This window comes from Neofelis nebulosa, chromosome 12, assembly GCF_028018385.1.
Source record: "Neofelis nebulosa isolate mNeoNeb1 chromosome 12, mNeoNeb1.pri, whole genome shotgun sequence".
Taxonomy (NCBI): Eukaryota; Metazoa; Chordata; class Mammalia; order Carnivora; family Felidae; genus Neofelis; species Neofelis nebulosa.
The window spans coordinates 23,579,475-24,653,087 of record NC_080793.1 but is presented as its reverse complement, the minus strand read 5'-3'; the positions used below and the strand labels follow the sequence as shown (position 1 = coordinate 24,653,087).

Here is a 1,073,613-nt window from a genome sequence, read left to right as displayed (position 1 = left end):
AGCCATTCCAGTCCAATGGACTCGATCCAAATAAGGAAATTGAGGCCGGACAAGGAGGAAGCGTACTTTTCCGACCTACCCCGCAGAAAAAACACCTTTCCTCAAGAAGCTTGTGTGCAGTATTGAGGCAGAGGCCCACATAAATAAACAGCCATAACTGAAAAGGCTGGTAAAGGTCCGAGGTAGAGAGAAGTGTTTATAAACCGTGCCCCTCCGGTAGACACATTCAAGGCCTGCTTCCAGGAGAAGTGGGTCGTCCAGTGTTGCTGAAAGGAATATTGAGGAAGAGGAGGTTGAAAGGAGGGCAGGCCTCTCCAGAACAAGAACACTGCTGTTTTTTGTGCCTGGCCCTGTGCTAAGTAAGCCCTTTCCATTCATCATCTCACTTAATCCTCGGAATAACTTGGTTCTATAGCCGGTGTTATCCCCCTTGTACAGACTTGAAGCTTAGGGTGCTTAAGAGACCCGCTCCAGATTTCACAGTTAATAGGGGCTCGTTCACAGAGCTTCAAGGCTGTTGCTCCTAACCACTGCCAGGCTGAGGCACCTGGCATGATAAACAGTGGAGGTTTCTGAGAGGTGTGGAAGGAGGCAGTGGTCGCAGCAAAAGGGACAGAGAAAAAGGGAGGGACGGATTCAGGAGGCATTCCAAAATAAGCATTTTTTGAGGATCAGGCACGGTCTTAGGTGATTTCATGGATGATATTTTCATTAATCCTCACTCCAACCCTTCCAGGTAGTTTTGTTTATCCCCATTGACTTACGTGGGATTTGGGGCTTAGAGGAGTAATATCCTTGCCTGAGGTCTCCGAGCTCCTGCATGGCAGCCGCAAGCATGTTCACTTGTATAGTGTTCTCTGTGTGACTCTCCGGGGCTCTACTACGTGACATTGTATTGTGAAGGGGCATCTGCAGTCAGCCTTCGGATACCCACTCTGCTTGCCCTAATACAAGACCAGCAGCAAGTTGGTGTTCAGAGGTAGCCCAATCTACTTGCTGGTTGCTAAGGACAGCTCATTTCCTACTGGATAGCCCAAAAGTAATGTGGTCGACCGAATAATGTCCTCCCAGAGATGTCCACATCACAATCCCCTTTGCAGATGTGACTAAATTAAGGAGTTTGAGGTGGAGAGATTATCCTGGATGATCCAGTTGGGTCCAGTATAATCCCAACAGTCCTTATAAGAAGGAGGCAGGAGAGTCAGAGTCAGAGACAGTGAGGTGCCATTGGCAGCAGAAGCCAGAGTGATGGGTCCAGGAGCCAAGGCATACAACTGCCAGAATCTGGAGAAGTTAAGGAACAGATGATCTCTCCTAGATATTCCAGAAGGAATGCAGCCTTTGATTTTAGCTTGTAAAATCCATCTCAGACTCTCAACTTCTAAACTGTACAATAATACATTTGTGTTGTTTTAAGCCACTGAGTTCATGGTAATTTATTTCAGCAGCAATAGGAAATGAATACAAGTGCAGTATCGTTATATTAGTTTGGTGCATTACAGTTTTCTTTCTTCTTTTTTAATGTTTATCTTTCAGAGGGGGTGGGAGGGGCAGAGAGCGAGGGAGACACAGGATCCAAAGCAGGCTCCAGGCTCTGAGCTGTCAGCACAGAGCCCAACGCGGGGCTCGAACCCACGAGCCACGAGATCAGGACATGAGCCAAAGTCTGGTGCTTAACCAACTGAGCCACCCAGGTGCCCCACATTATGGTTTTCAAAACCAGCCCTCCACCGTGAACCTCATTCAGCTGGTGATTTATTCACTGTCATTGTCTCCCACTAGACACCAACTTCTGTGAGGACATGGCTTGTTCTTATTCATCATTGTATCGTCATCTAGTACCTAGATTGCTGTCTGGTGAGTAGTAGATGTTCAAGAGAACCACTTCCTGAATGAATGCAGGATCTTATTTCATTGTCATGTGGCCCTATGGGTGTACCTACCTATGGTAGGTATGGCTGTTGCCTTTTAGGGATGGGGAAGATGGACATCAGAGCACAGCCTAAGCCCGCACTCCTGTCCCCTGACTGCAGATTCCCTATGCTACCGACAGCACCGCATCATCTAGAATCCCAGGGGGACTCCATGTGGCTCTAGGTTCACCTCCACTTCCTCTGCATCAGGCACCGTACCCTACTTGATCTCATGCAGTCCTCATCAGTAGAGTAATTTAAGCACTATTTTCTCTACCACGCAGAGCAGAAACAGAAGCTCCCGCCTTCCTTTGATTAAATTTCATGTCACTCAGGTTTCAACCTCAGAATTTCAACGTTTGATGAGCCAGCTTGCATTTTGTCCGTTCACAGTGCTATTATTTCAATGATTGCTCTGTCTTAATCTTTGCCTTTTGGACCTAAAAGTCTCTATCCCTGTTAACTGAGGTCTATAAAATTCAAAAATTTTAATTGCCGTTTCTCAGACTGCCTCTGGCTCAATGTGAACGGGCCAGAACTGCACAGGTATCCTGTTTGTCAATACATCACTCTTTCATGAGACTTTCGGCCCTCAAACCATTATTCAGAAGCCCCAGTATGTTCCCCTGCATTTCTGTCTAGAACCATCTTGAGCTGAAGTTCCCAAGAAACTGCGCTAAATCCCAGGTCCTTTTCTCGGTCATTTGTAGTAGCTTGACTTCCTGAGTTTCACGGGCCGAGTTTGGAACTTCATCTCTAGAATCACCCTCTTGCCTTGTCCTGGTTAAAGTTCAGCTCCCACTTTTTCGCCCACTTCCTCAGGTTCATGAGAGCTTCCCATCGGGCTTGTCATCACTGCTCCAAGAGCTTCGTATCATCAGCAAACCTTGGAGAGTTTCTTATGCACTCCCTTCCTCTGGAGTAGTTTTACATGTTAATTAAACAGCCCTTAGCCCTGTCTCTAAGGAACTCCTTTCAGAAATGCGCCATTTATCCCTATCCTTTGTTTCCTGGCTCATTTCCTAGACTCAATAAAATTGTGCCCTCATTCCATCAGACTCATTTTTTCATAGAACAAGATTGCACTTTAGTATATGTTCCTATTTACTCCCTTGTAAAGTTTTCTTTCCATAGACGTTTACTGAGACCTTACTAGGTACCACGAAGCCTTCCCTACCCTTTTTAGTATTTAATTAATGGCTGCTTAATCTTTCTGGTATTGTTTCACAATAATAGCTATCATTAATTAAAGACTGTGTAGTGGGCAGCTGTGGTTTCTGCTAGCCTATATCTTGGGTTACAAAGTTTAGGTTACTTCGCAAACTCCTTCCCCTGCACTGAGAGGCCTAATGATCTAGGTGAAGCTGACCCCATCCCCTGCCTCAGGTTTGGCACGCGATCAGGCCTGGCTAATCAGACCATTGCATTTCCACAGACCTGTTACTGGCTCAAGAATGGGTAGTAACCCATGTTGGGCCAATGGAGGTCAGCCCAGGACCTCTTGTTGAAATTACTGGGAACCAGCAGTGTTAAGTCTATGTTGCTATGTGGGCCCATATTGACGCCACATGCAGAAAGCCTGAGATGATAACAACACAAAGAGAAGCGGGCCAAGAGATGGAGAGACATCAATTTCATATGACAATTCAATTTTTGCCTGCCTGGACCCAGCTGTGCCTGAAGCTACCCCCTGGAATTGACAATTTAAGGAATGAATCAGATTAGAATGATGATTTTCCAGGTCCCAGATCTTTCCTCTCCTTCATTTGCTCTATTTTCCAAACACAGAGCGTAAGCATTGTTTTAAATAGACACTTACTTTGTTCATTCTTAACCGACTGAACTACCCAGGTGCCCCACTCTGTTCATTCTTTAAAGGACTTGTCTTCAAGCAAACCATTAGCAAAGCAATACTCATCACTGAATGGTCCAGAAATAAATGGCAAGTTAACAAACCATCATCCAAATTTTTAGATACGGAAGTGGCAGTGACAAAAGGACTTCTGAGTGACTACAACTGATTCCCAAATTTGTATTTTTAGCCAACCCTTCCCCCTGCTCCAGATCGTATTTCTGACTTCTTCCTCAGCATCTCATTCCTAGATCTCCATTTCAAACATCTACTATCCAGCCCTCTGTCTAGACTCAAAAGATCAACATCTGGAGAGAATTGGGTGTCCCCCCACTCCCCTGATGCCAGCCCTAGCATGGGTTTCCTATCTGAGGACCCATTTTGTCCCTAGCAGGTGTGCATCCTGCTTTGGGAAAACACCTGTGGCTCTGGTGTGATAGTCCTAACATTCACACTGGAGAGGCGCTCAAAGAGTAGAAAAGGGGCATTTTCCTAGTGCCTACTCACCCTGCCACCTCCCTGCCTACATCTCTGACGTTACCCCTCTTATTGGACATTCCTGATGAGTTTGCCTTTCTCTTACTCTCTTAGCCAGCTGCTTACTTTTTCTTCTTTTCTATCCAGTGCTCTAAAATCAGTGTCGTCCTATAGAACTTCTACAGCGAACATTCTGTAACTGTGCTGTCTAATATGACAGCCACTAGGCACATGTGACTATTGAGCACTTGCAAGATAGCTAGTGCAACTAAGGAACCAAACATTTAATGTTGTTGCACTTAAATTTAAATAGCTATGAATGATTCATGGTGGCCATATCAGACAATGCGGGACTAGACATCAATCACCCCTACACCATCACTTACAGCTGGGTTCATCTGCCTAGTCCCTGCTCCAGTCCTGCTGGGAGAGTCTAATTCCAAGTAGTGACCCCTTTTGCTCTGTCCAAGACTACTGGCATCAACCTTCCCATGCCCAGCCGAGTCATAAGATGACAGCTCTGATCCTCTTTGCCATCGAGTAAAAAGCCCATCTTCTGTCAAGTTGGTCAAAACCAAGGCAAATTGCTCTTTTGTGGCAAGGCCCTCGGCAGCTGGGCTGGTGGCTGAGGAGAATCTGCTTTTGAAATCCTGCTACAGCTCAGAGCACGCCGGGGAAGCAGTATTCCAATAAGCGAGGCTTCCATGACTCACTGGGGTTAATTAACCCTGTACAACCGAGGTACAGGAGCCACAGACACAAAAGGAACCCTCCCCATCACCTCCTTTTCTGTTGGAGACTTCAAGTCCTAGTTCAAGCCAAGGAAAGAGAATTTGAAGAAAGAGAAGGTAGTAGGTAGGGTCAGATGCATGGCAGTGAAGGTTTAAGGGGAGTGAGGTCCGTGACGGGCCTCTGAAGTAGGCTAGCTGGAGAAGAGCTGTGGCCCACATGGTGGGAGCAGCCAGTGGATTACACAATTGAAGAGAAAATGAGAGCAGGGTAATGGAGATGGTACATCCAGACCACTCGCTTTGAAAGCTTAGCATCAAAGGAAAGCGGCGAAGTATCAAAGAAACAACACGGGAGTTCTGTTGGACTCTAGTCCAAGACTCACTTTTCTCATCTGTAAAATGGGCAAGTACTGCCGATACTACCAACCTCAAAGTTTTATTATGATACTAATGCTATGACAAAGCAGTCGATGCAAGGAAAAAAAAAAAACTTTGTAAACTGCAAAACTCCTGTAAACAAATAAGACTGGGAGGAAGAAGGAACAGGGCAGTAACTAGAAGGGGGCAGGAGGACCAAGCAAACGTTTTGAGACTACGGTTCTTATTTTAATATTGGGGAGGCCAATACATATTAGGAGAAAACAAGGACAAAGCCTCCCGAGGAGGAGAGACTAAAGGGAAGTGGGAATATCAGAGAACAAACACATAGAGAGGGTTTGGGGGAGAAGAGTAAATGGCATTTTGTAAAACTGAGCAGAGAGCTGGGTGGAGCTGAGAATTCTCAGAGGCACCCCGCTTTTCATTCCCAAGGGAATCCTAAAAAGGATAATATTTCTCTGTGTTGCTCAGAGGTTTATGGTTTATTAAGTGCTGTCACAGACATGACCGCATTTAATTATTCTGCATGACAACTCTGGCTGTGAGGTGTTCTTATCCCCAGTTTACAGCTGAGGAAACTGGGGCACGGACAAGTTGTGGGACCTGCCTGAGGCCACATAGCTGATGAGCAGCAGCTCGCTGGCATTGGAACCCCCGGATCCCACAGCTATCTGGCTGGGCCTCCTTCCCTCCCTCCTGGCCCTCTCCAAACTGCAACCCGGCCCTTCCCCGAAGCCACACCAACTCCCGCCCTCACTGACTCACTGGGAGGGGGCCCTGTTCTTCTGTACTCCCTAGAGCCAGTTTCTGACCTCCAAGACTCCACCCTCTTTTTCATCCCTTCATCCCCTTCCCTCCCCGACTCCCCCAACCCTCCCCGCCCGCCCTCCCCCACCCCTCCCCACCCCCCCCCACCCCCCCCACCCCCGCCATTTTCTCCCTTTCTATTCAGCTGTGAGAAATAAAGGCAGGGGTGTTGATGATGATACTAAGATGGAAGTCACTGCAGGCCTGTCTTGCCCTGCCACTCCCCCGTGCCTGGGAGATTCCCAGGGGAAACAGACAGGCAGCAAGGGCACTGGCCACGGATACAAGCTGTGCTTTGTTTTGGTTTTGCTGGGCCAGCCCAGCACCCCGGGTCCTCTTCTAAAGCTGAGTTGGAGCCCAGCTTTCTAGCCTCAAGGCCTAAGAGGGTCTCTTTCTCTCTGTCTCTCTAAGTCTCTGTTTCTCTGTCTCTCCCTAAACCCTCCTTTGTTTGGGGGATGTTTCCTCCTAGCCACTAACTGACTCCAGATGCAAAGGCAGTGCACTAGGTGTGGGCGTAAGGAAGAGAGGAGCACATTCTTGTGTGTCATTTTTTTTATGCTCAGTGACCCCTGCACACAAGCAAACTTGACCTAACCGTTGCCCTGGAATCTGACCAATCAGATTAGTATTCCATCTACTTAAGGCGGAGAGCAGAGAAGAGTCAAGGAGACTTTCCTGGTGTGGGCAGCTGAGCCGGGCCTTTCTCTGCCAACCTCACTTTTCCACAGTCACTGCCTGATCCCCTGGACCGCTATGTCTCTCCCTCTCCGAGAGGTAGGGAGAGGGTCCGCTCCCAAGACACCCACCTTTCGGAAAAGGAAATAGGCCAAGTCGTTCCCCTATTTATGATCTCTCAGCAAGGCTGATGACAAGGGACACTGGTAAAAATGACAGTCCTCAGAGTGTGAAAGGGGGCCTGGGCCATCTATGTTTCATATCTGGACAAATTCACGTGCAAATGGTTAGCCAGCCTATATTAATTTCCTGGGGAGACTGAATGCATTTTAAACCAGACTCACCCTCCCTTTCAGAGGCCTTATCTTTCAGTGGCTCTGCATTACCTACAGGTAATGCAAAGCCTACAAGGCTTTCTTTAGTCTGGCCCTGCCTGCTACTTCAGCCCCGCTGTCACTGCACCCCACCCCCCATTCTGAATTCTAAACTATTGCCATTTGTCAGACACCCTAAAGCACCTTTCAAGCCTTTATATGCCAATCCATCCCTCTCAGGTACATTCTCCCTTCTCACCGGCAAACTCTTATTCGCCCTTCAGAGCCCAGATGGGCCCTCTTGGTAAGGTCTTTCTGACCCTCTGTCGATACACCTGGTTGTTTCCCTCTCTGTCATCTTACAGCACCACATACACATGCATCACCCTCTGCCACATAAAAGGGGCTGCCTGTCTGTGCTAAGACAACATCAGTCCTCAGCAGTTACAGATGATGGCAGCTCGGGCCAGCGTGCAGAAAGAAAGAAATGAGAGATTACCAAGAGGCGAGGGATGGGCTGTGGGGGTGAGGGAGGCAGGTGTCAGGCAGCTCCTAGGTTTGGGGCTGGTGAGTCCTCTTCCCTCCCGGATTAAGATCTCTCTCTCTCTCTCTCTCTCTCTCTCTCTCACACACACACACACACACACACACACACACACACAATGGCTGGCACACACAGATATTCAGTAAATGACCATGGTCACAAAGTAGTCCAATCCAGAAGCGTGGTTCAGAGGTGGCATTTGAATCTTTGTTGTGTGACTTTGGGCACAGAATTCAAGCCCTTACCCCTTAGTTTCTCATCTGTTAACAGGGCAGTTAGTTTCTCATCTGTTAACAGGGCATTAATAATAGTATCAACCTCACAGGTCTGGTGTGAGGAATAAAGGACATGAAGTATGTCAACTATGTCTGGTAAGGACCCAATAAATGTGACTTGTTATTGTTAGCATTTCCGTTCATGTAATTATCGATAATTTTATATCCATTAAAAAAAAAAACAGAAACCTTCTGGGTCAGAGCCTGGCTGGCCTGGCAGGCGGCCCAAGGGAGGAGAGGGGCCCCAAGTCTCAGGCATGGGCGTGGAAATAAAGTCTGTGGCTCAGGGCCTTTGGCCTGGGGGTTGGCAGGGACCGTGCATGGACTAGGAAAGAAGAGAAAAGAGAGAGGAAGAGAGGGAATGTAAGAAGAAATAGAGGCAGAAAAAGAGAGGGTGGCGGGGGAGAGAGAGAAAGCCACCACGGTGGCCAGGGAACCAGCTCCCAGGGAACAGAAACCCTGCAAACCGGTCTGGGCAGTCCCCGAGCCAGGCCCGGTCAGCTGGTGTGGCCACCTCCAGAGGGAGCAGACTGACTTCGGCAGGGCTGCCCTTGGGCGATGCCTGAGGCCTACTCACCCTGCCTGGGAGGCATGTCTGGGACTCTCCCGGCCTGGCCCATGACAGCCTTTCCCGGTCTGGGAGAGAAGCACTGCTTTAAAGAAAACTGGGGCACACACTCTACTACAAAAAAGCCATACCACTTGAAGTCTGACAGAGCTAGGTTTCAGACTCTGCTCCCACAAGGGTGCCGAGACCATTCAAGTAGGAAAGACAGTGTTTTCAATAACGGTGCTGGGAAAAATGGATATCTACGTGCAAAAGAATGCAGTTGGACCCTAATGTACACCATATGCGAAAACTAACTCAAAATGGGCCAAAGGCCTCAACCTAAAACCCGAATTATAAAACCCTGATAAAGCTATGCTTCAAGCCTTTATATGCAAATCTACTTCCTCAACCATATTCTCCCACCTTCCCGCTGGCGAGCTCTTATTCAGCCTTCAGAACCCCAGATCACATTCCCTGGTAAAACCCTTCTGACCCTCTAGAGATAGACTGGTTGTTTCCCTCTCTGTCATCTTACAGCACCATATTCATTGTGAAGACATTACTCTCTGACAATATCTAATAGAGGGAGTTAGTTCAATAATAGCGTGAATTTAATAACAAGTTTTCAAAAGTTTGATAGTTTAATAACAACCTTATCATGAAGTAAACAGCATCCTGTAGGTAAAGCAAAAGTATAACATAATTTTTTAAAAACATTTATTTATTTTTGAGAGAGAGAGGCAGACAGAGTGTGAGTGGGAGAGGGGCAGAGAGAACAGGTGACACAGAATCTGAAGCGGGCTCCAGGCTCCGAGCTGTCAGCACAGAGCCCGACGCGGGGCTCAAATTAACGAGCCACAAGATCATGACCTGAGCTGAAGTTGGCTGCTTAACCGACTGAACCACCCAAGCGTCCCCATAAACACATTTTAAAACAAAATATAGGGGTGCCTGGGTGACTCGGTCGGTTAAGCATCTGACCTCGGTTCAGGTCGTGATCTCATGGCTCTCGAGTTCAAGCCCCACATCTGGCTATCTGCTGTCAGCATAGAACCCGCTTCATATGCTCTGTCTCCTCTCTCTCTGCCCCTCTCCCATTCGCACACCCTCTATTTCTCTCAAAAATAATAAAATAAAACATTAATATTATAAAATAAGATAGAAAACATAACATGACGGTGCAATCAACAAACAAGATAGTCTATCAATATAAACATATCCTAAAATTTTAAGCAAATTTAGAATGGTTTGTATGATTTGACATTCTTGCTGAGGGAAACACCCCAGGTGATGGTAAGGGCTGGAGGTGATGAACAATTGGCAAGATAAACATTTTTTTCTAAACAGAAACAGGATCCTTTTCTACATGCCGTGTTGTCACTTTCCTTTTTGCACCACAAATTATCTTTCCAACATTCGCACTGACTTTTCAAATATATTATTTAAAATATTTCTTAAGATATGTCTGTGTTTCATCACTGTATTGGTGGCTGCAGTGGAGAGACTGAGGGAAGCCATGGTTTTGCCCCTGCTTCGGTCAACATACCGACCTTAGTGTGGGCGTGATCTCTAGGCCAGGCAAAGCTTCTCAAAGCACCTCCTCCAGGACCCCATTCTTTCAGCATGCCTCAGCACACAAGGATTCAATGGCAGGCAAGATAGATGTGGAAAAGGTGCCTTGTACATTCTTCTCTTGGAAGTTCACCGAGCATTTGTTAAAGGAGTGTTGAAGGTTCTGCGAAGTCCTGCAGTTAAGAAATTGGTTTAACTTTCGGGGCACCTGGGTGGCTCAGCCGGTTAAGCATCCTACTCTTGATTTCAGCTCAGGTCATGATCTCACGGACTGTGAGGTCGAGCCTCGAGTCGGGGCCCCTCCCCTCGCTGACGGTGTGGAGCCTGCTTGGCCGTCTCCCTCTCTCTCTGCCCCTGACCCACTTGCTCTCTCTCAAATAAAGATAAACTTAAAAAAAGGAAGAAAGAAAGAAAGAAAGAAAGAAAGAAAGAAAGAAAGAAAGAAAGAAAGAAAGAGAAAGAAAGAAACTGGCTTAACTGTGTTTAATCTGGTTGTCTTGTCTTTATAGAGACATGGTTACTGGACAAGTATGTGTGTCACCTACTATGTGCAAAAGACCACTGGAAAACACGATAGAGGCTTCACTACAATGGAAAAAGACTACTTTTCTAATGGTGCTTGAGGATGCTGTCACTGGAAATGTTTAAGTTGGTTTGTGCTTTTGAAAATAGAGAGAGGTTTAATTGTAGGAGAAGGGGGCGTCTAGATGACATTACTTTTGGAAACTCAGGGAGAAAACAGTAAATGCACCAATGGGAAACATTATCTTAATGATTATCTTAACTGTAATCAAAGGCAATGCAAATTAAAGCAAATTTCAGGTACTTTCAGACATTTCCTAAAGAAATATAGGGAATTAGGAGGGAAATGTAAAATAATGCAAGGCTGGCAAGGTTGTGGTGAAATCAATGAAGCTGTGAAGTTACACAACCCATTGGGAAGATAATCTGTAGGGAGAACCACAAAGATAAGTATCTCTTTGACTATAAACCCTATTACTAGCAATCTATCCCAAGGAAATATTAAATTGAAAGCCTTACACTGAATTACTACCAACAATAGCAAAATACTGACTGTGTCTTATGAGAAAGTTCCAAATGGGAGGTGCGAGGTTAGGTAGACGTGTCCTACTGGAGGTGACTAAGCACCTATGGAATTAAAACAAACTGGATATCAGTGTGTTTGAATCTCTTGAGGAATTTTGAAAACACAGTTTCCAAGGCTCTATCCCACTTGTGCAAAATCAGTCTCTAGCTGAGAGCTCCCTCCCTGAGTCACTATATTTGGCTCCTCTCACACCCCCAACCCCCACCTGCCATTTCTTTCTTTCTTTCTTTCTTTCTTTCTTTCTTTCTTTTCTTTTCTTTTCTTTCTTTCTTTCTTTCTTTCTTTCTTTCTTTCTTTCTCTCTTCTTTCGTTTATTTTTGAAAGAGAGAGCGCCAGTCGGGGAGGGACAGAGAGAGAGAGGGGGACAGATGATCCGAAGCAGGCTCCGTGCTGACAGCAGCAGGCCTGATGAGGGTCTCGAACTCACGAACTGTGAGATCATGAGCTGAGCCGCAAGTCGTTTGCTCAACCGACTGAGCCACCCAGGCGCTCCTGCCACCTGCCATTTCTGCCATTACTGTCCGATTCTCTCTGCTTCCAGTTTAGATTACAGAGAGAGGGAATCTGCGTGGAGGACATTCTTTTGTGCCAGGTCATAGGTCACTGGTCAGCCTATGAAGTTGGCTGCTCCGGGGGTCAATGCCTAGCCCTGATCCAACCAACTGTAGGTGGTTGACCAGAATAGTACAAAACACAGGCCCCTATGCCTACCTACCTCTCTCTTCTTCTCAGAAGGGCCTATGTATGGGACGGTTTGCCTGGGTTGCAAAGGCAATCATTAAAACATCTGTGGCTCTTTGGGGCGGGGGAGGGGGAAGCTGATTACGTAATTCCAAATTTCCAGTTGATAAGAAATCAGGCTGAATCTTTTGGATTGGGTCATGGCAGAACATTTCAGCGAGTGAGCCTGCCTTTCTGGGCCAAGTGCTCTGACAGAGAGAAATAAATATGCGATAGCCATTTAATAAACAACCACTGAGATAATTAGCAAACATAACCTCCAGTAGCATGGACTTTTGCCTCCTGCAAATTTAGAAAGGTTGCTTTCACTCATGTCAGGGTTTGAGAGTAGCACTCTCCCAAATTATTTTAGCAAATTAGCAGTTTGGAGTATCACGCTCAGTTTCAGCGGTCCTTGCCAACCTCATCGCGCTCAGAGAAAGCCATACTCAGTCTTTTCAAAGAAGATAGTGTAATGTTGCTTCTTCCTGAAGTTTGGCCAGAGGGGCAGGGTTAACCGAGGAGAGGCCTCGGCAGTGGGGCTGCTGGGGACTGATGAACAAGGAGAAGCTGAATGTCGAGGGAAGCAAGAGAAAGGGGGAGACCAGGAGGAATTGAAGCTGCCCTCTCTCCCTTAGCATCTCGAGGTCAGAGAACTTCATGCTGCGCGAACATGAGAGCCACTAGCCAGTTATGGCCATTTCGATTTAAGAGAATTTCAATGAAATGAAAGGAAAACTTCAGTTCCTCAGTGGTACTGGTGACACCCAAGTGCTCAATAGCCATGTGGGTCCTGTGGCTGCAGGGTTAGTGCAGATGTGGACCATTTCCATTACTGCAGAAAGGTCTGTTGGACAGAGCTGTAGAGTAAGCACATTCTCTTCCTGCTCCCCCATTGCCAAATGTTGGTCATGCTATGCCCACCGTGTGGGTACAGATGTCACAAAGCCAGTTTGGAAATCTCCTAATGGTTTAGCATTTGTGCTTGGAAATCTAAAGAGGCAAAACCAGGGGTGCCTGGGGGGCTCAGTCGGTTAGGAGTCCGATTTCGGATCAGGTCATGATCTCACAGTTTGTGAGTTTGAGCCCCGCACGGGGCTCTGTGTCAACAACTCAGAGCCTGGAGCTCTGCTCCTCGCCTGCTCTCTCTCTCTCTCTCAAAAATAAACATTAAAAAAAAAAAAATTAAAGAGCCAAAACCATTTGATAAAGGTCCTCTGAGGAGGATTGCTCAGCTCTGTGAAGTCACCACTCACAGGTTTCTTGGATGGAGAGCTCCTGAGGTCTTCTCTCACTTTGCCGAGAGGGGTGGGTGGTCAATTGGTTCCTCCGTTTCCTTCTCTCCTAGCAACTAGCAACATGCCCATAGTTGTCATTTCAATGACATGGTGATTTGTTTTTGTGTCCCTACAGGGGAGATGAGCCTTAAATGGGGAGATCAGGGTCGCTGGGGTGGCTCAGGTGGTTGAGCGTCTGACTCTTGATTTCGGTTCAGGTAGTGATCTCACAGGTTCGAGCCCCGCATCAGGCTCTGCACTGACAGTGCAGAGCATGCCTGGGATTCTGTCTCTCTCCCTCTCTCTCTGCTCCTCTCTTGCTCATTCTCTCTCACTCTCTGTCTTTAAATAAATTTGTTTAAAAGGTGGGGGGATAAGTCTGGGGTTCAAATGTTCTTAAGGTATGGGGAAAATGTGGAAGGTTGTAGCTTACAAATAAACCAAACCAGAGTTCCCACTCCCACTAGCTATCAACTACCAGCAAGTGCCAGTTGGCCCTGGGAGGTCTTATGGGGGGATCATGTTAACCCCCTTCCCATGAGTGGCCATCAGGAGAAGCTGCACCCACTCAGCAGAGCTGAGCCCCCCACCCTGGAAGATTACGAGGCACATGCCACGGAGATGCCTAAGGCCTCACTTCCAGCCCCATCTTCCCTTAATTTGGTCCCAGTTCTGCAGATACAGCCCCAGTGGTTCCCCTGCAGCGGTATGGGGCCTGGGCCATTGGTCGGCTGGAAACCACAGGCTCCTTCCGCTTACCAGCCCCAAATGGAACCGCCCCCTCCTCGGCATCCCCAGCCTGTCACTCCCAGCCTGCGAGAACCTCAGAATGTGCAGGGCAGAGGCCGTCTGATTTGTCTGGAGCAATCCAGCCAGCCCTGTTGCAAAACACACTGATGATATCGACCCAGGTTTCTCATTTGAAAGGTTTGACTTTTTTCCAACAGAAGCCTTAATAGATTAATTAGATCTTTGCCTCTCAGGGATTTGGCAAATAAACAATGATGCATTTATACCAATAATAGGTATAAAGAACTAGTGTTTTATCATCAAAATTGGCCAACGTGGATTTAATATGAGGGGCAGCGGGGAGTTAAAGTACACACGGGGTGGTGGTGGGGGCAGGATAGGCATGGAGGTGAATTTACTGCATTCCTAACCTCCCAGCGCTTCAGATAAAATGTAGCAGAGTGCAAATTTAAAGGCTTTTTATACTTTGCCTCCAAGTGAGCCCATATTTCTTGATCTTAAGGAAGCATGATGTACCCCGGATGGCCAAATAGATCTCGCTTCTGAGAGGTACACCCCTCTCTTGCATTGAATACATTGAGAATAGTTACAAAATTACTTTGTTTTTGACATCTTAAGTCTCCAGGAATGTTTTTTTCATAGTGCTTTTTCAGATATATGTTTCCTAGAACTAAGTGGGGCACCAAAATTATCAGACGAATTTTCCTGTGATTGAAAAATAAATTTTCTTTGCTTCTTAATAAATTTTTATTTCTGGTTATTTAAAAGGGAGGTAGGTAGGTAGATAGATAGAGAGATAGATAGATAATAGATTCAAAATTCAACCAGCAAGATATATGGGTTAAACATTCCTTAACATGTGGAAACCAGTATGGAAAATCTCCTAAAGTTTATAGGAAATGAGAGTTTTCTAATGAGAAGGAAATCGTATTATAGTCTTAAGTGCATTTTCCTCTGTGATCCATGAAGCAACAGAAAAACACTTGGAGGCTGTTTCAATGTGGCCCGATTACCTTCCCATCCTCCTGTTTCCACCCTACTCCCCAGCACTCATCTACTGTCTCGTTCACTGTCCTTTGACACGTTACCTCTTCTATGCCTCCAGCTCTGTGCCTATGGTGCCCAGCCCTATTTTCTGACGGCTTAGCATACTCTCAGCTTGCTGTTTGCAATGGAGACAATAAGTGGGTACTTTCAAAATACGAAATAGATCCACTGCAGCAAATATGAGATGCATAGCAGAGTGAACCTGTTCTGCTTGTTCCAACTCACCCAGGAAGTCTGGCTTCTCTGAGTCCTCCATGGGCCAGCTGCCCTCCCCCTTCTCCCCCATCGCTGGCCCTTGAGGAAGCACTGCTGGGTTTCCAGGCACCTTTCCTGAGCTCAGGCCACTGCACCTCTGCAGACAGCTCTCTGAGTGCCCGAACTGGCCGCTTTACCCTCCCTGCTTCCCACCCCAGAAATCTCTCGCCATGGGTCTTGCCAGATCCCTGGACACACACAGAAGGCCTGGGTTCCTGGAGCCCTGCCTGCTCCAAGGCTGCCTCGCCCCAGAGCCACTTCAGAAGGGGGCCACAGACTTCCTGGTTGGCATAAGAGCCATTTTTTGGCCACAGTTAAGTGAGATATCTAGGCTTAACTCCAAATTTTGATCAGCCTCTCAGTGGAAAGGCCTGAAGGCACATTAGTCCAGCATGAGCTGCATTCTAACCAGAAAGGAGGAAGCTGGTGGCCTACCTGGAGGAGGATTCTTTTCTGCAACTTCATGTTTTGAGTGACAGTGATGAGCAGGAAGGAAAAGCGTATAATCCTTACTGAGCACCTGCTCTGTACCCATTCGATTTTTTTTTTTTTTTTTTTTTTTTTTTGCATTGAATCCTATTAACCACCTAAATGATAGTATTGTTTTCCCCAGGCCCAGGGTAAGAGGAGCACAAATGGAGGTCCACTTACCATATACCCTACGATTCAATGTTTTAAAGTTAAAAATCAAGCTAAGAAGTTGTTAAAGTAAGTGCTAATCTTCTAAATTGACAAATATTTTCATAATGATCTGGGAGGCCAAGTTCCAATTTAGAATGCATTGGCTCATCAGAGTTCTGCGCTGAAGTGTGATCCGGGGAACTGCCTCTTCTCTTCTCAACCTTGACTCTGTCCTAAGCCAGCAGGAGGACACAGCTGTGTGGAAACCTGAGGTCTCTGTTCCGTCCACCTTCACCCCCATCTCTTGCTCCCCAACAGCTGCCCTTGGCTTCCATCAGGCCTCAGACAGGCAGCAGAGTACATCCTCATGAGTGTAGATCTGGGGAGCAGCCCATATAGACCCTAGAAGAGGGTACAGGCCCATTTGAACAGGGGATTTTAGGGACCTGGCCCCTGCAATGTGGCCTAGATGGGGAGCTGGAGTTCTAAGGGGCAGGCCCCTTTGGCTCCATTAACCCCTCACCCAGCAGGGAAGAGTATAGGCAAAGGAACACCAGGACAGGACCCTATCGACTGGAGGGACCAGAGCAGGGGCCCCTCTTGCCGGAACCTAAAGATTTTTCTGGCTTTATTATCTCCTGCACAAATGAACAAGTCAGCTAAGGCTGGCCAGGAGAGACCAATCCCCAGAAAGATGAGCCTAGGTGGAAGAGGCAAATTCCTTAATTCCAAGGGGAACAAAAGATCACATGCTAATTCACGGGCCATGCAGGGTTGACAAAGCAGCACTCTGTACTCTCGGATCACCCACTGTGTCCATAGATGAGGAACGGAACCCTGAAGGGTTAAACATTTCATGACTGTCCCACAGCTAGTGAGTGACAGGCTGGCTGTGAAGCCACACTGGTCTGACCCCAGGAGCCCTGCTCTTGCCGTGCCCTGCACTGCAAAGAGCTGGGTGTCTGGGCTTGAAGAAAGAAGAGAACGCAGAAAATACAGGGCTGCTTTTGAGGCTGTGAGAAGTGATGAATCTGGGCTTCCCTGCCTGCAAGGCAAACCAAAGTCCAGCCTCAGGGGCACCTGAGTGTTGGTATGCCACCCAGAGAGCTCCTGATCTTGCCTCTCAGGCATCCTACTGCACCTAAAATTCACAATCTTCCCCCTGGGTGCATATCTGATGTTGTCCCAGCTTCTAAAGCTGCTACCTTTAAGGTTTTGCTTTGATGAACTGTGACCTTTTCTCGCATTCTTCCCTAAGCCATCTGCCTGCTCAGTGAAAAATGATGGCCTTGGCCGTGCCAGCCAGCAGAGCCTTTCTCAGACAGGGGTAGCTCACAGAGCACAGTGACACAAGGTAGTTTATCCTCGTTAAATTTAACTATTAAAATTATAGCTTGTTTATAGATCTCTAATTGGCTTTGTCAGTGAAGGCCAGAGTGCATTATAAAGCACGATTTAAAGAAATAAAACACCTAAGTACAGACTGGAACAATCCATTAAAGCCGAGGCTTTCTTTCATCACCCTTTAAAGGCCAGTGGTTCTCAACCTGGGCTACACATTGGAATCACCTTGGGAGCTCTGAGCACCACTGATGGATGGGTCCCACCTATAGGCATTTTGATGTGATTGTTCTGGGAGTGGGAATTTCAAAAGCTTCTTTTAATTAAAACTTTTTCCCAGGTGATTTTATGCAGTTAAGATTGAGAACCACAGATTTTATTATTTTTTTAAGGGAAATTCTTACCTGAGCCCTACTGTGTTGTGTTTAGCATTTAAAAGTACAGTTCCTTGAACCTGGCTAGATCCACCTTTCCCAAATCTTCCTGTTTATGTCCGCTTACTCTAAACATCCATGCCTTCCTACCTACCCACCCGTTGAGTACTCTAACACACGGTCAAAATTTCTTATGCTTATTGCTTTAAGGAAAGAAGGCCTTAGTTTATCTCTTGCACAAGTGAGAAAGTCAAATCTGGTGACCCAGGAGGGGCCAATCCCTGGGAAGGTGGAAGAGGGGAGAGAAGAGGCAAAGTCCTTGGTCCCCGGGCAACAGACTTAAGGGGCATAAGGTTGACACAGAGGTATTCCACATTCCCAGGGCACTTTCTTTCTTTTCTCAGCTGCATTTGCCCAGCCACTGTTGCTGCATTGGTGCTGGCAGGCTCTCCTTGCGTCACACTCTAGTGTTGTAAGAACCATCTAGAAAAGGGGGGAGGGGCCGCAGAGGAGGATCTAAAGCCTGGGGAGCTCAGGTCCCTGCTCCCACCCCCTCCAAGTCAGTTCAGGAGTCCTAGTCACATGGTTTGCCACCCACTTTTTGGCCGGTGACCCTGAGCGTTGGGTAAGCAGGTTACCCACCATAGTCTCTCAAGTGCAGCCACTACCACTACTGGGAACTAGCACAGTGAGTTCCCCAGGGTCTGGCCTGGGGCTCTGGGAGCTCATGGGGACTGTGGCTCCCTGTCGCTGGGGTGGGGCCCGCTCTCAGAACCCCCTGCGTGGCTTTTCTTCACAGACCAAGTGTGGCCTTTGTGGTCACCCACTGGTCATCTACAGATCTAAGGATTCATGACCACACTTGTAATCGGCCAGAATCACCAACGGAGCTCTGTCCCTGCCCCAAGATGGGACGAGGCCTGGGGAGAAAATGCCCACATTGTTTCATCATGAGATCAGTCATAGCTTCGCCAGTGGTGAGGGGGAACCCTCAGATGCCTTTAATATTTCTGCCAGTCTTGGCAAGTTATTTTCATTCTTCACCAGGGCACAGAAAACTGTTGTTTCTGAGAACTCTCAAGCTCCCTCTAGTGTATACAATACATTGGGCATTATTTGAGTGTAAAAACTTTGAAGGACAGAAGCTAAATAGGGAAGTGGAGAAAAAATCATGTTACGTTATGAGCTACAACTTTGAAATATGATGCTTAAGAAAGACTTGAATGACACAGGGAAATGGTCATGATACAGAGGTCATGATACATCGCCCCAAAGAGTCATTCACTTCCCTCCTCTGATCTCCTGCTGGGGATCCCCGCTAGACAGAACCTTCTGGAGGCCAGGGCATGGGGAGGGGTGGGGTGCTATCCTGCAGTGCATCCTGGTTGGCATTATGAAGCTCAGGACAGAAGAGGAAAGAGTGATTATATATACATTATATACACATTGAGATTATATATACATTGAGATGGAAATACTAAAAAACATGTAAGATGGGGGGATGTCTAGGGGGAACACAGAGGAATTCTAAGAACGTGAAAAATACTCTGTATGATATTATATTTATGGGTATAGGTCATTATACATTTGTCCAAATCCATAGAATGTCCAACACTAAGAGTGAACCCTCATGTCAACTCTGAACTTAGGTGATTATGATTGTCAGTGTGGGTTCATTAAATGTTAACAAATGTACCTGTCTGGTGGGGAATGTTGACAATGGGGGAGGCTGTGCATATGGCGGGGGGTGGGGTGCGGACAGGGAGTACATGGGAGATCTTTGTACCTTTCTCACAATTTTGTTGTGAACCTAAAACTGCTCTAAAAAAAAAGAGGGTCTTGGGGTACCTGACTGGTTCAGTCAGTAGAGCATGTGGCTCTCGGTCTCAGGGTTGTGAGTTCAAGCCCCATGTTGGGTATAGAGATTACTTAAAAATAAAATCATTGAGAAAAAAAAATCTTTAAAAGAAAGTTCTGGGGGCGCCTGGGTGGCTCAGTCGGTTAAGCGTCCGACTTCGGCTCAGGTCACGATCTTGCGGTCCATGAGTTCGAGCCCCGCGTCAGGCTCTGGGCTGATGGCTCAGAGCCTGGAGCCTGTTTCCGATTCTGTGTCTTCCTCTCTCTGACCCTCCCCCGTTCATGCTCTGTCTCTCTCTGTCTCAAAAATAAATAAACGTTAAAAAAAAAAATTAAAAAAAAAAAAAGAAAGTTCTGGAGGCACCTGGGTGGTGGCTCAGCCGGTTAAGTGTCTGACTCTTGGTTTTGGCTCAGGTCATGATCTCACGGTTCACTGGATGGAACCCCAAGCTGGGCTCTGCGCGGCCCTGGCATCATGGAGTCTGCTTGGGATTCTCTCTCCCTCTCTCTCTGCCCCTGCCCCGTTTGCAAACAAATCTCAAACAAATAAATGAAGAAACTTAAGAAAGTGATTTGTCTTTAAAAAAAGAAAGTTCTGGAAATAGATTGCAGTGATGATTACACAGCACTGTGACTGTATTTAGTGCCACTGAAATGCATACTTAAAAATGGTTAAAATGTAAACTTTATGTTGTTTATATTTCACCATGCTCACAAAAAACAACAAAATAGCCTATGTAATGTGTGCTCAGAAAAATCTTGGGCAGAAATACTCCAAAATGTTAGATATCTTCAGGAATGAGATTATCGATTACCTTTCTTTTCTTCTTCAGTCTATATCTGAAAGGCCCACACTGGGCATGTAAAAAATGTAATCAGGATATACAATCTATAATCTGGAAGAAGAAGTTATTCTTTCAGAGTCTCAATAAGAAACAGATGACACACTCAAATCAGAATAGTTTGAGGAAGGTTCACTGACAAAAGGATTAACTACAAAGGTCTGAGGGTGTGAGAGACCCCAAGGGATGCTGTAGGAGCTGAGGTATAGAAACAGCAGAGCTGGTATCATCCTTAGGCTGAAGAGAAGAGGCAAGGAAGGAGTTAGCAGACCCGAGAAGGGGCAAGAGTTCTGCAAAGCAGGCCACGTTGAGAGGAGCAGTGACCTTCAGTTGGGGCAACATTGCCCCAAAGAGTCATTCACTTCCCTCCTCTGATCTCCTGCTGGGGATCCCTACTAGACAGAACCTTCTGGAGGCCAGGGCACGGGGTGTGTGTGGGGGGGACTATCCTGCAGTGCATCCTGGTTGGCATTATGAAGCTCAGGGCAGAAGGGGAGAGAGAGACCTGGAAGGGCACGTAGAAGATAGCCAGTCGTAGCGTATTTAACAGGAAAGTTGAAATTTTGGAAAAGACAAATGCTCCTCTGTCCCCTAGGAGGCTTCTAACTTGTGTTGTTTTCGGGGTTTCATGACCAGAGCAACAGAGGCAGTCAATGTTTAAAGAAGTCTTTCTCCTCTGTTGCGCATAAGTTCTTGGGCCCTTTCCCAGAAATGACTTTCCAGAATAATTGTCCTAGAAAGCTGCACATAGACTGCCTGTCTGCTGAATTGCCACACATTGGAGTTAACTCACAGTTGCCATCACCTTCCCGCAATGATGACGGCTAGCCACAAAAAGGCCTTGGCTTGGAGTTAGAAGATTCTAGGCTCAATTACCAGCTCTAGAAGTTTCTCTTTGATTACTAGTAAGTGTTCTCTTGAGGTGTTAAAACATCAAGTGGAGTGATTCATTCCCTCGTAATTTACCCAACACATATTAAACACACTTGTCCTGGGCCCTTCAGGGGCTGGTGCTGGAATTATACAATGAACACCTGCTACTGACCTCAAATGGATCATATTCCAATGAAAGAGATCAGTACCATACAGCTATAATTGAATGGATGTAATGGTGTAATTAATGGTAGCTGTTGCATCAAACTCCCCGAGAATAGTGGCTTATCATGAAAAAAAAGCGTGGTGTTTTTTTGTGTGTTTTTTTTCTCATGCAAAGTCCAATGCAGGTTAGGAAGCCCTCTTCCTTTCTATAGATAACACATTGGACACATTGCTGTCACAGTCGGGTAAAGAGAGATGGAGAGGTACTCTGGCTCTTAACCTCCTTGGCCCAGAAGTAACACACATCACTCCTGTTCATAGTTCATTGATTAGAACTGGGTCACATGACCACCCCAAAGCTAACACTGCAGAACCTGGGAGATTCAGGCGAGCTCACAGATACCTGGTGAATGCTAACAGCCTCTGCCCCCGTAGGTAATGCTATGATACCAATGAGCAAGGAATCAGGTATTATGACTCTTTGCATTCAAGTGACAGAAACCAGCTAGAATTAGCATAACAAAAAAGGAAGTTTATTACAAGAATTTTAAGGATATCGGGGTGTCTTTAAGAATCAAATGGCAGAAATGCAACTGACCATCAGGCAGGGATTAGAATCGGGAAATGCAGAGCCATTCAACAATCTCTTTTGATTTCGACTTGGTACCACTTGTAAAGAGAAAAGGAAGTGGCTGGCTTTTAGCTTCATGGACAGTCCATTATGTACGATTTGCAGGAGTTCAGGGATTCCTGATGACGGATATTTAATCCACCTTAGGGACAGAAAGAGGGAGAAAAGACATTCCCAAGGAGATGATGTCTGTCCAGTTTTTTTGTTTTTTGTCTTTTTCATATATATTTTTATTGTAGTAAAATTGTCCTGAAATTTTTTTTAAGTTTATTCATTTTGAGAGAGAGAGAGAGAGTGAGGAGGAGAAGAGAGAGAAAAGGAAAGAGAGAGAGAGAATCCCAAGCAGGTTCCGTGCCGATAGTGCCTGATACGGGGCTTGAACTGTGAGATCATGACCTGAGCCAAAGACAGATGCTTAACCAATGAAGCCACCAGGTGCCCCAACTGTCCTGAATTTTGAAGGCTAAGAAGGAGTTTATTGGGTGAGGACAAAGAGCAAGGTCTTTCCAGGCAGCAGATGCAAAGAAATGGCTGCACAAAAGAGCTTGGAAGATGTTGGGAAGTAAACGTGTTCTTTATGGCTAGAGTTCAGGGTGAAGTGACAGACACTGTAAGTTGACTACCCAATATATGGCCACCCTTCTTCCTTGCTAATAGATCTTTGATTTTAGATCTTGAGGCTTCTGCAGTACCATTTCCAAGGTGATCATGGCAAGAAACCTAAACCAATTATGACAATTTTGTTCCTTACTTTTTAGATTCCCCTGAAGCAAGTTATAGCCATGTGCCTTTTCCCCTGGCCACTGAGAACTAAGCAGAAGTCAACTAAAGGGTGCTTCTGGAAAAATCTCTTGCTGTTATGATAAAAGAAGAGAGATGCATCAGATATAACTCCTTGCCTTTTTCCCCTTTTTCCTTTTTTATGTGATGATGTGATGCCTGGAATTGTGGCAGCCATAATGAGCCACGAGGCAAGAAACACGAGGATGAAGACATCATGCCAAAAATAGCACAGAGAAAAGAGAAGGAGTCAGTGTCTATGACAGCGTCACTGAGCAGCCAAACAATTGCCATAAATTTTTCACCTCTAGACTTCTGGTTATGTGAGAAAAATAGACCTCCATTTGTTTAAGCTCTATGTATGAGGTGCTTATGTACCACATCACACCTCTAAACCTCTGATTCCAGTCATGCATATATTTTGCAAATATTTTCTCTCAGTCTGTGGCTTGTCTTTGGTTTTCTTAACAATATCCTCCAAGGAGCAAAGGTTTAAACTCTGATGAAGTGCATTTTATTAATGTTTTTAAAGTTTGTGGTTTTTTTGGTGTTCTTTGCCTAATCCAAGGTCACAAGGGTTTTTCTCCTTTTTTTTTTTTCCTACACAATTTATACTTTTATCTTTATACTTAGGCCTATGAATGCTTTTGAGTCAATTTTTTTATGTGGTTTGATATACGAGTCAAAGTTAATTTTTCTTCCATATAGATATCCAGTTGTTCCAGTACCGTTTGTTGAAAAGTCTTTCCTTTCCCCATTTAAAATACCTTGGCATCTTTGTCAAATTAATTGACCATGTTAGAATGGGGCTATTTCTAAAATCTCTATTTTGTTCTGTTGATTTTTGTGTCTACCTTTATGCTAGGATCTCACTGACTTGGTTATAGTGCGTTATAGCATATATAAATGGAGTTGATTTTTAACTTTTCTTTTTTTAATTTATTTTTTATTTTTTAGAGAGGGAGGGAGAAAGAGAGAGAGAGAGAGAGAGAGATCGAGAGAGAGAGAGAGAGAGAGAACAAGCAGGGGAGGGGTAGAGGGAGAAGGAGAGAGAGAATCTTAATCAGGCTCTACTCCCAGCTTGGAGCCCGACTCGGGGCTCAGTCATGACCTGAGCTGAAGTCAAGAGTCAGACGTTCAACTGACTGAACCACCCAGGCGCCCCTAAATTTAATTTTCTAAATTGTTCATATCAGTACAGAGAAATGCAATTCATTTTTGTATGTTCGCCTTGAATCCTTCAACCTTGAAGGATTCACTTATTGTTCTATAGCTTTTTCTTTCTCTTTTTTTTTCTTTTTGTATATTCCTAAGGATGTTCTGTGCACACAATCATGATGTCCGCAAACAGTTCTTCCTGTATGTAACCTGTTGTTATCCTTCTGCCACTGTCAGGATTTATTCCTTCTCTTTGGCTTTAAGTGGTTGACTATACTGCATCTCAGCATAGTCTTTTTCGTGCTTCTCCTGCTTGATATTCACTGAGCATCTTGAATCTTGAAGTTTATATTTTTAATCAAATTTGGAGAAATTTCATCCATTATTTTTTCCAATTTTTTTTTTCTATTCCATTCTTCTCTCCGGTCCCTCTGGAACTCCAATTATACCTATGTCAGACCACTTGATAGTATCTAACAGGCCCTGAATCTCTTTAAAAAGCAACAACAGCTTTTTTCCCCTCTGTGTTCTTCATATAGTTTTTATTGCTCTATGTTCAAGTTCACTTAATTTTCTCTCTGTTATTTTCATTTGGCTCTTAAATCCATCCACTACATTTTTTAAAAATTAAATTACTGTGTTTTTAATTTCTACAGTTTCCATTTATTAAAAAAAAATCATTTTGATTTCTCTTTCCCTGTTGAGATATTCTACATTTTCATTCATCGAAAGTATATTTTGTTTTATTTCATGGTGAATAGTTATAACAGCCATTGAAAACTCCTTATCTTCTACTTTGCCCCTCAGGGAGGCCCCGGGAAGAATGAGGCCCAATAGCCCCAGTAGTGACTAACAAAACATACTCTTTGTCTTTCCTTCTTTCCCTCTTTCACTTTCTCTTGTACCTCACACTACTGGGGTCGACTCCCAAATAAGCTATCTGCACTCAGGTTCCTGTTTCAGTCTCCATTTCTGGAAGGGTCCCAGGTTAATGCTCAGTTGTCAATCACACTTCTTCTCCTTTAGCTGGGATCAATACTATCCGATATGGATTCATGTCGGGAGAAGATAAAGTAGCAGAACTAGGCTGGGGTCCTGTTTTATTTATTTTTTTATTTTATTAGAAAATATTTTTTATGTTTACTTATTCACTTTGAGAGAGAGAAAAAGCATGAGTGGGGGAGGGGCAGAGAGAGAGGAGAGAGAGAGAGAGAGAGAGAGAGAGAGAGAGAAAGAGAGAGCGAGAGAAGCAAGGGAGAGAATCCCAAGCAGGCTCTGCACTGTCAGCGAGGAGCCAACGTGGGGCTTGAACTCATGAACCGTGAGATCATGACCTGAGCCGAAGTCGGATGCTTAACCGACTGAGCCACCCAGCTGCCCCTGGGCTCCCGTTTAAAGGCCTTCAATGTCATCTAAGAAGTTTGGATTCCATTTTGTACAGAAGAAAGAACTGAAAGATACCTGCTATGAAATGGACATGATCGAACTGTTTATGGTCTTTCATTGTCCCAAGATCTGAAGATTCTCTGACTTGGTATCTGAATTTCAGTTTCTCTAATTAATAAATGGAGAAGAATAGCACTTCCCTGTCTATTTCGCACAGTTGTTACAAAGACCAAATTAGATAATGCACATTCCACAGGAGCTAAATAAAAGTAGGGTGTTACTATTACTGCAATCTGCTGTTGTATGTTAGTGTGGGAACTAAACATTCTAGTACTTAAAAAAAAAACCAAACTTATTTGCTTAATAGAATTTCCAACTGTGGCAAAAGTATATTTGCAATCATGCAGTTTCATGGACCATGGAATCCAAGTACAGTTTTGGGTTGTAGCTACAAGATAAAAGAATAATAAACTCTAACGTATTTTTATGGAATTGTGGATTCTAAACTAAGAAGGGGCTTCAACAGACAGAGGTGGGCCTTCGAAGACTGGCATGGAAACTCTGTGATATCTCAGACTTTTTCTATCTTTCTGCTCTGCCAGCGTTAGAGTGTGGTTTCCATCTTCCAAGTCCTAAGATGGTTGCTGCAGCTTCAGACCGCATGTCAGCTTTTCGTCAGGAGGAAGAGAGTGGGAAGGGAAAAGGGGGAGTCTTCCAGTTGAGTCAATGCGTCTGCTCCAAAAACTTTCTGGAAGTCTCAGCTAATGATTTCTATTTGTGTCTCACCGGCCACCCTTTAAAAAACATAAGGAACGCTGGGAAATGTAGCCTTTTGGCAGATAACAACTTGTCCTCAAATAAAATCAGGGCTCCATCATTAAGAAAAAAGAAGATAATGGGTACTGGGTAGGCAATTAGCTGTCTTGGCCATAAGCGGTGTCTTGGAAAGAGCCCTGGATCCAATCCTGTATTCAAATTCTATTTTTGTCCTCATTTGTTGGCTGACTGAGGAGGTTACTTTCTGAGCTTCAGTTTCTGCTTCTGCAAAATGGTGCTAACAATATGTACTTTACAAAGGTTTGCACTTTACAGAATCATTTTGAGAATTTTGTGAGATAATCCATGTAAATGTGCCTAGCACAAGGCCCGGCACAGGATAGGTGCTCAATGTATTGGTTGAATCTGTGCCAGGTGCTAGGCTAGAAGTGAAAAACAAAACAGGACATAATCTCTGCCTTCAAGGAACTGTGTGTGTGTGTGTGTGGGGGGGGTATCACACTGCTCCCCCCTCCAGATCCTTTCTTCGGTGCCCTTGCACCTGTACCCCAGATGCTGGGAAGAGTGGCTGCTGACTGCGTCCAGCCATGCACTTGAATGGAATCTGCCTTCAGCTGCAGGGACCTGCCTGCCTCTGGGTTACGCACTCTCCTAGGGGTGGTCCATGGCCAAGGCTAGGCTAATGCATGGATAAAGAAGCCCAGCCCCTTTGCCTCAATTTGGGGACAGCTCCGAAGGACCATCATGGCTCCAGAACTCCCTGAAGGATCAGCTGAGGCTCAGCTGCATTTCACCTTTTTTTTCTCAGTTCAGTTCTTCTTCCCTCACCTTCTCACCAGTGTATCTCTCGAAGCGTTCCCCGACACCTCTCCTGCATGCAGTTCCCCTCAGAGCCCGTTTCCAAGAAACCTGATCTGTGACACAGGACAAGGTACCCACAAGAGACTTCTCAGGTGTCTTCGGTTACAGGGGCTGGGACTCGAGCTAGAGTGTCATCAGGCCAGCTGCTCTCATCTTATTACTCCTCTGCGTCTTCTCTGCACGATGGCATCCCGACAAGCCAGGCTGTCCATGACCTCTGGTAGTCCTGATGCCATCTCAAAACTTCTTTTCAACCTAATCTCCCACCGCTGACTCCCTCATTCTCTGGGCATTTCTGTACAAGTCCCTGCAAGAAAGCATCTGATAGGCTCAGCTCATCTTTTCAAGTCAAGCCACCTCGTAAGCTGTGGGCAAACCTGCAGATTGGCTGATTTGGGGGTCCCGGGCTTACCTCAGGCCCAATCAGCTGTGGTTGTGGGGAGTAGGGGGTACGGAAGGGCTCGTGGCCCACGGGCTTCCCCTTCAGCAGGGCTAATGGGGTCCTGTGTTTAAGAAAGGGTTCCAGCACGTGAAAAGATGCTCAACGTCACTCATCATCAGGAAAATACAAATCAAAGCCACACTGAGATACCACCTCCCACGGGTCAGAGTGGCTAAAATGAACAAATCAGGAAACTATAGACGCTGGAGAGGATGTGGAGAAATGGGAACCCTCTTGCACTGTTGGTGGGAATGCAAACTGGTGCAGCTGCTCTGGAAAACAGTGTGGAGGTTCCTCAAAAAATTAAAAATAGATCTACCCTATGACCCAGCAACGGCACTGCTAGGAATTTACCTGAGGGATACAGGAATGCTGATGCATAGGGGCACTTGTACCCCAATGTTTATAGGAGCACTTTCAACAATAGCCAAATTATGGAAAGAGCCTAAATGGATGAATGGATAAAGAAGACTTGGTTTATACAATAGAATACTACTTGGCAATGAGAAAGAATGAAATCTTGCCATTTGCAGCAACGTGGATGGAACTGGAAGGTATTATTCTAAGTGAAATAAGTCAGCCAGGGAAAGACAGATATCATAGGTTTTCACTCATGTGTGGATCTTGAGAAACTTAACAGGAGACCATGGGGGAGGAAGGGGGGAAAAAAGTTACAGAGAGGGAGGGAGGCAAACCATAAGAAGCTCTTGAATACTGAGAACAAACTGAGGGTTGATTGCGGCGGGGAGAGGGGAAAGTGGGTGATGGGCATTGAGGGGGGCACTTGTTGGGATGAGCACTGGGTGTTTATGGAAACCAATTTGACAATAAATTATGTTTAAAAAATTAAGAAAGGGGTCCAGTATGTTATAGAGGGTGCTTTCAGAGTGAACGAGGAGGCTGAAAACCCAGGAAAAGGTCACTGAAACACCGTGCAAGGCTGTTGCTACCCTCGTGTTCTTGGCTAAGGAGAAAGCCGGCTTGACTTGGAACGGAGGGTTCAGGGTGGCGGAGGGAAGAGTGGGTATGTGGGGAACAAAGCCTCGTGGGTTGGCATTGCCCTTTTCAAGGGAAGTTGAACTCCAGATGAGGGACCATGGGGAAGAAAACTGTGGAAGGACCCTAGGGCCAACTGCGGGAGAGAGATGGGAGGCAGCAAGCAGTCAGATGTCACCGGGACAGATTTGGTTACCTGTTGTTCTCTACAGTACATGCTGTGCGGCCCAGGGAGACCTCAGCTTGCCCGTGGAGCAGGTGATCCCAGACCACGTGCCTGCCACTTGGAGTGTTCTCTTCTACCTCCCATGCTCATAACAGCAGCCCCTGCTCTTAAAAGTCCCCGCAGCAGAGTTTCCTCCTGCAGCTTGCTTTGTCTGAGGAAGGCATGATACATCCTCCCCTCCGAGGATGCCCGCAGCTCGTTTTTACATTGCTTTGGCCTCTCACAAACTATGAGATAGGGCAAAAGGCATTATCTGCTCTTTACGGCACAATCGCATGCGACAGCCACTAGCCACATATGGGTTTTCACATTTATTTTTTTTTCTTTTTAATTTTGTAAGTTTATTTATTTATTTTGAGAGAGAGCGTGAGCAAGAGAGAGAGCAAGTGGGGGAGGGGCAGAGAGAGAGAGGGAGAGAGAGAATCCCAAGCAGGCTCCGTACTCAGTGTGGAGCGTGATGTGGGGCTCAAATGCACAAACGCTGAGATCATGACTTGAGCTGAAATCAAGAGTCTTGACTGACCCTTAACAGACTGAGCCACCAGGCGTCCCTGGGTATTAACATTTAATTACATTTAATTACACTTGAATAAAAAGGCCTCTCCCTCAGAAGCACTCACATGTCAAGTGTTCAGTAGCCCCGTGTGTCTAGTGGCTACCATATTGGATAGTGGAGACACAGAACATTTCCATCATCCTTTGTTGGATGTTGTTCTATTGGACAGTGGTGCCTCAGGACATGAACTTCAAGTGTGAATCTGTCTGGTTCTTTGTGGCAGCCCCAGTCCCAGCCCCAGCCCAGCAACAGTGACAAGGACATAGAATGTGATCAATAAACCATTGTAGGATGAATTGATCAACAAATCCCCCATTTACAAGGAGGAAAAGGAGATTTGGAGAGATGCTATTCCACGGGTCGTCTAGCAAATATGTGACAGAGCTGGGACACCAACCCAGTCCTCTACCTCCAGGCACAGGCCTGTTCATTCCTCCCTGCAGCTGCTTTATTTGCCCCCCAGCTCTGTCAGGAGAAAATGATCCTCTGTTGTCACCTCAGGAACCTCCCGCTAGCTGACTGGAAGACCACTTTTTAAAATGGCTTATGGAGACACCCGGGTGGCTCAGTTGGTTGCGAGTCCCACTTTGGCTCAGGCCATGATCTCACAGTGGAGGTCGGATGCTTGACGGACTGAGCCCCCCAGGTACCAACCTCCCCTTTAAAAAAATTTTTTTTCATGTATATTTATTTTGAGAGAGAGAGAGAGAGCACAAGTAGGGGAGGAGTAGAGACAGAGGGAGAGAGAGAATCCCAAGCAGGCTCTGTGGTGTAGGCGTAGAGCCCAACACAGGACTCAATCTTGAGAACTATGAAATCACGACCTGGGCTGAGATCAAGAGCCAGCCGGTTAACTGACTGAGCAACCCGGGTGCCCCTGTGGTTTTCTTTTTAATAGTACAGAGGCATTTGAGGTTTTCCACAGGGTTGTGTTATTGCTACGTCACTCACAGCTTTTGAGAACTGATTTTCCAAAAAGTTTGTTGGGCCAGACACTCACTGCTTTTTTCTCCCCAGCCTCATCTTGAAGCTCCTGGGCCTATTTCTCTCTTCCGATATCAGTATAGTCCTGGATTCATGGCTATTTCCCCTGTCCATAAAGTCTGCCCCAACCATTACATGGTGGAGCTCAAGGCACAGATAGGATATCAAAGTGGGTGTCTGACACTAGAGATTTCATATCTGCCTGCAAGGGGAGTCCAGTCTCAGGCTCTGTGCTTATGGGGAGATGAAAATGAGTTGCCTGCCTGAAAAAAGCCAAGAGTCACAGAGGCTGCCTTGCTATGGAAGCAGGACTGGAAAAAATCCACCTCATGCGCTGGCTCATGGGAACATGAGGTTCCTCTCACTTCTAGGGTCTGGGGACTCCAAGTGGAGAGATGAATACAAAAACTTGTCCAGAACTGGAGGGGGACCTGAAGGCCCATGAAACCATGGGATAGGGAAACTTCTGGAATCAGGGGTGCTCACAAGAACCCCAATAAAGATGGGCTTGGAACACATTTACCCAACTGAGGAAATTAGCCACATGCAGTCAGCAGTTGCAACAAATAGAAGGCTTTGCAACCCAAGAACTAAAGATAATAAAGCAACCTGAAAAAAAAACCCTAAAATAAGCAGGTTTACAATTTTTTGAAGTGGTAAAGGAATAGATACTTTGAGCCTTAAAGTCGGAACAGAACAGTATGAGAAAATTATGAGCAGGTTTGAAAAGGGTCTATATAGAAATTCTAGGAAAGACACAATTATTGAAATACAGGGAGCCCGTGAGTTCAGAGATGTGAGGGAAGAACGAGAATGGCCTTTGAAGGGATGTTTCTGTTCATAACAATTATTAACCTTTCCTATGAGCCAAGCATTATTTCAGGGATTTCATATGTATTAATTCATTTGATCTGCACAGTCTTATGAAGTGGGTGATACATTTCCATAGTGGGGAGACAGGGAATATTCCAATGGCCCTGTGATCCAGCCATCCCCAGGACAGTCAGGGAATAATAATCATATGTGATGTATTGTATGTATACAATAAAGCACTTTACATGGATTATCTCATTTAATCCTTATTTAATAATTTCATTAATCCTTCTAACAATCCCTCAAGGCAGGTGTTACGGTCAGCGCCATCTTGTGACAGAGAAGACTGAGCTTACAGCCATTAAAAAAATTCCCTAATGTTTACACAGTCACCAAGCCCTGTAGCTGGGATTTAAAATGAGACCAGTTGAATCCACAGTCCAAGCCCTGAACAACCATGCAAAGGAAGCAGTAGCTGTTTGTTTGGGCTTTAATTTTGTGCATTTCTTACTACTGAATAGGCAATACAGTTGCCGATCCAATACTAATTATGGTGGAATTAAAAAAAATTAAAAAAAAAAGGGTACCAAAGCGTCCAGAGTAAAACATCTTTGTTTTCTAGAAGTCAGTGTTCCAAGTTTCCTGTGTGAACTTCCAGCTATTTTATGCCTATAGAAGCAAGTGTTGGGACACCCGTGTCCCACTCTTGATTTCGGCTCAGCTCATGATCTCATGGTTCATGAGACTGAGCCCTGAATCGGGCTCTGTGCTGATGGCACAGAGCCTGCTTGGGATTCTCTCTCTCCTTCTCTCTCTGCCCCTCGTCTGCTTGTGCACACTCTCTCAAAAGAAATAAATATTTTTTTTAAAAGCAAGCATCTACAGGTGTAGTTATATACAAGTCTATCTATCTAGAGATGGCTCTTCTTTTCTCCTTTTTTTACACAGTCAGAAGTTTCCCCTATACCTTGTTCTTATCTTGCTATTTTCATTTAACACTCTATCTTGAAAGCATTCTATATTAGTATAGAATAATAATAAAAAATAATAATATAGAATACTTACTATTACTAGTAATGTAAAAGTATGGAATTATAACAATAAAGGGCTTCCTCATTCTTATTTGTGACTGCTGAATATTCCATTGTAAGTCTATATTATTTTTTTTTAAGTTTATTTATTTTGAGAGTGAGAGCTAGAGAGAGAAAGCAAGTGACAGAGGCAGAGAGAGAGAGAGAATCCCAAGCAGGTTCTGGCACGGTCAGCACAAAGCCCGATGCGGGGCTTGAACTCATGAACCATGAGATCATGACTTGAGCCAAAGTCAGACACTTAACTGACTGAGCCACCCAGGCGCCCAGTAATACTTATTTATTATAAACAATTGGAAGAGGGGAAAATTTAACAAAAAGTCCCCTCCTGCTAATCCCACAATTTTCGTCTAATCACTACTAAAATGTTGGCTTTCTTTCTGGGCTTTCCTCAGTTCAAATATTTTCCCTAAAATTGTCATTAAATATGCTTAAAAACATGACTTTTCGTTTTGCCAAGTTAAGCTAAAAATGGCATCTCTTATTTGAAAATTTTGTCGTATTTGTTACAAATATTTTTCTCAGTTTATTGATTGCCTTTTTCTTGTGTTTATGGTGTCCTGATTTTTTTAAATTTATTTATTTGTTTTGAGAGAATGAGAGAGAGAGAGAGAGCGAGAGAGCACATACACAAGCAGGAGAGGAGCAGAGAGAGAAGGAGAGAGAGAATTTCAAGTAGGCTCCACACTGTGGAGTGCAAAGCCTGACGTGGGTCTTGAACCCACAAACTGTGAGCTCGTGACCTGAGCCAAAATCAAAAGCCAGACACCTAATCGACTGAGCCACCCAGATGCCCCCATGGTATCCTGAATTTTTATGTAGTCAGATCTAGAAATCTCTTTCATCTCTCCCTGTCCCCAGCTCCCTTAAAAACTTCTTGCCATGGGGATGAGGGTGTAGGGGTGTTAAGAAACACGAAAAAGGCTGAGTGTTCGGGAGAGCAAGATCCCACCTGAGATCAGCAACGTAAGGGAAAGAGGACTGGCGGGTATTCATTCAACAGGCATTTATGACACCTACTTATCACTGTTTGCTGGGACGGTCTCCAGCAGGGAGGTAAGGTAAGCATAACCAGGGACTAACCCACCAGCGAGGGGTGTATTCCCAGCCATCAGAGGGCCACACTAAAGGTACCCCACATTCATTAGTTGCCTCTCCCCGTCCTCCTTCCTCCCAGCCCCCGGCTGGGATTTACTTCGGAACTCCTTTCTGTCTTTGTGAATTCTCCTTTTCTGGACGACCCCTGTAAACAGAATCATACGTTATGTGACTTTTCGTGTCTGGCTTCACTCACTTAGCATGTTTTCAAAGTTCTCCCACAGTGGAGCGTGTGTCAGCACTTCATTCCTATTCGTGCCCAGATAATATTCCGCCGTGTGGACAGACCACGTTCTGTTTCTCCACTCACCACTCACCACTGTTTCTCCGGCTCACCAACATTTGGCTGGTTTCCACGCTCTGTCCATTGTGAAGAATCCTGCTACGAACATCTATTTCAGTCTTGATGGTATGAAGGAAAGACAGGAGAGCTTTACCTGGGATGAGGGAGGCAGAAAGATGGTGATAAAGCTTTTGTGGGAGAGGGCTTGCCTGAGGCCAGTTTACTTAAGGAGTATAAGACTCGGAGGAGGTTGGGGGCAGGGCTGGTCCGCGGGGAAGGGGGCGGCTCTCGGGCCTCCTGGGCTCCTGTGCTTCTGGACAGTGCCTACAAAAGACAAACAGAATCCCTACAAGCTCTGCCTTATTGAGGACAACCCAGATTTGCGATAAGAAATGAGAGACCGCCGCATGATTCCGACTTGAACATTTTTTTTATTTAAAAATTTTTTTTTTTTCAACGTTTTTTATTTATTTTTGGGACAGAGAGAGACAGAGCATGAACGGGGGAGGGGCAGAGAGAGAGGGAGACACAGAATCGGAAACAGGCTCCAGGCTCCGAGCCATCAGCCCAGAGCCCGACGCGGGGCTCGAACTCACGGACCGCGAGATCGTGACCTGGCTGAAGTCGGACGCTTAACCGACGGCGCCACCCAGGCGCCCCCCGACTTGAACATTTATCTCAGAATGTTTCTAAGCATTTCTCAGTTGTTTCTGTTTCAATTTTCTGAGTTTTGATGGTTGGTTTATAAATAGCACGTCTTCTGTTTAGAAACTTGACTTACAGGCCTTGATTACTATCAGGACTGTTCTCACTTACACACCTCTGGCCTTTGCCAGGTAGGTCTCTCACCGCAACCGAAGCCGTGCGCCTGGGCTCTGTGAAATCTGAGAGCCAAGTTCCTTGCTGGAGCCCAGAGGCCTAGGTCACAGTGACCTCATACTGGACAGAGTCCATACAGCACTCCTCTCCTGGGCAATGCCCCTTCATGCCACATAGTTCTGTTGTACTTTTCCTTGCTGTATGGCGAATATTTGTAAGTATTTTACCTAAATTTTCTTCTCCCTTCTCTTTTTTTCCTTTACTTGTTTATACTGCATTTTGTGATTGCAGCCTGACAAGTCTATGACAAGTGCATATTCACCCCAGATAGGCTATTTTAATAACTGGGTTTCATTACAGAGAGGATTTGAATGGATTAACAATTAAATAAGAGTAGCACAAAAGAAAAGGCATCTCCTGTGGCTGATTGGGGTGCTCGGAACCCAGCAGTGCCGACATCATTTTTAAGAATAAACTTGCGCATTTATTTAAAAAAATTTTTTTTAATGTTTATTATTTTTGAGAGAGAGAGAGAGAGAGAGAGAGAGAGAGAGACCAAGCAGGGAAGGGGCAGAGAGAGAGGGAGGCACAGAATCGGAAGCAGGCTCCAGTCTCTGAGCTGTCAGCACAGAGCCCGATGCGGGGCTCAAACTCACAGACCACGAGATCATGACCTGAGCCATAGTTGACTGCCCAACCGACTGAGCCACCCAGGCACCCCTAAAAATTTTTTTAAAAATTACATTTATTTATTTTTGAGACACAGAGTGAGAGCCTGAGCAGGGGAGGGGCGGAGAGCGAAGGAGACACAGAATCCGAAGCAGGCTCCAGGCTCTGAGCAAGGGTTCAGCACAGAGCCCGACGCGGGGCTCAAACCCACGAACTATGAGATCATAACCTAAGCTGAAGTCGGACACTTAACTGACTGAGCCACCCAGGAGCCCCACACTTTCGCATTTAGACGTGGCTGCGTGATGCTCCTCAGACTGGCTACATATGTCCCTAACGTTGGACTTCAGACCCAAAGAACAATCTCATTCTCTTCCCTACACCTGGTCCTCCTGGCTTGTGGACTCACACCCAGCCAGTTGCCCAAACTAGAAACTGGCCAGTCCTGGGCTCCTCCCTCTGTACACCCATCAGTTATGGAGTCCTCCCTTCTTCCTCTGATAGATGTGGGGGCTGCGACCACTTACCTCGTCCTCACTGCCTCCATATCTCCCCTGACCTCTGCCACCGCATCCCCACTGTCTTTCCTGTCTCCTCCATTGTTTGGATGAGGATATTGGAAGCCCTGGGGGCAACCTCAGGAGAAATCCCGGAGTGTTCCTTGACCACAAGAGGAATCCAGGGGTTTAGGGGCCGACAAGTAATGGATACAAGGGTGGCCATAGATGAAGACTGGCCTGGGTAATTTGGGGGTGGGGAATGAGTAGGGCTCTGGGGTTTCTAGAAAAGAGGTTAAGTTTGTGTTACCAGCCTACTGTTATTCAAATGATTTGTATATGTAACAGATAGGTGCTGACCTTGTCAGCAAGTGAGTGCTATATTTCCTGATGGTGGATCGGTCTTGCTTAAATGACATCATTGCATTTGTTCCCGTGTGCTGGGTCTTGAGCAGGGTAACTCCTCATAAATCAGTCCTTCAGTGGCTATAGAGTCAAGGAATTGCAGGGGAGGCTGCTAATTGTGCCCTAACAATCCTCAATAATACGACTCTGAATTTTGGCTGGGTAGAGTGCCAGCCAGAAGAAAGACTACATTTCCTAACCTCACTTGCAGCTAGGTGTACCCATATAATTAAGTTCTGGCCAACCGTTTTTAAGTCAGAGTAGTCTATGCAACTTTTACGAATTATCCTCAAGGGCAAAAGGCATTTTTCCCCACCATTTTCCTCTTTCTTGCCAGCTGAAATGTGGATGCAATGGCTGTAGCTGGAGCAGCCATCTTGGACCGTGAGGTGGAAGGTATACGTTGAGGCTAGTGGAGCAACCAGATTGGAAGGGCACAGATCACGATAACCATGCAGCCACACCATGAGTTCTGGACTCCTGTGTTTACCTGGAAGCGAAACAAACTTCCATCTTTCCCCAGCCAACTTTCCTTTGGTTTTTGGATTCAGAATTTGATCCTTGAAAGTGGCATGCTGCAAATAACATCCAAAATGTGGCACTGGCTTAGTGGAATTGGCAGGCCAGCAGAGGGCAAGGACAGATAATTGCCTTTTAGATAGTGACTAAAGTGTCACTTTGATGAGTGTCGTCTGCAGTACTTTGGAGGAGGGACCACGTGCTGACCAAGGCCACAATGGAGAAAATGGCGGGAGGGGACCAAAAGGGTGACTGTTGCTCCTTGTTGCTTTTCACAAAGGCCCATAGAAGTGAGATGCACTGGGGCTGGAGCCAGGGCACCGTAGCAGAGATGGGAGGGAGCCTTGCTTTGCTAAGGAAGGCAGTCTGTAGCCTGAGCTCAAAACTGATTAAGGTCTTGGAGTTGAGAAAATGCTAACTGCTTCTGTTCTTCAAACTGCAGCTACTCAAAGCAGTGGCCTTAGGCGATAAGGCTGGGGGCAGCAAGCCATCTTCAAGACTTCTTTGCCAGAAAATGTGCACGAGGCAGCTCCAAAGGTCAGATGAACCGTCTCGTCTTCCCATCCAAGCTTCCCTTTCTGGTGGCTTCAAGGTAGCTACCTTTAAGTTAAGAGGCATGAGCAAAACACAGAACATCATTCTAGACCAGACCTTCAGCTGTGGGTACTTGCTGGAATTCTACTGGCAAAGAAACCACAAGCCTGGGAACCTCCCTCAAAACTGCCCCAGGAGTAAGCAGGCTACAAAAGCTGTGCTGTCCTCAAGAAGGCTGCCCGTGCAGTCCCACCTTGTGGCCATGGAGGTCCACAGACAAGGTCAGGCAGCTATCCAAGGGACTTACTGGCCTGCCAGAAGCGTCTTCACTCTTCCTGTGCGGAGGGCTCGGAAAACTGCTTGGAGCATTGTTTCCTATTCTTCCCTCTTATGAATGACTTTTCAATGACTGTTTTCCTGTTTCTACTTTACTGTTGATTGGGGGCGTTGGGAGATCACTTGTCTTGAGTTTACGGGTGATTAGACAGGAAGCCACCCAGAGATAATGGGGAAGCCCACAGATCACCCAAAGGTGATCTTAGGTTGAACTTCATGCCACAAGTGGCTGGGGCTTGGGTTGTCTACCTTGGAGAGAGGAGGAACGGGCTCTGTGTGAGGGGTAAGAAAGGTGAGCAAAGGGTTGAGCAATGGCGGAGATCATTAATTATCCCGCAAACCCATTCTTTCCTTCTCGGAAACAGAACTCCTGAATCTTTAGGCACATGGTTTCTTGGAATAAAAACCTTTCCTAGACTCCCTTGCAGTAGGTGTAGCCCTGCCCCTAAGTTCTGTTCAATGGGATGCACAACAACCAGATGGCACACCCTGAGGGAAGGGGTTTTGCTTTCTCCTTTCCCTCTCCTCTTTCCTGCTGGCTGGAGCCATCTTCATGGACCTCAGCGTTAAAGCTGCATACTGGGGTTGGCAGAGAACCAAGCTGGAAGGAACCTGGGTTCTGGGGATCATGGAGCCACCCTGGCAGCCCTGCGTGATAGAAAGTACTGAAACTTCTTTGTGTAAGCTGCTGTTGTCATGACAGCCGAACCCAATTCAAATTTAGAATTAGCTACACAAGGTCAAGACAGAAGCAGGTACTCTGCACGGCCATGCTCCTGACGAGAGGGAAGGTAGGGATGGGCAGAGAGCACGCTCCTCCAAGAGAGTTAATATTTACTAAAAAGCAAACAAACAGAACGCAAGTATAATAAAACCCTTTCAGAAATCAAGACGATGATTAGAATAAAAAAATCTCGACACACAGTGTTGCATAGCTTGAATGTTTTTATATTGATCAAACTTTTTCAGTAGCGTCGCTGACAGGTCAGAATGAAAAACATCCCGAATTTACAGAAAACAAAATATTGCTCATTAAGATACTTTTCGAAACTACATAACACCGATCTTTTCATTGCTGCAAACAGAATGTGGGTTACAAAGATGGCGGACAGTCAGCCATCAGACTCCTCAGAGGTGGGCTGAGGTCAGTCTTTGCCATCTTTACGATTCTGATCTCAGCACAGAATGGCAAGAACCGGACAGTGGCAATCCTTGTCTTGGCATTCAACCCTGCCAAGGTTAGGGACAATCTCTTGGAGACAAGTCATGGAAATGTGACACATTTCTCTCCAGGAGCTATATGGCTTTGATTTAGGGCTAATTTCCATTCTCTGCAATACAGACTCCCAGAATGGTAAACGTTGAAAGAACCAAAGAACTCATTTAGTGCAGCCCAAATTCCTCTTTTTTACACATAAGGAAATTGAGGCCCGAGTCACCCAAGTCACCCAAATCTAGGTCTAGATGCGAATGAGCCTTCCCTATTGGGGCCACCTCTTTGTTGCCTCTGAAGGATGAAAAGGGCTGTTGATTTCACTCAAATGATAATTTCTTTCTTTCTTTCTTTCTTTCTTTCTTTCTTTCTTTCTTTCTTTCTTTCTTTCTTTCTTTCTTTCCTTTTTTTCTTTCTTTCTTTTTCTCCTTTCTTTCTTTCTTTCTCTCGCACTCAAATGGTAATTTCTGAGGAACAACAACAACAAAAATATCAGGTAGCAACATAAAAGAAACAGCATCTACACTAATCTAAATAAAAGCATTTTTAGTGTTAACTATCTGGAATTAAAATAAAAAACTTAATCAAAAACATTTTTAAATATAAATTACTGTGGTAGGAATTATGGACCAGCACATGTTGGTGATATAACACCCCCCAACTTGACCTCCCCTAGCCAAATCGAGTTCAATCTCCCCCCCCCCCACCCCACCCCCCTTGCCGGAAGTCAAAACACCAAGTGTAGGTGCTATAGAGTGACACAGGAGGGATGTCCCATCCTAAGTCAGCACATGAGTGGATCTGATCAGATCTTCCAGAGAACAAAACACAAATGTAAAATGTCCTCTCTGTTCACATCCAGCCAAATTTCCTAGGCAAAATATTTCCCATGATTTTGATGCTTCCCACTTAGGACCAAAAAAGGCTTCAGTGTAATTGTTTAAATGTGTAAAGTATTGCAGCAGGAATGCTGAGGTACAGAATTTAATTGGTTGTATCTGTAGTAATTTTTACTTGTATATTTTGCCCCTTTAGATAATTCTCTTGTCCTGTTCTTCTCCAGTATTTCATAAATTCTGTTCTGAGTAACATCTGCTGGGTCTGAACTTCTGGCCTGCACGGTGGCAGAAAAAGGCTAGTTGCAACCTCTGGTAAACTTTTTTGAAATTTATGTACAGTAATGACAGCCTTCCTGCAACTATATTAAATAATTTGCTTAAAAGAAGTAAAACACAACTCTCCAAACACATTTAGACTCCTCAAGCTTCTTGCACACAGGGGGATGATGCATTTGTATCAAATGGCAATGATTTGCTAAACATCCTGATGGCATTTAAATTTAGCTCAGCTTTCCACCTTCCCCTCTTTTTTGGGACTTAACTGGTAGAATTTTTTCTGAGTCCAGATTGAAAGAAGGCACTGGTATGAGGATATTCCTTTGTGCTTTTGTTCTCAGCCCAAGAAACGTTCTCTTAGAAAAATCCATACAATTCTACTTCCATTTCATGGGTTTTGGGGCTAATCACTGGTAAGTTAACTCTTCCAAGTAATGCATCTGCAGCAGTGTCAGAGAGATTCCAGCTGATGAAAACTCACGCTGATAGCGTTTTATTCAATCCTCGTATTCAACCCGTAGCCTCAGCATTATTTCTCCTATTTTACAGGATGCTGTAATTACAGGAAATAGAGGAAAGAGAGGTAGCACTCTTAAGTGACCAGGCCAAGAGCTAGTTGTTGATGAGTGGGACCGGGAACCAAATCTCCAACTGCATAATTCCAACCTCTCCTGACTCATTCTGCTGGCTTAGCATGAATCTGACAAGGATCGGGCTTAGGTGGTCTCCTGTTTCACAGTAGCGGGCGATGGCACCGTGTGACGCCTCCCTCCCACCCCTGCCGTTTGGCAGTAAAATATTGGTGGGGGAAAGAGGGAAGTATGCAATTAAATATGCTAAGTCTGGAGATAAAGAACCTTTAGAAACCCGGCTCCCATCATATGGGTCTTTATCCCTCTTGCATCCAGGAAACTACTCAATTGGTCCAGAGTTTGTTAAACATCAAAATGGCTTCACTTCTGTGCACTATGATATGAAAGCATCCTTTTTCTGTAAATCCCATTAAGAAACTGGCTTAGCTTCCTTGTCCTTCAGGGTACATAAAAACCGCTATTTAAAAATACCACATTAAAATTTTTACGTAATTTATTTTCCTTAAATAATAATTTGCTACAGTCCTGTCACAAATTTTTTAAAAATTTAACACAGTATGAACAAAGGCAGAATTCTTTAGGACAATCAAAATCAGGGTGTACTTAGAATAAATTAACATCAAATTGTGTTTATATTCAGATAGCCTGATCCTCTCCTTTGAAATGAAATGGAGACCATTGTAACTGAGGGTGAATGCACACATTTGTTCTTCTATACAGAGACTCATTCTTTATATAAACTCAACTGTAATTTGAATCAAGTTAGGAGTCCTGAGAAACACTTACCATGGGCGCGCACACACACACATCCACACACATCCACGGACAACCCTCTAGAAGCTGGGTTTCCCATGGTTCCATGACTAGATCTTTCCTCAGCAGGGCCAACGATTCTGAACATTTAGATGATATCCCATCTCCCCTCAGGAAAATCGTAATGTTTCAAGTGTAACATAGCTTGAAGTAGCAGCAATCCATGTAGTAGATTCAGTAGTCGATAATTCCAGTCTCGGGTTCTGCATGTACAGCAAGAGGCAAGCAGAGGCGAAGAGCACTTCCTCCTAGAACTAACGCACGGACGACAGGATGCAGCGGGAGTCCTCATACTCAGAGTCTCCACTGAAAACTCACCCGAGGCTGCATGACTAATCTGGTCCAGGCACCGCGTGAGCACCTGACTAGGGTCAGTAATGCAGGGAGGAAGCGGGGCATCTTAGACGGGATTCTCAGAAACATGAATATGGGACGTGGCAGGGAGATGGGACAGAGGAAGGGAGACCAGAAAAGGTACTGCCCGCTCCTTCAGCCTGAAATCCCACCACCCTGCCATTTAGTACATTCATCAGGGTTTCCTTAGCAGGGGGCAGGGGAATGCTAATGGTTCCAGCTCCATCTAGAAGGACAGAAAGCTCAGCCCTTAGAGTCCGATAAACATATACACACAAAACATCCAAGCAACTCTAAATAGCCACACCATCTTGTTTCTGGGCGGTCAAGAGCATTGCTGGCGTCCCCTCTCAATTGCCCAAGGATGGTTTACAGGAACACAGTGATGTCTAGGGAGGAAGGCAATAGGACAGGCCCCAAACTGAGATCTGCATTTGCTTACTTCTCTCTGAGGAATAACGGGCCTAACTGACGCTGCAACCGCATGCGTATCTACACAGTTCCTATGTACACGATACCTCTTCTATAGAACTTTAAAGTGCCTGGGTTCAAATGTGCTCATTCCTTCCCCACAGCCTACAAATTCCTCTTGCTGCTTCCAAAGAGAAGGTCTGTCCTTAAGGAGGATGCCCCTGGGAAAGAGGAATGAACATTTCACAGTTGTCTTAACTGGGATCCAGCATTTGGACTAAGCCTTCTTCATAAACACGAAGAATCGCTTCACATACAAACTTGTACTGGCTCTGGAAGAGAAAAGAAAGGTGTCAGTCCAGCCACAGTTCCATAAACTCTGCCTCCTACCACATCTCTGCGTACTCTTTTACGTTGCTCATAAATACTCTCTGACCTCCAGCTCCGGGCCAGGCCAGACCCTGTGCTACGTGCCAGGGAAACACCGTGAAGGCACACCCGTGAAGCCATGATTCCTACGTGAGGGCTGGGGGCTGCTCCCAGAGAGCGGTGGGGAGAGTGTCATGGGAACCACAGCAGAGGGAGGATCCGGTGGCCTGGAGGAGCCAGGGAAGGGGTGAAGTCACTGCGGGGTGGCCATTCTACTGTACAGTACACTCAAATGTGGAGACTCCGATGGCCCATTCTGGGTGGCACTGTCGGGCTCAGAGCCCCTGCCCGGAACTTCACCTGGGCACGGACGGAGAGGCTGCACTGGTGGCTGGGACCTGGTTGTGCAGGGTAAGGGGAAGGAGTCTGGATTTTGTCTTAAAAAAAAAGAGAGCCACTAAAGCTGCTCTGTGGGATACGGTCCTTTATATTAAGAAACGCCCGAGAAACTCATTTAGTGAAGTGTGCGGGGTGAAAGAAAGCATTGAGACTGTGCTTCTTCACCAGCTAGGCAAATCTACCAAGAAGATGCACTGTCAAAATTTTTAACCGGCAATGAGCTCTTCCATACCACGCAGCGGGGCAGAGAACAATATTCTTAATAACCCGTTTTTTTCCCCCTTAATTGAATTTCCTGAGTCTAATATAAAACAAGAGGTCCCGATCATTAGAGAAATCTCATAAACTCTGTCCCTGAGCCTTTGAGGACACGGAGCTGGCTGCATGGTGGACTTCCCACTCTTTTCTTTGCTTACGCCACCTCATTCATCTGGGGGGGTTTTGCCTTAGAGGCCACTCCTCCAGAAAGCCTTCCTTGACTTTTCAAAGTCAGCTTTGATGGTCTTCCAGCAAGTTCTTACCCTTGGACTTCCCCCATTACTGCTGAGATTTATAACTAATTCAGTCTTCCTACTACATACAAGTCTGGGTCTCTTCGGTGTGTGCAATTATCTAAATGAATGTGGGATGGTCCTCATTTTGCAGACGGGGAAATGGAGGCTTGGAGAGAAGCTAAGTGATTATCTAAGGTCACCCAGTATGTGGAGGGGCCTGAATCATGCTCATTTTTCTACATCACCCGCCTGGCCCCTCTTGTGCTTCTGGGGAAAAACCACAGGCTTCCTCTTGAGGACACTTGCAGTGCCACTTACCCAGACGTGGCAGACATGGGAGATAGCCCAAGGAGGAGAGAGTAGGGCCATGTGAAACGTCCACTGAGCCAAAAGGCTCACCTGTACACAGATAGGTGGAGTAAAACCCTCAGGTGACTCTGTTTGCTTCTGAGGGATAAATGATGGGCCAGCGGCTTGACCATGTAGAATGCAACCTGGGCTGCACCCTGGCCGCATGGCTGGCTGGAAACACAGCACAGACGCAGTGAAAGGGACGGACAGTGAGAGACAGAGGTCAGATGGGGTGGGCTTTGGAGTCGCTCAGCCCCTGACAAGTTTTGTGACCTTGGGCAAGCACTGCGGTGCCCTTGAGCCTTGGTCTCTTAACCTGCAAAGCCCTTCACACAGGCCTGGCCCAGGGCAAGTGCTCAGAAAGCGTGGGCCATCGTTATGACTTTTATCAATGGATTTCTACTCACTGATGTCTGCACCATCATGGCACGCTGGTCTCGCATTTTCCGGACGATGTCCAGTGGGTAAATGGGCAGGTTTCTCTCAGTTAGGCACATGGCTGTTTCCATGGTGACCAACACACCAGTACGACCTATGCCAGCACTGGGGGGACAGAAGCAGAGACCTGGGATTTGCTCAGGCAGTATTTCTGCACGGCCCAGCTTAATGCCTAGCCAGTTCCCACGTTTACTCAGACAGAGCTCTCCTCCCCTGACCTTCGGGAATACAAAACACACATTCAGGGTGTGCACTCCAACAGGCTGAAAAGGCCTCTCCTCATATATTCTGAGGCCAGGGGCTTAAACACCAATGAAAAGAAACCCACCTTTAAGGGCTGCACCCTCCTCTTGTTCACATCTATTGTGAAGGTCAGCAACTCAAGGACACAGGGAGAGCGGAGGGGGGGAGTGGGCTTCTTCAGTTCTACAATCAGAGGTTTATGCTTTCATAAAATTCCCAATCTTTTGAAACAGCGAAGAAGAAATGAGCAGAGCCTTCTCGTAAAAGCATAGAGTCTCATGGGATTTAGGGTGATCTCTGCCAAGTTTCCTCAGGTCTTTCCCTACGGAATATGTGTATTTAAAAACCAAACCAAAGTAAACCTGGAAGCCACAGTACCTGCAGTGAACTAACACCGGTTCACCATCCACTCTCAGGGACCTCACGTAGTTTACAAATTCCAGAAAGTCCGAGGAGTCATCAGGAACGCCGTGGTCAGGCCACGCGACATACTGGAGATGTGTCACAGTGTGCTCTTCCCCGGTCTGTGGAAGATGCAGGGTGGCCGCGGTGAGCCAAGCCAGCAAGTGGGCAGCTTGAGTCTGGCCCCAGCCTCAGCCTCAGCTCAGCGGTCCTGTCTCCTGACGTCCTTTCGCCCGCTGCGCGCAGCCCCGTGGTGGCCCCTGGAAACTCCTGCTACCCCCTCCAGGACACAGCTCGGGCCACCCTGTCAGGACTGCTTCCTTCTGTCCACTGAGATTTCTTCCCACTCGCTCCTATGGTACTTGCCATCAGGGCCACACACACTGGCTTTTTCTTTTTTCAAGAGGGTAAAATACATGTGACACGAAGTTTACCATTTTAACCATTAAGTGTATATAGTTCAGTGGCATTAAGTACATTCCCAGGGTTGTGCAACGATCACTGCTATTACCCGGATTTTTTCATCTTCCCAAGCGGAAACTCTGTACCCATGAAGCAGTAACTCTTCATTCCCCCCGCCCCCAGCTAATCACCCCACCTCTTTCTGTCTGATTGTGACTAGCCCAGGGACTCTATACAGTCACATAATAGTTTCCTCTTGTGACTGGCTTACTTGACCTAGTATAAGGTCTTTCAAGGTTCAGCACTGCTATAACATGCATCAGAATTTCCCTCCTTTTAAAAGCTGAATAGCGCTCCACTCTGCAAATATACCACATCTTGTCTATCCATTTATCCGTCCCGGGGCACTTGGGCGTTCTCACTGCTGTCTAGTGTGAACAGTGGTGCTGTGAACAAGGGCACTGGTTCTTTCACAAGCGTTTACCCAAATGCTCACCGGGAGTGAACGTAGAACAGACCTGGAAGCACTGCCCTGTGCAGGCCCCCAGTGGATCTGGTTTAGCACCTGCCTTGAAGCTGCACCCTCCCCCGGACCACTCACTGAAGGGACACCGCTCACCTCGGTGTTGGTGACCAGCATTTCTCGGAACACATAAGCGATGGTGCAGTCCTCTGACTGACATCGGATGTGAAAGTTGCCGTGTTCCATGACGTCGGGAGGATCAGGCCAGTACTGGTGACATTTGGTCTGCAAGAAAACCCCTGGGTGTGAGCTAACCTCCGCTGTGGGGGTGGTGCACATGAGCTGTTACCTGGATGGACAGGTGGGCGTCTGACCGGAGCCCTCTCACTCACACCAGGTACTCGGAGAGCTGCAAAGCCAATGTGCTCTGGGTCTGTTCCCTGTTCCCAGAGGAGTGTCCCCTCCTCTCCTGGAGAGTAGGGTGGGGGTCAGCCTGCAAGGGCCGAGGCCACAGCTCTCAAGCCAGCCTGGAGCTGGAGCCCGGAGGAGGAGTACAGAGCTCACCCTCTTCGTCACCAGGGTCCACTTGCTGGAAGAACAGGAGAGGCCTCAGACACAGTGCCTTGACCTAGGAGCGGCCTCTCCCTCTCATCCTTTCCCATTCCCCATCAAGCCCACTCCAGGCATTCAGGCCCCTTCTCTGCTCTCCACACCACCCCCCTTCCACCTCACCCTCCTTCACCATCTCTCCCCTACCCACATGAGTAGAAGGAAGGCCTCATGGCACAGAGGTTAAGAGCACACAGATGGAAGTCAGAACTCCACTGGACTCATTTTATCTTCTGTTAGCCACTTGACTTTGAACCTGCTACCCAACCTCTCAGATTTGCAGTCCTTGCCTGACAGACAGGGACAGCACCTGCCTCCCAGACGGTGACAGAGGTCAGAGGGAATGGTGGGAAGTGCCAGGCTCACCATGGGGGCTCAGGTTACTATTGTTGTTATGGGGGCCCCACATCAACATGAAGAAGGGTGATCAGAGATTCCACAAAAATCCCAGGGAAAGAAGTTCTCAAACTGAGATGAACATCCCTTTACATTTGAGCAGTGTCCCCTAAGCCCTCAGATGACTCATGGAGCTGACATGACACACTCCTGGATGGCAGATGAGGAACCCTGGCCCCCGTGGGGTAAGCGACCTGCCCAAGGTCTCAGGGCTGCTGCGGCTTCCCTACAGGCTCAACGAGCCCCCTGTGTCTCCCTTTTAATCCTCCCTTCTAAACCCTGAAGCCATCTTAGCTCTTGCCTCTGGCTTCAAAGCAAAATTCAGGGCCATGCTATCCATCCCATCATAGTTCCATCAAATTCTGACTCACTCAAATTTTTTTTTTCTCCAAGCCTAGAGTTGCAACATCTTACATAAAAAATTATATTTGTGTACAGCTAAAAGGGGCTATAAACCAACAGATGCACGTAATTTGTCTGGAACAGCTTTTCTATTCTTATTTTCAAACGTCACATGGAGTATTTGAAATTAAAGTATGCTGTTGGGAAGCTGGAGTTAAGAATTTACTTGTAAACCTTAAATGTGGGTATTTTGGTTAGTGGCCATTTCCCAACTGCCATAGACATGAAGGGGCCCCTGTCCCCAGAAGCCGAGGCAGAGTCGATACCCACTGGCCTATACCTGCCTCATCCTCACCAGGTGTTGGGGAACATCATCAAAAAGACGTGGCCACACAGGCTGGTGAGCTGGACCTGGGCACTCAGAGGCTCCACACGCCCTCCCCTGTCCTTGGAAAGTGGGGTCTGCTTGGCTTTCCTGCTCCCAGGGGCTGCTCCAAGGACACAGCCTTAGGATAGTAACATGGGGTTGAAAACACCTATATTGTATACATAACTGAGCCCACTTAGGGTCTCTTTATAAACTTTTTTTTAAGTTTATTTATTTTGAGAGAGAGAGACAGAGAGAACGAGTGGGGGAGGGACAGAGAGAGAGGGAGGGAGAATCCCACGCAGGCTCTGTACTGTCAGCACAGAGCCCGATGTGGGCTTGAACCCACTCACTATGAGATCATGGCCTGAGCCGAAACCAAGAGTTGGACGCTTAATTGACTGAGCCACCCAGGTAACCCTCTTTATAAACTTTTAAGATTTAGTGGAAAGGTGCAGGGAACCATTTGTTTTGTGGTTATGACAAGCCTCGTAAGTTCCCCTTGCTTATTTAAAATGCCACCTATGGGCCACCTGGGTGGCTCAGTTGGTTGAGCATCCGACTTTGGCTCAGGTCATGATCTCATGGTCTGTGAGTTCGAGCCCCTCATCGGGCTCTGTGCTGTCAGTTCAGAGCCTGGAGCCTGCTTCAGATTCTGTGTCTCCCTCTCTCTCTGCCCCTCCCCTGCTCATGCTCTGTCTCTCTCTCTGTCAAAAATAAACGTTAAAAAAATTAAAAAAATAAAATAAAATGCCACCTAATCTCAGCACCTAAGCATCCGACTCTTGGTTTCAGTTCAGGTCATGATCTCATGGTTCATGAGTTTGAGCCTGCTTGGGATTCTCTCTTCCCCTCTCTCTCTGCCCCACCCCTGCTATGTTCTCTCTCTCAAAATCAATAAACTTAACAACAACAACAACAACAACAACAAAAAGCCACCCCAAACTGCCACCTACCAACCTAGAGTAGCCTGCGTCTTCCTTCAGTCTCTCCCGGTCCCCTGCATATGGGGGCCGGCTTCATATTATACCTGGGTAGCCTGCCCGGGCGGGCTGCAGACCCACACAGGGTGTCAATTTCTGCTACAGACTCTGAAGCATCCTACTCACAGGACAACGGATGGGAAGGGCCTCTGAAGTGATCAGCCCATATAAGGCAGAGCTACAAACACCTGTTTCCAGAGATTCCCAGCGAATTCACCAGAACTGGACATTCTACTTCTTGATCAAATTTGGATTTTAGGTCTATTTGGATCTCCAAGCACTAAGGGTGTAGTAGAAAGAGCAAGGGGTCTGTGGAAACCCTGAGTTTCAATCCTGGTTAATAATGCGCTCCACTAACCAAGTGTGTGATCCTGGGCAAGTTACTAGACTTCCTTCAGTCTGTTTCCACATTGGTGCTGGCTGTTGGGGGGAGGATGCTAACGCCTACTATCTACTGAACAGTGTGTGCCTAGTTCTCAATGGTACTTTTTATGGACATTAGCTTGACCTCAAAAAACCCTATGAGGTAGATACTATTAGTGTCTCTGTTTCGCATACGAGTAAACTGAGGCTTTGGGGGTGAATCAGCTGGTATGAGATCATCCATATCAGAAGTGGCACATACACAGGGAGAAGCTGTGGGTGGTGGTGAGGACCAGATAAGGATCCTCAAGATAAAGGGCTCGGGTCAGCGGAGAGTTTGTAACAGGAGAGGGAGGAAACATGTAGCCTGGATTTCAGAAGAACAGGTTTCTAACAATTGATAAACAAGAGGGGTAAGTCCCCAGGGCCAGAGATAGTGAAGGGACTGCTGACTCAGGACAAGGGGCCTGCTGGGCTGGGCTTAGTCAGGAAGACAGGCTGGGAAACAGAGAAGCCCCCTGGGCCACAGGGAGACCTCAGAGGAGCTCAGGTGCAGAGTAGATGAATAAGAGGGGGGTGGGTGGAACACAATCAGGACAGAGCAGGAGGGGCAGGACCTGTAAGAACAGCCAGAGGAAGTGAGGCCTATCGGAAGGAAGAAAGGGCCCTTCTTTCCGAGCTGGAACAAATAGGACAAGGGAAGAAGGGGCTCCTGTCCAGAGCAGATCATCTGTCGCTAACCATGCCTGTTGCGGCTCACTAATGACCTCAGAGCAGGAAAGGGCAGAGTCAACTTTACAGCAGAAAGAGAAGCCCAATCCAGGTGAGGAGACCACGCCCCATGGCCCTGAAAGACCTTACGACCCAGCAGAATGGCACTTCCATGAATATTTTGAGAAAACCTGGAGCATTCAAGCACCTAGAAGTCACAGAATAGGCAGACAAATATATCTCAGCTTTCAAATGGGGGGACTGGCAGATTGTGGAGACGGGGAGGCAATAAAGTTGACATTAGTCATCTACAAAATAGCAGAAATGGCCCAGAACAGGGCCTACAGTGTGGGGTGTGGTGGCGGAATCAGAGGATTAAATAACAGAGCTGCATGGCAGTAAAGCAAACTTTGCCAAGGATGGTCTCAACTTGGGTTGAGGATGGCTTCAACATCACTCCCCTAATACTTTAACTCTCTTTTTATGAGAGAGAGACAAAGAGTGTGTGTGTGCACATATTTGCAAGTGCCGGCTTTGGGTTCTGAGCCTAGAAGGCAAGAGTATTTACTTAGAACTTAATAACACAAGTCTGACATTATTTTTAGATCCCTAAAGAGCCAAGTGCATAGAGGAGAGGGGTAACTTATTCTGTGTCTTCCAGGTGGGAGAAGCAGGTGGGGTGGAGGTTCAAGGCCATGTGGATTTCAGCTAGTTGTAAGGAGTAATTTTTTAAAAATCAGGGCTGAACACTAACAAGATGGACCTTGGAGGTGCTTTTGCAGAAGCGGGGAGCCCTCTGCCTGGGAGACACACACACAAGTCCTTTGCAATCCCTGGGGCTGTCTCTGCAGAATTAGTAGGAATTCTTATTTTGCTGTTTCAGGTTGAGAGTATAGACTGTCCTCAAACATACTATTCATTCCAATCCTGTGTATTCTGATTTTCGGTGTGGATCAATTTGGTATTCTGAACCATGTACCAAGAAGAGAGGCCTGGGAGGAAGCAGCACACAGATCATTCAAAGCAGGTGGCTCAAAGTTAATTTATATCTGATTTTGGAATGGGTTTCTGAATAAATGTTTCATAATGAAGATATCTCGATGTATGCACAAGTTAGAGAATGTATAATACAGGTACCCCTTGCACAGTGACTACTGTTATATAACCAGTGATCTGTTCCTATGGAAAATGCATGCTCTGCTAAAGCACAGTGTGGTGCCCATCACTCTCCTAATCAAGCCCTTCTTTCTTCTTTTTGCATCGGCTTTTGCTGCAACACAAACAGCAGCTGACAGAAGTTGTAATGCCTCCCACTTGTTATGGCCACTGTGAGCCTAGCACCCACACTGCTCTTCGCAGGACCAGCCCTTGTCCTGGGTGGGTGAGGGTGCAGTCAACACACGGGTTCTGGGGCAGGGGAGGTGAGGCAAAGGAGACTGCCTTCTGGCTGATTATAATGGATCTGAGCTAGGAGTGGGAGGGGCTGTGTGAGCTCAGAGAAAGGCCAGGGAATGGACGGGAGTGCTGAGCTCCCCGACACTGGAGGTGACTATCAGTAAGTCTTTAAAGGCGATTTATGGGTCATGTAGGGGCTGGACCAAGTGATATTTAAGACCCTTTCCAGGTCTGAAATTCATGTTGCATAGAGCACGGCGTGACATGCCCACGTTTGAATCAGAAATCAAGCCACTTACCCGCCCTCGCTCTGTGAGAGTCGTCAACATGACAATGAGTGATAACTTCTGATCCCAGACGACTTGCCAAAATTGTGCACAGGTATGTGGCAGGGGCCCCTGAGCGGCGATGTACTTGTTCACAAGGTTAGCAGCAGGAATTTCCATCTGGCAAGAGATTGTTAAGACATTAGAATCTGTCACTGCCACAAGGTGGCCACGGAACTGGATCTTACACTCTTCTAGTTGGTAACGGACATCACACCAGAATATTCTGTCAATGTACAGCCAATAAGAAAAAATCAAAGAAAAAGCCATTTTTAAAAATCCTTGAAAGATACTTGACAATACTAGCATTAACTACTTAAGATAAAGCTATATGACACTCAGTAGGCAATAATCAGAAATGTACCTACAAGACGGCAGAAGAGTTTGAATGATCTTTACTGCTATATCGAAATTGGCCATCTGTATTTTCAGCCATTCATACCAATCTTCATGCCCAAATCTTTCCCCACACAGGGCTTTCTATCAAAATCTACTTACTTTTCTTTGAAGCATAGACCATGTAGGCTTATACCACCACTATGCTGCACTTTGCTTTCTGCAGGGTTCTAATGCCCGTGTCATCGAGTTGATCAATCCTTCCCCCCACCCAGCTTTATTGAAGTGTAACTGACAAGTAAAAATTGCATATTATTTAAGGTATACAACATGATGGTTTGATGTATGCATATATTGTGAAATGATCACCACAATCAAGTTAATGATCACATCCATCACCTCACACAGTTATTTGAGTTGCTTAATGTTAAACATCAAAATGTTTTCAACTGTCCTCAGTATCCCTCCTCCCATCCTGCTCTGCTTTTACTTCTTCCCTCTGAACAGAGTCATTTCTATGAAAAAACAGTCAGAACCTGCTGAACTTTCAAGTGACACTGTGATTCATTCATTCTTAGGTGGGGTACACAGAGGCACTCAATTCATGGTTTGGTTGATGCTTGGGTTAATGGCTTCTTCAACCCTGGTCTCGGTTCCCCAATTTCCCTGTAAAGACACCAGATTACGTGATCCTGCTGACCTCACCAAATCTGATGCTCTGCTTTCAAGGCACCAGGAATGTTGAAGTGAGGGTCAATGAATTCCATAGATGTTTTGGGATAAATGGAATCACTGATAACACCCATCTTTATTAGGGTAGTTTTTGATATTTTGCTATAACTTGAGAACTTGAGAAATCATCTGTTCATGTAGGTCAAGGGTTGGCAAACTTTGGCCTGAGGGCCAAATCTGACTGCCACTTTGCAAGCTAAGAGTGTTTTAAAAATATTTTTACATGGTTGCATTTTAAATGGTTATATAACTACTTAAGTAACAGCCTCCATTTTCCCTCAGCTTGCAAAGACTGAAATATTATCTGGTCCTCTACAGAAAAAGTGTGCTGACCCCTGGTTTAAATGAAGAAAATGAGGTTCAGAGAGGCCAAGTAAGTTGCCCAAGATTCATTTTCAGGGTCGAATGAATGCTTTTCCCACAACATGTGAAATTTTTTATGTTTTCTTTTTGGGTTACACGCACAAGTGGTTTTTTTCTCCCTTATTTTTAGGTGGGATGTACAGTAATAACATGGCGGGGGGGAGGGAAACACAGAAAGTTACAAGCGCACCACCGGCAAACAAAAAACCCCCCAAAACCAAAAAAAAACCCCACAAAAAAACCTCAAACAACAAAAAAAAACCCCCACAAAAATGTCAGCAGCTCAAGACAGAAGGCATGTGGACGATGGGAGTCAGAGACACAGAATCTGAGTTTTGGTCTCACCTTCTGTTAGCTTTGTGACTTTTCAAATTATTTAATCTCTCTGAACCTTAGTTCTGTCCTCTGTAAAAAGACTATTCTGCCTTCCCTCAATGGCTGCTGGGGTGCTGAAATGAGGGGGTGAACAGGAGAGCACTTGGTCAACTGCAAAGCACCACCCATACCATTCATGCTTGTTACAGTGATCAGTGGGCTCTTATCATCCAGATTCTTGACTTACGTTCACATAACTCGCGTTAATATAATCTTCATTTCCCTGCAATAATACCCGGGTGGTGTCATCTGTGGGGGAGAAACAAATTTACCAATTATCCTGAGCATTATTTTTATCGGACCAAGGAAACAAGAGTTCAGTCCCCAACCCCATCTACAGCTTTGCCTCATTAGCATAAACACTATTCCCCAACTGTTCAGAGTCTGAAATGGCGGCAGTAAAGACGGTGGTGTTTACAGACACACTGAAAATCGTTGCAGAATACCAGACAATCTGTTTTAAAAAGGGAAACATTATCTCAGCGTGTTGGGGGTGGGGGGTGGGGGAGAGAAGGAAGCATTCACACCGGGTACTCACAAGGCAGCACATCTTTATATCGGTTTTTGTCCAAATTTTGAGGCAGCTTTGCAAACGTGATGGCCAGACCGGGCTTCTTTCTGTAGAGTTGCTACATAACAAATACAGAAGTGGGGGGAAAAACAAACAAACAAACAAACAAACAAAAAAAACCAACTTTGCAAAAAACAGCTATGGAGGGAGCATGGAAACATACTTTTAACAACAAAGTCTACCACTCGTGGCACTAAATCTTAACATTTAAAAGTGATTAGGTGCTATGTTTTAAAAGAAAACTCTTCCCAATAAGAAATTCTACGATCCCATGAGAAACTGACTAAACTCACTCATTTTTTTTTTTAACACGAGGATCTTTGGGGGAAAAAAAAGTCACAGGAAGGGGTCTGAGTCATAGATAATGGATCATGGTAAGTCAAGTCTTGTCTTTTTGACAGTTATTCGACAAATGATAAAAGCAAGTCGAGAAAGAAAAGAATTCTGACTCAAAGTTCAATGGAAACCATTTATATCAGTCTAAAAACATTTCTCTCCAGTTCAATGGAGTGAACCGGGTTCTTAGCTGAAGAACAAGAGCATTTCATTCATCTTCTCAGAAGTATGTTTGCACAGTAAAAACATTTCTTCCAATACGTAGTGAACTTCATTTAAGAGGTATCTTTGCTGTACAATATAATAACCAGCAAAAAATCCAATTAAGCCATCTTTGCACATCTATAAGCCCCTATTACATGTTTGTGCAGTGCCTGATGTGATTCTGACAACAGCTGTGTGAGAGGTACTAAGAGGACCCTTCTTTTGCAAGCAAGTAGAGATTAAATACCTTGGCTCACAATCACCAACGGGAGGCTGAATTCAGATCTGACTCAATGCTAGAGTTTTCTCTTCCTTTGAGAACACTCCACTGAGGTATGACTGTCATGTAAAAAGTGGTACATATTTAATGTACACAACTTGATGAGTCCGGGGATAAGTATACACCAGGGAAACCCCACAAAGACCACAGACACATCCATTCCTTCCCAGTTTCCTCCTGCCCTAGAGTTTTTTCATACAACTGTTTCTCACACTTTGAGCTAGAGAGTGAAATACTAGTCACTGTGGTTTTATGAAAGTTTACAAACAATACAACTTATTCTCAATGTTGGAAGCAACCTTTTCTTCCCTTAGAATATCTGGGAAATTCATGGGGCGCCTGGGTGGCGCAGTCGGTTAAGCGTCCGACTTCAGCCAGGTCACGATCTCGCGGTCCGTGAGTTCGAGCCCCGCGTCAGGCTCTGAGCTGATGGCTCAGAGCCTGGAGCCTGTTTCCGATTCTGTGTCTCCCTCTCTCTCTGCCCCTCCCCCGTTCATGCTCTGTCTCTCTCTGTCCCAAAAATAAATAAAAAACGTTGAAAAAAAAAATTAAAAAAAAAAAAAATATCTGGGAAATTCAGACTAGTATAAAGAAAAAAAATTATCAGTAATTTCACAAACCCAAGGGAACCCTTTTCACATTTGTTTTCTCCAGTTTTCTATGTATACAAATAAAGTATACATAGAAGTACACATATAAACAGAGAAGACACAGATGTACATTTTTAAAAACAAAAAATAAGACTGAATTACAAATTAGCATTTCCTATACTATGTTCTATGGAACCCCAGTGTTTTGAAAGATACTAATAGGTATTCCTTAGAAAGTTTCAAGGTCAGGGGCGCGTGGGTGCCTCAGTCACTTAAGCATCTGACTTCAGCTCAGGTCATGATCTCATAGTTCACGAGTTCAAGCCCCATGTCAGGCTCTGAGCTCAGAGCCTGGAGCCTGCTTCGGATTCTGTGTCTCCCTCTCTCTCTGTCCTTCCCCTCGTGCTCTCTCTCTCTCTCCCTCCCAAAAATAAGTAAACATTAAAAAAAAGTTTCAAGGTCAGAGAAATTTGGAAAATGTAAGCCATCGTATATTCTATGAATCTCCAAGAAGCTCAACCCTGCAGTACTTAAGCTTATCTAATTCTGATTAGCTAAGCATTTCTCAAGCTAATTTGGCCATGGAGGACCTCACATCCCATAAGAAGTATTCTGGGAAATACTACCATAATTTTGAAGCCTGAAGCCTGTTTTTTCCTACTTATTATAGAGTGTCTAGGTCCTTGTGCCATTAAATATTCTAAATATTCTTTACATAAAATGATTTTTACTGGATCATAGTTTCTCATAATTTAACTTTTACTCTACTTTTGATTAGGGGGTTTTCAATGTTTTTACTCATAAACTTTTAGAAGAATTAGTATATCAAAACATATTTTTATGGATTTTGATACATATAATCAAGTTGCCCTACAGGTGTGTATGAGAATTGCTAATCCACTAAATTGCGGCCAAATCATCAACTAAAAGGTGTTTGCAATTTGAATAAGAAGGCTGGACAGTAGTTTCCTCCCAATATTTTTGCAACTTGTATTTTTTGTTGTGTAAATTGGCCTCTGTGAATCTGTTTTCCTCTTATTGGTTCTTTTTTTTTTTAAGTCTATTTATTTATTTTGGGAGAGAGAGAGAGAGTGCAAGTGGGAGAGGGGTGGAGAGAGAAAGACTGAGACATCAGCCCAGACTTTGATACGGGGCTCGAACCTGTGAACTGTGAAATCATGACCTGAGCCAAAGTTGGATGTTTAACTGACAGGGCTAACCAGGCACCCCTCTTTTTTTCTTTTTAATTAAATAAACAAACTGCATAACAATCATTAGGAGAAAATTAGCATCAGGATTTTTGGCAACAACAATTGTGTCATGTGTTATATGTTTACCAAATGTTTAGAATTTGCAACCTCTCCTCCAGCTCAGCTACTGATCTTCACAATTTCAGTTTGTAACAAATAGCCCCTGAATTTTTTTTTTTTTTTTGAGAGAGCCTGAGAGTTCACCCATGTGCTTGAGCGAAGGAGGGGGAGAGGAACAGAAGGGGTGAGGGAGAAGGAGAGGAAGAGAAAGAGAGAATATCTTAAGCAGGCTCCACGCAGTACTTGATCTCAGGACTGTGGCATCATGACCTGTGCCAAAGTCAAGAGTCAGCCACTCAGCCCACTGAGCCACCCAGGTGCCCTACCAGTGAACAACTTCTTAAAGGTCTGACAGCTTTAATGGACAGAGAGCATTGTAGAAATAAATTCAGGATTTACTGGAAGGTTTGGTTTGATACTGTAAGGAAAATATCTGAGTCAAATTTCCCCAAATGACATTTTGGTTCTGACTAACTGCATAGAGGTAAAATCCAATTAAGTGAATATAATCAGTAAAGCTAAGCCGGAGGTTCAAGGATTTTTTTTTTTTTCCAAATAAAAGCATAAATGTAATCAACTTGAGATGGTCTAACAGAAAAGCACAGATCCAGCAAAAGGCTTTAATTACAATAAGTATATAAATGTATCTCAGCAGTAATGATCTGTTGATAAGATTGTCAAGGTACTAAAATAAAAAATAAAATAGCAGTGTTTAAACATTTTTAAATGTGCACTCCTCGGGCTTTATCTGACAGAAATGCATAAAGATACATATCAAAGAAATTTATCTATAGTAAAGCGTTTTTTTTTTTTTATTAGAAAACTGGAAACAGCCTGAACATTTCCCAACAGGGAGAGGTATTGACTTAAATTACGGTACAGTCATACCACAAAATTATGTGCAATAAAAAGATTAAACTACAGGTTTGGAAAGATATTCATTCATCTATTCTGAAGAATGCAAGTTATAAGGGCACCTGGCTAGCTCAGTTAGTAGAGCAAGAGACTCTTGGTCTCAGGGTTGTGAGTTCAAGCCCCATGTTGGGTGTAGAGAGTACTTTAAAATAAAATCTTGGGGCACCTAGGTAGCTCAGTCAGTTAAGTGTCCAGCTTTCACTCAGGTCATGATCTCGTGGTTCTTGAGTTCGAGCCCCACGTTGGGCTCTGTGCTGACAATTCACAGCGTGGAGCCTGTGTCAGATCCCGTGTCTTCCTCTCTCTCTGCCCCTTCCCCATTCGCATGCTCTCTCTCTCAAAAATAAACATTAAGAAAAATCTGTTTAAATCTTAAAAAAAAAGTAATGCAAGTTACAGAATACAGTGGTGATCCCTTTTATATACAACAGCACACACACACATGTGTATAATGTATATGTGTGTGCACTTGTGCATATAACACATCTTGGCACGAGCACTGGAACAAGTATGGAAGGACAGGCATCAGATTGTTATTTGTAAATAGTAACAAAGAGGAAGAGGCTAAAGAATATGGGAGTCAGGCAATAATTCTACTTTGGCTATTTCTAAATTACTTGAATTATTACAATGCAAATTATTTCTTAAATTCAAATGACTGAGAAAAAAACCAGAAGAAATGTACACATAAAATTAAATTCTACAAAAAGCTGGGTGAACAGGGATATGGTTTTTGGGGCCTTTAGAAAGTACAACGCACTCACATTCATGTCTGCCTTGCAAGGTGAGCACCGAGCCCTGATTCTGCTAAACTGCTTCAGTTCTAGTTTCTGAAGGTGTTACTTTACTTTACTTTATTGTAAAGTTCCCTTTACTTTACTGACTTCTTCTCCAGATCTTGTGAGCTACTCAGCAGGCTATGAGAACACTACTTGGAGAAGGGTGGTTCAGAGTAGAAAGTGAGATGCTGGAAACCCATGTAGATCTTTCTGGAAGGCTCATGGGTGGAGGGAAAGGAATGAAAGACCATCAGCCGTAATGAAGACGAGGCTCTTTCAAGAACTACTCATTGTAAGAATATGCTTGGCTTTGGTTATTCCCAGGCTAAAGGTGTGTGAGGTGGGCAAGAGCTCCCCATTATAGGCCCTGGCAATTCTGCCCTAGAATGAGAGGGGCCGGGAGGCTGGAGAAAGAGTCCCAGGGATAGACGGTTAGAAGATCACTTAGTTTTATTAAAAACTATTGATTTTTAAGTCTTAAAGTGCTTTGGTCTCATCAGAGTGTAGTTCTAAAAAGCTGTGAAACTTAGGGCTAAAAATTATAAAAAATCAGCTGAGAAAGGGTTGTTCTGGAACAACCGTATTTAAATTAGTGCCTACGTCACTGGCTCTAGCTTCCAAAGACAGAAAGCGGCACAGCAGAGGCCGGACCTCTCCAGTGCCGTACCGCTGGGGTGGGTAAGATGACACAGTTTTCCCATTTAAACACTTCTTCTTCGAAAAAGTCTTCTAATATTAGAGAGAGGGTATCAGGAGAGGACTCTGATCTCTTCAGACTTCTGGCCCAACCACAGATGTGAAATCTGGTCACAATCCTCAGATGAAGTGTTTGGACACCTAATGGGCTCCGACCCTGGTGGATGCTGGCAAGGCCCCACACAGGGGAAGCAAGCATTCTATCACCCAGAGAAAGGGAGAATTCCTGGAGGCTGAGAACCCAAGGGAGGCAGAAGAAAAAGGAAAAGACAGGGGGGGGAAAAAAAAGGAGGGGTTGCTGAAGGGGCAATAGGGAAGGAGAGATCAAACAGTAGAAAGACTCCCTTTCAGGGAGCCTGGGTAGCTCAGTCAATTAAGCATTTGACTTGGGCTCAGGTCATAATCTCACGGTTTGTGAGTCTGACCCCTGCATCAGGTTCTCTGCTGTCAGTATGGAGCCCGCTTCGGATCCTCTGTCCCCCCTCTGTCTTTCCCCCACCCCCACGCGCACTCACTGTATCTCTCTCACAATAAATAAACTTTAAAAAAACAAGAAAGGGGCGCCTGGGTGGCTCAGTCAGTTGGGCGTCCGACTTCGGGTCAGGTCGTGATCTCACAGCTCGTGGGTTTGAGCCCTGCGTCTGGCTCCGTGCTGACAGCTCAGAGCCTGGAGTCTGCTTTGGATTCTGTGTGTGTCTCTATCTCTGTCCCTCCCCAACTTGCATTTTGTCTCTCTCTCAAAAATAAATAAACATTAAAACAAAATTAAAAAAAAAAAAAAAAAAAGACTCCCTTTCATGGCTTCAGCAATGACCGGGATCTACTGGAAGGCAAGGACTTTCGAAACAGCTGCTTACAGCCTACTTCCTGCATCAAGCACCCAACTGTGGTCTTCATGAAGGCAGGCGTCTTGTTTGCTGCGTTCATCACCATAAACCCTAGGCCAGCACCGCACCTGGCACATAGTGCGTGCTCAATCACCATTTGTAGAGTGAAGGAACAACGGATCTGCAGCTTTGAACAAAGGGTGCAAACCACCGAGGAAAGCCTGACAAGGGGTGTCACGGAGCCATACAATGAAGATAAGAGCAGCTCATTTTCCATGAGGGCCTTGAGAGGCTGTTTCCCCAGTAGCACTTTGTAGACCTAATTTACTACTCAGGGGCAGTCCGTCTACACTGGGGACTTTCCCTTTCCCTTGTACCTGACCCAGTCAGAGGGCAAGGGATGCTGGAGGGGACCTGGAACCTCCTTCTACATTCCTATGAGGGTTTGCTGAAATAAACTAACACGACTGCTAGTGATTTCATGACCTTCAATAGTGCCACTTTATTTTTTTTAACTTTATTTAATTAGAGAGAGAGACAACACACGTGGGTGAGCAAGTGTGGGAAGGGCAGAGAGAGAGGCGGGGACAGAGGATCCAAAGTGGTCTCTGGGCCGACAGATAGCAGAGAGCCCAATGTGGGGCTCAAACTCACTATGAGATCATGACCTGATCATAACCAACTAGGCCACCCAGTGCCCCAATAGTGCTACTTAAAAAAATTTTTTTTTAATATTTATTTTTGAGACAGAGAGATAGAGTACGAGGGGGAGGGGACAGAGAGAGAGAGAGAGAGAGAGAGAGAGAGAGAGAGAGAGAGAGAGAGAGAGAGAGAGAGAGAGGAAGACACAGAATCCTTATCAGGGTCCAAGCTCTGAGCTGTCAGCACAGAGCCCAAGGTGGGGCTCAAACTCACGAACTGTGAAATCATGACCTGAGCCAAAGTCAGACGCTTAACCGACTGAGCCACACAGGTGTCCCTTAGCAAAAAAAATTTTTTAATGTTTATTTTTGAGAGAGAGAGAGAGAGAGAGAGAGAGACAGCGTGAGTGGGGGAGGGGCAGAGAGAGAGGGAGACACAGAATCTGAGCTGTCAGCACAGAGCCCAATGTAGGGCTTGAACTCACAAACCATGAGATCATGACCTGAGCAGATAGTCGGACGCCCTACTGACTGCACCACCCAGGTGCCCCCCAGTAGTGCTACTTTAAATACACAGTCCCAGATGCAGATCCCACCCTTTGGGATCAGGTATTCTTTCATACATAAATACATGGTAATTAAGCTGGGGTGCCCCTTCCTTTAAATGGGCATCTGGCATTTGAAATGTGAAGCCCTCACACCTGTTCCTGCTATTTCACACATCACAGAATACTTTCCTTAAAGAAAAAAAAAAAAACTATCCGGAAAAATTCTTACATGTTTTTTTTTAAGGTATGAATTCTAATCTTGAAGGTATAATTGCCTTCACTAATTTCTACGTGTGTCAATTTAAACCTCTCATTAAGTCTTCAGCTACCTTGGTCCTTCCAAATCAACTTTTATAGTAATCACAGGAGCCAGTGAGTCACTTGTTTTGACACCACTGGATGTTTCCTCTAAGGGCGATGTAGGAGGGAGTTCAGGAAAAAAGGGTTAGGAGAGAGAAAAAGACGGGTTCCGGCTTTGGTAAAGGAGGAAAGTGAGGTGGGATGGGTGGGGTATCTGAGCTGGACATGGTCTCTGGTGGAGTGTTGTAGACGCTGCCGTTACCAGCGTGGAGAGGGCCGGAGGACAGATGTTCATTTCCGTTCAACCCCACCCCAAAAGCCTCTGCATAAGTCTTAACTGGACAAGAGGCAGGGAAGTTGCAGGTCACCTGGTCACTGGATGAGGATGGGCACAACTGTCCTTAGCTGGGAAGCTGGTTCTCAAAGGACACCCCTTCCCTTGCTTACACAGAAAGGCCAACTCAGGGAAAGCATGAAATGAGCCACAAATTTTATTCAGGAAGGAATGAACCTGGGGCAGACTTAATGAGCTCCTTAACGAAAGACATCCTGGAGGTGGTGAAAGACTGGGGGCCTTGTGAACCCCAAATCTTCTCCTTTACATGAGACAGAGTGACGCCCCACCTTGGCTGAACCAGATAGAGTATTCAGGCAGTTTGATGCCAATCGGTCACACAGAGTAGCTCAGGCGGTGTAGCTCCCAGAGGGAAGGGCTCAGACTGGGGGCTGGGTGAGCAGCTGGCTGGCACCCGGCAGTGGTGAGTTCTGACACTAACTAGGCTTTAACACAGATTCTAATCTGACCTCTATCCAACAACCAGCTATTTGACACAAGGCAAGTCCCCAACCCCCAAGTCTCATTTTCTCCGTCTACAAAGGCGTGATCCTAAAGTTGTGAGAATCAACAGAGACAACATATGTGAAATACACTTGGCAGATTCCAAAGTGCTACAGAAATGCTAATTATCATTAAGCGTGATTTTATTACAGCTGGGACCACATGCTCTCTGGAACACATTAGCAATTGTTTACCAAAAGCCATGGGAGGGATGGGGAATCCCCTAATGAAAAAATTCTTCAAAATGAGCTTTGCCGAAAACCAGCTAGCCATCACAGGAGGGGTTCCATCTATGGTCCAGCTCCCCCAGGGCAGGCCCTTGGCAACATGGAGTGGGGGGCATGGGCACCTGCTAGGGACCAGCCTCTTCTTTCTGCTTCTGTCCAGAGCACAGCCCCCGTTAGACAAGCTGATGGTACCGGAGGAACAGGTGGAAAAACCAGAACAGCCAAGACTCTGGAGTTAGACACCCCAGCCTTCCAAGCCCAGCCGACACCACCACTTCCTGTATGGAGACTGAGCATGTTTTTTAAGAAATAATAATAGCTGTTACTTTTTATCGCATCCTTAGCATGTGCTAAACAACGCACTGAGCATTTATCTCATCGAACCCTTACAACCAACCCATGAGCTACCCAATTTAGAGCTGGGGAAGTAGAGGGCACAGAGAGGTGAAGGGACGTACCACCTGAGGTCACACAGGAAGTGAGTGACAGACCCAGGATTTAAAGTCTGCCTCTGTGTGGCTGGCTAGATTGCTTCTCAGATCTCTCCTCGCTCTGATGCCGTACTATACGGAAAACAAGCCCCACACATAGACAGCACTTTGTTGTTTCCAAACGCTGTACAGCTGTTCAGAGAACAAGCTCCTGAGTGAGCCTGTCGGATTCCAATCAGGCTGAACCATTTACTGTGCACTAAGCTAAGATCTGATCCTTCATCTACACAGTGGGGATAACAGTTCTGTGAGGTGGGGCACATAAAGCACGTGCCACATACTAAGTGCTCAATTAAAGGTTTCCCTTTGTAGTGGTTTCCTGTCTGATCTGGCTTCCTTGAGCATCCCTCCACTCTAGCAGCTGTGGGAGACATCTCCCCCCACCCCCCCATAACCTGGACTGTTACATTACTTTCCGCACTCTAGGGCTCCTTGGGGGGCAGTGTGGGGAGACTGAAGAGGCAGGGCTCCATGTACCCCACCAGCTCCATCACAGAGCAGCTCTGGTGTTCTCTCCTCTGCAAAAGATATTAGTTACAAAGATGGTTTCCTTACTCAATTTCTAGAAAATATATAAATGAAGTGTGTAGATACTAAACTTTAATCCTAAGGTTTCTGTGTTCTCCATTCCTCATGCTACAGTCCAGCTATACACCCTATATACCCACTTGGGGTGGGTAACAGTGGTACAGGGGTTCTTGTACAATCTCTACTCTGTCGTCCCTTAGGTCACCTTGTGCACTAAATCCTCCTGAGGATCTTGTGCAGAGCAGCAGCACCTAGGAGGGCTGACCCAGCAGCTGTGGGCGGGGCCCCACTCAACATGCTCCTCAGGCCACATGCAGGTGGTGACTGTATCACCCTTGGAGAGACACTCCTCAGAACCACAGGGATAGTGGGTACTTCTCACTCAAGTATTTATAAACTTCTTAGTGAAGTTCAGTGAACAGCATGTAAGGAAGATCTTCTGTGGGATTCCCATATGAATAACGAAAGTGGAGGCAGCTGAGTGGAGGGGGTTTTCTGGAGCATGGTTTCAGAACCACAGTCGAGCTCTTGTTCCCTCTTTGGGAGCCCACAGTGCCTCCTTGTGGACAATCTGATCGGGGACAAATGGTGCGCAATGGAAGGACTTCCATCGCCTGGAGACTCTCCCAGGACTCTGTGTTGCATTGCTCAACTCGGGGAGGCCTGTTTCCCTGTGCTACCTGACACCTTAGGAACTTAGTCTGCACTCAGGCTGTGACCTTCTTGGAACGACCTTCCCTCCACACTTAATCCCACCCATTCTCTATCAATATATCTCACCCCAGAGGACCTCCCGGAACCCCCTTACCTCTAGTTCCTACAGAGCATACATCCTACATAAGGAAAGCTTGTCCTACCTTTGTCTTTAGTGGTTTCTGGGACTCACGATACATCCCCAAATATTAGACCGTAAGCTCCTTGGGACCAGAAACCCTCCCTTCCCCTCATTGTGCTCCTGATCTAGTGGTTTCGGCACATGGTAAATACCTAATATACGCTTGCTGAAATGAATGAAATACCTAATATACACTTGCTGAATGAATCAATGCCTCCATGGTGCCCCCCCCCCCACCTTTCCCATCCCCTCCAATGCCCAATACAAATAAAACCCATATTCTGTAACTGGCTTTTACCTTCTCCTTGTTTCAATTATTTTGGAGAGGGTTTTAAAATGTTGAGTTTTACAGTGTTTAAAATGTATATTTCAATTTTGAACTTAAGCCAATAGAGCCTCTTGCAGGACACTGGAAAAAAGGGCTATTTGTCTTTGTAGATACTCAGTATATATCTATCATTTCTACCCAAGTAATTAGATTATTTCTACTCTCTTCCCCAGCTTTCATTTCCACACAATAGGGAGTTATATTTTGTTTTCCAGGGTGGGGTCAATTATCATCACCTTTCACTTGTGGGTTTTTATTTTCTACTGTTGTTCAGATACACACTGCTCTAATAATCTATTTTATTTACATTCTATTCCTTATACCATCATAAACTTTTCTTTTGCTTAAGTCTCTTCACTTTGCATTCTTTCCTGTTTCGTGTTCACATTACTCAAGCTTTCCTGAGTCAATATGCGATCACATGCATTTGACAAACAAACTTCTTAGTTTTGCTTCTGTGACTTTTCCCTTGCTATGGCTGACTTGTGCTTTTGAATCTGATCTGGGACTCTTTCCTAATTTGTGAATCCAGACTGTGTATGTTGTCGTTAATCATGATCTATTTTATTTTTTTTAAGATTTTAATTTTAAAGTTTATTTATTTTGAGAGAGAAGAGTGGGGGAGGGGCAGAGAGCGAGAGGGAGACAGAGAATTCCAAGTGGGCTCCACACTGTCAGAGGGGAGCCCACTCAGGGCTTGATCTCATGAACCATGAGATCATGACCTGAGCCAAAATCAAGAGTCAGACGCTTAACCGACTGAGCCACCCAGGCACTTCTTAAAGATTTTAATTTTTCTAATATTTATTTATTTTCAAGGTAGAGAGAGTTTGTGTGTATGTGTGAGCGGGGAAGGGGCAGAGAGAGAGGAAGACACAAAATCTGAAGCAGGCTCCATGCTCTGAGCTGTCTGCATAGAGCCTGACGTGGGGCTTGAACCCAAGAACCATGAGGTCATGACCTGAGCCAAAGTTGGATACTCAACTCACTGAGTCACCCAGGCACCCCTTAAAGATTTTATTTTTAAATAATATCCACACCTGACATGGGACTTGAACTCACAACCCCGAGATCAAGAGTTGTATGCTCTACTGACTGAGCTAGCCAGGCACCCCCTATTTTCTCATAACGGTCTACTTTAGGCTTCTTTGTGCTCTTCTGTTTTATTGCATGAACTCCTCTTCTTCTACTTCTAACAAATGTGGAAGATAAACACATTCCATTTTCACTCTGTTAGTGATCAATACAATGGACTTAAAAGCCAAATCTCCTTTGTTTCTGCCCTGTTCTGTGGGGGCTCTGCATGTGTCTTTGTCAATGGTCTCAATTCTGTGATTCGAGGCCCCTCCTGGGGAAGGACGACAGGGTCTGACTCTGTTCCTACTCCTGTTCACACAGGTCCAGAGGACTTGGGCAGGCCAGCCACTCTGCCTTCCTGGGATGACACGACCTGCTCCGAACTACGGAGTGGGTCTGCTGGGGTCAGGGATGACCTTCTCCTCCACCCCTCTGGGGCTCACTCACGCTGCCTCTCCAGCACCTTCTCCTGCTGTGTGTTTCAAGCTTTTGTGTTGGCAGCTAAATACGCTCAGAGTCCCTCCTCCTCGATTCCTGACATGATTCTCCATGACTACCGAGTGTTACTAGATAAGAGGGTGAGGTAGAGTTCAGCAATAGCTGTGGTCCTATCCCCTGCCTTCCAGGCCTGCTCTGCCACCCTGCCCTCGGAGCTCCGCCTGTGTTCCCACCATGAGCTCAGGCCGCCTGGTGACTCAGATGACTCAGCAGCCACTGAGCAGCCCATCGAGGCACTGAGGCCCGGGCCCAGGCCTCAGCCCTCATGGTCTCTTACCTCAAACTGGATCAGCACTGTCCCGCTTTCAAGGCCCTTCTTTAGCTGTTCCATGGATCCCTCCAAGGTGTCCCCACCCTCTGGACAAGTGGGGAAAATGGCCTCTGGGAACAGCTGGTTCAGTTCATCTTCAGATCTGATGTCAGTGAATGAGTGGACGGCTGTAATGGGCAAGAAAGAGGGTGTCTGGCAGGGGCAGAACACTCTCGTTGATCCGTTTCCTCAAAAAAAATTATACTTATGACACCTGAATGCAGATAGTTTAAAACAGCTAATTAAGTGATTAAGCACATGGTAATCATTTTCACCAAAGACACTACTTCTTGAATGATTCAGTAAGTGCTAATTATACAAAATGACATACTAATCTTTCTGGCTAGTTTTAAATGATGGCATTTTGTACTCAGAGCCTTTTGACAAAGGTAGGAGAAAGGGAAAGAAAGTTCTCTCTGACCTGGTTATTCTTCCACCTATCTCTTCTCTCCCCCACTTCTTTCTCAGGTCCCTTTCATTTACTCCCTTAAAACATGCATTTTTCCTGGATACACTATGACAGCACTGTCCCACGGAGTCCGGCAACCTCTACCTCAAGGCCATTTTTAGGTAGGAGGCTCCTAAATACATTTATTACTAAATGTATCTAGTCCTAACACCTCCCACGGGTTTGGTCCTCCCTCTTCAGTAAAAATTCTCCCTTCACATCAGACTTGTATGGGTAAAGACAAACCAAGTCCCCTCCCAACCCTACCCCCCACACTAACTTCCTGTCCACTCTCACATGCCTCCTTCTGTCCATCGCCACTTTCTTCTCTGATCTCCCAAAATGGAAACTTTGGGATCATCTTTGAATTTTCCCTTTCCACCCAAGGAAGTCACTCCCTTACTCAAAAGCCTTCAGTGGCTCCCCATTGCCTTCAGGACAATAAGAAAGGAGAAGGAAAACAACGTCTGCATTTGCCCACATAGTCGAACCGAATGTTGAACCCCATTTTACAGATGAGGAAATCGACCATCAGGTTAAAGAAGTTGTCCAAAGTGTCCAAAGTGTCAGACTCTTCGGGGCAGGCAGAGGCAGGAGGACACAAAGGAATCCAGTCAGTCCACATCTCTCTGATCCAAAAGACCACATTCTTTTCACAGACCAGGGAAGCGTAGCTCTTCTGCTGTTTTGTGAGGATGTGATTTGTTTGATCTACTCCCTGTGCTGTTTATTTTTCTTTCATCAATTCATTTTTACTTCTATGTTTAGTTTTATTTGAGAGAGAGCAAGAAAGAGACAGGGAGAGAGAGAGAGAGAGAGACAGAACACGAGCAGGGGAGGGGCAGAGAGAGAGGGAGAGAGAGAGAATTCCAAGCAGGCTCTGCACAGTCAGCATGGAGCCTGATGTGGGGCTTGAACTCACGAACCTCGAGATCATGGCCTGAGCTGAAATCAAGAGTGCCAACCAGTGGCACTGCCACTCTCTAAGAGTCTACAAACATCCATCTTCTGCTTCTCAAACCAGTGCCAGCTTCTCAAACCTGGCTGGTGGAGGATTCCCCTCCCCGGCTGGCCAGAGTACTGAAGTGCTGCTCCCTGTGGTGGCCAGCATGCCCCGGGGCATCGTGTGAGAAGGCCTACCCCCAATCACTGGATACCTTGGTTTCCCGTCATGCAGCCTTCACAGTCATGGACCGAGGGGCAACTTAACCTCTCCGGATGAGGTTTCCTCATTCCCTCACTTGGAGATGTCATACAGACCCTACAAAAGTGTTATGTAAAGCAGTTTACACAGTGCGAGGCCCTTTGCTGGTGTGGCACAGACATCAGCTACTATCACTCCTGAACACCTGCTGCGGCTGGGCGTGGCATCGGGGTTCAGTGGGGATGGGGCGGTTGTGGGGGGTGGCGGGGAGGGATCTGGAGTGATCCGGTAAGGCCTCCCAGAGGAAGAGGGATGAGAGCTGGCAGGGCACAGCTCTGGGCTTGGAGATGTAAGGGAACAGAGGGAAAGCAGGTGTGCGGGGGTCTAGGGCCGTGGCTACACCTGTGCTGCCGAACACAGATGTGCGGCCAGGGCTTCGAGTCACACACTCCATTCACCTTCAGCATTTTAGAACTGGGCAGAAGGATTCAAGGACTCGGCTTACTGTTTAACAACAACAACAACAACAACAACAACAACAACAACAACAACAACAACAACAACGGTATTCAATAGAGGCCATCCTTCAAGCGCCTACCAGGCATCAGGAAGCATCCTGTTGCTTTCCAAGGATAAGCATTTCATCTTCAAAAGAACCCTGTGATGGAGTGATTTATTGTCACCCTTATTTTACATCAGAGGGAACTGAGGCACAGACTGGGTAAGAAGGTCCCTCAACCCAGGAGAGGTCGAGGTAGGATCACTCTGAGACAGCCAAGCTCCTGCCTGACTCTACTTTACTGACTTAAACAGAACCTGATCCTTTGCTCCCTGACCCCAAATGCAAACATCTGGCAGGCCGGGGTGGTGGGGGGGGAGGGCACAGGCAACAAAGAGAGGTGCAGGATGTGGGGGAGCCAGCCTGGAAGAAATCAGGGCTCAGGTCCTGCACTGAGGGGGTGGGTAGGTCCCACCTACCTCCAGAGGACTGGCCAGGAGGGGCTGGGCCCCGCGTGGGCAGAGCTTCACATTTCTCAAGTGAGAAGTCCCACATCCTGGTTCTTGATTTTCCCATGTTGGCTACAAGGCTCAACATTTTCTTTTTTTTTAAAAAAAAAATTTTTTTTAACGTTTATTTATTTTTGAGACAGAGCATGAACAGGGGAGGGTCAGAGAGACAGAGGGAGACACAGAATCTGAAACAGGCTCCAGGATCTGAGCTGTCAGCACAGAGCCCGACGCGGGGCTTGAACTCACGAACCGCGAGATCATGACCTGAGCCGAAGTCGGACGCTTAACTGACTGAGCCACCCAGGCGCCCTAGGCTCAACATTTTCAAAACCACAAAACGGGTCCGAGAGGGCCCTACTTTGCGAAGGCCCTGAGGTTCCTCTCCTGTGGTGGCAGTTACCTTTCCTCCTGATCACCAGGGCCAGCTCCCGTGTGTGGGACTCCCGGCTGGCTTTGATGAACATCACCACTTGGTCATGGGTGTGTTCTGAGATGTCCCGGCCATTGATTAACACAATTTGATCCCCTTCGTTCAGCTTAGGAATGCAGGTGTCCGCCTGGGTGGAGAGGAAAAGCGAGTTTCTTCAGTTACCATAACACAATCCTCAAGGGTAGAACTCGGATGCTCTCGGAGCCCAAACACTTAAGACCACGTTCAAGTTCTTTTCTCCCTCGGGGACGACTGCCACTATGTTTATATCCACTACTAGGCTGACATGGTCGCTGGCTGTGGGATTTGAAAAAGATGCTCGTCACGACGTAAGCTATGCAGCATTTTCAGAATAAGGCTATGGCAATTACTGAAGCCCTTTCTCCCTGGTAGCCAACCTTCACTTAAGTACTGTAACGTACTGTGAGGCTCCTGATCTTTTGTTTTCTTGATGTGCTGTTAGAAGATGATCTGTCAGTTGAAAGTATTGGTCTATCTTGCATCGGAGAAACAGTGTAACACCAAAGGCAGAAACTAGCACGCAGAGAAGCAGCACACGGACTAGTGTAGGAATGGAGACCCTCTAAATTCAAAGAGGCCATGATAGTAAGAAAAAGTAAACTACAGGCTTAAGGACCACTTAAGAGTAAAACTTCCAAACCGGTACTTTCTTAGGAGACACAGCGACTCTTTGGTGCACCCTGTTCTAGAAAAAAAGCAAATGCTCTCCTGAGGAAGCCTAGACAGAAGGCAGAGGGCAGAGTGGTGGTGGTAGGATGGTGGGTCCATGTGCCCAGAGTGAGTAGAACAGCAAACTCTGTGCCTCAGTTTCCTTTTCTTGAGAGTACTGCTACATTTGAATGAGCACACCGATCACCCAGAGATCTCGGTAAAAATGCAGATTCTGGTTTAGGAGGTCTGGGGTAGGGCCTGAGATCCTGCATTTCTAATGAGCTCCCAGGTAATGCTGGTGCTACACTGACCAGCAAAGTTCTGGGAAAAAAAAACATGGATTCCGTTCTTTCTTTCCATCTCTATGCATGCATTTACACACACTCTTTGTTGCTGGTAAAGAAGCAGGACACAGAAACAGAAATGTTAGATTCAACGGAAAAAAACATGTAGGAAATAATGAAATGTGTTAACTTACAGGTGACTCTGGGTTTATCCTTGAAACCACAAGAGGCATCTTTTGATCCACTCCTCCCTATAAACGTGTTAAATTAAAAACAACAACAACAACAACACTTGAATAGCGCATACCAACAAAGACTTGCAGACACAAGAGGGGCTCATACTTCACTTTAACCTATTCTAATCCCAGGGCTTGGCACTCTTTCAGCACACAAGGTTCCTGACCCCTCGGGGTCTAGTGCGGTAACCAGAAGCCTGCTCAGAAGCCTCTCGCTGCCATCACGAACCAAAGGTGCGCTCAGGTGTGCTTCCTTTTAAAAAATGCAAACGTCCCCAGAGGGCTCTGCACGCACAGCCTTGAAGTGCTGTTGGAAAGGGAACTTTCCGTGTAGCAGAGAAAAGCTGTAGAGACAGTCACAGGCTGTGAGGGCAGGGCCTCAGCAGGGTGCTGGGGTACAGGAAGGGGAGTGCCTGGTGGCAGCTGGGGCTTGGGCAGCAGGGACCACCTGCCCTCATTCTGCTCTAGAGCAGGGGTTAGTCAGCTTTGCCAAGGGCCAGAGGGGACATATTTTAGGTCTGGGAGAGAGGCCTTTGTCACAAGTGTTCAGCTCTGCCCAAGTGCCAAAGTAGCTGTAAACCGTTTGTAAATGAATGGGTGTGTCCGTGTTCCAATGACACTTTATTTGCAAAAACAGATGGGATGTGGCTCGTGGGCCACAGTTTGCAGACCCGGCCGAAAAGCAGGCAGAGATGGGGAAAGGCCCTGTAAATGTCCCTCCAACTTGAACTGTTATTCTCTCTCACTGGCTTCAGTGATGCCGACAGGCTCCCCCCAAAAACCCCTCTTCTGGAGGCAGGTCTGCTTGCTGACCGTGTGTCATCTCCGAGCTTCGGTATACGCATTTATAAGATGGGTTCAAAAATACCAATTTCCCCGATGAGAAGAACGCTATCAGGTGATATAAAGAAGTGCACAGCAAACACCAAGAACACAGTAGGTCCTTGGTGTCAGGCAGCTCTGGGGCCATATTAGAAAACTCCCTAGTTTCCTCAGATTAGACTGAGGCACACAGCACACCCCTGGGGGAAGTTTAAAAGCCACCTAAAGACTGCTCCAGAGCATACAACTTCCTTATAAAGACACACGACATACCTTAAGATTAAATCCAAATTTTCCATCTTCGTCTGGCGTGATGCGGATCAAAACTAAGTAGCCATCACCATTATCATTCTGGAAAACGTTGCAAAAATGATCAACTACGTTACTTCTCTCTCCAGCTGGTGGTGAGGAGATATCTTCTTTTAGTTCTAACTACTTAAACTGCCCGTGACGTGCCTTACGGCACAGGGAATCCTGGTTGGTCACAGGACCCAAGCTCACCCACCTTGTCACAGTAGTACTGGCTGGAGTCCTCGGTGGAGCCCCCTTTGGTCACCCTGTGGAAGGCCTCTATGAACTGCTGATCGACGCCATCTGTTGAGCAGGAGCCCGGAGCATTTGAAGATGGAGATACAGAACTGGATGACTTCTGGGTCAGGCAGCTTTGTGCTGGATTGTTCTCGGATAGACTCCTTCATCATGGGGAAGGAGGAGATATCTTAATAACTGGATTAACATTGTAGCAGAGCAAGCATTACTGGCTGTGGGGGCCTGGCATCCCAGGGCTGTCATGAGTTCCTGCACACTCAGAAGAGCTCCAAAGGTCAACCCCAGGGCTCTGGCCCACCTGGGGTCCACTGGCTGCCCTTGCCCTCATCTGGCCTAAATGTCATCACCTTTAGTTTTGGGGATAAAGGGCAGGAGGGGAGGGAGGATCCAGGAGCTGCTGAAAACTCAGCTCCCTTCCCAGCTGCGTTAGAAGGTGACAGGGAAACACGCCTGGCTACCCTGGTGGTTTAATTACCGGAGCTCGCTCAGATGCATGTCTCCATTCCTTCTGAAAGCTTTCTCCTTCCATCTCATTCCTGCTGTTAGCTCTGCTTCAGTAGGACTCTTGGCTACCCCCCAAAAATGGGACTAACATTGCACATTCAAGACCATTTATATTAATCCTAGTCTGCATTATTTGCCTGTGACCTCCATTAATTGTCTCCAATGATATTATCCTTCTTTTGTTTTTCTCCAATCAACGTCCTCCCTCATCTTAGAGCCACACTGCCCCATATGGTAGCCAGTAGTCACCTGCAGCTCTTCAAATTTCAATGAAGATCTGGAAGTTCCTTGGTTGTATCAGTCACATCTCAAAAATGCTCAAGAGCCACATGTGGCTGGTGGCTCCCGTTTTGGACAACACAGTTACAGAACATTTCTATCATCACAGGAAGATCTCCTGGAAGTGCTGTCTTAGAGAATTATAGACTACTAGAATCAAACAGACCTCTGCAGTCCTCTGGTCCAACTCCCATTTCACGGATGAAGAAACTGGTCTAGACAGCTGACTGACTTGCCCATGGACACACAGCTTCCCCCTCACTTAACATACAGAAGCTGGTGGACCTGGGTCCCCGAGCATCTCTTTCTTCTCCAGGCCGTGCCACGTCTGCTCTTAAGACTCCTTCCCCACCCCCCTTACCTCTCTAAGCTCACAGGGCCACAGGGAGAAACCATCTCAGCCGTCACTTGACGTGTAGGACACTTGACTTCTCTGCATCATGCACACCCACACTATCCCCCTGCAGAGCCACGTGCCTAGCGAGAGATGCCTTAAAATGCCTACAGAACGTAGGGTTTTCCTTACCTTCTACAGACTCTGCCACATTCTAACCTCATACAGATTTAAGTCATGAGAGAGGTGAGGAGACGAGGCATTCAGTGACACATAGTACACAAAAGACAGTTCCTGCTGTCTCTCACTAAAATTTTCTCTTAAACCCTTGTCTATGGATTTTTCATTAAATCAGGGCTCCTCTGTTCCCTAGCAAGTTCAAACGATCTTACTTTAAATTTAAAATCTGTGTCATAGTCACACAATACTTCACCATCTCAACTTATGTGAATATAAAAATTCAGTGACAGAAATAACAGCTATATGCAAGCGAAGAGTTTGGCCTTATGGCTTTCGAGTTGCTGGGTGAGGGAAGGGTGCTATGGATGGCAAGGCATCTCAGACACAGGATATTTTGGAAGTGAAGCTGTATACCAGTGGTAGATTTTCAGACTGAAATGAAAGAGACTTTAATTAAAACTTAAAAAAAAAAAAAAGGTCCCCCCAAGTAGGGTAACTCAGCCAGTTTAACATTTACAAGAGCACCCCCTAGTGGCAAGAATCGCAACTGCTTGGCAGCTGCCAGACAAAAATCGAGCCAAACCCAGTTTAGGAAACACTATTTCCAGTTCTAGGGGTGGAGCTGAACCCTTAATATGAAGTTGCAAATAGCATACACTCTTCAAATGTTTGGAAGGCTCTCTAGAGGGTGACAGTGACAGAAAGGGTGAAGGGCATATAAACAAAAAACCAGAAGAGCCAGGTGACAGAGCAGAAGAGAGCAGACTAATTTCAGTAAAATTCTAATTTTATATTCATTATATTTAATTTCTACATTTTGAATGTGTGGCTTGCATCATATAAAGTTTTAAAGTATTTTTCTTTTTCAGTATAAAATGTAACCGTCTACCTAACACAGCCCACAGTGCTAAAAATAATATATTCAAAGTCATTACGTGCCCAATCCTATTTTCTAAGTAGGGATGGAGGTTACTTTTAGAGAGCAATTTATTAAACATATGACAATTTTTTTTGGCTGATCAACTATGTACAGACGTTCCCTGTAGGCTGCTGTAACGTTCTGCTCAGCGTGGAGGATGGACAGACAGATGGTGAGGAGGACATCAAACGAGAAGTAATGAGAAGGTGGCAGCTGGATACAGCACACGGAAGCCACGAGCGAAGATGCCAAACCAAGCGGGCTTCCTCCCTCCTTGGGGCAGGATGTGAGGTGCTACTGAGGGAGAGCCCAGTGGATGAGGAGGGATGAGGGGAGCTGCAGGGGGTTGGTGGGGGGGGGGGAGGACCCGGGTTCCAGGGAAAGGAGTGAAGAAAGGGGTAGGATGAGCCAAAGCAAGAAGACAGTATGGGCTGACGAGGCCAATAACTGGGGAGGGAGGGAACTGAAGAGGTCTGTCCCTGAGGCAGGAAGGGGGCACTTGTCAGAGGAGGGGGGACACAGAGGAGACTGCCACTGTTGTCTGGAAGCCAGAGCAGCCTGGGAGGGACGGACCACCTTCGGCTCCCTGGGGAGAGAGGGGACAGGGACAGACTGGCTGACAGGCAGACCAAAGGGTATTCACCCTCAGGAACCAGAAGCTTCAAAACTGTAAATGCCAACGACAGGTATCAGAAACAAAAGCCATGCCAGAATTCACTTGTCAGAAGAGAAGCGATATTAAAAAAAATTAAAACTGCCCACGGAAGACTCCCGTGTGACGCTTGTATACCGCTCTTCCCTAAACCCTACAAAAGGACAAGGGCGTCCACCCTAAGCCTGTTAAAGCAAGCGAAGCGGTGCTCCATGGAGGGTTTCCCAGCTCTAACTGAGCTACCAGTGAGGTGGTGTCTCTACGGGGGTGGGACAGAACAGGGGCCATTTGGTGTCGTGTTTCTCTCTGGAGTCTAGGAGCTTCCTGAGGTTGGGAGAGACCTTCGTCCTCTTTCTCTTCCTCTCCTAGTGCATGTAACACTCGGCCCGGCATGCGAGTGCTCAGGTAAGACGCTGAGTGAACAAAGAAGAAAACCACCTTACTCAAGTACCCGGGACTGACTGAATTACTCTAGAAGAGCACAGATTTCACCCAGTCACCTGGGAGCAGAGGTGAAGAGATGGGCTACACAGTTCTCAGCTTCTGCGAGCTCAGAGCTGCTGAGAATAGCACATTCACAGGAGTCCCCTGAGGATCTTGTTAAAATGCAGACTCTGATTCAGCAGGCCTGGGGTGGGCCTGAGGTCCGCATTTCCGGCAAGCTCTCAGGAGATGCTGATGTTCCTGAGCTGTGGCCAAAAGGGGAGTTATGAAGGGCTAGAAGAATGCAATGTGTCCTTTGAATAAAATTCCCGGAGAAATTGTCCACATGGATTTTATCTTTACATCAGATTCACCGAATAACAAATGGAGTAATCTTTTCAAGTGTGGGTTTTTATGATATAGAGACATTCTTCACACGATACTCTTATCTCTGTAATAAAAGCCAAGGGCCCAAGATCAAAACTAAACTGAAGAAATTGCTGAAGTGGCTCAGGGACTCTGGTGCAGACGTGTTCCCTTCTGGGCTCTGCATTTCTTCACTAATGAAATCATGGGTCATGCGTCTGTCCCCCACCTCAGGCTGCCCCCTCAGATACTAAGACATCTCAAAGGCAAGAAAGCACTTGTTAAAATTCAGCTAATTCATGCTTCAGTTCTCTGATGAGAGTTTCCTGCCAGAGGCCCTGGCCCTGCAGTAGCCTCAACCACACGGCTGTGCTCACGGATGACAGTTAACCCAAACTCGGCCAAGTCAATCCGTTTGATTTCTTCTTTAACACAGACGCCATGTGATGCTGTTCAGAGGATATGGGCACCTCACGTGGAGGTGGCAGAGGGGGCATCCCCCTGTGACAACGTTGGGGCTTGCATGTAACCGTCTGTCCAACCTCGCAAACAGTCACGGAATAGGTACTAAGTCTCAAGCACTGTGCCAGATCTGCGGGGGAAGGAGAGGTCAGCAGGGCACTGTCCCTCTACCCTCAAAGAGCTCACTGTCTAGTCAAGGAGAAGACATAAAAGCATAAAAATGATCAAGTAATATCATTGTGTTGCAATGGCGACGCTCAGGCATCTGGGGTATGGTGGGAGGCCAGGAGAGCCTTCACAGAGGAGAGGGAACTGTGCCTGGAGTTCGAAAGATGAATTAGGAAGGGTCTGAACAGGTAGTCGGGGGGGGAGCAGAAGGGGGTCTAGGCCAAACACTAACGACAAAAGAGACAGGACAGCAGCACATGCAGAGGCATGAGATTCTGAAAAAGCAAAGGGGAGTGACGTGCTGGGGCACAGATTTCACAAAAATAAGGCTCTCAGCCTTGTGAAAGATGGTTTGGGAGGAGGAGAGACCAAAGTCAGGAGGACACTTAGGGCGGTTTCGCAACAGTCTCTGTGACAGACGACGGTGGCTGACACAGGCGTGCAGTGGGATGGCGGAGGGATCCGATTCAACAGATGTTCGGGAGGAAGACCAACAAGGGGAGAGCCTAGCTGAGGACGGTGGAAGAGAAGGAGTCCAGGATGGTGGAAGTTTCTAATGGGTGCAAACAGGGTGCAAATGTGGCTGCTTTCACCAAGACACAGGAGGAGCCACAGGTTGGACAGGGAGACGATGAGTGGAGATTGGGGTCCCTTGGGGCTTCAAGTATCAGTCATACGTCTACATGCATGTGGACAGACGCCAGGTGAAGGACAGGCAACGTGCAGAGAAAACAGACACAAAACTGCTGATGCAGTCCTGTCGCTGGCTGGCCTCCTCTGACAGAGACCCTCAGATGTACACAGATCTGTGTGCCACTGGCCAGTGTAGCACTGATGTGCTCAGGGAACAGTGACTAGCAGGCCGAGGGGTGGAGAGGGGCTGACAGAACTGGAGTCATTTCGTATAAAGGAGAGTAGATGGGGTTATCGGGTACAATCAGAAATGAGAGCTCCAGGCAGGGATCTGTGGACGGCCCTGCTCATGCTGGGTCAGCATCAAGGACACTTCCTACACAGTCTGGACAACTGGGGTGTCCAACACCAGAACAGGCCGCCACACTGCAGGAGGGCTCCCCATCCCCAACGGGGCGACTGGGTGACAGGGCGTACAGCATTCTGCACTGCCGATGTGGTTGCAGAGAGGCATTTCTGAAGTCCCACTCAGGGCACAGAAGTTGTCGTTGTCTTTGTGGTTTTAAATGCTTATTGATTTTTTTAATGTTTGTTTGTTTATTTATTTTTTGAGAGAGAGAGACAGAGTATGAGCAGAGAATGGGGGGAAGAGAGAGGGAAACAAAGAATCTGAAGCAGGCTCCAGGCTCTGAGCTGTTGGCACAGAGCCCGATGTAGGGCTCGAACTCACTGACCATGAGATTATGACCTGAGCCAAAGTTGGACACTCAACTGACTGAGCCACTCAGGTGCCTCAAATGTTTATTGTTTTTTTTGGGGGGGGGAGGTACAGAGATAGAGGGGGACAGATTATCTGAAGCAGACTCCTCACTGTCTGCACAGAGCCCAATGTGGGACTCGAACTCGTGAACCCTGAGACCATGACCTGAGCCGAAATGGTACGCTCAACCAACTGAGCCCCCCAGGCACCCCTGGAAGTTGTTTTTTTTTAAATCTTTAAATGTTTTTTATTTATCTTTTGGGGGGAGGGGCAGAGAGAGAGGGACACAGAATCTGAAACACACTCTAGGCTCTGAGCTGTCGGCACAGAGCCCGACACGGGGCTCAGACTCATGAAGCATGAGATCATGACCTGAGCCAAAGGTGGGCGCTTCACTGACTGGGCCGCCCAAGCGTCCCTGCAGAAGTTGTTTTTAATCTCTGCTTTGCAAAGTCACTTTTCCTTTAGGGATATTCCCCTCCCACATTTTCTGGGTGGTAGGGAATGGTAAGTTGTTTTTTTGTTTTTTGTTTTTGCCAAGAAGGAAACTTCCTTTGCTGCAGATTTCGGCCTTCACTCTGAAGCAAGCAAAGGGACACGGAATGGCCAAGAGAAACCTGGGAGTTAACAAAAGACTACAGCCGACTCGGGCACAAAGCAAACTGCCAAGGATTCATAACTATAATCATCAACTTTGCTGTGCTGCTATAAATACGGAACAACCCGGAGAGTGACTCACCCGCTAAGATAACGTGCGGAGAGCCTGAGCCGCACCACCCTGGGTTTAGAGCCAAAGTCTATCTGCTCTTTTTCTTCCCTTCTCTTTCTTCTTCTTGTTTACATGGGTACAGAATGTTACGCTTACTTCTCCTTTCTACAAGGAACCCTCCGTACTTACCGCCTGTGATGTTATTCATCCGATTTCTCTGACGGAACACTCCTTTTTGCCTCTTAACACAAACGGGCTGTATAAAACATGCCACACGTTTCTTCGACACATTGCAGAAACTCAACTACAGTAGGGTTCCCCCCCCCCCCAAGTACAGACCGGCTTTTCCTGCTTGCCTTGGACAGTGGGGGACCCCAGACTCCTGGGGAGGGTGCAGCTGGCTCTGCCAGCAGGAAGCGGTCCAGTAGGGGCAGCCATTTTTCAACTGCTTACCCCACTCACAACGCCCGGCCGCTAACCTGACTCTGGGAGACGTCTGTTGGCGCAAAGCCACGACAAGGAAGGCTGCCTTGGAGTCGCTATCCACTACGTTCAACATTCAGCTGCAGTGAAAAAGTGCCCCAGGACGACCCACCTTACGAGGTCTCATGCAAGAGTTTCAGAATTGATGTGCAGTGTTTAGGGGTGTGCAGGGCCCAAAATTACTTGAGTCAAACGGGACTCAAGGTCTCTCTCTGTCCCCCCAAAAAAAAAAAAAAAAAAAGTTGAAAAAAAAAATTAAAAAAAAAAAAAAAAAGGGGGTGCCTGGGTGGCACAGTCGGTTAAGCGTCCGACTTCAGCCAGGTCACGATCTCGCAGTCCGTGAGTTCGAGCCCCGCGTCGGGCTCTGGGCTGATGGCTCAGAGCCTGGAGCCTGCTTCCGATTCTGTGTCTCCCTCTCTCTCTGCCCCTCCCCCGTTCATGCTCTGTCTCTCTCTGTCCCAAAAAAAAAAAAAAAACAAAAAACAAAAACGGGACTCAAGGAAGTGAATTCTGAATCTAACTTAAAAAACACATACATTTAAATGGCCCTACGTGGACTGTGGCTCCTGTGTTGGACTGTGAGGGTCTAGCTGCTGCATGATTCCATGATGTGGTGGCAGACCACAGGAGGAAAGCCTGACATGGGACCGCAGACCGTTCCCCAAACTCTTTCCTTTTACGAAAGTGGCAGAAGATGCAAGGAGGAAGGCTGACTGTGTGCTATCTGCCCAACTGGACTGGAGGCCCCTTAATGCAAAGACTTGTCTAATTCCCCTTGATGTCCCCTCAATGAGCAGCAAAAGGCACAGAAGTTACATTGCTGCACTCAGCCATGCACGCAGCCCTTTAAAATACACACACCCCACCAGACACAATCCGTCTCCTTCTAGCCCACACTGGTAAGTACTGTCAATAGCACTGTCTGTGATGATGGAAATGCTCTGTCTGCGCTGTCCAGCATGGTAGTCATTACCTACATGGGGCTCTTCAGCACTTGAAATGAGGCTTGGATGACTGAAGAGGGCATTTAAATGTTAAGTAATTTGAATCTGAATAGGCACACATGACTAGCGGCTACTGCACTGGCCAGGGGGAGTCGAGATACTGCCCAGCGCCATGATGGGACTACATACCACAAGAGGAAGGGCTGACATGGGGAGTGTGACTGAGCTTTCTGGAGCCCTCGGTGCATTTCCTAAACGCTCTTTCACCTTCCCCAAAGCCACAGAAGCCCATCGCAGAATCAAACTGGCTCAATTCATGCACGCCTGCATTCCTGCCTTGTATATCTAGGTTTGCAAAACCTTGGCGTCCCACGAAGGAACTCATACCCTTCCACACTGTCACTTCAACGGAGCTGCAAGGTGGGGCAAGAGATACTGATCATTTCTGCAAAAGCATCATCCAAGCCCAGGTCACAAGGAAATAACGACCGGAGGATTATTTAACCAGAGGTGTTAAGAACACAGATAAGCTGGCAACCATGTCTGCTGCGGTCAGAGACAACAGAGAGGTGACAACCTCACACATAAATGGGAAGCAAGATTTGCAATTCACCTGCCGATGTCTAGAATACAATCAGGATGCGTTTAATGCTTTAAGCCTAGCAGCTAGAGTGGTAAAAATTTACAGATTAACTGAAGTGGCTTCTTGCTAATCCTGGGCTGTTCAGGGAGGCATTATGTTTCTATAGTTCGGGTACAGTACGGGACTTAACAGAATGAGCACCCAGTGCCTGTGGGTGACTTCCTAATGGTTGCTCCAGTTCTCTCATCGTTCAGCTTAAAATGTCACTTTTTGATCATGTCTACTTTAAAAAATTTGAGGTAGCTAACTCTAAAATGTATAGATATGGGAGAACTGTGAATTCATTGAGAGAAAAAAGTAAGACCCATGAATAAGGCAAGGAGGAAAAGAAACAGGGGCTGTATCGGAAACGTGGGCTAAGGGAAGCCAGTGCAATTGAACCTAACATGGAGCTCTGAGTTCCCTGGTAAGCAAGACGAAAAGAGAACTAGTGAATTAGATATACCTTATTGAATAATAAAAGAACTCAAGCCAGTGCTTTCGGAGAGACATTTTTCCCTGGCCTTGAGATGTGAAGGGAGTTTGTCACATTTATAAAAAGGAAGATGGGGGCATACAAGGAACTTAATGCAAACTGTTGACAAAAAGTTAACAAAGTTTCAGAGATGTTCTATGCATGTTTTTGCTTTATACTCCCAATTCATCTAAAAGCAAACCTTGAGGGCATACTGTGGGTCTGAGAAGGCTTTCTGTGGACAGGTAGAAGTAAGCATATTTCCAGTGATCTAGAAGTCCTGCAGTGGTAAAACTTTGGCAATCTAGAGAAATACCCCAGCAGTTAACGTATCTATGCCCCTGGAATGTGAATTGATTTAACCTGGGCTTTGCTCATGAACTAGAGACTATTCAAGGGAGCAACACATATGTGGAGAGTAGGTCTCTGTCACAGACAAAAATGAGTGCAAGCTCTAGACCTCAGGCACACAGCTTGTCGTTCTGTGGCGGAACGGACAGTCTGACTTATGCCGTCATCCTGGCAGAGAGCACCGTAGGGTGTTGGCTGCAGGCTCTAGCCCTTGACCTAAATGGCCATCTGGGCTTGAGCAAATTCCTCAACAGCCAAAACAAGCAGATACAAAGAAGAGAACAACACATTTCTTACTCTCGGTGAGGGCTCCGGTTCTGAGAAACCTCGGAATCGCTGTCTTTCGGGGACAGGGAGGCCTTGTACGTGTAAAACACATCTTCAGTTTCGGTAATGTACGTCATCTCGTTCGCAAGGTTATCTGCAGAAGAGTGCCGTGGCTTCCGGATTTCGTGCCGGAGCCGAGGACTTCGCCTGCGTGGGAGAGAGGCTGAGCGTGAAAGTCCCGAAAGCAAATTGCACTTAAAAACTTCGTTAGACATCGGCGATCTGGCTTTGTGCACTGACCTTTCCAAGGATGCCTTGGCTAACGCTGTTGGAAATTAAGAACCAGTTAACCCACTACTACACCAGAATCCACCAAGGGCCATGTGGGTTCTCAAGACTCTCAGCCCCGTGGTATAGCCCCCAAGACGGTAGCGTTGACTGTATACGTAGGCAGATGAGAGCGGTTTATGCCCTTTGGGAAGCGGTGAGTGTTGACTTAGGGAGCTATTCTTCCAGGAGGACTCAAGCTCTCAATGCACAGATAACACACCATACTGACTACTGATCAATTCTTCAGAGTCATTTGAGCACCAGTATAAATAAAGGGTTTAGAAGCCAAAGTACAGTTTTTGGCAAAACTGAAACCTTATTTCAACTACATCCCTTCATGTGAATTTCACTTGATCCAAGAAGCAGTGTTTGCTTTTAAAAATATATCCTGTATGCCCTGTTAGGTGGGCTTAGCAGCAGTAGCTAGCTATGTGGCTGCAGGCAAGTCACAACACCTCTCCGGGCCTCAGCTGTACCTACCTGCTCCTGAGAATGAACCAAATGAAGCAATGATCTCCGGACGCCTGGGGAAGCACCTGGGCATCGGCTCCTGCAGTGGGTGATCCCAGGCTGCTGAGCCTTCTAAGTTTTATTTTCTCTCAGTTTTTCCACCTTCTTCTTTGTGAGCCATTTCTCTTTGAGACTGTCAGGGCCTCCTCCACTATTCCCATTCCCCCTGGGCTCTGCTAATCAATAATACTGTGTCCAGAATAGGGTAGAAAGGCTCGTGACTCCTCAGGAGGGGACCTATAAATAGCAGTAAGAGCTCCAGGCCACGGGTGTGGCAACATCAAACCCCGCTGTTCTCCTGGATGCTGTCCTGGGCCTCTGCTCTGGGGCCCTGGCATCAGTGCCTAAGAGGCTTGCAGACAAAGCTGCTACTTTACAGCATAAATCTACCACTTTAGGATGAAGTGCCTAAATCGTGGGAAACCAAGAAACGAATCTACTCAGTCATACTGTGATTTCTAACACTAAATGCCATCAGTATCTCTGGCTAGAGCACTGGGCCCCCGGGGGAGGGTCCTCACCCAGCCACCCTGCACAGCAGCTCCGTTTTGTGCAGGTTAGAATCTCCCCTAGTCCTAGAAGATCCGTCCTTGGTAACTTATAGGCCCACCCTGTCTTTTGTGAAATGAACAGAAAGCCATACTCTTAATTCCAGCGTGGAGCTGGGGCAGTGCCTCTGGCCGGGTTTCCCTCTCCTGCTGATGATACCTGGTCATTTTGGAGGCATTCACAAAAATGGGCTGATGTCTCTCAGGAACATTATAATAAAATAATGATACTAATTCCATCTGATTTCTTTTAATCGCTTACAAAGCACCCGCACACTGTTACATCATTTGTGGTGATTTTTACAACCTTTTTACACATGGGGAGACTGAGACCAGAGAGGTAAAGAAACTTGATAATTTAACAGAAGAGCCAAAATCTGAGTCTGGGTGATACAGTTATACAATCAGTGCCCTTCCCACTTGGCCAAATTGCCACTTCCTTCCTTTCAAGCCATCATATTAAAAAGTCGGTGGGCTACTTCCCCAAGCGCATTAGCTACTGTTTTTCAGAATCCTGCATCCTACATTGCATACCTTTACTAGGCTTTCCCAAAGTTTATTTCGTGCGATGTCAACGGAAAACAGATTAAATAAAGCTCAGCATGCTTCCTTATCACAGGACTTCCCAGAACATCAGTATGCCAGCGTGTATTGTACTCCCAAAAGGGGCATTTCAGGAGGCTGTAGTTCTCAAATTCAGACCAAATAAAAAAAATTTTTTTTAATTTTTATTCATTTAATAAATGTTTATTCATTTATTAAATGAATAAATGGGGGGAGGGCAGAGAGACAGGGAGACCCAGCATTCAAAGCAGGCCCCAGGCTCTAAGCTGTCAGCACAGAGCCTGATGCAGGGGCTCGAACCCATGAAAGTGAGATAATGATCTGAGTTGAAGTTGGAGACTCAACTGGCTGAGCCACCCAGGCACCCCCAGACCAAATAAGATTTAAAAAAAAATTTTTTTTGGGGGCGCCTGGGTGGCTCGGTCGGTTACGCGTCTGACTTTGGCTCAGGTCATGATCTCACAGTCCGTGAGTTCGAGCCCCGCGTCGGGCTCTGTGCTGACAGCTCAGAGCCTGGAGCCGGTTTCAGATTCTGTGTCTCCCTCTCTCTCTGCCCCTCCCCTGTTCGTGTTCTGTCTCTCTCTGTCTCAAAAACAAATAAACGTTAAAAAAAAAAAATTAAAAAAAATTTTTTTTTAATGTTTATTTATTTTTGAGAGACAGAGACTGGCAGGGGAGGGGCAGGGAGAGACAGGGAGACACAGAATCCGAAGCAGGCTCCAGGCTCTGAGCTGTCAGCACAGAGCCCGACACAGAGCCTGATGTGGGGCTCCAACTCAGGAGCTGTGAGATCATGATCTGAGCTGAAGTCGGACGCCTAACTGACTGAGCCACCCAGGCGCACCCCCCACCCCAAATAAGTTTTTAAAAGAGAACATCCCAGAATTATACACTAAGGAAAATGTTTAGTAAGGCTTGCATATTTCACAACAACAGTAAACTGTTAATTTTGCACCAAGCAAGCACACAAACATAAACTCTGATTGCAGGATGCCTATATTGGGAAAACGTATGAAGTTGAATTTTTAAGAGAGAGAAAGTGGGTGGTGCAAAAAAAAACGAACACGTACCAGTTAGGAGTGATAGGAGGGGACCGAGAAGGCAGGCTCTTGGTTTCTAAGTGCTCCACTGATAACGATCTCCGCATGGCTGGGTTCCACACCATCCCTCCAATCACCTTTTTGCAATACTGGTTATTTACAGACCTGAAAAACCAGAAGCAAGGTTCACTTTCCACACAGACGCATTCAACAAGAAATCATGGCGTAAATGAAGCAAATAGTCTAACCATGCTCCCCCTCCCCGGTGGGCGGCTGGTGAGCACCGGGATGACACCAGCCAAGGTTACAAGGGGTCAGAGGTACGCAGGTCAAAAGCGGTTCCGTTCTGTCCCGGCTCTTCCTGGTTATCTCTTCTCTTCTGGTGAAACTATTTTCTTGAGCCTTACTACTGCAAGCAACAAAGCTGGTCCCACAATATAACCAAACCATGCCACTATGGAACTATCAGGATAGCACAGAAATGCAGTTCAAGTTAACTCCAAGGAAATCTCACTTCATTCACAATGGCACGAATACAACCGTCAACCATCCTTCCAGGAAGGTTTCTTCGTCATGCAAGCTGGCAGAGGCCATTAGCTGTAAATCACAGATAACTCTTTGAGAGAAGGCCTGAGAAAATGCTTTCACAGCGGCAGGTTCTAAGAACATGCCATGCTACGTTCTAAGAAAGGGCCTCCCTGAAGCTAACTTTTGTGTTTACTTATACCTAGAGAATTTAAATCTTAGCTACCTAGACCCCTCAGAGAATGAATTATTTGAAAGGATGGGGTTTGAAGTCAGCTAGGAAACTCAGTTCTGCTATTCCTAAATTTTCAGTGGTGTTTTAATGTCTTATTAAAACATTCCAGGGGCACCTGCGTGGCTCAGTTGGTTAAGCATCCAACTCGTGATTCTGGCTCAGGTCATGAACTCATGGTCATGGGATCTCATGGATCTCATGGGATCAAGCCCGTGTCAAGCTCTGTGTTGGGTGTAGAGCCTGCTTAAGATTCTTTCCCCCCACCCCTCCCTCCACCCCGCCTCTGCCCCTCTCCCACTCATGTTCTTTTTCTCAAAAAAAAAAAAAAAAAAAAAAACACACACCAAAAAAAAAATTGCACACATTTCCTTGCAGCCTAAAACTCACAAGCCAAACAAACAAACAAACAAGCAATAACAAAAAACAGGCAGGACAAAAAACCCAAAAGAACACGAAACACGCCCTAGAATGTCAATGTACTAATTTACAGGAAGAAATACTGCTGTTACCCCGATCAAAACACTCACAGCAACATCACTGGGAGAATCTATATCAGAGAGCAAATTAGCACTGATTGAGAATGCTGCCTCAGAACAAGAGGACAAGCTAGATGATTCAAAGGTTTGATGTTGTAGTTCCCCAAAGTATGTGTCACAGGTTATTAATAGATACCCTTTGGGGAAAAAAATGTTCCATTGTCCCTTAAGCTTGCAAAATACTGAACAAGTTTCTTCTATGTGGAACTTCTATCAGGGAGCCCAACACGCAAGTATGTAGATGTATCCCTAGGGTTGGGCAAATCATGTAACCTTATGCCTCAGTTTCCTCATTTATAAAATGGAGATGGTGAGGGCTGAAATCTGCAGTGCACCGAAGCTGGTCTTAGCAGCAATGAACTGATGACCTGTGCCATGAACCACCAATATCCCAAATGACCCCCAGTGGCAGATTAAAAATGGCTACAGCTCTTCTTTGACTGGTCTCTTGAATATGGGCTGGCCCTGTGACTGCTTTGACCAAGAGTAGCTGTGCAGTTCTGGACCTGGCCTTTAAGATGGCTGGCTGCTTCTGCCTTAGGTGGTCGGAGCCCTGAACTTCTGCACGAGACATCTACTACTCTGCTGGAGAGCACACACGACGAGGCCCAGAGGACACAGAATGAAGTGAAGGGTCCAGCTGAGTCCAGCCTTCCCATCATGCCATCAAGCATGGGAGCAAAGTCATCCTGGATCCATAGCCCAGCCCAGCCACCAGTTGCCTGTCACTGAGAAATCCCAGTCTACTACATGGTCTTTCCTAAATTCTTTATCCACAAAATCTTGACAGATGACAGAAAGATTGTGGTTTTCTGTTTGTTTTGTTTTTTTTTTTTTAATTTTTTTTTCAACGTTTTTTATTTATTTTTGGGACAGAGAGAGACAGAGCATGAACGGGGGAGGGGCAGAGAGAGAGGGAGATGCAGAATCGGAAACAGGCTCCAGGCTCCGAGCCATCAGCCCAGAGCCTGACGCGGGGCTCGAACTCACGGACCGCGAGATCGTGACCTGGCTGAAGTCGGACGCTTAACCGACTGCGCCACCCAGGCGCCCGTTTGTTTTGTTTTTAAGTAGGCTCCACACCAGCATGGAGCCCAACGTGGGGCTTGAACTCATGACCCTGAGATCATGACCCGAGCTGAGATCAAGAGTTGGACACTGGACTGAGCCATCCAAGCGCCCCAAGCTTGTTTCAAGGGACCAAAATAGGGGTAGGCTATTCTGCCACAATGGGGAACCAGAACCTGCCCCACCTCACCCCCAACTCCATGTTGGCTACATTTTACAGAAACAAAGACATCTGAATTGAAGTGACACTGGTAGAATTTGAACTCAGTTTTCTTAGCAACGGTCCATGCTTTCAACTGCTCACTATCTAATCCTATCAGCTGGCTCAAAGGATTAGGTTCAACGAATGTAAAAACTATATTCCAGTAAGTTATGTCTGTGACGTCTTCAGTAATAGCTCCTGAATGTATAAAATACTAGAAACAATATTACAGGAGCTGCAAACTTTGAAAATATATTTGCTCTGGGTTTATCAGAAGCTGAGAGAGAGCACTTAGCATCACAGATACTACCACTGATACTAACTTTAATTCGCTACTTAATTGAATCTATAAAAAGCTACCTAATGATTATCAACATAATAGGAAAGTCACTGGAATTGTGTGATACAGTCCCACATACCAGATAATGGCTCAGACAGGGGCATTATTTCATTAGTAATAGCCACTTCAACAACAATGCAAAATTATGAGAGCAGCTTTTCAAACCAATAGTTTACAATAACTTGATAAATGATTTCTGCTGTATCTGGTCCTGAGAAGGCAGTCTTAGAATAAATACACAAAAAATATAAACTGCATGATTAGTTTAGGGAATACATTGTAATCTAAAGTTACAATTTTATAAGAGTAATTTCTTCCACTGTACTACTCATTAAACATTTTTAATATGATTTTTTAATATGATTCCTGTAGATACTAATTATACTTAAATATAATGAAGTATGCGCATAGTACCAAGTAAACACTCAACTGGCAGTTCTCATTATTACTGTTATTTTGTGATTGCTACTAGGTAGCATATCCCAAAGTCACTTGACTCTGGGAAGCTTTCTTTTTTAAAAAATTTTTTTTTAATGTTTATTTATTTTTGAGAGAGACAGAGCGTGAGTAGGGGAGGGGAAGAGAGAGATGGAGACAGAACCTGAAGCAGGCTCTAGGCTCCGAGCTATCAGCACAGAGCCAGACGTGGGGCCTGAACTGACGGACCATGAGATCACGACTTGAGCCGAAGTCAGATGCTTAACCAACTGAGCCACCCAGGCATGCCCCTGGGAAGCATTATTTCTGTTCACTCATTATTAGGGATGTCCGCATCAACGGTCATCAGGGAGGATGTAACAGATGGTGGGAGGGGTTGTCTTGGTACCATGACGACCCTCAGAGTCATTGCCACCTGCTCCTCTTAGTATGACATGGTACAGGAGCAGCTGCATTTCTGGCTGCTTGGGTGTTCCAGGGGCAGCAAAGTTGAGGAGACAGAAAGGAAGCAGAGGAATAGAAGTATCTGAGTTTGCATGGAAAGAGACACTGCTGCCCCTGGGGAGACTCTGAACTGTGCAGCTCCAGCTCTGTGCCTGGGGTCCCTGGATGATGGCGTCCCTTCCCCCGAGGATGTCCTCTACCCAGCAGTGGCCAGGACACATTCACATCTCACTCTAGTGTGGATACTGTCTCTCAAGAATACTCACTTTTTGGGGTTCCTAGAGCCCATAGTCCAGTACTGAGACAGAACATTCTTTTCCTGAGGTAGTAGCTTCTTAGCCTGAAAGAATGTATGGTGTTCCACACAGGATTTCCACAAGTTTTTGCAAGATCGGTAATTTAACATGTTGAAGGCCACAATATGTTCCCTGGATTCAGTCTGGGAGGAAAAAGCACAGTAGAGATTTCATCCGCACAGATGAAAGGGCAAAGGTGCATAGATGTTCTTTGTCCGCATCAGTGGTCATCAGGGAAGATGTAACAGAATGTGGAAAACCAGCTTCAAAATGCCTTAGGTCAGACACCAGTGTCATAGGACTATTCAGGAGCAGGATCTGTTAAGCATCTTATTCCTGTGGAAAAGATGACCTGGCTCTCCCCTTTATCATCACTTGTGATTCTCCATGAACACTCTGATTTGGAATGTGCTTACATTCCTAGGTTGGATATATCTGGACCAACCAGATAAAGGCTGTGTGATACATTTCTTTTAAAACTTAGCTCTGGGAAAATCTCTCCTGAAGAACGTCTTCCACTTACCTGAAACTTGAGATTTTATAAGCCTTTGGATTTCTTTATTTGCTTTCCCCTGAGCACGGAGTTAATTTAATCATTTCCTTGACCCTCATCCTACCTGAGTGTAAGTTTTCTGTTTTCATGTTATATTACCATGTTGTGCATTTTGGGGCCACCTTCGATCTTGCAATGGGGGGGGGGGTGGGTCAGGAGACCCGGATTCTAGTCCTAGTTTGCTCTGAGCTCTGGTGTCCTCATTTCCAAGTGATCACTGCTATGTGGAGCCATTTTAAGTACATATTATCTTTGAAATCCTGGGAAATGAACATAGTGACAATAAGTGAAAAATACATGGGGAACCTGGGTGGGTCACTCAAATTTGAGTGTCCGACTTCGGCTCAGGTCATGATCTCACGGTCTATGAGTCCGAGCCCTGCATCAGGCTCTGTGCTGACAGCTCAGAGCCTGGAGCCTGCTTCAGATTCTGTGTCTCCCTCTCTCTCCCTGCCCCTCCCCTGCTTGCACTCTGTCTGTCTGTCTCTCTCTCTTAAAAATAAACATTAAAAAAATAAAAAAAATACAGGACATAACAGGATAGAGCATGGTATCTCTGATTCAAATTCCAGCACCTCCACTTGGTAGCACTTTCGAGCCCTCTTCTCCATACTGATAACGAGAGTCATCTGGAGAGTGGTGGTCCCTCTTAGGAGACACATGCAAAGGTTACTGTGCATGTTTAAACACATCAAGGGGAGGAGCTGATCTCGTTGATATGTATTGCTACGCTGCATGGGCTCATGCCAGGTGCTCTGACCAATGCTTTTATTTAATCTTCTCGATTCCCGGAGAGGTAGGTACTACTGCATTTCTGGAAACAAGCTAACTTGGGCTAGGGTAGGTTATGTAACCAGCCCAGCTGGTAAGTAGAAGAGTGAGGATCCAAACTCATCGTTACTAACTCCAAAGCAAGTTACGTCTGCTATCAGATAAACACATGAATTCTACAGGCAACTCTGGACTCCAACTTCCATTTTCTACCCCCCGCATGCCATGCTCTTTCTCCCCAGTCACACGGACGGCCAGCTGCCTTCACCTGCTGAAGAACTAAGAGCTGAAGTGGCTAAAAACACAAGAAACAAAGCAAGTGTAGACATAACTCACCTGTTTTTGTCGTTGATGTATGAAGAACTTTTTCCTTTTGAAAGAAATCTTTAGAATGTTCACCCTGCAAAAAAATGAAACATATAAAACGCACATAGGGATCAGCTGGCTGGCAGCTGATGCCTCACAACGTGTATCCTCTACTCCATGACCATGAGGAGCACGGGCTCTCCGCTTCCTAGAGTTTACCCCACGGTAGGAATGACAACAGGCCTGTAGCCTCAGCTGCATACCAAGGAGCTCACTGAAGCTGAGTATCACATAAGGACTACTGAATTACGATGTAGCTTTTAAATAATGAGAACCATGGGCAATGTGCTCTGTTTGTGGTCATTTGCTTTTGTGACAGTGTAGCTCTGCTTGAGCTGGTGTGTGCCTGGGGAGACCAGCTGAGGGCAGTGTGGAGCAGCAGAGGGAGGACAGACAGCAACCAGACAGACTTGGGCCCACATCTCCACTCTGGTACTTACTGGCCATGTGTCAAGTTTGCATAAGAACACGATTATAGCCCCCATGTGCAGCATTTTTATATACCGGTTCCCTACTAAAAGCTTTACATTAGTCCCTCAACTAAGCCTTGCAATAGTCCTGCAACATATTATTATTCCCAGTTCTCAGATGATGAAACTGAGGCTCAGACACCTCCCCTAAGTGCTCAAGATCATTCAATAAGGGATGCACAGATCTGAGCCTCTGCTAACAAGTCCTGTATGACGTAGTTGGAAGGCACTGCCTTTTTCAGAGTGGTCTTGTGAGGATTAAGTCTGTTTGGTCCCCTGAGTTTGTAGACCAGAACAGAATACTTAGTAAAAGTCCAACTAATAACCAAGGAACCACAGTGACAATACAGTTCCTGCCCAAAGGAAGTTCTTTGAGTTCTGGCCAGTGTACCGCCTAGGACTCTGTAACTCCAAAACCTGCCTTGAGCCACTTCATCCCTGTTTCCACAGAGTATCCCAAACCACAGGGTGACCGGAGGAAGGGGCTGCTAGTGGAAACCAAACTCCTTTTCCCAAGTACCGAATCTGGATGAACCTCAGAGGTCAGAGGTAAAAACCTGATCTCCACCCCTCCTTTAGAAATACCAGTTTAAAATTAGAGATAACATTTCTTTTGTTCAGCATATTTTTAAAGCATGATTCAGAAAATAATTAGAAGTGGTTTGCACTTACCAAGGATAGAAACTTGTGCAAATGTATTTTCGGTACACGGCGATGCCCGCAGAAGCAATCCCAATCATTAGATCTAAATTGTGCAGATCCTGTAAAAAGGAAGAACCGAGATTCACAGTGTGTTACAGTCATGCTTATGCCCTCTGGTAACTCAAGCACCCACGCTGTTATAAATAGCAGTATGTATAAGCTCCAAAGGAAGAATGTTATGGAAAACAGGCAACCGATACTTAAGATCCAAATGCTTAGCACCAGACTCTTCTAAAATGCACACGCGCTGCCTGAGAGCAACATCTGGGTCCCACTGGGTTAGAGAGTTACCAGCAAGGCCCACTCATCATTCCACGGAATCTTGAAATGAATATCCAATTGTACACTTCCTACAATTGGTATTAGATATCATGTGAGCATCAGAAAGACCTCACCCTCTGCACAGCTTTACACCAATCTCAACTTCCATCACTGAAAAGGCTTTAGCTACTGTTGTGAAGTGTAGAACTGCTGACTTCAAATCCAACTGAGAAATAAATACAGCCTATAAATCCAATACACTCAACATTTATTAAGAGCCTGTGCGCTAGGCATTGCCGTAGACAATGAAAACATGGGGAGGGGCAGAGACAGGGAGACAGAGGATCCAAAGGGGGCTCTGTGCTGAGAGCAACAAGCCCGATGTAGGGTTCGAACTCACAAACTGTGAGATCATGATCTGAGCCAACGTTGGATGTTCAACTGATTGAGCCACCCAGGTTCCCTGAGTAAAATAAAATTTTAAAATAAAACATTTCCTTCCCTTGAGTCACCTATGCCCCAATTTACCCTATCATATACTCCAAATTATATTCAATAGGAGCGGGGGCAGAGTCTGACTTAGTTACGACTGAGTGTGAAGTTTAGGTTTGTCACCTATTAGCTGTGTTATTTTGGGCTACTGAGCCTTAATTTTTCCTTTTGTATAATAAGGATTATCAAACCCACCTCTCCAAAGGCTAAAATTAGAGAACATGTGGCAGGTATAATTATATGTTCATTTCCTTTTGCCTTTCAAGATGTGATGGGACAAATCATTTGTGGACAGTGATATGAACAAGGGGAATTAGAGAAATCCGCCAAACAAAACATTGCTGACTGATACAGTCGAAAGTCCAGAGTATTCACTCCTGGGTACCCAGCTGGGATCACATGCAACTCAACCCAGGATAGTAACTATCCACTAAATTCCCACGCCTGTCCCCACACTTCCCAGCTACACTTGTACTGGAGAAGGCAGGGTCACGTGACTAGTCATGGTCAATGTTCTAGGAGCAGTGATGGATCTCTTCTGGGCTGAATCATTTCAGAGCTGCTGTGAAGCCAACCCTTCAACTTCCTCTTCCCTTGCCACACACACGAGGCCATGTTAGGTGAAGCCTCAAGATGCAGGCAGCCTGGCTGCCGAGTCACTGCACCTGGAGGGTCGCTGGGACCCATCGGAGCCTTTGAACTACTGGGAAGTGAGCTCTGTGGCGTCAGGTCGTTGGTGTGTAGGGGGTTCTGCCTGACACAACATAGTCAAAGGTAACCCAGCTCCCTCTGATACCCTGGGAGGTGTGAGCCAGGCAGGTAATCATCTGGCTCGAGGTCACTCATGGGACATAGGGGGTAGGGAGAGTGCAGGTCAACTCAGATACAGATAAAGTCCACTTCACTGCTGAAGAAAGTTCTCCACAACATTCCACGGTAAGTGATTATTTGCAACGGAATAAAAATTAACCATCAAGTCCCAAAGTTGATATTTTATAAGACCCCATATCTTCTTCCTCCTTTATTACTGAGGCTGTAACTTGCCTATCACACGGTTATGGGATTGGAATGGCACAAAAGAAATGAAAGTGTTTCTATGAATTGCAAAAATCTCAGATGTAGAGTCTGATTATTTACTCAACTTCCCTGAGCCTACATTTTCTCACTGTAAAATGGGATGATTCGAAGACTGATTTCTCAAGGTTGTTATAATCTTTAAACGAGACATTGTGGTCTCATGAAAGCATCTGGAACAATGCCTAGTACCTACTAGGTATTCAATATTTGCTTCCTTTTGTATATGATGTGGACCAATTACTGGCAGAAAATAGAAAGGTCAGAGGCCAATTAGACAGTGCTGGGATCATGTACTAAAGCTGCTACTTCTGTGCTGTGTGACCTTCCAAAAGTCCCTGAGCATCAGTTTCTCCATCTGTAAAATGGGGGTAATGATAATACCTCACAGCATTACTGGGGGAAATAAGCAAGCCACTGTATCCGGCAGATAGAAATTACTCAGTAGATGATGGATATTAGTCAATTTTATTTAAGACTTTTTTTTTTTAACGTTTATTTATTTTTTTGAGACAGAGAGAGACAGAGCACGAATGGGGGAGGGTCAGAGAGGGAGGGAGACACAGAATCCGAAACAGGCTCTGAGCTGTCGGCACAGAGCCTGATGCGGGGCTCAAACTCGCAGACCGTGAGATCGTGACCTGAGCCGAAGTCGACGCTTAACCGACTAAGCCACCCAGGCGCCCCTAGTCAATTTTATTTAAAAAGTCACAACAAGAGGCTCCTGGGCGGCTCAGTCAGTTAAGCGTCTGACTCTTGATTTTGGCTCAGGTCATGATCTCACGGTTTACGAGTTAGAGCCCCAAACTGGGCTCTGTGCTGACAGTGAGGGCCCTGCTTGGGATTCTCTGTCTCCCTCTCTCTCTGCTCCTCCCCCACTCTCCCTCTCAAAAATAAACATTAAAAAAAATTAAAAGTCAGAATCAATTAAAATATTTATTGGTTTTCATGATTGTACCATTATAATTAAAAAAATTTTTTTTAGGGGCGCCTGGGTGGCGCAGTCGGTTAAGCGTCCGACTTCAGCCAGGTCACGATCTCGCGGTCCGTGAGTTCGAGCCCCGCGTCAGGCTCTGGGCAGATGGCTCGGAGCCTGGAGCCTGTTTCCGATTCTGTGTCTCCCTCTCTCTCTGCCCCTCCCCCGTTCATGCTCTGTCTCTCTCTGTCCCAAAAATAAATAAAAAAAAAAAAAAAAAAAAAAAATTTTTTTTAATGTTTATTTTTGAGAGAGAGAGAGAGACAGAGCATGAGCAGGGAAGGGGCAGAAAGAGGAGAGGACAGAGGATCGAAAGTAGGCTCTGCACCGACACCAGTGAGCCTGATGTGGGGCTTGAACTCACGAACTGTGAGATCATGACCTGAGCCAAAGTCGAACGCTTAACCGACTGAGCCACCCAATATTGGTGCCCCAATAACATTATAATTTTTAAAAGCATCCAACTGTTAATATTGGCTCAGGTTACAAGCTCAGTCCCATGTAAGGGACTTTGTGCTGAGGGTGGAGCCTGCTTGGGATCCTGTCTCTCTACCCACCCCCCCATGTGTGCACGCATGCACTCTCTCTCTCAAAATAAATAAATAAACTTTAAAAGAGAAAGCTGTCATATTTGGGTAATTTGAACAGCAATGAGATGAAATAGTAAACACCTTGGCTCATTAAAGTATCACTTGGAAAATGGACAGACACATTTTTTGCTTCTTTAATCATCATATGAAATCATCTTTACAAACTACTTGTTTCTGGGGCACCTGGGTGGCTCGGTCATTTAAGTGTCCGACTTTGGCTCAGGTCATGATCTCACAGTTTGTGGCTTCGAGCCCTGCGTCAGGCTCTGTGCTGACAGCTCAGAGCCTCGAGCCTACTTTGATTCTGAGTCTCCCTCTCTTTGACCCTCCCCCTCTCATGCGCGTGCGCTCTCTCTCTCTCTCTCTCTCTCTCTCTCTCAAAAATAAACATTAAAAAAAATTTAAAAACTACTTGTTTCTGGGGTGCCTGGGTGGCTCTGTCAGTTAAGCTGCCGACTTCAGCTCAGGTCATATTCTCACAGCTTGTGAGTTCGAGCCCTGCATCAGGCTCTGTGCTAACCACTCTGAGCCTGGAGCCTGCTTCAGGTTCTGTCTGTCTCTCTTTGCCCCTCCCCCATTCGTGCTCCCTCTTTCAAAAAGTGAATAAACATTTTCTAAAAAATAAAAATAAAATAAAAATAAAAACTACTTGTTTCTAATCCCCATGACCACCCCGCCCCCCCACCCCATGGAAGCATGAAACATGAAAAAACAACTGTATAACCAACTTTATAAAATTTCTGAATATTGTTATACAAAGCTCTTTTTTTCATTATACTGGAAAAGACATAGTCTCCAAGAAGTTTTCAAACCTTCGGAAATTAATTTCTGAACCCGGAAATGCCGAGGGTACCTACCCTACCGCTGTGTAGCTCCACTCCATAGAAGTCGAGGGTCCGTGCTATGTTGATAAAGCAAGATTCAGCTTCTGACTGCTTTAGTCCACTACAGAAGACAAGAGACAACGCAGAGCTCTCGAATCAACAGAGCACACAACTCCAATTTTTAACATAAAAATCCCCTCCAAATTGGTAACATTTCTGTAAGGTTATTAAATGCCTTATGTTATTAATCTTCAACAATCTCACCCTAAATTCTACTAAACCAAGTCTTTTCTCTTGCCCACCGAATAGGACTTCATCGCCTGCTCAAGTCCTTTACTGAATAATACTTCCCATTATTAGACTCTCAATACTCAGATACGGAAGGAAGTCACCTTTTGGAATTCCCACCCTCCTTGTTCCAAGTTGCTTACGTGATAGGTGCTCTTCAGGTCTTTCCACCTTTATCTATTCTTCTGGCAGCCTCAAACTCCCAAACGTCACTGTGCTATTTTAGGATGCTGGCTTCTGCCTGGGAAACAATTCTGGGAGGGAGGATTGGCCGTGCCTTTTAGAAGGGACGCAGATTGCTTGGCCTTTGTTTTTGCAGCCTTCCCAAGAATGTCAGGTCCCTTGAGACCTGGCCTTCCTGGTCAGGATGGCCCTGATCTGACCTGGACTATAGAGTTGCCTCTCTGTAGCTTTGAATAAAATGAGGCAAAGGACAAGGAGCCCAGAATTGGGCATATCTGCTGGAATGGAAGCTGGGCCTGCGGCAGCTGCGGAAGACTGGGCCTCCCTTCTGGAATGAAGGCGGTTTCACGACCCGAAGCCAGGGAGGATGTGGGATTCACAGGGCCTCCTGGCATTCGTCCACCTGCCTGTCTATTCAATGATGCTTGATGGAGCCACCCATTTTATCAAATGTGGTCAACTGTTAAAAGTTGCCTGGTAGGTCAATTTGTGGGGCATATTTAAAAAGGGCATTTCCGCTAGGAATTAACAGATTTCAATGACACCCTAAAAAAGAATGCTGTAAATCCCCTTAAACTCTTACCGGATTTTGCACTTTACAGAAATGCTAGTTATGCCAAATATATCTGCCATCGTAACATCTCAAAGGTTCACAAACCTCCGACAGCTTAAAAGAGGATTCATGAACAAAAGGAAGAGAACACATCAGACACAAGGGAACATAAGGTCTGAAATGTGCGACCTGGGTTCCCAAAGTAGGCCACCCCACCCCTCTTCTCACCTGTGCTGTTCGTGGAGCGATTCCACCTTCGTTAAAAAGTCATCGTTCTGATCTGGTATAAACTGACTATCAGAAAGATAGCCTGGATGATGAATGGAAGAATCATAGTCTCCAAAATGCGCTATCAAGACAGAATGAGGAGGAAATCGCCTTTTTAATATGGTCTGCATTCACAAGCATCTATAGCATCACAAGAAAAGCATTGGAAGTATTCTTCCAAGAGGTTCTACCGCTGCATGAACTTGAGCTTCTCCTTAGCTCCAGATTCTACATTTCTATCTGAACCCTATGTGGTACCACCACACATGCTTCAGCTGAATGTTCTCTCCCTGCGGCCAGACATTTGGACAGTCTAACCTAGGCCCTATTCTAAACCCATGCTCTGTGGTGAGCCCTGCAGTTTGCACCGTACCCCTGGATAAATAGAAGTAAGAGAAGCCACTCAAAAATGCCATGCCCTGTATGCCACGTCCTGTGCAGAAGACGGACTCTCTAGTAGCCCAAGGTGATCACAACACTGGACCAGCCTGCTCCAAAAAATGCGTGTGGGCAGAAGGGAGATTATGTTGACTTGACCACGGTCTGCACGTTGACCAGGTCCCTGGAATTTGGAAAAATGGTGGAAGAAATGGAACCAGGATGTGTTTGGAGGCACAGTGGGGGGTGGCATGAGGGCTGGGAGTGGGTGGGGCTGACGGGCCCTGGCAAGGTGAGGGCAGAATTCTGGGGCAGAAGGAACGTTCTTGGGGGAGTCAGGGAAACACTGGAGACCTGCAATTGCAGAGGGTGTAGGAAGAGGGCCTTACAGAGGGGTTCCCAGATCCATCCCTGGTCTAAGCGGTGCCTCTCCCTCAAGATCCTTGACTGCCATTCTACAAACGTGACTCACTGACATCTACTGTGTAATAGATATTCCTGAGAGTTGTACATGGCTGCCCTGGGGATTCAAACCATTTGGGTGTCTGGACTGTTGAGGAGATTGGGAAAAAGACCCTGGGTGGGGCACCTAAGGATCTTGCCTGTGGGACACAGGGATACCTGCCTCCCTTCACGAAGATTCAGTTTTTCCATCTTTATAAAAACAGGAGAAAAACAAGTTCTAGTTCTGATGGGCAATTACTCTAGTATTTCATTTTCTCTCTTTTTTTTTTTTTATTGAAAAAAAATTTTGTGTTTATTTATTTTTGAAACAGAGATAGAGTGTGAGCAGGGGAGGGGTAGAGAGAAAGAGGGAAACCCAGAATCTGAAGCAGGCTCCAGGCTCTGAGCAGTTAGCACAGCACCCGACGCGGGGCCCAAACCCACAAACTGTTGAGATCATGACCTGAGCCGAAGTCCGGAGCTGAACCCCTTAACCGACTGAGCCACCCAGGCGTTCCAGTAGTATTTCATTTTGTTAATGGGACACTTTCATCTTTTTCTTAAAAATATTAATCTTGATCTTTCCAAAGGTTTCAATGAATTCTTCCCACAGTTGGCTTCAATGCTAGGTGGCTTCTGAGGGCTAGCGTTGCACAGCACCCACTCAACACAGAGTTCTAAATCAAACAGCTCCTTCTGTGACACGAGGATGGGGACCGGGAGAAGCTGCTGTGATGCTTCATGGCCAATCTCAGGAGGGAAGGAGATGAGCTGGGGAGCTGCTTAGGGGAATTCATCACAAAGAGGAGAGGCTAGATGCAAGCACATATTTCTTTATGTCGGTTTGGCCCTGCTCACCCTCAACTGCCACCACACCCAAGAGCTGCTCTTTGAGATCCACACCATAATGAAGGGATCTGTTTCCTCCTTACACTCTTCCCTGAGGGCTGGGAGTGAGGCAGACTCATCCCTGGGGCCTAGCACCTATGCATGGTACCCAGTAGGTGCTCAGGGATGCAGTGCTCAGAACTAACTGAAACAAAGGCTACTACAAAGTTCAGTTTTGGAAGGGGAAGAGGGCCTAAAAAGCCAAGTGATCTATGCACGCAGACTTGGTCAAGGGTAGACCATAGGCTGTTAAGGCCAGCCAAATGCAGCTAAGCTATGGACAGCAATGTCAAGGCTGGATTATGTAAGCACAAGTGTGGTGTATAGGTGAGTTTGTACATTGTGAAGTATAGAACCGTGTGTTTATAGGAAATAATTTAGATGCCCTGACACAGAGCCCCCAATGAGGACAGCTTGAGAAAGTCTTAAAATTATCTTGTATAAATTCGTTTTAAAAGGGAAGAAACTAAAAAAAGAAAGAGAAAAAAAAAAAAAAAGAGAGAGAAGAAACTATGGTCCAGAGATAAGGGACTTCCCATATCACAGAAGCCACTTCCAGCAGTCAAGACCAGAACCCAGGTGATCCATGCCCCCCAGCTTATGCTCCTACCATTCCCACCAGCCTGCCTGCCAGGTCCAAGCTGCTGCTCGCCATTTGCTGAGGACAGGGGTTATGTCCCCAGAGGGCAGCCAAATGCTGCAAAGGGATTTTCCTAAGCCTCAAGGCAGAGTCTGATTAAATTTTACTCTATTGGTTTCATTTGCTCATGGTGAGCCTCTTGGACCTTGACTTGGTCATCTGTTTTAGCTGATAAATCCCAACCCCTGGGCCCTTCTGCAAACATGAACAGCAAGGTCATCTTTAGTCAAGTCACTGACAAATGTCTGAACTTAACAAAAGGCCTAGAGGGAATCTCCCTGTAGGGTGGTTTTCCCTTGGAATCTTAGTCCTTGGAATCTTAGTTTGCTACTCCGTGCAAAGTTTTGTGCTCACCACTAGAGGGAAACAAAGTTAAATAGTCATCTGCAAACACTTGGCCAAGCACAGAGAGGTTCCCCTGTTGATTTCAAAGCACTCATGACAACCCAGCGACAGACATTGCTTTTGTCCCTATGAAACAGTTAAGGGAAGGGAGACTCAAGGAAGGGACCTGCCCACACTGCTCAGCTGGTAACTTGGAGCCTAGACTTTGACCACAGTCCATAACCTTCATCTACTTACTATACTACACACCCTAACCTCCAGAGCAATACACTTTCCTATTCGTGGGGAAGCAACACATGCACAAGCTAATTATAGCAGGAAGATAAGGAAATGAGTGTTTATGTGGGAAGTACATTGTCTTAAGTTCCATGCATTCTTCTGGCTAAAATTTTATATTGTGCAGGAAACAGAGAGTATATTCCAGACACTCAAATGTGCGGCATTTCCAGCTGTCAAACTATTCTGTTGGGAAAGTCCTTTATGTAATATAAGCAAGCCCCTTACATGTTATTCATCCAACACCAGCTTAATCTTGGAGGCTCTTCTCAGGGGTCATCACTAAGAAGCTTTTCTGGACTCGCTTCCTTCTCCCCCATGCAAGATGGAGTGCATCCTCTGTGCTCACCCTCACTGCCACCATCAGCTGGCCCACCTGTGCCTCCCCAGCAGGCAGGGGACTCCAAGAGAGGCCATGCTCTGTCTGTGCACCCTAAGACTGGTACAGAACCTGCACGTGACAGAGGTCAAGGGACATTATGGAATGAATACGTATTTCTAAGAACTTTATTCTTTGAGCCTCCTAAATACTTGAGGTCACCAGCAACCTATAAAATCTTTTCAGGTATTGGGGGCGCCTGGGTGGCTCGGTCAGTTAAGCATCCGACTTTGGCTCAGGTCATGATCTCACAGTCCTCACAGTCCATCTTGAGTTCAAGCTCTGCATCGGGCTCTGTGCTGATAGCTGGGAGCCTGGAGCCTGCTTCAGATTCTGTGTCTCCTTCTCTCTCTGCCCCTCCCCCACTCACGCTGTGTGTGTGTGTGTGTGTGTGTGTGTGTGTGTGTCTCTCTCTCTCTCAAAAATAAATAAACATTAAAAAAAATATTTTCCAGTATTTACCTACATTACTTTTTATCTAGTAAGAAAATGTGATTTTGCTTTGCTCGTAACTAGTGGGGCTTATCTTCATATGACACACCCCTGCCAGGACAATTTAGTGAAATTTGGTAGATAAAAATTAGACATCCAGCAGTACCCTATCCAAGAATTAATCTTAGAGAAATGCATGCACAGAAGTATCAGGAAGAATATATATGTACTTCCTGAGAGTGAAGGAATAAAGAGCTTATACTTAAAACTGCTTGTCTGACAATGCATGATTTCATTAAGCATGAGAGTCATGCTAATATTTCCACGGAAACCAGTTTCTGCTTTCTCGATGCTAATAACTTCCTTTAGCCCAGTTCTATCACTTGTTTGCAGAGGGGAGAACCTGACTTAGAATAGGATTTTCGTATTTGGTTCTTAAATTTTACTCTAAATAGAGTTTATTGTTTATAAAAGGCAGTTCTTCAGAAAGTTTTCTTCTGGGCAGACATGAAAACAGAGCACAAGTGAGCACTTGCCACGCGGCAGGCGCTATCCTGAGAGCTTTCCGTATAATAACTCATTCCATCTTTACTACAACCCTAGGAAGTAAACACAGTTATCACCACTTCACAGATGAAGACACGAAGGCCTGGAGAGGCTCAGGGTCATGATGTGTTAGTGGAAGAGCCCAAGCCCAGGCAACAAGGCTCCAGGAACATGCTCATTGACTCAGTTACCAGCAAGGGTCCGGCTGTAAAGTTTCTAGTTATACATTTCCTTACATGTATGATTTGACTCAGTCAATTTTGAGTTGTAATCACCACCATCACCTCTGTTTTACAGAAAAAAACCCCCGGGAATTCAGGGAGGTAATACCACATTAGTGGCAAGTGGAGAAGCAAGGATCTAAATTTAGTTTGACTATGTCCTTCCTAGTGTTCCTGCCCCTCAAAGCTCCAGCTGCAAACACCAAACTCACTCCGGGATGTAGCAAAGCTGGTCTCTTCAGCTGATCAGCCTGGCAGAGATGGAGTCCATGAGGTCTAGAGACCAGTAAGGACACAGGCTGACTGGTGGCCATGCCATTTCCCATCTGGATACAACACGCCCGGGTCTGTTCCAGCTGTGTTGTAGGGAGAGGGAACTTTCAAATCACTGTGCAGCCTCTTCTTGGTTTCCCATTGGAGAGAAGGAGATGCAGGCTATCTGGGGAGACTGAGACTGGATCTGACCTTATTAGTGAGTAGGGACATTGTTAAAGGTCTGTCTTCCACTTCCTGGTATCCCGCAGGTGGGCAGATAAGCTGTGGGCCCAGCCACCTTGCTCTTCCCCTCTTCTATTTCTGTTGCTTGCAGCCAGGGGAGTGGACAGACTTAAGGCCACCTCAGGAGTCCCTGTCAGCCTTCTCTTGTTATTTTGCCTCTGAGACCAAAGTAGAGTGAGTAGTTCAGCCAGCACCTGCTCAGAGACCTGACCATCTTGCTCTCTTAACTCCCTACCCTACAGTCAGCTTAAGAGGGTTATAGGCCAAGATGCTGTGGGGCTTATAGAAAGGTAGAGGAGCCTTCTTACATACCATGCATCTCTGCCCGAACTCTACATTAGTGTACTGCTCTGGCAACACACGGCTAACTATGAAGTGATATCTCGCCTTCCATCTGGCTAGGCCCCCTTTTCACCATGCATACCCCGCGTCTACCACAGGGCCTGATGTGGAATATATGCGCAAGAAAGTTTCATTGAATAAATGAATTCTTAAACAGGCCTTGACAGAAAATTCCATATGGACTTTCTATCCAATGTGGCAGCCACTAGCAACATGTGGTTACTGAACACTTGAAATTGAGATGTGCTTAAAGTATAAAATCTGGACTGGTTTTTGAAGACTTCATGTTAAAAAATGTAAAATATCTTGTTAATTTTTTTCATTGATTATATATTAAAATGATAGTATTTGGGATATGCTAGATTAATTAAAATATTAAAACTATACTCATCTATTTCATTTTCCTTTTTTAATAATGGGTACTAGAAAACTGAAAATTACATATGTGGCTCACATTATATTTCTATTGGACACTGCTGCTATAGGGCAATAAAAAACCCATTAGCTCTACTGAAACTCTAAAAATATGGGGCGCCTGGGTGGCTCAGTCTGTTGAGCATCCGACTTCGGCTCAGGTCATGATCTCGTGGTCTGTGAATTCAGGCCCTGCGTTGGGTTCTGTGCTTCGGATTCTGTGTCTCCCTCTCTCTCTGCCCCTCCCCTGCTCATGCTCTGTCTCTGTCAAGAATGAATAAACATTAAAAAAAAAAATTAAAAATAAGTTCCTTAGATCCCAAGCAAGTAGCAGGAGTGGTCTCCAGGAAATTTCTTAACCGTGGGATTTGGTTTCCATGTCTATAAGCGGTGACTGGTAGAAATATTTGCCCCACTGGGGTTTGTTATGAGACACAATATGTGAGTGAGGGTCTGGTTGATACAATGTGTGATAGGTGACTTCTGTTGTATGGGCTCATCCACTCTTTCCCCCTTCACCACTCTCCTTGACCAACATCCCTGTGTGGGTGGACAGTGTCAGTCAGGATGACAGTGGGACTCTCCAGACAACCAGAGAGAAGCTTGCCCAACAGGATTCCTGGGAAGAGGGGAAGAGACCTGGTCAAACAGGAAAGGGCAGTGACTTTCTTAAGACATCAGTCAGAACAGTCTTATCCAGCTGTGAAATGCTCCCTCAGTGACTTACATTGCACTGCATAGGATGCTAGAACCACCGCTGAGTTAAGAGGGCAGGTTAACCTGTCAGGAGAAAAACACATTAGTGAGGTCACGAGAGCCAACAACAGCCTGAAACGTCCATCATGGATAACACCTATCTTCTTTCTTGCATTAACCATTAAAAAACATCTTGAATCATAACAAAGACAATTTTAGGATGCAACTCAAATAGTAAAGATAAATGTAACACTAAAGATTTAAAATTAAAGGAGAACTTTGTTGTGTTAAAAATAATACACAGTAATACAAATACCATAAAGCCAAAGGCCTAATGGTGGCCAAGGTTTTGGCTGATCAAGAAAGATCAGGCTCATATTACGAAGAGGAAAAGTGAGAAAATCATACTCTTAGATCATTGGGCAGCCTTCATATCTTTCTAGTAAAGACGTGAGACTTTCTGTAGGGCTTTCTAACTAAATCTCTGACTTCTGTTGACTCCAGATTCTTGATTACCCGCTTTCTAGAAAGGTGACATCCTCTTAGGTGGGAAAAATAGAAAAGGATCTTAAAATTTTAAAACTCCTGAGTTCTAAATTACTTAACAGTTAGTTAAGATTCCTAAATCTATTTACCCTCCTGAAGCTTCCGATCTATACGGAATGTTCTGTCCACCTCCCAGTTTGCCTGCCACTCGCTAGAAACCCATGGACTGGCTGCTAGACTTGGTCTCCCTTCCTCTCAGGCTCACTACCCTCCAAACACCCCATTTCTGTCAATAACATCATCTCTGGCTTAGTCATCCTTTGAATCCTCTGGTTGCTCCCTTTTCTCCGTTCAACCATGAACTATACCATCTGCCTAGGAGCTCGGCCAGCAGACCTGGGCCAGGGATCTCTGCCAGGTGGAGAAATGCACTGAGGAGGGGCTGAGTAGAAGTAGCAGAAATGAAGGCTTACAGGGTGGGGAGATACAGCTTTTAAGAGCATTCTTCCCGCAGCCCCAGGGGAAGTGGAGAAAAAGTACTGTTTCCATGGCAGCTCATGAGATTCCCAAGATGTGAGTCACCCCCGTCTCTCTGACTAATCAGGTTGACAGCCCAGGGTTCCCCTTCCCATCTGCTGTGCTATGCGCTAGTCCTGAAGCTGCACAAGAAGGTAGCCTTCCCAACTGGAGGGGTCCCCAACTTTCCTCAAGTTACCACGTGTTCCCTGCTAGAACTTCTAAGTAATCTCTCCAAGTATGGAGATACGCCCAGGCATATTCACCATCTGTTTGTTCATCTGGAGACCCAGATAGCCCGTGGGGAGCACAAACACCAGTCACTCGCTCTCCTACCAAGATGGGCTTCAATGAAACCTAAGTCAGTGTCCCTGCTAGCGGCAGAGCAGGATGAATGGGACGTGGGGTACAACTGAAGAGACGGGCTAAGGAGGTTCAATTTAGATGGAAGGAACAATCCTATGAACAAGTCAGAAAAGAACATTTCCAAAGAACAGTATAAATACAAACTAAAGAATACCAAAAGCCTTCAAGGTCACTCAAGGTGGCCACTAACATGCCACGTGCCCCTAGACAGACTCCTTTCTTTCCCTCCAGGTTTTAGGGTCTCTATCTGATGGACAAGGTCATTTATCTCAGCTGGAAAGAGAGAATGCCTTGGGAACTGCCAACCACACAGTTCAAACAAATCAGGGCACCCAGGAGTCAGGGCTAATTAGATCCATCAAGTCTGTCACAAGATCCATGGCTACAAATGGCCACGCCCACCCTGACACACCCAGGAAGTGTTTGGTAGCAGGAGGCCCTCTCCTTAGAGAGGTGGTAGAGGCCACCAAGAGGCCTGACAAGGAATGCCAGGGATTGGAGACAATGTGGCCCCCAACAGGTTTCACACAAAACTAACAAGGGGTATTGTGTTTGGAGAAGAAAAAATGAAGACTGCCAATTTTACTATGTGGAGGGCTCATCTGAGAGCTCCTGAGGGGGCAGGGCCTTGCCTTATTTGACCAGCACAGTAGAGAGCCCATCACATAACAGGTGGTTGGTGAAATAGTTGTGGAGAAAAGAAATGAGTGCACAGAAGAGAGAGACAAGTTGTTACTGCTGTAGAGGGCAGCCAGGACCCAAGAGAGGAGTGGGTGATTTCAACCTGGAGTCATCCTGACATGTAAGATGGCTGTCCCATGAAAGGGGGAGCTCATTTCTGGGGGTGCTTAAGCAGAGGCCCCAAGGCCTGCAGTTGTGCTAGGGAAGGGATTCTTCCCTCCTCTGAGTGGGAGAATGAGCTAAATTACAAAAAATTTTCTAGTTGTAGGAGCTCTGGAGAGTCATCAGGTTCTGGCAATCCAGAATTCAACATTTGTCTTGTTTCTAAATGTTCCTCCCCCAACCCCATCCCCCAGATCTTCAGGGCCATGCCTGAAAATCTCCCTTCCATCTAGATGAAGCCCCCCAGCCTCTTCCAGCCTTCTCTTACGTGTCCCGGCACTATCTTTGTCGATGCTGCTCTGGCCACAGACCTCCTGCTTAAAAACCTCCAACAGCTCTTTGCCTGCTGGACACAAGATGCCTGTCTAGGTTTGACAAGAAGGACCTCCTTTCTCTACTCTCCTGTAAGTCCCCAACATGTGGCTTTCTTTTTTTTTTTTTTTTTCATTTTTTTGATGTTTTATTTATTTTTGAGAGAGAGAGAGAATGAGAATGAGAATGAGAATGAGAATGAGAATGGGCGGGCGAGGAGCAGAGAGAGAAGGAGACAGAATCCAAAGCAGGCTGCAGGCTCTGAGCTGTCTGCACAGAGCCTGACACAGGGCTCAAACCCAAGAACTGTAAGATCATGACCTGAGCTGAAGTTGGATGCCCAACAAACTGAGCCACCCAGGCGCCCCGCCCCCTCCTCTCCCCAAATGTGGTTTTCAGCTGGGACCATGGACGTGTGGCAGGGCAAAGACTCCCAGGCCGTACTGCTCCCCCTTAAACCTCATGGCTACTGCGGTCTCCAGAGCCCATACTGGTCCTAATCGCCTCCTGGGCTCCTGCCTCACTGCCCCTAACCACACAGTGGGCTCCCTCCAGGGGCTTCTGATGACCTCAGTTGAACTGGCAGGGGGAAAGACAGAATGAGGAGAATGGGAATAAGCTGTGACTCTTTCTACCAGTTCATCGGCTACAGTTTCTCCCTTAAGTCAAGGAAAAGTCAGCATTCGGAGAAGGCAGCTCAGGGACCACTGGCTTGGCCTTTCTTTTCCCTTCTTGGACCATTTCACACACTTCTGGCCACGGAGATGGTCCTGACACACAAGACGTGCTGAATCATAGGCAGATGCTCACGCCTTCGAGCACAAAGTCTCCCAGTAAGAAAATGAGTCATGATAGGTACTAAGGAGCTTGGAAGTAGACCTAAATGAGGCCTGATCTGCCTTCCTCAATGAAGCCCGTCTCACATTCTGGGTCTCTCCCTCCCTTTAAAATTTCTCAGGTCTTTACCAGAAAGATAACTGTACCTTTTCTAATAAAATTGACACATGAAATGATGTTTATCCATCCTCCACTTCTCCAAATCGAGACCGGGTTAAAACCAGACGTCCAGGCCATAAAGTCATGCCGGATGCTGCTTTCAACATCCATCCTTTGTCTACATTTAATACTGTTACCAGAAATGCACGCTCATTAGACTGAAACCAGGAATTTTAGTGTCTGGCAACTGACAGGAAAAGAAGAATGTGAAATTCTCATTACCTTCCTTCACAAATATCCATCTTCAGTTGTAAGAAATACAAATGCCTACAAAACAATTTTTTTTATTATTAATTCATAACACTCAAACTGAAGCGAGCGCACACACAAAAAAGGCGACGAGTCAAGGACAAGATCTGTACATTCGGAAAACAAAATACATAAAAACACATTTAAAAAAAATTTTTTTTTGAGCAGGTTTCACGCCCAGTACAGGGCTTGTACTCATGACTCTGAGATCAAGATCGGAGTTGAGATCAAGTGTCAGATGCTTAACTGAGCCACCCAGGTGCCCCAAAACACAGTTTTGTCTGAAGTATCGGGGGCTAGGTTGTACACCGCAAAGCTGCCCCTTCAGGAACAATGGCTCCTGTGGCTGTCTGACTTCCAGCCAGCCTCATGCCAGTACATGCTGTCCCAGGGATGGCTGAGCAGGGACGGAAAGGCTGGAGGCAATCATCAGCCAGGACTGTTGCCAGTAGACACCCCCACCCCCGTAAACTCGGGGCATCCGAGAGCACCAGGACCCACGAGCATTCTGCACAGGCAGCCCCCATGCACTGGGGAACTGCGTTTCACAACACACCCACGTTCCCTCTGCGTGAAGCGGCAGAGAGGAGGTGGGTCTGTGAGGACACCTCCTTGACTGGGGTGCAAACACCCAGCTGAGCTTTTTCCTGTGTCCCGGGAACCGTGGGTGCTCGAGCAAAAGCATAAGCATCAATCAGCTACCCGCTGCCAGGACCTCCGAGCTGAATTCGGCACTGGTCTGTGAGCCACCAGGAACGGCACTTCAAAACCCAACACGTGACTTGTGGGCAGAGCTCGGTAACCCAGGACAGGCCCCTCACCCTGCAAGTCTGCCTATCATCCAGGGAGTGGGGAGCAGACACCAGTGAGAGCGCTGCTCGGGCCACGCAGGGATACGGAAAACTTTATATTTAGGGATGCGGCATACATGTGACACTCGGCTGCTAGCTCCCACTCTTTTTTAAAGCCCAGGTTCAAATGGGATAGACATTCCAGTGTCTGGCCAAGAGGACAAAAGGGAAACTTCTTGAAATATAATACAGATACAGCAGAAGTGTCCCGGGGCAGGGGAGTGATGATTTGGGCAATTTAAAACACATCGGGTCTCATGATGCCTTCAAATTTATACGTTCAAAAGGTCAAGGCGCTGGTGTTCTGGGACATGAATATGTCACATGGCATTACAACCCCCTCTCTGCACAGTTCTGGGCCAGATGCAGGGAACTTCATAATGGCTTGCCTTATTTCAGCCTCGTACCAGCTCAGAAGGAGGCACTGCCACCTCCTATTTTTGAGGAAACGGACATTCAGATAGGTTATGTGGGGTCAGTTTGATCTGATTTTAATGTGGACCGTCATACTATGAAAAACCCGAGTATGCTACAAATTTCTTATGCATCTAGTGACTACAGGCTTAGGGTCAGTTTCCTAGCTCTGATATATATTATTATGTTGCCTATAGTTATCAACTACCCTTCCTGTGTTGAAGACCAGCACTGAGAAACGGGGTAGCATACGTGTGCTGATTCATGCTTATTTTGTATTGGAGACCATCTTTTTCACCTACGAGAACATCATCAGTCCTTTCTAGTTTGTTCCTATGTTTATCTAAGCTGACATTCAACCAGAATTAAGTGTTCTCTCCTACAGTGCTACTGAGAGAAAGCAGAGAAGGGAGAGAATGCTGGATAATCCTATGGTAAATCTGGCCCTCCAGGGGCAAGCCCAGCTGATCGGTGTTTCTTCCTAGGGAGGGAAATGAACATGAACCTGGAGATCACCATTCATCAAGTGCTACATTATCACATAGTCAGCAAAGTGTCTGAGTCAATCTCATGACATTGTACAAAGAGGCTGTAATAGTGGAAGGAGGACCAAAGTTTGGGGGGTCTCCTGGGAATCCTGAAGGAGCCTCATTTCAAAGCTACCAGTAAATGAAATTCTGTGTAGGGTGACCTAAATTTATCAGGAACAGCAGCTGTGGAGGCTCACGATCAAGGAGATGTTTAACAAGTAGAATAAAAGAAAACCACACAGTTGGCACGCCTGACTTCAGAAATGTAAAGGTCACTCCTAGAGTGACCATGACCTCAACTTCACAAAAAGGGCAACAGATGCCTCCCAGCCCAGAATTTTAGGAAAAAAACCCCCAGAAAACAACAAATACCACTTTCTCCGATGCTTGAAGGCTAAATGTCTTTAAGAAGGATTTATTTTTGGATAGGCTACAGAGCTGAGGCTTAATAGAATACTGTGTCAGGAATATAGGCAAAACTCTAAGTTAAAAAAAAAAAAGACATGTGAATTAATGGTGGATGTCTGGCTCAGCCTAAGGAAAAGATCTGGCAGTCCTGGCTGCCCACCAGCTCTACAAGTGCCATGTGGGTGGCTGCTACCGTGGCTCCTATTACATTGAAATCTGGTGCCCCAAATCCCAGGAGGTGACAGCTACACTCCATTCCACACTGGGGATACCACCCATCTTAAGATGGGAGGTGGGGTGCATACAGTCAGGTGTCAGTCCTAAAGCAGTGAACTGTATGAGGGACACAAACAAATCAAATTTTATCCTGGGCTCAGGTAAGAACGAAAATTAGTCTATTACTCATTTTGTGCCAAAATCTGCCTCTCTGGATGCTCTGCCCACTGGCCGTTATGCTACCACCAAGCATGTCTAATTCCCCTCATCCCTTACAGATCTGAAGGCAACCTGTCTCTCCCCAAGTCCTCCTTCCATCCCGTCAAATGTCAGGTTCAGCAGGAAGATTCTGTTGGCACCCAGAGGGAGTGAGCCTCTCTCCTGTGGGGTATGGAAGTAGACGCCCAATGCCTAAGAGGGGCACTGGAGAGAGAGACTCTTGGCTTAGGCCAGCCCTAGCCATCCCTTCACTCAAGGTCTTTGGAGAACGCTACCATGCCCGCGGCCACCACACCCCCGTAGCTCTAGCATCACATGGGGGCAGGTAGCACGATGAGTGACAATTACTAGGTTAGGTAGTGCAGTTCACACTTGGGGTTAGAGGCTATCAGTGGGTCATAAATTTAACAGGTCACAATGGGCATTTTAAAAAGAAGGAAATAGAGAATAGAAAACTGTCTGCACTTGGTATTGTTTTATTAAACACTTGCTTCGGTAATATATATCTGCACTGCATTGCGAAGCAAAATACATTTTTGCTGTGTGGTTGTGATTTAAAAACCCACTGGTTAAAAAACCACACACATGTATGCATATATATATATAATCCATCATAACATTTTTAAAACATCCTTTGAACAGAACTTGATATTTAGTAATGGTCGGGGGGTGGGGGGAACCTTGGTAGGGTCATTTCAAACTCATTTTCCTATAGATTATGTCACCCCTCTGTGTCTGCCAGCTCATGAACCGATCTGCTACACCCTCCTTAGCCCACCAGCATTAGGAGCCATTATGGGGAAAACTCAGAGCACCATGTGAACTTCCCATGGTTATCCAATGAACCGTGCTGGGCATCTCTTACTCTGGCGTAAAATTTAATTTAACAGTAAACATAGTCAAATCTCCAATGGCTGCTACGTAGAGGGAAGAGGTGCACAAAGAAAGCAACACAGAATAACAGACTAATATTTACCCTTTAAACACATTAAAAGTTAAAATGTCATCATGTGGTTACCCTCAAAAGCAAAACAAAACAAAACAAAACATAGTATTCAATGCCTGAGTTGATGTCACCTTGTTGGTGATGGTCTCATGGGAACAATGAACACAGACTAGGAGTCAATATTCCTAATATCCACTTTTATTTTATTTTTTCTGGTAGAGGAAACACTCTGGAAATTTCCCTCCCTATGAAAAATAAACAGATCAATAGTAAAAGGGCTCAACGTTGCCATGGGGGAGGGGAAGTAGAAGCAGGGTCACTGTTCAAACAGCAACAACCTTCCTGTGTCCACCCCCTCCATTCCAAACACTGTTCCCCACCCAGAAACCCCACGTGCCAGTACAAAACAAGAGCCAGGCCCTACGCCAAGCCCTGAGGGGTAAACAATCCTATCTGGGCTCTCTTTCCCTTATCTGGTTCACATTTTGCCTGTGCACCCTGATTCACTCAGGAGAGAAGCTGGTCCAACTTGCATAGCTTTCTGTCTCTTACCAACTAGAGATGTGGCAGAGAATGCTTCATTTAGACACCTCGTTATCCTAAAGGGCCTCAGTTCTAGCCTAGCAGAGACACGGGGCTATTTGATCTGGGGATGGCGTTTCACACAATAGTCTTCCAAACCCTGCCTGCGTTAGAGAACGGATGACTTTGCTTTCTTTGGGCACTTCACTCTCAACAGGTAGGAGAGGCTGGGGCAGCGGGGGAGGCGGGAGGAGGTGGAAGGGAGTGTATTGGGAATTGCACCAAGTAAGGACGTAAGTAGGTCCAAGACAGAGAACTAATCAGCTGATGAAAAGCTCAGTATGTACCCCTCCGATTTTTACCTGGATGGGAACCACTGGTGTGGTTCTACCCAAATGAAGTTCTACCCAAATGAAGTGTATGGCCACAGTGATAAAGTAACGCGTACATTCTTAGTGGTTACTCATTTTTATATACGAAAAAGGAAACTTTAAAAAAAAAAGTGATTACCTGGTTTGTTCTTGCTGCAGTGTGTTGGGATCAGGTATAAAAAATCTTACTCGAAAATGCAGAGTACAGGGGAAACCTCCTACAACATTTTTCAAAAACAAATTTAAGTTTTCCCTTTTAAAAAGTCAATGCAGGTAAGCTGCTACTCTCCCATTAAGTGATGCATTTTTTTTTTTTTCACTAGACCACTGCTTTTTTCCATCGATACAAGGACTAATTTCGAACAAGGAGTGCACAGGTTAAGTGACTAGAAATCTCCAAGTCTGCAAAAAGTAGAATAATCTGCAATATGAGCACAGAATGAGGTATTACCTCCTAATACAGGTTTAACTTAGGGCTGTGTTCAAACAATGCACTCCATTATCTAGATCAGGAATTTTAAAAATTCCTGACATCAACAGATTATATAATATTCACAAAGAAATAACCTCACATATATAGCGACTTTATACTTTTCCCAAACATTTTCAGGTATATTCTTGAATTGAAACACCGCCTTAACTCTGAGTAGGCTCGGCTGGTGTTGATGGCACTGTTTTTGCAGACGGCCCAACAGGTACAGAGACTTGCCTTGGGTCACACAGCTGATGACAGTACCAGAACGGTAGCACTGAGGTTTTTGATTCTGCTATGCCACCTCTCAGTCACGTTTATATTGGACAACAGTTCATGCTTTTTAACGCAAAGTAAATTCCCAAAGTGACGAACATACTAGCAAACATTATTATGCAATTAATTACCATACTCAAATACGGCTTTATGTAACAATACCAAGAATCGATTTGCTTGCAGAGATAAAATTAGCCCATTTCTTTTGCTAGATATGGCAACAGGAGAAGAGGAGATTGTGTTGCTAAGCTCCGTGCTCTCCTTCAGGTCGGCTGCACCCCTCTCCGTTACTGAGTAAATGTTCGCTGGCCCTATCTATGTGCTCGGCACTTTCCTGCTTCAGAAACTCAAGCCTTCTCTACCCTGCTCCTCTTACAGACTTGTCGACCTCAGTTCATCCGGGGTTCTACCTCCCCTCTCTTTAGTTCTTTCTGTCAGTCTCTCTCTTGTGTCAAAGACTCAAGCAGTGTGTGTGCACCTACGAATGTACCTTTGCATGTGTGCCCAGGGACCAGCGGGTGACGCTGTAACTTGGTACAGGCTGACCACCTGCACATCAGGGGACAGCTAAGTGTTCCCATGCCTTGGGACATCCTCTCAGCTCCTTCCCACCAGACCTTGTCAATGTGTATCTCAGGATGCCTTTGTGCACCCAGAGTGTCCTATCACGTGCTCAGAACTATCCTAGAACCCTCACTCTCCTGGTGTCCATATCCCCATGCTTGGCTGTGAGCTCCTTGAGGGCAGGTCCAAATCTGATTTGGACCGGATTCTCAGAGCTTAGCCCAGTGCCTTGCCAAAATCTGAGCTCAGGATACACTTCCCGAATGAATGAGTTAGTGAGGGAATGAACGACGAGGGAATGTATTCATGCCTGTGTGGACTCACTGCTCTGAGACTTCAAATGGGGGCAGGCATGTATCTGCACAATGGCTCTGTGGCTCCCTGTGGGCAGTTCTGAATGCTGAGGGAGGTCAGGCCTTGGAGGCCCACGCTCCAGGGGACAGCAGCAGTGGGATCCTGGCCATGGTTCCTTGTCTCTACTTCTTCCCGTGTGGGTGCTTGGGCGAGTGGGGGGAGGTGGCATACGTGTGTGCACACTTATGTGTAAAAATCCACCTGCCGTTCACCCCTCAGCCATTCACTGGCCACCTCCTGGGGAGGGGGTGCATTGTGAGGAATGCAGAGAAGGTGTGGCAGGGGCTCTGACCTGAAGGAGCTGGCAGTTTCCAAGGAAGATTAAGGCAGGTGACTGGGAGATGAAGGACAGTGCTCCGAGGAGCAAAGCAGATAATGACACACGAAGGGAGGGTGGGGGAGGAGGGGTCATGGTTTCTAGTAGAAGTAAGAATGGAGTCTGAGTGGCTTTGAAGAACAGCAAGATTTGGATATAGAGAAGAGGGAAAAGCAATCCCAACGAGGGAACAGACTGAGGGAAGGTACAGAGGAACGTGTGCAGCCTGGGAGGTCAGCCAGGTTTGTCTGGGGCATAAAGTGCATAAAGGGGGACAGAGAGTGGGATGCTAGAAACCAGGCTGAGGACGGATCCGGGCGGAGGGTGGGGTGGGGCATGGTGTGAAATCCCGTCTAAATGGGAGTTAATGTACAGCACCGGGCTTAGGAGCAGTATGTTATATCTGTTATATTGACTACCTATGTCTCAGACTCCAGTAGGAGGGGTGTGTATGTGTGTGTGTGTGTGCATGCATGTGCTTGCATGCACACGTGCCTTTCCCCCCCTGGCTCTCACACTGGGCTAAGAAAAGCCATCTCCCTTCCCTTGTAAGAAGAAAGTAGGTTCCTGGGCTCTTGGCTGCCTTCTTTCACCTTTCCTGCTCACTGCTGGTGAGGACTGATCTGAAAGCATCTCTGCTCACTTAGAAGTCAAACAGGGAGAAGACAGTTTACTCACATCACCTGGACCACCTGGAAGCCGGGTCCCAGATGTTAACAGGCACACGGATAATTGGAAGAGAGAAACAGGCCGTGATACACGAATACCCAGTGTTCAACTGAAATGAGAAGGTCAGCCTCACCTTTTAACTGCTTCCTGATGGGCTTGCTTGATTCCAGCCATCTCTGTTGGGTAAGAAAACATAAGATATAAAACCAAACCATACAGAAATCCAGCGACGTCTTAAAGGGATGATACTTACAAGAGAGTCTACTGAATCATCGCCATGCTGCAAACCAAAATATTCCTTTTCGGTCACACCCAAGTGGTTGTATGCCATATCCAGAAGAACTTGACCGGTATCTTGTTTCTAAGAAAAAACAAAACAAAAGGTCTAGTGGGCATATTTTTAAAATGAATGAAAAACCAATGGTTAAATATTGTAGGCAAAAAGGAGTTAAAACATTTAGAGATTTTATGTACACTCGTATCTTGTAGTAAGAAATGCTTTAATAAATGTCATGCCAAGAAGTCACATGGTACGCATGGGAAGTAGGGCTTGAGGAAAAACCACATAAATATGATTTAAGACAGTATAGTTAAATTGTCTGAGACTTCTTCCTTCCCCTTAGCAGAGATTCCCAAGTGATGTCTGAATTGGGAAACACAGATATCACGATGAGAGTAAACTCTCCATGACCTACCCATGGATTATCCACGGCAAAACGCTAATCCCACATCAGTTTTGTTGACCCCTCAGGAGCCACGGAAGCGTGTACAGGGAAGAAAACTACTAACAGCATGAGGAAGATGGCTAAGAATAAGCAAATGCCATCCTAAACGCCCTCAAAGTGACGGATGTGTGTCACCCTGGGGGATCATCTGCCACTCTGCTCTCTGCCATCTGAAGTGAGAAGTCAGTGGGGACATTCAATTGCACTTTGCATCTACGGCAGGACTCAGCCACTGTCACCACTTGGTGTTTATGAAGCAGGCACAGTGCTGAGCATGGGGACCGAGCCACAGTTAGTGTCCCAGAGAGGCCAGGCATAGAAGCAGTGACCGTAACATGGTGAGCCAAATGCTGTCGAGTGCCGTGAAACCCTCAGGGCACAGGAAACACACAGAGGACGATACGGATGGTTAATTCAACCTGGGGACAAGTGGAAGCAACTCCTGACATGGGTCTGGGAGGGTGACAGGGCTGAGTACATTAAAAAAAATTTTTTTATTAACTTTTTTAATGTTTTATTTATTTGGGGGGGGGGGGGGAGGACCTGAAGCGGGCTTTGCGCTGACAGCAGCGAGCCTGATGCGGGGCTTGAACTCATGAACCGTGAGATTATGACCTGAGCCGAAGTTGGACGCTCAATGGACTGAGCCACCCAGGCGTCCTAAAGAGAAGGCATCTTAAACAGTGCGTCTGGCACAAAGGCACGGGGGTGGGAGACAGCATGGTGCCTCTGGGAGATCGCAAATTCTCCTTCAACAGGCAGACTTCTCAGGAATCCTTTGAGCCAAACCATTTGACTTAAGGACACTGAGACTCAGAAATAGACTATAAAGAACAAGCAAAAAGACAGCTCCTTTTTTGAGTGCTAGAGAGAAGATCATGCACCTGGAAATTGACCACAGTGACCAGGAAGAGGAGAATTAGGTAGTCATCAGGCCCCCTCCTGCAGCCTCCTCTTTGGTGTGGTCTTATATTGTTTGGCCATAGTGTGGGAACATGAGACACACCCATTTCCTGCACACATTCCCCCCTTCCTGCCTGAGGGCCCTGCACCTGCTGCTTCTTTTACCCGGGACCGCTTCCATCACAAGGGAATCAGGACAGTGTGGAAAAGATGGCCCACCCAGTCCACATATTCCAAAATATGAGATACTGTCCCCCTCAATTAGGAGATACTCTCCTGGTGCATCAAAGACCTTGGTTTCCCTTAATTAAAAAAAATTTTTTTTAGGGGCGCCTGGGTGGCGCAGTCGGTTAAGCGTCCGACTTCAGCCAGGTCACGATCTCGCGGTCCGTGAGTTCGAGCCCCGCGTCAGGCTCTGGGCCGATGGCTCGGAGCCTGGAGCCTGTTTCCGATTCTGTGTCTCCCTCTCTCTCTGCCCCTCCCCCGTTCATGCTCTGTCTCTCTCTGTCCCAAAAATAAATAATAAAAAATGTTGAAAAAAAAAAAATTTATAAAAAAAAAAAATTTTTTTAAAATCTTTATTTGTTTGAGAGAGACAGAGTGCGAGCAGGGGAAGAACAGAGAGAGAGGGAGACACAGACTCCGAAGTAGGCTCCACGCTCTGAGCTGTCAGCACAGAGCCTGACATAGGGCTCCAACTCACGAACCGTGAGATCATGACCTGAGCCGAAGTCGGACGCTTAACCGACTAAGCCACCCAGGCGCCCCCCCCTTGTTAAAATTTTTATAGAATTTTATATTATACTTAATAGGTAAATAACTATCAAACATCCACAATGAGCCAGATATGACACGACATGCACTTTTTATATATGATCTCGAATCTTTGTGGCTATTCACAAAGTCATCACCAGCATCCCCTTTGCCGTGAGCAGAGGTGCTGGGAGGCTCCAGGCCATCAGCTGATGGACGGTCTGCCTGCCTGAGTACGGTGTGCTGGCTGCCAAAGGCTACATGTCCCCACAATGTTGCATCTCCCCTCTAGAGTGCAAAACTCACCCATTCTGGTATATTTTTCCCAACTTTCCCAGTTCCCAAAAGGAACCAAAACATAATAAAGGGCACATTTATAAAGAACAAGCCTCCCAGCCCAGTCCCCTACTCCATCAGAGGCCATCTTTGCTATGCCAGGTCACTGTCCGTGACCAGCTTGCTCCCTGGGATGGGCTAAGAACAAGGGATGTATAGAGGCCAGCTTCCTGATGATGCCTGCTCCTGCCCATAAGGGGGTCTGGGCTCAAGAGTTGGTGCCAACGCTCCCTACAAGTAGAAGATCTAAAGTGACAGGGATTCTAAACTGCCACCAGGCCCTCAGATTCAAGTTCAATGTGAGTCAGCTTTGACCGGACTGCTGGAAGCTTGAGGAAGCAACAATGGCAGCAGCATGATAAGGACAATGGTGTTCGTGTTCATAAGAACATGTTCTAGGATCATCGCTCTGGGCAGGCGCTTTCCTTATCCCTGTTTACAGGGCTCCTCACTCCCCCTTTAAAAAGTTCTGGCCTGGGATTCTCAGACACTGGCTCTTGCTCTCCTTCTCCCTCCTGGGACAGTCTGTCCCTGCCTCCTGTAGTGCCTATTTCTTGTCTCTCAAACCTTTCAACACGGACCCTTGTTCGTACCTTCTGTGTCCTCACTTCCCAGCTGACCTCACCCCGTTTTGCAGCCCCACATCTGCATCCCAGCCTTAACGCTTCCCTTAACCTTCTCACTTGTATATCTGACACCATCTCTATGTAGGCGAGTACCAGGCACCTCAAACTCGACATGTCCTTGACAGAACTGGTTATCTCCACCCCCAAGCCTACCCTTCTTACAGCCTTTCCCATCTCTATCGACCCCAACTCCATCTTGCTAGTTTCCCAGGCCGACAACCCTGAGAGTCACCTTGAGGGCCTCTTTCCCATCCCAAATTCCATCTATTAGCAAATCCCACTGGCTCTGCCTTGAAAGTAGTTTCAGACTCGGTTTATTCTTAGCCACCTCCACACTTACCATCCTGTCCAACTCTCCTCGTCCTCCTCTCCCCTGGACCGTTATAATATCCTCTTAGTCCTTGCCTCCCACCCCCCCCCACCCCCCCACCCCCACCGCCAACAGTCTACTATTGACAGGACATCCAGAGTAACACTTGAGTCACATCATGTAAGGTCTCTGCCCAGACCTACCAATGGTTTCTGCCTCCCTCAGAATAAAACCAGGACCCTCAGGATGACCTATAAGGCTCTACGCAGCACCCACCCCCCCCCCCCAACCCAACACCTATCACCTCTGACCTCTCTTGCTACTCTCCCCCTTGTTCATTCCACTCCAGACACACTAGCTTCCATACTGCTCTGCAACTACACTGAGTGGGATCCTGCCTCAGGACCTTTGCACTGCTACTTCTTTTACCTGGAATGTGCATTCCCTCCAGAGAACAACATAGCTCTTTCCTTCATTTCTTTTAGATGAGGTCTTCTCTGGTCACTTCTATGGAATGACAACCCCACAACTGCCCCGCTCTGGCACTCTCTACCTTCCTCATCCCACTTTATTTTTCTTCTAAATACATACCACCTGACACAGTATACATTTGTTTATGTATACCGTCCATTTCTTCACACTAGACGTAAGCTTTGAAAGGCCACATACTTGGCTGTTTTGTTCACTGCTGTATTCTTTATAACCAGCATGAAGCCTGACACATAGAAGGTGCCCAGTAAACATTTGTTGAATAAACACGTTCTTATCAGAAAGAAGATAAACAGCAAAGGAATAGCTCCCAAACCAACAACAAAGGAGCCAGGCATATACAGTCAATTTAGAGCATCTGGAAGAGGCATACGTGATCCTTTTAGAGAAACTGCCGTGCTGTGACTTCCTGCAAACTGCCCTCCCCTCTTGTCTGCTCAGCCATCAAGGTCCATAGTGACCTGGGGTCAGCGGGAGGCAAACTTAGGGGTGGGGTGGAAGACCCAGGGGCCAGTTTTTGTTACCCTTTCAATTTCTGTGGCCTTCTATTACCCCTGGTTGTTCTCTTGTACCCAATCTTCCCTTTCCAACCCTTCTCCTTACACACTGAACTTTCCAGGTTGGGGCAGATGCTGGCAGCCAGTCCAGGACTGGGGTTGACCCCCTTAGGACCAGCCAGAGTATGGGAGAGACAGGCAGAGGTCATGGGCCTAAACGGTGACTGGGGGAGGGCGGGACGGCATGACTACTACAGTTCAAGGATCTCACTGGTGGCCTGATACCGGAGGCCTCGTTTCCAGTCCTGCGTCTGTCATGAGCTTGAGGTGGGAGAAGCCAGGCTCTCCCTGAGCCCTGCCATTTATGAGGCACACATCTTACTACCCTCCAGATTGGACCCATGAACTCATACCATAATAAGCACCTGCTATGTGCCTCGTCCTGGACCGGGCCCAGGGGAGATGACACCATGCCTGTCCCCAGGAGCTCACGATTTAAAGAACATACAACCTAGTAATTATAACGACTATTAACGAAATGTGACATGGGCTCTAATAATGCAGACAGGGCACCATTATGGGAGAACGAGCTCAGGAAGCTGATGAAGATGGCACAGAACAGGTAACATCGAAGTGTCACTCAGTTCGTGTCACCAAGAAGTGGGGGCAAGGCACTCCAGGTGAAGAAGAATGTGAGCAAAGTTTTTAGGGTTATTTCCAGGCCAATCTCAACATACAAGATCTGAGACCTCAAGCTTTCATTTAAAAACAGTTCTGAGGGGCGCCTGGGTGGCGCAGTCGGTTAAGCGGCCGACTTCAGCTCAGGTCACGATCTCGCGGTCCGTGAGTTCGAGCCCCGCGTCGGGCTCTGTGCTGACGGCTCAGAGCCTGGAGCCTGCTTCCGATTCTGTGTCTCCCTCTCTCTGACCCTCCCCCGTTCATGCTCTGTCTCTCTCTGTCTGAAAAATAAATAAACGTTAAAAAAAAAATTTAAAAATAAAAAGTTTTGATATCTTGGTTTATAAAATGAAGAAACATTATGTCTTAATAGCATTAATTCAGAAAAGATTAAATTTGGAGACCTTACATTGGCTTTAAAAGTCTGTACCAAGCCATCTAAAAAGCGGATGCTGCAGATGACTTCAGATCGAGTTTTCTCTTTGGGTAATTCTGAGGTGCGTATGTTATTAATTCTTCCACCCAATGCACGTAACCGGGAGGTCATAACTGTCGTTGAATAACCTGTAACAGAAAGTACACTTGTTAGCTCTCTGACATGAAAATTACCTGCTACGTGTGGATGCACCTCACAGTCCACCTATCCCGTGTCTGCTTTGATCCTCATAAAACTGAAGACCTCGGACAAATGAGAACCAGATAACAGACCGTGTTTCCATTCGACTTCTAAGCGGCTCTAAGCAAAATGTATTGCTCCGTTATAACATGTTAACAGAATTATATGGCTTATTTGTGTGTTTTATCTCCCTGCTCTAAATCTAATTTATATTTCCCAGGCTTTTAATTTTTTATGTTTAACTTTTTGTATATATTTGTGAACTCTACTATTTTTTTTTAAGGAACTAAATGTCATGTAAAAATGATTTAAAATATTAAGATACTTATTGGTCAATTAAACTACATTAAGTAACTTACAGTCATTAAAAGACACCATTTAGGGGCACCTGGGTGGCTCAGTTGGTTGGGTGTCCGACTTTGGCTCAGGTCATGATCTCAGGGCTCGTGAATTCAAGCCCTATGTCGGGCTCTGTGCTGACAGCTCAGAGCCTGGAGCCCGCTTTGGATTCTGTGTCTCCCTCTCTCTCTCTGCCCCCTCCCCCGCTCATGCTATTTCTCTCCCTCAAAAATAAATAAACATTTTTTTAGAGCTCCTGTAAATCAGTAAGAGAAAAAAACAAGCAATCTGGCAGAAAATGGGAACCACGTTAGTTGTCAAAGAAATGCAAATTAAAACCACAAAGTAATGGTACCACATACCCACCAGAATGGCTACAATGAAATCTAACAAAACCAAGTGCTGGCCAGGGTATGTGGCAACCGGAACTTTCAGGCACTGCTGGTAAGAATGAAAATTAGCGCAACTATTTTGGAAAACGGTTTGGCAGAAGCTACTAGCACTGAACATATGCATATTCTGTGACATAATTCCACTCCTAGGCATATTCCCAACAGAAAAATGTGGATTTACCCACTAAAAGACATGCATGAGAATTTTTATAATAGCCCCAAACTGGAAAAGACTCAAATGCCCATCAACAGAGGGAAATTGTGGTATAGTCATACCATGCTTAACTGTACAGCAAAGGAAGTAAGTGAACCACTGTGATGTGAAACACAAGTGAATTCTTCCGTTATGTTGAGCAAAAGCAGCCAGATACAACAGATTACCAACAACATGAATCCATTTGCATAAAGTTCAGAAACAGGCAAAACTGATCAACGCTAACAGAACACAGAAGCGCGGTCACCCCTGTGGGAAGTGACCAGGGTGGGGGATAGGGGGTGGACAGGAGACTTCTGGGATGCTTATAATATTCTGTTGATCTGGGTACTGATCCTGGTGTGCACGCTTTGTGAGGCTTCATCAAGCTCTACACTTATTTGTGTACTTGTCCGTATACTGCAATATCAAGTTCACGTAAAATAATACAGGGAGGAAGAGGGAGTTAGTTTAAAATCTGACTCTCTATTCAGGGAACGGCAAGGAAAGAAGTCTTTCTAGTGAATGCAACTGTAGGGCAGTAGACTAAAAAAAGACTGAGGAAGTGTGCAGTGAGCACACGGTCACATCACGCAGGCAGGAAAGCCAAGGGTCTAGGCCAGCTCCTCAGCTTAGGGAATGGAGGAGGTGTAAATCTGACGAGGTTGGAGGCAAGAACAGATAAAGGTGAAGGACTTAAGGGCAATTTAATGTTCTTTTTTGTTAATTCTCTGCAAACTTTCCAAGATGAGCTGGGCCTTTGCATGAGCTATTCCCTCTGCCTAGAAAGTTCTTTCTGTTCCTCTTCAGTCCTCAGTGCCCAGCACAAGCATCACTTCCTCAGCAAAGCCTTCCCTGGTGTCCATAACTACTATTTGTGTTAGAGGCTCTCCTGTGTGGTGCTCAGGACAATGCGACAGTTACAGCTGGTGACGTATTTAACACTGGCCTCTGCCACCAGAAGCTAAGCTTCACAAGGGTAGGGACCAGGTCTGGTTTTACTCACCGCATCTCCCAACACCTACCCAGCTCTGGGAGGCAGCCAAGAAATAGCTGAACAACAACTCAATGAGTAAAAGGAAAAATGAAATGAAAAATGAAGCCAAGACTAGCACCTGGAAAAACAGTGCTACCTGATAAGACAAACTTGGGTTGTGGGAGCAGGAAGGAAGATGGAACGAAGGTGGGGACATCCCCTAGACCAGGGTTCCCCACACTGTAAGGTGCACACAACAGGGGCAACCTAGAATGCAAGGGGGGCTGAGGGGGGGCCCGGGAGTCTGCAATTCTCAGTCTCCCAGGTGACAGAGCCGCTGATCCGGGGTTCACACTGTGAGGAACAAGTCACGGATAACTGGAAAAGCAGCACTAAATGTCAGGCAGGGTCAGAAAGCAAGACTGGGGAATCAGCAGCAAGGAAGGGACGAGCATAAAGCAGACTGGCGCCTGAGAATCAAGCCTCAGGGGACCACTGGAGGCACAGCTTGGTGGCAGGAAGCAGAAACACAAAGTAGGTGAAGGCTCCAGGAGAGAAGGGTGCACTTGGTCCCTCTTCCTACAGCGGGAGCTCCAGACAAACCTCCATTCTTCTGTAGATAGGGACAGGCAGTCTCAAATATGAATAAAACAAATTCCGGGGACCGGCAGTAGGAGAAAAAGTACTCTGTCACTTATAAAATTCCACCCACCCCACCACCTCCACCTTGCCCTTTCCAACGAAAATGTCATCAGAAGCAGGGATGCATTTTCTGAGTAATACCAAGAGTTATCAAAAGACAACAAACGTGTTCCATAATACGTTAACCACTTTGAATTTAAAATGTCAAATTTATTGTTTAGTCCTTGTCTAAGAATTTCAGGTGGGCTAGAATTTTTTTTTTTTTTTTTTAAGATACAATAGAATCATTACAAGCATGATTCTGGTGGGAGGTGCACATCAGTATTACCTGGGGAGCTTTAAACAAAAAAACCAGGCCTGTCCTGGCCACACCCACAGACGGTGATTCAGCAACCTGGGGTGTGACAAGAGTGACTTTCCCTTTGGGAAGCCCTCACAGAAGGAGGCAGTCAATGGCCAGAGGAGAGAGTTTGCAGGGAACCTCAGGACGTGCTCCAGATGGTCAAACTTAAGAATACAGGTTCCCGGAATCTGAGCCATTCACTGAGGGGGTCACACGGGAAACAGCGGGGTAGTTCCTCAGGGCAGCTAACACTAAGAGCTCATCACACCATGACTCTGGATGGAAAAAACCAAAAGTGATTTCAAACAAGAGCCTCCAAATGAAAGTCAGATGGACAGACGTGCTAAGAGCAGGCACTAATTTTCAAACTGCTCCTGGCCCTCGCAGCTCCGTGCAGCTGGCACAAGCGTGGGTACCGGTGGGACTTATTAACTTGACCATGGTTAACGACATTCCCCAGCATAGTCATGTAGCCAGCGACCCAGAAGAGACACTGCTTTCCTCTGCACATCGATCTCTGCTATATAAAAGGCCTTGAAACCTAACAATGTCACGAACAGGAATTTCACGAAAGTCGCAGATATATTCTCCCCACAATTGTTCCTAAAGCGTACCTTGAGAAGAGCAAGCCTCATGTTGAATAACCACATAATCGAGCCACGCAGGGTTTTCAGATTGTCTTGAAATTCTCTTAAACAGTCCGGTCAAGACAATGGATGCTGACTGACTGCCCAGTTTCCGGAACCACAGCAATTGGGGAACCTGGGGTTTCTACGGCTTCCTTTACAAGCCTCTTCATTCTAAACAAAGCCACAACCTCACCAGGAACACACTGGCCTCCCTAACCACAAGTGGCTACAGCTGCAGCTGATGTGTTCTATAATATGGAAGCCTTATTTGCTCTTTTTTCAAAATCAAAACCAATCAGTTGTGGCTTCAGTATCTGTTCTGCACAACAGAGGTTCCACTGTGACTATAGATTTTATCAGACTGTACCTGCAAGACATACAGGAAGACTCGACATCTCCCTTAGTGCACAGTGGGGGCCCAGGGCACACCATGAGTGTGAGTTAACACCTGGCGGGACACAGACTAGGTACTCAATAAAAGGCATTGTATTAACAATGCTAAACTTCTTTTGTTTAATATATTTTTTAAATATTTATTTTTGAGAGAGAGAGAGTGTGTGTGTGAGCAGGGGAGGGGAAGAGAGAGAGGGAGACACAAAATCCAAAGCAGGCTCCAGGCTCTGAGCTGTCAGTGGGGCTCCAACTCATGACCCTCGACATCATGACCTGGGCCAGAGTTGGACGCTTAACTGACTGAGTCACCCAGATGCCCAACAATACTGTGCTTCTAATGCCATCAGGTGCTGCCTAGAATCTGGATTTTGTAGCCAACCCCGATTTCAAATGCCTTCTATAAATGTTCTGTTTCTTAAAATTTTATTTCAACAGAGACAGCCTGTGAGGTTAAGAGATAGATAGGTGACATACCTTTGAGCTGCTCTATAAACACAGGTCCCAGAATCAGGGGGCATATTGCATGGGATGCGGCAATTTGTGGCATGTGGGACACCGGAGCCCTTGTGGGTGGGGTTGGGTGACAAGTCTTCAACCACTATCCTTTCTGGGCTCCCTGTCTGCCCTGGAGCTGGGGACAGGGAAGAGGTGATGCTTTATTTCCTAAGGGTCTACATGCTGACCCAGGGAACTCTGTTCTTTTACAAGCACATGAACCACAGACAGAAGGGAGAGGACTATACTCTTCTCCATTAGAGAAAGTCAGAAAGAACTCCATTTTGGTCATTTTATTTTTTTAAGTTTATTTATTTTGAGAGAGAGAGCAAGACAGGGGCAGAGAGAGAGGGGGAGAGAGAGAGAGAGAGAGAGAGAGAGAGAATCCCAATTAGGCTTCACACTGTCAGCACACAGCCCGACACGGGGTTCGAGCCCATGAACCGTGAGTTCATGACCTGAGCCGAAATCAAGAGTCCCACCTTTAAATGGCTGAGCCACCCAGGTACTCCCATTTTAGTCATTTTAAAAGAAAATGTTGAGGTTATTTCATACCCTTGTTTCCCAAAATGAGAACTTAGACCTCTAACTCAAGAGTGCAAGTTTCAGTTAAAAGAAAAAAAAAGCAGTTCTGATTTATTAAACACCTAATTTGTGAGTAAACACTACAAATGAACCACAGGTGGCTCAATAAAGGAATCAGCCTGACTAATCATCACGCCGACCTAGGCCAATGCTACCACCTAGTGGCCATCAGAGGAAAACACGGCACCTCCTACCCTATGACTTTCTACTTCCTGGAGAGAAACAGGCACAGCCTTGCTCCCTTTTCTCATCACAGTTCAACTCAAAAAATCTCTCACAGTACAGAAGGCCTTCTTTGTAGCCCAATTCCCTCCTTTTCCCTAATTCTTCTTCCCTAGTGAAGTCAGGAGAGGTTTTTGTGGGGGTGGGAGGTAGGGGTGGGGAGGATATTGATGAGCCCCAACAGATGCCTCATTGGCTAGAGAGGGACGTCTCTAACATGGAAAATAAACACTCATGTAAAATCAGCCATGCTAGACAGATGACTCATCAAATACCATTATTGCTTTCTCCACCTTTCCACTGTAAATACATGGCACTCGGGCTTCATTATGGGTTAACCAAGTCTTCAGGGGGCAAATGCCCACCACACATGACTTTACTGCATATGGACAGGAAAACACAAACACAGGATAGCTTCTAGCTCTAGGCTGTTTTATGGCCAGGTTTACGTGTTCCTTAAACTTCTCTGAAGTGGGGTATTCCCTTCTAAAGATTTATAAACATCTGGTTGGGGATTTATTTATTAAGCTCTAGATTAAGATCGGATCAAACTGTAAGAATGTATGCTTAGTAATTAAGCTGCTAACAAAGAAACAATGATTAAAATGAGACTTTGAAACCAAAGACTTAAATAAAACTTTAATGTGCTTGATTTAATCATCTGGGGAGCTTGTTAAAATAGATTCCTGGCACCACCTACAGAATCTATGGTTTAGTAGGGACCGAAGAAACTGCATTTTAAAAGTTAATTTTTTCCAACTTATAGAAAAGTTGCAAGAAAAACAGAACTCCCATATACCCCCATTGGCCAGGATTTAATTAACTTTCTGTCATATATGCTTTCTCTCCTACACACCCCCATACCTTATGCTTTTTACTGAACACTTGGAAGGTGTAGATATTATGCCCCTTTACCTCTGAATATTTAGCATGTCTCTCAATGACAAGGACATTCCAAGCCACAGTACAATTATTGTACTGGGAAATTTAACACTGATAAAAGCACTTATATAATATACAGCCCATATTAAAGTTTTGCACATTGTTCCAATGATGTCCTTTATTTCTTTCCTCCTGATCCAGGATCCAAACCAGGACCTTGCCATTGCTTTAATTGTCAGACTGAAGTTGCATTTTTAATAAGCATCCCCAGGGGACTCAGACACAGCAGGTCTGAGCACCATGCAGTGGAAAATACTCAACCAGATGATCCCAGGGTTCCTTTCGGTTTTGACTGTATGTGACTACAGCCAAGGGCTTGGTTAGGTCAGCACTCTACGTCAGTTTTCCTACATTACAAATCACTTTGCAGAGCTAAAAGGAGTTTCTGTAGCTTAGCAGCTGTCCCCTTACTTAGTCTGGGGAAGCACTTCCTAAGACATTGTTAAAGTAGCACAGACTTTCCAGTCTATATGTCAGTGTTGGGATTAGCACTGTTGTCATAACAGAGGAAGAAAGCAACATGAAAATAATGTTAGTTCAAAAAGGGTTCTATCACTTGATATTATGTAACCAGATGTCTTGGCTTGTTCACCCAAATTAGTTCACATCTTTCACAGACAGTGATTCCTAACGATTCGTAATATCCAAGTTATAAAAAAGGCAGCAGGGTCTTCTGTAATGTGCTTTTGCAGAAATGAGGGGCAGTCAACTACAATCGTGGTAAGGAAGGAAAGAGACAAAAGGAAGAGAGACATGTACATTTTGTGATTAGGCTTTTCAAAAGTTATTAATGAAACTCAGCCCAACCAGATAGTGATTTTAGTTCTCATTTGTAAAATACTCGCATATTTTAAAAAAACACTTCTTAAAAAAATTTTTTTAGTGTTTATTATTTTTGAGAGAGGGAGGGGCAGAGAGAGAGAGTGGGAGACACAGAATCTGAAGCAGGCTCTAGGCTCTGTCTGAGCTGTCAGCACAGAGACTGATGTGGGACTCGAACCCAGGGACTGTTGAGATCACGACCTGAGCGGAAGTTGGATGCTTAACCACCCAGGAGCCCCCCCCCCCCAAAACACTACTGTATGTACTATTTTACTTTATTAATTCTAAATTACGTGCATCTGATAAAATTGCAATGGGGCACTTGGGTGGTTCAGGTGGTTGAGTGTCCGACTCTTAGTTTTGGCCCAGGTCATGGGTTCATCTCATGGTTCATGAGTTTGAGCCCCTACATCAGGCTCTGCATTGTCAGCAAGGAGCCTGCTTGGGATTCTCCCTCTCCCTCTCCCTCTCCCTCTCCCTCTCTCTCTCTCTCCCTCTCCCTCCCTTCCTCCCCTTCTCTCTCTGCCCTTCCCCCACTCACACTCTCTCTCTCAAAAAAAAATTACCATACAACTGATTACATGAAACTGAATTTTCCTCATGACTATTTTCCGTAAATTCATCAACACCGCGCTCTGGCAATTACTCCTCCCCCGCTTCATACTTGCCTTTTTAATATCCAAAGTACTACACTGCCTAAATACAAATATACGGGCTTCTTTTAAAAACTAGTTTATAATGTAAACAATCACTATACACATTTCTAAATTAGAAAGAAATCTATTAAGGATGGCATTTTCATATTGCTAATTCAGTGTTACAGCCAATGCCCTGATTTTTCAGCACAGAGGCTCAGGACAAATTAATTTTTAAATAGCATTTTTAAAGCTTAACAGCTGTCAATGAAAATAATAATTGCAGCTGACAATGGAAGTATTAGTACACAAGACTGGTTTTTAATTTGGGCATGCAGATATAAAAGTATTTAATATCTTATTTAGAAGAAAAGATGCTTCTGTGAGCACATTTATGAAAGTTTCTAACTCTCGGATTTCACATTTGCCACCACATGGGAGAAAAGGCTCATACAAGTCGCTTCAATTAGCACAGCTCACTACTCAAATTATCCTGCAATTATTAATCTGAACACTCCAGACGTACAGTCTTGGGATCAAATCATTTGTTCCAAAGCTCCTGTAATTTGTTCAGGGAGTGGATCACCAACTAGGGCCCCCAGGAAGCAGGGTGGGGTAATTTGTAGGATTCGTTCTCAGACAGAGACCCGTAATTAGCGCCCTCCTTCTCCTACAACTTCAAAATGCCAAATAGTTTTCTTATTATGGAGTCAGGGTTTATTTATAGGCTCAACACCATGACACTGGCAAAACTAACAAAATAAGAAAGTTACACTTGATACTGGGAGATAACAAGAAGTAGTTTCAGGCTACCTGAAGGGCAAGATGAAGAACTCCGTGGGGGCTGTGGACGGTTTCGGGAAAGAGGTAATGTTGCTATAAAGAGAAGCCAACCTCCTAACGTTCCATGAGCAAAGTTTTCAGGGTGGCGATGAGAAGCTAAGGAACTGAACGCACCAGCTGCCCCTAAGCGATGAGAACACTCACGTTACACTCATTACCCTTGTTGGGTCTATTACATGAAGTCACTGCCCAAACCCCACCTTTTTCTTGAAGCCTCACAGAGGGAAGAAGCACAAATCCTAAGTGCACAGCTCTCAAGAGAAGCCTGGCAGAAGCCCCCTCGTGCCCCCATCCAAACAGGACTTCCCCCAGAGGGGACTACTCTTCTAACTTTTAACACCAACTTCATGAGATTTTTTTTCAAAGTCAACTCTACTCCCAACATGGGGTTCAAACTTATGACCCTAAGATCAAGATCTGTGAGCTCTATTGACCGAGCCAGACAGGCTCCCCTCTTCCTGTGATTTTTTAAATTTATTTTTGAGAGAGAGCGAGTGTGAGCAGGGGGAGTGGCAGAGACAGACAGGGAGACACCAAATCTGAAGCAGGCTCCAGGTTCTGAGCTGTTGGCACAGATCCTGACGTGGGGCTCAAACTCATGGACCGTGATATCATGACCTGAGCTGAAGTCAGACGCTTAACCGACTGAGCCACCCAGGCACCCCATCATGAGATTTTTTTTAAGTGAGTTTTTTTTTTTTTTTTTTTTTTAATGTTTAGGAAAGGTTATCACAGTGCAGTGCTAAACTGCACCCCTGCCCCAAATTTCCCAGGACTCTGCTCTCCCAGGGCTGTGAGCAGCACATATGTGGATGCTTCTGGCATCTGTGCAGTATGGGCTGCAGAGAAATGAGAAGCATGGGATGTGGTCTCTCCCCAGGTGAGGCTCTGAACAGTGTCTAGTGAACCTCTCCCGTTAAGATGCCACCTCAGTGGACCCAGAACCTTCAGAGGTCAGCAAGCCTGCCTCCTGGAAGGAACTCCAGGCCTTGGAATGATGGAACCAAACCATGCGGAGGAAAAGGACTCCAGGACTTCCTACAGACAAGCTGTCCCTATATCCTCCCTACAACTGGCCAAAGTCCCACAATGGACTAGGACTACACTGCACAGACCTCAATCTTGCTTATAATTACTCTTAACCTTTAGTACTACTTTGGCAAAGGAGTTCTGGACCATTTACTCAATACTCATTTACTGGGCATCTGCTCTATGTCAGGCCGGATGCATAGAAGTACCTGGAGTTTCAAGATCTAAGGGAGATGAACACCCAGGGTGCCAGAGAAACAGGAGGAGGGGTCCCGACCCGACTGGGGTGGGCAGTGGGACCAGGTCACAAAGGTGTCACAGGTGAACCTTGCAGGATAAAAGGAAGTCAACTAGGTAGAAGGGGCTTCCAACATGGCAGTGCATATACAAAAGTCAGGAGGGGAAACACATTTTAGGAAATGCAAGGAGAGAGATTTAGCAGGAGTGTCTGGGGCATAACTGGTATCCTAGAGATATCTCAGGGAGAAGATTTGGTGCTTCAAAAATCCAAGCAGCTGTCACACATGATATGGCGTGAGGCTGTAGGAAGGTCAGCAGCAATGGAATCAATCGCATGTGGGTTGGAACCCCAGCTTAACCACTTAGAAGCTGCGTGAACTTAGCAATCACTCACCCTTTTCCTTACCTACAAAAGGGGGAGGGGGATTTTCTATGCTTTTCAAGGTTTTAAGCACTGAGTATGTCTGAAACTAACTGGCACTTAGCAGGGTCCAATCAATGGTTCTTATGACTACTGTCTTTAGGCTGGTCTGATTAGACCCCAAGGGTTCAAATGGGTGAAGGACAAAAGAAACAGATTTCTCTTTAACAGAAGGAAGAGCTTTTGAATAGTCAAGGCTGCACAAATATGAGAGGGACTGTGTCAGGAGAGAGGGAGTTCCCTGTCACTAGAGGTGATCAAGCAGAGAAGGCGGATAAGACCTTTGGTGAGAAGGTCGCAGAGGGCAGACCAGCCCTGGAGGAGGTGGGATGGGTGTACCCTGAGCACCCATGACCAAGACTCTATTATGACTTGTTTCAATAGTGCCAAGGTTAAGTCTCTGTACATGTAAGTCCACTCAAAGCAAGCACTGTTCAAAATGAGATTCCTTATACACAGACTTCTCACGGGAAAGAATTCTAAACGGGTACTTCAGTCTTGAAAAAAACTAGAATGACCCCATCACTGAAACAGGGGATAAAAGAATACGAATGGACCAAAAGCAATACATAAAAGCTCAAAGTATAGATAGCAGAGTATGTTTTATATTGAGCTATTTCCACCTAAAATTAAGCTACCAGTCTCTTTCCATTCTCCCTCTGGATAGTTCCATGAGGCCCCAAACAGACTGGAAAACAGGATGGAATAAATCTACTCTACAGGGCCATGAATCAAGTTGCATAAACTTTACAAAAATACTGTGCTAATATTTGCCCTCGGGGCACAGACACGCCCATTTGGGTGTAAGTCCATGGTATTTCTATGTTGGGTTCCAGCCCCCACCCCTTTACAGCCAAAAGCAGCAGAAGCCTTCAGAAAAGAAAACAGCTAAAGTCACTTTGAAAGGTTTGAGATGTGCTAATCGCAATTCATCCCAGCCAAGAAGCTGGGATCTCACAACAGGACCATCCTGCCAGCTTTGTTCCTGCCAAGGAGTCTGAAGCCAGTGGCAGCCTGGCCAGAGAAACCCAATCCTCACCACCAGCAGCCCTCGCCATGATTTTATCTCAAGGAAACACAGAAAAATATCCTCCAACCCTGAAACCCTGACCCCCCGCTGAAAGCATCACCCTATTTGTCACTAATCAGCCAAGGAACCTGGGAAGCCACTGCTCTATTTTTTTCTTTACTTTTCACTGGTTTTCTTTCTTCGATTTCCTAGTTTAGAGCCTTTGGAAGGCTCCTTCCAGCTTTAAAATCCCCTTCCTGGGGCACCTGGGTGGCTCAGTTGGTTGAGCGTCCTACTTTGGCTCAGGTCATGATCTCACAGTTTGTGGGTTCGAGCCCTGCATCAGGCTCTGTGTTGACTGCTTGCTCAGATCCTGGAGACTGCTTCAGATTCTGTGTCTCCTTCTCTTTCTGCCCCTCCCCCACTCACACTCTGTCTCTGTTTCTCAAAAATAAATAAATGTAAAAAAAAAAAAAAAAAATTTAAACCCCCCTGCCTGTAAGGTTTTAACCTGAGGGGCCATCTCTGGGTATATTAGGTATAGCAACCTAGAAAACAAGATACTCTCTAGAACTCTCTAGAAAACAAGATAAAATGTATTCTCATGTATGCTAGTCAGACTTCCAGGACTTTCTGACTTGGTGAGATGGAGTCAGAAGATTTATGAGAGGGAACTGCACGGACTCTAAAAAGACTTAGAAAGGCATGCCAAAATGCTAGTCAGCAAATAATGTATCTTGTTGCTGCCATTGTTACATTTGCTTGTAGTGAGGTCTTCCACATGCTAGGAGCCGGGAATACAGAAATACAATCCATTCTCAGCTTTTAAGGAGTGCAGGGAAAGAGTAACACCACTGCCTGGGGGCTCCTGGTGGCTGGGCCCATTGGAAGCCTGAAGGAACGTCAGATCTGAGTTCCAGTTTCTGCCCTACCACTCCCAACACGACAGGACATTGGTCAAATGAACTCTGTAAGTCTGGTTTCTGCACAAGTAAATACTTCTGAGGAGCAGGGCCCTCCTGCCCGGCTCACAGCAAACACTCACCAGCAGCTGCTAGGAGCTCTGATGCGCCCATTCTCCCACCTTACTCCTAGTCCCTGGGCCACTGCCACCCCCGGGCTTCCTGTCCTGGGGAACAGCCAAGGGTCCTCAGGGGCTTCAGAGGTTTCTAAATACTCTTGCACCCATTGCTTCTGACTCCATTCACTCTGACTGAGGCTGGCAGGCAGCATTCCTGTTCCAATTTACAGGCTGGTAGATTAGACTCCAAGAGCCATGCTGGAGTCACACAGTTGGGCTCCAAATGGGGCGATGACCCCCAGCTCAGTGCGGGGCATCACATACCTCCTGCCCGCTGAGTCCACTGGCCCACATGACTGGGAAGGAAGATGAATTACAGGTGATTCACTGGAGGGAAAAAGGCCCCACTTAATCACTACTGTCTCTGTAATTTCCTGACTAAAGGTATGTTCTTACCTTTTGAGATAATCTTTGTAAACACTCCCCACAGCTCACATGTTGGTAGATTTCCTCTTAAGGAGGAAATGGTCCAGAAAACCTACCCCCCCCCACCCCCCGCCACACACACACCATTTAATTCTGCAATATCAGAAACCTGAGTAATGACTTGGGTATTTATTACCATATTCCCTCCGTTCTAAGATGACACAATTGAATTAACAGGTGTTTCGAAAAAAATGTAAAGAAAAATTTAAAGTACCCTCGGACGGCCCAGGTCGTGCCGATTAGAGGAAAGTTAAAATGTGGCACACATCTCTCAGAGTTGAGGACGCGTAGTAAATGACTTCCTCTCGTTTTTGGCAAAAGGTGTGGGCTGGAGTGCATGCACATGACATCTGAAGGAACCTCCAGGTCTACAGGCAGTCACCCCGGGTTAATTATTAGCAGTGGGAGAACAGGAGTACGTCACCTCATTTCTTGAGGCCAGGCCCTCAGTTTGGCCTGGGGCTTCTCTGACCCTGTGACCACTGGCTCTCCTTCCAGGGGGATCCTGAGAGTGGCACACCAGCCCCAGAGCTGGCCAGTCCCCCCCTCCACTGCACCTGCCTTCAGGAATCCCAGGAGTTGGAGGACTCATGATGGAGGCCCAGGTTCACTGCAGCCCTCAGAAGGCTGGGCTTCTCTAGTTGAGCTCAACTAGACCTTTTGTCCCTCACCCTGGTGGGGGGGGGGGGGGGACTCTAAGCCAAGGATCTCCTGGGACAGCCATGGGGTGGGGCACCTGAGGTGTGGCAGGGGATAGCCACGCGGCATCTAAACCTTGTTGTTCTTGCAGTGAGCTGTGGGAGGTACACGGGCAGTGCAGAATCTAACTCCACGGCTGCGAGAGACACATTGGCTCCAATCACCCGAAGGTAGCTAGCCCTGGAGGGGAAGGAGAGGGCAGGAAGGCAGAGGAGTGGCCACACACGGTGCGCTCTGATCCAGGCACATCAGATACAACGTGCCGACAGGCAGTGTCGTCTTGATTGGGAGCATTTATTTTTTTTTTTCCAAGTTGTACTCATTCCTCCTATCCCACCGTGAGACATTTGTCCACGTAACTCAAACAATTCACCAGCAGTTTTTGTTGTTATAGTTTACAATATTTCACCTGGTGAAATCATAACCGTGTGGCCGGGTGTCCGGATGATTTCTAGTGGGTAGGGGCTCCAACTTCCGAAAGAACCCATTGTGAACGTGAAAAGGGAAGAAGGAGCAAGGGACCAAGGGCTTTCACAAGCGTCAGGGAAACGGGGGCCCAGGGGAGCCTTGCTTTAGGGCCAAAGCACCAGAGGTGTGTGGCCACAAGGGGACCGGAAGTGGCTAGGATCCCCACCCCACGCCTCCTGGAGGAAAATGGCCAAACAGATGAGCAGGTAATTGATGAGAATTTGGGCAAAATCACCAGATTTTCTCTTTTCGGTCCTTTCTACCAGACAATCTTGTTTTTATTTTTATTTTAAAAAAAAAATTTTTTTTAACGTTTATTTATTTTTGAGACCGAGAGAGACAGAGCATGAATGGGGGAGGGGCAGAGAGAGAGGGAGACACAGAATCGGAAGCAGGCTCCAGGCTCTGAGCCGTCAGCCCAGAGCCGACACGGGGCTCGAACTCACGGACCACGAGATCGTAACCTGAGCTGAAGTCGGACGCTTAACCAACTGAGCCACCCAGGCGCCCCTACCAGACAATCTTTTTATACTTGGGAAGGATAGAATTAAAGGGGACGGGATGCATCTCCTATGACCTGCACTCCACACCTGTCACCTCATTTGACTTTGACGTCAAAAGAGATCGAGGCTAAAGGCAGCAAGGATGGTGCCTGAGTGACCCGGGGAGAAGGGAAATCAAACCCAGTGGCTCCTGGCAGTCATGCTCTTCCCAAATCTCACACTGTTTCTCTAGGTCTTTCTTGTGGTAGAACAAATAGAACATAAAACTTGCCATTTTAACCATTTTAAAGCATACAGTTCAGTGGCGTTAGATTCACAATGTTGTGCAACCATCACCCCTCTTTCCAAAACTTTTTTGTCACTCCAAACAGAAACTCTGTACCCATTAAGCAATAACTCATTATTCCTTTCCTCCCCCCCAATCTTTGGCAACCTCGACTTTGTCTCTGTGAATTCACCTATCTTAGGTATTTCATATAAGTGGAATCAGACAACATTTGTCCTTTTGTGTCTGGCTTACTCACTTAGCATAATGGTTTCAAGGGTCATCCATATCGTACTGTGTCAGAATGCCATTCTTTTTTTACTATTAAAATTTTTTTTTAAGGTTTATTCATTTTTCAGAGACAGAGAGAGACAGAGCGTGAGTAGGGAAGGGGCAGAGGGAGAGAGGGAGACACAGAATCGGAAGCAGGCTGCAGGCTCTGCGCTGTCAGCACAGAGCCCGATGCGGGGCTCGAACTCATGAACCACGAGACCATGACCTAAGCTGAAGTCGGACTCTTAACCCACTGAGTCACCCAGGAGCCCCAGAATGCCATTCCTTTTTAAGGCTGAATAACATGCCGTCGCACAGAGACACCACATTTTGTCCATCTATTTGTCTGTTGGATGCTTGGGCTGTTTCCCATTTGGCTATTGTGAATAGTGCCACAATTAACATCTCTGTACAAGCATTTATTTGAGCCTGTTTTCAATTCTTTTGGGTATATACCTAGGAGTGGAATTGCTGGGACATGGCAATTCTATGTTTAGCTTTTTGAGAATACGAGACTTTTCTACGGAGGCTGCACCATTTTACATTACCATCGACAATGGAAGGGGTTCCAATTTCTCTACAACTGCACCCATACTTTTTATCCTTTTTTGATTATACCCATCTCAGCAGGTGTGAAGTGACAGCTCACTGCGGTTTTGATTCGCAATTCCCTGATGACTAACGATGTCGAGCATCTTTTCATGTGCTTATTAGCCGCTTGTAGATCTTCAGAGACATGTCTATTCAAGTCCTCTGCCCATATTTTTAATTGGGTTATCTTAATTTGGGTTGTTGAGTTATAGTTCTTCTTCCTGAATAAACCCTTACCAGATATAGGATTTGCAAGTATTTTCTCCTAATCTGTAGGTTGTCTTTTCTTTCTTGATAATGTCCTTTGATGTACAAAAGTTTTTAATTAATTTTGAGAGAGAGAGAGAGAGAGAGAGAGAGAGAGAGAGAGAACAAGCGGGGGAGGGCGGCGAGAGAGAGGTGCAGAGCCCCATGAGGGGTTTGGACTCACAAAAAGGGAGATAATGACCTGAGCTGAAACCAAGAGTCAGACGCTTAACCAACTGAGCCACCCAGGTGCCCCCAAAATTTTTAATTTTGATGAAATACAATTTATTTACTTTTCTTCGTGCTTTCTTATAACCAAGAGCCTGTTGTTAAACCCAAGGTCATGAAGATTTACTCTTCCCTCCACCACCCCCCCCCCCCCGTGAATTTTATGACTTTGGCTCTTATATTTAGGTCACTGATCCATTTTGAGTTAATTTTTGTATATGGTGTGAGTCAGGGGTTGCCCTGGCCTTTTTTTTTTTTTTTCTTAATTTATTTTGAAAGACAGTGAGAGAGAGAGAGAAAGAGGTTCCATGCAAGCACAGGAGAAGAACAGAGAGAGACAGGGGGAGAGAGAGAATCCCAAGCAGGCTCCATGCCGCACAGAGCGTGACCTGGGGTTCGATCCCACAAACTGTGAGATTGTGACCCCGAGCTAAAATCAAGAGCCAGATGCTTAACCAACTGGGCCACCCAGGCATCCCTGCCCTGGCTTTTCTGACCAGAGTCCCTCCCCACCATGATCCTCTGGCAGAGCTAGCCAGCACTGATGCACTAGACCATGAACTTCATGAAGCAGAACTAGGTCTCCTAAAAATCACCACTGTGGTGCAGGCAGCCTCATGCCTGGTACTCACTGGGTGCTCCAAAACTGCATGATGGACGGATGGATGACTGAAAACGGGTAAGGTATGGGGGGCCAGCTCCACCCCACTTGCTTACCACCACTGCAAGCACCCACAGCTGGCTGAGCAACTTGCTTGTAACAAATACATGACAGGCCAAACTTATTAAGAGCTAACTATCTATCAACAATTTCACTTACTCCAATCAGTAAACTGAAAATGACCCAAGATCTAACTAGTGCGCTTAACTGAGTCCCAGCCCCGGAAAGTTCATCATTTCCTCGCCAATCTCCTAGCTCAAGTCCCTCATTACACACATGAGAAGACCCAAGAGCCACCCAAGGCCGTGACTTCCCAAAGCCTGGGTTTCAACTCTCAGAGTTTTCCCCCACCGAACACAGGCCTCAGTGATCACCCACTATGTAGATAAGCAACCAAAAGGTAGGAGGGGAGTCTGAATTGCTTCAAATGGCAGCAACGGCCCCTGTGAACGGGGCCTCCCAATGAAAAAATGAACCCTGAGGCCCAAATGTCCTGATGCTCTGAGGACCATCTCCTGCCCTCCTCACACAGCACCTCACTGCTCTCACTCCGCCCCCCCCGCCCCCCCCCCCCCCCGTTCCCAGGTTATGCCAAGCCCGTTCCCGCTGCTGAGGGTTTGCTCCCTCAGACATCCTCCACCCAGCTCGCCCCACGCGTCTGCTCAAACGTTACCTATCAGCGAGGTCTTCCTGTCACTCTTTATCTCCCTTACTCTGTATTTCTCCCTACCATTTATTACCGTCGGACTTAATACATATTAGTTGTCTCTTCCCAATTCCCACATCCCTGACTCCTGGTGGAACGGTAGTTCCTTAAAAGGCAGGGACGTTTACACCTCCCCACATGAGGCACTCAATAGGTACTCAATAGATATCCGTGGAATGCACGAGGAGAGGGGAAGACGGGGAACACCATTCTCAGCGTTTACCACACCGCCAAGCATTACAGAGGGAAAGTGCAAACTCACGGTTAGCATGATTGGATCCTGCAGCCACAGAGGCCCGCAAGTTTACTTCTGGACCCACAGGCTGTCCCTGCTTACTGGGGCAGGCAGGGCTGGGACGCTGTGTGTGATCAAACACTCCCACACATCCCAGTCAAGCCAGAGATGCTGGCAGCTGTTCCTCTGCTGACCTGGCCACGGAAAATGGAGTCTTTCCCCACAGGCGCTTAATAAATGCTTGTGAACTGCACGCAGGAACGAATGAACAAACAACTAATGTACACAGGGCTTACACCTGCACTTTCAGAAGGCTGTGTCAGCGATAAGAACAGATCATCCCAACAATGCTGGGAGGCGGTCTAATTCCTTTTCTAGGAACCCACTGTCAAGATACAACTAGGCACGAAACAAAGTCATTTGCAGAGATTGTCCTCCAAATAATACTTCACACTGAGAATTGCAACCAAAAAACCCTAGTTTCCAACTGTAGAGGGCCCGGTTAAATAAATCACTAAATCAGAATAGTAAGTAAAAAAGGCTGGTTATGAAACTGTATCTACAGTGAACACCACTATTTAAGGTAATTAATTATAAAGGAACTCAAGACCACAAATACAATTGGTAGTTTCTTCCTATCCTTTCAACCTTTCTGTATTTCCTAAATTATAATGAGCAATAATGAATTTGAAGAAAATCAAACTGAAAAAAGTTAAAAAAAAAAAAAATGCTGTCATCTCATATTTTATTGGCCCCCAGGGTGTGTAACTACTTAAACCTCTGGCCACCTCCTCTCCAGTTTCCGCGTTCACCTCACCCTGCTTCTTCCTCTTCCTCTGGCCACAACCCCACTGCGGCGGGAGAGGGGGGGGCACCCAGCACTTGGGCCTTGGGAGCCACACCTGCAACCACTGCCCCCCATCCCGCTCCAGGGCTGAGCTGCCCCACCCAACATCCTCCAGGCCCACAGACCCCAGGCTTGCTCCTTCACTTCCCATCTCTGTGGCTCTAAGCAAGTTACTGAACCTCTCTTACTGAGATGCCATTTCCAAATCAGGAAACTGAGGCTGACCTCAACTCATGGGAGCCTGCGAAGGCCCAGGGAACTAATGGACCCCCACCTTACAGGGCACAGGGAGCCAGCGTGCTAACGGGCTGCGTGCTGTGGCCCTGCCTTGTGTTGAGTCTCAATCTGTTGGCTCTACTCAGGCTCATGAAGCTGCAATTCTTTATCCTCTACCTGCCTAAGTCTGGGCACCTGTGCTCTCCTGAAGGAAAAACAAGCAGGTGTGCTCTTGGCTCTCAGATCAACACAACGGTTGCTTGGCTGAAATTCCTATCCCCTGGTCGAATCTTCCGCTCCTTTAGAGATACACAGTCCCACTCTCCCTGAGAGCTGGTGCCCAAATCCCCAGCAGCTGCCCTCCGGAGGCCACACGCTGTCTTCAAAAGACATTCCCGGCATTTTACTTAAGATCCTCATGCCTCCTTAAACCATCTTCCCTCCTCCACACCAACAATCTCCCACCACCCCAGCTCAGTGCTTGCTTCTCCTGCTCTTTCAGTCACAGGGATTTACATGTTTTTGTTTTTCCTTCGTGAACATTCTGCATTCATCCCTAATGCCCGAGGCATCTCATGAGCCCCACCTGCGGCCAGGCTCTAAGGCCGGTGCTGGGGCTCAGGTGAGTAAGAGGCTGTCTCGGGTTCGTGCTCTCTGGAACTCATCAGCTGCTCAGAGAGAGAAATGCATGAATAATCAAATAATCGCCTTCCAGCGTGGTTCGTGCTAGAAGACAGCTGTGTGCCACTGGCTGCTGGGTGGGGCCTTGTCTAGGCTGTGACCACAGCCCAGGCTGGGACGAAAAATGCTTCTAAGGGGATTCTTGCGGCAAAGCCAGACCTTGAAGGGTGAAGTATCAAACAACAAAATCAAATCACTCAATACTTATCTCAAAGCCCTCAGGGTCCCCTACTGCCCCTCCTCCATCATCACCCTCAGCTGACTCCAATCTGGCTGCCATGCTGCAGACACCTGGGTGCACCTGCCACTCCAAGGTATCTCCCACGGAGCTGAGTAGAAAGGGGTGCCACTGTGCTTCTTTTGCTTTTTCTGTATGCTCTTCTCCACGAGCGTCTTCCCTACCGCGGTCATGCTCCGCACCAATGCCTCAAGGTGTGGCTTCTAGACGAGAGGCATCAGCATCACCTGGGTGCTTGTTAGAAATGCAGAATCTCTCAGGCCCTGCCTCAGATCTCTGGGGTCTGCATCTTATGCATGTTAAAGTCTGAGGGACACTGCTCCCCACTCCAATCCAGCTTCCCCCAGGTCTTCAGCTTCCCCCTTTTCACTGTTGCCAGCTGCCATCTTTGGGTGCCTTCAACATGCCCAGCCTCCAGAGCGTCCGCCTCCTCGCCTCCACGGACCTTCACATCCACCCCAGCGTGGCACTGCCTCAGCCTCACCCTGCCCATCACAGCTCCCTCCAGCTGAGACTTCTGGCTCCACCTGTGGACAAATGTCACCATGGTCCTTCTGTCAAGCTTACTGAGAGGGACAGATGGCAGGCAGCAACTGACAACCAGCAGCTCCTAAGTAATTAAGTGCTGCTGGGAGAAGCACTTGTCATCACGGAATCTTCCCTAGTCCTTGTGAGTCGGAGATATTTGTCATTCCCCATGCAGAGATAAGAAAATTGAGACATCAGGAGCTCAAGTAGGGTCACACAGTTAGTGGGAGTGGGGCACAGAGGCGACCCCAAGCTTACTACCTGTACTGAGAGATAACGAGTCTCGCAGAGAAAACTGGGGAAGGGGGCTTGCAGCCAAGGCAGCCCATCTGCACTGGGCTGGGACCTAAAAAGGAGGGGAAAGTAGGAGAATACGTGGGAGAGGAAGGCACAGGCCGGGTCACATAACTCTTCACTGACAGACTACAGAGCTTAGAGTTACCAGGGGACAGGAAGGTAACATTTTGGAGCAGGCTGGTCAAAAATGGCCACGTCGTTCCCTGACTTCTGTCTCGCAGACCCCCACAAACCTGATTCTTTGCCTCGTGAGACTTGCTTCCCCAACCCTTCGGGTGTGGTGAACAGTCAGACTCTCCCCGGTACTCGGTCTGTACCTCCCTGCCTGCTTGCCCTCAGCCCTCCTCTGGAGTTGAAAGCACCTTCCCCAGAAGGGCTTGGAGGCAGGGGCTCCCCTTCCAACCCCGGTGTGCACAGAGCACATCAAACCATCAGGTTCCACGATCAGCAACTCTTAGAGGAAGACCTGAGACTCCTCCCCTCTGCCAACATTCTGAGGGTGCAGCTGAATAAGAGACAGTCTCTGCCTTTGCAGAAGCTCATAAGCAGGAGCCTTGACCCTGAGCATGTACCTCTTTAAGGCGAAAACATTTTTGTGACGCCTGCACGTTCACACACCTGGACCTATTTGGTAATTCCTAAAAACTGAAGCCTTTCTTAGTCTTTGAAAATGTCTTTACGTGGCAAGTAATCACAGCAACAGTGAATCAGTCGTTATGACTGAAAAAAAAGATTAACTAAAAAAAACCATTAAAACTGTAACACAATGTTTAAAAATTCTTGCATTATAGGTTGAAAACATGTTGGTAGAACTTTATTTGTGAAACACAGATCTATTCCAGAGTCTTCTCCACGTACGGTCTGTGGGTCAGTCTCAACACGACCCGGGAGCTTGTAACAAATGGAGACTGTAGGGCTCACCTTGGGCATCCTAGAAGCAGAATCTACATCTTAACACTAAAGCTTCGGAAGCCCTGGCTTAGAGCATATGGTGTGCGGGGCTGGGGCTTGGACACAGGGGAAAGCAAGGCCAGACGGAAACCACGCAGAATGGGGTGACCTTAAGTGCTTTCGCAGAGAACGTTTTCTGGCAGCAGTATGAAGGAGGCAGAGGTGTGAGGGGCCTACCAGGGAGAGGGGGAGGAAGCAAAAGTAGAGGCAAAGGGGAGAAGCACAGGGACTAACCCACTTTTAGCAGGGGTGGAGAGGGAGGGCAGGTTGGAGGAGGTACTTCTGAGGTGTGACGGGCAGAAATCTGTCCAGTGCAGGTGTTGGGGGGTGAAGGATGACTCTGGGGTTTCTAAGCTGGAAGATGCATCACTTACAGCAAGGGCAGTTTTAAGGAAGAAGGTGCAGAGGAGGGGCCTGGGGACACTCAAAGAAGAGGTGTTCAGATGTGATCTACATAGGAACAAAACCGCCCCGACCAGGGCTGGAGACACAGACCCGTGAGCTCCTGATGATGGGATCAGGTGAGTCTACCCAGGAAAGCCTGCAGAATGATTAAGAACAGAGGATAAAGGAAACAGAGGATGAGCCACTGAAGGGAAAGGGGGGTGGGAGCACATCACAGAAGCCCAGGTAACAAGGAGGGGCAATGAGCCAGCTGCACGGAGACCCAGTGGGCTGAGACATGAAAACCAGCCCCTGGTCTTGACAGCAGAGCATCATGGTGAGGGGATGCTGGAGTACATAAAGCCGAGACTGCTATCCAAAGCTTAACCCGCCTCAGGGTGCAAGGCCCAATCAATCAAAATTATGTCTTTTTCATAGCAGCATTGTCTGCAATGGTCAAAAGGTGGAAGCAATTAACCGTCCACTGACAGATGAATGACCAAATGTGGTATATGCATTCAACAGAATATTATTCATCCCTAAAGAGGAAAAAATTCTAACACATGCTACGACACAGATGAACCTTGGGGACATTATGCTAAGGGAGAGAAACCAGTCACAAGATGACAGATACTATAGGATTCCACGCATGTTGGGGAACTAGTCATCTAATACCCAGAGACCGAAAGTAGAAGGGTGGTTGCTGGGGGCTGAGAAGTTAGCATTTAATGGCTATGGGGTTTCAGCTTTCCAAGATGATGACGTCTGTGGTGTGCGGGGGTCGTGGTAGCCCAGTAGTGTGACTCCACCTAATGCCAATGAGCCGTAGACTTCTGTGCATTTTACCGGAATTTAGAACAATTATGTCTTTCATCATCAGCATGGAAGGTCGGAACTCCCAGAACGGAAGAGTATGTCTGTGTTGAGAAGTGAGGGCAAATCTTTTTCAGCTGCCACAGACGACTCCTCCAGCAGGCCTGGCAGTGAAAGAGAAGAGAGTAACTGAGTGCTGACCTAAAGGTGAGGCAGGGCTCCAGGAAGGCTTTCTTCCCCCAGGGGGTGGGACGACAGCCTTCAGCTGGAAGTGGAGAGGCAAGCCTGAGCCAAAGCAAAGGACACTCATTTTCTCAGACTGGAGGACAGGAAGGACGAGAGGAGCCAGAAAGGTGAAGGAGAGGGTGGTAAAGGTGAGGGGGTTCCCACCAGATGGAACTTGAGCATCTCAGGACCACAGGCCTGAGGTCAAGACTCACACCCTCTGGAGAGGCAAGGTGAGGACGACAGGTAGGAGACCTGGAGGGAGTGGGATGGTGAGGGCGGCTGGTGTGGGAGTAACATGGGAGCAGGACTGGAGGGCAGGGGCGGTAGGGGAGGGTGGGGGGAGACAAGCGGGCTGCAGAGCCCAGAGCACCTGTCTGAAACTATCATTAAGTCTGAGGTAGCGGTCCCCAAAGGAGGGTTCCTGGTCTCCGGAGCAGCAGCAGCACCTGGGAGCTTGTTAGAAATGCAAGTTTGCAGGCTGTACCTGAGTCTGATTCAGACTCACTGAACCAGAAGCTCTGGGAGCGTGGCCTAGCAGCCCAGGTCTTAACAGGTGACTCTGATGTGATAAAATGTGAGAAACACTATACTATAAAAATTCAGTGGAAGATGCATGTCGCTTTTGATATGTAAGTGAAAAAAAAATCAGCCTAGCAACTTCCACATAAAAGAGCCAGAAATGCATAACTGCTTCATGCCAATGCAACTTATGTCTATGGTTAACAAAACTTCTGTTAACAAAACCATAGAAATATGCAGTCCATCTCATAAACATCCTTAGATGAGATCTAGAAAACACGCCTAAGATCTGGGGTTGGAAATGTTGGTACCAGTCCTGCTCTCCAACTGACTACCTGTGTGCCATGTAGCATGCCGTATCCCTTTCAGGGCCTGTTTTCCCATCCATAAAAAGAGGGAGCTAGAAATAGTTCTTTCGTGGTCTCTTCCGGATCTGACATTGTGTGATTCTATCCTATAAACAGTGACCTCCGACTAAGTGCTTTTACATAGCTCTTGCCTCGTCAGAGAAAGAATGGCTTTAACAGGTAAAGCATCATATCACAGTTAACCAGAAAACCTTTCCAAAATTCAGTTAAGTGCTAATATCTTGCATTCTAAGAACTAGAACACTCCCTCACTCACTGGCTTTGCCATTAAAGCCACCAATGCCTATAAGTCATAAAAATACCGTACTGTACTGGCCTGTGTTCATGAAGTCCACGTGATTGGGATGCCCCAGAAAATATCCCCAACACTTCACATTTTTATCTTACAAGACTTTTTAATCCAGGAAGTCAGGGTTTGTATTTTTTGCTCGGCAGAAAATGAGTTAAAGAACTGTACTATACAGATCCCAGGGCCTGCCCCCTCTGACCCAAGTATCTAGGGACACAGTATTACATGTCTAGGCTTCCTGATAAATGGCCCCATATTGACCTTGTTACCGGAATCCCTAGACACTGGTTTCCTGCCTGGTTTCTCTGCATCCAAGTCCCTGTCTACACCTACTGGTCATCTAATGCTCATCCTCCTGTGCCTGGGTCCCCAGTGCCACCTGCTTCCCTGCCTCTGCCAAAGGCCATAACTTGGTTCTGATCTCAGGACTGGGTCTGGGAGAGGGATGTGGGTGTTTGTGCAGGAAGGACGGTGGAAGTGTGGGTGCCAGGGGGAAAAAAGATAAGGTCTAGGGAGATTCTGGTCTCCCGCCCCACCTCACTTACACACCCTGGCTCTTAAATTCCATTAGAATTTATCAGTGGGAAACACAGCTGGTTTGTTTGTCCTCCTTGTGCATCTATCACAGACTCCGTCCCTGGGTATGTACATGACATTCCAGGCTCTCCGTAGTCCCCATGGCAGGAAGGTGCAGAAGAGGGGAGGGCCAAAACAAAACTGGTACAGCAGGAGCAAAGTTGGGGAGGGGCAAAGGAGGTATGACCACCACAGGTACTGGAGCCAGGAACATGGGCTAGGCAGACAATGTCAAGATTAGTTCTGTCTTTATGTAGGCAGAGGATTCCTAGTGCTAGACGGTTTTCCAGGCTGATCTTCAACCTCAAAGTCACACTTGGGTAGGGTGACCACACCCCCTGATTTGCCTAGGGCAGTCCCAGTTGAAGCTAGTTCATGAGATGCAATTATTAATAGCCTCACTCTTATTCTCAAAATGTTCTGGTTTAGATGATGAATTCTCATTGTTTTACTCGTGGGCCCCTAAGCCTGCAAAGTTAGAGTCGCAGATACAGAAGGCTGTTGAGCACTAGGCGACACCTCCGGGCTGAGTCTCACCCCTCCTTAAATGCTCCATTCTTCTCTCCAGCACCCCGATGTCTGCTTGTACACCTTCGGGGATAGCAGGCTCGCTAAACCCTGATGAAGCCTCTCTTTTTGGGGGAAAGCTGTGTTATAAAAATAGCAAGATTCAAGCCTGTAGAATCCTCTTTCTGTCTTATGTGCTCCTCTTTCAATAAATATTTAGTGAGTGCATTTGATGTTCCAGGGCTACTGGGGACACAAGGTGAGTTAAAATAGACCCAAATTGAAGGGCATTCTATAAAATAATGGGCCTGTACTTTCCAAAAATGTCAAGGTCATAAAGGGCAAAGAAAGGCTGAGTAACCGTCCCAGTTTAAAGTAGATTAAAAAGGATGACCTTGTGAAATGCATGCTCTGGGGGTTTCTTTGCTACAAAAGACACTATCAAGACAAGTGGCAAAAACCTGAGTAAGATCTATAGATTACAGTATTGTTTCAATAATGATTTCTCAATTCTAGAAATTGTGCTGTAGTTATATAGAAGAATGCTATTGTTTTTAGGAAATACACTGAAGTATTTTGGGGGAAAGGAAGACTCTATAAATGACCCTCAAGTGATTGAAGAAAAAAAACATATATACATGGAGAACAGAATAAAATAACTGTGATAAAATGGTAACATTTGGGGAATCTGGGTGAAGGGTATAGGAGAGTTCTTTGTTCTATTCTGAGAATTTTGCTTTATGTCTGAATGAGGTCAAAATAAAAAGTTAAAAGAAAAAAACAAGTCTAAGAGACAGGTTTTTTTTTTTTCTTTCTCTTTTTGAAAAGAAAGCAATGGACCCTGACCTCAGTCAAGTCACCATGTGGCTGGGGAGGCAGGTACTAATACAAATAATTACACTAATTAACTGCAAGATTGCAACTGTGTAAAAGGAGAGAGATCCGGGGGCATGAGCCGTTTAACAGCAGGCAGTTTTACCCAAATCAGATGCAATCATGGGCTAACACCCAAGGCAGGAGTGAACTGGCGGGGGAGGAGCACGGTTCCGGGCTCTCACAGACCCTGCGGCGGGTGAGGCAAGAGGGACCATTACCACCAGGGCCTGAGGGAGACACCAACATTAATCTCATCTTTTATTCCTTTTTAAAAAATGTTTATTTATTTTCGAGAGAGAGAGAGAGAGAGAGAGAGAGAGAGAGAGAGAGAGGAGAGAGATAGAATCTCAAGCAGGCTCTGCACTGTCAGCATGGAGCTCGACGTAGGGCTGGAACCCACGATCCGTGCAATCATAACCCGAGCTGAAATCAAGAATTGGATGCTTAACCGACTGAGCCACCCAGGCGCCCCTCGTCTTTTATTGTAAGAGCAATAGGAAGTGTTTTTGAAAGGCCCGGGTGACTGCAGAGAACGGGCTGGCAGGTGCGAAGGCACGAGAAGCTCGCTGCAGCAGTGGTGGTGACTGCAGCCTCCAGGTGGGGCATCACAGATTTTTCCCTGTCCCCTGACACTTCAATTTTCTTTTTTTTAAAAAAAAATTTTTTTTTTTTTTTAACATTTGTTTATTTTTGAGAGACAGAGAGAGATAGAGCACAAGCAGGGGAGGAGCAGAGAGAGAGGGAGACACAGAACCCAAAGCAGGCTCCAGGCTCCAAGCTGCCAGCACAGAGCCTGACACGGGCTCAAACTCACAAACTGCGGGATCATGACCTGAGCTGAAGTTGGCCACTCAACCAACTGAGCCACGCAGGCACCCCTGACACTTCAATCTTCTACAGCAACCATATATGTATTGATAACCAGACCAGGGGAGGGTGCTGGCGGGAGCAAGGCGGGCTCAGACTGTCACGTCCTCTCTGCAGGCCTGCCAGTGGTTAGGGTGAAGGGACGGTTGATGGAGATGGTCGCTGCTTCTCTCACAAGCACCCCAGGGCCTAGACTGAGGCTGACTCACCGCAAGGTGGGGGGGAGGGGGGTCAGGTCTTCATACCCCACTCCCAAAGTCAGCCCGGTGCCTCTCATCCTACAGCATCCAGCTGGCCATGGCCCCTTTCTGGTCCTCGATCCTGCCCCTTGGAATGTCCCTTGAGCTCTGAGAGCTAGGAGCTGTAGCCCTGCCCTAGGGGTTGGCCATTTCTCACCCACAGTGACTCTTGGCACTGAATACCCCAACAAAGCATTTGTCTGGAGGGTCAGGGGCCCGCCCACAGAGGGAAGGGACCCTGTTCTGTGTGCCAAATTCTGCCCTAGCGGGTTTTCATTTATTAGCTCCTTTAAAACAGTCCACTTAAAGGAAATAGGTTCCATTATCATCCACATTTTATAATTAACTGATTTGTCTAGGGACAGACTTGGGTTCACATCTTGGCTATCCTACTTAGGAGCAATGTATCCTTCACTGCATCTCTCTGAGCCTCAGTTTTTTTCACCCTACCAGTAAGGGGCTGGTAGGAATTAACACGATTCTGGGGCTAGGAGGTACTATTTATTCCCTTTTGAGGCACCAAGAGGCTCAGTACAGAAAATCCACTCCAAACTACACATTGCCTAAACATTTACTAAAAGCTTCTGTATCCTGACAATAAATCATGGGACCTGAATTTTCCAGGACTATCCCAATTTCAAATCCTCTGTCCTAACTTTCCACATAAAGCAACAAATGTCTCAAAAATTCCACTCTCTCAGTATCCAAACAACACCTCCTAGGCCTCCGCTTACACAAAGAAGCAGCACATTCTTTTTCAGACTACAGATCCTAGCCTTTGGTTCAGAAAATGTAGTCAGCGGAGCCCTGCTGGCCCTCTGATGGAAACGGGGTCATGGCAGCCAGTACTCCATCACGACCCAGACTCGGTTGTTTCCCGGCACATTGGTGTGAACTACAGCCAGAAGAAGCCGAACCATGATGAGGGCATCACCCACAGAGGGCCACAGACTGGTTAGACGAGCTCTCCCCCCACCTCCCTACCAAGATGCTGGTACCCAGGTGGGTACGAAGCACAGCCAGAGGGTTGCTCCAAGGTTTAAATGAATATTTAGAAACCACTCAGAACAGTGCCTGGCATCTGGTAAGTGCCAGAACAGTGTTTAATAACTAAATGCAAAGGCATACCTGACAGAAGGTGCTCATGCCTCCAAGACAACCCACAAGCATCACTGCTATGTGGGGAGAACAAGAGGGGACACTTACCCCTGCGTTGAGTGAGGCTGGGCCTCCTCACAGACGTGGGGGAGCACCCAGACTACAGGAGGTAGGTCCTGTATTAGCCAAGGTCAGGAGGCTGGACCTGGGGAAGAGTCACCACTCCTGAAATACACAAGGTCTCTTTGTGCCTCTGAGCCTTTGCATCTGCTGTTCTGTCTGCCCCCCAAATACCATCTTTTTCTACCCTCAAGGCTGAATTCAAATGCCAACTACTCCTTATGGTGTTCCTTGATGCCCATCAGAATGAATGGCTGCTTCCACTGGTCTCCCTTGCATCTGGCTTTATCATCTTTTAAAGCAATTGTGAAACATATGGGTAAGATACAGAGTATGTGTGCACAGGTGCGTGCACACGCACGCACGCGCGCGCGCGCACACACACACACACACATCATTGTCTTCCCAAATCCACCATACATCCTTCCAAGATAAGGGTTCAGCTTTCATCTCTGTAACCCTAGGGCCTGACACACAGCTCAGTAAGTGTCTAAATTTTCTGTGAAATCTGTGCTCTCAGCTGGTCTTCACCTGCAGGCAGAGAGTGGTTTCAGGTGCACACACAACCAGAAGCTACGTAGACCCAAGATCTGTGGGCCTTGGAACCCATGACCAGATCAGATTTTAGCCAGGGACCTACCAAAGCATTTGCTTTCATCCCCTCTTCAGGCGGATGAAAGGAGACACCTGTGATACCAGCGTAGTATAGACACTGACCGGGTCCTGGCCTGTCTGTAATAGAACTAGTAAGAGGAGCCCAAGCTTGGGAAGCAACACCAGCAGGCTGCCCTGCCTCCAGTCTGTCAAGGCCAGGGCAAGTGCAGAGTGCCTTAGGCATTCCAGCCCCTGCAACACACCTGGGAAAAGAAGAGAGATTGGCCCTGCTTTCCAGGAACCAGTACCATCTGGTGGTAGGAAGTAGAGCTCTGGGGTTAGGGTCAAAGTCGGAGATCCCCTCCCCACCTACCACAAACCCTGAGGGGAGGGAGGGGGCCAAGTCTTCTAGTTCCTTCCAAAACCCAAAGCTGAGCCCTGGGGGATGGGGGGTGGAGTATGTGCATTCTGGAAAATGGAATACCTGATGTGCGGACCCGTGGTTCAGAAGGTCACCCTTCGTCCCTCTTGCTCCTGGCCCCAGACTACCTTTGCTAGCTCAGTTTCCTCAACTGCCAAGCGTGGAACTTTACAACACTAAAATTAAACAATGTACGTGAAACCTCCCAGTTCACAGTCAATAATCAAGGGGTTGGTCCCAATCCCAAGACCAATTACCAGCTGGGAACCTCAACTTCTTTCGGGGGTAGGATTTGTCTCTGACCAGGTTCCTGACACTTGAATAAGGTTTAAAAGCTACCAGAATTCTTCTCTATGAAAAATGTGAAAGGTGGGCTCTGAAACTGGAGTGACCAAGCAGTGATGTATCCAAATTTGACTCTGTGTTAACTTAGGTTCTTGGTTCTTTCCCATCTGTCCCTGAAGACCTGCTTTCTCCCCGAAGGGAAGTTCCCCCAGGCATCCTGGGTTTGCTGGGGTCAACAGGCTTGCTCAGCATCCCCACCCAGCACTGCATCAGATACACAGAAGTGGCTTAATAAATGCTTGCTGAACGGAATGTCACTCCACTCAGAAATGTCTTTGGTAACTTGACCTTTTCACATTCCTTCGCTAATGTCTAATTTACATATAAGAGTCCGCTTTAGGAGATGGCAAATCACCAGAGACAACTTGGGATCAATAGGGTATTAGGCACGTTTTATTCTAAGCCAATTCTCTGCAAATTGGTATTCCATTAACTGTACGTGGGATTTATGGGAACTCACTATGAACCAGAATATTTAACTAGAACGACCTACTCTCTGTCAGATAATAGCTTACCATTGTTAATTTTCAACTAGTCAATCTCAGAAAGGTTTCCAGCTTCCAATCTACGTGTTGATTTAATCATCAATAAAGTCATCTATTTGAAAGTCTCTGTACAATAAAGGACAGCCTGGTGCAGAAGAAAAAGATCTGCCTTCGGAAGCAGAAGACCTGATATGCCACCCAGGCCACATACTGTGTCATCATCGGCTGCTCAATTTCCTTATTTGCAAAATGGGACTAACACTAGCCTCATGAGAGAGTTGTAAAAATTGAGTCCATGCGTGTGGATGCACTCTGTACAGTTCCAGGAGACTATACAAAGGTTAAGATGAAATTCTTGAACAACTCAAGGAGGCTAATGATAGAGTGCAGGGTGGTTCCGAAGGGGGAGAGGAGATATTTTGGTCCCCAGGGGACACTTGGTCATGGCTGGAGCCATTTCTGGTTGGCACAATTGAGGGAGAAGGATTGCTACTGGAAGCTACTGGGTAAAGCCAAGGATGCTACTACACATGCTGCAATGCACTGGGCAGGCCCCACCACAAAAAAATTATCCAACCTCAAATGTTAACAGTGGTGACGTTAAGAAACCTTGAGCTAAATAAATAATCGGGAAAGCTGGGTATGGAGCTTTTCAGAACAGAAATCCTCCTAAGCAGCCTGTACTTCTTCGTGTCTATCATCCCTTTAAACATTTGAAGACCCATCTTGCAACACAGCTCTTTTGTAAGTAAAGCTCAACTGCCAACTTCTGGAGTTTCTGAATGTATAAAACTGCTTTTAAACACGATGCTCTCCGATTACAATGCAGCTAAATTGTTTCTCCAAAGCCCTTGACTTCTGCAGTTCTCCAGGGCACAAAGACAGGGGTCTGTCACTCTGCCACTAGGCCCTGAAGATGCTCTCATAATTCTAATTTCCTGGTGAAATGGGAGCCACGAGGGTCTCTAAACGAATTAAATTCACATCACGCCAACTGCTCCCTTGCTTTGTGCCGGGCACGGTGCCAAACACCTCCACATAATTTATCCCACTTAATCCACCCAACAACCAGCTGTTTGCAGGGGAGGAAATTGAGGATCAGAGAGGTTAAACAACTTGCCCAAGGTCACCAGCTGGCCAGGGTGAGCCCCACATGAACGGAGGTCTCCAGTTTCCAAGTCACAAGCTCTTTCCACCAGCTCGGAAAACCCAGGTGTCAAGTTGTCTCAACTTCCCATGAATTTTTAAGGCAACCGCAACTTCTCAGTAAGTTTAGGTTGCTGAAAATGGGAATTTCCGGGGGGCTGGGCGTTCTCACATACACTCCCCCACTGCAGCTGTCTCACCGCAGGTACCTGATAAATGATTCCATATCGCCCGCGAACGGGGAGGATTTATTGGCGCTGGAGTTCGTGCCAGGCCCAGGAAATGCCATTTTGAAAGCCGAGAGGCGGATTCGCCCTGAGAGCCGAGAAGGTCTGGCCGCCGCGCTTGGCTGGCCCCACGCGCGGGCTGTGCCCCCCGGGCGCCGGGACTGGGGTCGCCGCGGCGCTGGGCCCTCCGAGGTCGCCAGCCGCGTCCACCCCTGCCCAGGTCGAAGCGCACGCCCACGCCCCGCTGCCGCAGCCGCCGCGTCCCGGCCGCCCGCCCGGGACCGAGCCCCACCCCGCCCCGCTCGCTCCTTCCCGCCCCGGCGCCGCCAGGTGAGCGCAGCCCGGGCGCCCCCTCCCTGCCCCGACGTAGCGCGGGGACCCCGGGGCCGCAGCGTCCACCAGCCCGCCCGCGCGCTCGCCGCGCGCTCGGGGACGGGTGGGGGCGGGGCGGCGCCGAGCCAGCCCCCAGTCCCCGGGAGCCCCGCGCCCTGCCCCGGCCCGCTGGGGTCGTGCCCGCCCGTACCTGCAGCATCCGGGGGCGCGGGGCGCCCAGGTAGGTCGCGCTTGCGGGCGGCGCGGAAGCTCGCTCGCGGCGCGACCTGGCCGCCGTCTGAGCATGCCCAGTGCCGCCCGCGGGCGGCTCCCGCCGGCCGGGCTGGCCGCGACGGGCCCGCGCGCCGGGCGGGGGGCGGGCGCCCGGGCCGCCCTGCGGGGCGCCCCTGCTCCGCCCCGGGCTGGCGCGCTCGGACGCGCCGCCCAGGGCCACCGGGGCTCTCCTGCGGAGCTCTGGGCGGCCCTCAGCCCCCTCGCGCATGCACGCAGGCATTCGTTCCCTAACCATTTATTGGGTACCTACTGTGTGCCGAGCCCTCAGTGATTTTCTGCCTAGGAATGTCAAACACGGCGTTCAACAAATCTTTGAAATGAGGAAGAGTCCTGCCCAGCTGAGGTCCTGCTGACTTCAAGTCCAGTGTTCATCTCGTTCCACTAGTAAGCTTCCCGGCTTAAACTTTATTACCAAAATTTATTGTTCTTTCTATATATCCCGCCCCACCCCCAAATCTGTGCTCTTGCTTTCCTCTTCCACCTTATCTGACGCGGGCCTACCTGCAGTCTCATGAGCACCTTTCTGTCCACCAAACTCTCAGAACTTGGGCAGCCTCCAGACATTTACACATGCCGTCCCACCTCCCCTCTGTGTGCGTGGGACTTCCTTACCCAGTTTTTCACGTGGCTGGCACCTTCTCAATGTATCTATGTTCTCCCTCTCTGAGAGGCCGTGCCTGATCACCTTACTAAATTAACACCTTGTTTCTGGACACCCTCCATGTCCTCATTTTATTTCTTTCACGTTTATCACTATCCATTAATTAATTCAACAAATAATTATTGATCACCTACTTAGGTTCTTCATGCATGGTGTTGAACAAATGGGCAAAAATCCTGTCCCCTGGCGGAGTTTGGGGAAAGAGAGGCAGGCAACAGACAATAAACATGTAAATAAGCCATGTGGTATATTAGAAGGTTATAAGTCCTATAAGGGAACGAGAACAGGGTAAGGAAAGGAAGGTATAGGGAGTGCAGTTTTCAATGAGGTGGTCTGATCAGCCCGTGAGAGGTGACATTGAGAAGGTGACCGCCAGCCCCGCAGAGGGAACAGCCAGTGCAAAGACACTAAAGAGCAGCACAAGGAAGACAGTAGTACAATTGAGGTCCGCAACTGACTTTTCCTCTCATTTGCTTACTTATTGTGTATTCACCTAGGGAATTTCAGCTCTGGAGCTGTATAGCCCTGTCTTCTCTGCCATGTCCCAGCTCCGGTACAGCAGCACGTGGCTCACGGTAAGTGCTCAGAAACGACTTGTTGAATGAATATGTGAATGGAGGGATGGACTGATGTCTGGAACCGTCCGGACCAGACTAAGGCCGGCCCAGGGCTAGTCAGTGGCCGCCGGCAGCGCCTGGTACCTCATTTTGGTCCTTGTCCCCGAGTTGCATGGCCCTGGGTAGCGCCACTGCAGCGGGCGCCGCCTGAGCGTCGCGTGGGGGGGGGGGGGGGGGGAATTCCGACGGAATCAAGGAGCATCAGGAACCGGACCCGCCCCGCGCCCCGCCCCGCCCTTTGGTCGCTAGCAAAACCTGGAACCGCGGCGCCAGCCCAGCCCCACTGAGGCGCTTGGGTAGCTCACTGGGCATGCTCCGAACTGGGCTGAGCGCCAGTGCCCCAGAGGAGTCTCCCGGTGGGGTCCGCTGCGCCAGCGGAGTCCTGCCTGACGCTCAGCCCTACTTTGTTCTCGAAGCTTTATTGAGGGTCTGGGGTGTATATATATATATATATATATATATATATATATATATATATATATATATATATATATATTATGAGAAACGAGGCTGAAACTACCTTTTCTTTCCCCATATTCAACAGTCACTAGTTTAAACAGTGTTCTTAAAATCGAGCTAAAATTCATCTATACACCTAAGGAAAAAAGACCTAAATCTTTTCACAATCATGCCTTTCAATCACCATAACAGAAATAGGAACAAAAGAATATTCCCCAAACTGGAAGGAAATGAATGTCCACAAATAGTGGAATGACCAATTAGGTTATGGTGTGTTTTTTGAAATAATAACTAGTTTATACTAAGCTAGACCAAATTGCAACTGGGGAAACCATAGTACAGTACAATGTTAAGTGGAAAAAAAGCTGAAAACTCAAATATATTGCATAAAGAATATGTCTACCCAGTCACCCAGACTAGAAGGAAATATGGAAAAATGTCAATGGTTTAATTTTGGGGGTTGTGGGTTGGTATCTCTTTGTAAATTTATCTATTATTGTCACAATGTTGTGTTTGCAATACTAAACATTAGAGGACCAAATTAAAAATTCACAAAGTTTTGTGTAAGTCTAATAATAATAATAACAACTGTTATCAAGTGTGCTTGATATTTTAAATATACTCTGTTTAATCCTTACAGTAACTTTGCAGAATGGGTGTATCTAGCTCAGTTTTACAGAAGAGGAAACAACCTAGGAGCCATTTACAACTAGTAAGAGACAGGGTCAGGACTGAACACCGTTGGTCTGACCTCAAAGCCAGGGTGTTAGGTTTTATAATACTGCCTCTCTGTGTAGTAGCTTACCATGTATTGGTCGTAAAAGAAGCTATATATCATTTCATTTTGTGCCTTTTTTTGCCTTATTTTCTCTACCCTTTGATGTGTTTGTAGGCTACAGATTGCCTTTAAATGTTCTGGTCTCCTGTTACTATTTTATTTTTTAAAATGTTTGTTTTTGAAAGAGAGAGGGACACCTGGGTGGCTCAGTCGGTTGAGCGTCTGACTTCGGCTCAGGTCATGATCTCGCGGTTCCTGAGTTCAAGCCCTGCGTCGGGCTCTGAGCTGTCAGCACAGAGCCTGGAGCTTGCTTTGGATTCTGTGTCTTCCTCTCTCTCTGTCCCTCCCCTGCTTGCACTCTGTCTCTCTGTCTCTCTGTCTCTCTCTCAAAAATAAATAAACATTGAACAAAATTAAAAAAAAAAAAAAAAGAGAGTCCATGCAAGTAAATGTGAGTGGAGGAGGGGCAGAGAAAGAGGGAGATAGAGAGTCCCAAGTAGGCTTCATGGTGTTACCACAGAGCCCAACACAGGGCCTGAACTCACAGAACTATGAGATCATGACCTGAGCCAAAATCAAGAGTCTGACACTTGACTAACTGAGCTACTCAGGCACCCTACTATTTTATTGTTGGATCAAATTGTTAAAGTCCATCCTTTTCAGCCGTTGCACCTAGAGTGACATGATGTTATTATCAGCAGTGACAGTTGATCTTATATCATAAGGTCCCAAACTGTATAGAAAGGAAGCTTTTGGATGGAGACAGAATCATCTTAGTCTATGTGGTTGAACCTAGCCAAATCAAGATCGAATAGAGGCCTCATTGGGAGTAGGGCTATCCCAAATCTCAACAAGGCCAGTCCAGACAGGACCCACATAGATTATTCTTCCTGGGTAATCATTTTGGAGTCAGAGTCACAACATAATGGAACCACATGGTCCACAGACTCTTAGAACTTTGCTGTGATGAAAAGATACAGAGCCGATAGTGCTGATGATGTTTGCCAAGCGAAGGCCAGGGCCCTAAGAGCAGACCTCCTACTGCTGATAAGCAAAAAAAAAAAAAAAAAAATCTTTTAGTAATGCCCTGGCCCAGAAGTCACTAAACAAGAAACATGAGAAGCCAAAAAAGGTCATTTCCTTGGACAGGAAGGTATGCCACAAACCCAATATGTATCACTGGTAATGGACCAGATTGGTACAAGAGGAATATGAGATTTGCAACTGGACACAATTATTAGCATATTCCCAGAAGCTGCCATTTGGACAGAAAATCTGGTGCCAAACAGTGCACATAGGCAATTGGCTGGGGGCATTTATAGGAAGAGTTTCCTGGAAGAATCACTGAGGATTGTCATTCACTTCAAGACTCAGGAAGTCTGGGCACCACGTGGACTGTTTCAATGATTTACAGAGCAGGACTCCCAGCTGAGATGCTAATGCTCATCAATTATTTGTGCTGTTAATGCAAGCTTATGAAGGACCTAAGCATCAGCAAATACATGGGCAAGCGGTGCTGTTATAATGACAAATGAAAAGAATACGATGTAAAATTATATGCGTAGTATGGTTTCCACTGTGCGGAGAGGGAGACACAGAATTACTAAGTTAAACCATACAAAACTGCCATTTCATAGGTCAATAATGGTTGAATGTTGGCAACTTTCTGTATTTCAGCTTAATACATACACACAGAAAAAAACTAGAAAGAACTGAACCCAAATATGAAGGGCGACTCTGTCTAAGCATTGCTTTTGCAGGCAGAGGAACAAGATACAGAAGGTATCTTAGGAGAATCTCGTCTTTGGGCATCTATTTCTTTGTTATGTCTTTATAGTTTCCTAAAGCTTATTTTATCTTTCATTATCAGGAAAAATGAAACAAACTTGAAAAGTTGACAAGCCAAACAAAATGATGTAAAGAGAGGGAAACAGCTACTCTGGAATTGAATAAAAACGTGAAAGGTTTCTTTCGCAGAGGGTGAAGCCCACCCTGCCCTCTCCAGCAGTGGCAGATGATGACAGAATGTCTGTTCCTGGCCCAAGAGGGAGGGAGAGGAAGAAGTGATCAGTGGTCAAGTTAGGAGCCTTAGAGATGTGGTAGTCTGACTTGGGACCCAGCTCATCCCCTCAGCCTGTGTTCTTGGGACTTCCGGACTTCACAGATCTCACTTTGAGAAACACAAATTGTTAACCTAAAGTTTTATCCATTGAAAAATGCCTTTTCCTTGCAAATTTCCACTGCCAAAGGAGCTTTGTCTGTTAAACGGATGAACAAACTTAGCATGGGTACAAGAGCAGTGCTGTGGATTCGTTCATTCATTCATCACATATTTATTAAGCACTTTCTGTATGCCAGGCACTGCTCTAAGTGCTGGGGAGACATAAATGAACAAAAGAAACAATAATCTCTGCTCTCCTGGGCATGCCTTCTACCAGGGCAAGCCAGACAATGAGCAGCAAGCATGATAAACAAGTGAATTATATTGTATGTTAAGAGACCAGGGGTAAGGCTGATAGGGAGGGTGCTAGAGAGGGAGGCGGGGAGTTGCAATTTTAAATAGGATTGAGAAATTTAGACACTTAAGCAATTTAGTCTCTGAAGAAGATGAGGGAGTGACTCATGTAGATATCTGGGCGAAGAATCTGGGTAGAGGGAACAGCCAGAACAAAGTCCCTTAAGGAAGCATATCCAGAATCAGAAGGCTGGTGAGGAAAGGGCCAAAGCTGCAGATCTGATGCCAAAGAGTTACCAGGGACAAGAACTTGAGGGCCCTCCCCTGTGAGCTGCAGGAAGAACTCAGCCTCTCTGTGTGAGCTAGACAGAAGCCAAGCCAATGTCATGGTTGCCAAATGTGCTTCTCAACACAATCAGATGTTGAATGCTGTCCCTGTGGATGGTTACTAGATGATGGTAAACATAGATTTGAATAAGGGAACTGAAATCACGTAGCAGGCCTCGGTTGTAAGGGAGTCAGCCGTATGATCCAGAGTATGCATATATTTTTAATATTATCACATAAGTGCGAAGATAACATAAACAATTATTCAGATGGTTCTCAGACTTTCAAGAACACCTGAGTGAACCCTTAGGAATACACAGACCTGAATTAGAAAACACCGTAGATATACCAGAGGACCAGAAGGACTATAATAGGCCCACAGACCACCACATGGATTTGCTGCTACACAAGAAATGGAAAAGTCAGTCTAGGGACTTTGAGATCCTGCTCTGGAAACTCAGCAGAAGGAGGTGGCTTCAGAAACAAGGAGAAATGATGAGAAACGCAGGCAATGAAAGTTGGTATCCTGAACTGTCGCTGCTGGTACTTAAGCAATGGGCAGTGTCTTCTTACAAACCAGGGAGAATGGGTTTTGTCAAGTCTCTCAGCCACACCTTCAAGGTTCATGTGTCCAACAACAATAGGAGACAGAGAAAAATACCCAGGCCATGTGGACTAGTCATACAGAGGTCATGGCTTTGAAAAATCAGCAATGATAACAGAAACACTCAAGGATTACCCTAAGAGAAGATTCTAGGGAGAAGAGTCAGGGAAAATACTGAAAGCAGCACTTAAAAAATTTTGATCCAGGAACCATATATCAAGATCATCTTGAGAAAAGGAGTCTTCATGTAAAAGCAGACTTCGGGTCTCTGCTCAGACCTTCTGATTCTGCTTGTGGACCCCCAAGAACCTGCATTTTATAATTAACGATAAGAATCTTCTGTACACTGAAGTTTTATAACTTCTGTCCTGCAGCCTCCGAAGTACGTACACTAAGAACCCCGTGTGAGTGATAAACTAAGAGGATGGAAAATTTTACCAAGAGATAATCATGGCCTTGTAAGTATCGCGGATGCTTGGATGGATAGGACAAAGGACCAGAGCGTCAGCTTCTTTTTTTTATTTTTTTTATTTTTTTTTATTTTTATTTTTGGGACAGAGAGAGACATAGCATGAACGGGGGAGGGCCAGAGAGAGAGGGAGACACAGAATCGGAAACTGGCTCCAGGCTCTGAGCCATCAGCCCAGAGCCTGACGCGGGGCTCGAACTCACGGACCGCGAGATCGTGACCTGGCTGAAGTCGGACGCTTAACCGACTGCGCCACCCAGGCGCCCCTAGAGCGTCAGCTTCTTAAACATTTAAAGGGGTAGAAGAGGAGGGGACAGGGAGATAGAGAGAGGGCATCCCCTGTAGGCAAATGGAGACCCCCTAGTAGAGAGCTATCAGGCTTTCTACTTTCTGGTCTTGACCTTGGATCTCAGACTCCATCCACCTGACTGTGCTCTCCTGAGGCCAGGAGGAAGCTAACAGTGTGAGAGAGGTGTGTGTGAGAGGAGGTGTTAGTGGTGGTAGCCACAGTGGTGGTGATGTTTGCCAAGAGGGGTAGACGTTAAAATAAACACATTGGAGCGTGTAGAGTACACACAAAACTGAAACTGAGAAGGTCATTACCTCCTGAAGAGGAATTGGACAAGTGGGGGCAGGGGAGGTATGCGTGCTTACCTTTTGCCATAAACCCTTTTGTACTTCTGAATTATGTACCAGGTGATGGATATAACCTATTTAAAATCCACTTTTTTCCTCTGGAAAAAAAAATAATGATGTATGCATAATATTTAAAAAAATTATTTTGTTTTACATTTTGGCTCCCCCTAAATTTTACTAACCAAGTACAAAGCCCAGGTTACTTGACAAGTCGAGGCCATAACTATGACCAGGGCACAACACAGTATAGCTTGCTCGAAGGAAAAAGCCATAGGTCAAGGGTTGTTACTCCTGCTGGAAATGCCTGTGGCTAAGGAATTAAATAGAAAAAGAGCTTTGGATAAGGATAAAGGAGTAAGAAAAATCACTTCAGTGATCTCAAGGTCAAGAATGATGCTTTCCTGACATAGCTGGTCAGAAAATGGCTGGGGAAGTCAGATGGAAAAGTTCAGCTACCCAGGCCTTGACTGGAAGTCGCAACTATGAAAAGATGATCGTCTGAAATCTGTTCTAGCTTGGCTGACCATCCTATCCCAAGACGCTGGAAACCTGATCTGGGCCCAAAAGAAAACTGTGCCTCCAATCCCTGGTGACATTTCAAGAACAGGGGGCACTGTTCAGCCTGCCCAGTGCTCTGGTGACCTTCTAGTATTGCATGGATGACATACCACAGGATTTCCTCAACTGCGCCCTGGCGTCCTGCTAGGATGTTGCTCTCATTTTTTCCACGGTACACACAGTCACTGCGTTGAAGTTCAAACAGACTATCCAGTGACGCCTCTATAAACATGAGTCACATGTGAAGTTTAAGGAATCCCTGTTTGGCCAGGGACATCAGAGTTCCTACGGCATGCCCTTTTCACATACAGGGTACAGGTAGATGAGAGTCGTATGATTTTCTGCCAAGATGCCTGACTTCACGCGGTAGCCACCGAGGCCTCTCCGCAGTATCTGGGTATCCGCAGTATCCTTCATCCCAAACCCCCTGTTCCAGTGTGAAGTTCTCCAGCTATCCTATCAGAAAACATTACCCTCTGTCCATTTCTTTGTCTTCTTGGGCTTCTTTCATTTTGGTCTTGGATGCCACCACCTTGCCCAGCCTTGGCCACCCCAACCTAAGCACCAACACCAATCTCTTTCTTGCTTCCCCTTGAGGAATGAAGGCGACCCATGTCAACCTCCTAAAACAAATCATTTGACCATCGCTGACTACTCAGATCCTCCCCATCCTTTAAGGTCCATCTCATAAGCTGTGTCTTCCTAGATTACTCCAACTGGTTATGAGCAGTCTGATTCCTGTACCCCTGGGTATTTGGTCTGTTTTTTATGCTTCTTTTTTTTTTTTTTTTTTAATTTTTTTTTTCAACGTTTTTTATTTATTTTTGGGACAGAGAGAGACAGAGCATGAACGGGGGAGGGGCAGAGAGAGAGGGAGACACAGAATCGGAAACAGGCTCCAGGCTCTGAGCCATCAGCCCAGAGCCTGACGCGGGGCTCGAACTCACGGACCGCGAGATCGCGACCTGGCTGAAGTCGGACGCTTAACCGACTGCGCCACCCAGGCGCCCCTGTTTTTTATGCTTCTCATCTCATGCTGACTCCCATTCAGTTGTTAATGTACACGCCCCTTTTGGAAGGCTCTTGAAAAATCCCAAGTGGGGTTTTTGAGGAAAAGAGAGAGCTCAGGCCAGGGATGGGCAGAGAAAGAGAGAGACACAGAATCCAAAGCAGGCTCCAGGCTCTGAGCTGTCAGCACAGAGCCCGACATGGGGCTCAAACACATGAATAGCGAGATCATGACCTGAGCTGAAGTCGGACACTTAACTGACTGAGCCACCCAAGCGCCCCAATTATTTCTGAGCAGGATATGCAAGAGGCTGTGAGCTTCTTGTGAAAAATTGCCCACCTTTCTGCAGTTAGCAAGAAGTTATGTTGTATCTAAAGTCCTTCTTTTTTTTTTTTTTTTTTTTTTTTTAAAAACTCCCACAGTTTTTTTTTTTTTCAACGTTTTTTTATTTATTTATTTATTTTTGGGACAGAGAGAGACAGAGCATGAACGGGGGAGGGGCAGAGAGAGAGGGAGACACAGAATCGGAAACAGGCTCCAGGCCATCAGCCCAGAGCCTGACGCGGGGCTCGAACTCACGGACCGCGAGATCGTGACCTGGCTGAAGTCGGATGCTTAACCGACTGCGCCACCCAGGCGCCCCGTATCTAAAGTCCTTCTTGAGTTCTTTCTGGAATTCTGCTTGCAAGCTTAATAATTAATTGACCAATAGACAGAAAAGAGCTACAGATACCTAGGAAGTATAAGGAGATATAGGATATAAGTTAAGGGAGAAATATGAGCAGTGGTGTCCTAAATAAGATATAATTAATCTACGATTAGATATAACTATGCACTTTCAATTTCTGTGTGAAACAATTAAAGGAATTAGGACATTGCCCCTGCCTCTCCACACCTGGGAGTCACCTCGTTGTGCTGGCAGAAGGTCTACAGGTCTAGGACACACCCCTTTGTTGTCTACCTGTATTGCTTAGTGAGCTAATTCCAAACCAGCTCTGGGGCCCGTGACCTTCATCTTTAGGCAGTAGGACCAGGAACAACAGGGTGGATAAAATCCATCACAGAAATTACTAGGGAATAGATGGCCGCTAAAACCTTGGTGTCTGTGGTTTCAATTTCATTGCAGTCTAGAATTGTGTATAATCTTAACCATGGGAAGCTTCCCTAATTTTGTCAGTACCCATGACAATATTTTATTTGTATACTATAGGGTCAATGCATTGAGGGGAGTCTTCATTTCTCTCTCAATCTTATGCTATCAGAGTAACCAGCTTTCTTCGATTGCATAGGCAGACTCAGAAGCCCCTCCTTCTGCATTTAGATTCCACTAGATTTATGCTTAACACATTATATACAATTGAGCAAGCCAGCTGCCCCAAGTGTGAACTCACATCATTTCTTTTTATGCTGGGAGCCTAGATAGAATCTGGCACCTAATAAGAGTGTGATGAGTGAGAAAATTACTTGATATTAGATTGCCTTATTGATATGTTTGAGTCAGGCCAAGTCCCTTGACTTACTAAGGCCAGCATATTATTTTCCATTACACTTGGATCATTGGCCTAAAAAATGTACACAATACTAATACATATTTCAAATGCCAATTCACATGAGAGAACAATTTCCCAACAGTGCTATTTAGTTTTTTCTCAAGTTCCCTGGGTTGAGGTCAGTCTTTGTAGTTAATGTTGGGTTCCTGACCCAAACACAGCCTGTGCCAGTTATGAAAAAAAAAAAATCAACTTTCCATGGTTTGAATACAGAGGTGACCGTGGGAACGTGTACAGCTCTGTCTCTGGTTCTGGTGAAATCATTCAAAAGCCAGTGCAGCTTGGCTATCCTGTGCACCCGCACGGAAATGAGGATAGACAAGGTCCAGCAAGAGGAAACGCACCCATTCTGCAAAGCCAGGCTTGGCATGTAGAGTGGAGGAAAGGATCCATCCCATTCATGAGGAAAGAGAGCTCTCTTGCTATTTATTAAGAAAAACTGAAGTAGGGGTGCCTGGGTGGGATGGTTCAGTCAGTTGAGTGTCTGACTTCGGCTCAGGTCATCATCTCGTGGCTCATGGGTTCCAGCCCTGTGTCAGGCTCTCTGCTGTCAGCTCTCCTCAGATCCTGTCTCCCTTTCTCTCTGCCCCTCCCTGCACTTTCGGCCCTCTCTCTCTCTCAAAAGTAAATAAACATTAAAAAAAGAAACACCGAAGTAATCTTGACAACTGTGCTGTATAAGGAAAAAATATGGACCCAATAGATTCAAAGGAAAAATCCAAATGCAGATAAAGACTTATGAGCAGAAATGGATTATTTTAGCACTGTTGATAATTGCTGAAAATATGAAAAGAGGGAATGAATATATAACCATATGTCCCACTTATTATCATATAAATCTTAAAATTATTTTACAAAGAGTTTGTAATGACCTGGGCAAATGCTAGTGGTATAGTTTAGATAAGGACAAAAACTATATTCATAGCATCACTTTGTAAAGAAAAACACATTTATGGGGTGCCTAGATGGCTTGGTTAGTTGAGTATCTGACTTTGGCTCAGGTCATGATCTCACAGTTCGTGAGTTTGAGCCCTGTTTCGGGCTCTGTGGTGACAGCTTAGAGCCTGGAGCCTGCTTTGGATTCTGGACTCCCTCTCTCTCTGCCCCTCCCCCACTCATGCTCTGTCTCTCTCTCTCTCTCTCTCTCTCAAAAATAAATAAAACATTAAAAAATTAGAAAAACACATTTATGAACATAAAAAATTCTGAAAGTACAGTAGGATGTGAAGAGTATTTCTAGATAATGATATGACTGGTGTCTTAGTTTATTCAGGCTGCTATAACAAAATACCATAGACTGGGTGGCCTATAAACAACAAACATTTATTTCTTACTGTTCTGGAGGCTGGGAATTCCAAGATCAAGGCGTTGGTAGGTTGAATGTCAGGTGAGGATGTGCTTCCAAGGTTTATAGACAGCTCTCTTCTCACTGTGTTCTCACATGGAATGGGGTGAGGGAACTCTCTGGGGTCTCTTTTATAAGGGCACTGATCCCATTCATGAGGGCTCCACACTCATAAGCTAATCACGTCCCAAAGGCCCAACCTCCAAATACCATCCCATTGGGGATTAGGTTTCAACATATACATTTTGGGGGGACGCATCCAGTTAAGGGCAACTGGTGATTTCATATTTTTTAAATATTCTACAACATACATATAGCACTTCAAAAATAAGAAGGAAATATTTTAAAAAACCTGTGTAACCAATAGCAAACACAAAACTTTTGCTCCCGGAGAATTGTATGGGAGGATATTTTTATATCAGAGTGACTGTAGCACTGACCACAGGAATCTCATGACTCTTCTGTGGGAGGTTTAACTATGGTAACTACGATACCCATGGTCTCCTCATCTCCTTTACACCAGCCCTGCTGGCAGTCCTTCTGAGTCCTAGAATCCCCATTAGTTGGGAAGCCCATGAGCCATGGAAGTGTTTAGCAAGATCAATTGGATTTCCTCATGTAGGAATTTAAACTGGAGAACACAGTGGAAAAAGTGTGAAAACACACACAGAGAGCCCAAGATCAAGGGACAGTCAGAGTAACTGTGGTTGAATGTTACACTAATGATGTGACTTCCTGGGGTCCACACCCCTGTGTAGTCCCCTCCCACACTGAGGCTCAGCCAAAGTGACTTGATTTGGCCAACAGGACATCAGTGGACATGACACAATGGATATTTAACAGGCACTCGCACATGAGGACTGGCCCTCTTGGAACCCTGAGACCGCCATGCTGTCAAGAAGCCCGCGATGAAGGACTCCATGGAGAGAGGCATAGCCATGCCAGGTTTTTCTCAGCTGAACCCAGAGAAGACCAGTAAAAGAACTACTCAGCCAACACACTGAATCATGAGATATTAAAAAAAAAAAAATTGTCAGGGCACCTGGGTGGCTCGGTCGGTTAAGCGTCCGACTTCGGCTCAGGTCATGATCTCGCAGTTCGTGAGTTAGAGCCCCACGTGGGACTCTGTGCTGACAGCTCAGAGCCTGCTTTAGATTCTGTGTTTCCCTCTCCCACTCATACTCTGTCTCTCTCTCTCTCTCTCAAAAATAAATAAAACATTAAAAAAAAATTGCCATTTTCAGCCACTGCCTTGCAAGTGGTTTGTGACCAGCAAGGGGTAACTGGGACAGCCACAGCAGGGAGTCCTGTTACTGAGGCCTCCACCTTGCATCTTTCCATTCCAAACTCCTTTTTTTCCTGGCTTGCCTGGATCCAGTGGAGTGTCTGTTCTGGGGTTCTTTGAGATTACCATCTTCTATATTTATCTTTATAGTCTTTCAGCAAGCCTGTGTTATTTTAAGGCAGGCGTTATTGTCAAACCCCAGCATTCAATGAGCTGAGCCAAAATGTGAGTATCTTTAAGAAGAGGGATACTGTGGGTCTTGTTTACCATTACCCGCCCCCCCCCATAGAATGGTGTCTGTCACATAGCAAGACCTTAAAAGATATTTGTAAGTAAATGAACAAGCAGATCTTGAGGGCTTGTTTAAAATGTAGATTCTAGGGGCGCCTGGGTGGCTCAGTCGGTTAAGCGTCCGACTTCGGCTCAGGTCACGATCTCGCGGTCTGTGAGTTCGAGCCCCGCGTCGGGCTCTGTGCTGAGAGCTCAGAGCCTGGAGCCTGTTTCAGATTCTGTGTCTCCCTCTCTCTCTGACCCTCCCTGTTCATGCTCTGTCTCTCTCTGTCTCAAAAATAAATAAACGTTAAAAAAAATTTTTTAATGTAGATTCTAGGGGCCCCCCCACCTCTGGAGACTCTGATTTGGTGGGTCTGGGTTGGGTCCAGGAAACTACATTGTTATTAAGCCATGTGAGTGAAGCCAAGGCAGGCGGCCTATGGACACATTTTCACCTTTCGGGCCTCAAGTTATTCTTGCAACTGAAAGAAGCCAATTTATCAATTTTCCAACTGTCTCTGCGTCAGAATCACCTGGGTTGCTTATTCATCATGTTAGCTCCTAGCCCTCCCTCCTGACCTACCAAATCTGAAAATCACTGAAAGTGGAAACTTAGAATGTATATTATCAAGAAACTCCTGGGAGAATCTGATGCACCTGGTCTGCAAGTTTAAGGGCATTTGCAACCGCTGACCTAGCAAACACAATTCTCTGAAAGTCATTTGGCCATCAAACATACTTTTCTCATTCCCAAGAACAGAGAACACACCCCTCCTCTGTTAGACAGTCTCACACTAATCTTTAAGGCTTAAAAAAAAAAAAAAAAAAAAAAAAAAAGGTTTTCATGATTACTGTGAGAGGTATTTCTTAGGAACTCTTTCTAAGTTTAAATGCCTCATCTGTCAGTCAGACTTTGGTAACACCCGCCTCTCATGTGCTGTGAGGACTACAGTGAGGAAAGGTGCATGACAGCACTTTGAAACTGAACACATGAGGCACATGATTTGTAAGCCTTGGATCATAAACATGTCATGCAGAGGATTAAAGTATTTTTATCTGTTTTTAGACAATCATTCATTATGAGTTACCTTGCTCTTCTAAGGACGGGATCCCGATGTAAAATGTTTCAGGGACAGGAAACCCTGGCTACATTTCTGATTCCTTCACACGGTGTTTAAAGCTGTGTGTAGTAATCTGAGCCCTGCATCACCTTGGTCTCTCCTGACCCCTCTCCTCCACACCCTCCTGCCCCGTGCGTGCCAGCCCTTCCAAATGCTGCATGCTGGCTCACCTTTGTCACAAACCCCGCTCCAACTGGGCACTGTCTCTGGAATGTTCTTTATTATTGTCCATCCCCATCCACCGGGACCTTTCCTGAACCTTTGGTGTCTGTTACTATCTTCCACCCTTTAGGCAGAATTGACCAGCTTCTATCTGGAATCCCCACTGAACATTTGTCCAAGATCCTGTATCACTTGGTTACACTTCACCTTCTTCCTCCACCTTGAAGGCAGGAACTTTTCCTTATTCGTCCCTGTGTTTCTGGCCCTGAGCACAGTGCCTGGTACAGAGAAGGGACTGATAAATATTTGTTGATAGCATGAAAGTCAGGGGCTGTCTTTGGTGGGGCCTTAACTTCTAGGGAAAGAGAAAAGTGCTCCCACCTGGCAGTGGCCCCTTGTTTCTCTCTGACTCTGATTTCCTGCTGTTGTCCCTCCTCCCTCCATGAAGAGACTTACGAAAACCAAACAACTTGCGACAAGCTGCTTGCCTGATCTTTAGCTGGTGGGGGTATCCAGTAGGTTTAGAAGAGTTCGCCCAAGTGGGTATTATATCTACATGTAATATTTGATACAAATGAGAAATCAAGGTATTAATGAGAAATCTCTTGTGAAGGCCAGTTCTGAATTGTTGGTGCCTACTAGCTACCTCCAGCTGGATGTCCCAGAAGCATTTCAAACCCAAGGACTCCCAAACTAATGAATCAGCTGCAGCCCACATACCTGTTCCTTGTCCATTGACTGTCTGCCCAGTTGCCTGGGTGCCAAGCTCCAAGCCCCCCATCTCTCTTGCCATCTAAGAGAATGACCTGTTCTCTCTGTTCCAGCCCCACAGTATTTCTCACATCCTTCCCAAGCTCTGTTTTCTGCTTTAGGACCTCCTTATCTCTCACCAGTGCTCTTGCAAATAAGCTCCCAATTGGTCTCCCAGCTTCCTCTCACTTTTTTGTTGGAATATGGATAACAAGTTGACCTTGCTAAATATAGATTTGTGTTTTTTTAATTAAAAAAATTCTCTATTTTTTAGAGAGAGAGAGAGAGAGAGAGAGAGAGAGAGATACAGAGTGTGAGCAGGGAAGGGGCAGAGAGAAAGGGAGACACAGAATCCAAAGCAGGCCCCAGGCTCTGAGCTGTCAGCACAGAGCCCAATGCGGGATTTGAACTCTCGACCACGAGATCATGACCTAAGCTGAAGTTGGATGCTTAACCGACTGAGCCACCCAGGTGACCCAATAAAGTGTAGATTTGAACAAATTCTTCCTCTGCTTGAATGTTTCTCCAGGGCCTACCTACTGAAAAAGTCTGCATGGTATTTGATGGTAACAAATCTATCTGATTGGACAGCATCTCCTGGGAAGTGAGAACATAAGAAGGAGGCACCAAGAGGCATTCATGCGTTCACCAAATATTGATTAACACCAGCTAAATGCCCTGCTCTGTTCTAGGTTCTGGGGATAGAGTGAAGTCTTTTGATTTTATGGAGCTTATACGTGAAGAGACAAAAAAATGGAGTCACTTTAAGATGACCTCTGATCTGAAAAACAAGGACTGTGGTAGATTGTGTAGATTGCATTGGCTTCAATTCTTCCCTCCTCTCTGCATCCATGCTCTTTGCCATGTAACCTTGAAGTTCCTTACATTAGAAGTAGATGGACTTCTCCCTGCTGGACTTTGGGCTTGGCCATGTGACTTGCTTTAGCCAATGGGATGTTAGCAGATGTTATGCAATTAGAGGCTTGAAATATGTTTGCGTGGTTAAGCTTGTCCTTCTTGTACTTCTGCTTCTGCCATAAAAAGGCTGCCTCGGGTAGACTGCTGGTCCCAGAAGAATGAGCAAAATGGGAAGTAGAACCAAACTGAAGGAAAGGTTGTTGTCTTAAGATGCTGGGTGTTAGAGGTAGTTTGTTATATAGCAGTATTGGAGCAACAGCTCATTGATTCTATCCTCCATGAGATCTTCTTGAAACCCCTGCTTTGTAAGTGCTATTCCCGAGGAACTGGCTGCTACTATAGATGCCCTCATACTTCCTTAATTCTGTACAAGAAACCTTTCCATGTAAGAAATATTTTAACCTAGTCATTTACATCAGCACCTAAGAAACCCGAGTATGTCTTTTCCTTGCAACGTGAATGAGCCTAAGACACGATCTCCCCTCCTATCACAGGTCCTAGAGGGAAGAGATTACTCTTGTTTGCGAAACTGGCACAGAACCTGGTGTACTGACTGCATGGGTCCTCCACTACTTGTGGAACCAGATGAGACTCTGGCCAAAATTAGTGAATTTGATGAAGCAGTCTTCCCTAGATCCTCTCTTGGAAGATCTTTTTCTATGCAAGAGACTATTGTTAATTCACTTTATCTACCCCCACACCCTCCATCCGCCCCCTCCCCCCCACTATTGGTGAAAGGAAGATACTCTGTCAGGCACTGAGATATACAGGCAAATTAGGCATGGCTGATCTTATGTTTGTAGAGATCACAGATTAATAGAAGAGATAGGCTGTTCCAAGATGGCGAGGTAAAATCTATCTGGGAAATGAGGACAAGATACTGACGGAGTGGAGACTAATCCAGCTTGGCGGCTCAGAGAAGACTTCAAGGATAAGATGATACTTGAGTTTTGATTGGCAAGGAGGAATTGGCTAGATAGAAAAGGGGGAGAATGTTCTGGGAAGAAGGTGAATAAGTGCATGAACTTAAAATCTATGATGAGTGTGTAAGGGTGTGTGGGGTGAAGAGGGCAAGAGAAGTGGTGTGAAATGAGGTAGAAACTCAAGCTTGGCCAGGTGTGAAGAGGATTGTGTGCTACAGTGAGGAGTCTGGACTAGGCCCTGAGGACACCAGGAAGCACTGAAGATTTTAAGCAGGGGAGTGAAATGTTCAGATTTTGCATACTTAAAAGGTCTTTCTGGCATTAATGGCTTGGGAAGGAGCAAGGACACTTGTTAGGTCATTGCAGTAATATGGTGGGGGGTTGGGGGGGCAATTTAGATGACCTGAAGTGTTGCTAGAAACCTAGAGAAGTGAGGGAATAGGAGAGTTAGGAACTTTGAGTGGATAGACCAGGTGCCTTGTGTCTGGTCCCTGGTCCCTGGAGGGAGGACTGTTGAGACAGCTCCCAAGTTTCTGCTTAAACACAGGTTGGATGATGATATCACTCATGGAGATTGGTGGGGTGAGGGGGTCTAGGGAAGACTGCCTTGTTAAATTCACTTGGAAGGGGGAGAGGAGGATAGAAGATGAGTTCCCTTAGGGTCATGTGGATGTGGGTGGGTCTGGGGAGCCTCTAAGTGCATGTCTCATAGGCAGCTGAACACCCACACTCAGAAGAAATAAGTATTGGAGTGTCACAAGTGTGTGATGGTGGTTGAAACCATGGGTTTGGTTTGTTATATTGCCTGCCCAGAACTGGTGCTTGCAGAGGCACTGAAGAGTCATCTGCACGTGGTAGAAATGACTTTTAAAGCCCTAGAAGAATCTCTACGTGGTATTTGAGAGGTTTTACTAGGATATTCACGTGGGGACCATCCTTTTTCACCTTTGTGCTGCCAGAACTCTCCAGAGGGCCCACATGCTTAGTAATGTTGGACAAATGGATGAGTGAAGTCCCCTGGTCCGTTGGAAGTTGTAGATGGAGAACCAACATCACCAGACCCATACCCCTGATTCTGTAGGTTCAAGTTGGGAATTAATGACATTCAGAATTCTCACAATTCCAGACCTTCCAGAGATTCTCAGTTGATTTCTACAAGCACCTTGAGGAATTTTCTCATAAAACAGATCCTTAGGCCCCATGTAAAGATATTTTGATTTAGTAGGTCTGAGCTGGAGCCTGGGAATCTGCTTTCAAAACAAGCTCCTGAAGGGTCTCTGATGCTGATGCAATGTGGGCCACATTTGGGGAAAAGCCACTTGTGCTGGATATTCCCCGTATCTCCATCCAGACCTGCTCTTTGTTTTTACTTACTCTAGTCTGTGCCTGATAAGGCTGCCTTCTGTAGCCCGCACCAGCCAGGCTCCTTTGGTCTCTGGCTTCCACTGGGTTCAGTCAATGGAAAGGAAGCAAGAGCAGGAGATGGGTGGGAGAAACGAGGGTGGGCACTGATTTACCAGGCCCCCTGCCCAGCCGTGGTTTGGCAGTGGCTACATCCACAGTTCCTGATGGGTAGCCCTCTCTGCTGGCTAAAGCTTTCCCCAAGTCCTGTATCAGCTCCTTTCCTTTACCTCTGCAGGCCTGGGGTAGTAACGGCCTCCCATCACAGCTAGTCCCTGGGTGCTTTGCTATCTTCATTTCCCCTAACTCTATCCAGATGTCTAAATAATTTGTTTATTACATGCTCTCCAATTACCGCCTTGAGTGTGCCCTCTGCTTCCTGCCAAGACAGGAAAACAAAAACATTGACTGGAAAGGGTCAGGAATTCTGGGCCCAGTTCAGTTCAGTTTAATCCAATTCAGCAAACATTTACTGAGCGAGGTCCTCTGAGCCAGGCTCTGTGCCAGAAGCTGGGGATACAGAAAGTGACTTAGACACTGTACCAACCTGCAGAGGGTTCACAGCCTAACGGGAAGCAGAGCCCCAGAATACAGGGTGAAGGTGTGGTAGCTCAGGGTAACATTGGAAGTGCAGGGGAGACATCTATGCTAGGACGGGCAGGCAACAAAGGCTTCCCAGAAAAAGGGGACATGTAGAATTCAGGTGGGCAGGAAAAGAATGAGAGGACACTTCAGGCAGAGACAGAATCATGACATGAATGGCTGCCTGGAGGGAGCTTTGTGCCCACTCTGCTGGGAGGTGTGCAAGAGGGTTGCCTCAGAGGCTTGAGACGTGGGATGCTCCCCTGGGACAGGTGCTAGTTAGGGTACCCCTGCCTCCAGGTGTTCTCTGTGGACTGGGGACCTCCTATTCTTTCCCAACTGCCATGATTTGGGCTCCTCTCTCTTTTTTTTTTAAACAATTTAACGTTTTTTTAATTTTTATTTTTGAGACAGGGAGAGACAGAGCATGAACAGGGGAGGGTCAGAGAGAGGGAGACACAGAATCTGAAACAGGCTCCAGGCTCTGAGCTGTCAGCACAGAGCCTGACGCGGGGCTCGAACTCACAGACCACAAGATCATGACCTGAGTCGAAGTCAGACGCTCAACCGACTGAGCCACCCAGGCGCCCCATGGACTCCTCTCCTTCTTAAGCAGCTCCACCTCACAGCCTACCCTCAGAGGGTTGTCTAGGAGAAAAGAGGGAGATTGCACGGAGTAAGGGGTGGGGGGGGGGGGTCCATGAGGTTAAGTCAAAAGAAAAACTCTGGCTGTTATATACAACAGACCTCCATTTGGGACTCCTGATTCCACAAACTATCTCCATTGACTTTAAAGGAAGGTGAGTCTGGCAAACTCTTATTCAGCCTTCAAAAGCCAACCGAGATTTTACTTTCTGCAGGAAGATGTCCTGGAACTCCCTAACCAATGCTTCTTCTTTGTCTTCATCCTAGTCTTTAGTAATTTGCATGATCACCAGCCTGTCTAGCCCACTTGACTACTAGATCCTCAGGCCTGTGGCTTTGACCTATTTGTCTCTTTCTCTCCAGGACCCAGCACTGGGCCTAGAGCATAATAGAGCACGAGAAAATATTTGCTGAACAGAAGTAACAGGAATTCTTGCTGCATTAGCAGAAGTAGTAATGATAATGGTGATATTATCAGCCCTATTTGAGGAATGAAGAACCTGTGGCCCAGGGTAGTGAAGGGGCTTGCTCATCATGTTGGCACGGCCCATAAATGACAGGACAGAACTAGGACTTGAACCCGAATAAGCCTGTTGATTCCATGGGCTAGAGTATACATGGCCGGGCTCTTCACCTGCACAGGCACAGCGTGTGGTGGCTGACCAATGCTACTCAACCAGCAGATTGAAAATAAGAGCCATGTTGATGGAGTGATTGCTCCTGGCCAGGAATTGTCAGAATACCTCATTTCCGTCAACTCACTTAACCCTGACAACTCACTTAACCCGGCTTCTGGAGGTATGTGTGTGATCGTTGCCTGATTAGAAAGATTAGGATCCAGAGAGGCGGTTAAGCAATGCATCCAGCTCATACGGGGAAGAGGCAGAGCTTGCATTCAAACTCAGACTTATTCCAGAGCCTGTGCTCTGAACCACTGCACTTTCCCCAGGGAAAGCAACACCAACTGCAGATTTAGGAAGAAAGGGAAAGCACTCGTATAGACTGTATTTGTAAGAGGTTTATAAACAGAATTATGCCTCTACATTACAGAAAAAAAAAAAAAAAAAAAGGAAAAAGAAAAAGAATACTGTTTCTAGAAGCATCCTAAATTATACAAATTGAGAGTTTTAGAAAATTTAGAGCATTGCAGAGTAAATTGCGTGGGCCTGGTGGAATGTGCTTGTTCTGCTACTGAGCAGCTGTGTTATCCTGGGCACATCTCTTCCCCTCTCTGGGTTTCATCTATCTCCTCATCTGCCTTAAGCCTTCCCGAAAAGGCTTTCCTTTCAAATTGCCAAGTACTGGGCAGTTTGCATCAAGTGCAGTCTTTTTGCGCCCTCTCCTGTCCGATTGCAATACTGCTGGTGGTGTGGTTTGAAAGGAGAGGCAGCCCCAATCTACACAAGGGGTGAGCAGCCAAGGGCACTAAAAGTCCATAACAGGAAGCAGGGGCCAGTCCTGTTCCATCCCTTCAAAGACTTAGAAGTCCTGCCCACGCAATTTCAATTGTTTCCCGAAGCCTCCGTACCCACACACGGTGCCACCTGTATTATTTATTACCTGCCTCACGTTGTGTGGTGGTTGTTTGTTGACATGTTGATCTTTTTTTTTTTAATTTTAAAATGTTTTATTTATTTTTGAGAGAGAAGCAGAGCGTAAGCAGGGGAGGGGCAGAAAGAGAAGGAGACACAGAGTCTGAAGCAGGCTCCAGGCTCTGAGCTGTCAGCACAGAGCCAGACGCAGCGCTCATGAACAGTGAGATTGTGACCTGAGCCGAAGTTGGATGCCCAACCTACTGAGCCACCCAGGTGCCTGACATGTTGGTATTTTTAAGCACAATGTCTGGTGTTACTCGCTTTTATATTCTCTTCCTGCCCCTTTGGGAGAGCATGTGGCACAAAGGCCCTCAGCTCAGTCATACTGAAGGGAAGACAAATGGAGAGAAGAATGAATGAACTGACAAGAGGCAGCCCTCTGCAGAAAGGTTGAGCATGAGTGGGGGAAGTTCTGAGTTTGGAACCAGTGAACCCCAGGACTTTGCCATGCCTTCCTCTCTGCCTGGAACACAATCACTTCCCTTGTGCAGCTTCTTCTGGATCATACCTCTTTCCTTCCAGTAATGATTTCCTTTGGGAACTCTCCTCTGATTCTCACTGATCTGCGTGAGATCTGCTTTCTATTTGTTCCCACGGTATCCCAAGCTTTTCCTACCAAAACACCTACCAAACCATTTCCAACTCTAATTTGCTTGTTTTCCCCACTGGACTTGTGCTCCCATGAAAGCAGGGACTGTGTCTATCTTGTTCATCCTTACATTACTAGTATTTAAAAACGTCCCTGTCTGTGCTCATCCTTGGAGCTTAAATATTGTTTTTTGAGTAAATATTACATGAAAATAACATGAATGGGCTGAAGAAATCTAAGAAAGAAATGGAAATCCTAGAAGGGACTCAGCGAGTATCTAATCTCATCCTTCTATTGTACAGATGGGGAAATGGAGGCTCGGAGAGGTCCTACAGGCTGTCAGAGGCAGAGCTGGAGTTAGAGGGTTATGATTTGGATTGTCTGGGCTTTCTTTGCTGTCTGGTTTATCTAAGGAATAAAGGAGGCTAAGTTCTTAGGACCGGCAGTGTTAACATCACCTGGGATTTGTTGGGCTCTCAGGCCCTGCCCAAGATGCACTGAATCAGAATCTTCACTGTAACAAGATCTCAGGTGTTTTGTAGACACGTGAAGTCTGAGAAGTGCCTATTTCAGTGAGCAAGGGGACAGCTAGCCTGGCTTAGTCATCCCAGTTTGTGCAGGAAAGCCAGCTTGTGAAATGGAAAAGAAAACCCAACCAGGGGCGCTTGGGTGGCTCATTCTGTTAAGCGTTGGAATCTTGGTTTCTGCTCAGGTCATGATCTCGTGTTTTGTGGGTCCGAGCCCCCCATCAGGCTCCATGCTGTCAGCGTGGAGCCTGCTTGAGCTTCTCTCTCTCCCCTCTCTCTGCCCCTCCCCAGCACATGGGCATGTGCTCTCTCTCTCTCTTAAAATAAATTTTAAAATTAAAAAAAGAAAGACAACCTAGCCAAAATATTGTGGCATTCAGTGTATGCAGTAGATGAACGACCGGAGTGCACGTACCCTCACCTTCCAAAGTTCCAGACAGTTTGGAAGTCCAGGACTGGCCTGTTGGAGGACAATGGTTCAAGGTCAGGTGAGGTGACTAAAGGGAAACTCCCAGAAGTGCAGCTGACTAACAAGCCTCTGCTGCAGATTTACAGCCTTTGTAGTTCTCGAATTAAAAAAAAAATTTTCCAAATGCATATTCATTTACACAAAGAATTCTAACCATGCTGCTTGAAGTGGTGGTGAAAGTCCTCATACCCTGCCAGTGACACTGTCAATTGGTGCAGCCTGTTTGGTAAACACTACAACCATATGTAGCAACAACTATAATATAGTTTATCCCTTTGGACCAAGTAATGCCATTCACAGGAAGTAATCCTGGGAGATAGTTCAACAGAAGTGAAAAGCTATATGCATGAAGATTTTACTACAGCTGAAAGTGGAAAGTATGAAATGAAAAGGGGATAGTTGAGCAAATTATGATATGGTATCTTCCCCAAAACAATTTAAAATTCATTATAGTATAATTAATGTCCCACCTCATCGGCTTGGGGTACACTGCTAATTAAGAGCATGGTCTCTGGGTTTTCGGTTCTGACTCTAGCCCTTCCTGTATGACCTTGGGCAAGTTTACGTAACTGCTCTATGCCTCAGTTTCCTCAACTGTAAAACGGGGATAATAACAATACTTTCTTCATAGGATTGTTGTGAGGAGTAAATGATTAATTAAGTTAACTAAAATGCCTGGAATAGTCTTCTCTGTAGATTTATATTATTATTAGTTTTAACAAATTAAATGGCCTGGTGCTCCCACCCCACCCACCTGACATAAGAATGCTTTTCTTCCCTTCTCAGGGCCTGCTCTCCTTTGATAAGTCCGAGACTCCCAGGGATGTTTCCTCCATCCTCCTTGGAGTCAGTCTGGTTTTCCAGCCTCAAGGAGAGAAAACAAGAGAATTTGCTCAAATGGCTTGTACATTCCATTCTTTATGGCTCTTGTTGATGTCTGATGCTGCCATTGAGACAAGTGATCCAGGGGCCCTCTTGAATTCTCCCTGTCCTAGAATTATGCTCAGCCATGGTAACTCAATCCTATATAGGCCTGGGACCCCAGCTCTTTATACACGTACACACACACACACACACACACACACACACAGCCACTGCCACAACTCATTCTCCATGGTGCCTGAGTCATTGTTGCTGAGGGTGAATGAGATCCCTTCCTTTGTCTCCCAAGCCCTTGGTCTATTCACATTTATCTCCCTAGAATATCATTCCACTCAGTGGGTAACTTCAGTTGTTCCAATGGTAATAACAGCTACCATTAATTGAAAGCCAAGTGTTCTGCTATTGTGTCTTCACAAACATCAATCCTCAGAATGAACCTATGAGGCAGGTACTGTTATTCTTACTTCCCAGCTGGAGTCTATGAGGTTCAAGTATGTTAAGGGGTTTGCTGGAGATCCACAGCTTGCAAGTAAAACAATCTTAAATTTTAACCCAGTTTTGTCTAACTTCAAAACCCACACTCAGAACCGCTACCCTACACGGCCTCTCTAGGAAGGGATATAAACAAGAAGTTCATAATAAATGGTAAATAAAGAAGTACAATCGTAATGAATAGAATTGTGTAAAAATGTCTGCATGTCAAGAGTATTTGCTGTGCAAGACAGGGTTGTGTATGTTTTTTCTCCTCTTAAATAATTTCCTCTAGTGACAGTTATACGGTTTTTACAGTTAAAAGAAGCTGTCCTCCACCTGCAAAGATGACTGCCTTTAGCCTCATAGTTCTTAGCCTTGGTTGCACATGAGAATCCCCTCGAGGGTCTATTTGAAAAGATACACAGTGTCTGGAGTCCATTGCAGATGAAGCATGTCAGACTCTCTGGGGGCTGAGTCCAAGCAGCAGTATTCTAAGAGCTGATTTTAGTGTGCAAGCAGGATTCGGGAACAACTTTATGGAGAAGCTTCACCTCCCACTGTTCTTCTTCTGGAGAATCTAGCTTCCTTGTATTCCTGTAACTCCATGCTACTTGATGCAAGCTTTTCTTTCTTTGCCCAGGAAGGGGCTAGTAATATGACTTATTTCCCAATCTTCTGTTCAGAGAGGCACTGAGAAGACTTTTTGGCTGATAGAAATATTCTACATCTTGATTGTGGTTATATGACTGTATACATTTGCCAAAACTCACTGAAAAAAGGTGAATTTTATTTTATGTAAACTATAGTTTATTAAGCCATTAAAATTTTTTTAATGCATATTTATTTTTGAGAGAGAGAGAGAGAGAGAGAGACATAGTGTGAGTGGGGGGGGGGGGGCGCAGAAAGAGAGAGAGACACAGAATCCGAAGCAGGCTCCAGGCTCCTAGCTGTCAGCACAGAGCCTGATGTGGGGCTCGAACCCATGAACCATGAGATCATGACCTGAGCCGAAGTCAGATGGTAAACCAATTGAGCCACCCAGGTGCCCCTTTATTAAGCCATTTTTAAAAAAAGTATGAATTTTGGAAAGAAAGAAATAAAACATTCACAGATTGTATGTTTAAATATAAGGAAATCTAATATAATCTATAAGGATTAAATAAGTAAATTGGCAAGGGAGCTGAATACAAGGACAATTACAAAACACATTGGTACTTCTATTTACTAGCAACACAACTAGGAAATAAAAAGTTTTAAAAATAATTTATAATAACAAAACACAAATGAATGAATCTAATGAAAGATTTTGAATACCAGTACACTGCCAACCGTAAAACATTCCTGAGAGAAATTAAATAAGAATGAAATAAATTGAGGGCTAAACCATGTTCATGAATTGGAAGACACAATATGGACAAGATATTAATTTCCCTTAAATGGACCTACAGACTTAATGCAAACTCAATAAAATGTCAGGAAATTTTTTTAAAGTGGCTATTAGCAAGTTTGTTGTAGAATTTATATGGAAGGACCTAGAACAGCCAAGGCAATATTGAAGAATAACAAAGCTGAGGACTCCACTACCAGCTGTAAGATTGTTATAAAGCTACGGAAATTAAGACAGTGTGATACATAGATAAACAAATAGGCCAATGAAATAAAACAGAGTCCAGTAACACTCCCATCCATACATGGTCACTTGACTTATGACAAATGTTTTACAGGAAGCCAATGGAGAAAGCATCAACTTTTCAGTAAAGAGAAAAAGAAGAAACTGGATTCTTCACACCATACACAAACATTAATGATGGACCACTGATATAAATATGAAAGATAATAAAACTTCTAAAAGGAAACATTGCAAAATATCTTCATGGTCTTGGGGTATGCAAAGATTATTAAAATAGGATACAGAAAGTATAAACCATAAGAGAAAAGCTTGATAAATTGGATGTTATTATTATGAATGACTTCTATTCATCAAAAGCACAATTAACAGAGAAGGCAAACCACAGACTAGTAGAGAATATTAGCAATACGTATATATCTGACAAAAGACTCATACCCAGCATATATAAAGAGCTTTTACAAATCAATAAGAAAAAGCCATACAATCTAATTTTAAAAATAGACTGCAATGATTGTTGCCCAAAAGAGGATATCTGAATATCAATTGCTTATGAATAGATGCTCAATATCAGTATTCATTTGGCTAATGCAAATTAAAACTTCATGATCCTCTGAAGGGGTATATAGGAACTCTGTAACTATAAGTGCTCAGGAAAAAGTCTATTAATCAAAAAAAATTATTAACAAGGAAAAACAATAACAGCAAACTCATAGAAAAAAAGATCAGACCTGTTACCAGAGGTAGAAGGTGGGGGGAGGGAGAACTGGAAGAAGGGGTCAAAAGATACAAATTTCGGTAATAAAATAAATAAATACTAGGGATGTAATAGACAACATGAGGACTGTAGCAGATACTGCTGTAGGATGTATAGGAAAGATGTTAAGAGACGAGATCCTAAGTGTTCTTGTCACAAGGAGAAACATTTTCTGTCCTTTTTTCTTTCCTTCCTTTTTTTCAAAAACTGAATCTGTCAATTATTTCTCACTAAAACTGGGAAAGAGCCCCCCTCATGATGGTCTATCCTCCCCCCGTCACTTGATGTAATTAAAAGTATTAATCAACCTAGCATTAACAAGGATATAGAGCAACTGGAATTCTCGTTGTTATAAGCATTTTGGAAAGCTGACGGTATTTACTAACGTTGAATGTAAGTAGATCTTATATCCAAACATGCCACTTTGTGAATACCAAAGACCAGCACATTCCTATGTTCATCAAAGGACATGTATGTGAAGATTCTTCGCAAACTGAAAACAACTCAAATATCCAGTAACTGTAGAATAAAAAATAACTTGTGATGTATTTATGCAATGGAAAACTATCAATGAAAAAGAACAAACTACTGCCACACACAATAAGGGGGATGAATTTCATAGACATAAAGTCGAATTAAAGAAGCCGGATGCAAGTGAGGACGTGGACGTGATCTCTGATTCCATTTGTATGAGGTTCAAAAGAAGGCAAAACAAATCTACGGTGATGAAGGGCAGAATGGTGATTGTCTCTGGCAACAGGGAGCCTTCTGGAAGGCTGGATGTTTATTTTCACTATATATACATATGTATGTATATATATTTATATATATATGTATTTATAGTATATATTATATATATTATATAAATATGTATATATAAAAATACATATATATAATATATATAAATAAAAATAATATATATTATATAAATAAATATAAATAAATTTATATATAAATTTATATATATATAAATACATATATATATAAATATATGTGTATGTGTATAACAGACTCTTCTTCCCTTCCTTCTTTATCTTCTCCCTTCATCCTTGTGTGTCTCTAGAATCTGACAGTTTATTAATTATACATATTTTAGTGTCTGTTTGATTAATTCTACTTCCTTGTGTATTAATACTCTTTCTTGACATTGTTGCTCTTCTCCCAGTGTTGGCTTTCCTCAAATGTTCTTGGCTGCCTACTCTTCTTTGACGTTAGAAGTCCCTGGTAGGCTAATGGTTCAAGTTGCTTCCCATCACCGTGGGGGGGGATGGATTATGCGCTCATGGTTGTCCTCCAGTGCAGAGGTTCTTGGACCCACCCCTTGAGTTTTCTATGAATTTGGGGCTTCAGAATCTGCACTCAGTGCTTCTACCTGGGAGAGATGCTGCTGTCTGTCACTCATTACAGTGAAGGAGGAGGAAGTGCTGACAGGTCTAACTGCTTCTCAAAGTGGTTCTCAAATCTCCCTCTCTTAACCAGCAGTATTAGCATCACCTGGGAACTTACTGGAATTGCAAATTGTCAGGTCTCACCCCAGACAAACTCGGGGGACGAGGTGCAGCAATCTATACTTGGACCCATGCTCCTGGTGACAGTGATGCCCTGTTGAGTTTGAGGACTGCTGTCTTGCAGAGAACCCCAGTTCATTTCCTGGACGATCCCTCTCTTCCTTCACCTTCACTGTTTCCACTGCAGGACGCTTGCAAGCATTTCAAGCTAAGATTTCTTCCTTCCTCTTTCTCAGTCCAATCCCAACTGCTTTCTCTCATTCAGAAATTCCTGATAGTTTCTGGTGGGTTATAGCCCCCATTCTTGATTTCCTGTGTTCTAATAGATTTTTATTTTTAATCATGGTAAAATTTATATGACATAAGTTAATATCTTAACTATTTTTTTTTAGTTTTTTAAATGTTTGTGTATTTTTTAGAGAGAGCGTGAGTGGGGGAGGGGCAGAGAGAGAGGGAGACACAGAATCCAAAGCAGGCACCAGGCTCCGAGCTGTCAACACAGAGCCCGATGCGGGGTTCGAATCCACAAACCTTGAGGTCGTGACCTGAGCCAAAGTTGGGTGCTCAACCGGCTTGAGTTACCCAGGGTCTCCACTATCTTAACTATTTTTTTTTTTTTATTTTTAAAAATGTTTATTTTTGAGAGAGAGAGAGAAAGAGACAAATTGCGAATGGGGGAGGGGCAGAGAGAGAGAGGGAGACACAGAATCTGATGCAGGCTCCAGGCTCTGAGCTGTCATCACAGAGCCCGACCCACCGCTTGAACTCACCGACTGTAGATCATTACCTGAGCCTAAGTCAGACGCTTAACCGACTGAGCCACCCAGGTGCCCCTATCTTAACTATTTTTAAGTGTAGAGTTGAGTAGTGTTGAGTGCATTCACATTGTTGGGCAACCCTAACCACCATCCATCCCTAGAACTTTTTGTCTTGCAAAACTGAAACTTAACACCCTTTAAACAACAACTCCCCTTCTAATGAATTCTTTAAACATTTTTTCCCCCTGTCATTGAATAGAATTTTGGGTGGAATTTGAGTCAGTAGATGCATGTCCCTTGAATGCCATCTTGTGTGTGTGTGTGTGTGTGTGTGTGTGTGTGTGTGTGTGGTTAAATATACATTACATAAAACTTACTATTTTAACCATTTTTAGGTGTATAGTTGAGTGGCATGAAACAGATTATGTTGTACAACCATCACCACCATCCATCTCTAGAACTTTTTCTTCTTCCTAAACTGAAAGCTCGTACCCATTGAACACTAACTCCTGGGGTGCCTGGGTGGCTCAGTTGGTTAAGCTTTGGACTCTTGATCTCAGCTCAGTTCTTGATCTCACAGTTTGTGAGTTTGAGCCCCATGTTAAGCTCTGTGCTGACAGTGTGGAGCCTGTTTGGGATTCTCTCTCTCTCTCTCTCTCTCTCTCTCTCTCTCTCTCTCTCTCTCTCCCTCTCTCTCTGCCCCTTCCCCACTCACATTGCACATGCACTCGCTCTCTTAAAATAAATGAATAAACTTAAAAAAAAAGACACTAAAAAAAAAAACTTAAAAAAAAAAACTCCCATTCCTTCCTCTCTACCAGCCCCTGGCAACCACCCTTATACTTTCTGTCTCTCTGAATTTTACTACCCTAACCACCTCATAGAAGTGTAATTATACAGTATTTGTCCCTTTTGTAATCATTTTTTAAATGTTTATTTATTTTTGAAAGAGAGAGAGAGAGACAAAACGTGAGTGTGGGAGGGGCAGAGAGAGAGGGAGACACAGAATCTGAAGCAGGCTCCAGGCTCTAAGCTGTCAGCACAGAGCCTGATTCAGGGCTCAAACCCATGAACTGTGAGATCCTGACCTGAGTCAAAGTCAGTTGCTTAACAGACTGAGAAACCCAGGTGCCCCTGTATTTGTCTTTTTGGTGATTGGTTTATTTCACTTAGCATAATGTCTTCAAATTTTATGTTGGAATTTCCTTTCAAATTTTATGTTGGAATAGATTGAATAATACTCTGTTGTATGTATATACCACATTTTGTTTTTCCATTCATCCGTCAAGGATGCCTTCCACTTTTTGTCTATTGTAAATAATCCTGCTGTGAACATGGGTGCACAAATATCTCTTCATGTCCCTGCTTTTACTTCTTTCGGGTGTATAGCCAGATGTGGAATAGCTGGATCATGTAGTAATTCTATTTTTGATTTTCTGAGCGACCACCAGACTGTTTTCCACAGCAGCTGTACCAGTTTACATTACAACTATGCACAAGGGTTCAAATTCCTCCACATCCTTGCCAACACTTGTTATTTTCTTAGTTGTGTTTTGTTTTGTTTTTGATAATAGCCATCCTAACAGATATGAAGTGGTATCCCATCAAAGTTCTGATTTTCATTTCCCTAATGATTAGTGATGTCGAGCCTTTTTTTCATGTGCTTATTAGTCATTTGTATATCTTCCTGGGAGAAATGTCTATTCTAGGACTTTACCTGAATCTGGTTGTTTGCGTTTTTGTTGTTCTTTATATATTCTGGATATCAGTGCCTTAGCAGATGTAATTTACAAATATGTCCTCTCATTCTATCAGCTACCTTATCGCTCTGTTGATAGTGTCCTTTGATGCATAAAAGTTTTTCATTTTGATGAAGTCCAGTTTGCCTGTTTATTCTTTTGTTGCTTGTGACTTTGGTGTCTTATCCAAGCAAATCAGTGCCAATTCCAATGGCGTTGAGGCATTGTGTTTTCCTCTCTGAATGCCATCTGGATCCAACCTCTAATCGCAATTTCCAGTTGTCTGCTAGTTGAACATAAATATCTTTTTCCTACCTCTACTCTGCCTCTGCCATTAGTATAGATATTTTTTAAAAATATTTATTTATTTTGAGAGAGAGAGAGAGAGAGCACAAATAGAGGAGGGGCAGAGAGAGAGGGAGAGAGAGAATCCCAAGCAGCTTCCGCATTGTCAGCACAGAGCCCAATGTGGGGCTCAACCCCATGACCCATGAGATCACTAACTGAGCTGAAATCAAGAACCAGATGCTTAACCACCTGAGCCATCCAGGCTCCCTTAGCCATCCAGCTATCCAGCAATTTCTCTATCAGTTCAAAGTGTAGATACAGCTGCTCTCTGATGAAAGGCTAAGGCAGGCTGGAGTAAGGTCAGAAATCGGAATGACCTTGATCTTAACCCTGGTCACACTGAAAGGGGCCTGAGAATAGTAGAATGGGCAGAGCTTTGGGAATAAAGGGAACCTTGCTCAAAATCTTGGGTTACAGCCTGCCTCTGCCCCACACCTAGTGGGGTGACCCTGAGCAAGTTCCACCAATTTGAGTGTCAGTTTTTATCTTTTATCTTTAAAATGGGGATAGTATTACCTACCCTGAGGTATACTTGTGAGAATGACAGATAATATAAATGTCTCACTCTTAGAAGCTGGGAACTCTGATGACTGATTACTTGGTTGTCACCCGGTTCACCCCCCTCTACTTGGCCTCTAGCCTGTGAGCATCTCCGGAGGCCAACCTAACACATCTTCCTCTCCAGATCCCAACACCTGATCCCAAGCCTGGTCATTTTAAGGACCTCAGTAGGCATTTGGTCAGTGAGTGATTTAGAAGGTGAAAAAACATTCCCTTGCAACCTGCCTGAAAGTCACATCATGGTCATGGCAAGCAGGTGTGAAGTCTGAGTCTGAGGCCTCACGTTGAATGCATTGCACCCTGCACCCTGCTGACTTCCTGCATTTTTCCTCTTTGAATACATTACTTTCCACATTCTGGATGCTGCATGATGCCCACCTCTTCCTCTCTCTTCTTTCCTGCTGCTGTTTTGTTTTGTTTTTTTTCCAAGTGAAAATGATCCAGCACCAAAGATAGAATTTTGGAAGAGGTTTTGGTGGACGTGAAAGCCAGTCCCAGATGTTCTGATTTCAGCACTGCAAGTCTGGGGTCTGGGAAACTCTCGATCCTAGGGCTTCCTGAGAACAGTTGGTCACTCTAAACAGACAAGGGGAAGCTGACTGGCAGATACACCGACTACAAGATTGAGATCTTTTGAATTCCCTCTAAAGTTTGGTTAGATAGGTTCTGTAGGGTTCTCACAGGTGACATTGAACTTAGTACTTAGATGAGCATGGTGTAGATAAGATTTTCATTCTGTTTTCATTCAAAGTTTTATTCTCTGTACAAAGCAATCCCACTGGCCACTTAAATTATAGCATGTAATATTTCTTAACACAGTCAAGTGGCTGAAATTGAGACTGGGCCAAAAAATGTATTAATTTTGGATCCTACCTCCTTTTCTAAACCTATTTTCAGACTACAATTTGCTCTCATCAAAACCAACCATTCTTTGGTGAGGTATTTGCTCAAAGACAGGTCTTTATGAGTAATCTTTAGAGAAAGAGGAAGCAGGTTAATTTTACGCTAAAATCTGTTGGATGCCAAAGGCGGTAGGATATGCAAAAATAGGAGCTTAAGGTGTTTAAAAAAAGACCCACAACTTTTCTTCCCGGTTACTATTTCTGAGTTCAAATTTAGTGGAAGATCATTGCAATCACTTAGCTGGAACATGATCAGGCAGGGAGTTTACATCCTGGTACATTCATTATGATCTCTCACTGGGCCAGTGGCCTCCACATGCTGTTTCCTGGGGTCCAGACCCTCCCTTTTGGTATTAGCCACCCACTCAAGATGTCCAGCTTATTTGTTTTTAATTTTTTAAATTATTATTTTTTTTTTTTTTTGAGAGAGAGAGGGGGAGAAAGAGAGAGCAAGAGAGCTTGGGAGGGGCAGAAAGAGAGGGAGGGAGAGAATCCCAAGCAGGCTTCATGCTCTCAGCGCACACCCTGGTGTGGGGTTCACAGCTACCAACCGTGAGATCATGACCTTAGCCGACACTTAATTGACAGAGCCACCCAGGTGCCCCCAAAATGTCCATTTCACTGGCTATTCCACTTCTCCCAGGGTGAATTCCAAAGGCATCCCAGGCTTGCCAGAGACTATTCTCAATGGGTCCTATCAGCTTGCTTCCTGCCTCCCTCCCGGCTTCTTCAGAGCCTTCCCCTTATTCACATAATATAAACTTAAATTGAACAATTTTAAACTGAACAATTCATTAGCACTAGTACATTTACAATGTTGTGCAACCATCCCTACTGTCTAGTTTTGGAACATTTTCATCACCTTAAGCAGGTTGCTCCCCATTGTCCTCCCCCCCCTCCCCCCCCCAGTCCCTAGCCACCATCGTTCTGCTTTCTGCCTCCATGGATGGGTCTACTTTGAATATTTCGTATAAATGGAATCATACCATATGTGACCTTTGTGTCTAGCTTATTTTCTGTAATACAGAATTTTTTAAGTGTTTATTTATTTTGAGACAGAGAGAGAGAGAGAACATACGTGTGTGAGGGGGGAGGGGCAGAGATCGAGAGGGAGAGAGAGAATCCCAAGCAGGCTCTGCTTGATCCCTTGAACAGTGACATCATGACCTGAGCTGAAATCAAGAGCTTAACTGACCGAGCCACCTAGGTGCCCCTGTAAGAGGTTCATCTGTGTGGTGGCAGCATTAGAAATCCATGCCTTTTTAGTGGCTGAGTAATATTCCATTGAATGAATATACCACATTCTGTTTATTCATTCATCTGTTGATGGACATTTGGACTGTTTCCATCTTTTGGCTCTTGTAAATAGTGCACCCATATACGTGTATTTGTCTGAGGGCCCGTTTTCAATTCTTCTGGGCATATCCCTGAAAGTGGAATTGCTGGGCCATATAATAATAATTCTGCATTTAATGTTTTGAGAAACTGCCAGACTGTTTTCCTTCTCTCTCTCTCTCTCTCTCTCTCTCTCTCTCCCCCCCCCCCCCCCCCCCGTGTTTCAATGCTACAATGTATTCAAGAGAATTTCTGTCATAGTATCATTAGAAGACGCCATTAATTGTAACAGGCTGTATACGTATCTGAGGGTAGGGATGATGTCTTATTCTTCTGTGACTCGCGGGTGGGCTGGTATAGGGCTTCCCAGAGAAGGTGCTCAATAAAATGTTTGTCGAATTGGATTGACTCCAGAGGGATGAGACACAGTTTTATCCTTGAGGAAAATGTGGTGTAGGTGGGGAAGCTTTGAATACAAGTAATGAGCTAAGTGGAGGTGGAAGGTGGGTGAGGCACAGAGGAGCTTACCAGCTCATTTGGACAAAGGGAGAGAAACACCAGCATCATAGAACTAGTAATCTGTATGCCTGGCTTCTGTGGCTGCTTTGCCTTTATCTAACTCATTACGCTTCTCTGGGAAGTTAAATTCCCCTATCAAATGAAAAGATTGCATATTTTAGTGATATTCAATTTTTTGGTTTCCTTTAAAGCAGCGGAAACTTTGTTTTTCCTATGAACTCACAGGGGAAAGCCCCGTGGGGCCGGGGTATGCAGCTTGGGGTATGTGTTTGAGGACAGAGAGCTGAGGCGGAGGCCAGAATGCAGGGCACCCTTTATCCCTGCAGCCCCGAGGATCTTGGCAGAACCCCAAGATTCCAAGATTCCAGCACATTCTGAGCCTCCCTCAGTGGCTGTGAGAGACCTCTGTTCTGCAAAGATTAAGAAAGCATGAGTGCACGGAGTACATATTATTTTGTAAAAAATATTTTTTTCAAGCCATAAAGGAGAGCTTAAAGGTTGAGGTAACCACAGAAGCAAGAAAAGAACAAAAGTTCTTTATGAAAAATTATAGCGAGTAGTATACTTGGTTAAAAGGGGAGTGCCCCATCTCCTTCTCACCTCCTCATCCTTAAAAAGAAAAGATATTGTGGGTTGACTTCATGACAGAATTGTCAAATGTTTTTGCTTTCCTAACCAAACGGATTCCTGCACCATGAGAGCATTTCCTCTGAAAAACGTCCCGTTCTGAACCCATGCCGAACATGTCAATGGGCAGGCTTAGTCTTGTCCTTACTCTCTGGGTTTCCTTTTCTGTCTCTCTCTCTTTCCCGGGGAAATGTTTTGAAAGTGTAACATTTACACTGTACCCTCATGTTGTCTTTTCTCTCTAGTTCTTTGCTTTTGACTTAGCCTGCAAAATTGGGGGTTAGCCGAGTCCCCCAGCCATTTCCTGACACGCCTGTTGCGTTGACAGGCCGTAACCTGTCCCTCAGCAATGGTCACTGCTGACGCTTGCCTTGCTTTGGTCTTACCGAGTTCTTTCTTTCTGTGAAGCTCATTTGTAGGCCACGCTTCTGCAAATATACTGCCTGAACCTCAAAATCTCTTCTCTTTGTTCAGTCTGAGGCACAGAAGTTATTCAGGCACTGAGGCTGAAGATGGTTTACACAGATGTCTGAATTTGCCGGAAAACATGTTGTTCTTAAGGTGAACGTTAAGTGAACATTCCTACTTGCTGTCATAGAAACATAGTTTAAGCAGTGTGACCACAAACATTATTCACATTCTACTATTAACCCTCTCGTTCATATATGTGTGTGTGTTTGTATGTTTGTGTGTGTGTGTGTGTGTGTGTGTGTGTGTATATATATATATATTTGGTAGGGAAGGGACACACATATATATGTATATATATGTGTGTGTGTGTGTGTGTGTGTGTGTGTGTGTATTTGGTGGGGAAGGGAGGCTCTTCTTGAAATTCTAGAACTTTTCAAACTGTGTTTCTAAACAATGAGCACCCCTTTGGTGGCATAGTGCTATTATAAAAATAGCAAGGATATTCAGCTTTATTATCCCTCCGATTTTTCCTGCTTAACCTTTGCTTTCATCTCAAAACGGGCATGAATATACACACTGCAATATTTTCACCATCCCTTTAAGTGCTTTGTTAATTTTAAGGGAACTTACGGTTTTCCGGAGTCTGTCCGCCTGACAATAATCCCTCTTGCTCCACCATGATGCCGCCCGACTGATGGAGAATTGAATGCTATAATCCTTTAAAGAGCACTTCAAAAGTGATTTTGGAAAAGCTGAAGTCTGTCTTGTAAACCCCAGAACTCGTCTCCGAAATCTCGCCTCGATCGGCTTCCAAAGTATAATGCAGCATGATTATTTTCCTCTGGGGAAAACCTGTGAAACAGGTCTTCGAGCTCCTTTGGATGTGTCAGAGTTTTAATTGATTCTTTACCATGTCGGTCCACCCCATAATAGCAGTGCTACGCACAGGACGTGTTTTACGGGAATAGTCACCCCGAGCTTAATTTGTTGTTGCACGGCAGGCAGACTATTTCACAATGAAAATAAATCTGTTTTGTGCCCTGAGAATTTCTTTCTGGTGAACTGTATTCTCTTATATAGAGAGCAGAATCCTTTATAGCATCCAGTTAGCTCTGCCGCGGCCACAGGGAAGACATAGTCACTGTTCCTTATCAGTTCTAGAAAAGCATTTTGGTTCAGAAGATGGTTACCCCAGAACTCTGATCCTTGCGTTCATTTACTTTCTTCTTGCTTCTGGAATCACAAGACAGAGGCGATCCACAGGCCCTTATTAATCTGTGTAAAGCAACCTCCTATACATTATCTCATTTTGTTCTCATAGTCACATTATAAGGAAGGCAGGGCAGGCATCATTATGCCCATTTTACGGAAATGAGTCCCAAAGGAACTTGCGACCTACTCAGGGAGCCACAGATAATAAGCACCGGGCAAGAACTAGAAAGCAGATACTCTTTTTAGTAATTACTCTTTTCCCTGGAGGACACCCAGCACTGTTCTACCAGGAACTGGCTGCAGCAGAATTTCTTTCCCCAATACAATTTGTTTATTCAATCAGTCAACAAACATTCACAGTGAGTATGAATTTGGGAGCTCAAAATTCAAGTCTGCTGAACAAAGGTAGCTTTCTTCTTTTATGACTGCAATTAAATTTTCTCCTGGGTCCTCATTCCTTCCGGTGGTAGAAACGGTTCAATTCTAGGCTTTCTCAGCTGGCTCAGGGAACTCCTGTCCCTTTCTTTCCATGATTGTATATAAGTTCAAGCCACTGAAAGTTGTGTGTGTGTGTGTGTGTGTGTGTGTGTGTGTGTGTGTGAGAGAGAGAGAGAGAGAGAGAGAGAGAGAGAGAGAGGGAGAGAGAGGACACGTATGGCCTTCATGGGTCTTTCCATCCTGACTGCTATTGAAACGTGCAGCCCATCTGGTTTTCAGACATTTGGAAAGTGCTGGCATTCGTTGTCATGTGGTGTTTATGTCTGTTTGTTTAAACTTGATCTTGAGGCATCTGTAAAACCGTTGGCTGTCTCTCTTCCAGCTAGCTTCTGTGTCCTCCTTGTAAGCGCGGGAGGTGTTTTGTGGCTCTCCTGAGCTACTCGGAGGCTCTGGGGGGACGCCATAGGGCTATCTCAAGCCCGCTTGGCCTAGCCTTGTCATATGTCATTTTTATTCTGAAGCTGCTCCCTCCTATCCTGTGCATGGGAGTGGGGAGAGGAGACTGTCTCCCCACATCCTCAGGTACCACCTAGCATGAGGCACAGGTCCCTTTGCTTCTAGGATGCACCGAACCAACCTGGGCTGTATGTGATATCCCTAAGCACAAGCATACCCCTCATCCCTGGTCTTAGCGTGTGGGGAAGGAGGGCAGTGCACTGTGCTGGCTGACCGGGAGCATGTGTAAGGTGCCACCTGTATGTTTCTCAAAGACCTAAGCAAACACTCTACAATTCTACAATTTCCTTACTATCCAAGCTGTTTGGTGCTCACAACTTTGGGCAACTCATCTGCACTAAGATCCAAGTGGAAAACCAAAGGAAACATAATGATAAAACAATTATAATTTTGTATCTGTGATCTCATTGGCCTTCTCCACCTCAGTGAAAGCTAGTAGGGTTATCTCCATGTGGCCCCTATAAAACCAGGGTGACTCCATAGCCTCTTCTAGGCACCGTTGCATGCTAAGAAATACCCATCTGGCATCCTGAAATAATCTGAATTTTTACCTCTGCTTCTCAAAGAAGCCCTGAAAGAGAGTAAGTTCATTACATAAAGCAATTTCACTCCTTCTTCCGTCTTCTCCTTTATCATTTTCTCTCCCCCTTCCTTCCTATTTATCCTATTATCTATCTATCGATCTATCTATCCATCTATCATCCATCAATCTATTCATCCGTCCACCCATTTATCTATCTATTAATCATCTAGATAGATAGGATCTATCTATTAATCATCTATATCTATCTAGCAGGAGCCATAGTGGGAAGACCACGGGATTTGCAGTTAGATCAGGTGAGTTCAGGTGACTCCACCACTTATGAGTGTGTGGCCTTGGTCAGAACCTCCCTAATTCCAACTTCTTCATTGGTATAGTGGGGATAATAATAGTATATGCCTCATGGAGCTGCTATGAGGCTTAAGTGAGATAATGCTAGTAAAGCACTTTGCACAGTGTCTGGTACATAGTAGGGTCTTAATAAATGGCAGCTATAGTGGGTATGATGATGGTCATAATTACTGTTGTTATATAGGTAACAAGGCAAAGTCATCACACTTGTGAGTCAGGTGCGCTGAAGGCTTGGGGAGATGTTGTCAGCTGCTCAGCCATAGTACACACTCTAAGCCACATCGAAAGCTGCTTTCTATCCTGGAACATGCGTTGAATCAGTGAGATGGATTTGAGTTTGCGGGATCAGGAAATGTGACCGGGAAACGGAGAATGTTGTAGATAACACACTCACATCTCGCTTAGTTAACGTTAGTAGGCAAAGGAAATGAAGAATCCTACATTTTCTAAGATGGCATTTTTCAAAGTTGGAACAGAATCATCTAGTACACTTGTGAAGATGCAGGTGCTTGGGCCCCATCCCTGATCTAAGAAATTTGACCTGTGGGCAGGGCCTGGGAAACTGCATTTAGCTGGCTCCCCGGGCAATTCTTCCGTTCACCAAAATTTGTGAAACACTTCTCTAGAAAGAAAAGGAAGAAGGTGGGTGTGGGGATGGGAGGGGGAAGCAAAAGGAGAGCAGGAGGCAAAACAGGAGAAGAAAGAGAGGAGAGGGGCTACTATTGTGACTTAGAGTATTAACAGCTTCCCTTTGTAAATCTTCACTGGCCCGCCATTACCCACCATGATAAAATAAAACCTGGATTTCACTTCTTACAGATCCTTCCAAAAGTCCATTTAGTCAACCAAAAGTTTTTGAGCCTGGCTGTGGACGAGAACCCTGGAGAGAAACAGAGGACACAGACACATCCAATGGTGGAGAAAGACATGTACACACACATCCCGTAATTCAGTATAAAGGCTCTGTGACAGAGATATGCATCAAGCATAAATGGAAGGCTGAAGTAGGGGCACTAAACCCAGATCGGGGAGATCAAGAAATGACTTTTGGGAAGAGAGGTCCCTGGACTGAGTCTTGTAGAGGGTAATCATTCATTACAAAGAGGGGAAAAGAATTAGTAGGGAGAGTGGGAGCCAAAGACTCGCACAGACAACCGGCAGGGTGTGTCCAGATGTGCTGGCTCAGATGGCTCTCCAGAGGAGGTAGTGCAAGGTGGGAAGCTATTCTGTTAGAACAGCGGTCAGGAGCCACTGTTCCCATGTACCAGCCACATCGCGAAAGGTCCTGTGGGTTGTGTCAAGGAGCTTGATCAGTGAGGAACTAACTACCCAAGAGTGGAAGCAAAAGATGAATTGGCAAGATTCTCATTTGTGTTTTGTAATGTGATTTTTTTTTCCCCAGAATGGATAGTTTTATTGATTTTTCTGATTTATACATATGACGCATGCCAGCTGTGAAAATAAAGATAATTCAGAAGGACATAAGGAAGAAAGTAAAAGTCACTTGGAATTCCAACACCCAGAGAAACTCTGCAATTAACATATGTGCTTATCCTTCTAGACTTTCCTCTAGGTGTGTGTACCTCCACCAACACACGTACACACAACATATTTTTATTTTTATTTTACTTATTTGTTTGTTTATGAGAGAGAGAGCAGAGATAGAGGGAAAGAGCGAAAATCCCAAGCAAGCTCTGCACCAACAGCACAGAGCCCGATGCGGGGCTCAAACTCACAAACTGTGAGATCATGACCTGAGCTGAAATCAAGAGTTGGGCGCTTAACCGACTGAGCCATCTAGGTGCCACTCAACATATTTTTAAATGAGATCATTTCACACACATTGTGAAATACTGCCTTTTAATCCTTTTATCTTGACAATATTGAGTTGACATCTTTCTCTGTCTGTAAATACTAATATATACCTTAATCATAATTTCTAATAGCTCCATTACTCACTTCTGACCTCTTTTTCCCACTCTCTCCATGTTTCACGGTCCTCTTCCCACTTGGCCTCGCTCTGAGTATCAATTCGGGGTCTCAGCACTCAATTCCATCAGGCGGCTGGAGATGCTCCATTGTGTGACCTTGATCCTGGTAGGGCTTCTGTGATGGTTAATTTTATGTGTCACATAATTTATTTGCTTGGGCCATGGGGTGCCAAGATATTTGGTTAACCATTATCCTTCGTGTGTCTGTGAGGATGTTTTGGGATGAGGTTAACATTTGAATCAGTAGACTGTGTGAAACAAATTGCCTTCCCCAAAATGGTGGGTCTCACCTAATCTATTGAAGGTCTGAAATAGAACAAAAAGGAGGAGGAAGGGAGATTTTGCTCTGTCTGCCTGACTGTCTTCAAGCTGGGACATCAGTTTTCTCTTGCCTTTGGGCTGTAACTCAAATTGGAATTTATACCGTTGGTTCTCCAGTTTCTTAGGCCTTCCGACTTGGGCTAGAACTATGCCATTGGCTCTCTCCTTGGTCTCTAGCTTGTCAACTGCAGATCTTGGGATTTTTCAACCTCTATAATAAATCTCTTATAATAAGTTCATATACGTATGTATATATGCTTTTAAGTATTTATATGTTGTTTTTTTAAAAAATTATTTTTAATGTTTGTTTACTTTTAAGAGAGACAGAGCACGAGTGGGGGAAGGGCAGAGAGAGAGAGGGAGACACAAAATCCAAAGCAGGCTCCAGGCTCTGAGCTGTCAGCTGTCAGCTGTCAGCCTGACATTGGCTTCGCACTCACAGACTGTGAGATCATGACCTGAGTCAAAGTTGGACGCTTAACCAACTGAGTCACACAGGAGCCCCTATATGTTCTGTTTCTCTGGAGAACTCTGCATAATGCAACTTCCTGCCTTGTTCCTCTGTGTCTTCCTGGCCCACCATCTCCTCTATTCCCAAATCCCTTGCTTTGTCCCCTCGGTCATAGCAACATGGATCTTAGTAATGTTCTTCCCGTCCTAATGCTCACCTGCTTAATGTTTCTGTGGCTCCCTATGGCCTTCATGATGAAGTCCCAGTTTTCTTAGGCTGGACCAGGAAGCTTTCTGGTCCACTGTTCCAGTCTCATCCCCCGCCCTTCTCATCATCCATCACCTGCAGCCACTCCTCCTTAGACCTGCCTGTGTTTCCTGCTTCTTGTTCCCCTGCCGTTGCTCACACTGTTCCTGCTGCCTGGAATGCCCTCACCCTTGGAATGTATCTGGTTCACCTGGTTGACTCCAATTCATCCTTTAGAACTCCACTCAGTCATCACATCCTCCAGAATTGTCTGACATTAACTTAGCCTGGATTAGCTATCCACTTCTCTTGTTGTTCCGAGAATACTCCGTGTTTCCTTCTGTTGTTTCTTTTGTCAGGTTGTGTTAGCAGGATCTCATGTGTCAGTCTTCCTCATTGGATTATAAGCTCCTTCACTCATGTGACTTTGTATTTCTCGACCCTAAAATGTCATTGACACTGAATATATGTTTGCTGAATGAACAAACCCACATTTTTGTAGAGGGGGCTCTTCAAGAGCCATCCCACTCTTCCCATACCACCTACCCTGGTGGCTCAGATCTCTGCCCTGTGGGTCTATGCCGATTGCTGCTTTCTGCTGCCTAGATGGGCACCTGGACCTTGTACTTAGTTTGGACCTTGGCTTGTGATGCTTACTTCTGCCTCTGCCTTCCCTCTCTTACTGATCTTCTGGTCTGGACTCCTATGTCTACCCTTGCCAATGAGCCAATAATGCCCCATCATCTGGGTCTGTTTGAACTCCAAGGCCCAGCCCTCTCCATCCAGTCCATCTTATCACCTTAACAAAACAAACAAAAAACCAAAACAAACAAATAAAAAACCCTTCAAAACAAAAAAACCACCTCAGCCATTTCCATATTCCATGTTTAACTTCATAGACATTGAACATTATTATTAATGTTACTCGATTCTAATAACACCTTGACAGAAAATGTCCTTCAGAGCAGAACAACAAAACTGTGCATTCGTGTGGGTATGTGAAGTTTACAAGGTGCATTCACCCGATTGGATTCATTCAGTCCTCCTAACAACCTTGCACAGTGGGTTATTATCCCCATTTTACAGATGGGGAGACTGAGGCTCAATGTATTTAAGTGAGCTGCTTGAGGGCTCACAACCAGGAAGTAACTGAGCATGAACTTTAGTTGAGATCATTGGATTCCAAAGCTTTGAACTCTTTGGAGTTCACCATGGTATTAAAACATTAGATATATCTGATTGTGAGCTTAAAAATATGCCCTCTCCAAATCTATCCTCTATACTACTATTAACATAATTTTTTAAAAACTTAGATTTAGTTCAGATTTCTTCCCTGATTATAATTATCTATGGACGCTGGTCCCTCATCTAGTTACATGGGGCTCTGTTGGATCTCTGACCTCAGTCTTACCCCACATCGTAGCAATCTCCACCAGGTACCTTGTTCTAAAGGCCAGTGGTGTTCCAGCCTTGGTGCTCTTTGACTTAATCTTTCACTTCCACTGCTTCTACGCTTTGCCTTGCCAGTACTTCCTTCCTATCTAGCTCAGGTGTCACTTCTACTCTGGACCCATGTTTAACACACCCCATCCTCACTCTCCCTATTACCTGCTTCGGAGAGCCATTGAGTGAGTCACGCATTTTTGTCCCAGCACCTCTAACCATTTGTGGTTTTGTTTTGATTATCTGTCTGCCTCTCCCTGAAGACCTCTATATTCCTTCTGGCTAAAAATGAGACCCAGGTCCTCCTGTGTTTATAGACACAGCCCTTAGCACAAGCCTGGTGCAGAGCAAAAGTGGAAAGTGGGAAGGCAAAGGTGGGAACACTAGGACGTGTCCTGCTGTGGTCTGTGCAAATCCTGGCAGGGATTTGGGGAAGGAAGCCTTCAGTCCATCAGTCGTGCTGCTGCCTGAGGCATCTTCCACAAAATTGACCACATCAGATCCAGGATACAATCTCGTGGTTTCCTGTAAGCTGAACTCCCAAGCATGGTATGCAAGGCATTCTGTGTCTGTCCCGGTCCACCTCCCTGGCTATCCCAACCTGCCCCTCTCCCGCACTTCAGCCACACCCAGCTCCTTGACCTTTCTAAACTTGCTCAGGTGCTCAGGTGGGTTGAGTTGCCCTTCCTCTTGGCATGCAGTGCCTGGCACCTGCAAGGCACCTTCCTCCCCTCCCTGCAGGAACACCCCCAAACAGCCCCCTGGTCCATCACTGCTTCCTTTGTGATTGCTCAAAGACTTCCTCAGATGTCTCACACTGTCTTTTTCTGTTTCTTTTCCTCATCATTGCCATCTGCCCTATTTAGAACAGCAGCCCTCATTTCTCTGTAGCCACTTACCCTGCTTTATTTTTCTTCAGAGCTCTTAACATGACCCGACATTTTCTGAGGTTATTCATTTTTTCCATGTTATTGTGTGTCTCCTCCCACTAGAAAGCAATGCATCCAAATTCCCAGTAGATATTTATCTTAGGGATTAAAGAACAGCAACAACAAAATGGCAGTTTCTTGGAATTCTTGGGGATTCTCCAACTCATGTTATTCTTTTTGAAAATCTGAAAAGTAATTTTTCATAACCTTATTTGTTTTAAAATGATGAGTGACCATAATAGTAAACAAGGAATCATTTTTTCTGTGATAGGGTTATACCCTAAATTTCAGAGATTATCTGTTTAAAAAACCTGACATACTAAAAAATACAAAGCTTGTTAATTATAAATCAATGTGTTGTGATAAGATTATATATTTCAGTAACATACAAAAATGATTTTCATCTGGGGGCGCCTGGGTGGCTCGGTCGGTTGAGCGTCCGACTTCAGCTCAGGTCATGATCTCACGGTCCGTGAGTTCGAGCCCCGCATCGGGCTCTGTGCTGACAGCTCAGAAACTGGAGCCTGTTTCAGATTCTGTGTCTCCCACTCTCTCTGCCCCTCCCCTGTTCATGCTCTGTCTCTCTCTGTCTCAAAAATAAATAAACGTTAAAAAAAATGATTTTCATCTGATATTTTATTTTATTTTTTATTAAAAAAATTTTTTTAACGTTTATTTATTTTTGAGACAGGGAGAGACAGAGCATGAACAGGGGAGGGTCAGAGAGAGGGAGACACAGAATCTGAAACAGGCTCCAGGTTCTGAGCTGTCAGCACAGAGCCTGACGCGGGGCTAGAACTCACGGACCGCGAGATCACGACCTGAGCCGAAGTCGGCCGCTTAACCGACTGAGCCACCCAAGCGCCCCTGTTCTGTTTCTTTAAAGAACAAAGATCGGGGTGCCTCAGTGGCTCAGTCAGTTAAGCGTCTGACTTCAGGCTCAAGTCGTGATCTCACAGCTCGTGAGTTCGAGCCCCGCGTTGGACTCTGTGCTGACAGCTCAGAGCCTGGAGCCTACTTCTGCTTCTGTGTCTCCCTCTCTCTCTGCCCCTAATCCACTCGCATTCTGTCTCTGTCTCTCTCAAAAATAAACATTAAAGAAATTAAAAATAAAATAAAATAAAAGGTTAAAGGAGAACATTAACACAAATTACTTTTTTATTCATCCTATGACGCATATTCCAGAGGTAAAATATTTTTTAGTGTTTCATTGATTTGGTTAAGAGTGAATCCAGAAGTATCTTCAAGTTGGGTACATATTGTTTCATACAAGCTCATTTTCTTAATAAGCTTTGTCTGTCTACTTCTTTCACATCAAATATCACCTCCTCAGAGAAGGCTGTGTAGACTGCATGGTTCAAAATAGCAGTGCCTCACTACTGGCTTTGCCTTGGTCCCCCTTCTTCCCTGCCAACGAGAGACAGCTAAGTGCTAAGAGAAGAGAAGCAACAATCTGTCAAGTTTTAACCGGGCCCTCAGAATTCTACAAATTCCGCATGAGTCAACCCTGTGAGAGGGCTGCTGATCCTTCTACGAGTAGCCAGAGCAATAGTAATAAATAGTAACAGTCATAGCAAAAATAAAAGCTATTTTTTAAAGAATATTTGGTTTGGTTCTGTGTGGGTTTTATTTTTTTTATGTTTATTTATTTATTTTGAGAGAGAGAGAGAGAGAGACAGACAGAGAGAGAGAGAGAGAGAAAGAGAGAATCCCAAGCAGGCTCTGGGCTGTCAGCGAGCCCGCCTGACGTGGAGCTTGATCTCACAAACCCGGAGATCGTGACCTGAGCTATAATCAAGAGTAGGAAGCTTAACTGACTGAGCCACCCAGGTGCCTCCTGTGTGGGTTTTTTTTAAATTTACTTTTATTTTTTACTTTTTTAATTTAGATAATTAACAGACAGTGTTATCTTCGTTTCAGGTGTACAATAATCATGCTTCAACAATTCTCTGTATTACTCAGGGCTCATCCTGATAACCGTGCTCTTAATCCCCTTCACCTATCTCACTCATCCCCCCACTCCCCTCCCCTCTGGTGACCATCAGTTCGTTCTCTATAGTTAAGAATCTGTCTCCTGGTTTGTCTCTTTTTTTTTTTTCTTTGTTAATTTGTTTTGTTTCTTAAATTTCACATATGAGTGAAATCATATGATATTTGTCTTTCTCTGATTGACTTGTTTCGCTTAGCTTTGTACTCTCTGGATCCTTCCATGTCGTTGCATATGGCAAAATTTCATTCTTTTTTATGGCTGAATAATATTCCATTATATATATACCACATCTTCATTATCCATTCATCTATCGATGGACACGGGGCTGCTTCCATAATTTGGCTATTGTAAATAATGCTGCAATAAACAGAGGGGTGCATGTATCCTTTCTAATTAGTGTTTTTGTTTTCTTCCGGTAAATACCCAGAAGTAGAATTACTGGATTATATGGTAGTTCTATTTTAAATTTTTTTAGGCACTTCCATACTGTTTTCCACAGTGGCTGCACCAGTTTGCATTCCCACCAACAGTGCACAAGGGTTCCTTTTTCTCCACATCTTTCCCAATGCTTGTTTCTTGTGTCTTTTAGTTATTCTGACAGGTGTGAGGTGGTATCTCATGGTGGTTTTGATTTGCATTTCTCTGATGATGAGTGATGTTGAGTGTCTTTTCATGAGTCTGTTGGCCATCTGTATGTCTTCTTTGGAGAAATGTCTGTTTACATCTTCTGTCCATTTTTAATTGGATTATTTGTGTGTGTGTGTGTGTGTGTGTGTGTGTGTGTGTGTGTTGAGTTGTATAAATTCTTTATATATTTTGGATATTAATTCCTTATTGGATATATCTTTTGCAAATATATTCTCCCAGTGGGTTGTCTTTTAGTTTTGTTGATTTTTTTCCTTTGCTGTACAGGGCTTTTCATTTTGATGTACTGCCAATTGTTTATGTTTTGCTTTTGTTTCCCTTGCCTCAGGAGACATATCTAGAAAAATATTGCTATGGCCAATGTCATAGAAATTGCTGCCTGTGCTCTCTTCGAAGACTTTTTGGTTTCACGTCTCACATTTAGGTCTTTCATCTATCTTCAGTTTATTTTTGTGTAGGCTATAAGAAAGTGGTCCAGTTTCATTTTTTTGCATGCAGCTGTCTAGTTTTCCCAACACCACTTGTTGAAGAGATTTTTTTCCTATTGCATTTTCTTGCAAAAACTTTTTTTTTTTTTTCGCTCTTATTATGGACCAGGCACTTGGGCGGCTGAGTCGGTTGAGCGTCTGACATTGGCTCAGGACATGATCTCACAGTCCATGAGTTTGAGCCCCATGTCGGGCTCCATGCTGACAGCTCAGAGCCTGGAGCCTGTTTCGGATTCTGGGTCTCCCTCCTCTCTGCCCCTCCCCCGCTTGAGCTCTGTCTCTCTCTCAAAAATAAATAAAACATTGAAAAAATGTTTTAGCTTACTAACTCTATGGGAGTAGGTAGAATTATTGTCTCCCATCTTATCAGTAAGTTTACAGAGGTTAAATACCTTGCCCAAGGCCATGCAGCTAGGAAGTGGGAGAGCCAGGATTTGAATCGAGAATGCTTGATTCTGCATTGCATACTTTCCACTATGACATCTTACTGCCTCCGGAACAATTTTATTCTATGCATAATATACGGAGCATACCATGGTGTATGTTTCTAGGAGGAAAGTACGTATGGACTCACCGCCCCCAACCCATGCTAACTACGTGGCACCGAAGAGGGCTGTGTCTGGTTTTCGGACCTTCCGACTTGAGTCTTCTAAGACAGGGTCCAGAAATAAACCATGAAGGTGGGACAGTCAGGGACCGGGGAACAAGCCCCAAGTGAAAAATGTTATGCACCTGGGGCTGTTCTTGCTGAATTGCTTCTCTTACAGAGCAGAACCAGGATGTGGCCCAATGGACAAGCCAGACTTAAAACCAATAGCTGCAGGGGCGCCTGGGTGGCTCAGTCCGTTGACCCTCCAACCTCAGCTCAGGTCATGATCTCAGGGTTTGTGAGTTTAAGCCCCACATTGGCCTCACTGCTGACAGCGCAGAGCCTGCTTTGGATCCTCTGTGCCCCTCTCTGCCCCTCTCCTGCTCATTCTCTCTCTCTCTCTCTCTCTCTCTCTCTCAAAAATAAATAAACCTTTAAAAAAAAAACATAAAAAACTCCAATAGCTGCAGCCATACCTGGTGGATGTGCAAAAATGAACAGAGGCTCCACAAACCTGAAAAACAGCCTCCTGAACAATGAGCTACCTGAGCTGCTTGCCAATATCCACCAACCAGGACGAGGCACTTTTCTGTCCCTTATTAACATAATGGACCTCAGTAGAACCTGAGTGGGAACTGTCCGTGGGAACTTTCTCTACATAAGCGGGGCCTCCCGGTTGTTAGGGAGGCCAATCTAACCACTCTCTGTTGGTGCTGTGTCTCCCTTCAGTAGGCACTGTTGCCCCAGTAAAGCCCTGCCTGTGCCTTTGACCTATGGGTCAGCCTCATTTCTATCCTTGTCAGGTCCAAGAACCTGGCTCTGGTAACAAAAGGAGAGGCTGAGAGCCTGTTGATACTTGCTGGGGGTCGGGGTGGGGAGGGTGGGGTGGGTGAGAAAGGATGTGATTGCTTCCCAGCTTTGTTCAGGTCTCTGCTCAGACGAGAGCCCTTCCCGGATCACCCTGTTTTAAACAGCAGCCCAGTTGCTCTGGTCCTTGTTTGAGTTTTGATCTTAGCACTTATTGCCACCTGACATTTTCTGATACACTGATTTCTCGCCATAAGCCACTATTTCCCCCACAGAGAATAAAAACTCCATGAGCTCAAGGGTATTGCCCAGCACTATCTGTCCAGGGATGAGAAGAGTGCCTAGCAGAATACAGTTTCAATATATTTGTTGAGTGAATAAATAAATCTGAGTCCCCCATATTCTCATGTGTTGATATCTTATTCTAGTCCTTGCTCATGAACAGATCCAATTTGTATATACTCACAGCAATACCATAGAGTGAATTTTACATCTTAAATTTTCCATTGGTATTGGGCCATGCCTATTTCTGTTTTGCTGTATTTAAACCTTACTGTCTGTCCTCTTTCCTTTCCCATCTCCGCTCTCCCAAAGGCAATTCCTATTAAAAGTCTATCCACCCCCACCCCCCCACCCCCCCCCCCCCACCCCCCGCCCCGGCCAGGGGCACCTGGGTGGCTCGGTTAAGTATCCAACTTTGGCTCAGGTCATGATCTCATGGTTTGTGAGTTTAAGCCCCACATGGGGGCTCTCTGCTGTCAGCACAGAGCCTGCTTCAGATCCTCTGTACCCCTCTCTCTCCCCTCCCTGGCTTGCACTCTCTGTGTCTCTCAAAAATAAATAAACAGTGGGGCGCCTGGGTGGCGCAGTCGGTTAAGCGTCCGACTTCAGCCAGGTCACGATCTCGCGGTCCGTGAGTTCGAGCCCCGCGTCAGGCTCTGGGCTGATGGCTCGGAGCCTGGAGCCTGTTTCCGATTCTGTGTCTCCCTCTCTCTCTGCCCCTCCCCCATTCATGCTCTGTCTCTCTCTGTCCCAAAAATAAATAAAAAATGTTGAAAAAATAAATAAATAAATAAATAAATAAATAAATAAATAAATAAACAGTAAAAAAAAAGGTCTATCCCTCTACATCTTTCTCCTTGGTTAAATAATCATGCACACATACCAAATATGTACATGTTGGTTTTTTCATTGTTTTACAAAATGGATATTTTGTATATCTCTTGCATCTACCTTTGTCACTTAACTATATAATGGAAATTCTTCCAGGTTAAGATATAGAATAACCATTAAAAAAAACCATAATATTTCATGGTATAACTGTTTCAGCACTTTATACTGTATTTCTTACTGATGGGCATTTTGATTGTTTTCCATTTGTTACCATTTCTATCAATCCCACAATTTGTATTCTTACATGTGTATTCTTTCAACTTGGAGCTTCATTTCTATTTGTTACATTCCATAAGTGGGATTTCTAGAGTATGAAGGTGTGGGGTCAGAGTAGATTTGCTAGATTACTTCCCTAAAGAGCTATCGCAATTCACATTCTATCAGCAAAGCCCAAGAATGCTCTTTTCTCTCTCCAACCCTTTGTGGGGACATAAACCTTCTCTGGACTTCTCAGCATTCCTGTAAAAAGCTCTAGCTTCCTGAGACAGAGGAATGTGTGTGGTATAAAGGCAGGGAATGTTTGACGTCACTTCTCCTAGGCACATTTTGCTTTTCACACACTATGAGAATTACATCTGTAGCCTTTTGTTAATTTCTCTAGTTTAAAGGGGTAATAAAACTTCTCTTATCTCCCCAAGAGAGACAAATGATTATAGCCTGGACTAGATTTCTGTTAAGCTTCCAAAGTGTCAGGAATACTGGACTGCTCTCTCCCAGGTATTTACATTTCAAAAGGAATGAAGCCCAGACCTTGGTGACATCTTTTGGTTGTAAAAGCTTGAGACACTGGGTTTAGCTGGCCCTTGGAGAGATGTTTTTATGTTCCAAAGGTTAGAGCGAGAATCCAGGACCCTTCCCATCCTTTTTCCAAAAAGCAAAGGTTTTTTTTCTCCCCCCTTTCTAGAGAGGAGGGGATGGTTGCCTCTCTCCTATGTGCAAATAGAGGAAATCCTTTTTCCCATCCCTTGTCTATGGAGTGAAACCTGCCACTCATGAGAGAATTGCTGTGGCTCTCATAGCATCACCGATGGGTCTAGTGTCAGGGACTGATCCTGCAGTTTACTCTGACCATTCATCTGCTTGCATCAGTAAAGAATGCTTTCCCCCCATCCAAGTGCCTTGTGTTTCTATGGTATTCATACACATAAAGTGCAAAAATTATGCAAGTGGGATAACATTCCAGACCCGTTGCAGTTCTTGACAAAACATCTTGCCAGCACTGGGAATGATCATTGTTTTTAACTTTTTGCCAATCTAATGGGTGAGAATTGGCTTCTCATACTTACTTGCATTTTATTTCACCAGCAGTCAGTGAAATTGAACACATTCCATTTTAGATATTTCACTTATCTTGTGGGTGCATCTCTGTATGAGTGTGAGCATTGCCTTTTCATAAATTCTGCCCATTTTTCAAGGTTTTCATTGAGAATTTTCTTATCAGCTTGTGTGGGCTGTTTTTATGGCAGCAGAACAGACAGACAGTGGCTCACGAGCAAATGTTTTGCAAATACTTTTACTTACAGTCAACCTTTCTTCATGGCATTGTCCTCATCCTACTGATCTTCCTTCAAGCCCTTGTCTGCTTTCTATGTGTTATCAGATAGGAAAAGGGTCCTTACTGCCTGCTATTTGCACGTCTAAAGGGTAACCCAAGTCCAGCCTCCTAGATGCGAGAGGGACCAGAGTCACATGGACAGAAGCCCTACCTGAGGGGTTGACGATAGGGAAGGTGTGTCCATTGGAAATGTCCTGTCATACTACGTCTGATATGGAGAAGCAAACCCAGAGGAAGGGACATAGTCAGTTTCTTTGCTGGAGACGATACCCAAGGAAAAGAGACAATCATGGTCGGGGTCACAGCAGCTTGGGGCTTGGAATGTACATACAATACAATACTGGCTTAGGCCGCCAATAACTGGCTTAGGAAGAGCTTTGACATCTTGACTTCTACTTCATCATGGGGCAACTGGCATGGGTCAGAGGTCATGATGGTGACCTCTCCTCACCCCCCCTCGAGTATGGGGTTGGGGGGTGGAGGTCACAGAAAAATAAGCTAAGCAGGACCTGCAGCCAGCAGGAAAAGACTAGTGTCAGGAGGCTGTGTTTGGACCAGAGATGGACAGTTTGCAACATGGAGCTGGCTGCTGAGGCCGAGATAGCGAAAGCAGGGGGTAGCCTCCATGCTGGGTCCTGAGAGTGGGGGATTCACAGGAAAGGAACTGGGTATCCTGGGGGGAGTGTGGCTCTGATGGTATAGGAGGCCCAGCCTAGATGCTGCTGGGGGTGAGGAAGGGGGACAACAGGCCATGTGCTCAGAACATGCCTTCAGACCAGAGAATGAGGTTGCTTTTCCAGATGTAAGCTCCAAGTGTAGAGAAGCCAAGAGGAATCCAGGGCTTAAGGAAAACCCTAAACCACCAGAAGTCAGCAAAGGCCTTGTTTCCAAGGACAGTTGGCTATCACATAACAGGCTTGGGGGCCGAGAGCACACTGATTCCGGTGAAATATCAGTGATGTCCAAGCTGCCCCTTTGCCTGGGGCCACAGCTGGGGACCTCGTTCACTGCAGGTTTCCTGCTGGGCAGCCAGTGTGTGTACAGGGAGGCCGGGACATGCATTCTTAGTGCTCAAATCTCATTCTTGTGACTCTGTGATGAGCCTTCATGCTGCACTCCTGGAGACTGAAGAGAGATGGCAGAAAGCAAAGAAACACAGGTCGGGGTCATGCTTCCCTAAAGAAGCATTTGGGGCTACTTTAGTGAATGGACTGGGTAGTGGTGAGGAAAGTGAGGCAAGGTAGTGACTTTGCATCACGCCTGGGTGTCTAAGTGACAGGCATCACACTGCAGGCCGTCCCGGAGGACTTGCACAAGGATGGAGATGTTCCATATTTGCACTCTCTGACATGGTAACCACTAGCCGCATGTGGCTATTGGGCACTTGGAATGTGACTATTATCACCGAGGAAGTGGATTTTTAATTTTACTCGATTTTAATTTTAATTTATTAATTTAATTTTTTAATTTAATTTAATTTTTTTTTTTTTTCGAGAGAGCGAGCACAAGAGTGGTAGAGGGAGAGAGAGGAGAGAATCCCAAGCAGGCTCCACACCTGGCATGATCTGATTACTGTGACATCATGACCTGAGCCAAAATCAAGAGTCAGATGCTTAACCTACTGAGCCACCCAGGTGCCCCTCCATTAATTTAAATTTAAATGTAAATAGCTACTGTAAAGGCTAGTGTATTCCACATTGGGTAGCCCTGTACTCAACAGAGGTGTCTGGAGTTTGGGCTTCAGAGTAAGGCAGACAATCTTGCCTCCCTCAATTCCTCATTTCCAGTGAACCTAAAGGAAGCTTCCAGCTGTTTTATCAAGGAAAGGGGCAGAGTGGGGACAAGATTTTACAGATCAGTGTTTTACATCATGCACATCAACTGCAACCCATTGTCTGCAGGTGACCTTTGCTGTGTCTCTAAGGAGCTTTGTTAGATTGTGTTAGGCCTAGGTGACAAGGTGACACAATGATGGCACTTGTCTCCTGTGATATTGTGAGGTATCATAAATATATATTTGAACTTCATTCTCATTTCTTGCACAGAGCTCCTAAAACTCTAGGAATTTCCTAGGTGCTGAGAGCCAGTGATATGTCTTTTGTTATGTTAATGAGGCGACCTTTGGAAAACATCTAAGGACAGGGGCTGGTTGGCAGCAGAACCAAGAACCATCCTTGTGATCCCATGGTTGGAACTTTCAGTGCCACCCTCTGACCTCAGGGAGGGGAGAGGGACTGGAGGTTGGAGCAGTTGTCAGTGGCCAATCATTTAGTCAGTCTTAACTGAAATTGAAGCAATTATCAGTGGCCGATGATTTAGTCAGTCTTAAATGAAACCTTTGTCAAAACCCAAAAAGATGGGGTTTGGAGAACTTCCAGCATGGCAAACGGGTGGAAGTTTGGGTGCCTGGAGAGGGCATGGAAGCCCCAAGCCCTTTCTTCACGCCTTGCCCTCTACACCTCATCCGTCTGGCTGTTCTTGAGTTGTATACTTTTGTAATAAACCGGTGATCTAGTAAGTAAAATGAGTTGTGTGAGTTGCTCTAGCAAATTAATCGAACCTGAGGAGGGGGTTGCTGGAACCTCCGATCTACAGCCAGTGGGTGAGAAGCTCAGGCATCTGAAGGGGGGGCGGTCTTGTAGGACTGCATCCTTTATCTGTGGGATCTGATGGTATCTCCAGGTAGATGGTCTCAGAACTGAATTGAACTGACACCTAGTTGCTTCCAGCCTTTCTGTCTCTTCTGTCCAGCAACTCCTTCGAGTTTGGTCGTCCTCAGAAATCACTGCCCTGGCGTCACAGCCCTGTTTCCTGCTGCCTCCTCTCATTCATTCCAGACGCACTCTGCCTGGATGCTCAGGCTCCCATGGGGTCCTTGGCTACAGTGCATGCCTCCAGCCTCTCCCTTTGGTTCTCATCCAGCATAAGCTTTCATCCATTTTCTGCCAGGAACATCCTTCTTATCCGGATCCTTTCCCTTTGCTTACAGCTCTCTGCTTCTGAAGCCTTTTCCACTGCCCTAGCTCACATCACCTCTCCTGTGGACTTCCTCAACACCTAGATTTTGAGCCTAAGCCATTCAGGAGGACTAGGATATCTGGTTCTTAATAGGAAAGCACATCATTAGTCTTGCTGTAATAAAATCCTGCTTCTCCACTACCCACTCCCTGCTCCCTTTGGAGGGACACTGGGAACTTGCAGATTGAGAGCCAGCTCTCCTCAGGAAAGAGCTTAAGACTTTTCTCCCATGGATGCTACAAGCACCCCAGAGAAGCCCCCAAGGTTTACAGCAGGGAGCAGGGGAATCAGAGCATAGTCAGGAAAGTTGAGACAAGTGACCCCGGGAGTCCTGCTCTGCCCCACCAGACCCTCAATGTGGCTCTCCAGGGCACTGAACCCAGGTGATTCCATCTGGGTCAAAGCCCAGCCAATTGCCACACCTAGCAAACAGAATCATTACCATCATGCATCAGGATACCAAAGATACGGATGAAAAATGGCGATGTATTTCATCTGAATGACTAGTTTCCTTTTCTCTCTGGCAGTAACTACCAGGTTAAATTGCTGCTTGAGACCCTTCTTGAACCTGAAGGGTAGGGCCACATTGTCAATACAGAGAAGGACACTTATCTGTGTATCAGTAGGAAATCATGTGTCTTGATCACCAAATAACCGTCTGTACACCACAGGGGCTAAGAGAAATGGTTCTCCACTGCTTTAGAACCAGTGATGACAGAATGGTGACAGGAATAATAATTAGAACAGACCTGGGTTCAAATACCTCCTCTATTATTTACTAGTTGGGCAAGTGACTCAACGTCTCAGAGCCTCAGTTTCCTTTCTGTGTAGTGATAATAATGGTAACTACCTCATACAATGTTGTAGGGATTACGTGAAATTGTGTGTCTCATACTTAGCACACTTTTTTGGACATAGCAGTGCTCAGTAAGGCTTGGTCATTATTGATGTTATTTGAAGATTGATACTATTTGAAGAATAGACTCAATCATAAGATAAACCTATAGTATCAGAATACAGACATTTATATACAGACATGAAATGTGTTTGGGTGGAAAGCTGTGAAGCTTGGACTTTCTTGTGACCACAGAAGGGAAGTGAGCCAAGGACACTGGTGGAATATGACCTGGGGTCTTGGCTAAGGACACATGGTGTGAGTCTCTTTTCTAGCTTCCTGAGTTTTGAGTTACCTCTTTATGCTAATAACATTGTGATGTGCAAAACCCCTAGAGATGAAGTAATCAGCAATAGTAATCTGTGGCTTATGAGCGCCACCTAGAGGAAAGAGGTGAATGGCATTTGAAGAGGTTGGAAGGGGCCAGTTACTGAAGTTACACGAAGAGTGTGAGGTTCAGATAAAGAGGTGCCTTGGGCTGGAGTTTGAAAGCGCCTTGCAAGTGTATCTGCCTGTTATTTCTCTTCCAGGCACAGCCAAGACCTGTGAGAATAAACTTCATCCCCTCATCTGTCCTGCCTGCCCAGGCCATGGTGGGAGAACCCTCTGGACGGGGAGACAGCGGCAGTCGCGGCTCTAGTGACTTCTGTGGGTGGGCTTAGGTTGCCAGAGGCTGTGGCAATCTGTTGCATTCCCCGCCCTTTGCTACTTCTAAAGAGGGCGGAACCTGTCTGCGTAGGTGGGATTGGATGTCAACAATGTTACTACTGTGTCAGTTGGTGTTCTTGCCACCACCACCTTCGCCCTTAGTTATAAAGCTGGTGTATTGGTTGCACCAGAAAACTACCATTGAGCACTCAGTTTCTTCTACTTAGACGAAGAACAGAAAAAAGGAGGAAGAAAAGATACTGAGCAATAAGTAACCAAAACGAACATTGCAGTTCATTTAATTCAGGAGCAGAGGCCAGAGAAGGCAATGAAACATGTCCAGGACAACGATCCGCCCCGCAAGATACAGCACACTCCCTCCTACCCCCAAGATGATTTCTGATGGTCTGCGATGTAGACAGCCTGCAGGTACAGTGCACACACTGTCTTGTGTTATCCTTGGGACAATCCCATGATGCAGGGGTCAGTATACCCATTTTACAGTTAAGACGAAGGAGGCTCAAAGACCTTAAGGGTTTGTCGGGTTTGATCCAGCTAGTAAATGGGAGACTGGAATTTGAACTGAGATCTGTTTGGATCTAAAGTTCTCTAATTCAAAATTTGGATGTCACCCCCCAAGTCACTACTTTCCTTCTCAGAATATGGGGGAGTGCCCTGATTCTTTTTTTTTTTTTTTTTACACATTTTTCATCTCTGACCCCATTTTATTTCATTACTTTTTAAAGTTTTATTTATTTATTTTTGAGAGAGAGATAGCAAGCAAGGGAAGGGCAGAGAAAGAAGGAGACAGAGAATTCCAGGCAGACTCCACGCTGGGCGTCTGATGGCTGGCCTTGAACTCACAAACTGAAATCAAGAGTTGGACGCTTAACTGACTGGGCCACCTAGGTGCCTCTCTCTCTCTCTCTCTCTCTCTCTCTCTCTCTCTCTCTCTCTCTAAGTAGGCTACACACCTAATGTGGAGCTTGAACTCACAACTCTAGGATCCAGAGTCACACGCTGTACAGACTGAGCCAGCCAGACACCCCCCCAAGTACAAAATTGTAAGTCAAACCCCCCATTTGAGACCTTCACATTTTCACTGAGCCGGCACATCAGCAGCACTGTCTGTATGCACTGTGCTGAGATGCCTGTTGGGATTTAAACTGTCACCAGAACCCCAGCAGACAGGCTTCTCTGACCTCACCAGTGATGCCAGAGATTCCATGGTCCAGCTCAAACTCATCCCTACCATCTGCAAGACCAATGAAAACCCCCCCATGGATGTGCTTTTGTAAAAAAAAAAAAAAATCAGTTTTATTGAGGTATGCTTTATATATGAAGCTGTACCCATTTTAGGTGTATATTTGGTGACTTTTGACATATTTATACCCTTGTGTAATCAGTATCACAGTCAAGATTTACACATTTCCATCATCCTACACTGCCCTTCCTAGTCAATTTTCCATCCATCCCTGGTCCTGGGCTTCCAGTGACTCCCTTTCTGCCATGAGAGATTTGCCTTTTTTATAGCTTCATACAAATGTACTCTTTTATGTTAGGCTCCTGTCACTCAGCATAAGAATGTGGAGATTCATCCATGCCTTTGCATGTATCATAAGTCATTTTTATTATTGCTGAGTAGTTTTCCACCGTATGGATACTTGTGCGTCCATTCTGCTGTGAATACGCATTTGGATTGTTGCCAGTTTTGGATCAGTACCACGAAAGCTGCTGTGAACATTTGCATGCTAGCGTTTGTGTAGACATATGTTTTAACTTCCCCTAGGGAACTTCCTTATGAGTAGAATTGCAGAATCTGTGGTATGTGTGTCCTCAACTTTATAAAACTGTTTCATCAAATCCTTTTCCTGCATCTACTGAGCAAATTGTATGGGCTTTCTCCTTTGATCTGCTAACACTTGGTTTTCCTTTTAATACGTTTCCTGTTTTTCTTTGCTAAAATTTTACTATGGATTTTTGTGTTTGTATTACGAAGGATATCGGTCTCAGTTTGTCGTTTCTTGCAAAGTGTTTGCCTGGTTTAGGGCACAAGGTAATGCTGGTCTCATAAAGTGAGTTGGGAAGTGCTCTGTTTTCCTTGATTCCCTGGAAGAGTTTTTGTAGAATTGATGTTATCTCTTCCTTAAATGCGTGATGGAATTTATCAGTGAAGATATCTGGGTCTGAAGGTTTCTTTGTCAGAAGTTTTTAATTACAAGTTTATTTTCTTTAACAGATATTGGGATACTCAGATTTCCTAATTTTTTCTCCAGTGAGTTTTGTTAATTTGTATCTTTCAAGATATTTGTCTACTTCATCTAAGTCATTGAATTTATGGGCAAAAGTCTTTTGTAGTATTTTCTTATTGCCGCTTTAATGACTATGAACAGTGTCCCTCTTTCTCTTCTTTTCTTAAAATTGAGATTTAACTGACATTATATTAGTTTCAGGTGTACAACATAATGATTTGATATTCGTGTATATTGTGAAATAATCACCACAGTGAGTCTGGTTACCATCTGTCATAATACATAGTTACAGTTTTTTTTTCCTTGTGATGAGGACTTTTAAGATCTACTCAGCAACTCTTGAATGTGCAATATGGTATTAAGTATAGTCACCATGCTGTACATCATTACACCCCCCTCTTTCATTTATGGTATTGGTAATTGTGTTTTCTCTCCTTTGAACTTGGCAGTTTGGCTAAGGATTTGTCAGTTTCATTGATTTTCTTCATGGAATTTGCTTTTAGTTTAATTGATTTTTTTTTTCTTTCACCACATTCTATTTCATTGATTTCTGCTCTTATTTTTTTAAAATTTTTTTCTTAATGTTTATTTATTATTGAGAGACAGAGAGAGACAGAGCATGAGCATGGGAGGGGCAGAGAGAGGAGGAGACACAGAATCTAAAACAGTCTCCAGGCTCTGAGCTGTCAGCACGGAGCCCGACGCGGGGCTCGAACTCACAAACTGCGAGATCATGACCTGAGCCCGAAGTCGGAGGCTTAACTGACTAAGCCATCCAGGTGCCCCTTAATATGATGTATCTGTTTCCAAAGTCCATACTCTTGTGTGCTGTGCTTCTTCCTTGGAACTTTTCTATTGGAATTTAGAGCAGTGATCTATGATTCTTGATTTGCCATACTTTTTTTTTTTTTTTAATTTGAGATATAATTCGCAAACCATAAAATTTACTTTAAGGTACACAATTAATTCTAATCGTTACAAGTTTTTAATCACAAATTTCTTTATGGAAAAATATATTTATCTTGCTATTTCCAGTTCCTGTACAGTATTTAACATTTGACAGTAAGACACTCAATGAATGTTTCCTGAATAAAAAAATAATCGTTTACTATATGCTCTAAGCCAGTACTCCTCAAACTTAATGTGTGTAAAAATCATCCGGAGAGAATGTTAATATGGAAATTCTAAAGGGGGGGTGGAATTTGGAATCCAATATCTACATTAACAGCAAACTCTCAATTGATACCCGTGCTGCTGATCTGAGGACCCTTTGAATTGCCAGGCTCAAAGCTACCTACTCTCTAGAATAAAGGTAGTTCCCCTAAACTCTCACAAGGGGGCGCAATGGGCAAATATTTCTACTGCTATTTATAACAATATATTAAACGAATTCATGCGACATGCTTTCAGCAGCTGTTTTGCTAATTATTATTTATTTCATGGAACAAGCACAGTGCATATGTGAGTATACTAAAAATAGATTTTTCCTTCAAGCCATATCGTTTAAAGAATTTGCCAAGATTGCGCTCATGGAACTTGGAACCATTCAATATGTCTGTTATTGGAAGTGTCCTATAAAATAGTACTAAAAAAATTATTAGATATGAAAGATCTGAAAGATGTGAAAATAATAATTGTAATAATACAAGTAATAATAATAGTAGCAGTCATTTATTACACGTTGTCGTATGGTACTATCTTATGTAGTTTTGTTTAATCCTTACAGCCAGCCCATGAAATAGGTAATAATGCCATCATTTTACAGGAAAGGAAACTGATGCTTAGAGAAATTAAATAAAATGCCCAAGTTCTGGTGGTCATATTGGAAGGGCAGAACTTGAATACACTCCCTCTTTTTCCAAAGTCCATGGTCTTGTGTGCTGTGCTGCTTCCAGGGAATTTTCTATTGGGATTTAGAGCAGTGATCCATGATCCCTGATTTGCCCTCCTCTTTTTAAAAATTGAGTTTTGATTCATATGCCATAAAACACGCCCTTCTAAAACGCACAGTTCACTGGGTTTTAGTATAAACACAAGGTGTACAACCATTGTCACTAATTCCAGATTTTTTTGTTACCCCAAAGAGAAATCCATACTCATTAGCTGTCACTCCTCACTTCCCCCTGCCCTCCAGCCCCTGAAAGCCATGAATTTACTTTCCATCCCTATGGATTTGCCTATTCTAGGCATTTCATATAAATGCATAACATTACGTGGCCTTTGTGTCAGGCTTCTTTCACTGAGCATCATGTTTTCAAGATTCATCCATGTTGCAGCATATATCAGTCCTTCATTCCTTTTTATGTCTGAACAATATTCTGTTGTATGGATATGCCACATTTTGTCTATCCATTCATCAGTCAATGGACATTTGGGTTATTTCCAAATTTTAGCAGTTATGAATAATGCTGCTGTGAGCATTTATGTGTAAGTTTTTTGTGTGAACATATGTTTTCAGTTCTCTTGGGTATGCATATAGCTAGGAGTGGAATTTCTGGGTCATATGTGAACTCTCTATTGAGCTTTTTGACGAACTGCCAGACTGTTTTCCACAATAATGGCACCCTCTTACATTCCCACCTGCATTTTTCTCCATATACTTGCCATAGCTTGTTACTGATTTCCTGAATTCTTGCGATCCTAAATTAATTGAAGGGGAAATCACCAGATTCTCAAACATGATTTCAAATAAGATGCCCTTTAATTTTCTAAAGAAATGAGCGGGCTTCTGTATGCTGCTGTGAAAAGAACACCAGACTGGGCTTTTCTGTCATTACCTATCATTCTCTATTATTAACTGTGTGACCCTGTGGTATGATCCAGTCCTTCAGATTCTCAGCTGGAGATTTGAGATAATAAGTCCTGATGTGGACCCTCTCCTATCCTCCCCAGTCAGTCAGTCAGTCAGTCAGTCAATCAGTCCTGACTCACTTCCCTAGTGGTCCTGGCATGAAGCTAAAACCAAATAGCTATGTCATGAGGAAGAACTTTCACAGGTGAAACAGTTGCCACTGAGTTAATGAAGCTGAAGGACGAGCACCCTCTCTTACATGGGCCCTGGGTTCTGTCCACTCTGTAACCCTTCTCCTGTAGTGGAGTGGCACTGGAGTGGCCAAGGGCATGTTGAGTCAGAGCTAAAGTTTAGTTGAGCTGCATTCTAAATGACTTATTTCTAATGAGATGAGTTCCAGATATCAAGAAGGTCATGGCAGTATCTTCACTTATTCAACTACAAACTGTACTGTATCTAGTACCTGTACTAAATGCTGGGGTGCAAGCCACCAACTTCAACACGACCCTATTGGAAGACAACATTAAGTCGTGGAAGACAGTACATCTTTAATTATTTGTCTATTCTACAAACAAGTTTAATTGGAATCTAAAAACAGCAAGGGATGAAAGCCCGGTTCATTAGGGACCCACTAACTGTAAAGGGCAGATAAAAACCTTTTAATTTTGTATAAGGTCATTAGAAATTTTAAAACAGCTCTGACAGAGCTGACTTAAAATATGTAAAGACACAGAAGAACCAACATAACTAATAAGCCTGAAGAAATAGATACATACCACATTTTGTCTCCAACACATAGAATATGTATATGTTGATCATACGTTGTATGTTTATTAAAATTGGCCATGTTCTAGGCCATAGAAAAAGGTCTAATTTATTCCAAAGAGTCAATATCATGCAAACTATGTTCTGTGATCATGTAACAAAATTAAAAATTGCTAATAATAAAAGTTAAACATTTTCCATTTCCTGGAAACCAACAAACAATAAACAACCAAAACCAAAGAGAGGCCCCCAAATCTTTGGGTTAAAGGAATCAATATATGTCAAAATTCATGAGGCACAGCCAAAGCAGCATTTAGAGGGAAACTTATAGTTTTAAATACACATATCAGGAAACGGGAACATTTGAAGGCAAATAAACAAAGCACTGGGTTACAATAGTTTGAAGAAGATAATAGAGCAAACTCTACGAGTGGGGGATATAGAAATCATAGTGTAATTCACACTGTGACTTATTCATACACAGGATGGCGAGGGAACCCCCTGGAGAGGCAGCTAACCTGGAGAGATGACATGTAAGCTGAGTTTGATGGATTATGAGGAATTAGATAAGGAAATTGCGGGAAAACAGAGAGCACGTGCACTGAGGTGAGAAAGTGAGTTGGTTGTGCCCAGCTGCAGTGAGGGACTCCTGTGAAGAATTGGCCAGAGAGAAGTCGGGGTCATGTCAGACCATGAAAACTTTGTTGTGAAATCAATAGGGAGGCCTAACACATTTTTTTTTTGAATGAGAGGATGATGATGATCAGTATAGGGAAGAGGTTAAGGGTATGAGCGCCATAGTATATAGACTTACAGAATCACTATATTGTATGCCTGAAACTAATATAACAGTGTGTCAAGTAGGCTTCAATTAAAAAAATAAAAAATAAGGGTGTCTGGGTGGCTCAGTTGGTTATCCAACTCTTGATTTCCGCTCAGATCATGATCTCACAGTTCTTGGGTTCAAGCCCAGAATGGGGTTCCTCTGCACTGACAGTGTGGAGCCTGCTTGGGATTCTCTCTCTCTGCCTCTCCCCTGCTCATGCTCTCTGTTTCTCTCAAAATAAATAAATAAATAAACAAAAAAAAAAAAAAGAAAAGAAAAAAAAAAGAGTATGAGCTCTAGAGTCAGGTGGTGCTGAGTTTGAATCTCACGCATTCAAACTGTGGTATTCAAGCTGTGTGTTCATGAACAAACCACTTACCCTCTGTAAGCCTTAATTTCCTCATCTTAAGTGGATAGGAATAGTAGTTACCTGATAAGTGTTTTGGGTATATAGAACACTTAGTGCAGTACCTGGCAGAGAGTTAGGGTTTATTTGCTGTGTTAGTACAATTATTCATAGCATACCTATTACTATCCAAAGTGTCTGTTTCGCTGATAAATCATATGGTCACAAATAGTTGGCAATCGTGGGTCAACTCTATGTGTGTGTGACTGTTTTAGAAAGATCATCCAGGATACACATTGGTCACACATCCTGGATACACATAGTGGAAAGTCTACACATAGTCTACACATAGTCTAGAGACAGAGAGGTCAGCTAGAAGGGGCTTGAATGAAGCAGGTGAGAACTGACTGGAGAGTTCAGAACACAGGTATATTTTTTCTTTTTAAAGGAAAGCAGGATTTATACAGCTGGTGACTCATGTGATGCTCGTAGACTTGTACTAATGTTTCTGAGTTAGATAACTTAGCGGATGGTGGTAGGGAATTCACCAAGGCGGGTTCTGCAGAAGGAGCATAAATTCGGGATGAAGGCCCATGGGATGGTGAATTTTCGGTATGTTGACTTCGAGATGCCTGAGGACTGCAATGCGGAGGAATTCATTAGAGTCAGAAAACAGAATTAGAAGTTCAGAGAGAGGCCAGGTCTGGAGACGGAGATATGGGTCTTATCTGTATGTGAGAGCAAACGAGATCACTCAGGGAGAGAAATGAAAAGTGAGAAGAGATGAGGCCTGGAGGCCAAGCCCATGGCACACTGCCAGTTCCGAGGTGTCCACGAAGGATGTTGTTGCCTGGGAGCTGGGGAAAGCCAGGAGAAATGAGGGTCACAGGAGCCAAGGAGGACAGAGTCTCAAGAATCGGGAAGTCGCCAGTGATGTCAGTGCTGTGGAAAGGTCAGATACAATGAGGGCAGGGACGTGCCACTCGGTTCAGCCATGTGAAGGCCATGGCGTCTATGGGAAGAAAGGTTCTGTGGGGTGGCTGGCTGGAAGCGAATTGCGGAAAGCGTGGTTTGAGTGGCAGTCCAAGGAGGCATGAAGTCAGGCTGTATTTATAAAATTTCTCAGAATCGTAGATTCAAGTCAAATCCATAATTCTGGTAATTAAAATAACATGTCAGAAAGTTCTGAGAGAATTCTCATGCCTGATGAATGAGCATCAATGGCTGTTATTTATTGTGCACTCTATGCCCACACACTGCCCACATTGTCTTGTGTGACACAGTGAAGGTGTGAGGAAGGTGCCCCTTTGACAAATGCAGAAAGTCATGTGCAGGGGCCCCAAGTGACCTGCTCAACATCACACGACTGCTGCGTGATAGAATTGCAAGTTGCACTCATCTCTGAACCACCCCAGAGGCCATGTTCATCCCTCTGAACCTCAACTCCAACTCAGAAGTGGAGGAGGGGCAGAGAGAGAGGGAGGGAGAGAGAGGATACCAAGCAGCCCGCACTGTCAGCGCGGAGCCTGACGTGGGGCTGGATTCCACGAACCGCAAGATCATGACCTGAGCCCAAATCAAGAGTTGGACGCCCAACCGACTGAGCCACCAAGTCGCTCCCATCCCACATTTTTAATCGTCTGAAAACAATTAATAACTACTTACATAGTAATCGCCTTTTCAAGTTAAAAATGCTGAAATTTCACATTATTGCCAAAAAAGGCAATCACTTGTTTTGTCACAGTATAACCTGAGGACGACAGTGACGTTAAAGACATTAAAAAAATTCATTGTTCTGTCTTGTGCTGAGAGCAAACAGTGGACAACGACCAGTCTTTCCAACCTGAGTCCTGCTTTAGGGGAACAAGGAAACTTTGTGTATCTTTCAGTCCCGGAAAAGGGGTGTCTTTGTCCCCGAGTAAAATAGCAAGTTTCATCTTAACCTTCAAGAATGATGTCTTTTCATGTCTTCATGGGGTACCTGAAGCCTTGCCAAAACTCTGGGGTGAGAAACCAAACCTGACTCACCCTGGCCAGTCTGCATGAGTCCCAGCCAAATAGGAGGCTCCTTCATCGGGATGAGAACACCCTTGTCCTTGGGCCTCCTTTCGTGTATTATTCTTTACATCACATGCATGTTATATAAAGCTTTTCATGTGTGTGGAGCATCCCAAGATAAAATTCAAAATGCACTGCTTAAAATGGAAACAAAATAAGACTAATCTTTCCAGAAGAAAAAGAAAAACTTTCAAATAGAGGGATGGATAAATAAAACAGAGGAATGGATAAAATAATATGCTTTGTGGAATTCTGTACCATTAAGAGTTGACTAGATCTCTTTGAGTCAATTTGGGCGAAGCTCAAAAATACACTATTGCCCGAAAACAGCACACCGCAAAATGACCTGCGGAGCGTGATATTTATCCAAATGTAAAAATAACAACATGTAGCAAAAAACCACATAGACTTTCCATGGTTATGGTCCATACAGTAAAAGTATGTATTAAGGATTCATACCAGTCCTATAACCGGCCATTTCAGTGTCTGGGAGGTGGTGGTTGTGCTGGAGGAGTTGGGGTTGGTGGCCGATGAGGCAGAGACTCCTGCTCGATCCATAGCAGCTGTTCAAAAGTATGGTCTGGGGATCCCTAAAAGTCCCCATGATTCTTCCAGGGGGTCCTCAGAATCAAGACTATTTTCACAACAACATTACGATGTTCTTTGCCTTTTTCACGGTATCGACATTTGCGCTGATGGCGTTAACCAGTGGTGCGTAAAGCTGCTGGACTGTCAGTGTCATTGCGCCCTGCCCTGCCGGCTCGTTTGAAGTGGAAAAATAAATGCCAGTTTCACTTAGGAGTGACTTAAGGAAATGATAAAAGCGATTAATTTTATTAGATCTTGGCCCTTACGTACACATATTTAAAATATATCCTGAGTAGGGGGCGCCTGGCTGGCTCAGTCGGTGGAACATGCGACTCTTGATCTCAGGGTTGTGCGTTTGAGCCCCACATGGGGTATCGAGGTTACTTAAAAATAAGAAACATCTTTGCAGAGCCTAGGTGGCTCAGCCAGTTGAGTGTCGGACTTGATCTCGGCTCAGGTCATGATCTCACAGTTTGTGAGATCCAGCCCACGTCTGGCTGTGTGCTGATAGTGTGGAGCCTGCTTGGGATTCTCTCTCCCTCTCTCTCTGCCCCTCCCCCACTCGTGCATGCTCTCTCTTTCCCTCAAAATAAAGAAATAAACCTAAAAAAAATTTAAGAACATCTTAAAAAATACATATCCTAAGGAATGAAGTGTGTATAAAGTACTTTGCTACATTCTGAGATACCATGGTTGTCTTTTTTAAAAGCACTTGTGTGTTAAGATCTCATTAATCCCCCCCCACACCCCTTTTTATGGAAAAGAAAGACTAGTAGACAAGCCGGGGTTATTCAGACTAGGGTGTCTGGGGAATATTTTCCTGGAAATGAACGAAATGAGCCTGTCTCTTTACGGAGGACAACTGACAGTATTTGTTAGCAATGATAAAAATACACATTTTCAGCCAAAAATTTGAATTTTGGAAAACTTGTTTCTGGCCACTGTGAGCTTGACAGCTTCTCAGTCCTTCAAGAATTTTCCAATGAGATTTGTGGTAATATTTAACAAATGAGATTTTTTGATATTGTATAATGAAAAGAGCCAACATTTGGAAAATCTGCATAAGCTAGTGAACCAATATTTTCCAAAAGACTGCTGTGTTTCATTACCAAATCATTTCATTCTCTGCTTTTCTGCATCTTCAACTTGAAAAAAATATTTATTTGCTGCAAGGCGTTTATCTTGTAAGAAAGCTAGATCATTAGAGATAAAGTTATTTCGGGTCAGGGCAACAATTTCCAGCATGTGCAGCTCCATAGAACTTTTACTTGCCTTTTTCTCCCAAATCTTATAGTGCATCTTCCTTTTCCCCCACTTCCTTTTTTTCCCCATTTCCTGCTTCCTGCCTGTGCCCCAAGCCAAAATGACAGGTGCATCTGAGGGTTGTTACTGTTGCTTGTGCGTGTGCACTCACACATGCACACGCCTGTGTGGGGGGGATTAGCAGTTGGGAGGTAGAAAAAATAATGGTGTTTTGTCTTTCCCCCATTTGTTGGCATTAATACAACTCCTCTCCTTTGTTCTATTAAGAGAGAAACTTGGAGGGGCGCCTGGGTGGCTCGGTTGGTTAAATGTCCGACTTCAGCTGAGGTCATGATCTCGCGGTCCATGAGTTCGAGCCCCGCGTTGGGCTCTGTGCTGACTGCTCAGAGCCTGGAGCCTGTTTCGGATTCTGTGTCTCCCTCTCTCTCTGACCCTCCCCCATTCACGCTCTGTCTCTCTCTGTCTCAAAAATAAATAAACGTTAAAAAAAAAAAAAGAGAGAGAACCTTGGAGGTCAGAGAAGAAATGTGATCATGGAGCCTTTCCCCAAATGTCTTAGGCAGAGGTATTTGGGATATCATAGAGACCTTTTAAAATAAGGAAGAAAAGAGGCAGCTATACCTCTAGAAATACAAAGCCAAGGCTATTATTTTTCAAGGAGTGGGCCGGTGTCAAAGTCGCAGGAGAACACACGTTCTTCCCATAGCTTGACTGGGAGACCTTGGAAGGGCAATAAATTCTTGTGGTTCCAAGTCATGTTCACCTTCTAGGAATTTAGGGAGAAAAACTGGTCACAGCATGGTAGGTGGGGAGAATTTGAACTTCAGTTGAAGCACCCACTATTTCTTGCCTCCTCCTGAGTCAGAATTAATGTTCACCTCCCCTCCTTCCCACAAGGGGAGTCAGCAGAAATGTGAGCTTGAGTTCATCACCGTGAGCCTGTCATGGGTGGTGTTTAGGCCCAGGCAAGACAAAAATCAACACCCCTGGTGCAGGACCCATGTCTGATGCAGCATCCTCAGCAACTTCTCAGAGACCTGTTGAGTTGCCCTTGTGGATGTTAATAACTGCAACACGTAATAGCTATTGAACACTCACTGTGCACCTGGAATGCTTATTTTATTAATCTCACAATAATCCTGTAAGGTTGTCATCCTGTGGCAGGGACTGGCTGGCTTCTCCTTGTGGGCACACAGCTAACCTCTACTTCCCAGACTCATTTGCAGTCAAGGATGGTGATGTGACTGAGTTTTGAGTGTTGGTCAAAGGCTTGTTAGTGAAGGTGTTATTTGTTACTTCTAGGCCTGGCCTACACACTCCTCCCTCAACTCTGACCCTCCATGTTCTTTTCTCCTTCTCTGTCTTGTGAAGACAAGCATGGAACTATACGCTAGAAGGAGTCTGACTTTTAAAAAATTTTTTTAAATGTTTATTTATTTTTGAGAGAGAGAGAGCATGAGCAGGGGAGGGGCCGAGAGAGAGGGAGACACAGAATCGGAAGCAGGCTCCAGGCTCTGAGCTGTTGGCACAGAGCCCGACGCGGCACTCGAACTCACGGACCGTGAGACCATGACCTGGGCTGAAGTCAGATGCTTAACCCACTGAGCCACCCAGGCGCCCCAGAGGAGTCTGACTTTTGAATCACATCCTGGAGGACAACCACCACTCCGTGATACCCATTTTGAACTTCAAACAAATACATGTTTACTATGTGAAGCCAGTGAGAGTTTTGGAGTTTACTTATTATAGCAACTTTTGGTACTCACATTAATACTCACTCCCATTTTAGAGGTGAAAAAACTGAGCCTCAGCACATTTTATTTGTCCAAGGTCTTGCAAGCAATATGAAATCTACATAAGCTTGAATTGTGTGTGTTTTCTTGGGAATGAAGTGGCAAGAATGTCATTCAGGTAGTGGTGGGAAGTGTGTGTGTGTGTGTGTGTGTGTGTGTGTGTGTGTGTGTAGTACAGTTCTACCAGTGTGTGGGGGCTCTGGGGTCCCCAAAGTCCCTCTCAATCTCCAGCAGGAGTGAGAAACGCGAGTTTCAGAGACTACACTGTGCCCTAGGCAAGGGGTTCAGGCTGCACCAGGCACTTCTGCCTCTGAGCATGGCTGAGCAAGAAGCGGTGACCCCAAAAGCAACTGAAACTTCATCCCCCATGTGGCTGCTGCTGTGTGGCTGACTGACAGGATCCCAGCCCTTATCTGAGATGTAGGGGGCCTGGTCAAGGACCACGCCGACCTGCAGGAGAATGTAACACTGTTAAGATGTCTGCCTTTCCCAGGAGTATCACTTTCAGGAGGCTGGCAGGATGTGGAAGGAAACAATCTCGGCACTTACCTGGCCCTGCCCTCACCCTGCTGTGTGGAATTTCCACCGGAGCAGGCAGAAAACCAGCACCCACCGCCTTCCCGCCCCACCGTCCACTTACCAAGTTACCAAGGCTGCCCTGCCTTTTTTCTCATAACTGTGTCAGCATGCAACCGTGAGTTTGTGAGGAGAGAAGTAACCTGAGGGGGTCACATAGCTTGCTAGTGGCATATTTGAGCTGCTACCGTATGCTCAGCATTGTCTCATTGTTGCAGGATCATGTTCCCAAGGAGACAACTGAGACTCTGAGGCCTTCCTGAGAAAAATTTATTGGATAGTCCCTTGGGAACATACCCGTAAGGGAGCGAAAGAGGCATGGCTGGGCAGAAGGAGAAGTTGAACGGTGATTTAGTTGCAGTGGAGACCCCAGCTGATCCCACAGGGAGCGCTGAAACTGAGGGGGCCCTCCAGAGATGTTCCACATTGAGGCAAGAGGGCTGAGGCTTTGTATCCCCACGTGGCCTGGGAGTTGTAAGCCGGCTGCTCCTGGTGGGGGCGTGGGTAGGGGTAGGTCATATCCTGGGGGTGAGGCAGCTCCCTTTGGCATGGGGCTGGTTCTAGGGAGGGGCTGTACTGTGAACTGGGGGAACAGGTGCCCCATTCCTAGATCATGGAGGGGATCTGGACAGAAGACTGCAGCATTTGCTACACTCATTTATACACACAGAAATTCTGAGATTGTGGATGGTGGAAATTAAAGCTTAGGGAAATTATGTCACTTGGGGTCACATAGCCACTAAGTGAACTAGAGAAATGTACGTCTCTAGTCTCAGACTTTTATCTCCAAGTCTCCGAGTGGTTGGGAACCACAACAGAGAGGGCAGACAAGGTTGATCTTGAGACTGATGGTCTTCCCAGTTTAGGGAAGTGGCCCGAGTGAATGCCTGGCCAGGGCTGAGTTGACCCCTGGAGTGTATGCTGGAAAAGGAGAGAAAAATTAGTGGGGCCAAGGGCAGGCAATGAAGGACTTGGTAGTGAGGGCAAAGGATGGGACAGGAAAGCTTGGTGCTGATTTTGAGAGAGCCTGGTCTCCCAGGAGGAGCTGAGGAAGCCCTGTGACCACTGAGAAATTCAGTTCTCTGTGGTCAGGGTCTTGGCAGCAACTGTGGGTGAGGTGGAGAGGAGGGGCCATCCTAAAAGTTCCCGAAGAGCACTTCCTTCCTCCCAGTAGACCCTCCCTCCACTGCCCTCATGGATATAAATGCCTTAAATGATGGATGACATATAAGCAGGTGGCCCTAGCACCTAGGAGGCATATATCCTGCCAGGAAAAAAAATGTGAAAGAATTAGAAATGGGCAAAAAAGAAGACTGCGTGTCTTGTCTGGCACCCTTTCTGGTTATCTGCATCTTTCATTGCTTTGAAGCTTTTTTGTCCCTTTGTATAAAAGTGATAGTAATACAAATGATCCTTGCCCATAGAGATGCAAATGAAGTTTGTCCAGTGGAGATGCAGTTGGTTATTGCACTGTGGATGTTGGCTAGGCTTGCATTTATTTATAAATTCATCTCAGCATTCCAACTGCCTTGCTGTGTGTGCTCTTTGAATGCTCTTGATCTGGTTGTTAACACCTTATGGTTCTCGCTCGTATTAATGATGAAATAAATTTTTGACACGTGCTCATTAAAACAACAAAACAAAAAAGGGAAAACCCTTCCAGCTCCCCTTCCTCTGAGTTGCCCTAAAACTGGGGAAAGTTAAGCTACACCCTATAGAGACCTCTGGAGACTACTGGATGGGGTTGGTGCTGAGGGGGTGGTGGGAACTCAGCACCCTCATGTCAATTAGAGAAGGTGTGTGTATGTCTCCGTTTGTCTTGTTTCCCACAGAGGGCATCCTCATGAGATTTTATTGGAACCAAAGTGGCATGGGTTGAATGGCGTCCGTCTAAAAGATGTTGAAGTCCTACTGCCCAGTACCTGTTGAATGTACCTTTGTTGGAAATAGGGTCTTTGAAGATGTTCAAGTTAGGGTGAGTCATTAGGGTGGGCTTTAATCCAATGTGACTGTACCCTTGTAAAAGGGACATTTGAACACAGAGATAGACACACATATAGGGAGAATGCCATATGAAACAGGCAGAGATTGGGCTGATGGCATCTACGAGCTGAGGAATGTCAGAGATTGCCTGCAAACTACCATGAGCTAGATGCGAGGCATGGAGAAGATTCTCCCTCACAGCCCTTAGAAAGAACCAAGTGCCAACACCTTGACCTTGGACTTCCAAGCCTTCGGAACAGTGAGGCAATACATTTCTGTTGTTTAAGCCACCCAATTGTTGTACTTTGTTATGGCAACTCTGGGAAACTAACACACAAGTCTTCTATCGCTACATGCGGTGTGAACCACCAGATTTTGGCTTGCTACCCCCTCTTCGCCGCGAGAAGTGGAATTAGGACTGTAGAGTGTTATAGGATCTCAAGTACCTTAAATACAGCCACCATTCAAGTGGGGAGGCACTTCATCTTTTTGGTTGTAAAATTCTTCAGGAAAATATGAAATCTAAAATAGCACGCTCAGCTGCAGTTTGACATTGTGTAATTACAGCCCTCCTGTTTGTTGTAGGCAAAAGAAGAGACCCTCCCTGTGTCTTAACAAAAGGAACAGATTGTTGCCTGAATGGCACCCTCTTACTGTGTCCTCAATTTCCCAATCAGAACTGTCAGATGTTGCACTTAATTAAGCCGTCTTCCCAGCCTCCTGGCATCCGACAGGTTCCCATAGTAATTACTGAGGTTTCCAAGTAGGGCTGGCTTTCCTGTGTTTCTGCACACTCTCATGGCAGGCAGGGGTGGCTTGGGCTTGAAGTGGGAACGTCCCATGCGGCTTGCAAGGGGTGTCTGGCTGTTCTCTAGGAGCTGGGGGCTGTGGGAGGAGGGTAAGTGGGTAGTGAACCTGGGGAATCAGTCTCGTGCTTTTCTTAGGCTGAAGAGTTGCCAGCTGGTCAGTTCTCCTCTCTGCTTAATAATCCATGTGATGCCTATCAGAAGCCCATGCGTTGCCCGCATTCCCTAGATTGATTAAACATTTCGCTCTGATGGAGATCTGATCACTTGTTTTCCTGCAAGAGCTCAAGTCAGTGCCCAAAGCTGGATGATGGGGAGGACAGAGGTAAGGCAGGAAAAGGGAATTATGATTCTGTTTTGCATCTTCCTTGCTTGCTGCAGAAACCTTGGCTGAAGGGGCTTCAGCTTCCCTATGATGATATACCTCATTCCCTAGACCCCTCTCTTTTTTCCTCCCATAGTCTCCTCCTGAGGCTTAGAGTTCCCATTTCATTTTGAGGACCTAGCACACCCTGCCCATAGGGCAAAAACCACCCAGACCCCGCTTGTGTCCTGTAAGTCCTGACACTCTGGCCTTCCACTGGAGCTTGATGGGGCCTCCTCTGGGTGTCCCAAGGTATGTCTCCTGTGATTTCTTTGAACTGTCAGTTCTTTTGCCACTTCCCATCTTCTGTCCATGCACTTCTCTCTTGCCTACAGAGGACTCTTCTGATGCCTTTGCCCTTGAGACTTCATAAAGTGGCTCTTCCCCCCTGCTGTGGCTGTGAGCGCCCACAGAGTGATGCTGGTGTCCATGGCGAGGCCCCAGGGGTGCGTCTGGTGCCATCACTGCACCGCCTGATGTTGTCACTTCTGGCAAAGATTAGCGAGGAGGATTTCTCCCCACTGTGTACCGTACTTTGTCTTTTGTCTAAGTTTTAGCTCATGTTAACGCTACAAAGAAAATATGTGCCGGGCTTGCTCAGCCCCGAGCTCACCCCGAGGCCAGTGCCAGTGCCAGCACACTGGGGACAGGCCGGGGACACATTCATGTTGGGGCCTGGAGCCTTGGCTGTGGAGTCCTGTGACCACAGGGATAAATGGGCTGAGAGGACAGAGAGTGATGGTTTCATTGTAGACCTATCTCCATCAGGTGTCTGCACTTCTCATCACAAAAGAGATGATATAGGAGGTTTTTGCTTTTCCTGGCACAAAGTGCAAAGTATTCCCCAAGTCCTTCTGACATGCAGACTTGGTAGCTGCTTAGTAAATGTGTATCCAAACACCTGCAGGGCCAAATATATCCAGTCACTTGTGTTCTCTGAGCCAAACCTTTCACTGTCTTTCTCCTGCTGAGAAGATGCTTCCAGAACAGACAAGCCTATCTATCTCTAAGCGAATGTAGCAGAAGCAGTAGGTTAAGATTGGCAAAGCCAAAATCGCAGTTAAAAAATCTGCCCAGGAACTCATGCGTTGTTTTGGGAGCTAGAGTGCTACTCTGAATGATATTTTCTCCTGTGTTAAAAGCCATTTTTGACCCTCGACTTAGCCAATCCTTATGTTTCGGTTGTAAGTAAAGGTTATCTAAGAATGTGGAAGTTGCCCAGATCTGAAGATTTCTCAGTCTCTGAGGAAATCCAGCCTGCATGAAATATGGGACTTGGTGTTCATTCACTTGGCCTTGCCCTTGGAACTGTCAATGAGACCTCACTCAAAGGGGATACTCAGAGTTTCTTATAATGGCATCGATAATGCATAGCAGTCAAGGTCCTATCAGGAGACAGAAACCACATCTCATTTTTATCTTTATCTTTATTTTATTTTACTTCTATTCTATTCTATTCTATTCTATTCTATTCTATTCTATTCTATTCTATTCTATTCTATTCTTTCTTTTAAATACCATGGGTGATGCTCATGGTCCAGGGCCTAGTCCTGGTGGGTGGAGTGTGGAGCTTTCCGGGAAGGGAAGCTGGACATGGCTGGAGGCCTCAGGGCGTGCTTGTGGCGTTGGGTGTGTGTGGGAGTAAGTCTGAGTCTAGATAGAGGGGCAGGATGAGAGTGCCCTGGGATGTGGAACAGACAGGCATCATGGTGCTGATGTCTCCTTCCCTTTCTCCAGGTTAGTGTGTGGCATTTTCTGGCCTCCATCTGATGCCCCAGGTAACCCTTTACAACTCAGGGCATGGTGTATGGGGTCCATTCTGTCTTCTCTTTTTGCAAGAAGGTGAGGCTTTGCCCCTTGTCCCCGAGCCTCCCGACCACTAGAGGCCAGGTCAAGTTACCTTTCTGTGAACCACTTGGCTTTAGGGTTGGCCCCTGGGTCAAGCCGAGTGCTGGATATCTCTCCTTCATTGCATCAGTGAATTTTATTTCTTGCTTTCTAATTCATACATGTTTTGAAAAAAGTTCTCCTTTTGAGAGACTTGTGCATTTTATCTTGGATATCTACATGCTTGTAGCTGAGGTGAGAGATGCTTCTACAACAGGTCAGTGTTTTATGGTGATCCAGAGTGTCCAGAAGAGTTCTGCCAGCAGCTGGAGAGACGGAGAATGGGAGACGTATGCAAAGGGAATGTTAGGATATTTAGATGGGGACTAAGAGTGTGGTCTTCGGCCTGCCACTGATAATGATTTGAATTGTTTTTAATTACCTTTGTTTATCAAACTATAGTTTATTTGATTACAACTTCATGCACCAAATGGAGTCTCACCGAGCTCTAGTTATATTTGAGATAGGACTTTAGGTCTCTAATGATGGCGATTGTGAGTTCATTTATCTCAATATTTGCCACATGGTAGATCCTCAATACATATTTGCAGAAGAAACGCATGCATGCGTGAATGAAAGAGTGTCAGTTTGTTAGGACAAAAATCTTACAATTGGGGTCTCCCATCCTTTTTTTTTTTTGTAATGTTTTATTTATTTTTGAGACAGAGAGAGACAGAGCATGAACGGGGGAGGGTCAGAGAGAGAGGGAGACACAGAATCCGAAGCAGGCTCCAGGCTCTGAGCTGTCAGCACAGAGCCCGACGTGGGGCTCAAACCCACGGACCGCGAGATCGTGACCTAAGCCGAAGTCGGACGCTCAACCGACTGAGCCACCCAGGCGCCCCTGGGGTCTCCCATCCTTAGAAATTTGACAACTCTGATGACTTGAGGAGGTGCTGTGACATGGACCAGCAGCCCCAAATTAAGTTAATAATAAACAAAGGCAATTCTTGACAGAGGGGGATACCTGCAAACTGAGAACAGTAAAACTAGAAAGCAGGAGATTAAAAAAGCATTTCTCCAAGAAAGTGACACATTGAAGGCAACTTTAAAAAAAGAAAGGCATTGATGACCTTATGGTAGAAATTGCTTTATTGTCCCTCTGAAGAAAAATCAACGAGAATTTTAGACTGAAAAGAAAGGAATCATGAGTTTCTCAGCCTACGTTGTCTGCCAGGTGTAATGACAGCTTTGCCTCAGGGGAGGCTTTCACAGTGACAGGAAAAAGGTGGCTTCACTGGGCAAGTGGCAGGCCAGCTGGGGACCAGTCCTGATGGACTGAATGGCAGGTTTCAGAACAGGAAGCTGACTCAGAAAAAATGTACGCTTAGATGTTGTGGGGAAAGGAAAGTGAACCCAGTAAAAGAGATCTTTGATTCAAGAAAGGAGGAAGAACCTGATAATCACATTAAGTTGATGAGAACAAGTAGCAGGGAGACAGGTGTGAGAACAGAAACTAAATCAAGGGCAGTTATCAGTGAAATGGGATCAGAGAGGAAGCCCTGGACAATAGACCACACTTGGGAAGAGAGTGGGGACAGGAAGCTTGGGAGGAAGTGATCCCATTAGGGAAAAAAGGAGAAAGTGACATGGTCATAGGTTAGCCCCAGGCTGCTGACAAAGAAGGGAGAATGATTCCAATCTGTTGTTCCATTCTCTCCCTCAAGGATATGGTCTTCAAACTGGAAAGGGTAGAACAAAGTGTGTGAAAAGGGAACTGCAACCAAATATGGTTTAGGAAATAGAGCTAGGCCCAGATAAGCATATTCTGGAGATTAAAGGAGTAGAACCGTATGAAGTTGTTGTCAACAGTCTATGAGAGATTATACTGAAAATTGGTGCTGTCCAGTAGATTGGAGGGGAGTTGTCTTAGTCCGTATAGACTGCTGTAACAAAATACCATAGGCTAGGTGGTTTATAAACAGAAAACATGGAGGCTGGGAATCCAAGATTAAGGTGCAGGCAGAATTTGCTGTCTGGTGAGGAACTGCTTCCTACTTCATATGTGGCTATCTTCTCCCTATGTCCTCACGGAGCAGAAGGGGCAAGGGAACTCTCTGGGGTCTCCTCTATAAGGGCACTATTCCCATTTATGAGGACCCCACCCTCGTGACACAGTCACCTCCTGAAGACCCCCCCCCCAAATACCCTCACACTGGGGATTAGGTTTTAACATAGAATTTTGGGGGACCCAAACATTCAGTTATAGTGTGAGTTAATGTAATTTTCAGCAAAGCCACCACTGGCTCATATGAAGCCTTTGTGTGACATAGCAAAAGTAACCTCTTTTTTTCTTTTAAAAAAAATGTGTATTTATTTATTTGAGAGAGAGAGAGAGAGAGAGAGAGAGGAAGATAGCGCTCAGCGTGGAACTTGACTCGGGAGCTTGATCTCACGACTGTGAGGTCATGACCTGAGCCAGAATCAAGAGTTAGATGCTTAACCAACTGAGCCATCCAGATGCCCCCAAAAGGCACCTCTTTCTCAACATACTTGCTTCCATCTTTTGTAAAATTATCATAATGTGATTTTTAGAGAATAGGACGCTTCATGGCCTTCTACCATGTGAGAAATAATCCCACTGACCCAATCAAAGGAGGGACGTAGAGACTCAGCACAGTGAAGCAAGGCTTTAATTAACATTCTTGCAAGAGCGGGTGTTTGAGGGACAGGCACAATTGGGGCACTTACAGCAGGCAATTTATCTGCTAGTGTGAAGTCCCTCCCCTGACTCCTCATTGGCTGAGCACTACAGAGGTTACAGCCTTACCCAGAAGTCACTTATGCCCATATAGGGCAAAGAGTAGTCTGATTGGAACAAATGTACATTCCCTGAGGTGATACAGAGACTTCAGTTCTTTGGTGCATGCTCATTGCAAAGCCCATGAAAAATAAGCCCCCGAAATGGAGAGGAGAAAAAGAACCAGGAAGTGAAGTGTCTAAGGGTTTGGGACTCCATTGTTGGAGGGGGTTTTTACATATCCCCAACAGGCTGTAAACCTATTCAAATCTACAATATCTACAGGGATGTGGTCCTTCTATATATATGTCACTCTTAAGTAATATATTGCCTGCACACTTTGCATATAATCTCTGATTTTCAGGACAGGAAAAGGGTGGATTACAGAATCATAGAACAGGAATATGATGTGATCCTTGGAAAAACTGAAGAACATTCAACTATCCTACTTGGGAACAGTTAGAAAATAATGTGGTGGTCAATAGAACTCATCAGGAATTTAGATTAATGGAGAAAAGTTAACTTGGAGAGAGGTGTCTAGGGCAGGTGACAGTGCTGTGCCCTCAGTTCTGCCTTATTTAGCAATTTCTAGATGGCACATGCCTCAAATTTTCAGATGTGATGTTAAAAGGAGTTAGAAATATAGAAATGTGCTGGGTAGTAGAATTGGGGTGTACAAAATGTTGACAGAGCAATATGATAGACTAATCTGTTAAAATTATATTTAATTGGGAGAACTTGTAGATGTCAACCCTTCAGTGTGAAAACAATGTCACAAGTATAGGATGGAGGAAAGATGTGGTTTAAGGGAAGCATGTGTGAAAGAGAATTTCTGTTGCCAGGAATCTCAACATAAATAACTGGTGAAAAGTGATCCCTCTAAGAGTTTTAGGGGTATGAAGCCACATCAGGGGAAGTAGAATTATTAGAATGGCAGAGATTAGGGTCCTTTCCTGCTCGTTAAAATCTCAGACCATGATTTTACATGTCGTTCTGTGTTCTACGCATGAAGATAGATATAACTAAACTGGAATGAATTCAAGTGTTTGTCTAGGAAGGGGAGAAAATTTGAAATTTCCAGTTTCAAAACCCTGACTGGGTTTGACCAAGTAGTATCCCCCTTACCTATCAAAACCCTGACTGGGTTTGACCAAGTAGTATCCCCCTTACCTAGGGTTTTGCTTTCCATTGTTTCAGTTACCGTGTCAACCGCCTTGGGGAAGTGGATCCTCCTCCTTCTGTTGAATCTTCAGAGCGTCAATAGCAACGTTGTGTCACGTGACGTCACAATGCTTGCATCATCTACCTCGTTTGTCTCATCATGGGGGCAGCTTGTCATCTCATATCATCTAAGAAGAAGGGTGAGTACAGCACAATATATCTTGAGAGAGACATATTCACATAACTTTTATTACAGTGTATTGTTACATTTGTTCTATTTTATTATTAGTTATTGTTGTGGCTAATTTATGCACTCAGCTTCATCACAGATACGGAGCTATAGGAAGAAACATTAGTGTGTGTAGGGTGGAGTACCATCTGTGGTTTCAGGCCTCCACTGGGAGTCTTGGAATGTATCCTCCTCAGGTAAAAGGGGATGACTGTATCTTGTTTGCGTAGTAGTCTAAGGAATTGGACACATTAGCTTGTGTGACAGGAAAAATTATAAAAGAAAAAAATTACTTGTAATTCATAGTTTTCCCATTGAATGGTTGTGGTTGAACACTGCTTTGTTTGCTGAAATCAAAGCCATCCTGGGATATTAACCTTTGGCATTCTGGGATTCTAGGAGAAACTGATTACAGGGCAGCCAGGAGGAAGGTTGGGAGAAGGCGTGTGTTGCATGGGGATTAGTGGGGTGGGAGATCCTCCCTCCACCATATCGACGAAATCTGGGAGAGTTTATATTGCTTGTTCTGGATGCTGAAGAATATTTGGTGCTGCAGCCTGAGAAGAAATGTTGAGTTGAGTCCTGCTTCAAGGTGGGCTAGGTCACCTTGGAAAAGAATTCTTTGTAGGGAAAGTAATGGTTACAAAAGGCCATACATTGGAAACATTAGTAGCAGTTGCTTCCTGAAATCTTTTTTGATCTGTAACAATCCCCCTCCCCCTCTCAGCACCTCTGCCATGCTATTCATCTGTGGAAGAAATATGGCCATTTCTCCTGCAGAAATTCCTACATTTCAGATTTGATTAGCTGCTTCTTGTGTGTTGGTATCCTAATGAGTTGATATCCTAGCAACCTCCAAAAGTGATCAGTGTGTATTTTATTACCATTATTTTAATGACCATATAACCTGGGCAGCACCCTCAGATGGTTTTCTTGTTTCCTTAATGCTTGGCAGACATTCCCTGGAGGGACTCAGTCTTTACTCACCAGGTTTCCATTGTTTATTCCTCCATAAAGCAGTTACAGGTGGGACCGCTAATGGTGGTAGCTATCTATCGGAGTCGCTAAGTGGACTGGCCTTGGGCTCTTGTAGATCTAGGTCCAACTCCTGACTCCATCACTTAGTGGGAGTGTGACTGTGTGACCTTAGTCACATCACCAGACTTCTCCGAGCCTCAGTTTCTCTTCCGTAAAAACATGTGAAAATAATATTCACTGCAAGTCTTGTGTTAAATGAGATAATGTGTGTGAGGCACTTATCACAGGGCCTGGCAAGTAGTTTGGGTTGGAAAAATGGGAACCGTTATTATGAGAAGCCTCTTAAAACAGACTTTCACCTCATCGATCCATCCAGACACACAGGAATCCCTGCCAAATGTCAGTCCTTCCGCCCTGCCTGTCCCACGGTGGTTTGGCTTGCTCAGTCCTGCATCAGAATTCACTTGTATCTTTATTCGTCAGCAGATCAGGCAGCTGGGTCCTTTACACCTGTCCTGAAGAGAACCCCCCTCCCTTACTGTGCTCATCAATAGTATTTCTTCATATTGAAGTTATTTGTTATACACTTACCTTTCTTTAAATGTGTACGTTGTGGTGGACTTTATGCATGAAAATAAAAAATTATTTCTCGCAGTCGTGGAACATTTGCCTTTCCTGACTCCCTCTCCATCCTTTATACTGCTCTGTGTTGGGAGGCTGACCCTACATCCGCCTCCTCTGTGACTACATCGGAGGGCTTTCTTGCCCTCTGGCTCCTGGCTGGGTTTGACTAATGAGAGGCACAGGCTGGGGACCTGATTTTATTCCTGTCACTCCCTCCCTGCTGGGTCACTGTGGCTTGGCTGTGTCTCCCTAATGCAGGCTACAGCTCCTGTCTAGTGGCTCTCTCCATACGCTCTCTCTAGTTTCTGGTGTGTACTCAGTCTCCATCAGGCCTGGGGAGGGTTAAAGTGGGTCTAAGTGTGTGAGCACATAGAAGACTAGAAGTTCCTGTAAGTTCTTTATAGGATTGTAGTTGATTTTGACTTAATTTATGATTTTATGTTCCCAAATTAAAAACATAAAAAAAGGTGGAGTTTGCAAGAATAAAAGGAACACATTTCATTATTTTCGTGTCATTTAAATGCGTTTTCTACTTGATATCATGAATGTCAATTACAACAATACCAAAAGAGTTACTTTGGGCAGGTGATCTTTTCTATTTGTACATTGATATGATGTCTGTAATTTGCTTTAAATGACTTCAGCATGGATGTGTGTGTGTGTGTGTGTGTGTGTATGTGTGTGTGTATGTGTGTGTGTATGTGTGAGAGAGACAGAGACAGAGAGAGAGAGAGAAAATCTGAACTACTTTCTAAGGTCCTCATCAATGACCCATTCTCCAGGGGTGATCAACTGCATTTCATTTTCAAGTCCATACCCCACAGGCACCTGCTATGGCATTTAAGTTGTCTATATCTCAATCACCACCAGAGACTTTATTAATTAACATAATGAATGTCAAAAATGGGTTTTCATGGATGAACTTTATGTCTTGTTAATCTGCATAACAGATGTTAGAAATAAGCTTTTCTTAGTAAAATTAAATGTTCTCCAGGGGCACCTGGGTGACTCATTCAGTTAAGCGTCTGACTTCGGCTCGGGTCATGATCTTGTGGTTTGTGAGTTTCAGCCTCATGTTTGGCTCTGTGTTGACAGCTCAGAGCCTGGAGCCTACTTCAGATTCTGTGTGTGTCTCTCTCTGCCCATCTCCCCCTCATGCTCTGTCTCTCAAAAATAAACACTAAAAAATTTTTTTAAAAATGAATATTTTCCAGATATGGCGATTGGCTGTAATATTTTAGAGATAATTGCTACCTTAGCAAGTCCGATAGCCTGTTCTTTTGGGGATGGCCCTTGAGGTTTGGTCCCTAAGTGGTCCTGTGTTGAACCAGAGTGGGATGATTTTGATTGCTTTCTGTGGACAATAGGATGGCAGAATCCTGCCTCTGGAATATTGTGGTATCTGCTTCTGGTTAATGTTCCTTGCAAGGTGGGGTCAGAGTACCTATAAACCAAAATGGGTTGTATGATGTTTTATGCCTACTTACTAATAAAGGTTTGTTTAATCAATATCTGTACATGTGGCAGAATTTAGTCTGAGACTTGCTTTCATAAAAACCTGGGTGAGTAGCTGATTCCTACTCCCTGAACTTTTTGGTTTGGACAAGACAATGAACTAGAGAGTCTTGGATGACCAATGCTGCTTAAGTTCATTTACAACATAGAGCATTTGGATTCTTAACACACAGATATTCTCTACCAAGGTATTTGAAAACTATAATTGCCAAAGAACTACTTGAGGATTGAATCAGGATGGAAAGTGCTCTTTGACCAGTTGAAAATAAAATAACTAAAGGGTATGCAACAGAATGAGATATTCACTAAAAGCCAGAAAATTTGTTTATTATTGTCCACCGCACCCTATGCCTTTGTAGAATTCCCAACACACACCTGCTCCTAAGTCTAGGGTGTTGCAGATAGGGAAGAGATCAGAACCCCAGTTAGGCAGGAGCTTCCCAGAAGGTGGTCGTGACTGGAGGAGAATGGCGGACCCTCCCAGGTCAGAAGAGGAGGAGAGTGGTTATGAAAGTAATCTCAGGACTGAAAGGTAAATAGGGTTCCCTTCCAAATATCCTTGGCTATCTCCAAGAAACAGCACATAGACATAAATCACCCAGGCCTCAATGCCTCCTCGGGTTAAGAAATAAAGCATCAGGGGGGCACCTGGGTGGCTCAGTCGGTTAAGTGTCCGACTTCGGCTCAGGTCATGATCTCACGGTCCGTGGGTTCGAGCCCCGCGTTGGGCTCTGTGCTGACAGCTCAGAGCCTGGAGCCTGTTTCAGATTCTGTGTCTCCCTCTCTCTGACCCTCCCCCGTTCATGCTCTGTCTCTCTCTGTCTCAAAGATAAAAATAAAAATAAAAATAAAAAAAAAGAAGAAATAAAGCATCAGGGGCGCCTGGGTGGCTCAGTTGGTTGAGTGTCCGACTTCAGCTCAGGTCATGATCTCACAGTCTATGAGTTCAAGCCCCGCGTCAGGCTCTGTGCTGACAGCTCAGAGCCTGGAGCCTGCTTCAGGTTCTATGTCTCCCTCTCTCTCTGACCCTCCCCTGCTCATGCTCTGTCTCTGTCTCAAAAATAAATAAAAACATTAAAAAAAAAAAGAAATAAAGCATCAGTAATTGTGGGCATGTCAAATGTGAAATCCTAAGCTCATTTGCTTAGAATTTCTGAGTCATCTGCAGTGTCTACCCTTGTAAAAGGCATCAATTATGAAGTCACATAGAAGTAATATCTTTATTAAAATTCTTAAAACTAAAACTATTGAGGCAGCTGAATAATATTGCCTATATAACTAAATGAAGTTAATTCATTCAGCATTTGATGATATATCTTATGGGCTAGCTTAATCTGATAAACCTTTTAGATGCAGTTTTGTTTTAAGAGGCATCAGGCGACCAGCTTAGGAATAAGCAGAACTTTACTTTTTCTCTAAACCTTTCCATTGACTTGTCTTTCTCTGACCTGGATGAAACTTTGGGCAGTTCCCACAGCTTTTCCAATAACTTTCAGGTGTTGGACATTGTCTGATTTTCCAGGCATTAGTTAAGTCCAGTACTGTTGAATAGCAAACTTCAATCTTTCATCTAATTTAAAGCCATTCCTCCCCCACAGTGTGAACCCCTGTCAGGTAGGAGGCTAGCAGTGGGGAGAAAGTGGGTGTGGTTGGATTCTTCACTGTTCTTCACTCCTATGCTATTTGTCCTCTGTTCTGTTGCTCTGGCTTCTCCAGGGTTAGGGCCAGAAAGAGAGAGAGAGAGAAGAGGCAGAAAATGCTTACTTTGACTGCTGTAGTTTCTTTTCTTTTCTTTTTTTATTAAAAAAATTTGTTTAATGTTTACTTTTAACAGACAGAGACAGAGCATGAGTGGGGGAGGGGCAGAGAGAGACACACAGAATCCGAAGCAGATTCCGGGCTCCAAACCGTCAGCACAGAGCCCGATGCAGGGCTCGAACTCCGTGACCACGAGATCATGACCCGAGCCGAGGTCGGACGCTCAACTGACTGAGTCACCCAGGCTCCCCTTGACTGCTGTAGTTGTAATTCACATCAGTGCCCTTGGGTGGGGCCAGTGGATAACTGCCCACCTCTACACAGGTGTTCTCTTGGGTTCCTCAGAGATCTCCTTCCTGGAGCCCACCTGTTTCATTTCCTTGATATGGCACTTTCCTTGGAAAGTTCCTGACTCTCAGTGGCTCCCTCTACACCCTTTCTGGTGGGGTTGTCCCTCCAGATGACTTATCCCTTGTCCTGCCAGATGACTGAGGCTTCTTCCCTTCTGAGGGATCCATATCTAATATGTGGGAAACATATGTGCATCTCTGGCCCCTCCACACTTTTCAAGTGCAAGCCAATTTCAGTGCAGCCTTCTTTATCCCCAGTGGTCCCTCCAGCCAGCCTTTCACATGTTGACAATTTCAGGTATGGGGCAGCTCCAAACTCTAGGACTCCAGAATGTAGCTCTAGTCTCATCACTAGGGTATTTGTATCAAGCTCTCAGAAACCTGAAAGTAGCTTCAGGTTGGTAGCCTTATGTGGCTTAAAGTGAAAACCACTTCCCCCTTCCTTCCTACTCCCTATTTGGAAGGGAGGAGAAATGCCACAGCACAACAAGCCTTTTTCTAAAAACAAAAACAAAAACAAAAACAAAAAACCCAAAACACAACGTCCCCTTCCTGACTTCTGTGACAAATCTGCAAGCCTGTCCCAATGTGAAGAGTGAAGGACTGAAAACCCCCTCATGTTTCCTAGCACATCCTACGAGAGTGATCTTGTCCTGACACCCTCTAACTTAAACTGTGCTTGCCCAGAGGCTGTTCTGTTCAACAGGAAACATTCCAGAGGAATCAGGATAATTAAGATTCTGCAGTAGAAGTGGGCGGGTAATGCCTGCTCTCAAAATCTATGGGGCCAACATCATCACATTCCCTGTGTGCGGCTGTGAAGAATTTAGAAACGTAAACACATCAAATACTCAGGGCTACTTACCTTTTGGGAAGTCTCTAGACACCTTCATTTTGCATTGACTGCCAAATGGTTTCTGTCAATATCCTGGGCAAAGTTGGAGCTCCACCAGCCATCTCAGACTCTCCCTCTCTTTGAGACCCAAATCAGGCCAGAATGGGCAGTTCACTGAAGTCTTTATGGGACTATGATCTGCTTCCATGGCTTTCATCGAAGGCCTGTGTAATGAACAACTGTATATAATTTCTTTTTAGCTATACTAGAAATATCAGGAGAAAGGCAAGTTTAATGGAGACATAACTAACTACCTTTAATCTTCCTGTAAAATATCAAGGTTGTGAGATAAAGCTGGACATTCCGTGGGGGAAAAAAAGGCAGAGTCCAGAAACATCAACATTGCCTTACAATGCCTGTGACAAGAGACTACATCACAGGGAGACAGTGCAGGTGACTGCTCTGTCACATTTGGGGACAAATCCTATTGTAAATAGATAGGGGAGCAAACTTTGTAAAAGTTGTAATAATAGCCTCTGGGCCAGAATGGAAGAAGAAACAATTGGGAATATTGAGTTTAAATGGCAAGAACAAGGTTAGCAACTGTAGAAAGCAGCCTTTGACCAAAACATCTTCCTCCTCCAGCCTCTCTCTCAATCCTTGCAGCCTAGAGCAAGGTTTCTTACCCTTTAGTCATTATGACCCATCAAGGAGCTTTTTCAGATGTTTTTTCCCCCAATTTCCTCCTCCCATGAAAATTTAATATCCCATATCTGTTTATGTTACTGTATATAGGCCTGTGTTTTATACATGAAAAGGGTAAGATTTTTTTTTTACCTATATTACCTATATTAATATCCTAGGAGCGCCATAACAAAATAGCATATACTTGGTGACTTAAAACAACACAAATTTATTCTCTTATGGATCTGGAGACTCGAAGTCCAAAATCAAACTGTTGATAGGGCTGTGTTCCTCAGAAACATTCTAGAGAATGCTTCCCTGCTGCTTCTAGCTCCGGTGGCCTCAACCATTCCTTGGCTTGTGACTGCATCACTCCAGTGACTGTCTTCACATGGCCTTCTTCTCTCTGGGTTTCTGTTCTTTCTGGCCTCTTATAAGGACAGTCTCATTGGAGAGTGATCCCATCCAGCATGACCTCATGCCTTATGTTAATTATATCCAGCATGATCTCATGCCTTACCTTCATTATACCTGCAAAGACCCTATTTCCAGACATGGACATATTCTGAAGTTCCAGGTGGGCATGAATTTTGGGGACACTATTCAACCTAGTACAGATCCCAAGAATCAGTTTTTGCCTCTGTGGGGATGATATCATCCTTACTGAGAGCACAGAGCCTAGAGAATAAATGAACCTAAATCCAGCTTACGCAGAGAAGTGAGTATCAACTCTTTGAAGAGCTTCTCTAACAAATCCTCTACTGGAGACTTTTGTAGCTTTCCACTGAGAGACATCATGCTCCCCGAGGGAACATCGCTCTCAGCCTGTCTGCCTTCCTGTACCCCTCATCCAGCCGTCAAAAGAATTCCTTAATCTCTTTCATCCTCGGCTGAATCCTAGGTAAAGTGGAGAGAATAAGAGTATGTACTTCCAGAGTTAATTTTGGAATTGAGCTCATGCATGAAGAGGAGTTAGCTCAGTGTCCACGATAGAAAACATGCTCAATAAATTGAGTAGTTGTTTTTACTACTACTCTTTCCCCCTCATTATGTCTTTCCTGAGAGATGGTGCTCTCTGTTTTTCCCCAGATCAGGTTCATGATCTGATTCCTCTCTCTGGCAATGAGTTCTGAGGCTTCCCTTTTGACTTTCTCTCCCACGATCCCCATTTAATGACAGCTGATCTGACCTTTACAAGCTTCAGCTTTACTTCCCATCAGGAAATTATGAAAATGCCTGCCCTTGGCCCAGAGAGCTTGCCTTGATATAAGCAGGGAACCCTGTGGAAGGGAGGGCCAGCCCATCAAGGAGGGGAGCCAACCCTGTCATGAGAAAACTGGGTGCATTATCCTTTTACATTCCCTTGAGAGGCCTCTGTTTGACTCCTCTTTTGGAAGGTGAATTTTCTCTTTTCTGAGAAAATATTTTACTATGTCATATGCTTATACATAATCTGCTTTCGGCACAAATTATCTTAGCATATTCCTAATGTTGGGCTTTTTATCTTTGTCTTTATCCTGTGGATAAAACTCCATGGCAGAAATGAAGGTGGAATAGATAGGTGCCCTCAACTCCATCAGCCTCAGACAGACTTCTGTCAAGTGGTCCCTCTCACATGACAGGAAACTCTGTCTTGTGGTTTTGATTTTATCTCTGATAAGCAAGTTGAGATTTGTCTTCATGATTCCATCTTGTTCTCTTAAGTTGCACCAAGAGCTCTTGGTCATATGGTATTGTGTTTAGTATTGTTTATCATTATTTGTTCTACATATGCTTTGGCCAAGCTGAGCATTAGTGGGGACTTGAAGGCTGCTTAGGGACCACTGTTTAAGGGACATGCTGATTATTCTTTCCTTCAGAGAATCTGACATATACCTTTGAGTCACATTGGATCAAAGAGACCCAGGAAGGTGGATTGCACTGTCCTGGTGGGTATGCACTTTGCTTTACCGAAATGCTTCTTGATTTGATGTCTTCAACCCATATTAGTGTCCTGAGGGACTGAGCTCCTAGGAAACTACTTATTCTGTCTGTGGAAAAGCAATGCTGAAGATGTCATCCTTTCCTTCCACTGTGTCCTCTTGGGAAAATTCTTATCTTCTCTACCAAAAAGATCAGTGCTTCTCTTGAATATTGTGTCTGTTTTTGCCTCATGGGTGTTGGAACTGTATGCATGATGATGTTTCTTGCCTTGTGTTGAAGGCAAGGCTTGGAACCAGTTGGTGGTTCCCTATAGCCAGGGTGAGGGCCCCTCTTCTTCCAAGCTCATTCTTGTCTCTTTCCGTGTATTGTTCTTACTTCTGCACCATTTAAATTTTGTGCTGTTTTGTTGTGTTTTAGTCATCCTTGTAAGCTCCCTTATATCCTTTCCTGGAATAAAGTAGGAAACATGTTTTTAAACAAATATATATTTATCTGGAGAGGAATTAGACTAATTCTGTATGATCTAAATGGGCAAAATGAGGATTCTTACCTTCCTTCCTCCCACCCTCCCTCCCTCCATCCATCCTTCTTTCCTTCTTTCTCTTCTTCCCTCCCTCCCTCCCTTCCTTTCTTCCTTCTTCTCTTCCTTTCTTCCCTTCCTCCCACCCTTCCTCCCTTCCCTCCCTCCCACCCTACCTACCTTCCTTCCTTCCTTCCTCCCACCCTCCCTACATCCACCCTTCCTTTCTTCTCTCCCTCCCTCCCTTCCTTCCTTCCTCCCTTCCTCCCTTCCTCCTTTCCTCTCTCCCTCACTTCCTCCCTTCCTTCTTCCCTTCCTCCCTCCTTCTTCTTTTTCTCCCTTCCCTTCCTCCCACCCTTCCTTCTTTCCTTCCTTCCTCGCTTCCTTCCAACATATGTCAACTGTCGGGAACTAAACCAAGAGACTTACAGAGATAGAGGAGGTAGCTTTAAGCTACTTAAGGAAGAACTTTATAATGCTCAGACCTGCCCAAGAATAAGCAATTACCACTTGTACCAGAACTTCATAATTTACACAGCACTTCTGCACACATATGATTTTGTTTTACGTTCATGTCAATGATCACTCGCAGCTATTATTTATTATTTTCATTGACCAAGAATCTGAGCTTTAACAAGAGTCTTTGCCAAGACAACTCAGCTGCTAAATGTGAGAGGCAGGGATTACCTTTGGGTGTGTTTGCCCTTTCCATGACCTGATACGCCCCATCACCTCTCCCTTTCGTACTCCCTGTGTGGTGGGCATACCCCATCAGTCTGAATGTGCTGCATTTCACCCTGACATCCTTTTTGCCCAAAGTGTAAATAACATCTCGCGTAGTGCTGTTTCTATTTTTACTCTCTGTGATTTAAAAGACAACAGAAATATGCGAAATATGTTTCTGCTTTCATGCTTCAGAAGCTTTGCTTCAGGAGACAGAGTCTTTCAAGCAGGGGCCATGTGAACGCTGTCTGGAAAACAGGTGGGTCAGTGTGCCCATCACTCAACACTCCATCAGATTCAGCACATAGTTTTTGAGTCACTGCACACCACCACCTCCACGTGGGAGGTGAGCTCTAGCTTGTATGTGTATATTGTGTGTTATCTTAGGGAGAGCGGAGACACATGTTCCGGAACAAAGTAAGTGCTTGTCACAGCATGCCCCACCAACAACTATTAAGACACTTCTTTCTCCAAAACCAGTATAAACTTGGAGAGCATTAGTGTGTGTGTGTGTGTGTGTGTGTGTGTGTGTGTGTGTGTGTGTACATGTATGTGAAGACTCTTCACCATGTCCTTATTTAGCTTGAAAAAGAAAAAATTTCTAAGATATTAATTTGTTTAAAGAAGGAATATTGGGTCATCCCTTGTCATCCTTCAACTCATTTTATCTTGCTGAAATTCCTCAAATCTTACGGCTTATGGATGGTCCTCTTTGTTAGCTCCTAGAGAGATGTGATTTCCCCCTATTTTTTATGGTTCTTTGGTCATTTCAGTGGGGCCCTTGAATGTAAGCCCATGTGTGTAATGTAGCAGGCACGGTAAGTCAGGTTGTGCTGTGGTAACAATATATCTCAATAAAACAGAAATTTATTGCTTGCCTGGGTTTATTGTGGGTCAGCTGAAGGCTCTGTTCCTCATCATCTTTAGTCTAGAGCCCAGGCTGATGGAACTGCCACTACTTAAGTGGTGCTGGTTGCTATAGCAGAGGGAAGAAGAGTCATAACTTATGCACTGGATCCTAAAACTTCAGCCTTTCAAAGCAAGTCACTTGGCCACACCTTACTTCAAGGGGCACAGAAGTGCAAACCCACCATGTGCCTATGTGGAGAACCCAAAATAGTTTTTTTTTTTTCCATGCAAAGCCTAAAATATTCATTGTCTGGCTCCTTATAGGAAAAAGTGTCCTGATACCTGATCTAGAGACTAAAATATGCATCTTTGACTTACTGTCTCACTCAAATTGCCATTTTCCAAACAATGCAAAATCTAACAAGAGTTTAAATCCATTTCCTGCTCCTGTTCTTTGGGCCATTTTTGTCACATATTCACTTCTTTTTTTCTTTTCTTTTTTTTGGAACAGAATTTAGGGATTTACATGTAACACCCGGTGCTCCTCCCAACCAGTGCCATCCTTAATGCCCCTCACCCCTTCAACCCTTCTCCCCACCCGACACCCCACCAGCAACCCTCAGTTTGTTCTCTGTATTTAGGAGTCTCTCATGGTTTATCTCTCTCTCTGTTTTTATATTATTTTTGCTTCCCTTCCTTTATGTTCATCTGTTTTGTATCTTAAATTCCACATACGAGCAAGATCATATGATATTTGTCTTAGTATAATACACTCTAGTTCCATCCACGTTGTCGCAAATGGCAAGATTTCATTCTTTTCATCACTGAGTAATATTCCATTGAATATATATACCACTCTTCTTTATCCACTCATCAGTTGATGGACATTTGGGCCCTTTCCATACTTTGAGAACCCAAAATAGTTGGTGCAGTGAGTTAGATCGCTGTGCTATACTTTAATCTTATCTGGAAACATCACCATTTATATTTTAGGCAAAACCAGGTAAAACTTTATTAAGGTTTTGAACCTTGTACTTTTGGTCACTTACCCTTCTTCTGGGTCCAGGTCCTTTATCTTAACATCGTAGTCACAGCCCCTGATCTGGCTACCTTTGTAGGATTATTGGTGAGTTTATCAGTGAGATACTATGTATGAAAATATTCTGAAATATAAAAAAAGCTTTATAGATAAAGATTTTTCCTATTATTACCATATGCCTCTTTTGGGTAGTATAATAATTATTAAAATTTTTTTTTAACATTTATTCATTTTTGAAAGGCAGGGAGAAACAGACTGCAAATGGGGGAGGGGCAGAGAGAGGGAGACACAGAAACAGAAGCAGGCTCCAGGCTCTGAGCTATCAGCACAGAGCCCGACGTGCTGAAGTCGGCCACTTAACCGACTGAGCCACCCAGGCGCCCCAATGATTATTTTTTTAATGTTTATTTATTTTGAGAGAGGGGGAAAGAGCCTGTGAATGAGTGGAGGAGGGCAGAGAGAGAGGGAGAGGGAGAATCCCAAGCAGGCTCCACACTATCAACACAGAGCCCAACCTGGGGCTCGATCCCATGACTGTGAAATCATGACCTGAGCCAAAATCAGGAGTCAGATGCTTAACCAACTGAGCTGCCCAAGTGCCCCTAAAATACAAATTCTAACTTGTATCATTTAGGTTAAGAGGAAACACCTATTTTGAAGATAGGTACTCTTTTCTGCAAATGATTCTATCAATTCTACCCAAATGTCAAGAACCATTCAAGAGTAATGCACGACAACAAGAGTAACACAAAATTAATGCACAACACACTGGAGAAGAGGCCATGGCCAAGGTAGCACCTGGCAGGACCTCCCAATAGTTACTTCCATGGGAATCTGAACTCATGGGTCACTTGGTCTTTAGACACTTGTGGGAATGTTTTTAATTAGACAAGGATGGATTGTTTCTGCCCTTGCTGGCTCTTTGAAAGTTGACAGGTAGAAGGACTGATCATTAGAAAAGTGTACACAGAACTCTGACACCATAGATTGTGAATGAATAAGATTTCCTGGGGAGTCTGAGGAATTCATTCCACATCATTTCCATTTTTCACAGCAGTTCATGATGATCCTCCTTTGGGCTTCCTAGAGGGGAGCATTGACCATGTGTGCTCTTCTTAGGTTAGCAAGACAGTTTCCATTTATCCCCCATCTCACAGGATACCATGGAAGGTATGACCTTTGGGTCTCCAAGACCCTACACTGGGCATATATCTCCAAGTAGGTAGCACATGTGTATGTAAAATCTGGTCCTTTGTGCTTGGCTTTTTCATTCACTAAACACTAATTAAACACCTATAAGGTGTCAGACACTGGGTTAGTGACCAGTTGGTTTGGATGCAAGATTAATAAGACCCAGTCTGCCTTTGGGCAGTTCACTATCAAGTGAAGGAGATAATTATACAAGTGATGGTTACTTACAACTTGTTAGAGATGTCCAGGAAGTGAATACGAACATCTTGACTGCTTAGAACAGGGGAACATAACTGTCTGTAGAGGTCAGGGGAAGTTCCTAAGGGAAGATAGAATGCAACTCGAGTTTTAAATGGCTGTCAACACAGAAGAATAGAAATGGGGACAGAGGGATGGTGTATGTAAAGACCTAGAGGCTGTGAAGACTTCATGCTGTGAAATTTGTGTAACTGGGGGTCATGATGCCCTGCAGAGCTAAGAAGGCATGCAGGACCAACTCTGTGCTGGGAGAACTGTCCCCCTCAGAACAAATTACCATCATCCCAGGGGGTGAACCAAAGTGTACTATACATACATTATACTCTGGGTTGGTGCCCAGAGAGCCCTTCTCAGGTTTCCCCCACTTCCTTCTTCTCAGCCCCTCTGCCTTCTCTCTGGCCTCCCACTGTACCTCCCAGGGTTTTGGTTCCATCCAACTGCTACCCTGTTTGGCCAAGCCTGGGGCACTGTGTGTTCTTTTTGGTCTGAGACTACTGCATCTTGGGTTATCTAACAGCGGATCTAACATCTGTTATCTAACAGCGGATCTAACATCTGTTATCTAACAGCGAATCTTTGCATTCCTCAGAACGGGGCACCTACCAGACAAACCCACCTCTCTCTTGCCGATACCTGTTACCCAAAAGGCTTAATTTTGATGCATGATTGTGTTAAAAGGCTTTTTTCCTATAAGGGAAGGGATAGGAAGGAACAAAGAAAACGAACAGCACAGACACCCCTGTCTGTTCACTTCACATTCTGAGGAGGAGATGAAAAATCTCAGGGAGCAGCTGTGTTTCTGCATTTGCATTGTTTGCTGCCTTCCCTGCCATACTCCTGTTTTCATGGTAAAATACTACTACTACTACTACTACTACTACTACTACTACTACTACTAAGCCCTGCCCCTGTGAGAGGGTAATACAAATTCTAGAGCTTACTTAGCCATTAACCAGCTCACCCTCAACGACCACCTGATGGATTCCATTAGTTTTTTTTTTCCAGGTTGTATAAGCCAATGGCCATGAACTCTTAACTTGAGGTAGGCAGAATACACCGAAGAAAAAACCAGTAAGGATGTTTGGGTGAGGCATTTGGTCTTAAAAAAAAATGTAGTTGTTCTTAGTAATGTAGACAAAGGCTACAGAGTTATCACCTTGGCAAGGGTTCTATTCTTTTGCTTAGTTCCAGTTCTAAGTAACAGCCTATATAGACTGGAATGATCCTAAATCATTCTCTATATTTCCAGCGAGGTCCCAGCTGGTCATTTTCTGTCATTGTGCCTACTGAAAATGAAAAAAAAAAATTGCAGCTGACCCATAACACAAAGACTACTGTATTCTTAGAGATTTGTTGTCTTGATTTTAAAATCCCAGAAGCTAGCACTGCATTTTAAAATGGTACATTGCTTGACATGGGGTTTAAATTCATCTTGGATCCGATGCCTCACCTCCACCCCAGTTTCTTATTGATATGTCCTCAAAGCATTCTTAAGAGCAGAATGCTGTTCTCCCATTTCCCCCCACAAACCATTACATTCTCTTTCAGTTTGTCACTTTCTATGATAATCAAATTATGTAGTGACCATAATTGAATAATGTCTGTTTTCAAAATTCTCCCAACTATGGCAGCACTTATGGCAGGTATTGTCAATCTTTTGCTGCCACTAGGTTCCTAATTCCACCACTATGCTTGGCAGATAGCAGGTGTTCAATGAATATTGAGTGAATCTTATGTAATATCCCTGCTTAAACATTTTCAAGTATTTCTGTAGCATTTTGATTTCCTCCTGACCTATGTATTTAATGAAGAATCATTCCATGTAGTTGGGGCTGAGGTATTCAAAGAATATCGTTGGGTCTGTGACCCAAGGCTTTCTTTATTACCCCTAAATACTTATAGCATCTACTAAGATCAGAAAGGCTACCCCACTTTTTTCCCTCATGGCTCTTGGGTTCTTATTTGGTTTCCTTGCCTCCTGACTTCCCTTTACCTTAATCACTCATTACCATCATCATAAGTTCAGGACCAGCCACATAATTTGAAGGTCACAGGCAAAATGGAAATGCATGGGCATGTATTCAAAATTACTCAAGCTTTCAACACAACAGCAGTGCCTTACACAAAGCTTGGGCCCCTTCTATTCTTGGGGCCCTTATATGACTGTGTAGTTTGCATAGCCATGAAGCTGATCCTGCCTGAATTCAATTCTTTTAAAGTACAGTTCTGGTCATGGTAAGTCCTTCCTCAAAAACTTTCAACCGCTCCACATTTTTTAGAGTTGTAATTTTAAGGACCTTATAGTCTCACTTGCAGTTGGTGACAGAGGTGAAGATAATCTTGTGGATCCCTGAAATTTGTAATAGGGGTGTACAGATTTCACAAAGAGAAGCCTGGGTTACCCAGGCCTTATACTCCATTGACAGCTGAGTCTAGCAAGGCCTGAGGAGTAAAAGGAGAAGAAAGAATTTTGTTGTCTCTTGACAAGTGTTTCAGGGAAGAGCTCCATACAGGTGTGGCCTGGAAAGACAGCAAAGAAAGGCATTGATGCCTTTAGTCATTGCACGTTATGAAATCTTTGGAAATAAAGAGAACACTTTGATATGCCAACCACAAATATGGTTACCATCTAATTGAATCCATTCATCACTACACTAAAAAAAAGCTGATGCAATTGAGAAGTAAGTTAAAATGAATACATCCTCCCACAAAAACAGCCGTGTGTGTGTGTGTGTGTGTGTGCGTGCATGTGTATGTGTGTTGATGTAGATATCATTAAAAAAAATTCTGGCTTCGAGAAAATGAAGGCTTAATTCATATGGCAGCCTCATTGCAGAGAGATGATGGTTCCAGCACATGGAATTACTTATAACTAAAGCCTCTGACTGAAAATGAGGATGTGGCACTCAATTTATCATCCTCTTTTCTGAGATTTAAAGGGCTCTTTAGAAAATAAACCAAGCCTGTTCCTATTTTAACAAATCAGTAAGTATCTTTATGGGCTTAATCTTCTCCCATTTGGCACATCTTGGAGTCCTCCTGTGGTTGCAAAGTTGTCATATATGTGCTGGATACAGCCAGCTTGGAAGAGTATGTCTTATTTCACAGACTCTAGAAAAGGCAGGGGCAACAGTTTTTCAGAACTGTGAGACCCAGACATTCTTCCTTCAATATCTCAGCTCAGAACAGGGGTGCGTTAGTTATCTATTGCTGTGTAACAAGTTACTGCAAGTGTAGTGACCTAAAATGATACACATTTATTAACTCACAGTTTCTGTGGGTAAAGAATCTGGGTTTAGCTGATTCCTCTGTTTTAGGGTTCCTCACAAGGCTGCAATCAAATTGCCAGCTGGGGCTGTGGTCTCATGTGAAAGCTTATATGGGGAAGGAGACACTTCTAATTTCATTCAGTTTGTTGGCAAAGTTCAGTTCTTGAAGGACTGTTTGATGGAATGCCTCCTATTCCTCATAGCTGCTGGCTGGAGGGGCCCCTGGGTGTTTTTGCCATGCGGACCTCTCCAACATGGCCACTTATTTCATCAAAGTTTACAAGTTGAAAAAGCAACAAGAATCTATGAGAAAGACAGAGATTATAATAATCGTATAGGTGACATCCCATTACCTCCACCGTACTCTATTGGCCACCCCATTCTCAAGAGAGAGAGGGGATTACAGAGGAGGTTTGAATAGCCTGAGGTGGAGATTATTGGAAACCATCTTGGAGTCAGCCCACCACAAGGATGTGGCCCCTGATCGAAGGAATCACAGTATTATCTTCTTATAAGGAATGTGCTGCATGTTCCAGATTTTAAAAGTTTTTGTAGATAGATTCAGCAGGGAAATTATATGCTTGTAGAAACTCTCATGTCCCAGTGGCAGAATTAACGTTTATATTTCAGCTAATTTTCTCAACTTTCCCATAGAACATTGTTTTCCATTCTCTCCAAAGAATCTGTTTTATTTCATACCCTCTTTTATCATAATCTCATAGAGGAAATGTATGGTCAAATTAGAATCTGGAAAGAGCTCAGATTCCTTGAGGTTAGGCAGAATAGCCTAGAATTAGCTAATGGACAGTATTGTCTCTGCAGGGCAGCCTTCTGGCCTTGGCTTTTCTCAGTTTTACTGTTTCTCTTTCACATTTGTGAGGTTCTGAATCAGACTCCCACACATTTCCAGAGCTTTTTCCTAGTGGAATCGTCATGACAGAGCATTTCCATGTTTATCCTCTGGAGTCTTAAAACTGATTGAATCTGTTCCCACCAGTTTTCCTTGTAGACATTACTGAAAGTTGCAGATGACGTTCTGCAACTTATATTTATAATTCTGAAATTTATATTTGTCATTTTCATGGCAAATATAAAGCACCTATATGCCTTTTTCAAGTGGCCATTAATCTCAGCAATTAGAAAATTGTTGTGGCTGCTCTTTTTGGTGACCAAAATGTACTAAACTAATTAATTCAATCACTCATTCCACAGTAGCATTTACTCATTCAAGAAGGGTCATGGCTGCTGGTGTTGAGAGTGACAAGTGTCCTTATTGGCCCTTGCTCTCCCCATTCTTCACTGCATTTCTTCTTAACTATATACTTCTTAGCATGTACTGCACTGGTCTTTCTAGAGATAGAAAGTATTTTATCTCTAGCACCTCCTAGGGTCTTAGCTGACTCAGAACTAATATTTCTTAGGACGCCTGGGTGGCTCAGTCCATTGAGCATCCAACTCTTGATTTTGGCTGGGGTCATGATCTCACGGTTATGGGATTAAGCCCTGCATCAGGCTCCCTGCTGAATGTGGAGCCTGCTTGAGATTCTTTCTCTCTCTCTCTCTCTTTCTCTCTCCCTTTCTCTCTGCCCCTCTCCTCCCTTATACACACTGTCTCTCAAAAAAAACCCTAATATTTCTATTTTTGAAGTTTATTTATTTATTCTGAGAGAGAGAGAGAGAGAGGAAGAGAGAGAGAGAGAGAGAGAGAGAGAAACACAAGTAGGGGGAGGCGGAGAGAGAGGGAGGCAGAGAATCCCAAGCAGGCTCTGAGTTTTCAGTGCAGAGCCCGACATGGGTTTGATCTCATGAATCATGAGATCATGACCTGAGCCGAAATCAAGAGTTGGATGCTCAACTGACTGAACCATCCAGGTGCCCTGAGAACTAATATTTCTTGTGTCTGAACATAGAGCCAAGGGCAGTTCTTAGGCTGAGTCAAATCCTCAGCTTCTTCATGTTCTTCTGGGGACCCAGGTGCTATCTAGACCTGCCTGCACTGGGTCATGCCCAAGAGTATGTAAGGTTCCTCCTTTCATGACCTACTTATGGGTAGCAGATAGAGAGGGGGAGGAGATAGGAGAAATGGCAGGAATCTGAAGCCTAGAGAAGGTGGTTAGAATGTATTTAAAAGATAAGAAGGTGAATTTCTGAGCCTGTGAGAAGGCCTAATAGTAGTTCTCAAACAGGTTAGTGTACATTAGAATCACCTGGGGAAAGTTTTCTTGATGCAAATAATTTGTCTCCTTCCACAGATATTTTGTTTGGGGCTGGGAGGTCTAAATATGGCCTAGGAATCTTCATTTGCACTTAGCATTCCTCACAATTATGATGCTGAAGGTCTACAAAACACAATTTAGAAGCAGTAGGACCTTTGCAAAATAGATCACATATAAAACTGTAAGAAAAAAAATCCAAGGAATGAATTTACTATCTGTTTTCTCCTCCATTGATTTCAGATATATAATCACAAACACAATACAATCTACTTATTATATTTGACCAGCGGGGGAATGATTGCAATGCTTATTAGCTGAGGGAAGCCTAAAAGCTGGAATTAAACCAACTGGCTGCTTAATGTGATCCTTTACCTCCTCCATCTAAGGGGCATTCATTCATTTCCTCTTTTCTTTCATTCAAGAACATACCACCTATGCTTTATGAATGAAAGTCAGCAGCCTTTCACAGTTAGGCAAATAATGCCAGCTTTGGAAAACCAAACAATGTCTCCTTTATATCTGTGTCTCTAAATCACACCCTGAGTACCCACTGCTGGTGTTCTCTCTTGTGCTCAAAGTTTTGGAATTACGAACACTCAAAGGGAGAAGTCTATATGATGTGCTGAAAAAAGAGAGCAATGTACAAGATGATCAATGCTATAACATAACATAACATAACATAACATAACATAACATAACATAACAAAACATCTATCTGTATATATTTGCAATATTTTTATGATGAAAAATTTTGATTTTTATGAAATATTGTCATGAAATATTTTTAGGCAGACTCTATCCTATTAATATTGTTTCTTTCTGTCTTTGCGGGACTGAAAATTAGATTGGTGTGGGAAATTGTTAACTTTTACTTTTTATATCTTTGTAGTATTCTTCTTGTTAACAGTGAACCTAAATATATTCTGTATCAAAAAAAAATAGAATATTACAGTGTGTATTAGGTGCAGGGAAATTCTGGCTTTTGGGTCCCAGGTCCCGGGTATGTTAAAATTAGATGAAGAACAACACGAGTATTAAGGTCGATGTACTTCCTGTCAGATGCCTCCGCTCAGTGTCTTGTTAGATCAGATTTACCAAAGATTTGCGATGACCAATCATCTGCTTTCTTCTTTCCTCAGTATATGTGTGCTACAAAGGGTATCACTGTCACCAAGGGGCCCTGTAGGGTGCTCTGCCAACCACAAAGCACCCCCAGAATGAATGATAAGATGACAGGATTTCTGGTAACAGTTCAAATGTGCCCTGGTTTTGGAATTACGATTTTTGCTTGCTACTGAAAGTGACCAACTGTTTATTCCTTAAGAGCAACTAGCAAAAGTCCTGGGGCCTGCCCAAGTTTTGAGGCGGGGGTGGGGTATACCATTCGTTTACTCACTGAATGAATTTCTCAGGTGGGTGGAAAGCCAACAAGAAAAAGTTGCATACTGATCCTGTTCTGCTAGTGATGCTCAGTCAACAGCTGGTTATTTTAGCTATTACAATTGCAAACCAGCAAAATTCAATTTATATATGCTTTGATAAATTCTTGAAAACAGAAAAGGACAACTATTATATGATTCGACTTATACGAAGTACTTAGAGCAGTCAATTCATAGAGACAAAGTAGAACGTGGTTGCCAAGGGCTGGGGGAGGAGAGACTGGAGAGTTAGTATTTCAGGAGTGCGCAGTTTTGTGGGGAAGATGGAAAGGTTCTGGAGACGGATGCTTGCACGGCAACGTGAATGTACTTAATGCCACAGAACTATACACTTAAAATGGTTAAAGTGGTATATTTTATGTTATGTATATTTTACCACAGTATGAGAATCATTGAAAACACTTGATGGGAAGTGCAGAATGCGTCCCGAAACCTCTTCAAGGTGTAGCATTCCTGGATATTTTTACCCTTGCAGCGTGGACTTAATTATGGTAGTCCAGAGGGAAAATACTGGAGGGGGGTCCAACTGTCCCACTGTGCCTGAGACCGAGGGGTTTCTTTGGAGATGGGACTTTCGGTGCCCCAAACCGGAAAGCCTCAGGAAAGCAGGAACAAGTTGGTCACCTTAACAGTAACTGGCAAAGGCACATCTTGAAGAAAGATAAGAGGATGGCAAGACCGCTAACCGTGGAGAACAAGGCGAGGTAGTGGGTGGGAAGTCTGTGGAAAAGCAGCCCCATCAAGGCTTCCTACACCTACAGCAATGGAGATGCATTTTTGATTTCTGCAATTTCATTTGAAATCTGGGTTGCCTTGGCTACTCCTAAGTTACCTTTTTGATGATCAGTGAATAATTCAAATAAGGAAATGGTGCAGACTCAGCCTAAGTTGAACTGGACATGTGGACAGAGGGTCCACTGAAGGACGTGATGCAGGATGTAGAGACTGCCTGTTCTGTAAGAGTCCAAGTTAAACTCCTCAGGTCTTCTGGAGAATAAACAAACAGCTGAAATGGCTTCCTTTGATGAGCCATTTGGCCGCACGGGGGGAGACCCCCCCCCCCCCCGGCCTTTTTGCTGGCTGCCAGCTGATCAGCATTGCACTCTACGTATGAAAATCAAAGTTTGTGTTCCTAAATGACTTTTTTTTTTTTTTGCCTTCCCCTGCTTCTCTTTCTCATATTTAAGTCCTGTTTGATCGTTTGTTTGTTTTTAGAGGAAATCAGCCTATTATTATTTCCCTTTGTGTACAAATAAATACCATGTTAATAATTGTTCTGTATGTCTTTGGCCATTATTTTGGAGGTTCCACTGTGATACGGCATACCACAGAAACCTGTAGATGAAAGTGCACCTGGTCTGTATCTTGTCTGTACCTGGACCCCCTTGGGTCCCCTTGGCTCATCGTCTTGGCTCCGATAAGTCCCGTGTGGCAGTTGTGTTCTCTGGCTCTCACATGCTAAATCTGATTCGTGGTCACATCTGTTTCTGCTTCTGGTTCTTGCTCTGCATGAACGGGGTCGGTGGCCCCTACTTTGGTGGCAGCCATGGTGCCGTCTGGGTTTTAATTTTATGGCCTGACCATTAAGTAATTTCTGTCAAGGGGTAGCTGATAGGGAATCTGCAATCTGGTTTCTAGGACCTTTGTAGGTTGTTTGCCTGAGGATTCCGATTGTGACTGGCACTAGAGAATGCAAGGTTGAAGAGTTTTGGGTATTTTTCTTTCTGTTTATGTAGTTTGGTTGGTATCAATTGGGCTCTTTTGACTCCAAAGATCAGAGCCCTTTTCTCTTTCTTTTCTTTTCTTTTCTTTTCTCTTTCTTTTCTTTTCTTTTCTTTTCTTTTCTTTTCTTTTCTTTTCTTTTCTTTTCTTTCCTTTTCTTTCTTTCTTTCTTTCTTTCTTTCTTTCTTTCTTTCTTTCTTTCTTTCTTTCATTTTTATTTTTTATTTTTAATTTACATCCAAGTTAGTTAGCATATAGTGCAATAATGATTTCAGGAGTAGAATCCAGTGATTCATCCCCTACGTATAACACCCACTACTCATCCCAACAAGTGTCTTTCTTAATGCTCCTTGCCCATTTAGCCCATCCCCCACCCTCAACTCCTCCAGCAACCCTCAGTTTGTTCTCTATATTTAAGTCTCTTATGTTTTGTCCCCCTCCCCGTTTTTATATTATTTTTGCTTCCCTTCCCTATGTTCATCTGTTTTGTATCTTAAATTCCACATATGAGTGAAGTCATGATTTTTGTCTTTCTCTAATTTCACGTAGCGTAATACCCTCCAGTCCCATCCATGTAGTTGCAAATGGCACGATTTCATTCTTTTTGATTGCCGAGTAATACTCCACTGTATATATATACCACATCTTCTTTATCTATTCATCTGTCGATGGACATTTACAGAGCCCTTTTCCTTCTTTCAAAACTCTGGTCATTTTTCATGTGCGTTAATTCTGGACCCAATCGTGCCAAAATCTGTAAAGTTAAAATTGCTGCACCGAAATTAAAAGGAAGCTGAATCCCTAGCATTCAGTGATCAGATTTCATTTCTCTTAATGAATGAATAATTCCAGAATTACTTTCTTCAGGACTTATAAAATAAGGCCAAAGAAAGATTGTCACTATTGTGGAAAAAAAGGCACTAGATAAAAAGAGGCTATTTTGGTACATTTAGAAGGAAAATCGCAAAATTACCCACATTTATCAACACTGATTGTTCCCAGAAGGAACAAATGGCCATCAATTATGTCTTTATCCTTTAATTGATCATATTATAAATATGAATTAATTTCTTAAAAACATTTTTTAGTGTTTGTTTTTGAGAGAGAGAGACAGAGCACGAGCAAGGGAGGGGCAGAGAGAGAGGGAGACACAGAATCTGAAGCAGGCTCTGGGCCCTGAGCTGTCAGCACGGAGTCTGATGTGGGGCTCAAACCCATGAACAGAGAGATCATGGCCTGAGCCGAAGTCAGACACTTAACCGACTGAGCCACCCAGGTGCCCCAATATGAACTAATTTCTGAGCAAATAAATAGATGTATTCTGTCTACCTATGGAGAGAGTCAGTAAGTTGGTAATAAGGGCTCCTAAAATCTAATGGGGCAAGTACCTTTTCCAGCTAGCTTTTATAATTTCAAAACATTAAGTGCTTATATAAATGTAAAGTAAGAGAAATTAAAATTTATAAGTATGATTTAAATAAGTTGAATGTAATAAGTTTTTCTTGCTAAAGCTGTAGCTCAGAGAAAAGTTTAGCTGTAAGTTTCATTAAGAGCGTTGGTTACTAGGTTTGAAAATCAAATGGGAAAATTTAGTGTTTTTTTTCTTTTTTAATAATTTTTTAAAAATGTTTATTTTTGAGAGAGAGAGAGGGTTTGAGGTGGGGGAGGGACAAAGAGAGGGAGACAGAAGATCTGAAGTGGACTTCATGCTGACAGCTGAGAGCCTGATGTGAGGCTTGAACTCATGAACAAGGAGGTCATGATCTGAACCGAAGTCGGATGCTTAACTGACTGAGCCACCCAGGTTCCCCTTGGTATTGTTTTTTTTCTTTTAAGTTTTATTTATTTATTTTGAGGGGGGGGGTGGGGAGGAGAAAGAGAGAGAGAGAGAGAGAGAGAGAGAGAGAGAGAGAGAGAATCCCAAGCAGGCTCCGCCCTGTCAGTGCAGAGCCCGACCTGGGGCTCGAGCGCACAAACCTCAAGATCATGACCTGAGATGCAATCAAGAACAGGACACTTAACCGACTGAGCCACCCAGGTGCCCCCAAATTTGGTTTTAAACATGTTGGATGTTTAAACATATGATAATATGTAGGCATAGAAAATAGCTCTTTTAATATTTATAATCAAACTGCCTCTGAAAATGTGACTTAATAAATTTGTTTACAAACAACATTATCTCTTCCCTCTATGCCAGTCTTGGACATTTTTTTCATGAAAAGCCTAATTAATTCAAATTTCCTAAATTCTTTCTATTGTTTTAGCTGGTTCGGTAAACATCCCTTTATTTAAGATGATAAAATTACAGAAGCATGTATTCAACTAAATTAAATTTTAAAAGGTAATTTCTTTATAGAAAGAGATATCATGTTACTAGTAGACAAAAGTAGATAGCTCTTGCTTTCCTGCTTCAGGTTTTCTGTATCTGGAGAAAAAAGTTAGTTGCTTTGGTTAAAGGTAGCCATAAATAGAAAAGGCTGACATTATATGGTATAACATATTAAAAAATAAATATGTAGATACAAGATAATGGATGTTTCACCTGTTTATCAAGGGAATTGTTATAGTTTATCAAGATGGAAAACTTTATATATTGTGCATGTTTATATTTTATATTTAGTCATACGTTTTACAGATGAAACAATCAGAGATGCACAGAGAATCTGGAAATACTACAAAGACCTTTTATTTCCTAAGCCATTTGAGAGTAATTTGCCAGCCCAGTGCCCTATCACTCTGTCTGATATGTACAATATTTTCTATGAACAAAGCCATTTTCCCATAAAACCACAATACATCCATTGGAATTGGGGGATTAACCTCAATATATTATTACTGTATAATCCTCAGACCACATTCAGACTTTCTAAAAATATCCTTTGTAGGAAAAGGACCTAGTTCATGACTTGCATTCAGCTGTCATGTCTCTGTATTGTCTCCTTTAGCCTGGAGCACTCCCTCAGTCTTTCCTTGACTTTCATGACCTTGACACCTTTGAAGATGATAGGTCAGTTATTTTGTAGAGTGTCCCTCAATTTGAATTTCTCTGATGTTTCCTCTAACTAACTGTGACTAACACAGGTGAAACATCTTTGGCAAGAATGTCACAGAAGAGATGCTTGTTCTTCTCAAGCATCCTGTCAGGTGGTACAGGGGGTCACTTTGGCCCGTTACTGGTGATGTTCACTTTGATCACTTGGTTAAGGTGGTGTCTTCCAGGCTTTCCCACTGCAAAATTCTCTTCTCAGGAGTTCATTTGTCATTCAACTAAGCTGCCTTCTTTCTCTCTTTTTCCCTCCCTCTGTCCCTCTGTCCCTCTGTCCCTTCCTTCTGTTACTGTTGACTCATGGATTTCTATTTTATTTTATGGGTTATAGTCTGTTTCCATCATTATTTCTATTGCCCCTCCTTTGTCCACTGATTTGAGACCAAATCAGTACAAGTTGGTTCCTGTTTCTTTCTGATGTGTTCTTCATCCTTCAAGTACTTCTTTGCTTTCTGGCATAAGTTGTTTCAGGCTCACCTTGTACTTTTTTAGTCCCAGTTCTGAAATGGATAATTTCTCTAAGGGGCTTTGGTGCCTTTAGTGGAGAATATTATCCAGAAACCCAGATCTGGGAACAAGGTGTCCTCACCTCACTTTTATTGGGGTGCCCTTTTTCCCAGGCCCTCTCTTTGTGGACGGAACTACAGAGAATATATGTTTGCGTGTGTACATTCCATAGACACATTATGCATGTACACATTTGTATCTATATTTCTGTATCTACCGATCTGTGTATTAAAAACAATGAGTTAATGCCAATATCTCTAATTCTAGTCCAACACTACAGGATTCATTCGGATTTTTGCTCTTTGTATATTTATTGCTCCTTTCTCAGACACTGAGAAACCTGGCTCCCAGTACCCATATGCATTTTATTATTGTTATTATTATTATTATTATTATTTGCTCTTCCTGACAAGTCTCCAATCTGTGGGACCATCCTTACTTTGACTTGACTGTTATTCAACCCTGATGGTAATTCTAATATGGTATTGTTGGATAATACCTCATATATTAAAAATAACCAAGATATCCCTTGTTCTGATATACCATATAGTATAACATATATGTTATAGTATATAGCAAAACATATACGTATACTATATAGTATAACATATATATGATTTTTATATGATACACACACACACACACACACACACACACCTATGGCTTATTCTCTTCAGAAAGTCACCTTGCTGGAGGTTCAAGAGTTAACATCTCTACCGACAGTGGATATGTCTTCAGGGTTGGTTGTGATTTGGCATGGTATAAAAATAAAAGTAAAAAAGTTAATGACTTCTTTTTTTTAAAGTTTATTTATTTTTGAGAGAGACAGAGAGAGTGAGAGGGGGAGGGGCAGAAAGAGAGAGGGAGAGAGAGAATCCTAAGCAGGTTCTGCACTGTCAGCCTGGAGCCTGATACGGGGCTTGAACTCAAGAGCTGTGAGATCATGACCTGACCCGAAATCAAGAATCGAACACTTAACCGACTGAGTCACCCAGGTGCCCCAAAAAGGTAATGACTTCTTAGAGGCACTTCAGGAGTTGAAGAAAATCTCAGTTATTAAATTAAAGCCAAACAAAATGTTCCAAATGATCAATATGCCAACAAATAACCATTGTGCATATGGGTTCCAGGATTCTGTGAAGGTAGAATGAATGGGCTATGATGTGTTAAAATCGAGATGGTCTAGACTTTCAGAAGAGCTTACTCTTTATATTTAACTCTAATAATAACACCACACTCCACACCCGAAACTCCTCTGTGCTCTTACTGCATGGAATGGCTGCAGGAGGACCCAGGGGATTTGCTTGACTCTTTATGTAGCAAACTACTTCCTTGTACTATGGCCCACTCGTTGGTGAGATTGCACATTTTTCTTGGGTTTCTTGATTCTCACCTTGCCCCTCCTCACATTTGCTAGTTCTGACCTCAGATTGTCTCTGAGTCTGGTGTCCTCCCCTCACCTCTGTAGACTTGGCAGTCTGCACTTGCTTTGGTTATTGACCTGGCTCCTACAGTGCCAGTCGGGGCAAAGGCCTCTTTGATTTTTACAAGGAAATTGAAAGGCACACTTCATAGAAGCCAAACATGTTCTAGAATATTTTTGCCTTGTAGCAAAGAAAGTCAAAGCCCAGAGCTATTCTAAAAAACCTTGGCTGGTAGCATTTTATTTGGATGGGAGAATCCTACAATTTGTACAATGTTATATTTGTTCTGGTCAATCTGCAACTTTATCCTTAAAGTTTAATATGCATTTTAAAAATTGATATTATTTCAAAGACTAACTGGTACCCCAATATGTTTCTCAAAACCAGTCACAGTGTCTAGTCTGAAATTCAGAGGTTCACCTGAGGATGAAGGGAGCTTGAAAATAGTTTTGGTCCTTAAGTGCCCTCCATGAAAATATGAATCTCCACTGGAGGATTGCAAGGCTGAGGGCCTGGGGTTCTTGAGATCAGTTTCATTCTTTACAGCCAGCCTCTCCTGGCCTTACTATTTTTGTTTAAACTTCTCAAACACTTCCTAATGTTTTGGTTTTGAAGTGTTGTGCAAATGATGCTTATGAATATGGAAAATTAAAAGGGAAGAAGTTATTTGTATTGTTGGAGACAAACACAGCTCAAGTTAATCTTTGTAAGCTGCTAAAGAGCTCAAGTTAAAAAGGGGCACCTGGGTGACTCATTTGGTTGAGTGTCCGACTTTTGATTTCAGCTCAGGTCATGGTCCCAGGGTCATGGGATCAAGCCCTGTATCTGGTTTCAAAGTGGAGCCTGCTTGGGATTCTTTCTCTCTCCCTCTGCTCCTTTCCCACACTCATACTTCCTGTCTCTTAAAAAACAAACAAACAAAAACAAACAAACAAACAAAAACCCAACTCAAACTAAAGAGCTTGCCTAGGTGAAGAGTTATCTGTAGTGTTAAAATGAACCATCGGTCAAGGCAGGGGGTCCAGAGGGTGGCGGAGTAAGTTTGGGAGGCTTCTAGGACAGCTCGGGTGGCAGAAAGGCCATGCTCTGCAGAGGGTCTGATAGTGGGACAAATGTGCTTTGGGTCACCATCTTGTACATGATACCCATGGTCAACATCTCTGTTGACTGGATGTTGAGCATAGTCATCTCCAGGAGGAGAAGCTTCAGGGACTACTGCACCTCTGTGTTCTGTACCCCTGCTCCCCTCCTGTCACTCATCTGCTTACAGGCCCATTGAATGGCTTGTTCTGACTTGTCCTGAAACACATAACTTCCCTAAGAAAACTCGTATGTGCCCTGACCTCTCTCCATACCTAACAACCGACATTCTTTTAAAAAGTCCGGAGCACTCCCCACCCCCACTCCATCACTAAATAGCCATGCAGTAAATTGTGTGACTCTGTAAGGAAACTCTAAGACATCCATGTAGTTGGTGAAATTCAAACCCATCACTGCTGATCCCTTAAAACAGAGTTTGTAAAGGGCCAACATGGTCCTCAATCCACAGGGTTTAGAAATTTTTGGTAGTTCCTCACCATTTTCTTGGGGGGAGATTTTGTACAAATAAGTTTGTTTTTCCTTCAGAAAATTCAGAAGCTCTGGACGTACCAGACCTATATTTCTACATGGTGGTAGTTGGCTGGGGCTGAGTAGAGGTTATTACCTCTAGATGGTATATAGATTTGTCAGAGTCCCCACAGTTCTCTATTATCTTTCTACCCAGCCCACTTTATCACGTAAAATACCTGCCTTGTCTCTGTATGCTGAGTTTGCAAAGCTCACCTAAAGCTATGCTTAGCTAACATCTTCGTTAGGTGGGAATAAGTTCAGAGACGATGGTACAGAGAGGATAGGAAAGCAGTAGGGAGATAGACTTGTCTCTACAGACAAAATTATCCTCTTTCAAAGTGTTGAGCCAGACACTCACAACCTTAGCCTGATCCTGACTTGGACCTTCTCACCGATTCAGATTTCCTGTCCAGGTCTGCATTTGTGTCAGCCTCATTGGGTATGCATTGGAGATGTGGGAGGGAACATTCACTCTCCCTCCCTGGAAAGAGACCAGGGTATACTTACATTTTCTCTAAGCACTCTGAGCATTCCAAGACCAAGAATATTAGCTCTGGGAGGCAAGGAGAGAACCTGCTTTTGCCTCATACCTTCTTTCAGCTTCTGTTCCCCAAACCTACACCCCTGTGAAAGAGAACCAAGAACAGTATGGAGATGCTACTGTACTATCTCATTCCCAAGATCTGGACCTCAGCCCACGGGAACCACCCCCCCCCACCCCCCGCTATTTTCATGTTGCAGTAAGTTTGTAGGAGTAGAAGGAAGAAAAGTGGATATGGAAAAACATGGATTCTAGAAATCTGAGAAAGTAAAATAAGACTCATCTTTCCTTTAAAAATAGGTCATGTTCATATTTGGCATTTCAGTGTGAAATCTGATGGGCGTAGTTGGCTTGAGCAGAATGGAAGTTAAGTTGCTGGGTTGAGAAGGTCAAGAAACTATGAAGAAAAGGTTCGCATAAGACATTCATACAAGCATTTAAGCGTGTGATATGATGATGGTATCTGGCCGACAGACGAATTCTGGGGGTGTCAATGAATGTGAGTAACTGAGAAAGGTAATGGGAGGGAATGGTTGGTATGGTTTACTTGGTTCAAAGGAAGAGATTTAAAACTTTTATCTGAGAATGGAGGTTTAATGGGGAGAAGTGGCAACTGGTAGCTAAGAGGAAGCCTGGCCTCATTTACTGATCTTTTTAATGATGGAAAGTTTGCTGCCTGAAAATTAAGTGCTTTCTTATTGGGAGTCACTTACCTAGTTCTTTAGATTGACACATAACCAAATAATACAACATTTGAATCATTTGGTTACTTCACTTATTTTCCCTGAGCCCTCTGATACTATAGTTTTGTAACTCTCTGAAACAGTATGTTGTAGAAAAATTAATTCTATTTTCCTCAAATGTTGCTTCTCCTCTCCTGATTTCTCTGCACAGCCCTACTGTGGGCAGCTTAGTGTGTTTTATAGGCTATATGACAAAATACAGGGTGGTCTCGGTGCAGAGGGAAATGAAAATGATGATTAGCTGCTCGTGTGCTGAGGTCAGAATTCTCTGGCGGTCCCTGCAGGCTCCTCTTGAAAGCTCTGGCTCAGTTAGTCTTATCACCTTCCGTGAGTCATTCGAGCTGTGAGAATCAGGTATGATGCCTTTCTCTTACCCACACATTCTGAGCCCTGGCATATTTCTTGACCCTCTTTCCTTTCCATGTCAACTCTGATCGCCCTAATTTAAGTACTTATTGTCTCGTCTAAACGATTGCAGCAGATTTTAAACTAGCTTTCTATCCTCTGGCCTTGTCCACCCTAAAATACATCCTCCATGCTGTCACGGAATGCTAGTACCTTGCCAACATGACACGGAAGACATAAGGCATAAGGTTGAGGTATCATGATGCCCAACTTCCAGATAACACCTTCCTCCACATCACAATATATTGTCTGCATATCTCAGAGGGGAGGAATCCTAAACTATTTGAAATGTGGTAAGCACCAAGTTTGATTGTAGATGAAATCAGCTGCATCAGTCATGAAACATGATTCTCTTTGTTCTGTATGCATCCCCAAAATTTTAAGGAAATAGTTATAAATTAAGAGAGACCATGAATGTCTCTAACCTTGATGTTCTGCTGTGATTTGGAAGTAAGGAAGGGCGTTTGTCAGTGTCATCCTGTCTCTTAGTTAAGCTTCTGAAGTCAAAACCCTCTAGTGACCTTCTTTACTCCCCTTTACCCACTTCCTTCAGGACCACTGCATTGCTTAACTCCAGTGGGCACCATTACGCTGGATTGTATGTAAATAGTGCCTCTGGAGTTGAGGTATACTCTACTGTGGTCCTTCTCTTTGCCTCACACTCCAGCAAATGCCAGAAATATGTAGACCTCACCCTGCTGAGTCTTGTTTCTTTGTATTTTATTTTTCTGGTTTCTCCTGGAAAATCTTTTCACTTTTTCCTCCTTGAAAACACAGAGACACACATAGACATGTACACACACATATACATACACTGCTGGTTAAACGTTTTTCATCCTTAAAGACATAGCTTAGGCATCAAACTCCTCCAGCAAGCTTTTCCTATTTCCCTGCTCATCTTCACATTTGTGAGCCCACTCATGACGTTATATATCAATTTTGATTAGATACACGTCTTTCTTCCACTAAACCATAAGATCCCTAGGAGCAGACACCATGTCTCAAGCACCATTGTGGTCCCAGTTCCTACCACAGTAACCGATGCCATCTTTCCTTTAACCACTTGCTAACACCCCTCTCTGCACCCCTCTCAGATGTCCCATCCCAAGGTTGACCCAGTCCCAGGATGATGAGAATGGGACTATATACTTCCTTCACTGGAAACCCTGCCCTGCCTACTGGGGCGTGATTTTTTTTCCTACCCCTAAGTGGCATTAAACACAATACTGGGTCCCACACATAGTCCCAAGGTCTAGGTTTATTATTAATTCCAAATGCCAATACCAATTGAGTATTAATACTAATAACAATAGGTGAAACATTGACAGTCTAGACCAAGTTGTACTGTCTCAGAATTATCTAGTTCCTTTTCAGAATTTTCTGCAGCACCAAAAAGAAACAGATCTGCACACTTTCTTGCCTATCTTTGTGTGTGTGTGTGTGTGTGTGTGTGTGCACATATGTGTGTGTGTATGTTTGTGTGTTTAGGTCATGTTCCTGATCCCTGAGAGAGCAACATACGCACATGAACAAACAATATTATACAGGGCAGTCAATGTATACTTAGAGGAGTGTTTGTTTTTAATGCTTATTTATTTTTGAGAGAGAGAGAGAGAGAGAGAGAGTGAGCACATGAGTGGGGGAGGGTCAGAGAGAGAGGGAGACCCAGAATCGGAAGCAGGCTCATGACTTGGGTCGAAGTTGGATGCTTAACTGACTGAGCCACCCAGGTACCCCAGAGAAAGGAACATTTCTATGAGAAAGACTTAAATTTGATAAAAGTACATCCAAGAAAGTACAATTCCTTGGGGTCTCTCATAAGATGATCTTTTTCATGATTTTGTTCAACAGTTATTTATGCAGAGCCTAGTATGTGCTAGGCACTGTTCTAGGAGACATACAAGTGAACAAAATAGAAAAAGAAATCTCTGTCCCGTAGGGCTTACATTCTAATAGGTACTTAATTGCATTTGCATAAGTACAATGTTACATTACTTCTTCCTAGAGCAGAAGAATATTCTAGCTCAAGAATAAAACCAAGTTTCCAATTCTCATAAGGGAAAAATGTTTTTCAGCTCTCTAATGATCCTCCTCAAAACAGGTTCCAAAAAAATCTTGAGGCTCATCTTAGGTAGTAGGTACTTTAAATATTGACATTTAATATTTATGTCAGGAGATGAAAGTATTTAATGAATACATATAAAAAGCCAACCTTAACCAAATAGCTTTTCCAGCTTCATTCAGTACCATGAATGATACAGCTGATAAGGTTATACTAAATTAAGTACTAATGGCCTTATATCAAACCTCACCAAGGTCTTCTGGCTCCCAGCTTAACCAATATGCAGTGTAGCTGGGTGACATTGAACTGGTTTCTCTCCAATGTGTGGTAAAGGGGCAGCTTTTCCTTGGCAAAGTCCCCTCGATGAGTCCATGGTGTCACTGGCGTTATCTCTGAGAGGTCATTGTTCATCTTCCATCATAGGTCAGACTTGGCAGTGGTGAAATAAATGTTCTTGCTACATCTGTACATACATAATCATGGGCTGTTCTGAACACATACGTCATTTTGTGGGTGGGTGAGAGGATTCTAAAAACAAAAAACAAATAGGCCTTTTCAGCTTTTGGAACTAAAAGAACACAATAAATGTGTTTCAACAAGGAGGATGATCCCAGGTCAGTTGTAGAAGTTTGTGTTGGCTAATGGACTAGGTAACCCCAGAATCCTTCCCATTGCCAGTAGACTGTGATTCCAAGAATCATCCACGAGTCAGAAGTCAATGCTATTAGTGTCTTGTGGGAGCATACTCATACGTATATAGAGAAGTCAATAGAAAGACTCTGAAGAAGAGAGAGAAACTTTGCCTGTGTTTCACCAAAGAAAAGAACTCCTTGCATTTTGCCAATATCCTTCCTGTCACAATCTAGGGGCTAATTTTATGCAGTGTCAGAATTACAAGAAGCCATTTGAGGTGACATATTTTTAGAGAGGACTTATTAATGGTGGAATAAGAGTGAGGCATGAAGTCCAATAGTGCCTCCATATTAACTCCAGCTCCATAAGTCAAGTGGAAAATCTATAGATTAATGAAACTCAGTAAATTGTTTAATCATACTCCCGCCAACCCCCCCCCACCCCCATGCATAGCTCTAGATGAACAAATACCCAGTTTCTGTTAGAGATGTTTCTTTCCCACATATCTCTCATCGTAACATTATTTACATGGAAGTAAAAAGGTAAAGTGATATGTTATAAAATGTAAAAACTACATAAAGCTCCACAGGACATATTACGCCTAGGAGTAGAGTTGGAACCCAGTAATGCCAGGTAAGTGAGAAAACCGTCTGTTTTTATATTTTAATGATCAATCTAATGATTTGCTTTGGGTTTGTTAATGTCTTTGAATGGTGCCTTGAGCTTAACAAGGTGACTGTGTCTGCTTTTATTCCCTTCCTTTCCAGTTAGACACTTAGAATCATATTAGATAGTAATATCTCCATTAACCAAATGTTGTTGAGAAATGGGACTGAACATGAACACCAATACACTTTCCAAACAACTACGTTTTAGCCTAGCTGAGGTAGAAACAATGACAACCTAACGTAAGTGGGAACATTTGAAAACCTGTTTAGCCTTAAACACAGGTGCCGAGCATGATTATCCTGTGATGTTCTCAGGAGCTACTTTGATGTATAGGACCGTTCGTTCCTAGGTTGAATGATTCCTCTGTGTTTTGTTTTGTTTTACTGGGCCCATTTTCATACTTTTCTTCTTCACTTTTTAGCTGTTACTGCCCAAGGTCACACTTTTCCAGATTCTTTCCAACCTCTTCTAGTTGTCTGTTTCTAATATTAGTGAACCAGACACCATTTAACCAAACATACTAAGATTTACATCCAAAGTAGTCACGTTCAGAGTTTTGTTTGGTCTGAATCAGAGAACACTGAGGTAACACAGTGAAAGGCACGGGCCTATTCTCTATACTTCATACACCACTCCAGACCTGATTGTGTGGTCTGAGGCAGGTCCCCAAAGCCCATCCATGGTCCTTAGTTTAAACAGTTCTAAAGCTTATGCATTATGCCTATATAGAAATTATGTCACATTTTCTCTCAAAGCTAGCTTATTCTCCTTTTAGACCAGGAGGTTGAAGACTTTGGTTTTGTTTATAAACTTGACTCTTGTTGACATATAGCCTGAGTAAGTATTTAACTACTCTAAGCTTCAGTTTCTTCATCTACAAAATGGCAGTAATAATAACTGTCCTAGAAGACAATTGCAGGATAAAAATAAAACAACATATATGCAAGCAAGGTGCAAACTCCAGACAAGTACAACTTAGCCTGAAGTCCATGGACAATGGGTGGGCTTCAGAGGATCTGTGCTCCTACTGATATTATAAGAACAATGTGGGTTTTTGCCCTGTATGTTTTTCTTGGCGTAAGTGTCCACAGTTTTCATCTATGGAGTTTATGACCCTAAGGAGATTAAGAATAATTGCTTATAGCCTGCACTTTATGATATCACTTTTATTTCCTGGTTCTAGACTAAATTTCAGGTGGGTACAGTTGTTTAAGTTATTGACTTCCAACTTAGAGAGGTGTTAATGTGTATTTGGAGTACTAATAGTATCTAGTGAGCTCAACTTAAATGAATAAGCTGTTAGAGAATATGTATCGATAAATACACATAGCCATATCCTGCTACTTCGTATGCTACTTTACTATGTTATATTATCGATATATCTATATCATTTCAATGAATAATTAGTATATCATCTAGTCTAACATTCTTATTTCATCAAAGAGAATAAACAAGCTGATCTTCATAGTGTCTATATCTGTATCGGTTTCACTTCTTCAAAGGGATGCTGTGAAGGTAAAGATATAGGTGTTACAATGTTGGAGATTTCAGAGGAAGGTTACAATGTAATAATAATGATATGGTGGCAATAATAGTTATGAAATAGCTTATTATAACTACTGTTAATTGCGTATCTGCTAAGTACCGGGCACTGTGTTAGGCATTTTGTACAAAATGTACCTAATTTTCAAATCAACCTTTAAAGATAGACATTATTGTCCTCATTTTTAGATGAAGAAACCTATGAATTAGGTTAAGAAATATGTCCCAGTCACAAAGCTAATAAGTGACCAACCTGGAATTTTAACCCAAATCTGTTTGGCTCTAAAGTCTGTTATTTTTTTCCTATAGTTAAATGTAGCAGATGATATATTTGTGATTTGTGACTCTTAATAAGGTATAAGCCAGCCCTACAAGATGAATTAATTCTTATGTTTCTACTGAATTTGAATATTATAATAGTCAATGTACTAACTTCAAAAAACTTAGGGCGCGCCTGCAATGCAATCTAACCTTTATCTTAAAGGTAAGAGATGCCCATTGAAAGGTATTGGGCAAGGAGATGATGTAATTAGATCTTGTGTCTTTGGAAGATACAGTACAGTTGAATGAGTTGGAACTCATTCAGATGTGACTAGAGGCAAGGAGGCCAGAAGGGAGGCTGTTTTAGCAGCAGCAGTAAGGATAGACAGAAGTGAGTGGGCTCTGTGACTCTCTAGGAGGTAGCCTAGATAAGTCTTGATGACTAGATGTGGGAGGTCAGGATGGTGAGGAATCAAACAAGGTGCCCAGATTTCTGTGTGGACATCTCCTTCCCTGTTTTTAGGACAGGCAGACAGGTCATCAGGAGGAGATTTACAGGTGAAAATGCTAAGTGCTTTTTGGATATATGGCCTTTGGATATTCTGTTTTGAAGTTTAGAAGAGTGATGGATGGGCTGGAGATTTAGTTTCAGAAGTGAGCACCGTAAAAATGGCTAAGGAAAGCCTTGGAAGTAGATGAAACTGCTCAGGGAGGGTATGTATGGTCAGCAGGGAAGAGAGTTTAGACCAGACCCTGAAGAAAAGTAATATTTAAAAGACAAGTACCAGAGAAAGGGTAGCTAGAGCTGTGGCAGTGTGGCATCATAGATTGGACAGTATTTCAAGATGGAAGAAGTGACTCTAGGTACTTACCCAAAAGAAGTGAAGACATATGTTCATACAAAGCCCTGTACTTCAATGTTTATAGAAGTTTATTAGTAATTGCCACAAACTGGAAGCAATCTAAATATCCATCAACGGGTGAATGAATAAATAAATTGTACATCTGTACAATGTACTCAACGATGAAAAGGAACTGCCTCTACACACAGCACTGATGACTCTCAGAAGAATTTGCTAAGTGAAAGAAGCCAAGTACAAAAGTCTACAGACTGTTTATATGACAGTCTGGAAAGCAAAACCATGGAGACAGAAATCAGGCCAGTGGTTGCCAGGAGCTGGAGGTGGGAGAAGGGGATTGACCATCGAGGGGCTCAGAGGAACTGTTGGCGGGGGGGTGATGGTAATGTTGCTTATCTTGATTATGGTGGAGGTCACCTGAGCATATGATGTATCCAAACTGCTAGACATGTACACCTAAAAAGGATGAGTTCTACATTATATAAATCATGTGTCAATAAAACCAACCTAAAGCAAAACACAAATACAAAAGGGAGTTGTCAAAATGTCAGACGCTGCTCACAAATCCTACAAGAAGAGGCCTGAGACGTGCCCGTTGTGTTCGGCATCGGTGACTTTATGGGGAGCAGTGTCAGTGGCACTGGGGAGGCAGAAGCTAGATTGCTAAGGGTTGAGGAGTAAGAAAAGACTGATGGTTGTCCCCCAATACCCATTTTTTTCTTCTTTTGTGGGAATGGAGCCCTGAATTTAGACTCATGACTATGCAGAATGAAGACTGTTTTGCCCAGTCTCCCTGGAAACTGAATGTGGCCATGTGACTGAATGCTGGCCAAAGAGATGTAAGTGAAAATGTCCTGAGGCAGCTTCTGGGAGCCTTCCAGAAGAGGTAGCTGGCATGCTTCCATTGCCCTTTCTTCTTTGCTCCTTCTACCTTTGTGCTGGTTGAAATGCAGACATGATGGCTGGCATTGGAGCAGCCAACTTGGACCATGAAATGACTTCAGAAAGGGAGACCACAAATGACGAGAACATTTTGGAGAAGCCTGGGTCTCTTAGCTCTTTGAGAGATGCTAACCTGGTCCAGGACTACTTATCTCTGTACTTTTAAGATATGTCAAACGAATCTCTTTCCTGGTTGAGCTTAATCCTATAAGCTACCGGGAACAAATCTGAGGATGGAGAGGTGGTGAGTGCAGGCAATGCTTTCAAGAAGGTTGGCTATGAAGGGGACCAGTAAAAGGTGGGTGGGATGGTACCTGGAGAGGGACATAGGTTGAAGGAGGGTTTTGTGATCTCCAAATTCATGCTCGATTCTCTGTGAATGGAAACCTGTAGATGACCCAGAATCTCTTTCCACCAAAAGCCCTGTGAATTGTCACTGGGTTTGACTTTGTGGCTCACTTTCCAGAAGGAAAGGAGAAGCAATGCAGTCCCCTCTGAACATTTTGTACCCGTCTCCTTCCAGCCCCTTGCTTGTGTAGAGCTTATAACATCTAGACAGATGGGGCTGCATTTTGGAGCCTCCTCCCCTTTTGGGCCAGTCTCTTCAGGGCTCCTTTCCTGAGGCCTTAACTTAGCAGGTCTACTTCTCTCTTACTCTCCATTGGAGTGTGTGTATGTGTGTGTGTGTGTGTGTGTGTGTGTGTGTGTGTGTGTATTACAAAACTGCATTATTAAGGTATAATTCATATACCATAAAATTCAGCCAGAATGTACAATTCAATGCTTTTTAGTATACTCACAAATTTGTGCAGTCACCATCATCACTTAATTTTAAAACATTCATCTTGATATCTTATTACTTATTGTTATAGCAATATTCTCGATCTCTGTTGATGTTGACTTCTCTCTCTCTGTGCTTTGTCTTTCTGCTTTACCGGGGGAACTCCACTAGGGCAGGGACTGTGATGACTATGGATAGGGCTGCTTCCTTAGCACCTGGCAGACACGGACTGGCAGAGAGATCGGGCAGAACCACACAATGAAAGCCTGAAGCTTGTCCCATCCATTCTTTATTGCAGCAGGTGCAGGGCACCTGAGTGGGAGCCAGGTCCCCACCTGGGAAACCATTAGGAGTAGGCAATTCTCTGAGGGGTTACAGGGAGGGCATACATGCCCTGGGGAGGCTTATAACTCTGGGGTGGGGCTGTGGTGATTTGGGAAACCACGTTCAATGTATCTATTGTTTTCAAAGAAGGAGCTAAGGAAAGTGACACTGGACAATATCTTTCTAGTGGGCAGGAATACGCAGAATATGGAGGGGTGAGAAGGGCGTGGGGTCTCCAAAGGGTTCAAACACCGCATTGAGGCGCCGCAACGCAGCTGGAGTTTTCCTTGGGAAACTCAGACAATTGCCCGCTGGGCTGGCACAATGGCGTTTCCGAACCCATGCCCGACCCACTGGGGGCAGTACTTGTTATTTGCTAGACGCTTCTTTCTTTTGCAACTTCAAAGCTGCAAGAGCTGCAACCTTGCCGATGACTCAATCGTTTCCCCGAACCCTCTGGGCTGTGTCACCGCCGCAGCCGCCCCTCTGCCCTCCCAGTCGTCCCCGCATCTCCGTGCAGCGCCGCCCGTCCCAGGGGAACCGCGGGCGCACCTGGCGCCTCGGGCGCCCCAGCACTGCGCGCTGGTGGCCACACCGCCCGGCGCGCAGCTGCCGAGCGCTCCCTCCCGAAACATTTAAGTGGAGTGGCTTGTCTAGCGCCCAGCGAACAACATTATCCAATTGCTTCCCGTTTTATTCGCAGGCTGGGAGCTGAGAGAGCCGGAGCGTTCACTTTCAACCCTCAAGGGGGGGAGGGGGTGCGGGCGGGGAGGGGAGAAGCTTGCGGCTCCACCTCGCGCGCGGCGCGGCCAGAGCGCCCGGCTCCGGCAGAGGCGAGCAGCGCCGGTGAGCCCCGCAGCAGCGCGCCCGGCCGCCCGGAGCCCCGCGATGGAGTGAGTATCCCCGCGCGCGGCTCGCTGCCCTCCTCTCGGCATGTTGCCATGGCGACCGCGGCAGCAGGCAGATGCGGGCTCAGGTCCCAGTCCCGGATGGGTGTTTAATTTCAGCCCAGTGTGTTCGCCTGGTGTTTCTATAGCAGCAGTCGCAGGGGCTGGAGCCAAGGGGCAGGAGCCCCGGGATGAGTGGTTTTGTGCCGCTGCCTCTTGGCCAGCAGGGCCTCCGGAGGGGACGCTGCTGCTAAGGAGGGAAGCACGTCCTAGGGTTCCCCATCCCTGCCCCAAGCTTCCGATTCTCAGGGAGTTGGCTGAGAATAGCCATTACTTCCGATTCCTAACCATGTCAGCATTATTGGACTGCAGTTAAAAAAAAGGGGGGGGGGTGTCACTGCGGATCGGAAGCAAATGTGGTTCGGTGTGAATTGTGTAATGGAAGGATGATGAGTTAGTGGGTAATATGAGACAGAGCTGCAATGCCCTGGCTACTAGAAACCAGCAGACGACCCAAAATTATTGATTTGTTCCTGGGGTAATTGAGAAATGAGACAGAAAGGTAGGAGCAGCAGCCGGGGGGTTGACTTACAACGTTTGGCACCGTGGGCACAGCATGGGAGGGGTGGGGAAGAGAGGGCAGGGAGGCAGGAGGGGCGTTAACCAGAAAAGACACAATAAAGGGCTTCGGTCTTGGGTTCGAACTGGGGTTTCTCTCCCCTCAGCCTTTGCATCCCGGCGTTGCCTTTTGGTCACTCTCTCAGGCTCCTGCCGCAGCAGGGCCACTTTGACGGGCGACAGGCTCCAAGAAAGGGTGAATTCTGGAGCCAGCTATTAGATACTGCTCACTTGGTCAGCTTCTCCGCCTCCTGTTCTCTTCCCACGGATACTTCCTGACATTGGGGCTGTAAGAAATCATATTTCAGCCTAGAGATAACGACCAGTTTTCAGGTGTCGGGATCTTCATGCCAAACCCAATAAACCGTAGATGCAGCTGTCATCCCTCTGCATATCTGATTGTGTAAATGTAATTTAATCCTCACCAACAAGGCTGCTAAAGCAGAAGTAAGAGGTGGTGCAGCATTTTAGGAGTGAGGAGTTGTAGATTTCAGCCCCTGACTTGGCTGGCACTAGTGTTACTGATTTTCTGTACCAGTAATTTAATATCTCCGAGCCTCAGTTTCCCTATGTGTACCATGGAGACAAAGATGTTCCTGACTTACTTCTAAGCATTGTTGAGAGGATCAGATAATATTTCTGTATCTTCTAAAGGGCTCTGTAAATTGTAAGGTATATATGAATTCAAGGAGTTAATTGTCAAGTCTCTGGAATCGGTTTTCTGGGCTTGAGTCCTTGTGCATTTTGCTGAATGACGTCAGTCTCTCTGGGCCTCGTTTCTGGAAACAGGAATGATAACTATTTCATGAGATTTTTGTGAAGATCAAACAAATTGGTACATATGATGGTCTTCGAGCCTGGAACAAAGAAAGCTCAATAAATATCATCTACTATCTATAAATATTATCTATTATCTATTATTATTATTGTGGTCTCCAGGAGTCCTTGTTGACATTTTGTGGGGTCTCAGGTTGGTGCCAAGGTGTTTTATTTCCCCCCAGACAATTTATAAAGAAACTTAATGCCCCCAGGGCAACTGAGAGTAACACAATTCTCAGGATAGCATTGTAGATGTTCAGAAGCAACCAGGAGACATAGCAGGCTTGAGTACACAGAGCAGAAGCTGGACGACTTGGCTTCTGGCATGTTCTGTTCTTATTGGCCGATGCCATTTTTTTTTTTTTTAGACATGGAAACTGTCCTTTATAAGAGGATGAATGTAGGTCTAGTCGTCCCACGGTGGGAGGTTAAAGGGTACCCTGGCTGTTTGCCAGGACAGTAGTTCTCATCTTAACCATCTCACATGAATACTCTAATGTATAACATGCCTTCCAGACTTACAACTTGAGCATTCAGTAACTGAGGAACGGCACACAGGATTTGTAAGCTTCCTTCCCCAGACCTTTCCCTCATCTTCTCTCCATCCTCCAGCTAAGTTTTTGTTCCAGGTGTGCCTACCTCCCGCGTGGAATTCCTGGTGAACACAGGCTTTCCGTATCATGCTCTTCCCTGTCCTTCTGCAGGGTTCAGATTGGTGTCCCAGCCAGCCCCCTTCTCTCCTGATCAGCCTGGCCCTGGCTTTCCTGTCCCCCTGTGACATTTCAAGGTCCTCCTCACCTTCCAGTTAACCTCCTGCCTTTCCAGCTGTCTAATCTGTTCACTCTCCCACTTCCATTGCTTCATTAATATAATTCACTTTTTAACTCTTTTTCTCTTCTTTCAGAATACTACCTTTTCCTGTCTTGGGTGTAACCAAATTTCTCAAATCCTGTTCTTCCCCTCTATCTAAACCCTCTCAAAAATCCCATCTAAGATATAACTCCATTCTCCTTCCTTATCATTTTCAACTTATGTTTATGGAAAAGAATTGAAAGGGGGGGATAAAATTCATTTGCTTAATTTTTTCATCTAACCAACAAATACTTGTTGAGATTAGCACTGGTCAACAGAGCAGGCATGATTCTCATCATCTGAAGTTCATAGTTTAATGAAAAGATAGATGTTAAAGCGGTAAATGAATATACAAATACAAATGAATCATTTGTATGAATGAATGAATATACAAATGAATATACAAATACAAAGTGCAATAAATGCCATGAGGGAAATGATGCAGAGGAAATAACAGGAAGGGAATATAGGTTAGATTAGGAGGTCAACAAAGCCCCTCTGAGGAGCTGATATCTAATGTGAGATCTAAAGGATGAGTAGGAGTTGGCTTGGTGAGGAGTAGAGGGAGGAAGCACTCTGGGCTGAGAAAATGGCACATGCTAAGGCCCTGGGGCAGCAGAGATCCTTGGCAGGTTAGAAGAACTGAAAGAAGGGGAGTATGGCTGGAGTTTTGGCAGTGAGGAAAAGATGGTTTAGAGATGCTGCTAAGTGCAATGGGGTGCCACAAGGAGCTTTATGAATGGGTGTGATGGTAATTATTTGTGTTTTGTGTCTTCAAAGCTTCAAAGTACAAAAAGCTAAAATTGCCTTTCCTTCTGGAGGTATGTAAAATGGATGACATAGAAAATGTGTCATAGGCAAGCATCAGAATACTGCAAACGTTTGCAATAGGAGAAGGGGTATTATCAGTTTTAAAAACCAGCCAGCTTGTGGTGTGCCAGTACCTGATAGTTTTGAATAAGCCGAGGTCACTAATTTTATTATTATTTTTAATTTTTAACTTTTTAATGTTTATTCATTTTTGAGAGAGACAGACGTGAGCTGGGGAGGGTCAGAGAGAGAGGAAGACACAGAATCCGAAGCAGGCTCCAGGCTCTGAGCTGTCAGCACAGAGCCCAACGCGGGGCTTGAACTCATGTGAGGTCATGACCTGAGCCAAAGTCGGACGCTTAATCAGCTGAGCCACCCAGGCGCCCCTCGAGGTCACTAATTTTAAATGAAATGGAGTGAAAATAAGAATACGATCATTTATTCACGAGCCTTATTGGTTTTCAAAAAACAAGAGCATCTTAGTTGAAATAGGAGAAAACATGCATAACAAGCAAAGACGGTCCTGACTGTACTTGGCTGCCCTCCTTGTTGGGTGGAGTGTGAGAACAATGTGTATGTGGGAACAAACTTCAGCGTATGCGGTTACTAATTTGGTACCACACCTATAGGTTTTGCTGGACGCTTCTCTAGAACACAGTCTTCAAAACAGTATGAGAGCTGAAAGGCACAGAGGACATAGCACGGGAACTCTTTTAATTGTTGCCATCTCTGCCAGCACTGGGGCTCTGACAACACGGATGGCGGCCTCAGAACTGATCTGATGGGACTCAGAAAAATGACATTTCCCATTGCCTGTCAGGGGCCTGCTTTCACAGACACTTAGCCACGGGACAAGTTTCAAGCATCCAGAAGAGATCACGAAGCATCTAAGCTAAAGTTTGCTTTTTCACAGAAACAAATCTAGGCTCATGAGGGGATAAGCGTGGAAGGGGGACTGAATCACAGTTGACTTCTGGTTCTTAGCATATGCCTTCATTCGTGCGTTCACCCTTATGCAGCAAACATACTGAATATTTTATATGTGCCAAGCACTGCGATAGGTCCTGGGGATAAATGGTGACCTGATCCTGTCTTCAAGGAACTTTCTGTTTAGTCTCAATGTGACTATGGGTGCCATATGACCTTGAGCCATTTTCCTTGGCTATGTCTGTCCTGTTACACAAAGTGTGCCATTTTATGTGTTTGGCACGTTGTAGGCATTGAATAACTATGTTTGAGAATGTGTAAGGCCTTTAAAAATTAATTTTTGTGATGAAAGTAATGTATGCTTTTTACAACAATTCAAATGGCTTGGGGTTCAGTTTATGAAATAAAGCTATCCCTTTCCCTACTCTTTCCCCCAAGTCTTAGTCCCTAGAGCATTACCACGAACAGTTTGGAGGTATCCTTCCTATTTTCCATGCAACAAGACAGAGTTGGAAGCACATACTTATATAAGTTTAAATACTTCCTTTTAAAAAAATTAAATCCGGGGCGCCTGGGTGGCGCAGTCGGTTAAGCGTCCGACTTCAGCCAGGTCACGATCTCGCGGTCCGTGAGTTCGAGCCCCGCGTCAGGCTCTGGGCTGATGGCTCGGAGCCTGGAGCCTGTTTCCGATTCTGTGTCTCCCTCTCTATGCCCCTCCCCCGTTCATGCTCTGCCTCTCTCTGTCCCAAAAATAAATAAAAAAAAAAAAAATAATAAAAAAATAAAAAAAATAAATAAAAATAAAAAAATTAAATCCTACCACATTTGTTATTCTGTACCTTGCTTTTTCCTCTTCATATATTGTGCATACTTTTATATATCGATATATACACACCTATCACATATGCTTTTGTTAGCTGCTTAGCAGTTACTTTTGGAATATAGTTCATCAGTCCCCTTTGATGAAGATTTAGGTTTGTTGCCATTTTTTTTTTTGCTATTATATGCAATGTTGCAATGAACATCTTTGTACATCCTGCAAGTGAATCTGTATACTACTTTCCAGAAATGGAATCGCTTAATAAGTGAGTATGCATTTCATGATTTTTTCTATATATTGTCAGAGTACATTGCCACAAGGAATATTTGAGTCCCTGTTTCCTCAATCCGTGACAACCCTAGCCACATTATAGATTTATATCTGAGTAATACACTTATACTTGGTGCCTCTAACTTTATGTGACCACTCTATCAGTGGTCAGTCTGTGCTTTTGCCCTTCCTGGACTGAGGGCCTCTGGGCTACTGGTCATTTTTTTCAGACAGCAATAGGGAGCCATAAAATACAAACAGCAAGCTTGAATCCAGAAGAGAATGAAAATTATTTGCGAAGGCAAAACTTAAAATACCTAATTAACTTTAAAAAGCGATCAAGGAGGTTTTTGTAGAGTTTGTCCAATTTTGACTTTATTGACTGATTCCTTACAACTGAGGAAATGAGACTATACCACTCAGCCCTCCTTTTACCATTTGTCGCAGTTATACTGTTAGTTTTACATTTTCAAAGTTTTAACATTTGCAATTTTGAATTGTAAACATAATCCTCCCAGTCCATTCAGTCAACTGAATGCACTTGATTGCACTAGGTACTGTTCTTTTAAACATTTTTTTAATGATTATTTTTGAGAGAGAAGGAGAGACAGAGCGCAAGCGGGGGAGGGCAGAGAGAGAGGGAGGCACAGAATCTGAAGCAGGCTCCAGGCTCTGAGCTGTCAGCACAGAGCCTGATGTGGGGCTTGAACTCACAGACTGCGAGATCCTGACCTGAGCTGAAGTGGGATGCTGAACTGAGAGAACCACCCAAGTGCCCCACAGCAGGTGCTGTTCTAAGCATTGAGAATACAGCAGTGAACAAAACTGAGAAAGATCCTCCCCTCACAGAGCTTCTATTTCATGAAAGAGAGACAATGTGTATATACGTTACTTTCAAGACTAAAAATAAAACACATTAGGAGTTTAGAGGGTGATGAGGGAAGGTTATTTTTGATAGAGTAGTCAGGAGGCAGGTTTCTGAGTGGGAGAGTTTGAACAGAGACTTGAACAAAGTGAGGAGATGAGTCATGCAGAAGGAAGAGCAGTTGCAAAGGTCCTGAGGCAGCACCATGCTTTGTGGGCTTAGTGTTAGTCTGCGATCTGGATAAAGTCAAGATCCCCACCAGCCCCTTCCTCATAGGCATCCTCTTTCCTGAGCATTTTGTGTTGACTTAGTGTTTAATAGTAAGGTACTGTTTTCAAACAGGGCCCAAGGGTGTTATATTCTGAATGCCTTTCTGTTGCTTCTATGAACAAACAAATTGGATGTTTGTAAAATTATAGATTCATGTATTTTCCTCCCTCATAATTCTATAAGGCATTGTTCCATTGTGTTCTGGCATGGACTGTTGCTCTGGAAAAGTGTGAGGCTAGCCTGATTATTTCCTCTTTGTACCTGGCTTACCTCCTCTCTCCCCTCCCACTCTGGCATTTTTTTTTTTTTTTTTGCATTGGTGCTGATAGAATTATATTTGAACATGAAACTTTAATAACTTTGCTGTGATATTTCTTACTGCAAGTCACTGTGTCAGTTTCTCCTGGAAAATAGGAGAATCTGAAGACTTATATTTTCCTTTATTTTTTGTAAAGACATTTTCTTTATGGCTTTCAATTAAACAGCCTCCTTGTCCTCTTTATCTACTATAGGTACATCTATTAGTTAGTACCCTCCATAACTATCTTCAATTGCTTACATTTTTTTCCTGTAAGTTTTCGTTACAGTTTAAAGTCTATCCTCTAGGCAACTGACTTTTTTTTTTTTAGCAATATTTGTTTAGTTCTTACTTATTTTATGTAGATTTCATTTCTGTAATGGTTTTATTGTCATCTTCTATTTGTTTTCTGATTCGTCCAGCTCATTTGGCACATTTTTATTTCACTTTATTTTTTTAAGTTTTTTTATTAAAAAAATTTTTAATGTCTATTTATTTTTGAGAGAGAGAGAGAGAGAGAGAGAGAGAGACAGAGCGTGAGCTGAGAAGGGGCAGAGAGAGAGGGAGACACAGAATCTGAAGAAGGTTCCAGGCTCTAAGCTGTCAGCACAGAGCCTGATGTGGGGCTTGAACCCACAGACCCTGAGCTGACATCCAGTGCTTAACCAACTGAGCCACCCAGGCGCCACTCATTTTGCACATTTTGTTCCTTTTTTTAAAATTTATTTTTATTTATTTTTAATTTTATTTTTTATTTTTTAAAATTTATATCCAAATTAGTTAGCATATAGTGAAACGATTTCAGGAGTAGATTCCTTAATGCCCCTTACCCATTTAGCCCATCTGCCCTCCCACAACCCCTCCAGCCCTCCTCAGTTTGTTCTCCATATTTATGAGTCTCATTTTGCACATTTTTAAAAAGAGTTGTTTTTCTTTAATTTCTTTGAGTGCATGGAGGATTGATCTGAAAATTTTATTTATTTCTTGTGTTATTTTTCTGAATATGCTTACATGCCTTTTGCTTGTAAATCTTTCCTCTCTTTTTAAAAAATAATGATCAAACATAAAGGGTCTATGCATGTTGACAGCATTTATTACTCATTTCTGAATGGAGGTAATTTATCCAAGCCTTCTATTTGCCCAAGAATAAGTGGGAGACAGTGTTTGGGGAAGACAGTGACTTTAGATGAGATATTTTGTCCCATAAATGTTTCTTAAAACTGTACCGTGTCTTTTGCTCTAAAAGTGCCTTGTAGGGGCGCCTGGGTGGCGCAGTCGGTTAAGCGTCCGACTTCAGCCAGGTCACGATCTCGCGGTCCGTGAGTTCGAGCCCCGCGTCAGGCTCCGGGCTGATGGCTCGGAGCCTGGAGCCTGTTTCCGATTCTGTGTCTCCCTCTCTCTCTGACCCTCCCCCGTTCATGCTCTGTCTCTCTCTGTCCCAAAAAAAAATAAATAAAAAACGTTGAAAAAAAAATTAAAAAAAATAAATAAATAAAAATAAAAGTGCCTTGTAGTATGTAAGCAGGTCACTGAGATAGATCACACACTGTGTGTGTGTGTGTGTGTGTGTGTGTGTGTGTGTGTGTGCACGTGTGTATGTTGAAGTGGGGGGAGCAGACGGATATTTGGTGCTTATTTGTCACTATGTGGTTGACTCTGTTGAGCATCTGTGAACAGAGGGGAAAGGTCAAGTCATCTACAAAGGTAATTGTTAACTTTCCTTCTTGTTTCACTACATCTCTTACCTCCAGACTATGGCTAGACTGTGGTAGACTATGACAACCCTCTGTGTGTCCAGACTAGTCCTCTATATTAAGTTTTTAATTTTTCAAAAAGTTTATTTTGAGAGACAGAGTGAGCGGGAGAGGGGCAGAGAGAGAGAGAGGGAGAGAGAATCCCAATCTGTTATCAGCACAGAGCCGGACTTGGGGCTCGAACCCATGAACCGTGAGATCATGACCTGAGCTGAAATCAAGAGTTGGACGCTCAGTTGATTGAGCCACCCAGGCGCCCCTCTACATTAAGTTTTTAAATGTCAGACTTTCACTGATAATAGAGAGAGAGAGTGAGTTCACACAGTAGTACCTCCATCAGTGACACTTCCTTTTTGCACTGTCTGATATGGACCCAGCCCCTCCACACACCTGTTTCCCATGTCTCTTGTGACTTGGTGGTACCACTCGTCGCCATTCCAGTGTTGGGCCTCTGTGGGCTCTCTCTTTACTTAGCAATTTTTGAAAGCCAATTGACATCTCTAGAGGTATAGATTCACCTTTTTGCGCTGTCCACTGCTTTAATAAAATTTTTACTCTTTTTGGCAGATCATTCTTATAGTCTGTGATTTGGGAATCTTAATTCTGCTACTTTCATAGTCAACAAATTCCTCCCCCCCCCACCCCCGGTTTTTCATTCTTTTCATTCATTTTTGGCAGGTTTCAGGGAGATATAGAGAAAACTTGCCTTTACCATGTCTCCGAGTGAAAGAATCGGTGAATCTTACATTCCCATGAAAATACTAGGAACTAGCAAATGTCATTCATTGTTTCTGGAAAATTTATTATTATAGATCTTTTTTTTTCCCAATCGATTGTTAGCAACGTATATGGCAGAATAAGTTTGCAAATGATGTTATAAATACTTCAGAGCAGAAGAATTTTGGAGGAGGAGTGCATAGTGGGTATTCTCTGTCTCACCGTTCAAATCCATTCTGTACCTTCCTCCCCTGCTTAACGTCCTTTGAGGCTGGCCTGTGTGGACTACAGCAGTGAGGCTTTCTCGCCCTTTGGGTTGGGTCAGTGCAAAGCACCAGCAGAAGAGCCCAGGGTAGAAGGAGAGTGACATCAGTGGACTTACTCTATGGTCTCCCTTCCTACAGGGCAGGGAGTTGGCATTGTCTGCTTTCCTCATCTGAAGGCCACAGCTCCTGCCTGCAGCCCACTCCTACACTCTACATCTAGTTCCCTCCTGGTTCTGGTGACCTCTCCCTCCCCTTGCCCCTTCAGGAGTAGGTGAGGCTATGACTGGTCTCCCCACTTGGTTAGCCCCTGGTGTTTCACCATCCCTGTTGGTTTCCCATAACTCTGCCCATGCCTTTGTAAAGCAGTCCCTTTATTAAGCTCCTCTAATTCTCCAGCGTAAGCATGCCATCTACTTCCAGCTGGGATCCCAACTCACAGAGTGTGCGAAGGATAGAAGTGTTTGAAGTGTAAGGAAAAATACACTTCAGGTTTCCAGGATGGAACTTGGCAACTTTGTGTCTGTTTACACATTCTGGTCATTGAAGCTCAAGGCTCCAAAATTAGAAGAAGCTGTTTGATAATTGTTATGAGCTTATTCAAGAAGGAGAATCTCCATTGCCGCAGGCTACTGAAGTGTCAGTCTGCTTCCCATTGAAAATGTCATTTTTCTTGTAACTTAGAATAAAAATTGCCCAAATTTGACTCCTCAGAGAGAGCACCAATCTCAGTGATGAGGTGGCTCAATTAGAATTTTATTTAAGGAAATGAAATTTTATTTCTTCTCCTAATAGGAAGGAATTTACTAGCAAAAATTCTGTTTTTGTGAATAGAACTTCATTGTATTTGACCTACTGTTTAAATATAAGTGGTGATTTAACTTATCAATAGCATCTAAAAGAATCCTTCCTAAATTGCTGTCAAATCAATAAAATCTATCCCATCTTGTTTAATCTTCTTCACAGATAGCACAAAAGCACAAAATATGGTCTAATCAAAAGGTGTGTTACAAGTTCTGAATAGATGGGCTTTAAAGATATTTTACTCCATTTTATATAGTATTTTATACCTAGTGAGTTATTTAGACTGCTTGTCCTACTTTAAGTGCTTCCATATCTCTGTCAATTATGTTCATTTATTCATTCACTTCACTCATAATTATTAAGTACCTACTATGTGCACTGGTACACTGTTCTAGGTACCTGTGATACAAAAAGGAATACGACAGTCCCTGCCTTCATGGAGTCCATAGTCTAATGAGGAACAAACATAATTGGCCAGGTTATCCAGGTTATTATATAATAAAGTGTGCTAAGTGTTATGCTGGCAGAAGTTTTGATGGGATACTGTCTGAAGCACATAGCAAGTGACAGGAGCCTAAATGAATCTAAGAGCTCAGGCATTCTATATGAGGTCAAAATTCAAGCCTAATTCTTAGCCCCTGAAATTAATTTAGCACACAAGCACTTTGTTTTTAATGTCTGGACTAGTCATCTTACAACTTTTAAAAAAATGTTTTATTTATTTTTTGAGAGAGAGAGAGAGAGAGAGAGCGCGTGCAAGCTGGGGAGGGGCACAGAGAGAGGGGTACAGAGGATCTGAAACAGGCTCTGTGCTGATTGGCTGATAGCAGTGCACCTGATGTGGGGCTTGAGCTCATGAACTGAACCATGAGATCTTGATCTTTACTGGAGCAGAAGTCAAGACGCTCAACCGACTGAGCCACCCAGGCGCCCCCATCTTAACAACTTCTTAAGTCACTTTCTAAAACACTTGCCAAGCCAACTCCAATGTTAAAACTAGTTTGAATAATTGACAGTCATGTTTTTGTTTGCAATGATGAACCTATGGCTAACGCTACCTCCAGGACCATGAATGTTACCATCAGTATCGTGGTGGTTGGCTGCCCCCTTGAGGAATCAGAGACTCAGTTTTCCAGATGACTTTGCAAAGTGGGATCACTAATAAGGTCAGACAAAACAAAGGAAAAAAGCAAACAGAACAGACAAACACAAACACTTAAGATTTACAGGTCACTGCTAGGCTTTTTTTAGACACAGTATTTGATTTGTTTTAGCCATCTTTGTTGAAATACTATCAAACCCCTCTAACTTTTGAAAGGCATTAAGATCTGCCAGACTGTACAGATTAGCCATTTAGAGAAACAGTAAAGCTGATCTAGAAACAATCAGGAGTTCTCCATCCTTCCAATGCTTTCCTTAACTTCTTATCTTCCAAGAGGGAAGTGCCCAGCATTTAAAGTTAATGACACCAGCAACAAGGTCTCATTTCCTCAGAGATTCATGCTGTGAAGTGCATAGCTATCACCTGGAAATAGTGTTAAAAGGCAGATCCTGAATCTGTAAATGTGGGGTGGGATTGGAGAGTCTGTGTTCCCAGCAAGCTTCCCACGAGAGGCTGCTGCTGCTGGTGGTCTATAGACCCCACTCTGAGTAACAGCTTCACAGTGCAAAGACACAGTGTAGGGCTGAACATAATGCCAGAAGTGAGGGCCTCATTCTTTTACACGTCCTCCTTCAAAACAGAACTGGAGTTGAGCAACCTGTGTGTGAAACAGGCCAATCTACAGAGCAAAACCAGACTTTTCATTTTAGTTGGCATAACTTGGCAGTTCCATGTGAATAGATAAAATCTTTATATTTTTGGAAAATCAGAACAGGATCAGAGGTTGTCAAAAAGTGTTTATAAGGCAGATAAGCGTAGTCTTATCTTTTAAAATATGAATTTGAAATTTTTCGTGGTCATACATAATTTAAAATCCAAAAATATTTTTCTTTAGCCAGTTCCTTAATATTTAAAAAAAATAGCTAGTGAATCTAATTATCTGTGGTCTCAAGAGTCTGCAAATCAGTAATATCTTGATATAAATGTCAAGGAATGATTCTATAAATCTGATAGTCATGTGAGTTTGAACATGATATGTGAGGACCAAATAGCTTGTAGTATTAGATTTTTTTCTTTCTTTGTTTCTTGTTTGTTTGTTGTTTGTTTGTTTGTTTCTTTCTTTCCCTTTCTTTCTTTTCCTTCCTTCCTTCCTTCCTTCCTTCCTTCCTTCCTTCCTTCCTTCCTTCCTTCTTCCTTCTTTTCTTTTCTCTTTTCCTTCTCTTCTCTTCTCTTCTCTTCTCTTCTCTTCTCTTCTCTTCTCTTCTCTTCTCTTTCAGTAGGCTCCACACTAGGCATGGAGTCCAATGTGGAGCTTGAACGCACAACCCTGAAATCAACACCTGAGCTGAAATCAAGAGTTGGATGCTTAAACGACTGATCCACCCAGGTACCCCAGTATTATGTTGTGTGAATGAGATTGACAAACTTAAGCATCTTTACTCTTGGAAGCCAGGGAAGAGTGACCTACTTCATAAAGGATAATTCAAACATATTATTAAGTTGTGTTTTCATTTATGTGAGGTGTAAAATAGCTCCCAAACTCCTTGTTATGGGAACTAAATATTATAAAGACAATAGATATTTGAAAACTAAACTGTACAGAACAAGGTTCTCTTGTGGATTCTTGGTTGCTTAATAAAATGATGGCTCTTTAAATCTAGTTACATTTTCAGGAATTAAAGCGCAGTTCTTGAGGGCTCTCAGTATGTCTGTCCTCCCCCCCAGCCTGTGTCAGCCACACAATGTACCTTCCTGTTAGTTCCACTCTCCAGGTCTTGCAATTAGAAACATTTCATTATATCATGGTGGTGTGCATATGACTTTAGTGCAAGAAGAGTAGGAGTGTCATGTCCTGGAGAAACAAATATGAGGAGTGTGTGTGTGTGTGTGTGTGTGTGTGTGTGTGTGTGTATGAAACTCTACTTTTCAAGACCTCCTTCTAAAATGCCACTCTTCTTATATATCTGTGTCTTATTTTGGTACTTTCATCTTTCCTCCCCTTCATCCTTACCTTGGGAATTTTAAAAGGATTCCTAAGACCAAAATCCCCAGGTTGATAGAAAAGCTTTTAGTTTGAAATTATTTTCAATAATTTCAATTTTTTAGTTGGAAGTTATTTTCTTATTTCTCTATAATTTCTTTTTTGACTCACAAGCTAACATCTAGTATCATTTTCCTTCAGCTTGTAGAAATTCTTTCCACTTGTTTTTATGTAACATGTTTATGATGGGGACAAATTCTCCTGGTTTTTATCTGAGACATTCTTCAGTTTTGAAGAATATTTTTTCCTGAATATAGAATTCTAGGCTGACAGGTTTTTTTTTTCCTTTTAGTACTTTAAAGACATCATTCTGTTGTCTTTCACCTTCAACATTTCTAAGTAAGTCATAATTTTTATTGTTGCTCCCCTATATATAATATGCCTTTTTCCTTTGGTTGCTTTTAGGATTTTCTCATTTTCTTTGGTCTTCAGCAGTTTGACTGATAATGTCCCGAGATGTAGTTGTCTTGTAATATTTCCTGCTTGGGGTTCTTCAGGATTCTCAGCGTATATTTTTTCCAATGCATTTCCCATTCCATTCTCTATCCTTTCCTTTTGAAACTCCAGCTCTTCACATAGTAGAGTGCTTGGTACTATCCCACAAGTCATTGAGGCTTTGCACATGTTTTTGCTTTTGAAATTTAAATACATTTTTTATTGTAAAATAGTTTTAGATTTATAGAAATGTTGCAAAGACAGTTCAGAGTTCATATAGGCTCCTTACCTTGTTTCTTACGTTGTTTACATGTTACATTACTAGTGTTCATTTGTCACAACTAAGAAACCAACACTGGTATATTATCTAAACCCCACACATGATAAAGATTTCAGTAGTTGTCCCCTGATGTCCTTTTTTCTGTGCCAGGATCTCATCTAGAATACCACAGTACAGTCATGCTTCCTCAGCTTCCCCTGATCTGTCACAGTTTCTTGGACTTTTTAAAATTAACTTAACAGTTTTGAGGAGTGCTGGTCAAGTATTTTATAGAGTTTCCCTCAATTTGGGTTTGTCTGATGCCTTTCTCATAGTAGATCAGGGTTATGGTTATTTGGAGGGAGACCACAAAGATGGGGTGCCAGTCTCATCATTACAGGGGTGCACATATTCAACATGACTTATCACTGATGCTGTTAACCTTGATCACCTGACCAAGGTCGTGTTTGCCAAGTTTCTTCTTTGTAACGTTACTTTTCCCCCTTTTTCAGGGATGAGGAGTTAAACTTCACCTCCTTGAGAGGGGACTATCAGGGTAATTTATTTGGAATTATTCTGTATGGACACTTATTTTTTCTCAACCATTTATTTATTTAGTAATTCATATATATATGTATATGTATCCACAGGGATTCATGGACATTTATTTTATACTTAGGTTATTATTTTCCAGTACTACATTATTTATTTTGTTCAAAAGTTTATATGCATAGTCCTACAGGGTTTTGGACTCTCAACATATAAACTTTTTTCACCCCGTTCTTTATCCTCTCCTTGTGGGATCCCAATTATTCATATATTATAGTACTTGATATTGTCCCATATGTCACTGAGGAATACTCATTTTTTTCTAAATATTTTTATTTTTATCATGCTTTTATTTTAATTTCTCTTGACCCATCTTTACAGTCAATGGTTTTTTGCTTCTGCATTGTGGAGTCTGCTGTTAATCTCATCCAATAAATTTTTTATTTCAGATATTTTAGTGTTCAGTTTCAGGATTTCTTTTTGATTCTTTCTTAGCTCTATGAATTTTCTTATCTTTTCACCTGTTATATCCATATTTTCCTGTAGGTTTTTTGGATATACCACAGTTATTTTAAAGTCTTTATGTGCTAATTCCAATATCTGAGTCTTCTGTGGGTCTATTTCAGTGAACTGTTTTTCTCTTTTGACTATGGGTCACATTTTCCTTCTTCATCTGTCTAGGAATTTTAAATTATATAATGTGCATTAAAGACAATATATTGTAGAGATTCTGGATTCAGTTATACTCTTATAAATAATGCTTTACTACCAGGTAATTAAATTACTGGTATACTCCCTTAACTTCGTGGGGTCTTGTTTTCTTTATTTTTTATTTTTAAAAAATGTTTATTTTGAGTGAGAGAGAGAGAGAGAGAGAGAGAGAGAGAGAGACAGAGCAGGGGAGAGGCAGAGAGAAGGAGAGAGAGAATCCCAAGCAGGCTCTGCCCTATCAGCACAGAGCCCAGTGTGGGGCTCGATTTCATGATCCATGAGATCATGACCTGAACAGAAATTAAAAGTTAGCCGCTCAACTGACTGAGCCACCCAGGTGCCTCTGATTTTATGTTTTAATAGAGAGTCTTAGTCCAGTGTTCTCTTTAGGCTTAGGGTGCCCTTATTTCTAACATGTGGCCCTCCTGGGGTTTTAGTAGGAAGTTTAAGGTATTTAACAAATTTCTTTATATAGACAATTGGTGAGAACATATTTCAGTAGATTGAGGGGATATCTTATGGGAAAATCTTTCCATATAGACAGCCTCCTTCTCCCTGTAGGCTTTGCGCCTGACTTGCTTCTTTGTTTTAATCATATATTTTAAAGAATTATGAAAATATGTATAAAGGAAAAATTTCCTGAATTCCTAGAGGAATCCCTGCATCTTAAAAATCAACTATATTTTACCCCCAAAAGAAGAATTAACATGTTTAAATTTAGTGGATGAATGTAAGCCCAATGTGCTTTTAAGTCCTTTATATTTTATTTGTAATCTTTCTAAACATCTCAGGCTTATTGTATGTAAAAGACACCAAGAGAAAAAAAAGACACCCAGATACTTCAACTTTCTTTTGAAAAATGTGTGTCTATCTTTGTAATAGTCATCATCAAATTAATTACCAATTTTGGTGACTATGTATTGATAGGCTCAAGGCTCATCTAATTATCTAATCATGGCAAAAGCTTGAAGTAATTGTTTTTTAATCTCTCCTTTTTACTACATATCTCATCATTTTGTTAGCTGAATTCCATCTATAATTAGAGTCATGGAGTTATTTACTGTTAACATCTCACTCATCCCAAGGATAGTTCAACTTTCACATTCCAATCATTGTTCTAATTCTAAAATATAAGAACAAAGGTTTTCACACCTCTTTGCTGGGAATATTTTGCCATCACTTTGCTTAGTCAGTGCTTCTTCCTTTTCAGTCTTATCTGGACACAAGTTGATATTTTGCATGCCTCTTCTCCAGTTGTACTTTTCCATTCTTACCTGTGTCTTGTCTCCCTAAGATGATGTTCTTCATGTTTACCATGCTTATAGAAATTTTCGGAATGATGATGAAGGACTCCCACATCAAGTCAGCTTGTAAGGCAGTTTGCCATGCAAAATTTCTTACTAAAATATCCAGAAGATACTAAAAAGACAAAAAAATGGTCAATCCTCCAAATTGAGGCAAATGATCTAGTGTCACACTCTGGAAGGAATTTCCACTAATTATAGAGTCAACGGAATTGGGAAGAGGACAGAAGTCAGTGTCCTATCCATGCTTTGCCTCAGGTAAGGGAGTAGCCTCACATCCCCAGAAGAAGGTTGAGAGAGCCCACCTACCACCATCTTGTGTGATCAACTGTATTAGTCAGAAAATCAGGCAGCTTTACCTCTATTTATTTCAAGACATATCTGTGAACAGTGTGCCAAGAAAACAAAGAAGGAGGGGTACCTGGGGGGCTCAGTCAGTTAAGCACTGGGCTCTTGCTTTTGGCTCAGGTCATGATCTCACAGTTGTGAGATTAGGCTCTGTGCTGGGTGTAGAGTATGCTTAAGATTCTCTCTCTCTCTCTCTCTCTCTCTCTCTCTCTCTCTCTCGCTCTCATTCTGTCCTTCCGCTTTTCCTCTGCTTGTGTGCTCTCTTTAAAAATAAATAAATAAACTTAAAAAAAAGAAAACAGAGGAGGTAACTGAGAGAAATTATTGTTTGTCCACTGTAATTTTGGAATGTAGCTAATGAGAAAACTACTTCAGGATGAGGAAATGATAATTGGATGGATGTCCGTATCTTCATTAAGGTAAGAAATACAGGAGGGAAGAACAGATTTAGATGAAAGATGATGAGTTTAGTTGTGTGCATGCTGAGTTTGAGGCTCCTGTGGTGTTTTATTGTAGTCATTAAGATTTGAGGCACTTTTAGATTTTATTTATAATCATTAAGACTTTTCAAATAGATTCAAGGGAATAACTGGTAGGAACTTGGCCATGCAATCAGGGTTTAAATCAGAAGTGATATGGATTTGGACAACACATAGTTGAAGTCAGGGATATGGATGAGAGAAGAGAAAAGGGCCCTAGATAAATCCTGAAGGGGCACCAACATTTTAAGTATAGGCAAAAGCAAAGGAATGAGCAAAGTTAGGGAGATAGGAAAGATGTCAAAGAGAGGGTGGTGTCTCAGAATCTAAGGGAGTAAAGTGCTTCAAGAAAGAGAAAATGGTTCACAATGTCAAGTGCTTCAGTATTATTAAGTAACTAAGTAAGTCCGATGGATGTATGTATCAAGTAAAATTAAGTAAGATAAATGCTGAGAAGTGATGCTAGAATTGGGTACCAGTTATCCATTGGTTATCATTGACAAAGATGTTTCACAGGAGTGATGGGGTAGAAGTGAGATTCCCATGTGTTGAGTGAATGACAGGGCAAGTGAGGGCCACAGAAGTTTTATAGAGGGATGTCTGGCTGGCTCAGTCAGAAGAATGTGCTACTCTCAATATCTGGGTCATGAGTTTGAGCCCCATGTTGGATGTGGAGATTGCTTGAATAAATAAAACTTTAAAAAAATGTCTTGCAGAAATTTGAGTTGGAAAGTAATGACATTGGGCAATAGCTAGAAGGTTATGTAGGATCAAGGGAAGATTCTTTTGTACATAAGAAAGACTTGAATACATTTATATTCTTAAGGAAAGGAAGCAACTGAGATAGATTTGGGAGAGAATGATGAGCTAGTTCCTAGTGGATGAAGGAACAAGTAAATTTATTGGCCAACCACCTACTCTATGCTTCACAGGACCCAACTTAGAGGTTTCTGGACCCTTTAGTTCTTAACTGAAATTATGTTGCTGCAGGGTTCTCTATGAAGAGATCTATGAAGATCTTTGCTACTTTCTGAAGCCCTCTAACTATAGCAAGTAATTATGAACACTAATAACATTAACAGAAAAACCTAGTAGAAAAACTGTTTCATCCTAAAAAGGCTTTGAGATGGCTTATTTTAATAAATATTATTTCCTTATTGTTTGTTTGTTATTTTAATAATACAATTGGATAAAAAGAAATGGGTGATAAAATCGAGACAAAAGGTAGATGAATTTTGGGAATGCAGAATAAAGCTGAGCAAGATTAGTCCACAGCATATGTATGTCACACTGTTCTGTTCAGTTGCTAGAGGCGGGCTGCAAATTTGGCTGTATGCTTGTTGGTGCCCAAAATGAAGAGGGAACAATAATTGGTTACAAGATTCAAAACACCCAAATGAAAGAAACAACGTATTTTTTAAGGAGAAAGCAGTGTTTCCTAGCTCTGAGGCTTGAGAGAGATTTCTCTCATGGATGATGTCTGTTGCCATGATGAATACACAAGAAGATTTCATAGGGATTTCTTTGCAATGCCAGTCACTGGAAGTGGAGGACAAAACGACCATGTGCATCACTTTTATACAATACAGCATTAGCAAGAGGCATTTAATAGGCACTAAACATTTAAAAGATTCTGACTACTTTCTTAGCTCCTGTTCCTTACACTTCAGTAGTTCCTCAAATAACATCTGTCCAGTGTTGCACCCTTAATTTTCATTCCCCTAAAAACCTCTGAAATGAACGGGGCCCACATTTCATTTCAGAGTAGATGAAAAATTATCTGTTTCAGTGACCTTTTCCATTGTTTACCATGCTTTGCACTCAATCTAAGAGAAGCAAAGCACTTGGTACTGGAAGCTGATAACACTGGGTTTCATTTATAATCATTAAGATTTTCAAATAGACGCCATATCTCAGGGCACATACTTATCTAGGAGAGATCATCTATGGGCCTTGCTGGTGTCCAGCAGTGACAAGGTATAGACAGAGGAAATTAAAGTTCTAGGAAGAGGAAATCATTGTTGGCCCAAATGTTATAGTGGCTTTTTGTTCTGGCTAGAGGCGAGCCAAAATTTAATTACCGCCGATGGTTTGGTTTGATAAGTGTAACAGATGCTAAGTCATAGGTGGCTGGGAATCAATACTTTTTTTTTTCAATGAGTAATAACATGTTTGCTTTGAAATATTTTATCTAAGTGTAAGATTCAGTGTGTACAGCTTTCTGAAGTGAGAGCTCTGAGAAATGCAATATGGCAAAGGCAGATTTGAGTTTCGGGTTTAGAACTGCCCTGGGAACTCTGATTACAGAAGTCCCTCTTCACTTCTGGAGCATCAGTTTAGAAATCTCCATGCACCAAAAAGCTCTCCAAGTGCTGGGTCTGTGTTACTGAAAGAGGGCGTTCTGTGCCTGAAACCACATCAGCTCTCTCTGGTGCTTCTCTCTGTGAGTATTCCAGATTACATATTGCCAAACTGTGTCTGTGAAGGGCTTGCTGTGAAAAGCACTAGCTTAAGTGAAACCACTTTCATTTTCCACAAATGTACCAGAGTAGAGGGAGACCGCTGTTCCAGGAAAGAGAAGGGCAAAGTACTACATTACGAGACTAATGGTATGGGGATGGGAACGGTGTATAGAACAAGAAACTACATGAAGAGGTTGGGTCAGGTTCCTTAACCAGCCAGATTACCTGCTTTCTTCTGTTTCATGGATATAGACCTTGTCCTTCACCAGGCAGAAGTTAATTACCACTTACCTCTTAGGAAAGGAACCCATGTTCCCTGACACTGAGTTTGGCTTTTGGAAACTCTGACTTATTGTATGATCTTTGAAAAGCAATTGAACTTCTGGGCTTCAGGTGCCACTTGGGTATGATCCAAACTAATTATATTTGGACTTTTTCATACCCCACTGAGACATGTGGAGAACCCCCAAAGCACAGAACTCTAAAATTCAAACATTATCTGGCTTAGCCTCGTCTCCAGGTGTGTGAGTTCAGAGGTGAGTGTTCTCCATTACAACTGGACCTATGTTAAAAAAAAAGTGTACCCCCCCAAAGGGTAAAGAAACTCCTTTGGTTGATTGTTAGAGTGTTTCTTTGGTCTTAGGCAATGAGATGCACTTTGTTGTAAGAATATCGTTACTGGAAGTGGCAATACTATATTATGGATACAGTCTTAGTGTCATTAGGTTTGAGAGGATGCTTCATTTACTATCTGTGTGACTTGGTAAAGTCACCTTGGTCATTCTGAATCGTTCGTCTGTAAGATGGAATAATAATCCTATCTCTCTAGATTCATGCAAGAAGAGAGGGTTTTTTTTCTTCCAATTCTTACATGCTATTGTTATTTTATATTTCATGTTTGCTCTTGGAACTAACTAGTTTTCATTGATGACTCACATTTGCCTTATGGTCCACCAAGATTCCCAGGTGCTTCTGGCTACACCTGGTCCTGTGAGTCTCTTTCCTCCTGTCTGGGATGTGTATAGTTTGATTTTCATCCAAACGGAAGATTATGTTTAAACTCCCTTCTCTGTTTTTTTTTTTTTGAGTTTAAACTATTATTTTATTGTCATTAGCAAAGGTAGAGATCACATCGGTAAAATTACTCCCTTCTCTATTAATGAAGTCCAGGCACACACGCACAGAGGCTCAGACTCATTGCGGATACGTCCACTTTCTCTCCAGGGTGACTCAAGCAGGACAGCCGCGCGGGAGAACACAGACATGTGCTGTCTCACCTGCTGCCAACACATGGCTGGAAACACTGTCCCACAGCAAGTGGATGGATCAGTGAAACTAAGTCTCAAAGCTCAGCCCTTGGCTTTGGACATTGTCTCAGAGGAGGAACTCAGGGAATAGATCATGAGTCCTTAAGCTTTCTTGTGTGCTATGGATCTCTTTGGCAGTTTGGTGAAGCCTCTGGATTCCCTAAAAGATCCTATGAAGTATATTGAAATACAGTCATTAAAATATTTTGAAAAACAGGGGCACCTGGGTGGCTCAGTCGGTTAAGCGTCCGACTTCGGCTCAGGTCATGGTCTCACGGTTCGTGAGTTCAAGCCCCGCGTCAGGCTCTGTGCTGACAGCTCAGAGCTTGGAGCCTGCTTCACATTCTGTGTCTCCCTCTCTCTCTGCCCCTTCCCTGTTCATGCTCTGTCTCTCTCTGTCTCAAAAATAAATAAACATTAAAAAAAATTAAAATATTTTGAAAAACAAATCTGTGGTATATAAGACACGTACTTTTTATTCATGCATTAGATATTAAGCCTAAGAGGAAATCAAAGAAATAATTTGTTATGATTCAAGTCATGATGAATGTAATAGTAATTTCAACATATCTGTAACAACTGGAATATAACGTGAAAATACCTGTGATTTCTATTGGTGACAAAGTCACAGAAACTGCTAATCTGACTGTGGTTTGTTACCTACATTCATAATTGAAAGAAATACTAAATTTCAGTTAGAGAAATGTAGTGAAAATACATATATAATTTTTTTTCCTATGCAAGTTTATGGATCCCCTGAGTTCTATCCCAGGTGAAAGACTCTAGATTTAAACAATAATGAAAACAGAAGAAAAGATAAGAAGAATGGAAAGCTTACCTTTTCAGTGTAGTTACATGAATGTTCATTACATTTCAAACCACTAACAGGAAATGTTGTAGTTTGGTGGTTAGCACTTCGTTTTGTATACCATCTTCTCCCAACAAATGTTTGTTAAAGAACTAACAAAAACAGTGCATTTGTCTATCTACTTGTCTTTATATATATAATATAAATAGGTTTATATATATTTATAAATATATTATTTAATTAATTATTAATAAATTATTAAAAATTAAGAAATAAATTATTTAATTATTAAATAAATATAATATATAATATATATTAATATAATATATTTTATATATGTGTGTATATATATATATATATATATATATATATATTAGAGGTTTTTTTTTAAGAGAGAGAAAGAGAGTACATGAGCAGGGGAGGGGGGCAGAGTGAGAGAGAGAGAATCTTAATCTTGAGCATGTAGCCCAACATGGGGCTCGATCCCACAACATTGGGATCATAACCTGAGCTGAAATCAAGAGTCAGATGCTCAACTGACTGAGACACTCAGGCACCCCTACTTGTCTTTTTTCTCCAGTGGAATATGAACACTTTGAGTTTGTTGAATGGAGAAAACTGATATGATGTAATATTATATGCTATGATATATGATATGATATAACATAATACAATATGTTATGTCAGATTAAGTAAGAACACCTTTAAAATACTCTGTATGTAGCTTTGTGATATCCCATCAGATAGGAAAGAGATAACTCTTATTAATTTCTGGCAGAATTCGATTCAACATCCCCCATTTATTGCGTAGGTATGACCTGTCAGAAACATAATGTCAGTTAATACAACAAGCTTGCAGGTACACATCACCCACGTTCAACAGTGTAATTCAAAGATCACTGAGAGTCCGTGTGTAGTAAACCATGGCGGGCACTGCACTAAGAGTGATGGCAGCATGGGGATGTAGAGATGGTTCCTGCCTACAGAGAGCTTACAGTCCAGAAGGAGGGAAGGGTATGTATAAGCCTAATCATGAGGCAAGATAAACCAAAGCAGACTGAGGGACCATCCTGGCAAGGGGCACTGGGGTAGGATGGGCTTTTTTTCTGGGAATGGTGGACTTTTCAGAGGAACTGAAGTTTGAGGAGAGAAGGAAAGGAAGCAGCAGAAGTAAAGGCTGGAAAGGTAGGCTGAGATTTAAATTTCAGAGCTGGGTGTGTCGACTGACTGTAGAATGCCACTGGACACTGTATCATAATGATTTTGTAAGAACCTCTCAGAATGCACAACGAACCTCGAGGTTTTCAGATTACGTTTGACTAACAGTCCCTCTTCATCCCCAGTAGAAGCATTGCTCAAAGAATTCAGGTGACTCTGGCTTTTTGACAGGAACAGAGCATCTCCATGCCATCTGTTACTAACCGAACAATGCTAATCTGAGGCACTGCTCTGCGATCAGACTCTGGTTAAGTGTCGTTGTAGCGGTTCATAGTAGTTTTCCCAAATCAAAAATTTCAGAGGATTAATAACACATAGTAATTTGATCTGATTTTATTTTCTTGGACTAGGCAAGGCAATTAGGGAGCCATCACCCATGCCATGCCTCTGTTTATCCTAATGAGAAGCACCCTGATTTATAATAAAAGCTGGCAGTTTAATGTAGCTCAAAACATAATTTGTAAACTAATGACCAGAGTGTTAGCTATCAGAATGCTACAAATGGAACCATTTCTCAGAATATGCACCGTTTTGATGTTTCTGGATCACGTTGCATTGCTCACTGCAGGAAAAATATTGCTTTGTACACAGTTCACTAGATAATCAAATGGTTGCATCTTCTACTGAAAATATGTTTCTCATATAATCATCTGTTTAAGTACATCTTTGGCCTTTGAACGTGCAGAATCATGGAATAATTGAATAGAAGAGGTTTAAAATGCTGCAGTCCAATTACCTTATTTTGTAAATACAGACTTCTAGGCCCAAAGAAAGAGGAAAGACTTGCCTAAGATCATTTGACTGCCTAGTAGTAGACCTCGGGTAGGATCCAGCCAATACATTTGCCCCCGCCTTGAGGCTGCTCCCCTGTGTGGGTGGTTTTTAGGGCACTTGATCCTTAATTTGTTTGGTGTGCTTTGTGCTGCATGAGAACAAGTTTTCTCTGCCAGTTTTCTGAGGCCTCTTGACCAAGCACCGTTGTGCATTTTACACTGAATGGATGAGTGTTGTCATTGGTGAAGCATCCTCCTTTCTTCTCTGCTTCTTGACTTTATTTATGAACTTTCGTCCTGCAGTAGTTTGAATGATGGCCCTCCAAAATATTCACCCATGTTCCAACCCCCAGAACCTATGTTTGTGACCTTGTTTGGAAAAAAAAGTCTTTGCAGATGTAATTAAGTTAAGGATATCAAGATGGAATCATCCTGGACTTAAGGTGGGCCCCAAGTACAATGTCAGGTGTCCTCAGAGAAGGGCAGAGGGAGATTTGAGCCACAGAGACACAGGGGAGAAAGCCTTCCAATCTCAGGCTACCCTGCACTCTGCCATGGGGACAGAGCCCGTCCCTAGAGTTGCTAAGCAAACTCATATGCTCCCTATAGACTGGCCCACTTCTAAGAGAAAGAGGCAGCGTTTTGCATGTCACATTCCTGCCACCACATTCACTACTCAACTGAGTGACTCCCATGGGGAGAGTGAGTAAGAGGTGAAATGAGGCCAGGAGTGTCGTGGAAATAGAGCTTCTTTCACATGGGCACGAGCATCAGGAATGGGGAGCGGCTTTCTGTTTTCTTAACCTGCTAAGTCTGTGCTCAGCCATGGAGTGGCCTTCCCCCTGAGGGAGTGGCATCCATGAGTCCTCACAAGGCTCCCATTCTCATCCTTATGGGACTGCCCTCCCTACCTACCAGCCTCTGTTCACCAGCATGTCATTCTGCTTTGGCTTATGTCCAGGATTATATCTTCAACGTAGTTCATAATCTAAAAATATGTACTGTAAAAATATATAGTATTCGGCAAAAGTTCTTGAAAGAAAACAGCTGTAGATAAACTGTATCTTGATTAATTATGCAGTTAGGAGAATAAATCTTTTTCTTTTCCGGAAGCTCGTCTGAAATTCTCTCTCACATATTCCTCCAAAAGCCTATCTGATCTCTATTCTAAATTTATGTCTCTCAATCTCAAAGAATCCAGTTGACTTTAAAGCTCTTCATAATTTTGAGATGGTCTTCTATTTTCTTACTGCATGATCAGGAAGAATATATCACGTTCACAATTTGTAATAGATACGCAATTAAATTGTTCTCACATATGCATTTAGAGTTTTTTCCCCCACACCAAATTCAAAGATAAAATTAACAGAGTACATAGAGACCCTGGATACAATGTTCTAAATAATTAAATACATATTTGCTCAGTAACTGTAATTTACAAATGTGTAAATTACAAAGATCTTCCTTCTCTTCCTTCCAGTGCACCCAACACACATAGGAACTGGTTACAAAGTTACAATCATGTCCTGTACAATTGTGAGATAAAACAAGGTATTAGTTGTATGTGTTGCATGTTCCCAATAGCAGTTCTGCCTGTCTGTGATAGTTCTCCTGACTTCGGCATGGGTGCACTGGCCACTTCTCAGAATGAAGAATGAATGTGCATGTTTCAAAACAAAAGCTGTAAAAATGGCTTTTAAGTACCTTCAGGAGGGGCCTGGAAAGTCTTGAAAGTGGAAGGGGGGAATTTAAGGGATAGTGGAATAATTTGCTATTGGCCTAAAATTGGAGGAGGTTAAAATATGACCACAATATAAAATATACAAATGTTCTCCCAAGCACTCAGATCTCTCAGATGCACGAATGCTGCATTACCTTGAATTTACACACACACACACACACACACACACACACACACACACACACGGCTTCATATATTTCACAGCTAACTGTAATCTGTCAGACTGAAAGCTGAGATAGTGAGGGAAAATGAGATTGGACAGTGGAGTAGAAATTCCTCCCCATCTTTCCTTGATTTTCTCTCCTCTGAATAATTTATATTTTATGTAAATTTTATATATATAAATAGTTTATATATTTACTATATAGCTTCATGGATCCTGGGAGATGGAAGTAACCTCACTTACAAAGGATCTAGTCTAATATCCCACCAAAGTTTGGAATTTTCTTCCTATCATTCCAAATTCTGGTCTTCCTACTTCTACTTGAAGAGGCCTAGGGATGCCTCTGAAAGTGTGAGGGACTCATATTCTTTGCAGATAGTGCTAGCCATTAGAAAACTCTTGTATCTGAGTTGACCTTTGTCTCCCTGTAATATCCATCCTTTGATTTTCATTCAGTGTTTTGGAACTAAAGTGAATAAATTTAGTCCCTTGCCTCCCTCCCATGGCACTCTTTCAGATGTTGGAAGAAACATCTCAGATGCAATCGACCTTTTTTTCTAATTTATACCCAGGTATTGCCCATCTAAAGAAATGACATTTTCAGAAGAATTAATATCTCAACAATATTGAATCTTCCAGTCCTTAAAGATGGTATATCTCTCCATTTGTCTTGATAGTCTTTCATTTTTCTTGGCAATACTTCATAATTTTCTCATGTTTTGCATATATTTGCTAAATTTATCTCTATTTCATAGGGCTTTAAGATTGAGATTATAATTCACATAAAATGTGTTCCCTTAAGCTGTATAATTTGATGGCTTTTCACATATTCACTAAGTTGTGCAAAACTACCACTTTATAGTTTTTAAATGGCATTTTAAATTTCAATTCCCAATCGTTTATACGTAGTATATATAGTTCCTAATATGTAGATATACAATTGATTTTTGATTTTTGACTTTGTGTCTTGAGACCTCGCTAAACTCATTTTAATTCTAATTTTTTTAAATGTTTACTTATTTTTGAGAGAGAGATAGAGAGTGTGAGCAGGGGAGGGGTAGAGAGAGAGAGAGGAAGACACAGAATCCGAAGCAGGCTCCAGGCTCTGGGCTGTCAGCACAGAGCTTGAGGCAGGGCTCGAACCCATGAACCATGAGATCATGACCTGAGCTCAAGTCGGAGGCTTAACTGACTGAGCCACCCAGGCACCCCTAGTTCAATTGTTTTTTTAATCCTATAGGATTTTCTACATATACAATCATGGCTGGCTGGCTGGCTGGCTGGCTGGCTGGCTTGCTTTCTTTATCTATCTATCTATCTATCTATCTATCTATCTATCTATCTCTATTAATTTACATCCAAGTTAGCATATAGTACAATAATAATTTCAGGAGTAGATTCCAGTGATTCATCCTCTACATAAAACCTCAGGTGCTCATCCTGACAAGTGTTCTCCTTAATTCCCCTTGCCCATTTGGCTCATAACCCCACCCACAGCCCCTCCATCAACCCTCAGTTTCTTCTCTGTATTTAAGAGTCTCTTATGTTTTGCGCCCTCTCTGTTTTTGTTTTTGCTTCCTTCCCTTATGTTCATCTGTTGTGTATCTTAAATTCCTCATAATAGTGAAGTCATATGATATTTGTCTTTCTCTGACTAATTCCACTTAGTCAATACCTTCTAGTTCCATCCACGTAGTTGCAAATGGCAAGATTTCATTCTTTTTGATTGCCGAGTAATACTCCATTGTGTATATATACCACATCTTCTTTATCCATTCATCCGTTGATGGACATCTGGGCTCTTTCCATACTTTGGCTATTGTCAATAGTGCTGGTATCAACATTGGGGTGCATGTGTAATCATGGCATCTTTTAGAAGGCAGTTTTAATTCTTCTTTTCTTATGTCTATTCTTTACTTTTTTACTTTGCATTATTACTAAACTTCCAATAAACTGGTGAATAGCAGTGATGAGAGCAAATATCCTTGCCTTGTTCCTCATTTTAGAAGGAAGCATTCTTCACCATTAGGTTTGATACAGCTATAGATTTTTCATAGATGCCCTTTATTAAATTGTAGACTTTCCTTGAACATTCAGTTTACTGAGAGTTATCTAATGCATCTAATAGGATTATCAATAGGTTTTCTGTCTAGACTATGTTAATATGATGAATTACATTGATTAATTTTAAAATGTTGAGCTTTATCTTTCTGGGATGACTCTATTTGGTCATGGTGTATTATCCTTTTTTCTGTATTAGTTAATTTAATTTGGTAAACATTTTTAAAGGCATTTCACATCCATATGCACAAGGGATGTTGGTCTGTGTTTCTTTTTTAAAAGAGAAAGACATTGCTTTTTAAAACAATGTCTTAGCATCATTTTGTTAACAGTAATGTCAGCCTCATAAAATGAGCTTGAGAGGTTCCCTGTTTTTCTGTTTTCTGGAAAATGTGTATATAATTGGCCTTGTATTACCTTAAATGTTTAGTGGAATTTACCCAGAGAAGCCAGTGGGGCCTATTATTTTCTTTGTGGGAATGTTTCCACTTATTAACCTAAATTATTTCATAGCTATAGGGCTTTGCAGGTTAGTTATTTTTTTTCCTTGGGTGAGCTTTGATGTTTTATGTCTTTCAGATAATTTGTTCATTTCATCTGATTTGTCAAATTTATTGCCATAAACTTTTCTTAATATATCCTAATTATTCTGTTTATAAGGCCTCTGAAAAATTTCCCTGTTTATTACTAATATTGGTGATTTGTGTCTATATTTTGCGATCTAGCAATTTAATAACATTTATAAATTTAACAAAATTTATCAATTTTACTATTTCAAAAACTATTATTGATCTACTTTATTGTTTTCCTAGTTTTTATTTCACTGATTTCTGACCTTTATTATTTCCTTTCTTCTACTTACTTTAGGTTCCGTTAGTTTTTTTCTAGTCTTTAAAGTAGAAGCTTAACATTGATTTTAAACTTATCCTCTCTAATATTTTGTTCTATAAATTCCTTGTAACCACTACTTTAGCTACCTCCTGCTAATTTTGGTATGTTATGTTTTCATTTTCATTCAATTTTAAATATTTTCTAATTTGTGATTACTTTTTGGACTCATGGGTTATTTAGAAATGTGTTGCTCAATTTCCAAGTACTTGGGAACTTCTTAAGACATTCTTCTAATATCGATTTCTAATTTAATTCCATTATGGTCAAATTTCAGTCCTTAAATTTACTGAGACATGTTTTATGGACCAGAATGTAGTGTTTTGGTGAATGTTTCATGTGATTTTGAAAAGAATATGTATCTTAATCCATTCAGGCTGTTATAACAAAACACCACAGACTGGGTGGCTTATGAATAAGAGAAATTTATTTCTCATAGTTCTGGGGGCTGGAAGTCCAAGATCAGGGTCTTGCTCGGTGAGACCTTTCGAATTCGGTGAGAGCTGTCTTCCAGGTTGCAGACTTCTAGCTTCTTGCCGTGTCCTCACATGTTAGAAGGGGCAGGGGAGCTCTCAGACCTCTTGTAAGAGGTCATTAATATCATTCATAAGGGCTCTGCCCTCTTGACCTAATTACCTCCCAAAGGTTAGGGTTTCAACATATGAATTTGGGAGGGGACACATTTAATTTATAGCAGTCACTGTTAGGTAGTGTGTTCTACCAATATTATTTAGGTCAAGGTGATAGGACATTCAGGTATTCTATATTTTTATTGATTCCCTTTAGTTATTCTATCAACTATTGAAAGGGAAACATTGAAATCACCAATATAACTTGAATTTGTTTCTCTCTTTTTTTTATTCCTAGAAGTTTTGGGTTCATGCATTTTGAAGCTCTATTATTTGGTGTAAACACATTTGGTATTACTAAGTTTTGTGTTGAATGTGCCTCCTTTATCCTTGTGAAATGTCCCTTTTTTTCTCCCTGATTATAGTCCTTGTTGTGAAGTCTACTTTGTTGGATGCTAATATAGCCATTCCTGCTTTCTTTATATTGTTTTCAGATTACATCTTTTCCATTATTTTTCTCTTAACCTGTGTCTGTAAACTAGTATTTTTTCCCTTGAATAGGCAGCATAACATTGGTCGTTAACCTTTTTTTTCCCCTTAATTATGAGACAGACTCTGCCTTTTAATTGGAGTATTTAGATTATTAGTGTTTAATGTAATTATCAATATAATTTGGTGTCAGTCTACTGTCTTGATACTTGTTTTTTATTTGATCCATATGTTTTCCTTCATTTTTCCTGTTTTCCTGCTTTCTTTTGGATTAACTACTACTTTTAGAATTCTATTTTTTCTTCTGTATTGGCTATACATTTTGCTTTAGTGTGTGTGTGTGTGTGTGTGTGTGTGGTTGGTTGGTTACTCTAGTGTTTGCAACATATATTTTTAACTTATCACATTCTACTTTCAAATGTTATAACACTCTGCAAATTACATAACACTTTTGGACACTATACTACCATTTTTCCTTCCTAATCCTTGCACTATTGTCATTCATTTTACTTCCGTATGTGGTATGAATCTGTAATACGTTGTTATTATTTTTCTAAATAGGCAATTATTTAAAAAAATTTTTTAAACATTTATTAATTTTTGAGGCAGAGAGAGACAGAGCATGAGCAGGGGAAGGGCAGAGAAAGAGGGAGACACAGAATCTGAAGCAGGTTTCAGGCTCTGAGCTGTCGGCACAGAGCCTGACTCAGGGCTTGAACTCACAAACCATGAGATCATGACCTAAGGTGAAGTCATACACTTAACTGATGGAGCCACTCAGGTACCCCAAAATAGGCAATTTTTTTAAAAGAGATTATTAAAATGAGAAAATATTTATGTTTATCCGTATTTCCCATTTTTGGCATTCTTCATTTCTGTGTACGAATCCAAATATCTTTCTAATATATATTCCTTCCACCCTAAGAACTTCCTTTAGCATTTCTTGTAGTGTAGGTCTGCTGGCAATGAATTGTCTTGGCTTTTGTCTGAAAGCATTTCACTTTCATATTTGAAGGATATTTTCAACATTAAAGAATTCTAGATTGAATTCTTTACCTTATTAATTATTACCTTATTATTATTATTTTTAATGTTTATTTATTTATTATGAGATAGTGTGGGCTCCCATGCACATGAGAGAGAGCAGGAAAGGGGCAGAGAAGGAGAGAGCGAGAATCCCAAGCAGGCTCTGGGCTGTTGCCAGGGCCCGAGGTGGGGCTCAATCCCATGGACTGTGAAATCGTGACCTGAACCGAAATCAAGAATCGAAACTTGGATGCTTAACTGATTGAGCCACCCACGTGGCCCTCTTTTAGTACTTTAAAGATTGATGTCATTGTCTTCTTCCATCATAGTTTCTGATGAAATGTCAGTCATATCTTTGACATACATATTACATCTCTATATAATATATCTTCTTTCTATGGCTACTTTTAAGATTTTCTCTTGATTACTGGTTTTTAGCAACTTAATTATGATATACTGTGGTCTGGTTTTCTTTATCTTTTTTCTGCTTGGGGTTCGTTGAGCTTTGTAAATCTGCAGGATTGAAGTTTTCATCAAGTTTGATAAAAGTTTGGTCTTTATTCCTCAAATAAAGTTTCTTCCTGTGTTTCCTCTCCTCTGCTTTTGGGATTCCAATTACATATGTATTATCTCACATATCACTGAGGCTCTGTTCATTTTTTCCCCAGTCTTTTTCTTTCTGAGCTTTAGTTTGGATAGTTTTTATTACTATACCTTCAAGTTCACTATTTTTTTTTTCTAGAGTATCTAATCTATTCTTCAACCAATCCAGTTAATTTTTTCATTTTAAATATTATATGTTTTATCTCTAGAAATTCCATTTGGGTCTTTTGTATATTATCCATTCTCTCTGCAGCATAGTCAAGTTATCCTCTACCTTCTTGAAAGTATAGAGCATATTTATAATAGCTATTTTAACTTGGTCTACTGATTGCATTATCTATGACATTTCTAGTTTGGGTCTTATTGGTTGATATTTTTCCTGGTTGTGGGTTTATATTCCTATATTTTTGCATACCCAGTAATTTTTTATTGGATACCAGACATTGCACATTTTTTATTGTGGGTTCCTGGATTTTGTTATATTCCTTTAAATAGTGTTGACAGTGAAATGATATGGAATCAGTTGGTATTTTATTCCAAACCTCGGATGGAGACTTGATTTTAAGATTTTTTAGGGTATGTCTAGAACAACATTTTGTATAGGGCCAATTTGGTCTCAAAGTGAGGCAAACTTTTCTGAATATCTTGCCCAGTAGCCCTTGTATGTAAGGCTGTTCTACTCTGTCGAATGGGAATAGACTATTCAACAACCTCATGTAATTTCCAGGAATTATTCTTCATATTCCTTTCTGGTGATTCTTTTCCTCACTTTGGGTAATTTTCTCTTTAGAATGCCATAAAGTATTCAGTCACGGAGTCAAGGTGACCCCTATGCAGATCCCTGGTGCTCACTATTTATGCAGCTCCCTTTTTCTGGTACTCTATTCAACCAATTATACCTATTTTGTTCTTCTGGGCCCCTGAACTCAGTGAGGCCTCCAATGTCTGGGTTATGTCTTAACCTTATTTGTTATCCTTCTTTAAGAGAGCATAGTCCTGCTTATTGTCTAATATGTGGAAACCATTGTTTGATATGTATTGTCTGATTTCCTAGTTGTTTAAGGTAGAAGGGCAAGTCTGGTCTCTATCAGTCAATCTTGGATAGAAGTAAAATTTACTCTTCAATTTTTAAACTTGAATGTTTGGCACCTGGGTGTCTCAGTGGGTTAAGCATCCGACTCTTGATTTGAGCTCAGGTCATGATCTCACGGTTGGTGGGATAGAGCCCCCGCATTGGGCTCTGCACTGACAGTGAGAAGCCTGCTTGGGATTCTCTCTTTCCCTCTCTTCCTGATCCTCCCCCCCGTTAATAAATAAACTTAAAAAATAAACTTTAATGTTTTATCATTACAGAAAACTTTCTTCCTATTTCTTATCCTAATTCAGTTTTGGCTGCTGTCTACTTCATCCTACAAGGACGTGCTGTTTTGGGGGTAAAAAACCCCATTTTATCAATCTCAAATTCACAAGCTCCATTTTAGTCACACATAAGTGTCGCCAAAGCAATTTTGAATTCTTAAGATGAGAAATATAACATCTCAATGATGATTAGACATTTTTCCTGAATATTCTCTTCCTTTTTCTTGGCACCATTTTTATCCATGGGCAAGTAGATTGGACTTCTTCCAGCTCCTTGTATCACTCCAGTTTTCTTTCCTCCACTAACTCCAGCTGCAGTGGCCTTTCTGTTATTCAGACTCACCAGTCTTTTTCATGAGTTAGGACCTTTGCACATGCTGTTTCCCCTACCTGGATGCTCTGTCCTGAGATATTTGATACCTTCATAATATTTAAGCTTCAAGATAAATATCACTTATTCCAAGAGTCTTCCTTTACCTTATTATCTAAAGTATCTCATTTCCCTCTCCATTCCACTTTTTGTCACAACTTCCTTTATTGTTTGCATGACATTTACCTGTATAGGATATTTTCTTGTAGATTTATTTGTTTACCTTGCTTATTTTCTAGTCCCTCACTCTTCCCAGCCACCCCACACCTGGAATGTGTGTTCTGTGAGAGCAGGAGTTAGACTGTCTTGTTCAGTCCAGTATTCCTGGCTCCGGACACATGGCAGGCACTCAGTTATTAGTTGAATGAATGAGTAAACGAACAAATACATGAATTCTTATAACTTTCTTCAAATCATCAAGAGAATTTATATATTAGAAGTTTTACACAGGCTAGAGAGCATGGTGCTCGGATAAATAGTTTAAAACATTTTCTTTTTGAATGAAATCTTGCATTTGCAACTACGTGGTTGGAACTAGAGGGTATTATGTTAAGCAAAATTAGCCAGTCAGAGAAAGACAAATATCATATGACTTCACTCATATGAGTACTTTAAGACACAGAACAGATGAACATAAGGGAAGGGAGGCAAAATAATAAAAAAACAGGGAGGGGGGACAAAACAGAAGAGACTCTTAAATATGGAGTACAAACAGAGGGTTACTGGAGGGGTTGTGGGAGGGGGGATGGGCTAAACGGGTAAGGGGCACTAAGGAATCTACTCCTGAAATCATTGTTGCACTATATGCTAACTAACTTGGATGTAAATTAAAAAAATAAAATTAAAAAACAATTCTTTTTGGTTAGAATAAAGAATGTAAAAACTTGTCATGTACATATTGTCCTGAAAAAAACCAGTCTCAAAGAAAAATAATTTTTATGTGTCATACACAATGTATTTTTAAATTACTTTTAAATGATGTTCTTATGTGTCATACACAATTACTTCTTAAATTCAGAATTCAGGAAAATGCCAGTCTACTTTATTTATAGAAATTTACTTATAGAATTAAAGAGGAGAAACACAGACAACAACCAGATAGAAAACAAACTGGAAAAAGATCCCATCTGCAACAGCACCATGAAAAATAAAAATCTGGTAATAAACTTAACAAAAATGTTTAAGATATATATGAAGAAATCTTCAAAACGTGATTAAGAGATGCAGAAGTTCAAGTTAATAAATGCCTGCTCTTGGAGAAGAATTCTCAATGTTATTAGATGCCCACTCTCACTAAATTAATCTATAAATTTGAAGTAATGCCAAAAGAATCACTAAAGATTTCTTAAGTGTATAAAGAAAACTAAAACTGCCAGAGTAGAGAGGAAGATTCTGAAAACTGGATACCAGTAACCAGCAGCTCTCTCTCTACATATTAAAATATATTATAAAGCTACCTTAGTTAAAAATGTATAGTGCCAGTGGGGCACCTGGGTGGCTCAGTTGGTTGGGTGTCTGACTTCCGCTCAGGTCATGATCTCGTGGTTGGTGAGTTCAAGCCTGGCATCGGGCTCTGTGCTGACAGCTCACAGCCTGGAGCCTACTTCAGATTCTGTGTCTCCCTCTTCCTCTAGCCCTCCCCTGCTTGTACAAGGGAGGGGTCTCTATCTCTATCTCTATCTCTATCTCTATCTCTGTCTCTATCTCTATCTCTCTATCTCTCTCAAAAATAAATAAACATTAAAAAAATGTATAGTGCCTAGAATATCCATTTTCCTGGGCCAGAACTAGCCATGTAGGTGTTGGCTGTCAATAGCTTATGGCTGTACCCTTCTCCAGAGACTTATCCTCAATTGAAAAAGATCCTTCTCACTTGGAAATGGCTGGAAGTTTACCCCTGGATGTATCCAAAACCAATGTCTAGAAAAAAGCTCAACACCCTTTCCTGGTGGTCATGAATGCTCCTGGGATCAGGCTGAGGTTAGACGTGACTAAAGCCACATCTTTCCTTAGCTTCCTCCCCAGCCCTATCTTTTCTTCCTGGCTTTTGTATAGGTTTCTTTTGAAATGACTTCTCAAAAATCACTGTGCAAGAAGATCCATCTTGGGCTCTGCTTCTGGAGAATCTGATCTAAGAGATCTATTAAGAGGGGACTGGTTAAGTAAATCATAGTATTCCATATGATGGAGTACTCCCTAGATATTAAAAAAGGGGAGGCAACAGGGGCGCCTGGGTAGCTCAGTCAGTTGAGTGTCCGACTTTGGCTCGGGTCATGATTTTGCAGTTCGTGAGTTTGAGCCCCACATTGGGTTCTGCGCTGATAGCTCAGAGTCTGGAGCCTGCTTGAATTCTGTGTCTCCCTCTCTCTCTCCCCTTCCCTCACTCATACTCTGTGCCTCTCTCTCTCTCTAAAAAAAAAAATGAACAAAACATTAAAAAACTTTTTTAAAAAGGGGAAGTGACAGCTTTCTACATACTGATATGGAATGACCTCCAAAGCAGAATGCAAAAGCAAGTTGAAAATAAATATCTAAAATATAGTATTATTTATATTAGAATAGGCAATTTACAAATATGCTTGAATATGCATAGAATATCCTTGTAAGTATAGCCAAGAAATGATAAAAGTGTTTGCTTGATGCCAAGGGGAGCCTTGGGAGGGATGGAATGAGAGGGAAAAAGAGTACACTTGGTACTATACCCTCTTTTCTACTTTGGAAATATCATACCACATAAATAAATGACCTATTAAGTTATATAATGTCAACAATGTTAAAGCAAAAACCATTAGTACTGGAAAAAAAAAAACTTAGGGTAATGTTAGTTATCCGAAGTCTTTTCCCTTGCCCTCAGGAATAGATCACATTAAAAAAATAAGCATGTCAGTACTCTAAATGGAAACATATGTTTTTGAAGTCCTTGGAGAACGCTTAAAAAATCATCTAATTATCTGTAACTTAAGGATTCTTTCTGTAATTTTCTTAATTTACATAGTAAACACTTTCCTTGTAGGTAATGCCATGGCAACTTCCAACTGGCCCTTTCCAAATTATCACAAAGTGAACTTGAACTTAATTACCATTCATTTTGCTGCATTAATTATGATAGATTTCCTTCCTCCTTTATGCTTGTAGCCACACAGACATCGCACCATTATTAGTTATACTTGGCCTTTGGTTACAAATTAGATACACATATGTGCTGTGAATTGTCCATTATGTTAAAGATCAAACATACTGGACTTTGGACTTAAACACAGGAAGTAATGTCAATACCCAGTTCTGAAATTTCAGACTGCACATCGTCTCTGCCTCATAAAACAGAGGTCATGACTATATTCAAAACATTTCTGCAAGTGAAATGTGATAGAAGATATCTCGTACCTCTCTCCCTGTCCATCCCTGAGACCAAGGTGTGTAACAACCAAAAACCTCGTCTTCACTCTTCAACTGCATGGGTGCTGTTTTTGGAGGCAGGCAAAGTAATCTTCCAAAGTGTTTCCCCTACCAACTCCCCTCCCTACCTCTCACCCCTGTCACATTTGTGTAACCCCTCAGAGATGGCACAGGAGACACAGGGCAGGAAGGCTGGTGTGAATGCATCTTGGGGGGGTGACCATTTGCTCTTCCATTCACTTAATAAACATTTAATGAATACTTATTATGTGCTAGGCTCTGTGCTAAAGGTCTGGGCACACAGTGGTAAATATGGTACCTAGCCTCATGGAGTTTAGATTTACTTTGAAGCAAGACAGTAAGCAAATGAGAGTAAGACAGTAAACAAAAGTCATCTTAGTGTACACAAAGGAAAGGGAGAAACTGTGTGCGTGTGTGTGTAAATTTTAACACCCTATGTATATATTATCTATCTATTTATCTATCTTTTTGTGTATGTGTATTTATATGACTACTGTAAAACTTTACAGTTCTGTGCACTAGAAACAGCACAAGCAAAATTGAAAGGTTAAAGATGACAGCTTGATTGTGGCATATAGGACAGAAAAAAGAGTGGGTTGCTCTTTACAATCAATAACAGATTGATTGCCCAATAGAAAAATGGGCAAAAGACATGAACAGACAATTCACAAGAAATGATCCCATCAAATCAACAGGATGTCATTTTCACCCATTAAACTAGCAAAATGTTTTAGCTGTAGGACCTCATGAGGTAAGAATATGGTTGGAAAGACTCTCACACATAGCCGTTAGTGGTGCAAATTGCTACCTCCTTTTGGGTACCTCTCTGCTGGAAAACTAGTCTGTATAAATCAAAAGCCTGGAACCCATTTATGCCACTTGACTCTGTAACATCACTTTTCAAAATTTTATCTTGAGAGAAAAGTCAGAGATGTAAAGATTTTTATACAAGGATGTTTATTGTAGCATTATTTGTAATCATGAAAAATTATAAATAATCTGTCCCAAAATTAGATGTTTAAATTTATTAAAGAAATTATAGGGTGGAATATTATTTCACCACTAAAATTTATATTTTCATGGAATAAAATATGAGAAAATACTTCAGATCTATTACTAAGTGAAGAAAGCAGGAAAGCACAGTAAGAACTTAAGTGGGTTAATAATATACACATAGAAAGGAATAAGTTGTTTCTAGGTAATGGAATAAGGAGTGATTTTTATTTCTATTTAAAATTTTCTTTTATTATCTAATTTCAACTGTGAACATGGATTAGTTTTATAATATATTAAAAGATTATATCAAATGGGAAGGAAGAGATATGAATATCACCCAACTCATTCTGCACCCAACCCAGATATTTATAGCCAAATGAGATTTATTTTTATTTTTTATTTTTTTAAATTTATTTTTGAGACAGAGAGAGACAGAGTATGAGCAGGGGAGGGGCAGAGAGAGAGGGAGACACAGAATCCAAAGCAGGCTCCAGGCTCTGAGCTGTCAGCACAGAGCCCGATGCGGGGCTCGAACCCATGGACCGTGAGATCATGACCTGAGCTGAAATCAGACGCTTAACCAACTGAGCCACCCAGGCGCCCCTAGCCAAATGAGATTTAAATGACTATTTGTTCAAACCTTTTAACGATTCCTGATGTCCTTTTACATACAACTGTCTTACACACTCTCAAAATTCCTCTAGGATGTAACTTCATGTTCACAATTATGCTTCCAGTGTCTCATTAGAAAGTCTGAACTATTTCTGATAACTTACTCTATAAGTTCTCATCCTCGTCAAATATGTATTTGAACACTTTTCCTGGATGTGTCTATAACACCTGGAGTTCTTTAGAGGTGAAGAGGAAAGGAAATCCAAGAAAGCAGATGTATTATTTCCCTATTCCTTTTTTGTTCCCCATCCCCGCTTATGTTTCCAACCTGTGCAATTTAACACCAGATAAAATGATCCTTTCACTGGAAAGTCAAAACATGAACATGGCTGGCAAAAATGTATTAGGTCAGTAATACGACTGGAATTGTAACAAGGACGCAGTATGGGGTATCACATATGGTAGCCATGGAAATTCAGGTTGAAATGCAACTTTTTATAGCTGGGAGAGAGGGAATGCTTAAAAGAAGATTTTACATTAAGTATTAAATTTCATGAGATTCTATAAGATTGGAATATAAAAGTTATAGTTAGAGACAACAGAACTGCCTACAACATTTTATGGCTATAAAATAAATTCTTAGGCATACTAATGGCACTTTAAAAATCATTTCTTAAGAACATTCTTCATTTGGTTGAAATTAGAAATTTACATGTACGGGGGCGCCTGGGTGGCGCAGTCGGTTAAGCGTCCGACTTCAGCCAGGTCACGATCTCGCGGTCCGTGAGTTCGAGCCCCGCGTCAGGCTCTGGGCTGATGGCTCGGAGCCTGGAGCCTGTTTCCGATTCTGTGTGTCCCTCTCTCTCTGCCCCTCCCCCGTTCATGCTCTGTCTCTCTCTGTCCCAAAAAAATAAATAAAAAGCGTTGAAAAAAAAAAATTAAAAAAAAAAAAAAGAAATTTACATGTACGTATATTTATAACTTTTAGTTCCCTTTTGCGGTGTTACAGGTATTCAGGTCAATATGCCCAGCAAAATATCACAAAAATGTTTTTCAGACTTCATCTGGCAGGAGTAGTTTCAGTTTGGGGTGTGTTTGTGTTGTGACTAAAGGGAGGAATTTTATTAGTCAAGTTTTCAATATATAAGATTATAGAATATTCTCATTAATTGAAAAAAATTGTATTGCTCACCCAATGTATTTTGGCAATGTGTTTTTCCTATAATTCTATTATGCCCTGAAAACGTCTTCAAAATGGTATCTTGTGGGGCGGTTTAAGCATCTGACTTTGGCTCAGGTCATGATCTCATGGTTCCATGAGTTTGAGCACTGTGTCAGGCTCTGTGCTGACAGCTCAGAGCCTGGAGCCTGCTTCATATTCTGTGTCTCCCTCTCTCCCCCGCTCCCCCTCTCAAAAATAAATAAAAGTATTTAAAAAAACCAAAATGGTATCTGGTAATGGCAAAATTTTTGGAAAAGTTCACAGGTGTGCCCTTTTTTTAAAATAGATCCTTGTTCTGTATCAAAAAAGTAGAAATAGGACAATTCCTCTTTTGGTTTATTATTAATTAAGAATCCTTGGGAATAATTTGCCTAATTACTCAAAGAAGAACTAAAACATTATCTAAAAAAAAAAAAAAAAAAAGGAGGAGGGGAGCCTGGGTGGCTCAGTTGGTTAAGTCTCCGGCTTCAGCTCAGGTCATGATCTCACAGGTTGTAAGTTTGAGCCCTGCGTCTGTGCTGACAGCTCAGAGCCTGGAGCCTGCTTCAGATTCTGTGTCTCCCTCTCTCTCTGCCCCTCCCCCACGTTCTCTCTCTCTCTATCTCAAAAATAAACATTAAAAAAAATTTTTAAAAGGAGGATAGTGTTTGTTTGAAAGACTGCAGTGTGGTTGTGTTTCATGGAACAGAAACCTTAGATATAAAAATTTAATATTCATAAATGATTGAGAGTGACAGGCAGTAGAGATCTTTCCTAGCAGTTGAAGAGGTGAAAATATTCTTTACTTGGGTGATAGCTTGAACATCTATGGGGGATGCTAATTTTGCTATACAACCCTTGCATACCAGACCACTCATATTCTTTTATTTCCTAAAATTTTATTCATTTGCTCTGAGTCTCTACACCCATGTCTGGGGGCAAATCAATCTCAGTGTGTTTTGTGGGTACTCTTCACTCCCCCTGACTGAGGGTCATACAAAAATTCAAGGGTCTTATGTAGTCCAGACCACTGGGGAAGGAACTGCTTGTCTTTAGTTCAGACTGGTCACTTCTGAAAAGCTTCTTGGGCTGCTCTTGTGTCGTGGGGAGCCTTTCAGTCTCGGAATAGTGGTAAGGGGCCATCTCTGAGAGAATAGATAGATGATTTCCTGGCACTCAGAGACTGAGATGGAGCACAGGGCAGAAGAAGCAAGTGCCCAGGGGCTGAAAGGAAGAATAGATGTCCTTACTGGAGAAGAGTCTTAGGGAAAGAATTACCATTTGGATAAGAGGGCTGGTGCTCAGATGTGGCAGGTTCTAGACCATGACCATGAAGCCCTCAGATCCATACTTCTTCCAAGTTTCTCCACTTTTTAGCCCATAAAGCAACAGCTAAGCCAGCTCCTGGCTCAGAATGTCATCCCTGTGCGTGGTGTGGAAATGATTGAAATCAGATGAGCCATGACTGTGAATTCACTCATATAAATGTGTAAATTATTGACCCGTTCCAATTGAATGGAGAAAGGTAGCAAAATGGTAATTCAATGCAGGAAGAAAAAATTTCAGAGAGAAGATACTGCAGAATTGGGATTCTAATGGAAAACATCTCTGCTCTCAGAGAACGTAAAAGCATGGGGATCCAGTGGTCACTGTTTCAGAGCTGTCCTTTCCCTCACTCAGGACCTTCATCTGTGGGTCTCCTTTTACACTTGGAACAATCTCCAAACCCACCCCTGCCACATTCTACACTCCCCATTTGTGCCCCCCTGCCCCCAGAGGATCTAAGACAACATATAACCACGAAGACCTGGTTCCCCATGAGCTGCCATTCACATCAGCTTGCCTCTTACCAGTGCTTGACAAGTCTTCTCTTCATTTTTCCTTGGCACATCTCCAAAAAGGCTCTTTTAAACTATTCCTCTGTCCTTAGCTCCCCAGTTGTACCTGCTGAGAGTCAAATAGTACAGTGAGTGTGTGACTGTGTGGCTGTGGACACCAACCGCTCTGCACTCACCAGCTGGAAGACCTTCATCAAATTTCTTAACTGTGCCTAGAAAATGAAGACAATAGTAAATAGAGCTTAACCTCTGAGCATTTGTGATTCTGAAAAGATAATACCTGGAAAGCACTAAGTGCCCAAGGACCGAGTTCTGTGAATGTCATCTGTGATTATGGGTAATCTGTCCTCAAATGAGCAAGCAACCTTTTTCTTCCATTACTTGGAAAATAAAGCATACTCTGCATATTCTCCTTCAGCTCTTGGACCTTATTTTCTGTGTATTACTCTGTATTTCCACACAATCATCTTTTCCCAAGATGTACCTGCAGACCTGCATTCTTGGATGCCATTGTTTAGGGCCCAGGTTCCTCACTGCCACAATTACCCCTACCTTCTCTGTGTTCTCCTTTGGTCTGAAATGCTGCCTTCCCTTGGATTACCTTGTACCATCCACTAGAGTGTTGGTGATCTTCTCTTCTTTTTTAAAAGAAGATTTTTTAAAAAGAAGATTCATTTTTCATTATTATTATTATTATTATTATTTTGAGAGAAAGAGAGAGAGCATGTGTGAGTGGCAGAGAGGAACAGAGGTGGGGAGAGAGAGAGAGAGAGAGAGAGAGAGAGAGAGAGAGAGAGAGAGAAAGAGAGAGAGAGAGAGAGAGGATCCTAAGCAGGCTGCGGGGCTTGATCTGGCCATCCTGGGATCATGACCTGAACTGATATCGAGAGTTGGATGCTCAACCCACTGAGCCACCCAGGCAGCCCTTCTTCCTGTGTTATATTTCATGGTTCAGTTCTTAAGATTTTCATTTTCACTTTTTAAAACTTTTTTTTTTAATGTTTATTTTTGAGAGACAGAGAGAGAGAGAGAGACAGAGCACAAGCAGGGGAGGGACAGAGAGGGAGACACAGAATCCAAAGCAGGTTCCAGGCTCTGAGGTGCGATCCCAGAGCCTGACACAGGGCTCAAACTCATGAACCGGGAGACCATGACCCAAGCTGAAGTTGCATGCTTTACCAACTGAGCCACCCAGGCACCCCATTCACTCTGAGAGCTTCCACAGGGTGTGGAGTGACAAATCACTGCTAAATGTCCTACATTCTGAGAAGAGCCAACAACAGTTGGAGGCAGATACTTCCCCATGACTTGCTGTGGGGAGGCATAACTGCCCAGTGAACTAAGGTGATACTTGTCCTTTTCTGAATATAGCATAGTGGTCAAGAGCACTAAGAGATTTTTGGAACTAGACTACCTAGATTTGAACCCTGGTTCTGCCACTGACAAACTTTATATGCCTTTGGTTGAGTTATTTAACCTCTCTGTGCTTCTGGTTTTTTATCTGTAAAATAGGGATAATAATAGTACCTACTCCTACTCCATGGGTCCATTAATTGAGTCCATTAAGAACAGTGGCAGTATATTTACAATTCCCTCTTCTTTCTGCCTCATTCCCAGTCTCAGTGGGGGAGGAGTGGAGGAATGAAGGACCAAACCATGTTTCTTTTCTGCACTTCAAAGCTCTCCAGAGAGGGGTCAAACCTGTGCGGGAGGCAAGGGAAGAGAGGAGATGAGATTTAAATCACATTTGAGAATGAAACATTTGACTAGATTGAGCTCTCAATAACTTTTCAGAAAATGTCTGGAAAGCTGTGGAATCTGTCCAAGAAATAATTAATAATCAAGAAGAGTTTTATTGCAATTTTGGAGAAACATGACACTGATTTCATTTTTTTACTCCTTCTCTTTATTCTTCAGTGATGATGACGATGGTGGCTAACAGCATCAGGATGGGTTTTCTTGGATATCTCTGGCAAACTATCAAGCTTAAAAATATTTGATGCCCACTAGGATAGCTAGAATCAGAAATATAGACAGTAACAAATATTGGCAGGGATGTGAAGAATCTGGAATGCTTATGCTTGTGGGAATGTAAAATGGTGCAGCCACTTGGGAAAACAGCCTGGCAGTTCCACATGGAGTTACCATCTGACCCAGCAATTCTATTCCCAGCTATCTACCCAAGAGAAATGCAAACATATGTCCCCACAGAAACGTGTCCACTTAGCTATTCACAATTGCCAAGATGTAGAAACAACCCAAATGTCCATTAACTGATGAATGGATAAACAAAATATGATATCCATATAACAGAATATTATCCAGTCATAAGAAGAATGATGTACTGATACATGTTATCATATGGACGAACCTCAAAGACGTGATGCTAAGTGAAAGGAGCAAGTCATATAAGCCTATATATAATATGGTCCAACTTATATAAAATATCCAGAATATGTCAAACTGGAGAGACAGAAAGCAGTGGTTTTCTAGAGCTAATAGTAGGGTGGAGTGGAGAGTGACTGCTAATGAGTATGACGTTTCCTTTTGGAGTGGCAAAAATATTCTAAATTTAGATTATGGTGATGGTTGCACAACTCTGTATAGATGATACAAACCATTGGATTGTACGCTTTAAGTGGGCAAACTTTATGACATGTGAATTATATCTTAATAAAGCTTTACAAAGATCAGTTTATTTTTCCTGGCTGTTGAAAACAGAACCACACTTGCCTTTGCCTTGGTGTTCATACTCTAGGTTAAACAACCTTTACCCTCTCTCTCCACATAGCCTCACTTACCAGTCAGTGATACTAACAGATGTTTGCCATTTTTCTGGTGTCCCATTATTTGAATCCATTTCCAACTTTGGGGAAAACTTGGCAGGTGCTTTTGCCACGTCTCATTATAGAAATGGAAAACAACAAGTAGTTGCTTGCTAAAGGTCAGAGGCACCCAACGTAGGCTTGGCCAACCTGCCCTGACTTAGAGTTAGATATTAGGGATAGATTCAAAGAAGCAGGGAGAGTAGAGAGTCCATTCTCATGGGGATGAGAGCAGTGACAACAACCTAACATCCCTTTCCAGGGATGGTATCTGTGTCCAGTGCCAGCCAGTGGGGGCAATGCAAGCTATGGCCACCATGCTTAGCAACAGGGGTGATCTCACTGAATGGATTTTTGGCTTGAGTTTGGTTGGGATTGAATGTTGCTTTCTCTTCTGGTCCTGCCTGTTTTCCAAGTCTGGTTCCTCCAGTCTTCCTAGCAATCGTGTGAACAGATTAATATCCTTCCGGTCAATTCTTTTTCTTCCATGATCAGTTTCTCTGCTTGCAACTAAGAACACTATTTGAATCTGTTATGGTCAGCAAGGCAGGATCATTTTCATCCCAGAGGGTCTCTGGGATTCATGCTTCTATTTATTCAGGGATTACTTTGTGTTGTCCATTATCTCATTTATTCCTCATAATAACTCAGTGGTATAGATACGATTAGCCTCCCTTGTACAAATGAGGAAACAAACTCATTGGAATGAATAACTTGTGGATGCAAACCCAGGCCAAGCCCAGTGACTTTCCCTTTACATCTTTGTGGCCCGTTCTCCATTTTCACTGCTGCCACATCTTGTCTGCCATCTATTGAACAAAAGGCTCTACTACTCTTCCGCCTTCTATAAATTGTTATGGGCATCATTGCTAGATTTCTTCATGAAAGTATTGTTGATTCCTCTGCACAAGAGTCTATACCTACTCCCTATTGTCTGGATGCCCAGACCTCAGAAAGGCATTTACTGCTGAGATCTGACACCTCCTTCCTCTCTGGCTGTATCCCTCAGCAATTCTAAACAAGCCCATCACATGCCACAAGGGAAAGCCCTATTTTTCCTTAGTTTGGCTCAACTTACTGCAGCCAGTAGGCCCTCAATAAATCTCCTTAATCTGGAGACAGACTAAAGACAAAATATTGAGTTCACTCCTCCGTCATAAGCCCCAAATTCCAAGGCAATGATGATTTGGAGAACAATAAAATAAGCATCACGTATCATATGACAAAATTTATTGGAATGTGAAATAGTTGGCAGGAAATCATGTCAGAGTGGAAAATGATCGCTAAATATAAACACTGTAAAGACATGTGTACCATCAAGACTTTATTATTAGATTCTCAGAGATTTTTATTTAGAAGCTCAAGAACTTGTAAAGCTATACAATTCCTGGAATGGAATTTAGGTTTGCTTTCTGAAATCAATCCAGTCAAGCCTTTTCACACACGAACATTCTTAGAAAGTCTTTGAACGTCTATTCTTACTCATTTATCCTGGTGGCAAGAAGTCCAAAAATAAAATCGTCATGAGGTTCTGGCTGCTTCCTGCTTTAGTTGCACTGGAAATCTTCCAAGGAAAGCTCATGCACCACGTGAGTTGTCCTTTGCCTCTCCCATAGCCAGCATTGAGTAGTTGAAGCCTAGACTCAGGGCAAGGTCTGGGGTGGTATTTGGGGTTCTGCACCAAGTGCAATGTATTTGTGTATGTGTGCCATGCGAGGGTTCCTCCACAGCAGTAAGCAATTCTTGGACACCTCATTGAGGTGTCACCAGTGTCATTGTCACCAATGAGGTGTCCAAGAATTCAACTCATTCTAATACAGTCTACCCTGAGACAGTGTCTGGTTCCACAGGTTAAGGGCTCAGTCCTACAAGTCTGCCCCCTCCTCCCGACACTAGCCACAAGCCCACATTATCACCTGGGCTTCTGCCCGACCAGCTATAGATTGGAGATTCTAAGAACCCTTGTTTGTACTTTAGATTCTAGATGTAAGTCCAGGTTGTTATCTGTACTTAAAAAAAATTTTTTTATTTATTTGTTTTGAGAGAAAGCGAGCAGGGGAGGGACAGAGAGAGAAGGAGAGAGAGGATTCCAAGCAGGCTCTGCGCTGTCAGCAGGACTCCAACCCACAAACTGTGAGATCATGACCTGAACCGAAGCCAAGGGTCAGATGCTCAACCGACTGAGTCGCTCAGGTGCCCCTCTTACCTGTACTCCTGATTGACTGGCTATAAATCAAAGTTTCACAAGAGCCCCTCCCTGGGTTTGATTAACTTGCTAAAGCAGCTCACGGTTCTCAGAAACATTTTAGTTACTAGATGACTTGTTTATTACATAAGGATTTAATTTAGGAATAGCCAGAAGAATAGAAACTAACTTGCCCTCTACAGGTGCACCACCCTCCCCAAATCTCTGTGTTCCCCAAATCAGACACTCTCTGAACCCTATCCTTTTGGATTTTTATGGAGGCTTCATTACATGGGCATGGTTGATTAAATCATTGGCTTTTGCAATTGAACTCAAGTCCTGCCCCTCTCCCCAGGTTGGGTGGGACTGAAAGTTTCAATCTTTTGATCCCTTGGTTGGTTCTCCCGACCAACAGCCCTCATTAGGTTACCTAAGGGCTTTCCAAATGCTACTCATTAACATAACAAAGACACATTTATTGTGTATCTTAGGAAATTCCAAAGGTTTTAGGAGCTCTGTACCAGAAATGGGAACAAAGACTAAATATATATTTCTTATTATACATTACAATATCACAGATGCTATGAACCAAAGAGGCTAGCAAGAGAATGCAAAGGAGCACATCTCACCTGCCAAGGATGGACCTGGAAAGCAAGGGCAATAGGAGAATGCTGGTCAGGAGGAAAGGGCCATTCCTAGTGGACACTGAGCCTGGCTCCAGTCTTACACTACTCCTCTCCCTCTGTCCAATGAGGCTACTGGGGCTCCAAACAGATCCTGACCTAAGATGGATTGAAGGGTCTACAGCACACATTCTGGGGTGCTACAGTGTCACCTTTTTACTGTTGTGTCTGTCCCCAACTTTGGGCCCTGAATGTAATACTCTGTGAGAGTATCTGGCCAGATTTCCTTGTAAGGCCCAGCCTAGCATCTGGAGGACTGATGGCTGCCCCTTGTCTCCTCCTGCCTCCTATTTGCCCCTCCCAAGATGGCTACCACTCCATTCTTGCTGCTAGGAGCTTTTGGCCTACTGAGTAGTTCTCCTAGATGCCACTTGCTCACCGGCACCGCTGCCTGTTGCTAAGGCCGTAGCTTTCCATCTGTGCCATCCTTCACAGCCTCTCGCCAGGTAGGACCTGTGCCCTCGGCCTGTGTTCCCGTGAGACCCTGTAGGCAGACCTAATTCCAGACCTGACCACATGCTGACTTTATCAGGCTCTCTTCCTCAGAGAGGTAGCATGAGCCGAGTAGGCTGTCAGGGGCCTAGCCATGGATTAGAGACTGATAAACTTACAGAGGAAGAATGGGTTAAAATCCTAGACTGATGGACAGCAGGAATCAGGGAACACACTGAGGGGACCAGGGTGTCTATTTGCCCACAGATGTCTTTGTGCTAAATAGAAAAACACACCGCCTGTAGATGGAACTGTTAGAAAAAGTTGCTCTTTTTCCAGGTGGTTACAACCTGAAGTAGGTTGATGTGGCTCCCAAAATGATGCACCCAAGTCCTAACCCCTGATACCTGTGAATGCAACCTTAATTGGATTGAGGGTCTTGGTAATATAATTAAGTTAAGGACCTTGAAATGAAATTATCCTGGGTTAACCAGGAATTAACCTAATTCCAATGACACATGTCCTTATAAGAAGAGGAGAAATACAGGGGTGACCCAAGGAGAAGGCCATATGATGATGAAGTCAGGGATTGGAGCCATGTAGCTACAAGCCTAGGGATGCCAAGGATTGCTAGCAGCCTCTAGAAGCCAGGAGAGAGGCATGAAGGGATTCTCCCCTAGAGCCTCCAGAAGGAACCAACTTTGCCGATACCCTGATTTCAGACTTCTGGGCTCCAGAACAATGAGAAAATAAATTTCTGTCATGTTCAGTCTCTTGGTTTGCAGTCGTTTGTTTCAGCAGCCCTAGAAAACGAGTGCACAACTTCACGTAGGGGCCACAGCTTTCTGGGAAGAAAGCAGGCTGGCTTTGAGCCCCTTCCTGCCCCTCAGCCTGATTTCTCTGAGCATGGCACAAGCACGAACTATGCAGCCATTTGCCAAAGCTCGGATGAAGACTGAGGAACCAGAGCCCGAAGCCACAAAAAGAATTCAAGGGAGTTAGCACATGGCAGTGGTAAAAGAATGAGTTCTGGAAGCAGCTAGAAGCCTGGGATTCTAACAGTGTCACAAGTTAGTATGACTTTGAGCTTCATCTTCTTACCTGCAAATGGGGATGGGGAGGGAAACAGCATTTCCTGGTCCCTCGCTGGGAATCATTATTCTTCTGGTTTCACTGAATGGCTGTTGGGATTGGATGACAATGTGCAGTACTTGGTGTCCCGTCTTTTCTCAATATTTATTTCCTTTCCTCTTCCCACCTTGGGTGACTGGTGTTAGCGCTGCAGGAGCAGAAAGGCTGCTTGGATCCGTGTTCCAAATTTGCTTCAGCTCAGGAAGGTTTGGGGCCTCTTGAGATGGCAGCCAGTGACATCTGCCCTTGGCTCCTTGGGCCTGTTGGAGAGGAGAGGGAGGGGAGCAACCAAGAACCACAGTTTCCCCGACGTGGCCACAATTTGAAATCTACTCTTCACCTTCGTTGTGTAACACCATGTACATGCAAAAGTGATTGAAGACAAGCTCCTCGAGGAACACAGTCACTTTATTTATTTACTTATTTATTTATATTTTCATTTATTTATTTATTTATTTAAATAATTATTTTAATTTTATTTATTTATTTTTAAAATATGAAATGTAGTGTCAAATTGGTTTCCATACAACACCCAGTGCTCATCCCAACAGGTGCCCTCCTCAATACCCATCACCCACCTTCCCCTCCCTCCCACCCCCCATCAACCCTCAGTTTGTTCTCAGTTTTTAGGAGTCTCTTATGCTTTGGCTCTCTCCCTCTCTAACCTCTTTTTTTTTTTTTCTTCCCCTCCCCCATAGACTTCTGTTAAGTTTCTCAGGATCCACTTTAATGGCCTTTTTGATCTCAATCAAGTATTCAAGTGAGGAATGGGTTCTTTATTCCAGCGTGCCCACAATCGGATGTTGCCTTTGTCAAGCAAATGAATGACTTCATTTTCATTTAAAAAAGAAAACAAAGAAAGATGGTCAATGTTAGCCTTGGGTTAGAGGAGAATAGATTGACGCTTTTCTATCAAGGGGAGTCTGCCTGGCTATTCTGAGGCATAGGGACATTCCATATCTTCTAAATCTGAACAGAAGAGTTTGTTGCAATACAATTTAAAAAAAAATTTTTTTTAATGTTTATTTATTTTTGAGACAGAGAGAGACAGAGCATGAACGGGGGAGGATCAGAGAGACGGAGACACAGAATCTGAAATAGGCTCCAGGCTCTGAGCTTTCAGCACAGAGCCCGACGCGGGGCTTGAACTCACGGACCGCGAGATCATGACCTGAGCCGAAGTCGGCCGCTCAACCGACTGAGCCACCCAGGCGCCCCGCAATACAATTTTAATATGCACTACTAAGAGGATTTCGATGGTTTATAAGGCCGCTGAGAATCATGTGTGAGCAGGAGTCACTAAAAAGTCTAATCAGGGTCCTTAGTGAGATGGCATTAGGTTATCCAGTGGCTGGGGTCTTGCTCTTCAGAGCAGGAGATAGCAACATCATGGGTTTTCTTATCTTTAGGTCAATATTTATTAATAAAGACATTGCAAATGAGTGGGATTTACTGAGCTGTCCCTGTGGTATGTGCCTGTCCTTGCGTGTGTGAGCAATTCACATAAAAAGCGGTCTCTGGAGGGCTCAGTTCTGCCCTCTGAACTGACAGAGGCATATACGTTGGAACTATGAACTTGTGCGTCTAACGAAGCAGGGGTAATATAGCACTTTCTATGTTTTTATGCCCCCCTCTCAGCATTCCCAGGGACTCTTAGGCAGAAATTCATTGCTTACAGGGTAGTTAAATAAAGATGCTAAAGGATTAGCTAAAACCTTATCCATGTGTTGCCCCACAGTCGGTGCCAATATCTACCAACAGAAGAGAAGATTAATCTCAGAGCCTTTTGCTAAACAGCAAACTGATGCCCAAGTCACGTCTCAGCATACTCCATGCAAGGGGGCTGTTTTATCTCCATCCAAGGTGGTATTGATAGACTTGTGGAATACGTTTTCCTGGTCTCCAGAAGCTTGTCAGCCTTCCAGTGACATGGATTTTTTTTTTTTTCAAATAATTCAGCTAGTCAGGTCCATCTGGAAACAGTTGTTTTGATGCTTTATGTCTTTCATGTGACCCCTAATAAAGGCTACAGAAAGAACGCGGCTTGCAGAAAGATTGAGGTGTCCCAAAGTAGTATTTAATGCGCTGCTGACATTCAAACAAATCAGCACCTTCTTTGGAAGTTTATGTGTTAGCACAAGGAGCCACAGAGGCTTGGAGTTATGGAATGTTTGCCCCAGAGGGTCTTAAAGCTCCTGAGCCCACCTTCCATTTGGGGAGACATATCCTTGTGGCTTTCCCTCTAGGTGGTCTCTAGCTGTGGTCTCTGCACACGCAGGGAGTGGGATGCTTACCGCTTCCCAAGGCACCCTGTTTCTTCTGCTAGGCCATAATAGCACAAGGAAAGTTCCTCTGTTGAGCTGGAATGTGCTTATGTAACATTTGGTCCTATTTCTGCTTTCTAAAGCAACAAAGAGTAAATCTCTTTCTCCATAATGGACTGTGTGGTCTAGACAAATGGACAGAGATATTGGATTTGACCCTGCTTTATTGCTTAACTAGCTGGGCAGTTTAGAATCCCTCAGAACCTTGGCCTCCTGATATCTTCAGTGAAGATCGGAATCCCAGTCACATGGGCTAATATATTTTAACCCCCCACCACAGTGCCTAGCGTATCATGGATGCTTATTGAATGTTCCTTTTACTTTCTACTTCTCACCTCTTCAAACACTTGAAGGCTGCACATCTGTTTCCCTTTGTTTTTCTCTTTTCACAGCCACTAAACTGCAGATCAAAGGGGATGGAGTTAAAAGTGGGGGGCTGAGGAGGGGAAGTGGGAGTGGGAAATATTTAAATCAGTGTTTCCTGAAGTGTTGGCATTGACAGGTGGTGAGAAGGATTCTTTTCAGATAGCGCATGGATAATCATTCTACAATTTAAATTTAAATCTGCCTAAGTGATATATTTTCATAGTTTCCTTCTATTATGGCAGGTGATACTATTTTCCTTTGTATGATATTGATATAAAGTTTGCTTTAAACATTAAGTGTATTTAAGAATAAAGGTGAATCGAGTACAAAAAAGCTCTGATTATCTTTAAAATCAAATGAATTTCCAAATAAATAAAAATATAGTTCAGAATTTCATTAGCTAGCCATTCAGAAAAAGCTACATACTGTGTGATTCTAACTTTCTGATATGCTGGAAAAGGCAAAGCTGTGGAGACAATAAAAAGATGGAGCACAGGGGATTTGTAGCATACTGAAACTACTCTGTGTGATGCTACAATGACAGATGTAGGTCATTGTACGTTTGTCAAAACCCATGGAATGTATGAGACAATGAATCCTAACCTAAGCTATGGACTTTCGTTAATAATAATGTATCAGTACTGTAATAAGGGTACTACATACACTAATGCCAGATGGCAATAATAGAAGAAGGTGGGGGATGAGTACGAGTGAGGGAGTGTATGGAAACTTTATTTTCTGCTCAGTTTTTTCTGAAAGCATAAAACTGCTAAAAAAAAAAAAAAAAGTCTACTAATTAAAAAAACACATCTCATTACCTAGGCAAATTACCAGTCTGTTTTTTCACTACCATAGCTCCATTTGCCTCGGGATATTTCATGTCAAAAGCCAAATTAGTCACATTTCCCTCCAAAATGGTACAGCTACCTAGTTACCACCAACTGCCAGTCTCTGAGGTCCTCGGGCTCATTTCAAGTGGATATTGTGCTCCTATTACTCCTTAATTTACCACATTCAATTTATTACTAAATCTTGCCTATGAATTCCCCCCACCCCCTCCTCTTACTCTGCCTGGAATCTCAGACCTATTTGATTTATACAACTATTGCCATGGACTAGAAACTCTCATTACTCCAAGCCTGGGCTACTCTTGAGAGCTTCTTGGGTGGTCTTCTTATCTTTAATTTCTCCCCCATTCTCAGACCATTCACTAACATCTGTTAACATACTGTGCTAATGTCAATTTCATCCTATTTCCTCCTCTGCTTGAGAATTTATAAGTCTCTATTCCCAACCATCCAAATGGATAGAATGATCAAAAATATGGATATTGCATGTGCCCACCAGGTCAGGATAGGGAGCTGGGTGAAGATCAGCCACTAGCTGATCCAACAGAGACAGTTAATTAACAAGGACAATTATGAGTATTTATTGAGCACCTGTAGTGGATGATGGCGTGTGTGCCCAGGCGGAGGCTCTCATTCCCCTACCCATTGCTGGGAGTGTTGGTGGCTGGCCGCTCTGAAATGAGTCCCTCTCTAGGAATTGCTCTCACCTGAATACAGCCACCTCCTAGGGGCAACCCATACCCAATGTCTGGCAGATGAAAGGGTAACGCCCTACCTCTTTGCCTTGATGCAGGGCATTTCAAAAGGGCCATTGGAGTTCTAGAGCTCCCTATCGATTGGCTGCATGTGTGGTAACTGCATTGACCTAACACAACCCTACGAAGGTAGGCTCTTCTCCATTTCCTCACCACTCTTGCTCTCCTGTGCTCCATCCAGCAAGCATCCTGCACTCAAACCTTCATCTTGGCATCTGCTTCGTGGGGATCTGCATCGATGACAACATCCAAGGTCAATTGGGCTCTAAGTCTGTGCTGTTCCGTTGATGTACACTTAAAAAAAAAGGATAAAAAGTAACTGACATTTTTTTAAATACCTTCTGGGTTTCAGGTGCTATATAGGATATTTTATTTATGGGACTTCTGATCTTTACATCAACCTTGTGACATAGGCCTGCTTTCCCGATGAGACTACTAAGAATGGAAGGATTTGGAACTGTGCAGATGTGGTCCAGTCAAAAAGGTCTTTGGACTTATGAAACTCTGGTGAGTGGTAGCCAGGAGACAGCATGACAGCTTAGCACACAAGTGACTTGGTGCTGAATTATCATTTACTTCTCCCTGCCCAGGGCCAAGTTTGGTGCCTGGAAATGGAGGCTAAGTGAGACTAGGTGGTTTTCCCATAAAACCAGCTCAATGTTACTCCACTCCCAGGCCCATAGCACACACCCCCCACCCCCAACCTCTATTTGTACACATGAGCCCTCCATTTCCAGCCAGGTACTCTGCTTTCTATACTTTTACTAAATGTAACCAGCCCAACACCTGCCTTTTGTCCGTGCCTTGTGTTTTCTTCAGAAATACCCATTCATCAGCCCATGCCCATTAGATCCATTTCAGTTTGGTTAAAAATGTATCTCCTTCAGAAAGCCTTTCCTTTTTTTTTTTTTTTTTATGATTGCTTCTTTTTTATTTTTTAATGTTTATTTATTTTTGAGAGAGATACAGAGTGCAAGTGGGGGAGGGGCAGAGAGAGAGGGAGACACAGAATCCAAAGCAGGCTCCAGGCTCTGAGCTGTCAGCACAGAGTCCAATGTAGGGCTCGAACTCATGAACCATGAGATCATGACCTGAGCTGAAGTTGGATGCTTACCTGACTGAGCCACCCAAGTACCCACCAGAAAGCCTTTCCTAATGCTACCTCAGATAAAGAATTCACCTCTCCAAGGAACTTAAACCCTCAGTGTGGTTACAGCTGTTCTAGTCATATCTGAAGTCAGACCGTTAGTCAAAGGGTTCAGAAATCTTCTGTGAATGAGGTTGAAGATTGAGTAGGGCTCTAATCTCACTTCCGTTCTGAGAAAAGGCACAAGAGGCAAAATGTAATACTAAATTTGTCATGCTAAAATTCAGAGTTTTGGGATACTGGTTAAGAGAAGGCAGTTCCGGTTTCCTACGAATTCCCCTAAATCTGGACTCTGGGGCCTAATACAGGTCTGGTTATCTCAGGAGATAGGAGCAGAGAAGAGTCCAGGTGCAGTTTGAGTTCTAGCAGGTCCAAAAGAGAGCAAGAGGCCAGACCAGTTCAATCTCACCAGTCAGGCAGAGAAGCCAGTGCAACGAGGAAGGGGATGGGATTTGAAATATTCCTTCAAAGCTATGTGTTCATGAAGAGGCTAGAGGAAGACTCCTCTCTCCTGTGGGCATATGAGGAATGGGACACAATGCCCTCCCATCCCCTCCCAAGCACTTAGGGCTTCTGATGAGATGGTAAGCTTCTGGCGGACAACATACCTATTCTTTCACTTTTCTGTGCCATTTCCCAGAAGATTAGAAGTGTCTCAAGCTGGATATTACTGTGTCACTTGTCTGCCAATGCTCCTTAGAATAATAGACCCCACAATGCCTATTTTAACCAGCTTTGTTAAGCAGATGTACTCTTCTCTATTTATTACCACGTCTGTGGTGCCCATGTGATTTCTATGTGTTTTTCGGATGCCATTGGGCCTGGACTTTTCTGCCAGGTTGACTGGAATGTCTAGAACATTTTATCATCTGCAGCTGGGAAATCACTGAAGTGTCTGAGTATTTTCCTATGTGAGCGATTGTTATGTCAGCCAAGGCACAAGTAAGATTTTAAATAAGCCCAAACTGTTCCATGATGTAATTTAGGAGCGAGAATTGTGTCAAGATGGAAAAGTAAAGGTTTTTATTGTGATTACCCTGCTTGTCAGAGTTCTCTCCCCTCATCACTTCTGAGAAAGTCTTTATATGTCTTCTTATGTTTATGATATTATCAAGGGCCAAAAACATGTGAAGCAGAAACTTGTGGTTTCTGTTAGCCATTTGGGGCCCACTGTACATATAAATTCTGTGTCAAGACCCAGTGAGGATAGTTTGGTTATCTCTTGTCTGAATCCCACTCATTAGGCTGGCATAAGGGATGCCAGGTAAAATATAAGGTGCCCGGTTGCATTTAAATTACAGATGAACAACAAATAGCTTTTTAGTATAACTGTGTCCCAATTTTTCCATGGGACATACTTACACTAAAAATCATGTTATTCATCTGAAATTCAAATATAAATGGGAATTCTGCATTTTTACTTGCTAAATCTGGCAACTATAGGCTGACAGGAACCTGGAGAAACCCCTTCCTCCCTCCAAGGAGAAAATTAGGTCATGAGTAAAGCCTTTAGTCAGGGCAAGGGAGAAGGAGCATGTTTTTAGCATGGCCAAGAAGGTCAAAATAATTCACATTGCCCCATTAAAATCTGTTCTGCCTTTGAAAAACAGAAACAATTTGGGTATATAGGCATAACCAATGGCCTGGGAATGAGACAGATGGCCTCATATGTGTACACTAGAATATCAGTCAGCCAATGTAGACATTGGTTTGGCCATTGGTTGTGCTGGCATCATAACCACATGCTGGGAAAGGGAAGAAGGATGAGGTTATGGGGGGTCAGCATGGTAGAGTTGGCTTGGTTGAAGGACTGGATGTCTGGTTGTCTAATATCTGGTATTCAGTTACAGGGCACTTGGCCTTGGTTTGGGCTGGTAATAAAATCCAATGAGATCCAAAGTGGCAGTCCAATCATAAGGGAAGGTCCTGATTCCTGAAGAGAGATGGTTGGTGAGACTTTGGGTAATAGTTAGGACCCCGTGGCAGTATTCTGAACAGACACTCAGATTAATGGAGCAGAATAGAGAACCCAGAAATGGACCCACAAACGTATGGCCAACTAATCTTTGACAAAGCAGGAAAGAATATCCAAAGGAATAAAGACAGTCTCTTCAGCAAGTGGTGGTGGGAAAACTGGACAGTGACATGGAGAAGAATGAACCTGGACCACTTTCTTACACCATACACAAAAATAAGCTCAAAATGGATAAAAGACCTAAATGTAAGACATGAAGCCATCAAAATCCTCGAGGAGAAAGCAGGCAAAAACCTCTTTGATATTGTCTGCAGCAACTTCTTACTCAACACGTCTCCGGAGGCAAGGGAAACAAAAGCAAAACTGAACTACTGGGACCTCATCAAAATAAAAAGCTTTTGCACAGTGAAGGAAACACTCAGCAAAACTAAAAGGCAACTGACAGAATGGGAGAAGGTATTTGCAAATGACATATCAGATAAAGGGCTAGTATCCAAAATCTATAAAGAACTTATCAAACTCAATACCCAAAAAACAAATAATCCAGTGAAGAAATGGGCAAAAGACATGAATAGACACTTCTCCAAGGAAGACATCCAGATGGCCAGCCGACACATGAAAAAATGCTCAACATTACTCATTATCAGGGAAATACAAATCAAAACCACAATGAGATACCTTACACCTGTCAGAATGGCTAACATTAACAACTTAGGCAACGACAGATGTTGGCGAGGATGTGGAGAAAGAGGATCTCTTTTGCATTGCTGGTGGCAATGCACGCTGGTGCAGCCACTCTGGAAAACAGTATGGAGGTTCCTCAAAAAACTAAATATAGAACTACCCTACAACCCAGAATTGCACTACTAGGCATTTATCCACAGGATACAGGTGTGCTGTTTTGAAGGTACACATGCACCCCAATGTTTATAGCAGCACTGTCAACAATATTCAAAGGATGGAAAGAGCCCAAATGTCCCTCGATGGATGAATGGATAAAGAAACTGTCATATATATATATATATATATATATATATATATATATATATATATATATACATACAATGGAGTATTACTCGGCAATCAAAAAGAATGAAATCTTGCCATTTGCAACTATGTGGATGGAACTGGAGGGTATTATGCTAAGTGAAATTAGTCAGAGAAAGACAAAAATCATATGACTTCACTCATATGAGGACTTAAGAGACAAAAACAGATGAACATAAGGGAAGGGAAACAAAAATAATATAAAAACAGGGAGGGGGACAAAACAGAAGAGACTCATAAATATGGAGAACAAACTGAGGGTTACTGGAGGGGTTGTGGGAGGGGGGATGGGCTAATGGGTAAGGGGCATTAAGGAATCTACTCCTGAAATCATTGTTTCACTATATGCTAACTAATTTGGATGTACATTTTTAAAAATTAAAAAAAAAATAGTTAAGACCTTTGACCAAGTGGGGATCTGGAAAGCATGGCATGTGATGGTGGTGGCTAAGGAAGGGGATGTTAATGACGACAACAGCTTGAGGCTTTGGACTCCTGGGCTTCTCCCAATACTGGAAAGACCCTTACAGGGTAGCCTGTTTGATTCTGGGTCTATCTCAGGAGTGAGGGTGAGGCAGCTTATGTCCTGCCTACTTGGTCAGGCTGGCCAGGGTCCAGGCGGTGCTAGGCCCATGGAACCAACAGAAGAGCCAAGATCTGAATAGCTCAGGAGAAACTAAGGTAACAGCCATAGAATTACCTCATTTGTGTCAGGAATGTGTGTGGGGTAGAGAACAGCCATGTTCCAGACACCATTTGAAGAAGCAGCAAAAACAGTTGGGGATGCACAACTGACTGAAACAGAAAAGTACAGGCCAAAAAGGCAGGTGAGTCATCATATAAAGATAGCAAGAGAAGCCATAAAGGTCTTCATCCTTTGAAAAACAGAAACAATTATAAAAAGGTGGGAATAAGCTTTTGTAGGTTGTGTGTGATCTCTGGCTAGGCTCCCACACTCAGCAGGAACCTGTCCTAAAAAGGTTTTCACTGGGGGCAGCTTGCAGGGTGAACAGCCTGAGCCCTCAGGAGAGAAGCACAAGTTTCCATTAGGTCTGATGTCTCGATTGATTAATTGCATTGAATGCCTTGTATGAAGTCATAGAAGTAAATTCAGGTGGACTGGGGGCACCGAAGCTAACAAGAAAGAGAGTTTGAGGGAAGTGAATGAGAGATTAAATGAGGAAAGTAAGGAGATAAAAGGAAAGACATGGAAAGAGAGAAAGAGGCCACCCAGACATGTAGGTACTGTGGACCTTAGATCCCCTGCTTTGTGCATCTTAAGCAAATAACCTAAACACTATTCTCTGCTAGACATTACTACCTTATTTTTTAAGTTTATTTCCTTGTTTTGAGAGACAGAGAGAGCATGCATGAGTGGAGATGGGCATGGGGGGTGGGGTGGGGAGAGAGAATCCCAAGCAGTCTCCCTACTCTCGGCATGGAGCCTGGTGTGGGGCTCAAACTCACGAACCATGAGATTGTGACCTGAGCTGAAATCAAGAGTTGGATACTTAACCAACTGAGCCACCCAGATGCCCCTAGACATTATTACCTTATTTTAAAATTTATTTTTAATTTTTTAAAGTTTTTTTTTTTAATTTGAGTATAGTTGACACTCAATATTACATTAGTTTCGGGTATACCACATAGTGATTTGACAAGTTTATACACTGTGCTATGGTCACCACAAGCATAGATACCATCTGTCCCATTACATCACTATTATAATATCATTGACTGTATTCTTTTTTTTTTTTTTTAATTTTTTTTTTCAACGTTTTTTATTTATTTTTGGGACAGAGAGAGACAGAGCACGAACGGGGGAGGGGCAGAGAGAGAGGGAGACACAGAATCGGAAGCAGGCTCCAGGCTCCGAGCCATCGGCCCAGAGCCTGACGCGGGGCTCGAACTCACGGACCGCGAGATCGTGACCTGGCTGAAGTCGGACGCTTAACCGACTGCGCCACCCAGGCGCCCCTCATTGACTGTATTCTTTATGCTCTGCCTTTTTTTTTCCCCCTGTGACTTACTCATGCTGTAATGGGAAGCCTATATCTCCTATTCCCCTCTACCCATTTTGCCCAAATCCCCAGCCTCCTTCCCTCTGGCAACCATTAGTTTGTTCTCTGTACTTACAGATCTGATTCTGCTTTTTGTTTTGGTACAAAAATGCTTGCTGTTACCAGCTTCTATGAGGCATTCCTTACTCATGTTGTTTTCTACTGAGTTGATTTATATTAAACTGTTGAAAAGTTCACTGTCTGGATGTGGATGCTGTTGGCCCTGAGTACTTCTTAGTGTAACTTCTAAATGTACTTCTAAGTGCCCAGGTTTTTAGCAACTGAGGAATATTCTCCTAGGTCCATGTTTTCCTTTTCCAAGAAGCCTGAACTTTCCTACCCAAGGCTTTGGTATCAATGTGTGGTCCCTGTTAAAATGGTGTTTCCTCTCACTTACTGATTTTTGTGTTTACCACATCTCTATATACATCCTTAAATGTAAAATAAACTATTTTAAAATGATTTTTTTTTTGTACTTCTAGAGATGAAACAGGCAGAAATGCATAGTTCTATTAAGGAAAAAATGTATGAACTGGGGTAAAATAAAAAAGCATTCATTTTCCGAATTCAAGGCCAAACTCTGGAGTTTAATCATCTCATAAAAATAAACTATTTGAAAATTACTTGATTCATCACCGATTCAGTCTGGAAATTAGATATCAAGGAACAAAGACAATAAAATTCTGTTAGCATGAAAAGTCCGAAGCATGTTTTATATAAGTGTGAAGTATTTAGGATAAGATAGTCACTGTGTGTTCACTCTAAAGAAAAGTTTAGTTTTTGGACAAGTCTCCAGTGGGTCAGCAAGGTGTAATGTTGGGAGCACACAGGACCAGGAATCTTCTGGATTCTCGGTATAATCCAAGACAAGTAATTTAACATCAGATCTTGATGTCTTTGCCTATATATGAGAGATAGTTAATGCTGTGGTCTGAATGTGTCTGCCCCTAATTCATAAGTTAAAACCTAACCTTAAGGTGATAGTATTAGAAGTCAGGACCTTTGGGAGGCCATTAGGTTATGCAAGCAGAGCCCCGATGAATGGGATTATAAAAGCAGCCAGAGAAAGCTTCCTCATCCCTTCAGCCTTGTGAAGTTACAAAGTTACAGGGGGAAGACAACCATCTTGAGAAAGTGGGACCTCACCAGACACCAAAACTGCTGGCACCTTGATTTTGGACATCTCAGCCTCCAGAACTGTGGGCAATAAACTTCTGCTGTTGATAAGCTACCCATTCTATGGCTTTTTTTTTTTTTTTTTTTTTTTTTAGAGCAGCCCAATCAGACTAAGAGAGGTAATTAAGGTCTTTTCTAAATTCTAGACTCCACAACAAAATCCATCAAATTCCCTTAATGCAAAAGTATTTGCATATTATCTGATGATTCACTTGGCATTTAGGATCTTGCTGTGGATGAGAGCCCAATGTGAGTATTAGCTATGGTATTGATGAAATGTGTGAGAATTAATGAGATTTTGAGGACTGAAGGCAAGATCAATGTTTTTGAACCCTCTTAATGATGTGGCATATATAGAAAACAGGTTAACAGCTGAGGATGCTTAAGCCTAAGGCACCTGGCTTATATTGTGGTTAGCTTCCCTAGGTTCTTCCCAGATGCTCTACATGCTGAAAAGATTGTTATCTTCGGCATCAACCTATAACCTAGTTGTGGCATACCTTCGCACATTGGTCAGGGAGCTCTGGACTAAGAACCAGAACTACTGTAGAATGCAGAATGATGGTTTACACAATAAGCATGATACTACTGAAACGAATACTCTTTCTTTTTATTCTTTAATTCTTCAGGGAAAATTCCAGAATGAATGAGAATGAACAGATTTGAAAGGGGCAAGATAATAAATTTAGTTGGGGACATACTGATTTCAGGGCATCTCTGAGATATCTGAGTGCAGTTGTTGAGATGCTAGGTAGATACACACATCTGGAAGTTGATGGAAATCTGGGCTGGAGAATGTTCTGGAAGTCATGCATGTATCAATGAGATTTGAAACCATGGGTGAGATTTCTCTGAGAGACTGAGCAGAAGCCAAGGGATAGGTTCAAGAGAACACTAATATTTTAGGGGTTGTTAAAGAGAAGGAGCCAGCAAAGGGTATAGGGCTCATTTGGAGCCATTTACAAAGTGATTTAGTGTTATTTCATAAGAGAAAAACAAGATACATTGATATCCATGTGTAGATATGATTTAAGTTATATAATATCATACATAAATATAGGCAAGGGCACATGTGTACAGTGGACTTGTTCATTCCATTCATTCATTCACAGTAAGTGCATTCTTTCTTTCAACCAATGTTTACTGAGTACCTACTATGTGCCTGAAATTATTCTAACCATTCAGGGTACAACAGTGAGCAAAATAGTTCAAGTCCCTTTCCTGGGGGAGTTTTATTGTGGCAACCACACCACACACACACACACACACACACACACACGCATGTACACATACACACCACCCCACACCACCACACTACTGCACTAAATACTTCAGAGCCTACTTCCCAAGAGGTAGAGCAGAATGTAGACAGGCCTGTGTTTTTACTGGGCCAAGATCCTTTATCCTTCTAAAGGATTGCCTGTCATCACCACCCACATATTGCTTTGGCCCTATTGTTATGTTTGTCTTTTTTTTTTTTTTTTTTTTTTTTTCACTTAAAAGGTTAACTGGATAGTTGAATTACAGGATTCTAGCCAAAGTATGCTTCCCTTAAAGGAGTTCCCAGCTAATCAGTAAGCTGAGCTGGTTTGGCATCTGTCTTACATTACCAAGGAGCTGGGCATCTGCAGGCTGAGCTCATACTGGGGAGGCATCAGCAGGACCTTGATCTGCCTTCACGCTGTCACTGCCGAATGACAGGAGAGCAACACAGGGCATGGTTCAAATCTGAGATGGCAGGTTCTGAGGACAAAGCCTGCAGGGATCATTTTTTATTGGAAACTCTTTCATTTTAATCCGTTGTCAAATATTCTACCTCTGGGTCTTCCAGCTCCAAAAAGTGAAGGCAGATCTATATTTTTTCACTTTATTGTTTTTCCCAGATTATGATTATTATCATTGTTGTTGTTGTTGTTGTTAAATTTTTCTCAGATAATTAAGAGGTCAGAGATTTTCTCCATTTTTGGGCCAGTATGTTCTGGGCCCCATTAGCTGATAAACCAACTCTACCTCTAGAATTTTCTATTTCTCTTAATGGCACCATCCAATGATGTTTCTAATCTCTCTGGTTTTTTAAGGCAATTTTCCATCCAGAGGCAGCTGGGTGGTTCAGTTGGTTAAGTGTCCAACTTCAGGTCATGATCTCAAGGTTCATGAGTTCGAGCCCCACATCGGGCTCACTGCTGTTAACGCAGAGCCCACTTCAGATCATCTGCCTTTCTCTATTTCTGCCCCTCCCCTGCTTGCGCTCTCTCTTCTTCTCTCTCTCTCTCCTCTCTCTGAAAACAAAAAGGTAATTTTTCATCCAGGAAGCTTTTCTTCCCTTGTATTTTTTCTCCATTGTCTGGTTGAGACATATTTGAAAGCCTGTATGGTTTTAGAGATGGGAAGGGGATAATCTTTATGGGTGAGAAAATACTCTATTATGCCTAAAGTGTTGGTTGTCCAGGTCATTTTTATTAATGAACTTATCGTATCTAATTACTTATATATGAAGTCATACTTATATATGAAGTCAATTTCTTAAAATACTATCTGTATAAGTATTCTTTGGGCAATAACTTTCAATGTATCCCTATCATGGTTGGAATCCAAATGCATTAGCCTATTCTTTGAACCACTGATTAACACTTTTAGGAATTTATCTTACAAGTACACACAAATGCAAAATGACCTATTTGCAAAATTACTTATTATAGCATTACATGTAGTAACAAATGATAGGAAGTGACTTAAGTACCATTTAATCAGGGATACATTAAATAAATTATGATTCATACATACAATGGATTACCATTCAGGTAGAAAAAAAGAAAATTCTTCATACAGGGATAGTAATGATCTCTGAATTATATTGTAAAATGATAAAAGCTAACATTAAAAAGAAGAATACACATGCACACATATACACATGCACATATTTTCTTCCATATCCGGGAAGCACACCTAAGAAAGATCAATTGCCTCTGGAGCGGGGACTGGGTGACAGGAGATAGTCATACTGCCAGGCGTAAATTCCAATTCCACCCCACCCACATCTTCTGGGATCTCAGTGCAAAGCAATGTGCCTCCTACCATGGGCTCTCTCTCAATTTAGCCTTTCCTCAATTTTTGGATTCCCTGAGTCATGGTGACATTTGTAATGACAATATCCTTTCTACCTCTCTCTCCCTCAAGTCTTCAGGTTCTGACTTAAAGGACACAAATGAGGTATATAGCAAAACTTGTGTTGTAGGGGCTCACCCCACCAACCTAAATACCTGTCCACTGCAGCTCTGGGAGTGAACTCACCTGTCCCCAGAAACAAATGCCAGCACCGGAACCCCCATGACCAGAGGCCAATGCCACCTTTCTCTTTTCCCTCTGGGATGCTATGCATGTGGAGGGCTGTTTCTCCTGCAAGGTGGAGCTCCTTAGTCCCCAGAAAGGAATCCCTGCCTTCTCTAATTAGATCTCTGCAGCTTCCAGGCAAGATGTTGCTCAGCAGGTCTGAAGGTGTATTTGTGGTTCGACGTCCTTTGAAACCTGCCTTGATCCATAAATGAGTTCCCTTTCCAGCTAACGCCATATCCTCTGACTATGAGATGTTGGTTAGTGCGTGTTCAGTCTTCATTGTGCACTAATTTCATAAGGTCTGGGTCCCAGAGGCCTTTCCTAGTGCAGAAATTTTGTGCTCTTCACATGTGATTTTGCCAGGAAAATGGCAAAACTCTATCTACATATTCTCTTGGTCCACCAAAAACAATACGAGATACAATGTGATACTGGAATGATAATAATAGTATAGTGATAGCTAACAAATATTTGACTACTCACTCTGTGCCATGCACTAGGCCAAGCACTCAACTTGCATTAATCCTTATAACCTTCACAGTAGCTCTATGTAGTAGCTACTATCAGCATCCATATTTTAGAGATAGAGCAATTGAGACCTACACAGGTCAAGTCTCTCGCCCAAGGTCGCACAACTGTTAAGTGAAGAAGCTGAAATTTGAACCCGCGTAATCTGTTCCGAGCCCTTAAACACTTCGCACTCTGTACCAAGTGTAGCTTGCAAGCTGTTATAATACATCCATCTTCATGGAATGGCTTTTTGGCCTCCATCAAAGATTTCCCTCTTTAGGGCCACACTCTCTTTCAACTTAATGTCCTAGATTTCACATAGCTAGCAAGGGAAAGGATAGGGGTTTGAAATCAGGCAGTCTGGGTCCCAAGTCCAGGCACCTGATCATTATGCTAGACTGCCTCTCTGGAGTGAGACTGGTATGGTGGACAATTTGTTACTAGTAAGAGTCTTGCCCCATACCCCAATGTTGAGCTTAAGTGAACTATGCTGTTCATGGAACGTAACATATTTCCTGCTGAGAACTTTGGTGTCAGAAAGGCTTGCTTTAACTCCTCCTGCAAAAGCCCACACCTGACAGAGACCCATACAGACCACACCAGTCCTCACAAGGAAGAGTAGCGGCAATAGCAGGCACTGTGATTCTTCCACAGAGGTTTGTTGATGCCTCTTTTCCTATGGTTTCATCCCTACAAAACATGGCCTGGTCAGTGACCTCACACTGGACCCATCCATAACACCCCTTTTCTTAAGGTGTGTGTGGGGGCATCTTATCCTTGACCCTAGACCCTTTTGTGGAGGGGAAGAGAAGGAGCGGGGTAAAAGAGATAACAGAAATTTCAAGCTCTTTCAATGCTCACCTACAGGTCCACTTCCTGCAACCATGCCTACCCACTCAGCCTTAGTGATCTCCTCGCCTGAATTCCTGTGAATCTAATTGTGATTGCCCATAGCGCTGTCTAGAGCCAACCTGTGTGGCCACTTTCTGTGACACATGGGGGATCTTGCTGTGCCCCCAAGCAGCTCAATACATTTATGCCTTCAACAATATTTATTGAACATCCCTTGCTACCGTGTCACCAGGTAGCAAAAAGAGGATCAAGACCCTATTCCTGCTCTGAGGAACTCATGGACCAATAGAACAACAATTACATTTCAGTGAAGAAGTCATAACTGAGGTCAGTGGGCCATGGAAAGGACTCTTAATGGGGGATCACGGAAAGCTGCCGAGACTAGACTGAACTTGACATGAGTCATGAGGATATAAAAGGAGCTTTTTGGGTGACAAATGGAAAAAGGGCAAGGGAAAGAGGTATTCAACAGGACGGCATGTAAAAGAATTGCAACTAATTCAGTACAGCTCAAGTGCACGGCACCTGTAAAGAAGCAGAGGAGATAGGGTGGGTCCAGAGGCATGAGCTAAAACAAAGTTCAATTTAGGTTTCTTAATGGCAGGGGTTCTTGTCTGTTTATTAATGTGCCTCTGGTGCTCCATAGCACCTGGCATAGCAGAGGTGCTCAACACGTATTTGCTGTATATGAAAAAAAAAAAAAAGAAAAAAGAATGTATGTCAGATCCAGAAATGCGAACTTTGTCCTGAAAGATTAAAAGATTTCGGGCTTATGAGTGACATGATTAGACGTTCATTTTGAATAAACAAATAAAAGGGCTCAAAACAAACATACAAACACCATCCATTTACACATCTATGGATGGATAAAATAATAAACATTTTATCTGTGGATAAAATAATAGCAATACAAATTTAAAACGCTAAGTAAAGTAAGAATGTGCAAGACATTCGGTAAGAAAACTGTAAAGCTTAATAGAAAAGTAAAAAGAAGACTTGACTAAATAAAGAGGAACACCAGGGGCGCCTGGGTGGCTCAGTCGGTTAAGCGTCCGACTTCAGCTCAGGTCACGATCTCGCGGTCCGTGGGTTCAAGCCCCGCGTCAGGCTCTGGGCTGATGGCCCAGAGCCTGGAGCCTGCTTCCAATTCTGTGTCTCCCTCTCTCTCTGCCCCTCCCCCGTTCATGCTCTGTCTCTGTCTCAAAAATAAATAAAACGTTAAAAAAAATTAAAAAAAAAAAGAGAGAAACACCATGTTCCTGGGCAGGAAGACTCATCTTGTAAAGATGTCATGCTTCCCTAAAACAATATATAAATTTAATAAAGTTCCAGTTAAAAATCCTAGTGGGATTTTGTGGTACTTGACAAATAGCTCTTAAAATTCGTTTGTATGTATAAATGAATGAGGACAGCCAAGAAAAATGTGAAAAACAAAGAAAAATAAGAAGGGAGCTTGCTTCACCAGATCAAAAGGCACCATATAAATCCATGGTAATTAAAACACTATGGCACTAGAGCAAGAACACACAGAAGAATGGAACAGATAGACTGTCCAGTGCCAGGCTCATGTGTGTACATGTAGTTAGCATCTAGCGAGAGCTAACGTTTATTGAGTACGTACTACGTGGTTGGCACTGTTCTAAGCATTTTGTATTACTCATTGAATTTTCACAGAACTCTGTGAAGGAGGTCCTATTGTCATCCCCAGGTTAAAAATAACAAACCACAAGGAGATTATGCTACCTGCAAGCTAGTGAGTGGTATCCAGGCTTTCAAACGCAAAAGCCTTCATTTGCAGTCACAATGAAATGATCTTTCTGCAGGTGAAAAACCACGGGAATTAAAAAAAAAAGAGATCAACAAATCTGACTATATACCCATTTAAAGTAATAAATGGAAAAAAATAATGTTAAGAGGAAAATGAAAACTAGGATAATATTTGCAAAACATATGATAGCAAAGGGTTACTATCCTTAATATATAATGATATATATTGGGACACATAATATATAATCCTACTATATCGACTATTATAATTACTATATTACTATATAATATATACAAATCAATAAAATATGAATATCTAAATAGAAAAAGTAAGGAATCCATACTAACAGACCAGTTGAGAGAAGAAGAAATACAAATGGCCAATAAACATATAAGATGCTAAGTTTCAATAACAAAGAAATAAAGATTAAAATGAGATATCACTTTTTTCCCTATCAGAATGGCAAAGAGTACAAGGATTTATAAATGCCTAAGGTTCCTTAGAACGTGTTGGTGGGAACAGTGTTAATTCCAAACCGTATTGCCTTGGAGCCTGAGGTTAAAGCTCATCAGTAGCACTGATTCTGCCTTTAGGTAAAACTCTCTTATTTTGTTCATCATGACTTCTGTGCATTCATTTTGATTTTTAAAATATTACGTTAAAATGTTATTTGTCTTGATTACTGGTTTTTTTTTAATACCTCCTTAAATTTTGAGCCCAAGGTGAAGTATCTTACTCATCTCGTCCCAGTCCCAATCCTGAGTGGAAAAATAGATCCTTACTACCTTTGTGAATTGCTTACAAGTATAAATCAACCTATTAGATGTGGTTAGCCACTAAATATAGCAATTCTTTCTCCAGGAATTTTACCTAAGCATATGACTAGGAAAGTACACAGCAATATATGTACAGGGATGCTTCTCACAGCACAATTCAGAAGAAAACAATTGTAAATAATCTAACAGATCATCAGTAGGGGGTTGGTTAAATAAAGCATGGTTTATCTGTGCACTGGGCTGCTGTGCAGCCACTGAAAATGGTGGCATAGAGGTGTGCGTAAAGGAAAAGATCCATATTGTATTAAGGCTTAATAATGTATGTGTCTACAATAATCCCAATTATACAACACACATATTCACAACTCCCAGAAAGTCTCAAAAAGTAATGTCTTTATTGGAGTCATATGAAAATTAGCCAAAGGAAATATTTATACCTCACAAAATCTCACTTATTATAGCAGCTGCTCTAAAACTCTTGACCGTCTCTCAATTCTTTTTGCCGGCTCACCTCCCCATAATTCTCTGACATATTCTATTTTCCCTGCGGTAGTAGATAGTGCCTTAATTATGCCAGCAGTTAATCTACTGCATTCCCCAGACCCCCAGCTCTTCAATTCTGTAGCTCTACCTGTCATCCAGGGGCCTGGTACTTGCAGCACATTAGCCTTCTTCCCGAGAAGGCAGGAGTAATAGATGTTTGTTTTTGTTTGGGGAACTCCCCCAGCTTATGAGTTTGCTCCCCTCTATAGAAGCCAGATTCTTGCTATTCCAGCCTGTCTTGCAGCCAGAGCACAGACATGTGACCTGGCTGAATCACAGTGAGCTGTCCTTGCCTACAGTAGCCAATCTGGTGATGGTAGCAGCAGACCCATCCAGTGTCTGTAAGTGGCCATGGCAGGGGTCCATGTGGTGGCATCCAGTGCCTGGCATCTGTGGAGTCAGCGGGGCAGGCTGCTTTAGTGAGTCCAGCAGTGGGGCTGTGGTGTCTCCTCCAGACCAGCTCTGTAGTGTGACTGTGCCTTGGCTCTGGCCATAGAGTCTCCAAGCCTGGTTTTCTGGCCTTCCAGGGACTCTGTCAATGACCTAATATCCTTTAATAAATCCCTTTTCTGCTTAAATTAGCATTATTTGCAACTAAGAATCCTGATTCATACATATTTATTTTTGGTGCTGCCATATATACATGCTATGGAGGGGTTTGATTTCAACGTTCATTATTCCACACCTTAGGTACCCCTCCCCCCCCACCACCACAAGCAAGCTTATAGGTTAAGTCAAGTGAGGTTTTGGGCAGCTTTATTCCTCTAGAGCTGTCTAGTCCAATGTGGTAGCTACCAGGCATATGTGGCTAGTTAAATTTAATTAAAAGTAAATAAAATAAAAAATTCCACTCCTCAGTAACACTAGCCACGTCCCAAGTGTTTGATAGCCACGTGTGGCTATTAGGTACTGTACTGAGCAGTGAGATTTAGAGCCTTTCCATCATCACAGACAGTTTCTTATTGGACAGCACAATCTAGAAGTTTCTTGAGATTTCACCCGCCCACCTCACTGAACCATCGCAGAGAGTAAAAGACCACTTTGGAGTGTATTCATCGCAGCCTAGACATTTTATGTTAACAGATGAGTAATCTTGCTAACCAGACAGGGTATGTTTTATTTGCAATGTTTAAGTCGTTCTTGCTTGCTTGCTCTGTGCCTTCCAACCCCCCTTTTTCCTTTCCCTTTCTTTGCCAAACCCATGCTGGTGAACATGTTCAAGTTATTTGGGCATATGCTGTAAGTCTCCTATGAAAGTATTTGCCCTGTCAACTTCACAGGGTTGCTATGAGCATAAGAATATAATTCAGTAGGAGATTTCATGTTTATGACTGATCTGGAATGAGCCCTGAGATGAGATGATTCCTACAGTTTTAATCATTTGACTCTGAGCAAATCACTCAACTTTTCCCAGATTCCAGTTTCCTCACCATTCAACTGAAGAAGTTGATTGAGATCATTTTTAAGGTTTCTTCCATTACCAACATTAAAAAATTCTATGATCCCATATGTAATCCCAGAGACTTTATTTATTGTCTCTTCAAGGTTGCTGAGAATAGAGTTCTGGGGCTGGTGGACAGTGGTCAGGGAGGTAGAGCTGATAATCTAGAATGAGTCTTTATTCAAGATTTGATGTGTAATAGCCATTTTTCTGGTGGCAAGGCTTGGGGTGCAAAAGGAAGAATAACAAAGCAACAAGCTTGAACCATAACCTCTTTTTCAAATGGTTGTATTTGTACTGCTCTGTAGTTAATGTTTAAGCATTCAGAAGCAACTTGCAAATAAGTGAAGTTTGAAATGTACACTTTCCCTTTGAGTGGATCAGCTTTATGGTTGTCAACTCATTCCTTGATGTGGGAACACGGTCTACCCCAAAGCACTATGTATTCTTTTAAAAAAAATTCAAGCACATATTTCAAAGTTACCCCTTTACGTCAGCCACCTGGTCCATCCCAGCCAAAGACTACGTGAGCCCCTGTAAAGGGTTTTCTATCCAGGAATTCAAATGCACAGAGTATCAACCTGTCTCTGTTGAGTCTCTTGCTCCCACAGCCTTTATTACCGGATTAAAATGTTAGGCCAAAGCTTCTTGAGAAGCAAGGGTATTATTCTAAGTGAGAGAGTATTAAGCTCTTGTGGATTTGGTAGTTTATAGTATCTTTAGAACTCTCTAACAGGAAAAATGGATGTTCTTCATTGTTAATAGGGAGCTGCGTTTTGATAACAACATTCATTGTCATACCATTCATTAAGCAATTTCTTTGTGTGAAATACTTTATTGACATCCCCATTTTACAAATATGGACACAGGCACAGAGAGGTTTAGTGACTTGTCTTGCCTTATAGTTCACCGTTCATCAATCGCTTTCAGAGGATTTGAAACTTACAGCTGTCACAACCATCTTGCTACCACATGCAGATGGAACACGATCACAGCCTACAGAAGGAAGAGGTGGAAGAAGCTGAGAACAGTCTTGTCCCAAAGGCAGCAATTGAGCCCTAAAGTCACTTGTGCCCAAGGCAAGTCTACCTCTATGCTTTGAAGTGTTGAGGGGTCAAAGTTTTCGGGTCAGTTTTTCTTTCGCTTGTACCTTCAAGAATCCTACTTGATAGAGACTTGTTTTGATTAATGTTACCAATGCAAAGATATATAATCTTATCCAAGGGGTAAGTTTTAACTCAAGAATATACAGAAAAATAATTCAACGATCTTTTCCTGGTAAGGTGAAGACCTCTAAGAGCTGGCTGAATGTAGTGACTCGCGGGTTAGGCCTATCCCCCTTTCCTCATTCTGGAACCTAAGCCCTAGACTGTAGTGGAGAAATAATTTAATGTGGCATTTTGCTGAAATATCCTGTAGATATTTTAGGTATTTGCACAGGGAATTTTTTGACCTTTGAATAATATATGTGCCCAGAAAGGTCTTGGGATATTTTAACATGTTGAACTGAGATAGGCCTAAAGGGGTTTATTTTGGTCTCTGTTGGCTGCTTCTTTTTTTTTTTTTTTAAATCCTGTTGGAATTTTTTAGTTTCTATGAGGACGCTTTCAAGATTTTTTTTTTTTACTGCAATATATTTCATGCTATTGGATTGTCCTTGTATCAAAGGTGACAGGCATCCAGTTGATAAACGTTCCAGAAGGAGGCTCCATTAATGCTCTAGGCACATTACTGCTGACCTGAGGTGGCCACCTGGACCCCCAGCAGGCACCTCCAACTTAATGTGTCCCAGAGTAGGTGTTGGGTACTTCGAATGGACACATACCTTTCCGACATTTCAAACTGGGGCTTAATTCTTTGAAAACGTTAAGTACAGGTGATCACCAGCATGAACAGGCCAGTATAGCTACAGGCGTCAGGAAGACTGGATCTCCTCCACAGCTGGTTTTTGATTGAGGAGATGAATATGATCAAATCTACTGCATCAGCCCTTTACCAGAGGAGACAGAAAGTGATTCTGTTCTTAGGGCCATACGATAGACCTCAGCTTAAACTGGGGTCAGTTAAAAGTGCCTGCATTTTGGCTATTCTGCCAAAAACATGAGGAGACAGTTTCACTCAGAATGCAAGGTAGTCCTCTGGGGCTAGAGCTTGGACGTCTTTGGAGGACCTGTTAACCTTTCTGTGCAATTGAGGTACCAGAAAATACATTTCTGCACCTAAGCACCTTTTGTTTCCTAAAAAGGGGAACTTTATGGTGGAAGTTTGTGAGGAAGAATGCTATGATTTTGTCTTAAGGTTATATTAAGCCTGATTTTCTTCCAAACTAATGAAAGTGCATGAATTCCCCCTGTCTTGCTCACTGCTGAGTTCCTAGAGTCTATCAGTGTTTGCATACAGCAGGCATCCAAAAATTAGCTCTTGAATGAAGAAATACACTAAAGTGGTGAACAAATGCCTTGAAGAGGCAAAAACCACCTTGCTGAGGAGATTTTGGAGCTGAGTAGCAAAGAATGACTGGGGGGTCTTAGCGAAAGATGGGAGAAGGGATGGGGGAAAGGAATTACAATCAAAGGGAACAGCCTGCACAAAGGATTGGAGGTATAGATGTCAAGCACCTAATAATTCGTAGCAGGAATCCATGAGTGAAATCTTGCATAAGGTAATAAATGACAGACTTTCATAAAGTGCAAATAAAATCCCAATTCATAAATGTCCTGCTGTGGACATTGGCCAGAAGTTGGACTTGAGATACAACATACGCATTATATTAGGCCAATTACCTTTGTGAGGTGATGAACCATTTCTAGAAGTTGGCAGGTTCCTCCCTGCTGGTTTTATAAGGCTATTGCATAATGTCGACCTATTCTAGAATGTTGCCTGGGGCTGCATCACCAGGAGTACTCGTGAATCAAAGACTGGTCAGGAAAATACACTAACCTTCTGTGTTTGATAAAGTGGGAAATTCTTCTACAGTTGGTCTTTGGCAAACTGCCATGTTTTTGTCAATAGCGTACTCCTGAGAGTACGAATTTGGCTTAAGAAATCTAAGACAATTTTTAGTAATTATATCTTTATTTTTTACTTTTTTAAACAATGATAATTTTTCTTTTCTTTAAAAAATTTTTAAAATGTTTAGTTTTGAGAGAGAGAGAAAGAGACAGAATGTGAGTGGGGAGCAGCAAAGACAGAGGGAGACACAGATTCTGAGGCAGGCTCCAGGCTCTAAGCTGTCAGTGTCGGGGCTCAAACTCAGGAATGGTGAGATCATGACCTGAGCTAAAGTCAGATGCTTAACTTACTGAGCCACCTAGGCATCCCAGAAATCATTATATCTTTAAACACAATCATTGCCTTTTCAGAGAGTTTGTAGATACATACAGAGTCCTTTAGGAACAATAATCACCCTTTTCTGTCCTCATTGGATGCTTCACAAAAGAAAATGGGGGACTCATTCATTTCCAAAGATCAGGCCACTGGGCTCACTAGATTATACACCCTACCTATGTAAGGGTGGGGAGGTCGGTGATCTTTCTAACCAACCACATACCTTAAATAGTACTCATTTACCCAGGGGGAGGAAGAAGTGTAACATTCTGGATGCAAACCATCTGGTACAGATTTAGATCACTGTCCCGAGATGCTTGCCTATGATTTCCTATTAGGGACCATCGAATGCTAACCAACCTTTCTGGAATGTGGATTTTTATTAGGTACTGCAGATGATAACCAACCACACCCAGAGTGTATATTAAAGTTAACTTATATGTACGTATACATACAGACACACACTGTCTATGCTGAATTATTTTAAAGTAATTATAGAGGAATTGGTGTATTAATTCCTGATTTTTTTCCCCTAATGGTCTCATCTGTGCCTCTACTGCTAATGAATAATGGAGTTAATAAGGATGCGTCAATGAACCAGCTTATATTGGACGTTTCCTCTCATTTCTGTGTCAAATAATGTTCTCAAACATCTTGGAGTAGCTTAGTTTTTAGCAAATCTAACCTTTATCCTTTCCTTCCCATTTTCTGCCTCTCTTAAAAATAAAGAAAAAAAAGGATTCATGGCCCTAATACAAGTACTTTTGTTGTATTCAGTAGAAAGAATGGTGGACTGAATTTTTATTTATTTATTTTTTTAATTTTTTTTTTTAATGTTTATTTTTGAGACAGAGAGAGACAGAGCATGAACGGGGGAGGGTCAGAGAGAGGGAGACACAGAATCAGAAACAGGCTCCAGGCCCTGAGCTGTCAGCACAGAGCCCGACGCGAGGCTCGAACTCACGGACCGCGAGATCATGACCTGAGCCGAAGTCGGCCGCCCAACCGACTGAGCCACCCAGGCGCCCCGACGGAATTTTTAAATTAAAGTGAAATTATAAATTAGGAAATTCTTACCTTTGCATTATTGGACTGCCTAATTATCCTTTATCATGGTGGACCTCAGGTGCAAGTTATGTTACATTTATTACTAACGGTAACTACATATTGGAGATTGTGAAAAATTGTTATGATACAAGGTTTAATCATGTTGTGTTCTTACATGTATTCCAAAGAGAGTTAAAGTTGGAGTTAACACTTGGGGTCAGCACGTATGCACATTCACAGGTGTAAGGTGCATCGGGAGAGAAGACAAAGATCTCTGTCTTGTTTTGGCCTGAGGTGTCAAGGTAGAAGATGACCTTAGGTTTGATTCTTGTTCCAGCCTTAGGGCTGGATGGGGACTGAGGATGGTGTTGCAAATGAATCCTGGGCAGATGTCCAGCCAGGTCTATGATTTGGGAAGCCCACTACCTTAGTGCCTTCAGCAAGAGCCATTTGGCACAAAGGACGATTAGACAGGAAAACTCCTATGAGACTAGACTTCCTCAAAGCGAGTTCAAGGTACCTGCTTCATTGTGTGTGAGGTCGGATATGATGCAAAGACCAACATACAGATCAATGGCAGTGAAAGACTTTACACGTAAGGGCAGTGAGCCTTCCATGTGTTCCCTGCTCTGTGTTTTCCCCGAAGCTCTTGGGTATATTGCTTCAGAAGACTGGGAGGGTAGGATAGTGTGATGGAAACAACACCAGCTTTGGAATCAAGCTAGGAAGCTCAGCTTGCACGGCTCAGCCCCACAATATCCTCACCGGGTCCTCACATGATCAATGTATATAATAACAGCTTTCTTCTTTTAAAATATTCTTTAATGTTTATTTATTTTTGAGAGAGACAGAGACGGAATGTGAATGGGTTGGGGCAGAGAAAGAGGGAGGCACAGAATCCAAAGCAGGCTTCAGGCTCCGAGCTGTCAGCATAGAGCCCAACGCGGGGCTCGAACTCACGAGCTGTGAGATCATGACCTGAGCTGAAGTTGGATGCTCAACCAACCGAGCCACCCAGGAGCCCCTATAATAACAGCTTTCTGACAAGGTTTGTGTGTTGATTAATGAGATACCCCTTAGGAAAAAAAATAGATTTTATTTATAATTGATTGCTATCATCTAAGAGGGGGTGGTAGATGATAGTGGTTAGAAGACATTTGTTTGCTTATTAGATTGATGGATGGCAGGATTGCAAGTTTGGAAGAGTTAGGATGGAGCTAAATGCTTTCACTGATTCCTTCAACACATGGTCATTGGGGATGTGAATGAACAGGACAGACAAAGACCCTGATTGTATGGAGTTTACCTTTTAGTTTGAGGGAGGTAGATAATAAGCAAACAATATAATAATGTTTGCAACGATGAGTGTGCTAGGGAGACTAATAAAGCCTGGGAAGGCATTCAAGAATGCCAGGAGCAGAAAGGGTAACAGGGCTGGTGGGGCGAGGTGTCCATCTAGACAGGATGCTCAGAGAAGGCTTCCCTCTGGGTCAATGGAATAAGCCATGCAAAACTCAGGGTTGAAGAGTGTTCTGGGCAGAGGTTGCTGAAGTGCAGGGACCCTCCTTCTCTCATGAGCCAGGTGTGTTTGCTGAATTTTCTAGGGAGATCAACTGACCAGGAGTGAGTAGAGTGAGGGATGCATGGTAGGAGGAGAGGGCTGGGAGGTAGGGCAGGGCCCAGATTATGTGGGGAGGCTTGGGCAAGGGGTTTGGATTTTATCCTAGGTAGGGTGGGAACCTCTTGAAAGGTTTTTAAAAGAACACTCTGGTTGATGCTATGTTTAGAAAGGGGGGAGGGATTTAGAAGGCAGGGAGTCTGAGGGAGCTGAGAGCCAGGAATAGAGTGATTTAGGTGCATTCTAGAAAAGGGTTGAGGGGAAACATACCCCCTGATATGTTTTCCCATTGGCTTGGCTAGAGAGGACATTGGGGAGAAGAGGAATGGCCAAGGAACCTTTTGCTAGGTTATTCAGAGTGTGGTGTATGATGGAAGCTCTTACTTCCTCTCTCCTAGAGAAGTGTCAGGAAATTCTGCCCTGGTCAGCAATGCTTTAGGGTGAGTAGATCCTGCATGGTGAGTGTGAAGTACGTGTCTGACTTGATGGTAAAACAGGGTGAGAAGAGAGGCTGTGACACATGTGTCACATGCTAGCATGTACAAAGCAGAAACTCATTAAGTGTGCCTTTCTTTACCATGGGGGAAGAGAAGGAGAAAAAATAGTTTCAAACAGAGAGGGAGGCAACCATAAGAGACTCTTAAATGTAGAGAACAAACTGAGGGTTGATGGGGAGTGGGAGAGAGGGAAAATGGGTGATGGGCATTGAGGAGGGCACTTGTTGGGATGAGCACTGGGTATTGTATGTAAGCGACGAAGCATGGGAATCTACTCCTGAAGCCAAGAGCACACTGTATGTTAGCTAACTTGACACTAAATTATATTTAAAAAAAATAATACAAAGAACTTTCTGGAATTTAAGAAAAAAAAAGCGTGCCTTTCCTCATCCCTCATCCTTCATCCTTGCTTTGCTTTCAGTTACTGTCTAAGGTCGTTTACTCATTTGTGGAATGACATTGAACCAGCCTGAGTCCCTTTCAAGGTTGACAGTTTATAGCCCTATGATTCTTTTATCTCCCAGAGAAGAAAACTAACTATATGTAAATTTGTTCTTAATTTTAATCATAGCATTTAACACAATCATTTGGGGATCAATCTGGAAATCATCAGGAGATTCTTTTTCCTCTTTACTGCTCCCACAGATAGTGATTGTGAAACCACATGGAGGAAAGATTTTTGCTTTTGATGCTGCAGGGAATGGAAAGTTGCTGCCATCTGCCATGTAGTAGTCAGAATCATAATTTCTTTTGCACCACAAAAAAGAAGGCTTGTAGGAGACTAGAAGATGGTTTTGGGTAGCCCCGACGTATACATCCAATGGCGAGTGCACCATTGCGTAGGGGAGACACAGCCATGTTTGAGTAGTTCGAATTAAGAACAGCTAAAACAGATTCTAGATTATTTAACCTTGACTTAATGAAAGCCCAAGGGAGAGACCATAATTACAACTTTCTTCTCTTTTTCTTGGCAGAGTCTAGAGTCCATTTTGTTTTCATTTTACTTATGGTATCCCTTCTACTCAATTATCTCCTTTTTAGATAGTGGCCTCAAATGTCTTAAGAATCTTGCAGTTCTTTATCCTTTCAGTTGTATCCTGGGGAATCAGTCTAGACTACCACAAGCAATCTGTCATAACTGGCATCTTGCAGCTAGTGAAAGGAGAATAAATTGCAAATTGAATAGTTAACCTAACAGGACTGTGCTAATAGATGGCCATTAGGCACATGTGTCTATTTAAATTTAAATTAATTACAATTAAATAATATTAAAATTTAGTTATTCGGGCACACTAGACACATTTCAAGCGCTCAGTAGCCACATGTGGCTACCATGTTGATAGCATAGATTTACAGTATTTCCCTCATTGCAGGCAGTTCTGCTAGACAGCCTGGTCTAGGAATTTTCATGGCTTGGAATCAAGAGAAGAGTTCTTTGGAGTGTATAAAGAGGCAAGAGGTTCTTGTCAAACAGTTTCCATGACATTTTAATTTTATACCCTTTAGCCACTGACATCTTTAGTAATGGATATGGGTGCTGGAACCAACTAATTACCCCAGAGGAAGAAAAGTGAGGCTAAGTTTCCTACAATTTCCAATGTGTTAGTGTTCCCAAGCGCTTAGGTTATTTTGCAAAGTGGCCAAGAGTACTTTCAGCAGATGGAAAGAGGACCCATCTACTGTAATCACAAGGCCCTACTGCAATGAACTCAACCATTCCCATCCCTGGAGAAATAGATGGAAACCTTCTTGACAAACATAAATATATATATATATATATATATATATATATATATATATATATATATATATATATATAAATATATATATTGCTCTATTGATGTAGGGACCAAAACAGCTTTTCAAGTATGAGACTCTGGTGAGCCAAGCTATTTTTCAAAGAATATAGAGAAATAATAGCAATTTTCTTTTTTCAAATACTACCTTGATCAAGATGAGGTAAATGAGAACTTAACCTTGTTCTGAAAGCATAGTTGAAAGAGTATGTTCTTGCCAGCCCTCTGTGCTCTTCTCTTGACTCTGGCAAGACTTGCCCTCAGATTCTGGCTATTGCCTTGGCCACTAGATCCACAGGCCTTTCCCTGGAGCTCCTGTGTAGTTCATGCTGATCCTGTTCTCTGGCAGCTCAGACTCAAGTATAGCTTGGGCTCACCGTCATTTATGATCTCTGCAAGGAAGGAAACATCGTGCATATGTGCCCATTTGCATACTTAGCGTGGTGTCTGAGGATTGTTGGAAGCTGTTATTCTAAAGGCTTCCTTCATCTACTCAGTTTCAATTAAAGTCAGCTTCATGGGACATAATCCCAGCTCAAATAATGTCCTGCAGGGAGCCATGAGGCCTGAGTCCAAGGATTTCCATTTTTAATGCTGTAGAATTGGCCACAGAAAGGCCCAGTGAAATGCCTGTAGTTGCACAGCAAGTCAAGTATGGAATAAGCAAATGATATTTTGAACTGAAATTCCTGTTGCATGATTAAGAACTTTGTTCCCTTCACTCTGCTCTGCCCTTTATGAAGATGCTTTCTGTGCCCAGGGGAAAAGGGAAGATGGTGTCGATGCTGATTTTCACTTAATAGATTTTCTTTGGAATGTTTATTCGTTTTATCTGAAGCACCAGTGGCAAGTTGGCCTTCATGAACCTTGTCATCATGCTGACAGTAGGAAGAAGAGAAGCAGGAGGAAGACTCATTCTTTCCCTGCCCTTCAGGATGGTAACTTGGGCTTGCCTTCTGTTTGTGTGCAATAGGCCTCAGAAGACAGGCCATCATCTCTCTGGCCGTCAGATGTTAAGGAATGGGGCCAAATGTGAAGAAGAAAGCCAAGTAGGCGTTTCTCCCACGGTGGTTATCTTTAGTCTATGGTGAGGTCATTTCCCACTGCGAGAAAGTGGCCTACTCGAGGGCCATGGGCCAAATTCACATGATTCCTGGAATCTGGCAAATCACCAATCATCCCAGCATCTAGGATCAGACTTCTTCAAGGCATAAGCAGGGTTAAAATCCCTGTGTTTTTGTCTTGCCTTTATTTATCTGTATGGAAAATGAGTCCCAGTGGTCTGGTCCTTTGAGGGGGCAGATGCTTGTAAACACATATACATTTGTGAATGCATGTATAAATACATTCTGCAAAAGGAATCTCTTTTTTTTCTATAGTGACTATAAACATGAGAGCAATCGATCTTTTAAGCTTAAATTGAATGAGTTGATAATGTATTGGAAGACATGTTCAAACAATAGTCCAGATGTTCTAAGACTTTTATAACAGTCACCACAGCCAAACAGTAGTCCAAGCAAAATGAGTTACCTTTTCTTCAATTTTAGTGGAAGGCAGTGACACACACCCACATTCACTTCATAACTGAAAAGATTTGACTGCCTTTTTCTGAAGGCTGGAGGAAGCATCTTTCCCCTTGACCACATCTAAAATATTGGTATGAAAATGCAGCCCATGTGCAGCTGAAAGACAAGAGTTAAGTAGCCTTAAAGACTTGAAGAGCTGCCCAGTTTAGCCATATCTTTTGCATATCAAACCTATCTATTCTAATCTTTAATATCATTGTGGGAGAACTAGAAAGCATTTGAAAATTGATTAGGAAGACAACATAGCCAAAGATTCTTTTAATCTCCCGGGAGACATGGTTTGGGAAGGTCTTTGCCCAGAAACATTCTTTCCCATCCTAAATCCTAAGAGAAACAAGAGGAAGGTTAGGGATCACTGTTCTGGACAGAAGGCATCAAAGGGGTCCTGGGAACCACCCGATCAGAATGGCTTACAGAGATGTGGTGGCAAAGACCTAAGAACCGGTGGTCAGTATGACCAACATACAGGACCAACATCCAGGGTAGCCTGAGTGGTCATCACAACTAGAAAGGAGTGATCAGTGTATCCATTTGTCCTGTGACAGCATAGCTTCGACTCACTGACTCCATGACCGTGTGGTCAAGAGTGAGGTCTGGCTTGATTCTGCCAAGAAGTGTCCCTTCCTCTGCCAAGCATGCACCTGAAAAGAGGCAGAGGTGAATGAAATGTGAGAGACAGCAGCAGTGGCAGCCACTGTAAACTGAAACGAAGCTTGCCCGGAGTCCTGCCACAAACAAAAAGAAGTAAGCCAGGTACATAAGAATGAAATGTTGAAGGAAAACAGGACCGGAACTAAAAATGGGCTCTGCTAATTTTAGCTAGGTGCATTTACTGACCTCATAGTAAGAGTAATTGATGATCCAACGAGAATAATAGCTAGTTAAGTGTAATAACTAGTTAACACACACTATAATTAGTGAATTTTGGCTCGACATTATTTAGCAAAACTATAAGCAGTTTACCCATAGGGTAAAAACCCATAGGGTTCCAAAGTGTGTGCTTTCAATGAACCAAATTAAAGATCCCCATTCAAACATTATTGCTAATCTGAAAGTGGATAGTCTCCATCCAGTTTTAAGGTTTTATTCCATGTTTTCTCAAAACCTTTACAAGTTTTAGGTGTTGGAACCAAAAAAGTCTGAGAGTGGGTAGAGGGACCCCAGCTTGCCTAACATGGCATTGGTGCCTCAGTATGGAAAATCTTGATTGTGTCTTCCAGATGGCAAGAAGCACAATCACTATATAGTTGGCCTTGAAACCAAGAGTGTTCCTGACACCAGTATTGCCAAAAACAAATTTATTAAGCACCAACTATACGCAATAGCCTGCATTAGTCATGCATTTCTTTACATAATAATCTTATGTTTTTCTCACAGCCTACCTGGGAGGTAGAATTGCTATTTGCCTTTTAAAGATAAGGATACAGTGGGGTAAGTTGTCAAGTGGGATCTTCCTCCCATTTTCTTACAATTGCCCCAGAGCCTATTGTTGAGAATTTATAGTTTGGAGAAACAGCAGCTGCCACTGAGGACTTGCTGATGTGTGCACCATTTTTGAAGAAAGATCAGAAATAAAAGACATATGGCTAGGAAAAGAGGAATTAAACTGTCTTTCTTCACAGAATAATGGTTGTTTTTACAGAAAATTAAGAAATCTACAAAAAAGTAATGCAGCAAATTTAACAATGTCTCAGGGTAAAAGGTCAACATACGAGCATCCACTGTATTTCTATTATGCTATCATTGAACAATTGGAAAGCGGCATTTAGAAATGTTCCACTTATAAAAACAGAATTCCTGGAAAGCAATCTGACTGATTGATCAGCGATCTGACTGATTTACCCTTAAGGGAGTCAGCTATGCAGGCAAATCAACAGAGAACAGTTGCTAGGAAAAGAAAAGTGTTCTACATTTTACCTCCAAAGAGTTAGGGCCATTCAAACAAACCTTTACACGGGCCCAGAGTGATTGACTTTCCCAAAGCCACACAACTGATAAGTCTGTGAACTGGGATATAGATTTTGGCCTTACCCACTCAAAAATTTCTTGTTCTTTTTCCCCACAATGTCCCTGTTCTCTCCATGTGTACTAGGAATGGTGGGAGACACAATATTCTCTCTATTCCGAGTGCCCAACGGTTCAAACATTCTTCCTGAACTCCTGGCACTTCCATTTGGTGTTAGGTTGGCTTTCAGAGGGCCATATTGTGATAATATTATCTCATATTCACACAATGTGTTTTACTAAGCTTTCCCATATATTTGACTCTCACAGTAACTTGTAGGTAAGGAAAGTCTGAGATGATCTGAGTTTTATAGATGGTACATAGATAGGCTCAGAGGGCTTTTGTCTCCACCAACGTCATGTTGCTTATAGGTAACAAAGCTAGAAATGGAACAAAAATCTGCTTTGAAAACATTGATTCACAAAGAGCACCAGCCTTGGCTGAAATAGACAGATTTCATTAATTCAAATAGATCATTGACATAGACATGTCTGAGCATTGGAATATATTTAAGGAAATGCAAGTTGTTATATCTGTTTACCTATATCGATGCTTCAATAAGGGTAGAGAAAGGAGCTAGGTCTTGTGTTTTAAAGAATGTCATCAGTTGTATAAAGAAATAGTGAAACTCACTTGCAATAAACCTATTTAAAAAAATGTAGATGTCACAACTGAAGGTTTTACTCATAAAAAGTTGAACTCTTCCTTCTTTATGGGTATAGAGATCACAAAAATATCAGAGTTGGAAAGTGATTCTGGAGTCCTTCTGGTTGGACCTCGTCTTTCCTAATTGAGGGAGACGGAACTCCAAGATTTTAGCTGATTGCTTATGGTCACACCACTAATTTGTGACAGAATTGGTCCTAGAATCCAGAGCCAGACTACAGTCCACTCCTGTGTGGGAACACACCTCAAGTGTGGGAATAGTTACCTCTGTTTTTAGCTTGTATTAAACGGTGTTAATAATAGCTTTCAGGTCTCTAGTCTTGAATGGTTGTGATTTTGAAATGCAAATGACCGCAGCTCAGAAGATCCATGTCTGACCCCGGGAGGAATGCAGAATGTGGTCATTCCCAGGGGCTTGTCCATCCCTGGAGCTTCCCACCCCAAACATCAAGGAGGGTCTCAGGCATTACTTTGCTCCACTAATTCTCATCTTAAAGGACTTGTCAAGGCCCTTGAAAATATTGTGGAGTTCTTTGAAGTAGGTTGTTTATTCTTCCTGAAACACATCTGCTGTTCATCTTGTTTGTGTGTTAAAATGCAAATATTTTGGCTGGCAATTGGAAAGAGAAGTGTAATCAAAAACAAGTATACCAATCTGATATTTTTCATTAGATATACCATCACCTTCTGTTCATTCATTCATTCATTCATTCACTCACTACTTAATGGGGTGTTTACTGCATGCCAGAAACTGTTCTGGCTGCCTGGGAAATAGCAGTGAGCAAAATAACATCCTTGCTATCACAAAACTTTTATTCCAGGGGAAAGAGGCAATAAGCAAAGGTATAATTAATTTTTCATATGTCAGTTGTTGGTGATTTCTATGATACAGAGGCAGGGTAAGGGGATATGGGGAATGTGGTGTGAGTGGTGGTGGTAATGACTGCAGTTTTCTATAGGATGGTTTAGTGAGGCTTCTCTGCTAAGGTGGCATCTGTGCAGAGACCTGATGGAGGTAGAGAAATAAGCCATGTAGCTACCTGGGAGAAAAACTTTCCAGACAGAATCAAAAGGAAGGCCTGGTCTCTACATCAGGGAGCAACTTGGTACATTTAAGCAACAACAACAAAAAGCCTGCCTGGCTGGAGTGGAGTGAATCAGGTGGTGAGTGATGGGTGTTGAGATCAGGGAGTTAGCAGGGCCAGGTCATATAGGACCTCATGAGACAATTTAAGGGATTTTTTCCCTTTTTAAAAAAAAGTTTAAAAAGTGGAGGTATCAATTTTATATAACAAAATGTCCAGGTCTCAAGTACATGTGTGGAAGGTTTTTGGCAATTTACATACCCTATAATCACCACTCAAAACTGGATATAGAACATCTCTGTCACCTCAGAAAGTTGCTCGTGACACTTTCCAGTCAACTCTTCCCACCCTGCCCCCCCCCCCCCCCCCCAGCCCAGAGGCCACCAGAAGGTTCTGGTGTGTTTTCTTCAATAGGAAGTTTTTGGAGTTTCCCTCAGGCAGTTGGCTATATAAGTAGTTCATTGCCAAGTAGTATTCCATTGTATACATACATCACGATGTATCCTTTGTCCTGTTGATGGGCATTTAGGATGTTTCTTGTTTTTGTTTGTTTTGAGTAAAATTGCTACGAGTAGGCTTTTTTTTTTTTAAGTACCTTCTAACCATCTTTACCCATTTCCCCTATCCTCTACTCCCAACTCTGGCAACCATCAATGTGTTCTTTATTTCTGAGTTTGGCCGTGAATACACTTGAACAAGTCTTTTGTGACTATATGTTTTCATGTCTCTTAGGTACTTATGCAGGTGTGGAACTGCTTGGTCATAGGGTGAGATGTGTTTAACTTTACATGAAACTGTCAGTTTTCCCCAAGGATAGTTTCATTTCACACTCCTAACAATGTCTAAGAATCCTAATTGTTCTACATGCTCACCAACATTTGGTATTGTGTAGCACGTTTGTTTTGTTCTACTCCTTATTGTAGTTAAAATTTGCATGTATCTGCTAACTACTGATATTGAGCACCATTATCTATTGATGACAGATCTATTATTTTTTTCCTGATTTTTTAAAATACAATTTATTGTCAAATTGGCTTCCATACAACACCCAATGCTCATCCCAACAAGTACCCTCCTCAATGCCCATCACCCATTTTCTCCTCTCCCCCATCTCCCATCCACCCTCAGTTTGTTGTCTGTATTTAAGAGTCTTATGATTTGCCTCCTCCCTCCCTCTCTGTAACTATTTTTTCCCCCTTCCCTTCTCCCATGGTCTTCTGTTAAGTTTCTCAAGATCCACATATGAGTGAAAACATATGATATCTATTACTCATACAAGTCTGAAGCTGGCCTATTTATTTTCTTAATGGTGGCTTTTCATGGGAAGAGATTTTTAATTAGACGGTATCTGATTTGTCAGTTTTTTCTTTTGTGGTTAGTACTTTTTGTGTCCTGTATTAGAGATATCTTTTCTCCTCCAAAATCGTGGAAGTATTTTCTTCTGGGAGTGTTGTGATTTGCTTCTAAGATCTGCCTTGAATTAGTGTTTGTGTATACAGTAAGTAAAATGAGGATGCGGATATCCAGTTTCCAGCATTATTTGTTCAATTGTCTCGGCAGAGGGAATTTGTTTTCATTCCAAGTGAGAAGAAAGCTGCTGGAGAGTTTGAACACTCTCTGAGGCCAATTAGCACTTTCTACCTAGCATAGTAGTCGTTTATGTGTGTAGCTTAAAACACATGCACACATGCTTTGAGAACAGGCACTGTATCTTGCTTGGATTTTCATCTCCAACCTCAGCAGCTAGCATATTGCTTCATACATCATAGTGCTCAGTGAATCAATCAATGAATTCCAACAAATGGCAAAATTACCTTTTTTTTCCCTTTAGCACATGGGTGTACTCATTTGTTTGTGCTCTATAACTATGGCCATTTCCATTTGGTTTGTTAGTCTCCGATTTACAGGGCATTTCTAGTGTGTATGCAGGATTATGTATTTCTTTGACCCATACCACATAAGCATATACTGGCCCCTTACATGGTTAACTTAGCTTCTATTTTTGTTCTTGTTTTTACTTGTCACATTTGGGTAGAGAAGATTAAAAGGCATATGTGGACGGTGGAGACATGGCATCTGGATCGCACTCTTGTTGCAACTCTCCCTACTCACTCCTAAAATGCCCAGAAAGACTCAGAAACAAGAAAGATGGTTCACCACAGCCCTGAACAGTATGATTGTCAAATAGCCTACTGCCAAAATCTAGGAGGAGTGTCCCTGAGGGAAGGGCAGAGGCAGAGGGAGTGGGGAAAGGCTTTTTATGCCTTCCTAGAATCTTCAATTTGAAGAAACCATTGGTCTATTCCAGCCAGAAAGCCGAGTATCCTTTTTCTTACTTTTGAGGGGCTGCTTCCTTTTAAGGCAGCCACAAAACCATTTCCCATTCACCCTTCTTTATGCACCCAGCCTCAACAACAACCCAAAACCAACAGATGGAAAAAAGAAAAAGACCTTCCCACCACCCCCCCCCCCTCGCAAAACATGTGTAATGTGTCGTTGCATCCTGGGAAGTATAGTTCTATTAGTTCAATACTCAGATGGGTCCAAGAAGTAAGATATAGGGCAGAAGCACTCTGTATGCCAGAGTTGTAGTTTCTCATGTATACAGAGCCAATGCCTCAAAGAACCAGACAATGGGGGGTTGGAGGAGATGCTGGAAGTTGGCGGAGAACAGAAGTGCATCGGACTCTGGCCTTTGGTAGAAGCTGCACATCCACCTGTCCTCCAGCTGTAGGAATGAGATCATCATAGGGATGGAGGTGGGCACTGACAATGCCAACTTCATGCCATTGATGACTGTGGACACTAAGTCTGAAGAGAGTTTACCTTATTTAAATAATCATACTGAAAGCACACAATAATACAAAAGACTACTTGGAACCAGTGGAAAAAATTCTGTAGACCCCAGAAAAAGGAACATGAATCTTAAAGCAGAGAATGAGACCTCTGAAAATTGTCTGTTGTAAGAACCAGAAGAAAATTTCAAAAAATGTATAGGATTCAAAATATCTTTTTGAGATTTAAGCCTTTCTTAAGGCAGGAAAGACTGTCAACCTTGTATTATGGTTGTTATGATGTGCATTTCTTAATATATATTCTCGCATGCTCTGAGAGTAGGGGGACATAACTTGCTTCAGAACCTAGCATGGGGCTCGGGACATTATAGATTCTGAATGAATGAATTCCAAAAAGTGGCAAAATGTGCTTTTTGTTTCTTGTTTGGTGTATGGATATAATCATCTGTCTATGTTCTCTATGGCCATTAAAAAATAGAAATAGAAAATCCCAAGGTCATAGGGATGGGGTGGAATGAAATGAAAATGAAAACGAAAAATGGGAAATATATGACTGAAAGCTAAAATCTTTTTAAGGAATGTTTATTTATTTATTTTGAGAGAGAGAGAACGTGAACAGCGGCAGGTGGGGGTGGGGTGGGGTGGGGAATGCAGAGAGAGAGAGGGAGAGAAAGAATCCCAAGCAGGCTTCATGCTGTCAGCACAGAGCCTGATGTGGGGCTCGATCCCACAAACTGTGAGATCATGACCTGAGCCAAAATCAAGGGTCAGAGGCTCAACCAACTGAACCACCCAGGTGCCCCATGAGAGCTAAAATCTTAAGAGCAGAATGAAAATCCTTATTAGAGGCAGCAAATAACTGAACTGAGTCAGTGGAGGACTGAACCCATTACAGAGAAAATAAATTAGAAATCTCCCTCAGAAATGCAGAGGAAAAGGAAAAAGATAGGCCACTGGCAGGAAAGATGTTGTTAGATAGGGAGGGCAGGGAAAGGAATCCCAACCTAAAAATAATAGACATTTTTGAGTTAGTAAGAATAACTGGAATAAGAATAATTATAAAGGATCTGAAAAAGCAATTGTCTGTGCTGAAACTAAGAATATGGTTGTCACACTCCAGGCAAAATGAATGACCGTATTTCTGGATCACGAGGATAAAGAAAAATACCTTGCAAGTTTCTGCTGACACTGTCTAGCTTCATGGCCTGGGACAATTTATCTGAGCCTCAGTTTCTTCATCTTTAAAGGAAAAGATTGGCAGAGAGTCACTAGGTCCCTGCTATACTCGATTATCTTATGATTTCCTAAATATTTTGAGAGTCAGAGTGTCTAAAACAGTGATTGACAATTTTAACATCGCATTTGAGGAAAGTCAAGCAATTGATTTCAGTGCTTGTGAGTGCTCTCGCCCTCCACCAACAAGGTGTTACTTCTCTTAACATCATTTGCTCCAATATGTTAACTGGGATTCTGGGAATATTTTTATTTAATTTTTTAATGTTTATTTTTGAGAGAGAGAGAGAGAGAGAGAGAGAGAGAGAGAGAGAGAGAGAGAGAGAGAATGAGCGGGGGAGGGGTAGAGAGAGAGGGAGACACAGAATCCGAAGCAGGCTTCACACCCTCTGTCAGCATAGAGCCCTACGCGGGGCTTGAACTCACAAATCGTGAGATCATGACCTGAGCCAAAGTCGGACACTTAACCGACTGAGACACCCAGGTGCCCCATGGGATTCTGGGAATATTATAAGCAGCTCGGGTGTTCTCATTGGAAGATCAGGACCTCACAGTCTCCAGCTACGTTCACTTCTTGCTCTAGTCCTCCCCTCCAGGAGACTCACAGGCTAAAGCACTTTCTCCTAAGCTCCCTGTAAGGCCTGTGTGCTCTCACTCCCTATCATTTTGGGATACCAAATGGAGCCCCTCCTCTCAGCCTAGACACCAAGTAACTTTTCTGACAGCTTATTCGGCATTTAAATCAAATCTTATCGGTGGATGCAGGTTTCCTTTTTGATCATATTCAGATCCCCGACTATTAGCTCTTAGGAGCTACCTTTCATCAAATGGCAGGACAGCAGACCCAAATCGTGTAGACCACCACTCTCACCATTGAAAAATGGAGCTCACTGTTCAAAGTTCTCACTTCCTCTGTGACTTGACTTGGCTGGAGTGAACACTACCTCACTTCCTTCCCTCCTGATCTCTGGAACCAACTCTAGTGGATGTGTGTGCACGTGTGTACACGCGTGTGTGTGTGTCTGCAGACACGCACATACTCAGCCCAGAGAATGGACGTGAACTACACTCACATTCTCCCCTGTCCTGCTAAATCCGCTCCAGGTTTATCCAAAACGTTACTCAGCTGCCATATTTTTAGCAACAATAAAAATGAGCAGAAATCATCGATTGTATGAACAATAAACACATGTAGAAAAAGTGGCAGATAGTAAAGGCCGCTAGGAAGTGTTTCAAAGGCGTCTTTTCTACACACGAGCCTGCAGATGTGCAGCTGCCAGAACGCCCCGGCTTCTGCATTTGATTTACACAATAGTCTGGGTTGCCCCAGTTGTGACCACGCAGCTTGGCTCTGAGCTTTATACATCCAGACCTGAGAATCCAGTTTATTTGTGTTATGACTCCATCCAAAACGTTCCAGGGAAGCCAACTCCCCTCACCCCATTAAAGGTATACTACGTCATTTTACTAGCCTGTGGAGCTTGGCATTCGGAGGTAACAATATGTGCTTTGTTCCCGCACAAGTTTGCCACGAAGTGTGCCGCAGTCTTTGCCAGGGGTGTGCTCCTCCTTCCCAAGAGGGTTCACAGCCCCTGAACACTTCAGAACTGCTTAACAGCCTGCTCGAGCCTTGCCTTTTATGGTGTTTTCCTTCTGCACCAGGGAATGACAACCACTTCGAGTGTCAGCCAGTGAGAAACAGATGACAGCAAAAAATCCACTCTGCTCTTCGCTCCAGGATGTCCTATCTGCCTTGAACTACTGGTCTTTGAACCCACTTTCTGATAATGAATTTGGGAATGCCAGGGGGTCTGGGGGGAAATAGGAGTCCCTTAGAACAGCTAGCCAGATGATTCTATTTTAGAAAGCACAGAAGAATGTCTCGTCCCCACCCTGGTAAGTTAGTTAATAGGTACAGGGCACAAGAAGCCCCCAAACAAATGGAAGCAATGGAACAAAATGGAAGCTACAAAGTAGGTGTTTGATCACATATGCTAATATTTAGTAACTCAGAAATAGGCTTCCTTATTAATTTTTATTCATTATTAATTGATAGTTATTAGAACCATATCACAGGGCCCTCATACTCATAGACTCATCTAGTGTGCTAGCCCAGTAAAAAGAAGCACCAGCAATATCCCCTGGAGGTTGAAGGGAGGACGGTGGAGATCTGGTGCAGACACTGTTGTCTTTTGGATCTAGTATCTCACTTAATCATCACAGCAACCCTATGAGGTAGTGTTGCTATTTTCCTCATTTTGCAGATGAGGAAACCAGGGCACAGGTTAAGAAACTTGCCCAAAGTCAAAATTTAGTTGGATTGGAGCATATTTACAAAGTGGGGGAAAATCACCCCGGAGACATAAGCTACCACCATATTGTGGAGGGCTTTGAATGCGGATGTGGATACACCATAATAATAATTATTATTATTACTACTACTACCACAAGCCAATATTCTCATGGTTTTTTGGTGTTTATGGCATCTGGACTAAATATGTAATAGTCTAGGTCTAGCAGGTCCCTAAAAAGGGCACCAGCTGACAAATTCACCAGCCTCAGTTCTTTTTGCCCTTGTCTTACAAGTGGTTCATGTTAAGCCACCGCACTAGTTTTCAGTTAGTCTCTGGTTTTGGATCTTTCATTAAAAATGCTTTGGGTACAGAGCCTACTTTATATATATATGTCTATATATGCACACACTTAATATATATACATACATAGATATACACACAAATACATACGTGTGTGTGTGTGTGTGTGTGTATGCATGTATAATTGCACTAAATGTTGCCTATCTGGTAGGTGTCAACAAATAGTGAATCAGGAAGTAAGATATTTCCCGTTTCTAAAATGTTAAGGACTCCATAATTTTATTTATTTATTTATTTATTTTATTTTTTTTTTTTTTTAATTTTTTTTTTCAACGTTTTATATTTATTTTTGGGACAGAGAGAGACAGAGCATGAACGGGGGAGGGGCAGAGAGAGAGGGAGGCACAGAAGCGGAAACAGGCTCCAGGCTCCGAGCCATCAGCCCAGAGCCTGACGCGGGCTCGAACTCACGGACCGCGAGATCGTGACCTGGCTGAAGTCGGACGCTTAACCGACTGCGCCACCCAGGCGCCCCAAGGACTCCATAATTTTAAAGACCATGAAATGGATCCAGCAGAAGTTGTTCTTCTGACCAATTTCATTAAACTATTTACCAGCTCAAACTGCTTTTTATGCTGTTTGGAAGGCCATCTTCTTAATTACGTAATTTATTCTAGGGCACTTATTTGGCTAATCACTTGGAATGGAGTAGGTTTTTTCACTGTAAAGGAATGACCAAGCACGTGAAGGAGAAAGAATATGAACCATGGCAAATGTGCCCAGCCTCTGTACTCCTTCCCCTTGGACTTGGTGAGTTGGGCTGCCCCTCTGCCCCAGGGGCATGTCACCTGCCCAGGTCCTTATTCCCAGGAGGGCATTAGAATCTGTAGGTAACCATGTACTATTGGCAGAGGAGTAAGAAAAATTGGAGTAAGGGAGTCTACAAAGTGGCAATCCCAGTTTACCTTTGGTCTTTTCTAGACCTTAATCAAATAATGCATGGTCTTTAGTCCATTGTATTAGAAACAGAGTCATGATGTTTCATAAGTTAGATGATTGATTTCATCTACCATCACATGTCATGTTCTGTCATGACTACAGTTACACGTTTATGTTCTGGACTTGGGAGTTACAGTTTGATGTTGGGGTGGGATGGGTTTGCTCTTAGGGTTCCCATGACCACCGGGACACCTGCTTTAAGTCTGAGGTGGGAGGAGCAGCTCTTGTATTTCTGTCTCCATCCCCCTAGGCTGCCCATTAGCCTTTGCAGGAGCTGGCCTGACAGGTTGAGGGGTGCCCTTCAGAGGTGCCCAGGCCTCTCACAGTGTGTAAGCAGGGAACTTCCCCATTTCTCCAACAGACTGTTGAAATTGGTCATGTGTCCTGCCATATTAGAACTGCTTCCTGGGCTTGGGCAGATCCCTAGGGCTGAAAAACAATCACTGAACTAGGAATCAAGAGATCTGGTTCTTATCCAGACTGCCAATAACCTACTCTAGGACAAGTCTTTTTCTTTTCTGGGACTGGTTTCCTCACCTGAAAATTATGAGCTTTATGATTTGTAAGGTCAGCTATATGTGAATTCTCTAGTAAGTACAAACGTATTTTTAATAGTTGGGGAAAAAAAAAACCCAGAATGTTTTCTAAGAATTGGGAGTTTTAAGAACCTGCAATTTCGTAAAAATATTTTCACTACAAAAATTAAAATATTAGGCAATCTTATTGAAGGATTCAGGACCATTTTGTTGTTGTCTAGAATTATACCTGTGATCTCAAGTCTCTCCATTTGACAGGCATTTTCTGAGCACTAATTTCATACAAGGCAGCAGGACTGAGCACTGCAATTAGGACTCAGTAATTCAGAGACAAATAAGTCCTGCCCCTGCTCCCAAGTTTCTCATAGTAATCTGTTTCCTTCTTTGGATGTTCAGGACCCTTGGCTAATGTCAAAGAGATTTATGTTGGAGACCATGAGCTTCGGTTCCTAGCTGTCCTCTGGCATTCAGAGCCTAAACAGCTCCAAGGTGGTAGAGATCATTGACATGCCTTTATTGCTCCTACGAGTGATGAAAAGTGTGCCCTTTAACCTACATGAGTGCAGTAACAATGATTTCACTATGGCCAATATTGCCAGACCTCATGATTTATCAAGAAGAATCCAGAAATCAAGACTGTAGGTAATTACACCCTAGAGGGCTATATTTAAGAACAGGCAGACAGGGAGCCAAAGGAGGTGTATGAAATAAGAGATGCCAAGGAAAGGTCTCTCACTTAAGACAAAGACTATTGATGAAGATGTTCCCTGACACTGGCATGTTTGGTTCTTCATTAAAGAAGAGAGAAAAAGAGAATGTACAAAATGTACGTTCGTAAAATTCTGCAAAAGTAGTATAAAGAAAATAGCAGAAAGAGGGGGAGGAGGAAGGAGGGGGAGAGGGGGAGGAGAAGGAGAAGGAAAAGAAGGAGAAGAATGAAGAAAGAGAGAGAGAGGAAGAGAGAGAAAGAAAAAGAAAAAGAAAGAAAGAAAGAAAGAAAGAAAGAAAGAAAGAAAGAAAGAAAGAAAGAAAGAAAGAAAGAAAGAAAGAAAAAGAAAGAAGGAAGTTCTGTTATCATATGAAAAAGAGAAATCATGAGATAATAAGGAAGGTACCTAAATTAGAATGGCCAAAGGTCTGGCCCATTGGTGGAGACAAAACTTTTTTTTCCTCATCCTGAGAGCTGCCATAGGGTGTGTGTGTGTGTGTGTGTGTGTGTGTGTGTGTGTGTGTTTGTAGGACCTGGGCCAGTTAAACAGGCGTGGTTGGGACTGGGACAAACTGGAATGTATTTCTAAAGGTGATTAACAAATGGGTTCTATTCTGATCCAGCCATTTGTTGCCGTGCAGAACAATTTTAAATGTTGGGCAACCAATTTAAGACATTCTTTTTTTAAGATCTAGTGTGGCCCAAACAAAACATGCCTGGATCACTAATTTGCAGGCTCTTTTCTAGAGCATCTTTCATAACTTTATATATTACATGCACGATCTGAAGCAGCAAGTGCAGTCAGTTCAAGACAAGTTTCTTTCCCAATGCAGAAACTTCCAACAGAAACCAGAGCAGGGAGAGGCACTGGCACCCCCACCGCACCCCTACCCTGGCTTCCTGTGCAAACTGTACAATCTACTTAACGTTCTATGTTCATGTGAGTCTTTCAGAATATACTTTCCTCCAGCCAGGCGATCCTGGATTTGCACAGGCAATTCTGTTTCATTTGCTTTCAAATGTTCTCTACTCAGAAAAGGTCTCAACTGAGTAGGAACTACAGTTGAGTTGGGCATAGGTGAGGATATCTTCAATTCTGAATCTTCCCTAAATATCCATGGTAAAAAAAAAAAAGTTTAGTAATAAATTATTCAAATGCGCATTCATTCTTGAAACATTTTAAGGATGTTTACATTGAAACCAGATGCCTCCCCCACAGACAGCCCCCATTTCTGTTGATTTTACAGCTCTACTGCTCACTTCAGTCTTCTCAGTAGGGTCTTTGTTTCACTCACGAGGAGAAAGAATGTTCCTTTTGTTTGCTTTTCTTGCCATCACTGTGGCCAGCCTCTGGAGGGAACTCCCGCCATGCTGTGATTTGGCCAGCATCCCTTTCATTTCACTCCTGAAAGTCACATGCACACATGGTGGTAAATGGGTTCTGATACACCACATGCTTGGGCTTTTCCTACAGCCCCTCTCCTCTGTGTGGTTGGAATTCTGCAGGAGTTTGAGCTGCAAAATAAGAAGTTGAGTCAGTTTGGGAAATGCATCGCATAGAGCAAGATGAAGGTAGGATTTCTAGGGAATTTCTGGCCCTTCAAAAACGTCATCTGAACCTAAAGCTTTTATTTCTAATCTGAGCTGAATCCATAGGCAAGCAAAGACTTAGCTGGAAGAGTCATATTTGTTAAAATGCCTGAGCTCTTGCCATGGGGGAGGATGGGGAGCATAGCTATTTCCAGGGTGTGCTTGTTCTTTCTCGATGGGTTGGCAGTTGAACGTATAGCAAGAACCCAAAGGGAGAAATGTCTGAGAGTAAGTCAATGTCAAAAAGATAAACGAACACATTTCCACACATTTTTATTTGGCCTGGTTCATCCATTCATTTATTCGTTTGTTAAAGAAATATTTATTTACACCTGTTACGTATTGCTGGGCTCTATGCCGAGGACTGTGAGATAGCAGTGCATATCTTCTGGTAGAGGTGAAGAAGAATCCAGAAAATTATTAATGTGGCAAAAAATATGGAGGGAAACACACGGGATCATGGGAGACCAGAGAAAGGCATTCAGTGTGGACTAGGTAGAATAAAGGTAGAGTGAAAGAAGCCTTCTGGAAGGAGGTCACATTCAAGGTGACTATGAGTAGGGGTTAGCTAGACCAGGGTGTCTCAGACTTCCATGTGCATAGTAATTATCTGGGGATCTTATAATATTCGGGATTCTGATTCCAGATATCTGGGGCAGAGCCTGAGATTCTGGATTTTTAAGGAGCTCCCTTCCTTGACAACTTGATCTGAAAATAGCACCCAGCCCCCACCTCCACCCCTCCCCTGTCCCCTTATCCTACTTATTTTTCTATAAAGTCCTTATGAATATCTGATATTAAACATTCATTTATTTCTATGTTATATATGGGGAGACCCCACTTAAAAAAGGGAAGGGACTTGTCTGTGGTCATAAAACATAATGGCTGAATGAGGAGTACATCCCAGATTTCTCTCTTTTCCCCCTTGGTTTATCTGTTTTGATTTTTATTAATTTTAAAATTGTATTTATTTTTGAGTAGGTAGTATGTTCACGTGGGCTAAAATTCAAAAGGCACAAAGATTGCATGCCACCAAAGCCTTCTGCCCCTCCACTCCTCTGAGGTTCCCAATAGACAAATCTGTTACCAGCTACCTGCATATCTTTCCAGAGATGGTCCACGTATATATAAGCAAATACACACATACATTCTCCAACACCACCCTCACCCCTTCCTTAACCTAAATGTTAACATATGGTTCCACTCTTCTGCATTTTGATTTTTTTTTTGTTTCTAATATGATTAGATGATTGATCCTTATCAGTACATGAAGAGCTTTCATATTCTCTCTTACAGTGAAAGGTATTCTATTGTATGGTATACAAAAACTCAGCCCTACCGAGGGGCATTTATTTGCTATTCTGCAGTGAGTAACATGTCATTTTTGCACACAGGTGATCAGTAGGATAAAATTCGTAGAAGTGGGATTGCTGGGTCAAAGTCACTGTACATTTGTAGTTTTAATAGACATTGCCAAATGGTTCTCCATAAAACTTGACCCAGCAGCAGCGGATTTTCCTACACCTTCATTAACGCTGTGTTAACAAACTCAGAAACCTTTGCCAGGTTTATGAGTATGGAACAGTTCAGTTTTAATTTGCCTTTCTCTTAGTATGAGTGAGTTTAAGCATCTTGTTATATGTACCAAGGCACTATTTATATTTTCTGGTCTATGAACTGTCCATTTCCTTTTTTTTTTTTTAATTTGTTTGTTTCTGTACTGGATGGTTGACCTTATGTCTCACTGATTCATAGAAACATATATTGAGAAGTTACCATTTCACTAGTCACATTGAGATTGAACATCTTTTCATACATTTAAATGTCCCTGTATTTTCTCTCTTGAACTGTCTTTACATAGTTTCCCTCCCTTTTTCTTTTGGATTATTGATCTTGATTTGTAGAGCCACTTATGAATTATAGAATCAGGCTTTGGGACCCCATTCCAACCTCTTACGCGTGGCCATGCTGTCTCCTCTAATGGCATCATACTTTTCTTCATTTCCTAGAATGGAAGAACATTTTATAAGTGGACATGTAAAAACCAATGTCCTAAATACCACAAACTCAGAAAATGTAGCCTCAAAACCGATTGTTTTTTTAAGGGGCAGGATAATGTGAGTCACTTAATTGCTGGCAGACACATCACACATGAACTTTTAGAATAGAAAATGAAGCAAACCTATGACAAATTTTGCAAGCAACTTATAAACAGAGGCTATGGTCTAAGATATTGATCATAGTTGGTAGAGAAGAAAAAAACAACCCAGTGATTAACTGCAATCTTCAAACTCAGTTTAAATGCAACCTCTTCCATGATGTCTTGGTATCCCTGGATGGATGTTTCTCTTGTCTCTGAATTCCCAGAGAACTGTGTACCTCTCTTAGGATGACTATCAATGTGTGTTTTTGTTATAGTTAGTTTCATGCAAGTGTATTCCCAAGAGCATCACTAATTTCCTGTATTGCTTATAGATTTTTTTTTTCCTGAAGGAAGCCTTGAAGGCCCTAAGCCACAGTCTTCTTTTTTAAAGTCAGGTTTATGGAGGTATAATTTACATACAGTAAAATTCACTCTTTGCGAGTATACAGTTTAGTGAGTGATGACAAATGTATACAGGTGTATAATCACCTCCAAAATCAAGATACGGAACATTTCCATCACCACAAAGTGTTCCCTGGGGCCCCTTCACCATCAGTCTGTCTCTCCATTTTCAGCCCCTATCAATCACTGATCTGATGTTTGTCCCTATAGTTCTGTCCTTGCCAGAATGTCATATAAAAGGAATCATATACTCTGCAGCTTTTTGTGTTTGGCTCTTTTTTACGCTAAGCCACAGCCCTTTGCAATGAAACCCAGGGGAAACAATTTCCCCATTGCTTTGTGGAATTTAGGCTAAGTAGGCTTGCTCACCAAAATTATGTGAGTGGTTAGACAGTGGTCACAAGGAAGGAGTGAAAAGGAAGTGGGAGAGAGGCAGAGCAGAAACTGATACGGAGACAGAAAAAAAGTTTAATATTTGTTATAATGTTCTTTATTGCTTACTTTACTGTTGCTTTGTATGGAGCACTGCCACAGTGCCCAGTGTTTTGTGTAATCTGCATGAGAACCTTACGAATTGTTATTATTCCCATTCTGCAGATGAGGACACTGAAGTTCAGGTTGTTTATGTGGTTTATCCCCAAACAGAACTCTAGTGAATGAAGTACTGGGATTGAACTGAACTCTGATTTGAAAGACTTTGTTTTATGCACTTCTCCAGGCTCCCTCTCCCCCAACATCTTGGAAGGGAGAGGTAAAAAGAAGATCTATAAGCTCTGGTTGGAGGAGTTTTCTTTCACTTACCAGAAATTCACTCACTATAAGCCCAGAAACTAGCACAGTCCCTATTATATAGTAGGTGCTCATTAAATACTGTTAAGTGAACGCGTAAAAGAGGAATCTTACCTTTCTGATCCTTTTAATGCGAACATACTGAATTTTTTCCCCCAGTGGCTCACTGGTAGTTTTTCAAGTATCAAATTTTTCTTATTTTTTAAAGTTTGCTTTTCTACTCCAAGTAAAGTGCAAATTATCTCTCAATCTCTGATTTTGTGTCAGGGTACGTTATCTCAACATGTGCATTGAAGGAGTGTGAGCAAGTTTTAACTATCTCCTTTTGGATTGTCTATTGTTTGAATGAAGGTTTATGTTCATTAAAGACCACTCCAGAGGCAATATTCAGTTAATCATGACTTACTGTGTTCTATTTCTAGACTGTAAGGAGGAAAAGTCAGTATTAAGTAAAATGAACTTAATATGAATACCTAGACAATTTTAGTAGATATTTGATGTCTTGGATACATTTGAATACACAATAGGATATATATAAAATAGTATTGGAATTAAAGGAAAATCTAATCTTATGGTACTTTAAGTTGCTGGCAAACCAGTAGGGTACATGGCAAATTTCTTCCCAAATAAGACTATTGCTTTTCTAAAAACAATCTGAATGCTTGAAAGCAGATGAATGTGTCAGGAATGTTGACAATATCACTTTGTGGAATGTTGCGAAATGATGTCTGAGGACGAAGATGAACAATGTAAAACATAGCATTCTATCCTATAAATGCATGCGCTTTCCAAAGAGGTTTCCAAAGTATTTCAGGGATGTTTTCAATCCTTTGAATTTCTCGTTATCCCTTTATGTAATTCTGTCTCCCAAATAGTTTCTCTTTGGGCCACGAACCTTGTCAGTGGGAGGAAGTATAGTGACACCTGGGTTATTGGTCTAAGTAACCACTTTTTATTTAAAACATTTGCCCATTCGATATCCTGGACCTTCCAATGAACTTTTTTTGTCTCAGAGTATAGTAAAAGCCTATTTTAATGGCAGACCTGTAGAATGATCCTAATACCCACCTTTAAATTAATTGGTCAATTATGCCCACTGGCAGATTTTCTACCAATCTGCAGAGGGAATCGTAAGGGCTGGCAATTTCTTGAAATAGCAATGTACACTTCTATATATGGCAATAGCACAGCAGACCCTGTGCTTTATCATTGCAACCCAAACTAATGGAACGCACTCACTGTAGACCAAAGAAACAAACAAAAAACAAAAAAAAAACCAAAAAACAAAAAAAACACCCCAAAACCCATAAAAAACTCAAAAAAGAACCCCACTAAATTATTACAAAGAAGCAAAAAGTACTTTTGAGCATTTTTTTTTTTTTTTTTTGTCATTTGCCTTCAGCACAGCCATCGGTAAAGGAAGGGAAATTTAACAAAGGGAAATAGGAAAACAACACAGAGGAAGTGAACTTTTGCTTTAGAAGACAAGGCAAGGCTGGTTTTCCTACCAGCCCTTCACATGGATGCTGCCTCTTCTCATTCTTCAGGGGGATGGGGACAGGGGAGGAAAGGGACAGGGATGCTGAGAGCAGAAACTAGAATAAACATGAGGATTGTAGGGTCAGGAGAAGTTAAGTGCCAGGGGAGAGCTCAAAGCTGTCAGAACATGCAGCCAGAGCCAGAAGAGAGAAGGAGGCATCGAGACCACTGTCCAGGAAGTCAAGGAGTGGGGCCACTTCGAGGACATATTGGGGAAGAGCCCTGGAGGACTCCTTGAGAAGCAGATGCAAAGAACAGGACCAGAGAGGTGGACAGGTTAGCACATCCTGGGAGGCGGCGTGGCATGGAAAACAGAAGCTGATGGAAACTCAGAGGTTGGAGGCACCACAGCAACCTGAAATCTGGAGGGCTCAATTCCTCCTGCCCACCCTCCAGATACCCAGTTAACTGTCATGTAATGTTAATTGTAATTCTCCCCACCTCCTCAAGTCTGCTTCTTCCTCTCCATCTCTCCCACATTAGACCAGGCAACTGAGACTGCAGGCTCTCCTCCCAGGTGGCCTGTGTGTAGAGCCCTTCTCTGCCACCTACTGGTTTTGTAACCCTGGGAAAAGTACTTAGCTTCCGTATGCCTCAGTTTTCCCATCTGATAGATGGGAATGCTAATACTAGTACCTACCTTACGGAACTGTCGGGAATGCGAAATGAACTAATGCCTATGAACCACTCACATGGTACCTGGCATAGAGGAAGGACTCAGTGTTAGTTGCTGTGTTAGTTTCCTAGGATGAGCAAGTTACTCCAAACTGGGGGGCTTAAAATAATAACAATAACAACGTATCCTCTCTTGTTCCTGGTTCTTGAGATCAGACGTCTGAAATCAAGGTCTCCACTGGGTTGCTTCCTTCTGGAGGCTCTGAAGGAGAATCTGTTCCATGCCTCTCTCCTGTGTTCTTGTGGCTGCCTGAATCCGTGGTGTTCTTTGGTCTGTGGCTGCCTAACTCCAGTCTCTGCCTCTGTCTTCACATGGCCTTCCCCGCTCTGGGTCTGTGTGTCCCAAATCCCCCTTTCCTTTCTCTTATAAAGATACCAGTTATTGGGGTTAAGGCCCACCCGAAATGCCAGGATGACCTCATTGGAAGAGCCTTAATTACATCTGCAAAGACTGTTTCCACATAAGGTCATGTTAACAGGCACGGGGGGTTAGGACCTGGACTATTCAACTCACTACCATTATCACAATTATTTTCAATTCAGGAGCTTCCCATCTCTCTTAAAGACTCTGAAAATAGTCTCCCTGCATACAGTCTTCACATGACAATCCTTTCTCAATACATAGCCCCACTGATCTTTCCAGAGTAACTTCCCTGTTTATACCCTTCAGTGGCTCCCCACCACCTGCGGGAGAATATGTGACATGCTGAGCGAAGCCGTGGCCGGGTGCCTGCCTCATCTCAGCAGGGCCATCTCCCACGTCCCTCCACTTTGCACGTACCTCTCCAGAATAGGACTGCACTATTTCCTGCCTCCTGGCCTTGCCCAGCCTCTTTCCTCTCCTTATGTACCATTCCCCTCCTTATTGAGGCTTTATGCAACCTTTGCAGTGCAGTTCTTACTTAATCTCCTCTGAGAAGCCTTCATGGGAACCACCAGCTCCTCCCTCCTGCCTGGGCATTCTCCCCCAGACCCCAGGAATTGGCTTTTTCCTCTTTACCTCCAGTGCATCTTTGATTTCTCCATCACCAAACTTTATTCATTGTTCTGTAAAGGCCCATTAATGTTTTTGTTGCTTTGTGAGGGTTGCACCCTACTCAACTCTACATCCCAAAGCCAGTATGGTCGGTAATTGAAGGCATTGAGTAGTAGATGGATGGATGGTTGGATGGATGGATGGTTGGATAGATGGATGGATGGGTGGATTGATGGATGTGTGGGTGGATGGATGGATGGATGAATGGTTGGATGGATGAATAATAACTGGGAAAAGGAAAACCGAGTCATGGATCATGTGGAACCACAGGGAAAAACCTGAACTAAAACTGGGGCCTTCTGCAATGAGAAGATCTGACCAGTTAGTTATTAAAAGAAGGAATGTGGCTACTTAGGACTTACATCTGTGTAGTGGAAATTATGAACAACTATGTATATAAACAGTCCTGTACATGATGCTCAAGGTAACTGCTGAACAAACTCATAGCTCCCCAGGGTACCCTGATTCTTCTCCATTTCCAAAGTCCTAAATTAACAAACCACTTTGGGACTGGATAAAACATGTTTCTCACATATTACACTTTAGTATGAAAAAGATTCACTGGTGTATAAATTTAAAATCAAGCTCCCTAGACCCCATCCTCAGAGATTCTGATAAAATCAGCCTGGGACAGGCTCAATGATTTGTAAAGAGGTTAAAAGTGCAAATCCTGTCTCTACCCAATCCACTTTGTGTGACCTTAGATTGTGTCTTAATTCTTCATCTCTGAAGTGGAGAAAATAATAGTTCCCCTTCATAGGACTTTGGTGAGTGAAGATGGCAATAAGAAGAGTCTGACATGGGGAGGTGCTCACAAAAGGTCCCTGCAGTCATTGCTGTCATTATCCATATCCTTATCCATATCCATACCACCACCGTTACCACAATCATCTTCTTCATCAAGGATTCTAGATCAGTGGTTCTTAATCCTAGCTGCATAATAAAATCACCCGGGAAATTTGAAAACAGATCCTAATAGACTTCTGGAGTGGATCTCAGGGAGCGGCATTATTTTAAAGCATCCCGAGTCTCCACTGCGTTGTCACAGTTGGGGCCCAGCAGGCCCTAGACCGGCACTTCTCAAACTTGAACGTGCACACGAATCACCGAGAGATCTTACAAAAATGCAGATCCTGACTCAGTAGGTTTCAGGCTAGCTGAGCATCTGCATTTCCACCGTGATGCTGGTGTTGCTGTGCACAGACCCCTCTGTGAGTGCAGCTCCTGAGCCCAAGCAGACGTGGTGGGCACACGGCTTCTTCAGGGGTTCGATGTCAATACGGGGACCAATTGTGATGGATGCCATGTGGCTCCTGGTTACACCCGGGCCTGTCACATGCCTCGTGCCACACTCTGTCTGGAAGCTCCCCCAGTTTGTCACTAACACTGCCAAACCCTGGGAGGAGACACAGGCAGGCTCGCTCTGACTTCTCTGATAAGATATGTCAAATGAACATTCATTACTGTCCCAGGAGCCCTTTCAGAAGGCATTTAAGGAAATGCCACACACTTAGCACTCTAAAGATTTCAAAGCTCAGGGTCATCGTTTTACCCATAAAAGGGCCATTTGTTTGTGTGTGTCTAAACTGCTAAGCCAATTGCTCTGCTGAGTGGGAATAGTATTGTCGCCTCTGTTTTTGGCACTAATGACTTGTGTGTTTTCTAGACATCATTAAATACCAAAGTCCCTGGCCCTCGATTTGGTCCAGGTATAGTGACTCAGAGGTCTCCAGTCACACTGGGCAGGGGAGGGAGTGGAAGGTTACAATCAGAGCCGGCTAACAGAGGATGTTAATTCTCCAAGACTGTGTTGGCATCTTGCAAACTCATTGTGATTTCCTCAAAGCAGCCCCGTCCAAGGTTTAAGTTGTCGGCGAGGCCCTCGCTGCTGAGTATATGACTGGACTCACAGCATCCTGAAATCACCCCAGAAATGAAGCCAAGAGCAGCTTCACTTATCTCGTGTGAACTTTTGGCTGCATGTTGATTAGGCAAAATTATGAGTTATTTAAATACCTGATTACAAAGACTCTTACTGTTTACGTGGCAAACCAATCCTTTGGATTTTCATTTCATATTTTATGATTCATAAGATCTAGAGTCAATACTAATTATATCTTTTAGAAGGCATGCATTATTTATCATCCTCATTGCCAGAATAATAAAGGCCAAGACAGACCTTTCCACGTAGCCCATAAGGTAGATATTATTAGCCTCAGGTTACTTAGAATGAACTTGAGGCACAGGGAAGGTAAGCACCTTGCCCAGGGTCCCCCATCTAGTAAATACAGAGCTGGTATGTGAGCCGAGCACCCTATCCTGGCAACGCTCTCAGCTGCGGCACCGGACCCCTCTCGTAGGAATGTTGCTGTTCGGCGTTTACGAGAGTGCTCGGTACCTGCCAGGCACCGGGCCCAGGGCTCCACATGGATTGTCTCCTTTCACCCTCGAGATACCTGTATGGGTTAGGCACTATTAATTTCATTTTCCAATGGAGGAATCTGATCTTGGAGAAATGATGTAACTGGGTTTGAGCCAAGGGCTCATGTCCCCTCTCCTCAGTCCCCTGCCGCTCCTTCTCCAACCTGGAGTGAAGGCTTTCCGAGTCTGTCCATGTGACAGTTCCCTCAGTGCCCACTCCTGTCCACTCTGCCAAAGTCCCTTTGCCATGTAAGGTAACATGGATCAGCACATGGATCAGCATGTGATTCCAGGATCAGCCCGTGGATCAGCATGTCAACATCTTTGGAGGCCATCATTCTGTCTACCACTACCACCTTCCATGTCAACCCTCTCTCATGTCAACCCCACGCGATCCTTCAGCTGGTCTCCTGCTTGAATCTTCTCTCTCTCCTGCCTCCTCCAAGGCAGCCGGAATGATCTGTTACTTTTTTTTTTAATGTTTATTTATTTATTTATTTATTTATTGAGAAAGATAGAGAGAGTGCAAGCGGGAGAGGCAAAGAGAGAGGGAGAGAGAAAATCCCAAGCAGGATCTGAGCTGTTAACACAGAGCCCAATGTGGGGCTTGATCTCACGAACTCATGACATCATGACCTGAGCCAAAATGAAGAGTCAGATGCTTAACCAACTGATCCACCCAGGCATCCCCAGAGTGATCTTTTAAAATATAAATACTTTCCTTCACACCTTGTCCATACCTTCCTGAGGCCGTGCTCTGACCAGGCCACTCTCTGTCCTCCTTTCCCACAACTATCACCTCACTCCCTTTGCCCCTGCCACACCGGTCTCCTTGCTGCCTCTCCAAGATGCTGAGCACAGCCGTGTCACGTCACAGAGGCTTTCCGTTGCCTGCTCCCTCTGCCTGGGACACTGTTCCCTTGATATTTACATGGTTCTGTTACTCACTCCATTCAGGTTTCTCTGATAGAGTGTCACTTATTCATCCCCACACCACTCTCTCCTCTTAGTGTGGTTAGTTTTCCTCAGAACATTTCTGAAGTTATATTGTAGATTTCCCTGCTTTTCATGTCTCTCTCCCTTCCCTGGAATGTAAGTCTTGTTCTCTGCTGATCCCCAGGACCTGGGACAACGCTTGGTGAGAAGTGTGTGCCCAATACTTGGACCAGGAAGGATGGAAAGGAGGGAGGGAGGGAGGAAGGCAGGCAGGCAGACAGACCAACAGGCATACAGACAGGCAAAGGGATGGGAAAAAAGAAAGAAAGGCATGGTGGAAGAAACTGACTTAGTTGATTCCCCTTTTTATGGTTGTATCTGAGGTCTTATCCCTTCAGAAGGATGATGATCCAAGTACCTCAAAATGAAAGAAATCACTTTTACTCTTTTAATTGCATATTATTTATAATGCAGTTAACCGCCGCCCACCCCCCCCCCCCACATTGAAATAGCCCCACTCAGGTACAAGCTTCCAACAGCACAAGCCTGTTACTTGATATTATTACATCTGCCACCTAGAAGCTGGGTGGAAGCTCTCTGTGTCTCAGTGTCCTTGTCTGTAAAATGGGTATAATAATGCAGCCCGTATAGGGCTATTAGGAGGATTACATCAATTAATGCTTGCAAATCACTTAGAAGGGATCCAGGGACAGAATAAGCATCATGTACATGTTTATAAATTTAAAAAAACAAAATTTTACCCTTAAATTCAAGCTATTCTCTCTAACACTCCATTCAAACCTTTATTTAATTTAGCAAGACATTTGGAAACGTTCAGCTTTTTACTTAAATCAATCTGTTTCTGCTTTCTTACAAATCAGGAAAGCACTCGTTCATATTTCTGTTAAAGTAAAATGGCAAAGTGTATCTTTGCCCGTTTTTTTTTTTTTTTTCTGACAATGGTCATATTCTTACCAAATGTCTCTTCTACGGACTAGGGCTGTTAACGACGTTTTTTAAAATAATGGGATTATCAAGTTTAGGATTTCACTTGCTCAGACTGTTTTACTTCAATCCTTAAGACTGCCCTGAAGTCATCCTAAAAGACACTGTCATTTGCCTGGCTTTCCAGGGTGCTGGGGTTTGAAATCTGACACTTCATTTGCTGCTTGCCTCACCACCTTGGAAAGGCTGCTTCCCCCTTATTAAGGAAAAGGCTGCTCCATTTGTTTTGGCTCCAACCAACCTAACAGTGTCTTTAATTCAGCGACGGGCTGTTTTCCTTGGAAGTTGGAGAGTCCAGTGGTTTTGGGTCAAGCTCGAATTCTTGCTGGTAGTTCCAAACTGGAAGTCAAATGACTTCCCTCAGCAGTGGTGGAGGCAAGGAAGTGGGGCCAGCCTTGGAAAGTAGATTTTGAATATTGTAGGCTATTCATAATGGTGCCTGATGAAGTACAGCCTAATGCTGTTCGAGGGTGATATGGACAAATCAGTTCATTATTCTGTTCAAACGCATGGTCCTGATACCTGTATTTGTTTTGATAGAAAGCAGTTTCAAGCTAATCCTAGGAGTCAAGAATAGATTGAAAGATTACCTACTGTATACAGATGCAGGACAGATCTTTTCAGGGGAGATCAAGTGAAGGCCATTCTAGAAGGACTAAAGGCTGGATAGACATTGGTCAGAGGAAGTTTCAGGTTGGGAGAGAGAGAGAGGTAACTCATGCCCAGGGAGAGGGTTCATTGGCCCAGTGCCTTTTCTCTGCCAAGAGCTGTGATTTGGAACAAAGGAAGGCAGCTCTCAGAGCCAATAGCAAGCAGCTTGGGCAGCTGTTGTCTAGGTCAGGGGCACGATGAGGCTACGCATGAGTTCTCCAGACTTCCCGCACTCTTGCATTGATAACCAAGGTGAGCTTCTTGGATCTTGGAGATAAATCTTTTCTCTTGTCTCTCTCAATTGTTCTGATATTCTAGGTTCCAGAGCAGAGAATTTTTTTTTTTTTTTAAACCAGAGGTCCATGGATCTTCTTAGGGTATCCATGGAAGAATTCAAAAGGTTCCTGAAAGCTCAGAAATTGTCCACAAAATGTTGTATGCATATGCATTTCCCTGGGAAACATCCCCTACTTCCTACCAGATTCTCAAAAGGATTCTGTGATTTGCCCTCCCGCAAAGCTTAGGATCACTGTTCAAGATGGTAACATATATCACTTTAGAACACTTTGCACTTTTCTCTCTTTCAGTCTCTCATGATATGTGCAGACTTTGGCAAAGCCAAAGTGTTATGAAAAAGTTTGCACACCATCAGAAGACCTTGGATAGCAAACTCTAGTGGTAAGGGTAGTCAAGAGCCTTCACGAGCAGCTCTAGTCTGAAGGGCCATATGGGCAGACGTAGTGTCTTAGTCAGCTGTGAGCTGCTATAACAAATGACCATAAGGTGCTTAAACAACAAACAACGTTTCCTTACAGTTCTGGAGGCTGAAGTCCAAGATTAGGGTGCAGATAGACTGCGTTCCTAGTGAGGAACCTCTTCCTGGTTTGCAGATGGCTGTCTTCTCACTGTGTCCTCATATGGTGGAGAAGGAGAAGAAAGCAAACTCTCTAATGCCTCCTGTTCTAAGGGCACTAATCCCATCACAAGGGCTCCACTCTCATGACCCAATTACTTCTCAAAAGCCCTGTCTCCATCACATTGGAGATTAGGGTATCGATATATGTATTTTGGGGGACACAAGCCTGCAGTCCATAGTACCCGGGGCTGGCCCAAGCAAGCAACTCAGGAGCCTTCCCTCGAACACAGGCACATCCAGGCAAAACTATCCAGACTGATACAGGTATCAATGAATAAATAGGATTATGCTCATAATAATAAAACTATTCACTGACCACCTACAATATGTCGGGAGCTTTGGATACCTTACCTCATTTGATGGTCACAATAATCTCATGAAATGGATACTATTATCTTTCCCATTCTACAGATAAAATAACTTAAGCTCAAAGAAGTCGTATAAATTTCTCAAGGTCATTATGTGGTAGAACTGGTATTTAAGGCCAGGGTTGTCCAACCCATGCTTCCTCCCAACTTAAGTAGCTTTGTGACATGCCAACAACCATCATGGCAGCCTGAGGGATACTGATTAATTTAAGGTCTCCTTCAGGGCTCTGATTTTATGATTTTTAAAGTTAACTGAAAGAATCACAAATCAAGCAATCAATTTGTAAGTCACACACTATGTTAGGAATTAGGAGGGATAACCAATTTTCTTCCCAAAGGGACCGCCAGGCATACCCTGAGGGGCTGGGATTTCTGGAACTCTGTGGAGTTAACAAGAGGAGACTTGGAAAGTTAGAAAAGCGAGGGGGAGGCTACATTCCAGACATAGCATATGGTATGAGAAAGCACCAAATTTGGAGTGGGACAAACAGATGAAGAAGGTGTCAAGTTCTCTGGGGAGGAGTAGAGAGTAGGAGAGGCTATACACAGGGTAAAGCTTGACAAGATGCTGGGGTGACTTAGCTGAGCCTCAAATAAAGGAGAACCATCCCAGAAGCCAAGGGGCCTCCCCTCCCCCATCCTAACAAAGGGATATTTCCACAAGACAAGGGGGGACCGAGTCCCAGATGGAAGCTGACTGCCTGTTCTGTAGGGAAGTCTTCGCTTCTAGCAGAGAACTCTCCAGTCATAGGAAAACCTATCTGAGTGGCAAGGACTTGTCCATTTGCAAACCATGGCCCACTGAGGGCTTGACTCGGAGACGAGTGAACAGTAAGGAGTTAGAGGAGGAGAGTGGTAATTGAGTGGGAAGAAGAGAGATCACAAAGGACTGAGAGAGGGCGGCGGCTGAGTCCCAGCACAGGCAAAACCATCTTGTATCCGTTATGGGTGCATAACACTTAATGCAACTCAGATTATGAATGCAACAACCTCCTTCTCCCCCACCCCCTATCCTAAGAAAGTTGCCCCAGGAGGGAACATGTCTGGAATGGCACCGCCACGGAAGGCAAGCTCAACTTTGCGTCAGAAGCAGCCCTGCCAGCCTCCCCGCTACTTTTCCCATGGGGACAGACACTGCATTCTTTGGGGGAGGCCTGGAGAGCTGCTGAGTGTCCACTACCTGAAGGGCTGGGCCAGGCATGGGAGCTCATGAGAGTCGGGAACCGATTTCTCCGACACACAAGATCAAACGTCTTGTTGGGAGCTCACATGCTTCTCAGAAATGGAGGGCACATCTGCTCTAATGAAAACATGTCCCTTTGTGAAGTCGCATGGACTCCATCCTCGGAGCCTCCAGAGGGGCGATCTTCCCTGTGCTGGAGCTCCCCCAGTGCTCCTGGCTCCCAGTCAAGCATCCGCCTCTGTGTCGGCTCTTTTTCCACCTCCACCTCCCCAAGTATGCCTTCCCCTCTAGTGGGTTAAATTTAGCTCTGAATGAATGCAGAAAGGAGAACACATTCATGTAAACACAGATCAAGTAGCTTTCAAATATAGGCTCGACACATACAATTGGCACAAAAGATCCAAGCTTTTCTGTTTCCTTCTCTTTCTCTCTGCTTTTCCTGTCTTATCGTCAGACCCCTACACACTTTTCTGCATTTAGTGAAGCTAGTTAAATATATAGCTCGGAATGTGGGGCTGTTTGTCTTTGGACCAGAGAAAGCAGAATCACTTGAGTGATTGAGGAACATCAGGAGTCAATGAGAGTCCTAGGTGGTGGTGATCATTTTCATTTATTGATTTGATGGTCTTAGAAGCCCATCAGAAACTTGGAAGCCTCTTTTGTCTCATGTATTAACAGGGTTTTTTCTCCCGTGGACCAAGCCTGTGGCTGCTACAGTCTTGCACAGATCTGCAAATATTTCCCTGCTGACCAGTCATTATGTCCCTAAGTCCCTAACTTTGAGGTCACCCCTTTCCCTGTAGTCCTTCACACTCACAGAGCATTTATAGTTCTCAGAATACTTTCTCATTCATGAGTTCCTTTCATCTTTATAAGAACCTTGTGAGGTAGTTAGCTGTCCCTCTTCCCAGTTTACAAACAGAAAGCCTCAGTGCAGAGAAGTTAAGTGACTTGTTTGAGGTCACACAGTGAGTGGCAGAATTAGGATTAGGACCTAAGATCGACACTTTTTCTTATGCTCTTTCCACTCTACCTTGAGCTGCTTTGGGGAAAGGCACTTTGTCCAGGGGGCCCCATCTGGGAGAGTTGGATTTCGTAAACATTTGCTAGCGTATGGAGGGTGAGTAATCATGTGAGATTGAGACCCCAGACCTTCCAAAGGGCATCATGCGGGCTTAGCATCTAAACGTGGTAGGGGCTGAAGCTAAGCTTTCCCAATATGATCACTCATTCTCCAACCAGGAGAGCACACAGGACTGAACTGATAGGCCATTGTCACTTCCCAGCCAGCACCACAGGACGTCTCTCTCCTGTCAGTAGTGCTGACTTCCAGAATGTGTACAGCATTATCGAGTCATGGCTAACAATGAAAGTGTCGACGGCCACACTGCAACAAGGGATTCCAAGCTGACAGGGCACATCGTGATCATTGTACTAGGGCAAACTAGACTGGCCCCTAAGCTCTCTGAGAAGCCAATGACCCAATTGTGTCTGCTGGCATTACATAACCAGACTGGCCTTCCCAAAGACTTTTTCCCTTTGTAGCTAATTTGTACCCAAACCTAGAATCAACTCCACCGAAGAGCACCTTTAATACCTAGGTATGTAGCTCTCTTCCCAAACATCCCCAAATCAAGCTTGTTTTCCATCTTTTCCTAGGACTTCATCCATCTCTTAAGCATTTCCTTCTCATTCCTTCTTATTTATAATTATTAAATTGATTCAGTCCAAAAGATATGACTGTAAGTGTCTATGAATCGTTAAAAAAAAGAGCCTGGTAATGACGTTTCTAGACAACAAATGACAGAGCAGAATCCCCCTCTATGAGAAAATACAAGTACCAACTAATGTGAGGAATTTTAAGAATAATAATAATTCACCCCCTTTCTTAAAAAAATGCCTACATAAAAGGATGGATAAAACCAAGTCACTCACTTGGTCCCGTCTATGACATTATTAATGAAGCAACATCGGGTTGAGTAATTAGGACCTACTGGTTCTGGAGCAGCTGCTGTGGTCACTCTTTTCAGTATTTTATGCTGATGCCCTGATCTCTCACAACACCCCAATGAGGTTAAAGTTATCATCCCATGTTAAAGAGAAGGAAAGGGCACCTAAAAGAATTCAAAGGGTGTAGTCGATGAATCTCTGGGCCGGGATTCACACTTGTCCGTAGAGTTCATGCCTTTTTTCTGTGTAACACACACCTACTACTTCCTAATCCCACTTTTCAAAACTGTTATCAGTAACAGGATTATTATGAGCCAACATGTGAGTATCAAGCAAGACAAATGTAGAATGATCCTTAACTACCCTGCTCTAATTCCCATATACCTTCCTTATACCACTTCATTTCCTCTCGTGAAATGATGCTGACCCACAGCATCAGTCAGCTGACATGTCCAGAGTGAACCAAGAGAAAAGGAAGCCATCAAACTAAGATACTAACGTTCACTTCTAGATAGATTTCCAACTGCTCATTTTGAATCTACCATGTACAGAGCCTAGTCAACATATATCTTAAGTGACATCCAGCCTGATCTTGGTTGGTTCTGTTTTCTAACTTCTCTTTCTTGCCCCATGGAAACTCTCTAGATGAATCTATCATTTGAATCACATAGAGAAACACGGCACATACTTGAAATCCCATCAACTTTCCTAAATTTTCACAACCAAAGGAGCCAAAAGCCTCCAACCACCGTTCCCCTCCTTTTGATTCTGTGCAGAGCTACCACATATGTTTTGAATGACTACATATTCTACAAGACCCTAAAAGGCAAAAGAGAGCTCATACGAATACCAACACTGTGGAGGACCCGGGCATTCCTTTTAAAATTACTTTTGTCAAGAGAAAGCTTCAGGTTACTCTGAAATTTCACGCTCCTAGCTTCCACTTAACAAGACTTTAACTTTTACTCACTCAACGGGTCTTGGCAAGTCATTTCCCTCTCAGTTTACAGGGCTCCTGTTTTCCCCCCAGGGGAGTAGGCTATGTTCATCTGTGGTTCCCAAAGGACTCATGCTCTAAAATAGACTGAAACTTTTATTAATAAAACATCTATTTTGCAAATCTAGCATTCCGTATTCTCTCCATGTAATGCTTTGGAATGCAGCATCTATCAGAAAAACCATTAAACAATACGGGTAGTGCTTACACAACACAATTTAATATCCCAGCATGAACTAGTGATTTGTTACACACATTCTGCACCATTGTAATAGATCTTTCCAGATTGTAAATGTGTGGAAGACAACAAGTCACCAATATTAGCACTGGACTATGAGTTCTTTGTGATATCAAGCCATAGCCTAATGTTTAGTACAGAATAGCTACACAATAAAAGTTTATGAAAGAAGTGGCATAATTTGGGTTAGAAGTGTCTGTGTTTGTAATGGATTCAATGATTTTTCAAATTCTAAAATGTAGAGATTTGAAGGCAGCCGTGCTGTGAGAGGAGAAGATGTTTTCCCTCTGCTCTGTGGCCAAGCATCAGCCATTCATTTCACAAGCCTTCCTGTTTCACTTAGGATTCTTAGTGACAAGCAATAGAAACTGATTCCAGTTGATAGGAGCAGAGAAGGCAGGAACTGAAAGTGTATTCACAGAATAGCCGAGAAGGCTAGAGAAGGGGGCTTGGGCAATGGGCAGGACCAAAGGTGAGCTACCAGCCTGAAAGAATTCTGGGATGCTGTGTCTTCAAGATCCTTGGCAGATGCTCATGCCTGACTGAGCCCAGATTGCATGCCATATTGTCACTTCTGTGGGATCTGGGGAAGCAAGTGTCTGGTATTTCCCAGGTTCTATGATGAGAGGTGGCTCTCAACTCTCACTATGGCTTGTGATATGGGAATTCCCCAAAGAGGAAAGGGGTTTGAAAATTGGGCATCCAAACAACATCAGTCGGCTACACCTCCACCTGGACAAAACCCCAGGGTTCAGCATTCTGAATCTCATCTCTCCTTTGACTTTTTGCCATACCTGCCTTGACAGTCTTCAACGCTGAGTAAACACACAACCAGTGTGTATCATGGGTCTTAGGTAGTTAGAAACCACTGAGGGGGTATACACAATTGGTCACGAATCTTTTGTCTATTTCTAGTAAACTCAGTACAGTGGTTCTAAACCCATCCCTAACCCCTACCTCACCCCATAGGAATTTATTTCTGTATATGTTCAGGGAAATGTGCTCCAGGAAATTTTGATGCAAACTTCTGGTTGGGAACCATGTCTCAATATTTCCCATTTTCCACAGCTTCTTTACAAATCATTTCTGTTCTCTTGAAGTCTCCCACCCCACCTCCACCCCAGTGATCCTTCCATTAGGTGGGAAAACAAAGCCATGTGTCACACACTCAACTTTTCTCTCCTTCATCTTAAAGTTTCTTCTTGTTTCTACCCATTCCATCCTCCTGCCCTGCTTAATTACTCCTTCCTTCCAAGGCTACCAGTGCTCATGGTCTAATCTGAGACTTAATACTTATTTTCCCTTCTGATCGTGTCTTTGGCCTCACTTTCCTGATGCCAAAATTCCCTTCATTCCAGAAACATTTCAAGTCTTATCTGACCTAATGACCCTTTAACTTGACCCTGCTTCCCATAGACCACCTTCCTGTTCCTCCAATCACCTTCATCTTTCATATCCAAAGATCTGAAAGGAGTGGTTTATACTCATAGATGCTTTCCCTTTACTTTTCATTCGTTCTCAACTCCCTATAATCACTTCCGGGCTGACTTTCCACACACACACACATTACTGTCCCAATGTCACCTATGGCTTCCTGACTGCCCAAGCCAATAGCCTCTTCTTAGTCTGCATCCTTCTTGACCTCTCAGAAGCATCTGACCCTTTTGAAAACCACTTTTCTCCTGTTGTGGCTTTTGATACAAACACCCCTCCTGATTTTTCCTTCTGCTTCTCAGATGATATTTCTCAGACTCCTTTACTGGGCTTTCTTTCCTCCTCCTTCCCCTCTTCCTCCTCCTCCTCCTTCTTCTTCTTCTGAGAGAGAGAGAGAGAGAGAGAGAGAGACAGAGACAGAGAGAGAAAGAGACAGCATGAGCAGGGGAGAGGGGTGGGAGGCAGGGAGGGAGGGAGAGAGAGAGAGGGAGAATCTTAAGCAGAGTCGACACTTGGCACGGAGCCTGACATAGGCCTCCATCCCACGACCCTGGGATCATCACCTGAGCCAAAATCAAGAGTCGATGCTCAACAACCCAGGTGCCACTCTTCTCTTCTTGTTCTGTTTTCTCACTCTGGCCATTCTCATTTCTTTAGCTATAACCTCAAAATAGATGACACCCAAATTTATATCCCCAATCCTGATTCTTTTCACCTGTGATTCAGAGTTTTCCAACTGGTCATTTCCAATGGGTGACCAGGCTCTTCTCCTATCCCATCTCCCTTCTTTACTCCTTTAAAAAAATTTTTTTTGTGGTAAAATATACATGACCTGAAATTTACCATTTAAACAAATTTTAAATGTACAGTCCAGTTCTTATTCATTACTTGCTTATTACAGGGGTCTGCTCCCCCCCCCTCCCCCGCCAGCCGTATCACTTGCTGAACCTGTGCTGAGTGCTAAAGAGCATGGGCTCTGGAGAGTCTGATCTGAGTTTAAATCTCAGCTTTATGGCTCTGGCTGAGTCCCTCAACCTCATGGGCCTCACTTTTCTCATCTTGTTACTCTCCACTATTGTTGGGTACACAGTCACTCTGCTGAAGCAATAACAGCTTGGTTTATTTGTGAGCAAACACCCTGGAAAGAACTTGTCCTGTGGGAGCTGGTGCTGGAAGTGAGGAGAAAATGAAGTATTTGAAGAAAGGGATAGATCTCAGCCAGAAAGTAGGAGTTCTGGATATATATTGGAGTGAGAATGTGGAATCTGGCATTGGCTTCGATTTATGACACAGACACAGCTCCACCCACACCCGTTATGAAAAGGAAGAGAAAACAATCAATCAGTAAAACTGTTTTGGGGACTAACTTCAGTCTTCGGGCAGAGGAGTAATTGCTCATCAAGTGACAGGTAAAACCTCTGTGAAAGTTGAAAAGGCAATTTAGTTGAATTGCAAGAATTTGCCCAGGAAAGAGGTGATTTGGGGAAATTTGATGTGCATGCCTTTTAAAAAGCCTTTCAAGTCCTGTGTTTATAGAATCATCAAGGGTCTATAGAGGTCACATTGCCTTTTTTTTTTTTTCTTCAGTGTTTATGATTTCATTTTATACAGGAAAGCTTACTTATGAATGTTCGGAATTTTAGCAGGTCCCTCCTGAATATTAAGAAGTATTTCTTTTGTTTTTAGCATTTATTTCCTTTTGGACTGGGTCTGATCCATCTTTCACATTCAGCCCAGGGCCTGTCGCAAAAGATGCACTTTAGTACTTTTTAAAGAATAGGTGAAGCATTTCATTGACCAGATCCCACTTGCCCTTTCCAAGACGGCATACGGAAGAAAAGACTCAACGTTTCAGCCCAGAATGTCACAGGATAATGATCAGGACAGATTGCCCTTTACAAAGCACCTTTATATAGTTTATCTCATTAATCACTGAGGACACTCCATTTTTCAGATGAGAAAACTGAGGTTCAGAGCGGTTAAGTGAGCTGCCCACGGTTTCACAGCTAAGTTGTGAAGCCCCGCCTGGTGGAGCTCCGAAGGCTACAAACTCTCTGCTGTCTTCCTAAGTCGCATTTGGCCACACAGAGGGGTGGCCTGTTTTGAGCTATACCCTGCCCTCCGTCCACTTGACGCTCGAGGACCTCGCCATCTAAGGCATGCGGGCGAGGCAGCCCTTCCCTACTGCAAACGTCCTCACGTGAAGCCCAAGTATCTGGCATGCGCTAGAAGGCGGCCAGAACACTCGGTGGCCACAGCCCACACGTCACAGTTCGCGCTCGGGGCCCCGCTTTCTGCCTCAGGCCCCTCTGTTGGCTGGCACTGGCGCCACCTCGCCCTGCCCGGACTCAGCGCGCGTCCACCCCGGAGCCGGCCGTGCGCCCTAGCCTCTCGCCGTGCGCCCTCGCCCCAGGTGCCCACCCGCACGCGCGCTCCCCGTCCGCGCCTTGGGGACCGCACCTCCCCCGCCGCGACAGCCCGCCGTCTCCTGCCCGCCTAGAGCCAAGGGGGGCGGCGGCCGCAGGTCCCCCACACCCCAGGGGCGGAGCGAGGCGCCGAGACGTCAGGGCGGAGGACCAGCGCGGGGCGGGCGCGCCCTCCCGGCGGCTGCCCGTGGCCCACGTCCCCGACTGGCGCGGCCGCCGGCGGCCGGGAGCTGTGCAGTTAGCGGCGGCGCTGGGGCGCAGCCAGGCGGGCGGGGGCTGGAGGCTGAGCCGGCACAGCTCTGCCCGCCACCCCAAGAGCGGATCCCCGGCCGCCCCTCGGCTCTCGCCGGGCTTCTAGCGCAGCCCCTCGGGGTGCCCATCCATTTCCTCAGGTCACTACAGCGTGTGTTTTGTTTTTCTTTTTCCCCTCCCTGTGTGCCCTTCTCCAGGATGGCAGAGGCGGAATTGCACAAGGAAAGGCTGCAAGCCATAGCAGTAAGTCCACTTTCATTTTATTTCCTTGCTCTATTGTCTGGGATGGAAGGGGACCCCGAGTGTTTTGGGGCCATCGACGTTCCGGCACAGTAGCCGCAGGGCATGTGTTTGGGGGATAAAAGTCTGTCAAGGCTCAGCTACGTTGCCTTTTCTTTTATTACGTCTGTAGACAGAAACCCCCAGGGCGCGCTTTGGGCTGGGGATTTGAATGTGGAAGATTGGCTTAGAAATAAAATGCTTGCTACTGGGCTTTGGGAAAAGACGAACAGACGCATGGGGGTGGGCTTGGGGGGAAGGGGCGATTCCTGGAATATTATCACCCAGTGATCCCTACTACTCTGACTGCATACCCTGGAGAACCAAGAGAACGGCGACCTGAGCGGTGGCTGCCACCCTTCTTGTGGAAGCTGTTCGGTCTCCTAAGTGGGAAACCAGCAGTCAGCTCCACTGCCAGCCACGCGGTAGAAACCTCCTCCTGAAACCGGGGCGTTAATTTCCCCTGTGCTGTTTGATATTGACAAGGACAATGGCACAAGCCTCCATCCTGGCGGGATCTGGGGACTTCTGCTGACGACTGGGTCCTGGGCATGATGTTCCAAGAGAGCGTCCTTCTTAAGGGGGTGGATAATCTGAAACCTGTTTTTAGCATACAAAGGCACAACCAGTTTTGGCAAAGTTTACATGCACTTTCAGAAAAGTGTACCCTCGTGCATCTTGAGTACAAAAGAGAACTTTCTGGGACTGTGTAGATTTGAGCAATCTTGCCACAGTGTTGCCAATGATCCACAGATGTGGTATTTTCACTGGAGCCACCACAGCTGGATTATATATTTCCTTTGCAGATGAGGGAATGATTACTGCTGCTATATGAAATAATAACAATTAAAAGAGAAGGTCTGTTAACATACTGGCATAAAAGAGTCTCCAGACGTTCTTCTACCTAAGTACCTTTTTTTTTTTTTGGTCCAGGAGTTCTCTGGAAACGCATATAAATTTGTTGGAGAAACGATGTGTAATGTTTTGGAAGCAAAGTATATTAAAGTGTTTTCAAAATCCTTTGGACAGGTTCTTCATGGGGAAAATGCATACAGGCCCTTCTCTTTAAAAGAAGCATTTGATATGATTTCCGTAGCACTGAGAACCTCTTTATCAATGACTTCAAATCTGAAATGTCATGGAGATTTTACCACTGAAGTGAGAGGGACATTTGTTGGCAATGTTGAAATGCTATGGGTTTTTTTTTGCCTGTTGGGCAATCTTTGAACTTGGTCTTCAGAACTCAGGAAAGTTTTTTTTTTTTTTTTTTTTTTCCTTTCCCTTTCCCTCTGTGCATGTGTATCTTGATGGTTAATGAAGTTGTTTATGGTTTCTAAACCTAGTGGCAAGGCAGTGTGGCCATTGTGTCACGAACTTGGTAAGAATGGAGATATTCAGTTTTCGGTGCCAAGTAGCTGGTGGGTGTTTTATATAAACTGAATAATAGGCTGCTTTAACCGCCCATGAAGTGACTGCTCCAGAGAACGTTCAGTTGCTCCCATAGGCTGTGGGAAGGTTTCCAACAGTTGTCACATTTTCTGCTTTTGCGTGACCAGCTCTACTGGATGCCTGAGGAACAGCTGAGCTCTATGAGAGGTCTTGCTCTCTGAACAGGGAGCCAGTAGAGCTCACACTGGGGTCACCCCTTTCCAAATGGGGTTGGGTGATCCCAGCAGGGGCCAAGTGGATTTTCAAGAAAGATCCAGCCAGTAGTTTGGAATTCTCTTGACTATATGATTAGTACACGCACAAATACTTGTGCATATTCAGTTGTGGAATTGAGTTTGTCCTGTACTTAGGAGGATGTTGATGATTCTCATGAACATATCAGCCTCAATTAATGTATGCGTTGTTATTGGTTCAGATACTCTCAGTGAAATGACTCTGTGTGTGTGTGTGTGTGTGTGTGTGTGTGTGAGAGAGAGAGAGAGAGAGAGAGAGAGAGAGAGAGAGAGAGAGAGAAGGGAGGGGGCAGTGGGTCTTGAGACCATATCAATAAATCATTCTATGCTACACTTTGGCCTAGTGCACAATTTTGCTCCAAATTCGGCAAACCGTGCCTCTCTCTGCCACCTTCCTAGAGTTCTCAGGGAACCTTCGGGAGCTCACAAGCCTGCCTCTGGAGCCTAGCGCTCCTGAAGTATGTCTGGAGATGTGAAAGAGGAAGAGAATAAGTCCCTCTCTCTTCACCAACTTGGGCTACTCTCCAAGAGGCAGAGCAGACAGATGAGGATTCTAGTCTGTAGGGTCTTGGGCTGTTGTTAGCCTGGACCACTGTTCCTTCATCTGTTAAATGAGCTCATGAGTTCTACTCATGGGCTGGTTGTAAGGTTTAGATATGATGCAGTTGAAATACCAGGCATGTGGTTGTCATTAGATGATGTCGAGGCAGAGTCCCCACTTCCTATTTGCAATGCTACCCTGTTCCGTGAGGGTTAGAGACAGTACCTCTGAAGCAGGAAGAGTCTGAGCAGCCTTTACAACTTTGCCCTTTAATTCTGAATAAAGGCCAGGGTTGTGTCCAGCGTCAGTTCCTCTAGCTGCTTCAGACACAGGCCCAGAGCTGCCACTCAAGGATTTATCCATCCATTCATTAGCAGGTGCCCACAGAGCGCCTCCTCTGGGAAGCTACTATCAATACCAAAAAGTCAGTGTCCCCAAGTCTCAGCCATCAGATGGAAGATATTACTTTTTACACACTTACATCCTGAAAGAACGTCCTGTGACCCATTTGTCACATGGTAGTCTGGGATTTTGTTGTTTTAACTCACTAGAGAATAAAGTACTCAGAGACTATGGTACTGTAATTGATTTTTTCCAGTTGAATCCAGAGCCTAATCAACGAGAAAAGATGAATCTCATCCTACTTCCTGACAGAAGAAGAACAAGTCCATCTTTGACAACTGTCTCTACTCCCAGGCACTCCTTCCATCTGTAGGGACACTCCCAAAGCTATAATAGTAGGAGATAGCAAACTGCCTCTGTAGCAGAATTAATGTGAATAATAATTCTAGGGAATTACAGTACAATTGCCATTTATTGAACATTATCTATTCAACAAGGTACTGTGTGATCTGCTTTTTTGTTGTTGTTGTTAAACCTTAAGTTGTTAATAGTCTGGGGGCGCCTGGGTGGCCCAGTCATTTAAGCGTCCAACTTTGGCTCAGGTCATGATCTCAAGGTTGGTGGGTTCGAGCCCCCACGTCACTCGGTGTTGACAGCTCGGAGCCTGGAGCCTGCTTCAGATTCTGTGTCTCCCTCTCTCTCTGCCCCTCCTTGCTCGGTCTTTGTCTCTCTCTGTCTCTCAAAAATGAATAAACGTTAAAAAAGATGAAAAAAATCTAACGGAGAAACACACATAAACAGTTACTATGTAGTGCCAAGAGCACTTACGCAAATGAGCACTCCTGTGGAGCAGGTGACCTAACCTCAAGGAGCTGTGGAACATTCTTCGGATGGGAGACGTTGGAGCAAGTCCTGAAGACTGGGCAAGATAAAATATAATCACCTCCTGGTTAGCAGAAGATATTTATTTATTTATTTGTTTATTGTTTGTTTATTATGTATTTGGAACCGTTAATAAGAGAAAGGGAAAGCCAAAGGCATGTAGGAGTTAAGTCGGTAGCTGAAGGCGCAAACTCGGTAATAAGACTAAAGTGCATTTTAACACACCTTATGTCATTTAATGCGAGTAAACCGATGAGGTAGGAATCACTGTGTTTACCCAGATTTTATAGGTAAAGAGCCCAACATTAACAGATAGTGTCAAAGCCAGGATTTGAACCCACACTTCAGGGTGCTGGAGCCCCTGTATTGCTGCCTGGATGACTGCCCTGAATTGCTACCCCTAAGACGGTGGCCCATCTTCTGCTTTTCCTACGAGCACACTGTGCAGGTGGTTCCAACAACCTCAGGGTGAGCCAGCGAGGGAGAAGCAGACTGATCCAGTAGCACTGAGAAAGGCCAAGGCAAACCAGGAGGCCCACATCCTTTTGAGTGTCTTCCAAGCTGGGTTTTGGTGCATGGAGAGATCTGATGTGAGTTCTGACGGAATGAGTAACGCTCCCTTGGGGAAGAAGCTACTGTGTCTCAATGGGAATCAACTTTGGGAGAGGATGTTATGTCTGTGCATCCGGGAGGAAGACGGCCTTCCCTGGACCTGTGGGAAGATAACTAAATGTTGCAGAGGTCGTCTTGGGCCAAAGCCCCCGGAGCCATATGGACAAGGCCTGGGGCCTGTACCGGGGACCAACACGAGCATGTCCCCTTGTGCTAAAAATATGAAAGTCCCATCCAATCTACACAGGCTTTTTAGAGAATTTTGTCATTTAATAAGAACACACTCTGTGGAATAATAAAAATGGTCTTTTGCATTTGTACACCAGTATGTGATTTATAAAAACCGGCACGTGTTACCTCAATTCTGAGCTGTGTGGGGCAGGTCTCGTTACCTCCACTTTACAAATGACTCTACAGAGGTATCCAAGCCCACACAGTGAGATGTGGAAGAGACGTGTTGAGGCCAGTCCCTCCTGAATCCTGATCCCTTGTGTTAGTGGCACATCTCGCTTGGAGGGGTGCCCTGATGGGGTCGGGGGAAGCTGCCACAAGGATCCTTTGAGCTAGAGTCCCACAGTCAGGAGGAGAGGGATGACCTTGAGGACATGTGGGCCTGGATGTGCCTCTATGGAATGTGCCCTTTTGGGGATCTCACTTTGGGCTCCTCTGCCTCTTGAGACTTTCACGCAGAGAGCACAGTTAGTGGGCCTGTGGCTCCCACCTGCTCCCATTCTCTGTTCCGAGAAGGCCTGGATGTCGGTGGGTGGCTTAGCCTGGCTGTGCCCTGCACTTGCAGAGAAACACTTCTGGCATTTCCTTGCGTTCATGTCTCCATGCCTCTTCCTGCCGTGAAATAAGGGTTAGAGTGTGGAACTAGGGGCAGAGGGGGCCAATCAGCCTGCTTTTGATCCAGGCCACTTAGGTTGGCCTGCATAGCCTGGGAAGAAGTCCTTCCTGCAGTTTACATGTGATCCCCGTCCAGTCCAGCTTCCCAAGCCAGGGACCCCTCAGAGGGTTTAGACACTCAAACCCCAAGCCCTATAGTAAAACAATGGATTCTTGTGGGGACCATCCCTGTATATGTCCCTTGTGAATCTGTGTCACTGGCAGGTGACAGCAAAGGAATGAAGAAACAAAGATCCTGACCACTCGTTTGTTTCTTCCTCCATCTCAGAAACAAGGGTGATACCGTGCTTCTAAAATTTCAAGTTCAGGCCTAAACGATGGTTTGCTCCAGATACTGGTGCTGAGGAAGTGTTCACCCCAGCTGAATCTACTGGGGCCACCCCCGCAGATAGGTGCCGCTTTGGGCTCGTTTAGGGTCATTGCCAGGTCTGAGGGTGCCAAGGCAAGCCTTATACAAACATGCGCCAGGGTCATACACCTCTCTGGCCACTTATTTGGACCTCTGAGTATTTCAGGCTTTAGCCTCTTGGGACAAAGAGCAGCTACTCTGGCAAGGGCCCCGAGACATACAGCAGCCTTCGTTAAAAAGTCATTGTTAAAAAAGCCAAGCAGGTGGACTTGTGGAGTATGATTTGTCAATGTTTAGGGGAAACCAGGGCTCAGTATTGGTGCTTGTGCATTTCTTTGGGGCTGCCCAACACTTTTGGGACCCCTGCTGTTGGTCCTTTGAACTATCCGCATTTCATCACTGATCCCCTTTGGGAGTGTTCAACTCGCTTGACAATGATCACTATGTGGGGTGACATCGGTCATCATGTGGTGTGACATTGACTGAGACAGCACATTGGCACTGATGCATGGAGACACTGGACAGTGGCCTCCTGGACTAGCAGTGACTCGCATGGTCTGGTGAGTTATGAGCAGGGATTCTGGTATCCTAAAGCCTTGACTCAAGTCCTGGCTTTTCTGTTAACATCTCTATGTCCTCACCTCACCGTCTCTTGGTTTCCTCATCTGTAAGATGCGGATAATCATAATACCTACCTCATGGAATTGTCGTGAAGGTTATTTGAGAAATTTCCTGGGAAATGCCCAGAGCAAGGATATAGAAAGCACCCAAAGTTCTCTGTTTGTATGTGAATCAACAAATCAACAACTCGTGGATCCTTAAACAGAAAATGGACACAAAGAGTGAAAGATGAATTCTACTAACTTCAACATTTTAGCCAAACTGGGAAATTTCAGATGACTATGGTAGCTACTGAGCATTTCCAGTGCAGGAGGATACTACTAATAATGAAAAGGGTTGTGTATAGTGGATAGGAGGTGCAAATTTCAAAGCTCCGAGGGCTAACAGGTAACGTGAAGGAGTGACACAGACCGAGTGGGCAATCGTGAGGACTTGGAAAGCAGACGCCTCTTCGCAGTTAGGACACGGTAAATTTATACCATGTGGGAACATGGAATGTATGTTGTCACATCAACTCATTTTCACCGGAAGCAGGAAATCTGCTTTTCGAAAATGTGAGATCTCCCTTTAAAAGAGAACTAGTTTCAACATTTTTAAAAAATTTGTGGACAAAACAAAATTCCTTTGAGTCAACAGGTCGACCTTGTGTGACCTCCAGATGTAGGTAGAACTTTGAACTTCACAATGTGCTTTTCTTATGCATGACTTATTTGGATTTCACAAGGATATTGTGGAAGTAATATTATCAGCATCCCCCTCGGTGTTTTTCACCAGGGCTTTGTGAGTTTGGTGTCCAAATGTTTGGATTGTTGGAAAAATAGTGCATATTTACTGTCTCTTCTGATATTAAGTGAGCTCTTGTAATTATTGACATTATGGTAACCCAGAATATTCACATCTTGGTGAGTGGCTGCTCTTTCAAAATTAACAGAAAAATTGTAGACAATCAGTACCTTGATGTGGGAAATTCCTGTTAGAGAAGAATCTTTAAGAATACAATATTCGAATCTGACGCCCTCACATATATCACCCAGGGTGTTTAGGTGATTTCAATTTATTATCAGCCTCAAGTAATAGACAATATAGGGAGACCCAGCTGGACTTAGAACTTCGTAATAGCGGCAACTGGCATCGAACATAGACATTTTAACAGATATGGTGTAGAACAGTGATTCTCAAACTTTAATGCATTAGGATTATCCAAGAGCTCCTTAAAACACAGGTTGCTGGATCCCGCTCCAAGGGTGTTTGATTCAGCAGGTCTAGGGCAGGGCCTGCTAATTTGCCTTTCTAACAAGTCCCCAAGCGATGCTTTCCCAGCTGTAGCTGCTCTTCTGGGGAGTACAAGTGGAGAATCTCTGGTGAAGGGCTAGATTAATGGTAAAGGAAGATCATGGCCTGGGTCTTGATCAGTGCCACATTCCCATTGGGACATGTCCAGGAGTTTGTGAGGTGTGGATATCTACAAGAGGCGAAATAGAATAAAAGACCAAATGGGAGCCTACAGAGAGCTCAGTTTGAAAGTGATGTAGTATCTTCGCACACCAAGTGGCTGATCAGGAGGAGGTCTTTGTTTGGGTAGTTGTTTTAATTGATTTAAAGAGAGTGAAGTTTCTATGGGTCACTTGAAGACACCTGTTTGAAGGGTATGCTTCGGATTAGCTGGTTAAAAGCATGGGCTACAAAATTCACGCAGAGGGCCACACAGTCGGGCAGATACCCGGCCGTCCAGTGGGAGGCCTTTGAGAGGGGCACGGTACCTATTACGGCACTGTGGGTGTACCCCTTATAGAGGTCCCCTAGCAGATCAGGTGATGAGGTTTGGTAGCAGCCTCTCTGGCCCTCACACCCACTTCATCATGCAGCTGCTTCTCACGTGGGCAACTCTAATAGGCTGCCAGGATGAGCCGCAACTGAGACTCATTTAGTCGATGATGGCTATTGTTTCTCCCAAGCCAGTCTGTGCGTACACAGGGCTGGCTTGTCACTGGCCTATCAAAGAGGAGTTTATTCTCACCAAGAGGTCCCACGAGCTTCCCTCACCCTTACTTGTAGTGTCCATTGTCCGGCCCAACCCTTCACGTGCAGAAGGATTCAGCCTCAGCCAGATTCTTGCCTGTCTCAAAACACAACGCACAGCGGCCACGCCATCCAGGACGCAGCCCAGGAGAACACGGACGGATTGTGGCTGATGGCCGCCCAGCGCGGGACACTTTGCAGAGGAGAGTTCGCACATGAGCGCTGTGGGTTTGGGAGAACATGCACAGCTGAGACCTATTTCTGACAGGAAATGCCAGCAGAAGCAGAGGATTTTGTGGGGTGGTGTGTGTTGGAGGTACATATGCCCTTGGTTAATTCTCATGTCAGTCTTTTCCATTAGTTTCATGTTGAACAAAATCTTCAAAAGGAGATTATTACATACGCGAGAGACAGACAGACAGACAGACAAAGACAACCCATAGCCTGTTTACATAACACTTGAACGTATAGGAAAAATGCTTGGCGGTGATCTCTGACTGTAGTATCAATGCTTCTATTGCGTCGCACGAGCTTAGCCAGAAGATGGGGATAGGGCACCTGGTACCTTTCCCTTGCACAAGATGGAAAGGAAAAGAAAAGCCACATGTGCCCCCAAGATAAAAGCCCTGGTTGTAGGTGAAAAAGGCTGTGGGCCAGACCTCAGAACACATCTTCCTTCCCTACCCACCCCTGCCCTGCAGCCTGTCTCATTACCCTGTGGGCTTCTAGGCTCATGACAGTCTGTGCACTACCAAATGTCCTTGGGGCGTTTGTAAAACCCGCCCTTACCGTTTTGCTGAATTATCCTGGTTTACTGACTATTCTAGGTGGGTGGGATTCTGCCCCCTTCTTCAAAATTATAACCAGTCATCTGAGTATTCGCTTTATTTTTAAATTCAGAGCTGAAACTTAAAACTTTGAGGGTTAGAAAAAAAAAATGTTATTCTTAAGAGAAAAACATATGCTTGAAAATTTAACCCCTTTGGTGGTAAGCAGGGGGATCTTCTTTCTCTGAGTTTGAGCAAAAACGGCAACAACTTTGAGGCCAGTAACCACCACACAGGGCCTCAGGATCCGGGCGGCTCTGGTAGTTATGTGTGTCCCATATGTGACATGATAGAGAGGCTGTGATCTGTGAGAGGTGCCTCTTGGCTGAGAGGTATAGAGCCCTCTGTGGGGCTCCTGGTTGGTCCGAACACTGAGTTTCTATGGTCTGACTTGTCAGCTTGGGTTGATAATACCTGCTTCTTCTAATGGGGTGGGCAGTGGTTCAAAAATTTCCTTGTTCCATGGGGACTCTGAGGCATGTAAGATCGGAAAAGTGGAAAGGAATAGAGCGGTTCCTCAAGAAATTAGGAATAGAACTACCACGTGGTCCAGCAATCCCACTTTTGGGTACGTGTCCAGAGGAAGTAAAATTGCTACCTCCAGGAGATATCTGTACCCTTACATCCATTGCAGCATTATTCACTGTGGCCCATATATGGAAATGACCTAAGTGTCCATTGACAGGTGAATGGATAAAGAAAAGGTGGTTTATATAATAATGGCATTTTTATTCAGCCTTTAAAAAGAAGGAAATCCTGCCATTTGTGATGACATGGATGGACCTTGAAGATATTATGCTAAGTGAAATAAGCCAGATGCAGAGAGGCAGGTACTGTATGATCTCGTTTATATATGAAATAGAGAAAAAAGTCAAACTTCTAGTAATGCAGAGTGGAATGGCTTTTACTAGGGACTGGGAGGTGGGAGCAAAGGGGGATATTGATCAAAGGATACAACTTTAAGTTAGAAGATGAGTAAGTTCAGAAGACCTAATGTATAGCATAGTGACTGCAGTTAATAATCATGTGTTACATACTTGAAGTGTGCAGAGTAGATCTCATGTGTTATCATCACACACACACACACACACACACACACACACACACACAAATGGCAGCTATGTGAGACGATGGATGTATTAATTACCTTGATTGTGGTAATCGTTTCACAATGACTATATATATATATATATATATCAATATATATATATTTTGATATATATATATATATATATATATATATATCAAAACATCACGTTGTACACCGTAAATATATACAATTCTTATCAATCACACTTCAATAAAGCTGGAAGAAAACAATCAGTTAAAAAGAGAATCTGAAAAGCTTGAAGTTAAATAGTGACCTTGAAAGGAAATACTGCTTATCCAGGCAAACAAAAACACACTGTGGGATGGTGACAAGCCTATCCTCTGAGGTCCCCATTTCTCTTTACCAGGTGCTAAACAGGCAGCCTTGTGCATGAACAGTAAAGTCCGGGCATATGTGTTCAATACGTAGCGCTGTTCACCAAATAAAACTCTCAGTAGAAGCTGAAGGATATTTAACGGTGGGATAAGTCTGGTGGGGGTGGGTCAGAAGGCAGAGCCTGGAGGCTCGCTGTGGGATATACTGTCTAGTGCCACCAACTACTGGAAAGAAGACACTGGTAGCCTGATCACCCCCATCCGTATTCACGCCGGAGTGAGAATAATGGCTGCCCCATCAGTATTGGATCTGATAGGGGAGAATGAAGAGAAAGTACTCACTCTGACCCCACAGAGGAGGTGAAAGGGAAAGTAATTTCGATTGCTCAGTTACTCCCCCCTCCCCCACTGCCGCCATCATCTCTGTCTGGACATGTCAGCTGCTACTGCCTCTGGATGATTCCAGCTCTCCACCCGTCCTAAGCCTGGGTCCACAGAGGAAAGCTGGAAGCAGACTGGCTTAGCAGTGGACAGGCAGGCGTGGAACATCTTCTCTATAGGGAGCCAGGGCACCCTGGGGCTCTGAAGACAAGTAAAATGTGGCAACTTCATCCTGTAGCTTTTTTAAGGGGGAGGGAAGAAGGGTCTCCCAACTCCAGAGGGCTTCCCATGTGCCAGACACCCTGCCGAATGCCTGGCAATAAAAACCCAGATGTGTACGGGTGCCAGGTTGACACGGTGGCTGAGCTCCTGGGATTGTGGTCACCCAGAGAGGGCCAGCTTCTCAGGGGCAGGCAGTATTCAACTCTAGTTGATTGGTACTTTGTGAGGATACACGCCCAGGATCTTCTGCTTTTTCAAGAGGACCTGGAAATCCAGCTTTTGAAGGGAGTCTGTTGATGTTTAAATGTTCATAACGATTTAAACACTGTATGGGCCAAACCAAACATAAAGAGATTTTAGCACAGTGTGGGCTGGATTCATTTCCCATCCCACCTCCCTCCCTGCCAGCCCCCACCCTGGGCCACCAGTTTTCCACTTCTGCCTTTCACAGCATATTTTATTTAATTGCTAGGATTTTGAGGAGGTGACCGGGTGGTGTTACAGCTTGAAGCTAAGTGAGATGTAGATACGTTTAGGCATGTTGAGCAAATTGGTGGGTGGGCCTGTCAGAAACCCTTCGAGGGGCCCTGTGGGATGGGGACCCTGTAAGAAAGCCATGGTGTTGGGTTAGAGTCAGAACTGCTACGTCAATCAGTTCCTTATGCAGCTTGCTGGATGAACCCGTGAGTTTTCTGTAAGACATAACAACTGAAAGCCCACTTTAAAAAAGAAAATTAACAGAGCAAATGTGACCTTTTTGATGTATACTTCTCTGAATTGTAACACACGTGTAGATTTGTGTAACCACCAACACCCTCAGGATATAGACAGTTCTGTCAGCCTCCAGTACTCTCTCAGGAACCACTGGTGTTGGGCGCCTGGTTGGCCTAGTTGCTTAGGTGTCCGAATCCAGCTCAGGTCATGATCTCGCGGTTCGTGTAAGCAGTTCTGTTTGCACCCAACTTTACCGGAACAAGAAATCCACCCAGTCTTTGGTGCCTGACTCTTTCATAACAAGTACCCCTCCCAGACCTATAACAAATTCTTATTTTCCCCCGATAATTACCTTCTTTTCCAGGCTGGCCCTCTCACTACCCCCTCCCAGGGTTATCACATTTAGCAACTAAAAATATAGGATGCCTGGTTATTGCACGGGACACACTTTCATACTAAACAATGATTTGCTTATTTGAAATTCAGATTTAACTGGGCACCCCGTATTTTATCTGACAAGCCCATCACCTTCACATACCTGTTGCCTTCACCACTGATTCAGAACCTGCTTTTTCTAGGGCTGTGTTTGACTCTTCCATTGTGAGTGTGAAGATACTCATTGGTTTTATTGACTGTTTTTGTAAGTTTATTAATTAGGGAGAGAGAGAGGGCAAGCAAGCATGGGGGAGAGGCGGAAAGAGAGGGAGAGAGAGAGGGTCCCAAGCAAGCTCTGCATTATCAGCGCTGAGCCCAATGTGGGGCCCGAACTCATGAACCACGAGATCATGACCTGAGCCAAAATCAAGAGTTGGACACTTAACCAATTGAGCCACCCAGGCGCCCCAATACCCATCGATTTTAAATAGTAATATATTTGTAGGGAGATAGGATGCATATTAGAAGGATAAGAGTGCCTCATCAATACATTAATGTGTTTTCAAGAAAGCCACTGGACATATCTTTTCTGGAGAATATGAAATGGCCTAATGTGTGTTGGAAGGAGGAGAACAGCTGAATTTCGGAAATTGCTACATTTCCCAGCCCCCCTCTACTCCCTTCCCTTCCGACCTTTGAATAATATAAAACTGCAATAAGACTAAACAGGGAGATGGCTCACACTGAGTGAGTTTAAAAATACCACTGGAATGCTAGCCTTCAACAAGCCGTATATCTTATCCTGCATTGAGCAAGATGGGGCCTCATGGCATGTTGGCGAATGAGTTGCTCTGCGGCCACAACCAGATGATTCCCAGCCTGGATATTTTGGTCGAGAGGGCCGTGATGGTTGATTTTATTTGTCTTGTTTGTTTGTTTTTTCATTTACCCATTTTACTAGTGTGATTTCAGAATCACAGTGAGACAAGAAGGAAAATCAATTTGATATGGCAGCTTCAGAATTAAGAACAAATGAAAATTCTTATTTTCAGTTTAGGCCAAGGGTGAGCAAGCAATACCCACCCCCCACCCCCCACCCCCACCCCCACCCCCACCCCCACCCCCACCCCCACGGGTCAAATCTGGCCTGCAGTCTGTTTTCATAAGGCCTGTGAGCGGTATGTCGTTGTTACATTTGTAAATGGTTGGGAAAACAATTTTTTCGAGGAACATTTCATGACATGTGACAATTACGTGAGGTTGAGATTTCAATGTCCACGCATGAAGTTTTATTAGAACAGGGCCATTCTCATTCATTTATGTGTTGTCTAGGGCTGGCTTCATGTTGTAACAGCACAGCTGAATAGTTCTGACAGAGACCATGTGGCCTGCAAAGCCTGAAGTATTTATTCTCTGACCCCTTATAGAAAAATTTTGCTGTCTCCTGCTCCAGGTGGCATGTCCTCTGTGGTTGTCTCTGCCATTAGGGCTCCAGGTGTCTTTTACCTTAGAGAAGTAACTGGTGTCTTTTTGCTGGCAGTCCAGAACAATAAAGCATCTCAGTCATGCTTGTAATGTTGTCTGGGCTACCACGATGGAAGGCTTGTATTCACTGAAGTGCTCACATGTGAGTTTTGCTCCTGTGGAATTTTCTTCTTCTATCCTTGCCAGCTAAGCCAACTGCATGCTGTTTCCCTTTGGAAGCCAGAAAACCTGATGTCTTAGAGGTGATGGCTTGGCCCATCTAAAAATAAGTCATTACATGTAAAACCATTTTTGTCCCCCTAGTGACAGGGACTGAGAGGGTGGAGGGAAAACACTGGTGATTCTCCAGATCATTTTTCTTTCTCCCTAGAAATTGCCAGAACCCTCATTCTGCTCTCTCTGAGGATTTTTTTTTAATGTTCATTTATTTATTTGAGAGAGGGAGAGCGAGAGCGCGCGCACAAGCATACAAGCGGGGGAGGGGCAGAGAGAAGGAAGCACAGAACCTGAAGCAGCTCCAGGCTCTGAGCTGTCAGCACAGAGCCTGATGTGGGACTCCAACCCACGAACTGCAAGACCTGAGCCGAAGTCAGATCCTTAACACACAGCGCCACCCAGGTGCTCCTCTCTCTCTCTGAGGATTTTAAAGAGAATGTGTCAGAATGAGAGTCAGAGAACAGACGTACCACATTCCCTGGGTCCAAGCAGGAAGCCAGTGAGCAGTGGCTTCTGACCAGCTGCCCTGTCATTTGTTAGCACTTTATGGTGGGTTAGTTACCTCCTGGAACCCATAGGATCACTGCCTTCAATGTAAATGAAGTGACCATCTGTTGATGATGATAGCCTGTGGTAGCAGAATCCATGTGGGGCTCTCTGAAACATCAACGGTTTCCTTTCCGCTTCCTTCTCTTTCTTGTCCAGAAGGGCCGGCCACGAAATGCCCACCACGAAAGCTGGTGGGTACGCCCCAGCCCTGCACTCTCCTGTGGCCCTGTGAAACCTGGCAGGGGTGCATTCCACACATGGGATGCTCCTTGATCACCTGGCTCTGGTGGCCAGGGTGGCTTCCTTTCCTAGTTCCCCAGAACTGTGACAATTGGAGAGACAGTTCTTAACCCCAGGGCAGATAGTTCTTAACAGATAAGTAGATTGAAACGCACCCCTAGTCTTTTGGCGGAAAAGGTCCATTTATTGGTGTGGAGCTTCAGCCTGAGGGGCAGACTTCAGGTTTGCCACATTTAAGAAGCTACAGAAGTACTCTCAGAGAAAGTAGGCTAGGGGATGCCATTTTTGTGCTCTCCCTTGGCCTCACTACAGCTTACCGGTACTTCTCAGAAAGGAGCTTATCCACTCATCTGAAGCCCTAATTTTTGCAATTGTCACCCAGAGGACACCTCCAGGTCACCTGGTCTGGAGGCCAGCAGGGTTTACAGTTGGGGTCCCATGAGGCTGTATATATTTGCATACTTTAAAAGCTGCTGCCTGGGGCGCCTGGGTGGCTCAGTCGGTTAAGCGTCCAACTTCGGCGCGGGTCATGATCTCACGGTCCGTGAGTTCGAGCCCCGCGTCGGCCTTGTGCTGACAGCTCAGAGCCTGGAGCCTGCTTCAGATTCTGTGTCTCCCTCTCTCTCTGACCCTCCCCCGTTCATGCTCTGTCTCTCTCTGTCTCAAAAATAAACATTAAAAAAAAAATTAAGAAAAAAAAAAAGCTGCTGCCTAAGGATTTGGCTTCCAATCAGCCTGAAGCTAGGTGCTGATTGTGATCCCTCCCTTTGGAACACTGACAGTTCTTGACATACCATTAACGACTAGGACCTATCAAGAACAAGTCAGGCTTCTTAGACAATCACAATCCAACGATGTATTATTACAAGGATCGTACACCATCATTAAGTGGGATTTATTCTAGTGATACCAGAGGATGGTTCAACATTCATAAATCAATCAACTTGATACACCACATTAATAAAATGAAGGATAAAAATGATATGATCATGTCATTAGATGTTAAAAAATCATTTGACAAAATTCAACCTCCATTTACGATAAAAAAAATTCTCAACAAAGTGGGTGTAAGAGAAAATGTACCTCAATGTAATAAAAGACCATATATGACAAGCCCACGACTAACATCCTACTCAATGATGAAAAGCTGAAAGCGATTCCTCTAAGATCAGAAACAAGACAAGGATGCCCACTCTTGCCATTTTTATTCAACATAGTATTGGAAGTTTTACCCAGCAAAATTAGGCAGGAAAAAAAAAAAATAAAAGGCATCCAAATTGGAAAGGAAGAAGTAAAGCAGCCACTATTTGTGGATGACATGATTTTATATATAGAAAACCTAAAGACTTAAAAAAAAAACTGTTAGAACTAATAAAAGAATTCAGTAATGTGACAGGGTACAAAATCTATATATAAAACTCTATTGGATTTCTGCACACTAACAATGAACTATCAGAAAGAGAAATTTAGAAAACAATCCCATTTACAACTGCATCAAAAAGAATAAAATACCCATAAATAAATTTAATCAAGGAAGTGCAAGACCTTTATAATGAAAACTATAATACATTGATCAAAGAATTTGAAGAAGTCACAAATAAATAGAAAGAAATTTCATGCAGAAGAGTTAATACTGTTAAAATGTCCATATCACACAAAGCAATCTATAGATCCAGTGCAATCCCTGTCAAAATCCCAATGGCATTTTTTAAGGAAATAGAACAAATAATCCTAAAATTTGTATGGAACCACAAAAGACCCGGAATAGCCACAGCAATCTTGGGAAAAAATAAGGCTGGAGGCATCATACACCCTAATTTCAAACTATATTACAAAACTATTGTACATGTAGGAACATTGATGTAGAAACAGACATGTAGATCAATGGAGCACAATAGAGAGTCAAGAAATAAACCCATGCTTGTGTGGTCAATTAATTTATGACAAAGGAGGCAAAAATATACAATAGAGAAAGGACAGTCTCTTTAATACATGGTGTTGGGAAGCTGGACAGCCACATTTGAAAGACTGAAAATAGTTCACTCTTTTACAACACACACAAAAATTAACTCAAAATAAGGACTTGAATATAAGACCTGAAACCATAAAACTCCTTGAAGAAAACATAGGTGGTAAATTCTTTGATACTGGTCTTGGTGATGATTTTTTGTATCTGATTCCTGAAGCAAAGGGAACAAAAAGCAAAATAAACAAGTGGGACTACATTAACCTAAGAGGCTTACGTACAGTAAAGAAACTATCAACAATGTGTAAAGACAACCTACTGAATGGGACAAAATATCCAAATCATGTATCCAATAAAAGGTTACTATTCAAAATATATAAAGAACTCATACAACTCGACAGCACAAAAACCCACAAACGATCTGATTAAAAAATAGGCAGAGGATCTCAATAGACATTTTTCCAGAGAAAACCTACAGATGGTCAGGCACTTGAAAAGGTCATTAACATTAACATCAACATCATGAATCATCAGGTTAATGCTAATTAAAACCACAATGATATATCACCTCATACCCATTAGAGTGGCTGTTATCAAAAAGCAAGAAATAACAAGGTTGGTGATGATGTGGAGAAAAGGGAACCCTCATACACTGTTGATGGGAATGCAAACAGGTGCAGCCACTGTGGAAAACAGTTTGGAGGTTCCTCAAAAAATTAAAAATAGAACCCCACCATATGACTCAGAAATTCTACTCTGGGTGTTTATCTGAAGAAAACAAAGACACTAATTCAAAAAGATATATGCCCCTCCATGATCATTGCAACACTATTTACAACAGCCAAGATATGGAAACAACCTAAGTGTCCATTGATGGATGAATCAATAAAGATGTGTATATACACAATGGAATACTACTCAGCCATAAAAAGAATGGTATCTTGCCTTTTGTGACAACATGGATGGGCCTTGAGAGTGTAATGCTAAGTGAAATAAGAGAAAGAGAAATACCGTATTATCTCACTTGTATGTAAAATCTAAAATAAAATAAAAAAGCCAAAACAATGAACAAACAGAACAAAACACAGAATGGTGGTTGGTGGGGGAGGTGGTCAGGGAGCGGCTGGAAAGGGTGAGGGGGGCCAAGAGATACAAACTTCTAGTTCTAAAACAAATAAGTCATGGGGATGTAATGTGCAGCATGGTAACTATAGTCAGTAACGTGATGCATATTTGAAAGTTGCCAAGAAAGTAGATCTTAAAAGTTCTCGTCACAAGAAAAAAAATTTTTTTGTAGCTTTGTACAGTGATGGATGGTAACTAGATTTAGTGTGGTGATCATTTCACAGTGTATACAATTATCGAACCATTGCGTTGTGCACCTGAAACGAATATGAAATTGTACGTCAGTTATATCTGAATTAAAGAGAAAGGGCCAGCTACAATTTTGAGGCTTGTCTGCCTGGAAATTTCCAAAGGGACTTTGTGCCTTAGTAAATATTTTCAAATTGCCCAAGGTTTTGTAAGATAACAGAGCCATAATTGTGAAATTCGGTTAAAAAACAACAACAACAAATAGTGTAGTGCTTTGGCTGGCCGCTTGAACATGCTGGAGCCAGCAGTGGTGTGGGTGCTCATGGTTGTCCACTCTGTGGATGGATGGCTTTTGCCCTTGTGGTCATATAAACTCCTGACCCTGAAATTCTCTATCTGGGCTACTTATGAGAAGCTGCTTGGAGAATAGAATGCCAATTGTATAGTGCAGGGTTTCTCAACTATGGCACCAGTGACATTTTGGACCAGATAATTCTTTGCAGTATGGGGCTGTCCCATATGTCGTAAGACACGTAGTGGCACCCCTGGTCTCTGTCCAATAGATGCCAGTAGCACCCCCCTGTGCCCTATCATGGCAATCAAAAACGTCTCCAGACTTTGCCAAGTGTTCCCTGGGAGACAAAATAAACTCTTTGAGAGCCACTGATACAGTATAATGTAAGGGTTACCTGACCAAATACATTTCTCGTACTTTTGTCATTAGAGATTCATTGCTTTAAGCCTTTGCTTTCTTCCATCCTTAGGGATTCATTCTTTAAGCCTTGAAGCCTTTTTTATTTTCCAGAATCTCCCAAGAAAACACAAGTTTCTTGAAAAGGGTAAAGCCTCAAGCCTGGAATGGCAGGTGGTTTTCATCTCTTATGTCAACTCTGACCAGTGGGTACTAGCCATCCATAGGCCGCATTGGAGTTTGGGGGAAGGGACACCATGATGGATGAGAGTTGTCTTTCACGTGTAAGAGGTGAGGGATATGTGTGTAAGGAGTTTTGTTACTTCACATCTGTGCAGAGATTCATTCATCAGGCCTTTGTCTGGGATTGTAACTACAATGGAGCACCATTGACACACGGTCACTGTGGCTTCGTGTATTTGTCAGGGCAGGTGCCAGAAAGGTGTCTGAAGACGTGTCTTGTCTACACCCTGCAGAGCTGTCGTAGGCGCTAGTAGAGCTGCTGAAGTTGGTTTGATGGGAATAAGCCACAGGAAGCACAACGAGAGAGGCCAGCAGGAGAACTTCCCATCCCTCTCGCCCACTTGGTTATAAGCTTCTGGAGGGCAAGAGCCGTGCCGTTTGCATCATTACCTACCTGCTGCCTTCTGTGGTACCTTTTGCATTCTGTCAAAACCTGCTTAGTGACATTAAGCAGGGTTCCTAACCTCTTCTGTATCTTGCACCCTTCGCAGTCTTGTGGACTCGGAATGATGCTTAAATGCACAAAACACATAGGATTAACAAGGTAACCTCTTGTGCTGAAAGACAGAAAAATATTAGAAAATTGCAGTAGGAAACAGATGTGTTACTTTATGATTGTATTAAATAAAATCCAGTGGCAGTTTGAATACATAGTCCAATCTCAAATTATTGATGGGCATAAGTGATATTTTGAGTTATCCCAAACAGCTATAATGTGAGGGACAAAACTGTGATTTCTTTTTTTTTTAAGTTTATTTATTTATTTTTAGAGAGAGCAAGAGAGTGGGGGAGGAGCAGAGAGAGAGGGAGAGAGAGAATCCCAAGCAGGCCCTGCATTGTCAGCACAGAGCCCCATGCAGGGCTCGAACTCAAGAACTGTGAGATCATGACCTGAGCCAAAATCAAGAGTCAGACATTTAACCCACTGAGCCACCCAGATGCCTCAACTGTGATTTCTACCTATGACAAAGTCATTAGTATGACATTCCTGAAGCCTGTGCTTGTGTTCATAACTAAAGATGATGCTAAATTTTAGCTAGAGGTTAGTGAAAATAACCTTTAACTGGATGCTCTGGTTTCTGACTTATCCCTAGATTCCCTAAATTCTTTCCTAATTGGGCCCCTGCATTAAAGGCTGCCTCCATTCTCTTGCCTGGCACTTGTCCTGCCAACTTCCTGGGGGCTCTTGCCTTGAAAATTTCTTCCATTTCCATCTTCCACACTCCTTTCCACCTAAACTCTCCCAGCTGGGTTATTTTTTGGTTCCTGTCTAAGTTCTCCCTGAGCTTAGCAAGAGAAGAGAAGCTTTCAGCCCCAGCTCGGGGGTTCCCTGAGCTCAAGACGAGAGAGAAAAGTGGGCACATCATAGATGCCTAGTGAATGCTTGTTGAACTGAAGAGGTCGCTTTGCCAACTTTGCCTGCTGCTGTTGGATGATTGGACTGTGTTTGAGATCCGTCTGCTCTGGACGCCTCCCATCTGCATGGGGAGCAGCCAGTATTTCCAGTTAGAGCATGACCTTTCGGTCTGGTTTGCCCAGTTGCTGGAGATTGACAGAGTAAGATTGTGAAGTTTTCCTCTTCAGGAAGAGACAGGGCTGGGCACCCATTGTGACTTCAAAAGCCACAGTGAGCAGTGGGAGGGGTAGGACCTTGGAGCAGCAATGAGCCCACCACCTGCGCCTGCATGAGCAGCTCTGCAGAAGCCACTCCCTTTCCCATCTCACACCTTGCTCTGGACCAGTGGGGCAAGGGGGCGTGCACTCAAACCAGGCAGCCTGGGGATTGATGATTGCTCCATGAGAATTTCATAAGAAAAACAAACAAAAACGGGCCATCTCTAATTTAGTTCCCTCTCATATCAAGGGCACAAAGTTCCAAAATGTGCACCTGTGGTTTTCGCCCAGTGAATACATCTACCCAATTTGGACTACTATGGCTTCCCTGGTTCTTTTTGCGCCTGGATTGTCATAAAGGATCCGTAGTGGTTTCTAGAGCTGTCTTAAGAGAGTGCCACAGACTGGGCAGAAATGTAGTGTCTCAGAGTTCTGGAGGCTGAAAGCCTGAGATGAAGGTGTCACCAGGATTGGTGTCTTCTGCAGGCTGAGAGGGAAGGGTCTTCTCCAGGCTTCTGTCCTTGACTTGTAGATAGGCATCTCCTCTGTGTCTCTTCAGACCGTCTTCTATGTGCATCTGGCTCTATGGCCAGATTTTCTCTTTTTATAAGGACACCACTCATACTGGATTAGGGCCCACCCTAATGACATAATGTTAAGTTGATTAGGTCTGTAAAGATGCTATCTCCAAATGAAGTCCTATTCTCGGGTAGTAAGGATTAGGAATTCAATATGCCTTCTTTGGGAGGACACATTTCAACCTGTAACAGGGTGTGTGTGTGGTATTAGATGGCACCTGCCTGTCACAGTGATGGCTGTTTGCATCCTACTCTGCTTCTGGCTCTTGCAGTAGAAAATGTATCCAAAGGAAATGGCCCAGGAACCCGTAAGTAATGGTTCCCATTTGCCATTAATGCCTCAAATTTCTACCCTTTTTTCACACTCACGACTTCCTTTTAGCATCCACAACCCTCAGACCTTCTGTCTCCAGTCAAAGCCTTATACCTGGAAAGGCCCAGAACAGCATTTCACACTAAGGTGTAAGGAAGAAAGCTTAAACATTCTGTCCCTGTGAAAGCCAGTTAAAAACAGGGCAAGACTATAAACTATGTCACAGGGGCTCAGAATGTCAACTCAGCCACCATCAGTGCTGTGTATGTTTTGTTCGGGACCCTGGGTTGTCCCCCTACGTCACCATAAGTAATGAAGAGAACATTCCTGGTGGGTTCACGGCTATTTAGAGTTTACAGAATTGTCTCACTTCTTTTATCTTGTTGGCGCCTCAATGAACAGGACAAGTATTATTTTCTGCATTTTATTTCAGAGGAAACAGCTCAGCTAAGCAAATGGTCCATGTGCCTTTGGGGCAACATCATCTACATCTCTATGCCAGCTCTCTTTCCACTTCCCCCAGCATACCCGTTCTGTCATCTTCCATTTCCCATCGGGGTTCCCACAATGTGGTTCATGAAGCCTGAGTCTCTGTCTCACTGATCCCCTTGCTCTGCTCCAGGAGCCAATCCTGGTCCCTCGTGCTGTCCTCGAGTGGGCAAAAAGTAGCCTGCCCCTGGTCAGGGTGGCCAAGGTGAGAGTCCCAGGTTTTAAGGCCAAAGGGGTAGCACGGGCAGAGGCACCAGGCCTGTGATGGTGCAGAGCAGCATCGGGAAACCACATGGAGTTGGGTATTATGGAGCATCCCAAGAAATGAGGCTAGGACAGGAGGTGCTGGGTGACAGAAGGCCAGGTGTGCCAGGCAGGGGGCCAGGACTTGCCCCATGGGTGTTGGGAGCCACTGAAGACCCATGGTTTATCAGAGAATATTCTGGTGGCAGAGTGGAGGCAATATGAAGCAGGGAGCCACCATAGATCCCACAGCCCCTGCCCAGGGCCCCATCACTGCCAAAGCTGGTACATTCCTGAAGGTTTCTGAGGTGGCCTCTCTGGTCCTTCCATGCAGAGGTCCTCTTTACCTTTTATAATAGCTTAAACCACTGTCTTTATACTGAAATCCAGAAGCAGCAGCTTGACCAGCTTCAGCTGAATGCCTTAGAACCCATGGAAGCCAATTTGGAGGCTGAATGTTGGAGGTTATTTCTGGACATTGTGACATCCTGCTCAACTTTCAGAGAAGCCCGGGAATAAAGGGGTGACTCAGCCTGTGAGCCTATTTTTAGGGAAAGCTGAGGATTCAGTGTGGGGCCACTCAAAATCCCCATTGCCGGCCCGTGCAGGGTGTGCTATTGGTGAAGAGATTGCTGGGCAGATCTCTGGCCAGATTGCTGTATTTATCATCAACTGAATGTCACCCAGCATTCCCACACACCAGCAGGAGGTTTATTGATTTGAGAGGAGGGTGTGAATCCAACATAAACAAACCTTTAAATCAGAGGAACATATTTCAGGGCATTCACATGTGAGAGCTGACTTTAGAGCTAAAGAACTAATACCATAAGAGCTCCTGTTGATTGGGTTTTTCATAGGTTTACACATTATGGTAAGTGTTCTGCGAAAGTGTAACAGGAACATCGATTCACTGTGAGAGGTATGGTATTGTTACCACCATTTTACTAGTGGGGAAATGTTAACTTCAGGAGGCTAAATACTAGCCTGGGTTGGGTAGCTGAGTCCAGATTTGACCTGAGATCTGGCTCCAAAGTTCATGCAAATGACCACTCCAGGTATGGCAAACAAGTGGCCCCATGCTGCCATTTGCTGTTTGGTCCTGGGAATCACTAACTGATCATGGAATTATTTCCTGCTCAGCTCAGATTTGCCCTCACGATTCTTCTTTTTTTTTTAAAAAAAAAATTTTAATGTTTATTTATTATTGAGAGACAGAGAGAGAGCATGAGCAGGGGAGGGGCAGAGGGAGAGGGAGACACAGAATCTGAAACAGGCTCCAGGGTCTGAGCTGTCAGCACAGAGCCTGAGGCGGGGCTCGAACTCATGAACCGTGAGATCATGACCTGAGCTGAAGTCGGACGTAACCGACTGAGCCACCCAGGTGCCCCCCTCAGGATCCTTCTTAACACAGTGCTCTAGATAATCACTGTGACCAAGTGAGCAGCATTAGTACTTGAGATGAAGCCCATCTGTCATCTTATTTTTCTCATTTTGTTTGCTCAAAATAGAATCTTTAAGTCTGGAGACTTTTTTGTTGTTGATTTCTACTTATAATCTTTTGTTTCCTAAATATTTGTAAGAGAGCATTTAACACGATTTCCTTTTACAGTCAGTGGAGTCTGTTCTTTAATAGGGGATCCTACTGCCTTCGAGGGAAGATGATGTTTTAGGGCCCAAAGCCTTGGTATGGACATTTAGCTTATGTATTGGTGTCTGTGTTGATGAGTGGAAGGTGGAGAGTGAACTTCAGAAACTTGGGCCGTTTATAGCAATAAATCTTTCAAGTAGCCCAGCCTGCAATAATTACAGTAGGATGGTGAAGGGGGTGGGGGATGTGGTGTGAAGGCTAGGAAAGCAAGATAATGGGGCAGACTCTGGGGGAACGCGCTCTGCTTCAGTTGCCGTGAAAAATGTCAACTCAGCGGGCAAGCTTGTTGTCCTAAAAGTATAACAACAGCTGGGGCTGGAAGTCCCAACAGGGAGAAAGGAGCTCCTTAAAGGCAAGCTCAGACAAGAGAAAGGGTAAGGGAATCTCCAGGATGGGGGCCAAGGAAGAACCGAAGAGCCATGCTGCAGGATGAGATAGCATCCATGTAGGAGGAAGTCCATGGTCAAGATATAAAACTGGAACATTAAGAAATAATGATAGAGGGGCACCTGGGTGGTTCAGTTGTTTAAGCATCCGACTTCGGCTCAGGTCATGATCTCGCAGTGAGTTCGAGCCCCACGTCGGGCTCTGTGCTGACAGCTTGGAGCCTGGAGCGTGCTTCAGATTCTCTGTCTCCCTCTCTCTCTGCCCCTCCCCCACTCATGCTCTGTCTCTCTCTTTCTCAAAAATAAATAAACATTTAAAAAAAGAAATAACAATAGAAATATTTTGTTTAGGCTATTTATACATGGAGGCTAGCATGATCTCTTTCTAGCATGATTTCTTTAAGATTACAGATAATTGAGCTAAAACATAGTTGAACAGTTGAAATGGATGGAAGGTAGTACATATGGATAACCAACACAGGGTACGCTAAAGAAAAAAAAAAGAAAAAAGAGAGGAAAACCATTTTGCTGTGCTTAAAAAAAAGAAACAATCATTGTCCCAACAAACTCAAGTCAAGAAGCAATGGAAGCCTGTTAGCAAGAGGCAGGCTCTCAGTCTTAGGCCTTGGCTGTAGAATCAGGCCCCCTGGCCCTGGGAATAGGATGGGAAGAGTATGACAAGACTCACTCTGAAATCAGATCAGGGCAGAGCTGGAACCAACACACTATTGCCTGGACTGGGTACCCCTTGGTGAACAGCAGCCCTCTCCTTGCTCATTATGTCTCATTGAGCCTTATTTTTGGGTGTGGGTATAATGCAAGCTCAGAGGTCCTTTGGATCATTTGAATCCAAACCAGAAAAAGGACTACTTTGCAGATGGTTTTACCTTACCTCTGAAAGTGCTGGTGATTTGCCCAGCAGGGATCAGAGACCTGATGGCTTCCCAAAGCTCTGATATTAGACACATCCCATCCAGTTTCTCCTGTTTTCTCATCTGCTCAATAACCTGATGGTGGTGCTAAAGGAACTATGGTGTGTCTGTGGGCTGCATAGGAAGGCTGCAGAGGCACAGGCCCAGTCCCCCATCCCTCACCCTGCTTCTCCCTCCAATAGACATGGTAGGAAAAGGAGATGGAGAATGGAGATGGCCACTTGGCATTCTTAGGGTCTGCATTTCATGGGTATGTGCTCCTTGGGAGATAAGGAAATAAATGAGGTTAATGGATATGCAAATGATGGCAATGGCCATAAGTATATTCCTTGGAAGTTGGAAGCCGGGTGGCTATGTCCCAGAACAGACCCCTAGAGTCCAAAGAAAATCAAAGGCTGTCACATAATGTAACTGGCCACCCCTGAAGCCCCACCTTTTCCCAGGCAGCTTCAGAGAAAGAATACCCAGCCGGAATCTGACGGCTGAATTGGATGGCTGGGTTATGGTAATACTGTTGCCAAAACCACTTGGATTGTTTCCCCAGGGGGCTTAAGGAAGCAGCCAAGTTTCCCGCTTCCCCCCTGAGTTAAGCAGAAATCCTCACCTGCCTGGATGTTGTTATGTCTGTGTCACCTCATCACTGCAGAAAATACATTTCAACCTCCTGTGGCTTATTTCATGAAACGGAGCACGGCATCGAGGAAATAAGATAGCCAGCATGGCATCGCAGCAGGTCAGAAATAGTATCATCTACATATTTTGATTATATTTTACAATTCAGTTTACACACAATTGGAGCTCAGTTAATTAACTCCAAGCCATAATATCAGTCTGAGTTTGAATGGATCTGCATTTCAATAGCCTCTTCCTCCAAAATAATATTTACATGCCCAATAGCAGCCTATCATTCTAATGCCAAAATCATGGAACTTGGTTGTCCTCCCCTCATTTTTCAACAATTGTTATTATTTATGCAGTAGTAGTGAAATCAAGCAGTTATCATTGGACTTTTTTGTAGATGAGGTTAATTTGTCAATTTCCTGCCAGTCTTCCATGGCGTCTAGTTCACATTTTTCTGGTTAGTGGACAAATCAGAATGCTAATGATGGCAGAGCAGAGAGGGCTGGCCAAGTTTACTTCTGTGGATTTTACCCAACTCATGATTGGGTGATTTTTTTTTTTCCTTTAGATTTTCCAGGACAGAGGATTTAAAAAATTTTTTAATATTTTTTTTTCATTCAAAAGCAAAATGTGAAATGGACAAAAAAGTGAAAAGGGTGAAATAATCTAAAAGTGTTCACTGTGGGGCCTGACAATAAATATTTTAATATTTTAAAAGAAAAAATGTGCATAATCTCAACACCAAACAAATTTGGGGGATTTTCTTTGCATAGATTGTATACATATGGTTGTAATTATACTCCATATAAATGTGACTTGGAGCTGTTCCATTTAACGTTTTCATGAACATTTTCTCATGCTGTCGTAAACTCTTCATAAGTACAATTTTAATTGGTTGTGTGTTCGTTGGGAGTACATTTGGCTGTGAGTGCCAGAAATCCCAAGAAATGATAATTTGAGGGTTTTTTTAGTTTTGTGGAAGACGAAATGGGGACAGCCACGGAGGCTCCTGGGATGGTACGAGGAGCTCTTGATGCACCACCATTTTTAGGGAAGGCTGCCAATATCCAGGCATGGGGCCTTCCCAGAAGAAGCTGGAAGTTAGACCTCCTGCAGACTGAGTCACATGATTGCCCTAGCTCAAAAAAAGTCTGGGAAGGTAAATTGATGACTTTCCAGCTTCTGCAGTGGAAGAATGTGGATTTCTTAGAACAAAGTGGGCCAGAATTAGAATTACCATGTCACAGGGCAGTTGATTTTTGCGTTTTCAGAATTTCATTTGGATTGCTTGCCTGGTAAGTGGTAGGATTTAAAACCCTGTGCTCCATTTACAACCATCTAATTTGGTTCTGGAAGCACAAATGTTCAACCAGCCATGAAAGTGGCATCAAAGCTCACACCAGTGGATATTAGTTTCAGGGAGGCAGCTATTAATGCAGATAAGGAAGAATTCCTCAACGTTTAAGAGCTGGCCCAGCTTAGAACTAATTACTTCATGGGATGGTGAACAACCTGTCCCAAGATGCAGAAACAGAACAGATACTTGGTATGGAGGTGGGTGAAGTGGACCAGGTCTCCTCTAACATCTGCATATCTCCATGCTTTTAAATTTACGGGATGTTTGGTAAAATACTTCCCCAAGCATCTAGGGTATTTGCTGTGTGGAGAGCCTGGGTCCAATGTTGCTTCAGATCAAATAATAGTTACCTGAAATTATAGGATTCACCTATAAAGGTTTCACCTATAGGATTCACCTATAAAGGATTCACCTATAATGGGAAAGCTCTGCCTTGGGTTTGGAGCCAACCATTCTGTGCTCCATAAACCAGCCCTATTCAAAGTTAGACACTTTTTCCCTCATCGCCTGTTAACATGGTTCTATTGTTTTCCTTGGTGCCATGGATTTCCCCTTTTGTGCCATCACAAGTTACATGTTCCTCATATGGACTCTATCTCTAACATTACTCAATTATAAAAACAAGGAGAAATAGAAAAACCACTGTTCCTATGATTTATTTGCAAAACTAGTTCCACTAAAATAGAAAGTTTTACTAATTAAACTCATTTTACATGAGAAACTTAAAGCTCTGAAATTAAGCATAATCAATAAACAAATGAGTTTGAATTTTTGTAACTCAGTCAGCAAATACCTTTTGAACATCTTATATTGAAGAACAAATATCTATTTGAACATGTATTTGTGGATGCTGAGGATATCATAGTAAATACAACACAGTTTCTGCCCGCATGGAGCTTGCATTCTGGGGTGGGGGGTGATGGGATGACTTGCAAATAGATGAGTGAATATGTGTGTGTGTGTGTGTGTGTGTGTGTGTGTGTGTGTGTGTGTGTGTAGTAATACTTTACAAATAGACAAGTGAATATATACTATGTCAGTTGGCAGTATGGGGGCTAAGGAATGCTGGGGAGGGGATGCCTTCATAGGATGGGCAGGGAAAGCCTTACTAATAGGGCATCTGCATGACTCAGTCGGTTGAGCGAGAAGCTCTTGAATTCAGCTCAGGTCATGATCCAAGGGTCATGGGCTAAAGCCCTGTGTTGGGCTCCATGCTGAGCATGGAGCCTGCTTAAGATTCTCTTTCTCTCTTCCTCTGCCCCACTTCCCACACATGCTCTCTCTCTCTCTTTCTCTCTCTCTCCCCCTCTCTCTAAAAAAAAAAAGAGATGATTTTTGAGCCGTGACATCAAACAAAGGCATGAGCTATGTAGGTAGCTGGGAAGAACACACTCTTGCAACAAGGCACATCAATGGCATTAGCCCTGATTTGAGAATGTACTTGGTGTGTTCAAGAAGCAACAGGAAAGCCAATGTGACAAGAGTACAGTGGTAGTAGATGTGACCAAAGAGGTGGTGGCCAGGTCTAGATTACAAAGGTATTTAGATACCAGGATGAAGACTTTGACTTTAAGTGAGATGAGAATTCATTGGAAGATTTGGAGCACAATCTGACCTGTTTTTTTTTTAAAGGATTACTCTAGCTGCTGTGATGAAACAACTTAGGAACAGGGCAAGTGTGGAAGCAGGGAGACTGGTTAGGAGGATATTATGGTAATTAAGAAGACAGATGAAACCCATCTTGGACCGAGATGGTAGCAGTGGAGGTGGTGAATGATGGGTATATTTAGATGGTACAGCTTAAGGAGTTTTCTCATTGAGTGGAAGCAGAATGTGAGTGGAAGAAAGAAGTCAAGGATACTCCAAGAGTTTCTTTTTAAAGTTTATTTTTTTTGAGAGAGAGAGAGAGAGAGAGAGAGGTGGGGGGAGTGAGTGCACACAAGTGGGGGAGGGGCGGGGGGAGTGAGAGCACACAAGTGGGGGAGGGGCAGAGAGAGAGGGAGACACGAAATCTAAAGCAGGTTCCAGCATCCAAGCTGTCATCACAGAGCCTGACGTGGGGCTCGAACCCATGAACCATGAGAGCATTACCTGAGCTGAAGTCGGGTGCTTAACTGACTGAGCCACCCAGGAGCCCCAAAGATGCTCCAAGAGTTTTGGTTTATGCAACTAGTAAGATGGAGTTTCACTTTAGTGAGATGGCGACAACTACGTAAAGGCCTGTTTTGGAGGGAAAATAGGAGTTGAATCTTGGAAATGTTAAATTAGAGATGTCTATTTGATACCCAAGTGGAAATATTGAGTGGGTAGTCAGATGAATGATTCTGAAATTCAAAAGAGAGGTCTGGACTGGTGATGCAAAGGTGGGAATTATCAACATCTGCATGGCATTTCAAGCCAGGAGGTTGGATGAGATCATCAAGAGAGTAAAAGTAGATAGAGGAGAGGCCCAAAGATGGAGCCTGGGCGGCTGCCAGCAATGTTGAGGAGCCAGCAAATGAAACTAGGAAAGGGTGGTGGGTGAATTAGGAAGAGAATGAAGAGAAATGGTGACCTGGAATTTAAGAAACTACTTCTAGAAAGAAGTGATCATCTTTGTCAAATGTTGCTGATATGCCAAGAAATTTGAAGCCTGCGGATTAACCATTAGATTTAGCAGTAGAGAGGTTACTGGTGCCCTGGACTGGAGCTGTTTTGGTGGAGAGGTGGAGGTGACCACTGCATGGGGTGGATTTCAGTGAGAGTAAGACAAGAGGAAACAGCAAGAGTGTTGACTCTTTTAAGGAATTTTGCTGTAAAGGGAAAAAGAGAAAGGGAGGCTTAGATGAAGGAGAGCATGAGCTCAAAGGAGGCTGCTTTTGGAGATATCTAGTGGTAATAGAGCGTGTGTGAGGGCTGCTGAGAATGATCCAGAGACTGGGAAAAGTTGGTAAGGCAGGAGAGAAAAGAGACATCTGGAAGGACATCCTTGAGTTGGGGAGTGAGGATGCCATCCAGGGCACAAGTGGAGATTGTCTGTCCTCATCTGAGAGTGACGGCATAGCCTGCAGGACTGACCCATGGATAGGTGGGAGTCTGTGATGGTAGGTGTGGATAAGCCCTTCTGACTGCTTCTGTTTTCTCAGTGAAATCGGAAGCAAGGTCATCTGTCTGCAATGAGGAAGGGGGAAGAGGTGTTGGAAGTTTGAGGAGATAAAAGGTAATATAATCCCCTGGGACAGTTCAAGCGCAATTAGTCTAAGGAAATGCAATTTGATTTCTAGATACCTCCAAGGCCCTTCTGCCATTTGAGGTCACAAAATGAATGCAAACCAGATAACAAGGTCCTGTATTTCTCTCCAGCATTTTCAACAGAATATGTGCGGGTACAAATACACAAAGTGCTGAGTTTCATCCGAGTCAGTCTTTCAGAAAAATGTGATTATGTTTATTGATAGTGCTATCTAAAAGCTGGCCCAAGAGGGAAGGGAAAGCATGAGGTGGGTAAGAGGCACTGGAAGGATGATAGGATCAAAAAAGTAGAAAAAGAGTACTGTATTATGTTTTGAAACACTGCATTCTTTTTTATAAATCCATTGTATTTCCAATGCATGATGGAAATTAAAAAAAAGATGCAATCTAGTGCCCCAATGGCCAAGGGAGCAGCAGGCTTGGCTGCAATAATAGAACTGGTGATCAGTGGAGTGTCTGGTCAGAGGGACAGAGGCTGCTAATAAGGAGAGGGCAGCTGGCCTTCTAGAACCAGGATCTGTCCAGTCCAGGAAAAGCAAACTGGAAAGAATGGAGGACAGTGAGCCATGGGGAAACACCATTCTGAGAAAGGAGCAGGGGAGTAGTGCTGTGTTCTAGACAGAAGTGCAGAGGAAGGATGGCATGGAATCCTGATGGTTCCTCCCGAGTGGTCAGGTCTGGATATGGGGGCCAGAGTTGTCTGTGGAATCTAAGAGACAGCAGAGGCAGCCCAGGAGAAAGGGGCTCTCAGCTTCAGACACTCTCCCCGTCATGGTCTGCACTGGCTCAGGCCTTGGGTAGGATGGAGCCCAAGAGTGGGGGCACTGATGGATCCAGCTATGGAATCTGGGAAAGGCAGGGGCAGAGGAAGCCAGGAAGGTTTGACGAGAAACAGCTGCTCTCTTTCCCCAGCACAGATGGAAGGCCTAAATACCAGCACACCATTCATATCATCCATGGCCAAGTCCACATTTATTTCATCATTGCCCCATTGTCCATATTTAACATAAATCAAGACACTGTAAAGGGGAACCACAGGTCCTTCTCTTGGCCTCACTGACGTTATTCTTGCCTGGGGCAGATGTGTGTGGTGGGTTAGTGTCATGAGATGGTGACTCTGCAGGGTTTGAGTCCTCATCCTTGATAGGGAAATGGCATTACCTGTTGTCTCAGTAGCCCGAGATAAGAGATACGAAAGTGCTTGCAAAAGTGCGGTGTGAGGCACAGCTGGGAAGTTCCATGGTAGGTTGGGATACAGAGGCCCAGGCCTTGCAAAATGAAGTGAGGTCAGCACAGACTAAGCAGACCAAATCAAATCTTTGATGGCTGAGTGATTTTTTAAAATGATTGCAGGTCTGCACAATTTAACAGGACTGCCCATAGTGGCTGAAAACATTTTTCAGAGCAGATCAGATAAAGCCAAGTTAGAAATTGGTCGTCGCTGTAAATCAAGTGGTAGACTATCAATGACCCAGATTTCCCCAGAAGTTTTCCCACAGGAAGTGAAAGAAAAACCACTGTATGGCTGCCAAGCCTTGATTTGTTGAGAGCAAAGAGATCGGCACAGCATTAAAAGATTGCTGGTCTCTCAGTTTGCCCTCGTGAATTGGGGTCCACTTAATTCAGAACCCAGTGAGATGTGTAAATCACACCTGTAGAATAAATGGTCAGATTCCAACCCCAGTTGCCAGCAATCTATAACAGCCTCTGGCTGCATTGTTCTTCTGTTAGCTTAGCTAACGGAATGCTTGGGTCATTGCTGAAGCCACTGCTTTTCAATGCCTCACACTGTGAGGTCAGGATTTTTCCCTTTTTCTGCCTTCCCTTAAAGAAGGTAGGGATGGGAAATGGTATAAAAAGAGGGGTTGTAAGGGGGCACCTGGGTGGCTCAGTCGGTTAAAAGAGGGGTTGTTATAGGCCCTGAACTGGGAGGCCCAGAGAGCTGGTCATGAGACAAGGACCTGGATGGCTGCTCTCATTTGCACTGTAGGATACACAGCCATTCAGAGTGGCCCAGGGCTGTGGTAGTTAGTTCAGGGCATCCTGGACTTCCCAAGAGGCCCATAAGTCGTGGGAAGAACTTGGAGCCAAACTCTTCCCATCTGTCCTATGTTAGCCCTACAAAGCAGTGTAACATACCACACCCTGTATCCCAGTTGATAAAAGTCAGTCATACTCACTACAAGATGGTTCATGAGGTGGGGATCCTCCTTGATGATTACCCACCTGCTCTTGTATCAACCTTATTACTCCCACATTCTGAACTCTTGGCAATGAAGCCTATTTTGACCCCCTTTAGCCCTTTGGATTTGTGTGTCTACTATGATTGGGCTGGCTCCCTCTGTGGCTCTCATAACCTGAGGTGGGGGAGGAGTTTAGAGTGTCCTTGGTGACAGCACAGAGCTCCCAGGTCCACATCAGGACATAGTGTGTGAGCATAGTTCACACAAACATCAGCACATATGGTGCGTGCTTGTACTGCCACCTAAAATCTGTACAGATCCATTGTATGGCTTATGCTGTATGCACATGAAGTGTGAACACATATGTATTTAAATGTATTCTTGACATACAAGTGTCAATGATGGACTCTTCAAGTGAAGAAAAATCTAGAAACATTGAAGTACAGGCCTAGAAGCCCTATGTGAGTGATTGTGGGAGGATTCTAAGGCTCTGGACGCCATATCTCAAGAACTTCATAGCAGCCAGATGTAAAGATGCAATATTTGGCTCTAGGAAGAAATGAGCTGTCCCTGGAAGAATTCATTCATTCTCATCATTTACTCATCTGCAGAGTATGGATTGGTGGCCCACTGGGTGCTAGGGATTCAAGGACAGCCCCGTGGAATAGATGGACTGTGCATGTTCAAAAAGAGAGGAGCATGTGCTCTTATCCATGGTCACAAATTAGTAAGTGGCAGGGCCAGATTAGAACACGTGTCTGTCTGACATTAAGACTCTTCTATCAACCATTAAACTGCATAACTTCACAAGCATTTCCCCATAACTAGATGGAAAGGTATGATTGAGGATTGGTAAGAGACGATGATAGAAAGGTGGATCAAGTTTTTGCTAGGTAAAGGGTTTGGATTTTATCCTGTGGGCAATGGGAAGCTCTCAGGGAGTGATATAATTGGGTATGCACTTTTGAAAGAGTATTCCACTGAAGTACACAGAGTAATTTGAATTGGGAGACTGGGCGGGGGGGGGGGGGGCGGACAGAAAGACCACTGAGAGGTGGTTTCAGTGATCCAGTGATGAACTAGCGAGAGCCTGAAGTAGGAGAGTAGCCGTGGAGATGGTGAAGAAGGCTGGATGTGATAGTTATGGGGTTGAATTGCCAGACCTTGGAATGATTGAATAAGCTGGGAGAGGTATGGAGAGATACAGGTGCTAGACAGCTATCTAGCAAAGGTAAGTGGATGGGTTGTTGGTGCTACTCATCAGGGTAGGGAGCACAGGGAGGGGAAGATATTTGGGGGAATAGTGATGAGTTTAGTTTGAACGTGTTAAGATCATGATACCTTTGGGACATACATGTGAGATGCCTAGGAGAACATTCCGGTGTAGAACTCAGGAAGGAGATCTCCTGCAGGGACTTTGAAGACCTGCATGTAATCGTAACTGCAGCTGCGGGAGTGATTGAAGCTATCCAGGCAGAGAATGTAGGATGTGAAGTCAACCTGATGACTCATATTTAAGGGATAAGGGTGGCCAGGGAATCAGGGTAGGCAGGAGGGTGGTGAGCAGGATGAAAGAAGGACTTTGCAAGAAGGAGGGAGTGATGCATAAGGCTGAAGGCTGATAGGTGGTAACACAATTTCTGGAAGTAACGTGATTGAACAGACCCACTGGAAGGTCACTGGTGGTCCTGACAGAAGGGAAAGGCTGGTCAGAGCGGTAGGATGTGGAGCTGGGCCAAGAGGAAGTGAATGAAAGGAATACTGAATGAAGCCTTTCTCTGCCAGAGTGGTGGGGTTGTAGAAAAAAAAGGAAAGGAGTGAGAGTTTGGCCAGGAAGGATGTCAGGGTTAGATGGATTGTTTTTTGTGTTTTTTTAAAAGGACAGGAAGTCAAAATTTGGAGATGAAAGAGCAAGTTGACGATAGAGAAAGAGGTGAATGCTGCAGGTGAGTGAAAGGAAAATTGATGGCACAGGATCTCTGAGAGTCATGAAATGGTGGAATTCAAGGCACTGGTGATTAGCTTTTTATGTATAAGCAGGAAAAAAACCCCAAAAAACCAACAACCCACATTGAGTTCCTATACAAGCTAAACATAGGCTTGTTCCAGGGAGGAAGTATCTGCTACTGACGCTAGAGAATTGACAAAGAGCAGGTACAAAGATTGCTGGACAGTGTTGAGAGCCCACCTGAGGCTGAAGACCACAGCTGGGTGGTAGCATTCTCCTGCATGCTGTTCTGATCTTCTCCAGCATGCCGTGGCACCCTACATGGGTGTTTCATCTTGGGAAATCAGTCACCCCTGACTTGGAATTCTTCTGGCTGGATATAGATCGAGGTTATTGGAGAGGAAATTGTCAATGGACTGTGGGAATAACGGTTGGATGACTCATGCACACAGACACTGAGGTCACCCAGCACAACAGTGGGATTTGATATGGATACCGGGATCCAAGGAATGAAGTCATCAGTAGAGATGAAGAGGGTGACCAGAAGAACACTTGGTGACAGAGATGATACGATGATAGGGTGGAACAAGGGAACAAGTGAGACTTTTCCCAGGAGGGCAGAGGAGTCACAGTCTAGAGGCAACATTAAGAAGTAAAAAAAAATTGCCAAACCCACTTTCTGATCCTGGTACAGTCTGGTTGAAAGGAAGCCCTATTTTTAAAACTATTTTGTACTGTTCACTGAATCTGAAGCTGAACGGATGGCTACCAGTTTGCCTGGAGGTGGTACCAAACCTTAAAAAAAAAAAAAAAAAAGAAAGAAAAGAAAGAAAGAAGGCTGTAGGAAGTAGCCCATTCTCAGCTTTATTCACCCAGATTTATTCACCTCTACTGAATTTTCCAAATCAGTAAGTCCATATTTTAAGGAATAAGTCTTAGGCATAAAAAATGGTAGGAGTCAAATGACATGCACCATAACACTTCTTTTAATCAATCAAACTATTCTCATAAATCTCTGGTTAAAATTTAGACTGCAGTGGACACTCAAAACATGAAAACATTCCAGTTGGCACTTTTGTGGCTGTTTGACTGACACTTGGGCACAGTTGCTGGCCTTTTGGTCTGATCTGAGGCCAATTTTGATCTAGGAATAGCCCACGTGCACCCAAGGTGTCTTGTTATCTTTACCACACCTTGGCATCTGAACCTGCCTGTTATGCTAAGAATGATCAGACGGGAGAAATGTAAATACCTCTGAATCACAGAGGTGGCAAATTTAATCTAAAAAATTATCTCAGACCTTGATATTTAAAGGGTTCATAGCCTTGGTACTCAGATTTTTTTTTTTAATCTGAAAAACAAAAGCAAAAAACAAACACTGGGGTGCAAGTAGATGGTATAGGCTTGTGTACATTTGCAGTAGAAATGAGATCCTTTGGTGAGCTGTGCAGTGCATAAGGTTGAAAAATGGAATCCAAAAAGTTGGCCACCTCAGCCCACAGGGGTGCTCAGAACTCCTTACCATCATAGTGGTGACCACTGAAAGTTTTGTGACTTGACTTACAGTGAGGAAGGTAGCACAGCTGTAAACCAGCTGTATTTCATTTATGCTTGGAAACAGGGCCCTTTTGTCTGTTCCAAATGTTCTTGGCCCCCTCCCTCAATTTCATGGAGTTTGGTTGTTAGTGGATAAGTAGTTGTTGAAATATAGGTTCACTCTTGCTGAGCCTGCCACTCACCAGGACTTCTGGGGACCTTTGGGTATTGAATTTAAGACAGTGAATCTTGTTTATGATATGTGGCAAGGTAAAGAAGTCATTCAGTGGATTGACTGTATGTTCATCGTGGCTCCATTCATAGAAATGCATGGATTCCTGAAGTTAAGGGCTCACTTCCCAGTTATCTGGGAACATAAAAGGATGTAGCGCCGCCTAGTGGAGGCGATTTGTTGGCATGTGTTCTGCCTCGCCTGTTTTTTGTTTTTTGGTTTTTTTTGAATGAAGCAAGATGTTTTAACAAATGAGCTAGAGAATGCATTTATGAAATGTGGGTAGCAGTAGGACAAAAAGGTACAAATAAGCCCTTCCAAAGTTTTAATTTACTATGCAATCTTTTAATGGTGAACACAATGATTTTGAAACATGGCATCTTATAACTACAGGGGCTTTGGGGTTAATAATATGGAAAGGTTAAGGATTAAAGGTAAAGGCTAAGGTTGTGGTTACTTCTGAGTGAAGGGAGCGGGGTTGAAATTGGGATGGGACACATGGAGAGGCTTCTGGACGTGGCTGACAAGTTCCATTTATTTTAACTGGGTGGTAGTCATAAGGGTGTTTGCCTCATAAGAACTCATTTAGCTAAACATTGATTTTATGGTGTTTTTTGTGCCTGTATTTAATTTTTTTAAAAAAAGGTAAAGAATATGGAAAGTTTTGACCAACACACTACCACCTAAATGTATAACCCTTTTAAGAGAAACCTAAAAAATCCTATGGGCTGTATGGTTTTGACGCTTTATTTCATCATACTTTCAAAATAAGTCTTAGGTACTGATGAATACCTGCCTTGACAGGCTTGGTGGCATCATTCAAACTTAATAAGTTGTTTCCCTCCTTAAGTGTATGATGCTTTTGAGTACACTGTGTATTTTTGTCCTGTTGTGTATTTCAATATGAGCTTTCATATTCTGCATGACACAAATTTTCCCCTCCTCAGCTGCTCAGAGAAGTCCAAATTCAGTTATGCCCTTAGAACATCGGATTGCCATGGAAATGGCCATTTAGGTTCTAAGTTCATTTTTGTAACCAGCCAGAGAGAGAGAAACTAAGAATTACTTAGGAAAGCACCCCACCCATTAGAAAAATCCTTTGCAAAGTCCCAAATTCAGAGAAATTGCATTTTGTTTTAGAAGTGAGACATGAGCACTCCAGTGAGAGTGGCTAAAATGAACAAATCAGGAGACTATAGATGCTGGAGAGGATGTGGAGAAACGGGAACCCTCTTGCACTCTTGGTGGGAATGCAAACTGGTGCAGCCGCTCTGGAAAACGGTGTGGAGGTTCCTCAAAAAATTAAAAATAGATCTACCCTATGACCCAGCAATAGCACTGCTAGGAATTTACCCAAGGGATACAGGAGTGCTGATGCATAGGGGCACTTGTACCCCAATGTTTATAGCAGCACTTTCAACAATAGCCAAATTATGGAAAGAGCCTAAATGTCCATCAACTGATGAATGGATAAAGAAATTGTAGTTTATATACACAATGGAATACTACTTGGCAATAAGAAAGAATGAAATATGGCCTTTTGTAGCAACGTGGATGGAACTGGAGAGTGTTACGCTAAGTGAAATAAGTCATACAGAAAAAGACAGATACCATATGTTTTCACTCTTATGTGGATCCTGAGAAACTTGACAGAAGACCATGGGGGAGGGGAAGGAAAAAAAGTTACAGAGAGGGAGGGAGGCAAACCATAAGAGACTCTTAAATACTGAGAACAAAAACTAAGGGTTGATGGGGTGTGGGGGACAGGGGAAAGTGTGTGATGGGCACTGAGGAGGGCATCTGTTGGGATGAGCACTGGGTGTTGTATGGAAACCAATTTGACAATAAATTTCATATTTAAAAAAAAAGAAAAAAAAGAAGTGAGACATGAGCAGGTGCACTAGTAATGCTGAAATATTTGACTGCTTTCCCTGACAGAGCATTTTACAGGGGAAATTATTTCCAAGTGATATAAGTGATGGCAAATCAACACGGGATTGTTATGTTAAATCCAACATAGTTTAATTCTGAGTTACTCAGTCGTAACCAGATTTCTTCAGGACATTATGTGTTTAAAAATTTACCTTAAAGAAAATCTCAAAAGAAGCTTTCCTAGAACCCAGATGAGGGAGGAGAAAAAAGCAATGAAGTTGAAAGGCCCGAATTGCTTCCAGAAGCACTTGCCAAGTTTCCATAATGTCTCATCAGATGTTTGTGGGGGAGGGACGCTTGGGAAAAGCAAGGACTCTTTTCTAGGTTCTCAGGGTAGGAAGTGAGATTTTGATCTGGTCCGTCTGGTCTTGTATCCCCATTCATGTCTTTTCCCTTATCCTGGACAGATCTGGCCCCCTCAATAGATAGGCTATCATGAGAACTCACATTCCAGGGACATCTCTTCTACCACATCACAGAACTGCACCAACCTCCTACTGGTTTGGATGTACACACACATGCTCAAGTGAAGACTGAATTTATACATGTGTGTGTTATGTACTTTAGGCTGGTGGTTTTGTGTGTGTTCCTTTTTTCATTCTTTTTTTAGTGTTTATTTGTTTTTGAGACAGAGAGAGACAGAGTATGAGTGGGGGAGGGGCAGAGAGAGAGGGAGATACAGAATCCGAAGCAGGCTGCAGGCTCTGAGCTGTCAGCACAGAGCTCAACGTGGGGCTCGAACTCATAGACCATGAGATCATGACCTGAGCTGCAGTCAGATGCTTAATGGACTGAGCCACCCGGGTACTCCCCTTTTTTCATTCTGGATAGCACTGCATATATAGAGATTAGCCACTGAGTTGGATACACTGTCCTAATTCGTTTGGCATTGTGAGGCCACTAACTGTCAGGAAACAAGCTTTTAAAAAACAGTACAATTGAAACGAGAGCATCTACCCAAATAAACATGAATTAGAAAGTTTTTTTTTAGCATTGTTTGTAATAATAAAAGACTGGGAACAATTCAATAGGACAAAAGGAAAATGGTTAAATATATGTTCACAGTATGGAACATTATGCAGCAGCTTAAATAGTAAAGTCGATCTGTGTGTACTGACATGAGAGAAAGTCCGTATACATGCACACACCTTCCGTAAATACATAAAGAAGGGGCTAGGAATTTCAGAGAGGGTGGAGAAAAGGGACTCTGGTCTTTCCTATATTGTTAGGATTTTTAAATATCAAAATTGTGTTCATGTATTACTAGTGTTCATTAAAAATTTAGCGAAACTTAAACATCTTTGGAATTGACTTTTTAAAAGTTATCTTACACCACCTGGGGGTAAACATATCAATGTAGTTGATGTTGTGAGGGTAACCTGAAGTCTCATTGTACCTTTTAATCTAAAGACTTTTTCAAAGAGAGACTTAGGGGGTGTGTGTGTCGGTGTGTGTGTCTGGGGTGCCCTAGAGGTGGATGCCGGTGCCTCAGTCTGACATGTTAGTTGTCAGCTTAGGGCTCAGTCTTATCCCCTCCTGCCCAGTGTTAGCTCAAGCCCCCTGGGTATGGAGGGGAAATAATTACAGGCCAACCCATCTCAGTGTTTTCTGGGACCTTAAAAGCAGATGCTGTCTTACTCCAACATTTTTTTTTTGAAGATACCATCAGCCCCAGAGAGTCACTGGGAGGGACTCACCAAAGATACTGGTGATGCTAGCTGTTCTTCTGTCATTTGAACTCTGGCTTGTGGGTGGATCTTATGCCCAAGACATTGGAAATCTCAAAAGTCTCCTTCAGCTGTTGTCTTTGGGGAAAAGGAGTGGCTAGAGAAAGTGAATCCAGCCTTTTTCACGACATATACCAGTGGCTTTGTAGACCTGGGTTTCATTGCTGAAATATTCGGTTCAGGGGCCGCCACGGAAGCTGCCTGCACATTTCAATTAGAGCAGCATGCTGGAACTCATTTATTTGTTTGCTGCTTTGAGCTTGTCCAGGCTGGGCTCCCAAGGACCTCAGGAACTCCTAGATATAACATAGCATCCTGATTTTAGCCTAAGAAGTCAGTCTATGTCCATCTCCTCAACTTTCAAATTGTTTTTAAAGTACTCTCCTGTCGCCATACCAGGCATGACTAACCACTTCCAACTCCTGTCGCTGCCAATGGAGGTGGCCACCACGTGAGCTGCCAGGTGGAACCAGGCACAACCCAAAGCAGGGCCACTAGACCTCTCGGTCTGTAGACTGGGTGCTGAATAATATTCCTTGAATGGCTGAATGAACGGACATTCATATAATCTAGGGAAGTGAAAGGGCCCCCCTCCCCCACCAAACACTCTTAGTAACTGTGCTCCTAGGACCAACCTCATTTGGGAATAGCTTGGAGGTTGTTGTGTACCCGTCCATTCAACAAATGTTGATTAAGCCCATACTCAGTGCCAGATACTCTGCTAAGTGGTGGGGATATAGTAGTGGAAAAGGCCATCTTGGACTTCATAATTGAACAGAAATGTCATTCTGGGATAGACATAGGGTGTTGTATAACCCCACCAAAACGGTCATGTTGCTTCTCCTGTGCTCACCGATTAGCAAAGGACTGTTGGGGCCTGCCCAAGACCTCCAGCCCTGCTTTATCTTCTTCTCCTCCCTGGATATGACTCCTCCTGAGAGGGAGCCCATTCTTCTAGGTACCTTTGTAAACCGATCTTTTCGTGTCAAAAAATAAAATGCCTCGGATTCCATTGCTTATGATAGGCATTTGGGACCAAAGGCATTTTATTATTTTTTTTAATGAAAAAATAGTTTTTCATAAGTTAATGTTTTTTCTTCTGGACCTGGGTGCCCTTCTCTTATTCATCCCCTGTCCATGCAGCTAATCAGATTTGAAGGGTAAAATAACACCAGACTCATCATTGAGTGTTTCAAGAAAAATGTATTTGTTAGAAGCCTGGGGTTCTAAGAAATAGAGACCAGATTGAGCTAGCTCAAGGAAAAAGAGGTGGGAATTGTTATCATAAGGATGCAGGGGTGTCTCACAGAATCAGAAACAGAGATGTGACTGGGCCTGTGGAGAGCATTAAAGCTGGGAAGCAGAAATACACTGATGTCCTTTCTCTGTCTTCTCTCTGCCCATCTTCTTCATCCATCCATCTCCTCTTCCCTTTTCTCTTTCCTCTCCCCTTTTTTCTCTGCCTCCTCCCAATATCTCTTTCTCCACCTAGCTTCCTCTGTTCTTCTGATGCATATGGTCAATCAAATATGGCAGCCTCACAGTTTCTAAGTTTACGTGTCACGAGCCCAGCCACATCACAGAGACTCCCTTCATATCAGGTGTGGCCAGGAGCCAGAGTCATGTTGTTGCAAAATGCTCCTGTAAGTCACTCGTCTGTATGTGAGTTAGCCTCTAGACAAGGCGCACAGATATGCCTGATGGTATCTAGTATGCCTGAGTCTACACACACAGAAACACGTCTAGACCATATGCCAAAATTCCTTTCATGATTGTTATACATTTAATAAGAGATAGTCAGATGAGTCCTGCTTTGAACCCATGTGAGAGGATATGATTCTGACTTGAGCTGCAGAATTCCCAAGGTTCTTGTGATGTTCTGGGAACAGCCCTAGGTTCCAGTCATGAGCCAGAATACTTGGGTTCCAGTCACGGATCCACCATGAAATAACTCAAGGATCTTGGACAAGTCCTTGTCCTGGCTGAACCTTCAGAGAAGTAGAATGAGCCTTTAATGATATGCTAAGCATTGAACAGATTTTTTTTAAAAAACCCTGAAGTTCGGAGATTTGGGGCGGGATTTGAACTGGACCACTTATTTAAACACAGAACGCCAGGATTTGCGTTTTCCTCGGCATCTACATTTGTTTGTTTCTTGATTTGTTTTGTTGTGGCAACCTAACAGGCTATCTCCTAATTAATAAGGAGATACACTGCATACATTCCCATTTTCCAAATGTGACAGACCAAAATGCTTTCTATTCCTATTCCGTGAGTTCATATGCCAGGTATGGAGTAGCCATGTGTATCTCTTCAGGACCCATCCATGCATGAAACTCCTTGAATCAGCACAGTATTGTACAACCCAGTTTTGTTTTGCTCGTCAAATGTCAGTCAATGATTTATTGACAACCCAAACAAGTGGCCCGTCCGTGTGAGTTCGTGATGATTTGTGATTGATAGCACACTCTCCTGCCTAGTTTCTACCTCATTTCCAGTGGGCTCTATGATAGAAACGTGATAGAGGTATAAATAAGTCTGTTGGGGTGCAGCTGTACCATGAGCCAGAGATTTTTATTTGATGTTTACCATTATTTCACAAAAAGGGAATTCATTTCATAAAGAAAGTGAGCTCACACAGAGAAATTGCACTTTCGGTTTCTTCAGAGATGGCAAGTGTTGTGACATTGAGTTCATAGGTTCATGTTTTCTGATCCCATGGAAAGAATAATATCAGTTACGTGAAGGTAATAATGGAAGGGGGTAGAGTGAGTCTTCAGAAACAGATTTAAAATGGGGCACCTGGGTGGCTCAGTCAGTTAAGCATCTGACTTTGGTTCAGGTCATGATGTCACAGTTCATGAGTTAGAGGCCTTCGTGGGGTGAGCTCCAGCCCCGCTTTGGGTGAGCCCCACTTCTCTCTCTCTCCCTCTCTCTCTGCCCCTTAGGGGATTCTCTCTCTGCCCCATGCTCATTTGTACTCTCTCTTTGAAAGAAAGAAAGAAAGAAAGAAAGAAAGAAAGAAAGAAAGAAAGAAAGAAAGAAAGAAAGAAAGAAAGAAAGAAAGAAAGAAGAAAGGAAGGAAGAAGGAAGGAAGGAAGGAAGGAAGGTAAAATAAGTTCAATTTATTGTTATTAGAAAATGGAGCTTGAAAGAGTCCTCCTGAAAGGTGGTGATGCGGCATGTGGTGTACAGGTTTTTCTGTGAATGGATCCTTTGATTCCAGTTTATCAGCTGAGGTGGAAGAAATATGATTTGTTTTATAATGCTTTAGTTATTGACTTCGTAGGAGTTTGCTTTCTGCTTCAGCTCTGTTCAGAGCCACTAAATAGCATACAGAGGAAATACTGCTTACTTATTTAAATACTTTTTTTTTTTTAAAGAAAGTGAAAATTCCCTATGGTTACACTTAGTTATTTAGGTAGGCTCTGTTCTCTCCCTGGATGCCCACCTCACTTCTCCATTGGTCTGGGGAGCACATAGCCTATTGCATCACTCTCTCCTATGAAGCCCTACGGCCATCCTCTCCCAAGGAGCCATCCCTTGCATTGCACCCAGGTGTGTCTTGTTATATCCATAGCACTTAGTGCATCCATTGCCTCTTCACCTGCTTTCCTCTATTAGATTGTGAGCACCTCGAGAGCTAGGAGAGTGACCTATTTATCTTGGTTTCCCCAGTACCCTGGAGCAAAGAGCACAGCATGTTGTAGGTTCTTGTGGCAAATGCAATTCAAGTCATCTTGGGGCTGCCCTGCTCCCTCTGGAGAGACGATAAAAACTCAGGTTTCTAAGTTCTCTGCCTGCCACAAAATTCCGGGCTGAAAAATATGGAGTGTCCCTTCCTGCGCATGAAAAAAGTCTTCCATTTCACAGTTTCAGGACTGAGATAACCAGTTTGGCTTGATAATCCTGTCCACTAATTAAAATCAATCCATTAGTCAATTATTAATTTTAAGAAAAGAGCCAATGCAAAATAAGCCTTGATTTATAATTCAATCATGTAAAAAGTTGACGAGTTAAATTAGGCAAACAAAAAACTGGAAGAAAGACAACATTGAAAGGAGAAATAATGACCTATTTGGACTGTGTGAGTGATTCTTCATGAGCATATGTTCCAGTGGGGACAGAGTGGGAGACTGATGAATTTACTGAAATCTCTACTGGCATCTGGTTATGATTTTAGTGTTTAAAGGTTCAGTTGTTTTTCATGCCTCATGGTCCCTAAGCACAAGCCAGACTTCTTTATCTGGTGGTCAAAGACGCCAGGCTCTAGGTCACAGAAGGAGAAAGAAAGAGGTGACCGCATCAGACTCCATGGGAGACTCTGTGTTGGTGGCTTTATGGACATTTTAAGGGATTCAATGGGCAATTTTGGTGATAGATGATTTTTATCTTATACACTGACTAGAAACTGAGTGTGACTTTCTTGGAGACACAAAATTTGTTGTGCAGATAGACTTCAGGGTTGGCAGGCTTAGTGAACATGTCCTGTATTACAATGGGGCTGAAGGGAGGGCAGGGGAGGGCCTGGTCAGCTCACCAACCCCAGAGGTGGTGCTGATGTTTGATCAACAAAACACATCTAAGCCTAGGATTCTGACCTTGGTCCAGCTGCCAGCTGGGATTGAGTAAAGGCTTTTCAAGCCTGCCTTCCCTACTTCAGTTAATGGGGGTGGGGGGCGGGGAAAGAGAGAACTGTTAAGGAAAAGGAAAGAACAGCATCAGCCAAGCAGTGGTTGCATTCACTGAAGAGAATAGAGTGTGTTTATTTAATTTTAACTGAAAACCCCCAGCCAACAGTTTTAAAGCTGGCTTGGAATAACAGAATGGCCTTGGGGGAGAGGGAGAGTGAAGGGGATGCTTGGTTTTTAGTGTCTGCTCTACGTTGTGTGCTGTGTTTAATACTTGTGACGGTCTTCAGTGGAAGGAACAATTCTCTCCATTTTACCCATGATGCACCTGAAGCTCATGGTCTGTGGAAGGAAGGTCACACGGTCAGCACTGACAGAGTCTAGACCAGAACCCAGGCCTGTTTCTCTTCAGAGTCTATAGCTTTCACACTGCAGACTCTTAAAATTGGCAAAGGTTGAGGGGTGCGTGGGTGGCTCAGTTGGTTAAGCGTCCAACGCTTGATCTCATGGTTTGCGTGTTCGAGCCCTGTGTTGGGCTTCACATTGATAGTGCGGAGCCTGCTTAGGATTCTCTCTCTCTCCCTCTCTCTCTCTCTCAAAATAAATAAATAAACTTAAAAAAAATTAGCAAAGGTTGAAGGCCAGATGGAGACCCGGCATGCTACCTCAGAGGTAGTCTGAACGTCAGGTTTGGGGGTTATGTGTCAGGAGAATGGGCAGATTATGACTCTTTGGGTCCCCAGAGCCTTGGAGGACAAAACCTGCTGTTGGAATCAGGAGCTGTTCAGTTGGAGGTGAGGTGTTCAGTAGGGGGTTCCCAGGCCATCTTTTCCTTCTTGTGGACAGCTGTAACTGCCCCCTCATGCAGAGGAGTGCTTGAGCCCGTGTGCACATGTGTATGTACACACTTACATATGAGGCATTGTGTTTTCTCCCTTGTAAGGGCTCCTCTCCCTGTCCCCTCCCACCCATAGCAACGTGTGCCTCTCTGTGGCTGAACTTGGCCTTGTATTAGGGCACTGGCATGTAGGAACTCTTCACCCAGGCCCCAGAGAGTGTCCCTCTTTCATCTTGAAGCCCCCGTGGTTCCTAGCACAAGGGTGATGAAGCTGCCTGTTGGTGTGGGGTGATTTTTGGCAAGTAGCATAGGTGACCACCTAACACTCTTGTGCTACCATCTGACCCATTGTGTGGATGCATGTGAAGTGAAACTGGACAACTTGTAAAAATCACAATAAGAGGGGCACCTGGGTGGCTCAGTCGGTTGAGCGTCCAACCTCAGCTCAGGTCACGATCTCACGGTTCGTGAGTTCGAGCCCCAACAATGGGCTCGCTGCTGTCAAGCCTGTCGGTGCAGAGCCCCTGCTTTGGATCATCTGTCCCCCTCTCTCTTCCCCTCCCCTGCTTGCGCTCTCCCAAAAATAAGTAATTTTTTTTTTTTTTAATCACAATAAGAACATTCCTAGCACAGTCAGAAACTTCTGGGAGTTGTTTACAGACCTTTAGACAATGGTCTCCTTTCTGGACTTACCCCAAAGTGACAGACGTGGTTAAAGGTACAGAGTAAAATCTAAAATTATGCAAGCCCTCTTAGTTGTTTATAACTGTCACACCCAGCATTTCTTGATGATCATTGGAAAATATTGAGGTTTGCAGTGCTTAAAATAATCAGTGCATCCCTCTAATGAGCCACCTGTCTAAGTCAGTATGGAACTCTGTCTTTTTTGATTGTGGAACTAGTATTTTTTCATCTTGCTAGAGAAAATGATCTAAAAACTCCTTGTTTTGGGTGACTTGAACTGTCAATTAAATTTTAAAAGCCAATTATTTTCAAGCAGTAGAGCCTTACAGATTCTAAAGTCGCACACTGGAAGCCAACCAAGCATCCAAAGTGTAAAGATTTCCTTTTTGGGGGAACACTCACGGATTCTTCCTGTTTCATTCCAATTCCAGTGCCCCACTCCCACCCACAGACAGGGACACGAGGGAAAGCTCACTAATTGGCTGAACAGGTGTAAAGGATTTAGTGCATGAAGAAGCAAGACCCTGGCTTTTCATGGGGACAAGCGCAGAGCATGCCTGTGTGGGGCAGTTTTGGCTACACTGAAGTTTCTGGAAGGGCTCCGGGCTTGAGGTTTGGCGAGTCTCGCTGGCTGAGTTCAAATCCCACACAGTTCAGTCACTAGCTAGTATGTAAACATGGCCAATTACTTAATGTTTCAAACCCTTGGTTTTACTCTCTGTGAAATAGTATTATGGTAGCCATACTTACTAACTTTTTTTATTTTTTTTAAAGTTTATTTATTTTTGAGAGAAGAGGGGTGGGTGGGAGGAGAGAGAAGGAGACACAGAATCACAGTGCCCAGCTCACACCTGATGCTTATCTGATGTCAATTATTAGCTCTTTGGAGCTTTGTTACTTCAGTCTCAGGGGCTGCATTAATCCTTCTTTCCTGCCAAACAGTAATCTGAACCCATTTTGCCATTTTCAAAAGAAATGTTATTTTTAAGTTAAGAAAAATGAACCTAGAAATCCAATATCTGATTTAGCTTTCATACCTTAACAGAGTAACCCGGATACCTTAAAAGAGTTTCATGAAAGGGGCGCCTGGGTGGCTCAAGTCAGTTAAGTGACCGACTCTTGATTTCAGCTCAGGTCATGATCTCACAGTTCATGATTTCAAGCCCCACATCGGGCTCTGTGCTGATGGTACAGAGCCTGCTTGGGAATCTCTCTGTGCCCCTTCAGAGCTCTCTCTCTTACACACTCAAAATAAATAAATAAACTTTAAAAAAGAAAGAGTTTAATGAAATACAGATTTCTCATCTAGAAAATTCATCATCAGAATGCCAGCAAAACTATTTCCTAGTCACAGATCATCTGACACAGTTTCATTGTGGTTCTCAAATGGTTAGAATTCATTTAAAATGCATATATCTGAGGGGTGCCTGGGTGGCTCAGTTGGTTAAGCCTCTGACTCTTGATTTCCACTCAGGTCATGATCTTGTGGCTCATGAGTTCAAGGTCACTGACAGCACGGAGTCTGCTTGGGATTCTCTCTCTCCCTCTCTCTCTGCCACCCGCCTGCTCACACACACAGACACACACACACTCTCTCTCTCTCTCTCTCTCCCTCTCTGTCTCTCTCTCTCTCTCTCAAAATAAGTAAACTTAAAAAAGAAAGTTACATGTATAAAAAAAGAAATTTATGAAAAAATAAATCAAATGCATATATCTGAGCCCCATCACTAGACAGGCTGATGGGGCCTGGGAATGTGCACTTAACAAGTGCCAGGCTAACTCCGATGAGGCAGTTAGCAGACAGCACTTTGAGATACACTGCCCTAGGCCTTCAGGTGCCTCTCACCCCTATAGCACCTGTCTCCACAGGGCAAGTGCCCTTTGGTCTTCCTCATGATGGAGGAAGACCAACCACACCATCAAACACAAGCTGCCTCATCTTTTAAAATCACCTTCCCGGCCTGTATTGAGCACCTATATGTGGTAGGCACCACAGCGATCCTGGAGTTTACAAAGATGAATTTAGCATGGCATGTGCTGACATGGAGGTCACTGTCCAGCTGAGGACACCCTCAGAAAAGGGCTTCCACGTATCATAAAGGTGCTCACAAAAGATCGTGAGATCAGAGCTGGCCTGGACCACCCTGGCAACCTAAGGTCTGCTCACAGGTCGCAGTTTCTGGTCTGTGGGCTCACCTAGTTCGAAGACTGCTTGAGCATCAAGGGATGTTCCAAGAATGATTTATGCGGGGAATTATTGGTATATATGGCAGGAAAATTATTCATTGTGTGGGACTGCCCAACGTAGCAGAGGATATTTAGTGTCTGTACCCTACTTCTCTTTGAAGTAAAGATTTATATCTGCTTTTGTTAATAGTTCCAGTAATTGTTCATCGATATTGCTTATTTCATCTACAAATTATCCATTTTAAATGCCCATTTAAAATGCCTATTTTATAATGTGCCTATTCTTTAAAAAAATTTTTTAATGTTTATATTTATTTCTGAGGCAGAGACAGAGCATGAGCAGGGGAGGGGCAGAGAGAGAGGGAGACACAGAATCCGAAGCAGGCTCCAGGCTCTGAGCTGTCAGCACAGAGCCCGACGCGGGGCTCGAACCCACGAACCGTGAGATCATGACCTGAGCCGAAGTCGGTCGCTCAACCGACTGAGCCACCCAGGTGCCCCTTTTTTTTTTAATTTTTAAAGATATAATGTGCCTATTCTATAACATACACATTAGTCCAGTGGTACACATATATTAAATCTATTATTTGTGTATATGCAGATGGTACATACTAAAAATACTTCATAGATAAAGATGTGTGAAAAAAAAATTGAAGACCACTGTGTATAATAATACATGTTCAGGACCTGGCACACAGGACGCATTCAGTAACTGTTAATTTCCATTCTCTGTCCCCCTGGACTGTAGTACTGAAGGGGGCCTTGCTGATGGAAGGAAAGGGCGGCGTGACTTCTGGAACAAGGTGTGTCTAAAGCTACCAGCTGTGCTCCCTAAGGCCTGGCCCCATCGCAGCTGCTTGTGCTGAACCAGGACAAGGCCAGCTGGGTGCCTATTAGTGCCCCTCTTCTGTCACCACTGTACAGATGTCCCAACTCTGGCATTGAACCAGACTGAATACAGATTCAGATCTGTATTTCTTGGCCCCAGCAACCACACCCAATCTTTTGGTTGGTCATACACAAAAACTACACTTTTTTTTTTTTTTTTCAAATTTTGGAGTCCACTCTTCAAACTAGCTCTGGACCATTCATTTATTGGTAAATCTGAATATGGGGTGCAACTGCTCTTCCCGTTAATAAGGGCAATTGCAGTAGCTCACGCTTGCCGAGTGGGGAGTGTGCTTAGCTGGAGCTGGCACTAAGCTAACCAGAGCTAAGCACTCTTCCAGAATGATTTACTTTTCACAGTCATCCCATGATTAGGCTTTGCTACTAACTCCATTTTATGCGTTAGCAAGTTGAGACTCAGAGAGGTTCAGTAATTTTACTAAAGGAAAGTACACTGAAAGTGGAAATGAGGGTCTCAGTGTCTCAATGGCCTGAGAGTCATTTTCTCTGTTTCCAAAGCCCATTTTGTTAGGACTGGAGGAGACGTTAGCATCCTACATCTTCAAATAGAAATGGCCTACATACATTGTGGTATCCTGCATCAGATTCTGAAGAGGAGATATATATATATGTCTCCACACATACTGTTTTTTGGTGCTGCCGAAGCGAGCACCATGTTAACTTGGTTTTGACAACCGCACTGTGTTATGCAAGATGCTGACATTATGGGAAGCTGGGTAGGTAAAGCTGTATGTTAACTTTCAGCAGTGTCTCTGCAACATTTTTATAAATCTAAAATTACCCCCAAGCTGAAAGTGTATTTAAAAACGGAAACACCAAGCTCCTGTGTGTATGTTTCTGGACGTGCATGCTTGCACATGTGCACAGGGATGGTTGTGCGCACGCTAGGCTTTTGAAACCCACCCTGCGCACTGCTGCGCACTATCCTCTCCCTGCATGCCAGGAGATTCAAGCGGTAGGGCTTCCCCACCCGCCCGGGAGTTACAAGGGCGCCAGCTGGAGGGAAGCCTGCAAAACTCACACATGATATGCCCTGTTGCTGCCCTGTCACACTTTGCCTTGCTGCAGAAATCCTACATCATGGGTGGCAGTCTTGTCCCCCAGTATAAGTGTCAGGAAAGGGTGTGAGTGTGCTGGTAGGATATTGTGAAGTCAGTCATAAAGATGGAGGGTAGGGGATCAGAATGACCAATTTATATCTTTTTAAAAAAATGTTTATTTAGAGAGAGAGAGAGAGAGCAGGGGCAGAGAGAAAGGGAGAGAATCCCAAGATGAGGGGCTTGATCTCATGAACCATGAGATCATGACCGGAGCCGAAATAGAGATGCTTCACTGACTGAGCCACCCAGGGACCCCTGACCAATTTATATCTTAAATGCTCTTCTCAGGTAGGACCGTTTGCAGTGGGCTTCTTTTGACAAGTGCATTTGAGGATTCCTCTGTTTTATCTTTTCATCCAACTCCCGAAAGGAAGCAAAGAGCCCCTGGCAGTTCTGATCTAAAAGGCAAGCCAACTCAGCTGCTGGCCACAGACTTTTGCTTTGTTTCTTAACATGTGTTGTGTTGATGCTCCGAGAATATTTTGATTGTCATTCAGCTAATGGCTGTCTCCCGGGCAGCAGTGTAGGACTGGAATGAAGACAGTTTGCAATTTAGGCGAGAGCAATCGCTTCCCCAGATGGCTGTGAGGCAGCCATAAAAAGTGCTTGATTTGCTAAAAATTGCTCGATTGACCAGATTCAGGGATTTTCAGGGTTTCTGGGTTAGACTGTGTTCATTTGGTACTGCTGCTCAGTGTAATTGCTAGAGGCCCCCCATGAGCCGAGGAAATGGGTATTCAGGCTTTCCTGGGTGACTCTTACCATGCAGCCCCGGGGGGAGGAAGAAACCCCACTCCTCTGAAAGCTTTCCATGATGAGGCAGAAATACTGTGTGCTGAGAGCCCAGTAGGCTCAGCGTCCTTGCTGGAAATGGAGCTTGCCGGGTGTTTGTGCGCTCACTTGCTTGCTCATTTATTTATCACCTGCCGTGTGCCACACACCATTCTAGGCATTGAGAATATAGTGCAGGACAATCAGAAGGACCAGCCCGGCTTGGGTGGATCAGGATGGTGACTTTGGAGTTGAGATCTGAAAAATGAGGAGGTCTTTGATTTGACACAGAATCTGAAGCAGGCTCCAGGCTCTGAGCTGTCAGATTGGAGCACTGCCCGCTCCCCCCAACCCAGCTCTCTGAGGCCCTGCACAGAAATTGGCAGGCTAGAGCAGCAGAGGAAGTCTTCAGGATGGGAGGACCATGTCCCCAGGCTCAGGCAGCAGCCCAGAAAATCAAGGCACCCAGATTGAGGCCTGCAGGAATAGGGACCTGCCTCTAGAGGCAGCAAAGGGGCAGATTGGTGTCAAGGCTACTACACAGATCATTCTAAAAAGCCCCCGCCTCCCACCCCTGGGGGTGGACAGCCACCTTGTCCAGACTTCAGAATCATATGGCAAGTCTTTGGCCATTGTGGTTCTTTCTTGCCCGAATCGCACACTTCCCCCGACCCCGCCCCGACCAGTCCTGGCCAAGCTTTGTGATGTAGGATGCCGGGGTTAGAAGGGAGGAGGCCAGGCTCCTGGGTGGCTCAGTCGCTGAAGCATCTAACTCTTGATTTTGGACCAGGTCATCATCTCATGATTTAGGAGATTGAACCCCACCCACATCAGGCTCCACTCTGGCAGGACAGAGCCTGCTTGGGATTCTCTCTCTTCTCTCTCTGCCCTCCCCCACTCTCTCTCATTCAATCGATCAGTCAACATTAAAAGGAGGAGGAGGAGGAGGAGGAGGAGGAGGAGGAGAAGGAGAGAAGGCACCAGTCCCAACTACCCATATTTTTCCAAAGCCTTGGCTTTGGGGAAAACACAGGGAGGGCTCTGAACAGACAGACGTCAGAATGGTGCCATCCTTCCTCCCTCCCTCTATGCCCTGGGCACTCTGCCCATTGAGCCTCAGTTCCCTCCTCTGCAGAATAGGGACAATGCAGTCTTCTTGGTATCGTGAGGTTTAAAATAACATCTGATAGTTGCAGGTGCATGGAGCACTCTGTGAGAATCCCCTCCCTTCATCCTCCCTGGCTCCCTCCTTTCCTCTGGAAGTAAGGAGTACACCAATTCAAGACTCGTGAGACCTGATGCTTTTCCTTTGCCTATGAATGATCAATGTGTGCCCAGCCAGCAGCACCGCCGCTTTCAACACATACCCACAGCTTATTGCCCAGGCTGCAGTCTCCTAGTGCTTGTGTCAATAGCAGAGCTCAGGGGTGGTAGTCAGTTCTTGACGTGGTGTGGCCGAGGTCTGCAAACTACAGCCTTCGGGCCAAATGGAGCACACCCACGTCCATTTGTTTATGTATTGTCTGTAGCTGCTTTTGTGCTACAAGGGCAGAGCTGAGGAGTTGTGGCAGAGACTGGAAAGCCAAAGATATTTACTATGTGGCTTTTTACAGAGCAAGTTGGCCAACCCTTGCATTAGATGATAGAGGTTATAGGACAGGCCACAACATGGATCCTTATAAAGAGAGGGGGAGTGGGGCGCCTGGGTGGCGCAGTCGGTTAAGCGTCCGACTTCAGCCAGGTCACGATCTCGCGGTCCGTGAGTTCGAGCCCCGCATCAGGGTCTGGGCTGATGGCTCGGAGCCTGGAGCCTGTTTCCGATTCTGTGTCTCCCTCTCTCTCTGCCCCTCCCCCGTTCATGCTCTGTCTCTCTCTGTCCCAAAAATAAATAAAAAACATTGAAAAAAAATTTAAAAAAAAAAAAAAAAAGAGAGGGGGAGTGATATAGGAGAGAGAGAGCAAGAGAGAGAGATCACTCAGATTTCACAAAGTCTTTTACTTCCTGAAAATGCAATGCTCAATATCTGGGTAGTAATTATGGCACTATCAGCCCCAAGCTTGAAGGCAGGAATCTTCCAAAGATCAAATGCACGGCCTGGAGCCCCAAGATCCCAGCGTGGTGTTGCTTAATAACTTCGGGAGGCAGACATCTCAAAATGAGCCTAAACATAAGGCATCTAGCTGGGGATTTGCAGAGAGATACATTCTCTGTCAAGAAATTACTGTGTGATGTCACTTAATCTTGTTTGTTTCTTGGATAGCCCCTCCCTTTTTTTTTTTTTTTTTTGTAAGTTAGTTGGCTTTCACATGTCAAAAAAGCGTATAATAGTAGGGGCGCCATTTACCAAGTTTGTGATTTCCCATTCTTGTACTGTTGTTATTCCTTTTTTTTTTTTTAATTTTTTTTAACGTTTATTTATTTTTGAGACAGGGAGAGACAGAGCATGAACAGGGGAGGGTCAGAGAGAGGGAGACACAGAATCTGAAGCAGGCTCCAGGCTCTGAGCTGTCAGCACGGAGCCCGACGTGGGGCTCAAACCCACGGACCGCGAGATCATGGCCTGAGCCGAAGTCGGCCGCTTAACCGACTGAGCCACCCAGGTGCCCCATTATTCTTTTAATTAGTTAGACCTTTATCAAATATCAGCCTGGGTTCTTCAGTCTTCCCCCTGATCAGGAATGTGCCTGGACTAAATGCTAGAATCATGGAAAGTGCTAGAACAAAGGAGAAGTGCTCATTATGTATAGGGTACCCCCAGGGCGACTGAGCCAGCTCAGAGAGACCCATGGATCTCATGGGCCCTCAAATAGTATGGATTCCTTCTCCTGGTCTCAGGTTGTCATCAGCCCCTCAAGGAGACCAAATAGAGAATCCCATGAGGCTTTGGCGGTACACATGGGATCTACTGCTTGCTACTCAAAGCTGCGGAGGACCTGCCCAGGTCACCTTTATTGCCTTTTCTCAGCACTCACCAGATGTTATTGGTGGAGGCTGCATAGAAGGAATCTGTTCTCAGGGATGATCTTTTTCCTAACTCTGGTCTTCCTCAACTTTGAAATTTAGTGTAGCATTGAGGCATTTAAATAAATTTTCAAAGCATAAAACTTGTTTACTTTTGATCAAAGCCAGATTCAATTTGACCTGCGTTTGAGGTGTTTTCTGTGGCTCTATATTCACCCCTTGACCTCATCTGACTTGGTTTATCATCCACGTTCTGGGGTAGGAAATAGTAATCGAAACCAATTCGAGAAGTCTCACATGAGGGGAAGAGAACTCAGGCAGCAGCTGGTGAGGATGATAAATACTACAAAGAAGCAGTGTTGACTCTTGAGAGACACGGGCTCAGTACAAGCTCTGCAGCCCTTGTGTCAAAACCCCCATCGACCTGTGGCTGAAACCCAGATTTTGAAGAGCAAAACGTAAGGACTTAACTGCAAAAATAGGTGAGGGGCTGACCTAGTGCTGAGTCCTCTAAAAAAAATTTAACCAAATAGCTTATTTGGAACCAATGAAGAGAAAGCTCAAACCAGCTTGAGCAGAAGGAACTGCTTATCAGCCCGAACTACGGGATTGTCACATGCTCAGCAGTGACTTTTTCCACCTCAGCTAACATTAAAACTACCTTCACTGCCTCCAGTGTCAGGACCAATAAGACAAAACTCACGGGAGGTGGGGCCTGGGCTTGGTACTTTTTAATGTTCTTCAGGTAATCTTAATGGTCATCTAGGGTTGCACACTGTGGGCAGAATTAAGGTCAAGATGTGGAGGCATCCATCTGGCTTGTGCATGTTCAGAACTGGATGAGACTGGAAGCCAGATGTTAGAATGAGGTCAGGGCACTACTTACATGGTATTAATAGCCAGAAATCTTGAGTCTTGCCCCAAACTATATCCATAACTCTGGAGGGTTCCCCAGGGAGAGATATGCCTGGGGGATAATGGCAAAGGAGAGCAAAGTACCATTTTATTCTGTGGCAGACTTAGCATAGATCCCCACCCACCTGCCTGTCCTCTGTGCCTCTCCCATGGCCAATCTGGTTAAAGCCAGTGTGGCCGGAGTGGGAAGTGAGGAGAAAGAGAGACAAGATGAGGTGCAGGAGAGCAGGAGAGAGGCAGGCAACACATCATGGATGGGCTTGCTTTGAGTTTATTCCAAGTGAAAAGGGAAGTGAGTCATTGGATGGTTTATAAGATGCCATCTTATTTAATCATTTGCTGTTTGATTCTTTTGGTGTTGCATACAGCTCTAGGTTGAAGATACTTTACAAAAATCTTTGAGCATATCAAAGATAATTTTCTCTGCATAAATTCTGTATGATAAAGTCAATCGATACTTTTGAAATGGCCTTCCAGAAAGACCATTCTTATTTATAATTCTGACAGAGATTAAAGAGAGGGTCTTTTTCCTCACACCCTCTCCAACACAGAACACATATATTTTAAAATATATTGTGGGTGTGTAGGAAGAAGAAGAGTACATTTCATAGCGGAAAGTGGTATCTCAGTGCCTAATTTGCATTTCTCTGGTTACCAATAATGTTGAACGTTTCTCCCATATTTTGTTCTTTTTCCTGTATTTCAGTGTTCATTATCTTTGTTTACAAATCATATAGTTTTGATTTGTGTAGACTTTTATTTACTAAAGGTCTTAGCCCTTTGATGTATATATTGCAAATATTTTGTCCCAGATTGGCACTTGCCTTTGAGTTGTACGTTAGTTGGTACTATAAAAACCACGTTTTTAAGTTTTATGTAATTAAGTTACATAATGAGTTTTCATACTTTGTGGTTTCTTTCTATGCTTTATGTTTTTTAAAGTCCTTTCCCCTCCTAAAATCAGATAATCACTGTATTTTCCCATGTTTTCATTTTTTACATTGCCTGAATCCATCTAGAAATTACTTTGGTGGATGGCAAATTTTGTACTTTTGAATCTTGGAGGACAGCAACCACAGTGGAAGAAATAATCCCTCTTCCATGATAGACAAGTGATCACAGCTTAGCCACAGGATAATTCTGACATTAGCAGTGCAAGGAAAGGGGTACAAATCTGATTCCTCCTAGAAAACCAATGGAGTCATGATAGACTTCTGTTCGTAAAGTAGAAAATCATCACTTTTTTAAACCTGAAAAATGTCTTTTTAAACCTGAAAACACAGAATAATAATCTGTGCTAAAGATAGATCACACAACTGTGTTTTAAGAAGTTTGTGGTTTATTAACAAAGTGGTAGATATTTCCTTTCATTTAAACTCCCCCTAGATCACTAAGGATGAGGCTAATAAAGGAGAAAACTGTCAAAACCCTTATTAGTTGCCTGAGTCTTATTTTCAACTCAGATTTATATCATTTACAACATAGAGAAAATGTTTTGGGGAAGGCAGGTTGGTCCTATTAAAGTGTTAAATGCTCAAACCCTTTGACTTAGCAGTGCTACCACTGCAAATTTACCCTATGGATATAGCCACAAAAATACATTTAAGATGTATGTAGAAAAGATTCACTACAGTTCTGTTTACAACAGCAAATAAAATGCTGGGAACCCCCTAAATAATCCAGCAGCAGCTGGCCAGTAAAATAGAGTACATCTGAGCAGCAGTTATGAAGAATGACCCCATGTGCTGCTTTAGAAAAATCCCGAAGAGACATCACTAAGAAAAAAGAAAGCTAAAAAGCAGACCGTGTATGTTATAATTCCTTTTATGTAAAGATTAAAAGATCTCTATGGGTAATAGGGTAATAGGCTGGTATACGTGTGTGTGTGTGTGTGTGTGTGTGTGTGTGTGTGTGTGTGTGTGTGTGTTTCCCTAGTAGGATACATAGAAAATGTAAGGAATTAAATTGATGGGGGTGCACTTCTCTGAAGTGCATTTTGAATGTTTTCCCCATGTACATTTATTAGTTTGTTTTAGATTATTTTTAAATGCTATATTTATCTGGGCTATTTATAGTTCCTTCTTTGTACTTCCCTGATAGATACAGGAAGATATAGATCTGGGAAGATGGTCACCAGATATTGACATCTAAAGAAACAATAAAAGGGCGCCTGGGTGGCTCAGTCGGTTAAGCGTCTGATTCTTGATTTCAGCTCAGGTCATGATCTCACGGTTTGTGAGTTTGAGCCCCACATCGGGCTCTGCATTGATAGCGTGGAGCCTGCTTGGGATTCTCTCTTCCCTTCTCTCTCTGTACCTCCCCTGCTCGTGCTGTCTCTCTCTCTCTCTCTCTCTCTCTCTCTCTCTCTCTCTCTCTCAAAATAAGTAGAAATTTAAAAAAAGAAACAAACAAAAACGTGATTGGCAAGAGTCAGAAAACGTGCGCACGTCTCTGTTTGGAATGGCGCTCCTTTCTTGGAGTCTGCATTCCTTTGTTGTCAGAATGTCCCACATCTTGGTCACATTCTATTTTTGTGCACACTATTTTGTCTTGTATTTCCAACAGCCACAGGTCTGTTCAGTTGCATCCCAGCCCCGCTGCTGTTCCATGGGCTGCTGCTCTGAGACCTGCAAGCGGCCAGTGGGAAAACTGCTTCTTGTGAGGTCCGTTCAGTGTCCACTCTTGCTTCCTGACGAGGGACATTTCCTGCAGGCCTTGCACTTCTTCCCAAGATAGGACTGTCAATTTTGCGGATGCCTCTGCCCCTTCCCCTTCCTGACATCTAATCTTAGAAAGATGTATTCTAGAACCTAGAAGCCCCGGACTCAGAGAGCTTCTCCCCTCATGAGCCCGATGTGGTAAATTGAGAGCTTTCCCAGCTGCCGCCTCATTTTGCAACTGTCCCTCTCCGATGAAAAGTTCAGATGGGAGAGACATATTTTGCATTTGCTTTCCTTATGAAATCATTCAATCCCCTGGAAGTGTCTCCTGCAGGAATTAAAGTAAATGGATATTCTGGTTCACCAGAAATTGCTGAAGATTCTAATCCAGCCTCAGCCTACTTCTGTTTGGAATTGGGAAATGGTCACAGATTTTGTAAAAGGCCTCCGGTTTGGGGGTGGGGAGGTGGGGTGGAAAGATTTGGCATCAGGATGGTTTGCATTCTCAACATCTCCTTTGTTCTGGAAGTTTTGGGCACATGCACGTGAAAGTGGTGACAGTGTGTTCCATGTGTCTTGTGTGGCGCTCTCTCAGAGTTAAGCAAATGTTCGTCGCCAAAACACATCTCTGTTCACGATAAAGTGCTCAGGAGTCAGACTGTCTGGGCTTCAACCCCTGCTTGGCCACTTCCTGGACATGACCTTGGACATGTTTATTCACTTATGCTCAGTTTTGGTGATTATCCATAAAATGGAGGATAGTAAAGGTACCTGCTTGAAAGTGCTCTGAGGATTAAATGAAAAACTGGAGGGGTCCTTAGGATAGTGCCTGGTACATAGCAAGTAGTCCACAAACGTAGTTACCATTATTATTATTGCTGCTGTTGTCATTATTGTTTTTACCACCACCAACATCGTTATTCTTAGAGATGAATGTTGGTTCCAAGAGTAGATTGCAAGTGCCTAGGCAAAAGCCCAAGCCAAAAACTTCATACCACGTACAAAGGAAGCACCTTTATCTATGGAGCTCCTGCATCAAGAGATGGGCTTCGTTCCATTTTTTTATTGTACTTTACAAACACCTTAAGACAGTTATGTTTCCTTGATTCATTCTGGGTTTGAATTCCGTTTGACACTTTGTAGGCGTGTGACCTCCTCTCTTTATCTCCCTGTACCTCTGTTTTCTCCTCTGTACAATGCAGATGATGATCGTACCTAAAGCAGTGGGTGGTTATGAAGGTTAAAAGTGTTAACATATATCAATCAGAACAGTGCCAGGCACATAGTAAGCACTGCTTAAATGTTTGGTAGTACGACTTTATAGATGAGGAAGGACACGTGACCATCCAGAAGTGAAGCCATCGTTCTCCTTAGAGATGAGGGAAGCTTACAACAAAGCTGGTCCAACTTGCTCATTTCACATGTGGGAAATTGGAAGCCTAGGAACAATAGACTCCTCTAAGTCACCCAGGGTTAGGGGTCGAACCTGTACCTGAAGCTGAGTCTCTCGACTCCTAGTTCAGTGCTCACATGGCTTCACAGTGGAAATAACACCATACTTTGAGAGTGAGGATATGGAAATTACATTCTGTGGATGAATTTAATTATGTTTTTTCTGGCATTTGGGACTTTCTCAGAGTTCTCTATCATTATATCTATATAGAAAGTGCTCAATTCTTTTCTTCACAGTGGACTTATTATATGAGCTTTCTCATTAGAGCTGTGTCAGACCACCCTTCTTTTTGGTTTCCAGAAAGGACACTAAAGGGAGGCACACCTAGCAAAGAATTTGATGTTATTACCATTAAAGCAAAAATATAGCTATATGGTTAAATAATTATTTAAAGAGTAACACTGGGGGCAGACCTTAAAAATAGACTTAAGATAAAATCCATATGGGCTCTAAACTATCTACAAAAGACTTTAAACTAAAACTTTCCTGTGTTGTACATTGGTCTTGGCAGTAATAAGCTAGCTGTGTTAACTGTTCAGTGTAATTAATAACAGTTTTGCATCTAAACTCTATTTAATGTTTCTTAAGAGTTGAGGTGTTAAAGTGTCCTTTCAAAAACCCATAGTGAAGTTTGAACTAATCAATGCTTCTTTCCTACTTAAAATTCTTTCTCTTTATAATTTCTGTAAAAAGCAGAAGGAAACAGGCAATTCCCTGTGTTACCAATAGATGGCAAGTTCAAGGCCAAATAATCAGTGGAATAAAAGATAATTACATAAATGGAAATGCTGGTCCAAACTAAGCAATGGGAATGAAATGGAGTTGTAGAATTTTCTGTTTGACGTGTTGATGTTGTGGGATGAATGGGTGCACGACTGAGCAAAATGGTGTGATTATAGGAAATGCAGTTTACTTGTCCTTTTGACCAAGACTTTGAGCTGACTCTGGATTCTGCTCCTTAGTTTTGTGGGATCAGAACATCGCAAAGCAACTTGGCTTTCACTCGTCTACCTAAATCCAAGTGCCAAGTTACTCATTTTACAGCTGATGGACATTGCAGGGAGCTTAATAAATATTAGCCCTCCATTCACCTAACTACTTGGGAAGCCTGAATATATAATCAGAATCATGATTAGTGACCTTCAAGTCAGAGCCAGAAGAGACAGTTTTGATATCTGGTGGCATTGGGATCAGATACCCGATCTCTAGTAGGGATGTGTCCACTAAGCAAACTCAGCATTCAAGTTAGCTGGACGAGCAGTTGGACAAAGCTGAGCAGGTACCTCCTTGATTGTTTTATACGTAATCACTGGGGTTCTCAGTTTTCAGACCGACCTGCTTCTCCTTCCTCAGATATATAAATAGCATTGGTTCTGCAGCAGCATTAAACAGGTAATTATAATTCAGCCACGACTGAGATGACAGTCTGATTCCTTAATAGAAAAAGCTCATAGGGCCCCCATTTGCAAGTTGATTTTCCATAATTTAATTCTCACAATTACTTTACTACTCAGTGTAACCCATATAAAAACTGGCACCCTGGTGATTCTGTTTCAGCAGGAAAGCACATTCAAAGAAGCACAGTCTGGAAGGAAAAGTCCAGTATCCTTACCAGAATCTTTGGGAGTGCATCCAAAAGGATCATTTTATTTTAAAAAAAAAAAATTTTTTTAACGTTTATTTATTTTTGAGACAGAGAGAACAGAGCATGAACGGGGGAGGGTAAGAGAGAGGGAGACACAGAATCTGAAACAGGCTCCAGGCTCTGAGCTGTCAGCACAGAGCCCGACGCGGGGCTCGAACCCACGGACCGCGAGATCATGACCTGAGCCGAAGTCGGACGCTTAACTGACTGAGCCACCCAGGTGCCCCCAAAAGGATCATTTTATAAGCCACAATAAAATATATCAGGATTCTCTCTTCCTTTAACTTCTGATCTTAACATCTCAGCCCCCTTTCTTTTTAAATGGATGAACTTCAAGCTCTTTGAGTTCCTTTTTCTTCACGCCTTCTCTCCTTTTCTCAATCTTGTGATTTCCGCCCATCAGCCATATCCCCTGTTCCCTTTCCAAGTGCAAGCTACTTAAAACAGTCTCGGTCTGCAGTTCAGCACTCTGCCCTCTCTCTGATTCTGCACTGCAAAGCCTATGAACCAGCTGGGCCAAAGTCACTGAAAAGCCTATGTGGGCTCAGAGGAGGAGCGCACAGTTCCCTTTAGCTCATGATGGTAGACGTCAAAGCAACATTCTCTACCTAGCAATAGCTGGAGGAAAGATTGCCACATTTAAATTTTAATATATTTTCTTTTTTTCCCCTTTCCAGAATCTGTTTCTAAATTCTGGCATATCTTGAAGGCAATAGTGCTCTGTGTAAGTAGGTCTTCTGGTTCCGTCCTGCACATGCTCCCTGGGGCTCTAAGTATCAGTCCAAGTCAAAGTGGGCCTCAGCAAAGGAAAGAAAACTCTGTATCTGTTTCTTACTGCCTTTCCTCCCCAGCCTCTTCCCCTCTCTCACTGTTTCTCACAGACTCCTCTGGGACTCCTTCCCCACCCATCAGCTTTCATCTCCCAATGCCTGGCTTGCAGCACAGGCAGAGGAGAGAAGAGGGAGTCTGCCTCTAGGTGCACAAGGGTGGACATAGGCTTCCTGATGACATCTCATGCTTTTTAGCCACACCTTTGAACAGAATGTGCTCCATTTCATGGGTGCTCCTTACTGTACTAAGAGTCTGCAGTTTCATAATGTTGCAATGCTTCCAGAAAATACTTGCCAAGAAAATATATAATTTACAGAAAGACAATGAAAGGGATTTGCGAGGCCTCCCAGATAGTAGAGGGATCTGGAAACCTTCCTAATGGTTTGAGATCACTTCATTCCAGATGTCTCTTGAGGCACATTCCCCCTGAATGGTTTGCTACTGGCAGCTCATTATGCTTTCCCTGGAATTTCCCCTTACCCTAGCTTTTCTCCCCAGAATGGGCTTTCCATGGTTCTTGCCCAGAGTTAGCTTTTTCAACTCCTTTTTTATATGCATGGCAATAATGGTCTATTCCATATGGGCTAATGTCTCCAACAGAAAGACGCTCCTGGTTCTGTTGATTGATTGCTAATGTGTTTTCAGTGGACATTGCAGGGAGCTTAATAAGCATTAGCTCTGCCATTACTGCCATTGAAGTCATGAGTGCAAATTCATAATGCATTTGAGTGAGGGATTTGTACAAACTGAACATGATCAGAGGGGAGCAAGTATCTCATTCCATGCTTTCATCATGTGGTGCTCTAGGCTTTGGAGATGCCTCAGCCAAGATTTTTGTCCTCAAAGAGCACATAGTTTGGTAAAGAGGAAAGATGTGTAGAAGGTTAAATGTTTAAGTCCTAAAACACTCAAGGACCCACGGCAAATAAAGGGAGCAGAGAAGGAGGGAGTGATGAATTCTACTTGGAGGGAGCAGAAAAGGCTTCTGTATTTGTCACTACTCTCTGAGTCGCGAGTGACAGAAGCACAACTCAAACTAGCTTAAGCAAAATGGAGAAAATTAGTGCACATAATTTAGCAAGCCCAGAGGTGGTTCTCACTTTGTGCAAACTAGACCTGGGACCAAAGAGTGTCATTAGGATCCTTCTTTCTCTGTCTTTCAGCTCTGCTTCTCTCTGCATGTTTGACCTTTCTCCAGCATGGATGCATTTCTTCCATGTGGCTTGGGAAAATTGCCACTCAGATGTACATCATCCAGCTTGACCTTAGTGGAAAAAGAGCTTTTCTCTCCCAGTATTCATGTGTCTCTCCCTAAAAGTATTTCTTATTGGTCTTACTTGGGTCATTTAGCAGCCCTTGGACCACTCGCTGTTGCAATGAGATAAGGTAGTATGATTAGCCATACCCACCAGCTCCATTTACAGTGAGGGTGGGTGACTTCTCCAAAGGAAAGACTAGGCAGATGGCACTCTATCTTCATTGATATTTAAGCTGTACTGTCAAAGAGAAATATGTATATAGATAGATAGATAGATAGATAGATAGATATAGATAGATATAGATATAGATATAGATATAGATATAGATATAGATGTAGATATAGATATAGGTATAGATATAGGTATAGATACAGATAGCCAAATGAAGCAGTGAGGGAAAACTTACTATTTGCACTGCAGGCAATGGGAGGCATTCTGGGATTTTTAAGCAAGGGATGGAGATAGACTTCGATTTTAGAGTATCACTCTGGAAGCACTGCAGAGGGGGACTTGCTCAGAGCCACGACTCAGGGTCAAGGAGGCTAGTGAGGACACCCCTGCAGCAATCTAGATGGAAATTGGGTGTAACAGTTAAGTGCTGTAGAGTGCTAAATATACTAATGTAGAATATTCTACATGTGCAGGTGGGGAGATAAAGGAAGTAATAAGGTAGTAATAAAGGTTGTAGTAGGGAAGCAAAAAGATACGGAAAATGGTAAGCAGAATCAACAGGACTTGGTCTCTCAAGAAAGTGAAGTGTCTAGGATAGCTGCAGTTTCTGCCTTGAGTAACGTCATTCGCTGAGATGGAGAATACAGAAAGAACAGATGTGAGCCTAGGGGAGGAGGGATGGCCGAGATGATGCCGGTAAGTGCTAAGTTTGAGGGAATGGATATGAACAATTCGCAGTTGGATATGGGAATTTGGAGCTCCGAAGAGAGATCTAGGCTGAAATGGGCAAGTTATCAACGCACAGGTTGTATAGTTGATGAGACTAAAGGGAATCATGTAGTCTAAATGTCTGGAGTGAGAAGAGGGCCCAAGAGTTAGTGGTTTTGCTTTGATAAAGGAAGAAGTCTAGAAAGCAGCAGGCTAGCAGGCAAGGAGCACAGCTTGGACCTCAGCAGTCCAAGCAGGCAGCGAGTGCCTAGGACCCAATGGTGCCCTACCCGAACTTGCCAGACTTTGGCTCATAACTAATTCCATACAGAGGCTGGCTGCACATCTTACCTCTTTTGTTGGGTTAAGAGTGACTTTAGGACCTAACCCCATCACCGTGGAGGGGGATTCGACTAATCAAAGAATCCTGTTACAGCCATGGATGTACAAAGGGTCCTTGTGGTGAGGCCAAGCCCGAGTCTTCAGCAGACAGAACGCAGATATGAACATGCTGATGCTGGTGCCTGGTTTATATTATATATTAACAACCGTTTGCTTTTGAGCTTCAACCCACTAAAGGGTTTCCTCAAGGAATATATGAATATGGCACAAATGGGAAAGTGTTGCTTTCCCACTGTTGCCGGTTCCCACACCAGCTTGCTTTGGTCCGCATGGCTGAAAGCTAAGACACTGCCTTGCCTGCCCCCCAAGATCTTGTTAGTTCTGAGTCTCATCAGTTTTGGTTCCTGTATTTGTCCTTTTCTTTTCATTCAGATTGGAGCAGCTTTAAGCCAGGGTGGGCTTAAGTTTACCCATCCCCCCACCCGTACACCCCACTGCAGGGTGAACGTACCATCCTCCTAAGACATTGGGTGATTTTTTTTCATCCAGAGGATAGCAAACTATGACTGGCAGATTCAATCTGGCCTCCCACCTCTGTTTGTAAATGAAGGTTTATTAGAACACAGCCACGCTCATTTATTTATATATTGGCTTATGTCACTTTTGCACTGCAATGGCAGCTTTGAGTAGTTGCAACAGAGATTGTATGTTCCACAAAACCTAAAATATTTGCTGTCTGGACCTTTATAGAAAAAGTATCCCGACCCCTGTTAATCCATCCTCTTCACTGGTGCCAGATTAGTGTTCCTAAAATGCCTTTCACCATGTCACTTTCTTGCTTAGAACCCCACAATATTATATTGTCTGTGGAATGAAATCCAAACTTCTTGGCCTGACATTCAAGGCCCTCAATGGTCTAGTCCTAGCCAATCTTTTGAATCATTAATCTCTATTCCAAAGAGCAAGCTGTACACTTCAATTAGATTTCCCTCTTCATTGTCCCTGGAATATGCAGTATATTTCTACCCTTATTCACACAATTCTCTTTGCCTGGAATGTGCTGCCCATTTGTATCTACCTAATTCCCCCCCCCCCCAATTCTAAATGAACTAACTGAAAACCTGCATCTTTCATATCACATCTGTTCACAGGGACCACCGATGAGTCTACAGCTTGAACATGTAGAGGTTCACTGCCTGTACCCTCTGGTGATATTTTCTCTATTCAAGGCATAGTTCACTAATCCAGTGGTGGGAAACTCTGGAGTGAGGATTTTCTATGTGAACAAAGGCACAGAGGTGGGAAAGCCTAGGTTTGCAAATGACCAGATGTGTAATTAGAACCCTGACTTAGTCCAGTCAGGTTTCTATAACAACATACCATAGACTGGGTGCCTTATACACATTAGGAATTTGTTTCTCATAGCTCTGGAGGCTGGGAAGTCCAAGATCAAGGCACTGGAAAATTCAGTGTCTGGTGGGGGCCTGCTTCCTGGTTCATAGACCATTATCTTTTCGCTGTGTCCTCACATGGTACAAGGGGCAAAAGAGCTCTCGGGTTTTTCATGTAAGGGCACTAATCCCATTCGTGAGGGCTCCACTCTCATGACCTAGTTGCCTCCGAAAGGTCCCTACCTCCTAACACCATTACTTTGAAGATTAGGTTCCAACATATGAATTTTGGGGGAGGGCGCAAATGTCCAGTCTCTAATGAATACATAGCACTCAGTTCCCATTGATGGAAGTATTGTGTCATCAGCGTCTTGTGTCCATGACGCACTATCTCTTGGTGCTGGACTTAAATTTGGGCAACTATGTATCTTGATCGCCAGTGGGAATGAATGATAAAGCACAGTAAACCTGCCCCGGAGGAATCCTAGGATATAGAGATAGTGACTGGTTCGGAAAGCCCTTGTCTTATCACGTGGTACCTCTGAGCTACTGGATAAGGGTGCTCTTCTCATTAGGCCTCACTTTCCCCATCTACGGTCACATATTATACCTATTTACACACACTCTGGAATGAAGCAGCATCAATAACACAGCACTGATCAGAGTTCTTCATAAATGGTGAGTTCCTAAAATATCCTTGGGCCTCACTTTGGCAGGAGGGTTATGTCCCTGACTTGGATATCATGTCTCCCAGTGGCTTGAGATGATAAACTAACGTTTCTTAAAAGTCTGTGCATTGCACAGAAGAATTTGGTTATAACACTAATTATTGCTATGTTGACTTGAATAGCTGTGGTGCAGGCACATCCCCAGAAACATAGCAACTACAGAAAATAAAGGCTTCCGTTAACACAGAGCCCAGCAGCCAGCCTTCCACATTATTGTCCTCTCCAGGAATTGGCTGTCGTATTGTAGAATGCCACTATGTCTGTCTAGCACGTTTCCCCCTGCATATGAGAGTAAAGGGAAATAAGCCAGTGCAGTAAATGTCTCAGCAAACCTTCCCAGTGTGCACTTTGGAAACAAAATGTGGAGCAAGTAAGCTATCATTAAAGGCAGGCCTTTTTATTCTTAAATTAGTCACATTCATATGATGTTTATTGTCTGCATTTGAGAAGTAGGGAGAAGAAAAGTATTACGTGTGCATTCCAGTGGGAAGGTTATGCTCCGAATACAGGAGAATTACATCCCTTTAAAACCAGCCTCTAGGCATTACGTACAAGTATACGTGTGGCAACAATTATAATAATAAATAGCATTTATTGAGCATTTACTGTGTGCCAGGCTATTGTTCCAAGTCCTTTACATGTATCGTCTCATTTCATCCCTGCCGCAGCCATAAGGTTTAGGACAAATTATGATCTCCTCTGTATGTGAGAGAAGGCTCGGACCCGGGGAAGTGAAAGAACTTGCCAGAGGTCACACAGGTAGCAGACGGCAGAGCTGGGGGTCCGATCCAGGCAGACCAACTTCAGATTTCATATTTACCGTAACCTCAGTGAGCCCCACCCACATGCAGTGCTCCCCCCAAGACTAGTTTAAGCAAAGACCGCCCATCAATTTGCATTGTTTGTGATGTCCAGTGGGATGACTTGTCCTAGGAAATTGGAAATTATGTTGGATTATTTGTGTATATGATTTCCATAGAAGGAAGCTAACCCTACAGTTCCCCACTGTTACATGCTATCATATTTGCAGTTTATAACATCCTCTGTCTTTTCGGTGGAGACATTTTTATTCTTTGTCTCCAAATTAACACTGCATAGAACATGACTCTGTGAGTGTGTGTGTATGTGTGAGTGTGTAGAAACCGCCTTTTCTTCTGGATTAAATTGCTGCAGCCTGGCTGACTGAGGAGACTCTCCCACTCGCCGAGCCCGCAGCAGACATGTTAGGAGAAAGCGGCTGGAGGCAGAGGGGCAGGTGACACCGTGCGTGTGCCCAGCATCTCTGGAAGTGTCTATACACATGTGTGCTGCTGCTGCTGCTGCTGCTTCCGGCCTTAAAATTCCTGGAGCCAACACCCACCTACTCTTACAGCCTCTCTCTCTCTTTTATTTTCAAGGAAAAAAGAAAGAGGCAGACTGAAATAGAAGGCAAGCGACAAGAGCTTGACGAGCAGATACTTCTGCTGCAGCATTCCAAGGTAAGAGGCTGATCCCACGAACCTGTTCCATTATTAGACATGCAGATCACACTCCAGAGAGCCGGGCAGAGGCTGCCCTGGCGTGAAGGCTTTACCGCTGACTGCACGAGCTTTTTTTCATTCAGTCAGGAAACCATCTCTTGGCTTTTCTTGTGAATTTCTCAAACCCAGGGCATTGTTACAGCATTCCAGTGTCTGTGAGCCTGATGAGATTATAGTGTGCATGTGGACGGGTTTGGGGGCTGGTGTGTGCATGTAAAATGCGCTGGTTATATATAGAAATTGGATGAGAATTTCCACATGGTGGGTGAGGCAGTGTTCTGGGGCTGCGTCTCAGTGCATTAGGTCCTGTGTGTGTGTGTGTGTGTGTGTGTGTGTGTGTGTGTGTGTTCAGAGGTTCCCGAGGATACGTTGAACATCATGTTCTTGGACACATTAAACATATTAATATTTTCTTTCTTGATATGGAGAGAAGGAAGAGGAAAGCACTGCGATCTGATAAAAGAGCAACGCTGTGTGTTTCGGATGATTCATTCATTTTATTTCTACTTTAACAATTTTGGAAGTGTTCTCTTAGAATGGGCAGTGGGTCAAAAGATGGCATTGCAATGATTTGACTTGGTTGGGTCTCCATCGCACCGGAGAAGAGAGAGGCGGGGTTATTTATTTATTTTTCTTTAAAACGTATTGCACTTAAGCATCATAATTGAGTACAGCGTACGAGAAAGCTCTGTCACTGACAGAAGAACTCCACGGGCTGTGGAATGCTGCTTTCTGCAGGCTTGCAGAATACTGTGAACGCATTCCAGGGGCCAGCTGGAAGTTTCTGCATGCCTTCTTCTGCTCTGGGCTTTTTTTAGGGAAGTCCTTCTCCTGCTCACTCGAGTTGCCGTGACATTCATGTGCAGATGTGCATTGCTCAGGGGGCTGGTTGGGAAGGTTGGGGCTGACTCTTCAGGGTGATGCCAGGTATAGCTAATTTTGATTCTTTTAAACACGATGGGTCCTTGTGGTTGTATTTTCCATTCTTCTCTAGATTAGGGTTGTGCTAAATGAATCCTCGAGATGAGAATTATCAGCAAGCTGATTTCAAATAGCAGCATGACCTAAATCTGCTTAGCATATTTATCAGTTTACTATCAACTTTAACCAGAGAGATGTGTTTAAAAGGAAGAAAAGCAGCGTGATGCTGAGAATATTGCCCACTTCTCTTTACTCATTGTGTAAATCTGTTTATGGACCTTTCTTTGTAGAAGCTTACAGTATAAGCCACATGCTGTTACTCTTTCCTTACACCATCCCTGAGGAAGCATTGAGGGCTGAAGTTAGTATTTTCTTCTTACAGAGAGGGGGACTTAAAAGCACTTAATAGAACCGAGTGGATTTTTCAAGGTCAGTCTGGACAGAGCTGGGACTCTGGCTCACAGTGCAGTCGACTCACTCTTTACAAGAGACCAAAATGTACCAGAAGCTCCGTGAATTCTTGGTTAAAGGTAGATTTTTTATGTCTTTGACAAGACAGCCCCTCTCCTCTTTAAGCTCAGTGTGGTTCTTTGCTTTTGCATTCCTTGAATCAAAAGTCAGGCAATAAATATATCAAATCAGGTGTTTTGGGTTTTTTTTTTATCCCACTTCTTATCAGATACTTCTTATAAGATGTCAAGGACTCATTCATTGCTGATTTCCAGCACAGTATCCATCCATCCATCCATCCATCCATCCATCCATCCATCCATCCATCCATCTTTTCATCCTTCCATCCTTTCATCTATCCAACAACAGAAGTAACAGTAAAAAAGACTTAGTATTGCATGTAGAATCAGTGAGATTCCTTCAGAGACTTGGAAACAAGGGGATCAGATATTTCTTTACAGTCATGTTGGTAAAGTTCTCACATAGTTGATGAAATTGGCTATCTAAGGGAACACCCAGAACTTTTACCTAGGTGATCTTCCTGTAACCTGGGGAGAAATGACTGAAAGTGATGGCAATTTAGTAAATGGAGACCAATGCATTGTCATTTTCTCCCTGGGGAAAGGCCACGTAAACAGTGGGGGTGGATAACTAGCCTTGAACAATGGGGGGAGAAAAGACTCACGGGTCCCAAAGGTGGTTTAAGAAAGACTCCAGCTCTGGCAGGTACCAAGTATCTGGTGAGGCGGGGTCTGCAGTAAGGCCAGAAGAATCATCAAGCCTCACCTTGGCTCAGGTGAAACTTCCCTCATGACTCTGCCTCTCTTTGCTCTAAGCCCATCATCCCAAAATAACTGAGTTATTTTGGTGGTGCCTGACTGAGAGATATGATCACTGCAGGCACCAGAAAGGAATATGTTCTACTTTAAATCATTTAGCTGTTGACAGAACCTGATAGTGTGAGTCATCTTCCCTGTGATCATTCAGTTTTGAGCTTGGCAGCCTCACCCCTTGATGGTAGTAGGTTCATTGGGGTTATAGTTCCTCTGTGAGCCTCTTGGTAGAGACTCGGCCAGCTTTCTCCTGGCGGCACGGCAGCCTTGTCATACCTTTGCCTATCCTTGATAATAGTCATGATTTTTCTGAGCCCCTAGTACTTCAGACTAGTACTGGTACTTTACATACATCCCCTCAATAATGGCCACAAAGTGTTACTTTCCCTGTCTTACAGGGGAGGAAACAAACTTGTGAGGTCAAGTAATTTGCCCAAGAACATAGAGACTATAAGTGAGGGAACCCCAGTTGAACCCTAGGGTATGTCTTTCTCCAAAACCAAGCCTTCTCTAGGACACTGTTTCCTTCAAGTGAAATGTTCCATTTTGAATAATTTGTCTAGAGAGATGCCAATTATCGTCTCTTTATTACAAATATATTTTCATGGACTCCAGAAAATTGAGAGCATATGGAGACATTATTGGTTAATAGTAGTTCCTTGAAGTACAAAATATTAAGAAATGTGTCAATAATTAATTATTTCACTAATTTATAAAATCTAAGATCCTCCCTAAGGAAAATAATGTATGTGCTTGGTACAAAGTTAAATGGAAAAGCATTGGAATCAGATTTCATATTTATGAAGACATAATTCTCATTATCAAATAGTCTTTGGATACTTATTCTCATGCAATGAGGTATGAATTATTTAGATAGATCTATCGGTCTCTTGTCAAGGCAAATAAATAGAATGCAAGACAATAGTGTTGATGCTTATTTGGCTAATATTCTTGGTAATTGCAATATTTAGGGCTATGCAGTGGGTAATGCCACAGAATGGCATATTGTTACTTTATATATGGACAATAAATAAATTCTACAATGCAATGAAAGACCAAAGTGTGGAATGTTGAAATATCCACTACACCTGAGTGATTAAAAAACCTCTAGGTCCTTTGAAGTCCTCACCAAAGGAAACTCAGATTTCTTTTTAGAGGATCTTAGCTATATTTGGTATCTAATATTTGTGATGTAAGAATTTCCAAGAAGTGCTCACATATGGTACCAGTAAGCAATTTTAGTAGCTGAATTATTTTTGCTGATTATAAGAGAAAGGAATGGACGATCATTGCAAAGGCAAAATTTTAAAGCACAGGAAAATATAAAGAAAAAACATAACAACTATGTACTTGTCAACCAGATGTAACTCACACAGAGGTATATCCTTCGATGCTTTTTCTCCGATATATTTTTGTAGAGTAAGGTATGTGACCCTTGATAACAGGCCTCATGAGCTTGTGAGTAAAATAAAATGGTATTAACATTCAGGTCCGAAATACATTAACCTTGACCTCTTTTTTGATTTTGGTAGATGGGCTGGTTTAAATTCTCACGAAAACTTTGTCATTTTTATGAAATCACATCTTAAATTCTTTTGCTTTGTCATATCTGACTTTTATATTGCCCTTGCAAAGAACACCTCCATCTCAAACACTTACCTGTGATGTTTCTTATCCTTCCAATAGTTTTAACCCATCTAGATTTTTTTTTCCATAGGAAATAAGATAGGAATAACTTTACTTTTTACTGATGGTGAGCCTCAACAGGATTTATTGATTAATTCATCCTTTTTCTCACTGACTTAAGTGTCCTCTTTGTCATAGACATGTTTCTCTCTTATGTTCAAGTCTGCCATTTGCAGATTCTTTTAATTCCATGAATCTGCCACCCCTGTGCCGATTCCATCCTCATTTAATCCCCCTAGCTTTTTAATATATAATATGTATTAATAATATGTCATAAGGCAAGAGCCATCATTATTCTTCCTTTGAAGAATTGTCTTGGCTTTTTATTCCCTGGAAACAATTATTTATTTTTGTTGTTTTTATTGTGTGACTTGCGATAATGTGAGTTTAAACAATAAATCAACTATTATATTATACCAGACAGACTAAATTTAATATTCCCTTTTGTCTCTTGGTCGAATTACCAGAGATTTGTCTATTTTATTGGTCAGTCCAAGGCCCCAGCAAGAGTAGGCACACGGTATGTATTGCCACATGAATCCCTTTGGAACTGTCACATTTATAAAGGTTTGTATGACAGAGTCAGCACTGTCAGAATCAAATTGCTAATATCATATCTTCAATATATAAGCTGCCTTTGAATTATTTATTTATGAGCAGGGAACCCTGACTAGAGGTTTTTTTTTTTCTAATCCAAGCTATGAAAATTGTCATTATATTTTAAAAACTACAGCCTTTTCTTTCAAGAAGATTGAATGAAAAAAAATCAAAGACTAAATTGTGACCCTGCGAGATATTTATTGTAAACCCACCAAGGTCATTTGCTGCATAGCCTGAAGGTACCAGGAGCCTTGCTGCAAAGATGTTATAGTGTCTCTCGCTATTGTGAACCTTTAGCAATAATTTTAGACTTTTCTTGGTTATTAGTGTGTATGACAGGCCAGTTTAAATTTTAAAATCTTGACTAGGCAGGCAGGGCACACAGTGTAAAGGAACTCTACATCGCATGCTTTTTCCCAGCATGTCCCCATCTCCACTGGCCCTACGAACAGATTGAGTACAAGTTAGAACTGGGTTTCCTCTAGGAAGTCTTGGGTTGGCTTCTGTGTGGACTGAATCATGTAACAAAAGCTCAATACCAAACCAAGATCTTCCCAGGAGTCAATGGGGAAGAAGGGAAGTGTCCCGGGGAAGGAGAAGGAGAAGGAGAACAGAGAGGGGACACAGATGATCAAAAACACAACACAGCTGTCACCCCACGTTGTGTTTAAGCCATTTTCTATTAGGTGGGATTTCACCAGATTCCCAACAGCATCTGCCAACACAGCCAGTGTCAGTGTGACCCAGATGACAGGTGAATGTGAGATTTGGAATAAAAAGTAAACTCATAAAAGTGTAAAAAGAAATCACAGGTAAATATTTTCAAAGCCCTAGAATGAGGAAGCCTTATCTAATTATAAGCCAGAATTATAAAGTAAAAATATGGGTAGATATGACTTTATAAAAATTACAGTTAGAGGGCCACCTGGGTGGCTCAGTCGGTTAAGTGTCTGACTTCAGCTCAGGTCATGATCTCACGGTTTGTGGGTCGAGCCCTGTGTTGGGCTCTGTGCTGACAGCTCAGTGCCTGGAGCATGCTTCAGATTCTATATCTCCCTCTCTCTCTGCCCTTCCTCTGTTTGTGCTTTGTCTCAATCTCTCTCTCTCTCTCAAAAATAAATAAACATTAAAAAAATTAAAAATAAATAAATAAACATTTAAAAAAATGGGGCGCCTGGGTGGCTTAGTCACTTAAGTCACTGACTTCAGCTCAGGTAATGATCTTGTGGTCCGTGGGTTCGAGCCCCATGTTGGGCTCTGTACTGACAGCTCAGAGCCTGGAGCCTGCTTCCGATTCTGGGTCTCCCTCTCTATGCTCCTCCCCTGCTCGTGCTCTCTCTCTCAAAAATAAAAAAAAAATTTTTTTAATAATTAAAAATAAATAAATAAACACACAAACACTTAAAAAATTTACAGTTAGGAAAAAAATTGGAGACTGATTAGTTTCAATTCATCTCCCACTGCCCATCTGCAACCCCCCCACCACCACCCAGTGATCACCCAGACATTCCTCAGTGCTTTCCTGTATCACCTTGAAAAATTGTGTCATCTCAGGTATCTTATCTGCAGATTTAAAAAGTTTGATTAATCATGTTGTATCCTTTAAATATTTCCAACTTCATTTGTCAATTGTACTTCAGTAAAGCTGGGGGAAAAGGTTTGATTAAATGATCTCTAAGGTCTTCTTTAGCCTTAATAGTCTAAGATTTTATATTTGCTAAAATACAGTGCTTGTGCATGGTTTTTTAATAATTCATTCACTCAACAAGTATTTATCATCCTCAACTATAGCCTTGTGCATCAGCCACTGTGGATGAATAGAGGATACAGCACCTAATTGTGGGAAGTCAGGGGTGAGTGGGAGAGGAGCCCACTGTCAGAGACCCTGGAGAGGGATTGTCTGAGTAAGGGGGAGGTCAGAGGTGCCTGAAGGTTTTGTAAATCCTATGTGAGAAAAAGAGAGTTCTTGGGCATCTTAGACAGAGTGCACCATTTGGCTTCAAGTCTCAGAGCCGTGTCTTACTAAATGTGTGCCCAGGAGTTAGTTACTTAATGTTAGCACCTACCTCATGGGGTTTTTGTGAGAGTTTAATGAATTTATAGGTGAAGTATTTAAAACAGCAAGAGTTCTATAAGGATTATCATCATCATCATCATCATCATCATCATCATCATCACTCAGTACCATTGCTTCAAATATCACATATGTACCAATGACTCCCAAATTGATGTCTCCAGTCCCGATGGCCCCTGAACTCCAGGCTCTTGTATTCAGCTGTTTTCCTGACATGTCCACTTAGATGGGTGTTGCTTCCATTTTAAGCTTCTCAAGCATCATATGCCCTAAATGGAAGTTTTGGTTTTCTGCTCCTCTCGCACTTGTTCTTCCTCTAATCTCTCCAAATCCCCGGATGATGATACCACCATCCACCCTTTTGCTCAAACCAAATATCTATGTCACCTTTAATCCCACCCTTTCCCTCAACCCCCATGTCCAATCTGTCAGCAAGTCATGTTGACTCTACCTCTGAGATACACCTCATGCCTTCCGTAGCTTCTGCTGCTCCTCTGTTTGAAGCTAACATGCTCTGTTACCTGATGATGTAATAGAATCCAATCAGTTATACTTTGTAATCCTGTCCCTCTGAATCTGTTTTCTTCCTACAGTACTTAGGACAAATGCCAAATTCCTTAGCAAATCTGCAGTTCTCTACCTAATCTGGCCCCTTCCTTCCTCTTCATCTTCAGCTTGTTCTACCTTCCCTTCCCCACCCCCTACTCACTATGGTCCAGCCACTTGGGCGATCTTTCTGGTCCACAAACATGCTAAACTCTGTCCCATATCTGGGCTGTTACATTTGTCAGTCTCTCCACCTGAAATGCCCTTCCTTGGATCTCAGATCTCAGCTCAAATGTTCAAGTACTCACAGAGACTTCTCCCACCTATAGTGTCCTCCATCGGTCCCTGTTTCTCACATTGTCCTACCTACTTCCTGCGATGCTGGTATCACAGTCTGAAATGGTCTTGCACCCTTGTTTATTGGGACAAAGGCTCAGCGATGTTGGGGACCTGCCTGTCTTCCAGGCAGTGTCTTCAGGAGCCGGCAGAGTGCCTGGCATGTAGGGAATGGATGAGGACACCACTGCTCCTGAGATGGGGATGCAGGAGGAGAGACAGCCTGTGGGAGGATGAAGAGCTCCTCTTCGGATCAGTGTTTGGCTAGCCAGTGGTGAAGCTCACACATTCTCCAGACATCTGGATAGTCACAGGTTCTCGTGAAGGGTGACTCAAACCAAGGTCCTTGGACCAGCAGCGTCAATGACTGCATCACGTGGGAGCCTGTTAAAATTCAAATTCCCAGACCCTATCTTGAACTTTGAGAATCAACATCGCCGGGAGTGGGGTTCTGTGCAAGCTCTCCTGGTGAGCCCTACGCATACTGCAGCATGCGAGGCTCTGTTCTCCTTTTGTTTTCTGAAGCTGGACAGACGTGTGGAGGAAGAGCCAGATGAACCTCAGCGTCTCCTCCATCCTTCCCTCCAAGGAGCCCCTGTCAAGACTCTGTTTGCCCACTGCCAGCTCTCTGCCTGCCCTTTCCTTGTCTTGACTTTTCATCGTTGCATCCACTTGACAAATGTGAAGTGTTGACCGTTCTTACCACCTGTAAACTATGGTATCTGTTTTTGGTATATGCTCTTTGAACATAAGAAAGAAAAGTTTTTATTTTTAGTTTTCACTTCTGCTGTACTCTGTCACTTAATTCTGAAACGCTCAGGCAGCCAGTAAAGGCCAGAACACTACAGGGAAACCAGTGCTTCCAATGGGCATGTGTGATCAGAATGGACAAGTACATTGTGTCCCAAGGCTATAACACAGCCGACCCTCAGAGACAACAGGAGGGGATCTGGTGTAGGTTAAGGGAATCTTTGGTGGTAAATGTATTTGAATTGGTGGTTTCCCAGCATTACCACTTTGGGTCCAAGTGAAAAAAATCAACTCTGCTTTTTTGTTTGTTTGTTTCTAAAACATCAAAACACTTTTGTGAAACAGACTTCTCCGAGACCCACTGTCCTGTTGTTATTGTCTCTCTTCTTGGCTCCAGCTGTTGGGGATGTTTTGGTGACCTCATTGGCTTATCCAAAGAAGAGACAGATCCGAGGGCATATATGCTTTCGGTGTTCATGGTCACCAGGCTGCTCTTTCCAGAGGTGCTGACAGATGGCTAAGGCTAAATCAGCCAGAAATGAGGAGTTAGACACTTTCTTGGTGGCAGGAGGCACAGTGTGCAGAAGAGCAGAGAGAACATTCCCAGGAGCAGCCAGTGTCATGTTCCAAGAAGCCCTAGCTGTGTAACATCCCTGTTAGGGTAGAGAAAGCTGGGTCTGTCCATGGTTGCCTTTCCAGAAGGGTCCACACTCTAAGACCAAGGTTGCCAGTAGATCTCTCTCCCAAAATCCTAATAGGGATTTTACCCTCTATAAGTTGAACTAGGTGAGTGTCAAACATTTTCAGCTGAGGGAGCCCAGTGAAAGTGTGATAGCCCCCTCCCAAGGAATTAGCATGATAGAAAAATCAAGATTTTTCCACCTCACCCATTTACTCATTCATTCCCTGGAGCTAGGCTAGGGGCAGCAATGAGATGCTAAAGAGAATGAAGAATTGTCCCAGCCTTTGAGGAGCTGGGAGTCCATAGGAGGAAAGATACAAAAAGAAAGAATTTGAGAACAGTATGAAAGTGTACTGGAATATGCTGTCTGCTAGAGGAGGCAGAGAAGAGAGCCATGCATCCTACCAGCAGTAGTGGAGGAAGGTTCCTCAGGTGGCATTTTACCTGCTCTTTCTCAGACGAGGGGAGAAGAGGCCAGGGGAACAGGACGAACAGCAATAATAAACATTTCTCTAGTACTACATGTGGGTTCAGCACTTTTAGCATATGAATGCATTTAATCCCCATGACAAGCCTGAGATGGGCTCTGTCCTCACATTCACTTTACAGGTGAGGAAACTGAGGTTCGATGAGGGTGAGGAGACTATCTAAGGTCACACAGCTAGTAAGTGGCAGACTGGCTCCAGAATTCAGGGTGTTAACCACTGTTCAACCCAGCCTCTCACCATAAGTGAGCATGATATCTGGGGAATTTTGAGTAGAGAACAATGCTTTTGAGTTTGTGGGGTTTTTTTCCTATAACCCACTTAGGAAGAGAAACCAGTTTAACCCACTCATCCCCACTTTCCAGTGGAAGAAACATCTCTGTGATAAAGCTTCAGAGAATGTAGTAGTTGCTAGGGCTGCTGTGACAAACACCACAGACTGGGTGGCTTAAGCCACAGAAATTATTTTCTCACAATTCCGGAAGCTGCAAATCCAACCAAGATCAACGTGTCAGTAGGGCTTGCTTCTTCACATGCTCTCTGCTTGGCTTGTAGATGGCTGTCTTCCTCAGGTGTCTTTACATGGTCTTCTTTCTGTGCATGTCCTCTTTTTATAAAGACGCCAGTCATATGGGATTAGAACCCATCCCAATAACCTCATTTAACCTTAAAGACCCTATTTCCAAACATGGTTATGTTATGAGGTCATAGGGGTTAGGACTTCAGCATAGGAATTGGTGGGGAAAGGGGGCCATAATTCAGCCCAGAAGAAAGAGCAACCAATGTCAACAAATGATACTGTGAGTTTTTTAATGTTTATTTATTTTGAGAGAGAGAGAGAGAGAGAGAGAGCTAGTGAGTGCACGAGTTGGGTGGGGGAAGAGAGGGGGAGAGAGAGAGGGAGAGGGAGAATCTTAAGCAGGCTCCATGCTGTGAGAGCAGAGCCCAACACAGGGCTCCATCCCATAAACTGTGAGATCATGACCTGAGCTGAAGTCAAGAGTCTGACGCTTAATCGACTGAGCCACCCAGCACTCTGGTACTGTGAACTTTTACACATGATTTTATATTATTAAACAATGCTCTATAAATGTTTAAAGTACTTTTTTAACACTGTCCTTGGTGGTAGTTGTAAATAAATTTGCAGGCACCAGGTTACCAATGATGTTTAGCTGTTTAAGTCTGTTGGGATGAGGGTGGTTCCTGTCTACAAGCACTTTAGCATATAATCATGAATCACTTGCATATGAACAGACCCATGCCTTCAATGAATGGAAAGCAATAGGTCAAGTGCTATAAATATGCTTCTTTATGCACTGTAAGAGTAATCAAACAGGCCTCCACCAACAAAGATTTATAAATAAAAAGCAAGAATCATTCAGTGAACACCATGGCTGCTTGGACACCGTACTGATGTGTTGCTAAAAAAAAGTCCCTTCAGAAGTGTTGGAATTCTAAACATTGAAACTTGCTCCTATACATCCAGCAGGGTCTTCACAGCCCTGTGTGGCTGCTGGATTTCTCAATAGAATGGTGAACCAGAACCGTTAATGAATTCTAACTTACTATTACTAAATGTTGGCAATTTTTAGTAACTCATTTTATAGCTTTATAATAAGTGACTTTTGGGGCGCCTGGGTGGCTCAGTCAGTTAAGCGTCCGACTTTGGCTCAGGTCACGATCTCGCGGTATGTGAGTTCGAGCCCCGCGTCCGGCTCTGGGCTGACTGCTCAGAGCCTGGAGCCTGTTTCAGATTCTGTGTCTCCCTCTCTCTCTGACCCTCCCCCGTTCGTGCTCTCTCTCTGTCTCAAAAATAAATAAACGTTAAAAAAAAAATTAAAAAAAAAAAGTGACTTTTATTGCTTAATCTCAAGAAAAATGAGAGCCTCCGGAATTGTCTGTCTTTTGCTAAGAGCTGTAGAAAGCAAACTGAAGTATGAATTCTGTGTCCACAATATTAGAAATATTCCACTCTTTCATTTCTGTAAATCCTATTTATTTATTTATTTATTTATTTTTTTAAATTTTTTTTTCAACGTTTTTTATTTATTTTTGGGACAGAGAGACACAGAGCATGAACGGGGGAGGGGCAGAGAGAAAGGGAGACACAGATTTGGAAACAGGCTCCAGGCTCCGAGCTGTCAGCACAGAGCCCGACGCGGGGCTCGAACTCACAGACCGCGAGATCGTGACCTGGCTGAAGTCGGCCGCTTAACCGACTGCGCCACCCAGGCGCCCCTGTAAATCCTATTTAATTGGCTCCAAGCTCTGCATAGCCTGGCTCTTAGCCATCAAAAGGGTTCCCTTTGTTTTACCTTGCTCAGCCTGCCTGACGAAGTCAAACCAGATTCTGATGGAAGTGATGCCTGAAGCCAGGGAACCCAGTGCTTATTCTATGCATAATCTATGTTGAGTGGCTTCAAAGCCATTATAGGACCCGGGAAAAACTGGTCACATGCCCTGCTTCTGGCCGACTTGGGGGTGCACCCTTTCAGGCCTCCATTCCCAGGACTGCTGACCTGCCCAGGGGATGCTTGGCCATGATGCCTGGGGTTCAGCCTCTGCACACATCCAATAGCCACCATCTGCCTTCGAGGGACCATGTAATAGAAACCCAAATCAAAAATCTTCTCCACACCTTCCTTGCCTTGCTCTTCGTTTCAGAGAGTTTCCTCATGCCTTTCTTTTGAGCTGTTTCATTTCTCTTCTCAAAGCAGTAATCGCTCCCTCCTGAACTGTTGACCTGAGACTCAAAGCCTTTTTCTTTCACTCCACAATATATTAGTACACTGGTACAAGTGGGGTGCATTATTTTAATACCATTTGGAGACCACTGCTGGGTATGGTTGGGAATCATTAAAAAGCTTATTTCTTTTTTAAGTGTTTATTCATTTGGGGGAGGGGGAGGGGAGAGGGATAGAGAAAAAGAGAGGGAGAGAGAATCCCAAGCAGGCTCCCAGCTGTCAGTGCAAAGTGGGATCATGACCTGAGCAGAAATCAAGAGTTAGACGCTCAACCGACAGAGCCACCCAAGAGCCCCCATTAAAGAGTTTCTAAGAAGAGCCATAACATAAATTAACCTTTTTGAAAAAACACCCTAAGATGGACTTGATATTGGGTGATCTTAAGAAATTATATAATGGAATTGTAGTTGCACAGAAAAATGTCCTTATGTTTTAGAGATTAATACTGAAATACTTACGGGTGAAATGTCATGATGTTTGTTATTTCCTTTAAAACGCTTTGGTGATAAATATGGGAAAATACGGCAAACTGTCTCATTGTAAAGCTAGATGAGGTACAGTGGCATTCATTATTCAGTTTCCTCTGTTAGAAAAACATGTTTTCAAAAACTTTTTATAGTAGAAAATGTAGAAATAAATCCCTCTGGTGGCTCTCTAGGGGTTGGGCCCCAGGGGAGGGAAGTAGGGAGCCAAATTAGTGAGGAGGCAAAGGCAGCAATTCAGGTGAACACAGATGAGGGGCGGAGCTAAAACCGAGGCACCGCCCACACTGAGAAGGCTGTGGACTGAAAGGTACCATCTAGTCTGTTCTCTTCCCTCATTCCCACAGTCCAAAGTGCTTCGGGAAAAATGGCTGCTGCAGGGTATCCCCGCTGGAACTGCGGAAGAGGAGGAAGCCAGGAGGCGGCAGTCTGAAGAGGATGAATTCAGAGTCAAACAACTGGAAGATAACATTCAGAGGTAGGTGGTTCCCAGCCCAGGGCACCTCTCCACCCCGGCTCCCTGCACTGTGGTGTTACAGTGCAGTAACCACTACCCTCCTCTAAGGGGCCTTTCTCAGTGCCAGCCCCCTTTCCCAGAGCTTTGGAATTCTATTCCTAAACAGAATACATTTGTATCCTTTAAACTTTTCCAGATAACCCTGAGTTATTACTCTGGGTACTAATTATTGCATTGGGCTGTCATTCGGTACAGTGTTGTTTTCCTGGACCAGGGAGGGGTTGGAAGCAGCCTGCCCCTTCAATAACTGCTCCCCTTTTGAGTTCTTCCATCAGCTTTTGTCCTTTTCCTCCTATGAATCAGGCTGTTAGCTGTTATTGCTGCTGGAGCGGGTCCGTTTTCAAATTTGCTACACTTGATCAATCTGAAGTGGGGAAACTATAGCAGGGCGTTTTGGAATGAAAAGGACAGAGTATAGAAGAGCTGAATGAGAGCACCCCTGTGCTCTAAAAATTCACTTTGTGTTGCCTGCTGGCTCTGTTCAGAGGGTGAGTTGGGTTCCTTTATGGTTGTGAACATTTCCATCTGGGAGATAAGTGACCCTCCTGTGGCCAGTGGTTGGACCAAGAACATAGGTTTGCACTTGAAAACTGTAGTCACACCAGGTCCCAGGACACCTAGCCAGAGATATGAGACGGGGGTGGAAGGTGGTGATCAGAGATGCCTTGGAACCAAATCTCCCCCTCCATCCCATCCCACCAAACCCTGGCTCAAATATCAACTTCAAGAGCTTCCTCTGTTTCTCCTGAGGTGCAAGCTCTCTTAGAACACAAAGGGTCAGAGCTACCTGGCTACCGGCCTTTATACCGAGGAGTGAATGAGGTCTGTGAGAGTACCTGGGGACTCCAGTAATGTCACCGGGGAAAACAGACCGGCCGTAAGCCCTGAAGGCCTAGGTCCATACTTTGCTTGGACCCTAATGTCCCTCAAAGAGGTCTGAGAGCAGCTTAACTAAATTTTGCTTGTGGGGAAACTAGCTAAGAAGAAGCTGTATGTGATGTGCGTGTGTGCATATACATAGACACACATATGTGGGTGGGTGAATATGTGTATATACACAAACAGTTTTTTTAGAATACACAGAGTAAAGGCTAAACTATTACCAGCCATTTTAGTTAGATAGATCGATATATGTCGTTAGAAGAAGAAAATTTTAGTCCTGAAAATATGGCATCAAGTTTGTGAGGACAAGTACCTCCAGAATGTACAAAAGGTCTTCTTGTTGGAAGCCCGGAAGGTGGACAGGGGAGGGCCAGGATGGAGTCACTCAGAATCCCAAGCCTCGGGGGTTTCTCTCCTCAGAAGTGGCTCAGCTGGCTGTGTCTTACACAACATGAGGAAGCCAAGGATTATTGAAACTATTGACAATATAATAGGTTGGGGAGGAAAAGGCCACTCGGAGAAATGGTGTAGGAAGTCTCAAAGTGGAGAGTCTACAGTGCTGTCAGCCAGAGGGACAGTGGATACAATGCAGGAGCATCTCTTCGCCATCGCTCTGGTTATAAGTTCCATCATTTTCCTGCCCCTTTCTTACTGGTTTTACGTCACCACAACAGATAGGTCTGGCGCAAAGCAGACACTCCACAGCTATTCGGTGAATGAAGGTTTGGGACTGGGTACCCCACATATTGGGCAGAGAAAGCCTGGGAGATTAGTCTCCAGTCTAACTTGGCAAAATCCTAGGAGCCAAGTGGCTTGGACACAGTCTATTCACTACCTCGGATATGAAGGGAGACAGTATACACACCGATGGGCGGAAAATTTTGCTTAAAATCATTTTTTTCAGAAGCTGTGTATCTTTTCTCAGAGTCTGACAGGGTCACTTCATCTTGTAGGTGTTACAGATGGAAGGTGAAAAGGATTTGGAAAATAGGACAAAATTAGGGATATGACCTTTTCTATTTTTCTTAAATGGCATTAGAAAATGTGGTCCTCCCACCAAATTGGCAGTTTCTCTTTGGCTTGCATATGTATTAGATCACTGCTTTGGCCTCATAAGTGGTAACTCTTACCTGTGGGATGAGCCACCAGGTGGAGGGAGAGTCTCAAATCGAGACTGAGTTTTGGCTAAATCGACCATCGGAGTGAAGTGTTAGAGTTAGGGGCTAGTATATTGTTTAGGTGGGCATCACCATATTCAGAAAAATAAGGAAAATCTCTTTTTTTATCTTTTGAGTCAATAGAATAAAGAGCTCACTCAATGTATGCAGGCCATTTCTTGGAGCTCCTTGAGGAGATAGATACTCAATCCAGAAGGAAAGAAATCATAGAAGCCTAAAAGGATGGAGGTGGGGTGCTTAGGCCTTGATTTGTCAGGTTATTTCCTTCTGCCACTTTCATGGCTCTGCTGGGCATTGCATTTGCTGGGGAGTGAGCTGCATTCCCTGGAGCTGCTTTTCTGTAGGAGCAGGCCAGCCGATGGGCATCATTTCCTCCTCAGGGCCCCCGGAGGAAAGAGTGTCTTCCTACCCTGGAAGTCAGTTTCTGCTTCCCCTCATATGCCTTGCAACTTCTCTACTGGAATGGTTAGCGTCTTTAAGTTCTCCTCTCAAGGGAAGAAGGGAGCTGTCCTGCCTCTTCCCTTAAAGGACCCTCAGCCCCTTAAGCCACTTTCCTTAGTCAGGCATGGCTTAGTTGTCTCTCACAGTCCTAGCCATTTGAACAGCCCCGAAGGCTCATTGGAAGCACAAGCATCCTGCAGCTCTTACAGTCTAAGCGGACGGGGTATCCTGGCTCTGCTTGTTTTGGCTGAGCTCAGCCAAGTGACTCCAAGACATAGGTTGGACGAGTCTACGCTTGTCCCCCCTGCACTAATGAGCTAACCATGACTGCTTCCTTTTATGGCAATGGCAGAGGAGCAAGAGGGCGGAGCAGAAACAGCACTGCCCATAAGCCATTAGCCAAAGCAAGTCATGGCCACCCCAAAACCCAGGGGAGGAGATGGTCAACCTTCAGTGGGAGGAACTTCAGAGTTGTGTGGCAAAGGGCACAGATATAGGGGAGGGTGAAAACGGGGGGCTAATAGTTCACTCGAACAGCAGTGTGATTGTTCAATTGAAAACTGCAGGCATTAGAGAAAGTCCAGAAAGGTGAATCCATGAGGAACAAGATGAGCTAAAACAACTTGAGAATTCACAGGGACAGGGAGAAGAGAATGAGAGAAAATAGGAGTAGCTTCGAGATCAAATTTAGAATCTGATCTTTATAGAATAGGAATCCTGGAAATTGGCTACAGATCAAATGTAGCAGAACCACTAAATAGAGGGATTACAAAAGCAAGTTTCTCTGTTTGAGACAGATTATCACTCTTTAGGTCTTTAGATCTGGGTCTGCTTATCTAAGTCACTCCCGAACAGTAAGTTAGATTCTCCTAAAGAGATATGCAAACTGTCTTCAAATGACAAAGTATGTTAGTACAGTTGTGCCCTGAAGGTATTTCAGTCCCTGCTGGTGAACCAGGAGTCGTTTGAAGAACCTGAAGGAACAATAGAGAATAGTAATCAAAGAGCAGGGAGAATGCCTACAAGGAGAGATGAATGGAAATTTGTGTCATTTAGTTTGCAAAAAGAAAAGGTGATGGCAACCTAATTCAGAACTTCAGTGTGTGTAGGATTTAGGCCATGTCTTAATTCTGTATGTATGGGCCATTCTGAATTTGATAAAGACTTCAAATAAAGCATGAGAATTTGCACTTAAACCTGTCTCTTTCCTTAGATATCTTCAAGAAGAACATCACCATCTTTCCATTTGAGTCTAAAATTCTTTATAGTGCCAGTGATCATACAGCAAGCTCCAGGTTTACAGACATGTTTTTTCACCAAAGTGTTATTTGTAAATTGGTGGTTGTTTGGAGCTAAGAGTGTTGTCTGTCTTCCAAGACTGTAATATGTGGTGCTTAGATTTTGAGGGCAGCCCATAAGGAGGGAGGGAGAGATGAAGGAAGGAAGGAAGAAACGGTGGGAGGAAAGAAGGAAGGAAGGGAGGGAGGAAGGAACTAGACTCTTAAATCCTGGGTATTAGAATCACCTGGGAAGCTTTTTAAAAAATACAGATTCCCAGGCCTTATTCCAGGGAATTTGGATTCAGTGACCCAGCTGAGGAGCCCTGTTTTTTAAAGAGTGCTCCAGATAATCTGTGCAAATCACAGTTCAAGAAAGGTTGCTGTAGGGGTGCCTGGGTGGCTCAGTTGGTTGAGCGTCGGGCTTCAGCTCAGGTCCTGATTTCACAGTTCGTGAGTTCAAGCCCCACATGGGGCTTGCTGCTGTCAGTGCAGAGCCCACTTCAGATCCTATATCCCCGTCCCTCTGCCCCTCCCCTGCTTACACTCCCTCAAAAATAAATTAAAAAAAAAAAAAGGAAAGAAAAGTTGCTGTAAAGGGAAAAAAGAACAGACCATAAATAAAATTGAATTAATTAAGAGCACTAAAGCACTACAGTGATTATGTGAAGGCAGTGGGAAAGGAAGAAGAGAGCTGGTCACTACAGTGGATAAACAGACGGCCATTCTTTTGTACAACTTCTCCCTGGCCAGTGTCAGGACAGCTCAGTCTATTGCTCGTTTTCTTCACTTGCTAGAAACCAGAGGTAAAATAGGCTAAATATGGTCAGAATTGTTGACAGCCAAATCTTTACAAAGATTTCTTTTTTTTTTTTAATTTTTATTTCAAATGACACATCTTTTGTATGCTTTATTTCCTATTGGGGTGCCATATTGAGAAAGCCCAAAGGATTGTTTTTTGGCTTGGGCTCATTGTAAACCATTTTCTTTGCTGTCACTATATGTGATGGGTCCCTGGGGCCACACATGGGCCTCACATTGATACTCTTGGAGACTTCTGACAGTTAGATCCATATGACACTTGCCTACTTCACATCTGCTCCAGTCAACAAGTCCCGTTACTTGCCCTGTGATCTTCCCACTGAAGATGCTCTTTCTGATTTCATCAGGTTTTATTCACATGTTTGAAATGTAGTGTTCCAGTGCTCTCTTAGCAGCACATATACTAAAATTGGAACGATACAGAGAAGATTAGCATAGCCCCTGCGTGAGGATGATATGCAAATTAATGACGCTTTGAAAGTTAAGTGTTCTTAACTTTCTTTGATGAGTGAAAAATACGGGGAAATTTGTTCCCCCCACCTTGGAATTACCCCAGTGAGGATGAGGGACTTCAGGGACTAGTAAATGAAAATGGAACGAGCTCTTCTAAAGCTAAGGTATTAATGCTAGCTCTACTGTTAACTTGCTGTGTGAATCTGGGCAAAACTCACACTCTCTCTGGTCTCAGTTTCCTCATCTTTTCAGTGAAGGGTCTTTCAGGATCTTCTAGCTCTGGTGTTCTGAGAGTCTTTAATTTGGGAAGTTGGCTAGAGATCCCTTTTCTGAAGAAATATACCTATGCAGAGAAATGCTGCTGTTGTAGAAGGAAGTGGTTTAGGAGACAGGCCAGAATTGGGGAAGGAGGTTAACTTCTCAGGAGACAAAGCCCCATGTGTGAATCAGTGACTCATCACAGATGACTAATTCATCTTATCAGCTGTCAGTTCTAAAATATGTCCCATCAAATATTGATTGAATAAACTATTGAAGTCCCGGTTGCTAACCTAGACAGGGGCATTGCAACTTTTAAAAAGAAAGTTCAAGACGCCTATGAACTGGCCCATTTCTGCTTCTGAATTAACATTCTTGGAGTGCTTCTGTTGGTCTCTGATGGATACCAGAATTCCCTTAATTTTCCCCATTCTTAAGAGGTTCAACGCAGAAGACTAGAGACATTAGACATAAGCATGTGTGTGTTGTATGGTGGGATTTTGGCAACCAACAAGAATACAGCCATCCACAAATAAATGTTCTAGAAAAGGCAACCACAGAAATGTTCATTGGAATCACAAAGGGCACTTGCTTGGGATTCAATCTGTTCTTCATTCTGTCTATTTTTGACTCCATGATGCACTGCTCTCCAGCAGCAGAGCCTGGAGCCCTTACATGGGCAATTCCACATCTGTGCATCCCAGCCTGTGGCCCTGCCCCACAGCCACATCTGGCACTCAGCCCTGGTCTCCTTCCAATTCTCTTTGTTTCACCATAGTAATATCATAGATACTGTAAACCACACAGTGATGTAGTGGGGTCACTTTATCATCTATTGTTCCTTGCTCTCTTACTCTCTTCTGGGTCCCTAGCATTTTGGTTTCCACTGAATTCATCAATTTTCTTGTTTTTATCCTCATAACACTGCCACGAAGTAGTGGTAATGATGCCCATAATACAGTTGGGGGAACTGAGGCTTAGGAGGTAAAGTAACTTGTTGCCCCCAATGACCCCAAGTGACCCAAGTGAAGAAGTAAGGGGTGCCTGGCTGGCTCAGCAGGTATAGCATGTGACTCTTGATCTTGGGTCCATGAGTTCAAGCCACACATTGGGTGTAGAGATTACTTTTAAAAAAACTAAGTGAATAAGTATTTCAACTGGCTCTAATGCCACCGCGCTTTCTCAAACATCTGAACAAAAGCTTAGTTTAAGTTCAAAATTTTGAGACATGATATTCAGTGAAATCACACTGAAGTTCACCTCAGGATGCAGGGGGGGGGGGGGCTCTTCCCTCCTCAGCCCCCACCAGCGTCTCCTCAGGAAGCAGAATAGCAAGTGTGCCATTGTGAGTGGGCCTCGTGGCTCGGAAGCCTGCCCCCCTCAGGTTCTGTCTGGAAGTACAGGCTCCACTTTAGGCTCGGTTCCTTTTTCTCTTTCTGAAGCCCTTTGCTCTTGAGTGCTCTTTCTTGACTGTATACAGCCCGAGTCTCTGCTGCAAACAGTATGTTGTTATATAAAAGGCTCCCAGCGCACTGATGAGGAACCTGGACCTTAGAGTCTGACTGACTGGATTTGAGCCCCAGTTCTGCATTTGCAAGTTGTTTGACCTTAGACACAGTGCTGCTGTCTGGACTTGAGTTTCCTCACCGGTACCCTGGGGATAGCAATGCCCATCTTGAAGGGTTGTTGTAATGTGTACAAATTATATGCTCTTGTGAAGTGGCAACTACAGTAGGTTGTCAGTAACTAAGAGTGGTGCTTTTGTTGTTGTTTTCTCCTCCATCCTTCTGGAACAGGGTTTCTTAATAGCAGAACTACTGATGTTTGGGCTGAAGAGTTATTGTCGGGGAGGCTGTCCTGTGTATTGCAGGATCTTTAGCAGAATCCCTGGCCTCTGCCCAGGAGATGCCAGTAACATCATCCCACCCCCAATTTGACAATCAAAAATGTTTCCAAACATTGCTGAGTGTGTCCCCTGGGCCCAGCCGAGAACCACCCCTCCAAAGGCTGAAATTACAGGTGTTGATACTAAGATTATCCCCCCATCAAGTTGCTTCAGAACACAGAACCCCGAAAAGATTTATGTGGCAAAAAAGACAAGAGGTAATACATGCTGGCATGGATGTGGAGAAAAGGGAACTCTCGTGCATTGTTGGTGGGAATGCAAATGGGTGTAGCCACTGCAGAAAATAGTGTGGAGGTTACTCAGAAAATTAAAAATAGAACTACCCTATGATCCAGTGATTCCACTTCTGGGAATCTATCCAAAGGAAATGAAAACACTAACTCAAAAAGATAGCTGCACCCTCATGTTCATAGCAGCATTATTTACAGTAGCCAAGACATGGAAACGACCTAAGAGTCCATCCATGGATGAATGGATAAAGGCGATGTGATATACATATATGGAAGATTAGTCCACAATGGAATATTATTCAGCCATAAAAAACGAAGAAATCCTACCATTTGTGACAACACAGATAGACTTTGAAGACATTATGCTAAGAGAAATAAGTCAGAGAAAGACAAATATTGTATGATGTCATTTATGTGTGGAATCTTCAAACAAACAAAGAACAGACAAAACAGAAAAGCCCAAAACGTATTGGAAAAGAGATTAGAGTTGTGTTTACCAGAGGCAGAGGGTGGGAAGGAAGGGGAAATTGGAGGAAGGTGGTCCAAAGGTACCAACTTGCAGTTATAAGATAAATAAGTCCCAAGATGTAATGTATAGCACGATGACTGTAGCTGCCTCTGCTGTAGGATATACAGGGAAGTTTGTTAAGAGATCCTAAGAGTTCTCATCACAAGGAGAAATAGTTTTCCTTTTTTCTCCTTTCTTTTGATTGTATGAGATGATGGATGTTAGTTGAACCTATTGTGATATTCATTTCACAATATATGTAAATCAAACCATCATGCTGTATGTCATAAACTTATACAACGACATATGTCAATTATCTCTCAGTAAAACTGGGGGAAAAAGATTTATGAAGATAGCATTAATGATTTTCAGTGCAGAATGACAGATGTTTCAGTTGCTTATAGGATAAGGCTTCTCTCAAGCAGTGAACCATGAAAGTCAGTTCTGAGTTAAAAAGAAATGATTGCCTTTTTGTGTGCATGTGTGTCCAATGCTGCACTGATTTTGCAAAGGCAATGATTTTATGACAGCTCATAAAACCATAGAATCTTAGAGTATACATAATTGAAGGGGAATCTGGATCAACCCCTGTCTGATACTTGAGTTTGCAATGAACCCAGTGAGTGGGAGTCAGTACATAGTCTCTCTCAAAGGCTAAAAGTGACAGGGAACTCACATCCTTGCAAGGTAATACCCAAGTCCACATTGGAACAGCTCTCACTATTACACAGGATCCTTCTTTGGGATGAAAGTTACGTTCCTTGCAATTTCCGTTGGTTCTCTGGTCCCTGCCCTCTGGGGTCACATAGAAAAGTCCCTCTTCACAGACTCTGAGGTGTGAATGCTTATGGTTTGTGGTTAGCTCTGGAAGCTGGGACAGGTCGGGGGGAAACACTTCCCTGTTGTGCTCAGCATGTCAACACTGCCCACGTGTCTCGTAGAGGCCATAGTGGAAGAGCCTACTTCAAGAGCCTACTGTGAGATCCCAGGCATCTTGCCTTACTTGGGTTTTGTAGGCTCCATTATGATCGCCTCGTTACTGGTCAGGTAAATTCTGTTCAAGGGGTCCATAATAATGGAGATAGCAGGAGAATTTTGTCCATGCACTGAGACCATGTAAGAGCCACATTTGGGGAATGCTTGTATTCCCCTTAAAACAATTGCTATAGTTGAAGAAATTGTGCATAGCCAGCTTTTCTGATGGCTGGTCCCATACTTTCTGGTCTCCCCTGATCTATCCTCTACAGAAAGTTCCCCCTCTGAAAATCACATTTTTCTGCCCCCTAGCCAGCAATATGGTCCCTTGTGACCTCTCTATATTCTTGATGAAACTAAAATATGAGGTGTCCTGTTGATATTTCCTTCCTTGCTTTTCCCTAATTGTGCATTGTGAAGGCAGTGCATGGTCTCTCAGATCCTTTTCAGCGAGGACAGCCTACGATCTTACGACATGGAGTCCTGACGGTGGAGTCTGGCGGCCGTGGTCCCGTGGCCATGGGGATGCACGCGGGCTCTGACCTGGGCAGGGAGCAGACACATGTAGGCAGGCTGGCTTGACGCTCCATCGGGGCCTAGAGCCAGGTCTGTGTCCTAGCCACAGCCCCACCTTGTATCCCCTTCTTCTCTGAGGCCCCAGAGAAGAGTTCAATGGGACCTGAGGCTGCTTGAGACTTGTCACTGCAAGTCCTGCCTCCACCGGCCTTTCCAGTTTCTCCTTCCCCTCACCTCCAAGCTCGAGACCTCCACTGAGCAAGTGGGAGACGAGGTGGGCAGGTCCATTGCCATTCTAGGATCCCAGTTCCCTAGCACACTCATGCCAGGAAGCTAGAGGAAATGATCCCCTTCTTTCTCCCACCCTAAAATCAGCTTCTGCCCGTCAGGGATTCTTCGACTCTCTTACCCAAGGTGTACACATCAGCAGTGGGAATTTCAGGCCGGCTGAGAGGGAAGAGGTGCACAGTCATAGGTGAGTTAGGCTGGGACCTGTTTATTAGGAGGGATTTGCCTACATCCTCGTGCCTGTCCCTTTCCCGAGAAACTGTTTTTAGCACACTTGGAGCACATGTGCGGTTACATTTGCAACATGAATGAGTCAGGTTTATTGTGCCCACGGATTCTTTCTTTTTTATTGAAGTATAGTTGAAGGCTCCTGTGGAGCCTCAGCTGGGAAGATGCAAATGGCTGGTTACTCAAGGGGCTGCGCTCTGTCATCACCTAGAGATTTCTTCACTCGCATGTCTAGGGCCTGAGCTGGAGTGACTCAAAGGCTAGGACTAATGTGCAAGACCTCTCCACGTGGCCTGTCCACAGACTTGGCCTTCTCAGCACAAGGCAGCTGGGTTCTGACTGGGAGCTCCCCAAGGGAGAGTGTCCAGAGGGCAGGCATTACAAGGGACCCAGCTGGAAGCAGCAAGACTTCTGTCCTGGCCACTCGGAAGCGTCATAGCATCACCTGTGCTGTATTTTGCTGGTTTCACCTCAGCTATGAAAGCCAGCTCACTCATAGAGAGGGGAATTAGACTCTTATCTCTTCATGGCAGTGGGCCACCACTTGGAAACACCACTGGGTGAACTCCAACCTGCTTTGCTCCCTCATCCTTTTGCAGAAGCAAGCTGTACGAGAATGTGCAGTGGCCCTGCCCTCTTCTTGGTCTCCACGCACCTCTTTCTTGTTGGTCATCCAGGTATTCCCAGTCTCCCCCATTCGTACATAATCTCAGGAAAAGCCAGACGAGATGTGAAGCTTTTAGAGGCAGCTGGGGAATCCAAAATTATACATGGGAATCATCAGTTACAAAATTGTAGGAAAGGTCTGATCATGGATGTTCAAAAAGGGTCTATAGGAGCATATAAGGGGAGGGGTACTGCACACTCAGATTAAGGAGTGCAAGTAAGACTCCCTGGAGAAGGTAATGTTTGAGGAGAAATGTTATGTGGCTGTTAGACCAGTGTTTTTCTCTTTTTTCATTCCATTCCACTCCATCCCATCCCATCCCATTCCATTTTGTTGATTCTTAGCTAGGATGTAAATTCTGTGAGAGCAGAGGCTTTATTGGTTACCCCAATATTAGTTTTTTGAGGCTTCTGTAACAAATTACCACAAACCTAGTGGCTTAGGACACCAGAAATATATTTGCTCACAGCTCTAAAGGCCAGAAGTCCAAAATCAAGGTGTCTGCAGAGCTGTGCTCCCTCCAAAAGCTCTAGAGGAGGTCCTACCTTGCCGCTTTCAGCTTCTGGTGGCTCCAGGGATGCCTTGGCTTGTATCTGTGTCCCTTTGGTCCCTGCCTCTGTCTTCATATGGCCTCTCTTCTCCCTGTATTTTCTTCTCTTCTGTTTCTTATAAGGACACTTGTCATTGGACTTATGGTCCATCCAGATAATCTCAGGTGAACTCATCTCAAAACCCTTAAATTCATTGCATCTATAGTGACCCTTCTTTTCAAATAAGGTTACATTTGTAGGTTCCAGGGCTTAGGGTGTGGACATATCTTTCTGGAGGCCACCATTTAACACACCAAATCCACTGTATGTATCCCAAGTGCCTAGAATACTACCTGTTGCCTAGTAAGTTGCTTAATAAATATTTTTCAGCTTAATAGATCTGCCTCGGCCTTAGATCATCCATAGGATTGTCTTGAGATTCAAAGCCAACATGTCCATCTAGAGATGGTACAGAGATGTGGTTATGGACTTGAGCATCAGCATTACACTTGCTGGGTTCAAGTCCAGAGGCTCCACTTGCCTCCTGTGAAATCTTAGGCAAGTTCTTCTAGCTTCTCTCTACTTCAATTTACTCTTCTATGAAAAGGAGCTAATAATAATGAGATGAGCTTTCTTGGGTAGTGGTGGTAATTAAGTTAATATATGCAGAGTGCTTAGAAGGATCTAGGACTTGGTACCCAATAGATTCTAGCTTTTATTACAAAAATAAAATAATGATGTGACAGTGTGCAATATGTTAATAATCCCAATTGTTTGATTTTACCTGATCCCCTCTCCACTTTCAGAAACAGCAGAGAGGGATGCCACCCCCCTAAGCTTAGCACGTTGTTTCAGACATATGAGTCCAGTGGTGACTTGGAAACACCAGACCTCGCTGCTGACAGGTCCAGCGCAGTGGAGGGAAGTGGGGCTGAGAGCACAGCCCTGAAAGTGGAGTGGCTGCTCCCTGACAAGCGTGAGAAGTGGCTTCTGTCCCCAGGGCAGCTGCTGGTCTCTCAGGTTCCATCCTGCTCTGTGATCAGCTCATGTGTACCACCCTGAGGTCCTCAGCAGGAATTTTAGGGCTGCTCAGCCTGCCCAGGACCTGTCAGCTAAAGCAGAGGATGAAAAAGAACAACACCAAGGGCAGAAGAAGTAGGACAATGTGATAGATGGATTTGAGAAGAATCCAGATCAGTTGTGGGGCAGACCTGGTTGAATAGGGTGAGAGGCTGGAGTTATCTCAGCAGGTTATTATTATTTTTTTTAAAGGTACTTTGTGCTTTCCAGTTGCTTATTAAAAAAAAAAAAATCATGTAGGTTATCTGAGTGACGCCCTGCTCAGGTCCTTAGGAGACCTGCTTTGTTAGAGAAAAATGGCTAAACCCGATGCTGTTCAAAGTGTAGTCCATGGACTGCTTCTGGTCAGGCAACTGTTTATTACCAGTCTATGAGAAGATAAGGACAGAAATTGCTGGTAAGGTGTTTGGACACTTGCATAGCAATTTGACATTGCCATGGCCACCAGGAAGGTGATGAGTGGACCTGTCTCACCAAACAGACCAGTTTGGGTGTTGTCACACTCCCTTGGTGAGTTGCATGTGTTGTGAGCCAGCTGCTAGCACCGGTGTGTGATGGGTGGAGGTAAAACCCTAGTCCCTGACCACAGAGAGTCTGAGAAAGCTCCACTAGGACCCAGATGGCAGAGGGATGAAGATGTGGCCCAAATCACATTTTTTTTTCCTACATGTTTAAATATGGCCATTGCCATCTTTGTGTATCATTTATCTTTAGATTCAGAAAAGAACTTGGAAAGTCCTTAGAATAGCTCCCTCCCCACACTTTTCAGCTTAAAGGTGAAGAACCTGAGGCCAGGACAGACCACAGGACTCTCAGAATGACCCAGTCAGTCAGTGATCTTCCTGGAACTAAACCCAGGTCCCCAGTGCTCTTTCAAAACTGCTGTTCTTTTCCAGTAGCTAATGCAAAAGCAAATTTCATTCCATAACAAGGAATCACAAGTTCCAAATTAATACCCCAGAATGATAGGGTTTTCTTGGGTGCAGCTGGTTTATGAACACAACACAGGTCTTCCATACGGGGTAATCTGCTGGTGCCATGGTCTTCTCTGTTAAAGCAAAGAACAGGAATCTAAGACACTGACATTTTGATATTAGCCCCACAGATGTCTTAGTTTGTGTTCTTGAGAAAATCAGTTACTATTCAGTCTGAATCTGCAAATAGGAGCAACAATAAAATTTGCTCTCCTTGGGAACATCTAAGAATTTTTGTCAGGCTATAAAAAGAGGCCCAGAGAGATGATTTGTCTGGGAAAGCAGAAGTAAAACTTGGCTCTCCATTCTGTAAGACTCTCCATGGCTTAAATAAATCATGTGGATCTGGGGGAGACCCTTGGCAATTGGCTTGTTCAGCCCTCTGCCTTCAGGTAGGACTATATTTACACCATTTCTGAGTGATGCACTTTTCACCTGTTTTTCAGGAAGGGAAGGGAGATTCTACAACTGAGTGGCTTTTCCTTTGGCGAGCACTGTCATGGCCATGATGGTATTAATAGTCAGGGAGGAAGTATGGCTTCCTCAAGGCACAGTCCCTACTGGTTGAGAGTCAGAAGGGACATTTTCATATGTCAAGGATGGTGGCACATAGGTTCTCAGCGTGTCCTTTATCTAGTGCAGCCAGATGCAGCTCTGATAAAGAACATGATTAAGATGTCCTCAGGCTTTTCTTCAGACGGTGTAATCACACCAGCTTTCAAATGTCCTGGCTGGAGTTTGCCCCAGCCAACTTTTGCTTCACTTAGTAATTAGCCTCGAGTTCTTCTTGCCACTCCTTAGATGTGAATCCCATGCCAATAACAGGCAATGTGGATTTTCCACAAGGTTTAAATATTCACCACTCAACCTTTTAGCACAGAGAACTGAGGTCAACCTGGCATCCTCCACAGGAGACAGAGCGGTGTGGGGACAACAGTAGACGTTCTCACTGGATTTGAATCTTCACTTCCCCACCTTTGAGGGCCTCAGACTAGTTACTTAATATTTTTTATCTCAGTTTCCTCATCTGTAAAGTGGAGATATTCATACGTATACTTTGAGAATTTTGAGGATCAAATGAGTTAGCACATTTGAAAGGCTCAAAATAGAATCTAGCCACAGTGGTAGCTGACATTATCTGTCATGACCCAAAGCCTGTGTTTGCTTCAAACAAATGGAATGATTCTCAGACCGAGTTTTTTCACTGCCCATTTATTGGGGAGGGGGGGGGACTTAATTTGATTCCCAATTATGTTCCAAATCATACTCGTTTTGTTCAACATAAAAAGTAAGTATAAGTGCACAGTTGTGGTTTCTTCTTTTGGAAGGAGAATGGGAATGATTCCAAATTTCCATTTTAGAGGTGACCTTTGTGCCACAGCCTGCTCACCTCTCACCAAAATTCCACTGTATTTGCTGCCAGCTCATTCAGGAAGATGGGGGCGTGTGGAGGGGTCCACTTACTGTTTAGGAGAGATGTTCTTTAATCACTGGCATATGGGAATTTGCTTTAAAATAAATTATAGGTGATCACATTCACAAACCAAAAAGATTTGTGATTTGATCAGGTAAAATATAATTTACTTACCCGTCTTAGGAAATCTATTTGTGGTTGTCTCTGATCTCTCAAGAGAATTAATATGGACACATTGAAAAAAGAATTTAAACTAGAAGTCCACATAAGCAGTGGTGCCCTACTTCCTCTGCAACAATTATACCCTCCACACCTGCCCCAGGTCTTAGCAATATCAAGGTTAAGCTCCCAATATTCCAAGTAAAAGTACAACTTCACCCGTCCACACAAAGGCGCATACACACTCCTGGTCTTCAAGTTTTCTTTCCATACCATTTTAAAGATGAGGAAACACCTCTCAAAAGTCCTCTCTTTCTCAGCTACTTGAAGACACATTTTACAGAGTGCTAAATTCATGGTTCTGCTTTTATGTATGTTAGAAATATCTTTTGCCTGGACTAGTTTATGTTCACATTCATAGAACCGTTTAGTGTTTCCTTTATTAGGATGTACTCGACATTGCTTGTCGAATTATTGCACCTTTTAAAAGTCATTCGAGAGAATAAATTTTAGGAGTCTTGGTAAGAACAAGACAATACTGCGTTAAAGCACCTAGGAGTGTGTAGCTTACTTTGGAACAGCCATTTGGTTTTGTTGTTTTTATTTTTTTTTATTTTTTTTAAGTTTATTTATTTTGAGAGAGACAGAGTGCAAGCAGGGGAGGGGCAGAGAGAGAGGGAGAATCTCAAGCAGGCTCTGCACTGTTAGCGCACGAACTCACGAACCATGAGGTCAGGACCTGTGCCAAAATCAAGAGTTGGACGCTTAACTGACGGAGCCACCCCGGTGCCCCAAAGCAGCCATTTGTTATAAAATATTCTTCTCCTCTTGTCTGAGGGAATAAGTTCCCTCACACAAACTCCATTGACTCTGCACCTCCCCTGCCTTCACTGACTATCCTGTCTCTCTTCCCCTTCAGCCACATACTTCCTGGAGCAGCCATGCATGCTCAGCTTCTCCACCTCCTCACCTCCCACTCACTGTCCTGCTACATGTACTCTGACCCTGCACTTGCCAAATCACCAGGACCATCTAGTGGCCAGGTGTGATGAAGACTTTAATCCTCACCTCAGTTGACTGTTGAGCATCGGGTGAGACTTCTGAGTGCCCCTATTTCTTAAAACACCCTCCCTCCTTGGTTTACTTGCCATGAAAATATCCTTGATTTTCTACTTCCTCTTTCTCTGTTGGTCCTCACAATGTTGGAAACGTTGGTTCCTTGAGGTTCTTGTCTCTTTTTTTTTTAAGTTTACTTATTTATTTATTTATTATTTTTTTTTTTTAAATATATTTTTAATTTTTTTTTTCAACGTTTTTTATTTTATTTTTGGGACAGAGAGAGACAGAGCATGGACGGGGGAGGGGCAGAGAGAGAGGGAGACACAGAATCGGAAACAGGCTCCAGGCTCCGAGCCATCAGCCCAGAGCCTGACGCGGGGCTCGAACTCACGGAGTGCGAGATCGTGACCTGGCTGAAGTCGGACGCTTAACCGACTGCGCCACCCAGGCGCCCCATAAGTTTACTTATTTATTTTGAGAGAGAGTGCAATCATGCATGAGAGGGGCAGAGGGAGAGAGAGAAATTATCCCAAGCAGGCTCCATGCTGTCAGCACAGAGCAGGACGAGGGGCTCAATCCCGTGCACTGCGAGATTGTGACTTGAGCCAAGATCAAGAGTTGGATGCTTAACCAACTGAGCCACCCAGGCGCCCCTTTCAGGTTCTTGTCTTGATGTTCTTCTTTCTCACATTCTCTCTGAGTGATAGCATCTTCTGAAATACGTTCGTTCATCCCACTTTTGTTTTTCTCCTGAGCTATCCATACAGCCATCCACCTCCTGGCCATATCCATTTGGATTTCTTCCAACACCTAAAATTCAACAAGTCAGAAATTGAACTGTTTACTTTCTCTAATTTGTTCCCTCTCTTTGGTTCTTAATTTCATTGAAAACCACCACCGTGCACCCAGTTATCCAAGTCTAAAAGCAGGGGCAGAATCCTTAATTCCTCTCTGCTTCTTAATTCCATATCTATTCAGTAATTTTATATCACAAACATTTCTCTTTAAGTTTATTTATTTATTTTGAGAGAGAGAGCGAGCACACATGTGCACGAGCAGTTGAGGGGCAGAGAGAGAGAGGGCGGGGGAGAGAGAATCCCACACTATCAGGCCAAGGCCTACATTGGGCTCAAACTCACGAACAGTGAGATCATGACTTGAGCCGAAATCAAGAGTCAGACACTTAACCGACTGAGCCCCCCAGGCACCTCTATATTATAAATATTTTTAGAATCCTTCCACTCTTTTCTGTGCCCACCACTGTGACACTAGTCCAGGCCACCATTATCTTTCATGTGGATTGCTGCAAAACCCTCTCATCCAGTCTCTCTTCCTCTGGCATTGTGTCCTTTTAACCCAAACTCTACCCAGCCACCAGAAGTATTTTGCCGAAGTTATATCTCATGGTGTCACTCTTCAGTTTAAAAACCTTTACTCATTCCCCTTGGACCGTAAGATAAAGTCCAAACTCCTTAATATGGTTTAGAGGACCACTTATGATATGGCCTCTGCCCACTTCTCCAGCCTTATCTCTCATAATTGCCTCCACTTCCTTCTATTGCTGACTGCCCCAGTACTCTCTGCAGTTCTTTGGAGGTACCAAGCTCTCTCTGGGTCAAGTTCTTTGTACATGCTGTCCCTTCTGCCTGGAACACTCTTTAACTCCTCTTGACTTGGCTAGCTCCTACGGATCCTTCAGGTCTCAGTTAAGACACCACTTTCCCTGAGCTTGGACACTGGTTCAGTGTCCCCCAGGGACACTTTTAGCCCATAACTTACTGTAGCAGAGCACACATGAAGTTGTGGGGTGTTTTGCTCTATTCTCCTCCAGCTTCAGCTTCCTGGAGGCAAAGAGAATGTAGTGTTCACTTTTGTATTCACAGACCCTGGCGCGCTGCTGGGACAAAAGGGCTTTTGCTCATGTTTACTGGACGGAGGGAGAAAGGAAAGAAGGTAGCAGAGCGACATGCCCACAGTTGTTCTGAGTATCAGTGCTAGTAATACCTCTCTCTGCACACACGCGTTTCCAACTGCAGGTTGTGCCTTTGTCTCTTTTACTTTGATTGACAGGTAATCGTGACATAAACTAAAGGAAGCAGACTATTTTCTTGACAAGGCTTCCATTTACCTAGAAGGATGAACAAGTACTGCTGTGAACAAACATCCACGCTCACAGCTGATTGCTCTGTAGTGGTTGACATGATATTCATTTGGAGCGAGATTATTAAATAGATATTCACTGAGCATCATACATAGCAGTGGCCAAGTGTTGGAGTTATAGAAAAGAGAACAGAGTCTTCTCCCCTGCCTTTATGAATCTAACGGTCTAGGTGCCTGACAGATGGCATATGCATGTGACAGGTGCTGGGATACATCATACCTGTTCTCAAGATGGTAGATGTTCAGAGAAAGGAATGTTCATTTGAGGGTTTTAGGGTTGGGGCTTTTACCCCAGTGGGGTTTGGCTGATATTAATCTTTCTAAGACTTATTCATTCATTCAATAAACCTTTTTTTTAATGTTTATTTTTTGAGAGAGAAAGAGAGACAGAGGGCGAGTGAGGGAGGGGCAAAGAGAGAGAGAGAGAGAGAGAGAGAGAGAGAGAGAGAGAGAGAGAGAGGAAGAGAGAGATGCAGAATCCGAAGCAGGCTCCAGGCTCTGAGCTGTTGAGTCCCGATGCGGGACTCAACTCACAAACTGTGAGATCAAGACCTGAGCTGAAGTCGGATGCTTAACCAACTGAGCCACCCAGGCGCCCCTCATTCAGTAAACTTTTATCGAATGTTTATGATGGAGGCCGAGCTAAGTTAGACAAATGAAGATAGACACAACTGCTACCTTCAAGAGATTAATAATCCACTTGGTTATAATGGAAGACAACTCTTCAAAGTCTTTTAACTTTGACTATTCAGAGATCTCCTGAAGCTTCTGGACTTAAGTTTCTTATTGGTCCTGAGTCCCATCATTTGATGTTAGAAGGTCCCCTTCCAAGAAATATTTATCACCCAGAGAGAGTTAACTTTGACTCTAGACAGTACATTATGTCCTAACCCAGAACTTTTAATACCTGAATGTTGTAAAGAAGTCATGATTTCACTTCTAAAAAATAAAAGATACTAAATCAAATTTAATATGCCTCAATTAAGCAAGGAAATTCCAGGTTCATAGGAAACAAGCTATAACGGCTGTGTAGGCATGTGAGCTGAATGGCTGCCATTGACATGGAGCAAATGCTCGTGGAAATCATTAGATATAATCAGACTGGAAAACGGGGGCCCTTCCTAACCTCAGTGAGGCCTTAGCCCTTTTCAGCCTCATGTCGGGTCCCAGCTCTAGAGCTGGGCTTGAGCTACGGAATGATGCAATCATCAGAGACTGTGGCCACAGGCCTGCTGGAATGGAGCTTAACTGGCAAGATCAGCTGGTTGTCATGGACGCTCCATTTCAACCAAGCCCATTTGGCTCTTCACAGCCCAGCCACCTGTTGTAAACAGCTGAAAGGGGCCTGGTTCCATTTGGAGGTTGTCACTATCTCTGGTATGTTGTCCAAAGAGAAGGGCGTGTGGAAACAGGAAGGACAGTAAACAGTTGCTTCTCTCACAGAGTCACTCTCTTTGTCAGGAGCAGCGGTCCAGGCATGGCCTGCCCTGGGTGGTCTTTCTGCATAGGATCTGCCATCTCTTTGAAGACAGGATAGTCACAGGCCTAACTATAGAAGCAGCTCTACAGAAAAGACCTGAGTAGCAGGTTGGAACCAGATCACAAAGGGCTTTCAATGCTAAGCTGAGAGATTTAGAATTTATTCTAGAGGCTGTGGAGCATGATTGAAAGTTTCAGAGTAGAGGAATTGTAATAAACCCAGCAGTGAGACTAGGATGCTGGCTCAGTGCTTCAGTTAGAGAAAGAGAGGGGTAGATGAGTCAAGGGTAGACTGGAACCAACTGGGCAGATGGCCAGGTTAGGTTGAATTGAGCAGGATAGAAGAAGACTGTCCACCAACAGAGGATGGACTGGGACACAGGTACAAATAAAACAGTTCAGTCAACAATCCCACGATCCTCACTCACACCTGGGCCAGAGAAGGCATTGCAGAAGGCCAGGGCTCTGGAGAGTTCTCAGGGAGAGGCATTGCTGCACCATGAAGGAAAACTTCCAACCTTGGGACCAGTTCTAGACCTACTCAGTTGTGTGTTTTTTTCTCTTTTTCTTTTTTAGTCTCAGCAATACCTTGGGCCTAAATAGAGTTCTACCATGAATTAGGAGTTCCTCTTTCTCCCGGGTTCCAAAGGGCTGAGCAGGGGTTTATTACCGATGCAGTGAAAGGAGTGTTCTTCAGCATCAACTAACCTTGTTCTGAATCTCGGCTCTGCACCTCATTAATTGTATGGGACCTTGGGCGAGCTACTTAACTCATCTGTAAAGTAGGAATCAATAACAGGTATCTCATTTGGCTGTTGTGAGGCTTGCCTTAGTTAAGTATGTCAAGTATCTAATCAACGCTCATCACATGATGGGTTCCCAGCTCCTGTTGGTACCCTTTTGTCTTTCTCTTCTTACAGCACAGAGTTTGTCCTCTGTGGATCCTGTCTCTTTTGAACTAGAGGCAGGGTCTTGATGGGAGGGATGTCATCAGAACTGTAGCATCTTTCATTATGAAGTCAGTGCAGCCATACTTCATTTTACCTGGCACTGGCTGCTGGAAAGACTGTGCAATATACCATCATTTTAATGCAGTAAAGCAACTGGCTACCCCAGGTATAGTCCTGCTTCTAGTCCTTTGTGAAGTGAGATATAGCACCATTCAATTCTTAATATACATTGATTCTGCCGAGTTTAATTCATCTATGGGTAGAGTGCATCTATAAGCTGTTTTAGCTACTCAGCCACTCCTCCGCTCTCAGTCAGAGTATATCCCCTGACTTCATAGCAGAGCCTGATTGTCTCTCCCTGGGCCTTGGCTGGACTCGGAAATTCAAGATGCCTATGGCCAGTTAGCTCTGGGTGGAACTGCCTGTCCAAAAGGGAGCATAGCTGTACTCTTACCCTGGCCCAATGAGAGGAGACCATGGGGGAATAAGTGTGCACACAAGGCCCCACTCAATTCCACAGACATCCAGGGTCTACTCTTTGCAGGTCCTTCTGTTGGGTATTGGGGTTCCTGAGATGACAAAGGCCGAGCATCTATACTGCAACCTCACAGACTTCATGAGCCCTTTCTTGTGCTTGACCTCATGGGCTAGATGTCCTTCTTGGCCCTGGTCACTGGGTTTCCAGATGTAAGAGTGAAAAAGCTGCTCCTTAAGGGAAGTGTTGTGCTCCCTAAGGGAAGGACCAGGACACACAGGTCTGGAGAAGTGTGTGAAGACAGCCTCAGAGAGGGAGCATGCCCTACAGGGCCTCACTGCTGCTTTGCAGAAGCGGGAAGAGCCATGGGCCTTGGGATCCATGTTTGCATAAATGGCTGGCCTTAAGTGGAAGGGAGGACACGTGTGTTGGGAGGGGTTGATATATGAGATTTTTATTCCCAATAACCACACAGTACAAATCTGCAGAATGATGGCAATTTCCTCCTAGAGGCTTTACCTAAATTCCCAAACACACTACCTTGGTTTGTGGAAGATGACTTTACTTGCCACTAGATGGCCCCCCATGTACACATAGAGACACACATAGAGACTTTGAAGTAGATTTTCTGTATTTTTTCAACATGTACATACACACACACACACACACACACAATTTTAACTTTCACTATCTTTGCAGCCAATAACCGATTCATTAATTTTGCTTTTAGCATTCAGATGATAGAACTTACATTCTCTGGAAAGTTGGTTTAACATAAGAACCTGTGGGTATTCTTAAATCCTCTGGGCCACAAACTACGTGATTAAGAAGTTGGATTTGAATCTGTTCTATTAAATAGTATGTTTTGGTTTGTCCTGTAAGGTAATATATTCAGGGTTTAACAGAATAGTCTTTAAGTTCAATTTTTAATTTTTTAATTTTTTTTATTTTAAAGAGAGAGAGCACGTGAGTAGGGAGAGGGGGAGAGAGAGAGAGAGAGAGAGAGAGAGAGAGGGAGAGAATCCCAAGCAGACTCCAGTCTCAGCTCAGAGACTGATGTGGGGCTCAATCTTACAGCCTTGGGATCATGACCTGAGCAGAAATCAAAGTTGGATGCTCAACCGACTCAGCCACCCAGGCGCCTCTAGCTCTATTTTTTAAAAAGCACTGGAAGAGGTCACGATCTCGCGGTCTGTGAGTTCGAGCCCCGCGTCAGGCTCTGGGCTGATGGCTCGGAGCCTGGAGCCTGTTTCTGATTCTGTGTCTCCCTCTCTCTCTGCCCCTCCCCGTTCATGCTCTGTCTCTCTCTGTCCCAAAAATAAATTAAAAATGTTGAAAAAAAATTTTTTTAAAAGCACTGGAAGAGAAAGCAAAAACAAACATTAAATAATGCTTCCTCTCTGGCAGGAAGTGTTCTGAGATATTTTAAATATTAACTTTATCTTCATAGCTTTGAAATAACTCTTCTGTATACATCATTATAAACATCTTATAGATGAGGGAACTGAGACTCAGAAAAGTAGGGAGTTTACCCAGGATTCCAAGCAGTCATTGGCAGGCTACCTGAACTCCTGATCCTGACTTGTTTGCTCTACATCCTGCTGCCCCCTACTGGCTAAAACAGTCATGAGGGGCTTAGTAGCAATCTGATTGTGGCATGCAAGATATCAGAATTCTGGTTTCCCTTTTTTCCTTCCTCTCAATTTTCTTATCTATCACGCAGGAATAAAACAATCTCTAATTGCTGAGAATGGACTTTGTGTATTACACAAATGTCTGCTACAGTTATTATTGGGATACTTCGGGTTTTGTGGGAATGTGTAACTCTCCTATGTGCCCAGGAGGTGCGTGGTCCTTCACTCATTCACACAAGAAACATTTACTTTGAGATCTCCCACACCGGGGTGTCTGTGCTCTTTCAGCTACAAATCTGGTCCACCCTGAGCTGTTACGGTTGAGCGTTGCAATGACGTTTCCTGGTGTTTTCAGCAGGTAATTCTCCCTTAGCCTCCAGATCCAGAAATAATAGACAAGGGTAGGAAAACTTCAGGGGTAGGACTGCAGCTGAATAGGAAGATGATGGCCAGAGCCCTTTCTGCCTTAGCCAAACCACCAGAAAGAGGCAGATGGGTTTTTTTTTTTTTTAAATCGTCATTTTGGAACACAATGTACTATTTCTATATTCAAGAGTTTCCATTTCAAATGGCCAGTTGGATCATCTCTTTGACAGAGGGCTTCAATTAAAAGCACAAGTCTCTGGATAAGTTTTGAAGGACATTTGTCTTCTTGGAACCTGATGCAAGCTGCTTTCATGTTGCTTCTAAGAACTTCTCCAGTTTGGTTTAAGTAATGCTGTCCGACCCAGGCTTTGATTCCTACATGTGAATCATTTTGTATCTGGACATTCTCATTGGCGGGCTGTTGGTATAAGGAAAATTCTGTTTTCCTTCTGGATGTGAAAATCCAAAATTAGTCATCACTCATTCAACAGAACTGATAAGTCTAGAGGGATAAAGTTCATCAGAGAGAATATTTGTAGCTTTATTTTTAGTTCCTCAAGTTTTTATCTCAAAACCCCATAGTAACTGTGGTATGCCTGACTTTCTTAACCTTCTGTAGGATCTCCTTGGGAGACTGACCCACACAGTAACCTTGAGCCAGGTTTGTCGGGGTGGGGAGGCTCATCCACCAACACCGTTCCATCCCTACCTGTCCAGTCTGTGGGCCACCAGGGGGCATGCGTGAGCCAGAGATGGGAGGTGTCGCTGTTTCTGCCTCAAAACCATCTGTGCCATTTGTAAGAGGTCCCCATAGGGTCTTCTTGCTGGCATTTTGACAGAATGACTCTATTATATCTGTAAGATAGAAAAATGGCAGGGGGCGTGCCAAAGAGACTCCTGTGAACATGCCAAGGGAAACCAACAGTGCAGAGCCACTTTGTACCTGCAATCCATGAGGGATGCTCAAGGAGGACAGTGTGCAGTGTTGACTCAGCCTTTTGGCTGTAATGGAGAAGGGAAGGCTCAGCATATGCCCAGACGTGAGATGACCCATTAGTATGTTACTCCACGCCCTTTCCTGCTGCAGCCATGTGGGAGCAGTGATGCAGCAAATCGGGCCAAGAGCTTGTTTTCTTGTAGGAACTCATGGGTTTGAGACAATTTCAATCTTTGGAACTTCTTAAATTAGGGCGTCCAAGTTCAATTTCATTTCCTAGACAACACATAGGCCATCAGAGGGAACAGAAATGGCTGGCTTCGGCTGTATTTCCTCCCTCTCAGAAGATACCTCTCATACCTGTAACAGTTGGGCAGTCTCAAGTAAGTGGCCAAGAGAGAGGTGGGCAGGAGGGTAAAGCCCAGAGTCTTGCTAAACTACACAGACTCTAGGCACTGGGCTACCACAGCCTGCCTTGGCATGTAGTTTCACAATTTAATGTGCTCACTTGTTTCAGCCCAGCCTGTGAGGCCACACCAATGCCAAAATGTTTGACTTAGAATGACCTTGATGTCACTGAAATATAAAAATCAATAAATGGAGCCCTTTTTTGCTTTTCACAGTAGGCCTCCTCACCCCTTGCCTGGACAACTCCTAATTGACCTTTATGCTTCATTCTGTACCTGTCCTACATATCCACATCCATTCTCATACAGCTGCCACAGTGATCTTTCTAGAACATAGCTGAGCCAGGCATTCCCATGAAACGGACAAATAGACAAACGGACAAGTAGCTTAAACCGTCTCCTGTTGCCTTCAGGGTTAAATCTAAACCCCAGAGGTAGCATTCAAGTGCCATCTCATCCTGGACCCGACCCTCCCTGTCACCTTCTTCCCTTCATGAGCACACTTGGAATAGTCCAGTCCGACAGAGGTCCTCATTCACTTGCTTAAATCCTACTGGCACATTGAGCTTCTTTGTGCATGCCATTGCCTTGGCCTGAAATGCCTTCTAAACACTTCTCTGCCTTGATACTTTTTCTCATCCCACTGAAATGGGATGAGGTCCCATTGGAATGGTCCCACTGAAATGTTCCAAGCCCCTGAAATCCTGCCCTCTCCACTCTTTAAGCAGTCAGGCTCTCTTCTCTGATTGTCTTGTGGACTTTGCAGTTTGGGCTCTGCCCAGCACGTTTTTGAAATTGTTCACACTTGCCTCCCCATCAGAAGATGAGTTTTTTCTTTTTTCTTTTTTTTAAGTTTATTTATTTATTTTGAGAGAGACAGAGACAGTGTGATTGGGAGAGGGGCATAGAGAGAGAATCCCAAGCAGGCTCCATGATGTCAATGCAGAGTTCAACGTGGGGTTTGAACTCATGAAACCGTAAGATAATGACCTGAGCTGAAACCAAGAGTCAGACACTTAACTAACTGAGCTACCCAGGTGACCCAAGGATGAGTTTTTTAAATGTAGAGACTAGGCAACTGTCACTGTACCTAGCCCAACACATGCTTGATAAATACTGAATGAATGATCCAGAATATTTCATACCTCCCTCCCGAGGCCAGAGAGACCCAAAAACTGTGGTTTCTGCTCTAGCCAGCGACCACCCCTGTTTTCATTTCAGACCCTTTTCTTCTGGCCAGGTGCCTGATCTCAGAGTCTCACACACCTCAACCCATAGCAATGACTGCAGCCCTAGGCTCCTGAGAGGAAGGGGCAGGGCTCAGTGACTGTGTCTTTGAGAACATGCTAGAAAACAATAGCAGGAAGCGTGCAAGGGGGAAACAATCAGCCGGCTCAGCCCATGTGGAGGAGCTTCCTGATTGGCTTGATTTGTTCAGAGCAGGAACTCTTAGAATAACTTTGGAATTATCCCAGTGGGATGACAAATTTCTCCACCAAGGAGGAGCTGTCACCTGGTAATATGAAGCATGGAAAACATGGTTACCAAAAAAAACAAGAAAACATAAGAGGAAGATCCCTTTGGGAAGACAGTTTGGATTCGCCAAGTCTCTCAGCCCCTGCCACAGTTCCCCAGGCCAAATTCCTTCTGAGGGTCCACTTCAGGCACAGTTCAACTGTCACCTGTCCCTTCCAGGTGGATAGCATTCTACCCTCTAGGACCCAAAGGCCAGAGGTGTTTTCTGTCCTTTGGTGGCCAGTCAGGCAGCTCATGGAAATTCAGACAGTAGGTGGCCATAGGCAGGAATGCCCCCTTTCAGAACCACATTCCTGTGGTAGACATTGGTTGAGTGCTGGCTGTGTACAATGCACTCTTGTATGCACTGTGGGGGCCGTAGTTATACACCAGATGCTCTTTCTGCTCTCACAGAGACATGGTTTCCAAACCATATTCTGTTCTGTAGAAAGGCCCAGCCAAGACAAGGATAGGGTAGAAGAAGCAGGAGGAGCTCCCAGTGTATTCATGCCTCAACCAGACCATATCTATTTGATCAATATATTGGAAAAGAAAATTCTATGCCAGAAAGAGGAAATAAAAACCTGTGGAATAGGAATAGTTTCATTTGCTCTTGGAAGGAAGCAGCACAGGGCAGTCTAATATCCCAGCCTGCGGCAACAGGTGGACGTAGGTTTGGGTCCCAGCTCTGCCCCTTACTGGTGATGGGCCACAAGTTACTGCACCTCTCTGAACCTCCGGTTCGTCATCAGTAAGGTATGGATTGTAATAGCTGCTATGAAGATTGCAGAAAATTGAATAATGCTTCCAAACAACTTAACATGTTGTCTGGCTCATGGTAAATGCTCCACAAATGTTAGCTATTTTTGCCACTACTACTGTTGCACGTTAAATATTTTTCTTCTGATGAATGACTCATTAAAATGCTACCTTGAGTATCTTGAAAGCTCCACCGATCTTCCAAGAGTAACCTTCAATACAGACAAGAGGCAAAAATGTGTTGATTATTCCCAGTTTGGGCATTTGTAAAGTCTGTGGCTGAAGCCATGTGGATACACATGTGCGCGCGCGCACACACACACACACACACACACACACACACACTCGGAGGCTAATGGAGAACTCTGACTCAGCAGGAAAGCTACCACGGTGCCGGATTTAGGCACAAACAATGAGTAAACAGGGATTTGGATGAGAGGAATGTGCCACATAAACAATTTTCACAATCAGATATGAACGCCCAGATGCGTCCTGCATGAAGGGCAAGCCCAAAGAGAATCACAGGGGGAAGCAAAGTAAGTGCTGAGACTCTCCAGCCCAGTTTCTGCAGAGCTGCGTGTCCTCTACCTGTGGTTTTGTATAGGTGAGCCCCAGAGGAAGTAAGAACAGTGTATTACATGTGCACACATGTACACACACAAACACACACTTGGGGTCAGGTGAAATTATACATTTGAGATATTTGGAGAAATGAATGAAAAGTCTAGAAAGCACAGTGGTTACCTTCTATATTTTCTTATGTCAGAGAAAGCTAATAAGACAAGTTGCTTTTCAATCAGTTCTTTTTTCTGGAGTTGCCACTAACTTAAATTTGCTCTTTCGAGACTCACGTTTGGCTGAAGGCCTTGAGCCGAAGGGTCTGCCTTGAGGCTGCTTCCAGTTGAGAAGCAACTCACACATTCACTGAAACACATATTTCCTAAGCCAGCATTTCTTGAGAACTTTCTCTGAGCCAGGTTCCTTGCTAGGTGTAAACTAGCCAGATGCTAGAAGCCACATTCAAAGAAAGATAAAGAAGAGCTGGTTATTATCTTCAAGAGGTTTGCAAAAGGGAGTTGGGAAGGGAGCCTCAAATCCATAAACACGTGATTAATACACAATCAGATAAAATTGGTGATAGAAATATGTTCACTGGATAAGGTAGCAAGGAGGAAAGGCACCGTCATGGTAAAGGCATCAGGGAAGACCTTCAGAAGAGATGATACCTGAGCAGATTCTTAATGAGCAGTAATTACCCAGGAGAATGGGAAGGGAGAGAATAAGGGCAATTCAAGCAGAGGCAGTGATACGAGCAAAAGCGTTGAGGCAAGAAAGAGCACCCTGTGTGCGGGGATCTTTAAGAAAGTCATTGTTCCTGGAGATGAATGGGAGGCTGGGTGTATGTAGACTAAAGAACTTCTAGCAGAGAGCCTGTGAGGGTTTTCTATCAGGGGAACGCAACCGTGGTGTGTCCATGCCCATTCCAGATTTGAGGGTAATAAGGCTGGATAGAAGAAAAGGGATTGGATAGAAGGTTGCTGTAGGCATTTAGGACAAAGAAGGAGAGCGCTCTTAACTGAGCTGAAGAGGAAGAGATATGAAAGATATTTGTGGGGCAAGTTGGCAGGATTTAGGTGGCTAATATACATGTGTGGTGATTACCAGAGAGGGACAAGTCACAGGGCAAGGTAACATCCAGGTTTCCATCTTAAGTAGAATGGATTGATGGTGGTACCAGGATCTGAGGTAAAGAATGCCGGAGGGAGGAACAGCTTTTTGGAGAAAGATGAGTTTGGTCATGCATATGTTGGCTTTGAGGTACCTGTGGACTATCCACATGGAGACTCGGGAAGTGCAATTGTATGCAGTGGCTGGAATCTAGGAGAAAGGCTAAAGGTATAGGTCAGGTAGATGTCAGCATGTTGTGGGAATTATACCACGAGACTGGACATGATTAGCCAAGGATAAAATGTCTAGCGAGGACAGTGAGCCAAATGAACTTTTAATGAAGGAGTAGCAGAGGCGCCCATATTGGGAATTTGGTGTCATGGCCTCTGAAGGAGATGAAGAGTGGTCCACAGTGTTTTAACAAATGGAGAAGTCAGTAGATTCACCTTGAAGAATATTTCTTAGACTCAGCAGTCAGGAGGTCATGGACTTGAACAAGATTGGGATACAAGAATGTTGAAGCCACCAGAGGGGAGTGCTGTTGGGGGAATCTGGGAGAGAGATTCAGCAGTAACTCAAATGGGCTGTGGGGTCATAAGAAGTTCACCTGTTTTTAATGTGAGAGAATTTATTCTTGTTTATGGACGAAAGCAAAAGAGGTATCTGGGGAGAGGTTGAAGCTACAAGAGGAGGGGATAATCGATGGCGTGCCTTCCCAGAGGAATCTGCAAGGTCAGGTGCACAGGTGGAGGCACTGGCCTTGAGGAGGAGAGTCTCTGAGTCAGAGGCGGGAGGTACAAAGGCTGGATGAGACTTTTTTCTCTTCTACAAAAAGAGACGCTTCTTGGGGAGAAAAGGGTTGAAGCCATTGAGAAATGTGTTGCTTTGAAAGGAGATTCATCTCACTGTCGTGTAATCAAAACTCTTTATTTCTGATGAAGCAGGCTCAAACAAGAATTATACCCAAGAAATCAATGCTCAGCACAAGCTTGGAAATGATTTCCTGTAGCAGAAATCAACTTGCACAGATCCTGGTGGTGTGAGCCATTTGATTCCAGATGGAATAAACACACGAGACAAGGAGCGATAGACTGATCTTGTGGGCTAAGGAAAACTTATGGAGAGAGAAATTTGAATTCATATTTACTTGGTATTAAATTTTGTTGCACCGACATCAGTAACGAAGTGTGTTACTATGTCCCAGCTGTATACTTAGATCAAGACATAAATAAATCCAATATTAATTTTTTTCTCAATGGATATACAAATTAGTATATTAGTTTGAAGGGGGAAGTAGCAAAACCAAGCCAAGATGTAAAAAATTATATTGAATAGCATCAAGTTAGTTTCACTATAGAATCTTTTAAAATGTTTATTTATCCTTGAGAGAGAGACACACAGAGCACGAGCGGGGAAGGGGCAGAGAGAAAGAGGGAGACACAGAATCCAGAGCAGGCTCCAGGCTCCGAATTGTCAGCACAGAGCCTGACGCGTGGCTCAAACCCACAAACCATGAGATCATGACCTGAGCCAAAGTCGGACGCTTAACCGATTGAGCCTCCCAGGCGCCCCTCACTATAGAATCTTTTAAAAGTGTGTTTTTGCTTTGCCTTGCTTTTCATTCATTCAACACATATGTACAGGGAACAAAATAACATATCGTCTTATCTCCCAATAAGCCTATGCTCAGAAGAGGGCTGGTACAGCTAGGGTTGGGGAGGGTAAATACATTTTTAACAACCACATCGTATACCTAACAGGGCTAGAAATGCTCTGGGGATTTGGAAGGAGTGGACACATCAGGTGGAAATGATTTAAGGAAAACATGACTAAAAAGACAGAATTTGGTTTGGGCTTTGATTTTTAGGTGTGTTAGATGGGGATGAGAGTGGGGACTCATTCCTGGCTCTTTCCCAGGGCAGCATACTCTGTTCTGGCTGGAACATAGGGAACAGCATAAGGCTGGGAAGGGGCTAGAGCAGACCACGCGAGAGTGAACTTCCAGCCTAAGAAGTTGAGATTCGGGAAGGAGGTGATGGAGAGCCACCAGGAGCTTTTCAACAAGGGAAAGGATATGAGCTGTACTTTAGGAATTCCTGAAGGGACATTCTCTTCTCTGCCATATTTCTGCCTCAGTGATGACATGGGGGAAAAATGAAATGGGCTTGAGTTTCCACTGACACTTTGCACTCAAGAAAGGTCCTATTCTATTATGAGGAGAAGTGGAAATCCTCTGTTTATTTAAGGGCTGTTAACCTTTTTTCACAGTAAAATACCAAACAATCTGTGGTGATTCCAGATACTCTCATCTAAGTAAAAGGAAGCAGTTTCCCTGCAAATTGAGTCACAAATGAAAAATATTTGGAGAGTGCCATAGAAACTAATGCACTGTCTTCCCGAAATATGCGAAGTGAATTTTGTAGCATCTATTTGTGTGAAAACAAACAATATTCTTCCCAATGTTCTCTACCTAGACTATAGAAACAGAGAAATTGAGATGAGAGTGAGTGACAGAGAGAGAGAGAGAGAGAGAGAGAGAGAGAGAGAGAGAGAAGCTAAATATTCAAAGAATGAAGGAAGGGTAATGGATGTTGTTCCCAAAAGGAAAGTGGCGGGGGATCAGGGCAGGCACAATTAACAGCTGCCAGGCCCCATAGCCTCTCGCCATGCGTACTTCTGAACGGCGTACAATGTGTCTTCTGCTTCCGTCCTTGTCACTGCAACTTTAGTGTCACTGGTGAGCTCCATATTGTTAAGTCTTATGCGTCCAGGTGGTTAGCTCAGCCGCAGAGGCGTTTCGAGTGCACAGACAGCACAACTTGCCCTTTCTCCTGTTAATCCAGCTGGCGAAGGCACTGAGAGTCAGACTGACATAAACATCCCAGCACACCAAAGAGATGCTAAGACGTGGGTGGTTATCACTGAGCAAAACTCAGGGAACTTCCCTTTGGAGACATTGGATGGGGAGGGGATTTGAGGTCGGGGGTCTGTGACTCACAGCTTCAGCCAAGCCCCATTGACAAGAGTTGATTCGTCATCGTGAATTCCAAACTTGGCGATTGCTCATTTTTTTTCCTTCTGCTGCTGAGTCATTAATGAGGTTCTGGGCTGTGATTAGCTATGGCGCCACATCCTCAGCATACTCCTAAGAGCATCCATTCAAATTCAGCCATATGTGCTAAATGTCTTGTATTAATCAGGATTAAATGTGGATGCAGGCGAAGAGACCCACGAGAACGGTGGCTTGAGCAAGATGTTTATTTCTCCCTCCAGTAAAAATCCACAGGTTGGTAGTCCAGAACAGTCTAGTGGCCCTCTCTGAATTCCTTGGGGACCCAGGGCTTCTTTCATTCTTTCAGTTTATCCCTCTCCTATCCTCATCCTCAGAGTTCAAGTGAGAGTTCCACCTCAGCACATGTGCATTTCAAAATTTTTTTTAAGTTTATTCATTTCTGAGAGAGAGAGAGAGAGAGAGAGAGAGAGCGCATGAGCAGGAGAGGGGCAGAGAGAGAAAGAGAGAGGGAGACACAGAATCAGAAGCAGTATCCAGGCTCTGAGCTGTCAGCACAGAGCCTGATGGCAGGGCTTGACCTCACAAACCACGAGATCATGACCTGAGCCGAAGCTGGACACTTAACTGACTGAGCCACCCAGGTGCCCAGCACATATGCATTTCAGACAGAAAGATGAAAGAAGGGCAAAAGAAAAAAGGGCTAAAGACGGTTCTAGAAGCTGCCCTACAGGGCTTTCACTTACATCCCTTTGGCCAGAATATGCTGTATATGGCTATAAAACAGGCTGAGAAATGTGGTCATTTTTCTGTGTGGCCATAGTCCTAGCTAAACGTCAGGGATTGTAAGAAAGGAGGGTGGAAATTGGTGAACTAACAGTTCTGGTTGTGTGTGTGTATGTGTGTGTGTGTGTGTGTGTATGTGTGTGTGTGTTAGATACACAAAGATGTGGGCAGCTCTCCTCTCCTCTGAGTACAAATATTCTTCCTGAGGTTCTTGTTTTGGCAAGTTGGCCAGACAGGCACCCCACTTGACTGCTCAGCTGTGAACTTGCAGTTCAGGAGAAGAGAACAGGTCTAAATTCAGCAGCTCGGCCATCTGCCAGAGTCTCCTGTTATTCTGGGAGAATTTACTGAGACTCAAACACATGGCAACTGAGCTGCTGTGGTTGGCCTTTCACGTTTCTTGTATGTAACCCTATCTCGGGTCCCTCGATGGAGAGGAAAATTGTAAAGACTCACTCCATTGTCAGGAACAGACTGATCTGGAAAAGAAAGTTGTAAAGACTCAGTCCATTGTCAGGAACAGACTGATCTGGCTCAGAGCTTTTTCAGGAATACACTTGTGAACATTTCTTTACTGCATTTCTTGCCTCAGCTGACTCAGTGCTGAGTTCCTCCATGGGGAAGCCCAGAAGTCCCCCTGCCTCTTCCTACCTTACCTTTCTACTCCTCCCATCACTCCCCTCTGCACTCCTAGGTCCCAGTTCATATCACCAATGTCCTCCATTGGGCGGCAAGTTCCATTTGCCCGGGTTTTCCCGTTTCCGAGAATGGAGCCCCTGCAAGTCACGGGGATTGCTAAACTTGACCTCTGCACTTCCAAAGGATAGAGCTCAGACAGTGAAAGCCACAGGGAAATTAACTTCGCTTCAATCTGAGCAATCTGATCTGAAGGTCAGCACTATTCTAAGAGGGCATGGGCTGCCTTTACAGGTGGTGAGCTCCCCGTGTGTGGAGGATTTCAAGCAGAGGTAGGATGACCATTGAGTGGAACACAGCTCAGGGGCTTCATGTTTCTGAAAAGTAATTAGATTAAATAGCCTCTACTCCTAGCCTGACCTTCTTTGGTTCTATGAGCATGAAAAATACATTATGTTGCATTATGCATTCAGGAAATGAGGGAAAAAGACTAAGTGGTCATAGGGAGGTAGTTGAAAGAAGTGACAGAGAGTACTGGTCCTCCAGCCACACCAGCAAGGTCCAAATCCTGGCCCCACATTATCTTTGCAACCCCAGGCAAGTTAGTGACCTTTCTGTACCTTATTTTCTTAATCTGTGGAATGGAGTTCAAAACTTTCTACTTCAGAGGCTCTTGTGAAGCGTAAGTATCGTAATGCTTGTAAAACACTTAGAAACAGTGCCTGGCACACAGTAAGCACGCAGAAATCCTAATCATTACCTGTTGTTGTTGCTTACAAGCCATATATACATCACAAAAACAATATTAGAATTTTTAGTATTATAATTATTATCCACATCACCACTGATGGGGAGAGAAAAACGAAACACACCTGTGTTTACAGGCAAAGTCCTCTCTAAGCAGTAAGACTACTGGAAACTGGTTTGTATTAGTCTGTACTCTTTTGGATTCACCTGACAGACACCCACACAAAGGAAACATTTATTGGCTTCTGTAAGTAAGAAGGTTAAAAGTGTAGCAGAGGATCTCGGGAAACAGGAGCCAGAGGGTCCCTCTCAGTCAGCCTCTTCTTTGTTTGAGCCTTGTTTCTTCCTACTGTGGAGGAGGGAAGGTAGGTTCTCAGCAGAGCCCTTAGGGCCAGGTAGCTGTTTCCAGGCCAGACAAGGCAGAGCAGGATGCAAGCACAGAGAGCCATGGGGATGAGGATGGGAAGCTGAGGGCCTCTCTGAGGCCATCGTGCTGAGCCGTTTCAACTAGAGGGTAGATCTTGCCGTGCCTGAAAAGGCCATACAGAGCCCATGCCCCTGGGTAAGAGCAGGGACATATGATAATCTGGGCCGTGGCCTGTGCGGTCTCCTCCTTCTGACGCATTTTCTTCTCTTATCCACCTGGTGAATGCATCCTTCAAGGCCCAGCTAACATATCACCTCCTCAGTCAAGTTTTCCTTACCACCTTATGGAGCAGTTGGAAATTGCATTCAGCTGTGACCTCAACAGGGCCTTAAACTTGTAGAAATCTGTCGCCGACAGTCCAGATGCTTTGTGAGCTGTAACTTATGTGTTTACTTGGCTGTTTTCATCACTTGACCAGGAGCTCTGATGAGCAGACACTGTGCCTGATGCAGCTCTGTCCCTGACGCTCAGCGCAGTGCCTGATGGAATGAAGGTGTTTGCAGAAAGTTGGATGGATGAATGCATAAATGGATTTTGAAAGGAGAGTGATTGATGCACTTCACAGAGCCATAGGTCTTTCGTATTTTCCCGTGAAGGAGGTCTGTTGAGGTTAGGTGGATTTTAGAAGACCAGTTGGCCATGATTGCACCTTTATCACCAGTAAATTAAACCCGCACATCTGCAGTGTGTCTGTTACCTCTGCTTACCACCTATTACAGTTTGCTTTTTGCTCAGAAGAAACCGAGCAAACCAGTCAGAGGCGGTTACATGCACCTGTCTCAGCCTCAGGAACCTCGATTAACCTTGCGTATAAATTACACTTCCTGCCCATTCTTTATTTTTAGTTCAGCAGTATCTACTTGGCTCTTCCAGGAAAGCCTGCATTAGATTTCAGTCACGAAACTACAAAACAGTGGCATCTCTAGCCTGGCTGAGATGACTCTTATGAACCCCACGAGGCTCTGTTCCCTGGGACGCTCTTGGCTCCGGGACTCAGGTTTTCCACAGAATGATAGTGGCCTGGGCTCTTTGGCGCCCTCAAGACCAGGCCCAAGCCCACTTGTGCATTTGTAGAGGAATCTGCGCCTTGGATCTGACTTGCCTAGACTGTCAATTCCCCTCATTCGTCCCCTTTGGGTGAAACTCATTTGTTGCTATTGCAAAAGTTTAGTTTCATTGCTTTCTCCCTCTCTCTCTCTCTCTCTCTCTCTCTCTCTCTCTCTCTCTCTCTCCCCCTTCTCAGTTACACAGTATCATGACCCAAATCTTTAGTGCTTGAGCTATATAGCTGAGAGCTCTGAAACCCATAGGGCCAGGGGCAGGCCGGGGAGACAGTTGGGCCAGCCAGTGAGCATCAGGCCACAGAGAGGCTGCTTCACTGGGAGAGGTGAGCTACTTTAGAGTTGGCCTTTCTTCCCCCCTTTTTCAGTCAGCCATTCTTAACACGATTTTATTTATTTTAGAATCCCTTGCAGTGCCTAGTTCTGAGTCCAGCCAAACAAGTTCAGTAAATGTGGGTCGAGTTGAATGTAAATGGATGTTGGCGTGGGTCCATTTAACCCTTCACGGACACATGAGAAGCTGGCTCCTTTCCCATGCCACAGCCTGTGAAATGCTGCCTTCTCAGCACTCGGTCAAAGGAGGACTTTTTCAAAAGCCATTTGTTGGTTTTATTCTGGTTAGACAAGGAATATGTGAGTTTTTTTTTTAAAAGGGAAAATATTGAAAATTATAAAGAACAAAATTAAAATGACCCAATATCCCATTACCCAGAGGCAACTATTACTGATATTTTCTTATTATCTTTTTAAAATTTTATTAAGTTTATTTATTTTTGAGGTGGGGAGGAGCAGAGAGAGAGAGAGAGAGAGAGAGAGAGAGAGATTGAGAATCCCAAGCAGGCTTTGCACTGTCAGCACAGAGTCCAATGCGGGGCTTGAACTCATGAACCATGAGATCATGATCTGAGCCGAGACCAAGAGTCAGATGCTTAACCAACTGAGCCACCCAGTGCCCTGATATTTTCTTTTTTTCTCCATCTTAATCCTCATGAGAGTGTGCCTTGTATCCCTCCAGATTTCTCTGAGGATTGGGAGAAGTGGCGCAGGGGTAGTTTATATTCTTTCTAATCTTATACACACACACACACACATTACAAATGTATATATATTATTATATGTTTTATTAGGGTATATATCCACATGTATATATCATATATTACATACATATATATATATATATACATATATATATATACCCATATAATATATAAATATTTGAGCTGCATCACTTAGCTCTTGTCACAATAGTACTATATGACTACTGTCAAGCTCGGTGGTTTAAGATGAATGCCATTTATTATTGCTCATACTTCAGTGACTGTACTGGGTATTTGCTGATCTAGGCTGGGCCCAGTTAAGCAGCTCTAATTTCAGGTATAGATCCAACTAGGCATGGCTTCTGACTCTGGATTGGGCTCCACTCTACTCCCGTTATGTTTTTTCTGGGGCCAAGGCTGAAAGGACAGCCATTGGCCAGACACACTCTTCTCTTGGTGCTGGTAAGGCACACAGGGACAAACCCAACTGGGCAAGCACATTCCGAGCCTCTCCTGTGTTGTGTCTGCAATATCCCATTGGCTAGAGCAGATGACATGGCTAAGCCAATAGTCAAGGGACAGGAAAGTACAAACCACCCACCATGAGACTAAAGCAAATCAAGTGGCCAAGACCAACATCAGTACGTCAGGGATGTATCTACTTTCCATGGAGGTGAAGAGGGGAGGGAGGGAATATGGTTGAGAATAATAGACTCTACCCACATCCTACATATCTTTCGAGGAACTCTGTCCCTTGAGATTCAATCTGCTCAGAACCCACCTGGCAAGTACTATCATCAGTCTTCCCAGGAAACTTCTAGCCCAGAGCTCCTCTACCCATTGAACTAATTCAGTTTCTGGATCATTTGCCCCATGTGTGTTGCTCCTATTCCCTTTCCTTGATCCTCTCCCCCACCCACACACACAATAATTTACACAGAGGTGGGTGGAAGATTTTACTGCTGATATGGAACAGCAAAAAAGAGTTGTATATCTTTTGGTTTATATATCTATGTCACTTGGCTCCCTCTCCTGTAGACTCCTGTAGACTCAAATCAAGGCTTGCTGAAGAATTCACCCTGGTCTCAGATATCCTGAAGGTCTCGGGGTGCCTGGATGGCTCAGTTGGTTAAGTGTCCAACTTTGGCCTAGGTCACGATCTCACCGTTCCTGAGTTCGAGTTCCGCATCAGGCTCTGTGCTGACAGCTCAGAGCCTTGAGCCTGTTTCAGAGTCTGTGTATCCCTCTCTCTCTTTGCCCCTCCCTACTCATGCTCTGTCTCTATGTCTCAAAAATAAATAAACATTAAGGAAAAAGAAAAGAAATCCTGAAGGTCTCATGTGGCTGAGTCGTGTCTTTTGGCAGTTGGTTTAGTTTCTTTTTCTTTCACATATATATATTGAACACCTGTGCCCTCCACTCCATGATGAATTTATAATCTAGTGGGGGAAATTAATGATTTAGGGTTGCTAAACCTCAGCACTATTGAATTTGGGGGCAGATAATTCCTTGCTGTGCGGGCTGTCCAGGGCGTTGCAGGGTGTTTAGCAGCATCCCTAACCGCCACCCACCAGGTACCAGGAACACCACTTCCACTCTCCTTGAGTTATGGGCAACCGAAATATCTCCAGACATTGCCACATATCCCCTGGGGGGCAAATCACCTCTGTTGAGAACCACTGCTCTAACATTTAACCTCTGATAAATAAGAAGAAGAATGACCAAAATAATGTGCTAATAAATGTTCAGAGGAGGACAGTGTTTTTCCTGGTAGTGAATCTGTGAAAGCCTCGTGGGGTGAGTGGTGTCTCAGCTGAGGCAAGAATGGTTAGGGTTTTGAGATGAGTTTCTTGGAGGAGGGGGAAACACAGGGCACAAATGGGCAAATAAGGAGTTGCTCTCATTGTCAAGAGTGGATGCCATGTAGGTACTAGGAGGCTAGCTACTATAGGACCATCTAAATCATTATAAGGACCTCCGCTCTTACTGTGAGTGAAATGATAAGTACATCTGTGTTCATTTGGAGGCACTATGATTGTACACAGAGTTTGTCTTCATAACCCAGAGTAATTGCTGCAAAGTCTCATCCATCCAGAGGTCATTTTTCTGATGCCCAGGAAGGAAATCTCTGAGAGGCACAGTGCACCCCTAAATAAATCCATGCCTGTGGCTTGGTGTCCTTACCCCTCTCAAGATCTCACTCTGAACTCTCACTCTGAACTAGTTGAACAAACTTGTTTAGCTAGTTCTCAACAGCAGATTAGAAGATGGAAGAAGGGAAGGGGCAGATAAAGGCAGACACAGACCCTGCAGCAAAGCTTCTAGCACAACAGAGAAGAAAGAACCCAAAAGCAGAATTGAATGAGCAAACAAATACACTCAGACCAAATAATTTTTTAGGCAGGGGAACATCCATCCCTTCATGACCCTAAGGATATTGCTGCATAACAGCGGCACCCTAGATGCCTACATACACAATGTCTAGTGAGGCAGGAAATAATGTGACACACCGTAGAACCCATGTGGTAAGAGTTCAGCACCATGGTCAGGAGTAGTGACTGGACTTCTGGCTTGAATCCTTGGTTCAAGGCTCTGCAGCAATAAACTAGTTCCTTAACCTTGCCAGGCCTTAATGGTTTCATCTGTAAAATGGGGATTCCCGATTCCAAAGGTCATTGGAAAGGTTAAATAAATTAAACTACGTGAATTCTTAGCTTGGTTCTTGGCAGAGATTTGGTGCTCAATATAAGTTAACAGTTAATACTATCATTTCATTGAAAGAATAAGCTACTGAGACATCTCCCAGATCATGGCTGTTCTGGAATATTCCTAGAGTCTCCTGGCAGTGACAAAATTTCCCTTTCCGAAAATAGGATGGCTGTGAAAGTTGAGAAAGTTCCAGAAGAGAAGGGCAGCTGTATCAGTTCCCCCTCCCTTTTCCCTTCTTTTGGGCAGTAGAGGATGCGCCAGTAAGAGACGACAGACAGCAGGCTCCCAAGGATATTGGCCACCAGCCATTTTGTAGCAGCATATTTCCCTTGAATGAGACTAGTTCTTCACCCTTTAGGAGAACTGATAGAAGAACAGTTATTCTGAGATAGCTAGGGGAATATGAAGCTATTTGCCTTCAGCCATTATGTCCTATGCTATGTAAAAATATCTACCCCCAAATTAAGAACGCGCACATCAATAGAGTTAGAGGGGAGACACCAAAGCACATTTTAAAGTGGTGGCGGTGAACCAGTGGCAGTAGCTCAGGGTGGTTTTCCTTTGGTCAATGTGTGCTGAGTGGCAAAGCTGAAAACACAGGATGTCCTGTGATGTGAAATCTGGCACCTCAGACGGCCAGGAAGTCGCCCCACAGGAAGGAGCTGCTCTCTGTCCCCAGGATGGCAGGACAGTAAAGTAACCTGTTCTCTGTTTGTGTGTTTTCCAGGCTGGAGCAGGAAATACAAGCACTAGAAAGTGAAGAGTCCCAGATATCTGCCAAAGAGCAAATCATCTTAGAGAAACTGAAGGAGACGGAAAAATCTTTCAAGGACTTTCAGAAGGTACAGAAAACAAGTGGGATTTCTCTGAATTTGATCCACAGGGAAGTAAGCACTAGTGAGATAGTCCCTGGAGACAGGGCCAGTTAATATCGATGAGAAGTCTGAGCCACACGTCCTGTGAAATGAGGTGCGGATTGTGTGAGGACCAGTGTCGTCCCTGACACTGAGAGCAGCCTGTCTTCAGGTGTGGGACCACCTGGTCTGCGGGGAAGCACAGAAGAGAGTCATTAAATTAACCCCGTCTACCTATTGTCCAAACCCTTCATGCGCCTCATTCCTAAAAAGTCATCTCCCCTTGGACGTCAGAATTCTAAAGCGAATTCTTATTAAGCAGACTAGCCCTGCTCCTTACAGCTTTAATTTAAGTCTTTCCTTTATAAAAAAGCCAGAGGCAAAACCGTATCAAATGGATATGAATTGCAAATACACAGAGTGTAAATACTCTGAAAACAGATGCCATGTAGCGCAGAGGAGAGAACTCATAAAGCCAAGAGTTTCTGAGTGTCTCAGAACCTTCCTTCCATTTTATAACCCAGGTACCCAGACCGAAGAAACAATCTAATCACATTAATTTTAAGATGGGGTTTTCTGATGTCACTTCTCCAACATGGCTAAGGGTATTCGCTGGGTAATCAACATGAATCCCTACTTGGAGAAATTCAGTATAAAGTGGGAATGATAAAACTTTTCATTAAATTTCAGGATCCCAAACATATTTCCCAGAAGAAAAGAAAGCATTGGGTTTACCCACCACAGTCAAATTCTGGACCTGGGGGAGAAAGACGGGTTAGGTGGATGAGGGATTGTCTCCCCACATGTGTGGTGATGCTCTGCCCTGCTTTTGTTTCCACAGAGCTTCTCCAATGCGGATGGAGGTAAGTGTAAGTGCTCTCTGCCCCCACTCTGTAGAAGTATTTTATCCCACTCAGCTTAGTGGGTTTCATGGACACGGGCTCACTGGGAGATGCGATGTGTTGGCGTGTAAAGACACCAGAGGGAAGGAACAGCACTCTGTACAGGACACTGAGCAGGTGCACGTCCTGAGACTCGTCTGCCTCTCTTCTTCAAGGACTGTTTCTCGACTCAGTGTTTCTAGTTTTATACAGTTCGCCTGGCTCTTTCTCTTTCCCATTTGGTCCTCAAGGTTCACTGCTTGGACCTTTCTGAAAAGGTGCTCAGCAAAGAGTGCTAATATTGGGACCAGATCCCAGGCAGGGAAGATCCCATTTGTGGCTAGGTCTCCAGGTCACAACACACATCAGAAGGCCATCATCTGGTATTTAGGAAACCTTTCTAAGGCCTGTGGTTTTGCTTTGAATCGGAAAACTTGGCGTTCCTCCAGGCTTTCAGGACAACAAGGCTGGGCAGAACGTCCCTCCCTTTGTGGCCTAAGCTGGCCTTGAGCACATGAAGGGTGGGAGCAGGGCCCTGGCTTCCTGACCCCATCCTGGCAGGAGCAGGCCTTCGTTCTGTCCTCCCTTCCCGTCCTTGCCCCTGCCCTCCGCTCTCCTTACCTGCGGCCTTGGGGATGAACGTGAGGTTGTATGCTTGACCTTGTGTGAAGGTTGAATGTTGTTGCTTCATTCTTCACCTTGCTCCCCTAACTTTAGCTACAAGCTCATGAAAACCACTCCATTACCACTTTCACTATGGCCCTCAGCTAGACCTGCTTTAATAGGCCGGACTCGTCAGAAGGATCGGATGCCATCTGCTCACCTGGTTCTGATAAAGCCAACCTCTAAACTATGAAGATGATCAGGAGCCAGAATAAGAGTTGGCATCAGTGTTTTCCCCATGTCATTTGCAAATATAAGGGACAATATTTTAAAAATGCAGATATGGGTAATGTATTTTTCTAGATTAGGAAAGATATTTACACTAAGGATAGTTCTGACGTTAGACAAAAAAAAAAAAAAAGGTATTGTGTTATTTTATTTGATTCAGGGAGGGTACTGGTTTCTAGCAAATAAAAGACAGGAAATCTGGATGTTTGGCCCCTGGATGATCTTTGGGAAGGTAGTAAATTAAACCTCATGTTCCTGGGTCAAACCGGCAGGGACTCCAGGAGGAAGACCTATGACATTCTAGAGCCTTCTCTAGGGTGTAGCCAAATTGGAGTTCTTGTTCTATGCTTTGGGGAGAGAGCATGGACTGAAGAGGTGACCATGTCTCTCTGGGGGAATTGAGGGTGGCTTCATGGGAAGCATAGTGAGCTTCCCTAGTGCTAGGAGAGACCTGAGGCAGCATGCATAATCAGAATAATGCAGTAAATGTCAGGCTGGAATGGGGCTGTGGGGCATTGACCCACAGACACCTACATACTGGAAGGTACGCATTGACCTTTCATGCTTTTACTTCTTTTTTTTTTTCTCTTCCTTCTCAAACTGAGACCTTTCCTAGACTTATCTCTATAATTAGGGAAGGGAAAGAGCCTGAATGTCTTGTCTCTGGGAAGGCTGTGTGGCGCATGGAGACCCTCATAGTCTATGACTTGATAACAAGCAAAACTGAAGCCATGTTATAAACCCTTGCCACTGTGTCTTTCATTTTCACCCTGAGTTTCTTTCATTTCCTCCTCCATTACTTCCCACTATTTGCATCCATTCCCCTAAGTGGTTCATGGAGGTGGGAGGAAACTTGATCATGACTAAAAAGAGCCTCTAGAGAAAATTGTCATTATTACTCTGTCCTCACTTTTTGGCAGGGGTACCTCAGGCTCAAGGATGCAAAAATCTTAGGGATCCTAAGAAATGGCCAGGAAAAGGTTTCTGTGGTCTTAACCTGTCATTCTGGATTATGATTCCTGCCATCTCTGGTTATAACTAAGTCTGGGGGGACCTTTCCGTTGTACCACATCTACTGGCAAAGAAGGAAGTTTGAAGGAGGGAACACATCCTTCCAAGAATGCGGTCAATGTTTAACTCACATTGTGGGCTGAGAGTAAAAACTGAAGCATGTCCAGTTGAGGGACTCTGGAGTGTCTGATTATTTTATCATTCTTTGGTTTCAAAGGCCCTTTGATTTCAAAATTGCCAAGACCACTCTTAGAATTAACCACCTGTCGCTACTAAGAACTAACACAAAATTATTAAGAATAATAATGCCTTAAGAAAAACACCCTACTTCTGAAATGCCGATTATGGAATCCAAGGCCAACTAGGATTATATAACTGTACAACATGCTGCAGATAATCAGCAAAAGCATTCCTAGTTTAATGAGATGCCAAGAAGATGGCTGCTGGTGTGTGCATGTGTCATGATCCCCCTCAGGTCACCTGAGCATGTCACCCTAAGCATGTCAAAGGAAATAAAGGTACGGAACTGGTGGATCACCAATGGCTTCGGATTGTGTGGTAGTCCTAGCAATCTAGAGACATGTATTCCAATCTTGAGTAGAATTCCCTGGCCACATACGTTCTGACCCCCACCTCACTTCCTCCCCACCCCGTATGCACACTTAGTATATAGCAGAGTCTTCATCAGTTGGGTGGGTTTGTTGTTACCACCTTAAATAGGCATAATGTCTTCTATAACTATAATTTGTGTATAGTATGTATCCTGTGCTAGCCATTATTTACCCACTGAGGAGCTGGGCCAGAACTGGCAAAGGAAAATGTGTATCCTGGGCCTATTTCCGCCCTTGCTGTATGATACTGATCTTCTTAGGTTTTCATCTTGTCCAAGTCTGTGGTGGCCGGAAGCCATCCCCCTATCAACACCTTTATACCAATTGCTGGGAAATCTCAGTGTGTCCTCAGGTGCCCATAAATCATGTTTTCAGGAGAGTGTTCATCAGTTTTCTCTAGCTTTGGCTATTGATATTCTTCATAGCTTGAGTAATATTTCAGTAGTGCCAGAACTAATAAGAAGCACTCATCTTACATTTCTACTGTGGTAATGGCCATTCTCTACCTTCTCGGATGATGGACCACATTGACCTTGGCAGGAAGAGGGCAGTTTATAGATTGAGGCTATGTGAAGAAATTCTTCCCATGGAGGCTTTGGAGGCCCTGTTAATTATTCCTTGTGTTGGTCTATCAGCCACCTCCTGGATACATAGCTTCAGGTTTATGACTTAATGATGTATTGAGCGGGCTGCCCTGTTCTCCTTCTCATGCCCCACTCCTCTTCACTCCCTCGTCTCAGCAGGAGTGTGTGGCCCCAGCCCTCCAAGAGCTGTAGTTCTCAAGCTTGTAACCAAGGAACAATGGGCAAAGGTGACTCCACCCCCACTCACTTCGGGGCTAGGAGCTGCCTCCAGTGGAGGCTAAGACACAAGCCCTGGAATTCTGTGCTCTTTCTGATACAGGTGCCTTGCCTGCAAGTGCCTTTAGTTTCTGGATACTAAAACTTTCAGTATCAGAGATGCCCCAGAAACTCTGTATTTAGCATAGAATGTATAGACACACACGTGACCAGTATGTGGGTTCTCACCTGGTCTTAATGGCTTGACCCTTCATCTCATTTGACTACAGAAAGTCAGATTTACTGAGATCTCAATCCACAGATTTCTGGAAATCCTCAGGGAAAACTCACAAACTCCGCAAATCTTCTCTGGTCATCTCTTGTCCCCTAAACTGCCCCTCTAGCCACACACTTCTGTTCTAATCTTTCCCTGGGCTACTGTCAGAAGTCTACCCCTACACCCTCAAGATCAGCTTATCTGAAGCTTCTGCTCTCTTCTGGTCCTGCCTCATGCTGGTTTGGGGCCCAGACTCTTCCCACAGCTCCCCACGATGAGAGTAACCTAAGTTCAGGAATAATAGAGAACCATGTGCAACCTCAGACATGTGGCCACACTCAGAACCTTTGACTCAAACCAGGCCCATCTTCAGGGGATGCCAGCAGGCTGCCTCATGGCTGTCTCCCAGTCCCCTCCATCACCCCAAAGGCCTAGTTTCCTTCCTTGCAGCAGAGGACCCTCAACCATGTCTGCCCAACCTAGGGTCCACTCTCCAGCACACATACAGCCCCAGAGAGATAGTCACTTGAACCTCACCATGATGAAAGGCCTGCCCGCCTACTCCTGATGTCCTATTCCTTCTCCCCAAATGGTTGATATGGAAAAACCCATTCCCTCAGTGAAACTCCACCCCACTTCTACCCACAGAGTGTGTTCCTCAAAATATAATGGTCCAATATCAGCACATTCTGGATTGTTGATACTCACATGCAAGTCAGCAAATGGTCTAGCTGGTGCAGAACTGAACGAATCCTAATCCTCATCCTAATCTAGTGTCTGTCCATGGTCCTCTCCAGCATGCAATTTAAAAAGGAAAAATGAAACCTGACAGAACAAAGGCAATATCAGTGGGGATACAGAGGATGGGACGGATGTAAGCGATGTGAAGGAGGTAGAGGCTAGGGGGCTGACTGGGCACTGAGAGGGAGCATTCAGGGCACTGCCCAGGATTCTGGGTGAATTGTGGTGCCAGTAAGCTGAGACACAGAGTACAGGAAAAGCAGCAGATGAGCACAGATGGGAGTTCTGTTTGGGACATGTTGAGTCTGAGGTGATTGGGAGAGATTCAGCGAAGATGTGCAGTAAGCAGCCAGAGGGACCCCTGAGGAGCAATTGGCATTCCAGGATTCTGGGACATGGTCCTGACATAAGGAAGGAATCACATCATATAGAGCCCAGTGCTCTAGAACATTCCTGCCTTCCCTTTCCCACTTCTCTCTGGGAGATACACAAATTCTTCTCCTTCACCCCCAGTGGTTTCCTGCTTTCCTCTGATTTGACACACCTGCTAAGGTTCATACTCCGCAGAGTCTCACCTCCCAAAATGGCCTTATCTAGCTATTTTCCCAACTGGAGCTGGTCTCCCTGCTTTTCTTGGCCATGTTTCCTACAACTGGGCTAATGGTGAATTCACTGGGTGTTGTTATTTGGAATCTCAGGGTTTCCTGGCTGAAACAATAACCTGAAGTATTGAAATTGTAGGATAAATTCTAGAGTTTTGGGGTTTTGTTTGTTTGTTTGTTTTTTATGTGTATAAAATAGGTCTTCGGAATGATTCAGGCACCGGAAACTACATTTGCAGTTTAGGGATTGAGCCCCAAGTCTATTTTTCAGTACTGTTTAAGGCATATTTCTAGTTTGATGTCTCATGTTTGGTCAATTCTACCAAGTCAATAATGGCTCTCACTAGCCAAACCCCTTTTCCCTCCTGAACTCATTGTACTCTTAGAATCTAGAGCTTTCTGATGAATCTTTTAATACATAGAGCAGTCCTGGGGCTTGAGCTCTCTGGCCAGAATCCCTCCTACCTCAGCTACTCTGCTGAATACCAGTCACTGAGCAAATGCTTGTCTTTGTTTACCCTGATCCTCTCGTTCAGTGGCTGCCTCCGCGGTCCATTATGTAGGGCAGACAAGCTGCTGTCTCGGCAGTGAACCCATTGGGCCTCCCGACACTGTGCCTAATTGTATTCCCTGTTCTCTGCTACCAGATGCAGTAAATTACATTTCCTCCCAGCTCCCCGACCTGCCAATCCTCTGTTCACGAACAGCAGAACCATCACCTGGGCAGGACGGGACTAGCAGAGCAGCTGGTAAGTCCTGGGGAGCTATTTGGTTTTGATGCCAGGACTGGACATGGGGCTTGGCATTTCTCTGAGCTTTAATAATAAGGGACGTCCAGATATCCTCCCATAGGGGACCTTGCCCTCAGCCCAGCCTCAGACATAGAGTTTACAGTAGCCACAAAGTGCAGGAACTAGGCCCTAATACGTAATTAAGGACTGAATAGGAGGGAATATTGAGAAAATAATAGAGCATTTCCCCCCTAACTTTAGTGTGGTCTGTCTCTCATGGTCTTTGTATCTCTCCTTATTCTCAAAGTTGATCTGGACTCTGCCTGCAGGGGGTTTTATTTTCCATATCAGAAACATACAAGATCAAAGGAGCTATGATGGAAACTGGGTGAAATTATCTTCAAAGTATATGAGTGTGTTGCCAAATCCTTTGGGAATAGAGCTGCTTGCATATTATAAACATATACTTCCAAATCCCCCATTTCTGCAATGATTTCTTAGCTACTGTGGTATACTTAGGGGAAAAGTAGCAATTTAAAGAACATATGTTTCTTGCTAATGTTTTTCACAATGATGAATTAAAAAAAATAATACATTTATGAGTACAAAGTATATAGAGAGCTATGTTTTGCCTTATCCAATGTGAATGTGCCTCAGAAATCAGAACTGATAGACATGAAAAATAAATCTATACCAATCTTTTCACTCTACACAGAAATGCAATGAGGGCCAGCGGGCTAAATGAAAAAATGGCCAAGGTCAGTGACAATGTGGATGAGTTCAAATATGAATGTGAAATTATGCTTTACATAATCTAGGTGAATTAATGTCTAAAATAAATCTTATAATGACACTTTCCATGAAACAAAATAATCATGGACTTCTAAGCCAGAGAAATCTTTTATATGGGCCAATCTGAATATTTTGTGAAGCAAATATTCCCTCCTTATTTTAATGTAAAAATAAAATAAAAGGGCAAGTAAGTGTTGACGCAGTTGTGCACTGATTAAATATCTGTGGGATGTCTCCATAAACATCTTAGCATATCAGTTTTACATACTGACTTATGGAGTTGTAGAGTTGGGTGGGACTTTATTTTTTTATTTTTTTATTTTTTTTTAGTTTTCTAATATTTTATTTGTATTTTTTTTTTAATATATGAAATTTACTGTCAAATTGGTTTCCATACAACACCCAGTGCTCATCCCAAAAGGTGCCCTCCTCAATACCCATCACTTGGGTGGGACTTTAAATGGTGTGTGGTCAAACCCTGGCCAGGTCCAGATGTCCCTGGACTGGTAAACTGGATCTTGCGCCTACAGGCATGCTGTAAAGGAATCACTGGCAGTAGTTTAAGCCACAGACTCTCAAATGCTCCAAGGAGCACTTATGAGATCAGATAAGGTAATAACTGTTCAACAGTCACATACCTTCTGCTTGTTATTGGAGCCTTGGTTGTTGAGAGTTCCCAATAAGTGTGGGTAAACAGCTTCCCAGCCCCTTTCCACAACATGTTCCCGGACCTCACAGGACAGGTGATACGATCCAACTAATGGATCAGCTCAGGGAGAGGGTAGAGACAGTGTGTGAGAACTAATTTTTAAGGGGGGTAAGAGTAGCACTGATAGTCGAACAGTGTAATATGCAAGAGTAAAATGTTAATGTGATTGTGGTGCTGGGTCTGTGGGGCTACATGCACTATCACAACCTAACTTCCTTCATAGTTGAAGATGCTGCAGAAATATAGTGATCCAATGGCAAATGCACTTTCCAAAAAAAGTATTATGTGATGAGAATCTTCAAAAACAAGTTTATGTGTACTTTTGTTTATTACTGAAGAACAAATTTGCATAGATATATCTAACTGTGGAAATATATACGAGCAGAATTGTGGCTGGAATCGCATTTGATGTGGTTAACTCCTTTGTCTAGACTGCTTTTGGAATGGAGTGTCCAGATTCATGATCATTTATGGCCAATAGTGACTATACAGAGCATGGATAGCATACCAAATAATGGCACTCACCACTAGAATTCTTTTTCTTAGATATGATCCATCTTGCTTTATGAACATCCTTTTGGAAACTTTGCATAATCTTGGGGCCATTTTAATATATGTCACTTGTCATTACTCAATATTCTGGTTGTTTGGATTTGGGGATTGTGTATAAATGGGGATTTATTTAGCATCATTGCTTTTAGAATTAGGTGGCGTCTATTCCAGTCAAACATGGAAGCCAGGGTATAGCTGCCCTCCAAAGAGGTCCTCAGACACAGTCACACACCTCTGTTATTGGAGCTTAGTGTCCCTCCAGGCAGCTCATTCTAATTGGTTCTGACCCTAGGGAAGTCCTTCCTCTGATGGAGCTATCATTCGTCTGCCTCCATCTCCCCCCGTTGGTCCTTATCCTGCCACCTGGAGCCACTCAGAACAAACCCAAGTTGATTTCCCTTTAACTATTTGAAAATGACTGTCGTTTTCTGGTCTTTCCCAGATCCCCACTCTACATGCCCTTGACACCCTCCGCCATCCTTGTCCCTCCCCTCTGAACACTCCTCACTTTGTCTCTAATCTTCCTGAGTTGCAGTGCTCAGAGCTGCTCCATGCACTCTTGGGTGGGCTGATCTCCCCCCAGCCCAGAGCGTGAAGCCACAGACCATATGACTCACTTCGCTGGTGCCATAGCCTTTCAGGTTCAGGTTCTAAAGTAAAGCCTGAGTCGTTTGACATGTGCCACTGCTCATCCTCATTCCCTTTATCCTGTGTAGTCGTAGTTCCAGAATCATTGCCGTTGAAACACGTAGTCTGTTTCCCTAATTGTGCACATATGGCTTCACCTGCTCAGAGAACCTACAAAGTTCTTTATTTCATTATCTCAAAAGGCAAAAGTAAGGATGAGCTATCTGCCCTTTGTAGATTTGATGTGATTGTTAAATTTCTTCATGTTAGATCGCCCCCTGTAAGTGTCAGGAGCCCCTTGGGGGGTCACTGAGGAGCCTTCTTGAAAAGTAGAGGAGGGAATGGTGTAAGGGGATTTGAGAGTCAGGGCTCAGGTGTTCTCTCCCATTTCAGACACAGCAGCTCCTCTGTCCTTGGGTTTATATTGTATTTCTATATCAGATTTCCATCTGAATAAAGGGTTTAACAGTTTTAAAAATAGATCTTCTCTGTTGTTGGGGTCTTCACAGCTATTGATTTTAGCACCTCACAACCTTGCTTTTCTTCTCTATTTGGTATCATCTCAGATCTGAAAAGTAAGCTTCCATTATTTTTCATCATCGCGTTGATGAAAACATTGCACAATTGGATCCAAAGTCAGAGGCCTGTGACATACTGTTGGGGTCTCCTGGCCCTTGAGAACCCTAAGTAGACATGTGTGAGGCATGATCATTTAATGAGTAACAAGTTCTGGCAATTGTCTTGACACCCAAAGGCACATATTTCTGTCTTGTTCACAGGAATATAAGGGACTTGATGATGATCCAGATGTGCTGTGTCTCTGGCTTCGCCTAAATTGTCTATAAAGACCTGGAACAAAAAGAAAACGAGATTAATCTGTATACCTTCTGCCTTATGAATCCTCCCTGGTTCTTGGTGGTCTCTGCTCTTTGAAAATGAACTTCAGAATTTAGCCAGCCATGATCTCAAGCTACTGCTACATAGTTTATGTAATTCCTTCCTTCTATTTTTTAAAATCAGAACTTTGGATGTCTGCCTCCACACCTTTCCCAGTGTATAAGATTCTTTTTTTTTAAGTTTATTTAATTTTTAGAGAGCGACAGAGAGAGCAAGCAGGGATGGGGGGGGCAGGCAGGAGCAGAGAGAGAGAGAGAGGGAGAGAGAGAATCCCAAGCAGGCTCTGTACTGTCAGCACAGAGCCTAATGTGGGACTTGAATTTACAAACAATGAGATCATGACCTGAGCCTAAACCAAGAGTCGGATGTTTAACCCACTGAGCCACCCAGGCCCGCCCCCGCCCCAGTGTGTAAGATTCTTAAGACACATTTATCGGTAAGGGAACTGATCCCTGGGTCTGAAGCACTGAACGCATTTATATCCCTGGGTGCTTTATTTTTTCCAATCTTCTCCACTCATCTGGGCTTCATTTCTCTCTTAGTGATATTCTTTCTGGCACTTTTTGGACTGAAAACCGTCCTTCTTGACCAAGAAGGTAGGAGCAAAATCAGATATAGGAAATTGGCTTTTGCTCTTGTTATCCATGATATCACAACTTTGCTGACTTACTTTTGTTAATACTAAGGTGTCCTGGGAAAACAATTATTCCAAGAAATTTTTGATTACTGGTTTTTGAAGTTAGAGATTGCCTAAGTGTTGGGATGAGAGGGAAAATCCACTCTGAATCAGTTTCCTCACTTTCACTGTTATTTTGCCATTATGATAGCCAGTTTTGTATTTCCATCCTCAAGAGAAGGTACGAGCATATATGTATATGCGTACTTATAGGCCAGCAGGAAAAGATTGCATGTGTGTGCATTCACTCAATAAGCCAAGCATGTGCACCATTTCTCTTCTACATTCCCAGTGCGATGTCAGCTACTGGATGTTCACTTCTGGGTAACAGTCATGATCTGGCTGCCTGTTGCCCTCCTAACATACTTTATACATCATTGGGTCACAAGGCACACAGGCTGTTTACAGCGCCACAGGATATCAAAGCTGGATATCCTTCATTGTACAAATGGGAAAAGTCAGGTCCAAAGACAGGGTGTCACCTCAATAGGAGTTCAGACCAAGTGTCTTCCTCCCTTTCCCCAATACCTCCCATCTTACTGACTAATGACAGTGGGCGGTGTCATTTTATACTTTACCTGTGGACCTTCAGCCTTCTACCTCCTCCCACTGATCACAGTGGGTCAAAACAAGTGAGCTGGGAGAACCCTGATGAGTCAAGGGATGTGACATGATTGAGTTTTCCGTCCTCATGGAACACACTGTCTTGTTTGGTATGCTCTTGGCTTGTTTCTGAAATGGAATCATCTGATTGGTCAGCCACACGTCACTTGTGTTGGGTGCTCTTGTTTCCTTTTCCCAGGCTCCTTGTAGTCTTTAGAGCTGCCTTCTCTTTACCAAAGCTAATGGTAACTAGGAACAAAAGAGTACATAGAGCCATGGGAATAAGTTTGAACTGGAATCAAGCATTCTCTGCTTCCAAGACCCATGTCTTTGGGCTCCACAGCATGCCAGACCAGAACAGCTTCACAGCCCACCCTCACCCTGGTTTTTCGGCAAGTATCTTACCCAGGGGCCTCCCTTCTAGTCCACACCTGGCTGTTTTCAGCACCTGGAGTCTAGTATTGTCAACCCCCATTAGACCGCCTCTGCCTCTTCAAGATTCTCCTTATTGACCAGAGGGCCATGCGGGAGCAAGAACCTAGTAAAGCCAACATCAAAGTGCCATTCCATCATTCACTTGTATCCCTTTGCAGAAAGTCACTGCTTTGGTTCTTATTCTTCACTGACAAAATGAGTATCTACTCACTCTCCTGTCTAGGTTCTTGGAAAGAATCACACAAATGCTTTAAACCCTCCAACCTTATTGTCATCAGTATGTCATGTTGGGAAATCACCAATTAAATCTATCATTTTGTAAAAACATACTTCCAGATTTCAGTCCTCTTATCACTGGAACTACCATCAGACTGTCTCCTTTCTTTTTTCTCTCCAGAACCCGCCTCCTGGAAATTTCAGAGAGCTTTTCTTCACATACTTTCTTGTATGTCCATGGGGCTCTCTCAAAATCTCTTTCAGGGGCTTCCCAGAAAGCCTCTGCCCCTCAGCAGCACCCCTTCCTTTTTTTTTTTTTTTCAATAAGCTGAGCACTGGGCCCTCGTCACTACACAGATTGTCCTATTACCCCTGTGGCATGGGGGAAGCTTGAGGGAAGAGGAGGGAAGAGGAGGGAAGAGCAGGGGGTATTTTTTGTGGTTAGACATGAAAGCATGATGTAATTGAGAGACCTCTGGTAAACACGACTCGGCAGTAACAAGTGGGAGAGTTGTTTAAATTGTGTGCATGGCATCGAAAATAAAATGTCAAATTTAACATGTAAATCTCATTTTCCTACTGGTTCATATCCACCCTGGTTCACATTTGAAATATTATTGGCTGAGAACTAGAGCAAAATAACAATGTTTGCTCATCAACAACACGTTTAAGATAAACGTTCATGCCTCCTGTGTGGTTTTCTGAATGTCTGATAATATTCTCATATGGGTATCCATGAAGTCAAAGCCTTTGTGTGAAGCAAGAGCTTCTCAAAGTGCTCACCTAAGTATCCCAACCTAAGAGGAGAGAGATGGAGACAAAGCATGTGAGGCTGGACCCTGACAAAACCTGCTAAAAATCTGTTTCTTTTGAAGCCTTGTTTTATCTGAGGGAGGAAATATGGATGGATATTGTATTTTATGGCATAACATACTTAGGTTTATTTTATGAGCAAAATGTCTTCAGATGTTCTACCCCCATATTCTAGAGATATTGCAAGAACAGTGTACAACATGAAAATGTAGATATGAATATGTAACCCTAATGAAACCATGCCACACGTGGTTCAGTCCCAGGGCCACAGCACATTTAACAAAATACAGTTTAAAATCACACACAAGAACAAGAACAAGAACAAAACAAAACTAGAACAAAACTAACGAGAAACTCTGTTCTTTACCTGTTTTTGCTGAAGGATATGAAAAGGAATCCAATTCATATCCCCACCGGAAGCATTTCTTACGTTTCCTTTCCTTTCCTCTGCATATCCCCTCCACTGCCACAAAAATGTTCCCTCTCCATCCATATTGCACACAGCTTTTATGAGCTCTCCTTCTGAATTCCTTCTTTCTCAACTCTATTGTGTGTGTGTCTACTTAGCTGTTCGGGCACAGAACTTCTCCTCATCGTCTTTTCTGTCCAGTCTTTGAATCCAGGAACAGGCAAAGACAAAATGAGGGTTGGGGGTTAAGATGACGGAGAAAGGAAGATTGGACCAACAATGACAGCATTCTCATTGGTGGGCAAAAGAAGAAAGACATCTCTAAATATTCCCATGTTAATAATTTGTATCTGATCACATATGGATATGAAATGTTTTGTTCCATATTCTGTACTGGTTACAGATCAAGGTGTAATTTTGTTCACATATTACTGGATGGATAATTAGATATTGTACCTATAACTGGCAATCATTAGTACCTTCCTTATTTACAAATATGTCCTGTGAGTGTTTTAATAGTAATAGGACATAATAACCCAAAATGGTGCTTTTTAAATTATAAGTGTAATATTTAAAGAAGAGGCTTTGGAGTCCGTGCAGAATTTTAAATGCCTATTCTGTTTCTCTGGTGACATGTTTTGTGGAAAATCAGGAAATAACTGAGACAAATATTTCTCTTGACATCAACATCATTGTGTGAGCCCATGTGCTTCTGAAATGACAAAGATCGGTTGGCCTCTCACTGTGTCACTGAAGGAAACTCAAGATCTTTGTGCTGAATAAGTGAAACTTTCAAAATGGACATGATGAAAATCAAGCATTGGATCTGACTTCACAATCTTTTTAGTTAAGTGTGAACTGTGAACAGACTGTATCTTATTACCCAAGCAGATGGAACAGTATCGTTGCTGTTTTCTTAACCAGTTCAAGCATTAATTACTGTGTGTACCTTTTCATGGGTGTCGTGTTATACAAAGTATTTGTGACTAGATTAAGGCAACCAAAGTAGACTTTTCAATTAGTAGTGTTTGTTTCACAGGTGTGTATATCGGGTACCTTCTATACAAAAGACTTCAAGGTAGGTGCTGGTGGGGAGGGGGGAATCATAGAAAGATGTCAGGCAAAACACTAGCCTTTAGTGATCCTAAAAATCTATGGAGCTAATAAAACACTCCCACAAATAATTATACTACTGAGTGGAAAGTGTGAAGCACCTTCAGAGAGGTTTAGAAATGTTCAGAGACTCTTAAGAAGAGCGAGAGGGGGCAGTGTCTCACTCAGTTGCAAGAGTGTGAGACTCTTGATCTGGGGATTGTGAGTTCGTACCCCATGTTGGGGGTAGAGATTACTGAAAAAAGCTAAGTTAAAAAAAGAGAGAGGGATGCCTTAGAGATGGAAGAGTCAAAGAAACCTTCTGGAAGAGGAGGCAGCTGACTGGGCATTGATGGATGGGTCGTATTTGGATGTTCAGAAACTTAAAAGAAGGACGTTTCAAAAGAAGGGAATCTTAAAAGCAGGAAGAGTTGAGGTGTGGGATGGTAACACCAGTTACTAGATTATGCTAGAGGAAAAGGGAGCCATTGAACATGCGGTTGAAAAGATCATTTGGATCTTCTTAACATAGTTGGGGAGCTTATAGTTATTCTGAAAGAGGTAAGGACTCATAAGCAGAGATGCCACATGGGAAAGGCAGGCTGGGCAGGGAGACAGCAGGCAGGGAAGGATGTTAAATTCTGGGAATAGTGAGTTTGCTGTGGCCGGGGTGTACATGGAATGAGAGGGGCTGTGAGGCAAGCCTTGAAAGGAAGTTGCAGACAAATTCCAAAGGGAATTATATGCCAAGCTAAAGCATTTGGCATTTATCCTATAAAGACACAAGGAACCAACACAGGGTTTGCGGAGAAGGTGCTATGGGCAGAATGGAGTATAGGCTAGCAGGGTCGGCAGACTTTTTCTATAAGTGGGCTGATTATAAATATTTTAGACGTTGCGGAGCACATATTCTTCTTTTTTTTCCTTTATTTTTTTTCCTTTTCTCTTTCTTAAATTCTTTTTTTCTTTACGTTCTTTTCTTTCTTTACCTTTCTTTCTTTTTTACTTTCCTTCCTTCCTTCCTTCCTTCCTTCCTTCCTTCCTTCCTTCCTTCCTTCCTTCCTTCCTTCCTTCTTTCCTTCCTTCCTTCCTTCCTTTCCTTTTAATAATATTTTAAAAATATAAAACCATTCTTTGCTCCTCTGGACATACAGAAACAAACCTTGGGCCCCTTCTGCCCCCTGCTATGAGAAGTGACGGGTGAACTTGGGCACAGCTGTCATGCAGAGAGCAGAAGGGGGCCTGATCTGAGGCAGTGGTAATAGAGGCAATGGTGAGGAGGTACAAGGGGAGGAGTATGAAATGCAATTAATTTCTCACAACAATTGTTTGGCTATGGAAGAAATTAGGAAGAAAAGGACAAATCAGGTGTGATTCTGAGGCTTCTCGCTTGAGATACTGTATGGTGCTGGTGTTATGTAAAACCAAGGCTATGGAGGAGTTTTCAGAGAAGGTGGATTCAGTTTTGAAGCTGTGGAGGCTGATGTATCCATGGGTCATCCAGGGAAAGGGTGCCTGGGGACAGTTGGCCTTATGGGAACAATGGTTGGTTCCCTGGCATCCAGAATGTGTGCCTCTGGCCACAGAATGTGTGCCTCTGTGTAACAGATTTGAAAATATGGAGTGTCACACAAGACTAGAACAGGGAAGAGCATGTCCTTAGGAGCCCCAGATAGGCAGCAGGATTTGGGATGAGCTGGAGAGGGCTAGTGTGATTGGGAAGAGCGGGTAGCATGCCCTTCCAGTAATCTAGGGAAGCAGAAGTGGTGTCTCAGATTGAGTAGTGGCAGTAAAAGAGAAAGAAGTTGATGGATGGGGCAGAATCACGAGGACCTGGCTCGTGTGCTGTGCACACGGCAGAAGAAGGGGCCTTCTGTAGTCATTGTCCCCAAGTTCCAGTGTCACAGGATGATACTACCTCTGTCTTGTTCTTTTTCTGGTTCTTGTTTCAGAAACCTAGCTAAGCGATTGAAATACTCAGAGCATGTAATCTGACTGCTTTTGTCACTTCAGTTCCTGCACACACCCTGTTTTACCGAACAGTGGAGGATAGCCAGGTCCCACCTGCAAAATCCTTTGCATATTCTTATTCTCCATTAACAGTAAGAGGAAATGCAGAAAAAAAAAAACAAAAAACAAACCAGTAGAGTGCTTGGGGGAAGAATTTGAAAAAGATTCAAGGTTTTGGAATTATGGTATTTCATAACCAGGGCCTATAAAATTGCCTATAAGATAAGGGTAAGGTCTCAATCAAGGTAAACTTGCATGTCACCAGCCTCCCTGTAATTCATTACGTTGGATCCAAACAGTCGCTTGTGGTCTTATTTTAGCAGGTCTTCCTTAAAAGTGTAAGTGCCACTGAGATATAGTAACTCTGTACACCTGGCTTCCCAGTGCATTAAGCTTCTGTGTTCAAAAACATATATAACCACCTCTGTCCACAATGTGCACTCAACTCTAACACTCAAGATGCTTGGCAGTTAGACTAGAAAGGGCACAAAACCTTTTTTTTTTGTCTGTTTGGCAATTAACCATTCACTGGCTTTTTTTGTTGTAACATGCACTTCCTTTCTCTTGTTTTCATTCAAGCTGTGTACGCCATGGAAATTAATGTGGAGAAAGACAAACAAACAGGAGAGACCAAGATTCTCTCTACATCCACCATTGGCCCAGAGGGGGTCCATCAGAGAGGAGTCAAAGTCTATGATGACGGTACCAAAGTAGTGTATGAGGTGCACTCAGGAGGCACTGTAGTAGAAAATGGAGTGCACAGATTAAGCTCAAAGGATGTAGAAGAGCTTATTCAGAAGGCGGGACAATCAAGCTTCAGAGGAGGGCACGTGTCAGAAAGAACTGTGATTGCGGACGGGAGCCTCAGCCACCCTAAGGAACACATGCTCTGCAAAGAAGCCAAGTTAGAAATGGTACATAAGTCTAGGAAAGATCATTCTTCCGGGACCCCAGGGCAGCAGGCCCCAGCTCCCAGCACGGAAGGGCCGGAGGCAAACTTGGATCAGCCAGTCACCATGATTTTCATGGGCTACCAAAATATTGAGGATGAAGAGGAGACTAAGAAGGTGCTAGGCTATGATGAAACCATCAAGGCTGAATTGGTCCTCATTGATGAAGACGATGAGAAGTCATTGAGGGAGAAGACCGTGACGGACGTGTCCACTATCGATGGGAATGCGGCAGAGCTTGTGTCCGGGAGGCCAATCTCAGACACCACAGAGCCCTCATCCCCAGAAGGGAAGGAAGAGAGCCTGGCCACAGAGCCAGCCCCAGGTACCCAAAAGAAAAAGCGCTGTCAATGCTGTGTTGTCATGTGACCACTTCTTTCTTCCCTTTTCTTCTGGGCAGCCTCTGTGCTCTCCACCACTTACGTAGACCTCACTGTACCACTAACTGCAATACTGTGAACTGGAAGCAAACACCTGCCTTGCCTTGCAGTTGGATTGCTTTGATCTTTCTTATTTTTCCCCTCTCATTTTTCTCCAGTTTCCTCACCTGAGAGACAGCGTGCATGTGTTTGCTTCATTCTTTCCAAGAACTTGCTTTTCCTCTAAACCTTTCCTTGTGTCTTCGAGAGTGAATCGATTTCTTACTGCTCAATTGGAATGGACTCTTCACATCAGCCAGTTATCTAGTAGCCTTAATTCACTTGACTGGAATTGAACCCAGTGGTACCGGGGGTTTCATTTTGTAGCGTGTTCCTATAATGTAGTCACACGTCACCACGTCGCTGACTTCTCCCTTGCCTCCCTTGCTGTGGATCTTTGCTTTTATATCTCGTGTGGCAAAATGCTGTTGGCTCTAGCTGGTAGCTAGTGTGGCCAAAAGTGGACCTGACTTAGTCTGTTCAATCTAGGGTGATGCTTTTTGCTGCCTTACATAAGCTTCCAGATTACAGTATTGTGCATCTATGGCTTTCCTTCTGTTAAAACTGAAATGAAGTTGATGGAAAAGAAAAGAACCCAGTGCTTTGTCACGGCTGAAATGTAGGGACTGATTCCGTAACCTGCCCATCGGCAGCTGCCTCTTTCTGCGGCTTAACTGATGGACCCTTTATATATGAAGCACCATTTTTAATTTTCTAAGGACATGAAACAGACATTGTTTTGAGCATTAGTAGTGATCTCTAAACTTAGGCATATCCATGAGCCTTGCTTCTATTGTCTCAAAAAAAAAAGTCAATTTTTATATTGTTTTCTTTTTCACGGATATTTTCTGATCATGTTAATGTATTTTCGACGAAGGGATCATTTTGAGGAGTATCTCTGCAGTGACCCTATTTCTAAACCAGTCTTTCTGACCTACAGTGGTCACTGCCATGTTTCCACTTCATTGTGGACGGACGGTGCTGGAACTGAATTTACCTGTTCATCTCACCCGCCCGCTTGATTACAGAGCCTTACTTCTGGACTCTTTTCTTTCTGTCCCCATGAGAAAGAGAATGTTTCCCGTGATGTCACCATGGAGGTCTAGCCAGCCCTCAAAACAAACTTGAGAATGTAAAAAAATGTTTAACAAGGACCTGTCTTCTCCACGTTAAGCACTTAAACTCATTCTGCAAGTACCAATTGAGTGGCACATAGCTGAGCTGCCTATTAAGGCATGTTTCTTAAACTTTTGGGGATTTTGGAACATCAAAGATGAGGGGGGTTTTTTTGTTTCTTTTTTTCTAGAACACAATGAACAGTTCTATAAATAAATTCTTAGCATTCTCCCAAAGCAAACAACCACATGGGTTAGTAAAACCAAAGGGAAGCAATTTAGTAAAATAATAATACAGTAATAAAACAAAGATGTAAAATTTTAAATGATTTTAATAACAGAGATACCGCAACTTGAAGATATTTGCCCAAATGTTCATGGCATTGCTGTGAATCGTTCACAAAATTTATCTATGTTCCGTAGAACATAGTTTTTAAAAACATACAGTAAGTCATACGACATCAAGGCTAACTTCTGTGGAAAGTCGATGAGAAAAAAATAAGGTCGTCTTGAGAGAATTTCTTAATAGAACCAGCTAAATTTGTTCTAAATAGCTTTCTCAGTGCTAACTCTATTATTATTTTAAATTTCTGGGCTTAAAATTCTATTTATTCCAATGGACAGGGGAAAAAATGACACTTTAGTCAAAAGTTAATTTTTATCAAATAGTTATATTTTAACTAGCACAAAGTGAGTCACTTTATCACCACTGTGTAAACAAGCAAACAAAAGAGTTCAAGAAGGGACAACTGAAGGAGCTAAATTCTGCTTTCTAAGATGATTCCATCAATGGCTTGCTTTTGAATAGTTGAGGGGGTTCCCTCTAAATAATCTCAGGTTCACTGAAGCAGCTGCAGTGGTATAAAGCTGCTGTCTTACCTAGGAATACATCTGGTTTTACTGCCTAGAAATCTCCCCACTCAGCTTCACGCTCCTCAGTCAGTGGTCACGTACACGTTACTTAGATGTTAAAGAAAATGACCTGCCAGATAAACCTATTGACATAGAAAAAGAAAAGAATCTGAATGTTTGGACAATCTATTATTTTAATAATTTATTTAATAAAGAAACAGCCTAAAAGTTGACCATAGCTTATCTTTTTTTACTCACTTAGGGATTAAAGCTATTCTATAGAAGTTTTTAAAAGCACAGTTAGTGAGTACAATGGTAGAATTTAGAACCCGTGAGCTTGCTGTTTGAGAAACTGTCCTTCTTCGAGGACAGAGAATTCCCAGAAATGACCTACCCGTCCTTCCACAGTGAGCTGGTTCCTGGTGAAGAAAATGATCTGCCCCTCTCACCACAACCCTACACATGAGATCTAAAAGACCAGTGATAATCTGCACTTTCATTCATCAATTATTATTATAGGGATTAGCAAATTACATGAATTAGAGGTCTGTCTATACTTTTACTATTAAAGCCTATCATTTAATCATTTAAAGTAAGACATGTCACTTTTATTAAAATGATATGTGGCCATAGTAAATGGTTTGTTTGAATATGGCATATGTTTGCATATTTTGTATCATTTTCCTATAAAAACGGAGGACTCAGGCTCAGCCAGTGCTTTTATGGGATGAGACCTATAATCTCACCTACAGTAACAAGTAACTACCCTTCATAATGAAAATATCCTCAGTGTTGTGATTGAGAACATTTTGTCTTCCTTGCTATCATTCTCTGTAAAAACTTTATTACGTATGGCATCACACCCTCCAAAAATATGTAAGTGTTGACTTACATAGCAAGACTAATTAGAGAATCAGTAATGAAGCTGCCAAACTATGATCTTTTTGAGTTAATGGTTAGTTGGATTTTCTTCTAAAATTTTATAATCGGTTCCCCTTGAAATGGAAAGAGGAGAAAGTGGGGAAGGAGGGGTATTTCATTTGTTATAAATAGATTTTCAATGCATTGAATTCAAGAACTTTTAATGGTTAAAATGGTAAAGTTTAACCTTACATATCCCAAAAAAATCTTGATGACATATATCCTTGACTCCGTTTTCTTTGATGTACAATAGGACAAACTAAGGGGAATTTTTTTTTTTTTTACCTTGTACCTCTTTTACCCATAATTCTACTAATTCTTTCCATAAACAAAATTAATTGCCTCTAACAGTGATTGGCCAGTGTCCAGTGATATAACTTGATACTGGGAGGAGGAAGGATGAGGGGATTCCTGTCTGGCCAAATCCAAAGCATGGTTTCCTTAAGCCTTCTGAGCAACCTAAAAATATTCAAAGCCTTTCAGGAAACTCAAACAAATTCTAGAGTTCATTAGATTTGACTCCTTTTTGAACTGTTACTACACAGGTATCTGCTTTAAATTCCCACCAACTCCATTTTACTTCCTGGTGGTAAAGGTATTTTTCCTACATACAAGTAGAATGTCTTACTGTTAGGGTCAAGTTTTCATAAAAGGGGAAAACACAGAGATGCAGTATCATCTCTGGAGCAAAATGTGGAGGCCAAGCATGAAAACAGTTTATTTCTCTTTGCTTCTTGCAGAATTTCATTTCAAGGGAGCATGCAACACCTTTGAAATGACCATTCATTTAATGCTGGTAACTAATGCTTAGCAAAAGAGGAGGAAGGGAATATGGTGACAGAGGCAAGATTGAACCACTAAACAAGTTCCTCCCTTTTAAAGGCATTAACCCTGTCAATTTAAAACACAGATAAACAGGGACAAAATTCTCACGGGGGACTTTCTGTTGTTCAGCCATCTCTCTTGTCACTGGAGTTTAACTCACCGAAGGGCCCATTCCTGGTGGGAATAGTCTCATCTCCCAAAATGTGATTTGTTTACAACAAAAAGCATTCCAAGGCAAGCAGTTTTAAGTTCTATTTTTGCAACACTCACATCCAGTTATTCAAACCACAAGTAAGTTTTGAAACGCTGTGAATATGCAACCTTTTAGCAGCTCCTCAATTTACTATGTGTCAAGGTGTATGGAATTCCACTAATTAGGGTAGAACCCGAGAGTTTCCTTTGTCCTATTGGATAGTACAACCCGGCAGGTAAACACAGCTATGGTATCTATCACAAGCAGCTCCAGGAAATGAGCCAGATGAGATCTTTGATCCTTGCTGCCAACTTACTCATCGTATAGCCTTCTTCTGGTCTTACCAGGAAAACTTGCCTACATTCTCTAGGGAAAAAGAAGTCAGTCTCATTTGAGGAGCACAGTGTGGTTATGTGTCTGTCTTTTCATAGCTTCAGCAAACTCCATGATAAAATTCCCATTTTAACAAAACCCAAAATACTTATTATTTGAATGTAGAAAAAAATTAAGACAAAGATTACATCCTGAAAGTTTCAAAGGGCAATTTCCCTGGGGATCCTTAGACCACCTTGCCCACCCCCCTTAATTTTTATATGACTTAACTAGGCCTCTGCTTCTCCTCCCCGCTCCATCAGAACCATAGCACGAACCCCTGCTTTCAACTGGAAAATAGAAGATGTGATTTGGGGGACCTTAAACGTTCTGCATCAAAGATCTGGACAGCCTTAACTTTTGTAAAAATAAAAAACAAAAAACAATTTTTCAATGCTCTCTTTTACTAAGCAGGAAACCAAAATGTTTCCTGAAAATTAATGACTTTTTTATATTCTGTGACTGTTTTCTAAGTTTCTACAAGTTGGGGGGTGAGTGGTCATCTTCTCCCCATAATGCCTCTTCCTAGTCAACTGGGGCTCTTCTTCACAAGTCACTGCATTTTTATCAAAAGAAACGCATATTTCATGAACCGTCAAATTCTCCCTAGACTTCAGGCAGTCCTTCTGGAGTAAAAGAACAGAAATACAGAAAGAAAAGAATTACAGGGTGGCTTTCTTTTTATTTTCCTATGGTTAATGTACTGTATGGTATGTATGTTTACAGAATGTATCTGCCTTGTGAACAAAACAAATGACAAAAACAGAGTTCTGATGTGCCATTTGAAAGTTTGCCTTAGCATTGCTGTTCATGTTCTTCTTTTCTGTCCTTTAAAACAAACAAACAAACAAACAAACAAACAAAAAATGCAGGTTGTATTCCAAAGCTGTATTAACACAACATTCTCTTCCCCGCCCCTGCCCAGCCCTCTTCAGGGCTGTAAATTTCGTCACAGGAGCCTTGAGGCAGAACCTTGCAGGTCAGGCGCAGGGGGAATCAAGTGGACATAGCTTGGACATTGTCTATGCCCGTCTGTCAGCCAAGCGTGTCTCTGTGTTCTCACCTGAGTCTGATTATCACACCCTGACATTCCTGGGCAGGCCACGTGGAGCATGTGACCTCCCGCAGTCCTTCCCACAGTGAGAGGGTGAACTTGTGGGCCTCCTCTCTGGGTCTGGGAGCATATTTTTAAGCACAAGTGGCATAGCTTGAAAAGGCAAGAGACATGGACTCAACTGGTGTGACTGAGCCATAACTGAATGGTGTGCCCATTTGTTATGGTTTAAGATGATTACCCTCTGGGCGGGAGTAAGGAGTGGCTATAGAAATTGAATATTTTACATTTGTGTATTTTTTTAAGGAAAGCTATTTTTATAATGAAATCTGTATGCATTATGAAGCTTGAGTTTGAAAACACCCTTGATTGAGTTATTTCTCCATTCCACAAAGGTAACTTTCTGGTGAGTTCTGTAGCATGAACCCAGACCTTGGGGGTCATGATCAGAGGTCCCGTGACCTGCCCTTTTGCCCCCACTGCGTGAAATCCAGTGTTTCCAAACAGATCTAGGTTGTAAGATCAAGCTTTCTATACCTATCATCAGATAAACCATCTTATATGGCCAGATAGCTCTCTGGGCTATGCCTTTAATAACATATAATGATCTTTTGGAAGGGGATAGCCATTTTATTTTATTTTATTTTATTTTATTTTATTTTATTTTATTTTATTTTATTTTATTTTATTTTATTTTTAAATATGAAATTTATTGTCAAGTTGGCTTCCATACAACACCCAGTGCTCATCCCAATAGGTGCCCTCCTCAATACCCATCACCCAACCTCCCCTCCCTCCTACCCCCCATCAACCCTCAGTTTGTTCTCAGTTTTATTTTAAATGTAAGCTCACCACAGCAATGATCGAAGTTCAACTGTTTCACATATTTAAGGACTAATTACTACATTCGAGGGGAAGGGACCACTCACTATGGTACATTTGAATGAGATGGGTAGTCAGAAGCCTCTGGCCATCTACAGTTTATACATAAGCGTATAAAATGTATAAACCAAACAGTATCAAATTAGGAGTTATTATTGTCCTTGTAAATATCAGTGGGGCCACACCATATTTTCCAAGTTAAGTAGAGACAAAAAAGAATTGTCTTTATCCATTAATGAGATTCTGAATTTTTAGAGTTGTTGGATTTCCGCACCCCCCCCCCCCCCGCCCAGTTTTCCTCCAAGCTCCCAAGTTCCCATTACAATCAAACTCAGTTTTGTAAAGACCTTCATCCACACCTGTTCCTCTGTCTGAGAGACAGAGCAGCTTAAGTCTCAGAGTCCGCTCACCACCCCTGTTAGACTCTCTTCCCAGGCAGCGTCCTTGCCCCAAAAGGGGCCTTTTTTCTATGGCCTTAAAACACCAAATCCTTTTCCAACAAGGCAAGGTCACAAACACTGAAGAAAAATAACCCCTCTGGTTCCCATGCAAATCAATTCCTTTATCCCTAGAATCCCTCCAACTGGCCCAATTCAAACTCAGCATCATGGAGACAGCTGCAAAAATGAAAGAGCTATACAACTGCCCGAAGGTGTGAAGGGAGAGCCGATATGCTCTCATCTCTTATCACCCAGGAGCCTCACAGTGTTGACATGGGGTGGCAGGGAGACCTCCAGCTCCTTGGTTTTGCAACTAGTGTTTACATGTAGGGAGGCCACTAGGCAAGGCCTGATCTGAACTGTTCTGTGTGCAGCTCCAACCCCAATTCTGTGATAATCCAATTCCGGCAAGCAGAAGGAGTTCTAATCTTTGCAGGGTTCTGGAACACTCTTTCTTCCTCTCAAGCTCCTGACTTAGCAGAGTTAAAATCATACAGGGGTTCCAGAAAATGTTGTGTCTGATGCAGCTTTTCAGTGAATGTAGGTTGTTGATGGAATTTTCAGCTTTAGTAGCTCACTCGGGGCGAGTGACCTCTCTGTAAATATTTCCATTTTTGTGGTTGGTTGGGGGGTGGGGTGGGAGCCTGTCGTGCTGACTCTGAATTAGACTTGCTGGGCTAGCTGCTGTACTTTGTAACCTGAAGTGTACTTTGACTGTTCTATTTCCTTCAGATGAAAAACAACACAAAAACTGACTTCCGAAATAACACTGCCAGCGACAGCCAATGCTGTACTTGTAGCTTCTCTCTGTTTCTCTGTACAGTATTAATAGACAATAAACTGCCTTTTCACTGCATCTACCTCTGTGTGTCTGTGCCCCGATTCTTTCCCCTTCTCACCTGCCACGAGTGGATTTCAGGCCAGACCGCGTTGGGAGTGCCTTCGACCGCTCACGAAAACTAAACGCTAGTCCAGTGCCTTTCAAACTTGAGCGCGCTTCAGAATCACTTGGGGGTGCCAGCTAAGAATGTGGAAGCTCAGACACACCTCTGGAACTCAGATCCAGGTTCCTGGGTGGGGCCTGCTAACCTGCATTTTTAATCATGTCTCCAGGTGATTCTGATACATGTGGCCCCTGGCCCATCCGTGGGTTTGGGTGTCCCTCTGGGGGAATCCCTGTGGCCTGCCTGTTCCAGCTGGTTTCCACACTAACTAATCCACCTTCCCAACACTTCCTCTCTTGCACCTGCTCTTGCACATCTGTCCACACCTGTCGTCCTTATTCTCATTCTTGCACGCCCCTAGAAGTGGCATTGACTATGATCCTGTGGGTCGAACTTGGTCAGCCCCTTTAGGCAGTAAGCAGTCATCCACTGCAGTCCTAGAAACAGGAACATCTGAAGACCCACGGGGACTTTGTTATTGTTCTTTACCACTGTATCCTCTTTATCTAGAGTAGGCTCATCAAACTTTTTTCTGTGAATGGCCAGATAGTAAGTATTTTGGCTCGTGGGCCAGATGATTTCTGTCACAACTATGCAGCTTTGCCAGAACTCAGCCATGCAATTCACATACATGAATGAGTGTGACTGTGTTCCAATAAACCGTATTTACAAAACCAGACAGTAGACTGGGTTGGCCCTCTGGCTCGTAGTTTCCTAATCCCTGGCCTCACGTGGGGCCTGGCACATAGTAGGCACTCAATAAAAAGTTTAAAAGTTATTGTATGAAAGGATGAACAAAGGGCAGATGTGATACCATCTGTAGAACTGTCAGAGAAATTTGTTTTCTTTGAGGATGTGGGTAAAAGAAATCAGTGGGGCGTTCTCATCTGTTGGGTTCCATAGTGGATTTTGTTTTTTATGTCTTTACGTATGAAAGTTAACTGGAAAGATGACAGTATGAATGGTGTCTTGTAGACAGCTCAAACCACTAAGCTGAAACTCACAAGAGTTTCAACCCCTAGATCAAAAAGTGCAAGGACATCTTGTCCTTGTCAGAACTGCTGGCGATATCGGAACCGGGTGGCCCCTAGGCATCTAAGCATTTGACCCAAATGTCTGTGGAACTACATTTTGTCTGATCCATCCTTCACAGTGAGCGGCAGGGCTTTCCTTATATCATTCTCTCTGTTGATTGAAATACTCTCCAGTGTGTGGACATGGGGGCCAGAAGCACAGTGGCACATGACACACCCCATCACCTCGGGCATACTAACAGTGATACATCAGGAGCATGTGAAAAGCTGTGTGTTTACACCCACCGCCATTGTTGTTGTGGAGTTAAAGGAAATTCTATTTTTGCAAAGCAGTTTGTGAACGGGAAGTGGATACCAAATGGTAGTTTACATGTGACGAGAAAGTGTCTGTCCCTCTACCAAAGGGTTTACCTTTCCCAAATGTAAAGATTATAGGCTATTCAGGTGTGTTCTAAAACCAGCATAAAAATGGAAGCTGCTTTTCCCTCCTCTGGGTTTGTGACTGCTTTTGTATTACATTGAACCATATGAAATTTTGGAGAGCGATAGTGTTGAATGTCAACAGTTTCATATAGTTCAAAACGAGTAATTCTATTCTAGGGATCATTTTCCATCATAGAGGGCAAAAGATGACCAGATGAACTCCAAATATAGCAGGACAAACTTAGAAACAAAAATAAGAACTTTGAAAGGGAACACAGTTCAGTACCACCAACGCAGAACTAGGCATTTCCCTAGGGTGTGTAGGATTTCCTATAATCTTAACATCGACCCTGTGAGGGAGACATTGCTATTGTTTTCCTTTATACATGAGGAAACTGAGTTACTAAGAGAGTAAGCACTTCACCCAATATGGCAGAGCTATAAGTGGGGGTGGGGTGGCCGTGGGGGGACAGGTTTCAAGCCCAGCCATAACTTCCTTCCACACAGAAGCCTGTGTGTCATGAACGTGGTGTGAGGTTGCAGCTGAGGCTGGACACAGATCTGGATAACGGAGCCATCTATGCAAAAACAGACAACAACAACAACAACCCCCCCACCCCCCACAAAATGGCACCAGTTCTTATTTTGAACCTTTATGTACTCAAGCAAACGCTCTGTAATATTCACGCCCTCTGGAGGACAGGAGGTGTCTCTGCAGACTTCCATCCCAAAAGAGAAGCAGAGGGTAAAATCACCCCCTGTTCTCTTTTCATTACTGCTTGATAGTTTTTCCTTCCCCATGTAGAAAAAGAATTAACAAAATTGCCCAAACAACTCTGTAAACTCTAGGAGTGGCATGTCCATCTCTGAATGAGCTAGGGTGATTTTGTTGTTGTTGTTGTTGACAGTAGTATTGTTATTGTCACAACAGCTAAGAGGAACAGTGCTGGCAATGAGGCCCTGCCTTTTGACCTAGGCTGTGTCACCCTTCTGCAGCACCACTGCCTCCCCAGCAGCCCCACTCCTCTCCTGCTTGTCTCATACACTGTCAAATCCTCCACTTCGTGGACAATGCACAAAAGGAGTTAAATGTTCCTTTCAGAGTTCAGGCTACCAGATCTCAAAGAGATCGTCAAGTACCGAATCACAAGATGGCTATCCACAGGCAGAATCTAGCCTACCTTGTAAATTTTGCCTGCATAGTGCTTTCAGATAGTTTTTAATTCATTGCTAAAAATAATAAGAGAATTCTCACTTTAAAAATATGGATTTCCAGTTTCTCTAGATATTTTAGAGGCTCTGTCTTTTTTTTTTTAATGTCTCAAAGCTATTATTTATTTTGTACAAGTTTCCACTGTACATTAGATGGTCTCCTCTTGCTTACACAGTAAACAAGTATACATCAGCCATTTGGCTCAGACTCACAAGTCTTCCCTGGAGAAGGGTGTCAGGCCATTTACATTCTGGGTGTCTTTCTCTGATGCCTCCTCCTGGGGGCACTGGAAGGCACCAGGATCCAGCCTGTGTGGGAGTGCAAAGAGCTTCACACACAGAACCCCATGTGTTGGGGTGAACAGCTTTACTCTCCGGGAGAGCACAAAGTTGTATCCAACTACATAGAGCAAACTCAAACCTGTAGGAAAGAATCACACAACTGAGGCAAGATATCCCAGAATACCCAAGCTCCAGCTCCCAGGCTAGGACTGAAGACTGATGCCAAGAGGAGTCGAGGGTGGCATGGGCATCCCTGAGAAACTTGGTCCAGAGGGCTTAAGTCCAGGAGACTCTGAGAAGGTTGGGGGTAGGGAGTGGCAGGGAGATCCGGAAGAAAAAGCATGTTAAGAGGGAATAAATTAGGGGCACCTGGGTGGCTCAGTCAGTTACGCATCTGACTCTTGACTTCAGCTCAGGTCATGATCTCATAGTTCGTGATCTCACAGTTTGTGAGGTTGAGCCCCGCATTCAGCTCTGTGCTGACAGCGCAGAGCCTGCTTGGGATTCTCTCTCTCCCATTCTCTTTGCCCCACTCCTGTGTGTGTGGGCTCTCTCTCTCTCTCTCTCTCTCTCTCTCTCAATAAACAAATCAACTTAAAAAGTTTTAAGGGAATAAATTAAAGGTGTGATAGGCACCAGGGATAAGGGGCTTGTGCTATCCTTCAATTGTTTTTCTAGCTAACCATTGCCTGGAGCTGATAGCAGCTGTCTCCTTTAGAGGAGCCACACTTTCCCTCACCATCACCACCACCACGTCCTATGATCTTACTCTCGGCCAGCTTCCTTTGTTCATGTCACCTGCCTTGCCCCTTCTGACATCTGAGTGCATTACCCCTAATCTACCATAATCCACCCATTTTATGGCTGGGTCAGATGAGTCCCAGGTGGAGATGAGACTTACCCATAGCAAGATAATAGCTGAGACAGAGCTAGAGATTAAGTCTCCTGAACTCTTTTGGGAATATGAGGCTTCATACTATGTTTGGATTTGGATCTGATAGAAGCATTTAAAATTTTGAACAGGCTACGGGCAGAAAACCAGTCTCAGAATCTGGTGCTTGTGCTTTTTGATGGGAAAACCCACCTACTTGTATGGTGATGGAGCTCATTTACAACTCAAGAGAAAAAAATTCCTTTCCCTACAATGTATAGTGCATGTAAAGTATACATATGTATGTAAAGTATACATATAGAGTGTGTGTGTGTGTATATATGTATTATACCATATAGGTATATAAAGTATACATATATATATGTACACTATATAGGTATATAAATTGTAAATCATATATATATGCTACTCTGTCTACCTTTGGTTAAATGAAAATGAAATGTTTTAAGAGCTTTGTGGTATCGTATGCTTTTTGGTAAAAAGGTTCATTCCTGGAAAGATAAACAAAAACCTTGTGGTCGACAGTTGAATACTTCTGGGGGCTTCATAGCTCTTTTTAGAGAAAATACGAGGCAGATCTCCCGTGTACTTAAATTTAAATGTGGTCTTGTCTCCTCTAATTCTTGGTCTTTTGTTGTGCTCCTGAGGCTATATTGTCACAGAATAGAAATGTTCTCTAAGGTTTACTCCCTTACCTTATTAAGAAAAGCAATCAGCCGGAAGTTTGACAATTCAGAGAGCAAATGAAACGGGACTCTTTCCTCCCATGGCTTGTCCTCAAACACCAGTGTGATCTAGTGTTTTCTAGTAACTTTTAACTACAGGCTAATGAAACTTAAGATGCTAATTGTATTTTCCCCACTTTCTTTCCATTTCTAAGTCATGAGAATTAAAAATATGAGCGGTGGACCTAGGTAAGGGTTCTTTTCAGGTAAGGGTTCTTAGGTCAGCCCAAGGGCAACTTGAAGGCACGATAAAGTCTGGGGTCCGTGTGAATCATCCTGTCCACACTATTAGTTTATGCAGCCTCAAATTCCATTTTGTAAAGAGAGGTTTCAAACCAGAGTTCACAAACGGGTTCAGTCATTTCTTCTGTCCCTGAATTCCAACCAAACCCTAAGTATACTCAGAGACTCAGTGTGAGATTCTGTCATCTACCTTAACTTGGTTTCTCCTAAACTTTGACTTTTGGGCACCAGTTTAATTATTTCTATCCTGTGTGAATATCACCTGTGGACCATTATTTGGTTTTTTAGCCACTTCTTTGACTTAAATTTACTTAAAAGATAGTTTTGTAGCCCTACCTACGTGTCATAAAAAAGGTAACTCTCAAGGGTACCTGGCTGGCTCAATCAGAAGAGCATGGGACTCTTGATCTTGGGGTTGTGAGTTCAAGCCCCACGTTGGGTGTAGAAATTACTTACATAAATAAACAAACAAACAAGTCAACAAACTTTGAAAAAAAGTAACTGTCAAAATAAAGGCAAACCAACATCATTAATTCCCAGCTGCATACTGTTGCCTAATTGTACAGTTACCTGTGACCAGCTCTCATTGTCAAAGGAGGAAATAGCCAGGTTGGAGACTCTCAGAAATACATCTCCAGCCCTTTCATATTACCAGGTAGAATGAAAGAGAATCAAATGATAATAACTCTCTCTCTCTATGTGGTTCAGTGTTATTTAGTACCATGTTCATTTATCCCTGAAATGTGGGAAACACTGTCTTCCCACATTGGATTCTCTTAAAAATCCCACTCACTTTGAAAATTAGAATGAGAAATACAAAGCGACTCACCAAAGCAACAGGAAGGAAAAGCAGAGACATGGAGCTGGTATTCAAGCCCAGGGTGGGGGGAGGGGGTGGCGGTTGGGAGGGGACTTCAAACTCTCTGCCACACCAGGTGTCAGTCACACTGCGCCTTGCATAAGGAATGAATTGAATACATCCACAACAAACTTAAAGTCTCCATAAAGCTCTCCATCATTTAAACAAAAGTAACATCCGTTCCATCTGGAGCTGTCCCCGGCGTAAGCAGTTTTTCACTGATGGAGACCAGATCTGATTGGGATCCCTAAGTCAGGGATTTAGTCCATGCAAGCTGTAAAACTCTCAGTACTAGAGATTAAGCAGACCTTAATGGAAAAAGAACCACTCAGGGACGTCTCAACTTCTCCTTTTCTCTTCTCTTCCCTTTTCTTCTCTCTTCACTCTTTCCTTCTTTTCCTCCCTCTTCTCTTCTTTTCTATTGTGTGAGCCTATAGTCCATGTGAGATGCAGTCAGTCCCACCTGTAGGGTGAGTGGACTTCTCAAAGAGCTGTGAGTTCTCCCACGGAGCTCCATGCTGTAGCTCTCTGGTTCTCCTTTCCTGCTTGCTTAGAATCTGGGACATTTCCTTAAAAATAGAATTATACTAGCGCCCCACCTCAGAGATCCTGATTTAATTGGTGTAGGTGAGGCCTGGGGCATTCATTAAATGGCTGCAAGTGATTCCAATGGGCCACTGGGTTGGAAACAATGGCACAGTGGAGCCCGGGGTGGGCAAGAATGGTCCAGAAGAGAGATAGATCCAGGCTGGAATCCTTGTCTCAACTCGCAAAACCAAGAACAAAGGGAAGTTTTGGAGTCAGGACTAAAATCAAATCCTGGGTCTGTCATTGGCCAGCTGGCTAATATGGGCAATTGATTTCAATTCACCACACCTCGGTTTCCTCTTCTGTAAAATGAGAATACTACTTTGTAAAGTTTCTATTAGAAATATCCTAAAGACTTTTCTTTCTGCTTCGCCTTTCTCCTATCTTTCCCCTTCCAAAAGGAAAGTGTTTGAGGCAGTTTATAGAAAAAGACACAGCAGATATGAATATAGAGGGAAATCAGGTCAAGAGAAAAATAAGACAAAACTAGAGGACTCAATCTAGCATAGATTTCTGAGTGTGTGTTTCTCTCTCTTTTGTTTGAATAATTCAGTTTGTAAAATGTGGGACGTGATACTTCTTTATTAAATAAACCACTGAATTCTAAGTTGTTGTGTCTGCTTTGAAAACAAAGAAAACATCAAATTATAGAATCAGCATTTTTGAGTGTGAAGGGGTCCACGGCCTGGACTTTGTCCTAGATCTGCCATTGATTGTGTGACTTTTTACTCTCTTGGCCCCAACCTTCTCGTCTATAAAATGAGTAATTTTACTAGATCATTCTTAAGGCAGTTCTGTGTGACATTCTAGATAGATATTAATATCAAGAGTATTTCTCTATAATAAAGAAGGAAAGACGGAAGGGAAGGAGGGAGGAAGGGAGGAAGGAAGGCAAAAGAAAAAAGAAAAGAAAAAAAAGTACATTAAGCTGAGGGAGGGGTTTCCTAAAAGGTCCAGAAATCTCTAGCCTTTCAAAGCCAGCACATAGGTAATCTGCTGTGGCTCTGGCCTGACTCTGAGGAGCCCCTGGGCAAATCCCTTATCACTACCTTCCTTCTGGGTCTCACCAACCCAGGGTCTTTCCGAGCCCAATGGAAAACTGGTGCCCATTTTTCTGTGTATAAAATTTAGTGGGGCAACACCTGATTTACCAAAACACCTGGTCCTCCATGGTTGAAAATAGGAGTTTGGATTCCCTTTTTAAAATATAAAGCAGGATGTCTGGGTGGCTCAGTCATTTAAGCATCTGATTTCGGCTGAGGTCGTGATCTCACAGTCCGTGAGTTTGAGCCCTGCATGGGGCTCTGTGCTGACAGCTCAGAGCCTGGAGCCTGCCTCAGATTCTGTGTCTCCCTCTCTCTCTCTGCTCCTCCCCCACTCGTGCTTTCTCTCTCTCTCAAAAATAAATAAACATTTAAATAACTAACTAAATAAATAAATAAAATCTAAACCAACTGGCCTTTTAGGAGCTAAAGCCTAACATCTTTGTGCCCCACTTTCTCCTGAACCTGAGAATCTTGGAGAGTGGGTAAATACCTGCCTAGAGGCTCATGGGAGGTGAGTGCAGCAGGCATACACCAGTACTCATTTATTCTAAATGTTTCTCCAAAAGAACTTTAAATATTTGAGCCGCATAATGACAGTGCTTCTCTTCCCTAGACAATGGATGTTCTGGGTAAGACACAGGCCCCATCTCATGTGTCCCATAGCTTAATGTCCAGTGCAACTGGATCTGAAATCAAAACTTCAGTTCTGCTCCTTCGTAGCTCTGTGTCTTTGGGCCACTTAGTCTGTATGCTCTGCAGTACACCACAGAGAGTTTACGAAGCATAAGTGTGTTTGTATTGACGCAAAGAGCTTTAGAAGCAGTAGATAAAAAGCCAGTCACAGAAGTTCCCAGTTGGATGGGGTTAGTTGGCCGAAGTTCAGCTGGGGCTAGTTTGGTTTCAGGTCCTTTCATCTCTCAGGAGAAAATTCCCCTTGCTGAATGTTGGGAGCAGAAGTGGGAATTCTCAGGTCATTTCCCGAGGCCATGGCAGGGTACCAAACCCTTCGCTGCAAAGTGCAGAAGGATCCATCAACTCATCGCCATGGCACTGCCCAATTTCATAAAGACAGAGAATTGCTGCTTTATTCGTTCCTTCCAGAACTGAGATCAGACTCTTCTCTCTGACAGTCAGAATTTGCTAAAATGTAATACCTTCTCCTCTATCTCCCCTTTTCTCCACATGAGTTCCCACTGGTTCCTAATGTAAACTTTCCTTTTCAATGAAGGAGCCCAGCCCCGCCCCTCACTGGCCACATACACCCTATGTTGTCCTGTACACATCTAACATAGCCCCTTTCCTGTCTACATTTTGTGAAGTTGTCATCGCCAGGCTTGGCCAAGCTCAAGTGCCTTCAGCTCCATTATTCACAGCCTCTGTCCTCTGTCCTCCTGGTCCCCTCATTCATGGCTGAGACTTTATGTGGGCTCTCTGTGTTCCTATGATGAAAGTCTCATTTTCTAGTTCCAGAAATGGGTCAGAAGCAGCATGTTTTCTCTCTAAATTAGTTGACTTCACCCAGAAACACAGACTTACAGACTAGGGGTCAAAAACCATAATGAAGATTTAATGCCACCTTTTGGCTCCCAAGACTCAGTGGGAAGAGTGGGACAAGAGTCCTTGTCCCCCCCCCCCCACCTTAAAAAGGAATTATGGTTTTAGTTTCTCCCTCCATGTCAGAAAAGAAGGGATTGGTGTTGTGCTGACAGCCATGACTCTTCCCTTATTAGGCCAGAGGAGAGACTGAATTCTGCCATCAGGTTCCAGGAAAGTTTAACAGCAGAGCACAGACAAAATCATTTTTTCTGTGCCTCATAGGACAAGGGTATGGGTGGGTGGGTGCTTATTACTCTTTGGAAGTGAGTAAGCAAGCAGACAACAGACTGAGGGTGACCAGCTATTTAAGGATTAGACCGCTGAAGTATACCAGTTCTGGCTGGTAGGGAATGGGACTGGAGTTTCCTAGCAAGGCTACCATGTATGATTGTTCAGGTTTCACACTACGGAATCCTAGAGGCATGTACATGCCGAGGCAGTATGTAAGTTCTTTGGAACATGTAGCTAAAAATCAACCAGAAACTTGCATTAGAAACATAGCAGTACACCTATATTAAACTTGCCATAGTATGTCAGTTTGCAAGAGCCAGTTTTAACTCTAATGACTATCGACTTTAACTCCTCAGAACCAGTAACCAAGGCACACTCCCAAGGATCAGACCTATTCTTCCTTGATTGTCTCCAGTGAAGTCTAGCATGGTACTAAACACATGGTATAGGATGAATGTGGCTGGTGTTTAGCTGGGATCGTGCACCAGAATGAAAAGGGACAGTTGCTCTTTTCTCTAAGGCAGAGCAGTATTGCCCAGGCATGCAAAGCTCCTGAGTGGCTGTTAGTAAGGTTTCTCTGACCCGGGTGACTGTATGTCTCGGTTTGCCCATGTTTTCCCAGCCTAACTCCCAACACTGTTCCAGTTTGGATGATAGAGGGCATGGTCACACTACTTTCAGCATACAAATGGTCGTCTCTACTTTGTCAGCCATCCCCATACATGAGAACAGCCTTTCCTTTTAATGATCCTTTGCAGATCCCCATGACACAGAGCAGGGCTCAGGGCACAGCAAGGGCTCTTTACCCAAGCTGACCATTATGAAGGATCAGACAGAGTGCCATGGGACAGTCAGCTATCACATGAAATCGTTTCTTTTTTCTTTGCCATTTATGATTGGTTTCATATTCCTATGGACATGTGATGAAGAGGAAGAGTTAAAGAAAGGAAGCAGAACACTATCAAACTCAGTACTTACTATCCAGATAGAAACTCAGCAGAGGACATGGCTCTTGGCCTGTGTCATTTGCCTGCTGTCCACAGTTATTGACAGAGGAGATTCATTGATGTGGGTACTCAGTAGTTAATTGCCACCAATACATCGGAGGGAGGGTGGAGGGTGACAGAGTCCTTTACAAATTCACATTCATCCAACAACAACCAAGAAATACCCACAACACTGTACATGTGCTGCCCAAAGCCTGAACTCATGTGCACAATGGCTCAGAGTTCTGATTCTTGAGTCTAATGGCCACTTTGTGCCTCAGTTTCTTCATGTATGAAGTGGTGATGAGGGCTAACTCTCTTGGAAAGTGTTTTGGACACTGCCAGGTGAATATGGACAGAATTAAAGTATTAGTTATTAGTAGGAGTAGTAACAGCAGCTTTGAGAGCCACAGAACAAGCTCTAAGGACGGTATGAAGCTGGAGTCAATAGCTATCATTCTTGGACCAAATCTGGCTGTCTGCCTGTTTTTGTAAAGAAAGTTTTATTGGGACACAGTTGTGTCTCCTTGTTTACATATAGTCTACAGATGCTCTGTTGAGTAGTCAGGAAAGCAACAACATGGCACATGAAGCCTCAAATATGTATTGTCTGATACTTTACAAAAAAAGTTTGCTAGCATAAGCCAGAAACACAAATTCACTTTCCCATTATACTAGCATTTACTGAGTAATGATTAAATGCCCCGACCTATACCAGATGTATTAACAAATATTATCTTATTTAATGTTCACAAGAAGTAGCTCCTCAAGGTCAATGGAAATATCATCCCATTTTACCTTTGAGGTTCAGAGCCCTTATGACTTGTGTAAAATTGTAGAGACAATATTAATAACTCTGGTCTCCTGACCCTAGGTCCAAAATTTCAGGAGTCATGAGAGCAGGCATCTTGAAGAAGGTGGGTTTGCACTTGCTCTTGAAGCATGAGTGTGGTTGTCAGTAAGCAAGGATGAGACCTGGGGTGAGGGCATTCCAGACAGAAGGAGCTCATTGATCAAAGGGCCTGAATTGGGAAGCTCAGGCTGTGTCTGCTCATCTGATTTATAGAACAGGAGGAAACTGAAGGCAGTGAGGTCATGAAGTACAAGAAGTGGCTTGAGGCCAGGATGTACAGGGTGTTCCTTAAGGAAGAAGTTGCAAACTGAAAGTTCAAGGACAGGCTGATGAATGTACTCTGGCATTTACTGTATTGACTCACATGGGGAATTTGGTTTGGTTTGGTTTTAATTTGGATTTATAAAATATTCCAGAATTTTATCTTCTCTTGAGAAAGCAAAATAGTTAGTCACATTTGGACCTACATTTCCAGGAAGCAGACACACTAGCTGCCATTGAGTTCAGCTGCTTCCTTTAGATGGGACACCTACTTTCCCATGGGCCTCATCAGTATCATCTTTAGACCCAAGCAAGAGGAGCCCCTCTCCTGGGCCCTGGGCTTTAGTAAGGCCTTGCTCACACCCTTTTCCATAGGATGAGGAGTCTTTGGGCCAAGGGGACTTGACCTCTCAGAGCCTGCACACCTCTCCTGCTCCAAATGTGCTTCAGATGCCAGGACCCAGAATTGTCTGCCTGAATGGCCCAAGCTCACTTCGAGGGATTATATGGGTGTCTTCCTAGGTCTGTCTTTCCAAGAGTGGGACATACTGAAGGATGTACCAAGGGGAAACAGATTATGATGGGGGTAGGGGACGTGCCGATGGAGCTCTGAAGTGCAGGCTAGAGTGTCCACTATGGGCTGCAAGGCCCCTGGAGATGCAGGAGAGAGCTGGAAGCAAGAAGAGAAGGAATGTGGGTAACAGGCCAGAGGACCTTGCTCTGTACCATCATTTCGCAAGCTGGGACTCCTAGGAATGCAGGAATACAATTTGAACTTGGCCGCCTTCTGAGTCAGTATGAAGTAGATTTGCCAAATCAGGAGGAGATAATATAGTTTATTTAATAATTTAGAGCTTGATTTCCAACTTTGAAATATTGAGACCTATATGTGGCTTCCATTTGTGCACTTGCTCTAAGCCTCAAACCCCATCTCAAATCCTGCTCCTTGACTACTGGTAGTTTGAAGTATGAACTGGCTCCAGTCCCCATCAGTTCCTATTACTTTACACTGGGGCTGTGTCCCTCATCGACATAAACTGTCTGGTCCTTAAAGGCATAGGAGTGTGGCCCTTGCTGTGAGCAATTAGTATAGAAGATTGAAGGCTTTTAATAATGACACAGTGTGCCAGAGGGACTTCTGTAGACAGAGAATGACACAGGAGGGCCAGTTGAAGGGGTGGGAGTGCTCACAGGTCTAAACAAGTAGGAATAAGAAAGGAAAGGACAGATACAAGGGTAAACTTTTTTTTTTTCTTGCACAATGATCTTTAGGTTAAGGTGGCCAACTTATCCTGGTTTGCTTGGGACTTTCTTGGTTTTATTTCCGAAAGCTCGCATCCCAGGAAACCCCTCAGTCCTGCTGACACTGGGAAGGTTGGCCCCTCATCTACCATGCACACATCAGGCCCCATCATATTAAGGTCTTACTGTACATCAGCTGGATCAGAACCAGGGACACTGGACCTGAGTACAACTTTGCTTCTGGAAGGAAACTGTCCAACTATTTCCATTTCTCAACCCTAAATCAAAAACTCCTTCAGACTAGGGAAAATAACTAAGACCACAGAGGTTTCCCCCAGGTGCTACAGGCTCAGTTCTCTTGACAAGGGTGTGTTCAGGACCTAATTGGCTTATCAAAAGGGTTAGATTCCAGATTCATGCTGGAAGAGAAGGTGCTTCCACATTTGCTGGACACATGATGTCATTTTCCCACCTGTTTCTGGCCTTTGTCATTACCCTCAGAATTAACAGAGATCACACATAGCACCTTGAATTATGGAATCCTTGTTAAATTAGATTCTCATCTGTTCTAGAACCAGCATTTATTGGTAAAATTAGAATCCTCAGGAAAACAATATATAAGTCCCACACATGTGGCCTTGGACAAATGACTTAACTTCTCTAAACCTTAATTTTCTTCATCTTTCAAGTAGAACCAACAACCCCTACCACAGATTTTCTTTGAGAATAGATTTTTTATTTTTGAGAACAGATTCTTATCTATTTTTAAATGTATATCCACTTGGGGCACCTGGGTGGCTCAGTTGGTTGAGCATCTGACCCTTGTTTTCAGCTGAGGTCATGATCTCCTGGTTCCTGAGTTTGGGCCCCGTGCCGGGGTCTATGCTGACAGCGTGAAGCCTGCTTGGGATTCCCTCTTTCCCTCTCTCAATGCCACTCTGCTTTTGCTCTCTCTCTCTCTCAAAATTAAATAAACATTAAAAAAATAAATAATTTTTATTTTTTAATAATGCAATGCCTTCACTAAGAGTGGGGCCTGCTTAGGATTCTCTCTCTCCCCATACCCCTCTCCTCCATTTGTGTGCTCTCTCCCTCTATAATAATAATAATTAAAAAAAGAAGTATTAAAATGTTTGAGTGAGAGAGAGAGTGTGAGTGGAGAAGGATGAAGAGAAAAAGAGAGAGAATCCCAAGCAGATTCTGTGCTGTCAGCACAGAGCCCAACACAGGGCTCAATCTCATGAACCATGAGATCATGACCTGAGCCGAAATCAAGAGCCAGATGCTCAACCAACTGAGCCACTCAGGCACCCTGAGAATATTTTTTTAAATGCTTCATGCCTAAAATAATTGGAAGCAGGGAATTGACCAATACATCAGTGTTCTCCATAGCATTATTCCCAATAACCAGATGTGTCCATCAACAGATGAATGGATAAACAAAATGTGGTCTATCTATATAATGGAGTGTTATTCAGCCTTAAAAGGGAATGAAATTCTGATACATGCTACAACATAGATGGACTTTGAAAAATTAGGCTCAGTTATACAAGGCAGACAGAGAAGGACAAAAATTGTATGATTCACTAGATGAGGCACTGAGAGTAGTTAAATTCATAGAGACAGAAAGTGGAATAGAGGTTACCAGGGGCTGAGGGCAAGGGAGGAATAGGGAGCAAGTGGTTTTTTGGGGGTTTTTTTTTGGCACATCTTTTTTTTTTCCCTTTATTTTTATTTTTTTTTCAATATATGAAATTTATTGTCAAATTGGTTTCCATACAACACCCAGTGCTCATCCCAAAAGGTGCCCTCCTCAATACCTATCACCCACCCTCCCCTCCCTCCCACCCCCCATCAACCCTCAGTTTGTTCTCAGTTTTTAACAGTCTCTTATGCTTTGGCTCTCTCCCACTCTAACCTCTTTTTTTTTTTTTTCTTCCCCTCCCCCATGGGTTTCTGTTAAGTTTCTCAGGATCCACATAAGAGTGAAACCATATGGTATCTGTCTTTCTCTGTATGGCTTATTTCACTTAGCATCACACTCTCCAGTTCCATCCACGTTGCTACAAAAGGCCATATTTCATTCTTTCTCATTGCCACGTAGTATTCCATTGTGTATATAAACCACAATTTCTTTATCCATTCATCAGTTGATGGACATTTAGGCTCTTTCCATAATTTGGCTATTGTTGAGAGTGCTGCTATAAACATTGGGGTACAAGTGCCCCTATGCATCAGTACTCCTGTATCCCTTGGGTAAATTCCTAGCAGTGCTATTGCTGGGTCATAGGGTAGGTCGATTTTTAATTTTCTGAGGAACCTCCACACTGCTTTCCAGAGCGGCTGCACCAATTTGCATTCCCAGCAACAGTGCAAGAGGGTTCCTGTTTCTCCACATCCTCGCCAGCATCTATAGTCTCCTGATTTGTTCATTTTGGCCACTCTGACTGGCGTGAGGTGATATCTGAGTGTGGTTTTGATTTGTATTAGGGAGCAAGTGTTTAATGGGCACAGAGTTTCAGTTTGGGATGATAAAAAAGTTCTGGAAGTGGAGAGTGGTGATGGTTTTACACCATTGCAAATGTGCTTAATGTCCCTAAAACTGTACACTTAAAATAGTTAAAATGGTAATTTTTATGTTACATATATAGTAGCCCAATAAAAAGTAAATGCCTCCTGTAGTACCTGGCCATTGAAGAAGAAGAGAAAAGAGCTGAAAGAATTAAGATGCTACTAAGTGTTCGGGATGGGAGTCCATACTTTGAACTACTGGTAGCCAAGGAGCAGGATTTGAGATGGGGTTTGGTAGGAGGAGAAGACCAGGCTAGGAAGGAGGCAAATCCTTCCTAGGAGCAGGAAGGAGCAGAAGGAGCAGGAAGTGCCTAAGCAAACCGGAAGTATGCAGTGATGGAGGCTGCCTGGTGATGTGTGCTCTGTTCTGTTTCCTGTTGAAGACTGGAGGCAAGACCAGGTTGCTAGAGACCTGGAGTCCAGGTCAACCAGGCCGGACACCAGGCAGAGCAAAGGCGCCAAGGATGTTTGGGCAGGGAAGACGGTGGGCATGCTGTTTGCAGGCAGATTCACATGGGTGCCGCATAGACAGATGGGCTGGTGCGCCAGAGAGGTGCAAGTCAGTTAGGTGCTGCCTTGGGGCCCCGGGATGGCGGTGGGCCATGGGGCAGAGAGGAAGGGAGGGACTGGAGGCCTATTTCAAGGGAGACTTGATAAACACGATTCAGGGGGGAGGGGAAGAGGTGGCAGAGTATTAAGCGGCCATAACAAGAATAGTTTAGCCCCAGAGCCAGGCCTCCTGCATTCAGATACCAGCTCTGTTTCTTAGGAGTTGTGTGACCTTGAGTAGATTGCTTAATCTTTCTGTCCTTGTCTCTAACGCAGGGGCGAAGGCTATAGGGGTGGCTCTCTCACAAGGCTGTCATGAAGTGAAGTGAGGTGGCATTGGTCAAGTAACTAAAACAGGGTCTGCTACAGAATATATACTTGCTGTGATTATCTATTACATCTGGGTGGTAAAGGTATGTTGGGGTCTGTTACATTATTTTTTGTATTTGGATCTTTTTAGGCATCGCATTAAAATAGTGTGCTTTAAAAAAGATACTGTGAGCCATGCTTCTTAAAGCTCATGTTTGACACATTTGGCGTCTTGTGAAAGTGCAGGTTTGCGTTAAGTGGGTCTGAGGTGGGGCCCAGGACTCTGCATTTCTAATAAGCTCTTGGGCGGTCCGATGCTGCTGGTCTGCTGGCTGCTCTGTGAGTAGCAAGGCTGTAGAGAAACGAAGGCCCACCAATGTTTCTAGAAGAGGGGACTGTCCTGGTTATCTTTGGCTGCATTACAGATCCCCTAAACCTAGTAGCTTAAACCAAAAACGTTTATCATCGTCATTGTTATATTATCATCTCTCGCAGTTCGGGTGTGCAGTTCTTGCTCAAGATCTCTCATGGGGTGGTCGTCAGGGGGTGGCTGGGGCTGGGGTCGCCTCAAAGGCTTCCTCACTCCCATGTCTGGAAGGCACTGCTGCTGTCTGCTGGGACCTCAGCTGAGGCTGTCAGCCAGGACACCTACCCATGGCCTCTCCATGAGGCAAGGGACTCTTCACAGCCCAACAGCTGGGTTCCAAGAACAAGTGTCCCCAGAGAGAGATCCAGGCAGAAGCTGTGTCCCGCTTTGTAGCCTCACCGCCAGAGTCACACAACATCCCTTCTGCCACATTCTGCGTTAGAAGCGAGTCGAGATTGAAGGCACAGCGTTGTGATTATACTTAACAATACTGCAATAAATACTTGGAAGTTGTTAAGAAGACTAGATCTTAAATGTCCTCACCACAAACAAAGAAATGAAAAGGAAGACGTGGCCAGTAGGTACCTTTGAATGAAAAGAAACGGTGTCGCTGGTGGCTGCACGAGCCTTAGATTTCCAACACCCGTGTTGCCATCCCAACTCTGTCACTTCTGGGCCAAGGAATGCCCGTGCGTATCATTTGACTTTGAACCTCAGCTTCCGCATCTTGTCAAACTGTTTTCTTCTTTGGAGATCTGAAACTTTGACGAGGCCACGTACTTGAACGAGCCCAGCAAAGTGGCCGCTGCTCAGTAATTGTCGCTTGTTGCTGAATAAGAGCTACGGAGAAGAGGTTGGCATATTTTCACGTCGGATAGAGGAGTGTGTAGGTCATCACTGATAGCTAACCTGATGCAGGAGACCGGGAACTATTTTGAGTGATTAGGCCAAGTAACTATGTATCCGTACATTAAAGTGTGATAGATAACAAGGATTAAAAAACAAACAAACAAAAAGGAGCGCTTCACTAAGGCCAGGGAATGTGCAAGGGGAGGGAGGTTAGACTCTGTCTTCAAGGGAGAAGTGTCAAAAAGTTTGCGGACTTGTCTTAAATCCACCAGGGGTTTGCTTCAGGACGTCTAGCAAGAACAGAAAGCTGAGAACAAGTGCACCAGGGACAGCTGACTTGGTTGTGTTCAGATTTGTGGGCTTGAGGTTGTGGTGGGCCAAGTGGCGTTCTTTCTCCAGCAGGCAGGAGGGCGTATGAGTAGCTGGGAGTCTATTTCCACCACCAGACTGACTTCATGAAAGCAGGGACTGGGCCCTTTTCTCTCCAGCAGTCCCAGCACGATAGTCCCACACAGTGCTCGGTGCTCAAAAAGGACCCTGTAAATAGTTGGATAAATGAAGGGGTGAGTGAGTGAATGGGGGAGGGGCTAGGGTGGAGGCTCAGAAATTCTGGAAACCACTCCCAGCATTGGCCTCTCTGGCATCGCTCCCATAGAAAGGGACTCCTTTGTTCTCTCTGAGGCCATGGGGGGCCCAGAGGTCTGGTCTGAGCAGCAGCTTCGGGCTTCCCCCCCACCCCCCACCTCCTGCACAACCATGGGCTGGGAAACCTCCCTCTTGACTTCCACTAAATGGAAACTGAAACTGGAATTTCAGGAGAAAATAAAAATCAACAGTGGCTCTTTTGATTATGATGCTATCTCATTTCTAAGCAGCTCACCCTATTTCCTGTTTATTGCCTCTACCAAGAGCAAAAGTGACCAAATCTCTGAGCGGAAGGCTTTCTCCAGGGACCTCGAGCCAGATCAGGAACAGGAAGCCGCCAGGACTCTTCTGGCCGGCCTGGCAGTTTTGATCATGCCTCCGGTGGGGGTGGGAAGTGTGGGTTTCTGAAAGAGCCTCTGGTCTGTGGCCGGCCTTCATCTCCCGCGCGTGCCAGCTCCCAGTGCCCAAGTCCTGGGGACCTCCTGTGAAGGCAGAGAGAGGGACCTGGGGAGGGAGGCCCCCGAGGAGAGCAGAGTGATGTTCAGGGCTGCCCGGGCAGCTGTGTGTCACTTTGGGAACGCCCAGCAGGAAAGGCGGTTCGTGGCAGGCCTTTGGTCTTCGTGCAAATAATCTGAGGATCTCCTCCAGCAATAGAACAGGGTCCCCGGATTTTGGGGGAGTGACCGTAGACTCAAGTCCTGTCCTGGCTACAAAACTGTGGAGCTTGCCACAGACAGGGGGACACATGGGGAGTTAGGGGCTAAGAGAAAACACGATCGGAAAGCAAATGAACAGCTGCAGGGTTGCAAACCGCAAGGCCCTCTGATCCACAGTTCTTCCCTGCCCCTCCCCCTCACACACATGTAACACATGCACACCACATGCATGTACACACACAGCACATGGAGACACTTGCCCACACGTGCACACGCGTGTACATGCTGCGCACGTACACGACACATGGATATACATGGGCACATGCCACACATTTACGCCCACTACGTACACCACACATATATGCATACACGTATAGCATGGGTGAACACAAACATGCACAAACACACATACACACACATACATGTGCGTGTACACAGCATGCCACACACACGCATCCCTCCCAGGAAGGATCTGTGAAGATGGGACATTTCAGCTGACACCTGAAAAATCAGAGCAGGTGCCAAGAGCATCCAGGCACAGGGCGATTGCAAAGGCTCCGCAGCTCCCCAGCTGTCGTCAAAGAGGACAGTGTGTGGGGCTCCCTCCACATGCCGGGGGCTTTCTCCAGGGCTTTCTCACCTCCAGGACTGTTCTCTCTGAAAAGTCCCTCCCACTCTGTCCTAACCTTCCAGTGCCTTTCTCATTCACTGTAACTCCATTCACTCCTTTCACTGTAAATTCACTCACAGAGTTAGTGGGTATAAATATTGACCCACGAACCCACGTGCAAGAAGCAACTCTTTATTGTCTTTAAATCAGATTCTATTGGATGCCGAGCTCCAGGGCTGTTGGCCTGGCTGGCAATTCAGTCTCAGTCTTTCCTGGGACCCCCTGCGATGCAGGCTTGTGCAAAGATGCCATGCTCACCTAGGGGCGGGCCCACCATCACCACCCCCAGGAATTTGTCCTGGGACGCCTGTGTTCCAGCCCTCACAGCCCCTTTAGGAAGTCTGGATGGCTCCTGAGCCGTGCTGGGGGATGAGCACCTTGGCAGAGGCTGGCAGCCGGCTTCCCTACACAAACCACATTATTGCCCCGGACAGCTCTCCTCCACCCTCAGCCCAGAGGCAGCCTCTGCAGCTCCCCTCTGCAGCCCCTGCTCTCTGCCCACCCATCCTCCAGGAGGCCCACCTTGATTTCCTTAATGAACTTTGGCTTTTGCAAAAGACCTGAAAGCCCACTGACCGAAAGCAGCTTCTGGCACAATCCCTCCTCCACCCAAGCAAGAGAGCACAAAACCCATCCACCTGCTAGAAATGGAAAGGAGGGTGACACATAGGAAGCACCCACACAGATGTTTCCTGGACCTTGCCGTTAGGGTCTCTCTGTTCTCAGGGATGCAATCCACCCAGCCCCTGAACTTGAACTCCCCAAGAACAATGCTTCTCTAACTATCTGTGGTGAAGAATCAGATTTTATTTTCTTCTTTTTAAGTTTTCCAATTCATCCCAGAATGATAATTTTGTAAAGTACAATGAAAGAAATTTTTTAGGGGCGCCTGGGTGGCGCAGTCGGTTAAGCGTCCGACTTCAGCCAGGTCACGATCTCGCGGTCCGTGAGTTCGAGCCCCGCGTCAGGCTCTGGGCTGATGGCTCGGAGCCTGGAGCCTGTTTCCGATTCTGTGTCTCCCTCTCTCTCTGCCCCTCCCCCGTTCATGCTCTGTCTCTCTCTGTCCCAAAAATAAATAAAAAACGTTGAAAAAAAAAATTAAAAAAAAAAAAAGAAAGAAATTTTTTAGAGAAACAAACAAAACCCCCGCAGAATGCAGGTACCGTTTTGTTTTTGTTATTATTATTATTAGTTTCAATAAATTGCTATATAAGTTTCTAAGTATTTAAATCCATTTGTAGCCTCACCTCATCACTCCCGGGTATGGGCCTCACACTTTGAGGAACGCTGCTTTTAGAGCACTCAGGAAGACAGTGTCTCCTCACCTCTAAAAAGGAAGAGCTTACGGGTGCCTGGGTGGTGCAGTCGGTTAAGCGTCTGACCCTTGATCTCTGCTCAGGCCGTGATCCCGCGGCTTGTGAGTTCCAACCCTGCATTTGGCTGTGTGATGGCACAGAGCCTGCTTGGGATTCTGTCTCTCCTTCTCTCTGCCCCTCCCCCGCTTGTGCTCTTTCTCTCAAAATAAATAAATAAACTTAAAAGAAATTTAAATGGGGAGATTAGTGAAGTATAGACTCTTCAAGAGGTTGAGGTGGAAGGCAGAAGCAGGGACAGCCTTGCCCAGTGAGCTGAGAAACGAAAATTCAGCCTCCTTTACAACTCCTTCCAGTGCAGAGAGAGGCAGGACGGGCCGGGGCTGGAGCCCGCCTCTGGAGCACACTGCCTGGCAGTGCTTGCTGGCCCTGCCACTCACTGCCTTGACTCAGGATGAGTTAACAACTCTGAGCTTACCCACCTGCACGATTAAGATAGTAGCATTATCTCATAGGGTTGTTGTCAAGACCAGATGCATTAGTAAGTGGATGATCACACAGAGGGGTGCTTGCTATTACTAAAAAGTTTTCTTAGAATGAAAGCTTCAGGAGGGCAGGGATTTTTATTCCCTGATGTTTCCCAAATGACTGGAACCATGCCTGGCACACAGTAGGTGCCCAACAAGTATCTGTTCAGTGAATGAGTCAATCTTGTAACCCAGGCTGAGCTTCAGACAGCCATGTTTATCCTATTCTTCGTTCTGTTGGAGAAGGGGAGGTCTGTTTGCCCTCTGTGCTGATACCCTACTTGATGTCCGGTGTGTGTTTTCTAAGCCTCAGGCCACTGGAGGCTTTTGTCTCCAAAGCCCCACACGTTCAAGAACGACTTGGATTGCCTCTCAGGTCTGAGCTCTTCCCGGGCAAGGTGTTTAGGGCTGGAGTCAAGATCTGTTTTCACAAATAGATCTTCTTAGGCTGGGATTTAGAATCATCAAAACCTGGTTCCAACCTGTGTTTCTAGGCATTGTGACCCGCCTCGTGGTACACTGCTCCGGTAGGGATCCCGTGCCCTGCTCTGGGCATGCTCTTCCTCCAAGAGGTCCTTCTCGGCTCCCCCAGGGTGAGAGATGACTCATTCTACCAAGCCAGGTGTTAATGCCACCTACTCCCTGGAGCTGGCCCCAGTGTTCGACCAGAGTTCATCTCTCTCCCCCACATGTACTCATCCCCCCTTCTACTCTCTCTCTTTCGAGGGCTCTGTCATCTAATTAATTATTTGCACATTTGTCTCTTTACTAAGGTGGAACTCCTTAAGGACCAGGGGCCACATCTTGAACCTCTGTGAAGAGCATTGGTTGTTAACTCAGAGACTGGCTTATAAATAAAAGTTCACAGCGTCCACGTTTTTGGTGGGTTCCTACATGCAGGTGTAAGGTCAACAGGCTTCTCTTCAGCCACATACAGGTGTCGATCAGAAGGAAACAAAAGCCCCATGCCAACTGCCCCAGTACCACTTTTCTCCTTAGTCTGGGGTATTTTCTGGACAGTCTGATGGCATAGGCTGAACAGTGGCTCCAGTCTGAAGGGCTATGCTGGTTAGGGTGAGTATTCCTCAGTCTGAAGCCAGAGGCAGAAGGGACCATGGTTTGTGGGTGAACTTAAGAGACAGAGGGCTTAGGGCTCTGAAGTGAGGCGTTTGGCTTCCAATCCAGGCCCTGCTGCTGACTGGCTGGATGCCCTTGGCCACGTTTTGTTTTGTTTTGTTTTGTTTTCTGAAAGCTTCCGTTTCCTCATCTGTATAATGTGGATAATGTTAGAACCCCACTGGCGGTCTACAAGGAGTACCACAAAGATGTTAATCTTTGCAGGTTCTGGCATGGTGTGGTGGGGAGAGGAGGCTCGCAACCTTACATCACTCCAGGCCCCATGTGCCCGTACTGTATCACTGTATTTCACAGCACAATCATGAGGGTTCAACAAGATAACATGTATAGGGGGCTTAGCACACTGCTCTCCAATGATAGCTTGATAAACATAAGCAAAAAGACTCAGTAAATACAAAATACTATTAGTTAGAATGACTAATCCGTGAAGAAACTATGGATGAAGTTTCTAGGCTAGGCCCTGCTCTACTGTCAGCCTTGCATCCCATTAAAAAAAAAAATCCACTTCATTTTTATGCCGCAAAATGCCACCTTGAATTTATTTATTCTAGTGATTAAATGTCACAACCAAACAAACCAAAAGCATTCCATAGAGATCTACTAACCCCTACTATGGGACAGGCAGTGTGTATCGGTCAGCTTTCTCTCTAAATTAGGCTGCTTAACAAGCAGCCCCAGCAAAGGTTTCCTTCTCATTCATATTTGATATTAGATGCAGTGTGGTGGCCACTCTGCTTTCAGTGTGTTCATTCCAGGACCCAGGGAGAAGGAGCAGCCTCTCTGTGGGACATACCGTTCTCATGGCATTTTCCTGCCACAGGGAAAGCACCTAGAATCATTAATGGCTCTAGAAGTTCATATTCGGATGTGGCACATGTAGTTTGTATTCCATTAACCAAAGTGAATCATATGGCTAAGCCTCGTGTCAATGGGGTCGGGAAGCAAACCCATGGGGCAGCCGTGCAAGTCTCTTGGCAGTGGGTGGGGATGTATAGTCCTCTTATAGGGATGGCAGAAAATAATTGGCAATAATAATATAGTCTGCCACATGTTTTCATGAATGCTATCTAATTTTAGTCTCTTGATAACCCTATGAAGTAGGTATTATTATCCCCATTTTATGGAGGACAAAATTAAGGGTTGGTGCTATATCCTGCTATATCCAGGATGTAGCCAGTAATTAACAAGGTTGCCTGACTTGAAGCTGGTTCCAGTGGTGTGTGGCCAGCCCTGGCCCAGGCAGCCACTTCTTGAAGATTCATTTTCATACGGGTGTTGTCTTTCAGGAAACATTTACTAAGTACCTGCCATGTGCCTGGCACTGTGCTAGCACTGGGAACAGGGTGATGTGCAAGACAGGCGCTAGCGCTACCCTCATGGAGCCTAGAGTCCAGTGGGGGAGGAAGGCAAACAAGAAGCTTATACGTATGAGTGGTGCTTCCCCAGGAAGATCAGGTGCAGTGGGAGCCATGATGGGAGCACCTCTTGATGACAGTTTGCAAGCTGAGAGCTGCAGACAAGGCATGTGGCTCCCATCTACCTGGCAGCGTGAGTGCCAAGAGCAGTTTGGGGTTCAGAAGTCTAACGGGCACTCACGGGAGCTCAGTGCAGATGGGCACGTGCCCAGCTGGTTGCTCGTGAGCCTTGCTGAGGCAGCGGTTGTATGGCAGGGTCCTATGATCATGTCTGATCCACAGTCCTTATCAGCCTCTCCTGGGGCTTCATCCACAGTGGACACAGGGAACAGCCTCACATGCCACAGAGAACAAAGGTCCGGAGACTTCAGTTTAACCCTGAGAAAGAAAGGGAAACCTAGGTTTGATCTGACTTTGAGTCAGCACGGTGACACATGTTGCTGACTTGCCAGAGCACCCCACTCTCACTTCCCTGAATGGTTTCCATTTTAAAGCCATGGTAATTAAAAAGAAGAAGGAAAGAAATCCCCTTCCATGGTTTGCAAAATGTACTGTAAGAGTAAGAAAACCATTTTTCTTATCACAGCTGCCCATGTCTTAGAGCAGGGGACCCAGCATGTGGCTTGTCTGCAAGCACAACTGATTATGTCGTGAAAAATTGCCCCTCAAACAAAGATGGCATGTGTGCTGCAAAACAGGCCGCCTTGTAATGAGGCAGAACCCCAGCAAAAAGCTGGCACAGCCACGGACTGTCCCTCTGGGGATCAGGAAGCCATCTGAAATGTGAGCACATCTGTTCTGCGGCAGAACATTCTGGCTGAACATCACCTCTCCAGGGAAACGTTTTGGAAAGAGGGGACTCTATTCTTTGGGGTTTTTTATATTTATTTATCTATTTTGAGAGAGAGGGGGAGAGAGAGACAGAGAGTGTGTGAACATGAGCTGGGGAGGGGCAGGGAGAGAGGGAGAGAGAGAATCCAAGTCCAACTGGGGACTTGATCTCATGAACCATGAGATTATGACCTGAGCCGAAATCAAGAGTCAGATGCTTAACCAACTGAGCCACCCAGGCACCACTGAGGGGACTCTATTTTCAGTTCAGTTATGGACACACACATCCTTGAAAATTTCAGAAATACCACAAAGCTAAACATATCTATACATATGTATGTATGTATGTATGTATGTATGTATGTATCTATCTATCTATCTATCTATCTATCTATCTATCTATATATGAAGACGTACACGCTTCTTTGATTTTATCTGAAAATTGCAGGTGGACACATCAATGTGCTTTGAATTTATACTCCCTTTAAAAATTCAGTCTTAGAGTTTAGAAAGGAGCCTGTTCTGAGCTGACAGACTCAGCCCCAGGCCATGGTCAGGACCTCTTTGCTGAGTGTGAGACCCTAGGGGAGCAAGGAAGAACTCTCCATTGCTGGGGAACCATGGGGCCTGGGTTTGCAGGGTCAGCCAGAGGGGGAAGAGAAGATTAAGCAATCATGTCCCATGCCCCATGCCTCAGTAATCAAGACAAGTAATACTTAAATGCAATATTTTAAACAATCAAATTAGCAAACTATGGCCATGAGCCAACTGCCTATGTGTATAAAGTATTATTGAAACCCCTTTTTAATCGGAATGATTCTGTGTCTTATTGAAACTAAGTTCATTGCACCCCTAAGTTTTATGCCCAAGGCAAGCTCGAACTCACCTCCCTGCAGACCTAACCCTGCCCCAAATCCATACACTCATTCCCTCGTCTGTCCTATCCCTACAGAGTGGTAGGCTCCAGGAGTTAGAACTAACAGTTATTGAGCATTTATTATGTGCCAGCCCCTTATGTAAGCCTTTACACTTATTGGCTCATTTAATCCCCCCCCCCAAATCCATAAGTAAGTACAGTTATTCATCCCATTTTACAGATGAGGAAACTGAGGCATTGAAAGGTGACGAAGCTTTCCCAAGATCAAACAGCTAGGAAGAGGCAGGGCCGGGGTTTATATCCAGGCAGTCTGAGGGCTTAGAATGGTGGATGGTTAGCAGGAGGAAGGATGACTCGGCTCTGGGAAGCCATCATAGAGGACATAAGGTGTTGAAGGATAAGTAGAAGTTTGCTAGACAGAAAAAATAAGGACAGGCTGCAGTGAGTGTTTTAGAGGAGCAAGTCCCTCAGGAGAGGTCCTTCCTGGCTTCTCCAGGCCCAGGTCCTCCTATGGCATCAGAACAAGAGCAAAATAACCAACATTTATTGAGTGCTTACCCTGTATGCTGGGTATTCAACTAAATACGTTATCTGTAATATTTCATTAAATCCTCAAATCAACAATGAATGGCTACTCTTAATTCTGTTTTATAGAGGAAGAGTCTAAGGCTCAAAGAGGTTAAGTAACTTGCTCACGGTTGCACAGATAGTAAGTGGCTGAGCCGGCATGCAGACCCAGTGGGCACTGTTCACATTGTGGTCCGGACAAAAACCCAAGAACCTTGCACCAGAGCTGCAAACTGAGCCAAAACACTGCGCCAGATGTTCTCAAACTCCATCATGCATCAGTATCCCCTGGAGGGTTTATTAAAACAGATTTCTGGATCCCACCCCTAGAGATTCTGATTCAGGAGATCTGGAGCTGAGCTAAGAATCTGCGTTTCGAACAAATTCCCAGGTGATGCTGATGCTGCTGGTCCAGGAACCAGACTCTGAGAACCTGTATTGACTCTATATGATACAGCAACCGCACGGCACTGCTCTCCTTAGCTGCACCAGGAAACACGAGCACAGGAGTAATGGAAAGAAAATGCTTCCTACTTAGTACATAGATCAGAATCAACCCACTGCTGAGTTTTCGACCTTCCTGTTTATTCCAGTGGCTTTCTTTTCTCTGATACTTGCATTGAGCTTCTTGATTATCCAGGCTTTTAATATTGCTTTCTGCTCATGTGGACTTTAGTGATTTCCCCACATACTGGTGCTTCTGCAGAATTAGGCAACCTCATGTCCCACCACATCTGTTCCAAGCCTGATGTGCTTCCTGGATTGACGTGGACTCCAAGCATCTAGAGTGTGAGGGAGGAGGAGCACGATGGTCATGTGTTTCCTGGTGGTTCTTGAGGCTCCACAAGAATTTAATTATACCAACTAGTAATTCATTCTGTGTATTCGTCAGGAGTCTTGAGATTACCAAGATTTGAAGTGGACTGGGAAAATAGGGCACTTACTGACTCACAGAGCCTGGTCACAGGAAGGGCAGGGTGACAGCTGGGATGCAAGTGTGACTGACCAGGGCTTCAAATGCCACTGGCCTCTGCTCTTCAACCCCTGCCTCTGCCTCTTTCTGAGTGTCAGCATCATCCTTTTGGGCAGGCTCTCTCCTCACAACTAGAGACATGCCTACCATCGACTGTCAAGCCCTCCATTTTCAGCCCCACCTTGAAATAGGAGCAAGGAGACAGGGTTCCTGGATTCTGGGAAGAGCTCTGAGTGGCCCAGCTTGGGTTGTTGTCCACCCCTGGACCAGAGCCCTTGGCCATTTTGGATGTCTACTCATGTCCAATCTGGGATAAGATCAGACAGGTTTTTAAAGGATGTGAGATCTCCCTCCAACCACAATGTTGGAATGAATGAAGGAGCATTTTCCAGGAAATTCTGGAGGAGATGCTGGGCAGGAAGAGAAAACCCACAGGTGAGTGGGTAAGGGAATGGAAGGATGCATGTCTTCTCAGAATCAGAACTGCGCTGGCAGCTGTGGTAGATGAAGAGAGGTAAATACAGAAAGCCCGGTCTCCCGGGGCTAAGCAGGCTAAGACATGCAGAGATGTCTGCGAAGGTAGGTAGGAATGTCTGTGGTTTCAGCAGGAGGTAGAGCAGAAGTATCACAAAGGCTTTGAGAAAACCTGGGTTCTTCTTGCCGGGCTCACTTACATACCCACCAGCCAACTTGGGAGCACCCACCAGGTGTTAAATAACCTGCCTGCACTCAACGAACTTAGTGAAGTGACATGCCTTTGGGTGGCATTCAGCCTTGTCCCCAGTTAGCCAGGTACTCACAAAGCTGTTTGTACAGCTCCTTGGGAAGGATCATGTGTATCATGGCTGGTGCTGTCCCCACCCTGCTCACATGGCCACATACCTGTACCAACTCAGGCTCTCCTAGCCCTTCCAGAGTAATTTCATGGAGGATTATTAGTCTGTCCTGTGCCTTCTGTTTGCTTACTCTGAGCAGAAGCCCTTTTCCCATCCATTTATCTCATGACCATTGGCTTCCTTGACATTCTCCCTGGGACTCCTTGCTATCCCAAGATGTGACTTCTAGAGCTTTTTAAAGAAATGGAACAATCATCACAAATCCTCCTGAGCCATTTGGCCATCATTGCAAATCCTTCTGAGCCACTGTGGACACACTTGTCTCCATTTCTGTAGTTGAGTGGTGAGCTGATGTGTGGTGGCACTGAGGACAGGAGGCCCATGTCATCCCATTGATTCCCTTTTTGTCTTTTCCACATGGCTCTCTCTGCTCCAGGTCTCCAATTTTAAGTCTACCAGGAGGACAGAGGAGGAATTTGAGGGACAGGATGGCTTCAGGAACTCTGTGCAGCAGTATGGGATCTTTGTCACCCATCTGTCCTGTTCCACTGGCAATGACAATGGGAATGCCAGTACACTCCCCCCTCACACACACCACACCAACCTTTACAGAAATGCAGTTCACCAGGTTTAAAGTTGTCTGCCATCACCTCTGTACTTTCCATATTGACATTACCTTTCTCTCTGCCTGCCTTTCCAAGAGCTTCTTTTTGGCCCCTGTCTTTATTACCCTTATTCCCCATACTTGGCCACAACAGGTGTCCAGTAGATGAACTATCCCCACAAATGGAACTAACGAGGGAACCAGCTCAACTCTTAATGTAAAACAAAGGGGTGGAGTCAGAGCAGTATCCATCCTGCCAGTTGCCCACCATGCTGCTGGGTTTAGGGAAAGGTAATTCAGAACACCTCCTCCGTCCCCTTCCAATTCAGAATACACTGAAAAACAAGACACGATGACTTTTTTGTGTAAAGCTGATTAGAAAATGTGGTTCAGATCTGTGTGCTGAATACATGCCTCACCTGAATTAACCCCTCCTACCCAGTCTCAGGCAGCTCTGGATGACCACAGGCCTCCCCGAAGAGCAGGCTGCAAGAGAGAAACTAGTGTCCTTGGAATGCTCCTGCAAGAGTGGAAAGGCCATACCACACAGGCTCAGTTCCCTGTCACACCTTCTCTTGAGTGGAGGCCTGCTCTGTGCAATCTGACCCTCACCTGTGCTCCGTGCCCATATAGGCCTCTCCACCCTTACTCTTCTTAGCTCTGAGGTGCTGGGGCTCTGGAAACAATGGATACTCCCCTGGTATGTAGAAAAGAACCAGGCTTTGGGCCACGAGTCCACCCCTTCCTGGTGTCCTTGGACAAAGTCGTTCAGTCCCCGTGAGCCTCCCTTTCCTCAGTTATAAAATGAGGTGTCATCAACCTTGTCTGTCCCTGGGCTAAGATGACCTCAGTTACTAAACTACTCGAATTCTTATGTGAGGAAAGTTCTTTCTCAAGGTGATTTGGGGATCAAGCAGGAGGATTTATACAATTTGTAAAGGGTTCTGCATGTTCCTTGTGAACACGGAGGCTCGGAGAGGTAAACACCTTGCCCAAGGCCTCTGCCCCTGATCCCATCTCCCCTAGACCAGCCCCTCCCATCTTGAGCTGCTTTCTTGCCACGTCTCTGCTCTCTCGAGCCTTCGGGCTCATCCCGGCGGCTTGGAGGCAGGTTAAGCTGTGGCTAATAACGTCCACCTGCACCCTGCATACACCAGTGAACAATTCAATAAGTGCTTGTTGGCTGCCTGGGTCCCAGGCACTCCTGCCGCTTTAAATTCTATGAAGTCCATGAAAGTCTGGAAGGGGAGCCAGAAAATCTGAGTTTGAGTAGCGGTCTGGCCATTTACTGTGAGGTCCTGTACAAGTCTGAGTTGCTCCCCTGACCCTCACCAGCCCCGGAGCTATCTTAAGGATGTTCAGAGCAGGAAAATGCCTCTGAGCAGGTTACGAAGTCATTAACACCTACATATACCTGAGCAAACTTCTCCCTAGTGCCTACCTGAGACAAAGGTGGTGATTAGAGAGGGAATTGTTTCATTTGGTTTGGTTCTTAACCAGGAAGAGCCAGCCAGCTGTCAGCCCACTGAGGGTTTCCAAGCTACATCAAAACCAGACTCCCTTAGTCCTGAAGAGGGGATGGCAAGACAGGAAGATGGGCACCAGAAGTGTCCTCATCTACTTAGAAAATTTTCCCTTGGCTCCTCTAAGCATGCATGAATGGGTGAGAAAATGGTCCTCTTGACAAGTTGAACAGGCTTTTGTGGGCTCGCCTAAAAACCGAAATTTATTCCTTCAACAAAATGTGCTTGTGGTTTCCAACACCTGGCTAACGAGTTGGTTTTTGTTAATATGTAATAGCGGATAGAAACTGTTTCCCTCTCGCCGTCTCTTCCACATGCTCTTCCCTTTTTCTTTTCCCATGCCATATGTCCTCTCTCTGTTCTGTCCGTTCACATTCTTTTTTTTTTTTTAATTTTTTTAACGTTTATTTATTTTTGAGACAGAGAGAGACAGAGCATGAATGGGGGAGGGTCAGAGAGAGGGAGACACAGAATCTGAAACAGGCTCCAGGCTCTGAGCTGTCAGCACAGAGCCTGACGCGGGGCTCAAACTCACGGACCGCGAGATCATGACCCGAGCTGAAGTCGGCCGCTTAACCGACTGAGCCAACCAGGCGCCCCTGTCCATTCACATTCTCTCTCCTTTTCTCTCTCTCCTCTCCCCCTTCCTGCTCCATCTACCTGTTCTCGTGTTCTTACCCCAGTATCCCACAGCCATTGAGGATGACTTTGCAGAAATAGAAATGAATGTAGGAAAATATAAATAAAACATAAAAGTCTCAAACGATATAGAACCTGACTTAGAATCTGCTTCCAGGGCTGCATGGTGAGAATTTTAAGCTCAGCGGTAGATATTCACAGTTGTACTGCCTTGCGTCAGTGAGGCCCTTTGGGCTTAATTCCTGGGCGGGGAAAAGTCAGTTCAGTCTAAGAGCGTGTTAGAATAGGCATGTAAACATGGCTGCTAGAATGACGGAGGCCAGTGTGAGGCGGGAATGGGCATTTTGACTCTGGGAACAGATTCCTGAGCCTGCATTTAGTGGCCCTCAAAGTGACCTGTATGTAAAACAACATCCAAAGTAGTTTTAAATCTAAGATCAGGTTTTGGACATTTGAATGATTTATCACCACAGACTGTGATGTGGGAAGAACACTGCTGAGTTTATTCTTGTTTGATGAATTGCTTTTTTACTATGTGAAATATTCACATGATTCAAAATGAAAATGTTATAAAAAGGCACACATTGAGATATCTTATTTGGAAAGCACGTCCACTGCTGCCCCTTCTGCCACCCTCCCAAAAGATAACCACTTTGCGTTGATTTTTTTTTACCAATGTATGCAAATATAATCAAAATCAAAAATGTATTCCTGTTCCCTTCTAATACAAAAGGTGTAATACTACCTGCAGAATTTTGCAGTTTCATTATTGTTTTTATTTTATTTAATGACATATTCTGTAGAGTTTTCCATGTCAGTACATATGAACATATTTACACACGCACACACACACACACAGAGCTGCATACTATTCCATTGTGTGCATGTACTTCATTCCCTCTTGGAAGCTCTGCCCATTTTATTGGTCTTCCGGTGACTCTCAGCTGTGCACTAGAGTGTAGGGACCAATCAGAAGCCTGTGGTGCGGCAGTCAGAGCCTGGAGACCCGGAGACACCCCTATTGCTAGGAGACGTGGCGTTCTGTCTGAAGCCAGTCTCTCTGGACATCACTGTCCACCAGGGGATATTCCGGTTTAAAACTGTGAGTCAGGGCACCTGGTAGCATCAAGGAGATCATTTATACAGAAAACAAGTATTGAGATATGAATTTATTGCATACATCACTGTAAGTAATGTCCTTTTCTTCAACATCAAGAAGTGAAATATCACTTAAGAAATAATCCTAGAAAGAAAGAAAGAGAAAGAAAGAAAGAGAGAGAGAGAGGAAGAAAGAAAGAAGAAAGAATCTTGATGAGGGGCACCTGGGTGGCTCAGTCGGTTAAACAACCGATTTTATTTTGGCTCAGGTCATGATCTCACGGTTCAGGAGTTCAAGCCCCACATGGGCTCTGCACTAACAGTGTGGAGCCTGCTTGGGATTCTGTCTTCTTCTCTCTTCCCCTCCCCCACTCGCTCTTTGTATCTTCCACAAAAATAAAGAAAATTTTTAAAAAAAGCAAAAACCTTTTTTTAAAAAAGAAATAATCCTGATGAGATACTACAAATTCACCACAGGTGTCTATGACTTCATCTCCCCTTTTGGTCATGACCATTTTTTGGAGCTAACTTCTCCATTGACTTTGAGATCCTTAATCATCTCTATTTTTAACGATTAGAACGGCTAAAATAAACTAGTATAGTGAAATATATCTCTAGTCTCTTAAACGGATCTTTAAGTAACAAATATATTTCTCAAAATCTCCTTGCGTGTGTAATTATTGCAAATCAAACAGCTATTTCCATAGAGAACTGACCTTTTAAAGACAATACAAGGCGGCTCCTTTTAGAACTAAAGAATTTATGCTTTGCAACTTTAGATATTTAGTATATTAACTTTTTAGAACGCAGGGCACATCTGTAGACTGTTCCTACCCTAAACATTTGCTGTCTATCACAAGATAAATTCCCTATGTGTAATATGCTTAATTGTCCTTTAAAACCCTGAAGTTTTGTTTTTTTTTGTTTTTACTCTACTATATACCTTTTAGTAACCTGACATCTCTTTCACCTCATTAAACTGGCTTCAATTGGTAAAACTTCATCAAATTCAGAAGAAATTTGACCCCCACCAAAATCCAGATCTGAAAACAGTTAACCTTAAGCTGTGGCAAAAAAAAAAAAAAAAAAAAAAAAAAAAAAAAAAGGAAGAAGAAACGATAAAAGAAAGCTAATAAAGCCTTGATTTAATGTGTTATTTGAGTCAATGTTTGAGGAATTGAATGACAGAAAGCTGTGTGAAAACATAGGGGAGAAAGTGAATTTGGTTAAATATAATTAAATGTTTTTTCTTGGATTATTTTGCTGCAGTTCATAATGAACCTCCCAATATTACAGTAATTTTCTTGGCCTTGATTTTTGATCTATCTTAATTTACCTGTCAATACTATGAATAACAGAATGCACTTTCAATGGTGGCTCTTAAAAGAGGAATTCCAAAAATAAAAGGTCATAATTGCCTACTACAAAAATATTCCTAGAGCCTTTCCATCATATGTGAATTTGATAGGGCTCCTTTATGTCTGGACTTCCCCTGCTCAACATTTTCTCTGATGTTCAGGCACATGTAGACAATTTTTCTGTGTGACAGCCCCTCTGACTTAGATTTTCTATTTCCCTTGTGTTTATGCCAATTAAGCCAAGCCCCAGGCTGTGATTATGACATATTTTCGGAAATTCATTGTGTAATAGATGTTGACAGTTTCCTGCACTGTTTTCCCTTGGTCTTCTTTCCTCATTTCTCTAGAATCCTACCCTTTCTCTTCTTTGAAGTCTGTGTGTGTGACATTCTTTGAAAAGAGGTTTCATACATTTGGGTTATTGTAATGGGTAATTACATCAAAGGAGAAAGCTCCAAATCACTGACATGGAATGACAAGTTCTAGAAGCATTTCCTAAAACACACGTCATCCCTTTCCAATAGATATTTCTCTGCCATTTATTTTGTGCAAAAGTTCATATTTGGGGTCTGATGCTGTTTCCTTTCTCATGAACTTTAAAATAAATGTTTTGACTTGAGTAATAATTTACAGAAACAGAATCTAATATACATTCAATGATAGGCTATCACTATGAAGCTGGATTTGCTTACGGTCTTTGGTAGAAGCTGTGTGAATATTTACATTGTTAGGATTGTATGCCTACCCTTTTATAGTCTGCTTTTCTTTTTCATAATGTGATTTTCATATACACATGTCTCTGAATTTTTTAGCTTGGAATAAAAAATTTTAATCTTTTGGCCATTACTTTGATATATTTTCTCCAAAGTGAATTATTATGTCAAAGAATACAAACAATCTTACAGTTTCCTGGAGTGCTTTTGCTACAGGTAAGAGAAAATTGTCTCTCAACTGGCATAAACAATAAAGAAGTGATATAATCACCCACAGTAAGAACTCCTACAGTGGGGCTGCTCTGGAGTTGTTTAAAAAAATTTTTTTAATGTTTATTTATTTTTGAGGCAGGGGGTGGAGAGAGACAGAGAGAGACAGAGAGAGACACAGAATCCAAAGCAGGCTCCAGGCTCTGAGTGGTCAGCACAGAGCCTGACACGGGGCTCGAACCCATGACCGTGAGATTGTGATCTGAGCCAAAGTTGGACGCTTAACCAACTGAGCCACCCAGGCACCGCCTCGCCACCTTAAAAAATTTTTTTTAACTTTTATTTATTTCTGGCAGTGGAGTTGTTTGATTTCATAACATGGGAGCATCCTCCAGGGCCCAGCTTGCTTTCATGCTTCTGTTCTGCCATCCTGAAGGGGTCATCTGTGTCACTGAACAGCTGTTCTCATGGTCACAAAATGGCTGCCACATTCCAGGCATCGCCAGCCCCCATAGATATGGCAATGTTCAGTGGATGATGAGAGGGATATTTCTTCATACATGTATTTTGTTTTATTTTTTTTTAACGTTTATTTATTTTTGAGACAGAGAGAGACAGAGCATGAAGGCGGGAGGGTCAGAGAGAGGGAGACACAGAATCTGAAACAGGCTTCAGGCTCTGAGCTATCAGCACAGAGCCCGACGCGGGGCTCAAACTCACGGACCGCGAGATCATGACCTGAGCCGAACTCGGCTGCTTAACCGACTGAGCCACCCAGGCGCCCCTATGCATGTATTTTTTAAAGAGCAAGGAAATATTTCCCAAAGGGCCCTATCTGGCTTCTCTTTCATTGTTCATTCAGTGTTTCATTTCATTGGCCAATGCCTTTTCTTTTTTTAATGTTTATTTATTTTTGAGAGAGACAGAGCACGAGTAGGGGAAGGGGCAGAGACAAGAGAAGGAGACACAGAATCTGAAACAGGCTCCAGGCTCTGAGCTGTCTGCACAAAGCCCAACGTGGGGCTAGAACTCAGGAACGGTGAGATTGTGACCTGAGCCGAAGTTGGATGCTCAACCTACTGAGCCACCCAGGTGCCCCTGGCCCGTGCCTTTCCTACACTAGTCACTGGCAAGGAGCATAGGATTTCTATGGTTGATTTAGTGAAACACAGGGCCACATGAAGGAGAGCAGCTTACCTGGACCGGACGAGTTCTGTTCTACAGAGGAAGAATAATTTCTGCTACACTTCCCTTCCATGTATTCTAGATCATTATCCCAAGAGACAAAATCACTCTATAGTACCAATCTGTAACGTCTAAGTGTGCTTGTTCCCCTGACAAAGTTGAGTCTTTCTCGTTTTTCCTTATCATCATAAATTTCAAAGTTAGTTATACATAATGAAGGTATTATTTTAATGTGTGTTTCTTTAATGATAGCCAAGGTATATGCAGTCCGTTTAGGATGAGTTAGTCTATTTGCAGTTTCTTTAGTGTTTCACATCCACTAAATTTAAAAACCCCTATGTATCCCCACACAATTTTTGAGTCAGAGGCCATATCTACTAAGTAATCCTATATTGCAAAATCTTCCTTATAAGAGGTCAACGTGTATAGATAGGAAAAAGCAAGCAAGGAAACAAAAAGGTTAAGGAGTGTGTTGGGAGATATTCACTGCCAAGGCATTCCAGGTACTTTCAGATTGAAGGGCGAATTGAGCCTGGAGCAAGAAGGACACCCTTTTGGCAAATGGCGAGTGGCCGTCTCCTGATGGCCCCTCCCTGCTTCCAAGCATCAGGTCTGCTATCCTATCAATATGCCCCACAGCGACTGGAAAGGCAGGCAGCTGGGTCCTTCCACCTGGAGCTTGTCATAAATCTTCTCCAACCCTGGAGGATGCTCCAGCCAGCTTCTCACTGTCCTCTCTGGTTGCCTCACTGCTACTCAGAAGACCTTCTCCTTTGTGGTCAAGCTGGTAGGTGACTACTGTTTCACTGTTACTCCCTTATTATTGTGTACACACCCCCGGTTCCATTTGCCTCGAACACTCACATTCTTCAGAGTAGAAGACCCTAGCTAAAACACCAACAGCAAACAGCTTCTTCTCTAGTATTTGCCACTCCAAATAAGTTATTTTAAATACATTTTTCTGGTTAGAGACCCTTAGCAAGGGTGCTTACTTCTATCGGGGTGAACAAGAATGAGGAGACACAGGGCTCTGTCGTGCCCCACTCTTAGCTCCCTGTGTGGACGTCCACCCAGAGAAATTCTGCAAACTGCTTCTATTGGCATTCAAACCTGGTCCGTCCTTTCATGCCCCATCCAAGTTGCAAGTTGCTGGAGGTGGCTGCCTCCTTCCCCACGGGCTATGTGGTAACATAGATCATAATTCAGTCTTTCTCCAGAGATCCCCATCCTAATCTAAATGCTAAGCTGCCACGTCCGTTAGGAATTGTCTCTCAAAAACATCTGTGGAAGGGGGAAAATACACTTTTTCCCTCTAAATTCTTCTTATTCCAGGATGGAAAGAATTTAGGGGAAAAACAAACCCTTGTGTTCATTGCTGTTTAACCCGTTGTCTCCTTATGGTTTGGCTAATACAAGTCATCGTGAAGAAGCAGCGGGCTGCCCTTCAGCATGTGGGCACAGGTGGGTGGTGCAGTGCAAGCACATATTTCCATAGGGTGTCGTCAAAGCACTTTCCATAAGTGACCTTGAACTGACCCCAGCTGATGTGCCCCAGGGTATAATCCAGAACCAGCCCTTCAGAGTCTTAGTCCAAGCTGCAAGAGCTACTTTTAAAATGGCTCAAAAGTTTAACTCTCCATCAAAGCAAAAGTGGAGAGCCCTGGCTAACTAGGACAAAGACAGCTTCTCTTTACCCCAGTAGGCATCAGACCAAAGCTACAAGTCATTTGAATGTGGGAGTGTAAATCGGAGTCAGTGACATTGCCAGAAACTGGCACATTTGTCAGAACACCTTGCCTTTTGTTTGTTGTGAGATCAGCCTGTGCCCAGAATCCTGTAAGTGTGTGGTAATATTTTTACTCTTGGAGAAAAAAAATAAGATGATGTTGAAAGGCTTTCTTTTTGTTTTCCAAATTTCCCATCAGCACTGAGTGATTTGTTTTCCATGAATGTAGGACTTCATCTTTGGTTCATGGGGACTTCCTCTAAGTTAAGGCCCAGGGATATGGGCTCCCTGAGAGCGATTCCCCCTTCCCTCTGGTTCTGCCTGTTGGGGATGAGGAGGCCTGGAAGCATGGCTTGGGGTGGGACCAAGTCTGAGAGAGAAACACTCCTGTGTCCCCAGTTGGGAAGGGAGCCAGGATATTTTTTAAATGCTGCCTTTTGACAACCTTCTCTCCATGTCTCATGGTTTTGCTTCTTCCTTCAACAGCTTTTCATCATGTCTTAACCATCACCATATTTCTTTCTTTAAGGAAATATTCTTAAGACTATAATGAAAAAGTGTGTCACTTCTGGAGGATTCTCAGAGATAGCAAGTGCCGCCCTGAATACTGGGCTGCAGTCCATCCCAAAGCCTTGTTAGCTCACATCTTGAAGAAGAAGGTACTGAGGATGCTTTGAAAATGTAGCTGCAGTGGCCACTGAAGAAGTAGGAAAAGGCTCCATGGCTTCCCATAACCAGGCTTTGGGGGCACCAGGATGTGAGTGGTCTAGGAGCATCAACAAAGAGACATCCCACTGGGATAGAGTCACAGCCTGGAATACTTACAGGCTGCTTCACAGACATTGCAATAAACATGTGTTTGACTCCAGAAGGCTGAGCTAGGACCAGTAGTTGTGCAGAGTTAAGTTTTAGCTCAGTATCAGGGAGTACATTCTGACACGGAACTTGCTAAAAATGGAATGGGCTGTGTATTCGTCTCCCAGGGCTACAGTAACAAAGTACCATAAACTGGGTGGCTTAAAACAACCTTTTTTTTCCCCCCTTGGGTTGATATGTATTCTTCAGAAGTCCCAAATCAAGGTGTTGTCAGGGCTATGGTCTCTCTGAAGTCTCTAGGGGCAGATCCTTCCTGGTGTCTCCCAGCTTCTGGTAACATACCTCTCATCTCTGTCTCTGTCTTCATGTGACCTTCTCTTTCTTGCAAGGACACCAGCCATACTGGATTTGGCCTACCCTCATACTAGGTTACATCTGCAAAGACCCTATTTTGTGTATAGGGTCATATTCTGAGGAGCCGGCGGTTAGGACTTCAACATATCTTTCTTGGGAACACAATTCAAGCCATAACAAGCTGCCTCTATGGGAGTGATTTCCTTATCCCATGAAGTGTGCAAATAGAATTAGAGTGAGTTGTTTATCAAGATTCTTAAAGGGATGTAAGCATCAAGTAGAGAATAGGACCAGATGTCTTCTAGGATCTCTTCTAACGATGGCATTTGCTCATTTTGGAGGGGGGGGGGTCCTGTTGTAAAGGGCTCTACAGAATTCTGGGACCACACTTGGTCCAGTCTTGGTGAAATGTCATATGCACAGAAACACAGTCCAGCTTCTAAAAATCACTAAAAGGAATTCCCATCTTTGCTTTTAATTCTTTTTTTTTTAATTTTTTTTTAACGTTTATTTATTTTTGAGACAGAGAGAGAGACAGAGCATGAACGGGGGAGGAGCAGAGAGAGAGGGAGACACAGAATCGGAAGCAGGCTCCAGGCTCCGAGCCATCAGCCCAGAGCCTGACGCGGGGCTCGAGCTCACGACTGCGAGATCGCGAGATCGTGACCTGAGCTGAAGTCGGACACTTAACCGACTGAGCCACCCAGGTGCCCCTAATTCTTGACGAACCTCAAGAGAGCTTCCTTCTCTGTCTCCTGCAGCTGCTTCTCTTGGAGTCCCTCTGTTTTAGTCAGTACTCTTTGGAATGACAGAATTCTAACTCAAAGTAGTGTTCAAAAAAGATCCTATTTTTTTCACAAAGTTGTGAAGTTCAGGAGTTTTTATTTTGCCTTGTATTCCATGTCTCAGCTTTGTCTTCCTCTCTGCTTGCTTTGTTCTCAGGAAAGCTTTTCCCATATGGTGGCCACCAGTGCCCCCCAGGCTTAAATCTTAGCATTTTACCAAACTCACTGGGAAGGTTCTCCTTTTCCAGCATTCTAAGTCCCAGGGCTGGCTCTCAGTGGGCCAAGTTTGTCACTTTGCATTTGTCATATACTTATCCTAAACTCATCATTGGGACTCTACTTACTTTTGAGGAACGAAGGTGAAGAATGGAGATAACCCTATCTAAATCACACAGACTAGGAATGGAGGACAGCATTCCCAAAGGGGAATTGAGGTGCTATTAGCATAATAAATGGGAATCAGTGTTTGGAAAGGACATAGCAATAACTGTGTATTATGATTCTTTGATTCCTTGCTTCAAACCACTGGTGGTGTTTGTTTGATTGATATAGATAGGTAGATAGGTGGATAGATGGATGGATGGATGGATAGATTGATATGGATACGTAGGTAGGTGGATAGGTGAGTGGTTAGAGAGGGTAGATAGACTTCTATTTCTTTCTGTCCATCCATCCACCCACCCATCCATCCATCCATCCATCCATCCACTTATCTATCTAAAATCTAGGCAGCTGAATGTATTCTTTTGATTTTCTCTTGCATTTTCCTCTTGCCTTTCCAGCTTGTCTCTTTCTGCTTATTTCCCAAAGTCTGAATTGTAAATGCCTACCTACTGGGCTGGCAAATATTGATCTCTCCTTTAAGGGCAAGGAGGAAGAAAAATGGGGCCAGCTAAAACCAGATTCCTTTGGCAGCTGAGGGGAGGCAGGAAGGGAGGAATTCACATTAATAATTTTTTCCCCATCATCTATCAAATCACCAGAGTGTTCTTATGTCATTTTGAGTTGTGGGTGCTTTAAAAATTTGCATCTGTGTCCAGGAAAGAAGTAGATAAATTTGCACATGATGGTAAAAGAAGACTTTGGAATATAAATACTCTGATGTGGAGTTATGGAGTTATGGATGCATCCCAAAAGTCTAGTCAAACAGTGTCTGTATTTTAGCTTCCAGGATGCTGTAGTAGGTCAAGCCAAACTCCCAACTGGGTTTTTAAACTTGAGAAACATCAGGCTTGTTTGTTTCCAATCACACAAGCACTCTTGAATTGAAAACAACAATGGGTCATCAAACAATATAAAAATTAATTGAAATCACCTATCCTTCTGCTGTCAACACATTCAGCCCTGTGACAGTTCATACTCAAACTCTTTATATAAACCAACCCCACCTCCCACACACATACAAGCAGCCTGCTAAGAACATTTAAAATCCCAGTCAAGGACCATGGCCCTATCTCTAGAATCCATCCAGACCACCTCCTGTTTCTTTTCCTGCAACACTTGTCTTGCTCTTTCTCACTCTCTGTCTCTGAGAGGAGGTTCTAATCCCAAACCCTGCTATGGACAAGGTTCTTGGGATTGCCCACATCCAACAGTCAGGGGATGTGTCCTGTTTTACGGCCTGACCCTGTGGTACCCAGGCAGATTCATTTGCTAGTGCTGCTTAAATAACAGGCATTTATTTTCTCATAGTTCTAGAGGCTAGAAGTCCAAGATCAAGGTGTCAGCAGGTTTGGTTAGTTCTGAGACCTCTCTCCTCGGCTTGCAGATGGCTACCTTCTTTCTGGTCTTCCCTCTGTGTGCAGTGCCCTTGGTGTCTTTCTGTGGGTCTAAATACCCTATGCTTGTTAGGACACCAGTCAGACTGGATTAGGGTTCACTGTAAAGACCTCATTTTAACTTAATCACTTCTTTAAAGACTCTGTCTCCAAATACAATCACATTCTGAGGATAGAAGGATTAGACCTTCAATATAATGAATTTTGGGGGGCACACAATTCAGCTTATAACACCAGACAAGCTGACTTCCCACTGCAGATCCCCAAATCTGCTAAAAGTTAGGAGTCAGACATTCCCATGTGGCTAAAGCAATTTCTACTTAAGACTAATTAGGAACTATGATCATTTGGGGGCAAAGAAGGGACCAAATCATCACCACTATTTCTGGAAAAAGTTGTTAGCCAAACAATCCAATAGAGGGGCTAATTATGATCCCAGCCCCTAAAAGATTCTAGTAGCTTCTATTTAGATCTGGATATATGTTAGTTCTCCTGGCAACATTTTTCTTAACCACAATTTCCATTGCTGCATATTCCTAGTAGTCTAAAAGTGAAGACACTATGGTATCAAAGGATACAGATAGTGATAGTGACTAACTTTTATCGAATACTTGCTATGTTCCTGGCACTGAGCTGTGGAGTTACATGTATTATCTCATTTAATCCACAACAAATTCCTAAGTGGTTTCCATTACAGTCCTCATTTTACAGGTAAGGAAAACTAAGGCTTTGAGTGGCAAAGTAACTTGCCCTGGTCCCGTGGTTCTCCTGCTGGTACTCACAATGCACTATACTAACCAGCTGTGGCCAAGTCAGTTTTTTAAATTGATGGTTTAATTTTGATCTACTAAAATCTTCAAAAAAGAATTTGTGAGGCTTCTACTAAGGGACATTGCAGGAATTAAATGACATTGGGATTGTAAACCCAAATGCCATCAGGGGCCAGACCCTTAACATTAGTGAGTGACATCAACCCACAAGTAAAACAAGAATGTGGTGGAGACTGAGGCCTGTCAAAGAAGACATATCTCTTGTAAAAAGGTAATAGTGGTCACTCAGTTCTTGGTAATTGCTGCCATATAGAGCTATAGACACTGGACTTGGTTTTACCAGTCTCCTAACTTTTTTCAAGAAAAACAAGATGTTTGGGGCCCCTGGCTGGCTTGGTCAGTGGAACATACAACTCTTGATCTTGGAGTTATAAGTTCAAGCCCCACTCTGGGTGTAGACATTATTTAAAAATAAAATCTTAAAAAAAATGAAAGAAAAGAAAAACTAGATGTTTGGATGTTCCTGTAAATTCTCGTGAGTTTAAATATTGACAACTAAGTCATTTAAAACAGATGAAACAAAGTGCCTTGCAGATGAAACAAAACATGCCTACCAGTCTGAAGGGTCACCATTCCTACCTTATGGGCTGATGAGTGCCATAAGAACCATTCTGAACTTTCCAGGGGGCTCTTTTACAAAAATTCTCTTCTGTACACTTCTACTAGATCCAAGTGGGTTTTTTGAATGGGTAGGTGAATTCCCACAGGTCACCTGACACCACCACAACCCCCCAAGGGGAGGAGAGGAAGCTCTGCTGGCAGGACACCCAGAACTCAGGGAGGAAATAGAACATCCTGGCCACCTGCCAGGGAAGGCCCCTGTTCAGTGAGGGAAGGAGCAGTGTTGGCAATCAGATCGTCCAAAGAGAAAACCTCCTCCACCCAGATGGCCAGCAACCTGAGCACCGAGACTGTGTCTTTCCATTTGTGTCTTCCTAGCCCAAGCACAGTGCCTGGCAAACAGCAGAAATGCAAAGAATGAGGTTGGGGTGGGGAGTAATGTGACTGTTACATTTCTGAAAAATAACGATGGTGATGATATGGAAGACATATCTGTTTTGGGGGAACTCAGGGGCCTGAATGGGGCACGTGCAGTGGGGCTGGAGGGGCAGGATCAGGCAGAAAAGGCATAGCAGAGGCCGGCTTCTTCATACCTCCAAGGGCCATACTCCACCACACCTTCAATCCAATGATACTCTTTTCACAGAGAAGAGAGAGAGAAAGTCACAGCACACAAGCTGAGTGGTTGACCCTCCAAAGAGCCCAAGGACCTTGAATATGCCCTTGTCATCACTTACTCTTTCAGTTATTAATATGCATCTCCTCTGAATGAAAACTAAATCCAAGATGGTGGTTTGGGTTTTTATTTAATTTTGTATCACATTGTTTTGGGGCTAAATATATCTTTCCAGACTAGTAAAATCAGGCTGGAAAAGCTAATATTTAGGATGTTATGGAGACTATGACAGAATCTTTTATTGGACTTGGGGAGAAGCCCCTCTGAATGGTAATATCTGCAGGTTATTTTGAGAGTAAACCAGGTTTTAAGCTATTAGTTCTCTAACCTTTGAGTAGGTCCCCTGAGTTTGCTGCAAGTAGCATGTTTGCCTAAAAAGTATTTAATTTCTGAGGACCAGTTCTGGCCAGCCAAAACAAACCATTTTCAAAATTGGTTTGGGCCTCAGAGTCTCACAAAACTCATTTTAAGCACTTCACCATGATCCTTTTTTCCTCTCATTTGCATCCAGTTGGAGTCTGCTATCCCCTTCACATACAGAAGGATGCTTAAAATGCACCTTTGAGAGTAGAGCAGGAGATGAAACACCCAGTTTACCAACTCTTGGATGCTGTGACAGAAAAAGGCTCTTTTCTCCTTAAAGGGAGGTCCAAGACCCCTCAATGTATGGTGGTGGTTGAAAAGCTGTTGCAGCTTCATGCCCAGAAATGCACGTGTGTACATGAATACCTGGGTTTGTGCATGGATTTTGCATGAGTGCATATGTGGGTCTGCATGTGTTTGCGCACATGTGCATACATAGAGCATATGCATGTGTGCGCATACCTTCTTGGTCTCAAGAGGGGTGTTCCTTCTTGTCCTTCTCACCAAAGGCACCTTGCTTAGCACAGGTGATTAGCAACTGAGTATTGGAGCATGAGCACTGAACTTGGAAAGCATTCTCCTAATCCCAGGACTGCTTCTTACTTTGTGTCCTTGGGCAAATTATTTTACCTCTCCAAGACTCCTTTTTGCTATCTGGAAAATGAGGATAAAAATAGTACCTACTTCATTTGGAGCTTTTGACTATTAGTGAGATAATATATGTTAAATATAGCACAATGAAGAGCACATAATAAGCACTCAAGAGCTGGTAACTGCTATTATTGTTGTTGTTAGTCCTTCTTACCCCATGCTTGTAGGGAGAGAGTCAGGTGGAATCAGCAAACTGTTTTCTAGCTTAGGGTACTCAACATTTCCACTTCTTCTCCTATGCATGATTACTTCCTTGACCACCCAAAGTTTTTCCCCTGGGGTTTTTTGTGGGGTGTCAAAACCCAAAGTAATGCTCAGAGGCACTAGGTGCTTTCATTGTCTCAATCTTTTCCCATTTCTCAAAAGTTCTGCTGCTCAGGTCACTCTCTGCAGAACCTGATTGTATGGGATTCCATAGGACCGTGTCTTGGAGCTGTTCCTGCATAAAGGAGAACTACCCATGCTAGCTGCCTCAGAGAGGCTCTGTAAACCCTTAGTAACTGTTTGCTGAATTGCACTGAATTGGGTTTGGTGCCAGCCATGGCTGTATATTTTATGCAGTGCCCTACCATAAAACCTTTATTTGATGTGTGCATTGTGAGCTCAGAGGCCAGCTTGAACTGGAACCTCAGGAAGGACAATTTCCCCTCTGTGAATCTTGATTTTTTTTTCAATATGTTCTCAAGATTCCAGTTCTTCTATCTCTGAAAACAAAAGAAATAATATTGGGGGGGGGGGCGTGGTAAGAAGGTGTACTGATTAAGAAAGTAGCCTCTGAGGTCAACTTGGATTAAGTATTTCTTGGATTATGTATTGTTGCCATCAATTAGTAGTTCAGTTTTAAGTCTTCTAAGCCTGTTTTCTCATCTGTAAAGTGGGGATAGTATTGTACTTGCCTCATGTACCTGTATGGTATAAGGATTGAATGCAACGATACACAGAAAGACATAGTTTTCAACCCACAGTATGTCCCCAGGACAGTATAGCTGTCATGGCTGGTTTTACCGTGTTCATGTTGGCAGGACACCAATGGGGTCAAGAAGCCATGGGGGGCACTCTTGGTAAGACTCTGAGGTTTTCCTTTGTTCATTTTTGAGCAACCTGAACATCTACCCCTGAGGCACCCAAAGTGGCTTCCTTTACCCAGGAACGTACAGGTGGGGAAAGGGGTTCACTGACCTCTTCATGAGTTTGAGGAAAATAACTCGTCATCTGAGAGGTGGACCTTTTCTTTCCCAATGGGATCTTCTCAGGGAAAAGAATCAAGAGGGGAAAGTACCCTTGCTGTCATTGCTTCTGGAGGTCCTAGGGCCTGGCCCTTCTATTTGTCCCATGGAAGAGAAATCTGGGGCTCAGGCTCGAAGATGAGCTTCTACCTGGAGCTGGCTGGGCTGGGCTGGGCTGGGGCCACATCCTGCTTTGCTCCTCCAGCCCCCAGCAGGACTTTCCCTCCAGAGGAAGAGGGCCTCATTAGCTTATCCTTGGGTGGGGTTTCCCAAAGCCAAGTGTTTAAAGGCAAATCATTGTTCTAAAGTTCCGCTAAGTTTTAATGACCACCCTTCTGAGAACTCCTCCAAGAACTAAGTGAGATTTTTAAAACCCAAGGATATCCAAAGGCAATTAAAAGAAATATCTGAGTGAGTCTCAATTTGAGACACTCTTTGTACAGTCTTGGGTGAAGAAAAGGTAGATGGGACCCAGGCCCTAGCCCCATTCTTTTCATTGTGAACTGGCAAAATGCTTTCATAGTGGCCTGATCTTATGCCTGTAAGATGAGGTTGACACAGTCTGGTCCCCAGAAAGAACCCTGGTCTAGGAAATCAGGCAATTTTGTCTCTTCCATTCTTAGCTCATCAGACCCTATCCCACTCTTTTCTATCTGAGGTCTCGGTTCTCTCTGTGAAACACACAAGGCTGGGAACTAGACTTCCTTGCAGTTCCGGGGCTGTGTGTGGGTTAGTGGGCTGATGAGGGCTGAGGCAGAGGTGTGTGATGAGGAGGAGAATAGCCAGAGTGGATAGGAAGGTTGGCCACATCAGATCAGGCCTCACCAAAGTCCCCACAAACAAAATAGACACTCTCCCAGCAGTCATCGGGGACTCTACTGTGTCCTCGGTTCTCTCCTTAAGCCAGGCAACATAGGTCATCATCTGGGGTCTATTTTCCCTAATCTGTCTGTGGCTCAGCTCTTCTTAAGACAGCCCATTCCAGGGGCACCTGGGTGGCTCAGTCGGTTGAGCGTCCGACTTCAGCTTAGGTCATGATCTTACAGTTCGTGAGTTTGAGCCCTGCGTCAGGCTCTGTGCTGACAGCTCAGAGCCTGGAGCCTGCTTCAGATTCTATGTCTCCCTCTCTCTGCCCCTTCCTTGCTCATGCTTTGTCCCTCTCTGTCTCTCGAAAATGAATGAACATTAAAAAAAATATTTAAGACAGCCCATTCCAGCCATCCAATCAGCATGACCATGGGTGGTGGTAAGGAAGGTGCCCAGGAAAAGGTCAGTTAGGGGCTGAGGAGCACCCATCAAGTGGCATTGTGGAGGAGCTTTCTATCCTCTCTATCCTGATGGTCAGTCCTAGGCCCCTTCCAACTCCAGTTCAATTTGGGAGACATTTAATGAGCCCTCACCTACATGCCAGCCCTCACTGTGCTGAGGGTGAGGTGGGCCTGGGTGGGGTTTGTGAATGGACAGCCCCATCTTCAAAGTGCTCAGAGTCCTTAGGGTGCCTAGCTATCTCAGTCAGTAGAGAATGTGACTCTTGACCTCTGGGTTGTAAGTTCGAGCCCCACCTTGGGGGTAGAGATTCTCAAAATGCTCACAGTCTTACCATCCAGATGTTTTATTTCCAGTGACTACACCTCCACATGCTCCCTATCTCTGGGTTTGCCAGCAAGTGACTAGGTTCACCAGGTCTTGGTTGGCTTGCGAGGAAGGGACCAATACAACCTGTTTGTTTCTTTAGCATCTAGAATGAATTATCGCAGTAATGGTGCTGTTTCCCATGCCTTCCACACCCTTTCCCTCAGCGCCCCCCTGTCCTCCTTTGAGCACTCTCTGCTCTCCCCCATACCCCACTCTGAAGCTCTGATCCCTCCAGCCTGGTGGCCCAAAACCCACACTTCTCACTTCACAGACCCCAGCAGAGGCTAACTGGGTATGAGGCCCAGTCCCTGCCCACAAGCGTTTACAAGCTGGTTGATAAGGGCTCTCTCAGACATCATTGATGAGCTGATCGATACTGTTAGGAAGACACACTTCAGGGCTTTCCCTACCCAGGCCCCAGTGAGTGCCCCTGATCAGGCCTGTGAGTTCATGGTAGAGGGAGGAGGTGGTGATAATCACTTTGGATACCTCATCAAGGAGCTGGCACTAGAAGTCAAGGCTGAGTCCTGACATCAGCTGTGTATTTAATTTACATGAATTCAAGTGTATACTTCTATCTAAAATAGTGAGAGAAAAATAGACATTTAAAAAGTGTCAGGGATTCTGCCTGCTATTCCAGTCTATGTTCCAGTCCATCAGACCCTATGGGTTGCTTGTGGGACAGCCATCAACTTGTCCCCTTCTTTCTTGCTGGCCAAGATCCTGTTTTGTTCCTTTGTTCATCCTCCAAATGGCTGTGTACTCAGAGAAGGCTGACCCAGGGGAGGCCTGACCCGGGGTAAATCTTGATTAATTAGCTCCAGGCCAATTTTGATAATTCCATTTACTTTTTCCACAATTGGTTTAGAAATAGACTAATGCTACATTTTTGACCAGTGAGACTTTGGGTGTGTGGGGAGGGTGCTTTTATGGAAGTATATTTACTCCTCCCTTTTCCTGCCTCTGGATGTTTTCATGACACATGGAACTGCTGTGTCCATCTTGGGACCATGGAAAAAAGTCAAGAGAATTGCAGAGAGGTCACACTGGGGCCACGAGACCACGAGGCCATGGAGCCATTTAATCAACCAACCACCTCTGGTGCCACACTACCTTGAGACTTCTTTATCCATGAGTCACTCAGTCCTCTATTCTTTAAGCATATATTAAATAGGCTTTTTGTTTACCTGTAGCCAAAAACAACCCCAGTGTGAGGATGACAAGGCAGTTGTTAATCTGCTGTCTCACAGATAGTTTCTCCTTCTATCCATCAGCCTGTGCATCTCCAAACCCTGAGAAACTCTACAGTTTCCAGATCTGTATTTTTTTGTACAACATGATCCTTAGCACAAGTCAATGGCATCATCTGGTACTTAACAAAGGAAATGGACTGTTCCAAAGCTGGCACAAAAAGTAGCTCTGTTGGGTTTTCTGAAGTATGGTGCTATTTTGGACAGTATGGGAGATTTAAGGAATTTTCAAGAGCAGTTTTGACTGTGAAAGATGAGGTCTTTTGTCTTCAGAACATAAATCCTTCAATGAGATGCAACTAACCCGTGAAATAAGCACTGGGCGTAATGGAAACAGGGTGGCTCCGAAAAAGTAGAAAGTGTGATCATTATAGCCTAGTCATGGAGACAAAATTTAAATGGCAGAATTGATTTAGAGAATGGAACACATATTTATCTAAAGAACTATGATGGGAACTGCAAGTTGATGGGGAAGGCAAGTCTGGAAGGGCTCCTTCCTCTCCTAAGGCCGGGCTAGGTTATGCTACTGTAATAAACGGCCCCCAATCCCATGGCTTAAAACAGTATAAGTTTAGTTCTCATTCATCCTACATAGCCGTTGTGGATTGGCTGTGTCTCTGCTTTGCATTATCCTCACTCTGGGACTTGGGCTAACAGAATTGCACTACCTCGAACATTACCATTCACCATGCTGGAGGAGAGTCCCACATCAGCGATTACACACCTCAGCCTAGAAGTGGGAGATGTGCTGCTGCCCACCACACTCATCAGCTGGAACTAGTCACATGACCACCAGCTCTGAGGAGGCCAGGAAGTGAAGTTCTATTATGTGTCCACAAGAGGAAAGAACTGGAAATATTTGGTGAGCAGCACCGATGACCCACTTTGTCCAAGATCTATCTAAAATCTATGTGGATAGATGAGCTGGAGCAAAGTTCCATTCTTGTGCATGTTTGGGTCCATATTGACTTGTCTTTCTTTCTTACCCTGCTTTCACCTAGCAACACACAGTTGTTCCAGGGGTATAGGTATGGCAGTGCCCTCCCATACAGTGCTACCCTCTCCCTCTTGGTCTCTTATCTTTTATTTTTACTTTTATTTATTTTTCAGTACTAACCAGAATCAGAAATAAGGAAGTCACTCAGAGTTCTCACCTGTGCCATTGGCTGCTTCCCCAACAAGCCTTCTTAGCTGCTTGTCCTCTTCTTTGTTTCGTCTAGTCTTATCTCCTTTAGTTCAAACACAAAAGCCATGTTGTCTACAGGTTACTATACTCAAGCCCTCATGGCTACCCTGCTACCAGCCCAAATCTCTCAGCTTGCAGATCCTCATGTGTGGCCTTGGCTTCTCCATCCAGACCCTGAGTTCAGCCTCCTTCCTTCTGCTTGCACTGCCCTGTCAACTGCACATGTGCTGTTCCCAACAGAAATCAAAGAGGGGCTGTGTAGTTAGTGGAGTGCATCCTATGAATTGAGATCAGAGATGTGGGCTTTAGGAAACTGGATGCTTGGGCTAATGGATTTCTTCATATGACTGTGCAGCTAGGTGAGAAGATGTGTAAGAAGCAACAACTAATTGTCTGAATTTTACTTATTCCTGAAAGATCTTTATAAAACTGTCCCTGGGGCACCTGGGTATCTCAGATGTTTAAGCATCGAACTCTCGATTTAAGCTCGGGTCATGATCCCAGCATCATGGGATTGAACCCCATGTCAGTCTCTGTGCTGAGCATGGAGCCTGCTTAAGATTATCTCTCTCTCTTCCTCTGCCCTTCTTCTCTGCTTGCTCTCTCTCTCTCTCTCTCTCTCTCTAAAATATTTAAAAAAAGAAAGCAGACTGTATAGAAATATAATATGTAAAATAGTATATATGTGTGCATATATATATTAATTATCAAAATTCTTAGGTCTAATTCTTTGTAGAGGTTCTTCTCCTGAAATCAGAGGTGATTGTGCTTACAAAACTGACTAATAATAGAAATACATCAGTCTGGAATGTCTTGTCTGTTGCAGTTATACATCTGACCTTTTAAATGTTTGTGCTATTGTTATAAACATTGGCCTTAGTTGAGTGGAAATTCGTCTCAGGAACTTGGGCAGGAAAGCAGATGTTGACAGTCATTGATAAAATCCTAGAGTGGAAGGATCTCAAACAAGCATTCTAGGCTATCCCCCTGCCTATTTGTGGTGCAACGCATTTACACGTTGGTGGTATGGAAATCACCACTGTGGAAATAGAAGTGGCATTTTCACATGTATAAGCATCCTCCTGTAAAGAAGTGTTGGTCACTTTGCATCTCCAAGTCCTCAGGTAGAGAAGGTCTGCTGCCCTTTGGTGTTCAAATAAAATTTGAACTCTGTCTTGTATATGCAGGTCTAATATCCTGTCCCAGATTCTTATCATCATATATCATCATATCCTCCTCAGATTTCACTTTTGCAGGGAGCTCCCAGGTGCACATGGCCACTCTCTTCCCTCCACCCTGAAGTCCTCATTCTATTTCCACCAAACAACACCAACACAAGACAATTGTGTAGAACAGCTCTCCACTCAAGGTATGAGACTGAGGGGACTTATGTCATGCCACAGCATGATAAGTAATTTAAAATTGATGTTTAAACATCATGGTTCCCCAAAGTCCTTTTTATTACCCTTGGAAATTTCTTACTGTCAATTCTTGTCCCAGCTTCTTTCAAGTTCTCTCCTTCTTCTAAATGGATATCTTCCTTTTACTCCTACTTCCATGATGTGGGATCCATCATACCCAAATGATCCATAAAATTTCTTTTTCTCCAAGACTCAGTTTTCTCCCTGGAAGGAATTTTGCCTCTAGCTTTTAAATTAGCATTTTCCTGTTTTCACAACTTATTGTTAGGATTAATAACACTTTTAATTAAAATGTTAGGTCTATTTTCTCTTACTCTTGCCATGAAATGATAGGTTATCTAATTTTAACTGTTTTCTTGGAGTGTTTGGCTGGCTTAGTTGGTAGAGCATGTGACTCTTAATCTCAGGGTAGCAAGTTCAAGCCCCACATTGGGTGTAGAGCTTACTTGAGGGAGAAAAATGGATGTTTTCTTTATTGGAGGCTAAAATATTGAGAATACATATATATTTAAGTTTCATGTCTCTTTCGTATGGCCATATATCCTTTAATAAAAATTGTTTTGCCTACAAAAGGATTATAGCAGAGAAAAGATTCTTCCCCACATGGGAAAGATATGGGAATTGGAGGTGCCTGGCTGGCTCAGGTAGTAAAGCATACAACTCTTGATCTTAGGGTTGTGAGTTCAAGCCTCACATTGGGTATACAGCTTTCTCTCTCTCCCTCTCTCTCTCTCTCTCTCTCGATACAGAAATACAGAAATCAATACTTGTAAATGAAATTTCTATACAACAAAGGAATTACTTTTGCATAAAGTTGAAAGTGCTCTATACAAAATGAATTTCATTCATAATTTTGGTTATATATTGTATCTATTAGCTACTATTACAATAATGCTGCTTGACAGATCAGCCTCAAACTCAATAGCTTTTATTGTCATGCATGTGTAGCTGGGCTAGGTGTTGGCTGATTAAGACTTGGCTTAGCTTAGCTCCAAGTGTAGATAGGGTCCAATTCTGCTCCTCATGACTCTCAGTCCCTTGCAGGTCAACTGGGGCATGTCCTTCTCTTGCTATAGCAGAAATGCAAGAGGGAAAGCATCACCATCAAGCATATTTCAAACCTTTGCTTTCATTATGTGCACTAGCATCCCACTGGCCAGAGTAAACATCAGTGGGACAGGGAAGAAAATTTCTCCCACAGTGGGAAAGGAGGGGAATGAATATTTGCTGAAATGATAATTCAAAATATTCTGTGAAGTAAACATCATATAATTGTCCATGCCCAACATCTGTGTCTCTCTGCCAGCCAGATCCAACAGGTGCCAACAGTGGCTTAAACCAAGAGGGGCTATTAGTCTGTTGAATGCAAAGGGTGTCAGGGAAATAATCCATTCATGTGGGAGCAAAGATTGCTCTCCCAGAAACATGCATTTAAGAAAAAGCTAGCAACCTCTTTGTAGCAGTTTCTCTAGAGGAAACCGTAGGGCAGCTCACCAAACTGACCCAATTTCTACATCCTAGTCAGAAACAACTATTTGCACCTTGCAATAAATTGAGCGCATGGATCTTGAGTAATCCATTGTGCATATGTCCTGTAAAATGAGGCTCTCAAGGATCCAGAATATAAAATAATGCAATTGATGCTAATATATTAAAATTTAATTAATCACATATTAGTTTCTTAAAAGTGTCATGAAAAAATCATTCCTGTTCCCATTTGTCCAATTGGTTGGTCTTTACAAAAATGCTAAAGTATAACAGTCTTTCTTGTACATGTCTTTGGTTTCTTGATTGAGCACAGAAGCTGGCAAAGTATATCTTCTTAAAGAATTATTATATTGGGTGCCTGGGTGGCTCAGTCAGTTAAGTGTCCAACAGTGGCTTAGGTCACGATCTTGCAGTTCACGAGTTCGAGCACCGCATCAGGTTCTCTGCTGTCAGTGCAGAGCCCACTTCGGATCCTCTGTCTCCCTCCCTGTCTCTCCCAGGGAGAGCTATGCCCCTCCCTCACTTGTACTCCTCTTTCTCTCTCTCTCTTAAAAATAAATATTTTAAAAAATTTATTAAAAAATTATATCATTTTTATTGCATTAATATAAATTGACACAAAAATCATTATAATACTATACATAAAAATATATGGACTCCTATAATGAATATTTTATGTAACCCCACCTTGCTTAAGAAATCATTCCCCACAACCACACAGTTTGTTTAATAATAACACTATTGAGAAAATTATGGTGATGGCACAATTATTACGTTATACATTGTTGGTGGTATCGTAAAATTGGCATCACTGTTTTACAAGGCGATATGGGAACATGTGCCATTAGCCTTAACAGTACGCATACATTTTGCATAGGAGTCCTTTTGAAGGATATTATTCGTAAGAAGAAAAGCATTTAGACAAAGTATTCATTTTAGCATTATCTATACTGATGAGAAATTAGAAATGACCTAAATATACAACATTTTAAAAATAGCTATGGAATTAATGGTATACCTACTCAGTGGGTATTTATAGAACCGGTTAAACTGGAAATTTGAATATTGCCTAGCAAAATGTTTTTTTTATTGTGCTAAAATGTATATAACACATTGTAACCATTTCTAAGTATATGGTTCTGTGCGTTAAATACATTCACAAAGTGGTACAACCATCATCACTATCCATCTGGTAAAATACATCTTATGGGCCAAATCTGGCCCAGTGCCTGTTTTTGTAAATAAAGTTTTATTGGAACTCAACCATGCCCATTTGTTTATATGTTGGCTGTTGACTGATGTCAGTTGGCTGTTTATGTGTTGTCTATTTTGCTCTGTAGTGGCAGCTTGAGAAGTTGCAACACAAATGGCAAGACCACAAAGCCTAAAACGTTTACTATGTGGCACAAAAAATGTTTGCCAGTCCTGATTTAACATAATGCTAGATAATTGAAATTTTGGAATTTAGGCTATTCACACAGGTTTGGAATGAATATTGTCCTTGAGTTACCCTTAGGCAAAATTACTTCTTAAGGAAATCGACAACGTAAGCAAATATTACGCAGCCAATTTTAACCTGTTTAAGAAAACAATCTTTTTAATACTTTAGGCTGTGAGCATTCATATCCCAGCAGGCAGTTATTATACCAATTATAAAATTTGTATCTACTCGTTAAAGTAGACCCTTAAAAACTTTACTAAGCATTACTTTTTAGCTTTTAGGAAGATGACTCTTGGAGTGCCTGGGTGGCTCAGTCTATTAAGTGACCGACTCTTGATCTAGGCTCAGGTCATGATCTCACGGTTGATGGGATTGAGGCATATGTCAAGCTCTGTGCTGACAGCATGGAGCCTGTTTGGGATTCTCTCCCTCTTTCTTTTTGTGCCTCCCAAACCCCCAAAATAAATAAATCAACTTAAAAATAATAAAAAATGAAAGACTTAAAAAAAAAGATAACTTTATCTGCAATAAATCTGTTTTTAAAAATATACTTGTCATTACTTCAAACTTTTCCCTAATACAGACCATTCCACCTGATTCACACACATAATTGCATCTGAATTGGTGTAGTTAGGCTATATTGCATTCATGGGTATTTCTAAATACCAACCCCTGATCTCCTTTTTGAAGTGAAGAGAGCAAAACCTTGTATCTTGTCATGTGTCTACGCTTGGAGATCATCTGGAAGCTTAAGGAAAAAGGAACACTAACATTTATCAAGACTTGGGGAGAAAACATATAGATTTTAAAAGAGGGGAGGTGGATGGGGGATGGGCTAAATGGGTGATGGGCTTTAAGGAGGGTGTTTGTTGGGATGAGCACTGGGTGTTATATGTAAGTGATGAATCACTGGGCTCTACTCCTGAAAACCAGTAATACACTGTATGTGAATTTACTTGAATTTAAATTAAAAAATAAAATAAAAGTGAATATAAACTTTCGGTCATTTCCAGTATGTGTATGGAACTAGGGCAGTGAATAATCTGGAGTCAGTTCTATTGGGTGTTGAATTAGATTCAGATGTGTGTGTTTCTGTGTGCTGGGATTCACGTTAAGCCCCCAGTAAGACCTCAGTATGAGGTCTGGATTCTGGAAGAGTTCATTCCAACTTCTTCTCACTCTGGACTGAGGGTAGAACTGTCTATAAGATACAGAATTTGAACAGTGGACTCCAAAGTTGGAGATCAGATAAACAGAAAGGAGCTACTGATTGGCCCCTTTGGAAAGTACACTTTCCCAGTAACTGCCCAGCAGGTTAACTGTGTGGTGCGACATCAGTTTCCTTTATAACACACACAGGATAGGAATGTGCAAAATGTCAGTTAGGTGTCTATCCATGCCAGCTGAATGCATGTGACTCAAATGGCATTTGTTTTGTTTTGTTTTGTTTTCAGGGGTCGGGTGGGAAAGTGTGCTGCTAAAGGGAGACGAGGCAGCCTCAGATGCCACAGAAACAGCCAGTGCAGACATGACTATCAAGGTAAGAGATGCTTTCTCTGGTTGGGTTCTCAAAGGGCGTCTCCAGAGGAAAATGAGCCTATGGAAGACCTCTAGGGGCAAAATGAGCACTGCCTCTCAATGCTGCTGGGATTGTCTCTCTATTCACTGGAGCCTCAGTGAGTCAGCCAGACATAAGATTTTCTGAAATTTGGCATCTGGATTAGGAAGCCACCTGAAAGCTAGAATCCAACATGTGAATTCCAGTAGGCTTGTTGCAGGGTCTCTACTGAATATGTACATGTAGGTTGTCTGCAAGTGGTAACCCCATGGGCACAGTGGAATAAATCTGAACATTCGGAGCTGAGAACCCGGGCCCCACTGTGCATAGTGAAGAAAGGTCAGAGAGGCATAAAGTAGCTTTGACCTTGACTCAAGATTTCCAGTGATGTCAGTGGGAAGGCAGCACATGGCCCACTCCAGCTGGAACACTAATGGCCAAAAGTTTACAAAATGAGTCATCTGGCAATCAACCTAATTATCACTGTTCAAATTAAATGCATAAATTTATAATCATTGCCTAGATTGAAGAATCCATAGCAAAGTGTATCAGACTCAACCACTTACCCTCTATTACTAGATTAGACACAAAAGAATGGTTCCTCCTTCTTAAAATTCTGTTTATATTTCAGTTAACAGAGGCTGGGAGTAGGAGGCTTTCTAACATTTTTGCTTGAATGACTAGAATTTAAATATATGCCACATGCGAATTTTTCTTTGAAAAACAAAAAGTACTATCTACCCCACCCCACCCCCACCTGTTTAAAGTAAGCTCTAAGCCCAATATGGGGCTTGAACTCACAACCCCCCAAGATTGAATGTCACCTCCTCCATGAACTGAGCCAGCCAGGTACCCCAAGTGGTGTCCCTTTTTATATTGAGATATCCCTAGAGATATTTCACTCCTGGATTTATCAGTAGAGGTTGTGTAAAAGAATATACAGGATGAATTTATTCAAGCTTTCCTTTGTAATGTGAAGGCTGGACTTAAATTATCTGTGTTGAAAATGTTAGAGAAAGCAAACAAAAATGCCACAGTGAAATTAAATGAAAGATGGGGCAATCACCTGCTTGGTCAAAAGAGTCAACTAATCTAAACAATTTAACTATCCAGTACTGAAAGTTCATTTTCTTAAAATTATGTTATTACGTTTAGCAGAATTAGCAAGACAATAATATAGACTCAGTGGTGTATTTGCGTTTCACTGGCTGTTATTGCAAAGACAGAAGTTTGTATCTATAACCACATCAGACAGAGAGGGATGGGTGGATGAGCTTGATGGATTTTTATTTGCTATTTTGGAATCTGTCATCATTTTAAGAATTCATTTCTGAAATGTGTTACTAGTGTAGCTGCAGATGTAGTGCACACATTGAAATGATCAGAGAGACTAGAGTTTGTATTATAAAAGCAAATGGCATGTTCTGATAGAAGCAAGTCTTGTCCAAGTCCCATTTGTTTAGTTAATTTATTTATGTTGAGAGAGACAGAGGGTGGGAGCAGGGGAGGGGCAGAGAGGGAGAGAGAGAATCCCAAGCAGGCTCTGTTCTAGCAGCGCAGAGCCTGATGCAGGGCTCGATCTCACAAACCACAAGATCATGACTTGAGCTGAAACCAAGAGTCAGGCACTTAACCAACTGAGCCACCCAGGTGCCCCCAGGTCTCATTTTCTAAGGTTGCTACTTAATCAGTCCACTGATCCTTGCAACCAGGATCTTGACTGAAGTTGTATTTGAGTCTGGCCAGTTGAGATGTCATTCTTGATCTCTCCTCTTCTTTAATAAATAGCTGGGAATGTTTAATAAGAACAGAGGATTTTTAGTTCTCAAGAACTGAACCCACCCTGAAGAATGGATACCATACACTTTAAAAAGTTAAGCAAAATAGAAATATATTTAAATACACCAATAAATTTCTACAAATATTATTAAGTTCCTCTATTAATGTCAGTCTATTCTCCCTAAAGAATTTGTGAAACTTCTGGTGGATATAACTTAGGGAAGTACTTCTGTTTAGATCTTCTGCTTTGAGTTTCCCAATTATGCAGCAATCATCAATTTTTTCCTTTAGTTATTACTGTGGTTCCTACCCTACACTGCTTTATGTATCCATCCTGTCTTTGTACCCATCCAAAGTACTATTTTTTTCCTGTGTCTGTAAGTGCCTGATGTTCATTAATTAACTACAGACTCCTCATCATATATCTATATGTGTACCACTATTACTGTTTCTAATAACTACTTTACATATCCTTGCAATATTAGCTATCCCTGTCTTCTGCCCTGGGAAAACAAACTATTCTCTTAAAACTCGAACTACAATAAAACTTGATTCATTGACACTTGCCAAGGGGAATATCAGGAGCAATCATTGTAATAGTTTGGTTTCCTCCATATTGCTCTTTTTATAATAGATGTACCTATCTTCATGCTTAGAAATTTTCTTTCTTAAAATGGTACAAAATTGTTTACAATGTCATAATTGTCTGAATGTGATTTTGTCTACTACAGGTAACCTTTTAATACTATATCTTAGTTTGAAATGACAAAGTCGTGCTACTAAAAATGGACATGACTCAGAAGAGTGAATTCATTCGTAAATAAACTTCTGTCATTCTGAGGAACATTGAGCTAGGAGCATTTACATTAAAAACACCCTCTAAATACACTGATGTGAGTAGGAACATCATATGGGCCTGCTCAACAATTTTAAATCACTTGGCTTAGTAGGTTGAATTGTGAACCCATTCTTCCCCCAAAAAAGGGATGTCCAAGACCTAAACCCTGGTACTTGTAAATATGACCTTATTTGGAAAATGAGTCTTTGCAACTCAATTAAGAATCTCTAGATGAGGTCATCCTGGATTAAACCAGTAGATCCTAAGTCCAATGATATGTGTCCTTATAAGAAACAGAAAGAGAGGAAACACACCTGGGAAAGAAGGCCATGTGAACAGACAGAGGCAGAGATTGGAGTATGTGAAGGCCCAAACCAAAGAACACATGGAGCCACCAGACAAGCTGGAAGAGGCAGGGAAAGATGCTCCCCTAGAACCTTCAGAAGGAGCATAGCTCTGCCAATACCTTGATTTTAAAGTTCTGGCCTCCAAAATTGTGACAGAATAAATTTCTGTTGTTTTAAGCCACCAATTTTGTGGTAACTTATTATGGCAGCCCTGGGAAACAGATATTCTCAGATCTACCAAGAATTGTACCTACTTTTCTTCAGTGCCAATGCCATAGATGCCAAAAACCAATATTAGACACACCCATTACTATTTTCTTATTATACCATGTTCACGTTTTTTTGTTTAATTCAAGTGTCAGTTAATACAATGTTACATTAGTTTCAGGGACACAACATAGTGATTTGACAAGTCTAAATGTTATGTTATGCTCACAAGTCTAGCTACCATCTGTCATCGTACAACACCATGACAATACCACTGACTATATTCCTTATGCTGTTTTTACTTTTGTTTTTTTACACTGCTGCAGGTGATTCTTATGGTCATGCAAGTTGTAGAAAATACTGATCCATGCTTTTTTTTTTTCAATCAATGTCTAGGCAAGCAGCAAAACAGAATAAGATATAATATAGGAGCTGTCCTAAAGTATAACTACCTTTGTGTTCTTTTTTTTTTTTTTAATTTTTTTTAACGTTTACTTATTTTTGAGACAGAGAGACAGAGCATGAACGGGGGAGGGTCAGAGAGAGGGAGACACAGAATCCGAAACAGGCTCCAGGCTCTGAGCTGTGAGCACAGAGCCCGACGCGGGGCTTGAACTCACAGACCGCGAGATCATGACCTGAGCCAAAGTCAGCTGCTTAACCGACTGAGCCACCCAGGCGCCCCTATCTTTGTGTTCTTGTGAACAGGCACAGGCTGAACTAGGTTAGTGGTTCTCTTGAAACAAGAACAGGTAAAAACAACTTTTAAACAGTGAACATAGTAGGGATGCCTGGCTGGCTCAGTCAGTGGAACATGTGACTCCTGATTTTGGGGTTATGAGTTCAGGCCCAACACTGAATATAGAGATTACTTAAATAAATAAACTAAAAAAAAAGTGACCATAATATATCCAAGTGTCCATCAACAGATGAATGGATAAGTTCATTATAAATTATCCCTGTGACTTATTCATTCCATAACTGGAAGGCTATATTTCCTAGTCCCCTTCACCCATTTTGCCCATCCCCCACATCTGCTGCCCTCTGGCAACCATCATTTTGTTCTCTGTATCTGTGGGTCTATTTCTGCTTTTTGTTTGTTTTTTCATTTGTTTTGTTTTTTAGATTCTACACGTAAGTGAAATCATATGGGGTTTGTCTTTCTCTGTTCGACTTATTTCACTTAGCATAGTACCCTCTAGGTCCATCCATGTTGTCACAAATGGCAAGATCCCATCCTTTTTTTATGGCTAAGTAATATTCCTGTGTGTGTGTGTGTGTGTGTGTGTGTGTGTGTGTGATCTATCCATGGACACTTACCATTGTTAACTAGAAGAAAAGGGAATTCATATTCCAGGATAACTTCTATATTATGTCCTATTCTGTTTTTTGCTTGCCTAGACATTGATTTTTTTAAAAGGTATGGATCAGTATTTTCTAAAACTTGCATGACTATGAGAATCTCCTGCAGCAGTGTAGAAAACAATAGTAAAAATACAGCTTCCCAGGTTTCTCCTTTCAAAATTCACATTCAGGAGATCTGAGTTTGAGAATTAGCATTTTTAATGAGCACCCCAGGTGACTTTTGTGGTCAGTTTGGGAAAACATTGTCTCAGCATTCAACCGAGGCAGTGTCAGGTGTGGCCACATGAGCCCTATCAATGCTCCTGGCTCTCCAGTTCCCAATGAGCCTGAGAAAGGACTTTCCTGTCCCAAACCCTTTGATTCCATTCCTTTTGAACACTGACCAAGGCTTAGACATCTCCTCCTGGCATTGAAGATTTCCTTACTCTAACTGTAATTTCATTTCTAGCCTTGTCTTCCATTGTGTCTCTGTACCCAAACTTGCCATCTCCACCTGCACTATTTGTAGCCAAAGTGATCTTTTCTAAAGACCAACCTGATAACATCCCTCTGCTCAAGCCTGCTGGCCTTTCCATTGCCCTGAGCACCTTAACCAAACTCTGGCAGGTGCTCTGCTTTTTAGAACCCCATTCTTTTATTGACTGCTCCCTTGGTCTTCCTCCTCTCTCTCCCTCTCCTTCCCAATTAACTTCTCTTTATATTCCAGTCTTTGGCCCAAATATTATTTCCTTGAACAGCACTTTCTGACAAGTCTCGTTTGTTACATGCTTTCACTGAACCTAGTACTCCTCCCTAGCCAGTCTCACATAAATAACCACAAAGGTCAATGCAGAATATCTGGTCTCCCCTGCTGGAATGTAATTGCCATAAGGCATGTGTCCCCAGCACCTGGCTGAGTGTGTAGCACATCATATGCAACTGTTAGTATTTGCTGAATGAATAAATCTATGAATGAACAAATGAAGACCAGTCTTTATCTAGACTGATTAGGCTGGACTGTTGGCCTTCCCCAAACTTGGTCCCGATGTGCTCACCTCAGGGTCTTTCTCTTGAGGCTCCCTTCCTGCTTTCCCCTCATATGCCACTTTCCTCAGTGTTTTTGTTTGTTTTGCATGTGTTAGAGTCTCTAAATTACAATTCAATTCATTTTTTACCATTCCTTTTAAAAATTTTTTCAAAAAATATTCACCTGTTTTGAGAAAGAGAGAGCGTGAGCAGGAGAGGGGCAGACAAGAGAAGGAGAGAGAGAATCCCAAGTAGACTCTGCACTGTCAGCACAAAGCCTGACACAGGGCTCAGTTTCATGAACCATGAGATCATGACCTAAGCCGAAACCAAGAGTCAGACGCTTAACCTACTGAGCCACCCATGCACCCCATACCGTTCCTTTATTTTTAAAACACAACTTAATTGAGGTGTATAACTTATATACCATAAAGTTCACACATTTAAGTCTATAATTTAACAACTTTTAAATTTACCAACCATCACTGTAATCCAAATTCATAAGATTTCATCACTTCCATATAAGATCCCTCATGCCCAGTGATGGATAATCTCCTTTCCCATCACAATCCCAAGGAAACACATATTTTCTGTCTCTATAGGTTTGCCTGTTCTGGACATTTCATATAAATGGAATCATATAACATGTAGTCTTTTGTGTCTGTTTTTTTCACTTAGCCTGATGTTTTTAAGATTCATCCATGTTGTGTCCTCAACCAATATCTCATTTCCTTCAGTGCTGAATGGTATTTCATTTAATGGGTATTCCAGTGTTTTGCTTTGCTTCTTGATCCTTTCACAAGTTGGTAGACTTTTCAGTTGTTTCCACTTTTTGCCTATTATGAATAGTGCTTCTGTGAATGTGCAAGTCTTTGTTTGCATGGACCTATGTTTTCATGTGTCATGTCTATGGACCCAGGAGTGGAATTGCTGGGCCATATGGTAAATGTATTTTTAACTTTGTGGAGAACTGTTAGATTGTTTTCCAAAGTGGTTGCACCATTTTACACTCCCACCATCAACAGATAAGAGGTTTGCTTTTTCCATATCTTAGTCAACACTTGCTATTGTCTGTGCTTTTATTGTAACCATCCTAGTGGGTGTTGAGTGGTATTGGTTTGCATTTCCCTGATGGGTAATGATGCTCAGTACATTTTCATGTGTTTCTTGGCCATTTGTATGCAGTGAATTTTTTAGTGGCTTGATTGCCTTTATTTGCTGAGGGGTGGGCTCTGTTGACAAACTGTCTACCACACACAGCACCCTCTCTCAAGCGCTCAGTCCATGTTTTCTGAGTGAGGTATCCTCTTCCTGACTCGGGGGTGGTGGAGGGGGCTCAACTTACTTTTCCTCTTTAGTATCACTTCCACCGGCCCACCACTGCCCTGGGTGGGGGTGCGGGTTCATCTGTCTCTTTTCTTTCCATTTCTTTCTCTCCCACTTTCTGTCTGGTTATTATTCCTTTACATCTCACCTTTAAAAATGTTTTTAATCACCTTTATTAGCGTATCAGTTTTTTTTTATTGTGGTAAAACATACACAACAAAATTTACCCCTTTAGCCATTTTTAAGTGTGCAGTTCTGTAGCATCATGCCCTTCATGTTCTTCTGTGACCATAGCCACCGTCTGTCTCCAGAACGTTTTCATTCATTTCATTATTCATCTCCAATTAAAACTCTGTATCCATTAAAGACTTACTTCCCATTCCCTCCTCCCTCCAGCTCTTGGCAGCCTCCTCAGTGTTACCTTTTACGTATGATAATATCTAGGTGTCTTCTCAAAGGGAATTTAAATGCATCCTATTAATCTTAAAAAAAACCCCATAAAATGCCTAAACCCCAACCTCGCATTTTAATATCTGGTGGGCAAGGCAAGTTAGAAAGGGAATTGCTTTACATATGTTTAAGAGTAGTGTTGCAAATAAAGGACTAGGAAGGTACTTAATGCTAGATTTTAAATGAATTTGCTGGTCCCAGGGCTTCCTTTCTTCTGGGGAGTAAACTGCCCAGCGCCAACGCCTGCCCTGGAAGCCTCTTGGCTTTATTCAGCTGGGTGCATATTCTTAGGAGCCAGAAGTTGCACCCGCTGGGCTATGCATTGTTTTCTTGAATTTTGTTGATTTTATCACTATTCAAAACTACATCGGTCATGTTGAAACTCTATCAATCTATGCTAAAGAAATATCTTCTGAGTAGAAATGATGTGATTTGTCTGCCATTTTAATCAAATATGTACACCAACTAAATCCCAAATGCCATCTGTACCTTGCCCTCTTGTTCTATACCAAGATGCTGAAAACTTAAGTATTGCAAAAAAGAACACAGAAAATCCTAGCACACCAGAATTTTTCTTCAGAAATAAGCCTTGTACTTACTTACATTATTAAAAGATAAACTGAGATATATTAGAATTTTTAAGAGTTTATTTGAGCAAAAATCAGTTTGAATTGGGCAGTGCTGAATCAGAAGTGGTTTGCAAGGCTCCAAAGATGGGAACTCAGGGAGAGATTTTTATAGAGAACAGGCAGAAGCAAAGAAAGGGAATTATTGATTGCCTATAGCTTAAAGCCTAGTTGGCTCTTGTGATTGGTTGTCCTTAACGTTTTGATTTTATAACCTTGAGGTATTTACAGGCTTAGATTCTGGTTTGCTTACATAGGCGGCGATAGCAATGAAGCTCTATCGGTCTAATGGCTTCTTTGTTTAATTAGTTTAACAACATATACAATATTTCTTGCTTAGGCAAGAAACAAGATGGGTACCATTTAGGCGGGTTGGGATTCTGGCTGTAAAACTACTTTGAAAGGGGCATGTTTCCTAATCAAGGACGTGAGAAAGCAACGTTAAAAACAAGGATGTTGCTTCTCTATATGTAAAACTTACCGCTGGGAGAGAGATTGTTCTGGAAGCCAGATGTTCTCCAGTTACAAAAGGGGGAAAGCATTTAGAATCTTCCGGTGATGAATAGAGGCCACAGGTTGCAGCTTTCTTTGGACTTGGCTTTTAAAAAGCCATTCTGCTGAGGGTCTTTTGTTGGCCAGCTGTGTCGAGCCAGTTGCCCTTTGTATTTGATGATGTGACGACACTGAGGATTATTTTGTGTGGGGGTTCAGGACAGAAAGACATGTTTGGGACCAGAAGTCATTTCTATGTTGTGTACATACAAAAGGACTGCTCTAAACCTGCTTCCTTGCCAAAGGAAGTATTTTATTGTAGATTTTTTTTAATCCTTGAAACTGTCTAGAGTGGTGGGTCTCAGAAGGGGGTGAGAGTCATACCAAGACCATACAGCTACGTTTTCACAATATTCCCTCTTTGAGAATTACTGTCTTGAATTTTTTTTTGGAATACGCACGTTGCATTATTACCAAGTAATAAATGTGAAAGGCTGTGCCGTAAACTGTAATAGGCTGCATCAGTATTGGTAATTATTATTCCTAAGTGTTACTCCCTATTTGTCAAATAAAATGAAAGTCAAATAAATGAAGTCATAGCCATTGACAGCTCTCCATTGTCTACGTGTAGATAAGGATTATTCCTGGCAAAGGACAGATCTCAGGTACTTCTTTGTCATTTTATCTTTCATCATGTTCCCTTGCCAACACCAATAGCTAATATTGACTGAGCATTTGCTATGCACTCGGTTCTGTGCTAGGCCCTTCCATGTACCATCTTCTATAATCTCCAAACTGACCCTGAGAGGGAGGGAGGGACTCTTATTAATCCCATTTTACAGATGTGGCCACTGTGACACAGTCAAGTGAAGCAACTTATCAAAGATCTCAAAGTGAGCATTTGAACCTGGCAGAAAGACAATGTTTAACCTCTCTATTTGAGTATTAATAAATGCAAGTTAGCTTTACTATTAGCTAAATCAGAGGAGCTCTAAGGATGGGGCAGAAGTAGCTTTGCCAGATAAAACATGAGATACTCAATTAAATTGAATTTTAGATTAGTGATGAATATATTTTTAGCATCAGTGTGTCCCAAATATTACACGGGACATACCAAGAAATGTTTTATTGGTTACCTAAAATTTAAATTTAACCGGGTGTCCTATATTTTAATTTGCTAAGTTTGGCAGCCCTAATCAGAAGGGGTGTTGCAAAGGAGATGAAGATAATTGCTTAATACATTTGATTATTATGGTTTGGAATTATTAGTGGTTTTGGATTTTTTTTTATTATGACTTTATTCAATCAGGAACAACAATAGGTTGTATTAGGCTTTAAATCAGACAGATACACCATTTCAGTTCACAAAATATACTGATAGCCTATCAACAGACTTCTCCTGACTTCTTTTTTTTTCTGGAAATAAAGGCTTCCAAACCTGATCCATGTCAAGATCTGTACCTCATTGGTTTTCTCTGTGAAGTGAAACTATAGGAAATTCTGTCCCCATTTTGTTTGTTTCTCTTGAATGAAGCTTTTTTCCCCTTAATCTGGGCATGTTATGATTTTTCTGAAGCCCATTCTAGAATTTTAATTTTAGCTGGGCTATTGGTGTTGGCCTGATTTCATTTTCTGCAGATAACTTCATCATCCCAGTTTTTAAAATGTCTTGCGCTTATACTTGGTAAAATTCCCCTCTCTCTAAGTGGTCACCTCCTAAAATAGATGACAGTGGCCTGGATATTCCAAGTCTAAGTTCTGATACATTCACAAATATTTCCTGAATACACCAGTGCATTTCCTCTTATGTACATTTCTAGCATTCCAGCAGTGGGAGCAACTAATGATGATAAAGCTCTAGAAATAGTCTCTGTTCGTGTAGGTCAGAGCCCATTTGCAGATAAGCTTGTCGTCTTATGAGTGGTTCATTGGCAAGTACCGGAGTCTATGACTTCCCAGAGAACTAAGTTAAGCAAACCAAATGCGAAAGCCATTGGCAGAAGCCATGGGTCTAAGCTGCCAGTCTGGTTCCCACTTAAGCAGGGGTTTGCCTAGATCTAGTTCATTTAACAAATTATGAATGTCTGGGAGGGTTTAGAATGGTCACAGGTTATTCCTGAAAAAAAATTATTCGTAGGCTTTGTCCTTCTGAAACAAGTTGGGCATCACAGAGGCCTCATAAATCTTGAGTGTAATTCTCAGGAATACCTGTTGGATTCATAGGCAGAAACATCTTGCTTCATTATACAAGTATTTAAGACTGTGTTGAGTGAGCATCTAGTGTTCCTCTCAGTAAATGATCAAATGCCTTCCTCTTCCATCTCTTTCTTCTACCCATCCCCCAATTGGCTCCCTCCTTGCTTTTTTTCTGTTGGAGTAAAAAGTTGTAGTTAGCACAGTGAAAATCATGACATACGTGTAGGTTGTGTGTAAAGAGAGAAAACATGCTCAGACTAGGTGATTGACTGGCTAGGAGAGACTGCCAAACACGAACAGGCTTACACACCAAGAGCTAGGTTGTTTCGATGTAACTTGAGCCTATTGTTATCGCTTCCTCAGAAATGAGCCCATGGAGATACGACATTTATTTTAGCTCAGCACTCTTATGTCTATTTCTGAAAAAGAAAAGATCCCAGCTGCTGCAGTCCCCACTTCCTTTCCCAAAGGGAACTGGGCTAGTGGGTAGGGTACTGAATCCGCCATCACGCTCTCCATATGCTCTTAGACTGGTGAGTTTTCATCTGTAACATGATGAATTTCTAGTCTAGTTCCATTTCCAAAAAAAAAAAAAAATTAATGAGAATAATATTTAGTATATCAATAGTGATATTCATTAAATAATATTTATTTATTCTAACTTATTAAGAACTTTCCATGTGTCTGTCAGGCATTGCCCTGGATGCTTAGGGTATTATATTATTGGATTATTATGCAACCCTATGAGATAGATACTATGAGTAATTTACAGAAGAAGAAAAGGTACAGAGAGACTAAGTAACTTGTCCAAGGACACAGCTAAGGAGTCTCAGAGCCCTGATCTAAACAGGCTGCCTTTGCTCCTAATGACTGTCATATGGCTTTGCCTGGTAGAACAAAATGACAGTGCTTATATGCAAATATATAAAGTAGGTCTCACAGTCCCTGATCAATAAGGGAGCTTTTATGTAGTTTTGTTTGCATTTGTTCTTCAATACAAAGCTGGAGTTTACCTGGTGGGATAAGATTCGATTTACATCCCCAAGATTTGGTTGTTTTTCAGACTTGCCCTTGGGCCCTCATCCTGACAACATTCTGATTACATTTTCGTTATCATTCTACTGCTGTGATTCATGAATATGATAAAACAGAACTGCGTCTTCAGTAAATAAGGAAAGCTGGGCCCTTGGTGAATAAATATACCTTTCAATGAATCTGGAGAAATTCAGCATACAGATATCCTACAATATTTATTAGGAGACCCCTGTACCCACCAGGCCTGAGCTGAGGGCAGTTTCTTAATTCAGTTGTTCCTAAGATACCTGCATTTTTATAGCATTTATTAACTTTTAAGTAAAAAAATCAGTTTATTGAATGTTGTGTTGCATGTTTTTTTTTCCATGAGACGTACCATATATTTAAACAGATTCAGATTTTAAGGGTGATTTTTCAAATTAATGTCACTAAATCCTTTGGGAATTTTGAAAATAAAAGCTCATTTAAGGTTGAGAAATAGACAAACATTTATCCAGTAAGAGCCACTATTTTTATTATTCTTAATGTGTTTTAAATATGTTGGTTCTTGCAAAGAAAATATGAACAAAACCCAAATATGAAAAAACTTTCCAAGTTTATCCCATGAGTGACATAGGAAAATCCCTCTTAAGAGAAATGGCATTGCAAAAAGAGGCAGAGAATCTTCTTCTTTTTCAAATAAAAAAAAATGCATCCTGTTTCTAAGCATTTTTCATCATATTTGACAGTTTATTAAAATGAACCTTTTTCTTCCATGTGGACTTCATCAAACTTTTCTTATCCTGTAATAGTCTTGACCCACCTTCCTGTTTTTTTCTCCTCTCACCCTTTCTCCTTTCCTCCCTCTCTCCTTCCTTCCTCCTTCTCTCCTTTCCTCTCTCCCTTCCTTCTTTGCTTCTTTCTTCTCTTCCTGATTTGTCCCCCACTGCTTTCCCAGCATTCACCAAGGGCTAGGCACTATGTTACTCTACCTGCATTGTTTTATTTAACACTTACAACTACACTGTGAGGTATGTACCCTCCTTGTCCCATCGGTTCGACAGATGAAGAAATCGATGCTCTGAGAACATAACAATTTCCCAAGGTCATAAAATCTGTAAGAGTGGAGTCAGGATTCAGTCTGAAGTCTGTAATATTCCAGAGCCCACAATTTATTGCTTTCCATACAATGAGGACAAATTTCTTTTAAAATTGGGAAAATGTCTTAATTAAAATTTAACAACAGGAAAATAGTTATGATCCCCTAGGAGAAGGAATGAGTCAAGAAATGATCTGATCTAAGACCACTCTGGCTTTTGGGACTGAACATAGGGAAATTACAGAGCAACAGACTGGAACAGAAAAATTGTAACCAGTAGCTAACATTTACTGAGAATCGAAAAGGTAGGTTCTATGGACTTTGTTGGCATTACCTCATCCAGTGCTCACCACAGGCTCATGATATAGATACTATGTAATCGTCCCTATTTTAAAGATTGGGAAACTGAGGCACAGGCAGGTAAGGTAACCTGTGGAAGGTCCCTCCTGGAACCCACCTCCTGTCTGTGGTCCACAAGTGCTCTTCTTTTCTTGGGGAAATGTTGAACCTGTTAATGTCACAAGCACCCTTTCACTTGGAGTTCAGATCCAGAGCAAAGACCATACAGTATGTTTTCCTTGTGGAGGGACTCCGTAACTTTCAAGCCACACGTTTTTTGTGCCAGTGACATGTCTGAGAAGAGCTGGGTTTGCGATTAACGAGTTAAAGAGAGAAGAATGGCACAGAAAATAGGAGAGGAAAAGGAAAGGCCAACCAAATTCACCCATGGTAAATTTTAGAAATGTAAGGGTCGTGAGGTCCTTTCATACAAAGTACCAAATTCTCCTTGGCATTTGCCTTACAGGAAAGTCTAGTTTATTTGGTGTTTTAAAAGTGCATATATTTTTTTAACCTAAAAGCTTAAGAACTATTTTATTCAATGTGTTTCAAAAGGATATTTTTGTGAGTTGGTGCTTTGCTTTTAAAAAGACATTTCCAGGGGTGCCTGGGTGGCTCAGTTAGTTAAGCATCCACCTCTTGATTTTGGCTCAGGTCATGTTCTCTTCATGGTTCGTGGGTCTGAGTCCCACGTTGGGCTTTGTGCTGACAGTGCAGAGCCTGCTTGGGATTCGCTGTCTCTCTCTCTTTCTCTCTCAGTCTCTCTCTCTCTTTCTGCCCCTCCCCCACCTCTCAAAATAAACTTGTGAAGACATTTCCTAGAAACCTACTCAAATGGGGACTAGTTGAAAAGAGCATTTTATTATAATGATTTATTATCAGAGTGTTGGTGGACAGAGTGACAGCTGCTGAAATCTTCAAGTGGTGAGGGAGGGCGACTTACTGAGAAAGGAGGACAGTAGTCTGGAAGAAACAGCAAGAACACTCATCGGAGGGGGCAAGCATATGACTGTTCACTGCCACCTCCCCAACACATGTCAGGGTATGTCATACATGACAGGATCTTAATAAATATCTGTGAAATGGATAGATGATTGAATGAGAAGGAGTTTTAATTTTGGCAAGAGGAACCATTGGAGATTGGTTTAGGAGGTGAACTCGGGTGCCCTGTGAAAGATGGACAAGATGGGGGAGAGGCCAATGGCAGAGATGCCTGTCAAGAGGCCGGTGACGGTCCAGGTCAGAAAGGAGGAAGGACTGGACTATGCAGAAGCAGTGGGGACAGTAAGAGAAACCACAGTGGCTGGACCTCAGTGAAGAAGAAGGCAGAGGTGACCATGGGGACCACAAGACCCTAAGTCAGGAAATGCAGGGAAGATGAGTGGCGGGGAGGCGTGTATGGAGTTTGGCTGGAATATGTGGGTTGGATGGATATGCACGGGAAGATGCTGGGCCTCAGGCAGGATTCTAGGGTGCACTCAGTAGAATGTCTCTACCCAGGGGAATGTCAAGATAATGGGAATGGGGGGAAGAAGATTGTGGTTGGGGAAGAGCAGCCTTTGGGGCAGGCTGAGGAAGAGGCCTTGGAAGGGGAGGAGTTGGACAGGCCAGGACTGGTGAGAAGGACTTTGTAGGTGAAGAGAGGAGTGTGAGGGAGAATGGCTTCCAGAGCTGGTGGATCCAGGGCAGATTGAGTGATCCCAAGGCACACAAAACAAGAGCGGTAGGTGATGCCAAGGCTGGAAGAAGAGGGGGGCGGGGGCAGACGGTGGGGACACTGACTCTGCTCATTTCAGCATGGCAGGGTCCCTGCCCCGGGATAAGATGATGCCTACTCCTATGGGAACCGGGCCCTCTGGATACAGTGCCCGGAAGGCATCCCTTTCCGAGAGTGGGCACGAAGCACAGCACACCTGAGTGTCAGTGGGGAGCCCTCATCCCCAGCCCCCTCCTTCGGGTTCAGGTCCATGGCAGTGTCCTCTGCCTGTCAACTATCACAGAATATTGAGAATGGGCTGGAGGCTTTAAGAGAACCCAAAGCAAAACCCCACTGACAGCACAGCCCACCCTGGGTGCCCGGGCTGCCAATACGACGCTACCCCTGCTTCTGCACCTTGTCTGGCCTTACTGCCAGACCCCCAGAGATGGGCCACAGATCTGAGCCTGGCCTTAATACCCGGGCTTCCCCTCACCGTCCCGTGTAATTCTTGTTGTTTGGTGTTCGCTTTCAAAGTAATAAAAATGCCAAAGGAAGCAAGCTTGCAGCAAAGAACTTCTCACCGGGCTGGGAGTGAGCAGGCCTGCATCTGAGTCCTGACTTTAACCCAGTCTTGCTGGGCGGTTCTACTCAAATGCTGTAGGATCCATCTAGGATTCATTTGCTTCGCTACTGACAACTGACCCTGAGTTCTGACCTTGCCGCCGGCTCTGAGCTTACAGCTTTACGTGGATGATCTCATTACACTCACAGCAACCATATATGGTAGAAATTCTGATCTGCCTTTTTTACAGGTGAGGATTCAGAGAGACGGCTTTCCCAAGTTCACACAGCTAATAGGGGACAGATCAGGATTCGATCCCAGGCCTCTCGCTCCAGAGACTCTATATTTCATGGACACTTGGTTATACCGTAAAATGAGGAACGTGGCTTGGGTGACGAGTAGTTTTTTTTCTCCCTAGGTCTTATTCTCTTGTCTCTGGCATCTCGATATGCCCTCCCCCATCCCAATTGAGTGCAAAAAGAAAAAAAAAATGCTTAAAATAAAAAACGGGAGCAGCAGCAGCAGCAGCTGTCTGTCTAAACACTCCGTCCTCGTCTCTGTGCCTGCCTATCTTATCTCGACCAGTCTATAAATTACTTAGCAGTCCAGCACCTAGGCTCCTCAGTGCCTGAGCCCTTCATGGGAGACACAAACTGTTTCAGATACCTGGCAGCTTCACCCATTTCTGTTATCTGTCAGACTTCTTAAGGTATTTGAGTTTGCAGTGCCTGCTCCTAAAATTAACCAGGCACTGGTCTAAAAAGAAAAGGAACCAGGGAGGGAAAGAGGGAGGAAGGACGGAAAGTAAGGAGGAGAGGAGAAGAAGAGGATGCCTTGGAGAAAGCGTTGACCTGAGGAGGTACAGAGTCTGCACGGATCATGTGGCTCTGTGTGCTTTAGTTGACTTTATCATAAGCTATGGTGGCTTCTCGGGTGATTTTCTATTGGCCATGGTCCCATCCCAACAGAGGCTTTAAACATACTGTAGAAGCAGCGAATAGCATTCTCCATATTTAAATGATCGTAACACTTTATAATCTTGGTGGCTATTTAGGGAAGTAATTAATTTACCCCATGCATGTAAACTTAAAATGCCTTCACAATATAGCTCATCATCCTACTTAACACTAGGATAAGTAAAGTAATGTGAACACAGTGTTGTAGAAGGAAAAAGCCTGCTTTCTCCCTGGGTAGGTCTCCGTATCAAAACATTTGATGAGTAAGTCAGAAACTACTGCGAAAAGTACCTCTGCGTCCATCCGAGTTATTTACGATGTCAAGATTTAGTCTTTCTCCACCCCTGATATTACTGAAAGTCTTTATGGTTCTTTCCATAAATGAACAAACAGCCTGTACTCCCAAGTTCTGAGGGAAACTTGGGAATTACTGGGAAAATATTACAGTCCCATTTTTTAAGAACTAAAAAAACAATTCTCCATCTTCACCTAAAATTGAAAAGGGATTAAACACCACCAGAAAGAAAGGTGGTTTTGCATTTAAAACCCAGATCGTTCATGAGAAGCAAATCCACTGAGTTTACTCAGCAAGGACTATCCTGGCCATGGCAGACACTGTTTCCCAGCACCCCGTGAACATGCTTTGTACGGTCCAAGTATATTGGCCATATTTTATGTTTTCAATGTCATGCTTTAAAAAGTACCTCATTTTAGGCTTTGTCTCCATTAGGGAATGAACTCTGGAATTTTTAGTACTTTTTTTTTTTAAGTAATCTCTGCACCTAACATGGGGCTCAAACTCACCACCTCAAGACCACGGATGCTCTGCCAACTGAGCCAGCCAGGTGTCTCTAGTAGATTTTTCATATATTTATTTTTTTCATATTTATATATTTACGGGGGGGGGGCAAGGGGCAGTGAGAGAGGGAGAGAGAGAGAATCCGAAGCAGGCTCCACACTGTCAGGGCAGAGCCTGATGTGGGGCTCAATCCCACGAACTGTGAGATCATGACCTGAGCTGAAATCAAGAGTCAGACACTCAACCCACTGAGCCTCCCGGGCTCTCCCAGCAGATCTTTAAAATGCTTCAGTCGTTAAATGAGATAAAATCCTTAGCCAGGAAACAAAGAACTTGTGCATCATAGGGCTTTGTTGCTCCTAATTACCAAGTAATACGTGAGTATGTTCTTGTCGTTAGCGCATGAGCTCTGAGGCCTCTGAAGCTAAGGATGTGGGCTATAATCATCTCATGTAGCCGTGGGTGACTTCTTCTTCCCTCATTGGGGTCCTCTTCCTTCCCCACCCTGCCCTTCCCCTCTGCAAATAGCATTTTTCCTCCACCCTTCCCAACACAGGGCTTCCCCATGTTGCTGCTTTTCATTGAAGATTTTAGTTTGGAATACTGTATGACTCTCTGTTTATTATGCTACCGTTTAAAGCTTTATTACAATGGGCAGTCTGGATGATGCGATGTCACTTTGCCAAGGTAGAGAAGGCACAGGCCAGCTACAATGTGGGACAAAATAAAGACAATTGGATGGACAAAAGTTGTTTGGGTTTTGGAATGTTTCATTTGGAGTGTTTTTAAAGGTCTTTTGAAAAAAGAGTCTCAAACGGCAGGGGTGAATGTCATGAGGTCACCCTTTCCTTGTGTTAGAAGGTTTGGCAAAGGAGAGGCCAAGTGTGAGGATGCAGGAAAAGGAAATAAATGTGGAACAGGCAGGAAAGGAACGTACTGGGGCACAGGAAGCCACAGACCCTGGAGAGGAAAGGAAGGAAAGGCAGGCATCACAAATGAGGCCAAGAATGGGAGGAAACACAGTCCTAGAGCCAAATATTCTCATATGACACTGTCCCTATTTCTGTGTCCATGATCTCCCCTTCTGCCTCAGGACGGTGTCCACCCCAAGTGCTCCCTAAACCAGGCTGGGCAACAGAATCATGTGGAAAGCTTAAACAGATACAGATTCCTGGGGCTCAGATCTAGGGGGAAAAATCTGTTGTTTTCTTTTTTTCTGGCTACTCTTGATGTGAGCTAGCTTGAAAAACACTGATTTGCAGGCTTTCGATCTGACTGCCACTTAGCAACCAGGTCTGACCTTAGAGAAGAGTTGACTTTGAGAAGGGTGTTTTTAATTTGATAAAACATAACTGCAAGTCCAAACAAACATCCATTGACTGACCTGTGTCAGTCTTATGTGTGGTACACTCCAAATGTTGACAGTTACAACACTCCATGATGGGTCATCCCTTTTATGAAAACGCCACGTTATCTGGAGATGCCCGTTTTGCCTTTCAGTAAGAATCAGGGATCAGTGGAGAACCGTGTTAAGTGGCAAATCCATAGATGTACAAAACATCCACATGAATAAGGTAAAACCACTATTTGATTTAGAAAGCAAGCAAATGATCCGTACGGCTCCTAGGACTTAATTGGCTGTCCCAAGTCCTGCAGCCAGCAGGGATAAATTTTTCCTTTTATATCTAAAGTAAAATTATTTGAACCCCTACTGACAGAGTAGAAGATGTCCAGTGCCCACCCCACTATTTTTATGGGCTTTTAACTCAAGGGGTTAACTCAAGTGGGGTGGGGTGAGTTCTACTCACTTGTTGTTCTGATTTCTTATTTAGTTTGACTTCTTCATCTCACATTATCTTGCCTGATATCCACCCTGTACCAAGCCTCATACAAGCCCTTTGCCTTTGGCTCTCCAAACAAATGCTGTTTTAAGAGGTCACCAGAAGTACTTACATCACAACAGAGCACAGCAAACAACTTTAAAAGTGTATATTAAATAAATACTCTTTTGCTTTGGCCTTTTCGGTGATCAGGAATTTCTCATTCTCTGACTTCTCCCCACCCCACCCCCAATCTCCATAGATTCCCAAAGTGAATTGCACTTGAACAGTGTATAAATATTTTTTTATCTCAAGAGATATCACCAAATTGTCTTCTGAATTTAGCAATGTATTAATATCAATGTATATTCCCATCCACAGAGTACAATCACTTAATTTTCATCATTCCCTCACCAAGAAATAAAATTTGTATTTTATGTATTTACCAATATCATAGGCAAAATATATTGTCCCAATATTGTCACTTACATTTCTTTAATTATGAAGTTTGAGCATTATTTATCTATAAATGACTGTTTTCTTTTTCCTATTAGGTATTTGGCGATTTTCTTCAATTTTCTTATTGATTTGTAAGAACTCTTCACATAGTAGACATAGTAATTCATTGTTATGTATGTTGCAAATATTTTCCCCAGTTTGTTTTTTCTCATACATTTTCAGTGGTGCATCTGGTCCCATGATGCCCTTGGGATTGGGATTGTTCCTAACTTTCCAGTGACCTCACCTGTTGCTTGTGGGAAAAGCCCCACAGATCTAAGGCTATTGGTTTCATGGGGGCCAGCCTTTTTGGTGTTGGTCTTTTTCCTTAATCCCCTCCTCCTCACCCCTTATTCCTCTTCCTCTTCCTTCTTCCTAGTAAATCTTTATTTTCAGTGGGGCACATTTAACATATGAAGATTACATCCAGCTGATGTTTTTTGATGTTGCTCCTTGCTAGAAGGAGGAAGTGGCAAGTTCTCTTTTATGATGGGCCTCCCTTGACCTCCCCTTTTGGTTTGCAAATGATCTCTCTGAGGGACTCACTGAGTCTTTTTTTCAGTTTCTACTTTTCTCTAAGTTTAGGGACATGTGGCTACTGAAAGACCAGTATTTGCAGGACTTGGTTCATTGTGCTTAGTTTGGGAAGAGAGAGAGAAGAGCTTTGTCAATCTATCTAGGCTGACCTTTTTCCCAAAAAGCCTTTACTTTTGGTGTTTCTTCAGCAGGTACATTGTATTTCTTGGGTCCCTTGGAGGTCACTGTCCCTCGGGGCACAGTTTATGTCACTCCAGCAACATAGCAGATGCAAAATGGGCAGATATGTACATTAGGCCATAGTGAAAGAAGTCCTGAGTTCTTTCCCGGCTAAGCAAAATTTCCATAGGTTTTGTGCCCTAGATGCTGTAGGGCCTTTGGGAGTATTAAACATTCACACATCTCAACTATGTTTTTTTTCCCCCCACAAAATTAGTAGCCCTTTCTTTGCTTCAAATGGGCTTCTGTAGTGCATCTAGGAGACTAAATGTGCTTCTTTCATAAAATATTCTCAGCTCCAATAACCATTATCATGTTAAGAGACAAATAATGTGATGTACCCATAAGAATGTGCTGGGTGATAAAGCCAGCTTTCCCCATCTCCAGCGTTTCTCGTATTCTCATGTTCTTAAGATCACGTGGAAGCTGTTAGAACACTTTTCCTAGCCCTGCCCCCAGAGATTCTGACTTGGTAGGTAAAGGTGGGGCCGAGAAATCTGCATTTTTAGTGAGCGCAGAGGTGGTTCTGATGTCTGTGGTCCTTGGTATTGGCTTTGAGTCCAAGGCCAGATGTCTCAACCTCAGCACCATTGACATTTGGAACATGGTAATCCTTTGTTGCCGGGGTACTGGTCAGCAACATCTGGGACCTTATCCCTTAGATGTCAGTAGCACCCTCCCCCCATTATAACAATCGGGAATGCCTCCAGACATTGCCAACATGTCCCCTGGGGAGTCAAATCACCCTCAACTGAGAACCACTGACTGAGGGGGAAATAAATGAGAAAATGCTAATTAAAAACAGTTCTTACTTTCATACATAGATGGTCATACCCTCGCATTGATTTCATTGAACAAATTAAACGAATATTTCTGAGCACCTGATATGCACCAAGCATTTTATATTAAAAGTGTTTAATATAATCATGGTTACTTCTTTAACATAAGATGGAAGAAAAGGAAATGTTCTTGTAAGTTAATATCTGTTGAATATGCATTTTTCCTAAATTAATACTCCCAATAGTTTTCTGTAGGATATACCAGAGCTTTAAAATTAATATTAAAAAATTAATATTAATTAACCAATATGAAAAGTAATATTAAATTAAAATGAATATTAAAATTGGCATTGCTTTAGGGAGGATGTAATTCAGCTGGTGTGAATCGCTGTACTCTCTAGTGATGAAACAAATTTGATTTATAAACTTTACATTTATTTTAATTTAGAAACATAGGAAGAAAGTCATGATGCACCTGCCATAATACTGTTTCTAAAACCTCACCTCTGCTGTAATTTTAGAATCTTTCCTTGGAGAGTCTGTGGTCCACATAAATAAATAACTGTACCCAAACATGCTCATTTCAATGTGAGTTTTTCACATGTTAGTAAAATGTTAAAAATAGACCATGATGTAGGGCACTCAGATATTTAACTCCTTACGTCAGTGACAGGAGGAGCTATAAGGAAGGAAAGAGGGAAAGAAAGAAGGTAGGAAGAGAGGGGGAAGGGAGGGACAGAAGGAGGAAAGAAGAAAGGAAGGAAAGAAGGAAGAAAGGGAAGGAACAGGAATTGATTGAGGATAATGCTCTATAATCTCTGACCACCGGTCAGTAAATTCTATTGAAATTCAAGAGTAGAGACCTACAAGGAGGCTGGTGAAACCATTCCTAAAAGGCAAGAAAAAGAAGCCTATTGACATTCAGGAATCCTGAAGAGATCAGCTGACTTCTCCATTTTAGACTTTACCCCCCTCCCCCCAGAAAGGTGTGAATACAGCTCAAGACAGGAAAGGAGTCTTTTCCGCAGAGGGTGCTGTTGTTAATGTGTCAATAGTGTGGACAGGCTTTCTGGGCAGTTCCCAATGATATCATTTCTTTGTACTGGAGATCAAGGACCTTTGTGGATTAGGAAAGAAGAACCAGACCCCGGCAGCTGTCTTTCCTGCTGTGCTTGGCAGGCAGCACTGAGTCTCAGAAGAGGACCCCAGGACCTTGGCCAGGGGTTCAGAAAGAAGCAGGCCCATCTAGAAATGGAAACTCCAAGGAGAGTAAGGCGCTCTGACTTACAAAGCTGGAGAGAGAATAAATAGGAAAATGAAAACCCCCCATCCTTCCTAGTGGAAGGCTGAATTCAAGAAACCTGGCCTTATATTTTTTTCCTCTGCAGAGAGCGTGCAGAGTAAGATAACTGCTTGCTTTTTAAAAATGCTGTTTTCTGGGTAGGGTGTTTCAGCGTGTGTCCTCTCAGGATTTCCAGACAGTCCCGAAAGGGTCATTAACATTATTTAAATATTCATGCTGGGGGAGGGGACCACAGACTGAAATTTCAGACCGCTCCAGAGTGAGGGATGGTTGGCTACCACCCCAATGCGGCCCCACCTTGTGTATCAGCTGCCTCCTTCCCCGCCGATGGCTTTGTTAACACACGCGCGTTGACACCAGGCCACCGGCTGCCACAACGAGGAGGGCAGCGCGACGGCTCTGGAGAGCCGGTGAGCCGGAAGCATCCCCGTCCACACCTTGGCCTCTAGGCCACAACGGGGAGAGCCCCAAAACACAAAGACGCACTTCCTAACCGCTGCCGGCCGTTGTACTTACCCGGGGACAGTCGTGCGGTGTCGAAATGAAGGACTGCTCCCACCTCGGGCAGGAGCTCAGCAGCCCCTGGCGTTGCGAGCGCGCACATACACCCACACGCTTCCACCTACTTACATACACGTACGTGTACCCCAACACACACCCGCCTGTGCACACGCCGACACGCCCACCCGTGCACTGACAACAGGTCCACATCCCCAGACACAGAGCCCTCTCCCCAGTTAGGAAATACTGGGCTTCACTTGCCTCTATCCATCCGTCTCTCCATCCCTCCACCCCTCCAATGTACCCATTCATTCATTTCGTGGTTTCTCGGTTTGTGCTTTGGATTCCACCAAAGCCAGAGACGCGTGGGTGGATGGGGAGGGCACATGGAAGCGGAGGGGCGGCCCGCGGTCGCCGGGCGCCGAGAGGGGCGGGGAAGGGGCGGGCTCCGGCAGCCCACGGGCGGCGCTCCTGGCCCTCCGGCGCGCCCAGCGGCCGCTGCGCCCGGCAGACGCGCTCGCCCCGGCCCCGGGGCTGCCGCACGCCTTCCCCGGAGCTTCTCAGACGCCCCGCGCCGGAGCAGAGCTCGAGGACTGCGCCCCCCAGGATCCCGCGCCAAGAGGTGGGTGGCCCAGGCTGGGGGCGCGGCGGCCCCCGACTCCGCGTCCCCGGGGCGCCCTCCTAGTGTTGCGGCCTCAGGCGTCGTCCCCGGGGCGCCCTCCGAGTGTTGGGGCTCCAGGCGTGGGGAAAGGGTGGCCCGGGAGGGGCTGCAGATCTGGGGTGTCCTCCGAAGGATCGCGGACTTTAAAGGGCTTTTATGGCCTTGCCTAGCGGAGCGTGTGCGCGGAGGTGGCCTGGCTGGAAAGGGCTGTGGCCATGTGGCTTTGAATTCCTAGGTTTGGGGGAGGGCCGAGCCTTTGGCTGCTTTATTCAATACTTAGTTATATATGCTTTAGAAAAATAAACTTAGGACCCTTTCTTCTGCCCTCCAACACACACACACACACACACACACACAGGCGGGCTGTACAGGAAAAGCGGGGAATATCTAACGGCCATGGCCACCCCTCCAGATCCGGAGCAGCAGAGGATGGAACCACTGGTTCCAGCTCCCGAGTAAGACGCGGGTCCTTAGATGGCAGCGCTGGGGCGTTGTGGGGGGCGCACGCCGGGGAGGGCCGGGTCCCCAGCCAGCCGGAGCCTCGCGGACTGGGTCTGGGAGCTGCACACTCCGGAGACCATGCAGCCTTTCTGTGCAGGGACTCCCGGAGTACGCGCTGAGCCTGGAAGTTTAGCCTGTGGCTGAGACCCCAGCTGTTAGGACCCGGTGTTTTATCCTGGATAAAGCGGAGGGTACCTCTCTTTGGGCCCTTCGTGGAGACAGTTTGGGAAGTGGAAGGGGCTGGTCGCGGTGGTGCGCGCTGGGCAAACTGTGCCTGTAATCTGGGTGGAGGCAGCGTGAGCTCAGGGATGGGAGCGAGGAGATCCTGGCGGCCCTGAGAAATTCTGGAGAAGCGTACTGGAGGACGAGGGACCGAATCGAAGTCCGTGAGAGCTGGGAGCCCGGGACCCGGCGGAGGAAGGCGGGCGGGCCTGGGAGCGGCGGCGCGGGTGGCCGTGAGCACTGCCGGCTAAGGGGTGGCTGCGCGCAGTGGGGAGCCAGGCAGGGAGCAGAACAGGCAGCGGGTTACTGAGCTCCCGGCCCTCATGGCAGACGCTCGCCAGCCTTGGGGACCTTTCCCTAATCCGCAAAAAGGGGGCGTCGCGAAGGGCGATGACTCATTTTGAGAGGCCGTGGGTTGTCTCTCCAGACCCGTTCAAGCCAGTTGCGTAGGGCAGTATTGATTTGGCTGTGATAGGCTTTGTGGTCAGACTTTGACAAATCTTTACCCTTCTCTGTAGCAGTTTTAAGTGCAGAGCCATTAACGTAGGCAAGCTTCTTTCCTCCGCCCCCCCCCCCAAATGTATTTCTCTTTGAAAAGAGATCTCTCTCTCACACACACACACACACACACACACACACACACACACACACACCTATACATCTCTACATGGTGCATCTCTGAATCTGCTAACAAGTTCACAGGGGAAGCAGCCTTCCGTCTTCACATGTTGCCAGGCATCTGGAGGCCACCAGGCACCACTGTGATCCCCGACGTTGGTTTTTCTTGGTTTTGTTCTAATTCAAGAGTTTCGCTTAAGCATCACACTTTTCTTCCTGGAAATGGTCCTAATTTCATTAAATATTGTCTCTTTCCTCCCACCTGGCACCATCCCCAAGCCTGATCAATAAAATTTCAGAGTAAGGAGTTTACTTTGTCTGTTTAAACGTAAAGCCCTTTAAGAATTAAAACTTGCCCTAACACATCTTCTAAACGGCTGTCCACTGCCAGCTTTCTCCTGCCCAGTTTTGACACTGGCTCTTTGCTCAGAGGGCACTTTCTCCTTTGAGTGGGCACAACATGGGTCAGGTAGGTCCTGCAATTATTTGGGGCTACACCAATACCATTAGTCAGGAGCCAAGAAAAATGAAAGTAACCCTCCTCGGGTCTCCCAGCATCTTCCCTAGTGGACTGCAAGTTAGGTGTTGAGATGTTTCTCTGGCACCAAAGTTCACTTCAGTTTCTTTCGGGGATGCTGAGGTGCCGGTGTGAGCGGGTGACTGGGTTCTGAGATGGGACAGACATTTTGAAATACCCATTATCTCATAGTTCTGGCATCACGGTTGGCAAGGCTTCCTGCCTGCACAGTTCAGGGTAGTGTAGTCAGATTATTTCACTTCCATAAGTGGCTCGTTCTCACTCAGGAACCTCAGGATTTCAGGCTCATGAGATGAAGTAGGTTGTCTTAACTTCTTATCAAGTAAGGGGGGGGGTAGTATGAGCCATTGGTTGTTTTATGACTAAAACTTATCAATATTTTAGTATAGCACTATTAAATATTACTTTTAAAAATGCGATCACCCTAGATTTTCTAGTTAATTATTAGAATTATTGTCTAGATACCCTCTTTATAGATTTGGTGGACTCCTAAAGCATCCATGTCTCAGATTTCTATCACGGATGCTATTACAAGTCTCTGGGTTTTTGTTTTTTTTTTTAATGGTTTATTTTATTTTATTTTATTTTTGAGAGAGAAAGAGTACCAGCAGAGGAGGGGCCGAGAAAGAAGGAGACAGAATCAGAAAGTAGGCTGCAGGCTCTGAGCTGTCAGCACAGAGCCCAGCACCGGGCTCGAACTCATGAACCGCAAGATCATGACGTGAGCCAAAGTTGGCTCTCAACCCACTGAGCCACCCAGGCGCCCCTACAAGTCTCTATTTATTAAGATAGTGACAAATGTTTCAAATAAAAATGAAATTGAGTTTGCATGGAAGTTGTGTTGAGTTTTAATAATTGAAATAGGTGAAACAGCGGCATGTTGAAATTTACTTCTAAAGACCAAAAGGGTGATGTTTAGCTCTATTCTTTAACTTTATACATTTCTTAAAGCTGGTAGAATTGATGATCAATCTTGACTTAGCCTCTAAAATGGCTGTTCTTTGATCTTGAGAAATGATCTTGAGTCATCATTTGCTTAGATGATTGATCAGGGATTCTGTACTACCTATTGGCAATTTGAACAAATTAATGAATGCACTTATCAATAATTTTAGTAAATTTTACTGAAAAACTTACGAAACAACTTTAAGTTCAACAATTTTAGTAAGTTTTGCTGGAAAACATCATCATTTTCTTTATACTGTGTAAACTCTACACCCATGGATATATTTTCTATGAAGCTAAAAAAGCTTAAGTGAGGGGTCTCCTCACTGGCACCCACCTTACCCATTAGCACGTTGAGTGGCTTGGGCATGTGGGTGGCAGTGCCTCCATGATCCATGATGAGATCCATGCTCTTTGTAAGGTAATCCCCTTCTAAGAACATATAAGTCCACTGTTACTTAAAAAAAAAAAAAAAAAAGGAGGCATACCTGGGTGACCCTATCGGTTGAGCTCCACCTTCAGCTCAGGTCATGATTTCGCCGTCTGTGAGTTGGAGCCCCACGTGGGACTCTCGGCCATCAGTGCAGAGCCTACTTCAGATCCTCTGTCCCCTCTCTCTCTGCCCCTACCCCGCTTGAGCTCTCCCTCAAAAAAATTAATTAAAAATTGGAAAAAAAAAAAAAAAGACCACCATTCAAGTTTTGGACCTTTGCCCTTCGAACATGTTTGTCAGGAATGTATTATTACAGGAGAGTCAAAATCATCTCTATTTCAATATGAAATCCACTGTTTTGCTCAAAGAGAAAATTATAGAGTTTGGATATGTGATTGTCACTAGCACTTGATTAACTAGAATACTTAAGAAATGAATTACATTAAGTAATATAAGTTTAAACCTGAGTTTTAAAAATGCATTTCAACTGTGGGTGATACAAGTGTGTATCTAAGGGGTAAAATGAATGGTTACCTTGCTTGGCTTTGCCTTGGTGAGTTTACTGTGGTCACTATATTGTTGTCTGTCCATTGACAATTTAGGACTTTGTAGTCTCTGCGTGATGTCAACACAGATAAAAATAAAGGTGTGTAGGAGCGCACAAGTGTAATTGTGGAATCCACTCCAGGACGGCCTCTGGAGACCAGCTTTTGAGAAAACAAATCCCAGTACAAATATCATTTCTGTTCTTTGCCCCACTTTCTGGAAGGTTGAGCGCCAGAGAAATGAATTAATCATGACTTTTCCATCGCCTACCGTACAGCAAGATGCACTTTCTCCAGGGTTCTCTTTACCTGTTGAAGTGAATTCTGAGATTGGGGAGGTGCAAGAGAGGACAGACAGCATGGGGGAAGGGCCTGAGGGCATCCTTGGGCCCGTCTACCTCTTTCCCCTTTGGTATCTGTCTCTGAAATCCAGGCGCACCAGTTCTACCAGGCCTTGGGGGGTACAGTCAAGTGGAAGCAAGGGATGTGTAACTGACATTGCTCCCCTCTTGGTTGGGGTCTCAGGGTGACCAAATGTGCCATGCAGCTGGAGAAGGTGGCCTGTGGAGGCGGAATGCTGCTCATTTTCCCCAGGGATGGGAGGTGAGATGAAGGAGCTTCCCTCAAGTGGGTTTGAGGAGTTGGGTGTTTTTGTTTCATCCTTTAAGTCTTGGAGATACGTGTCCTGGTTGAGGGGGTCATGGGGTGAATGCCAGGGAAGTCGGGGGAGCTGCAGGACACTGTGAAGAATGTCGTTGTCCTTTGACCTTTTGCTTCCTTAGGGGTGGGCAGGACTTTTCTGGTGGGTTTTGCTGCTTGACTGGAGCAGCCTGAGTGAGCAGAGGTCTGCAGATAGTGTGATGCCCAAGTTATCCAGAACCATGGTGGGGCCAAAACACAGTAACGCCTGGGCCAAGTTCTCTGTAAGATCTTGGGCACGCCACTTAAATGGAATCTCAGTTCCCTCACCTATAAAAATGGGAATACCAAAACCTGCCTATTTGAAAACTTGTGTTCAATGAGATATATGGAAGCACCTTGCATGTATTGTATTTCTTAAGTTAAAATCTCTTTTCATCTTTTTTTCTTAAGATATATTTATTTATTTAAGTAATCTCTACACCCTGGGCACCTGGGTGGCTCAGTCGGTTAAGCGTCCGACTTCAGCTCAGGTCATGATCTCAGGGTTCATGAGTTCGAGCCCCGCGTCGGGTTCTCTGCTGACACCTCAGAGCCTGGAGCTTGTTTCGGATTCTGTGTCTCCTTCCCTCTCTGACCCTCCCTTGCTCATTCTCTGTCTCTCTCTCTCTCTCAAAAATGAACATTTTTTATATGTTTATATTTTTGTTATATTTTATGTTTATAAACATAAACATAATCATTAAATTTTTTTTAAAAAAAGTAATCTCTACACCCAACATGGAGCTTGAACTCACAACCCTGAGATCAAGAATCTCATGCTCTGCTGACTGAGTCAGCCAGGTACCCTAAAATCTCTTTTCATGTTTATGGTAGATGCAAATAAATGGTTTTTAAAGTTAATTTTTAAAATTCCAGCAATTTGTGGCAGGTCAATTGTTCATCCTTCACACTGATCAGATGGAAAAGGGTTGAGCACAGAGATTCTGCAAACCTAACGTCACCTTCACTGGCCAGCCCCCTTTTGACTTGGGGGAGTCTGGCTGACATCCTTCTTCTCCCATTGCCCCCACAACACTTGCATTATCACGGCTTCTTCCATTTTTCTTTACTTGCTTCCTCTTTATGCTTTGAGTGAGTCAGAAATTGTTCCTCATCGGGCAAACGGACCCAAATTTTCAGGACCCTAATCCTGGGCTTTAAGCTCACTCAGTGACCCGTAGTGTGATGGATGTCAGTGGGACCTCCCTTCCGAAACTCGTGCAAGATTCTTTGCCGGCTCTAATGAGTTTACTCTGTCACTAAGATGGGAACAGGGATTAATATGTTAAATAAAGATGTGCAGCCAGGATTAAAATGAAAACGGTTTTCAGAAGAGCCTGAGAAGCCTCGTTAATCCAATCCTTTTATGTTTTACCATTTAATTTCACAGATTTGCCATAGATTTTGCAGGTTGGATGAATTATTAAGTAGCACATTACTTTGAATAAAGTCCTAAGTGTTACAAACCATTCTTTTATACACACCAGGCTCCAGCCTCGGCCCAAAGCTCTCCACCGAATCAATCCTCTGTGCCAGCGAGGACTGGGGTCTGGACTAGCACGAGCCTGTACCTTTAAGGAAGTGAGGCGGTTAGAAAAAGTAGCTGGGGATTCACAAGCAATATGATTTAAAAAGCGGAACATTGTAGCTCCTGACCCTGTTTGCAATGCCTCCGTGAAGTTTTTTTTTTAGTCATTGTCTGCGGGAGGGAAATCCCCCCCTTAAAATGTCCCACAAAAGGGGGACCATCCAACTCATGTCCACTGACCCGCTGGTGTATCTAGTCCTACACGGAAGACCCAATTTCCTGGGAATCTGCCCTGTTCACTTGGGCAGCATATCTGGACGTGCAGTCTAGTCATACTAGTGTCTATGTAGGGATTCCTGGGCTCTGGCACAGACAGGATCACCCACTTAAGAGGGGCCTGGATACAGCCTTTTGTTTATTTTTTTCTGGATGCTGCCTTTTAAACTAACTCTTCTGGGATGCCAAATAAAGCCTGAGAATTGATTGCATCGGGACACAAGCCTGCAGAGGATACAGATACCTCCCCAGCACCCCACAAGAGTAGTAACTTGGAGAGAGGGGAATGTGCCCTGGCCCAGGTCCCCAGTGAAGTTCTTTTTTTTTTTTTTTTTAATATTTTTTAATGTTTATCTTTGAGAGACAGACAGACAGAGCATGAGTGGGGGAGGGGCAGAGAGAGAGAGAGAGAGAGAGAGAGAGAATCTGAAGCAGGCTCCAGGCTCTGAGCTGTCAGCACAGAGCCCAGCACCGGGTTCGAACTCATGAACCGCGAGATCATGACGTGAGCCAAAGTCAGATGCTTAACCAACGGAGCCACCCAGGCGCACCCCCGGTGAAATTCTTAAATAAGCAGATACACTGACCTGCCTGCCTCAGGTCTTGACTGATTTCACTGCTCCAACCCAGAGGCGATCCTGGAACTGCTTCAAAAAGGTCTGTGGCTTCTGCTTGAGCTTTCTGCCCTGTAGGGCCCCTAAACCCCTGATCTCCTTTATAGGATGGACGAGAAATCGAGTCCATATATAAAGATTAAAAAAATGCCAGTCCAGAAGCATTAACCTCTCTTTGAACTACAAAAGGTTGTATGTTATTGCTTCCCACATGCGTTAGTGAGGAGGCCTTGAGGAGGGTTATTACTGTGCAGGACAAGGATAAACTGTGACGTTGGAGCAGTTTTTCCTGGGTTGTCAGAAGAGGCCAACCCTCTGGAGGTTTCTGCCTGGTGCTTAGTGTGCCCCGGGGTTTGTCAAGTTTCGAGGAGACATTTGCCAGGCCTTCCAGGTTTATAGTCTTTTGTCAGAGGGGTGTGGGGTGGGGGGCTACCACTGACATCACACCGAGCACTGTGAAGAGAAGGGTTCCCTAGGTGGCCATCCTGTCTGTGAGCCATGATCTTCACAGCGTGTCTATAGTGAACCATGAGGCCAGGACTGAGCCACTGTCCTGTAGCAGAAACCAGCCCTGCAGACCCGGGGAAAGCCCAGCCCTGGGCAGGGGAGAGGCAGGGACACTGACCTGCCTTTCCTTCCACCCAGTTAACTGCCTCAAATGCAGATCTCTGGGGACCTACGCAAGCCCCACACCTGGGTAAAGTGTGTGTAGAAGGTTCTAGAAAGGCCAAACCACACTTTCCTGTAGGCGGTTAACTGACTGCTTTCAGTCCCTCTCCCTGACCGGATTGGCTTACATTATCATGACATCATTTGCTCAGCAGAAACACTTTGGTGCGGTGCCTGATGTTAAGTTTTGTGATACACCCTACAAACAGAGAAAGAAACCCATTGTTGAGCCCTCTTTATGAAAGGGGCCGGGGGAGTGATTTTCCCAAAGGAATAAATCTTAATTTTCTAGAAAATCCAAGTACTTCACAACTCTGAATTCAAAAGCTCTCTCTGTATGTGTATTAAAATCAAGGTCCATGTGCCATGCGCTGTGTGATTCCAAGGCTGTATTTAGCCTGGCAAATTAGTATTTTGTATTCGAACATTTTATCTTTGCAAAGGATAGCAGGCATTCTCCTCTGACACAATCCCAGATGAACAGAATCCATTCATTTGGGGAGGAAAGCCATCAAACTGTATAGGCAACTTAGATCATATCCAAGGTGCTTGTCATTATCCCTGTTTGGGGATGATTTTTCCTTTAGAGAAAAGTTCAAATCAGTGTTAAAATGCAGCATAGAGATGGGCCCCAAGTGTGGGAGGCATTGCTTTTGCATGAAATCACAATGTGTACATTGTTTTAAAATATTCTTTTCATCATATGCTTCATTACCAAAACAATTCACAGCCTCCCAAGGATGACAGATGTTATAGTATAACCAGCATGGAGGGTATAAAATAGAAGAATGAAAAGGGAAGAAGCCCCTCCCTCTGGGAGCATCAATGAGAATGGGATTTAGTTTTCTAGGGAAGTCCCTGTAATCCCCAGGGACACCTCGATCTTGAGGTTTCTAGGCTGGGGGTGCTGGGAGGAGCTAAGAGGGAAGGGGAAGGGAATTAACATTTTTTGAGTGTCAGATGCTAAACAGGTTGCTTTATCTCCACTATCTTACTTGTTCCTTACAATCGCCACCATTTTTCAAACGAGGATACTGATGCACTTGGCAGTTATGGAACCAGCCAAGGGCCCCACAGCTGCGTGATGTCCTCCTGTTTCTCCCACTCAGCTCCCTCCCATTACTAAACCAGTGCTCTGGGGGCCTTGCTGTTCGAAGTGTGGTCTGGGGACCTGTGGCATTGCCATTACTCAGGAGCTTGTTGAAACGAGAGAATCCTGAGCCCCGTACCAGACCTACCAAATCAGATTCTGCATTTTAACAAAATCCCCGAGAATCTGTATGCACGTTATAGTGTGAGAAGCTCTCTTACCCCATTTGGCGGAGGAAGGTTTGGCAGTCAACCCTATGCAAAGTAGCCAAGCTTCCAGACTGGAATCAGCAGATTCAACCTGAGAGTTTGGTCCGCGAGAGGGGAGGATGCTCCTAGAATCTAGTGGGATAAACACCCTACAATGCACAGGACAGCTGCCCACCATGAAGAATTACCCTCCCCAGAATATCCAGAGTGCTGATGTTGAGGTACCCCTGATCTCGTTGTCTGTCTAGAATTCACACCCTGTAGATGTGTTTCCGTAGCTTCAGATGCACGTAGCTCTTTAGCAAGCATATCTTAAATGAGAGGATACAAATTGCAGTGTGCTATGCAGATGTGATTCTTTATATTGGGACTTGAAAAGTGACAAAGAGTTTAGATTGCAACATGAAAAGATTTCCATTAGAGTTTTGAGAGCATCTGGCTAAGGTACGCAGGAAGCAGTGGAAATACATCCGAGAGCCCTGTACTCATTGCCCCCCACTGGGTCCCTGGCCCCCCACCCCCTTGCCATCCTGCCTGGCAACAGTGCCTTTTGTGTTTTAGTTTCACTTGCCCAGGCCTCTGCCCTATTTTTCAGCTCCCAAGCAAACTGTGTTGGGTCAGCTATGCCACCTGGAGGCTGGGGGAGGAAAGGGGAAAAATGAAGGACTCCCTCCCTAGGCCTTTCCGCTCTGTCTCCTGGGATCTGTGGCTCTGCCTCTTTTCTGGCTCAGCTCCTTTGGCTCCACCACGCTGCAGGCACTTCCGCTGCTAAATATCTATCCTCTGTCCCTTCTCCCTTCTCTCTCCCTTTAGATTCTGGCCCAGAACCTCTGGAACTCTCTCCCCTCCAGCCACTCTGCCTCCCTCCTGCCTTTTCTCTCTGTCTTCCTTCCTTCTGTAAGCTGAAAATCCACCAGAATCACAACTGGGAAGTGAAACCAGCACACCCAATGTATATTACGGGGGAAGAAAGTTTTGAAGTGAAATTATATCCAGGAAAGAATCCCTGTCATTCATCCTCAGTTTGAAGAGGATTGCTCTTGAGAGGATTGCTACAAACGTCTCCGCCTACTTTCTTGTTTTGTTCTGATTCAACTTACTTTGAATTTGAAGACAGAGTTCTTTGTAGGTTCTATTGTGTTTTCCAGCTTTCTTTCATTGTTGGTATTATAAAATTCATTTTCCAGTACTTTTTTTTCTTAGCTTATTTATTTTGAGAGGGAGGGAGTGAGCAGGGGAGGGGCAGAGAGAGAGGGGGAGAGACAGGATCCCAAGCAGGCTCCCCGCTGACAGCGCAGAGCCCCACGTGGGGCTCAAACTCACAAACCTTGAGATCATGAACTGAGCCTAAACCAAGAATCAGATGCTTAACTGACTGAGCCACCCAGGCACATTATCCACGAAGTAGATTGTTCTAGATAAGCTTTAGAACCAAACTGGATTTATAATGAAGGCATTCCAAGGAAAAGAAAACCTCTTTGAGACTTCTGGGTACCCTCTTTTCATAACCTTTATTATTCCTTGCAAACAAAAGGTGGGGCCATAAAAGTGGAGGAGGCTGTGCGGAGTGGCTGGTGGACTAGGCAGAACATCCAGCCCCAGCACTGAGATCCAGAGGCCAGGGCAGAAGCCAGAGTGCTGGGCCTCTGGCCAGCATGGAGTGTATCTTCCCAGGGCTGTGTTTTTCCAGCAGACCAGCTGATCTGCTCCAGAGGGCTTTAAACTGGAAGGTGGGGGTTCCAGGAAATAGTGGGAGTCAGAACATGAGAGCAGTTCCTATGGAGGATTATCAGTTTTGTCACAAAAAGGGGGGATTTGACACCTGGTAATTGATTCCTAGTCATTGTTTTGAGAAAATAATTGGGAAATCGTAAGAGGACTAATTTTTGTCTTTAACATCACTCTTAAAGGTATATAAATGAGAGGAAGAAAACCTTAGAGGCCTCTGTCCCCTGAGGTACCACTTTGCCCTCCAGCTTTCACCCTCTAGATGTTCTCACCCTCATCACATCTCCCCAACTCCTCAAGGGTCCTCTTGGGCTTGATAATATGTGCCATCTCTCGCAAGTTCCACTGAACTCTTTCTGCCACAAACAATACCTTTCAAAATTGGCCTGGAAAAATGCTAGCAAAAATCATCACACAGTTGACTACTGCAAATACTCGGGCAAATACAAAGTAACAATTGCTGGGGCTTCATGAAGAACGGATCCAAACCAAGGACAGACTTTCTACGATCGGAGGAACACATAAAACAGTATATGTACAGTTGAATAAAACCTTGAACCTTTAACACGGGTCTGTTTTCACCCGCAAATTATGATCAAGCTTCTTTTTGAAGAGCATAACTTTGAAAGAGTTCAAATTTTTGTTTTTCTTCAGTGAGTTGGGTCTCCTGTAAGAGCAGATACTCTGAGCGCAAAGTAGCTTTCAGTTGCTTCTGATAATGAATAGTTGTTGAAAGTCGGGCCCTCTTTCAAGTGCCACGTATGCGTTGTCATCTTTGACCCTCATAACATCCTGTTGGGGAAGGCACCGTTATTATTTTGCTTTGTTACAGATGAAGAAACAGAGACACAAAACAAGAGCGCATCACTGGTGGCAAAGCTAGATTTGAATCCCTATGGTGTGGCGTTTATAGACAGTCTCTTAATCATTACCCTCTTTATTCTGCCCTCTTAGTGCTTAATACAAGCTCAGCTAACCCTCTCCTTTTACTGAGGTTAAAGTTCTGAATCTCAGTCTATAAATAAAGGCTTGCAAAAAAAAAACCAAAAAAAACCAGCATTTAAAAATTTACGTAAATTAACTTAATTTTGTCTCCAAGTCCTCAACCTGTCCAGCTAACAGAAAATATAACCTCAGTTATTTGGGGGACATGCCCACCTTGTGATTGTATCCAAGGTTTAAGGCTTTAGAAGGTGCTAGGTTGTGGGAAGGAGGCCATCCCAACACCTGCCCACACTGGTTTCAGCTGTGATTTCCAGGGACGTGTCTACATTGCTTTCGACTGTTTCTGTCCACATGGCCAAGTCTGAGGCTCTCTGCTAGTCTGGGCAGGTGCGGAGGGCCCACAGGAATCCTTGACTAGTCTGTGTACCTGGAGCCCGGAGTCTGCTCTCTGAAACCTTGCCAGTTCCCCTAAGAAATTCCAGGGAGCCGAGGAAAACACCCAGAGGTGGAGGGAGAGAGGACCCTTCCCTTTCCAAAATGCCTTGCATAATCTTGTTGATGGCTTACTTTTTACAAAAGCCAGGAAGAACTTTGACTCCTTCACACCAGATCCCCAAAGCAAGCATTTACGTGAAAAGTCTGGCTGCCTGCCTAAGGAGGGGAGGAAGTAAAAAGAGAAGACATTGATTAAGGTCTCAAAAATGTTCGTGGAGTAGAATGGTGGTTGCCAGGCGCTGGCGGGAGGGAAGAATGAGGAGTTATTTAGTGTTTAATAGGCAGAGTTTCAGTTTTGCAAGAGGAGGAGGGTTCTGTGGATGGAAGGCGGAGATGGCTGCACAAGAAAGGGGTGTGAAGCAGTTAAGATGGCACATTTCAGGGGCGCCTGGGTGGCTCAGTTGGCTAAGCGTCCGACTTCGGCTCAGGTCACGATCTCGCGGTCCGTGAGTTCGAGCCCCGCATCGGGCTCTGGGCTGATGGCTCAGAGCCTGGAGCCTGCTTCCGATTCTGTGTCCCCCTCTCTCTCTGCCCCTTCCCCGTTCATGCTCTGTCTCTCTCTGTCTCAAAAATAAATAAAAAACATTAAAAAAAATTTTTAAAAAAAGATGGCACATTTTATGTTATATATATTTTACCACAATCATCAACGCAGAAATTTTGTTTCCTTTGTATAAATTTCGGCTCGTTAGAAAATTGCAAAAAGAACTCTAGAGAACAAACCGATGGTCACCAGAGTGGAGGTGGATGGGGGGATGGGTGAAATAGGCGATGGGGATTAAGGAGAGCACTTGGGATGAGCATTGGGTGATGTATGGAAGTGTTGAATCACTCTATTGTACACCTGAAACTAATACTAAAAAAAAAAAAAAAAAAAAAAATTCAATGTTTATTTCTGTGTGTGTGAGAGAGAGAGCGCTAGCAGGAGAGGGGCAGAGAGAGAGAGGGAGGCACAGAATCCAAAGCAGGCTCCAGGCTCTGAGCTGTCAGCACGGAGCCCGACGAAGGGCTCGAACCCACCAACTGTGAGATCATGACCTGAGCTGACGTTGGACACTGAACCGACTTAGCCACCCAGGCACCCCTGAAACTAATATTAACACTGGATGTTAACATACTGGAATTAAATAAAAGCCTAATTAAAAAATAGTAAAAAGATAAATCCAAATGATGGAAATAAAAAATGGATTTGTCACCCTTCATAAAAAGTTCATGAGAAACTATTTTTGAATGCCAAAGGAGAAAATTAAAGTTGAATCGTCCAGCAGTGGATGTGTTCACTTTCCTTGGGGGAAGTTCCGGGTCTTGTCTGACCTCTGAGACCAGCCTAGGTCTTGAACACAGAGCCCCTAAACACCCAATAGTGAACTGGCTCAGAGAGTGTTTATGGGTCTAAGTGGTCCATTCTCTCAAAAAGCACCCGGTGGGACAAGCCTGGGTGGTGAACTGCGATTTCAAGAGAAGGACATGAGCCGAGCTGTGTCCAGACAGCTCTCTGTCCCTGGGATGAGGGCAGCTCCTTAAGTGCCACACCTCTGTCATCATAGGAATCCCGAGCTGTCACGTGTCTCAGTATTGTTTCCTTTGCAAAGTAAGTCTGGCTTGTCATATTTCCAAGGTGGAAACTACCTCTCCCCTTTTTATTTTTACCACAGTGGCTCCATGACAAGGGAGATGACAGATGCCCAGACTTGCCTCTGGCATTCAGAGCTCCAGATATCTGGGCCCAACAGAGGCCCAGCCTCTGAGACAGAAAGAGGTGCCTAGCAAGGTCTCAGAGACACTCCTTCTTAGAGTTTGATGGTTGTCAGAAAGGCGCCATGTTCTGGGCGCCTGTGTGGCTCAGTCGGTTAAGCATTCGGCTCAGGTCATGATCTCCCAGTTTGTGGGTTCAAGCCCCACGTTGGGCTCTGTGCTGACAGCTCAGAGCCTGGAGCCTGCTTCGAATTCTGTGTCTCTGCCTCTCTCTGCCCCTCCCCTACTCACCCTCTGTCTTTCTCTGTCTCTCAAAAATGAATAAACATTAACAAAAATTAAAAAAAAAGAAAGAAAGAAAGAAAGAAAGAAAGGGCATGTTCTGAGAGTGACCTGTGGTTGCAAGGCTGTGGAAAACAGTGGTGGAAGTCCTGAACGGCTCACCCTTGTCAGTGGACTTCAGGGCCACGCCAGCGGGATGACTTCCTGGTGGAGGGACAGCTCCCTGATGCAGAGACGGCAGCTGACTTCCAGCCCCAACAGACGTGTTGAGGCAGTTCTGTGCTGGACGCTCCTTCTTCTTGCCCCGGTTTGTTTGCTTTTAATGTTAACTGTGGTAAAATGCATATAACATAAAACTTATCCTCTTAACCATTTTTTAAATGTGCAATTTAGTGGCAATGAGTACCTTCACACTGTGGTGATATCACCACCCACAGAACATTTTCGTCTTGCAAAATTGAAACTCTTTGCTCATTAAACACTAACTCTCCATTTTTTCTCCCTTTCCAGCACTTGGCAACCACTGTTCAACATTTTGGCTCTATTAGTTTGACTATTCTAGATACCGCATGTAAGTGGAATCGTTCGGCATTTGTCTTTTTTTTTTGACTAGCTGTTTCACTTAGTATCATGTCTTCAAGGTGCATCCGTTATTGTAACATGTCTCAGAACTTCTTTCCTTTTTTTTTTTTGAGTTTATTTATTTATTTATTTTGAGAGAGAGAGAGAGAGAGAGAGAGAGAGAGAGCGAGCAGGGGAGGGGCAGAGAGAGAGGCAGAGAGAGAATCCCAGGCTGACGGCGCAGATCCTGACGTGTGGGTCGAACCCACAAACCGTGAGATCATGACTTGAGCTGAAGCCAAGAGTCGGATGCTTAACCAACTGAGCCACCCAGGTGCCCCAGAACTTTTTTCCTTTATTAATATTCATAAGTGATACTCCTTTGCATGTATCTGCCATGTTTTGTTTATCCATTTACCCCTCAGTGGAAACCCAGATGCTTCCATGTTTTGTCTCACCATTGTTTTTGAGAGATATGACCCATCTGTGAGGTCCTGGGATCAAAGAAATTCCCCAATCCCTACATTGAGGGGGTTCACTATCTCTAGCAAGTGTCAAAGCACAGATAGGAAAGAGTAAATCACAGTGCAAAAAGTGTAGAATATGAGATAACTGTTCAAGATGTGTCACAAGAGCATGGGTGTGGATTTGCAAAACTGATGGGTGGGAGAGAGTATACTTTACAGCACGGATTCCAGAGGAGGTAGGTAGCCCAAGCTCAAATCCTGGCTTTTTCACTTGTTATCCGTGTTGCCTTGGATGAGTTATTGGATCTTTGTAAGCAGCAGTTTCCTCATATGTAAACTGGGGATAAGAGTACTTTCTTCCTAGAGTTCTTGAGGGGATTGAATAAGAAAATGTAGGTAGGGAGCTTAACGGAGAGCCCGGAACATGGTTAGCATTGTAGTTTTAGCTATACAGTGACGGATTTTGGAGACCCTCATCATCAAATAGAGAAAAAGCTCTTCATTTGTTTTTATCAGATAGTTGATCGTAAAAGTCAATATGGCCTGGCTTTCTTATCAGCGGGAAGATATAGAATGAGGAAGGAGAATGACTGTTAGTAGATAACCTTCATCTAACTGACAAGAGAATTCTCTTTCTCAGATTAGAGAGAGTAGGAAGCCAGGTTCCAGTGGTAACTGTAAGTCTCCAGGACATTGCCTGTGTAGATAGTGCTATCATGGTGGTTCTGTCAAAGATTTCATGTTTAGATTACTTTAATCGGAAGTATTGAAACACCCTCATCTTTCTAGTAATAACTGAGAAAACTTTTTAAAATTAAAATAAAACTAAATAGTTTTGCTGAATGAAGTGTTTTTCTATTAGAGGGTGCCCTTTAAGTGTTCTCAAAAGTAGATCTAACACGTATCATCTGGATGGTGCATTACTTACTCTATTCCTGTTTGTCTGCTTGGTATTTCCTACCCAGGAGTTCATTCACTTCGAGGCAATTGAATCCATTATTAGCCGGGAGAAAAAACATCTCAGTCTCTCTGGCCCCAACAATGGATTTTTTAAAATGCATTGTACACAGCCCTCTGAAGGGGAAAAAAAAAGACATTTGAGGGGGGTGGGTGTGAACATAGGGATTTCCTCCTCCACCCTAACTGTTGCTAAACTGTAAGTTAATATTGTGAGAGAGAAAAAAATATCAAGGTCTCAACTTTCCTTGGCATATTGTTTTGTATTGTTGTTTACTAGTAATAATGAAGACTCTACCTCCCCTAGCTGCCACCTACCCCCTTCCCCCACTCCTCCCCAACAGTCCTGGTTAAAGCTGAGTGGTTTGCACTTGACTGCAGACCTGGAAGGTTTGCTTAGCTTAACTCAAGGTACCTAGGCTTCCTAGATGCCTCCTGGAGGCCGTCTTCCTGTTAGCCCTTCTTGTCAGGGATTTCTTGTATGCTGGATCTGCCGGGGTGGACGAAGAAAGATATCCTGGGGTGCCTTTGAATGTATTTTGATATTTGTCCTCAGAAATGAAAACAAAACTTGGAGATTTATTTTCTCTATTCAAATTTGGATGCTTTTCTTTTTGCCAAAATCTCTTGAGAGTGACAAGCCAGCAGTGGTTGAAATACTTCTCTGGCTGTTAGCAGGGAGGATATAGCAAGTGAGCATTTCTCTAGGTTGGGTTGAGATTTGTATTTGTTTACGTCCCAAACTTTTTTTTTTTTTTTGGGGGGGGGGGAGGCCATAATTTTGAGTATCAGCAGAACTTGGGGCAGATAGAATTCCATGGAATGTATAATCCTTTTGGGTTGTACATTTTACTCAAATAAGCTTTCATGATGGGTTGGTTAAATAGGACAAAGTCTCCAGAGATTTGACTTGGCTTATTTTGCTCTTTTGTTCTTTTCCTTTTTCCTTGATTAGACTTCTGTCCTACCCCTGTTAAGGGGTCAGCTGAACTGCATGAAAATAAGGGAGATGGGTAGTGGTGCACTTACTAAGAGGTATTATAGCGGGCTTGGTAGCATATCAGGCTCCAGTGAGGACAAGATTGGAGCTCTCTTACAAGAGAGCAGCTAGCTCTCACTTCTGGGTAAGCAAGGTACCTGAAATAATTAGTCCCTGGTTGGCAGAGTGTAAGACTGCCCACCAAGGAGGGATCCTACACTGCGGAAGTGACAACATTGTATAAGAAGGAAGCTGACGTTTTTCAATGCCAGCAGGACTTGATTTGAAAAATGTTTTATTGGCTAAAGCCGTAGAGTAACCCACAGACTCATCGAAATCAAAGTTTACAGTCTTTAAGAGGACTAGGTTGTAGGGAAAGAGCCCTGCCAAGGTGGGCAACTCAGAATGACTTGATCAAGCTAGTCTGCCTCCCAAAGCCGTAGCTTTGTAAGCGGAAAAATGAGTTTAATAATACCTATGATTAGCTGTTGCTATTAAGGATTATGTGCAGTAACAAATCCAAAGTGCTGGCAGATTTTCTTTCTTTCTTTTTTAAGTTTTTCTTTTCATACTTTCAATTATGTAGTTTTAAATAAATGTAAATTCCCCTCCCCCAAGCATTCCAGGTCAAATGAGTTGACATGTAAAGTGTTTTGAAAGCTACAGATATTATTTGTGATTGCCTCTTAGTTGACTTTAAAACATTTGTTTGTCCCAGGAACAGAAGAGAAATATGCTTTGATCATGAGACAGGTGCATTTTTAGTATGTGGCTTATTAACGTGGTTAATTTAAACCCTTCCATATTCTTTTGGTGCAGAACCTTGTGTTTTCAACTATGCTCTTGGGTTGTAAGTTACCAGATGATCTTCTGGGCCCCTGTCAGCTCCAAAATGAAATGATGTATGCATTTACTTATTGACTTAACTCTAAAGCCTTGAGATGATGGCGGAGGGGGGCACTGAGGAAATGACAACTTCCAAACAGTCCATTAACCTCACTGACGCTGTGTCCCTGGAGGGAACAAATGAGGCCAAGGTAGAGCTGCAATGAAGTGACCCCCAGCTGTCCACTCACACTGCCCGGCTTCCGCCTGGTCCGATTTATCAAGAGTGATGTGAACATGAGTCAGAGATGGTTTTATAAGAATTTTTATTTTGGTTGAATCATCATCTGTTGGCTGTTTCCATTTTTTAAATATCATTTGATTAGCTCAAAGATGCCCAACATTTATGGTCCTGACTCACTGAAGGAGGTAACTCACTAATTACCAGTGAGACCCTGGGGAGGAAGTGGGTTGGCAGGCTTTCCCACCTGATGACCAACCTGGCAAATTCCAGAGAAGGAAACGTGCGATCACAACTCCAGGCAAAGCGATAGAAAACCTTGCACACAAACCTATTGTGGAGACACTTTAACCTACTTGAACACATTAATCTTCCTCTGGGAGGAGGCTCAGCTGACGTCACCCACTCATTTTGCACACGAAGAAACTGAGCCTCAGAGAAGCTAAGTGAATATCACACATTTGGATCTGGCAAAATTCCAGATGGAGACAGGCTACCAAAATTAGAGGAGAAGGGAGGGTCTAGAAGGATTTTCTCCTTCTAGTTTAAACTTTTCTGTGTTGGTTGGATAGTTTTCAAAGAACAATGATAACTTTTGAAGTAATCATTTTTTTAAGAAACTAAAAATTCCATTTATTATATTTGTAATTATTATTCAAACTTAAGAAAATGAAAAAGGACCTCATCAACCCTTTAGTCCAAACCTCTCATTTTTACAGATCAGAAGACTGAGATAAGTGTAGTAGAGCAATTTGGTCAACGTGATAAGCTGGCTAGTGGTATAAGATATGTTTCAAAACTTAATAGACTAAATGTGATGACTTAAGCTCTGTATTTCATTAAGTACATGTTCAGCTACCTGAACTAACCCAGAAGACTCCAGGCTGTGCTGTGGAGAGGAAAGCTCCTGACCACTGGCTCTGGGGTCTGTGAGACCCGGGGTTGCAACATGGCGCCTGTTGGTACCTCGGGACACATTGCTTTTCCTCTTTACATCTGTTTCTCCATCTGTAACTGGGAATAATAATACCCGTCTGGCAAGGTTAGAGTTAGACATTAGAGATAATGAGTTAGGTATAATCCATCTGAAATGGCCACTTTTATACATTAAAATCAAATACTGGGAATTTCATATGGCTTAACCTAAAATTTAGAGTCTGATAGGCACTAAGTAAATAAACTACTCTACCTGTAATAGGGGATAAAAATATAATTCTTACAGATATTATAGTTAGATCCCAAATAACTGTTTTCTTTTCTCAAGGAAATGAGGAACATACTTATGGCTTTACACTGTCTTAAATATTACAGCTGCTCTCTGACCTTGAAAACATTTTACTTCCTTGAGCTTCACCTCCCCTTATGGTCCTTCAGGATGTGTTCTACCCTTTGATGGTGACAGTTCATGGTTAGGTTCACTTTCTCCCTTTCTGTTACTACTCAGTTGGACACACATGGGTCCTCTGTAGCCCTTCCTTTTTCCCATTTTCTTTCACTGAAGATCCATTATTTTTTAGGTTAGAAACTCTTCTGTGTAATAACTGCCCTGCCGATGCATAGAAAATGGGTATATTTTCGAGATGTGTAGCACTGTCATAGTTTCTTGCTGGTAAGTTTTGGTTAAAAGTATATCTCTACGGTTTGCTTGAAATACCTGTGTTCTGGAGCTCACAGTGCTATTAACTAAATGCTTGCTTAACGTTAGGCTTCATATGAGTCATTTACAAATATACAAGATCTATAAGATTGTAAGTAGAAAATTTGGTTATTTGCAATTTTTTCACCATTATAGATAATGCAGACAGTGAACAAATGGTAGGGAAACAGCCAAGGGTGAGTTATCATTAGTTCATATTTTTAATTCATTTTATTGGATTTTTCTAGTCTTTCTTATCAAAAATTGTCTCTGAACCAACATAACACTACACGCAGAGAAATGTGTTGCTTAAGCCGGTCGGTAAAATGTACAAACTTAACCACATTTCATTAAAAGCAAACTGTTGACATGAGCAGATGGGGTTGGGATTGGGTGGGGGGAGAAAGAATTGGGAGACAAAATGAGAAAATCCTAAATCTTCATCATTTTCCATAGGATTGAGTTCAGTTTTCTACCCCCCAAAGCAATAGGCTAATCCTTTCTGTTTGATCTTTTCAATGATTAAGAAAAAGGAAGCTGACATTTATATAAAACTTAACTCATTCAACATTGCCTTATGCCTGGTAGTAATATATGTCTGTCTGCATACATTTCCAAGATTTATCTTGTTTCATTAAAACTGCAGATAGGTGTCATCTGTCTTTTTTTTTTTTTTTTAATTTTTTTTTTTTTCAACATTTTTTATTTATTTTTGGGACAGAGAGAGACAGAGCATGAACGGGGGAGGGGCAGAGAGAGAGGGAGACACAGAATCGGAAACAGGCTCCAGGCTCCGAGCCATCGGCCCAGAGCCTGACGCGGGGCTCGAACTCACGGACCGCGAGATCGTGACCTGGCTGAAGTCGGACGCTTAACCGACTGCGCCACCCAGGCGCCCCAGGTGTCATCTGTCTTATTTGTCTGCATAGTTTTAGTACTAGGCATCTTAGTAGACTTGCGATCTAGAAGAAAACGGGAAATAGAAGAAATAGGAAAATGGGAAGAATAAATTCCACTGCCTCCATAAGGTGCAGAAGTGACCGTCAGTAAAACTATAATGTGAAAAGGGTCAGCTACTGTGCCTTTAGATACCCTTTTAAGAAACCAGATCTAAGTAAGTTTAAAACATTGTTTTAAGGACACCTAGATGGCTCAGTCAGTTAAGCGTCCAACTCTTGGTTTGGGCTCAGGCCATGATCTCATGGTTCATGGGTTCCAGTCCCACATCAGGGTCTGTGCTGACAGTGTGGAATGAGCTTGGGATTCTCTCTCTCCCTCTGTCTCTCCTCCTCCCCAGCTCATGTACTTGCGCTCTCTCTCAAAATAAATAAATAATTTTTTAAAAAAATTGGGCGGGGGGGCACCTGGGTGGCTCAGTCGGTTGAGCGTCTGACTTCACTCAGGTCATTATCTCACACTCCATGAGTTCGAGCCCCATGTAGGGCTCTGTGCTGACAGCTCAGAGTCTGGAGCCTGCTTCCGATTCTGTGCCTCCCTCTTTCGCTGCCCCTACACCACTCATACTCTGTCTCTGTGTCTAAAAATAAACATTAAAAACATTTAAAAAAAAAAAAAACCAACCATTTTTTAAACAAGTTTTATCATTTAGTTAGATTTCCCAGGTGACCTCAGGAGGATAGCAATGGAGGTGGTTGCAGTTGCCCAGGGCCCTTATGGCCATGGCACCGGGGACAAGGAAGAGGCATGTTTATTCTTCCCTAACCTTTCACGTGACCTCTCCCTTGGCTCCCTTCCCGCCCTTCCTCCCTTTGTCTTTCTCTCCTCTGCGAGGGCAGGATTCCACAGCTGCCTTCAAGATCTGAGACTTACCTTATGTTCTGGGAATGTACCAAGTGAATTCTTGCTTCTTGAAAACAGTAACTCATCAACCAGGGTGGCACCTCACAGAGACAGGGAGGGTGTCCAGCTGTGGCCCCCGGGGGCTGGCGCTGAAGCAGGCTTCATTGCAGCACAGAGCTCCCCGCAGTGCGTGAAGGATGGAGGAGCGTGGAGCACAGGCCAGGGGGGCACAAGTAACCCGCCAAATACCCTGCAGCCATGCTACCCACTGGGGCTCCGGAGGGTGGACTCACTCTGGCCCAGCTCCATGGCTCACCTGGCAGATGGCCAAGCAGAACAGGACCATCAGTGATCTATCAGAGGTCTTGAAAAACTGCCACTGCTAAGCTTGTGTCTTTCTAGAACCGTGCAGAGGGTAGAATTTGCCTGCGCTGTCATTGGTGGGAAAGGAGGTAAAACCAAAGGTAGACTTCGAGAAATGACTTGTCCTGCATCCTCCCGTGTCTGGGAATGGCCCTGAGGGTTTGAAGAAAGGGAGGAGAATGAGGATGGAAAAGACATAGGTTTGAGAGAGATTGGAAGTTTGGACACAGTCATCGATGGGTGCAGGAGTCATGTCTGATTTGAGGGAGCGGGGTTTATATGGTATAAACCCTCTAGAGGTCTATGAACTCCCAAGAGGCGTAATCCATCCATTGTAGCCAGTCTGCCTAGATAACCCACCTTGGGGAGAAGCCAGCTCATAGACTAATGCATTGACTCTCCTCCCTGTGCCCAGCCCTCACCTCTCAGGCCATTCAGGTCACTTCCCCTGTGTCCTGAGTTCTGCCCCAGGTCCACCTTGATCTGACATCCCAAATGACCCTTCTTCTCTGGCTCACCTAGCTGGCTTTCCCCTCTCCTTTCTTGCTGAACTTTGCACGTCAACCCCATTTTCAGTCTCTAAAGAGAACATTTTATTAGACAATGGAAATCTGAGGCAATGAGAAAGAGTAGAAATGCCTCACTGTTTATTTTTAGAGCCTTGACCCAGCCCTAGGAATTCACACAACAAACCCAAACGGTTAAGTATTGCCTTAGGAAAGGTTTCTGCATTGTGCTTGCCAGGTACAAGGAGGGAAAGTTACAGTTCATTCTGCTTGCTCTTGTAATAACCTCATCGTCAATTCTAGAGCACAGAATGAGTCGCTATTGCAGAGGCCTGAAGCCTGTATCATCAAGTCCATCTTAATGCCAGATTCTGTGTTCTGAGCAAGAGTGCGTCATCGCTGGTCTTGTGTTTTCCAGATAAACACAAAGCTTCTGGGAGAAAATGCTTGAGTGAAAAGACTACAGGTTGCTCTTTCATGGGAGTTCCTGGAAACCCTCTAAACCAGGACACTTGAAGTGAGAGCCTCCTGACCTGGGCTGAGAATTGCTCTGGCTGACACAGCTTTTATTGGATGTTCTACAAGGACCCACTTTGTGCATGACCCACAGACTCAGCCCCGGGTAGACTAGCTCGTTGTTTTATCTCAGTTAACAGACTTTTGTTAAAAGAACAAACAAAGTGCAGATGAGTCAAGCTTGTATTTTCAGTGCCAGCTCCAAGGATATAACTAGAAGGCAAATAATGTAAAATTTTCACTGTTTCCCCAGGGATTACATGTTGCACACTCAAACGTCATCACGTCTGTGACTTGTGCAGATAAAAGTAGATTTGCTCTTGAAACTACAGTGTCTATATTAAGGGCAATTCTCTCCCCCCGCCCAAAGTCTTTTCTCTGTGCAGGTTGTGAGACATCTTTTTAGGGGTACTATATTTCCTAAATATAACTATAGCAAATATGTTATGAAGATGTGTTAGTTTTTCTCCTCGAGGCTGAATTGATTGCTACTTCAATTTGGGATAATGCTTTTAACTGATATATTGTCCCATCAGGATATTTATATAGTTTAGTATATCTCTCCACAAAATACATATTTATTGCAGAGGGAACAGAGTAATTTTACAGTGGAGGAACATGGCAGATACCACTCTAATCAAATATTCAAAGTTAACATCATCAGTAATGGGACAAATTGACACTGGGCACCATTTGATAGGATGAACAAGAGAAAAACCCAGCATCACTTCTGTGATCTCCCTCCAAAAATGCACAACTTGGATCTAACCATAGGAAATATCAGACAACCCCAAACTGAAAAACAGCCAACAAAATAATCTTTAAAAGTGTCAAGGTCATGGAAAACTAACAAAGTGCCCCAAACTGAAAAAAGACTAAAGAGACATGAGCACTAAATGCTATATGAAACCATAGATTGAACAATTTTGTTGGTAAGAATGTCACTGGGATAACTGTTGACATTTGAATGGAGTCTGTAGTTTAGATGGTAGGACTCTATCAATGTTAGTTGTATGACTTTGAGACTCTACTGTGGTTAGGCAGAAAAACAGCCTTATTTTTAGGAAATGTACACTGAAGTATTAGGAATGGGGCATTGTGTCTGTAACTGACTCCAATGATTTAGAAAAAAAATTACACATACACACCATGTAGGATTTTAATTTTTAAGAGTGGAAATAGGTAAAAGACATTATTATGAGAGATGCCTTAGAAGCATTAGAGCATTTTTTTTTTTAATGTTCTTTAAAACAGGCCCAATTGTTTACTGTGGTCAGTTTGACAATCGTGAGAAAATTCTGGTTGAAGCATGGAGTGCCGACTTTTTCACCCAGCAATCCTATAATCTGCCCCTGCTCTTCTGAGGTTTGAAGGGAAAGTAATTTCAAATATGTTGTGAAATTTAGCAGTGTGATATTACTGCTGCAAACAGGATTTAATCTGTTTAGAGCTTAGAAGCCTTATCTTCAAGTTCCTCTGATACAGAGTATTAAGCTAGTACAATAGAAGTTTTTTAAGACTGTTTTTTATTTTTTTTATTTTTTATTTTTTATTTTTTTTCAGTATATGAAGCTTATTGTCAAATTGGTTTCCATACAACACCCAGTGCTCATCCCAACAGGTGCCCTCCTCAATACCCATCACCCACCCTCCCCTCCCTCCCACCCCCCCATCAACCCTCAGTTTGTTCTCAAAAATAAAAAATAGAAAAAAAATTTTTTAAAGTGTAAAAAAAAAATAAAGAGTGGCCTTGATTACAGCAAAAAAAAAAAAAAGAAGTTTTTGAAGACTGAATTGCATGTTTATGTGATTCATAAAAGTGTGTAGCTTTCCTATAATATTTAATTTTTTCCTGGTTATAAAATGGTATACACTTGCTGTAAAACTATAGATACATAAGAAGCATCAAAATAATACAAAGAAAATAAAGTTCAAACGGAATCTCACCACTCAAAAATGACATGCCACTGGTAACATTCAGACTTTTTTCTTTCTAATATACTTTTTACAAACCCAATTTTTAAAAAATGTTTGTTTATTTATTCGGGGGTGGGGAGGGGCAGGGAGAAAAGAGAGAGAATCCCAAGCAGGCTGCACACTGTCAGCGCAGACCCTGACGTGGGGTTCCGTTTCACAAACCACAAGATCGTGACCTGAGCCAAAATCAAGAGTTGGACGCTTGACTGAGCCACCCACGTGCCTCCAAATGGCCCCATTCTTGAGAAATCAAGCTGAATATATGATTTTGCGTCCTAATGTTTTTACTCATTCTAGCAAAGCATTTTTCCCAGGTCACAAAATTTCAGTACTTTTTAGCTCTTCATTTTAACATACTTTTAAACTTAGAAAAGAATTGCAGGAATAGTACAACAATTTTTGTGTTCCCTTAGCCAGTTGTTAGCATTTTCCATGGTTGCTTTCCCTCTTCATATTCATCTATATTGGTGAATTTATAAATATATGTATATTATACAAATTCCATATTATACATAGTTTTTAATACAATTTTTTCTTGAACCATTTAAAAACAAGTCGCAGATATTATGGCCCTTCAGATTATTTTGTATAGTCATGAGAAAATTTTTAAATTCAGGAAATTTGACATATGGTCTAATGTCAACTAATGTCTACTATAATGTCTAGTATAAACTGCATTTTCAGATTTTGCCAATTTTGTTCAAAATGCCCTTTCTCACAGTTTTTTTTTTTAAACCCCAAACTAGGATCCAATCCAGGATCATTTAGATTTTATGTCTCCTTAGTCTCCTTTAATATGGAAAAGTTCCTCTGCCCTTTCCTGACATTGACATTTGTGAGGAGTACAGGCAGTGTCCCTCCATGGAGATTAGTCTGTTTCCTACACATGGTTATTAATAGCTACAAAAGATTCTACTGAAATTTAGAAAATTAGATAATGGTTTGTGTTGGGCGGTTGGTAGCTTCCAGATGTTTGCCTTTATAAATAAGAATATTGCAGTGAACACCCTTAATTTATATTTTTGTAAGCATTCCTGATCTAACAGAATCCTGAAAATGAAAATAATAGGGAAATTGGCATGGGTAGGAAGACTCCTGAGACGTATTTCCAAATTGCTTTACAGAAGGGTATAAAACTGGCAACAATAAAAATCACACAAGCTGCCAAATTAAGCTCCATTTTTGAAATCCAGGAATAGAAAATGAAGAGCTATGGAATATATTGTGTTGTTACTAATTGTTAAGTTTTCTCTAATAGTTTTCTTAGATGTGCCTTGTTAAGCAGAGATGCAGGGTCTCAACTTAGGCATACATAGTATTTAGAAGCATATGGGAGGGGCACCTGGGTGGCTCAGGCAGTTAAGCATCTGACTTGGGCTCAGGTCATGATCTCACGGCTTGTGAGTTCAAGCACCGCACCAGGCTCTGTGCTGACAGCTCAGAGCCTGGAGCCTGCTTCAGATTCTGTGTCTCCCTCTCTTTCTCTGCCCCTCCCCTGCTCATGCTCTCTCTCTGTGTCTGAAAAATAAATGAACATTGAAAAAAATTTTTTAAAAAGCACACGGGACATGAGATAGTCCCGCCGAGTCATGTAGGCAAGGCAATTCTAGTGGGTTACCTATTAATTTGAACTTGACCCTGGAACCCATCAAGGTAAGATTATGGACTGTATCATTGTTTGGGGGCTTTTTTTCACCTCCCACATAAAGCTTCAATGTTTATCTTATGGGCAATGCTTACCCTCTAGTGGATGAGTAAAGTTCTCACATAGACTGTACCACCCCAGTACTAGACTCATGTATGGCACTTATCTCAGAAACAATTCCAGTAAGCCTTTGGTTAACGAAGTGGATAGATTTGGTACATACCACATCATGGGTCATAGTTCAGGGAATCGGTGCCCTTAGTATTTAATAGCATAAGCTCTGTGGTCTGACACTCTTGGATTAAAGTCTCAGCTTCACTGCTTACTTGATCTGTGACAATGGGCAAATCCCTTAACCTTTCTGAACCTTGGTTCCTTTATCTGTAAAAGGAGAATGATAATGGTACCCATCCAATAGGGTGGCTGTAAGGACTAGATGAGATAGTACACAGAAAGCACTTAGCACAAATTCGGTGTTAGGTTTCATAATTATAACAGTCCATTCACTCCAAGGCTGTGCTTAGCCATGGCCAAAATCACTCTCACATCTTGTGAGGTAGGCAAGCTGGGTGTTAGTTCTTCATTTGACAGATGAGAAAGCCCACACTCAGGTTCGTGAGCTGCCCAGTTTGTATAGCCAGCACACAGCAAGGAGGGACATTTCATCTCAGTTCTGTGACTCATGGGTCATGGCTCTTTTCTTGTGATCTACTGCCTGTTTCATAACTCTGTACCCGGAAATCCAAAGCTATTTGGGCAAATGTTGGATAAACCCCAGGATTCTCTTCCAGATATGTCTTGATACAGACCAGGCATCAGCAAACGTTTCTTGTAAAGAGAAAACGGTTAATACTTTAGGCTTTTCAGGCATATCACATCTGTTGCAATTACTCAACTCTACTGTTGGAATGGGAAAATAGCCAGTATGTTAAACCAGTGGACATGGCTGTGTTCCAAAGAAACCATATTTATGAGAACCAGTGGCCACCAGATTTGGCTCATGTATAGTCTGTCTTTATTAACCCATGATTTAGGCAATCAGTGCATTTCTGCTAGGGGGACATGTATTTCATTATATTGGCCACGCAGGGACCTTCTTTTGAATTTTCAGACATAGTGAAGAATGCTGTAGTAGCTTAGACCTGGCACATAGTAGGTCTTTGGTCACCACTTGCTAAATATGTGAGAGCTTCTTCTATCCTTCTGTGTTTTCCTAGAAGATATATATATATATATATATATATATATATATATATGAAGTTATATATAACTTCTGTGTTTTCCTAGAAGTTATATATATAAAACTTTTATATATATATATATATATATAAATAACTTTCATATATATATAAAAAACATATATATATATATATATATATATATATATATATATATATATATAAAACATATATATAAAAGCAGGGGAGAGGGGTGAGGAAGAGAGAGAGAATCCCAAGCAGGTTCCACATTCAGCACAGAGCCTGACACAGGGCTCAATCCCATGACCCTGGGATTATGGGATTATGGGATTATGACCTGAGCCGAAATCAAGATTTGGATGGTCAACTGACTGAGCCACCCAGGTGACCCTATATATTCCTATATTTAAAAAAAATGATCATGGTTTATTGTTCATTAGCACCTATGAATTTTTAATATTGTTTTGTTTTTGTTCCATGTCATTCTGAAATGATATTTCAAAGAATTGGGAATGGAGCTTTTATTCCCAAATGTAGATTAAAAAAATATTTTCAGATATTCTTAGTGTTTATCATACATCAGTTTATTATTTTATTTTTATTCTCTTGCACTGAGGGTAATTTTCAATAACAACTCTCTTTGGGGGGTTAGACAGTTTTTGTTTTAATTAGAAAGATATCTCCCTTGCTCTCTTATGCTACTGTTGACTTAAATAATTAAGAAAATAATGGCTGAGTACACATTTGTTCTTTCAAAAGTAAACAACTACCCTTTGTAATCTAGAAAAGAACCAGCCTGTGGATACCCATGGCATGTTTGCTCCAAGAATATATCTCGTGATGCGGGAAATGGCATTGGTGTCCTCCTGACCCTCAGGCCGAAATACGTGATGTATCATGTACATGACTAGCTGTGCTTTGTCCATGAGGGTGTCCAATAATAGCAAACCCATATGACAACTAATCTTAGGAAACTGTGTCGTTAATTTGAAATATTGCCCTGGGTAGTTCAACCTTGGCTAAATAAAGATGTTTTCTCTTAAAGTCAGTACTTTGTTGCCCTCAGCAGTTGTTCTCTATTAGCTTGCCAAGAAACATTATCCCCCATTTATAGAATTTGATGGAGTGTCTCAGAATCTCCTGGCAATGGTCAACATTTCATCTGAAAGGAAGCAAATATACCTCTCTGGTGGATAGCGAGGAGGGAGGACGTGCAGCTTATTTTCATCTTCAAGCTGAGATGTTAGGTTAATTTTTAGTCACCCTGGACTTTTCCACATGGAATAGTATGGAGAGGACTGGGGCAAAAAATCACTGTGATTCAGCCAAGGAACAGAGCAGCACCGTCATCTCTAGACAATGCACAGCATTGCAGTCTATCTCTCTCTGTACTTATTGCTTACTAGGAGAGGGTATAGACTTTGAAGTTTGTGGTTCCCTGTCTCAGAGTATCTTTGTTCTCTCTGTCTGTGTCAAGTTTTGTGAACATGCATTTGACCGCTACTACGTGCAAGGCAGCGTGCTAGGTAGCCCTGGGGGTATAAACGTGTAACCCATCACCACCATTATCCTGCTGGTAATTTGAAGGCTGCATCCTAGAAGGGAGACCAGTGATAGCCATGGAAATTGATAGACAAGGTCTCCAGTGTCTTCTGTTTTTCTAAGAGAAAAAAAAAAAAACTGTGAGGAGAAACAAAACCATACATTCTATCAGTTTTCATCTCTGCGCTTGATGCCATTAGAAGATTCAAAAGAAGTTGCCAGTAAGGTTGGTAATTTTAGAGCATCGAAACCATAGAGAAGTGATGCCAGACAGGCTGAGAGGTGGGAAGCACAATGTAGAACGTCTGCATGGCACCCACTGTGGTTATGATTAGATATGGGGAGCCCTAGTCATTCCTAGTGATATCATCCCTAGTGATTGTTTTGATCCCTCTGTCTATAAAAGCAGGGCCCACTCGTCATTCAGAATGAGCCGGATAAGCCAAATATTCGAGGTGTTTTGAGCTTCTCAAGAAGCCAAGGAACAGAAGTTCAAGAATCTGTGCTTTGTGTGATACTATTTTATATCTTTCCAGAGATTGAATGAAAAATGCCTAATTAAAGTGAATGCAACGAATAGAAAGAGGTATTGCTTGACCCCGGTACCATGCAGTTACTACTCTGGGAAGACTATGCATGCACCTCTTAACAAATGAGAGAAGGTGATTCTTCTGATGCTCTATTTGTTTAGTTTTCTAAAACCTTCTTCTAGAAAAAAGTGCAGTTTGGAAAATCAATCAAGGTAGTTCAAATGGAAAGTGATGATGCAAAGTGATGCAAAGTGATGAAGCCGAAGGTCGTTTTCTTAGGGGGAAAAATATCACAACTCACGCCAGAGCATTTCATTGAGAGTTCTTGTTGCTTGCGTTTTGGAAGTCATATTGTCAAAAAGAGAAATTTTGGAAGGGCAGGGAGGGGTGGGCCAAGAGCTGTGGCTCGCATGTTGTCTATAATCATGATTTCTTTTTTTTTTAAGAGCCTGTTTTTCTCGGCGGATTATGTTCTGAAAATAGAGCACAAACATGTATTCTCAGGCTTGGCAGGGGCCAGCATTTTGTTTACTGCTTGGGCTAATGTTTTGTGAACAGGAACCTTTTCCCAGACAATCCCAGGACTGAAAGGCCTCGTAAAAAGAGGTCAGCTGGTCCAGGCTCCAGCACCCTTTTCCCAAGTGGTCTTTCTGCCAACCGCTAGGGCCTCATTTTCCAGTGGCAGCCCAGGCTATGTCTGGGTGGTGTCCAAGCGACAGAAAAGCCTCCCTTCTCCTGCACTGGAATCTTTCACGCTGACTTCCCTTCTTGCTCTTCGTTCCTTCTGGGGTTTTTCACGGGATCTGTGCAATTCCTCTTTCCTCTGATAGCCCTTCAACGATGAGAGATCCGAAGGAATGTCTTCCTGCTCCCACCTTACCCCCAAGCCACCCAGCCTTCTTCACCCGGTTACAGTTCCTCCATGTATTTCATGTGATAATTAAAGCCCTTCACCACTAACCGAACCCCCCCCCTTTTTTTTAAGTTTAAAAAAATTTTAATTCTTTGTGAGAGAGAGAGCGTGCATGAACGGGGTGGGGGAGAGAGGGGCAGAGGGAGAGAGAAAATCCTAAGCAGGCTCCACACTCAGCACAGAGCCCAACTCGGGGCCCAATCCCACGACCCTGGGATCATCATCTGACCCCAAATCAAGAGTCGGATGCTCAACCGACTGAGCCACCCGGGCGCCCCATCCATTTTACTTTTAAAAACTATGAACATGCTATGTATATATTAAAATAATGAACATATAAAATAATTCAAATAGGAAAACAACCTATATGCAGCTGTGTGGACATATAAAGGATCTTTAATCTTTTTAAGAGAGGTGTTTGTTGTGATTATTGAGGGAGATAACGTCTGTGAGCGTGCCTAGCACACAGTAGGTGCCAAATAAATGTTTGCTGGATTGGAATCTAAAGCAAGCGTGTTTGGCCAGACTACGAGTGTTCCTTGAGAAGCTGCAGAGAACGACTTGGCAGTCTTTCCTGACCTTCCATGATAGCGTTTCTTGCTGTGGCTGATTATCACTGTTGTCCCGCGGGCATTGGGCTCATGACCCCACGGGTGGGTGTGCCTGCGTGTGTGCAGGATGGGGTCGGTGCTGGAGGGACTGGAAGACAGTCCTAGGGAGAGCACAGCGAGCAGAGGGGAGAGAGGGCTTTGGTGAGGCTGATGGAGGAAGCCGGGGAGAAAGGGAAATTAGACTCCTTACAGAGAGCACCTGTATGCTTTTCAAAGCACTGCCTCCCTTCCTTCCACTTGTTGAAACTGGGCACGAAGTCAAGATTAGATGTGTCTGGTACAACTTTGAAAAGGAGGATGAAAATCTCTAGAGATAGTATGAAGCATGTAAAAACCCATGGATGGAGAAAAGACTTCTGTTGAAGCAGACGGCACGGATACAGCATGTCCTGACTCAGAGAGAAATACCTGTCGACTCCAGTGCCCAGGGCGGAGGTCACAGGAGGTCACAGGGCTGCCCCTCAGCCTTCGAAGGAGGGAGCCAGTCAAGAACATAATTTCCCTGCCTTTCCCCCGGAACTCTTAAAAACAGGACAATGTCTTTTAAAATCCTTCTTAATACGGTTCTTAGTAAAAGTAGGATTGTGACTTTTGTGTCGTAAGAGGCTAGAATTCTATTCTTGTTTTATAAATAGGAGCATCTGTGCCTTGACTTCATTTCGTATCACTTTTCGCAAAATGCTGTCCCCTTTTCGCGCCTCTCTCTTTGCTAAACAGGTTTTCTTCCTCTCTTTGTAAAGGTGCCTTTGTTTAAACCAATCGAGTTACTTGCCTTGACTGTAAACACAGTGTCCAGTGACTCTCTTTATTGTGGAGAGCCAGCAGCTTCACAGGAGGAAAAAAGTCTTGAAGGTCACATTCTGATGTTCGCATTATAAAATAAGTCGTCATGACTTTAAAAAAAAAAACAAAAATGAACCACCCACTGCCTCCTCGGGGCTTATTAGCCCATTACAACGGAGTTCGACTAACAGCTAGCATTTGTTGAATCATAATTGATCTGATAGAATGTAATCTGATAATTAGTAGCCTTGTAAAAATAAATACACTCGACTCCTGTTTCATTTGCCCTTGAGGGCTCTACCGTGGTGGTTCCAAACTGTACCTTTGAATTGGAGAAGTTGGGGCGGGTTCACATTGCAGGCTGCGTGCTTCCTGGGGCAGCGTCCACCAGGTACGTGCACACACGGGATGCCAGCCCGGCCCCACTTTCACCTGAAATGCTGTGACCTGGCAGAGGGCTGTGTCCTTGCATCGGATTTTCAGCCGAGGAAAAGGGAAACCCGGTTGAAGCTGCAGGAACAGCTGGTTCTCAAGATCAGGTTGTAACTGAGGGACACTTAGGTCATGATTGCCACCTGGATGCTGTTCTCTTTCTTCACGGTAGGTCTCCGGGCTACTTACTTCTATTGTGGAGTTCTGCTGTGCGCCGCTGAGGGAGCTTGCACCCTCAATGGCTCAGACTCCGGAGGGCACATTTCCCATTATTCTTCAGGGATATTACCTCTCTGGACTCTGGGCACTGGAGTTGCCCAGAGAAAGCGCATCCCTGACATTTCCGGCACTGGAAGTTCCAAATAGCTAATGGTGTGCTTCTGTGGCCAAGTTCTCATTAAGAAAACTAAGGCAGAATAGTGCTAAGGCTGTAAAAATGCTGTTCTTTTTAAAATTTTTTTTAACGTTTATTTATTTTTGAGAGACAGAGTGCAAGTGGGGGAGGGGCAGAGAGAAAGGGAGACACAGAATCTGAAGCAGGCTCCAGGCTCCGAGATGTCAGCACAGAACCCGATGGGGGGGGGCTCCAACTCACGAACTTTGAGGTCATGAACTGAGCCCCAGCCGGACGCTTAACCGACTGAGCCACCCAGGCGCCCTTAAAAATGCTATTCCTCAAGTTCCAATTTTGTTGTAAATTATTTCTTTCCCCAGTAATTACTGTAATATCTTGGGGCCTTCAATTTATATAGCATTTTTCTTCTCAGGGAGGCAAAGCATAAGTCGAAATGTTCTCTGGGATTTTTACCTGATGATTTAACACTACAATTATTTCTAAACCAGTTAGTAATGATATTAGATGCCTTGCTAGGAAACCAGGCCCACAGCTCAAAGCTGTGGAATACACGAAAGGTATACATCCTGTGCTTTAAAGTCTGGTCGGATTATTTGCCACTGACCTTGAACGTGTCGGCAAGGTAAGTAGGCCTGGGGGTAAAGCTAAAGAATATCCTTGTTAGTGTTTGAAACTCTTATGTGAACTTCCTTTCAGACCCACTTGTGGCTAGGTGTTCTGTACCCTGCAGGAGTTTGGGGACAGTTTTTGTATTTCTGTGCTTCCCTAGCCCAAGTCAAGGAGTATGGGGAGATACGTGCAGCCCTGCCTATATCAATATAGTGGTAGCGAAGTAGAGAAAGGAAGCATGACGCCGCACACTTGAACTTTTGCAAGTCACAACGATCAGGTTTTGTCCAAGGTCAATAAGGCTGTTAAGAAAAATCCTCATCATTCAAGAGAGATGACTTCGTTTTCAGGACTCTTTCAGACTTGCATGTGCTGATTTATAAAGAAATGTGTGAGATCTTGGCTGCTTTCTTGATCCCAGATGGTTTTGTGTGGTTGAGATATATATGTAGATTTTAATCATTGTTTAAGACTTACTCTTTACCTTTTTGCTGTACGGTATCCCATGGGGTTTGCATCCATGCATGCAGTTACAGATTTGTTGCCACAGTCAGGATACAGAATAGTTCAGTTATCCCACAAACCTGTTTTAATTTTTTTTTTTTTAGTTTTATTTATTTATTTTGTGAGGGGGGAGGGGCAGAGAGAGGGAGAGAGAGAATCCCAAGCAGGCTCCATGCTATCAGCGCAAAGGCCTAGGTAGGGCTCAAACTCACAAACCGGGAGATCATGACCTGACCTTAAATCAAGAGTCGGACACTCAGCCAACTGAGCCACCGGGGCGCCCCGTTTGGAATTTCTGTTGCCATTTCTGGGTGGCCAGTTTACTCTCACTTCTGAAGGGGAAGCCAGACTATTTTGTAACAGATAACACAGCAGCGTCTGACACCTTCCACCCAGAAGGTTGAGTGAGACGTTAGAAGCAACGTCTGATTTGCTGCTTCTTTTCACAAAGAGTCAGAAATGGCAAAATTGCACGATCTGATCAGTTGTTTCTCCATATCATGACAGTGAGTTAGAGTGGCATAATGTGTTGTACAATATATTAGAAAATAGCTGAAGAAATTTGTAATAAATACTGCAATTAGTAAAAGTAATATACTGACAATGAGAAAATGTTAGTTTGGGGAGGAGTTTAGGTGTATATTTTTATGTAAATTTAGCTTTGAGGTTTTAAGGAAATTGAAATGCTGTTAGAAGCAATGACTGCATAACTCAAACTACCTTATGAAGGGGAATTTAGTGGCTCAGATCACAGAAAGGTAACGGGGGTAGGCTTCAGGCAGCAGCAGAATCCAGGGGTTCAAATGACATCAATGTCCCTTTCCCTGGTTCAGCCGTGTTTTCCTCTGTGTTGGCTCCATTCTTGGCAGGCTCTTCTTACGATACCAGTATGACAGACTGACAGCAGCTCCAGGCTTTTATCCCATTTTCTTAATTCCTTACATTTCCAACTAAAGCCTTGCAATGGAATCTCATTGGCTCTGCTCGGTTCTCTTGCCCTTTGTAGCCCTGAGGGACGGGAGGGGGTGAGGTGCAGTGCTCTGATTGGCCAGCCTTGGGTCACATGCTTGACAGGGGGCGTGGGCTTCCTTAGACGTTAGGGCAGGAGGATGTAGTGGCAGAAGGGATAGTTCTTTTTTATTTTTTATTTAAAATTTTTAAAGTTTATTTTGAGAGGGAGAGCAAGAGAGGGGCAGAGAGAGAGGGAAAGAGAGGATCCCAAGCAGGCTCCAAGCTATCAGCGTGGAGCCCGATGTGGGTGGGGGAGTGGGAGGCTCGAACTCACAAATCCTGAGATCATGACCTGAGCTGAAACCAAGTCTGATGCTTAACTGAGCCACCCAGGCACCCCTGTAAGGGATAGTTCTTTAAGAAAATGTAGGGACAGGTATGTCAGATAGACCCAGGCAAGGCCAGAGGACCAAGTCCTCTACAGAGACTTTCAGGCCACATAGTCAATTGTATACATATATATATCATCTTTATAAACATTTACTCTAGGTTGATCTTCCAAACTGGCAGAAGTTTTAAGGATTGATTAATTTTTTTGTTTTTGAGTGAGGACTTGTAAGATGATAAGCTTCCACTGGATGTGAGATGTAATAATTTTGGAAAAGAATACTGGAAATTGCGTAACTATGGGACCGTGCAAAGTTAGATTGATGGGACATGAGGAAAACTTGTCCTATGCCTATCAATGAGTAGGAAACCTAGCATCTGAGGGAAAAGTCAGGGGGAAAAAAGGTTGGCAGTTGGCTGAAAACTGAGCCCAAATTAGCATTGCTGAAAGAGCAGAAATAGTAGAGACAGTGTCTTGGATAGAAATGTGATTAGGGACATTTGATGAGAATTCGTGAAGGTTAAGGACAGGCGTAGTTTGCCTAATCATATGAAGTGTGACTGCTTCCAGCATGAAGTCCAGATTCCAACACAAGGCATTTGTGACCTAGCCCAGCCTAACTCTCCAGCCTTGCTTCCCCACATCGCTCCCTTGCACCTTGTCTATTAACACCTCATCCCTGAATGGTGGGCACCAGCATAGTTTAGATGCTTGATAAATATTTGTTGAAGACATTTAACCCTTATGCTTTCATTGAGGGTCTTGGAGAAAATCACTCCAAAGACCCCTTCCAAATCTGTGCATTTTTTGTAAAATAATAGTGACTTTGAAGGCTCATCCAGAACTATCCCTGTCTTCTTTCAAATAGATGTGCATTGGGGGCCATTTTCATGGTTAATGTTAATGACCTAGATTATGGACTCGGGTTTTAGCTGTTGTGAATAGTGCTACTATGAACACTAATGTACATGGACCTGTTTGGGTCCTTGCTTTCAATTCTTTTCAATATGTTCCTAGGCTACTGTCCCGTCCAATTTTACATCTTGCCTGGTGAACTGGGTGGCCTGGTCACATCCTTCAGCTGCTTCTGGCAAAGATTTATGCTGTTGTTTCCCTTCATGCTTCTCCCTGTCATATATACGTGGGGATTGGTGACATTTCATGGGAAAGAAAAGTCAGGAAGTAACAATTCTGAGACCAGAAATAATGAACCTTGAGTATTCTGCCTGCTGGGCTTCTTCCTTCCCGTGTCAAGCATCAGTGAAAGGCAGTGGCTCCCTCTTACCCTGGGTGAAAGGGCTTCCAGGAATCCTCAGAAAATCCTTTCCTCATGGAGATCTCTCTGAAAACTATGTAAATGGGTGACACCATCTAAATGAGTCATCCTGAATATAGCAGGGTGAAAACCTATTTAGTTATTAAATCCTGCAGACCAAGAGCACACTGGCAGTCTTACTTTGCAAGATCTTGCTAGCTGTGAGTTCTGTGGGGGAGATTGCAGGGGGAGGCCTGCTTTTAACTCCAGCCGCTTATGTTTGGGTTGGTGGCTTGCCTTAGAAAGGAGCCAGCCCTCCCTTTGGCCACCCCAGGCTTCCGCCTGAGTTTCCTTTTTACCCCGGATTTCACGTGGACCCTGAGCTATGAAAGCAGATCACATATGGCCTGCTGTCAAGCATGAGAATAGCCTTTTTGTTCTTGGGGAACTGCACAAAGCAAGTGGGAGAGGGGGAAGAAACCTTTTTTTAGCATGAAAAGACATTACTGTAATTCTTACATTACCCCTCCTCACTTTACTTTTTTCTCAGCTGAATCACAACATTTGGCCCTAACAGTAAAACAGTGATGGCTGTTAAAAGTCTTGAGCTCCCGGATTAGGACCGCCTGGGCAGGCCACTTGTCCTCTGTTGGGGATGAGGCTGGGCAGGGGGTTGAAGTAGCACATCTGTACCCCTTCCCCTCACCTCCCACCCCCACCCACTTAAATGTATAACACTGTCAGCCAAACCCCTAAGTCATGGAGCCTGTGACATCTGAGAGCACATGTTTGAATCTAATTTCCAATAAGAGTAGAGTAGGCTGGTCAGTTTCGTGCTACTTCTGTGTATGGAGGGTGATGTGTTTCTTCTGGCCTTATCTGAATAGATTCCTTCTTGCTGCTCCCAAAACAAAACTGCAAGATTCTTGCCAGTTTCAGGTCCAAGGGCCCCTAGCACTGGTTGGGGATGGCTGATTGGATCTCATTAATACCTCCCCTGCCCCCACTCCCAGGTACCTGGCTCTTCCTTTTGGCTAGCCTAAATGGAGACTTTCAGGTGGTTGATGTATAATGCTCTTTCCTAACTGACTAGCCAGTCATTTATTGAGATTCTGCTATGGGTCAGGTGCCGGGGACCCCAAAACTGAATCAGATGCATCCCTGCATCAAGGGGTGTTCAGCTAGCAGTCTTTCTGCTACTTCCTGGGAAAGAAACATTTTGGTCCAGGACAGCAAAATTGTCATAAACGTGAAAAGGAAGTCTGTTGCTATTTTATTTTTTATTCATAGCATGAATGATGGAATAAATAAGGAACTTCACTATGTCAGGATCTTAATAGAATCACAGAATTTTCAAACTGATTGAGAATGCTGGCTCTGTATCTGGACCGCCTGGGTCCAAATCTCAATTGACTTTTCTGTAAATCAGTCCTCATTTCATACATTCGTAAGGGGGATTATGTGAATTAATTCGCAAAAAAAGTATTGAGAATACAGCCTGGCTCTGAAAGCCAGGTTCCCTTTAAAATACCGATTCATTCATTTTTCAAAAACTGAGTACTGGATATGGTTGCATAAGTCTGTAAATATTCTAAAAACCACTGAATTACACACTTTAAAAGAGTGAATTTTCTGGTGTGTGAATTATATCTCGATGTAGCTGTTATAAAAAGAAAATTAGCTGGGTACCTATTATGTGTCAGGCACTGCCTTTTTAAAACTGACAGATAAGTGACTTGCTCAAGGTGAATGACTACAGAAATGGTTCTAGAGCTCAAGTCCCCTGGGATACAAGTGAAGCTCTTTGCAAACTGTCAGAATAAAACGAAGATTGGAATTCTGATTGGAAGCTGAGGCCAGTTTCTTAGGCAGACTTTAAGAAAGAATAGTGGTCTGACCCAAGAACCTTAGCTTTCTGCCTTTACCAACTGTTTTCAGCACTGCTTGCCTGCTACACACTTCTGTGTTTTCCAAGGCTTCAGACAAATATATTATAAATACTTACATAAATATGCTGTGGAAAATATGACAACACTCCCCATCCCAGCTCTAGGTGTAGAATAGAGATTTTTTAGTGAGGTTTTTCAGTGGAGCTGTTGCTTTCAATCCCCCAGCTTTGACATTTAGGAATTAGAACTTCCTAGAAAAAAAGAAAGGAAGGAAGAAATGGAGGAAGGAAGGGAGGGAGGGAGGGAGGGAGAAAGGAAGGAAGGAAGGAAGGAAGGAAGGAAGGAAGGAAGGAAGGAAGGAAGGAAGGGAGGGAGGAAGGAAGGAAGGAAGGAAGGAAGGAAGGAAGGAAGGAAGGAAGGAAGGAAGGAAGAGGGAGGGAAGGAGGGAGAGAGGGAGGGAGGAAGGAGGAAGAAAGGAAGGGAGGGAGGGAGGGAAGAAGAAGGGAAGGGAAAGGAAAGGAGGAAGAAAGGAAGAAAAAAGAAGTATAGTTTCCTATTGCAAGACAGGGATAATATTTAAAAATCACCCCTACGCACCACCACTACCAAAAACTAATAATACAAATTTTGTCCTCATGGTGAAGAAAATCACTCTTGAGATATCCTAGCAAAGTCTAAAGATCTAGAATAGCTAAGAAGACAGACGTGTTTTAAAAATAAAATGACATTGTTTCTCCCCACTGGATCCATTTATATAGTCTGAGAAACCATTTTACATCCAGAGTTGCCTGCTGCCTTGGGCTCCCCTCAGCCACATGCTTTTTCTCTGCCATATGCTTTGTTCTGGGGTTTCTTCCTTCTCCTGACATCTGGTATTCAGGATAAGGGAAAACGACTTCCCCTGAACTGGTGAAATTGCTATCAGGAAAAAATGGCTCATGTTTCCAGGCATCTATGAATGAGATGTTTTTCTTAGTGTCCTGAGCAACTATCTCGTGGAAAGAAACATAAGAAGGTACAAGCTTTCAGCTCATCCATTTCCCCAAGATGAACTTGAAGTACGTTTTGCTTCGGTGGCCCAGACAGCACTGGCTTTTCCGAGCAGATGGCATTACCTCACCGACACGTAATGAATAGGTTTGCCCCCGGGGGGTGGGGGGTTTGGGGGAGTGGAATTGTAGCAGAGTCTATTATGAAATCTCATTTGCTTTGCATGAATCAGTTCAGGAGCCCCAAGTTAACCAAATATGAAAAATGGTAAAATAGGACTGTAACTTACAGCTCCCCATGTAAATCCCATTTCCCCTCAAACTGCTCTGACTTGGCCGGTGATAATCATAGTAATTTTGCACTTTTGTGATGGGGGGAGGGTTCTTAATTGAATTCCATTTCTTGTGAGCGGGCACATAACCAGTTGTCTACACCTTTTGCCACCCCCCCTCCCTCCTCTCTTTTTGTCTAGGACTGTAGCATCTGGGGCATATAATTTAGCGCTGAAAGCAAATAGCCAGAGGAAAGTGGGGAGGGGGAAGGAATGGTAAGAAGAGAATCATTTGAATTACACACACAAAACACACTTTTTTTTTTTTTTTACTTGAGCATTTTATCAAGAAAGGTGCTAAGAACTGGTTAATAGAGTCCCTTCATCAAACAATCTTAGGCCTTTTATAAATCTGACTTATTGAGGGTTAGACGTTTGACCTCAACCCAAGCTGAGGTTTGAAAGAGCAGGCTGGGTGGCATTGGGCCCACAGAGAGAGGGAGAGCTCCCTGCTGTCATTCTGGGACAGGGAGACCTTGGCGGAGGGGATGATGCAGCAGGCCCCTGCCCATCTGGGAGGAAGCTCACCATTGTCCACTTATTCCAGTGTCTGTCCACGGACCTAGTGTCCTCTCAGTCACGTAGGAGAAGCTGAGACAGTTTATCGTTAAGACCCTGCAGAGTCATTTAATAAAAAATGGGTTCAGGTTTTGATTCAAGTAATGAGGTGATTTCCCCCCAAAGACCCCTGTTTACATGGGCTGGGGTGGGGACCCTGAGAAAGGCCATCAGAATGGATGGCTTAATTTTTCACTCTTCTCCTGTGTCCCAGATACGAGGCTCCTGGTGCTAAAGAAAGGCAGAAGACTGTGTCATTGGGCTCCTGATATGCAGACACCCCACTTTGCTCCCTGGCCCCTTGAAGGCCAGCAAGGCACTCTTGCAAAAAGGAGAATTGCTTTTAGGATTTGTGTCAAGGAACCTTTTCAGAAATCCTTCTGAATATCTATAAGAATCCCTGCGATGGTCTCCTGCTGCACAAAAACATGCAAGGCTGCCCCAGCCCCTCCTCAGCCTAGGAAGAAGTGAAGAAGACGACCAGCTAACTTAAAGATGGTCTGTCTGGGCTGGTCCTCTGGTCTGAGGACTTACCGGGAGCCTGAGGGCCTCTAAGGGGGCCAACTGTGGCTTCTGAGAGGTGAGAGCCTGGAAGATGTCCCCAGAAGCAAAGTCATGATGCCACCTCATGTCCATGTGATGTTCCATCAGACTTTTCTCAGAAATCTAGATTAGGAGAAATGTGAATAGGGATCATGGAGAATATTTCCCCTGAGTTGAAGCTTTTAACCCTAACAAATCTCCATCGTGCAGCTGAGGTCCATAATGTGACTATGTGGCTTTCTAGGGGATACTGGCCCCTCCTGAGCTCAATGAAATTAGGGATCAAACCTTGTCAGAACAGAAATCTTGTTTTGTTTTGTTTTTAGTTTATTTATTTATTTTGAGAGAGAGAGTGCACACACATGTGTTGGGGTGGGGGAGAGAGAGACGGGGGGAGAGAGAGAATCCCAAGCAGACTCCTCGCTGTCAGCGCAGAGCCTGACGCGGGGCTCAAACCCATGAACCGTGAGATCATGACCTGAGCCGAGATCGAGAGTTGGACGCTTAGCCAAGTGAGCTACCCAGGTGCTCCCAGAACAAAAATCTTAAAAACAAAAAACAAGGCACGCAGGATGCAGGGGTGACCTTGGGAGTTTGGGCAGTGGGTTCAGGGTCCGGCCCGTTCCATTCCCTGAGTGCGCTGAGGGCCAAGGCTGTGCGTTCGGAAGTTGGGTCTTCTCCTCTCACCGTGTCTGGAGCATGTGCTGGGAGCTAATCCTCTCTCTGCTTGTGCCCAAAAGACAAACAGAAGGTAGGAAGATGGAGCAGTACCTCTCAAGGGCCAGACGGGGAGGAGGCGGAGGGAGGCGGCCTCACACTGTCCCGCTGGCACTTTGGGATGGGAACCACTGCTGCCTTTCTCCGCCTGAAATCCCGGGGCAGCTGTGGCCGTGGCTCTGCTCAGCTCTGCTCAGCTCCCCAGAGGGAGACGCACAGCTGACTTCTGGGCCTGCCTGAAATCGTCTGCAGGGGCGTGCATGCTTTTAGTATGAGGATAAAGTGGTGTCGGCCGAGGTTAATCTGGGAAATCCTCTTTAGGAGATAGTTTCCTTTTCATGGTTCCCTTTCCTTTCGGATGCAACGTACGACCCTCTTGCCAGGCAGCCCGGCAGATCGCTGACGCCCAGGGATCTGGGTGGGGGGGTGGGGGTCTTCTCCACCCTCCTCCTACCACCGCTGCCCTCCTGCCACTGCGTGTCCCTGCATGCCGGGCTCCTGCGGGGCACGTTACACACGTGGCCTCCTGTGGCACAGCGATACTCCAAGGACTGTACGCCCATCCCAGTTTCAGATAAGGACACTGAGGCTGAGAGAGATCCAGCAGCTCGTCCCATAAGCGAACCGGTGGGAGAACCGGGATCCAAGACCAGTTTTGTTTGATGCTGGATTCAACACTCTTCCTACCTCTGCGGTGCGTTTGGCTTCACATCAGCACTAAAAATGGCCCAACTGCTAATCAAACACCATCCAAAAGCAGGACTATTCTCACTAGCAGGAGAACGCCCAAAGGAAATCAGGCTTACCTCTGTATTCTAGACAGGATTTACTGAGCCGCTGGAAAGGCACAATATGTTTGGAAATAATACAGGGGGTTATTACTGTGTATTAGAGTATAAGTTTTATCAAGCAGTGAATATATTTTCCAGCCACTGTTACTGGCATCCCATATTTTTTGTTTGTGTTATCTCCAGGGCTGCATTTAGAAAGATTAACATAAGAACAAAAGACACACAAGAGTCAATAAACTATCTCAGGCTTGGCTTCAGATTCACTGCTTACGGAATCGAGATCCCCAAGTCCTTGGACCACTGCCTCTAGGGGGCCCCGGGGCAGCATGGGCACTGCCAGGATTTCACTCCCTGACCCGACTCCGGGTGTTGTGAAGGGATAGCTGGAGCAGCAGGTCACTGTCAGGACCGAAAACCCAAGCCAGCTAAGCAAATGGTAGGTCATTCCCTGCCCCTGCCCTCCACACTTTAATGCTTTCATTGGTCCATTGGTCTCAAATGGTCTCAAAATTAAGACCCAAATCCTGCACGGTCCCGTCCCATCCACCTCTCCAGACAGCTTTTCCTTCATGAGCACCTCGTCCCATCCCAGTGCAGGGGAGAGGAAAAAAAGCTTTTCCTCTGTCCATGTTAGGTTTCTTGTCTAGGGTTTATCAGATTAGACTGACAAGAGAGAGTAACGAGAGGACCACAAACAGGAGTTTATTAATGCATGTGTTGTACGTACCATGTGCACACCCATGTGAGTACTCGGAGACGATGAGTAGCTCAAAGGGGTGGTCAGAACTTGAGCTTTTATAGCATCTCAGCAAAGAATGATAATTTTAGAGAGGTAACAAGATAAAGGAAAAGGACTTTGGGTTTCTAGAGTGGCACATTGTGGGAAGGCAAACGTATGGGGAAATGAATGGGAGAGAAGCAAGTTGTGTCAGGTACATTCTTCTGGTGCCAAGTCTGGCTGATGAGGGTCTAGAGATGTCTCGAGTGATTAACTTCTGTGCTTCCTGGTGGAGAGAGGAAAGGGGATACCTTTAAAAATTCATGCCCTGCTTTTAGGCAAATAGGGGGAGAGCAAAGAAATTTTCTTTTTTCTTTCTTTTCTTTTCTTTTTTTTTTGTTTATTTATTTTTGAGAGAGAGAGAGAGAGAGAGAGAGAGAGAGAGAGAGAGAGAGAGTGGGGGAGGGGCAGAGAGAGAGAGGGAGACATAGAATCTGCAGCAGGCTCCAGGCTTTGAGCTGTCAGCACAAGCCTGATGTGGGACTCGAACCCATGAACCATGAGATGATGACCTGAGCCAAAGTCAGACGCTGAACCAACTGAGCCACCCAGGCGCCCCAAGATTTTCTTTTCTTTTTGAGATTTTATTTTTAAGTAATCTCTGTACCTACCAAGAGGCTTGAACTCACAACCCTGAGATCAGGGGTCACATGCTGCACCACCTGAACCAGCCAGGGACCCTACAGAGAGCTTTTCTTGTACCCTGCTGCATCTTGATTGCATTCACCTCAAAATAATTCTATGCCAAGTGGCATCCTTTGGGGTGGCATATTCTGGTCCTCTTCACCAGCCACCAATGCCATCTGCCACTTTTGTCCTTATTTCTCTCACTCCTAACTCAGGGCCTTTCCCAGCAGCTTGGAACAGACTTCTGTCCCCTTCATGGCCTAGTGAACTCCTTCTCTTTCAGATAATAGCTCATTTGTCACTTCTTCCCAGAAGCCTCCCCTGACCCCCCTGACTAGCTCACATTCCCCTGTTAGCAGCTGTCCAAGTACTTTCTTTTCAAACACTTCTCGCAGATGCAACTTTACTTGTATGTATTTGAAATTGGAAAATGTCTTGCTTTCCCACTACAATAAATTTCCAGAGGGCAGCTCCATGCCTGGTTCTCCCCATCATGCCTGATACACAGCAGGTATTCACTTGCAAGAGTGAATGAATGCATGCATGCATGCATGCGTGAATGAATGCATGCATGCACGCATGCGTGAATGAATGAATGAATGAATGAATGAAGTGAAGCCCAGCGAGGCATTCAGATCTGCTCACAGCAACTGTAGAGTCTGTGCTAAGTCACAGCAAGGGAAATACTAAGCAGGTGAACAGCTCACATTTCTTAGCTGTGGTGTTAAGTTTAAATGGAGAACTTGTTGCTTCTCATTGCGAGTTTCCAGACTTCTAGATTATTCCTGGTTTAAATAGCCAATGGAGGGCTCCTGGAGGGGAGAACGAGGGAATTCCAAAGGTTCAGCTTTTGATAAAGCTTTGGCCTTTCACTTCATGTGGTTCTGCTAAGGAATTAGAAACTGGAGTATGGCTGCTGTTAGCATCTTCTTTGCAATTTTTCCTTTGGTTGATTTTTTTTCTACTTTTTCTTGAAAGTGTATCTAGAGGGGAAATGGCCCTTATGAATCCGTGTGGCATATATAGTTGTCCTCATGGGTTTATTTGTTTTTTGAGATTTGCTCTGCTTTCAGTAGAGGCCAGCACCAGGCTTAGGTAGAGCTGGGCCCATGTTTTCCAGAGCTCCTTCGCGTAGAGACAAATGACTTGCCCTATTGCCAAAAGACCCATTTTTAAAGTTTTTATTACTTTTTTGCTAAGATTTCTCTTGGCCTCACGAAGTTGGATCCATCGGCTTCCCTCTCCTTTCTGGTCTATGTTGTGATCCCTTGAACATCTAAAAGGGCTCCAGTCACATCTTATAGGAACTATTCAGGAGTCTACTATCCCAGAACAGTGGGGCCTATTGAGTTTCCCCCAGGAAACTCCCATATTATTTTTTGTTTGTCATTTGGACACTCAGTTCCATTCTCGCCTCTTTGTCTATAATCTAAATGCAGCTGAGGACATTTTAGGAGTTTTGCTTTTTTTTTTTTTTTTTTTTTTTTTAAAGGGCAAGGTGTCATATCTTGAGTTCATTTCAGCCTCAGACTGGATTCTGTCCAGACTTTTGTTTGGGTTTCAGATGTTTAGCCCCAAACAAATTGAGATGTAAGTTGAAACAATTCCAGATTTGGTAATGTTTGAGATTCCTCCCAGAGCACAAACCATCCCTTACTTGAAGCTACCCTGAGTACAGTTCTTGAATCTTGAATCTCTGCATTCCTTGTAAACACTCATGGTAAAAAACAGTTAACGATTAATCTGCTTGTGCTCCAGTGACTGAGAAAATAAGCATCACCACTTCTGAGGCCTCTTCTTATCAAGGTCTGAGGGTGAAGGATGGTCTTCATAGCTAATGTAGAGCCTCGGTTTATCAGATCCAATGGCCTGGAAACTCCTTAGATGTGGATATTTGGGATGAGCAGAATGGACCCAGCCTAGGAATTCCAAGAAGGCACAATTAAGATAGAGAGCTGCCAAAGCTCACAGATGTGGAATGAAACCAATTTCTAAACCTGATTCTTCTGCTCAGTTGTAATGTGCTTAAAACCTGGACTCACTTGAGATTTTTAGAGCTGGTTAGAATCTTTCAAACGTGGAATTATTTATGCTTTGTGCGTTGATTTGTGAAACATAATGATGGTGATTCCAAGCCATCTCACAAGGCTGTGTTGAAATCTTCAGAGTTGATTCCACCTTCCTTGTCCTGCAAAAATGCAAAATGGTAGCTGGTGTGTTACCTTGTCTGGAGACTATCTTGGCCCTTTCTCTCTAGAACTCAATCCCCAAATTGAGATATCAGTTGACAGACTGATAAACTTGCTCAGGTTAGTAATATTATCTTGTGGACTATACTGTGTCATCCTACACAGCACCCATATTTTAGAGGAAGAGAGATAAATATGGCAGAGAATCAAGGCTAGAACCTCTTCTTGACTGTCAATTGAGGCAGGACTCTGTATGCCTTTTAATGGTTAGTCTTCTGAAGAGCTAGCTTGTTCAAAAGCTTCAGTATGCATGTCTCCAGTGTTATCTTTTGAGACTGGGTTGTGTAAAGCCTTTGGATTAACGATACCAGAAAAGGGAGAACAGAAGGAATTTGTCACGTAAATGATTGCATTGTAGTTCCTGTGCATTGGCAATAGTCTATGCTGGGGCTTCCATGGGAGCGCCTAAGTGTGAATGTCATTGCTGCTTGAAATTTGCTTGCTTTGTAGATCCTACTTGGGAACCGATTTTCAGTACGCTTGATGGAAGCCACTTTTTTCCTACAGTTTTGGGGAGGTTGAGTAAACTATATCCCCATCTTGGGGCTTGAACTCGTGACCCCAAGATCAAGAGTCCCATGCTCTACCAACTGAGCCAGCCAGGTGCCCTAGGTGGTGGTAGTTGTTTTGAAGGACTCTGGTTATGTCTCCGTGTGTATGCACATACTGTATATATGCCATTAAAGAAATAATTAGGAGTTAATTTTTAATAATGTCCATCTGGTAACTACAGATTAGTATGTTTTCAGATCCCTGATATTTGACCCTATTCATCATACCCTGCTGTTAATTGGTGCTGATCAGCAGAGCTAATGAAATACCTAAGAACTGCTGGGTTTCACTGCTCCTCACTGGACTTGGTCACACTTCTTTTTGCATGTGGGTGGACATAAAATTTATCAGCAGGCAAATCCATGAGGAACTAACTTTATTACAAGTATCCTTTTCGACTTGCGAGCTACCTCAGCTAGTTAGTTAATTTTGCACAATAGTCTATATGGTTTTCATTCCAAAGCTCTTTGTGTAACTTGGTAAGCAGCCTCTACTTGAAAGAGCAAATCAGTCCAGGTTGTTATATATGTATTGTACCCTCTCTAGTGTAATGCTCTTATTTTCCCCTTAAGATTCTTTCTGTTAGAGCCAAACTCCCTACTCTTGCTTTTCACAATATAAATACACAAATTATTATGTGTCACCAGCATCCGTAGGGAGTTTGGAAAATATCAAGTGGCTATATCTGCATAACTTTGCAAAGGAGAGCCCTTCTTTGCCAAACATGGTTTCATTTTCTCGAAGAGGAAAACCTGGGGTCCATCAGGTTCTATTTTTTGTGAGGTGGAGACCCAGGTGGAACCACACGTGGTCTTAGCAGGGTCATAACTCCAGTGCCTAGACGATGAGATCTTGTGACTAACATCTGGGTTGACCACAAAGGAGACCAGAAGTCCAGAGCGCTGGGTGCACAGCTGCTTGGCAGAAGAAGATTCTTCACACCCTAGAAGTGAGGAACTGGCCTAACAGCAGAAAGCCCTTGCTTCTAACCACCTCAGGACTCCTCTTGGCATTATTGCTGGGGGCAGGGGTGAGGCTGCAGCCTTCTTTAGGTGGGGAGAAGAGAAGGCCTTGGTGGGTGTGCACTGGAGCAGTGTCACTGACAGGTGATGAGTGCCCAGTGCTTTTCTGTCCCCAAATGGCTCCATGATTCCAGGTGCACCAGGGACCCCCGTGATTTTCCCGGGTGCACAACAAAATCGGAGACCATGGAAGTGAGAGAATACCAGCCAGGAGTGGATCAGAGAGGGTCGGTAGACAAAGGCTTGTGTTGCTTTGTGTGTGCTTGTAGACATCCATCAACAGTTGAGAAATTGGATTGCCGTTCAGTTCTGAAACAAATGGCTTGTTTATGAAACTGAAAACTGCTATCTCCTTTAGGAAATATTCAATCCTGCAGTTGGCCCCTAGGGTTAAAGCGTCTCCTCCCTCCAGTCTGCTTTGCTCTCTTTTCCCAAACAATGCTTTGATGTGCAAATCTCTCCTAATGGAAGATAAGTCATCAATTAACCCAACCAGAAGGTTAAGCTGGAAACAGACTTTTCAAGGAAGGGATTATCTCTGAGTTAACCACTGATTGACATTACCTATCTGGGATATATTCTTATGGAAAGACTTAAATCTCCACCTAGGCAGAGGGTAAGGGGGGTGCAGAAGTATTCCAGTTATTTGGTTTGTTTTGAAAGTCACTTTAGAAATTGGATCTAGGTCACTTGAGCCTGGGGTGGAGATGACCATAGTTTCCTTTCCAAACAAGTTACCATTTTAATTCCTTCAAGAATTGGTCCTAATACTATTAAATTGCTAGGGTTTTCTTGTTGTTTTTACAAAAAGTAAACAGAACCATCTATCTTTCTTTTTTTTTTTTTTTTTAATTTTTTTTTTTCAACGTTTTTTATTTATTTTTGGGACAGAGAGAGACAGAGCATGAACGGGGAAGGGGCAGAGAGAGAGGGAGACACAGAATCGGAAACAGGCTCCAGGCTCCGAGCCATCAACCCAGAGCCTGACGCGGGGCTCGAACTCACGGACCGCGAGATCGTGACCTGGTTGAAGTCGGACGCTTAACCGACTGCGCCACCCAGGCGCCCCAGAACCATCTATCTTTCTATAATAGCATTAACGATATTGTGAATTTAAGCACAATGCAGATGAAACAGATATGTAATTTGTGTGCTTGAGATTTCCAGGTCAAAATAAGCTTTGTTCGTTTTGACTTTCAATCACTTTAAATTATTGACGAGCCAGTGCTAATTTACATAAAGCTTTTCAGGAAAATATAAATTTCATAAATTAAGCTGTTTCACTGTTCCTTTTTTAGGTTTGCCTTTTGTTTTCTACTATGTTTAGGAAACCAAAAACAGGGGCTATTAAAATATTTACTGCCAAAAATTCAGGGAGTAAAAGAGGGTAGTTATTCCATCACCCTAATACAATCAATAATTTATTCTCTTCTAGTCTTTTTCCCCTATGTTTGCTACAAAATGTAATCCATCTACCTAGATTCTGTTTCCTATTTCATTAACCTCATTGAGTGTTTCAGAAATTATGCCCATGTTCCTTAATGGACACAGAATTTCTATTTGGGGTGAAGAAAAATTTTATTTTATTTATTTATTTTAAATGTTTATTTATTTTCGAGAGAGAGAGACAGAGCGTGAGCAGGGAGGGGCAGAGAGAGAGAGGGAGACAGAATCCGAAGCAGGCTCCAGGCTCTGAGCTGTCAGCACAGAGCCCGATGTGGGGCTCCAACTCACGAACCATGAGATCATGACCTGAGCCGAAGTCAGATGCTTAACTGACTGAGCCACCCGTCAGTTAGTGCCCCGAGGCTGAGGAAAAATTTTAGAAATAGTGGTAATGATTGCTCTACATCGTGAATGTACTTAATTCTGCCATACTGTATACTTAAGATGATGTTTTAAAAATGCAACTTTTATGTTATATATATGTTATATATATATATTTTTTCCCACTGGTAAAAAACAAAGTTCAACTGAGTAAACTTGAATAGTGGCCTTATTAAACAAGTTCTGAAATGGGCAGCATCCCATCTAGCAAGAAGAGGGAACTCCAAAAAGTTACATAAAATGGAAGGTTTTGGGGGCCCCTGGGTAGCTCAGTCGGTTGGGCATCCGACTTTGGCTCAGGTCATGATCTCACAGCTTGTGAGTTCGAGACCCGCGTCGGGCTCTGTGCTGACAGCTCAGAGCCTGGAGCCTGCTTCAGATTCTGTGTCTTCCTCTCTGCCTGCCCCAACCCTGCTCATGCTCTGTCTCTGTCTCTCAAAAATAAATAAATATTAAAAAAATTAAAAATAAGATAAAATAAAATGGAAGGTTTTTGTAGGAAGGAGGATGGGCAAAAAAGTTTTTAGCAAAAGAAAAGAAAGGATTATTCCAGGCAAGGTCACTTTCCCCTTAGAAGGGCTGGGGATCATATTAGGTAGATTACTTCATCTTCTTTTGGGGGATGGAGAGAGCCCATGTGACATATGACCTCATCGGTATTAAGCCCTGGTTTGGTGACTTGGCCTGGCCCAAGTGGTGCCATGTGGGGCCTCTGGTTTTCTTTTTAACACCACATTGAAAAAAAAGTATATAAAAACTATGCCTCCATGTTGTTTTCTCTTTTTTCTTTTTTGAGAAATAGAGCACTGACAGATTTCAGAGTTTATAATGTTAGGAGAAAATTTTAGTGTGGAGTGCATTTTCCACAAGATTCAAAATCCAAAACTTTTTAATACTGGATTTGGGCTTTGTAATAAGCCTATGGTTTAAGAGGAAAAATTTTAGCAGTGGAGTGGCATGTTATTAAACCTTCAGAAACCTCGGAGATGTCATATTTCAGGCAGAGGTAATTAAAGCCCCTCTAGGAATACAACAGACCCCTAGTGACGTCCTCGACCCCTGGGAAGAAGGGCAGCCATGATGGATGATCGCCCTTGACTGGTAATGACTGATGAATAACTTTTCCAACTAAACTTCCAGTTCACCAACACGAGTGAGGCCAAACCCTGCCCTCAGGGAGCTCCAACAGTAACTGGGTAAGTCCTCTAGAAGGTTGTCAAGGTGTGACAGAGCAATTCATTCTGCTGGGGTGTTTTTGTACAAGGAGACTTCACAGGGCAGCCAGTTTGACCTGATGCCTTGCAGAAAAGCTGAGTGAGAGAGAGGGTACCAATGAGGAAAGTAGATCAGATTTGGAAAGGGTGGTGGGCCCTTAATCCCAGACTCTGGAGTTTCTTTTTTTTTAAGTTTATTTATTTATTTTGAGAGAAAGTGAGCGTGCAAGTGGGGGAGGGGCAGAGAGAGAGGGAGAGAATCCCAAGCAGGCAGAGCCCAGCATGGAGCTCAGTCTTCCAGATGGTGAGATCATGACTTGAGCCGAGCTGAGATCAAGAGTCAGGTGCTTAACTGACTGAGCCACCCAGGTGCCCCCAGGAGTGTCTTTTAAAATATTAGTCCACGGGCACCTGGGTGGCTCAGTTGGTTGTGTCCAACTCTTGATTTCAGCTCAGGTCATGATCTGTTTGGGAGATCGAGCCCTCCATTGGACTCTGTGCTGACAGCACAGAGCCTGCTTGGGATTCTCTCTCTCTCTCTCTCTCTCTCTCTCTCTCTCTCTGCCTATCCCCTGCTTGTGCACACTCTTTCTCTCAAAATAAGTAAATAAACATTTAACAAAAATAGAGAATAAGAAGTCCAAGTGACATCGAGGGCCTCATGAAGCACCATCGCTTGCTTCTTTCGTTTCCTTGTACAGCACCCTAGTCAGAGCTTAGGGAGTTACAGACCCTCAGGAAATGTCTGTGCTGCACTATGGTGGGGGGGACAAGGCCCAGAGCAAACCCTCTCTCTCTCTCTCTCTCCTCTCTCTGTCTGTGATCTCAAGCATCCACTGGGGTGGCTGGGGTTCAGATCACAGACTGGGTGCATCTTCCTGGACCACACACCTGATTTCCTTTGCTCCTGGGACATCTGGTCCCAGATGTGGTAGATGGGATGCATTTATGTTCCTACATTCTTAAATATTGCAAAGATGGGTCTAGGCTTGCAGAAACAAAGGCAAGCTAGGTATATGACTCTAATTGGGATGAAGGTCTTAAACACCTCAGATTCTCTCAGGTTATTATTTAGCGTTCATATCCCCACTTTGAAATTAACTGGCCCAGTATATTTTTAAATATGAATTAGTGGAATCAAGACGTGATTTTAAAGAATGCTTTTCATAACAAGTTCAACCATGTTACTGAAAAGAAAATGTGCCAACTTACACATTTTGGCATTGCACAGTGACATTGAGGGAGGCTGACTTAGCGGGGAACTGACAAACCCTTGTTAGCACTGCTGTCTTTATGGGAACAGTCTTGCCCCCCCCCCCCCTTCCCATTCCCCTAATGGCCATACACCTTGCCAAAATGAGATATACCTGAGTTTTAACCATCTGGGCCAATTTTGAGTTTCAGCGTGTAATCACCGATACAGGGATCATGGCTTGGGGTTTATTTCTTCACTTTGCATTAGAGGTGTTCAGAAAAACTAAGGGGAAAAAAATGGGAGATTCAGCATTTTAGAATACAACAAAGCGACATCTTGGCTCAAGCCAACCTTTTGGTTCCATCATCTCACAGCTTGAGATGTTTGTTGATTGTGTTTCTGAGCCATCGAAGCCCCCACCTGCAGGCCCAACCCCTGTTGTTTCCTGTTCTTGGATCTCCACCTTCTGCCCTCTCGTTTGGGGAGGGGTCCACATCTGGAATGGACTGGCTTCTCTGGGCTCCCTGCTGTTGTGGTCCGGACCGTGTACAAGCCAAACAGACATGCTTGGGAGTGGCCAGACATTATCTAGAGAATTCCAACCATTCGGCTGAAGAGAAAGTCACTCGCCTAGAGCATTTGGAGGAGAACTCCAGGCATCTCAAGTAGGGGCGGGTGGCAGACACAGCCTTCTAAGACTACCATCTGAGATACAGCTAAGGCCTCAAAGTGAATTTTATATTCAGAGATCCATGGCACAGCATGTGTCTTGGAAAAGCAAAACGGGTGTCAGCATTTGCTTCCTTGCTGTGGACTTTGAAGAGCTGGGCAAGCCAGGGCTTAGGTCTCAACTCTGTCACTTACTTGCTTTGTGTCTGTGGGTAAACTACTTAAAGTTGGAGCTTCGTGTCTTCACCTGCGACATAGACATCGTGCCCTACTTCAAGGTATTCGTGTGTGGATTTGTTGAGATAACGTATGGAAATGGCCTGGCAAGTCGCCTACACGTTGTCACGTTCAATTAATAATTGTGACCATTGTCATTCCTATCATTCATATCTCCTGTAAAGGAAAGTGGCACACAACTAAGCCAGAAAGCACACGGAAGAAGAGTTCTAGGATCAGTTTGGTGTCTGTGGTAGACAAGCTCAGAGCTAATCTTCCTTGTTTGATAAACCTCTAGTCTAGGTTGTTCCAACTTTTTTTTCAACATTTTTTTTTTTTTATTTTTGGGACAGAGAGAGACATAGCATGAACGGGGGAGGGGCAGAGAGAGAGGGAGACACAGAATCGGAAACAGGCTCCAGGCTCCGAGCCATCAGCCCAGAGCCTGACGCGGGGCTCGAACTCACAGACCGCGAGATCGTGACCCGGCTGAAGTCGGACGCTTAACCGACTGCGCCACCCAGGCGCCCCTAGGTTGTTCCAACTTTTAATGCCTAATCTACAGGAGGCAAGGTTACAGTTAACTGCCCCGAGAGACAGGCAGCCTCAGGCCAATCCCAGCTTCACTATTTACTGCTCAGTGTCTTGAGGCAAGTCACTTAAAACTCTGGATCTGTTTCCTTGGCTGTGTGATTAGAGAGGTCAAGAGTCCTGGCCTCACAGGCTGGTTTTGAGGAATAAACGTCACTGTGCATTAAAATCATTTAATGGCAATGGCTTGCATGTCATAATGCTCATTATAAGTTTATGACCATTTGCTCATCAACTCAACCAATACCTTCAAGATCTGTGGGCCTCTGTGTTCCTTCTCTAGTTTCACAAGGTGCATACCCATTGCCGGCTCCAAGACTGAAGCTTCAGTCCTTGCAAGCTGGCTTCTGTGGACCATCGTACCCACGCACCCTTCCGTTCCAGATAGGCAGTTGGTAAGCCTGCACCATTACTGCCTGAGTTATGCCCTTACACCACAGGTATCCCTTTGCTCTTCCTGTTTGGTCCACAAATTTTAAAAAGTTCAGATGCCCTGGGGCCACTCACCTCTGACAAGGCCTGAAAAATTCTTTCGTTGGCCTGCCGCCAACATAGAAAGCCAGCGTAAACTGCCTTGTGTTGATGGCTTACCTCGTCCCTGTCATGAGGCCGGCTGCTCTCACATGCTGTCTCTTTTGTAATCTTCATAACAGCCTTAGAAGGTGGATGTGTTGGTTTCTTGTTGCTGCTGTAACAGATTACCACAAAATTAGTGGATTAAAACAATAGATACGTATTCTCTCACAGTTCAGGAGGCTGGAAGTCTGAAATGAGAGATAGGAGGGTTATTTCTCTTTGGAAGCTATGAGGGAGAATGTGTTTCATCCCTCTCTCCTAGCTTCTGGTGGTTGACAGCAATCCTCGGCACTCCTTGGCTTGTGGATGAGTCACTCCAGTTTCCACCCCTGTCTTCAGATGGGGTTTTTCTTCTTGGTTTATCCTTTGTGTGTTTTTTCTTCTTATAAGGACGCCAGTCATTGGGTTGAGGGCCCACTCTACTCCCCTATGACAGCATCTTCACTAACTACATCTGCAAAGACCCTGTTTCCAAATAAGGTCAGATTCTGAGGTCCCAAATAGACTTGGATTTTGGAGGGGACACGATTCAGCCCACTACAGTAATTATACCCATTTAACAGATGAGGAACCTAGCTTCAGAGAGGAGCACATTCTTTGTATAAGCATCATGTAATCCGTTTGTGACACCAGATGATTCAAACCCTGACCTTCTTTTCCCTAATATTCATGTTCTTCCCGTTGAATCACCTGACCACACATAAATAAATAGAGAATAAAAAAAGGCTCCAGAAATCATGGCAGCAAAATGTTTAGCAACAGTCAGCTACCAGATCAAAGGGGGCCTCTAGGGGGTGAACAGGATGAAGCAGAGTCTGTGCAAGCAAATGGCGTCCCGCTTTCTTGTTGCTGGTTCTCAGACTTTATCCTGTTTCCATAATCAGCATAACTTGTTGGCTCTCAACCATGGGCGCTCTGCTCCTGGGATTCCATGGCTGGGCAGAGAGATTCCTCATAAATGAGACATGAGGTAGTTGTCGGGTTCCATTGACATTGAGCAAAGGGCAAGAGCACGTTTCTTAGTGTGAAGCCAAGGGCTCTCCCACAGCTCTCTTGCACCCCATCTTACTGCTCATTTATGCTTATCATGCCTCCCCTAGGGGTATGGAGAATTTCCACGCTTTCCTTCTCCTGCAGAGGTTCCTTCCTGGCATTCAGAGCCACAAAGGCAGTGGACGGAAGCAGGTGACTGGCCCTCAGCTGCCTCCAGAGCTCAGCTGCCCAAACTTTTCCCAGAGTGTGGTCCAGCAGGGCTGGCCCAGTGCAGGATTGGGAGAGCACAGTGCTGGGGGCACAAGGGGAATGTGCTCACCCCTGGTTAAAACACATGACGGAACCAGGGTTAGGTCCTCAATGTTAGGGGCAAGCTTCCCTTGGTTTCAATCACAAATGCAATTCTGGTACCAGGCTCAGAATCCTGTGTAGTCAAGGGTATCGTTTTGCTGCATGAGGTGGGAGTCAGAAAATTTGGACGGGCCTGGCTGAAACCTTCCTTGCCCCTTGGCTGCCCTTTGCACCTTCCTCTTCTTCAGCAGACCAGTGTCCCCAGCACCTATCCTGATCCAGAATTGCCACTTAGTCCTGGCAGATCAGGATTCTGAGATTGACCATCTGGACTTTCCTGGAGTTCTGTCTTCCTGCCAGAGAGCACTGGAGTTAGTTGGAGCAGAGGTCTATTTACTACACAGTCTGCCTTCACATATGGCTTTGTGCTTCTGAAGAAACCTATGAAAAGTGAGTGGCAGTTCATAGTGACACATAGTGACCCACCTGTTCTGTGGGGGGAGGGGGGGTCTAAACCTTCCAGAACCTTCCAGCAGTTCCCTTGCAATCCATTGGTAGCTGATTCAGTAGGACCAAACCTTTTTCCTGTTGGTAACTGGTGGATCCTTTTGTTGAGTTTTCTTGCAGCTCACCAGTTATTTCATTTTAAAAGTACCTCTTGATTGTTGTGTTTTCCTTCTGTCTCCAGAATTGTAAGTGTAGGCTTGGGGAGATGAAGGCATACTCTGCAATACCTCCTGCCTTTGAGTGGGGAAGAGCTTGGTGGGTGAGTCTACTCTGGAACTCGACTCCTTGCTGCCTGAGGGCTGGGAACTGGGGGCACAGATGGGAAGGGATCCCAAGGCAGAATTGCCACTTGGGTCCACGGCCAAGGGTTCAGGATTGCCCCACTGCAGTTACCATCCGTGTCTAAAGTGCTCAGCATTTACTTCATACATTAATAACAGACGAGGTGGTTTTGCTTACAGCATACTAGGTTTGGCAAACCCACGGTATTTTTTTCCAAATACTATTTTTAAAACCTTACTCAAAGCTTTACAGTACTTTACTAGAACAACAAATTGATTTAAAATCACTGTGTGTGTGTGTGTGTGTGTATGTGTGTGTGTGTGTGTGTGTGTGTTTGTGTCTACCTGTCTGTCTGTCTTGTAGGTGGATGGGAAGGTTTACTAGACGGACTCATCTGCACATTTAAGTTGAACGGAGAAAAAAAAAAAGACTGTTGTTTAGAATAATACATAAAGTCAGCCTCCAATTTTTGTTCTCTCCTTGACTGCTCAGGCCTTTGGAAATTTTTCACAGGTGTTTTCCTATGACATATCTTGACTGTGACATAGTTTATGAAATTCTATGACATTTGGCTTCCCAAGAGGAATTGGTTACTCACATCGTGGTTCACAACTTTTCTGGGAAGAGGAAGCTCGTGGAAGGAAAATATCCATACATGACAGTGGAGTCAATTACTTATCTTTGATGAAAAAGGAAGATTATATTGCCCTAAGTTGCAATAGTGAGAGCCTGCTGCTAAAAGTATAATGTTACCACAGCAAGAAAGCACAGCTTCCTTGAGGGCAGGCTACGTTTGGATACACATTCGTCATCATGACTGAGTGAAGGCTTTAGTATTCATTGTGCAGAGAGAAAATGGAGATTAAGAGCCACTGCAATACCTAACAAGTAGCCAAGCCTTGGTCTATTTTAAGTCTAAATGTATTTAAAATTTTTTTAATGTTTATTTATTTTTTGAGGGGGGGGAGGGGCAGAGAGAGAGGGAGACACAGGATGCAAAGCAGGCTCCAGGCTCCGAGCCGTCAGCACAGAGCCCAACATGGGGCTCGAACCCATGAACCGTGAGATCATGACCTGAGCTGAAGTCGGACAGTTAACCAACTGAGCCACCCAGGCGTCCCTAAGTCTAAATGTATTTACAGTTCAAATGTGTAACATACATACATACCACATCTTCTTTATCCATTCATCCATCTGTCGATGGACATCTGGGCTCTCTCCATAGTTGGGCTGTTGTTGCTGCTATTAACATTGGGGTGCATGTACCCCTTTCAATCTGTATTTTTTTTAAATCTTTTGGTAAATGCCTAATAATACAATTGCTGGATTACCTGAAGGTTTTTATTGTTACAAGATGGCAGTGCATTTCTTCTAAAGCTTTGCCCTCCACGATACGCTATGATGTCACCAACATTCCTGCAGAAGATAAGAGTAATAGTGTCTGAGACAGGAAGCAGAGGGACCCTTCGAGTCTAGGATCCTTGGTGGAGGGGGTTCCTAAAGACTCAGGGCAGAAATGTAGTGAATGTCAGGCATTGTGGCACTGCACTGGTCTGCTAGGTTTTTTCAGCCCCTTTCCCTTAGAGGGTCGTTACTCATCTTCACATTCTGGAAGAAAGCCAGATTCTGGTTCTGGAAGGAAGCGTAACACGGACCGTAAGGATTCTGGATTTTCCTCCCTCCTAAAGCCAACCTTTTGAGCAGTGCTGGAGGCAGTCAAAGGGTACACTGAGCGATTGCAGGGTATAATGTGAAGGGTAAGGGCTTGGAAGTTGTTGGAAGTTGGAACTATTTCTCTCTCTGTAGAATAATGTTTTTTTGTGGGAATAAATAAGATCATGGCACATGACATAGCTTGGTAGTCCATACATCCACGTGTGGATTCCTGCCAGCTCCCTGCTTTGTGGCTTTTAGTGCCCTGAGCACCAGGGAGGTACAGCTGACTGAATTGCCTAAAGTCTTTCTAAGCAAAGTTGCTATGCTGTTCCCTTCTCATCAATTTTCCCTCAATAAATTAAGGACTGGGCGAGTCTTAGTTTCCCACACTTTACCCCAGTTAGAGATCCCTTTGGGTAAACAGGCTATTTTTAATTATGAATATTCCCGTCACGTTCACATCTAAGTGTAAATTGCTTTAAATACTGGCCTCCTTGCTGCTGTGTGGAGTCATGTGGAGGTGGGACTTGGGGTGGACCTACCTGAATGGTAGGGGAGAAGGCAGCCATGACCACTTAGAAGGGACATTTAGGGGTGCTGAGACACTGGCTTCCTTTGGTGTGTGCCTTGCGTTGGACCTTGGAGCAGTTTGAAAAGCTGCAAACCCCCAGCTCCCCTCTGTTCTGGGAAGCATGTGGAGGGAGCTTTCCCAGCCCCGACCTCTCCCCTCCTCCCTGGTTTATAATTCCATGCAGCAGGCTGGGTCTCACCATTTTTGAAGCCAGCCTCTCTCCACAATGCCTACTTCCATCTAGTTCCTCCCAATCTCAGCAGATCTGCTTTGGAACATTCTGTCACACGAAGGTATATACATGGGCTGGCCACACTTAGCAGAATAAACTCCTTCGGCGAAAGAGTTATAGTTCTGACAAGGGGAACGTCTGAGGCAGCCGAGTTCCAGCTGGGAATCCTTGAAATCTCTCTTGGCACACGTATCAAGCAGTTTCAAAGCCTGAGGCTGCTGCTGCTGCTCCCATTTGCTGGCTTGCTTCCTCTCGGCTCTGCCCTCACGGTTACCAGACTCAGAACAGCCCAGAGCCTCACCTTTGCCCAGGGTTCACGCCAACATCACAGAACCGCAAGGATTAGGAGCAGAAAGGAAGTGAATTTTGAGGGTTCGCCTGGCTTGGGTGTCTCATTTCTCAGCCCAGAAAACTGAGACCCAGAAAAGAAACCCGGCCTTGCAAAAGTCACGTAGCAGCAGGTGCATGGTTTCAAAGACCACCGGTTTCTGCCTCCCGTTTGCTGTCACACTTCCCAGGTTCCCCCCTGAACTGCCCACTGTGCCTCCCAGGGCAGAGCTCTGCTCTCCGGGTGGGATTCGTGAATTCCAGCCGGAGCTCTGTTCTTGACCAGCTGTGTGACCCTAGGGAGGGCTTGGCTGCACGGGCTGGGGCGTGCCCCTCTTTGGACTGGATGAGAAGCCTCACCTTGCCGTTGGTGGAGGAATAAACAGAGAAGATATGACTGGCACCCAGTAGGGGTGCAACAGATATTTGCTGAATGATGGCTTAGCAGCGTCGATCTCCTGCAGACACCAGGCCCTGGGCCCTCACAAACTGCACTCTGTTCCTCAGCCAACCAGGACCAAGTTTCAAAATGGCTTTGTTCTCCCCAGTGCCAGACACCGTCAGAGACTGAAAATTTTTCCCTCTGCCTCGGAGTATAAAGCGCTTTTCTAGAGTACCCAACTGTGGCTTTGCCACACAGTCTTCCTAAACTCCATCCGATTTTTGCAACCAGAAGGAGGGGTGTGTGTGTGCGTAAGTGTACATATGCGTGTGCACAAGTGTGATTGCATGCGTGTGCATGCATGTGTGCGCGTGTGTGACTGAATGTGTGCATGTGTATTCACTTCCTGGAGCTGCCATCACAAAATACCACAAACTGTATGGCTTAAGCAACAGGAATTTACTGTCTCGTAGTCCTGGACACGGGAAGTGCGAAAGGTGGCAGCGTGGTTCCTTTTGAGGACGGTAGGGAAGGGTTTCCCAAGCCCCTCTCCTTGGCTTATGGGTGACTGCCTTGTCTCTTGTATCTTCACGTGGTCTCTCTTCTAGGTATGTCTCTGTCTAAGTCTCTTTTTATAAGGGTACTAGTATATTAGATTAGGGCCCACCCTAATGATCATGTGACTTGATTACTTCTGTAAGACCCTGTCTCCAAAGAAGGTCACATTTTGAGGTACTGTGTGTTAGGACTTATACCTAGGAAGTTGGGTTCCATCCCATAACAGTGAGTGTGTGTGTGTGTGTGTGTGTGTGTGTGTGTGTGTGTGTGTAATGAAACATAGCATCTCAGACTCCAGTCAGAAGCATGCCTGCTATTTATGGGGCACCTAGCTGGCCCAGTTGGTAGAGCATGTGACTCTTGATCTCAGGGTTGTAAGTTCAAGCCCTGTATTGGGTATAGAGATTACTCAAAATCTTAAAAAAAAAAAAAAAAGAGAGAGAGAGAGAGAGAGAAACATGCCTACAAATTAGATAATAGTACTTTATTATTATTTTTTCTTCTTTATTTTATTTTATTTTTTAAAGTTTATTTATTTATTTGTTTTTAATAATCTCTACACCCAAGGTGGGGCTCAAACTCACAACCTCAAGCTCAAGAGTCACATGCTCCACCGACAGAGCCAGCCAGGTACCGCTAGATCATAGTACTTTAAGAGCACATATCATTCTCTTTTTTGTGAACAGGGAAGATTTAAAACAACTATTTTTTATAAACCTCCTCATGGAAGCAGAGGGGGCAGATGTGATGATGTCGAAGGTCCTAGGTACCACTCTTGCCTCATGGCTTGAAAACGTGTCTTCGTGGAAGGCCCTCGTCTGCTTTGTCACTCTCTAGCAGAGCAATGCCACCCTTGGTGTGTAATTTCCCCACCTCGTTTTTACTTTAGACTGTCAAGTAGCGTCTTGAAATACCTCTGACTGTACCAAAGAACATTCCAATTATTCCAAAGGGTACACAAATTCAGAGTTTCCACACTATTCCCTGATGAGTTGGTATCACCGAGTTAGCCCTTGAGAAACTCCTGGATATTTCTAAATAAGTTTCTGCATATTATAGGTGTTGTTTAGATGTTGTAAATAGTTGTATAGTATACGTTTAGCTTTTCTTCCAAAAGACTCTGCCTGAGCTCCATCCACTCTGATTATTCTTTCCTTGACTTATATTCTCGAGAAGGTCCAGGGAGGTCTGCTTCGCTGGCCAACCCGCAGACCACTGGGGAGTCCGGCCACCAACTCGGGGCTGCCCGCCTGATTTACCAGGAGAAACGGCTCCCAAACTGCTCCTGAACTTGCTGGCTGTGCAGGACCATGCTTGGCGTTTGCTGTCCTCTCCCTGTAAATATCCATTCTCTCTGTCTTCTCCAAAATGAATCCTTCACAGCCGCTCAGGGACCTGCATTCTGACTGACTTTCTCAGCCAGCCCCTGAGTTAAGCCAATTGTTCTTCTAGGTCAACCTAAGTCTGGGGACCAGGTGGATAGAACCTGGGGGCAGTGTTGGGGGCCAGTCTGAATACCTGGGCAGGGGGACTTACATCATCACTCATTAGCTTTAGTGTGTAATGCTGGGAGTCTGATTCTGTGGTACAGAGCAGGGGGGTGTTGGTGACACTTGTGTCCACCCGAGGTACGTAGGGATCTGGTTTTTTGGCTGTCCTTGTTTGGTGGCAGAAGATACTGGTTACCTCTGAGAAAACGGAGCCACTTCCCCCAGACACATCTTGAAGTAACAACACTCATCCCAGACTTCAAATTCCTCTGTCCTACTTCAGCGTGAGAGACCGTGTAACCCTTTAAAATCTATCTTCCAAAGACCATTGAAGGACATAAAAAGTACTTGTGAGATAAACTTCTGAAGTTAAAAAGTGTTGGCCACAAAATTGCATGTAGTGTCTGGTCTCCACTATATTAAATACATATTTCTAAAAAGAAGACTAACTGGGACGCAATAAAATATTAACTGTTTTCCTCTGAGTGGAAGGAAGATGAATAATTTGTATTTTCCAAATTTTCTACAGTGAGCGTTTGTTACTTTACAGACACACAGGCACATATATCTACTCTAAATCTATTTACAGTGTTATGTATATTATATATAATATTATATATGTATTGTATTTATAGTATATATAATTTTACTGGATCTTTGGGATCTTTCAGATTTTTTGCTACCTCAGCATCGCCAGGATATTAATTCCCTGCTTGCCCGAGGCCGGTCTCTGACTTTCTAAGAAGACAGTGGTAACTGGTTCCGATGTACAGGGTGGAGCTCCTGGGGCCCTCTGAGCACCTGGGGAGAAGGCTGGGGTTGCCTCTGGCCGGTGCCTGCCCTCCAGGCTCGGCCTCTAGGGAGGGGCCAAGGTTCTCTGAAGGAGGTTAAAGCCCTTCTTTGTGTGAATGGCCTTTTAGGGAGCAGAGGGAGGGGCGGCTGTGACATCACAGGCTTCAGTCAGGAGGCTCGGAAGGAATTTGTCCTGCTTGAGCCAGTGCGCAGGAATCCGTCTGGAAAAAGAGGCAGTTCCGACTGGGGACGTTTGAGACACGCACTGTGGGCAGGGTAAGCCGAGTCTGCTGACCTATCTTACTGTCCTTTTCTTTTCTAATCTGGAAGGAACGGGTTCCTTCCCGGGGCCCGTCCTGGTGGAGGGGGACTCAGAGTCGGGACTGTAGGGCTGTGCTGCGGAGTCCTTTCCCTCTAGAGGCAGAGTGGGCAGCTGAGCTCCAACTGGCGACTTGCTTCTCTTGGAAATCTCGTCAACCCCCCCCCCCCCAGCTCGCAAGTTAAATGGCAGAGAGGAAGCGCGGCACCAGGCGTCCAGTGCGTGCAAAGATGCACACATGTGGCACACGAGGCCGGGACGATGGTGCGTGAGGGTGTCTGCGAAAGAGGACCTGTGTGTCTGTCCTTGTCCGGAGTAGAAGCAAGTGACCCAGTGACTCTGGTAACTGGTTTTCTAGTTAACGCCTTGTATTTATTTGGTCTGTAACGAGGCCGAGCTGTGGGACCCGCCACGTTCACGGAGTGACTCCGGGCTTTCTGGGGAATGTGTGTGCCCGTGTCCTGTAGGAGCCCAGGGAGTGGGAAGAGAACCTCATCAGCTCCGTTCGTGTGCACAGTGTCATCTGTGGACAAAGGGTTAAGCTCAGAGGCTTCTGGCACCGTTTCCTCTTTTCTCTTGGCTCTCTGCCTCAACATAGTGGATTTGTGCTGGGTCCACAGTGGTGCTCAGCTTTTGCTCTCTGCCATTAGTGGTTGGCCAGGCAAGAACCCAAGATCCTGAACTATTTTAAAACCAAGAGGGACACAGCTGAGTTATAAAGAACTAAAGCCGGACTTGCTTTTGCTTTCGGCAGAATTAGTTACCCTAGAAATTTCTGGCTGCAGGAGCCAGAGTTCCCTCTGAGGCCTTGATGTTGGTTTATTCTGGAGGTGGGGACTGCCCTGTAAAATCGTCTCATGGAGAAAAGGGCCTCTGGGGAGAAGAGCATCTGAGGACTCCTTGACAGAGCTTGGAGTTTGTTGCATTGAGGAGGAAGTGAAGCTTGACCTTCTTGGAGCAGAAACGAAGCATCTTTCCTCAGTTGGGGCAACCCTAAAGCCTCCCAGCCGTTCCCAGTCACTCCTGTGGGGAGTGGATCTCCAGGCAGCTGAAAGAAACAAACCTTTCACCAGTTGCTATAGAAAAGGAAACAGCTTCCTTCCTCCCTCCAACCCCCCTGGCTCCCCACCCCCATCTTCAGTTGCTTTCACAGAAAGCCCAAGCTGTAAATGTGTTAATCAAACGACACCTTGACATATTCCAGATGTGCAGCCTGACATCTGAGCGGGTGACTTTGGAGCTGGGTTAAGGGGATACTATTAATAGGGCAGGCTGTGGTCTCGGGGAGACTCCATGACGTTATAAATTGAACACTTTCCTTCAACAGAAGTGTGAGCCAAGACGTAGTTTGTTTCCAGTGAAGGAAGGTTCTAGAAGTATTTTCATCCCATCTTCAAGCCCGTATCTATACTCTAAGGCTGTATCTGTACTCTAAGCCAGAGAGATAGCAGGGTGGTGATGCCATAGAAGCTCTCAGCAAGAAAGGCTGGGACTGTAAGAGCAGGAACATCTTTTTAGAACTGTCCCAGTCATATTTAGCTGTAACGCTTCACGGCAGGAGGTCCAAGAGCCATTGTTAGTGTTAGCTCCCTGGATCAGGGGTCAGAGCGTTTAACCCTGAGTCCGCCTGGTCTGACTTTAGCCTGCAACTGCCCAGGAGTGCTCAGGGTCTTTAAGTCTCGCATGTTTCCATCAACCAGGAAGGGAGCCTTCTCAGGGAGTGATGAGGCTTCTGGCTTCCCACCGTCAACCCAGGCCCCTGGTCCTCTAGGCCGGAAGAAGCGCTGCGAGGGGGCAGAAGAGGAAAGGCCTTTGGACTGGAATATGGCCCAGGCTATCACCTCTCCCCTCCTCTTCCTGGCCGAAGCCTGAAGCCAAACCAAGGAAGGAAGCAAGGCATTCTCAGACATTCCCATTCTCTGCTCCCTCACAAGGCTGGGTGGAAAGGGACTACTCAGAGGCCCTCCACACTTTCTCCGGCCTGCCCCCAGCTTGCCATCTTCAACAGGGAGGGTCTGAGGAGCTGCAGGCCAGCTGCTGAGGAATTTGGGCACTCCCAGTTTTCTTCATAAACTCTTTCTAGCCAGCCCGGTGTGTGCTGTTGTACAGGGCTGGGATTTTCTTCTGACTTAGCACTTCTTTTGCCTCGTACTTTTTTCTCTTTTTGGAGATTTCCTTGGAAATCTCTGCCTCCTAGGCTGTATGCTCCTTGCTGCAGAGTAGGGACCACCCCAGAGCTCAGGGGACCCCACCCCACCAGGGCCCTGCCCAAAGCTTACCACTCAGCAGGTTCCCAGGGCATGCTTATCCTCATAGGAATGCACTTTGACCTCTTCAGCCTCTGGGCTCCCCTCCCACACTCCTGAAGTTCCCTCAGCTTAGGGAGTCCCTCTGCCCCAGATCTCCAGACCTTAGCTCCAGTCTGGTCCCTCCAACTCTGATAAAGTTCAGGAGAGTAATGTGGACATCTTTGCAGCCTCCATGAGCCGGGTTGCATCCCTTCCTTCCATTTATCTTTGTGATAGAAATAACAGCCAGGAAGTTGAGTCCTGTAAGAAGCATTTTAGATGGTTCCACCACATGGACCACAGAACCAGTTCTCTGCTGTGAGAGCAATTGCGCCCTGTGTACTCAAAACTCAACTTAAGAAAAAAGAGAAAGGGTAAGAAGGGAAAACGGAGATGCTCTCTGGTTTCACAGCTATGCGGAAGTTTTATTTTATAGCCACGCCTCTGTTCCCTGGCCAAGAATGAGTTTGTATTTTTGGTGGAACTTAAAAATAACTGGATTAAAGGATCAGGTCACCTATTACCTGGGGAAAAGTCTTTCTAATTTAAATAGCATGGCCTTAGTAGGAAGTAATCTGGGTTATTCAGAGTAGGAAGCTGGTTGTGCAGCCTGCGGCTGATGTTTGAGTGATTTGGGTCACACCAGGCATTTAGGCTAGGAGCCTGGGAGGTCACAGCTGGTAACAGGCTGTGTCAAGAGGTAACAGCCTGAGGGTGGTGGGGAGGTGGGTGGGGAAGCTGTGAATACATTTGAGTAGAAGTTACAGCTTCCTGCTTGTCCTTGTAGCAAAGGACACCTTTTTGGTAACCCCCTGGTCCCAGCCATATCTGCTAAGGAAAACGTACCTCCTTCAAGTTCTTTCAGCTCATGATATGCCCAGCAGCAGATGCAAGGAAGAGAGAGCACACTGGCGTCCATCACCCCAGCTGGGCAGCTGTCAGGACCCTGATGTGTTTTCTGGGCAAATTACACAGTCTTCTAGAATCTCGCCTGTGCTGTTGACTCTGTGGTGTTGGGAAGGAGTCACAGCCTTTTTATGCATGGTGTCTATTGCAATGTCTGGGATGTGGGATATTAATATTTTGCCCCTGGGTTGTCGTGGAGGAAGCAGAGGACTCTCCTCAGAGGCCAGCTGGAATGGTAAAATTCCCAGACCGTGCAGGAAGTCAGCACCCTCATTTCTAACTAGGGGGCCTACAGGGAGAGCAAAAGAAAGGAAGCTGAAACTAAGTCTCCAGGAAGTCTGTCTCAGTTCCTTTCTGAATAAATGGTGGGGAGGGGTCTCTGACTTCTGAAGCCAAATTGCGTGTCTCCCATCACTTCTAGAGATACAGGTGTGCAAACGGTCAACCAGAAAGCCAAGTGAATACTCTTTAAAAATCTATCCACCTTTCTTAACATAGCCCTAATCATTTTGGAAGCCTGCTGTCACTGAGAACACTTTTTGAAGTATTAGGAGAGAATTCGGAAGAACTGGCCTTCAAATCCTGTCTTTGCCACTTCCTAGCCAGGTGATCTTGGGAAAAATCTTTCAATTTCTCTAAACCTCATATTCTAAAGTTTTAAAACTAAAGTTTTGCATACAAAAGGGCCTTGTTGCAAGTATCAGCCCAGATCGTGTATGTTTGTGTACTATGAGCAGAGTGTGTCCGCAGTAAAATGGAGATGTGATGGGGCACCTGGGTGGCTCAGTCGGTTGAGCATCTGACTCCTGATCTTAGCTCAGGTCACGATCTCACAGTTTGTGCGTTCGAACTTCGCACTGGGCTTCATGCTGAAGCCTGCTTGGGATTCTCTCTCTCCCTCTCTCTCTGCCCCTCCCCCATTCTCTCTGTCTCTCCAAATAAATAAACTTTAAAAAAATGGAGATGTGACACTCACAGTGTGCCCACCAAACAGGCTCATTGTGCTGCCTCATTCACTTTTACATCTGTGCAGCTAGTAATGTATTGGCAATGGTCCAGGTTCTGTTCAGGCCAATGTGTGACCCCTCCTCTGCTTCCGATGTGACTGGAAAAGATTAGGGAGGTTAGAGATGCCTTAGGTCTGACTTCTAGCCTTGCCTCGGCCTTTCCCCTGTAATTGCCTCATGTGGATTTCTTCTCAAAATGAAAACTTCCCCATCACGCCCTGCTCCTCCCCACAAAAAGTCAACCAGCTCCCAGAGAGAATTTAATAATGGTCATTTACACTTCCGTGTAAAATTGCTTAATAATAAGGAACATTTGCATTAAACACTTCGCGGTATACATAGTACTTTTAAACACATTATCTACTCTAATTCCCGAAACAGATTTGAGAGATCTTGTTACAAGTCCTGCTTACAAAGGAGTTACAGTCTGCCAAGGAAGGAGAGTCCCATGATTGTCTTGCATAGGGTCTGGCAGAACTTTCATAGGCGATCCCGGGCACCACCCATATTGTAAACTAACCCGTACTAATTTGTTTTGCATAACTATTAAACACGTTTTGGTAAATAGCGGCAGCTTGAGACACAACCTGGCTACCGGGTTATAATAAAAGCACGTCTTGCACTGAGTTCTGGCACCCATACAGACGTTTATTAAGCAACCCTTTGTAAAAGTAGGCATAAAACCTACTGTCTGTAACCTCAAAGAAATCCCAGCTCCTGAAGATTCTAGATGCTCCAGCCCCACCTTGCATGAAGACAGGTTTTACAAGGCAGGATTCCCTTACCCTATAGGGGTTAATAAACCATTAAAGTCCTCTGAACCTAAAGGCAGAGAAAGAGCCATTTAGCTTTTAGGCTCAAAGCACCATCCCTAAGGGTGTACGAGCCCCCTTCCCCTGCCCTGCTCACTCTGTCTGGAAATCTATTTCGGGAAAGGACAGAGAACATCTCTAATCCGCAAATTTGAACACTACCAACTTCACCAGATTTCCAGTTTTTATCATGCTAATTGGCAAGCCACTAATTTCACTGATGAAAACCCATTTCTCACCTTAATGATGCCAGTTGGCAATGCCTCAGGGGGCCGTGGGGGTTAAAGAGAGCCAAACTACCCAGGAAGGAAGCCATCGATGGAGCTTGGAATTTCTGATTAGGTCCTGGTTGACCACTCCTAGAGTGTATATTCCCAGTGAGGTTGGCTCTCTGCTTCTGAATGTAATTTAAACTAATTTCAAACACACACATACAGCTGTATTATATTGTCTCTGCCCACATCTTCTAAAGTGAATAGTAGACATCCTGACCAGCTATTAGCTGTTTGGGGAAGCCAGTAGGCTGGCAGGTATTATGTGTCCTGCTCTGCCAGGCCTCCGCCTGGAGGGTTCGCAGGGGCAGTCCAAAGAGGGTGCCCCTTAGCACCCTTTGAAAATCCAGTTTGCTCGGTTTTGTTTCTGTTTTTGTTCTGTTTTGCACTGAGGCACAGTTGATTTCAGAAGGACTTCCCAGTCCCCTTGATGAGTGTGTACTTTATCTGAATCCGGAATCAGGTTCACCTTATCTGAAGCATAGGGAAAAGTCTAGTCTTTTTAATCTTCGAAGGGAGCAATGAGCATTTGTTGGTTTGAGCAAGACATTATTTAATGACACCAAGTCCAGATTCCTGCCACTTCTGTTTACCTGGTGTAGTTTACAGGTGGCTTTGATTGTATCAGGCCATCTTGCATGAAAGTAAATTCCTCCAGTTGAGAACAGAACTCAGGAATTTGCTCCTTTGTTATAACTGTTGCCTAACTTTCCAAAAACTCAGGATCTCTGAGGCATGGTTGTGAATCAGTAAGTCAGGGTTATCTCTTTAATTACTTCTACCTTGATTAGGGTGTAGAGCTGCTACTCTCTGAAGTACATGGAACAGAGTGTCAAGAAAAATGTTCTGAATTTATGGAAAGAAGTGGGAGGAGCCCCCTTGTAACGGGAAGGAGAGAGAGCCGCTTTCCTGTTTACACCCTCCAGTGCCTAGATTTTTTACACAAGTGTATTGGAACGGAATCATGTCTCAGTACATTGGGACTCCAAACTCTGACTTTTAATCAGTAATCAGCATTTGTAAAATCTTAGTTTGACCCATCATAGAAGATATTCAAGGAATGAGACTCATCATTTCTGACGAAAAGCTAATGGTAGTCTTTTTGACATTGCGAAAATGTATTGTCACAAGCTGTTCTCAGACTTTGAAAGTTTTGAATTGGAACACTTGCTACTTCAGAAAGTGTGCCTTGAAAAGGGTTGGTATACTTTTTAAGTTCCGAGAGAGAACAAAACGCTGGCAGAGCATCTCCTAGCTCATTGTCCGGTGCTTGAATGGACGTACCCAGGAGAAAGAGACAGCGTGCTCTTGGGCAATGCTGTGGAGGGGGTTCAGGACCTTCTATCCCTGTGATTAGCAACAGGAGAGAACTATAGGCAAGTTTTTCACTCCTCCTGACAAGACGAAATAAACTCCAAAAGAGACTTAGGGCTTCCTAGGAAGTCCAATTTTTGTTAAGAAAAAAAGTGTCTCCTGGAGCTTATTGTTACTGCTAATCTCATTATGACCCCACAAAATAAGCTTCCTGCATGTTTAATGAATGGATTAATGACCAAATGAGCTATAGAATGAATTATTTGCCTTTTAAATTCCTTTAATGCTATGCCACCCTCTTTCCTCTTATGCCAACTACTCTAAAATACTTTATGGTCAATAGGGCAGTGATTTTCAACCATTTTTCAGTTCCAGCAACTTCCTACCATTTTCCTATCTTCCCTCCTCCGCCCCCAGAAGCCAAAAAGGATACAGGAAAAGCTCTCCTTATTCCCATAAAGACTGTTAGCAGTAAATCATTGACTAAATGAAGCTGGGGTGGGAGACTCACAGATAATCTGTCTCTCACTGTAGCAGTGCCTTGTGTCTCTTTTTGTTGGTCTCTTTATTCCAGTAATAGCTTTCCATAGAGTGGGCTAATTTTGACGTAGGTTTATTTGAAATTGAATGGCAGCCAGTAAGTGGCAGGCATTCAAATTTTCTGTAATTCTTAGGGTGCCTGGGTGGCTCAGTCGGTTAAGCATACCCCTCTTGATTTCAGCTCAGGTCATGATCTCCTGGTCATGAGATCAAGCCCCGAGTCAGGCTTGGTGCAGAGCACAGAGCCTGCTTGGGACTCTCTTTCCCTGCCCCTCCCCCACTCATTCTTTCTTTCTCTCTCTCAATAAATAAATAAAACTTAATATTTTTTCTGTCATTCTTAACGGCATAGATATTACTGGCGATTGCCTTGCCAAAAGAAAGTCTAGTTAATGTTTTTAAAAGGCAGTAAAAATGTCTTTGACATGACTCTTGATGTCATTCTAAAAATAAAAGAACCATTAGCTAATAATGGTAAAAAAATAAAATAAAATAAAATAAAATAAAATAAAGATATTAGCATTATAAATATTAATGGTATTAAAGGACCAGATTTGGACAAAGACCAGAACTAGACTGGAAGTTCATCCAAGACCAGAAGGTATTGACAAAAGAATCATTGTTACCTATTCCTAAAGAAGGAACATATATTACTTGATTGATTTAAGTCTACAGGAGAAAGTAAAAAATGAAGAGTGAAAGAAACCACCTGTTCATGGGTGACCTTCCAGCTCATGGATGACCTTCTAGGTCATGGATGACCATGAGTGTTTTCAGCATTCTGACAGAAGTGCAGAGCATGTAGGGTAAACTCCCATGCTGTTTAAGTCTCATGAACAAATCCATAATTATGAACCTTCCTTGGAAGTGTTTTGAAATGAATCTCCTGAGAATCATCCTGAGGTGGTATTTTAATATTATGTTCTAAGAGTTTAAAATTGTTCACAACCGATGCAAATGAAAATGGTACCATCGTGCAGTTTTGCATTGTACTATGTAATACGAGGCATACTCTAGACTCAAGAGAGGAAGACAAACCTGACCAAGGTGTCACTGAAATTCTTAAGGGACACTCAAATTAAGCTTACAATTTACCACTGAATTTTCTGAGATAAACCAGAATCCTTGGGTATGAAAAAAAATTCCTCCTAGAATTTGAAAATTAATTTTACTAATGCCAAAAAAGAAATCACATGGGATTGCTGAAAATATAGGATTTATTTCAAAACATTAAAAAGATGTGGTTTTTCTTATTTAACAATAAGATTGGAGCTATCACATATAGTACATTTTAGGAACTGGAGAATTGCCGCTGGCTACGAACTTTTCAAAGCAGCCCTCACTCCTTAACTAAGGAGTGTTGTTTTGATGTAGTCCCAGAGAACAGAACTATACAGTCAGTGGCTTTGGTTACGGTGTTTATAATGTACGTGATCGATTAAGAGCCATTGCACTGGGGCCCTGTAGCTGTTAAGGAGCCATTGAAGGAATCTACTGTTTTCCAGTATTTTCTCTTGGAAAATTTTTCCAGGTAGTTTCTTGTCTCCAGAAATATTGCATTACATATGGCAGAGGATTTCAATAAAAATCGCTGATGCCAAAGGACCATCTTTCTCTACTTGGGGACGCACGAATAGTCCTATTACATTTCTGCAGTAGTTTGCTATTAAGATATTTTATTAAATTCTGGTACAATTCCTGTATAATCTTTTCTACTTTAGAAGATATTTGAGCAATGTCTTCAAATGATCTGAATCTTAATTTACTTTTAAATTTAAGAATGGGACTGACATTTATTGAACGTTCTCTGGACCCCCAGTAAACAAAGCAGAATCTGTAACATCGAGAGGTTTATGAATGAATTACCACAGCAAAATGAATATGCGAAGAATTATTAGAAGAGAAATCTCTGTTCCAAAGAACTTGTCATTGCTTCAGTTTTTCTTCCAGTGAGTTACCAGTTAATTTCTCAGGGTTCGCCTCCATAAGAGATTTAATAGCTAACCCTGACCTTTGTTGTCTCTTTATTTCAGAAGCCTCCCCAGCTTTCTGAGGATGATGTCCGGCTAAAAAACGAGAGAGACAATTGCAGCGTCGGCCCCCTGGAGCCTGCAACCAGCTCCCTTCCCCCAGATCACAAAAACATGGAAATTGAAGTCTCTGTTGCAGAATGTAAAAGTGTTCCTGGAATCACCTCTACCCCACCTTCCATGGACCACCCCTCCCCTTTCTACTCACCCCCCCACAATGGCCTCCTCGCTGATCACCATGAATCTCTGGATAATGATGTGGCCAGAGAGATCCGCTATCTAGACGAGGTGCTGGAGGCCAGCTGCTGCGATTCTGCTGTGGACGGAACTTACAACGGCACGTCGTCCCCAGAGCCTGGAGCAGTCGTCGTGGCGAGCAGTCGAAGCCCACCTGCCCACGCAGCCATCCAGCCAGAACTCACGGAGAGGGCAGCGGGCAGACAGGCCCCTCCTCACATCGAGTTCAGCACAAGCAACTCTGACGCCATGGCAGAGGGTGGAAAAGCCAACGGCCACTCGCCTGACCAGCCCCAAGATCTGCTGGGGGACGGCCTCCAGGCACCCGCGAGCCCCAGCTCCTCCACCGGCTCACGGTGCTCGGGCCGTGACGGGGAGCTCACGCTCACCACACTGAAGAAGGAGGCCAAGTTTGAGCTGCGTGCCTTCCATGAGGACAAGAAGCCCTCCAAGCTCTTTGAGGACGACGAGAACGAGAAGGAGCAATTCTGTGTCAGAAAAGTGAGGCCTTCGGAAGAGATGCTGGAGCTGGAAAAGGAAAGGAGAGAACTCATCCGGAGCCAGGCCGTGAAAAAGAATCCTGGCATCGCGGCAAAATGGTGGAATCCTCCCCAGGAAAAAACCATCGAGGAGCAGCTGGACGAGGAGCATCTGGAGTCGCACAAAAAGTACAAGGAGCGCAAGGAGAGGAGGGCGCAGCAGGAACAGCTGCTCACGCAACAGCAGCAGCCGCCCCCAGCCCAGCTCTGCGCGGCCCCTGTGGCCTCACGTGACCAGGCCAGCGCGGCAGAAAACGTAAAGGAGGACATCGTCACAGAGCAGATAGACTTCTCTGCTGCTCGCAAACAGTTCCAGCGCATGGAGAGTTCCAGGCAAACAGTGGCCAAGGGCCAGAGTACACCTAGGCTCTTCTCTATCAAGCCCTTTTATAGGCCTCTGGGGTCAATCAACTCAGACAAGCCACTGACCATCTCGAGACCAGCTTCCGTCGGGGGCCTTCCAGAAGACAGTGGTGCATCAGCAGCCAAGGGGCAGCAGAAAGCCAGCTGTGCCCTGGAGAGTCAGCCTGCGGGGGGAAGCCAGGGCAGCACAGCTCCTCAGGGGAGGGAAGGGCCCTACAGTGAGCCTTCCAAACGTGGGCCCTTATCCAAACTGTGGGCAGAGGATGGGGAGTTTACCAGTGCCCGGGCCGTCCTCACTGTGGTCAAGGATGACGACCCTGGGATCTTGGATCAGTTTTCAAGGTCAGTCAATGTCTCTTTGACCCAAGAGGAGCTTGACTCTGGTTTGGATGAATTGTCAGTGAGGTCCCAGGATACCACTGTCCTGGAGACCCTGTCCAACGATTTTAGCATGGACAACATCAGTGACAGTGGGGCCTCCAATGAGACAACCAATGCCCTCCAGGAGAATTCACTGGCTGATTTTTCTCTGCCCCAGACTCCACAAACTGACAACCCTTCAGAGGGCCGAGGAGAAGGCGTCTCCAAGTCCTTTAGCGATCACGGTTTCTATTCCCCTTCATCCACACTGGGAGACTCTCCATCGGTTGATGACCCCTTGGAGTATCAGGCTGGTCTCCTGGTGCAGAATGCCATTCAACAAGCCATAGCCGAGCAAGTGGATAGATCTGTGTCCGAAACCAGCAAGGGTGGGACAGAACAGCAGGGACCTGGAACAAGTCTAGAGGAAGCTGGCACTGGGGCTCCCAGTTCAGAGAAGCCTCAGAGCATGTTTGAGCCGCCTCAGGTGTCTTCTCCTGTTCAAGAGAAGAGGGAGGTATTACCAAAGATTCTGCCTGCTGAAGACCGGGCACTCAGGGAAAGGGGGCCCTCCCAGCCACTGCCAGCCATACAGCCCAGTGGCCCAATAAACATGGAGGAGACCAGACCGGAAGGGAGCTATTTCAGCAAGTACTCAGAGGCAGCTGAGCTGAGGAGCACAGCCTCGCTCCTGGCCACTCAAGAGTCCGATGTGATGGTTGGACCCTTCAAGCTGAGGTCAAGGAAGCAGCGGACTTTGTCCATGATCGAAGAAGAGATCCGAGCAGCTCAAGAAAGGGAAGAGGAACTGAAGAGGCAGAGGCAAGTCTTGCAGAATACCCAGAGCCCCAGGGCAAAGAACGCCCAATCGCTGCCCTCCCGAACATCATGCTACAAAACCGCTCCAGGTAAGTGAAGTGCGCACCAGAGACAGACGCCGTGGGAATCGGTTGATTCCAGCTTATGTGTTTCTTTGTGGAGCCTCCTCTGGGTGTGGCTAGAATTAGTGTCGGGGGCACTGACACAAGGGTTTTTGTACCCAGGGACATGCAACTGGAGTCAGAAGAACCCTGGGCCTGGACGGTGTGCCATTTCCCAGAGGATTCAATGGCTCCTCTCCCATCGTTCTGTTCCGGGTTTGGTTTAGTAGAGAATTGTTCTCTTCTGTTTGAAAGGGCTGCCTCTGGCTGAGGGAGGGGCAGTGTGTCAGAGTGAGCCCATGTGTGGACTGTGTTGGAGTCGGTAGGTTGACCCTTAGCATCTGTAGTTAAATCGAACCCATCTGATTTGGACGACGTGCTCTACTAACGCCGTCTGAGTGCCAGGTTCTTTCCTAGCAATGGCAGTCATGACCCAGGGTTGCGGATCGACCATAGATGTTTTTGTCCCTCTTCTGTACGATTGGATTGGTCTTCCTTTTAGTCATCACGGTGCCATTTCTTTGGAATCAGGGGTGGTCTCATTCATTCTTATCCTATGACACATTTGGAGAAATTGAGTGACTCTTTGTAAAGGCAGGTCTTTAGTCCCCTCCCATTGCCTGGGCAGTCCCTTTGTATACTTTGTGTAAATGGCTGGTGTTAAGTATGGTGGTAATGTCGCTACCATTATGGACAACAGCGTGACCAGTAGTTTTTGTTTCCCATTTGGATATGATGGCAATCAGAGATCTGCACGTCCTGCTGCAGAGAAGTGCTACTCAAAATGTGATCTGGGCTAGTCCACGGACTGTTCGTTACCGGTCCATGCTGAGAATAAGTACAGACATTGAGAGCAAGCATTTGAAAATTCTTGTCGCAATTTGGCATTGTCCTCAAATCCAAGTGTGGAGTTTTGTGCTTTTTTTTAAAGTATTGGTTCATAGTGGACTGAGGGGTAACTTCTTTCACTGGAGACTATCTAAAAAGCATTACCCTAACATATAATTGTTGGCGTTTGACTTGGTTTATCCAGATCTTATTCCCATCTTGACACTTGGCTTCCGTCAAATCTACAGTGACTCAAGGTAACTCTTTTGATTATTAATTTTTAAATTTTGAAACAGTCTCAACCTTAAGTTCCCAAGTACAGTGCAAATATCTCTTATTATGAACCATTTGAGAATAAATTGCCAACATGATCTCCGTCATCCCCAATTTTATAGAATATGCCTCATTCTGGATTTGTCTATGCTTTCACATGAGTACATGTAGGTTATGCATCTTGGTAGGACTACCACAAAAATGATGTTATTTCTTCTCACTGTGTCCAATCAGGGACAGATGTTGACTTTTTTTTCATATAATATCTTGGATCACCTGATTGAGGGAGTGTCTTATAAGGTTCTAGAGTAAAATTACTTTGTCCTTTGTAATTAATAAATATTCTGGGGCCTCTGGGTGACTCAGTCAGTTAAGTGTTCGACTTCAGCTCAGGTCACACTCTCATGGTTCATGAGTTCAAGCCCCGTGTCGGGCTCTGTGCTAACGGCTCGGAGCCTGGAGCCTGCTTCAGAGTCTGTGTCTCCTTCTCTCTCTGCCCCTCCCCTGCTTGTCCTCTGTCTCTCTCTCAATAAACAAACAAACAAACAAACATGGGATGCCTGGGTGGCTCAGTTGTTTAAGTGTCCGACTTTGGCTCAGGTCATGATGTCCTGGTTTGTGGGTTCAAGCCCTGCATTGGGCTCTGTGCTGACAGCTCAGATCCCGGAGCCTGCTTTGGATTCTGTGTCTCCCTCTCTCTCTGCCCCTACTCGCTTCGTGCTTTCTCTCTCTCTCTCTCTCTCTCTCTCTCTCTCTCTCTCTCAAGAATAAATAAACATTAAGATTTTTTAAAATAATAAATAAATAATAAACATTAAATATTCTGTACAGTTAGTTTGGCACTATGTAATCTTTATCCTACTTCTCATCAAACTTTAAATCTATTCATGTATCTATTTATGTAAGTGTGGTCTTGTGGGTTCCTATTATATTCAGTGGGTTATAATCCATTTCTGTTAGTTTTATTCTTAATTTGTGTAGATATAGTTTATGGGAGCCCTTTCAAGTTAACTTCATGTCCTTTTGACATGGTCTCATTATCCTATGGAAACGTCCTCACTTTCTGACACCACAATATGTTCCAGTCTCATCTGATACTTTCCTAACCCTGAAATCAGCCATTTCTTCAAATAGCACTAATTCCTGTTAGTGGAGAATGGAATTTAGAAATCAAAATCTGGGTGATTGGTGTGCTCATTGTTATTAGATTGTTTGTCCCTGTTCCCAGGCACTCTCAAAGAACAGAATTAGAGAATATATACACATTCTGTCTGTCTGTCTGCCTGTCTGTCTATCCACCTACCTACCTACCTATCTTGAAAACCATGAGCTCACCCTGATTCCTTTAACTCTAATCTAATACCACAGGGCTCATATTCTCCCCATATTTGTAACCTCCTTGTTGACAAGATACCCGGTTCAAATACCCTTGGTGTATTTATTGTTTGAGCAATCCTCTCCTTGCCTTATGTAACCAGTCTCCTATTTTCCTTACCCAACTTGGGTTCCAATACCCTGTGCTAGGTCACCTCTGTCCCCCACCCACCTGCTGTGGCTCCAGCACAGCACTCTGGGCCACTGTGGTATCCTACCCTCAACTGCAGACACCATCTTGTAGAGCTCCTCCCCAGTGGCTTTTGGACTAAATTGTTCATGAAGGAAAGAAAGAGAGGGGAAAGAGGAAAAGCCTGGTGACTTTCTTGATATGTTTTTTAATTCCTACAGGTCACAGGGCAGTGGCCAGCTAAGTGAGGCAAAGAAAACTTGCAAGGGAGGATTTTTTGTGTGTGTGCTTAATAGTGACCAGTTGGCTTTTCCCAAAGATCCTTAGTTGTCAAGTTCATTTCAAATTCTTGTGGGCTAGCTTGGCACAGAGATGCCAATGGGCATTCTGCATGGTATCCTAGAAAAAGGTTTTATACCACTTGAATTCAGCCCAATCTGAGGAGCCTACTTCATGTATAAGTGACTGTAAAGGGCCTGCACAAGAGCCCAAAGTCTGGCAGAGGAAGGTTCTTCAGGCATCTCATCAACTTCTGCTCACATAGGAGGTGGATACCATGGCTCTCCTGTCAGTTATAGCTGGCTCTACCTACCTAACCCTCCCTTTATGTTATTTATTATAGAACCTTCCTGCAAGTGCGTGTGCTCAGTGGGTATTTTCATTTTTCTTCACTCCACTTTTTTTGTTTTGTTTTGTTTTTAAGTAGGCTCCATGCCCAGTGTGGAGCCCAATGCAGGGCTTCAACTCATGACCCTGAAATCAAGACCTGAGCTGAGATCAAGAGTCAGATGCTTAACTGACTGAGGCACCCAGATGCCCTTTACTCCTCTTCTTAATTGAGCCTCCCACCATATTGTTCCCTTCCTTTATTTCTCCCATGTGAACAAGATTAAAAACATTTCAACACTTTCCTCTGTTCCCTGACCTGCTGCAGTCTTTTGATCTTCCCCACCAGGCTTAAAATAAGACAGGGTTCTAGTGTTTTCCCTCAGCATCCCAGCAGCCCAGGACTACTTTTCCCAGCACTTCCCTCTAATGTCCTCCCCTATATCCCATTCCATAGGATTGATTCTGCCACTTTGGTAAGATGGTAATCCATCCATGCAAGTCTGCATACTGCAGCTGTCTAATTATTGTACTGAACACAGTTGTGAAAATGATGCGTGTGCACCTCATTCCTTCATGTTTATCTCTAGAACATTTAAAGTAGGTGGCAGGGCTTCCCAGAATTATGACATGGATTGAAAGGAACCGAATGAAAAATGTGATTTTCTTTCTCTCCATGCCTGGTAATGTTTGGAGTGTTGCTTGGCTAGCCAGCCTCTAAGTTCGTAATCAAGGAGGAGGCTGACACATCGCTCTGAGCAGCCAAACTGGACGATTCATGGCCAGGGTTAGAACTGTTGGCTCCAACTTTGGTTTGGTGAATGGAGATGTTGCTAAGTTCCTATTGTGCTACTCCACATGTCCCACCAGTAGAGGTGACTCAGCTGGTCTGTTGCGTGACCCAGCGTGATGATTTGATATCAAGTGATGAAAAATATAATTTTTAACTTCTCCTCCGGTGGAAATCATGTTGATGACATGCTGGATTCCTAAAACCTAAGGCAAGGAGAATCCACTGAGAGCCAAGATGCAATAGGGAAAGAGAAATCTACTAATTCTCTCTAACCATTCCCCGGGTGTTGCAAAGATAAACTTGTTTTTGCTTTTAGTTTCCCTTCCTTTCAAAGATGGAGAAAGATATTTTTTAAATGATACTGTCATTTTCAAAACACAGTTATTAGGAAAATTATTTTGGAAATTTTATCTTGTCGGCTCTTAGGAGATTTTAAAGGAAGAAGTTCCACTTAAATAGGATCTGTGTGACTTTTGCTCAGACAGAGGTGAGCAAGGCAGATGCAGTTCCTGCCCTTAGGGAACTTACAGCTCAGTAAGAGAAACTTACTTCAGACAAACATGGCGATTTCATGGCAGAGAAGCATGAAAATCTGTAAGAGCACAGATCAAGGAAGATCACCTCACTGGGGGTATAAGGGAAGTCTTCCTTTCTTAGGAAACTACTATCCAAGCTTTGAACTGAAGGAGTAAAGTTGGGTTCAGGGGGTAGGGGCAATCGTTCCAGTGAGAAGGAAGGGCACCAAGGAAGGCCCAAAAGGAAAAGAAACTTGGTATGTTTGAGGTACTTAAATAAGGTTAGAGTGGATTAAAGGAAGAGATTTAAAACAAAATGAAAGAGTTGGTTTAAAGCCAGACAACAAAGAGCTGCCTTCATCCATGAATTGATGGAAAGAGCTGCCTTCATCCATGAATTGATGGAAGAAAAGTCTTTCCACTTTAATGAGTCCATTCCACCAGCTTCTGTTGAGCTCTTCCTCAGCATAAGAACTTCTGAAGGCATGTTGCCATGCAGTTGACAAAGGCTGTGTGTCGTGTGGGAGGCCATATTCCCAAGAGTGAACACACGTGTGCCTTCTGTTGATGGCACTCAGAAGTAGAGAAGAAAAGAAGCATTCCAGCAGGTGCACTAGCCTAACACACCCCTGAGGATCAAGTTTGGGAGGAAAACCCAAACATTTTATTGAAGTTAAAATTCAGATCTTTCCAAATGTCTTTTCATATTAAGGCTGTCAACAGTTCTCACTTTAGTGCCTGGTGTCTATTATTGGATATCCTGGTTTCACTTCCAAATTCTAGGCATGACAGAGAAACCTAGTTAGTTAGGTGATGATTACTTTGGTTTTTCAAAATAGTATCCATTTTCATGCCAGATGTTGAACTGATCTACCAAGTCAGATAAGTTGCCCAGTGGGACATTATGGGGAGTGGTAAAGGAGAAGGTGTGGATATTGAGTTCCATAACTTGGAGCATCTGCTCATGTTTTTAATATGTGGAAAGATGTGATAGTTACATATCTTATAAAGATAAAATTTCCAACGAGTTTCAGCTTCAACTGTCAGTTTGAATTAAGGTTGCACAGGAGGTGATCATTACATTCTTATAAAGATTATTGGCTGGGTCTTTTTTTCTCTCTCCTCTATTATCTTCAAATATCATGAAAAAAAGTCCTAGACAGAAAAAAAAAATTATGTCAGCATAATATTCATGAAAGAGAGCTTGGTGGCTTATTCCATGCTAAAGTAGTCTTCACTGGGGATGCCCTCTTTGCTCCATAGTAGAAGACCATGTGTTGGCAACTGGTAGAAAAATTCTGTCACAGGCCCAGGTGACAGAGGGCTCTCCTTCAGGAGTATACAGTGTTTCCCTTTCGCACAGGCAGGCACAGGTTATATAACCTGTAGGGGTCCAGCTGGCTGTGTGACAGTACTAAAGCTTAACGTGGAGCACCTTGCAGAGCATTATCTCTACTACCATATTTCCTGAACATTCTCTGGTGACAGAAGCCTAATCGTGGTAGCTACAAGTTACCTTAAAGCTGTGCACCATACTAGTGACTTCACACACATTTTCTCATTTTTCCTTTTCTCATTTATTCCTCCCAACAGTCTTCTGAGATGTAACACAAATTATCCAAACCCTTGAGGCCAGATCTATTCAGAATTTTTCTGATTTAAGAAAAGCCATAATGTGTATATACTATTATTTATAAAAGCATTGCAATGCATATGCTATTACGTAACCACCACGCCCCGCCCCGCCCCAGACAGGGTCCTGAGCTACCCCCATCACCGCATTAGACTTCTGCTATAAAACTGAAGAGGAGTTAGTTTCATCAAGTGGGATCGTTACATCAAGAAGGACTTCATGCCTGGTCTCGTGAGGTTTGCTGCCAAGTAAGTTATGACAAAGCTGGCTTTTTAGAGCTTGTTTGGATTTTCAAATTGGACATAAGAGGTCATGGGCCTATACTATTATTCCCCTTTCAAAGAATTAATACCAGAGTCCAGAGAGATTAAGTAACCTGCCAAGGTCACTCAGCCAGGTAGTGGCAGAACCAGGTTCAAACCCTGGCTCATCTGATTCCGAAGTCCGTATTCTTTCTATACCCTTTCTTAGCCACCCCTGAACCTGCCCCTCTGCCCTGGAGGTCTACAAGGTATGTAGTAACAGCTCCCCTCTCCAGCCTACAGTGATTGAGCTCAGTCTCCCCCCGACCCTCTCCCAGTCTCCGGTCTGACCCCTGCATTGTCTTGGGTCCTTCCTACCCCCTGCTCTTTGGACCCATTCTAGCTCTGAAATCCCCTGCTCATCACGGTCTGGGCAAATGAGTTTGCTCCCAGAGGCCACGAGACAGTGCTACCCTAGTGACCCAGAATGGGTCCTTTGTGCTTTCAGAACTTAACCCCAGTGCTCCAAATTACAATAGGCAAAACTGCTGGTGGTGTCCAAAAGAGCTGAGCAGAGGGCAGAGGGGACCAGCATGGTCCGGGTGAGCTATCTAGCCCAATGGCTCCTGTGAGTTCTTTCTGAAAGTTGGTTTACCAGAAAGAAGCTCATTCATTCCAGACACAGGTCTATTCCCTGAAATCTTTGGAAGAATTAGGTACTTAAATGAGGACTCAATCTCTTAGTTTGAGAACATGCAGGAATAAGTGTTCACTCCATTAGCTGAACATGTTTGGTGGTGGGTTGGGGCCAAAGCCAAATACATTAGTTTACTGGTGGTCATTGAACACCGCGACTGCTTTCTGCTGTTCTCTTTGCTCATGATTGATCCTTCTACCTGGGACCAGAAGTTCCTTGTGTTTTATTTATCTTCAAATTGATTTATTTATTTACCCAGCAGATATGCTCATTTTTAAAAAACACATGCCATTTGGGAAGGAATTGTCAAGAAAAGGTTAGACCAAAGAAGTGTTTGGCAAAGGGTGAATGTATGTGGTGAAATCAGGACTTCTCAAATCCCAGAATTCAAACTTCTCTTTGGGCATTGTCCCCCAAGGTTTGGAAGGGGCAACTGCTGAGGCTAAGCCTATCAGCCCCGCTCCCAAGAAGGTAGGGACTCCAGTCTTTCTCCCATGAAGAACCCGCGGCTCTGGCTTCTGGGAACACCAGAAGGGGACACCACAGGGCATCTGTGTCGCCTACTCTTTACCCCTGTGTGTGGCTACTCCATGCTCCAAGTTAGGAGAGCATGGTATGTAGTAAAAAAAAAATCAAACTCCACCACGTGCCAAAAAAGATGTAATCTTGAGCTAAGAAAGAAAAGATGAATCAAAGGACCTAATTCTTGTAAAAATCCCTGCTCTACCCCTCGTAAGAAATGTGAGCTAATCAAAGCCAGGCGTGGGAGCAGGATGTCCCCTGTGACTGCAGGAGTCCAGTCAGGATATGACTGTGTCTCTTAACCAGCCATGCTGCTATTCCCTCAGGAGACTGGCATTTCACATCCATCTGATCTTTGTGAATAAGCTACTACTTACGGGGTGGAGAGCTAGGGGCAGTGGGTGGGGAGTGTACCAAAGAGCGCATATTAGATTTCATGTAATGGTATTTTATTTCTCATGACGTTCAATGTAACCGTCAAAAGTTTCCCAAAACCTGTGTGCATCCAACCTCACAGGTATTCCCAGTCTGTCTGTATTTCTCAAATAGAAATTCATACCTTATGTAAAAAAAACTGGTCAAGGAAACTTAGGTGCCTAAATGTCACAGTCACTTCTCTGGATTTATATTTGAAGTTCAGATCCCGACTCCCCTGCTTGCTTAACTGTGTGACTGGCTTACTTCACCTGTGTAAGCCTCAGTCTCCTCACCAGTAAGACAGGAATAAGATCATACTGACCTCAGTGCCCAGTACCCAAGAAGAGTTACTCTTTTGTTGTTACTAGAGTTACTGTTATGTCTTAAGACAAGAGCTAGAAAACCTTACAGAATTATGTAGGAGTTGTTCTTCTACAGCTGCTGAAATAAATGTCAAAACCTGCATTATAAAATCGCTTTCTGTTCCTAGTTGGTGTATTTTCGTATTTACTTCATTAAAATTTAAAATCTCACTTACAAAACCTGAGTTCAGGAATTCGTTTTCAATAGTCAGCTGTGATTTCAAAAAACAAAGTGTACTGGGGCACAGTGAAATTGCGAGTCCATAAAAATGTTTCCTTTCTCTTTCCCTTTGGGGGGATAGAAATCATCACACAGTCAGACCCACCATGTTGGTAGAAATGCGTTTAACAAAAAGAGCTTGGTGGGGGAACTGCTATTTGCCGTGATTTTCATTCTTTCTGTTTTAATTTTCTTTTTCTTTTTTGGTCTTGAAACTGTGCTTCACCTAGAGAAGCAGAGCACTTTCCTTCTAGAGGTTTCACCTTCCAGTCCTGTTCATTGAGGATGACCCAATATCAGCAGCTCATCCAACACCCCGATCTTTAAGGAATAATATTTGGAAATTTCTCAGACTTGTTTCACCGGGCCAGGGGTATTTCTCATGTCCGAGCTAGTCTTACGATCTGAAGATTCATGTCATTGCATTTCAAAACCCTGCGACTTTCAGGAAAAGAGATAAAAGGACCAGGGACCAGCTTTTGGTGTGTGGGTCACAGCTGGAACCCCACAATCACCTGCTCCCCGGATCTGACAGGAAGGATATTCCCTTTTACTGGGAGGAAATGAAGTTGAAAATACAAGTCTGAGCTCATTTCTTTCTGGCGACTTGTGAGTCATCTTAGATGTTTGCAATCTTATCGCCATGCTGCGTGAAGAAAGGAGGTCATTGAAGGAGGCCTGGCCAAGGCATGGCATCTGGTGGGCGTCTTTGTTCGGTTCAGTTTGGTTTTTAAGTAAGAGTGGGTGATGGCTTTTTCTTTTCTTTTGAGAAATGTAGAAACAAAGGATCTTTGATTTAAGAACTCAGACACCATATATGTGGAGTGTAATGGTCACCAAAATCACAGTGTTTGGCCAAAATAATTTTCTAAACTTTTGGAAGCCACATCCTTGGCTTGCTAGAAGTTAGCCTTGTTCCTACGGAAGAAGGGTCCGGCTGTCTGGGATGGTAACGGCTGTGCTTCCAGCCTGTGCCACCTTCGCTCAGGTTCCTTGTCAGGGAGCAACCGTGGTTCTTCTCTCTGATGCCTCCTCCCCTGGGCAGCACAGCCTGTCACAGATGCCCAGGGGAAATCCTTCTTGCCTAGAAAATTCAGAAGTGTAGCCAAGGCCTGGCTTTCTCTCTGTGGACCAGAACGGGATTTAATTATTTATGATTAAATAAGCAGGAAACACAAATTTGTGTTTTCTAGTTTTCCATTCATGATGGGTGGGGGGGGGGGGGCGCTGACAGCATTTACTAATTTGGAGTGAAATTTAGCTGCCCCCTCTGCTCCTTAGTCCACCTTGCAGACCACGGCCTGGAATGCCGCTGTCACAGACGTGAGCAGGGCTCACCAGAGGCCCTGGTTGGGGGCGGGTGTCAGCTCCTCTGGGTGTGTGCTATCTGGCGAGATACAAAGGCTTGCGGATTGCCTAGTCCATGAAGCAGCTTTATCTACTTTTCTTGGCATGGCTAATAACGTTTAAAAGATTTTTTTTCTGGTTTGTTTTATATTTTTTAATTAATTCATGCTTTTAATTAATTCATTGGAAAACAAGGAATAAAGATAAAAATAAAAGTAATTCCTAATCCTAACTGCTACCTGCCTAGGTTTCTCCATGCACATACGTGCATAGAAGGTAATATTGGGCTTATATTTGTATTCATTTCCTATCACTGCTGTAACAAATCGCCACAAATAAAGGGGCTTAAAACAACACAAATTTATTATCTTACAGCTCTAGAGGTCAGAAGTTTGTAGTGTGTCAGCTATGGATTGAATTGTGTCCCCTCTAAATTCATATGCTGACAACGTGGATGGAATTAGAATGTATTATGCTAAGTGAAATACAGTCAGAGAAAGACAGATATCATATGATTTCACTCATATATGGAATTTAGAAACAAAACACATGAACATGGGGAACGGAAGGAAAAAATAAGACAAATACGGAGGCAAACCGTAAGAGACTCTTAAATACAGAGAACAAACTGAGGGTTGCTGGAAGGGAGGTAGGCAGGGGATGGGCTAACTAGGCGATAGTACTAAGGAGAGCACTTGTTGGGATGAGCACTGGGTGTTATATGTAAGTGATGAATCACTACATTGTGCTCCTGAAACTATCATCACACTATATGTTAACTAACTTGGATTTAAATAAAATTTAAAATAGAAATAGAAAAAAATTAAGTTAAAAGAAATTCATATGTTGAGCCCTAACCCCCAATGGAGATGGGCACTTTGTGAGAGGTAATTAGGGTTAGGTGAGGTCATAAGGGTGGGGCCCTTGTGATAGAATTAGTGCCCTTCTAAGAAAAGACACCAGAGATCTAGATCTCTCCCTGTCTCTGCCATGTGAGGACCCAGTGAGAGGTGGCCATCTGCAAAATAGGGAGACGGTTCTCACCACAACCCAACCATGCTGGCACCCAGAGCTCAGACTCCCAGCCTCTAGAACTGTGAGAAAATACATTTCTGTTGGGCAAGCCACCCAATCCATGGCATTTTGTTATGGCTGCTTAAGCAGACTAAGATAGTGTCTGCCTGGGCCAAAATCAAGGTGTTAGTAGGGCTGTGTTCTTTCCGGAGACTCTAGGGCTCCGTCCCTTTCCCTAGAGGCTGCCTGCGTTTCTTGGCTCACGGCCCCTTCCGCCCTCTTCACTGCTGGCAGTGTGGCACCTTCAAGTCTCCGTTTCTCTGACCCACCTGGACCTACATGGTTACACCAAGCCCAACTGGATAATTCACGATAGTCTTCCCCACGCAGAGCTTTTAACTGCATCATGTCTGCAATGTCCTTTTGCCAGGAAAGCAGCGTCTTTGCAGGTTTTAGGGATTAGGATGTTAAGCATCCTAGCGGAGGCTATTCTTCTTCCTGCCACAGGACTGTTCATCTTATATGGAGTGAGGTTTTACCAGATGCCGTGCATGCACTTGTGTTTTCTTTCACACAGCTAATAACTGGTGAACCAGGATTTGAACCCCAGCAGTCTGGCTGCAGAATCTGCATTCTTAAACCCCTGCAATCTCTCTCTTTTTTTTTTTTTCTTAAAACATTTTGAGGGGCGCCTGGGTGGCGCAGTCGGTTAAGCGTCCGACTTCAGCCAGGTCACGATCTCGCGGTCCGTGAGTTCGAGCCCCGCGTCAGGCTCTGGGCTGATGGCTCGGAGCCTGGAGCCTGTTTCCGATTCTGTGTCTCCCCCTCTCTCTGCCCCTCCCCCGTTCATGCTCTGTCTCTCTCTGTCCCAAAAAAAATAAATAAAAAAAAAAAAACGTTGAAAAAAAAAAAAAACAGACCAAAAAAAAAAAACAAAACATTTTGAGTATTTTCCCATGACCTTAATTATTCCTTTATGTTGGAGAGACTAAAACATGATTTGTCATAACTAAATAATACTCCATTATCTGAATGAGCCAAAACTAATTTAACCATTTTCCTACAGTCAGATATCTTGGTTTTTCCCACATGTATAGTTATAAAAAAAAAAAAGAATACAACGGTAAATTCTTATATGTAAGCTTTGTGCCTATACTTAATTATTAACTGAACTTGTGGGAGCTGCTTAAGTTAACTAATATACGCTAGAGAACAGCATTTCACCAATTGTTTTCCTTGAGACATCAATAGGGATTCTATGAAATGAGGTTCTCTGGTTAAATAAATTTGAGAAATGTTTCATACCTACCCTTGAATAAGTGATTCACAATCACAATAGCACTAAAACCTTAGAGAAGTCCTCTGGTAAAGAAATCCATCTCATTTTATTTTTAAAGCTTTCTTTAACCTAGTGTTTATCAATGACTTTGTTAACAGCAAATACTGTCTCACAAAGCAAAGCCAATAAGCCACCCTTTTAGAAACAGCTTTGGAATCATCCCCGCCCCCCCCCCCCAAGTGAAGTTGCTTACCTTCAAGCACCTTTAAGAGCTTGTCAAGTCTAAAATTACTCTAGATGAGTATTTACCCAATGAATATGAAAACCTAGTTCAAAAAGATATATGCACCCCTATGTTTATTGCACCATTATTTACAATAGCCAAATCATGGAAGCAATCCAAGTGTCCATCGACAGATGAATGGATACAGAAGATGTGGCATGCATATATGGATATATGTATTGTATATAAAATATATATTATATATATATACACAATGGAATATTGCTCAGCCACAAAAAAGAATGAAATCTTGCCATTTGCAGCAACACGGATGGATCTAGATGGTATAATGCTAAGTGAAATAAGTCCGAGAAAGACAAATACCATATGATCTCATTCATATGTGGAATTTAACAAAAAAATACAAATTAAAAAACAGACTTTTAAATATAGAGAAAAACTTGGGGCGCCTGGGTGGCTCAGTCGGTTAAGCGTCCAACTTTGGCTCAGGTCACGATTTCACGGTTTGTGGGTTTGAGCCCCACATTGGGCTCTGTGCTGACAGCTCAGAGCCTGTAGCCTGCTTTGGATTCTGTGTCTCCCTCTCTCTCCACCCCTTACCCACTCATACTCTCTGTCTCTGTCTCTCTCAAAAATGAATAAACATTTTTTAAAAATTTAAGTATAGGGACCAAACTAATAGTTACCAGAAGGGAAGTGGGTGAGGGATGAGTGAAACAGGTGAAGGGGATTAAGAGCACACTTCTCATGATGAGCACTGAGTAGTATATGGAATTATTGAATCACTGTATTGTATGCCTGGAACTAATATAACACTGTATATTAACTACACTGGAATTTTTAAAAATAAATTTTAAAAAATAGTAACTAACAAATAAATAAAGTTACTCTAGATGAAATAATTTGAACAAAATCCTGTTTACGAAGGAAACCTCCACTGAGAATCCCTGCCTAGTTTTACATCAAATGTCATAGAACTTGTATGCTCGCTGCTCTGTAAATATCAGGTACCAGCCTTTGGCCAAGACGGACACAGATGTGCCCTGAGGTCTGCATGACACTTTCTGTTAATGTTGTTTCACAGGGACAGTGACTGGTATCCTTCAAGAGAGCTATTTTGTAGAGTATGCAGTCCAGATGAGGAGCTAGACAGCAGGATATTTGTCATTGAAAACAGAGGCCCCTTTTAGCTGTCATTAGCTCTATTCAGTCATTCACTGAATGGATAGACATACGAGAGCAAGCTTTGGCGGAGTAAGCCGGGATGGAACCTGGAGGTGCCTGGGAACCTGGGAGGAACCTGGGAAGTGCTGTGCGAGATGCGCGCCAGTGAGCACCAAAGATAACCATCACTGTTCTGGAATTGTAATGGGGTACGTCCTCTGGGCCAAGGAATTTTAAGGGGCCTTACAGGGCCATGGGCAAGGGTGACATAGACTTCCCAAGCCTGTGGCAGAGACCATTTTGTATCACGTTCATGTAATGATCCCAAGACCCAAACGATGGTATTGTCTGCAATGTCCACTACTGGGGGAAGAGTATTAGAAGTCTCTTCACCATCCTCATTGAGAAGACTCTTGGCTGCAAACTTGGGCCTTCTGAAGAAGATGTTGAGTATGGAGCAGATCCATTTCCCCCTATTTGGCAATCTGTGTGATTCCAGGGGTTCTGTGCATGGTTTGAACCATACTGGGGGTGGGAGGTTGGAAATCACAGTGCCCAGCAGAGAAGCCCAGCAAAGCTGATTTCCCCTAAGACCAACTAAACTGATTCCAGAAGTCCAGAGGTTCCTACCTGTTACGCATGTGACCTCTAGTGGCCATAACCGGTAAAACTTGCTCCAAAGATGGGTGGTTTTGTGGGAATACTCACAGGAAAGTATCTTTTAATGTGCAATACTTGATTACTTTCTATATTAACCCTTCGCCCTCTTCACGATTCTCTTTCAGCATACATACCACCATATAAGTTAGCCATAATCAACACGATTTGGTTTCCAGACAAGACCCAATTCTGATTGTTACTTTAGCTAACGTAACTTGGGCTGGCATTGACATCTGAGTCTTTGTGGTCTAAACCACTCACAGATGTCATGGCATCGACCCTGACTACATCCCAGGGTTCTGTAAGGATCAAACGACATGAAGCCTATCTAAATAAATAAAATTCCATATAAATGTGCTTGCTATTACTGCAAAGCCATTGAGTCTGTGATTCTATAGACCACGGTTGTTTTCTTTCATGGAGTTGGTGAAGACATTTAAGCTCTTCCGTCAAATCCTTTGTTGGGAATTTTGTCCCAACCCACAATCATGTAACAAGTGGCTGCTATGTAGATGTCATAATGTACTTACTGGTTCATTCAACAAACATGAGCTCCTACCTTATGCCAAATACCCCAGTGGGTACTGGGGTCCAGCAATGACCAGGAAAGACAAAGTCCTGTTCTAACGGAGTTTACACTGAGCTGAGTTAAAGGATTCATAATGGCTGAAATTGCCCCTATCCTTGGTTGAAATGTAGTTTAACTGAGAAGAGAAGCTGAAAGACCCAGGTATGATACAATCCGGTATGTGAAAAGGCTTTCATAGAAGCATAAACAAAGTGCCTTGAGGCAGGGATCCCCCTGTGGCCGTGTGAAAGAGTGAAGTTAGAGCAGTGAATATGGACTCTGCCTTCTGGACGATTAATGCTGGAGGGGTGACTTCTGGGAAATTATTTGGAGACCCATGAGGTCACCTGGAAAATGATCAACCTGGCGATTTGGTGTCTGTTTCTGGTTCTGGAAGAGTTGCCAAAATTGTATGCAGAACATGCCCTTGAAATTGCTCGTTCTTACTTGGTAGACATATTGTTCTTTGAGATTCTAAATAAGAAGTAACCAGATTCACTGGATGCTCCCTGTTTTAAATATTAACTTTATACACTATAAATATAAATTTAGTCCTTATACCAACTGCATGAGGTAGGTACCTCTAGCATCATACCCATATGCTGGTAGAGACCCTGAGGTAGAGAAACACAGTAAGCAACCTGCCCAAGGTTATTTGGCTGCAGACAGTGGTGGGTTCACCCCCAAGCAGCTGGTTCCAGAGCTGCATGCTCACCACTGTGCTGTATCATTTCTCAAGACTTCATCTCAAAGTCCATGGGAACTTTTAGAGACACACACAAAACATTCAGGGTAATACTGCCTGAGGTCTAGGATTGTTTCAAAATATTTCAGTGTGAAAGAAAGGAAGGAGGGATGGATGGAGAAGCCATGGGGCTAATTATTTGGGGTGGCTGGGTGGCTTGGTCAGTTAAGTATCCAACTCTTGATTTCAGCTCAGGCAGGATCTCACAATTCATGAGTTCAAGCTCCATGCTATCAGCACAGAGCCTGCTTGGGATTCTCTCTCTCCCTCTCTCTCACCCCCTCTCCCATTAAAAAAAAAAAATCTTGCTATGATTTAATATAGTTGATAGATCTCTGGGCATCATTATAGCATTGCCTGTTTCCATAATAACAAATATAATCCATTGCTAGTGAATTTGAGGATTTTGAAATATTTATTGTCTTACTGTCAATATCAAAAGACTTTTTATTAATGATCTGGGTAATTTAGGTCAAGGTAATGAGTTTCACTAAGTTATTGATGCCGATGGAGTGCCCTGTGTATTGAAAACTACTTGGCACCTAATATGCCAAACATCATGGCCATATGCCTTCTGTTTTAACCAATAAGGATCGATTTTCCTGCCAAAAGTATTTGATAGAATAGCAAAATGTCTGAGTGAGAAGACACCTCAAAGACATCTTCTTCCAAAATTCTTATTTTATAGCTGGGAAAGTTGAAGCTTGGAGAACTTACATGATCAGCCCAAGATAAGAGTGGGAACATTAAATGCCTGCGTACAGTGAACACATAGCTAGTTAATGGCAGTGCGAGAATTAAAACCTGGGTTTCTTGAACTCTAGGGGGTGGGGAGGGTGTCCAACTCCCATCAAGAGGAGCCATGCCCAGAAAAGGTCTGTGGCAGCCCACGTGGAGACATGGTCTCCAGGCTTCACCTGTGACTGCAGCTCCAGCAGGCAGTTGCCAAGTTAGAAGTCTGGGGAGGAAGGTGAAGAAAGACGAGCCACCTTCTGCTTGAGAATGGAAGGGGTCAAATGGATCTTCATCCTCCCCTGGTGGTTTCCAAACTTTTAGATCCAAACTTTTAGGTTTTGTGTGTTTCCTCCACATCCCCTGTTCACACACACCAGCTGTGTCTCCCACAAGGGGCATGGAAAAATCATGGCTGTTGCACCTGAAGATGCTTCTCAGTGGTGTAGTTGGGGCTCTGTGGCAGTGAAATCCCCCTGTGATGGGCCAGAAGCGAGGGCCAGCCATTTCCCAAGAGGGAAGGATGCAGACGGTCTTAATAAAAGCATCTGGAGTCACCACCACCACACCATCCCAGTTGACCTAATCTCCTTATCCTGAGAAGTCTTATAGGGCACTTCAGAAGGTAAAATCTCACCTTTCCCATGTCTGATGCACACCTTTCTACAACACTGAACCTGCCTTTGTCGGTGGCATTCCTTCCTTAAGGTCTAGAGGTCTCAAACCACATGCTTTCCAGGACCCCAGCAGGTAAGGTAAAGAATGAAGTTGGCCAGGGGTACCTGGGTGGCTCAGTTGGTTAAGTGTCCAACTCTCAGTTTCGGCTCAGGTCATGATTTCACAGCTTCGTGGGTTCAAGCCCATGTCGGGCTCTGCGCTGATAGTGTAGAGCCTGCTTGAGAATCTCTCTCTGTCTGTCTGTCTCTCTCTCTCTCTCTCTGTCTCTCTACCCCTCCCCTGCTCATGCTGTCTCTGTCTCTCTCAAAATAAATAAATACAACTTAAAAAATTTTTTTAAAAAAATGAAGCTGCCCAGTGTGAGACCGGGGTGACCTGGAAAGAACAAGCCTAGTTCTCACTCAAAGGTTTTACAGCGCTGTTTTGTCCATGCAGAAAGGCTCAGCAGGTCAGCTGCCCCATCGGCAGCTTCTGGTGCAGGGAAAGAACCTGGTGAGGTTCTTTTGCCTCATCTGGTACCATCGCCAGCACCCTGGGACCTCAGCACGGCGTCCCTTTGGAAGAGCCTGCTTTCCTCAACTGCAAAAAGTGGGTTTCTGAGGCTTGAAGGCACTGCCCTCTCTGACGGTCGGATTCAGGAATCCGTGATGGAGCACATGTCCCCAGAACAACTGGAGCCAGTGTCTGACACGTATTTGCAAAGTGCCTGTGGGCCTCCTTGGTCTGACTGACTTTTAGCACTGGTGTCCTCGAGACCTTTGTTGGATGGGCTTGTGACATTATCTTTATTAGCTTTCAGTCCCTGTGCTCAGGTGACCAGCACCATTCCGGGACCACTCTGTCAGAGGTTGCTTTTTGCCAGTGTTCTTTCTAGAAGCCGTCATGAGCAGACGAGCTTAGAAAGGGTGTTCTCTTCGTGTTGTTTCAGGGAAAATAGAGAAAGTCAAACCTCCTTCATCCCCCTCACCTGAAGGCCCCAGCTCGCAGCCTGACTTAGCCCCCGAAGAGGCTGCCGGATCCCAGCGGCCCAAGAATCTGATGCAGACCCTCATGGAAGACTATGAGACACACAAATCTAAAAGGCGTGAGAGAATGGATGATAGTAGTGTAAGTTTTTCCTCCTTTCCTCCTTCACTCGTCTGAGGGCGAGCGGCAGCGTGGCGTTCGGTGTTCCAGGTCAGGCGCGGGCGTGTGTGCACTGGTCTGGCCGGCATCCTGGTTCCAAAACCCGTTTTCAAATGTGTGGTTTAACGTGACTGGAGTCGGGTTTGGGTTTTTTGCCTTGTTTCTCAAAAAATGTTGATCACACAAGGGGATCCGGAGCTGGAGCTCACGGGCACGCTGGTGGACGGGATGCTTGGTGCGTAGGGAAAACAAACAAACAAACACGTAAGGACAACACGGCGGGGGGGGGGGGGGGGGGGGAAGGACACGAGCATCCTGAAATCATCCCCAGGCACCAGGGAGCTGATGGCTGCCATCGCTGGCCTGCCCCGTAGAGATTTTATCTGCCTGGAGAACGGGGGCTGTGCCCTTCCTCCCGTGTCTGCTCCGAGCGATCCCCATAAACGTTACACCGCGTTGGAAAGGCTGACTGTGTCTTGGGCTATTACCAAGCCTGTGCGTACAGTTTGGTAGGAAAGAGATATTTTAAACGACAGTTAGAAGCCACAGGGCTACCCTGCTATCCTCAACCCTCAAGACGGTTGCACGTGACACTCACACGGACCCTGAAGGAAATCATCTGCTCCGTGGTTTCTTTCTCCAGTAAGAGATGTGAGGGCTGCTGCTCCCCACAGCCACCCCCAGCCAGGAGCCCCGGGACCAGCCTCAGGGGCCCATGCCCCCCTCCTGGGAGTCTGGTGGCCTTAGTCTCTCCACATTCCCATCCCCACCCAGTTTCACTTAGGTCGTAAGTAGCTTGACTCAGTTGAATGCACTACCCAGTTTACCTGGACAGTCCTGGTTTGTGCCTGTGGTCCTGGTGTAATTTTTAACAGCATCCCCTTTCACCTTTAAAAGTGCCCCAGTTTGGATGATAAATGATTGGGTCACCCTAACCTCGAATGCTACAGGCTCGTAGCAGGATTTCCATGCTGACCTACTGCCTTTCATATCCTGGTTGACTAACTTAAAAGATTTCTGAAATTGAAGCCAGATACTGAACGATGCTTTTAAAATATTTAGCGGCAAAGAAAGCAGACACATGTAGAGCAGCCTCATGGCTCACTGCGTCCCCAGGCTCTCCCTTGGGTTTGTACCTAAGCTGCCTGGAATACTGATTCAGGTACTCTTGTTAGGCTGGAGCATTTGGGGGCCATTCCTCATTTGCATAGTGGGACGGAGCCTGGCCCTCCGTGGGTGCTGCAGACACTTTTGTTGCTTGGGCTCCTTCCCCAAGCCCATAGGGCTTCAGCCCATCAAATCACCTTAACCAGTCCTTCTTTGCAGCCCTACTTAAAATATGGAGTTTACCTTCAGGTATTTTCTGGAGCCTGTGCTTTTGATGCTTAGTGCTGTAAGTGGCTTCTTTTCTCCCAGTGAGTCCACACCATATGTCAGCAGCTCTGGCAGAAGTCAGCTGAGTGGACCCCTTGCATTCTGGCATGGAAGGGGAAGAACAAATGGAAACACTTTGCATGTGACCCATGCAAGTGTTTTCTGAGCACATTCTGCATATCTCTTGTGTGCGCCTTCTGTGTTGGAGGGCAGACATTAGAGGAAAATGCTACCCAAAGAAGTGAAGAGCCGACTCCTGCTCATTCCACAGGCAGAGGCTGGCAGCCGCCTTCATGCAAACTCAGGAGGCAACCAGATTGGCTTTCCCCTTTGCATTGAGGAAGCTACTTGGAATCAGCATTTTAATATACTGATTACCCTTCGCTTACGCAATAAAGTGGCAGCCTCCTGTCTCTATTTTTCTCAAGTAAATAAACATTTCAAATAAGGAAGAAAACCTACTAACTGATCAGGCTGTTAACATCCATAGATCTTGAAGTCAAAGCCAAGTGTCTTGCACCGTTCTTGATATTACAAGAGAACCAAGTCCGTTGTTGTAGAAAATTCTTAGGAACAGAACAAAACCTATCCAATGCACTACATCCTCTTTTAAGAGACCTGAAACTTCAAGAACATATTCAGATTGCTTCTAAAGCAAATAGATGATCATCAGCCAAACTTCATTTTAGAGCCACGTCTGACCTCACCTCTTAGCCCTTTTAATTCAGGGGACCTTTTCTACTGTATCTACTCAAGTCACTGGAGAATGTGTTGAAGTTTACCTGCAGGAATGAACAAACCATTTGTTTTCCTAGCCGATCTCTGGCCCCTTCTTTAATTGTCTCTTCTACTGGAAGGCTAATAACAGAGAGCAAATGGATTGCGTGATGTATGACTGTATAACTGGCTTCCCTGTCCCAGAAGCTGGTAGTTCTGTTTTCCTGGTTCCATTCACCCACATTATTCTGAGGGGGAAACACGGCTTCTTAGATTGTCCACCCTCTAGGAGCCTCACCCAGCTCACCTGAGTCCAGTGTCACCTGACACATCCATCTGCCAGGATTCCTTCCAGTAAGTCACTTGGCAACACTATGAGTCCCTCACACATGATCAGGACCAAACCATGTGTTTGCCCATAGGAGGCAGTGAGTTCTTTCTGGTTGGCATGAAAACAATTTGACTCACTTGCTAAGGAGGAGGAAGACCTAAAAACCAAATGGGGCAATCGTGATGTAAGTATAGTGATACGTTAGGCACAATGCTATTATTGAGCTTGAAGGACAGAAGAAAGAGAAGACAGAGAAGCCAAGGGAAGCCATGCCTGTAGTTTCATGAGTCGTTTTTGCCAACCCCCGAGAAAAACATCATGGCCATCAAAACAGATTCAGTCCCCCCACCCCGGGAGCAGCAGTGGTTGCTGGAGTCCTGTCCCCAGGTCATTGCCAGCTGAAGTTTTCCCACTTTATAAAAAATCATATGCAGGCCAGGAAGGAAACCTCTGGCTCGTGGACCCCCTGCCATGGGGATGGTGTGAGGGAAGGAAGCTGTAACATCCAGTAGCCTTTTTCATGTCCCTGAGCTGTCCCCCTCTTCTGCTGGAAACAAGGTGACGGTCAAAGAACGATAGAAGATGGGAAATTAAATCATGACTCTTGGAATATCTACCACACGTCACTGCATCGGGAATATTAAGTCATCTGTGGATGTTCTGCTCATTTCGCAGTTGGTGAAAAAGTCGATAACAAAGGAATGGGAGAAAGCCCCTTTTCTTGAAAAGTTCTCCCCAAATGGCCATCACTAACTCAGACCTTGAGCAGGTGCCCACCCGCCAGTGTCCTTGTACTGTGTGACGTGGTCACTAATGAATGTCTCTGTGCTGAAGGCTTCAGCCAGCCCCACTGACAAATGGACCCCTCACCTAATTTGGGGGTAAGGAGGTTGCTACCCCACCCCTACCCCCTAACCCTGGCTGTTTACCAGCCTTTACAGGGCCTTTGTAAGAATGTTTAAAATGGCGCCATTTTTCATCGGCCAGGATGCACCTGCCATGCTGTGAGGGGAGTGGGGGCACTGAACTTCAACCCCGCCCCCCACCCCTCACCCCCTCCGCCTGGTGCTTTTGTGCAGTGTGCGCACTGCACATCCAGATGCAGCAGTCCTGTTCTTGCTGTGGTTTTCTCTTATCTGGAAATGTTTTCTTATGTGGAAATGTGCCCTTATCTGGGCCCGATGCCATCTCTGGTCAGTCATGTAACACATGATGGACTGATGAATCATAGTTTCCTAGAGGGTTCCTTGATGCCTTGCAAAGGAAAGATATGTAGGCAAAACTGTTTTTCTGGCCAGCTATTCTCCCAACCTGACCTGAGCTGAGCCTCAGAAAACCATGGGTTCTTGAGTCAGTGATGCTCTTGAACAGGTTGGTGGGTTTGCTTTCTCTTTCTCAATTAATGCTGGTCTGCATCCCAATCACAGTCTCCTGGGGCATTCAGCCCCAGCCCCACTTCTAGCATAGGATCTACTCTTGGTCGGTTTTCTACTGTCTCTCTTACACCAAAAATAGATACTGAGAAGTATTTCAGCCATCCCTGCCTGTCTTGAAATAAGAAAAGACCTCACTTATTCTCCTGGGGTAAGTCAAAGCTGGGGGCTAAGCAGTTACTGCTTTCCTGAGAATTCCTCGCACACGTTTCCCACCAACCCAAGACACCCCATGGCCCACTCTCATTGAGTGGATGAGGGAAGCGCACTCAGGGCCCCACACCCCAGGCTCCACAGGAAGCCCAGCTTACAGTCAACAGTGTTTCGTGCTGCCCAGATTTCTCCTAGCTGCTCACGAAAGAGGAGGTACGAAAAGAGGAGGAAAGCTCCAAGCTCATCAGCCCCCAGTCATCAGCCCAATCAGTACAGACCTGTAATTTTCAAGCAGTTAGTGATCACAGACATATGATCCCACCTAGCCATCCTATGGTTGCCAACGCCAAAGCCCAGGAAATGCCTCCAGTGTCCTAAGCTGTGTAAATGTGAGGTCATCACCTCAGTTCCAGCAGAGGCTGGCCAAAGCTGGTTCTTCTATGTGATCTCCCATAGCTGGCCCATTTTTTTTTCTGAGCTGTTCTTGTGGAGGCTTTTAGTCTCCTACAGGTACTAAAGGGTCACTTCAGTTGCTACAGGATCACCCCACTCTCAGGAACTTATCCAGACCCCCAGGATAGTGATGAGGGGGGCCGTGGGCCCTCCCCAGGCAGTGCCGTTCACAACTCACCTACAGAGATTCTGCCTCTACGAACCTTGGATCCAAATCAACTCCTGCCTGTGGTTAGTGTCTTTTTTGTGGGGGACAATGGGCTACAGGACCGCTGTGGGGCTCAAAGGAACTACGGGAAGAGAAAAGGCTATTTGACTACGGATTCCAGCAAATCCAAAATGGTCATCAAAGACCTTGTTGGTGGGCAGCTGGTTGCATACTGGGGCGGGGAAGAATCTTGTTAATTCAAAGCACAGAAAACAGAAGCGACAAATCTTGAATTAACAAAGTATGGCTTATCTGATATTTTTATCAATGCATAACAGGGTATCTCCTCGCTCCAAAAGATACAGATTTTTCAATAAACTAATATCAGATGAAGCAAGTCTGGCGTGGGTGTATAATGGCCTCCCGTGTCACTTCCCCGCTCGTCTGCCCCCAGCGTGGTGCCGATTCCCGGCTGGGGGGTGTTGTGTGAGCGTGTCTCTGCTGTGTACTAACCCTGCTCTTTTCCCTCTCTGCCAGTACACCTCTAAGTTACTGTCTTGCAAGGTGACTTCCGAGGTACTTTTCCACTTGTTTGTCTTGGTGTTCCTGCATGCCTGACCCAAGTGCATGCTCTTGTGGTTGGCCGTTTCCTGACATGTTAAAGGAGAAGGGCAAGAAAGCAGCTCATCTCCATATTTCTTTCTTCCAGCCTTTGCGGAACTGGGGACTGCCTGGAAATGTTGGGGTGTATGCAACAGTGCTACCCGCTGCTGTGGTTTGCTGTGCTGTGGGGGGGGGGGGGGGGGGCTGGAGAAGACCTCGCCCTGCTCACGGATCTGGAGGGTGTTTGCACTCGAGGACACGGACGTTAGTTTCTCCAGGCACTGATAGCAAATATACTCGGGTCTGGTTAGAAAACAAGGCCGCTCAAGCGGACCGAGCTGTTGATTCTGACCAGTCCTTTGGTTGCCATAGCACAAATCCAGAGAGTTCGGCTCCGTAGCCTCAGGACAAGTTACTCCAACACCGAACCATCCCAGTGCCCACTTCCCTCCCTCCCCCGATCTTGAAACCTGTTTTTGTTTGTTTTAGAAGCTCCTGTCAGTATTGAATTTCCCCGAACCTCCTCCTTTCTGTACAGTTTCCTTTTACACAGATTTCACAAATACCTGTGCTGTGAAAAGTCACAGTGTTTCCTTTTCCTCTATTTTTAAATATTTTTCCTTTTTTTATGGGAAAACACTATGTTTTCCTATTTTTTTTCTTTAGCATTTGACTATTTTTAAAAGAATTATTTTAAATCTACAGCACTGTGGGGAGACTCATTCACTCATTGGCTCGATTAACAATCTAGTGAGGACCTAGCAGGCACCAGGCACTTTTCTAGGTTCCAAAAACAGAACAGTCGACAAAACCAAGTCCCTGATGTCACGGAGTTGGCATTCAAGTGTTCCATTAAGAACAGATAATAAAACGATAAAGTCCGCCTTTCCAGCTTTGACCACTCTTATCATTTCGTAGTATTTGCTTAATATTTTAAAAATAAACTAATATGGCAAATACCATTCAGGCCCTCTTGTTACTTCTCCCAGTCCCCACTTCTCTCTCTCCTGAGGGGTAACTTCTCTTGAGTCGGGGTTCATCATTTCTATGCATGTTTTTACATTTATATTTCATATGTTTCTATACATGAATAACATCCTATGGTTTTGCATGCCTTAAAACTTTCTAAAAACGACATACTGTAGCATCCTCCACTCCTTACTTTACTCTGTCTACACTGGTTTTTTTTAATAGGTTTATTTATTTATTTTGAGAGAGAGAGTGAGAGAGAGAGACAGAGCATGAGTGGAGAGGGACAGAGAGAGAGAGAGAGAGAGAGAGAGAGAGAGAATCCCAAGCAGGCTCCATAGCTGTCAGCACAGAGCCTGATGCGGGGCTCAGTCTCATGAACTGTGAGAATCATGACCTGAGCCAAAATCAAGAGTCAGATGCTTAGCTGACTGAGCGACACAGGCACCCCTGTCTACCTTGTTTTCAGATGTGTCCACGTTGTTACTTGGGGCTCTACTTCATTCATTATAACTGCTGTATAGGATCCCTTTGAATGACTGTAGCACTATTTATTCATCCTCCCATTTCCTATGGAAATGTTGGTTGGTTCTCTCTCTCTCTTGATTGGTTCACTTTTTTTCTTTTCTTTTTTTTTTTTTTTGCCATTACAAACAATGCTTCAGTGAATGTTATTGTACATGTCGCTTTGCATAACCTACAGAAGAGTTTCTATCTATACGTCTAGGAGCGGAAGAACTAGTCATATAAGGACAACACATCCCCACACTCGTTACATACTGCGAATTATTCTTCAGAATGGCTGTGCTAACTTATAGCACAATATATTTTTAAAAGCTCCCTATTTTGCAAAATCTTTAGAACCAGAGATGGGAGCTGATGATGATCAGTAATTTTCTTTCATAAGATATAAAATGAATATTGAGAATATCATTCCCTGGACCCTCCTCAGTGACTAATTGCGCTTCTCATCTTGGCAATGGCAGTGGAGGAATCCGGCCCTAGGCCCCCATCCCCTCTGAGTTAGCACCATTAAGAATAGCAAAAATCCAATCGAATATATTCAAGGAAGGTAAAACTGGTGCCAGTCTATCTTCAGCTGAAGAGAAATTTAGGAAGACAAAATGTTAACGTAAATAGGGTGACTGACATTACTTAACCCCTCTGCCTTTTGTTACATCCCCCCAAATACAATTGTCTCTGTTGATGTCTAGGCAAAGTTCAGCAATTTTCTGGAATCCCCGCAAGCACTAGAGAGGGAAAATTCATAGTAGAGGGTTGTTCAAAGACAACTGATTTTTTTCCCTCCCACCAGGTCTAAATCTGAATTTGCAAAATCAATGAAGCCTTAAATCAGGTTTTTCTATTATTATTTTTAAACTTGTTTTGTTTTCCCCTCTCCATTCCTACAGAGTATAATTGCTCTTTCTGTTGCTTCTTCCAACAAACTATTTTACTGTTTTTAAAAGAATTATTTCAAGTCTACAGAACTGTAGGGAGAGTCACTCACTCATTCACTCAGTTAACATCTACTGAGGACCTACTACGCGCATAGGCACTGAGCCGCGGGGCAGCGTGGTGGCCTAGGGCATCAGCTCCACACCCAGGATTCTGGGTGCCCATCTGAGCTTCTCCTCCACCTTAACACTGGTCAACTTAACCTCCCTTTGCTTCAGTTTCTTCCTATGTGAAGTGCGATTAACAATAGTAATAATAGTAATAGTGTGAATCCCGTAGGACAGTCAAGATCATAACAGTAAGTGGTGCACAAGGACATGTGATGTGTTACTAGAGCCCTGAGGCAAGTGCTTTTTTTTTTCTGCCCAGAAAAGAAAGGAATGGGCTTTAGGAAATAAAGTTCATATGCAATAACTCAAGTGTCAGAGCTCTAGATTTGCTCTAGAGAAACACACACACACACACACACACACACACACACACACACACACACACACACTGCAGTACTGTACTCTGAATTAATTATGGAACAAATGCTCATTTAGATGAGCTATGGCCTAACCCTAAAAGGCTTGGCCTTTGAACCTTCAAAAGGCCATCGTAGAGTGGCCCCTGAGCCAGTCCTGGATCAGAAACCTTGTGCACCTGAAGACAATTTGACCGCAAGGTTGCTGGCTGTTTTTATCACGACCCGTTTATTTTCCTGTCTTTGCCATTATGAGAGGCTCTAGATGTCCTCAGAAATTCAGTATCGTGTTAAGCAGCGTACAAATTAGGGGAATGAATTAAGAAAAGAGCCTTCGTTATTGGCGTAAGTGAATTCTTTGGGCTGCAGCAAGCAGATATTCAAATCCAAGCTGTGCTGAATATTTCCATAATTATAAAGATTTCCCTGCCCATAATGCTTTCTGGTGGCTAAGCTCCGTGAGGGCAGAGGCCATTCTATCCTCGACATAAAGCACTGCACCTGACACTTGGTAGGAAGCCAGTAAGTATCTGTAAGATGGATGGAGAGACAGATTGTAACATGGGTTCCTGAAGAACAAAGGAGACTGAATTTATTTAAGATGATTGAGAATTAAAACAGAGCATAAATAACAAGACAAGGGACCATTCTTTTCAGAGCCATGATTGATTTTTAGCTTTTCTGGAAGCTTTTCAGTTTGTATCTACAACCGGCCAAGTGAACAGATGAGCATCTTACACAATGTCGAGTTCCTTATAAAATGATAAAATTTTATAAAATTTAAATTATAAATTATAAAAATTATAAAAATGCCTCATGTGTTGGAACACCACTTCATAGCTTACAAAGCCCCTTCGCATAATGACAGAACTAATGATTGTTTGAAAACTATGCGCCAGGATCTACGCTAAGTGCTGTGCATACATTGCCCCACTTATTCCTCAGGCCAACTCTGAACTGTAGTTTTTATAATTCCCATTTCACACATCAGAGAACTGAGGCACAAGGTAAGTGACTTTTCTAAGGTCACTAGGGTTTAAATCTAGACTTGCTTGGACTCCAGGGTCAGCACTGCCTCCGGAGAAAGCCTGGGAAAGACGGCAGGTGCTGTTTCTATCTTGCAGATAAAGAGATGCCATGAACGACACCAACGTGTTCCAGACAGGACTGGAAAGAAAGGACTTCCAGTTCCAGTCCAGTGCTGTTTCTCAGTACCATGTTACCACGCACTGACCTTCTAGAAGAATCCTCTATTTACCTACACCAGAGTTGGAAGCATTATTTGCTCCTCCTACTGGTTTCTTATTCTTACATATGGAATAAGTGACCATGGTATGCTTACACAAGACACTTTGTGACATGGCTTATGTGCTTAACAACGACCATTCATTTAGGAGACATGGCTAGTGCATCCTACATGTTAAGTCCAGCTGTCCCTGCTGGGGGCACTGGGGACAGCTTCCCTGAGGAAAGCACACTGAAGCTCTGGGAAGTGCATCCATTTGTCAGGTGTGCAAAGAAGCAGGTTGAGATGGACCCCCAGACCGTTACTCTACCCAGAATTTGCTTGTGCCTCGGTTCCCACCACTGCCTGTCACCTGCATCTCCTTGCTTCTCTAGACTTGCCAGCAACTCTGTCCCTTGCCAAAATGATTATTCTTAGAATAAGCAAAGGCTTCATTGCATTTTGGATCATCAACCAGTGTTGGCTCTGCTAGACTTTTCTTTAATATCAGAAACTGCATGTCCTAAGCGAATGCCACAGTAATTTAATTGGTTGGCGTGCATGGGCTCCCTTGTGGTGCAGTGCCATGAAACTGAGCCATTTCTCATATGTTGGCAACCCGAATGTCATCCATCTTGATCAGACTAAAGCTGGAGCAGCCTGGCTGAAGTTTTCCCTCGGGAGTCCACAGACTATTCTAGCGAACTGAAGGGAGGGAGGCCTTACCCTGATGGTGGTGAGCCTATCTGTCCTTGATGTTGTCACCTCGCATTTTATTTATTAGCATCTGTGGCCCTGACATTGCGTTGGCATGCTCGGATTGCTTTTTATTGGCCTGGGAAACTATTTTTCTTTCCACTTAGTTTCTCTTGGCAGTTTGGTTATACCAAAGCAGACTTTTATGATATAAATGTGATCATAGCTTATGTAAGTCCACAGAGCTTGAGAGATTGAATCCACACTGGTCCAGTTGTTTGGAATTATTTTCCAGTTTACTTGTTCACAAAGAGACCAAGACGGCCTATAGCTGTGCTGTCCAATACGGTAGTCACAGGGTCCCTGAGGATATTAAAATTAAAATTAATTAAACTTAAATGTTTAGTTTCTCAGCCACACTAGCCTTATTCCTTGTGCCCCATAGCCATGTAGCTTAGTGGCTACCATATTGATAACACAGATAGTAATGTCTGTCAGACAGCACTGATCGGATGACATGTAGAGATCTGTGTTATCAACACACTTAGTGCAGAGCCAAGTGTGGTTCAAAAAGAGGTGCAGAACATTTCAGGGTAATTAAATCTTTCTATATTGAAAACTATGGGTCAAATAGCAAATGAAATCTGGCTTCGAAATGAGTGCATATCCGGAACCAACCAGCCTGCTTTACTGACCATGTCTCTCCTACCTCCCAGCAGTATCAGACCATCTTACGTTCCCTTTGTTATATGCTATTGAGAAGGAAGGAGGAAAGACATGGAGAAGTTGATTTGTGTACATAGTGAACATCCATGAACTCTGGTTAATTTTTTTCCCTCTCTCTTCAGGTCCTTGAGGCCACACGGGTTAATCGAAGAAAGAGCGCACTGGCCTTGCGCTGGGAGGCAGGGATCTATGCCAACCAGGAGGAAGAGGACGATGAGTAACAAACTTCCTTCCACCCAGGAAGCTTCTTTGGTGCTTGGGTTACCAAGAAACCAAGCAATCAACACATCGAAGCATTTTAATGGAATATTTATTGAAGTGCAAACAAACTCCACAATCCTTATGTAGACCAGAAGCTGCAATGACCAACAATTAAAAATAAAGTAAAAAGAAGCCTACCCATCAAACTCTATAAACACCCAGGAGTCAAAAGACAAAGGATTTTTTGAGACTCAAAAGAATCACCTGGATTTGGACCAATCCACAATTGATCCAAAAGGACAAAGCAGTAACAAGCAAATCAACATGGTTGCTCCAGGCGGAATTGAGACCAGCCTCGCTGGGTGATGACAAACATTGGTGACAGGGCCATTTAGAGCTGCAGAGCCCACGCCGGTGCAATCTACAGGGTGTTGGAGACTCCCTGCACCGGTTCCCTACCGTCGCTCACAGCATCAGAGGTGTGGGAATAACTCCGTTTACTCCAGCAGCCGTAAAATGAAATGCAAGTTTCTCTGTATCTGCCAGGAGAGGCAATTAGGATTCCATTTCTCTTACATCTAATTGTTTTTAATTGGGAGCAATTAATGATCGCAATATATAAAATCCACCTTCTTAAGACAATGTTTCTTCATGTTGCAAACACAATCTATTCTACATGAGGGGTTTGAGAAAGAGGGAGAAAGCCAAACCAAATGGATTATTTTAGCTTTAGGATCTCGTCTGCTTGTAGTATTGACTAATTTGCCGTTTATGAGAACACATTTTCACAATTATGTTTCTTCATATGAAAACTATATTTAGTGGGCAACAACTATTTTTATGATGGGATGGGGGGAGTATATCCATGTATAAAATCTGTACACATCCAACAGCTTGGCTCAAGATGGTGGGGGTATTTTTAGAGTGGCAATAATTGAAAAAAGGGCAAACTCTGCCTTCGAGAGGCAGATGACAGGAAATAAAAAGGTGTTTATAACTATATTTTATATTATAAAGTGGACCTTAGTAGGAAGAATGACAGATTATTTTGGATCAATCAGAAAGGAATCATTAAAGAAAGGACATGAAGGTAGACAGAGAAACAGGGAGGGAGAACGTGGGAAATTAAGGAAGTAACAGATATTATTTTTGCTGAGCAACCAGCGTTTTTCAGAATGATGAAGAGAAAAATATAGAATAGAAATCTAAGTGCAGGCTTGGAATCAGCTACAAATCCTAAAGATGGTGTGTGTGTGTGTGCGTGCGTGTGTGTGCGTGTTTGTGTGCGCGCGTGTGTGCGTGCCCGTGCGTGCTCATGCACGTCCCTTTGTGTGTTTGGGTAAAGTGTGTGTGCAAGGATTAAAATTCCAGAATGCTCATGGGACAAGGGTGTACAGTTATTTCCTCCAAAGCTGTTTGCCAGCGTCAGGAGTGAGTGAGAATTTCTTTTTTATGAAAAGGGATATAGAGGCACCGACCTGATGCAGTATTTGTAATATTAAATCGACCTAACATGGTATTTGCATGAGTCACAATTGCAAAGTTTTGAGCAGTTTTGTAATTTGACATTTAGAGAAGTACCGTATTTATTCTCATGCTTTGTATTCATAGCTTAGTATACTGTAAAGGATGCCAGCTTTAGCTTACTGTCATTTAAAGCAATATGATATGGGTATTCAATAATTGGGTGCCCTGAATTTCTGGATGAGAAAAGTTTTTAATTCTGGCCATGAGAAAAAACACTGACCAGCCTTTCTTTTTTCTATTTGTTTTAAAACTATGGTTTTTAAAAGAGCAATAATGAAGCCAGACCTCACTAAAATTCCTTTTTGTTTTTATACTGTTACGTCACAAGCTCTAATATGTTATTCTGACAAATAACAACTCCACAACAGTGTGTACATAGATGTTAGGCACATTACCTTTGCTTCTTTTAATAGTGTAGTGTTGACTTTAGGGGGAAAGTTTATTCACAGGCAAGCGGTAGGCATAAAGTAGAAATGCAACCATCTGATAACTTACAAGGATCCTTTAAAACTGCCAAAGGAACCTGCAATTTGAAGCCAAATTCTAGAGATCGGTGGCTGGCACCATCTTTAAGTGGTGTATTCTCCTGAATATCGTGAAGGAATATTCAACAAAATGTGCTAGCCACTGGGGACACAAAACAAATAAGATCCCTGCTGCAAGGAATTCATTTTCAAGTGGGGGAGGCTGGCATGGAGACAGACATTCCCAGGAAAATGAGGTTTGTGTTAGACTAGAAGTCCTGGCGGGTGAAACGGGAGCCCCCAGGAAGGCTGCCTTGCCTGAGGATTTTCAGCGTTCCCATGGCAGGCATGTGACTAAAAGATGGGACAAGAGCTTCCTGTGGCTCAGGGGCACACTGGCAGCTAGGATGGCTGGAGAGCAGATGGTTTTATGAGATGCACAAAAAAAGAAACATGCTTCGTGTTTTCTGGACTAACTCTGAATCTGGTAGAGAACACAGACTTGATATAGACAAACACTGTCTTTCCCAAGAGGAAACAGCCCTCAGGACCCACCTGACATTGTTGTGTTTTGAAGGAAGCCGGGTCCCCACCCATCTTAAACCTACATTTGAGAAGAGAATTTGCAGCTGAATGGGAAGCTTAGGAGGCCACACAATTCGTGGAATCTTTTGGAGGCAGACAAATTGGCCTTTGACTACAGTTGACTGAACCGGAAGCATTGCCTAGAGTTCTAGCAGGGATCCTTGGGTCCTCGCTCCACGTGTAGATAAGGCAACAAATGCAGAGTTTCCGTGAGCCTCCCACAGTCACGGCGCTGCTTAACTGTGGCCCCTACATCTGCAACATTCGCTTGTTCCCTCTGCTGCCTTCTGAGGACTGCTGTCGATTTCCTTGGTCCACTCACTTAGAATCCTATTAAAATGTAAATTGCAGTTCCCTTGGAAGAGCCAGGTTTTCTCTGTGCTCTTGAGTTTTTTCCTCGTTCAGAAAACATCGGGCCTTGTACACAGCACCGTGCTAGGTCCTGGGATCCCAAAGGAACCCCTTTAACCTTCTGAACATGCAACAGACCCCTGGAGGAGAGTCATTACTGCCTAATCCATCAAGAGGAAGAGGCCTGTCAAGGAAATTGGCCTCTGATGCTCGTCCCTGCCCCTAAATAGCACGCAAGCTTGTTAATCTCAACTATAACAAATGTTTAGATTCTGTAGATGTTAAAAGCTTTCCTGAAAGCGTTCCCTTCCACAGTGTTTATAGATGTTCACTTTCCTCGGGAGCTGATTAACTACTGACATGCCTTGGCTCTCTCATCCAGAAATTATGGAAACAGGGTCTGTCAGTGGTAGGAGGCTGGGCTGTAGTCTACTCGGGTGACACAATGCAATTTCCTTGCCTCTTTACACCTCTGCATGCTGCCCACCTTAGACAATGACGTATAAGCAGTATATAGATCAGTGTCCACGTACATACACAACACAACACAACACACACATATAAGGTGTAACAAGAAACACTAAGACAGTGTTGACTCTTGTCTCTGAAGACAAACATTTTTCCAACTCAAGAATGGATGTAATTAAACTATGTATTGAAAAAAAAATAGCCTAAGTGTTTAGAGATGGTGAATATATCCAGTTTTAGTGACAGAACCAATTTCCTGAATTTTAAGCATTCAGTGAGTGAACTGCCAGCTTTGATTTTGTGTTGCCCTTTACCCAAATGACTTTTTTTTTTTTTTTGGAGGAGGGGTGGGGGGGGAAACAGCAGCAATACTGTGTTTGAAAATTATACTCTGTATCTGGCTCTCCTGTGTATGTTAACCACTTAAATGTTATTATCCTGCTTCAGTTTTATAGTGATTGTGAGGCATTCGATGCAAGTATACAATTATTTTCTCATTAAAACCCGGTGTGTGCTGTGTTTTTTTATAAACCATGGCTACTTGTTTGACTGGGGGTGGAGAGAGGTCAGAAGACGGACCCGCCAAACGGTGACACGCAGGCGCCCTTGGCCTTGACTTCTGTGTGTCGACATCTGCCTCTCGCATACTTGAACCACAAAGGCTAAACCAGCTGGTGGGGCAGTGGTCCCCAGCCTGTGACAGGCTGTCCCAATGCCCCTTTTTGCCATGCTGTCTCCAACTGCCCTGGCTAGAGCCTAGAAACCTCTGATGGGACCCCGGAAAAGATTCGGGTACCTCTGGATGAGGTAGGTGTACTCCAAGGTCAGAGATGGCTGGGCAAACAGTAGGACAAATGGTTAAAACTCAAGCTTTGCATGTGGCTCCTGGGTTCTAATTCTTATTATCACATTCTCAGCACCTGTATTCAGCTCTCCTCTGAAGAATGGAGAATTTCAGACTTTAAAGAGCATATGAAGACTACAGATTAATCAGGAAGCTTCTTCCCCAAATTTCCTCGTGCCCTCCTATCTACTCCCTCACGGCCACTTCAGGGTCCAGCTGCCCCGTTCACCCTCTGGCCCCTCACACTTACCTGTAGCGCAGACCTTCTGTCTCCGGTTCCTCCCCACCACCGCCACTCTCCTTGGGGTCTCTTCCTCCATCTCTCCCATCTACGGGACTCCTTCCAACATTCTGGGGCAGCGCCTTGTGATCAGCTAGGGATTCTGCGTCCTGGTCATTTTTGCACCCATCACTACTATCATCTGGGGGTGCTGGGCCACGCCAGGGAAGTCACGTGCACAGGGCTGGGTACTCGGAATGGGTTGCAGAGTCTGGTATGTCAGGGTGGAAGGGATCTTCAGGGATTCTCACGGAGGAAGCTCTTAGGGCAAAACTAATGCGAGGCATTACTACTAATGGGTAAAGGGCGGATATGCAGGCTTTTTGCTGTGACCTAGACCTATGGTCACTACTCCGGGTTCATCCCTCCCTGTATATATTGGTGTCAGACAACCGTTGTGGGACACATGAGGCCATGAAGTCACTTTGGAGCATTGCTCATTTTAATTATGGGATTCCTATGCCATAAGAGTGTGGTGACTATGTATCTCCCTGCACAGAACCCACACAAAATTCAGAATGGGGCTGCTGGGAGCACAGAAAACAAGTGGGGAATCGAAAGGGAGACTTTCAAAGGCTTTAAAGATGATACCAAGGCAAAGAACGGGGCCTCAGGAAATACCTGCAGAGGGCATACCAGCAATTTCTTTTTTTTTTTTGTTTAAGTTTTCTATTTTTTTATTTTAGAGAAAGAACATGAGCAGAGGAGAGGGGCTCCTAAGAGGCTCCATGCTCAGGGTGGAGCCTGACGCAGGGCTCGATCCCACAACCCTGGGATCATGACCTGAGCTGAAATCAAGAGTCGGGTGTTCAACCACCTGAGCCACCCAGGCGCCCCCACGCTGGCAATTTCTAAATGTCGCCCAAGCATTCAGATGTTTTCTTTCCGAGAAAGAAGAATGTTTGCACAATAAAAAAATTTTTTTTTGTTTTAATTCTGCCATGACCTAGTCATCTCAGTGTCAGTCAACCTTGACGGGAGAATTATCCAGATGCTTTGTTCTCGGTTCACAGGTAGTAGGCTCCGAACAATTGGAATGGACGTGCTGGCACCTGGCAAGGTAAAGTCACAAACCTCTCCTTTGCTTGGTTTTTCTCTGCCCACCCACTGAGGCCACATTCTGTCTCTGCAGGGGTCTTCAGCTGTTTACACTGATGTGCCTCCAGGGAGCACTGGCTCTTCTGCCCCAGAAATAGTCTGTGTCACCTGGAGGGCTCATTAAACACAGATTCAGCTTTCTGATTCAGTACGTCTAGGGTATGCAGCCCAAGAATTTTCTAACCAGTTCCCTGGAGATGCTGCTGGTGGTGATGGTCCAGGAACCTCACTTTGAGAATCACTGATCTGGAGTAAGTAATGAACGAGGTCTGGGCATACCACTTCCATTTGCAAATGGGGGAATTGATGCATGATTTATAAGCTGCAGATACAGTCACACATCGTTCTGGGTTGTTTTGAATATTTGTCGGGGGCTTTTGTGCATTTGTCCAGCATATCAACTCAATGCTTTGTGGGTCTTGGTGAGGCAGAGCTTTGATTCCATTCAGACTGTCGAGAAAAGACAACCTCCCCACCCCCAGCAAAAAGGCTGAGCAAATTAAGAAGAAAATGTAAAGAGAAGATAATATCTATCATCTATCTATCTATCTATCTATCTATCCAGACTTTGATTCCAGGGTAAGATCAAGGGATTCGTTTGATCTTTGGGAGAAGTTTTTATTGTCTGGGGTGATAGCAACATCAGGACTCCATACGTGTTGTTTTGCTTTGTTTCGTTTTGTTTTACTAACATGGTTGCACGGTTTGAGATAAGATGCAAAATAAAAGGCCATTCTCATTTGGTCTAGAGCAGCACTTCTCAATTCGGACTCCATCTGAATCACCCGGAAAAAGCTTTAAAGTTTGGATTCATTAATGGCTGGAGCCCAGACATTAATACAAATTAAAAGCATCTCAGGAGAGACTCATATGCACCAGGCTTGTGCCTCACTGTCCAGTTCTGTGGCCCCTAACCCTGGCTGCACCGCACATAGGATCATCAGGTGTTTTTTAGAGAGACTGGCCCTTGGGCTTCACCCCAAGATCTTCTGATTGATTTCATCTTAATTGGACATGGCTATGAACGTGGGCATGTTTTAGTAGCTGCCAAGGTTGAGAAGCTAACATGCAGCCAAGGTTGAGAATCGCTCGTCTAGTGGAGAAATGTGTTTGCCTCACAATCTGACCCTCTACAGAAAGTTCTTGGGGCAACATCAAAATGAAATGAATAAAAGGCCTTGAGGAGCTGAACTGGACCCTCTCACGGTCCCAGGAGACAGAGGGCAGTGTTGGTGACTGAGGGAGGGACTCTGCAAAGGGGCTTTGTTACTCCTTCTCTGATACTCACAGCTCTGCTCCCTCCACCCCTCCAGCTGACAGCAGGCCCAGTGGTTAACACTTGGGTAAACTGAAGAATGAAAAAGCTACAAGGGAGGCATGTTCTAGCCTCTAATAGCTGCACACTGAGAAAAAAGCCCAAACGGACAAAGACCAAAAATGTCACCGGACTATTTCTGGGAGATGAAGCCAAGGTCATTCTTTCCGTTTTCTTCGTAAGCGTTTGCAGACTTCTGTGGTATAAATATTCCTGCAATGGCTGACTTCAAGATGCCAACAGTTTAACAACTGGTTCCCAGGATCCCTGAAATTTCACAATTGGCGGGAAAAAAAAACTACTGTGATTAGAAAACGCAGGCTGTCCTAGAGGTCTGGAGCTAGAGCTCTCACTAACAGAGCTTTCACTGGCCTGAAGTGGCTCTTCTGAACCAGTCCCAGCAGGTAGCAATCAGGGACTCGGGATTCTGACCATCTCGTGTGATGATCGTGATGAGTCCCAGGTGGCAAAAACAGCCAGCCTAGGTCATGTGCACACTCCTGTTGCTGGGGTCTGTGGTGGAGGAGAGGAGAGGAAGGAATGCCGGGAAGACCACGTATGTGAACCCAAAGAGCCCGTCGTGCAGACGATGTCCCTGCTCGTATGGGTATTTCCATTGTCACTGTCAGTGTCCCTCTGACAAACCTTTGGGATCAGACAGGGACCTCAGATTTGAGGCTCACCACTTCTTCAGTGGAACCTTTGACCATTTACTTACTCTAGATTGGATTTCTGACTTCTGGAATTGCTGTGGGGAATGAATATAAATGGTTGGTACGGATGTGCTCAGAGTTTACTTCCTTGAAAGCCCTGCATTCAGTCAGCAAATGCTTACTGAGTGCCTACTATGTGTCCACCTCTGTGCATATGAGGACAAATGAAAATGAGGCTCGTTCAGATGGTTTCAACTGGAATTGGAGGGGCTGTTAGCATTGGGAATGTGGGGACAGAGCTGCTTCAAAGTCAGGCAATGTTTCCACAGCTGCCTGTTAAATAGGGCCATCCTGTGATAACCTGCACTGTCTTAGCATGCTTTTAATTATTCCTCGTGGCATAGGACCCATATTCTTCTGGGCAAGAGAGAGAAAGAGATCCAAGTGAAAAGATGTTTCGTAGAAGCCATAAATGTCCCAGAATTCATCAACGGAGGATCGAAAGATGCTAGGAACTTGCAAGGGGACATTTAGGAAAGAACTCCCTTAGATGAACAAGAGGGCTGCGTGATCACCACCATGGATCATCGGAAGGGTGGAGTTTCTCCCTGTGGTCAGTGTTCCCCCTTGACGGCAAGTATGAAGTATGGCCACTAGGTGGCAGTGCTCTCCAAGGTGAAAGCGGCTTTCCCAGCCAAGAGCCTCTCCGGGGGGCCCTGGCCATTTCCCACTCTTAACACAAGACAGGCCTCCATTGAGATCTTAGATGTAGCCACACCGAAAACACCAAAGTGGAAACCACCGCATGTGCAATCCTACATGGAGGTCAAATGCGGCCCTTCACTTACACTTACGTTTCAGTGGAAAATTGGCCGTTGCCACCAGGTGGCAGCAGACATCTATTTGCGAGCTTCCACCAGCAATGGCTCTGCTCCCCAAGGGCCAGCTCTGTACCAGGCACTGTGCTGAGCGCTCTAGGTAGCTTATTTCACTCAGTTCTTACAACACTCCTTTGAACTACGTACTAGTAGTATCTTCATTTTACAAAGGAGGAAACTCCCACTCGGGGAGTTTGAAGAAGTTGGTGTGCCCATGACATGAGCCGGGGTGGAAGGAGGATGAAAATCCTGGCAGCTTACCTCCCCAACTTCTCATCGACTTGACTCAATAGCAAAACTTCCATCTTGGTCCTGGGCCAGTTCTGCTTTCTCTCAGCCCGGGAGAACATGCCTTCAGAACAGGACAGCTGCTGAAAGCTGGAAACTGGGTGTGTACATCGAAGTGGGGTTGTGGGTGGGGCATCGACAGTCCCTTAAAAGCTGCCAATGTCACTAAGAGCCAACACATGCTAAAATTCTGGTTCCTTCCAGCTGGGCATGTGGTCTGCCCTCTACATTATCACAAATGCTACTGAGTCATGCAAATGTCTTGGTGGCCCTAGAAATTATCTCCGGCTCTCTAGCCCAGGCACATTTTCGTCGGCTCCTACTGTTCCCATGTACACACACACACACACACACACACACACATTTTACAGAATCACTCCAGCTCTAGATGTCCACTTCTGTACTGAGTAGGGTAAAGCTAGACTGCCAACAAAGAGACCCAATAATTAATTCAGTGTCTGAAGGAAGACATTTTATTTCTGTCTCACATTACAGTCCAAGGGGAGCATTCAAGCTCTGAGGGCAGATTTAAGTTAGCGTCTTTGTCCTCCATCCCCTCTGGGACCTGTTGTCAAGGGTATGGTTCGGCTTTAGGAAATGGTAAGATGCAGTGAAACCATTTACCGAAAACATGGGTGTGCCCATTCCCTGGACCCTCAGTGGCCGTGGCTTCCCTGCATTTGATTAAGACAGTAGACTGGCTTTTATTTTATTTATTTATTTATTTAAATATGAAATTTATGGTCAAATTGGTTTCCATACAACACCCAGTGCTCATCCCAACAGGTACCCTCCTTAATGCCCAGCACCCACTTTCCCCTCTCCCCCTCCCCCCATCAGCTCTGTTTATTCTCAGTTAAGAGTCTCTTATGGTTTACCTCCCTCCAACTTTTCCTCCCCCCATGGTCTTCTGTTAAGTTTAGTGGAAACATATGGTATCTGTCTTTCTCTGTATGACTTATTTCACTTAGCATAACACTCTCCAGTTCCATCCACATTGCTACAAAAGGTCATATTTCATTCTTTCTCATTGCCAAGTAATGTTCCATTGTGTATATAAAGCACAATTTCTTTATCCATTCATCAGCTGATGGACATTTAGGCTCTTTCCATAATTTGGCTGTTGTTGAGAGTGCTGCTATAAACATTGGGGTACAAGTGCCCCCATGCATCAGCACTCCTGTATCCCTTGGGTAAATTCCTAGCAGTGCTATTGCTGGGTCATAGGGTAGATACTGTTTTTAATTTTTTGAGGAACCTCCCCACTGTTTTCCAGAGCTAGACTGGCTTTTAGAGATTAGAAAACTATTTCTAGAATTTCTATTGCTACCACAGAAGCTGGCAAGGGAGCAATCCAAAGGAAGCCTGAAGGAATAAGCTGTTAAAAACGTGATCTAAGTTGCACATCCTCTCTTGGTACATAGTCCCCATCAAGTGTATCCTTTCCCGGGGTTATAACGGCACAACCTATGGGAAGAGAAATAGTTACAAGGACAGGTGACAGGAACACAGAGCTAGAAAGTCCTCTGCACTCATCAGGATATCCCATGCCTTTTATCACAAAGGATACCGCATGCCTCCTTGTGCATCACAGATACCACTCAAACACCCATGTCCCACAAATCCCATGTATCCCGGAAGCAGTGTTGGCATGCTTAATGGGGACTCGTGCGAAAGTTTCGCCTGGGCTGGGGAGCCTCAGGGACAATCACCGATAAAAATAAGCTGACTGTGCTCGGCTGCCCCTCAGTCATGCCACCTGTGTTTCACCCAGTGCGGTGGAGCAGGACTTTATGGAACGTGTCTGGGTCATGCAGCTGTTTGCACTTGAGCTACCTTCTCTGAGTTGCAAGCCATGCAGATTGACCCTGAGAAGATGCTGGTGGCTGCTGAATACGTTTGCCATGTTTTTCGGTCCGAGTTAACGTCAGCTGGTCAGAAACGACCTCCCGCTTGCCTCCAGAGCTGCTGGAGCATGGCAGTGACACTTTGCTAACGCTATAGAATGTATTCATGAAAGATAAATGATGTTCTATAACCACGGGTTCATGAGTTGTTTGAGGGAGGGTTGTATCAATCTGCCAGCAAAGCTTAGTGGTGATAATGATACGCATCTGGTTTTGGTGGAGCCTGTGGGGTTTTGACCATTGAAGGCTGGCCGCGTAGCTTCAATATGCCTGGAGGGCCAGCTCCCTACAAGAGACTCCCACCACAGGGAGATTTTGGGTTCCTACTGCTCAGGGTCTTTGCATGTACACCACTGAGTATGTGGGACCTGTGTGACTCAGCAATGGGAGGACAAAGAAGACTGTTCCCGAGAGTGCCAGACCCCTCCTGATAAGTCTCTCTCTCCTGAATTACACCCATTGCCTGTGACAAGGCTGAGCGTAGCACGTTTGAATCCTGTGAGCCCTGTCAGCAGCAGAGCATTTAAGGTAATTAATGTGCAATTAACACACATTATCTTTTCGATGCACCTTCATAGTCTGTTCTTAATGTCACCTAAGCCATCTGCTTGCTAAGTGCACTTGGTCCTTGGCAATCAGTCTGGTGACCCGGAAAGGTAAAGAAAGCCTCGTTACAAGGGGAATAATGAGGGCTCTAGGCTGTAACTCTCTGGCCTCCATAAACACGACCAAAGAGAACTCAGGTGATTTGCTGGAACAGCATGTAAGGTGGAGGAGGGGCACAGAGCCTCTCCCACAGGGAGTCTGTCACCTGCAGGGAGGGCAGCGGGAGCACCACAGAGGAGCTTTCCCAGGAGGAAGGCAGCTGGGAACAGAGACGAGCACCAGGACAGAGCCCTGTGGATGAGACAGAGGGATGTACTCAGAGATGTGAAGAGGGAGCCACAGGGTTTGCTGGGTAAGCATACATAACTTTTAAAAAATCCTAATGTATTGAGGTGAAATTCACATAACTTAATCATGTTTAAAGTGAACAAGTCAGTACATTGGTACATTCACAATGTTGTGAACTCTCTAGTTCCAAACCACGTTCGTCATCCCCAACAGACACCCCACAATCAAGCAGCCGTTCCTCGTTACCCCTCCCCCACCCTTGGCACCCACGAATTGCCTTTTGTCTCTATGGATTTGCCTGTTCCGGAAACTTCACATAGATGGAATCACACAATAAATGACCTTTCGCATCTGGCTTCTTTCACTTCGCATAATGGTTTCAAGGCTCATCCAATTTACAGCATGTGTCAGATCTTTCCTTTTTAAGGTTAAGTAGTATTCCCATTGTGTGGATACACTACATTCTTTTTATCCTTTCTTTTTTTTTTTTTTTTTTTTGAGAGAGAGAGAGAGAGAGAGAGAGATTGAGAATCTTAGATTCCACACTCAGCGTGAAGCCCAACACGGGGTTCGATCCCACAGCCCTGGGATCATGACCTGAGCTGAAATCAAGAGTAGGTCCCTCAACCAACTGAGCCACCCAGGTGCCCTGGATAGACTACATCTATCTATCCATCCACACATTGATAACCACTTGAGCTGTTTCCACCTTTTGGCTATTGTGAGTAACGCTGCCGTGAACACACACATACACTTTCAGTTCTTTGGGGGCACATACCTATGAGTGGGATTGTGGAATCATTTGGTAATGCTGTTTAACGCCACACATAACTTTCCATTGCACCTGTCAGGAGTTGGGGATTAGCAGAGGGTTGCTGGAGACAAAGTTCAGTGAGCTCAGAGTCCCATCCACACAGAGGGGGCTGGGGTGGCTGCCTGGCCTCTAGCCGAGAGAGAAGGTATTAAGGAGCCATCAAGAAGCTTGTTATATGCTCTCTGGGGATTGGGAAGGAGGTAGCTGCCGGCTTCGTAACAACACAGCCAAGAGAGCTGGCTGTGCACATTAGGCCTCCTCTCTAGAATTTGCGGGCACAAAGCATGGTGTGGGTGTCCACCGGAGTAGAGATGGGCCTCTCGTTCAAGAGGCGTGAGGTGTCCTTAGGTCCTGCAGACCGGGGCTGCCCAGAGAAGGGCAGGAATAACAGCAGAATGAAGCTGAGCTTCACTCCTGCGCGCAGAAGAGCTGCAGACGAGTTACGGGCAGCCAGCTGGAGCAGGGGTACATCCTCTTGAGTCAAAGGAAGATCCCAGGGATGAGACGGTGGGTCTCAAAAACCAAGACAGAGAAAGTGTTGGCTTTAATTCTTTCCCTGCCCTTTCATGGTGGTATTAATCAAGTAAGGTCTTACCTCACCTCCCTCCCTCCCAGCCACTACCGACTCCCAGCCCTGGAGAGGACAAGAACCTCTCTACGTCGTTTAGGACGAGAACTAGAGGCTCCGGGTAGGTGAGCACTAACCAGGCTTCCCACCCTTCCACTGCGGACCTCTAACCCCGAGCTGTGGGGAAGAAGTTTTACCTTTCAATGAAATCAGAGATCTTTTACTTGTTAAAAATGACACTGATAGGATGCATTAAGTTCTGTGCTGAAACTGTGTTTTGCGACTTTGTGGCCAGAGCACTTCCCGATTCTGTGAGTGGTCAGAAAAGTGACTGGCCCGGCCATGAATTTCATCCATGACCATGGATTTTGTTTTTAATAAAACAAAATAACATAATAAAATGCAGTATAGACCAGAGCTGTCAGGTAAGATTTGCTGTCGGTATTTTAATTCTTTGGGCTTCTGGTCATTGCTAACCATAATATAAGTTCGCTGGGGTAGAATTGGGATGGGGGCGCCTGGGTGGCTCAGTCAGTTAAGCGTCTGACTTCGGCTCAGGTCTGATCTCGCAGTCCGTGAGTTCGAGCCCCGTGTTGGACTCTGAGCTATCGGCACAGCCTGCTTCAGATCCTCTGTCCCCCTGGCTCTCTGCCCTTCCCCTGCTCATGGTCCCTCACTCTCTCGCTCTCACTCTCAAAAATAAACATTAAAAAAAAAAAATTGGGATGGCCAAAGTTCTTGAGATTCACTGAATAGAATGTTGCTTAAAAAGTGAATTTCTGGGGCGCCTGGGTGGCTCAGTCAGTTAAGCCTCTGACTTCGGCTCAGGTCATGATCTCGTGGTTCACGAGTTCAAGCCCCGCATCGGCTCTGTGCTGACAGCTCAGAGCCTGGGGCCCGCTTCAGATTCTGTGTCTCCCTCTCTCTCTTCCCCTCCCCTGCTCATGCTCTGTTTCACTCTCTCTCTCTCTCTCAAAAATAAATAAACCTAAAGAAAAAAAATCTTTTAAGTGAATTTCTTACTTAGCCTTCCCCTTCCTCCGACTCGACTTCTTAGTGTATTACCACTTGTGGTTTATGATTTGGGCTTATGATTATCTGCCATATGTGTCATGCCTGTTCTATGTGCAGAAGCTTTGCTTATGTCCTGAAGAACAGAGCATGTGACATCCCTGTGTATCCACCTCTCTTGTCGCAGCCCAGAGTCTGGTACGCGGGAACAGCTCAGTACCTGGAAGAGATTTGTTCTCTCTCTGCAACTAGACTGTTCACTTGCCAGTCACAACCCGGGAGCCTGAGCTCAGCAAGCAAGCACACTGGGCTTCTTCTCTCCACGCCACAGGCGAGCAAGGGGCTTATTGGAACGAAGGGCCGGGGGCTCTGTGCCCTTCCTACAGGGCTTGCAGGGGTGACTTTTCTTCCCTGTCACCTCCTTTCTGTCTTCAGCAGAGGCTACCAGGACTGCCCTTCTTTAGACCAGAGTAGGAAACCGGGACCGAAAGTCAATAAGCGAACTTGTCACAGTGGTCTCTCCAAAGCCAGGAAGCAATGCTCCTCGTTTCTGTGCAAGTGCTCGGAACACTAAAGGGATCTTTTTTTGCTTAAAGAAATCTGTAAGAGGAAATCCACCAAATGTGACCCGTGCGTACCGATCACACGCGAAGGCGGGGAACAGCCTGTATCGTGACACGTGAGCCTGCTTCAGAGTCACCCGAAGGACGTGCTAAACCACCCTCCTGGGCCTCACCCCCAGAGTTTCTGAGTCAGCAGGTCTGGACGGGGCCACATAATTCTCATTTCTGACCTGTGCCCAGCAAAGCAATTGCTGCCGGTCTGCAGAACCACGGAGCTAGGTGATCGGCCGGGGTACCACTGGTGACCCCAATCGCTACAAAGTCAATCACTCTGAAATTTCTAAAGTGTCTCTATAACACTCTGAAAATAACTCTTTGCCCACCCTCCTCGTCCCCTGGATAAATACCACAGAGACTGTGTTCGGGAGCTTCTTACCCAGACTGCTCTGGGCCCTTGCCCTGAAGTGTTGCTCACTGAAATCATCGAGTTCACCGTCGTCTGCGTATGGCTTCCAGTTCATCTCAACAAGTATCCTGCAATTACAGAACCCTCCAGCAAGAAGTGACCCATGTGCCTGGGCTTCCACGGGGGGTGAAGGGCACACAGGTGGGCCCTAGAGGAAGTCCAAGGCTTTGTCTCCACCTAACTCTACCCCAGAAGGAATACAGTTGGCCTGCATGTTGGCAGGAGGATCAATGACCCTTCTGGTCGACTCTCTTTTTTAGAGAGCCCCAGACCCAGGGGTGAGATTTTCCCATCCACAAAGCTGGTGTGATACAATGTGCATGGGCTGTCTCCCCCGCAGGGTGGGTCCCCATCCCTGCTCCCCCTCTTTAGAAAGTCAAGCAGAAGCAGCATAGGACCCAAAGGAGAAGGGACATGAAGAAGAGAGGGAAGTCTCTGTCCCTCGAGTAATTTTGTTGGAGCCTCCAGCTCCACGTGGTCCTAAGGTAGTGGGTCTGGATGCTGAAAACGTTAGAATATCTGAGGGGGGCTACCAAAAATTGCCCCTGCTCAAACCCAGGTGGCCTAGACAGGCATCTGTAAACAAACAAACAAAAAAGAGGGCGGTGAGAATTTAACAAAGAGAAGTGAAAGAAAATGCCACCAAAGGACACGTCCAAAGAGCAATACTGGCTTTATTCATGATGGCAAAAAATGAAAATAGGACATTGGGAAACCGTGGCTGGTTACTGGGAAGAGGCTGAAGGGAACTTTCTAGAATGTTGGCAATTTTTATCTTGATCTATGCTGTGTGTGTGGGGGTGTATCTCTGAAAATAAGTATATATATATATATATATATATATGTATATATATATATATACACACACACATAAATAAGTCTTTAAGATATACTCTGAAGAGGGGTGCCTGAGTGGCTCAGTTGGTTAAGCATCCAACTTTTCATCTCAGCTCAGGTCTTGATCTCAGGCCTGAGTTCAGGCCCCGTGCTGGGTTCCGTACTGCACATGAAGCCTACTTAAAAAAAAATACACACACACACACACACACACACACACACACACACACACACTTGCCACACCTGACCTGTTTTATGCCTTGATCAAAAAGACAACTATAGAATATCAATGCTCTGGCCCTAGTCCAGAGATTGTAATTTAGTTAGATATTGTCCAAGTTCCGTGATGATTCTCTTGTGCAGTCAGGGTTGGGAAGCACTGTCTTAGGCCAATGCCTACGGACAGGGCCGACCCAGCTGTGCGCCTAAGGCTCGAGGGGCAACGGGGGGCCCACAGCTCATGTTTGGGCCGCATCACCAGGGTCTGGCCACAGTGAGCGCTTGTTCTGAGTGTCCTTTGCACCCGCACACACCCTTTGGAGACTGGCGGTGGCGCGTGGCTGGTCAGGGGTCTTCCCATTGATTTTGCCAGCACGTGGCAGAGCTCAGCAGAGAGGAGCTTGGGTTTTGGGAGACGATTGCCCCTGGCCCTCAGGTTGTGAATGTAGCCACATGTGCCATGGGCAGAACCTTAAAAGGAAAGCGAGTGTCTGGTTTTGGGGGAGAATCTGGCAAGTGGAATCTGAGACTGGCAAGGGGTGGAGATCCATGGCTGGGGGCAGGAGTCCGGACAAGCTGTCTCCGGTCCCTCCCACCAGGAGAGCCCTGCGTTTCTTGTGAGCAGAGCTGCTCCTGCATCGGGACGGGATTCGCTGACCCAGATCTCCTACTGATCCTGAGGGCCAGATCAGGCTTTCCTTAATAACACGTGGGGGGTGTGGGTTGGCAGAGGACGCGGTGTTTACCACCACCGTTCCCCTCCTTCTTCCGTCTCTTGGCCAAGGCTGAGAGGTTGGCATGCTGCCAAGCCTTGGTCGTGATCCTGAGCTGGGGGAATTCGGGGGTGGATAAAAACAGCCAGGCTGGGGAAGGGTTAGGTATATCTGGATGAGAAGTCCTGGTTTAGAGCTAACATGGTTCATATTAATACAGCGCTTCTTTATCAGGAATGGTGTTGATCATAGAAGTTTTTCAAAATATGCACAGCCTGATTCCAGGCTCATTGGTTCTGTTTTTTAGAGTAACCAAGCACTGTATTATTTGGAAGAGATCTAGGTGGTGAACATCCCTGATTAAATAAGACCCCTGGCTTAGTGCTTTGTTTTAATTTGCTTTTATTTTCAGCGTCTTCAGTATGAGTTATTGTCAGACCTAGTTGGTGGTAATGTCTTCCAATTGTACATTTTTGTACTAGCCTGCTGCCTTCTGGGGTTTTTTTTCTTTCTTTCTTTTTTTTTTTTTTGGAGAACATAAAAGACTTTTATAATTAAAGTAGCTGGAAAAATAAAAACAAAGCAAAGCAAAACAAAATAAACCAAAAAGAAAACAACAACAACAAAAAAACCTCAGCCAGGTGGTAGATTCATCAATGAACAGACAACAGGAAGGGAGATAAAAGGGTTGGTAATTGTGGTTGTATTGTCTTTCTGGGTGGCAGTGAAGGGGGAAAACTTCATGGAACTGCCGCAAGCCCAGAGCCAAGAAATAAAATGAAAATGAAAAGTTTAGTCACTTGAATAGTGTTTCCAGGAAGCGAATCGTTCATTAGCTGTGGACGAAACATAATTGCAGCAGGAATTAAAAAAAAAAAAACCTTCAGGAATTTATGTGCAGAGAGAAAATGTTGACGGTGGGTCAGGTGGGTCTTTCTAAACAGCAAGGAAGTGACCTAAAGGAATATTAGTGCAAAGTAGGGATACCCAGTGCATCAGCGGCTGGGGAAGGGTTAGCTTTTAAGAAGCAGGATTTAGAAAGTCATAGGGTTCTCTCTGGCCTCCAGACAGGAGCACCAATCTCACCACCAGTAGTTTCAAGACCAAAATGTTTCAAGAGGATTTCCTAGCTATGATGATGTAGAAATAAACGAAGGGAGGGGATCAGACAGGAGCAGTTTCACATAGTGTTAAAAGATAAAGTGAGGCATGGTGAACACTCAAAGAGTTTATTCGAGCAAAAGTCTATTCTGCTCAGGCAGCCCCCAACTGGAAATGGTGAGGGGTGCTCCACCAGCAGAAGCTCCGGGAGAGACTTGGATACAGCAGCCAGGGAAGCAGAGTAAGGAATGATTGATTGGCTATAGCCCAACGCCTAGTTGGCTCTTTGCGGCTGGTTGTCCTTAGGTTTCAATTTTGTAACCTAGAGGCGTTACAGGCTTGGAGTTGGTTTGCTTAAGTTAGACCACCTTCTCTAGCAAAGGGGACGGCAACAAGTAGGTGCAGAAATGGCTCCTGTCCGTGTGCACAGGCCCCAGCTGGGCCGGCAGAGAGTAGATGAGACCCAGGCGCCCGGTCAAGAGAGGTAGACCTCTGATGCATAGTGGGTGGGAGGGCTGGAGCTAGGGGATGGAGCTCCTTGTCTGCACGAGCCTGTGGGGGCCACCACCTGTCCACACGAAGCCCACAGACCATGAGCTAGGTCAGTGTAGACAACCAAGGGAAAAGAGACTCAAAAGACACCACAACCTATCACATAAAGAGCCATCTGTGCTCTCTCTCTGCCTTCCACCCTGGTGCCAAAAGGCTGTACCCTCTGAATGGGGGAGGGCTGTGTGACAAGGGGACCATGCTCCTCCTCCCCCACCCCCCACCCCTATCCGCTGGCCTTAAAGGTATTTGCTTCCAGGCTGTGCTGGGGTGGGGAGGGAGGTCTGTGGGATCTGACTTGAGCCAGAGGCAAGAACTGGGATGGAAAGTTAGGGAATCCTGGCTGAGGTGGTATGCAGGGAGGCTGCCCCTAGTGGGGATGTGGGGATGTGCCCCTAGTGGGGATGGCAGAATTGCCAGCTAATGCCAAGGCCTCTTCCTGTCCCTGCTCTTGCCCACGGGGGCTATTGTGGCCTCACGTTGTAACTGGGACTGGTGTGGCTCAGAGAGTTCGGGAACTCAGCCAAGGTCATGTCTCCTGATGGCAGTGCTGAGACTGGAGCCCGAGGACTGAAGGCCATCACCAGCAGCCACGTGGTGGCAGGCTGGGCTGGGCTGGGGAGGGGAGGTCCTCACTGTGGTGGGAAGGCTGGGAGGCCTGATGCAGGGCTGTCTGTTGTGAGCTGGGTGGTCTCTAGTTCATGAGAGCCTTCCTCTGCTAGCACTGCGGAGAGGCGGGGAGAGGTTAGCTCCAGTCCTGCCCAGCACGGGAGAGAGAAAATCGGTTGTGGCTGGTATGACGGCCCAGACTAGCCGAGCAGGTGTGCCAGCCCATGGGCTAGTGGAAGTGTGAGTGTGACCGAGCAACAGAGGGATGGTTCTGGTCTAATGCTCTTGGCAGAAGCGGCCTTGTGGGAAGAGGAAGGATCCCAAACCGGCCCTGCCCTTTCCCTCTCTTCCTTCAAGCTCTTCCAGGGGAACACTAGATCCTCAGCCGCACCCCCAGCACGAGAACAACTCGGGCCCAGGGAAGGCCAGGCCTCGGGGACAAGGGTGCTCTGTCCGATCAGCCTTGGCGGTGGGCAGTCAGCTCAGACCTGAACTTGTGGACACTGACCTGGCCTGTTCTTGGCTGAAAAGGTTTCCCACTCGGGCATTGCCTCTTGGACTCTGGCCTTCTAACCCATGCTCAAGGAAAAGCAACTCCAGACTGAGGAATGTGGATCTAGAAAATGGGGATTTGTGGAAGGTTTGCAGTCAGGAGGGTGACCTGTGCCACGTCCAGCCTCTGAAGGTCTGTGACTCCCCACCACCCTGGCTCTCCTTCTGTCCCCAGTTAGGATCCTGCTCTGCAGTGTCCTTCAACTGCCCCCTCCTCCCTCTGCCCCACCTCTTCTAAGGAAGGATTGGAAAAATCCTTAGAGATTTTTCAACCAAGTAAACTGTGCATTTTCAGGACTTATTCTGGACCCTCCCTTCTCTCGACACTCTGCATAGGTGAGCTCACCTTTGCTCATCTTTTCAGTGCCTCCACATACTAGTGTCCCTTAAATTCATGTCCAGTCCAGAACTTTGGTCTCAATTATCCACCGGCCTGTTTGATATCTTCATTTGTGTGCCTCACGAACATCCCCAACTCAGGACCCCTTGTTGTAATCTTCCTTCAGTAAATCCTAATGACTTTATCTCCAAAATATACGTCGGATGTATCCACTTTTTCCCCGTCTCTTCAGCTCCCACTCTTGCTTGAGCTGATAGCATCTCTCCCACTGAACTTGTCCTGGCCGTTTCCGGTCATTGCCTTTTAATGTGACCCTCAACTCATTCTCCGTAGAACAACCCAAGTAATCTGGTTAAACTGCAGATTAAATCATTTTAGTCTCGTACGTAAATCTCTTAATGACTACTTATTGTATGCAGAATGAAATCTAATAATGTGCTATAATTGGCCCCTATCTACCTGTGTTAGCCATTAGTGCTGTTCATCCATGCTTTCCATTTCTTCTCTCCTTCCAGGCACCTGGGATGACTGCATACCCTTGAAGTGAAGATAGGACTATGACACTTGCTTTGGACAACGAAACGTAAGCAAAAGTGACTTGAAAGCCAGTACATGACTGTGTACCTGGCTTTCTTCTCCTGCTACAGTGATGAGGGAACCCAGTATTGATATCGTAGGTGCCATGATGCTGAAGCAGCCTGAACTCTCGGCCATATATGCACGAGAGCTGCCCTGGGAAGTTTGCCCAAATCCACATGGACTTTTCATGAGTGAAAAAAAAAAATTCTGTTGTAAGATTTGAAGGTTTGTTTCCGCAGCAAAACATAGCCTGTCTGACTGATACATTGTAGAAAGAGGGGTTACTTATGGGAATCCTCATTCATTCATTCATTTATAGAAAGCCACAAGCAGGGGAGAGGCAGAGGGAAAGGGAGGGGGGGAGAGAGAGACGCTTAAGCAAGTTCCACTCCCAGCATGGAGCCCCACACAGGGCTCAATCTCATAAGCAGTGAGATCATGACCTGAGCCCAAATCAAGAATTGTACGCTTAATTGAATGAGCCACCCAGGAGCCCCTGGGAATCCTCTTTATGACAAAAGTGAAGGACAAAGTTTTTTCAGAAAATTCCCTTATTTTTCATTAGACTAAAAAAAAATTAACTGTGGCTCTTAAGAATTATTCACAAAAAAATGCAACAAACCCCCAAACTGCAGTGAATTTCTGGGTGATCCAATGAGCAGGCACATATGTAGCTTTCACAGGTAATGACACAGCTAGTTAACAACTCTGGATGAAGATGGACAAGACAGGATTGCCATTGGGGAAAAAGAGGAAAATACAAATGAAACTTTACAGAGCGATTATCTGATATGAGGGAAAGGCACCTTCGGTGTGTTTAAATATCGTTCCTAAAGTTAAACATTAACCAAGAAAGACTGACTTTCTTCTCATCACCCAAGTAACACCTGGTTCGCTTTTTCTTGAGTTTAAAATATCCCAGGAAGGATCTGAGTTCTTCAAATTTGGCTGAAGAGGAAGGAGTTTGTGGGGACTACATATTTTCCAATAGGAACATTTCTTTGTCTCCTGCTCAGGCTCCAACTACTATATATCTTCAATCACTGGCAGTGTTTAATAAGAACTTAATTAGGAGACAGAGAGTGGGGGGGGGGATGAGAAGACAGACAAATGGGAAGAAAGGAAGGAAGGGAGGAAGGATAGAAGGAAGGAAGAGAGGAAAAGAAAGGTAAGGAAAGGGAGGGAGGGAGGGAAGAATAGAGGGAGAGAGACAAGGAAATAAACCAATGGTTGGTCTGGAATGTGCAGTCTCAGTGAGAGGTGAGAGATGGCCTAAACACCCTTAACACACAAAACAGTAGGTTTGTTTGTTTGTTTGTTTGTTTAACCCACAGTGACCATACTTTGGGAGTCTTAGCTGAAATGGTGTGGTCACTCCCAATGAATGCAGTGACTTCTAAGTGAGCTGGCCTCCAGGCACAGTAACCAGAAAAAGGCAATTCTCAGTGCTCATCTTCTCCAGATCATGTGAGAAATCATCAGAAGATACTGAAAACAAGACTGCCCACGCCCGTTGACTCCAGGGCACTGCTAAGGCATTCCATTGGCTAGGGCGCCTGTGTTATGTTTGCAAATTCCCTTTTCTAGGGACAGAGGAGGTGTCTTACTGGGCCTCCCCAAAGAATGGGCATCTAGGGCTCCATAGCAAGGTCTTTGTATACAAGCAGAATAAGGCCACATCGCATCGATTAGACAACCCTCTTTCATCCCGGACTGTGTGCAATCTGGTCTAGGCAATCTCTTCTTTTTTGAAGGGCAAGACTGTGTGTCCACCATGAAGTTCAGAATCCTTGCAACTGAGTTAGTCTAGCTCTTGTGCATAGCTAGAGGCCCTAGCTGTGGCTCTGCCTCCTGTGTTCTTTGATGAGGTCATCCATAGTTTCAAAGTTGAGACATTTGGCTGAGTAGAAAGCCTCAGGCTGGACCATATAAGCCCAGGTTCCTGGCAGCTTGAGAGATCCTGGGAGTTTTCCTCTGGGGAAATGGATAGTGAGCTGGTTTTTCAGACCTGTGTGGGTTCTTTATGGAAGGAGGGCACTGAATGCCGATATTTAAGCCAGATCCCGCTGCCTTTGTTTGGACATTGTCCTCCTGACATTCATGCCGGGCTGTTTCTAGAATGCTGGTCCCTTGCTGAGTCATCTGATTGTTTTCAAACGAGCCCAGGTCTCCTTCCTGAGGGAGCCTTTGCTCGGACCCCATGAGCTTGCCCTTGTGTTTCACTTGAAGACCGGTTTCCTGATGGAAGGTCTGGACCCAGCGGTGCATCTCTAGGTGCTTGTGCCATGGAGATTCAGGGACCTGAAGACAGCCTCTGTCAGCCTCCTCCAGCATCACCTCTGCTTCAGGATCTGCCTCCTCCAGGGACAGGGAACACCTTCTCTCCTTGTTAATCCAAACAGCACTGACCATGGACTCTGCAGGAGCAGACGTGTACCCTCCTGACAAAGCAAGGCACAAGCAGGGTCACCACCAGAACGTACCTGGGCAGCTCGCCTTTGAGGGGTCTCAGAGCTTTCAAGCTGAAGGAATATGATCCCCAAACGTCAAGGAAGCCAGGCGGCCAGTACATTGCATACGTGGGACACACACATACGTGGGTCCCACATGACCCCACTTACATATGTTCACACATGTGCATTCCCTCCCATGCCCACACATTCACACCCACACAAGCTCTCTAACACACACTCAGGCACAATTATTCATTCATTCCACAAATATTGATCGTGCACTCGTTATATGCCAGGGACTATTTATCCTAGGTTCTGAGAATACGGCAGGAAACATTGAGACAAAATCCGCATCTTCATGGATGGGTTCTAGTGGGGTAGAATATGTTATATATTCTATACAGATATGATATTATATAATTTAATGATTTATACAGAAAGTATTCTATAGTCATTCTAGCAAGCGACTATATTATAATAAAATCGCAGGTGGTAACCAATGCTATGAAGAAAAATCTCAAGCAGAACTGAGTTTAATGACAGACTCCAGGACTTAACTGCGATGAGCTGGGGAACTACCATGTCAAGCTGACAGAATTGGTAGGTACAGGTTCACACGCACCAGCCGGGGGGAAAAGGTTACTCTTAACAGGGTTTTCTGTTCCGGGATTCAACTAACAGGTTTCCCACCCAAGGTAGAGGATGCTCCTTTTGGACAACTGGCCCTTCCCCTTCTCCCCTCCCACAGACACAGTTCTGAGAACACATCAGCAGCTCCCACTGCTTCCCTGAACTGGCTGCAGGGGTGGGGATCCAGACTGATGTCCCTCTTCTTTCTTGGGGATGTATATTTACCACCTTGTGGCACGTGATAGTGTATTGTCAACCCTTGGTGGCAGAGAAGGTGGTGGGGATGACTGGAAGGCACGTTCCCAGGACAGCAGGTCTGTGACCAGCCCGGGGTTCCCTCTGAATTGTCCGTGAAGCTCTCTTGAGTATTTGGGCATGTGTCGCAGCAACGAGGCCCCGTACAGGACAAAGTGAGTGTTCGGGCACGTGTTCTGCAGGGGTGGGGAGCTGGTGTCGGAGGTCTCAAGGCAGCAGGAAGCCCTGAGCTCCAGTTCTGGGAATCTGAGAAAACAGGACTGGTGTGGCCATCTCTGCCAACAGTGGTGAGACTGGACATCTGTTCCCATTTGAGGACCGCACGGTTTTCTCAGCACGAAAACCTTCACAAATAGTCAAAATGTTATGTACCTATTTGAGAACAGAGGAGGAGGGGACGTGATGGGAGAAGCCAGGAACTAGTGTCCTCTCTGCTATGTTAAGGTGAACAGGCAGGTCTTGGTGGCAGAGAGGAGCCTCCTTAGCTGTCCATCACAGCCTGTGGTCCACAGAGACTGAGGAAAAGGACTAAAGTGGGAGGTACACCTGGACCCTGACCCCAAAACAGATCCCACATAGTGGCTGACCTGGCCTGGGAATCAGGAGTCTTTCCTGACAAAGCAGTGCCTGGCCAGCCCATCTGTGGTTAAGCTACCCGGTCCTAAGTGATCACATGATGCTAGGGGAGAAGGGCACTGAGTTACAGAGCCTAGGAGAAAGAGCCAAAGCGGGGGGTTGGGGCAGGGGACGGTGAGTTCAATGGGGCAGGTCGAGTTCAAGTTATCTTTGGGACACGCCAGTTATGGGGATTCATTGTGAGTCTGAATCACGGGTGTGTTAAGCATGGTACTTTCATTTGCTAGTAGTTGAATTTAATAAATGTTTGCTGAATGACTGAATGAATAAACACCTTTGAGGATGGGCTAGGGCTTTAGGAACCTTTCAGTGTATGCCCTGCAGAGATGAAGGGCTATTTGACTCTGCCATTTCGGTTCAGACAGAACCCACTGGCTGGCAATAGCCCAAAGGAGAAACGGGTGCCTTCAGCTCGGTGGTGAACCCCCCCCCCCCCCCCGCCAGGAACAGCATTAGCCTTTCCACCTCCCTTGACCCAGTCACTCCTCTGTTAGAGGGAAGGGCTGGGATTGAGCCTTGTGCCGCAAACTTTCTCCAGGAATAAAATCTGAGTTCCCAGAGGGAAGAGACTTTTCTCCTTGAGGCTTCTGTATCTCCTGCTTCCTTGGCTGCTGTTTGAGACTATGATGAGCAAGCTCCATGAGCCAGGGTGCCTCCTGAGTCCCTAAGCCCTGTGCTGCCTCTGGCCCGCACCCGGCCTCCTGGGAATGCCACGTCTGCTCTCTCCAGAGCCAGTTTCTCTGGTTTGCAGGACGTGAGACCCAGCCAGGAAGAGCTACCGGCTCCCCACTGGCCCAGCAGGGGCACCAACCGCCGCCCTCCCCACACCCGTCCACCAGGCAGAACAGTCCTACAAGGTGAGAACATAAGAGCAGAGGCCGGGTACAGCGGGCAGCCGGCCAGCTGCCTGGCTGAGGCCGCTGGGTCAGTTGGCAGGGGAACTGAGCCAAGCAGAGCCGCCCTGAACCGGCCTCCCGGCTCTGGCTCTGCCTCTGCTGGCATCCCTGCTCTTCCCCACCAGGAGGGCTCCCGTAGCCCCTGCCTCCCCTGCCTGCAGCCCAGCCACCCATCAGGCCCACTCCCTCCACGTTTGCCCCAGCACCTACCCAGCCCTACCTTTCGGGAGCACCACCAGGTGGGCCTGGGCCCTCTGCTGCCGACGCAAGCCTTCGTACTGGGCTCTCAGGAGCTGGATGCTGAGCCGGGGCCCTTTCCCAGGGGCCTGAGTCCCCGAGCCCTCAGCCATGAAGCAAGACCCCAGCCACCACAAATGGGGCAGGGCAGGGCATGGGCAGGGCAACCCCTTCATCCAGATCCGGGAGAAAAGCAAACAGTGGTGGGTGGGGCGTGGGAGGGGAGAGAAGGAGAGGCGGAGGGTGGGAGGGTAGTGAGGAGAGCAGGTGGAAAGGTAAGGGAGGAGGGGAAGAGGAGAGGGAGGGAAAGGTAAGGGAAATGGGGGACAGTGGAGGGGAAGGCAGGGCCAAGTGGAAGGTGGGGAAGGAGTAAAGCTCAGGCAAGGGGAAAAGCGGGGTGAGAGGGAGGTGGGGGAGGGGAAGGCGGGAGAGGGGAAGGTAAGAGGAAAAGGAAGAGTCAGGGGGGAGAGGAAGATTGGGGAGGAAGTCAAAAGGGATCCCCAAGAGGGAAGGAAGGAACAGAGGAGGAAGGTGGTAAGACAGGGGCCTAAGGGGAGGAGGGAGGAGCCAGGGAGAGAGAACAAGGCAAGCACAGCTGCTCAGAAGCCTTCTGGGCGCCCAAGGAGGCCTCGTACTCAAGGTCCTTCTCTGCTCAATCCCGATGTTTAGAGTTCAATTCCTGGAGTTCCTGCGAAGTCTCGGGTTTCCTGGCGGGGCTGGAGCTGCTGCAGGGCAAAGCCAGGTGCCTCTTCAGCTCCCACCTCTTGGACTGAAACCTGGAGGCTCATGGGCAAACCTGTCCGTTTGGTTTGCAACTGGAAAAAAGAATGCCTTCTGAGGACTCACAAAGCTGGTGCCTCGGGGAGGTGCATGCTGCAGCCATGCCCTAGGGAACCCCAGTAGGAAGGGAGCCCCAAGTCTCCACTCACCCACCGCGCACATCCCAGAAGAAAGCCCAACCCCAAAGTCCGCCTTGGGACAGAGCGCAGGGGAGCCCCAGCTCTCTGACATTCCCACCTGCCTCTTTGGTCTAAGCATTCTCCAACCTAGCAGTGAGCTGGTGTTTATCTTACCCACAGCGAGAGGTGCGCCCTCACCCCTGCTTGCCAGCCGCACCCTCTCTATATCCCCTTTGAATCCTAGACTCTCTGCCCCTGCATCAGGGGGTCTGTCCTTGCATCCTTTGGTCAACTAAGTCGCTTTCTATCTGGTCCTAACATGAGGCTTCCGGAGAACCCAATTTCCCAGCACACCTACAGGAGACAATAGAAAGAAGGTCACAGCTGAACTCTAGGAGTCATTCTGGAGGTGAACTGGATGGGATCCAGGGGGTGTGATACGGAGGGTAAGTCTTCATTGGGCAGTGTGTTCATTTTCTAGGGCTGCTGTGACAAAGTGCCACAAATTGGTGAGCTTAAACAGCAGAAATGTATCGTCTTATAATTCTGGAGGCCAGAAGTGCCAGCAAGCCTGGATTTTTTTTCTGGGGACTATGAGGGAATCACTTTTAGGCTTCTCACCTGGCTTCGGTGGCTTTGCTGGCAGTCTGTGGTGTTCCTTGGCACGTAAAAGCATCCCTTGACCTCTGCCTTTATATTCACATAGTGATCTCCCATTGTGCATGTCTCCGTGTCCAAATTTCCCCTTTTTATAAGGACACCAGTCATGTTGGACTAGGGTCCACTCTAATGGTCTCATCTTTTAAAATATTTACTTATTTATTTTGAGAGAGAGCGAGCGAGAGAGAAACCCAAGCAGGCTCTATGCTCACGGAGTTGGGCTCAATCTCACAAACCGTGAGATCATGACCTGAGACGAAACCGAGAGTTGGACACTTAACCGACTGGGTCACCCAGGTGCTCCTCTCATGGCCTCATCTTCATTCAACTAGCTATATCTGCAATGACCCCATTTCCAAATAAAGTCATGTTCTTAGGTCCTGGGGTTAGAACTTCAACTTATGAATTTGGAGGGACACGATTTAACCCGTATAAGGGAGGTGAATGGTACTTTCAGTCACAGAGATAGGCACAGGAGAGGAGCAGACCGGCAGGTGGGAAAGGAGAAAGAAGGGTTTTGTGTTAGACGTTGTGATAGAGGTGCCTGTGGTCTTTGGATCATCAGGAGGGAGTCCGCATCTTGGTAGAGAGAGGCCAATGTCCTCCTTTGTGAAAATGATACAGTTGGTTATTGGAAAAGCCTAATAGTGCTGCTATGAATATTCATGGACAGTTTTTCCTTGAGGACTCGTCTCCATACTTTTGGTTACTCTTCGTAGGAGCAGAATTGCTGAGTCATATGGTTGTTGCATGTTGTTTTTATTGCAAAACTTCCTTGGCTGGAAGTGTATTGCACTTTGATGATATTAAACAATTTTTTGCATCATATGCTTCGGCTCCTCTGTTGCCATGCCAAGAACTCTGCCCTAGAGCAAGCTGGCCTTTGCAAGTTAGTTAGCGTGTTTGTTAGCGTGTTTGGTTTTTTGGAAAGGGGATCACCGTTTATAATTTCTCATCACGTAATGACAAAATAATACCCTGTCTAGAAACAAGATTTTGAGAGGCAAGGACACTTTCTGACCTTCTTTTCCCAACACTATTATGTCCAATGAATTAAAAGTCCAGGGGCACCGGGATAGCTCCGTCGGTTAAGCGTCCGACTCTGGCTCAGGTCATGATCTCACCCTTCGCGGGTTTGAGCCCCGCATCGGGCTCCCTGCTCTTGGCACAGAGGCTACTTCGGATCCTTGGTCTCCCTCTTCCTCTGCCCTTCTCCCGCTTGCACTCACTCTTTCTCTCAAAACTAAATAAACATTAAAAAATTTATGTTAAAAGTTCAGTATGAAAATGTGCAAAAGTTTTCCCAGATGTGATTTGCTGTGGCCCATATCAGAATCCTTAGCCTGTGCAATTGCAATTGCAACTCTATGGAACAATAATATACAATATCAGTGAGTGAATTGTAGAGGCAGCGTGGTGACGACATATCTGGCTTCTACTGCCAGAATACCTGGGTTTCCATCCTGGCCGTGCCACTTACTAGTTGTCATATCCTGTTTCTTAATCCCCCCATGCCTTGGTTTCTCCATCTGCAAAATGGGCTAATAATAGTTACAGTTTACCCATCTGTAAAATGGGGCTAATAATAGCATCTTTGTAAGGATATAGTCTTAATTTTTTTAAAATGTTTATTTATTTTTGAGACAGAGAGAGAGAGAGACAGAGAGTGTGAGCGGGGGAGGGGCAGAGAACGAGAGGGAGACACAGAATCCGAAGCAGGCTCCAGGCTCTGAGCTGTCAGCACAGAGCCCGATGCAGGCCTGGAACTCATGAACCGAGAGATCATGACCTAAGCTGACGTGGGACGCTTAACTGACTGAGCCACTCAGGCGCCCCTGGATATAAAGTCTTTAGAACAGTGCCTGGCATGAGGTCAGCACTGTAAGAGTTTGTTGAAGGCAAATTCACAAGTTGGTCCAGATAATTACAGTACCTTTAATCAAAATAATAAGTTAATATTACAAGTTCTTCTGAAGGAGCTTACTGATTTTAGTTTTGACAATGCCTATCACTCTCTATTAAAGAATGTTTCCCGACCCCCCCCCCCATAAAGTATATAAAAGCTATTGAAGGACCACTATGGGGTGACTACTTAATAATTCATTTTAAATACCTAAAAAGAGATATTACGACATTTAAAAGCAATTTTACTAATGACAAAGCACAATGTAACTATAAGAATAACAGCCTGGGGGCACCTGGGTGGCTCAGTCCGTTAGGCGTCCGACCTCGGTTCAGGTCATGATCTCACAGTCCGTGGATTCGAGCCCCGCGTCGGGCTCTGTGCTAATAGCTCAGAGCCTGGAGCCTGCTTCAGATTCTGTGTCTCCCCCTCTCTCTCTGCCCCTCCCCTGCTCATGGTCTGGCTCTCTCTGTCTCAAAAATAAATAAAAACATTTAAAAAATTAAAAAAAAAAATAACAGCCTCCACCATTTGGTTATGAAATCATGATTCAATTCATTCAATGTTTATTCATTCAACAGTACTTATTCAGTTACTACAGTGTTCCAGACTCACGAATCCATATCGAAAAGTAAATTAAACAGACATGATCCTCATGGAGCTTCCAGTCCAGTTCTGGGAAAGAATTGTATAATTACAAGTTCTGATAAGCACTAGGTGAAAATACAATACACAATTTAAATGAAATGATGCATATATACCATTTGGTAGAGTTTCTGGCTGTAATATATGTTACTTATGATTATGTACTGTTCCAATAATTATAATGTATTGACCTGTAAAAAAAAATCCATCATCTTACCTTGAAGCTTCCTGCCCTCTAGTGGGGACTTTGAGTCATAGTCACAAAACAATTGGGCAAGGTCGAGGGGGGTTTGGTGTTTCAGCTACTATTTAATGAGCTCTTGCTGGTTGGGATGCCCAGCAAGGTATTAGGCCGTGCAAGACACTTGCCTGCTATAAAACCAAATAAAAATAGTTACTTATCAAATAAATAACACATAAATAGTTACTTACCAAGCTACCTAGCTTTGGAGAAACTTTTTTCTGTTCACACGCCTGGCAGGTCTGTTTGCAGAGATACATTTATATGGGCACAGGGGGCGGGGGACGTGGAATTTCCCTGCTCTGAGTTCTCTGCCTGATCTCAACACAGGTATGGCCTGGACCCTCTGCACTGCTACCTATCAAGTCTGGACCTGTTAACAAAGATTCGGGGAAGAATAGCGACCCTAATTTCATAGACTTTCTGTCTGGACTTACCCACAACCATCCGGATATAAATGTTGCCCTGTCCTGTTACCCACGCTATGAGCCTCTGCTTAGACTGTGTTGTCCGAGTCCCACGCCTCTGCTCTGCTGTTCGCAGACTACACTGCAGGTCCCTCTATAGTGTGTGAATTTATGCACAGATCTAGATGTGCGCACTAAACACCAAGGAAATTCACCGAAAGTCCTACAGTTCTCTGCTTCTGCTTCTGTTTTTACCAAAGATTTCAACTACGTCTATGGCTTTTGGACAATGACTTTCGGATCCCAGCAGGTTTTGCTGGTGACACCTGGGCTTAATAGAAATCACGTGAACTGGTCAGGTGAGTGTTGCTCAATTTGGCCTAACCTCACTATCAGTTTCGACATTTCATTTGACTTTTTGTGATGTTTTATGTATTTCATTTTATTTTATTTATTTCTGATATTTATTTTTAATGGGCTATTTTTGTGTTTGGGTATATTTGGAGATGCGCCAAGCCCCAGAGCACGAGTTTTCGAGACCCGGAGTCAGGTTAAACATTTGCCGGAAGTTCTCTTTCCATGCATCCTGGGCTGCTCAGTTCTTTCTCCTCAGGAATTCTGGGTGGAGGCAGGCCTGGGTGCCTCCCCACTTCCTCAATAGTGAATCACTAAAGAATAAGCCTTTTATTAGTCTCTAGCTTCTGTGCCCCCAAATTTAGCCCAGTCCTCCTGGGAGAGTGGACATTCCTTGGATAGTCAAACGAAAATGAAAGCAGCAATGAAAAGATGATTGCAAATATAAACAACGTGGGCCTCTAGGCAGTTTGTGAACATGGAGGACAGATAACCAAGCATTTGGAAGTCCTGACTTCTCCATGCCTGCTGTCTGCAGATGCAAAGAGGCACAGAGTCAGAGATGGAGAAAGATTTTGGTCCATCCAGAAACTGCAACTTGTGCTTTGCTTGAAGGCAAAGCATATACCATCTGAAGACGCTCTCAGATTGCTTATTGACGAGAATGACATGCCCCCAAAGTTGAATTCACTTAGGGACCCAAGTAGAGAGTGAATCTAAATTAAAGAAATTTCAAGCCACACATAAACCTATTGAAAGCAGAAAAACCCCTTGAAACAAAACAGCTTGATATGTTTGTGACAAAGGTGGCCTTGCAGAGCGGTGGGGAAGGCAAGTAAACGGTGCTCGACAAACAGTGTTCAGGCAGATGGATGTCCCTGTGGGCAAAGATTGATCTCAGCCTCTGCCTCACATCATGCACAAAGCATCAGACACAATTCTAACTGAATTGTAGGTCCACATTTAAAAAGGCAGTAGGTCTTCTAGAAGAAATAGTAGAGTAAGTTTTATTTACTTGGGGAAGGCAAAGATTACAAGACAGAAAAACCACTAATAATGGGGCATATTGTTGATAAAATGGACTGCATTAAAATGAGGAAATTCTTGTTTCTTATTGAAGATATTATTAAGAGTAAAAATGAAGGACACGGGGGTGCTTGGGTGGCTCAGTAAGTTAGGTGTCCGACTTGGGCTCAGGTCATGATCTCACAGTCTGTGGGTTCGAGCCCCGTGTCGGGCTCTGTGCTGATAGCTCGGAGCCTGGAGCCTGCTTCGGATTCTGTGTCTCCCTCTCTTGCCCCTCCCCTGCTTGTGCTCTCTCTCTCATAAATAAATAAACATTAAAAAAATTTTAATACAGGACACAGAGTGGATATAGAAATACCAGTCAATAGACTCGTATCTAGAATATATAAAGAACAACAAGCTACTGTGAAAAAGATAGACACCAATACAGAAGTAGTCAAAAGACAGCTACTTCAAACAAGGCCAAGAAGCGTATAGATGCTCACACTTGACATCACTGAAGTCAATAGCTGTGCTTTTTATAATAGATATAAAATGAATGAAATATTCACATCAACTTTCTTAGTTTCTTGTGGTAGTTGACATCTGTCCCTGCCATAATCAAATTGAACTGAATATAAATTTCTTCTTCGGACATATTATGATCATTTCTTCTGTCTACAAATTCTATTTAAAATTTTTCTTCCTGAAGAACGAATAATCATCCCTCATTGTTTTTCAAAATCATTTATACTAAATTCCACCGTTTTCTGTAGATACTGCCCACGGTTTTCTGTAGTCAGCTAAGCAAAGATTGCCCCAACAGGACACAAAATGCTTGGCATAATGCCGGTGTGCTGTTTCTTTTTTTTTTTTTTAATTTTTTTTTCAACATTTTTTATTTATTTTTGGGACAGAGAGAGACAGAGCATGAACGGGGGAGGGGCAGAGAGAGAGGGAGACACAGAATCGGAAACAGGCTCCAGGCTCCGAGCCATCAGCCCAGAGCCTGACGCGGGGCTCGAACTCACGGACCGCGAGATCGTGACCTGGCTGAAGTTGGACGCTTAACCGACTGCGCCACCCAGGCGCCCCTGCCGGTGTGCTGTTTCTTAAATGAAGTTTGAGCCAGCACTCTATGTCAGCATTGGCTTGTCTGTTCACTGTCATCAATTGTTCACACCTCCCCTCCCCCGGCCCCCACTTCTGGCAGTTGTGTATATGCTTCTTTTCATGTGCAAGCGACATTTCATACCGCTTTCGTGGAGAATCTAGTTTACAGTCATAAATACCAACGTTGGCCAAAGATAATCCCAGATGTTAGTTGTAAGCCACGGAATGGAAGTAGTAACATACTTTTCCTTGAACTGGGAATGTGAAAGCCAGTTTCTACAACTTCTTTCTGTGTTTTAAAATGTAGGTTTTAGGGGCACCTGGGTGGCTCAGTCAGTTAAGCCTCCAGCTTGGGCTTGGGTCATGATCTCGCAGTTCACGAGTTCAAGCCCCGTGTCAGGCCCTGTGCTGACAGCTCAGAGCCTGGAGCCTGCTTCACGTTCTGTGTCTCCCTTTCTCTCTGCCCCTCCCTTGCTCATGGTCTGTCTGTCTCTCTCAAAAATAGCAATTAAAAAAATTTTTTTAATATAGGTTTTATTATTGAGATATGATGAGGCCAACAGATCAGGAGATGTCTGCCATTGGAAAGATAATTGTTACTCAAGGTTCTCAGGAGGAGCCGGCCTACCGTTCCCTGCGGGGGCCATGTGGGGAAGCACCAGGGTTAGGCAGGAGGTGGAAAGGATGAGGGGAAAAGGTGGGCAGGTGCCTAATTGTGGTTTCCACAGGAAGGAACGGGGGGAGTAGGGTAAACAGGCTTAGAGTTGGCTGGTTCAAACACTTGCAGAGGCCCCAGGGGCACAGGAACTGTCCCTAGCAGCCTAGTACCTGGCATCACCACCTAGTGATGGCAGGCCTTGGGCTTGGATTTTCAGAATCTGAGCTCTGGGCTCAGCTCACCTGGGTAGTGAGGGCCCCTCATTCCAACTTTTAGAAATACACGTCTGTTCGGTTTTTAGCCAGGAGCAGCAAAATGTTGTTCTGGTGGAAGACAGTTGGAGAAATCAGAGGCAAACCTTAGTCTTCCATTCTTGTGACACATGGTGGGAATTCACACTGTGGATTTTTTAAATTTTTAAAAATTTTAATTCCAGTGCGATTAACATAGTGTTATATTAGCTTTAGATGTACAATATAGTGATCCAATAATTCCATGTATAACCCAGTGCCCATCATGATAAGTGGCCTTCTTAATCCCCATCGCCTATTTCTCCCATCCCCCACCCACCTCACCTCTGCTGACCATAAGTTTTCTCTCTATAGTTAAGAGTGTGTTTCTTGGTTTCTGTGTCTCGCTCTTGCCTTTGCTCATTTGTTTTGTTTCTTAAATTCTACATGTGGTATTTGTCTTTCTCTGATTTATTTCGCTTAGCATTATGCTCTGTAGCTCCATCCATGTTGTTGCAATGGCAAGATTTCATTCTTTTTTTTTATGGCTGAATGATACTTCCAGTGTGTGTGTGTGTGTGTGTGTGTGTGTGTGTGTGTGTGCGCGCCACCTCTTTATCCATTCATTTACTGATGGACACACTATGGATTTTTAACATGATTTTTTTTGTTTTTGTTTTTGGCTCTGGGGTGATGAGAACAGGTGGATTGTGGCTCTGAGCGCCAGAACCTGTTAGAGAGGCAGTGAGGTATACAGGCTCTAGATTGGTTGGTTTGCATATGAAAGTCAAATTCACAGGTGAGTCCTTTACTGGAGCTAGGAATTGGTTAGCCCCTGGCCAGGCAGTCCCATTAAGGTCAGTAAGGTCCCAGATGTTGAAACAGAATAAAAAGGCATGCTTAATACACTGTGTTTGAAAGACTTGTTGTTAAACGAAATACTATGTTTTCTACTATGTTTATCCAGTGGAAATCATCACCATTAATTTGAGGCACATTTAGTTTTGCTAGAAATAATCTCAAGCTATGAAAAGGGTTCGTGTCACTTTCCAGTACCATTATCCAACAGAGTAACACTCCAGAAGTTTTGTCCTTTTTTATCAATTTGCTGGTTTTGTGGGTATAATTTTAACTTACAAGATACAACCCAGAGTTACATTTTGTTGCTTCTAAATTAGGCATTTGACATGAAGAATTCTCTTTTCCATCTCAGTGTTTTAATTAGTAGCTAAAGAATCATTTACCAAATAATATGAAGTTTCAAGGATTAAATCAGACATGAAGTTCAAGATGTGGATTTGAGCAGAAATTTTTCTTATTAATTTTCATGAGTAATTGAATACTCATTAATAAATAACACAGTGCCTTATTTCTGAATTTTACATGAGTTATGCTCAATAAAGTCAGTTAATTTTTATTGCTGCTACTTTCAAAAAATTATAGCAACCTTTTTTGAAAATTTTCTATTTTTCCCTTTTAATTGTTTTTCTCCTGTTATTATTTCTATTATGATCTTGACTTATACTCATTTTGGTGACCTAAAGGTTTAAAAAATAATACATAGTTGTTTTCAAATACTCAAATTTTTAATATATTTTAATCTAAACATGTAAATCAAAAGTTGGAAAATAAAAAAACTTAGAACAGTCTCAGGTCTTCAAAAATTACTTTAAATATTCAAAATTGCCTCAATAATTAAAGGGCAAAAATATAAAGAAATTACTCCAAAAACCAACATTTTTGATTTGTGAAAAACTGCGTTAAATACTTTTTTATAAAAAATAAAGCCACACTCTAGTATTCAGTGCCCTCCTCCTTGCCAATATAAAGAAATACAATTAGCGTCACATTTTCAGGTTACATCCCCCGCCTGCATGTTTACATACAAATTCAAAAGTAATATGAATTCTGTAATATTGCAAAATGTTCCTGGGTTGCCCAGTGCAGCTGTTGCAAACTGCAGTATTTTGTGAGAACCTCAGGAAGGGGGACTTGAAACAGAAAGAAAAGCAATCAGAGGCTCTCTAGCAGGACCGCTGAATGATACTTTGTATTGCAAGAATCAACCGCTTCCAAGCTGAGAAGAATTGACCATGGAGAATTGATGTTCTTTTCTCTTACCCATTTCTTCTTCTACTCCCTGCACTCGACAGTTTCACCCATCTCCCACAACCCCCCAAAATGTCTCTGCTGAACCAGTTACAGATTGCTGAGTCACAAACTCAAAACCGAGGCTTACGTGGACAGCAGCGTGTTAATTCTCTGAAGGTGGCCACATAGGCTTTTTCAGCCAGGCTCATTCAAATGCATGCCTGTTGGTGAATGTCCCTGTGCACAGATTTCCTTGGGGCATTTAACACTCCAGAGAAATCTTACAGTTTTTTCATCTATTAACCCCTGTAGGTAATAGAATCCTATAATTCTGCTTCCAAATTCTCACTTCCCAGACTTCAGTGTTCTCAGAATCACCTACAGAGAGCTTATTTAAAACGCAGATTCCTGGGTCCCACCCCAGAAATTCGACTTTATATAGAATCTGCATTTGTTAGAAGTCTCCAGACCATACTCTAAGGGATACTGATCTACAGGTCTACACCAGCACCCCCTCTTTAACTCTGCAGTAACAATTCAGATCACCCACACCTGTTTCTCCCTGCATAGCCTCCTCAATGATACTCCTGATCCAGGACACATGAATGCAGTGCTTCCTGTTACTAGCTGCACATTACAATCACCTGGAGAACTTTAGAACTATCTCCTGATGCCTGTGCCTCACTCATAGCAATTAGACCCTCTGGGACTGGGGCCCCCGCTACCAGAATAGTTTAGAGCAAACCCAGTAGATAAAACTGTGCAGCCAGAGTGGAGAATTGTTCTGATCACTCACTGCCTCCCTGGGTCTTTCTTACCCTACCTTTAGTATTCTAAGGTTCCTTGTTCCTAGAGCAAAGCTTCCCAGCCCGTATCCCAGAGAAGGCAAATCAGTTACAGGTGTGGCACAAAACAGTGACCTGTCCATAACCAGGCTGCTCCTGGGCCCGCAGGCTCCTACAGCTCCTTGGAGGAGAGCTTGAGCTGAGTTTTGTTTGCTTTTTGCTCCAGGATCCTGTGCTCTCTGCTGCCCACTGTAGATGAGGTCCCCATCGAGATACAGAAGGAGAACACTGCCCGGGTGCCCCAGAGGCCCAACCCCAAGATAATGGCTGGTTGGGGAAGAAGGAGTCATACGAGCCGGGGTGAGTGGAAGGCCAAGCTGCAAACAGCAGCCACCATCCCCCTCCCCCCCCACCATCCCTGTCTTCATGTGTACTTGATTCTTTCACCTGAGTGTCACTGATATGCACTGTCTGTGGTTACGGGGTGACCAGTAGTCACATGTCCTACTGTCCAGTAATGCACATGTATTCTGAAAATTGCATTGTCACTTTGAAAGATTTGATTTAAAAAACATGAGGGGCACCTGAGTGGCTCAGTTGGTTAAGCATCCGACTCTTGATTTCGGCCCTGGTCATGACCCAAGTGTTGTAGGGTCAAGCCCCTGTGTTAGGCTCTGTGCTGAGTGTGCTTAAGATTCTCTCCCTCTCCCCCTCTCCCCCTCCCTCTCTCCCCCACCCATGCATGCTCTCTCTCTAAAATAACAAACATGAAACTGGGTTTAAAATCTATCAGCATTATCATTGTAAGTGTTAAAACTGTACCGGGCCATGAAAGAAAAGGAGGAACTGTTGTCTCTTGTAAAAGCATCATTTCAGTTGCTGGTTGGTAAGTTGTTTAAATTTTTTTTTAATGTTTATTTATTTTTGACAGAGAGAGAGAGAGAGAGAGAGAGACAGAGCATGAGCAGGGGAGGGGCAGAGAGAGAGGGAGACACAGAATCTGAAGCAGGCTCCAGGCTCCGAGCTGTCAGCACAGAGCCCGATGCGGGGCTCGAACTCACATGCCATGAGATCATGACCTGAGCTGAAGCTGGACGCTGAACCGACTGAACCACCCAGGTGCCCCTCTGGTTGGTAAGTTGTTTAAAGTTCTTATCACCTACTCATGTGATCAAGGTTTGCTGTTTTGCTTTTTTTTTTAACTGATGGTTACTAGCTATAATAGGAGAAAACTTATAAAAGCTTGACCAGGAATTGTATGTAGCATACACACCCTGTCAAAACAAAAATATTCCCAAGTGTTTAAAAGCCGTGATTTGCCTGACTTTGAGGTTTCAACGATATCAAAACTATGAACTTCCGTTTACTCAAAGATTGCACAAAGGTAGCTTTGTGGTCCTTCGCTGAATAATATAGAAAGATTTTCTGGAAAATGTTTCTTGAGAGAGCCTGCTCCTTTGAAGTGAAACTAAGGGCCACTAAGCCTGATCTACGTAGATGGCTGTCGCATAGCCGACGATCATTCCAGAAGCATCCTGTTTCTGAGTGTGAGGCAAAGACTGGCAGTGGCTTCCGGGCACAGTGAGCTCAGTAGCGTTGCGTTTGGCCCCAGAGGTCAGGAATGATGGCGGTCATGGGAGAAAGAGGCAAGAGGGATGTGGGACATTCTCAATTCTGGAAATGAGATTAAAAAAAAAAAAAAAGTTAAATGATATGCTATTTAAAAAATCCAAAAAGTGGGTGAAAAGGTGAGTCACAGGCTAAAAAATATTTGCGACATAAAATCAATAAAAGGCTAGCATCCAGAATGAACAAAGTATGTTGAAAAATCAATAAGGATTAACCATCAATAGAAAAATAAAGGAAAAGACTTGAACAGGTGCTTCATGAGAGAAGATCTGAGTAGCCAGTAAGCATGGTGAAAATGCTTCATTAATCACAGAAATGCACAATAATGTCAAAATGATTACACATCCACTAAATTGGATTTAATTTGAATTTAAAGGTCTTGAGAATACCAAAGTGGTGAGTACGTGAAGTTAAAGACCCGGTAAAACTGGCCTCTGATAAGCTTAAGCAAATTCAAACTTGACTCCATGTGTGATCCAGGGATCAGCAGCACTGGCCCAGAGAGCTTGCCCAGTTGCAAGCAACCGCCCAGTTGCAGACCTCCCAAATCAGAACTGGCATCTTAGCAAGATCTGCAGGTGATTTCATGTACGCGTTCATGTTTAAGATGCCTTGCTCTATAAATCGCTGAGTCACAAACTCAAAACCGAGGCGCTAAAGAGGCTTGTCCATGACAGCATTGTCTGTAAACAAAGACTGAGACTAATCCTAGTCCGTTAACAGTGGAATGGACAAAGAAATTACAGTGTAGCCTTATGATGATTATATAGTCAGAACAAATGAATTCCAACTATGTATATTAACATGAATGACATTCACACACATGAAGGTAAGTGTAAGAAGCAGATTGCAGAACAAATGAATGATTCCACTTATCTTTGCACATGTGCTCGGAGCCTGCTTCGGATTCTGTGTCTACCTCTCTCTCCCTGCCCCTCCCCCACTTGTGCTCTGTCTCTCTCTGTCTTTCAAAAATAAACAAATGTTAAAAAAAATTAACATTTATTTACTTTGAGAGAGGGGATGGGAGGGTCAGAGAGAGAGGGAGTGCAGAGTCCAACACAGGGCTTGAACCCACAAACTGTGAGATCATGACCTGATCCTAAATCAAGAGTCAGATGCTCAACCAACTGAACCAGCCAGGTGCCCCACAATTAAATCTTGTACGTAAAGTTATGTTCATGGAAACAAGCTTGAAGTTTTGCTTTAAAAAATTAGAAAGCATGTTTTTGGGGGAAGCTGTATAGAAATTCTGTATTACCCTTCCTAACTGCTTTTGTATAACATGACTTAAAATAAGCACTTCACTAAGGCACATATAGATGTCCCCAGATCCTGTCTATTTTAACCCAGTAAGCTGCTCAAATATTTTCTCTGTGTACCTCGACCTAACATAAAGCGTTGTGAAGCAAGGACCTGGAGACCATGTCGTCGCAAAGGCTGTCAAGGTCCCCAGCCTTCCCGTGGAGCTTTCTCTCTCCCAGTTGCTCTGCTCCAAATTCTAGCTATTAGATCCTTGCCTTTCCCAGGGACACTGCCATGCCAACTAAGACCATGCTGCTTCTAGAATGCCCTGGATGTTCTTCTTTCTTTCCTCTAGGCTTTGATAAAACACCACCACTATAAGAACTTCTGATTTCCTAGACAGAATAATTATTCTCTTTCACAGCCCTTAATGGCCCATTCAAGTCATATGTTTAGTTGTTTTGACCTGTTTTTCCTCTGCTAGGTTATGAACGACTCTAGAACTGTGTGCTATATTATATATTATAGTATATGCATATAACAGAATATTTGCCTTTTCGTGACCTCATTCTATATCCTGTGGCGTTGTAAATCCTGTATTTATCTTTATTATGACATGAATTTGGTAACAAGTGAAAAGTGCTCACCATTATTATTCCTAGATTCATTAATAATCCACTCTGGGAACAACAGAATCTTATATGACATTATACTCTTACCGAAACTTTTATAAAATAGTTTCTAGCCTAATATTAAAGAGGTTAGCTTTACATATAGGTTGGTTAACTCTAACACATAATACATAGCTAACAATATATTCTTCAAGCTGTGAAGCATCTGTATACTGGGTCTGTAACAAAGCAACCAAGCTTAGCTTAAAGTTATGTTTGAAAGTGGGCAAGAAAAGTCTATAGAGCTGTATGAATGGGAAGAAGAAATACCATGATGTTAATGTCTATCTCCTAAAATTCTTCTGAAGTGTGGGGGAGGAAACAATGATCTCCTGTAACAGTTTGGACCTTTGTCCATCTCATTCTAAGATGATCAGAATGAATTTGTCATGCCTCAAACCCCTGTTGACATAATCACCGCCAAAAGTCCAAGCTCCAACCAGTCTCCCATTTTTCCCTGGCCATATTGCCAACCCCTAAACTTTGGCTGCACATCTGATAATCTGGAATCTGGGCAACACCTAAGTCTGGTTAAATCCTGGAATGGAGATGGAACTCTAGCATTACTTTTTTTTTAGAGCTCTTTTTTTAGTCCTGCTATTTTTAAACTGAAATCCAGTTGGCACACAATGTTACGTTAGTTTCAGGTATACAACATGGTGATGCAACAAGTCCATATGTTATGCTATGCTCACCACAAACGTAGCTGGCATCTGTCACCAGGCAATGCTATTATAACACATTGACAGTATTCCCTATGCTGTACCTTTCATCCCCATGACTTATTTATCCCATAATGGAAGACTGTGCCTTACTTTCACCCTTTTGTGCATCCCTTCACCACCCTCCTCTCTAGTAACCATCAGTTCTCTGTATTTATGGGTCTATTTCTGTTTTGTTTGCTCATTATTTTTTCCCCCAGTCCACACATAAGTGAAATCCTGTAGCATTTGTCTGACTTATTTCACTTAGCATAATACCTTCCAGGTTCATCCAAGTTGTCATAAATGTCGAGACCTCATTCTTTTTTTTTTTTATGGCTGAGTAATAATCCATTGTATACACCACATCTTGATTCATCTATTGATGGACACTGGGTTGCTTCCATATCTTGGCTATTGTAAATAATGTTACAATAGACATAGGGTGCATGTATCTTTTCAAATTAATGTCTTTTGTTTTTGTTTTTGGTAAATACCCCATAGTGCAATTACTGGATCATAAGGTCTTTCTTTCTTTCTTTCTTTCTTTCTTTCTTTCTTTCTTTCTTTCTTTCTTTCTTTCTTTCTTTCTTTCTTTCTCTCTCTCTCTCTCTCTCTCTCTCTCTCTCTCTCTTTCTTTCTCTCTTTCTTTCTCTCTTTCTTTCTTTCTTTGAGTGGGGCATTTCTAATTTTTTGAGGAACCGCCCTACTGTTTTCCACAGTGGCTGCACCAATTTACATTCCACCAAACATGCATGAGGGTGTTTTCTCTACATCCTCACCAACGTTTGCCTTTCTTGTCTTCTTGATACTAGCCATTCTGAGAGGTGTAAGATGATACTATGGTTTTGATTTGAATTTCCCAGATGATTAATGATACTATACACCTTGGCCATCTGTATGTCTTTGGGGGAAAATGCCTATTCACATGATCTGCTTATTTAATCAGATTATTTGGGTTTTTGGGGTTTTTTTTGGTGTTAGGTAAATTCTTTATATATTTTGGATATCATTCCCGTTTTGAATATATCATTTACAAATATCTACTCCCATTCAGTATGTTGCCTTTTCATTTTGTTGATGATTTCCTTTGATGTGTAAAAGCTTTTTAGTTTGATGTAGTTCTAATAGTTTATTTTCATTTTTGTTTCCCTTGCCTGAGGAGACCCATCTAGAAAAACGTTGGGGAGCCTGGATGGCTCTCAGTCAGTTGAGTGTCCAACTTTGGCTCAGGTCATGATCTCACGATCTGTAAGTTTGAGCCCTGTGTGAGGCTCTGTGCTGACAGCTCAGAGCCTGGAGGCTGCTTCGGATTCTGTGTCTCCCTCTCTCTCTGCCCCTACCCCACTTGTGCTCTGTCTCTCTGTGTCTCTCAAAAATAAATAAATGTAAAAAAAATTTTTTTAATATTTATTTTTGAGAGGGCACAAGTGGGGGAGGGGCAACCAGAGGGGGACAGAGGATCTGACGTGAGCTCCGTGCTGACAGCAGGGAGCCTGATGCGGGGATTGAGCTCACGAACTGCAAGATCATGACCTGAACTGAAATCGAACGCTCAACTGACTGAGCCACTCAGGTGCCCTTGATCATAGGGTTTTTATCCTTCATTTTGTTGATGTTGTGTATCACATTAATTTGTGGGTATTGAGCCATCCTTGAATCTCTGGAATAAATCCCACTTAATAATAGTGAACAATTCTTTTAATGTATTGTTGAATGTAGCTTGCTAACATTTTGTTGAAGATTTTTTGCATCCATGTTCATCAGGGATATTGGCTTATAGTTTCCTTTTTTTTGTAGGGTCTTTGGTTTTGTAATCAGGGTAATGCTGGCATCGTAGAATGTATCTGAGCGTTTTCTTTCATCTTCTGGTGTTTTTTTTTTTTTTTTGAATAGTCTGGGAAGAATAAATATTAACCCTTCTGTAAATGTTCAGTAGAATTCACCAGTGAATCCATTTGGCCCTAGACTTTCATCAGTTGAGAGTCTGGTAATTGGTAAAATTACCAATTGATTACCAATCCAATTTTGTTACTAGCAATTGGTCTGTTCAGATTTTCTATTTCTTCCTGATTCAGTTTGGAAAGATTATGTTTTGAAGAATGTATCCCTTTTTTCTGGGTTGTCTAATTTGTTGGCATATACTTGTTCATGCTCTGTTACAAACCTTTTGTGTTTCTATGGTGTCAGTTGTTGCTCCTCTTTCATATCTGATGTTATTTTGGGTTCTTTCTCTCTTGATGAGTCTGGCTAAAGGCTTATCAATTTTCTTTACCTTTTCAAAGACCAAGCTCTTAGTTTTGTTTACCTTTTTAGTTTCTCTCTTCTTTTTTGGAGGGGCGTCTCTATGTCATCTATTTTTGCTCGATCTCTATATCCTTCTACTAACTTTAGGCTTCATTCTCGTTCTTCCACCTGTCAGGTTAGATCGCTTAAAGATTTTTCTTATTCTGAGATAGGCCTGTATCAGCGTAAATTTCACTCTTAGAACTTTTGCCATGCCTTCAAAGATTTTTGGACTGTTTTTTCATTTTCATCTGCCTCAAGATATGTTGTTGTTGTTGTTGTTGTTGTTGTTGTTAATCTCCTCTTTGATTTCTCCATTGCCCCACTGATTGTTTAGTAGCATTTTGTTTAGCCTCCACACGTTGGTGTTTTTTCCATTTCTTTTTCTTGTAACTGATTTCTAGTTTCACACCATTGTGGTCAGAAAAGATGCTTGATGATATTTCAATCTTGGTAAACTTATTGAGACTTGTTTTGTAGTCTAATGTGAGCTATCCTAGAGAGCGTTCCATGTGCCCTTGAAAAATATGATTCTATTGTTGTGGGGCAAAATGTCTTGTATATATCTGTTAAGTCCATCTGGTCTAATATGTCATTCAAACATGGTTTCCCTATTTTTTTTCCCTTGCCTGGATGACCTATCTATTGATATAAGGGGGATGTTAAAGTCTGCAACTATTGTATTACTGTCAGTTTCTCCCTTTGTCTGCTAATATTTGCTTTATGTATTTAGGTGTTCCAATGTTGAGTGCCTAGATACTTACAAATGTTACCTTCTTGTTTGATTGATCCTTTTATCGTTATGTAATGCCCTTCTTTGTTTCTTGTTACAGTTTCTGTTTTAAAGTCTATTTTGTCTGATATAAGTATTGCTACCCCAGATTTTTTTTTCCTTTCATTTGCATGGAATATCTTTTTCCTTTCCTTCCTTTAAGTCTGTATGTGTCTTTAGTTCTGAAATGAGTCTTTTGTAGGCAGCTTATACGGGTGTCTTTTTTTTAATCCATCCTATCACTCTTTTAATTAAAGCATTTAGACCATTTACAATTAAAGTAACCATTGACAGGTATATACTTCATTTTGTTCATTGTTTTATGGTTGTTTCTATAGTTCTTCTCTGTTCCTTCTTGCTCTCTTTCCTTGTGATTGATGACTCTCTTTAGTGTTAGGTGTGGCTTTCTTTTTCTTTATTTTTTGTGAATCCTATGTCTTTGGTTTGCAGTTACCACGAGGTTCGCATATAACATCCTATGTAATTGGCAGTCTATGTTAGGTTGATGGTCACTGAAATTCAAATACATTCTAAAAGAACTTCATTTTCACTCCCCTCTCTCCCACGTTTTATAATATGTTGCTATAGTTTACATCTCTTTGTGAGTGCCCTGAACTTTTTAAAGAAGAATTGATTTTATTTTTAAAAATTCCAGTATAGTTAACATACAATGTTAGATTAATTTCAGATGTACAATATAGTGATTCAAAACTGTGTTCAGTGCCCATCATGATAGATGTACTCTTAATCCCCTTCACCCATTATCCACCCCCCCCCCCCAAAACCTCCCCTCTGGTGACCATCTGTTTGTTCTCCAGTTGAGTCTTTTTTTTATTTGAACAAAGAAATTATTTGTTTATTAAATTCCACATGAGTGAAATCATATGGTATTTGTCTTTCTCTGACTTATTACACTTAGCATTATACTCTCTAGATCCATCCATGTTATTGCAAATGGTAAGATTTCATTCTTTTTTATGTATAAGTAATATTTCATTGTGTGTATGTGTATATATATACACATAAATATACCACATATATATGTATATACACACACATGCCATATATGTGTGTGTGTGTGTATATGTGTGTGTGTGCGTGTGTTTATACACACCTTTATCCATTTATCAGTAGACACTTGGGTTGAGTTTATATTTTGGCTATTGTAAATAATACTGCTATAAACATAGGGGTGCACATATCTTTTTCAAACTAGTGTTTTTGTGTTCTTTGGGTAAATACCCAATAGTGTGATTGCTGGATCATGGAATAGTTCTATTTTAAAATTTTTGAGGAACCTCCATACTGTTTTCCAGAGTGGATGCACCAGTTTTCATTCCCATCAACTGTGCACAAGGGTTCCTTTTTCTTCGCATCCTCACCAACGTTTGTTGTTTCTTGTGTTTTTGATTTTTAGCCATTGTGACAGGTGTGAGACAGTATCCCATTGTGGTTTTGATTTACATTTCCCCAATGATGAGTGATGTTGAACATCCTTTCACGTGTTGGCCCATCTGTATGTCCTCTTTGGAGAAATGTCTGTTCATGTCTGCTGTCCACTTTAAAATTTTTTTTTTTAACGTTTATTTATTTTTGAGACAGAGACAGAGCATGAACGGGAGAGGGGCAGAGAGAGAGGGAGACACAGAATTGGAAGCAGACTCCAGGCTCTGAGCCATCAGCCCAGAGCCTGACTCGGGGCTTGAACTCATGAACGGCGAGATAGTGACCTGAGCCGAAGTCGGACGCTCAACCGACTGAGCCACCCAGGCGCCCCTGCTGTCCACTTTTAAATTGGATTATTCTGGTATTCAGTTGTATCAGTTCTTTGCATATTTTGGGTACTAGCTCTTTATTGGATATATCATCTGCAAATATCGTCTCCCATTCACTAAGTTATCTTCCTGTTGTTTCCTTTGTTGTGCAGATACTTTCTATTTTGATATAATCCCAGTCACTTATTTTTGCGTTTTGTTTACATTGCCTCAAGAGGCCTACCTGGAAAAATGTTAGAGCTGATATCAGAGAAATTACTGCCTGTGCTCTCTTCTAGGAGTTTTATGCTTTCAGGTCTCACATTTAGGTCTTTAATCCATTCTGAGTTTGTTTTTGTGTGTGATATAAGAAAGTCGTCCGATCTCATTCTTTTGCATGTAGCCGTCCAGTTTTCCCAACACAATTCGTTGAAGAAATGGCCTTTTCCCCATTGCATATTCTTGCCTCCTTTGTCAAAGACTAACTGACTGTATAATCATAGGCTTGTTACTGGACTCTATTCTGTTACATTGATATATGTGTCTATTTTGTTCCACTATCATATTGTTTGGGTTACTATACCATTGTACTATATCTTAAAATCTAGGATTGTGATACTTCCAGTTTGTTCTTTTCAAAGATTGCTTTGGCTATTTGGGGTCTTTTTGTGGTTGCATACAAATTTTAGGATTATGCCAGTTCTGTGAAAAATGCCATTGGTATTTTGGTAGGGATTACATTAAATCTATAGATTGCTTTGGGTAGGGTGGACATTTTAACAATATTCTTCCAGTTCATGAGCATGGAATGTCTTTTTTATTTGTTTTTATCGTCTTCAGTTTCTTCAATGTTTTGTAATGTTCAGAGTACAGATCTATCACCTCCTTGGTTAAGTTAATTCCTAGGGTTTTTTATTCTTTTTAGTGCAATTATAAATGGGATTGTTTTCTTTCTTTCTCCTACTTCATTATTAGTGTATATAAATGCAATGGATTTCTGTATGTTGTTTTTTTGTTTTTTGTATCCTGTGACCTTACTGAATTCATTTATCAGTTTTAATAGGTTTTGGTAGAGTCTTCAGGGTTTTTTATATGTCGTATCATGTCATCTGCAAATAGTGAAGGTTTTACTTCTTCCTTACCAATTTGGATGTCTTTTATTTCTTGTCTGATTGCTGTGGCTAGGACTTCTGGTACTATGGTGAATAGAAGTGGTGAAAATTGACATCTTTGTCTTGTTCCTGACCTTAGGGGAAAGCTCTCAGTTTTTCACCCTTGAGTATGATGTTAGCTGTGGGTTTTCATATAGGGATGTTATTATGTTGAAGAATGTTCCCTCTAAACCTACTTTGTTGAGAGCTTTTATCATGAATGGATATTGTGCTTTGTCAATGCTTTTTCTGCATCTATTAATCATGATTTTTATCCTTTCTCTTGTTGATGTGATGTATCACATGGATTAATTTGCTAATATTGAACCACCCTTGCATCCCAGGAATAAATTCCACCTGATCATGTTGAGTGATGTTTTTCAAATGTATTACTGGATTGTGTTTGCTAATATTTTGTTGAGGATTTTTGCTTCTATGTTAATCAGAGATTGGCTACAGTTCTTTTTTGTAGTGTCTATGTCTATATATTTTGGTGTCAGGGTAATACTGGCCACATAGAATAAATTTGGAAATTTTCCTTCTTTTTCTATTTATTTATTTATTTATTTATTTATTTATTTATTTAGGAACAGTTTGAGAATAGGTATTAATACTTCTTTAAATGTAGAATTCACCTGTGAAGCTGTCTGGTCCTGGACTTTTGTTTGTTGGAAGTTTTTTGATGACTGACTCAATTTCATTGATGGTAATTGATCTGTTCAGATTTTCTATTTCTTCTTGATTCAATTTTGGGAGGTTATATGTTGCTAGGAATTTATCCACTTCTCCTATGTTGTCCAATGTTGCCATATAATATTTCACAATATCCTCTCATCATCCTTTGTATTCTGTGGTGTGGGTAGTGTGTTTTCATTGCTGATTTTGTCTGAGTTCTTTTTTATGAGTCTGGCTAAAGGTTTATCAATTTCATTGAACTTTTCAAAGAACGAACCCCTGGTTTCCTTGATCTGTTTTTTTATGTCATTTATTTCTGTTCTGATCTTTATTATTTCCCTTCTTTTGCCCGTTTTGGGTTTTTTAATTCTTCTTTTTCTAGCTCCTTTTAGATATAATGTTAGGTTGTTTGAGATTTTTCTTGCTTCTTGATATAGGCTTGTATTGCTATAAACTACTCTCTTAGAACTTTTTGCTGCATCCCAAAGCTTTTTGGACCATTGTGTTTTTATTTTCTTTGCCCCATGTATTTATTTCCTCTTTCATTTCTTGGTTGGTCCATTAATTGTTTAGTAGCATGCTATTTAACATCCATGTATTTGTGCTCTTTCCAGATTTTTTTCTTCTGACTTATTTGTTTCATAGCATTGTGGTTGGACTTTGATCTTGTAAAATTTGTTGAGACTTCTTTGGTGGCCTAATACGTGTTCTATTCTGGAGAATATTCCATGTGCGCTTGAAAAGAATGTGTATTCTGCTGTTTGGGGACGGAATGTTCTGAATATCTGTTAGATCCATCTGGTCCCATGTGTCCTTCAGGGCCACTGTTTCTTTTTCTGCGTGGTTAACCTATCCATTGATGCAAGTGGGTTGTTAAAGTCGCCTATTACTGTACTACTATTGGTTACTTCCTTTATGTTTACTGTTAGCTGCTTTATATATTTGCTTCCATGTTAGATGCATAAATATTTATAATTGTTCTATCTTCTTGTTGGATCATTCCCTTTGTGATTATAGTGTCCTTCTCCGTTTTAAAGTCTGTTTTGTCCAATTATACGTATTGCTACCCTGGGTTTCTTTTTACTTCCATTTTCATAAGTGTTTTTCCATCCCTTCACTTTCACTCTGCATGTGTCTTTAGGTGTCCTGTAGGCAGCCTATAGATGGGTTTTCTTTTTTTATCCATTCCGTCACCCCATCTCTTTTGATTACAGCATTTACATTCAAAGTAATTTACATTTACATTAAAAGTAATGATTGATAAGTCTATACTTATTACCATTTTGTTACTTTATGGTTTTTGTAGTTCTTCTCTGTTTCTTTCTTTCTCTCTTTCATGGTTTGCTGGCTTTCTTTAGTGATATGCTTGGATTCCTTTCTCTGTTTTTTGTCTATTACTTGTTTTTGATTTGTGGTCACCAGTAGGTTTGTAGACAACATCTTATGCATATAGCAGTCTGTATTAAGTTGATGGTCACTTAGGTTTGAACCCATTTTTTTTTTTTAATTTTTTTTTTCAACGTTTTTTATTTATTTTTGGGACAGAGAGAGACAGAGCATGAACGGGGGAGGGGCAGAGAAAGAGGGAGACACAGAATCGGAAACAGGCTCCAGGCTCCGAGCCATCAGCCCAGAGCCTGACGCGGGGCTCGAACTCACGGACCGCGAGATCGTGACCTGGCTGAAGTCGGACGCTTAACCGACTGCGCCACCCAGGCGCCCCGGTTTGAACCCATTTCTTATTCCTCCTCCTCCTCCCCCCACGTTCTTAGATATATGGTGTCATATCTTACACTCCTTTCTTTTGTGAATCCCTTGACTGATTTTTGTAGGTATGGTTATTTTTACTGTTTCTGGGCTTCTTACTTTCCTTACTCCTACTTCTCTCTTCCACTCAAAGCATTCCCTTCAACATTTCTCGTAGGGCTGGTTTAGTGGTCATGCATTACTTAAAGAGTTTCCCAAACAAGTTCATCTCTCCTCCTATTCTGAATGTTAGCCTTGCTGGATAGGGTATTTTGCCTGCAGGGTTTTTCTTCAGCACTTTGAAAATATCATGTCCCACTCCCTTCTGGCCTGCAAAGTTTCTGCTGAAGAATCAGCTGATATCCTTACAGGGTTTCCCTTGTACATAACTAGTTGCTTATAGCTCTTTTAAAACCTTCTAATGTACTGCCAGGATTAGGAGCCATGCCCTTAATCTGACCAAATCCTGTCCTACCCTTGCTCCCTCCCTCTCAATCCCTTTCAAAGTAACTTCTGGGGTCTAGATCAGAAGCCCTCTCTGTATCCTCAACTATCCTTCTTTAACTGAAATTTTGTAAGCGTTCTTCCTCCCTAACTTTTATATTCCACATACCAGAGTCAGGAGGTGATTGGATTTTGTGCTTGCCCTCCAGTGTCCTTTATAAACTGCTTGATGCAAAATCTCCCACTCCTTTGAAACTCATTCGTATCATTACACCAACTTCTTATTACCCTCTTTATTGCTGCCCTCTCTTGTCTCCCAACTCCTTCATCCAGTGGAGACGGTTTACCTCCTACTCTTCTTATCCCTGTTCTCATTTTCTTTCTCAGTGACCTATTTAATCCCCTTGTCTCAGATCCTTGACCTGAAGAGCTGCAACCATCTTCTTCTATCCTACCTCTGTATCCTCTCATGTTCACTTAGTCCTTGTTTTCCCTGGAATCTGCATTACTGCGAAAATCCTGCCCTGCCCACCATCTCCCATGTGTCCATTTACTTGCTCAGTCACTCCCACTGCCACCTTTCGACCTTGTCAAGACCTCTGATCCCCAGAATCCATCACTTTTTCCATCTCCACCAGGTTCTTCCTGGCTTTGCTTGTCCCTCATCCAGCCATAATTATTTCCTTTTTTGTAAAAACACTGCATCAATGTAGTCAGTCCTCTGAAAATGCTGTTTACTCATTTACTTCCTCCCTCTATTGGACTCACCTCCTAAGACCCTATCCTACCACACCCTGCCCTGCAGGAGGTGAACATGGCTGGAAAACTATAGAACAGGGTTTTGAAGTCCTAACAAGCTTCTCATGGGCACTCAACCCTGCCCAGAAGTCATGCTGTTCTTTCCCATCTTGAAGATGACTGTTTCATACTTTGTCCTTTAAAGTTGCCTGCTTGTTCTCCTCCTACTTTCATCTTGGAAGGGCTATCTGATGGTTTTGATTTTCTATCTTCCTATCCCTAAACCCATAATCTTGTCTACATTTGCATGCGTCTTTATTCATGGATTTACTTCTGAGTGCACTAGTCTGTTCCATTGGTCTATGTGTCTGTTTTTCAATGTCAATACCATACTGTTTTGTTTACTATAAGTTTGTCATACAGTTGGGAATCAGGAAGTGTGATGCCTCCAGCTTTGGTGTTCTTTCTCAGGATTGCTTTGGCTATTTTGTGGGTCCATAAAAATTTTAAGATTGTTCTATTTCTGTGAAAAAGGACTCTGGAATTTTGATGAGGATTGCATTGAATCTGTAGGTTGCTTTGGGTGGTATAGATATTGTAACAATATTTTTCCAATCCATGGGCACAGAGTTATCTTTCCACTTACTTATGTCCTCTTGAGTTTTTTTCATCAAAGTCTTATAGTTTTCAGCATATGTGTCTTTAACTTCCTTGGTTAAATTTATTCCTTAGTATTTTGTTCTTTTTGATACAATTGTAAATGGGACTGGTTTTTGTTGTTGTTTTTTAATTTCTCTTTCTGATAGTTCATTACTGTATAGAAACAAAGATATCTATATATCATTTTTTATATCCTGTAACTTTACTGAATTGTTCTAACAGTTATTTTTTTGGTGGCATCTTTAAGGTTTTCTATATATAATGTCATGTCATCTGTAAGTAGTGATAGAAAGGAAGAAGTTTACTTCCTTTCAAATGTGGGCACCTTTTATTTCTATTTCTTACCGAATTGCTTTGACTCAGACATTCAGTACCATGTTGAATAGAAGTGGTGACAGTGGGCAATCTTTGTCTTATTCCTGATCTTAAACTAAAAGCTTTGAGCTTTTCATCATTGAATATAATGTTAGCCACAGGCTTGTCATATATGGCCTTTACTATGTTGCGGTGTATTCCTTCTATACCCACTCTGAGAGTTTTTATCATAAATATGTATTTTGTAAAATGCTTTCTGGCATCTATTGATATCAAAATTTTTCTCCTTCATTTTGTTAATGTAGTATATCATATTGATTGACTTTTCTGGATGCTGAACCATCCTTGCATCCCTGGAATAAATTCTACCTGGTCATGGTATATGATCCTTTTATTGTGTTGTTGAATTCATTTTGGTGATACTTTAAGGATTTCTGCAACTATACTCGTGAGGGATATTGGCCTGTAATTTCTTTTGTTCTTGTCTTGGTTTTGGCATCAAGGTAATGCTGGCCTCATAAAATGAGTTTGGAAGTGTTTCTTCATCTTCTATGTTTTTGGAAGTTTTAGATTAGTATTCTTCAAATGTTTGACAAAATTCACGGGTGAAGTCATCTAGTCATGTAGTTTTTTGTTGTTGCTGTTGTCATTGGGAGATTTTTGATTACTCCTTACTAGCAATAAGTCTGTCCAGATTTTCTGTTTCTTCATGACTCAGTCTTGCAAGGTTATATGTTTATAGGAACTTAACCATTTCTTCTACATTGTCTGACATGTTGGCATATAATTATTCAGAGTAGCCACTTAGGATCTTTTGTATTTCTGTGGTATCAGTTGTAACGTCTTTCATTTCTTTTTGTGAGTCCTCTCTCTCTCTCTCTCTTTTTTTTCCTTGAGTTCATCTAAAGGTTTGTCAATTTCCAAAGAACTAGTTCTTAGTTTCATCAATCTTTTCTATTGTCTTTGTAGTCTTCATTTCATTTGTTTATGCTCTGATATTTGTTATTCCTTCTAACTTTAGGCTTCATTTTTCCTCCTTTCATCAAAGCATTTGTTTATTGAAGTATAGATGACACACAGTTACATTAATTTCAAATGTGCAACATAGTGGTTCAACAACTCTATATGTTATGCTGAGCTCACCACAAGTGTAGCTACCATGTGTCACCATACAATGTTGTTATAATACCATTGACCATATTCCCTATGTATATGTTTTATTCCCATGATTTATTCATTTCATAACAGGAAGACTGTATCTCCCATTCCCTCTACCCATTTGGTGCATCCCCTCAACTCTCTCCCTTCTGGCAACCACCAGTTGTCTCTCGTTATGGATCTGTTTCTGCTTTTTTTTTTTTAAAGATTTCACATATAAGTGAAATCATACAGTATTTGTCTTCTCAGACATATTTCACTTAGCATATAATACCCTCTAGGCTCATCCATGTTGCAAATGGCAAGATCTCCTTTTTTTATGGCTGGGTAATATTCTATTGTGTGATTTATTTATTTATTTATATATAAATATAAATATAAAAAATATATTTATATTATTATAATATAAATGTATAAATATATATAAATATAAATATAATATATAATATATATTAAATATAAATATAAATAATATATAAATATATATAAATATAAATATATTTATGTATTATATAAATAAAATATAAATATATATACAATTATAGCATATATATCATATATATCATATATATAATTGTATATATATTTATATTTTATTTATATCTGATATATATTTATTTATCAGATATATATATATGATATATATATGATATATATATCATATATGATATATATGATATATATATCATATATATATCATATATGATATATATGATATATATATCATATATATATCATATATGATATATATGATATATATATGATATATATATCATATATGATATATATGATATATATGATATATATATCATATATGATATATATGATATATATATGATATATATATCATATATGATATATATGATATATATATGATATATATATATATACCCTTTATCCATTTATCTATTGATGGACATTTGGGTTGTTTCCACATCTTGGCTAATGTAAATCTTTTTTAAAAATTTATTTTGAGAGAGCATGAGTGGGGCATAGGGGCAGAGACAGAAGGAGAGAGAGAGAATCCCAAGCAGGCTCTACACCATCAGCACAAAGCCTGATGCAGGACTTGAACTAAAGAACTGTGAGATCATGACTGGAGCCAAAGTCAGACACTTAACCGACTGAGCCACCCAGGCACCCCGGCTATTGTCAATCTTCAATAAACCTTACAGGTGCATATATCTTTTCAAATTATTGGTTTTTTTTGGAGGGGGGACAAATATTCAGTAGATTTACTGGATTGTATGCTATTTCTATTTTTAATCTTTTGAGGAACTTCCATACTGCTTTCCATAGTGGCTATACCAGTTTACATTCCTACCAACAGTGCATTAAGGTTCATTTTTCTCCATCTCCTCGCCATCATTTGTTATTTCTTGTCTTTTTGATTCTAGTCATTCCGACAGGTGAGAGGTGATATCTCATTGTGGCTTTGGCTTGCATTTCCCTGATGATGAGTGGTGTTGAGCATCTTTTCAGGTATCTGTTGGCATCTGTATATTGCCAAACGTCCTTCCAAAGACGTCTATTCAGATTCTCTGCCCATTTTTTAACCGTATTTTTGGTGTTGTATAAATTCTTTATATTTTAGATATTAAACCCTTATCAGATACATCATTTGCAAATGCCTTCTTCCATTTAGTAGGTTGCCTTTCCATTTTGTTGGTTACCTTTGCTGTGCAATCCCAAATTTGGTGTAATCCTAATCGCTTATTTTTGCTTTTGTTTCCTTTGCTTGAGGAAACCTATCTAGAAAAAATGTTGTGCTGCTATGGCCAATGTCAAAAAATTTACTGCCCGTGTTCTGGTTTTATGCTTTCAGCTCTCACATTTAGGTTTTAGGTTTTTAATCCGTTTGAGTTTATTTTCTTGTATAGTGCAAAAAGTGATTTAGTTTTGCTCTTTTGCATATAGCTGTCCAGTTTTCCCAGCACTATTTTTTGAAGAGACTGTCTTTTCCTCATTGTATATTTATGTCCCCTTTGTCATAGATTAACTGACCATGTAAGTGTGGGTTTATTTCTGGGCTCTGTATTCTGTTCCACTGATCTAAGAGTCTATTTTTGTACTAGTTCCATACTCTTTTATTATAGGTCTGTAGTATGTGTTGAAATCTCTGATGGTGGTACCATCAGCTTTCTTGTTTTTAAGATTGCTTTGACTATACAGAGTCTTTTGTGGTTGCATCCACATTTTAGGATTAATTTGTTCTGGTTCTGTGAAAAATGCTACTGGTGTTTTGATAGGGATTGCATTGGGTCTAGATTGATTTTGGGTAGTATGGACATTTCAAACAATACTAATGCTTCCAATATAAGAGCATAGAATATTTTCCCATTTGGGGGTGCCTGGGTGGCTCAGTGGGTTGAGCGTCCGACTTCAGCCTAGGTCATGATCTCGCGGTCTGTGAGTTCGAGCCCCACATCGGGCTCTGTGCTGACAGCTCGGAGCCTGGAGCCTGTTTCAGATTCTGTGTCTCCCTCTCTCTCTGACCCTCCCCTGTTCATGCTCTGTCTCTCTCTGTCTCAAAAATAAATAAACATTAAAAAAATTAAAAAAAATATTTTTCCATTTGTACAGTCTTCAGTTTCTTTAATAATTGTTTTATTGTTGTCAGAATACAGGTTTTAAGTTCATTCCTAGGCATTGGGTTTCATTTGTCCTTTTTCCAGTTCCTTGAGCTGTGAAGTTAACTTGAGATTTGTTTGCTTGTTTCTTGAGGTGTCAGCATTTTAGCACTGTGAACTTTCCTCTTAGAACTGCTTTCGCTTCATCCCATAAATTTTGGTTTGTAGTCCATTTTCATTTGTCCCAACGTGCTTTCTCTTCTGACTTCATTGACCCATTGGTTGTTCAGTAGCATGCTGTCTAATCTCCACATATTTGTGAATTTTCTTATTTTCTCCTGTAATTGATTTTTGGTTTCATACCAGTGTGGTTGGAAGAGGATGCGTAATATGATTTCAGTCTTCTCAAATTTAAGACTTATTTTGCAGCCTAACATGATTGATCCTGGAAAATGTTCCATGTGCACTTGAACATTTATTCTGTTGCTTTTGAGTGAAATGTGCTATATAACATGTTATGTTTCATCTGGTCTAACGTGTTCTTTGAGGCCAGTGTTTTGTTTTGTTTTGTTTTTAGTCTGGATGATTTATCCACTGATGTAAGTGAAGTGGGTTATTGAATTCTCCTACTATTTTATTACTCTTTCTTTCTCTCATTAGGTCTATTAAAACATGCTTTACATATTTAGGTGCTCCGTGCACTCCTCTTTATTCCACTGGCTATGGTGGAAGAAATGACTTTCCTCCTATCTAAGACTAGTTTCTTCTGTTGTGATCCAAATCCCATTTTTTCTTGACTACACAATGGATTTTCTTTTTCAGGTATCCTTTTTCCTACAAAATCAATCTCTACTCTGTAGCATTTCCATTTGCATGCAAGTAAACCTGCTGTCCTAAACACAAAATGTTTATTAACCCTACCTCTCAGCTCTACTTTAGGACAAACTTCTCAGGAGTTCTACACATTCTGCTTCCCCTTCTTTACATTCTATTCACTTAATTTTATAAAATAATGCATAAAACATTCTTGTTATGATATATTCAAACATTTATAGGTAAAACTAAAAATGATCAATCCCTACCTCCCCTCCTTCTCCAGAAGTCACTACTGTGAGTAGTTAGAAATATTTCCTTAGAGATCTTTCCCTGTTAATTTACATGCAGATTTACCTATAGAGAATAGCTAGCATGTTATGTTTTATATAGATGGAATCCTTCTGTTCTGTGTTTAATATTGTTCTACAACTTGTTTTCTTTCTTTTTTTTTTTTACACAGCAAGATTTTCCTATTTCAGTGTTAATAGCTCCTTACTTTATATTAATTTAAAAGGATTTATCATGTTGAATTTAACCATTCCACTACTGATACAGATCCAATTTTGAGCTGCTATAAATAATGCTGTAACAATCATCCTCAGACATTCTTCTTTACACTGAAAAGCATGATTTCTGGGTTGTTTCTGATCACTCCTCAATTCGCACCAATATGGCTTCCATCCCTATCTTTCCATAGGATTTATTTTGTCACAATCACCACTCCCATTTTGTTTTCCTGTGCTATTCTTAGTCTGTCAGCATTTCTTAGGCATGGCAGCTATCAAATGCTTTCTCTTAGAACTGTTCTCTTTGCTTTTGGGATAAAACCCTCTTAATGTTTTGGGTTTTTTCTCCCTCTTTGGCCTCCTTTAAGTCTCCCTTGTTGGCTCCCGCTCTATTTGGTCTCTAAATATTCGGAGTTCTTCAGGCTGTCTTGAGCCCTCTTTATTCTGGATTGTCTTCCTGGGTTATCTCCTATATTCCTGTTTTTAAGAACCATCTAGACACATAGGTCATTGAAACATAACCATGTCTTTCAAATTCCTATGCCAGCCAAGACCTGTCCTTTTGAGTTCTAGACTAGTACCCAACAGCCTGTAGGACCTCTTCATTTGCATGCACACTGGTGAAGTATCTTTCACATGTCTAGAGAGAACCTGAACTACCTCTGCCAACCCTCCTGTGTTACATGGTACCCTAACTTTTGGTTGATCGAACCAAAAGTTTGAGGATTTACTCTGAAATCCTACTCCCACAAGTCCTTGGATTCTCTCTCCTATATGTTATTGAATCCATACACACTTTGTCCCATCCCTATGACCTCCTCACCACCCTCCAATCACCATCATTATCTCTAGCTTATGTAAATGTAAAAACTGGTTTTCCAACTCTTTTTTTTTTTTTACATTTATTTATTTTTGAGACAGAGAGAGACAGAGCATGAACAGGGGAGGGGCAGAGAGAGAGGGAGACACAGAGTCCAAAGCAGGCTCCAGGCTCTGAGCTGTCGGCACAGAGCCTGACGTGGGGCTCGAACCCATGAACCGTGAGATCATGACCTGAGCTGAAGTCGGATGCTTAACCGACTGAGCCACCCAGGCGCCCCTGGTTTTCCAATTCTTAAGTCTCCTTCTGCAACCCACTTTTCTGTACAGTTGCCAAAACAAGGTTCAATCAGAGCACATTATCTCTGGCTTACCCTACAGTGGCTTCCCTTTGCACCTATAGGGGAGGCCTTAGATGATGGGGCCCTGCCACTCTATCCAGCTTTATTTCATGCTTCTGATAGTTGAAGAGCGCCAAACTCTCTGGCTCCAGGACTTTGTGCCATTCTTTCTACTGTAAAGTGGGTTCCTTGGCTCTATGAATGTTGGAGTCCTTTTTACTCATCCGGTCTCAGCTTAGTCCCTTCAACTATTCCATCCAAAGCAGGTCCCCCTATTCTCAAATACTGTGTCCATTTGTTTTGGACTCCTAGGATATAGTAGGCTACTATTCACTAGTTTACATATCTTTCTAGAATATAACATCTATGGGAAGGGTGTCTTAATCACAGCTGTAGTGCTACCTACCACATAATAGATACTCACTTACTTTGAGAGCTCATCATCTAAGTTCAGAATCCTAATTTTTTAAATTTTATTTATTTTTATATTTTTAAATATAATTTATTGTCAAATTGGTTTCCATACAACACCCAGTGCTCATCCCAACAAGTGTCCTCCTCAATGCCCATCACCCACTTTCCCCTCTCCCCCACACCCCCATCAACCCTCAGTTTGTTCTCTGTATTCAAGAGTCTCTTACAGTTTGCCTCCCTCCCTCTCTGTAACCTTTTTTTTCTCCTTTCTCCTCCCCCCATGGTCTTCTATTAAGTTTCTCAAGATCCACATATGAGTGAAAACATATGGCATCTGTCTTTCTCAGACTGACTTATTTCACTCAGCATAATATCTCCCAGTTCCATCCACATTGCTGCAAATGGCATGATTTCATTCTTTCTCATTGCCAAGTAGTATTCCATTGTGTATATAAACCACATCTTCTTTATCCATTCATCAGTTGATGGGCATTTAGGCTCTTTCCATAATTTGGCTATTGTTGAAAGTGCTGCTATGAATGTTGGGGTACATGTACCCCAATGCATCAGCACTCCTGGGTAAATTCCTAGCAGTGCTATTCCTGGGTCATAGGGTAGCTCTACTTTTAATTTTTTGAGGAAACTCCACACTGTTTTCCAGAGCGGCTGCACCAGTTTGCATTCACACCAACAGTGCAAGAGGGTTCCTGTTTCTCCACATCATCACCAGCATCTATAGTCTCCTGATTTGTTCATTTTAGCCACTCTGACTGGTGTGAGGTGGTATCTCAGTTGGTTTTGATTTGTATTTCCCTGATGATGAGTGACGTTCAGCACCGTTTCGTGTGTCTGCTGGCCTTCTGATGTCTTCTTTGGAAAAGTGTCTGTTCGTGTCTTCTGCCCATTTCTCCACTGGATTATTTGTTTTTTGGTGTGTAGTTTGGTGAGTTTTTTATAGATTTTAGATACTAGCCCTTTATCCAATATGTCATTTGCAAATATCTTTTCCCATTCTGTCAGTTGCCTTTTAGTTTTGTTGATTGTATCCTTTGCAGTGCAGAGGATTTTTATCTTGATGAGGTCCCAATAGTTCATTTTTGCTCTTAACTCCCTTGCCTTTGGAGATATGTCGAGTAAGAAATTGCTGCAGCTGAGGTTAAAGAGGTTTTTTCCTGCTTTCTCCTCTAGGATTTTGATGGTCTCCTGTCTCACATTCAGGTCCTTCATCCATTTTGAGTTTAATTTTGTGAATGGTGTAAGAAAGTGGTCTAGTTTCATTCTTCTGCATGTCACTGTCCAGTTCTCCCAGCACCATTTGTTAAAGAGACTCTTTTTTCCATTGGATATTCTTTCCTGCTTTGTCAAAGATTAGTTGGCTGTACATTTGTGGGTCCAATTCTGGGTTCTCTATTCTATTCCATTGGTCTCTGTGTCTGTTTTTTGGTGTTGTTTTTTTTTTTTTTATATCAATACCATACAGTCTTAATGATTACAACTTTGTAGTAGAGGCTAAAGTCTGGGATTGTGATGCCTCCTATTTTGGTTTTCTTCTTCAATATTACTTTGGCTAATTGGGGTCTTTTGTGGCTCCATGCAAATTTTAGGATTGTTCTAGCTTTGAGAAGAATGCTGGTGCAATTTTGATTGGGATTGCATTGAATGTGTAGATTGCTTTGGGTAGTATTGACATTTTAACAATATTTATTCTTCCAGTCCTTGAGCACGGAATGTTTTTTCATTTCTTTGTGTCTTCTTCAATTTCCTTCATAAGCTTTCTATAGTTTTCAGCATACAGATCTTTTCTGTCTTTGGTTAGGTTTATTCCTAGGTATTCAATGGTTCTTGGTGCAATTGTGAATGGGATCCATTTCTTTATTTCTCTTTCTGTTGCTTCATTATTGGTGTATAAAAATGCAACCTATTTTGGTACCTGAGATTGATTTTGTACCCTGAGATTTTGCTGAATTCATGTATCAGTTCTAGCAGACTTTTGGTGGAGTCTGTTGGGTTTTCCACGTAGAGTATCATGTCATCTGAAAAAAGTGAAAGTTTGACTTCTTTTTGCCAATTTTGATATCTTTTATTTCATTTTGTTGTCTGATTGCTGACGCTAGGACTTCCATACTATGTTACACAACAGTGATGAGAGTGGACATCCTTGTTGTGTTCCTGATCTCGGGGAAAGCTCTCCGTCTCTCCCCATTGAGGATGATATTAGCTGTGGGCTTTTCATAAATGGCTTTTTTGATGTTTAAGTGTGTTTCTTCTATCCCAACTTTCTTGAGGATTTTTATTAAGAAAGGATGCTGTATTTTGTCAAATGCTTTTGCTGCATCTGTTGACAGGATCATATGGTCCTTATCCTTTCTTTTATTAATGTGATGTATCACATTGATTGATTTGCAAATATTGAACCAGGCCTGCATCCCAGGAATGAATCCCACTTGATCATGGTGAAGAATTTTTAAATGTTATTGAATTAGATTTGCTAGTATCTTGTTGAGAATTTCTGCATCCACATTCATCAGGGATATTGGCCTGTAGTTCTTTTTTTTTGCTGGGTCTCTGTCTGGTTTGGGAATCAAAATCATGCTGGCTTCATAGAATGAGTCCAGTTTTTCTTCCATTTCTATTTTTTGGAACAGCTTGAGAAGGATACGTATTAACTCTGCTTTAAATTTCTGGTAGAATTCCCCAGGGAAGCCATCTGGTCCAGGACTCTTATTTGTTGGGAGATTTTGATAACTGATTCAATTTCTTCACTAGTTATGGGTCTGTTAAAATTTTCTATTTCTTCCCATTTGAGTTTTGGAAGTATGTGGGTGCTTAGGAATTTGTCCATTTCTTCCAGGTTTTCCAGTTTGCTGGCATATAATTTTTCATAGTATTCCCTGATAATTGCTTGTATCTCTGAGGAATTGGTTGTAACAATTCCATTTTCATTCATAATTTTATCTCTTTGGGTCCTCTCTCTTTTCTTTTTGAGAAGCCTGGCTAGAGGTTTATCAATTTTATTTTTTCAAAGAACCATCTCTTAGTTTCATTGGTATGTTCTGTTTTTTGGATTCTATATTGTTTATTTCTGCTCTGATCTTTATTATTTCTCTTCTTCTTCTGGGTTTGGGGTATCTTTGCTGTTCTGCTTCTAGTTCCTTTAGGTGTGCTGTTAGATTTTGTATTGGGGATTTTTCTTGTTTCTTGAAATAGGCCTGGATTGCAATGTATTTTCCTCTTAGGACTGCCTTTGTTGCATCCCAAAGGGTTCAGATTGTTGTGTTTTCATTTTCATTTGTTTCCATATATTTTTAAATTTCTTCTCTAATTGCCTGGTTGACCCATTCATTCTTTTTTTTTTTTTTTAACGTTTATTTATTTTTGAGACAGAGAGAGACAGAGCATGAATGGGGGAGGGTCAGAGAGAGAGGGAGACACAGAATCCGAAACAGGCTCCAGGCTCTGAGCAGTCAGCACAGAGCCCGACGCGGGGCTCGAACTCACATACCGCGAGATCGTGACCTGAGCCGAAGTCGGAAGCTTAACCGACTGAGCCACCCAGGCGCCCCGACCCATTCATTCTTGAGTAGGATGTTGTTTAACCTCCATGCTTTTGGAGGTTTTCCATACTTTTTCCTGTGGTTGACTTCAAGTTTCATAGCATTGTGATCTGAAAGTGTGCATGGTATGATCTCAATTCTTTTTATATTTATTGAGGGCTGTTTTGTGACCCAGTATGTGATCAGTCTTGGAGAATGTGCCATGGGCACTCGAGAAGAAAGTATATTCTGTTGCTTCAGGATGTAGAGTTCTAAATATATCTGTCAAGTCCATCTGGTCCAGTGTATCATTCAGGGCCATTGTTTCTTCACTGATTTTCTGTCTAGATGATCTATCCATTGTTGTAAGTGGAGTATTAAATTACCTGCAATTACCACATTCTTACCAATAAGATTGCTTATGTTTGTGATTGTTTTATATATTTGGGTGCTTCTGAATTTGATGCATAGACATTTATAATTGTTAGCTCTTCCTGACAGATAGAACCTATAATTATGATACAATGCCATTCTTCATCTTTTGTTACAGCTTTTAATTTAAAGTCTAGTTTGTCTGAAATAAGTATGGCTACTCCAGCTTTCTTTTGGCTTCCAGTAGCATGATAGATAATTCTCCATCCCCTCACTTCCAATCTGAAGGTGTCCTCAGGTCTAAAATGGGTCTCTTATAGACAGCACATAGATGGATCTTGTTTGGTTTTTTTTATCCATTCTGATACACTATGTCTTTTGATTGGAGCATTTAGTCCATTTACATTTCGTGTTATTGAAAGATATGGGTTTAGAGTCATTGTGAATTCTGTAGGTTTCATGGTTGTAGTGATGTCTCTGGTACTTTGTGGTCCTTGCAACATTTCACTCACAGGGTCCCCCTTAGGATCTCTTGTAGGGCTGGTTTAGTGGTGATGAATTCCTTCAGTTTTTGTTTGGGAAAACCTTTGTCTCTCCTTTTATTCTGAATGACAGGCTTGCTGGATAAGGGATTCTTGGCTGCATATTTTTCCTGTTCATCACATTGAAAATTTCCTACCACTCCTTTCTGGCCTGCCAAGTTTCAGTAGATAGGTCTGCTACTACCCTTATGTATCTACCTTTATATGTTAAAGCCCATTTATCCCTAGCTGCTTTCAGGATTCTCTCTTTATCCTTGTATTTTGCCAGTTTCACTATGGTATGCCATGCAGGAAATCGATTCAAGTTACGTCTGAAGGGAGTTCTCTGTGCCTCTTGGATTTCAATCTGTTTCCTTACCCAGACTGGGGACGTTCTCAGCTATGATTTGTTCAAGTACACCTGCAGCCCCTTTGTCTCTCTCTTCTTCTTCTGGAATTCCTATGATATGGATATTGTTTTGTTTGATTGAATCACTTAGTTCTCTAATTGTCCCCTCGTGATCCTGGATTTTTTTCCTCTCTTTTTCTCACCTTCCTCTTTTTCCATAATTTTATCTTCTAATTCACCTAGCATACCCTCTGCCTCTTCAACTCACTCTGTGGCCACCTCCATTTTATTTTGCACCTTATTTGTAGCATTTTTTAATTCATCATGACTATGTTTTAGTTTCTTGATCTCTACAGCAATAGATTCTCTGCTGTCTTCTATGCCTTTTTTAAGCCCAGTGATTAATCTTATGACTATTATTCTAAATTCTTGTTCAGTTATATTGCTTATATCTGTTTTGATCAATTCTTTAGCTGTCACCTCTTCCTGGAATTTCTTTTGAGGAGAATTCTTCCATTTCATCATTTTGGCTAGTTTTCTATCCCTCATGAGTTTTAAAATCTTGTTATGTGCTCTGTACCTGTGAGCACGGCTATATTAAAGGGGGTGGGGTCATACACTATTCAAGGCCTGGCCCTTCAGGAGGTGGTTTTTGGATAGCGTTACTTGCTCTCTGTTTTTGTGACTTTGGTTATTTTATTTCTCTACTCGTGGTGATGTTTTGGACCCTCCACCAAGTGTGCTTTGATTTGTTCCTCGAAGTAGCCCAGGAAAGGAAAACAAATATACAAACAGGAAACAAAAACACGCAAACACAGCGACAAAAGAACAAACAAAATCCAAAAGCAAAAAACCAGAAACACCAGCTACGAGTAAAGAAGAGGGTGGAGGTGGTGATGAAAGAGCACATACAAAGAGAAAAATGACAGGGGCGGGGGAAAAAGAAAAAATAAACATTGACCAGGCAGAGAGACTCAAGGGCTTAATCCAGACAGAGAGAAAGGGAAATAAAGGGGGGGGGGGGGGGCGGGGGAGAAACAAAGATAAAGTTACCCAGACAGAGAAGCTATACAGCTTGATTATTCCAGAGAGAGAGAGAGAAAGGAAAATAAATGAAGGAGGTGTAGAACATGTATCAAGGGAATGGATTAAATATGTCTGCTTAAACAAACCAACAACCAGAGTAACCAGCCTAGAGGAGGGAAGAGATAAGAAGGAGAAAAGAAGGAAGAATATATCTAAATAACAAAAATCGTCCTAGAATTAATCCAGCCAATGCAGCAGAGCTGACCTGGAGGAGGGGTCCGTCTAGTTCCACAGAGTCTATCCTGCTCCAGTAGATAAGCAGTTACCCGGAGTGGAGGGGTGTGGTTTGGTGTAGGCGTCCCGCCTCCACTGTGGGCCCTGCTGACCAATTCCTGAGGCCCCGCCTTGATGATGGTGGGGAGAAAAATGGTGAACCCCCAGTTTCTTCTCCATGGACCTGGTGGACTCCGTTGGAGTTGGCCTCACTGTGCGGCAGAAGCAGCCAGGGCGGTCTTTCTCTGCAGACTCCCTTGCCCCATGCCTGGCTGGGATTTAAACTCCCGCTCTGTGCACTCCTGCCCTGGGGAAGCGCCTCTCTATGCTGGTGATAGGTGGTCCCAGCTGCTTTTGTCCTGTGCCGCAGCACTGCAGGGAGGGGACCGCTTTCTCCTACTGCAGACTAGCCACCAAGCCTGGGGGTGGCGGACGCAGCCAGCCTTTGTCCTGTCCCACAGCACTCCAGGGAGGGGATCATTTTCTCCCGCTGCGACTGCGCCCCTGACCTACCACGGAACCCCAGGGTGGCTCCCCTCCTCCCTAGATGTGCAAACAGGGCAGCCGGCCCCAGTCTGAAGACAGGCCCGCAGTTAGAGATGGGATCCCTCTCCATCCCAGTCCGAGGTTTTTTCTCTTGTCCAGATACAGTCCTATGCTTCCCCAGCCACTCTTTCTCTCTCTCTTGTCTCTCCCCGAAGGGGATCCCTCCCTTCCGTGCCTGTGCGGCCCATTTTATCTCCCCCAGTTCACAATCGCCCACCTATAGCCCGTCAAGGTTGTTCCGTCGTCTCCCTTTTAGACTCTGTCTCTTTTCCTCCCAGACTCTCCAGGGTTCAAAGTCCTAGGCTTCAGCCAGTCTTTGTTTGAGAGACACAGGAAGTACAGATCCCTCTACTTCTCCACCATGTTGGCCACCCTTCAGCATCCTAATTTTAGATGAGGAAAGAAACCCAGATAAGGGCTCGTTGTTTTACTAGTTATTCAGCCTTTTGACTGGGAGGCATTTTAGTGGTTCCAGACTCCCTTGGCTCAAATCTCCCATCTTCTGTTTAGTATGACACTGGAAAAACTAACCTCTTTGCCTGTCTCCTCCCTGGGAAAATGGGGGGTGGGGGGGGGGGGAATGGGGATTACAGTACCTGTCTCCTAGGATTGTTGTAAAAATTAACATAAGGGTGGCACAGGGCATATGGTTAATTCTGATTTTCATTATACAAATTTAAAAACTGTCTTAATCCTCTATTTGTTGTGTCTAGAACATAAAATTCACTTGTTTTTTTATACTCTGGGGTTTTTTTCCCCCCATTTTTAAAAAAACTTTTTAAACTGAAATCTAGTTGACACACAATGTGACATTAATTTCAAATGTACAACGTGGTGATTTGACAAATTTATACATACTATGCTCACCTGTAAATGTACCTATGGTCACTGTGCAACACCATTACAATACCCCTGATTATCTTCCCTATGCTGTACCTTCTATCCTTGTAGCTTATTCCGTAACTGGAAACTTCTCTCACTTCCCTTCACCCATTTTGCCCATCCATCACCCCCTCCCCCCCCTCCTCTGGCAACCATCAGTTCTCTGCATTTATAGGTCTGATTGTTTATTCAGTTTGGGTTTTTAGATTCCACATATAAGTGAAATCACGTCATTGCCTGTCTTACTCCATTTTGCCTAATACTCTAGCTCCATTCATGTTGTAAATGGCAAGAACTCATTCTTTATAATATTCCATATATGTGTATATATGTGTGCATGTACATATGGTGTTTATGTGTGTGTGTGTATTATCTTTATCCAGTCATCTATCACTGAATATTTGGGTTGTTTCCCTGTCTTGGCTATTATAAATAATGCTGCAGTAAACCTGCAAGTGTTTATCTTTTTAGTGTTTTCTTTTTTTTTTTTTTTTTTTTTTACCCCCAGTAGAATTACTGGATTGTACACTACTTTAAATTTTTTGAGGAAACTCCACAGTTTTCCATGGTAGCTGCACCAATTTACATTCCCACCCACAGTGCACCGGGCCCCTTTTTCTCCACATCCTTGTCAACACGTGTTACTATCTTTTTGACTCTGGCCATTCTGATCCATGTGAAGTGATACCTCATTGTGGTTTTGATTTGCTTTTCCCTGATGATGTTGAGCATCTTCTTGCGTGTCTGTGGGCCATCTGTATGCCTTCTTTGGAAAAGTGTCTCTTCAGATTCTCTGCCCATTTTTAAAATCAGATTATTACTTTGGTGTTGAGTTGTAGTTCTTTAGATCAACCCCTTATCAGGTAGGTCATTTGCAGTTATCTTCCCCCATTCAGGTTATTGCCTTTTGTTGATGGTTTCCTTCTCTGTGCAAAAGCTTTTTGGTTTGGGGTAGTCCCAAGTTCATTTTTGCTTTTCTTTTTCCCTGCCTGAGGAGATGCATTAGAAAAATGTGGCTAGGGCTGATGTCAGAGTACTAGGGCATTTTGTACTTTCGAGTTTCTCACAGTCGGGTCTTTAGTCCACTTAGGTTTGTATATGGTGTAAGAAAGTGGTCCAGTTTCATCTCTGGCATGTAGCTGCCCAATTTTCCCACTACCATTGATTGGAGACCATCTTCTCTCCATTGTATACTATGGTGTCTTTTGTCACAGGATGACCACTAGGCTCTCTATTCTGTAGCACTCATCTATGAAACCCTTAATGTTCTTGCCTTTCATTAAAGACTCATGACTTCAACACTCTTTACCACTTAGGTAAGTATGTCTATCAGGCCTATAAAACCAGTCTCTTAAGATACTTGGAGGGAATCAAAGTTCCCATGGAAATGTTTGCAGAACTCCCTTGTGAGGCAACCACGAAGTTCTGCTAACTGATAGAACATGACTCAGTTACCACTAGCAAAACAGCAGCTCACTGTAACTTTCGAGACAGGAATCTCAAAACCAGAGAAATTCCTTCCTGGATGGACCTCAATTTTGGTCACGAGGATCAGTCAGAGGGGATTTGCCTGCTAGAAAAGAGAATACGATTTTCTCTGTTCATAGGAGTCAAACAATTTTAACATAGTACTCTATTACCTGCATTGCCCCCAACAAGATTTTTAACCTTAATCAATAGCCTAGGGCATCTTGGGTGACTCAGTTAAGTGTGCAACTCTTGATTTTGGCTCAGGTCATGATCTCACAGTTCCCAGGTTTGAGCCCCATGTCGGGCTCTGTGCCGACAGGAGCCTGCTTAGGATTCTGTCTCCCTCTCTTTCTGCCCCTCTCCTGTGCTCACTTGCTCTCAAAAATAAATAAACTTCAGGTGCCTCTTCTGCTGTCCCTTAAAAAACAAAAAACAAAATCAATGGCCACCAAGGTCACTAAGAAGTTACCACCTAATGGCCACATTTCACCTATCTGAAAGCTATTCAAAGACACCAGACAGTTTTAAAAAGGGTAGAATTAATATTTTATTGTCACTTATAATCAGATGGCAGTTGGGTATATAGTCTTCACACTTGATCTTTCCTTTTTTGTAAATAAAAAAAATTACAAGTTTTCAAGAGCCAATGGCTGGTTATGTTTTCAGAAAACATAATTAGATTAATTCATTGATGGTAGCTTCAAGTTTTTCCTTATTAGCTCCAGAAAATTCACCCACCTGTTAAGAGAATATTGAATTGCAGTTAGATGTAGCACCGTAACCTTGTTTTGTGACTAAGCTATCACAGAATGGGGAAAGGAGGGGGAGAGCAGAGGGATGGGGAGTATCATCTTACTTGAAAGACTGGTCGTTATCCAGAGATACATACGTTTTAAGTTAAGAAACAAACAAACTAAGAGGGGGGAATAAAAGCCCTGAAGGCTGAGGTACAATTTCTTACCCAAATCTCTCTCAAAGATAAATGTACTTTATAAATATGAAGCACGAATCATGGTGGATCTTCCAACAAAGATCAATTTTCAATTAGATGTCCCAGTATGTACTGAAATCACTGAAGAATAACCTATTTACATATTCTTAAAAGTAGACAATGGGGACAGGATTCCCAATGTGAAGGAATAAGTCCCTTCAGTGTCTTAATTTACACCGTGTTTTCCTATTGTCCAGCTGGATTTAAGGTCAAATGTACCTACCTTCTGTCCCTTTTTAAAAAACTGGAAGGTTGGCATGCATTTGACTTCACACTCTGAAGCAACATCCTGTGTGGGGCGGGGAGAGGATGAAAACAAGACTGAGTATTAAGCTCTGGCCTAAGTAATCCCAGATGTTCCCCCCCTGCCCCCCCCCCCCCCCGTTATACACCTCATTTAAGCATATGAAGAACGACAGAATGAATGTAATGGCAGCACAAAACCCAAACTCGTTATAGTCTCAATGAAAATTAACATGTACTCTCCTCTTTGAGGGCCACCAATAAGCAGAATGCTACTGGCCTCAGATATATACAGTGACCCAGTGAGCTGTTTAATCCAATTCTATCTCGGCTAGTTCAAGTATAAAGAAGCAGTAACAAATTCTGCTGTACGTATGTATACTCAGGATTTTAATCTTAACTATTCCTCAGAATTAGCACTTGCCTTCTTTGCTCCTAAGTTTTCCGAGTCTTTATTATGGGAATAGAGTCCATACATGAAGGTCATAAAGACTAAAACCCAGCGTTAGCAAGAGGAACAACAATTCACTTGCCCAAGAATTGTTCAAGAACAAAGTCCTATAACCCAAAGGCAAAGTTCCACACTGGTTTTTTTCTGCTTTTAATTAAACATTGACTTGTAGATTCTCAAACTTGGCTGCATATCAAGAAACAGAGGTCCCTGGAGTATCAAGCATTCCTTAATTCTGTTACAGGAACACGAAATGAGAACCTCTAACACCCCCCTACCCCCACCATACCTTTTTCACACAGGGTTTGGAAGGAAATGCCTCAGGAAATGGTTGGGTTTGGACAAGCGTTCAGGTGAAAAGATCCATTAGGGATTGAAAATATCAGCATGGTCCTCAAGAGGCTTGGGAAAGAATGTAGAACCACACAGCAGCTAAGGAGCAAAAAGCAGTGAAGGACAGCAACCAAGGAGGCTGAACTCTGAGAACCAGATTTCAGAAACCAAACAGTTTACAGAGGAAAGAAAGGCATCGTGGTGACTTCTAATATACAATTTGGGAGGGCACAGGACTATAAAAATGGAGTGATCTCTCTGAGCCACTGGTAATGGCAGTATGCCAGCTTATTAATTTGACCTCTTCCTCTGAGACTGGAAAGAAAAGTGTGGTTTTACAGCTTTATAAATTTGCATTGTTGGTAGCCTGGGCAGGAAGGGTAGTGGATAATACTGTCGGAGTTCCTTTTGGGTATCCTTGACTCTTCCTCTAAATGCTGGCTAACACAGAGGCACAAGGACAGTAATGACTGGAGTAAAAATGGCTAACAGGTTCTGAACGCCTAGGGAAACTACTAAGAACATGCGATAAGACCACCACATAAAATTCCAATAATTCCCTTGTAGCAAGAGCATCCAAGATTGAAAACGTGGTGAAGAGTTGACAGGAAGACTATGAACTGCCCATGTCAAGGTTCTAGAGGAGTACTCAGAAAATCAGAAGATGGTCAGTTAGGCTGGGGGCTGACTTAGGTAAAAGACTGAAAACTGGTCATCTGAGGGGCTGAATCTGATCCAGATACACTGCTTGGCTCATGCAAGAGCTTAAGAACAAATCTTTGCATTGGCTGCCCACTAGCAGATCCTTCTCACACTGGAGTATCTGGGAACACTGGGCTCATCCCTCACAGCACTGGGGAGAGCAGCCCCTTCCCTCTCTCACACACACGGAAGCCATCAGTTGGACACTACCTTTCATCCAGGCAGTTGGCAGAAGGCTCAAAGTCAAAGGATGTTTGTGTTATATTCATGGTAGAAGGACAGCAGCCTGGAAAGGATAAGCCAGCCTCTTCCCCACTTATTTTTCCTTTCTTAATGTTTTATTTACCTTTTGAGAGAGCACAAGTGGTGCACAAGTGGAGGCAGGGAGAGGGGGACCGAGGATCCAAAGCAGGCTCTTCACTGGTAACAGTGAGCCTGATGTGGGGCTCAAACTCAGGAACCACGAGATCATGGCCTGAGCCAAAGCTGGATGCTCAACTTGGACGCTCAACCTACTGAGCCATCCAGGTGCACTGCCGCCCGCCCCCTCCACTTCTAATTAGAAACTCACCGGGGGAGTGAGCTGCATCACACACAAAGGCAGGTAAAACAGGGCTGGCCAGTCGTCCTAACTTTCTGCTGAGAAAGCTTTATCAGCAGAAAATACAGGGTCTTGTCTCATTCAATGGATGTGACTGACAGTCTAATCGATGTTCTCAGGATTCTGGATGTCTTCTGCCTCAACTAGCCAGAGACCAGCGTTCCTGCGTTGGTACAACTGCTGAATTTACAATAAAATAAATCCTGGGGCACCTGAGTGGCTCAGTAGGTCAAGCTTCCATTCTTGACTCTGGCTCAAGTCATGATCTCATGGTTGATGGGATCAAGCCCCAAGCTGGGCTCTGTGCTGACAGTGCAGAGCCTGCTTGGGACTCTCTCAATAAGAGACTTATTAAAGAAGGGACTTATAAAAAACTAAATCCCCAAACTGGAAAATAGACGAATACTCAGAAGTGGTGCCAAGGCTCTGTGATAGCATTTTAAAAATCCTGGGGCATCTGCATGGCTCAGTCCATTAAATGTCTGATGCTTGATTTGGGCTCAGGTCACCGTCTCATGGTTTATGAGCTCAAGCCTGCTTGGAATTCTCTCTCCTCTCAAAATAAGATGAACAAGATGTATTTTTTAAATTTTAAAAATTGCACTCAAATCTTTAACTAAAACTTTACCAAGTAAAGCATTTAGAATTTGCTTTCATTAGGTGTGAAGGTGGTTTTGTTTTGCTTTGTTTATGGTATGGAATCCTAGGTCGCCTTGATTCCCAAAAGTGAGGCTTTGTTATTTCCAATGTCTGTACACCCTTGTGAATAAATCCTCAGACACATCTTAGGGCAAAAACCTTAAAGTGAAACTGATGGGCCTAGGAAGATCATTTTCATTTTATAGAAGTATAACCTACATTCAAGGCAAAAAATTGGAAGAAGGAAACCAGTCCTAATCTGTACCAGCCACCTTAAACATCTCACTAGTGTACCTAAATGCTTTTCTTTTTTAACATTTATTTATTTTTGAGACAGAGAGAGAGCATGAACAGGGGAGGGTCAGAGAAAGAGGGAGACACAGAATCTGAAACAGGCTCCAGGCTCTGAGCTGTCAGCACAGAGCCCGACGTGGGGCTCGAACCCACGGACCGTAAGATCATGACCTGAGCCGAAGTTGGACGCTTAACCGACTGAGCCACCCAGACGCCCCAATGCTTTTCTTTATAAAAACTATCCTGCGTGCACGGTAACACACCTGTATACTCAGTATAATATATACATACAGTGGACTTTTCCCCGTGAAAAAGTACACAATCATTTTTTATGGCCTAATAGCAGTCGCTGTATGGAGGTATCATCACTGGAACTAGTCCACTGGTCAATAAGTAAAAGGCTTTGATTTTTGCTTAATGCAAACACTTGCATCTTCCTATGCAAATATCTACATCTTGGGTCAATCACCACTACTGGAAGTAGAACTGCTAAGACAAAGAACATGCTTTTGAATAGGCTTCAAGCGCAGAGCCAATGTGGGGCTTGGACCCCAAACTCTGAGATCAAGACCTGAGCTGAGATTAAGAGGTGGACATTTAACCAACTGAGCCACCCAGGCACCCCAAACATGCTCCTTTTCAAAGCTCTAGACACACATTCATATTGGGAGGTACTTGAGCACATATCAATTTCAGTATTTATCATGATTTTTGCCACCTAGTCTGACTTCACTTGATCAAATCCATCAGCCCTTCTCTACCCCATTCATTAAAAGTGCGAGCTTGAGCATTAAACAGACTTCAGGTCTGTGACCGAATTTTTCCAGGCCCATTTCCTCAGTGGCAAGAGTAAAAACAGTTCTGTTCTTGAGATTATGAAAGCCAGGGCCATCAATGTGCTTCACAGCTCCATCATTTCTGGAAATATGTTCAGTATTTACTAGGATTTTTGTTTGAATGTCTTCTAGGTTAGGGGTGCTTGGGTGGCTCAGTCAGTTGAGCATCCGGCTTTAGCTCGGGTCATGATCTCACGTTTCATGGGTTCGACAACTGTGCCAACAACTCAGAGCCCGGAACCTGCCTCGGATTCTGTGTCTCTTCTCTCTGCCCCTCCCCCACTTGCACTCTCTCAAAAATAAACATTAGAAAACAAATTTTAATGGAGGTAGAAATGCAACATCTTAACTCCAAACTGTTAAATGTTTAAATAGACTTGATCCTATTTTTTTTTTTGAACTGTCTATTCTGTTCCATGCGTATACCTACCTACATTACAAGATTACATTGTTTTAATAAGGGCAGCTAATACACTGTATTTTTACAGGGCTTTTCCTTTCTCATTTCCCACAACTTCTCTCCCAATTAGTGTTTGTTTTAATACTTTCCTGACTGTATTTTTTCAGAATGGCACACTGAGATCTAATCAGACCAACTTGGGAGTACTCCATTTTAATAATACTGAGTCACTATCCAGGAACATAGCACGCCCATCTATTAATATCTTTTATGGACTTCAGTCAAGTTTTAGTTCATAACAGCATTTGATCTCTACTCTCTAAAATTAGTATTTCTTTCTACTACTTGTTCTATGGACTAATTTGCCTATTCCTATAGTGACTTGAAAGGTATTCATACTTAAAAATTTAGTTACATTTGAAGCCTTAAACATTCTCCATCCTAAGTTTATCACGTTCCTCACTTAACTAGTCCACCCCCTAATGACACCCCCAACTCCTATTTTTTGTAAACAATCTGGAATTTAAAAAAAAATTACATAAAGCAAAATTCAGTTTTTACGGGGTGTTTAAGTTCTGGGAGTTCTGACAAATGCATAGTCAGGTAACATCAAAATCAAGATACAGACCGGTTCCCTTGCTCACCTACAATCTCCTCAGCAGCCCCTTGATACTCAAGTCCTCCCCTACCCCAATCTGTTCTCCATCTCTCTGGTTTTGCCCAATCTCAGATTTGTATACGTCTTTATCAGTAAGTGTAATAAGACTACTTTTTCTCTTATTAAATTTAGTTTCATTGGTTTTCAGCTTAGAATTCCATACAGCCAAAGTAACTTCAAACCTGCTTTTGTCATTTCTACGAAGTCCTTCCTGGCTGTTCTAATCAAAATGGCAACATACGGCAGTTCTAAAAGGCTGCACAACCATCGGGTCTAAATTACTTTGTTTCTTGTTTTAATTTACAAAATAAGTATCCTACCCTGTACAGAGTTGGGAGTAGAGCCCAGCATTTTCAAAAGGGCTGGTACCCCTCGAAATGATTTTGAGGGCCACATGGTGTGTCCACGCCTCCTGATGGTCTGTTTGAATCTATTACACCTAAAAGGTAACTTCTTCCTGCCCAAGTGCTTACAGAGTCTTCTATTAAAACTGTATGTTGCTTATGCCAAAGACAGTACAAAGTACCCTAAGGCTGAAATTCAGCAGGAATTATCTGCACAAAAATTTAAACTAGTTCAGTCATTAATAATTTCACCCATTAATGATAGAATCTAATACGGAGAAATGTGACTGATGTACTTTTTATCCCTTGTCTCAATTTTACAATTGAAATGAGGGGATGCTTTTACCTAGAGCTGCAAAGCAACTGGAGGATCTACTCCTGTGACTTGGAAATTCCCCGAGGAAAAACTGGCTGATTGTTTAATGAACTGCTTTTTGACAGAACTGGCAAGGAGGGTAATTCAGAATGGCGAGGTGAGTAGGTGCTGACAGCAGTCATTATGTGTAGGTGACCAACGGGTTCTTACTCCCTAACAGATCGAGAAGACTATTTAGATGGTAATAGTACCACAAAAGTAGTCAAAGAAAAATCCTGTACCGTGCTCAATCTTTAGAATATGGAGGCAAAGTGAAAAGTCCCCAACTTGTGAGAGGGTCACTCCAAGGTCTAGAAACGTTCAGGGTGTGTATGCTAACCAGAGAGAAAGGAGGAGTTCTTTCACATAGAGTCCTTGACTGCTTTGCACATCTCCTTCCCCGAGGTTTTAGACTCAGGCAGTGAAAGCACCTGTCCTCGGTCCAGCAAGGTGCAAGAGTCCACCCTGGCAGGCTCTGCTTCAACTGACCTAGCCCTCCTCTTGTGCTGTAGCCCCATCACCTGCTCTATGCAGGCAACTGTCATCAGAGCTCTTATGAGGATTAAGTGACCTAACGCGGGCAGAGCACCTAGCAGGTTCTTCCTGTCACATAAAAACTTTGGAGAGTCGCTTGCTATCTGATAGGGCCATAGTACCAGTCAGAAATTTCTCTAGTCCCTTCCAGGTGCCATTTTCACATGCCTACAGTGATCATATAAAAAAAATAAGTCTGTAAATTAGGTTTAGATCGGGAGCTAGAATTTTTTTCCCAAGCACATGCTATCTACTGTCATTTTGTTAAAACTCTGGGACACATCAGAACAATAACGTCATCATTTAATAAATGCATTCTACACCCACTACGCTTTACCACAGCCAAGTAAATAAGACAGGGTCTCTCATCCCAAGAAACTTATAGGCACTAATGGTAAAGGACAGACAAAAGAATACACCACTAGCTAAGATTCACCGAACGTGTGCCAGGCCCTGTTCTCGGCACCTTCTACGTATTATGTCATGGAATCCTGACAACTACTACTTTGTGATGTTGGATAAGCACTGCCATTTTACAGAGGCTCAAACAGGCACAGCTGATAAAGGATGGAGCTGGAAAATAAGGCAGGCCACCTAAATATGGGGTCCTCCCCATAAACGCAAGGGGAAAAGAGGGGCAGAGGACATCATGGAGACACAGAGGAAAGGGAACTTAGTCCAGGTATAAAAGGGGGTAAGTGGAGAAAGGTTCCTGGAGAAGATGTGAAGCATATGACTAGGAGCTTGTTAGGTATGAAAGGGAAGGATGAGCCAGGTAGATAGGACCTCACCAGTAAAGGTATGAGTATAGAATGAGAAAAGGTGCTTAGAAAAAGCGATGTGGTGTCAACAGGTGCTTACAAGTTTGGAAAGTACTGCCACATACTTGTTTTTATAAACCTTTCAGGACCTTTACTAAACATTCCAGGTTTGCTCAATGAAAAAGCCACACTTGAGAGGTTGATGGGGCAGGTGTCAAGATCCAGGCACAGAGAAGAACCAGAGCTGAAGGGAGAAGAGAGGCTGGCCTAAAGGAGAAGTCCTACAGCCAGGCCCGGAACCAGCGTGAGCACCCTTACTGCCATATCATACCCTACACCCTCCTGCCCCCCTGGGGCTAAGGGAAAAACGTGCATGTATCTGTAAAGAACTCCCAGGTGCTGTTCTTGAACACAAACAGGCACACTCCTAGTTCAGTGGGCTGGTTACGAGGCAAGTCATGTGCCAGGAACTCGATCTGCACCCACCCTACACCAGAGCCTCCTCTACAGTACCGCATCTTTAATCCTGACTCTGCTACTAACTGTAACTCCATGGATCACTCCTCTGTGTTTATCCTCATCTGTAAAATGGGGATGGATAGCAGAAAGGCATCTGGAACAGACCTGGGCTGAACAAGTATTTGTAATGCTAATGTAACGCTAACACAGAATGCTAAACAAGTATTTGTGAAGTTAATTTCCCCTAAATTACACTTGGCTCTCTATCAAGCACCTTGGTGTCTGTTCTTTCAAACATTTGGGCTTTCTAATTGATTAAAATCAAGCAAGATGATTGTGACTACACTTTTTCATGTCACTAGTTCACAAAGAATCTTAAGAGCCGTCTCTCCATTTTCCAGTCTATGGATTTAGTTATAATCAAATTCAATTTCGATTTAATGAGCGTCTCAACTTTCAGAAAGGTGAGCGGTAAGGTAGAGCAGCCTCAACCATCTGTTTTTATGCTTATTTTATGATGTGATGTACAAAGCTCCTGAGAGCTAGGATTAAGCTCATAATTGGCACGATGACTTTTTTTTAGTGAGGGCTGTAGTCCCGGTATTATTTGACATGTATGAAAACAAGCCCTTCCAGTTCCAAGGAAAAAGCCAATGTGAAAAGCTCAGTTGTATTCCAAATTTCCAGTCACGTACCTGACAGTCATCCACATCTACTTCAAGGAACACCACGTTGGAATACTTCTCAGAGAGGGACTGGAAAATTTAAAAAAATCCAGAAAGATTCAGAACTGGGTAATGGCAGTCACTATGCTCAAGCTTCTTAAATACAAACCATGATAAAAGTAGAAACTACTAATTAAAGATCTAAAGATTCAGACTAGAGACCAGGTAAGCACCAAGGACATACAGTTTCTCTGAATCAGATTCCTCCTAGTATAAAAGAATTTGACACGTCAAGCTCTGAGGCCTGAATTTCAAACAGGGCCTGGGTTTCAACTCCAAGAAAAGCAAAAACCATTTAAGACAGTTGTCTTCACTGGGCTACACATGCCTCAAAAGCAATTACTGAAGTTATAGTGTAGCAATACTACACTATTGCTTCTACACCAAAGGTTCAACAACAACAAAAAACACTCTGTCCTTTCCTGGCTTTGTGACCACCCACTCGAAACAGAATCTCTTATAAAACAGAACTGATTTCATACTCACATGAAAGAAGGGCTTGATCATTTTGCAAGGTCCACACCACGTGGCAGAGAAATCAACTACTACAAGTTTTTCCCCTGCACTGTTCAAGGCTTCCTGAAAAGCATACTAAGGAGAAAAAAAAGAAACACATAGGTTAAACAGCTTCCCTTATTTCCCAAAGCCCTGATCAAACTTGATAGAATGTGATACAAAGAACAATTCAAAGGTACTGCTTTTTAAAAATCTAAGAAGCTAAAATGAACCAAACAAACTGAAAAAAATCCTACAGAGTTGATAAGACGAAACAAGTATGATGTATATAGTTTATCTATATTCAACTGAGCAAATTAAAATAAAGACATTTGTATTACATTTCCACATCAAATCTAGGTAAATGGTAAACATTCACTAAATGGGTATCAACTCAGAGAGGGTCATTTCAATTGAATAAGCCACAAAGGCACAGAATTTTGCAATGTTAAAAGCTAATACTTTATTGGGGCCCCTGGGTGCTTCAGTCAGTTAAGTGTCTGACTCTTGATCTCAGCTCAGGTCACCATTTCACAGTTGCTGACAGCACAGAGCCTGCTTGGGATTCTCTCTCACTCTCTTCCTGCCCTTTCCCCACTCATGCTCTCTCTCTCACATAAATCAATTTAAAAGCTATTAGTTTATTAATTAAAATGGTCTATAGTGGAACATGTCAAAAGCTTTAAAAAAAAAAAAAAGTCAAGGAAAAAATATCAAGGAAAATAAACCTCCTCCAAACGTTTACACTCAGGCAGTCACTGTTGACATTGGGCATATTTCCTTATACTCCCTTCAGTGGAGTTTCCAGAGATGAGATCATACTGCTTATGGTTGATGTCTGCCCTTTATCTCAAAACTCTGCTCTTACTGGTGACCCAATAATAGTTTTAGTTCTTCACGCAAAGAAGTTTCCTTAAATGTTTTTTTGCATTAGAAATGTCAAATAAAATTCCAGCAGTGAGACATGATCAAGAAATCCCTTACCACCCATCTCCCTGAGTCATTTACCAATGGTTTTGATATTGTAACCCTAGGAACCTAACCTTGGAGTTAACAAGGGGCTGCTTTTTTAATCACAATTTAATCAGTGCTTACCGAAACTGGGGCAACAAAGAGAAACCAAAACATAAACATCTGTATCTGAAGTCTAGGTTTTCTTCAAGGGAAAAATGCTGGTCACATTGGTTTAATGAAAAACTAACGTTCCCCTCCCTTGAAAGCTAAGAATCATATCAGATCTGATCCACTAAAGGAAAGTAAATACCATTTAAAAAAAAAAAAAAAAACTAAAGTGAATTCCTCTGCAGTACAGTTACTTTTCTATATTTCTAATTTCCAACTCCTGTTTTTTGGTGAAGCAATTCACAAGTGGCATTCCCATGTCATGACTTCTATAACCTTTTCAGTTATTCAGGTACAAACTCTCACCCCACCTTCAGGGTGTGGGGAGATATTACATGTGTGTGAGGGGATGGGGAGAGAGAACAAATTAGAATTATAGAAATCATTTTTCCAAACCATCACCATGTTTTCCAGATGAATTTAATGCAAAGCCTTCACTAACATGATTTTTTAAAAGGTCAAACTAGCCATTCTACTGCAAGAACCAGGTTAGACAGGAAAAAAGTCAATGAATGATAACGTCCAATCAGATGAATGCACTGTTTTGTGAACATGGTTGGCTCCCAGTAAATACCTGAGATTACTTTCAACACAAAATATTATTCAAACACTCTCAAAGGTTCCCTCAAACCTTTTGATTTGCTGAATCAAATTCCAGTAAAACTACGTAAAATTCTGAAAAACAAAACAAAACAAAACAAAACAAAAAAAAAACATGCAACAATAATTTTTGGCTTAACTGAAGAGTTACAGAGCCAGGTATGTGTAGAGGTCACAACAAATTGTCTTCTCCTGATACTTAAGTTGGTCTTAAAGAGACATCAATTGGAAAACGATTCAAGATTATCTCACGAGGTCTAACTCCCAGAAATTAACTATGAGGATAAATAAAGGTCCCCATCACAGACATAAATACTCAGAAAACAAAACAATATATTTGGGGTAGATAAGAACAGATTCTAGGATTTCTTTTCCTAAACATACCCATTCTGAAGGTAATTAACAAGCATGAACGCTCATGTATAGAAGGTAGGCGTTCAATAAATGGCCGATGCTATTCTTAAAAAACAACACACAACTGGGTTGATATCTTTCTCATCACACATTTACAGTCCACTTATATCTAAAATAGATCCCAGTGACTGTAAACTACCACACTTCAGAAAGAGAGGTCTTGGATGGCCAATGGCACCAACTTTAGCCCATCAGGATGGAAATCTAAGGTGTGTTCAATATTTACTAGTAACATTCAAATGAATTTAACTTTTGATTAATGCCTCTGGGTCATAATTTTGAAGGTCAACTGATTATCAGGGTCTTTAGGCCCCAGGCTGTAGTCCTTTCTTGTGTAACCAATCTCCAGTCACCTTTGTACATGTCTTCCATTAATGAGGGGAGGAGGGTGCCATAACTATGACAGCTAAAATAGGGAAAGACTGAAAGGTGTGTTCTAGGAATTAATCGATTTTGTTTGCAGTGTATGGGGATTCTGAGACAACTACTATAAGCCACTCAAAGTCCTACTCTTTTAATGGGTTCTCACCTCTTAGGTTATACTGATGACATGGCCAGACCCTGGAGAACAACCCGTGAACTGATATTTGTCACTCAGTAGGTACTGAATAAAAATAGGAGGAACAAAACTCAATGACCTTTCCAACAAATGAGAGGGCTGCTAATTTTAATCTAAAAGTTCACACAATAATAATAAAAAGGATGCCATTAGGAAAAAAAAAAATTAAGGACAAGCAGATAATGAACTATAATCAATCAACATATATAGGGAAAAGTTCAGCATCACTAAAATAAGATACAAGACCATTTTTCTTATTAATGATTTGGTCAAAGTTAGGGGGGAAATGTCACTGTTGATGGGGGTGGAGTAAAAGCACTGTCCTATGTGGTTTGGGCATTTACAAACCTGAAATAAAAGGTTCATGTCCCTTGACCCAATCGCTGCACTGGAGACCCTAAAAACTGCCTGAATGTCCAGCAATGTGTTCAGATACTCAAATGATTACAAAAGCTTCTAACTACCTGAGAAGGGCTCAGGCTAAACTTGGGGGGGGCGGGGGGGGGGACGGGTAGGGAGAGGCTCAGAAAACAGGATACATAAAATAATCTCAACTACTTTGCAGGTGTTTCTAGGAAACAGAAGATCTGTCTCTGGCCAAAATTTCTACAATGACCATATACGTTTCCTGATTATAAAGTAACAAAAAGGGACCATTACAGAGAAAATTCCATTTTCGAAGCCACCCCAGCACCTCTGAGGTCCAGACATTGAAGGCGGGCGAGGGCTTGGGATGGGAGGTACCGCAGGGTAAACGCTTTGGAGGGGTTTTCCACTGTTCGAGCAACATCAATGTTCTCCCACTCACTTTTTTGACTGCATTTAACAAACACTTCTTGAGTGGCTACGGCATACCAACCAGACGCTATGTCAGGCTCAGAGTTTCCTGAGCAGCAGGGCATTAGGCTCGCAATAACTCTCGATGATGGAACACTATCCTGGACATTCCTAATAGGGCAGAACCACCACCTGGCGCGCCCGACTCGGGGGCACTCCTGGCTGCAGCGAAAACCCCCGACCGTGGGTGAATCATGGATGGGCAGGGCAGAGGAGGCCCCTGGGCCCAGTCTTGGGGACTGAGTCATTCCAAAGCCAGGGCTGCCGGAAACACGCCCAGCGCCGCAAGAGGAGGAGTCCCGAGGGCGCGGCCCCGGCCTCACTTCCTTGCGGCCACCTGGGCCCCTCGGGCCTAGGGGCCGGACTCGTACTTGCGAGGGGGGCTCCAGACCGGAGCCGCCCCCTGGCGTGGAGACAGCACTCGCCAAATCTGGGGCCGGGCAGCGATGGAGGCGCCCGGGGTCTTCGGCCCGGATACGTTCCCAGGGGAGTTCACGCTGCCCGCCCAACGTGGGTGATCACGCCTCCCACCGGGGAGGGAGTGGCGGCCCGCAACCCCGCGCCTCCTTCAAGGGGCCCTCCATCTCTTTGCCCGGCCCGTATCCAGAGACGGACCGGGTCCAAGGGCAGACTTCATCCCCTCAACAGGGGGTTTCCGACCACGGGGGTGCAGGAGGCGCCGTGGGGGGACGCCTGGCGCACCGGACACAGGCAGCGGGGGGCGCCCGGAGCACGCCATCCTGAGCGCCCTCGCCCCTCTCCTCCCTTCCTCCGGGGCGTGCTCGGCCGCCTCGGGCGCGCCCAGGCCCGGGCTTCCCGCAGTCTCAGGCCGGACCGTCGCGTCCCCTTCCCCCAGGCTGAGGAGGGGCGCCTGCCCACCTCTCGCCCTCGCCCTCCCTGGCTGCGGAGGCTGCGCGTCGCGTCCTGGCCTTCCCCGGGAAGCGCGTACCTTGCTCTCGATCTGCTTCACCATCTTGGCGGCTGGGGTCTGACAAGCGACTGTGCAGACCGATGAAGGCGGATCGTAAACGCCGGACAGAGCTCGCAGAGGGCTCGGCCCGCCTTCCCTTTATAGCAACTGGGGCGGGGCGGTCGGGCGCGCGCGGCGTGCGTGTTGCGGGGGCGCGCCCGCTCGGGCCTCCCGCGCCCGCCCAGGCGCCCAGGCCAGGCCCCGCCTCCCGGAACCATCGGGACGTCCGCTAGGGGCGGGGCCTCCCCGGGGGCGGGGCCGGCGCGGGCGCTGGGCGGGGCCCCAGGGAGTGCCCCGGACTCAAAGCCGGTGGCCCCGCCCGCCCGTCCGCACCCCAGCTGGGACCCGGGATCTGTCGCGGCGGCCGAAGGGCTTACGGGACGCGCACACTGTGCGCGAGGGGGTGGGCAGGCGGAGACGCGGACGGCCACCCCCCCAGAGCCACAGGGCCACCTGGGAAGGGGTCAGCCGGCCTTAACCAAACGCCCCTGGGTTTGTGAAGGGGCCGCTTAGGCAGAGGTGGATTCCTCGAAAAGGCCCGCTATGCTCCCGCCCTCCAGCCCCGCAAACCCCACAAAGTGCTGAGTAACGCTGACCAGGAAGTATCTCTGCGCCCTCCTTTCTGGAGCTTATCGCGATGGTTTTCTTCTCTTCCTTTCTTCTTGTTCTTTTACTTTCACCCTTGAAAACGCTGCTCCAGCGTGACACTGCAGTTTGGGGTGGTAAAGACTGCCGGGAACGGGCCGGGCTCTTGACGAGCAGGCAGCTGCAGGCGGTGTTCTTGGCGTCTACAGGGATGCAGGTGTGACCACGAGCTCCTCCCGACCTACCCGAGCCCCAGTGTTACTTTATGTAAAATGGGAACCATGAATAGTCTCTAACTCAGAGTGGTGGTGTTTTGAAAATTAAATAAAGTGCTTGGAAAGTGATTAAGACAAGTGCTTGGCACGGAGTAGGCACTCAATAAATAGTTATAATTAAAGCCGTTGTGAGTACTAATTAGGCTTGCTTGGTGTCATGGAGCAGGGCATGCTGATCTTGGCGATCTTATATTTATAATGGCGCCAGCACACACGTTTGTGTGAGTTTTTTTCTACCCGTGGTAGAACCTGGAAGAGAGAAGTGGGTCGTTTGTGTTGATCCAGGGATGCATTTGCAGGTTGGGTCTGGCAGCAGTGGAGTTGTGTTAGCAGGCATTGTAAAGCCGGGAGGGCCCATCAGCAGCGGGAAGTGAAGGTGGAGAACTTGCTGAGCTGGAGAGAGAAATGAAGGCATTGACGTGGGATGATGTCGGGGAGGGGTCTGGGCAGGAATTTTCAGGGTGGAACAACTCTGGATGAAGCTACATGTAGGTGTGATTGGCTGGGATGGTGAAACGGTCCCCTGCCTTCCTTCTCCCTGCTCTTGCAAACAGAGGAAGGAAGAAAACCAGAGGTTTTGAACCTATTGTGCAAACCTTCTACAGGGTTGAGGAGCACATGGCCACGAGTAAGGCTATAGACAAGACACACGTTCTGAGGAGTGGCCCGATTGCAGAAACTTTCCCAGGAGAATAAGGACTAGTGGGGCAGAAGAGGTTTTATGGGGTACCAGGACAGAATATACAACTGCTTTTCTGTTGCTGTGTCTTTGGCCCAACTTAAATCCCAGTTTTGGGGCCTTTCCATTAGTTGGTACATTCACATGGGCAATGGCAATAAATCATGTGCTGTACAAAGGGGGAGGTACAGACCTTCTATGACCATCCAGACCACCCTCAGCTGATATCTCCTCTTCTCCAAGGACCTTCCAGATATACAATGACTCAGTTGGAAGAGGTACTGACTGCCCACCACCTTCACAGGACCAATATAGAATGGATATGGGGGATGCTACAATTTTAGAGAACACGAACTAGGAGGCTAGCATGTATGTTAAGAGCCCAGACTCTGCACTTAGACTCTGTGTTCACATTCCCACTCTACCACTTAGGAGCTGGGTAACTCTAGAAGAGTCTAAATAGCCGTTCTGTGCCTCAGTTTCCTCATCTATAAAATGGGGATAATAATACTTCATGCTATTACAAGAGCTGAGTGAGCTAAAATATATGTAAGCTGCTTAGAAGTATGCCTGGTACACAGTAAATGCTACATGAGCTATGATTACAGGCTATTAAGTGGAATGGTGAAATCCCTCTGGAATGATGGCAGAGGTGGAAGTGGAGACTATGAAACAGGTGTCAGAATCCTAAGTGAATTAAGTGATCAGGAATCAGTAACGAACAGTGAGCTCTATAACATGCCTCTCAAAGGAAAAGGATTTTTGTCCCCAAGAGTGGAAGAAAAATGAACTAAACCTGGCCCTAAAGAACAAGTCCCCGACCTGGAGGGACATGGGAAACTTGTGTCCCATTGTGGCAAGGAGGTGACATCCTGGGAGGCAAGTGAGGTGCAGGGGAATTGTTTGGGACAGCCCAGTGAGGATTTGTTTGGGTAGAGAAGTAGAGCATAAGAAGAGGAGAGACAGGGTGATGTAAAGGCCTCCATTTGAGGGGTCAGTTCTGTGTCTTAGAACTCCCAGCTATAAGAAGAAATTCCAACTCAAACTGACTCACACCAAAAAAAGAATTAGTAACTCATATTACCAAGAGCTCCAGAGGTCTAAAGATGTCACAGGGCCACCTTCTCTACGGTTTCTTTCTCGGTAGGCTCTCCACCTTATGTGAGACTGGCCCCGGCCACTCTAGGCTTAGGTTCCTACCAGCCCCATAGTCCTGAAAGAAAAGCTTTCTTTTTCTTTGTTCTAGAAAATGTTCTGGAGGCTGACCTTCATTGACTTGAGTTGGGGGTGGGGAGGGAGGGCAGCCACCTTGCTTGAACCATTTTAACCAGAAGTGAGGAAATCCAGAGGGTTAGCAGAGAAAAGGGAAATGGATGCAGGACAGGCAAAAATGGCACTTCCATGTCATCAAGCAGAACAGGAACAAGTGGCATGGGTGATGGACTTGCTTTAGGTTTCTGGGTCAGCTCAGCCTGAGGCTCCATGGGGGACTGGAAAACTAGGTTTGCTGTCTTTGTAGAGGTCTGAATTTGAAGAAAATGCAGCTCTAGGGTTTCTAAAGCAAGCTTTTTCTCAGATCATAGATTTCCCTAAGTGTGGCCCTTGACCATCTCATTCAGCATAGCTGGGGGTACTTGATGACGCTGGACCACACCCAGACACATGCATGGGATAACAATTTTTTGAGGTAGATCCATGGGATCTGCATTTCAAAGAAATATCCTTTGGAAATATCCACTATGGAAAACAATTTGGAGGTTCCTCAAAACTTTAATAATAGAAATACCATATGATCCCGTAATTCCACCAGTAGGTATTTGCCCAAAGAAAATGGAAACACTAATTTGAAAAGATGTATGCCCTTCTATGCTTATTGCAGGATTATTTCTAATAGCCAAGATATGGAAGCAGCCCAAGTGTCCATGGATAGATGAGTTAATAAAAAAAAAAATGTATACACACACAATGTAATATTACTCAGCCATAATAAAGGATGAGATCTTGCCATTTGCAATAACACAGATGGACCTAGAGGGTATTATGCTAAGTGAAATAAATCAGACAGAGACTGTCGAACATACCATATGATTTCCTTTATCTATGTGGAATCTAAAAAATACAGCAAATGAATAAACAAAAAGCAGGATCAGACCTATACATACAGAGAACAAAACTTTGGCTGCCAGAGAGTGGCGTGGCGGCAGGGGTGGGGGGGTGGGGGGATGAGGTAGGGGAAGGGGGAGGTGGGAGGGAGGTTTGGAGGGGATAGGCAAAATGGGTAAAGGGGGATGGCAGATACAGGCTTCCAGTTATGGAATGAATAAGTCATGAGGATAAAAGGTACACATAGGGAATAGAGTCAATAATTTTGTAATGACATTGTATGGTGACAGATGGTAGCTACATTTGTGGTGTGCACAGCATAATGTATAGAGTTGCGGAATCAGTATGCTGTACACCTGAAACTAATATAACATTGTGTGTCAACTATACTGAAATTAAATACATACATACATACATACATACAACCAGTCCTTGGGGCACGGTGGGAGGGCTTGAAGATTGTTTAGCAAGAGTTGATTTGAGAACATGGTAAGTGATATCAAAATTGGGAGCTCAAAATACCATAGTAGAGAAGATGACTGAAGGAAAAGGAACACCCATGTGGAACGATCATTAAGTGCCAAGCCTAGAGCTGGCTGTATTGTATCATTCTTCTCAACACTGCCCTTGGAAGTAGATATTATTCTTTCCATTGTACAGAGAAGAAAATCAAGGTTCAAAAAGTTTATCTGGTCACATCAAATGCACACTGATTCTTTTTAACACTGTACTTCAGGTTCCCAGCCAGAGCAATTAGGTAAGAAAAAGAAATAAAAGCCATCTGAATTGGAAAGGAAGAAGCAAAACTCTCTTTGCAGATGACATGATCTTGTATATAGAAAATCCTGAAGATCCTAAAAACTATTAGAATAAGCAAGATTAGCAAGGATGTAAGATTTGTCTCAATCTACAAAATTCAAAAACAATGAATTACTTGTATATAAATTTAATAAAAGAAGTATAAGACTTGTACAGTGAAAATTGCAAAATCTCATTAAAAGGAATGAAAGAGTTAAGTAAATGGAAAGACAGCCTATGTTTATGGGTTGGAAGACAATATCATCAAGGTGTTAACGCTTCCCCAATTGATCTATGGATTCAATACAATCCCTGTCAAAATCCCAGGTGCTTTTTTTGCTGAGATTGACAAGCTGTTCCTAAAATTTAGTGGAAATGCAAGGGACACAGAATAGCCAAGGGAATCTTGAAAGAGAACAAAATTGGAGGACTTACACTTTCTAATTTTAAGACTTACTACAAAGTTACAATATTCAAAACAGTGTGGTACTGGCAAAAGGATACTCATATCAACCAACAGGATAGAACTGAAAGTCCAGAAATAAACCAATAAATTTATGTTCAGTTCATGAGTGCAAGACCATTCAAAGGAGAATAGATAGTATCTTCAGTAAGTGGTGCCGGGACAGTTGAATATCAACCCACATGCAGAAAGGATAAGGTTGGCCTTATACCTTACACCATTTATAAAAATTAACTCAAAATGGATCAAAGATCTAAACGTAAGAGCTAAAACTATAAAGCTATTAGAAGGAAACATAAGTATAAATTTCTGTGACCTTGGATTAAGCAATGATTTCTTAGATATGATAACAAAGAACAAGGAACCAAAAAAAATGAGATAAATTGGACTTCAAAACTATAAAAATTTGTGCTTCAAAGGACATCCAAGAGAGCAAAAAGACAACCTACAGAATGGGAGAAGTGTATTTGTAAATCATGTATTTGCGAAGGGACTTGATTTTAGAATACATAGAGAATTCTTACAACTCAACAGTAAAAAGACAGCTCATTAAAAAAATTGGCAAAGTGTTTCTCTAAAGAATATATACAAATGGCCGATAAACACACGAAGATACATTCAACGTAATTAAACATTGGAGAAACACAATTAAAACTACTATGAGATACTACTTTATACACACTAAGATTGCTATATAAAAGACAGACAATAGTGCACCTGAGTTGAGCATCAGACTCTTGATTTCGGCTCAGGTCATGATCCCAGAGTCATAGGATCGAGCCCTGTGTTGGGCATGCTGAGCATTGAGCCTGCTTGAGATTCTCTCTCTCCCTCCCTCTGACCCTCTCCCACACTTACATACTCTCTCTCTAAAAAATAACAAAAATAAAAATAAAAGACAATAACAGGTGTTGGTGCGGATGTGGAGATATTGGAATGCTCATACATCACTTGTGGGTATGAAAAATGGCACAGCTGCTATGGAAAACAGTTTGGCAATTCCTCATAAGTTAAACACAGAGTTACCAAATGATCTAGCAATTCCACTCCTAGATGTATACCCAAGAAGGTTGACAATATATGTGTACATAAAAACTTGCACACAAATATTCATAGCAGCATTATTCTTAAGAGCTAAAATGTAGAAACAACCCAAATATCCATCAACTGATGAATGGATAACAAAATGTAGTATATCCACTACACTATTTATTTGGCCATAAAATGGAACAAAGTTATGATACATGCCACAATATAGATGAACCTTAAAAACATGTTCAATGAAAGAAGCCAGCCAGAAAAGGCCACATATTGAATGGTTCATTTGTCTGAAATGTCCAGAATAGGTGAATACATAGCATCCGTAAATGAGTGGTTTCCAGGAGCTCTGGGAAGAGGGGAATGGAGACTACCAATGGATATGGAAGTGTTTTTTTGAGGTCTTAAATATGTTCTGGAATTAGATAGTGGTGATGATTATACAACTTTGTGAAAATACTAAAAGCCACTGAACTATAAAACAAAACTGAGATAAGGATAATCTATCTGCCTTCACAAAATTATCTCATGTAAATAAATATGTTCTTCAAATTCTAAAAAAAAAAAAAACGAAAGAAAGAAAAGAAAAAGAAAAAGAAAAAAGAAAACCCTTTCAACTAAAGCCAGATGAAACCAGTTCTTGTAATTGTACTTTGGAAACCAAAAGGTGTGAGTTAATGTGAGTAGAATATCTTTGTCCAATGCCTTTAGCCACTGGTCTAGAGCCAAGGGTAACCTTGACTCCCGTGGGAAGGACAACTTGCTAATCTATAACCATCAATCAACCAGGAAGTACATATTTTTTATTATCTATTCCTTACCTAGAGGGTGCTGGCATGCCAAATCATTCAGTGGTACTCTATCAATAACCCAACTATGAATGATTATTCTTACAAACAGTTAAACTTGAAGGGAAGGAAACTGATCCCAAAAAAGGGTTTTACATGCTTGGATCCTTAAGACCTAAAAGAAGTGTTCAAATGAAATGAGATACATAGTTGTCCAGGACATCAAATCCTGGAACCATTTAGATATCACTTGACTACAAAGAAGTAATTAAATGGTCTAACAAGCACATTCAAGATTATTTTGATGTGGCAACTTTGAGGGTATGGTCAAGGTGTCACAACCCAAGATATAAAACACATTATCAGTCAGATTACTTTGTTATATTGGCCTTTACCTTTTGTTCATCATTGTAACTCAGCACATGTTTGTGAGGCATGTTTTATCATGACTCTCTTTCCCAGGGCAATAGGGCTAAGTCCTTAAATTAGAGTCTTTATCAGAAATAAAGGTGAATTAATGAGACAACAAAACTTTAAAATGTATCATTGTATGTAATGTATACCAGATGTGAGGTGATCTTCATTTTGCTCATAAAGGATATCTTTACTCTAATAAAGCACTTGGAATTTCTCTATTTCTCCATCCATTGCTACTGCCCCAGTTCAGACCACTTCATCTCTTAACTAGACCACGGCCATCCACTGGGAACCTATCTCCCTTCTTCCATACTTCCTCCCTATACTCCATTCTTCACACAACAATATGTAAATCTGAACATATCACTCTACTTGAAACCCTCCAATCATCTTTTCATCGTTCCCTGAATAAGATGATGCTTCCCTCAGTTCCTCTCTTCAAGATGTTCCCACTTTGGGATCAACTCCTAACTCACGGAAGAAGACACAGGAGTCAGACCCACAAAACATCAGCTTTATTCCTAAAAATGCTGGATTGTTTTATTTCTTGATAATTGCAGAAACAAGTAAACACTTTGTCTAAAATGGCATGTTTATGGTACCATTACCATGTTAGCAAAGTTCTTAAAATAACTGGAGAGACACTGAGCTTTTTCTCTTCTTTATCACTTTTATAATTTACAGGAAATTCATTGTAGTGTTACTCACACTTAGTCATTTTCTCAGGAACACATTTAGAGAACTATTAGAAATTTGATAACTGAAATGTGTAACCTAGCACTGTCCCACCTCTGCCCAAACAAACCAAACAAACAAACCGAACAAACCAGTAGGTCAATTTCATTTAATCCTCAGTTGCAGGCAGGGTTTCATGAAACAGTGCTTCTTGCACATTATTATAAAAATTATTCATAGACCTCAAACAGATATTTTAACTTTTAACTATTCCCACAGGCCATGAGCTCTTAGTGGAAAATGTGGCTTGATCACCAAACACTGAAATGCGAAGCAAAACATGAACTGGTTGAATTAGAAGGTAATATATCAGGTAAACTCTCTGGGGTTGGAACACATCATGCCCTTCAGGAGAAACAGAAACCAAAAATGTAGTTCCAGAGTTGCTCATTTCTTTCTTGAGAGAGAGAGAAAGAGAGGGAGCAAGAGCGAGAGAGAGAGAGCGTGCACACAGGGGAGAGGAGCAGAGGGAGGGAGAGAAAATCCCAAGCAGGCTCCATGATCAGCACAGAGCCTGACGCTGGGCTCGATCCCTTGACCCTGGGATCATGACCTGAGCCAAAATCAAGAGTCACTCAACTGACTGAGCCACCCCCAGAGTTGCTTCTTTTGGTTAAGCTCCGCAGACTGCTTGGAAAGCAAGTGGAATACCGCTACGTCATAACAGAACAACACTGTAGCCAGTGCTTTGCCATATCAGTTCCTTCCATATTGCTATCCTCACAATGACCATGTGACTCTCTAGAGCAGGTAGGAATATTCTTTTGATAGGGAGGAGACACCCAAGAGAGGTGGTTTGCCTGAAGTTACATGGTATAACAGCAGGATATCCTGGAGAGGACTCTGCCTGATGGGGACCTGAAAGTCCCAGGACTTGGTCGCAGGCCTGGCTGTGACTGTCGTTCACTCTGGACAGTCTCACACTGTCCAGTGAGTGGATGGACCTCATTGTATCAGTTAGAACTCTGTCTGTTCCAAGGAACAGGAACCAAAATTGACCTAGAAAAAGGAATTTGGCAATTCTGGGGCTAGGTCTGGCCTCGAAACTTGAGGAAAGAAATCAAGTGACATCACCGGGACCGAGTTTCTATTTCATCTTTTGGTTCTACAACCTTTGATTCACCCTGTTTTCAGACAAGCCTTCTCTTCTTCTCTGTGGTAGCAATCCTGGTCGCTGCAGTTCCAAACCTAAATTCCTATCGCTTCAAATCCAGAGAAAAAGAACAACAACAACAAAAATTTTCCTCAGGAGCCACAGTCCAGGTTTTATTGGGTCCCATTGGTTGTGGTTGAGAGGACCAGTCAGTCACTGGGGTCACATATTGGACCAGGCCAAGGTCACATGCTCTACCACTTAGGCTAGGCTGGAGCAATGAGAAACAGGATCCTGTAGAGGAACCTTCAGGGACCCCTCAGCTTATTTAGGACGGAAGGCTTTGACTTTGCTGTCCCTCTTAGAGTTCACATCATGAGGGGGCCATACTTCCCTATGGAGAAAGGAGGGATAGATGCTGGGTACCACCCCCCCCACCCCCGCCATCCCTATGTTTTAGTAGCCTGTGCATGTCCAACACTGCCAGTTGTTAAGAGAATCTTTGCTTCATATTTGGCTTCTAGAGCCATGCCAGCAGCTCTAGCTAAGAAAGAATAAACTAGAAAGGGTCAGAGAGGGTGTGTCCGGCATATAAGCACCACGTACAACAACCTTTATAATCACTTAGCCAATAGTCTATGACACCCAATATCCCCTGGTATGTGTCCAAGATACAAATTTCATGATCTAGAACCAAGATGCTTCTTTCATATCTAGAGAAGAAAGAAGGGCAGCGTTTCCAGTCTACAACCATTAGTTTAATTAAACTGCTTCATTATTTGGCCCAATGACAACCAGTAAGTTAACATCAGCCCCTGCTCCCCAAGAGGAAACATATTATTCTGGGAAAGTAAGAAGGTTAATAGAAATACGATATAATTTAGGAGCCAAAAATTATTACTAATCCTTTTCATGTTACAGGTTGTCAATGTCTTCATACTATTAAACTTAATAATAGGGTGATTATATGAGAAGAGGTTACTTTTATCAGTCACGAGAGGCTAAAGGAAAGGAAGAGTCCTAATAAGGGAAAGATTCGGTCTATGCCAGAATTTTGTAATCCTTAATTTTGAATTCATCTAACATTCCAGAACTGCTGCCATTTCACACTTAGGTCAACTGAAGCGGGAGACATTGTGTGAAATTCCTTAAGCCACTGATAAAGCAGAAACTTTACATATATCTATATCTATATCTATCTATCTATATATCGATATATATATATATATCGATAGATAGATCTATAGATCTATCTATCGATATATATAGATATAGATATAGATATAGATATAGATATAGATATAGATATCTCAAACAAACCCTAGTCTCCCAGGGCCCAGACTTCAGAAGGCAGTACCACGCTGCCTCTGCTTTAAAAATGTTCCTTGCCGCCTTTGTATCCCATCCTGATATCACTGCTCAAGGAAGGGTTCAAGTTTTGGTAATGGATGTTGAGGTTTGTGCGGTAAGAATTCACAGTTGCAAGCAAGCAACGGAAGCTTGTGCTGCAGGATTTCTTCTCACGGACTTTCTGGTAATGATGCAGAACTGGGCTTGGAAACTGAGCAGGAGCGAGGGAGGGAGCTAGCTGCATGGACCACAACCAAATAAAAGTCACAGACCCAGTCTGGGGTTTGGAGAGAACTGCCACTGCCACCGAATACGCCGCTACCCTTGGGAACCAGATGCCCCTGGATTATAGTTAAATAAAACAGGATGCCTAGTTAAATTTGAGTTTTAAGTACACAGTGCGTGAGATTTCAGAAGTATTACTATGCCCCATCCAATATTTGAGATATACAGAAAAAATTATACTAAACATTAGGTTTTTACCTGAAATTCTGATTTAATCGTACTCTCATTTGCTGAGTCTGGCAACTCTATACTGGATGTATTGTTGCTATTGCCACTGCTGTCCCTGGAAACCAGCTACCACAACCACTCAAACGGATACGGATCTTTCAGGAGGCTCTTTGCATCATGGGTTCCAAAAGGAACCTCACTGAAACAGTTATGTTTGATTGGTGGTGCCTCTGTTACATGCCCCTCTTCCAAACGCGAGAAAAGTTGGGAAAGCTGATGGTGTCTCCATTGTTAGTGTGGTAAATGGCCTGTGTCTTCCACTAAATCTTAAATTTCTCAGACACAGGGTTGGGGCAGTAGTCAGGTTCAGATACTGGGGGGAAAATAAAATCAATGCCTACCTCATTTTCCTTTGACATAAATTCCTCCTTTTTCTCATTGTGTAGTGACCAGTGAGTTGGGAGCCAGGAAAGAGAAAATAATTCTCTTTGCCAGTGACTGGTTCAAGAACCCAGATCTAAGCCAGTTAGCATCAGGCATCCTCTTGGCCACAAGGATTGTTGCAGGATTGGACATGTGATCCAATCTGGACCAAAGATGAGAGTGAAGTCCACCCGAAGATTATAGGGAAAGTTACCTTATTCCGGAGACTGACATTGAAAAATGATCGTGAAATGCCTGGGCGGTGGATTAAGCGTCTGACCCTTGGTTTTAGCTCAGGTCATGATCTCATGGTGTGTGAGATTGAGCCTCGTGTCGGCCTCTGTGCTGACAGAGAGGAGCCTGCCTGGGATTCTCTCTCTCCCTCTCTCTCTGCCCCTTCCCCACTTATTCTCTCTCTCTCTCTCTCAAAATAAATAAACTTCAAAAAATTATTTAAAATAAATGAGTTCATCTTCCTGCAGTTGTTGTGTTGGGTACTCATGGCGCCTGAAAATTCTGCTCCCTCTTGCTTCCAGCCTGAGATAAAGAACACAGAGAGAAAACAAAGGCAGAAAACATCGGGGTAATTGCAGAGAAGTAGAGCTGGAACCGCTGGATTAAGTCCCCCGACGCCTGTCCTACATCTGGACATTCAGTTCTGTGCACCAATACATTTTTGTTTGGCTGAAGCAGCACCATGTTGGGTGTTCTGGTACTTATAGCCAAGAACAACCCACTGGAAAAAGGCTTTGTGAATATGTGAGCCACTTTTGTAAGCTTGTCATTTGTTGAATTCTGAAAGTTTAGCATAATATGTTTTGATTGAACTAGAAATGATTGCTGTTATGAACTTGTGAGGCCAAGATTAGTATTTAAATTAATGCAACACAAACAACTAGAGAGCAGCCTCGCTAAGCCCGGGAGAGAAGCCCTTTATGATTATTGCCAGATTCTTGCTCTTTCTGCTTTTATGCCCCGCGGATGAGCCAGCCTCTCGGGGAGTACCCTCTGAGGAGAGAAACATTTAAATTCCTGGAAAGGCCTGCGGTACAAACATACACAATATTTCAGAAAACACTTCCCACCCTCTTTCTTTCTTCATGAGGCGGACAGCTGCTTCTTTGGCCTGCCTAGCAACCCTCCCCAGTTCTTTGGGCGATAACACCCTGCTTTTCCTTGGGAGACTCTCTCTCTTCCATTTCTAATAGTCCCGCCGAGCCCAGCCATCCAGGCACACCCGCTCCCACCACGAGGCCGGAGGGTGAGCACGTGACTTCAGACCAAACTCCTTCAAAGAACGTAGCTTTCTAAGGAGTGATGCAAGAGGGAAACTCACTGGGATCATTCCTACAGGGATTCTTCATGGGTCTCTGCTCTTGACACCCCTGGAAATGCCTGATTCCTGATTTCTGATGCTCGATTCCAGAGGCCTCCCCAGTGGCTTTGTATCAGGTAGCCAGAGTGAATTTCTCTTGCATGCTGTCAAAATCCTTAGCTGATACACTTCACCAAAGCAATCCTTGAACACACCAAGCCTATATTTGGGAGATACATTCTTTTTTTTTTTTTTTTTAAGTTTATTTCTTTTCAGAGAGAGAGAGAGAGAGAGAACATCCGAAACAGGTTCTGCACTGTCAGCACAGAGCCAAATGCGGGGCTCGAACCCACGAACCGCAAGATGGTGACTTGAGCTGAAATCAAGTCAGATGCTTAACCTACTGAGCCACCCAGGTGCCCCTAGGAACTACATTCTTAATTTTTACTAGGTGTATATATAAAGCTTTTTATAACATCTTCCATCGTGTGCCTAAATTACCATATAATCAATTATTGACAACAATTTTATCGGGAACTAAAGTCTTGGAAATGAAAGTTAATTTTAAGGATTTATGTTTAAAACACTGATATAGCACTTACCGTGTCCAAGGCATTGTTTATTTGCTTAATCCTCATTATACTCTAGGGGCGTAAATACTGTCATTATCCTCATCTTACAGATTTTTGAAACTGAAGCAGAGAAAGGTTAAGTAACATGCTCAACATCACACAGCTAGTAAGTGCTTGTAAGTCCTTGACCCAGGACAGTCTGACTCCAGGCTGACTCCTACGCACCGTGTAAGAGCTGGCATCCTCAGAAGCCTGAGACAAACTATAAAATTGACTTCTATGGCAAAAGATTAGTTCTGTGTAAAAGCAACTTCGTGATGGAACGTCTTCTAGTCCAGAAGCAAGAAAGATCAACAGAGTTGGCTGAGCCCTCAGGGTTCCGAACCAAATGAAAACGCCTTAGGATTTCCAGGGGAAAAAATCCTCATTTAATTAGTTAGAAGCATGAACTAAGTCCAAACACCTGCTGCTGTCTTCCTTTCACTGTTGCCAGGTGTTCTGCGAGCAGGCTTGGATGAGGAAGTAATTATAATGGCAGCGGAATATAATTAATTATATAACTTCAACTTATTAAGTTTATTTCCGTTAAAATTGCCCCATAAACTGGGATATTTTAAAGACTGCCATAGAAAAGGGGAGACCAGAGGACTTAAGCCTCTTTTCCATTTGACTCAGCTGTGAGTCATATCCTCCAGTGCGAATTCTCTCATATCACAATTGTTAACTCTAGTAAATATCTATGGAGCTATTCGCCTATTCATTCAGCTAAATGTACGGAGTACGTGCTAAGTGCCAAGCACTGTCCTAGACCCTGGGATTAAGACAGTGAATGAGCAGACGAAAATCCTTGCCCTTATGGCGCTGCCTTCACGGCCCTTATAGTTCTTGTGTGGGGTTGCAATTCCAAGGCCACAAAATTGAAAAAGCCTGAATTTCTCCCAGCTCTGGATCGTTTCCATTGCAATCATGAATGGAAGAATGGGGTTGCCCGAGGGCTGTGCTGAGCCTGGGAGTCTGTGCAGGGTTAGCTGGCCTGCTACTTCCAGAAATGCCCAAGAGAAGGACACTGTGGCTACAGACTGCCTGGCAGAGGCCATGGTATCTGCTGGAAGATAACGAGGATTTGTCATTGTGTGCCTGGAATTTCATATGAATACACCGTGCCCTTCATATATTCGAACACACCTTCTTCTCAACCTAACATCCAAGAGTAGTAGCACTCACTGCACCCCCTCAGATTGCCGCCTTGGCCTCGTCCTTTCTCCTTTTGTAGCCGTTCCCAAAGGCATACCCCCTTCCCTGCACCCCACACCTTGGACATGAACTTCTTGCCTGAAGATGGTAAAAACTAACTAGTTTGAAAATGAAAAACCAAGAACTGACACCTTCGTCTCAAAATAGCCAACAGCCTGTTATTTCAGGGGAGTTAATCTCAGAAGGAAAAATGGGTCAAGCTTAAAAAAACAACTCACATGGCACCACCTGGGTGGTTCAGTCAGTTAAGCGTCCCGCTCTTGGTTTCCACTCAGGTCATGATCATGGTTCGTGATCAGGTTCGTGGGTTCAAGCCCCACATCGGGCTCTGTGCTGACAGTGCAGGGTCTGGTTGGGATTCTCTCTCTCCCTCTCTTTCTGCCCCTCCCATGCTCATTCTCTCTCTCTCTCTCTTTCTCTCTCTCAAAAACAAATAAATAAACTTTAAAAATTAAAAAAAAAACTCACATGGATCCTACTGGTACAGCAAGAACTTGGGACTCTGTGAAACACAAACCAGGAAAGGACAATCGCTGATGGCGTGGCCGTGTTTCCAGGGCTACGAAGAACTAACTCTTCGTGGTGAGTGTATCTGATGAAGCAGTTCCAGCCACCGACTGGGAGGCTAATGCCTAGAAATCCCGGCAGGTGTCGTCAATGACGATGGAAGCCCAGAAGCAGCTGCTTTTCAGGAGCTTGAGGATGAAACTGGCTATAAAGGTCACATTGCTGATGGATAGATCCAGGTTTGTCGAACTTTACATACCACATGTGGTGACAAGAACTATCAATGCTGGGGCGCCTGGGTGGCTCAGTCGGTTGGGCATCCGACTTCAGCTCAGGTCACGATCTCGTGGTCCATGAGTTCGAGCCCCACGTCGGGCTCTGGGCTGATGGCTCAGAGCCTGGACCCTGCTTCTGGTTCTGTGTCTCCCTCTCTCTCTGCCCCTCCCCTGTTCTTGCTCTGTCTCTCTCTGTCTCAAAAATAAATAAACGTTAAAGACCATTAAAAAAAAAAAAAAAGAACTATCAATGCAGATGATGCTGGCTTTGGCTAAGACCAAAGGACAGTGGCCGTATGTTTTTGTAAATGAGCATATAGATTTGAAATGAGCTTTTTCATCAAAGAAAAGCAACACGGAACGTGGTGAACAAACAGACAATTTGCCAATGCACCTATTTTCACATCTTCTCTGTAATTGAGGGGTCTCTTAGAAGCCATGACCTCTCCTAGGTGCCATCCACGGGGTGTGGTAGTGATGGGGACATGGCCTACGATATCACACTTGGGTATAGCTGTTCATGTTCTCAGCATTTCAGTTGAATTGCGAGCATTGCTACCGCATGTGTTATTTGCTATTTATAACAGCTTCCTGGTTCTTACCTGAAACCTCTGTTGACACCTGTTGCTAAGATCATCTTGCAGAATGGGTGCCAGCGACAGGGAAGAGAGTCCCCCAGATAGGAGCAGGTGAGGCATGTGTAGTGGAATGCTTCTTTGGGAAATGCTACTTGGCTAATCCTATTGATGGAACAGAGGGTGGTTTTGTTTGGAAAAAGCCTCAGTAATAAGAAAACATTGGGTTCTAGCTTAACTGGTAGGTTTTTCTTTAATGGTACACGGGGTGTCTTATAAGCAAGGGCAACCTGGAGTCTATACAATACAGAATTATTATACCCATTTTATAGGTGAGAAAGCTGAGACACAATAATGTGAATTAACTTGCCCCAAACCCCATAGCTTGTGAGTGGCAGAGCCAGGATTTTATCCTGAACTGTGCAGTTGATTTAGGGTCTAGACACTCAGTTAACTGTTGCACTATACTATTCCTCGGTATTCATGCAGCCTATTAGAGGAGGTTATCGCAGACTGATTTACTCAATTAGCCAACCGACTGATTCACTGGGTGCCCTATACACTGGGGACAGGCCCAGCAGTGAGCAAGAACTTGGAGCTACCCTCAGAGAGTAAGTAACTTAATAAGGGAATAGATCTTAATCATGTTACAGGAATAAATGGAAAGTTGCAACATTCAGTAACAGAAAGGAGAACCATACAATGCTATTCAAATATAAAACGAGGGGCCCCTTTTCAATCTGGGAAATCAGAGAGGGCTTCCTGGAAGAAGACTCCTTTGAGTAAAGGTAAGTAGGCAAAGAGGTTGGAGGGAATAGCATTCCAGAAAGAGGAAAGCATGTTAAAAAAGAGCCTTGTGGTGGGAAAGAGGTTAGCACCTTCCTAAACTAGAAAGAAGCCAGAGTGGCTGTAGTGTGTGTGTGTGTGTGTGTGTGTGTGTGTGTGTGTGGTGCACTTGTGTGCACAGGTGGATGCCAGAGTGTTCTGAGATGAAGGCAGAGAAGTAGGTTGGGGTAAGATCAGGCACATCCTTTGTGGCCAGCGGTGATGCTCTCCCAGAGTCTCACCGTCCCATTACCGTTCCCCAGTTCTAGTTCAGTAAATCCGAAACTGTCCCAAAGTCTGATTCATCCTCTGTGGATGAGAATATTTTTTCTGAAAGCCCTTGATAAATGGCTACCCTGTGTAAGATACAATTACTTCCTTTGCTTTTCAAAACAGTTCTCGTTGCTTGCTCTGGCTCAGCATATGATGAAACTCACCCAGAAATAAGAGAGCTTTAAAAGGGAATTCAAGTGTGGTAATATGGCTGTCTCAGCGGGTTGGGGCTGCTGTGACAAAATTCCCCAGGTAGGGTGACTTGCCAACAACAGTAATTTATTTCTCACAGCCCTGGAGGTTAGAAATCCTAGATCAGGGTGCCAGCATGGCAGGGTGGGAGCCCTCTTCTGGGTCATAGGCTTCTATTTTCGCATGGTGGAAGGTGCTAGAGAGCTCTGCATGGTCTCTTTTTATAAGAGCACTGATCTCTCTTATGAGGGCTCTACCCTCAGGACCCAGTCACCTCCCAAATGCCCCACCCTGTTTGGTAATAGTATTTCAACATATGAATTTGGAAGGGGACACAAGCACTCAGACCATAGCAATAGTTTTCCAGATTTGTAAATCATTATGTATAGAAAGATGGTTGAAAGTTTATTTGTCTATGTGGAAACATGTGGCCTAGAGAGAGGTATGCAATATATTGAGATCATATAAATTAAACATACCATATTTAATTTGTTCAAAGATGCATATTTTTGCATTGAAATTATGACATGTCTTATGACTAAATATACACATTATGTGTCACATACGAATTATCAGCATCTTATCTTTCTTGGTGATATATAAAATAATAGTCTTAGAGTTGGGAGTACACTGACATCCAACAAAGTAGAATGTACAAGAGTCAAGTTCATAGAAGCAGAGCCTAAGATAGGTATTGGGGTTTACCCAATTTATTGAGGAGTGCCTTTTCAAAAAAAGCCTGTCAGGGAGGGAGTGAAGCACAAGAGGGAAGGGACAGAGGCAAGCAGGGTCTCAGGTCAAAACTAGCATCTGGCTGATCCGTAGGAAGTGGGTTCTGAAGCATAAGCCCCATCATGGTTTTACTCTCTTAACGCAAGGGGCCTTTTGTGCCTCCCTCAATTAGCTAGGCATTGACTATGGGCTGCCTTTAGAGGGTCATAACCTCTTGAGCAAGGGGCTCCCATCAGCCAAGGTTAATTCTCAGAAGAAGGGAGGCAGCTGGGAGCCAATATCAACCAATAGTCACAACTGAGGGTTGGGGACCTCCACTTGGTGTAGAAGATCTGAGGGACATGACAGCATCCACTGGAGGAATCTTGCTCAGTTTCAAGGTTCATAGTGCCCACAAAGTAGAAACCAGCGGCTCTCAAGAAGAATAATCATAATCCTGTCATGGTGTGATTTGCAATGTCCTCAATAATATCCCTACACTAGACTCATCACCAAGTGTCCTAGGGCTGTTTCTTCCAGGTCCCCTGAGGACAGGGCAATGGGATGCTGTCTGAAGTCACAACAGCCACAGGCACCGAGCCATTCTGATTTGCATGTGGCAGAACTAGCTCCCAAAGGACTTCACAGACTCAACATCCTGGGCAGGGTAGGGGGGTGGTGGGTGGTGGTTAGCCCAGAGATGAAACCATAAAGCAAGTGGGAGTGTGTGTTCTGTCCCCTCCTCCATCTTTCTAGAATCTTGTGCCCTCTCCCAGCATCCTTTTCTCTACCCACATCACCACCACTCTCCCTCTGCCTGATCTCTAACTTTGAACTGTTCTCGGAAGCTTTCTTTCTTTCCTTTACCCACAAGAAACTTACCTTAAAAAGTGTTACTTAGGAGTTTGATGTGTTACCACCTGGATACATTTGCATTTTATTTTTTTTTTTAATTTTTTTTTTTCAACATTTTTTATTTATTTTTGGGACAGAGAGAGACAGAGCATGAACGGGGGAGGGGCAGAGAGAGAGGGAGACACAGAATCGGAAACAGGCTCCAGGCTCCGAGCCATCAGCCCAGAGCCTGACGCGGGGCTCGAACTCATGGACCGCGAGATCGTGACCTGGCTGAAGTCGGACGCTTAACCGACTGCGCCACCCAGGCGCCCCACATTTGCATTTTAAAGACCACTGGCAGAGGATACAGTTTACCAGAAGGAAAGGAATAACTATTGGTGTAATTTGAGGCATCTGGAGTCCTTTAAATTATTCAACGTGCACAAGCTCCCCATACAAACTACAATCATGGGGTGAGTGAGTAAAGAAACTGCAGAGAAAAGTTGGGAAGATCTAACTCCGCTCACTTATTTTGGCACATAGACCAATCAAGGCCATTGGGCTTAGCTAATTCTTCTTTTTCTTTCTCCCTGTATCTTGGCTTTCTCTGCACAAAACAGTGGCCAGATGGATGGCATTCCCAGGCTCAATCAAGGGCACAGACAAGGATGGGATCATTCCAGTATATGAATTTTCCCCATTGCACTGATAACAGTAACAGCAACGACACAACCAACAATTACTGAATGTTTTCTAGGTGCCAAGCTCCTTTTGATCCCCAAGCCTTGGAAATGAGTTGTCAGTGGACTTTCTGGTTAATAAGTGCTACACCTCAATCTTTGGATCATTTTTACCTGAATCAGTTTGGTGAGTACACATTTGAGCTGACCTAGAAATGAACACAAAAATGATCGGAAGAAACAATTTGACCAAGGTTGTGTTTCCTAGACTGATGGGGAGGAAATCCCCCTAGGCATGGGGCGGGGGCGGGGCGGGGGGGAGATTCTGGCTCAACTAAAAGGGGTGCAATAAGACAGAGGGGTGAGGTCCTAAGGATACAGAGCTGTATCCTTACAGCTTAGAGGATAAGGGAGCTTAGAGACCACACAATTCCAACCTTCTTATTGTACAGATGGAAAAAAAAAATACATCCAAGCTAAAGCAAATTGTCTAAAGCTTCAGAGCTCCAAGCAGACTTGGTGGTCATGGTGGTGACATAGTTATAAAGGCAGGTGCCCATAAGGATGTTGCTAGGTTTAGGTCAAGGTATTTTCATACGGAAATATAAGTTTAATGATGGCTGCAGTGGAATTAAGCTGGGAGCATATAAGGATGAAGACTGGAGAATGGCTTCTATTTGATGAGTATTCATTTACTGAGAGTGGATTAGCAATCATTCTGGACTCCCTTCTCCAGCAGCTGGTGAGAATGGCAAGCACCATCTTAAGGAGGTATGTTCTCCAAGGTGGGCGCCTGTGATTAGAGCACATAGCCAATAGAACATCTTGGTGGAAAATGTGAGAAGAATCGTTTTTATGCCCAAACTGTTCTTTACTATTTTAAGAAGGAAGTGGCTAGTGTTTTTTTTATCTCTAGCGTTTCTTATCTGCCCAGATTTAGTCTATCAGGGACTTATGAAAGGTAGTGTGCGGTCCACTAGTCACCTACAAAGGTTAGTTTTTGGTCTTCTCCAACCAACTGTGGTTAAATATCATCAGCTTTATGATAGGCTACTACAACACTACATTTGCAACACTTCAGTCTCTTTGGAAGTCTAGAAGACGACGACTGTTTATTGCACATTTTATTAGAGGCCCTTGGAGGATAAGAAAGAAGTAAAAAAAAATTAAAAATAAATAAAGCCTATGTTTACATATTCAAAAAGATTATAATCTGGCTGCAAGAGAAGTGAAAGCCTCATCATCCTTACCATATTCATTAACACCCTTGAACACTTGCTATGGATAGGTACCATACAAAACACTTCATGCACATGATTTCATTTAATACTCACATTGACCTTTAGGAGGGTCCATTATAACCTGATTTACTGATGAGAAAACTAAGCCCCGGAGAGGCTTCCAGCTAGGCAGTGGCTGAGTCATAACTGCAAACCCAAGTCTGTCTGACTTTAGAGCCTGTGATCCTTCCATCACTGCACACTGCCCTCACAGGAAAGCTTTACGGCAAAGCATGGTGATTAATTGCCAACCTGATTAATAGAGGCAGAACTGGCCCCGACATAGAGGAGATCTGTTCTTGGCTGCTGACGCTATTTATTCTGCCTGGTTTTGGATTCCGTACACTAACTTCTCACCCTCATAATGTGATTTGTGTGGGAGCTGATTATAGACTTGTAAAGTATATAGAAGCCACGCAGTGTGTGACTTGTTATTATATGTGTTAAAGACCAGGTAGAGAATAATTCAGACACCTTTGCTCCTTCTGACAGGTCTAGTTTATAGATTATGAATTAAATGTGAGCACATTGTCTTTCCCCCTTCCAAACCTGCATTTCTAGGTAGAGACAGAAATGTTTTCCCCATCTTAGCTGGAATCTTAGGGTTTCCTGTGTGTGTCTGGGCAGCATTCATCCATCCAATAGTTACCAAGTCTCTACTAAGTGCCTGGTAATGTCCTCAGTACAGCATGCACAAGGATGGAAAACCACAGCCTTTGTCCTTAGGAAGCTGAGTTTCATGGGAGACAAACACAGGGTTGCTAGCTTTTGCAAATAAAAAATACAGGATAGCCTGTTAAATATTGCATGCAACATACACTAAAAAAATTATCCTGTTTATCTGAAATTCAAATTTAACTAGGTCCCATGTATTTTAGCTTATAACTGTAGGCACACATGAAAACCCACTACATCTGACAAAAATATGGCGGCTCTAATGGTTGTGCCCACAGGACCCCACAGACACCCAAGAGGACCGCCAAGGAAAGCTTCATGAGACTGTGTGGGCCAGCTTAAAGGAATAACGCATTTGCTGGGGGATCTTGAATAAGATTTGACAGGCAAAGATGCAGGGAAGGAAATTCCAGGAAGAGTACAGAGTCTGACAGAATGCCTGGGGTGTGTGGGCAAGGGGAGAAGGGCAGAGATGAACGTGAGGGTCAGGTCAAGAAGAGCTTCGGCAGAAAGACAAATGATTCAGAACCTCATTCTGGCATCAACAGGAAACCCTCCGATCTAATACTTGAAAAAAGTTTTTTTTTTATATACTCAGATTTTGGCTAAGGAGGGTTTCACAAAATGTGGGCCATGGACCAACGTTACTGTGAGAGGTAATTTTAGGTAGTAATTTCTGATGATTTGGGATAGTATGGGGAATGCAGCATTAAATAGCCTTGACTCGCACAAGGGGGGGTGGGAATCTTTTTTTCAACTTAAAGCTCTTAATTTTATTTGTATGTGTACAACTTAAAAACATTAGCGAACTTTATTTTTTATAACAGCTTAGGGTTTAAGAGACATTAAGAAAGTACAGTGCGTTCCCATATATCTCTTCTTGGTTCTTTTTTGTTACTGTCTTTCAATTACTTCTTATTACTCAAGATGAAAGTTTTGATTTGGTGTTATTCTATCCTTTTTTTTTTTTTTTTTAGGTAACCTCTATCCCCAACGTGGCTCAAACTCATAATGCTCAGAGTCGCATGCTGTTCTGACTGAGCCAGGCCAGGGGCCCCGATTCTGTTCTATCTTTAACACCTAATAGCTGTTCTTTGTGTTGGAAGAGAGGGTGAGGAGACAGAAGAGGGAGAAGGAGAGAAAGGGAGGGCGGGGAAGAGATCATTCAGGCTTTGAATCTTTGACAAACCACAAAAATCAGTTCTTTTCAATGTATTTGTCTACGAAGGCTTTCTTCCACTTCTGAGAACAATATTCATCTTCCATTTAAGTTCTGATGACAAAAAGTTTTGTTGCAAAATGAATTTATTCCTATACAAGAAATAAATAGGTTGATAATAACAGTGGCATGTGGATGACCAAACTTAGAAAATTCAGGGCTAAGGTACCCCAGCTGAGGCTGTCCTCTTACCTGGTGGCACACTCCCGCTGAATCTTTTCAGCCTTATGGGGCTTTCTGGGGGAAAGCTCCACCTTCTTTGGGAGAAGGAATAAGGATTGCCTGGGAGAGCAGTGGCTTTGCAGGAGTCCAGTATATTGCTCAAACTCTTTCCCCGGCTGCTCTTCTCCGACTTCTCATTCTCATTCCCATCTGGTCCCATATTCCTTTTCTTAAAAGCCCTGACAAGAAATATAGTCAGATGGATGCTTCCTTTTAAGAGGATACCAACATGAAAATCCCAAACATGTGCCCATAAAAATTTGATGAAAACAGAAGGGCTTAAGATTTTTAAAACAGCGAGTACCCATGATACGTCTAAAACTTGGCATTTTCAGCAACATTCTGGGAGAGAGGACTATTCGTTGACGGAAATTTCTTTGAAATCCATTTTCTGGATCAGGGTGCAGGGGCTTGTATGACATCAATAAAAGGACTGACCAAGGCAGTGGATTTTATTTGCCTTGAGAGAATTTTTTATTAGTTCATCTTTCCTTTAATTTTCTCTAGCACACCTGGGTTCACATTTGGATGCAATCAGTTACCAGCGGTGTGACCTTAGGCAAAGAACTTCATCTCCCTGCATTTGTAAACTGAGAACAGTACCACCTTGAAGATCAAATGAAATAGTGTGTGGACTTCTTGAGTCTCATCGTTTATCAAGAGTTGCAATTTGTTTTCCCCATTTCCTCTTTGGTTCTATTGCCTCAATAATGATTGCAATTGGTCCCTTGATGTACATTAACAGTGGTGCTCAACGTCAGTGTAGATCAGAATAATCCGGATTCCTCTCATGATTCCCCAACCCCACCCAGCTTCTGATTCAGGGTGTGGATTACGTGGGAGAATGTGCACGTCTAACAAGTTCCCAGGGGACGCTCCTGGTCCCAGAGCCTCACTTTGCAAACCTGGGTACCATGTCACCCCGACAAAGATGAAACCCTCAGGCAACGGCTTTCCATTGTGACTCACCAGAACCTACTTTGAGAAACATATTTTACATGGTGACCCTAGTATAAATATACGTATAACTGAACAAGTTCCATGAAATGATAGTTACCATTGCTATAGTAAATATACTCTGACATTTCTTGCTTTGTTTTAAGAGAATGCTGACCCACTAAATTGCATTTTATGAACCATTATTGGATCATGCCTCAGCTAGAAAATCATGTTAGTGCTTGATAACCAAATACTGCATTGGTAAAAATGTGCACCTCAGAAATAGACCACAAGGCAAAAATTAAGTGACTTCCCATTCTCTTTTCCTATCAAAATAGAAAGGACATTATAAAAGCATGGACTCTTTCCATTTCTAGGCAAGAGAAGTCACACAGGAACCTTGCCTGCTGAAATGGGATGGAGCAGACTGGTCTCCAGGGAATTCTCTTGAATTCTCTGACGTGTCCTGTTTTATTAAAATGATACGGCGGGCCTGAAATAACAATGAAAAAAACGAAACCTCTGCCCGCTCCAACATGTACAGAGACGCTACAAAATGTAACATGCCCGAGGCTGCCAGAATGGTTCCATCCACATCTGGGCATGGAACTCATCCTCTACCCTGTCCTCCACTCTAGAGACGTTTTTCAGGCTGCTCTTTCCAGAGGCCAGCGACTGGTATGAGTTGACTTTGGTGTACAAGTGTCCTTGACTTTCATTCATAGAACTTGTACCTATGACACATTCACACAGAGAACTGGACCTTTCCATTGTCACCAGCTGAATCATGATTTCCCAGCCATCTTCCCCCACAGTGGCCTGTGCTCTGGGGATGGGTGAAGGCCTTAGTCAAGTTGATAGGCGTATTCACTCACTCATACTAGTGCCAGTGCTGGTCTGGCCCCAGGGGCTTCAGCCTGGCCAACAGCTTCCTAGCCCATATTCTTTGCCCTTCTAGCAGCCTGGCCCTCTAGAGCCGGCTAACTCCAGGCTACAGTCCTCACACCTCATCTGGCCTAGCCTCCGTCGGAGCCCTACCCAGAGTTCACCTGGGCATGGTAGAATGGCATGTCTGGGGACAGGGCGTGAGTGACAGCTTCAGGACCCCTGGGCTCTTGCTTTGGTGCAGGGAGGTGCCCCTCTTCTTCTGTCCTGCCTGATGCACTTAGCACATCTGGTCCCAAAGATTTAAAGATTAGGGGCCCTAGAACCTTCCATCCTTGTTCCTGTGGTGAGAGCAGGCTTGTGGAAAAGAGAAAAGCCAGGCTTGATTTGGGCTCCAGGGAGACAAACAGCTGAACCCCACGAACAGAGTGCACGGCTGCCTCACCCCATGAAGGTTCCATCTGTCCTCACCCCCCGGCGGTGGGGGTTTGGGCTAGAAAGAAGCAAAGTATCACTAACAATACTTGATATTTTTATGAAAAAAAAAAAAGGGGCAAAAACTTTTTTGGAACCAAAATGCTCTTGTAATTGTGAGGTCTGAGTCTGTTTGACTTTGAGGCCTGAAATTTTAGTAACACTTCTCCTCATCTTAAGATCTCAGTCACCATTCTACTGGGAAGCTACATTTCAGGATGAAGACTGCACAATGAAGGAGAACTAGCTACAGCAATGGACAGATGATTCAGACGAAAACCGAAAAGCAGAGGACAGAAGTACACAGAAATACCCTGGGCTCCCCATCTCTATCCCGTTCATGTTGCTGACTGCATGCGAAGCTGGCTATATTTCTATCTTTGGATTCTATGAATCAAGTGTTATTCTAGATACCCATAGCAGTGCTAGAGATAGAGTAGGTGCTCAATAAGTATTTACTGAATGATTAAAAGGTGTCCCTTTTCTCTTAAGCTAGCAGCTCTTGGTGTCCTCTACTCTACGTTGCAAAGAATTCTAAGATTTTGTCAAAATCTCAGTCATTAACAGCTAGGGAAAGCTGGCCCGACTTTACGACTTCAGATCCTCAGTGTTCACCTGATGGCAACCCCAAGTAGTCAGTGTGAGAAGAACTGTCTTCTCTGGGTCCTAAACATCAGAGCTATCTCAGTTAACAACAAAACATCGCAGGTAGTAAAAAGACTTTCTGGCTTTTGTGTATGTATATGTGGATTTTTTTTTTTAAATTTATAGAAGAATTTTAGAAAGGCAGTGGGGAAGAGAAAAATGACACCGTTTTAATTTAAATGGATGCATCAGAGAAGAATTTTGTACCACAAATGATGGCTCAATTAGAATTGGCCTCTACTTAGGGCTCCTGGGTGGCTCAGTCGGTTGAGCGTCCAACTTCGGCTCAGGTCATGATCTCACAGCTGTGAGTTTGAGCCCTGCGACGGGCTCTGTGCTGACAGCTTGTACCCTGGAGCCTGCTTCAGATTCTGTGTTTCCCTCTCTCTGCCCCTCCCCCACTCACGCTCTCTCTAAAATAAATAAACATTACATTCAAAGAAAAAGAAAAAGAAAAAGAATGGCTTCTACCTATTTGGAGTACACCAGGGCAATATGGTATTTATTTGTTTCTTGACCACTGTGAAGAGTTCCATCTTCAGAGATCTCTGGAAAACCTTCTTAATGGCATGGTATGACTTAGCTGTGCAGGGGCTCTGTTGTGAAGGTCATAAAAACATCACCTAGGAAGTGTGCTCAAGTAAGTGGAAAGCTAAGTTAGAGAATGGGAGTGATACATTCTTTGATACTGCAAGAGCTTTAAGCAATTGTGGAATGAGATTGCGGGAAAGTGGAGTTCAACCTGTAAAACATTAGAAGGGGGACCGATCGAACATTCCAACATTCGCTGCAAATAAAAAACACAAACGCATTTGCTGTGGCCTTTTAAAATGTTGCAAATGTATTTCGTCTCGGAGATCGGCTTACATTAATTCTTGAATCTTTGCTTCCAATTTTTGAGCATCAGCTCCACAAAATTCAAAAATCTGTTCACAAATACACAAAGGTGAGATATTTATTGGTTCAAATATCACAAAGATGTTAAAGCTTTGAGGGGTTTTTGTTTTTGTTTGTTAAGTTATCCTCATTTCCATTGTCTGAAAAATACTTAAAATATAAACACACAACAAGCACATTACATTCATGATGTTTCCATTATTTGGCACCTTTTCAAAATTGTTTATGCTTATATTTTGCCAGGTTTATATAATTCTCCATAATATTCTTCTAAACTGATATCTCAAACATAGAATATGTTAGAAATGAGAAAACTCAATCATTGAAACCTCTCAGAGCCTTTTTGCGTTGGTCTTGAGAACTTGTTAATTCATAAACATGATTTTCTGAAATCAAATGACATGTGATTTCCCATTCCCTGAACTTTGCCATAGGTAATAGTATTATAATTAATTGACACTAAGAAGCACATTTTCTTTTCAAATTGTCACATCTCTGACTCAGGGTATATTTCATAGTGGATGGTATATTTTGTTTGGAACACTTTTTAGTAGTATCTAATGGGGCATCTGTCAGTGGGCATCTCATATTTGGTGAAATATGGAAGTTTAAGACCCTTACCGTGCATTATCACTTTAGTACCAATTATATGAAGTGGTTGTAGAGAAGGCAGAGTGTGAGTAAACTGAGGCTGGGATTGGCTGAAGATTTGAGTTTCCAGTAAGGGAAGTTTCAGCAGCCAGAAATGGTGTTAGGCCTTTGGGGCAGGGTTTGGAAAATTCTAAAACAATTGCAATGCTCAGTGTATTGCAGAGAAGAAACTATACCTGCTTCTAATGATTCTGCTTCTCCAGGCAGCATCACTCTATCTGGGTGCTGCCTGGGGGTATCATGCTTCATTCTGTTTCTTGAAAGTAAACCCCAGACTTGTGACTCCATCTTGATCCCATTTCACTTACCGGCTCGCTCATGAATCCATTTCCATTACAGCAAATTGCTCTTTTGAGTCTTGAGAATAGAGTCACCTAAGTGTGGGTGCAGAATTTCATGATTTATCTGGGTTGCCTGGTTTGTACCCATTTCCTCTATAAATAGTTCTCTTGGCATTGGCTGCCAGGGGAGGAAGGTGTCAGAAAGGATCTGCAAAAGTGTCTCTTTTCTAAGAGTCAGACAGCAGCTGGATGGTGGCTATGGACATGAAGGGAGTTTCAAAATCCTCTGAGACCAGAGCAGGTACCAACACAACAACTCCTGGCAAGAACACAGGCAGAGCTTGGCCACTTCAATGACCAGACTTGGCCAACAGTTTTCCAATATATTTATTTCCAATAAAATATAAATTTTATCAATTTATATTCCACCAGCAGAGGATGAATGTTCTGGGTGTTCCATATGCTTGACCACACTTGGTGTTTATTGCCAGTTCCTTTCCATGTTAGCCATTCTGGTGGCTTTAGGGGATATTAAATTTGCCACCGAATTTCATGGATTTTACTTCATCAACTTTCCCTTGGACTTTAATAAGAGCTTATAACTTGTCTGTCTCCAGTCTTGTGCCCCTTAGTTCCCTCCTCCCCCTTGAAGCCCGTAAACACAAACCAGTCATGCTCTCCTTCTCTGTAAAATTCTTCAGTGTTTCTCCACCACCATAAAATCCAAGGTCCTTACAGGGGTTCCTTGATTTTGTCTTGTCTACCTCACTGTTATTCTCCACCTTAAGCTCTGACCTTTAGCAACACTTCACAGTTGGATTCATTTATTTATTTAATTTAACAAATATAATAAGCATCTACTATGAGCCAAACATTGTGAACATACCAGACAAAAATCACCCCCCGGAGCTCATATTCTAGGGATAATTTTATACTATTGTATTAGTATCAAAAAAATCCTGACATATTCCCATGCTATTTTGTAATTCTTGCTTCTCCCCATTTCTCACCCGTTAGTCTTAACCATTCTTCAAGATTTAACTCCGGAAGTCTTTGTGATCTCACAGAACCTATGAATTCCACTGCTCAGGAATTGATGTTATGTCTGCGGCCATTGACCAAGGATGGGGCCTCTGCCTCATTTTTTTCCTCTATATTTTTAGTATTTAGCTAGGAACCTTATACAGAGTAGGTCTTCTGTTAATGGTTTTAGGCCTGAAGAGAGTTGAACTAAGCTGATTTGTGGTCACTGAAGGACAGACCCAAGACTCTAGGGAGTGTTAAATTTCAGAGACTAGGTGTTATCTGTTTTATTCTTTGTCCAGTTTGCCAAAGGCAAATACTATGTGTCTGTCTAGCATGGGACTTTGCATATAGGAGCTTCATAAATGTAGTTAATGAATGAGGAGTGGCTTAGTGATAGAGCTTATTATATAATAGCTTTCTTTTGAAGAGCTCTATATGCAAGGACACTAGCATACAATTTTTGCCCAAAATGTTTTCTTATTTTCAACTGAATGTTTGGTTGTGTCTCTCAAAGGCCTGAAGCATTAGGAAGCAACGTTTCATTCTCTCTTCTCAATGTCTTCAGTTTACATGCACCGTTGCCATCTGTAATGACCACTAATGGAAATGATGAGCTCCAGCTGGCAGAGCCCAAAGGGATATGGGGTGGCTATCCCTGCATTACAGAACCACCTATGTCCACTAGTCCCTTAAAAACATCTTTCATTTTGAAATTTTTAAATAAAGATTTTATTTTTAAGTAATCATCACACCCAATGTGGGGCTAGAGCTCATAACCCTAAGGTCAAAAGTTGCAGTTCCACCAACTGAGCCAGCCAGGCACCCCTCATTTTCAAACACACACAAAAAGAGAACAATAAAGGGATTCCCCATCCCCGCATTTACCCATCGCCCAGGTCTAAACAGAGGCAGGGTTTTTTGTTGTGTTTTTTTTTAATGCCAAAGACATTCAATCACCTACAAAAAGTATATTACTGTTAGTGAGAAAATACAAAGGGTCCAGAGACAGGGATCCCTTCCTAACAAATGGACTTCTGAGAGTATCCATTAAGGGGCCTAATGATGCATACATAGACTAATTACAATAAAACACTCTGGCCAGTTGATAGGCAATTAAGAATACTGAAGTTAGCTTTGGAGCAGCTGAATGAAAGCTCCGCAATTTTCCAGACATCTTTACTGAGTTAAAAACAACAACAAAACCCTCAAAGCAACAGCAACAATAACAACACAAACAAAAAAGCCCAAACAACCAACCCACACAAGACACTTTTTGGCAGATGGCTCTAGAGATGTTTGTACAATCCAATTTTATAAGCTGTGTGATATTCCTTTTCTTAACAAAGGGTTTGCTAAGGCATTATATCTTATTAATGAGATAGGAAGAATATATCTAACAAGAGAACATTTAACAGTGAGTGCCTCCACCTATTGAGAGCTAGACAGTCTTAATTACTTTTTGATCCCATCTTGATCTGGGCTCTCCAATCAACTAGACCCATTCCTTCCCCCAGAACCATCTGCATCACAATGCAGGTGTTTGCACACTTCCCTCTCCCCAGGACTTTCACAACAGGTTGCAGGGCACGCCTTGCAAATGCAAGTAGCTCAACTGTGGTTTTTGGCATGTGGCAAAATCAAACTAAGAAGGCAGGGCCTCTTGGATATAGTCTGTTTTGAACAGCTTGAATTTACATGCATTTGGATTCAAGAATAAAGCGTATGAAAGTAATCTATTATCTAATTTTTTCAAATGTACACTCGCCTTCTTCTCAACTTGTTCCACTAGTGAGATTTCGGTAAAGTACGAACTTACTTTCATTCTCTTATAGCTGATTTAGAAACTCTGGCTACATATCTGTTTCTTAAAGCACTAGTGGCATAAGTAATGACTAAAGTGCTTTTCTTCTTCTGTGTTAGGGGGTTGACAAATGTTTTTGTAAAGGGCCCAATAATACCTATTTTAGGCTTGGCAGGCCAGATGGTGTGTGTTGAAACTACTCAAATCTGCTATAGTAGTGTGATAGTAGCTAAAGACAGTATTTAAACAAATGGACATGTCTGTGCACCAGTAAAACTTTATCTACGAAAACTCGTGGAGGCTCAAACTTGACCTTGGGGCCATAGTTTGCCATCAATTGAAGGTGTTGGACGGACACATGAAGCTGTTTGAGAGTTCATTACTGAGTACAATGTGGTTTTCTGTTGAAGGGGGGAAGGAGCATGAGTCTAATGTTGTGGGAATTTATCGTAAAGCCACACTGAGAATAAGGAAAAGTGATTTTGGTCTGGCCAGAGGAGATGTCATTCGGCCAGTTACTCAAAGTATAGAATGAAAATTTGTTCATGAGGATAATAATGGTTTTGGAGCCATTGCCTTCAATGACCTAATGACCTATACTCGGCATGTTTCCATTGGAAAATCTACTCAACTGTCCAATATTGGGAAATTCCTTCACTGACTTTTCCCCAAGTTGAGGTGAGCTTATCAGTTGAGCCTAGACAAAGGAATGAGTTCATGATTATCCCCTCCCTTTTTGGGGTGTTCTGCCCAAGGGACAGGTCTGTTTTCCTTGCACTGTCCTTCTTTTTCTGGAAAGCACATCTGAAGCAGGCCTAAAGTAGGTCTCTAAGGCTACCACCCTGTGTCCTCACTTTTGGAACTTGAGAGTTGCGAAAAGCAGCAATATCTCCTTCACTTAAGTGGGTGAGTTTCTCCTCTGCAGCCAAAGATTCTCCCCTAGGCAGTCATCTCAAAATCTAGGCTTCAAGGAAATAATAGGAAGTCTGTTGATATGAGTCCACACCATGTTGTGTATTTAGCACAATTTAGCGCCACTGCTACTTACAATAAAGGTGATAGCTTGATTTTCCACGTGACTCTGTGTGAGAAGCGTTAACACAACAGATCTGGTTCCTTATTTCTTGCTTGTCTCCAAGGCAACCATGATTGATTCTTCACCAACCCCCCAGGGAATGTGTCCCTTTCCCCACCAAAGTGTTCTTTGTATCAGTGATTGATGATTTTGTTATATATACCTGGAGTGATGGACCAAGCCCACTGGCTTGCTTTGCATAAACATCAATATTGATGATGTTCACCTGGTTTTACTATTGGGGTCCTAGTCTCCATTGTCATAGCTGGTTGTGTAGCAATGACTGCCTAGCAAGAAATGTCTATGTGACCAGTCCCCACATAAAATCCTCAGATCCTGAGACTCAAAAGAGCATACCTAGGCAGAGACAAACCACATGTGTCCTTGAAGTTCATTGCTAGAAAGAGAGACAGAGACAGAGACAGAGCACACCTATGTGTTCCTAGCCAAGGAAGAACATCAGAAGCCTGTGCTGGACCCTTTTGGACTCTGCCAATGCTTCTGCTTTGTATTTTTTGTTGTAATAAATCTCAGCTATAAGTAGAACCTATTACTGGGTCTTGCGAGTCCTTGTGGCCAATCACTGAATGAAATACTCCTATATTTCAAGGATTTAAAATTTAGAGGACAGGGCTAGGACAATGTTGTAAAATTTAAGGGGCTCTCAGAACTCAGTAATCAAGATCATTAATATTTTAATGGTTTTTTTTAAAATTTATTTTTGAGACAGAGAGAGACAGAGCATGAGCAGGGGAGGGACAGAGAGAGAGGGAGACACAGAATCTGAAGCAGGCTCCAGGCTCTGAGCTGTCAGCACAGAGCCCGACGCGGGGCTCGAACTCACGGACTGTGAGATCATGACCTGAGCTGAAGTCAGACGCTTAACTGACTGAGCCACCCAGGTGCCCAAGATAATTAATATTTTAATAAATATTTTAAAAATCCATAATGAACAAAATATCAAAAATTCAAATAAAGACAGGATTCCACCCTATACTTGCAATTTCCTGCCTCACTTGCCTCGCCCTAATCCCTGCCCTGGAGAAAAGAGGTATATAAGTAATTACTGTCTTTCAGTTGCTAACACCTAGAGCAATATCCTTAGCATTAGTGTTAAATGGTGATAAATGCTTGCTGCCCATCTCTCTCTCTCTCCCCCTCCATCTCATTTAGTTCTTGCCCCTTCCAGTCTATTAATCTGTGCCTATGTATCAGCTGCTTTATGGGGCTGAGTAACTTCTTTTTTGGATCTGTACCCTTCAGAGCCCTGAACACCATGTGAGAGTTTTGTTTTTGTTTTTTTTTTAATTTCCCCTGAGGTGGAACCCCTCTGTGTCTACCTAACACAGTCCTTAACGGGTTGAATATCCCTGGGTAGGTAACTCTCCAATGTTAAGATGACTTAGCTTAACTGGTCGCTGTAGTTATTCAAAGAGTTTTAGAGGTCTCTCCTAACCAGTGTTTCCAAATTTCTATTTTGTCGTAAATTTTCAGGAAGATTGGTACACAGATTATGGGGCTCTAGCAATAGCCATATTTTATAGCATGTACCAAGTCCAGTGCTAAAGTGCTTTATATATCATCACAAATCTTCATGACGACAGTTCAAAGACACATGATATAGTCCCTATTTCACAGAGAAGGAGACTGAGCTCAAGGTGGTGAAGGCACATAACCAAGGTCATCCACGAATAAGAAGCAGACCTGGGATTCAACCCACAGCTGTCTGATTCCAGAGATGACAAAAACTAGTCACAGACACTCTTTTGGGCGTGGCTCAAGTATTGTTTTTTATGAATTTGAACTGTGAGCATTTGGGAGGGTGATTCTCCAAGGACCACCATCCTCCTCACTTCCTATTTTCTCATGTATTGTCCTTGCCTGGCCCTTGAAGATTCCAATCCTATCCTCCTTCAAGCATACCACGGTGCTGCCCATTGGAGATTCTTTTCATGTCTGTACCTACCTCAAGGAGGGTGTCTGTTGGAAATTACTTCTATAACCTCAGCAGGAGCCCTGCTGTTCACAAGGAAAGGAGCAGGAGTTCCTCCCACTAGATGTGAGCCTATGAGCTGAATTATTCATTTGTAAATAACTCACTTATTAGCATCCATGCATCCGTATCCCATTGTTCTTGGATTAAAGTGTTTTGAGAAGCCATTTACTCTCATATCAAAGAATGAAAGATGGAACCAATTTCGATGTTGGATAAATTTAAGCTGTTGGCCAAGAGTTGCTAAATCTTTGTTACTCTTCTTTTCTGCTGTTCCATTGACATATGTCAACTTTGGTCTGGAAGCAATGCTATAAACCTGGGGGGTCTACTGATGGGCTTCAGAGGCTCAATGAATAACTAATATCATATTCACATTGCAGCTTATGTGTATATGTGTATTTTTTTTTTTTTTTTACTTAGAACAGAATACAGTGTAATATTCTGGTTAAAAAAATCAGCCAAAGTTTTGGATGTCCCATCTGAGAGCCACCACAGATTCTTTTTTTCTTTTTTTTTTAATTTTTTTTTTAACGTTTATTTATTTTTGAGACAGAGAGAGACAGAGCATGAACGGGGGAGGGTCACAGAGAGCGAGACACAGAATCTGAAACAGGCTCCAGGCTCTGAGCTGTCAGCACAGAGCCCGACGCGGGGCTCGAACTCACCGACCGCGAGATCGTGACCTGAGCCGAAGTCGGACGCTCAACCGACCAAGCCACCCAGGCGCCCCAGATTCTTTTTTTCTTAACCACAGTTAATCTTACTGGAACAGGATGTGATGTCCCAGGTGAAAACACTAAGGATTACAGCAGGAGAGAATAATCCCACTTTATTTATTACCTGGAATTTGCTTTTGCTGTCCTTTACCCTAACACTGTAAAATAATTACAGCTGCTGTTTATGGTACAACCCTGCTAGATGACCATCCAAATCTGCATAAAAACTTCCAGCATCACAGAATGCCCATTGACTGCAACCCTGGGTCATAGTTATATAGCTTTATCTGTTCTAGTTTTTTAAAGTTTTATTTGTTTATAGCCTATGTATTTTGAAAATATTTGAAATGAGGTAGAATCAAGGGCAAAATAAAATAACAAAACCATTAAAGCATGATTCAGTATGGAGATGGCAATTAGGGAATTCCAGGCAACTACAGATAAGGGAGGCTATTGTATTTGAGTCAAGGAAGTAATCCTGAGATTATTGGCAGCAAGAGAAAAAGAGAAACCCAAGGGATCCCCTAAGCCTTCTGATATAATGCAAGGGAGTAGATCAAGGGAGGCAAATATTCTCCAAACTCTGTCTACGAGGAATAATCACAAGGCTTTTTACACAATGTACATTTTAAAAGGCATAATGGACAGTGGTTCTTTGCCAGGTGTTTTACCAGAAATGTGAGGACATTTCTTATAACATCCCTTAATAGAAACTGGACTCAAAGTTGTTGTTGTTTTTTTAATACTAGATAAATAGTACTTAACTGCTTCCATAAGTTAATTTTCAGGTGTGCTGTTTCAGATGAAAGAGAGATGGAAGGAAGTGGTCTCAAAGAAGTGAATTTAGTTTTTTTTTATACCCCCAGGAGAACAATGAATGTCATTCCTAGTCAATTCTACTGAGGAGGGAAATTCACATAGATGGGTCCTATCGCATGGCCATACCCAATTTTCTCTGGTTCCATTGATTTTTCCTGTGCAGACCATTGCAAAGTAGAACCTGGGGGGTGATTTCAGAGGTCTCAGGTTTTGACTGCAGCTCTGGATGCAATGGTAGAAGTGGGGACCCTGCAGAAGCCCTAGATGGATGCTCAGATGCCAAATGCTGGGGACTGAGTGAAAGAGGTAAAAAGATTTGCAATACTGTCTCTTTAGGATCTCCTGCCCCCATTTTTTTGCCATTGTCTTTTGCACAGAAGATTGATACTCTTTGTTAAATGGAAGCCAGCATTGTAAATATTTTCTGCAGGTTTACAAATGATTTTTAAATTGATCCAAGTATGAATCTTTCTGGAGATACATACAAAGCTCAGAAGTAGACTTACTTGTATATTATGACATAAATGATCTCAAGGTTTTGGTTTTGTTTTTTTAAATAACTTCATAACCAGGATGCTAAGTCAGTAATATTCAATGAGACACTCAATTCTCAAGAAAATATTTTGGGACAGGGGTATTCATTTTATAATCAGAGGCTGGCTACCTGACTTTGGAGTTAGAAAATAGGGAGGTGGATCAGCTTAATGCATTGTGTCATTGATTCAGTTAATTTTATTCTCCATTAACTAAGTGGCATAAAATTTAAAATCGAGATCCTTCACAATGCCTAAAATACAGGCATTTTGTTCCATCAATTCAAAAGGGATCCATACCCTGTAGAAACCAGTTAAGAAATAATTGAATATAAGAGGTCACCCTACCCCCAACTGTGAGTTCTTCCACCTACATACAGAACTGAGACTAAGCAAGGCCAAGCCTTTTCTCAAAAGCATAGCTATGGATTTGCTCAAGAGCCTAGACACAAAGTCAACTGAGACCCCAAGGTTTTATTTCATAAAACATAGAACAAACTGTTGAATGGCAGCAGATCTTAAGCACTATCATCAGCAGGAGAGATGAAATCAGACAGCTGTTCTGAGCTGGAGAGAAACCGTCCCTGAGTCAGACTGACATGAGGACAGAATCGGGAGGGGAGGCAGAGCAGACAGGGATGTAGGGCAAAGACATCAGCTTTCATTTATTCATTCACTTGCTTACTCACTCATGAATCAAACACAAAATGAGTATTTTCCACCTAGGGTGGATTCTTCTAGACACTGACATGAACTCCTCTAGGTACTGGAAATAGTAGGACACAAATACATGACATTAAGGTCTGGGTCAAACATAAATGGGCTTGGAAAGGTAGACTGGGCCAAAATTATGGAGAAATTTAAATGGAAGACTTGATTAGGAGGATTTAGTCTTGATTCTGCAGACAACAGAGGGGAAGGGGTATCCAAATTTAAATAAGGGAATGACATACATGGAACTATGCCAAGCTCTATTTGGAAAAGAGAACAGAGCTATGGTGTGAACTTGGAGGTGAGAGAGGCTATTGTACTTGTTCATGTCAAAGGTCATTACAGCTGGAACTATAGGTAAGGATGAAATTACTAAAGGAGAAGAGGTAGAATGGGAAAAAGAACCTTAGGAAACACTTATATTTTGGGACAGCAAAGGAGCCAAAGGAGAGCTTGGGGAAAGATCAGGGATGGAAGCCAAAAGACAAGGAAATTTCCAGAATTAGAAGCTGATTAGTTATGGTGCTTTTGTATAACCAAGGAATACAAGGATTGAGAAATGGCTATTTGAATTAGGTGCTGAAAGAGCCTTGGAGACATTTAAAAGAGCAGATGAAGGAATAAGTGGAAACTTCGAATTGAAAGCAGTAAGTATATTCTACTTCTTCAAGAATTAGATCATGAAACGAAGGAGAGAAGTCTGAAAGAACATTAATTTTGTCCTTAGAAGTTTTTGGTTGCAAGTAACAGAAAAAACAACCCCAGGTCTACATAACTCATGGAATCTATGGGAGTAGTTCAGGCTTCAGGCATGGATAGATTCAGGGTTCAATCGGTGCCATTGGTATTTCCTGGTTTGACTCTGCTTTTCATTGTATGGTGGCTTCATTTTCAGGTTCTCTCTGGTGGCAAGCTAGCTGTAGTACCTTCAGCTTCATATCTTCCCAAGTTCAAACAAATCCAATGAAATCAAAAGAGAAGGCTTTTACCTAGCTGCTTAAGCCACATCCTAGGATTAGCTCTGGTTGGGTTTAGATTGGCTTGACTGGAGTCAGGGGCCCATTCCTGATGGGGATGAAGTTCACTCACAGGTCTAGCCATGAAGATGGAGCCCTAAGGAAGCACATGGACCAAGGATGGGCAAGGGAATGGTTCCCTGGAAGAAAATCAAAGAACTGCTGATAGAGACTGAAGAATGGCTGACGGTGGCAAAAGGGACTGTCCCAACACCAGGTGTGAAAAGAGAAAACTGATGGATAGAGGCCTGGGGCACAAGGGAGGGAATGCGATCAAGGTACAATGGATGAAATCCATTTCAAAAGGAGGATGCTTTCTCATTTCTGAGATGGAAGAGAAGGAGAGGATAACAAAAAAATGACACAAAAACAATTTGATGTGCGGTGGTGGGGAGGGGAGCTGAGGTGCATGTGCTCAATAGCTTCACTTTCAAGTAAACACTCAAGAGGAGTGGTAGGTAGTGTTAATTCTTTTTGAAAAATTATTTAAATCTATCGCGCCAATTCTATCATGGTAAATATGCAACAAATAGAAGCTGAGAATCAAATCCTACACTTAGCGTATCAACTACTTTCATTCTTTATATAGTAGACACAATCTTCACAAGGTTTAAGCATGAATGTTTTTTGCTTTACATATGTTCTTCCTAATGCTTTAAATTGCATACTATTTCAAGTAGGTGTATCACAAATCAAATCACTGAGCAGTTCCACGAGAAAAGACATACAGTTTACTTTCGTATTTTATTAGAAGTAATGCTACCATTACTATGTACTTAGTTGCTTATTTTTCCTTCTGGTATTTCTGTAGCAAAAGTTCCCCAAAATGGGATGATTGTGTGAACGGGAATATACAGTTTGTTCCTCTTAAGCGTGTTGCAAAGTCACCTTTCATGAGGTACGTACACTTGTCAGTGTTCCCAGCCATACGTGGAATTACTAGTTTAATCACACACGAAGCATTTTAGACATTTTACTTCATTAACATCTTTGTGATAACAACTACCTTAACGTGCCGAGCACTGACGCACATCAGGATGGGTCTACGAACTTGAGTCACGTAAATTCATTTATTTTCACAACACCCTGTGAGAGGAAAAACTTAGGATCTTTGTTTTTACAGATAAGGAACCTAAGATCCAAAGAGGTTCTTAAGGAAAACGCTAGGTAGTGATAGAATGGATATCTGAACCACAGAAACCTGCAACGAGAGCCTGCACGCTCAACCACTAGCTATACCGACTCGGGATTGTTCTTGATTAACATTTTCCCAAGTGTTGCTAACAATCCGTATACATTTGTGTGAGAATTTCATCGTGTCCTTTTCTGTAAGATTCTTTTTTGATGGGTCTGTCCCATCAAAAGGGATATTACAGGGATAGTAGTGGATATTTCTTACGGATTTGGAAACCTCAGATGGTCTGAATGTGGAGATTTTGAAATAATTCATGCATTTTTTTGTACGCCTTGCCAATATGAAAAGTTCAGAAACGAGGCATCACGTTGCTAAATATTAAAAATAAATGCAGTTGTTTCATCCACCCAGGATACCCCAGGCCTTTTAAAAAGATTCTGATGATTCTATAATTCAACTCTGCCAGTTACCATGGAAACATACCTTCTGGGTTTGCTTGAACATCTGAAATGTGGGTACTGATCTGATGTGACAAGTTTGGGCCAACTCCTGGGAAAGGAAAGAAATGGCATTAGGTCACAATTTTGGTATCCTCTCTCTATACAGAGCCCAGAACTTGGTGACTTCTCAGGAGGCATGTCTGAAAACCCAGGGACAGTTAACACTTTATTGATTCTCCTGCCAAGCCTTTTTCTAACATGTCTTCAAAGCCTCCAGGAATGTTACAATAGAAAATGGCTGCTCCTCACATTCCTGAGGCTTCTCATCCCAGAGCCCTAGGAGAGGGCTGGGAGATGGATGCCAAAATAGAACAGATGCTGAAGGATGAAACGAGCTCTATTTAAAAGAAATTGTGAGGGGCGCCTGGGTGGCTCAGTTGGTTAAGTGTCCAACTTTGGCTCAAGTCATGATCTCAGGGTTTGTGGGTTCAAGTCCCACGTCCGGCTCTGTGCTGACAGCTCAGAGCCTGGAGCCTGCTTTGGTTTATGTTTCCCCTCTCCTTCTGCCCCTTCCCCCCTCGTGCTCTGTCTCTCATTCTCTCTCTCAAAAATAAGTAAACATTAAAAAAATTTAAAAAAAAATAAAAGAAATTGTGAAAGATTATAGAGGAACCTCAGTGGAACCCAATATGGAGACAGCATATTGCAAAAATAAGGAAGAGTAAAGGTATCCTTATAATGCACACTTGAGACATGGGGTGATATACTGGTCTTGCATTTTAAGTAAGGTTTACAGGTCTCTTTCTTGTAAGCCCTACTCCCCACTTCACTGCCCATCTTTGTGAAAGATGAACCAAAAAAAAGCAAATATATCAGAGTTCCAATTATTTTAATCCATTACAATCTGCTCTTAAATACCCGTTTTTATCTTGTTTAGAGTCCAAAGAAAATTAGCCACCCACAGGATCAACAGAATTGGACTTTTCTCTCTAGTATACCTATCATTTTATGGGGTGAATCTCTCCCCTGTTGCCTGTAACACACACACACACACACACACACACACACACACAGACACACACACACACACACACACACACACTAAATTATAATTTTCATGATCACAGCAATGATAATAAATTACTGTTAAAAAAATTGTGTATTTTGTTTCTCCTTAAAAGGGAAGTAGTTATCATCAAAAAGGCAGACAATAACATGTTTTTGTGAGGATGTGGGGAAATCAGAGGCCTCATGACACATTGCTGGTGGAAATGTATGGTGCAACTGCTTTAGGAAACTCAACAATTTCACCCCTAGATACATACCAAGAGAAATGAAAATACATACATAAATGCTTATACCAGTATTACTCCTAAAAGTCAAAAGGTGGAAACAACCCAAATGTCCATCAACAGTTGAATGGCTAAATAAATAAAAGGTGGTATATCCATACAAGGGAATATTATTCAGCAATAAGAAGGAATGAAGTATTGATACATGGAGGAACCTTGGAAACTTATGCTAAATGAAAGAAGTTAGTCACAAATGACCACCTATTTGATGATTCAATTTGCGTGAAATGCTCAGAATAAGCAACTCTATAGACAGAATGTAGAATTACGGTTGCCCAGAGCTGGGACAGAAGGAACTGGGGGTAACCAGTAGAACTCCAAAAGTGTTTGCTTTTTTCTTTTTTGAAGTGGTGAAAATGTTCTAAAATTAATTGTAGTGATGGTTGCACAACTCTGTTAATATAAAAAAAGGACAAAGAGATAATGATCCTAGATGTATTCTGAATGCATAGTATATGATTCGGTTTAAAGGGCACTTAAACACTGTCGCACTTTGATAAAGCTTTCATCAAAGCTTTCTTTGATAAAGAAATGGGTGAAATGGAACTTCTATTATGTTCTGGATGCTATGTCATATATTTTATGTATTTTATCTCATTTTATATTCTGTGAAGTATTATTTGCCCTGTTTTACAGTGAAAAAAACTGAAGTTTATAGAGTTAACTGATAAGAGGTCACAAAACTATTAAAGAAAAGAGTGGGTAAATAACAGATTTTTTTGTTATTCTAAAGCTCAAATTCAATCCAATATGTGCAAAGATCACTTGTTACTGTTTTTTCCTAGTTGTAAATGAGCAAATGTTAGGAAGAATAATTTTTGGGGTACCTTGTATATATTAATGAGGCACATTTAAAAAAATATATTTTTTAAATGAGAGAGAGAATGAGTGGGGGAGGGGCCGACAGAGAGGGAGAGAGAATCCCAAGTAGGCCCCTTGTTTGGCATGGAGCCCAACCCAGGGTTTAATCCCATGTCTGTGAGATCATGACCTGAGCCAACATTAAGAGCTGGATGCTTCACCGACTGAGCCACCCAGACACCCCCTTAATGAAGCACATTTTGACTAAGGGCATGAGGTTGATTATTTTGGGGGAAGGAGAGGAAAGGAGGCTCTAGGGAGGGACAGGAGGGAAGGATTTCTTGGAATTCCTTGTGATGTTTTAAAAAACCCACAAAAACCACAACCATAGCAAGAGGAAAGCAAGATATAAATGCATTGAGCTGGGTTTCAGACATTGATTAATAATCTACTACAAGGGTAAAAAACATTTTTCACCTTGAGCCCAACACCACCCAACTGGTATTGTCTGTGTAGAGCCAATTCTGCTGAGCAGGGTAAATGGAGAAAAATGTTGGGATTGAGGAGTGGAGTCTGTCATAGTAAGGGAGGGGAGGGGGCCCCGGGAGAGTCACATACTTGCTGGGTTTTGTTTTTAAAATTGATACAAAACACAAGAACATTATGAGGAAGTTTACTACCATTTATCACGAAAACATCATGAAATTGTCCTCAACTTAAAATTGATTATATAATCACTGAGGTGCTGTCAACGATGCAGCATTTGGATTTTATGTATCCCCCACAGAAGGACTTAAGATTCTTACCTTAGAATCATCCACATCCACATTAGCAAACATTACATTTTGGTATTGCAGAGACATTGCCTTCAAATTAAAAGAATAAAAATTCCCTATTAGCTCAGCGTTAATACTAAATTACATACTAGAATTACACAGTCGTCTTTTGGCAAAAAACAAACAATGAGCAAAAAGGTTGTTCATGAGAGCTAAGGATCACTCTGGCATTTCACTACAGGCTAGAACTGGAAGCACCAAAGTCAAATATGGGATGATACAGGTCAAGCAAAGATCAGCGGCAGAACCAGAGTCTGAAGAACCAAACTGAAGATCAGAGTTTCAAAGTTAGGAAAGGGCACAAAGTGAAGAAATGATGACATGTATGTGGTGGGTCCAGATTTACCCTGCATGGTGAAGGGACGGATAGTAGCTTTTTCCTGGGGTGGCAAGAGGTGGAAGGCTGCCTTCAGTGGTCTTCAAAATACAGGTCCCTGAGGGGTGCCTTGGTGGCTCAGTCAGTTAAGCATCTGACTCTTGATTTCAGCTCAGGGCATGATCTCCCAGTTGGTGGATTGGAGCCCCACATCAGGCTCTACGGTGACAGTGCAGAGCCTGCTTGGAATTCTCTCTCTCTCTCTGCCCCTCCCCTACTCATGCTCTTTCTCTCTCTCAAAAAAAGAAATTAAAAATTACAAAAAAAAAAAAATTACAGATCCCTGAACCAGATACCCAAACTCTGCTTTGACCTTCACCTCTTGCCAGGCTTTTTAGGAGGCTCTTATGACTGAGATGATACAAAAATATGTGTGTCGACCCTTGGCCTAATTGCTTTGTGCTTTTATTGACATCTTCCATGCTGTACTATGTACTGAAAATGTACTTCCCAGGATCCTTTGCCAGCTGTCTTCTATGTAGGTTTTGCCAACGGGATGCATTTGGAGGAAAACAGAAGGTGTGAAGAGGGAAGAAACAACTCTCTTCTGCTTCTGTTTTGTTCTGAAAGCATCTCTGGCAGCAGTGGTGACAAAGGTGTTTGTAATGGGTCTGGGGGTAGTAGATGCAGCAGCAGCAGCCTGTAAATATCAGCTCTTGGGTTTTTTTTTTCTTTCAGACAACTGTGTTCATACTTTAAGGGCACTTAATAGCATCTTGGTTTGTTTGCATTAACATCGTATCTCAAGCATTTCCAGTGACCTATTTCTAATGGGACCTCTCTCTGACAGGACCTCTCTCTGATCGTATGGGGTGTCCAGAGACAGTGGAGACAGGAAGAAATGCAGCTGTCACTGGGGGCTGCTCCCACTGAGATGCAGGAAGCAGCATGACATGGATTAGGTGGATATGTGCTGAGTTCTACTGCAGGCAGATTCTCTCCAGTTGTTTGTTCATGGATTGTGACTGAAGTGGGAGCTCTTTCTTCACTGGCCCATCAAGATTGTGAAAATGGAGAAAAACTCTTAGATAACAGACACAAAAACCTTGGGGATTTCAGAGTATTTTTTTAGATAAAAAAGCTGATTTTGGTCAGCAGTCGCTCAATGTCTGGCAGGAAAATGGTGTCACCCACAAACTCTAGGGCAATTGTCTTGCACTTTTCGAGTTTGAAGATATATGGATGCTTCCCAACAGGGGTCATGGGAATAGGTTTGAACTATGTGGACATCTAATTCTACTTATGAAGGTTTCAGAGCCTTGCAAGTCTATCAGGAAATAGGGAATATGGCAGCTGTCATTTTGCATCAAGTAGTACCCAGAAGTCATGGCATAGATATGGTTCTTTGCTAGGTCGGGGTTCCCTTATGGACATTGTCTTTCCTTGTTATCTCACTCCATCCACCTAGGACCTCTTCTCTGCCATCAACAACTCTTCCTTCTGCTCTGTTCTTCCTCGTATGTAGTCTTCTACCATTTGGTCACCTGTTCTGTTGGTCTCAACTCTAAAGTATCTCCTAAATTGGATCTTTTCTTCTTTCTCCAAAACCACTGCCTGCCATTGAGATTGTCATCACTTTGGGTTACCCGCCTTCGGTCTTTCTAAACCATTCTTATACAGCACTGCTAAAAATATTCTCTAAAGTCGCTATTTGACCATGGCAAAACCCTTTTAAGAACTTCTGTTTTGACTATCTACAACAACTCATTAAGTTATAACACAAGATCTTTCTTGATTTGGCCTCAACTTTCTTTTCAAAGCTCCTTTGTCTCTGCTTCTGCTACATACACTGTAAGTTAGCCTCACAGACCACTTGCGTTCTCATGATCACATCATGTAATTTCTAAAGAAATTTATAACCTCTCCTTTCCTAGAAATGCTCTTATCAGGGTTCTAGGTCTGGTGATCCTCTTAGCCCAGGGTCAGCAAACTGCACCATGTAGAAGAAATCCAGGTCTCCACATGGCCTTGTAAAGTAAATTTTATTGGAATACAGTTTGCCTGTTCATTTGTGCATTGCCACTGGATGCTTCTGTACTACAACAGCAAAGCTGAGTGGTTATTACAGAGACCATATGGCCTGAAAACCTGAAAAGATTGACTGTCTTTCCTTTACAGAAGTTTAGCTGGCTAACTTCCATTCCACCTTCCCGCAGAGCCTGGAAAGGAAAAGAGGTAGAGATTCCTCGGACTCCCTTGAAGCTGGAGTTCTGGATGCAAATTGGTCTTATCAACAAGGTAAATGTAGGAGAGACTTGGAAGTCAGAAGTGAGAAAGCAGCTACTTTCTTCTTGTTTTCTTTGTCTTCTTGTCTTTGGAAAGCAAGACTGTGGGTATTGGGAGTGGCTGTGGTGGAAGCAGCAGCAGAAGCCAAACTCAGGATCTGGTGCCCAGACATCAGCTTCCTGGACGTCCAGAGGCACCTGTGGCCACAGTAGCCTCCTGATCCTGGTTCTGATTCCCAATTACTGCTCTGTTGCCAGTTTGTTTTTTCTTCACAGCGGTGGCCTCCCATCTATACTCACTTCTGATTGTGGCGAACTTAGGATCCCCAAAAGTGGGTCTATGGTGTTCTGAGTCATTCCTATTCATCTAATCTTTCAATAATTTTATAAGCAATTTATTCCTTGTATTAACATTCTTTTCTGTTTAGGGACGCCTGGGTGGCTCAGTCGGTGAAGTGTCTGACTCTTGATCTTGGCTCAGGTCATGATCTCATGGTTCACGGGTTTGAGCCCCATGTTGGGCTCTGTGCTGACAGCACAGAGCCTGCTTAGGATTCTCTCTCTGCCCTCTCACCGCCGCCCCCATGCTCTCTCTCTCAAAAATAAATAAACATCACAAAAAATTCTTTTCTGTTTAACTTGGTTTCTGTTGCCTGCTTTGATCTTTGACTAATAAAGTGACCTAGAAGAAGGGAAGTCTTTTCTCCATGCCTATACGCACCAGTTTGAAAAAATTACACACATGGTAAATGACTACATTATCATGCCAAAGTTCAAACATCACAAGAAAAATAAAGCAATCCAAATTTAACACCCTTTCACTGAAAAAAAGACCTTCTTTGATATGCATCCTTCTGTTCCCCTTTTCTCTACATATATGTGGGTTTATATATATACACATACATATATGTGTCTATTTTATATACATAAGACCACACTATATAAATTTTTCTACACTGCACTCTTTTTACTTAATGCTATGTTGTCTTGGAGATGATGCCACCATTCCATATGGGTCTACTTGATTCTTTTTAACATCTGGATAGTATTTCAGTATGGACATGCCAGAATTTATTTTAAAACTATATTTGCATTAGTCTGGATTCCAACAGGAAACAGATGGCACATCATTTGGGGAGGTTTATCTCCAAAGGGATAACTATAACTATGAAGGTAGGAATGAGTGTAGGAAGAACTGCAGGAGCCTGGACAGAACAGTGGCACAGCTGTTAATGCCCTTATGGCAAAGGTATGAGAGGGAAGTTACAAAGCCTTAGATTTCATTGCACTTTCCGAAAATGCCCCATGTTGGCTGTTGGAATTTGATCAGCTTTGACTTTGTGGCATGTGAGTATATTTATACTCTGGAAGCTGAACATTGAAGACTTTCTTTAAGTTTTGAGTATCAGGATAAAGGGGACTGTGAAATACTTCTGGATATTCCAAGAATTTTAGGTAGAAAATGGATGTTGAGATATCATGTAATCAATTTCTCTATTTGAATATAGGTTTATTTTATTTTATTTTATTTTTTGAAGTTTATTTATTTATTTATTTTTGAGAGAGAGAGAGAGACAGAGAGAGTGAGTGGGGAAGGGGCAGAGAGAGAAAATGTCAAGCATACTCTGCACATCAGTGCAGAGCCCAATGTGGGGCTTGAACTCATGAACCATGAGATCATGCGCTGAGCCAAAACCAAGAGTCGATGCTTAACTGACTGAGCCACCCAGGTGCCCCTGAATATAGGTTTATTTTTAATTAAATGTCAAAAGACTGTGATTAGAATGAATTCAGGTGGATTTAAGAGTTCAAGTTGAAATGGTAGAAACTTTGCTGAAAATAAACCAGAGTGTTTTCAGTTGTGTAGAGAAATCAAAACTTCTTTAAATTTGAAGAAATAGCTTTCGCAAAACTGACCATAAGTGAAACTTCTGCATGATGAGAAATGAAAATGCCAAGTTCTTTCTGTGGCATGTGATACCAAAAGTAAATAAAAGTTAAAACTTTTAAATGGGGCAACAAGGAAATTAACTAGATGAAACATTGTATAGACATTAAAATGTTAATTTACAGACCCTACAAAAAACATGAATGAATGTGTACATGGAAAATAGACCTGAATATAAATATATGATTACAACTAAGAATATTTTACTAAAACATTTTATAAAGTAGATCAGACATGAAAGGAACATATAAGACATAAGTTTTGATAATAGGGTTGAAGGATGGGGGAAGTTTATCCTTTCATATTATAGTTAAAAATAAGTATCATGTTTTTCTATAATCTATTCCAATATTTGGAAGTTATGAACTCTGGAAATTTGGTAAAATGCCATTATTACGAATAATCCATTCATTTGTACAACTGTACTCTTTTGTACATCTAGATTTTCCTTGCAGAATTATCCATAGACAAGTAGTATTAATCTTCTGGTGTGTGTACTATGATCTAAATAGAGATTGGTATGTTAGCTTCAGGATAATCAGGATGCTTCGAAAAGTGATTCCATATGGCTCATAAATGTAAACTTTTAAGACTTACTGAAAAAATTATTAGAGGATTTAAAATTCCTTCTAAAATTGTGAAATATATATAGATGATACTTACATGAACAAGAGGATAAATCCTTTTGCAAGGACCACACCATTTTGCTGAAAATTCAACCACCACAAGTTTGCATCCAGCAGCTTTCAAAAATCTGCTAAATTCATCCTGAGACCAGAACATAAAAGAAAACATATGCATAATCACTAAATCTCAAAAAGCCTTGCAGAGAATAAATGTTCCTCATTTATTGAAATGAAGAACTTCAGTTCCTGAAAACCTTAGCGAGGTACCCCACCCTATCGTTCTCAAGGGGACACACCTTTCCTAAATGTCCCTGAGGTCACATATATTGATCTTTGCAAGTATACATAGGTGGGAGTAAATCTGCAAAAAGTGATTAGGAGTGTATTTACCAAATGGTGGTTGGTAATGGTTGGTTACCTCTGGGGAGAAAGTGATATTGGCCAATGAGAGATAAAGCGTGGAGGGTAGTGGTGGATGGTTGTTCAAGCTGGACATCTAGATTTGATTTTTTTAAAAAAGGACGTAAACGTGCATTAGTGGTAAAATTTAAAAGGAGAGGAAGTAACCTAACACCTTGAATCATTTCTTGTTTTGCTTTTGTTTTGAAGGGAAATCATTACCAAAGCTGTTGTCAAAAACCGTATATTTAAGGATTTGACATGCTTCTTGTTGAATGTCTCAAGCGAATTTCCCATCAGCTGTCCAGATCACCTAAGTAAATGTTTCCTTTCCTGGAACCTCAGATCATTTTATCTGAACTTCCTTGCTTTATGAATACTGACTGTCCACACGTTATTTCATGCATGGCTTCTCTCCCCCAACAAATCCCTACAGAATTCAATCCTGATTCACTCCTGAACCTCCATGGCCTCTGACTGGGCACATTACAGTATGTGCTCATGGGGTGTTTAGCTGATGAATGATTTGCTAATATATAGTGTTCTGCTCAAGATTTATTTTTCCTTTTCTCATTGGAATTACAATGATAGTAACTAATTTACTCTGTGCCTGGTGTTCTCTCCCTTAATCTTTACAACCACCCTATTGAGTGGGTATTATCTCCATTTTACAGATGAAAAAACGAAAGTTTATTACTTTCTCTCAGTCAACCAGTTGGCAAATGGTGTAGTTGGGATTGCTAACCTAGGCAGCCTAACTCCAGAGTCCATTTCCTTCACCACTACACAAACCTACACAAAATCATCTCCTGAGTTCTTCCTAGTTGTGGGGCTCCCTTGCCCTCTCACTGGCCCTAATTCCATCATGTGCTCATCCCCTCGACCAATCATTAAGATGGGTTCACTAATTAGATCAAGTCAAGCAGTGCCTATCACTGGAATTAGGGATGGGGTTAATTGCATACAGATGCACGCTGCTCTGCAGTAAGAGAATCTTAACAATTACATTGCCATTTGATTCAGTTTCAAGCAGGTGAAACGGATGACTTAAGGAAGCTACACTTTCTTCCTTTACCCATATTCCTCTAGGGTAGGGGGTACTTAACTCCTCAGAGAGCCATGCCAAGCCGCAATTTCTCACTTGCTTCTGAAATCATGCAGTAGATGCCATCCTCACAAGCCCTCAACACCCTCACGTCTGAGTAGTTGCTGGGACGTAAACTGGCCTCACCAGATCTATGAATTTGACTTGGCTAAGTTCTCTGCAGGGAATACCCCCACAGGGTACATATTGACTTGACATGTACCTATCGAGACCCATGCTGTGCCAAGTAATGGACACACTGCTAGTATACAGCTGTGGACAAAAAGCCAGACAAACTTTTCCCTGCCTTCGTGGAGCTTACTTTTAGAGGGGGAAGCCGATGGTAAAATCAAGAAGTAAAATATGCAGTGTGTTAGTGATCGTTGCTGATAAGAGAGGAGAAAGATAAAGCAGGAAAGAAGGAAATGAGCTGGATTAGGGTTGTAGTTTGGGTGGCCATGGTCCGCCTGGAATAGAAGGTGACATTTAAATACAGACGTGAAGGAGACAACAGGCCCTCAGGAGAGGTCTCCAAGGAGGAGATGGGAGAGGGCTTCTCAGGGGGCTAGTGAGACCCTGGGTTATTCTGTGAGATTCCCAGAAAATCAAAAAAAGAAGTACCAAAGGCATCGGCCAATGTGTGCTATTTTACAACATTTTCTCATAGCAAACTACACAGCGATGCCTTCTTTCAATCTGGCCAGCCTCATTTTCGTGACCTTATATATAGCTGCATTTGGGGAAAATATCAAAAGTCTAAGTCTGAGGGTGTTGACAGATGGCAAGCCCAGGCCCTATGCCTTCCCTCTTCCCTCCAGGTTCAGGTCCTCGTGTAACAGGGCCTGACATCAGAATGTCTGGGTTCTAATGCCCACTTCACTCCTAAATGGAGTAGGACCATCACCACTCTTAAAGGCAATTTTCTTTGTAAATAAACAACTCTCCCTGGCCTATATATGCATTTAGGTTCTTGTGGCAGTAACATTGGACAATGGATAGAAAGTAATCTTATAAAACACCACCTAAAGGATTGCTGATACTATTGGCTGTCATTTTCCTACCCTAATCCCAAGGCATGTCTGAGGTTTCTGCTCTCTCTTAGAATAAGAGAAATATGTGGACTTTTACTTTCATAGAATGTTCCAGGTACAACAAAGGTAGAATCAGTGGGATCAGGTACAGGATGGGATGTGTTAGGAGTTGGTCTGGATCCAGCTAGAGTCAGAGCAGGAAGTGAGAATCAGAGAGGAACAAAACCCTTCTGATCAATTTATCCCTTGGCTACACTCCAGATAGTGCCATCCCTCGAGCACAGAAAGGAGAGACATAAAAAAATCTCCCCTTGCTACGGAGCAGTGAAAGAATATGATTAGGGGAAATCATTCTTAAAGTTTATCAAGTCTGTTCTCAAGGTGGTTTCTTTTGAAATATCAATGAAGCCAAAATAAATACTTGCCATGTCTTTAATAATCTGAACCATGATTTACTGGGAATTGCTTACGAAACCTTCCTTTTGGTTCAGCTGGCTCACCGCAGCAGTCTCTTATTAATTAAAGGATCCTAGCTGGAATAGATGGGTAACTTCTCTATGACATCATTAAACGTGACTGTCTCAGAACCTAGAACTTTGGCAGACTTGAAGCTAATTTGACTTTTAGGTCAACATATGGTCAGCCAAGAACCAGCCAACTGGTTGTATGCAGACTCAATAATGCATCTACTTTTGATCTTCTACCATCTATTTCCATGACCCCTCTCTTCCTTCTCCATTCCTTGCAACCACCAAAGGAGAAATAAGCAAGCTAATATTAAGTAGATGAAGGTTATTTCATTTAGGATTTTGAAGGGATTATCTTGCAGTAGAAAAAAAATATTAAAGCCTTCATCCTATAAGTTTTCTACATATTAGGTTTTATGAGTCATGGATTCCTTAAACTTTGTTATTTTGCTCTAATTTTAGGAGGTAATGAAATTTCACTTTTACGGACTGGATCACAGGTTGGCAAACTTTTTTCTGTGGAGAACCAGATAATTTGGGCCTTATGGACCACATGCATGTGGTCTTTGTTGCATACTCTTTGTTTTTATTATTATTATTATTATTATTATTATTATTATTATTTTAAGTAGGCTCCATGCCCAATGTGGATCTCAACACGGGGCTTGAACTCATGACTCTCAGATCAAGACTTGAGCTGAGATCAAGTGTTGGACACTTAACTGACTGAACCACACAGGTACCCCTATAATCTTTTAAAAATGTAAAAACCATTCTTAGCTGGTGGACCTTATAAAAACAGCATTTTGCTAAACCCACACATGGTGACTTGTTAATTTTTCAGAATTTAACTTCAGAGAAAAACCCCAAAATGGCCATGACCAATGTTCCCAAATCTTCTGTAGAGGAATAGCAACAAAAATGAAAGAAGTTGCAGAATTCTATAATAACACAAAATCGGCAAAATGCTCCTTTCTGGTTTTTCCAGACATCCAGTCATGTCTCTCAGGAATGAGGTGCCTGTCTTTCCTTTTCCTTTTTGATGAAGTACCAATTAGGAATATTTCCTGTATAGCCATTGTAGCAGATAGCTGACAGTCACCTCCCAATACGCATTTCCTTTACTTTCCTCCAAAAATTCACTGATTTTCCTTTGGGCAAATTTATCCCTCCTCCATTTTATAGCAGCTATGCAGTTTGTGTGGGATTAATCTCACCCTAAATCCAGGGTTAGACCCTAATTAATCCAGCCAACAATCCTATCTTTAGGTCAAGGGTTAATGAAGAGAGAACAAGAAAGCAAGTGAATGGCATTTCTAGCACTTGTGATACAGTTACTAAAACTTTCTCTTTCCTCATTTAGATATAAACAAGATGCTGACTGACAGCTCTTATAAAACACACAGGAACCCAATCTTTGTTTAAGGCCTAGATTCCACAAAGATGTGAGGAGACATAAAAGAAACCTGGGTGATACATTGATCCACTAGATTAAGCGTGGCCGGAAGCTCAAGCTAAGTCTGGAATTTACATTTCCATAGACAATAAATCCCTTTATAGTTTAAATTGGATTCATTGGGGTTTCTGACACTTACCTGGAAAATATTCAAATGCAACATGATAGAAATTTCTCCACTTGGGTCAAACTGCAAGAATGACTCACATTGTCATTGGTGTTTTAAAATTTCTCATGTAAGTGGCACCCGGGTGGTGCAGACGGGTAAGCATCCGACTCAGTTCTGGTTCAGGTCGTGATCTCACGGTTCATGAGATGGAGCCCCGTGTAGGGCTCTGTGCTGACAGTGCAGAGCCTGCTTGGGGTTCTCTCTCTTTCCTCTCTCTCTGCCCCTCCCTCACTCGCGCTCACTCTCTCTCTCTAAATATAAATAAATAAACATTTAAATAAAATAAAATTTCTCACATAAGGAATGCAATAATAGGGGAAAAATCTAATTTTACGATCAAGGAATTTCATTTCCAGTTTGTAGTATGTTCAGGTTCAAAATATTTGTTAATGCTCTGAAATACCCAGGGAGAATGTGGAAGGAACATGAGCTTTGGACTCAGAGAAATGTTATTTTTCTACTTCATGGTATAGGACAGATGCTAAACTTGGATAAAATAACTTGGTTTCAAATATGAGTGCTGCTATTCTGTGACCTTGAGCAAATTATTGCTCATTTCCTCATCTGTGAAAGGGGGTAAGTTCCACTGCATAGGAATATGGTGAAAATGAACAGATATTTAAAAAGTCTGCTCAAGTGTATATAATTTCTAGCCCAAGCAGCAAAAACATGCATTCCATTCTGGATTCCCAAGGTGATACTTCAGAAAGGGGTTTCTTTTCTTTTTAATGTTTATTTATTTTTGAGAGAGATGGAGACAGAATGTGAGTGGGTTAGGGGCAGAGAGAGAGGGAGACGCAGAATCCAAAGCAGGTTCCAGGCTCTGAGCTGTCGGCACAGAGCCCGACGCGGGCCTTGAACTCACAAGCTGTGAGATCATGACCTGAGCTGAAGTCGGATGCTCAACCGCTCAATTGACCGAGCCACCCAGGCGCCCCGAGTTCTAACCTCTTAGAGAATAAAAAGCAAGTAGCAATTCAGTGTGCTTCATTCTGAGCAGGCAGAACTCAAAAAAGGAAAACAAAAGTATAGTTGTTGCCTACATGTCCACAAGACTTCAATGGCACGCTATGTTGGCCATACCGTAGTGTTGGCCAACATTTATTAACGAAATGTTTTAGGAATAAACAGAGCCTCTTATTCATCTTGCCAAGAGTCATGCGATCTGGCAGCACTGAGCCTTTAGTCTTGTATTGCATAACTGTCAGGTGGAGAGTCGTGACTGTCCCTCTGGAGGCAGCATACTCTTTCCTGTTAATTACAATCCCCACCTTCTTTTCCCCCTTCAAGAACTCAAGGTAGAGTGGCAAGGTGCCTTTCTGTTGTGAGTGTGCAGCTATTTGACGTTTACTACAATAGGTATTTGAAGTGTTTCTAATACTTTGTCCACTGTCTATTCCATTCCTTCTTCGTTGCCTCTAGGGTGTTTTACTTATTTATACTACTTGCCTGGCATCTCAAACTCACTTGAGTTTGAGACGCGTGATTTTGATTTTTCTACCATCACAGCCAGGAATTTTCTTCGTGGCTCTATATTGAGGATCATATCTCCTTTTCTCCCTTTTTCATCCAAGAAGGAGAGATGAATGTTGACACATATTGAACATCCTCCAAGCCCTCAGTTAAGAACCACTGCATTGAAGTGTGGGCATCACTTTCATTTAAGTTATCTTTTAAGTACCCGGTTAGTTAAGGTGACTGTGTCCACTTTACAGGTGAGATGATGGGAGTACAACAAGTTTAGATAACTTATCTTTGCCGGAATTAATTTAGAATTAATTAGGTGTGGGTCACCTGTCACATAAGGAGGAACACGGAGTCAGCTAAAATATGCAGGTCTCTTAGAAAGCCATTTAGCAATGGATGAACTGAACTCGGAAAGTGAATTCCTTTTTTCTTGGCACCAAGATGACATCTACAATTTCTACCCTCCTTTTCCTCACAGAATGAGCTCTTCTTAAACTTTTCTCCACCGCATTTGTAAAGAAAATAGTACAGAATTAACTCTCAGGCTTCTGTACTGACAAACTCCTGCCCCATCCTGGGTTTCTTGAAAGTTGAGGAAGGCAAGGCCACTAATTCTGCCCTTCAGCACATATAAACTTTTCCACAGAATTTGCTAAACTGCCTGCCCAGCCCAAAGGCAGGGAAACTACAAACTGACAGCTCACAGAAGTCTGTTTATTCTTAACCAGAATTAAACACTATTGAAACCCAGAAAATGGCCACGTTCATAGAAGCGGCCATCTTCTTTTATTGTTTGCAGAGAAAGTGCTTAGTGGGTTAAGCAGGGCAAATTTTAAGTTCTGGAAAAAAGCTGCTGGTCAAGTCTTCTCTAGAAAAGAGCAGTCCAGCCTTCCCCTTTGCACTTGACTGCCTTCTTTGTTTCCCTGACATGCACTCACAGGTACTTTCCTAGACTCATTTGTGACCTTACTGCTGGAATCAGGAAGCTTCAATGTAGGCTGGGTGGAGTCTGTTTGAGAAGTCCGGTGTGTGTGTGTATGTATGCGTGTGTCTGTGTGTTTTCGTTTATCCAGAGTGGAATCCGGAGAGTGGGCTGTGGATTTTAAACCTTGAAAAAATTGAGAAAGATAGAAACAACAGAGAGTGGGCAGAAGAGAAGTAGAGAAAAGAAGAAACGATAGCCGAGGAGGGGAAAAAAGGAGAAAGGACAAAGCGAAAAACAATTTTTTTTAAGAAGAAAAAATAGATAAGTCATTCATATGCATTACTTGTAATCCCTCTCACAATGCATGGAGTCACATCAGAATGTTAGGAACTACAGAAATAGGTAGATAACTATCTAATATAAAACTCAGATCGTTATTAGTCTTATCCTAAGGAAAAAAAGTCAGTTTGTGCTCTCTTATCAAACGTCCTGGTGAAATCTACCTCTTCTTGGTGGAGGTTTAGGCTTTGGGTGAGTGGTGAGAGGGAGTAAGCTCTAGATCCTCAGGGAATGATGGGAGCGGCTTCTCTAAAGTACTTTGCAGGAAGAGCGGAGAACTAGGCTCACTAATAGACTCTCACCATTCAGTTTGCTCCACAGGCCAACAGTATCAGCATCGCCTGGGAATTTGTTAGGGCAAATAAAGGGGAAAAAAAGAGGTTAGAGAGGGAAGGAGCCAACACATAAGAGACTCTTAAAAACTGAGAACAAACTGAGGGTGGATGGGGGGGTGGGAGGGAGGGGAGGGTGGGTGATGGGCACTGAGGAGGGCACCTGTTGGGATGAGCACTGGGTGTTGTATTGAAACCGATTTGACAATAAATTTCATATTTAAAAGAAAAGAAAAGAAAAGAAAAGAAAAGAAAAGAAAAAAAGAAAGAAAGAAAGAAAGAAAGAAAGAAAGAAAGAAAGAAAGAAAGAAAGAACCCAGAAGCTACAGGAACAAGAAAAAGAATAATAAATGCACGAAGGAGGATGAACAGGTAATTGTATACAGAAAGGATCAAGGATGTACAAGTAGGACGTTCCTTCTGTGGAGAAGAGTGAATTCACTTTAGTGCCCTAACACTTCGCTATTCAAGGTCATGTAGACACCGGCATCACCTGGATCACCTCCGAGCGTGATAGACATGTAGAACTTCAGACCCCAACCCAGAGCCACTGAATAAGAGTCTGTGTTATAAGATTCCCCCTGGGGGATTCTTGCGCACACTGATTTTGAGAAGCGGTGCTCTAGAGGGAGCTTTCGATCAGGCAGCTGTCGGTGAGGACCGGGAGCACTTGCATTAGCAAGTTGCCTGAGAATCTTGAGGAATGCCAATTCTCAGACCCCACCCTGGACCTACTGAATCAGAAGCTCTGAGGGTAGGGCCCAGATGGGTAGGTTTTAACAAGCCTTCCAGGTGATTCTGCTGCATGCTCAAGTTTGAGAACTACTGGGCCAGAAGTTTTTTTAAGCAACGGGAATGATTTAGGTTGGTCTGGTGTTATCATGTCTTCAATGCCATCATGACACAAAAATCTCCTTCGAAATATTTAACACCCTGAGTGACCTGGAGGCTGATCATTCAGAAGGGACAACAGCTGTGCATCTGCTCAGTGGCGGGGATGAGGGCTACACTGCCAGGTATCCAACACCTTCAGTTGCTGGATTTGGATCCAGGATGTCCTAGGGGAGTGAATGGGTCAGTCTCAATGAGGGGGGACATAGGGGTGGGGCTGGGGGCAGAGGCTACTCATCTGCCATTATATATCCCATTAATTCAACAATTCGATTATAGCATTATATATTCCAACAATGCAACAACCGGTTAAACTGGCCATTCCTACCTGTATTGACTGAAGATCAGCCTGTGATATTGACGGGAAATGGCAATAATAGCTCTTCCCAGACGTCAGGCGGGCAACTGCAACATTCAGATGTGAGTTCTTTACTAGGCAAAAAAAAAAAAATCTGTTCAAAATAAACAACCGTATTTGCTTGGAGTTTCAGTGCTAAAATGGGAATTTATAAACCTTCTATGATCCCTTGACTACCAGGAAGCAAAACCGTGCTAGGGCCCTAGGCCAAGGGCTAGTCTCAGGAACAGAACAGGAAGGAGCTCCATTATTTGAAAGGCACTTGGCAATGGCTCAGGGTGATGGGGCAGGAGTCACAATGGTGGACAGCATGAATCGTATACATCTTGGATTACACGGAGAAGAAAGACCCAGATGGAAAAGGACCACTCTCCCTCTCCACTCAACCCCGGCAGCGTGCCTTCAGGGAAACGAATGAAATTGTAAGTGTTGAAAACTGGGCCAAGGGCAAAGCGTTCACAAAAGTGAGTTACTTAGTATTAGGGCAGTAATTACGCCAGAGCTAATTCTGCCAACATGGGGCAAACGCATGCTTTTGTGGGCTTTCCGTGGTGCTCCGCTGTGAGATGTGGCAACCGTGGTAAATACTTCATTTTCTTCATATGGCCCAACTCCAGACTCTTTATTTACTTTCCTTGTCACCCCCATTTCCACAGGAAGCTTGCAATCTCTCCAACAGACGTGATGCTCCTCATAGAAATCTATAGTTAGCTATATATTTCTGATTACTTTTATTTTAAAAGCATTTGGAAATACTGAAAACTAGAAAGTAGAAAAGTAACCAGGATACTATCTCTAAGATTGTATTACCACGACTATGTGTATTTCGATGTCACACACACGTTTATACGCATTATGCGTGTGTTTGGGTGGGGGTCCCCACACCAACAAGCAATTCTGGGGACACTAGCTGAGTGTCCTACAATTCAACTCAATTCTGACACCGTGTACCCAAAGAGAGCATTCCACGGGTTAAGAGTTCGGTCCCAAAGGACACCCCACCCCAGCCCCCAGCCCTCCTTCAGACACCAGTCACAAGCTCACCTGTGCTTCTGAATGGCTGGCTATAAATAAGAGGCTCCAAGACCCTCTCCTCTGGTTCGATTAATTTGCTAAAGCGGCTCACAGACCAGAGAAACATTTTATTTAGTAGATCACCAGTTTATTATAGAAGGAGATAACTCAGAAACAGCCAGACAGCCGGGATGCAAAGGCAAAGGATGCGGAAAGGGCTTGGAACGCCCATGCAGTCTCCTGATGAGCCATTCTCCCTAAATCTCCATTTGGTCACCAACCCGGGTCTCCGAACGCTATCCTCTTCGGTGTCTATGGAGGCTCATTACCTAGCTATAGTTGATTAAATCACTGGCCACAGAAGAGTCAACCTCCAAACCCATCCCTGAAGTTTGGGAGGGAGGTGGTGCAGAAACTTCCAGCCCTCCTATCACGTGGTTGGTTTCCCTGGCAACCAGCCCCAACCTCAGGTTAGCTCAGGGCTTTCCGAAAGTCTCCTTATTGACACAACAAAAGCACCTTTTCTGCTCTTATCACAGGTATTTATAGGGTTTGGGGAACTCTGCCAGGAACCGGGTGGAAGAGCAAATATTTTTTTATTGTATATCACAATATCACAATATGTGTAATTCATTTTCACTGAATTGCCATGACACTATTACATGATTTTGTATTTGTTCTATTCCTTAATGCTTAATGTTGTGCCAGGGGCATTTTCCATCATCTAATACAGTCCATGATTTTTAGTTGTTGCATATGACTTTTTCATTTGGGTGCATTATGTTTTAATTAACTTTTTCCTTACTAAGTTTTTTAATAACCTTACAATCATAAAACAACCCTGTGATGAGTGTCTAATAAATCACTGCCGACACTCTTATTTCTCTTAGAGTGATTTCTTAGAAATATAACTATTTTTAGTGACTTTAACGTGTAATGTCAAACTTTAGTCTGGTGTGCTTACACACTTTGCACACACCAGCCGTCCATGAACTTGTTATTATACTTTTAATTTGCATTTCCTTACTAATGTGGTTGAACACATTATTATTTTTTTATACAAACTATTTCGTATTTGCCAATTTGTTTTTACTAGGTCTGTTTGATTCTAATTTGTAAGAGGATCTTTGTATTTTAAGTGTTTTAGTAATTAATGTTTTTTTTTCAGGTACAGGAATTAAATTTTTTTAGTCAAATCTATTGATTGTGTCTTTTGACATGTTTTGCCTTGGTTATAAGATTGAAAAGATACTCTCATTTTGTGGTTCCTTACGTGTATAATCTTTTTCCTAATAACAAAAAGTAATGCTAGTTTTTACATTAAATTTTTTAAATTAAACACTTATAAAAGCCTAGGAAAATCAAAATACACTGTAAAAAAACCAAAATTCAACCAAGTAAATGTTAAGATCTACTAGGTAGAGGGGAAATCCAAAGGGCTACAGAAAGTGAGAGGTTTTTAAAAGCAGACCCAGGAAGTCATAAATTGAAAGAAGGATTATTACTGGTGAAGTAATGTTCACTTGGGGACAAAAGGGCTTTAGTAGGTGGATTACCTTATCCTCCTTTGGGGAAAAAAGAGGGCCTTCGTGATAGATTACCTCATTGGTACTGACCAGGAAATTCCTGACTGGTGAAAGGTTACATTTCTGGGGGTTTGAAATTGCAGTTAGGTTAAGTATTAAGTCTTGGTTTACTGATGTGGGACCTTAATCTAAGTGATGCCATTTTGGGCCTATGGTTTTCTTTTTAACAACATAAAGGATAAAAGATGTACCCATCTCTCAGCAAATAAAATACTACGTATACTCTCTGTTGTGTCCATGTACATTTTAATCTTTCTTTCACTATTTGTTGTTATGGAAAGAGATGAGGATATACACACATTTCTCTAGAGTCAGTTTACTGAATGCCAATCAATTTTTCTCCATTGTCTTGTGATGTTTCCTATACAACCTACTGAAGTCATATCTAATAAAGCACGTGAAGTATTTTTCCCTGCAGTGGTTCGGGGTGCAGTGAGCAGACTCACATCTATTTATTACACATTTAATGAAAATATAGAAGCAATATGATTATTTGCTCATTGAAAACTTTTCTTAGCTCTGAAAAAAAAATATCAATGCTGGTAAAGATATAATAAAAAATAGTTTTGCAGGGCGCCTGGGTAGCTCAGTCAGTTGAGCCTCTGACTCTTAATTTCAAGTCGGGTCATAATCCCAGGGTCGTGGGATCAAGCCCCACATCAAGATTCTGTCTCAGGGTACCTGGGTGGCTCGGTTGGTTAAGCCTCTGACTCTTGATTTTGGCTCAGGTCATGATCTCATGGTTTGTGAATTTGAGCCCCATTACATTCTCAGTGCTGACAGCTGGAGGTCTGCTTGGGATTCTCTCTCTGCCCCTCCCCCACCCAAACAAACAAATAAATAAATAAATAAATAAATAAAACTATTAAAAAAATCTTTTAAAAAAAGGGATTCTCGCTCTCTGCTTCTGCCCCCTTTCCCACTAGCACGCTCTCTCTCTAAAATAAATTTTAAAAAACGTTTGGCACATGAAAGACAACAGAGTATTAGTTTATGACATATGGAGATACCAGCTGTATGAAAGTTCAATATTTGAACATTAAATCCCCCTGTGCAGTGCAGATTTGAGATGATGTATAAGAAAACTAAGGTTGGATAAGTAAACTGGGGTCAGAATATGGAGGGTCTTCAAAGAGAGAACTTTGAGTTTAATAAGCAACCAAGAAGGGGTCTTGAGGGTTCTTGGGCAGGGACAATGATGAGGAAAAGCCATTAGTATGATAATGCTCTATGGGCTAGAGGCAGAGACACTGGATTCAGAGAAGCATGCTGGGAATTCTAGAAATTCATCAGTGATAGAATGAGGAATTTTCTTTTTCTTTTTTTTTAATGCTTTTATTTATTTTTGAAGGAGAGAGAGAGACAGAGCATGAGCGGGGGAGGAGCAGAGAGAGAGGGAGACACAGAATCTGAAGCAGGCTCCAGGCTCCAAGCTGTCAACACAGAGCCCGATGCGGGGCTTGAACCCACAACCTGTGAGATCATGACCTGAGCTAAAGCCAGACGCTCAACCAGCTGAGCTACCCAGGCAACCCAACATGAGGAATTTTCAAGAGTGGCAGTGTAGCAGAAGGCAATGATTTCTTCACATGTAAGACAGAAACCATGGTGCCCACTCAACAAATATCTGTTAAGTTTCCATATACTCTAGGTATATAAAGGACAGGAAAGAGAGAATGCCACTGTTCTGGGCCTTATACCTTGAAGAAATAGTAATACCACTGATGAAAATAGGAACATTTTTGTCCTCCTGTGTGGACTGCTGCATACCCTTTTCTCACTTAATTCATGATAAGTAACCCCCAAGAGCCTCTGTCCTTGCCATTTTTCTGTACAATAACTTCTAAGGGGAATCCAAACATTCCTGTGGCTTTTTTCTGGTCCACCAATCCTTAAGGAGAAGTCCAATTGTGGTTACTGCTCATGTGCTCTGACCTACTGGTGGTCTTAACGTCCCTCCCCCCTCCCCAAGTCCCATGCAGGATGAATTCTTCTGTGGGCCCTCTGCACCAGAGATCGCTATCATCAATTTATGTAAAAGCAGGAAAAGGGTCAAACTGATTTTTTGCTACACCTAGGTCTTAGAGAAAAGTCCTCAAGGATGGTCCAGACCATCTCATCAGGGTAAAAGATCACCGACACTGACCGAACTTCAGCATTTTGGTTCTAAATTTTTGGCTAATTTCAGTTCCTTACTTGATGATCATGAAATACGGGCCCCAACCCTGTTTGCGGTCTAACTATCCGAGCTTCTCACACTTTCTCTGTATCATCATAATTTCTGTTGATCTGAGCCTCTTGTTTTGCCTAGTTTAGTCTACTTATCTTGCTCCTTGAATTTGATCCCTGTTTTAAAAGCCTTCAGATCACCTCTGTAGAGCTTTTTCCTCAGGCTGCACTCTGCTTCTACCCCCACCTAACCATGTCCTGGCTCTAATCACCTCCTCTTCCGAAGCCCACACATAGCTTCTACCTGACCTATATACCAACTACCTGACCTATAGTTGGACATTGCCTTCCCCAGAATCCATAATTAGTTGCCATGTAGTTTAAAATGTCAGTAGTTCACAATGTTCTTCAAAGGGTACCATGATCATGATCTCTGATCGCTCCAAACCTAAGCAGTTTGAGAACTGCTGATCTATAAAATGGGGCTCAGATGACCCGGCCTGCCTACCTCACGGAGTTGTTGTGAGGATTAAATGAGATTATATATGGAAGCTGGCTTTGAAAGCTTTGAAGTGCCCCACAAATCCATGGGATTGCTACTGCCAGTCTTCTGAGACCAAGCAAACAGTCACTGGGCACCTATACTGAGGCATACAGATGAATGAACAGTAAGGCCATTGAGACAGTAAGTAGAACCTAGGTCTTAAATTTATGACATGGAGCTTCTCCTTGGTGTCTTTAGGCCAAATCCTCTTTTGGGTTTTGATAATTCGATTTCGTTATAGAAGCAAAACAACTCACGTAGAGGATTTGGAGTATATAGCTCTTTAATTGGACCACCTTCTCTTTCTCTTCCCTCCCTCCCTCCCTCCCTTCCTTTCTTCCTCCCTTCCCCATTAAAGAAAATTCTCAAACCATGCTTTTCTACACATAATATGGCAAACACAAGGAGTGTTTGGGGACAGAGAAGAGGTAGATTTCATCATATGTGAGTCAATTTTTCTAGAAGCTGTGGGATGGTCCGGTAAGTAGCTCAATCACCTGTAACTCCCTAGACTTTTCCCACTGTCATCTTTTCAATAATGCTCATTGGGACATATGCCAGGATCTAATTTGAGAACTCTACTACAATATGCTCTATGTGTTGCATGATGTAGAAAAGGCACAGTCTGCAATTCCCACCTTGCCTAAATGAACAATTCTGGGACAAAAACACCTTGTCATCGCCTTCCCTTGGCACTGGAATTGGTATTTAATCAGCCAGCATTGGCACGCGAAAACAGTTTGGTGCTTGAGTAAAACACTGTGCACTCCTCTCCCCTCATCCCCTCCCTAGTTGCCTTCCTCTTTCTCTCCCCCAACCTCCTCCCCCCTAGAGATAAAGACAAAGCATGAGCACAACAGATGCAGACATGCCTAGGAGATTATATTACCACTTTCAAAAATGTAAAACCACATAAATTGAAGGCTTCACAATAAAACACAAGGCTTTACTTAACTGGCTAACTGGGGAGCGCATGGAAGCAGGTTAGGAGTAACTGAAAGTAGAGAGAGGAAGATTTGGGAGCAGAGTCTCGGAGAAGGGTCCATTGGCCAATGCCGGGGAACTTGGTCTCAAAACTGGAGTTCACAGACAATCTTCATAGGATGTTGGGAATGTGAACAGTGCTATTTGCAACCACTATGCTAGATTGTTACTACAATGGGTGCGTGGGGAAAGAGACTTTTCCTCATTAGTAGAGTATCACAAGTCAGTGCGATAAACACAGGTCAACTGTAGGGGCATGAATACTCAGTGGTGGGGAGGGAAATGGTGACAAGTTCTGGAAAGAACTTCACAAGGTACATTCCAGAGATGTCTCAGAGCCAAAGAGAAAAAGAATGGCAGATGTTACTTATTTGGGAAAACTGTAAGACAGCCTCAGGCCCTCCAGAAATGGTTGAGAACGCAGGAGAAGACAGCTGGAGGTTCTACTACAGCAACAGGTGCTTAGTAGGAAACACATCTAGAATATACGGGTGCCACAGTCAAGCCCAGATTTCATGTGCTTCCAAAAACAGAGAAGGTGGACCCAGTGCACCTTCAGAGGAGGCGTCAGTGCTTAATGCCACACATTAGATTCCTCCTTTTATGTTGGCTGGATAGAGTAAGACCAGATTTACCATCATTTTTCTGAGTCAGTGCTACTGGCAGGGAGTTAACTCTTGCAGGTAGTCAGGGGCAACCCAAAGAGAGAAACAAAGCAAAAGAAATTGTGTCCTTAATCAACATTCCTCCCTTTCTACTTGGAAACTAAAAAGCCTACCCTTCTGTGATATCCAGCAGCTTTAAAAGATGGAGGAGAAAACAGCTAAGCTGGAGACTGGACATGAACAATACATATGAAGAGTCTTGAGACTGGCCAACTTCTGCGGAGGGGGTAGTATCTGGTAAAGGGGACAGGGGGTGGGACTTCTGGAGGAAAAAAAAATTAAAGGAGAGTGAGGAGATGAAAGAAGGGAAGGTTTAGATTGTACCTCCCTCCACTGTTTTAGCAAACATCTAAGAGAGGACATCATGAAGGTCTGGAGCTAGAGGCCTCACACTGTCACAGAGAACAAAGAACCAGATAGCTAGAGGCCATCTAGAGGCACCCTCACCTCTCATTACTACGTCTGCTAAGTTTTATCACTTTTATTTGAGACAAAATTTTTTACTGAATCTGTTTCGGATTGTGTGTGTATGCTTTTGCTTAAGAGGGAGGATAGCCAAGATGTTCAACGGCATGAGGAAGAGAATACATCCTCACGTCAATGTCGTATAATTTCACGGTAAAAGATGTTTGATAAATGAATCCAGCCAGGGAAGAGCCCCCAGTGGAGAAGGCATTAAAGGGTCAAAGACAGAACCTATCACCTGGTTGAGTGAAGATGTCAAGGATATAGCTTGGGATATGCTTTGACCCTTTCCATACATCCTCCACTCTTTGATGCGGACAACTGATTTTTTCTTGATCTTAAATAAAGTCATTTGCAGGTGTGCCTTCAAGCTCCATTTCCCAACCACACTGCTACACCTCTAAAGCCACCACTCTCTGGGTTTTGACAGTGATGTCCAATACCTTCTCATACCCTTTTATTATAATCCGGAAAGATTTCAAAGAGGATGATAGCTGCTTAGTGTTACCATTTATCTGCTCTCCTTGAGGCTGCAGTGGAGATAATCTAAACTGAGGGAAGAGGTACACATTCCCTGGGGGAAGGGCTAGTGGTCGTGGCCAAGGTTCTGTTCCTCACGGTTATTCCTAATGGTGTCACTCTGGGTGAGTCCTTCACCCTTGAGCTCCATTTTTTAAATCTGAAAATCAAGAGAGTCCTTGGCCCCTGAGGACCTTAACTTTCCCAAGGCCCTTTCCCCTTCTGGTTATAACAATGATTCAGAAAACTGTGCCATCAAGGGGAATGACCAGTTGTGATTGTTACTACAGAAGCTGATTTGGGGAAAAAGCATACTTCCTAGGAGAGAGGACTATGAAGCAAAAGATCAGCACACCAGGTGAAAAGGGAAAGGGGATCATATCAGCAATCAGAAGACAAAGTCAGGGTGTAGGGGTGTAGTTCAGATACCACTGCCAAAGAGACAGGCCCTTCAATGTGTGTTTATGTGACTCACCAGGGAACTTGATGACAAGGCTGATGGTGGGTGGAGAAGGTAGTTTACGTGCGTGAAAGGGAATGATTCTGTTATGAGGCATTTTAGGGGGAAAGAAGTTGGATTTAGCCAGCTCCTTTTTTTTCCGTTTTCTTCACTCACTTATTAGGAAAAACCAACAGAATTGAGGGGGGTGGTCAGGATCTGGAGAGGCATTCCACAATGACTCATACAAACAAAAACAATGGAGCTTAGGAAAGAGCCTTTTTCAAATCGAAGTTCAGGGTTTCAAAGAACTCATTTGTTTTTCCTTTATCTTGCTGTTTATTTTTTATTAACAACAGCAGGGTTGGGAGGACAAAGAGACTCAGAAGGCTTTTCACAGACCCAGAAAGCACCTCCAGAGACTTGGGCCAGCAATTCACCTAAGACTCTAAGTTTCCTTATGTTAAATATATTCATACAGGGCCAGGCACTGAAGATGTCATTTGATTGCTTCTTATTAAATCTAAGATACCACAATGGTAAGATACACGATTAAACTGCCAATTATATTATACCATGCCATTTGTAAGATGCATTTTCATCTTAGAGACGTTAAAAATATATTTTTGGTAGGGGCACTTGGGTGGCACAGTTGGTTAAGCGTCCGACTCTTGGTCTCGGCTCAAGTCATGATCTCACAGCTCGTGAGTTTGAGCCCCGCATCAGGCTCAGCGCTGACGGTGCAGAGCCTGCTTGGAATTATGTCTCTCCTTTTCTCTGCCTCTCCATGCTTGTGCTCTCTCTCTCTAAATAAATAAACTTAAAATAATTTATAAAAATATATTTTGGATGAATAAAATGTATTAAATATCCTAACTCTTTGAATATTGTGGTTTGTGTTAAAGTCTAACTTTAACTGCTCCCTAGACACCATCATAGCTAGGGATGTGGTCAGGTGACTCCAGCCAAGACTTTATTAATCCTCAAGGCCTTTTTCTTTTTCTTTTTTTAATTTTTTTTAACGTTTATTTATTTTTGAGACAGAGAGACAGAGCATGAGCGGGGGAGGGGCAGAGAGAGAGGGAGACACAGAATCGGAAATAGGCTCCAGGCTCTGAGCTGTCAGCACAGAGCCCGACGCGGGGCTCGAATTCATGAGATCATGACCTGAGCCGAAGTCGGACACTTAACAGACCGAGTCACCCAGGCTCCCCTCAAGGCCTTTTTCTAATACCTGGGTCAGAAGGCTGAACGCCAAGCCAGTAGACCTAAGTGGAGGAGACTTTGTGCTGTGTTGGTAGCAGGGGCACTGGGTGGTAGGGTATAGGAAAATTGATTGTCTTAGCAACTTGAGAGCCAGCCATAACAATGGGCCAAGGATAAGAGTGCTCTTCAATTCCAGTTCTAGATCTTGACCGTATAGTTATCTCAATGTTGTTCCTTCTTCAATGGAAGAGATTTGGGGCCATCAAGGCATCAAATCCATAAGATCTACAGAATGTTTCATTTACCTGTCTAGAGTATCGGCAATGTTGCATTGTAGCTAATGTTGCCTGTATTTCCTGTGAAGGAATCGTTTTTGGTATTGTAACATCTCCTCCAGTCTAGTCCAGTTGCCTAGAGAGAATATGGGCTTAGAAAAGAAAACAGCCTGGGCTACAATCCCACGGATGGCTAGTGTAGTAATGGGACTCACAAGGAAATGTACTCAACTGAGAAAAACTGACTGGTTCAGTAAACTGTGCGAGTGTTTACTTCTTTGTGTTTGTCATCCTCACGACAACGGCAATCAAAGTAGGTCCTGTTATTGCTTCCATAATGCAGATGAGGAAAGGGAGGCTCTTGGACAAGCACCTTGTCCAGATGATGTGGCCCATAAGGCAAGGGGCCAGGATTTGAATGTGGGTGGTTGAATTCCAGAGCCTGTGCTTTTCATCACTATATCCATAAATAAGAAAGAAATCTTGCCATTACGGAGATTCAGACACATAAACTAGCCATGACATAAAGAGAAAACTGCCTTAAAAGATATGTGAGCAAAGTGCCCTGGAGCCCAGAGGAGGAAGCTATTAAGTTCAGGGATCTTTCATAATACGAAAAGTGACTATGAGAGCAAGTCAGCTACATTTTCTATTTTTTTTTAAGTTTATTTCTTTTTCTTTTTTTTTTTTTTTTTTTTAATTTATTTTTGGGACAGAGAGAGACAGAGCATGAACAGGGGAGGGGCAGAGAGAGAGGGAGACACAGAATCGGAAACAGGCTCCAGGCTCCGAGCCATCAGCCCAGAGCCTGACGCGGGGCTCGAACTCACAGACCACGAGATCGTGACCTGGCTGAAGTCGGACGCTTAACCGACTGCACCACCCAGGCGCCCCAAGTTTTATTTATTTTTCAAAGAGAGAGAGAGAGAAACCGAGAGACAGACCGAGAGAGAGAGAGAGAGAGCATGGGTATGCATGTGCATAAGTCAGGGAAGGGCGGAGAGAGAGGGAGAGACAGAATTCCAAGCAAGGCTCCACACTCAGTGTAGAGACAGATGTGGGACCCGATCCACAATCACAAGATCACGACCCGAGCCAGTATCAAGAGTCAGACGCTTAACTGACTGAGCCACCAAGGCACCCCTGCACTTTCTTTTTAAGAAGGGACTTCCCTTATTGTTCTATAACCTCAGACCACGGGTTTCCCAGATACCATGCATTTGCCTATTTGTGGATTGAATGGCAATACCTTTTCTCTAAGGCTCATGGATGTATATCAAACACAAGGGTTTTCAGCGAATAGCCAGTAAGGGTGATGTAAACATATTGTTTGGTTGTGGAAAATTTCACCCACACCCCAAGGTAGAGAGGACAGTATAATAAACCCCGAGTATCCCCTGCCCAGCTTCAGCTGCTTATCAACATTCTGCTGCTGTTCTTGCTTTAGCTGCACCTGCCTGGCCCGCACTTTTTTTTTTTTTCCCCTAGAGCATTTAAAAGCATATACAAGCATCCATTTAGTTTCACTAGTAAACACGTCAGTCTGAGTATCTATTATACCAAGCCTTAAAATATTAACGACAATACCATTATCCCAACCAATGAAATCAACAATTCCAAATATTCATCCGATATTCAGTCTGTGTCTAATTTTTCCTGATTAATAAGCACGCTTTTAACAGAAGAACTTTTACTTCTTTTGTGCGGAATAGAGGCGCACAGTTTTCCCTCTCAGTTCTATTCTGGCATATTTGCAAAGACACAGCCTTTCCGAGGAGCGATTTAGGTTGTTAAGAAGTAAAAATAAAATGAGTTTTCATAGATCACACATAGAACGTAACTGTATTTGTAAGGTTAAAGCCACTAAATAAATTAAAAATTCTTTTTTAACGTTTATTCATTTTTGAAAGACAGAGAGAGAGAGAGAGAGAGAGAGCATTGAGCAGGGGAGGGGCAGAGAGAGAGGGAGACACAGAATCCTTAGCAGGCTCCAGGCTCTGAGCTGTCAGCACAGAGCCCAACGTAGGGCTTGAACCCACGAACTGTGAGATCATGACCTGAGCTGAAGTTGGACGCTTAACTGACCGAGCCACCCAGGTGCCCCAAAGCCACTAAGAAAATTGAAAAACAAATGCCTGGTAATGATGGAAGCGAAATAGCATGTGCCAAGGTGAGGAACTAGGCTGCAAAAATCCTATTAAAGTATAAGCCTATTCTTGAGACACTAAGGTTACAGGCTTCTGGTTCCATTTCTGCATTTTGGGGTTTACCCAAGATTTGAGTGTAGCAAGCTGGGCAGTGGCTTAAGACCAACGTCATGAACTATTTTAATAGGAATGAAAAGGCTTATGGTGTGTGTGTGTGTGTGTGTGTGTGTGTGTATTTAAGAGAGCTTCTGAATATATCTGACCTGTTGCTTCTCCTCTGAATCTTAGTATCGTGCGTGTGCATGCACACACACGCACACACACTCTCACACACACTGACCTGTTGTTTCTCCTCTGAATCTTAGTATCGTGCGTGTGCATGCACACACACGCACACACACTCTCACACACACACACACACTCACACAGAGTATATTCATTCTATATTGGATATCCACGTTGGTTTGTCTGTTCTACTCATTGGCATTGTTGACTGGGAGGAATACTGAAATGAGAAAGGGCATAACTCACTCTCCCTGTTCCTATGAACTTGACTTTGGGAGAGAGGCAGGGGGTTTAGAACGAAGTCACCAGCATCTCAGAACTCAAGAACAAATGGTAGAAAAAACAGTGTGGGGGATGGTGACTATCACGGTGGGGTTAGGTGAGAACTGGGAGTAGAGAACAGTGACACAGGTAAAGGGAAGGACTTAGGCAAAGGCCTCGAGATGACAACATGGGCATTCTGAAAACTGAAAGCCATTCATCATGAGGTCTTCTCAATGTGGCAATTATGACTTATGGAACATTTTGGGCTGCCCTTTAAACATAGCCTAGAGTTATTTGGTGGGACTCTCACAAAAACCAAGGCTGCTTTGTGATTAGGAACACTTTCTTTTCCAAACGCCAGAAACATAGGCTGTAATAATAAACTACCATGGTTACAAAGCTTATTTGGGGTTGAAAATGCCAGCCATATTCTAGCTAAGGTTTGTTGTCTAGAAAGTGCTGTGGCTGAGTACTCAAGCCTAGCCTTGGACTTCAGGAGTTGGCTGGTAGTTCCTAGATCTTGTAGGCATTGTTTCTCGGTAACTCAGTTTTCTTGGGTTCAAGAGAGACCTTTGCAGAATTAGCTGAGAAGGGTTGGGGAGGGGCTGAGAAGAGGGAGGGACGCAAACATTTATTCAGCCATTGTTTAACATAAGGCATCCGCATAACTTCTTTTGAGACAATGCAGGACAAAATACATGTTAAATTACAAAGCAGCATACAAACTGTAAGGTGTGCAGAAAAGAGTTTGGAAATATTTCCCCTTTGATTATACACTTCATAGAGTCTCAACAACAGTTCTTTTGAAGAATGTGGTATAATTGAGAAACACATGTATGTAGTTTTTGCTTCTTTTTTGTGGTCTTCACGTGAATCCATTCTTTCAGGTTTTTCTAGTTTGTCAGTTCACACTCTTTATTACCTTTGCTGATCGGACACACTTTAACTTACAGAAGCATAAACTAGCTTGAGCACTCTGCTGGGGAAGTCAAAGATCCAGTGGACATAATGAAAGAAGGAATCTCAATGATTCAGAAGGGTGAGGATCAGGTGTGTAATTAGACAGGTCGGGACTTATGAGGGTGGAGGGAACACACCAGAAAATGTTTTCTGTAAGCGGTGGGTGTGATCCGCATCTCTCTGTACACTACTACGGTAGTCAGTACTGTAACTCTTACAGACATCCAGCCGAGCTCTGTGTGGGTTTCTTTAAAGTAGCATGGCTTTGTTCACAAAACGTAACAGCCCAGAATCGTTCCACCTGAAGAGCGCATACTTTAAGTGGCTTTGCCTGTTGCTTTCCGTGGCTAGGAGCATGTGGACGTGCAGCCCTTACAACACGTTTGCAGCTTTTCATTATTTTCAAAACAGCCCATTTCACTCAGGTTCCATCCAAGTCTACATTTTGGGCCCAGGTTACCTGGGATGGCTGGTTTGTAAGATAATGAGGGGGAAAAATGAAAGTCTGAAGTTGCTGTCACTGCCTTAAGGTCAGAATTAGGAGGGAATCATGAGTAATTAGGTGTAATCCCTTAAAAAAAAAAAGAGTACTGTTGTCGCTATGTTGGTTGTTAAGGAAGCATAAGAAGGTAATTCTGATGTAACCTGGCAGGCAAATTTGCAATATTGTGTCAGTCTCTTAGGTTTCCTCTAGAGCATAAAGCACAAGAGTATTCTGTAAAAATACACTGATAGTCTCAATAATCTGTTAAATCCTTTAATTTGATCCTCAGCAAATATTTTTCTCCTGTGTACAAAGGTAGCTCAACATTTATTGGTATTTCCTCTTGGTAACAGTTTCCATTTTTCTATTAACCTAAGGATCACCTTGATGTGAATTCTTCTCTAAAGATTCCTAAAGAAGTGTTTAAACAAAACCATATGGAGGCAAGATCTTTCCACTTACACATGCCGATGCATACCCCAGGCTAATTAGGGCAAACGGAAAGATGACACATGCATTAATGGGGGGGCTTTAAATCAATTACTTTTCATGAATTTAAGATTACTTCTGACGATTATGAAAGGACACTTGTGAATATAAAAGTAATATATTCTCATTGAAAGTAAGTCAAACTCTAGCCATTGTCCTGGGACAATATGTTCCATTGCCGTTGATCCCTGAACCCTACTAATACCTGGACTGCACGTCTATCTGTGACTCTGTTCTGCAAGTAAACGTAAGTCTATGTGACAAATAAAAATTCTCTGCATGTTTCAGTAGAAAAAGTCAGAAATAAAGGGGAAATGTGGACAAGAGATAAAAATCTCCCAGTGTTCCATGTCTTAGGGAAAATCATTATTAACAAAGATTGGCATACTATTTCTTTCTATGCGTACTGCATATGCATATTAGGCAATGGAGAGCATACTATAAGCACTTTGTTGGTGCTATTTCTTGATTTTTGATTTTTAAGTAATCTCTACACCCAGCGTGGGGCTCAAACTCACAATCCTGAGATCAAGAGTCCTGCGCTCCACTGAGCGAGGGGGCAAGCCAGGTGCCCCCTATAAGCACATTTCCTATACTGTTTTCCACTGAACATTATGCCATAACGATTTTTCATGTTATTAAAACTCTTTGTAAATATAATATTTAATGGCTTCATAGTATTTAATACTATAAATATACCATGAATTCCATAACCAATTCCAGGATTTTTAGTCATGTAAGTTGTTGCTAATTTTTAATATTAAAATGCCATGATATTTTTGTGCATAAATATTTGCCTCTAAGTCATATATATATATATATATATATATATATATATATATATAAATATTTGCCTCTAAGTCATATATATATATATATATATATATATATATATATATTTACAGAATTCTCAGACTGGGAATTACTGAAGTAAAAAATATGCATGCCTATTTTTCAAGTTTTAATACATGTTGCCAATTTTTTGGACAAAGGTTGTACCAGAGTACATTCCTTATAGAAGTTCAAGGAAATGACTGTGTTTAATAGTCAACTCCATGTTATCACTAAAATAAATACCACCACCACCACTAATTTAGTAGGCAAAATTTTACATCATTTTAATTTGCATTTCTTTCATAATTCATGAGGCTGCTCCTTTTCTATCTGTATTTCTTCTTTAATGAATTGCTTGTGCATATCTCGGCCCCAAACAAAATGTTTTCTAAGGGCTATTTATTAAGTCTTAATACTTCAGAGTATTATTATTTTGTCATGTATGTTTTTGCTTTGTTGGAAACTCCATTTATGGTAATTTTTGACTTGTGAGAGAAGTTTTCACATTTTTTGAAGTTTATTTATTTTGAGAGAGCGAGCAAGAGTGTGTGCATGAACTGGGGAGGGGCAGAGAGAGAGAGGGGAAGAGAGAGAATCTCAAGCAGGCTCCATGCTGCCAGTGTGGAGCCCAACGCGGGGCTCAAACTCACGAATCATGAAATCACGACCTGAGCCAAAATCGAGAGTCAGATGCTTAACTGACAGAGCCACCCAGGCGCTCCAAAAGTTTTCATGTTTTGTAGTCAAATACATATTTCTTTTGTGAGTTCCTTAAAATTTTATTTTCAAATTATTTTTAAAGTGTACAAATCAGTGGTTTTTAGTCTATTCCCAAAGTTGTGCAACGATCACCACTATCTAATTGCAGAACATTTCATCACCCCCCAAAGCAATCTTGTACTCATCACCAGTTACTCCTCATTCTCTCCTTGTGCGTCTTCTGTCCCTGTAGATCTGCCTATTCTGGGCATTTTACATAAATGGAATCAAACAATATATGGCCTTTTGCATCTGGTTTCTTTCATTGTGCATAATAATTTCAAGTTCCCAAGGTTAATGTCAGTCTTTGTTTTTTGTCTCCTCCTGACCACATTTGGTTTTGCTACATCCTTTGTCCTTTTTGAGAAGCCATAGGAACTTAAGATTTATTTGGTTATAGCACACCCTAACCCACTGGCTTCAGTTAATTTGCTAGTCAGCTTCTACTAAACATGATTGATACTAGTTTGAAAAAGAAAAGATTTACTTTTCTTTTTATTTTTTTAGATTTATTTTTGAGAGAGGCAGAGACAGAACATGAGCAGGAGACAGGCAGTGAGAGAGGGAGACACAGAATCTGAAGCAGGCTCCAGGCTCTGAGCTGTCAGCACAGAGCCCGACGCGGGGCTTGAGCCCACAAACCGTGAGATCATGACCTGAGCCAAAGTTGGATGCTTAACCGACTGAGCCACCCGGGCACCCCAAAAAAGGAAAAGCTTTACTATAGTAGAGAAGTATCTTTCTAGTCTGAGTTTTAGAGATTCTGATTGAGAATGGATATTAAACTTTGCTGAAAGCTTTTCCTACATCTGTTGAAGTGATCACATGACTTTTAGTACTTGATGTTCGCATGATACAGGGTAGGAATCACTTTACTGTGGTTGAACGATTTTTTCACTCTTGTGGCAAAACCATATTCCATTTGACTGTCATATATTGTTGAATTTGTTTTTATCTATTGCTGTTAATTATTTTATGTTTGCCATATAGATATTCTAAAGTTAAGAAGTAGTATTTGAAGACAGTGAAAAGAGCACAGACATTTGGGGCCAGACATAGCTGAGGGTTTTTTTTTTTTTTTTAATATTTATCTATTTTTAAGGGAGAGAGAGAGACAGAGCACGAGCAGCAGAGGGGCAGAGAGAGAGGGAGACACAGAATCCAAAGCAGGCTCCAGGCTCCGAGCTGTCAGCACAGAGCCAGACATGGGGCTCAAACTCACGGACCGCAAGGTCATGACCTGAGCCAAAGTTGGCTCTTAACCGACTAGACGCCACTATGAGTTTTAATTCAAGTTCTAATAGTTATAATTCTGTGACCTTGGCATTTTTCCTTAGAGTTTTTATTATGCATTACTTTTATAGATTTGTAACCAAATGAGCATGGAAAATGTTATATCTTGTTTTTTCCCCCTAAGTTAACCTTGTACCACAAGCATTTTCCATGTTACTGCATAGCTTTGAAAGCGATGTAATATGTGATTCAAAATGAGCATCAGGTAGCAGAGTTTAGAATTCCTTACTGTTGAACCTTTCGTCCACGTCCATATTTTAGCCAATAATAATAATGCTATGATCAACTCAATTATGCCTAAAATGTGCTTTATATTAGCTCAAAGTGTATAAAAACACTTATTTGTAAGTTCATTTATTTATTTTGAGAGAACGAGTGAGTGAGAGCAAGGGAGGGGCAGAGAGAAGGAGAGTCAGAATCGTAAGCAGGCTCCATGCTGTCAGCGAGGAGGAGCCCCACAGGGGGCTCGAACTCATGAACCGCGAGATCATGACCTGAGCCAAGATCAAGAGTTGGATACTTAATGCACTGAAGTCACAGCAGGCGCCCCTGTACAAATACTTTTAAGGATACATATGGTCAAAATGCTTTCTAAAATTATTATACTGATTTACATCTTCACTGACAATGTATAAAATTTCCTACATTTGCCCACATTGTTTATTAACATTCAAAATAAGTCACTGCTGATCCAGTAAAAAAAATGGCTTCTCACTATTGTTTGAATGTACATGCCACATTTGTGAGGCCCAACATTTTCTCACCTGTATATGAATTTACTGCATTTCTTTGGTGGGTTGTCTGAGTTCTTGAATTCATAAATCTTCTTCAATTTATATAATAAAGATATAATAAAGACACTGTTCCTTGGTCTGTTATAAAAATCTGATTACAACTTTTTAAATGACACCAGAACTTTCCAGATGCTATCAAATCTGCCCATCGTTCCTACCATGATTATTCTGACTTCTAGGCTTAGGAGAGGTTATTAAGCCTTCAAACTGTTAAGAAAAATTAATTCCCAAAGCCATTTTTATGGTTTTAATATTGGTATTTCACTTCCCTATCCACCCTGAATTTAGTTTTGTTTGTGGTGAAAATACAAATTAAAAGATTCTCTAAATTTTACCAATTGTCTAATGGCAGTCACTCCTTCTAATACTTGGTAACAAAAATTCCACTGGTCACTTACGATTTTTTAAGTAGAATATTTGAAATTATGTATATAAACTATCACATTGATGCTTTTGTAATTTTTTTAAAATTTTAAGTGGGCTTCATGCCTAGCACAGAGCCCAGTGTGGGGCCTGAACTTCGGACCCTGATCAAGACCAGAGCTGGCATCGAGTCAGGTGCTTAACCAACTGAGCTACCCAGGCACCCCAGATGCTTTTGTGACTCTTGGTCCAGCATGCACTATTCGAATTACTGTAGCTTTTTTTAAAATTTATTTTGAGAGACAGCGCGAGTGGGGGAGGGGCATAGAAAGAGAGTGAGAGACAGAGAGAGAGAGAGAGAGAGAGAGAGAGAGAGAGAATCCCAAGCAGGATCCACACTGTCAGCGCAGAGCCTGATGTGGGGCTCAAACTCACAGATCTTGAGATCATGACCTGAGCTGAAGTCAAGAGTTGGATGCTTAAACGACTGAGCCACCCAGGGGCCCCATACTTACTGTAGCTTTTCAGTGTTTTGAATTTTAGTGAAGATGGGCCTTTTCATCATTTTTCTTTAAAGTATTTTAATTTCCAGGACACCTGGGTGGCTCAGTCAGTTCAACGTCCAACTCTTGATTTTGGCACAGGTCATGATTATATAATCTTATATAATTATGTAATTATAATATATTTATATTTTATATAAATATGCTGATATTATGAATAGGATCTTTTTCACTATATTTTCTACTTTATAAACATTCAGGAAAGCTCTTTTTGTATATTTATCTGTAACAATTCAGCTTACTGGACTCTGTTTTTAATGGATTTTCAGGCCTTTGGGTTTTCATTTTACAAGGTATATCACCTTCTGCCAAAATAAAACTTGTGACTATCAATTTTCTCATCTTTATACCTTTTATTTGTTTGATAAATTTATGTATTACTGTTTTGGCTAGAACTCACAGAATAATGTCCAAGATAAGCGGGGACAGCTTTTTTGCTTTGTTGCGGATTTTAAAGGGAAGCATTTAATACCTCACTGCAGGACTGGTTATAGTTGGTCTGGAACAGATAGGTTTTGGCATCCTGGACAAACACTCTCACTTCCTTTTTAGAAATTTAAGAATTCATTGTGAATATATGCAGTATAGAAAATTTAAAAAAGAACATTCTTCAACTACTTTTAGTGTTGTTACTCTGTGACTCACATTTCTAGTTAGGAAATATGATTTGCAAACCTCATATGTATGATGGTTTATTTCATATTACTGTCTGCATAACACAGATAATTTGACTTATTGTGAAATATGGATTTTTTAACCTATTCAAAGTAACCCAATACGAGTTCTACTCAGTAGGCACACTTTCAGAAGTGAGTTTTGTTTTCAATTGCAGTAGCTTTCCCTAGCTTGTATTTTCTGGTACTCTCTTCCTTTTTGTTACTTGGCTTTCATTTTGTAGTTTTATGATTATGATGAAGATCAACATAGTTTGGAAGCTGACGGGACAGTGATAAGCTAAATAAGAGGTATGCTTGTAAGCACGTAAAATTGGTCGAGAGCGAATGTCAGGAAAAATAAGGAGAAGTCAACAGCCGGTACGTGCAGGGCAGTAAAGAGAACCACTAGGACAATGAAGATCTTTTTCATCATTCCTGCATTGCTTCATAGCGTTACAATGCACCCCATGGCCTATTTGGGAACATTTCTCCCAGAGGATGAAAGTGAGGTGATCGTGATGTTCCTATTTTAAACAAAACCTAGCGTTTGGCGTCTTTTTCCCCCAGAAGTTTCGGGAAGTCTTTATCCCGGCAGAAGTACGGTGATGCAGTTAGCGGGGACTGAGGAGCAGGTCTGCTCTGCCTTGGGCAGCATCAATTCTTTTTTGCAAGTGAGACCAGGAACACAGTTTTGGGGACCTTCTCCCATTTGCACTTTTCCTTTCCTTTCTCTGTCCTGCTATTCCTGTCTCCTTTCTCCCAAAGCAGTGAGTTGTGGAATTCTGACCCAGAAGTGGGCTCTCTGTTAATCTTCCGGTTCTTGCATTTCTTATTCCAGCTGCGAGAAGAAAGGGGAGCGCTTTGTTTTGTGAACCATGACCATTATACTTTCTTCCTCTGTCCACTAAGTTGATTGCCTACAGCTTTACAAGTTCTGGGAAAGGAATTAGCCAGGCTGCCCTCTGAGCTGGGACAGCATTCTGTATGGAGGGTAGTATGTCCAGTGCTTACCTGCTGATTAAATAAAAGGAAACCTTTACTGTTACACATACTGTAAAGAAGAAAGAGCTAGAAGGAAGGGGTCTCCTTCATTGGGATTTCTTGGTACACTGCTTGTGATCCTGTACTGTGCCAATAGCACAGATGAAAGATCATGACCCTCTTCATTATTTCCTGGACAGCTCACAAAATGGCACTATCCAGCAAAATATTATTTCATAGCAAAATATATTTTAATTGGAAAATCACTTGAAGTAACGGAATAAAAATGTGTAGCAGGAACTTTCCCAACAGACAGCAGAGTATGTACAGTTTGTGAGCGGAGCAGCATGTATTTAATATATTTTTATATAGAAAATACAAGCATATTTAAAAATGGAAACATGTAACAAAGTATGTCACAACGAATAACAAAATATAACACAAAATAAAAAGGTAAACCCAAAATAACAAGTTTACTAAACAAAACAAGACCCAGCACCGTGTTGGAATTTCTTTGCGTAAGTTCCAGGATGCCCAGGACTCCCAGGAAGAGATGATCCTGCTTTTAGGAGAGCTGGTTGGTTGTGCAGTGGTTAAAACCCAGTCCTCCTTTTCCTGGAACAAAAAAACAAAGAGATTCAACAGAAAAACTGAAGACGTAAGAGCTTAGGGGCTGATGACAACAGCATTGAAAGTCTCAGATGCCTGGGCATTATCTGTGACATGGTTTGTAGGGATGGGGGTCATTCCTTGAGAACAGGTGCTACCTTATGAAAAGATCTGAGAATCAACAGAACCCGGGTTTTGATCCCGTCCCTCTCACCAATTCCCTGTCTGATAATCCTCTTATCTCTAAAGTGATGAGTTTGGACTTTGTGAACCTGGAAGTCTCTTAAGCATTAACAGTTGATGGTTTTTGTTTACGGCATTTACTTAGGGTCAATTTTCTGAAGATGCACATAGAGATCAGAGGAAACCCAGTCTCTTTCTTAAGGACGGAACGAACTGGAAATGATACAGGGTCTGCCTTATTCATCAGCAGAGGAGGTTAGAGGCTGAGGGATTTAATGGTTGCCATGGGGTGCTTCTCCCCCAGCTGTCACTGATGGCAGGAAGGCGCTCCATCCGTGAAGAAGTGTCTACTGAGCACCAGTTTTTGTGCCTGTACCAAGTCTGAGGGATACAATCTTCAAGGCATTCAGTCTTGTGGGAGAGAAGAAAATAAAAAATTGCTTGGAAATATTTACTGTTTTGATTTCTCAGAAAAGCTTTCTCTTCTCCCCATTTCAGGGAATCATACTCCACCTTTCTTTCTTCCAGGAACTGCCAGCCGCCTCTCCCCTTCACCCATAAGTAAGGTAGAGATTTTGACAAAATGACCCTTCAAGTTAGTATAACAGAACTCAACCTAGGGCCGCAGTTCACTGACCCCTCGTGGGCCCTTCAATCGATCTGGAGTAGTCAGTTCTTCTGGATTGTTAAACGGGGTCAGTGCCTTATTTGTGTGGATACCGTGGGATGACATGTGAAATGTGGACGCTATAAGCAGGGCTGTCCCTCCACCTGAACTGAGCAGCAGAGAAAACCCCACTGCAGCAAAAGACAGGATGGAACAGACGCTGGAGAGAGGAGGGGAGACGAGAGGCGGACAGGCTTTAGGTGGCTTTCAAGTCCTCAGTCTGGTCCTCCTGATGCTCAGCCACCTCATGTCTTTGGGTGCAAGGTCCTTCTAGCCTGAGGACACATTCCTTTCTTTAGTGAAGCTAGTTAGAGTTGCAATAAGAGAGTCCCGACTGTTACACATCTCTTAGAATAACTGATCACAGTACAAGGAGGCAGGGACTTGCCCCATTTTCTGGGTTGAAGATGAACCTCTCCTCGTATGTGGGATATGCCTCTTAACTCATTTTGCTGAATATATACATCTGGATTCCTTCATTAAACTTTTGCTTTAAAAAAATCGAGATTTTGTTCTCTTTGTTAATCATTTTCTTCACATAAGCTAATAATTATCCTTCCCCTAGTTGAGAAAGAGATCCTCTGGAGTATTTTGATGTTAGGGAACCACACAAACTCTGGGTTTCCTTTTCTTATCTAGAAGATGAAGGAGTTGAAATAGAAAGTATAAAATTATAAGAATTTTATAAATACTTCCTGTTCCTTTTTGAGTCACTGTCATTCTTAGTCCTTTTATCTTTTCTTTTCTCTCTCTCTCTCTTCTTTTCCTTTTTCCCCCCAGAAATCCATTGCAGTTTGACTCTCGTTTTTTAAAATTCTTTCAACTCTGCTCTCACGTAAAACCATCATTTTTATCTTGGAAGTTTCTACATATCCATATATAATCCAAATTTGCTCTTTGGAGTTTATGTTTTCTCTCTGCAGAGATGGCATACACTTGATAGGAAGAAATTCATTGGCCCAGGGCTGATTTTTTGTTGTTGTTGTTGTTGTTGTTGTTGTTAATAAAGTGTGTACTTAAATAGGTTTTTGCCTTTGCAAGCTGAATTGTATTCTAATCACAACGAAATTTTAAAAAATGGGAAAATTAGAGATGATTTCAGTTAGCTGAATTTCCCACTTTTTAAAGAGAATGTGAAAATATCCATTTATTTTTCATGATTACTTTAAGACAGAAGTAAATGTACATAATACAAATCTAAGTGATGTAATACAATGACACGTACTGAAAACCTTAAAATAGAGCTGTTAATATTCCAACATTGCAACATTTGTGAGGACGATGTTACAATATTGAAAATATTTTATCCATGGTATGATGTAGTACGTCTGACATTTCCTGAAGTTTAAAAAAGTTTAAACCTTGAGGAAGAAAAACAAAGCTAGAGGCATCATGCTCTTGCATTTCAAACTATATTACAAAGTTTAGTAATCAAAACAATATGGTATTGCCATAATATCAGACATGGAGATCAGAAAGACAGAAAAAAGAGCCCAGAAATAAACCTTTGCATGTATGGTCAATTAATTTATGACAAAGGAGCCAAGGATATACAACAGACTCTTCAACAAATGGTGCTGGGAAAACTGGACAGCCACATGCCAAAGAATGAAATTGGACCACTTTCTTATACCAAACATAAAAATTAACTCAAAATGGATTAAAGATTTGAATATAAGAGCTGAAACCATAAGACTCCTAGAAGAAAACATAGAACTTGGTGATGATTTTTTGGGGGGATTTGACAGCAAAAGCAAAGTCAAGAAAAGCAAAAATCAGCAAGTGGGACTACATCAAACTAAAAATGTCTTCACAGCAAATGAAACCATCAACAAACAAAATGAAAAGGCCACCTACTGAATGGGATTATATATCTGATAAGACGTCACCATCCAAAATATATAAAGAGCTTATACAACCCAATAACAAAACAAACAAACAAACGAAACAAAATAAAAACAAACCCCAAACAATTTGATTAAAAAACAGGCAGAGGATATGAATACACATTTTCCCAAAGAAGACATATAGCAGGCCAATAGGTACATGAAAAGTGCTCAACATCATCAGCCATCAGGGAAATGCTAATCAAAACCACAGTGAGATATCACCTCACACCAGGGAGAATGGCTATTATCAGAAAGACAAGAAATAACAAGTTTCGGCAAGAATGTGGAGAAAAGGGAACATTTGTGCGTTGTCGGTAGGAATGCAAATTGCATACTATGCAAACAGCATGGAGGCGCCTCAAAAAAGAAAACAAAATTAAAAACAAAACTGCCATACAATCCAGTAATTCTACTTGTACTTCTGGGTATTTCTCTGAAGAAAATGAAAATACGAACTTGAAAAGATGTAGGTACCATGTTCACTGCAGCATTATTTATAATAGCTAAGATATGAAAACAACCTAAGTGTCTATTAATTGATAAATGGATAAAGAAAATGTGACACACACACACACACACACACACTGAAATACTATTCAGCTACGAAAGAATGAAATCTTGCCATTTACAACAACATGGATGGCCCCTGAGGACTTTATGCTAAGTGAGATAAGTTGGACAGAGAAAGACAAATACCATATGGTCTCACTAATATAAATAACATCCAAAAAAATCCCTTACAGATACAGAAAATGGATTGGTGGTTGCCAGAGGCAGGGGGTGGGGGTGAAATGGATGAACGGAGTCAAAAGGTACAAACTTCTAGTTATAAAATAAATAAGCCGTGGGGATGTGACATACAGCATGGTGACTACAGTTAAAAACACTGTATTGCATATTTGAAAATTGCTAAGACAGCAAATCTTAAAAGTTCTTACCATGAGAAAAAAATTTTGTAATTATATATGGTGATGGATGCTAACTAGATCTACTGTGGTAATCATTTTATAATATATATACAAATATCAAATCATTATATCGTATACCTGAAACTAATATAATGTATGTCAATTATTCTTCAATAAAAAAGTTTACATTATTTTAAACTATTTTTTCCTTAGACTTAATTTTGTGATAATCTTTTCTCAACTAACATACTTACTGGTTAGAAATGAGAAACCAATTGACAGATGTATTTTTACACTAAAATTTTTTAGTCAATTAAATACTGAATGTATATATGTGTGTATATATATATACACACACACACACTAAAAATATGAAACAGGAGTTTTGATTTTATTTAAAAAAAATTTTTTTTTAACGTTTATTTATTTTTGGGACAGAGAGAGACAGAGCATGAACAGGGAGGGGCAGAGAGAGAGGGAGACACAGAATCTGAAACAGGCTCCAGGCTCTGAGCTGTCAGCACAGAGCCCGATGCGGGGCTCGAACTCACGGACCGTGAGATCATGACCTGAGCCGAAGTCAGACGCTTAATCGACCAAGCCACCCAGGCGCCCCAGGAGTTTTGATTTTAAAAATAAACATTTCTTATCAATTTCAATAGTATTTTTTGTAATCAGGAATGCAAATGAACATCATTAAAATGTACTGTTTATTGTTTATTTTACAACCTTACATATGAAGGATGCAATCTTCTGTTCATGAAGGCAGTTAATTTATTTGTTTAATGAAACCTTTTTTCTTTTGTTTGGAAAACTATGGAATGTTGCATGAATTTGCATGCAATCCTTTTAGAGGACGCCATGCTAACTTTCTCTGTAGTGTTCCGATTTTGACTTTATGCACTGCCAAAGGTGAGCACAAACAAGATTATTTATTTGTGAGATACCCTTTTGTCAATCCTTAACTAACATTTCTTTGTGTGGCTTTAGTTCAAATTTAAAGAGTACCTGAAAGCGGATATTTTTGGAAAATAAAAGCTTCTACTTAAACTGGAGATACGTTCTGGCTTTTGGGACACACTTAACTTGAATTTTGATCTCTTTGTGTTATAGTTAAACATTTGTTTCTTCTAATGGTCTTACCTGGAGCAGTCATGTCCTGTCCAAGCTGAGAGACAATGACATCGGTTTGGTCTTATGCATTTTCCACCATTTAAGCAGGGAGACTGGCAAACAGCTGGGATGAAAAATTCATGCATTTATTTAATTAATATTTAGCAGATTGGAAAACATCCATGAAGAGGTGTAGAATAAGATCTGATGCTGCTTTCCACTCCAGCCACTCCCATTCCTCACTGACCATTTGTATTACACATTCCTGCCACTCTGTTTGACCTTGGATCTCATGTGAACTACCCACCATCCCTCCCTTTCCCTTCCAAGCTAGTCAAGTTGCAAATGTAAGTCCCAGGTTAAGTCCTGCCTGTGTATTGAAACCTCTGCTGATGACATTAAATCCACTGATTTTTCTCAGCAATTCTTTTTATTTATGCAACCGATGTGATGTATACCATTTTGAAGTGCAAATTTTTCAAGTGCAACTATTGCAAGTGTTACTTTCTGCCATTTTCCATACTGCTGCCAAAATCACTTTTCTAAAAGAAAATCCGATCGTATGAGTTTCCTGCTTAAAACCCTTCAGTGGCTTCTGTTGCTCTTAAGACCTAATCCAGCATCTTGAACTTGGCACCCATTGCATTTTTCTACTCTGGCTCTGTCCATCTTTACAGCTTCATTTCCAGCCACACCCCTACATTCCCTCTACGGCTTCAGTCCTGCTATGGTGAACACACCTGTGTTACGCTTCCACACTTTTGACTAGAATGATCTTTTGGTGACTACTCTCGCTTTTCTGATTCTATGCTTGCGAAGACTTCTGAATGTCTTTACTTGGTTAGTGTACCTATCTTCACTGTTGGCAGAGCCCCTTTTAGAGACTTCAGTTAGCTAGAATTATCTACTTAGAGGCCATTCTGCATCTTTTCTCCTGTTTCATACACTGCTGTCTGCTTAGTATGTAGGGAGTGTAAGCACGTGCCAAGATAGCTGCTGCGAGGTTAACAAGAAAGGAACACTATATGATGCAGCATCATTAGGGAGTTTATTCTAGTTACGGAGCCAAGGAGCTAAAAGAAATACAAATAAAGCAGATCAATGGAGCTTTAAACTTCATGGTTCTAACTAACTGTGTAGTATCTACAGAAATGGAATGTTAGAAAATAGATTATTGTGGTATAAAGCAAGTTTGGGGATAAGAGGAAGCTTAAGCAGGGTTTTTGAGGTTGGATAAGCGTTGAAGAGGTAAGGGAAAGAGGGAGACTGTGAGTTTGTGCTGAGAGATGCAGGGAGAAGGGACTGACTATTTGGGGGTGATGAAGAAGCCATCACTGTGGGGGATGGTATGGGATTGGTAGGATGGGAACTGAGTTTTATCAGGTGCGCTGAAGCCAATTTAGGCAGAACCTTGGAGGTTAGAAGAATTTGGGCTGAAAAATTTGGGCTGGATATGGAGACAATAGGGAACCATGTTAGGTTCCTAAATAGGGCAAAAAGATAAGCCCAAAGTGGTACATAGTGATGTCTATCTGGGAAATGGAGACAGAAAGATTAATCAATAGACTCTGACAGTGATTCAAACAAGAGATCTTTTGCTAGCTGGTGACAGCGAGGACAGAGGAGGATGTAGGAGATACTGTGCAGAAAGAAACAGAAAGGGGCTGATACTGGTGATCGCAGAGGAAGGAGCAGGAGACTCAAGGATGCCTCCATCTCGAAGAGCGGTGCCCCCGCTGCAGAGTAAGATGCCTGGAAAAGGGCCAGACTCGTCTGCATGTGACTTCAATTTGAAAAATGCAGATAAAACATCACAGCTGACTTGTTAGAAACAAACACTATATAGATTGCGTTTAGAGTTTCAAACAAAAGCTTCACATTTGGCTCCTTCTGGTAGGTTTTTCCTTTCCTACATTCATGGGTGGCTGGCTTGAGTCACATTGAGGGTGACTACACGTGTGGTTTTTGCCTGTGACAGTATGTTTCACTCCCATTCCCTTGGCTTACTTATTAATAGTACCCCTTTCACTCAAAAAATGCCCTAGTGTGAAAGCTAAATTACATGGTCACCGAGCCTTAGAGTTCATGCCAAACCCTGGTGCCAATATGCCTGTTCTATTTGATGTTTTACCCACCAGAGAGGTGGTATAAATACTGCTTTCACGAGGGATGGTAGAGTGTTAGACATAATACAAATAAATACAGCAAGTTCTGTTCTTTTAACAGTTAACTGCCTAAAGATTTCAGACTTTAAAAACCTGTCATTTATTTATTTATTTTTTAAAAAACTTAATGTTTAATGAGAGACAGAGAGAGAGAGAGCATGAGCAGAGGAGGGGCAGAGAGAGAGAGAGAGAGAGAGACACACACACGGAATCCAAAGCAGTCTCCAGGCTCTGAGCTGTCAGCACAGAGCCCGACTCGGGGCTTGAAACCACAGACCGTGAGATCATGACCTGAGCCGAAGCTGGATGCTTCACGGACTGAGCCACCCAGGCGCCCCAAAACCTGTCATTTCAAGCAGATTCATTTATTTGAAATGAGAAACTGATCATATGCAGGCACTTATGCTAGGTAGCAGATATACAAAGATCATGAAGAAGCATCCCTGCCCTCAAGTGGCATATAATCTAGTAGGAGCAAGGACAGATCGATAATCAGTTAAGACCTCAAAGTACAGAAGAGTAAATGTTTGAGACAGGCAAAGGTTAAGGGGACAAGATTTGTCACCAATCCATGAACAGCAGTTTGTTACTGTTGTCCACAAAGGAACCATCTCTTTGGGGAGATTTCCACTTAAATGGTTTTTATTCAGGGTCGTGTTCTTTCTAGTTACCACAAATACAGTAATTTAGTTTCACAGAGTTTAAAATAAATATTCTTCTGAACCTCCGCATGCTTTCTCGATATTCTGCAAACAGAGCAGATGACGTGAAGAAGGCAGGCGGCTGAGCTGACTTAGAAGCTCTTCTTTGGTTCACGACCCTGACAGGTGCCTACGAAGCAGCCGTAGAGTTCAGCATTGAGACTATCATTCAAGACACCATCTTGGGGGATTTGTGAAAAACCTTGACATCCTTTTGTTTCACTGCCACCTCTGAATCTGAGTCATACTCATCAATGTTCTCCAGGGCCTCATGGAGCCAAGTCACCAAGAAAACAAACCCAGAGAGAAGACCTACCTGTATGACAGCGGGACCCCGTCCAGCCAGGTGGGCAATCACACTGATAAGGGGCCACACAGCGACCACCGTTCAGACAGGGGAGGATGCATATTGCTAGAAAGGAGATCGACAGGGATTAAATCAAAACACACACACTCAGACATACGTTCAAGTGTTCACAAAACGTTTTCCGGGAGGAGTAAAACCTTGAATGACCCACTAGATAGTCTCCCCGGATGTGTTCTGTTTATTAATCAGTATCACTGGAAAAACACAATCAGGAAAGTAAGGCTGGACCTTTAGCCTAATGAAATGACTCTAGTGCCAAATGCACTCTTTTAGAGAGGATACACCGTGATCGATGTCCGCGAAGTGCTGTGCTTTCTCTTCACAGGATAAGCAGAATGTTCTCCCGTTATTATTGTTTCAAATTTCCTTTTCAAATTACATAAAGTGCTCAAGAAGTTTGGCCGTCTCGAGGCTCTCTTATTGTCTCGAATTAAATCTAAGAACGGGTCAGATGGGCTCTCTGTAGGCCGGTGTTGGCAACACATTAGTAGCGATGGAACAGCTCATCCTTTATTTCCTTGAAGCAAAGGCCTGATGGGGACTGAGTGAGGCCTCTCCTACACTGTCCCCAGTGATCATTCTTCCTAGAAATTACTGAGCTCTTTAAAAGGGAATAGTCTGTTTAGAAGGAGTGAGGCTGTCTATTGGCTTGCTACTCAAAGCACAGTTCTCCAGCCAATAGCATTACCTAGGAGTTGGCTACAAAATGCAGAATTGCAGGTCCCAACCCAGAACTACTGAATCAGAATCTGCATTTCACATCTCCTAGTTGGTGCGTATGCACCTTAAAGCTTGGGGAACCCTGGTCTAATGCAGTAGCACAGGCACGTGCTCTGTGAACCAAGCGAGGCCTGCTGTCAGGGTCCCCCAGGGTAAATGTTTCCCCGGTCTTTGGATGCTTAGCATTAAAGCAGGTCAAGTTTGGGAGCTCTAAATGGGAAAGAATGATAGCAGAGCAGAGGGAGGAAAAACATGATTCTTCTTCTTTCTTACTCAGTGTGAGAACACTTGCTTTGGTGAGTTGTTGGCCTAAATTTATTTCCATTGTATATATTTTTTCTTTCTAGATTAGTTGAAATAGTTACACTCAAAACAGTTTTAGAATCTCTTATGACATGTCTGGCCTTCAAAAAAATGATAAAACTGATAGAGGCCAAGAGCCATCACATGAATGACCCTGGATGTGATTTCCATATACCACTCCCAATGAAACAGGCAATAATTTTTCCCCGCATATATTTTTTAAGATATTAAAACAGAGAATAGTTTAGACATTGAAATGTTTTTCAAAATCACTTATTCCCTTTCTCCCGCAAGTTCAAATTCAAACTTACAAGGATCAAAATTCTGTATTAATTTACTAAGCGTTGTGTAGACACAGGAGTGACCGCTTCCCCTATTTTTTTTTTTTTTAAGTTGGGAAGAACCACCCCTAATGAAAAAGAGTGAATGGTGGGTTGCAAATACGACACACAAAGTACAACGTTATGCAATGCTGTGAATTTATCCCAACTGCAGCAATGAGAGACACAGTATATAAATTGACTTGAGGTAGGAGAAGATGGGGGCTGGGAAACCCTCTATTATAAACTGCTTCCCAAGAAGATTCTTGGGAATTTGTGACAGGAGTTATGTGTGGAGATGGCTCTTGATAACTGTGTTTTCAAGGTCACTTATATTCCAATTCTTCTGCAACCAATTGACATATTCAGATAGACTCCAGATGCTCTTGTCTGGTCTACCACAGGACCAAATGAGCTCCTTCCACCAGTAAAGCCCACCAAAAGCAAATGAGTTCCTTCCACCAGTAAAGCCAGTTCCTTCCACCAGTAAAGTTTGCTTCCACCAAAGCAAATGAGTTCCTTCCACCAGTAAAGCCAGTTCCTAGTAACTCCCCTGATTTGGCAGCCTCCAGGCAAGGTATCAGGACTCAAAGTAAGATTTAAGGACATAGTATGTAAGGTCTGAGGAGACTCACGTTCTTCACAGAGGCGCCCCATCCAGCCATCTGGACAGGAACAGGCATTTGGGCGTTGGCAGATACCTCCATTCTGACATGGGAATCGACAGACAGCTGGAAAAGAAGCAGGATGGGTCACAAATCTAGGGAATTACAGAAGAGTGTCTGTCAGAAGATAGGATTCCTTATTTATATTTCCTTGAGTCAAGTTTTACAGAAGAGAAACAAAACCGAATCTCAAGATTCAGCGAGGGGTTAACGTGAGGGTTCTGAGAAAGAGGCACAAACTTGGGTAGTTCTGAGAATATGGCTTCCAAAATTTAATAACCTTGGGGTTCAGAGCAGAAGGGGACAAGGTGGTTTAGACCAAAGATAATCTCTTTTGGTCTGCCCCAGGGGAAATGCCTCTTCCAGAAGATGTGAAAATGCCCTTCCGATGGTGCCCTTTGATGGCCAATAGCTCTTTGGTGCTGACTCTGTCACTCAGTGTCTTAAAACAAACAAGTGAAGACACAAACAAGCAAGCAAAGCAAACACACAACTCTCATTTGCCTTCTGGTTTTAAGGGAAACTTGGGCTATTCTTTGAGGATGTCACCTCCTCAGCTGCCCTCTCACGAGGAAGAGGTTGTACCTTCTCTTACATCTCGCCTGTAAGTGATCTCATTTCTCACTGCTGCTGTCAGACAATCTCCTTCCAGCTCTTGCACTTGCCCTTGCCTCTTTTGAGGCCATTCATTCATGGATTTCCTCAATTCTCCCACCCTCCCAGGTCATTAAAGACTTTGGCCTTTTCACCCCAAATCCAAATCCAACCATTGTTCACGCGGCTGTGTGAACGACCCATTCAACAATTAGATTATTCTTTTAGTTCCTGGGTTAATGTTTGTCATGTTCACTAGCATAGTTCCTGACTTTCAGTAGAATGGAACAATCACTATGATTTGTAAAACAAAACAAAACAAAACAAAACAAATCTGTTTTACTAGAAAAGTATAAGTTTTAGTACATACCAGGATGCCTCATTGTCTACTTCTTTCAATTTTGCAGAATTTTAAGCACAGAACCTTCTTCCCCCAAGGGAGATTTTATTGAGTGCACATACACAATTCATCCTTGGGTTTGCCAATTCAGTGCACCAAATGAAGACACAGCAGTGCTCACATGAACTCAGAGTGCTTGTCACCAGCCCCCAGTGTGGCCAGGGAGACCATGGGGTGGGCTCAGCTTCCCTGGGGCTGACTGGTACCTCTTCCCTCTGAACCTGCCCACTGGGCGGGCTATCCCGTCCCCAGCGGGGCTAGGGGTCTACCCAGGATGCGAGTGTGGAACTGGAATCTGCTGAAACACCTGAGCATCCGAGAGGTGTCCTCGTGGCTCAGACATGACACAGTTCCCCCTAGCAGCTGGAGAACACTCCAAGAGAGCACAAGCACTTCCCTGAGGAGCCATGATTGACTCAGGAAGGGGCAGTGTGGTGGGCCAGAGTTTTGTGTGAAAGCTTTTAAAACTCAAACCCAGAATGTTAAGGAAAATGACACAAATGTCAAGGGAAACGTATTTATTTTTAAAAATTTTTTCTTAATGTTTATTTTTGAGAGAGTAAGAGGGAGACAGAGTGTGAGTGGGGTAGGGGCAGAGAGAGAGGGAGACACAGAATCCAAAACAGCTCCAGACTCTGAGCTGTCAGCACAGAGCCTGATGCCGGGCTCGAACCCACAAACTGTGATATCATGACCTGAGCTGAAGTCAGATGCTCAACCAACTGAGCCACACAGGTGCCCCAAGAGAAAATTTAAAGCCAAGGAAAAAGAACAGAGCAGGCATCCTAGCTGTTGGCCTCCCCAGACTTCCATATACATTTCTCTACAGTTTCAATGAGAAATAACCATTCAAATATTGCCTTACCTCTGCAAACAGGAGGTGATGTCCAGGTTCCATTCTCTAGGCAAACACTCCTTAGGGGACCTTCCAACATGTATCCACTGTAGCAGGAGTAGGTGATCATGTCCCCATACTGATAACGCACGCCTCGAGTGATGGCATTTTCTACAAAAGTTGGTGGACCGCAAGATATTTCTACAGGAATACAAAAGCACAGTTGAGCCTGTGCTACTAACCCAGCCAGCAGATGAGAGAGAACACAGTCTCATCTCAAAGACTGAATTAATTTCAAGAGCAAAGATCAAACAGCACCAGAGAGGTGGCTTCCAAGAGAACTTCAATGCAGGATGTTTATCAAATTACAAGAGGAGAAGCATGGGGACTATTTGTAGTCTATTGTGTTAGAATAAAGATCATTAATTGCAGTATTGCAGATTCCATCAAGGCTGTTTTATTAGTGCCTAGAGTAGCAACTGACATGCAGTGGGCTCTTGATAACAAATTTGAAAAATGAGTAAATGAATGAATATTGTCTCTACCCTCTAGAGACTCAATTTACACACTTTGATGAGGTTTACAACATTCAAGGTTTCACATCAGTTTCCTTCTTTTCAAGACTGTAAAGCAGTGACTTGTCACTTATGAAACGTGTGAGAATGAATGATAATTTTAAAAGTGATGCATACTGTATATTTTTAATTTTTATTATTTTGAGAGAGAGAGAGAGAGAGAGAGAGAGAGAGAGAGAGAGAGAGAATCCCAAGCAAGCCCCACGTTTGGTGAGCAGCCTGATGCGGGGCTCGATCTCACGACTCTGGGATCATGACCTGGGCCAAAATCAAGAGTCGGACGTTCAACTGACTGAGCTGCTCAGGCACCCCCGTACTGTATGTAAATTTCAATAAAAAATCTTGTAACTAATTTTGCTTTAAGAAGCGTTGAGATAACTAGAGTCATTCTGGGGAGGCTCACAAGACAAGGGTTGAATTAGAGTTGGTGCTCCAATCGATATCCAGTTTGTAGAAGTCTAACTTTTTGGATGACTCTTCCTGAATTGGCTTCTAAAAGGTGACCTGAACATAATACCATTAAGAACTTGTCAGTGGAAATTAACAATGTGTACGATTTTTCTAAATTTTCTTTTCTTTCTAAGGTGGTTACAGACATTAATTAAATGAATCGGATATCAAATATGTATTAATGTAAATACTTAAATCAAATATTTATTGGAAACTGGAAAAGAAATTGATGAAGAAAATGCTGCCCCTTTACTCAGAGTAGTGGGAAGAAGATGGGTAATTTAAGAGACAGCTGTCATAGAGGCTTGGAGACTATACTATGGGAAAATCAAGGTGAACGTCACTAATTATGCCTAGGACTGTCAAGATACAAATTGCAGTGACAGTAGCATTTGGACTAGGCTACAAAGCTTGAGTGGAGGCTATGAAGCTTCCAGGTTGGGGTGAATAGCATGTAGAAAGATCATGGTTGGTTCACCGAAGTGATCAAAGCATGGATTTCAAACCACCTATATGGGAATCACCTTGGGTTCACATTAAAAGTGCAAATTTTGGGGGGTGCCTGGGTGGCTCGGTCGGTTAAGCATCTGACTCTGGCTCAGCTCATGATCTCGCGGTCCGTGAGTTCGAGCCCCGCGTCGGGCTCTGGGCTGACGGCTCAGAGCCTGGAGCTTGCTTCGGATTCTGTGTCTCCCTCTCTCTCTGCCCCTCCCCTGCTCGTGCTCCGTCTCTCTGTCTCTCTCAAAAATAAGTAAACATTACCATTTTTTTTAAAGTGCAAATTCTGGGAGTTTCTAGCTTATGAGTCTGCATCTTACTACCCTTGGTGATTCCTAGACACACTGAATTTGAGCCGCTGACTCGTAAGGACAGATATCAGGATGAGGTGACAAAAAAATGAGGGAAGTTGTTGCTCATGTCTCTCAGGGAAGATACTTTCTTCTAAGCCAGAGGCTTTGCTTTAATAGAAAATGCAGAAGAGGGATTGAGGATAACAAACAATGGTAGAAACTGTCCCCTTCTCTCCAAGGCAACCCCTGATGCTCTCAAGAATATTGAGGAATAATTAAGCATGCACCAGAGTGCATGTCTCTCCTTGCTTTTTCTTCCAGTGCTCGGAGTGGTATTTTTCAGGGAGCCAAGACCGATGTGAGGATATGCGTGCAGAAATCAGGCCACTTGGCCTGCTTTAGTCCAGGCTGGTGGTCAAGGCTTATACATACGTAATGCTTCCTATTTCACTTGGAGTAGATTTTATAAGACTAAAAGCATAGTATATGTTCCCTGGAGTCAAATCAAAATTCTTTTTTTTTTAATCTTTTAAATGTGTACTTATTTTTGAGAGAGAGACGGAGTGTGAGGGAGGGGCAGAGAGAGAGAGAGAGAGAGGGAGACACAGAATCTGAAGCAGGTTCCAGGCTCTAGGCGGTCAGCCCAGAGCCCGATGCGGGGCTCAAACTCAGGAACTGTGAGTTCATGACCTGAGCCAAAGTCGGACACTTGACCGACGGAGCCACCCAGGTGCCCTAAAATCAAAATTCTAATGCCGTAGTAGGCCGCTAGTTGAAACTCCAGGCACTTGGGCCATTGGTGCATCTCCTCCTACCAGGGGACACTGCTAAAATACACCAGTTCATTTACTCTTCAAAGCAAACTTACAAGATAGCTATTATTGGTGTCACTAACACAGGAGAGCCCGAAGGTTCAGAGAAGTTAGGGCACTGGCATAAGTTCCGACTTAGAAAGTTTTGAGGATAGAATTCAAACCCAGGTCTTCTCTGACTCCACAATCCCCATGGCCTTCACACTTCACAACTGGGGTGCAAGTGTTGTAAAGATGGACGCTATTGTAGGCATGATACAGTTGTCGACTATGTAGCCCAGTGTCTTGCATCTGGTTAGACTCGAGGAGAATTTGTTCACTGACTGCTGCAGAGGGAGTAGCTTGGAGTACAAGGGAGCCGGAGGGCAGAACGTTGGGCAGGGGAGATGTTTTAAGTGCAGGAAGTGTATGTGAAGAGATGTCAAGAGTTATCACAGGCAATAAGAGATGCCGTCAGATGACGTGTGATGTATCACACGGTGCTAGCCTGGAGGGTCGCAAATCGTTTGGTTCCGGGACCCGCAGCAACACCCGGGGGCTTGTTCAAAAGGCAGATTCTTGGGCTTCGCTGAATCAGACATTCTAGGGTGGGGTCCAGAAATCTGTTTTAAACAAGCCCTCTAGGTGGTTCAAGTTTGAGAATCAATGTGGAATCATTTTCGTATTGTAAAGCATCCACAGCCTATAGTCTGGGGACTCTCAGAATATGGGGAAAATATGTATTCTATTTATTTATTTATTTATTTATTTATTTATTTATTTATTTATTTACTTACTTACTTACTTACTTACTTATTTTAAGGTAGGCTTCATGGCCAGCATGGAAGCCAACATGAGGCCTGAACTTACAGTCCTGAGATCAAGACCTGAGCCAAGATCAAGAGTCAGACACGTAACCGACTGAGCCTCCCAGGCGCGCCTTATTTTATTTTTTTAAGGAATCTCTATGCGCGGTGTGGGGCTTGACGTTAGGACCCTGAGATCAGGAGCTGCATGCTCTACCCACTGAGCCAGACAGGTACCTCAGAAAAAAATATGTATTTTAGATTTAATATTTTGCTCATTCCTAGAAGAGCAGGTTTTGAAAATCTCTTCAGTGAATTCTGGTCAGGTAGGTTTTAGCCTACTTCTGGAAAGATGGTTTCCTTTTTATGTTTGGAATGCAAAGATCTTTTTTTTTTTTAATTTTAAAAATTGTCAACACAGAAGGTGATAACCACGATAAGACAGAGACCTAAATACCTACATTTAAGTTACTTGATTCAAAATAATCTCACAAGGATGAGAAAACATTCTGCACTCATGAGATGAAATGGCTTCCACCTCCATTTACTTACTTTCACATTTGGCACTTGTCAGTGTCCACGTCTCGTCGGGGTTACAGGTAATGACGCCCCGGCCTTGGAGCAGGAAGCCTTCCCTACACTTGATGGACACGTTCTGATCAACGTAAAACTCCTTTTCAGAAAGCAGAGCATTCTCAGGAATCACAAAAGGAACAGGGCATGGATTTGCTGTTAAACAGAAAAAACAATGCTTACTGATATTCTCTTTTCGGATTTCTTCAAATGCAGAGTGTGGTGAGCCCTGTAGGAGCTGGGTTCACAGTTATGATAATGAGGCTTAAAAATATGGAACTTCAAACATTAAGAAAAAACCAAAAAAACCTTGGTTTGGGGGCAGGTGGGTGGCTCAGTCTGTAAGCACCTGACTTTAGATTTTGGCTCAGGTCGTGATCTCAGGGTTGTGAGACTGAGCCCCACGTCGGGCTCCATGCTTAGCAGGGAGCCTGCTTAAGATTCTCTTTCTTTGTCTCTTTCTCTGCCCCCGCTCTCTAAAATAAAAAAAAGAGGGTGCCTGGGTGGCTCGGGTGGCTCACGTCTTGATCTCACAGTTTGTGAGTTCGAGCCCCACGTGGGACTCTGGTGGCAGCGTGGAGTCTGCTTGGGATTCTTTCTCCCTCTCTCTTTGCCCTTCCTTGCTCACAGTTCTCCCCGCACCTCCTCAAAATAAATAAATAAATATTTTAAAAAGTAGTGTTAAAAAAATAAAACAAAAAACAAAAAATATTTGTTTTGTATCCACATGACACTATTTTTAAGGATAAGATCAGTTAAGGTCTGAAAACCCCAAGTTAGTCAACCACTCACACATTGTCCTAAAATTCTAAGATGGGAGATTAAATAGTTGTTTGAAATGATGGCTCAACACTAGGGAAACAAGAGGTGTGCTAGAAATCACGGAGTGCATCAACATTCCCCCCTTTTTTTCATTTATATATATGAAGAAAAAAATATTAAAAATGCAGAGTAAATGCTTCTTGTTGTCACTTTACTCTCTTTAACTGAACATCCTACAGAAGGACGACCCAGAGAATTGGCAGACATTTCTAAGCAAGCTGATATTAACTTTAGACTTACACTACCATGAACAGGATATTAGAACTTAAACTGTAGAGTTTTCAAGGCTTATTTCTAAGAGTGGATTCATTTTGTAGGTCTGAAGGAAAAACGGCAATGATGATAGCACAAAGACTTCTCACTGCAAGTGTGTGACACACATATTAACATATATTTCAGCAGTTTTGGTTTTCCTGATTTTCAATTCGCACAAGAGGTATTTGTGAGTGAGGAAGGCATCAGCTGAGTCTTGAAGGCTCAGTTACTGCATTATAACACTTGAAACAATAACCAGAGCTCCCTCAGTTCAGATCTTACATGTGAATATTGTTTTCATTCTAATGCTTCTAACTAAATTAACTTCATTCATTATATATATGTATATACTTTATTATATTAAAATTAGACATTAATATATTCTTTCTTCACCCTTTTCACAGCCCCAGTCAAATTCATTACACACTCGTGTCAAAATTTTTTCATTAAGTTGCATTTTTTTATTAGTGCCTTGGACTACCTGTAATCATCCAAGGAATCTGACGAAAGCCAATTCTTAGGATATTTCAGATAATATAACTGGGTTTTAAAAATAGCCCACAGTATTTGGTTTGGATATACACTGATTGCTTTCTCTGGGTCAGTCTCACTCAGTGGAGTTTCCTCTGTTTCAGACACTGGGGAAATTAATCATGAAACTGAATCTGATTAAAACCTCTCTTAGAGTCAACACACACGTTTGCAGAAAGGAACTGGGTGGCTCCAAGCTCCGTTTTCAGTGCAGTATGCCTCAGGTGCTCCTTCAAGGCTGTACCCTCTGTTACAGGAATATACCACACTGGGTCCAGCAGCAGTGTTTTCGACTTTGGCTTTCCCGTTCAGAAACCCAAGAGGAGCTTCACACCTGGTCTCTGGAAAGAAAAATAAAAGCCTCATATTACATGCTTCTTCCAACCCTCTTTCCTTCTTCTGCTACAATTGCTAAAGGTACTCAGTGCATCATATAAAATATTATAGCCTGCTCATATGTGAGCTACAAGGATACGTTTTGAAGGAAGAAAAAACCCCAGCGTGTCTAAGTTTTGGGTTCATACATGCAGGTGATTCAAGACTGGCATTTTGCCTATTGACTCTAGCTGTCTTTATGTCTATTGCTACCTTTTGTCATTACTAGTGCTGGGGGTATAAATGAGCAAGCCCTATCTCAGACCAAATGAATCAGAATCTCTGTGTTGTGGCCGAACTTCTGGTATTAAAAGCACCCCAAATGATTTCTAATGGTCACTCAGAGTTGAAAGCCAATGGATTAGACACTAACTGACTTCTCTGGGCTTCTTCCAGCCCGGAGAGTATTCCATATACTGAGACCACGGATCTTAACTTTGTCTGTACCTTGGAATTACCTGGGAGCTTTAAAAACATATTGATGTGGGGTTCTACCCCCAGACATTCTGACCTGATTGATCTGGGCAACGGATTTTTCAAAGCTCCCTTAGGGCATCCCAGTGTGCTGAAGGCTAAAAGCCATGGGAGTAACGCAGTGCTTTCAAACTAATGCGCACAGGAATCACCTAGGGATTTTATTAAAATGCAAATTTTGGTTCAACAGGGTTGGGGTAGGGCCTGAGAACTTGCATTTCTTTTTTTTTTTTTTTTTAAATATTTTTAATGTTTATTTATTTTTGAGAGAGAGAGAGAGAGAGACAGAGCATGAGTGGGGGAGGAGCAGAGACAGAGGGAGACACAGAATCGGAAGCAGGCTCCAGGCTCTGAGCTGTCAGCACGGAGCCCGACGCGGGGCTCGAACCCACAAACCGTGAGATCGTGACCTGAGCCGAAGCCGGACGCTCAACCGACTGAGCCACCCAGGCGCCCCGAGAACTTGCATTTCTAACAAGATTCAGGTGCTATTGATGCTGCTGGTCTGTGGGCCACACTTTGAGAATCATATTGATGTGAACAGGCTTCCCTGAAAACTGATAATACAGATATCAATATATTTAACAATTCCATAATTATATAAGAATCTTTCAAATCAGGTTGCTCAGTATGAGCACTTTTCCCCCACAGAAATATCTGTATTTTTTATATGCCTCAGAAGAAAGATGTATAATAAAATATATAAAATACTAATAGTTTTTTTTTTTTTTATCCATGAGTGGTGGAATTCAAACTATCATTTTCTTTTTGCTTATTTGTGTTTTTTAACTTTCTGCCAAGAACTTGTGTCACGTATTTAGTAATTTAGAAAGAAAAAAACCCACAGATAATAATAGGATTCATACAGAACTTATTACTATCTTGCATTTCAGAGAGAGCAACTGTACAAACCATTGTCATTGCAGTTTGATTTATACCCGCTGCAGAACTAAAACAATTCCCTCACCAATGCCATGGTGGGTTCCTATGCCAGATCTCCATGTTTCCTTTTCTTTCCTCTCTCCCATTCCCTGCAAATATGTTCCTACATTTTATTTTAATCATGAACAGCTGAGATTTAAAAAAAAAAAAAAAGGCTATTATCAGGAATCCCCAATGATGCCTTTCTGTGACTTGAGATATCACTCAATATCCTTAAAAAATATTTTTCTGGGGCAGCTGGGTGGCTCAGTCAGTTAAAAGTCTGACTTCACTCAGGTCATGATCTCACGGTTCATGAGTTCAAGCCCTGCACTGGGCTCTCTGCTGTCAGTGCAGAGCCTGCTTCAGACCCTCTGTCCTCCCTCTCTCTCTGCACGCCCCCCACTCGTGCACTCTCTCTCTCTTAAGACATATAAGTAAACTTAAAAAAAATATTTTTCTGTATAATATATACAAGTTTTGGAGAACTAAAAAGAGTCATATATTCTCCATTGAGTTCTAACCACACAATATTCCTTTAAGAATGTAAGATTCCTGTGTATATAAAATCAAATCATTACTCTACCCCAGAAGACATGTGGAAACAACCTTGAGTCCTAGCGGCAGCTTTGACACTAACTTAATTTATGATACTGGGTAGGTCACTTCACTTCTCCTAGTCCCCATTTACTTATTTAGTGAGATAAATAAATCTATCTGATCTTGGACTTAATCCAATCTAGTCCAGTTGAATCATCTAAGAAGCTGCTTGACTAGAATCTAAGAGGCCAATTCTAATTTGAAAATTTGATGATTCCCCAAGATTATTAAGAAAAAAAGTTTAAAGCCTGCCACTTTGATAGGCTTGTAACTACTTGTATGTAAATATAGTTGACACTTGAACAACATGGGGGTTAGGGGCGCCAACACCCCATGGGGTCAAAACTCCATGTATAACTTTTGAATCCCCAGAAACTTAAGAAACCAATAGTCTGTTGACCGGAAGCCTTGCTGATGACATAAACAGTTGATTAACAAATATTTTGAATGTTTTAGGTACGATATGCTGTATTCTCACAATCAAGTAAGCTAGAGAAAAATGTTACGAAGAAAGTCCTAAGGATGAGAAAATACATTTACAGTACCAGACTACATTTATTGAAAAAAAAAAAAAACCCACATATAAGTGGACATGCATGGTTCAAACCTGGGTTGGTTAGGAGGTCAACTGTACATTGTCTCCAGCAGAGAGGTCATATGGACCATGTGTTGGGAATGAACTCATGTGAATGAACTCATATCTTGCTCAATAAACTTGCATGTTCTCATAAGATGAGTTAATGCAAAATTCCACACATACACAAAAAGTGACAGATGTGATGACAACATCACTTTAAAAACCTGTCAGTTTTGGCTAGTACCGTCACCAAAAAACAATAGCGCTAAGCCTTCTAATTATAATTATTTGGGGGAAAAGCCCACAAAAAGAATGCAAATAAATCCAATAATGAACTAATTTCGAAACAAAATGTTTGCCATTCCCAATTTGGTAATTTTGTGCTCTATTCCAATTTAATCATTAGTTTCTACTATTATTTTTGACCCTTTTATTGGCTCGGGGACCTTGAACAAAAAGCCCATAAAAGATTCTCCGACAGTTTACGGAGATGATTAAAAAAATTTTATTAAAAAACTGATTTATAAAGAAAATGTGGCCATGTTGTTATCATGTGTCACATGATATCGTATCTTTTTTTTTTTTTTTTTTTTTTTTAGGACTGCTCAGTGTCATTTGACTTACTTTTGCACATTGCTACCTCTCCACTCCACATTCTGTTCTTCTGACAAACACGTTCCTTGTTCCCCTGTGAATTGATGAGAAAAAGGTCATTGACAAGATTATACTCAGTAACGGAAAGATGATAAGGGAACACAAAGTAATCATGGCACGAACTTGAATCTTCCAGCACTGGAATGCTAAATCAATTGATTAAATAAATATAGTTTTTAAGGGCTAAGTTTAGACTTTCAAAAATGCTTTCATCAAATTACTTCAAACTTCATACCCTGGCTGAGCAGTGTAATTAAAGTACAGATTTTATTTCACTTTCTACTGACCTGACATCTGATTATAACCAATAGCAAAGGTCAATCAAAAACATGTTTGAAATGTCAAAGAGGTATATTTGCTGAGTAAGTTTTAAAAATATTTTGAATTGAATTTATTTTTCAGTACCTGAGAGGTATGGCCAAGAATGTGAATTGGCATTGTTACACCTTATAGTTTTGAACATAAAACAAGTTAAGATATCTTACGGGTATGAAGAGTGAATTTTTGGCAATGTAACTTAACCATTAAAGATAAATTTATCCTGGGGCACCTGGGTGGCTCAGTAAGGTCAGCATCCGACTTCAGCTCAGGTCATGATCTCACAGTTCACGGGTTCGAGCCCCGCGTCGGGCTGTGTGCTGATAGCTCAGAGCCTGGAGCCTGCTTCAGATTCTGTATCTCCCTCTCTCTCTCTGCCCCTCCCCCACTCATGCTCTGTCTCTGTCTCTCAAAATAAATAAACGTTAAAAAAATTAAAAAAAAAAAAGAAAAAAAAGAAAAATTTATCCTACTAAGGGCCCAAGCATTCAAAATTTTATTTGGGGTAAAAATCTTTCTAAGATGTTTTTCCCTGCCTTCTTAAATAAAGTAAAATGAATATAATTTACTTGAAAAATTTTATGATTATTCTGAATATATTTTTGCATATTTTTCAATATCCCATAGCCCTTGATGGCTATATAGGCAGTTGGTCCTCTGCAGTTATTATAGGCATATATGGACTAAGATTACTATTCTTTGACTTCTGGATGTAATTTTTATGAGTCTTTGTTTCTTCCCTCTTTGTTGGTTATCTTTTACTGTAATCATCAGTGTTCCTAATGATAATGTTTCTCCATGCTTTAAATTCCTTAGCTACTATGGAAAAATAAATAAAATTTTGTAATATATGTTTAAAAAGATTAGGTTCTAAGTAAAGTTTTAGGGACCTTAATTCTAAGTCAGTATATGCACATGGATTTTGTCACCTGTTTCTTCATTGCTCAGAGCCCTTTGGATATCATATTGTCTTGAAGCTGTGTTCTACATTAGCAAGAAGTCTGAAAACGAGCTATTGCCTCTATTTTGGTTTGATCTGACTGATGCCTTTCATCCTTATTCTTTATCAAAGATATTTTCTTTGAGCTATCAGTTTATTGATAAATCTTTACCTATAAAGATTCCATTGACTTTGGTGGAAGGTTACTCTCCTGACTTTCCAGGAAAATAATTGAATCAATTAAGAAACTGTTTCTTTTGATATAGAGCCATTATTTTTTTTCTTATTGAAAAAAAGTTATGTGTGTTGATTATAGAAATTTTGGAAAATACAAATGAAAAATGGGGTTTTTCAGGATTCTCCATCCAGAGACAAACACTGTTAACATTTGCCATGCTTTTTCTACACTTATATACTTACGTATGCACAGGAAAATGTGCTATTTTAGTTTGTGAGTTTTTATTAATTTTGAGGAAGTGTATGACAAGCCATTAAAGCCAGTTCCCTATTTAGGTACTTCCAGAGTAGACTACAGTCAAGTAGTTAATTTCAGTTAATAGTTGAGCATTTTCCTCACTATTTTTCCCTTCTCTTTCATCTAACGATTTGAATAATAAATATTCTGTTTTGACTATGCCAATTTTTAATTCCAACAGAAACTCAAATAAATCTATTTTCTGTAATTATTGATGTAAAAAAAAAAATCAAATGCTGTCTTTGGGCTCCCTCCACAGTTACACTGCGAATTTCATCATACTTTTCCTTTTGACTTTTTTTCTCTCTGTCCCTTTACATCTCTTGTTTTTGATGAATGAAGCTGGAGTTTTAGATCCAGATTAACATCCAGTTACTATTTTTGACATAGTGTTTTTGCATGATCAGCCATTAGGTTAGATACTTACAATGCTTTAGAATCATCACAACTACTTTATTGTTCACTAGTGATTTTATAAGATGACTAGCCCATTTTTGAGTTCTTTATTTTGATTTATTCCTCAATTTCCTATAGTAATTTTATTTCAAGAAGATTGCATGTGTGGTAAAATTTCTGAGACTTAGGTGGCTTAAGAAAGTTGTTTATTGTACATATAAACAGTAACTTACTTACAAAGCAGAAGAATTTAACATGACTGACATTGATTGTCCAAATTGCTTTGCCTGATTTGGGTACTACAAATAGTAGTAGGGATCACAGTAATTGCCCTATACTGAACTGGAACCATGCATAAAAGGCAGTGCTTGCCACTTTTTAAATCCTCAGCCCTTGCAGTAACCTTGCAAAGGTCGCTATCAAATTTCTAGTGTAGACAAAACAGAGAGGAAACAGCGGCAGAGAGGTTTGATTTGTTCTCTTAATACTTCTCATCCAGTGAGAGACAGAACTTGTAACAGAGGTCTGCTGGGACCATGGTGCTATTCTTAACCACTTTCCAGCCACTGACCCTTGCCATCTGGAGTGCTTGTTAAAAATGCAAACCCTCGGGGCGCCTGGGTGGCTCAGTCGGTTAAGCGTCCGACTTCAGCTCAGGTCACGATCTCACGGTCCGTGAGTTCGAGCCCCGCGTCGGGCTCTGGGCTGATGGCTCAGAGCCTGGAGCCTGCTTCCGATTCTGTGTCTCCCTTTCTCTCTGCCCCTCCCCCGTTCATGCTCTGTCTCTCTCTGTCTCAAGAATAAATAAACGTTAAAAAAAAAATTAAAAAAAATGCAAACCCGTAGGTCCTATTTTTAGAGGGTCGCAGCCTAGGAACGTACACTCCTTTTTTGAACTTCTCAGATGATTCACAAGCAACAGGTTCATAGACCGCACTTTGAGAAACATGGAGTGATGTCTCAGAGTGGTTCTCTGTCCTAGTCCTGGCCATACATTGGAATCACCTGGGAAACTTTTAAAAAGATGCTGCTGCCCCGGACCCAACCGACAGAAGTACTGAATTAATTAGCCAGGGGTGACAGTAGGTATTGGTAGCTTTTAAAATCTTGTCTCATGGAAAAACTCAAACACATGAAAAATGTAACAGTAGAAAGAAGAGTAACAAACTCCCACATAACCATCACCCCCTTACACAATTAATTCAAAGCCAAACTTGTTTCCTCTAAGCCCCACTCCCTTTCTAAAAACTCACATTATTCTACAGCAAATCCCAGATATCAAATCATTTAACAGTAATTATTTCAGTACGAATCTCTAAAAGATGAGGGTTCTTAAAACTATAACCACAATAACCAATAACATTATCACAGCTTAAAAATGACAATTCCTTAATATTAATCTAATCCTGTTAGCAAATTTCCAATTGTTGCATAAATTTTGTAACTGATTATTTTGTAGTTCAGTTGAATCGGGACCAAAATAAGTCTACCTGGTTTATGTACCTTTTTAAATCTATAGGTTCCTTCTATTTCTCCCTTACACTGCCAACTTATTTGTTTTAGCAACTGGGAAACTGGGTCCTTTGTTCTGTAGCCATTTCTACAGACAGAATTTTGCTGATTGCTCCATGGTGGTGTCACGTAGCATGTCCTTCTGTCTTTGGTGTCGGTTGTCGGGATTTAGAGATTTTATAAGATTCAAATTCAAAAAAAAATTTTGTTTGGTGAGACTTTTTCATATGGTATGTTTTTCCATCCAGAGGCACATAACATCTGTTTGCTTCTATTTTTTCAAACACCAGTAGCCATGATGATGACCTACATCCATTAGTTCCTAAGAACTGCAAACTCTGAGATTTAAATCCTATTATTTATTGACTGAAATACTTCTATAAAGGGAAGCTTCCCTCATCTACTACTAGTTTTCTAGTCATGCAGCTAGCCTGGAAAAGACAATTCTTCTTTTATTGTCTGTTTTCAAAATAATGAATTTGTTCATAAGCATCTTCTAATATTGGTTACCAACTAATTTTCTTTAGTGTCATTATGAGTCTACTATTATTCATGACATATTTGATGTGTTTCAGTCCATTAAGTTACTACCTTATTGAAGCCCAAATGGTCTTATGTTGGCCTGTGGGAGCCTCATCCAGTTGACCCTCAAGGCTTTTTGACACGTAGCCTTTGATAAGTTCCCTGCTATCTCACAGGACAAGTTTTCTTAGCTAATCTTTTATATTTCATGTACCAGACCTGGCATTGGTTATTTCTGATAGTAACTGGACATTAACAATTTTTAAAAGTTTCTAAGATAAGGGGAGCCTGGGTGGCTCAGTTGGTTGAGCATCTGACTCTTGATTTCAGCTCAGGTCACGATCTCGCAGTTCATGAGATAGAGCTCCGGGTCAGGCTGTGTGCTGACAATGTGGAGCCTGCTTGGGATTCTCTCTCTCCCTCTCTCTCACCCCCTCCCCCACTTGTATGCATGCTCTCTCTCTCAAAATAAATAAATACACATTAAAAAATTTTCTAAAACAAGTTTCTAAGATGTTTCTAACATGTAGCCTAGAATGAGAACTATGGCTATAGCACTTCTTCTCAATTTTATAGTTAACACTAAGGTATTTGCAAAAATTTTTAAGGTAAATTATCTACCTCCTCAAATTTAATGACCCATCAAGTTGTTAAATATTAAATTTCAATTATTAAGTTTAAATTTTATACCACTTTACTTCTTAAGAAAATGCAAGATTAGTAATCTAACATGAAGAAATAAATTTCAAAAACAGCAAAACTCTCCAATTGTAATCAACTATTACATTATCCTCCTTCTTTTCTTTTTTTTAAAAATCTTTTAAGAAAATGAAATAAGATCCATATATGTCTAGTTCCAGTTTTCATGGACCTATGTTATGACAATTCTGATTGCATGCTCAAAAAATAATAGAACATACTATACAAATTTAACAAATCACTGGCAATGAATACTTCTGTAAAACCCCTATTTAAATACCATTACCACAATAAAAACAGGAAAGAAGTTTCCTGAAAAACCAGATGATGGCATTATGAAATATAAACATGTCTCTTAAATTTCAAGTTTGATGATATAATCAATCTTCAGCAAAACTGACTCCCGAGAGGAGGGGAGAATGGCAATGGAGGAGGACCCTAGACTTGCCTCATCCCGCACATACAACTAAATAACTATCAAATCATACTAAATACCACCCCCCCAAATCAACTTGAACACTAGCAGAACAGCATCCACAACTTAAGGGAGAGAAGAGGTCACATGGAAGAAGGTAGGAAGTGAAGAAATACAGCTTGAGAGAGAAACAGATTGTGGTCATTGCAGTGGGAAGAAAGCTGCAGTCACAGAGAAGGGTGAGAGGCAGAATAGCATAGAGGGGAGTGCATAGGGAAAACAAATTCCCATAGCAATTGGCTTGGAAATCAAGAGAGCCTGAATTTCATGAGTTCTGGCAACCAGCAGGGCTTCAAACCTGGAGTTTTGTTTTTTTTGTTTTTTTTAAAAAAAAATTTTTTTTTTAATGCTTATTTATTTTTGAGACAGAGAGAGACAGAGCATGAACAGGGGAGGAGCAGAGAGAGAGGGAGACACAGAATCCGAAACAGGCTCCAGGCTCTGAGCTGTCAGCACAGAGCCCGACGTGGGGCTCGAACTCACGGACCGGGAGATCATGACCTGAGCCGAAGCTGGATGCTTAACCCACCAAGCCACCCAGGCGCCCCAAGCCTGGAGTTTTAAAGATCAGTATGCTTGTCTGGAAGAGCTCAGAGGACATTGGGGCTGCTCTTAGAGAGAAGGCAGGCAAACATCCTCGGACATACAGTGTGGACACAGTGATCTGAAGAATGCCTGGGGCATACAGTGGGAAGGTTAGTTGCTTATCTCGGAGCATGTCCTAGAGAGGTAGTGCTCACAGCAGACCCACCTGGGAACAAAGGAACTAGCAGGTGCCATTTCCCTCCCCTCCCCTCAGCATAAGCCCAGAGCTACCTGCAGGAACCAGCACAGTGCTGACACTCACTACCTAACTTGCTTACACCAAACCATGCCATCCCATACTCCAGAAGAACCCTGCTTCCCAGTCATGCTTGCCTCAGTCCCAGTGTAGCAGACCTCTCCCTCAGAGGAACAGTCTAAACCCCTGCCAACACCTCATCTCTCAATCTGGGAGTTTTGGAAGACCTTACTTCTGGTGGTGGTGGTGGTGACAGATCTCATTTCACACACAGACAGAACACACCTAGTTAAAATGTGCCACATTCAGGTCAGGGACAAACACTGCTCACAATAGGCAAAGAGAACCTCTGCAGACCACTGGCCTGAAGTATAATGAAGCCAGGACACAAAATCAGAGCACATGCAGCACACATTGGAGTTACTCTCAGAAGCACCAGGCCCTGGGGAAAAAGGGACACTACAGTGCAGGGTACTACAGACCTCTTCTTCATAAAGCCATTACCCTCAAGAACAAGAGATGTAGCTGACTTTCCTAACACAGAGAAACTGGCACAGAGAGTTAGACAAAATGAGAAGACAGAGGAATCTGTCCAAATGAAAGAAAGGACAAGGCCACAGCCAAAGATCTAAGCAAGACAGATATAAGTAACATGCCTGATGGAATGTTTAGCAATGATCATAAGGATACTCACTGGACTTGAGAAAAGAGTAGAGGACATCAGTGACATTAACAGAGATAAGGAATAACATAGCAGACAAAGGGCTCAAAAACCAAAATGAGCAACATGCTTAATGGAATGAACAGCAGGCTGGAAGAAGCAAGGAAATGAATTAATGACATAGAACAGAGTAATGAAAAGTAATCAAGCTGTAAAAAAGAGGAAAAAAAAAGAATTATGAAAAATGAGGACAGACTTAAGGAACTCAGTGACTCCATGTATTATTGGAGTCTCAGGAGAAGACAGAGAAAAGGCAGTAAAGAATTTATTTGAAGAAATAATATCTGAGAACTTTCCTAATCAGGGGACAGAAACAGATATTCAGATCCAGGAGGCACAGAGAACCCCCAACAAAATCAACAAAAGCAGATCCACGCTAAGACATATTATAACTAAAATGGCAAAATATAGTGATAAAGAAAAATATTAAAAGCAGCAAGACAAAAGAAGACAGTTACATACAAAGGAAATCCCATAAGGCTATCAGTGAATTTTTCAGCAAAAACTTTACAAGCCAGAAAGGAGAGGCATGATATATTCAAAGTGCAGAATGAGAAAAAGTCTACAGCCAAGAATATTCTATCCAGCAAGGCTCATTCAGAATAGAAGCAGAGATAAAGAGTTTCCTGGAAAAACAAAAATTAATGGAGTTTGTGACCACTAAACCGGCCTTGCAAGAAATATTAAAGGGGACTCTTTGGGTGGAAAGGAAAGACCAAAAATGACAAGTATGAAGGTAAGAAACACAAAGCAATAAAAATGAGTATTTCTGTAAAAGTCAGTCAAGGAACTCACAAAATAAAAAAGATATAAAATATGACACCATATACCTAAAATGTGGGGAGAAGAGGAGTAAAGAATGGGTTCAAACTTAAATGACCATCAACTTAATATAGAGTACTATATACAGAAGATGTTATATACAAACCTAATGGTAACCTCAAATTAAAAACCACTAATAAATATGCGAAGAATGAAGAGAAAGAAATCCAAATGTCTTACTAAAGAAAATCAGTAAAACATGAAAGAGAGAACGATAAGAAAGGATCAGAGAAAATCCTCAGAAACAACCACAAAACAAGTAATAAAATGGCCATAAATATATATGTCAATAATTACTTTGAATGTAAATGGACTAAATGCTCCAATCAAAAGACATAGGGTGACAGAAGGGATAAAAAAAAAAAAAAACAAAACCCATCTATATATGTTGCCTACAAGAAACTCATTTTAGGCCCAAAGACACCTATCAACTGAAAGTGAGGGGACGGGAGAAACAACTATCACGTACCTGGGTGTCAAAAGTAAGCCAGAGATGCAATACTTATATAAGAGAAAACAGACTAAAACAAAGACTGTAATGAGAGACAAAGAAAGACACTATATAATAATAAAGGGGAAAATCTAACAAGAAGATATAACAATTGTAAATAATTATGCCTCCAACATGAAGCACCCAAACACATAAAATAGTTAATTACAAACATAAAGGATCTAATTGACAGTAATACAATAATAGTAGGGGACTTCAACACTCCACTTCAATCAATGGACAGATCATCAAAACAAAAAGTCAACAAGGAAACAATGGCTTTGAATGACACACCGGAACACATGGATTTAACAGAAATATTCAGAGCATTCAATCCTAAAATAGCAGATTAGGCATTCTTTTCAAGCACACATGGGACATTTTCCAGATCACATATTAAGTCACAAAACAAGCCTCAACAAATTCAAAAAGATAAAAGTCATACCATGCATCTTCTCTGATCACAACACCATAAAAACAGAAATCAACCACAAGAAAAAAATCTAGAAAAAACACAAATACATGCAGGTTAAATAAAATGCCTTAAACAATGAATGGGTCAACTTGGAAATAAAAGGAGAAATAAAAAATACAACGAAACAAATGAAAATGAAAACACATCAGCTCAAAACCTCTGGATGCATCAAAAATGCCTACAAAGAGGGAAGTTTATAGCAGTATAGGCCACCTCCAGATCCAAGAAAATCTCACATAAACAACCTAACCTTACACCTAAAGGAGCTAGAAAAAGAACAACAAGCAAAACCTGAAACCAGCAGAAGGAAGTAAATAATAAAGATAAGAGCAGAAATAAATGATATAGAAAATGAAAAAAATAGAACAGATACATGAAACCAGGAGCTGGTTCTGTGAAAAAAAATCAATGAAATCCACCTAGCTAGACTTATCAAAAAGAGAAGAAAAAGGCCTCAGAGACATAAAATCACCAATGAGAGAGGAGAAATAACAAACAACACCACAGAAAGACAAATATTTTTAAGAGAATATTATGAAAAACCATATGCCAAAAAACTGGACAACCTGGAAGAAATGGAAAAATTCCTAGAAACATAGAAACTACCAAAACTGAAATAGGAAGAAATAGAAAACTTGAACAGACTGATAGCCACCAAAATCCAGGATCAGATGGCTTCACAAGTGAATTCTAGCAAACATTTAAAGAAGAGTTAATACCCATACTTTCTCAAAATATTCCAAAAAACAGACGAGGAAGGAAAACTTCCAAATTCATTCTATGAGGCCAGCATTACCCTGATACCAAAACCAGATAAAGACATCACAAAAAAAGAGAACTATAGGCCAGTATCTTTGATGAACATAGATGCAAGTATTCTCAACAAAGTACTAGCAAATCAAATGCAACAACATGTTAAAAAATCATTCACCACGATCAATTGGGATTTATTCCTTGGTTGCAAGGATGATTCAATATTCACAAATCAATCAACATGATACATTGTATCAGTAAGAGAAAGGATAAGAACCATACGATCTTTTCAATAGATACAAAGAAAGCATTTGACAAAGTACAACATCCATTCACAATAAAAAAAAAAAACCCTCAACAAAGTAGGTTTAGAGGGAGCATATCTCAACATAATAAAAGCCATATATGAAAAACCCACAGCTAACATCATCCTCAATGGGGAAAACATGAGAGCTTTTCTCCTAAGGTCAGGAAAAAGACAAGGATGTCCACTCTTACCACTTTTATTCAACATAGTCCTGGAAGTCCTAGCTACAGCAATCAGACAAAAAGAAGAAATAAAAGGCATCCAAACTGGTAAGGAAGAAGTCAAACTTCCACTGTTTGAAGAAGACATGATACTCTATATAGAAAACCCAAGACACCACCAAAAAACTTCTAGAACTGATAAACAAATTCAGTAAAATCACAGGATTCAAAATCAATCCACAGAAATCTGTTGCATTTCTATACACCAATAATGAAGCAACAGAAAGAGAAATTCAGAAAACAATCCCATTTATAACTGCACCCAAAATAATAAGATACTTAGAATAAAACTAACCAAAGAGGTGAAAGACCTGTACTCTGAAAACTATAAAACACTGATGAAAGAAATTGAAGATGACAGAAAGAAATGGAAAAACATCCCATGGTCGTGGATTGGAAGAAATAATATCGTTAAAATGTCTATAATACCCAAAGCAATCTACACCTTTAATGAAATCCCCATCAAAATACCAACAGCATTTTTCACATAACTGGAACAAATAATCCTAACATTTGTATGGAACCATAAAAGACCCTGAATCGCCAAAGCAATCTTGAAAAAAAAAGCAAAGCTGGAGACATCACAATTCCAGACTTAAGTTACATAACAAAACTGTAATCATCAAAACAGTATGGTACTGGCACACAAAAAAAGACACACAGATCAATGAAACAGAACAAAATGCAGAAATAAACCAACAATTTATGGTCAACTACTCTTTGATAAGGCAGGAAAGAATATCCAGTGGAAAAAAGGCAGTCTCTTCCACAAATGGTGTTGGAAACACTTTCTTGCACCATACACAAAAATACATTTAAAATGGATTAAAGATCTAAATGTGAGACTTGAACCATAAATTCCTAGAGGAAAACATAAGCAGTAGTCTCTATGATATCAGTCATAGCAACATTTTTCTAGATAGGTCTCCTCAGGCAAGAGAAACAAAAGCAAAAATAAACTATTGGGACTACATCAAAATAAAAATCTTCTACAGGGGTGCCTGGCTGGCTCAGTTGGTGGAGCATGCAACTCTTGATCTTGGGGTTGTGAGTTCAAGCCCCACGTTGTATGTAGAGATTACTTAAAGATAATAAATCTTAAAAAAAGAAAAGCTTCTGCATAGTGAAGGAAATAATCAACAAAACTAAAGGGCAACCTATGGAAAGGGAGAAGATGTTTGCAAATGACATATTCGATATAGGGTTAGTATCCAAAATATATAAAGTACTTATATAACTCAACACATCCAAAACAAATAACCCAATTAAAAATGGGCAGAAGACATCAACAGACATTTCTCCACAGAAGACATACAAATGGCCAACAGATACATGAAAAAATGCTTAACATCCCTCATCATCAGGGAAATGCAAATCAAAACTACAATGAGATATCACCTCACACCTGTCAGAATGGCTAAAATCAAAAACACAAGAAACAGCAGGTATTGGTGAGTTTGTGGAATGGAACGGAATGGAATATTAGCCATAAAAAGGCTGAAATCTTGCCATTTGCAATGACATGGATGGATCTAGGGAGTATAATGCTAAGCGAAATAAGTCAGTCAGAGAAAGACAAATACCATATGATTTCACTCATATGTGGAATTTAAGAAACAAAAAAAAATGAACAAAGGGGGATAAAAAGAGACAAAGCAAGAAACACACACTTAGCTATAGAGAACAAACTGATGGTGACCAGGAGGGAGGGAGGTGGGGGGAACAGGTGAAACAGGTGATGAGGATTAGGAGTGCACTTGCCATGATGATCACTGGGTGATTAAAATAAAAACTTAAAAAAAAATGCAGCTTTCCCACCAAAGTAAATAGGAAGACAGAGACGCTGCTGATGGGGTTTTAATGTTACAAACCAGGAGTGGTCTTGCGACTAACTTGGTATTCAGCTAGAACTGCTCTGAGGATTTTCAGGCCACACCTGCCAGGTGGCAACCTAGGATCTCTACCAAGAACTCTCCAAAGTATTTAAACCCATTGCTTGAGGAAATCCTAGTTTGCGTACGTCAGTCCCTATGGTTACCTCCCCACAGTGACAGATGGCCTGGCCTGTTACACAGTAGGATTTAACAAGAGGCCAAAACACAAGTTTAAATGGCCAACTAAAGTAACAATAAAAGTCTTGTGGCTGGTATACTAGTTTCCTCTTCCTTTTCATGGCTCTGATTCTTTTGTAATTTGAGACTTACTTTGTTTTTTTAAAATTATAAGTCATTTAAGAAAATTAAAAAATATGTTTTTAACGTTTATTTTTGAGAGAGAGAGTGTGAGCGGAGGAGGGGCAGAGAGAGAGGGAGACACAGAATCCAAAGCAGCCTCTAGGCTCTGGGCTGTCAGCACAGGCCTGACGTGGGGCTTGAACTCATGGACCGTGAGATCATGACCTGAGGTGAAGTCGGACGCTTAACTGACTGAGCCACTCAGGCTCCGCCCCCCCAACTTTTTTTTTTAATGTTTATTTATTTTTGAGAGAGAGAGAAAGAGAGACAGAGTGCAAGCAGGGGAGGGGCAGAGAGAGAGGGAGTCACAGAATCTGAAGCAGGCTCCTGGCTCTGGGCTGTCAGCACAGGGTCCAGCGTGGGACTTGAACCTGTGGACTGGGAGATCAGGACCTGAGCCGAAGCTGGACGCTTAAATGAGCCACTCAGGCTCCCCAATTATAAGTCACTTCAAATATTTCTTGGAAAGTGTTAGGATGTAAGGTAACAAAGTATAAAAAAATCTTTTAGGACCAGAACCAGTGAAACAAATTGGTATTATACTAAAAATGTTCCCAGAATACTCAAAAAACAAATTGATTCTAGTTAAACAATTTGTTCACTTACCTCTAATTCATAGCCAGGTTCACAATGATAAATAACCGTGCTTTCAAAAGTAAATTTACTGCCAAACACGAACCCATGTTCTGGACTTTCAGGTTTCCCACAAGAAACTGGACTGCAGGATTCATCAGAAAATGGTGGCTCCCAGGTGCCATCAAGCTAAATGACAAATGACAGATTAGAAGTTACACTTAAGAGTTAATACGTATGAATGAAGTTTGCAAATATTGGCAGAGCAGAATAATCCCTAAAATGATGATCCCAGAATTTGGTTCTACTTCTGATACGTATAGTCTGTGGCCTTAGAAAACACACATTAGTTATTAGATGCCCTTGTTAGTTATCACTGAACAATTTTAGACATTTCTCAAACACATAAAACAAGCATTTTCTTCCTAATAGAAACCATTAAAATATCAAGAACGCCAAGAAGTGTGTTTTCATTATGATGCATGAGGACTGGATGGTTGATACAAATATTCCAGGGCATCCTTATATCCTGATACCAATCTATCATCACTTTTCACTTTATTTCCCACTGCCATGGTCAGAGTGAACATTTTTCAACCTTCTATTTAAGTGAAGTGAGGCATACACAGATGTTTCATTTAAAGACTGTTATTCTCTTGCTAATATTCTTCTCTTTTCCTTGAGGAAACAGTGCATGAGCTCATTAACAGTCAATAACAGGACTTCAGGCTAAACCCTTTATTCTATGTATGAGGCAGAATTAATTTTATACATATGTCTGCCTCATAGTTAACCATTCCCTTAGTGTCGGAAGTGTTAGTTGTATCTAATTTTTCAATACTATGAATGGTGCTTCAATAAAGATACCTTTTTGCATAAATTGTTCTGGGTATTACTATTAACTTTTAAAAACTACACAGTACTGTTTTCTTTTGATACATCTGAAACCTGTTTTGGCATATTTTAATCCCCCCCCCCCATTGGTTACTTCATTATATCAGAGTAATTTGTTTACTAATGATTCCTTTCTCCATGGACTTGTGGTGACTCCTTTATCAAGATGTACTTGGATTTATTTCTTCCGTTCCACTCATTTTCCTTTCTGCTGAGTCTACACCAATACCACACTGATAAGGACCTTTGTAATTCTGTAATATGTCATCATTTCAGGAAAGGCTGGACCTCCTGTATTCATGTTTCAAACTTCATAGTGATCTTCTCATCCATTTATTCTATGAAGGACAGAATCATTTTGCTCTATCAAGATAAAATATTTCTAGGCACTGAACATAGCGTTACACAATTTGTGCATCTAAACACTTATAAAGGGTCTATTCTACCTTTCGGACGAAAATTCAAACCCAAAACTCAGTTGTGTGAGGGTTAGGGGTCATACCTTGTGTAGAGAAAGTGAGGAGGGTTGTCAAAAATAAATTACTGATTCAGAAAAAAAGAGCATAGTCACCAGTGTTTGGGGTCCCACAGGGCACATGGAGGGGCACTCGATTGTTCATACACCCAACCTGGAGAAGCTCTGGGAGAACATTGAATTATTCCCTTAAACGTGGTGGGACGAATTTCCCATTAGCTTACTTCAAACAGTTCAGGGTCTTTGAAAAAGCTTCCCCTCAAACTGCTTCAGTTCTAAGTCTAAAAGGGATAATCTGGAAACGATACCAATTTTGACAGCGTGGTACCGCCGCCAGTCATCTGGCCTGCTTCCTGTGATGTTCCTGTTTTTAGGTTTGGCAGAAACCAATCACTGAGTATGCATGACTTATAAATGGAAAACTGGGAGGAGAATGAAATAGTTCTTGAGTCCCTACTAAATGTCAGGCATGTACTAGATGCTTTATTAACATTAATTAAATCCTTGCAATTACTGATTTACAAATAAAACAAGTTGGGGGAACATAAGGCCACAGAGCCTATAAATACTGAGATGCGGTTCAAAGGAATGTTTAAGGCAAAACTTATTTCTAGACCATGCAGCCTGCTCCCCACCTTCAACTCCTCCCTCCCCTAACTCCAGAAACAGAAGAATATATCAATAACTCATTTTATTTTTCTTTCTCTGGCTCATCTTATGGAAGCTAGGAGAAGGGGATGTGCTAGGAACATCTTCTATCTATGGTGTTGATCTAGGCCCTTTCCCCCATTAATTCTCTAGTTTTTTGTTCTAATCATACAAGACACACACTGTTATACACATTTTTTTTTTTTCAAATAAGGAACTTGAAGCTTAGGCATTTTAGGTAACTTTCTTAAAGTCATACAAGTAGTAGGTAGCAGAGACAGCATTTGACTATTGTTTCTGCGACTTTTGTTTTTTCTACTAAAACTAGAGACATTTGCTCTCAATCAGGGCTCAGTTCCCACACAAAGACACTCTTTACAGGATTTATGTATGAGCCACCTGACTTATGGTTAATTTTTCATGAATATTTTGTTATAGATATTTGGACGCTTTATCTAACTTTGGCACTTTTTATCTACTCTTGGCATTTTCTTAGTTTAAAAATGGGAATATTGAAAAGAAAGATGCTTTATATTTCTACCAAAAAAACTTCTCAAATTCTTGACACAATTGGAAACTTGAGACATTTTTTTTTTCAGGGCTGCAAAATACTGCTTGTGTGGACACACACACATTTAATATATGTAAATGAGTTACAAATGCATGTTCTAAGGCAGTGAATCTTACCTGACATGTTGATATGTTAACTCCCTCATAGATATACCCTTCTTCACAGGACACAGAAACTTGCTTATTCACACTGAAATCATCCCCGTGAACACGTATACGTGTTATATTTGCTGGCAGAGGACATTTTTTAGGACTGCAGGAGATTGTCTCAGGAAACCAATGACCGTCTTTCTGACAGGTGAATGTGTCTACAGTTGTATCCATCACGTAACCTTCTAGACATCTGGAATGGAAAAGCCAAATGAGTGTCTTAAAGAGAGTACAATACAGCTGGTGACTTATTCTTGGATTTAAGATGATGTTTCCAACACTCAGTGGAGATTTTATGTGACATATTAAAACTGATTCAAAGCTCAAGGGAATGGCGCTGTCATGCAAAAAACAAAACGAAACAAAAAAACAACATAATGAGGACAATCAGATCAGTCCTCAGTTGTCCACGCCAAGGATTAACCAAGCCTACAGTTGATTTAAATGTTGTTGACATTATTTACCTTTCTTGCAGGTAATATTAACACTGAATTCACTTTTATTCTGAAAATAGCTAACAGTTCTAAAAATTCTAGACAAAGTCCAAAATAGACTCAGATATTAACAAGAATATGACATAATTAATATTTATTGGGTACCTATTTGTGACAAGCACTGTTCTAAGTCCTTGATAGAGGGCATTTCTTTTAATCCTGAAAGGCAGATACTGTTATGTAACAAACCATGAGTTTGGTATTCAAACTCAAATCAAATTGGCTCTAAAATACTCTGATTTTTAGAATTTGCATTTATTTATTCAGCGAATGTTCACATAGCACTTATTAAATTCCAGTCACTGTTCTAAGTGCTCTACAAATATTAATTGATTTAATTTTAATGTCAACCCTATGGGTAGGTATGATTATTATCTTTATTCCCATTTGGCAGATGATGTGACTGACACCAGAGATACCCCAGGAAGTGACAGAGCTGAGATTCCTGCCTACAGAGTCTGGTTCCAGAGTCCGGTTCCAGAGTCCATGCTTTCACTGCCGTACTACAATGCCACTTAAGTTGAACCATTTAATGAACTAACATTGACTAGGTGGACATATATATTTTTATAATTTCACAAATCACCAAGCTGGATAGGACTCACTTTTGCAAACTTGTAATCTGTTTACTACAAGATCTGAAACATCATCAACACACAACAAGGAAGAACAAACAAGGGGGGTCTTGAGAAAGAGGTGATATCGGGATTTCTCAAGGTATCTCACACATCAACATCCAAAGAGAAAGCTGAAAATATATTTCAAAAGCAAGGGATAATTGTTGTTTTTCTTCTTGGTGCATGATTTACTACTCTTTGGCTTTCTTGTCATTGAGGATCCTCCTGTGGGTTTATTCTTACCGCAATTAGGAGAAAAGGAAGGTAGGGCTAAAATGCCCACAAGAACAGTTACTGAATTATTAACATCTAAGAAGCCAATATGTGTTGGGGCGCCTGGGTGGCGCAGTCGGTTAAGCGTCCGACTTCAGCCAGGTCACGATCTCGCGGTCCATGAGTTCGAGCCCCGCGTCAGGCTCTGGGCTGATGGCTCGGAGCCTGGAGCCTGTTTCCGATTCTGTGTCTCCCTCTCTCTCTGCCCCTCCCCCGTTCATGCTCTGTCTCTCTCTGTCCCAAAAATAAATAAAAAAAAAAACGTTGAAAAAAAAAAAAATTAAAAAAAAAAAAAAAAAAAAAGCCAATATGTGAAAGATAAGCCATAACTCCTTCACAGAAGTGAGTCAAATCTAAGTTGATTTAGAGGGTTGATATATTGAGGGACATTCATTCCAATAAAAAAATAATTTATAGATTTATTCTGTATTCTCTCATTTCTTTTTAAGAATGCATTGTAGATAGGGAACTTTACAGAAAAACTATTTGTGCATTAAATGCTTAGTTTGTTCAAATTGTGAAGTCTGGAAGGCTCCTTACGATATCTCCCTATTTATATTGATCAGTGAAGGTATATGCTTTTTGACCTGAATTCTTCAGCTTTTGCCTAATATGTCCAATATTTGCATGTATGGATATAACCATAAAGTGGTATCATAAAGAAATTTACCAGCATGATGTTTAAAAGAAAAAAGAGCCTTGCGACTTAAGAGATAGGAAAGCTAGCTAGAGAATCTTACTGTTTCATGAAGATCAACAGAATATGATAATCATGATACTTGTATTAGGAACTACAATCTGAAAATGTAGTTTAGTTTTTATAGACAATGGACTTCTACATAATTATGAATAGAATAAGGCCAAGGGGTTAAAAACTTCAGTTTTGGGAGAGCAGTCCAGAGGTGGTATTTTCCCAATTTGCTAAATTTTTGACCGAGTGCTTTTTATTTTACCGCCCTCCAGCCTGCACCCTTTGGAGATTCTAGAGCCACGGTCTTACCTGAGTCTCACTTTACTTTCATAGGTGTGTGACTCTCCAGTTGCTACTGCATTGGCGACAGATGGGGGGGGTCCACAGGACAGGGGCTCACAGACTGGATAAGGCTGGCTCCATGTCCCCTTCTCGGTACAAATCAGATCTGAACTCCCTTGGATGACATACCCGGATCTGCAGTTGTAAGTTATCGCATTTTCCTCCAAAGAGCCACTCTCACTGATGAATGCATTTGGTATCGTTGGGGGAGAACCACAAGAAGCATGTTCACAGTGTGGGAAGACAGAGCTCCACTGGCCATTGGCTTCACAGGTGATTTCAGAAGCTCCATGGAGCTTGAAGCCTTTGAAGCACTGAATCTGGGTTGCCTTTCCACAGCCAAAATCTGTCCCGTTGACAGCTCCATTTTGAATTACTGGTGTGGAACACCTGCAAGGCAGGCAGGAAGGTGGGCTGCCACTCCAGGAGCCGTTGGAAAGGCACCTTCTTGAAGGACTGCCATGGAGCTTATAACCAGGAAAGCACTGATACTGTATATGCCCCCCGTGATAAAAGGAGAAGCCATTAGAAAAGCCATGGGGAAGATCTTCAGGAGGGCCACAGTTGACTGGCTTACAGAAAGGAAACTCTGTATCCCAGTTGCCATCCGACTGACAGGTGAGTCTCGGAGCACCATGCAACACGTAGCCCTCCTGACAGTGGAACACCACTTCCTTCCCAAAGCCATAGTCCAAGCCATCCATCACTCCATTTGTCAACTGTGGTGGGGTAGCACATCTGACAGGCACACAGAGGGGAGTGGTTCCACTCCAATTTCCATCGGCAAGACAAACACGACTCCTGGCACCCTCGAGTAAGAACCCTACATTGCAAGTGTACTCAACCTCTTTTTGAAATGTATATTCATCTCCTTTCACCTGGCCGTTGGCTGAGACCGGAGGTGAACCACAGTCCACAGGGATGCAGATCGGCTCATTCCCATCCCAATTTTTATTTTGTTGGCATGTTCTCCTCTCGTTGCCATTCAACACATACCCAGGATTACACTCATAGAACACCACACTCAGGTAGGTGTAGTTGCTTCCTTTGACAGAGCCATTCATAACTGGATTTGGTTTTTTGCATGAAATGGCCTCACAGGTTGGGGAAGCACCACTCCACTCTCTATTCTGTAGACAAAGTCTTATGTCAGAGCCCACCAGAATGTGCCCAGGTTTGCAGCTATACTGTATAGCACTGCCCATGGTAGTCTCTGTAAAATGCAAAAAGCCATTTTCAGGAGCAACAGGCAAGTCACATTCAACTGAAATACAGGAAGGTGCACTGCCATTCCAAGTTCCATCTTCCTGGCAGATCAGTATAGGGTTCCCCAAAAGTTCATATCCTGGATTACAGGTGTATGAAACCATGGTGCCATGTGGAAAGTGTGCTAAATGTGTAGTAGGAGATCCCTTTGTGTTTTCCCAGGATTTAGTCACTGCTCCCAGGTGATGAGGAGGGAGAGGAGTCCGATATGGAACTTCCATCAAGTCCTCTTCTTGGTCAAAATATCCTTGACCACCTTTGACCTTAGTACAGTCTCCAAAATCAATATGAGGAGGGAGACCACAGTCTATGGTTACACATGTTGGTACAGAGCCTGACCATCCTGACTCTTCACAGGTCTGCATGGCATGACCAGCGACATGGAACCCAGGAAAGCAGCTGTAGATGATCATGGCACCGAAGCTATAATCTGCACCCTCTACAAAACCATTTTCAATGGCTTGTGGGGGATTACAGTGGATCGCACTGCATGATGGGACATCCACATCCCAATCACCTGTCTCTAAACAAGTCAAGGCTTTGGCACCTTGAAGCCTGAAGCCTCGGTCACAAGAATATATAACACTTTGCCCATAGTGTAGGTCTGTATAAGAGAATTTGCCATTCAAAATCTCCTTGGGTTTTGGGCACTCAATGGGTTTACAGGTGGGTTTTCCTCCGAGCCAGTGACCATTTTCTCCACAAAGGGTGGTAGTATTTCCCACCAACTCATAGCCTGGCTTGCAGGTATAGAGAGCTGTGCTGAGATAGGCAAGACCTTGCACATCGATGATGCCATTGAGAATTTCCTCAGGTTGGGGACATTCCACTGGGACACATTCTGGCAGTGGGGAACTCCAGGTACCATCAGCTTGGCAGGAGGTGGTAGGATTCCCTCTTAGGAAAAATCCATCCACGCAAGAATACTCGACAGTACTTCCAAAATGAAGACTGGAAGAGGGAGCGGGGACACCAAAGGGAATTAGGGGAGGTGGGAGGCAAAGAACCATCTTGCAAACAGGAAAAGAATCATTCCATTGTTGTGATAGCAAGCATTTCAGGACAGGGGGGCCCTGAAGGGCATGTCCTTCTTTACAAGAAAATGTCACCATTCCTACTTCACTAGCTAATTCCTTCAGGACGAGCTGGTTTTCCAAGAGGGGTGGCTCTGGGCACCTGGAAGGCACACACTTCTGGTTTGGCTTCTTATTCCATTTGCCAGATTTCAGGCATGTCCAAGAATGATCACCAATGAGCTCATAACCCTCATTACAGAAAAACTGAACCTTGGACCCTACTTCAAAAATTTCTCCTTTCATGTAGCCATTCTGGATTGGGGGAGGTTTTCCACAGTTGAGGGGGATGCATGACAGAGGGGATTCACTGTACCAGTGGCGATTGGCTTGGCAAACAAATACAGGACTTCCAACTGCTTTGTAGCCTGGATTACACCGGTATCTTGCTTCACTCTCAAAGATCCTGCCAGTTGCATGCTGTATAACAGGGAGAAAACAATTAAGCACAGTTTGCATAACAAATCATATGGTTGACTAAATACTGTGAATAATAATTTAAAAATTAAACTAAAAATACCTATGTTAAAATGAATCCATTAAGGCATAAGCAAATATAGACTTCTGTTTTTTTTTCAATAGGTCCACTCTATTTTTAATAAGCGAAAAGGATAGGTCAAATTAGGTAATCTCTATTGCAGAAATTTTTACCATAGGGTTGAGCCCATAATTGGTAAAAGACCAACCGTTTAAAATTGATGATTTGATGGAGCACTACCAAAAATTATAAATTACTTACTTCAAAAAAATCCTGCTCACCAAAGCAATGCTGGAGTGTGTTGCTTTAATCACAGAAAAGGAAACATACACATACAAACATACATCTATTTGTTAATGTTGTTAAAAAAGAAGCAAACAAAATATGTTTCGTGGATATATTCCTAACAGTACCATCAGAGTTTTTTGTGTTCATTCTTAACATACTTCAAAAAAATTGCTGCTCTGAGGATGGGAAATAAAAAAGTAATACTTCATCTTTTAAACAGAAAGTTAATACTCATGATCTCAACATTTAAATAAATAAGTGCTTAATATAAGAACAAGTCCTTTTTCCTTCCTTCCTTCCTTCCTTCCTTCCTTCCTTCCTTCCTTCCTTCCTTCCTTCCTTCCTTCCTTCCTTCCTTCCTTCCTTTCTTTCTTAAAAAATGTTTAAGTAGGCTTCATACCCAGTGTGGAGCCCAGTACAGGGTTGAACTCATAATCCTGAGATCGAGACTTGAGCTCAGATCAAAAGTCAGACACTTCACTGACTGAGCCACCCAGGTACCCCAATAACAGATCGTTGTCAGGCAGTACGAAAGACGAATTAGTTATGAAAACTTTAAAAGGATTATCATGGTAATGTCTAGCTTCCACGCTACAGTGAATTTCTCATTCTAGTGGACATAATTATTTGTTTTGTGGATTTATTTCTTGGGCACCCACCCCCATGCACATAAGCACCATACCATCAGAGGCCTAAGCTGTGTTGTTAAATACCAGCTTTCTGATGCTTACCTGGCACCTAGTAGGAGCTCCAGAGATATTTGTCAAAGAAACAGATGAAGAAAGCTCCCTTATCTTATATACACCCTCTTCCAATGGAATGCTAATACAGCTGAGCAAAGGTGTCAAACAGAGGTTGTTACTGTTGTTTTAGAATATAAAGGAGAAAAGGTATTATGTATGTGTGGGTTTTTACATAGTGTTTAATTAGAATATTGTCTCTTTAAAATGGCCCTTGATTTGGGGAAATAGATCCTCATTACTGTTTTCTTTTTTTGTTTAAGTAGGCTTCATGCCCAGTGCAGAGCTCAACATGGGGCTTGAATTAATTACCAGGAGATCAAGACCTGAGACCAAGAGTCGGACGCTCAACTGACTGAGCCACCCAGGTGCCTCTTATTACCATTTTCTTGATGGACTTCATGAGAAGGCACATATTAATATGAAAGGAAGATATGTGTGGATCTGAGAGAGCTCTTTGTCCTGGTGAATCTACCGTTGGGTCCACTGAAAGAAACTTGCAGAAGCTGCATTATAGTGAACGGGTGGTTCACGCCATCTGCTGTTTAAAATTAGAAATGATACCAGATGTCTACAGGTTCCATTAGACCTTGTTTTCTACAAAATATACATCCATCTTGGAATAACTTCTTCTACACAGCAAAACAATATTGTATTAAAATTGGTTTATTCTAACTTCATAGTTAGGACCAAGGTGTTGCTACAAAGCACTTCAAATGTCTCTACGCCAGCAGAAGGTAGAAACTCTACATTAAAAGGATTCCTAACCTCTATCAACTTCTTGCCAATACTCACTACCTATAGGGTTAGCCACTTCTGTTTTTCAACAGTTAATTTGCTCAATGCCCTGCTTCCGAATCCCCGGTTAGCTACAGTGGACTAGCTGTCAGTGACAAAAGCCACGAACTACTCACTCATCAGTCTCTTACCTCCAGAAAGCCATTCTCAACCTTAGGTGGTTCACTGCAAGACACAGGGTGGCATGTGGGTGTGGGGCTACTCCACTGTCCTGTGGCTTCACAGGTGCTCTTCTTCTCCCCTTTGATGTAGAACCCTCTGTTGCAGCTGTAAGCCACAATGGCTCCAAAACTGTAGTTTGATCCACTTGCATAGCCATTCAGGATGCTTGGTGGCTCTCCACACCGCACGGGGATGCACCGGATGGACATGGGGGAAGGGCTCCACTGCCCGCCTCTCAAACATTCAATCTTTGCTGAGGTGTTCAGTACAAAACCTTCTGTGCATTTAAAGCTCACAACTGACCCTGCTGCAAATTTTGCTTTGCTCACAGATTCCAAGATGCTATAGGAAACAGATGGAGGTTTTTCACAGAAATGAGCTATACAACGGGGCATGGCCTGACCTTCTGGGGGGACCCACTTGCCCTGGGCATTGCAAAGGAGCTGGGAATTGTCTGCCAGGCTGTAACCATCTGAGCAATAGTAGAATGCAATGTCTCCAAATAACCGATGGGCAGTCTCTGGAGAGGCGTGTTCCACGTTGGGGGGCTCATCGCAGGAGACAGCCAAACACTGCTGGTTACTTCCATTCCACTTGCCATTGGCCAGGCATTCAATGGTGTCAGGACCAGCGAGGGTATAGCTATGAGATTGGGAGGAAGGGAACAATAACTAAGCATAGTATTTGAGAAAAGGTATTTGCATCTTTGTATATTCTGTTTTTATTTTTTTATCCTTCCAACAATGATTTTGCTTTCATTTGTTATTCTTTAAAATAGTATTTGCTAAGATGGAGGCATAGTAGGGGGACCCTAGGCTCATCTCGTCCCTCAAACACAACTAGACAGCTATCAAATCATTCTGAATAACCAAGAAATTGGCCTGAGGACGGACAGAACAAACTGCACAACTAGAGGGTGAGAAGAGGCCACATCAAGAAAGTGCAGAGACGGTTTGGGGGAGAAATGGATCACAGGTGCTGCAGAGGGGAAAAAGCCCTGGTGGCGGACAAAGGCGACAGAGAAAGCCCTCAGGGAAATGCACACAGAGAGTGCTTCCCCAAAGCGATTGGCTGGGAAAATGAGAGGGGCTGATTTTTGTGAGTTTTTGCAACCAGCAGGGCTTGAAGACTGGAGTTTTAAAGATCAGCAGGCAGGGTGCCTGGGTGGCGCAGTCGGTTAAGCGTCCGACTTCAGCCAGGTCACGATCTCGCGGTCCGTGAGTTCGAGCCCCGCGTCAGGCTCTGGGCTGATGGCTCGGAGCCTGGAGCCTGTTTCTGATTCTGTGTCTCCCTCTCTCTCTGCCCCTCCCCCGTTCATGCTCTGTCTCTCTCTGTCCCAAAAATAAATTAAAAACGTTGAAAAAAAAGAAATTAAAAAAAAAAAAAAAAAGATCAGCAGGCGTGGCTGGTGTAGAGACCTGAGGACGCTGCCCTGCTCCTGGAGAGAAGGCAGGCAAGCGGCCCAGGGGCAGATGGCGCGATCTGAAGAACACCTAAGCCACACGAGGAGACTGTTTGCTCTTCTTGGACAGCATCCGTGGGAGGTGGCATTCACAGAGTTACCTCTGCAGGGACAAAACAGCCAGCATTTCTCCCCCTTGCCCCACAGCATGAATGCAGAGCCACTGGCAGTAAACAGCACAGCACCGACGCTGGCTGCCTGACCTTCTTACACCAGGTCCCACAGCCCCGAGCTCTGCTGCTACCGCCCTTCTTGGGCAAGTCTGCCCCAGCACCGATGCAGCGGGCTCCTTTCCCTTTCAGACCAGCACAAACCCCTGCCCACATCATGTCTTCTGACCAGAAAGTTCTGCAAGGCTTCAGCTCTAGTGGAGGTAGCATCAGGTCTTACTGAAAAAGCAGAGCAGAGCACATCTACTTAAGGCTCACTATACTCTGGCCAAGGACCAAACACTGTGCACAGCAGGCAAGGAGAGTCTCAGCAGATGACTGGCCTAAAGGACAGAGCAGCTAAAACATAGCAGCAGAGTATAATCAGCACACACCAGACACCACCGGAAGCCCCAGGCCCTGGACACCATATGACCTCTTCTTCACAAAGCTGTTCCTCTCAGAAGCAGGAAACGTAACAGGTTTTTCCAACACAGAGAAGAAGACAGAGCCAGACAAAATGCCAAGACAGAGGAATTCATCCCAAAGGAAACAACGTAATAAGGTCATGGCCAGAGAGATCTTATTGAAACAGATATAAGCAATGTGCCTGATGGAGAATTTAAGGCGACAATCATAAGGATACTTGCTGGGATTGAGAAAAGAATGGAAGACTTCAGGGAGGCCCTCCACAGAGATTAAGGAACTAAAAAATAAGCAGCCAGAAATGAAAAAATGCAGTAACTGAGATTGGAAATAGACAGGATGTAGTGAACGCAAGGCTGGAAGAAGCAGAGGTACAAATAAGTGATCTAGAAGATAAAATAATGGAAAATAAGGAAGCTGAACAAAAGAGGGAAAGAATTATAGAACATGAGAATAGACTCGGGGAACTCAGTGAATCCATCAAATGTAATAACATTCATAAGAGTCCCAGAAGAAGAAGAGAGAAAAGGGGACGGAAAATTCATTTCAGGAAATAATAGCTGAACACCTCCCTAATCTGGGGAAGGAAGCAGATATCCAGATCTAGGAGGCACAGAGAACTCCCACCAAAATCAACAAAAGGCAGGCCAACACCAATGCATATAATTAAATTTGGAAAATCTGGAAAAGCAGCAAGACAAAAGATGTCCCTCACTTACAAGGGAAGAACCACAAGGCTTGCTGGAGATTCTCAACAGAAACTTGGCAAGCCAGAAAGGAGTGGCATGATATAATCAATGTGCTGAATGGGGAAAACCTGCAGCCAACAATACTCTATCTAGCAAGGGTATCATTCAGAACAGAAGGAGAGATGAAGTGTTTCCCAGACAAACAAAAACTAAAGGGGTTCGTGACCACTAAACCAGCCCTGCAAGAAATATTGAAGAGAACTCTTTGAGTGGAAAGGAAAGACCAAAAGTGACAAAGACAGGAAAGGAACAGAGAAAATCTCCAGAAACAACAACAAATAATAACATGGCATTAAATACATTCTAATAATTATTCTGAATGCAAATGGATTAAATGTTCCAATCAAGAGACATAGAGTGTAAGAATGGATTAAAAAACAAGACCCATCTATATGCAGCATACAAGAGACTCATTTTAGACGTAAAGACACCTGCAGATTGAAAGTGAGGGGATGGAGAAACATTTATTGTTTATCACGCAAACAGGCATCAAAAGAAAGCTGGAGTGGCAACACTTGTATTAGAAAAACTAGATTTTAAACCAAAACCTGTAACAATAGATGAAGAAGGGCACTTTATCATAATAAAGAGGACTATCCAACAAGAAGATCTAACAACTGTAAATATTTATGCCTCCAATATGAAAGCACCCAAATACATAAAACAGTTAATGACAAACATAAAGGAACTAATTGACAGTAATACAATAATAGTAGAGGACTTTAACATTCCACCTACATCAATGGGCAGATCTAGACAGAAAATGAACAAGGAAATAATGGCTTTGAATGACACACGGGAACAGATGGATTTAACATATATTCAGAACATTCCATCCTAAAACAACAGAATACACATTCTTTTTGAGTGCACATGGAACGTTCTCCATAACAGGTCACATATAGGCCACAAAACAAGCCTCAATAAATTCAAAAAGACTGAAGTCATGTCATGCATCTTCTCTGACCACAACACCATAAAAATAGAAATCTACCACAAGAAAAAGATCTGGAAAGACCACAAATACATAGAGGTTAAATAACATGCTACTAAATAATGAATTGGTGAACCAGGAAATAAAAGAAGAAATAAAAAAAATATAGGAAAACCAAAGGAAATGAAAAAACATCAGTTCAAAATCTTTGCATCAAAAGTGGTACTAAGAGGGAAGTTTATAGTAATACAGGCCTACCCCAAGAAAGCAAGAAAAATCTCGCATAAACAACCCAAACATATACCAAAAGGACTAGAAAAAGAACAACAAACAAAACCTAAAACCAGTAGAAGAAAGGAAATAATAAAGATGAGAGCAGAGATAAATGATATAGAAACTAAAAAAGCAATAGAACAGATCAATGAAACCAGGAGCTGATTCTGTGAAAAAAAAATCAACAAAATTGGTAAGCTTCTAGCCAGACTTATCAAAAAGAAAATAGAGAAAGGACTCAAATAAACTCACAAACGAGAGAGGAGAAATAACAACCAATACCACATAATTACAATTATAAGAGAATGTTATGAGAAACGATATGCCAACAAATCTGACAACCTGGGAGAAATGGATAAACTACAATCCTACAAATCCTACAAACTTATAAACTACCAAAACTGAAACAGGAAGAAATAGAAAACTTGAACAGACCAATCACCAGTAAAGAAGCTAAATCAGGAGTCAAAAATCTCCCAGTGAACAAAAGTCCAGGACCAGATGGCTTCACAGATGCATTCTATCAAGAGTTAATTCTATTCTCAAACTACTCTGAAATATAGAAGAGGGAAAACTTCCACATTCATGCTATGAGGCCAGCATTACCCTGACACCAATAAAAACTCCACTAAGAAAAATTCCACTAAGAAAGAGAAACACACAACAACATCCTGATGAACATGGATGTAAAAATTCTCAATAAAAAACTACCACATTGAATCCAACAATACATTGAAAGAATCATTCTCCAGGATCACTTGGGATTTATTCCTGGGTGGCAAGGGTGATTCAGTATTTGCAAACCAATCAACAAGATACAGCACATTAACAAAAGAAAGGATAAGAACCATATGATCCTTTCAATAGATGTAGAAAAAGCATTTGACAAAGTACAATGTCCATTCATGACAAAAACCTTCAACAAAGTAAGGTTAGAGGGAGCATACCTCAACATAATAAAGGCCATATATGAAAAACGTACAGCTAATATCATCCTCAATGGGGAAAAACCGAGAGCTTTTCCTCTACAGTCAGGAACAAGGCAGGGATGTCCACTCTCACCACTGATATTTAACATATTACAGGACGTTCTAGTCACAGCAATCAGACAATACAAAGAAATAAAAGGCAACCAAATTGGCAAGGCATAAGTCAAACAGTCACGGTTTGCAAATGACATGATAGTCTATATAGAAAACCCAAAAACTCCACCAAAAAATTGCTAGAACTGATACATGAATTCATTAAAAGTTGCAGGATACAAAATCAATGTACAGAAATCTGTTGCATTTCTATACATCAATGATGAAGCAGCAGAAAGAGAAATCAAGGAATTAATCCTATTTACAAACATACCAAAACCCACAAGATACCTAGGAATAATCCTAACCAAAGAGGTAAAATATCTGTATTCTGAAAACTATAGAACACTAACGAAAGAAATTGAAGAGAACACAAAGAAATGGAAAAACATTCCATGTTCATGGACTGGAAGAATAAATATTGTTAAAATGTCTATATTACTCTAAGCAATCTGCACATTTAATGCAACCTCTATCAAAATACCACCAGCATTCTTCACAGACCTAGAACCAATAATCTTAAAATGTGTATGGAACCACAAAAGACCCTGAATAGCCAAAGCAATCTTGAAAAAGCAAAGCAAAGCTGAAGGCATCGCAATTCCAGGCCTCAAGTTATATTACAAAGCTGTAGTAATCAAAACAGTATGGCACTGGCTCAAAAACAGACGCATAGATCAATGGAACAGAACAAAAAAATCTAGAAACAAACCCACAATTATATAGCCAATTAATCTTCGACAAAGTAGGAAAGAATGTCCAATGGAAAAAAAAATCTCTTCCACAGATGGCTTTGGGAAAACTGGATGGCCATATGCAAAAGAATGAAACTGGACCACTTTCTTGCACCATACACAAAAATACATTCAAAATGGACTAAACACCTAAGTGTGCAACCTGAACCATAAAATTTCCAGAAGAAAACATAAGCAGTAGTCTCTTTGACATCAGCTGTAGTAACACCTTTCTATACAGGTTCTCTCAGGCAAGAGAAACAAAAGCAAAAATAAATTATTGGGACTACATCAAAATAAAAGCTTCTGCATAGTGAAGGAAACAGTCAACAAAACCAAAATGCAACCTACGGAATGAGAGACGATATTTGCAAATGACATACCCAATACAGGGTTAGTATCCAAAATATATAAAGAAACTTATATAACTCAACACCCAAAAGCAAATAATCCAATTAAAAATGAGCAGAAGACATGAACAGACATTTCTCCAAAGAAGACATACAGATGGCCAACAGACACATGAAAAGATACTCAAAAATCAGGAATTACAAATCAGGGGAATACAAATCAAAACCACAATGATATATCACCTGACACCTGTGAGAATGGCTAAAACTAACAATACAGGAAATAACAGGTGTTGGCAAGGATGCAGAGAAAGAGGAACCCTCTTACACTGTTGGTGGCAATGAAAACTGGTATAAGTCACTGTGGGATAGGGTATGGAGGTTCCTAAAAAAGTTAAAAATAGGGGCCCTTGGGTGGCTCAGTTCGTTAAGTGTCTGACTCGTGATTTTAGCTCAGGTCATGATCTCACAGTTTGCGAGTTTGAGCCCTGCATTGGGCTTTGCACTGACAGTGCAGAGCCTGCTTGGGATTCTCTCTCTCCCTCTCTGTGCCCCTACCCTGCTCATGCTCTCTCTCTCTCTCTCTCAAAATAAATAAATAAACTTTAAAAAAGTTAAAAATAGAACTACCGTATGATCGAGCAATCACACTACTGGGTATTTACCTAAAGGATACAAAAATACTAATTCGAAGGGATACATGCACCCTGATATTTATAGCAGCATTATCAACAATAGGCAAATTATGGAAAAAGCCCAAATGTCCATTGACTGATGAATGGATACAATGTATAAAATGATGTGGTGTGTGTGTGTGTGTGTGTGTGTGTGTGTGCGCGCGCGCGCGCGCGCGTGGTGGAATATTACTCAGCCTTAAAAATAAAATCTTGCCATTTGCAATGACGTGGACGGAACTAGAGTGTATTCTGTTAAGTGAAATAAGTCAGAGAAAAACAAATACCATATGATTTCACTCATACATGGAATTTAAGAAACTAAACAAATGAACATGGGGAGAAAAAAAGAGAGGAAAACCAAGAGACGACTTTTAACTATAGAGCACAAACTGCTGGTTACCAGAGGGTAGGTGAGCAGGGGGATGGATGAAATAGGTGATGGGGATTAAGGAGGGCACTTGCTGTGATAAGCACTGGGTGTTGTACATTAAATGTCAAATCACTAAATTCTACACCTGAAACTAAACTTACACATTATGTATGTTAACTAACTGGAATTTAAATAAAAACTTGGAAAGACAAAAAATAATATTTACTGCTTGAATATTGAGGTTACTGATCAAATGATGCTCCTTTAAGATATAGAAATATATCTTCATATTAATATTAATGCTTGTTTAAGTAAGGGAAGTGGACTTACAATTTTGGCTATTTAAAAAAACTCTAAAAATTGTTGCACATTTCTTTAAAAATAAGAATGACTCAGTTTAAATTTAGAACATCATCTGTCTACAGATGGTTTTAGTTGGTTGATTTTATCACTAGTCTTTGAAACAAAAACTCTAATGAACCATATGTGGCCCACACATAATTCATGCATTTACTCATATTCAATGATATTTAAAGCAGCAATTATAATTTCAGTCCGCAATGTTTCCTAAACCCTCAACCAACCAAGCGTTAGCGTTTGGAGCTGTGTTCCACATACGGCTCTGCTATTCAACCAGTATGAATCAACTTTGCTTAATAACTCTCAGTCTTTCTTTCTGCCTTTAACATATTTTCCCATAGATGATGACAGATTAATGATTTGCAAAACCTTAAATTATTCTCAAGGGCTCTCTCAACAAAGTGGAACACAGTATCATGATACACAGTATTAGAATAATTATAATGGAGTCATCCTTATTTTTTAAAAATTTTTCTTAATGTTTATTCATTTTTGAGAGACAGAGAAAGAGAGAGCATGAGTGGGCGAGGGGGCAGAGAGAGAGGGAGACACAGAATCTAAAGCAGGTTCCAGGCTCCGAGCCGTCAGCACAGAGCCTGTGAGATCATGACCTGAGCTCAAGTCAGACCCTTAACCAACTGAGCCACACAGGCACCCCTGGAGTCATCCTGATCTTGATTCTTTCTTTTGAAGAGAAAGATACAGAGTTTTAAAGGAATGTCTGGGGCACCTGGGTGGCTCAGTCAGTTGAGTGTCCGACTCCTGATTTCAGCTCAGGTCATGAGTTCACAGTTTCTGGGATCAAGCCCCACGTCAGGCTCTGCACTTTCAGTGCAGAGGGATTCTCTTTCTCCCTCTCCTTCTGTACACCCCCGCCTCAAAAATAAATAAATAAAAAATATAAAGGAAGGTCTAACACCTGATCAGTCCGTCATTTTGCTACTAATGAAGGATAAAAGGACTAAAATAATTTGGCAATTAACATAATCCTTTTTAGACATACAAATTTCTTCATTTTACAGATGAGTTAATGGTGGTTCCACAGGTTGAAAGAACCTGTCTGGAGTCACACAGCCGCAAGCAGCAGAGTTAAAAATCTGCCTTTGATTTACTAGATTCTAACACTTATACATTTTCCATGACATTGTTCTGTTTCCCTTCCTTTTTCTTTTTAAAATGAGGCAGATCACAATTTGCAGGTGTCCCGTGGAAACTGCATTGCAGTGTCACTAGTACAAATTATTTGACCCACCCTTCAGCACAGATTCTCAAGTCATTAGTTAGCAAACATTTCCCCTGAGGTCCCTTTTAGTTTTATGAGGGATCTGCTATGATAGAGAGCTTTGAATCCCTTCGCCCTCGCTGTCAAGATTCATGAAATCTGTAGGAAACAAGGATCAAGGAGAAAAAGGCACAGCATCAGCAGAGATGTGAGCATCAACCTTGCTTACGGCCATATATCATGCTGTGGACAGAAGTGGTCTGGAAACACTCATAGACGTCCCTAACAACTAAGCGCAGGGTCTACTACATTTCATGGCGATCGATAAGCTCTGCTCTTTCTATTAGAAATCAAACTTAGTAAGTTTTCAGATGGCTTCTGTCTAGAAGGATACAGGAAAGTATCCAAAGACAATATGTAAAGGCATAACGTTTTTAAAAAATCCATTATCCCAGGTTTGAGTGCCCAGATTTCACTGTTTCTATGTTGAATGTGCTCTGAGTAGAAATTCCATTTGTAGAGGCTCCTGAAGTTTTGTATTTTCATAGCACAATTTACATCCTTTGTGCACTTTGAACCGTGCATCATTATTTTCACGGGTCCCTTGATGCTCCTAGCATCAGTTGGTTGGCAGAAGTTCACAGACGTCACCTGAGACATCCCTGATTTATTAGGATCCACCGTGCCACCTGTAAAATGCTTCCTTTATTTCATGGGACCAGTTACTCTGAGGCAGAAGCATCTGCTTCCAGAACCTTCCTTATTCTTCGAAGCCTCTTAAGGATACAAAAAATTGTGTGTAGCAGTTTGGCAGCACTTTGTAAGGCCTCTGACCCCTGATCTTCAGGAAAATCTCCACCAACGACTCCTCCCTAATGAAAAATCACAGCAAAGCTCTTCTTCAAAGAGCAAAGCTCTTACAAACCACAGTAAAGTAGTGGAAGATTACCACCAAAGAAATATATGATGAATAAATGAATTTAAACAATGCATTTTCAACACTACCCATAATTTCCTGGAACCTACAATATCTCTTTCTCTGACCTAAGATCTTAGCTTTTCTTTATTACTCTCAATCAGCATTTAGTCCTTCATTAAAGAATTCTTAAGGACCATGCTATGCGCTAGAGTCACTTCCTTAGTACACAATGCAAAGCTAAGGCATTTGCTTGTTTTATGCATCAGTGTCCATCCTGTATTCCTTACCCCATCCACTGCCTGGTGTACTGTAGGCCCCTTCACACCTAGAGAAGTTGCTTAAAGGAGAAACGATTGATTCTACCTGAAGAATGGAAAGAGGAGGAAAGCCTTCCCTATTGAAATGGCTTTTGAGAGGAATCATCAGAGAAGACGAGCAGAAAAGGAGTCACTCAAGGCTGAAAAGTAACATGAACAAAGGGCTAGGAGTATGATATGGGTGGGGCATTCTGGAAACTTACAAATAGTTAGGAATGGCATATGAACACCTGAAGAAGGAAGTGGGGATCACTAGGATCTTGTGTGTTGCGGCAGGTGCAAGTGAACAGGATATGGTTTTTGACAGTGTCTTTCCCAAGGATACTCAGGTTTTGGCAGACAAAATGTTGCTAGAGCAGAAAGATACTGAAGTGGTGTATTACCTGGATGACCCAAAGAGCACTGATTCATAGAAATAAGCAAGTTGGGAGTTTCATATCTTGTGAATGCCATCAAACTCTGTCCTCAGTCCCTATGGTGCATCAGTTTCCAAGAAACACATAACAGTAGGGTGGGGGATAAGGATTTTTATAGTCCAGTTCTACTAATGTTTCTAATTACAAGTATAAGACTCAACAAAGATAAGAGGCAAAGGTCCTGCACATACACAGTAAAGTAAACCTGCACAAATGGCTGGCTTGATGACGGCCAATATGAGTCTTTAGTGTTTCACTGAATGTAAGTTGAATGAGTCAATGGTGACATCCTTAAAGGATGACTGATTTCTAGAAGCGCATTTATTTAGAAAGAGAAGAGAAATGAAATAAATTTTTATCTTTGTAGGTATGTGTCAGCCTCTCGATTTGGCATTTTTATCTCTGTTATGTTCTAATTTGCACGTGTCAGTGTGCATTATGGCTTTGGGTACCAAGATTGAAAATGGACTGCAGACCTACAAAATAGGCTCAGAGAGTGACTCTGAGAGGAACAGGCTTGTAATCACATCCATTTAAGAGGAACAAGTGCAGACTGGAGGCTGAGTTGGCTGAAATGTCTGTCTCTCGGCACCAGAGTAAGGGATCCTTTCTCAGTCAGGAGATGTGTGAAGGGCTGGGATCTTTTCCTGAAGCCTCCCCATTAGCTCTAATGATCCCTTTGCAGGAGAACCTCAGACCAAGCTATGAATACTCGAAGGTGCGAAAAAATTTATACTGAGTAGTTTCAAGAAGTGAAACCAAAGCTAGTACTTGAGACCAGATAAAATATTCAATAAAGATGGGGATTGAGGTTTATTAAAAAAAAAAACAAACTCTTCTGGGGCACCTGGGTGGCTCAGTCAGTTAAGTGTCTGACTCTTGATTTGAGCTGAAGTCATGATCTCACAGTCGTGAGACTGAGCCCTGCATGGGGCTGTGCGCTGACAGCATGAAGCTTGCTTGAGATTCTCTCTCCCTCTCCCTCCGCCCCTCCACCTGCTCACACGCACCCTCTCTTTGAAAACAAAATAAAAACAAAAAGATGATCTTCAAAATATGTCAGGTAGTCTTTCAAGATGCTAAAGAAGGATATATTTTCCAAATGACAAAAGAAAATAGGAGTTGTTAACTATTGGCTAGATTGAATTATAATTGGTCTCTGATCCGACTGCTGCATTACTTCCTTATGTTTGGAGTCTGAAGGTGTGTTATGATTTCTGGGGAACATATTTCACCTGCTCATTTGTTTAAAAGAATCATTTAAAAAACAAACAGTTTTGTACAGATGATGACACACACCCTATTTTGGCCAGCAAAGCAGGAAAATTGGAATTGGCACAAATCTCAAGTGCTGGAATATTTAATATTCTGTGACATATTGTATTCTCATTCAAGAGACATTGGGGACACTATTACAGACCCTCATTTAAAAATCAGGGCCTATGTATTATATAACAAATTGTTTTACTCTGTAATTCCAAGGAAAAATGACCCACTGGTATTACAGTGATGTCATAGAAGGGAATACTCCAGGATGCATTTGCTGTAATTCATTAGCATCTTTCTGGAATAATGTTGAAAAATTCTTTGAAAATGGGCAGAGTAGTCTTCAGATGCAATTTTCAGTGATTTGATTCACACACTGAGTGGAAGCCTACTAAGGGAGCATGTGTGAAGCTTTATGAGAGACCTCCCCAGTGGATTATTAGCTCTTCTCTTTTTAAAAGAAGAACCTTAAAAGAGCCTTAAAATAGCAGCATACTAGATATGTAAAGAGCCGCAATTTAATAAGAACGATAGAAAGTATAAATTTCCATCAGCAGTTAATTCTGTTTTCAATTAAAAATGATCAAAATTTTTATCTTAGTATATTCAGTAATTGAATTTAAAAATCTATATAATTAAAGACGAGCCAAAGGGAAACATTCTAATAGGATTTTAGGATATCAATGACTCTTCTTTCCCTCTGAGCTTCTTATCAAAAGAACAGACACATAAGGATGAAAAGGAAAATGAGAGACAAGTTACCATTTTATTAACTTGGGCAGACAGCTGAACACTTCCAGCCCAGTATTTTGATAAAAGGTGAATTTTAAAGACCAATTTTAGAGCAGGAGGCAGAAATCCACTTCTTGCTTCTTTCTTTCCCTGACACTCATCTTACCACTCCTGTCTCCTAAAGTATCGGCTCTTCCATCTGGAGTTGAGAGCAGTTCACTCCCCCTTATTTCAAGGAAAGGTCTGTACAAAGGACAACGTCAATATGAGAAGAAACAACGCTGAGACTGAAGCAAGAATGTGTGTATATGGACTCACTAAGCAGGCCTGGGTGGCTCACTAAGCAGGCCTGGGTGCCCAGTGTGCAGGGCAGTGGGAGTTGAGGCATCTGGAGAAAGAAAGAGGCTCTAATCCTCATATCAAGCCAACAGTATCTTGGGAAGCAGAAAGAGACCGCCAAACAGGCCCATCACACAAAAGCCATCACTTGCACACTGTGATGCCATCCTGGAAGACACAGTGCATGCTGGCCTATGCCAATCAATTCCTTGGGGGAAGAAACACAAAAGGAGTGGACAGACAGAACTTCTACTTCTGGCCATGCCACAGTCTGAAACCTTCCCTCTACCATATTTGATGGAATATAACAAAAGTTATTATGCATATGCCAGAAATAAGGAGGGAACTAACAGAGAAGTAAGCCTGTGACTGGATGCTGCAATTGCCATGGATTGGACAGGGAAGGGAAGAAGAGGTGGTAGGAAATATAACTTTGGAGTTGAAACAGGGGAGCAGCCAAGTATCGGACATGGATCTTTGTCCTACAAGGACATTCATTGAAAGGACATTCACTAGAAAAATTCCACCTAGAGGCCCAGTGAGAGGAAAAGTGAGATCTCTGTATTTGTTGGGGCCCTGGGTGGGTAAATAAAAAGTCCCTGCTAAGATAGTAGTCCCTGGGTCTCATCTCACGTGGATTTGATGTTAGAATTTATACTATTTACTTTATATGGAAAGGCTTCAAATTTGTAAATTAATGTAAAATTGGGTTCTTATCTGGTGATATCCCCTGGGTTCCTGATAGAAAAAATAATCCACATACTTAAATCATAAGGGATTGTCATGGATAAAACAAGTTTTGCTTACTCTAAGGACACAATATGAAATTAAAAAACATACATGATCATGTTTTTCATCATGAATCAGTCAGCAGGCAGAACAAACAGCGAGATTAGAGTACCAACAAATTGAGACAGTAAAAAAAGTTCTAACATTAAAAAATTATATGAAATAAGTATGTTGAAATAATAATAAAAAAGACACAAAATCCTTTCAAAAAAAGGAAAAGATATGTAAAAAGAAAAGATATTAAAAAGTTATTCAAAAAGAAATATTTGAAAAATAAACAAATATAAATTCTAGAAGCAAGAATATATAAAGTACATTTTTAAAAAAATTGATGGACTCATTTAAAAGCAGATTACAGATAGTAGAAACTGTAAACTAGATGATATATGTGAGAAAATTACCCAAATTGCAGCCCAAGTTTATAAACAGATGGAAAATGTGACAGACTAATAAACACGGAGAGAGAAAGGAAAGGTCCAATACATAAGGCTTAAAGAAACACAGAAAAACGAAAGTGAAGAGGAGGGAATATTTGAAGTTAAGATAGCTGAGAATATTCCAAAATTGGTGAAAGATGTGAATTTTCAGAGGTAAGAAGTACAATGAGTCCTGAACAAGATGAATGACAAAATAACACATTTTTAGTCATATCATAAGGAAATACTAAAACAACAAAGACATACTAAAAATAAAAAAGCCAAAGGGGAAAGATATTACTTATAGTGGAACAACAATTCATTCAGAATTTCTCGATCTCCGCACTACTGACATTTTGGGCTGGACACTTCTGGGTTATGGGCTGCTGGTCTATGCGTTATAGGCTGTTTAGCAGCATCCCTAGACTCTATCCATGAGAGCTAGGAGCACCTTCCCCTCAACTGTGACAACCAAAAAAGTCTCCAGACGTTGCCAAATGTTCCTGGTGGGCAACACTGCCTCTGGTTAAGAACCCCAAGCAGACTGATGATGGAATCCTCAATAGCAACATTAGCAGCCATAAGGCAATGGAATAATATTTTCAAAAATGTCTTAGGAAGAAAACTATTAGTGTAGACTCATATACCCAGCTAAACTGTAATTCAAGAGCAAAGGTAAAGTACCATTATTTTTAGACAAAGATTGTAGAACATACGTTTGGTGAAAAAAAAAAAAACGTAAAGGATATACTTTAGGAAGTGGAAATATTAAACCCAGAATTAAGGAATGGGATGCAAAAAGCAATGGTGATGAAGAGATTAATAAATGAGAGTAAACCTAAATAAGCGCTGACTATATTAAAAAATTACTAATTTGGAAAGTTGTAAAAAAAGGGAAATAAAATATAGTGATGAGATGTTTAAGATGAGAGGGGAGTCAGAAGTTATTCATGCTTTCCAAGATCTTTGAGTTGTTCAGAAGAAAGGCAAAGATATTCAGTATGACCTCAGGGTGGGGATGATTCCTTAAATTTGACAAACACACACACACACACACACACACACACACACACACACACACACAAATATAAAGTAAACAACTGATAGATATCAAATAATATCTCCTAAGGTTTAAAATATGCATATTTCATGACACAACACTAATTCTTGGTGTCTGAGCCAGAAACAGTCTCACTCATATGTACCAAGAAACAGGTGCATCTGATATTTACTTCAGAACGGTTACATCAGCAAATAAAGTGGAAACAAATTAACCTTCTACCAGGAGAGGAACGGGTGACCTACAGATAGTTCATTCTTCCAAGGGAATACCTTATAGTAGTCAAGATGAATTCTGTTAATTTACACGTATCAATAGAGAAGAGTGTAAAACACGTGGTAAGCAAAACTCAAGCTTCAAAAAGACACTTAAGAGTACTAAGAGTCATATTCAGAAATTGAAAGAGATATATCAATAGAACATTGTTTATGGAGACATACATATGGAATAAGGGGAAAATGAACATTTGTTACTTCGGGGAGAATGGGAAAGTGATGAGGACGGCTTCTCGTTACATTTGAGGTACTTTACTGTATTATTTTTACTTCATACTGTATTTCTTTCATGAAAAGAAAGCTATTATAACTATGGCAAAAAAATTAATATGTACATGTCTCTCAAGAATGGATGCCCAGTAACTTTAAATAGAGATTAATGACTTTTTGTGGTTTTCTGTATATTTCAAATGTCTCATTGGCCATTTGGCCACACAAAAGAGGAGTACAAAGGCTTTCTTTCTATCTGGCCCTCCCTGTAGCATCCCAAAGAGAAGGGAGGGTATGCAAAGGGGCATCAATGTTCTTCCTCTCGCCTAAACTTTTGCTTTCAGAAAAAAAATGAAAGCTATCTCTTAATAGTTTTTGATGTTTTTCGTTTAGAACAAAATGTAGATGGGCAGTGATTTGTGACTGCAGGTACTTTCTATTAATTTGATTAACTATTAAGACAGTTGCCCCCTAAATTATTAAAATGTTATCACTGTATACAGCAATAATGGTGACAGAGAAAATAAAACAGCCATTTTTACACATCGCACTTCATGCATGTTTAAAGCACTTTCTTAAAACTGTTCTCAGGCCTTCTAACAGCTATGTGCTTTAGGTGGGTAGATTCGGTTTCCATCTTTTCAATGGGATGAAACCTCCCACAGAGTGTCCACTTGCCTAAACCAGGAGGAATATGTAAGATAATGTGGCCCAGTACCTTCATGTTTTAACTATAAAGCTGGGATACTATTTATTCTGCCAAACTTTCATTGTTGTAGAAGGGGGCACATGAGACAATTCATGTGAAAGTCCTCTGAGGAATGTAAACCCTCTATGAATGTGTGGATTTGTTGTAATTTTTATTACTGCCTAGAGTACTTTTAATAAAATCCTTTTGTATAATATATAGACTTAACATTAGGCAGACTCAGAACTCTTGTGACATATTTTAGGTGAATTATTCATAAAGAAAAGAAGAAAAATGTTAATTTGCATCTATAGAGTGATCTTTAATATGTAAAAATATTTGTAGACAAAATTCTGGGAAGAAATACAGTAATTACTACCATTTACCTTTGGGTAATTAAATTTTTTTTTGATGTTTATTTATTATTTTTTAGAGAGACAGAGACAGAGCGTGAATGGAGGAGGGGCAGAGAGAGAGAAAGAGAGACAGAGAGAGACAGAGAGAGAGAGAGGCAGAATTCAAAGCAGTCTCCAGGCTCTGAGCTGTCAGCACAGAGCCCAATGTAGGGCTCAAACCCACGAACTGTGAGAGCTAAAGTCTGGCGCTTAACTGAGTGAGCCACCCAGGCATCCCTATTTTTGGGTAATTTTTTAAAATATATTTTTTACTTAAGAAGGTGTCCAGGTTTGGGACCTCTATCGGCTATTCAAGTGTTTGACTCTCAGGAGCTTTTTGCAAAAAAAAAAAAATATATATATTGTTGCCACCTGCTGGCAGTCCTGTATTCCCGGGACTGTCTTCAACCCAGGTGAAATGAACTTCAGCTTCTATGGTAGAATAGAAACTTCACTGTCATTTGTGCTCCAGTTATAATAATGGCAAGGTTTGTTGAATTAAGTTTTTTTTCTTTTTTTCTTTTAATTGAAAATTTTTAAATGTTTATTTTTTATTTCGAGAGAGACAGACAGAGTGTGAGCAGGGGAAGGGCAGAGAGAGGGAGACACAGAATCTGAAGCAGGCTCCAGGTTCTGAGCTGTCAGCACAGAGCCTGACATGGGGCTCGAACCCACAGACAGATCATGAGCTGAGCCCAAGTCGGATGCCTAACCAGCTGAACCATCCAGGTGACCCTTTTTTGTTGTTTGTTTTTTCTTAAAATTTTTTTTTCAACGTTTTTTATTTATTTTTGGGACAGAGAGAGACAGAGCATGAACGGGGAGGGTCAGAGAGAGAGGGAGACACAGAATCGGAAACAGGCTCCAGGCTCCGAGCCATCAGCCCAGAGCCTGACGCGGGGCTCGAACTCACGGACCGCGAGATCGTGACCTGGCTGAAGTCGGACGCTTAGCCGACTGCGCCACCCAGGCGCCCCTGTTGTTTGTTTTTTCTGATTAGGCTAGGCATGATACCATTTTATTCCTCACAGTATCCATAAGAAGTGTGAGCCTTTAATGAGATTATTTTTATGTAGGACAATTGAAGCCCAGAGCTTTTCCCCAAAGCCACACAGTGAATGACAGAGCTGAGATGCAAATCCAGAGAGCAGCAACTCTTCTGCTGTTGCTGCTTCCAACTGTGTGAAAAACACCTGCTGTAAATCTGGAGCGTGAAAGCACTATTAATGGTGAAAATATTTCTTGAAGAAGCAAGGGAGGAAGCAAGCAATGAAATGCATGTCAGAGGAGCCGGGGTTCGCCTTCACTTGCTTGTTGCCTGCCTGAGATCTTAAGCAGACCACCCTCCCAGAGTGAGCCCCCCCTTTCTCTGTACTTCCACAGTTTTGGGAGGATCATATGAAACAGTGAGTGTGAAAGCTCTTTGTAACCTGCTTCCTCGTTTTTCAAAATTTATCTCTGAATGAAACGAGATCATTAAAAATATAAAAACCTGAACTCTATTATCTCTTGTCCCTGTGGACATGTCACCTTTATGTTGTGACTTAAAGTCTTGCCTTCAGGTTTGCAGAAGATAAATATGCAACTGCCTATTTAAATGTGTTTTTCTCATCTCTAAGAAAGGTATAAAGATATTTTCCACTGCACTGCCCAATATCCATTATTCAAGGCCTAATTTGATAAATTACTCGAATTCCAGGAAAACACTGTTCCCACAGGAGAATATGCTCCCTTTCTGCTGTCAGGAAACAAGAGCATAAAACTCTCTGTGGCTTTGGCTGCCAAGAAATTTAATTTAGTGTCCAATGGAGCCCATCTCCACAGGTGGGGGTGCGTCTGCTCCCTCGAGGCTCCCAATGTTTCTTTCCCTCATAGGGTTACTCACCCTTCTTTGCAAGTGTAAGTGACAGTGTTCCCAAAAGTGAAGTTGCTCCCAGTGATGACAGCATCTTTGATTGCCGGCGGCTCTCCACAGACGACAAGATGGCAGGTAGGTGGCGCTCTGTCCCAGCTGCCTGATGCCGAGCATTCAATGACAGAAGGGCCCTGTAAGCTACAGGAAAGAATGATGCCACCTCTTTCATTGGCTATTATTCACTGCTATGGAGAGGATTACATAAAAGCAGGGGAAACCCGAGCAGGCTCCAGGGTGTTTATAATAATGAATGAGCTTAGGGTCTCAGCTGCAAAATAAAATGTGCTCACTGGTGGTGGCGTAGGGCACTCCAGACCTCACAAATAGGTTACCGGGATGAGAAAGGGTTAATGGGCTGGTTGGGATCCAGCAGTAACTGAGGCAGACACTCAGGAGGTCATGGTAACTGAAGTCAACGGGCATGAGCCTGGGCACCTGAACGTGCGTTGCTCACGACTCTGACCTCTGGTCTTCCTTTGATTTACAAACCTTACATCCCAAGGGCGCGGCTTACCCACCTTTGCTTGCCAACCTGATTCTGACTGTCTGTATCATTCTACTTTCTGTTCACTGGATATGTTTCACTTCAGATCCTGTTGGCCAAGTTTATGACTACAACCTCTCTCTATTGTCCCTTCTGTTTGAACATACGCACATACATCCCCTCACACACCATTAATCAAATCAACCTCTTACAGTATTAAGAACCCGGGCCCTTACCTTGACATGTTTTTTGGAACATTCCATGCAATGTTGCGTATAAGCGTGGTAAGTTATTTACCACCACCCCCTCCCCCAAAATCCAGATATTGTGTTTTGCTTCGCAAACGCTTTTTGCTTTTATGTTTAATGACTGAATGCTTATAGTAACTGACCTAGAGCTCCCAGAGTCAAAGTTAGGTGGAATATTTTTCTAGGCATTCCTAGCACTACAAACTAGTCTTCAGGAAGCATACAAATTTGAGATGATCTTTTACATTTAGAAATTTGTATTTAAAGTCAGCTAGTCATATACAAATGAAATCTACTGAGTGAATAACGAGTAACAGGGTATTATAGGCAGCTTGGCTGGTGTCTACGGACGTTACCTGTATCCACTCTCACACGAATATGACGCAGTAGAAAGGTAGGTAAGCCCGCTCAAAATATATTTCCCATTATTTATGTTTTCGGGGCTAGAACACTTGACCAGTTCACACACAGGAAGAGAATGACTCCAAGAACCGCTAGCAAGACAGGATGATTCTCTAGCACCATCCAGAGTATATCCTTTATTACACCTGAAGAAGATAAAGGAAAATTACTGAATATACTTTGCTTTATTTTGCATCATCTTATGAGCACCAGAACCTTTCAAAATATTGAGGATTTACACTTCACAATTTATTGGAGGAGTTCTTTTTTTTTCCTACTGAAATAATGCTTTGAAATTATTATTTTTTTTAAGGTTGAATACTGTACATCTTCCCCCAGGGACCCTGCTGAGTGATAAGTAGAAAAATAAAGAATTTGGCTTGCCTCCAATTTGTGCCATGGATTAGTAGCTGCAAACAGACAATTCCTAATTTGAGAATGGTCTGGTTTAGCACAAGTGCCTGAGGTATTGGGTCTGGAGACAAAACTCCAGCTTATAACCAAGAATATTCATCAGCTTACATGGCCTTCCTCTATGACATCCATTCTCAGAACACCTCAAGGAGATGCTGGGGACAAGAATAGGTGACTGGTCAAGGGATTTAAGGATTCTAGATAGGACTACCCATTAGGTTATTAAATTAGATTTCTTTATACTAGACATAATTAAATTAATTCCATATTAATTCAAAAACATCCTCTGGGATTCTTCTTCTCCCTTTCTTTCAGCACTATATCACAGCCAGCATGTCATCAACAATGCATACAATGTAGTTTAAGCAAAATTTTTTAGTGTTTATTTCGTTTTGAGAGAGAGAGAGAGTGAGAGCATAAGCACGGGAGGGGCAGAGAGGAAATGACACAGAATCTGAAGCAGGCTCCAGGCTCTGAGCTGTCAGCACAGAGTCTGACACAGGGCTCGAACTCATGAACTGCAAGATCAAGACCTGGGCCGAAGTCGGACACTCAACTGATTGAGCCACCCAGGTGCCCCCTACAATGTAGTTTTAATCTTACGCACTTACTGATATGTTACTTTACTGCCATAGGTAAATGCTGAGCCATCAAAGCCTCCGTTTTCTGGAATAGCTGGTACACCACAGGAAACAGCTTAAAGGTGGAAAAACAAAGAAGGTACTGTTTTTCTTTGCTAGTGTGTACAAAAATCTCTAAAAGCTCCAGGGCAGCTCTAGGTTATCTTGTCACGTTTAAAGATGAACCTAATAGTTGGGCTTTAAATACGAAGAATATTGATACACTTAACACGTGACATTTCTACACTTTAAATCTCTGGTGCTGCCCAATGCCACGAACACGGTGAATTTACTACACATACCTTCACAATATGGTATCAGATGACTCCATTCTCCAGAGCCCAGACATGTGATTTTGGTCACTCCCATCAGCTGATATCCTTCCTCACACGAGAATGTGACTTCGGCGCCCACTGTATAAGTCTCACCATAAGAGTGGCCATTTTCTGGATCTCCCGGAGCCTTACATTTTATAGGTTCTTGAAAGGAAGAACAAGTTTTTGTGGGGAAATAAGTGGTGTTCACACAACCACGCAAGGTCTCACAGCAAAAGAGTTTCACTACCATTAAAGTACGAGTTAAATTTTTTGGAAAAAAACTTTTGAAGGGAGATGCATGGAGGTCTGGGATATGCTGGACATTAGACCAGAACGTTTTTGTTTTTGTTTTTTCAGAGAGAGAGAAAGAGAGAGAGCTAATAAGCGAATGGGGGAGGGGCAGAGAGAGAGAGAAAGATTCTTAAGCAGGCCCCACATGGAGCCCAACGCGGGGCTTGATCCCACAACCCTGGAATCGTGACCTGAGCCATAATCAAGAGTTGGACGCTCAACCAACTGAGCCACCTAGGCAAACCCACAGAACATATATTTAATAGGCATTTAAACAACAATATTTTGGAACATCAATGACTAACAAAAATATACAAAATTGATCTGGCTGCAAAGGGAGTTGTTTGTTGGGGAAGTAGCGGTGGTACCAGGGCATTTATTAGAAGAACGTTAGCTCCTCCTACCTCGCCCAACCTCATACCTACTTTTTAAGCGCAACTGACTTTCTCTCAAATTGATGTAAAGGCAATACCTAAGCATATTTGAGGAAAGTTCTCAAACTCCCTTTCCAAACAGGCTATGGATCAGAGACCCCTCCTACGTACAAATTTGAGGTTGGTCACCTCTTCTAGGGAGAGAAATAAGTTAAAGGGATATTTGGGGCTAGAGTTGGATAGGAGTAAATATAATACTCAAATTCTCAAAAGGGGAAGATACATTGATTCAATCTTTCTAAAGGTCATTATGGCTATGTAAGTCAAGGACTTTAAAGCCTCTGAGAAAGTAAACGCCATTGTAAGACTTGATTTTGAGAATTCCTCTTCACTTCCTGTTTTACTATTTTCTGGGAGTTGCTTTCTCTCAATAAACATAGAAAGACATCAGTGGGTTGAGGGATGGGCTCGTTTTATCAAAGTTACCACAAAATACAGAGATGTGATAAGGCAAGATGTCCCTTTTTTCCAACAATATAATTCTGTGTGGCTGAGGCAGAGGAAAGATACCGATGGCAAAGTATCTTCTTTGCTCCGATTGAGGCTTTAGAGGCCAGATTATAGTTCTAAATCCCCTCTGTTATTCTCATGCTATGCAGATATTGCTTCAATATTCTGGTGATACAGTTGGCTTTTGTGTTTCAGAGACTGGGAAGCTGGGCTTAGCACAGTGCTAAGGTAAAGCTCCTTTAGTCGTTACTTATGTGTCTTTTTAAAGATGGTTTATCTTCTCCACCTGTCCTTTGAACTTGAAAATAGTGTTGTGTTTTTAAAAAACATAAAAAATTAATAATCCTCCCAATTACACACGTACTAGTTACCTGCACAGTTTTTGCCATCTCCTGTGTAGGGTGGGATACAGGAGCAAATGTAGGATCCGTTTGTATTCAGGCAGGAAGCAAACTCACTGCAATCTGACCCAACTGCACATTCATCGACATCTAAAATGAAGACAGCTTACAGGTAGTGAAGTTGATTGATTTTTCTTATGTATTAAGCATTTTTTTATATTTAAATCATTACATATCGCTTAACATATAACACCGTATATATTTTCATAAAATTTAAATACAGTAATAATGATCACATTGCACTTACGCAATCAAAGCTACGATTTCTGAACTACTCTACAATCCAGCAATTGCACTATTAGGCATTTACCCAGAGGATACAAAAATACAGATTTGAAGGGGTGCATGAACCTCAACATTGATAGCAGCATTATCAACAACAGTCAAACTGGAGAAGGCCCAAATGTCTATCAACTGATAAATGGATAAAGAAGAAGTGGTTTATATATACAATGGGGTATCACTCAGCCATCAGAATGAAATCTTGCCATTTGCAATGACATGGATGGAGCTAGAATGCAGTAGGCTAAGTGAAATAAGTCAATCAGAGAAAGACAAATACCATATTATTTCACTCATACATGGAATTTAAGAAACAAAAATGATGGGTATAGGGGAAGGGGGAAAAAGAGAAGAGAGCGAAACAAACCCCAAGAGACACTTAATGATAGAGAACAAACTACGGGTTGATGGAGGGAGGTGGGTGGGGGGTGGGCTAGATCGGTGATGGGTACGAAGGAGGGCACTTGTTGGGATGAGCACTGGGTGTTGTATGTAAGTGATGAATCACTGAATTCTACTCCTGAAACCAATATTGCACTGTATGTTAATTACATACAGTAAAAAAAACCTATTTCCCCAGTTTGTAGGTGGGTAAGTAGAAGAACAGAGAGATAAAAATAGTCTTGATGTTGAGCCTGGTAACAATTTAAAACATTTTTGGCACCTCTAGGGACAGCTGCTTGGTCACTATGGCTTGTCCAGGGTGTCTTGGGATGAGATGAAGTTAACAAAGGAATGTCACAAGAGAGCCTCAGGGATTTGGGGTGACTGTCTCTCATGGAGCTGGAATAAACGCACACAGTACTTGCCAAGATTTATCTCACCAAGGCATGATGGTGAAATGCCATTCCAGCTCCCATTATCTGTACAGAACATCCTCGAATCACCCAACAAATAGTAGCCATTGTTGCACTGGTAGGTCACTGTGCTGCCAGCATGGAAGTCCTCGGCTGAATAAAAGCCATTCTCCAACGGGGGTGGCACCCCACAGCTAATGCCTGCCACGTGACCAGGAAGAACAGAACTACGTTAGGAGAAACATGCTCAAAGGACATTCTGTTTATATTAAACTAGTAGTTCAGTTAAGCATGACTTTTTCATTGCACATAAACATAGACGGAGAGTCTGCTAGGAGGGGGAGCAGGCAGTAGACATGCCTGTGCCCTCAGCATCTAGCGTGCTCTCTGGCTCAGAGTGGGCATGCACTTCATTCGTTAGGAAGAAATATTCACGAAGGTCCTACTAGACACTGCCAGAGGCGCTAACGTTGCAGTAACGAACCGGAGATAAACTCCTGCCCTGTGGAGCTTACTATCTAGTGGGAGTAGAGAAACAAGCCACAGATAAATATGTAAGTCAGTGAGACTAGATACTATGGAGAAATTTTGCTGATCACCCTACCTAAAACAGCAGTCTGCCTCCACCCAATCCCTCACTTTGTATTTCCCTGCCTTGCTTCATTTTTCTCCATAGTCCTTACTTACTTGTGGCCCTTGTTGTTCTTATTTATTATAACTTAAAAAATATTTTCTGTCTCTCCTACTCCAATGGAAACTCCATGAAAGAGACTTTCTTCCAATGCTGCATCCCTAGAACATAGACCTGTGTCTAGCACATGGTAGGTGCTTTAAAATTGCTGAATAAAGAAATGAATGGACGCACCCAACTCAAGGGATCTTTTCCTATTTCCCACCCGGCCATAACCCGTCCCCCTTTGGACTCCAGGTCGCAGATCTGTCTTTCCCTCCCAACCAGTTCCCTGCTGCACCTGGGGTACAGCCACAGGTGGGTGTCTCTTTGGATTTCCACCACCCATTTCCCTCATGGTGGCCAGCACAGTTTGTTACACGAAGGAACTATTCAATGAACATTTGCTGTATTTGCTACTGTGGTGCACCAGGCTTTTATGCAGCATTCCTGAAACATTTCTTATGGTCCAACATCTTTCAAGAGCTACTGAAATGCCTTCAACAAAGGCAGCTCACGTTCACAGTGGGGGAGTGGTTGTGTCCATTGTCCTTGATTCAGACAGTACTGCACAGGGTTCCCGACCATCTGGAAGCCTGGATCACAGAACAGACTGATTTTGGAGCCTGGCTTTAAGTCTGTTGATACAGTTCGCAGATGAGGTACCGTTCCTTCTAAAGATGGACAATCTGACGGCAAAGAACAAAGGCGCAGAGCTCGTCAGCGACATTGTAACAGCATCGCTAGGTCAAGAGTTTCAAATCATGTGTTGTGCAGCATCCAAAGGCCACTCCACTGACACTAAAACAAGGTAACACGTGACCAGATCACTGACAAGCAAATTTACTCAAAAAAACTATTTGAGTCAACTACTTTTCCTCTTTCAGCAGAGATCAGCTGAACATTTTTTAAAAAAATTTTTTAAAGTTTATTTTTGAGAGAGAAAGACAGAGGGAAGAGAGAAAGAGAGTGGGAGAGGAGCAGAGAGAAAGGGAGACACAGAATCCAAAGCAGGCTCCAGGCTCTGAGCTGCTAGCACAGAGCCTGACACGGGGCTCAAACTCATGGACTGTGAGATCTTGACCTGAGCAGAAGTCAGACGTTAACCAACTGAGCTACCCAGGCTCCCCACGGAGTATTTTTTTTTGAAAGGAAGAAGTGGTATTTTAGGAATATTAATGAAATCTATCAAAACCCACAAATTCTAGGACATCTTTTTTTTTAATGTTTATTTTTGAGAGAGAGAGTGTGTGAGAAGGGGAGGGGCAGAGAGAGGGAGGCACAGAATCTGAAGCAGGCTGCAGGCACTGAGCGGTTAGCACAGTGCCCAACATGGGGCCCAAACCCACAAACTGTGAAATCATGACCTGAGCTGAAGTCGGACACTTGACCAACTGAGCCACCCAGGTGCCCCAATTCTAGGACATCTTTAGGAACTTCTTTACATACACTGAATTTTACAATCATTGAGACTTTGATTATTCAGTGTATGGGTTATAATGTCCGTTGCTTTACTCCTTGTGCTAGACGGCTGCTAGGAAGTATGGAGTCAAGAGAGTACCCCATCTCAAACAGGAGGACAGGACTTTGGTGGCATTTCAAAAATTAACTGTATCCCTCCTCTTGTCCTATTTTCCTCATCTTCTTTTACTATTGTCCAAGTTTCCTCCATGATGAATTTCATACTCTCTTATACAGCATGTATTTAAGAATTAAAAAATGAATCCTTTGGATAAAGGTTAGAGTGAAGACGAATTCGTAAACAACACTGACTGACAGTCACATACTATTTGACCAACATGGAATTTTGAATTGTCTCCTTTTGCCATAAAGTCTCGGGAGTGGTCAAGGGATGGCAGTCTAGAGAAGAAAGACATTCTAACCAGAACAGAATATGCTCTTGGAATCGATCTTCACTTTCCCCACAATTCCAGACAGGAAATCAGCCCAGGCTAACACATTTCCTTTACGGAGTTCCTCTGGGCATGAGGTTGCCAGTGACTTCACCTGAAAGTTTAAACACACGTCTTTAGATCAACCTTACTTGTCTCAATGTGACAGAGTTATTATGTCTTAATTTAGTACTACTGAAAACATTCACAGATTTTAGCGGGGAGGGTAAAGGGAAGGAGGCCTTTGTACAGTATGATTTCAGGGGTAACAGGTAAGCCTCTTCCCTCCCTCTCTCTCCTCCACCCCATCATTCCTTCTCCCAAATACGTCAGTTGCCAGAAATTCTGAAATTCTACACATAGAATTTCTCGTGTAAAGCTTCACAGTTTGTGGAAGCATTGTAGAGGTTCCCCATTCTTCATCCTCCTGTTTTCTCTGATTGAGAGGCGGGTAAACTGAGGTCTAGGCAAGTTCTGCCACTGTAATAAGGGCAGACATTTATGAAGCCCTTGCTCTGCGCCAAACAAGACCATGACTGTATACGCCGTGTTGTGTTCGATCCTGCCGAAACTCTACTATGTACTATGTTATTCGCTCATCTTTCACAGATAAGGAAACTGAAGCTTGCTTGTTCATCTTTCACAGATATGGAAAACTGAAGCTCAGACAGATGGGGTAACACGTTCAAAATAATCACTACACGTCTGTGGTAGAGCTGGGATTTGAACCCAGGCTTTTGGACTCCAGACTCCCACTCCTTGCCACTTCGAGTTTACTCCAGGCTTTTGGACTCTAGCTCATCTGTTAATCTCTATGCATGATCTTGTGCCAGCCCTCAATTTCTGCAACAGAGGAATTTGAAGCGGTATTCTCTACAATTTTGAAAGCGCCGAATCCTGACCACTAGACCACCAGGGGGTGTCCCTACAGTCCTGGAATTACAAGGCATCCTAAAATAATCATGTCTAATAAAACTTAAAAAACATCACCGAGAAACCAAAAAGGGGATTCGCTGAAGGTCACTGTAGATAACCTCTGCCTGGCTTAGTCTACGACCGTAGTAGCATCAAATGATCTCGGTGGTCAAGTGTGAAAACCCAGAGGTTGCAATAAGATATGGCATCATTAGTCTGTTCACAGTTGTACTAGGTTTGTACCTTTGTATCTCATTACTGTCATACACTGAAAATGGAATTGACCTGCTGTGGAGACAGGACATAGTCCCAGAGGTTCAGCTGGCTTATGGAGCCCACAAAAGACTCAGCTGGGTTGAATCCCTCTCCTTTTTTGTCTTGCTCTTGCCCAAGCACTAATGCACCACCACCTAAAGAGACAAGAGAAATAGGGAGGAAAATGGACCTTAATGTCTGTTAGTCTTGAAATGCCAAATTAATTAAAGCACTGCCAATATAAACGTATCAGGGAAAATTATTGAAAAGTCAAAATACATACCTTTACTGTGTGTTTTACCAATAAGGAAAAATTCAGTATTTTATATAAAGCAACTTAGAACAGAGTCAGAGAAGGTTTAAATATTAGATTTACAAATATTTAACTATTAAGAACCACACATATAAACAATATGCATGTAATATTTTGTGTCAACAGTAAGTCCTATTTTTCCTCCTTTCTTCCGGGAAATTACCAGAAGCTTCCAGTAGCTGCTCTTTGTTTTCTTCTTAAGCCTACAGTGCTTATTTCTATCACCAATTCCAAGGTAACTTCTACATTTGCCAGGCCTACCTAATCACCAAACTCAATGGGAAGTCTTTAATATTCTCCTCTGGTGATTTCACTGTATCATCTGTTGCGGTTGAACATTTCATTCTATTAAACTGTCCTTCCTAGACGCACTGGATGGTCTGTGTTTGCTCCTCCAGAGAGACACCTGCCACCCTTCTCATCTCTGCTTTGTGCCCCCAAAGGTTGACACCTATCGATGGCACCACCTGGCTGCCTTGTTCCTCTGGCTTCTGTTTATCCCTGGCCAATGGAAGGACCTGCCCAGGCAAGAAAGTGGGATGAGAGAAAAGTTTAGTTTTCCTGGATGCCTTGGTCCCTGGCAAAAGGTTGGAGGAGGCTGTTTTCCTCTATTGAATGTCATGGCTTCTGCTGGGTGATTTCTTTCCGGCACTACAGGATTGCCTAAGTTCTGGCAACAACTCCCACTCCTTGCCACTTTGAGTTTACTTCTTGTGCCATTCCATTGTTGCTAGTCATGGATGTTTTATTGTCATGTTTTGCTTCTCTGAATCCTGACCACGCCTTTGAAAACAGTCCCTTCCTTAAATTCTCGTCAGTTTACCCTCCTCGCGTGTGCTACCCTTCCTGCCAGGAGCCAGGCTGATTCCACTTGGTGAACATGAAAGCATCTTCTCCTGGTTCTCCTCGAACCTTTCTGCTCATTCATCTCTCTTGTCTGCCTGCCTCTTAAGGTGCTGATGCACCCAGGCTTCCACCCCTGGCCTCCTTGCTCCTTCCTTCAACAATCTCCCCATCTAATCTTACTCGCCTGCCAATTGGTATGTGAAGAACCCCCTTTCAAGGCTTCCCAAACTATATCCTTTTCTTATAACAATAATCATTAAAAATTAATACATGCACAGAAGGATATTGGGAAAAATAAAGCATAAGGAATTCTACTAACCCAGAAAAAAAACATTTAACAGTTTTGTGTATTTCCTTCTAGGATTTATTTTTATTATTTTTTTAGTATATTTGTATGTGTGGGAGAGAGAGATTTTAATACACACAACTAAGGATCATACTATATACAGTGTTCGAATCTTGCTTTTCTTCTTTTTTAATTAATTAGTTCATTTATAAATGTATATTTATTTCTTTTGAGAGAGAGAGTGAGTGGGAAAGGGGCAGAGAGAGAGCATCCCAAGCAGGCGCTGAGCTGTCAGCACAGAGCCTGATGCAGGGCTTGAACTCACGAACCATCAGATCATGACCTGAGCCAAAATCAAGAGCCGGACGTTCAACACTGAGCTAAAAAAGAATCTTGCTTTTCTTCTTCAACATGCTCTCATTTCATGAGTTTTAATGAATGTACAACAGTTCCTAATTTGCTTAATTAATTATTAACCATTTCTTATTGGATACTGGAGTTGTCTCCAAGTTTGGTGCTACAGTTTCACTGAGATAAATATACTGATACATAAGCACTTATTCAGATCATTGATTATCTCCTTTAATCTGATTCCTGGTAGTTGAATTGTTGGTTGTATGCACAGGGTTTCTCTAAGGTTCTTGACGGAAGTTTCTAAAAGGCTTCCCAGAAAGGCTGTATCAATTTTCATATCAGCAATCTCTAACAGTGTCTGCCACGCTGAATCCTTGCCAATCACATCCCATCATTAAAAACAACTCTGTCAGTTTGATATAAAATGGCAAAAGCCTATGTTTTTAGCTGCATGTATTCCTGTGATTAGAATTCAAACTCAGTATGTCTAAAATCAGATCTAAAATCTTACCTCACTCCTAGCCTCTGCTCTGATAACTGTCCTTCTTCCTAGAATTCTTTTCTCAGCTAAGAGACTCTTCAATAGACCTAGTCACCCAAACTGAAGCCATCTATTCACTAAGCTCTGTCAGTTGGAGCTCTGCAGTATTTATGGACTCAAATTCATTTATACTGATGTGGGCAGACAACCATCTCCTTGGGTGGCTACTATTACAGTTTCCAGGTTTTATTCTCCTATTCCTTTAACCTACTTTCTCTTTTACCATGGTTTATTTTTTTTTAAATATACAAATCCTTTTTTTTTTTTACCATAAAGGAAATACACGTTCATTATGAAATATGGGAAGAGAATAAAAAAGAAAAGAAAAGCCACCTGCAATCCCACTATCCAGAGAAGAGATAGTTGAACATAAGAATACTTAAACACAAAAAGGGAACAGCACCCCACTTCACCTGATAATAATGCCACTTCCTGTTGAAACACTTTTAATTTTTCCTTATTTACTACAGGGAACCTCCAACCTTTCCTCTTCATATATGTCATAGAAGGATCCAGATAGAGCAAGCATATTGCCCCGTACAATACTGAGAACCCCGTATCACCTAATACTTCTGCATTCCTTCAAGAAAAAACTCTCTGAATACCTTTTAAAAGGTACTTTTAGAAAAGAGTTTGAGTTCTATTTGCAAAAGGACATTAAAGAGATATACTATTACCAGTGCTCCAGTTTATATATTGGATATACTTGTATACTACGTACATGATCATGAAACTAAACAAGCAAATGGAACACACCAGCAACTCCTCTCCTCCTTGGAAGACAGTTTAGTAGCCATCCATTGTTACCTCAGCATGGATCTTGCTAGTCTTACTCTAAGTCCCCAGTCGCATTTCTTACACAGGGAGTCCCACAGCTCACCTAGGAAAAGCTTCTAATAATTCACAGTCTGGATAATCAGGGAGTAGAAATCGAGAGATAATTGTTGACCTTTGTGTAGAACCAAGGACAACAAAACCAGTAAACTTGATGTTCATCTAAGCACCCGCACGTCTGGTGTCTAACAGAATTACATTCCTTTAGCTAAGACATACCAGGTATGGCTGAACCAACAGAGAGGCCCACACCACCGTCAGACAATTTCCCATCGATATAGACTTTCCAGGCTCCATTAGCACTTGTCCAAGTGATTGCAATATGATGCCAACTTCCATCATTCACGGAGGGACAGTCTGTTATCTTTTCCTTGCCATTCACATAAAGAACCCAGCTGTGAAAAGATTCCAGGCAATAGAGTCATCAGTCATATGTTGTAATCTCATCTGTAAGACATGTTGCTATTTTTCTTCTTTTTCTTTTTTTGTTCTTTAAGCACTTCCAGCAAAAACATTACTTCTTTTCTTCCATTTAGTCATATTTCATTGAGGCAGATTTGGTTTACAAATTATACTTTATCGCAGTTCACTGAAAATTAATTTATGCTTCTTACACATGAAGGGGTAGGAAGAAGTCTTAGGATGATGTGAGAAGCTGATACAATGTGAGATAATTCACCGACTGTCTGTCCTGGAGACGGTGAATCAAGAATGGAAGGAATGAGAGTTGTACAAACGTCAGACTGGTTTCCTTCCTTCTGAATGGATGTTCCTAAGACCAGGAACAAGCTTCAGATGACTCTCAGAAAGAAGTTCTGTCTCTGGGCTGCTGAAGCTGTCACAGGGCAGACAACGTATGTCGCTCCAAAAGAAAGCATAATTGGCACTAAACAAAGGTGACCAACTACAAGAGGGTTCCAACAACCATGTCACTTTGGGGAATGTCAAAGATAATAAGCAGCTTAAAGTACACTATCTTCAAAAGCAATTGGAGAAAAAGGAAAAATTAGGGAAAACTCATAAGGAAGATAAGAATCCGTTAAATATCTCTTTCTGCATCTTCTTAGTCCCTATTTAAAGACGTTTGTGGAAAAAAATGGTATCTTTATAATATTAATTGTTTCCCCTTTGTGTTTTCCCCTTTTCCTTCTGCTATTCAAGGGGGTAACAGATTCTCTCTTTATATGTATTTTGCCTCAGGAGAGTTTTGTGTTTTTTTTTTTTTTTTTTGCAAATACCTTGGATTTTGTTTCTGAAAGTTCAGGTCCACTAAGAAGAATAGGGTTTGAGGACAGGGCGATTTCCACCAGAATAGTGAGCGTCCCATGGACTGAGAGGGAAGGGAGCTCTGTGGGGCTGGCAACCTGCTCAGTAGCAACAGGACAGAAATTTGAGAGGATCAGACAGAGAAAGGACACCACAGAATCTGTCTAGATTGAAGGTAAGGATTCCACGCAGCAAAGAGCTGTGATTCTGAAGGAGCCACGGAAGCTGGGGCAGTTCACAGCTCAGGGGAGAGCAGTGTGGACAAAGGACCGATGAAAAAAGTCCTGGCCAAGTCTGTGGCTCTTTAACACAGCTCTGTGGGGTTTTGACAATCTGCAAAAATCTAAGGTAGGGAAGTGCTCAATAGAAAAGGAAGGCAGAGACAGCTGAGGATGGCCTTTCTGACAGCCCAGAGAGATGGGGCCCTGCAGTTGGAATTAATTGATCCAAAAGGAAATAAAGAAATATCAATTTGTACACCTGAACTTGTAGGTGGATTCATGTTCAATATATGTGTCTCGCATGGGTCAGTAATGTCACTGAAATCCTTCAACCCACAGAGGCTCTGATATGTGAAAGAAAGAGTGTCAGTGTTAAGAGTCAGAGTCTGAGACTTAGCTCTTCCACTCCCAAGGTGTAAGATTTTGGGCAAATCATTTAGTCCTTCTGAAACTTTGTTTTGCTACCTGTAAAATGAGTTCCTCAGGTCACTATGAAGATCAAATGAAGTGATACTCAGAAAAGAGCAAAACATAATACATGCAGAAGGTACTATCCCTGAAACTTTCTTACAGAACTTGCCCAAATGTTCTATTTGATTATTGTCACTCTGCTGTCCTGCTGGAGCACCTGACCCCCTTGTTCCTCTGTCCCCCATCCCCAGTGTCAGTTCTACCTGGTGCCGGGATAAGATTCAGAGTATGGCTTTCCTGATGGTTTTGCTTACCCATTATAATCGGTCAGGAGGAAGGTGTTGTCACTGCCATTCTCAACTGCATAGGAGATCGGTGTCCCATAGTTAGTGGTGTCAGAGGATTTCATCCAGAAGGTGCAGGTTACAGCATGGAGAGGTGGAAGCACCCCATCTAGCATGGCGTAGCCATAGATACCCGAAACTTCAAAATCCAGGTTAAAACCTGAAGACTGGTCTGCAACAAATAAGAAAAGTGTGTGGCCCGTGGCACTTGGGAGGCATTTTTCAACTGTCTAAGGTGATCAGCAGATCATGTAGTACTATTGTCAAATCAGCCCGTTTCAGTAAATATGATGATCTGAGAAGCAGTTTCAACATTAAATATATATTATTTATAAAATATAGAACACGTTCTTTTAAATAAAATAATCAGTGGGTATCTAAGGGAGAGCACTCAGTAGTGTCAGGAAGCAGAGAAAGAGGGAATAGCTAGAAGGAGAGGTGGAATTGGGAAGTTAGTAAAGCTGGCATTTACTTAGAGACACTAAGGCATGTCTATATGCTGATGGGATGACTCCGCAGAACGGGGTAATTGATGCTGCAGGAGAGGAGGAGGGATAACTGCAAGGGCCACATTCCGCCTCTACTCAAGCCCCTAGTTCTTCCCTAGTTCATGAGCAATTCAGCTCTGCCCCAATCCTGCATACCACACTCAACAAAACAAAAGTCCTATAGCTAAGAGACTCCAGCATCCTGAGAAAACTGCTCGGCACCGATTCTCATTTGTGTCCACGGACTCTGAAACCAAGTCCTCCTAAATCCAGCGTCCTTTCTAAACATGTAGAATGTGAAGAGTTCTACTATGTTCCATTTTCTCTATTTCCCCGTTAAGCTTCAGTTTCCTCACCTTTGCCATGGGGGAGAATATTACCTCATCTGCTGGATGGCTATGAAGATTAAGTAAATTCAAAATGCTTAGCATAGGTTATGGTATGTAGACAGTGCTTGGAACAGGTAAAAATGGACACTTTTTTTTTTTTTTTTAATTTTTTTTTTCAATGCTTTTTATTTATTTTTGGGACAGAGAGACAGAGCATGAACGGGGGAGGGGCAGAGAGAGAGGGAGACACAGAATCGGAAACAGGCTCCAGGCTCCGAGCCATCAGCCCAGAGCCTGACGCGGGGCTCGAACTCACGGACCGTGAGATCGTGACCTGGCTGAAGTCGGACGCTCAACCAACTGCGCCACCCAGGCGCCCCAAAAATGGACACTTTTATGATATCAATAATTTTAGTGCTGTTATGAGTAACACTGAGTTCATATATACCTATTTCACACCTGCTGCCTGAAAATCCTGGCCGACATTTACAACTGTATGAGTTTAATTCATCCACACAGGTGGCCTGATTTCTACATGGGTTAGAATGACATTCATTGATGTTTAATTCACAGAATGGCCCCGTGAAGCCTGTTGCACATTGGCACCTGAAAGAAACAAAATGTTACTAACACATAGAAAGGCATCAGAAGAAGTCTCCCATCTATGACAATATTGTCTCAAAAGCCTTTGAAAACTGAAACTCATAGATACAGAGAACAGATGGGTGGTTGCCAGAATGGAGGTGGGATGGCAGAAATGGGTGAATTGGGTTTTGTTTGTTTTTAGTTTAAATAAATTGGGTAAAATACTCTGAAATGCTGAAACATGTTCCACGTAAAAACAATACTTTGTTAGTCACCTTTATTTTTTCAGTTCCTTTGATTAAACCTCTTTAAGACAACATATATTTGGAGTGTTGTAGTAGCAAAAATAGTGTAGGAAGTAGGTCTGATCCACTTGAAGTATTATGTACACACTGGGAGTTCTCTCCCCATAGAAGTGCTGGGAAAAAATATAGAAAGTTCACGTGCCATTCTAAAGCCTTTATATACATTAAACCAGTCTTTACTGGTTTAATGAAGTAGCATTATTATCATTCCCCTTTTACAGACGAGTAAACTGGCTCAGAGAGGTTGATCTGCCCAAGTTCCCTTGTTATTAAACAATGGAGTATCATTTTTAATTCATTAATTAATTAATATCATTTAAAAAGTTTTTATTTATTTATTTATTTTTTTTGAGAGACAGAGTGTGAGCGGGGGGCAGGGGCAGACAGAGGGAGACACAGAATTGGAAGCAGGCTCCAGGCTCTGAGGTGTCAGCACAGAGCCTGATGTGGGGCTGGAACCCACAAACTGTGAGATCATGACCTGAACTGAAGTCAGACGCTTAACCAACTGAGCCACCCAGGCGCCTCTGGAATATGATTTTAAACTCAATCTAGTGCCTTGTTCTTAATCATCATGCCATACGGTCTCTGTGGTATGCAACAAATCATTTAAACCTGTCAGAATGGAAAATATATTTGGTAATGTCAAATGCTGATATAGGTGTCATGAAATGGGAAATCTCATATAGTGAGTAAAAATACAATTTGGGATTGTCAAGGGAAGTTGAGAGTTTGCATTCCCATAGTCTGTATATCCATTTCTACTTAACGTGCTCCAGGAAATCACTGCACCAGTGCACAAGGACACATGTAATGAATGTTCATAAGCATTATTTTAAATATTTATGAAAAGGAGAATGGGAAAATAAACCATGGTATAATCATTCACTGGAATACTAATCAGCAGTTAAAATAAATAAACTAGAGCCAAATGTATCAACCTTGACAACACATAATGTTGAGTGAAAACAAAACCTAAATTGCAAAAGGATATGTATAGTATAATACCAATTATGTAATATGTAAAATTATACTATTTATGTGGTAAAAAATGAAATCTGAATGAGAAAAATATTCACCAACTTCAGAATAGTGGTTACTATTGAGGAAAAAGAGGAGTGTGTGTGTGTGTGTGTGTGTGTGTGTGTGTGTGTGTATTGAAGGGACTCTAAAACTATCTTCAGAAGGTATTTCTTTAAAATAAAAGATGTGGGGGCCCCTGGGTGGCTCCATCGGTTAAGCATCCAACTGTTGATTTCAACTCAGGTCATGATCTCACAGTTCATGAGATTGAGCCCTGTGTCGAGCTCTGTGCTGACAGCGTGGAGCCTGCTTGAAATTCTCTCTCTCTCTCTTTCTGCTTCTCCCCTGTTCACGCATGCTCTCTAAATAAAAAATAAATAAATAAATAAATAAATAAATAAATACATAAACATTAAAAAAACCCCAAAAGATGTGAATCAAATATGACAAAATGCTAAGGTTTGATAATTGCTGTGACGAGTGTGTGACTTTTATTGTTCTTGGTAACCTTCTGTATGTCTGAAATATTTAATTAAAAACGATCAGTCCAATACATGATAGTTAACATTGTTAGTTAACACGGGGACCTCTAAGAATAAATGGTGTTTCAGGGTTTAAGAGAAAATGTCAGTTGGAATTGTGGCGGGGGGGGGGAATCTTTACGGAGTTCTCTCCATTTGGCAATAAATCTATTTTGGCTAGAATTTCACTCCTCTTTATCTGCCCATGTTTGACATCATCACGGCAGTCCAATATCCTTGTCTGTGAAACGGGTTCACTGTGGTGACAACTAACATTTCCTTGGAATTAGGAGAGTTTACCTTCACCTTTCCTCTATCTAGGATTTAGACAGATTTGGTAATCAGCAATTGTTTTTGATGCTGGGGAGACTTTAGAACTCTGTGTTTATCTGGAAATTTCTCATTTCCTGTGGGTAGGCACTATATGCCAGAAGATGTAAACAGCCTATGAAAGATGAAGCTACACTGATAAGATTTCATTTCCACATAAAGAGTGAAAGTCTCACTGGCAGAATTTGCTTCCTATTTCTTCTGGATAGTGCCCTGGCTATTTTGTTGGGGGACAGTAACAAGGGGGTGGGTGGTGCTGAACCAGAAGAGGACTGGGAAATGCTGGAATTGGGGTAGAGTGTTTTTTTCTTTTAACTTTTATAAACTTACAGAGACAGTGGCATGTTGAGGACAATAAAGTTTCCTAAGATTCTGCAAGTAAGACGAGTTCTGTTTTTTGTATTTTTACTACAGAAGGCACACACCCTGCGTGGGTAACAGGATGAAATAGGGCAGACTTGATCACGATGAAGGAGAGTGTTGGTTTTCAAACGATACTCCACTGGCACCCCAAGAGCTGCCTCAGGAAGACAAAGTGTTTCTTCTCTACAAATACTACTGTTTCTGAACACAGAAGTTTGGTTTTTATTTATTTTTTTTACTTGTTTACATTCATATTAGATTTCTTATGAAGCAAGGGTTACTGAACAAAAAAAAAATGTTTGAAAACCACAGAGACTGTTGATTGGCCCTGTGACAGCATGATTGCACAATTTCTTTTGACTTTAGCTAGTGTAAAACCTCCAGCTAAAATATAAAACATTTAAAAATGAGGTTTTGTCTCGTGCTTCGGGTATTTGCTTCTGTGTTACTCTGTTTCCTTTGATCTTTTGACCTCCCAAGTATAGAACAGTGGTTTCCAAGTCTGGCTGTGCATTGGAATCACAGGGGAACTTAAAATATACAGGTTGCCTAGACTCTACCCCAGACTTAGTGAATCAGAACCTCAGGTGGTGGGGAGAGTCTACTGTAGTCTATTCTTGGGCTAGAATTAGGGAATGGCTGACTCGGGACTCACAGCAATACTCAGTAAAGACTGCAGAATGACTGAATGGTTAAGAAAATGAAAACAATGCAAAGCACCAGACTTAGGGCTTTACCTGAAGCTACTGGCACCGTCTTTACAGGTAGCTCCATTTTTGCACGGTTGGCTGAGACACTCATCCATGTTTTTTTCACATCGGGTACCCAAAAATCCAGGAGGGCATTTGCACAAGAATCCCCCGACCTGATCTTCACAGACGGCATTATTTAAGCATGGGCTTGGCTGGCATTCGTTGACTTCTATTTCACAGTGCAGGCCTGGGGATGGAAGAGGACGAGGAAAGAGCCCAAATGTTAACCTTCTCGAAACCATGATCAAAGTGTTGACTCCTTGGAGGATGCTGCTCCTGAAGGAAGCAGGAGATTCCCTTCCTGGAAGGGAAGCTGTTAGAACTACTGGCCTGTCACACTGCTTTGAGATCCACTCCTGAATGAGCTTTGGCTTTTGTAAGTCATTTTAGCATTCTTTTTTCTTTTATTTTTTTGGTAATCTTCTCTTTTTATCTTAGAACTTTCTGAAGCTAACATTAGTAAGGGACATCTAATTGAGATCATGTTAAAAGATAAAACTAGCAAATTTAGTTCAAAATTTTACTGTTTCTTTGACCTTGCCCTTTTCCTTCACTGGTCGTTTTTCTGGCAATTTCTCTTTATAAATTATATATACTACATCATTTTATTTAGCATCAATTTGCACTACGATCTTATACAATTTATTTCCGGTTCCTTCTTGAATGTTTATCTTAGCATAAAACTCTGGTCTTCTCTCTCTCTCTCTGTCTCCGTGTCTCCCTTTACACACACATACATATGCATGCACACACACACACACACACACACACACACACATTTTTCTAAACCGTTTGAAACTAAATTGCACCCTTGATGCCTTTTTACCCTGAAATACTTCAGGGTGAATTTCCTCAAAGGACTTTTGCTTAGATAATAATAGCACAGTTACAAAATCAGAAAGTCAATGTTAACATAGCATAATGTTAAAAAAAAATGTAGTACCTTGTGGTGCTTTGCAGGACTTTGAGACAATGAAGGAAAAATGGAAACATCTTACCTGTGTATCCTTTCACACAGGTGCAGTGATAGCCATCTAAGCCATCGATGCAGGTTCCTTTATTTAGACAAGGACTAGAGTTACACTCATTTATATTTTCTTCACATAGTTGACCTGCAGAGAATAACAGAATATTTTACCCAGAGAAAACCTGAAAGGAATTTAAGACTGATAGTTTTCAAGCAAGCCATTCAGGTGTAAGAACAGAAGAATCAGAAATTGTGGCTAATATAGTTGTGAAAAATTGTTGCTCTTTGCCAACTATATTGCAGTAAAATGTTTTCTTCCATTCTACTTATTGCAAAACATTTCTAGCAGGAAATCTGGTATTTTCAGCATAGGACGGAAAATGATGACCGTGAATATCTTGCTTATTTATTTATTTTTATATTTATTTATAGTTAGGATGATAAGTGTGATCTGCTTTAAAAACTTTATATTATTTGTTAGTTGTTCACCTCTCTGTTGAATTTATTCCCCGAGTCCTTAAACATGACTTATCTATCTAGTAGTTGTAGGTTTGTACCCTTAAATGACATATATGATAACCCCACACCCAGCCCCTGGAAACTACTATTTGACACTCCGTTTCTGTGAGTTTGACTTTTTTAGATTCCATATATGAGTGAGATCATACAGTATGTCTTGCTCTGTCCAACTTATCTCATTTAGCATATGCCCTCCATTTTTGTCCGTGTTATTGCAAATGGCAGGATTTCCTTTTTTTTGTGGCTGAGTAACACTCCACTACATATAAATCGATCACCTTTTATTTATCCATTCATCCCTTGAGATACACTTAAGCTTCCTTCCATATCTTGGCTATTGTGAACAATGCTACAATGAACAAATTTTCCAGACAGTGACTTCATTTCCTTTGGATAGATACCCAGCAGTGGAATTGCTGAATCATACAGTAGTTCTATTTTTAAGTTTTTGAGGAACCTCCATACTCTTTTCCATTAGAGGCTGCACCAGTTTACATTTCCACCAAGAAAGGCTCCCTCTTCTCCATGTGCTTGCCAAGACTGTTACCTCCTGTCTTTTGGTGATAGCCATTCGAACAGGTGTAAGATGCTATTTGTGGTCTTGATTTCCAGCAATGAAATTTCAATGATTTCAATGTTTATACTGTAAAGACAACAAACTCTCCTCTTACCTGTGTAACCAGATGGGCATTCACAAACGAACTGCCCAACTAGGTCTTTACAAATTCCACTGTTGAGACATGGCAGTGAGCTGCATTCATCAATGTCTGTTTCACACTTTAAGCCTAAAATGGAAACCAAACACTGAAGGACAATCAAAGGAAGGATTAACAGAAACAGAACCATGATCATTTAAAGACAATTCTCTCAATCATCTGAATTTATAGGGAGCAGTGGTGATGAAGAAAAGGGCAATATTCCTTAAGTGCTACCGTCTACTTAAGTATTTAATGAAAGCACTGCCTCTTTCTAAAGAGATTTAAGATATCCTTATAAAAACACATAAAAGATAGAAAATCCCAAGTTAGAGGTTGGTGGTGGGAAGGGTGAGGGGGAAGACCTGGGCGCATAAAATGGAGCCAGAAATTAGCTTAACTCCAAAGTGAAAAGCACAGAGTCATATATACTTTCCACCAAGACCACTGGCTGAGAAGAGGGGGTGGGGCCAAGTCTTGCCAGATCTCAGCTCCTATACCAGGTGTCCTAGAGTGAGGATACATCTTTCCATAGGATGCACACAAGCTATCGGTGGGCTAGCTCTGCCAGAAACCCATGTTCTTCCTCTACACCACTGGGTCTCAAAATGGTCCCTGGACCAATAGCATAAGCAATTACCTGGGAATGAGACAGAAATGCAAATGATCAAAACTTCCCTCGATCTACTGAAATCAAAAATTTTGGGTTAGGGTCCAGGACTCTGTGTTTTAAGAAGCCCTCCAAATGATTCCGATGCACATTAAAATTTGAGAACCACTGTTCTATATTACGCCCTTGTTCAACCACTACTCGCTTATAAAATTCTAGGATAAGATCCATTATTTCTTATGGAATGTTGGGACAAAATGTTTGTGAAAATTGAAAAACACACACACACACACACACACACACACACACACACACACACACCCAAGTTGAAATAAGTGGAATGCCATATTCTTTTTTTTTTAAATTTTCTTTTTTTTAACGTTTATTTATTTTTGAAACAGAGAGAGACAGAGCATGAATAGGGGAGGGGCAGAGAGAGAGGGAGACACAGAATCAGAAGCAGGCTCCAGGCTCTGAGCCATCAGCCCAGAGCCCGACGCGGGGCTCGAACTCACGAACCGTGAGATCGTGACCTGAGCCGAAGTCGGACGCTTAACCGACTGAGCCACCCAGGCGCCCCTGGAATGCCATATTCTTGATAGGCCTGGGCTACATTGTTTTCCAACTTTCCTTTTGTTCATTTTGTGGTGAATTCTTTTATTTCAATACCATTTTCCTCATTGAAAAGATATTTTATGTTGGCTTCATAAAAGTGGGGAAAAATGCAAAAACTACATTTCTAGGAGGAAATAGCAAACTATTTTAAATAAATTATAATTTTAAGATATAGTTCACTTCCCTCTCAAACACTGTATTTCTGGACTGAACTAGAATGCAACTCAAAGTGCAAGAAAACATAATTCTTACATAATTCCTGCGTAATCAAGTTCAAAGCCATATTGTTTTTCCAGGCATAGCTTCCAGAAAGATAGAAACAAAGCAACAAATCACAGCTATTCACAAAAACTTCCACTAGTGTGAGGCCAATGAGAGAAACTGGAGTTTGTTTAAAGATGTTTATGCTGGACAAATTGTTCTACGTTGAGTATCATACATTTAATTTGTGTTAGAATGGAGCCTTGGCCATGGCCTCTGAAACTGCATTCCTATTTAAATTGTGAGTTATGATGTAACTTTTTCATAGAGAAGATGATTCGTTATTCTTCCTCCAAAATGTGCAAAGAAAACTGTAATTTGTAATTTATGCACTTTTTTCACCTTGGTTTATCAAGCCTAATCAAATTTTTGTGCATTGATACAGTCTCATGTATCTCACAGGGTTTATTTTTAGCGTCCCAGAGTCTGATATGCAAGTCACAATGATTTCATTCGAAACGTATATTAAAAGTTGCATCCCTCTATGTTACCTGTATATCCAGATGGACAGAGACAAACATAACCACGCCCAAGCTGTTGGCAGGTTCCACTATTATGGCAGGGGTTTAAAAAACATTCATGGAAAACCTACCGGGTGGCAAAAAAGAAATCTATCAGAGACAAAACAATCACTTCAAAGCAATCCTGACTAGGGAGTTTGATGTTTGCAGTGCTAGGTTCCTGTTTCTGGGTGAGTTCACGCAATGCTAGCTGGACTGTTGCCTGCATCATGTTGGTGCCTGCCACGTTGGACATATATGATATATATTATCCTTAAGTGATGTTCTAGTAAGTGTTTTCAAATGCTGCCTTCATGTTAGAAACCACCTGAGGTGTTTTAAAAGTACACAGGATAGGGCTCCCACCCAGACCAGCTAAATCAGAACCTCTGGAGGTTGGGGATCTGTGCATCATTGTGTTTTAAATTTGGCCAGAGGATTCTAATACTTCTCCAGGGTTGGTAGTCACTTCTCTGGTTATTATTACAAATTTCTATGTCTGCTGGGCTCAGTTTCAAATGTGGCTTATGAAGCCCTGACAAGTTTGGACGAGACTGCAGAAACTTGAAATAAGAAATACAACCTTATTATCCTCCTTAAAAATACTTAGAGCCAAAGAATTTATCATGACATTGGGCAAGGTCTATTCAGAGTAATGGCTAAATCTACCAAACAATTTATCTAGTTATGTTCATGAGCTCTATCTCTTAATTTTTAAAAAACTATACCTTATTCCAATAAACAATCTCTTTTTTTCTCTGACAAAAATTTTAAATAATTTTCATGAAAGTTGAGTAACTCTTCCTGCCAATCAGAAAAAAGGACTTTGGCTAAACCAAATGCCCCTTACTCAAATGATGGGTTATGCTTGTGATAAGTGTTAGTTATTAGTGAATTTAGAGGTTCCCCTTACCCACACATTCTCGATGCCAGACATTGCTGGGGAAAATTCCCAATTTTTGGTACTCAGAATTTCTGATACTGCATTTTTTAAAGTTCTTATTAGAAGTCACAAGAAAATACTATTATTCATTGACAATATCCATGAGACGATTACTTAAGGTTTCAAATCTGGCAATTTCCCCAAGTGTGGCATGTAAAATGACATCATGTTTTCCAAACATTCCACTGGAGAAGATTCTGGAAGTATAAAAGGGACTTGCCTGACTGCTGACTTCATAGTTCTTTTTGATATGTCCAGGAGAAGTAAGGGGCACTACACTTTCCTCTGCTGCTGAGAAAGTTGAACTAAAACCTAATAAGATTAATAAGAAAACATTAGATTTTCCAATTAGTGTGCCGTAGATATTGCCAGTAAGTAGACTCTACCTAAATATGACAGTCAATATTCTGGTTATCAAAGTGGGTAAAGTCACACATATTTTGTTTTAGTAACAGTAAAAAAGAGACCATATAGATGGATGGCATATATAACTAAATCCTAGACTCTTAGAGAGAGATGTGGAAGTTATCAAGTTCAATGCTCCCAAAATAAGAATCTTTGAGTCACTGTCATCAAAAAGCCCCCCCAAAGGACAATTTAGCAAGTCCCGACATCTACATCCACTGAGAATAGTAATATTCGGAATCACGGCTACCACAAGACAAACACAAGTCTCCAACATGCGCGATTATGTAAGAAATGAAGTGTATCTTCTTACTGGAGCAGTCGGTGATCGATCCGGCACCAGAGGAGGCTGTAGTTCCATAAAAGGGACAAGATAAGCAGAAGGACTTCCCTGGATTGGGTTGGTAGTAGTCTCGAGGACACGGGTAACAGGGTGTTAATCCAGAACGAGAGAATTCTCCTACTGGACAAGGTACTGCACGGGTAAAAACAAAGCATTTGTGAGTCGGAAGCAACATGCTCTATTTTGTTTTTTAAAAATTTTTTTTTTCAACGTTTTTTATTTATTTTTGGGACAGAGAGAGACAGAGCATGAGCGGGGGAGGGGCAGAGAGAGAGGGAGACACAGAATCGGAAACAGGCTCCAGGCTCCGAGCCATCAGCCCAGAGCCCGACGCGGGGCTCGAACTCACAGACCGCAAGATCGTGACCTGGCTGAAGTCGGACGCTTAACCGACTGCGCCACCCAGGCGCCCCCATGCTCTATTTTGAAAAGAAGTACATCAACCTTCAGTCGTAAGAAAGCTACTGAATTGTGAAAATATTCTCTTGCACATATCTGCTTGCACTATGCTATCACCCAAACATTCTGTTGTTTCCCCCCTCTCTTAACAACACACATTAACTCAATAAAAATTTGAATTGACCTTGTAATATTGTATTCTGATTTTTCTACTTTACATTATATCCTAAGCATTTCCCAAATCATCCTCCAACTTGCTAACCAGCATGGTTTTTAAGAAAAGAAAAATATTATATGCCATTGACAGACCATAAATGATCTAACATTTCCTCTACCACTGGCCATTTAGGTTGCTTTTCTTTGTTAGCTATTATAAATATTGCTGATGTGAAATTTTCTACATAAACTTATGTATACAGCTCTGATTATTTCCTTGGGATAATAGTTGAATCTGAACAGCTGAATTTGAGTCGTTGAATCTATAGATCTAAAGATAATGGAAAATGTAAAGCCATTAATACAGAATGTCAAATCCTTAACAAAATAAATACATAAAAAAGATTCTAACTTACAGCCCCATCAGTAGTGTATGGAATTGCTCTTACTACGCACTCATCACTACTGATAATGATCACTTAAGTATTTTTTCAATTTGAAAGTGAAAATGGAATTGCACTGTTATTTGAATTTACATTTTGATGATGATTTAAGTTGCTTTTTTCATGTTATTAGATATTTTATTTCTCCTGTATAGTTATCCATGATTTATGGTATTTATGGGGAAGGGTCTTTTTTTTTTTTTTTTTTTTTTTTTTACTTTTAAACCTCTTAATGTCATTTTGTGTTAGACATGCTTTTTATAAACAACATCCAGTTGAATATTGTCATTTATCCAAATCTTGCTAATTGGTGGGACGGTAACCAAACAAGAAATAGCTTCAAATATGACATGAACTTGCATTTTCTTCAATAAATTTTGGTTGCATTTGGCAGAGGGAAGATGGGGCAGACTAGCCACGACTAAATCTTTGGGTTGGGATTTTAGATTGTGACCCAAAGATGAATTCATCCAGAGCATGTTCTTATGTGAACTGACTGGTGTCATGTGCATGAGTCCTAAAACCATTACAAACTGAGGAAACCACTAAAATTATCAAGACGTGTCTGCATAAATTTAAATATAGAAGAACACAAGGAAGTAGCTTTGGGGAATCTCAGCATACTTTCCATTTAGGTTTTGGGTTTTTGTTAATAAAAATCAGTACGGCAGAAATAACTAGCAATATGACTGAAAAATTTAGAAATGCACTTGAGGCTCAACGGAGCAGGATATTCTGGGTAATGGCATCTCTTTCTTATTGGTATGACAATAAACATTAAATAAGCAATAAAGCATTTGCGGTCATCTCAAGAGGTTTAGGTCAAAGTTTTTAAGCAGAAACAGCCAGTCACATCTTTCGCAAAAGTGCTCCTTTACACACCCTCTGACAAAAAGTCAGGAATCAAATCAAGAGATGGCAGAAGATATCATAGATATTAATGCTTATTTAGAAATAAATATTCTCAATACATTTGTTATATTAAAACTTTAAATTGTAAGTATCTTAGTGAAACAAGATACTTGTTATAACAAAAACATTTGTATATTAAAACTTCAAACTATAAATACCTTTGCTCACCAAGAATAAATTAATCTATTCTTTGTTGCTAGATCTCAGAGTTCTAGACAGGGCTTTGCACAAACATATTATAAAGTTGCTGAGTTTAAAATGGGTTTTCTGAATGTCAAGTTTCCAAAAAAATTATCATCTATTTGGAAAAGGTACCTCCAAACAGCTAATTACAGTAGTTAATTGGAGGCATAGATCTTCCACCAATAAAGGTATAAAACTCTGCTTCAGAGGATATATGAGTGTGTATGATAAGGTAAAAATATAAATTCTGTCAGTGAAACCAAGATGCTATGGTGAATTAAACTGTTTTGCACATACATTTTTTTCAGCACCTTACCTTCAAAAGAAAAAAAGACTACACCCCTAGAAACTGACAGCATGCCAAAAATTATACTAACATGCAGTAATAATAAAATCTTAAGATTAAAAATCAGCAAGTCAGTTGGCTTTTCAAAACAGTGATGTTTATATTTTGCTTTTTTTTTTTTTAACGTTTATTGACTTATTTGAGAGACAGTGAGAAAGTGCAAATGGGGGAGTGGCAGAGAGAGGAGAGGCAGAATCCCAAGCAGGCTCTGTGTGGCCAGCGTAGAGCCTGACATGGGGCTTGAACTGACAAAACGGCAAGATCATGACCTGAGCTGAAACCAAGAATGAGATGCTTAACCAACCGAGTCACCCAGGTGCCCCTATACTTTGCTTTTTGGCACAGAAGATGTGAATTTTCATGTGAAAATGAGCTTAAATTATATTCCAAAGGGAGACAGTTGTCATCAGAAATATACTTTCCAGGAGTGGACAGTCAGTACTTAATATATTATTGATACATATAGTAAATATACATACATATATGTTGTAAGTATACATATACACATATAGCATATGTAAACGTAAACATAACACACATAACAATAGCGTTATATGTAGTATACAATACAGTACTAAATATACACACATACACAGGCAGTTCCTCGTGGTCTAATTTTGTAAGAAGAAAGGGGAAAAAGTTTCATTTTGAATCTTGGTCAAAGCAGCTGTGGTTTCTGAGTCAAGAAAAATGGGACAAGATCCTTTTAACCTCTTCTATTGGAGACAGAGAGAAATCTAAGTATGCCAAAAGTGATATTAAAATAGAATTAAAAATAGTGCATTGAAGTGACCTGAAAAATATAATCCCACATGTCTGTTCCCTGATGGTGTTAAGGATAACACAGACAGCCCTGGAGCCAAGAGAATTTTGCATTTTAAATGGTTTTCCTGGGGCGCCTGGGTGGCTCAGTCAGTTGAGCTTGAGGTCAGGCAGGCTCTTAGTCAGCTCAGGTCATGATCTCCTGGTTCATGGGATCAAGCCCACTGCAGGCCTGCAGCAAAGAGCCTGCTTGGGATTCTCTCTCTCTCTCTCTCTCTCTCTGCCCCTATCCTACTTGTATGTGAGCGCACGCGCTCTCACTCTGTCTCTCTCAAAATAAATAAACTTAAAAAAATATGAAATAAAATAAATGGCTTTCCTAAAACAAATTCAGGGGCCAGAGACTCTTATCCTAAGCTTCCTTTTAACTTCATTCTATGGGGCCGGGGTAAGAAATATCATCCTGGTTCAGCAGTAATCTTTCCTTTTCCTATAGGACCATATGTAAACAACACCATCACCAAAAAAAATCATTTGTGGGACTTATTCTTCTGATAAAAGTCTAAGTAATTTTTAATTTTTTAATTTTTATTTTTTAAAGTTTATTTATTTATTTTGTGTGTAAGAGAGAGAGCTTGAGCCAGACTCCATGCTGCCAGCACAGAGTCTGATGTGGGGCTTGAACCCACAAACCATGAGACCATGACCTGAGCCGAAACCCAAGAGTTGGATGCTTAACTGACTGAGCCACCCAGGCACCCCTGAAAGTCATTTTTAAAAAATGAAAAATTTCAGACTCTTCAGTTTGTAGCCACAGACCTAAGGATATTTAATATTCTAAGTGGTGATAAAACATGAAATGCATGAAATATATATTACTTTAATATAGTAATATACTTAAAAATAACTTTAAATTCAACATGCTAAAGAATGCAAAGAGTAATACTTTAGTAAAAGAGTAGGTAAACCATAAACATATACCTAAAAATAAATCACTACAGAACGAAAAAAATAAGGAAGGGAGGAAGGAAGGAGCTTAAAACTAAGACAAATATATATGAGACTATTTTAGAAATCATACACATGTAAGTTTAAAGTAAAACGGTATTTATTTAACACCACAGAAGAATGTTGAGTTCAGCTCTGCCTAACTCACTTATGACGAACAGAATGTGGTTAAAACTTATGCTGGGAATATTAGGAGAAATATGGCAGTTACCAGAAGTTTAATTAGAGACTTTCTGGGAATTATAATCACTTTATTGCAATAATTTGGTATTAGACAAACCTCAAGGCTTATTTGGGAAGCTAAAAGGAAAAATCGTCAGATATGAATTTGTTTCACTGTAAAGATCCTAGTTACTTTTGTGGTTGGAGGGAGTGAGGGAGAAAAAGAGAATTTTTTACTGTAGACTTTCTTCCAAAACTCATTTGTATATTGACCAAAAAAAAAAAAAAAGTCCTTAGTAGATCTATTTCAACCATAATGTGAAGCCTGATTTGCTTTTTTTTAAATTTTCTTTTAACATTTATTTATTTTTGAGACAGAGAGAGAGACAGAGCATGAACAGGGGAGGGGCAGAGAGAGAGGGAGACACAGAATCTGAAACAGGCTCCAGGCTCTGAGCTGTCAGTACAGAGCCCGACGCGGGGCTCGAACTCACAGACCGTGAGATCATGACCTGAGCCGAAGTCGGATGCTTAACCGACCAAGCCACCCAGGCACCCCCTGATTTGCTTTTTAATAAAAAAAAGAATCCTCAAAGCTGGTGTGGCGTAACAGACATGGTGTATGAGTTTCAATTAGGTCCCCATTAAATTCTCTTCTCTTCGGTGATATATCAGGTTGATGAACGCTGCTTGCCCGGTTCCAAAGTTCTAACAGACTTTTCTATGTACTGTGATCCCACCTGACTGAGACGATTTAAACTGGCGAAACTGGCACAGTATATAAAACCTGTAATTATGGCATGCTTCCTGGTTTTCTCCCTGCAGCACCGTCTTATGAGGACTGCAGATCCTAAGATGTAATGCTGGACATTACAAAGGAATGTCCCAGCACCAAAGGAAAATGTCCTATACAGCTGTTGTCCAAAAATTTGTTTCTAATTGGATACAGATGTGTATTATTTACTAAGGGAGCAGTTTTTAAATTTTCAGATGGCCGTAGACCTTAGGTTTTTAAATAAGGGTGTAGAGAAAGTGGAGGATCCACAATTTTTAAAAAGCCATGTTTCAACCAGCATGCTTATTCTGTTCCCAGTGATGCAGCAGAGGTAGGCCAGCGACTTTTTATTTTTAAACAAGTTTCATTGACTTTGCAAAGTACACGCATGGAGTTGGGAGTTCCTGGCAGCAGGGCTCTTCGCCTTAGGGTCATGGCCATTTTAAGTTTTCATTTTTAAGTTTTGTTTGTATCTTCTAGTCTTTATGCTGTATTGGAAAACTGTACATGGTAGGGATGTTAGAAATATTTGAAAACTGGAGCCCTAATCTTTTTATTTCTGTTTAAACCAGTGGCTCTTGGGGCACCTGGGTGGCTCAGTTGGTTAAGCAACCGACTCTTGGTTTTAGCTCAGGCTATGATCTCAATGTTCATGAGTTTGAGCCCTGCATGGGATTCTCTTTCTCCCTCTCTCTCTGCTCCTCCCCTGCTCATGCTGTGTCTCTCTCAAAATAAATAAATAAACTGAAAAACAAACAAACAAACAAACAAACAAACAAACCAGTGGCTCTCAACATTTGGTCCCTGGACCAAGTAGAAGGAGCATCACTAATGAACTAGTTAGAAATGTAAATTTTCAGGCCCCACACCAGACCTACTGACTTAAAAACTCTAAGGGTGGGGCCCTGCAATCTTCATTTTGAAGCCCTCCATGCTGACATGTGAGACCCAAAATTAGTCATACTCAACTTTTCCTGTTACTTTTTTTTTTTAATGTTTTATTTTTTAAGAGACAAGGACAGAGTGCAAGCAGGGGAGGGGCAGAGAGAGAGGGAGACAAGAATCCAAAGGTGGCTCAGGCTCTGAGCTGTCAGCACAGAGCCTGATGCGGGGTTTGAACCCATGAATGCGAGATCATGACCTGAGCCAAAGTCAGAAGCTCAACTGACTGAGCCACCCAGGTGCCCCCCTGTAACTTGTGAATCACTTGGGGAAGGGTACAGAACTTAAAAAGAACACCAGACAAGTTAAATCAGAATATTGGAGAGGAGATAGGGCTTCAGTATTTTTAAAATGTTGATGTAAATGTGCAGATGATTCCAAAGTACAGCCAGAGTGGATAACTGCTCACAAAAACCTTCAAACTATAGGAAATGAAATGTCATAATTCATTGAATGTCTTTTTAGAGTTTCAAGGAACATGAGACAGGACCTCACTTCATAAAGGAGGAAACTAAGTTCCTAGATGAGATATATTTCTACCCTATCATGGAGGCACATGTTTATTAATACTGAATCCTGAGACCAAGTCTTGCACCTTTTTTTGGGATCCTAAAGGCACGAGCACGGTGTTTGTGTTGCTGGTGTTTAGACTTAAGTGTTGACTGGCTGAATGAAAGGAAACTCTCCATGAAGAGACAGTCATTTACTTTCTTTGCATGCAGTAGACATAACGGTTTTGCTGAAAACATTCCACTCCTCCAGGTATAGAACCTGTATCAGGTGTAAAGAAATAACAACTTCTAAGGCTTCGATTACCTCCACAAGCAGATATGTCCACGGCTCCTCTTTTCACAGTTGAAGTGTTTTCTGGACACGAGAGGCAGCTCCGGGAACCAAATGCTGGCTGGTAGCTGCCCAGTGGACACGATTCACACGTCTCAAGGCCATTTGATGAGTAAGTGCCTTGTTTGCACTGAGCTGAAGAGAAAAACGTAATATGGTTAGGAACAATTAAGCTATACAAAACTAGCACTCGGTAGGGTACGGTTTTCTGCCTTTTAATTTATTCAGGATACAATGAGGGACACAAAGAACTACATATAGACTGTATTTTAGACTGCCCCGTGCTTCTCTGTACTAGTAAGTTTTAGACTGATTTCTAGTTACTTTCGTTATTGCCTAGCATAGCCACCTAGAAAGTGCCAATAATTGTTTATTTTTTAATTTTTAAAGTTTATTTATTTTTGAGAGAGAGAGAGAGAGAGACCGAGCACAAATGGGAGAGGGGCAGAGAGAGAGGGGGACACAGAATCCGAAGCAGGCTCCAGGCTCTGAGCTGTCAGCACAGATCCCGATGCAGGGGTTGAACTCACGAGCCATGAGATCATGACCCGAGCCGAAGTCGGACACTTAACCAACCGAGCCACCCAGGCCCCTGCCAATAAATGGTTTTTGAGGGAAGTTAGAAATCCCATCTCAGAAAGGTACTGTCATAAGAACAAGTTGTACACAGGGGGGACTTGGCCTTGTATAAGTTCTCAGCTTGTACACTATTTCTGGAGTGACAGAAAACAAAACCTCGAATTGGGCTAGAACCTCATAATTACAGTGGTAACTTCATGGCTCTGAGAACTGGCCCTCTTCTGCCCTCCTACCTACAGACCCCATCTGAGGGCTGGCAGAGCAGAGAATAAAAGTAGTCTTAGCATGAAGCCCAGAGAGATTAAGCAACTTTCTAAGATTCAAAGCAGTGGCTTTGTGGTAGGGCCAGAATCCTCAACCCCCAAGTACACCATCCATTCCTTCTGCCTTCATCCTCCAAATGATGCTCATTTCCAGCACTGCTAATCTTTTTAGCACTTCTAATCACCTAGCGCAACTCTCACGTTTATATTTGTCATTCAGCAACCACATCTGCATTTGCAACAACAGTGAGGGGTGCAGGTCTGAAATTCCTTCTTCTAGGTGTAGCTTATTATAACTTTAACCATGAAAGAGAACATTCCCATCAGGAATGTTTATTGAGAATCACAAAAAAATGTTTTTATTAAATCTTGAGATACTTTACCAGAAAGAATACATGCATCTGTACCTATAGTCACTAATTTCCAAGTAAATGGAGAGTTGATCTCATATCAAGTATCATTCTAATATGATTGCTAAGTGTTATGGAAGTCCTTGCCACCAATTAATGTGAGATTCACTAAAAAAAATCTGAGTTATTTGATAAATGTGGATTCGAATTATTGACAGTGGAATTTGACTTAGAGCAATAAAATGTTCCAAAGGGGAAAAAATAGACTTCTTTAAAGTGAGGGAAACATTAAGATAAAAATTGAAAATCAAAAGACAAAAATAATCCTATCTGCCATTGAGACTTCATAACTGGAGATCAAATTCAGGCTTCTGGTCAAAATGTGCACTAAGCCATTACCTTTGCATTCCGAGCTGCTTCTAGAATGGGGATATTCAGTGTAAGTCCCTGCTGGACAGAGTTTGCACTCAAGTTGCCCTTCTTCATCTTGATAGGATCCCGTGAAGCAGCTTTCACAGACAGAATGCTTCAGGGAATAATAGGTTCCCAAAGGGCAATTGACTGAAAAGAAAACAAACAGGAAACACTGAATACAGTAAACTAGAGAAATGGGACATATTTGGGTTCTTTTTTCCTAAGGCACGAAAATAATTAAGCACGCTTCCAAGTACTACTGTTTATGTGTTAAATCTTATTGTCAGAGGTTTACTCACAAGATAAACCTTCCAGAAATGTATTTCTAGAAACCAAGAGTAGATTCTTTTTTGTTTAAGAAAATGCAAATTCTTATTGCCCAAGCTTCAGGCTTCCGTGATAGGGGCTTTAAAGTGTGGATTAAAGAAGATCATCCCGGGAAACACAGAGCTAACAAAGAAAAGGCTGCTGAAAGAAAAGGATAAAACAACGCACATTTAGGTTAATTTGAGGCTTCAAGATCTGAAAAACAGTTCCTTAGCTGTTGCTCTGAATGGCTCCCTTATGAAATGGACTGCTTGTCCACTGCAGCATCATTTCTAGAAACAAAACCAGGAAAAGGCTGTGAGAGCAAAAGAGATGAGTTAAGCAGACCCCTGTCTCTGCCTACAGGAATTACTGTCCACTGGAGGCAAGTCCGAGGCATCCTCAGACTCAAGGGTTCCCAGGAAACAGGCCAATGTCAGGACCTTCCTTCCTTGGAGATCTGGTCTACTACTTGGCAGACTTGATGTGACTCAGGATTTCTGAGACCACAGTGGAATGTTAAGCCCACTAAAAGGCTGCTTGCAAACTTAGTATTTGCACAGAGAGGATATTTGAAATTAGCACCTAGAGGATTCTGATGTTGAAGTCTATAAGAATTACCTGGGAACTCACTAAAAATTCAGAGTCCAAGGCTCTGCCCCCAAAGTGTCAGATGTATTAGTTCTGGGACAGGACCTGAGTCAAGATGCATTTTGATAAGCACTTCAGATGCTGCTGCTACAGGCTGTCTCAAGACCACACTGAGAAATGCAGAACACTGGTCAAGGTGATTTCTAATTTTTATTCACAAGGTAGGGAGGAAACAAGAGCAGGCTCAGAATGACCGCTTTAGTGTGCTTCTGCTGGGCTGAATTGATCACCCAACTGAGCTCTGGGAAAAGCAATAAAAACTGCTGACGAAGGTTTTCCATCCAGGAGGCAAGATCCCATGCCTACAGAGAGACTGGCACCAGAGTCATGTCATTTGGTCCAGTTGAGTGTACAGAACCCGGTTAGAGGAGTTTCCAGTATCTATAAACAATCGGCTTATACGGGAAACAGGCTGGAATTGATCCAGACTGTGGCAGTCTGGGTTAGAAATTAAGGGGCTGGGGGTAAGGAGAGTGAGGAATGGCTACTTAATGGTTATGAGATCTTCTCTGGAGGTGATGAAAATATTTTGGTAGCAGTGATGGCTGAACAACATCATGAATGTACTAAACACCAATGAACTTGTACCCTTTAAAATGGCTGATTCTATGCCACGTGAACTTGGCATTGGCTACCTGGGTGGGAATCTTAGCTACACCACTTACTGTCTTAAGGGGTAAGACTTACTAAGTGCCTAGCCTCTCTCTCTCTGGCTTCAGTTTTGCCATCCGTAAAATGTGCTTAATGATAATAGCGCTTCGCAGAATTGGTAAACAGAATTAAACACGAGAGGTGCCCAGCCAGCCTACGGAAATGGCCCAAAAGTATTCGTTATTATTATTACTGGAGATGTTGTTGAAAGCTGTGAACTCTAAGGATCTGAGTCCCATACGTGAAATAGTTTTCTTGTCCTGAACAATAGTGGTTACTTAGACTCCTCAGACAGAATAGTAGTAAGGACCACACAGCAATAGCGAAATGTTTCATTTCAGTGTCCCTGTATAGTTGTAAAACAGCTCTGTGCATCTCATCTGACCCACTATGCGCCAGGTATTTTGTATTGCAGGGAAAAGTCTTACCACACATCCGCCCTCTCAGCACTGAGCCTGGTCTGCAGAAAAGGAAAGCCTTTTCAGTCTCCAATGAATTGCTCTCGGCTACAAGCATGTCAGTTTCAAGCTGAAAGGAATACATGGGCTCCTCATTGAGGATCCTTTTCAGTTGATTTGTAATGGTTTCCAAAGTCATAATGAGTCGTTGCTGATTTTCCAGTTCAAGGGTATCATTTCTTTCACTGGGTAATGGCACACTAGCTGAGATAAAAACAAGATGAAATAAAACATAACACGGCACACACGGTGTTTCAGGAAACTGTTTGTAGTTAGTTCTTCAGCAAGAAGAAATGGCATATTTACAATCTTCCAGGAAAGATAAACTCAAACTCAGTCACTACTTACTGAACAACTAGTACGTGGACAATATTAGGAACAATGCAATTTCTTTAAATCCTTCTATTATATGCTGGATCTAGATTGTTTTTATGAAGTTCTCCCATGTAGCATGTTAAATTTCTGCAAGCTCTTGCTTTTTAAAAACATGCCTCAGTGTGTCATGTCAAAATGAATACAAAGAAGGCTACTTGTTGCTGCGAGAATCATAAAATGTATCTGTGATATTAAATTGAAAAGAATGACAAAATTTAGGGGACTGTGCTGTCCCTAGTTTTGGGTTCCAGGATTATTTCCTAAGAATGATACGACATGGAAAATTTGCAAAATAGGTTTCCACACCTATTTTCAAGGTTTCCACACTTGAAATAGGTTTCAAGACTTCCCCACACTATTGTTTTTTCAAATAGACAGTCTATCCACTTCTCTAAAGAAGACATCCGGATGGCCAACAGGCACATGAAAAGATGTTCAACGTCGCTCCTTATCAGGGAAATACAAATCAAAACCACACTCAGATACCACCTCACGCCAGTCAGAGTGGCCAAAATGAAGAAATCAGGAGACTATAGATGCTGGAGAGGATGTGGAGAAACAGGAACCCTCTTGCACTGTTGCTGGGAATGCAAATTGGTGCAGCCGCTCTGGAAAGCAGTGTGGAGGTTCCTCAGAAAATTAAAAATCGACCGACCCTATGACCCAGCAATAGCACTGCTAGGAATTTACCCAAGGGATACAGGAGTGCTGATGCATAGGGGCACTTGTACCCCAGTGTTTATGGCAGCACTCTCAACAATAGCCAAATTGTGGAAAGAGCCTAAATGTCCATCAGCTGATGAATGGATAAAGAAATTGTGGTTTATATACACAATGGAATACTACGTGGCAATGAGAAAAAATGAAATATGGCCTTTGTAGCAACGTGGATGGAACTGGAGAGTGTGATGCTAAGTGAAATAAGCCATACAGAGAAAGACAGATACCATATGTTTTCACTCTTATGTGGATCCTGAGAAACGTAACAGAAACCCATGGGGGAGGGGAAGGAAAAAAAAAAAAAAGAGGTTAGAGTGGGAGAGAGCCAAAGCATAAGAGACTGTTAAAAACTGAGAACAAACTGAGGGTTGATGGGGGGTGGGAGGGAGGGGAGGGTGGGTGATGGGTATTGAGGAGGGCACCTTTTGGGATGAGCACTGGGTGTTGTATGGAAACCAATTTGACAGTAAATTTCATATATTAAAAAATAAAAAAAATAAATAAAACATAAAAAAAAAACAAATAGACAGTCTATCCTTACCTGTGATGTTAAAAATTAACTTAATTTTGTGGTTAGATAATGGGGCGCTTCTTTTCATTCGTGAAGATCTGGCTTTGCTGGCACCTGAGGGTGTTTCTTGCACGGAGTCCAAGAAATCATCATAAGAGTAATCCAACCTATTAGCCGCGCCCCAGCCACCAGGTCCTAGAGAGTTGGGGCAGAGAAACAAGATTCTACAGTCGCCTCTTTAGCAGCATTTAGATTTTAATGTTAAGCCACAAGTCAGATCGCCCTTGATTATTTCTTAAATTGTCCATAATGAACTGAATGATGTCCATAATGAACTGAATACAGGTTTCTTCTAGAACCTCATAGTTTTCATCTATAATTTTATAATTTTTAGGCACATCACTTTAAATTTAGATTACCAAAGAATTACACCAAAAAGAAGAAAGAAAAGTCTCAGTGGAGCTACCTATGCCTGTAAGCCATTCTATCTTTGAGCTAATAGTTAATTACTTCAGCTTTAGAGGTAAATAGGATGTGGGTGCAGAATTTTAATAAATTCCCATTTCCCTTCAGGGTTTGTTCCATTCTTTTAAAAAATGTTAATATCAGCTTTACGAACTTAATGCACATGAGCAGGTTTCCTTTTGTGGGGATTATTCAAGATAGCTGCATCATACTTTAGAGTGGGGTCAGTTTCTGAAGATAGCATGTAAGTTAAACGTGATGTAACCACGCTGGAGGATGTGACATGGAGACTTGAGATCTTTAGATTCCCTGCATGGATTCAGATTGTAGCTTCTGAATGCATGATGTGAGGGTGTACAGTCGTCATCAAATTACTTTCATCTCTCTGAACCACACTTTCTCCTTTTATAAATTGAGGTCACTATTCCTACCGCACAGGTCTGGAGGATAACTGAGACAATATACATAAACCATCTAGCTCAGTATTTGACTCACTCTAAAACCCCAGTAAATGATGCGAATATTGGCCTGAGTATATTGTTGTTGCTTACTTATGTGCTTTAAATACCAAATTGTATTGGGGTGCCTGGGTGGCTCAGTCGGTTGGGCGTCCGACTTCGGCTCAGGTCATGATCTCACAGCTTGTGAGTTCAAGCCCCACGTCAGGCTCCGTGCTGACAGCTCGGAGCCTGGAACCTGCTTCGCAATCTGTGTGTCCCTCTCTCTCTCTCTCTGCTCTCCCCTACTCATGCTCTGTCTCTCTCTCAAAAATAAATAAACATTAAAAATTTTATAAATATCAAATTATATTTATACAGGCCTGTCCACCTAAGTAGGCTGTTTAAAAAATTTAAATAAAATTTAAAATAGATTTTTAAATAAAATAAGCTGCTTAAAAATTTTTTTTGTTTAACTTGTTTTCGGCTATTAAAATTGCCTACAATAAATAATTTTGTAAATAACTTTTTCACTTAAGTGTTTTTCCCACAAGTATTAGGTAGGCATTATAGGAAAACAGATGAGTAAGACCAAAAAAAAAATGTGTAAATTATCTATAATTCCACCACATAGAAGTAACAACTATAGCATTTTAGGCAAGATTTTCTTCTATGGATATATAAACCCACACATACACATTTATGCATACAGATATGTGTAACAGTGGAATAGATATAAACATAAAAGATTATACTATGTGTATATTATTTAGTAATCTTTTTCTAATTTTATCAATGGTATATTGTGGCATTTCTGTGTCAAATGTTTTCATAATATTCTCTTCTATGTCTATATACCAAAAAATAACCAGGTTTCTGTTTTCAGACTTTTAGGTTATTTTAAAATTTTGAACATCCTTGTGCATATAGGATTTCATACAGTGTAAGCACCATTATTGAGAAGACATATTCCAATTTCAGAGATGTTCAGATGAAAAATGTACACCTTAGAATTTATGAAATGGAGTACATCTTTGCACATTGGCATGATTTTTACCTTGAGGAATATTCTTAGAAGGAGAATGTCAGGCTTGAGTGTTTTTAATCCTTTTGACACATATTGTCCATTGTCCTCCAATTTCTCCTCTATGTTCAATATGTGAGTATGCTTTTTTTTTCCTTATACCCTTGCCAAGTTTGGGTGTTACGATTCTTATTTGAATTTGTTAATCTGACAGGTTGAAAATGGCATCTCATTTTAGTTTTCATTTGAATTATAAGACTATCATGAGGTCAAACCATTTATATATATATATATATATATATATATATAAAGTATATATATATATATAAAGTATATATATATATATATATAAAGTATATATATAAAAAGTATATATATATATAAAGTATATATATATATACAAAGTATATATATATATAAAGTGTATATATATTTACACTTTATATATATATAGTATATTTTTCATACATTATGACTCATCAAGTTGTTAGAAAAATTATGCTAATCTTGGGGCACCTGGGTGGCTCAGTTGGTTAAGCGTCTGACTTCAGCTCAGGTCATGATCTCACGGCCTGTGAGTTTGAGCCCCGTGTGGGTCTCTGTGCTGACCACTCAGAGCCTGGAGCTGCTTAAGATTCTGTGTCTCCCTCTCTCTGCCCCTTCCCCACTCATGCTCTTTCTCTCTCTCTTTAAAAATTAAAATGTTTTTTTTTTTAATAAATATTATGCTAATCTTGGGACTCTCCATTGTAAAGGCATTCAAGGATGAAGGCTTATCTCTTAGGATCAGTGGTACCATCTGTCCATGTCTGAATCTAGAAAACTGTTACTTTGATCCTTATTGGATGACAAACATTGCCTATCTCAAAGTCTTCTGACGGCAAGTGATTCTCTTTGTGTGTACCCCTAAACCCTCAATAATCTACCTCAGTAACGTGGGAGGGGAAACCTGGGTCACGTGTGGCAGAAGAGGCCTGTTACTCTAGTCATGCCACTACCAATGCCACTTCATGTTTTTCTACCTAAAACTTTAATGTCCGAAATTTTCGCTGAGAAGTTTTATATAATAGTTCAAATGGAGAGAAACCCAAAGTCTACCAACCGGAAGTTGTTTACCTAAGTTACAGCAATTGATTGATTAAATAATAATATGTGGCCCCTGAAACTGAAGTATAATATTTAATAAAGGAAAAATGTCCTCAATAAAATGTTAGCTAAAAATTCAGGTTAATAAAATAATAAGGGCACATATACACACATACATGTACAGTTATATGTGTGTATACATATACATTAGTATATCATATATACACATATTAGTACATTAATGGAATTATTGACAGGATTATTTATGTGGATTATCTTTATTTCATTCTTCGGGTTTTGGCAGTTTTCAAATTTTTGCAATAAACATATATGCAAAATAATATTTCTAAAATTGAAAAAGTATAAAGCAAAGGTCAACATCACTCTTCATGCTAAGTCACTAAAAATACGATACGTGTGATGAGTGCGAGAAACAAAAAGGATGTCTGCTGTAATGTCAACTAATATTGTCTCGGATAACCTTCTAAGGACTTTATTTGTACCTGTGTTTACTCAATTTACCCTGAGAATGGCCCTATGAGTTTAGAATTCTTATATACCTATTTTATAGGTGAGAAGACTAAGTAAGGCACAGAGTACAAATTTGCTCAAGACCACAAGCTAGCAGGTGGTAGGGCCAGAATTTGGATGCAAGAAGTTGGTGTTAGAGTCCATGGTGCTTAACCATGACACTATTTTGTTATCACTATTATTTTTAAAAACAGTATTCTGGAAGTGTTCGGCAGTTTTATAACAATGCGATAAAAATCAGAAATATAATTACTGGAAAGGTTGATGATTTTGCTAATAAAAGACCCAAGAGTGGCTACTAAAATCTCCCAGGAATATTAAGGCAGTAAGCAAAATGGCCAGATACGCCAGCAAAAAATCACACACCAGACTTAGGAATGACCTTAATAAAAATGTTTAGAGATGCCATGCAGAAAATATCAAAATTCAACCAGAAGGTATATCCGACCTGAACAGATTGAGTCTTAACATATTCTTGGTGAGGAATCGGAGCATTTTACATGTGTAACTGTTTTAAATTCACGGCTTAATTGCAATTTTAATTGAATGCCATATAAAAACTGCTTTAGTACTATCCTATCATATAAATATTAAACTATCACAATCATAATGTGACTTATTCTTCTTTTTATCACTTCAAGAGTTTTGTGGCTTAAAAAAAGTTAATTTTTCTCATTTGCCCCACTCTCCTGGAATTAGTTTATTTTGCAGATCAGTCTTGCAAACCACTGACACTACATAATATAATTACCAATTGCAAAGCCATTTTCATAGTCATAATTGTATTCAAGGCAATATTTCTTGGTCAGGTCCTCCAATCTGCAGTCAATGTCATCAGCATCACTACAAAATGATGGGACCTGCAAATAAATAATGAAAAGTATAAAACGTAAATCACATCTCTGTGTGCTTTGGATAAGCCCTTCTTTCCCCTGACCTTCACAATTCTATCCACAGGAGAGAGGAGAGGGCTAGAGCCCTGCATGTTCCTGGACAGACTCCTGGTCCTCCTCCAGGCCCCGCCCCTTACAGCCTCCCGTGTCTGTGAATCACCACAATTATTTTCATGCCTTTTTGTCTCTGTTTATATCACTGATCCCCAGAAGCCCAGAACTCCTGGCATATCTCTTGTCTCTGATCTTTTACCCCATATGGCTCTTTAGATCCCTTTCCTCTGACTTTATCTCCCACCCATCTCCAAGTCCTCAGAACCTTCCTCTGCCCTTTGGAGCTCACAGCCAGTAATCAGCGAATCTCCTATTATTTTTTTCATCTCCTTTCTTTCTGTTCCTTTTACCTTTGCTCTCAAAGGTATCTCACTTTCCAGCTTCCTCAAACTGTGGGCATAGAGGTGGAGGAAGTATCTTCCTCACTCTTCCCTGCTGTTTCCAGATCATGCTCCCTTCACCCCTCCTTAGAGCCTCGCAGTCCTGAAGCTCATGGTATAGTAGATGGCCTCTCCATATGGCCGCTGCCAACAGCCTTTCCCCATTCCGCATCACCCCTTCCTTCTAAGAACATCCAGTAACTCTCCCTGCTATAATTTTTGGGGATTTCTGTATCCATCCAGCTAATCCTTCCTTCACCTTGGCTTCCCTCTTCCTTTTTCTCTTTCTCCTCATGTCTTCCAGCCTTACTTTGTCACCTGCTCTCATAGCCATACCCTCAGACCTCATCATGCCCGATAACTGCACCCTCTCCTCCTCTTGGAATTCTTTGACTTCATCAGATTTATAATCCGTTGACCCCTCCATCTCTTCACCGTCTCTCAGCCTGATGTCTCTTCACCTCCTTATTATGAATTATTCCTGAATTACTCTCTCACACGCACCCTTCTTCACTTGTTTGTCTGCAGAACCCTTAACCCAAAACTGATTGCTCTGCTCTGTCCACACATGCACCCACCCACATGGTTGATTACAGCTTGAAAGAAAACACACACCTGCTTCTGGCCAATCCTAGCACCTTTCTTTAGCACATTCATTTGTGCCTTTCTAGAAAATTATTCGGTACCATCACCTCTCTTTCCAAACCTCAACAACTCCTTCCCATCCTTATTCTCTCAGCTGATCATTCTGCATCGTTGTTCACTGAGAAAATAAGAGACATCAGAAAAGGTCCTCTGACACACTTCCAGCCATGTACACCCATTCGTGCGTCCGTGTTCCTGGGCACTCTGCCTCCTTGACTCCCCTCCTTCTCTCACACTGCACATCAAATCTACTACCACCAATTCCACTCTTAGAATCTATCCCAAATCTAAGCTGCCTACTCCATTAGGGATTCAAATACGTATAGAACACGTTTCCTGCCTTTGAGATGCTCAACACAAGTTCAATACATTGTTTTGCTTTCCTGTAAACATTGAAAGAATCCTCAACAAAAATGCATGAAAAAGAAAGCCCTTTCAGTGTTCAATTATCCCATCCTAAAATAAATACAGCCTACAATGGCATTTTTGTCATGCTTTAAATAACAAAGCAGACATTTTCAAACCACATGGACCCCACGCTTCTCTGGCTTTCTGACTCAGAATGTTTTAAAAAGTTCAAAATGTTTTAATAAAGATTCACTTATAATTCATTCCAGACGTCCAAAACCTATGACCAATTCCAAATATGAGGGAAAAGTCTGGGTTACACAGAGGAGGGAAATCATCAGGACAAGGAATTCCAGTGGCAGGTTACCCTGAGACGCGACGAAAACGCTCAACGGTATCCTTTAAAATATGACAGACAATACTACTGACATACCATTTTCCCCAGGGTAATCTCAAATGCTTCAGAAAACTTCTTCAACAGATCTGTATCATCACAACGAGTTGCTTTGTACAGCATCTCAAAGGACTTGAACCCATGATTTGCAAAACGTTTTACTGGAAAATGTTAGAGAAAACAGTTTCACTTAGCTGGTGTTCCAACCCAAAGATTTAATTGTCTTTGGAGTAATGGTAACTTAGTATTTTAATTCTAAAACAATTTGTGGGATCGTTACAAAAACAGGAGATGACAGTTCGGAAAAGTTTCTAGGCATTATAAACCACGAGCCAAGCAGCACTGTACCGAATTACCCAGTGATGAGTTTGCTTTGATAAATTATTCTTTAGCTTACAACCACGTTAAGAAAATGAGTATTTAAGGGAAAAAGAGACGTAAAAAATTTTAAATTATATTTCTGGGAATTTCTGAAAAATCCTGCCTGGGTCAAAGATATCTTTTATGTTTATATAAATTTGTATCATATATGTTCATATTACACTTTTAACCAATAGACACTGAAAATTTTCTAAATATTATGTGCAATCGTATTCCTTGAAAGTATAATTTCCACAGAGAATTTCTCCTTGGATCAAAAGCTTGCAGGGTTAGACTTAGCAAGATGTCTCCAAATATTCAGAGACAACGCCTCCTAATAGTATCAGCATTAAAATCCTACTGTCTAGGGGCACCTGGGTGGCTTGGTCGGTTAAGCGTCCGACTTCGGCTCAGGTCATGATCTCAGGGTCCGTGAGTTCGAGCCCCGCGTCGGGCTCTGTGCTGATCGCTCAGAGCCTGGAGCCTGTTTCAGATTCTGTGTCTTCCTCTTTCTCTGACCCTCCCCTGTTCATGCTCTGTCTCTCTCTGTCTCAAAAATAAATAAACGTTAAAAAAAATTTTTTTTTTTTAAATCCTACTGTCTAAATCTGTGATAGAGGTGAATGATACTGCTTCTAATTACTTCCCTCATTTGGGGAGAAAAATAGCTCAAGTAAGCGGGCTTTACCCTTTCTCCAAGACACTGGCATTTAAACTCCATCTATGGTACTGGATCAACTATTAATTCCAAAGAATATTTACACTAGACAAAGATATTGGTTATTTTTATACCAGTACACATATTTAAGATTATAGAATAGCTCTAAGTCTAAATCAGATCTAAAGAGAATGTGACTGATCTTTCATTCTATCACACATGTTGGATCTTACTTTATTTTTTTAATTTGTTTTATTTTTTATGTTTTTAAATTTACATCCAAATTAGTTAGCATATAGTGCAACAACGATTTCAGGAGTAGATTCCTTAGTGCCCCTTACCCATTTAGCCCATCCCCCCTCCCACAACCTCTCCAGTAACCCTCTGTTTGTTCTCCATATTTAACAGTCTCTTATGTTTTGTTCCCCTCCCTGTTTTTATATTATTTTTGCTTCGCTTCCCTTATGTTCATCTGTTTTGTCTCTTAAAGTCCTCATAGGAGTGAAATCATGATTTTTGTCTTTCTCTGACTAATTTCACCTAGCATAATACCCTCCACTTCCATCCACGTAGTTGCAAATGGCAAGATTTCATTCTTTTTGATTGCCGAGTAATACTCCATATTGTGTGTGTGTGTGTGTGTGTGTGTGTGTGTGTGTGTGTACCACAACTTCTTTATTCATTCATTCATCCATGGACATTTGGGCTGTTTCAATACTTTGGCTATTGTTGATAGTGCTGCTATAAACATGGGGGTGCAGGTGTCCCTTCGAAACAGCACACCTGTATCCCTTGGATAAATGCCTAGTAGTGCAATTGCTGGGTCGCAGGGTAGTTCTATTTTCAGTTTTTTGAGGAACCCCCACACTGTTCTCCAGAGTGGCTGCACCAGCTTGCATTCCTACCAACGATGCAAAAGAGATCCTCTTTCTCCGCATCCTTGCCAACATCTGTTGTTGCCTGAGTTGTTAATGTTAGCCATTCTGACAGGTGTAAGGTGGCATCTCATTGTGGTTTTGATTTGTATTTCCCTGATGATGAGTGATGTTGAGCATTTTTTCATGTGTCGGTTGGCCATCTGGATATCTTCTTTGGAGAAGTGTCTATTCATGTCTTTTGCCAATTTCTTCACTGGATTGTTTTCTGGGTGTTGAGTTCGATAAGTTCTTTATAGATTTTGGATACTAACCCTTTATCTGATATGTCATTTGCAAATATCTTCTCCCATTCTGTCAGTTGCCTTTTAGTTTTGCTGATTGTTTCCTTTGCCGTGCAGAAGCTTTTTATTTTGATGAGGTCCCAGTAGTTCATTTTTGTTTTTGTTTCCCTTGCCTCCGGAGACGTGTTGAGTAAGAAGTTGCTATGGCCAAAATCAAAGAGGTTTTTGTCTGCTTTCTCCTCGAGGATTTTGATGGCTTCCTGTCTTACATTGAGGTCTTTCATCCACTTTGAGTTTATTTTTGTGTATGGTGTAAGAAAGTGGCCCAGGTTCATTCTTCTGCATGCCGCTGTCCAGTTTTCCCAGCACCACTTGCTGAAGAGACTGTCTTTATTCCATTGGATATTCTTTCCCGCTTTGTCAAAGATTAGTTGCCCATACGTTTGTGGGTCCATTTCTGGGTTCTCTATTCTGTTCCATTGATCTGAGTGTCTGTTCTTGTGGCAGTACCATACTGTCTTGATGATTACAGCTTTGTAGTAGAGCTTGAAGTCTGGGATTGTGATGCCTCCTGCTTTGGTTTTCTTTTTCATGATTGCTTTGGCTATTCGGGGTCTTTTCTGGTTCCATACAAATTTTTGGATTATTTGTTCTAGCTCTGTGAAGAACACTGGTGTTATTTTGATAGGGATTGTATTGAATATGTAGATTGCTTTGGGTAGTATTGACATTTTAACAATATTTGTTCTTCCTATCCAGGAGCATGGAATCTTTCTCCATTTTTTTTGTATCTTCTCCAATTTCTTTCATAAGCTTTCTCTAGTTTTCAGTGTACAGACTTTTCACCTCTTTGGTTAGATTTATTCCTAGGTATTTTATGGTTTTTTGTGCTGCTGTAAATGGGATCGATTCCTTGACTTCTCTTTCTGTCGCTTCATTGTTGGTGGGACCTTACTTTAAATATAAGCTCTTCTGCAGACTATAAGGTTATACTTTAAGTTCAAGTTTATAGATCAAGAACAGTAAGTCTCTTCAGGTATTTCTGATAAATAACAATAAGAGGGCCAAGATGGTTTTGCTTTAAACTAAATCTTGTCCTGTAGCAATTCAACCAATAACCAGTCTCTGGGGGGGCTAACATTTTTTTTTTTTTTTTTTTTTGGGACAGAGAGAGACAGAGCATGAACGGGGGAGGGGCAGAGAGAGGGAGACACAGAATCGGAAACAGGCTCCAGGCTCCGAGCCATCAGCCCAGAGCCTGACGCGGGGCTCGAACTCACGGACCGCGAGATCGTGACCTGGCTGAAGTCGGACGCTTAACCGACTGCGCCACCCAGGCGCCCCTGGGGGGGCTAACATTTTAAATCAAGGGATGAACATTTCTCTTATCCACAGACATTTCAAATTCATGGCACCATTTTTTCCTAACCCCTATTGTAAGGCAGTTTTCCTCTTTAATGGTCAGAAATGTGCACACACCCAGGGGTGCCTGGTTAAGTGTCCAGGTGCATCTGGTTACGTGTTCAACTCATGATTTCGGTTCAGGTCATGATCTTACAGTTTGTGAGATGGAACCCTGTGTCAGGCTCTGTGCTGACAGTGCGGAGCCTGCTTGGGATTCTCTGTCTCCCTCTCTCTCTGCCTCTTTCTTTCTCTCTCTCTCAAAATAAATAAACATTAAAAAAATGTACACACACCCAAACACATACTCACATATATGAAAGGAATCCAGAAAAAAAAATGAAAACTTACTAGCACAGTCTGGCCATTCAGTGGAATATGGCGGCCTCCATATGCCATCTTCATAAGCACAGTAATAATTCTCAGTAGACCCTTCTGTGAAATCATAGCCCTCCAAGCAACTTAATGTGCAGTTAACTCCAGCACTATCTTTAGTGCATATAAAATCCCCATTTATTGGTGTGAATGGAACTTCACAGGGAGAACCTGTATAAAAAAATTACACTATTTATATACAGTGGTATAAACAACGTAAATTAAATTCCATGAGTTTAAGGTGATGTTTGAAAAGAATTCCCTTTCCACCACTCTTCCTAGAAAAACTTTTACCATAAATCCTTGTGACGACGGACACTTTTTGGTTCCGAGGTGGACACAGTTGAAAAGCTGTACCTATGTGGAATCAGAATTAGAGGCTGTGCAAATTTTATGAAATGCTAAAAGTTATTTCTGAGTTGGGGTTGCTGTTTGTGGCGTGCCTTTAATAAGAGAGAAAAGTAGATAACATTACGCAGCAAGTACATCTTCAGAACCTGTCTCCTCAGTTATTTGAAGTAGAATTGTGATCATAATATTTTGTACCTTTAGGGCAAATGTTAACGAAGCGTTAATTAAAGACTACCTTGGAAGAGGTGCCTGGGTGGCTCAGTCGGTTAAGCGTGCACCTCTTGGTTTCAGCTCGGGTCATGATCTCATGGTTCCGTGACTTCGAGCCCTGCGCTGGGCTCTGCGATGGCAACACCAAGCCTGCTTGGGATTCTTTCTCCCTTTCTCTCTCTCTCTCTCCCTCGCTCTCTGCCCCTCCCCCACTCACACTGTCTCCGTTTCTCTCAAAATAAAGAAATAAAGGTTAAAAAAAATAATAAGCTGAAAAAGACTACCCTGGAAGAAAATATTTCTACCTATCGTCAGGTGAAGCAATAATAATCGGAAACGTAAATAAAATCTGTCAGTATTCTAAATTTACAAATCTGCTTCACACAGCCTATTTTCTGCCATAAAACATAGCAATTAAACGTAACAAAGGTCAACCAGATTTTTCGAGGCTTACGAAGAGAATACCTTTTATGACAACGTGGATGTCACATGTTCTGTTATTGCCCGAGGGGTCCGTGGCTGTATACTGCACTACAGTCTCCCCATGAGGGAAAAGGTCTCCTGGTGTATGGCTTCTGGTGATGATCAATACAGCCCCTAGAAGGGAAAGAAGGGATCTAGTTGTGGGGTGACTGGTCTGCGGTCACTTTACTTCTCACTTTTTTTGATCTGAATTTTCATTTTCTATTTATGCAAACCAGATGGGCACGCAACTTATGCTGATTTGGCCACTGGCGAGAAACAAACGATGTTACGCTCTAAGGCAGAAGTAGCAGACTCAAAAGGTTCGTTAGATTAAGGCAATTCTTGCTGAATCGAATGGGTCAGTCTGTCGGGACCCTGGAGAAACTTAATTAAGCCATCTATGTAATTTGCATTTTTTATTATTATTTACTGGGCGTTAGTGAAACCTCTAACATGAAATTCAGTTGTGTTTGCTCTTTTTTTTTTTTTTCTGCTGTCCTATGAACTTTTATCATTTCGGGGGCGTACGTTTAAGAAATGAGCATGAATACATAAACTGTACTAAAGGTACGAATCAAATGCATAGTTTATGCCTTCAGGCATAATATAAGCTTAGAGATTCAGTGAATTTATAGAAATCTTCAAGTCCTCCTAGTACAGGTTGAATAAATGTCCGCTAAATACTGAATGAAGGCAGGGAACCTAAAGAATGGGTAAGATTAATAATATTAAATGACATGTAATTATCCTAGATTAAAACATATTACCTTATGTGATTATTCATACCACTTAGACAAGATGTAATTTGCTTTTCATTTCTTTTATCCTTTCAAAAGCTTTTAAGGGGTGCCTGCGGGTCTCAGGTGCTTAAGCGTCCAGCTTTAGCTCAGATCATGATCTCATGGTTCAGGAGTTCAAGACCCAGATGGAGCATAGAGCTATCAGCATAGAGCCCGCTTTCGATCCTCTGGCCCCCTCGCTCCCTGTCCCTCCCCCACCCTATCTCTCACTTTCGCTCAAAAATAAACGTTTTAAAAAAGCTTTTAAAAAGGAAACATAATTCAGTGTTACCATGCTGACCACAAAATCCCTGGGCTCGCACCTGAGTTGTCTGAGAACTGAGGCTCATCCCAGGTTGCAGCATGCTCCTTCTCCGAGACCTGCATCGGAGGTGGGGATCTGCACCGGTCTATGCTAGGCGGTTCCACGTCTAAAAGACAGGAAAGCAGACAAAGAAGTCACAAGTGATATTCAAAAATGACGAGGAGGTTTGCATAAGAGAACTGAAGTCTACTTGTGCTGGCAGAGAGCCTTGACCTTGTTAGCACAAGGCTGGCCCTGGAGCTCCTTTGACAATGAGAGTTTGTTATCCCTCGTCTCAAGGCAGGAGAGAGAGCTGGTTCTTGCTATACTTCCCTCTGCCTGTTGAAGAAGAAATGTATCTAGAAAGGTGTCTAAAATCTAAAATACCCTATGCACAGTGCTATCAAAGGCAATTCTGGATGCGGCCAGGAAGTGAAGAGAACCTTCCCAGAGAAGTGGGAGGAGTGAAATGACCAAATCTCAGAGTACGCAAATAAAGGGACTCATCTGAGGTCACTAAGCTAGAAAATTGCAACCGCAGGCATCCAGACCAGGGTGTTTCTTTACATGATCTATGAAAACACACACTCAGAAATTAAATGAGCTGTATCTATGAGAATGTAGAGGTTTCTGTTTTACACTACGTCTTATGAATAAATTCCATTTTCTCTTTTCCTCATGCTTCTCATTTCATTGGTTTAGCACCTTTGGTTTGACTCCTTTTCTAGACTGTAAACTCTGGGGACCAGTGACGAAGTCTCTCTTGCTCACAGTTAGGTTTCCACTGCATAGCATAGCACCTGGCCTGTCACACAGGCTCAGAAAAACTTGCTGAACAAAGAAAAAAGTGAAAAAAAATGCTCGGTGGAGGTCTGTGCGCTTGAAGAGTGACTCAATCGAGTCAATTTACAGTTAAACTGAAGAATCTGGTGGTATTTACTATTTTCCCAAAGACATTGCAAATCGGTTCTTTCCAAGATTTTCTACACTTATCTGATTCTAGACGAATATTTTAAAGTCGAACTGCAGGTACGAGAGGGTGCTAAGACTCAGTCAATTACTGTCAAAAGAATGGGAGGTACCAGCGGAGGCGTGGTGTCCAAAGGAGAGAGAGAAAGCCTATTTCAAAGCAAGTGAGGCAGTATTCCCTGGAAAGCTAAGCCAAAGCACTCCTGCCTCCTCTCATTTATCAATAAGACACCCACACCCTGTCATCTGAGGAAACAAGAAAATGCAGGCTTTAGAATATTTTCTCTGTCTCTTATCTTTCTCTCTCTCTCTTCCCTCCCTCTCTCCTCGTCTCCCTTTCTCTCACCTTCTCCCGCTTCCTCGTCTTTCCCAGGTCACCTCTCTCTTTCACACTTATGAAAACTGAGCTAGTGTCTAGTCAGACGCTTGAGTACATATTTTACATTTCACTGTGCTGACTCTTCATGGTGAAACATTGAAACTTGGCAAATGCTTGAACCACAATGCCATGTTTAAGATCATAGCACCACAAAAAATGAATCTAGCATCTTTTACATATGGCTGGCCAAGTTCATGCTTAAAACAAGTGAGAAAGCATTTAAAATACCTAAGCACTCTGAAATGAATTAGAGGGATTTTCACTTGAGTCTCTTTCTATGCACTTCTACCAAAACCTATCATTTCTAGGGTCAGGAGCCAGTCTGACTATACATTAGTTATTTCAAGAAGTTATGTAAAATTCTTAACATAAAATGAACTTGTTGTGTTAAAATTTTAAACAAACAGATTAAAATATATGAGGTGAATATTGCTAAATGTCAATATGCTTACACAGAACTTAATGTGAGTTAGGCACTAGTTCGAGTGGTTTATATATTTTAACTAATTAAAAGCCTTACAATAACCCTATATGCTACTTTTGGATGAAGCAGATTGGGTTCAGAGTCTGTGCTCTTGACCACTACAGGCTGCTACATATCCTATTTCTCCACATATTACCTCTTGGTGGTGGGTACCTGGTATCTACTGAATATCTACTGACTTGATTGAAAGTACAAAGAGCAATTGGAAGACTAAGAAATAAACCAGCACCCCATCCAAAATAAGGACTGATCTACAGCAGCGGTTGTGAGGGTGAAGAGACTAGGGCAGATTTCTGAAACAATATGTAGATGAAACCAGAAGAACTTGAGAAATAATTGAATGTTGGTGATGGAAGGAGAGGAGTGAGGGATTTTTGCATGGTAGGTAGGTGGTTGGTTGTGCCATTCTGAGCTAAGAAATATACTAGGTTTGGGTGAGTCTGAAATGCCTGTAAGACATTTACCTGGGAATGTTGAATAGGCAGTTCTATATATTGGTTTGAATTTCAGAAAATAGATCTAAGCTTCAGATTGAACTCTGGAAGTTGTCAGTTAACAAAATCACCAGAAAAACTAGAGAGAGAGAGAGAGAGAGAGAGAGAAAGAAAAGAAGGCTAAGGCTGGAACCTTGGGGATGATCCACATTTGAGAGCCGGTCTGAGGAAGAGAAGCCATGTAGGAAAGAGATAAAGAAGGAGAAATGAGAAAAACAGGTTGTGGAACCAAGACAGACTGCTGTCAGATAAGCTAGGGAAGGAGACAGTTTCGATAAGGAGTGTGTGGTTAATAAAATCTAAGGTGATAAAATCTAAGGAAAGATTATGTAATATAAGAACAAAAAAGTGTGCAGTAGAAATAACTCTAGAGACCAGTGATGCCTCTGATGAAAGTAGTTAGTATGTGAGTGAAGGGGACGAGAGTCACTTGAGTGACTTTGAATATAAATGGCCGTGGAGACAAAACAGATGACAATTACTGGGAACTTTTCCAAAGGCTCATATTGGAAGAAATCAAAGAGAGGCAGCAATGGTTAAAGAGGATGTAGGTTTCAAAGAGGGAGTGGCATGGGCAGGTTTCAAAGCCAGCCGGGAGAATCGGGGGGAGCGAGTTGTTGAAGATAAAGGAGAAGCCAAGCCCTTGGACTACTGGATTATTTTCGCAATCCTACTCAAGCAATTTTGTGACTTACCGACAACCTTGACGTGGAAAGTGCAGCTGGCTTGGTTGCTGGATAGGTCAACGGCTGTATAGGTGATAGCAACATCTCCAATTGGGAAGAGGTAAGGTGGGGTGAAAGCTGGATGAACATGGATGGATACCTTGTAGAGATAAATAAATATTTTGAAAGTTAAGGTTAATACTGACAGTGTATTTACTCTTCTTATATTTAAATATTATTAGGGAAAATAAAATTTAAAATGGCACAATTAATATTTCATATATATATAGTGAAACGGAAAAAAAAAATCAGACACAGCCTTTTAGTATGTTTCTTTCCAGACTACTATTTACATAGTTTGTGCAGCTGACATACACATGGAATATTATTCTTTGTTTTTTAAACATAATATCTTAAAACACTCTTTATTCTGTTACGTAGTCTTTAGAATTCAAGATTAAATGTCTCTGTAATTTTCTATAGAATAAATATATGGTAATTTAAAAAAATCTATTGAAGGACATTTAAATTGGTCCCAAATTTTACTATACCAAACAATACTGGGGTGAACAGTTTTGAACAGGTAATTCTAAAATATTTTTATTATGTCTTTATAATACATTTCCAGAACAGAATTACTAACCAGAAGTCATTAACAATGTACCGATAGATAATACAAAATTCCTTTCCCAAAACACGGTAGTAATTTGCATTCCCATTTGTCAGTATTTGAGAGTCAATGTGAAAGTTCCCACTCTAAGTTCTCTGACCTATATTAAATACTATTACTTTTTGGTAACTCAAAAATATGACACCAGGTTGTTGTTTTAACTCACAGTTTCTTAATGCCTTATACCGAGATTAAAATCTCACATGTTTGCATGATATGGAAATATGGACATATTCATTCCTTTTTTTTTTTAAGTTTATTTATTTTGAGAGATCACGACCTGAGCCAAAATGAAGAGTGGGATGCTTAACCTACTAAGACACCGAGGCCCCCCTGTTCTTTTCTTTTTGAGTGATATGCTTGCCTTCTTAGTCCCTTTGAAAATTATGTTATAAGATAACATAACATGAACATGTCAGGTAATACATATTCCTCACTTTTGACACTTCCGAAGCATTTTTTTTTCAAGTTTGCTATTTGTCTTTTAATTTAGAAAATTTTTAAAATGCAAATTTAGAAATACTTTTGTAGTCAAATACCCTGGTCTTTTCAATTGCACCGTTAAAAATATTTCAACACACAGGTGCTGCATTTAGTGTGACTTCTCATTAGATCCTGAAATGTGTCCCTGTGCTCTTCTTAGAGCTTGATGACGATCATGATGAAGGTAACAACAATGCATGCATGTTTTCATGGGCCCTTTAGTGAAAAGTAAAAACCACACATGACGGACTGATCGTTCAACACTTACATCACCTACTAGATGTCACATTTGCACTTTTAAATTCACATGTAAAAGTTACCTTGTCTTTAGTTACCTAAAATACCATAGGATCTCATTTAATGCAGACTCTAAGAAAACAAAAAAGCAAACGCATAGATACAGAGAAGAGATGGTGGTTGTCAGAGGAGGGGATGGGGGTAGGGGTGGGGGTGGTGAAATGGGCAAAGGGTTAGGGTACAAACTTCCATTTATAAAATAAATAAATCTGCTGGATGTGTGATGGGTTTTAAAGAGGGCACTTGTGCCTGGGTGGCTCAGTTGGTTAAGCATCTGACTTCAGCTCAGATCATGAACTCATGGTTCCTGAGTTCGAGCCTTGCTTCGGATGAGCTTGAGCTCTGCTTTGGGTGAGTCCTGCTTCTTTCTCTCCCTCTCTCTCTCTCTGCCCCTTGTAGGATTCTCTCTCTCTCTCTCTCTCTCTCTCTCTCTCTCTCTCTCTCCCTCTCCCTCTCTCTCTCCCTCCCTCTCTCTCTCTCCCCCTCTCTCTCTGCCCTTTGCTCACTTGTGCCCTCTCTTGCACAAAAAAAAAAAAAGAAGGAAAGAAAAAGGAGGTCTCTTGTTATGATGAGCACTGGGTGTTGTATATAATTGATGAATCACTAAATTCTACTCCTGAAACCAATACTGCACTCAGTAAATAACATAAAGTAAACAAAAATAAAAAAAATAGGGGTGTCTGGGTGGCTCAGTTGGTTAAGCATCCGACTCGACTTCAGCTCACAATGTGTGGGTTCGAGCCCTGCATCAGGCTCTGTGCTGACAGTGCAGAGCCTGCTTGGGATTCTCTGTCTCCCTCTCTCTCTGCCTCTCTCAAGAATAAATAAATAAACATTTAGAAAAAATAAAACATTAAAAAAATACCCTCCCCCCACACAAAAAAAGAAGCTGGTTTTACACAACACACACACACACATACACACACACTCTCTCTCAATCAATCAATCAATCAATCCTGAGAATGTAACCCATAGTTAATTTTTTTAAGTTACCTTGATTATAAGTATATTTAACACAACTATCAGAACAGTTTTGTGTGTGTGTTGTGGGCCCCACCCCAGTATATCCTGTCTGCCATGATTTGTACATATTTATATGCAGCTGTGAAAACAATGTACCATAAAAGTATCTTCACGTATGTGAATACTAACAGTACAGGTTCAAGGGGAGTTAAATCATAAATTAGTTTCTTTTCCAACATCTGATGGATAACTATCTCAAGCTACTGTATATATAATATTAAAATATTGTATTCTGAATAAAATACTGTGTTAGAAAATGCTGAATTAAAAACACTGAAATCTCCTTCAGCTTGGCCAATATGCAGTCGTTTGGGGCTCATATTTTAAAAGGTATGTTCATAAATAGGAATTAAGATCGCTTCTATATCTTCTTTTTCTTAAAAGATCACTGGAGCCTAGTAAGAAGCAAAGAATTTTTAGTCAAGTAATCTTAGTGGATATACAATACAACAAGTCCACGGAATAAAAGTTTCCGTTTTAGAGATTTTTTTTCTGATTTCTAGCTAAAAATTCAAGGTGAATCATTCTTTTATCCAATGAGGCATTAATATTTATGAGTAGAGTTTATACAGAAAGTACTATCATGAGGGTATTAGTAAATCTTCAATATCGCACATATTTGCAGCGCATTCAGAATCCACTTGAAAAGGATGCAAATATTTGCACAAACCTTACCTTTTCCCCAGAGTTGTCGTTAGCTGTGGGGATTTGCCAAGTGATATTGGCGGAGTCTTGCTGTTCCTGGGTCTTCGCCTCTATGTCCTTGGGACAGCTGATCTGAGGGGCCTCCACATCTGACTCAGAAAATGCACAAATCGATATATAGATTGATATGTAATTCTAAGTCATTTAGGAAAGAGGCAAAAATATATGAATACTCTGTGACTCATGTTTTTGTTTATTTATTTTGAGAGAGGAGAGAACACCAGTGGGGATGGGGCAAAGAGAGAGAGAGGGCGAGAGAAACCCAAGCAGGCTCCGTACGGTCAGCATAGAGTAGCCCCAGTTGTCTAGCCCCAATGCGGGGCTAGATCTCATGACCCATGCGATCATGACCTTAGCCAAAACCAAGAGTCACTGGCTCAAGTGACTGAGCCCTCCAGGCACTCGTGACTCATTTTTTACACTGCAATTCCAGATTAATTTGGAATGTACAACTGCCTTCAGCATGGCTTATGAGGCCCTTCCTGAAGTGGAACCTGCTGACCTCTTAGCTTCATCTCTTACGGTTCCCCTACTGGAACTCACTCTCCAAGCTGGATAGTCTCATTCCCATGGAAACCCCGTGGTCTTTCCTGTACCGGAGCCTTTGCCCATGTTCTTCTCTGTGCCTGAGTCAGTGCCCTCTTCCTGTTTTACTTAGATAACTCCTATTTGTCTTTTAGCTCACAGATTAGACACAATCTCCTCAGGAAATGCTCCCTCCAAAGGGGCCCCCACAGCCTTCTGTCCTTCCTGACCAGACAACTTGCCATCAGGAAACTGAGTTTCTCCTCCAACAGAATTCAAATTCTTTGAAGGCTAGGGTATCTCTTGTCCCATTGTGTTACATAGTGCCTGGCACACACTAGAAGCCTGATAGATACTTTTTGAATGAAATAAAGAAACAATCAAAAAAACCTGGGGCGCCTGGGTGGCTCATTCGGTTAAACGTCCACTGTGGCTCAGGTCACGATCTTGCGGTTTGTGAGTTCGAGCCCTGTGTCGGACTCTGTGCTAACAGCCCAGAGCCTGCTTCTGATTCTATGTCTCCCTCTCTGCCCCTCCCCTGCTTGCATTCTATCTGTCTGTCTGTCTGTCTCTGTCTCTCTCTCTCTTTCAAATATAAATAAATATTTTAAAAATTAACAAAAAAGAAACAAACAAAAACTAAATGTTGACTGTGGCAGGAAAGAACCACGCTTGAAAACAAGGCTGTCAAGTAGAATTAATTAGCGGTGCTAACATGAACTGTCAAAACAAGAAATTAAAGCCAATGTATTTTTTGCAGTGTGAAACTCTATGGTACAAATACTGAGTTAGAGCTGGTAACATAAACACAATCCACATCAGTCACTGTAGAGCTAAATTCTGAATATATAATATAAAAATCCCTTATTTTATGTTATGTTAAATTAGGTCTTCTGTAACTTGCAGGTGAATATATCCGAGTTGATACAGTCTGTGTCTCTTCTTGTTTCTTTGAAACTTCATACAATTTATATTTTCTTTTTTTCCTGGAGGGAGCTTATCCTTGGACACTTCTTCCCCACAAATATGCATTAACATATTGACTCTGAAAATCTAAAAGAGTAGCTGACTTTTATTCATACTTGACTAATACTTTTAACTGGATTTGGGATTGAAAGTTTATATCCATTTTCTTTCTGTATTCTTTGGACATTGCTGTATTTCCTTCTGGCATTTATAGCTGGAAATGAGAAGTATAATGTAAGTCTGGTTCTTGTTTCTTCTGTGCAATTTCTCTTTTTTCTCTGGAAACTCATTTAAGACTTTCTCGCTTGTTTTTGTGCCAATACCATACTGTCTTGATAATTACAGCTTTGTAGCAAAGGCTAAAGTCTGGGATTGTGATGCCTCCCGCTTTGGTCTTCTTCACTACCACTTTGGCTATTCGGGGTCTTTTGTGGTTCCATACAAATTTTAGGATTGCTTGTTCTAGCTTCGAGAAGAATGCTGGTGCAATTTTGATTGGGATTGCATTGAATGTGTAGATAGCTTTGGGTAGTATTGACATTTTAACAATATTTATTCTTCCAATCCATGAGCACGGAATGTTTTCCCATTTCTTTATATCTTCTTCAATTTCCCTCATAAGCTTTCTATAGTTTTCAGCATACAGATCTTGTACATCTTTGGTTAGATTTATTCCTAGGTATTTTATGCTCCTTGGTGCAATTGTGAATGGGATCAGTTTCTGTATTTGTCTTTCTGTTGCTTCATTATTAGTGTATAAGAATGCAACTGATTTCTGTACATTGATTTTGTATCCTGCGACTTTGCTGAATTCATGTATCAGTTCTAGCAGACTTTTGGTGGAGTCTATCGGATTTTCCATGTATAATATCGTGTCATCTGCAAAAAATGAAAGCTTGACTTCATCTTTGCCAATTTTGATGACTTTGATTTCCTTTTGTTGTCTAATTGCTGATGCTAGCACTTCCAACACTATGTTAAACAAAAGCGGTGAGAGTGGACATCCCTGTCGTGTTCCTGATCTCAGGGGGAAAGCTCTCAGTTTTTCCCCACTGAGGATGATATTAGCTGTGGGCTTTTCATAAATGGCTTTTATGATGTTTAAGTATGTTCCTTCTATCTTGACTTTCTCGAGGGTTTTTATTAAGAAAGGATGCTGAATTTTGTCAAATGCTTTTTCTGCATTGATTGACAGGATCATATGGTTCTTATCTTTTCTTTTATTAATGTGTTGTATCACATTGATTGGTTTGCGAGTATTGAACCAGCTGTGCAGCCCAGGAATGAATCCCACTTGATCATGGTGAATAATTCTCTTTATATGCTGTTGAATTCGATTTGCTAGTATCTTATTAAGAATTTTTGCATCCATATTTATCAGGGATATTGGCCTGTAGTTCTCTTTTTTTGCTGGGTCTCTGTCTGGTTTAGGAATCAAAGTAATGCTGGCTTCATAGAATGAGTCTGGAAGTTTTCCTTCCCTTTCTATTTTTTGGAACAGCTTGAGAAAGATAGGTATTACCTCTGCTTTAAATGTCTGGCAGAATTTCCCAGGGAAGCCACTGGTCCTGGACTCTTATTTGTTGGGAGATGTTTGATAACTGATTCAATTTCTTCACCAGTTGTGGGTCTGTTCAAATTTTCTATTTCTTCCCATTTGAGTTTTGGAAGCGTGTGGGTGTTTAGGAATTTGTCCATTTCTTCCAGGTTGTCCAGTTTGTTGGCATATAATTTTTCATAGTATTCCCTGATAATTGCTTATATTTATGAGGGATTGGTTGTAATAATTCCATTTTCATTCATGATTTTATCTATTTGGGTCCAATGGAATAGAACAGAGACTCCAAATTGGACCCACAAATGTATGGCCAACTAATCTTTGACAAATCAGGAAAGAATATCCAATGGAAAAAAGACAGTCTCTTTAACAAATGCTGCTGGGAGAGCTGGACAGTAAGAATGAAGGACAGAAGAATGAAACTAGACCACTTTCTTACACCATTCACAAAAATAAACTCAAAATGGATGAAGGACCTGAATGTGAGACAGGAAGCCATCAAAACCCTAGAGGAGAAAGCAGGGAAAAAACCTCTCTGACCTCAGCCGCAGCATTTTCTTACTTGACACATCTCCAAAGGCAAGGGAATTAAAAGCAAAAATGAACTACTGGGACCTCCTCAAGATAAAAACCTTCTGCACTGTAAATGAAACAATAAAACGAAAAGGCAACCAACGGAATGGGAAAAGATATTTGCAAATGACATATCAGACAAAGGGCTGGTATCCAAAGTCTATAAAGAGCTCACCAAACTCCACACCCAAAAAACAAATAATCCAGTGAAGAAATGGGCAGAGGACATGCATAGACACTTCTCTAAAGAAGACATCCGGATGGCCAACAGGCACATGAAAAGATGCTCAATGTCACTCTTCATCAGGGAAATACAAATCAAAACCACACTGAGATACCACCTCACGCCAGTCACAGTGGCTAAAATGAACAAATCAGGAGACTACAGATGCTGGAAAGGATGTGGAGAAACAGAAACCCTCTTGCACTGTTGGTGGGAATGCAAACTTGTAGAGCCACTCTGGAAAACAATGTGGAGGTCCCTCAAAAAAATTAAAAATAGATCTACCTTATGACCCTGCAATAGCACTTCTAGGAATGTACCCAAGGGATACAGGAATACTGATGCATAAGGGCACTTGTACCCCAATGTTTACAGCAGCACTCTCAACAATAGCCAAATTATGGAAAAAGCCTAAATGTCCATCAACTGACAAATGGATAAAGAAGATGTGGTTTATATACACAATGGAATACTACGCGGCAATGAAAAGGAATGAAATCTGGCCATTTGTAGCAACGTGGATGGAACTGGAGAGTGTTATGCTAAGTGAAATAAGTCAGGCATAGAAAGACAGGTACCATATTTTTTTACTCATATGTGGATCCTGAGAAACTTAACAGAAGACTACGGGGGAGGAGAAGGGGGAAAAGTTATATAGAGAGAAGGAGGCAAATCATAAGAGACTCTTAAATACTGAGAACAAAGTGAGGGTTGATAGGGGGTGAGGGGGAGGGGAAAGTGGATGATGGGCATTGAGGAGGGCACCTGCTGGGATGAGCTCTCGGTGTTGTATGGAAACCAATTTGACAATAAATTATACATATATACATATATATCTACTTTATATGTATATTATATCTATACATATGTATGTATATATGTGTGTCCATATATATATATATGCGCATATATATATATATGCGCATATATATATATATATATATATATATATATATATATAAAACTTTCTTGTTAAACTCTGGAACTCAGAAATTTCACCAGTAGTGAAAATATCCTGCCGTCCTGGGCTATGATTGATCTCAAGTTTAGCCCAGAGAAACTTCCTTCTGCTGGTAGGAAAGTTTTTCTCCTCCATCTACTCCTCTCGCTGCTTCTGGAACTCGTTAGTAAATGGATACTGGGTTTTTAAAAATCTATCACTGGTATCTCTTAACTTCCATCTTTTTAGTTTGATCCATTGGGATATTCAAGTTCGTTGTGTATTATTTCTCCGTTCTGAGGGAACTCTCAGTTTGGTTCTTCAAATCGCTAATACTGTTTTCAACAATATCCACTCCACTTTATTTATCCTTCTCTTAGAGATATTTATGATGCTTTTACTTCTAAGAACTCTTTCTTGTTTTTAAAATCCCCTTTTATGTAGCAGGCTATGCTTGCTGCCAGTCAGATGGCAATATTCTATGAAAGTAATGGGATGCTCATGTCTCTTTAATTTTTTATTTTTTTTTTTAACTCATGCCTCTTTAAACTGATTTAGTCCTGCATTATATGGGCCATTAAAATTCTTCAAAGATCTCCATCTCCTGGTGGAAAACTTACCTCATTTCCAGCTTGAAAATTATCCTTATTTTTCTATTTCTTCTGTCATTGCCTGGCAAATTATAATCGGATTCTGTAAATCCATCATTTTGAAACAGAAACCCTCATAGATCATATTAGGATAATACCCACCACTGTATCATGGGTTTGCAGCAAAAGCTGCAACGAGGCACAGCCCCACACTATACCAGTATATCGTTATATAGGAATCTGGTTTTCAGCCCGATGGATGTAGGGGACCTACCTTTACAAACAGCTGTCTGAACTCTGGCACTCCACTTTCCAGAGGTGGTACATCTCACTTCTTCTCTGACGCCTGATAAGATGAATCCTCTGCGGCAACTCAGTTGACAAATTGTCCCAGGTCTGGCAGGCTGCTTGCCACAGCTGGCCGGGAAGATGATGACACCTTTGGGCTTCTGAAACGTGGGGCAGTGGCGCTCTATTGTAGGGAAGTGAAAGAGTGTTACTTGCATTTCCACAAATTTCAAGAAAAATACGATTGTGCTGCCTTGGAACTGATGTAAGTCACTAAACGGTATCTGTTGATGACACTGAACCTATGATAGATTATAAACAACACTGAGCTGTTCTCTCTCTGGTTATCTCATGTTATTTTGCCAGTGCATCAACACCTTGAAAAACGTCTTATATTTTAATTAATGCCAACTGTGACTGTTATCACTTTCAGTTTGTGGAACATTTAAGGTTCTGAAGTATGAAAGAGTAAACAGAGTTCCGCGTTCATGGATTAAGCAAAATATTCAGCAGTCTCCATTTTATGAATTTTTATTGGTTCCATCTTTATTTAAGTGGGCACATTGTGAGAAAAGTTTTTATTCCCTCCCTCAAATCACTGTGTCATAATCGGGGCCCTGACCCTTAATGTTATCTTTGGAATCAATGAAGAATAACAAATGAAGGGGGCAGAAGGCAAACAAAATGGAAAGCCAAGACTAAGACCTAATGTAGGGTGTGTGTGTGTGTGTGTGTGTGTCTGCCCATATACACATTTATTTGTTGTAGGAATGATTCTCCCGGCAGCAGTGCTAACATCTTTAGTTTGCATCTCCCATGTAATAATCGCTAACACGTATGTACTATGTGCTGGTCATTGTTCTAAGTGCTTTACAAGCATCGACTCATTCAATCCTATGCACTAAGGGGTATTGTTACCATTCCCATTTACAAACAAGAGTCCCAAGGCACAACTATGGGGAAGTTACCCACAATCTACATTCTTGAGGTCACCCCGCAGCTAAGTGGCAGACTCTCTGTGCCCCTAAACACTTCACCACCAGGCCTCCTCCCTGAAATTTCTTTTAACCGTCTGTGCCGGCAAATGCAATTGTTCCTGAGAAATTGGTTTCTTTCTTTTATTTTCGCCCAGTATGTGCCGAATGACTGCCCAGCCTTGCTGTTCGGCTGTGATGAAGAGCAAAACACAGAGCCAAATTTGCGGTTCAAATGTAATGACTACGTGGGGCTCAATATCCCTTATTTATGGATGGCTCTTCATAAATTAAGAAAATTATTCTGTTGGCTGTGATAATTGTTGAAGATTTTGTTCCCTATTAATATTCTCTTTTTTATTGTTTGCTTACGGTATTTGGGGTAAACATGTCTTTAATTATTTATATAGTCTAATCTGCTGATTTTATGTCTGCTGCTTTTATACTTAAGTCCTGAAATTGGCTAACGCTCACCTATTTTAACTATACTGTCTTCTAATTTTTAACGGTTTTATTTTTTTCTTTATATTTTAATATCTATGAAGAATTAATGTCAGTGTCTGGTATGAATTAAAGACATACGAGAAATTCATTTTGTTTCATTTGTTTTTCCCAAAGAGCCAGCCAATTTTTCTATATTATAAATTGAATAAATCTTTTCTTCGCAACTGACCTGTGATGCTTCCTTAGTAATACATGAAACTCGTAAGTTTCAGGATCTATTCAATCATCTTGATCTATATGGCAGTACTTGCAAAACTCTTCATTTTTGTATTTTCAGTATATATTTTAAAACCCTGTAGGAGCTACTTTCTCTTTACTATTCTTTATTACTCTTCCCTTTTCAATCTTATTTTCGTGATTCTTGCCTACATATTCTTCCACATAAGCTCTAGAATCACTTCCTAATTCCAAAAGAGGGTCAAAAAGAAAAGCTTTGTTGGGATATTAAATGAGATTGCCTTTTACCTATACATATATTTAGAGAGAACTTTCATTTTGATACAATTTTATTAAAATATTAAGGTATGTTTTTTGCCTCTCAGTAACATTTTGTAGTTTGTGTGACACAGGTTCCATGCACTGCTGTTTAAGATTATTCTTACATATTTTATATTTTCCACAAATCTTTTGAATGTGATTTTTCACTATATATTCTGCTTATCACTGTATACGGAAAAGTTCTTTATTTGGTATTCTTATGACTTTAGTGAACTCTCAACTCTCTTAGTAGATTCATTCAATTTTAAGACATGTAATCTACAAATGATGATGGTTTTAAATCCCCAAAGCTCTAATCTTAACATTTATTACAAGTGCTCCAGCTTTGAGAACAATACTAAACAATGGATGATTCTGAGCCAGCACCCTTTTCTCTTCCCAGATTTAATAAGACTGCCTATATTGTTCCATAAGTGGCTGTGGGTTTAAGGACATCTTTTTTATTATGTCAGTTATCAACAAGAGTTCCTCAGAATTGTATTGAAAATGTCATTTAAACGATGATGAATGGCATTTTTATCTTCTACCAAGCAGCCATATGAATTTTTCCTATTTGTTATAGTGAAGTAATTTATTATGTTGATAGATTATATCTTATTTTAAGCCCTTCTGCATTCCTGGGATAAACCCTACTTGTTTGACAGGCTATTCTTTCAGATATGGATTGGTAGCATATTTGCTGTCATAGTTTATTATCTGTTTTTTGGTAATAGCTATCGGGTTGCCAACAAAATAACATTATTTTATTTGTTAATATAACCTGTTTAGCTTCCCATTACTTGGGCCAAATTATACAGTACAGAGTTACTGTTTCTGAAAAGTCTGGAAGAGTTTCATTGGTCCCTCAGTCATTTTTGGAGAATTAAAACTCTGATAACATTTTCCACTTATGACTAATTATACACTTGCATTTCTACTTTTTCTTGATTCATCTAAAAACTTTCATTTTCATAGAAAATCATACATAAAATATCAATGATTTTTATTTTATGTGCACATATTTATGTATGATGTTTTATTATTCTTTGAAAAACCTCTGGCCTCTTATATTCTTTGTTAGAGCTTCTTAGAATAATTTTACTTTTGCATTTTTCTTACTTATACTTTAAAAATCCATTATTTTATTCAAAGATTTCCCTCTTACTCACTCTCTGGCATCCCATCTCCCTTTATAGCTCATTTTCCTTTACTTAAACATTAGTATGTATTTCTTTCAACTTCCGTTGCAATCTTTCTTTTCCTAACTTTTGAATTTAATGTTTAATTGTTTCCACTTCCCTGATTAACAATGAAAGGATTTATAACTATAAAATTACATCAGTGTGTAATTTAGCCCATATCTTGTAACTCTGGTTTTAGAAATTTCTCATTTTTTATTTTCTAAAAATTGTATTTTTAAATTTCTCCTTTATCCATTTAATTCACTTCCTTTGACTCTTGGTATTGGAGTCTACACACTTTTGTGTTTTTGTCTAGTTTCATACTTTAGAAAATGTTAAGGACAATCATTAATAACATTGACGTGGTTGTGTGTGTTTCAAGTAACCTTTCTTTTTCACTGTTTGCCTTTTAGTGATGTAAAGAATTCATTTGAAGAGTTACTGTTTAATATTTAAATCTTTATGTATTTAAATATTTATGTATTCAAATCTATTCTTTTGTCCTTTTATTCTTAGGAAATTCTTCTCCATTAAAAATTCAGATTGTCTTGGGGCGCCTGGGTGGCTCGGTCGGTTAAGCCTCCGACTTCAGCTCAGGTCAGGATCTCATGGTCCGTGAGTTCAAGCCCTGCATCGGGCTCTGTGCTGACAGCTCAGAGCCTGGAGCCTGTTTCAGATTCTATGTCTCCCTCTCTCTCTGCCCCTCCCCTGTTCATGCTCTGTCTCTCTGTCTCAAAAATAAATAAATGTTAAAAAAAAATTTTTTTAAAAATTCAGATTGTCTTTTATTCTTAGAAAGTTCTCCTTCATAAAAATCTGTACCTTTTCTTACATTTCACCCCTTAACTTGCCCAAATGAACTAATTAACTTAATTTAGTGATATTTTTTGTGGGTGTGTAGTGAGAGTCAAGACTAATTTTTAGATAAACTTTTTCCCCATTGATTTCTGAAGTTTCCTTTACCAAGTGCTATATTCTTCTATAGCACTTGTTTGTTTGTTTCTGTACCATATTTAGTCATGTGTAGCTCCATTGTTCTGTGCATCCTTGTACCATTAATGTGCTATTTTAATTATTGTAGGTGTACAATCTGTTTTTATGATGGTGAGAATAAGTTCTCCCTCATTTTACCTCATGTTCAAAATTTTTGTTTTGTACCTGTCTATTCTTCAACACACATCCTATTCATTTATATCAATTTTTTAAAAATCAGAATTATCATAGTAATTACGGTTGTTGTCAGAATTTGGAGGCTACAGTGAGTGGTTCTCCAATAAACTGTAAAAAGGGATGCAATCTCCCTTCGATGGTTACATAAATCACCAAGATTTGCATATGCTTTAAATCATTACAGAAATGCACACAATGGTTTTTAAAAGAACTAAGAATAGGAAAACCTTATTAGATGCATTTTTTTTAAGTTTTATTTTATTTACTTTTGAGAGAGAGAGAGAGAGGGAGAGACAGAATCCCAGTCAGGCTCTGTGCTGTCAGTGCAGAGCCCAACTCTGAGCTTGACCTCACCAACCCTAAGATCATAACCTAAGCGGAAATGCAGAGTCTGATGCTTAAGTGACTGAGCCACCCAGGTACCCCAGTATTACTATTTTTAAAAAAAGATTGGGTCCCTCAGAAGAGGAGTTGATCAGCCATGGAAGCAGGGTAAGAGGTGATTCTTGGGAGTAAACATTAGTACTTACATAGAAAACCTAGTGTAAGGAGACAACATCCCAACGAAAGAAGTTCATTGACATTTATTGTGCCATCGTAAAGGCACCTTTCTATGATGGAAGATCCATCATTTTTACCTCATTTAATTCTGTGGAATATCTGAAGGGCTATCTCCCTTTGTCTGGGTTTCATACAAACTAGTGTATTCTTGACTTGGATGTCCTTGCAGCTTCTGTCTACAGGGAAATACAACGTATTCCAGGCCTAAGTCTTACAGTATCCATAATAGTAGGCATCTCATTGCTAATGAATTGAATTTTTGCTTAATAGTGAATTTCATTTGCCCATCCAGGAGAGATTAATCTCTTCTCAGTTTGATAATATCAGTTTTTCTTAGCTTAAACAGTGAGGGTCAACTTTTGGACTGTTAAATGAATCCCCCCATACCCTGTAAGCTCAACAACCTTCCTGGTGATACCTTCATCAACCATGGATCCAGTACTAGATTATACTAGAACAAACCTGTAAATCAATTTGGAAGGAACTGACAGATTCATAGTACCTAGTTTTCCCATCTTGGGTCCTGGCATATTTCAATTTATTCCTTATATATAGTTCTTCTTTTTCCTTTTTTGGAAGTTGCTTATTTAATTATCTACCTGCCAAGCTCTGTATACTACATCTGACATTTTATAAGGATCCTCATCATCATCATCATTATTGTTATCATTTGTATTTACAGTGTATAACGAGCAGCAAACTGGAAAGATTCCTGAATGTATTCATTCTGGACCTGATTTCAGTAGTGAGATGTCACAACTCTTCGAGAAGGACAAGGCAAAAAAATCTTCTGATGAAATAGAATATTATGGTCTATCCTAAGGTTCACTGGTTCATAATTTTGTCCTTTTATCAACAAGGTAAAAGTAACTTCTGTTTAACAAAGCAAGGGAATCACACAGAATTTGGTCTTTAAAAAATCCATCCAAATTGGCCCCAGTTAAAAAAAACATCATCACCATTTCAAGCTGTAAACTTCAGTGACTCGGATAATGGGATTCTGGTGTCTTTTTATCAGTGGAGAGGAATAAAACTGCACATTCGTTTATTTATCTGTATACCTGTGTCTCCACGCATCTGTATACATGGATGTGAATTTATATTCATAATGAATCAACTTCACAGAAGTTCTAGGCCTTCACAGAAGAAAGGAGAAATCAGAGAGCAAGAGAAATAAATCACCAAACGCACCATGCCTTCGATGACTTACCCACACACCGAGGTTCTAGACCATCCCACTGGGTGTTAGCTTGACAAGTAAGCTTAGCACTTCCTTCTAGTCTGTACCCTTCATCACAGGTAACCAAACACACTGTCTTGTAGGACATTTCCTTGGTAGAACAGCTGATGCGGCCATGTTTGGGTTGGCGAAGATGGGGGCATGTTCGTACTATATAAAATGAAAAACATTGGGTCACATTTTACTAAATAAAGACAAAAATAGGAAGTTTAACAATGCCTACACATTGCAAGCAAGAAAATAACTTTTCTTAAAATGGCAAATAGTAAATAGCACATCATGATGTTTTGAGTTAGTATGGGACAACTGAAGGCATGTGTTTCATCAAATGCATTGCCCTAGTAAGATCCCGGCACTCAACCTCCTGCCCATAAGTGGGAAACTTAACCTGTCTAAGGAGTCTGGTCCTAGATGGATGATGATACCTGTAGATTGGAGGTGGCTGACAAAGGGAGGGATCTTCAACCTTCAGCTGGGCCTCGGCTGAGCTTTTCCAGGCTACATTCCAACAAAAAGAGGACGTCTTTTCCAGGACAGGGATTCAGGTTCACGATTAACTCAATTCTCAGATCTCATGGGTACATCCTGGGCTTTTAATGACCCCAGCCTCTGTAATCTTCAATTTCAGTATCCTACTCCTTGACTGTAACTCTGCTCCTTTTGGCTTTTTCACTCCTTTCTTCCAAGACACTTGCTGCAAACTCTACTTCATGATGCTAATCTTGACTTACGCGCTAACGTTGTTTTGTTTGTGTGTTTTGCTGCTTTGGCAAAGAGTGCCAGTTGTGCACCCGATAACATTCTTCCCAGTTCTATTCAGCACCAAATATGCACAGTTAGAAGGTAACAACTGCCCACCTCCATCACAATGATTGACAGCCAATGAAATATAAGCTGCAGTTGTGCGGGATGTGTGGAAAAGCTTTTTACTGGTGACCCTTTCAATTGAGAGAGTACTTTTTGCCTTCCCCTCTTCCTCCTTTGTTGTCCTGAAATACGGACATGAGGGATGGTACCCCAGCATATTATCGTCTAAGTACGAGATACTACTATAGAATAACTATCAAGTACTAAGAGGGTACAGCAAAAAAAATTAAAGAAGCCTGGGTCTCTGATGATAATGGAGCTATCATACCAGCTTCTCGTCTTCTTTTAGATGAGAGAAAAGTAAACTCTTAATTGCTTTAAGACATTGTTATTTGGGTCTTGGAAATAGCAGCAGCTGTACACAATTCCTAATGTCCTGTGCCCAGCATCCATTCACTCCTCCTTTGCTACTCTCCTAGGGAAAGGTTTCTCCCCTCTTTCAGCTCATGGGATTTGTGTGTGCTCCAGCCCTGCTCAGAGGTAGAGCATGTGACTTAGGATCACATTTCCCTGGGCTCAGAAGTGAGCAGGTACAACTGGTGACATGATCCTTTTTTCTACCAACTTCAAAACCACCCTGAGAGAGTAGCCAAGGGGTATTTACTAACCCCTCAATGCTGGAAATGCCCCTGTGCCTCAGTCAGCCTCAACACCACCAGCAGAAGTCCCACGGGGTGTCCAGAGACCTATGCCTTTTCCTAGTACTGCAAATTCTAACTTGATGGCTTCAACACTACATCAGAGAAGCTACGAGAGAGTACTCATGCTGATTCTGCCTCTACAGGTCCCCAAATGGAATCTGTGCTCTGAGCTCTCCTGGCAAGATTTTCCTCCCTGCCCAGCCCACCAAAATCCCATAATGTGTTTTAGGGTCTCTCTCAATTAATCCCATGATGCCCTATATTTCTGTTTCTGACTCTCATAGGAAACCCAAGGCTCCAAAGTTATCCCTCATCTATCAGGGTCACCCTCATATACGTCTAATCCAAATCTAACTCACAAGCTCTGGCACCTGCCCTCTGGAATACACAATCAGTCTTCAATAAATCCCCTCATAACCTAAACTTCACTTGTGAACTTTTCTCTCACTTTCTTATCTTAATCAGAATCCAATGGTCTCTTATAGACAAGGCCTGGAGAAAAAGATGTCCTCTTTGTTCCTTGTGCCTTCCCAGATTATTCTCTCTTCCTCCTCCCTTCTCTGTAAAACCTTTTAGCTCCCACGAAGTGTCAAAGTGTCATATTAAGTATTCAACATCTTTCTCCCCCCAACTGTCTGCTGACCTCCGGGTCACTTCTCATTCTTTGAAGATTTTATTCTGTCTCTGTCTCTCTCTCTCAGACACACACACACACACACACACACACACACACACATTCATGATTTCATTGTCTGTGTAGATGATCATTCCAGTATTGTGGGGTCATATTCTTCACCTCCTTTCCTGCAATAACCAAATCCTTCACCTATTTCATTGCCTTATCCTCTAGACCTTGCCATCACCAATTTAACATCCCACCCTCTGACAACAACCTCCTGTCTTCTTGGATCACTTGCTGAAGGGCTTCAACTCCATCAGTTTCTGTACCCTACTGGGCTCTCCAATATGCTGTGTGTTCTGTAGACAAAATCATCTCTAAAGAATTTATACTCTCTCTACTTCTTTTTCTCCAGTTCTAGCTTAAACCCACTCCCTTCAGATTTCCAATCAGGGGAAGGAGGGCAAGGGAAAAGGAGAAAGGAAAGGGGAGAATAAGAAGAGAGAAGACAGGGAAGAGAAGGGGAGGAGAAGGTAGGTATAAGAGAAGGAGGGGAGGAGAGAAAAGGGAAAGGGGATACGAAGGACAGTGTAGAGGAGGGAGAGGACGCTGAAAAATAGGGAGGAGAAGGTAAGGTAGGAAGAAGGGAAAGGGGAAGAAAGAGGGACCGGGGAGGCTGTCCAGCCCCGTGGAAATTTGTCCTGTCAGACAGCATGTACATCCCTGTCATAAACAGAAATGCAGAGAGGAAAAGAGGGTGCATTTCCGTTAGATATGTCAAAGGATGGTCACATAAACTCATGTGCTCACAGATAAAATCCTACAAGCATCAGGAATAGCACAAAAAAATAACCCCTACAGAAGAACAAAGTTCTACTATCAACAATAGCACTTCTGCAACACTAAAGGCCCGAAGACAACATAGCAATCTCTAAATATTTTTGAACAAAATCATTTGGGACTCAGAATGTTTTGGAGGACTCTGGGTAGGATGCATTTTTCTTTCTTCCACATTTCTGTATTTGCCAGTTTTTCATATCAAGCATATATTTATGATGAAAGCTTAACTTTATAATAATAGGAAATGAAGTTGGGGCAAAACATTCAGTGCATATTCAACTGAAGTCACCGCTTGGCAGGATCTATTCTGAAGGAGCCCATTCAAATGATATTAGTCAGCAGAGCATTAATATTGGGTGCATTAAATATATATTTAGGATTGATCATTCTTAGAGAAAAGACAAAAATCAAATGAGAAGCTAAACCATAAGCCTTTGCCTTTCAATCCCTGAGATGGCTTGGATCGAAATCAACTACTAGTAACAAATGAGTAGACACATTTTGCCTTCCACATCTTGATTTTTATTGAATGTGCCCATCACGTAAGTAGAATCATTGCTGAGTGCATCAAGGGCATAGAAATATTTTGCCTTCCACAGTTTGGTTTTTACTCAGTGTGACCACCATACGTAACACAATGCCAAGTGCCACGTGGAATTAAAAGGTAAGATAAATCCCTGTGATCAAAATGTATAAAATCTGGAAAGCCATATTTTAAACAACTGCTTTTAGATTTAAAACACTGATGAAATCACTCCAGCTTTCCCACTCAAAATGAAATGGATTCGCAACATCTCTCAAGAGTACTGACAGTAAATTAGAGTTGGTGTTTCAGACACATACAAATTATATTGCTTCTCAAATGTTGCTTTCAATAAACTTTGATTGCTCCTCTGAGAAAACAAAGCATATGCAAGGATTCCTAATTAGCCCTTAAACATTTTATATTCCTTTTCAACCAGGAATGACCATTTAATATCATTCTTAATAGGAACATGTTTATTAGTTTCAATAAAAATTTTTTTTATTTCAAAAAGCTGACAAATTGTGCAATAAATGTTTCTTGATTCACATTCATGTCAAAGCAACTTTAAATGCTCATTTGGTGTTTTTAGAAAATAGCAATCGTTTCGAGAATACAGTCTACTAAGAAGTAGACACTGTGAGACCTGCTCTGGTTCTCATTTTAAAGACTAATTAGATTTCCACCCATATAAATAATTCCTGTCAAACCCAAATTGTGATAGCATCTATACTGAAAATAAAATAAATCTGATATTAAGTGTAGGCTTCTTATTGTTGTGTGAGCCATTTTCTGAGGAAACCTGCTATCGCAAAGTTTAATTTACTGTGATGTTGTGGCTTAGTTATCATTAGGAAACCACAAAAAAAAACCCTTCCTAGTTTAGAAATAAATGTATAATTCAGAGAAAATTGAACAAAAAGTATAAATGCTTTATGATGAGTACAGAGGAGGAAGAAGGCTCAAGCCTATTAAGTATTACTTAACACTATAAAACATTAATGATACAAAATGAAATTTGTAAAAGGCTTTACATTTTAAACTGCTCTTTCATTTCTGTCTCGATTTCAGGAGGATTTGCAAGAAAGAGATGACATAACTAAAATGATCGGTTCGTACCGTTAGATTTCACCTGGAAATGTAAAATACAACTTTCTCCAGTTATCCGTCCTGAAACAGAAGTGAATCCCAATGCAGCTGTCATATTTCATTGAATGCCAGAGGCCCCATTTGTGAGGCACACCGTTATTTTATGTGCCACTAATAAAGAAACAGTAATATCTATGAAAGGATTTCATGCCACTGACTTTAAGGTACATCTGAGTTTTTAGAGATGTTAAAATATGGGGGAAAGTGTTTTATAATTAATGAAATATGGTATATATTTTCAAAGAACAATATGTCAAGTAAGTAAAGTCACAAATGATGCACCGGAGGAAGGGAGAAAATATCTTCATTCGGGACAGCTTTGTACACTGGTAAGTTATGTGGTAGCTTTGGGAATGAAACTAAAGGGATCTTTTAATCTTTGATAAACATTGTTTTGTTTATATTGGAATATCAACTGAAATCACATAAATAAGAACAAGAATGCTCTTTAACAATGTGAATGCATAATGGGAAGTGACGCAGTCCGACCATCAGTATATCTATTTATCAATGGACTTACCAATACATCTATTGATCAAGTTCTTGATCATTTACCAGAGGTATAACTAAGGGTTGAGAAGAAAAGATACATTCTGTGCTCATAAAGAACTCAGTCTAGCAGAGGCGATAGACAAGCTGATTAATAAAAGTTAAGTGTGTTGGTTTGTATTATATCGAGTTGGTTAAGCTGGGGAAACAAGCTGTCAGACTCCCCTTACTAGAGGCCAGGCTAGGGTTGGTCAGAAGAAGAACGTGCCCTGGATTTTGGAAAGCAGCCTGGGCCACTGTAGCCAGACACAGTGATGGACAAATGTAGACATGTCCCACGGATCCCAGCTTGTCTTTGCTTGCCTCTATTCCATGTCCCAATTGTTGACTGTGTTGGCCTGAGGAAGCCCCAAGCTTGCTGCCAGGCTCTTGGCTGTGGAACCATGGAGACCTTCTCTAAGACCTCTCAACGCATTTCTCCTTTTCAGTCCCACCCCAGCAGCAGGGCAGGCTTGGTTTCACAGACTGAGTTGGTAGAAATACCTCTGATGCTCCAGCTTCTCTTCTAGATCTTCAGTTTGCCTTCAGCTCCTTCCAAAATTGCATAAGGTCCAATTCCTAAAATAAATCCCTCATCCCATGACACTCGTGGTCACTGTGCCTCCTTGACTGAGCCTGACACACAGAGCACAGGCTCTAGAATGAGGGGAGAACGGATGCATGGACACACGTACAGAAGTTGAGGTCATCCCATCCAGGCTGAGAAGTCTGATGACAGCAGAGGGTTTATATAGAGACAAAAAGCAAATTCAGGGCCATCAGGGACTCAAAGCTGTGGTAACAACTTGTCAAAGGATGGCTTCCCGAGAGGACATGGCCATTTCTTATGGCTTTAGTGTAGGATTTGAGGCTCAGGGTGTAGACTGTGGAGGGTAAAGAGGCAGGGGTTGGACCTTACCCTGAAGGCGTCGTCTACCCGCTTTTCTCACCCTTCTTTGGAAGACCAGTAAGTGGAAAAGTTAAAATGTAATGTTTTCCACCCTCTGCCATGACGTATTTGGAAGAAGGGGTAGTGATTTTACACAGAGCTGATAACTGTTGACTTTATAGGAATATATCTAAGAGGCTTTCTGCGATTAACTTTTTCAGGCATGGGATGTGGCTTTTTTACCATTTGAGACTGCATGACTGAAAATGTCTTTCCTTGGCCTTCCCACATAAAACAGTAGCTGATCTGAGCTCAGAAATCTAGGGTCTGATTCTTTTCTCTCAGACTCCTGGCAACATACCCTTATCTTCTCATATTTAGAATGGTTAATAAGAGGCTCAAGTCTGATTCTCTTTCCTTTGTAGGTAATATTATTTATTTCTAACTGTGAAACAGGCACAATTTTCTATTTTTCCAACACATTCACAAATTTCACTACGATTCTTTCCAGACATGGATCTGTTTTCAATAATTTTTTTCTAGCACTCATTAAGTGATTTTAAACTGAATATCAAAGATGTTCGTTGCATATATTTTCAAGATTTCCGCTTGGGGCTATGTTCTTTTTCATTCCACTCTCTCTCTAGGTTCCAAATATGAAAAGAGTCTATTTCCCAGGACTATTCTCATGTCACGTTATCATTTTATATTTTTTTAATCTTTGAAACTCTGCTTTACTTTCAGAAGAGTTTCTTTTTTAAAAAGTTTTTTTAATTTTTTTTTTCAACCTTTTTTTTTTTTTAATTTACTTTTGGGACAGAGAGAGACAGAGCATGAACGGGGGAGGGGCAGAGAGAGAGGGAGACACACGATCTGAAGCAGGCTCCAGGCTCTGAGCTGTCAGCACAGAGCCCGACATGGGGCTCAAACACGTAAACTGTGAGATCATGACCCGAGCTGAAGTCGGAGGCTTAACCAACTGAGCCACCCAGGTGCCCCTTTCAGAAGTGTTTCTTGAGTTGATTTTGTAACTTATTAATTTGGCTTTTAACTACATCTATTCATTGTGTCTGCAGACTTTTATTTCCTCTTAAGAAATCCTTTTGTTTTCAGAGATCTCCTATTACTTGGAATCCTGGCCTTATTTAAGCACTGTAATTGCCTTAGAATCTCAGTGATTCCATTTGTTTCCCTTTTCTTTCAGGACTCTCTTGATCAATTTTGCTGATTTCTTCTTATTTTTTTAATGCTTATTATTATTATTATTATTATTTATTTATTTTTATTTATTTATTTTTTTTTTTGAGAGACAGGGAGAGAGCACAAGCAGGGCAGGGGCAGAGACAGAGAGGGAGACACAGAATCTGAAGCAGGCTCTAGGCTCCAAGCTGTCAGCACGGAGCCTGACGTGGGGCTAGAACTCATGAACCGCGAGATCATGACCTGAGCCGACGTTGGAGGCTTAACTGAGCCACATCAGCACAGGCGTGCCTCATCTTTTTTCGTAGGTACACAGAAGAGGACGGGTTGGGACCTGAGTTAAGCAGACTCATACTTGCAGATGGTAAAAACTGGCAGGTGATAACCTCAATGGTTGTCTCCTGTGGCTCACAAACGACCTCAGAGCCTGAGTAGGTGGGCTTCCCTTATGAGTGCAAGAGCCAAGAGAAAACTCCTTACCGTGCTCCAGTGAGCTGTGTGATGTGGGGTCCTGGAGCAGTCAAACCCTCAGCAAAGTGTATTGCCAAAGGATGCCTGGGGGGATGTGGTGGGGGGTGAGGTTGCCAGATTTAGCAAAGCAAACAAACAAATGAGGAGATCCAGTTAAATTTGAGTTTTGGAAAATCAACACCTCATTTTTAGTATAAGTCAATCCCACATCTTGCATGGGACTCACTTACACTAAAAGTTGTTGTGTATCTAAAATTCTCGTCTCGCTGGGTGTCCCCTGTATATCATCTGGCAACTCTAGGTAGCGGGTGAATACTGTATTCAGAAGCTTGAAAAGGAGGGATTCTCAAGGCCTTTGGCTTGTTCCCCTCTTTTCTTAGATAGCCGTCTTTTCCAACCCTACTTGTGAAACCTTAGGAAGTTGTGTGTAATAGTTGTAAGAAGAAGGAAAGGAGATCCTACAGATGGTGAGAGTGGAGGTGAACTAAGCTACCATAATATTCGTCTTTTCTCTGTGTGATGTGGGAGCCTCTGCTTCTACTCGAGGTACAGTCCCCATTTCTATTGGCCTGACTAGACTCTGTGATCTCACTTTGGCAAATCCCCACTCTCTACCGCACACTGTCTATTCCAAGCAAAGGCTGGAGACATACAAGTTGGCTCACTGCTCCCACTGCCGGACCCTCATGTGGCTCCCTGAGTCCTCCAATCACATGAGTCCTCAAAGCCTTCATTCTAACCCTCTCCTTGGCACCCTATTTTGGCCGCTTGAAATCTGAGGTTTGGGGTAACCTGTCCATTTCCTTCCCAGGGAGGCCCTTTCTTTGCTCTCTGTCCGTTCATAAAAGAAACATAGAGGGCATAGTTTATGATGATGTGGTCAATTGAACTTAGTAGTTCTGACTTCCAATGTCCCTATAATTTTTTTCTCTCTCTGTGGTCTGTGGTCTATGAAATCAAAAGAAACAAAGAACTTCACTGGTCCATTAAAGGTTAAGTCAAGGAAATCAAGCAAGGCAATCAATAAACAATGTGAACTGGCAGTTTGCATACCTCTGCAGGAGCTCTCTGAACCGGACCACAAACCATTGGGTAGACACAGAAGGATGCTGCTTCCCACGAGGTCAAATCCAGGGTTACATCGGACCCCACAGGCTGCATTGAAGTGGTTGTTGCAAGTGTTCTGGACAAAGTAACCGTTTTCGGGAGGCCTCAGGGCAGGGCAGTGGACAACTAACATTTACAGAAAGAAAATAAAAAAGCAAAATTAGCCTTTTGCCTATGAAACAGCCTCCTTTCCTGTGTTTGTTTAAGAGGACATTTTACACACACAGCTAAATTACCCACATCATTCCAATTTACTGCATCTCAATTTCTAAGTGCATATTTGAAAGAAGAACACTTACATCTCACTCCTATTAGGTATGTATTTACTTCCAATTTTTTAAACAGACTAAATATATTTTAAGCCCTAAAAATGTTTTACTTTGACATCTATGTGGATATGAAATTTTCTAGTTCTTGATCTTCATAGGTCATAACCTATTTTCCTTCTTTTTTAAATATTTATTTATTTTTGAGAGAGAGACAGGGACAGAGCATTAGAGGCAGAGGGTAGAGAGAGAGAGAGAGGGAGACACAGAATCCAAAGCAGGCTCCAGACTCTGAGCTGTCAACACAGAACCCAAAGTGGGGCTTGAACTCACGAACTATGAGATCATGACCTGAGCTGAAGTTGGACGCTTAACCAACTGAGCCTCCCAGGCGCCCCTATTTTCCTCCTTAATTAAGGTGGCGTAAAACAAAGAATAAATTCAACAAAGTATGTTTGCTACAAATCCCAAGAGCTACAGCCTCTTGTACATGTTACAGGCTAATCACACAGTTTTAATTTTTGATATGAATAATATCAAGACACTTTACTCATAAACATATTCTCTTAAATGGATATAAATATCACCAGAGCCCAAACTAGCTCATTTGTTATATTTTTTGTTAAATTTGTGGCTTTTAGATTCATATTTAGATCTTCTTCAAGTACTAAATCTTTCTGGTTTCATAGTTATTGGGGTCTCAGATCTACTTTCTCTGGAGCAAGATATGGGTGTATGTACTGATAAGAAATGCTACTTAATAAAAGCAAAGGGGGGTACCTGGGTGGCTCTGTCAGTAGAGTGTCTGACTTCAGCTCGGGTTATAATCTCACGGTTCATGAGTTCGGGCCCCATGTCAGGCTCTGTGCTGACAGCTCGGAGCCTGGAGCCTGCTTCGGATTCTGCGCACGTGTGTGTGTGTGTGTGTGCGTGTGTGCGTGCGTGTGTGTGTGTGTGTGTGTGTCTGCCTCTCCTCCGCTCATCCTGTCTCTCTCTCTCTCTCTCAAAAATAAAAAATAAAGCAAACATTAAAAAATATTTTTAAAAAATATAGCCACCTTGGTGCCTATGGTTATAATTAAAAGAAAAAAAAAGAACTTCCCCCAAATAAGATTAGAGAAAGGATTATTAGAGATCATTTAAAATAAAATGGATGGAAATATCAGTATCATTTTTCTTAAGAGATCAGCTTTTGTATTTCCCATTTGCCAAATGTGGGAGGCTTACCTTCACAGGTCTGGCCGGATGCCCGATATCCCTCCTTGCAGACACAGTCTTCCAGGGACGTACTTCCAGGTGGAGAGGTGTGATTTTCATCAGGACACGGAAGGCAAGTGCTGATTCCTCCTGGAGAACCTTCTGGTTTGTATGTCCCTGATGGGCAAGCTGTGGAAGTCCATTTTATATTAATTGATGGTAAGTGATAGTTAACATTTTTGAGACTAAGTAGGCAGAAAAAAATCCCAATAATAGCTTTCCATACAAATAATAGTATAATTCAAGCAAGGACAGAAGCAGAGATTCTTTTTTTAAAGAATAATGTAGTTTGTTATTTACAGGTTAGGATGTGGCCTATTCAGTCCCACAATTAGTTACGATTACAACACAACCCAGCATGAGATGCCTGGGCTTATTTGTGGGAAAAACCAAAACAACAACGCATGTTAAGGGACTAAAAGGAATCAGTGACACAGGACATATAAAAATTCTTAATAAATACTGTTGACTCTGTATTCTCCTACCCCCACCTGTGCAGCCCCACCTCCCCTACTACACTCTGGGATCGTCTGCCAGCAGAGGAGAAGAGCCAAATACGCAAAAACCAAGGAGCCCATTGTTTCTGTTCAAAGCACTTGTCTAAGGATAGAAGAAAGTAAAAGAGGGAAATAATCCAACTGATGGGAAATAGGCCCTTTGAAGAAAAAAGAATTATTAAGACCCTGCTGTCCCTGGCTCAGAAAATCTCTCTCTCTCTCTCTCTCTCTCTCTCTCTCTCACACACACACACACACACACACACACACACACACACACACACACATCAAAAGCAGGATCTAATTGATCTTGCTTCAGTTTTACAGACACAGTGCTCTTTACTGACAATGTCACTTTGAATCTGTGACTTACTCTCTGGAGTTACACATCTACTACAAAATAACTCAAAACTGAGTAAGGAAATTGCCAAAAGGTGTCGGCTGGGTGGCTCAGTGGTTAAGCTTCTGACTTTGGCTCAGATCACGATCTCGCGGGTTCGTGGGTTCGTGGGTTTGAGCATGCATCAGGCTCTGTGCTGACAGCTTGGAGCCTGGAGCCTGCTTTTTTTCCCGTGTCTCCCTCTCTCTCTGCCTCTCCCCTGCTCAGGCTCTGTCTCTCTCAAAAATAAATAAACATTAAAAGAAAAAAAAAAAGGACATTTCCAAAAGAAGGACTTGCAATGCTCAGCTAATTTGATGTAGCACTGTCAAGTACATGTGCAATTATTTAACAATAGTAGCAACAGGGGCGCCTGGGTGGCTCAGCTGGCTAAGTGTCCATCTTCGGCTCAGGTCATGATCTCACACTTCGTGGGTTCGAGCCCCGCATTGGGCTCTGCGCTGACAGCTCAGAGCCTGGAGCCTGCTTTGGATTCTGTGTCCCCCTTTCTCTCTGCCCCTCCCCCGCTCATGCTCTGTCTCCCTCTCTGTCTTTCAAAAATAAACACACATTAAAAAAATAATTTTAAAAATAGTAGAAACAAGTAATATATACTTGTGATACTGTTTTATATAAATCATCTCATTTAGTCTACAAAGTATTAGTCAATAGTATTAATAGTGTTATTAATATGTGCATTAATTTTATTAGTATTTTGTCCACCTTAAAGATGAGACAATGGAGGCTTAGAGAGATTTGCTGACTTGAGTGAAGTTACTGAGGAGGTAATACAGCTAGAATTTTTTCTTTAGTAGTTAACATTGGTTTGCTACATTTTTATGACAAAAAAATCAAAGTTACATTTATCTTGTTCTTAATTAGCAAGTCACGTATTTCTAAATGGTAGCACATTCCTTTACCCTTCCTGTTGTCATTTGTTTAAGCTCTGTTTCTGAGAAGATAAGGTCTGGCTTATTTATTAAAAAAAAAATATATATATATATGGTTTACAACAAAATTGAGAGGAAGGGTAGAGCTAGAATTTTAAAGTAAATATTTATATGGTATTTACTATGTCCCAGGGACTGTTCTACATATTTTATAAATATTATCTTTTTATATCTCCTTAAAGACCTATGAAGTAACTAATATTATTAATTTCCTTTTATAGGTGAGAAAACCAAGGCAGTAAGAGGTTAAATAACTTGCCAAAGTTACACAGTAAGTGGCAAAGCTGAGATTTGAACCTGGATAGTTTGTATCCAGAGTCCAGATTCTTTACCACTACACTTGCTGTGTCTTAAAACCAGGTCTCTTGGATGCTATAGTCCTTGTTTTAACCACTAGAATAGGCTAAAAATATAAAAGAGACAAGATTCACAATATAATGTAATTATTAGAAAAAATAACCATGCTTCTGAAATTCTTGATTATATTTAAAAACAGAAGGTAACATTTTTCCATGATATTTAGAAGAAAATTCTAGGACTGGCTAGATCTGTGACAGTATTTAAAACTGAGAGAAACATTATAAAAATAGTTATAATGATATGTGACTTACGAAAAATAGCTCAGCAGAAAGAGAACACTGCAATCAAAGCATCACAGTATTAAATGTCGAATTATTACTGAATTATTCATATCACTGAGTATTTCTTTCCAGGAAAAGTTCAGTAAATATTTGCACCAGTCTTCAAGAAGATGCAAGACAACATGGTCTCCTTTATTTATTATTATTATTTAAAAATTTTATTTAAGAGAGAGAGAGAGAAAGTGCAAGCAGGAGAGAGGGCCAAAGGGACAAGCAAAGAATCCTAAGCAGGCTCCACACTCAGCACAGAGCCTGACGTGGGGCTTGATCCCATGACCCTGGGATCATGACCTAAGCCCAAATCAAGAGTGAGATGCTCAACCGACTGAACAATTCAGGCACCCTGAACATGGTCTCCTTTAAACAGAAGTCAGCAGCTGTAGGAGAAAATGATTAAGACGAGCACTGAGATGGAGAAGAAAATATAAACTGTAACAGCAAAATTAAACTTCTTTGAGACAGTAAAAAATAGCCATAAAATTCCATAACAATAGAACCAAGTACACCTAGGAAAAGTACTAGTTGTGATATTAACACGAGAATATATTCCTTACTTAAAGATTTAGTGCAAAAAAAAACCCCTCAAGTTTCAGGTGAAATTAACAAAAAGTGATTGACACCCAGGATAAAAGAAAAGTATAGCAAGCATCTAGGAAAGAAAAGCAAGCATTTATAAATGCAAAATCAAACTGATATTCCATTTCTCCTGTGCAAAAACAAATGGCAGGAGAAATAATGGAAATAAGATATATAGCTATGTGGAAAAAATATTATCAGCCCCAAATTCTATATCTAGGCAAGCTATTGGTAAATATGAGGAAGAGAAAGACATTCCAGGATATGCATAGCTTCTGGAAATAAAGACACATTTCAGTGACTGAAAAGAAATCAAAATTAAAAACTCAAGCATGGGAAAAATGGTATTTAGCAAACAGCTTGAGATTAAGAAACTAGTAAAACAAACAGTAAATCACTAAATATCTTGCTAAAATTGCAAAAATGAAAAAAATATAAAATAAGGCCCCTTTAAAAAAGAAAGATAGATGATCTGGGGTGCCTAGGTGGCTCAGTCAGTTAAGTGTTTGACTCTTGATCTATAGATCCTGTGGTTTTCCAGCTAAGAAGCAGAATCTCATTTTAGTACCTTTAGTTTTTTAAGTCATGAAGCCATATCTTTATGGGCTGTATTTAGAGGCACAGAGTCTGGAATATGTGTGTATTCACGTAGTGTACATTTTGTACTTTGAATCACTTTGAAAAGTGTCTCAGAACATGGTTCATGGGATCGAGCCCCACACTGGGCTCTGAGCTGACAGTGCAGAGCCTGCTTGGGATTCTCTCTCTCCCTCTCTCTCTGCCCCTCCTCCTCCTCTCTCTCTTTCTCTCAAAATAAATAAATAAACTTCTTTTAAAAAAGGAAGACATATGATCTAAAGAAGAAAATAATCTGAATATAAAGAAGAAAGGTGTAAAATATGAGAGAAATTGGGAGATGAGTGGAAAGAGGAACAAGGGGGGGGGTTCTCATTTCTTTTTAGGTACATTGATATGATAAAGCTGAAAGAAAAACAGAGGATCAAATTTGTACCTGAAAAAAACAAGTAGCTATGAACAGAAAAAGACTGTATAACCTCCAAATCAGTGGAAGAGGGAAAAAAAAACACCAAAGAATACAGATAGAAAAACCCTAGGAAAAAAAAAAATAACAGAAAGAATGAAAAACAGAATAGCATAAACTAACATGACAGAAGAAAACCCAAACACATCAGCTATCATAAATAATATTCATGGACTAATTTAACCCTGTTGATAAGATACACACCTAAAATAAGCCAGACCTACAGGTCAAAAATCATTGGATGTACAAAGATACACTAAATACTTCAAAAACCTATAAATTACTGGGGCGCCTGGGTGGCGCAGTCGGTTAAGCGTCCGACTTCAGCCAGGTCACGATCTCGCGGTCCGTGAGTTCGAGCCCCGCGTCAGGCTCTGAGCTGATGGCTCGGAGCCTGGAGCCTGTTTCTGATTCTGTGTCTCCCTCTCTCTCTGCCCCTCCCCCGTTCATGCTCTGTCTCTCTCTGTCCCAAAAAAAAAAAAAAAAAACGTTGGGAAAAAAAAAAAACCTATAAATTACTACTTTAAGAAGAAATAGAAACTTAATACATAAAGAGCTTTATCCAATGCATGAAAAGAAAAGAATACTCCAATTGAAAAGTTGACAAAGAACAAGAACTAGAAATTTCCTACAGGAGAAATGAAAATAACCAAAAATCACAGGATAAACAGTTTAACCTCACTCATAATAAAGAAATACATAGTGATGGCTACATTTTAATTTGGCAAAATTTTTAAAGGATGTTGATACTCATTTGCCAGTAAGCATGTGAACATTCTCTCCTACTCTGTAGGACAACCTGGGGGCAGACCCCAAAACCCTCAAGTGGAACCCTCCTTTTGATAAATCACTTGATTTCTGAGAATATGTCCCAAGTAAGGATGAGTAAAAACATATGTATAATTGCTGTTAACCATTTACACACTCAGCAGTGGCAATAACACAAACGTCAAGAGATGGGGGGGTTTGTTAAATTCTTATGACAATTCCATCCAATGGAATAGTAGCCATAAAAATACAAGTCTTGACATGGAAAATCATTCAAATTATGTAGCTGAGTGTAAAAAATGCAGGTTTCAAACACTATGTTTTATATGAGCCTTTTGGGCTAATAAATACATATAAGAAACTTCAAGGAGGGGCGCCTGGGTGGCGCAGTCGGTTAAGCGTCCGACTTCAACCAGGTCACGATCTCACGGTCCGTGAGTTCGAGCCCCGCGTCAGGCTCTGGGCTGATGGCTCGGAGCCTGGAGCCTGTTTCCGATTCTGTGTCTCCCTCTCTCTCTGCCCCTCCCCCGTTCATGCTCTGTCTCTCTCTGTCCCAAAATAAATTAAAAATGTTGAAAAAAAAAATTAAAAAAAAAAAAAAAAAAAAAAAAAGAAACTTCAAGGATATGATCTTTAAGGTTATGTATACATGGTATATATTCATGGTAGAATTACGAGACTTTCAGGTTTACTTTTGTTGATCTAGTATTTTCGAGTTTTGCTACACTGAATAGGTATTACCTGTGCAAAAAGAATTAAAAGTAAATAAAAATTATATGTAAAAGAAAGTCATTGTCTCAAATGCTGTATTTCACAAGGTTACTGGTTCTCTGACCTCGGAGATCACTTTGGTTCCTCCTTCTCCATCTTCTCCAATATCCAAATGGAAACCGTGTTTTTTGGATTTTTCTCTTTCCAAAATCCTCTGCGTTTCCCCCCTCCCTCCATCAGCATTGCCTTATCTTAGATCTGAACTCATTATCTCTCATCCGGGTTTTTACACAGCTCTTTACTGGTCTCTTGGCCTCCATTTCTTCTCTTCATTCCACCGTGAATGCTGTGCCTGAAGAGCTTTCTAAAATAGAAATGTGATCAAATCACTTTCTATCTAAAAACTGCACCAACAGGATAAGGCCTTCTCTCTTCACTCTGATCTTCACAGATCTTTGATCTGTCTGTAACATTCCTGTCTGTCTCCTACAAGGGATCAGTGCAATTTCACATCCTGGTTGGAACCTGCTTCAGAATCAAGGAGAGCCTAGTCTTGCATACCTCCTCCTTCTCAATCTACTGGACTTGGGAGTTTGAGCAATTACTTAATTTTTCTGAGACTTGGTTTCTTTGTGCATAACATTAGTAGTATGTCCCTTATAAATTTTGTTGTTAGGATTAGCAGAAATAATGTGAGTAAATGCCTGGCATGTAGTTAGCATTCAGTAAATTTTAGAATAAGGTCTCCAACTCTTAACTTTCTCAACAGATAATTATCCACCTTTTATAGATTTGTTGTGCCTGGTGGGTGCTTGGTGCTTGGCAAATATTACCTCTTTTATCTTCCAGTTAGCTTTGCCTTTGCATAAGCTCTCCTTTGTCTGAGTGAACCGCCAGCACCCTTCATGACTAACGTGTTCTTCACAGCTCCTCTTCTTCAGACAGATTCCATTGCCTTCGTTTCTGTGCCCCCAGAGTACACCATGCTTACCTCTGCTCTGGCACATGTCACACTGTACGTAAAGTATGCAGTTGTCTCTTTCTCTCCGTAATATGAACATGCCCTTGTATGTTCAGAGTCTTCCAATTATCTGACCTAGCCACTAGCCACTGCATCGCCTGACCAAGTCACTCAATCGAAGAAGGGCAAGGGCAAACAGCTGTGTTGGAAGGTGCAGGGCGGGTTAGTGCGGAAGGAGGACTAAAGTCAAAGAGAATAACAATCAGGTGATGTGAAGGCATTGACCTTGGGGTCAAGACCACCGAGTTGCATGCAACCTTGGCTCTTCTGCTGACAAGGGACAGGGTCGCCGGCAAGTGACTTTCTTCTCTTTTCCTACAAACTACAGAAGTTACAACTGATGATGGCCCTGACCTTTTCGATGCTAACATTTGATGATTCTAGAAATAGAATAATACTAGAAAGTAAGTTGAAGAAATCTTCCATAGGAGCAATCAGATTCAGTTTACAGATTCTACAATTTATTTTTAAAATAATATTACATAAAAAGGAAGCAATCTTAACAATATTACTCTCCAAACTGTTTTGAGTAATCAAGAGTTTATAACATTGGAGAACAGTGTTTTGGATAAAAATATCCAAAAGTACATTTGGAAATGTATTGTGAAATTCATAATGATAATGGAAAACAGACTTTAGGAGAACTATTTAAAGGCATTGCACAATTCTAGTGGGAGAGGTGTAATCAACTTCTTTGATACCCAAGGGGGAAAACTCCTCATCTAAAACCAAGCAAAAGTTGAAAATACTAAATAAAACCATGGTTTGAACAAGTTTCACAAGTGATGGTAAAGGGCCAGGTATGTTCTTTTTTTTTTTTTTTTTTCCATGAAATGTTTCCTTCCTGGAAATGTACCAAATATTGTTTCTTAATTGCTCTTTTAGTTGTTAAAATAACCACTTTCTCTTTTCAGAAACATCTTGGCAGCTATCAGCTACTATTACTGGCAGTGTGATTCTTGAAATTATCATGTTGTGCTAACATTAGTCTTCTGCTCGGCTGACAGAGGAATCCTTAGATTGATGCAAATTAAAACATCAGCCAGTTTGGAATTTGTAAAATATAAGGGAGCCTCCATTCTCTCTACTCTATCTTATCCACAATATTAAACTGTCAGATGACTATTTTAGCTAGAATAAATAACATCCGTTATACAGTAACAAATATTTTATAAACTTCCTTCTCACACATAATCTAAGATTAATTTTTTAAAACCGTGATAATTGTTAAGAGCCTCTTTTTCTTGCACAACTCATCTTTAAAGGTTAATGAATTCCTTTAAGGAATATAGTGGTACGGTGGCTACATCAGCTGCATTCAGGCTGTGTGCTACACCACCCCAAGGGTGCCCATTCAGGTAGATGACAGTGCCACCCCGGTGCTGCTCTATCTATGAAGGGCACCAAGCAAATGTCTGGGCTCCCAGAGAAAGGTTCTTTATTATTACAACATCATGTTCCTCCTCAACTTTATGGATCTGGTCTGAATAAGGAAAATGTTCCTACAAAGAGTTCTGTTCAAATTTCGAGCACAGGGATCCACCGCCCTAGAAGAGAACCAGTTCTCTTTCCCCATGCCGAGCCAATATTTTCATAACTACAAGACAAGGACGTGGGCATGCATACAAAGAACGACGCTTCTACCAGAGAGCCGAGATCCTTCCGATTTTCATTAATGAATTAGATAAGGAGAATTTTAACTGCCTTGGATGCTGCACAACTGAATCTGTCGTAAACGAATTAGGAGCCTGTCAATCTCCCTGCCATTGGGTAGCTCATTTGGCTGAAGTGCAGCGTATTTGGACTCAACTGAATTCGAGTAACTGTGTGGTGCCAAAGGAGCAAATGGCACACTCGCGGCGGGACGCCATGCTGCAAATAGAAGCACCTGCTCAGACTAGAGAGGAGATTACTGATGGATCAGGACAAGTCTATCAAAAAACAAAAACGAAAAGCCTCAAAAGACTGTGTCCAAAAGAGGATGCATCAGCAAAGTTATTATTATGTATTAAGAAATAACATATGTCACACACACACACACACACACACACACACACACACACGCTCACACGTAAATACGACCTGGCTGAGTACAGAATACAAGGTCTTTTGGGTTGAAAATTCTGTCTTCTTAATTGTCTTAAGGTGTCTACTGTCTAGACGAGAAATGTGAGATCATCCTAAGTTTTATAATGAAAACTTGGTGGGCAAACACTTTTAGTAGAGGCCACTGGGGATTTTAAAATTATCTTTAACCTTGTTTATTCTTTCTAAAATAGCTAATGACTCAGAATCATATAAAGAAGAAAATAAAATTTACTGTAAGCTAAACCACATTGGTTTAATGTTTGATATTTAAGTTGAATCCAGTTTTTTAATAATTATAAATAACTTTCATGCAATCATCTTGTTCTCTTATTTCTTTCATCCAGTGAAAATCTTTTCTCTTAAGCAAAATAGTATTAACTTCTCAAACTCATTAGACTATTGTCGAATTACTTTATATTTCTATATTTATATTACTTTATATTTGAATTAAAGTCAAATACTTTATTAGGGCTAAAAGTATATATCTTATTGTACTCTCATGAACACTGGGTAGTAACTTTTTTTTAAATTACTAATTAATCAGGCCATTTTGGAGCCTGCGGAGGCCTGCTGGGAACAGGACTCCTAAAATGACAAACGTGTCTGGAAGGCTGTGGTCCAAGGCCATTTTTGCTGGGAGCACACAGTTCTTAAAGTTGAAGGTGTTTATGCTCGAGATGAAACCGAATTCTATTTAGGCAAGAGATGTGCTTATGTGTGCAAAACAAAGAACAACACAGTGACTCCTGGTGGCAAACCGATAAAAATCAGAGTAATCTGGGGAAAAGTAACTTCTGTGCATGGAAAACAGTGGCATGGCTCATGCCAGATCACAAAGCGTCTTCCTGCTAAGGCCATGGCCACAGAATCCGTGTGATGCTGTACCCCTCACAGATTTAAACTTACTGAAAAGTAAATATAGGTGTAGATTTGTTCTCTTATTAAAAAATAAAATAACCAATTAATCAATTATCTAAAAGTGAAATCCTATGAGTTTCAGTGCAACAGGGTTTCACCTTGAACTTAGGGTGGATCTACCCCTGAGATTCAAATATGTGTAGGTCTATTGCTTGAAGAATGTGAGAACGTTTTGGGAGAAAACACCATCCATGGAAGGGGTGATATTCAAAATATTACAACTCAGTGGCACGACCACTGATCACTGACAAGAGACGTTAGCTGTAGCATCAAGCAGAATTCTGCAGGCCCACCCATCTGCCAGATGTTGCCTCTACAGGTGCTGGACCATGGGATAGGTGCCAGTGACCCTGGAAAAGGGGTTAGATCAGTGAAGGAAAATTCAAGAGACTTAGGGCAGTAGCCGTTTACCAATCAGTACATAAGTATTTCAATATCTCAACAACTTTTACAACTGGACTAATGCATAGCTGCTGAATGTTAAGCCTTTCCTAAGGAAAGAGAGCAGTGCAAGTTGAATCTAAGAACAACCTTGGCAGTAAGAAAGGAAGAAAGCTCTGAGTATAGTTTTGTGTTTAGTGTCAAATTTGTTTCCCTGTGGTCTTATAAGGAGTGGTAAGTGACGAGTAAAGTCTGAGGCCACACTCGCCTTCAATAAGGCTTTAAGATCTTTGGTAGTTTGGAAATGTGTTTACCTGTTGTTTTCCATGCTCACTGTTGTTACACTAATTATACCTAATTATTTTATGATATGATTGATTCTGTAACCTCCATACATACAACTCTTGTTCTAGGTTACATTCAGTGATTTCTGTCCACAGATGCCGAATTAATATTCCTGTAACATCGTTCTGAACATGCCACTTTCCTGCTCAAAAATCTTCAATGTCTTGCAGTTGTCAGTTAACCAAAGGCCATCTCTGTAGCATGGAATTCAAGCCCGAGTACAATCTAGTTCCTACTCCCTACCTTTCTTGCTCTGAACCCCACTATGTTCACAGATGTAGCCTGTTCATCCATCCATACAATCTATCACCAGTCCCCATCACGGGTCTGTACTTTCTCTTCTCCACAGTGGTATCTCCTATTTCTAACTGTCCAAGTCCTATCATTCAAACCCGGTGAAAATCCCATTACCTTCATAACTAAATATTTTCAGAACAGTGATAGCCTTTTGTGTATCATACATGTCACAGCATTTTAATTTTCATTCAATCTCAGTTGCTTAGAGCCGGATCAGCTATAACACTTTGTTCATGACACACATGCTGACTTCTTTACAGTTATAGCTCCATTTCATGATAAGCTACTTTAAGGCAAGTTTGGGGCAATAATCATATCTTCCAGAATATCTAAAAGATATTTGACAGTTAAAGGAGTCAATGGATAGACTGAAATGATTTCCTTCTGGAGTTTCCATAAAACCCTTATTCCACCTGGCATTCGTTCTGATATCTGTGTGGTCCAGTCACTGCACCTTGAAGTAGTCTGCTCATGAAGCATGACTCATGAATTCCTTCCGTATTCCCATGTTAAAATGTTTGGATTATTTTCTGAATAATCTGTGTGTAAATAAAATTGCAAGTTTCACTGTGTCATCACCTTTCTCCCATTTCATCCATTAAAGCAGGGTGTGGTGCGAAGGACCAAGTGCAGAATCCTTGGATGAGAATTCTGCTAATTATTATTGGCTCTGACACTGTCTGCCCTTCTCTAAGTTATATAACCAATTGAAGACCTTGTTTTGCCATCATGACACGATGGGTGATCATGTTTGTAAAATTTCATGACCCTCTGTAGAGATGAAAAGGGTATGACAGGTAATGGGCTACAGGGGACAGGGAATAACACAGAACTCCATCTGTACCCTTACAGTCATTCCACTTTGACACAGATGATTAAGAGGGGTAAAGTGCCATGTTATATGACAACACATAAGAGAGACACTACCTAGACTCAAAGCAGGGGTGGGGTGATCAGGTAAGCTTTGTTGGTCAAAGCGATTTCAGAGCGAGACCGGATGAACCATGCACACCAGTGAGAAGTGTAGGCGGAGGGCGATGGCATTCAAAACAGAGGCATCGCCATGTGCGGGCCCAGGGGCAAGAGAGAGCATGCCTGAAAATACACGTGTTCACTCTGCCTGGAGTACAGAGAGGCCAGAAAAGAGAGTGAGTGCCAAAACCATGAAGGTTGGGTAGGCCACATTCGAAAGCTAGGAGTTTATCCTTAGAACAGTAAGAACAATGACAATGTTTAAGTTAAGGTACGTGACAAGATCGCTTTGGGTGACTTCTGGAGACTTAATTCTGAAGGACCACAACATTTCATTCTCAGACACATGGCATGATTCAGTCACTTCCATTTGATCATTTAAGAACTTTGAGCTTTGATGAATGTTTTTTTTTTCCTTTTTTGCTTAACTGCAAAAAATCAAGATTTTCTCTATAGCTTTGTCTAAAATTGTTAGCCTCTATTTATTGATCTTTAATTATTTTTTTTCCATTTCACTTTTCATTTCAATAGAAACAAAGTCATCACTGGGTATAATATGTGGGAAAACTGATACCGCTGTGCTTCCACAAAAGGTGTCCCTAAGTAAGTTAACACATAAAAAGTAAAACCACAGTCGGACTGATACAACCAACATGGAAAAACCTGTCCCTAGAGAAGATCTGATGCACACAAAAAGCAGAGGAATCTGTTTCCGAGAAGAGGGAGTAGGTGCACTTTTTCTCAGTCTTCCTAGTGGTACAACTAAAACCTCTGAATGTTACATATAAAATAAACATAAAATGACACTGATACAAAGGCAGACCAGCTAGGGACCTTGAGAACCAAAGCCCAACATGGCAGTGAGTCCCTTGGGCTTCCTTTTACCTCACATATCCCAGACTTAGGGCTACAGAAGCTGGCAATCCAAAACACCAATGGGAATGGACAAAAAAAACCCAAAACAACAAAATACTGCTCTCTCCAGCCAAAGGATGAAGAAACAGACGCCTTGCAACTTAGGACACTTTTAGACAAGAGCCACTCAACTCCTCTACTCCAGCCAAACACCACACACACAAAAATATAAATATAAATATAAATATAAATATAAATATAAATATAAATATAAATATAAATGAAATAAAATGAAATAAATAAAATAAAATAAAATAAAATAAAATAAAAGAAAATAAAATAAAAACTGTGGCCCAATGCAGCCATACCAGGCAGAGACCAAGTGGGAAGTCTAGATTTCTACTCTTACAAAGCTCTAGCAAGGCACCCCAACGCCTCTGCAGGTGGTATCAGAGAAGGTCAAGTAGTCTTTCACACCAGTGGAGACCACAGAGGTGAGCACTGTCTCTCACTTCCACACCCACCAGAAAGTAGCAAAGGGTCTTTCCTCTGCCCCCTGCAGTGCTGTCAAAGCCAGCCCGTGGAGAGTCAGAACTTTCATCACCACCAAGCAGCAATGAAGTCCCCTCTTTGTAGTGACTGGGGAGCAATAAGGAGGCCTTCCTAGAGCCAGAAATCCCATCTGCAGCCAGCAGTAATGAGAATCCCCTCACACACATTCATATCAGGGTCACTAGTAGCAAAATGAGGAATGTAGATATCTATTTTCACTTGGCAGGCATAAGGCAATGCTCATCATCCCTCTTTCTCTGATGAGCAAATGATTATTTAACATTCTTGAAGTGACAAACTTATAGAAATGGAGAACAGATTAGCATTTGCAAGAGGTCAAAGTGAGGGCAACTAGGAGTAGAAGGGAAGTGTTGGGGCTCTACAAGAGCATATTCTGAATCCTTGTGGTGGTGGGGCTGTTGCGTATCCTGACTACATCCATGTCAGTATCTGCACTGTGATATTAACTATAGTTTTGCAAGATGCTACCACTGAGAGAAACTAGGAAAATGATATAGGGGATTGCTCTGTATTATTTCTTTTTTTTTCTTTTCTTTTTTTAAATGTTTATTTATGTTTTTGAGAGAGAGAGTATGAGTAGGGGAGGGGCACAGAAAGGGAGACAGAGAATCCAAAGCAAGCTCTGAGCTGTCAGTGCAAAGGCAGACGTGAGGCTCAAACTCATGAACTATGAGATCATGACCTGAGCTGAAGTCAGGTGCTTAACAGACTGTGCCACCCAGGCACCCTATTCTTTATTATTTCTTTAAATAGTTTTTTTTAATGTTTATTTATTTTTGAGAGAGAGAGAGAGACAGAGACAGACACAGAGCATGAGCAGGGGAGGGGCAAAGAGGGAGATACAGAATCCAAAGCAGACTCCAGGCTCTGAGCCGTCAGCGCAGAGCCTGACACAAGGCTCAAACTCACGAACCATGAAATCATGACCTGAGTGGAAGCTGGACGCTTAACCGGCTGAGCTACCCAGGTGCCCCTGTATTATTTCTTAAAACTGCATGTGACACTACAATTCTCTCAAAATTAAAAACGTGACAAAAATTAAAAAGCAAAAGGCAGGAAAGCAAAATTTCAAGGTACATCCAAGAATATCCAAGATCAAAACACTGTATTTTAAAGTCTGGGGTACACTACATAGGTGTGGTTGGTCGGTAGTTGGAGGTTATTTCTTCATGGCTAACCATTGCCTTACAGATACCTTGATCTGTGAAACAGAATACCATGAACAGTGTATGTGAGCACTAGCATGACTAGAAATTCATATTCCTTCTGCTTAAAGTCATAAATTGACCTTCTTATTCATAATTGGTTTCCATAAAAGTTTACAGTTCCTCATGGGGGTCACATAATTCTATTTCAAATTATTCTCAGGAAATATATATATTTTCCTTATTACTGTAAAAGAGATTTGATAAGGTTTTTTAAACCAAAAGTTTCTACATAAAAATTTATCGATTTTAATGTATTTTATTTTGTCAGTTTATAAATCTATTAATTCTAGTAGTTTCCAATTTACTTCTTTGTATTTTCTAGGTTAAGAATAATACTACATACAATAGTAAAACAGCTCTTTTTTTGTTTAAAATATTAAATACTGATCGTGAAACAGATGTTGAATGTTGCTTCAACATTAATGTTTATGGTTGTGCCTTCAGTATTTCACAGATAATGTGCATTTGATTTGTCTTTTCTTATAACTTGTTCCATAGTTCATGACATATTTTCATATACCTGCTTCCATATTTTGACAAAATTTATAAATCTCAAGTTTCAATGGAAATTTTCCTGACCGCTAACATTATCCTACATATAGTAACAATGATATGCTTTATATATTCGTTAAATGATTGCTAAAGTGGTAAAAATCCACATCATCCCGGAATGCTGTCTTACACTGCTAGATGAATTAAAACACTTTCCCAAACTATCAATCATCAATATATTCAAACAGCTTTACACACACACACACACACACACACACACACACACACCACTGTTTTAGGACTGGATTTTGGAAATAATACCAATAACTAGATAACATAAAACAGATAAATGTGTTATTAGCCACTTCCTATTGTTGAACTCAGCCTTCCAGATGGCTTGCTTTGATTCTAAGCCAGTGCTTCTCAGGGTCAGTAGACTTGTTCACCTTCACTTCTCCAAAAAAGGAATGGAAAATTCCCAGGAAGTTGGGAACCAAGCAGAGTTTCCATATGTTGTGTTCTAGTATCTGAACATACAGTTCGCTTTATTTATTCATTCATTCTTCAAAGTTTATTAATGCTTACTCTAAGTCCCTGTGCCATGTAGCAGAGGTTATTAAAAAGAGAGAGAGAGAGATAGATACAATCCTGCCTTAAAGGAATTCATAGAATCGTAAAGAAGAAAATAAAAACTACCCCGAATGATAATACCATGTGGTGGGTCTTAACAGAAAGAGAGAGGTATTTAAAAAAACCAAAAACTCTAACCCAAACTCGTTGCTAGAGCAATGAATCTATGCAAGAAGGGATGGAAGGAAAAGTTTCACAGGAGAAGTGAATTTGTTGTGAACCCCGAAGTACCAGTAAGAAATAGAAAAGATGTGGGATATTCTAGGCAAAGGGGACCAAAACGCACAAACATGGAGCCATGAAAGGCCGTGACGTGTGTGAGAAGCCGCAAGGGTCTGAGATAGCTGGAGGAGAAGATGCTGCAATGTTCGTAACCAAGAGATAATTTAATCCTAGTAGAATCACGTGGCTTTGATGTTTCCTCTACAAGTTTAAAAAGAGATCCAGTAATGCTTTTTGAATCTTATGTTAAAGCATTAACTCAGTTTGTCAGTACAGAGCACAGTTTCCCAACCCCAGTACTATTGACATTTGGGACTTGTTGATGATGGTTAGTGTATTATAGGATATTTAGCAGTATCCCTGGCTGCCAGCCACTAGATGACAGTAGCTCCTTCCAGCTGGGACAAACCATATTGTTTCTGGACATTGCCAAGTACCCCCTGGGGGGGCAAAATCGCTCCCTGTTGAGAATCACACTATAGACTGTAATAATTTAAGTTAAGCCCAAAACAGGGGAGGGGGGGAAGGGCGCCTGGGTGGCTCAGTAGGTTAGGTGTCTGACTTGGGCTCAGGTCATGATCTCACAGTTTGTGAGTTCGAGCCCCTCGTCGGCCTCTGTGCTGACAGCTCAGAGCCCAGAGCCTGCTTGTGATTTCACGCCTCCCTCTCTCTCTGCCCCTCCCCCACTCATGCTCTGTCTTTCTCCATCTCTCAAAAACGAATAACTGTTAAAAAATAGAAAAAATTTAAATTAAGCAAACACTTACTATACGCCAAGCCTCCTAGTGAGCTTTTTGCACACATTATCTCATTAATTTTTATAACAATCCTACTATTACTAGCCCCATTTTATAGACTAGAAAACTGAGGTCCACAGAGGTGAAAAAACTTACCCAGAAAAACACAGTAAGTGACAGAACTAGGATTTATGAGTAAGATTAACGCCACTAACTGCACTCAAGAACTATACATACAGATATCATACATATATGTATGATATATACAGATGCTAAGATTTATATATATCATATATAAAAAAAGTAAGACAGATATATATGCATTTAGCATACTATGGGGCACATCATGATTTTAGAGAGTCTAACTTTCTCTAGCTTGGGCTGTCATTTTCAAATTGCCACCAGTGGCTATCACCCAAACTTGGCTTATCATCTGTCATTCAGTAAAGTATCAACCCCGTGCAGACCCCACAGAGCCAAACATTTGGGATGCTGAGCTACAGCTTGGAAGCAAGAGTTGACTTTAAATACAACCTGGAAAGAGCATCAAAATACTTCTGGATCATTTCTTTGATGGAGAATGACCATGCAGCAAGTGCTATGGATGGATCGTGGGCAACCTAACGGCTCAGAGACAATACGGACACTAGGATCTGAGAGAACTGGGGGCGCATGCTAACTGCTTTATGGTTGAATGGCATTAGGAAAAGTTCTTAAATTCTTTAACACTGTTTCCTCTTCTACAAATGAGGAACGTAAATAGAGAAAAACTGCAAGAGGCATGCGGTTGTAGCACGAATCTTTTTAGAGAAACAATTTCCAGAACCTCAACATTGACAGGTACTCTTACCTAAGTTGATGTAGCAAAGAAAGCATCCACAGCACTTCTTCACAACTGCCCTTCATTCATTTTTTTCAAAAGAAATGTGTACTTTTCACCCCTTGAATCTTACTACAGTGCATTGTCCCAAGGTGGCAAACCTTCAGCACAATTCAAAAATCTTGATATCTGGAAACCTTTCTTTAATTAAGGTACCATAAGCAAGTCCTCTAAGAAATGTTCCTTGTTTTTCACATATCCCAGTTAAATATGATTCAATATTTCCTGACCTTAGAAATGGAGTATTTTGGCTCGTTTCTGGGATGTTCTGAATTCAGAAACATTGTAGGCTGGGAAAGTACCAGTAAAGGCATTGTTCATTTACCACCTTTTCTTTCCAACTTCCTGACTACTGTTCAAGAATATGTCACTTCTTTAGAAGAGTCCAATGAGGGCAAAGCAAGGAAGAAAATGTCGACGGGAAATATTGAAGGCAGCAGCAACTTCTATCCAGCTGAGAGACTCAAGAGCAGGCTCTCTGCCTTATTCATCAATTGTGAAAATCTAAAGCAATATGCTGGCCACTGGAATGTGCATTAGTTTATTTAGCCTTTTTCTCTCAGAAAATATTTGGAGGATAGCTTTAACTGTGTGAACCATTTTCACAAATAGATTATATATAGTTATATATAGATATTTGTCCATAGATTAAATAAGCTAAATCTATGGCTCCAAGATTTTGGTAAGGATATATTAATGTACATTCTAAGGTAAAATAATTTTATCAGAAACTACTGGATTGCTAAAAGTTTATTGAAATTTGTATTGTTTTGATTTTCCCAGACATAATTAAACAAAGCTCTTCCATATTAAATAGTCCTTTAACGTGTCCTAGTAAAGTCTCTAGGGGACTTCCCAGAAACTTGTGAAAAAGCAAATGGTTATAATGATTGGGTAACAACTACTTTTACAAGTCAAAAGCATTCCAATTCTTCAGTTTCAATAAAATTGAAAAAGGACCAAAGGGAACAGTCAGCTAATCATCTCCAATATTTTTTTGATGATAGATCACTCATTTATTTTTGGCACATAACTCAGGAGGAACTCAAAGAATGAAGTGACATCAATGTCACACAACTCTTTCAAGCTCCATCTACGCATTTGTATGAAGGTTTTCAGCACTAAGACCTACAAAAATGAAAAAGAGAAATGAAATTGATGTCACATATGCCTTTATTCTTATAGCAGAAGTCCACGGGCACATGAATTAATTAATGATCCATCCCATGAAAAGATGAAATCCCCAATAGCATCTTATTTCTACGGGGAGTAAGTACCAAAAGGAGTAATAGCTCTGACAAATTATATACAAATAACAATTATAATAATAACTCTAATACTTGATATCTAACATCAATTTTGATCACAGAAAATTTAAAAATTAATTTCAATATATATCCACAATTTTCATGGTGGAGAAGTAGAATTCTGTGATCAATAAAAGGCTTTAGAAGATAAAAACTTACTGTATTCGAATCACATGGTACCAGGAGAAGGGAAGAGATGTAAGAAAACAAGAAACCACACAAAGTTTCTCCATTGAAAAAAGCTGCTTCACAAACGAAGATTACCAGAAGGAATCAAATTTGTTATAGTACTGAGATTTCAAAGGGTACATTTAAAAGTGATATAACACTTTTATTTTAAAAGGCAATACTGAATTATGGAAATACCATCTTTAAAAATCTTGCTGAAAACTTTTTGATAGCTATTTAAAAATCAACAAGGGGTACATGGGTTTTTAGTTATTTTAGGGGTGACTTGAGCAAAATATTTAAGGACTACCAATTAGCATATGTTAAATGTTTTTCTTTGCATCCTTTTTCTTGTTACTGAATTTACTTATAATGGGGCTAGGAAACAGAAGGAGAAAAAGTAAGATTCTATGATGATAAGCAGGAACTGGTTATAATCCTTATTTTCACAATTTTAGAATACTGGATATATTTTTATGAGTACTCCTAAAAGACACAACATACTGACTTTGGGAGATTCTAGTTCAAGATAATGATATAGGAGGATCCTGGGCTCACTTCATCCCAAGGACACACTGACTCTGCAGCTACATATGGAACAACTTCCTCTGAAAGAAACTAAAAACTGAGCAACCACTACGTATCAGACAAGAAAGAGAAGGCCCACTTCAGTGTGTAGGAGAGACTAGGACACCATCTCATCATAAATCCCATCCCTGCCCGGGGTGACCCACCAATGGGAGGAAACTCAAAGCCCAGGGCATCTCCTTGAAGAGTGAAGGGTTTGAATCCTACATCAGACACCTGAACTTTTTTTTTTTTTTTTTTTTTTTTTTTACAATACAGTGGAACTTTTTATTTTTTTATTTTTTTTATTTTTGGGACAGAGAGAGACAGAGCATGAACGGGGGAGGGGCAGAGAGAGAGGGAGACACAGAATCGGAAACAGGCTCCAGGTCCGAGCCATCAGCCCAGAGCCTGATGCGGGGCGTGAACTCACAGACCGCGAGATTGTGACCTGGCTGAAGTCGGACGCTTAACCGACTGCGCCACCCAGGCGCCCCATGAACTTTTGAGACCTACACCTGAGAGATGAGCCCAGAAAACGTCTAACTTTGAAAACCAACTCAGGCTCCAGGCTTGTGTTCACAAGCTGCACAGGGCCGTAACCAACCCAGAAGCGGGTCTCTCAGGAATCCCTCGATTCACCTGCCCCCGCCCAGCCACCTGCAGCCAATCCGGAGGCACCCAGACCTCACATGATGAGGCTCATTTGCTAACCCTAAAGGGTCAGCCTGGTGGGCAGGCATCTCGCACAGCTCACAGCTAGAAGCCTGCAGGCTGGCAGGCGCTATCTTCACACTTGCTAGCCAACGGGCACCATCTTGTTTGTTTCAAATGCAAGGTTTTTGAGGGTTTTTTCCCAGCACGTGCCATCTGTATGAAGTCTCTCTGCCACATTCTATGGTGACAGTATCTCCGGTCTGGGGCCCTGGCTTTGCAGCTGCAGCCTAATAAAGGCTGCCCCTTCATCACCTGGCTCTGGTGGCCACGGGCTTGTGCTCCTAGGTCCCACAGATGGTAGCAATGGGAGGGAGAGTTCTTGGCAGGCTACCACCGCCAGGGCACTGCAGAGACAACACCCCCTGTCTTTCTTTCAGAGGCCTGTTGCTTGTCCTGGAGCTTCGGCCTGCAAGCACAGCCTCTGGTTTGGCACACAGATGCTTCCTGCTGAGAGGGAACAGAGGCAGGTGGATGCTATCTTGGTGCTCTCCCTCCGCCTGCTACAGCTCACCAACATCTCCCCCACAGGAGCACATACGCTCCACTGGAGGTTCAATTTTTCCAACTGCCACCCAGGGGACACCTCTAGATCACCTGGCTCTAGTGGCCAGGAATGCCAGGGCTTATGCAAGCATTCCCACAAGACTATGTATATTTGCATACTTTAAAAGCTGCTTCCTGAGGGTCTGGCTTCTAATCAATCTGTATCTAGATGCTAACCGCGCTCCTCCCATTTGGGACGCTGTCAGGTCTTGGCACACCCTTAACAACTGAAAGCCATTGAAAATAAAAATGGCTGCTTGGACAATCGCAAAGGTTTGAGAGACAACCAAAGTTAAGTTTCATCTCCTTATAGGAGGTCATTGCTTCAAGACTGGGAGAGGTGGCTGTTTTGTCTAATGCATAGACACGAACACAGAGAGTCAAGCAAAATGGAGAAACAGAGGAATATTTTTCAAGCAAAAGAACAATATAAGACTTTAGCAGAAGAAACCTTGATAAAATGGAGATAACTAATTTGCCTGATGCACTTCAAAGTAATGGTTCATAAAGATGCTCACTGAACCCAGGAGAATGGATGAGCACAGTGAGGACTTCAACAGAAAGACAGAAAATATGAGAAAGTACCAAACAGAAGTCACAGACCGGAAGAATACAATAACTGAGCTGAAAATACAATTTACTGACTTGGGAGTTTGGTGGTGTTTCACACCTATGGTTGTAGGCATCTAATTTTATGCATTTCCCTGTTATAAAATCGTGATAGACTGGAAAATGCACCACCAGGACTGAATACCCACCTCATTCAGTGAAAAACTGAACAAACTAAACTATTCTAGGCAGCAACCTTAAGTTAGTGGGAATCAGTGTCAACCTGCTAGCAATATTCTCTCATAAAAAGCAAATAGGAATACATTGTACAAATTCCTTGTACCTTACAAACCCATTATTAGGCACTGCTGGGGATGTTTTTTGGGGAAAAAAAAAGTCAGCTAAGCTCTGCTCAGAGAACAGATTTCCAAATGTTTTGGTTTCCATTCAAGAATTTGTAGAGCTCTCTGTCCTCTCTCTTTCCAAAGAAATGACATAATATTTAGACAAGAAAATATCTGTGTGCAGTAGGGGGTAGGGATTCATGTGCATATATTTACATGCACAAGATATTTCCACACAAATATTTTAGTGTTTCTATTTCTATGGTGTATCCTCCTTTTATGAAAAATAATGTAACTGGGGCTTCCGCTTTTTATCAAGCCCTCAGCCTTGGCCCTTATCCAGCTATAATTTCCAATCTGCGAATCATTCCAAACTCACTGAAATAGAGTCAATGTCTGCAGAGGAGCAGTGTCCTCAAGATGCCTATTGTCTTCATACTCTGTATCTCTCAAATCCCTTCAGGGGAAAGTTTAGAACAGCTGCCCTTGCATGGATTTACAATGAGAGTTCACTGGCTATTCACAACTGATTTGATGACCTAGCCATCCAAAATGACCAATCCAGATATCAACCATAGACTGAATTTGATTTATTGTTGACAAAGTTTAACCAAATGTAAATATTTTACATAAAAAAAAATACATTCTTGAACTTTTCTTACCATGTGCCTTTGGGCTAGGGATCCTGTGGTCCCCAAGCCAGACATGGAAACCATGCATTGACTGAGATTTCAAAAATGAATTCTCGTCTACTTAAGATTCTGGTATTAAACTTGACCTCTTACCTACATCCTTTTTTCTTTAGCATTTACTCTTCTTCTGAAGGTAGGCAGTGGGGATATAAAATGGTCCTTCAGTGCCTGTTAGAATCACTAGTTGGATGAGGTAGGACAAAGAAAATAGTTGGGTGTGGTGGAAAAGAGAACCAGAAGAAGCATGAAAAAAGGTCTGAGGAAAGAAATAGCACGGTATTTGGTGGAAACCATAAGTAGTTCCAGCTTTTAGCTCAAAGGGTAAAGACAGGCCAACTCAGGCAAAGCCTTTATGCCATGCTAATAAGCCTGAAGTTTATTCTATGAGTGAGCCATAATTAAAAAACATTAAGCAGATCTGCATTTTATATAACTCTTTTTCTTCTTTTCCTTCCTAGTATTCAGTTAAAACATACACTATTTTGTGGGTAGAAAATGATCAAATACTGAAGATCTCAGAAGGGTCCAACTAATACTTAGCAAATTTGAAATTATATTTTTAATTGCGTGTTTGTTAAATACCAATCTCTATGGCCAGACTGTAGGCTCTGGAGCCAGACAACTTAGGTTCACCTCCCAGGTCTACTAGCTATGTGACTCAGGACAAGTGACTCAACCTCTCCAATTTTTAGCTTCCTTGGCTCTTCCTTGGTGTGTGTGTGTGTGTGTGTGTGTATTGATATATATTGATATATATTGATATATCAATATAATTGATCAATATATTGATATAGTGATACATATATCAATTATATATATATGTATATATATATACATATACATATATATATATATATATATATATATATATATATATATATATATCAATGCTTGGGAAAGTGAGTGCCTGGAATATCATAAGTGCTCTTTAAATATTAGTTAATTATTATCAGTTATTATTGCTGTCATCATCATCATCATCATCATCCATATCACTGTCAAAGCCAATGTCAAAGATGCAGAATGAAGAAAGGAACACTAGAGCTAGAAATGGAAGCAACACCTACTTTTCACTAGACTCCACAGTTAAGCAGTACACTTCCCTTAGCTGAAGTTCAATTACTAATCCTAGAGGAATGTCTTTTCAATCCTTTAAATATAAACATGCGGCATTAAAACCCCACACCTGAATTTGAATCACACAAAATATTTACGGTAAATGAAACTGAGTTATGTAGGTTTAAACAAAACCAAAATATCATAGGCCTTAAGCACTGATTTATGACAACAACAAAAAGTACTGATATGTAAGTATTCTTGGCTTTTCTCCCTCTCTGGTACCCCAGAGGGTGATGCAAGAGGAAAAGAGTGATAAGGATGCAGAGTTTGAGTTAGGTCTTGTAAGGTACATATATGTGTGCTTGAGTATGAGTGGTGTGTGTGTGTGTGTGTGTGTGTGTGTGTGTGTGTGTGTGTGTGTGTTTAGGGAGGAATTTGAAGAGATAAGCACAGAAGAGTTATGGTTTCTAAGGGAAAGGATGATTAAAAAGGGGAGATTTTAAGAATTGCTTGGGTCTATAAATCCCTATTTTGGAGTCAGAGAAAATCAAGCAAAGGACTTGCACTATTTTGAAATCTATTTTGGTTGCTGCACTGGATTTTTCCTGCAATGCCTCTCTGAGCCTGGAGTACTGGGAATATGGATCTGTAAGTATTACAACTATGTTTCAAATTCTCTTTCCCTAGCAGGTTTTCTAGCATTAGTTGAACTTCTATCACATATGGTTTCTGTGGTCAAGGCCATAACACAAATGAATGAGACATACACGAACAAAGCATCATTCTACTTTGGATTATCTATTTATTATATAGTCCTCACTTCTGTAAAACCTATTAGCACATACTCCCCAAGACCACCAGCCAAAAGCACGTGATTATTTTGAGACAAACTCAAAAAAGTTTTGAGCCAAGGGATATTAGAAACCAGCTCAAACATATTAAGCAACGTCTCATAAAATTGAACCCTTTTGTCAGAGCATTACTTGTTAGTAACTTCTAATGAATATCTTCAAGCTTGCATTCAAGCTAAGATGTTCAGAATATGGGACGGATCCCCAATGATTAAGATCTTTCTGGGCATCAAGGTCTTGTCCGTGAAGCAGCTGCTTACTGTGACAGTGGTTCTCAGGCCATTTCAAGCAAAGCTACTGCCTTGGACAGAGCTTTAGAAAGTCACTGTTTCAGAACCCAAGCAACCTAGATTGCCCTTCACCCAGAACGAGGAGAGAAAAAGAGAAGAGCCCACTCATCCTACAGTTATCGGCTTTCTTTGAAGGCTGACAGCACCAGTGAAGATGGTCTAGTATAAAGGAAGGACCGTAGGGATTTGGGAGACCTCCATTCGGCTTCCACTCTGACACTTATTTCCTATATGATCAGAGGATTGAATTTCCTCACCTCCCAAGTGAGCAGGGAGAAAAGTTCTGACAGGTAAGGTAGCTCCAGCATTCTGGTCTATGAAATTAACAAACACAAGTTACCTCAGCATAGTTTTCCCTAATCAAAGCAAACAAGCTCAACTTTCTTCAACATCAAGTGGCACATTCTCTCACTGCCTTCTCTCCACTCAGTATTCTTGATTTGCACTGGATACTCATGGGTCAAAACTGCATTCCCAACACTCTTTTTACCTTGAGTACGTGTAAGCCTTCTTGATGGTGTCCACCCGCATGCATCGACCTTCCTAATCCTCCCATGGCAAAGTTTTATAAAATATACGGTGTCATTCATCTTCAAGAATCTCACACATGAGGTAACTACTTAAATACCCATCCATTAACTTTCTCATAATAATACTTGTATCATCGCACAATAATGATTAATCATAAAAGTATTATTAGGATTAGTATGAGTAGGAATTGATGGGCCAGATACCATCCTAAGCAGTCTATTTTCTCAATTAACCTAAATATATATACATATATAAAATATATAAATATATGTAAAATAGACACATATATATGCGCATATAGACATATCTATGTATTTCTATATACAAAGATATATGTGTGTGTATATGTACACATATACATACCATCATCAGGTACATATACATACACCAGTATTAGGCCCATTTTACAGAAGAAACTGAGAATCAGAAGAAATTATCAAACCCACATCATCTGTAATTGGCAGAGGCTGAATTTGAGCCAGATCTTCCTACGTTTTTAAACACTTTGAGCACAGTTCAGTGTCTATGGTCTCTGAAGAGCAGTGTATATAAGAAGATATTTTCAAAAAGGCAAAATAAGCAGCGTGCTATCTTGGAAATAACCCAGAACTTAGATAAAAGTGTCCTGGGTCCCTATTGGGGTCCTGCTGATGGCTGGATATGCCATCTTAAGTAAAACATTCATCTTTTCTGAGACCTCAATTTCCTCTTGGAGAATGAGGGATTTCAAGCAGATAACCTCTAAGGGTTCTTCTGGCTCTGAAGAGGAATGATTTGGTTCTGAAAGGCACTGTTTCTACAATGAGGAAAACTACTGGGAATTCCAAGTACTCAGAGCGAAAGGTAACATCCTCTCCTGGAGCAAGACAATAGCTGCTATCAAGGCACCTTCAGATCTTACTTAGAGGGACGATCTTAGTAGAGCCTTCCCTGCATCTCCTTCTTTACAGCACAGGCCTTTTTTTTAAATCACAGTGCGTGATTACAAATTGACTTGTGTGGGGAGGCTGTGAGTTCCCAGCAGGTGAGGACCATGTCTGTCTGCTCACCATCGAACCCCTGCCTGGTGCCTAGCACAGGGCTTGGCGTGAAAAACACGCTCAATACCATTTGTCGACTGAACAGATTGTAAAAGGAGGATCACGGCTTCCACGTTTTCAGTGCTGGATGATTTAGGGCTAATATTTCTTTTTGCCTTGCCTAAAGAGTCTGGTAATGAGTCTTTCATGCCACAGGAAAGATGCAATTAATTTATGTTCTCTTAGTTCCTAGCGTGTAGGAGAAGCCAGTGATGAGTGCCGCCTCCTACAAATATACAAATCACATCATACAAACTGGGGTTCCGACACTCCTTTTCCTAATCCCTTTGAAACAAATACTGAAGATGACAGTATGAACATTTATATCGATGCAACTAAATCTAATTTAACTCTTGCGTGAAAGGAAGCAGTAAGCTGACGCTCACTCATTTAAGAGAAGGGATGGATAAATTAATCCTTTTGTGTTGGTGTCCTTGGTGAGATCCAGCTGCAAAAGTACTCCTGGCCCCTCTAGGAAGCTCTACTGACAAGCCCACCTGATCTCACACATTTACAGACTGCTGTCGCCGTGCCTTCCAGCCTGGAGTGCATGACTAGTAGCAGCCGCAGCTACTTGGGGATCTGGGGGGTAGTGGGTTTGTGAACTGCCCCCTCTCTCATTCTGCTGCTTCTCCCTCAGGATGTGAGATTATAGGGTCGCGGAGCAGCGGAGGCTGCAGCCCAGCATGGCTGGGCAGCCACATGGCAGTGGCTTATTGGCAAGGAGCAGTTCAGCCTACGACCACATGGAAAGCAAACATGCTGACTACAGCACGGAGCAAAGAAAATGAGAGCTTCTGCCTGCGTTTGGTGGGCTTGGGTGGGAGGAGGGGAGAGAAGGGGGTGCTGGGGAGAGTGCCAAGCTGGGCTGTTGATGAAAGTGTGGGAAGATTCCAGGGGAGGCATTTTGCCAACTCAGAGGCAGTTGGGTTGATCCCCCCCCCCCCCCCCCGCCTTTCTTCTGCTTAAATGAGAATTCCTGCTGGGTGGGGTAGGAGCAGAGCCAAGAAAGGAGTGATTTGCTGGGTGAGCATGGATGGTTGGACCTAGGAAGTATGTGTCTGCCTGCTGGGACCCAGGCCAGGGGAGGAAGGAGAAATGAAAGGAGAGGAACTGAGGGGCAACAGGAGTAAAAGAGAATAAAGGAAGAATGCAAGAGGAAATGTCCTATGAGGAGAAGGAGAAAAAAGGAAAGAGACAGCAGGTCACGTAGACAGAGAAGAGCCACGTTTCTGTGCTATAGAGCAGGCCTACCTACCTCCCAAATGTCAGCATAAAATAATGTTCACATGAAACAAGCAGTAAAAGACCACATGGTGCAGTATAAAGTTAAGCTACTGCTCCTACATTTTCCTGGTGGCTGTTAATTTCCATGGGAATATATCTTTCCCAAATAGCAAATGTTGCCTTTTGGCTAAAACAGAACAAAGAAAATGCTATCACAGAAAGCCACATACTACTTCTAAAGATTAGGAGAATATGATTTAGAAGTAGTTCCTAAGATAAAATGTAAAATACCAGAATCCTAGGTTGCTCTCTTGGCTTTTCTAATCAAATACTAGAAATAGAAAGATTCTCCTGTCAGGAAATCTAGAGCAGGTAGAATTACAAACGTCGATGAAGTGAAACCCATTGTGAAGTGATGTCACTTTTAAGGCTTTCATTTTTTAACTATTTTAAATGTTTACTTTTGAGAGAAAGAACGTGAGCAGGGAGGGGCAGAGAGAGAGGGAGACACAGAATCTGAAGCAGGCTCCAGGTTCCAGGCTGTCAGCACAGAGCCCGACACGGGGCTCGAACCCACACACCGTGAGACAATGACCTGAGCCGAAGTCAGATGCTTAACTGACTGAGCCACCCGGGTGCCCCAACTGTCAAGCTTTATGAGGCCCCTATGTGGAGGCTTGCGAAGAGGTGAAAGATCATCAAGTGAAAGTCGCAATTTTTGTGACAATCCCGTAAGTTATATGTGGCCTAAGGACCAGAATCCCACAGGCTTCAATCTCCTACAGAGACGACAGCATATTTTGGCTTAGGACAGACTTGGTTACTGATTGATTACAAATGAAAGACCCCAAATCTTCCCTTTCACAGTTCTGAACCGAGACTTCAAGAGGTCTCGCAAACTTCCTTTCTCTCTCTTGGACCTCTGCCACCCCCACGGGGACAAGCCCGGGCAGCCTGAGAGAATCTGAGAGGTCACACGAAGGTCAACCTAGTGGTCCTAGACAAAGTCATTATAGACCAGACTCCAGCCAGCTGATGCCCAAACAGGTAAGAAAACCCAGCTAAGACCAGTGAGGCAGCCGACCCGACTCACAGCTGATGACAAATACAAGCACAAATGTAAGCCAGCACTGCTGAGACCAGACAAGCTGCCCAAGTGACCCACAGACTCATGAGCGATAATAAATCAATGCTTTAAGCCACTGAGTTTGGGGATCTTTTCTTTACACGGCAACAGATAACTGACACGATGACGCAGAAACTGGAGACTCACCTGTGCATTCGTACTGCAGACCTTCCCCATAATAGCCCTTTTCACAGATGCACTCAAACTGCCCCGTGTGTGTCCCACATTTGCAGCTCGCCATTCGGTCACAGCAGTCTTTGCCGGCTTCACACAGATAGGAGCAATGAGACATATCCTCTTGAATAAAACTCCCAGAAGGCAGATCTATCAATGACATATGACAGAGGGTAATAAAAAACAAATTCGCAGATCAATGTTACATTCTCTAGTTACTAAAATGTAGGTGCAAGCTGCAGAAAATATCTTTTCATATCCGTCTAATTCCCAGCTGCACCCCACTCCCACCCAGATACGAATGCGTGTTATTTGCACTAGCACAGGCTGGGAATTTGCTTCAGCCAGTTAAGTTATTTCGGTCTGGGACCTCATCATAAGTTCTTGGGGCCATGCAGGGTCAGGCAGAAATTAAGCACTTCAGCAAGGAATCTCCAGATGCAGCAGGAAGTACTGTAGTCCACTCCATAGGTCACTTCCCTGGCTTCCACACAAGCAGCGTTCCACTGCCTCAATATGAGGTCAGACAGCAGTAACGAGATTTCCAAAACGCTTTTTCAAAAAAAAAATAAATAAAATGACAATCTCGATCGCTGCAAAAGGATTTTGATTATGAGCTACGGACTTAAGAATAAATCCCGTAACTTCTATAGTTATTTGATAAAGACTTCACAACGCCACACAAGTTTAATAATAGAACCAGAATATGGCTTATTTCTCAATGTTAAGTAAATTATCATGTTTTATGTGACGGGAGATCATACTCATTACGTGAGCCATGTTCTGAAGTGAGGCATGCTGGGAAGTCAATAATTCAGGCAGAGTTGTTCAGAAAGTGACTTAACTGGGTAAGGTAAGGTTGAATATGACCCACCCAGAAAGAATGGCCTAGAACCAGGCAAACAATAAGTTCCACTTACTCTGTTGAGGAAGTTCAAAAGTCTTAACCCAAATCCTAGAGGTAGGTCCATGGTGCTGGGCCCAGACATAGTGATGGGCCCGTCATAGGAACTCGAATGCATGAGTTCCAGCAAGAAACATGCACTGCAATTGAATACCTGGAAATAAGATTGGTAGTGGCCTCATTTATGGAACATCTGTCTCTATGCATTACGACTCTGAACAATAAATACACAGGGGCAAAGTAAGGAGAAGACTCCAGCCCCAAGGGAAAGAGACCAGTACAATCAGGTACCCTATTAAAGCTCCATCTAACAGACTGTGGTGTAGGTAAAAGGTCTGCAACATGCACACTTAGTTCTGAGGCACTGGGCCATGGGATTATTTGGCGGTAGAGCAACTTAGGAGCAAGAAAGATCTAGCTACCAAGACTGGTACACTGGCATTCATGTCTGGGAGAGAGATAAGGATACGTGTTATGGGAGGCAAGCTATTATTCTGCAAGCTATGTCTATGGAAGATGGCCAGAAAAATGGATGGTCTTGAGACCAAAAGTGGATCCAACCAAATTGAAAGTGGCTTCAGAGGACAGAGAGGCAGGGAAAATGATGCTCATCTCCTTCGATTTGACTATGTCTTTGCAATGGGAACAGGATTTTTTCTTACCAAATCCAGAAACTTGATCAGAGAATTATGCATTCTAGATATTTGTTTATTGTAATAAAAGTGATGCCTTCCAAAACTCTGTTGCAATACTGTAACCAAGAGAAAGAACACTCTGTCCCACCCAGCTTCTGGGGCAACTTGGCATTAGGGTTCTAGAAGGCCCCAACGCTACAAGCAGAGGGATCACAGGACCGGAAATTAGTCCTCCACAACATAGCTAGTAACACCATGATTTCAGAATCCCATCTATTAACTGCCACCATGCCTTCCCACTCAACATACCACTTTTCCAAGAGAAAAGGAGAAACAAAGGAAGCCCCATAGTTACTGAACTTCCACCAAGTGACAGCACTATACTTGGTAAATTTTAAATATTTTATTTAATCCTCTTGACAAAACCATATGGTACACATTATAGTGTCTCCATCTTAAAAGTAGAGGAAGTGAGGCTTGTAGACGTTAGATAAATTGCCTAAGGTAATAATAACAGTGGACGGTTAATGAGGGCTTCGGATAATAAGCCCTCAGTAACTTTTCTAATCACTTTATATGTATTAACCCATCTAATCCTTGTGACAATCCCATGGAGTAAGTACTATTCTCATTCCCTATTCTATTAACAAGACACCTAAGGAATGTAAAAGCTAAATAATTTGCCAAAAGTCACACAGCAAGCAGGTGACTAAGATTTTTTTTGTTGTATCCACAGCTAGTCTGAGACCCTGTTCTAAACGCTTCCCTTGGAACTCTGATAGGGCTGATCTGTCGTTATGTATATCACTAACTGCTTGAAACCTTGTGTGGCCCGATTTGCCCATCAAACCAAATCTTTCACATGGATACCTGCAAGGATCAAGCCTCACCTGCTGCATGGCTTTGGTCTGAGGCTGGATCTCCTCTAATTTCCTTCCAATCTACACTCTCTCTTGTGGCTTACCAAGATACATGCCCATATTATGCCTGGAAGTTCATGTAACCTAAATCATATAACTAAACATCCTTACAAATGGTGTATAAAGAACTCTAATGATGGAGTTACTGATTTTATTCCTTGTTGGGGTAATGTTCTTCAACTTCTACATAAGCATTATGTGTCTTCAGTCAGTCAAGAAGTATGTGCTAGTATTTATTGTCCCTATATCTTCATGTGTATTTCTGGAAACATTCTGGTGAGATTCACTATGCATGTCTCTGAATGTTTACTTCGGCTTTCCAGATAGCTGTAAATGAGATCTAAGTCAAGGCTTCCCACTCTGTGTGTGGCCTTAAAACACACCTAAATTCATTCCATTGATTCTTACAGTTCCTAGGTGGGAGCATTATGGATATTCTAGTGAAAATCCATCACAACTGTTAAAAAACAAAACAGAACAAAAACCCCAAATATTCTTCTTGCAAATCAGACTGTCATTTCTATTTATGAAGTTCAACACAGCTCACAAAACACCAAGGACACATGGGCATCATGCTCAGTGAAGACATCACAGGGTCTGGTATTACCCTCCAATGGGTTTCAAGCAGTAAAAGTGAAGGAACCCCCCCCACCCCGCCCCTTGAATTGCATCATGTTAGGCCACTGGGTTTCCATTACCTTCATGCAATGCCCGGCGAGCTAAAGCCTCAAATTCTTCAAAACTGTGCAGCAGGTAGCAGTGCTCCTCCTTTGGGGTGGAAGCCATGTCATTCAGTTCTCGAATGTTCCCTTGCCATATGCCAAAAGTGAAGATCTCCACTCCAAAATCTCGCAGAGATGCTGCAATTGGCCTGGGATCTCCCCCATTGGAATATCCATCAGTAATGAGGAATATAACTTTTGTTGAGTTTTCTCTAGAGTGACGAAGAATTTGCTGTAATGAAACAAAGTTAGCGTGAGTTTGTATGGTGTTGGCCTACTACATGCTTCCTTTCTTACATAAAAGAGTATTTGTGAGGATCATCAGCATGTCGCAAGAGTGAGGACAAACACTGATCAATGAGAGTAAGACAGAAACAGGCGGACTAGGGCCTACCACAGTCTCCGCACAGACCCACAAAAACCTTAAAAGCATTTAAAAGATATCATTAACAGCAGCAGCAGCAGCAGCATTATCATCAACAAATATTTGTGGAATTCTTATGGATTTCCAGGCTCTCAAAACAGGAACCAAATCTGAGTCCTACATATCTATTTCCAAGTACATCAAGTACATCCAGCTAGCTGCCCATCTAACCACTTAGCTGAACCCCCTCGTGATCATATATCAAAAGCCTGAGTAGATGCAAATTTAATAGAAAATGTCTCTTCCAGAGTTAACAATGGCCAACCTACTTCCCATGTTTGTTTTTCCACTGCTCCTCCAAAGCTGTAGAACTGATTCAATCCTTCATCTTTTCGGGACCACCCAGTATTAGCACAAAATCAGCTGGTTTTGGTGGTGTACTATCTTTATGAGAAAATACTGATTTATTCAACCTAACACTTGGGCTTTATTATTTTAGGGCAAGTGAGTTATGCTTTATAATGTTATTATGCTCTCCTTCCTCTACAGAAAGAAGAGAAAAAAATGAAACCTTTTTTCAAAAAAGGCATCTAATGGGGCACCTGGGTGGCTCAGTCGGTTTGGCATCCAACTTTGGCTCAGGTCATGATCTCACGGTTCACGAGTTCAAGCCCTGCATTGGGCTCTGTGCTGACAGCTCAGAGCTTGAAGTTTGCCTTAGGTTCTGTGTCTCCCTCTCTCTGCCCCTTCCCTCCTCTCTCTCTCTCTCAAAAATAAACAAACATTTAAAAAAAGGCATCTAGGGGCGCCTGGGTGGCTGAGTCGGTAAAGCGTCCGACTTTGGCTCAGGTCATGATCTCGCAGTTTGTGAGTTCGAGCCCCGCATCTGGCTCTGTGCTAAAAGCTTTGAGCCTGGAGCCTGCTTTGGTTTCTGTGACTCCCTCTCTCTCTGCCCCTCCCCTGCTCACACTCTGTCTCTCTCTCTCTCAAAAATAAATAAACATTTAAAAAATTGTTTTTAATTAAAAATTTTTTTTTAAAAAGGCATCTATTTATTGCCACTGATGCACTATAACATCAATTTGTAAAAGCACGAGGAATCCAGTGGTCACTCTGGCATTATAATTAAATTTACTGTTATTGCTTTTTACCAGAAATGGGTAGGAAAGGAAAAGAAGTGCCAGGGCGTATTTTCTGGCAAGCTCTTAGAAAGAAGACCTCAATGTCTATTAGGCAATAATTCAAGTACAGTCTGGAGGTAGTGAGGAAGAGCAACAATCATACCCTATGTTTTGTAAAGTTCAAAGGGGATGATATGATTAAAAACTCACTCATTCACTGCCTCAATTCAGTTCAAGGGGCAGACTTCAGCTCTAAGCTCCAGACTCTCTCAGCTAATAAGATCCATGTCTTCATCAGTATATAATTCATAGCTATTGATTCTAATTTAATAACTCTTAGCAAATTTTACTCCTGTTTGTGAGCTAAAGATAAAGCTGTTAAACCTGAATTTAAAGACAATCAAGTTAAGGGCGCCTGTATGGCTCAGCTGGTGGAGCATGTGACTCTTGATCTTGGAATTGTGAGTTCGAGCCTCACGTTGGGTGTAGAGATTACTTAAAAATAAAATCTTTTTTTTTTTTTTTTTAAAAAGACAAATTAAAAATGACTTTGGAAACATCTGGAAAGCCAGCAATTTGAGAAGAAGGATTCAAACATGTCACCCCCTTCTCTCAAAAGCCTACTACTATTAAAGACAAAAAGAATTAAACCAGCCTAAAGAAGCTCCTTCTGGCCAAAGGGCAATTTGAGTACCAGTAAAAGTAATAACTGAAATGAATTTAAATGTATCATATATATTTACATTTTATCATAAACATTTACCTTTAAATGTGTAAAAACATTTATATTTTCAGTTAGTACACACCCCAGGTGAAAAGCCCTATCGATATAAACAATAGTTGGAATGGACTGAAATACACACACACACACACACACACACACACACACAGACACACACACACAGACACACACACACACAGAGGCACTTTTTTCATTCAGTACCACCTCTGGGGGGAAATCCAATGATTTGTTACAGGTGGCATGAAATGAGATATTATTTTATTTGTCTTCAATAATAGACATCAGGACTCAAAGGGTAACTCCTAGTTCCAGCACTCTGAGATGTGGCAACTTGTGCTTACATTGGCCTTGCTCTTAACCACGTGATAAACTCTCTCTTTCTGAGTTGTTCCCCTCTGAAATCATAACCTAACCTCCGCAGACACTCTGCTAAGCTTTTGCTCATTTCCATTACTCTCTCTTTTAGGAGACCATGGAGCAAACTGGAAGCAAGACCCTAAGGAAGTGAGAACTGGGGCAGAAAGAAGAGAGAAAACAAGTAAATTGTCTTTTTCGGTCTGGTATTCTTGACAGTGTCTGGCACAGAGCAGGGGTTCATAAATATCTATTCAATGAATGGATTCAAGAATGGATGGGTGAATAGACGGAAGGATGCCCTGAACACAGTTACTTGAATGAGCTGGTCTTGAGGGAGCAGTAGGAATGTATAGAATGTTTGTGTGCCCTCGCGTACTTCATTTTGCAGAGCTCTGTACAAAAAAGATAAAGTTTCTTTTTGTGCCTTTACTGTCCTTCTGACATAAACAAATACTATTTTGTAATATTAATTTTAGCTCATGTCGGTAATATTCCTTAACATTCAGGTTAGGATTTAGGGATTTAGCAGACATTTCTTGCAGTACGATTCATTACGTGCAAGACACATTAAGCTGTAATTCTATTTTTCTTCTCTTCTTGCAGGGAACTGGGAAGTATTTACAGGAACCATTATATCTGTTGGCAGGACAATATATTAAGCTTAAAACAGTCAGGAGAATAGCAGGACTACTAGTCCAAGCAAAGAATTACACAAGATCTGGGTTTGGAATGCACTTTAAAAGACAGAGGAGGAGTGGATGATTTACTGAAAATATTTTGTCCCCTTCCCCCAATCTTTCTGCTCCATCATACTTGAATAAAAACATAGTTCAATAAAAACATTTTCATCCCACAGATCTAAGAAATAAATAGATCTTTGGTAATGTTTGTGGAATGTGATAGAGGCCTAGCACTCGATTCTCCTTCTGGTGTTCCTGAAATCGTTTACATCATCTGCTATCCTTTATAAGGCATTTAAGAAATAGAATTTTTTTTTTTTTTGGTCCAGAATACGGAATGAGGCAAGCCCTTTGCTGCCAAAGAAAAACTCGACATGAGCTTTGTATGGCCAAAGGTTATCACCATCTGTATTGTATCAAGCCTCTGATTAGCTTGTATAAATATCTGGCAGGGAAGGAAGCTCCCCTTGTCCAGCAAAAGTCATTAAAATGATAAAAATGCAGGGTTGTGTAACATTGTTCTAACACCCGAGATTCATCACCATTACACAAGACTGCAACGCCACCCCTACCCCCTAAGTCAGGCCACAAGGGAACTGTTTGGAAAGATGCTCTTGAAAGAAAAAGAGAAGTCACAACAAATCTGACGTGGCGACAATATTTGCCCTTGGCCTCCATTAAGTAAAATACATGTCGGTAGAATACCAACTGTCGCACAGCCCTGCGGTTGTGGCCCAACCTAACTGCGGAGACCAGCGAGAGAAGCTCAGAAGTCACCCCTGAAAGACGTGGACTGGAATCCATGCCTGGCGTGACTCTCTCGGGGCCGCTCTCAGTCAGCGAGCAGGAAGTTAGTAAATACTGTCAGCGTTTCAACTGGTTTTGCACACGTATTTTTTTTCCTCGTTAGGAAACATTAAGGACAAACAAGACACTGGAAGCTACTTATAACACTGTCCTCATCCTTCACAATCTAAGATTTCACCAAGCTTCATCTGTTAGGTACTTCATATTTTTAATCTGAAGACTCAAATATTCTTCAATTCAAGGAATGCTTACTGTTCTGCATCTTTGAATAACATCTCTGGGGAAAGAGGTTATCGTCTGTTGGCTCGTCATTTTCTGGACTTCATAGATTTTATCCTGGTTTTTTTTTCCCCCCACTTTTATCTCATCTTCTTGCCCTTCTGAATTTGGTGGAAATGTCTGAAGTTTTTCTTCCCTATCACCTTTTGTGCCGGATGCATGATCGTGTCTCCTCCTTTGCATTTCTGACTAAGAACTGATGCTGGCCTCGCATTTTATTTTTCTTGTGACGATATTTCTTCCTCTTGCACATTCTCTCTTTGTTCCTTGCAGCTTCTCGGCCACTTTTGTTTTCATTTCAGTCTGTTGTCTATTCCCTCATTTCTCATCTTATTTCAGCGTTTTATTTACTCAAGTTCATGGAACAAACGCTTTCTAGGATTTGGTTCTGCTCTGTGTAGTGAATTCTTGTGCTTTATCTGTATCTTACATTCTATTTTTATTTTATTTAGCAGAAGCCTTTCAAAGAAGCCAGGTAGAGAGGGGTTCTACTGGATAGTGCAGGTCAAGATAGATATAACCTCATCCCAGGAGGAAAAGTTACAAAAAGCCAAGAGCAGGCCCACTGAAATCTTCTGTAATATTTTTTAATGTTTATTTATATTTGAGAGAGAGAGAGTGTGTGTGTGTGCAAGTGGGTGGGGGTGCAGAGAGGAGACAGAGACAGAATCTGAAGCAGGCTCCAGGCTCCGAGCTATCAGCACAGAGCCCAACAGGGACTCACACTCACAAACCACGAGATCAAGACCTGAGCCGAAGTCAGATGCTTACCTGACTGAGCCACCCAGGCGCCCCTAGCCAAAGATGTTTTTAATTATAAAATTGTAGGGGTGCCTTAAGAAATAAGCATGGATACACAGAAAAATTGATTGCAAAGGATGTGTATCCCAAAATAATTTGCAATATAAAGAAACAGAAAGAGTATAAAATTCCAACAATAGGTACAGGTTAAATAAATTACAGGGCAATCATGAATGATCCTTACAATGCTACTGTTGTGTAATAACAAATTTTAAAACTAGGCAACCACATACAATGATTTTATTACCTTACCTGTGCATGTATGTGTACATGTACTACATGTATGGGCATGTATGTATTAGTATGTTTGAAAGTATATACATCCAAATGTTGACTGTCTCTGGTAGTATATTTAGGAAGTTTTACTGACTCCTATTCTGTAGTTTTATGTCATTTCTAAATTTTTACTTTTTTCTCTCTAGTCTTTTCCTAGGGAATGTCATGTGAACTCAGAACTTTGAATCTCACCTATAGATAATGACTCCTAAATAAATCTATGTCAAATTAAACTCTTTAACTCTCAAAGTGAAGTTCCATTGGCCCAGTGGACACCTCTGCCTGAATATTTTATAGTACTCTCAAACTCAACCTATCCTCTCCGTGCAAAAGTAAAGGTTCCTTTCTCCTGTTTTCAAAATACATGAAACGTGGCGCCATAAACTATCCCATAAACATGGCACCAGAAACTATACAAGTCTGTATCCAGGAGCAATTACGATGCCTCCTTTCTGATCTATCACCTTTAGTAATCCATCTAGACCTATACCTTTCACCTCTGAAATATCTCCCGACCTTGAAATCCTATTGCCCTAGCCTTGGTTCAGGTACTTCTGTCTGGATTATTGAAAAGCAAGAGGTGTTTTCAGCATCTCTTGCTGAAATTCCTCCTTTCAAGTTCATTTTCTGACCTACCATCAAAGCTATCATTCTAAAATATTGATCTAATCATGTTTTAAGGCTTTCATTATTTTCCCTGTCTCTGAAGTTTAAATTTCTTTACATGTCCTTAGACAATTCAGCCCTAAATAATACTTCCAGCCACATCCCTTGTCGCACCCCATCTCCAGCCTACTTCCCCAACCTACCTCTTATATTATGTCCTCACCACACAGGTCTATTTGAAGGTTTTGGAACATACCATTCTTTCCTTATGTTTGCCCTACCTGAAGTTTTTAACAAATCTTTCTCATCTCCTAATATGTCTATATCTTCATCAATCCTTCAAAATCCAGATCGAAGTTCACCTTCTCTTTGAAACTTTCCCCAAGTCTTCTGCTGTACAGAAAATATTAAGTCAATTCAACAATCCCACAGCACGCCATTACACTAACCCCGTCAAAATTATAGGTAACTTGTCTGGCTACATCCTTAAGCTAACTGCAAGATTCTCTACGGCAAAGGTTGATTCTTACATTTCCACTCTGTTGATGACCAAAAAAGGGCTATGCAACCAGTAGATGAAAAAAAAATCAATAAACAAATGCCTTAATTTTCACTAGCTACACGTTTAACACGCAGAATAAATGAGTAAGTTCTAAGCCAAACGCTACTGTTACAGTAAATCCTTTTCTGTTAATTGTGACATGAAAACTCTTATAAAGATTACGCTTAAACTTATTTCACCAAATCCGGGCAGAGCCTCTATTATATATGAGGCACTGTGCTAGGGTTTTTAATTGTACTATTTGATGATACAATAGAACCATTAACTAAAAACAAGCCAAAACTAAAACAATGACAAAAGTATACCTGGCAAGAGTATCCTGCAGTAACTGAGTTTTCCTATTTATATTACAATACCAAATAAATCATATTTAGATATTTAATATGTCTCATTTATTTTAAGTATTTACTCAGGCTTCACAGACTGAAATTCTAGCATGAAAAGAAAATCTTGGCTCAAATAACATTTAGGCTATTTGTTACAGTCTAGCCAAATCACAGAAGAGCCAGAGGGTCAAAAAGAACTTAATCTCAGATTTATGGTCATAGAATTTTTCCACCCACATACATGTTTTTGTTATTAAACATGGACACAAATCATTTTCAAATGGACCCATAGGGACAGTACATCACATTGGGAAATGGTGTGCACAGGAGTTGATGAGTAGAAGACTCAATCCAGACTATAAAAAACAACAGAATAAATAGGCAAAAGCCCAAACAGATTTCCAATAATGCTGAATTCCATCCACTATCCATTCTAGAGACACACAAGGAATAAAGGAAATGAAGAAAAGTCAAGTCATCAGAATCCAAATAAAAATGAAAGAGGGCTAAATGACTTTGAATGGTTACCCTTGAATTAAAGGTATTACTCGGCGATCAAGAAAAAATGAAATCTTGCCCTTGCAACAACATGGCTGGAACTAGAGTGTATTATGCTAAGTGAAATAAGTCACTCAGAGAAAGACAAGTATCATATGATTTCACTCATACGTGGAATTTAAGAAACAAAACAAATGAACATAGGGGAAAGGAAGGAAAAATAAGATAAAAAACAGAAAAGGAGACAAAACGTAAGAAACTCTTAAGTACAGAGAACAAAGTGAGGGTTGCTGGAGGGGAGGTGGGTGGGGGGATGGGCTAAATGAGGGATGGGCATTAAGGAGGGCTCTTGTTGGGATGAGTCACTGGGTTCTACTCCTGAAACCAATACTACGCTATATGTTAACTAACTTGAATTTAAATTTAAAATTTTTTTAATGTTTATTTATTTTTGAAAGAGAGATAGAGTGCGAGCGGGGGAGGAGCAGAGAGAGACTGGGAGACACAGATCCCAAGCAGGCTCCAGGCTCTGAGCTGTCAGCACAGAGCCTGACGAGGGGCTCAAACTCCCAAACCGTGAGATCATGACCTGAGCCAAAGTCAGACACTCAACTGACTGAGTCACCCAGGCGCCCCTAATTTAAATTTTAAAAACAGGTATTTGCACAGTTTCAAGATAAAAATTTAGGGAAGGATGTCTTAACCACACTTGGTTGTCAGTAAAAACTGGATATCCGCTTTATTAGCTTCAACAAAATGGGAATTTATTGGAAACAGAGAGGACTTATCCCTCCAAACCCAAGAGCAGGGAGAAGAACTGGGCCTCAAAAGGACCAACCAAGCTGCAGGAACCAGTGGCTACTCCCTTCAGCCTTCCATCTGTTTGCCTGTTTGCTTCTGCGGCCACGCTGTGTCTTGTCTCAGTTTCTGTCAACACATCATCACTCACTCCTAACATTGATGGCATTCCTCTGGTTCTCTGTGCACAGTCTTAACTTTATATTCCCTACCTACTGGCAAAAAACAAAACAAAACAAAAAAAAAAAAAACAACTATGCTCTCAGAGCTCTTTGTCCCCTCTTCTAAATTCCTAGGAGAAAAAATATAAATGATCCATCTCAACCTCTAGATTGCACACACACCCCCCCCTCCCCAACCCAAACAGAAAAGGATTGCCTCTCTAGGCTGGGCAAAGGACTGATGATGCGATGCGTGTGGTTCTCAGTGAAAATGGTTGCTGACGGACAGGGACTACGGAAGAAATGAGCTTCAAGGAGAAGAAAGAATTGAATACTATGCTTGGATTTATCCAGGAGAAAAATAGTTGCAAAAGCGTATCAGAGCAAATTCTCTTTCTAGAAAAGCACAAAATGCCAGGAAATGATGTAGAGATTTGGGAGAAGTCAACTGTAAACATTTTCCTCAGAAAGGAGAAAAATCTTCTTTAGGATTCAAAGCTGTCAGCAAAGAAACACTGTCTTACTAGGTATATTAATAGTAACTATGAGGGAAAAATTTATCAGGAGCTTAGAATATATAAAAGACACAGAGAATCTAACCATTATGTGGCAAACACTTGGGCTTCAGGAACAACCTTACTTTTCAAAAAGCCAGATATACTTCAAATCAAATGTACTGACACGTGGGAATTCACAGGGAGCAGAGGCTGAGGGGAAACTTCAAGTTCATGAACCTACTGTGTATTTCATTTGTTACAGTTATCCAAAATTTATCAAAAAAACACTTTTAATTGAGACATTTATTAGCATTCCAAATAAATGACATTTTGTTTCATTTTTCTTTTTTTGTTTGTTTGTTTTGCGTTTTAGTTTATATAAATGACCGCATCAATTACCATTCTAGGGTAAAAGATTCTGTGTTTCATAGCTTAAGAAAACCTGAGTTAAACCCAAATAATTTAAGGTTGTATAAATTAAAAGATTCATTGTATCTATATACTTAAATAATCAATGACTCAAAGTAATATTTACATATGTAAGTGTTCAAAGGTGTTGACTTTTACTTTTTAAAGTTTATTTATTTATTTTGAGGGGCATGAGGACAGACTGAGAGGGAGAGAGAGAATCCCAAGCAGGTTTTGTGCTGTTGGCACAGAGCCTGACATGGGGCTCAATCTCAGGAACCGTGAGATTATGACCTGAGCTGAAATCAAGAGTCAGACAATTAACCTGCTGAGCCACCCAGGTGCCCCAAAAGATGTTGACTTTTAAAATTACTTTGAGAAAAATATACTCTGGTGGATTAGCCAACTTCTTTTTTTTAATGTTTTTGAGACCGAGAGAGAGAGACAGAGAGAGAGAGACAGAGAGAGAGAGACACACACACAAAGTGCAAGCAGGGGAGGGGCAGAAAGAGAGAGGGAGACACAGAATCTGAAGCAGGCTCCAGACTCTGAGCTGTCAGCACAGAGCCCAGTGCAGGGCTCAAACTCATGAACTGTGAGATCGTGACCTGAGCTGAAGTTGGACGCTTAACCAACTGAGCCAACCAGGCACCAACTCTTATCATTTAATTTTAGCCAACTCTTATCATTTAATCACATGCTTACACTTACAACAGTGACAGTTTTCCCTAAATATGCACTGGATACATAAGTGAGTCTAGTTCATTACCTAAAGGATTTGAAAAAAGATTTTTCTAAACACTGATGATCATGGAGCTGATTGCTAAAGTGAGCATTCTTTTGACCTGAAGAAACTACTAGAAGAGTCATAAGGGAGATTTTTTTTTTCTTTTGTGAAACGGGATGGCGTATGGAAACCAACAAACAAACACACAAACAAACAAGGAATATTATGATGCAGGGGGGAACACTGTGTATCCCAGATTGGGACATACTGAATTTAGTTGGAAGACCAAATTTTATGTGGAGGTTTGGCATAAACATTTATAAACTTAAGTTTAGGCTGTATGGTAATCTGAGAAAGGGACTAGATGTACCTAGGATTGGAAAAATGAATTCTCTTTGACTCATATTTTTAGTTTCGTGGAGAGTGTGAGGTTGAGTACTGACCATGGATTACAGAAACCTAAGAATTCATTCAGGAAACTAGATAAATGAAGAGGACAGACACAGACGTGTTGCAAATAGAAGATGATCTTTCACTTCCTTGATCTCTGCAATGGTTGGTAGACACATCAGTTAAGGCACACAAAACGGGAGGTGCTAGCCAATCAAAGTATACTGTATACAAATGGCACACGAGAGGCAATTCCCTGGGCTGGACGGGGGTCAGAGGGGTGGGGGGTCAAGGTGATCACTTGGGACTACCAGATAGTGAGAGAGCATCCATTCAAATGATAGTCTCCAAATGCTCACTCCTCTTGGTCCTGCATCTGCTCCATGTGGCCTTCTGCTCCGTCACCCATATACCTAGGGCCCGTCATGGCTGCCCTCTCTGCCTCGTGTCTTCGCAATGAACTTCAACGATAAGTATGTATCCGGGGGCCTTGTACCTACTAGATCTTCTGACAGTACAGCACAGGGTAGTACTACACGGTGGTTAAGAACTTAGACCTTGGTTGGAAAACCTCCAAAAGCATGGAGGTTAAAGAACACCCTACTAAAGAATGAGTGGGTCAACCAGGCAATTAGAGAAGAAATTAAAAAATATATGGAAACAAACGAAAATGAAAATACAACAATCCAAACGCTTTGGGACGCAGCGAAGGCAGTCCTGAGAGGAAAATACATTGCCATCCAGGCCTATCTCAAGAAACAAGAAAAATCCCCAATACAAAATCTAACAGCACACCTAAAGGAAATAGAAGCAGAACAGCAAAGGCAGCCTAAACCCAGCAGAAGAAGAGAAATAATAAAGATCAGAGCAGAAATAAACAATATAGAATCTAAAAAAAACTGTAGAGCAGATCAAAGAACTTAGACCTTGGTTCCGACTGCCCTGATGTGTATTCTAATAACTGGACTTACTAGCAGTATAACTTTGGTCAAGTTACTGACATTCTCTGTGCCTCAGTTTCCTCATCTGTACTTAGGGGATAATAATACTAGCCTACAGGGGGAGATTTTTCTGTTGTGAGGATTTAATGAATTCATACAGGGAAAGTACTTAGCATGGTACCTGATAAGCACTGATTGATTACTCATCGCCATTATCATGATGAGTAAAAGAAACTGCTAGCACATTGCCGGGATGTCTGTCAAGCAGATAAACCATACAATGGAACCAACATTTTGTCCAAAGCTGTGAATGGAAACAAGTAATTGTATTTGTAGGAGCTGACAAAGTGGGACAGGGGATTTAGGAGAATTATTATTCTGTAACCAAGGACCACACAACCCTACCTGAGCCAAGAAGAAGGTGATGATGCTTTGGGCGGAAGACCAGAAAAAATAATAACCTGACTTTTGCAGTTACTGAGGATGATACTGCAAGGTTGGTAAAGGGCAGTGTGGACATCGACACGGAGGGAGGATGTGAATTCACAACGCAGAGGCCTGCAGATTCCCTTCTGAACTCACGGCATGGAGTTCTCCGCAGAGAACTGATCTCCGCAGATCAGATTTAGTGTGGGTGTGCGGGCGGGGAGGTAGGAATTCACACTTGCCTGAGATTCTATTCAACAGTTTATGTCGCTCCCTTGGGAAAGTGGTCTGAAGGGTAAATTTGCTAAAATCATTATAATCCATCATTTCAAAAGTCGAGCATCCCCTAAGTGGTCCTCTGAGAAGATGTCCTAACTATCCTCATTTTAGTTTGAAATCAGAGCACAGTACTACCCTTGATATACTAAAATTTAAAATGCTAAACAGACGAAGGTATGTCTTTTCCGGAACGCCAGGGTTATAATGAATGTCGTTTGCTAGGTCGTGGAGCATAGATGAAAATCACGTAAGATGTAATTTTTGTCCTCCACAAGTAGAGGGGAGACAGGCATCACACGACAAGCGCTATTTGCCACACTTCCCTGTAATTTCCTTAATCAGATACGTCCTTACAGTGTTTCTCCACATTTTGGGAACATGGCAAATGAGTGAATGCAGATTACTCTGCAAATCCCTGCAAGGTTCTCTGTTGCTGGGACTTCATCAATCTCTGCCTAGTAAATTCTGATAATGGGTCTTATGCCTTGAAGGTGTAGGAGAAAATGGAAATTTCGAAAGGGCAAAATGTGAAAAGAAATAAAGAAAAAGGTGTCGGCGCTTTCTGGGTTTGTGGACCACCAGACGCTCTGTGCTTTGGAGACTTGCACACCTTTACTCAGATCCAGCTCCCAGGAGAGCACTCCACAACTTACTACTGGAGATGTCTTGCTTAATGGGGAACCAAGTGACTCAATTCCAGATACTTTCTGTGGTTGTCCTTCACCCGTGCAAAAGTCACACCTCTTGGCTTTACAAAGTGTTACTAGGGCAGGCCGTTCCTCTGAGCCCCCTTTCTGCCTGCAACAGCAGACCTTGTCCATCCCTCCCTGTTCCCATATCTCAGACTTCCAACTGCCAGCATCTGTATCTCTTCATCTGAGGGCTTGTTTTGGTGCCTGGAGACCACTCTGCCCACTCACAGGGGAGGTGACAGTGACAGAGAATTGACGCCCTCCGGAGAGCAAATCTCAACAGCGACAGATGAGACTAGGTCTATAAATGCCACAGATCCCTCTCAGGTGTGGTCATTCTAAAGCCTGAACTCTACAGTGCCCCCCGCCCCTGGTACAGTTAACCACTCTTAGCTTTTCTGCTGTCGGTTCCCTTCTCTGTCTCATGGCCTCAGTGTTTAGTTAGGATCACCTCCCAAACAAACAACTGGCACTTGAATCCTCATCTCAGGTTCTGCTTCTGGCAAACCCAAAACTGAGACATTGGCCGTTGTCTCTGGCTTGCTTCTTCTCCATTACACAGGCACGGGGACAAATGAAAGCTTCTGCCCAAGGACATTTCCAACCAGTATATAGAATGCCGGTCTCTTCTTTGCTAAGTTGCTGGAGAGGAAAGAACTCCACAAAGAACAGAAGAGATCTGCTTTCAGTACGAACGCTGCTCTCCCCCAGGGTCCCAATGGCTGCTCTATTTCACTGTTTATCTCTTGCTCCCAAATTCTCTGTCCGGTGGTACAGACTAGAGTCGGATGCTGAGCAGGAGGTGAGGGGGATTGACTTTATAGGGTCTGTGCTGCACAGTCTGTGAACTCTGAGCGAATAAATCACTTTCGGTTATTGGTGGCTCTAAAATGTGGAATGCTCAGTGTTCTTTCGTTTAAGCCGTGGGTCCTGGTGCAAAATCTGGGGCAACAGAGAGTCCCACATAACATCCTGTTGCAGATGAGTATTTAAAACACAGATTTTTACTACTGACCAGATACACAAAGCCTAAACTTTGGTATCTTTATTGCTAGAAAAGTCCAACAACAACGGTCTCAAATGATTACTTTTGAAACGCCATTTAAAAGCCAAGCACACATATTTTGAAGGAAATTGTGACTAAAAAAAGAGCAATCTTGCCTAGAAAGAGTAATGTGAAAAACATAAACAAAAATTGCTTCGCTTCTTTCAGAGTGAATTTCAGGTTCAATTGGAAAGGTGAAGCCTATAAAACAGGATTAAAATGATGAGGCTTTACTTGCAGATATGACTCAACTGGCGTAGGTCAAAATATGTAAGCCAAGTTGAAAGAAATGCCAGGATCAAAATACAGTATCAAACAACACCTCTGAATGTGCCTGAATGTTCTCCATCAACAACAGCAGGCACACAGACGGTCTTTTACTGCACAGGACAAAAAAAAAAAAAAACAAAAAAAAAAAAAAAAAAAAAAAAAACTCACAATAAAAAATGAAGCGTGAGAGCTACGGAAAGAGAATGAATTGTGGGAAACGGGTCCTTTGAGGCAACCATTTCATTTACATGTGATAACATTAGAGGGTTACAGTCTTTCTTCCCTGAAAATGTTCTTTGATGAGCGTTACCAGTAAGGATGAGAGATGCTGACAGAGCAGTGGGCACGGCGTCCCTCTCGGTGTGTGACAAGACAGAGGAAGGCCACATTCTCCCGACCTCTCAGAAAGGTGATGGAGGAAGTTATTTCCACCATCCGCAGCCTCAACACCCTGCGCTGTGTCACCTCATGGCCAGCTGTCCGGGCTCATCTCCTCAGCGAATAACTGAAGGCAGCTTGCCAAGCAGTGAAAAAACCACCGTCATCTGTGTGCACAGTTGTGTGGGAATCTGGGTTCTCAAGAGCCAGTGTGGCACCAGGAGGGAGGAGAAGGACAGCTGGGGTGGGGTGACAGCGTCTGAAGGGTCAGTGCTTTCAACCCAGTATGATTCTCCAGTCCTAACAGACTCAGTGCTACAGTACTTGGCATCTGGTGAAAATAAGACTAGAATTATATCATTTTAGTTTCTTGATAATTAGCTAAAGCGCCTTTCATTTCATAAGGCAGAGCTATGCTGCGGGATAGAACACCATATTCTCCTGAATATTTAAGAGAAAAGCTGAGCCATAAAAGGACTTTCATACTTGAGACCGATCCCTTCAGGCTATGCCTCCAATGCCCCCAAGGTACGTCTTCAATCACCTGTGCCCAGGTAGACATTGAGATTTCACTTCCTGTTATATAATACATGTTCATTGTAACTACTTTTTCAAAGGCAGTAGAAATAATATAATTCCTATAGATAACTACTGTTAACATTTAAAAATTTTTCTTCCCAGTTTTTTTTTTCTACGTTATAAATACAGTTCTATATACTGATGCTAAATACACACACAGAGTTCCAGCTCATTTAATATGCCATTTGGCCAATGTATTACATCATTAGGTAGCTTTCAAAAATGTGATTTTATTGACTATGAGACATTTCATTGTGGATAGGATATTTGATTAAATTGTCTTGAGTTGTGGGAACTTGGTGGTTGCTGCCTCCAGTTTCTGTGTGGGGTGGCAGCAATTACAGTTACCTTCTGCCCCCCCACCCCCCCACACACACACCACTTCTCACTCTTCTCCTGAAGAAGAGGGTTTCCCCAGCCCCTCTCTGCCCCCTTCTCTTTGGCCTCTGGCTGCCAGGAACCAGCTAGGTTTTACAGGGGCAAGCTCCCATGTGCCCAGAACTGTCTTTCCTGGGGAGGCAAGTCAATCTAATTTCAAGATTCAGTATTAGAAAGCTGTGCACCTAAGCCACATTCTCCATTAGCAGGAGACAAGGACATGTTTGATTCTCCACCTGCCTTTTCCATTGCATTGTAATGCAATTGATTTGGAACTCAAGAGAGGTGAAGAAAAGTATAATTTACTGAGCCTTCCCAAACCACAGCCAAACTGTTTCTAAATTGTCCCTATTCCAAGTAATGCTGGGATGAATATCCTTTTAGAGGAATCTTTCACTATGTCTTGGGTTATTATTTTCTAAGAAACTCCTTGACTGGTAATTACTTAGTTTTAAGATATTTACTTTGAAGACCTGTAAACATACTGACCATTTATCATACTGCTCTGGAAACATGCTACCATGTTGTAAACACACAGATGTATGGTGAATGCTCCCCATTGGGAGGAAGATCTTGAAGATGTAAGAAAGAAGGGGAAATACTTGGTGGAAGGTCTTCCTTGGCTGAGGGAAGAGACCCTTCCTCTAATACGTATAAGGAAGCATTGATGCACGCTGAGTTTGTGGAACTAGAGGAACTAGTGAAAATTTGAAGGAGTTCACACCTGAGAAAATGAAGCATATGTATTTTAACCACATAAATGTATATGCATTTAAAATATCATATTTGAAAGTAAAAAATAAAAACTACATTTTGCACTGGCGGCTAGTACGTCCTATAACCAGGTGCTACAGGATGGACATTAAAATAATGAAGGTTATCAGGAATGGTTCAGCAGGAATTAAGAAAATAGTGCATCAAATGCACGTATCGCAAAGTATACTTCATATGCTCTAGCAACAACTTACAACTGGAAAAAACATCCAACTTGGACTTGACTAATTAAATGACTAAGTTTACTAAGTAACCTTACTTAGCAAATGATTCCATCATGTAATAGCTCCTGCTAAGAACTTTCTTTAAAATGTTTCTATCAATATTGTGGGAAGTTGTTTCCCCCTTAGTTTTGAATTACATCTATTCACGTGAAACAAGGTAACTATCACTATTTCAACATATACAGTAATGAGAACCTGTCCTCAGGTTTATAGCTTTCAAGTTTACTCCGTCTACGAAAGAACTATATGCTCTGAATTTGAAAACTCCTTACTGTTTAACACTACAAAATAAAATAGCAACTGCTTGAATGACCTCATGAGAAGGACTGATAACAAAGAAGATACATGCTATAAAAATCTTTTTATGAATAGTGATAAGAAAATTACCTACTAATGTGTTGCAGATTTCATTTGCACTATCGCTCATCTCACGTGAAGAGCTGTAGCAACATTGAACATACATCATCAACTCTCACAGAGTTTTTCCTATCCACATTTGGCCTCCAAATCATAGCAGGTTACTGGATATAAGCTGAGTCTATGCCAGAAACCCACTTTTCATATGGCCTGGGGAGCTTTAGAGAACAGTCTCAAAAAATCTATGGGAAAGGCAGCCACAATACAGAACAGGACATTCCTTTTAATGTAAAATTCTCTTAACCTGACAGCTCACTCTAAGAAAAGCCAAAAAAGTACCATGTTTTCCTGAGAAGTGTTCATTTGGGTTTACTTAATTAATGACAAAATATTAAAATTAAAATATTAATTTTGTTTTATTGTGTGCATTTTCCCCCATCACTTTCAGTACAATATTTTATTTGGGAGTTAATGCCATATTATTTAGAAGCTTCTGGCTCCCGGGAAAATTACATAAGTAGCTTTCGATGCCAAAATTTAAATGGATTGCTCTGGAACATTGATAGTTTTTACTAAAAGAAGTGGAACCTAGTACAAGGAATAAGTTAGGCGAGGCCTGACTCTTCCATCTTGAGCTGAATCAGGCCAGTGCCACGAAGGAAGAAATGAAGTGGGATTTCCAAAATTTCCCCAGTTAGACACAAGCTCTCCCTGACACACTGGTGTGGCAAAGACTGCTTATAACTTCCTCAGCATCCATTCTCTTCTCCCTCCTCAAGGATGGATATGAACCTGAGTTGTTCCAAATGAGACCTACGTGGAAGTGTTGTGCACATTCTCAGAGTCTCCTTAAAGAATGGTGTAACTCTTCCAATGCATGAGCAGGGAATGTCTTTCCATTTCTTTATATCTTCTTCAATTACCTTCATAAGCTTTCTATAGTTTTCAGCATACAGATCTTGTACATCTTTGGTTAGATTTATTCCTAGGTATTTTATGCTTCTTGGTGCAATTGTGAATGGGATCAGTTTCTCTATTTGTCTTTCTGTTGCTTCATTATTAGTGTATAAGAATGCAACTGATTTCTGTACATTGATTTTGTATCCAGCAACTTTGTTAAATTCATGTATCAGTTCTAGCAGACTTCTGGTGGAGTCTATTGGATTTTCCATGTATAATATCATGTCATCTGCAAAAAGCGAAAGCTTGACTTCATCTTTGCCAATTTTGATGCCTTTGATTTCCTTTTGTTGTCTGATTGCTGATGCTAGAACTTCCAACACTATGTTAAACAACAGCGGTGAGAGTGTGCATCCCTGTCGTGTTCCTGATCTCAGGGAAAAAGCTCTCAGTTTTTCCCCATTGAGGATGATGTTAGCTGTGGGCTTTTCATAAATGGCTTTTATGAGAATAAATATTGTCAAAATGTCAATACTACCCAAAGCTATCTACACATTCAGTGCAATCCCAATCAAAATTGCACCAGCATTCTTCTCGAAGCTAGAACAAGCAATTCTAAAATTCATATGGAACCACAAAAGGCCCCGAATAGCCAAAGTAATTTTGAAGAAGAAGACCAAAGCAGGAGGCATCACAATCCCAGACTTTAGCCTCTACTACAAAGCTGTCATCATCAAGACAGCATGGTAATGGCACAAAAACAGACACATAGACCAATGGAATAGAATAGAAACCCCAGAACTAGACCCACAAACGTATGGCCAACTAATCTTTGACAAAGCAGGAAAGAACATCCAATGGAAAAAAGACAGTCTCTTTAACAAATGGTGCTGGGAGAACTGGACAGCAACATGCAGAAGGTTGAAACTAGACCACTTTCTCACACCATTCACAAAAATAAACTCAAAATGGATAAAGGACCTGAATGTGAGACAGGAAACCATCAAAACCCTAGAGGAGAAAGCAGGAAAAGACCTCTCTGACCTCAGCCGTAGCAATCTCTTACTCGACACATCCCCAAAGGCAAGGGAATTAAAAGCAAAAATGAATTACTGGGACCTTATGAAGATAAAAAGCTTCTGCACAGCAAAGGAAACAACCAACAAAACTAAAAGGCAACCAACGGAATGGGAAAAGATATTTGCAAATGACATATCGGACAAAGGGCTAGTATCCAAAATCTATAAAGAGCTCACCAAACTCCACACCCGAAAAACAAATAACCCAGTGAAGAAATGGGCAGAAAACATGAATAGACACTTCTCTAAAGAAGACATCCGGATGGCCAACACGCACATGAAAAGATACTCAACGTCGCTCCTCATCAGGGAAATACAAATCAAAACCACACTCAGATATCACCTCACACCAGTCAGAGTGGCCAAAATGAACAAATCAGGAGACTATAGATGCTGGCGAGGATGTGGAGAAACGGGAACCCTCTTGCACTGTTGGTGGGAATGCAAACTGGTGCAGCCACTCTGGAAAACAATGTGGAGGTTCCTCAGAAAATTAAAAATAGACCGACCCTATGACCCAGCAATAGCACTGCTAGGAATTTACCCAAGGGATACAGGAGTACTGATGCATAGGGGCACTTGTACCCCAATGTTTATAGCAGCACTCTTAACAATAGCCAAATTGTGGAAAGAGCCTAAATGTCCATCAACTGATGAATGGATAAAGAAATTGTGGTTTATATACACAATGGAGTACTACGTGGCAATGAGAAAGAACGAAATATGGCCCTTTGTAGCAACGTGGATGGAACTGGAGAGTGTGATGCTAAGTGAAATAAGCCATACAGAGAAAGACAGATACCATACGGTTTCACTCTTATGTGGATCCTGAGAAACTTAACAGAAACCCATGGGGGAGGGGAAGGAAAAAAAAAAAAGAGGTTAGTGTGGGAGAGAGCCAAAGCATAAGAGACTGTTAAAAACTGAGAACAAACTGAGGGTTGATAGGGGGTGGGAGGGAGGGGAGGGTGGGGGATGGGTAGTGAGGAGGGCACCTGTTGGGATGAGCACTGGGTGTTGTATGGAAACCAATTTGACAATAAATTTCATATATTGGAAAGAAAATAAAGATTAAAAAATGTAAAAAAAAAAAAAAAAAAAAAAAGAATGGTGTAACTCTCTTTGCTCTGTCCTTCCTGGAGTCTGGAGTAAGCCCCTGGTGTCTTAGTAAGCACTCCAGCATCCATCTTGGACCACTGAGGTGCCCTGAAGATGACAGAACAGAGAGCCCAAAGGAAAGACTCCAGATCCCAGAAGACATCACAGACTTGCCATACTAGAATTTTCTACTTAAAACAATTCGAGAGAGAAATAAATGTTTATTGTGTTTAAGCTAGTGGCACTGGAGATTTTTCAATTACATCCAGCTAAACCTACTCCTAGCTAATTCACTGGCTAAAAAAGGAAGCTCAGAAGATAAATTAGAAGGGACTAGGCCATTTCAGGCTCTGCCAAGGATTAGTCTATGTTAGACCATGGAAGAGCAATCAAGGACCATGAAATGAAATTCCCTGTGCCAGGTCTCTGATGAATTGAGACAGATCACACCCAGAATTGCTACATACTACAATTTGTTAAAGGGAGGCCAAAAAGTCAGATTTTTTACAAAATGCTATTTTCTGATTTTAAAATCTCTGCTAAAGTTAGAAAACGTATTGTATGTATATTATATAGAGTGAGAAATGGATATTTAAACACACACAAACATGAACATATACACATATCTCCAACTGAAATGCACCCGCAGAATGAAAAGGCCTGAAAGCCATGGTTTATGTCTTCTGGGTTAACGTGTTTGGCTTTATATCTTATGTAACACTTCAGCTTCAGAAATGGAATCTTCCACTTCTCCCTAGCTTTTGATATAACTCAGGACATGGCAGTAACACAGTAAAATGTGGGAAATGGCAGGGGACACAAGGAAAAAGACAAGATGACAAGTCAGAAGGCTGGATTGACTCTGTCTGTGGCGTTTACTTAGCTTTGTGATTAGCATTTAGTTACCTGACTTCTAGAATCTGATGCTGTTCCTGTAAATCTGTAAAACTGACTGTAAAATCGTAATATGAAAGCACTTTGTAAGTTATAAATCACTTTACAAATTAAAGGTATAATTGGTCAAGAATGATGCATTTAATAATTTCATGGCCACTATTTTTTTTTAATTTTTTAAGGTTTAATTATTTTTGAGAGAGAGAGCGTGTGCATGCACAAATTGGGGCAGGGGGAACAGAGGATCAGAAGTGGGCTCCATACTGTCAGCGCAGAGCCTGATGCAGGGTTCCAACTCACCAACCCTCAGATCATGATCTCAACGGAAGTCGGACACTTTAGCAACTGAGCCACTCAGGCGCCCCCATGGCCACTATTAAGAGAGATCATCTCTTAGCACGTTTGTACCAGGAGGACATGGCAGGGAGTAGGGGGTGGGAGGGACTTTCCTATCCTTTGACCACAGAAGTGAAGTAGGACAGAACAGTCTAACCTCTCTCTGTGTCTAGGCATCCAAGCCTTTGACCAAGAGTTCTCAAGATGCATTTCAGCCAAGCATAACGTAATACTGGCAGCCAATAATGGTAAGTGTCTTTAACAGAAGCAGGAGGTGTACATTCTTATTGCATACCTATAATAATAATACAGTGTCCTGTATGCTGGGAAAAGCAAAAGGATAAATAAAATATATGCAAGTGGGGAATTAAGAACTTTGGATGCAATCGATATTTGAGAATTATTTGCTCTCTCTCTTCAAATGAACAATTCTGGAACCATCTTTGCCTGGGAAATATACATGAGGTCTGGATCTATTTTATGCACTGAGGACTCATTCCTTCCTTCCTTCCTTCCTTCCTTCCTTCCTTCCTTCCTTCCTTCCTTTCTTTCTTTCTTTCTCTCTCTCTCTCTCTCTCTCTCTCTCTCTCTCTCTCTCTCTCTCTTTCTTTCTTTCATGCTGCTAAAGTTCCTATAGAAGACCAAGGCAATAGGAGAACTGTTGAAAAGTTTAAGTAGCACAAAAAAGAGAACATTTCCAGAAGTACATTTAGAAATAGATCTTCTCAGGATCGAAAAAGAACTTAGCTTTTGCATCAGTGAGCAACTCTTGACATCTAAATCTTGCTCTCAGTTTGGAACAGCTGAATCTACTGCAGATTGTATGGCTGCCCCCGCATTTTCCCAAAGGAAAGGAAAATTCAAACCTTCCTTATTCCTTCAGCAGTTGGGCCACCAGAAAGACTGCTGGAAAATGCCCAATGGCTATTATCAGCTTATTGTCTGAAAACAAAATGGCCCTAATTTTATTCATCAGGGTTTTAATCTAGGGCCATCTCACACATCTCCAGATCTTATTAGAAAACTTAAAAGCAGATCCTTTCTTCCCATGAGGCTGACAAAGCAGATTCGTGTCCTGGTAACAGTGTGAATGCGTACTACTGTGGACATATAGCAATGATGCTCTTTGCCTACAGCTAGGAAGGGCTGCCCCCATCCATTCCCAGTCTTCTGGCCATCTCAAGCTGGAATTTTTGGTGAGACAGCACATTCCCCACCAAAGGATCCTATTTCTGGAACTCTGAAACAATGGGGAAAGCAGAAATTTTTTTCAAAGGAAGCTTCATGCTATTTGTTTAAGAGATACTTAGCGGGGCACCTGGGTGGCTCAGTCGGTTAAGCAGCCGACTTCGGCTCAGGTCATGATCTCGCGGTCCGTGAGTTCAAGCCCCGCGTCAGGCTCTGTGCTGACCGCTCGGAGCCTGGAGCCTGTTTCGGATTCTGTGTCTCCCTCTCTCTGACCCTCCCCTGTTCATGCTCTGTCTCTCCCTGTCTCAAAAAAACAAAACAAAACAAAAAAAAACGTTAAAAAAATTAAAAAAAGAGATACTTAGCAAAAGTGAAGTAGGAATGAGGAGATTTTATTATGACTTGAAATGCTGAAGAGGTGGAGAGCTTTGCATTCATAGTGGGGTTGATCCAAAATATCCAGTTTAGGAAAGGCAATTTATAAGAAGTACCTGGTGGGGAGAAAAACTAAAACGAAAAGTCATTATGAAATTGTCACTCCTTGAAAAGGAAAATCTGAAGAGATTTCTGTTTATTTTGTAAAAGGTTTTCACATAATTAAGTTCCAGGTGCTAAATTTTACCCCCATTCTCTTGGTTGTGCTTCTGGAAGGATCTGTGCTAAGTAGATTTCACTGCTTTAGTCCTGTACTCTTTGATGAGTGCCGGGAGATGGTGTCTAAAAAGAAAAGGTCTACGTTGCGGTTTACTCTTTGAAATAAAGTGTGATAAGGGTCCACACATATACTTTCCATTAAGCTGTCCAATTCTGATACCAAATAAAAAATGAAGCCCACTGTTATCTTTTTGTTTAGTCGAAAAGTCATATGTGCTGAAATATAACAGCAAATTTTGCATTGGCAGAAGAGATTCCGTATCTTGAGATTTTTACAGAAGAGGAGTAAGGTGTATGCATTGTGAGGGGTATCTGTGTGCTTACAGGCACATCCTATATCTACGTTTATGTGTCTGTGTATTTGTCTGCCTGTGTTTGTGTCTGTGTATCATTGTGTGGACATTCAGTTACAAGTGGAAACGTTTGAAAAACTAATTTTTCTGGGGAAAGTAATTAACAACCTCAGAACTGCCCCTATGATTTTCAATTTCCCAGATCATAAACACAATCAGTTCCAGTAATACCATTGTGCACACACATGGGAATCTGATGAACTGTCTCATTTCCATGATGAAATGTATTAAGTTTCATATCCAAACCCAAACGACAGAGTTAACCATTTTCAAACTAATTCCCCAATGAAATATGCCTCCCTGATCCCCGTGCAATGAATCCATATTCAAACCTCTACCAATGTCATTTTCAAACATCAGTCACCTTCTAATCAATTTTCTCCAAACGGCATACTTTAATTACACCTAAGAATGCTCATCGGGGATTTGGAAAGGTTACAGTAAAGACATGTAAGTCTCCAGGTTAGACAGGGACGGAGTCCAGCTGACCCTCTCCTGTAACTTCTCATAACCCAATCAAAATGAGAAAAGAAAAATAAAATCAAGGGGAAGTTGAGTTAACAAAAACTTTTGAAAAGTCTCTGCTTGTTAATTACAAATGGATCTAGGCTGAATTAAGGCACTGGGAACCTTGTTGGCAAGTTCATTTTCCAAGACAGGATGTAGTATTTGGAAGGAGAAAGCTGAAGACAGAGTAGATCTGGAGGCAAGCAGTGTGTACTCGATTCATTACCCATATAACTGCTTTGGATCAACATACTCAGGGGCCCCAAGCCAACCTGGCCAAGCTAAACAGAGGAACGGGTATATGGCAAGTTTTTCCCTGATGCAGCAGGGTTCTTCTCTGATGGCGTGGGTGGTGACATCAGGAATAAGGCCAGCCTTAGGACCTCATGAGTACTTGGAGTGGAGGCCAACAGAGGACTGGATCTGCAAAACTGAACCCTGACTGGTGAAACAACTTCAATAAAAAGAGAGCATCTTTAAGGAGTTATTTCATCTCTTAGAGGCAAAAGCTTTTGAAACATCACAGGAAATGAAAAAAGCACAAAGAAAAAGAAAAATAAGTTCAGTGACAGATTTAGAAGGCAAGTGAAACACTGAGAAAAACTATTTGCCTCATACTTAGCAGCAGGAGGGTTAATACCATTACGATGCAAAGAGCATTTGCAAATCGGTAAGAACCATCCTCAAATAAAAAATAGGTAACAGTCCCAAAATACTTTAATGGATATTCAAAAAAGAAGAACTTTATACGGCAAATCATATATGAACAAAGTGTTCGGCCTCACTAATAAGGAAATGCAAGTCAAAATGGGATTCCAGTTTTCACGTAGAAAGTGGGGCAGAGGGCGGGCGTGTTCAAATGACATTAACCTATGTTGGCTGCATCCCAGGTACCGATCCAGATAACTGCACATAGCTGTGTAATTTGGTACCGATTTTCTGCAGGGAAACTTGGCACACGTACCAAAGGCCTTAAAAGATGGGCACACTTGGGACACCGGAACAGTTTAGTCGGTTAGGTGTCCAACTCTTGATTTCGGTTCAGATCACGATCTCACAGCTTGTGAGTTCTAGCCCCACGCTGGGCTCTGTGCTAAGAGTGGAGCCTGGTTGAGATTCTCTCTCTCCCTTTCTCTCTGCCCCTCACCCTGCTCATGCACTCATGCTCTGTCAAAAAATAAGTAAACTTTAAAAAAACGAGCAAAAATTTAGTAACACAGTGTTCTTTTTAACAGCCTAAATATATAATAATAGGTATTTATGTGGTAAAAACAAAGGCATGTTCTACAGTGGAATACTAAGCGACAATGAAAATGATACAGTATATTTCTTTTTTTATTTTTATTTTTTAATGTTTATATATTTTTGAGAGAGAGCGAGAGCGAGAGTGTGAGCAGGGAAAGGGCAGAGAGAGAGGGAGACACAGAATCCGAAGCAGGCTCCAGGCTCTGAGCTGTCAGCACAGAGCCTGACGAGGGGCTTGAACTCACAAACTGGGAGATCGTGACCTGAGCTGAAGTCAGATGCTTAACCAACTGAGCCACCTGTGTGCCCCAAAAGTATATTTCTTTTTATGGAAAGAAAACTGAAAATATGGTGGAATAGAACGTCAAGTTACAAAAGAGAACATACAACATGATCTTTTGGGGGCAAACACTGTTTATACATGCACAAAATCATCCCTGTTACCTAGATAACTGCAAAGCCAAGAAGGCTGTGTGTCATAATATTACAATGTATTTACAGAAAGTTTGTCTGATTATTTTATTTTCTGGTTATAATAATAACTATTTATCATCAGTAAATAAAATATATTTAAAAAGAAAAAAATGAATCAAAGAAACTTTGACAAGAATCCAGATACAGTATATTCAGAAAACCAATAACGTTTCTGTACATCAAGAATAATTCTTTAAAATTTAATTTGACAAGGTGTTATTCATGGTAGCAATATTGAATAGAATATATTTAGATCTAAATTTGGAACTAGATGTAGGACTTATTAGAAATCTACAACTTTACTGAACAATATAAGAAGAACTGGTTTATGTATGGACATACCATATTTTTGACTTGGAGGGACTATTATTATAAAATATAAGTAATTCACAACTTAGTTCAGTATTTTTCCATATTGATTAGCACCACACTCTAACCAACTGAGCTAACCGGCCACCTAGTATTTTTCCATATTGAAATGAAAATCCTGGGTGCTTTCATTTGAAATATGTGAAAATGAATTAAAATTTCATATTAAGTAATAAATACATAAAAATTGATTTTAGAAGCATAATAAAGAGGGAGAATTTGCACTACCATATATTTATATTGTAAAGTTATAATAATTAAATCACCTTTGCAAATTTAAAAGTGATAAATATATAGTAAAAATTAATAGAAAGCCAGGAGAAGATAAATACCCATAAGATTTAATATATGATAAAAGTGATGTTCAATTAAACTTGAAAAGGATGGATGACTTTTAAGCAAATCATTTGAGGACAACTTGTTAACTATTTACTAAAAAATAAAATTAGACATCTTTGTCATGCCATACACTAAAATAAGGTCCAGATGGATTAAACTGTTAAATGGAAAACCATGTCTCCAACTTGGGAAATGAAAAGACCATTCTAAGAGTATAAGCAAATACAGGACCTTAGGGACAATGTTTGATAGATTTGAATTATATAAAAAGTTAAATCATCCATCTAATGACACTGCAATAAAGACAAGTAAAAGGCAGTGAACATTTGCAGCATATACAAAAAAGAGTCACCACTCTTACTATATAAAGAGCTGTTATAAATCATTAAAACCACACACATACACACACACAACCAAACGTGAACTGTCATTGCAAAATGGGCAAAAATTATGACCAGGTAATTATCAAAGGAAAAACACAAATGCCCAGTACATACTGGAAAATGTTCATCCTCAATAAAACTTTTTTAGTTTCTGAATTTGCTGAAATGATACCTCTATTCACCTGTGAAATTGGCAAAGATATTTAAAAAGTTAGAGAGGGAGGGAGCCAAACCATAAAAGACTCCTAAAAACTGAGAACAATCTGAGGGTTGATGGGGGGTGGGAGGGAGGGAAGGGTGGTTGATGGGTATTGAGGAGGGCACCTGTTGGGATGAGCACTGGGTGTTGTATGGAAACCAATTTGACAATAAATTGTATACTAAAAAAAATAAAATAATAGTACATGTTATTGGTGACCATGTGGCAAACTAACTGCTGTGATACTCTGCTGGTGGGAATGTAAATTGAGACAACCCTCCAAGGGAGAATCGGACAATACGTATCAAGAAGTTTACAAATGTTCAAGTTCTTTAATTCAGGAACTTCTATAGAAACGCTTCCTAAAGTAGTTAAAAGGGTGCACAAATATTTGTGTCTACCATAACTTAGTTGATAACAACCTTAAGTGTCCAATAATAGGTGACAGGTAAATTATGGTGTATGTATTCAATGGAATATTATACAACTAATGTTGATATCTAATACCTATGTTAGATATGTAATATACTAAAGTAGATCATTTTGATATAACATGAAAAATGCAGGCTACAAAACAGCAAGGCATCAATTGGGTGAAAAGTGTGCACAAATGTGCATACTGGGCAACTGTCCAACAACACGTAAACAGTGGTTTTGTAAGGGTGATGGCGTTACAGTTTTTCTCCCCCCTTTTCCTCCTTTCTGTTTCATTCATTCCACAAACACTGGCTTGCTATTATGTGTCAGGCATGTCAATATGTTCCAAATTTTCTTCAACTGAATATGTATCACTTGGTAATCAGAAAAAGTTAAATGGTGTAAAACTCCATCATCTAAAACGGACTTCCTCTTGCAGATGCTAAAAATTCTGTAAAGGTCTCAGAGTAAAAATAGGAAAGGCACGCAAGGGTAGCAAAAGCATAAAATAACATGAAAAGGAATTGAGAAACTATTCCGTTTATGCTATGTCTTACCTTCAGAGACACTTCATAAAACACACTCACCTGTTCAGCTCGGATACGGTCTGTCCTTACAAGTGTGAATGCGAACCGCATCTTAAGGATCCCTTCCTAAGAAGGCCCTCAAAGAAGACCACTCCCTCAAAGAAGTCCACTCCGTGCCATCACGCTGAGAGGTTAAAATCCATGACCCCCGAGGACTCCCACCTCTACCCCCCCCCCCCCCAACAATGGGAGGCTAGGTATGACTCTGATTTTGTGCAGGGGAACTTGACCTGGGGAGGCTGTGGCTCGCCCGAGGCTGAACCCCGGGTTGGAGGGGAGCGGGCAGCAAAGGGTGGGCAGGGCCGGGGGCGAGGGCCGGAGCCGGGAGGGCGGGCGCCTTACCGCGGCTTGCTGGAAGGCGCCCTTGGTGTAGGTGCCGCCACCACGGTAGGTGATGGCCGGGATCTCGCGGCTGAGCAGCGCGCACTTGTGCTGGTGCGCGCGGCGGTGGGAGATGTAATCGACGCGCGGCACCACGTTGTTCTTGGACGAGAAGGTCACGATGGCCACGCGCGTGGCCGTGGGCACCACGGGGAAGTCGGAAAGCAGCTTGCGGACGAACTTGAGCTCGCTGAGGAAGTTGGCTTGGCCCACGCTGGACGACTCGTCCACCAGGAAGACGAGCTCCAGGCGCTCGCTGAGCTCCCGCAGCCGCCGCACGCGCCGCCGGAACGCCTGGCCCAGCCGCTCCACTTTGCTCTCGGCCGCGTCCTCGCCGGGCGCGGGCGGCGCGGGCAGCAGCCCCGGGGCCCCGGGCGCGGCCTCGGGGAAGAGGCGGAAGCTGAAATTGCGCGACGGGGACATCTGCTGAAAGGTCGCCCAGCCCGAGACGAGCGCCAGACCCCAGCAACAAAAGGCCAGGCGCGGCCACATTGCGCTGGAGACGGAGCGGCCGGCCCGGAGCGCGGGCGTCGGCCCCGGCGCGGAGAGACGCTCGGCCGCTCGGCTCGCGGAGGGGCGTGCGCGGCGCGGGCGCGGGGCGGCGGCCGCAGCCTCGGCGCCCCCTGATCCCAGCCGGGGGACTACGGGTGGGCTCCGGCGCCTCGGGGGCTCGCAGGGAACGGCGCGCGCTCTCTACCCGTCGCGCTCTCGCCCTTTTTCTTCCCCCTCTCCTCCTTCCTCTCTCCCCGAAGCCTATAAAATGTTTGAAGGAAAGGGGGCAGTCAAGAAAAATCTCCCGCGTCCCTCCTTCTCCCTCTCTTCCTCCTCTGTCTTTCCCGCTCCCCTCTCCTGTCTCCTTCCTCTATCTCTGCCTCTATCTCTCTCCTCCCCCTCTCATTCTCCTCCCGGGATCCAGCCAAAGTCTCGGAGATTCCATGACACCAGAACCCCGCGTCTGTCAGGCTGTCAACATTCCCGCAGCAAGCGCACCAGCGCCGAAGCCCTGATTGATCCCATATGTCTGGCAGGAGCTGCAGAGGAATTCACTGGAGATGGATCCAGATACCGAGAGTGCCACAGTAATTGGAAACACTTTGTAGAGGAAAACACACACGGACCGGCCAGAGAGTTGAAAGCATCCTTTGAAAACTGCTTGCTCACCTTTTGTGTGTCTCTTACCCCCCCCCCCCCTCCGGTGCCCCCAAACCCTCACCAAATACATGTGTGACTTTCCTGGTGGGGATTTCTGATCAGTTGCTGTGTGTGCGCGTACAGACTCTTGAGGTCCCCTCAGACCACGCCTTATCAGGGACTGCATCGACCCCCACGCACCTCAGGGAGATGATTTGTCCCGCTGCTTCATCCGTGCATTTATTTATTCATTCATCTGTTCATTCATTCAACAAGTACCTTTGAGCACCTATTATGGGGCCCGGACACCAGGAAGATAATGAGGAACAAAAAATTGGTGTGGATCTTTGCCCCAGGGAACTTAAAGGGTAACAAGTGAGGTGACCATAGCCAGATATTCCACAAACAACATCTATAGTTACAGTCCTCCATGCTAAGTGCTGTGGAGGAGATCTTAAGTAGACAGACTCGACCTTGAAGAGGTCAGGAAAACCTCTGAGAACATTTATGCTGAAATCTGAAGAATGAGTAGGGGTCCTTTTCCCCCAGTCACCTTTCCTGTGCTTGTGGTCCGTTTCAACAAGCAGGACCCAAAGAGGTCTACTCCCTTGACTTTGAGCGGTAGTCAGCACACAGCTACTGTGAAACATAGTTGCTACCTGGGTGTGGTTTTTCCAAAGCAAGATCCCCAAAGTAAAAGCACACTTTGCATTGGAGCGAGAGAGAGACCTTCATTAAACTATCCCAGCTAGGAGTCGGGAGCCTTGTGGAGAAAGTCCCGGCAGTTACATAAACCACCTGAACCAAGTTACCGCCAATTCTTGGCATCAGCTGCATCTATTTCATGCTAGAATTCAATGATCTTAAAGTTTCCTCGCTCTCTAATATCAGGTGATTTAATTCCATCTATAATTATTGAAATTCCTTCAATGAGAGATGTCACAGGGCATTGGCTGAATTGTTAGGGTTCTGGAATCAGTTTGCCGGGGATGAAATCTTGGCTCTGCCATTCACTAATGTATCACCTTGACATCAGTTTGCTTATCTGTAAAATGGGGCAATAAAAACAGCCTGTTAGGGTGACTATAAGGACTTAATCATAAACACCTAGAGTTCTTAGGACAGTGCTTAGAATATAGTGTGTACTCTATAATTGCTGATTCTGTCATTGCCATCTTTCATCATGAAGGTTCTTCAAATTCTTATTTTTCTAACAATATTTATTGACCATCTATCATGCACCAGGATGTTAGATACTGAGGTTTTAAAGCTGAATAAGACCCAGTTCCATCCAGTCCTCCAGAAGTTCAGAGGATATCAGAAGAGAACGTAATTTGCAAACAGTTACAGAGCAGTAAGATGACTGCAGGAATGGAGAAGGGGCAGCAGGAAGGAGAAAGGTCTGAATCCTCCTGAGGGGTGAGCAAGACCTCATGTGAGCTGAGACTTTAAAAAAAGGGAGAGTTTTGGGGCGCCTGGGTGGCGCAGTCGGTTAAGCGTCTGACTTCAGCCAGGTCACGATCGCGCGGTCCGTGAGTTCGAGCCCCGCGTCAGGCTCTGGGCTGATGGCTCGGAGCCTGGAGCCTGTTTCCGATTCTGTGTCTCCCTCTCTCTCTGCCCCTCCCCCGTTCATGCTCTGTCTCTCTCTGTCCCAAAAATAAATAAAAAACGTTGAAAAAAAATTTAAAAAAAAAAAGAGTTTTTCCAAATTGTATCTCCTCTGTGTTATTTCAAACACATCATTAAGAGCTAACATTTCAGGACTTGTATGTGTCAGACTCCATGGCAACTACTATGTGTACTAGCCCATGTGTTCTTCACAAAAATCCAGGGAGGTAGACAATTGCTCTAGGATTATTTGGTTGCAAACAATAGGCACCCCCTTCTCCTCATTTAAACAAAAAGGGATTTCTTGGCTCACACAGGAAAGGGTAGGGGGCGGAGCTGGTCTCAAAAAGGCTTGGGAAGGAAATCACAAACTACTTAGATCTTCCATTTTTCTCTCCTTCTGCTTCTCTTTGCATGTTAGATTTAGTCTCTATCTTCAGATTTGTGATCTGAGAAGGAAAGACTCTTCTTCTCAAGTTTAACTTTAAAAAGTTATCAACACAACCAACACCATCACCTTAAGGAAGGTCTCCACTAGAGCAGGCATGGGTTATATGCCCATCCCTTAACCCACTCTGTGATCAAGGGGATGGGCCGAGCAGAATCACCATACTTATCTCAGATTTCCCATCTACCCACTTGATATTGACCTTTCTGTCACATGCAGCTGAACTGGATCCTGACTGATAAACCCAAACCTGTAGCCAAGGGCTGTCTTTCAAAACAGGCTTTGCTTTACATGAGTGCTGTGGCAGAAAAAAGGAGAACATAATGAATCATTCACGGCCTCCCAAAGTTGTCCCCAAAGGTGATACACATCACTTCTCCATTTCATTGGCCAAAGAAAATTATATGGCCATCTGTAATTCCAAAAAGGAATAGGGAAGTATAATCCTACCATATTCCAAGTAGAAAGCTAGAAATATTTGATGAAAAGAACAAATAATTACCATATTGAGTCACGTGACAATGAGAAGACAGATGACTTCACAAAGCAAAGGAGGGGAGAAGGAGTGGGCAGGGGGAAAGGGAAAAAAAAAACCAGAAAGCAAAGGAGAGATAAAAGCCTGGAAAGCTTAGCCTACCCCAACATTTCGGAGGTTCCTACAGGAAAGAGTTATCAATCAGTTTCTGGAAGAGCTTTCTGATCTTTGGTTTGGGACAGTAAGTTTATCTGATGACTGCTATATTTACATATAACTGTGGTGAATTATGTAACGGTACCCAATTTTCACAGGAGTTTTAATTGAGCAGCCATGGGCATTAGGTTAAAATCTTCTTTTCTCTGTTTTTCACCCCAGCCCATCTAGGAACCTTTGTCTTTCTGTGCATAAAAACACTGGGTTATATTAAAATATGGTTATTAAAATGTTTTTTATTCTAAGGTTTTTTTGGATTTTTTTAGATTCAAGTTAGTTACCTAAAATATTTTTTAAATTTTTTAAAATATTTATTTATTTTTCAGAGAGACGGAGACAGAATGCGAGTGGGGAAGGAGCAGAGAGAGAGGGAGACACAGAATCCAAAGCAGGCTCCAGGCTCTGAGCTGTCAGCACAGAGCCCGACGCAGGGCTCGAACTCACGAGCTGTGAGATCATGACCTGAGCCGAAGTCGGATGCTCAACTGAGCCACCCAGGTGCCCCTAACTAAAATATTTTTTAAAGCTAAATGTGTCATGTACTTCTTCATGATCCCATTAAATAACATGTGTCAACTGTCCTGTAAATGCTTTCTTTTTTTTTTTTTTAAGTTTATTTATTTATTTTGAGAGAGAGAGAGAGAGAGGGAGAGAGCAGAGCTGGGAAGAGAGCACAGAGAGGGGAGGCGGAATCCCAAGTAGGCTCCTCACTGTCAGCACAGAGCCCAACGTGGGGCTCAAACTCACAAACCATGAGATCATGACCTGAGCTGAGATCAAGAATCGGATGCCTAACCCACTGAGCCACCCAGGTGGCCCTGTAAATGCCTTATTTTCTAAACAGTGATGAAGGTAACAATATTTTGAGGTATTTGGCATGGGTCTAGGCACATTTGAAACTCCCTAGATGATCCTGACACATGCCGTAGGGGTGAGCATATAAAGTCAACACGGCGTCGTGTTCTTATGATAGGCTGAACAGTCAGGACTATGTTCATTGTCCTCATGGTAAGAAAGTGGGGGCACACGGAACATTATTCAGACTCCAGCTCCAATCTGGGCACTACTCCTCAAAGCTCTCTACGTATTCTACTCTCCAGTCTAAAGCAGTGGTCCTTAACGGGGGTTGACTTTGCGGAGAGCATTGGGCAAAATTTGTAAATATTTAGGGGGAGAGCAGTATTACTCTTTGGCGGGGTGGAGAGCAGTGTTACTAGTATCTGGTGGACAGGCCAGAAATGCAACTTAACATCCTAGGATGCACTACACAGCCCCCACAACAAAGAATCATCCAGACCAACATGTCCATAGCACCAAGGTTCAGAAATCCTGACTTAAACAGGGTTTAAACAATAAGTAACGGACACAGAAAATGATAAACTTTCACTATACCCAAAAACTAAGATTGAGAAGCAACCAAAAGCTACTCAAATGACTCAGCTGAGAAAAAAACTACCCTGGCTTCATCTCATGAAATAAAGATTTCTGTGAAAGAAAGTGTGTTGGTGCAGTCGGGGAGGAGGGATGCATTATATTTCTCTCACCCTGACTCAGAGTCCTATGGTTTGATCAACCAGAGACTGAACTTCCATCCCTGTCTGTCCACTGACCCATGACAGAGGACACTCACCTCCATCCCACCCTTCGGTGGCAACCATCTTTCTACATTAAAGCAAGTGCTGAAAAAGACAGGACGCATGTGTGTTTGGGGAAACATGGAGAGGGGACTAAGAAAGGGAGCAGAGTTATGCTGGCAAAGATCCTTCTGAGACATCAAGAATCGAGTCCAGTAAATGGAAGGAGAGCAGGAAAATTTTCAGATTCCACGTGCGCTGGGAAAAGTGTCTGGTTTTGTTTTAAAATCTGTAACACAACGTTAGCTAA

The 1,073,613-nt window shown here is 42.9% G+C and overlaps 6 protein-coding genes, 5 long non-coding RNA genes and 2 other non-coding genes across 33 annotated transcripts; 5 read left to right on the top strand and 8 right to left on the bottom strand.

Moving 5' to 3' along the window:
* Positions 1 to 38,106: 38,106 nt before the first annotated feature.
* Positions 38,107 to 187,540, bottom strand: PTPN3 (protein tyrosine phosphatase non-receptor type 3). Of its 6 annotated transcripts, none has more exons than XM_058694617.1 (26): positions 187,352 to 187,539; positions 119,361 to 119,515; positions 113,888 to 113,995; positions 113,768 to 113,810; positions 111,123 to 111,201; positions 106,480 to 106,524; positions 102,770 to 102,822; positions 96,201 to 96,321; positions 94,982 to 95,069; positions 90,702 to 90,790; positions 89,530 to 89,593; positions 87,840 to 88,012; positions 83,816 to 83,950; positions 80,824 to 81,000; positions 71,219 to 71,405; positions 70,987 to 71,064; positions 69,850 to 69,906; positions 68,670 to 68,826; positions 65,634 to 65,794; positions 53,076 to 53,166; positions 52,725 to 52,786; positions 50,705 to 50,851; positions 45,396 to 45,524; positions 44,351 to 44,496; positions 43,699 to 43,834; positions 38,107 to 42,010 (listed from the first exon to the last, which is right to left on the bottom strand). In XM_058694617.1, the coding sequence occupies exons 1-26, from the start codon at positions 187,398 to 187,400 to the stop codon at positions 41,933 to 41,935; spliced, it is 2,808 nt and encodes a 935-aa protein (XP_058550600.1). In that variant the 5' UTR covers positions 187,401 to 187,539; the 3' UTR covers positions 38,107 to 41,932. The 6 variants fall into 6 exon arrangements, with proteins under 6 accessions (XP_058550600.1, XP_058550602.1, XP_058550601.1 ...); XM_058694619.1 differs by lacking the exon at positions 187,352 to 187,539 and adding an exon at positions 151,483 to 151,615; XM_058694618.1 differs by lacking the exon at positions 69,850 to 69,906 and having other exon boundaries at positions 187,352 to 187,540.
* LOC131491516 (uncharacterized) lies at positions 151,641 to 167,630 on the top strand. Its single transcript, XR_009251495.1, has 4 exons — positions 151,641 to 151,949; positions 152,724 to 152,801; positions 157,841 to 157,924; positions 167,154 to 167,630. It is a non-coding gene; the product is annotated as an uncharacterized LOC131491516 (long non-coding RNA).
* A 41,718-nt stretch (positions 187,541 to 229,258) lies between the features above and the next one.
* PALM2AKAP2 (PALM2 and AKAP2 fusion) lies at positions 229,259 to 713,768 on the top strand. Of its 13 annotated transcripts, none has more exons than XM_058694604.1 (13): positions 229,259 to 229,367; positions 383,562 to 383,607; positions 450,798 to 450,878; positions 463,857 to 463,987; positions 503,362 to 503,476; positions 504,330 to 504,351; positions 509,929 to 510,030; positions 520,423 to 521,118; positions 583,347 to 583,432; positions 678,334 to 680,737; positions 698,721 to 698,899; positions 704,064 to 704,102; positions 709,792 to 713,768. In XM_058694604.1, exons 2-13 carry the CDS (start codon positions 383,563 to 383,565, stop codon positions 709,888 to 709,890), a joined length of 3,999 nt encoding a protein of 1,332 aa, XP_058550587.1. In that variant the 5' UTR covers positions 229,259 to 229,367; position 383,562; the 3' UTR covers positions 709,891 to 713,768. The 13 variants fall into 13 exon arrangements, with proteins under 13 accessions (XP_058550587.1, XP_058550592.1, XP_058550599.1 ...); XM_058694609.1 differs by lacking the exon at positions 229,259 to 229,367 and adding an exon at positions 268,357 to 268,533; XM_058694603.1 differs by lacking the exon at positions 229,259 to 229,367 and adding an exon at positions 382,989 to 383,099.
* Positions 269,668 to 290,588, bottom strand: LOC131491518 (uncharacterized). Of its 2 annotated transcripts, XR_009251497.1 has the most exons (3): positions 290,450 to 290,588; positions 284,986 to 285,130; positions 269,668 to 270,002 (listed from the first exon to the last, which is right to left on the bottom strand). It is a non-coding gene; the product is annotated as an uncharacterized LOC131491518 (long non-coding RNA). The 2 variants fall into 2 exon arrangements; XR_009251498.1 differs by lacking the exon at positions 284,986 to 285,130.
* Positions 361,890 to 379,075, bottom strand: LOC131491517 (uncharacterized). The gene is made up of 4 exons (XR_009251496.1): positions 378,988 to 379,075; positions 374,414 to 374,512; positions 363,954 to 364,008; positions 361,890 to 361,928 (listed from the first exon to the last, which is right to left on the bottom strand). It is a non-coding gene; the product is annotated as an uncharacterized LOC131491517 (long non-coding RNA).
* On the top strand, positions 469,007 to 469,112 carry LOC131492321 (U6 spliceosomal RNA). Its single transcript, XR_009252010.1, has one exon. It is a non-coding gene; the product is annotated as a U6 spliceosomal RNA (small nuclear RNA).
* An 8,195-nt stretch (positions 713,769 to 721,963) lies between the features above and the next one.
* Positions 721,964 to 746,794, top strand: LOC131491513 (uncharacterized). The gene is made up of 4 exons (XR_009251493.1): positions 721,964 to 722,743; positions 730,280 to 730,347; positions 740,129 to 740,564; positions 746,668 to 746,794. It is a non-coding gene; the product is annotated as an uncharacterized LOC131491513 (long non-coding RNA).
* On the bottom strand, positions 731,057 to 736,239 carry C12H9orf152 (chromosome 12 C9orf152 homolog). The gene is made up of 2 exons (XM_058694602.1): positions 735,434 to 736,239; positions 731,057 to 732,784 (listed from the first exon to the last, which is right to left on the bottom strand). The coding sequence occupies exons 1-2, from the start codon at positions 735,624 to 735,626 to the stop codon at positions 732,258 to 732,260; spliced, it is 720 nt and encodes a 239-aa protein (XP_058550585.1). The 5' UTR covers positions 735,627 to 736,239; the 3' UTR covers positions 731,057 to 732,257.
* Positions 746,795 to 777,346: 30,552 nt separating the features above from the next.
* On the bottom strand, positions 777,347 to 791,322 carry TXN (thioredoxin). Its single transcript, XM_058694601.1, has 5 exons — positions 791,127 to 791,322; positions 786,637 to 786,741; positions 786,121 to 786,180; positions 778,039 to 778,104; positions 777,347 to 777,562 (listed from the first exon to the last, which is right to left on the bottom strand). Exons 1-5 carry the CDS (start codon positions 791,148 to 791,150, stop codon positions 777,500 to 777,502), a joined length of 318 nt encoding a protein of 105 aa, XP_058550584.1. The 5' UTR covers positions 791,151 to 791,322; the 3' UTR covers positions 777,347 to 777,499.
* Positions 780,091 to 785,698, top strand: LOC131491511 (uncharacterized). Its single transcript, XR_009251492.1, has 3 exons — positions 780,091 to 781,074; positions 781,290 to 783,789; positions 785,134 to 785,698. It is a non-coding gene; the product is annotated as an uncharacterized LOC131491511 (long non-coding RNA).
* Positions 791,323 to 817,522: 26,200 nt separating the features above from the next.
* On the bottom strand, positions 817,523 to 841,025 carry TXNDC8 (thioredoxin domain containing 8). Of its 2 annotated transcripts, XM_058694598.1 has the most exons (6): positions 840,903 to 841,025; positions 838,001 to 838,105; positions 832,759 to 832,818; positions 829,843 to 829,908; positions 818,559 to 818,624; positions 817,523 to 817,628 (listed from the first exon to the last, which is right to left on the bottom strand). In XM_058694598.1, exons 1-6 carry the CDS (start codon positions 840,924 to 840,926, stop codon positions 817,566 to 817,568), a joined length of 384 nt encoding a protein of 127 aa, XP_058550581.1. In that variant the 5' UTR covers positions 840,927 to 841,025; the 3' UTR covers positions 817,523 to 817,565. The 2 variants fall into 2 exon arrangements, with proteins under 2 accessions (XP_058550581.1, XP_058550582.1); XM_058694599.1 differs by lacking the exon at positions 818,559 to 818,624.
* A 27,048-nt stretch (positions 841,026 to 868,073) lies between these two features.
* Positions 868,074 to 1,068,940, bottom strand: SVEP1 (sushi, von Willebrand factor type A, EGF and pentraxin domain containing 1). 2 transcript variants are annotated; one of them, XM_058694596.1, is made up of 48 exons: positions 1,067,813 to 1,068,936; positions 1,039,682 to 1,039,937; positions 1,036,498 to 1,036,674; positions 1,008,088 to 1,008,246; positions 1,006,541 to 1,006,720; positions 997,731 to 997,910; positions 991,640 to 991,837; positions 985,961 to 986,079; positions 982,843 to 982,972; positions 979,841 to 979,948; positions 978,739 to 978,870; positions 977,689 to 977,883; positions 973,799 to 973,920; positions 971,797 to 971,905; positions 967,533 to 967,697; positions 965,867 to 966,100; positions 963,816 to 963,977; positions 962,198 to 962,359; positions 955,264 to 955,425; positions 954,766 to 954,857; positions 953,594 to 953,690; positions 951,593 to 951,706; positions 950,434 to 950,547; positions 949,421 to 949,622; positions 946,005 to 946,162; positions 944,710 to 944,911; positions 942,717 to 942,892; positions 939,354 to 939,478; positions 938,145 to 938,268; positions 936,780 to 936,950; positions 935,619 to 935,792; positions 934,483 to 934,602; positions 932,922 to 933,098; positions 932,611 to 932,695; positions 931,540 to 931,731; positions 930,422 to 930,589; positions 911,896 to 912,568; positions 907,089 to 909,880; positions 904,672 to 904,897; positions 902,001 to 902,156; positions 889,224 to 889,287; positions 885,820 to 885,993; positions 884,024 to 884,200; positions 880,089 to 880,259; positions 878,200 to 878,295; positions 876,171 to 876,266; positions 873,019 to 873,112; positions 868,074 to 868,234 (listed from the first exon to the last, which is right to left on the bottom strand). In XM_058694596.1, the coding sequence occupies exons 1-48, from the start codon at positions 1,068,341 to 1,068,343 to the stop codon at positions 868,213 to 868,215; spliced, it is 10,713 nt and encodes a 3,570-aa protein (XP_058550579.1). In that variant the 5' UTR covers positions 1,068,344 to 1,068,936; the 3' UTR covers positions 868,074 to 868,212. The 2 variants fall into 2 exon arrangements, with proteins under 2 accessions (XP_058550579.1, XP_058550580.1); XM_058694597.1 differs by lacking the exon at positions 884,024 to 884,200 and having other exon boundaries at positions 1,067,813 to 1,068,940.
* On the bottom strand, positions 872,686 to 872,795 carry LOC131492264 (U6 spliceosomal RNA). Its single transcript, XR_009251968.1, has one exon. It is a non-coding gene; the product is annotated as a U6 spliceosomal RNA (small nuclear RNA).
* Positions 1,068,941 to 1,073,613: the final 4,673 nt, after the last annotated feature.

Coding starts and splice junctions, on each gene's coding strand:
- PTPN3 (XM_058694617.1), bottom strand. CDS start 187,400: ATGGTGGAGCAAGAGGGATTATTGTCAGGCGGACAGACTCCGGAAAAC. Junction 69,907..70,986: donor AATTTGGATTTAATCTTAAG/GTATGTCGTGTG, acceptor ACACGTTTATAG/GGAGGAGTGGATCAAAAGAT. Junction 45,525..50,704: donor CTCTCACAGAGCGAGGGCGG/GTAAGTGGCTTG, acceptor GTTTTCTTGCAG/ACCAAATGTCACCAGTACTG.
- PALM2AKAP2 (XM_058694609.1), top strand. Junction 463,988..503,361: donor CTGGAAGATAACATTCAGAG/GTAGGTGGTTCC, acceptor TGTGTTTTCCAG/GCTGGAGCAGGAAATACAAG. Junction 510,031..520,422: donor CGGGACTAGCAGAGCAGCTG/GTAAGTCCTGGG, acceptor TTTTCATTCAAG/CTGTGTACGCCATGGAAATT.
- C12H9orf152 (XM_058694602.1), bottom strand. CDS start 735,626: ATGAAGGGGTTGCCCTGCCCATGCCCTGCCCTGCCCCATTTGTGGTGG. Junction 732,785..735,433: donor CCTGGTGGTGCTCCCGAAAG/GTAGGGCTGGGT, acceptor TTGCTTTGTCAG/GAGGGTACACGTCTGCTCCT.
- TXN (XM_058694601.1), bottom strand. CDS start 791,150: ATGGTGAAGCAGATCGAGAGCAAG. Junction 786,742..791,126: donor TGAAGCAGATCGAGAGCAAG/GTACGCGCTTCC, acceptor TTTTCTCCTTAG/TATGCTTTTCAGGAAGCCTT. Junction 778,105..786,120: donor TAGATGTGGATGACTGTCAG/GTACGTGACTGG, acceptor CGCCCCACACAG/GATGTTGCTTCAGAGTGTGA.
- TXNDC8 (XM_058694598.1), bottom strand. CDS start 840,926: ATGGTTCAGATTATTAAAGACATG. Junction 818,625..829,842: donor TGTTCAAGCAAACCCAGAAG/GTATGTTTCCAT, acceptor ACCCACACTTAG/GTGACTCTATTCTCAAGACT. Junction 817,629..818,558: donor ATGGATTCATGAGCGAGCCG/GTAAGTGAAATG, acceptor ATTTGTGAACAG/ATTTTTGAATTTTGTGGAGC.
- SVEP1 (XM_058694596.1), bottom strand. CDS start 1,068,343: ATGTGGCCGCGCCTGGCCTTTTGTTGCTGGGGTCTGGCGCTCGTCTCG. Junction 935,793..936,779: donor ACCACTCCCCCACTGTGAAC/GTGAGCTGCCTT, acceptor GTCACGTGGCAG/GCATTAGCTGTGGGGTGCCA. Junction 868,235..873,018: donor ACAGGACATGACTGCTCCAG/GTAAGACCATTA, acceptor TTTTTGTTCCAG/GAAAAGGAGGACTGGGTTTT.